General features: G+C 42.0%; 3 protein-coding genes and 1 long non-coding RNA gene across 12 annotated transcripts; 1 reads left to right on the top strand and 3 right to left on the bottom strand.

Moving 5' to 3' along the window:
• Positions 1-286,636: 286,636 nt before the first annotated feature.
• On the bottom strand, positions 286,637-331,304 carry LOC132391263 (uncharacterized). Its single transcript, XR_009511147.1, has 3 exons — positions 330,981-331,304; positions 305,460-305,570; positions 286,637-297,645 (listed from the first exon to the last, which is right to left on the bottom strand). It is a non-coding gene; the product is annotated as an uncharacterized LOC132391263 (long non-coding RNA).
• Positions 306,102-918,452, top strand: sgcg (sarcoglycan, gamma). 9 transcript variants are annotated; one of them, XM_059964202.1, is made up of 9 exons: positions 306,102-306,165; positions 415,124-415,222; positions 622,408-622,602; positions 726,299-726,400; positions 750,761-750,848; positions 781,316-781,435; positions 855,615-855,687; positions 913,398-913,521; positions 917,484-918,452. In XM_059964202.1, the coding sequence occupies exons 3-9, from the start codon at positions 622,411-622,413 to the stop codon at positions 917,655-917,657; spliced, it is 873 nt and encodes a 290-aa protein (XP_059820185.1). In that variant the 5' UTR covers positions 306,102-306,165; positions 415,124-415,222; positions 622,408-622,410; the 3' UTR covers positions 917,658-918,452. The 9 variants fall into 9 exon arrangements, with proteins under 9 accessions (XP_059820185.1, XP_059820184.1, XP_059820182.1 ...); XM_059964201.1 differs by having other exon boundaries at positions 306,103-306,165; positions 622,411-622,602; XM_059964199.1 differs by lacking the exon at positions 306,102-306,165 and adding an exon at positions 306,407-306,454 and having other exon boundaries at positions 622,411-622,602.
• Positions 918,453-970,277: 51,825 nt separating this feature from the next.
• On the bottom strand, positions 970,278-1,062,196 carry sacs (sacsin molecular chaperone). The gene is made up of 9 exons (XM_059964195.1): positions 1,061,258-1,062,196; positions 1,040,140-1,040,290; positions 1,035,292-1,035,382; positions 1,034,244-1,034,329; positions 1,033,855-1,033,966; positions 1,030,598-1,030,744; positions 1,025,742-1,027,224; positions 1,022,898-1,022,989; positions 970,278-985,536 (listed from the first exon to the last, which is right to left on the bottom strand). The coding sequence occupies exons 1-9, from the start codon at positions 1,061,353-1,061,355 to the stop codon at positions 973,973-973,975; spliced, it is 13,824 nt and encodes a 4,607-aa protein (XP_059820178.1). The 5' UTR covers positions 1,061,356-1,062,196; the 3' UTR covers positions 970,278-973,972.
• A 51,988-nt stretch (positions 1,062,197-1,114,184) lies between these two features.
• On the bottom strand, positions 1,114,185-1,115,718 carry LOC132390750 (uncharacterized; the record flags this gene model as incomplete). The annotated part of the gene is made up of 1 exon (XM_059963302.1): positions 1,114,185-1,115,718. A coding segment is annotated over one exon (1,281 nt), but the record flags the coding sequence as incomplete, so codon positions are not given.
• Positions 1,115,719-1,153,433: the final 37,715 nt, after the last annotated feature.

The following is a 1,153,433-nucleotide window of genomic DNA, read 5'->3' as shown; positions in this document are numbered from 1 at the left end:
ACTCTGGGTGGTCACCCATCTATCTGAAGCCTATATCTTTGGTACTATCATCTCTTTGAAATTCTCAACTATGAAGTCCTCAAATTCCTAGATGGTCCAGAGTAGCTCCAGATCCAGTTCCAGTTCTGTCAGGACATGTACCTGGGTTAACTTCCCAAAAAGGTAGGTTGAAGGGTGACTTCCTCCTTCCTGGAAATTAACAGTTGTTATCCCTAAATTGAAACTTGGTAAGGATCAATCAAATCATTTCAGTTGTAGACCTATCTGGATAACTTCACGTATATGCATGATAATGGAAGGAATGGTTATAGTAAGGCTTTCTTATTTTGTGGAAAGTAATGGAAAATTGGCAGTATACCAATCTGGATTTCATAAAGGGAGAATTAAAGTTCAAGCTCAAGCATTGATATTATGTTGTAGTACTATTAAATCATTCACATTTTCGCCATTATTGGTAGAAATGGTGAATTACCTTTATATTGACGCAAGTTACAGTTAGCAATGGTTTATTGTTAACAAAAGCCTTCAATCAAAGTTTGATTGTATATTAGTGCTTAAGCAATACATGCAAGCCAGATATTATGGCTTCGTCCTATCTATACAGACAGTTCAAAAGCTCCAGTAACAGGTCATTCAGTTATTTCTGTTTGTGTTCCAAACTTTCAGGTGACGTTCTGGATAACATCTCAGGATGTTGGATCTAGGATTGTTCCCTTTTCTTGTGGGTCCCTGCCCATGTAGGGGTTGAAGGAAACAAGGTGTCAGACCTTCTAGCCAAGCAATCACTAAAAATTAAAGACGTACAGTTAATGTTCGGGTGCCTTTGCACAAAGGGAGGTGAAAGCCATAATTAAAATGTTTATTTGATCACTGTGGCAACAAAGTTGGGATAAGAAAAAGAAAGGACTGCATTTATATAAAATTCAGGAGATGGTAGGAGCTCATTTGGGAGATGGGTATAACAGGAGGGAAGAAGTTATACTTACACATTTACATATTGGACATACTAGATTAAATAATTCCTTGTTCAGAACTAATATTGATGATAAGGAGATTTGTAGGAAGTGCACTTGTCATGAAGTGGCACAGCATGCATGTTTGAATGCAGATCCTATAAGGTGCAAAGGAAACTTATTTGCTAAATTGAGATCTTTAGGACAGACAATTTAACATGGAAAGTTTATTAGGATATTACTACCATTGTAATGTATACAAGTGCATACTTGACTTTCTGAAAACCATGAGACCTCTCGATATTACTTGAATTCTGTTGGAGGGGACTTAAAGAGTCTGTACTTCCTATCTCCTATCAGCTGGTGCTAATGCACATTACCTTGATCTGCCACCCACCATTAAACTTTACTACGAGGAGAAGAAGCTCCAAGTCTTGGACCCCTGTAAGTGAAACTTAGTCTTCTGGCAGTTATCCACAGGATTACTTACATCATTGTAACCTCTTCAGGAATGGAGTTAGATTTAGGGAATGCTGCTCTGTCAGATAGCCTGTCTTTGGCAAGAAGGCTCCAGTTGCCCCTTCAGCTGGATACAATTCCATAATTCTATTTAACATATTATTGCTTTGTTGTTTCATTGCCCAATATTCCTGGTCAGTACTTTTCCCTTAACTAAGAGAATTCTAACATTTTTTGTCATTTTCTTTTTTTTAGGATCTTGCTGTGTATAGATTGGGCTATATTTTTATTGCTTGCAAATCAACAATGACTGAGCTTAAAAAATAAGGTTATGGGAAATGCTAAAGTGCTGCCGCACTCAATAGTGCTCTTGTCTTACTTACTGTATGTAATGGAACATCAATAAACCTCATTCAAGAGAACCAAGCATTGCTGCCATTCAAGTAGATTTCCTCCATTATAAACTTAATGGTGCATGAGTAAGACTATTTGCTATTAAAAATCCATCTTGGAAATTCTCAACATCATAGGTTTCTATCTTTGGCATGTGGTAACCACATGTGAAAATAATGGCTGAGGTATTCCCCTGGAATTAACAAAATGGAACCAGTGTAATTCCAACACATTGCACTGAAGATCCACATTACTAAAACTCTTCTTGCCCATGTTAACTCTAAGAGCAATGCTGGAAGTAACAAAGGGTGGTTGGGTGGTAGGGAGAAGTTGCTGTGAAGAATACCATGGTAAAAGGAGTAAAGGGAGGATAGAGGGATCTGACTGTTGCACAGTATATCTGAAAATATGAAAACAAAACTCAAATGCTAATTAAACTCAAGGTGACAAACCCATATAGTTCACTATATAATCAATTGAACCTGAGTTGGAGTAAGAAACTGGAAATCAAACTAAAACGAAATAATGCTGGAGGTGCCCAGCAGCTTCAGGGAGAAGATAACAAGGTTAGCTTGATTTGGTCGAGGACCCTTCAATAAAAATGAGAACATGAGGAGACAAGCATATTTTAAGTCACAGAGGAGATGTGTGGAGAGATAACAGTTACTTTAAAACTGGAAGAGAGAAATAAATGGTGGAGGTATAGTCACATCCATAACTGAAAAAACTGTTTCACTGAAATTGTTCAACTAGGTATTATGCTCTGAGAGTTATTAAATACCTGGTGGGAAGATAAGATATTGTTCTTCAATTTTTAAGCTGTGCATCACTGGACCAACAGAATAGGCCAAAGACAGTGGTCACACTGGGAATAGGATAGATAATTAAAGTTACAGGTGACTGGAAACTTCATGAACTGACGTGTTCTGAACAACAGTCATCCAAGCTGCATTATGTGTACTACGTGTGGTCCTCAAAATTAGAAGAAATGCAAATGAATTGCAGTTATATCTTTATTAATTTGCTTTCTGAACAGTGGAAAGGAAAAATTATCAAGGCAGATGTAACAGTTGTCACAGTTGCCTGAGAACTTACCATTAGAGGCAGAGGCTGGTAGACTTAAAAAGTGGACCAGAGAGTCACAGAGGAAATTAATCCTCTTTTTAGTGGAGAAACACTATTGGAGAAAGCAGAAAATATGAAGGACAATCAATGAATGTGGAGGCTGGTGAAGTGGAAAGTAAGGACATGTGGAGGCCTATCATTGTCCTGACCTGGAAAGAGTGAAGGTGGGAACAGCTTATTCTGGTGGTAGTAACTCAACAAGAATCATTATGGAGTTTAACAATTTTAGGGAAAAAAATTGTTTCCAGGATGTGGTAACACATTTGTATGAATTTGTTATGTGTCAATTTGATTCTATATTGTTTTGTTCTTCAAGGAATGCCTACTCTGAAGAAATTTAAATCTTCTCTTTGACATGAGTTCAGTGAGACCCTCCATCACTGTTTCCCCCTCTGTGATCTCTGCTGCCCTCAAACTCTTTGAAATGTTCTCATCCAGACTCACTACCACAGTCACATATCCTCTCTGGGAACTTGTTGTTGCCACCATTCCTCTCCAGCCCTCTACCTTCCCATCTACCTGGTTTCACCATCACCTTCTAGCTAGCCTTCTTCCCCTCCCCCACTTTTTTATTCTGTCATCTTCGTTCTTCCTTTCCAGTCCCGAAGAAGGTCTCAGCCCAAAATGTCAATTGCTTGTTAATAGCAACACACACAAAATGCTGGAGGAACTCACTGGGCCAGGCAGCTTCTGCAGAAAAGAGTTAACAGTCAACCTTTCAGGCCAAGACCTTTCGTTAGGCCTGGGCTGTAGGTTCTGAACTATTTGTTCATTTCCATAGATGCTGCCTGACCTGCTGAGATCCCCCAGCATTGTGTGTGTGTTATTTTGTTCTGGTTTCAACTTTTTGAGTAAATGTTATCTTGGCAACTTTACCCTTCACCCCATCACAGACATTCATCTGTTCTCTTCCCTTTTGCATCTGCTACTTGTCTTCTCAAGTTTCCAATTCTGATGAAGGGTCTTTGACCTGAGGGTGATTCTGTTTCTCTCTTCATTGATGCTCTCTGACCTGATGAGCACTCTCAGCATTCTCAATTTTAGACTAACCTGGTTACTTGCTAAAGTTATGAAACAATCATCAATGTTAGATTTATCAGGCATTTGGAGAATTGTAGACTGATTGAGGAAAACTAACACAAAATTATTAAAGCCAAGTTCCCAAACTGGGGTCCATGGACCCCTTGCTTAATGGTATTGGTCCGTAGCATAAAAACAATTGGGGAACTCTGATCTAAATGAAAGTTTTCTTTCTTTATTGAATTAACATATAACAGTTAGGGCGATGCCATTTGATTGGTAAAATCTACCAAATAATAATACTTTTTTGATCAAATCATTCACTACTAGAGTATAAAAGTACACTTGTCTGTACTTATATTTAACAAAATATTTGTGTTTTTTGCAAGTGGAAAATGGTGATGAGAAATTACAAATTATCTTTCTTTGCTTATTTAATAGAAATGTTGTCTACAAAGGTACAGGTGGTATATACAAGGCAAGATTCTGATCATCGCATAGAACTATACAATGTTTCTGAATCAGCTCCATTTTGTCTAATGCTATAACAGATCACTATAATACTGACCACAGTAAATAATGCACAGGACCACCAATGCAGATGGCAGATGGCCAAATCAAATGCAGGATTTTGCTGCTCTGAACTTGGCTATTCTGTACAGTAATTCTTAAAAGCTATGCGTAGCTAGAGTACATAATGGAATCCAACAGCCAGTTTGTACTATATTTTATTTATCTACCTCTAGCAGGTAATTTACGTGTATCACAGTAAAAGAGACAGCAGAAGCCAGAACCTTGAGCAACAAACAATCAGCTCAATGAACTCATAAGGTCAAGGAGAATACTGTGGAATGGGAGTGGGGGTAAAGGAATTGTTAATGCTTTAGGCTTGGAAGCTGCTTTGGGACGGAGAGTGGAGAGGAGAGTTGGCCAGTATTAAGAGGAAATGGTGTGGGGTGTAGCAAGAAAGGAGCCTGTGCTGATTGGTAGACTGCAGAGGAGTGAAAGGTGATGGACAGGTTGCATCAAGTAGAAGGAAGGGGAGGATTATAGGTGGAGCTGGTAATGGTGGTAGGTGGATGATGGGTAGAGAGAGACAAAAACTCCTAATTGTACTGCACGTACAGTAATCCAGTCTGCAAGTGTTATCATAGATTAGAGAGCTTTCTGACAAGTTACAAACTAAGCTAATGGAGAAGCCACCTGTGTTGATAATTGTTCTGCCATTTGATTTATCAAAATAAAAGAAAGGACAGGAAGCACATTACATACTGGAAAAGTGTTCTCACTTTTGAGTTGAGAGGAAATTTTATACATGTGCTCACAATTATTATCAGTCACATGGGGTAAATAAAGGAATCTGTTCTCACTCATGAAAGGGTTGAGAACCACTGAATAATGACTTATGTCATTAGTCATGAGGTGAAAAGCTCCTTTTGCTGGTATATACAAGACAAGATTTTGATCATCATGTAGAACTAATCTTCCCCAAAATAGACTTTCCTTAATTCATGACATGAAAGAGAACCTGCCAAGAGATGGCTGGTAGTTGGTATCATGGCTTTCCACTGGACATCGAGTTGTGGACTCTCCTAAAGTAGCTCATACCAAAAGGAAGCATCTCAGCCAACATTTGTGTCCAGGGTGGGGAGAGAAAGGATAAGTGACAGTGTGGGGAGATAAAAGTCAAGTGACAGGATGGGGAGAGATAAGGGTCAAGTGACAGGGTGGGGAGAGATAAGGGTCAAGTGACAGGGTGGGGAGAGATAAGGGTCAAGTGACAGGGTGGGGAGAGATAAAGGTCAAGTGACAGGGTGGGGAGAGATAAAGGTCAAGTGACAGGGTGGGGAGAGATAAAGGTCAAGTGACAGGGTGGGGAGAGAAACTGTATAACTAATGTTAACATTTTGAGGAATTTACTCGAGATGTCAGGAGTAAACAGATGCTGAATCATTTCTTGGGAATTTCTGTAAATCAAATAGAATATCTAGGTCAGAAAACTTTGGTTGGCTATCCTCTTTGGAATAACTGACCTACTTAAATTGTGCTGATGCTAACATTGTAATATTTGCAATTATATTCTGCATAATTCAGCAACAAGAATAATTACTTCATAAAGAATGGAAAGATTGCCAGTGCACAATTGACTGAGACACACCAGGGTATAGAACAGAGTTAATGGCCTTTCACAGAACTGGAAGAAGTTACAGATTACACAGGTGGTCACCAATAATCCCCCCTCCCCAACCTTTTGCCTTCAGTACTTCCTATTTTGTTTCCCTAAATGTCAAGATTTGAAGTATTTAATTTAATTGCTCTGTGTGATAGTGAATATTAACCAAACATAGCAATCATTTATCACCAGCAGGTTCCACAAACAGCTTTGAAAAAAATGATTGTTTCACACAACACACACAAAATGCTGGTGGAATGCAGCAGCCCAGGCAGCATCTATAGGGAGAAGTACAGTCGACGTTTCGGGCCGAGACCCTTCGTCAGGACTAAGTTAGCACTAAGAAGGGTCTCAGCCCGAAACGTCGACTGTACTTCTCCCTATAGATGCTGCCTGGGCTGCTGTGTTCCACCAGCATTTTGTGTGTGTTGTGTGAATTTCCAGCACCTGCAGATTTCCTCATGTTTGCGTCTGTTTCACACAATAATTTTTATTGTTTGGGACACTGGGACAAAGTATTACTCTTTAAATTACAGCCTGAAATTTTTAACTCAGACCTATTAGCCTTCATTGTAACATTTCACCTACACTCCAGTGGAACACGCTTTCAGTGCTGAGCTTGAGAGAGAGAGACTAAACTCAGAGCCACCTTTAAAACAACAAGTTGATGACTTAAATATGATGCTGTTACCAGCTGAGCTAAACTAATAATCCATCAATTTAATAAGATGCTAGGTTCTATTTCAAAATTTCTTTGCCATTATAGATTGAATTGAGATTCCTCACACTGCTATTTTATTGATGAAATTATCTTGTAGTTTAGCATTTTGTGGGAATACATGATGCACGAAAGTCAAAAATCTGCAGATACTGGAAATCTGAAATAAAAACAGGAAACAGGTCAGGTAATGCCTGTGAAATGAAACCAAGTCAATGCTTCTGATTTAATATTACCAACATCTCAGAATCTAAATGAATCTATTTAAGTGTTTCTCTGTTGCAACCTTGTTGATAATGCCTAAGCCCATGTTTGGTTTTCATACACTCACTTAATAAATTGTATTTACATATCAATTCAAACCCCTGAGTGGACAGTTTAGAAGCCATGTGTATGTGAGGTAGGTTTTCCAGATCAAATCAGTGCAGGGTAATAACCATATAATAACTACAGCACAGAAACAGGCCATCTCGGCCCTTCTAGTCCGTGCCGAACGCTTACTCTCACCTAGTCCCATCGACCTGCACTCAGCCCACAACCCTCCATTAATAATAATAATGGAGTAATACTTCTCTAAAATGATTGATAAAGCTTATATATACACATGTTGACTATTTAAAGACATATTAAAAATCTAAACATGCCTAAAAAGTACAACAGATCCTAACCAAGTATCCAGGTATAGTACATCCAGTTCTTGAAAAAGAATTCAGTAATTGGTAGAAAACATCATGGACATTATCCTTTTAATATTTTACCTATCTGTTCATAGAAAGTAAAACTGTGCTTTTTAAATAGTGGATTTCCAACACCATATTTTAAATGAAGCTGGATCTGTAATGGTAAATTTGCCAGCTGTTGACATTCTTCAGTTAAGTGCATTGAATTCAGTCAAAAGGTTTTATTTTAAATAAATTATCACTCATCACAGAACTTGCTACACAATACTGTATACATTTTTGTCTACATTATTATTGTAGTTATTTTTCATGTATACTGTATGAATAAATTGGACAAAAAGATGATGACTGATTAGTGAGTTTGCATACAGTACAAAAATCAGCAGAGTTGTGGATAGTGAGGGAAGCTGTCAAAGGGTTCAGTGGGATATAGACCACTTGGAAATATGGGCAGAGAATACAGGGTGGCATGGTAGCATAGTGGTTAGCATAATGCTTTACTGTACAGATGTCCCAGGTTCAATACCCACCCCTGCCTGTTCTCCCCATGACAGTATGGGTTTCTTCCAAAGGACTATGGTTTCCTTCCGCAGTCCAAAGCATACTGCATAAGGGTTAACTGGTCATTGTAAATTGTCCTGTGAAGAGGCTAGGATTGCTGGGTGGTGCAGCTCAAAGGGCCCAAAGGGCCCGTTCCACGTTGTATCTCAGTAAATAATTTCATAAAATGACAGATGAGGTTGAATCTGGACAAGTGTGAGGTCAAATGAAAGAGGAAAGTACCCAGTAAACAAAAGGATCCCTCACTATATTGATGTACAGAGTGTTCTTGGAGGGCTGGGGGAGTTGCTGAAGTCCATAGCTCAAACGCACTTGCCTTACCTACCACCATTGTTTGTGGTGTATGAAAGTCAGGAAGTCATATTGCAGCTGTATAAAACTTTGGTTAAGAGTATTATGTGCGGGAGATTTATGAGGCTATCTCTTTCACACAGAGAGTGTTAGGTGCCTCTCTCATTTACCTGTGTACAGTCTATTCTCTGTCTGTCCACGTGTCTGGAGAGAGTAGAAAAATTACAAAAGGGTATTGCTGGGATTGGTGAGCTCCAGAGACAAGGAAAGTTTGGATAGGCTGGGACTGTTTTCCAGAGAACAAGAGCCTGGGTGGTGACCTTACAGATGTTTGTAAAATCATGAGCAGCTAGTTAGGGTAGTTACAATCTTTCTGCTAGGTTGGGAGAGTCTAAAACTACTGGGCATAGGTTTAAAGTGAGAGGGGAGGGGGATCTGAGTGGAAGAGTTTTCACACAGTGGTTGGTGGGTACATGGAACAAGCAGCAGGAGGTGGTGACAGAGGCTGGTACATTTATGCCTATTTGAGCAGACAAGTTTCAGAGGGATATGGCCAAACACAGGCAAATAGGATGAGTTTAGACACACATCCTTCTTGTCATAGACAAGTTGAAGGACCTATTCCTGCACTGTGTAACTCTACAATGCTATGAATTTCCAGGCCACAGAATCATGGAATTCAGGGAACAGAAGAGGCCATTTGATCCATCTTTCTAATCCCTCCTCAGAAATAAATATCTTGAGTACTAGCAATATTGTCAAAAAGTGTCTCTGACACACTAACGGAGTTAGGTGGCTAGGCTATGAAGAGATTGGGTCTTCACACATTTTAAAAAAAGTCCAAGCTTACTATGGCAGCAGACTGTGCAGAGATAATGGGAACTAAGAGAGAGCTTGACTTTAACTGCAAGCTTGCTTCTCTAAACCACAGTGATCTAGTTATCAACAAAATTTATAGGTCACTGCAGAAGTAGAGAGCATGTTTCCACCAGACCCGGATTTATTTCCAGCATCTTTGAAAGTGTTAAACATCAGAACCCATTCACCAACTTCTCATAAAAGTGGTAAGTCCAGATTTCTCCCAATCAAAGCAGCTTTGACGTGACAAAACATGAAATGGAATGGCATTTCCTCATGGACTAAAAGGATGAAAACTGTTGAGTCAAAGCAGGTAACTTATTGTAGATCAGTGATCTGCTTTATACAGTGCTAGCATGACCTCCCAGTTCTTCTTTTCTATCCCAATCCTCGGTCAATAATGACAAGTATCACATACACCTTCATATCCATCTTATTTATCTGATGTAAATTCTAAGATCCCAGTGTTACCAGAAATGTCTCAGTAGCTTGCCATTAATGAGTAGAGCCTAGCCTCTTTGACAACCCCAAATGTATTAGTTCACAACACTCAGCAACGAGTGAGGCTGATAATAGCATCATTCAGCCTGAAACTTTCTTTATCAAACACTAAGTTTAGGCTGCACGACAAGTTAATCTTTTCATCTTTTTTAAAACAATGGTTTTACATTAAAATTTCTACATTGTCTGAAGTTCCAGGAAAACCCTATAAATAAAGGAGTTAAAATGTATTCGTCTTAGTGCACCACTTTAAATACCATTTTCATGATTAACCAGTGCCTTACAATTAAGTTAAACAATACTGAGTGAAGTCCTTAATCCTTCTAAAGAGATGTTGTCTTGATGGAAATAATGATTAAAATCATTGTATAGATCTCTGGAGTTTTCTGGAGCCATAGCTAATTATAGGTAGATGTAGTCTCTGAGAACGTTAGATATACAGGTGTTTAGATATGAGACAAAATATTCTTACACATTGTTTTGTTACCTGGAAATCACTGTAAAACTATCTAAAGCCAAGGCAACAATATTTTTAGCAAGATGTCTTACATATTTTCATGAAGCTTGTTCAATCCAGACCCATTGAAGATGGCTATGAATAAACTACAGAGACTAAGTAACAAAACAAATTACCTTTTAAAGGCTGATCTGTGTTAAAGGGTGTGGAATAGTTGCAGAAATCAACAGATTGGCTCCATCCTTGCGTGGTCAGTGAATTCATCTTTGGATTGCTAAAAGGGAGACTGTCTTTTTAAACAACTTTTATAAATCGCCTGGCAGAAGATGACTTTCGGTACGTAAAATTATACAGTATTTAAGGATTTGATTCAGCACAGTTTTCTTACATCATCTCCCCTCTTCCTTTCACATTGGAACAAACAATTCAGTTAGATCTCAGCTGATTTTCATCTAAATATCCATTCACATTTAGCTGTAATCCAATTCAATTCAAATGTTTCATTCTGACAATTACAATTGAATTTGTTTCAGCTGCCTTTACAGGCTGTGCTTTCTAAATCATTACACATGCAAAGTAAAAATATCTCTCCACAAACCTCCCCTTCTGGTTCTTTTGCTAATTAGCCTTAAAACGCAGTATCTCGTTGACCCAGAGACAGATAAAGAAAAGTTAATTAGCCTTTAAAAATCTGCCACAGTAAATCTGTTCAACAACACAGTAATAGAAGCAGATCAGCAAATTTTGCAGCCCATTAACAATTACCCACAATCCTGTTGGGCCTGAATGACAAAGTGCTCCCTCATAGATTAAGATGCATTTCCCAACTGTCATTTCAAACCACAGCAGGTGTACTTTGGGAAAATAGCATCACTCAGACAATAAATCAGACCATTTTGCCACCTGATGTACATTCTTTTATCTAGACACAGGGTAAAGAACTGCAATCTTAATCACTTAGAGCCTTTTTGATTTTGTTCTTTTTTTGAAGACTAGATAAAGTGATTTGAAGTGAGCGTTCATTGTGGAGGAGGAAGGGTGAGGACAGCAGTTGTAGAGAGGCCTTTCTTGTTCCCAGATCCTCCAGAGTCCGGTGTGAGAATTATAAGCAGGAGTAGGAAATGGTGTAAGAACAAGCTACTGTAAAGAACCGAAAATAAGTGTACCGATCTGGCGATGCTATGGTAGGGGGCAGATAGGTTGGTGTATTATGAAAGGGCCAATAAGATTTCCCTAATGGAACTATATACCAGGCTCCCTTCAGATTCTGAGGTGCAAGTGAATCGTGAAATTTTGGATCAAAATATTGGTATAAGTATCACATCGTCAGATCATTACATTTTGAATCTCAGTGAGCCCCCTGTATCAGGTGAAAATATTTCTGTGGCTATTGTCTGCATTTTAAGGTTGATGAGTGCTTTTAGTATTCTTGTTCTCTCTGTTCTTGTCAAACAGAGCCATTCTCAGTGAAGTCCAATGTCAAACAAGGCTGACAACAACTTACTCCAGTCTTATTTTTGTGACATTCAACAAACATCATCTTCAGCAAAATCCCCCCAAGAACAGGAGGTAACCTTTACAACTAATGGGAAGCTGTTCAACTTATGATGACTACATGTCAAAACTAAGTTACTCAAATCTCTATAGTCAAGCTAGAGAGTGCAGAGACAGTGCTCCAAATCATCACTAACACTTTCAATGAAGCACACAAGGAGATGGGTGTTACAGTCAATATCCACAAGACAAAACACTTTTAACAATCTTCCCCTGTTGCATCACACTGCCCTCTGTAAATAAAGACTCTGGTAAACATCGACAGTTTCCCATATCTCAAACACCACCTCTTTGTAAAAGCAGCTATAAATAATGAAATCCACTTCAGTTTTTAAAGTGGAGAAGTGCTTGGTCAGTTGAGAAACGAGGAGATCGAGTTGCTGGTGAAAGATGGTGGCATTTTCCAGGAAGCCTGCAAAACTTTAAAATATACTGCTGCTGAACTATTCTCACTGTAATCTGCTACCTGTAATATCTCTTTAAATAACATTTCTCAGCTGTCTTAATGAACTAGTGATTTCACAATTTTCTAAGAGACTTGATGGACTTAACTGTCATGAATGCAGATACTACTCCTTTAAGGATACATTGCAATGGCTGGGAGAGAGGGAACAGGGAAGGAATCCAAGCCGGACTGTAACAGTAGGGAATAAAACTTCCTCTATGGAGTATCTTGTTGGCAAATGTGGATCCAAGGACAAGATTGTTGTTTCAGTGGGAAATGAGGAATTGCTACGTTTTGTGTTTAGTGGAGATGTGGCTCACTCAAGCCATGCCAGATGCGTCGGTAAGACCCAAGGGTTTCTTGGTACACCAAGTGGAGCAGTCTGCTGATTTGAAGAGGGGGACCAATGGGGAGGGGCGTGGAGTCTGTGTTTTATGATAAACTTCCCATGGTGGTTGGTCTTGTCACACTCTTAATCCTTGAATTAATGATTAAGTGCTGGCAATTCTACTTACCAAGAGAGTTCTCCATAATCCCGACTGCAGTTTATAAATACCAAAGGCTGATGTTAAACAAGCACTCAGTATTGAGTTCAGTGATCAGCAAACAAGAAACGGCCTACTCTGATGCCTTTCAAATCACTGTTTGGGGCTGATCAGGCTTGTTTGAATACATCTCTGCCCATTTTTCATCAACATGTTACCTGCAGCACAAGGGGTCCCAACACATTCGACCAGTTACCCAATGAATAGGAATACTGACAGTTCCATCTCTAGACCATACTTCGAAAAAATGTGATCATTTAGCTGTCCTCCTACCTGTGTACAGGCAGAGGCTAAAGAGCAAGATTCCAGAGATCAAGAGAACAAAGAGGCGATTGCAAGGGGCAGAGGAGTGGCTACAGGATTGCTTGAATTGGTGGACTGGGCTGTGTTCATGGTGTTACAGGCTTTATAGAAACAGTTGTAGGTGAATGTGTTCCTTTAAAATCATTCAGAGTCTTTCACAACCAGAAGCCTTGGATGAATCATGAGATCTGCAATCTGCTGAGGGCCAGTTGAGTGACATTCAGGTCTGGCGACCAGGTAGTATACAAGAAGTCCAGGAAAGCCATCTCACATGTGAAGTGGCAATTCCAGACTAGACTTGAATCATTGAAAGATGCTAGACAGCTGTGGCAGGGATTGAATTTTATCACTTTCTACAAAATGAACCCAAGCAACATAGATAACAGCAGGTTTTTGCTCACAGATGAGCTCACTGCCTTTTATATTCACGTCGACCATCAAAACATGGAGGTATCTTCATGAACTCCCACAGTGCCTGATGACCCTGTGATTTCAGTCTCTGACGCTAATGTGTGAGATTCCTTCAGGAAGGTGAACTCATGGAAATCACCCAGTCCATTTGGAGTACTTGGCCAATTACCAGAGATCTGTGCAGCTCAACTGGTTGGAGTGTTCACTGATAAATTTAGCTTCTCACTTTTGCAGTTTGACATACCCATCTGTTTCAACCAGCCTTCAATTATACCAGTGCCCAGGAAGAATGTGGTAACCTGCCTCACTTCATCCACTGTGATGAAGTGCCTTGAGAGGTTGGTGATGAAACATATCAACTCCTGCCTGAGAAGTGACTTGGATCCACTCTGATTTCCTACCATCTCAAAAGGTCAACAGCCGATGCCATTTTGTTGGCTTTTCACTCAACCCTGGAACACCTGGACAGTAAAAATGCTCTTCATTGACTACAGCTCGGCATGCAATACAATCAACCCTTAAATCTAATCAATAAGCTCCAAGAACTATGCCCCAATACCTCCTTGAACCACTGGATCCTCGATTCCCTCACTTGCAGACACTAGTCAGTTCGGTTTGTCAACAATACCCTCCCCAATTACCACCAGCACACGTACAACAAAGGGCTGTGTGCTTAACCCCTGCTCTACTCGCTTTATACTTACAACTGTTTGGCTAAGCACAGCTCCAATGCCATATTTATGTTTGTCGATGACACCACTATCATTGATGAATCAAAGGTGGTGACAAATCAGCATATAGGAGGGAGATTGAAAATCTGGCTGAGCACTGCCATAACAACAACCTCTTACTCAATGTCAGCAAGACCAAGGTGCTGATTATTGATTACAGGCAGAGAAAACCAGTCCTCAATGAAGGATTCAGATGTGGAGAGGGTCAGCAACTTTAAGTTGATAGTGTTATTTCAGTAAATCTGTCCTGGGTCTTCCCATTGGCTTGTACTCACTGGAATTTAGACAAATGCGGGGATAACTCATTGAAACCTATTGGATGTTGAAAGGATTAGATAGGGTGGATGTGGAGAGGGTATTTGCTATGGTGGGGTTGCCAGAACTAGAGAGTACAGCCTCAAAATTGAGGGATGACCCTTTAGAACAGAGTTAAGGAGGAATTTTTCTTTTAGCCAGAGAGTAGAAAATCTACGGAATGCTCTGCCAGAGATTGCGGAGAAGGCTATGTGTATACTTAAGGCAGAAGCTGATCATTTCCTGCTCTGTCAGGACACCAAAGGATATGGCGAGAAGGCAAGTGTATGGGGTTGAGTGGGATCTGGGATTGGCCGTGATGGAATGACAGAGCTGAATCGATGGGCTGAATGGCCTAATTCTGCTCCTATGTCATATGATCTTATGGTCCAGCACATATGTGCCATTCTAAGAAAGCATGGCAGTGCTTCTACTTTTTGTAGTTTGTGAAGATTTGACATGTCATCTAAAACTTTGACAAACCTCAATACATGTGTGGTGGAGACTATACTTCCTGCATATTTAATACTTCAATAATATTTGAATAATATTGTAAACATTTTGTTTGATTAAGCATTCGTTGTTGCTTACAAAGGTCATTATGTATTATATATAAAAGTAAGTGAACGACATACATCATAACGTCACCACGTCATATGTGCATGCCTCACTAAAACGTAAAACAAAACTAAAGTAGGCAAGCATTATTTCTCAGCTCTGTGTTTTTCATTCAATGAGTTTTATGTTTTGGGGTAACAAAACATAACAATGGCAAAGGGGATAGGATTTAAAATGAATCCGAGACGACTACCTACCAGTTTCAGTGCAATGAGACGTACAAACTTTTTAAAAAAGTTCAGTCAGACATTCATTTTTTCAAAAAACAAAATCACAGCATGTGCTTCTTCAGGAAGGGACCGGGACATTCAAGTTAACAATGGTCACACCTGTAATGCTCAAGGATTCTACAATTGTGCTGAGAAAATCAAGCAGTGTTGAATGTCCCAAGGCCAAAGGCCATGTCACAGTTGTAGCCCCTTTTAAGATTTGTCAATTACATAAGCAGGTTACTACCAAACCTGACTATTGTGCTGCACCCCTGGAATTCATTACTACAGATTGGGAAGAAATGGCAATGGACAACACGGTTTGAGATGCCTTTCCAAAAGGGAAATGAAATGGTGATGTCAGACACTGCGATTATGATCCAGTGAAGCCCGCCTATGATGCCTTGCCATATGATGTATGTGCAGTCATGTCACATGTTCTGAGAGATGGAAATGAAAGCCCCATAGCAATTGCATCATGTTTTGTTACTGCTGCAAGTTAAAGTTACACATGGATTGACTGAGGTGCCTTGAGTCTTGTTTGGTGTGTAAAGCATTTCACCCAATATTTGTATTTGGGAGAAAGTTTATCCTCATTACTGATCATTAGCCACTAATGTCAAAGATCTCAAAATTCAAAGTATGTTTATTATCAAAACATGTATGCAGTTTACAACCCTGAGATTCATTTTCCCTCAGGCAGCCATGAAACAAAGAAAACAATGGAATTAATTCCAAGAAAAAAATCAAGCTCCCAGTGGTCAAAAAATAGTGAAAAACACAGAATATAAAACACCAACCCAGCAAGTAATCAAAAGAGTCCAGCCTTATTCAGTTGGGCTCAGATCAGTTCAGTTTAGCCCTGTGCCATTCATTATCTGTAGGCTGCTACAAAATAGCAACAGAAAAAGGAGGGCCCAGAAAATACATCATAACGTGAACTGCAGAGTCAAATCCACAAGCCACATTGATTAAACCTCGCCCAAGATCCAGGGCTCTGGCACTGTCCTCCAACAGCATCATGTGAGAGGGAGAGAGAGCCTGTTCGTACTCTGACACCTTCCTCTGGGAGCAGTAAGCAAAAGGGAGAGAGAGACCAGACAAATGAAGGTGGATGGGGCTCGACAATGCACAGAAGCGTTTTCCATCAACAGCAACAGCACAAAGTCAGGGATGGGCTCTGTTGCTTGGAGGACACAATTACAAGACTGAATTCAAGAGGATGAGTAATCACAGAAAGGCTAATGGTTGTTTTGTTTACCCTTGGAAAATGAGATAACTGAAAAATATACAGAAGAGGACAGTCCGCCTGATGTATTCTCACGTATGCAAATTGGAAGTCTTCCTAGAAAGGCAGAGATGATTCAAAAGGAAACCAGAAAAGACCCCACACTGTCATGGTCTATGTGGCAACCTAAAATGGCTGGGATGTGCAGCAGAAATGCCAGTTCCCCTATTTTACCAGCACTGGAATGGACATCCTTGAAAGGGGTTGCTTTACTTGGAGATTGAGAGTTGTTGTACCATCCAAGCTAAGCACTAAGGTGTTGGAAGAGCTCCATGCTGATCTTCTAGGCATGGTCAAAATGAAAGCTCAAAGCTTTGTTTGGTGGCCTGGGATAGATCAGCAGATCAAGCAGCTTGATATGTATTGATTTGGATGGTAACACGTCGTACAGAAGATGCCAAGAGCAGTGCCTCTCCATCCCTGAGAACGGCCTGCATTGCCCGGGCAGAGGATTCATGTGGATCTTGCTGGACCATTCAAAGTGCCCAGATGTGTTCCCAATAGCCTCCACTGTATTCTGAAGCAATATTCAGAATGATATTGAAAGACTTAAGGTCATGGATTAGAAGCTCATGGAAGCCCTACATAAGTAGCAGAAGGAATGAACACCTCATAAAATATTCGCCCACCACCCCACTGGCCACCGCAGCCTCACACACTGTTGATGTGTTGAGAAGCCCTCATCTCAAGGACTGGTATTCCAGAACATTTAGTGACAATGGACCACAGTTTGTTGTGGAACAGATTCACATTCCTGAAAATGAATGGAATAAGACATATTAAATCTGCACCATACCAGCCAGCTACATATGGCTTGGAGGAAAGGTCTGTGCAGAGTTTAAAGAACACACCGTGAGCAACGACAGCAGAACACACTACACTGACACTCTCAGAATCTCACTGATTTCCTCCTTGCGTATCTCGATGCAACGCACTCCATAACCAGCAACTCACCAGCTATGCTGTCCCCGGGCTGTCCCTTGACCTCACACTTGGATCTCCTCAAACCCAATCTCAGAAGGTGTATGCAAGATAAATAGATAGGACAAACTGATGGTTCCTCAAGCAGGGAGATTAGATGTATCACTCCTGGACAAAGAGTCCCAGCAAGGATCTACAGGGGTGATCAAAAGTGGGTACTTGGAAAGATTAAGGATAGAATTGGACCACTTTCCCATACAGTGGAGACTGCACCTGATGGCATCTGGAGACGACACATCGATCAGTTAAGGAGAGCAGAGTCAATTGAAAGTCAAAAAAGGTGGCTACTGCTGTCAGAGCAGAGCCACTTTCTTCAGTACGAGTCAACTCCTACACCCACCACAGAGGGGGCCCCAGAATCTGAGACTGTTTCACAGCCACATCTCACCTGCCAGGCAGAGTGACTCCCCCTTGTCAGGAGAAACATTATCCCACAAGAGTAAGAAATCCTTCACAGCAATTAAATCTTTAGGCCAGAATGGGACAATTTGAAATTTACTATGCTTGCATCTCGCTAGTAGATGTATTATATAGTATATTGTGTGTGTACAGTATATGTGTGTATGTAACGTAACAATATTGATTAGTTGCATCACGGCCTGGTATGGAAACACCAATATGCTTGAATGGAAAAGCCTACAAAAAGTTATGGATACAGCCCAGTCCATTACAGGTAAAGCCCTCCTCACTACTGAGCACATTTAGTACATGGAGCATAGTTGCAAGAAAGCAGCATCCATCATCAAGGACCCCCACCATCCAGGCCATGCGCTCTTCTCACTGCCACCATTAGGAAGGAGGTACAGGAACCTTGGGGCCCCACACCACCAGGTACCAGAAAAGTTATTACCCCTCAACATCAGGCTCTTGAGCCAAAGGAGGTAACTTCACTCCACTTGCCCCATCACTGAACAGTTCCCACAACTATGGACTCACTTCCATGGATTCTTCAGCTCTGTTTTTGATATCTTTATTTTTGATATTTTTGATTTCTTTATTTTTATTTCTTTTATTGTGAATATCCACAAGAAAAGGCCTCTCAGCATTGTATATGTATGTGTTGTACATATACACACACACATATGCTCATGTATGTACTTTGACAATAAATTCAACATGATCTTTGAAAACGCTACTTGAAGATTAAGGTAGCATCCTCTCCCAAGCCAACATCATCCAGTTCAAAGGCCCCCGTCAGTTATATTGAATGGCCACACATTAATATATCAGACACCAGATTCCCTCGTGTTGTGAGATGAGATTACCAGGCAGTCAGAGAAAAGAATTAAGGACATGCTCACAACCTTCAGGGAAAAAAGCAAAATCCCTACTGATTCTTTGGAAACTCTGGCCCATGACAATTTAAAATGGGGAAGCAATGTTCAGAATGGTTTTGAAAAACTTAAGGTCATGAATTGGAAGCTCACAGAAGCCCAACATAAGTAGCAGAAGGAATGAACACCTTGTAAAATATTCACCCACCACCGCTTTGGTCATCAGTTGCTGTGGAAATCCTAATTCTGCAGTCTGTAGTCCACATCAGGCTAGGCCTTCAACCTGCTGTCCATAATTGATTGAGATAGGGATGATTACAATGTTTGAAGGAACAGTACTTTGTTGGGAAACTCTGGCCCATGACAATTTAAAATGGGGAAGCAATATTCAGAATGGTTTTGAAAAACTTAAAGTCATGAATTGGGATGGAGTGACTTTGATGTGTGTAATTTGACGAATGCTGGTGTGTGCATGTGAAAAGTAATCTACAGTCTGAGAAGCTTATTGAGATGTTTCATCTTAATTTTTAAGGTGGATTATTGAATGCATTGAAGATGCTATCGGACTAGAAATTAGTTCACATAACCTGACTAAATTAGTAATATCATAATTGGAAGGAATATCACCAGGTGGAAAAATCAATTATCTCACTATATGCATCCCTGGTCACATCACCATTAAAATTATAAGAAGCTATTAACTTCCTGTATCATCTTTACGCTGGTTATTGATGAAATTGTTGCACACTTTATCATTCACAATGTTTATCATATTTCCTATGAAGGAAAATGCAGTTAACATGGACCCCCTGAGGTACAACAACTTATAGCTGAGGTGTGTAAGGTATCAATCTCTTTTTTTTTAAATGTTTTTTTTTATTGAAGTTCATCATCAAACAAACATTTCCATAAGATGTATTTCAGACATTGTACATACATTTCCTTAATTTTGTTATATAAAGGCTGATAATTACATTCTGATAATTTTGCCAAATCGTTTGGCATAATGATGCCCAAATATTTGAAAGACTCTGTTTGCCATGCCCAGGGATATCTACTTTTAGTTTCTCTTGGTGGGCTATAGTAATATGAAAATGATTGGGTTTTATCTATGTTGATTTTGTATCCTGATAATGGACCATATTGTTCAAAGGATTGCATCAGTTTAGGTAAAGAATATGTTGGTTGCCCTAGACAGATCAAAATGTCATCTACGTAACAAGCCAATTTATGCTCTGTCCCTTTAATAGTAATTTCCCTGATATATTCATTTTGTCTGATGTATTGAGCTAATGGTTCCAAGTATAATGAGAGGAGTAGCAGTGACCATGCACAACCCTGTCTCTTGCCCCTTTCTAGGGTAAGACTATTTGATAAATATCCATTGATTTTAATCCTAACGGTGGGGTTGTCATATAGTGCCTGTATAGTTTTAATAATTGTGTCTTGGAAACCAAATCTATGTAAAACTCTGTAAAGAAAATTCCAATTAACCCAATCAAATGCCTTTTCGATATCCACGCTTATCACTATTGCTTCGATTTTATTTTTTTGCATATGATCCATAATGTAAAGTGTCCTTTGTATATTGTCTTGTGTTTGGCTCTGTTGTATAAAACCTGTCTGATCGTTACGTATCAGTATGGGTAGAAACTCCTTTCATTGTTTGGCCATGATGGAGGTAAATAATCTACAATCTACATTAAGAATGGATATTGATCTAAATGACCTGCATTCCATTTTATCCTTGCCTTCTTTCGGTTATAGCTGAGATTATCGCTTCCTTCCAACTGGGTGGCATTTGTGCCTTTTTTAGAGCCCAATTCAGTGTGGGGAATAAAACAGGAATTAACTCATTTTTAAATTCTTTGTACCACTCTGCCGTATACCCATCTGATCCTGGTGACTTGCTTAATTTAAGCCTACTAATTGCAGCTTTTAATTCAACTTCAGTTATGTCAGCAGTCATCATTCTATTTTGTTCTTCGCTTAAAGTGGGTAACTCTAGAGAATTCAAGAAGGTGTCAATTTGGGTTATGCTTCCCCCTGGAACTTTGGAATATAGAGTTTTGTAAAACACTTCAAAAGCTTCTTGAATTTCACTTGGCTTATTTTTTTATCATTTTCGTTCTTGGGTCCCTAATTCTATGAAGTGTATTTTCTGCTATCTTTTTATTCAGTTTCCATGCCTATATTTTCAGACTTTGATCCACTTTCATAATGTCGCTATTTCAGAAACATTAAATTTTTCTTGATTTCTTGCGTAGCCAAACTTTCATTCCTAATTTTTAAAAAATTTCCCCTAATGTATCCTGTGCCAAATTCAATTTGTGTTTTTTCTCTAGTTCCTTCAGCTTATTTTGTAATTCCTCTAATGTTTTATTCCTTATTTTTTTCCTATATGAAGATATCGCTATAATTTTCCCTCTTAAGATGGCCTTCAGAGTATCCCATAAAATGGGAGGTGAAACCTCTCCATTATCATTAAATTCTAAGTTGAGACCAATTTCTTTTTTAATTTGTTCCTTAAAGTATGGGTCATTGAGTAGACTTGAATTTAGTTTCCAAATAGTAATCTTTGGTTGTAGGTCAAAATCAATGGATAAATATATAGGTGCATGGTCACTTACATCTATTGTCCCAATTCCACAGGTGTTTATTTTGTCTTTGTCTTTTCTAAATGTTATGAAATAGTCTATTCTTGTATATACAGAATGGGGCACAGAATAATGAGTGTAATCCCTTCTGTCAGGGAAAAGGTCCCTCCATATATCAATTAAACCAACATCCTCAAAAAGTGTATTAACTTTCTTATGTAACGATTTTGTTTCATAGGTTTCTTTATTGGAAGAGTCTAAGTTTGGTTGTAATTGTAAATTTAAGTCTCCCCCACATATCAGGAGACCTTCTGTTTCCACTACCATGATATCAGTAATTTTCTGAAAGAAACCAATATAATTTCCCAGGGGTGCGTATATATTCAACAGAGTAACTGAATTTTCGTCTATATTCCCCCTTACCAGAATACATCTGCCCTCTTTATCTCCCATTTCGAATACTTTTAAAATTTTAGGTTACTTGAGATAAGAATAGCAACTCCTCTCCTATGTCCTGATTTATATGACGAGAAAAACAGATTAGTGAAGCCCATTCTCTTTAGTTTTCAATGCTCATTATCACATAAATGAGTTTCCTGTAAATATACTACATGGGCTTGTTCTTTTTCTCATTTTGGATAAAATTCTATTACGTTTGATTGGATTTAATAGCCCATTGACATTAAAAGAAATGAATTTTACTTTGTCCTTAACCATCTGTATTTATCTGTCAATGTATCATTGAAATTAGCAGAATAAAATTTAATTGATCTACTCCCTGAACAAATAAGAACCAAGAAACACAAATAATAATAAAAATGGCAACGAATGTGTGATTCCAAGGCTGAGGTCTCTGGTAGATGACCCTGCATTGAGCTAGAGGAAATGTTTAGCTGTGGGGGATAAACCCTCCTACTTGTGAGTTGAGGGCCCCCATTGCAGTATTCAGAAAATACAGTGAACAAATCCATTACACAGAAAAGATATCCCTGTGTACTCCTCCTATATATATATACACACACACACACACATGCACACATACACATATATGCACACATATATATATATTCTCATTTTGGTGGGGAAAAAGGAATAAGTGAGCAAATAAAGAATAACAACTAAGTAATATAAAATCCACACTATAATAAGTATTTCTCGAGATAGGTATATCACCGTCTACTTTTGCTTCCATTCAGCTTCTCAACATTTTTAAAGTTAGCCAAACCTAATGGCTCTTCTGGAGGGGGTGAGGGCTGTCTTTGGAAAACTCCCAGTCTCTTCTTGATATACTTCTCTCGGCCTCCCATCTTCTGCCTTCTTGATTCTTGCACTATTTCCCAAGCGGAGCGGGATAATTCCTCTGCTGGGCTTTCCCTCGGTTTGATCATGCTGATGGGCAACCCTCTGGCCTTCATGTCTGTAGTCGCCTTTTCCACTGTCTGATACAGTTGGATCCCATCTTGATAAAACACTCGAAGTTTAGCAGGGTACAGAGTTTGAAATCTAATCATTTCTTGCTTTAGTATTCGCTTTCCTTCAGAGTATTCTTTACATTTCTGCAGGACCATGGGGGGGGGGGTAATCTTGGTCGAAATATATTAATTTATCATCTAAAAACGCCCTCTTCTTACCCTAGGCCCTTTGTAGAATCTCTGCCTTGGTACTGTATCGAAGGAATTTAACTATTATTGGGCGTAGCTTATCTGCTCTATCTCGGGTAGCCTTTGGGACAAGCATATGATGCGCTCTCTCAATTTCCAGCTCCATAGTCAAGGGAAGCTCCAGCACGTCCCGCAGAAACTTTCCACCAAACTCTGTCATAGACAAGCCCTCCACTCCTTTGGGAACATTGTATATTCTGATATTTTTCCGCCGTGATCTTCCCTCCAGGTCAAGTAGTTTACCTCCATGTTGATTTAATATTTATATCATCTTACTTAGTACCTGTTTCACATTTTGAACGTGATCTTCCACCTTCTCAATTTGAGTCTCTGCCACCACTATTTTTTGATTGACGTTGGCGAGCTCTGACATGTAGCTGCTGCTTTATATCTTTCTGGAACTCTCTTATCTCTTTCAAAATTTTGATCATATTTGCTGCTTCGCCTGAATGAGGCCCAGCATCCACCTCGCTAGCACGCGGTCGGGTAGGAGAGCCGCTCGCTGCACTCCTCTCGGCCGCAGGCTCCGCGGTGTCGCTTTTTTTATTTCCATTCTTTTTCCCCATTCTTGCCCCTCTTTTCAGTTCAAATACTTTCGAAAAATACTATATTTGATGGGTTAATGGGACTTAACCCCCTGGAATTGTTGATGACTTGCTTTCACCATCATCTTGAGAGTTTTGAACTGGCTACTGAGGCCTTTATTGGATTCATCAGCTCTTGCACAAGCAAAATCAGACGTTCTTAAAATAATGGTTAAGTGTCAGCAATGGTGCTATGGGCAATGCTGAACACTACATTTCAAGATGGATATAAGGACCTGAGAAATGATTAGGAAGAGATTCACCATGATGTTTTCAGAAATAAGTGACTTGACAAGTGATTGGCAAAGTCAGAGCTGCTCTTCTTGGAGCTGAGATCAGAAGACAGTCAAGCAGAATCATGAGAGGTTTCAATCGAGTACAGAGACAAAAATCTACTACATTTGGCAAGTGAATAAAGAACAGACACTAATGACTGACCTGTACCTAATAAAGTGGCCACTGAGTGTTTGTTCATCATCTTCTGCTGCTGTAGCCCATCCACCTCAAGGTTCAATGTGTTGTGCATTCAGAGATGTTCTTCCACACACCGTAAGTTACAACAGCTTGACCCAGTCAGCCTATTCTTCTCAGCTTTCTCATTATCAAGGTGCTTTTGTTCAGAGAACTGCCGCTCACAGGAAGTTTTTTGGTTTTTGCAAAATTCTCTGTAAACTCTAGAGTCTGTTGTGTGTGAAAATCCCAGGAGGTCAATGGATTCCAAGATACTCAAGCCGCCCGGCCTGGCACCAACAATTATTCCAGTCAAAGTCACTTAGATCAGATTTCTTCCCCCGTTCTATTACTTGGTCTGAACAACAGCTGAACCTCTTGACCACGTCTGATATTCTTATGTGTTGTGTTGCTGCTGCCTTATGATTGACTGGTTAGATAGTTGCATTAAAGAGCAGGTGTACCTAATAAAGTGGCCACAGAGAGTGACTAAGGAAAAGTGAGGGGACATACCTTTCTTCTGGAAAAGGTACTGGAAGTTGATCCCATAAATAGCTTGAGTTGCAAGCTGCACAGGAGCATGAGGAACAAACAAATTTAAGAAAGATTTAGGGATTGTGGTGCACATTCAGAAATGTGGTGCAGGTCCAGTCAGCCAAGTGACCTCACTAGATACTGAAGATATTACCAAACGCGTTTCTGGTGTGGAGTAACTAGATTGTTAGAGAATCTTGACAATTTATTTCTGCACCACAAAGTCAGAAATGATTTAATTGGTTACTTTAAGTGTTGATTATGAAACAACCGTAGCTGAGTACAAAATAATATGAGCCCAGCAATGTACCTGTGAGTACATTTGAGGAAATTTCAAATGAAGTTACCATCATTTAGAATTTAGAATTTTGTGCATGTCTTGCTAGTTTCAATGAAACCATAAGATAAAGAGCTGGATTGTTAACTACATAGTTAAGAAATGACAGATGGATTTTAGCTTGAAGTGTATGGTTAAAAAGGAAATATGATACTATTTAACCGTTTCATAAAATTATGATGCTTGTATTAAAATTTTTTGAAGAAACTTGGGTACATTATGTAGCATTATGCAGACTTTCCTGAGGAGCCCCAAACTTCCGAGAGATCATTGTCAATGACTTGCCGACCAGAGATCAATGGCAGAGCACCCATTCTCAGCAGTTTCCACTTTGCAAGCTGAACCTACCCTATGGAGCACCAGGTGTTCAACATTTTTAAATAGCTGAGTAATTTAAAGTGTAATTGTTTTAAAATATTTTAATATTTTAAAATGTTTTATTATTTTTAAGTACATATCTTAAATATTTTTAACAATTAAAAGTGGATTCATCAATGAGCAGCGTTGCAGTTCTGGGATGTTTTTCAGGTTTCGATTAGTTAATTTCTTTCCAAAATTATAAAAGTATATCATTATTATTGCATTATCCTGGGAAAATCTAAGGATTAATTTCATTACAGCAGACATTCAGCAAGAGCATGACTATTTAAAATAATGGCAAAATACCAGTTGTCCTTACAACAATTTAACAAGAATAATTGATCATTGGCCAATACATCATTAATTCACCACAAATATCCCAAACAAACAAAACGAGCAGGTTCCTAACATTAAAGAGATGCTGGTAAAATGTGATAAAATTAAAAAAAAATACAGCAAGCAAAACTGATCATTCCTTTAGCTTTCACCCTTGTGCTTATACCCACGGGGTTTTGTTATTGATTTTATAGAATTTATTTCCCAGTTTTGCAATCATTTGAAATTAGTCAGCCAATCACTTGAACCGCCCTATTCATACTCTTCTAAGGAACACTGAAAAGATCTAAAAATATCAAACATCTGTCAAATTAAAATAAATAGGCTTTACAATATATGAAATAGATCCTGCTAGCATATAATGATATAATGGGAGGCTGAAAATTGGGTACATGTTGCTGGTACGTTTCTGCTTGTTTTGTATCTGATAAGATCTTACAGCCCATCTTTTAGGCTACTTTAAAGTGCTGTCACACATTTCGAGTCAGTGTTAATGAATTAAAATGACTTTTCATACAGTTTGCCATCTGTTCAGAAAAATATCACATTGTGGACCCATTTGCAACAGGTGAAACATTTCTAAAGGGCCAAAGTCTATTTGATTTTTTTTTTAAAGATCTATTAATTCAGAGGATGATTTTTAGAGATTTTGTTTTTGTTTTCTTTAGTTCCCCCTGTGCTCTTTTTGTAATAATAGATGGAACAAAAATAATTCTACACAAAATATTAAACTACAGAAGCACTGGGAGGGAGGGCTGATATAATTGCATCAGTTTTAAGGGTTTAACAGGGAAGTCTCTTTTGGTTCTTCAATACCTGAAAAGGGATGAAATTGCTATTTATATAGAACTGTACAACACAGAAACAAGTTCTTTAGCCCAACTCTCTCCTTTGAGCATGGTAACTACTTATTATTAATCCCACTTGCCTGCATTATGTTCATGTCCCTTTACTTCCTATCAGATTATTCACCCAAATACCTTTAAAATATTGTAAATGTGTCTATCTCTACCACCTCCCTCTGGTTTATCATTACTGATAACTACTACACTCTTTTGCAAAAAAAAACATTGCTCCTGAGATCTGCTTTGAATTTCTCCTCTCTCCTCTTAAACCTATGTCTTTTAGTTTTAGACTCATCTGTCCTGGGAAAAACACTCAGACTATCTATATCTTTCATTAACCTCTAAAGTCACCCATCTGTCTCCTAAACTCCAGTGAGAACAAACCAGCCTCTCCAAATCTCTCCTTGTAATTAAAGCAGTCCACACCATGCAGCTTCCTGAGAGATCGCTTTTGCATTTTCTAATGCTGGCACATCCTTCCTGCAGTAGGGCAGCCAGCACTGTACATAATAAAAAGTGCTTTGTACAGCTGCAACATTATGTCTTAACTCACATCTTTTAGTACTTCAGCATATGAATACCAAATGCAAAATACCTTCCTCACTACCCTATCCATTTATCTCACCACATTTCAAGAACAAATAATTCAGAACTTGAATCAGGTTTATTATCGTTGACATATGTCATTAATTTGATGTTTTGCAGGACTAGTACAATGTGAGTGATGAAAAATACTGTAAGTCTCAAAAATAATTGGTGCAAAAGAGGTAGTGTTTCTAAGTTCCTGGACCATTCAGAAATCCTATTGTACATGTACTGTCAGTATTTGACATCTTAAAATGCATCAAATTACAGCTGGATTAATTTCCATCTGCCACCATGTGGTGAACTACATATACCTGTCTGGACACGCCTCCAATTTCGCGCTTGCTGCTACCCTCAATCAGGCAGGCAGACCAGTAGCATTCTTTTCTCGTACCCTTCAAGGCTTCTTTTCCGATTACACCCAATGCGTCCCCCATTACGCAGACAAGACCCGCCCCTGGTCAAGTCTACCACTTTTCCCTTCTCTGTCGAGGCCTGTGTGGCCTTCAGCTGCATAAAAGGGGACATTGCCAAAGCAACGATGCATGCAGTGGACGAGACCATTCCCTTCCAAGTAGAGAGTGATGCCTCCAACCAGCACAACCACTGTCTCCGGTGCAATCACCACTGGACCTGTGCAATCACAACCAGTGCTACGTAGATTGCAGCAACAGATTCGACCACCTGATAGACTTAACCTGTAAGTATACTTGTAAGAAACTTCACCCCATGGGGACTCTCTTTTAAAACGAAGGGGGGGGGGGTGAATGTGGTGAACTACATATACCTGTCTGGACACGCCCCCTGCTGACTGCTCCTGTGGCTCCTCCCACAGACCCCGGTATAAAGGCGATCGAGGCCTGAGCCCGGCCCTCAGTCTCCAGGATGTAGTATGGTGGTCTCTCACTGCTTGTTCTTTCTTCCAGTCAATAAAAGCCAATATCTTGCCTTCATGTCTCAGAGAGAGTTATTGATGGTGCATCACACCACTCAACCCAACTTTCCAGTTGATCTCAAAACTTAACAGTAAATGTCCTGGGCCTCAATAGCCCCTTATGCAACTGGATCCTGGATTTCCTCACTTGCAGTCAGTTTGGATTGGCAAAAACATCTCCTCCACAATCTCCATCAGTTCCAAAGCATTGCAGGTACATGTGCTTAGCACAGTTCCAATACAGGAGGGAGTTTGAAAACTTGGCTGAGTGGTGTAAAGACAACAACCTTTCACTCAATGTCAATAAGACCAAGGAACTGATTGTAGACTTCAGGAGAAAGAAACCAGGGGTCCATGAGCCGGTAATCATCAGAGGGGGAGAGGGTCAGTAACTTTAAATTCCCGGGTGTGACCATCTCAGAGGACCTGGACCCATCATATAACTATAATTGCAAAGAAACCACGACAGCACCTCTACTTCCTCAGGAGCCTGCAGAGATTTGGCATGTCATCGAAAACCTTGGCAAACTTCCACAGATGTGTGGTGGGAAGTGTGCTGACTGGCTGCATTACAGTCATTAGGCAAACATGCCTTTGAGTGGAAAATCTACCAAAGGTAGTGGTTTCAGCCCAGTACATCACAGGTAAATCCCTCCTGGCACACTTATCTGAAACACTGCCGTAGAAAAGCAGCATCCATCATCAAAGATCCTCATCACCCAGGCCATGCTCTTTTCTCGCCGCTGCTATCAGGTGGAAGATAGAAGTACCTCAGAACCTGCACCAGCAAGTTCAAGAACGGTTACTATCCCTCAGCCATCAGGCTCTTGAACAAAAGGGGATAGCTAAACTTATTGTAGTTCAGATGGTCTCACTTTAAGGACACTTTATCTTGTTATTTCATGCTCGATATTTATTGCTATTTATTTATATCTGTGTTTGTGCAGTTTGTTGATCCTGTTTACAGCAACTGTTCTGCAGGTTTTCTAAGTATGCCTGCAGGGAAAAGAATCTCAGGGTTGTATGTGGTGACACACGTGTACTCTGATAATAAATTTTATTTTGAACTTTGATCTACATCATTCTGTATCCTTAGGCAACCTTCTTCACTATCTATAACTCCATTAACTTTAATTTCATTAGCAAACTTATTTAATAGGCTACCTACATTCTTATTCGAGTTATTTGTGTATGCCAAAGGTCCTAGCAGTGAACCCTATGATTACAAACCTCCAATATCACTAACCTTTGCTTCCTATCACCAAAACAATTTTGGATCTAGTTTGCCAATACATCTTGGATCTTATTTTCTTTCATTTTCTGTTTTGAAGTTTAAAAATCTACATATACTATGTCTATCATCATGCCTTCATCAATTCTCCTAGTCTTGATCTCTGTGTGAGCTGGTTGTTTGCAAATTGTTTGCTGTGTTTCCTACATGATATCAGTGACAACAAATGAAATGTACTTTGACAGTTGGAAGACATAACTTTGGTCACCTGAGAACAACATCAATATAAATGAAAACTAGATCCTTTTGAAAAAACAGTAAAGACTTTAGCAGCCAGATTTTTTTTCTGGATATTGTTGAAGTCTTCTCAACTGCTTCATCCAATTAACCATATGGTACACTGTTGTACTCTGGTTATGTATTTCAAGAGAAAAGTCAAGTGTTAATTCATGTTTCAACACTCAGTAGATTTACAATTACTTTAGCAAAACCTCTTATTAAACAGTTTCAAATGAGTGGATTTATTGTCTGTAGAAATATTACATCATGTTGACACTGCCCGAATTAATCCCAGCTTCTTTCATTGGAATGGAAGCCATCTATTTTTCATCCATATGTGACATACTTTAAAGATAACAGATTCCCTATGTTATGAGTTGAGTGAAACACTCTCATCCATCTGTCCAGTTATTGCCATCTGCAGTCACTGAAGGATCTATCTTCAGCCTCCAGGTTCTCAACTGCACACTGCCTGTCGATGACATCATCAGAGAGCATGTCTGATGCTACAGGCACCCAATCTATCAACATCATCTCCCTCAACCCTTCACCATCTATGGTTCTACTGCCAGCAAGCATATTTCCCAGATTTAGACTTTAAATATGTATGAACTTGAATGTCAGCGGTAATCAAGATCATTGCAGTAAATTTGACCTTCTAATTAAAACAAATAAGACAGCATTTATAGTATTATTAATTTCCAGTTGTTTCTGTAATTGATCAATCAGACAAATTTTAATTACCCTTCTGCTTACTTATGAAATAAGGGATAATATTGCTGAATCCAAAATGTCATGTTTGTCTATAGTGACTTGTTAACTAAAATTAAAATTTTTAAGCTAAAGATCTTGGATGAATGTATAAGAAGATGAAACATTTATCACAGACAGGACACAGGCAAATTAAATAGTGTATTGTTGTTAGGATACATCTCTACACACCAAGTGATGTCAATGTTGGGAATAGTCTTCATTCGTGATGTAATGGAAACAAAAGGTTTGGAAGCCTTTGAAGATCAGTGGGACAATGGGGATCGCACTGAAATGGATTGAATATTGAAAGACCAAGATAGAGTGGACATGGGGAGGATATTTCCTAACGTGGGGGAGTCCAACACCAGAAGGCACAGCCTCAGAATACATCAGCATCCCTTTAGAACAGAGATGGAGGAATTTCTTCAGCCAGAGAGCAGGTGAGTCTGTGGAATTCATTGCCACAGACGGCTGTGGAAGCCAAGTGCTGAATTTATATATATATATTTAAGGCACAGGTTGATAGGTTTTTGATTGGTAAGTGTGTCAAAGATTACAGGGAGAAGCAGGAGAATGTAGTTGAGAGGGATAATAAAGCAGCATGCTAGAATGGTGGAGCAGAGTTGATGGGCTGAATGGTGTAATTCTGCCCCTATGTCTTATGGTTTTATGGGCATTACGATGGAGAAACATTAGGACATGCTTGATAGTCTGAATGACTATTCTTGTCAACTGCACTTCATCCTTCTAATTATATGGGTCCAATTATGTTTTGTGCTACAGATTTAGTTTTAAATTCACTGCATGTTTCTGCACAAGCAATAGAACACTCATATTACTCATTTACATGTGATTTTGTTTCAGATCATCCTTATTATTGACTATATTTGATCACTTAGCATGATAAAATGCTGATGTTCAACAGATTATTTATTACTCGCTATATTTTTCATTCAGAAGTGATAATTTGCGGTACAATCATTTTCTTGTTTATGTGCTGCAGCATCAAAATCTCATTTATCTCCATTCAGTCAACTTCTGCATGTATAGTAATGACACTGAGCACCACCGCATCCTGCAAGTTTCATAAGGGCTTTCATTGAGATCCATCAGGGAAATGCTCTGTAAAGTTCCTGAAATGTATTTAAAATGGATGGAATTCAATTTAAGTGGTGTCAATGAAAGAGAACTGAATGATAAAATGTGATAGAAACCATCACCTAGGCTCTCAGCCAACAAAGACAATGTTCTTCAATAAAGGACATGAGGTAATTAAGCCATTATGGACCTAAAATAACCCTGGAAAGGACTGTGTATTTAAACAAGACATCTTACTGTAATAGAAACGTTGGTATAGAATGCTTAGTTAGCATAATGGGTATTGCAAAAACTGAGAAGGTATCAGACTGTAATGGATTAAAATGTAGTGGCATAGGAAGTTTGTGGTTCCCTATACTTCACAAGTGCAAGGTTCTCTGAAAGTAGCATCTTCGGCAGCCAGAGGGGAGCAGAAGGCTTTGGCATGCTGGACTTCATCAGTAAGGGGCACTGGGTATAAAAATTGAAAATTTATGTTGCAGTTGTACAAGATGTTGGTGAGATTGCACTTGGAATATTGTGTCCAGTTTCGGTCACCCTGCGACAGGGAAGATGCCATTAAACTGAAAAGAGTGGAAAGGAGATTTACAAAGATGTTGCTGGGTACTAAGTTGAGGTGGGAGTAGCAGAAGAGTACTAAACTGTGGTGGGAGTAGCAGTAGAGTACTAAGCTGTGGTGAGAGTAGCAATCGAGTACCAAGCTGTGGTGGGAGTAGCAATAGAGTACTAAGCTGTGGTGGGAGTAGCAATAGAGTAGTGAGCTGTGGTGGGAGTAGCAGTAGAATACTAAGCTGTGGTGGGAGTAGCAGTAGAGTACTAAGCTGTGGTGAGAGTAGCAATCGAGTACCAAGCTGTGGTGGGTGTAGCAATAGAATACTAAGCTGTGGTGGGAGTAGCAATAGAGTACTAAGCTGTGGTGGGAGTAGCAATAGAGTACTAAGTTGTGGTGGGAGTAGCAGAAGAGTGCTAAGCTGTGGTGGGAGTAGCAGTAGAGTACTGAGCTGTGGTGGGAGTAGCAGTAGAATACTAAGCTGTGGTGGGAGTAGCAGTAGAGTACTAAGCTGTGGTGAGAGTAGCAATCGAGTACCAAGCTGTGGTGGGTGTAGCAATAGAATACTCTGTGCTGGGAGTAGCAATCGAGTACCAAGCTGTGGTGGGTGTAGCAATAGAGTACTGAGCTGTGGTGGGAGTAGCAGTAGAGTACTGAGCTGTGGTGGGAGTAGCAGTAGAATACTAAGCTGTGGTGGGAGTAGCAGTAGAGTACTAAGCTGTGGTGAGAGTAGCAATCGAGTACCAAGCTGTGGTGGGTGTAGCAATAGAGTACTGAGCTGTGGTGGGAGTAGCAGTAGAGTACTAAGCTGTGGTGGGAGTAGCAGAAGAGTGCTAAGCAGTGGTGGGAGTAGCAATAGAGTACTAAGCTGTGGTGAGAGTAGCAATCGAGTACTAAGCTGTGGTGGGAGTAGCAGTAGAGTACTAAGCTGTGGTGAGAGTAGCAATCGAGTACTAAGCTGTGGTGGGAGTAGCAGTAGAGTACTAAGCTGTGGTGGGAGTAGCAATCGAGTACTAAGCTGTGGTGAGAGTAGCAGTAGAGTACTAAGCTGTGGTGGGAGTAGCAGTAGAGTACTAAGCTGTGGTGGGAGTAACAATCAAATACTAAGCTGTGGTGGGAGTAGCAGTAGAGTACTAAGCTGTGGTGGGAGTAGCAATTGAGTACTAAGCTGTAGTGGTAGTAGCAATCGAGTACTAAGCTGTGGTGGGAGTAGCAATCGAGTACCAAGCTGTGGTGGGTGTAGCAATAGAATACTAAGCTGTGGTGGGAGTAGCAGAAGAGTGCTAAGCAGTGGTGGGAGTAGCAATAGAGTACTAAGCTGTGGTGGGAGTAGCACTTGAGTACTAAGCTGTGGTGGGAATAGCAGTAGAGTACTAAGCAGTGGTGGGAGTAGCAATAGAGTACTAAGCTGTGGTGGGAGTAGCAGAAGAGTGCTAAGCAGTGGTGGGAGTAGCAATAGAGTACTAAGCTGTGGTGGGAGTAGCAATCGAGTACTAAGCTGTGGTGAGAGTAGCAATCGAGTACTAAGCTGTGGTGGGAGTAGCAGAAGAGTACTAAGCTGTGGTGGGAGTAGCAATCAAATACTAAGCTGTGGTGGTAGTAGCAATAGAGTACTAAGCTGTGGTGAGAGTAGCAGTAGAGTACTAAGCTGTGGTGAGAGTAGCAGAAGAGTGCTAAGCAGTGGTGGGAGTAGCAATAGAGTACTAAGCTGTGGTGGGAGTAGCAATTGAGTACTAAGCTGTGGTGGGAGTCGCAGTAGAGTACTAAGCTGTGGTGGGAGTAGCAATAGAGTACTAAGCTGTGGTGGGAGTAGCACTTGAGTACTAAGCTGTGGTGGGAGTAGCAGTAGAGTACTAAGCTGTGGTGGGAGTAGCAATAGAGTACTAGGTTGTGGTGGGAGTAGCAGAAGAGTACTAAGCTGTGGTGGGATTAGCAATCGAGTACTAAGCTGCAAGTACTAAGTGATATAGGAGAGGCACCAGAATGCTGGGTAGTATAGTGAAACAGAGAACTGAGCTGTGTGCAGATGTGGGGGGTGGGGGTATGTATGTGACAGTGGAAACCTAATCAATGCCATGGTTGGAAGGTGGACGATGTAATAGAGCACAGTATGGTGTTAGTGGGGATAGGTATTGGAGTATTGCACTCTGCAAGGGAGGAGATGGATCAAAGTACTACTGTAGTGGAGAGGGATCAGGGCCACTGTGCTAGACCAAAGATCAGGCTGATAACTTGACAGGTGGGGTTTGGACTGAATTGTAGATAAAGGACTCTGGTTGGGGTTTTGCCGTATGGCAGAATGTGGAGTGGTGTAATCAGAACAGTGGCTAGAGAGACGATGGATCAAAACTGATGGTGACTGGTCAGTGCGGGATTGCCCCAAAGCAATATGACAATTAATCGGTACAGGTACCCGTCTAACAGCGGCATGGGGGGACAAGTTGTCATAATGATATTCATTGTTGGTCGGTGAGCTCAAATCAAAATGGCCCAAGCCTCTGTGATGGACCAAACTGTGTGCTGCACAGGGAATCTTGATAAAGAATCCTCACATTTGGAGATGGTGTGCTGACTATCCAGAATGATTCAAAATGACCAAGAATTGGTTGTTACCTAGTTTTATTCAGGATAAGTAATTTTCAATCATGTATCATTGGGGAAATAAAGAATTATCCAATTAAATGCCTATTCATTTGTTGTTCTGCACTTAAAACAATGCATAGAGAATAGGAGTGTTGCACCCCTTTCATATGGGATGCAAATCTCAAAGTCAGTCTCAAGCATTGCGGGCATCTTAACAAGGATTCAGGGAATGGAGAATGCTGTCCTACCAATGTAATTGTTACTTCTAATGGATCAGTAATATCTCCAAGAACTCTACATATTTTAGGAACGATAAATAGAAAAAAATGGAGATGTTTTATACATAAGCCACAGTGATTACAGAATTAGGAGTTCCTCTCTTAAATTAAGATAGACTGTTCTGCATCCAACAGAGGCTGGTGAACGTTGAGATATCTTAATAGTTGTCCATCAATTTGCAAAGCTACATTATCTTTGAGAAGCCATCAGTTGCAGGAAACTGAAAGTTGTGTCCCTTAATTATAAAAGTGTCTGGGATCAGCTAATTTGGAACAAAGTCAAGAAACATTGCTAAAGGGGGCATAGGGCCTTGGATTTAGTAGCACCTGTGAAGCGATTGGTCAATATACCATTAAATTGACATCAATGATGGGGCTTCACATCACCACTCTGAAACTGTCAGCAATTTTGGGATTTATTCATGATCATTATGCTGTAAAATTGAATTGCAATTTGGAGATTTTTTTTTGTAACCACCGTTACTATGTGGAATTGGCAGCAGTTTAAGGATTTCTGTCCTTCCAATGTTTAATATTGAACCGTCTGAATTTTCTGCTGTTGGCCCAGGCACTTTCACCAGCTGCATTGTGCGTGGACTCCTCCATTGCAATGAAGCAAAATGCTCAGAAACAGCAAGAATTTAAACTTGTTTCCATATAATCCCACCACAAGATCTTCCTTGAAATGCTGACACTTTAATACATGAGGTGTAAGAGAGATTTTAATAATACACTTGTCCACAATTACCTCTTGGCAAATTATAGGTTTTGGAAGGACTTATTTTATGTGTGTGTACTGTAATTCTTTTACAAGAATGTTGTAAAATATATAAAAAAATATAAAAATTGTATTGTTTTCTGGTGCAGCGTGGTAGAGTAGTGGTTAGCATAATGTTATTACAGTGCCAGTGAACTGAGTTCAATTCCTGTAACTCTCTGTATGGAGCTTATGCGTCACAGGGAGAACCTACATGCTTTCTCTGGGTGTTCCAGTTTCCTCCCACATTCCAAAGACACACGGGTTACCAGGTTAATTGGTCACATGGTTGTAATTGAGTTAGGGTTAGGGTCAGGGGCTAAAATGCAGGGGCTCAAACCAGGTTAATTGGTCACATGGTTGTAATTGGGTTAGGGTTAGGGTCAGGGGCTAAAATGCAAGGGCTCAGACCAGGTTAATTGGTCACATGATTGTAATTGGGTTAGGGTCAGGGGTTAAAATGCAGGGGCTCAGAATCAGAATCAGGTTTAATATCACTGGCGTATGTTGTGAAATTTGTTGCTATGTAGTAGCGGTACATTGCAATACATGATTATAAAAACTGTAAATTACTGAAAGGAGTATATATATATTAAAACATTAAATTATAGAAGTACTGTAGTACAAAAAGAGGAAAAAAACTAGTGAAGTAGTGTTCATGGGTTCAATGTTCATTCAGAAATCGGATGGCAAAGGGGAAGAAGCTGTTCCTGAATCACTGATCAATCAGATGATCTACCTTGCTCCTATATGCCTTCTTGACACCATCTGAAATTCTGCCAACAATAGTTGTGTTGTCAGCAAATTTATCAATGGCATTTGGGCTCTGCCTAGCCACATTGTCATGGGAGTGGAGAGAGTACAGTCAGCTAAGCACACTTCCTGAGGTGTGCCAGTGAGGAGGAGATGTTATTTCAGAGTCGCACAAACTGTGGTCTTCCAGTGAGGATCTAGTTGCAGTGGGAGGTATAGAGGCCCAAGTTTTGGAGCTTTTTGATCGGAGCTGTAGGAATGATTGTGTTAAATGCTGAGCTGTGGTCAATAAACAGCAGTCTGTCACAAGTGTCAGTATTGTCCAGATGATCCAAGGCCTCGTTGAGAGCCAATGAGACCGCATCTGCTGTAGACCTATTGTGGCAATGGGCAAATAGCAGTGGGTCCAGGTCCGTGCTGAGGCAGGAATTGATTCTAACCATAACCAACTTCTCAAAGTGTTTCATCACCATAGTCTTTAAGGCAGTTTACCCTGCTCTTCTTGGGCACTGGTACGATTGCTGCCCTTTTGAAGCAGGTGGTAAGTTCCAACGATAGCACTGAGACATTGAAAATGTTTTGAACAGATTTGCCAGTTGGTTGGCACAGGCCCTCTGAGCCCTACCAGGTACACCATCGGGGCCTGTTGTCTTGCAAGGTGCACCTTCCTGAACGGCACTCTGAGACAGAGATCACAGGGTTGCCATATGCTGCAGGAATCCTCATAGCTGTGCTTTTATTCTCCCTTTCAAAGCACGCTTGAAGGCATTGATTGCACCTGGGAGTGAAACTTCACTGCCATTCATGATGTTGGGTTTCACTTTGTAGGAAATGATGGCCCGCAAACCCTGCAGAGCTGAGCTGCATCCAATCCTGCCTCTGAGCTCAGTTGAAATTGTTCTTTTGCTCTTTAGATAGCCCTCTGTAAGTTGTACCTGGCCTTGTATAGCCTGGAATCACGAGACTTGAATGCCACAAATATTACCCAAGGTAGTCTATGAATCCTGGTTCATCCATGGCTTTTGGTTTGGGGATGTACAGTAAGCTCTCACAGGCACACACTCATTCACACAGATATAATTAAGTCAGTGAAAGATTCATTCAGACTCAAAGATGAATGCCAGAGTACAGTTAAGTCCATCAACTCAAAGCAGTCCTCCACCCCTCTTGAGCATACCTTCTTGGTCCTTACTAATGGTGCTGCAGTCTTCAGTCTTTGTCTATGCTTAGGGAGTGGAAGTACAGTGGATGATCTGACTTTCCAAGGTGTAAGCATAGGATGTCACAGTAAGTTTTCTTGATGGTGGTATAAAAGTGGCCCAGTGTGTTGGCTCCTCTGGTTTCACAAGTGATATGTTGGTGATAATTGCATTGAGACTTTTTCAAACTGGCCTGGTTAAAACTCTCCAAAATGATGGGGAAGGCATCAGGATGTGCTGTTTCACCCTGTTGACTATGTCGATTGGTTAGTCTAGAGCTTGTTTCACATGGGCCTGAAGTGGAATATACACCGCTACCAAGATGATGGCTGAAAACTCCCGCCGCAGATAAAATGGCAACACTTGATTCCAAGATGTTCCACATCAGGTGAGCAGGACTGGGACAGAAGCTCCACATTTGTGCATCACAAGGAGTTAATCACAAAGCATACTCCACCTCCTCTACCCTTGAAAGACTCAGCAGTCCTATCTCGGTGGTGAATCATGAAGCCAGCATGCTGTATCGTTGTGTGCAGAATGGCAGGGAGTAGCCAAGTCTCTATGAAACAAAGAACACAACAATCCCTGAAGTCTCCCTAGTACAGAAACCTTGCTCTGAGATTTTATTTTCCAGAGTCTGTACACTTGCCAGCAGAATAGTGAGTAGTGGAATTCAGAACCCTCTTCTCTTTAAGCAAACTTTTAGTTCAGCATGTCCCTTCTGCTTTCTTAAGGGGGAACCACACTTGCAACCTGAGACTGGGCCATTCAAGATTTGTTCGCCTTGAGTAGTGATAGATTTTTTTAAACACCCTAAAACAATGTTGTTTATGGTATTGTCCATGGCTGTAGCTGTGGATTTTAGCTGTAGCAGTTTAAATTGGGAATATTAGATGACTTCATTTGAAGCTGCTTGCTCAAGTTGTCTTCTTAATAGTGCCAATGGAAGAATCCTACATATGTAAATATTTCTAAATATATAAATAAATAACTTTTTCAGTTTCTGTTTTATGTCTGTGTTTTAATCTTCATTTAGTATATCTGTAAAAGAGAAATTAAACTGAATCCTTTTACAACGTTGGTGAAAATGCTTTGATGTGATTGGCTGCTCAGTTAGCTTGAAGACACTGCAGCTTTTAGGAACCAGTGATCTCTTAGAACTGAAGCCTGACAGTAGCCAGGTAGATATCACAAAAAGGACAGTTTTCTCTGCAGGGACTGCCGGCGCTTAAAGAAATTGCTTCAAGGTAATCTGATATGAATGTTCTTTTTCACAAACTGCAAATACTGAGTGACGATCCAAAGAGGTAATGACGGTGACCCAGTGAGGGAAATTGATTGATTGAACCATGCCATTCATAAGGAACTGGATGTATCTCTGCCACATGTTGAAACTGTAAGCTATTTAATAAAGGTTCCAATTCTGCTAATTTGCCTTTACTTTGCAATTGTAGTCATCTTGACTTCTGATCTCATATGCAGTATAATTACCACTTATCATTCATTACGGTGATTTACACAGATATAACCAAGTAACCTCACCTACTCAATAACTTTTTCCTTTAACAAGTTATGATTCAAATTTCTCATAAGCCTTGACATACAATTTGTGATTTTTTTTTCATGAATAAGTTTTTGTTAGTACATGAACTGATCTCTATGTTTTGATAATTTGGCAAAAAAAAAGAGTTAATTCACTTCCTTCATAGATTGTATCGCCTAATTGAAGGTTGTTAAAATGATTTAGTTTCAAGACAAACTGGTAAGTGTAAAGACAGTTTACCGATTATTGCCACTCTTAAAAGCAGGTTGTAAAATCACGGTTTTCTTCTTTAAGGATTAACCCTTACATGATGTTCGGGTCAATTTTGACCTTTTTTGACCTTTGACCGTGGTGAAAACTCCCTAAATGCCGTTTTTTCCAGCCAAAATTTTATGACTTTTCCTAAAGTGACCCAAAAAGTTCAAAAATGAAAAGACTTTTAAAAATTAAACTTTTGTACAGGTGCTACAATTTTTGCAACACTGAAGCTGTTCTGGGTCAGATTTTACCCGTAACTGATTGCAAGCCAGGGGAATATGGGATAAAGGAATGGGCAGCCCGTGATGCGCGTTCCAGTTATGCTTGGAATGTGCAAGTGTATACTGGGAAGCCAGCTGTGGGAAAGCAAGGCATGCGTGTCATGTTGGACATGACAGAAGGGCTGAAAGGACACAACGTGACCTGTGACAGTCTCAGGAGCTTGGTCAGGAGCTCCTGATGAAGAAAATCACAATGGTGGGCACCGTGAGGCGGAACAAGCTGGCGCTTCCACCTACTCTGACTGAAAGACGGGGAGAAACGTCTTGTCTTCTAAGTTTGCTTTCACCCATGACACCACAGTTGTGTCGTATATGGCAAAGAGGAACAAGGAGGAACGTATATGGCAAAGAGTATATGGCCAAGGATGTGATCCTCATGAGCACTTTACACAAGGCTGCAGAGGTAAGCGATCAAGGGGACAGAAAACCAGCCATCATCCTGGACTACAATGCCAACGGTGGGGGGCTGACAACCTTGACAAAGTCACAGGCACATACAGCTGCAAGAGGAGAACAGCCTCTTGCTATATTTCATAACATCATTGACATTTCCACATACAATGCCTTTGTCATCTGGAGTGACCTGAGCCCTACCTGGAGGGCAAGCAAGAGGAACTGGAGGAGGTTCTTTTTACAGGAGCTTGGAAAGGCCCTTGAAACTCCCCCGCGCAGCATTCTCAGCAGCAGTGGTGCGGCCAGTGCAGCAATCTGAACCTGAGGCCAAAACAGGGGGACAAAAGAGAAGGAGATGCGTCTTCTGCCCTGCAAAAAAGGACTGCAAAACATCGACTACTTGCAGTAAAAGTGATAGACTCATATGCAAGGGCCACAGCCACAAGGTTTCCCACCACTGTTTTGAATGCAAAGACTAGTTTGTTTAGTTTGTTGGTTAAATGTTATTTTATGGTGAATTAATAGATAATAGTTATAATTACATAGTAGTTAGGATTTTTTAATGATGTAGCAGTGAAGACAGTGTTTGCTGGTTGTAATGGTTACAAATGGTTATGTAATAATGCAGTAGTAGTCTCTCAAAGTCCGAGGAAGACGAATGTGTTGCGCAGTCAACGTCTGTGGGCACGCATATGACTTCTGAGGCTGAAGTCCGAAGCGCAGATACGGTCACAGATGGAGCAAAGAGCACCGCCTGCTGGGGCAGGAGCGGACACCTTCTTGTGTCTTTCTTGACTTGCCCTGAGGCGCTGCATGCGCCAGTTGGCTTGGAAGTTGTTTGCTGCCTTGGAGCATAGACTGCGCCACTTGGACCGATCAGCAGCAGTGTGTTCGAGGTCGCGGGGCTGGAGTTTGGCCCACTTAAGGTTTGACTTGAGGTTGTCCTTGTACCTCTTCCTTGGGTGACCTTGGGCACAGTTGCCCTGCTCCAGTTCTCCATAGAACAACTGACGCGGCATTCTGGACTCATCCATGCAGATCACATGACCGGACCATCTGAGCTGAGCCTTCAAAACCTTGGCTTCAGTGCTTGTGGAATTGGCTCGGTCCAGGAATGTCAGGTTGGAGATATGGTCTTGCCAGTGGATTTGCATGATTGATCATGCATGATGATCAACTGCCCACTATATAATAATAGTTATATAATAAACCCCACAGTTCCAGAATGTTCTTGCCATTTTCAGTTTCAATAAAATATATTTAGTTTCTTTATGGCTATTTTGACATTGTAAATAGATTAGTGGCTCAAAATTTAGTATAGCCACTTGTTATAAGGGGATTCTTGGGCCAGGGTCAAAATTGACCCTGACCAGACAGGGAAGGTATAAAATCTGAATAGTATGTAACAGTTAATAGCATAGTTTTAAGGAACTGTCTGCTTCCTTCACAGATAACACTGGGCAACAAAGATTTTTCTTCCTGAATACCTTTAGATGTATCTTATGAATTTTGGGCTACTGATCATGAAAATCACCATGAAATTTCCCTATCACACACCAGTTTTTGAAATCACTTATGTTTATTATTTCAATTCATAATTCAAGTCAATTAAAATGTTGCCTACAATGTAAGCTGGGAAGTTTCCTATCTTGTCCAGGCATGCTTAGTCGGTGTGGCTGCAGCATGGCAGGACAGGCTTCAGTAATAATTATTGGGTTCAGGACTGTGAGGATGGAATTTGCTATCACCAGGCACAAAAATTCCTATGAAGGATTTTGATATTTGAGACAAATGCTTCCCAGAATAACTGATGCCAAGATTAAGGAAAGCATTTTTGTTGGTCTGCAAATCAACCGGTCATCAATGACAGGCAATTTGAAGAATATCTAGTGTGACAGGAGAAAATCACATGGAAGGTATTCAAGGAAGTTGTTGAAATTTTTCTCGGCATCCACAGAGCAGCAAACCACATGCAACTGGTTGAAAGCATGCTTCGAGCATATAAAACCATGAAATGCAACATGCCAGTAAAGATTCATTTTCTGCATTCCCATTTAGACTTCTTCCCTGCAAATCTTGGTGATGTTAGTGACGAGCATGGTGCAAGGTTTCACCAGGACATTGCGGTCATGGAGAAAAGATATCATGGCAACTGGAATCCATCAATGCTGGCGAATTATTGTTGGACACTTAAGCGAGAAGCCTCAGACACTGAGTACAAATGAAAATCATTAACAAAATATTTTTAACTTAGTTGAACTATTGCAAAGCATCAGTACAATTATGCAATTAAACACGTTATATTCAATAAAAGCTAATTACTTGTTTCTCCAAATTCCAACATGATACAAGTAGTCTGAAATTATATTTGTGTTCAACTTCAAGCAGTCTATCATAAACAAAAAAAAATTCTGAGGAAGCAACATTTTTGAAAAAAATTGTTGTCAGGGCAACTGGCTTGATATTCTAAAGGCAACTACAAGTAATTGGTTTGTTATTAACATGCACTCAGATAACAGAAAAACTTTATTTTGCATGTCATCCTTAAAGTCATATCAAAACAATTACTTTGAGGAAGTACAAAGAGAAAAGCGATAATAGAATGCAGAATATACTGTTACTGTTCCAGAGAAAGAACAAAGTGCAAGTAATCAAATACACAGTTCCCATCACAGAGAAAGTGCAGTGCATTAATCACATATACAGTTCCCATCACAGAGAAAGTGCAGTGCATTAAACACATATACAGTACCCATCACAGAGAAAGTACAGTGCATTAATCAAATATACAGTACCCATCACAGAGAAAGTACAGTGCATTAATGAAATCTACAGTTCCCATCACAGAGAAAGTGCAGTGTATGTAATGAAATATAGAGTTCCCATCACAGAGAAATTACAGTGCATTAAACAATAATACAGTTCCCGTCACAGAGAAAGTGCAGTGCATTGATCAAATATACAGTTCCCATCACAGAGAAAGTACAGAGCATTAATCAAATATACAGTTCTCGTCACAGAAAAAGTGCGGTGCATTAATCAAATATTTTGTTCCCGTCACATTGAAAGTGCGGTGAATTAATCAAATATATAGTTCCAGTCACAGGGAAAGTATGGTGCATTAGTCAAATATACAGTTCCCATCACATAGAAAGTGCAGAGCACGTAATCAAATATATAGTTCCCAACACAGAGAATGTACAGTGCATTGATCAAATACACAGATCCCGTCACAGAGAACATACAGTGCAATAATCAAACATACAGTTACCGACAGCGAGAAAGTACGGTGCTTTAATCAAATATACAGTTCCCATCACAGAGAAAGTACAGTGATGTAAACAAATATACAGTTCCCATCACAGAGAAAGTACAGTGCATTAATCAAATATACAGTTGCCGCCAGAGAGAAAGTAAGGTGCTTTAATCAAATCTACAGTTTCTATCACAGAGAAAGTGCAGTGCATTAATCAAATATACAGTTCCCATCACAGAGAAAGTACAGTGCATTATTCAAATATTGAGTTCCCATCACATCGAAAGTACAGTGCAATAATCAAATATACATTTCCTGTCACAGAGACAGTACAGTGCATTAAATAAATATACAGTTCCCCTCACAGAGAAAGTACAGTGCATTAACCAAATGTACAAATCCCATCACAGACATAGGAGAGTGCATTAATCAAACATACAGTTCCCATCACTGAGAAAGTAACGTGCGTTAGTCAAATATACAGTTCCCGTCACAGAGAAAGTACAGTGCATTAATCAAATACACAGTTCCCACCACAGAGAAAGTACAGTGCATGAATCAAATATACAGTTCCCATCACAGAGAAAGTACGGAGCATTATCAAATATACAGTTCTCGTCACAGTAAAAGTGCGGTGCATTAATCAAATATACAGTTCCCGTCACAGAGACAGTACAGTGCATTAAATAAATATACAGTTCCCCTCACAGAGAAAGTGCATTGTATTAATCAAATATACTGTTCCCATCGCAGAGAAAGTACAGTGCATTAACCAAATGTACAGATCCCATCACAGACAAAGGAGAGTGCACTAATCAAACATACAGTTCCCATCACTGAGAAAGTAACATGCGTTAATCAAATATACAGTTCCCATCACAGAGAAAGTGCGGTGCATTAATCAAATATACAGTTCCCGTCATAGAGAAAGTGCGGTGAATTAATCAAATATATAGTTCCAGTCACAGGGAACGTATGGTGCATTAGTCAAATATACAGTTCCCATCACAGAGAAAGTACAGTGCAATAATCAAATATTCTGTTCCCATCACATTGAAAGTGCGGTGGATTAATCAAATATAGAGTTCCCATCACAGTAAAAGTACGTGCATTAATCAAATATACAGTTCCCTTCACAGAGAATGTACAGTGCATTGATCAAATACACAGATCCCGTCACAGAGAACGTACAGTACAATAATCAAACATACAGTTACCGCCAGCGAGAAAGTACGGTGATGTAAACAAATATACAGTTCCCGTCACAGAGAACGTACAGTGCATTAATCAAATACACAGTTCCCGTCACAGAGAAAGTACAGTGCATTAATCAAATACACAGTTCCCGCCACAGAGAAAGTACAGTGCATGAATCAAATATACAGTTCCCATCACAGAGAAAGTACAGTGCATTATTCAAATATACAGTTCCCATCACATCAAAAGTACAATGCAATAATCAAATATACATTTCCTGTCACAGAGACAGTACAGTGCATTAAATAAATATACAGTTCCCCTCACAGAGAAAGTGCGGTGTATTAATCAAATATACTGTTCCCATCACAGAGAAAGTACAGTGCATTAAATAAATATACAGTTCCCCTCACAGAGAAAGTACAGTGCATTAACCAAATGTACAAATCCCATCACAGACATAGGAGAGTGCATTAATCAAACATACAGTTCCCATCACTGAGAAAGTAACGTGCGTTAGTCAAATATACAGTTCCCGTCACAGAGAAAGTACAGTGCATGAATCAAATATACAGTTCCCATCACAGAGAAAGTACGGAGCATTATCAAATATACAGTTCTCATCACAGTAAAAGTGCGGTGCATTAATCAAATATACAGTTCCCGTCACAGAGACAGTACAGTGCATTAAATAAATATACAGTTCCCCTCACAGAGAAAGTGCATTGTATTAATCAAATATACTGTTCCCATCGCAGAGAAAGTACAGTGCATTAACCAAATGTACAGATCCCATCACAGACAAAGGAGAGTGCACTAATCAAACATACAGTTCCCATCACTGAGAAAGTAACATGTGTTAATCAAATACACAGTTCCCGCCACAGAGAAAGTACAGTGCATGAATCAAATATACAGTTCCCATCACAGAGAAAGTACAGTGCATTATTCAAATATACAGTTCCCATCACATCAAAAGTACAATGCAATAATCAAATATACATTTCCTGTCACAGAGACAGTACAGTGCATTAAATAAATATACAGTTCCCCTCACAGAGAAAGTACAGTGCATTAACCAAATGTACAAATCCCATCACAGACATAGGAGAGTGCATTAATCAAACATACAGTTCCCATCACTGAGAAAGTAACGTGCGTTAGTCAAATATACAGTTTCCGTCACAGAGAAAGTACAGTGCATTAATCAAATACACAGTTCCCACCACAGAGAAAGTACAGTGCAATAATCAAATATTCTGTTCCCATCACATTGAAAGTGCGGTGGATTAATCAAATATAGAGTTCCCATCACAGTAAAAGTACGTGCATTAATCAAATATACAGTTCCCATCACAGAGAATGTACAGTGCATTGATCAAATACACAGATCCCGTCACAGAGAACGTACAGTGCAATAATCAAACATACAGTTACCGCCAGCGAGAAAGTACGGTGATGTAAACAAATATACAGTTCCCGTCACAGAGAACGTACAGTGCATTAATCAAATACACAGTTCCCGTCACAGAGAAAGTACAGTGCATTAACCAAATACACAGTTCCCGCCACAGAGAAAGTACAGTGCATGAATCAAATATACAGTTCCCATCACAGAGAAAGTACAGTGCATTATTCTAATATACAGTTCCCATCACATCAAAAGTACAATGCAATAATCAAATATACATTTCCTGTCACAGAGACAGTACAGTGCATTAAATAAATATACAGTTCCCCTCACAGAGAAAGTACAGTGCATTAACCAAATGTACAAATCCCATCACAGACATAGGAGAGTGCATTAATCAAACATACAGTTCCCATCACTGAGAAAGTAACGTGCGTTAGTCAAATATACAGTTCCCGTCACAGAGAAAGTACAGTGCATTAATCAAATACACAGTTCCCACCACAGAGAAAGTACAGTGCATGAATCAAATATACAGTTCCCATCACAGAGAAAGTACGGAGCATTATCAAATATACAGTTCTCGTCACAGTAAAAGTGCGGTGCATTAATCAAATATACAGTTCCCGTCACAGAGACAGTACAGTGCATTAAATAAATATACAGTTCCCCTCACAGAGAAAGTGCATTGTATTAATCAAATATATTGTTCCCATCACAGAGAAAGTACAGTGCATTAACCAGTTGTACAGATCCCATCACAGACAAAGGAGAGTGCATTAATCAAACATACAGTTCCCATCACTGAGAAAGTAACATGCGTTAATCAAATATACAGTTCCCATCACAGAGAAAGTGCGGTGCATTAATCAAATATACAGTTCCCGTCATAGAGAAAGTGCGGTGAATTAATCAAATATATAGTTCCAGTCACAGGGAATGTATGGTGCATTAGTCAAATATACAGTTCCCATCACAGAGAAAGTACAGTGCAATAATCAAATATTCTGTTCCCATCACATTGAAAGTGCGGTGGATTAATCAAATATAGAGTTCCCATCAAAGTAAAAGTACGTGCATTAATCAAATATACAGTTCCCATCACAGAGAATGTACAGTGCATTGATCAAATACACAGATCCCGTCACAGAGAACGTACAGTGCAATAATCAAACATACAGTTACCACCAACGAGAAAGTACGGTGATGTAAACAAATATACAGTTCCCGTCACAGAGAACGTACAGTGCATTAATCAAATACACAGTTCCCGTCACAGAGAAAGTACAGTGCATTAATCAAATACACAGTTCCCGCCACAGAGAAAGTACAGTGCATGAATCAAATATACAGTTCCCATCACAGAGAAAGTACAGTGCATTATTCAAATATACAGTTCCCATCACATCAAAAGTACAATGCAATAATCAAATATACATTTCCTGTCACAGAGACAGTACAGTGCATTAAATAAATATACAGTTCCCCTCACAGAGAAAGTGCGGTGTATTAATCAAATATACTGTTCCCATCACAGAGAAAGTACAGTGCATTAACCAAATGTACAGATCCCATCACAGACAAAGGAGAGTGCATTAATCAAACATACAGTTCCCATCACTGAGAAAGTACAGTGCATGAATCAAATATATAGTTCCTGTCACAGTGAAAGAACAGTGCATTAATCAAATATACAGTTCCTGTCACAGAGAAACTGCAGTGCATTTATGAAATATACAGTGCCATCACATAGAAAGTGCAGTGCATGTAATCAAATATATAGTTCCCATCACAGAGAATGTACAGTGCATTGATCAAATACACAGATCCCATCACAGAGAACGTACAGTGCAATAATCAAATATACAGTTACCGCCAGCGAGAAAGTACGGTGCTTTAATCAAATATACAGTTCCCATCACAGAGAAAGTACAGTGATGTAAACAAATATACAGTTCCCATCACAGAGAAAGTACCGTGCATTAATCAAATACACAGTTCCCTTCACAGAAAACGTACAGTGCATTAATCAAATATACAGTTGCCGCCAGCGAGAAAGTACGGTGCTTTAATCAAATACACAGTTCCCTTCACAGAAAACGTACAGTGCATTAATCAAATATACAGATCCCATCACAGAGAACGTACAGTGCAATAATCAAATATACAGTTACCGCCAGCGAGAAAGTACGGTGCTTTAATCAAATACACAGTTCCCTTCACAGAAAACGTACAGTGCATTAATCAAATATACAGTTGCCGCCAGAGAGAAAGTAAGGTGCTTTAATCAAATCTACAGTTTCCATCACAGAGAAAGTGCAGTGCATTAATCAAATATACAGTTTCTATCACAGAGAAAGTGCAGAGCATTAATCAAATATACAGTTCCCATCACAGAGAAAGTACAGTGCATTGATCAAATACACAGATCCCATCACAGAGAACGTACAGTGCAATAATCAAATATACAGTTACCGCCAGCGAGAAAGTACGGTGCTTTAATCAAATACACAGTTCCCTTCACAGAAAACGTACAGTGCATTAATCAAATATACAGTTGCCGCCAGAGAGAAAGTAAGGTGCTTTAATCAAATCTACAGTTTCCATCACAGAGAAAGTGCAGTGCATTAATCAAATATACAGTTTCTATCACAGAGAAAGTGCAGAGCATTAATCAAATATACAGTTCCCATCACAGAGAAAGTACAGTGCATTATTCAAATATTGAGTTCCCATCACATCGAAAGTACAGTGCAATAATCAAATATACATTTCCTGTCACAGAGACAGTACAGTGCATTAAATAAATATACAGTTCCCCTCACAGAGAAAGTACAGTGCATTAACCAAATGTACAAATCCCATCACAGACATAGGAGAGTGCATTAATCAAACATACAGTTCCCATCACTGAGAAAGTAACGTGCGTTAGTCAAATATACAGTTCCCGTCACAGAGAAAGTACAGTGCATTAATCAAATACACAGTTCCCACCACAGAGAAAGTACAGTGCATGAATCAAATATACAGTTCCCATCACAGAAAAAGTACGGAGCATTATCAAATATACAGTTCTCGTCACAGTAAAAGTGCGGTGCATTAATCAAATATACAGTTCCCGTCATGGAGAAAGTGCGGTGAATTAATCAAGTATATAGTTCCAGTCACAGGGAACGTATGGTGCATTAGTCAAATATACAGTTCTCGTCACAGAGAAAGTACAGTGATGTAAACAAATATACAGTTCCCATCACAGAGAACGTACAGTGCATTAATCAAATACACAGTTCCCGTCACAGAGAAAGTACAGTGCATTAATCAAATACACAGTTCCCATCACAGAGAAAGTACAGTGCATTAATCAAATACACAGTTCCCATCACAGAGAAAGTACACTGCATTATTCAAATATATAGTTCCCATCACATCAAAAGTACAGTGCAATAATCAAATATACATTTCCTGTCACAGAGACAGTACAGTGCATTAAATAAATATACAGTTCCCCTCACAGAGAAAGTGCGGTGTATTAATCAAATATACTGTTCCCATCAAAGAGAAAGTACAGTGCATTAACCAAATGTACAAATCCCATCACAGACAAAGGAGAGTGCATTAATCAAACATACAGTTCCCATCACTGAGAAAGTAACATGCGTTAATCAAATACACAGTTCCCATCACAGAGAAAGTACCGTGCATTAATCAAATACACAGTTCCCTTCACAGAAAACGTACAGTGCATTAATCAAATATACAGTTGCCGCCAGAGAGAAAGTAAGGTGCTTTAATCAAATCTACAGTTTCCATCACAGAGAAAGTGCAGTGCATTAATCAAATATACAGTTTCTATCACAGAGAAAGTGCAGAGCATTAATCAAATATACAGTTCCCATCACAGAGAAAGTACAGTGCATTATTCAAATATTGAGTTCCCATCACATCGAAAGTACAGTGCAATAATCAAATATACATTTCCTGTCACAGAGACAGTACAGTGCATTAAATAAATATACAGTTCCCCTCACAGAGAAAGTACAGTGCATTAACCAAATGTACAAATCCCATCACAGACATAGGAGAGTGCATTAATCAAACATACAGTTCCCATCACTGAGAAAGTAACGTGCGTTAGTCAAATATACAGTTCCCGTCACAGAGAAAGTACAGTGCATTAATCAAATACACAGTTCCCACCACAGAGAAAGTACAGTGCATGAATCAAATATACAGTTCCCATCACAGAGAAAGTACGGAGCATTATCAAATATACAGTTCTCGTCACAGTAAAAGTGCGGTGCATTAATCAAATATACAGTTCCCGTCACAGAGACAGTACAGTGCATTAAATAAATATACAGTTCCCCTCACAGAGAAAGTGCATTGTATTAATCAAATATACTGTTCCCATCGCAGAGAAAGTACAGTGCATTAACCAAATGTACAGATCCCATCACAGAAAAAGTACGGAGCATTATCAAATATACAGTTCTCGTCACAGTAAAAGTGCGGTGCATTAATCAAATATACAGTTCCCGTCATGGAGAAAGTGCGGTGAATTAATCAAGTATATAGTTCCAGTCACAGGGAACGTATGGTGCATTAGTCAAATATACAGTTCCCATCACAGAGAAAGTACAGTGCAATAATCAAATATTCTGTTCCCATCACATTGAAAGTGCGGTGGATTAATCAAATATAGAGTTCCCATCACAGTAAAAGTACGTGCATTAATCAGATATACAGTTCCCATCACAGAGAAAGTACGGAGCATTAATCAAATATACAGTTCTCGTCACAGAGAAAGTACAGTGATGTAAACAAATATACAGTTCCCATCACAGAGAACGTACAGTGCATTAATCAAATACACAGTTCCCGTCACAGAGAAAGTACAGTGCATTAATCAAATACACAGTTCCCATCACAGAGAAAGTACAGTGCATTAATCAAATACACAGTTCCCATCACAGAGAAAGTACACTGCATTATTCAAATATATAGTTCCCATCACATCAAAAGTACAGTGCAATAATCAAATATACATTTCCTGTCACAGAGACAGTACAGTGCATTAAATAAATATACAGTTCCCCTCACAGAGAAAGTGCGGTGTATTAATCAAATATACTGTTCCCATCAAAGAGAAAGTACAGTGCATTAACCAAATGTACAAATCCCATCACAGACAAAGGAGAGTGCATTAATCAAACATACAGTTCCCATCACTGAGAAAGTAACATGCGTTAATCAAATACACAGTTCCCATCACAGAGAAAGTAAAGTGCATGAATCAATTATATAGTTCCCGTCACAGTGAAAGAACAGTGAATTAATCAAATATACAGTTCCTGTCACAGAGAAACTGCAGTGCATTTATGAAATATACAGTGCCATCACATAGTAAGTGCAGTGCATTAATCAAATACACAGTTACCGCTAGCGAGAAAGACGGTGCTTTAATCAAATATACAGTTCCCATCACAGAGAAAGTACGGTGCTTTAATCAAATATACAGTTCCCATCACAGAGAAAGTACCGTGCATTAATCAAATACACAGTTGCCGCCAGAGAGAAAGTAAGGTGCTTTAATCAAATCTACAGTTTTCATCACAGAAAAAGTACAGTGCATTAATCAAATGTACCATTGCTATCATAGAGAAAGTGCAGTGTATCTAATCAGGTATTATTTCCTGTCTCAAAGAATGTGCAGTGCATTAATCAAGTATATAGTTTCCATCACAGAGAAAGTGCAGTGCATTAATCAAATATACAGTTTCTATCACAGAGAAAGTGCAGTGTATTATTAATCAAATATACAGTTCCCATCACAGAGAAAGTACAGTGCATTAACCAAATGTACTAATCCCATCACAGAGAAAGTAAAGTGCATGAATCAAATATATAGTTCCCGTCACAGTGAAAGAACAGTGCATTAATCAAATATACAGTTCCTGTCACAGAGAAACTGCAGTGCATTTATGAAATATACAGTGCCATCACATAGTAAGTGCAGTGCATGTAATCAAATATACAGTTCCCATCACAGAGAATGTACAGTGCATTGATCAAATACACAGATCCCGTCACAGAGAACGTACAGTGCATTAATCAAATACACAGTTACCGCTAGCGAGAAAGTACGGTGCTTTAATCAAATATACAGTTCCCATCACAGAGAAAGTGCAGTGATGTAAACAAATATACAGTTCCCATCACAGAGAAAGTACCGTGCATTAATCAAATACACAGTTCCCTTCACAGAGAACGTAGAGTGCATTAATCAAATATACAGTTGCCGCCAGAGAGAAAGTAAGGTGCTTTAATCAAATCTACAGTTTCCATCACAGAAAAAGTACAGTGCATTAATCAAATGTACCATTGCTATCATAGAGAAAGTGCAGTGTATCTAATCAGGTATTATTTCCTGTCTCAAAGAATGTGCAGTGCATTAATCAAGTATATAGTTTCCATCACAGAGAAAGTGCAGTGCATTAATCAAATATACAGTTTCTATCACAGAGAAAGTGCAGTGCATTAATCAAATATACAGTTCCCATCACAGAGAAAGTACAGTGCATTATTCAAATATTGAGTTCCCATCACATCGAAAGTACAGTGCAATAATCAAATATACATTTCCTGTCACAGAGACAGTACAGTGCATTAAATAAATATACAGTTCCCCTCACAGAGAAAGTACAGTGCATTATTCAAATATTGAGTTCCCATCACATCGAAAGTACAGTGCAATAATCAAATATACATTTCCTTTCACAGAGACAGTACAGTGCATTAAATAAATATACAGTTCCCCTCACAGAGTAAGTGTGATGTATTAATCAAATATACTGTTCCCATCACAGAGAAAGTACAATGCATTAACCAAATGTACAAATCCCATCACAGACAAAGGAGAGTGCATTAATCAAACATACAGTTCCCATCACTGAGAAAGTAACGTGCGTTAGTCAAATATACAATTCCCATCACAGAGAAAGTACAGTGCATTAATCAAATACACAGTTCCCGTCACAGAGAAAGTAAAGTGCATGAATCAAATATATAGTTCCCGTCACAGCGAAAGAACAGTGCATTAATCAAATATACAGTTCCTGTCACAGAGAAACTGCAGTGCATTAATGAAATATACAGTGCCATCACATAGTAAGTGCAGTGCTTGTAATCAAATATACAGTTCCCATCACAAAGAAAGGGCAGTGAACTAATGAAATATACAGTTCCAGTCACAGAGAAACTGCAGTGCATTAATCAAATATACAGATCCCATCACAGAGAAAGTACAGTGCATTAATCAAATTTACAGTCCTCGTCACAGAAAAAGTACGGTGCATTAATCAAATATACAGTTCCCGTCACAGAGAAAGTGCGGTGAATTAATCAAATATATAGTTCCAGTCACAGGGAAAGTATGGTGCATTAGTCAAATATACAGATCCCATCACAGAGAAAGTACAGTGCATTAATCAAGTATACAGTTCCTGTCACAGAGTAAGTGCAGTGCAGTAATCAAATATACAGTTCCCATCACAGAGGATGTAAAGTGCATTAATCAAATATACCGTTCCCGTCACAGAGAAAGTACTGTGCATTAATCAAATATACAGTTCCTGTCACAGAGAAAGTGCAGTACATTAATCAAATATACAGTTCTCAGCACATAGAAAGTTCAGTGCATTTAATCCAATATACAGTTCCTGTAACATAGAAAGTGCAGTGGTTATAATCGAATATACAGTTCCCGTTACAGAGAATGCAGAGTGTATTAATCAAATATACAGTTCCCATCACAGATAAAATACAAAATATATATAATCAAATATAATGTTCCCATCTCAGAAAAAATACAGTGCATTAATCAAATATACAGTTCTCGTCACGTAGAAATTTCAGTGGATTAATCATATATACAATTCCCATCACAGAGAAAGTACAGTGCATTAATGAAATATACAGTTCCTGTCACAGAGTAAGTGCAGTGCATTAATCAGATATACAGTTCCTGTCACAGAGAAAGTGCAGTGTGCGTAGTTAGTGAGGAGCAAGGGTATGACAGGATCGACTGAATGTTCAAGAGTTCTTCTTTATCTCTGGAGACGTTTGTTTAAGTCATTTACATTGCTGTGGTTGAAGCTGTCCATGAGTATTGTGCTTTGTGTTTTCAAGCTTTTTGAAGCCAGTGGAGAAGAGGAAAGGACTGTTTAGGCGTGATATTTGATTATGTTAGTTAGTTTCCTGGTGCACCAGGAAGTGTTGGCATTCACAGAAGGGGAGGCTGTTTTCTGTGATTCGCTATGCTGTGTCCACAATTTGCTTTAATTTCTTGTATTGTTGGGCTGAGCAGTTGCCATACCATGAAGTCATACATCCAGATAGGATGCTTCATATGGTGCATCTAGAAAAATGAGTGAGGGTCAATGTGTCCATGCTGAATTTGCTTAGCCTTCTGAGTAAGTAGCGGTGCCATGGAGTTTTCCTCATCATAGTGTCTATGTGGCTGTACCAGGACAGGCTTATAGTGATACTTGCACCTAAGACCATGAAGCACTCAACCATTTTCATCTCAGCATTGTATCAATGATACAGGGCTGTGTACATCATACTGCTTCCAGAATGTGATGACCAGCTTAGTTGTTTTGCTGACATTTGTTGACTTGATACTGTACCACTTGGCTATGTCCTTCCTGTACTTAGCCCCATCATTGTTTGAAAATCTGGCCTACTATGCAATTTTGGTGCCCAGAGTCCAGCATGGTTGAAAACTATCCAGAAATGCTCTCTTACCAAGGACCGAGACAGCTTTGCTGCAGCCCTTCGATGCACACAAGCTGGGGGACTGCCTTGACAAAAAACTAGAAGTGTGAAGAGAAAAGCACCTGCCATACAAAACGACAACAGCATCTGCAAACTGATAGATGGAACCAGAGCACAGTAAAGCAGGGGAGGATGCAGCCTTGTGGGGCACCAGTGTTGTGTATCATAAAGGAGCTGTTGCTGCTTTTACTTACTGCAGTCCATTGGTCAGAAAGTCAGTGTCCAGTTGCAGAGGGAGGTACTGAGCCCCGGATCTTGGAGTTTGGAGCTAGCTTGTTTGAAAGTATGGTACTGGGACAAAGCTATGGTCAATAAATCAGAGTCTTATGTTATCCATGTGCTCCTCAATGAGTGCAGAACCACAGAGACAGTGTTTGTAGACATATTTCAGCAGAAGATAAATAAAAGTACACTGACATTGTTTGGGTTACTGAAATCAATGTGTGTCATAACCAACCCCTCGAAGCACTTTGTGATGGTAAATATCAGAGCCACAGGGCAGCAGCCCTTTGAGACATATTAACATACTTCCCTTTGGCCACAGAATAAAGCAATTACGCTTGTGCGTAAGGCCAGATATCACTACAGATAGCAAAGCTTGAAAAGTAAAATTATTATGAGCAATATCATAAAATTTCCACTTTGATCCTAACATAGACATGGGTTAGCTGCACATCATAGTCTCCAAATCTGCTCTTAGTAAGTATCGAAATACCTTTTAAAGATAGGAATTGCATTTATATGTTTATTGCCATCTGTTCAATCGGCAATAGAACTATGTAATTTAATACTTAAATATAATGGAGTAGGTGGCCTCTTAATTCAGTGATGTTTTGAGAAAAAATATTTAGTCAGCAAAATTTTTCAAACATGAGCCTCTTTCATCTGCAAAGCACTACATTTTATCTTCAGTCTACAACCTAAATATAGTGTTGTGCCAGAGTGAGCATAAACATGAAATGGGAATTTACATCTTAAGTACAGGCTTGAGACAGTCCATTCATGTAATAAAGTTAAAAGTGGATGCATGGAGTAGTAAATAACTCCTTTTATGAGCTCATTAAAATAGGATCTTTAAAACTTCATCCAATCAAAACTTGCAACCTAATTTGCATTATGTGAAGGAGAAAAATGACATTTCCTCCAGCATAACTGTACAGTATATAGGATTCAGGTAATGATGGACATCTCCATAAATAAATGTATATTAAAAGGTCACTTATAAGAAGAGGGGAGCATTTGTGACCAATAAGATTTCTTGAGGTCACATGCCTTACATTAACTATCTCTGAATTGGTGAAAGGTCAGGCATAAGACACTATGACAGTAGAAGAGGGATCCAGATGTTAGTTCTGAAACTGCCTCGGTATGTGTATGTGAGACTGGGGACGGCTGGGAGGATATGCAAACTGTCTATAGCACAGGAAGCCGTTCCAGTGGGGGTAACAAAAAAAGGGTACTAGTCAACATTTGGCAATGCAGTCATTAGTCAGCAGTTGGCAATGCGGTCATTAGTCAGCAGTTGGCAATGCAGTCATTAGTCAGCAGTTGGCAATGCGGTCATTAGTCAGCAGTTGGCAATGCAGTCATTAGTCAGCAGTTGGCAATGCAGACATTAGACAGCAGTTGACAGTAAACTCATTAGTAAGCAGTTGGCAGTACAGTCAATCGTCAGCATTTGACAGTACAGTCATTCGTCAGCAGTTGACAGTACACTCATTAGTCAGCAGCTGACAGTACAGTCATTAGTCTGCAGTTGGCAATGCAGTCATTAGTCAGCAGTTGATAGTACACTCGTTAGTCAGCAGCTGGCAGTGCAGACATTGGTCAGCAATTGACAGTACAGTCGTTAGTCAGCAGTTGACAGTACAGTCATTAGTCAGCAGTTGACAGTACACTCGTTATTCGACATTTGGCAATGCTGTATTTAGTCAGCAGCTGGCAATGCAGACATTGCTCAGCAATTGACAGTACAGTCGTTAATCAGCAGTTGACAGTAGAGTCATTAGTCAGCAGTTGATAGGACAGTCGTTAGTCAGAAGGTGGCAGTACAGTCATTAGTCAGCAGTTGGCAGTACAGTCATTAGTCAGCAGTTGGCAATGCAGCCGTTAGTCAGCAGTTGACAGTACAGTCATTGGTCAGCAGTTGACAGTAGAGTCATTAGTCAGCAGTTGATAGGACAGTCGTTAGTCAGAAGTTGGCAGTACAGTCATTAGTCAGCACTTGGCAGTACAGTCATTAGTCAGCAGTTGGCAATGCAGTCATTCGTCAGCAGTTGACAGCACCATCGTTAGTCAGCAGTTGGCAGTACAGTCATTAGTCAGCAGTTGGCAATGCAGTCATTAGTCAGCAGCTGGCAGTACAGACATTGGTCAGCAAATGACAGTACAGTCAATAGTCAGCAGTTGACAGTACAGTCATTAGTCAGCAGTTGACAGTACACTCTTTAGTCAGCAGTTGACAGTACACTCGTTAGTCAGCAGTTGGCAATGCAGTATTTAGTCAGCAGTTGGCACTACAGTCGTTAGTCAGCAGTTGGCAGTACAGTCGTTAGTCAGCAGTTGGCAGTACAGTCATTAGTCAGCAGTTGGCAATGCAGTCATTTGTCAGCAGTTGGCAATGCAGTCATTAGTCAGCCGTTGACAGTACAGTCATCAGTCAGCAGTTGGCAATGCAGTCATCAGTCAGCAGTTGACAGTACAGTCATCAGTCAGCAGTTGGCAATGCAGTCATTTGTCAGCAGTTGACAGTACAGTCGTTAGACAGCAGTTGACAGTACACTCGTTAGTCAGCAGTTGACAGTACACTCATTAGTCAGCAGGTGGCAATGCAGTATTTAGTCAGCAGTTGGCAGTACAGTCAATAGTTAGCAGCTGGCAATGTAGTCATTAGTCAGCACTTGGCAGGACAGTCATTAGTCAGCAGTTGGCAATGCAGTCTTTAGTCAGCAACTGGCAGTGCAGACATTGGTCAGCAAATGACAGTACAGTCAATAGTCAGCAGTTGACAGTACAGTCATTAGTCAGCAGTTGACAGTACACTCTTTAGTCAGCAGTTGGCAGTACTGTCCTTAGTCAGCGTTTGACAGTACAATCATTAGTCAGCAGTTGACAGTACAGTCATTAGTCAGCAGTTGACGGTACACTCTTTAGTCAGCAGTTGGCAATGCAGTATTTAGTCAGCAGTTGGCAGTACAGTCGTTAGTCAGCAGTTGGCAATGCAGTCATTTGTCAGCAGTTGGCAATGCAGTCATCAGTCAGCAGTTGACAGTACAGTCGTTAGTCAGCAGTTGGCAGTGCAGACATTGGTCAGCAATTGACAGTACAGTCGTTAGTCAGCAGTTGACAGTACAGTCATTAGTCAGCAGTTGACAGTACACTCGTTATTCGACATTTGGCAATGCTGTATTTAGTCAGCAGCTGGCAATGCAGACATTGCTCAGCAATTGACAGTACAGTCGTTAATCAGCAGTTGACAGTAGAGTCATTAGTCAGCAGTTGACAGTACAGTCATTAGTCAGCAGTTGACAGTACACTCTTTAGTCAGCAGTTGGCAATGCAGTATTTAGTCAGCAGTTGGCAGTACAGTCGTTAGTCAGCAGTTGGCAATGCAGTCATTTGTCAGCAGTTGGCAATGCAGTCATCAGTCAGCAGTTGACAGTACAGTCGTTAGTCAGCAGTTGGCAGTACAGTCATTAGGCAGCAGTTGGCAATGCAGCCGTTAGTCAGCAGCTGGCAATGCAGACATTGCTCAGCAATTGACAGTACAGTCGTTAATCAGCAGTTGACAGTAGAGTCATTAGTCAGCAGTTGACAGTACAGTCATTAGTCAGCAGTTGACAGTACACTCTTTAGTCAGCAGTTGGCAATGCAGTATTTAGTCAGCAGTTGGCAGTACAGTCGTTAGTCAGCAGTTGGCAATGCAGTCATTTGTCAGCAGTTGGCAATGCAGTCATCAGTCAGCAGTTGACAGTATAGTCGTTAGACAGCAGTTGGCAGTACAGTCATTAGGCAGCAGTTGGCAATGCAGCCGTTAGTCAGCAGCTGGCAATGCAGACATTGGTCAGCAATTGACAGTACAGTCGTTAATCAGCAGTTGACAGTACAGTCATTACTCAGCAGTTGATAGGACAGTCGTTAGTCAGCAGTTGGCAGTACAATCGTTAGTCAGAGGTTGGCAGTACAGTCATTAGTCAGCAGTTGGCAATGTAGCCGTTAGTCAGCAGCTGGCAATGCAGATATTGGTCAGCAATTGAGAGGACAGTCGTTAGTCAGCAGTTGGCAGTACAGTCGTTAGTCAGCAGTTGACAGTACAGTCATTAGTCAGCAGTTGACAGTACACTCGTTAGTCAGCAGTTGGCAATGCAGTCATTATTCAGCACTTGGCAGTACAGTCATTAGTCAGCAGTAGGCAATGCAGTCATTTGTCAGCAGTTGACAGTACAGTCGTTAGTCAGCAGTTGGCAGTACAGTTGTTAGTCAGCAGATGGCAGTATAGTCATTAGTCAGCAGTTGACAGTACAGTCTTTAGTCAGCAGCTGGCAGTGCAGACATTGGTCAGCAAATGACAGTACAGTCATTAGTCAGCAGTTGACAGTACACTCGTTAGTCAGCAGTTGACAGTACACTCGTTAGTCAGCAGGTGGCAATGCAGTATTTAGTCAGCAGCTGGCAGTGCAGTCAATAGTTAGCAGCTGGCAATGTAGTCATTAGTCAGCAGTTGACAGTAAAGTCATCAGTCAGCAGATGGCAATGCAGTCATTTGTCAGCAGTTGACAGTACAGTCGTTAGTCAGCAGTTGGCAATGCTGTCATTAGTCAGCAGTTGGCAGTACTGTCCTTAGTCAGCGGTTGACAGTACAGTCATTAGTCAGCACTTGGCAATGCTGTCATTAGTCAGCAGTTGGCAGTACTGTCCTTAGTCAGCGTTTGACAGTACAGTCGTTAGTCAGCAGGTGGCAATGCAGTCATTAGTCAGCAGTTGGCAATGCAGATATTGGTCAGCAATTGACAGTATCGTCGTTAGTCAGCAGTTGGCAGTACAGTCGTTAGTCAGCAGTTGACAGTACAGTCATTAGTCAGCAGTTGGCAATGCAGACATTGGTCAGCAGTTGACAGTACAGTCATTAGTCAGCAGTTGGCAATGCTGTCATTAGTCAGCAGTTGGCAGTACTGTCCTTAGACAGCGTTTGACAGTACAGTCATTAGTCATCAGGTGGAAATGCTGTCATTAGTCAGCAGTTGGCAGTACTGTCCTTAGTCAGCATTTGACAGTACAGTCATTAGTCAGCAGTTGACAGTACAGTCATTAGTCAGCAGTTGACAGTACACTCTTTAGTCAGCAGTTGGCAATGCAGTATTTAGTCAGCAGTTGGCAGTACAGTCGTTAGTCAGCAGTTGGCAATGCAGTCATTTGTCAGCAGTTGGCAATGCAGTCATCAGTCAGCAGTTGACAGTACAGTCGTTAGTCAGCAGTTGGCAGTACAGTCATTAGCCAGCAGCAGGCAATGCAGTCATTAGTCTGCAGTTGACAGTAGAGTTGTTAGTCAGCAGTTGGCAATGCAGTCATTAGTCAGCAGTTGACAGTACACTCATTAGTCAGCATTTGGCAGTACAGTCATTAGTCAGCATTTGACAGTACAGTCATTCGTCAGCAGTTGGCAATGCAGTCATTAGTCAGCACTTGGCAATGCAGTCATTAGTCAATAGTTGACAGTATGGTTGTTAGTCAGCAGTTGGCAGTACTGTCATTAGTCAGCGTTGGACAGCACAGTCATTACTCAGCGTTGGGCAGCACAGTCATTAGTCAGCAGTTGGCAATGCAGTCATTAGTCAGCGTTGGACAGCAGAGTCATTAGTCAGCAGTTGACTGTATACTCGTTAGTTAGCATTTGGCAGTACAGTCATTAGTCAGCAGTTGACAGTAGAGTTGTTAGACAGCAGTTGGCAGTACAGTCATTAGTCAGCGTTGGACAGCACAGTCATTAGTCAGCAGATGACTGTGTACTCGTTAGTCAGCATTTGGCAGTAGAATCATTAGTCAGCGTTGGACTGTACAGTTATTAGTCAGAAGTTGATAGGACAGTCGTTAGTCAGCAGTTGGCAGTACTGTCATTAGTCAGCAGTTGACAGTACAGTCGTTAGTCAGCAGTTGGCAGTACAGTCATTAGTCAGCAGTTGGCAATGCAGTCATTAGTCAGCACTTGGCAGTACAGTCATTCGTCAGCAGTTGACAGTACACTCATTAGTCAGCAGCTGACAGTACAGTCATTAGTCTGCAGTTGGCAATGCAGTCATTAGTCAGCAGTTGATAGTACACTCGTTAGTCAGCAGCTGGCAGTGCAGACATTGGTCAGCAATTGACAGTACAGTCGTTAGTCAGCAGTTGACAGTACAGTCATTAGTCAGCAGTTGACAGTACACTCGTTATTCGACATTTGGCAATGCTGTATTTAGTCAGCAGCTGGCAATGCAGACATTGCTCAGCAATTGACAGTACAGTCGTTAATCAGCAGTTGACAGTAGAGTCATTAGTCAGCAGTTGATAGGACAGTCGTTAGTCAGAAGGTGGCAGTACAGTCATTAGTCAGCAGTTGGCAGTACAGTCATTAGTCAGCAGTTGGCAATGCAGCCGTTAGTCAGCAGTTGACAGTACAGTCATTGGTCAGCAGTTGACAGTAGAGTCATTAGTCAGCAGTTGATAGGACAGTCGTTAGTCAGAAGTTGGCAGTACAGTCATTAGTCAGCACTTGGCAGTACAGTCATTAGTCAGCAGTTGGCAATGCAGTCATTCGTCAGCAGTTGACAGCACCATCGTTAGTCAGCAGTTGGCAGTACAGTCATTAGTCAGCAGTTGGCAATGCAGTCATTAGTCAGCAGCTGGCAGTACAGACATTGGTCAGCAAATGACAGTACAGTCAATAGTCAGCAGTTGACAGTACAGTCATTAGTCAGCAGTTGACAGTACACTCTTTAGTCAGCAGTTGACAGTACACTCGTTAGTCAGCAGTTGGCAATGCAGTATTTAGTCAGCAGTTGGCACTACAGTCGTTAGTCAGCAGTTGGCAGTACAGTCGTTAGTCAGCAGTTGGCAGTACAGTCATTAGTCAGCAGTTGGCAATGCAGTCATTTGTCAGCAGTTGGCAATGCAGTCATTAGTCAGCCGTTGACAGTACAGTCATCAGTCAGCAGTTGGCAATGCAGTCATCAGTCAGCAGTTGACAGTACAGTCATCAGTCAGCAGTTGGCAATGCAGTCATTTGTCAGCAGTTGACAGTACAGTCGTTAGACAGCAGTTGACAGTACACTCGTTAGTCAGCAGTTGACAGTACACTCATTAGTCAGCAGGTGGCAATGCAGTATTTAGTCAGCAGTTGGCAGTACAGTCAATAGTTAGCAGCTGGCAATGTAGTCATTAGTCAGCACTTGGCAGGACAGTCATTAGTCAGCAGTTGGCAATGCAGTCTTTAGTCAGCAACTGGCAGTGCAGACATTGGTCAGCAAATGACAGTACAGTCAATAGTCAGCAGTTGACAGTACAGTCATTAGTCAGCAGTTGACAGTACACTCTTTAGTCAGCAGTTGGCAGTACTGTCCTTAGTCAGCGTTTGACAGTACAATCATTAGTCAGCAGTTGACAGTACAGTCATTAGTCAGCAGTTGACGGTACACTCTTTAGTCAGCAGTTGGCAATGCAGTATTTAGTCAGCAGTTGGCAGTACAGTCGTTAGTCAGCAGTTGGCAATGCAGTCATTTGTCAGCAGTTGGCAATGCAGTCATCAGTCAGCAGTTGACAGTACAGTCGTTAGTCAGCAGTTGGCAGTGCAGACATTGGTCAGCAATTGACAGTACAGTCGTTAGTCAGCAGTTGACAGTACAGTCATTAGTCAGCAGTTGACAGTACACTCGTTATTCGACATTTGGCAATGCTGTATTTAGTCAGCAGCTGGCAATGCAGACATTGCTCAGCAATTGACAGTACAGTCGTTAATCAGCAGTTGACAGTAGAGTCATTAGTCAGCAGTTGACAGTACAGTCATTAGTCAGCAGTTGACAGTACACTCTTTAGTCAGCAGTTGGCAATGCAGTATTTAGTCAGCAGTTGGCAGTACAGTCGTTAGTCAGCAGTTGGCAATGCAGTCATTTGTCAGCAGTTGGCAATGCAGTCATCAGTCAGCAGTTGACAGTACAGTCGTTAGTCAGCAGTTGGCAGTACAGTCATTAGGCAGCAGTTGGCAATGCAGCCGTTAGTCAGCAGCTGGCAATGCAGACATTGCTCAGCAATTGACAGTACAGTCGTTAATCAGCAGTTGACAGTAGAGTCATTAGTCAGCAGTTGACAGTACAGTCATTAGTCAGCAGTTGACAGTACACTCTTTAGTCAGCAGTTGGCAATGCAGTATTTAGTCAGCAGTTGGCAGTACAGTCGTTAGTCAGCAGTTGGCAATGCAGTCATTTGTCAGCAGTTGGCAATGCAGTCATCAGTCAGCAGTTGACAGTATAGTCGTTAGACAGCAGTTGGCAGTACAGTCATTAGGCAGCAGTTGGCAATGCAGCCGTTAGTCAGCAGCTGGCAATGCAGACATTGGTCAGCAATTGACAGTACAGTCGTTAATCAGCAGTTGACAGTACAGTCATTACTCAGCAGTTGATAGGACAGTCGTTAGTCAGCAGTTGGCAGTACAATCGTTAGTCAGAGGTTGGCAGTACAGTCATTAGTCAGCAGTTGGCAATGTAGCCGTTAGTCAGCAGCTGGCAATGCAGATATTGGTCAGCAATTGAGAGGACAGTCGTTAGTCAGCAGTTGGCAGTACAGTCGTTAGTCAGCAGTTGACAGTACAGTCATTAGTCAGCAGTTGACAGTACACTCGTTAGTCAGCAGTTGGCAATGCAGTCATTATTCAGCACTTGGCAGTACAGTCATTAGTCAGCAGTAGGCAATGCAGTCATTTGTCAGCAGTTGACAGTACAGTCGTTAGTCAGCAGTTGGCAGTACAGTTGTTAGTCAGCAGATGGCAGTATAGTCATTAGTCAGCAGTTGACAGTACAGTCTTTAGTCAGCAGCTGGCAGTGCAGACATTGGTCAGCAAATGACAGTACAGTCATTAGTCAGCAGTTGACAGTACACTCGTTAGTCAGCAGTTGACAGTACACTCGTTAGTCAGCAGGTGGCAATGCAGTATTTAGTCAGCAGCTGGCAGTGCAGTCAATAGTTAGCAGCTGGCAATGTAGTCATTAGTCAGCAGTTGACAGTAAAGTCATCAGTCAGCAGATGGCAATGCAGTCATTTGTCAGCAGTTGACAGTACAGTCGTTAGTCAGCAGTTGGCAATGCTGTCATTAGTCAGCAGTTGGCAGTACTGTCCTTAGTCAGCGGTTGACAGTACAGTCATTAGTCAGCACTTGGCAATGCTGTCATTAGTCAGCAGTTGGCAGTACTGTCCTTAGTCAGCGTTTGACAGTACAGTCGTTAGTCAGCAGGTGGCAATGCAGTCATTAGTCAGCAGTTGGCAATGCAGATATTGGTCAGCAATTGACAGTATCGTCGTTAGTCAGCAGTTGGCAGTACAGTCGTTAGTCAGCAGTTGACAGTACAGTCATTAGTCAGCAGTTGGCAATGCAGACATTGGTCAGCAGTTGACAGTACAGTCATTAGTCAGCAGTTGGCAATGCTGTCATTAGTCAGCAGTTGGCAGTACTGTCCTTAGACAGCGTTTGACAGTACAGTCATTAGTCATCAGGTGGAAATGCTGTCATTAGTCAGCAGTTGGCAGTACTGTCCTTAGTCAGCATTTGACAGTACAGTCATTAGTCAGCAGTTGACAGTACAGTCATTAGTCAGCAGTTGACAGTACACTCTTTAGTCAGCAGTTGGCAATGCAGTATTTAGTCAGCAGTTGGCAGTACAGTCGTTAGTCAGCAGTTGGCAATGCAGTCATTTGTCAGCAGTTGGCAATGCAGTCATCAGTCAGCAGTTGACAGTACAGTCGTTAGTCAGCAGTTGGCAGTACAGTCATTAGCCAGCAGCAGGCAATGCAGTCATTAGTCTGCAGTTGACAGTAGAGTTGTTAGTCAGCAGTTGGCAATGCAGTCATTAGTCAGCAGTTGACAGTACACTCATTAGTCAGCATTTGGCAGTACAGTCATTAGTCAGCATTTGACAGTACAGTCATTCGTCAGCAGTTGGCAATGCAGTCATTAGTCAGCACTTGGCAATGCAGTCATTAGTCAATAGTTGACAGTATGGTTGTTAGTCAGCAGTTGGCAGTACTGTCATTAGTCAGCGTTGGACAGCACAGTCATTACTCAGCGTTGGGCAGCACAGTCATTAGTCAGCAGTTGGCAATGCAGTCATTAGTCAGCGTTGGACAGCAGAGTCATTAGTCAGCAGTTGACTGTATACTCGTTAGTTAGCATTTGGCAGTACAGTCATTAGTCAGCAGTTGACAGTAGAGTTGTTAGACAGCAGTTGGCAGTACAGTCATTAGTCAGCGTTGGACAGCACAGTCATTAGTCAGCAGATGACTGTGTACTCGTTAGTCAGCATTTGGCAGTAGAATCATTAGTCAGCGTTGGACTGTACAGTTATTAGTCAGAAGTTGATAGGACAGTCGTTAGTCAGCAGTTGGCAGTACTGTCATTAGTCAGCAGTTGACAGTACAGTCGTTAGTCAGCAGTTGGCAGTACAGTCATTAGTCAGCAGTTGGCAATGCAGTCATTAGTCAGCACTTGGCAGTACAGTCATTCGTCAGCAGTTGACAGTACACTCATTAGTCAGCAGCTGACAGTACAGTCATTAGTCTGCAGTTGGCAATGCAGTCATTAGTCAGCAGTTGATAGTACACTCGTTAGTCAGCAGCTGGCAGTGCAGACATTGGTCAGCAATTGACAGTACAGTCGTTAGTCAGCAGTTGACAGTACAGTCATTAGTCAGCAGTTGACAGTACACTCGTTATTCGACATTTGGCAATGCTGTATTTAGTCAGCAGCTGGCAATGCAGACATTGCTCAGCAATTGACAGTACAGTCGTTAATCAGCAGTTGACAGTAGAGTCATTAGTCAGCAGTTGATAGGACAGTCGTTAGTCAGAAGGTGGCAGTACAGTCATTAGTCAGCAGTTGGCAGTACAGTCATTAGTCAGCAGTTGGCAATGCAGCCGTTAGTCAGCAGTTGACAGTACAGTCATTGGTCAGCAGTTGACAGTAGAGTCATTAGTCAGCAGTTGACAGTACACTCATTAGTCAGCATTTGGCAGTACAGTCATTAGTCAGCATTTGACAGTACAGTCATTCGTCAGCAGTTGGCAATGCAGTCATTAGTCAGCACTTGGCAATGCAGTCATTAGTCAATAGTTGACAGTATGGTTGTTAGTCAGCAGTTGGCAGTACTGTCATTAGTCAGCGTTGGACAGCACAGTCATTACTCAGCGTTGGGCAGCACAGTCATTAGTCAGCAGTTGGCAATGCAGTCATTAGTCAGCGTTGGACAGCAGAGTCATTAGTCAGCAGTTGACTGTATACTCGTTAGTTAGCATTTGGCAGTACAGTCATTAGTCAGCAGTTGACAGTAGAGTTGTTAGACAGCAGTTGGCAGTACAGTCATTAGTCAGCGTTGGACAGCACAGTCATTAGTCAGCAGATGACTGTGTACTCGTTAGTCAGCATTTGGCAGTAGAATCATTAGTCAGCGTTGGACTGTACAGTTATTAGTCAGAAGTTGATAGGACAGTCGTTAGTCAGCAGTTGGCAGTACTGTCATTAGTCAGCAGTTGACAGTACAGTCGTTAGTCAGCAGTTGGCAGTACAGTCATTAGTCAGCAGTTGGCAATGCAGTCATTAGTCAGCACTTGGCAGTACAGTCATTCGTCAGCAGTTGACAGTACACTCATTAGTCAGCAGCTGACAGTACAGTCATTAGTCTGCAGTTGGCAATGCAGTCATTAGTCAGCAGTTGATAGTACACTCGTTAGTCAGCAGCTGGCAGTGCAGACATTGGTCAGCAATTGACAGTACAGTCGTTAGTCAGCAGTTGACAGTACAGTCATTAGTCAGCAGTTGACAGTACACTCGTTATTCGACATTTGGCAATGCTGTATTTAGTCAGCAGCTGGCAATGCAGACATTGCTCAGCAATTGACAGTACAGTCGTTAATCAGCAGTTGACAGTAGAGTCATTAGTCAGCAGTTGATAGGACAGTCGTTAGTCAGAAGGTGGCAGTACAGTCATTAGTCAGCAGTTGGCAGTACAGTCATTAGTCAGCAGTTGGCAATGCAGCCGTTAGTCAGCAGTTGACAGTACAGTCATTGGTCAGCAGTTGACAGTAGAGTCATTAGTCAGCAGTTGATAGGACAGTCGTTAGTCAGAAGTTGGCAGTACAGTCATTAGTCAGCACTTGGCAGTACAGTCATTAGTCAGCAGTTGGCAATGCAGTCATTCGTCAGCAGTTGACAGCACCATCGTTAGTCAGCAGTTGGCAGTACAGTCATTAGTCAGCAGTTGGCAATGCAGTCATTAGTCAGCAGCTGGCAGTACAGACATTGGTCAGCAAATGACAGTACAGTCAATAGTCAGCAGTTGACAGTACAGTCATTAGTCAGCAGTTGACAGTACACTCTTTAGTCAGCAGTTGACAGTACACTCGTTAGTCAGCAGTTGGCAATGCAGTATTTAGTCAGCAGTTGGCACTACAGTCGTTAGTCAGCAGTTGGCAGTACAGTCGTTAGTCAGCAGTTGGCAGTACAGTCATTAGTCAGCAGTTGGCAATGCAGTCATTTGTCAGCAGTTGGCAATGCAGTCATTAGTCAGCCGTTGACAGTACAGTCATCAGTCAGCAGTTGGCAATGCAGTCATCAGTCAGCAGTTGACAGTACAGTCATCAGTCAGCAGTTGGCAATGCAGTCATTTGTCAGCAGTTGACAGTACAGTCGTTAGACAGCAGTTGACAGTACACTCGTTAGTCAGCAGTTGACAGTACACTCATTAGTCAGCAGGTGGCAATGCAGTATTTAGTCAGCAGTTGGCAGTACAGTCAATAGTTAGCAGCTGGCAATGTAGTCATTAGTCAGCACTTGGCAGGACAGTCATTAGTCAGCAGTTGGCAATGCAGTCTTTAGTCAGCAACTGGCAGTGCAGACATTGGTCAGCAAATGACAGTACAGTCAATAGTCAGCAGTTGACAGTACAGTCATTAGTCAGCAGTTGACAGTACACTCTTTAGTCAGCAGTTGGCAGTACTGTCCTTAGTCAGCGTTTGACAGTACAATCATTAGTCAGCAGTTGACAGTACAGTCATTAGTCAGCAGTTGACGGTACACTCTTTAGTCAGCAGTTGGCAATGCAGTATTTAGTCAGCAGTTGGCAGTACAGTCGTTAGTCAGCAGTTGGCAATGCAGTCATTTGTCAGCAGTTGGCAATGCAGTCATCAGTCAGCAGTTGACAGTACAGTCGTTAGTCAGCAGTTGGCAGTGCAGACATTGGTCAGCAATTGACAGTACAGTCGTTAGTCAGCAGTTGACAGTACAGTCATTAGTCAGCAGTTGACAGTACACTCGTTATTCGACATTTGGCAATGCTGTATTTAGTCAGCAGCTGGCAATGCAGACATTGCTCAGCAATTGACAGTACAGTCGTTAATCAGCAGTTGACAGTAGAGTCATTAGTCAGCAGTTGACAGTACAGTCATTAGTCAGCAGTTGACAGTACACTCTTTAGTCAGCAGTTGGCAATGCAGTATTTAGTCAGCAGTTGGCAGTACAGTCGTTAGTCAGCAGTTGGCAATGCAGTCATTTGTCAGCAGTTGGCAATGCAGTCATCAGTCAGCAGTTGACAGTACAGTCGTTAGTCAGCAGTTGGCAGTACAGTCATTAGGCAGCAGTTGGCAATGCAGCCGTTAGTCAGCAGCTGGCAATGCAGACATTGCTCAGCAATTGACAGTACAGTCGTTAATCAGCAGTTGACAGTAGAGTCATTAGTCAGCAGTTGACAGTACAGTCATTAGTCAGCAGTTGACAGTACACTCTTTAGTCAGCAGTTGGCAATGCAGTATTTAGTCAGCAGTTGGCAGTACAGTCGTTAGTCAGCAGTTGGCAATGCAGTCATTTGTCAGCAGTTGGCAATGCAGTCATCAGTCAGCAGTTGACAGTATAGTCGTTAGACAGCAGTTGGCAGTACAGTCATTAGGCAGCAGTTGGCAATGCAGCCGTTAGTCAGCAGCTGGCAATGCAGACATTGGTCAGCAATTGACAGTACAGTCGTTAATCAGCAGTTGACAGTACAGTCATTACTCAGCAGTTGATAGGACAGTCGTTAGTCAGCAGTTGGCAGTACAATCGTTAGTCAGAGGTTGGCAGTACAGTCATTAGTCAGCAGTTGGCAATGTAGCCGTTAGTCAGCAGCTGGCAATGCAGATATTGGTCAGCAATTGAGAGGACAGTCGTTAGTCAGCAGTTGGCAGTACAGTCGTTAGTCAGCAGTTGACAGTACAGTCATTAGTCAGCAGTTGACAGTACACTCGTTAGTCAGCAGTTGGCAATGCAGTCATTATTCAGCACTTGGCAGTACAGTCATTAGTCAGCAGTAGGCAATGCAGTCATTTGTCAGCAGTTGACAGTACAGTCGTTAGTCAGCAGTTGGCAGTACAGTTGTTAGTCAGCAGATGGCAGTATAGTCATTAGTCAGCAGTTGACAGTACAGTCTTTAGTCAGCAGCTGGCAGTGCAGACATTGGTCAGCAAATGACAGTACAGTCATTAGTCAGCAGTTGACAGTACACTCGTTAGTCAGCAGTTGACAGTACACTCGTTAGTCAGCAGGTGGCAATGCAGTATTTAGTCAGCAGCTGGCAGTGCAGTCAATAGTTAGCAGCTGGCAATGTAGTCATTAGTCAGCAGTTGACAGTAAAGTCATCAGTCAGCAGATGGCAATGCAGTCATTTGTCAGCAGTTGACAGTACAGTCGTTAGTCAGCAGTTGGCAATGCTGTCATTAGTCAGCAGTTGGCAGTACTGTCCTTAGTCAGCGGTTGACAGTACAGTCATTAGTCAGCACTTGGCAATGCTGTCATTAGTCAGCAGTTGGCAGTACTGTCCTTAGTCAGCGTTTGACAGTACAGTCGTTAGTCAGCAGGTGGCAATGCAGTCATTAGTCAGCAGTTGGCAATGCAGATATTGGTCAGCAATTGACAGTATCGTCGTTAGTCAGCAGTTGGCAGTACAGTCGTTAGTCAGCAGTTGACAGTACAGTCATTAGTCAGCAGTTGGCAATGCAGACATTGGTCAGCAGTTGACAGTACAGTCATTAGTCAGCAGTTGGCAATGCTGTCATTAGTCAGCAGTTGGCAGTACTGTCCTTAGACAGCGTTTGACAGTACAGTCATTAGTCATCAGGTGGAAATGCTGTCATTAGTCAGCAGTTGGCAGTACTGTCCTTAGTCAGCATTTGACAGTACAGTCATTAGTCAGCAGTTGACAGTACAGTCATTAGTCAGCAGTTGACAGTACACTCTTTAGTCAGCAGTTGGCAATGCAGTATTTAGTCAGCAGTTGGCAGTACAGTCGTTAGTCAGCAGTTGGCAATGCAGTCATTTGTCAGCAGTTGGCAATGCAGTCATCAGTCAGCAGTTGACAGTACAGTCGTTAGTCAGCAGTTGGCAGTACAGTCATTAGCCAGCAGCAGGCAATGCAGTCATTAGTCTGCAGTTGACAGTAGAGTTGTTAGTCAGCAGTTGGCAATGCAGTCATTAGTCAGCAGTTGACAGTACACTCATTAGTCAGCATTTGGCAGTACAGTCATTAGTCAGCATTTGACAGTACAGTCATTCGTCAGCAGTTGGCAATGCAGTCATTAGTCAGCACTTGGCAATGCAGTCATTAGTCAATAGTTGACAGTATGGTTGTTAGTCAGCAGTTGGCAGTACTGTCATTAGTCAGCGTTGGACAGCACAGTCATTACTCAGCGTTGGGCAGCACAGTCATTAGTCAGCAGTTGGCAATGCAGTCATTAGTCAGCGTTGGACAGCAGAGTCATTAGTCAGCAGTTGACTGTATACTCGTTAGTTAGCATTTGGCAGTACAGTCATTAGTCAGCAGTTGACAGTAGAGTTGTTAGACAGCAGTTGGCAGTACAGTCATTAGTCAGCGTTGGACAGCACAGTCATTAGTCAGCAGATGACTGTGTACTCGTTAGTCAGCATTTGGCAGTAGAATCATTAGTCAGCGTTGGACAGTACAGTTATTAGTCAGAAGTTGATAGGACAGTCGTTAGTCAGCAGTTGGCAGTACTGTCATTAGTCAGCAGTTGACAGTACAGTCGTTAGTCAGCAGTTGGCAGTACAGTCATTAGTCAGCAGTTGGCAATGCAGTCATTAGTCAGCACTTGGCAGTACAGTCATTAGTCAGCAGTTGGCAATGCAGATATTGGTCAGCAATTGACAGTACCGTCGTTAGTCAGCAGTTGGCAGTACAGTCGTTAGTCAGCAGTTGACAGTACAGATATTAGTCAGCAGTTGGCAATGCTGTCATTAGTCAGCAGTTGGCAGTACTGTCCTTAGACAGCGTTTGACAGTACAGTCATTAGTCAGCAGTTGGCAATGCAGATATTGGTCAGCAATTGAGAGTACCGTCGTTAGTCAGCAGTTGGCAGTACAGTCGTTAGTCAGCAGTTGACAGTACAGTCATTAGTCAGCAGTTGGCAATGCAGACATTGGTCAGCAGTTGACAGTACAGTCATTAGTCAGCAGTTGGCAATGCTGTCATTAGTCAGCAGTTGGCAGTACTGTCCTTAGACAGCGTTTGACAGTACAGTCATTAGTCAGCAGGTGGAAATCCTGTCATTAGTCAGCAGTTGGCAGTACTGTCCTTAGTCAGCGTTTGACAGTACAGTCATTAGTCAGCAGTTGACAGTACAGTCATTAGTCAGCAGTTGGCAATGCAGAGATTGGTCAGCAGTTGACTACAGTCATTAGTCAGCAGTTTGCAATGCTGTCATTAGTCAGGAGTTGGCAGTACTGTCCTTAGTCAGCGGTTGACAGTACAGTCATTAGTCAGCAGGTGGCAATGCTGTCATTAGTCAGCAGTTGGCAGTACTGTCCTTAGTCAGCGTTTGACAGTACAGTCGTTAGTCAGCAGTTGGCAATGCAGTCATTCGTCAGCAGTTGGCAATGCATTATTCAGTCAGCAATTGACAGTACAGTCGTTAGTCAGCAGTTTGCAGTACAGTCATTAGTCAGCGTTGGACAGCACAGTCATTACTCAGCGTTGGGCAGCACAGTCATTAGTCAGCAGTTGGCAATGCAGTCATTAGTCAGCGTTGGACAGCACAGTCATTAGTCAGCAGTTGACTGTATACTCGTTAGTTAGCATTTGGCAGTACAGTCATTAGTCAGCGTTGGACAGCACAGTCATTAGTCAGCAGTTGACAGTAGAGTTGTTAGACAGCAGTTGGCAGTACAGTCATTAGTCAGCGTTGGACAGCACAGTCATTAGTCAGCAGATGACTGTGTACTCGTTTGTCAGCATTTGGCAGTTGAATCATTTGTCAGCGTTGGACAGTACAGTTATTAGTCAGAAGTTGATAGGACAGTCGTTAGCCAGCAGTTGGCAGTACTGTCATTAGTCAGCAGTTGACAGTACAGTCGTTAGTCAGCAGTTGGCAGTACAGTCATTAGTCAGCAGTTGGCAATGCAGTCATTAGTCAGCACTTGGCAGTACAGTCATTAGTCAGCAGCTGGCAATGAAGATATTGGTCAGCAATTGACAGTACCGTCGTTAGTCAGCAGTTGGCCGTACAGTCGTTAGTCAGCAGTTGACAGTACAGTCATTAGTTAGCAGTTGGCAATGCAGACATTGGTCAGCAGTTGACAGTACAGTCATTAGTCAGCAGTTGGCAATGCTGTCATTAGTCAGCAGTTGGCAGTACTGTCCTTAGACAGCGTTTGACAGTACAGTCATTAGTCAGCAGGTGGAAATGCTGTCATTAGTCAGCAGTTGGCAGTACTGTCCTTAGACAGCGTTTGACAGTACAGTCATTAGTCAGCAGGTGGAAATGCTGTCATTAGTCAGCAGTTGGCAGTACTGTCCTTAGTCAGCGTTTGACCGTCCAGTCATCAGTCAGCAGTTGACAGTACAGTCGTTAGTCAGCAGTTGGCAGTACAGTCATTAGCCAGCAGCAGGCAATGCAGTCATTAGTCTGCAGTTGACAGTAGAGTTGTTAGTCAGCAGTTGGCAATGCAGTCATTAGTCAGCAGTTGACAGCACACTCATTAGTCAGCAATTGGCAGTACAGTCATTAGTCAGCATTTGACAGTACAGTCATTCGTCAGCAGTTGGCAATGCAGTCATTAGTCAGCACCTGGCAATGCAGTCATTAGTCAATAGTTGACAGTATGGTTGTTAGTCAGCAGTTGGCAGTACTGTCATTAGTCAGCGTTGGACAGCACAGTCATTACTCAGCGTTGGGCAGCACAGTCATTAGTCAGCAGTTGGCAATGCAGTCATTAGTCAGCGTTGGACAGCACAGTCATTAGTCAGCAGTTGACTGTATACTCGTTAGTTAGCATTTGGCAGTACAGTCATTAGTCAGCAGTTGACAGTAGAGTTGTTAGACAGCAGTTGGCAGTACAGTCATTAGTCAGCGTTGGACAGCACAGTCATTAGTCAGCAGATGACTGTGTACTCGTTAGTCAGCATTTGGCAGTAGAATCATTAGTCAGCGTTGGACAGTACAGTTATTAGTCAGAAGTTGATAGGACAGTCGTTAGTCAGCAGTTGGCAGTACAGTCATTAGTCAGCGTTGGACAGCACAGTCATTAGTCAGCAGTTGACAGTAGAGTTGTTAGACAGCAGTTGGCAGTACAGTCATTAGTCAGCGTTGGACAGCACAGTCATTAGTCAGCAGATGACTGTGTACTCGTTAGTCAGCATTTGGCAGTAGAATCATTTGTCAGCGTTGGACAGTACAGTTATTAGTCAGAAGTTGATAGGACAGTCGTTAGTCAGCAGATGGCAGTACTGTCATTAGTCAGCAGTTGACAGTACAGTCGTTAGTCAGCAGTTGGCAGTACAGTCATTAGTCAGCAGTTGGCAATGCAGTCATTAGTCAGCACTTGGCAGTACAGTCATTAGTCAGCAGCTGGCAATGAAGATATTGGTCAGCAATTGACAGTACCGTCGTTAGTCAGCAGTTGGCCGTACAGTCGTTAGTCAGCAGTTGACAATACAGTCATTAGTTAGCAGTTGGCAATGCAGACATTGGTCAGCAGTTGACAGTACAGTCATTAGTCAGCAGTTGGCAATGCTGTCATTAGTCAGCAGTTGGCAGTACTGTCCTTAGACAGCGTTTGACAGTACAGTCATTAGTCAGCAGGTGGAAATGCTGTCATTAGTCAGCAGTTGTCAGTACTGTCCTTAGACAGCGTTTGACAGTACAGTCATTAGTCAGCAGGTGGAAATGCTGTCATTAGTCAGCAGTTGGCAGTACTGTCCTTAGTCAGCGTTTGACCGTCCAGTCATCAGTCAGCAGTTGACAGTACAGTCGTTAGTCAGCAGTTGGCAGTACAGTCATTAGCCAGCAGCAGGCAATGCAGTCATTAGTCTGCAGTTGACAGTAGAGTTGTTAGTCAGCAGTTGGCAATGCAGTCATTAGTCAGCAGTTGACAGTACACTCATTAGTCAGCATTTGGCAGTACAGTCATTAGTCAGCATTTGACAGTACAGTCATTCGTCAGCAGTTGGCAATGCAGTCATTAGTCAGCACTTGGCAATGCAGAGATTGGTCAGCAGTTGACTACAGTCATTAGTCAGCGTTGGACAGCACAGTCATTAGTCAGCAGTTGACAGTAGAGTTGTTAGACAGCAGTTGGCAGTACAGTCATTAGTCAGCGTTGGACAGCACAGTCATTAGTCAGCAGATGACTGTGTACTCGTTAGTCAGCATTTGGCAGTAGAATCATTTGTCAGCGTTGGACAGTACAGTTATTAGTCAGAAGTTGATAGGACAGTCGTTAGTCAGCAGATGGCAGTACTGTCATTAGTCAGCAGTTGACAGTACAGTCGTTAGTCAGCAGTTGGCAGTACAGTCATTAGTCAGCAGTTGGCAATGCAGTCATTAGTCAGCACTTGGCAGTATAGTCATTAGTCAGCAGCTGGCAATGAAGATATTGGTCAGCAATTGACAGTACCGTCGTTAGTCAGCAGTTGGCCGTACAGTCGTTAGTCAGCAGTTGACAGTACAGTCATTAGTTAGCAGTTGGCAATGCAGACATTGGTCAGCAGTTGACAGTACAGTCATTAGTCAGCAGTTGGCAATGCTGTCATTAGTCAGCAGTTGGCAGTACTGTCCTTAGACAGCGTTTGACAGTACAGTCATTAGTCAGCAGGTGGAAATGCTGTCATTAGTCAGCAGTTGGCAGTACTGTCCTTAGACAGCGTTTGACAGTACAGTCATTAGTCAGCAGGTGGAAATGCTGTCATTAGTCAGCAGTTGGCAGTACTGTCCTTAGTCAGCGTTTGACCGTCCAGTCATCAGTCAGCAGTTGACAGTACAGTCGTTAGTCAGCAGTTGGCAGTACAGTCATTAGCCAGCAGCAGGCAATGCAGTCATTAGTCTGCAGTTGACAGTAGAGTTGTTAGTCAGCAGTTGGCAATGCAGTTATTAGTCAGCAGTTGACAGTACACTCATTAGTCAGCATTTGGCAGTACAGTCATTAGTCAGCATTTGACAGTACAGTCATTCGTCAGCAGTTGGCAATGCAGTCATTAGTCAGCACTTGGCAATGCAGTCATTAGTCAATAGTTGACAGTATGGTTGTTAGTCAGCAGTTGGCAGTACTGTCATTAGTCAGCGTTGGACAGCACAGTCATTACTCAGCGTTGGGCAGCACAGTCATTAGTCAGCAGTTGGCAATGCAGTCATTAGTCAGCGTTGGACAGCACAGTCATTAGTCAGCAGTTGACTGTATACTCGTTAGTTAGCATTTGGCAGTACAGTCATTAGTCAGCAGTTGACAGTAGAGTTGTTAGACAGCAGTTGGCAGTACAGTCATTAGTCAGCGTTGGACAGCACAGTCATTAGTCAGCAGATGACTGTGTACTCGTTAGTCAGCATTTGGCAGTAGAATCATTAGTCAGCGTTGGACAGTACAGTTATTAGTCAGAAGTTGATAGGACAGTCGTTAGTCAGCAGTTGGCAGTACAGTCATTAGTCAGCGTTGGACAGCACAGTCATTAGTCAGCAGTTGACAGTAGAGTTGTTAGACAGCAGTTGGCAGTACAGTCATTAGTCAGCGTTGGACAGCACAGTCATTAGTCAGCAGATGACTGTGTACTCGTTAGTCAGCATTTGGCAGTAGAATCATTTGTCAGCGTTGGACAGTACAGTTATTAGTCAGAAGTTGATAGGACAGTCGTTAGTCAGCAGATGGCAGTACTGTCATTAGTCAGCAGTTGACAGTACAGTCGTTAGTCAGCAGTTGGCAGTACAGTCATTAGTCAGCAGTTGGCAATGCAGTCATTAGTTAGCACTTGGCAGTACAGTCATTAGTCAGCAGTTGGCAATGCAGATATTGGTCAGCAATTGAGAGTACCGTCGTTAGTCAGCAGTTGGCAGTACAGTCGTTAGTCAGCAGTTGACAGTACAGTCATTAGTCAGCAGTTGGCAATGAAGACATTGGTCAGCAGTTGACAGTACAGTCATTAGTCAGCAGTTGGCAATGCTGTCATTAGTCAGCAGTTGGCAGTACTGTCCTTAGACAGCGTTTGACAGTACAGTCATTAGTCAGCAGGTGGAAATCCTGTCATTAGTCAGTAGTTGGCAGGACTGTCCTTAGTCAGCGTTCGACAGTACAGTCATTAGTCAGCAGTTGACAGTACAGTCATTAGTCAGCAGTTGGCAATGCAGAGATTGGTCAGCAGTTGACTACAGTCATTAGTCAGCGTTGGACAGCACAGTCATTAGTCAGCAGTTGACAGTAGAGTTGTTAGACAGCAGTTGGCAGTACAGTCATTAGTCAGCGTTGGACAGCACAGTCATTAGTCAGCAGATGACTGTGTACTCGTTAGTCAGCATTTGGCAGTAGAATCATTTGTCAGCGTTGGACAGTACAGTTATTAGTCAGAAGTTGATAGGACAGTCGTTAGTCAGCAGATGGCAGTACTGTCATTAGTCAGCAGTTGACAGTACAGTCGTTAGTCAGCAGTTGGCAGTACAGTCATTAGTCAGCAGTTGGCAATGCAGTCATTAGTCAGCACTTGGCAGTACAGTCATTAGTCAGCAGTTGGCAATGCAGATATTGGTCAGCAATTGAGAGTACCGTCGTTAGTCAGCAGTTGGCAGTACAGTCGTTAGTCAGCAGTTGACAGTACAGTCATTAGTCAGCAGTTGGCAATGCAGACATTGGTCAGCAGTTGACAGTACAGTCATTAGTCAGCAGTTGGCAATGCTGTCATTAGTCAGCAGTTGGCAGTACTGTCCTTAGACAGCGTTTGACAGTACAGTCATTAGTCAGCAGGTGGAAATCCTGTCATTAGTCAGCAGTTGGCAGTACTGTCCTTAGTCAGCGTTTGACAGTACAGTCATTAGTCAGCAGTTGACAGTACAGTCATTAGTCAGCAGTTGGCAATGCAGAGATTGGTCAGCAGTTGACTACAGTCATTAGTCAGCGTTGGACAGCACAGTCATTACTCAGCGTTGGGCAGCACAGTCATTAGTCAGCAGTTGGCAATGCAGTCATTAGTCAGCGTTGGACAGCACAGTCATTAGTCAGCAGTTGACTGTATACTCGTTAGCTAGCATTTGGCAGTAAAGTCATTAGTCAGCGTTGGACAGCACAGTCATTAGTCAGCAGTTGACAGTAGAGTTGTTAGACAGCAGTTGGCAGTACAGTCATTAGTCAGCGTTGGACAGCACAGTCATTAGTCAGCAGATGACTGTGTACTCATTTGTCAGCATTTGGCAGTTGAATCATTAGTCAGCGTTGGACAGTACAGTTATTAGTCAGAAGTTGATAGGACAGTCGTTAGCCAGCAGTTGGCAGTACTGTCATTAGTCAGCAGTTGACAGTACAGTCGTTAGTCAGCAGTTGGCAGTACAGTCATTAGTCAGCAGTTGGCAATGCAGTCATTAGTCAGCACTTGGCAGTACAGTCATTAGTCAGCAGTTGGCAATGCAGATATTGGTCAGCAATTGACAGTACCGTCGTTAGTCAGCAGTTGGCCGTACAGTCGTTAGTCAGCAGTTGACAGTACAGTCATTAGTCAGCAGTTGGCAGTACTGTCCTTAGACAGCGTTTGACAGTACAGTCATTAGTCAGCAGGTGGAAATGCTGTCATTAGTCAGCAGTTGGCAGTACTGTCCTGAGTCAGCGTTTGACAGTACAGTCATTAGTCAGCAGTTGACAGTACAGTCATTAGTCAGCAGTTGACAGTACACTCTTTAGTCAGCAGTTGGCAATGCAGTATTTAGTCAGCAGTTGGCAGTACAGTCGTTAGTCAGCAGTTGGCAATGCAGTCATTTGTCAGCAGTTGGCAATGCAGTCATCAGTCAGCAGTTGACAGTACAGTCGTTAGTCAGCAGTTGGCAGTACAGTCATTAGCCAGCAGCAGGCAATGCAGTCATTAGTCTGCAGTTGACAGTAGAGTTGTTAGTCAGCAGTTGGCAATGCAGTCATTAGTCAGCAGTTGACAGTACACTCATTAGTCAGCATTTGGCAGTACAGTCATTAGTCAGCATTTGACAGTACAGTCATTCGTCAGCAGTTGGCAATGCAGTCATTAGTCAGCAGTTGGCAATGCAGTCATTAGTCAATCGTTGACAGTATGGTTGTTAGTCAGCAGGTGGCAGTACTGTCATTAGTCAGCGTTGGACAGCACAGTCATTACTCAGCGTTGGGCAGCACAGTCATCAGTCAGCAGTTGGCAATGCAGATATTGGTCAGCAATTGACAGTACCGTCGTTAGTCAGCAGTTGGCCGTACAGTCGTTAGTCAGCGTTGGACAGCACAGTCATTAGTCAGCTGATGACTGTGTACTCGTTTGTCAGCATTTGGCAGTTGAATCATTAGTCAGCGTTGGACAGTACCGTTATTAGTCAGAAGTTGATAGGACAGTCGTTAGTCAGCAGTTGGCAGTACAGTCATTAGCCAGCAGCAGGCAATGCAGTCATTAGTCTGCAGTTGACAGTAGAGTTGTTAGTCAGCAGTTGGAAATGCAGTCATTAGTCAGCAGTTGACAGTACACTCATTAGTCAGCATTTGGCAGTACAGTCATTAGTCAGCAGTTGACAGTACACTCGTTAGTCAGCAGTTGACAGTACACTCTTTAGTCAGCAGTTGGCAATGCAGTCATTAGTCAGCGTTGGACAGCACAGTCATTAGTCAGCAGTTGACTGTATACTCGTTAGTTAGCATTTGGCAGTACAGTCATTAGTCATCGTTGGACAGCACAGTCATTAGTCAGCAGTTGACAGTAGAGTTGTTAGACAGCAGTTGGCAGTACAGTCATTAGTCAGCGTTGGACAGCACAGTCATTAGTCAGCAGATGACTGTGTACTCGTTAGTCAGCATTTGGCGGTACAGTCATTAGTCAGCATTGGACAGTACAGTTATTAGTCAGAAGTTGATAGGACAGTCGTTAGTCAGCAGTTGGCGGTACTGTCATTAGTCAGCAGTTGACAGTACAGTCGTTAGTCAGCAGTTGGCAGTACAGTCATTAGTCAGCAGTTGGCAATGCTGTCATTAGTCAGCAGTTGGCAGTACTGTCCTTAGTCAGCGTTTGACAGTACAGTTGTTAGTCAGCAGGTGGCAATGCAGTCATTCGTCAGCAGTTGGCAATGCATTAATCAGTCAGCAATTGACATACAGTCATTAGTCAGCAGTTGACAGTACACTCTTTAGTCAGCAGTTGACAGTACACTGTTAGTCAGCAGTTGACAGTACACTCTTTAGTCAGCAGTTGGCAATGCAGTCATTAGTCAGAGTTGGACAGCACAGTCATTAGTCAGCAGTTGACTGTATACTCGTTAGTTAGCATTTGGCAGTACAGTCATTAGTCAGCGTTGGACAGCACAGTCATTAGTCAGCAGTTGACAGTAGAGTTGTTAGACAGCAGTTGGCAGTACAGTCATTAGTCAGCGTTGGACAGCACTGTCATTAGTCAGCAGATGACTGTGTACTCGTTAGTCAGCATTTGGCAGTAGAATCATTACTCAGCGTTGGACAGTACAGTTATTAGTCAGAAGTTGATAGGATAGTCGTTAGTCAGCAGTTGGCAGTACTGTCATTAGTCAGCAGTTGACAGTACAGTCGTTAGTCAGCAGTTGGCAGTACAGTCATTAGTCAGCAGTTGGCAATGCAGTCATTAGTCAGCACTTGGCAGTACAGTCATTAGTCAGCAGTTGGCAATGCAGATATTGGTCAGCAATTGACGGTACCATCGTTAGTCAGCAGTTGGCAGTACAGTCGTTAGTCAGCAGTTGACAGTACAGTCATTACTCAGCAGTTGGCAATGCAGACATTGGTCAGCAGTTGACAGTACAGTCATTAGTCAGCAGTTGGCAATGCTGTCATTAGTCAGCAGTTGGCAGTACTGTCCTTAGACAGCGTTTGACAGTACAGTCATTAGTCAGCAGTTGGCAATGCTGTCATTAGTCAGCAGTTGGCAGTACTGTCCTTAGTCAGCGTTTGACCGTACAGTCATTAGTCAGCAGTTGGCAGTACTGTCATTAGTCAGCATTGGACAGCACAGTCATTACTCAGCGTTGGGCAGCACAGTCATTAGTCAGCAGTTGGCAATGCAGTCATTAGTCAGCGTTGGACAGCACAGTCATTAGTCAGCAGTTGACTGTATACTCGTTAGTTAGCATTTGGCAGTACAGTCATTAGTCAGCGTTGGACAGCACAGTCATTAGTCAGCAGTTGACAGTAGAGTTGTTAGACAGCAGTTGTCAGTACAGTCATTAGTCAGCGTTGGACAGCACAGTCATTAGTCAGCAGATGACTGTGTACTCGTTAGTCAGCATTTGGCAGTACAGTCATTAGTCAGCATTGGACAGTACAGTTATTAGTCAGAAGTTGACAGTACAGTCATTACTCAGCAGTTGACAGTACACTCTTTAGTCAGCAGTTGGCAATGCAGTATTTAGTCAGCAGTTGGCAGTACAGTCGTTAGTCAGCAGTTGGCAATGCAGTCATTTGTCAGCAGTTGGCAATGCAGTCATCAGTCAGCAGTTGACAGTACAGTCGTTAGTCAGCAGTTGGCAATGCAGTCATTTGTCAGCAGTTGACAGTACAGTCGTTAGTCAGCAGTTGGCAGTACAGTCATTAGTCAGCAGTTGGCAATGCAGTCATTAGTCAGCACTAGGCAGTACAGTCATTAGTCAGCAGTTGGCAATGCAGATATTGGTCAGCAATTGACGGTACCGTCGTTAGTCAGCAGTTGGCAGTACAGTCGTTAGTCAGCAGTTGACAGTACAGTCATTAGTCAGCAGTTGGCAATGCAGACATTGGTCAGCAGTTGACAGTACAGTCATTAGTCAGCAGTTGGCAATGCTGTCATTAGTCAGCAGTTGGCAGTACTGTCCTTAGTCAGCGTTTGACCGTACAGTCATTAGTCAGCAGTTGGCAGTACTGTCATTAGTCAGCATTGGACAGCACAGTCATTACTCAGCGTTGGGCAGCACAGTCATTAGTCAGCAGTTGGCAATGCAGTCATTAGTCAGAGTTGGACAGCACAGTCATTAGTCAGCAGTTGACTGTATACTCGTTAGTTAGCATTTGGCAGTACAGTCATTAGTCAGCGTTGGACAGCACAGTCATTAGTCAGCAGTTGACAGTAGAGTTGTTAGACAGCAGTTGGCAGTACAGTCATTAGTCAGCGTTGGACAGCACAGTCATTAGTCAGCAGATGACTGTGTACTCGTTAGTCAGCATTTGGCAGTACAGTCATTAGTCAGCATTGGACAGTACAGTTATTAGTCAGAAGTTGATAGGACAGTCATTAGTCAGCAGTTGGCAGTACTGTCATTAGTCAGCAGTTGACAGTACAGTCGTTAGTCAGCAGTTGGCGGTACAGTCATTAGTCAGCAGTTGGCAATGCTGTCATTAGTCAGCAGTTGGCAGTACTGTCCTTAGTCAGCGTTTGACAGTACAGTTGTTAGTCAGCAGGTGGCAATGCAGTCATTCGTCAGCAGTTGGCAATGCATTAATCAGTCAGCAATTGACATACAGTCATTAGTCAGCAGTTGACAGTACACTCTTTAGTCAGCAGTTGACAGTACACTCGTTAGTCAGCAGTTGACAGTACACTCTTTAGTCAGCAGTTGGCAATGCAGTCATTAGTCAGCGTTGGACAGCACAGTCATTAGTCAGCAGTTGACTGTATACTCGTTAGTTAGCATTTGGCAGTACAGTCATTAGTCAGCGTTGGACAGCACAGTCATTAGTCAGCAGATGACTGTGTACTCGTTAGTCAGCATTTGGCAGTAGAATCATTACTCAGCGTTGGACAGTACAGTTATTAGTCAGAAGTTGATAGGATAGTCGTTAGTCAGCAGTTGGCAGTACTGTCATTAGTCAGCAGTTGACAGTACAGTCGTTAGTCAGCAGTTGGCAGTACAGTCATTAGTCAGCAGTTGGCAATGCAGTCATTAGTCAGCACTTGGCAGTACAGTCATTAGTCAGCAGTTGGCAATGCAGATATTGGTCAGCAATTGACGGTACCGTCGTTAGTCAGCAGTTGGCAGTACAGTCGTTAGTCAGCAGTTGACAGTACAGTCATTAGTCAGCAGTTGGCAATGCAGACATTGGTCAGCAGTTGACAGTACAGTCATTAGTCAGCAGTTGGCAATGCTGTCATTAGTCAGCAGTTGGCAGTACTGTCCTTAGACAGCGTTTGACAGTACAGTCATTAGTCAGCAGTTGGCAATGCTGTCATTAGTCAGCAGTTGGCAGTACTGTCCTTAGTCAGCGTTTGACCGTACAGTCATTAGTCAGCAGTTGGCAGTACTGTCATTAGTCAGCATTGGACAGCACAGTCATTACTCAGCGTTGGGCAGCACAGTCATTAGTCAGCAGTTGGCAATGCAGTCATTAGTCAGCGTTGGACAGCACAGTCATTAGTCAGCAGTTGACTGTATACTCGTTAGTTAGCATTTGGCAGTACAGTCATTAGTCAGCGTTGGACAGCACAGTCATTAGTCAGCAGTTGACAGTAGAGTTGTTAGACAGCAGTTGGCAGTACAGTCATTAGTCAGCGTTGGACAGCACAGTCATTAGTCAGCAGATGACTGTGTACTCGTTAGTCAGCATTTGGCAGTACAGTCATTAGTCAGCATTGGACAGTACAGTTATTAGTCAGAAGTTGATAGGACAGTCGTTAGTCAGCAGTTGGCAGTACTGTCATTAGTCAGCAGTTGACAGTACAGTCGTTAGTCAGCAGTTGGCAGTACAGTCATTAGTCAGCAGTTGGCAATGCTGTCATTAGTCAGCAGTTGGCAGTACTGTCCTTAGTCAGCGTTTGACAGTACAGTTGTTAGTCAGCAGGTGGCAATGCAGTCATTCGTCAGCAGTTGGCAATGCATTAATCAGTCAGCAATTGACATACAGTCATTAGTCAGCAGTTGACAGTACACTCTTTAGTCAGCAGTTGACAGTACACTCGTTAGTCAGCAGTTGACAGTACACTCTTTAGTCAGCAGTTGGCAATGCAGTCATTAGTCAGTGTTGGACAGCACAGTCATTAGTCCGCAGTTGACTGTATACTCGTTAGTTAGCATTTGGCAGTACAGTCATTAGTCAGCGTTGGACAGCACAGTCATTAGTCAGCAGTTGACAGTAGAGTTGTTAGACAGCAGTTGGCAGTACAGTCATTAGTCAGCGTTGGACAGCACAGTCATTAGTCAGCAGATGACTGTGTACTCGTTAGTCAGCATTTGGCAGTAGAATCATTACTCAGCGTTGGACAGTACAGTTATTAGTCAGAAGTTGATAGGATAGTCGTTAGTCAGCAGTTGGCAGTACTGTCATTAGTCAGCAGTCGACAGTACAGTCGTTAGTCAGCAGTTGGCAGTACAGTCATTAGTCAGCAGTTGGCAATGCAGTCATTAGTCAGCACTTGGCAGTACAGTCATTAGTCAGCAGTTGGCAATGCAGATATTGGTCAGCAATTGACGGTACCGTCATTAGTCAGCAGTTGGCAGTACAGTCGTTAGTCAGCAGTTGACAGTACAGTCATTAGTCAGCAGTTGGCAATGCAGACATTGGTCAGCAGTTGACAGTACAGTCATTAATCAGCAGTTGGCAATGCTGTCATTAGTCAGCAGTTGGCAGTACTGTCCTTAGACAGCATTTGACAGTACAGTCATTAGTCAGCAGTTGGCAATGCTGTCATTAGTCAGCAGTTGGCAGTACTGTCCTTAGTCAGCGTTTGACCGTACAGTCATTAGTCAGCAGTTGACAGTACAGTCATTAGTCAGCAGTTGACAGTACACTCTTTAGTCAGCAGTTGGCAATGCAGTGTTTAGTCTGCAGTTGGCAGTACAGTCGTTAGTCAGCAGTTGGCAATGCAGTCATTTGTCAGCAGTTGGCAATGCAGTCATCAGTCAGCAGTTGACAGTACAGTCGTTAGTCAGCAGTTGGCAGTACAGTCGTTAGTCAGCAGTTGGCAATGCAGTCATTTGTCAGCAGTTGGCAATGCAGTCATCAGTCAGCAGTTGACAGTACAGTCGTTAGTCAGCAGTTGGCAGTACAGTCATTAGCCAGCAGCAGGCAATGCAGTCATTAGTCTGCAGTTGACAGTAGAGTTGTTAGTCAGCAGTTGGAAATGCAGTCATTAGTCAGCAGTTGACAGTACACTCATTAGTCAGCATTTGGCAGTACAGTCATTAGTCAGCATTTGACAGTACAGTCATTCATCAGCAGTTGGCAATGCAGTCATTAGTCAGCAGTTGGCAGTACTGTCATTAGTCACCATTGGACAGCACAGTCATTACTCAGCGTTGGGCAGCACAGTCATTAGTCAGCAGTTGGCAATGCAGTCATTAGTCAGCGTTGGACAGCACAGTCATTAGTCAGCAGTTGACTGTATACTCGTTAGTTAGCATTTGGCAGTACAGTCATTAGTCAGCGTTGGACAGCACAGTCATTAGTCAGCAGTTGACAGTAGAGTTGTTAGACAGCAGTTGGCAGTACAGTCATCAGTCAGCGTTGGACAGCACAGTCATTAGTCAGCAGATGACTGTGTACTCGTTAGTCAGCATTTGGCAGTAGAATCATTACTCAGCGTTGGACAGTACAGTTATTAGTCAGAAGTTGATAGGATAGTCGTTAGTCAGCAGTTGGCAGTACAGTCATTAGTGAGCAGTTGGCAATGCAGTCATTAGTCAGCACTTGGCAGTACAGTCATTAGTCAGCAGTTGGCAATGCAGATATTGGTCAGCAATTGACGGTACCGTCGTTAGTCAGCAGTTGGCAGTACAGTCGTTAGTCAGCAGTTGACAGTACAGTCATTAGTCAGCAGTTGGCAATGCAGACATTGGTCAGCAGTTGACAGTACAGTCATTAGTCAGCAGTTGGCAATGCTGTCATTAGTCAGCAGTTGGCAGTACTGTCCTTAGACAGCGTTTGACAGTACAGTCATTAGTCAGCAGTTGGCAATGCTGTCATTAGTCAGCAGTTGGCAGTACTGTCCTTAGTCAGCGTTTGACCGTACAGTCATTAGTCAGCAGTTGACAGTACAGTCATTAGTCAGCAGTTGACAGTACACTCTTTAGTCAGCAGTTGGCAATGCAGTGTTTAGTCTGCAGTTGGCAGTACAGTCGTTAGTCAGCAGTTGGCAATGCAGTCATTTGTCAGCAGTTGGCAATGCAGTCATCAGTCAGCAGTTGACAGTACAGTCGTTAGTCAGCAGTTGGCAGTACAGTCGTTAGTCAGCAGTTGGCAATGCAGTCATTTGTCAGCAGTTGGCAATGCAGTCATCAGTCAGCAGTTGACAGTACAGTCGTTAGTCAGCAGTTGGCAGTACAGTCATTAGCCAGCAGCAGGCAATGCAGTCATTAGTCTGCAGTTGACAGTAGAGTTGTTAGTCAGCAGTTGGAAATTCAGTCATTAGTCAGCAGTTGACAGTACACTCATTAGTCAGCATTTGGCAGTACAGTCATTAGTCAGCATTTGACAGTACAGTCATTCATCAGCAGTTGGCAATGCAGTCATTAGTCAGCAGTTGGCAGTACTGTCATTAGTCACCATTGGACAGCACAGTCATTACTCAGCGTTGGGCAGCACAGTCATTAGTCAGCAGTTGGCAATGCAGTCATTAGTCAGCGTTGGACAGCACAGTCATTAGTCAGCAGTTGACTGTATACTCGTTAGTTAGCATTTGGCAGTACAGTCATTAGTCAGCGTTGGACAGCACAGTCATTAGTCAGCAGTTGACAGTAGAGTTGTTAGACAGCAGTTGGCAGTACAGTCATTAGTCAGCGTTGGACAGCACAGTCATTAGTCAGCAGATGACTGTGTACTCGTTTGTCAGCATTTGGCAGTAGAATCATTACTCAGCGTTGGACAGTACAGTTATTAGTCAGAAGTTGATAGGATAGTCGTTAGTCAGCAGTTGGCAGTACTGTCATTAGTCAGCAGTTGACAGTACAGTCGTTAGTCAGCAGTTGGCAGTACAGTCATTAGTCAGCAGTTGGCAATGCAGTCATTAGTCAGCACTTGGCAGTACAGTCATTAGTCAGCAGTTGGCAATGCAGATATTGGTCAGCAATTGACGGTACCGTCGTTAGTCAGCAGTTGGCAGTACAGTCGTTAGTCAGCAGTTGGCAATGCAGACATTGGACAGCAGTTGACAGTACAGTCATTAGTCAGCAGTTGGCAATGCTGTCATTAGTCAGCAGTTGGCAGAACTGTACTTAGACAGCGTTTGACAGTACAGTCATTAGTCAGCAGGTGGAAATGCTGTCATTAGTCAGCATTTGACAGTACAGTCTTTAGTCAGCAGTTGGCAGTACTGTCATTAGTTTGCAGTTGACAGTACAGTCGTTAGTCAGCAGTTGACAGTACAGTCGTTAGTCAGCAGTTGGCAATGCAGTCATTAGTCAGCACTTGGCAGTATAGTCATTAGTCAGCAGTTGGCAATGCAGATATTGGTCAGCAATTGACAGTACTGTCGTTAGTCAGCAGTTGGCAGTACAGTCGTTAGTCAGCAGTTGACAGTACAGTAATTAGTCAGCAGTTGGCAATGCTGTCATTAGTCAGCAGTTGGCAGTACTGTCCTTAGACAGCGTTTGACAATACAGTCATTAGTCAGCAGGTGGAAATGCTGTCATTAGTCAGAAGTTGGCAGTACTGTCCTTAGTCAGCATTTGACAGTACAGTCGTTAGTCAGCAGTTGACAGTACAGTCATTAGTCAGCAGTTGACAGTACACTCTTTAGTCAGCAGTTGGCAATGCAGTATTTAGTCAGCAGTTGGCAGTACAGTCGTTAGTCAGCAGTTGGCAATGCAGTCATTTGTCAGCAGTTGGCAATGCAGTCATCAGTCAGCAGTTGACAGTACAGTCGTTAGTCAGCAGTTGGCAGTACAGTCATTAGCCAGCAGTTGGCAATGCTGTCATTAATCAGCAGTTGGCAGTACTGTGCTTAGACAGCGTTTGACAGTACAGTCATTAGTCAGCAGGTGGAAATGCTGTCATTAGTCAGAAGTTGGCAGTACTGTCCTTAGTCAGCAGTTGACAGTACACTCTTTAGTCAGCAGTTGGCAATGCAGTATTTAGTCAGCAGTTGGCAGTACAGTCGTTAGTCAGCAGTTGGCAATGCAGTCATTAGTCAGCGTTGGACAGCACAGTCATTAGTCAGCAGATGACTGTGTACTCGTTAGTCAGCATTTGGCAGTAGAATCATTAGTCTGCGTTGGACAGTACAGTTATTAGTCAGAAGTTGATAGGACAGTCGTTAGTCAGCAGTTGGCAGTACAGTCATTAGTTAGCATTGGACAGCACAGTCATTAGTCAGCAGTTGACAGTAGAGTTGTTAGACAGCAGTTGGCAGTACAGTCATTAGTCAGCGTTGGACAGCACAGTCATTAGTCAGCAGATGACTGTGTACTCGTTAGTCAGCATTTGGCAGTAGAATCATTAGTCAGCGTTGGACAGTACAGTTATTAGTCAGAAGTTGATAGGACAGTCGTTAGTCAGCAGATGGCAGTACTGTCATTAGTCAGCAGTTGAAAGTACAGTCGTTAGTCAGCAGTTGGCAGTACAGTCATTAGTCAGCAGTTGGCAATGCAGTCATTAGTCAGCACTTGGCAGTACAGTCATTAGTCAGCAGTTGGCAATGCAGATATTGGTCAGCAATTGAGAGTACCGTCGTTAGTCAGCAGTTGGCAGTACAGTCGTTAGACAGCAGTTGACAGTACAGTCATTAGTCAGCAGTTGGCAATGCAGACATTGGTCAGCAGTTGACAGTACAGTCATTAGTCAGCAGTTGGCAATGCTGTCATTAGTCAGCAGTTGGCAGTACTGTCCTTAGACAGCGTTTGACAGTACAGTCATTAGTCAGCAGGTGGAAATGCTGTCATTAGTCAGCAGTTGGCAGTACAGTCATTAGTCAGCAGTTGACAGTACACTCTTTAGTCAGCAGTTGGCAATGCAGTATTTAGTCAGCAGTTGGCAGTACAGTCGTTAGTCAGCAGTTGGCAATGCAGTCATTTGTCAGCAGTTGGCAATGCAGTCATCAGTCAGCAGTTGACAGTACAGTCGTTAGTCAGCAGTTGGCAGTACAGTCATTAGCCAGCAGTTGGCAATGCTGTCATTAATCAGCAGTTGGCAGTACTGTGCTTAGACAGCGTTTGACAGTACAGTCATTAGTCAGCAGGTGGAAATGCTGTCATTAGTCAGAAGTTGGCAGTACTGTCCTTAGTCAGCAGTTGACAGTACACTCTTTAGTCAGCAGTTGGCAATGCAGTATTTAGTCAGCAGTTGGCAGTACAGTCGTTAGTCAGCAGTTGGCAATGCAGTCATTAGTCAGCGTTGGACAGCACAGTCATTAGTCAGCAGATGACTGTGTACTCGTTAGTCAGCATTTGGCAGTAGAATCATTAGTCTGCGTTGGACAGTACAGTTATTAGTCAGAAGTTGATAGGACAGTCGTTAGTCAGCAGTTGGCAGTACAGTCATTAGTTAGCATTGGACAGCACAGTCATTAGTCAGCAGTTGACAGTAGAGTTGTTAGACAGCAGTTGGCAGTACAGTCATTAGTCAGCGTTGGACAGCACAGTCATTAGTCAGCAGATGACTGTGTACTCATTAGTCAGCATTTGGCAGTAGAATCATTAGTCAGCGTTGGACAGTACAGTTATTAGTCAGAAGTTGATAGGACAGTCGTTAGTCAGCAGATGGCAGTACTGTCATTAGTCAGCAGTTGACAGTACAGTCGTTAGTCAGCAGTTGGCAGTACAGTCATTAGTCAGCAGTTGGCAATGCAGTCATTAGTCAGCACTTGGCAGTACAGTCATTAGTCAGCAGTTGGCAATGCAGATATTGGTCAGCAATTGAGAGTACCGTCGTTAGTCAGCAGTTGGCAGTACAGTCGTTAGACAGCAGTTGACAGTACAGTCATTAGTCAGCAGTTGGCAATGCAGACATTGGTCAGCAGTTGACAGTACAGTCATTAGTCAGCAGTTGGCAATGCTGTCATTAGTCAGCAGTTGGCAGTACTGTCCTTAGACAGCGTTTGACAGTACAGTCATTAGTCAGCAGGTGGAAATGCTGTCATTAGTCAGCAGTTGGCAGTACATTCATTAGTCAGCAGTTGGCAATGCAGTCATTAGTCAGCACTTGGCAGTACAGTCATTAGTCAGCAGTTGGCAATGCAGATATTGGTCAGCAATTGACGGTACCGTCATTAGTCAGCAGTTGGCAGTACTGTCCTTAGACAGCGTTTGACAGTACAGTCATTAGTCAGCAGGTGGTAATGCTGTCATTAGTCAGCATTTGACAGTACAGTCGTTAGTCAGCAGTTGGCAGTACTGTCATTAGTTTGCAGTTGACAGTACAGTCGTTAGTCAGCAGTTGACAGTACAGTCGTTAGTCAGCCGTTGGCAGTACAGTCATTAGTCAGCAGTTGGCAATGCAGTCATTATTCAGCACTTGGCAGTACAGTCATTAGTCAGCAGTTGGCAATGCAGATATTGGTCAGCAATTGACAGTACTGTCGTTAGTCAGCAGTTGGCAGTACAGTCGTTAGTCAGCAGTTGACAGTACAGTAATTAGTCAGCAGTTGGCAATGCTGTCATTAGTCAGCAGTTGGCAGTACTGTCCTTAGACAGCGTTTGACAGTACAGTCATTAGTCAGCAGGTGGAAATGCTGTCATTAGTCAGAAGTTGGCAGTACTGTCCTTAGTCAGCAGTTGACAGTACACTCTTTAGTCAGCAGTTGGCAATGCAGTATTTAGTCAGCAGTTGGCAGTACAGTCGTTAGTCAGCAGTTGGCAATGCAGTCATTTGTCAGCAGTTGGCAATGCAGTCATCAGTCAGCAGTTGACAGTACAGTCGTTAGTCAGCAGTTGGCAGTACAGTCATTAGTCAGCAGTTGGCAATGCAGTCATTAGTCAGCACTTGGCAGTACAGTCATTAGTCAGCAGTTGGCAATGCAGATATTGGTCAGCAATTGACGGTACCGTCATTAGTCAGCAGTTGGCAGTACTGTCCTTAGACAGCGTTTGACAGTACAGTCATTAGTCAGCAGGTGGAAATGCTGTCATTAGTCAGCATTTGACAGTACAGTCGTTAGTCACCAGTTGGCAGTACTGTCATTAGTTTGCAGTTGACAGTACAGTCGTTAGTCAGCAGTTGACAGTACAGTCGTTAGTCAGCAGTTGACAGTACAGTCATTAGTCAGCAGTTGACAGTACACTCTTTAGTCAGCAGTTGACAGTACACTCTTTAGTCAGCAGTTGGCATTGCAGTATTTAGTCAGCAGTTGGCAGTACAGTCGTTAGTCAGCAGTTGGCAATGCAGTCATTTGTCAGCAGTTGGCAATGCAGTCATCAGTCAGCAGTTGACAGTACAGTCATTAGTCAGCAGTTGGCAATGCAGTCATTAGTCTGCACTTGGCAGTACAGTCATTAGTCAGCAATTGGCAATGCAGATATTGGTCAGCAATTGACGGTACCGTCATTAGTCAGCAGTTGGCAGTACTGTCCTTAGACTGCGTTTGACAGTATAGTCATTAGTCAGCAGGTGGAAATGCTGTCATTAGTCAGCATTTGACAGTACAGTCGTTAGTCAGCAGTTGGCAGTACTGTCATTAGTCAGCGTTGGACAGCACAGTCATTAGTCAGCAGATGACTGTGTACTCGTTAGTCAGCATTTGGCAGTAGAATCATTAGTCTGCGTTGGACAGTACAGTTATTAGTCAGAAGTTGATAGGACAGTCGTTAGTCAGCAGTTGGCAGTACAGTCATTAGTTAGCATTGGACAGCACAGTCATTAGTCAGCAGTTGACAGTAGAGTTGTTAGACAGCAGTTGGCAGTACAGTCATTAGTCAGCGTTGGACAGCACAGTCATTAGTCAGCAGATGACTGTGTACTCGTTAGTCAGCATTTGGCAGTAGAATCATTAGTCAGCGTTGGACAGTACAGTTATTAGTCAGAAGTTGATAGGACAGTCGTTAGTCAGCAGATGGCAGTACTGTCATTAGTCAGCAGTTGAAAGTACAGTCGTTAGTCAGCAGTTGGCAGTACAGTCATTAGTCAGCAGTTGGCAATGCAGTCATTAGTCAGCACTTGGCAGTACAGTCATTAGTCAGCAGTTGGCAATGCAGATATTGGTCAGCAATTGAGAGTACCGTCGTTAGTCAGCAGTTGGCAGTACAGTCGTTAGACAGCAGTTGACAGTACAGTCATTAGTCAGCAGTTGGCAATGCAGACATTGGTCAGCAGTTGACAGTACAGTCATTAGTCAGCAGTTGGCAATGCTGTCATTAGTCAGCAGTTGGCAGTACTGTCCTTAGACAGCGTTTGACAGTACAGTCATTAGTCAGCAGGTGGAAATGCTGTCATTAGTCAGCAGTTGGCAGTACAGTCATTAGTCAGCAGTTGACAGTACACTCTTTAGTCAGCAGTTGGCAATGCAGTATTTAGTCAGCAGTTGGCAGTACAGTCGTTAGTCAGCAGTTGGCAATGCAGTCATTTGTCAGCAGTTGGCAATGCAGTCATCAGTCAGCAGTTGACAGTACAGTCGTTAGTCAGCAGTTGGCAGTACAGTCATTAGCCAGCAGTTGGCAATGCTGTCATTAATCAGCAGTTGGCAGTACTGTGCTTAGACAGCGTTTGACAGTACAGTCATTAGTCAGCAGGTGGAAATGCTGTCATTAGTCAGAAGTTGGCAGTACTGTCCTTAGTCAGCAGTTGACAGTACACTCTTTAGTCAGCAGTTGGCAATGCAGTATTTAGTCAGCAGTTGGCAGTACAGTCGTTAGTCAGCAGTTGGCAATGCAGTCATTAGTCAGCGTTGGACAGCACAGTCATTAGTCAGCAGATGACTGTGTACTCGTTAGTCAGCATTTGGCAGTAGAATCATTAGTCTGCGTTGGACAGCACAGTCATTAGTCAGCAGATGACTGTGTACTCGTTAGTCAGCATTTGGCAGTAGAATCATTAGTCTGCGTTGGACAGTACAGTTATTAGTCAGAAGTTGATAGGACAGTCGTTAGTCAGCAGTTGGCAGTACAGTCATTAGTTAGCATTGGACAGCACAGTCATTAGTCAGCAGTTGACAGTAGAGTTGTTAGACAGCAGTTGGCAGTACAGTCATTAGTCAGCGTTGGACAGCACAGTCATTAGTCAGCAGATGACTGTGTACTCGTTAGTCAGCATTTGGCAGTAGAATCATTAGTCAGCGTTGGACAGTACAGTTATTAGTCAGAAGTTGATAGGACAGTCGTTAGTCAGCAGATGGCAGTACTGTCATTAGTCAGCAGTTGACAGTACAGTCGTTAGTCAGCAGTTGGCAGTACAGTCATTAGTCAGCAGTTGGCAATGCAGTCATTAGTCAGCACTTGGCAGTACAGTCATTAGTCAGCAGTTGGCAATGCAGATATTGGTCAGCAATTGAGAGTACCGTCGTTAGTCAGCAGTTGGCAGTACAGTCGTTAGACAGCAGTTGACAGTACAGTCATTAGTCAGCAGTTGGCAATGCAGACATTGGTCAGCAGTTGACAGTACAGTCATTAGTCAGCAGTTGGCAATGCTGTCATTAGTCAGCAGTTGGCAGTACTGTCCTTAGACAGCGTTTGACAGTACAGTCATTAGTCAGCAGGTGGAAATGCTGTCATTAGTCAGCAGTTGGCAGTACATTCATTAGTCAGCAGTTGGCAATGCAGTCATTAGTCAGCACTTGGCAGTACAGTCATTAGTCAGCAGTTGGCAATGCAGATATTGGTCAGCAATTGACGGTACCGTCATTAGTCAGCAGTTGGCAGTACTGTCCTTAGACAGCGTTTGACAGTACAGTCATTAGTCAGCAGGTGGTAATGCTGTCATTAGTCAGCATTTGACAGTACAGTCGTTAGTCAGCAGTTGGCAGTACTGTCATTAGTTTGCAGTTGACAGTACAGTCGTTAGTCAGCAGTTGACAGTACAGTCGTTAGTCAGCCGTTGGCAGTACAGTCATTAGTCAGCAGTTGGCAATGCAGTCATTATTCAGCACTTGGCAGTACAGTCATTAGTCAGCAGTTGGCAATGCAGATATTGGTCAGCAATTGACAGTACTGTCGTTAGTCAGCAGTTGGCAGTACAGTCGTTAGTCAGCAGTTGACAGTACAGTAATTAGTCAGCAGTTGGCAATGCTGTCATTAGTCAGCAGTTGGCAGTACTGTCCTTAGACAGCGTTTGACAGTACAGTCATTAGTCAGCAGGTGGAAATGCTGTCATTAGTCAGAAGTTGGCAGTACTGTCCTTAGTCAGCAGTTGACAGTACACTCTTTAGTCAGCAGTTGGCAATGCAGTATTTAGTCAGCAGTTGGCAGTACAGTCGTTAGTCAGCAGTTGGCAATGCAGTCATTTGTCAGCAGTTGGCAATGCAGTCATCAGTCAGCAGTTGACAGTACAGTCGTTAGTCAGCAGTTGGCAGTACAGTCATTAGTCAGCAGTTGGCAATGCAGTCATTAGTCAGCACTTGGCAGTACAGTCATTAGTCAGCAGTTGGCAATGCAGATATTGGTCAGCAATTGACGGTACCGTCATTAGTCAGCAGTTGGCAGTACTGTCCTTAGACAGCGTTTGACAGTACAGTCATTAGTCAGCAGGTGGAAATGCTGTCATTAGTCAGCATTTGACAGTACAGTCGTTAGTCACCAGTTGGCAGTACTGTCATTAGTTTGCAGTTGACAGTACAGTCGTTAGTCAGCAGTTGACAGTACAGTCGTTAGTCAGCAGTTGACAGTACAGTCATTAGTCAGCAGTTGACAGTACACTCTTTAGTCAGCAGTTGACAGTACACTCTTTAGTCAGCAGTTGGCATTGCAGTATTTAGTCAGCAGTTGGCAGTACAGTCGTTAGTCAGCAGTTGGCAATGCAGTCATTTGTCAGCAGTTGGCAATGCAGTCATCAGTCAGCAGTTGACAGTACAGTCATTAGTCAGCAGTTGGCAATGCAGTCATTAGTCTGCACTTGGCAGTACAGTCATTAGTCAGCAATTGGCAATGCAGATATTGGTCAGCAATTGACGGTACCGTCATTAGTCAGCAGTTGGCAGTACTGTCCTTAGACTGCGTTTGACAGTATAGTCATTAGTCAGCAGGTGGAAATGCTGTCATTAGTCAGCATTTGACAGTACAGTCGTTAGTCAGCAGTTGGCAGTACTGTCATTAGTTTGCAGTTGACAGTACAGTAATTAGTCAGCAGTTGGCAATGCTGTCATTAGTCAGCAGTTGGCAGTACTGTCCTTAGACAGCGTTTGACAGTACAGTCATTAGTCAGCAGGTGGAAATGCTGTCATTAGTCAGAAGTTGGCAGTACTGTCCTTAGTCAGCAGTTGACAGTACACTCTTTAGTCAGCAGTTGGCAATGCAGTATTTAACAGCAGTTGGCAGTACAGTCGTTAGTCAGCAGTTGGCAATGCAGTCATTTATCAGCAGTTGGCAATGCAGTCATCAGTCAGCAGTTGACAGTACAGTCGTTAGTCAGCAGTTGGCAGTACAGTCATTAGCCAGCAGCACGCAATGCAGTCATTAGTCTGCAGTTGACAGTAGAGTTGTTAGTCAGCAGTTGGCAATGCAGTCATTAGTCAGCGTTGGACAGCACAGTCATTAGTCAGCAGATGACTGTGTACTCGTTAGTCAGCATTTGGCAGTAGAATCATTAGTCTGCGTTGGACAGTACAGTTATTAGTCAGAATTTGATAGGACAGTCGTTAGTCAGCAGTTGGCAGTACAGTCATTAGTCAGCATTGGACAGCACAGTCATTAGTCAGCAGTTGACAGTAGAGTTGTTAGACAGCAGTTGGCAGTAAAGTCATTAGTCAGCGTTGGACAGCACAGTCATTAGTCAGCAGATGACTGTGTACTCGTTAGTCAGCATTTGGCAGTAGAATCATTAGTCAGCGTTGGACAGTACAGTTATTAGTCAGAAGTTGATAGGACAGTCGTTAGTCAGCAGATGGCAGTACTGTCATTAGTCAGCAGTTGACAGTACAGTCGTTAGTCAGCAGTTGGCAGTACAGTCATTAGTCAGCAGTTGGCAATGCAGTCATTAGTCAGCACTTGGCAGTACAGTCATTAGTCAGCAGTTGGCAATGCAGATATTGGTCAGCAATTGAGAGTACCGTCGTTAGTCAGCAGTTGGCAGTACAGTCGTTAGACAGCAGTTGACAATACAGTCATTAGTCAGCAGTTGGCAATGCAGACATTGGTCAGCAGTTGACAGTACAGTCATTAGTCAGCAGTTGGCAATGCTGTCATTAGTCAGCAGTTGGCAGTACTGTCCTTAGACAGCGTTTGACAGTACAGTCATTAGTCAGCAGGTGGAAATGCTGTCATTAGTCAGCAGTTGGCAGTACTGTCCTTAGTCAGCGTTTGACAGTACAGTCATTAGTCAGCAGTTGACAGTACAGTCATTAGTCAGCAGTTGGCAATGCAGAGATTGGTCAGCAGTTGACTACAGTCATTAGTCAGCAGTTGGCAATGCTGTCATTAGTCAGGAGTTGGCAGTACTGTCCTTAGTCAGCGGTTGACAGTACAGTCATTAGTCAGCAGGTGGCAATGCTGTCATTAGTCAGCAGTTGGCAGTACTGTCCTTAGTCAGCGTTTGACAGTACAGTCGTTAGTCAGCAGTTGGCAATGCAGTCATTCGTCAGCAGTTGGCAATGCATTAATCAGTCAGCAATTGACAGTACAGTCGTTAGTCAGCAGTTGGCAGTACAGTCATTAGTCAGCGTTGGACAGCACAGTCATTACTCAGCGTTGGGCAGCACAGTCATTAGTCAGCAGTTGGCAATGCAGTCATTAGTCAGCGTTGGACAGCACAGTCATTAGTCAGCAGTTGACAGTAGAGTTGTTAGACAGCAGTTGGCAGTACAGTCATTAGTCAGCGTTGGACAGCACATTCATTAGTCAGCAGATGACTGTGTACTCGTTTGTCAGCATTTGGCAGTTGAATCATTAGTCAGCGTTGGACAGTACAGTTATTAGTCAGAAGTTGATAGGACAGTCGTTAGCCAGCAGTTGGCAGTACAGTCATTAGTCAGCAGTTGGCAATGCAGTCATTAGTCAGCACTTGGCAGTACAGTCATTAGTCAGCAGTTAGCAATGCAGATATTGGTCAGCAATTGACAGTACCGTCATTAGTCAGCAGTTGGCCGTACAGTCGTTAGTCAGCAGTTAACAGTACAGTCATTAGTCAGCAGTTGGCAATGCAGACATTGGTCAGCAGTTGACAGTACAGTCATTAGTCAGCAGTTGGCAGTACTGTCCTTAGACAGCGTTTGACAGTACAGTCATTAGTCAGCAGGTGGAAATGCTGTCATTAGTCAGCAGTTGGCAGTACTGTCCTGAGTCAGCGTTTGACAGTACAGTCATTAGTCAGCAGTTGACAGTACAGTCATTAGTCAGCAGTTGACAGTACACTCTTTAGTCAGCAGTTGGCAATGCAGTATTTAGTCAGCAGTTGGCAGTACAGTCGTTAGTCAGCAGTTGGCAATGCAGTCATCAGTCAGCAGTTGACAGCACAGTCGTTAGTCAGCAGTTGGCAGTACAGTCATTAGCCAGCAGCACGCAATGCAGTCATTAGTCTGCAGTTGACAGTAGAGTTGTTAGTCAGCAGTTGGCAATGCAGTCATTAGTCAATCGTTGACAGTATGGTTGTTAGTCAGCAGTTGGCAGTACTGTCATTAGTCAGCGTTGGACAGCAGAGTCATTACTCAGCGTTGGGCAGCACAGTCATTAGTCAGCAGTTGGCAATGCTGTCGTTAGTCAGCAGTTGGCAGTACTGTCCTTAGACAGCGTTTGACAGTACAGTCATTAGTCAGCAGGTGGAAATGCTGTCATTAGTCAGCAGTTGGCAGTACTGTCCTTAGTCAGCGTTTGACAGTACAGTCATTAGTCAGCAGTTGACAGTACAGTCATTAGTCAGCAGTTGGCAATGCAGAGATTGGTCAGCAGTTGACTACAGTGATTAGTCAGCAGTTGGCAATGCTGTCATTAGTCAGGATTTGGCAGTACTGTCCTTAGTCAGCGGTTGACAGTACAGTCATTAGTCAGCAGGTGGCAATGCTGTCATTAGTCAGCAGTTGGCAGTACTGTCCTTAGTCAGTGTTTGACAGTACAGTCGTTAGTCAGCAGTTGGCAATGCAGTCATTCGTCAGCAGTTGGCAATGCATTAATCAGTCAGCAATTGACAGTACAGTCGTTAGTCAGCAGTTGGCAGTACAGTCGATAGTCAGCGTTGGACAGCACAGTCATTAGTCAGCAGTTGGCAATGCAGTCATTAGTCAGCGTTGGACAGCACAGTCATTAGTCAGCAGATGACTGTGTACTCGTTTGTCATCATTTGGCAGTACAGTCATTAGTCAGCATTGGATAGTACAGTTATTTGTCAGAAGTTGATAGGACAGTCGTTAGTCAGCAGTTGGCAGTACTGTCATTAGTCAGCAGTTGACAGTACAGTCGTTAGTCAGCAGTTGGCAGTACAGTCATTAGTCAGCATTGGATAGCACTATCATTAGTCAGTGTGCGACAGCACAGTCATTAGTCAGCAGTTGGTAATGCAGTCATTAGTCAGTGTTGGACTGCACAGTCATTATTCAGCAGTTGACTGTATACTCGTTAGTCAGCATTTGGCAGTACAGTCATTAGTCAGCATTGGACAGTACTGTCATTAGTCAGCAGTTGACAGTACAGTCGTTAGTCAGCAGTTGGCAGTACAGTCATTAGTCAGCAGTTGGCAATGCAGTCATTAGTCAGCACTTGGCAGTACAGTGATTAGTCAGCAGTTGGCAATGCAGATATTGGTCAGCAATTGACAGTACCGTCGTTAGTCAGCAGTTGGCAGTACAGTCGTTAATCAGCAGTTGACAGTACAGTCATTAGTCAGCTGTTGACAGTACACTCGTTAGTCAGCGGTTGGCAATGCAGTCATTAGACAGCAGCTGGCAGTGCAGACGTTGGTCAGCAATTGACAGTACAGTCATTAGTCAGCAGTTGACTGTACAGTCATTAGTCAGCAGTTGACAGTACACTCGTTAGTCAGCAGTTGACAGTACACTCGTTAGTCAGCAGTTGGCAATACAGTATTTAGTCAGCTGTTGGCAGTACATTCGTTAGTCATCAGTTGGCAATGCAGTCATTTATCAGCAGTTGACAGTACAGTCGTTAGTCAGCAGTTGGCAATGCAGACATTGGTCAGCAGTTGACTACAGTCATTAGTCAGCAGTTGGCAATGCTGTCATTAGTCAGCAGTTGGCTGTACTGTCCTTAGACAGCGGTTGACAGTACAGTCATTAGTCAGCAGGTGGAAATGCTGTCATTAGTCAGCAGTTGACAGTAGATTCATTAGTCAGCAGTTGACAGTACACTCTTTAGTCAGCAGTTGGCAATGCAGTATTTAGTCAGCAGTTGGCAGTACAGTCGTTAGTCAGCAGTTGGCAATGCAGTCATTTGTCAGCAGTTGGCAATGCAGTCATCAGTCAGCAGTTGACAGTACAGTCGTTAGTCAGCAGTTGGCAGTACAGTCATTAGCCAGCAGCAGGCAATGCAGTCATTAGTCTGCAGTCGACAGTAGAGTTGTTAGTCAGCAGTTGGCAATGCTGTCATTAGTCAGCAGTTGACAGTACACTCATTAGTCAGCATTTGGCAGTACAGTCATTAGTCAGCATTTGACAGTACAGTCATTCGTCAGCAGTTGGCAATGCAGTCATTAGTCAATCGTTGACAGTATGGTTGTTAGTCAGCAGTTGGCAGTACTGTCATTAGTCAGCGTTGGACAGCACAGTCATTACTCAGCGTTGGGCAGCACAGTCATTAGTCAGCAGTTGGCAATGCAGTCATTAGTCAGCGTTGGACAGCACAGTCATTAGTCAGCAGTTGACTGTATACTCGTTAGTTAGCATTTGGCAGTACAGTCATTAGTCAGCATTGGACAGCACAGTCATTAGTCAGCAGTTGGCAGTAGAGTTGTTAGACAGCAGTTGGCAGTACAGTCATTAGTCAGAGTTGGACAGCACAGTCATTAGTCAGCAGATGACTGTGTACTCGTTAGTCAGCATTTGGCAGTACAGTCATTAGTCAGCATTGGACAGTACTGTCATTAGTCAGCAGTTGACAGTACAGTCGTTAGTCAGCAGTTGGCAATGCAGTCATTAGTCAGCACTTGGCGGTACAGTGATTAGTCAGCAGTTGGCAATGCAGATATTGGTCAGCAATTGACAGTACCGTCGTTAGTCAGCAGTTGGCAGTACAGTCATTAGTCAGCTGTTGACAGTACACTCGTTAGTCAGCAGTTGGCAATGCAGTCATTAGACAGCAGCTGGCAGTGCAGACATTGGTCAGCAATTGACAGAACAGTCATTAGTCAGCAGTTGACTGTACAGTCATTAGTCAGCAGTTGACAGTACACTCGTTAGTCAGCAGTTGACAGTACACTCGTTAGTCAACAGTTGGCAATGCAGTATTTAGTCAGCTGTTGGCAGTACATTCGTTAGTCATCAGTTGGCAATGCAGTCATTTATCAGCAGTTGACAGTACAGTCGTTAGTCAGCAGTTGGCAATGCAGACATTGGTCAGCAGTTGACTACAGTCATTAGTCAGCAGTTGGCAATGCTGTCATTAGTCAGCAGTTGGCAGTACTGTCCTTAGTCAGCGGTTGACAGTACAGTCATTAGTCAGCAGTTGGCAATGCAGTCAGTCGTCAGCAGTTGGCAATGCATTAATCAGTCAGCAATTGACAGTACAGTCGTTAGTCAGCAGTTGGCAGTACAGTCATTAGTCAGCGTTGGACAGCACAGTCATTACTCAGCGTTGGGCAGCACAGTCATTAGTCAGCAGTTGGCAATGCAGTCATTAGTCAGCGTTGGACAGCACAGTCATTAGTCAGCAGTTGACTGTATACTCGTTAGTTAGCATTTGGCAGTACAGTCATTAGTCAGCGTTGGACAGCACAGTCATTAGTCAGCAGTTGACAGTAGAGTTGTTAGACAGCAGTTGGCAGTACAGTCATTAGTCAGTGTTGGACAGCACAGTCATTAGTCAGCAGATGACTGTGTACTCGTTAGTCAGCATTTGGCAGTAGAATCATTAGTCAGCGTTGGACAGTACAGTTATTAGTCAGAAGTTGATAGGACAGTCATTAGTCAGCAGTTGGCAATGCAGACTTTGGTCAGCAGTTGACAGTACAGTCATTAGTCAGCAGTTGGCAATGCTGTCATTAGTCAGCAGTTGGCAGTACTGTCCTTAGACAGCATTTGACAGTACAGTCATTAGTCAGCAGGTGGAAATGCTGTCATTAGTCAGCAGTTGGCAGTATTGTCCTTAGTCAGCGTTTGACAGGACAGTCATTAGTCAGCAGTTGACAGTACAGTCATTAGTCAGCAGTTGACAGTACACTCTTTAGTCAGCAGTTGGCAATGTAGTATTTAGTCAGCAGTTGGCAGTACAGTCGTTAGTCAGCAGTTGGCAATGCAGTCATCAGTCAGCAGTTGACAGTACAGTCGTTAGTCAGCAGTTGGCAGTACACTCAATAGTCAGCATTTGGCAGTACAGTCATTAGTCAGCAGTTGACAGTACAGTCATTCGTCAGCAGTTGGCAATGCAGTCATTAGTCAGCAGTTGGCAATGCAGTCATTAGTCAATAGTTGACAGTATGGTTGTTAGTCAGCAGTTGGCAGTACTGTCATTAGTTAGCGTTTGACAGTACAGTCGTTAGTCAGCAGTTGGCAATGCAGTCATTCGTCAGCAGTTGGCAATGCATTAATCTGTCAGCAATTGACAGTACAGTCGTTAGTCAGCAGTTGGCAGTACAGTCATTAGTCAGCGTTGGACAGCACAGTCATTACTCAGCGTTTAGCAGCACAGTCATTAGTCAGCAGTTGGCAATGCAGTCATTAGTCAGCGTTAGACAGCACAGTCATTAGTCAGCAGTTGACTGTATACTCGTTAGTTAGCATTTGGCAGTACAGTCATTAGTCAGCGTTGGACAGCACAGTCATTAGTCAGCAGTTGACAGTAGAGTTGTTAGACAGCAGTTGGCAGTACAGTCATTAGTCAGCGTTGGACAGTACAGTCATTCGTCAGCAGATGACTGTGTACTCGTTAGTCAGCATTTGGCAGTAGAATCATTAGTCAGCGTTGGACAGTACAGTTATTAGTCAGAAGTTGACAGTACAGTCGTTATTCAGCAGTTGGCAGTACAGTCATTAGTCAGCTGTTGACTGTACAGTCATTAGTCAGCGGTTGGCAAATAAGTCACCAGTCAGCAGTTGACAGTACAGTCAGTCAGCAGTTGGCAGTACAGTCATTAGTCAGCAGTTGGCAATGCAGTCATTAGTCAGCACTTGGCAGTACAGTGATTAGTCAGCAGTTGGCAATGCAGATATTGGTCAGCAATTGACAGTACCGTCGTTAGTCAGCAGTTGGCAGTACAGTCGTTAGTCAGCAGTTGACCGTACAGTCATTAGTCAGCTGTTGACAGTACACTCGTTAGTCAGCAGTTGGCAATGCAGTCATTAGACAGCAGCTGGCAGTGCAGACATTGGTCAGCAATTGACAGTACAGTCATTAGTCAGCAGTTGACTGTACAGTCATTAGTCAGCAGTTGACAGTACACTCGTTAGTCAGCAGTTGACAGTACACTCGTTAGTCAGCAGTTGGCAATGCAGTATTTAGTCAGCTGTTGGCAGTACATTCGTTAGTCATCAGTTGGCAATGCAGTCATTTATCAGCAGTTGACAGTACAGTCGTTAGTCAGCAGTTGGCAATGCAGACATTGGTCAGCAGTTGACTACAGACATTAGTCAGCAGTTGGCAATGCTGTCATTAGTCAGCAGTTGGCAGTACTGTCCTTAGTCAGTGGTTGACAGTACAGTCATTAGTCAGCAGGTGGCAATGCTGTCATTAGTCAGCAGTTGGCAGTACTGTTTTTAGTCAGCGTTTGACAGTACAGTCGTTAGTCAGCAGTTGGCAATGCAGTCAGTCGTCAGCAGTTGGCAATGCATTAATCAGTCAGCAATTGACAGTACAGTCGTTAGTCAGCAGTTGGCAGTACAGTCATTAGTCAGCGTTGGACAGCACAGTCATTACTCAGCGTTGGGCAGCACAGTCATTAGTCAGCAGTTGGCAATGCAGTCATTAGTCAGCGTTGGACAGCACAGTCATTAGTCAGCAGTTGACTGTATACTCGTTAGTTAGCATTTGGCAGTACAGTCATTAGTCAGCGTTGGACAGCACAGTCATTAGTCAGCAGTTGACAGTAGAGTTGTTAGACAGCAGTTGTCAGTACAGTCATTAGTCAGTGTTGGACAGCACAGTCATTAGTCAGCAGATGACTGTGTACTCGTTAGTCAGCATTTGGCAGTAGAATCATTAGTCAGCGTTGGACAGTACAGTTATTAGTCAGAAGTTGATAGGACAGTCATTAGTCAGCAGTTGGCAGTGCAGACATTGGTCAGCAGTTGACAGTACAGTCATTAGTCAGCAGTTGGCAATGCTGTCATTAGTCAGCAGTTGGCAGTACTGTCCTTAGACAGCGTTTGACAGTACAGTCATTAGTCAGCAGTTGGCAATGCAGTCATTAGTCAATAGTTGACAGTATGGTTGTTAGTCAGCAGTTGGCAGTACTGTCATTAGTTAGCGTTTGACAGTACAGTCGTTAGTCAGCAGTTGGCAATGCAGTCATTCGTCAGCAGTTGGCAATGCATTAATCTGTCAGCAATTGACAGTACAGTCGTTAGTCAGCAGTTGGCAGTACAGTCATTAGTCAGCGTTGGACAGCACAGTCATTACTCAGCGTTTAGCAGCACAGTCATTAGTCAGCAGTTGGCAATGCAGTCATTAGTCAGCGTTAGACAGCACAGTCATTAGTCAGCAGTTGACTGTATACTCGTTAGTTAGCATTTGGCAGTACAGTCATTAGTCAGCGTTGGACAGCACAGTCATTAGTCAGCAGTTGACAGTAGAGTTGTTAGACAGCAGTTGGCAGTACAGTCATTAGTCAGCGTTGGACAGTACAGTCATTCGTCAGCAGATGACAGTGTACTCGTTAGTCAGCATTTGGCAGTAGAATCATTAGTCAGCGTTGGACAGTACAGTTATTAGTCAGAAGTTGACAGTACAGTCGTTATTCAGCAGTTGGCAGTACAGTCATTAGTCAGCTGTTGACTGTACAGTCATTAGTCAGCGGTTGGCAAATCAGTCACCAGTCAGCAGTTGACAGTACAGTCAGTCAGCAGTTGGCAGTACAGTCATTAGTCAGCAGTTGGCAATGCAGTCATTAGTCAGCACTTGGCAGTACAGTGATTAGTCAGCAGTTGGCAATGCAGATATTGGTCAGCAATTGACAGTACCGTCGTTAGTCAGCAGTTGGCAGTACAGTCGTTAGTCAGCAGTTGACAGTACAGTCATTAGTCAGCTGTTGACAGTACACTCGTTAGTCAGCAGTTGGCAATGCAGTCATTAGACAGCAGCTGGCAGTGCAGACATTGGTCAGCAATTGACAGTACAGTCATTAGTCAGCAGTTGACTGTACAGTCATTAGTCAGCAGTTGACAGTACACTCGTTAGTCAGCAGTTGACAGTACACTCGTTAGTCAGCAGTTGGCAATGCAGTATTTAGTCAGCTGTTGGCAGTACATTCGTTAGTCATCAGTTGGCAATGCAGTCATTTATCAGCAGTTGACAGTACAGTCGTTAGTCAGCAGTTGGCAATGCAGACATTGGTCAGCAGTTGACTACAGACATTAGTCAGCAGTTGGCAATGCTGTCATTAGTCAGCAGTTGGCAGTACTGTCCTTAGTCAGTGGTTGACAGTACAGTCATTAGTCAGCAGGTGGCAATGCTGTCATTAGTCAGCAGTTGGCAGTACTGTTTTTAGTCAGCGTTTGACAGTACAGTCGTTAGTCAGCAGTTGGCAATGCAGTCAGTCGTCAGCAGTTGGCAATGCATTAATCAGTCAGCAATTGACAGTACAGTCGTTAGTCAGCAGTTGGCAGTACAGTCATTAGTCAGCGTTGAACAGCACAGTCATTACTCAGCGTTGGGCAGCACAGTCATTAGTCAGCAGTTGGCAATGCAGTCATTAGTCAGCGTTGGACAGCACAGTCATTAGTCAGCAGTTGACTGTATACTCGTTAGTTAGCATTTGGCAGTACAGTCATTAGTCAGCGTTGGACAGCACAGTCATTAGTCAGCAGTTGACAGTAGAGTTGTTAGACAGCAGTTGGCAGTACAGTCATTAGTCAGTGTTGGACAGCACAGTCATTAGTCAGCAGATGACTGTGTACTCGTTAGTCAGCATTTGGCAGTAGAATCATTAGTCAGCGTTGGACAGTACAGTTATTAGTCAGAAGTTGATAGGACAGTCATTAGTCAGCAGTTGGCAGTGCAGACATTGGTCAGCAGTTGACAGTACAGTCATTAGTCAGCAGTTGGCAATGCTGTCATTAGTCAGCAGTTGGCAGTACTGTCCTTAGACAGCGTTTGACAGTACAGTCATTAGTCAGCAGGTGCAAATGCTGTCATTAGTCAGCAGTTGGCAGTACTGTCCTTAGTCAGCGTTTGACAGTACAGTCATTAGTCAGCAGTTGACAGTACAGTCATTAGTCAGCAGTTGACAGTACACTCTTTAGTCAGCAGTTGGCAATGTAGTATTTAGTCAGCAGTTGGCAGTACAGTCGTTAGTCAGCAGTTGGCAATGCAGTCATTTGTCAGCAGTTGGCAATGCAGTCATCAGTCAGCAGTTGACAGTACAGTCGTTAGTCAGCAGTTGGCAGTACAGTCATTAGCCAGCAGCAGGCAATGTAGTCATTAGTCTGCAGTTGACAGTAGAGTTGTTAGTCAGCAGTTGGCAATGCAGTCATTAGTCAGCAGTTGACAGTACACTCATTAGTCAGCATTTGGCAGTACAGTCATTAGACAGCATTTGACAGTACAGTCATTCGTCAGCAGTTGGCAATGCAGTCATTAGTCAGCAGTTGGCAATGCAGACATTAGTCAATAGTTGACAGTATGGTTGTTAGTCAGCAGTTGGCAGTACTGTCATTAGTCAGTGTTTGACAGTACAGTCGTTAGTCAGCAGTTGGCAATGCAGTCATTCGTCAGCAGTTGGCAATGCATTAATCAGTCAGCAATTGACAGTACAGTCGTTAGTCAGCAGTTGGCAGTACAGTCATTAGTCAGCGTTGGACAGCACAGTCATTACTCAGAGTTTGGCAGCACAGTCATTAGTCAGCAGTTGGCAATGCAGTCATTAGTCAGCGTTGGACAGCACAGTCATTAGTCAGCAGTTAGCAATGCTGTCATTAGTCAGCAGTTGGCAGTACTGTCCTTAGTCAGCGGTTGACAGTACAGTCATTAGTCAGCAGGTGGCAATGCTGTCATTAGCCAGCAGTTGGCAGTACTGTCCTTAGTCAGCGTTTGACAGTACAGTCGTTAGTCAGCAGTTGGCAATGCAGTCATTCATCAGCAGTTGGCAATGCATTTATCAGTCAGCAATTGACAGTACAGTCGTTAGTCAGCAGTTGGCAGTACAGTCATTAGACAGCGTTGGACAGCACAGTCATTACTCAGCGTTGGGCAGCACAGTCATTAGTCAGCAGTTGGCAATGCAGTCATTAGTCAGCGTTGGACAGCACAGTCATTAGTCAGCAGTTGACTGTATACTCGTTAGTTAGCATTTGGCAGTACAGTCATTAGTCAGCGTTGGACAGCACAGTCATTAGTCAGCAGTTGACAGTAGAGTTGTTAGACAGCAGTTGGCAGTACAGTCATTAGTCAGCGTTGGACAGCACAGTCATTAGTCAGCAGATGACTGTGTACTCTTTTGTCAGCATTTGGCAGTTGAATCATTTGTCAGCGTTGGACAGTACAGTTATTAGTCAGAAGTTGATAGGACAGTCGTTAGCCAGCAGTTGGCAGTACTGTCATTAGTCAGCAGTTGACAGTACAGTCGTTAGTCAGCAGTTGGCAGTACAGTCATTAGTCAGCAGCTGGCAATGAAGATATTGGTCAGCAATTGACAGTACCGACGTTAGTCAGCAGTTGGCCGTACAGTCGTTAGTCAGCAGTTGACAGTACAGTCATTAGTTAGCAGTTGGCAATGCAGACATTGGTCAGCAGTTGACAGTACAGTCATTAGTCAGCAGTTGGCAATGCTGTCATTAGTCAGCAGTTGGCAGTACTGTCCTTAGACAGCGTTTGACAGTACAGTCATTAGTCAGCAGGTGGAAATGCTGTCATTAGTCAGCAGTTGGCAGTACTGTCCTTAGACAGCGTTTGACCGTCCAGTCATTAGTCAGCAGTTGACAGTACAGTCATTAGTCAACAGTTGACAGTACACTCTTTAGTCAGCAGTTGGCAATGCAGTATTTAGTCAGCAGTTGGCAGTACAGTCGTTAGTCAGCAGTTGGCAATGCAGTCATTTGTCAGCAGTTGGCAATGCAGTCATCAGTCAGCAGTTGACAGTACAGTCGTTAGTCAGCAGTTGGCAGTACAGTCATTAGTCAGCGTTGGACAGCACAGTCATTACTCAGCGTTGGGCAGCACAGTCATTAGTCAGCAGTTGGCAATGCAGTCATTAGTCAGCGTTGGACAGCACAGTCATTAGTCAGCAGTTGACTGTATACTCGTTAGTTAGCATTTGGCAGTACAGTCATTAGTCAGCGTTGGACAGCACAGTCATTAGTCAGCAGTTGACAGTAGAGTTGTTAGACAGCAGTTGGCAGTACAGTCATTAGTCAGTGTTGGACAGCACAGTCATTAGTCAGCAGATGACTGTGTACTCGTTAGTCAGCATTTGGCAGTAGAATCATTAGTCAGCGTTGGACAGTACAGTTATTAGTCAGAAGTTGATAGGACAGTCATTAGTCAGCAGTTGGCAATGCAGACATTGGTCAGCAGTTGACAGTACAGTCATTAGTCAGCAGTTGGCAATGCTGTCATTAGTCAGCAGTTGGCAGTACTGTCCTTAGACAGCGTTTGACAGTACAGTCATTAGTCAGCAGCTGCAAATGCTGTCATTAGTCAGCAGTTGGCAGTACTGTCCTTAGTCAGCGTTTGACAGTACAGTCATTAGTCAGCAGTTGACAGTACAGTCATTAGTCAGCAGTTGACAGTACACTCTTTAGTCAGCAGTTGGCAATGTAGTATTTAGTCAGCAGTTGGCAGTACAGTCGTTAGTCAGCAGTTGGCAATGCAGTCATTTGTCAGCAGTTGGCAATGCAGTCATTAGTCAGCAGTTGACAGTACACTCATTAGTCAGCATTTGGCAGTACAGTCATTAGTCAGCATTTGACAGTACAGTCATTCGTCAGCAGTTGGCAATGCAGTCATTAGTCAGCAGTTGGCAATGCAGACATTAGTCAATAGTTGACAGTATGGTTGTTAGTCAGCAGTTGGCAGTACTGTCATTAGTCAGTGTTTGACAGTACAGTCGTTAGTCAGCAGTTGGCAATGCAGTCATTCGTCAGCAGTTGGCAATGCATTAATCAGTCAGCAATTGACAGTACAGTCGTTAGTCAGCAGTTGGCAGTACAGTCATTAGTCAGCGTTGGACAGCACAGTCATTACTCAGAGTTTGGCAGCACAGTCATTAGTCAGCAGTTGGCAATGCAGTCATTAGTCAGCGTTGGACAGCACAGTCATTAGTCAGCAGTTAGCAATGCTGTCATTAGTCAGCAGTTGGCAGTACTGTCCTTAGTCAGCGGTTGACAGTACAGTCATTAGTCAGCAGGTGGCAATGCTGTCATTAGCCAGCAGTTGGCAGTACTGTCCTTAGTCAGCGTTTGACAGTACAGTCGTTAGTCAGCAGTTGGCAATGCAGTCATTCATCAGCAGTTGGCAATGCATTTATCAGTCAGCAATTGACAGTACAGTCGTTAGTCAGCAGTTGGCAGTACAGTCATTAGACAGCGTTGGACAGCACAGTCATTACTCAGCGTTGGGCAGCACAGTCATTAGTCAGCAGTTGGCAATGCAGTCATTAGTCAGCGTTGGACAGCACAGTCATTAGTCAGCAGTTGACTGTATACTCGTTAGTTAGCATTTGGCAGTACAGTCATTAGTCAGCGTTGGACAGCACAGTCATTAGTCAGCAGTTGACAGTAGAGTTGTTAGACAGCAGTTGGCAGTACAGTCATTAGTCAGCGTTGGACAGCACAGTCATTAGTCAGCAGATGACTGTGTACTCTTTTGTCAGCATTTGGCAGTTGAATCATTTGTCAGCGTTGGACAGTACAGTTATTAGTCAGAAGTTGATAGGACAGTCGTTAGCCAGCAGTTGGCAGTACTGTCATTAGTCAGCAGTTGACAGTACAGTCGTTAGTCAGCAGTTGGCAGTACAGTCATTAGTCAGCAGCTGGCAATGAAGATATTGGTCAGCAATTGACAGTACCGACGTTAGTCAGCAGTTGGCCGTACAGTCGTTAGTCAGCAGTTGACAGTACAGTCATTAGTTAGCAGTTGGCAATGCAGACATTGGTCAGCAGTTGACAGTACAGTCATTAGTCAGCAGTTGGCAATGCTGTCATTAGTCAGCAGTTGGCAGTACTGTCCTTAGACAGCGTTTGACAGTACAGTCATTAGTCAGCAGGTGGAAATGCTGTCATTAGTCAGCAGTTGGCAGTACTGTCCTTAGACAGCGTTTGACCGTCCAGTCATTAGTCAGCAGTTGACAGTACAGTCATTAGTCAACAGTTGACAGTACACTCTTTAGTCAGCAGTTGGCAATGCAGTATTTAGTCAGCAGTTGGCAGTACAGTCGTTAGTCAGCAGTTGGCAATGCAGTCATTTGTCAGCAGTTGGCAATGCAGTCATCAGTCAGCAGTTGACAGTACAGTCGTTAGTCAGCAGTTGGCAGTACAGTCATTAGTCAGCGTTGGACAGCACAGTCATTACTCAGCGTTGGGCAGCACAGTCATTAGTCAGCAGTTGGCAATGCAGTCATTAGTCAGCGTTGGACAGCACAGTCATTAGTCAGCAGTTGACTGTATACTCGTTAGTTAGCATTTGGCAGTACAGTCATTAGTCAGCGTTGGACAGCACAGTCATTAGTCAGCAGTTGACAGTAGAGTTGTTAGACAGCAGTTGGCAGTACAGTCATTAGTCAGTGTTGGACAGCACAGTCATTAGTCAGCAGATGACTGTGTACTCGTTAGTCAGCATTTGGCAGTAGAATCATTAGTCAGCGTTGGACAGTACAGTTATTAGTCAGAAGTTGATAGGACAGTCATTAGTCAGCAGTTGGCAATGCAGACATTGGTCAGCAGTTGACAGTACAGTCATTAGTCAGCAGTTGGCAATGCTGTCATTAGTCAGCAGTTGGCAGTACTGTCCTTAGACAGCGTTTGACAGTACAGTCATTAGTCAGCAGCTGCAAATGCTGTCATTAGTCAGCAGTTGGCAGTACTGTCCTTAGTCAGCGTTTGACAGTACAGTCATTAGTCAGCAGTTGACAGTACAGTCATTAGTCAGCAGTTGACAGTACACTCTTTAGTCAGCAGTTGGCAATGTAGTATTTAGTCAGCAGTTGGCAGTACAGTCGTTAGTCAGCAGTTGGCAATGCAGTCATTTGTCAGCAGTTGGCAATGCAGTCATTAGTCAGCAGTTGACAGTACACTCATTAGTCAGCATTTGGCAGTACAGTCATTAGTCAGCATTTGACAGTACAGTCATTCGTCAGCAGTTGGCAATGCAGTCATTAGTCAGCAGTTGGCAATGCAGACATTAGTCAATAGTTGACAGTATGGTTGTTAGTCAGCAGTTGGCAGTACTGTCATTAGTCAGTGTTTGACAGTACAGTCGTTAGTCAGCAGTTGGCAATGCAGTCATTCGTCAGCAGTTGGCAATGCATTAATCAGTCAGCAATTGACAGTACAGTCGTTAGTCAGCAGTTGGCAGTACAGTCATTAGTCAGCGTTGGACAGCACAGTCATTACTCAGCGTTGGGCAGCACAGTCATTAGTCAGCAGTTGGCAATGCAGTCATTAGTCAGCGTTGGACAGCACAGTCATTAGTCAGCAGTTGACTGTATACTCGTTAGTTAGCATTTGGCAGTACAGTCATTAGTCAGCGTTGGACAGCACAGTCATTAGTCAGCAGTTGACAGTAGAGTTGTTAGACAGCAGTTGGCAGTACAGTCATTAGTCAGTGTTGGACAGCACAGTCATTAGTCAGCAGATGACTGTGTACTCGTTAGTCAGCATTTGGCAGTAGAATCATTAGTCAGCGTTGGACAGTACAGTTATTAGTCAGAAGTTGATAGGACAGTCATTAGTCAGCAGTTGGCAATGCAGACATTGGTCAGCAGTTGACAGTACAGTCGTTAGTCAGCAGTTGGCAATGCAGTCATTTGTCAGCAGTTGGCAATGCAGTCATCAGTCAGCAGTTGACAGTACAGTCGTTAGTCAGCAGTTGGCAGTACAGTCATTAGCCAGCAGCAGGCAATGTAGTCATTAGTCTGCAGTTGACAGTAGAGTTGTTAGTCAGCAGTTGGCAATGCAGTCATTAGTCAGCAGTTGACAGTACACTCATTAGTCAGCATTTGGCAGTACAGTCATTAGTCAGCATTTGACAGTACAGTCATTCGTCAGCAGTTGGCAATGCAGTCATTAGTCAGCAGTTGGCAATGCAGACATTAGTCAATAGTTGACAGTATGGTTGTTAGTCAGCAGTTGGCAGTACTGTCATTAGTCAGTGTTTGACAGTACAGTCGTTAGTCAGCAGTTGGCAATGCAGTCATTCGTCAGCAGTTGGCAATGCATTAATCAGTCAGCAATTGACAGTACAGTCGTTAGTCAGCAGTTGGCAGTACAGTCATTAGTCAGCGTTGGACAGCACAGTCATTACTCAGAGTTTGGCAGCACAGTCATTAGTCAGCAGTTGGCAATGCAGTCATTAGTCAGCGTTGGACAGCACAGTCATTAGTCAGCAGTTAGCAATGCTGTCATTAGTCAGCAGTTGGCAGTACTGTCCTTAGTCAGCGGTTGACAGTACAGTCATTAGTCAGCAGGTGGCAATGCTGTCATTAGCCAGCAGTTGGCAGTACTGTCCTTAGTCAGCGTTTGACAGTACAGTCGTTAGTCAGCAGTTGGCAATGCAGTCATTCATCAGCAGTTGGCAATGCATTTATCAGTCAGCAATTGACAGTACAGTCGTTAGTCAGCAGTTGGCAGTACAGTCATTAGACAGCGTTGGACAGCACAGTCATTACTCAGCGTTGGGCAGCACAGTCATTAGTCAGCAGTTGGCAATGCAGTCATTAGTCAGCGTTGGACAGCACAGTCATTAGTCAGCAGTTGACTGTATACTCGTTAGTTAGCATTTGGCAGTACAGTCATTAGTCAGCGTTGGACAGCACAGTCATTAGTCAGCAGTTGACAGTAGAGTTGTTAGACAGCAGTTGGCAGTACAGTCATTAGTCAGCGTTGGACAGCACAGTCATTAGTCAGCAGATGACTGTGTACTCTTTTGTCAGCATTTGGCAGTTGAATCATTTGTCAGCGTTGGACAGTACAGTTATTAGTCAGAAGTTGATAGGACAGTCGTTAGCCAGCAGTTGGCAGTACTGTCATTAGTCAGCAGTTGACAGTACAGTCGTTAGTCAGCAGTTGGCAGTACAGTCATTAGTCAGCAGCTGGCAATGAAGATATTGGTCAGCAATTGACAGTACCGACGTTAGTCAGCAGTTGGCCGTACAGTCGTTAGTCAGCAGTTGACAGTACAGTCATTAGTTAGCAGTTGGCAATGCAGACATTGGTCAGCAGTTGACAGTACAGTCATTAGTCAGCAGTTGGCAATGCTGTCATTAGTCAGCAGTTGGCAGTACTGTCCTTAGACAGCGTTTGACAGTACAGTCATTAGTCAGCAGGTGGAAATGCTGTCATTAGTCAGCAGTTGGCAGTACTGTCCTTAGACAGCGTTTGACCGTCCAGTCATTAGTCAGCAGTTGACAGTACAGTCATTAGTCAACAGTTGACAGTACACTCTTTAGTCAGCAGTTGGCAATGCAGTATTTAGTCAGCAGTTGGCAGTACAGTCGTTAGTCAGCAGTTGGCAATGCAGTCATTTGTCAGCAGTTGGCAATGCAGTCATCAGTCAGCAGTTGACAGTACAGTCGTTAGTCAGCAGTTGGCAGTACAGTCATTAGTCAGCGTTGGACAGCACAGTCATTACTCAGCGTTGGGCAGCACAGTCATTAGTCAGCAGTTGGCAATGCAGTCATTAGTCAGCGTTGGACAGCACAGTCATTAGTCAGCAGTTGACTGTATACTCGTTAGTTAGCATTTGGCAGTACAGTCATTAGTCAGCGTTGGACAGCACAGTCATTAGTCAGCAGTTGACAGTAGAGTTGTTAGACAGCAGTTGGCAGTACAGTCATTAGTCAGTGTTGGACAGCACAGTCATTAGTCAGCAGATGACTGTGTACTCGTTAGTCAGCATTTGGCAGTAGAATCATTAGTCAGCGTTGGACAGTACAGTTATTAGTCAGAAGTTGATAGGACAGTCATTAGTCAGCAGTTGGCAATGCAGACATTGGTCAGCAGTTGACAGTACAGTCATTAGTCAGCAGTTGGCAATGCTGTCATTAGTCAGCAGTTGGCAGTACTGTCCTTAGACAGCGTTTGACAGTACAGTCATTAGTCAGCAGCTGCAAATGCTGTCATTAGTCAGCAGTTGGCAGTACTGTCCTTAGTCAGCGTTTGACAGTACAGTCATTAGTCAGCAGTTGACAGTACAGTCATTAGTCAGCAGTTGACAGTACACTCTTTAGTCAGCAGTTGGCAATGTAGTATTTAGTCAGCAGTTGGCAGTACAGTCGTTAGTCAGCAGTTGGCAATGCAGTCATTTGTCAGCAGTTGGCAATGCAGTCATTAGTCAGCAGTTGACAGTACACTCATTAGTCAGCATTTGGCAGTACAGTCATTAGTCAGCATTTGACAGTACAGTCATTCGTCAGCAGTTGGCAATGCAGTCATTAGTCAGCAGTTGGCAATGCAGACATTAGTCAATAGTTGACAGTATGGTTGTTAGTCAGCAGTTGGCAGTACTGTCATTAGTCAGTGTTTGACAGTACAGTCGTTAGTCAGCAGTTGGCAATGCAGTCATTCGTCAGCAGTTGGCAATGCATTAATCAGTCAGCAATTGACAGTACAGTCGTTAGTCAGCAGTTGGCAGTACAGTCATTAGTCAGCGTTGGACAGCACAGTCATTACTCAGAGTTTGGCAGCACAGTCATTAGTCAGCAGTTGGCAATGCAGTCATTAGTCAGCGTTGGACAGCACAGTCATTAGTCAGCAGTTAGCAATGCTGTCATTAGTCAGCAGTTGGCAGTACTGTCCTTAGTCAGCGGTTGACAGTACAGTCATTAGTCAGCAGGTGGCAATGCTGTCATTAGCCAGCAGTTGGCAGTACTGTCCTTAGTCAGCGTTTGACAGTACAGTCGTTAGTCAGCAGTTGGCAATGCAGTCATTCATCAGCAGTTGGCAATGCATTTATCAGTCAGCAATTGACAGTACAGTCGTTAGTCAGCAGTTGGCAGTACAGTCATTAGACAGCGTTGGACAGCACAGTCATTACTCAGCGTTGGGCAGCACAGTCATTAGTCAGCAGTTGGCAATGCAGTCATTAGTCAGCGTTGGACAGCACAGTCATTAGTCAGCAGTTGACTGTATACTCGTTAGTTAGCATTTGGCAGTACAGTCATTAGTCAGCGTTGGACAGCACAGTCATTAGTCAGCAGTTGACAGTAGAGTTGTTAGACAGCAGTTGGCAGTACAGTCATTAGTCAGCGTTGGACAGCACAGTCATTAGTCAGCAGATGACTGTGTACTCTTTTGTCAGCATTTGGCAGTTGAATCATTTGTCAGCGTTGGACAGTACAGTTATTAGTCAGAAGTTGATAGGACAGTCGTTAGCCAGCAGTTGGCAGTACTGTCATTAGTCAGCAGTTGACAGTACAGTCGTTAGTCAGCAGTTGGCAGTACAGTCATTAGTCAGCAGCTGGCAATGAAGATATTGGTCAGCAATTGACAGTACCGACGTTAGTCAGCAGTTGGCCGTACAGTCGTTAGTCAGCAGTTGACAGTACAGTCATTAGTTAGCAGTTGGCAATGCAGACATTGGTCAGTAGTTGACAGTACAGTCATTAGTCAGCAGTTGGCAATGCTGTCATTAGTCAGCAGTTGGCAGTACTGTCCTTAGACAGCGTTTGACAGTACAGTCATTAGTCAGCAGGTGGAAATGCTGTCATTAGTCAGCAGTTGGCAGTACTGTCCTTAGACAGCGTTTGACCGTCCAGTCATTAGTCAGCAGTTGACAGTACAGTCATTAGTCAGCAGTTGACAGTACACTCTTTAGTCAGCAGTTGGCAATGCAGTATTTAGTCAGCAGTTGGCAGTACAGTCGTTAGTCAGCAGTTGGCAATGCAGTCATTTGTCAGCAGTTGGCAATGCAGTCATCAGTCAGCAGTTGACAGTACAGTCGTTAGTCAGCAGTTGGCAGTACAGTCATTAGTCAGCGTTGGACAGCACAGTCATTACTCAGCGTTGGGCAGCACAGTCATTAGTCAGCAGTTGGCAATGCAGTCATTAGTCAGCGTTGGACAGCACAGTCATTAGTCAGCAGTTGACTGTATACTCGTTAGTTAGCATTTGGCAGTACAGTCATTAGTCAGCTTTGGACAGCACAGTCATTAGTCAGCAGTTGACAGTAGAGTTGTTAGACAGCAGTTGGCAGTACAGTCATTAGTCAGTGTTGGACAGCACAGTCATTAGTCAGCAGATGACTGTGTACTCGTTAGTCAGCATTTGGCAGTAGAATCATTAGTCAGCGTTGGACAGTACAGTTATTAGTCAGAAGTTGATAGGACAGTCGTTAGCCAGCAGTTGGCAGTACTGTCATTAGTCAGCAGTTGACAGTACAGTCGTTAGTCAGCAGTTGGCAGTACAGTCATTAGTCAGCAGCTGGCAATGAAGATATTGGTCAGCAATTGACAGTACCGTCGTTAGTCAGCAGTTGGCCATACAGTCGTTAGTCAGCAGTTGACAGTACAGTCATTAGTTAGCAGTTGGCAATGCAGACATTGGTCAGCAGTTGACAGTACAGTCATTAGTCAGCAGTTGGCAATGCTGTCATTAGTCAGCAGTTGGCAGTACTGTCCTTAGACAGCGTTTGACAGTACAGTCATTAGTCAGCAGGTGCAAATGCTGTCATTAGTCAGCAGTTGGCAGTACTGTCCTTAGTCAGCGTTTGACAGTACAGTCATTAGTCAGCAGTTGACAGTACAGTCATTAGTCAGCAGTTGACAGTACACTCTTTAGTCAGCAGTTGGCAATGTAGTATTTAGTCAGCAGTTGGCAGTACAGTTGTTAGTCAGCAGTTGGCAATGCAGTCATTTGTCAGCAGTTGGCAATGCAGTCATTAGTCAGCAGTTGACAGTACACTCATTAGTCAGCATTTGGCAGTACAGTCATTAGTCAGCATTTGACAGTACAGTCATTCGTCAGCAGTTGGCAATGCAGTCATTAGTCAGCAGTTGGCAATGCAGACATTAGTCAATAGTTGACAGTATGGTTGTTAGTCAGCAGTTGGCAGTACTGTCATTAGTCAGTGTTTGACAGTACAGTCGTTAGTCAGCAGTTGGCAATGCAGTCATTCGTCAGCAGTTGGCAATGCATTAATCAGTCAGCAATTGACAGTACAGTCGTTAGTCAGCAGTTGGCAGTACAGTCATTAGTCAGCGTTGGACAGCACAGTCATTACTCAGCGTTTGGCAGCACAGTCATTAGTCAGCAGTTGGCAATGCAGTCATTAGTCAGCGTTGGACAGCACAGTCATTAGTCAGCAGTTAGCAATGCTGTCATTAGTCAGCAGTTGGCAGTACTGTCCTTAGTCAGCGGTTGACAGTACAGTCATTAGTCAGCAGGTGGCAATGCTGTCATTAGTCAGCAGTTGGCAGTACTGTCCTTAGTCAGCGTTTGACAGTACAGTCGTTAGTCAGCAGTTGGCAATGCAGTCATTCATCAGCAGTTGGCAATGCATTAATCAGTCAGCAATTGACAGTACAGTCGTTAGTCAGCAGTTGGCAGTACAGTCATTAGTCAGCGTTGGACAGCACAGTCATTACTCAGCGTTGGGCAGCACAGTCATTAGTCAGCAGTTGGCAATGCAGTCATTCGTCAGCAGTTGGCAATGCATTAATCAGTCAGCAATTGACATACAGTCATTAGTCAGCAGTTGACAGTACACTCTTTAGTCAGCAGTTGACAGTACACTCGTTAGTCAGCAGTTGACAGTACACTCTTTAGTCAGCAGTTGGCAATGCAGTCATTAGTCAGCGTTGGACAGCACAGTCATTAGTCAGCAGTTGACTGTATACTCGTTAGTTAGCATTTGGCAGTACAGTCATTAGTCAGCGTTGGACAGCACAGTCATTAGTCAGCAGTTGACAGTAGAGTTGTTAGACAGCAGTTGGCAGTACAGTCATTAGTCAGCGTTGGACAGCACAGTCATTAGTCAGCAGATGACTGTGTACTCTTTTGTCAGCATTTGGCAGTTGAATCATTTGTCAGCGTTGGACAGTACAGTTATTAGTCAGAAGTTGATAGGACAGTCGTTAGCCAGCAGTTGGCAGTACTGTCATTAGTCAGCAGTTGACAGTACAGTCGTTAGTCAGCAGTTGGCAGTACAGTCATTAGTCAGCAGCTGGCAATGAAGATATTGGTCAGCAATTGACAGTACCGTCGTTAGTCAGCAGTTGGCCATACAGTCGTTAGTCAGCAGTTGACAGTACAGTCATTAGTTAGCAGTTGGCAATGCAGACATTGGTCAGCAGTTGACAGTACAGTCATTAGTCAGCAGTTGGCAATGCTGTCATTAGTCAGCAGTTGGCAGTACTGTCCTTAGACAGCGTTTGACAGTACAGTCATTAGTCAGCAGGTGGAAATGCTGTCATTAGTCAGCAGTTGGCAGTACTGTCCTTAGACAGCGTTTGACCGTCCAGTCATTAGTCAGCAGTTGACAGTACAGTCATTAGTCAGCAGTTGACAGTACACTCTTTAGTCAGCAGTTGGCAATGCAGTATTTATTCAGCAGTTGGCAGTACAGTCGTTAGTCAGCAGTTGGCAATGCAGTCATTTGTCAGCAGTTGGCAATGCAGTCATCAGTCAGCAGTTGACAGTACAGTCGTTAGTCAGCAGTTGGCAGTACAGTCATTAGCCAGCAGCAGGCAATGCAGTCATTAGTCTACAGTTGACAGTAGAGTTGTTAGTCAGCAGTTGGCAATGCAGTCATTAGTCAGCAGTTGACAGTACACTCATTAGTCAGCATTTGGCAGTACAGTCATTAGTCAGCATTTGACAGTACAGTCATTCGTCAGCAGTTGTCAATGCAGTCATTAGTCAGCAGTTGGCAATGCAGTCATTAGTCAATCGTTGACAGTATGGTTGTTAGTCAGCAGTTGGCAGTACTGTCATTAGTCAGAGTTGGACAGCACAGTCATTACTCAGCGTTGGGCAGCACAGTCATTAGTCAGCAGTTGGCAATGCAGTCATTAGTCAGCGTTGGATAGCACAGTCATTAGTCAGCAGATGACTGTGTACTCGTTAGTCAGCATTTGGCAGTACAGTCATTAGTCAGCATTGGATAGTACAGTTATTTGTCAGAAGTTGATAGGACAGTCGTTAGTCAGCAGCTGGCAGTACTGACATTAGTCAGCAGTTGACAGTACAGTCGTTAGTCAGCAGTTGGCAGTACAGTCATTAGTCAGCAGTTGGCAAAGCAGTCATTAGTCAGCACTTGGCAGTACAGTCATTAGTCAGCAGCTGGCAATGAAGATATTGGTCAGCAATTGACAGTACCGTCGTTAGTCAGCAGTTGGCCGTACAGTCGTTAGTCAGCAGTTGACAGTACAGTCATTAGTCAGCAGGTGGCAATGCTGTCATTAGTCAGCAGTTGGCAGTACTGTCCTTAGTCAGCGTTTGACAGTACAGTCGTTAGTCAGCAGTTGGCAATGCAGTCATTCATCAGCAGTTGGCAATGCATTAATCAGTCAGCAATTGACAGTACAGTCGTTAGTCAGCAGTTGGCAGTACAGTCATTAGTCAGCGTTGGACAGCACAGTCATTACTCAGCGTTGGGCAGCACAGTCATTAGTCAGCAGTTGGCAATGCAGTCATTCGTCAGCAGTTGGCAATGCATTAATCAGTCAGCAATTGACATACAGTCATTAGTCAGCAGTTGACAGTACACTCTTTAGTCAGCAGTTGACAGTACACTCGTTAGTCAGCAGTTGACAGTACACTCTTTAGTCAGCAGTTGGCAATGCAGTCATTAGTCAGCGTTGGACAGCACAGTCATTAGTCAGCAGTTGACTGTATACTCGTTAGTTAGCATTTGGCAGTACAGTCATTAGTCAGCGTTGGACAGCACAGTCATTAGTCAGCAGTTGACAGTAGAGTTGTTAGACAGCAGTTGGCAGTACAGTCATTAGTCAGCGTTGGACAGCACAGTCATTAGTCAGCAGATGACTGTGTACTCTTTTGTCAGCATTTGGCAGTTGAATCATTTGTCAGCGTTGGACAGTACAGTTATTAGTCAGAAGTTGATAGGACAGTCGTTAGCCAGCAGTTGGCAGTACTGTCATTAGTCAGCAGTTGACAGTACAGTCGTTAGTCAGCAGTTGGCAGTACAGTCATTAGTCAGCAGCTGGCAATGAAGATATTGGTCAGCAATTGACAGTACCGTCGTTAGTCAGCAGTTGGCCGTACAGTCGTTAGTCAGCAGTTGACAGTACAGTCATTAGTTAGCAGTTGGCAATGCAGACATTGGTCAGCAGTTGACAGTACAGTCATTAGTCAGCAGTTGGCAATGCTGTCATTAGTCAGCAGTTGGCAGTACTGTCCTTAGACAGCGTTTGACAGTACAGTCATTAGTCAGCAGGTGGAAATGCTGTCATTAGTCAGCAGTTGGCAGTACTGTCCTTAGACAGCGTTTGACCGTCCAGTCATTAGTCAGCAGTTGACAGTACAGTCATTAGTCAGCAGTTGACAGTACACTCTTTAGTCAGCAGTTGGCAATGCAGTATTTAGTCAGCAGTTGGCAGTACAGTCGTTAGTCAGCAGTTGGCAATGCAGTCATTTGTCAGCAGTTGGCAATGCAGTCATCAGTCAGCAGTTGACAGTACAGTCGTTAGTCAGCAGTTGGCAGTACAGTCATTAGCCAGCAGCAGGCAATGCAGTCATTAGTCTGCAGTTGACAGTAGAGTTGTTAGTCAGCAGTTGGCAATGCAGTCATTAGTCAGCAGTTGACAGTACACTCATTAGTCAGCATTTGGCAGTACAGTCATTAGTCAGCATTTGACAGTACAGTCATTCGTCAGCAGTTGGCAATGCAGTCATTAGTCAATCGTTGACAGTATGGTTGTTAGTCAGCAGTTGGCAGTACTGTCATTAGTCAGAGTTGGACAGCACAGTCATTACTCAGCGTTGGGCAGCACAGTCATTAGTCAGCAGTTGGCAATGCAGTCATTAGTCAGCGTTGGATAGCACAGTCATTAGTCAGCAGATGACTGTGTACTCGTTAGTCAGCATTTGGCAGTACAGTCATTAGTCAGCATTGGATAGTACAGTTATTTGTCAGAAGTTGATAGGACAGTCGTTAGTCAGCAGTTGGCAGTACTGTCATTAGTCAGCAGTTGACAGTACAGTCGTTAGTCAGCAGTTGGCAGTACAGTCATTAGTCAGCAGTTGGCAAAGCAGTCATTAGTCAGCACTTGGCAGTACAGTGATTAGTCAGCAGTTGGCAGTACAGTCATTAGTCAGCAGTTGACAGTACAGTCATTAGTCAGCTGTTGACAGTACACTCGTTAGTCAGCAGTTGGCAATGCAGTCATTAGACAGCAGCTGGCAGTGCAGACGTTGCTCAGCAAATGACAGTACAGTCATTAGTCAGCTGTTGACAGTACAGTCATTAGTCAGCAGTTGACAGTACACTCGTTAGTCTGCAGTTGACAGTACACTCGTTAGTCAGCAGTTGGCAATGCAGTATTTAGTCAGCAGTTGGCAGTACAGTCGTTAGTTTGCAGTTGGCAATGCAGTCATTTGTCAGCAGTTGGCAATGCAGTCATCAGTCAGCAGTTGACAGTACAGTCGTTAGTCAGCAGTTGGCAGTACAGTCATTAGCCAGCAGCAGGCAATGTAGTCATTAGTCTGCAGTTGACAGTAGAGTTGTTAGTCAGCAGTTGGCAATGCAGTCATTAGTCAGCAGTTGACAGTACACTCATTAGTCAGCATTGGGCAGTACAGTCATTTGTCAGCAGTTGGCAATGCAGTCATCAGTCAGCAGTTGACAGTACAGTCGTTAGTCAGCAGTTGGCAGTACAGTCATTAGCCAGCAGCAGGCAATGTAGTCATTAGTCTGCAGTTGACAGTAGAGTTGTTAGTCAGCAGTTGGCAATGCAGTCATTAGTCAGCAGTTGACAGTACACTCATTAGTCAGCATTTGGCAGTACAGTCATTAGTCAGCATTTGACAGTACAGTCATTCGTCAGCAGTTGGCAATGCAGTCATTAGTCAGCAGTTGGCAATGCAGACATTAGTCAATAGTTGACAGTATGGTTGTTAGTCAGCAGTTGGCAGTACTGTCATTAGTCAGTGTTTGACAGTACAGTCGTTAGTCAGCAGTTGGCAATGCAGTCATTCGTCAGCAGTTGGCAATGCATTAATCAGTCAGCAATTGACAGTACAGTCGTTAGTCAGCAGTTGGCAGTACAGTCATTAGTCAGCGTTGGACAGCACAGTCATTACTCAGCGTTTGGCAGCACAGTCATTAGTCAGCAGTTGGCAATGCAGTCATTAGTCAGCGTTGGACAGCACAGTCATTAGTCAGCAGTTAGCAATGCTGTCATTAGTCAGCAGTTGGCAGCACTGTCCTTAGTCAGCGGTTGACAGTACAGTCATTCGTCAGCAGGTGGCAATGCTGTCATTAGTCAGCAGTTGGCAGTACTGTCCTTAGTCAGCGTTTGACAGTACAGTCATTAGTCAGCAGTTGGCAATGCAATCATTCATCAGCAGTTGGCAATGCATTAATCAGTCAGCAATTGACAGTACAGTCGTTAGTCAGCAGTTGGCAGTACAGTCATTAGTCAGCGTTGGACAGCACAGTCATTACTCAGCGTTGGGCAGCACAGTCATTAGTCAGCAGTTGGCAATGCAGTCATTAGTCAGCGTTGGACAGCACAGTCATTAGTCAGCAGTTGACTGTATACTCGTTAGTTAGCATTTGGCAGTACAGTCATTAGTCAGCATTGGACAGCACAGTCATTAGTCAGCAGTTGACAGTAGAGTTGTTAGACAGCAGTTGGCAGTACAGTCATTAGTCAGCGTTGGACAGCACAGTCATTAGTCAGCAGATGACTGTGTACTCTTTTGTCAGCATTTGGCAGTTGAATCATTTGTCAGCGTTGGACAGTACAGTTATTAGTCAGAAGTTGATAGGACAGTCGTTAGCCAGCAGTTGGCAGTACTGTCATTAGTCAGCAGTTGACAGTACAGTCATTAGTCAGCAGTTGGCAGTACAGTCATTAGTCAGCAGCTGGCAATGAAGATATTGGTCAGCAATTGACAGTACCGTCGTTAGTCAGCAGTTGGCCGTACAGTCGTTAGTCAGCAGTTGACAGTACAGTCATTAGTTAGCAGTTGGCAATGCAGACGTTGGTCAGCAGTTGACAGTACAGTCATTAGTCAGCAGTTGGCAATGCTGTCATTAGTCAGCAGTTGGCAGTACTGTCCTTAGACAGCGTTTGACAGTACAGTCATTAGTCAGCAGGTGGAAATGCTGTCATTAGTCAGCAGTTGGCAGTACTGTCCTTAGACAGCGTTTGACCGTCCAGTCATTAGTCAGCAGTTGACAGTATAGTCATTAGTCAGCAGGTGGAAATGCTGTCTTTAGTCAGCAGTTGGCAGTACAGTCGTTAGTCAGCAGTTGGCAATGCAGTCATTTGTCAGCAGTTGGCAATGCAGTCATCAGTCAGCAGTTGACAGTACAGTCGTTAGTCAGCAGTTGGCAGTACAGTCATTAGCCAGCAGCAGGCAAAGCAGTCATTAGTCTGCAGTTGACAGTAGAGTTGTTAGTCAGCAGTTGGCAATGCAGTCATTAGTCAGCAGTTGACAGTACACTCATTAGTCAGCATTTGGCAGTACAGTCATTAGTCAGCATTTGACAGTACAGTCATTCGTCAGCAGTTGGCAATGCAGTCATTAGTCAGCAGTTGGCAATGCAGTCATTAGTCAATCGTTGACAGTATGGTTGTTAGTCAGCAGTTGGCAGTACTGTCATTAGTCAGAGTTGGACAGCACAGTCATTACTCAGCGTTGGTCAGCACAGTCATTAGTCAGCAGTTGGCAATGCAGTCATTAGTCAGCGTTGGACAGCACAGTCATTAGTCAGCAGATGACTGTGTACTCGTTAGTCAGCATTTGGCAGTACAGTCATTAGTCAGCATTGGATAGTACAGTTATTTGTCAGAAGTTGATAGGACAGTCGTTAGTCAGCAGTTGGCAGTACTGTCATTAGTCAGCAGTTGACAGTACAGTCGTTAGTCAGCAGTTGGCAGTACAGTCATTAGTCAGCAGTTGGCAAAGCAGTCATTAGTCAGCACTTGGCAGTACAGTGATTAGTCAGCAGTTGGCAGTACAGTCGTTAGTCAGCAGTTGACAGTACAGTCATTAGTCAGCTGTTGACAGTACACTCGTTAGTCAGCAGTTGACAGTACACTCGTTAGTCTGCAGTTGACAGTACACTCGTTAGTCAGCAGTTGGCAATGCAGTATTTAGTCAGCTGTTGGTAGTACATTCGTTAGTTATCAGTTGGCAATGCAGTCATTTATCAGCAGTTGACAGTACAGTCGTTAGTCAGCAGTTGGCAATGCTGTCATTAGTCAGCAGTTGGCAGTACTGTCCTTAGTCAGCGTTTGACAGTAGAGTCATTAGTCAGCAGGTGGCAATGCTGTCATTAGTCAGCAGTTGGCAGTACTGTCCTTAGTCAGCGTTTGACAGTACAGTCGTTAGTCAGCAGTTGGCAATGCAGTCATTCGTCAGCAGTTGACAGCACCGTCGTTAGTCAGCAGTTGGCAATACAGTCATTAGTCAGCAGTTGGCAATGCAGTCATTATTCAGCAGTTGGCAATGCAGTCTTTAGACAGCAGCTGGCAGTGCAGACATTGGTCAGCAAATGACAGTACCGTCATTAGTCAGCAGTTGAAAGTACAGTCATTAGTCAGCAGTTGACAGTACACTCGTTAGTCAGCAGTTGACAGTACACTCGTTAGTCAGCAGTTGGCAATGCAGTATTTAGTCCGCTGTTGGCAGTACATTCGTTAGTCATCGGTTGGCAATGCAGTCATTTATCAGCAGTTGACAGTACAGTCGTTAGTCAGCAGTTGGCAATGCAGACATTGGTCAGCAGTTGACAGTACAGTCATTAGTCAGCAGTTGGCAATGCTGTCATTAGTCAGCAGTTGGCAGTACTGTACTTAGTCAGCGTTTGACAGTACCGTCATTAGTGAGCACTTGGCAGTACAGTCATTAGTCAGCAGTTGGCAATGCAGATATTGGTCAGGAATTGACAGTACTGTCGTTAGTCAGCAGTTGGCAGTACAGTCGTTAGTCAGCAGTTGACAGTACAGTCATTAGTCAGCAGTTGACAGTACAGTCGTTAGTCAGCATTTGGCAGTACAGTCATTAGTCAGCGTTGGACAGCACAGTCATTAGTCAGCAGATGACTGTGTACTCGTTAGTCAGCATTTGGCAGTAGAATCATTAGTCAGCGTTGGACAGTACAGTGATTAGTCAGAAGTTGATAGGACAGTCGTTAGTCAGCAGTTGGCAGTACAGTCATTAGTCAGCGTTGGACAGCACAGTCATTAGTCAGCAGTTGACAGTAGAGTCATTAGTCAGCAGTTGACAGTACAGTCGTTAGTCAGCATTTGGCAGTACAGTCATTAGTCAGCATTTGACAGTACAGTCATTCGTCAGCAGTTGGCAATGCAGTCATTAGTCAGCAGTTGGCAATGCAGTCATTAGTCAATAGTTGACAGTATGGTTGTTAGTCAGCTGTTGGCAGTACTGTCATTAGTCAGCGTTGGACAGCACAGTCATTACTCAGCATTGGGCAGCACAGTCATTAGTCAGCAGTTGGCAATGCAGTCATTAGTCAGCAGTTGGCAATGCAGAGATTGGTCAGCAGTTGACTACAGTCATTAGTCAGCGTTGGACAGCACAGTCATTAGTCAGCAGTTGACAGTAGAGTTGTTAGACAGCAGTTGGCAGTACAGTCATTAGTCAGCGTTGGACAGCACAGTCATTAGTCAGCAGATGACTGTGTACTCTTTTGTCAGCATTTGGCAGTTGAATCATTTGTCAGCGTTGGACAGTACAGTTATTAGTCAGAAGTTGATAGGACAGTCGTTAGCCAGCAGTTGGCAGTACTGTCATTAGTCAGCAGTTGACAGTACAGTCGTTAGTCAGCAGTTGGCAGTACAGTCATTAGTCAGCAGCTGGCAATGAAGATATTGGTCAGCAATTGACAGTACCGTCGTTAGTCAGCAGTTGGCCGTACAGTCGTTAGTCAGCAGTTGACAGTACAGTCATTAGTTAGCAGTTGGCAATGCAGACGTTGGTCAGCAGTTGACAGTACAGTCATTAGTCAGCAGTTGGCAATGCTGTCATTAGTCAGCAGTTGGCAGTACTGTCCTTAGACAGCGTTTGACAGTACAGTCATTAGTCAGCAGGTGGAAATGCTGTCATTAGTCAGCAGTTGGCAGTACTGTCCTTAGACAGCGTTTGACCGTCCAGTCATTAGTCAGCAGTTGACAGTATAGTCATTAGTCAGCAGGTGGAAATGCTGTCTTTAGTCAGCAGTTGGCAGTACAGTCGTTAGTCAGCAGTTGGCAATGCAGTCATTTGTCAGCAGTTGGCAATGCAGTCATCAGTCAGCAGTTGACAGTACAGTCGTTAGTCAGCAGTTGGCAGTACAGTCATTAGCCAGCAGCAGGCAAAGCAGTCATTAGTCTGCAGTTGACAGTAGAGTTGTTAGTCAGCAGTTGGCAATGCAGTCATTAGTCAGCAGTTGACAGTACACTCATTAGTCAGCATTTGGCAGTACAGTCATTAGTCAGCATTTGACAGTACAGTCATTCGTCAGCAGTTGGCAATGCAGTCATTAGTCAGCAGTTGGCAATGCAGTCATTAGTCAATCGTTGACAGTATGGTTGTTAGTCAGCAGTTGGCAGTACTGTCATTAGTCAGAGTTGGACAGCACAGTCATTACTCAGCGTTGGTCAGCACAGTCATTAGTCAGCAGTTGGCAATGCAGTCATTAGTCAGCGTTGGACAGCACAGTCATTAGTCAGCAGATGACTGTGTACTCGTTAGTCAGCATTTGGCAGTACAGTCATTAGTCAGCATTGGATAGTACAGTTATTTGTCAGAAGTTGATAGGACAGTCGTTAGTCAGCAGTTGGCAGTACTGTCATTAGTCAGCAGTTGACAGTACAGTCGTTAGTCAGCAGTTGGCAGTACAGTCATTAGTCAGCAGTTGGCAAAGCAGTCATTAGTCAGCACTTGGCAGTACAGTGATTAGTCAGCAGTTGGCAGTACAGTCGTTAGTCAGCAGTTGACAGTACAGTCATTAGTCAGCTGTTGACAGTACACTCGTTAGTCAGCAGTTGACAGTACACTCGTTAGTCTGCAGTTGACAGTACACTCGTTAGTCAGCAGTTGGCATTGCAGTATTTAGTCAGCTGTTGGTAGTACATTCGTTAGTTATCAGTTGGCAATGCAGTCATTTATCAGCAGTTGACAGTACAGTCGTTAGTCAGCAGTTGGCAATGCTGTCATTAGTCAGCAGTTGGCAGTACTGTCCTTAGTCAGCGTTTGACAGTAGAGTCATTAGTCAGCAGGTGGCAATGCTGTCATTAGTCAGCAGTTGGCAGTACTGTCCTTAGTCAGCGTTTGACAGTACAGTCGTTAGTCAGCAGTTGGCAATGCAGTCATTCGTCAGCAGTTGACAGCACCGTCGTTAGTCAGCAGTTGGCAATACAGTCATTAGTCAGCAGTTGGCAATGCAGTCATTATTCAGCAGTTGGCAATGCAGTCTTTAGACAGCAGCTGGCAGTGCAGACATTGGTCAGCAAATGACAGTACCGTCATTAGTCAGCAGTTGAAAGTACAGTCATTAGTCAGCAGTTGACAGTACACTCGTTAGTCAGCAGTTGACAGTACACTCGTTAGTCAGCAGTTGGCAATGCAGTATTTAGTCCGCTGTTGGCAGTACATTCGTTAGTCATCGGTTGGCAATGCAGTCATTTATCAGCAGTTGACAGTACAGTCGTTAGTCAGCAGTTGGCAATGCAGACATTGGTCAGCAGTTGACAGTACAGTCATTAGTCAGCAGTTGGCAATGCTGTCATTAGTCAGCAGTTGGCAGTACTGTACTTAGTCAGCGTTTGACAGTACCGTCATTAGTGAGCACTTGGCAGTACAGTCATTAGTCAGCAGTTGGCAATGCAGATATTGGTCAGGAATTGACAGTACTGTCGTTAGTCAGCAGTTGGCAGTACAGTCGTTAGTCAGCAGTTGACAGTACAGTCATTAGTCAGCAGTTGACAGTACAGTCGTTAGTCAGCATTTGGCAGTACAGTCATTAGTCAGCGTTGGACAGCACAGTCATTAGTCAGCAGATGACTGTGTACTCGTTAGTCAGCATTTGGCAGTAGAATCATTAGTCAGCGTTGGACAGTACAGTGATTAGTCAGAAGTTGATAGGACAGTCGTTAGTCAGCAGTTGGCAGTACAGTCATTAGTCAGCGTTGGACAGCACAGTCATTAGTCAGCAGTTGACAGTAGAGTCATTAGTCAGCAGTTGACAGTACAGTCGTTAGTCTGCAGTTGACAGTACACTCGTTAGTCAGCAGTTGGCAATGCAGTATTTAGTCAGCTGTTGGTAGTACATTCGTTAGTTATCAGTTGGCAATGCAGTCATTTATCAGCAGTTGACAGTACAGTCGTTAGTCAGCAGTTGGCAATGCTGTCATTAGTCAGCAGTTGGCAGTACTGTCCTTAGTCAGCGTTTGACAGTAGAGTCATTAGTCAGCAGGTGGCAATGCTGTCATTAGTCAGCAGTTGGCAGTACAGTCATTAGTCAGCGTTGGACAGCACTGTCATTAGTCAGCAGTTGACTGTGTACTCGTTAGTCTGCGTTGGACAGCACAGTCATTACTCAGCGTTGGACAGTACAGTTATTAGTCAGAAGTTGATAGGACAGACGTTAGTCAGCACTTGACAGTACAGTCGTTAGTCAGCAGTTGGCAGTACAGTCATTAGTCAGCAGTTGGCAATGCAGTCATTAGTCAGCACTTGGCAGTACAGTCATTAGTCAGCAGTTGGCAATGCAGATAATGGTCAGCAATTGACAGTACCATCGTTAGTCAGCAGTTGGCAGTACAGTCGTTAGTCAGCAGTTGACAGTACAGTCATTAGTCAGCAGTTGGCAATGCAGTCATCAGTCAGCAGTTGACAGTACAGTCGATAGTCTGAAGTTGGCAGTAGAGTCATTAGTCAGCAGCAGGCAATGCAGTCATCAGTCAGCAGTTGACAGTACACTCGTTAGTCAGCATTTGGCAGTACAGTGATTAGTCAGCATTTGACAGTACAGTCATTAGTCAGCAGTTGGCAATGCAGTCATTAGTCAATAGTTGACAGTATGGTTGTTAGTCAGCAGTTGGCAGTACTGTCATTAGACAGCGTTGGACAGCACAGTCATTACTCAGCGTTGGGCAGCACAGTCATTAGTCAGCAGGTGGAAATGCTGTCATTAGTCAGCAGTTTGCAGTACTGTCCTTAGTCAGCGTTTGACAGTGCAGTCATTAGTCAGCAGTTGACAGTACAGTCATTAGTCAGCAGTTGACAGTACACACTTTAGTCAGCAGTTGACAGTACACTCGTTATTCAGCAGTTGGCAATGCAGTATTTAGTCAGCAGTTGGCAGTACAGTCGTTAGTCAGCAGTTGGCAATGCAGTCATTTGTCAGCAGTTGGCAATGCAGTCATCAGTCAGCAGTTGACAGTACAGTCGTTAGTCAGCAGTTGGCAGTACAGTCATTAGTCAGCAGCAGGCAATGCAGTCATTAGTCTGCAGTTGACAGTAGAGATGTTAGTCAGCAGTTGGCAATGCAGTCATTAGTCAGCAGTTGACAGTTCACTCATTCGTCAGCATTTGGCAGTACAGTCATTAGTCAGCATTTGACAGTACAGTCGTTAGTCAGCAGTTGGCAGTACAGTCATTAGTCAGCAGCAGGCAATGCAGACATTGGTCAGCAGTTGACAGTACCGTCATTAGTCAGCAGTTGGCAATGCTGTCATTAGTCAGCAGTTGGCAGTACTGTCCTTAGACAGCGTTTGACAGTATAGTCATTAGTCAGCAGGTGGAAATGCTGTCTTTAGTCAGCAGTTGGCAGTACAGTCGTTAGTCAGCAGTTGGCAATGCAGTCATTTGTCAGCAGTTGGCAATGCAGTCATTAGTCAGCAGATGACTGTGTACTCGTTAGTCAGCATTTGGCAGTACAGTCATCAGTCAGCATTGGACAGTACAGTTATTAGTCAGAAGTTGATAGGACAGTCTTAAGTCAGCAGTTGGCAGTACTGTCATTAGTCAGCAGTTGACAGTACAGTCGTTAGTCAGCAGTTGGCAATGCAGTCATCAGTCAGCAGTTGACAGTACTGTCGTTAGTCAGCAGTTGGCAGTACAGTCATTAGCCAGCAGCAGGCAATGCAGTCATTAGTCTGCAGTTGACAGTAGAGTTGTTAGTCAGCAGTTGGCAATGCAGTCATTAGTCAGCAGTTGACAGTACACTCATTAGTCAGCATTTGACAGTACAGTCATTCGTCAGCAGTTGGCAATGCAGTCATTAGTCAGCAGTTGGCAATGCAGTCATTAGTCAATAGTTGACAGTATGGTTGTTAGTCAGGAGTTGGCAGTACTGTCATTAGTCAGCGTTGGACAGCACAGTCATTACTCAGCGTTGTGCAGCACAGTCATTAGTCAGCAGTTGGCAATGCAGTCATTATTTAGCGTTGGACAGAACAGTCATTAGTCAGCAGTTGACTGTATACTCGTTAGTTAGCATTTGGCTGTACAGTCATTAGTCAGCGTTGGACAGCACAGTCATTAGTCAGCAGTTGACAGTAGAGTTGTTAGACAGCGGTTGGCAGTACAGTCATTAGTCAGCGTTGGACAGCACAGTCATTAGTCAGCAGATGACTGTGTACTCGTTAGTCAGCATTTGGCAGTACAGTCATTAGTCAGCATTGGACAGTACAGTTATTAGTCAGAAGTTGATAGGACAGTCTTAAGTCAGCAGTTGGCAGTACTGTCATTAGTCAGCAGTTGACAGTACAGTCGTTAGTCAGCAGTTGGCAATGCAGTCATCAGTCAGCAGTTGACAGTACTGTCGTTAGTCAGCAGTTGGCAGTACAGTCATTAGCCAGCAGCAGGCAATGCAGTCATTAGTCTGCAGTTGACAGTAGAGTTGTTAGTCAGCAGTTGGCAATGCAGTCATTAGTCAGCAGTTGACAGTACACTCATTAGTCAGCATTTGACAGTACAGTCATTCGTCAGCAGTTGGCAATGCAGTCATTAGTCAGCAGTTGGCAATGCAGTCATTAGTCAATAGTTGACAGTATGGTTGTTAGTCAGCAGTTGGCAGTACTGTCATTAGTCAGTGTTGGACAGCACAGTCATTACTCAGCGTTGTGCAGCACAGTCATTAGTCAGCAGTTGGCAATGCAGTCATTAGTTAGCGTTGGACAGAACAGTCATTAGTCAGCAGTTGACTGTATACTCGTTAGTTAGCATTTGGCTGTACAGTCATTAGTCAGCGTTGGACAGCACAGTCATTAGTCAGCAGTTGACAGTAGAGTTGTTAGACAGCGGTTGGCAGTACAGTCATTAGTCAGCGTTGGACAGCACAGTCATTAGTCAGCAGATGACTGTGTACTCGTTAGTCAGCATTTGGCAGTACAGTCATTAGTCAGCATTGGACAGTACAGTTATTAGTCAGAAGTTGATAGGACAGTCTTAAGTCAGCAGTTGGCAGTACTGTCATTAGTCAGCAGTTGACAGTACAGTCGTTAGTCAGCAGTTGGCAATGCAGTCATCAGTCAGCAGTTGACAGTACTGTCGTTAGTCAGCAGTTGGCAGTACAGTCATTAGCCAGCAGCAGGCAATGCAGTCATTAGTCTGCAGTTGACAGTAGAGTTGTTAGTCAGCAGTTGGCAATGCAGTCATTAGTCAGCAGTTGACAGTACACTCATTAGTCAGCATTTGACAGTACAGTCATTCGTCAGCAGTTGGCAATGCAGTCATTAGTCAGCAGTTGGCAATGCAGTCATTAGTCAATAGTTGACAGTATGGTTGTTAGTCAGCAGTTGGCAGTACTGTCATTAGTCAGCGTTGGACAGCACAGTCATTACTCAGCGTTGTGCAGCACAGTCATTAGTCAGCAGTTGGCAATGCAGTCATTAGTTAGCGTTGGACAGAACAGTCATTAGTCAGCAGTTGACTGTATACTCGTTAGTTAGCATTTGGCTGTACAGTCATTAGTCAGCGTTGGACAGCACAGTCATTAGTCAGCAGTTGACAGTAGAGTTGTTAGACAGCGGTTGGCAGTACAGTCATTAGTCAGCGTTGGACAGCACAGTCATTAGTCAGCAGATGACTGTGTACTCGTTAGTCAGCATTTGGCAGTACAGTCATTAGTCAGCATTGGACAGTACAGTTATTAGTCAGAAGTTGATAGGACAGTCTTAAGTCAGCAGTTGGCAGTACTGTCATTAGTCAGCAGTTGACAGTACAGTCGTTAGTCAGCAGTTGGCAGTACAGTCATTAGTCAGCAGTTGGCAATGCAGTCATTTGTCAGCACTTGGCAGTACAGTGATTAGTCAGCAGTTGGCAATGCAGATATTGGTCAGCAATTGACAGTACCGTCGTTAGTCAGCAGTTGGCAGTACAGTCATTAGTCAGCTGTTGACAGTACACTCGTTAGTCCGCAGTTGGCAATGCAGTCATTAGACAGCAGCTGGCAGTGCAGACATTGGTCAGCAAATGACAGTACAGTCATTAGTCAGCTGTTGACAGTACAGTCATTAGTCAGCAGTTGGCAATGCAGTCATTCATCAGCAGTTGACAGCACCGTCGTTAGTCAGCAGTTGGCAGTACAGTCATTAGTCAGCAGTTGGCAATGCAGTCATTATTCAGCAGTTGGCAATGCAGTCTTTAGACAGCAGCTGGCAGTGCAGACATTGGTCAGCAAATGACAGTACAGTCATTAGTCAGCAGTTGACAGTACAGTCATTAGTCAGCAGTTGACAGTACACTCGTTAGTCAGCAGTTGACAGTACACTCGTTAGTCAGCAGTTGGCAATGCAGTATTTAGTCAGCTGTTGGCAGTACATTCGTTAGTCATCAGTTGGCAATGCAGTCATTTATCAGCAGTTGACAGTACAGTCGTTAGTCAGCAGTTGGCAATGCAGACATTGGTCAGCAGTTGACAGTACAGTCGTTAGTCAGCAGTTGGCAATGCAGACATTGGTCAGCAGTTGACAGTACAGTCATTAGTCAGCAGTTGGCAATGCTGTCATTAGTCAGCAGTTGGCAGTACTGTCCTTAGTCAGCGTTTGACAGTACAGTCATTAGTCAGCTGGTGGCAATGCTGTCATTAGTCAGCAGTTGGCAGTACTGTCCTTAGTCAGCGTTTGACAGTACAGTCGTTAGTCAGCAGTTGGTAATGCAGTCATTCGTCAGCAGTTGGCAATGCATTAATCAGTCAGCAATTGACAGTACAGTCGTTAATCAGCAGTGGGCAGTACAGTCATTAGTCAGCAGTTGACAGTACAGTCATTAGTCAGCAGTTGACAGTACAGTCATTGGTCAGCAGTTGGCAATGCAGTCATCAGTCAGCAGTTGACAGTACAGTTGTTAGTCAGCAGTTGACAATGCAGTCATTAGTTAGCAGTTGACAGTACACTCGTTCGTCAGCATTTGGCAGTACAGTCATTAGTCAGCTTTTGACAGTACAGTCATTTGTCTGCAGTTGGCAATGCAGTCATTAGTCAGCAGTTGGAAATGCAGTGATTAGTCAATAGTTGACAGTACGGTTGTTAGTCAGCAGTTGGCATTACTGTCATTAGCTTTGGATAGCACAGTCATTAGTCATCAGTTGACAGTACAGTTTTTAGTCAGCAGTTGGCAGTACAGTCATTCGTCTGCAGTTGGCAGTACAGTCGTTAGTCAGCAGTTGGCAATGCTGTCATTCGTCAGCAGTTGGCAATACAGTAGTTAGTCAGCAGTTGACAGTACAGTCATCAGTCAGCAGTTGACAGTACAGTCGTTAGTCAGCAGTTGGCAATGCTGTCATTCGTCAGCAGTTGGCAATACAGTAGTTAGTCAGCAGTTGGCAGTACAGTCATTTGTCTGCAGTTGGCAATGCAGTCATTAGTCAGCAGTTGGCAATGCAGTCATTAGTCAATAGTTGACAGTACGGTTGTTAGTCAGCTGTTGGCATTTCTGTCATCAGTCAGCTTTGGATAGCACAGTCATTAGTCAGCATTTGACAGTACAGTCGTTAAGTCAGCAGATGGCAGTACAGTCATTAGTCAGCAGTTGACAGTACAGTCATTGGTCAGCAGTTGGCAATGCAGTCATCAGTCAGCAGTTGACAGTACAGTTGTTAGTCAGCAGTTGGCAATACAGTCGTTAGTCAGCAGTTGGCAGTACAGTCATTAGTCAGCAGTTGACGGTACAGTTATTAGTGAGCAGGTGGCAGTACAGTCATTAGTCAGCAGTTGACAGTACAGTCATTAGTTAGCAGTTGGCAATGCAGTCATCAGTCAGCAGTTGATAGTACAGTTGTTAGTCAGCAGTGGGCAATGCAGTCATTAGTCAGCAGTTGACAGTACAGTCATTAGTCAGCAGTTGGCAATGCTGTCATTAGTCAGCAGTTGGCAGTACTGTCCTTAGACAGCGTTTGACAGTATAGTCATTAGTCAGCAGGTGGAAATGCTGTCTTTAGTCAGCAGTTGGCAGTACAGTCGTTAGTCAGCAGTTGGCAATACAGTAGTTAGTCAGCAGTTGGCAATGCAGTCATCAGTCAGCAGTTGACAGTACTGTCGTTAGTCAGCAGTTGGCAGTACAGTCATTAGCCAGCAGCAGGCAATGCAGTCATTAGTCTGCAGTTGACAGTAGAGTTGTTAGTCAGCAGTTGGCAATGCAGTCATTAGTCAGCAGTTGACAGTACACTCATTAGTCAGCATTTGACAGTACAGTCATTCGTCAGCAGTTGGCAATGCAGTCATTAGTCAGCAGTTGGCAATGCAGTCATTAGTCAATAGTTGACAGTACACTCGTTAGTCAGCAGTTGACAGTACACTCGTTAGTCAGCAGTTGGCAATGCAGTATTTAGTCAGCTGTTGGCAGTACATTCGTTAGTCATCAGTTGGCAATGCAGTCATTTATCAGCAGTTGACAGTACAGTCGTTAGTCAGCAGTTGGCAATGCAGACATTGGTCAGCAGTTGACTGTACAGTCGTTAGTCAGCAGTTGGCAATGCAGACATTGGTCAGCAGTTGACAGTACAGTCATTAGTCAGCAGTTGGCAATGCTGTCATTAGTCAGCAGTTGGCAGTACTGTCCTTAGTCAGCGTTTGACAGTACAGTCGTTAGTCAGCAGTTGGCAATGCAGTCATTCGTCAGCAGTTGGCAATGCATTAATCAGTCAGAAATTGACAGTACAGTCGTTAATCAGCAGTGGGCAGTACAGTCATTAGTCAGCAGTTGACAGTACAGTCATTAGTCAGCAGTTGACAGTACAGTCATTGGTCAGCAGTTGGCAATGCAGTCATCAGTCAGCAGTTGACAGTACAGTTGTTAGTCAGCAGTTGACAATGAATCATTAGTTAGCAGTTGACAGTACACTCGTTAGTCAGCATTTGGCAGTACAATCATTAGTCAGCTTTTGACAGTACAGTCATTTGTCTGCAGTTGGCAATGCAGTCATTAGTCAGCAGTTGGAAATGCAGTGATTAGTCAATAGTTGACAGTACGGTTGTTAGTCTGCAGTTGGCATTACTGTCATTAGCTTTGGATAGCACAGTCATTAGTCATCAGTTGACAGTACAGTTTTTAGTCAGCAGTTGGCAGTACAGTCATTCGTCTGCAGTTGGCAATGCAGTCATCAGTCAGCAGTTGACAGTACAGTCATTAGTCAGCAGTTGGCAGTACAGTCGTTAGTCAGCAGTTGGCAATGCTGTCATTCGTCAGCAGTTGGCAATACAGTAGTTAGTCAGCAGTTGACAGTACAGTCATCAGTCAGCAGTTGACAGTACAGTCGTTAGTCAGCAGTTGGCAATGCTGTCATTCGTCAGCAGTTGGCAATACAGTAGTTAGTCAGCAGTTGGCAGTACAGTCATTTGTCTGCAGTTGGCAATGCAGTCATTAGTCAGCAGTTGGCAATGCAGTCATTAGTCAATAGTTGACAGTACGGTTGTTAGTCAGCTGTTGGCATTACTGTCATCAGTCAGCTTTGGATAGCACAGTCATTAGTCAGCATTTGACAGTACAGTCGTTAAGTCAGCAGATGGCAGTACAGTCATTAGTCAGCAGTTGACAGTACAGTCATTGGTCAGCAGTTGGCAATGCAGTCATCAGTCAGCAGTTGACAGTACAGTTGTTAGTCAGCAGTTGGCAATACAGTCGTTAGTCAGCAGTTGGCAGTACAGTCATTAGTCAGCAGTTGACGGTACAGTTATTAGTGAGCAGGTGGCAGTACAGTCATTAGTCAGCAGTTGACAGTACAGTCATTAGTCAGCAGTTGGCAATGCTGTCATTAGTCAGCAGTTGGCAGTACTGTCCTTAGACAGCGTTTGACAGTATAGTCATTAGTCAGCAGGTGGAAATGCTGTCTTTAGTCAGCAGTTGGCAGTACAGTCGTTAGTCAGCAGTTGGCAATGCAGTCATTTGTCAGCAGTTGGCAATGCAGTCATCAGTCAGCAGTTGACAGTACTGTCGTTAGTCAGCAGTTGGCAATGCTGTCATTAGTCAGCAGTTGGCAGTACTGTCCTTAGTCAGCGTTTGACAGTACAGTCATTAGTCAGCTGGTGGCAATGCTGTCATTAGTCAGCAGTTGGCAGTACTGTCCTTAGTCAGCGTTTGACAGTACAGTCGTTAGTCAGCAGTTGGTAATGCAGTCATTCGTCAGCAGTTGGCAATGCATTAATCAGTCAGCAATTGACAGTACAGTCGTTAATCAGCAGTGGGCAGTACAGTCATTAGTCAGCAGTTGACAGTACAGTCATTAGTCAGCAGTTGACAGTACAGTCATTGGTCAGCAGTTGGCAATGCAGTCATCAGTCAGCAGTTGACAGTACAGTTGTTAGTCAGCAGTTGACAATGCAGTCATTAGTTAGCAGTTGACAGTACACTCGTTCGTCAGCATTTGGCAGTACAGTCATTAGTCAGCTTTTGACAGTACAGTCATTTGTCTGCAGTTGGCAATGCAGTCATTAGTCAGCAGTTGGAAATGCAGTGATTAGTCAATAGTTGACAGTACGGTTGTTAGTCAGCAGTTGGCATTACTGTCATTAGCTTTGGATAGCACAGTCATTAGTCATCAGTTGACAGTACAGTTTTTAGTCAGCAGTTGGCAGTACAGTCATTCGTCTGCAGTTGGCAGTACAGTCGTTAGTCAGCAGTTGGCAATGCTGTCATTCGTCAGCAGTTGGCAATACAGTAGTTAGTCAGCAGTTGACAGTACAGTCATCAGTCAGCAGTTGACAGTACAGTCGTTAGTCAGCAGTTGGCAATGCTGTCATTCGTCAGCAGTTGGCAATACAGTAGTTAGTCAGCAGTTGGCAGTACAGTCATTTGTCTGCAGTTGGCAATGCAGTCATTAGTCAGCAGTTGGCAATGCAGTCATTAGTCAATAGTTGACAGTACGGTTGTTAGTCAGCTGTTGGCATTTCTGTCATCAGTCAGCTTTGGATAGCACAGTCATTAGTCAGCATTTGACAGTACAGTCGTTAAGTCAGCAGATGGCAGTACAGTCATTAGTCAGCAGTTGACAGTACAGTCATTGGTCAGCAGTTGGCAATGCAGTCATCAGTCAGCAGTTGACAGTACAGTTGTTAGTCAGCAGTTGGCAATACAGTCGTTAGTCAGCAGTTGGCAGTACAGTCATTAGTCAGCAGTTGACGGTACAGTTATTAGTGAGCAGGTGGCAGTACAGTCATTAGTCAGCAGTTGACAGTACAGTCATTAGTTAGCAGTTGGCAATGCAGTCATCAGTCAGCAGTTGATAGTACAGTTGTTAGTCAGCAGTGGGCAATGCAGTCATTAGTCAGCAGTTGACAGTACAGTCATTAGTCAGCAGTTGGCAATGCTGTCATTAGTCAGCAGTTGGCAGTACTGTCCTTAGACAGCGTTTGACAGTATAGTCATTAGTCAGCAGGTGGAAATGCTGTCTTTAGTCAGCAGTTGGCAGTACAGTCGTTAGTCAGCAGTTGGCAATACAGTAGTTAGTCAGCAGTTGGCAATGCAGTCATCAGTCAGCAGTTGACAGTACTGTCGTTAGTCAGCAGTTGGCAGTACAGTCATTAGCCAGCAGCAGGCAATGCAGTCATTAGTCTGCAGTTGACAGTAGAGTTGTTAGTCAGCAGTTGGCAATGCAGTCATTAGTCAGCAGTTGACAGTACACTCATTAGTCAGCATTTGACAGTACAGTCATTCGTCAGCAGTTGGCAATGCAGTCATTAGTCAGCAGTTGGCAATGCAGTCATTAGTCAATAGTTGACAGTACACTCGTTAGTCAGCAGTTGACAGTACACTCGTTAGTCAGCAGTTGGCAATGCAGTATTTAGTCAGCTGTTGGCAGTACATTCGTTAGTCATCAGTTGGCAATGCAGTCATTTATCAGCAGTTGACAGTACAGTCGTTAGTCAGCAGTTGGCAATGCAGACATTGGTCAGCAGTTGACTGTACAGTCGTTAGTCAGCAGTTGGCAATGCAGACATTGGTCAGCAGTTGACAGTACAGTCATTAGTCAGCAGTTGGCAATGCTGTCATTAGTCAGCAGTTGGCAGTACTGTCCTTAGTCAGCGTTTGACAGTACAGTCGTTAGTCAGCAGTTGGCAATGCAGTCATTCGTCAGCAGTTGGCAATGCATTAATCAGTCAGAAATTGACAGTACAGTCGTTAATCAGCAGTGGGCAGTACAGTCATTAGTCAGCAGTTGACAGTACAGTCATTAGTCAGCAGTTGACAGTACAGTCATTGGTCAGCAGTTGGCAATGCAGTCATCAGTCAGCAGTTGACAGTACAGTTGTTAGTCAGCAGTTGACAATGAATCATTAGTTAGCAGTTGACAGTACACTCGTTAGTCAGCATTTGGCAGTACAATCATTAGTCAGCTTTTGACAGTACAGTCATTTGTCTGCAGTTGGCAATGCAGTCATTAGTCAGCAGTTGGAAATGCAGTGATTAGTCAATAGTTGACAGTACGGTTGTTAGTCTGCAGTTGGCATTACTGTCATTAGCTTTGGATAGCACAGTCATTAGTCATCAGTTGACAGTACAGTTTTTAGTCAGCAGTTGGCAGTACAGTCATTCGTCTGCAGTTGGCAATGCAGTCATCAGTCAGCAGTTGACAGTACAGTCATTAGTCAGCAGTTGGCAGTACAGTCGTTAGTCAGCAGTTGGCAATGCTGTCATTCGTCAGCAGTTGGCAATACAGTAGTTAGTCAGCAGTTGACAGTACAGTCATCAGTCAGCAGTTGACAGTACAGTCGTTAGTCAGCAGTTGGCAATGCTGTCATTCGTCAGCAGTTGGCAATACAGTAGTTAGTCAGCAGTTGGCAGTACAGTCATTTGTCTGCAGTTGGCAATGCAGTCATTAGTCAGCAGTTGGCAATGCAGTCATTAGTCAATAGTTGACAGTACGGTTGTTAGTCAGCTGTTGGCATTACTGTCATCAGTCAGCTTTGGATAGCACAGTCATTAGTCAGCATTTGACAGTACAGTCGTTAAGTCAGCAGATGGCAGTACAGTCATTAGTCAGCAGTTGACAGTACAGTCATTGGTCAGCAGTTGGCAATGCAGTCATCAGTCAGCAGTTGACAGTACAGTTGTTAGTCAGCAGTTGGCAATACAGTCGTTAGTCAGCAGTTGGCAGTACAGTCATTAGTCAGCAGTTGACGGTACAGTTATTAGTGAGCAGGTGGCAGTACAGTCATTAGTCAGCAGTTGACAGTACAGTCATTAGTCAGCAGTTGGCAATGCTGTCATTAGTCAGCAGTTGGCAGTACTGTCCTTAGACAGCGTTTGACAGTATAGTCATTAGTCAGCAGGTGGAAATGCTGTCTTTAGTCAGCAGTTGGCAGTACAGTCGTTAGTCAGCAGTTGGCAATGCAGTCATTTGTCAGCAGTTGGCAATGCAGTCATCAGTCAGCAGTTGACAGTACTGTCGTTAGTCAGCAGTTGGCAGTACAGTCATTAGCCAGCAGCAGGCAATGCAGTCATTAGTCTGCAGTTGACAGTAGAGTTGTTAGTCAGCAGTTGGCAATGCAGTCATTAGTCAGCAGTTGACAGTACACTCATTAGTCAGCATTTGACAGTACAGTCATTCGTCAGCAGTTGGCAATGCAGTCATTAGTCAGCAGTTGGCAATGCAGTCATTAGTCAATAGTTGACAGTATGGTTGTTAGTCAGCAGTTGGCAGTACTGTCATTAGTCAGCGTTGGACAGAACAGTCATTAGTCAGCAGTTGACTGTATACTCGTTAGTTAGCATTTGGCTGTACAGTCATTAGTCAGCGTTGGACAGCACAGTCATTAGACAGCAGTTGACAGTAGAGTTGTTAGACAGCAGTTGGCAGTACAGTCATTAGTCAGCGTTGGACAGCACAGTCATTAGTCAGCAGATGACTGTGTACTCGTTAGTCAGCATTTGGCAGTACAGTCATTAGTCAGCATTGGACAGTACAGTTATTAGTCAGAAGTTGATAGGACAGTCTTAAGTCAGCAGTTGGCAGTACTGTCATTAGTCAGCAGTTGACAGTACAGTCGTTAGTCAGCAGTTGGCAGTACAGTCATTAGTCAGCAGTTGGCAATGCAGTCATTAGTCAGCACTTGGCAGTACAGTGATTAGTCAGCAGTTGGCAATGCAGATATTGGTCAGCAATTGACAGTACCGTCGTTAGTCAGCAGTTGGCAGTACAGTCATTAGTCAGCTGTTGACAGTACACTCGTTAGTCCGCAGTTGGCAATGCAGTCATTAGACAGCAGCTGGCAGTGCAGACATTGGTCAGCAAATGACAGTACAGTCATTAGTCAGCTGTTGACAGTACAGTCATTAGTCAGCAGATGGCAATGCAGTCATTCATCAGCAGTAGACAGCACCGTCGTTAGTCAGCAGTTGGCAGTACAGTCATTAGTCAGCAGTTGGCAATGCAGTCATTATTCAGCAGTTGGCAATGCAGTCTTTAGACAGCAGCTGGCAGTGCAGACATTGGTCAGCAAATGACAGTACAGTACAGTCATTAGTCAGCAGTTGGCAATGCAGTCATTAGTCAGCAGTTGGCAATGCAGTCATTAGTCAGCACTTGGCAGTACAGTGATTAGTCAGCAGTTGGCAGTACAGTCATTAGTCAGCTGTTGACAGTACACTCGTTAGTCCGCAGTTGGCAATGCAGTCATTAGACAGCAGCTGGCAGTGCAGACATTGGTCAGCAAATGACAGTACAGTCATTAGTCAGCAGTTGACAGTACACTCGTTAGTCAGCAGTTGACAGTACACTCGTTAGTCAGCAGTTGGCAATGCAGTATTTAGTCAGCTGTTGGCAGTACATTCGTTAGTCATCAGTTGGCAATGCAGTCATTTATCAGCAGTTGACAGTACAGTCGTTAGTCAGCAGTTGGCAATGCAGACATTGGTCAGCAGTTGACAGTACAGTCGTTAGTCAGCAGTTGGCAATGCAGACATTGGTCAGCAGTTGACAGTACAGTCATTAGTCAGCAGTTGGCAATGCTGTCATTAGTCAGCAGTTGGCAGTACTGTCCTTAGTCAGCGTTTGACAGTACAGTCATTAGTCAGCTGGTGGCAATGCTGTCATTAGTCAGCAGTTGGCAGTACTGTCCTTAGTCAGCGTTTGACAGTACAGTCGTTAGTCAGCAGTTGGCAATGCAGTCATTCGTCAGCAGTTGGCAATGCATTAATCAGTCAGCAATTGACAGTACAGTCGTTAATCAGCAGTGGGCAGTACAGTCATTAGTCAGCAGTTGACAGTACAGTCATTAGTCAGCAGTTGACAGTACAGTCATTGGTCAGCAGTTGGCAATGCAGTCATCAGTCAGCAGTTGACAGTACAGTTGTTAGTCAGCAGTTGACAATGCAGTCATTAGTTAGCAGTTGACAGTACACTCGTTAGTCAGCATTTGGCAGTACAGTCATTAGTCATCTTTTGACAGTACAGTCATTTGTCTGCAGTTGGCAATGCAGTCATTAGTCAGCAGTTGGAAATGCAGTGATTAGTCAATAGTTGACAGTACGGTTGTTAGTCAGCAGTTGGCATTACTGTCATTAGCTTTGGATAGCACAGTCATTAGTCATCAGTTGACAGTACAGTTTTTAGTCAGCAGTTGGCAGTACAGTCATTCGTCTGCAGTTGGCAATGCAGTCATCAGTCAGCAGTTGACAGTACAGTCATTAGTCAGCAGTTGGCAGTACAGTCGTTAGTCAGCAGTTGGCAATGCTGTCATTCGTCAGCAGTTGGCAATACAGTAGTTAGTCAGCAGTTGGCAATGCAGTCATCAGTCAGCAGTTGACAGTACTGTCGTTAGTCAGCAGTTGGCAGTACAGTCATTAGCCAGCAGCAGGCAATGCAGTCATTAGTCTGCAGTTGACAGTAGAGTTGTTAGTCAGCAGTTGGCAATGCAGTCATTAGTCAGCAGTTGACAGTACACTCATTAGTCAGCATTTGACAGTACAGTCATTCGTCAGCAGTTGGCAATGCAGTCATTAGTCAGCAGTTGGCAATGCAGTCATTAGTCAATAGTTGACAGTATGGTTGTTAGTCAGCAGTTGGCAGTACTGTCATTAGTCAGCGTTGGACAGCACAGTCATTACTCAGCGTTGTGCAGCACAGTCATTAGTCAGCAGTTGGCAATGCAGTCATTAGTCAGCGTTGGACAGAACAGTCATTAGTCAGCAGTTGACTGTATACTCGTTAGTTAGCATTTGGCTGTACAGTCATTAGTCAGCGTTGGACAGCACAGTCATTAGACAGCAGTTGACAGTAGAGTTGTTAGACAGCAGTTGGCAGTACAGTCATTAGTCAGCGTTGGACAGCACAGTCATTAGTCAGCAGATGACTGTGTACTCGTTAGTCAGCATTTGGCAGTACAGTCATTAGTCAGCATTGGACAGTACAGTTATTAGTCAGAAGTTGATAGGACAGTCTTAAGTCAGCAGTTGGCAGTACTGTCATTAGTCAGCAGTTGACAGTACAGTCGTTAGTCAGCAGTTGGCAGTACAGTCATTAGTCAGCAGTTGGCAATGCAGTCATTAGTCAGCACTTGGCAGTACAGTGATTAGTCAGCAGTTGGCAATGCAGATATTGGTCAGCAATTGACAGTACCGTCGTTAGTCAGCAGTTGGCAGTACAGTCATTAGTCAGCTGTTGACAGTACACTCGTTAGTCCGCAGTTGGCAATGCAGTCATTAGACAGCAGCTGGCAGTGCAGACATTGGTCAGCAAATGACAGTACAGTCATTAGTCAGCTGTTGACAGTACAGTCATTAGTCAGCAGATGGCAATGCAGTCATTCATCAGCAGTTGACAGCACCGTCGTTAGTCAGCAGTTGGCAGTACAGTCATTAGTCAGCAGTTGGCAATGCAGTCATTATTCAGCAGTTGGCAATGCAGTCTTTAGACAGCAGCTGGCAGTGCAGACATTGGTCAGCAAATGACAGTACAGTCATTAGTCAGCAGTTGACAGTACAGTCATTAGTCAGCAGTTGGCAATGCAGTCATTAGTCAGCAGTTGGCAATGCAGTCATTAGTCAGCACTTGGCAGTACAGTGATTAGTCAGCAGTTGGCAATGCAGATATTGGTCAGCAATTGACAGTACCGTCGTTAGTCAGCAGTTGGCAGTACAGTCATTAGTCAGCTGTTGACAGTACACTCGTTAGTCCGCAGTTGGCAATGCAGTCATTAGACAGCAGCTGGCAGTGCAGACATTGGTCAGCAAATGACAGTACAGTCATTAGTCAGCAGTTGACAGTACACTCGTTAGTCAGCAGTTGACAGTACACTCGTTAGTCAGCAGTTGGCAATGCAGTATTTAGTCAGCTGTTGGCAGTACATTCGTTAGTCATCAGTTGGCAATGCAGTCATTTATCAGCAGTTGACAGTACAGTCGTTAGTCAGCAGTTGGCAATGCAGACATTGGTCAGCAGTTGACAGTACAGTCGTTAGTCAGCAGTTGGCAATGCAGACATTGGTCAGCAGTTGACAGTACAGTCATTAGTCAGCAGTTGGCAATGCTGTCATTAGTCAGCAGTTGGCAGTACTGTCCTTAGTCAGCGTTTGACAGTACAGTCATTAGTCAGCTGGTGGCAATGCTGTCATTAGTCAGCAGTTGGCAGTACTGTCCTTAGTCAGCGTTTGACAGTACAGTCGTTAGTCAGCAGTTGGCAATGCAGTCATTCGTCAGCAGTTGGCAATGCATTAATCAGTCAGCAATTGACAGTACAGTCGTTAATCAGCAGTGGGCAGTACAGTCATTAGTCAGCAGTTGACAGTACAGTCATTAGTCAGCAGTTGACAGTACAGTCATTGGTCAGCAGTTGGCAATGCAGTCATCAGTCAGCAGTTGACAGTACAGTTGTTAGTCAGCAGTTGACAATGCAGTCATTAGTTAGCAGTTGACAGTACACTCGTTAGTCAGCATTTGGCAGTACAGTCATTAGTCATCTTTTGACAGTACAGTCATTTGTCTGCAGTTGGCAATGCAGTCATTAGTCAGCAGTTGGAAATGCAGTGATTAGTCAATAGTTGACAGTACGGTTGTTAGTCAGCAGTTGGCATTACTGTCATTAGCTTTGGATAGCACAGTCATTAGTCATCAGTTGACAGTACAGTTTTTAGTCAGCAGTTGGCAGTACAGTCATTCGTCTGCAGTTGGCAATGCAGTCATCAGTCAGCAGTTGACAGTACAGTCATTAGTCAGCAGTTGGCAGTACAGTCGTTAGTCAGCAGTTGGCAATGCTGTCATTCGTCAGCAGTTGGCAATACAGTAGTTAGTCAGCAGTTGACAGTACAGTCATCAGTCAGCAGTTGACAGTACAGTCGTTAGTCAGCAGTTGGCAATGCTGTCATTCGTCAGCAGTTGGCAATACAGTAGTTAGTCAGCAGTTGGCAGTACAGTCATTTGTCTGCAGTTGGCAATGCAGTCATTAGTCAGCAGTTGGCAATGCAGTCATTAGTCAATAGTTGACAGTACGGTTGTTAGTCAGCTGTTGGCATTACTGTCAGCAGTCAGCTTTGGATAGCACAGTCATTAGTCAGCATTTGACAGTACAGTCGTTAAGTCAGCAGATGGCAGTACAGTCATTAGTCAGCAGTTGACAGTACAGTCATTGGTCAGCAGTTGGTAATGCAGTCATCAGTCAGCAGTTGACAGTACAGTTGTTAGTCAGCAGTTGGCAATACAATCATTAGTCAGCAGTTGGCAGTACAGTCATTAGTCAGCAGTTGACGGTACAGTTATTAGTGAGCAGGTGGCAGTACAGTCATTAGTCAGCAGTTGACAGTACAGTCATTAGTTAGCAGTTGGCAATGCAGTCATCAGTCAGCAGTTGATAGTACAGTTGTTAGTCAGCAGTTGGCAATGCAGTCATCAGTCAGCAGTTGATAGTACAGTTGTTAGTCAGCAGTTGACAATGCAGTCATTAGTCAGCAGTTGACAGTACACTCGTTAGTCAGCTTTTGGCAGTACAGTCATTAGTCAGCGTTTGACAGTACAGTCATTCATCAGCAGTTGGCAATGCAGTCATTAGTCAATAGTTGACAGTACGGTTGTTAGTCAGCAGTTGGCAATGCAGACATTGGTCAGCAGTTGACAGTACAGTCATTAGTCGGCAGTTGGCAATGCTGTCATTAGTCAGCAGTTGGCAGTACTGTCCTTAGTCAGCGTTTGACAGTACAGTCATTAGTCAGCAGTTGACAGTACACTCTTTAGTCAGCAGTTGACAGTACACTCGTTAGTCAGCAGTTGGCAATGCAGTATTTAGTCAGCAGTTGGCACTACAGTCGTTAGTCAGCAGTTGGCAATGCAGTCATTAGTCAATAGTCGACAGTACGGTTGTTAGTCAGCAGTTGGCAGTACTGTCATTAGTCAGCATTGGACAGCACTATCATTAGTCAGTGTTGGACAGCACAGTCATTAGTCAGCAGTTGGCAATGCAGTCATTAGTCAGAGTTGGACTGCACAGTCATTAGTCAGCAGTTGACTGTATACTCGTTAGTCAGCATTTGGCAGTACAGTCATTAGTCAGCGTTGGACAATGCAGTCATTAGTCAGCAGTTGACAGTACACTCGTTAGTCAGCTTTTGGCAGTACAGTCATTAGTCAGCGTTTGACAGTACAGTCATTCATCAGCAGTTGGCAATGCAGTCATTAGTCAATAGTTGACAGTACGGTTGTTAGTCAGCAGTTGGCAATGCAGACATTGGTCAGCAGTTGACAGTACAGTCATTAGTCGGCAGTTGGCAATGCTGTCATTAGTCAGCAGTTGGCAGTACTGTCCTTAGTCAGCGTTTGACAGTACAGTCATTAGTCAGCAGTTGACAGTACACTCTTTAGTCAGCAGTTGACAGTACACTCGTTAGTCAGCAGTTGGCAATGCAGTATTTAGTCAGCAGCTGGCACTACAGTCGTTAGTCAGCAGTTGGCAATGCAGTCATTAGTCAATAGTCGACAGTACGGTTGTTAGTCAGCAGTTGGCAGTACAGTCATTAGTCAGCAGTTGACAGTACAGTCATTGGTCAGCAGTTGGCAATGCAGTCATCAGTCAGCAGTTGACAGTACAGTTGTTAGTCAGCAGTTGGCAATACAGTCGTTAGTCAGCAGTTGGCAGTACAGTCATTAGTCAGCAGTTGACGGTACCGTTATTAGTGAGCAGGTGGCAGTACAGTCATTAGTCAGCAGTTGACAGTACAGTCATTAGTTAGCAGTTGGCAATGCAGTCATCAGTCAGCAGTTGATAGTACAGTTGTTAGTCAGCAGTGGGCAATGCAGTCATTAGTCAGCAGTTGACAGTACAGTCATTAGTCAGCAGTTGGCAATGCTGTCATTAGTCAGCAGTTGCCAGTACTGTCCTTAGACAGCGTTTGACAGTATAGTCATTAGTCAGCAGGTGGAAATGCTGTCTTTAGTCAGCAGTTGGCAGTACAGTCATTAGTCAGCAGTTGGCAATGCAGTCATCAGTCAGCAGTTGACAGTACTGTCGTTAGTCAGCAGTTGGCAGTACAGTCATTAGCCAGCAGCAGGCAATGCAGTCATTAGTCTGCAGTTGACAGTAGAGTTGTTAGTCAGCAGTTGGCAATGCAGTCATTAGTCAGCAGTTGACAGTACACTCATTAGTCAGCATTTGACAGTACAGTCATTTGTCAGCAGTTGGCAATGCAGTCATCAGTCAGCAGTTGACAGTACTGTCGTTAGTCAGCAGTTGGCAGTACAGTCATTAGCCAGCAGCAGGCAATGCAGTCATTAGTCTGCAGTTGACAGTAGAGTTGTTAGTCAGCAGTTGGCAATGCAGTCATTAGTCAGCAGTTGACAGTACACTCATTAGTCAGCATTTGACAGTACAGTCATTCGTCAGCAGTTGGCAATGCAGTCATTAGTCAGCAGTTGGCAATGCAGTCATTAGTCAATAGTTGACAGTATGGTTGTTAGTCAGCAGTTGGCAGTACTGTCATTAGTCAGCGTTGGACAGCACAGTCATTACTCAGCGTTGTGCAGCACAGTCATTAGTCAGCAGTTGGCAATGCAGTCATTAGTCAGCGTTGGACAGAACAGTCATTAGTCAGCAGTTGACTGTATACTCGTTAGTTAGCATTTGGCTGTACAGTCATTAGTCAGCGTTGGACAGCACAGTCATTAGACAGCAGTTGACAGTAGAATTGTTACACAGCAGTTGGCAGTACAGTCATTAGTCAGCGTTGGACAGCACAGTCATTAGTCAGCAGATGACTGTGTACTCGTTAGTCAGCATTTGGCAGTACAGTCATTAGTCAGCATTGGACAGTACAGTTATTAGTCAGAAGTTGATAGGACAGTCTTAAGTCAGCAGTTGGCAGTACTGTCATTAGTCAGCAGTTGACAGTACAGTCGTTAGTCAGCAGTTGGCAGTACAGTCATTAGTCAGCAGTTGGCAATGCAGTCATTAGTCAGCACTTGGCAGTACAGTGATTAGTCAGCAGTTGGCAATGCAGATATTGGTCAGCAATTGACAGTACCGTCGTTATTCAGCAGTTGGCAGTACAGTCATTAGTCAGCAGTTGGCAATGCAGTCATTAGTCAGCACTTGGCAGTACAGTGATTAGTCAGCAGTTGGCAATGCAGATATTGGTCAGCAATTGACAGTACCGTCGTTAGTCAGCAGTTGGCAGTACAGTCATTAGTCAGCTGTTGACAGTACACTCGTTAGTCCGCAGTTGGCAATGCAGTCATTAGACAGCAGCTGGCAGTGCAGACATTGGTCAGCAAATGACAGTACAGTCATTAGTCAGCTGTTGACAGTACAGTCATTAGTCAGCAGTTGGCAATGCAGTCATTCATCAGCAGTTGACAGCACCGTCGTTAGTCAGCAGTTGGCAGTACAGTCATTAGTCAGCAGTTGGCAATGCAGTCATTAGTCAGCACTTGGCAGTACAGTGATTAGTCAGCAGTTGGCAATGCAGATATTGGTCAGCAATTGACAGTACCGTCGTTAGTCAGCAGTTGGCAGTACAGTCATTAGTCAGCTGTTGACAGTACACTCGTTAGTCCGCAGTTGGCAATGCAGTCATTAGACAGCAGCTGGCAGTGCAGACATTGGTCAGCAAATGACAGTACAGTCATTAGTCAGCTGTTGACAGTACAGTCATTAGTCAGCAGTTGGCAATGCAGTCATTCATCAGCAGTTGACAGCACCGTCGTTAGTCAGCAGTTGGCAGTACAGTCATTAGTCAGCAGCTGGCAATGCAGTCATTATTCAGCAGTTGGCAATGCAGTCTTTAGACAGCAGCTGGCAGTGCAGACATTGGTCAGCAAATGACAGTACAGTCATTAGTCAGCAGTTGACAGTACAGTCATTAGTCAGCAGTTGACAGTACACTCGTTAGTCAGCAGTTGGCAATGCAGTATTTAGTCAGCTGTTGGCAGTACATTCGTTAGTCATCAGTTGGCAATGCAGTCATTTATCAGCAGTAGACAGTACAGTCGTTAGTCAGCAGTTGGCAATGCAGACATTGGTCAGCAGTTGACAGTACAGTCGTTAGTCAGCAGTTGGCAATGCAGACATTGGTCAGCAGTTGACAGTACAGTCATTAGTCAGCAGTTGGCAATGCTGTCATTAGTCAGCAGTTGGCAGTACTGTCCTTAGTCAGCGTTTGACAGTACAGTCGTTAGTCAGCAGTTGGCAATGCAGTCATTCGTCAGCAGTTGGCAATGCATTAATCAGTCAGCAATTGACAGTACAGTCGTTAATCAGCAGTGGGCAGTACAGTCATTAGTCAGCAGTTGACAGTACAGTCATTAGTCAGCAGTTGACAGTACAGTCATTGGTCAGCAGTTGGCAATGCAGTCATCAGTCAGCAGTTGACAGTACAGTTGTTAGTCAGCAGTTGACAATGCAGTCATTAGTTAGCAGTTGACAGTACACTCGTTAGTCAGCATTTGGCAGTACAGTCATTAGTCATCTTTTGACAGTACAGTCATTTGTCTGCAGTTGGCAATGCAGTCATTAGTCAGCAGTTGGAAATGCAGTGATTAGTCAATAGTTGACAGTACGGTTGTTAGTCAGCAGTTGGCATTACTGTCATTAGCTTTGGATAGCACAGTCATTAGTCATCAGTTGACAGTACAGTTTTTAGTCAGCAGTTGGCAGTACAGTCATTCGTCTGCAGTTGGCAATGCAGTCATCAGTCAGCAGTTGACAGTACAGTCATTAGTCAGCAGTTGGCAGTACAGTCGTTAGTCAGCAGTTGACAGTACAGTCGTTAGTCAGCAGTTGGCAATGCTGTCATTCGTCAGCAGTTGGCAATACAGTAGTTAGTCAGCAGTTGGCAGTACAGTCATTTGTCTGCAGTTGGCAATGCAGTCATTAGTCAGCAGTTGGCAATGCAGTCATTAGTCAATAGTTGACAGTACGGTTGTTAGTCAGCTGTTGGCATTACTGTCATCAGTCAGCTTTGGATAGCACAGTCATTAGTCAGCAATTGACAGTACAGTCGTTAAGTCAGCAGATGGCAGTACAGTCATTAGTCAGCAGTTGACAGTACAGTCATTGGTCAGCAGTTGGCAATGCAGTCATCAGTCAGCAGTTGACAGTACAGTTGTTAGTCAGCAGTTGGCAATACAGTCGTTAGTCAGCAGTTGGCAGTACAGTCATTAGTCAGCAGTTGACGGTACAGTTATTAGTGAGCAGGTGGCAGTACAGTCATTAGTCAGCAGTTGATAGTACAGTCATTAGCTAGCAGTTGGCAATGCAGTCATCAGTCAGCAGTTGATAGTACAGTTGTTAGTCAGCAGTTGGCAATGCAGTCATCAGTCAGCAGTTGATAGTACAGTTGTTAGTCAGCAGTTGACAATGCAGTCATTAGTCAGCAGTTGACAGTACACTCGTTAGTCAGCTTTTGGCAGTACAGTCATTAGTCAGCGTTTGACAGTACAGTCATTCATCAGCAGTTGGCAATGCAGTCATTAGTCAATAGTTGACAGTACGGTTGTTAGTCAGCAGTTGGCAATGCAGACATTGGTCAGCAGTTGACAGTGCAGTCATTAGTCGGCAGTTGGCAATGCTGTCATTAGTCAGCAGTTGGCAGTACTGTCCTTAGTCAGCGTTTGACAGTACAGTCATTAGTCAGCAGTTGACAGTACACTCTTTAGTCAGCAGTTGACAGTACACTCGTTAGTCAGCAGTTGGCAATGCAGTATTTAGTCAGCAGTTGGCACTACAGTCGTTAGTCAGCAGTTGGCAATGCAGTCATTAGTCAATAGTCGACAGTACGGTTGTTAGTCAGCAGTTGGCAGTACTGTCATTAGTCAGCATTGGACAGCACTATCATTAGTCAGTGTTGGACAGCACAGTCATTAGTCAGCAGTTGGCAATGCAGTCATTAGTCAGAGTTGGACTGCACAGTCATTAGTCAGCAGTTGACTGTATACTCGTTAGTCAGCATTTGGCAGTACAGTCATTAGTCAGCGTTGGACAATGCAGTCATTAGTCAGCAGTTGACAGTACACTCGTTAGTCAGCTTTTGGCAGTACAGTCATTAGTCAGCGTTTGACAGTACAGTCATTCATCAGCAGTTGGCAATGCAGTCATTAGTCAATAGTTGACAGTACGGTTGTTAGTCAGCAGTTGGCAATGCAGACATTGGTCAGCAGTTGACAGTACAGTCATTAGTCGGCAGTTGGCAATGCTGTCATTAGTCAGCAGTTGGCAGTACTGTCCTTAGTCAGCGTTTGACAGTACAGTCATTAGTCAGCAGTTGACAGTACACTCTTTAGTCAGCAGTTGACAGTACACTCGTTAGTCAGCAGTTGGCAATGCAGTATTTAGTCAGCAGTTGGCACTACAGTCGTTAGTCAGCAGTTGGCAATGCAGTCATTAGTCAATAGTCGACAGTACGGTTGTTAGTCAGCAGTTGGCAGTACTGTCATTAGTCAGCATTGGACAGCACTATCATTAGTCAGTGTTGGACAGCACAGTCATTAGTCAGCAGTTGGCAATGCAGTCATTAGTCAGAGTTGGACTGCACAGTCATTAGTCAGCAGTTGACTGTATACTCGTTAGTCAGCATTTGGCAGTACAGTCATTAGTCAGCGTTGGACAATGCAGTCATTAGTCAGCAGTTGACAGTACACTCGTTAGTCAGCTTTTGGCAGTACAGTCATTAGTCAGCGTTTGACAGTACAGTCATTCATCAGCAGTTGGCAATGCAGTCATTAGTCAATAGTTGACAGTACGGTTGTTAGTCAGCAGTTGGCAATGCAGACATTGGTCAGCAGTTGACAGTACAGTCATTAGTCGGCAGTTGACAGTACAGTCGTTAGTCAGCAGTTGGCAGTACAGTCATTAGTCAGCAGTTGACAGTACAGTCGTTAGTCAGCAGTTGGCAGTACAGTCATTAGTCAGCAGTTGGCAATGCAGTCATTAGTCAGCACTTGGCAGTACAGTGATTAGTCAGCAGTTGGCAATGCAGATATTGGTCAGCAATTGACAGTACCGTCGTTAGTCAGCAGTTGGCAGTACAGTCATTAGTCAGCAGTTGGCAATGCAGTCATTAGTCAGCACTTGGCAGTACAGTGATTAGTCAGCAGTTGGCAATGCAGATATTGGTCAGCAATTGACAGTACCGTCGTTAGTCAGCAGTTGGCAGTACAGTCATTAGTCAGCAGTTGACAGTACACTCGTTAGTCCGCAGTTGGCAATGCAGTCATTAGACAGCAGCTGGCAGTGCAGACATTGGTCAGCAAATGACAGTACAGTCATTAGTCAGCTGTTGACAGTACAGTCATTAGTCAGCAGTTGGCAATGCAGTCATTCATCAGCAGTTGACAGCACCGTCGTTAGTCAGCAGTTGGCAGTACAGTCATTAGTCAGCAGTTGGCAATGCAGTCATTAGTCAGCACTTGGCAGTACAGTGATTAGTCAGCAGTTGGCAATGCAGATATTGGTCAGCAATTGACAGTACCGTCGTTAGTCAGCAGTTGGCAGTACAGTCATTAGTCAGCTGTTGACAGTACACTCGTTAGTCCGCAGTTGGCAATGCAGTCATTAGACAGCAGCTGGCAGTGCAGACATTGGTCAGCAAATGACAGTACAGTCATTAGTCAGCAGTTGGCAATGCAGTCATTCATCAGCAGTTGACAGCACCGTCGTTAGTCAGCAGTTGGCAGTACAGTCATTAGTCAGCAGCAGGCAATGCAGTCATTATTCAGCAGTTGGCAATGCAGTCTTTAGACAGCAGCTGGCAGTGCAGACATTGGTCAGCAAATGACAGTACAGTCATTAGTCAGCAGTTGGCAGTACAGTCATTAGTCAGCAGTTGACAGTACACTCGTTAGTCAGCAGTTGACAGTACACTCGTTAGTCAGCAGTTGGCAATGCAGTATTTAGTCAGCTGTTGGCAGTACATTCGTTAGTCATCAGTTGGCAATGCAGTCATTTATCAGCAGTTGACAGTACAGTCGTTAGTCAGCAGTTGGCAATGCAGACATTGGTCAGCAGTTGACAGTACAGTCGTTAGTCAGCAGTTGGCAATGCAGACATTGGTCAGCAGTTGACAGTACAGTCATTAGTCAGCAGTTGGCAATGCTGTCATTAGTCAGCAGTTGGCAGTACTGTCCTTAGTCAGCGTTTGACAGTACAGTCATTAGTCAGCTGGTGGCAATGCTGTCATTAGTCAGCAGTTGGCAGTACTGTCCTTAGTCAGCGTTTGACAGTACAGTCGTTAGTCAGCAGTTGGCAATGCAGTCATTCGTCAGCAGTTGGCAATGCATTAATCAGTCAGCAATTGACAGTACAGTCGTTAATCAGCAGTGGGCAGTACAGTCATTAGTCAGCAGTTGACAGTACAGTCATTAGTCAGCAGTTGACAGTACAGTCATTGGTCAGCAGTTGGCAATGCAGTCATCAGTCAGCAGTTGACAGTACAGTTGTTAGTCAGCAGTTGACAATGCAGTCATTAGTTAGCAGTTGACAGTACACTCGTTAGTCAGCATTTGGCAGTACAGTCATTAGTCATCTTTTGACAGTACAGTCATTTGTCTGCAGTTGGCAATGCAGTCATTAGTCAGCAGTTGGAAATGCAGTGATTAGTCAATAGTTGACAGTACGGTTGTTAGTCAGCAGTTGGCATTACTGTCATTAGCTTTGGATAGCACAGTCATTAGTCATCAGTTGACAGTACAGTTTTTAGTCAGCAGTTGGCAGTACAGTCATTCGTCTGCAGTTGGCAATGCAGTCATCAGTCAGCAGTTGACAGTACAGTCATTAGTCAGCAGTTGGCAGTACAGTCGTTAGTCAGCAGTTGGCAATGCTGTCATTCGTCAGCAGTTGGCAATACAGTAGTTAGTCAGCAGTTGACAGTACAGTCATCAGTCAGCAGTTGACAGTACAGTCGTTAGTCAGCAGTTGGCAATGCTGTCATTCGTCAGCAGTTGGCAATACAGTAGTTAGTCAGCAGTTGGCAGTACAGTCATTTGTCTGCAGTTGGCAATGCAGTCATTAGTCAGCAGTTGGCAATGCAGTCATTAGTCAATAGTTGACAGTACGGTTGTTAGTCAGCTGTTGGCATTACTGTCATCAGTCAGCTTTGGATAGCACAGTCATTAGTCAGCATTTGACAGTACAGTCGTTAAGTCAGCAGATGGCAGTACAGTCATTAGTCAGCAGTTGACAGTACAGTCATTGGTCAGCAGTTGGCAATGCAGTCATCAGTCAGCAGTTGACAGTACAGTTGTTAGTCAGCAGTTGGCAATACAGTCGTTAGTCAGCAGTTGGCAGTACAGTCATTAGTCAGCAGTTGACGGTACAGTTATTAGTAAGCAGGTGGCAGTACAGTCATTAGTCAGCAGTTGACAGTACAGTCATTAGTTAGCAGTTGGCAATGCAGTCATCAGTCAGCAGTTGATAGTACAGTTGTTAGTCAGCAGTTGGCAATGCAGTCATCAGTCAGCAGTTGATAGTACAGTTGTTAGTCAGCAGTTGACAATGCAGTCATTAGTCAGCAGTTGACAGTACACTCGTTAGTCAGCTTTTGGCAGTACAGTCATTAGTCAGCGTTTGACAGTACAGTCATTCATCAGCAGTTGGCAATGCAGTCATTAGTCAATAGTTGACAGTACGGTTGTTAGTCAGCAGTTGGCAATGCAGACATTGGTCAGCAGTTGACAGTGCAGTCATTAGTCGGCAGTTGGCAATGCTGTCATTAGTCAGCAGTTGGCAGTACTGTCCTTAGTCAGCGTTTGACAGTACAGTCATTAGTCAGCAGTTGACAGTACACTCTTTAGTCAGCAGTTGACAGTACACTCGTTAGTCAGCAGTTGGCAATGCAGTATTTAGTCAGCAGTTGGCACTACAGTCGTTAGTCAGCAGTTGGCAATGCAGTCATTAGTCAATAGTCGACAGTACGGTTGTTAGTCAGCAGTTGGCAGTACTGTCATTAGTCAGCATTGGACAGCACTATCATTAGTCAGTGTTGGACAGCACAGTCATTAGTCAGCAGTTGGCAATGCAGTCATTAGTCAGAGTTGGACTGCACAGTCATTAGTCAGCAGTTGACTGTATACTCGTTAGTCAGCTTTTGGCAGTACAGTCATTAGTCAGCGTTTGACAGTACAGTCATTCATCAGCAGTTGGCAATGCAGTCATTAGTCAATAGTTGACAGTACGGTTGTTAGTCAGCAGTTGGCAATGCAGACATTGGTCAGCAGTTGACAGTACAGTCATTAGTCGGCAGTTGGCAATGCTGTCATTAGTCAGCAGTTGGCAGTACTGTCCTTAGTCAGCGTTTGACAGTACAGTCATTAGTCAGCAGTTGACAGTACACTCTTTAGTCAGCAGTTGACAGTACACTCGTTAGTCAGCAGTTGGCAATGCAGTATTTAGTCAGCAGTTGGCACTACAGTCGTTAGTCAGCAGTTGGCAATGCAGTCATTAGTCAATAGTCGACAGTACGGTTGTTAGTCAGCAGTTGGCAGTACTGTCATTAGTCAGCATTGGACAGCACTATCATTAGTCAGTGTTGGACAGCACAGTCATTAGTCAGCAGTTGGCAATGCAGTCATTAGTCAGAGTTGGACTGCACAGTCATTAGTCAGCAGTTGACTGTATACTCGTTAGTCAGCATTTGGCAGTACAGTCATTAGTCAGCGTTGGACAATACAGTCATTAGTCAGAAGTTGATAGGACATTCGTTAGTGAGCAGTTGGCTTTACAGTCATTAGTCAGCAGTTGGTAGTACAGTCATTAGTCAGCAGTTGGCAACGCTGTCATTAGTCAGCAGTTGGCAGTACTGTCCTTAGTCAGCGTTTGACAGTACACTCTTTAGTCAGCAGTTGACAGTACACTCGTTAGTCAGCAGTTGGCAATGCAGTATTTAGTCAGCAGTTGGCACTACAGTCGTTAGTCAGCAGTTGGCTTTACAGTCATTAGTCAGCAGTTTGTAGTACAGTCATTAGTCAGCAGTTGGCAATGCTGTCATTAGTCATCAGATGACAGTACAGTTGTTAGTCAGCAGTTGGCAGTACAGTAATTAATCAGCGTTGGACAGCACAGTCATTAGTCAGCAGTTGACTGTATACTCGTTAGTCAGCATTTGGCAGTACAGTCATTAGTCAGCGTTGGACAATACAGTCATTAGTCAGAAGTTGATAGGACATTCGTTAGTGAGCAGTTGGCTTTACAGTCATTAGTCAGCAGTTGGTAGTACAGTCATTAGTCAGCAGTTGGCAACGCTGTCATTAGTCAGCAGTTGGCAGTACTGTCCTTAGTCAGCGTTTGACAGTACACTCTTTAGTCAGCAGTTGACAGTACACTCGTTAGTCAGCAGTTGGCAATGCAGTATTTAGTCAGCAGTTGGCACTAGAGTCGTTAGTCAGCAGTTGGCTTTACAGTCATTAGTCAGCAGTTGGTAGTACAGTCATTAGTCAGCAGTTGGCAACGCTGTCATTAGTCATCAGATGACAGTACAGTTGTTAGTCAGCAGTTGGCAGTACAGTAATTAATCAGCGTTGGACAGCACAGTCATTAGTCAGCAGTTGACTGTATACTCGTTAGTCAGCATTTGGCAGTACAGTCATTAGTCAGCGTTGGACAATACAGTCATTAGTCAGAAGTTGATAGGACATTCGTTAGTGAGCAGTTGGCTTTACAGTCATTAGTCAGCAGTTGGTAGTACAGTCATTAGTCAGCAGTTGGCAACGCTGTCATTAGTCAGCAGTTGGCAGTACTGTCCTTAGTAAGCGTTTGACAGTACAGTCATTAGTCAGCAGTTGGCAGTACTGTCCTTAGTCAGCAGTTGGCAGTACTGTCCTTAGTCAGCGTTTGACAGTACCGTCATTAGTCAGCAGTTGGCAGTACAGTCGTTAGTCAGCAGTTGGCAATGCAGTCATTCGTCAGCAGTTGGCAATGCATTCAATAGTCAATATTTGACAGTACGATTGTTAGTCAGCAGTTGGCAATGCTGTCATTAGTCAGCAGTTGGCAGTACTGTCCTTAGTCATGGTTTGACAGTACAGTCATTAGTCAGCAGTTGGCAATGCTGTCATTAGTCAGCAGTTGGCAATGCTGTCATTAGTCAGCAGTTGGCAATACTGTCCTTAGTCAGTGTTTGACAGTACAGTCGTTAGTCAGCAGTTGGCAATGCTGTCATTAGTCAGCAGTTGGCAGTACTGTCCATAGTCAGCGTTTGACAGTACCGTCATTCGTCAGCAGTTGGCAGTATATTGATTAGTCAGCAGTTGGCAATGCAGTCGTTAGTCAGCAGTTGGCAATTCAGTCATTCGACAGCAGTTGGCAATGCAGTCATCAGTCAGTAGTTGACAGTACAGTCGTTAGTCAGCAGTTGGCAGTATAGTCGTTAGTCAGCAGATGGCTGTTCAGTCATTCATCAGCAGTTGACAGTACAGTCGTTAGTCAGCAGTTGGCAGTACAGTCATTAGTCAGCTGTTGACTGTACAGTCATTAGTCAGCGGTTGGCAAATCAGTCACCAGTCAGCAGTTGACAGTACAGTCAGTCAGCAGTTGGCAGTACAGTCATTAGTCAGCAGTTGGCAATGCAGTCATTCGTTTGCAGTTGGCAATGCAGTCATCAGTCAGCAGTTGACAGTAGAGTCGTTAGTCAGCAGTTGGCAGTACAGTCATTAGTCAGCAATTGGCAGTACAGTCATTCGTCAGCAGTTGACAGTACAGTCGTTAGTCAGCAGTTGGCAGTACAGTCATTAGTCAGCTGTTGACTGTACAGTCATTAGTCAGCAGTTGGCAAATCAGTCACCAGTCAGCAGTTGACAGTACAGTCGTTAGTCAGCAGTTGGCAGTACAGTCATTAGTCAGCAGTTGGCAATGCATTCAATAGTCAATATCTGACAGTACGATTGTTAGTCAGCAGTTGGCAATGCTGTCATTAGTCAGCAGTTGGCAGTACTGTCCTTAGTCATGGTTTGACAGTACAGTCATTAGTCAGCAGTTGGCAATGCTGTCATTAGTCAGCAGTTGGCAATGCTGTCATTAGTCAGCAGTTGGCAATACTGTCCTTAGTCAGTGTTTGACAGTACAGTCGTTAGTCAGCAGTTGGCAATGCTGTCATTAGTCAGCAGTTGGCAGTACTGTCCATAGTCAGCGTTTGACAGTACCATCATTCGTCAGCAGTTGGCAGTATAGTGATTAGTCAGCAGTTGGCAATGCAGTCGTTAGTCAGCAGTTGGCAGTATAGTCGTTAGTCAGCAGATGGCAGTACAGTCATTCGTCAGCAGTTGACAGTACAGTCGTTAGTCAGCAGTTGGCAGTACAGTCATTAGTCAGCTGTTGACTGTACAGTCAGTCAGCAGTTGGCAGTACAGTCATTAGTCAGCAGTTGGCAATGCTGTCATTAGTCAGCAGTTGGCAATGCAGTCATTCGTTTGCAGTTGGCAATGCAGTCATCAGTCAGCAGTTGACAGTAGAGTCGTTAGTCAGCAGTTGGCAGTACAGTCATTAGTCAGCAATTGGCAGTACAGTCATTCGTCAGCAGTTGACAGTATAGTCGTTAGTCAGCAGTTGGCAGTACAGTCATTAGTCAGCTGTTGACTGTACAGTCATTAGTCAGCAGTTGGCAAATCAGTCACCAGTCAGCAGTTGACAGTACAGTCGTTAGTCAGCAGTTGGCAGTACAGTCATTAGTCAGCAGTTGGCAATGCATTCAATAGTCAATATTTGACAGTACGATTGTTAGTCAGCAGTTGGCAATGCTGTCATTAGTCAGCAGTTGGCAGTACTGTCCTTAGTCATGGTTTGACAGTACAGTCATTAGTCAGCAGTTGGCAATGCTGTCATTAGTCAGCAGTTGGCAATGCTGTCATTAGTCAGCAGTTGGCAATACTGTCCTTAGTCAGTGTTTGACAGTACAGTCGTTAGTCAGCAGTTGGCAATGCTGTCACTAGTCAGCAGTTGGCAGTACTGTCCATAGTCAGCGTTTGACAGTACCGTCATTCGTTAGCAGTTGGCAGTATAGTGATTAGTCAGCAGTTGGCAATGCAGTCGTTAGTCAGCAGTTGGCAATTCAGTCATTCGACAGCAGTTGGCAATGCATTCATCAGTCAGTAGTTGACAGTACAGTCGTTAGTCAGCAGTTGGCAGTATAGTCGTTAGTCAGCAGATGGCAGTACAGTCATTCGTCAGCAGTTGACAGTACAGTCGTTAGTCAGCAGTTGGCAATACAGTCACCAGTCAACAGTTGAGAGTACAGTCGTTAGTCAGCAGTTGGCAGTACAGTCATTAGTCAGCAGTTGGCAATGCAGTCATTAGTCAGCACTTGGCAGTACAGTCATTAGTCAGCAGTTGGCAACGCAGTCGTTAGTTAGCAGCTGGCAATGCAGACATTGGTCAGCAGTTGACAGTACAGTCATTAGTCAGCAGTTGGCAATGCTGTCATTAGTCAGCATTTGGCAGTACTGTCCTTAGTCAGCGTTTGACAGTACAGTCATTAGTCAGCAGTTGGCAATGCTGTCATTAGTAAGCAGTTGGCAGTACTGTCCTTAGCGATTGACAGTACACATTAGTCAGCAGTTGGCAATGCTGTCATTAGTCAGCAGTTGGCAATGCTGTCATTAGTCAGCAGTTGGCAATACTGTCCTTAGTCAGTGTTTGACAGTACAGTCGTTAGTCAGCAGTTGGCAATGCTGTCATTAGTCAGCAGTTGGCAGTACTGTCCATAGTCAGCGTTTGACAGTACCATCATTCGTCAGCAGTTGGCAGTATAGTGATTAGTCAGCAGTTGGCAATGCAGTCGTTAGTCAGCAGTTGGCAGTATAGTCGTTAGTCAGCAGATGGCAGTACAGTCATTCGTCAGCAGTTGACAGTACAGTCGTTAGTCAGCAGTTGGCAGTACAGTCATTAGTCAGCTGTTGACTGTACAGTCAGTCAGCAGTTGGCAGTACAGTCATTAGTCAGCAGTTGGCAATGCTGTCATTAGTCAGCAGTTGGCAATGCAGTCATTCGTTTGCAGTTGGCAATGCAGTCATCAGTCAGCAGTTGACAGTAGAGTCGTTAGTCAGCAGTTGGCAGTACAGTCATTAGTCAGCAATTGGCAGTACAGTCATTCGTCAGCAGTTGACAGTATAGTCGTTAGTCAGCAGTTGGCAGTACAGTCATTAGTCAGCTGTTGACTGTACAGTCATTAGTCAGCAGTTGGCAAATCAGTCACCAGTCAGCAGTTGACAGTACAGTCGTTAGTCAGCAGTTGGCAGTACAGTCATTAGTCAGCAGTTGGCAATGCATTCAATAGTCAATATTTGACAGTACGATTGTTAGTCAGCAGTTGGCAATGCTGTCATTAGTCAGCAGTTGGCAGTACTGTCCTTAGTCATGGTTTGACAGTACAGTCATTAGTCAGCAGTTGGCAATGCTGTCATTAGTCAGCAGTTGGCAATGCTGTCATTAGTCAGCAGTTGGCAATACTGTCCTTAGTCAGTGTTTGACAGTACAGTCGTTAGTCAGCAGTTGGCAATGCTGTCACTAGTCAGCAGTTGGCAGTACTGTCCATAGTCAGCGTTTGACAGTACCGTCATTCGTTAGCAGTTGGCAGTATAGTGATTAGTCAGCAGTTGGCAATGCAGTCGTTAGTCAGCAGTTGGCAATTCAGTCATTCGACAGCAGTTGGCAATGCATTCATCAGTCAGTAGTTGACAGTACAGTCGTTAGTCAGCAGTTGGCAGTATAGTCGTTAGTCAGCAGATGGCAGTACAGTCATTCGTCAGCAGTTGACAGTACAGTCGTTAGTCAGCAGTTGGCAGTACAGTCATTAGTCAGCAGTTGGCAATGCAGTCATTAGTCAGCACTTGGCAGTACAGTCATTAGTCAGCAGTTGGCAACGCAGTCGTTAGTTAGCAGCTGGCAATGCAGACATTGGTCAGCAGTTGACAGTACAGTCATTAGTCAGCAGTTGGCAATGCTGTCATTAGTCAGCATTTGGCAGTACTGTCCTTAGTCAGCGTTTGACAGTACAGTCATTAGTCAGCAGTTGGCAATGCTGTCATTAGTAAGCAGTTGGCAGTACTGTCCTTAGCGATTGACAGTACACATTAGTCAGCAGTTGGCAATGCTGTCATTAGTCAGCAGTTGGCAATGCAGTCATTCGTTTGCAGTTGGCAATGCAGTCATCAGTCAGCAGTTGACAGTAGAGTCGTTAGTCAGCAGTTGGCAGTACAGTCATTAGTCAGCAATTGGCAGTACAGTCATTCGTCAGCAGTTGACAGTACAGTCGTTAGTCAGCAGTTGGCAGTACAGTCATTAGTCAGCTGTTGACTGTACAGTCATTAGTCAGCAGTTGGCAAATCAGTCACCAGTCAGCAGTTGACAGTACAGTCGTTAGTCAGCAGTTGGCAGTACAGTCATTAGTCAGCAGTTGGCAATGCATTCAATAGTCAATATTTGACAGTACGATTGTTAGTCAGCAGTTGGCAATGCTGTCATTAGTCAGCAGTTGGCAGTACTGTCCTTAGTCATGGTTTGACAGTACAGTCATTAGTCAGCAGTTGGCAATGCTGTCATTAGTCAGCAGTTGGCAATGCTGTCATTAGTCAGCAGTTGGCAATACTGTCCTTAGTCAGTGTTTGACAGTACAGTCGTTAGTCAGCAGTTGGCAATGCTGTCATTAGTCAGCAGTTGGCAGTACTGTCCATAGTCAGCGTTTGACAGTACCGTCATTCGTCAGCAGTTGGCAGTATAGTGATTAGTCAGCAGTTGGCAATGCAGTCGTTAGTCAGCAGTTGGCAATTCAGTCATTCGACAGCAGTTGGCAATGCAGTCATCAGTCAGTAGTTGACAGCACAGTCGTTAGTCAGCAGTTGGCAGTATAGTCGTTAGTCAGCAGATGGCAGTACAGTCATTCGTCAGCAGTTGACAGTACAGTCGTTAGTCAGCAGTTGGCAATACAGTCATTAGTCAGCTGTTGACTGTACAGTCATTAGTCAGCAGTTGGCAAATCAGTCACCAGTCAGCAGTTGACAGTACAGTCGTTAGGCAGCAGTTGGCAGTACAGTCATTAGTCAGCAGTTGGCAATGCAGTCATTAGTCAGCACTTGGCAGTACAGTCATTAGTCAGCAGTTGGCAACGCAGTCGTTAGTTAGCAGCTGGCAATGCAGACATTGGTCAGCAGTTGACAGTACAGTCATTAGTCAGCAGTTGGCAATGCTGTCATTAGTCAGCATTTGGCAGTACTGTCCTTAGTCAGCGTTTGACAGTACAGTCATTAGTCAGCAGTTGGCAATGCTGTCATTAGTAAGCAGTTGGCAGTACTGTCCTTAGTCAGCGATTGACAGTACACATTAGTCAGCAGTTGGCAATGCTGTCATTAGTCAGCAGTTGGCAATGCAGTCATTCGTTTGCAGTTGGCAATGCAGTCAGCAGTCAGCAGTTGACAGTAGAGTCGTTAGTCAGCAGTTGGCAGTACAGTCATTAGTCAGCAATTGGCAGTACGGTCATTCGTCAGCAGTTGACAGTACAGTCGTTAGTCAGCAGTTGGCAGTACAGTCATTAGTCAGCTGTTGACTGTACAGTCATTAGTCAGCAGTTGGCAAATCAGTCACCAGTCAGCAGTTGACAGAACAGTCGTTAGTCAGCAGTTGGCAGTACAGTCATTAGTCAGCAGTTGGCAATGCATTCAATAGTCAATATTTGACAGTACGATTGTTAGTCAGCAGTTGGCAATGCTGTCATTAGTCAGCAGTTGGCAGTACTGTCCTTAGTCATGGTTTGACAGTACAGTCATTAGTCAGCAGTTGGCAATGCTGTCATTAGTCAGCAGTTGGCAATACTGTCCTTAGTCAGCGTTTGACAGTACCGTCATTCATCAGCAGTTGGCAGTATAGTGATTAGTCAGCAGTTGGCAATGCAGTCGTTAGTCAGCAGTTGGCAATTCAGTCATTCGACAGCAGTTGGCAATGCAGTCATCAGTCAGTAGTTGACAGTACAGTCGTTAGTCAGCAGTTGGCAGTATAGTCGTTAGTCAGCAGATGGCAGTACAGTCATTCGTCAGCAGTTGACAGTACAGTCGTTAGTCAGCAGTTGGCAGTACAGTCATTAGTCAGCTGTTGACTGTACAGTCATTAGTCAGCGGTTGGCAAATCAGTCACCAGTCAGCAGTTGACAGTACAGTCAGTCAGCAGTTGGCAGTACAGTCATTAGTCAGCAGTTGGCAATGCAGTCATTAGTCAGCACTTGGCAGTACAGTCATTAGTCAGCAGTTGGCAACGCAGTCGTTAGTTAGCAGCTGGCAATGCAGACATTGGTCAGCAGTTGACAGTACAGTCATTAGTCAGCAGTTGGCAATGCTGTCATTAGTCAGCATTTGGCAGTACTGTCCTTAGTCAGCGTTTGACAGTACAGTCATTAGTCAGCAGTTGGCAATGCTGTCATTAGTAAGCAGTTGGCAGTACTGTCCTTAGTCAGCGATTGACAGTACACATTAGTCAGCAGTTGGCAATGCTGTCATTAGTCAGCAGTTGGCAATGCAGTCATTCGTTTGCAGTTGGCAATGCAGTCATCAGTCAGCAGTTGACAGTAGAGTCGTTAGTCAGCAATTGGCAGTACAGTCATTCGTCAGCAGTTGACAGTACAGTCGTTAGTCAGCAGTTGGCAATACAGTCATTAGTCAGCTGTTGACTGTACAGTCATTAGTCAGCAGTTGGCAAATCAGTCACCAGTCAGCAGTTGACAGTACAGTCGTTAGTCAGCAGTTGGCAGTACAGTCATTAGTCAGCAGTTGGCAATGCAGTCATTAGTCAGCACTTGGCAGTACAGTCATTAGTCAGCAGTTGGCAACGCAGTCGTTAGTTAGCAGCTGGCAATGCAGACATTGGTCAGCAGCTGGCAATGCAGACATTGGTCAGCAGTTGACAGTACAGTCATTAGTCAGCAGTTGGCAATGCTGTCATTAGTCAGCATTTGGCAGTACTGTCCTTAGTCAGCGTTTGACAGTACAGTTATTAGTCAGCAGTTGGCAATGCTGTCATTAGTAAGCAGTTGGCTCCTTAGTCAGCGATTGACAGTACACATTAGTCAGCAGTTGGCAATGCTGTCATTAGTCAGCAGTTGGCAATGCAGTCATTCGTTTGCAGTTGGCAATGCAGTCAGCAGTCAGCAGTTGACAGTAGAGTCGTTAGTCAGCAGTTGGCAGTACAGTCATTAGTCAGCAATTGGCTGTACAGTCATTAGTCAGCAGTTGACAGTAGAGTCGTTAGTCAGAAGTTGGCAGTACAGTCATTAGTCAGCAGTTGACAGTACAGTCATTAGTCAGCAGTTGACAGTAGAGTCGTTAGTCAGAAGTTGGCAGTACAGTCATTAGTCAGCAATTGGCTGTACAGTCATCAGTCAGCAGTTGACAGTATTGTCGTTAATCAGAAGTTGGTAGTACAGTCATTAGTCAGCAGCAGGCAATGCAGTCATTAGTCTGCAGTTGACAGTACTGTTGTTAGTCAGCAGTTGACAATGCACTCATTAGTCAGCAGTTGACAGTACACTCGTTAGTCAGCATTTGGCAGTACAGTCATTAGTCAGCGTTTGACAGTACTGTCATTCGTCAGCAATTGGCAATGCAGTCATTAGTCAACAGTTGGCAATGCAGTCATTAGTCAATAGTTGACTGAATGGTTGTTAGTCAGCAGTTCGCAGTACTGTCATTAGTCAGCGTTGGACAGCACAGTCAGTATTCAACGTTGGACAGCACAGTCATTACTCATCAGTTGGCAATGCAGTCATTAGTCAGCGTTGGACAGCACAGTCATTAGTCAGCAGTTGGACAGCACAGTCATTAGTCAGCAGTTGACTGTATACTCGTTACTCAGCATTTGGCAGTGCAGTCATCAGTCAGCGTTGGACAGCACAGTCATTATTCAGCAGTTGACAGTACAGTTGTTAGTCAGCAGTTGGCAGTACAGTCATTAGTCAGCGTTGGACAGCACAGTCATTAGTCAGCAGTTGACTGTATACTCGTTAGTCAGCATTTGGCAGTACAGTCATTAGTCAGAAGTTGATAGGACTGTCGTTTGTCAGCAGTTGGCAATTCAGTCGTTAGTCAGCAGTTGGAAGTACAGTCATTAGTCAGCAGTTGGCAATGCTGTCATTCGTCAGCAGTTGACAGTACAGTCGATAGTCAACAGTTGGCAGTACAGTCATTAGTCAGCATTTGGCAATGCAGTTGTTAGTTAGCAGCTGGCAATGAAGTCATTAGTCAGCGTTGGACAGCACAGTCATTAGTCAGCAGTTGACTGTATACTCGTTAGTCAGCATTTGGCAGTACAGTCATTAGTCAGAAGTTGATAGGACTGTCGTTTGTCAGCAGTTGGCAATTCAGTCATTAGTCAGCAGTTGGAAGTACAGTCATTAGTCAGCAGTTGGCAATGCTGTCATTCGTCAGCAGTTGACAGTACAGTCGATAGTCAACAGTTGGCAGTACAGTCATTAGTCAGCATTTGGCAATGCAGTTGTTAGTTAGCAGCTGGCAATGAAGTCATTAGTCAGCAGTTGGCAGTACTGTGTTTAGTAAGCATTTCACAATACAGTCATTAGTCAGCAGTTGGCAGTACTGTCCTTAGTCAGCGTTTGACAGTACAGTCGTTAGTCAGCAGCTGGCAATGTAGTCATTAGTCAGCAGTTGACAGTACACTCGTTAGTCAGCATTTGGCAGTACAGTCATTAGTCAGCGTTTGACAGTACTGTCATTCGTCAGCAATTGGCAATGCAGTCATTAGTCAACAGTTGGCAATGCAGTCATTAGTCAATAGTTGACTGAATGGTTGTTAGTCAGCAGTTCGCAGTACTGTCATTAGTCAGCGTTGGACAGCACAGTCAGTATTCAACGTTGGACAGCACAGTCATTACTCATCAGTTGGCAATGCAGTCATTAGTCAGCGTTGGACAGCACAGTCATTAGTCAGCAGTTGGACAGCACAGTCATTAGTCAGCAGTTGACTGTATACTCGTTACTCAGCATTTGGCAGTGCAGTCATCAGTCAGCGTTGGACAGCACAGTCATTATTCAGCAGTTGACAGTACAGTTGTTAGTCAGCAGTTGGCAGTACAGTCATTAGTCAGCGTTGGACAGCACAGTCATTAGTCAGCAGTTGACTGTATACTCGTTAGTCAGCATTTGGCAGTACAGTCATTAGTCAGAAGTTGATAGGACTGTCGTTTGTCAGCAGTTGGCAATTCAGTCGTTAGTCAGCAGTTGGAAGTACAGTCATTAGTCAGCAGTTGGCAATGCTGTCATTCGTCAGCAGTTGACAGTACAGTCGATAGTCAACAGTTGGCAGTACAGTCATTAGTCAGCATTTGGCAATGCAGTTGTTAGTTAGCAGCTGGCAATGAAGTCATTAGTCAGCAGTTGGCAGTACTGTGTTTAGTAAGCATTTCACAATACAGTCATTAGTCAGCAGTTGGCAGTACTGTCCTTAGTCAGCGTTTGACAGTACAGTCGTTAGTCAGCAGCTGGCAATGTAGTCATTAGTCAGCAATTGACAGTACAGTCGTTAGTCAGCAGTTGGCAATGCAGTCATTAGTCAGCGTTGGACAGCACAGTCAGTATTCAGCAGTTGACAATACAGTTGTTAGTCAGCAGTTCGCAGTACAGTCGTTAGTCAGCAGTTGACAGTACAGTCATTAGTCAGCAGTTGACAGTACACACGTTAGTCAGCTGTTGGCAATACAGTCATTAGTCTGCACTTGGTCGTACAGTCATTAGACAGCAGTTGGCAATGCAGTCATTCATCAGAAGTTGACAGTACAGTCGTTAGTCAGCAGTTGGCAGTACTGTCATTAGTCAGCAGTTGACAGTACAGTTATTAGTCAGCAGTTGACAGTACACTCGTTAGTCAACAGTTGGCAATGCGGTATTTAGTCATCAGTTGGCAGTACAGTCATTAGTTAGCAGCTGGCAATGTAGTCATTAGTCAGCAGTTGACAGTACAGTCGTTAGTCAGCAGTTGGCAATGCAGTCATTTGTCAGCAGTTGCCTGTACAGTCGTCAGTCAGCAGTTGGCAATGCAGACATTGGTCAGCAGTTGACAGTACAGTCATTAGTCAGCAGTTGGCAATGCTGTCATTAGTCAGCAGTTGGCAGTACTGTCCTTAGTCAGCGTTTGACAGTACTGTCATTAGCTAGCAGTTGGCAGTACAGTCATTAGTCAGCAGTTGGCAATGCAGTCGTTAGTCAGCAGTTGGCAATGCATTCATTCGTCAGCAGTTGGCAATGCAGTCATCAGTCAGCAGTTGACAGTATAGTCATTCGTCAGCAGTTGGCAATACAGTCAATAGTCAATAGTTGACAGTACGATTGTTAGTCAGCAGTTGGCAGTACAGTCATTAGTCAGCTTTGGACAGCACAGTCATTAGTCAGCGTTGGACAGCACAGTTATTAGTCAGCAGTTGACTGTATACTCGTTAGTCAGCATTGGGCAGTACAGTCATTAGTCAGCGTTGGATATCACAGTCATTAGTCAGCAGTTGACAATACAGTTGTTAGTCAGCAGTTGGCAGTACAGTCATTAGTCAGCGTTTGTCAGCACAGTCATTAGTCAGCGTTGGACAGCACAGTTATTAGTCAGCAGTTGACTGTATACTCGTTAATCAGCATTTGGCAGTACAGTCATTAGTCAGCGTTGGACAGCACAGTCATTAGACAGAAGTTGATAGGACAGTCGTTAGACAGCAGTTGGTATTACAGTCATTAGTCAGCAGTTGGCAATGCTGTCATTCATCAGCAGTTGACAGTACAGTCATTAGTCAGCAGTTGGCAATGCAGTCATTTGTCAGCAGTTGCCTGTACAGTCGTCAGTCAGCAGTTGGCAATGCAGACATTGGTCAGCAGTTGACAGTACAGTCATTAGTCAGCAGTTGGCAATGCTGTCATTAGTCAGCAGTTGGCAGTACTGTCCTTAGTCAGCGTTTGACAGTACTGTCATTAGCTAGCAGTTGGCAGTACAGTCATTAGTCAGCAGTTGGCAATGCAGTCATCAGTCAGCAGTTGACAGTACAGTCGTTAGTCAGCATTTGACAGTACAGTCATTAGCGTTTGACAGTATAGTCATTCGTCAGCAGTTGGCAATACAGTCAATAGTCAATAGTTGACAGTACAATTGTTAGTCAGCAGTTGACAGTGCAGTCATTAGTCGGCAGTTGGCAATGCTGTCATTAGTCAGCAGTTGGCAGTACTGTCCTTAGTCAGCGTTTGAAAGTACAGTCAGTAGTCAGCAGTTGACAGTACACTCTTTAGTCAGCAGTTGACAGTACACTCGTTAGTCAACAGTTGGCAATGCAGTATTTAGTCATCAGTTGGCAGTACAGTCATTAGTTAGCAGCTGGCAATGTAGTCATTAGTCAGCAGTTGACAGTACAGTCATTAGTCAGCAGTTGGCAATGCAGTCATTTGTCAGCAGTTGCCAGTACAGTCGTTAGTCAGCAGTTGGCAATGCAGACATTGGTCAGCAGTTGACAGTACAGTCATTAGTCAGCAGTTGGCAATGCTGTCATTAGTCAGCAGTTGGCAGTACTGCCCTTAGTCAGCGTTTGACAGTACTGTCATTAGCTAGCAGTTGGCAGTACAGTCATTAGTCAGCAGTTGGCAATGCAGTCGTTAGTCAGCAGTTGGCAATGCAGTCATTCGTCAGCAGTTGGCAATGCAGTCATCAGTCAGCAGTTGACAGTACAGTCGTTAGTCAGCATTTGACAGTACAGTCATTCGTCAGCAGTTGTCAATGCAGTCAATAGTCAATAGTTGACAGTACGATTGTTAGTCAGCAGTTGGCAGTACAGTCATTAATCAGCATTGGACAGCACAGTCATTAGTCAGCGTTGGACAGTACAGTCATTAGACAGAAGTTGATAGGACAGTCGTTAGTTAGCAGTTGGCAATACAGTCGTTAGTCAGCAGTTGGCATTACAGTCATTAGTCAGCAGTTGGCAGTACTGTCCTTAGTCAGCGTTTGACAATACAGTCATTAGTCAGCAGCTGGCAATGTAGTCATTAGTCAGCAATTGACAGTACAGTCGTTAGTCAGCAGACGGCAGTACAGTCGTTAGTCAGCAGTTGGCAACGCAGTCGTTAGTTAGCAGCTGGCAATGCAGACATTGGTCAGCAGCTGGCAATGCAGACATTGGTCAGCAGTTGACAGTACAGTCATTAGTCAGCAGTTGGCAATGCTGTCATTAGTCAGCATTTGGCAGTACTGTCCTTAGTCAGCGTTTGACAGTAGAGTTATTAGTCAGCAGTTGGCAATGCTGTCATTAGTAAGCAGTTGGCAGTACTGTCCTTAGTCAGCGATTGACAGTACACATTAGTCAGCAGTTGGCAATGCTGTCATTAGTCAGCAGTTGGCAATGCAGTCATTCGTTTGCAGTTGGCAATGCAGTCATCAGTCAGCAGTTGACAGTAGAGTCGTTAGTCAGCAGTTGGCAGTACAGTCATTAGTCAGCAATTGGCTGTACAGTCATTAGTCAGCAGTTGACAGTAGAGTCGTTAGTCAGAAGTTGGCAGTACAGTCATTAGTCAGCAGTTGACAGTACAGTCATTAATCAGCAGTTGGCAATGCAGTCACCAGTCAGCAGTTGACAGTATTGTCGTTAATCAGAAGTTGGTAGTACAGTCATTAGTCAGCAGCAGGCAATGCAGTCATTAGTCTGCAGTTGACAGTACTGTTGTTAGTCAGCAGTTGACAATGCAGTCATTAGTCAGCAGTTGACAGTACACTCGTTAGTCAGCATTTGGCAGTACAGTCATTAGTCAGCGTTTGACAGTACTGTCATTCGTCAGCAATTGGCAATGCAGTCATTAATCAACAGTTGGCAATGCAGTCATTAGTCAATAGTTGACTGAATGGTTGTTAGTCAGCAGTTCGCAGTACTGTCATTAGTCAGCATTGGACAGCACAGTCAGTATTCAACGTTGGACAGCACAGTCATTACTCATCAGTTGGCAATGCAGTCATTAGTCAGCGTTGGACAGCACAGTCATTAGTCAGCAGTTGGACAGCACAGTCATTAGTCAGCAGTTGACTGTATACTCGTTACTCAGCATTTGGCAGTGCAGTCATCAGTCAGCGTTGGACAGCACAGTCATTATTCAGCAGTTGACAGTACAGTTGTTAGTCAGCAGTTGGCAGTACAGTCATTAGTCAGCGTTGGACAGCACAGTCATTAGTCAGCAGTTGACTGTATACTCGTTAGTCAGCATTTGGCAGTACAGTCATTAGTCAGAAGTTGATAGGACTGTCGTTTGTCAGCAGTTGGCAATTCAGTCGTTAGTCAGCAGTTGGAAGTACAGTCATTAGTCAGCAGTTGGCAATGCTGTCATTCGTCAGCAGTTGACAGTACAGTCGATAGTCAACAGTTGGCAGTACAGTCATTAGTCAGCATTTGGCAATGCAGTTGTTAGTTAGCAGCTGGCAATGAAGTCATTAGTCAGCAGTTGGCAGTACTGTGTTTAGTAAGCATTTCACAATACAGTCATTAGTCAGCAGTTGGCAGTACTGTCCTTAGTCAGCGTTTGACAGTACAGTCGTTAGTCAGCAGCTGGCAATGTAGTCATTAGTCAGCAATTGACAGTACAGTCGTTAGTCAGCAGTTGGCAATGCAGTCATTAGTCAGCGTTGGACAGCACAGTCAGTATTCAGCAGTTGACAATAGAGTTGTTAGTCAGCAGTTGGCAGTACAGTCGTTAGTCAGCAGTTGACAGTACAGTCATTAGTCAGCAGTTGACAGTACACACGTTAGTCAGCTGTTGGCAATACAGTCATTAGTCTGCACTTGGTCGTACAGTCATTAGACAGCAGTTGGCAATGCAGTCATTCATCAGAAGTTGACAGTACAGTCGTTAGTCAGCAGTTGGCAGTACTGTCATTAGTCAGCAGTTGACAGTACAGTCATTAGTCAGCAGTTGGCAATGCAGTCATCAGTTAGCAGTTGACAGTACAGTCGTTAGTCAGCATTTGGCAGTACAGTCATTAGCATTTGACAGTATAGTCATTCGTCAGCAGTTGGCAATACAGTCAATAGTCAATAGTTGACAGTACAATTGTTAGTCAGCAGTTGACAGTACTGTCATTAGTCAGCAGTTGACAGTACACTCGTTAGTCAGCAGTTGACAGTACACTCGTTAGTCAACAGTTGGCAATGCAGTATTTAGTCATCAGTTGGCAGTACAGTCATTAGTTAGCAGCTGGCAATGTAGTCATTAGTCAGCAGTCGACAGTACAGTCGTTAGTCAGCAGTTGGCAATGCAGTCATTTGTCAGCAGTTGCCTGTACAGTCGTCAGTCAGCAGTTGGCAATGCAGACATTGGTCAGCAGTTGACAGTACAGTCATTAGTCAGCAGTTGGCAATGCTGTCATTAGTCAGCAGTTGGCAGTACTGTCCTTAGTCAGCGTTTGACAGTACTGTCATTAGCTAGCAGTTGGCAGTACAGTCATTAGTCAGCAGTTGGCAATGCAGTCGTTAGTCAGCAGTTGGCAATGCATTCATTCGTCAGCAGTTGGCAATGCAGTCATCAGTCAGCAGTTGACAGTATAGTCATTTGTCAGCAGTTGGCAATACAGTCAATAGTCAATAGTTGACAGTACGATTGTTAGTCAGCAGTTGGCAGTACAGTCATTAGTCAGCTTTGGACAGCACAGTCATTAGTCAGCGTTGGACAGCACAGTTATTAGTCAGCAGTTGACTGTATACTCGTTAGTCAGCATTGGGCAGTACAGTCATTAGTCAGCGTTGGATAGCACAGTCATTAGTCAGCAGTTGACAATACAGTTGTTAGTCAGCAGTTGGCAGTACAGTCATTAGTCAGCGTTTGTCAGCACAGTCATTAGTCAGCGTTGGACAGCACAGTTATTAGTCAGCAGTTGACTGTATACTCGTTAATCAGCATTTGGCAGTACAGTCATTAGTCAGCGTTGGACAGCACAGTCATTAGACAGAAGTTGATAGGACAGTCGTTAGACAGCAGTTGGTATTACAGTCATTAGTCAGCAGTTGGCAATGCTGTCATTCATCAGCAGTTGACAGTACAGTCATTAGTCAGCAGTTGGCAATGCAGTCATTTGTCAGCAGTTGCCTGTACAGTCGTCAGTCAGCAGTTGGCAATGCAGACATTGGTCAGCAGTTGACAGTACAGTCATTTGTCAGCAGTTGGCAATGCTGTCATTAGTCAGCAGTTGGCAGTACTGTCCTTAGTCAGCGTTTGACAGTACTGTCATTAGCTAGCAGTTGGCAGTACAGTCATTAGTCAGCAGTTGGCAATGCAGTCATCAGTCAGCAGTTGACAGTACAGTCGTTAGTCAGCATTTGGCAGTACAGTCATTAGCGTTTGACAGTATAGTCATTCGTCAGCAGTTGGCAGTACAGTCAATAGTCAATAGTTGACAGTACAATTGTTAGTCAGCAGTTGACAGTACTGTCATTAGTCAGCAGTTGCCAGTACAGTCGTTAGTCAGCAGTTGGCAATGCAGACATTGGTCAGCAGTTGACAGTACAGTCATTAGTCAGCAGTTGGCAATGCTGTCATTAGTCAGCAGTTGGCAGTACTGTCCTTAGTCAGCATTTGACAGTACTGTCATTAGCTAGCAGTTGGCAGTACAGTCATTAGTCAGCAGTTGGCAATGCAGTCGTTAGTCAGCAGTTGGCAATGCAGTCATCAGTCAGCAGTTGACAGTACAGTCGTTAGTCAGCATTTGACAGTACAGTCATTCGTCAGCAGTTGTCAATGCAGTCAATAGTCAATAGTTGACAGTACGATTGTTAGTCAGCAGTTGGCAGTACAGTCATTAATCAGCATTGGACAGCACAGTCATTAGTCAGCGTTGGACAGTACAGTCATTAGACAGAAGTTGATAGGACAGTCGTTAGTCAGCAGTTGTCAATACAGTCGTTAGTCAGCAGTTGGCATTACAGTCATTAGTCAGCAGTTGGCAGTACTGTCCTTAGTCAGCGTTTGACAATACAGTCATTAGTCAGCAGCTGGCAATGTAGTCATTAGTCAGCAATTGACAGTACAGTCGTTAGTCAGCAGACGGCAGTACAGTCGTTAGTCAGCAGTTGACAGTACAGTCATTAGTCAGTAGTTGACAGTACACTCGTTAGTCAGCTGTTGGAAATACAGTCATTAGTCAGCACTTGGCCGTACAGTCATTAGTCAGCAGTTGGCAATGCAGTCATTAGTCAGCAGTTGGCAGTACAGTCATTAGTCAGCAGTTGGCAATGCAGTCATTATTCAGCAGCTGGCAGTGCAGACATTGGTCAGCAGTTGACAGTACAGTCATTAGTCAGCAGTTGACAGTACACTCGTTATTCAGCAGTTGACAGTACACTCGTTAGTCAGCAGTTGGCAATGCAGTATTTAGTCAGCAGTTGGCAGTACAGTCAGTAGTTAGCAGCTGGCAATGTAGTCATTAGTCAGCAGTCGACAGTACAGTCGTTAGTCAGCAGTTGGCAATGCAGTCATTTGTCAGCAGTTGACAGTACAGTCGTTAGTCAGCAGTTGGCAATGCAGACATTGGTCAGCAGTTGGCAGTACAGTCATTAGTCAGCGTTGGACAGCACAGTCATTAGTCAGCAGTTGACTGTATACTCGTTAGTCAGCATTTGGCAGTACAGTCATTAGTCAGAAGTTGATAGGACTGTCGTTTGTCAGCAGTTGGCAATTCAGTCGTTAGTCAGCAGTTGGAAGTACAGTCATTAGTCAGCAGTTGGCAATGCTGTCATTTGTCAGCAGTTGACAGTACAGTCGATAGTCAACAGTTGGCAGTACAGTCATTAGTCAGCATTTGGCAATGCAGTTGTTAGTTAGCAGCTGGCAATGAAGTCATTAGTCAGCAGTTGGCAGTACTGTGTTTAGTAAGCATTTCACAATACAGTCATTAGTCAGCAGTTGGCAGTACTGTCCTTAGTCAGCGTTTGACAGTACAGTCGTTAGTCAGCAGCTGGCAATGTAGTCATTAGTCAGCAATTGACAGTACAGTCGTTAGTCAGCAGTTGGCAATGCAGTCATTAGTCAGCGTTGGACAGCACAGTCAGTATTCAGCAGTTGACAATACAGTTGTTAGTCAGCAGTTGGCAGTACAGTCGTTAGTCAGCAGTTGACAGTACAGTCATTAGTCAGCAGTTGACAGTACACACGTTAGTCAGCTGTTGGCAATACAGTCATTAGTCTGCACTTGGTCGTACAGTCATTAGACAGCAGTTGGCAATGCAGTCATTCATCAGAAGTTGACAGTACAGTCGTTAGTCAGCAGTTGGCAGTACTGCCATTAGTCAGCAGTTGACAGTACAGTCATTAGTCAGCAGTTGACAGTACACTCGTTAGTCAACAGTTGGCAATGCAGTATTTAGTCATCAGTTGGCAGTACAGTCATTAGTTAGCAGCTGGCAATGTAGTCATTAGTCAGCAGTCGACAGTACAGTCGTTAGTCAGCAGTTGGCAATGCAGTCATTTGTCAGCAGTTGCCTGTACAGTTGTCAGTCAGCAGTTGGCAATGCAGACATTGGTCAGCAGTTGACAGTACAGTCATTAGTCAGCAGTTGGCAATGCTGTCATTAGTCAGCAGTTGGCAGTACTGTCCTTAGTCAGCGTTTGACAGTACTGTCATTAGCTAGCAGTTGGTAGTACAGTCATTAGTCAGCAGTTGGCAATGCAGTCGTTAGTCAGCAGTTGGCAATGCATTCATTCATCAGCAGTTGGCAATGCAGTCATCAGTCAGCAGTTGACAGTATAGTCATTTGTCAGCAGTTGGCAATACAGTCAATAGTCAATAGTTGACAGTACGATTGTTAGTCAGCAGTTGGCAGTACAGTCATTAGTCAGCTTTGGACAGCACAGTCATTAGTCAGCGTTGGACAGCACAGTTATTAGTCAGCAGTTGACTGTATACTCGTTAGTCAGCATTGGGCAGTACAGTCATTAGTCAGCGTTGGATAGCACAGTCATTAGTCAGCAGTTGACAATACAGTTGTTAGTCAGCAGTTGGCAGTACAGTCATTAGTCAGCGTTGGACAGTACAGTCATTAGACAGAAGTTGATAGGACAGTCGTTAGTCAGCAGTTGGCAATACAGTCGTTAGTCAGCAGTTGGCATTACAGTCATTAGTCAGCAGTTGGCAGTACTGTCCTTAGTCAGCGTTTGACAATACAGTCATTAGTCAGCAATTGACAGTACAGTCGTTAGTCAGCAGACGGCAGTACAGTCGTTAGTCAGCAGTTGACAGTACAGTCATTAGTCAGTAGTTGACAGTACACTCGTTAGTCAGCTGTTGGAAATACAGTCATTAGTCAGCACTTGGCCGTACAGTCATTAGTCAGCAGTTGGCAATGCAGTCATTAGTCAGCAGTTGGCAGTACAGTCATTAGTCAGCAGTTGGCAATGCAGTCATTATTCAGCAGCTGGCAGTGCAGACATTGGTCAGCAGTTGACAGTACAGTCATTAGTCAGCAGTTGACAGTACACTCGTTATTCAGCAGTTGACAGTACACTCGTTAGTCAGCAGTTGGCAATGCAGTATTTAGTCAGCAGTTGGCAGTACAGTCAGTAGTTAGCAGCTGGCAATGTAGTCATTAGTCAGCAGTCGACAGTACAGTCGTTAGTCAGCAGTTGGCAATGCAGTCATTTGTCAGCAGTTGACAGTACAGTCGTTAGTCAGCAGTTGGCAATGCAGACATTGGTCAGCAGTTGACAGTACAGTCATTAGTCAGCAGTTGGCAATGCTGTCATTAGTCAGTAGTTGGCAGTACTGTCCTTAGTCAGAGTTTGACAGTACAGTCATTAGTCAGCACTTGGCAATGCTGTCATTAGTCAGTGTTTGATAGTACAGTCGTTAGTCAGCAGTTGGCAATGCAGTCATTCGTCAGAAGTTGGCAATGCAGTCATCAGTCAGCATTTGACAGTACAGTCATTAGTCAGCATTTGGCAGTACAGTCATTAGTCAGCGTTTGACAGTACAGTCATTCGTCAGGAGTTGGCAATGCAGTCAATAGTCAATAGTTGACAGCACGATTGTTAGTTAGCAGTTGGCAGTACAGTCATTAGTCAGCGTTGGACAGAACAGTCATTAGTCAGCGTTGGACAGCACAGTTATTAGTCAGCAGTTGGTAATGCAGTCATTAGTCAGCGTTGGACAGCACAGTCATTAGTCAGCAGTTGACAGTACAGTTGTTAGTCAGCAGTTGGCAGTACAGTCATTAGTCAGCAGTTGGCACTGCAGTCATTAGTCAGCGTTGGACAGCACAGTTATTAGTCAGCAGTTGGTAATGCAGTCATTAGTCAGCGTTGGACAGCACAGTCATTAGTCAGCGTTGGATAGCACAGTCATTAGTCAGCAGTTGACAGTACAGTAGTTAGTCAGCAGTTGGCAGTACAGTCATTAATCAGCGTTGGACAGCACAGTCATTAGTCAGCGTTGGACAGTACAGTCATTAGTCAGAAGTTGATAGGACAGTCGTTAGTCAGCAGTTGACAATACAGTCGTTAGTCAGCAGTTCGCAGTACAGTCATTAGTCAGCAGTTGGCACTGCAGTCGTTAGTCAGCAGTTGGCAATGCATTCATTCATCAGCAGTTGGCAATGCAGTCATCAGTCAGCAGTTGACAGTATAGTCATTTGTCAGCAGTTGGCAATACAGTCAATAGTCAATAGTTGACAGTACGATTGTTAGTCAGCAGTTGGCAGTACAGTCATTAGTCAGCGTTGGACAGCACAGTTATTAGTCAGCAGTTGACTGTATACTCGTTAGTCAGCATTGGGCAGTACAGTCATTAGTCAGCGTTGGATAGCACAGTCATTAGTCAGCAGTTGACAATACAGTTGTTAGTCAGCAGTTGGCAGTACAGTCATTAGTCAGCGTTGGACAGTACAGTCATTAGACAGAAGTTGATAGGACAGTCGTTAGTCAGCAGTTGGCAATACAGTCGTTAGTCAGCAGTTGGCATTACAGTCATTAGTCAGCAGTTGGCAGTACTGTCCTTAGTCAGCGTTTGACAATACAGTCATTAGTCAGCAATTGACAGTACAGTCGTTAGTCAGCAGACGGCAGTACAGTCGTTAGTCAGCAGTTGACAGTACAGTCATTAGTCAGTAGTTGACAGTACACTCGTTAGTCAGCTGTTGGAAATACAGTCATTAGTCAGCACTTGGCCGTACAGTCATTAGTCAGCAGTTGGCAATGCAGTCATTAGTCAGCAGTTGGCAGTACAGTCATTAGTCAGCAGTTGGCAATGCAGTCATTATTCAGCAGCTGGCAGTGCAGACATTGGTCAGCAGTTGACAGTACAGTCATTAGTCAGCAGTTGACAGTACACTCGTTATTCAGCAGTTGACAGTACACTCGTTAGTCAGCAGTTGGCAATGCAGTATTTAGTCAGCAGTTGGCAGTACAGTCAGTAGTTAGCAGCTGGCAATGTAGTCATTAGTCAGCAGTCGACAGTACAGTCGTTAGTCAGCAGTTGGCAATGCAGTCATTTGTCAGCAGTTGACAGTACAGTCGTTAGTCAGCAGTTGGCAATGCAGACATTGGTCAGCAGTTGACAGTACAGTCATTAGTCAGCAGTTGGCAATGCTGTCATTAGTCAGTAGTTGGCAGTACTGTCCTTAGTCAGAGTTTGACAGTACAGTCATTAGTCAGCACTTGGCAATGCTGTCATTAGTCAGTGTTTGATAGTACAGTCGTTAGTCAGCAGTTGGCAATGCAGTCATTCGTCAGAAGTTGGCAATGCAGTCATCAGTCAGCATTTGACAGTACAGTCATTAGTCAGCATTTGGCAGTACAGTCATTAGTCAGCGTTTGACAGTACAGTCATTCGTCAGGAGTTGGCAATGCAGTCAATAGTCAATAGTTGACAGCACGATTGTTAGTTAGCAGTTAGCAGTACAGTCATTAGTCAGCGTTGGACAGAACAGTCATTAGTCAGCGTTGGACAGCACAGTTATTAGTCAGCAGTTGGTAATGCAGTCATTAGTCAGCGTTGGACAGCACAGTTATTAGTCAGCAGTTGACTGTATATTCGTTAATCAGCATTCGGCAGTACAGTCATTAGTCAGCGTTGGACAGTACAGTCATTAGACAGAAGTTGATAGGACAGTCGTTAGTCAGCAGTTGGCAGTACAGTCATTAGTCAGCGTTGGACAGAACAGTCATTAGTCAGCGTTGGACAGTACAGTTATTAGTCAGCAGTTGGTAATGCAGTCATTAGTCAGCGTTGGACAGCACAGTTATTAGTCAGCAGTTGGTAATGCAGTCATTAGTCAGCGTTGGACAGCACAGTTATTAGTCAGCAGTTGACTGTATACTCGTTAATCAGCATTCGGCAGTACAGTCATTATTCAGCGTTGGACAGTACAGTCATTAGACAGAAGTTGATAGGACAGTCGTTAGTCAGCAGTTGGCAGTACAGTCATTAGTCATCGTTGGACAGAACAGTCATTAGTCAGCAGTTGACAGTACAGTTGTTAGTCAGCAGTTGGCAGTACAGTCATTAATCAGGGTTGGAAGCACAGTCATTAGTCAGCGTTGGACAGTACGGTCATTAGTCAGCGTTGGACAGAACAGTTATTAGTCAGCAGTTGGTAATGCAGTCATTAGTCAGCGTTGGACAGCACAGTTATTAGTCAGCAGTTGACTGTATACTCGTTAGTCAGCATTTGGCAGTACAGTCAGTAGTCAGCAGTTGGCAAAGCTGTCATTCATCAGCAGTTGACAGTACAGTCGTTCGTCAGCAGTTGGCAGTACAGTCATTAGTCAGCAGTTGGCAATGCTGTCATTCATCAGCAGTTGACAGTACAGTCGTTAGTCAGCAGTTGGCAATGCAGTCATTCGTCAGCAGTTGACAGTATAGTCATTTGTCAGCAGTTGGCAATACAGTCAATAGTCAATAGTTGACAGTACGATTGTTAGTCAGCAGTTGGCAGTACAGTCATTAGTCAGCTTTGGACAGCACAGTCATTAGTCAGCGTTGGACAGCACAGTTATTAGTCAGCAGTTGACTGTATACTCGTTAGTCAGCATTGGGCAGTACAGTCATTAGTCAGCGTTGGATAGCACAGTCATTAGTCAGCAGTTGACAATACAGTTGTTAGTCAGCAGTTGGCAGTACAGTCATTAGTCAGCGTTTGTCAGCACAGTCATTAGTCAGCGTTGGACAGCACAGTTATTAGTCAGCAGTTGACTGTATACTCGTTAATCAGCATTTGGCAGTACAGTCATTAGTCAGCGTTGGACAGCACAGTCATTAGACAGAAGTTGATAGGACAGTCGTTAGACAGCAGTTGGTATTACAGTCATTAGTCAGCAGTTGGCAATGCTGTCATTCATCAGCAGTTGACAGTACAGTCATTAGTCAGCAGTTGGCAATGCAGTCATTTGTCAGCAGTTGCCTGTACAGTCGTCAGTCAGCAGTTGGCAATGCAGACATTGGTCAGCAGTTGACAGTACAGTCATTTGTCAGCAGTTGGCAATGCTGTCATTAGTCAGCAGTTGGCAGTACTGTCCTTAGTCAGCGTTTGACAGTACTGTCATTAGCTAGCAGTTGGCAGTACAGTCATTAGTCAGCAGTTGGCAATGCAGTCATCAGTCAGCAGTTGACAGTACAGTCGTTAGTCAGCATTTGGCAGTACAGTCATTAGCGTTTGACAGTATAGTCATTCGTCAGCAGTTGGCAATACAGTCAATAGTCAATAGTTGACAGTACAATTGTTAGTCAGCAGTTGACAGTACTGTCATTAGTCAGCAGTTGCCAGTACAGTCGTTAGTCAGCAGTTGGCAATGCAGACATTGGTCAGCAGTTGACAGTACAGTCATTAGTCAGCAGTTGGCAATGCTGTCATTAGTCAGCAGTTGGCAGTACTGTCCTTAGTCAGCATTTGACAGTACTGTCATTAGCTAGCAGTTGGCAGTACAGTCATTAGTCAGCAGTTGGCAATGCAGTCGTTAGTCAGCAGTTGGCAATGCAGTCATCAGTCAGCAGTTGACAGTACAGTCGTTAGTCAGCATTTGACAGTACAGTCATTCGTCAGCAGTTGTCAATGCAGTCAATAGTCAATAGTTGACAGTACGATTGTTAGTCAGCAGTTGGCAGTACAGTCATTAATCAGCATTGGACAGCACAGTCATTAGTCAGCGTTGGACAGTACAGTCATTAGACAGAAGTTGATAGGACAGTCGTTAGTCAGCAGTTGTCAATACAGTCGTTAGTCAGCAGTTGGCATTACAGTCATTAGTCAGCAGTTGGCAGTACTGTCCTTAGTCAGCGTTTGACAATACAGTCATTAGTCAGCAGCTGGCAATGTAGTCATTAGTCAGCAATTGACAGTACAGTCGTTAGTCAGCAGACGGCAGTACAGTCGTTAGTCAGCAGTTGACAGTACAGTCATTAGTCAGTAGTTGACAGTACACTCGTTAGTCAGCTGTTGGAAATACAGTCATTAGTCAGCACTTGGCCGTACAGTCATTAGTCAGCAGTTGGCAATGCAGTCATTAGTCAGCAGTTGGCAGTACAGTCATTAGTCAGCAGTTGGCAATGCAGTCATTATTCAGCAGCTGGCAGTGCAGACATTGGTCAGCAGTTGACAGTACAGTCATTAGTCAGCAGTTGACAGTACACTCATTATTCAGCAGTTGACAGTACACTCGTTAGTCAGCAGTTGGCAATGCAGTATTTAGTCAGCAGTTGGCAGTACAGTCAGTAGTTAGCAGCTGGCAATGTAGTCATTAGTCAGCAGTCGACAGTACAGTCGTTAGTCAGCAGTTGGCAATGCAGTCATTTGTCAGCAGTTGACAGTACAGTCGTTAGTCAGCAGTTGGCAATGCAGACATTGGTCAGCAGTTGGCAGTACAGTCATTAGTCAGCGTTGGACAGCACAGTCATTAGTCAGCAGTTGACTGTATACTCGTTAGTCAGCATTTGGCAGTACAGTCATTAGTCAGAAGTTGATAGGACTGTCGTTTGTCAGCAGTTGGCAATTCAGTCGTTAGTCAGCAGTTGGAAGTACAGTCATTAGTCAGCAGTTGGCAATGCTGTCATTTGTCAGCAGTTGACAGTACAGTCGATAGTCAACAGTTGGCAGTACAGTCATTAGTCAGCATTTGGCAATGCAGTTGTTAGTTAGCAGCTGGCAATGAAGTCATTAGTCAGCAGTTGGCAGTACAGTCATTAGTCAGCAGTTGGCAATGCAGTCATTATTCAGCAGCTGGCAGTGCAGACATTGGTCAGCAGTTGACAGTACAGTCATTAGTCAGCAGTTGACAGTACACTCATTATTCAGCAGTTGACAGTACACTCGTTAGTCAGCAGTTGGCAATGCAGTATTTAGTCAGCAGTTGGCAGTACAGTCAGTAGTTAGCAGCTGGCAATGTAGTCATTAGTCAGCAGTCGACAGTACAGTCGTTAGTCAGCAGTTGGCAATGCAGTCATTTGTCAGCAGTTGACAGTACAGTCGTTAGTCAGCAGTTGGCAATGCAGACATTGGTCAGCAGTTGGCAGTACAGTCATTAGTCAGCGTTGGACAGCACAGTCATTAGTCAGCAGTTGACTGTATACTCGTTAGTCAGCATTTGGCAGTACAGTCATTAGTCAGAAGTTGATAGGACTGTCGTTTGTCAGCAGTTGGCAATTCAGTCGTTAGTCAGCAGTTGGAAGTACAGTCATTAGTCAGCAGTTGGCAATGCTGTCATTTGTCAGCAGTTGACAGTACAGTCGATAGTCAACAGTTGGCAGTACAGTCATTAGTCAGCATTTGGCAATGCAGTTGTTAGTTAGCAGCTGGCAATGAAGTCATTAGTCAGCAGTTGGCAGTACTGTGTTTAGTAAGCATTTCACAATACAGTCATTAGTCAGCAGTTGGCAGTACTGTCCTTAGTCAGCGTTTGACAGTACAGTCGTTAGTCAGCAGCTGGCAATGTAGTCATTAGTCAGCAATTGACAGTACAGTCGTTAGTCAGCAGTTGGCAATGCAGTCATTAGTCAGCGTTGGACAGCACAGTCAGTATTCAGCAGTTGACAATACAGTTGTTAGTCAGCAGTTGGCAGTACAGTCGTTAGTCAGCAGTTGACAGTACAGTCATTAGTCAGCAGTTGACAGTACACACGTTAGTCAGCTGTTGGCAATACAGTCATTAGTCTGCACTTGGTCGTACAGTCATTAGACAGCAGTTGGCAATGCAGTCATTCATCAGAAGTTGACAGTACAGTCGTTAGTCAGCAGTTGGCAGTACTGCCATTAGTCAGCAGTTGACAGTACAGTCATTAGTCAGCAGTTGACAGTACACTCGTTAGTCAACAGTTGGCAATGCAGTATTTAGTCATCAGTTGGCAGTACAGTCATTAGTTAGCAGCTGGCAATGTAGTCATTAGTCAGCAGTGGACAGTACAGTCGTTAGTCAGCAGTTGGCAATGCAGTCATTTGTCAGCAGTTGCCTGTACAGTTGTCAGTCAGCAGTTGGCAATGCAGACATTGGTCAGCAGTTGACAGTACAGTCATTAGTCAGCAGTTGGCAATGCTGTCATTAGTCAGCAGTTGGCAGTACTGTCCTTAGTCAGCGTTTGACAGTACTGTCATTAGCTAGCAGTTGGCAGTACAGTCATTAGTCAGCAGTTGGCAATGCAGTCGTTAGTCAGCAGTTGGCAATGCATTCATTCATCAGCAGTTGGCAATGCAGTCATCAGTCAGCAGTTGACAGTATAGTCATTTGTCAGCAGTTGGCAATACAGTCAATAGTCAATAGTTGACAGTACGATTGTTAGTCAGCAGTTGGCAGTACAGTCATTAGTCAGCTTTGGACAGCACAGTCATTAGTCAGCGTTGGACAGCACAGTTATTAGACAGCAGTTGACTGTATACTCGTTAGTCAGCATTGGGCAGTACAGTCATTAGTCAGCGTTTGACAATACAGTCGTTAGTCAGCAGTTGGCATTACAGTCATTAGTCAGCAGTTGGCAGTACTGTCCTTAGTCAGCGTTTGACAATACAGTCATTAGTCAGCAGTTGGCAATGCAGTCATTAGTCAGCAGTTGGCAGTACAGTCATTAGTCAGCAGTTGGCAATGCAGTCATTATTCAGCAGCTGGCAGTGCAGACATTGGTCTGCAGTTGACAGTACAGTCATTAGTCAGCAGTTGACAGTACACTCGTTATTCAGCAGTTGACAGTACACTAGTTAGTCAGCAGTTGGCAATGCAGTATTTAGTCAGCAGTTGGCAGTACAGTCAGTAGTTAGCAGCTGGCAATGTAGTCATTAGTCAGCAGACGGCAGTACAGTCGTTAGTCAGCAGTTGACAGTACAGTCATTAGTCAGTAGTTGACAGTACACTCGTTAGTCAGCTGTTGGAAATACAGTCATTAGTCAGCACTTGGCCGTACAGTCATTAGTCAGCAGTTGGCAATGCAGTCATTAGTCAGCAGTTGGCAGTACAGTCATTAGTCAGCAGTTGGCAATGCAGTCATTATTCAGCAGCTGGCAGTGCAGACATTGGTCAGCAGTTGACAGTACAGTCATTAGTCAGCAGTTGACAGTACACTCGTTATTCAGCAGTTGACAGTACACTCGTTAGTCAGCAGTTGGCAATGCAGTATTTAGTCAGCAGTTGGCAGTACAGTCAGTAGTTAGCAGCTGGCAATGTAGTCATTAGTCAGCAGTCGACAGTACAGTCGTTAGTCAGCAGTTGGCAATGCAGTCATTTGTCAGCAGTTGACAGTACAGTCGTTAGTCAGCAGTTGGCAATGCAGACATTGGTCAGCAGTTGACAGTACAGTCATTAGTCAGCAGTTGGCAATGCTGTCATTAGTCAGTAGTTGGCAGTACTGTCCTTAGTCAGAGTTTGACAGTACAGTCATTAGTCAGCACTTGGCAATGCTGTCATTAGTCAGTGTTTGATAGTACAGTCGTTAGTCAGCAGTTGGCAATGCAGTCATTCGTCAGAAGTTGGCAATGCAGTCATCAGTCAGCATTTGACAGTACAGTCATTAGTCAGCATTTGGCAGTACAGTCATTAGTCAGCGTTTGACAGTACAGTCATTCGTCAGGAGTTGGCAATGCAGTCAATAGTCAATAGTTGACAGCACGATTGTTAGTTAGCAGTTGGCAGTACAGTCATTAGTCAGCGTTGGACAGAACAGTCATTAGTCAGCGTTGGACAGCACAGTTATTAGTCAGCAGTTGGTAATGCAGTCATTAGTCAGCGTTGGACAGCACAGTTATTAGTCAGCAGTTGACTGTATATTCGTTAATCAGCATTCGGCAGTACAGTCATTAGTCAGCGTTGGACAGTACAGTCATTAGACAGAAGTTGATAGGACAGTCGTTAGTCAGCAGTTGGCAGTACAGTCATTAGTCAGCGTTGGACAGAACAGTCATTAGTCAGCGTTGGACAGTACAGTTATTAGTCAGCAGTTGGTAATGCAGTCATTAGTCAGCGTTGGACAGCACAGTTATTAGTCAGCAGTTGGTAATGCAGTCATTAGTCAGCGTTGGACAGCACAGTTATTAGTCAGCAGTTGACTGTATACTCGTTAATCAGCATTCGGCAGTACAGTCATTATTCAGCGTTGGACAGTACAGTCATTAGACAGAAGTTGATAGGACAGTCGTTAGTCAGCAGTTGGCAGTACAGTCATTAGTCATCGTTGGACAGAACAGTCATTAGTCAGCAGTTGACAGTACAGTTGTTAGTCAGCAGTTGGCAGTACAGTCATTAATCAGCGTTGGAAGCACAGTCATTAGTCAGCGTTGGACAGTACAGTCATTAGTCAGCGTTGGACAGAACAGTTATTAGTCAGCAGTTGGTAATGCAGTCATTAGTCAGCGTTGGACAGCACAGTTATTAGTCAGCAGTTGACTGTATACTCGTTAGTCAGCATTTGGCAGTACAGTCAGTAGTCAGCAGTTGGCAAAGCTGTCATTCATCAGCAGTTGACAGTACAGTCGTTCGTCAGCAGTTGGCAGTACAGTCATTAGTCAGCAGTTGGCAATGCTGTCATTCATCAGCAGTTGACAGTACAGTCGTTAGTCAGCAGTTGGCAATGCAGTCATTCGTCAGCAGTTGACAGTATAGTCATTTGTCAGCAGTTGGCAATACAGTCAATAGTCAATAGTTGACAGTACGATTGTTAGTCAGCAGTTGGCAGTACAGTCATTAGTCAGCTTTGGACAGCACAGTCATTAGTCAGCGTTGGACAGCACAGTTATTAGTCAGCAGTTGACTGTATACTCGTTAGTCAGCATTGGGCAGTACAGTCATTAGTCAGCGTTGGATAGCACAGTCATTAGTCAGCAGTTGACAATACAGTTGTTAGTCAGCAGTTGGCAGTACAGTCATTAGTCAGCGTTTGTCAGCACAGTCATTAGTCAGCGTTGGACAGCACAGTTATTAGTCAGCAGTTGACTGTATACTCGTTAATCAGCATTTGGCAGTACAGTCATTAGTCAGCGTTGGACAGCACAGTCATTAGACAGAAGTTGATAGGACAGTCGTTAGACAGCAGTTGGTATTACAGTCATTAGTCAGCAGTTGGCAATGCTGTCATTCATCAGCAGTTGACAGTACAGTCATTAGTCAGCAGTTGGCAATGCAGTCATTATTCAGCAGCTGGCAGTGCAGACATTGGTCAGCAGTTGACAGTACAGTCATTAGTCAGCAGTTGACAGTACACTCGTTATTCAGCAGTTGACAGTACACTCGTTAGTCAGCAGTTGGCAATGCAGTATTTAGTCAGCAGTTGGCAGTACAGTCAGTAGTTAGCAGCTGGCAATGTAGTCATTAGTCAGCAGTCGACAGTACAGTCGTTAGTCAGCAGTTGGCAATGCAGTCATTTGTCAGCAGTTGACAGTACAGTCGTTAGTCAGCAGTTGGCAATGCAGACATTGGTCAGCAGTTGGCAGTACAGTCATTAGTCAGCGTTGGACAGCACAGTCATTAGTCAGCAGTTGACTGTATACTCGTTAGTCAGCATTTGGCAGTACAGTCATTAGTCAGAAGTTGATAGGACTGTCGTTTGTCAGCAGTTGGCAATTCAGTCGTTAGTCAGCAGTTGGAAGTACAGTCATTAGTCAGCAGTTGGCAATGCTGTCATTTGTCAGCAGTTGACAGTACAGTCGATAGTCAACAGTTGGCAGTACAGTCATTAGTCAGCATTTGGCAATGCAGTTGTTAGTTAGCAGCTGGCAATGAAGTCATTAGTCAGCAGTTGGCAGTACTGTGTTTAGTAAGCATTTCACAATACAGTCATTAGTCAGCAGTTGGCAGTACTGTCCTTAGTCAGCGTTTGACAGTACAGTCGTTAGTCAGCAGCTGGCAATGTAGTCATTAGTCAGCAATTGACAGTACAGTCGTTAGTCAGCAGTTGGCAATGCAGTCATTAGTCAGCGTTGGACAGCACAGTCAGTATTCAGCAGTTGACAATACAGTTGTTAGTCAGCAGTTGGCAGTACAGTCGTTAGTCAGCAGTTGACAGTACAGTCATTAGTCAGCAGTTGACAGTACACACGTTAGTCAGCTGTTGGCAATACAGTCATTAGTCTGCACTTGGTCGTACAGTCATTAGACAGCAGTTGGCAATGCAGTCATTCATCAGAAGTTGACAGTACAGTCGTTAGTCAGCAGTTGGCAGTACTGCCATTAGTCAGCAGTTGACAGTACAGTCATTAGTCAGCAGTTGACAGTACACTCGTTAGTCAACAGTTGGCAATGCAGTATTTAGTCATCAGTTGGCAGTACAGTCATTAGTTAGCAGCTGGCAATGTAGTCATTAGTCAGCAGTGGACAGTACAGTCGTTAGTCAGCAGTTGGCAATGCAGTCATTTGTCAGCAGTTGCCTGTACAGTTGTCAGTCAGCAGTTGGCAATGCAGACATTGGTCAGCAGTTGACAGTACAGTCATTAGTCAGCAGTTGGCAATGCTGTCATTAGTCAGCAGTTGGCAGTACTGTCCTTAGTCAGCGTTTGACAGTACTGTCATTAGCTAGCAGTTGGCAGTACAGTCATTAGTCAGCAGTTGGCAATGCAGTCGTTAGTCAGCAGTTGGCAATGCATTCATTCATCAGCAGTTGGCAATGCAGTCATCAGTCAGCAGTTGACAGTATAGTCATTTGTCAGCAGTTGGCAATACAGTCAATAGTCAATAGTTGACAGTACGATTGTTAGTCAGCAGTTGGCAGTACAGTCATTAGTCAGCTTTGGACAGCACAGTCATTAGTCAGCGTTGGACAGCACAGTTATTAGTCAGCAGTTGACTGTATACTCGTTAGTCAGCATTGGGCAGTACAGTCATTAGTCAGCGTTGGATAGCACAGTCATTAGTCAGCAGTTGACAATACAGTTGTTAGTCAGCAGTTGGCAGTACAGTCATTAGTCAGCGTTGGACAGTACAGTCATTAGACAGAAGTTGATAGGACAGTCGTTAGTCAGCAGTTGGCAATACAGTCGTTAGTCAGCAGTTGGCATTACAGTCATTAGTCAGCAGTTGGCAGTACTGTCCTTAGTCAGCGTTTGACAATACAGTCATTAGTCAGCAGCTGGCAATGTAGTCATTAGTCAGCAATTGACAGTACAGTCGTTAGTCAGCAGACGGCAGTACAGTCGTTAGTCAGCAGTTGACAGTACAGTCATTAGTCAGTAGTTGACAGTACACTCGTTAGTCAGCTGTTGGAAATACAGTCATTAGTCAGCACTTGGCCGTACAGTCATTAGTCAGCAGTTGGCAATGCAGTCATTAGTCAGCAGTTGGCAGTACAGTCATTAGTCAGCAGTTGGCAATGCAGTCATTATTCAGCAGCTGGCAGTGCAGACATTGGTCAGCAGTTGACAGTACAGTCATTAGTCAGCAGTTGACAGTACACTCGTTATTCAGCAGTTGACAGTACACTCGTTAGTCAGCAGTTGGCAATGCAGTATTTAGTCAGCAGTTGGCAGTACAGTCAGTAGTTAGCAGCTGGCAATGTAGTCATTAGTCAGCAGTCGACAGTACAGTCGTTAGTCAGCAGTTGGCAATGCAGTCATTTGTCAGCAGTTGACAGTACAGTCGTTAGTCAGCAGTTGGCAATGCAGACATTGGTCAGCAGTTGACAGTACAGTCATTAGTCAGCAGTTGGCAATGCTGTCATTAGTCAGTAGTTGGCAGTACTGTCCTTAGTCAGAGTTTGACAGTACAGTCATTAGTCAGCACTTGGCAATGCTGTCATTAGTCAGTGTTTGATAGTACAGTCGTTAGTCAGCAGTTGGCAATGCAGTCATTCGTCAGAAGTTGGCAATGCAGTCATCAGTCAGCATTTGACAGTACAGTCATTAGTCAGCATTTGGCAGTACAGTCATTAGTCAGCGTTTGACAGTACAGTCATTCGTCAGGAGTTGGCAATGCAGTCAATAGTCAATAGTTGACAGCACGATTGTTAGTTAGCAATTGGCAGTACAGTCATTAGTCAGCGTTGGACAGAACAGTCATTAGTCAGCGTTGGACAGCACAGTTATTAGTCAGCAGTTGGTAATGCAGTCATTAGTCAGCGTTGGACAGCACAGTTATTAGTCAGCAGTTGACTGTATATTCGTTAATCAGCATTCGGCAGTACAGTCATTAGTCAGCGTTGGACAGTACAGTCATTAGACAGAAGTTGATAGGACAGTCGTTAGTCAGCAGTTGGCAGTACAGTCATTAGTCAGCGTTGGACAGAACAGTCATTAGTCAGCGTTGGACAGTACAGTTATTAGTCAGCAGTTGGTAATGCAGTCATTAGTCAGCGTTGGACAGCACAGTTATTAGTCAGCAGTTGGTAATGCAGTCATTAGTCAGCGTTGGACAGCACAGTTATTAGTCAGCAGTTGACTGTATACTCGTTAATCAGCATTCGGCAGTACAGTCATTATTCAGCGTTGGACAGTACAGTCATTAGACAGAAGTTGATAGGACAGTCATTAGTCATCGTTGGACAGAACAGTCATTAGTCAGCAGTTGACAGTACAGTTGTTAGTCAGCAGTTGGCAGTACAGTCATTAATCAGGGTTGGAAGCACAGTCATTAGTCAGCGTTGGACAGTACAGTCATTAGTCAGCGTTGGACAGAACAGTTATTAGTCAGCAGTTGGTAATGCAGTCATTAGTCAGCGTTGGACAGCACAGTTATTAGTCAGCAGTTGACTGTATACTCGTTAGTCAGCATTTGGCAGTACAGTCAGTAGTCAGCAGTTGGCAAAGCTGTCATTCATCAGCAGTTGACAGTACAGTCGTTCGTCAGCAGTTGGCAGTACAGTCATTAGTCAGCAGTTGGCAATGCTGTCATTCATCAGCAGTTGACAGTACAGTCGTTAGTCAGCAGTTGGCAATGCAGTCATTCGTCAGCAGTTGGCAGTACAGTCATTAGTCAGCAGTTGGCAATGCAGTCATTATTCAGCAGCTGGCAGTGCAGACATTGGTCAGCAGTTGACAGTACAGTCATTAGTCAGCAGTTGACAGTACACTCGTTATTCAGCAGTTGACAGTACACTCGTTAGTCAGCAGTTGGCAATGCAGTATTTAGTCAGCAGTTGGCAGTACAGTCAGTAGTTAGCAGCTGGCAATGTAGTCATTAGTCAGCAGTCGACAGTACAGTCGTTAGTCAGCAGTTGGCAATGCAGTCATTTGTCAGCAGTTGACAGTACAGTCGTTAGTCAGCAGTTGGCAATGCAGACATTGGTCAGCAGTTGACAGTACAGTCATTAGTCAGCAGTTGGCAATGCTGTCATTAGTCAGTAGTTGGCAGTACTGTCCTTAGTCAGAGTTTGACAGTACAGTCATTAGTCAGCACTTGGCAATGCTGTCATTAGTCAGTGTTTGATAGTACAGTCGTTAGTCAGCAGTTGGCAATGCAGTCATTCGTCAGAAGTTGGCAATGCAGTCATCAGTCAGCATTTGACAGTACAGTCATTAGTCAGCATTTGGCAGTACAGTCATTAGTCAGCGTTTGACAGTACAGTCATTCGTCAGGAGTTGGCAATGCAGTCAATAGTCAATAGTTGACAGCACGATTGTTAGTTAGCAGTTGGCAGTACAGTCATTAGTCAGCGTTGGACAGAACAGTCATTAGTCAGCGTTGGACAGCACAGTTATTAGTCAGCAGTTGGTAATGCAGTCATTAGTCAGCGTTGGACAGCACAGTTATTAGTCAGCAGTTGACTGTATATTCGTTAATCAGCATTCGGCAGTACAGTCATTAGTCAGCGTTGGACAGTACAGTCATTAGACAGAAGTTGATAGGACAGTCGTTAGTCAGCAGTTGGCAGTACAGTCATTAGTCAGCGTTGGACAGAACAGTCATTAGTCAGCGTTGGACAGTACAGTTATTAGTCAGCAGTTGGTAATGCAGTCATTAGTCAGCGTTGGACAGCACAGTTATTAGTCAGCAGTTGGTAATGCAGTCATTAGTCAGCGTTGGACAGCACAGTTATTAGTCAGCAGTTGACTGTATACTCGTTAATCAGCATTCGGCAGTACAGTCATTATTCAGCGTTGGACAGTACAGTCATTAGACAGAAGTTGATAGGACTGTCGTTAGTCAGCAGTTGGCAGTACAGTCATTAGTCATCGTTGGACAGAACAGTCATTAGTCAGCAGTTGACAGTACAGTTGTTAGTCAGCAGTTGGCAGTACAGTCATTAATCAGCGTTGGAAGCACAGTCATTAGTCAGCGTTGGACAGTACAGTCATTAGTCAGCGTTGGACAGAACAGTTATTAGTCAGCAGTTGGTAATGCAGTCATTAGTCAGCGTTGGACAGCACAGTTATTAGTCAGCAGTTGACTGTATACTCGTTAGTCAGCATTTGGCAGTACAGTCAGTAGTCAGCAGTTGGCAAAGCTGTCATTCATCAGCAGTTGACAGTACAGTCGTTCGTCAGCAGTTGGCAGTACAGTCATTAGTCAGCAGTTGGCAATGCTGTCATTCATCAGCAGTTGACAGTACAGTCGTTAGTCAGCAGTTGGCAATGCAGTCATTCGTCAACAGTTGGCAATGCAGTTATCTGTCAGCAGTTGATGGTACAGTCATTCATCAGCAGTTCACAGTACAGCCATTAGTCAGCAGATGGCAGTACAGTCATTAGTCAACAGTTGACAGTAGAGTCGTTAGTCAGCAGTTAGCAGTACAGTCATAAGTCAGCAGTTGGCAGTACAGTCATTAGTCAGCAGTTGGCAATGCAGTCATTAGTCAGCACTTGGCAGTACAGTCATTAGTCGGCAGTTGGCAATGCAGTCGTTAGTTAGCAGCTGGCAATGTAGTCATTAGTCGGCAGTTGACAGTACAGTCGTTAGTCAGCAGTTGACTGCATACTCGTTAGTCAGCATTTGGCAGTACAGTCAGTAGTCAGCAGTTGGCAATGCTGTCATTCGTCAGCAGTTGGCAGTACAGTCGTTTGTCAGCAGTTGGCAGTACAGTCATTAGTCAGCAGTTGGCAAAGCAGTTGTTAGTTAGCAGTTGGCAATGCTGTCATTAGTCAGCAGTTTGCAGTACTGTCCTTAGTCAGCGTTTCACAGTAGAGTTGTTAGTCAGCAGTTGGCAATGCAGTCAATAGTCAGCGTTGGACAGCACAGTCCTTAGTTAGCAGTTGATTGTATACTCGTTAGTCAGCATTTGGCAATGCAGTTGTTAGTTAGCAGCTGGCAATGTAGTCATTAGTCAGCAGTTGGCAATGCAGTTGTTAGTCAGCAGTTGGCAAGGCAGTCATTAGTCAGCAGTTGGCAATGCAGTTATCTGTCAGCAGTTGACGGTACAGTCATTCGTCAGCAGTTGACAGTACAGTCGTTAGTCAGCAGATGGCATTACTGTCATTAGTCAGCAGTTGACAGTACAGTCGTTAGTCAGCAGTTGGCAGTACAGTCATTAGTCAGCAGATGGCAGTACAGTCATTAGTCAGCACTTGGCAGTACAGTCATTAGTCGGCAGTTGGCAATGCAGTCGTTAGTTAGCAGCTGGCAATGTAGTCATTAGTCAGCAGTTCACAGTACAGTCGTTAGTCAGCATTGGGCAGCACAGTCATTAGTCAGCAGTTGACTGTATACTCGTTAGTCAGCATTTGGCAGTACAGTCAGTAGTCAGCAGTTGGCAATGCTGTCATTCGTCAGCAGTTGGCAGTACAGTCATTTGTCAGCAGTTGGCAGTACAGTCATTAGTCAGCAGTTGGCAAATCAGTCACCAGTCAGCAGCTGACAGTACAGTCGTTAGTCAGCAGTTGGCAGTACAGTCATTAGTCAGCAGTTGGCAATGCAGTCATTAGTCAGCACTTGGCAGTACAGTCATTAGTCAGCAGTTGGCAACGCAGTCGTTAGTTAGCAGCTGGCAATGCAGACATTGGTCAGCAGTTGACAGTACAGTCATTAGTCAGCAGTTGGCAATGCTGTCATTAGTCAGCATTTGGCAGTACTGTCCTTAGTCAGCGTTTGACAGTACAGTCATTAGTCAGCAGTTGGCAATGCTGTCATTAGTCAGTGTTTGATAGTACAGTCGTTAGTCAGCAGTTGGCAATGCTTTCATTAGTCAACAATTGGCAATGCAGTCGTTAGTCAGAGGTTGGCAATGCAGTCATTTGTCAATAGTTGACTGTATGGTTGTTAGTCAGCAGTTCGCAGTACTGTCATTAGTCAGCGTTGGACAGTACAGTCAGTATTCAACATTGGACAGCACAGTCATTACTCATCAGTTGGCAATGCAGTCATTAGTCAGCGTTGGACAGCACAGTCATTAGTCAGCAGTTGACTGTATACTCGTTACTCAGCATTTGGCAGTGCAGTCATCAGTCAGCGTTGGACAGCACAGTCATTATTCAGCAGTTGACTGTATACTCGTTAGTCAGCATTTGGCAGTACAGTCATTAGTCAGAAGTTGATAGGACTGTCGTTTGTCAGCAGTTGGCAATTCAGTCGTTAGTCAGCAGTTGGAAGTACAGTCATTAATCAGCAGTTGGCAATGCAGTCATCAGTCAGCAGTTGACAGTATTGTCGTTAATCAGAAGTTGGTAGTACAGTCATTAGTCAGCAGCAGGCAATGCAGTCATTAGTCTGCAGTTGACAGTACTGTTGTTAGTCAGCAGTTGACAATGCAGTCATTAGTCAGCAGTTGACAGTACACTCGTTAGTCAGCATTTGGCAGTACAGTCATTAGTCAGCGTTTGACAGTACTGTCATTCATCAAAAATTGGCAATGCAGTCATTAGTCAACAGTTGGCAATGCAGTCATTAGTCAATAGTTGACTGAATGGTTGTTAGTCAGCAGTTCGCAGTACTGTCATTAGTCAGCGTTGGACAGCACAGTCAGTATTCAACGTTGGACAGCACAGTCATTACTCATCAGTTGGCAATGCAGTCATTAGTCAGCGTTGGACAGCACAGTCATTAGTCAGCAGTTGGACAGCACAGTCATTAGTCAGCAGTTGACTGTATACTCGTTACTCAGCATTTGGCAGTGCAGTCATCAGTCAGCGTTGGACAGCACAGTCATTATTCAGCAGTTGACAGTACAGTTGTTAGTCAGCAGTTGGCAGTACAGTCATTAGTCAGCGTTGGACAGCACAGTCATTAGTCAGCAGTTGACTGTATACTCGTTAATCAGCATTTGGCAGTACAGTCATTAGTCAGAAGTTGATAGGACTGTCGTTTGTCAGCAGTTGGCAATTCAGTCATTAGTCAGCAGTTGGAAGTACAGTCATTAGTCAGCAGTTGGCAATGCTGTCATTCGTCAGCAGTTGACAGTACAGTCGATAGTCAACAGTTGGCAGTACAGTCATTAGTCAGCATTTGGCAATGCAGTTGTTAGTTAGCAGCTGGCAATGAAGTCATTAGTCAGCAGTTGGCAGTACTGTGTTTAGTAAGCATTTCACAATACAGTCATTAGTCAGCAGTTGGCAGTACTGTCCTTAGTCAGCGTTTGACAGTACAGTCGTTAGTCAGCATCTGGCAATGTAGTCATTAGTCAGCAATTGACAGTACAGTCGTTAGTCAGCAGTTGGCAATGCAGTCATTAGTCAGCGTTGGACAGCACAGTCAGTATTCAGCAGTTGACAATACAGTCATTAGTCAGCAGTTGACAGTACACACGTTAGTCAGCTGTTGGCAATACAGTCATTAGTCTGCACTTGGTCGTACAGTCATTAGACAGCAGTTGGCAATGCAGTCATTCATCAGAAGTTGACAGTACAGTCGTTAGTCAGCAGTTGGCAGTACTGTCATTAGTCAGCAGTTGACAGTACAGTCATTAGTCAGCAGTTGACAGTACACTCGTTAGTCAACAGTTGGCAATGCAGTATTTAGTCATCAGTTGGCAGTACAGTCATTAGTTAGCAGCTGGCAATGTAGTCATTAGTCAGCAGTTGACAGTACAGTCGTTAGTCAGCAGTTGGCAATGCAGTCATTTGTCAGCAGTTGCCTGAACAGTCGTCAGTCAGCGGTTAGCAATGCAGACATTGGTCAGCAGTTGACAGTACAGTCATTAGTCAGCAGTTGGCAATGCTGTCATTAGTCAGCAGTTGGCAGTACTGTCCTTAGTCAGCGTTTGACAGTACTGTCATTAGCTAGCAGTTGGCAGTACAGTCATTAGTCAGCAGTTGGCAATGCAGTCGTTAGTCAGCAGTTGGCAATGCATTCATTCGTCAGCAGTTGGCAATGCAGTCATCAGTCAGCAGTTGACAGTATAGTCATTCGTCAGCAGTTGGCAATACAGTCAATAGTCAATAGTTGACAGTACGATTGTTAGTCAGCAGTTGGCAGTACAGTCATTAGTCAGCTTTGGACAGCACAGTCATTAGTCAGCGTTGGACAGCACAGTTATTAGTCAGCAGTTGACTGTATACTCGTTAGTCAGCATTGGGCAGTACAGTCATTAGTCAGCGTTGGATAGCACAGTCATTAGTCAGCAGTTGACAATACAGTTGTTAGTCAGCAGTTGGCAGTACAGTCATTAGTCAGCGTTTGTCAGCACAGTCATTAGTCAGCGTTGGACAGCACAGTTATTAGTCAGCAGTTGACTGTATACTCGTTAATCAGCATTTGGCAGTACAGTCATTAGTCAGCGTTGGACAGCACAGTCATTAGACAGAAGTTGATAGGACAGTCGTTAGTCAGCAGTTGGTATTACAGTCATTAGTCAGCAGTTGGCAATGCTGTCATTCATCAGCAGTTGACAGTACAGTCATTAGTCAGCAGTTGGCAATGCAGTCATTTGTCAGCAGTTGACAGTATAGTCATTCGTCAGCAGTTGGCAATACAGTCAATAGTCAATAGTTGACAGTACGATTGTTAGTCAGCAGTTGGCAGTACAGTCATTAGTCAGCTTTGGACAGCACAGTCATTAGTCAGCGTTGGACAGCACAGTTATTAGTCAGCAGTTGACTGTATACTCGTTAGTCAGCATTGGGCAGTACAGTCATTAGTCAGCGTTGGATAGCACAGTCATTAGTCAGCAGTTGACAATACAGTTGTTAGTCAGCAGTTGGCAGTACAGTCATTAGTCAGCGTTTGTCAGCACAGTCATTAGTCAGCGTTGGACAGCACAGTTATTAGTCAGCAGTTGACTGTATACTCGTTAATCAGCATTTGGCAGTACAGTCATTAGTCAGCGTTGGACAGCACAGTCATTAGACAGAAGTTGATAGGACAGTCGTTAGTCAGCAGTTGGTATTACAGTCATTAGTCAGCAGTTGGCAATGCTGTCATTCATCAGCAGTTGACAGTACAGTCATTAGTCAGCAGTTGGCAATGCAGTCATTTGTCAGCAGTTGCCTGTACAGTCGTCAGTCAGCAGTTGGCAATGCAGACATTGGTCAGCAGTTGACAGTACAGTCATTAGTCAGCAGTTGGCAATGCTGTCATTAGTCAGCAGTTGGCAGTACTGTCCTTAGTCAGCGTTTGACAGTACTGTCATTAGCTAGCAGTTGGCAGTACAGTCATTAGTCAGCAGTTGGCAATGCAGTCATCAGTCAGCAGTTGACAGTACAGTCGTTAGTCAGCATTTGGCAGTACAGTCATTAGCGTTTGACAGTATAGTCATTCGTCAGCAGTTGGCAATACAGTCAATAGTCAATAGTTGACAGTACAATTGTTAGTCAGCAGTTGACAGTACTGTCATTAGTCAGCAGTTGACAGTACACTCGTTAGTCAGCAGTTGACAGTACACTCGTTAGTCAACAGTTGGCAATGCAGTATTTAGTCATCAGTTGGCAGTACAGTCATTAGTTAGCAGCTGGCAATGTAGTCATTAGTCAGCAGTTGACAGTACAGTCATTAGTCAGCAGTTGGCAATGCAGTCATTTGTCAGCAGTTGCCAGTACAGTCGTTAGTCAGCAGTTGGCAATGCAGACATTGGTCAGCAGTTGGCAGTACAGTCATTAGTCAGCAGTTGGCAATGCAGTCGTTAGTCAGCAGTTGGCAATGCATTCATTCGTCAGCAGTTGGCAATGCAGTCATCAGTCAGCAGTTGACAGTATAGTCATTCGTCAGCAGTTGGCAATACAGTCAATAGTCAATAGTTGACAGTACGATTGTTAGTCAGCAGTTGGCAGTACAGTCATTAGTCAGCTTTGGACAGCACAGTCATTAGTCAGCGTTGGACAGCACAGTTATTAGTCAGCAGTTGACTGTATACTCGTTAGTCAGCATTGGGCAGTACAGTCATTAGTCAGCGTTGGATAGCACAGTCATTAGTCAGCAGTTGACAATACAGTTGTTAGTCAGCAGTTGGCAGTACAGTCATTAGTCAGCGTTTGTCAGCACAGTCATTAGTCAGCGTTGGACAGCACAGTTATTAGTCAGCAGTTGACTGTATACTCGTTAATCAGCATTTGGCAGTACAGTCATTAGTCAGCGTTGGACAGCACAGTCATTAGACAGAAGTTGATAGGACAGTCGTTAGTCAGCAGTTGGTATTACAGTCATTAGTCAGCAGTTGGCAATGCTGTCATTCATCAGCAGTTGACAGTACAGTCATTAGTCAGCAGTTGGCAATGCAGTCATTTGTCAGCAGTTGCCTGTACAGTCGTCAGTCAGCAGTTGGCAATGCAGACATTGGTCAGCAGTTGACAGTACAGTCATTAGTCAGCAGTTGGCAATGCTGTCATTAGTCAGCAGTTGGCAGTACTGTCCTTAGTCAGCGTTTGACAGTACTGTCATTAGCTAGCAGTTGGCAGTACAGTCATTAGTCAGCAGTTGGCAATGCAGTCATCAGTCAGCAGTTGACAGTACAGTCGTTAGTCAGCATTTGGCAGTACAGTCATTAGCGTTTGACAGTATAGTCATTCGTCAGCAGTTGGCAATACAGTCAATAGTCAATAGTTGACAGTACAATTGTTAGTCAGCAGTTGACAGTACTGTCATTAGTCAGCAGTTGACAGTACACTCGTTAGTCAGCAGTTGACAGTACACTCGTTAGTCAACAGTTGGCAATGCAGTATTTAGTCATCAGTTGGCAGTACAGTCATTAGTTAGCAGCTGGCAATGTAGTCATTAGTCAGCAGTTGACAGTACAGTCATTAGTCAGCAGTTGGCAATGCAGTCATTTGTCAGCAGTTGCCAGTACAGTCGTTAGTCAGCAGTTGGCAATGCAGACATTGGTCAGCAGTTGACAGTACAGTCATTAGTCAGCAGTTGGCAATGCTGTCATTAGTCAGCAGTTGGCAGTACTGTCCTTAGTCAGCGTTTGACAGTACTGTCATTAGCTAGCAGTTGGCAGTACAGTCATTAGTCAGCAGTTGGCAATGCAGTCGTTAGTCAGCAGTTGGCAATGCAGTCATTCGTCAGCAGTTGGCAATGCAGTCATCAGTCAGCAGTTGACAGTACAGTCGTTAGTCAGCATTTGACAGTACAGTCATTCGTCAGCAGTTGTCAATGCAGTCAATAGTCAATAGTTGACAGTACGATTGTTAGTCAGCAGTTGGCAGTACAGTCATAAATCAGCATTGGACAGCACAGTCATTAGTCAGCGTTGGACAGCACAGTTATTAGTCAGCAGTTGACTGTATACTCGTTAGTCAGCATTGGGCAGTACAGTCATTAGTCAGCGTTGGATAGCACAGTCATTAGTCAGCAGTTGACAATACAGTTGTTAGTCAGCAGTTGGCAGTACAGTCATTAGTCAGCGTTTGTCAGCACAGTCATTAGTCAGCGTTGGACAGCACAGTTATTAGTCAGCAGTTGACTGTATACTCGTTAATCAGCATTTGGCAGTACAGTCATTAGTCAGCGTTGGACAGCACAGTCATTAGACAAAAGTTGATAGGACAGTCGTTAGTCAGCAGTTGGTATTACAGTCATTAGTCAGCAGTTGGCAATGCTGTCATTCATCAGCAGTTGACAGTACAGTCATTAGTCAGCAGTTGGCAATGCAGTCATTTGTCAGCAGTTGCCTGTACAGTCGTCAGTCAGCAGTTGGCAATGCAGACATTGGTCAGCAGTTGACAGTACTGTCATTAGTCAGCAGTTGGCAATGCTGTCATTAGTCAGCAGTTGGCAGTACTGTCCTTAGTCAGCGTTTGACAGTACTGTCATTAGCTAGCAGTTGGCAGTACAGTCATTAGTCAGCAGTTGGCAATGCAGTCATCAGTCAGCAGTTGACAGTACAGTCGTTAGTCAGCATTTGGCAGTACAGTCATTAGCGTTTGACAGTATAGTCATTCGTCAGCAGTTGGCAATACAGTCAATAGTCAATAGTTGACAGTACAATTGTTAGTCAGCAGTTGACAGTACTGTCATTAGTCAGCAGTTGACAGTACACTCGTTAGTCAGCAGTTGACAGTACACTCGTTAGTCAACAGTTGGCAATGCAGTATTTAGTCATCAGTTGGCAGTACAGTCATTAGTTAGCAGCTGGCAATGTAGTCATTAGTCAGCAGTTGACAGTACAGTCATTAGTCAGCAGTTGGCAATGCAGTCATTTGTCAGCAGTTGCCAGTACAGTCGTTAGTCAGCAGTTGGCAATGCAGACATTGGTCAGCAGTTGACAGTACAGTCATTAGTCAGCAGTTGGCAATGCTGTCATTAGTCAGCAGTTGGCAGTACTGTCCTTAGTCAGCGTTTGACAGTACTGTCATTAGCTAGCAGTTGGCAGTACAGTCATTAGTCAGCAGTTGGCAATGCAGTCGTTAGTCAGCAGTTGGCAATGCAGTCATTCGTCAGCAGTTGGCAATGCAGTCATCAGTCAGCAGTTGACAGTACAGTCGTTAGTCAGCATTTGACAGTACAGTCATTCGTCAGCAGTTGTCAATGCAGTCAATAGTCAATAGTTGACAGTACGATTGTTAGTCAGCAGTTGGCAGTACAGTCATTAATCAGCATTGGACAGCACAGTCATTAGTCAGCGTTGGACAGTACAGTCATTAGACAGAAGTTGATAGGACAGTCGTTAGTCAGCAGTTGGCAATACAGTCGTTAGTCAGCAGTTGGCATTACAGTCATTAGTCAGCAGTTGGCAGTACTGTCCTTAGTCAGCGTTTGACAATACAGTCATTAGTCAGCAGCTGGCAATGTAGTCATTAGTCAGCAATTGACAGTACAGTCGTTAGTCAGCAGACGGCAGTACAGTCGTTAGTCAGCAGTTGACAGTACAGTCATTAGTCAGTAGTTGACAGTACACTCGTTAGTCAGCTGTTGGAAATACAGTCATTAGTCAGCACTTGGCCGTACAGTCATTAGTCAGCAGTTGGCAATGCAGTCATTAGTCAGCAGTTGGCAGTACAGTCATTAGTCAGCAGTTGGCAATGCAGTCATTATTCAGCAGCTGGCAGTGCAGACATTGGTCAGCAGTTGACAGTACAGTCATTAGTCAGCAGTTGACAGTACACTCGTTATTCAGCAGTTGACAGTACACTCGTTAGTCAGCAGTTGGCAATGCAGTATTTAGTCAGCAGTTGGCAGTACAGTCAGTAGTTAGCAGCTGGCAATGTAGTCATTAGTCAGCAGTCGACAGTACAGTCGTTAGTCAGCAGTTGGCAATGCAGTCATTTGTCAGCAGTTGACAGTACAGTCGTTAGTCAGCAGTTGGCAATGCAGACATTGGTCAGCAGTTGACAGTACAGTCATTAGTCAGCAGTTTGCAATGCTGTCATTAGTCAGTAGTTGGCAGTACTGTCCTTAGTCAGAGTTTGACAGTACAGTCATTAGTCAGCACTTGGCAATGCTGTCATTAGTCAGTGTTTGATAGTACAGTCGTTAGTCAGCAGTTGGCAATGCAGTCATTCGTCAGAAGTTGGCAATGCAGTCATCAGTCAGCATTTGACAGTACAGTCATTAGTCAGCATTTGGCAGTACAGTCATTAGTCAGCGTTTGACAGTACAGTCATTCGTCAGGAGTTGGCAATGCAGTCAATAGTCAATAGTTGACAGCACGATTGTTAGTTAGCAGTTGGCAGTACAGTCATTAGTCAGCGTTGGACAGAACAGTCATTAGTCAGCGTTGGACAGCACAGTTATTAGTCAGCAGTTGGCAACGCTGTCATTAGTCAGCAATTGACAGTACAGTCATTAGTCAGCAGTTGGCACTACAGTCATTAGTCAGCAGTTGACAGTACAGTCGTAAGTCAGCAGTTGGCAGTACAGTCGTTAGTCAGCAGTTGGCAGTACAGTCATTAGTCAGCAGTTGATGGTACAGTCATTTGTCAGCAGGTGGCAGTAGAGTCATTAGTCAGCAGTTGACAGTACAGTCATTAGTTAGCAGTTGGCAATGCAGTCATCAGTCAGCAGTTGATAGTACAGTTGTTAGTCAGCAGTTGACAATGCAGTCATTAGTCAGCAGTTGACTGTACACTCGTTAGTCAGCATTTGGCAGTACAGTCATTAGTCAGCGTTTGAAAGTACAGTCATTCGTCAGCAGTTGGCAATGCAGTCATTAGTCAGCAGTTGGCAATGCAGTCATTAGTCAATAGTTGACAGTACGGTTGTTAGTCAGCAGTTGGCAGTACTGTCATTAGTCAGCATTGGATAGCACTATCATTAGTCAGTGTGCGACAGCACAGTCATTAGTCAGCAGTTGGTAATGCAGTCATTAGTCAGTGTTGGACTGCACAGTCATTATTCAGCAGTTGACTGTATACTCGTTAGTCAGCATTTGGCAGTACAGTCATTAGTCATCAGATGACAGTACAGTTGTTAGTAAGCAGTTGGCAGTACAGTCATTAATCAGCTTTGGACAGCACAGTAATTAGTCAGCAGTTGACTGTATACTCGTTAGTCAGCATTTGGCAGTATAGTCATTAGTCAGCGTTGGACAGTACAGTCATTAGTCAGAAGTTGATAGGACAGTCGTTAGTGAGCAGTTGGCTTTACAGTCGTTAGTCAGCAGTTGGCAGTACAGTCATTAGTCAGCAGTTGGCAATGCTGACATTCGTCAGCAGTTGACAGTACAGTCGTTAGTCAGCAGTTGGCAGTACAGTCATTAGACAGCAGTTGGCAATGCTGTCATTAGTCAGCAGTTGGCAGTACTGTCCTTAGTAAGTGTTTGACAGTACAGTCATTAGTCAGCATTTGGCAGTACTGTCATTAGTAAGCGTTTCACAGTACAGTCATTAGTCAGCCTTTGGCAGTACTGTCCTTAGTCAGCGTTTGACAGTACAGTCATTAGTCAGCAGCTGGAAATGTAGTCATTAGTCAGTAATTGACAGTAAAGTCGTTAGTCAGCAGTTGGCAGTACAGTCGTTAGTCAGTAGTTGACAGTACAGTCATTAGTCAGCAGATGATAGTGCACTCGTTAGTCAGCTGTTGGTAATACAGTCATTAGTCTGCACTTGGCCATACAGTCATTAGTCAGCAGTTGGCAATGCTGTCATTCGTCAGCAGTTGACAGTACAGTCGTTAGTCAAAAGTTGGCAGTACAGTCATTAGACAGCAGTTGGCAACGCTGTCATTAGTCAGCAGTTGGCAGTACTGTCCTTAGTAAGCGTTTGACAGTACAGTCATTAGTCAGCAGTTGGCAGTACTGTCCTTAGTCAGCGTTTGACAGTACAGTCATTAGTCAGCAGTTGGCAGTACTGTCCTTAGTAAGCGTTTCACAGTACAGTCATTAGTCAGCAGTTGGCAGTACTGTCCTTAGTCAGCGTTGGACAGCACAGTCATTATTCAGCAGTTGACAGTACAGTCGTTAGTCAGCAGTTGGCAGTACAGTCGTTCGTCAGCAGTTGACAGTACAGTCATTAGTCAGCAGTTGACAGTACAGTCATTAGTCAGAAGTTGATAGGAAAGTCATTAGTCACCAGTTGGCAATACAGTCGTTAGTCAGCAGTTCGCAGTACAGTCATTAGTCAGCAGTTGGCACTGCAGTCATTAGTCAGCATTGGACAGCACAGTCATTTGTCAGCAGTTGACAGCACAGTTGTTAGTCAGCAGTTGGGAGTACAGTCATTAGTCAGTGTTGGGCAGCACAGTCATTAGTCAGCAGATGACTGTATACTCATTAGTCAGCATTTGGCAGTACAGTCATTAGTCAGCGTTGGACAGTACAGTCATTAGTCAGAAGTTGATAGGACAGTCATTAGTCAGCAGTTGGCAATACAGTCGATAGTCAGCAGTTGGCAGTACAGTCATTATTCAGCAGTTGGCAATGCTGTCATTAGTCAGCAGTTGGCAGTACAGTCGTTAGTCAGCAATTGACAGTACAGTCATTCGTCAGCAGTTGTCAATGCAGTCAATAGTCAAAGGTTGACAGTAGGATTGTTAGTCAGCAGTTGGCAGTACAGTCATTATTCAGCGTTGGACAGCACAGTCATTAGTCAGCGTTGGACAGTACAGTCATTAGACAGAAGTTGATAGGACAGTCGTTAGTCAGCAGTTGGCAGTACAGTCATTAGTCAGCGTTGGACAGAACAGTCATTAGTCAGCGTTGGACAGCACAGTTATTAGTCAGCAGTTGGTAATGCAGTCATTAGTCAGCATTGGACAGCACAGTTATTAGTCAGCAGTTGACTGTATACTCGTTAATCAGCATTCGGCAGTACAGTCATTAGTCAGCGTTGGATAGCACAGTCATTAGATAGCAGTTGACAGTACAGTTGTTAGTCAGCAGTTGGCACTGCAGTCATTAGTCAGCGTTGGACAGCACAGTCATTTGTCAGCAGTTGACAGCACAGTTGTTTGTCAGCAGTTGGGAGTACAGTCATTAGTCAGCGTTGGACAGCACAGTCATTAGTCAGCAGATGACTGTATACTCATTAGTCAGCACTTGGCAGTACAGTTATTAGTCAGCGTTGGACAGTACAGTCATTAGTCAGAAGTTGATAGGACAGTCATTAGTCAGCAGTTGGCAATGCAGTCAATAGTCAATAGTTGACAGCACGATTGTTAGTTAGCAGTTGGCAGTACAGTCATTAATCAGCGTTGGACAGAACAGTCATTAGTCAGCATTGGACAGCACAGTCATTAGTCAGCATTGGACAGTACAGTCATTAGTCAGCAGTTGGCAGTACTGTCCTTAGTAAGCATTTCACAGTACAGTCATTAGTCAGCAGTTGGCAGTACTGTCCTTAGTCAGCGTTGGACAGCACAGTCATTATTCAGCAGTTGACAGTACAGTCGTTAGTCAGCAGTTGGCAGTACAGTCGTTCATCAGCAGTTGACAGTACAGTCATTAGTCAGCAGTTGACAGTACAGTCATTAGTCAGAAGTTGATAGGACAGTCATTAGTCAGCAGTTGGCAATACAGTCGTTAGTCAGCAGTTCGCAGTACAGTCATTAGTCAGCAGTTGGCACTGCAGTCATTAGTCAGCGTTGGACAGCACAGTCATTTGTCAGCAGTTGACAGCACAGTTGTTAGTCAGCAGTTGGGAGTACAGTCATTAGTCAGCGTTGGACAGCACAGTCATTAGTCAGCAGATGACTGTATACTCATTAGTCAGCATTTGGCAGTACAGTCATTAGTCAGCGTTGGACAGTACAGTCATTAGTCAGAAGTTGATAGGACAGTCATTAGTCAGCAGTTGGCAATACAGTCGATAGTCAGCAGTTGGCAGTACAGTCATTATTCAGCAGTTGGCAATGCTGTCATTAGTCAATAGTTGACAGTACGATTGTTAGTCAGCAGTTGGCAGTACAGTCATTATTCAGCGTTGGACTGCACAGTCATTAGTCAGCGTTGGACAGTACAGTCATTAGACAGAAGTTGATAGGACAGTCGTTAGTCAGCAGTTGGCAGTACAGTCATTAGTCAGCGTTGGACAGAACAGTCATTAGTCAGCGTTGGACAGCACAGTTATTAGTCAGCAGTTGGTAATGCAGTCATTAGTCAGCGTTGGACAGCACAGTTATTAGTCAGCAGTTGACTGTATACTCGTTAATCAGCATTCGGCAGTACAGTCATTAGTCAGCGTTCGATAGCACAGTCATTAGTCAGCAGTTGACAGTACAGTTGTTAGTCAGCAGTTGGCAGTACAGTCATTAATCAGCGTTGGACAGCACAGTCATTAGTCAGCGTTGGACAGTACAGTCATTAGTCAGAAGTTGATAGGACAGTCGTTAGTCAGCAGTTGACAATACAGTCGTTAGTCAGCAGTTCGCAGTACAGTCATTAGTCAGCAGTTGGCACTGCAGTCATTAGTCAGCGTTGGACAGCACAGTCATTTGTCAGCAGTTGACAGCACAGTTGTTAGTCAGCAGTTGGGAGTACAGTCATTAGTCAGCGTTGGACAGCACAGTCATTAGTCAGCAGATGACTGTATACTCATTAGTCAGCATTTGGCAGTACAGTCATTAGTCAGCGTTTGACAGTACAGTCATTCGTCAGCAGTTGGCAATGCAGTCAATAGTCAATAGCTGACAGCACGATTGTTAGTTAGCAGTTGGCAGTACAGTCATTAATCAGCGTTGGACAGAACAGTCATTAGTCAGCGTTGGACAGCACAGTCATTAGTCAGCGTTGGACAGTACAGTCATTAGACAGAAGTTGATAGGACAGTCGTTAGTCAGCAGTTGGCAGTACAGTCATTAGTCAGCGTTGGACAGAACAGTCATTAGTCAGCGTTGGACAGCACAGTTATTAGTCAGCAGTTGGTAATGCCGTCATTAGTCAGCGTTGGACAGCACAGTTATTAGTCAGCAGTTGACTGTATACTCGTTAATCAGCATTCGGCAGTACAGTCATTAGTCAGCGTTGGATAGCACAGTCATTAGTCAGCAGTTGACAGTACAGTAGTTAGTCAGCAGTTGGCAGTACAGACATTAATCAGCGTTGGACAGCACAGTCATTAGTCAGCGTTGGACAGTACAGTCATTAGTCAGAAGTTGATAGGACAGTCGTTAGTCAGCAGTTGACAATACAGTCGTTAGTCAGCAGTTCGCAGTACAGTCATTAGTCAGCAGTTGGCACTGCAGTCATTAGTCAGCGTTGGACAGCACAGTCATTTGTCAGCAGTTGACAGCACAGTTGTTAGTCAGCAGTTGGGAGTACAGTCATTAGTCAGCATTGGACAGCACAGTCATTAGTCAGCAGATGACTGTATACTCATTGGTCAGCATTTGGCAGTACAGTCATTAGTCAGCGTTTGACAGTACAGTCATTCGTCAGCAGTCGGCAATGCAGTCAATAGTCAATAGTTGACAGCACGATTGTTAGTTAGCAGTTGGCAGTACAGTCATTAGTCAGCGTTGGACAGAACAGTTATTAGTCAGCAGTTGGTAATGCAGTCATTAGTCAGCGTTGGACAGAACAGTTATTAGTCAGCAGTTGGTAATGCAGTCATTAGTCAGCGTTGGACAGCACAGTTATTAGTCAGCAGTTGACTGTATACTCGTTAGTCAGCATTTGGCAGTACAGTCAGTAGTCAGCAGTTGGCAAAGCTGTCATTCATCAGCAGTTGGCAGTACAGTCATTAGTCAGCAGTTGGCAATGCTGTCATTCATCAGCAGTTGACAGTACAGTCGTTAGTCAGCAGTTGGCAATGCAGTCATTCGTCAACAGTTGGCAATGCAGTTATCTGTCAGTAGTTGATGGTACAGTCATTCATCAGCAGTTGACAGTACAGCCGTTAGTCAGCAGTTAGCAGTACAGTCATAAGTCAGCAGTTGGCAGTACAGTCATTAGTCAGCAGTTGGCAATGCAGTCATTAGTCAGCACTTGGCAGTACAGTCATTAGTCGGCAGTTGGCAATGCAGTCGTTAGTTAGCAGCTGGCAATGTAGTCATTAATCGGCAGTTGACAGTACAGTCGTTAGTCAACATTGGGCAGCACAGTCATTAGTCAGCAGTTGACTGTATACTCGTTAGTCAGCATTTGGCAGTACAGTCAGTAGTCAGCAGTTGGCAATGCTGTCATTCGTCAGCAGTTGGCAGTACAGTCGTTTCTCAGCAGTTGGCAGTACAGTCATTAGTCAGCAGTTGGCAAAGCAGTTGTTAGTTAGCAGCTGGCAATGTAGTCATTAGTCAGAAGTTCACAGTACAGTCATTAGTCAGCAGTTGGCAATGCTGTCATTAGTCAGCAGTTTGCAGTACTGTCCTTAGTCAGCGTTTGACAGTACAGTCATTAGTCAGCAGTTGGTAATGCAGTCATTAGTCAGTGTTGGACTGCACAGTCATTATTCAGCACTTGACTGTATACTCGTTAGTCAGCATTTGGCAGTACAGTCGTTAGTCAGCGTTGGATAGCACAGTCATTAGTCATCAGATGACAGTACAGTTGTTAGTAAGCAGTTGGCAGTACAGTCATTAATCAGCTTTGGACAGCACAGTAATTAGTCAGCAGTTGACTGTATACTCGTTAGTCAGCATTTGGCAGTATAGTCATTAGTCAGCGTTGGACAGTACAGTCATTAGTCAGAAGTTGATTGGACAGTCGTTAGTGAGCAGTTGGCTTTACAGTTGTTAGTCAGCAGTTGGCAGTACTGTCCTTAGTAAGCGTTTGACAGTACAGTCATTAGTCAGCATTTGGCAGTACTTTCCTTAGTCAGTGTTTGACAGTACAGTCATTAGTCAGCAGTTGGCAGTACTGTCATTAGTAAGCGTTTCACAGTACAGTCATTAGTCAGCCTTTGGCAGTACTGTCCTTAGTCAGCGTTTGACAGTACAGTCATTAGTCAGCAGCTGGAAATGTAGTCATTAGTCAGCAATTGACAGTAAAGTCGTTAGTCAGCAGTTGGCAGTACAGTCGTTAGTCAGTAGTTGACAGTACAGTCATTAGTCAGCAGTTGATAGTGCACTCGTTAGTCAGCTGTTGGTAATACAGTCATTAGTCTGCACTTGGCCGTACAGTCATTAGTCAGCAGTTGGCAATGCAGTCATTCATCAGCAGTTGACAGTACAGTCGTTAGTCAAAAGTTGGCAGTACAGTCATTAGACAGCAGTTGGCAGTACTGTCCTTAGTAAGCGTTTGACAGTACAGTCATTAGTCAGCAGTTGGCAGTACTGTCCTTAGTCAGCGTTTGACAGTACAGTCATTAGTCAGCAGTTGGCAGTACTGTCCTTAGTAAGCGTTTCGCAGTACAGTCATTAGTCAGCAGTTGGCAGTACTGTCCTTAGTAAGCGTTTGACAGTACAGTCATTAGTCAGCAGTTGGCAGTACTGTCCTTAGTCAGCGTTTGACAGTACAGTCATTAGTCAGCAGTTGGCAGTACTGTCCTTAGTAAGCGTTTCGCAGTACAGTCATTAGTCAGCAGTTGGCAGTATAGTCATTAGTCAGCGTTGGACAGCACAGTCATTATTCAGCAGTTGACAGTACAGTCGTTAGTCAGCAGTTGGCAGTACAGTCGTTCGTCAGCAGTTGACAGTACAGTCATTAGTCAGCAGTTGGCAATGCTGACATTCATCAGCAGTTGACAGTACAGTCGTTAGTCAGCAGTTGGCAGTACAGTCATTAGACAGCAGTTGGCAATGCTGTCATTAGTCAGCAGTTGGCAGTACTGTCCTTAGTAAGCGTTTGACAGTACAGTCATTAGTCAGCATTTGGCACTACTGTCATTAGTAAGCGTTTCACAGTACAGTCATTAGTCAGCCTTTGGCAGTACTGTCCTTAGTCAGCGTTTGACAGTACAGTCATTAGTCAGCAGCTGGAAATGTAGTCATTAGTCAGCAATTGACAGTAAAGTCGTTAGTCTGCAGTTGGCAGTACAGTCATTAGTCAGTAGTTGACAGTACAGTCATTAGTCAGCAGTTGATAGTGCACTCGTTAGTCAGCTGTTGGTAATACAGTCATTAGTCTGCACTTGGCCGTACAGTCATTAGTCAGCAGTTGGCAATGCAGTCATTCGTCAGCAGTTGACAGTACAGTCGTTAGTCAAAAGTTGGCAGTACAGTCATTAGACAGCAGTTGGCAGTACTGTCCTTAGTAAGCGTTTGACAGTACAGTCATTAGTCAGCAGTTGGCAGTACTGTCCTTAGTCAGCGTTTGACAGTACAGTCATTAGTCAGCAGTTGGCAGTACTGTCCTTAGTAAGCGTTTCGCAGTACAGTCATTAGTCAGCAGTTGGCAGTACTGTCCTTAGTAAGCGTTTGACAGTACAGTCATTAGTCAGCAGTTGGCAGTACTGTCCTTAGTCAGCGTTTGACAGTACAGTCATTAGTCAGCAGTTGGCAGTACTGTCCTTAGTAAGCGTTTCGCAGTACAGTCATTAGTCAGCAGTTGGCAATGCTGACATTCGTCAGCAGTTGACAGTACAGTCGTTAGTCAGCAGTTGGCAGTACAGTCATTAGACAGCAGTTGGCAATGCTGTCATTAGTCAGCAGTTGGCAGTACTGTCCTTAGTAAGCGTTTGACAGTACAGTCATTAGTCAGCATTTGGCAGTACTGTCCTTAGTCAGTGTTTGACAGTACAGTCATTAGTCAGCAGTTGGCAGTACTGTCATTAGTAAGCGTTTCACAGTACAGTCATTAGTCAGCAGCTGGAAATGTAGTCATTAGTCAGCAATTGACAGTAAAGTCGTTAGTCAGCAGTTGGCAGTACAGTCGTTAGTCAGTAGTTGACAGTACAGTCATTATTCAGCAGTTGATAGTGCACTCGTTAGTCAGCTGTTGGTAATACAGTCATTAGTCTGCACTTGGCCGTACAGTCATTAGTCAGCAATTGGCAATGCTGTTATTAGTCAGTGTTTGACAGTAATGTCGTTAGTCAGCAGTTGGCAATGCCGTCATTAGTCAGCAGTTGGCAGTACTGTCCTTAGTCAGCGTTTGACAGTACCATCATTAGTCAGCAGTTGGCAGTACAGTCGTTAGTCAGCAGTTGGCAATGCAGTCATCAGTCAGCAGTTGACAGTAAAGTCGTTAGTCAGCCTTTGGCAGTACAGTCATTAGTCAGCGTTTGACAGTACAGTCGTTCGTCAGCAGTTGGCAATGCAGTCAATAGTCAATTGTTGACAGTATGATTGTTAGTCAGCAGTTGGCAATGCTGTCATTAGTCAGCAGTTGGCAGTACTGTCCTTAGTCATGGTTTGACAGTACAGTCATTAGTCAGCAGTTGGCAATGCAGTCGTTAGTCAGCAGTTGGCAATGCAGTCATTCGACAGCAGTTGGCAATGCAGTCATCAGTCAGCTGTTGACAGTACAGTCGTTAGTCATAAGTTGGCAGTACAGTCATTAGTCAGCAGTTGGCAATGCAGTCATTAGTCAGCAGTTGGCAATGCAGTCATTCATCAGCAGTTGACAGTACAGTCGTTAGGCAGCAGTTGGCAGTACAGACATTAGTCAGCAGTTGGCAGTACAGTCATTAGTCGGCAGTTGTCAATGCAGTCGTTAGTTAGCAGCTGGCAATGCAGTCATTCATCAGCAATTGACACTACAGTCATTAGTCAGCAGTTGGCAACGCTGTCATTAGACAGCAGTAGGCAGTATTGTCCTTAGTCAGCGTTTGACAGTACAATCATTAGTCAGCAGTTGGCAACGCTGTCATTAGTCAGCAATTGACAGTACAGTCATTAGTCAGCAGTTGGCACTACAGTCATTAGTCAGCAGTTGGCAGTACTGTCATTAGTAAGCGTTTCACAGTACAGTCATTAGTCAGCCTTTGGCAGTACTGTCCTTAGTCAGCGTTTGACAGTACAGTCATTAGTCAGCAGCTGGAAATGTAGTCATTAGTCAGCAATTGACAGTAAAGTCGTTAGTCAGCAGTTGGCAGTACAGTCGTTAGTCAGTAGTTGACAGTACAGTCATTAGTCAGCAGTTGGCAGTACTGTCATTAGTAAGCGTTTCACAGTACAGTCATTAGTCAGCAGCTGGAAATGTAGTCATTAGTCAGCAATTGACAGTAAAGTCGTTAGTCAGCAGTTGGCAGTACAGTCGTTAGTCAGTAGTTGACAGTACAGTCATTAGTCAGCAGTTGATAGTGCACTCGTTAGTCAGCTGTTGGTAATACAGTCATTAGTCTGCACTTGGCCGTGCAGTCATTAGTCAGCAGTTGGCAATGCAGTCTTTCGTCAGCAGTTGACAGTACAGTCGTTAGTCAAAAGTTGGCAGTACAGTCATTAGACAGCAGTTGGCAACGCTGTCATTAGTCAGCAGTTGGCAGTACTGTCCTTAGTAAGCGTTTGACAGTACAGTCATTAGTCAGCAGTTGGCAGTACTGTCCTTAGTCAGCGTTTGACAGTACAGTCATTAGTCAGCAGTTGGCAATGCTTTCATTAGTCAACAATTGGCAATGCAGTCGTTAGTCAGCAGTTGGCAATGCAGTCATTCGTCAGCAGTTGGCAATGCAGTCATCAGTCAGCATTTGACAGTACAGTCATTAGTCAGCATTTGGCAGTACAGTCATTAGTCAGCGTTTGACAGTACAGTCATTCGTCAACAGTTGGCAATGCAGTCAATAGTCAATAGTTGACAGCACGATTGTTAGTTAGCAGTTGGCAGTACAGTCATTAGTCAGCGTTGGACAGCACAGTTATTAGTCAGCAGTTGGTAATGCAGTCATTAGTCAGCGTTGGACAGCACAGTTATTAGTCAGCGTTGGACAGTACAGTCATTAGTCAGAAGTTGATAGGACAGTCGTTAGTCAGCAGTTGGCAATACAGTCGTTAGTCAGCAGTTCGCAGTACAGTCATTAGTCAGCAGTTGGCAATGCTGTCATTAATCAGCAGTTGACAGTACAGTCGTTAGTCAGCAGTTGGCAGTACAGTCATTAGTCAGCAGTTGGCAATGCAGTCGTTAGTTAGCAGCTGGCAATGTAGTCATAAGTCAGCAGTTGGCAATGCAGTCATTCGTCAACAGTTGGCAATGCAGTTATCTGTCAGCAGTTGACGGTACAGTCATTCGTCAGCAGTTGACAGTACAGTCGTTAGTCAGCAGATGGCAGTACAGTCATTAGTCAGCAGTTGACAGTACAGTCGTTAGTCAGTAGTTGGCAGTACAGTCATTAGTCAGCAGTTGGCAGTACAGTCATTAGTCAGCAGTTGGCAATGGAGTCATTAGTCAGCACTTGGCAGTACAGTCATTAGTCAGCATTTGGCAGTACAGTCATTAGTCAGCGTTTGACAGTACAGTCATTCGTCAACAGTTGGCAATGCAGTCAATAGTCAATAGTTGACAGCACGATTGTTAGTTAGCAGTTGGCAGTACAGTCATTAGTCAGCGTTGGACAGCACAGTTATTAGTCAGCAGTTGGTAATGCAGTCATTAGTCAGCGTTGGACAGCACAGTTATTAGTCAGCGTTGGACAGTACAGTCATTAGTCAGAAGTTGATAGGACAGTCGTTAGTCAGCAGTTGGCAATACAGTCGTTAGTCAGCAGTTCGCAGTACAGTCATTAGTCAGCAGTTGGCAATGCTGTCATTAATCAGCAGTTGACAGTACAGTCGTTAGTCAGCAGTTGGCAGTACAGTCATTAGTCAGCAGTTGGCAATGCAGTCGTTAGTTAGCAGCTGGCAATGTAGTCATAAGTCAGCAGTTGGCAATGCAGTCATTCGTCAACAGTTGGCAATGCAGTTATCTGTCAGCAGTTGACGGTACAGTCATTCGTCAGCAGTTGACAGTACAGTCGTTAGTCAGCAGATGGCAGTACAGTCATTAGTCAGCAGTTGACAGTACAGTCGTTAGTCAGTAGTTGGCAGTACAGTCATTAGTCAGCAGTTGGCAGTACAGTCATTAGTCAGCAGTTGGCAATGGAGTCATTAGTCAGCACTTGGCAGTACAGTCATTAGTCGGCAGTTGGCAATGCAGTCGTTAGTTAGCAGCTGGCAATGTAGTCATTAGTCAGCAGTTGACAGTACAGTTGTTAGTCAGCATCGGGCAGCACAGTCATTAGTCAGCAGTTGACTGTATACTCGTTAGTCAGCATTTGGCAGTACAGTCAGTAGTCAGCAGTTGGCAATGCTGTCATTCGTCAGCAGTTGGCAGTACAGTCGTTTGTCAGCAGTTGGCAGTACCGTCATTAGTCAGCAGTTGGTAAAGCAGTTGTTAGTTAGCAGCTGGCAATGTAGTCATTAGTCAGAAGTTCACAGTACAGTCATTAGTCAGCAGTTGGCAATGCTGTCATTAGTCAGCAGTTTGCAGTACTGTCCTTAGTCAGCGTTTGACAGTACAGTCATTAGTCAGCAGTTGGCAATGCTGTCATTAGTCAGCAGTTTGCAGTACTGTCCTTAGTCAGCGTTTGACAGTACAGTCATTAGTCAGCAGTTGGCAATGCTGACATTAGTCAGCAGTTGACAGTACTGTCCTTAGTCAGCGTTTCACAGTACAGTTGTTAGTCAGCAGTTGGCAATGCAGTCATTAGTCAGCGTTGGACAGCACAGTCCTTAGTCAGCAGTTGATTGTATACTCGTTAGTCAGCATTTGGCAATGCAGTTGTTAGTTAGCAGCTGGCAATGTAGTCATTAGTCAGCAGTTGGCAATGCAGTTGTTAGTCAGCAGTTGGCAATGCAGTAATTAGTCAGCAGTTGGCAATGCAGTAATTAGTCAGCAGTTGACAGTACAGTCGTTAGTCAGCAGTTGGCAGTACAGTCATTAGTCAGCAGTTGGCAGTACAGTCATTAGTCAGCAGTTGGCAATGCAGTCATTAGTCAGCACTTGGCAGTACAGTCATTAGTCAGCAGTTGTCAATGCAGTCGTTAGTTAGCAGCTGGCAATGCAGTCATTCATCAGCAATTGACACTACAGTCATTAGTCAGCAGATGGCAATGCTGTCATTAGTCAGCAGTAGGCAGTATTGTCCTTAGTCAGCGTTTGACTGTACAATCATTAGTCAGCAGTTGGCAACGCTGTCATTAGTCAGCAATTGACAGTACAGTCATTAGTCAGCAGTTGGCACTACAGTCATTAGTCAGCAGTTGACAGTACAGTCGTTAGTCAGTAGTTGGCAGTACAGTCATTAGTCAGCAGTTGGCAGTACAGTCATTAGTCAGCAGTTGGCAATGGAGTCATTAGTCAGCACTTGGCAGTACAGTCATTAGTCGGCAGTTGGCAATGCAGTCGTTAGTTAGCAGCTGGCAATGTAGTCATTAGTCAGCAGTTGACAGTACAGTTGTTAGTCAGCATCGGGCAGCACAGTCATTAGTCAGCAGTTGACTGTATACTCGTTAGTCAGCATTTGGCAGTACAGTCAGTAGTCAGCAGTTGGCAATGCTGTCATTCGTCAGCAGTTGGCAGTACAGTCGTTTGTCAGCTGTTGGCAGTACCGTCATTAGTCAGCAGTTGGTAAAGCAGTTGTTAGTTAGCAGCTGGCAATGTAGTCATTAGTCAGAAGTTCACAGTACAGTCATTAGTCAGCAGTTGGCAATGCTGTCATTAGTCAGCAGTTTGCAGTACTGTCCTTAGTCAGCGTTTGACAGTACAGTCATTAGTCAGCAGTTGGCAATGCTGACATTAGTCAGCAGTTGACAGTACTGTCCTTAGTCAGCGTTTCACAGTACAGTTGTTAGTCAGCAGTTGGCAATGCAGTCATTAGTCAGCGTTGGACAGCACAGTCCTTAGTCAGCAGTTGATTGTATACTCGTTAGTCAGCATTTGGCAATGCAGTTGTTAGTTAGCAGCTGGCAATGTAGTCATTAGTCAGCAGTTGGCAATGCAGTTGTTAGTCAGCAGTTGGCAATGCAGTAATTAGTCAGCAGTTGGCAATGCAGTAATTAGTCAGCAGTTGACAGTACAGTCGTTAGTCAGCAGTTGGCAGTACAGTCATTAGTCAGCAGTTGGCAGTACAGTCATTAGTCAGCAGTTGGCAATGCAGTCATTAGTCAGCACTTGGCAGTACAGTCATTAGTCAGCAGTTGTCAATGCAGTCGTTAGTTAGCAGCTGGCAATGCAGTCATTCATCAGCAATTGACACTACAGTCATTAGTCAGCAGATGGCAATGCTGTCATTAGTCAGCAGTAGGCAGTATTGTCCTTAGTCAGCGTTTGACTGTACAATCATTAGTCAGCAGTTGGCAACGCTGTCATTAGTCAGCAATTGACAGTACAGTCATTAGTCAGCAGTTGGCACTACAGTCATTAGTCAGCAGTTGACAGTACAGTCATTAGTCAGCAGTTGACAGTACAGTCGTTAGTCAGCAGTTGACAGTACACTCGTTAGTCAGCCGTTGGCAAAGCAGTCATTAGTCAGCACTTGGCCATACAGTCATTAGTCAGCAGTTGGCAATGCAGTCATTCGTCAGCAGTTGACAGTACAGTCGTTAGGCAGCAGTTGGCAGTACAGTCATTAGTCAGCAGTTGGCAATGCAGTCATTATTCAGCAGTTGGCAATGCAGTCTTTACTCAGCAGCTGGCAGTGCAGACATTGGTCAGCAGTTGACAGTACAGTCATTAGTCAGCATTTGACAGTACACTCGTTAGTCAGCAGTTGACAGTACCCTCGTTAGTCAGCAGTTGGCAATGCAGTGTTTAGTCAGCAGTTGGCAGTACAGTCATTAGTTAGCAGCTGGCAATGTAGTCATTAGTCAGCAGTTGACAGTACAGTCGTTAGTCAGCAGTTGGCAATGCAGACATTGGTCAGCAGTTGACAGTACAGTCATTAGTCAGCAGTTGGCAATGCTGTCATTAGTCAGCAGTTGGCAGTACTGTCCTTAGTCAGCTTTTGACAGTACCGTCATTAGACAGCAGTTGGCAGTACAGTCATTATTCAGCAGTTGGCACTGCAGTCGTTAGTCAGCAGATGGCAGGACAGTCATTAGTCAGCAGTTGACAGTACAGTCGTTAGTCAGCAGTTGGCAGTACAGTCATTAGTCAGCAGTTGACAGTACAGTCATTAGTCAGCCATTGGCAAAGCAGTCATCAGTCAGCTGTTGACAGTAGAGTCGTTAGTCAGAAGTTGGCTGTAAAGTCATTAGTCAGCAGTTGGCAATGCAGTCATTAGTCAGCACTTGACAGTACAGTCATTAGTCAGCAGTTGGCACTGCAGTCATTAGTCAGCGTTGGACAGTACAGTCATTTGTCAGCAGTTGACAGTACAGTTGTTAGTCAGCAGTTGGGAGTACAGTCATTAGTCAGCGTTGGACAGCACAGTCATTAGTCAGCAGATGTCTGTAAACTCATTAGTCAGCATTTGGCAGTACAGTCATTAGTCAGCGTTGGACAGTACAGTCATTAGTCAGAAGTTGATAAGACAGTCATTAGTCAGCAGTTGGCAATACAGTCGATAGTCAGCAGTTGGCAATGCTGTCATTAGTCAGCAGTTGGCAGTACTGTCCTTAGTCAGAGTTTGACAGTACAGTCATTAGTCAGCACTTGGCAATGCTGTCATTAGTCAGTGTTTGATAGTACAGTCGTTAGTCAGCAGTTGGCAATGCTTTCATTAGTCAACAGTTGGCAGTACAGTCCTTAGTCAGCGTTTGACAGTACCATCATTAGTCAGCAGTTGGCAGTACAGTCATTAGTCAGCAGTTGGCAATGCAGTCGTTAATCAGCAGTTGGCAATGCAGACATTGGTCAGCAGTTGATAGTACAGTCATTAGTCAGCATTTGACAGTACTCTCGTTAGTCAGCAGTTGACAGTACACTCATTAGTCAGCAGTTGGCAATGCAGTGTTTAGTCAGCAGTTGGCAGTACAGTCATTAGTTAGCAGCTGGCAATGTAGTCATTAGTCAGCAGTTGACAGTACAGTCGTTAGTCAGCAGTTGGCAATGCATACATTGGTCAGCAGTTGAGTGTACAGTCATTAGTCAGCAGTTGGCAATGCTGTCATTAGTCAGCAGTTGGCAGTACTGTCCTTAGTCAGCGTTTGACAGTACCGTCATTAGACAGCAGTTGGCAGTACAGTCATTATTCAGCAGTTGGCACTGCAGTCGTTAGTCAGCAGATGGCAGGACAGTCATTAGTCAGCAGTTGACAGTACAGTCGTTAGTCAGCAGTTGGCAGTACAGTCATTAGTCAGCAGTTGACAGTACAGTCATTAGTCAGCCGTTGGCAATGCAGTCATCAGTCAGCTGTTGACAGTAGAGTCGTTAGTCAGAAGTTGGCTGTAAAGTCATTAGTCAGCAGTTGGCAGTACTGTCCTTATTCAGCGTTTGACAGTACCATCATTAGTCAGCAGTTGGCAGTACAGTTGTTAGTCAGCATTTGGCAGTACAGTCATTAGTCAGCGTTGGACAGCACAGTCATTAGTCAGCAGATGACTGTATACCCATTAGTCAGCATTTGGCAGTACAGTCATTAGTCAGCGTTGGGCAGTACAGTCATTAGTCAGAAGTTGATAAGACAGTCATTAGTCAGCAGTTGGCAATACAGTCGATAGTCAGCAGTTGGCAATGCTGTCATTAGTCAGCAGTTGGCAGTACTGTCCTTAGTCAGAGTTTGACAGTACAGTCATTAGTCAGCACTTGGCAATGCTGTCATTAGTCGGTGTTTGATAGTACAGTCGTTAGTCAGCAGTTGGCAATGCTTTCATTAGTCAACAGTTGGCAGTACTGTCCTTAGTCAGCGTTTGACAGTACCATCATTAGTCAGCAGTTGGCAGTACAGTCATTAGTCAGCAGTTGGCAATGCAGTCGTTAGTCAGCAGTTGGCAATGCAGTCATTAGTCAGCAGTTCGCAGTACAGTCATTAGTCAGCAGTTGGCAATGCTGTCATTCGTCAGCAGTTGACAGTACAGTCGTTAGTCAGCAGTTGGCAATGCAGTTGTTAGTTAGCAGCTGGCAATGTAGTCATTAGTCAGCAGTTGGCAGTACTGTCCTTAGTCAGCGTTTGACAGTACAGTCATTAGTCAGCAGTTGGCAGTACTGTCCTTAGTCAGCATTTGACAGTACAGTCATTCGTCAGCAGTTGACAGTACACTCGTTAGTCAGCAGTTGGCAATGCAGTGTTTAGTCAGCAGTTGGCAGTACAGTCATTAGTTAGCAGCTGGCAATGTAGTCATTAGTCAGCAGTTGACAGTACAGTCGTTAGTCAGCAGTTGGCAGTGCAGATATTGGTCAGCAGTTGACAGTACAGTCATTAGTCAGCATTTGACAGTACACTCGTTAGTCAGCAGTTGACAGTACACTCGTTAGTCAGCAGTTGGCAATGCAGTGTTTAGTCAGCAGTTGGCAGTACAGTCATTAGTTAGCAGCTGGCAATGTAGTCATTAGTCAGCAGTTGACAGTACAGTCGTTAGTCAGCAGTTGGCAATGCAGACATTGGTCAGCAGTTGACAGTACAGTCATTAGTCAGCAGTTGGCAATGCTGTCATTGGTCAGCAGTTGGCAGTACTGTCCTTAGTCAGCGTTTGACAGTACCGTCATTAGTCAGCAGTTGGCAGTACTGTCCTTAGTCAGCAGTTGGCACTGCAGTCGTTAGTCAGCAGATGTCAGGACAGTCATTAGTCAGCAGATGACAGTACAGTCATTAGTCAGCAGTTGACAGTACAGTCATTAGTCAGCCGTTGGCAATGCAGTCATCAGTCAGCTGTTGACAGTACAGTCGTTAGTCATAAGTTGGCAGTACAGTCATTAGTCAGCAGTTGGCAATGCAGTCATTAGTCAGCACTTGACAGTACAGTCATTACTCAGCAGTTGGCACTGCAGTCATTAGTCAGCGTTGGACAGTAGAGTCATTTGTCAGCAGTTGACAGTACAGTTGTTAGTCTGCAGTTGGGAGTACAGTCATTAGTCAACGTTGGACAGCACAGTCATTAGTCAGCAGATGACTATATACTCATTAGTCAGCATTTGGCAGTACAGTCATTAGTCAGCGTTGGACAGTACAGTCATTAGTCAGAAGTTGATAGGACAGTCATTAGTCAGCAGTTGGCAATACGGTCGATAGTCAGCAGTTGGCAGTACAGTCATTTGTCAGCAGTTGGCAAAGCAGTTGTTAGTTAGCAGCTGGCAATGTAGTCATTAGTCAGCAGTTGGCAGTACTGTCCTTAGTCAGTGTTTGACAGTACAGTCATTAGTCTGCAGTTGGCAGTACTGTCCTTAGTCAGCGTTTGACAGTACAGTCATTAGTCAGCAGCTTGCAATGTAGCCATTAGTCAGAAGTTGACAGTACAGTCATTAATCAGCAGTTGGCAATGCTGTCATTAGTCAGCAGTTTGCAGTACTGTCCTTAGTCAGCGTTTGACAGTACAGTCATTAGTCAGCAGTTGACAGTACTGTCCTTAGTCAGCGTTTTACAGTACAGTTGTTAGTCAGCGGTTGACAATGCAGTCATTAGTCAGCAGTTGGCAATGCAGTCATTAGTCAATAGTTGACAGTACGGTTGTTAGTCAGCAGTTGGCTGTACAGTCATTAGTCAGCGTAGGACAGCACAGTCATTTGTCAGCGTTGGACAGCACAGTCATTAGTCAGCAGTTGGCAATGCAGTCATTAGTCAGCATTGGACAGCACAGTCCTTAGTCAGCAGTTGATTGTATGCTCGTTAGTCAGCATTTGGCAGTACAGTCGTTAGTCAGCGTTGGACAGCACAGTCATTAGTCAGCAGTTGACAGTACAGTCGTTAGTCAGCAGTTGGCAGTACAGTCATTAGTCAGCAGTTGGCAATGCAGTCATTAGTCAGCACTTGGCAGTACAGTCATTAGTCGGCAGTTGGCAATGCAGTCGTTAGTTAGCAGCTGGCAATGTAGTCATTAGTCAGCAGTTGACAGTACAGTCGTTAGTCAGCGTTGGGCAGCACAGTCATTAGTCAGCAGTTGACTGTATACTCGTTAGTCAGTATTTGGCAGTACAGTCAGTAGTCAGCAGTTGGCAAAGCTGTCATTCGTCAGCAGTTGACAGTACAGTCATTAGTCAGCAGTTGGCAATGCTGTCATTCATCAGCAGTTGACAGTACAATCGTTAGTCAGCAGTTGGCAGTACATTCATTAGTCAGCAGTTGGCAAAGCAGTTGTTAGTTAGCAGCTGGCAATGTAGTCAGTAGTCAGTAGTTGGCAGTACTGTCCTTAGTCAGTGTTTGACAGTACAGTCATTAGTCAGCAGTTGGCAGTACTGTCCTTAGTCAGCGTTTGAAAGTACAGTCATTAGTCAGCAGCTGGCAATGTAGTCGTTAGTCAGAAGTTGACAATACAGTCATTATTCAGCAGTTGGCAATGCTGTCATTAGTCAGCAGTTTGCAGTACTGTCCTTAGTCAGCGTTTGACAGTACACTCGTTAGTCAGCAGTTGACAGTACATTCGTTAGTCAGCAGTTGACAGTACACTCGTTAGTCAGCAGTTGGCAGTACAGTCATTAGTTAGCTGCTGGCAATGTAGTCATTAGTCAGCAGTTGACAGTACAGTCGTTAGTCAGCAGTTGGCAATGCAGACATTGGTCAGCAGTTGACAGTACAGTCATTAGTCAGCAGTTGGCAATGCTGTCATTGGTCAGCAGTTGGCAGTACTGTCCTTAGTCAGCGTTTGACAGTACCGTCATTAGTCAGCAGTTGGCAGTACAGTCATTAGTCAGCAGTTGACAGTACAGTCATTAGTCAGGAGTTGGCACTGCAGTCATTAGTCAGCAGATGGCAGGACAGTCATTAGTCAGCAGTTGACAGTACAGTCATTAGTCAGGAGTTGGCAGTACAGTCATTAGTCAGCGTTTGACAGTACCGTCATTAGTCAGCAGTTGGCAGTACAGTCATTATTCAGCAGTTGGCACTGCAGTCATTAGTCAGCAGATAGCAGGACAGTCATTAGTCAGCAGTTGACAGTACAGTCATTAGTCAGGAGTTGGCAGTACAGTCATTAGTCAGCAGTTGACAGTACAGTCATTAGTCAGCCATTGGCAATGCAGTCATCAGTCAGCTGTTGACAGAACAGTCGTTAGTCATAAGTTGGCAGTACAGTCATTAGTCAGCAGTTGGCAATGCAGTCATTAGTCAGCACTTGACAGTACAGTCATTAGTCAGCAGTTGGCACTGCAGTCATTAGTCAGCGTTGGACAGTACAGTCATTCGTCAGCAGTTGACAGTACAGTTGTTAGTCAGCAGTTGGGAGTACAGTCATTAGTCAGCGTTGGACAGCACTGTCATTAGTCAGCAGATGACTGTATACTCATTAGTCAGCATTTGGCAGTACAGTCATTAGTCAGCGTTGGACAGTACAGTCATTAGTCAGAAGTTGATAGGACAGTCATTAGTCAGCAGTTGGCAATACAGTCGATAGTCAGCAGTTGGCAATGCTGTCATTAGTCAGCACTTGGCAGTGCTGTCATTAGTCAGTGTTTGATAGTACAGTCGTTAGTCAGCAGTTGGCAATGCTTTCATTAGTCAACAGTTGGCAGTACTGTCCTTAGTCAGCGTTTGACAGTACCATCATTAGTCAGCAGTTGGCAGTACAGTCATTATTCAGCAGTTGGCACTGCAGTCATTAGTCAGCAGATGGCAGGACAGTTATTAGTCAGCAGTTGGGAGTACAGTCATTAGTTAGCAGCTGGCAATGTAGTCATTAGTCAGCAGTTGACAGTACAGTCGTTAGTCAGCAGTTGGCAATGCAGACATTGGTCAGCAGTTGACAGTACAGTCATTAGTCAGCAGCTGGCAATGCTGTCATTGGTCAGCAGTTGGCAGTACTGTCCTTAGTCAGCGTTTGACAGTACCGTCATTAGTCAGCAGTTGGCAGTACAGTCATTATTCAGCAGTTGGCACTGCAGTCATTAGTCAGCAGATGGCAGGACAGTCATTAGTCAGCAGTTGACAGTACAGTCATTAGTCAGGAGTTGGCAGTACAGTCATTAGTCAGCAGTTGACAGTACAGTCATTAGTCAGCCATTGGCAATGCAGTCATCAGTCAGCTGTTGACAGAACAGTCGTTAGTCATAAGTTGGCAGTACAGTCATTAGTCAGCAGTTGGCAATGCAATGCAGTCATTAGTCAGCACTTGACAGTACAGTCATTAGTCAGCAGTTGGCACTGCAGTCATTAGTCAGCGTTGGACAGTACAGTCATTCGTCAGCAGTTGACAGTACAGTTGTTAGTCAGCAGTTGGGAGTACAGTCATTAGTCAGCGTTGGACAGCACTGTCATTAGTCAGCAGATGACTGTATACTCATTAGTCAGCATTTGGCAGTACAGTCATTAGTCAGCGTTGGACAGTACAGTCATTAGTCAGAAGTTGATAGGACAGTCATTAGTCAGCAGTTGGCAATACAGTCGATAGTCAGCAGTTGGCAATGCTGTCATTAGTCAGCACTTGGCAGTGCTGTCATTAGTCAGTGTTTGATAGTACAGTCGTTAGTCAGCAGTTGGCAATGCTTTCATTAGTCAACAGTTGGCAGTACTGTCCTTAGTCAGTGTTTGACAGTACACTCGTTAGTCAGCAGTTGACAGTACACTCGTTAGTAAGCAGTTGGCAATGCAGTGTTTAGTCAGCAGTTGGCAGTACAGTCATTAGTTAGCAGCTGGCAATGTAGTCATTAGTCAGCAGTTGACAGTACAGTCGTTAGTCAGCAGTTGGCAATGCAGACATTGGTCAGCAGTTGACAGTACAGTCATTAGTCAGCAGTTGGCAATGCTGTCATTGGTCAGCAGTTGGCAGTACTGTCCTTAGTCAGCGTTTGATAGTACCGTCATTAGTCAGCAGTTGGCAGTACAGTCATTATTCAGCAGTTGGCACTGCAGTCATTAGTCAGCAGATGGCAGGACAGTCATTAGTCAGCAGTTGGCAGTACAGTCATTAGTCAGCAGTTGACAGTACAGTCATTAGTCAGCCGTTGGCAATGCAGTCATCAGTCAGCTGTTGACAGTACAGCCGTTAGTCATAAGTTGGCAGTACAGTCATTAGTCAGCAGTTGGCAATGCAGTCATTAGTCAGCACTTGACAGTACAGTCATTAGTCAGCAGTTGGCACTGCAGTCATTAGTCAGCGTTGGACAGTACAGTCATTCGTCAGCAGTTGACAGTACAGTTGTTAGTCAGCAGTTGGGAGTACAGTCATTAGTCAGCGTTGGACAGCACAGTCATTAGTCAGCATATGACTGTATACTCATTAGTCAGCATTTGGCAGTACAGTCATTAGTCAGCGTTGGACAGTACAGTCATTAGTCAGAAGTTGATAGGACAGTCATTAGTCAACAGTTGGCAATACAGTCGATAGTCAGCAGTTGGAAATGCTGTCATTAGTCAGCAGTTGGCAGTACTGTCCTTTGTCAGAGTTTGACAGTACAGTCATTAGTCAGCAGTTGGCAGTACAGTCATTAGTCAGCAGTTGGCAATGCAGTCGTTAGTCAGCAGTTGGCAATGCAGTCATTAGTCAGCAGTTTGCATTACAGTCATTAGTCAGCAGTTGGCAATGCTGTCATTCGTCAGCAGTTGACAGTACAGTCGTTAGTCAGCAGTTGGCAATGCAGTTGTTAGTTAGCAGCTGGCAATGTAGTCATTAGTCAGCAGTTGGCAGTACTGTCCTTAGTCAGCATTTGACAGTACAGTCATTAGTCAGCAGTTGGCAGCACTGTCCTTAGTCAGCGTTTGACAGTACAGTCATTCGTCAGCAGTTGACAGTACACTCGTTAGTCAGCAGTTGGCAATGCAGTGTTTAGTCAGCAGTTGGCAGTACAGTCGTTAGTCAGCAGTTGGCAGTGCAGACATTGGTCAGCAGTTGACAGTACAGTCATTAGTCAGCATTTGACAGTACACTCATTAGTCAGCAGTTGGCAATGCAGTGTTTAGTCAGCAGTTGGCAGTACAGTCATTAGTTAGCAGCTGGCAATGTAGTCATTAGTCAGCAGTTGACAGTACAGTCGTTAGTCAGCAGTTGGCAATGCAGACATTGGTCAGCAGTTGACAGTACAGTCATTAGTCTGCAGTTGGCAATGCTGTCATTGGTCAGCAGTTGGCAGTACTGTCCTTAGTCAGCGTTTGACAGTACCGTCATTAGTCAGCAGTTGGCAGTACAGTCATTAGTCAGCAGTTGGCAATGCAGTCGTTAGTCAGCAGTTGGCAATGCAGTCATTAGTCAGCAGTTTGCAGTACAGTCATTAGTCAGCAGTTGGCAATGCTGTCATTCGTCAGCAGTTGACAGTACAGTCGTTAGTCAGCAGTTGGCAGTACAGTCATTAGTCAGCAGTTGGCAATGCAGTCGTTAGTCAGCAGTTGGCAATGCAGTCATTAGTCAGCAGTTTGCAGTACAGTCATTAGTCAGCAGTTGGCAATGCTGTCATTCGTCAGCAGTTGACAGTACAGTCGTTAGTCAGCAGTTGGCAATGCAGTTGTTAGTTAGCAGCTGGCAATGTAGTCATTAGTCAGCAGTTGGCAGTACTGTCCTTAGTCAGCATTTGACAGTACAGTCATTAGTCAGCAGTTGGCAGCACTGTCCTTAGTCAGCGTTTGACAGTACAGTCATTCGTCAGCAGTTGACAGTACACTCGTTAGTCAGCAGTTGGCAATGCAGTGTTTAGTCAGCAGTTGGCAGTACAGTCGTTAGTCAGCAGTTGGCAGTGCAGACATTGGTCAGCAGTTGACAGTACAGTCATTAGTCAGCATTTGACAGTACACTCATTAGTCAGCAGTTGGCAATGCAGTGTTTAGTCAGCAGTTGGCAGTACAGTCATTAGTTAGCAGCTGGCAATGTAGTCATTAGTCAGCAGTTGACAGTACAGTCGTTAGTCAGCAGTTGGCAATGCAGACATTGGTCAGCAGTTGACAGTACAGTCATTAGTCTGCAGTTGGCAATGCTGTCATTGGTCAGCAGTTGGCAGTACTGTCCTTAGTCAGCGTTTGACAGTACCGTCATTAGTCAGCAGTTGGCAGTACAGTCATTAGTCAGCAGTTGGCAATGCAGTCGTTAGTCAGCAGTTGGCAATGCAGTCATTAGTCAGCAGTTTGCAGTACAGTCATTAGTCAGCAGTTGGCAATGCTGTCATTCGTCAGCAGTTGACAGTACAGTCGTTAGTCAGCAGTTGGCAATGCTGTCATTCGTCAGCAGTTGACAGTACAGTTGTTAGTCAGCAGTTGGGAGTACAGTCATTAGTCAGCGTTGGACAGCACAGTCATTAGTCAGCAGATGACTGTATACTCATTAGTCAGCATTTGGCAGTACAGTCATTAGTCAGCGTTGGACAGTACAGTCATTAGTCAGAAGTTGATAGGACAGTCATTAGTCAGCAGTTGGCAATACAGTCGTTAGTCAGCAGTTGGCAATGCTTTCATTAGTCAACAGTTGGCAGTACTGTCCTTAGTCAGCGTTTGACAGTACCATCATTAGTCAGCAGTTGGCAGTACAGTCATTATTCAGCAGTTGGCACTGCAGTCATTAGTCAGCAGATGGCAGGACAGTTATTAGTCAGCAGTTGGGAGTATAGTCATTAGTTAGCAGCTGGCAATGTAGTCATTAGTCAGCAGTTGACAGTACAGTCGTTAGTCAGCAGTTGGCAATGCAGACATTGGTCAGCAGTTGACAGTACAGTCATTAGTCAACAGCTGGCAATGCTGTCATTGGTCAGCAGTTGGCAGTACTGTCCTTAGTCAGCGTTTGACAGTACCGTCATTAGTCAGCAGTTGGCAGTACAGTCATTATTCAGCAGTTGGCACTGCAGTCATTAGTCAGCAGATGGCAGGACAGTCATTAGTCAGCAGTTGACAGTACAGTCATTAGTCAGGAGTTGGCAGTACAGTCATTAGTCAGCAGTTGACAGTACAGTCATTAGTCAGCCATTGGCAATGCAGTCATCAGTCAGCTGTTGACAGAACAGTCGTTAGTCATAAGTTGGCAGTACAGTCATTAGTCAGCAGTTGGCAATGCAGTCATTAGTCAGCACTTGACAGTACAGTCATTAGTCAGCAGTTGGCACTGCAGTCTTTAGTCAGCGTTGGACAGTACAGTCATTCGTCAGCAGTTGACAGTACAGTTGTTAGTCAGCAGTTGGGAGTACAGTCATTAGTCAGCGTTGGACAGCACTGTCATTAGTCAGCAGATGACTGTATACTCATTAGTCAGCATTTGGCAGTACAGTCATTAGTCAGCGTTGGACAGTACAGTCATTAGTCAGAAGTTGATAGGACAGTCATTAGTCAGCAGTTGGCAATACAGTCGATAGTTAGCAGTTGGCAATGCTGTCATTAGTCAGCACTTGGCAGTGCTGTCATTAGTCAGTGTTTGATAGTACAGTCGTTAGTCAGCAGTTGGCAATGCTTTCATTAGTCAACAGTTGGCAGTACTGTCCTTAGTCAGCGTTTGACAGTACACTCGTTAGTCAGCAGTTGACAGTACACTCGTTAGTCAGCAGTTGACAGTACACTCGTTAGTAAGCAGTTGGCAATGCAGTGTTTAGTCAGCAGTTGGCAGTACAGTCATTAGTTAGCAGCTGGCAATGTAGTCATTAGTCAGCAGTTGACAGTACAGTCGTTAGTCAGCAGTTGGCAATGCAGACATTGGTCAGCAGTTGGCAATGCTGTCATTGGTCAGCAGTTGGCAGTACTGTCCTTAGTCAGCGTTTGATAGTACCGTCATTAGTCAGCAGTTGGCAGTACAGTCATTATTCAGCAGTTGGCACTGCAGTCATTAGTCAGCAGATGGCAGGACAGTCATTAGTCAGCAGTTGGCAGTACAGTCATTAGTCAGCAGTTGACAGTACAGTCATTAGTCAGCCGTTGGCAATGCAGTCATCAGTCAGCTGTTGACAGTACAGTCGTTAGTCATAAGTTGGCAGTACAGTCATTAGTCAGCAGTTGGCAATGCAGTCATTAGTCAGCACTTGACAGTACAGTCATTAGTCAGCAGTTGGCACTGCAGTCATTAGTCAGCGTTGGACAGTACAGTCATTCGTCAGCAGTTGACAGTACAGTTGTTAGTCAGCAGTTGGGAGTACAGTCATTAGTCAGCGTTGGACAGCACAGTCATTAGTCAGCAGATGACTGTATACTCATTAGTCAGCATTTGGCAGTACAGTCATTAGTCAGCGTTGGACAGTACAGTCATTAGTCAGAAGTTGATAGGACAGTCATTAGTCAACAGTTGGCAATACAGTCGATAGTCAGCAGTTGGCAATGCTGTCATTAGTCAGCAGTTGGCAGTACTGTCCTTTGTCAGAGTTTGACAGTACATCATTAGTCAGCAGTTGGCAGTACAGTCATTAGTCAGCAGTTGGCAATGCAGTCGTTAGTCAGCAGTTGGCAATGCAGTCATTAGTCAGCAGTTTGCAGTACAGTCATTAGTCAGCAGTTGGCAATGCTGTCATTCGTCAGCAGTTGACAGTACAGTCGTTAGTCAGCAGTTGGCAATGCAGTTGTTAGTTAGCAGCTGGCAATGTAGTCATTAGTCAGCAGTTGGCAGTACTGTCCTTAGTCAGCATTTGACAGTACAGTCATTAGTCAGCAGTTGGCAGCACTGTCCTTAGTCAGCGTTTGACAGTACAGTCATTCGTCAGCAGTTGACAGTACACTCGTTAGTCAGCAGTTGGCAATGCAGTGTTTAGTCAGCAGTTGGCAGTACAGTCGTTAGTCAGCAGTTGGCAGTGCAGACATTGGTCAGCAGTTGACAGTACAGTCATTAGTCAGCATTTGACAGTACACTCATTAGTCAGCAGTTGGCAATGCAGTGTTTAGTCAGCAGTTGGCAGTACAGTCATTAGTTAGCAGCTGGCAATGTAGTCATTAGTCAGCAGTTGACAGTACAGTCGTTAGTCAGCAGTTGGCAATGCAGACATTGGTCAGCAGTTGACAGTACAGTCATTAGTCTGCAGTTGGCAATGCTGTCATTGGTCAGCAGTTGGCAGTACTGTCCTTAGTCAGCGTTTGACAGTACCGTCATTAGTCAGCAGTTGGCAGTACAGTCATTAGTCAGCAGTTGGCAATGCAGTCGTTAGTCAGCAGTTGGCAATGCAGTCATTAGTCAGCAGTTTGCAGTACAGTCATTAGTCAGCAGTTGGCAATGCTGTCATTCGTCAGCAGTTGACAGTACAGTCGTTAGTCAGCAGTTGGCAATGCTGTCATTCGTCAGCAGTTGACAGTACAGTTGTTAGTCAGCAGTTGGGAGAACAGTCATTAGTCAGCGTTGGACAGTACAGTCATTAGTCAGAAGTTGATAGGACAGTCATTAGTCAGCAGTTGGCAATACAGTCGATAGTCAGCAGTTGGCAATGCTGTCATTAGTCAGCAGTTGGCAGTACTGACCTTTGTCAGAGTTTGACAGTACAGTCATTAGTCAGCAGTTGGCAGTACAGTCATTAGTCAGCAGTTGGCAATGCAGTCGTTAGTCAGCAGTTGGCAATGCAGTCATTAGTCAGCAGTTTGCAGTACAGTCATTAGTCAGCAGTTGGCAATGCTGTCATTCGTCAGCAGTTGACAGTACAGTCGTTAGTCAGCAGTTGGCAATGCAGTTGTTAGTTAGCAGCTGGCAATGTAGTCATTAGTCAGCAGTTGGCAGTACTGTCCTTAGTCAGCATTTGACAGTACAGTCATTAGTCAGCAGTTGGCAGTACTGTCCTTAGTCAGCGTTTGACAGTACAGTCATTCGTCAGCAGTTGACAGTACACTCGTTAGTCAGCAGTTGGCAATGCAGTGTTTAGTCAGCAGTTGGCAGTACAGTCGTTAGTCAGCAGTTGGCAGTGCAGACACTGGTCAGCAGTTGACAGTACAGTCATTAGTCAGCATTTGACAGTACACTCGTTAGTCAGCAGTTGACAGTACACTCATTAGTCAGCAGTTGGCAATGCAGTGTTTAGTCAGCAGTTGGCAGTACAGTCATTAGTTAGCAGCTGGCAATGTAGTCATTAGTCAGCAGTTGACAGTACAGTCGTTAGTCAGCAGTTGGCAATGCAGACATTGGTCAGCAGTTGACAGTACAGTCATTAGTCAGCAGTTGGCAATGCTGTCATTGGTCAGCAGTTGGCAGTACTGTCCTTAGTCAGCGTTTGACAGTACCGTCATTAGTCAGCATTTGGCAGTGCAGTCATTATTCAGCAGTTGGCACTGCAGTCGTTAGTCAGCAGATGGCAGGACAGTCATTAGTCAGCAGTTGACAGTACAGTCATTAGTCAGGAGTTGGCAGTACAGTCATTTGTCAGCAGTTGACAGTACAGTCATTAGTCAGCCGTTGGCAATGCAGTCATCAGTCAGCTGTTGACAGTACAGTCATTAGTCAGCGTTGGACAGCACAGCCATTAGTCAGCAGATGACTATATACTCATTAGTCAGCATTTGGCAGTACAGTCATTAGTCAGCGTTGGACAGTACAGTCATTAGTCAGAAGTTGATAGGACAGTCATTAGTCAGCAGTTGGCAATACAGTCGATAGTCAGCAGTTGGCAGTACAGTCATTTGTCAGCAGTTGGCAAAGCAGTTGTTAGTTAGCAGCTGGCAATGTAGTCATTAGTCAGCAGTTGGCAGTACTGTCCTTAGTCAGTGTTTGACAGTACAGTCATTAGTCAGCAGTTGGCAGTACTGTCCTTAGTCAGCGTTTGACAGTACAGTCATTAGTCAGCAGCTGGCAATGTAGTCATTAGTCAGAAGTTGACAGTACAGTCATTAGTCAGCAGTTGGCAATGCTGTCATTAGTCAGCAGTTTGCAGTACTGTCCTTAGTCAGCGTTTGACAGTACAGTCATTAGTCAGCAGTTGACAGTACTGTCCTTAGTCAGCGTTTTACAGTACAGTTGTTAGTCAGCAGTTTACAATGCAGTCATTAGTCAGCAGTTGGCAATGCAGTCATTAGTCAATAGTTGACAGTACGGTTGTTAGTCAGCAGTTGGCTGTACAGTCATTAGTCAGCGTAGGACAGCACAGTCATTTGTCAGCGTTGGACAGCACAGTCATTAGTCAGCAGTTGGCAATGCAGTCATTAGTCAGCGTTGGACAGCACAGTCCTTAGTCAGCAGTTGATTGTATACTCGTTAGTCAGCATTTGGCAGTACAGGCGTTAGTCAGCGTTGGACAGCACAGTCATTAGTCAGCAGTTGACAGTACAGTCGTTAGTCAGCAGTTGGCAATGCAGTCATTAGTCAGCACTTGGCAGTACAGTCATTAGTCGGCAGTTGGCAATGCAGTCGTTAGTTAGCAGCTGGCAATGTAGTCATTAGTCAGCAGTTGACAGTACAGTCGTTAGTCAGCGTTGGGCAGCACAGTCATTAGTCAGCAGTTGACTGTATACTCGTTAGTTAGCATTTGACAGTACAGTCACTAGTCAGCAGTTGGCAAAGCTGTCATTCGTCAGCAGTTGACAGTACAGTCGTTCGTCAGCAGTTGGCAGTACAGTCATTAGTCAGCAGTTGGCAATGCTGTCATTCATCAGCAGTTGACAGTACAATCGTTAGTCAGCAGTTGGCAGTACAGTCATTAGTCAGCAGTTGGCAAAGCAGTTGTTAGTTAGCAGCTGGCAATGTAGTCATTAGTCAGTAGTTGGCAGTACTGTCCTTAGTCAGTGTTTGACAGTACAGTCATTAGTCAGCAGTTGGCAGTACTGTCCTTAGTCAGCATTTGACAGTACAGTCACTAGTCAGCAGCTGGCAATGTAGTCATTAGTCAGAAGTTGACAGTACAGTCATTAGTCAGCAGTTGGCAATGCAGTCATTAGTCAGCAGTTTGCAGTACTGTCCTTAGTCAGCGTTTGACAGTACAGTCATTAGTCAGCAGTTGACAATGCAGTCATTAGTTAGCAGTTGGCAATGCAGTCATTAGTCAATAGTTGACAGTACGGTTGTTAGTCAGCAGTTGGCTGTACAGTCATTAGTCAGCGTAGGACAGCACAGTCATTTGTCAGCGTTGGACAGCACAGTCATTAGTCAGCAGTTGGCAATGCAGTCATTAGTCAGCATTGGACAGCACAGTCCTTAGTCAGCAGTTGATTGTATACTCATTAGTCAGCATTTGGCTGTACAGTCGTTAGTCAGCGTTGGACAGCACAGTCATTAGTCAGCAGTTGACCGTACAGTTGTTAGTCAGCAGTTGGCAATGCAGTCAATAGTCAGCGTTGGACAGAACAGTCAATAGTCAGCGTTGGACAGCACAGTTATTAGTCAGCAGTTGGTAATGCAGTCATTAGACAGTGCTGGACAGCACAGTCATTAGTCAGCAGTTGACTGTATACTCGTTAGTCAGCATTCGGCAGTACAGTCATTAGTCAGCGTTGGATAGCACAGTCATTAGTCAGCAGTTGACAGTACAGTTGTTAGTCAGCAGTTGGCAGTACAGTCATTAATCAGCGTTGGACAGCACAGTCATTAGTCAGCGTTGGACAGTACAGTCATTAGTCAGAAGTTGATAGGAGAGTCATTAGTCAGCATTCGGCAGTACAGTCATTAGTCAGCGTTGGATAGCACAGTCATTAGTCAGCAGTTGACAGTACAGTTGTTAGTCAGCAGTTGGCAGTACAGTCATTAATCAGCGTTGGACAGCACAGTCATTAGTCAGCGTTGGACAGTACAGTCATTAGTCAGAAGTTGATAGGAGAGTCGTTAGTCAGCAGTTGGCAGTACAGTCATTAGTCAGCAGTTGACAGTACAGTCGTTAGTCAGCAGTTGTCAATACAGACATTGGTCAGCAGTTGACAGTACAGTCATTAGTCAGCAGTTGGCAGTACAGACATTATTCAGCAGTTGGCACTGCAGTCGTTAGTCAGCAGATGGCAGGACAGACATTAGTCAGTAGTTGACAGTACAGTCGTTAGTCAGCAGTTGGTAGTACAGTCATTAGTCAGCAGTTGACAGTACAGTCATTAGTCAGCCATTGGCAATGCAGTCATCAGTCAGCTGTTGACAGTACAGTCGTTAGTCATAAGTTGGCAGTACAGTCATTAGTCAGCAGTTGGCAATGCAGTCATTAGTCAGCACTTGACAGTACAGTCATTAGTCAGCAGTTGGCACTGCAGTCATTAGTCAGCGTTGGACAGCACAGTCATTTGTCAGCAGTTGACAGTACAGTTGTTAGTCAGCAGTTGGGAGTACAGTCATTAGTCAGCGTTGGACAGCACAGTCATTAGTCAGCAGATGACTGTATACTCATTAGTCAGCATTTGGCAGTACAGTCATTAGTCAGCGTTGGACAGTACAGTCATTAGTCAGAAGTTGATAGGACAGTCATTAGTCAGCAGTTGGCAATACAGTCGATAGTCAGCAGTTGGCAATGCTGTCATTAGTCAGCAGTTGGCAGTACTGTCCTTAGTCAGAGTTTGACAGTACAGTCATTAGTCAGCACTTGGCAATGCTGTCATTAGTCAGTGTTTGATAGTACAGTCGTTAGTCAGCAGTTGGCAATGCTTTCATTAGTCAACAGTTGGCAGTACTGTCCTTAGTCAGCAGTTGGCAATGCAGTCGTTCGTCAGCAGTTGGCAATGCAGTCATCAGTCAGCATTTGACAGTACAGTCGTTTGTCAGTAGTTGACAGTACAGTCATTAGTCAGCAGTTGACAGTACACTCATTAGTCAGCAGTTGACAGTACACTCGTTAGTCAGCAGTTGGGAATGCAGTATTTAGTCAGCAGTTCGCAGTACTGTCATTAGTCAGCAGTTGACAATGTAGTCGTTAGTCAGTAGTTGACAGTACAGTCGTTAGTCAGCAGTTGACAATGCAGTCGTTAGTCAGCAGTTGACAATGCAGTCATTAGTCAGCAGCTGGCAGTACTGTCATGAGTCAGCAGTTGACAATATAATCATTAGTCAGCAGTTCACAGTGTAGTCGTTATTCAACAGCTGACAATGCAGTCATTAGTCAGCAGTTGGCAGTAGTTTCATTAGTCAGCAGTTGGCAGTACTGTCATTAGTCAGAAGTTGATAGGACAGTCGTTAGTCAGCAGTTGACAATACAGTTGTTAGTCAGCAGTTGGCAGTACAGTCATTAGTCAGCAGCTGGCAATGCAGTCGTTAGTTAGCAGCTGGCAATGTAGTCATTTGTCAGCAGTTGACAGTACAGTCGTTAGTCAGCAGTTGGCAATGCAGTCATTCGTCAGCAGTTGACAGTACAGTCATTAGTCAGCAGTTGGCAATGCTGTCATTAGTCAGCAGTTGGCAGTACTGTCCTTAGTCAGCGTTTGACAGTACAGTCATTAGTCAGCAGCTGGCAACTTAGTCATTAGTCAGCAATTGACAGTACCGTCGTTAGCCAGCAGTTGGCAGTACAGTCGTTAGTCAGCAGTTGACTGTACAGTCATTAGTCAGCAGTTGACAGTACACTCGTTAGTCAGCAGTTGACAGTACATTCATTAGTCAGTAGTTGACAATGCAGTCGTTAGTCAGCGGTTGGTAATAGTGTCATTAGTCAGCAGTTGACAATGCAGTCGTTAGTCAGCAGTTGGCAGTAGTGTCATTAGTCAGCAGTTGACAATGCAGTCGTTAGTCAGCAGTTGACAATGTAGTCGTTAGTCAGCAGTTGACAATGTAGTCGTTAGTCAGTTGTTGACAATGTATTTGTTAGTCAGCAGTTGACAATACAGTCGTTAGTCAGCAGTAGGCAGTACTGTCATTAGTCAGCAGTTGGCAGTAGTGTCATTAGTCAGCAGTTGACAATACCGTCATTAGTCAGCAGTTGACAATACAGTCGTTAGTCAGCAGTTTACAGTAGTGTCATTAGTCGGCAGTTGGCAATACAGTCATTAGTCAGCAGTTGATAATGTAGTTGTTAGTCAGCAGTTGACAGAGCACACAGCCGGGGAGTGGGAGAGGGCAGTGGTGCTCATCATGAGAGAGCTTGAGAAGTTACTCCCAACTCAGACCCTTTCCATCAACAGGTCCAAGATCCGGTTACAGAGAGGGGTATTGAGTCCTAACAAGGGCAGTTTTCCTACCAGCTTCTGAGGGATGATCATGTTAAACACCAAGCAGATGTCAACAAACTGCATTCTGGTGTGTACGGCATTGTTTCCTAGGTGAGACAGGACAGAGTGGAGGGCCAAGTCTACAGCATTATCAGTGGAATAGTTTGAGTGGTAGGCAAACTGGAAGCGGGCCATTGTAGCTGGAAGGGAGGATTTCATGTGATCCAATGTCAGCCACCTAATGCACTTCATGACTGTTGAGGTCAGTGCCTCTCTGCGGATACTGTTAAAGCCAGTTACCATCGCTCTTTCGAGCACTGGAATGATAATGGTTACCTTGAAGCCTGCAGGGACAACGGTCTGTTTTGGAGAGGTATTAAAGATGTCTGTTAAGACCCCTGTTAGCTGGGCCACACCCAAACAGTTATGCAGTCCAGCCTCGCAGTTTTACACGGGCTTACCCTGAGCAGGATCCTCCTGACATCGGCTACAACCACAGAGTGCCTGTTCCTCAATGCCACATCGTTCAGTTAGTCAAATTGTGCATAGAAGGCATTCAGCCTATAAGAAAGGGAAGCGTTCCTGTTGATGTGCAGGGTGAACTTGTAACCTGTTATGATTTGTATACATCTATCCACATCTACCACATGTCTCCAGTATCACAAAGGTGTACATGAATTTTCTGTAAGTACTCTCCTCTTGCCTTCCTGATGGCATGTGTAGAGTTTAGCTCTCGGTACCTTAGAGCCGTTTGATCCCTCGATCTGGAAGCAGCTTCCCAATCCTCCAGCAGTGCAGGTACCTCTGCAGTCAACCATGGTATCTGCTTTGTCATAGCTAAGGTTGAAGATGGGGCTTTAAACTAACTAGGATGGGAGGACAGCTCCAAGCCAGAAGGGAGGAAATAAAATTGGATCCTGAACTTCTTGGCAGCATTTCCATGGAGCATTTGTGCAAAAAAGTACAGTCAACGTTTCGGGCCGAAATATTGACTGTACTTTTTTCCATCGATGCTGCCTGGCCTGCTGAGTTCCTGCAGCATTTTGTGTGTTGTTCAGATTTCCAGCATCTCCAGATTTTCTCTTGTGTGACAGTCAGTTTATGTTGGCAGCAACATCTGTAGCTCCATCATGCTTAGCACTGGTGCCTGGGCTATGACTGTACCACTAGATCCAGCTCAAAGTGAATCATCAAGTTCACTGACTACACAACAGTGGTTGGCCTCATCGATGGGGAGGAGATGGTGTACAAAGAGAAGGTTCAGCAACTGGTAGAATGGTGTAACAACAACAACTTGAGACTCAAAGTGGACAAGATGGAAGAGATAATTGTGAATTTTAGGAAGGGACAGGGTGCACACTGTTAAATATTTGCAGCTGTGTACTCTATATATTTAATGTCTGTTTTGTCCTGCCACTTTGGGCACTCAGTGTGATTAAGTGTCTATAACTGAGTTTTGCTTGAAGAGTATTTGAATGTTTAGTGTCATCATCTTGTAATTTAGGGTGTTTAAGTAAGTACTTGTTTGACTTAGATGCTCGATTGAGTGATTCATTGTTTACCTGGTAAATTAATAGTTAAAGTGTTTGTTGCAATCAGTATCTTTGGTCTATTTAATAAATTGGCGAGTTTGCTTTCCTGTAACACTTGGGTCTCTGTACCTCCCTCTGCAACTGGATCCTTGACATCCGCACCAATAAACCACAGTCACTTTGGATCAGAAATAATATCTCCTTTCTGACGATCAATACTGGCCGTCCTCAAGAGTTCTCTACTCTCTCTACACCCATGATTGTGTGGCTAGGCACAGCTCAAAGGCCTTTTATAAATTTATCACTGACAGAAGTTCAGATGGTGATGAGGGGGCATACAGGAGTTTGTTGAGTTGTGTCACAACAAAAACCATGCATTCAATGTCAATGAGACCAGGGAATTGATTGTGGACTTCAGGAAGGGGAAGCTGACGGAAGACACACCAGTCATCGTCGAGGGATCAGTAGTAGAAAGGTTAAGCAGTGTCAAGTTTCTGTGTGTCAACATCTCTGAAGATCTACCCTGGACCAAAGTATTGATACAATTACAAAGAAGGCATGACAGCAGGCATATTTCATTAGGAGCTTGAGGAGACTTGATATGTCACCAAAGACATCTGCAAATTTCTTCATTCTAATTACCTTTAGGTATGGAGGGGTCAGGGAAAGCTGCAGTAAATTCTAAACTCATCATAGGTCCTGAAGAAGATTCTCAGCCTGAAAGCTCGACTGTTTGTCCATTTCCATGGATACTGCCTGACCTGCTGAGTTCCTCCAGCATTTTGTGTGTTTTACCTTGGATTTCCAGCATTTGCAGAATTTCTTGTGTTTATAGGGACTAGCCTCCCCAGCATCAAGAACACCTTAAAAAAGGTGATGCTTCAAAAAGGCAGCATCCATCATTAAGGTCCTTCATCACCCAGGACTTGCCCTCTTCTACATTAAGGAGGAGGTACAGGAGACTGAAGACACACATTAATGTTTCAGGAACAATTTCTTCCCCTCTGCTATCAGATTTCTGAATGGACAATGAACCCATGTACACTACCTCACTATTTTTTTGCATTTTTTCTCTTTTTTGGTACTATTTTATTTTATTTTTATATATATTTCCTTTAGAAATTATAGTATTTAGTATTATTGTGTATGGCAATGTATTGCCACAAACAAAACAATTTCACAATGAGTGCCAGTGGTATTAAATCTGATTCTGAGGTAAGGGATAACATCAAGTTGAAAAGTAGAACATACAAAGTGACAAGGGCTAATAGCAGATCAGAGGACTAGGAAGGTTTTAGGATCCAGCAGCAGCGAGAAAAGGGGGCATTTTGAGAGAAAACTTACAGATAGTATAAAAATAAACAGTAAAAGTTTCTATAAATATATAAGGAGGAAGAGAGTGGCCAAGGTAAATGTGGGGCCTCTAGAGAACAAGGCTGGTGAAATAATAACAAAGGTTGTTATTGCTGATGTTACATTACCAATATCTCTGACACAGCAGACAGGCTAATTTTAACTAATGGGATAGAAAGTACAAAGGAATGCAGTGTTGGACAAACTCATGGGCTGAAAGCAGATAAGTAACCAGAACTGAATTTACTGGATATTAGGTCTTTAAAAGGGAATTATTGTGGATCCATTGGTTATAAGAACATAAGAAATGGGAACAGGAGTAGGCCATCTGGCTCGTTGAGCCTGCTCCGCCATTCAATAAGACCGTGGCTGTTTTGGCCATGGATTTATCTCCACCTACCTGCCTTTTCCCCTTAACACTTAATTTCCCTGCTATGCAAAATTCTATCCAACCTTTTCTTGAATATATTTACAGAGGTAGCCTCTGCTGCTTCATTGAGCAGAGAATTCTACAGATTCACCGTTCTTTGGGAAAAGCTGTTCTTCCTTATCTTTGTCCTAAATTTACTCCCCAAAATCTTGAGCTATGTCCCCTAGTTCAAGTCTCACCTACTAGTGGAAACAACTTTCCTGCCTCTATCTTATCTATCCTTTTCATAATTTGATATGTTTCAATAAGGTTTCCTTTCATCTTTCTGAATTCCAGTGACTACAGTCCCAGGTGAATCTGTCTCTTCTCATAGTCTAACCCCCTCATCTCTGGAATCAACCTGGTGAACCTCCTCTGCATTGCCTCCAAAGCCAGTATATCCTTCAAGTAAGGAGACTAAAACTGCGTGCAGTACTCCAGATAAGGCCTCACCAGTACCCTGGTACAGTTGCAGCACAATCTCCCTTCTCTTAAAATCAATCCCTCTAGCAATGAAGACCAAAATTCCATTTGCCTTTGTTATGAAGGTACCACAGCTCTGTGGGGCCGAAGGAGCAGGAACAGCCCTCTCCTTCCGGAGAATCGCAAGATCGCTATTAATTCGGGACTCGCAAGTGAGAGACAATGCAACAGTTTTGACCATTTGTTCTTAGAGGCACCTGCGTCATGTGCATGTCCCGGCTACGTGACAACTACCATGAACATGAACACCCTCGGGCCATGTGGGGGTGCAGATTGCATCCCCCTACTTTGATGGACAGCTACAACTCTGCAAGTAAAGATAAAAGCGGACTGCAGGAGGCAGTACACTAGCGATGCACCAGAGGAACTTGCTCGCTCAACGCTCCCGGGAGAGCTGAAAGCCACTCAGCGCCACGTGTGCTCCTAACTCCTTTGCCTGGGGAGCGGGTGGCTGATACTACTGAGAAGGACTTCGAACTAACAATGGGGAAACCAACGCTCCCCTGATTTTAACGGAGTGGTCATAAAGACACGGGCAAGTCTTCTTCTCGTTCTCACCGATCCCTCTAAAACACGTGAAACCCAGCGATTCCTCGAAAGACTTCTGAATGACTCTTTATATTTCCAATGGACAAAAATATTATCCCCTAGACAACAGCTGAGATTAATGATGATTATGACTATACCCAAGCTTTAGATTGCGTATTGGTGATGTGCATTATCTGAATGTTTGCATTAACCTTACTTTTGTGCCCCTTTATAAATAAAAACGTTTGAAAATAGTGACATCAGACTTCAACGGACCTCTTTATCTTTGCTGGTAAGTTCTCCAGTTATGGGATACGTAACACCTTCTTGATAGTCTGCTGCACCTGCAATTCAACTGTTTGCAATTCATGCACAAGCACTCACAAGTCCTTCTGCACAGCAGCATGCTGCAAACTTTTACCATTTAAGTAATAATCTGCTCTTTCATTTTTCATTCCAAAGTGGATGACCTTACATTTACCAACATTGTACTTCATCTGCCAAACCCTTGCCCACTCACTTAACCTATCTATATCCCTCTGCAGACTCTCTGTATCCCCTGCACAATTTGCTTTTCCACCCATTGGTTTTAATAACGTGCCATACACCAGTATGGAACCAGAAGATTAGAATTCAAAGTGATGCATACAAAATGCTGGAAGACCTCAGTAGGTCAGGCAGCATCTATGGAAAGGAATAAAGAATTGATGTTTTGGGCCAAGACTCTTCATCATGACTGGAAAGGAAGAGGGAAGAAGCCAAAAATAAGAAGCTGGGGGAAGAGGAAAGATTACAAGTTAGAAGGTTATAGAATAGGGGAGGGGGGGTTGAAAGGAGAAGCAGAGAGGTAATCGGTGGAACAGGTAAAGGGCTGAAGAATAAGGGATCTGATTAGAGAGGGGAGTGGACCATGGGAGAAAGGGCACCAGGGAGAGGTGAGGAGAAGAGAAAAGGTAAGAGGGGAGCCAGAGTGGAAAGTGGAAGAAGGGGGAGGGGAAAAATGACCAGATGTTAGAAAAATCGATGTTTAAGGAAAGGAGGCCATAGACTGACATGTCAGAACAGTGATTGGAATTAAAATGGTTAGCCACTGGGAATCCTGCTTTTTTTTTCAGATAGAGGGAAGGTGCCGTGGTCAGCAGGAGACGTTCATGGGGTGAGCACTGTTTCAGATTTGCTCCATAACCTTTACTTTTTTTAACCTATGATCACCCTTATTTAACTTATTTTTACCTACACCAAAAGATTCTTGCTACTTTCTTGGACTTATCTTTAAGTGTTTATTGTGAATTTTTGAAGAAATGAATACAGAAATGGCTCTTAGATCTAAAGGGTGAGAACCTGGGAAGGATCCTAACAGGAACGGGGAGAAGAAGCAGACTGATCCTAAGCACACTGAATTGACTTATGAAATGTTATTGGAGGTTTCAAATCAAAAATTTGAAGAACAATGACAAATTTTTAAACAAGATATAAAGGCTTTTCAAGATTATATGGTTAAGATGGATTCAGCATTTAACCAGCAGCAAGTTCTAATCACAATTCTGCAAGAGGATGCTCGGAAGAGAGACTTGATAATTGAAAAACTGCAGTAGAACTTACTTTCCATGATTAAACAGGTAGAAACACTTAAAGCCAAGAGTGTCAACTTTGAGAATCGGTCCAGAAGACAGAACCTATGTATACTTGGTCTCCCGGAAGGTATTGAACAAGGGGACCCCTCGAAGTACTTTGCTCAACTTTTAAAGGGTGCATTCCCTTCTGTATTCCCAGACAGTCCTCCGTCACTCGATCGCATTCACAGAATTATGCGTCGATCACCAAGTGCTTCAGCTAAACCACCGGTTGTAATCGTCCGATTTCACTATGTGAATGTTAAAGAGCAACTTATTCGTGTGGCTCGGCGTGTAGGGATGGTCAAATTTCAAGATCACAATTTATGATTAGTAGAAGATTTTAGTCCAGAGGTAATGAAGGCAAGGCTTCTTTTTAAACCTCTGATGTCTGAATGTTATGAGAAAAATCTAAAACCTTCGCTCTTATACCCTGCAAAGCTCAGAATATCGCCTCCGAATGCTCCACGTCATATTTTTCTTTCTACATCTGAAGCGAGAAGCTTTCTGAAGGAGAACTTCCCTACTGCTATGGATTCTCATCTCTAATAAATGAGTGATTTTGATCGTGCAAGATGGTTTTTATTTCCAAAACCAGATTTTGTTTCTGGCTATTGTTGTAGGTTTACTCTATATTTTATACTCTAGTTAAAGTTTTTTTTTGACATACTAATCTTTTTATTTTACTCACTTCAACCATTGTACTTTATCTTTGATTATTATTATATTATTATTAATCCTTCGAAGGTGAATATTTTTTTACTAAGATGGCAGTTTTTTCTCTAAAATATTTTCGGCTTTTTTTTTTAATTTCGCTTTTTTTTCTTTCGTCTTCTTCCTATAATGCATCTCTTATCACAGTTCAAATCTTTTTGGTTTGTTTGGGTTTTCACCCGATTTATAAGTTACTAGTGATTATATTCTTTTTGGTTTTTTGTACTACCAATTATATTAAGAAGTTTGGTTTTAGTATAGTGATTATTATTTCTTTAGCGTTTAGGTGGATCTTTTTTTTTAATCTTTTATATACGGAGTTGTCTTCTGCTGATATGGGGGTAGATTTAGTTTCATCTTTCCCTTTTCCCAGCCTATCCCTGGCTGGGGTGGTCTTTTTTTTCCTCTTGGGTGGGGGGGGGTGAGAGGTCTTTTTCTAAATCTTATGTTTCTTATATCAGTTTTTAGTTTTTTCATTTCGGCTGATTTTAAACTACAAAAATGTCTGCGATGTTGTCACTTCCAGGTCCCCACCTTATTTTTGTTCTGGGTGCATGAGCTTATAATTTGGTTAACCCTTTATATACCAAAGGGTTGATTTCAGAAATATGGCTCAGACCATTAATTTTGTCTCTTGAAATACTAATGGCTTAAACCATCCAATTAAACGGAAAAAGATTTTCAAAGTATTCCAAAGACTTAATGCTCATATTATTTTTGTACAAGAAACTCATGTGAGGAAAGAGGATAATTATCACTTTTTTAGGTTTTGGAGGGATCAACAGTATCATTCGAATTCGAATGCCAAAGTAAAAGGAGTTTCAATTTTTATTGACTCCTCTATTGCATTTGTCCAACATGATATCTTTTCGGATCTGAATGGTAGATTTTTGTTAATTACTGGCTTACTTTTTAACAAAAAGGTTGCTATGGTTAATGTTTATGCTCAAAATGTGGATTGTCCTGATTTTTTAAAGTCCTTATTTACTTCTCTACCTAATCTAAATGAATATAAGTTAATAATGGATGGTGAATTTAATTGTTGTTTAAATCCTTTGATGGACAAATCTATATCTACTCAGACTTTACCTAATAAGTCAGCCACTTGTATTAACTCTTTTTTGACTGATAATGGAATTTTTGATATTTGGAGATTTCGGCATTCTAAGGACAAAGAGTTTTCTTTTTTCTCACATGTTTATCATTCCTACTTGAGAATTGATTTTTTTATTGACTCTTGTTTTATTCCATCGGTATAATTGGTTGTAATTAAGATACTATAGCCATCTCTGACCATGCTCCATTAAAACTTTCTCTTAAATTTACAGATACAGCTTCTAATGCTAGACAATGGCAATTTGATTCTACCTTACTGCAAGATCCAGATTTTATTAAATTTATGAAGGAACAGATCGATTTCTTCTTTTCAACTAACTCCATGGATGATATTTCTTACAGAACACTTTGGGACACTTTTAAAGCATATATACGTGAACAGATTATCTCTTACTCTGTTGGTCTGAGAAAACGCATTAAGAAGGAAACTCTTTTATTGGTTGATAAAATTAAAGAGATTGACAAGAAATATTCAATCACTCCTAGTAAGGAGCTTTACAAACAAATGGTTAACTTCAAATGGAGCATAGTTTATTACTTACGTCTTCGATTGAAAATCAATTAATGAAAACCAGATCTGATTTTTATATACATAGTGATAAATCGGGCAAACTGTTAGCTAGTCAATTGAAGAATACTTCGGTTAAACATCAAATTACTAAGATCCGTCAGCAGAATGGGGATTTGACAGTTAACCATGATGAGATAAATAAATCATTTCAAAATTTTTATACCTCCCTGTATCATTCTGAATTCCCTCATGATCGTAATACCATGTGTGATTTTCTTGGGAAATTGAATTTTCCAAAATTATCATCAGATGATCTTTCAATATTAGAAACTCCTATTACAGATGCAGAAATTAAAGGGGTTATTTCCTCCATGAATTCTGGGAAAGCACCAGGTCCAGATGGGAATACAGTAGAATTTTTTAAATGTTTTTCCGCTACTCTTTCTCCTTGGTTATGCAGGGTTTTTGAAGAAGCAATTAGATTGGGCAATTTGCCACAATCTTTTTATAGAGCTTCCATTTCTTTAATATTGAAGCAAGATAAAGACCCTACTGACTGTGCATCCTATAGACCAGGGGTCGGCAACCCGCGGCTCCAGAGCTGCATGCGACTCTTTCATCTCTGTGCTGCGGCTCCCTGTGGTTTGTTAGTTTTTGAAATGTAATTCGAAATTTGAAGATTATGGTGAACTTGTACAATCTAAATAAAATGTGGTGACCCCATTTCCTGGCACATCCGAACTGGCTCACAATTAGCCACCGTTCCGGCTAAGGGAGATAGCGAGATAGCCTACGGGGGTTTGTGAGTACGTGTCTTTTGGAGCATCCGCGCCCACAGGGGGGTGGGTTGAGCGAGGCTTTAAAGCAAGGCTGTTTAGTTCGAATAAAGTTATCTTTGACTGCAGTGTCGTTATTTTAGCGCTGCGTGTAGCACACCACTACAACGTGTTTTTTATCGCTATTAATATACGTCACCACTGCCAAAGCCTGACACCCGCCAGTGCGCGCTTTCTTTTAATTTTTCAATCCAAGGTAGGATACCTATGGAGTAACCTTCAACCCAACGTCTTTTTTTCGGAGTTCAAAATGTTTTTGTTGCATGCAGAAATGTAATTTTGTTTTCTGTGCAGGAGTTCATCAATTTCATAAATGCAACACATTATAGTTTGTTTATACATAGCATAAAGGCAAAAAAACCATTGTATACAGTGTTATTTCATTTTAAATGTCAAACGGGTTTTGTGGCTCCCAGTGTTTTCTTTTCTGTGGGAAATGGGTCCATATGGCTCTTTCAGTGGTAAACATTGCCGACCCCTGCTATAGACCAATATCTTTATTGAATGTAGATTCCAAGATCTTTTCCAAGTTACTGGCATCCAGGTTGGAGAAGATATTACCCCAAATTATTTCGGAAGATCAAACCGGTTTTATTAAGAATCGCTATTCTTTTTTCAATGTTAGGAGATTATTGAATATTGTTTATACTCCTTCACTTAACTCTTCAGAATGTGTTATTTCATTAGATGCGGAGAAAGCATTTGATAGAGTTGAATGGCCATACTTATTTAATGTGCTGGAGAAGTTTAATTTTAGTCCGACATTCATTTCCTGGATTAAACTGATATATCATACTCCAGTAGCCTCGGAGCTTACTAACAATCAAAGATCTCCCTTTTTTCATTTATTTCGGGGCACTAGTCAAGGCTGTCCTCTAAGTCCATTATTATTTGATATTGCTTTAGAACCCTTGGCAATTGCTATCAGAGAATCACAGAACATTTTTGGCATTAATCGTGGGACAGATATACATAAGTTATCATTATATGCAGATGATTTATTATTATTTATTTCTGACCCTGAGAAATCCATTCCTGCAGTTTTATCATTGTTGGCTCAATTTAGTGATTTTTCCAGGTATAAATTAAATCTTAATAAGAGTGAATTGTTTCCTTTAAATAGACAGGTTCCAATTTATGGAAATTTGCCTTTTAAATTAGTTAATGACTCTTTATTTACTTAGGGATTAAACGCACAAAAAACTATAAAGACTTATTTAAGGTTAATTTTTTACCCTTTATCGATCAGATTAAATGTTTGTTTACTAAGTGGTCACCACTATCTTTATCTCTGATAGGTCGGATTAATGCTATTAAGGTGGTTATTTTACCCAAGTTTTTATATATATTTCAAGTGGTACCAATTTTTATTCCGAAATCCTTTTTTGCTAATATTGATTCAAAAATTTCCTCATATATATGGCAGAATAAAAATCCTAGGTTAGGTAAAATATATTTACAGAAGGCAAGGAAGGAAGGTGGATTGGCATTGCCTAATTTTAGATTTTATTATTGGGCAATTAATATCTGATATTTGATATGTTGGTTAAAGGATTGGGATATATCTTTTAGCCCTCATTGGGTGAACCTGGAAATTAAATCTGTACAAGGATTTGCATTGGGTTCTATCTTAGGGACTTCTCTTCCCTTTGCTCTTTCTAAATTGTCGAAATGAATTGACAACCCGATAGTTAAACATACTTTATGTATATGGTTTCAATTTCCGAAATTTTTTGGGTCGACTCAGTTTGTTTTAAATATCCCTATTGTATCCAATTGCTTTTTATATCCTTCTATTATAGACCAAGCTTATTCAGCTTGGAAGACTAAAGGATTACTATGATTTTCCGATTTATTTTTGGATAATTGTTTTATGTCTTTTGAGCAATTATCTAATAAATATAATTTGCCTAGATTTCATTTTTTTAGATATTCACAGATTAGGAATTTCTTAAATACTGTACTTCCTACTTTTCCAAATTTTGTGTCTTCAGGTATTTTAGAGAATTTGTTCGAACTAAACCCTTTTCAGAAAGAGCTAATATCAAAACTTTACAATATAATTATGAAGATACATTCAGAGCCCTTTTATAAGACTAAAAATGATTGGGAAAGAGAACTTAATCTTACTATCCCTATTGAGAATTGGGATAAAATTCTTCAATTAGTTAATACATCATCTATATGTGCTAAACATACATTAATACAGTTTTAAGTTGTGCACAGGGCTCATATGTCCAAGGATAAATTGGCTCATTTTTATTCCTATATAAATCCTATTTGTGACAGACGTCATTCTGAGATAGCATCTTTAACTCATATGTTCTGGTCGTGTCTGTTTTTGAAAAAATATTGGAAAGATATTTTTGATATTATTTCTGCGGTATTGGACATTGATTTACAACCTCATCCTATTATTGCAATTTTTGGTTTACCAATGATGGACTCAATCCATTTATCCTCTTCCGCTTATCGAATGTTTGCATTTCTTACACTGATGGCTAGAAGATCTATTTTGTTGAATTGGAAATAAATTAATCCTCCTACTGTATTTCATTGGTTTTCTCAAACTATGTTATGTCTAAATTTAGAAAAAATTAGAAGTGGTGTATTTGATACTTCTATTAAATTTGAAAAGATATGGAGACCATTTATTCAATATTTTCATATGATGTAATATGACCCTGTTCCAAGCCTATTTGTTTTCTCAGTTTTGATTTTATATATGTTGAGAGGATCGGAGTTGATGACACTGATGATTTTGTATTTTTGTGTGATATTATAAACAGCCCTCTTTTTCTTTTTCCAGTTTTTCTTTTTCTCTTTTTTCTTTTTTTATTTTTCTCCTTATTAATTACTAGATTATTAGATTAGTTTTTTTGAATATTTTTTTTTCTTTTTCTTTTTTCTGTTTTTTATATTATATATTATGATATACCTAGGTTTACCTTGTTTACTTATATATTGTATCGTCTATGATTTGGGAATACTCATTTATACTGTAATCATTGCTTATGTATTCTTTCATGTTCAGTTGAAATGTGTATGTTTGTAATCCCATTATCTATGTATCAATTTTATTTTGTTGATATTAATAACAATAATAAAAAGATTGTAAAAGAAAGAGGGAAGGTGCCCAACAAGGTGGTCTCCCAATCTACGTCAGGTCTCACCAATGTCCAGGAGGCTTCACTGGGAGCACCAGATACAGTGGACCATTATTTCTGCTGGACAGTGGAGGGTGGTCGTGGAGCGGCACCCATTGGGTCTGTTGTTCAGAAAGAAGTGGACAGCTTTAAGGGGGATGATGGGGTATCCACTTTCCTTTTCTCCCATGGAGGATAGAAGTGAAGTTCAGTTAATGACTCCCTTATTTTAAAAAAAGAAGAAAAGCAGATGGCAGGGAACTTAAGGTCAGTTGTTTAGCAGCTTTTATCAACAAGATGCTGGAGTCAGTAATCAAAGAGGAAATGCTTAATCACTCCAGAAAGCTGAATATAGTTGGGCATTTTATGAAAGGCAAATCATGTTTGACAATTTGCTCAAATTCTTTGTGGATGTAATAGGGAGAGTTGATGAAGGGAAACCTGTGGATACTTCGGATTAACAAAATGCAGGTTAGAAAGAAGGAATAATTTAACAGACCAAAGAGATTATGATGCAGAGTTTAAAAAAAGGTGAAAATAGAATTAAGCAAGTAATACATCTATAAGAGCTTTAATTAATAATGGAGGAGTCACCAATTGATATCAATGAAGCAATTGTTATGGTTCTGAAGTAGACTCAGTGCTCAATTCGGAGGTCTGCAGCTTTCCCACAGGGGCATAAGGCTGAGAGCTTTCAATCATCCCCAGGGGCGTCAGCAGATTCTATTTTACATGGTGACCCGATACATGTACCTCCATCCTCCTCAGAGTCAGCCACAACTCCTTCACATTTTGCCATGATCAAATACCCAAGCTATCCCCATCCACTAAATTACTCTCTGTTGCTCATCACCTGTTTCTGGTTCCACACTTGATCCCCTGTATTCCATGGCCCATTGTCCTTTCAGATTCCTCTTTCTTCAACCCTTTACCTCTTTCTGCCATCACCTTCCAGCGTCTCACTTCAAATCCTCCCACCTACTCTCCATGCCAGCTGTACTCCTACACTTCTTTCTCTGCTTCTGATCCCTTCTTTTCCAGTCATAATGAAGGGAGCTAGACTGCAACATCAACTGATTAATTCCCTCCATCTGTGGTGGTGTTGTAGGTAATGTTAAAACTTATAACAGGACATTGATAGGATATGGAGCTGGGCAGAGGAATGGCAAATGGAGTTCAATGCGGACGAGAGTGAAGTAATCCCCTTTGGAAGGTCAAGCTTGAAGGAAGAGCACAGGTTAATGGCAGGATTCTTAGATGTGTGCAGGAACAGAGGGATCTTCAGGTCCACGTATGTTGATAGGGTGGTTAAGGAGGTGTATGGTGTTTTGGCTTTCATTAGCTGGGGGATTGTGTTCAAGAGCCCTGAAGTAATGTCGCAGCTCTATAAGATTGTGTAGTATTGTGTTCTGGACACCTCATTATAGGAAGGCTTTGACCTACCAAAATAAACCACCTCACACTGCATCTGCCACTTCTCCGCCCAGTTTTGCATCCTATCAATGTCCCACTGTAATCTCTGACAGCCCTCCACACTATCCACAACACCTCCAACCTTTGTGTCATCAGCAAATTTACTAACCCATCCCTCCACTTCCTCATCCAGGTCATTTATAAAAATCATGAAGAGTAGGGGTCCCAGAACAGATCCCTGAGGCACAATATTGGTCACTGACCTCCATGCAGAATATGACCCATCTACAACCACTCTTTGCCTTCTGTGGGCAATCCAGTTCTGGGTCCACAAAACAATGTCCCCTTGGATCCCATGCCTCCTTACTTTCTCAATATGCCTTGCATGGGGTTCCTTGTCAATGGATGCCTTGATGAAATCCATATACACTATATCTACTACTCTAACTTCATCAATGTGTTTAGACACATCCTCAAAAAATTCAATCAGGCTTGTAAGGCACTACCTGCCTTTGACAAAGCCATGCTGACTATTCCTAATCATATTTTGCCTCTCCAAATGTTCATTAGTCCTGCTGCTCTGGACCTTCTCCATCAACTTGCCAACCACTGAAGTAAGACTCACTGGTCTATAATTTTCTGGGCTATCTCTACTCCCTTTCTGGAATAAGGGAACAACATCCGCATCCCTCCAATCCTCCAGAACCTCTTCCATCCCCATTGATAATGTAAAGATCATCACCAAAGACTCAGCAATCTCCTTTCTCGCCTCCCACAGTAGTCTGGGGGACACTTATCCAACTTGATGCTTTCCAAAAGCTCCAGCACAGCCTCTTTCTTAATATCTATATGTTCAAGCTTTTCAGTCCACTGTAAATCATTCCTACAATCACCAAGATCCTTTTCCGTAGTGAATACTGAAGCAAAGTATTCGTTAAGTACCTCTGCTATGTCCTCCAGTTCCATACACACTTTTCCACTGTCATACTTGATTGGTCCTATTCTCTCACATCTTATCCTCTTGCTTTTCACATACTTGTAGAATGCCTTGGGGTTTCCCCTAATCCTGTCTACAAAGGCCTTCTCATGGCCCCTGCTGGCTCTCCTAATTTCTTTCTTAAGCTCCTTCCTGCTAGCCTTATAATCTTCTAGATCTCTATCACTAGCTACTTTTTTGAACACTTCGTAAGCTCTTCTTTTCTTATTGACTAGATTTACAGCAGCCTTTGTACATCACGGTACATGGATGGGAGGAGTATGGAGGGTCAAGGTCTGGGTGGAGACCAATGGGAATAGGCAGTTTAAATGCTTTGATACAGGCTAGAGGGGCCGAATGGCCTGTCTCTGTTCTGTGTTTTTCTAAGATTCTTTGACTCTATAATCAAATCCAGAAGCTAGTTCTTAACAAAACTTATGACATTGAGGAATTTGACCATTAGCATCAACATATGAATGTGAAGTTTGGTTAACAACATTGAAGTTGCCCCATGGGATGAGTTATATTTCCATTTTATATGAAGATTTTATATTTATGTAATGGCAGCAGCTGTTGATGCGGAAGGTAACTGTCAATCTTCTTCATGGCATTAATGACTGAGAGTAATCACACTAGAAATAAAAGATTTGTTAATGCATTACAACAGAACTAAATTGTAATTCATTATTGCAAAAAACACTTTGATATGAATTCCAGAAGAAATTCATTGGTACTGAATCAGTAAGGCAGCATAGTAGAGTAGTGGTTAGTGTAACACTATTACAGCACTAGTGACCCAGCTTCAAATCCGCCTCTGACTTCAAGGGGTTTGTATGTTCTGTCTGTGATTGTGTAGATTTCCTCCTATGTTCCAAAGGTATACGGGTTGGCAGGTTAGTTCATCACATAGGTGTAATTGCATGGACTGTTTGGGCTAGAGGGTGTGTTACTGTGCTGTATCATTAAATAAAACTTGAAAAAATAACAACTCTTGAAAATTGAAATAAGGTTGAAGCATACCTGGTTACAATTTGGATAGCATAGCACCACGTTTTTATACACAATGCAAAGCAATTCTATGAAAAATAAAGTTACTGATCATCGTAAACTCACCACAGTGATCACAAAATCATTGATTTCCATTCCTGGGTTCAGTTTGTGTTTGGCGTGCTCGTGCGCAGGTGATCCCAGAAATGCACAATTGGATTCAATGGGTTGTAATGGATGTGATATCGAGATGGCACTTCAGTAATTTTCATACATTTCTCCTCACACAGAAGGTCTTAACAACATTTATGAATCTCACTTTAATGCATCTTACACCATTTACCTCCCTACTGTCTTTCCCCAGCAAGCTGCAGCCCTGTCACTGCGCACCTTACTCGAACAGTTCACTTAAGCAATTGACTTTGGCTTTCCATTGAGTACCTGTGTACCTGTCCATGCTCAGTTTCTGAAGGTGCCACCTTCAGTTCCTCCCTGCTAATAAATCAATATAATAGGTGCAGATCTTCTTCACCCTCTCCCTCAGACTTTCTGCTTGGGTGCTCCAGGCCCAGACTTAGCTGATTCCCTACATGCATTCTACAATGGTGGATGGAAGAAAGGAAATTCTTTTATTGAGTAAGGCCAATTCAGTGGCATTATGTGCATAGAGAAAGTGCTTCCAGCCCACAGCAACATTCACAGTGCATTTGCAGGTGAAGTCTAAAATCTAGGCCTTTGGAAATGATGTGCACTGTATCATGGAAAGGGACAAGGTTACATCTATCGTTCCTGTAAGAATTTATGGGAAGGGAAAAATATAAGGATGATCTTGTAGCACCATTTTCAATGCCTCAAAATCCTTGGTGTCAAAGAAAATTTTGATGTGTGTCAATGTTGCAGATTCTTTGTGTACAATAAGATCCCACGATCAGTATTTCATCAATGACCTGTTATCTGCTTTCAGTGAAGTGGTTTGGGAGATTATTGTTAAGCAGGACACCAAGTTTACATCAAGTCGTTTATATCTGCCTGAAAGGTCAGAGAATGAGCTAAGTATCTCCCCTCAATAATATCTCCTCCAATAGAGCAGTGCTCCATCAGTTCTGCACTGGAGTATGTGCATAGACTTGTGTACTCTGTTATTTCGAATGGGACTTGAACTCATAATATCATGATACAAGAAGTAAGTGTGTAAGTGTGTGTGTGTGTGTGTGTGTGTGTGCGTGCGCGCTAAACAGCTAAGAATCATGTTTGTCATGTTTGTGATTTAATTGTTCATGAAATATAACTCCTTAACTACATAGCAACCATTTCTTCTTCAGTCCTGTGAATCATTTATTTACATTATCTTTGAGCTGGCATACGAGCTGGAATTCAAAGATACAGAAAAATTTAGGTAAAAGAATACCAAATGAATAGATTCTGAATTTGATTTATGAATTTGACAGAATGTGATCATTTATAAGGATAACTAGCTATAATACAAACAACTTTCTATATTTGATTAAACAATACAAGCTTTTAAAATCTGATTGTATTCAATACAGTTCTATCAACAAACACTCAGAACTTTGAGAAATTTTTAGTTATCTCATTAATAAATTAGATTTAATTTGTACAATGTATTAAAATTACGTATCTATAAGACCTCAGCTTATTGGTGGAACTTTCCTATGTACTACGTGCTACAAAATTGCAAAAATGCTTAAGACAAAGTACACTGCAGATGTTGTGGTCAAAGCAACACGTACAAACAAGCTGGAGGAACTCAGCAGGTCGGGCAGCATTCATGGAAACGAGCAGTCAACGTTTCAGGCCGAGACCCTTCGTCAGGACAAATGCTTTATAGATTGCAAAAATGCTTTGTAGATGTTTTACACATAGCATATAAAAAGGGATATTTTCCTGGTACTTTCAAACCATGATTTATTTTTTAATGTCCATTTAGTTTGAGCAAAGGTTAATCTTTCCATGTTGTTTTAATATTAAAACATCTCCCTGTTGAATGCTATTTGGAGCTTCACTAGTCGAATGCTGAATGAGAAACTTGATGAAAATGATAGGTGTGTATGTCAACAGGGATTTATTGGGAGCACACTTTTTCCCAGTCTTCCAGCAGAGGTGAAAATTAAAGTGAACCCGTTTTGTAAATGAAGTGTTAATTGTAGTATAATTGTTCTGCACATGTCACAGGGTTTCCAGCAACTTAGCAACTTGTCTCAATGTGTGCACACTGAAGGAATGTTGAAAACCAAAATATCTAAGGAATATTCTGACCCCTGCTAGAAAATGATAACTAGAAAAGGCTCTAATTTGTCCTGCATGCGTGATGGTCTAAGAAATAAATGCACTGCAGTTTCAGAGGATTGTAGAAAGCAGGAGGTAGGAAGGAATTCCACTGTCTGAAATCCATGGGTGCCCTGCAATGCATATACCTCACTGGACTTCATAACCTTGAACAGGAGGGACAACTGATTATCATATGGCAGGTAAACGGATGCCACTGCAGAAATTCAAATTCAAACGTAAGAGTCAGAAACTACAGTAGTGAGAGGAGAAGTGTTAGCATGGCCTTAACCATCCCCAGTTCTCCAGTTCTCCCACAAACCCCTGTCCCTAGAGACCATCCCATTGCAAATGAAAGGATGACCTTGCTAGATTTTCAATTCCTGCACTGCTGTTAAAATTCCAACTGTTGCCTTTATTTACCATTAAGAAATGAGCCCATGATGTCAAATGTGAAAATGTTGTTGGTTTATTATATGAAATCAATACATTCATTTCTTAACTACCCCAGGAGCATATCAAAGCATCAGTCATGGGGCAGTTTTACAACTTGCTGTAATCTATATTACTGTGATTTGATTGTAAATACTGTTTTAGTGGAACTGGTTATTTATATTTTTTAAGTTAATATTAATTGGATAAGACCAAAATGTTTTGCATTCTAAACTATAAAATTAGCCTGCACTACCATAAATAATTTACAACAAATGCTGCAAAAAATATCAACATGATCAAGAGCAAATTCTAACAAAAGTCTGCATATGTTGCATCAAAGGAATTTCACATCATTGACTAAACTGTCATCTCTCCATAAGGCTTAGTCTTGGATATCTTTCATTAACACATAGAAATCATTGGTTTAATAACATTTCTTTTTGGAATGATTTTCCTTTCTTTGTTTTGTCTGTGTTTGAGTTCAAGTAAATATCTTAAATAGCCATTTTCTGGAAGCGTTGGTATTTTATTGTCACATGTACCAAAATACAGTGAAAGGCTTGTCGTGCAGAATGTGTATACAGATCCAATCATTACACAGTGCATTCAGCTAGAATAAGGTAAAACACTAACAATAAAGGATAAAATTTAAAAACTACTGAAAAGGTGTAGTAGAAGTAAATGAGTGCACGTGCAAGATCATAAGGAGGTTGATTATGTGGCCAGAAGTCCATCTTATCATAAAAGAGGTCCATTCAAGAGTCTGATGACTGTGGGATAGAAGATGGCCTTGAGCATGGTGTGAATGCTTTCAGGCTTTTGTAAACTTTTGCCTGATCGGAGAGGGGAGAATAGAGAATGCCTGGGGTAGGTGAAGCCTTTGGATATGCTGACTGTTTTACTAAGGCTGGTTCCTGTGACATGCTGAGTTCTGTCCACAGTTTACTGCACTCATTTGCAGAGCATTTGCCAAACCAACCAGACAAAATGGTGCATCAATTAAAAACTGGAAAGTGTTGTTTTGCAATTTCAAAACATTAATCTATTTCAGAGGAATGCAGATCTAATTTTGTGTTACTTTAAATGAGGTGCAAGCATTACACGTGGTAGACTGATATTGTGAGCAATTCATGTATTTTTTACATATAAAGAGCATGTGCTGGAGCTTTTGGAAAGCATCAAGTTGGATAAGTCATCGGGAACAGATGAGATATACTCCAAGCTACTGTGGGAGGCGAGGGAGGAGATTGTTGAGCCTCTGGCGATGATCTTTGCATCATCAATAGAGACAGGAGAGGTTCCAGAGGACTGGAGGGTTGTGGATGTTGTTCCCTTATTCAAGAAAGGGAGTAGAGATAGCCTAGGAAATTACAGACCAGTGAGTTTTGCTTCAATGGTTGGTAAGTTGATGGAGAAGATCCTGAAAGGCAGGAATTATAAACATTTGGAGAGGCATAATATGATTAGGAATAGTCAGCATGGGTTTGTCAAAGGCAGGTTGTGCCTTATGAGCCTGATTGAATTTTTTGAGGATGGGACTAAACACATTGATGAAGGTAGAACAATAAATGTAGTGCATATGGATTTCATCAAGGTATTTGATAAGGTACCCCATGCAAGGCTTATTGAGAAAGTAAGGAGGCATTGGATCCAAGGGGACCCTGCTTTGTGGATCAAGAAATGGCTTGCTCACAGAAGGCAAAGAGTGGTTATAGATGGGTGATATTCTGCATAGAGGTCAGTGACCAGTGGTTTGCCTCAGGGATCTGTTCATGGACCCCCCCCCCCCTTCGTGATTTTTATAAATGACCTGGGTGAGGAAGTGAAAAGATGAGTAAATTTGTTGATGACATAAAGTTTGGGGATGTTGTGGATAGTTTGGAGGGCTGTCAGAGGTTACAGTGGGACATCAATAGGATGCAAAACTCGGCTGAGAAATGGCAGGTGGAGTTCAACCCAGGTAAGTGTGTGGTGGTTCATTTTGGTAGGTCAAATATGATGGCAGAATATAGTATTAATGGTAAGACTCTTGGCAGTGTGGAGGATCAGAGGGATCTTGAGGTCCGAGTCCATAGGACGCTCAAAGCTGCTGCGCAGGTTGACCGTGTGGTTAAGAAAGCATACGATGAATTGGCCTTCATCATTTGTGGGATTGAGTTTAAGAGCCGAGAGGTAATGTTGCAGCTATATACGACTCTGATCAGACCCTACTTGGAGTACTGTGCTTAGTTCTGGTCACCTCATTACAAGAAGGATGTGGAAACTATAGAAAGGGTGCAGAGGAGATTTACAAGGATGTTGCCTGGATTCGGGGAGCATGCCTTATGAGAATAGGTTGAGTTTTTTATTCAGAGAGTGTTGAGTGCGTGGAACGGGCTGCCAGCAACAGTGGTAGTGGAGATGGATTCAATAGGGATTTTTAAGAGACTCCAGGATAGATACATGGAGCTTAGAAGGCTATGGGTAACCCTAGGTAATTTCTAAAGTAAGTACATATTCAGCACAGCATTATGGGTTGAAGGGCCTGTATTGTGCTGTAGGTTTTCCATGTTTTTATGTTTTAACCTGTAATAAATTATTTAAATGAAAAAAATGCTTAAACATTTTACACACACACACATATACACACGATTACTCAGATTTTACTGAAATTTTAAATACACAACAGAAAGTGTCAATTGGAACATGCTGAATTCTTTAGCCTCCTAAGTTGCTGGATGAAGTTGACAATGAGGCAAGATTTAGAGGCATTATACCTTTTCTGTGTCTAGGGAATAGGCTTCATCGTATACTGTAGTTATAGGCAGTTTTTCAAGCAACTGAACCCCAGACAAAGCAGGTGTTGTTTCACTTAACTGCAAAGCAATGCTTAGTGCCTATCTCAGGCACCGATTCCCAGTTAGGTGGAGCTTTCTGATCCTACATCTTATGGTCTTATGGTTTTAAGGCAGCAGCAAACCATTTCTGTATAAAAATTTGACAAGATCAATCATGGTCATGGAAAGAGATAAGAGTTCTCTTCATTTCCCCTCTTATCTCAGGTTCAGGTTTATCACTTAGTTCAGGTGAAGTGTCTCAACCCAGAACATCAACTGTCCACTTTCCTCCACAGACCCGCAGAGTTCCTCCAGCATTTTATTGTTAGCTACCTGAGGCTTTGTAGGTTTTCTCCAGATGCTTGGGTTTTCTCCTGCAAGCAAACAATATGTGTAGTGTGATACAGAAATGACTTAGAATAGTATAATATTACACATTTTACTTGGTTTATTAATCCTTTGTGATATGTGCAATAATGTTAAATCACTGATGTGGTGATGGTTAATATGTTAACACGCCTAATTAAAGCCAGTGTGCCATAGTAATTGATGATATGCCTGGAAGTTGTTTTGATTATGTCTACAAGGAAATTTTCCACCTTGGACTGGAATGGTGAGTGGTGACATTTTTACCAGGCAAGTTCTTTTTATGCTTGCTGTTGCTAGGAGTCCAAAACAGCAGGAGAAATACAAGAATGATATTTCTGGGGCGGTGGGTTTGTTTCAATTAATTGGATTTTCCTTTTGAACTGTGGTCATGTCATCAGTGGCATTAAGGGCAATTTATGACCCTACATTTGTTGTCACTAGGGATTGCTACTGTGAGTGTGGTTTATTTAATTTGTTACTAATTGCTTAATAAAACAATTTTGTCAAGCGTATTGATTAGATCAGAATCTTACTGTGGTAAGCCAGCATTTTGTAACTATGCGCTGGTTGTTAGAAGCAATTTACAAAAGTTAATTAACCTAATTTAAGTGGGTGATGTTAACACACACGAAGGCTGCCTGACCTGCTGAGTTCCTCCAGCACTTTGTGTGTGTTCTTTAAGATATCCAGCTTCTGCAGAATCTCTTGTGTTTAGCGCTGTTAAAAGGCATATGAGAAAGAAAATAAGTAGTTCCTTAAGATTGTTATAGCTGGGGTGTAAACTCCCACTACCTATTAACAGCTTATAACCTCAAACAATCAAGTGTATCTCCTGGCCTTCACATGTGGCTTAGATTCTAAGGCTGTCAGAACAGTTTCTACCAACAGAAGAAGGGAAAAGGGCAGGTTATTGGTGTCTTAAAACTAGTCACTTTGGGCAGATGGAGCTTGTCAGCCATGGTTGGCAGTTCATCTAGGAGAAGGCAAAGTCTGATCTCAAACCTCCGCTGCCATGTGCTATACCCGCTCATGGGGAAGGCTTGGGAGGAAACGCTGAGGAAAATTCTGGAGGTGGAGCCCCTAAGGCAGTGGTCCCCAACCTCCAGGCTGCAGACCAGTATCGGGCCACAAAGTATGCGGGGTGCAGCGGTAGCCAGAACGCACCCAGCACATCTTTAAGAAAAAAGCCAAAATAAAAAGCTAATTAATTAGGTGCCGCCTGGCACATAAGTGTCGGCCCAGATCAGAAGCGATTGCAGATTTCACTTGCTCTACGCAATCGGCAATCACCTCTGATCTGGGCCAACATTTACATGCTGGGTGGCACCTAATTAATTAGCTTGTTTATTTTGGCTTTTTTCATAAAGATGTGCTGGGTGCGTTCTGGCTACCGCTGCACCCCTGCATGTTTCGCGGCCCGGAGTTTGGGACCACTGCCCTAAGGCAGTCCTACATCGAGTACAATGCTGACAGCAACTCCTGTGATGCTGCTGGTGCCAAACCATATTTTTCCATTGAAATTGACTAGCTAGTAAATTTAAACATAAACTGCTGAAAAAAATGAATGTTGCAGATCTGAATTAAAATCAAAATTTGCTTTATCAGACAACATCCAAGGGGAAAGAAATTAACTTCTCTGACTAATGATGTTCATCTGTATTGCAAGAAGTTTGACATATTGACCTAAAAGTTGAAAAGCTGGATGAATTAGTGGCTGCGTAGCTCAGACCCACAAATGTTAAATTCAGGCACCAAGTTTAAGGCATCATGTGTTACCAAACAGGCCTTGCACTTTCAGCCTGTGTAAAGTCATGAGGAAATTGGGGTCATGTAGGGGTGAAAACTGTGTGGCAAGGGTGGATCAGGACTCAGGAAATCAGGTAGATTCGTCAGAAAGAGTGGGAGACACAGCCAGCCACTGAGGATTGCTGGGAGACAGAGGTGAATAGGTGGGGATTAGAGCAGGTGAGATGAGGGTTTGGGTGCCAGGAATCAGTAGGAGGATGTCGCTGGCTTGACATCTATGAGATCAGGCTGAGTATTGTCAATAGGTGACAATATATGGATGTACAGATGATTTATGGCAGTAAGTAGGAAAAATTACACAATAACCTTGAGAAGGATAAGGTGGGTGATGAACTGTGGTTGGGTAGCAGATCACTGCAGGAAAAGATGACCAAAATTCCTAAATTGGGGAGAGAGTGGGTGCCTAGGGAAGAACAAAATGTCTACTGTTGTGTATTTAATAACTCAGCAATATTTAAGTAATATTATAAATAAATTGTTTGATTAAGCATTCTTTGCTGTTTGCATAATACTTAATAGTTTATATGTACAAGTATGTAAATTGTCAATGTTATGATGCTAGCTCATGATACGTACATGCCTCACTTAAAGTAAAAAGGAAGTACACGACTTATCTCCCCAATCTCTTGTTTTCCTTTCTATTAGTTTAATAGTTTGGAGATAAAAAACATAGCAATGGCAATGAGGTATTTTTAAAATGTACCCAAGACCACTGCCTTCTTGTGGAAGTGCTGCATGACGTTCGAGTAAAATAAAAAGAAGTTAAAGTTTCAAAGTGCATTTATTATTAAAGTATGTATAAATCATTTAACCTTGAAATGTATTTGCTTACAGGCAGTCACAAAGCCAGGAATCCGAGAGAGTCCAATTTAAAAAATAAGACCAGCCCCCACCTCCTCACTGTGCCCACAGAGAAAGAGAAAATAAAAACACAAATCAAATCATGTAAACAGCAAACAACAATGGTCCCAGCACAGATCCCTGAGGCACACCACTAGTTACAGGCCTCCAGTCTGAGGAGCAATCATTCACTACTAACTCTCTGTCTACTCCCACATAGCCAATTTCGAATCCAGTTTACATCCTCTCCATGGATACCTAGTCTGAACCTTCTGAACTAATCTCCCATGTGGGACCTTGTCAAATGCCTTACTAAAGTCCATGTATACAACATCCACAGCCTTTCCTTCATCTACTTTCTTGGTAACCTCCTCGAAAAACTCTATAAGATTTGTTAAACAAATCTTGCACAAAGCCAAGCTGATTATTCTTAATCAGCCTTTGGCCGTTCAAACATTTGTATATCCGATCTTTCAGAACAGCTTCCAATAATTTATCTACTACTGATGTCAGGCTCATCGGCCTGTAATTACCTGGTTTACTTTTGGAGCCTTTTTTAAACAACAGAACAACATGAGCTACCCTCTAATCTTCCAGCACTGCACCTGTGGCTGAGGACACTTTAACTATTTCTGCCAAGGCCCCTGAAATTTCTACACTCGTCTCTCTCAAGGTCTGAGGAAATATCATGTCAGATCTGGGGGATTTATCTACCTTTATTCACTGTAAGGCAGCAAGCACCTCCTCCTCTTTAATCTCTATATGCTCCATGACACTACTGCTTGTTTCCCTTCCTTCCATATACGCTATGCCAGTTTCCTGAGTAAATACCGATGCAAAAACACTGTTTAAGATCTCTCACATCTCGTGAGGCTCCACACATAGACGACCACTCTGATCTTCTAGGGGACCAATTTTGTCCCTTACTATCCTTTTACTCTCAATATACTTGCAGAAACCTTTTGGGTTAACCTTCAGATTATCTGCCAAAGCAACCTCATGTCTTCATTTTGCCTTCCTGATTCCCTTCTTTAATATTTCCTTACATTTTCTATACTCTTCAAGTACCTTATTTGTTCCTTGTTGCCTATACCTGCTATACACCTCTCTCATTTTCCTAACCAGATTGCCAATATTCCTTGAAAACCAAGGTTCCCTGTACCTGTTAACTTTTCCTTTAATCATGGCAGGAACATGCAAACTCTGCACTCTCAAAATTTTGCCTTTGAAAGCCTTCCACTTACTGAACACATCCTTGTCAGAAATCCACTCTTCCTAGATCCTTTCCCATTTCAGCAAAATTGGCTCTTCTCCAATTTAGATTCTCTAATCGTGTCACCTACAATTGCTATTATTATTTTTACCATTGTTCCAGCATCTTCAATGCTGGTCAGAACTCCTCTGTTCTGTCTTCTCTCCAAATTGTTCACTTCAACCAGCAGAGCTTCAACTGCAAGTGCATCCGTTTTGCAGCACACCAGCAGGGCACATCTCGGCAATTTTCTTTGCCTTCTTTATTGTTTGCAGTGATAGTTTACCACAATTTACTTTAACAAAAGTGTTATTAACAATACTTTTAATTGAATTCCTTTGCTTTTGAACTACCAGTTAGCTGTCGCACATCTTTGGTAACGCTGTCTTAAACTGAAAGTGCAGCACATGCTCTTCTAATGGGAAGACAGAATCAATTTTTTTTTTAAAAGGCAAAACATAGAAGCATTCGTGTGTTCATAAACAGTGAGTACCAGAAGATAATAATCATAAAAAATGAGCAGAAATGGCTAGCTACATCATTTGATTACACCACAGATAACTGGATTTTTTATAGTAAACAGATTGAGCAATATTTTGAAGCAAATGCAAGTTAATTTTGCTGAGCTCTTTGGATTTAAAGGCATTCAGTTTGGTTAGGAGTTTAACTGCTTCAGTCAAACTAGCTGAAATTGCTTTGCTAATATGATGAAACCATTAGAATCAAAACCATTGTTGAGTGCAGAATGCTGTAAATTTCATAAGCAGATCCAAAAGGTAGGGGAGTCCATTTCAGCGTATGTGGCTGAATTGAAGAAATTGTCTGAGCATTGACAATTCAATGACAGGTATAATAAAGTACAGAGAGATTGTTTTGTTTGTAGAATCTTAGAAGAAAATATTCAAAAATGGCTCCTAACTGAATCACAACTTACATTTAAAAGAGCAGTTGAAATCGCTGTATCAAAGGAAACAGCAAACAGAGACCCAAATGAGATGCAGTCAGGAATGAAAGTGAGTGTGAACAAAATTGAAGAGTCTAAACAGAAACTGGCTTGGCTGACCAAATTGTGTTGTTGTTGTGGATGGGCCTAACACACACCAGACCAATGCAGGTTTAAAGGTAAAGCTTGCAGAAATGCAACAAATTAGGACACATACGAAGAGCACGCTGGGCAGACAAAAATAGATGGACTGCACAGGAGAGATAAAAATAAAAAAATCTAATTGCAGAGTCAATTTCACCCATGGGTTATCAATAGTATTTATGTACCTTTGCATGTTGTTATCAGCCAAAATTGCTTTTATGGGGACAGGAATTACCCGCTCCTCAATGTTTTTCTATTGAGTGTCATATGATGGGTTGCACCAACATATCACAGCTCTCAACTGTGCTGCAAAATAATAATCTCTAAGAGAAGGTAGGCCCCATCCCCCCTTTTCCTTTGCTAATTGCAAAGTTTTGAGACAAACTCTAGGCCTTTTACCCTGCCAAATATACCTTGATAACATCTTGTTCCATTCATTGAATTGATTTTGATTAATCTCTATTGGTAGGATCTGAAAGAGATATAACAGTCTGGGCAGTATATTCATTTTAATAGACTCAATCCTTGAACTGAGACTGGAAAAAGGAATCGGGTTCCATCTTGCCATAAAACTACTATAAAAGAATATAATCTAGAGGGAGATATTGCAATTCTTAAATGGTGTGCATATGACTTGGATACCAAATAAATTGGATGCTAGATTTAAGGACTGGACAGCTAAAGGAATAACAGTTCTTTGCAACATAGTGAAAGAAGGAACACTGTTCAGTTTTGAAATGCATAAAGAGAAGCACTTATTAGAAAAACAAGATTTTTATTGGTATTTACTGATGTGACAATATGTTAATAAAACACTTAAAAATGTAACCAAGGCAAGTAAATGCTTGAAAGAGCTATTTAGAAAAGCATATAATTCAGATAACGGTAGTAGAATTATTTCAAGCATGTATAAGGGGTTGTCAAATTTTAAAACACATTCGACTTCATACATTAAAACAAAATTGGAGAAGGAAAGAGGGATAATTATATATGAGGAAGAATGGACAATAATATGGAGGTATCAATGGAAGTGTACCAGTTCACAGAAATGGAGGGAGTTTGGATGGAAAAACTTGCTAAGATATTTGATTATACCCTCTCAGAAATCCCATTATGATAGTAACCTCCCTGTTTGCTGGAGAAATTGTGGAAATCAAAATGCAAATCATTATCATATGTTTTGGGACTGCCCTGTTACCAAAAACTATTGGAGGGGGATACACGATGCCCTACAAGACATCTTTAAATGTGAAATACCCTTAGAGAATAAGACCACATATTTTGGATATATACCTCAAGAATGGTTGAAAAGAGATAAAAATTTAATGAATATGCTTTTGGTGGCTGGTAAAAAGACTCTTACTAGGAAAAGATTATCACAGGAGAGCCCAACTTTAAATACATGGATGGAAATTATTATGGACATTTACGAAATGGAGAAGATAACAGCATCTGTTAATCATAAGCTGCAACAATTTGATTCATACTGGGGGAAAATGGTTTAACTACATAATGCCTCATAGGCCTGATTTTATTCTCACAGATCAATGAATATGTTGTAAAAAAAAGATCACTCCCTACTTGTACATAGTTTTTTTCCTTCTGCTTGTTTTTTCTTTCCGCTCTTTTCTATAAGTGTATACCTCAGGTAAATACTTTGTGGAGATTTGTGACAGATATGATTATGATATATATGTACAATGTCTGAAATACATCTTATGGAAATGTTTGTTTGATGATGAACTTCAATAAAAAATAAGTTACAAAAGAAGTATGATAAAATTCTAATTGCAGTTTCAAAAAGAGCACTAATCTGCATGCTGTTGATGAAAAATCTGATAATGAGAGTGACACAGGATTGTGTAGCCTTGAGATTTACAATTTGAAAACTAACAGGAGACCAGCAATATGGCTTGCACCAGAAGTGGACTGCAAATTAATTAAAATGAATTGGACCCTGGCTCAGCTGTTGTGTATTTAATATTTCAGTAATATTTGAGTAATATTGTAAATATATTGTTTAATTAAGCATTCTTTGTGGTTTACATGATACATTGCAGGTTATATGTAAAAGTATGCAAATTATATACATGATGATGCTACCATATGACTTGTGTGCAAGACCACTTAAAGCAAAAACGAAATACACAACTTATCTTCCAATTCTCTGCTTTTTCTTTCAATTAGTTTAATGTTTTGGAGTTACTAAACGTAACATCTAGAACTTGTCTGAATGACTGAACAGAGAATTTCACAGGCTTGATACAACTTTAATCACCAGAAATCGGGACCAAGTTTGCATTGTATGCTACAGGTCATGCATACAAGTTCCATAGTCCCAGCAAGAAAATTACACACATTGTGGAGATTAGAGTATACCTGTGATTTTTCATTGAAGTTAAATTGAGCACTGCATCTTGCACAAGTTGATGGCAATCCAGGTAAAAGACCATGGCGTGAAGATACATCGACAGAAAGAGTAGAGTTATTTTTCAAGTTATAGCTGGAATCACGAACACAAGTGACAGCATTTCACTTTCAAACTGTTTGATGAAAGCTCTCTCTGTATCACCTACAATTGCTGTTATTATTTCCACCATTGTTATCTGAGCCTTCAATGCTGTTTAAAAACCTACTATCTCATTATTCACATCGTTTAAAATAATGATCATGTCATTCTCCCCCAGATACAGAGGTTGTTTACCAGGTTCTCCTGTGCAGTTTTTAAATTGCTTTCTAACTATAATTTCTGATCTGAATTTTCATATTTTTAGCATCAGATATGTTCTCCTTTTGCTTTCACAGTGTCTGCTTTTAATGTGAACCCAGCTGTGTAATGATGATAAATAGCTGAATGTTTGAATTCACTGCCAGGCCTGATTCCAATAAGCAAAATCTTTATTGCTGCAGGACCACGAGGAGAACGTACAAACTTCTTACAGATGGCTCTGGGTACTCCGGTCTCCCCCACAGTCCAAAGACATACTGGTTAGTGGGTTGATTGGTCATTGTAAATAACCTCGATATTAGGCTAGTGTTAAATAGATGGGTTGCTGGGTGGTGTAGCTTGTTAGGCCAGGAGGGTCTGTAACACACTGTATCCCTAAAATAAATATAAATAATAAAAATAAACAAGCCCTTCATCCACTATGTCTGTGCCAATCTAAACTGATGTCCTGTGTGCACAAGATCCCTATCCCTCTATTACCTAGCTGTTCATGTGGCTATCTAAATGCCTCTTAATTCTTCTATGACATCTGGCTGCATATTTAGGCATTTAAATGTAACTTGACATGTAAATTTCCTTTAAACTTTCCTACTCTCACCTTACATCTGTGCCCTCTACTATATGACATTTCCTTCCTGGAGGAAAAAGACTCTATCTATATCAATCATGATTTTATACTCTTCTATCTGGTCATACCTCTGACACTCCTGTGAAAACAACCTAAATCTGCCCCAGCTCTCCTTGTGGTTATTGCTCTCTAATCCAGGTGGCATCCAGGTGAACTGCTTTTGCACCCTGCAAAACCTCAACATTTGCAATTCAAAATGAACACTGAATGATCCATTGAACGTGGAAGCTGATGGGGTTCTGTCCCTTTGAAAAGGGAGTGAGAGTGGAGGTTGTGGGAAAGGATGAAATGCTATCAAAGGTAGGAGTAAACTATGGCTCAGGAAGAAGGAGCTACCTGTACAGAAAGTCTTGGTGCAAATACAAATGAGATGGAGGAACTATGAGAACGGAGTAGAAACCTTGTAAGAGATAGGATGAGATGCAGAACAGCTGAGATGGCTGTGGGAGCTTGACAGGCCAATGATGGATCTTAGTACCCAATCTATATCCCGAATTCTGCTACTTCAGGCAAATAGATTTGTCTGTATCAAATGTCCGTCTATAATGTTGGCTCAGTGTGTTCCAACCAGAACCCCCCTCCCAAACGTTTTACTTTTCTCTTATTTCCTTTCTGTGAGCGGAGGACATACCTGGGCATGTTCTCCTGCCCTTTCTTAGCTTATTCTGACTTTCTTTAGTCCATTTCTTCTCTCTCTTACTGCTCCCATCCACTCAATGACCAGATAACATTTTTATACTTTACAAACCCCACTGCTACCCTATTGGAAGCATTCCTTCCCACACCCTCCCTACAGCTTTACAAACTTTTGTTTCCTTCCTAATTCTGATCAGGGGTCTTTGACCTTAAACTGAACTATTTACTTTCCCACACATTTGGCCTAACTTGCTGAAAATTTCCAGCATTTCCTGATTTTTATTTTTTTATTTCCAGGGTCTGTGATTTTTTTTTCACCTACTTGAGGGGTTTTGTATGGATAGTACTAAACTATTCAACCAGTTCAGTCTTCAAACACTAAGCAACTTATGAGATTGCATCAGCGAAGCTCTGTACATTCAGCTGAAAATACAATGGCCACTTCAAGGCTTTTCACAATGTCTTTAAGTGTATAATAATTGCAGTTTATCAAATGGAATGTGTCAGTGTTACAAAATTAGAAATGCTTCTGCTTGTGGATTTACGGTTAAGTGAAGTATGAAAGTTGTGCAGTAAGAACAGAACATAATAATTACTAAAATATATTGTTTTGGTGTACGTGTTCTGTAAGAGGCAATTTAACAGAAAGAAACTGCCAAAAGTACAATGAAACAAGAATAAAAATAGAAAATGCAGTCACTCTCAAATTAAGTGACCTTTTTTTCAATTCGGGATCATAGATCTATGACCTTTCTCCAGAGTTAAGGTGTAGATATGGGAACTTGCATGGTCCCAAGATATATACGTCTTTTTGTGGGATACATGGACTTTTTTTTTGACAGTAATACATAGAGGTACTGACTAGAGAAGGGGCAGTGTTGGATCTTCTGTTGGGGGAAGGAAATAGGTCAGGTGACGGAGGTATGTGTTGGGGAGCACTTCAGGTCCAGTGATCTCAATACCATTAGTTTCAATATAATTATGGAGAAGGATAGGACTGGACCCAGGGTTGAGATTTTTGATTGGAGAAAGGCTAACTTTGAGGGGATGCGAAGGGATTTAGAGAGAGTGGATTGGGACAATTTGTTTTATGGGAAGGCTGTAATAGAGAAATGGAGGTCATTTAAAAGTGAAATTTTGAGGGTACAGAATCTTTATATTCCTGTTAGGTTGAAAGGAAAGGTTAAAAGTTTGAGAGCGCCATGGCTTTCCAGAGATATTGGAAACTTGGTTCAGAAAAAGAGGAAGATCTGTAATAAATATAGGCAGCATGGAGTAAATGAGGTGCTCGAGGAATATAAAGAATGTAAAAAGAATCTTAAGAAAGAAATTAGAAAAGCTAAAAGAAGATATGAGTTTGCTTTGGCAAGTAAGGTGAAAATAAATCTGAAGGGTATCTAGAGTTATATTAATAGCAAAAGGATAGTGAGGGATAAAATTGGTCCCTTAGACAATCAGAGTGGGCAGCTATGTGTGGAGCCGAAAGAGATGGGAGAGATTTTGAATAATTTCTTTTCACTAAGGAGAAGGATATTGAATTGTGTAAGGTAAGGGAAACAATTAGGGAGGTTATGGAAACTATGACAATTAAAGAGGAGGATGTACTGGCACTTTTAAGGAATGTAAAAGTGGATAAATCTCCAGATCCTGACAGGATATTCCCTAGAACCTTGAGGGAAGTTGGTGTAGAAATAGCAGGGACTCTGACAGAAATACTTCAAATGTCATTAGAAACGCGGATGGTGCCGGAGGATTGGCGTATTGCTCATATGGTTCCATTGTTTACAAAGGGTTCTAACAGTAAACCTAGCAATTATAGGCCTGTCAGTTTGACATCAGTGATGGGTAAATTAATGGAAAGAATTCTTAGAGATGCTATATATAATTATCTGGATAGACAGGGTCTGATATGGAACAGTCAACATGGATTTGTGCATGGAAGGTCACGTTTGACAAATCTTATTGAATTTTTTGAAGAGGTTACGAGGAAAGTTGACGAGGGTAAAGTAGTGGATGTTGTCTATATGGACTTCAGTAAGGCCTTTGACAAGGTTCCGCACGGAAGGTTAGTTAGGAAGGTTCAATCATTAGGTATTAATATTGAAATAGTAAAATGGATTCAACAGTGGCTAGATGGAAAATGTCAGAGAGTAGTGGTGGATAACTGTTTGTCAGGTTGGAGGCCGGTGACTAGTGGTGTGCCTCAGGGATCTGTACTGGGTCCAATGTTGTTTGTCATATACATTAATGATCTGGATGATGGGTTGGTAAATTGGATTAGTAAATATGCAGATGATACTAAGGTAGGTGGCGTTGTGGATAATGAAGTAGATTTTCAAAGCTTGCAGAGAGATTTAGGCTAGTTAGAAGAGTGGGCTGAATGATGGCAGATTGAGTTTAATACTGATAAGTGTGAGGTGCTACATTTTGGTAGGAATAATCCAAATAGGACATACATGGTAAATGGTAGGGCATTGAAGAATGCAGTAGAACAGAGTGATCTAGGAATAACGGTGCATAGTTCCCTAAAGGTGGAATCTCACGTGGATAGGGTGGTGAAAAAAGCTTTTGGTATGCTGGCCTTTATAAATCAAAGCATTGAGTATAGGAGTTGGGATGTAATGTTAAATTTGACAAGGCATTGGTAAGGCCGAATTTGGAGTATTGTGTACAGTTCTGGTCACTGAATTATAAGAAAGATATCAACAAAATAGAGAGAGTACAGAGAAGATTTACTAGAATGTTACCTGGGTTTCAGCACCTAAGTTACAGGGAAAGGCTGAACAAGTTAGGTCTTTATTCTTTGGAGCATAGAAGATTGAGGGGGGACTTGATAGAGGTATTTAAAATAATGATAGAGCGAGATGACATGGATAGGCTTTTTCAAGTGAGAGTAGGGGAGATTCAAACAAGAGAACATGATTTGAGAGTTAGGGGGCAAAAGTTTAAGGGTAACACGAGAGGGAATTTCTTTACTCAGAGAGTGGTAGCTGTGTGGAATGAGCTTCCAGTAGAAGTGGTAGAGGCAGGTTTGGTATTATCATTTAAAATAAATTTGGATAGGTATATGGACAGGAAAGGAATGGAGGGTTATGGGCTGAGTGCGGGTCAGTGGGACTAGGTGAGAGTAAGCATCGGCAAGGACTAGAAGGGCTGAGATGGCCTGTTTCCATGCTGTAATTATTATATGGTTATAGATTTTGCTTTAGTCCTGCTTTGCTGGGGGTGGGGGGTGCTTCTTATCTTTTTGTCTGGTACAAAAACAACTTCATTTGTGCTGCTTCATTACTTTTGCAATCACTTTTACCCTTTTCTCACTTTCATATAGTTCATCTCCAACTCTTTATTAAGCTCTACATTTGACTGATTACCCAACCCAAAGGCACACTCAGCCAACATGACTGAACACACCAGTCCTGCCCTTCATAAGGACTCTACTCCAAACCCCAGTTCTTCCATCTTTCTCATATTTGATCCTTTGATGACATTCTGTAGAAACTTGCCCCTGAAATGCCTTGCTCCTGCCTGAAACCCTGCTTTCCCTCCTTCAAAATGAACAGATACTGACGGCTCTGCATTTACTTCCCAGGCATCATCTCTACCTCTTCTCTGGTTTAGACTAAGGATAGAATTTCCAGGTTCTCACCTTCAACCACACCAACATCTATGCTCGATGGATCACCCTCTGCAAGTTCAGCCAGCTCCAACAAGGCTGTACCACAGATGTATCCCTTTTAGAAACAACCCTTTCCAATGCCTTCATTTGCGCCAATTCTCTTTGGTGATTCATATCAAACAAATTTAAAATAAGTTAACATGATACAAACCAGAGATTTAATTATATTTATCAATGGAAAAATTTCTCTTGACTTATATAAATTACTGAACAAGAAAATATTTGTCCAGAGAGTGTGGAATGAGTTATTAATGCACCTCTAACCCAACATCTTAGTATTCCTCTAACTCACCTGCCCCCCCACGATAGAAATCATAATCAGCCGGTTGTTCTAGACTCTCTTTTTCTGCCAGCCCAACTCTTTTAGCATGACTTTCTGATCGGATGCCCAAAATAGTTTTCTACCCTCCCATCCATGACCCATCCAATCTGTTGTCTGCTTCTGTACTCCTTTGGGTCTCCATTTTGCTGGGATCTGTCTCAAACTGGCTCTAACCAGTCCAGCTTGCATAAGGGACAGAACAATTAGATGGTGGGGTGATGCTGCCGTTGAAACAGCCAGGCCTGTCACGCCCCTTCTGCCGAGATAACTGATCCGGATCTCCCCTCTGCTCCAACTGCTGCCACAGCAATAAGCCTCTGGATTTGGGGAAGCAACCATGCAGACAGCACTGATGGATTGACCACACCATAACCGGTCAGTCAGGAACAGAAGGCCACTCAGCCCCTTGACTATGCTCCTCCAATCCACATCATGGGAGCTCCGTCACCCCAATAGTGAATTCCTGTCCATCCCCAGTAAACTCTTACCACTTTGCCCTGACAAGAATCTAATTGCTTCAAAATCTCCACTGTCTTTTGAAGAGGAGTTTGTCTTGGGCCTCGTATGCATGATCTGAGGCATATCTACATATCTAGACATTGCAAATCAGAGAGGTGGTCCCTGCAAGTCTCTCACAGGTGAGTGTGGGTAGGCAGAAACACAGCCAAGTTGCTGGACCACGAAGAACATAAAGTAGGAGCAGGGCAGACTTTTCGGTCTCTCTGTCATCAATATGACCTTCACTGATTTACCCCAAGCCTCATCTCTTCTGCACTAGTTCTCCAGAACCCTCAACTCTAACCTTTGAAAAGATTATGTGCTTCTCCTTTAAAACACCAATGATTGATGAGAGGTGACTTGACAGAGGTGTACAAGATGATAAGAGGAGTAGGTCAACTATACAGCTTGATACTTTTCCCCTGGGCAAAAATGGTTAATACAAGGGGGCATAATTTTAAGGTGATTGCAGGAAACTATAACCAAAATGTCAGAGGTAGGTTTTTACACAGAATGGTGGGTGCATGCAATGCACTGCTAGGGGAGGCAGATACATTAGGGGCATTTAAGAGACTCTTCCATAAGCACATGAATGAAAGAAAATAGAGGACTATGAAGGAAGGAATGATGAAACTTAAGAGTGGATTAAAAGGTTGGCATAACTTAATGAGCCAATGGCCTGTACTATACTGTAATGTCTTATGCTCTAATTTAGCCTCTGGAACTGCTGGAGTGAAGAATTCCAGAGAGTCAATCTTCAACCTTCTTCCAGAAGAAGCTGATTTGTATCTGTTTTGAATGAACATTTCTTATCTTGTAACTACAGTATGTTCCCTTGTTTCAGATTTTCCCATTACTGAAAACATCTCAACATTTAAATTCTTCTCAGGATCGTGATAGTTTCAATAAGATGATCCCTCATTGCCTTACACTGCCAAGAATATTGATCTAATTTCTTTCACCACTTTTGATATGTCCACCCTCTTGTATCAGAAATTCATTGAATTATTCTCTTTTGGGTTGCTTTTCTTAAATAAGATAGCAAAACTCTGCACAGTACTCCAGGTATAGACTCACTAATAGCCCATACATCTGTGGTAATATTTCATTATTTTTATTTTCCAAGATTTGCCCCTTTATTCCCATTGGGAGAGATATAAACCATATTTATTAAGTAGGTAAGGTATCTCAACACAGATTCACATTTGCCAAAGAATGTCTTTCTGTTGTAACTGTAAGCTTTCTCCAAGAAGTCTTAATGAAACTGTCCTGGTGGCACAGAGGTACAGTATTTTAAATTTGCAATATCTCCTGGCAGGATATTAACCATGCAATTGAAGAATAGCCCAAGGTTATGTTAGGATTACCATCTGTCTTTGCAAAGATAAGTATCATGATAGCAAATGCAATATGCTTGTTGAATCACATATTCATCTGTTAGGAAGTATTCTGAAGTTATGTGAATATAGCAGATATTAATTCACAAAACAAACAGTTATCAGTTCTCAATGTAAATTGCCAGCAGTAATGATTCAGAAGTTAAAAAGACAGGTTGCAAACAAGCAGCATTGTGTACTACAGAGCTCTGGCAACTGACTGCTCAACAGGTATGAAGTGACATGAGATATTATCATCTGCATTGGCCAAATGTAGGACAACGGGGTTATGTCAATTGGCCTGCATCAAGCCAAGCAACATTCTGTAAGTTATTTGCACCATTGTGACTGTATTCAAGCTGGCAGACCAGACTGATGTTGTCACTTATCATATCAAGTATGGCCACAGGTATAGCTGATCAACCAATAGTTGGGATATTTGAGTACTCAGTCACCCTGTTAACATTAATTTTGGGTGTCTGAGATCTCTGACCCCAGAAGCTTTTAGACCATCAGTGTGAATTAATTTGCCTCATCAAAGGTGTTTGAAGATTCTGAGGTGTCTGCCAATGTAGATATATAATTCAAAGGAAGTATTGTCAACCCAAAATATTGAAGTAAACAATGTCATTGTAACTATTGAAAGTGTATTGAATCACCTATTATTGGTATTATTTTTGATCTTTAGGGAATAAAAATGTGATGTACTTATCACAGGTTGTTTAAAACCAACAAACACCAACAGCCTATATGTCCTGGCGGGTATCGCTCCCCCGATATAAGAAGAACGGTAGCCAGCAAGAAAGAATGACTCCGTCAAACATCAGATGAGAGGCCCCTCTACATGGTCATACACCCACACCCAGCCGCCTAAAGTCAAGGAAGAGCTTAATGAACAGTGTTGTTCCATTACGATCAACCCCATCTGAAGCCCGTATCGCCTTGTGGAAAGACCGGCTCGCCAGTCTCAAACAACTCCCACCGATGGAAATTCTACCGGACGAAAGCCTTACCCCAGGAGCTAATTGCAACTGGGCAACCTGGAAGTGCCTTAACAGACTGAGGACTGGTGTAGGTCGTTCAAAGGTGTCACTAAGCAAATGGGGATATACAGCCAGCCCGACAACTTGTGAATGTGGAAATGAGCCACAGACTTTGCAACACCTTCTGCAATGCCCATCGCTAGAGGAACCCTGTGTTGTTGCGGATCTTGCTGAATTCAAAAACAAGGTGTAAAAGTGTGTCCAGTTCTGGCCGGGCCATATATAGACTGTCAGTGGACATGATAAGAAGACTTTGAGTTTGGGAGACTCGACTAAGAGAGCCTGCTTGGCGCAATGAATAAAGATCTTTATATCACTGGCTTCAGTGTCTCCCTGGTGATTTGGATCACAGTCACAATATGACCCCCGCACGATGGCCATTTTGTATTCATCACTATGTTTAAATTACACTTATAAGAGTATGAACCTTTAAGAGAACTCTTGTATTTTCCAGTGCCTTGCAAAAGATATTTCATGCAAATTTTATGGCATATTACATTGTAGAAGCAGCTGGATAAACTACCGATATCATTGTCAATGCATGGTGCTTCAATAGCAGATACAAAGTTTGTGGTAAAAGAACAATTCCAGTCTGAAGGGGATAACACCATGGAGTCCAATGTCTGAACAGACTGGAGTATACTGTAGGTGGTATGGTGAACTGGCCCAGGATGAGTGAATCATGCCTAACATCAGGATTCAGTCAGGCCTGCAAGATGCAATGCTACTCTTTCCCCAGCCTCTCCTGATCTTGGATCAACTTACCTCCTCCTCCTCCTCCTCCTCTTCCAGCCCTGTCAATAGTTCTACCTATTCGTGATTGCAGCAAACCCATTTTCAAGTCAGCCAACAATACCCCCACACAAGTAATAACTTTTCACCAGAATAAATAAGAGAAAAGACAGCAAATTCTTAATCAGGGAACCTTAGAACTAACATGATCCCGTTAAATGGTCCTGATGGAGAAACTTTGCTGAATGGTAACATCGATTGTTGACTCGATTCAATACAAAGCTGTCATCCCCGTCCAATCTCATAGCATTTTTGAAAATCCTAGTTTGTTCTAGTTCACATCTTGGTTGCTTATAGTAAAAAACACAATGTAGTAGGAAAGAGAATATCCGGGATGTACAACTTGGGCATGTTGCTGTCCATCTGGATGTTTGGACAACTACTTTATGCCTATAAAACAGGTAAGATGAAAATCATCCTGTCTGGTTCCATCACAGCTTAGTATGGTGACTACTCTGCACCTAGCCACAAGAAGCTGCAGAAAATTGTAGACACAGCTCAGCACATCATGGAAACCAGCTACCCCTCCATGGACTGTCTATAATTCTTGTTGCCTCAGTAAAGCAGGCAGCCTAAAAAAGACCCCACCCTTCCCAGACGTTCTCTTTTCTCCCCTCTTCCGTCAGGTAGGAGATAAAGAGTTCCTGAAGTATGTCCAGCCAGGCTGAAGAACAGCTTCTACCCGACTATAAAAAGACTTTAAATGGTTCCCTACAATGATAATGTAGCATCCGTGCCCCCAATTTACCCCCATTTGCCAAGGGTGGACTGCCGTTGCCCTGCCAATAGTGCAATATTTCAGTGTAAGTATGGTGTAATGTCCCTCCCAGTACACGCTCGCAACACAAATTCAGACAATGCACCAAAGGCGAATAAATAATTGCAACTTTATAGTTATTTCTTAGTGATGGGTTATTAGAAGCAGATAACCTAAAGGCACCAAATCAGTAAGTTTATCAGCTTGTGCACATAATATTTTAATACGTTGGAGCCTCCAGTTCTATCCACAACGACTTTCCGAGCCTTTGGCCACCATCTGCATCGCCGACTTCCAGTATCTGCTGCCCTGGAACCACTGTCTGCTCCTCACATGTCCGTCCTCCTTGCTCGCCTCCCGAAAGACCGTAGACTCCCGCTCAGCACACGGATACGAGATAGCTTAACAATTCTCCATTGGTTAGTTCCCCCCTTATCTGCAGTTATAACCCAAACATTCCAGATACAGAAACCCATTACTGCATTAAGTAACATTAGAGAGAAGCCATTTCATTATAACAATACAGAGAAGACATTTTGTTAGCCTGAACAGTTAGCACCACAGTTAATGGTACTGAAAGCCCTACAATAAAATGGGATTATGATCTCACAATCTACCTTGATTCTGATTTTTCTCTGTAATATAACACTTTATTCTGTCAACATACACAAAATGCTGGTGGAAATCAGCAGGTCAAAGAGCATCTATGGGAAAGAGTGCAGTTGTCATTTTGGGCTGAGACCCTTCAGGAGGACTTTACTCTGTTACTGTTTCACCCTGTACTTCCTCAGTGCACTATGATTGGTATGAACAATATGCAAGACAGGCTTTTCACTGTACCTTGATACGTGTGAAAATGATAAACCATCATCACTACCGACACCCAGTTCCTCCAGCTTCTCCAGTACCATCACTTAGTGCTGGTCAAGGACTCTCTGCATTATAAATGCCCTAGGTGGATTTGTTGGAGCTGGAACTTTGCAAGATTATTCTGCAGTATACTATGGAGTGAGGTACATTTTTGCAAGCCATTGTTCTAGTTTTCTTCCTCCTATATATCGTAATGAACGAGAAGGGTAACAAGTACTACAAAGTGATTTGATGCAAAATATTTAGTAATCTTCTGCAGCAGAATTAATTACCTTACGTTTCTCTTCAGTAAATACGCCTTGGTTTTCATGAATGAATTACCATATAGGATGTATAAGCAGGCAGGTAATATTTAAAGTAAATCCTGTTCTTGACTTTAGTGTAAACCTGGTGGTTAAATAACAGCTTGTGTAGCAACCTACAGAGGATGGATTTACATTTCACCACTCTAGGCTTTGTAATTAAACTGCAAGTGTTCATTAATATGTAGGTTGGCACCAGAGCTTAGTTGTAGGAGCTACTTAATGGCTGTAACAATCCAGGCGAACTTCAGTCTGATACTGTATGTTGGCTTTCCAGTGGTGTTAGAACAGAAAATGCTGCCCTGTCATCTCAATCAAATGACAGCAAGATATTTTGACAACATCGGAAGGATGTAGAATAGCACTTGACACTCTCAGTATTGTGTCCCTTTTGGCAACATTCTAAGGGGTGGATTCAAGACCTACTCCTCAGATTGGGTACAAAATTTGCTGTTTCTGTATCAAATCAAACTTTAATCATAAAATATATAAGAAACACAAAAAAGTGCATTGATTTCTTTACCTTCGTAGTCTCATTCACTTTAAATATTGATAGGGTAATTGGTTCTATATATTCGTAGTGCATACTCTGTACACAGAGCACCATTGACACCTATCTTGGCCCCCTTCGGGAAATCCAAACTTCAGATATTTGAAAGGTGTTTACACAAGGCTTAACTTCTGAAGGTCCAGTGGACTGTAATGGAGGGTTGATAGGCCTCTGCAGTATTTTTCTCTCTCTTTTGGTTGGAACATTAACCTTAAGACCTGTATATTTTTTGAGGTGGATACAAATAATAAGCAGTCAACATTTCGGGACCAAAACATTGACTGCTCATTTTAACGGATGCTGCCCGACCTGCTGAGTTCATCCAGCTTTTGTACATGTTGATTTGACCACAGCATTGCAGTGTACTTTGTCTTAAGCATTTTTGCCATTTTGTTGCATGTAGTACATAGGAAAATTCCACCAATAAGCTGAGGGCTTATAGATACATAATTTTAATACATTGTACAAATTAAATCTAGTTTACAGTTAGGATGAGTAAGTTATGGGCATATTATGTTGGCAATGAAAGTGTAGCAACTCTTGCAGGCTGACCTGCAAAATGCTCACTGATTTGATTTTACACAAACGACATTTCACTGTCTGTTCTGATGAATATGTGACAAATAAAGCTAATCATCAATTATCATAGGCACGTCCCTGTTTATAAAATGATTCAGAATATTATATGACAAGAAAAGGCACAATATAAAATTATATTTTTCTAGAAGGCCAGAAACCATTATATTGATATGACTTTTCAAACTTCGGCACAATTGGTTTGATAAGAGCTCTGATTTTCTATTTCAATAATTAAATGAAAAACGTCTCATTTTTACTATGTACTGTACCAGCAGTTATGGTTGAAATGACAATGAAAGTGACTTGACTTGATTTGACTAAAATCTCTGAAAGAGCCAGTGCTATCATAAATATGGAACTGACCACCAGACTAACAGAACTGATTAACTGCAGGGGTTAGGGGTAATGATTTGCTTAAAATAAGAGGAGCTGTTGAGAGAGGGGATTGAATCTCTTGTTTTGATTAACAAAGGCAAGGAAAACAAAACAAAGGCTTACCAGCATCTTTACATTGCTCATGTTTCAGTTAAGTTATTGTCTTCAGCCCCAAGCACCAAGATTTAAGAAGTAAAGGAGGCAGAAAAATACTAGAATTATAGCAATGTGACATATTACAGATATATGTAGAAGCTGGACAAGCCAAGGATAATTTGGTAAGGAAGTTCAAAATCAGAATGGTTCTGATAAAGATAGAGAAATTGTTTCCATTGTTGAAAGGTCAGTACCCAGAAGAATAAATTTCAAGTGATTGGCAAAAAGGACCAGAGGTGTTATGAGAATTCATTCGTTTCCCCAGAGTTCTGGGGTGAACACATGAAAGGGTGGTAGAAACTGATTCATTTGTAACTTTCAGAAGAGATCTGCATTAGACCTTGGGAAAAGAATGAGATAAGTTGCAGTGTCTATAAAAACTGTTCAATCTCCCTCTAGGAAGATTTCATATTTTATTGTTTCACAACGTTGAATCACTTTGGATTTAATTTGCCTTTTTTGAAACTGATCAACAGAAAAAGACTCTTTCATGTCAAGTGAAAACAGATCTCTACAAAGTGAACTAAATTAATTACAAATATAAAACACAAAATAATTGATTGCATAAGTATTCACTCCCTCCCCTTTAATATGACACACCAAATCATCACTGGTACAGCCAATTGGTTTTAGAAGTCACATAATTAGTTAAATGGAGATCTGTTTTTGAAGATGTGTGTGTGCAGTCAAGCTGTTTCAATTGATTGTAGTAAAAATACACCCATTTCTGGAAGGTCCAACTGCTAGTGAGTCAGTAACCTGGCAAAAACTACACCATGAAAACAAAACAACACTCCAAGTAACTCCACGAAAAGGTTATTGAAAAGCACAAGTCAGGAGATGGATACAAGTAAATTTCCAAGTCACTGAATATCACTTGGAGTACAGTTTATTTAATCATGAAGAGATGGAAACAATACGGCACAGATGTAAATCTGCCTAGAGCAGGCCATCCTCAAAAACTAAGTGACTGTGCAGGAAGGGGACTAGTATGGGAGGCCACCAAGAGAACTATGACAACTCTGGAGGAGTTACAAGCTTCTGTGGCTGAGATGAGAGAGTCTGCACAGACAACTGTAGCCTCGGTGCTTCCCCAGTTGGGAGAGTGGCAAAGAGAAAGCCACTGTTGAAAAGAACTCACGTGAAATCTCGGGTAGAGATTGTCAGAAGGCATATGAGAGACTCTGAAGTCAGCTGGAAGAAGGTACTGTGCTCTCATGAAATCAGAGTTGAGCTTCTTGGCGATCCGACTAAATGCTGTGTTCATAAGCCAAACACTGCACATCATCAAAAACACACCATCCCTATCGTGAGGCATGGTGGTGGCTGCATCATGCTGTGGGGATGCTTCGCTGCAGCAGGTCCTGGAAGGCTTGTGAAGGTAGAAGGTAAAATGAATGCAGCAAAATACAGGGAAATCCTGGAGGAAAACCTGATGCAGTCTGCAAGAGAACTGCGACTTGGTAAGAGATTTGTTTTCCAGCAAGATAATAACCCCAAGCATAAAGTCAAAGCTACACAGGAATGGCTTAAAAACAAGAGAGTTAATGTCCTGGAGTGGCCAAGTCAGAGTCCAGACCTCAATCCAGTTGAGAATTTGTGGCCGGATTGAAAAGGGCTGTTCACTCATCATCCCCATGCAATCTGACAGAGCATGAGAAGTTTTGTAAAGAAGAATGGGGAAAAGTTGCAGTGTCTAGATGTGCAAAGCTGATAGAGACTTATCCACACAGACTCAAGGCTGTAATTGCTGCCAAAGGTGCATCTTCTAAATACTAACTTTAAAGGGGTGAATACTTATGCAATCAATTAGCTTGTGTTTTATATTTGTAATTAATTTAGATCACTTTGTAAAGATCTGTTTTCACTTTGACATGAAAGAGTCTGTTGATCTGTGTCAAATAAGCCAAATTAAGTCCACCCTGATTCGATGTTATAAAATAATAAAACATGAAAACTTAGAGGGGGTGGGTGAATACTATTCATAGGCATTGTATATAGCTTCAGTAATGGCTAAGCTAGGTTCAATGACTTCCTTCTATGATATAGATTATCATGAGGTAGTGGAGGCTAGTGTATAATATAAATTTCTACTTTATATAATATTTTTGTATTAAGTCATTACAGCTAAGCATTAGTGGTCTCAAGGTAACTGGGTAACACAGAACAAAACAGTACAGGCCATTTGGCTTATGTTATTTTGCTGATCTTTTAACCTACTCTAAGATCTCTATAACTTTCTAGGTCTTTAGGTCTCCACGATATACTTCCGATAACTTCCTTTGAAGTAGAATTTTCTTGATACATTTTCCATTACTTGACACATATCAAACATGTACAGCTAATTAAATCCATCAGAACAACTGATTATGCATTGTGATTAAACAGTGTGGTTTGATCTTTATGAACAAGACCAGCAATTCAGTGTTTGACGTTTAAAATCAAAAAAATGCAAATCAAAAATTATGTTTTAAACTGTGTTTATGTCAAGGATTTGCAAAGCAGCTCCTGTTATATGAGATTATTGACTAGAGACAACACGAGGTAAAATGGGAGTGGTTGAGTATGGAGTGTGGTTTTTAAACAGGGTTCTGTGCACCTCAGGGGCACTAATCAATCTCTTTGCTCTCTTTCGTTTATCAGGGCTGAAATGCAGCTGTTGAAAATGATCAGAGGATGGAGGGACTCTGCACGTCCTATTTTCCCTATCTAATCTCCACATTTTGTGGCAGCATGGTAGTGTAGCAGTTAGTGTAACACTTTCACAGCAACAGTAACCAGAGTTCAATTCTGCCACGTTTTGTAAGGAGTTTGTAATCTTCTCCAGGTGCTCTGGCTTCTTCCCATGTTCCAAAGATGCAAGTGGTCAGATGCATGTAATTAGGTGGCATGAGCATGAGCAGGTTGAAAGAGCCTGTTGCCGTGCTGTATCTCAGAATAAATTTCAGGAAGAATAGACCAACATTGAAGCAATACACCAATTTAATTCCTTGAATGATAGTATTGATTGTATGATTGACAGAAATGGAAATCTGGAGCAAAAAAAAACTGAGAAAGCAGTGGGTCAAGCAGTCTCTGTGGAAGCAAAGTGGGGGCTTAATGTTTCATGTTGAGACCCTGCATGAGTTAAGCTGGGTGACCCTATATGTTAGAGTTTAGAAGAGGTGAGAACATCAAAATATTCAAGATTCTGAGGATGGATGTTCACACCATGTAGGCATTGCAGTAAAGGATCACAAACTAATTCCTGGGAGGACAGAGTCATGGAAATTGTCAGGCTCAGATGGAGTCCCTGGCCTTGTCTTTAGGTTCTGTGCAGGTTAGTATTTGCAAATACTTTTAACCTCTCCCTACTCCATTCTATAATCCCCACCTGTTTTTAAAAGATACCTTGTAAAGTATCTTAATGATTACCATCCAGTGGCACTGACATCCATAATCATAAAGTGCACACATCCACTCCAGCCTGCCAGACTACCTCAAGCCATTGCAATTCACCTATCCCTGAAACAAGTCCATGACAGATGACAGTTCCCTGGCCCTGCACTGATCTCTGGGGCATCTGGTTAACAATGTCAGTTTTCCATTTATTAATTCCAACTCTGCCATCAATACCATGATTCCAAACAAACTCATCTCCAACTAGACCCAGCACTTCCCTTTTCGACTGGACCTTTGTCTTCCTGACTAACAGACCACAATTATTAAAGGCAGACAGCAACACCTCCTCAATAATGGTGTCATCAAAGACTGCATCTTCAGGCTCCTTCTTTACTCCCTATTTACTCATAACTCATTTTAGGGTGAGATGCTGCTCTAACTCCATCTATAAGTTCACAGATCAGATTCAGATTCAGTTTATTGTCATTTAGAAACCACAAATGCAATGCAGTTAAAAAAATGAGACAACGTTCCTCCAGAATGATATCACAAAAGCATATGACAAAGCAGACTACACCCGAAAATCCACATAACGTTTGGCAATCCCCAATCCAGAGTCCGGAGAGGCTGCTGCGTATTAGTATCATGCTACTGTCTTAGCGCGTTCCCCGGAAAGGAACTCCAAATCCACCAGACAAAACCAATAACTACAAGACCTGCACAAAACCACATAGTTACAACATAGAGTTACAACAGTGCAAACAATAGCATAATTAATGGGCACATGGGCACAGTAATGGGACCATGGGCACAATAAAAATAGTCCAAAGATGTTAAAGGACTATAAGTTCAAAAGAAATCACCAGTTTCCACAAGTGCCCAGGGTCCCGACAGACTTGCCATCCCATGCCAGCGGCAGAAGGGAGTACCCCCGCTATGGACTTCCATGGCGCCACCCGACTCAGCCTCGCAGACGCAGCACACAATGAAAGCTCCACCAAAACCAGCCTCGCAGACGCAGCACACATCGAAAGCGACCTGACCGCAGTGGACTCCGAGTCCGTCGAACCTCCGGGCTGACGACCATCCCCTCCGGCACAGCTTCTCTGAGCACCATCCTCCCCATTGGGTCCAGATCTCAAATAATGATGAGGCATAGTACAGTAAGGACACAGAGGGCCTAGTGGCATGGTGTCATGACAATATACTTTCCGTTAATGTCATCAAAATAAAAGATCTGGTCATTATGTTCAGGAAGAAGGGAGAAACACATACTCCTCTCTATGTGTCAATCGTGCTGAGCTGAAGATAGTTGAGAACTTTAAGCTACTAGGTGTGAACATCCTGGTCCAAACATTTGAATGCCCTGGCTACAGAAGAGCATCACTGCCACTACTTCCTGAGGAGGCTAAGGAAATTCAGCATGTTCTCATTGATCCTCACCCATTTTAATAGATCAAAAACAACCTACCTGGGTGCCTCACAGCTTGGTGTGGCAATTGTTTGAGCATTGAGTTGCATGGTGAAACACAAACATAATGCTGAGGGACTGATCGCTTTTGGGTCAATAATGAATGTAAATACTGTGTGTGTAGATAAAACACTATAGTGAAGCTATATCTGTTCCCTCCACTTCTTTGTCCCTGACAGGAGAGTAAGAGATATTGATGGTTCTTCTTAGAGAGCATCAGTGTCAAAATATTGCAAGCATTTACAGATTTACCAAATATAGAGTGAAGTGTATAAAAATTTATTGCTGAGATTACTCATACTGACAAAGCGGTCTGTACCCTGTGCAAAAATAGTAGGAATGGCTGCAACAAGTGGCAGATTTCAGCATGGACTTCCTTAAAGAAGCTCCTCGGCACATAAGATCATACAAATTAAATGTAACCATTTGTGCACTTACCTGATTTTATGTGGCTGTCATAAGGTGGGCATTGGGATGGACCCAAATGCAAGACACAGACACTGAAGTACTAGGGGGAGGACTAGGAGTATCAAGAAAGCAAGGGAAGTGGGGAAGAAATGACACTGGTCAAGACACAGGCCCTGGACAAGACTAGGAGACAGAGCATGGGCTAGGACTAGAGTAGGACCTGGATGAGGCTCAGTCTCCGGATCCAGGTGACAACTGGACATGGGGGCTCAATGTGGGACTCCAGGGCTGGATAAGGATATGAAGCTCAGACTTGGCCTTGATCAAGGGACAGCAGGAACACAGAGCCTAGATCAAAGGAGAGCAAAGCAGAAGCAGGGAGAGGCATAGCTGGACACAGGCACTAGCCCTGGACGAGACCAGGACTCAGGGCTTAGGCTACAACTTGGACTTGGACACAGACTGGAACCTCCTCAGAACTTTGGACAGGAACACAGGACACAGAACAGGGACCTCTCCTTGGGAGCAGGACATAGGGCCAGGGCTTTACACAGAGTCTGGACCCCTCCTTAGGGACAGGACACAAGGCCAGGACTCATACACAGACACTAAACACAGGGACACAAAGAGACAGTTCCAAGCTCAACAATAGATATTTCCTTCTGTTGGCATGGCATGGCAAGGCTCCAGTCTCACTCCAGCAGCTGAACTAGACATCAATACAGGCAAGGTTGCCAGCAGGGCTTCAGAGGGAAGGAAGGGAACAGTCCAGCCTTAGAGTAAAAGCAAAGACAGCCTGACTTACACAACATAGGCAAGGACAGGAAGGGACAGATCCCACCATAGGATAACAGCAAGGCCAGCCTGACTTGTCCACCGAGGCAAGGACAGGATAACAACAAGACAAACCAGCAACCACACTCAAACCCCAGGGCCACTTATATTCCAGCCCAATATGAGAATCAGGTGCCTGTGATTAAGCCCAACTGAAACAATGGACAGCCAGAAGACCTGGAGTCCAGAGTCCACGGACCAGACTGTGAACCGGAACACGGATTTCATGGACCGGACCATGACAGTGGCAAGCTGCTTCCTTTAGGAAGTCCTTGCTGAAATCTGTTCCTTTTTGTGGCCATTCCTGCTAGTTTTAATACTGTCCCATTTTGTCACTCATAATGGTCCATGCATATTTCAAAACTGGTTTCTGCCACCTATATTGAGAATGGAAAAAATTCTGTAAGCTCCTTATATACAGTGCAGGTTAATCCAGAAAGTACGGTAAAAAAAAGAAATATATTCCATTTAATTGTTTTTGAAGTACAGCACTGAAGGATGAAGAATAACACGGGCATTTGTGTATTGTTCTAAAGTCAATGCAAGAGAATCAAGGTAAGTGCCAACAGCAACAGTATCACTTAATATTCATTGGTTTACTCATTTCCAATCTGATTTTCACCTTTTACTGGAGTCAGCATGAGCTTAACTATCTGTTGTTATAGAAAACTCATTAATCTCACTCTTCAGACATTTAAAATGAATAACAATGTTTACACTATCTGCTGAGGATGTCTTCCATGTATGCTTTAGATGGATTAAGCCCATTTTTATGAACATATTCAATGAAAGTCATTTGTTGAATATTTCTGTCCACCAAAAATGAACAACTGATAAAACATTTTGAAGTATCTGTCATTGGGTTTACTTGTATTTTGAATTCTAGGGTTTTAAATATAATAAACTATTATTGTTAATCAAGCTATAAAGAGAACTTCATTGCTCTGCACTGTTTCCATTAAACAATACCAACTGTGACATTCATCATTCAGAATTGTCCCATAACACAGTTCACTATTCCAAGATGTTACTTTGTATAATGGTAGCTAAAATGGCTAAGCCCAGAAAATGGGCTCAAAGATTACAATATGAGATTAGCCCCGGTTAATAATGTTGGCAGTGTGCCAACATTATTCTGTCTGACTCACATAGAATATAGAACAGTATAGTACAATACAGGCCCTTCAGCCCACAAAGTTGTGCCAACCTTTGAACTTGAAGTAGATTAAATCTAATTCTATCTTCCTACATAGCCATCCAACTTGCTTTCATCCATATGTCTATCTGGCATCTCTTAAATGTATCTGCCTCAACTACCACTCCAGCAGTGTGTTTCATGTACTTACCACACCCTGTATAAAAAAATCTGCCCCTGACGTTCCTCCATACTTCCCTCCAATCACCTTAAAATTCTTTCTCTTATTAGCTATTACTTTCTAGGGAGAAAAGCCTGCCTGGCCACACTTTAATCATGTTATACACCTCTATCATGTCACCTCTCATCCTCCTTCGCTCCAAAGAGGAAGAAACTAGCGTGCTCAACCTTTCCTCATTATACTCTTCCTCAGGCATATCCTAGTAAACCAGAACTGGACAGTGGTCTAACCAGAGTTTTATGGAGCTGCACATTGCCTCAGTTCTTGTTCCCTGACTAATGAAAGCCACCATACCCCTTGTCTTAAGCACCAATCAACCTGCACAGAAACTTCAAGGGATCGGTGGGCATGCATCCCAAGATTCCTCTGTTCCTCCACACTGTTAAGAATCCTTTGTACTGTCTTCAAGTTTGATTGTTCAAAGAGGATCAGTTCACACTACTCTGGATTGAATTCCATCTACCATTTCACAGCCCAGCACTGCACCTATCAATGTCCCATTGTAACCTATGACAATTTTCTACATTACCCACAAAACCACCAACCTCTGTCATATGCAAACCACCTAGCCCACCCTTCTACTTCATCCAAATCATTTATAAAAATCACAAAGAGTAGGGGTCTCAGAACTGACCCCTGCCGAGCACCACCGGCCACCGACCTCCCAACAGAACATACTTTTTACTTCCACCCTCCAGCTTCTTTGGGCAAGCCAATTCTGAATCCATACCGCCAAGTTTCCCTGGATCCTGTGCCTCCCGACTTTTTGAAGGAGCCTACCATGGTTTGAACCCTGTCAAACACTTTACTAAAATCCATACATACCACATCCACCATGCAACCTTCGTTAATTGGTTTTTTCACTTCCTGGAAAAAGTCAATCAGGCTCGTGACACGTGGCCTACCATCACAAAGCCATGCTTACCATCCATATTCAGACCATGCTTCTTCAAATGCTCGTAAATTCTGTCTCTAAGATTCCTCTCCAATAGTTTGCCCACCACTAATATAAGTCTCACTGATCTATAATTCCCAGGATTATCCCTTTCTTGATCAAAGGAATAACTTGTGTCATCTCCAAACATCAGTTGCTATTCCATAGGACAGTGAGAATGCAAAGATCATCACAGCAGTCTCTTCCCTTAAAAACCTGGGGAATATCCCATTCGGCACCAGGACTTATCTGAATGTTTTTCAAAAGTTCCAGCAGTTTTTCTTTTTCAGTATTGTCATGTGTCATGTGTCCAGCAACTTCACCTGTTCTGTGCTTGCTTCACACTCATCACTGGTGAAATAAAGCATTCATTAAGAACATCCCCTAGTTCCGTCAGCTCCAGCCACATTTCCTCTTTTTCCCCTAATCAGTCCTACCATCATTCTAGTCATCCTTTGTTCTTCACATAATGTGTAGAATGCTTTGGGATTTTCCTTAATCTGACTTGGCAAGGTCTTCTCATGACCCCTTCTAGTTTTCCTAACAGACTGTTTCTAACTTCTATTCTCACAGAGTCAGTAAACAAATCTTCCTTTCTGCAGCTGTGATGCCACACCTGATTAGCAATGCCGCTCCCCTACTCCATCCCTGGCCACCTCGGAACATGCAGCAGCCATTTATACCCTGTGAGAGCCAAGTCTCTCTAATTGCCACAGCATTGCAGTTCCATGTTCTAATCCACATTCGAAATTCATCACTCTTGTTCCTGATACTTGCATTAAAGTAACTGATGACAATTATTCCCTATCCATCCCCAATCTCTCTGCACATTACATCTACCTTCACACCAACTGCTCCATCCTGTAATCTATCCCCCTGCCAAACCAGTTTAAACCCTCCTAACAGCACCAGCAAATCTACCTACTGGTCCCTGTCGCGTTCTGGTATAACCTATCCCTTTTGGATAGGATCGTACCTTCCCCAGAACAGATCCCAAAGATCCATAAATCTGAAACCATGCCCCCTGCATCAATTCTTCAGCCATATCAACCTATTCTTACCCTCAGTGACGCAGAGCACAGGCACCAATCTCAAGATTACTATTTATTGGTTTACTGATAGTGTGGAGTAGGCCTTTCTGGCCCTTTGAGCCATTCCACCCCCAGTAACCCCACAATCCCAATTAACCCTAACCTAATCATGGGACCATTTATAATGACCAATTAACTTATCCAGTACATCTTTGGAGTGTGGGCTGAAACTGGAACACCCGGGTAAAATCCATGCATTCCATGGGAAGAACATGCAGAGACTTCTTACAGGACAGCGCTGGAATTTAACTCCAAATTCCAGAATGTAACAGAATCCCGCTAACCAATAAGCTACTGTGGACACCCTTGAGGTCTTGCTTTTTTAAGCTTCATTCTTAATCCCTTTGTTTGCTCTTCAGAACATTTATCCACTGTCCTAGCTATGCCGATTGTACTAATATGCACTATGAGTACCGGCTGCTCATTCTCTCCACTAACAATGTCTACTGCTCTTGTCTTCACCCCTCACCACTTCCTTCCGAGCCACAGAGACAGACTCAATGCCAGCAACCTGGCCACTGTGCCTTTCCCACATACATGAGTCCTGCATCTAGCTGGCACTAACGAATTGCTGGGTAAATCAACCGGTGGCCAATGTGTAGTAATCTGTACAGATTGGCTGTTCTGTTCTATCTGAAGATAATTGCACTTAAATAGTGGGTGCAATGTGATGGCAGTATCATTCAGTCAGGAATGCAGCAAGTTGAGTTTAAGGAGTTGGGTTGTTTTAAAACAACAGAGAATTCTGTAATCATTGAGTCAGGCATTTAATGGGGTTGGAGTCATTTGGCAGTGGTTGTGTGGGTTCATCTTGTTGGGGTTTGGTGTGGTGGCAGTCTGAAGACTCGGAGTTAAGCAATTTGACAATGGTTAGGTAGGTAACAGCCCGCGAGATGCTCCTCCTGGGTTAGCACACTATAGTGGCTACTGGCTCTGCCAGCGTCTTTAACACCAGGTCCAGAGGAAAAGGACACAAGTCTTGAACTGAAGGGCTGAATCCACATTATACCTGCCCATTAAGGTTCAGTCCATTTGTGTAATGTTATTGTTTTCATAGGAATAGTCACAAACCTGGAAAATAGTATAAATTAAGGTCATTGCAATTACTGATTCTTTTTTAAATTAATTTACAAGGAAAACTTGTATTATTTTAATTTTTAATATACAGCTTTCTCACAGTTCTGATGACCTAGGTTTAATCCTGACCTCTGTAATATTTGCAAATACTTCCCGTGATTGTCTGCATTCCCCCAATTACTCTAGTTTCCACCTCCGTCACAACACAGGCCAAGTCAAACAAAATCCGGCTAAGACAAACCTTAATGTTATCACAGTCAGGAGTTGGGAATAATTTGGTTATAAATGTTGGATTTTCCCTGGTGACAGTTGTTTTATCACATTGCCCTGCCAACGCTTTTAGATGAGCAATGATATCACTTAATATGTGTTTTACATGAAAATTGTATTAGATGCATGGAAGTGTTCAGTTGGATGTCTAAAATGAAGCCAAACAATCTGAAAGGGTCATTACTGTTTTTCATCCTGGGAAAACCTCCACATGAAATCGGACCAAGTAATCAGATTTCTCGGCTCTTACACTACGCTGAAGTTTAAGACGGTAGCATCTCCCTGAACCTCTGGTGGATGTAGCATTTTAATGAAAGCCCTTCTTTTCCTTCCTCCGGCTGTTACTTTGCTCCCTACGTCTGCTGTTTATCTTTCTTGTCAAATCCCTTCACCTTCAAAGTGCACTGCATTGCAGGGAAATGTATTCAAGCGACTCCACTTCCAGCCTTCTGTACTCCATTATCATGCTCCGCATCTAATTTCATTTCTAATCTGACCTACTACTAATATAATCTTGCTGCTAAGTCTGGCAGAACCTCCATGTGTTCAGCATTTGCAAGATGATCCCATTGCTGACTCCTGAAGGCAGGATCCACCTGCTCCCTCTCTATAAATAACAGTCATGCATTCAAATGACAGCTTCCCTCATTCCCGTCACTAAGAATTTACAAAATTATACATAGTATTTGGCAGCAAGGCTGCTTTACTGTAATCTTTTCCTTTGCTGCAATTAGAAAACAGGATCCTTAGAATTTGTCAAATGAGGCAAATAACAGCAATCCCACAGACAAGTTCTGCACCAGCTCTTTGTTGTAGCAGTCTTGGTAGTTCAGCTCTTCAGACCCAAAACTTTCTAAGTCTCGAGAAAAAAAAGTACACAACAATTCATTTGCTGAGTGAATGGGACAAACACAAAGCATAGGAAAATAAATGGTGCTGTGATGCTTCATTGGAGTGCAGTCCTATCAAACAAAACTTAATATATTAATGTTAATCTTAACACAGCAAACATTGCAAATTATTTTCTGCTTAAGGAAAAATATGAGACATTACACCAAAAGTGGGGAGTTCCTATCACCAACCTAGGCCTTTCAATATAGAAACCTTTCAAATACTTAAAGGCCTAGATAAAGTGGACTTGAAGATAATGTTTCCTATAGTGAGGAAGTTTAGGACTTGAGGGCACAGCCTCATGATACAAGGATATCCCTTTAGAACAGAAAAGAGGAGGAATTTCTTTAGCTAGTGGGTAGAGAATCTGAAATTCTTTGCCGTAAATGGCTGTGGAGGCTGAGTCATTGGGTGTATTTAAATTGATGGGTTTTTAATTAGTAAAGGCATCAAAAGTTACAAGGAGAAGGCAGAAGAATTGGCTTGAGAGGAATGGTGGAGCAGCCTTGATGGGCCAAATGGCCTAATTCTGCTTCTATGTTTTATGGTCACATTTCTGCTCAAGAATAAACCATTTATGGGCAAATCCTTGCACATCTTGGAAGATATACAGCTGCATTATTTAGCAGTATTTGAGTAAAATATATCTTGTACATTATTTTTAAATTTAAGGTCCGATTAATTGAATAATGCCTTGCTGTGCTACAGTTTTGGACTTCCAGCCATGGTGAGAGATTATGTCATCTGCATAATACTGTTGTCAGCAGCCAAATTCAGCTAACAAGGGATTAAGATAAAAGTTTGTATTTGTGGTACTGAGGGGAGAAGGGTATGTTTTAAAATTAATAAGTTTGTGGAATAAGATTTCTTGCCTGCTGCTCCAGCTTTTTAGAAACGTGTTCAATACCTCACATGAGCTTGTGTTCACTACATTGAAATTGCTCCCTGCAGTTTGAGAGTTCTTAATCAGAACTATATTTTTGGTTAAATTGGTCTATTAGTTATCCTCCAGAGTGGAGAAGTCAGAGATCAGGTTGTGCTTTCTATCTCATTGAAGCAATGGAGGAAAACATGCAGCTTGAAGGTGAGTTGAGAATACCTGTTCAAGGAACACTGTGAGTTCTCAGTGATTCTAAGGTAAAGCAGATCTGTCTCAAATAAATGCAAAATAAAGGCACGTAGTATATTAACAAAAGTAATATAATATGCTTTGTTACTTTGTATAATGCAGGTAAACTTGCCAATACAATTTAAAATGAATTGAGGTTTACATGAACACACACTTAATTTTGTTGATGAAAATTATTTATTCTTAATTCCTAATTTTCAATAAAATTGGGATATATAGATACACACAATTGTTAAAGATCTTCATTGTTATGTCTACCATCACTGGCCCAGACATTGATAGTAAGACTTTCTTCTTAGATTCAAATGTTCAGAGACAGTAGATTGTTAAGGGCAACACCCTTAACAGTGTTGATAAGTTGAGTGATCTTGGGGTCCAGGTTCGTAGCTCTCTGAAGTAGCTACAAAGGTTAAGAAAGCATGAAGCATGCCTGCCTTTATTAGAGGAGGCATTGAGTTCAGAAGTCAGGAAGTTATGTGGCAGTTTTATAAAACTCTAGTGAGGCTGTATCTGCAGTATTGCATACAGTTCTGGTTGTCCTAAAAGAATATTGAAGGTTTGGAGAGGGTGCAGAGAGGTTTACCAGGGGGCAGCCTGGATTAGAGGGCATGTGCTACAATGAGAAGCTGGGCAACCTAGGGTTGCTTTCTCTAGAGCAGCAGAAGCTGAGGCAAGATCTGATCAAGGTTTATAAGATTGCGAAAGGCATGGATAGAGTAGACAGCCACCATCTTTGTCCCAGAGTTGAAATGTCTAATACCAGAGGGCATGCACTTAAGGTAAAAGGGGTAAGTTCAAAGGAGATGTGAGAAACAAGTTATTTTATACAGTGAGCGGTGGGTATCTAGAATGTGCTGCCCAGGGTGGTGGTAGAGCAGATATAGTAGGGATTTTTAAGAGGTGTTTAGATAAGCACATGAATGTGAAGAAAATGGAAGGATATAGACATTGTAGGCAGAAGAGGTTACTAATTGGTTTGACACAACATAGTGGGCTGAATGGCCTGTTCCTCTGCTGTGCTGTTCGATCACTCAGAGTTGAGGACCATTTGCTTTATCTCCATTTCATGGATTCTGAAGCAGATGAAGAGCCCTATCTGTTATGTGCAGCCTCACCCACAGGCAGGGAAGGTGATGGTTGATGGGTGGTGTTAAATTGTTTCTGCATTTTACACATGACCTCCCTGTTCTCTTGTTCCGGACACTGAGGTGATCTACACCTTTCTAAATGTTCCCCTCTAGTTTAACCAGTCAACACCAGGGACTTCCATCAATCAGTAAAGATGTTATACATTTTAAGGAGACTTTAAGAATATCCTTGAAATACTTTTTCTGGCCTGCCATTAATATTTTGATATAACTGTTTGTAATAGATTTCATGCTTTGAGAATTTTTTCTGCACTTGTTGAAAATAAGGTGAATTGACATAAAATGTTACAGGACACACTGTTAATCCTGAACTCAAAACAGGATCAGATCTAGAATTTCTAACTGACATGCTTTTACATAATATTTCAAATAACTAACTACATATGGTATCTCTATGATATGAAGTCAAATTTTGTATGGTTTTATTATAATAGATATCTTTAATGGCATTCATAAGCTTCCAGCTGCAGAATTTCTTAAGAGGAGTAATATTTAAAATTACTTCCTTAAGAATGCATTATAGAGAACGTAATAGCAATTAACTGTCATTATTATTGAAGAAATATAATAAGCCATAAATCTGCTCAGTCATGAAGTGTGAAATTTGTTATTGTCAATTCTGCAAGCATTTCAAAAGCTTTTTGCTTAAAAGGTTTGTTTTACAAATATGAATTTGAGAAATTGCAATTTAAAGTGCTCAATGATGCATTATCCTATGACACTAGTAATTATTCTTTTAACAATAAACGTCAAGTGTATATATGAATTTAGTCTCCAGAGTACTTTTAAATCAAGAATTAAGTCAATAAGCCACCCATCTGAATAAAGTCATAGATGTACTCGCCTCAAATATTCTGTTAAACATGACTTTCTGTTTACCCTTTGCATTTCTTACAGAGAATTATCACTTTATTGAGAATGTCTTAAGTTAACTCTTATTTGCTTTGAACCTTTGGCATTCATTCTGAGATATAGGGTCTAAAGTTCTGTACTGTTCTACCAGTAATGGTTGGGTGCTTCCTGTAGAGAAATACAAAATTTAGGGAATAACCCATGTCCCAATTATGCATTTCTCAAACAAATGCCAAATTAAGAGAATGGTGATAAGGAAGAGGCACACAATGGTTCTGATTCCTCTATCCCAAGTAACAAATGCAGCGAATTTAAAAGAGAATGAGGGTAAGTATGAATATTTCAACCAGAATTGCACCTATCTCAAGTAAAGGTTACAGATACATTATCTGTCTGGTACATTGATTTGGAAAGGAACCTCACTGGCTTCATAATTCCACAAACTCTACCTGAAACAATCACTTTGACTGGAACAATTGATAACATTTTGACTTAGATTTTCCATTAGGAAGGGATTTTTCAGCTGCCTTTTATTTAGTTTTGGAGAAAAAAATCTATATATTAGTCACAAGGGCTTTCTGTGGAGCTTAGTTGAGGATTACATGGAAGTAGGACAAGGAAGAAAAAATGGCTATAGAGGAAGCTGAAGAATCAAATTAAAGATTAGTCTTTTACAAGAGCCACAGCTACTGCTATTGCCTCAGGGTAACATCCAAACAAATCTTCAGCAGAGGATATAAAAGCAATTTCTGGAACCTGATTTTATATACTCAAAACATATTGTATAGAAGAGACTTAATTTGGAAAAATGAACTTGCTATCATTAATGGTTTTTACATTGTGGACAACTGATTTTTAAAACTACATTTGGCACCCTTCTTGCTCTGATCTCGATGGCATTCAAAAACCAGTGATTTCACGGATGCTTAGCGTCACTGGTCTCTTTGGAACAGTATGTTGAGTCACGGAGGTCTCTACAGCAGATTGTGATAGTTGCAGCGGCCATTCCAGCTCCATTCAACAGTGACATTTCTTGTGCTGTTCATCTTTTCTATGAGCAGAAAGCACCACTGAACATAGAGGACACTAAAATCTGAGTCTACCTCACTAGTGTACAGAATAACAAAGGTTACTAACTAACATGAAGAGTGGGCCCTTGCTCTACTCTGCAGTCTACTACAGCTACTCTGGTAAGCTGTTCCATTGATTGTGGAAATGTGGTAAGTGCATCACTATTCAATCAAAACCTAAAGTGGATCCCTACAGGCCCACACTTTCAACTCTTCTACTCATTAATGTTCGATTGCCAGAGAATAAGCTGGATTACCTGCATCTGCATCTGAATCAACGAGAAGTGAGGGACTGGTGGACACTTGCTCTGACGGAAACACGGCTCTAGGACACCATTCCAGACTCAGCCATCCAGCTAGATGGTCTAATTTCCTTTCAGGCAAAGTAAAATGCTGTACCTTCTGGCAGGGCCTGCAGAGGAGATCTGAGCGTCTACATCAATATGAACTGGTGTGTGAATGCCTCGGCAATAACGGCCTGAGGCTCACTGCAGATAGTGGTTTGAATAGTGAAATGTAGGCCATTCTACTTGCTGTAGGAATTCACTGGCATTGTGATCATTGCTGTTTATACCTACACCCCCCCACCGACCCCGCCACCTGTGCTAGCAGGATCTCTCCAGCCCCATCTGCAAACTCAAAGCCTTTCACCCAATGGCACCTTCGTTGTTATTGATGACTTCAGTCAGGCCAACTTAAAAACCATTCTACCAGCATGAAAACTTCGCAACTAGAGGAGAGAATACACTGGACCTGGTTTATACCAACATTCATGGAGCCTACAAGGCTGCCCCCTTCCCCACTTTGGATACTCACACCAGCTCAGAGATCAGGACCTGGCCAGAAGATGCCAGCTCAGCGTGCCGGATTGCAACTAAAGCATGGACTGGAGCATATTCAGGGAGGCGGCTGCTTATGATCATCACGTCAACACTGAGGAATATGTGAGATCGGTGATGGGCTACATAGGAAAAGTGCATTGAGGACGTTATTGTGATTAAACAACACTGTCAGTACAAAGCAGAAACCGTGGCTGACTGCACAGGTCCGTATACTGCTTGGGGATCGGGATGCGGCCTTCATATCGGGGGACAGACTGACTCTAAAGTCAGCACGAGCAGCGCTCTCCCGTGCCGTGCGGAAGGGAAAGCAAAAGTACACACAGAACATTGTCAGACACCTTCGTGACACCATCTGGCAAGCTATACCAACTATTATCTGATTACAAGTCCGCCCTGTGTGTCAATGACAGGGATGTCTCCCTTCCTGATAGGCTGAATGCCTTCCATACATGATTTGACACATTGAATGATGTGACATTGAGGAAAGCATTCTCTCCCTCTGAGGAACAGGCACCCTGTCTGGCCACAGCCAAGGTGAGCAAGATCCTAGCCAGGGTAAACCTGTGCAAAGCTGTGGAGTCAAATGATATACCTGGTCAAGTGTTGAGGGGCTGTGTGGCCTAGGTAACAGATCTTAATGGACATCTTTATTATCTATCTGAAATACAGTAGTCCATTGTCTTTGCAGGCTTTGAGGCGGCCACTATCGTTCTGGTGCCCAAGAGAGCAATGGTAACTACACTAAACGATTACCAGCCAGTGGCACTGACTTCAAGAATTATTAAGTGCTTTGAGCGGCTTGTAATAAAATATAAAATCCCATCTTCTGGCTACAGGAGATCCTTTGCAGTTTGCCTTCCGCTCAAACTGGTCCACTGATGGTGCCACAGCCTTGGACGTCCGCTCAGTCCTGTCCCTTCTAGAAAATGATGCCTCATACCAGGATAAAAAAAAAACACAAAATGCTGGCAGAACTCAGCAGGCCAGACAGCATCTATGGGAGGAGGTAATAATGACGTTTCCACCTCCTCCCATAGATGCTGTCTGGCCTGCTGAGTTCTGCCAGCATTTCGTGTGGTTTTTAAAATTTATTTCCAGCATCTGCAGATTCACTCGTTGTTGCCCTCATGCCAGGATATCGTTCGTCAACTTCTGCTTGGTGTTGAACACAATCGTCCCTCAGAAGCTGGTGGGAAAACTGTCCTCACTGGGACTCGGCACACTTCTCTGTAACTGGGACTTGGACTTCTTGATGGAAAGTCCCCAGTCAGTCTGAGTTGGCAGCAACATCGCAAGCTCCATCACGCTGAGCACCGGTGCCTCCACACCGCCTTCCCCCCACCCCCCCCAGAGCTGTGTGCCCAGCCCACTGCTGTTCTTGCTGCACTGGCAGGTTCAGCTCAAATTCAGCTGATGTATGAGTTCATCAAATTGGCTGATGATCATGGTTGGCCTCATGAGAGTTGGTATACTGAGAGAAGGTAGTGAGACTTGTCAAACGCTGCGAGGATGACAATCCGAGTCTCAGCGTCTCACGACAAAAGAGATGATTGTGGATTTTGGGGAGGTGCAGGTCAATCACTCCTTTGCACATCAAATGGATCTGCCATGCTGCCATGGAGAGAGTGAAGAGCACAAAGTTCCTTGGTGTGCACATAACAGACAATCTAACCTGGTCCCACAACATCTCCTAACTAGTCAAGAAAGCAGTGGTGTATAAACTTCCTGAGGAGATTGAGGCATGCAAGGCTCCCCTCCCTGATTCTAGCAGCTCTACAGGACACTCATCGAGAGTGTCCTGACTGGTGACGTCATTGTGTGGTACAGAATCTGCAAGACATCAGACCACAAATCTTACAGGACAGTAACGACACCTGAAAGGATTGTCAGGGTCTTCCTCTCCTCCTCCCTACCCCCACCCCCAAAAGGGCCCAAAGTATTGATGAAGATCTCTACTACAAATCACACAATCTCTTTGGCCCACTACCACAAGGAAGGAACTACAGGAGAATCAGGACTAGGGCTGCCAGACTGGGTAACTGCTTCTGCCCTCAGACTGTGAGACTAATGAATACCCTGCCATCACCGAGGTCTCATCACTACAACAGCGAGCTGTTTAATGTTTATTGTATTGTTTACTTGTGCTGCACACTACATGCATTTTGAATTTATCAGCTTATTTATGGTAATATTTTGGTTTCTGTGCTGTGTTATATTTTTGTGGATGCACTGTCAGATTACAATGAACTTGAAGTTGAACTAGTTCTGGTTACAACAGCATGCTAGTCTGTTTCTCTATTGTGACAGCTAAAGTAGCTTGAATCGGAAAGTTGGTTGAAACTTTTACATGAGCTGCTATCATTAGAGGATATAGTTATAAAACTGAGTACAGTTATGTCACTCCATTTGGGCCACTAATTAGAGAGGACCGATGTGATGGAATTAATCGTGTAGTTAGAGCTGGCACTTAAGTTTTGAAGGTAGTTGCTTTATTCTTGCCATTGAAAAGGAGTTGTGTATTCACATGGGATATACTGACTCAGCGCTAGGCTGCACTATCTTTGCCAGGTGTTCTCTAATATTTGTATAATATCCTTTGGGGCAACTCCGCTGACGTAGCTCACTCCATTTCACTGACTGAGTAGATAAGGCATCAATTTGTGGCAGTTAGGTGTTTTGAGCAGTGGCCAATCAGCAATTGGGATTGATCAGCAGAAAAAAATTAAGATGAGGCAGAGGCGAGTGGAGCACCTTTTATTGGGGCGGTCATTGTTGAAGTGAACAGTGTTAAAGTGCAGATTTTGAGGCTTTAGTTCTTTGAGGTTTGACTGAGAGAAAGTGAAAAGCTGTAGGTAGATTCTTCCCCCCCCCCCCCACCCAAGTTTATTCATTATTTTCGTTCCTTTGTCTTTGCATAGATAGAACAGCAAGGATGTTAGTTGAGTGCTCCTCTTGCGGGATGTGGAAAGGCAGGGAGACCTCTGGTGTCTCACGCAGCTACAAGTGCAAGTAGTGCATCCAGCTGCAGCTTCTAACAATCCACGTCGAGTTGAAACTGGATGAACTCCGGATTATTCAGGAGGCTGAGACAGTGACAGATAGGACACCACAGAGGTAGTTACACCCAAGGAGCAGGACACAGGAGACTGGGTGACAGTCAGGAGGCTGAAAGGTGTTAAATAGCTAGTGCAGAGTAACCGTGTGGGCACCCTCCTCAACAGGTATACCACTTTGGATACAGCTTGGGGTGGGGGCAGGGGCAGAGGGGTAATGACCTAGCAGAAGAAAGTCAGCGGTCAGGTCTCTGAGTCAGGGGAAAGGTGAGTGAAGAGGTGAGCTGTGGTGATAGGGGATTCACTAAGAGAACAGAACAGAGGCTCTGTGGATGCGAATGAGATTCCTAATGGCACATTGCCTCTTGGGCACCAGGGTCTGGGACATCTCAGATCAACCGGTTGATACTCTTAAGTGAGAGGGTGATCAACCACAGGTTGTGGCCCCAGAAGGTAGGAGGAGTGACGAGGTACTAAGTCAGTTCAGGGAGTTTGGTGCTAAGTTAAAGGGTAGGTCCTCAAAGGTTGTGATCTTAGGATTGCTACCTGTGCTACGTGCTAGTGAGGTCAAAAATTGGAAAGATCATACAGTTTAATGCGTGGCTCAAGTGTAGGTGTAGGTTTTTGGAGAGTGTCAGATTTTTGGATCGTTGGTCTAGGGAAGGTGGGACGTGAACAAAAGAGTCAGTTTCCACCTGAACTGGAGGGGCACTAATATCCAATAGGAAGGTTTGCTAGTGCTGCACCAAAGGGTTTTGAGTAGAGTTGCAGGAGGATGGGAACCATAGTTCCAGATCAGATGGCAGAGAGGTAGTGGAGAGAGATGTTGGTAAGACCACGGTAGAGAGGTAGTGGAGAGAGATGTTGGTAAGACCACAGAAAAGATGGGAATCAAAACGCTGAGCATGGTGCATCTAATATCCTGAATTGTGTGTATTTCATTGTAAGAAGTATATTCGGAAAGGCAGATGAGCTCAGGGCACAGATCAACACATGGAATTATGGTACTGTAGCCATTAGTGAGACTCGGCTGCGGAGGATCAGGACTGACAGCTCAGAGTTCTGGGGTTCCGTTGTTATAGATATGATAGAGCGTGAGGGATTAAAGATGAAGTTATTAGGCTGGGAAAATGTCATGCTCAGACAGGACAGACTGGAAAACTAATTTAGTGAGGCTTTATGGGTGGAACTGAGGAATAAGGAAGGTATGGCCACGGTAATGGGGCTAGATCATAGGCCACACAACTGTCCACAGGATTTAGAGGAACAAATTTGTAGAGAGATCACAGATTGTTGCAAGAAATATAATGTTATGATAAACAAGAGAAAATCTGCAGATGCTGTAAATCCAAGCAACACACACAAAATGCTGGAGGAATTCAGCAGGCCAGGCAGCATCTATGGAAAAGAGTACAGTCAATGTTTCAAGCCAAGACCCTTCAGCAGGTCTTTACCATAGATGCTGCCTGGCCTGCTGAGTTCCTCCAGCATTTTCTGAGGTTGCTATAATAGAAGATTTTAATTGGGACTCCCATATGGTAAAAGGACTAAATGGGATAGTGTTTCTCAAGTATGTTCAGGAAAGCTCCAGCACATAGAAGTCCCAGTGAGAGGGTGCAATACTTGATCTGCTCTGGGGGAATGAGACAGGGCAGGTGACAGAGGTTTATGCTGCAGAACGCTTTGCATCCAGCGATCAGAATGCAATTAGTTTCAAAGCAAATATGGGAAAAGTCTAGGTCTGGTCCGCTGGTTGAGATTTGAAATTGGAGAAAGACCAGTTTTGATGGTATAAGAAATAAATCTGGTAAGTGTGGATTGGGACAGGGTGTTTTCTGGCAAAGGTGTACTTGGTAAGTGGGAGGCCTTCAAAAGTGAAATTGAGGGTACAAAGCTTGAATGTGCCTGTCAGTATAAACAGGAAAGATAACGGGCTTAGGGAATCTGGTTATGGAAATAAAGGTGATACATAGCAGCTAGAGGCAGGTAGAAGCAAGTGAGGTGCTTATGGAGTACAAAAAAATCTAACAACACTTAAGAAATAAATCAGGAGGGATAAAAGAAAGTATGAGGTTGCACTGGTAGACAAGGTGAAGGAGAATCCTAAGGGATTGTACAGATATGTTAAGAGCAAAAGGTTTGTAAGGGACAAATTTGGTCCTCTGGAAGATCAGAATGGTAATTTATGCATGAAGTCAAGAGACGGGGGAGATCTTAAACAGATTTTTTGTATTGGCATTTACTCAGGTGACGGACAGTCTACAGAAGTAAGGCACAGCAGCAGCGAGGTTATAGACGCTCCAAAGATTAGAGTTTGCTGTCTTGAGGCAAATGAAGGTGGATAAATCCCCAGGGCCTGAACAAGGTATTCCCTGGGTCCCTCTGGGAGGTAAGTACACAATTTACAGGGGCCCTAGCAGAGATATTTAAATCATGCTAAAATGACAGATGAAGTACAGAGGATTGGAGGATAGCTAATGTTTTTCTGCTGTTTAAGAAAAGCTCTAAAAATAAACCGAAATCGCCGGCCGATAAGCCTTTCATCAGTAGTGGAAAAGTTAATGGAATGTGTTCTAAGGGACCAAATATGAATATTTGGATAGGCATGGACTGACTAGCGATGGTCAGCATGGCTTCATGCGCGGTTGGTCATGTCTAACCAACCTTGCATTGATGAAGGCAAGGCAGTAGATGTTGTCTACATGCACATGGATTTTAGCAAGGCATTTGACAAGGTCTTGCATGGGAGGTTGGTCAAAAAATCACTTGGTGTTCAAGATTGGATTAGACATTGGCTTTGAGGGAGAAGCCAGAGAGTGGCAGTGAATGGTTGCCTCTCTGACTGGAGACCTGTGACTAGTAGAGTACCGCAGGGATTGCAGTTGAATCTGTTGTTGTTTGTCATTGATAACAATGATCTGAATGATTTGGTCAACTGAATCAGCAAATTCACAGATGACATTAAGATTAGGACTATAGTTGACAGCAAGGAAGACTATCAGAACTTGCAGCAGAACCTGGACCAGCTGGTAAAATGAGCTGAATAATGGCAGATGGAATTTAATGCAGACAAATGCAAGATATTGTACTTCCGTTGGACCAACCAGAGTAGATCTTACATGGTGAATGGTAGGACACTTACTGTCTGAGTGCAGTAGAGCTGAAGGATCTGGGAACAGAGGTCTATAATTTATTGAAAGTTATGGCACAGGTAGATAGGTGTCTAAAGAAAGCTTTTGGCACATTGGCATTCGTAAATCAAAGTGCTGAGTACAGGAGATGGAATGTTGTGTTGAAGTTGTATAAGATGTTAGTAAGGTCAGAGTATTGTGGGTACTTTTTGGAGACCTACCTACAGAAAAGATGTAAACAAGGTTGAAAGAGTACAGAAAATTTACAAAGATGTTGTTGGGTCTGGAGAACCTGATTTACAAGGAAAGTGAATAACTTCAGTAGTTTATTCCTAGGAACGTAGAAGATGAGAGCAGATTGGATAGAGGTATAGAACATTATGAGGGGTATTAATAAGGTAAATGCAAATAGGCTTTCTCCACTTAAGTCTGGGAAGATTAAAAGTAGAGGTCATGGGTTAAGGGTGAAAGGTGAGAAGTTTACAGGGAACTTAAGGAGAAACGACTCAGAGGATCATGGGAATGTGGAACGAGCTGTCCGTGCAAGTGGAGCATGTGAGTTCAATTTCAGCTTTTAAGAAAAGGTTGAATTTGTACATGGTAGGGGGATGGTGGGTAATGGCTCGGGTGCAGATCGATGGGAGTAGACAGTTTAAATGATTCTGCATGAACTAGATTGGCTGAAGGCCCTGTTTCTGTGCTGTACTTTTGTATGACTGATTGAGAGGCTTCTGCTGAGCCATACTCCTGTGGTATTAGATTTTACTTTTATCTGCCTTTTGTGCCGCATACTATTTGCGGTTCACCTGGTGACACACCTCTAATGCTACACTTTATTCTCAAATATGAGAAAATTTGCAGATGCTGGAAGGGTCTCGACTGGAAACATCAACTGTTTATTCTTTTCCATTGATGCTGCCTGGCCTGCTGAGTTCCTTCGGCAATTTGTGTCGCTACAGTTTATTCTTCTCATTCCTTTCCAGCTCAGTGTCATGGTGCTTTCAATTGAATGACCTAGAGGAAACAAGTTGAAGAAATGGTACAATATTAACTGGCTATTATGAACATCTCACGTCCACTTGTATTGTTTGCTGTTCATGTGCTTTTAAACCATTACACAGACAAACTGCAAATGATGCAAATCAACCATCTGCTGCTGCCCCTCCGGTCTCAACTTTTATGGTCAACGGTCCCACACAGTTAGTTGCATAGCTTTCCTACATTTCATCTTGGTTGAGGTTCTGTTGATAGAACAGTACAGAAAGGTTGGAAGCCACCAATCATGATTCAAACAGATTAGACAGGTGTTTTGAGGGATGGCTCCACAGTGACTTCTTTCAACAATCTGATACATACTTTTTCCTTAAGAAACAAGACGCTATTAAAGGAAAATACGGAAAGTTTGGGAGACTTGCATGCACCGTACATTGCCAGGAAATGTGTATTTTAGTTATCAAGTTGTACTGGATAGGAAGAGGAAAATCTGCATGTACCGCATGCATAAAGAAAATGTAAGGGAAGTCCATATGATCATTAACCAAAACTGAAAATTTAGCAAAAGGAATGAAGCATTGCACAAACAATAGCTTTTTAAAAAGTTTGTAAGAATAGTATGTGAAGATAGAACATTTAATTTGTAGTTAAGTTCAAAAATCATATAATTTCTGTTATTAAAGTTGAGAAGCATATTCAGATACAGTCAGTTCCATTCAGCCTCTTGTATTGAATGCAATACATTATTGAATGAAGACTCGTGCATTATCATAAAATGTACTAATCCAGTCAGTATTTTGCTGATAGCACATTGATTATTTGAATAAAGGCCATAGAAATTGATTTGATGTCCCAATATGTTTCTTATTTCAGCTCCTCTATATATTAGCTTGTATATCTGCTTTATCACATTTTCAATACTGAAAGGAGACAAAAGCTACTAATTTATTATATAATTTGAAACACTGCTGAAATGTCAATATTGGTTGTAAAATATAAAATAGTAAATAAACATTTACAGCTATCAGTCCATTTGCCCAGTCCCTATGCACCTTCATCCCCCACCGGAGTAGCCTCAAAGTTCACCGTTTCTTTCTGGACGCCAGATCCAACCAGTTCTCCTCCAACACCACTCTTCTCCATGTGGTGGAACGGATCCTCCCTCTCAATAATTTCTCTTTTGGCTCCTCCCACTTCATTCCAACAAAAATTGTAGCCATGGGCACTTGCATGGGTACCAGTTGTGCCTGCCCTTTTGTTGGCTACATGGAACAGTCTATGTTCTGAGCCTACCTAGTATCACTCACCAACTTTTCCTATGCCACATTGATGCTTCTTCCTGCACCCATGTGGAGCTTGTCGACTTCATCAACTTTGCTTCCAACTTCCACCCTGCCCTCAAATTTACCTGGTCCATTTCTGACACCTCCCTCTCCCTTCTCAATCTTTCTGTCTCCATCTCTGGAGACAGCTTACCTATGTATATCTTTTATAAACCCACTGATTCTCACAGCGACCTGAACTATATCTATTTCCACCCTGCTACTTGTAAAAACCCCATCCCCTACTCTCAATTCTTCTGTCTCTGCCACACCTGCTCTCAGGATGAGGCTTTTCATTCTGGAACGAAGGAGATATCCTCCTAAAAGAAAACAGCTTCTCTTCCACTATCAATGGCACTCTAGCCCACATTTCTTCAATTTCCTGCACATCGGCCCTCACCCCATCCTCCCGCCACCCCACCAGGGATAAGGTTCCTCTTGTCCTCGCCTACCACCACCAGCCTCCGTGTCCGGCACATAATTCTCTAATTTCTGCCATCTCCAACAGGATCCCACCATCAAGCACATCTTTCCCTCTTCCCCCACGTTTCACTTTCCACAGGGATCATTTGCTGTGCGAATACCTTGTCCATTCGTCCCTCCCCACGGATCTCCCTCCTGGTGCTTATTCTTGCAAGTGGAACAAGTGCTATACCTGCCCTACACCACTCAGGGACCCAAACAGTCCTTCCAGGTGAGGCGCCACTTCACCTGTGAGTCTGTTGGGGTCATCTACTCTATCCGGTGCTACTGGTGTGGCTCCCTGGATATCGGTGAGACCCAACATAGATTGGGAGACTGCTTCACTGAGCACGTAAGCTCCATCTGCCAGAAAAGGCGGGATATCCCGGTGGCCATCCACTTCAATTCTACTATCCATTCCCATTCCGACATGTCAGTCCATGGCCTCCTCCACTGCTGCAATGAGCCTCTCTCAGGTTTTGCCCCTCCAACCTTGCATTCCATCTGGGTAGCTTCCAAGCTGATGGTATAAACAGTGATTGCTTGAAATTCCAGTAATTGCCCCCCATTCCCTATTTCCAGTTCCCTCTCACTTTATCTCTTTACCTGTCCATCACCTCCCTCTGGTGCTCTTCCCCTTCTCTTTCTTCAATGGCCTTCTGTTCTCACCTGTCAGATTCCCCCTTCTCCAGCCCTTTATCTCTTTCACCGATCAACTTCCCAGCTCTTTGCTTCATCACTCCGCCTCTCCCGGTTTCACCGATCGCCTTGTGGTTCTTCCACCCCTCCCCCACCTTCTTACTTTGACTTCTCATCTTCTCTGTCCAGTCCTGAGGAAAAGGAGTGTAAGTTAGCAGCTGAAGCAGAGTGAGGGGGAAGGTGTGTTGGTAGGAAAGTGGGGGGGGGGGGGGAGGGTTGGGCAATAAAGTGAGAAGCTGGGAGGTGATAGGTGGAAAAAGTAAAGGGTTAAATATGGAATCTTCAAGGAGAGTGGACCACAGGAGAAAGGGAAGGAGGAGGGACACAAGTAGGTGAAGAGAAGGGGTAAGAAGGGAGCCAGAATGGGAGAAGGGGTAGAGAGGGCAAAATTATCTGAAGGTAGAAAAATTGATGGGTATAGTGTCAGGTTAGACTCCCCAGATGTAAGATGAGGTGTTTCTCCTCAGACCTGCGAGTGGCCTCATGCTTGGGGCCCTGAATGGTGATGAGGGAGGTGCTGAAGGGGTAAGGTGTAGCACTTGTTCTGCTTGCAGAAATGAATGCTAGGAGGGAAATGAGTGGGGAGGGACAAATTGATAAGAAAGTCATGGACACAGCAATTCCTGTGGAAGATGAAGAGTTTATTTACGTAGGGATACAGCACAGAACAGGCCCTTCGAGCACAATGAGCTGCACCACCCAGCAGCCTACCTATTTTACCATAGCCTAATCACAGGACAATTTACAATGACCAATTAATCAGCTAACTGATATGTCTTTGGACTGTGAGAGGAAACCAGAGCACACAGACGAGACCCACATGGATCATGGGGAGAATGTAAAGCTCCTTACAGAAGCTGCTGGTTTTGAACTCAATTCCGAAATGCCCTGAGCTCTAATAGCATCATGCTAAGGACTACGCTATGCTATCGTGCAGGCCGGGAAACGTGTTTTGAGGTAGGATCCCATTGAAGATGGTGGAAGTTACGGAGAATGATGTGCTGGATACTGAGGCTTGTGGGGTGGTAGGCAAGGACAAGCAAGGAGCTCAATGCCTGTTATGGCGGTGGGAAGATGGGGTGAGGGCTGATGTCTGGGAAATGGCGGAGATGCAGATTTTCCACCTATCACCTTTCAGTTTTTCAATTCCTATCCACCACCACCCACCATCCTTTCCCTCATCTGGCTTCACCTATCACATGCTAGCTTATATTCCTCCTCCAACCCCCACCCCCCCACTTCTTCTGGATTTTTCCCTCTTCCTTTCCAGCACTGATGAAAGGTCTTAGCCCAAAACATTGGCTATTTATTCCTTGCCATAAATGCTGCCTGAATGGCCAAGTTCCTCCAGCAAAGTGTGTGTGGTCTATTCACTGCTCTCTTGCTGTCCCACCACCACCTCGACGCCATTGTTTTCCTACTGATACTGCCTGTTAACTCAGCTGGTAAGTGTCACAAGGAAAAGAAAATCAATGCCCTCCGGCATCACTAAGACACCTAGAGGGCCTCCTACTGGAGGCATTCTTTTCCAATCTGATTAGAACACTTCTCTTGAATCTTTGGGCCATTGTTCCTCGGTTTATTTCAAACTTCATTCAAGTGAAACCCTCCCGAGACCCATTATGGTGACTCATCTGACAGATGTCAGGCAACATCCAGATGCATTATCTTTGCAGGCCACTAACTTCCAAGTTGTCTGTGTAGGCAGGCAGCTGGACAGCAAATTTGATAACAGGCAAAAGCTTTGCCAGGGATAAAGACTTCCTCTCCAGTCCTGCAACAAATTCTTACAAAATTTCCATTTGTCAGGTCAAATCCCTCCGACAGAGGCACAAGGTGCGTTTTTGACAAAATGTATGACTGCATAAAACAAAAAGCATGAAACATTAGCTTTGTAATCAAAGTTGAGTGATGCCTGTAAACTGTAGTGATTAATGTAATAATTATCAGAGGGATCAATTGATTATAGTAATGAATTATTAGCTGTTATTATTTAGTAAACAAATTACCCCCCCCCCCCCCCCAGAGACAGCTAAATGATGTGGTCAGTGACAGTTACTCATAAACCAGTTAGACAGTTAGGATAAGACTATCTATCTGTGAAATCTACTTCTGAAGATATACAAGAAGAAATCCCAAAAGTATCCTTACTAAAGAGAGAGGAATCAATTGTTGCCTTTATACTGTATAGTTTAATAATTTGTAATGTATCAATGAGGTCTGCCTGTACACTCGAATATCCTGTGCTCACCTGAACTGAGGAAGGAAGAATGATACACAATCATGTGGCTGGAAAGGACCATTCTAATGAGCATCAGTCAACCGCTGTACAGAGACACATGAATCAAGCCACGGATTGACTGAGGTTAGCCCATCAGCTTCCCCAGTGGCAGCAGAGCAGGATAAAGCAATTTTACAGAGTGGAAGAATTACCAAGGCCTTAGAGATCATTGCTTATACCTGTCCAATTCTTACTTAATCAACAGAAAAGGATTCCACTTTATCAAGTTTGTCACTGACAACACTGCATCATGCAAGGCTAAACTTACCTTCAGTTCATTGCCTCCATTTTAATGCAGTCTATGATACAAACAACCATTCACAATTTTACAGATGCTGATATGGCACAGGAAGCATTTTATTCCTTGAAGAATCAGAAACAAACTATTCAAGAACTTATTGAGTGAATTCCAAAATCTTTAAAAGATTTTCAGATTAATCACTACAGTTATAGAGAAATCACTTAACTTCAAAGCCAATGTTTCATGCAGAGACAGATTATAGATTAAGAAAATGGGTTAAATTATAGCCAACAACTTTCAATGAATTTTAAATCTAATGTAGATGAAAATATTTCCTAAATAGAAAAAAAAACTGGAAGCACTGAGCTGAAATATGAGGATCTACATGTGTAAATCTTTAAAAATGTTTGAAACAAGCAGAAAAATAACAAAAAAAAGTCTCCTAGATTGTGGTTCCTATAACTAGAAGAATAGAATGCAAGCTAGTTTTTCCTCAGCTGTATGAAGGTTTGCTTAGACTGGAGCTGGGCTCTGTGAATAGTCAGATTGGTGTATTTATCATCTGTACATCAAAACATACAGAGAAATGTGTCACTTGCATTAACAACCAACACAACCTAACAATGTGCTGGGGGACAGATTTAAGTGTCACCAGTGCCAACATAACATGCCTGCTATGCTCAGCAGAACAACAGCAGCAAAACAAGCCCCTATCCTCCCTCCCACCTTCCACACACAGAGACAGTCCTCAAACCCCAGGAGAGGCCACTGGGCCTCCAGCAGACTCGCAGACTATGAGCCTCCGACCCCAGACCCACAGACCCAGGGCTTCGGCCTTTCGGCTTTAACTTCCGGGCTTCCAATCGACCTTCGATATCAACCCTGATAACGGGACCCTGAACTCCAAGCCTCAAACTCCAGACCCGCCAATGATGGAACCCCAACTCCAACTCTGAATTTTGTCTCAAATTTAGAGAGCTACATGGAGTGACTGGATATCATTGTGCATCAAATTAGTTGAACAAATTGGGTAAATAAAGAAAAAAGAAACTGCAGAGTTGTAGACCAGCTCAGCACATCACTGAAACCAGCCTCCCCCCAGGACCCTGTCTATACTTCTCACTGCCTCAGTAATACTGCCAGCATAATCAGAGTCCCCATCTACCTCATTCTCTCTTCTTCCCTCTTCCAAAAAGCAGAAGATACTGAAGGCACAAACCTCCAAGCTCAAGGACAGCTCTATCCCACTGTTACCATGCTCATGAACAAACCTCCAAGCTCAAGGACAGCTCTATCCCACTGTTACCATGCTCATGAACAAACCTCCAAGCTCAAGGACAGCTCTATCCCACTGTTACCATGCTCATGAACAAACCTCCAAGCTCAAGGACAGCTCTATCCCACTGTTACCATGCTCATGAACAAACCTCCAAGCTCAAGGACAGCTCTATCCCACTGTTACCATGCTGATGAACAAACCTCCAAGCTCAAGGACAGCTCTATCCCACTGTTACCATGCTCATGAACAAACCTCCAAGCTCAAGGACAGCTCTATCCCACTGTTACCATGCTCATGAACAAACCTCCAAGCTCAAGGACAGCTCTATCCCACTGTTACCATGCTCATGAACAAACCTCCAAGCTCAAGGACAGCTCTATCCCACTGTTACCATGCTCATGAACAAACCTCCAAGCTCAAGGACAGCTCTATCCCACTGTTACCATGCTCATGAACAAACCTCCAAGCTCAAGGACAGCTCTATCCCACTGTTACCATGCTCATGAACAAACCTCCAAGCTCAAGGACAGCTCTATCCCACTGTTACCATGCTCATGAACAAACCTCCAAGCTCAAGGACAGCTCTATCCCACTGTTACCATGCTCATGAACAAACCTCCAAGCTCAAGGACAGCTCTATCCCACTGTTACCATGCTCATGAACAAACCTCCAAGCTCAAGGACAGCTCTATCCCACTGTTACCATGCTCATGAACAAACCTCCAAGCTCAAGGACAGCTCTATCCCACTGTTACCATGCTCATGAACAAACCTCCAAGCTCAAGGACAGCTCTATCCCACTGTTACCATGCTCATGAACAAACCTCCAAGCTCAAGGACAGCTCTATCCCACTGTTACCATGCTCATGAACAAACCTCCAAGCTCAAGGACAGCTCTATCCCACTGTTACCATGCTCATGAACAAACCTCCAAGCTCAAGGACAGCTCTATCCCACTGTTACCATGCTCATGAACAAACCTCTTGTGGGGTAAGGCAAACTCTAGACCTCACAATCTGCCTCATTCAGATCTTGCACTTTATTTTTTACCTGACTGCAGTTTCTCTGTATTGTAAGCCCAGCTTTTCACTGTGACAATAATAAACTCATACCTATACCAATAAACCAGTAACATTACCGCTGCCCAGTGAACCTACTATTGGGAGGTATTATCTAACTTATTAGACAAAGGCTTTTCAGAAGAGAAATTGGGAAGCATTCAGAGTGATAGAAGTCGCTACTCACAGAGACATTAGAACTGGCAGAGGCTAGATTCGGGATCAGAGAGTTGTTGAGGCAAAGTGAGTGCCGACGTTCCAGGTTGAAACCCCGCATTAGGATTGAAAATGAGGCATAGAGGACGAGGTAGATTGTACAAAGTGGAGATAAACTATTGGGAGAAGTGGTGAATAAATTGTACATACTTCAGATCCAAACGGGGAGGCCTGAATCGGGAGACTGCCTCACTCCCCACCACCGCCCGGGTCCTTCTGCCCCTCCTCTCCACACTCACTTGGCAGCTATCAAACGCTGCCTCAGTCCTCCTCTCACCTCTTTCTGGTGTCCTGGCTGTGCTTTCCATTCGCGTGGGTTGCTTCCACAGACTTCTCGACTTACTGCAGTAGTTCGTTTTGTTTTTGCTGGCGGCACCTTTCTTCACTCCTGTGGATTGATGTAAGGACATTTGATGCAACATTGATAGACTTTGTATAACCAAAGTTATTACAGGAAAGTCGCGGTAAATGAAGACAAGTTACAGATCAATCAAGATCCAAATAAATGAACTGCTACATTGCCGATTCCTGTTCCCGTGTTGTGACATGTGAATTGCATAACTGGACAGAAAATTATTAATACTGATCTGACCAACTTTGTAAAACATATTGTGAAAATATGTTAGCATTATGCTTATATATGTTCAAAATAACGTGTTTCAAAAGTAGAATTTTAAAGCAAATTAGGCGCAATGATTTTAACGCCTTTCACTTTAGAGGGCGTTCCTTTGGTTGCATGCATATATCTCACGTCCTTCACCGGCTTTCGTTCAGATACAACTGCAAAAACCGGGGGGGGAAAAAACACATCAAGCCCGGCTCTCGGGCAACAGCATCCACTCGACCCGCGCCGGTACGTCCAGAGAACCCGAGATTAACTGTCCATGTGATTACGGTGGAGACGGAGATGAACTACAAAGCCCAGGCTGCAGAGCGAGCGCAGGCGCGGCAAAGCCAGGAGCGGGGATCCTTTCCCCAATGAGGTACTGTACCGGCTAGATCATATGGTGTTCTACCAAGAATATGATTCAGTGCTTCGCCCTAGAGAAAACGAATGAGAGCTTGTTGCCGCTGTATGACATACACTGGATTTTCAAGGCTTTATTCCCACTAAAAAAAACTATTCTTGAAATTTTCTGGTGCCACGTGTAGAAGAATTCTATTGTAAAAAATTGAGAGCTGATTGGCAGATGCAATTTGACAAGGATGTATGAATATTGCGGAGTATAAATCTTGGCACGGATCGACAGAAATGAGCATATTTCCCGCTAGGTAGGCCGGGTGTTACCGTGTAAAAAGGCGTGGTGTGAAAATGGAAATGAACTTGTCAAAATTTGTTACTGTCTAACACTGTTGCGGAGCGCCCTGTTCTCTCTAGTTTATTCCGAAATAACTAAGGGTTTCCATTCACGCAGGTAACTAGTGGCTTCAGGTAAGGTTATACATTGTCTAGTATGCTGCTTTCTCATTAACTACAATTGTTATTTATGAGCATTTACTAATAGACGGCCACATCTGTTATCCGCCGCGTTTTAAACTCTCAGAAAACCTCCGAAGTATTCTATTAGCCTCTCTGTCCAATGCAGTTAGATTAATGTAAGATCGAAGAAGTGAATGTGGCGTGTAGTAACGCTGAATTAGAATCAGGACCGTCCATTGATAATTAACTCCAATAGTATTTAAAAAACTTCAAATGGACTGGCCAAAGCTATTCCCGAGTTTGCTTACATCAACCTCATCGCGCCCGCACCGCAGAGAAGCAGGCGCCGTCACTTACCATGATTTATAGCTATCAGTGACTTTTAAAAGGAAAGGTTCTCTTTGATGATGGTACAGTGCTGCGCCTTTTTTTTTGCCAGTTTTCAAGCAGAGAAAGATTAAGTGGCTGAGTGGTAATTGGCGGTGCTGAAGGGAACGCCGTATGGAGGCTGTAGTGTGGTTTTGTTATCTCTGTTCATTTCTAATGCCTAACAGTATTTGGCGATCGATACATTCACTGTGAAACGTACCGCAAAACTGTTAGGAAAAGAAACCAGGAAACTCCAAACAGAATGGCTGCACCCGCGGAAGTATTGTATACTGTCAAAACCTGACGTTGCCCATGGGTTGTTGAGCAGCTCCTGTCCTGATATTTCTTATGCGCTGACATTACAATTCTCACAGACAAAAAGTTAAGAAACGATCTGTTTTATGGTACAGTTGGTGTCGCGATCAATGTAGGGTCAATGTGTTTTAGTCTGGGAATTTGAAACCGTGCGCATAAATGATATGTACATAGTTTATGTCCCAATTCTAGTTCGCATCAAAATGTATTTAACACGCGTAATTTTGTTAAAATAGCAAAACGTGTTTTAGTGGGTATCAACCACTTGCCGTCCAGTTACTCATCGTAAATATGCCTGCTTCAAGTTTTTGCGTGGCTCGGTTAGTTAACATAACTTCGAGTTAGTGTTGTTTGTTCGAGTTAGTGTTGTTTGTTGCGGGACCAATCCTGGCACCCAGGTGTACAGAAGCCCGCAATGAAGCTCTAGCTTTCTTGGTAACCTTGGCTAAGGCGAAAAGTATAATAAAATCAGTCTGCCTCTCGATTAGACGTCATTCCATTGATGTATTTGAACATTTCGTGTGCTTTTAGAGAAAATTCGATTACAACGAAACCGAGGGGTGGTTTTTAAAAATCTGTATCAGCCCTGAAACGATTGGCTTTCCTGTTCCACGGTAAAGCTGTAACTTGCATTCCGTAGTAGCGCAGCTCTGAGTTTAAGCCGTATGCCAGACTCCCTCACATTCAGCTTCGACCATTAAATGAAATTATCGCCTTTAGGAGTAATGCTTTCCCGGGCGACAGTGACAATCTAGTGAGGCTTTCTTAGTGCCGAAAAATCAATGTGAAACGGCTTGTTGCAACTGGAGAGCCGGAGGATTTCCGATGGGTGTTTCCGGCAGCTTGGCAGAGACGTGTGGTGGCCCCGGCGTGCCCGCGGCTGGCCCCCTCCCCCGTCGGTATTGTGCATCGATTATGTGGTATTTTACTCGGAGCGGCCGAAGACTTCTCTTTCTCACACTTGTTCACGTAACCCGCCTGCAGCCGTGGAAAATGGAACCTTCCTGTGTTCTCTGTGGTGTCAGAGGACTTGCTTCGAAAATGTCATCTTGTGGGTTTGCAGTGGGAAGGGAATACCAAAACAAAAAGATATTCTCTGGAGTGGTTTTTTTCTGGACATGAGAACGTTTGTCGGGACTGATTACTTTCTGTTCTACGGGGTTATAACCAACCTTTATCGCGGTGGGTCACTCTGGTACCTCCAAGTCCGCTCGTTGTTTTATGGACAAAACACATTGTTTCGAAAAAAGACTTAGTTTAGGCTTAATGTAACTTTGAATTGTCTAGGTCACCAGGAATCTGCAGCATTCTTCAATTAATACCATCGGTGCTTCAACAATGTATTTTTCAATACTGAATGTAAACCGACATACCATACCTAACGTCTGAAGTGAGCGCTAAAGAATCGCTGAAATAAATAACGATGCTGTATTTGGCCGAAGTTCTGAGATGAGCCCAAAGTGGAAGCGGCAGATCAGGGAAGATGTTTTCCTTCCTCTAATTACTCAGGGCTGTGTGCTCTGAATGCACGGGCTGGAACTTTTCACAGTGTTGAATTCTCCTTCTGCTCTGTGAGCATCTTGGGCCCGGAGACGATGCATCTGTTAAAGGAAGTTTTGAGCATTACCTGGAATAGTTTCCGAGTGGTGATCAAACAGAGTTCACTGTAGAATATCTGCTTCAGGAGTCCAGTGTTGGATGTATGCGTGAAATTACAGTATTTTTCTCATTAAAAAAATAAAGATTAGTTTTATTTGTCGCATGTAAAACAAACAGTGAAACGCGTCGTTTGAGTCTGCAAACAGTCTGCAGATGTGCTGGGGACTTCCTGTGAGCGGCGCCATACTTCAGGCGCCGACGTAGCATGCCTACAAATTAATAACCCTAACTCGTATGTGGGAGGAAACCAGAGGAGGGGAATGCACAAAGTCCTTACAGGAACTGACCGCTGGCTTTGCAAAGCATTGCACTAACCGCTACACTGTAGGAATTGTGAGCAGGACTGCTGGGAGACGACTGAGAATACCATCCCGGAACAGCAGGATGCGCCAAGTCTTCCTGTTGCCAGGATAAGCCGCCTGTCTCTAGCCCTGTTGTGACTGTCATCGGAGAGACACTGAAGCTGGCGGATATAGAAATCTTTATTCAGCGGAACAAGCGTCAGACACTCTTTCAAGAAGAGGCCTGCCTGTCCCAATATTCCATGGCATTTTTATATGCTAAAGATCAAAAGTAACAGTAGGACAATTCTATAGTTACTGTTACAAGATAGAAGGTGCTCAAAAAGCTGAAATACCTAAAGGTCATTAAGTCACCAGGACCAGAAGAACTGCAACCTAGGGTTCTGAAAGAGCTGGTGTTAGAGACGGTGGTGGCATTATAAATGATCTTTCAAATATCATTGGACTCTTGCATGATGCCAGAGGACTGGGAAATTGCTAATGTTACTCTACTCTTTAAGAAAGGAGGAAGGCAGCGAAAAGTAATTTATAGACCAGTTAGCCTGACCTCAGTGGTTGAGAAGATGTTGGAGTCAATTGTTAAGGATGAGGTGATGGAGCACTTGGTGACACAGGACAAGATAGTACAAAGTCAGCATGGTGTCCTTCAGGGAAATCCTGCCTGACGAACCTGTTGGAATTCTTTGAGGAGATTACAAGTAGGATAGATAAAGGTGATGCAGTGAATGTTGTATATTTGGATTTTCAAAAGGGCCTTTGACAATGTGCCACACGTGAGCTGCTTACCAGGTTAAGAGCCCGTGGTATTACAGGGAAGTTACTAACACGGTTAGAGCATCGGATGATCGTTAGGAGACAGCGAATGAGAATAAAAGGATCCTTTTCTGGTTGGTTGCAAGTGGCTGGTGGTGCTTCACAGGGGTCGGTGTTAGGACCACTTTTTATGCTGTATATCAATGATTTAGATGATGGAATAGATGGCTTTGTTGCCAAGTTTACAGATGATACAAAGATTGATGGAGGGACAGGTAGTGTTGAGGGAACGGGTAAGATGCAGAAAGACTTAGACAGATTGGGAGAATGGACAAGGAAGTGACAAATGAAATACAATGCTGGAAAATGCATGGTCATGCACTTTGGTAGTAGAAATAAATGTGCAGACTATTTTCTAAACGGGGAGAAAATCCCGGAATCTGAGATGCAGAGGGACTTGGGAGTCCTTGTGCAGAACACCCTGAAGGTTAACTTGCAGGTTGAGTCAGTGGTGAGGAAGACAAATGTCTTGATGGAGTTCATTTCAAGAGGTCTAGATTACATGAGCAAGGAGGTGATGCTGAGGCTTTATAAGGCACTGGTGAGGCTTCACATTGAGTATTGTGAAGAGTTTTGTGCCACTCATCTCAGAAAAGACAAGCTGGCATTGGAGAGGGTCCAGAGGAGGTTCACAAGGATGATCCAGGAATGAAAGAGTTATCTTTCGAGGAACACTTGATGGCTCTGGGTCTGTACTTGCTGGAATTCAGAAGGATGAGGGGGGATCTCATTGAAACCTTTCGAATGTCGAAAGGCTTAGACAGAGTAGATTTTGAAAGGATGTTTCCCATGGTGGGAGAGTCTATGATAAGAGGGCACAGTATCAGGATGGAGGGACACCCTTTCAAAACAAGGATTAAAGATTTTTTTTAGCCAAAGAATGGTGAATTTGTGGAATTTGTTGCCACATGCAGCCGTGGAGGCCAGGTCATTGGGTGTACTTTAGGCAGAGATTAATAGGTTCTTGATTGTTCATGGCATCAAAGGTTACAGGGAGAAGGCTGGGAACTGGGGCTGAGGAGGATGAAAAAATGATCAGCCACAGTTGAATGGTAGAGCAGACTCAATGGGCCAGGTGGCCTAATTCTGGTCTTATTTCTTATGGTCTTATGCTTCTTCTAAATTGCATATAATTTTCAAACACCTCTAACACTCCAGACTCCCAAAATAAATGTTAATCCCCATCATCTCCCTAGCTGCATTCATGCACATGCAAACATCTCAGGTGATCAACCCCAGCCTGCAGTTCCAGGAAGACCATTGTTCAAAGCTGCACTTTAAATTCAATCTAAAATCCACATTCCAGCCTGAAGACTGGCTGCCGCTGAAATTTAATATTTGCTACAAACCCTAACTCCAGAATATGCCCTCACAACCCAGCCATTCCTTATTCAATCACAACAAGAAGCCATTTCATTTCTTCTAATTTTAATCATTTGTTGCTGCTTGTGGAGCAAAATAAACCTGGTAATAACTGGAAACTAGTTTGCTTTCTCGCTAACTTCCATAATGCGTCACACCAGAGGTACTTTCTTGCTCATTGCTATTTATTTCTTGTTTAGGAAACATTCAGCACTAACATTATACAAAGCACCCTCATGTATCAGTGCAGGCCTTGGACCAAGTCAGTACTTAACTCACACCTGTTCTTGCTGTAGATCAAGCTGGTTCGCAATACAATGGGAAAGACCGGAGTCAGGAGGAGGCCAACCTCCACCACTCAATGAGGAGGCCGTAGTGATAATTGGATTAAGAGAAATGTCAAAGATGGCAATGCTCAATATTTTCACATTTCCCTTCTTTATCCAGCCATGAGACAGCCTGTTGCTTAGTGTTCGTATTCATTAGGTGCTGTGTGACTTTCATGTTATGTTCTGTGCCGTTTCTTCTCTTTGGCCAGGTTAATGCAGTGACCTGGGTCCCATTGAACAAGAGGTGCAGGGGAACCACTGTTAAGGAGATGCACCATCATTTACTCTGTTAGTCCTAAAGCCAGCAGAGAGATCGATATCGGCTGTGGTGACAGGGTTGAGTGTGAGGCTGGGACTGTTGGTGGTGTCAATGGTAAGTGAGAGGAGTCTGAATGGGGTCAGACATTCAGTAGGAGCTGACAACAGTGGAAAGAAAAGGCTAGTAAGTGAATACCAAATGACAAGGCCAGATATTATATTGTGCTAAACAAGACAAGATATTATATTGTGCTAAACAATATGGACTTCAGCAAAGCCTTTGACAAAGTTCCACATGGAAGGTTAGTTAAGAAGGTTCAGTCGTTAGGTATTAATGCTGGAGTAATAAAATGGATTCAACAGTGGCTAGATGGGAGATGCCAGAGAGTAATGGTGGATAATTGTTTATCGGGATGGAGGCCGGTGACTAGCGGGGTGCCTCAGGGATCTGTTTTGGGCCCAATGTTGTTTGTAATATACATAAATGATCTGGATGATGGGGTGGTAAATTGGATTAGTAAGTATGCCGATGATACTAAGGTAGGAGGTGTTGTGGATAATGAGGTGGATTTTCAAAGCTTGCAGGGAGATTTATGCCGGTTAGAAGAATGGGCTGAACGTTGGCAGATGGAGTTTAATGCTGAGAAGTGTGAGGTTCTACATTTTGGCAGGAATAATCCAAATAGAACATACAGAGTAAATGGTAGGGCATTGAGGAATGCAGAGGAACAGAGAGATCTAGGAATAACTGTGCATAGTTCCCTGAAAGTGGAGTCTCATGTAGATAGGGTGGTGAAGAGGGCTTTTGGAACGCTGGCTTTTATAAATCAAAGCATTGAGTACAGAAGTTGGGATGTAATGCTAAAGTTGTACAAGGCATTGGTAAGGCCAAATTTGGAATATTGTGTGCAGTTCTGGTCACCGAATTATAGGAAAGATATCAATAAATTAGAGAGAGTGCAGAGACGATTTACTAGGATGTTACCTGGGTTTCAGCAATTAAGTTACAGAGAAAGGTTGAACAAGTTAGGTCTGTATTCATTGGAGCGTAGAAGGTTGAGGGGGGATTTGATCGAGGTATTTAAAATTTTGAGAGGGATAGATAGAGTTGACGTGAACAGGCTGTTTCCATTGAGAGTAGGGGAGATTCAAACTAGAGGACATGATTTGAGAGTTAGGGGGCAGAAGTTTAAGGGAAACACGAGGGGGTATTTCTTTACTCAAAGAGTGATAGCTGTGTGGAATGAGCTTCCTGTAGAAGTAGTCGAGGCCAGTTCAGTTGTGTCATTTAAGGTAAAATTGGATAGGTATATGGACAGGAAAGGAGTGGAGGGTTATGGGCTGAGTGCGGGTAGGTGGGACTAGGTGAGATTAAGGGTTCAGCATGGACTAGGAGAGCCAAGATGGCCTGTTTCCGTGCTGTGATTGTTATATGGTTATATAAGACAGAGATGCTGCAATCCTAAAATAAAGATCCTTCAAGTATTCAGCAATTACCTGAGGCATTAGATTGTTAGACCATGAGCTTTTTATTATCTCAGAGAGTATGGAGAAGTCTACTTTCATACTGTAAGGGTTTATGGTACAAGACATCAAAACTGTAATCAGTCATAACATTGTGTGGTTTATTTTATGAATACTGATTTATCGTGGAGCCTGCAGCTTCCAGACAAATATCTTTGATCGAATCTGAAAAGTGATGTGATTGAGTCTCAAAGCTGCATGATCTCTATCATCTCTAAAAGGCTGGCGTTCACAATAATAGGAACTTCAGTCACAGCATTGATCTCCACTAGTCTGCTCTTCAAAAGATCAGTGGTGGTGACCATGACATGACAGTGTTGCAATGAGAGGCTCTATTTCGCAATTATCATCCTTTTGTTTTCCTGAGTTGGTCTGTGTATAGAGAAAAGGATGTGAAGAAGTTCAAGTAATATTGTCAAATTGAGTGAATGGGCAAGAACTTGGCTAATATTGAAAAGTGCAATTATCCAATGTAGTCACAGATCAAAACAGTACTTTTAAAATAAGAATTGAGGTAATTTTGTTCAAAGAGATCTAACTATCCTTGTACACAATTCACCATGCAGGTGTAGAAAGCAATTAAGTTGGTTTTCATTACAAGAGGATTTGAAGACAGGGATATAGATGTTCTCTGTAATTATAAAGGGCCTGAACAAAACCACAACTGGAACATTACTTTGGTCTCCTTACTTAAATAAAAGGATATTTTTACCATAAAGGAGTTACAGTGAAAGTTCACCTGATCAGTTCCAGAAATGATGGGTTTGCAATACTTGGAAAGATTAAGAAAGCTGGGCATGTATGATCACGAATTTAGAAGAAGGAAGGCGATCTTATTGAAACAATTTTTTTTTTTTTGCAGAACTCAACAGGCAGAATGCAGGGAGTATGTTTCCCAAGGCTGGGGAGCTAGAAAAAGGTATCTCAAAATAAGGGGTCAGGCATCTTGGACTGAGATGAGGTGAAAATTCTTTATCAAGAGGGTGCAAATCTTTGAAATTCTTTACCCCAATGAGGTGTGGAGCGCATTCAACCAGGGATCAATAGATAGGGAATCAAACAGTATGGGGATACTGTCAGAAAATGGACCAGTCCTGCTTCCCAGCTAATTTTCCCTCTAACATGTTCTCGCAGCTCTCTACCAATCCCAATACCTTTCCACATATTTGTACAGCAGCCAACTAACCTACCAACCTATGTGACCTTGAAAGGTGGGGGGAATGTGAGAATCCAGTGGAAACTTGTGCAGTGGTAGAAAGAGCATGCAAACCCACACAGTCGACACTAGAGGACAGATTGAAACCAGTCATTTGTCCCCTTACTCCATTAGTCTCTGTCTCCTTGAGGTCTCTATACATATTACTCTTGTACACATTCCCTCCAAGGGAAGCAAAAGTGCTCTAATTGTGAGATGGAACCTCTTTCATTGCTTTACTAGCAGCACCAATATGATGCCCTTGTGTTCTTATCCAGTATCTGATGCAATCTCAGAAAGCTTGCTGGCCAATGTGGTTTGGTGGCAGTCAGAGGAGTATGGTGTGTAACTAGGCTTCAAGTTTTCAGCTACCAGCAACTCAAGAATTTTCATCTGGTATTCCATTTTCAATAATAAGGTTTGATAATGAGCATTTTGTAGTAGATTTTGTAAAAAGGACAGGCACGAAGGCAAAGGGGTAGTGTTGATTTGTAGGGAAAAAATGAAATCAAATCATTTGAAAGCGGTGACATAGAGTTGGAAGGGATTGAAGCATTGTGGATAGAGCTAAGGGACTGCAAGGGTAAAAGGGCCCTGACGGGAGTTATATACAGACCCCCAAACAGTGGTAAGGATGACAGAAAATGCATGCTAAAAGGGCAATGTTACAATAGTCATCGGGGATTTCAATATGCAGAAATGCATTGGGAAGATTGGGAATATCAGGTTGGTGCAGGATTCCAAGAGGAGGATATTCTAGAGTGCCTATGAGATGGCTTTTTAGAGCCCTCTAGATGATCAACTATGCCAGATTGGGGGTTAAGCAATGAACCAGAATTGATTAGGATTCTTTAAAGTAAAATAACCCTTAGGGGTAAGTGACCATAAGATGATCAAATTCACCCTGAAATTTCAGAGGGAGAAGCTAAAGGCAGATGTTTCAGTATTACAGTGGAGTAAAGGGAATTACATTGGCTGGAGAGGAGAGTTCTCCAGAAGTATTCTAAAGGCAAGAGGAAACAACCATGGCAAACAAGAGAAGTCAAAGCCAACATAAAAGCTAGAGAAGGCGTATAATAGAGCTAAAATCAAATACCAACAGAAGGCAACTAAAAGGTCATTAAGAAGGTAAAGATGGAAAATGAAAGTAAACTAGCCAAAAATATTAAAGAGGATAAAAAGTTTCTTCAGATACTGAATCTTCAGATACAGAAAGGTTGAACAAGTTAGGTCTTTATTCTTTGGAGTGTAGAAGGTTGACGGGGGGACTTGATAGAGGTATTTAAAACTATGAGGGGGATAGATAGAGTTGACATGGATAGGCTTTTTCCATTGAGAGTAGGGGAGATTCAAACAAGGGGACATGAGTTGAGAGTTAGGGAGCAAAAGTTTAGGGGTAACACGAGGGGGAACTTCTTTACTCAGAGAGTGGTAGCTGTGTGGAATGAGGCAGATTCGATATTGTCATTTAAAGTAAAATTGGATAGGTATATGTACAGGAAAGGAATGGAGGTTTATGGGCTGAGTGCAGGTCAGTGGGACTAGGTGAGAGTAAGCGTTCAGCACGGGCTGGAAGGGCCGAGACGGCCTTTTCATGTTGTAATTGTTATATGGTTATACATGAAGTGTAAAAGAGAGGCAAGAGTGGATATTTGTCTGCTGGAAAACGATGCTGGAGAGGTAGTACTGGGGGATAAGGAAATGGCGGATGAACAGAATAAGCATTTTGCATCAGCCTTCACCATGGAAGACACTAGCAGAATGGTGGAAGTTCCAGGTGTCAGGGGTCATGAAATGTGTGAAGTTACCATTACTAGGGAGAAGCTTCTTGGGAAATTGAAAGGTCTGAAGAGAGTTAAGTCACCTAGATCAGATGGTGTACACCCCAGGGTTCTGAATGAGGTGGCTGAAGAAATTGTAGAGGCATTACTAATGATCTTTCAAGAATCACTACTTTCTGGAATGGTTCCAGAATACTGGAAAATTGTAAATGTCACTGCACTCCTCAAGAAGGGGGAGAAAGGCAGAAGAAAGGAAATTATCAACCAGTTTGTCTGACCTCAGTGGTTCGGAAGATTTTGGAGTTGATTATTAACAATGAGGTCTCAGGGTACTTGGAAGCACATGATAAAATGGGCCGTAGTCAGCATAGTTTCCTCAAGGGGAAATCTTGCCTGACAAGTCTGTTTGAATTCATTGAAGAAATAACAAGCAGAATAGACAGAGGAGAATTGATTGATGTTGTGTACTTCGATTTTCAGAAGGCCTTTGACAAAGTGCTACACTTGAGGCTACTTAACAAACTACGAGCCCATGGTATTTTAGGAAAGATCCTAGCATGGATAAGGCAGTGGCTGATTGGCAGGAGGCAAAAAGTGGGAATAAAGGGAACCTTTTCTAGTTGGCTGCCGGTGACTAGTGGTGTTCCACAGTGGTCTCTGTTGGGACCAATTCCTTTTATGTTATATGTTGCAAAGTTTGTAGATGAAACAAAGATGGGTGGAGGGACAGGTGGTTTTGAGGAAATAAAGAGTCTACAGAAGGACTTAGACAGATTAGGAGAATGGACAAATAAGTGGCAGGTGGAATATGGTGTCAGGAAGTGTGTGGTCATGCACTTTGGGAGAAGAAACGAAAAGGTTCACCATTTTCTATGTGGAGAGAAAATACAAAAGTCTGAGGAGAATACAAAGGGATTTGGGAGTCCTCGTGCAAGATTCCCTAAAGGTTCATTTGCAAGTTGAGCCTGCAGTGAGGAATGCAAATTTGATATTAGCATTCATTTCAAGAGGACTAGAATATAAAAGCAAGTATGTAATGTTGAGAGTTTATTAAGCACTTGTGAGGTCTCACTTGGAGTATTATGAGAACCTTTGGGCCCCTTATCTTAGAAAGTATGTGCTAAAACTGGAGAGGGTTCAAAGGAGGTTCACGAAAATGATTCCAGGATTGAATGGCTTGTCATATGAAAAGCTTTTGATGGCTCTGGGCCAGTTTTCACTAGAAATCAAACGATTGGTGCCTAACTGAAACCTATTGAATGATGAATGGCCTTTATAGAGTGGATGGGGAGGGGATGTTTCCTATGGTGGGAGAGTCCAAGTCCAGAGGACAGAGCCTCTGGAGGAGGGGTGTCCTTTTAGAACAGAGAAGAAGAAGAAGAATTTCTTTAGTGAATTTCTGTGGAACTCTCTGCCACAGGCAGCTGTGGAGGTCAAGTCTTTATGTGTACTCAGGGCAGCGTTTGATAGATTCTTGATTGTTCATGGCATGAAGAGATACAGTGAGAAAGCAGGAGATTGGGGCTGAGAGGGAAAATGGATCAGCTGTGATGAAATGACTTGGTGGGCTAAATGGCCGAAATCTGCTCCTATACCTTAAAGTTTTATGGCCTTATAAATTGAGAACTAATATAGAGAAGGCATTGGGGATTGGCACTGAAAGATTACTGTTATTTTGTCTTTTGTTCGCACAGTCTCTACCTGGGAAGTTCAAACATGTCCTCCTTTCCTATCCTCCACCTTTTTATTCTGGCATCGGCTCCCTTCCTTTTCAGACCTGCTTCGTGTACAAGTATGATTTGGAGTTTCTGATTGCCTGTCACTTTAATTTTACACCTCATTTCAGTTCCCACTCCCATCTGTGTTTGGGTAACTGGACACTCCCAACCCAGCTCAATGGATGCCTGAGGAATTGCACCTCTTACTTTCAAGAGATTTTACAGCATCTTTGGCTCACAGGGTTCAACAATCTCAGAATCCCATTTAGATCTTCTGAAGACACATCACTTGTTCTTTATTGTCCCCGCGAACACCCTCTTTGTCTTGCTCTACAGTTCTCTTTTATAATTTAATCTCTCCTGCTATCCCATATCCTAAACATTTTCTTTTATGCTTTCCTTTGCTTTTCTGCATCTATTTTGTTAAAATCTGTTCATTTTCTTCGGATCTCCCTTGTGGCTGAAGCGAACGTGTTTCCACTGCAGGTTTGTTTAGTTCTGAGCTGAGCCGTGGTACAGTGGAGCTTGATGGGTCAAATGGCTGGGTTAATTGGCTTGTCATTTTGCTCCTTCTGCTGATTGTGTTTGGCTCCCAACTACACAGCAGGTCTCAAAGTGCTTCTCTTATAATCACTCCAACCTCAGTCATCAAGTTACATTTAAAACCGCTTACATAGTGACTATTTCTCAGTTCTTAGAAAGATTATTGCTCTGAAACATTTGATTCTCTCAACAGCAGCCTAACTTGTCAAGTGTATTCAGATTTGTTTTATTTTAGATTTTCAGCATCTGCAGTATGTTTTTTGCTTTTATTTCATAAAGGTTTTCCAGCTGTTTTATATTTTTGATTTCATAAGTTATTAAATGCCATTTCACAGTAATACCGGCAACTTTCTGTGCTAAAAGTATGGTGAAATAGAAAAAAATGTACCATAAAGCACAAGTTAAATTAACAAATTAACAAAAAATCTTTCTAGGTAGATGTTAACTATTTGACTGTTGTAATTGTATGTAAATATTGTTGGAATAGTGCTTTCCAAGTAATCATGACTACTTGTGGCAGGTAAGTGTAGAACTGAGCATTTGATAAAATGCATTATATGATATTTTGGTCACAGTGCCAAACTGGCATACATTCGAGACTCTGATTTACATTTCATGTGGTCATTTAGCTGCCTCTGGCTATATTCTGATCGAAAGGTCAACAAAAGGAATGAGTGGTAGTTTTACATTCTGAATTCACAGTACTACCTTTTACACAAAGCCATGCCTGAAAATGCTGACAATAATGTAGATAAATCAGATATTGTAAGAGGAAGAGGACAGCGAGGCTTGAGAGGAAGTGCGGCGGCGGCCATTTTCAAATTGTCCAATTGGTTCTCAGATCGGAGTTCTGAGAGGCGGGACTGCGCAGGCGCGTGAAGGAGGCCCCGGAAGGAGGGAAGATATATAAAGGAGATACTGAGTGAGGTAGTTCTCTTTTGGAAGAGGACAGCGAGGCTTGAGAGGAAGTGCGGCGGCGGCCATTTTCAAATTGTCCAATTGCTTCTCAGATCGGAGTTCTGAGAGGCGGGACTGTGCAGGCGCGTGAAGGAGGCCCAGGAAGGAGGGAAGATATATAAAGAACGCTGCCTTAAGAAGCGGGCAGCTTCGTTTGCGGGCAGCGGAGTGAGCTGGGAGCAGAGTGTAGGGCTTGGGCTCAGAGGGCTTAGGCGGAAGAGGGCACAGTAGGCTTATCTTTTAGTTCTTTTATTTTCAGTTATTTGGGAGGTATGAGTGTGAGGGCAGCTTGTTGTTCTCGGTGTCAGATGTGGGAGATCCTGGAGTCTCCGAGCCTCCCGGACCTCCACATCTGCGCCAGGTGCGCCGAACTGCAACTCCTGAGGGACCGAGTTAGGGAACTGGAGCTGCAGCTCGATGACCTTCGCCTGGTCAGGGAGAGTGAGGAGGTGATAGAGAGGAGTTACAGGCAGGTGGTCACTCTGGGACCACGGGAGGCAGATAGGTGGGTTACAGTCAGGAAGGGGAAGAGGCAGGTACTAGAGAGTACCCCAGTGGCTGTACCCCTTGACAATAAGTACTCATGTTTGAGTACTGTTGGGGGAGACAGCCTACCTGGTGGGAGTGACAGTGGCCGAGCCTCCGGCACAGAGGACGGCCCTGTAGCTCAGAAGGGTAGGGTTAGAAGAAAGAGGTCCATAGTAATAGGGGACTCAATAGTCAGGGGCTCAGACAGGCGTTTCTGTGGAGGTGACCGGGAGTCCCGGATGGTAATTTGCTTCCCTGGTGCCAGGGTTCGGGACGTTTCTGATCGCATCCAAGATATCCTGAAGTGGGAGGGTGAAGAGCCAGAGGTCGTGGTACATGTAGGTACCAATGACATAGGAAGGAAAGGGGAAGAGGTCCTGAAACGAGAGTATAGGGAGTTAGGAAGGCAGTTAAGAAGAAGGACCGCAAAGGTAGTAATCTCGGGATTACTGCCTGTGCCACGCGACAGTGAGAGTAGGAATAGAATTAGGTGGAGGATGAATGCGTGGCTGTGGGATTGGAGCAGGGGGCAGGGATTCAAGTTTCTGGATCATTGGGACCTCTTCTGGGGCAGGAGTGACCTGTTCAAGAAGGACGGGTTACACTTGAATCGTGGGGGGACCAATATCCTAGCGGGGAGGTTTGCTAGGGCTACAGGGCGGACTTTAAACTAGTAAGATGGGGGGGCGGGAGACTATTTGAGGAGACTATGGGAGAGGAGGTTAGTTCACCAGTGGAGCAAGTAAATAGACAGTGTGTGAGGGAGGAAAGGCAGGTGTTGGAGAAGGGATGCGCTCAGCCCGAAGATGTAGGGGAGAAGAAAGAAAAGGATAATAAATTTGAATGCATTGTTAGGGATGGAAAGAGAGGAGGAGATGGAGAGTATCTTAAATGTATCTATTTTAATGCTAGGAGCATTGTAAAAAAGGTGGATGAGCTTAAAGCGTGGATTGATACCTGGAATTATGATGTTGTAGCTATTAGTGAAACATGGTTGCAGGAAGGGTGTGATTGGCAACTAAATATTCCTGGATTTAGTTGCTTCAGGTGTGATAGAGTAGGAGGGGTCAGAGGAGGAGGTGTTGCATTGCTTGTCCGAGAAAATCTTATGGCGGTGCTTTGGAAGGATAGATTAGAGAGCTCCTCCAGGGAGGCCATTTGGGTGGAATTGAAGAATGGGAAAGGTGCAGTAACACTGATAGGAGTGTATTATAGGCCAGCTAATGGGGCGCGTGAGTTGGAAGAGCAAATGTGTAAGGAGATAGCAGATATTTGTAGTAAACACAAGGTGGTGATTGTGGGAGATTTTAATTTTCCACACGTAGACTGGGAAGCTCATTCTGTAAAAGGGCTGGATGGTTTAGAGTTTGTGAAATGTGTGCTGGATAGTTTTTTGCAACAATACATAGAAGTACCAACTAGAGATGGGGCAGTGTTGGATCTCCTGTTAGGGAATGTGATAGGTCAGCTGACAGATGTATGTGTTGGGGAGCACTTGGGTCCAGTGATCACAATAGCATTAGCTTCAATATAATTATGGAGAAGGACAGGACTGGACCTAGAGTTGAGATTTTTGATTGGAGAAAGGCTGACTTTGAGGGGATGCGAAGGGATTTAGAGAGTGGATTGGGTCAAGTTGTTTTATGGGAAGGATGTAATAGAGAAATGGAGGTCATTTAAGGGTGAAATTATGAGGATACAGAATCTTTATGTTCCTGTTAGGGTGAAAGGAAAGGTTAAAGGTTTGAGAGCACCATGGTTTTCAAGGGATATTAGAAATTTGGTTCAGAAAAAGAGGGATGTCTACAATAGATATAGGAAGCATGGAGTAAAGGAATTGCTCGAGGAATATAAAGAATGTAAAAGGAATCTTAAGAAAGAGATTAGAAAAGCTAAAAGAAGATACGAGGTTGGTTTGGCAAATAAGGTGAAAGTAAATCCGAAAGGTTTCTACAGTTATATTAAAAGCAAGAGGATAGTGAGGGATAAAATTGGCCCCTTAGAGAATCAGAGTGGTCAGCTATGTGTGGAACCGAAGGAGATGGGAGAGATTTTGAATGATTTCTTCTCTTCGGTATTCACTAAGAAGAAGGATATTGAATTGTCTAAGGTGTGGGAAACAAGTAAGGAAGTTATGGAACCTATGGCAATTAAAGAGGTGGAGGTACTGGCGCTTTTAAGAAATTTAAAAGTGGATAAATCTCCGGGTCCTGACAGGATATTCCCCAGGACCTTGAGGGAAGTTTGTGTAGACATAGCAGGAGCTCTGACAGAGATCTTTAATATGTCATTAGAAACGGGGATTGTGCCGGAGGATTGGCGTATTGCTCATGTGGTTCCATTGTTTTAAAAGGGTTCTAGAAGGAAGCCTAGCAATTATAGACCTATCAGTTTGACATCAGTGGTGGGTAAATTAATGGAAAGTATTCTTAGAGATAGTATTTATAATTATCTGGATAGACGGGATCTGATTAGGAGTAGCCAGCATGGATTTGTGCGTGGAAGGTCATGTTTGACAAACCTTATTGAATTTTTTGAAGAAGTTACGAGGAATGTTGACGAGGGTAAGGCAGTGGATGTAGTCTATATGGACTTCAGCAAAGCCTTTGACAAAGTTCCACATGGAAGGTTAGTTAAGAAGGTTCAGTCGTTAGGTATTAATGCTGGAGTAATAAAATGGATTCAACAGTGGTTAGATGGGAGATTCCAGAGAGTAGTGGTGGATAATTGTTTATCGGGATGGAGGCCGGTGACTAGCAGGGTGCCTCAGAGATCTGTTTTGGACCCAATGTTGTTTGTAATATACATAAATGACCTGGATGAAGGGGTGGTAAATTGGATTAGTAAGTATGCCGATGATACTAAGGTAGGAGGTGTTGTGGATAATGAGGTGGATTTTCAAAGCTTGCAGGGAGATTTATGCCGGTTAGAAGAACGGGCTGAACGTTGGCAGATGGAGTTTAACGTTGAGAAGTGTGAGGTTCTACATTTTGGCAGGAATAATCCAAATAGAACATACAGAGTAAGTGGTAGGGCATTGAGGAATGCAGAGGAACAGAGAGATCTAGGAATAACTGTGCATAGTTCCCTGAAAGTGGAGTCTCATGTAGATAGGGTGGTGAAGAGGGCTTTTGGAACGCTGGCCTTTATAAATCAAAGCATTGAGTACAGAAGTTGGGATGTAATGCTAAAGTTGTACAAGGCATTGGTAAGGCCAAATTTGGAATATTGTGTGCAGTTCTGGTCACCGAATTATAGGAAAGATATCAATAAATTAGAGAGAGTGCAGAGACGATTTACTAGGATGTTACCTGGGTTTCAGCAATTAAGTTACAGAGAAAGGTTGATCAAGTTAGGTCTGTATTCATTGGAGCGTAGAAGGTTGAGGGGGGATTTGATCGAGGTATTTAAAATTTTGAGAGGGATAGATAGAGTTGACGTGAACAGGCTGTTTCCATTGAGAGTAGGGGAGATTCAAACTAGAGGACATGATTTGAGAGTTAGGGGGCAGAAGTTTAAGGGAAACACGAGGGGGTATTTCTTTACTCAAAGAGTGATAGCTTTGTGGAATGAGCTTCCTGTAGAAGTAGTCGAGGCCAGTTCAGTTGTGTCATTTAAGGTAAAATTGGATAGGTATATGGACAGGAAAGGAGTGGAGGGTTATGGGCTGAGTGCGGGTAGGTGGGACTAGGTGAGATTAAGGGTTCGGCACGGACTAGGAGGGCCAAGATGGCCTGTTTCCGTGCTGTGATTGTTATATGGTTATATGGAGAACTGGGATTAGAGAAACCCTTGTTGCAAAAGCCATTACTAGTCCAAATACAATGAGCAAAGTAGATTACTTCATTGTAGAAATTTATCTTACTTCCTCAAACAAAATTTCATTGGTGACATTTCAAATGTTTTGATTGGTGACCTTAAGATTGGCTTAGAGCAATAGTAGCATTGGTATGTCTCCATGACAAAATGGAAAGTGTGTATATCAAAATGAAAATAGTTCTCGTACTATAAGGATAGTTTAATTCCAGCTTTAATAGACTTAGTCTTCTGTACATCTGAGTTTCTGGGGAGGGTTATTGTAATAAGTTCCACACTATGCTACTGGAGAATCTGGAACATGGAAGTTAGAACTACCAGGAAAAAAGAAATCATAAAAAAATATTAGGATATTTAAAAATTATAACCCAATGCACACTATGGATTACACAGCCAACTCTTTGTGGCTGTTAATAAACTCAATGAAAATAGGTTTGAGATTTCAAGCCATCTCCCAGTTGAACTGCAGCAAAAAGTAGTTTCAAACTTCACACTAATTGGTACTGATTCAGCAGTCTTCTTCAAAGAAAACACACAGATGGAAAGTAGGAGAAATGTTACCTTTGTGTCAGGCTTCAATTATTTTTGGACCTTGCTATATTTGGCCTCTAATTGCCCATTAAGATCATCACAGGAAGTTAAATCCTGCCATTGAAATGAACATAACCTTTTTAATGACTGCAAAACAAAATAGCAAGACAACTTACATTTCTTTATTGTTGTGCTAGTGCAGTTTAGTGCAATTAATGAAATGATATGCATCAAAAGTTCAGAGTTCAAATTACATTTATAATCAGTATGTATACTATATACAACCTTAAGATTTGTCTCCTAACAGGCAGCCACAAAGCAAAGAAACCCAATGGGAACGATTGAAAAATCAAACACCCACTGTGCAGAAAAAAATCAAATTGTGCAAGCAGTAAGAGTAGGCAAATAACTTTCAGAAATGAAGTTCACGAAAGTGAGTCCACAGACACGAAGCTAGCAGCCGGTGCGGTAGCCTATTAGTAGAGATGAGTAAACCTCACAGAGTGAATTGAACTGGCTCGTTCGATGCCTTTGGTCCTGAGACCCTGTCTTTTCCAATTCAGCCCAGCACTTAAATTGATCAAACCTCAGATCTTTCCTCGCTCTTGGGCCTGGGCTTCACCATGACTCCATATCACCTCCATTCATCTCATCTTGGTTCTGGTGTATTGCAATGCCTCCAAGGCCACTCTAGTGATGGCCAAACATTGGCTCCTTCTCTGTTCTGCTGCCTAGACTTGGCCTGTACCCAGCATGCCACAGCTACCCTGCACATTGCAAAAATGCCAGGTCGTACAGGAGTTCTAAAAGATCAATTCTGAAAGGGCAGATACAGGCAATTGATTGCAGTGATCATTTCCAGAAAAAGCGTAATCATTAAAATGTTTAGTTTTTTTAAGCTTTGTATGTCACAAGCAAATAGTTGCTGAGCTTTACCAGTGGTATCTAAAATTGGAAGTTTAACTGGAAGTGGAGGGAGGGAGGGGGGGGGAGGAGGAGAGAGAGAGAGAGAGAGAGAGAGAGAGATTGAATGATTGGAGAGAGACTAGTCAACTGATGAGGAAACCAGAAGTAGTGTTCTGAATTGAGGAATCCACAGTAATCCAGTTTGCATAAATACTGATGCCTCAGAGTTATACAGGGGACTTGGAATCTTTTGTTTTCATTTCAAATTTATAGTGGAGTTTCATTTATGCTTGATTCATTGGTCCAGATCTCTAGCTGCAGGGCCAGCAAAGTAGCCATGATATTATTGTACGATATTTTTTTATTTAAAGTAATGAATTGCAATCTAATCCAGAGAGGGGGGGACCCCACTGTAGGTTATAATCTGCTCATTGTTGATGTGAGTCAATAAGAAGGCCCTAACTCACTTTCCTGGTAGCTCAAAATCCACTGACTAGAATACTTATTTGATTGTTAGCTGATGTAATCTTATCATTTCTTCACATCTCTTTGTTTTGTCAACACACAAGGTTATTAGGGACCATGACAAACAGCTTCTGGGGCCTGTCTGTGCAAGTCACTATTATATAGATAAAGATGGTATTATGCTGACAGTTCTCTACTTTTCTTCATAGCATCAAGTTTCAGATGTAACATTGCTTTCTGCAACAATCCTTATCCATATAAGCTGTCAACCAACATATTTAAATGAAATTGTATTAGAAACACAGGAATGAAGGGTTAAAAAAAAGTCTATTGCAGTATTCCTCTTGTCTTTTTGCAACTAAAGGAAATCTAGTAGCTAAGAGATTTTGATATATTCACTGCATCTTCAGTTAATTCTAGCCACAGGGTTAAATATACCAGCCAATTGGATTAATGTGATTGAGGCCGTTCTGATCTGAAATTCTGAATGTACATATAAACAGTATAAACTGATTGAAAATTATCTGTACATTTTTGTAAGTATTAGATGTAGGAATGGAATATAAGGTATGATGATAGAACAGCAATTAAGATACTGAGAAATGGAAGACAGGACTAAAGGTCCAGTGATCTGAGTTCAAATTGCACCGGCAGGTGTAGGAGGCAAGACTGATCATGGGGAAGGTTTATTCCCATTGGTACATTTGTAGTTTGTACTGTGCTCTCTGTTCTGCACTGTACCAAAGTTTTTCGTTGGCTATGGAAGGTACACACCACCTCACATTCTGTCCACTCAGCTATTTTAACAGCATCTCCTTTCCCTGTCTTGGACGGGTCTACAATTGTGATTTTGACTTCATCAGCTACTTTGGAATCCACAAAATCAGTGACATAAATCAGTTTTGACCCCTGAGCAACTGACTAAAAAGCAAAGTCCAAAAACTTAGACTGATTTGTTCAAACCTCACTTGAGCAACTGGGCAATTAAAATTACTAAATAATTATTGCTACCAGTAATGATAAATATGATTCTCCTGGGTGATAAAACTACACTTGGATCATCAGTGTCCTTTAGTAAAGGAACCTTATAATGTTGATTCCAGACCCACAGCGTCATGGTTGATGTTTAAGTCGTTTAGCAGGACTCAGATTTGTAAAACAAAAATAGTGGGCACGAAAGTTAGTGCCTTGTAAGAATGGTAGAAATTTTGTTTGAATTTGGGTCCCAGCTCCCATAGAGAGTATCCTGGGCATTTCAGATGTTTGCCTGATGGCAATTTGCTATACAAAGCACAAAATAAAGTCTTCAGACAAATGTAAATCAAACAAACACCTGGCATTTTGTGATCAGCTCTGACAAAAAATAACTCCATCTAAATAATTGCAAAGAAGATTGATATTAATGCTTCCAATTAGCCTTCACTCTAGATACATGCTGGATGCCCAGTAATAAATATTAAATCAATTTCCTGGTAATTGTATCTGATCTACACTTGGGGAAAATGTGTGGCAAATGAGGCTGAGAAGCTAGTAGAAAACTGAGAGTCCTATAAATTATGTCCGCAATTAACATCAGTGTCAACTGCACGAGGGTGATTCTTCAATTAGGAGCACTTTTGACTACTTAAAATTATGAAAAATGAAATTTCTTAAACCTCTTTTGTTTATGTTATAACCTTTATTTTAAGCTCTGGAATGAAGTCCAGATCTTGGCGTTGATCAACCTTTAAGAGAACTTTTATATTTTAAGGCACTTTTGCAGTTTTCACAGATGTGTCATTACGATCACACCATCAAAATACTGAATTTAATTTAAAATGAAATGGCAAATATTTCAAAGTCAGTCCTGCAAATGAAAACCATGCCCTTTAATAAATTTACTTTAATATACATTAACGCTGTTTGCTCTCACCTTTTCCCCACCTCTTCATGGTGCGTGGTAGACCTGTCAGAATGCTTAGGTGAAGCCTCAGGAAAAGAGGATATTTTGTTTTTGTTGCTGGCCTACTGGAAAATCTGGTGGGGTACTACTGTCTGCAGTACTACTTTGGTGGGGTACTACTTTGTAGTGCCTGTCTTTCTTATCAGCAGCCCTTCTGTTTCTTTGATTAACTCTCCACTGTTGTCCCTTCAGTCTCTCTTCGCACTTTGGTAATTGTGAGATGATCTTGTTTCCCTGTCTCCATTTTTTTGTGTCTCACTTTCTCTTTCAAGTGCTGACTTTCAGGTAGTGCTGATATTTCACTGGGTCTTTAAACATGTCTTTGTATTCTTTTGCTTGGTTTGCTGACAACTTTACCACCAGGTGTGAGATGGCAATGACACTTTGCACCTAAAGAAAACGTCTCGGCGAAGACTCACACTTACTAACTCGACTGGATAGTTAGCTTGTAAAAGTAATTTAAATATACAGAAATAAAGTGGTTATATATTTCTCATTTAAAACACTCAAATAGTAACTCATTTGGTAATGACACATAATAAACATACTGTCAGATCAGGAGGTTTAAATCTTTAAATTACTCACTTTTCAGGACCTCAAGATGTCAGTCTTTTGCCATGACATCCAAATGCTCTCCTGTCACATCTCATTTCCAAGCAGTTATTCACATAAGCAGTTATTTGAAAAATAAACTTGATAGGTCTCTAAAACATGTTCTGTGTTGTTAATAACAGAAGAGTTGGGGACAGTGGTTCTTTGTCATAAAATATGTACAAATTGTATAAAAATTAACTTACATGAATTTGACATGTGTTTTAAAGGTTCTTGTGAGAAAATACAAACTAAAAGTTTGATGCATTTAATACTTATTATTAAGTTATTTTGAAGACAAATTTATAGAATCTGGGTAGGGGACAAGCCCAAAATAGTGAAATTCAGGCATATTCAAGTGTTTAACTCATTTGAAAATTACGAATTAATGTTTATGAAGCATACTGAAAGAAGTTTAGAGTTACTATTACCTAATTTTTAAAACTAGAGTACTTGTTTTTGTAAAAACTATTTTTTTCTTGAAGATCTATCCCAGGGACAGAAAAGTTACCTTAATTAAAGAATCAGCCACCAATTTACTGAGTGTGGGTCTACCCAGTGATACCATAAAATTCTCTTGTTTATGAACTGAATCTCTCTCATCTATTGAGGAAGTTCATCTGCCTCATTCCACAGCCAGTTCTGCAGTGTTAGAAAGAACAGCATCAAAGAAATCTGGTCTCTGTTGAATAATTACTGATATTTATTTTTTGGGCAATTAATCTTAAATATCAAATTCAGATGATTCAGTGGTCAGCTATTTACTGTCAAAGCACACCAATTATCTTGGGGAGTATCAAATGGGCAATGCACAAGATACTTTAAATGCTAACATGGATAAGATTTCAAAATCCCCGAAAAACCGGTGTAATTTATTCAGACCAACTAACGTGTCTCATGAGGTTCCTCTGACAGCGCCCTTGTTGACTGGGTTGTAGTTGCTGCTAATTTCAAGTCTCTCAGTCACATAGCTCTGAGGAAAGGTTTGTGTGTTTCATGTGAGTTCTGACATTTTTTATTCAGCAAACTTGTATTTACATTTTGATTATAGTCCCCATGTGTATGTGTAGTGCTTGGTCCAGTCAGATCAGTCATGATCTTACTGAGTGGTGGAATAGGCTCCCACAGCCAAGTGGCATTCACTGGCACTTGTATGTTCATATATTGGTATGCTCATTCGCTGGACGTTTTAGTTTTGTTCTTCAGCTGCCGTTATGTTCATTTTACTCATTTCCCCAGTAAAGTGTGAGACAGAGATATGTCATAAGATTTTGCTGCACCAGTGAGATTGGGTAGCCCATTGTCACATCATAGAAGAAGGAATATCTTCATTCTGTTAAACATTTCCAGTGACAATCATGTGCAAGACTGATACCTAGAGTTCCAGGTACACTGAATTCCAAAGCATTGGTAAATGTATCTTTGTGTTCAACTAGTGCCTGTCCAGGAGGTGAAAATGGAGGCTAAGATGTTGATGTAGCATTCCCTTTTAGTGACTTGACCTCAGAAGTTTAATGGTTTTCTGGCTTCAGTAAGTTTGGTCTTTTATCTTGATGAGATATGGCGTGATGGTGGAGCTCATCTTGCACTGTTAGAAAACATACAGTTGCACAAAGTGGATATGGCTCCAATTGTTAGATGAAAGCAGGCAACATTTTAAGGATTCCAAGCTTTCTCAGTAGGGTTTCATTTGAGAGGTAGAAGCGTGACACTAGATACTTATACCAACATGCAAGATATCCCTAATATACAGTATTTGATGGTACTCTGTTACAACGTTTTAGTGTTCTTCTGTTTTATTATCAATTTAGAAATTCACATCTGTCATCAGGTAAGTTATTAGTGGCTGATTGGTGGTGTTTTTCAGTACCAGTTTTATAAAAGAAAAAGGAACGACTCAATATTTTAGCACCGGGTTCTCCACGAACATTCGGTGTGGGAAACAGGTTCAGAGGCAGTGCCCATCTATCCGCGCTCCAGGCCAGTAGCAACGGCACTTCTCGCCAGCCACACAAAGCTGCCGGTTAGCCGAGGCCAAACAGTGATCGCTGACGCACTTGGATAATGACCTCGCGTGTATTCAAGTTCAACAGTCGGTGTGACAGGGAATTGAGGAAAGGAGCAGCTGACTCGTATCGTTGCCTTGGTTGGGGACCATTGAAGTACACTGTAGTGCGTGGCGGGGGAGCTACACGCATGCGCACTGGGCAGGAAGAACGGAACTAAAACCCTGCAACCCAGAAACAATCTCTCAACAGTATTTGTGTATTTGTTTTTCATTTTTTTTTCGGGATCTACTGGGAAAGTCTCAAAGATCGACCAGTCGATCGCGATCGACGGGTTGGCGACCACTAACATAAAATATCAGTCAGCACACAATGTACGATTTACAGATTACACTTTATAAGTCTTACTGGAACTATGAAATTAATAGAGATACAATATAAAAGGAAAGAAGAAGGCGCCAAACTTACCAGAGTTCAACAAATTCATGCACAACCATTGGAGTTGAACAGAGTCTTCTTTCCACCTTTCAATCTCCTCCGATGTCCTCGACCCGCTGCCTGGGACCAACCACAGTGGTCGACCAGGGCACGATCAGCATGCCCTTCCTCTTCGGTTCTCGTCCTGAAAAGCCCGCGAACTGATTTAGGTTCCCACATATACAGGTAGAATAACGTAGCTCCCATTGGTTAGCTCCTCCATTATGTATAATTATAACCCAAACATTTCAGCTAAACAGAGCATTACTTCCTCAGTTAACATACAGACAAGCCATTTCATTATAACACTACAGAGAAGCCATTTTATATATGCAGTTAACAGTTAACTTTACAGTTAATAATCTGAGAACCCTACACAGGCAGGATAGACAAAGGAGAGTCAGTGGATGTTGCTTACTTGGATTTTCAGAAAGCATTTGACAAGGTGCCACACATGAAGCTCCTTAACAAGATAAGAGCCCATGGTATTACAGGAAAGATACTAACACGGATAGAAGATTGGCTGACTGGCAGGAGGCAAAGAGTGAGAACAAAGGGGCCCTTTTCTGGTTGGCTACTGGTGACTAGTAGTGTTCCACAGGGTAGTGTTGAGGCCCCTTTTCATGTTATATGTCAATGATTTGGATGATGGAATTATGGCATTGTGGCCAAATTTACAGACGATACAAAGATAGAAGGTGGGGCAGGTAGTGTTGAGGAAGCAGAGAGTCTGCAGGAGGACTTAGACTCATTGGAAAAATGGGCAAAGAAGTGGCAGATGAAATATAGTGTAAGGAGGTGTATGGTCATGCACTTCGGTGGAAGGAATAAAGGCATAACATTCTAACTGCTGAGAAAATTCAAAAATCTGAAGTGCAAAGGTACTTGGGAGGCCTTATGCAGGATTCCCTAATGGACAGCTTGCAGGTTGAGTCAGTGGTAAGGAAGGTAAATGCAATGTTAACATTCATTTCAAGAAGACTGGAATATAATATCAATGATGTAATGTTGAGAAAACATGAGGAAATCTGCAGATGCTGGAAATTCAAACAACACACAGAAAATGCTGGTGGAACACAGCAGGCCAGGCAGCATCTATAAGGAGAAGTGCTGTCGACGTTTCCGGCTGAGACCCTTCGTCAGGACTAATTGAAAGGAAAGATAGTAAGAGATTTGAAAGTAGTGGGGGGGGAGGGGAAATGCAAAATGATAGGGGAAGACCGGAGGGGGTGGGATGAAGCTGAGAGCTGGAAAGGTGATTGGCGAAAGTGATACAGAGCTGGAGAAGGGAAAGGATCATGGGACGGGAGACCTCGGGAGAAAGAAAGGGGGAGAGGGGGAGCACCAGAGGGAGATGGAGAACAGGCAGAGTGATGGGCAGAGAGAGAGAAAAAAAACAAACAACTAAATATGTCAGGGATGGGGTAAGAAGGGGAGGAGGGGCATTAACGGAAGTTAGAGAAGTCAATGTTTCTATCATTTTGCATTTCTCCCTTCCCCCACTACTTTCAAATCTCTTACTATATTTCCTTTCAGTTAGTCCTGACGAAGGGTCTTGGCCTGAAACTTCGACATTGCTTCTCCTTATAGATGCTGCCTGGCCTGCTGTGTTTTACCAGCATTTTGTGTGTGTTGATGTAATGTTGAGGCTTTATTAGGCATTGGTTAGACCGTGCTTGGTGTATTCTGAACAGTTTTAGGGCCCTCGTCTGAGAAAAGATGTGCTTGCATTCGAGAGAGTTCAGAGAAAGGTCATGAGAATGATTCTGGCAATGAAAGGGTTAACATATGGGAAGCATTTTATGCTTCTGGGCCTGTACTCCCTGGAGATAAGAAGAATGGGGGGGGGGGAATCACATTGAAACCTATCAAATATTGAAAGGCCCAGATAGAGTGGATGTGGAGAGGATGGTTCCTGTGTTGGGGGAGTCAAGGACTAGAGGCCACAGCCTCAGAATAGATGGATATCCATTTAGAACAGGGAAGAGGAGAAATTTATTCAGCCTGAGTTTAGCGAAACTTTAAAATTTATTGGCATGGGTGGCTGTGGAAGCCAAGTCATTGAGTGTATTTAAAGCAGAGGTTGATGGGTTCTTGATCAGTCTGGGTGTCAAAGGTTACAGAGAGAAGACATAAGCATGGGTTTGAGAGGGATAATCAATTAACCATGATGGAATGGTGGAACTGACTCAATGGCCAAATAGCCTAAATCTGCTCCCAGTCTTATGGTCTTATGGACTAGGTTTAGAGTCCGGATTGACATTATTTTTATTAGTTGTTGGTCAATTTACAATGACACAATATGTAAGTCTACATTGCATCCACAAGCATAGAGAAATGAAGGAATAGGGGATGATTGGCCTGGAGCTTATTTGAAAACATTTCTATTACAAATCCTAATGTCAACATTTATAATGGAATCTGGCTATGTAAATGTCTGCACTGGGAAAAGAGTGTAATTACAGCATGTCAAGTTTACATTGGCAGATTCCATTATTGAAGTAGACATTGGAATTTTTAATGCAAAACTGTGACAGGAATTGTACACAGAAATGTAAGATTTTAATATATTATGTATTTGCATTTTTATGTATAAAATCTTATTGAAGGATACAAGTCAGTAGTTATTGTGGTATCAACAGGAAATATCCACAAAGAATAAAGTATATTTAATCACATTTAAGTAGTTCCAAACGTCAAACTTCACCTCCTCAGTTTTAATAAACTGTGGAAAGTGATAAATGGCAGCGGTTATTTAAAAAGGGAGCTTCAAGAGCGTTTGTCCATTGTATGTGGCCTATCAGTGGCTATAACCGGAGCACTAATTGTCAATTAGATAGCAGGAAAGGTTCAGGCATGAAAGGGAGACACTGCCTAGCAGAGCCGTCATCGACAGAGTGATCTGAGGCAGAGTGTTAGGGCTTTGGCTCATTCGGGCTTCGGCAATAACGGGTCGAGGCCAGGTAGGTCATCTTTGAAGAATAGAAACAGGAAGTATGTCTGTGATGCTGGTGTTCTGTACTGGGTGTCAGATATGGGATGTCTGGGAGACTCCCAGCCTCCCGGGCGGCCACATCTGCACCAGGTGCATCAAGCTGCAGCTCCTTAGGAACTGGGTTAGGGAACTGGAGATACAGCTCGATGACCTTCGTCTGGTAAGAGAAAGTGAGGAGCTAAAAGCAAGTAGTCACACTGGGGCCTCGGGAGATGGGTAACAGTCAGGAGAGGGAAGGGCAAGAGTCAGATACTAGAGAGTACCCCTTTGGGTATACCCCTTAACAAGCCACAGTGGTTTTGCCTTTGGCAAGGAGTCTGGCCCTATAGCTCAGAAGGGCAGGGAAAGGAAGAAGGCAGCAGTGATAGGGGACTCTATGGTTAGGGGGTTAGAAAGGTGATTCTGTGGATGCAGGAAAGAAACGCGGATGGTAGTTTTCCTCCCAGGTGCCAGGGTCCAGGATGTTTCTAATCACGTCCACGATATCCTGAAGTGGGAAGGTGATTAGCCAGAGGCCATGGTACATATTGGTACCAACAACATAGGTAGGAAAAGGGAGGAGATCCTGAAAGCAGATGACAGGGAGTTAGGAAGGAAAATGAGAAGCAGGACCTCAAAGGTAATAATCTTGGGATTACTGCCTGTGCCACAGTGAGTGAGGTGGAGAATAAATGCATGGCTGAAGGATCAGAGCAGGAGGCAGGGATTCTGATTTCTGGATCATTGAAACCTCTTTTGGGGCAGGCGTGACCTGTACAAAAAGGACGGGTTGTGCTTGAATCAGAGGGCAACCAATATCCTGGCAGGGAGGTTTGCTAAGGCTATTGGAGTGAGTTTAAACTAGAACTGCTGGGGGGGGGGGTATGAACCAAACGGAAGGGATGGAGGAAGGGGTGGTTGGCTCACAAATAGAGAAAGTCTGGAGACAGTGCAAGAGGGAAGATAGGCAGGTGACAGAGAAGGGATACGCTCAGACTGATGGTTAGAGATGTGTCTATTTTAATGCAAGAAGCATCATGAATAAAATAGATGAGCTTAGAGCGTGGATCAGTACTTGGAACTATGACGTTGTGGCCATTAGAAAGACTTGGATGGCTCAGGGGCAGGAATGGTTACTTAGAGTGCCAGGCTTTAGAAGAGGTGGTGGCGTGGCACTGTTGATCAGAGATAGTGTCATGGCTGCAGAAAAGGAGAAGATAATGGAGGGATTGTCTATGGAGTCTCTGTGGATGGAGGTTAGAAATAGGAAGGGGTCAATAACTCTACTGGGTGTTTTTTTATAGACCACCCAATAGTAACAGATAGAGAGGAGCAGATAGGGAGACAGATTCTAGAAAGGTGTAATAATAATAGGGTTGTCATGGTAGGAGATTTTAATTTCCCAAATATTGATTGGCATCTCCCTAGAGTGAGGGGTTTAGATGGGGTAGAGTTTGTTAGGTGTGTTCAGGAAGGTTTCCTGACATGGTATGTAGATAAGCCTACAAGAGGAGAGGCTGTACTTGATCTGTATTGGGAAATAAACCTGGTCAGGTGTCAGGTCTCTCAGTGGGAGTGTATTTTGGAGATAGTGATCACAATTCTATCTCCTTTACCATAGCTTTGGAGAGAGATAGGAACAGACAAGTTAGGAAAGCATTTATTTGGAATAAGGGGAAATATTGAAGCTATCAGGTAGGAACTTGGAAGCATAAATTGGGAACAGATGTTCTCAGGGAAATGAATGGCAGAAATCTGGCAAATGTTCAGGGGATATTTGTGTGGCGTTCTGCATAGGTACATTCCAATGAGAAAGGGAAAGGATGGTAGGGTACAGGAACCGTGGGGTACAAAGGCTGTTGAAAATCTAGTCAAGAAGAAAAGAAAAGCTTATGAAAGGTTCACAAAACTAGGTAATGACAGAGATCTAGAAGGTTATAAGGCTAGCAGGAAGGAGCTTAAGAATTAAATTAGGAGAGCCAGAAGGGGCCATGGGAAAACCTTGGTGAGCAGGATTAAAGAAAACCCCAAGGCATTCTACAAATATGTGAAGAGCAAAAGGATAAGACGTGAGATAATAGGACCAATCAAGTGTGACAGTGTTTATGGAACCAGAGGAGATAGCGGAGCTACTTAATGAATATTTTGCTACAGTATTCACAATGGAAAAGGATCTTGGTGATTGTCGGGATGATTTACAGCGGATTGAAAACTTTGAGCATATAGACATTAAGAAAGAGGATGTGCTGGAGCTTTTGGAAAGCATCAAGTTGGATAAAGCTTCAGGACCAGATGAGATGTACCCCAGGATACTGTGGGAGGCAAGGGAGGAGATTGTTGAGACTCTGGCGATGATCTTTGCATCATCATTGGAGATGGGAGAGGTTCCAGAGGACTGGAGATGTTGTCTTTTTAAGAAAGATAACCCAGGAAATTATAGACCAGTGAGTCTTACTTCAGTGGTTGGTAAGTTGATGGAGAAGGTCCAGAGCAGCAGGACTAATGAAATGGAGAGGCAAAATATGATTAGGAATGGTCAGCATGGCTTTGGGAAAGGCAGGTCGTGCCTTATGAGCCTGATTGAATTTTTTGAGAATGTGACTAAACACATTGAAGGTAGAGCAGTAGATGTAGTGTATGTGGATTTCAGCAAGGCACTTGATAAGGTACCCCATGCAAGACTTATTGAGAAAGGAGAAATGGGATCCATGGTGACCTTGCTTTCTGGATCCAAAAATGGCCTGCCCACAGAAGGCAAAGAAAGAGGGGTTGTAGACGGGTCATATTCTGCATGGAGGTTGGTGACCAGTGGAGTGCCTCAGGGATCTGCTCTGGGACTCCTTCCTGATTTTTATAAATGACCTGGATGAGAAAGTGGAGGGATGGGTTAGTAAATTTGCTGATGACACAAAGGTTGGGGGTATTGTGGATAGTGTGGAGGGCTGTCAGAGGTTACAGTGGGACATTGATAGGATGCAAAACTCGGCTGAGAATTGGCAGATTGGGTTCAACCCAGGTAAGTGTGAGGTGGTTTATTTATGAGGTAGGTCAATGATGATGGCAGAATATAGTATTAATGGTGAGACTCTTGGCCGCGTAGAGGATCAGAGGGCTCTTGGAATCCAAGTCCACAGGACACTCAAAGCTGCTGCACAGGTTGACTCTGTGGTTAAGAAAGCATACAGTTCATTGGCTTTCATCAATCCTGGGATTGAATTCAAGAGCTGAAAGATAATATTACAGCTATATAGGACCCTGGTCAGACCCCACTTGGAGTACTGTGCTCAGCTCTGGTCGCCTCACTACAGGTAAGAAGTGGAAACTATAGAAAGGGTGCAGAGGAGATTTACAAGGATGTTGCCTGAATTGGGGAGCATGCCTTATGAGAACAGGTTGAGTGAACTCCGCCTTTTCTCCTTGGTGTGACGGAGGATTAGGGGTGACCTGATAGAGGTGTATAAGATGATGAGAGGCATTGATTGTGTTGATAGTCAGAGGCTTTTCCCCAGTGCTGAAATGGCAAACACGAGAGGGCACAGTTTTAAGGTGCTTGGAAGTAGGTACAGAGGAGATGTCGGGGGTCAGTGTTTTACGCAGAGAGTGGTGAGTGCCGGCAACAGTGGTGGAGGCAGATGTGAAAGGGTCTTTTAAGAGACTCCTGGATAGGTACATGAAGCTTAGAAGGCTATGGGTAACCCGAGGTAATTTCTATAGAAAGTACATGTTCAGCACAGCATTGTGGGCTGAAGGGCCTGTATTGTGCTGTAGGCTTTTTATGTTTCTAAATCATTCACAGATAATATGAAAAGAGGTGATTTCAACATTGACCCCTGTGGAACACGTCTACTCACCAGCAGTCAACCAGAAAAGGCCCCCTTTATTTCTCCTGTTTGCCTTCTGCCTGTCAGCCAATCTTTAATCCATGCTAATATCTTTCCCATATTGCCATGAGTTCTTACCTTATCAACCAGCTGCACGTACACCACCTTGTCGAAGACATTTTAAAAATGCAAGTGAACAACATCCACTGATTCTCCTTTGTCTATCCTGCCTGTTATTTTCCAAAAGAATTCCAACAGATTTGTCAGGCAAGGTTTCCCCTTCAGAAAACCATGCTGACTTTGGCCTAATTTATCATGTGCCTCCAAGTATCCTGAAAACTCATTCTCAATAATGGTGTCCAACATCTTGCAAACCACTGGCCTATAATTTCCTGTCTTTCGCTTCTTTTCCTTCTTAAAGAGTGGAGTGACATTTGCAATTTTCTGCTCCTTAGAAACCATTTCAGAATCACATGAATCTTAAACGATCATTACTAATAACTCCATAATTTTTCTTGCTTCTTCTTTCAGAACTCCGAGGTGTAGTCCATTTGGTCCAGGTGATTTATCTACCTTCAAAACTTTCAGCTTCCCAAGCACCTTAGTAATAGAAACTACACTAATTTCTGCCCCCCTCACCAGCACAATGCCATAATTTTGACACACTCCAATTTCTGGCTTTCTGCTGGTGTCTTCCGCAGTGAAGACTGATGGAACATACTTAGTGAGTTTGCATGCTATTCCTTTGTGCCCCATTACTACTATGCAGCAATCTGTTTTCTTTCTGGGACAGAAAATAATTCACCTTTGATACAATTAATAGTATCAAAAGGATTCAGCTTTGTTAACTTAAAATTATTTGATGAATTCCATTTTATTGAGGGTATACATAGCGATCTCTGACTTTTTCTATAATCTACATTGATATTTTGCAGTTTAGATAGCCTTATTCTAGACAAATGCTAAATCATACATTTTTCAGTAAATCATTTGTTGTATGGCTTGATTCCAATACGATGTCAGAAAATTGAATTCATTCAGGATAGATAACAGGATGAGGCCAACTTACTCACTTTAAATATTCTGCAAAGACCAATGTAATGAGAGTTTACTAGGACAGTTGTTTTAATTGTTGTTCATTTATAAGTTTGGATCTGACTTATACCATAAGACCATAAGATATAGGAACAGAAGTAGGCCATTCGACCCATCGAGTCTGCTCCGTCATTCAATCATGGGCTGAACCAATTCCCATCCCCGCTCCGCCGCTTACTCCCCATATGTATCCTTTGATGTCCTGACTAATCAAGAACCTATTTATCTCTGCCTTATATGCACCCAATGACTTGGCCTCCACAGCCGCTCGTAGCAACAAATTCCACAGATTTACCACCCTCTGACAAAAGTAATTTCCCCGCATCTCAGTTCTAAAAGAGCGTCCTTCAATCCTGAAGTCGAGCCCTCTTGTCCTAGAATCTCCTACCATGGGAAATAGATTTGCCATATCTAATCTGTTCAGGCCTTTTAACATTCTGAATGTTTCTATGAGATTCCCCCATCACCCCATTCTCCTGAACCCCAGGGAATACAGCCCAAGAGCTGTAAGACGTTCCTCATATGGTAACCCTTTCTTTCCTGGAATCCTCTCCAATATCAGTATATCCTTTCTAAAATAAGGAGCCGAAAACTGCACACAGTACTCCAAGTGTGGTCTCACAAGTGCCTTATACAGCTGCCACATCACATCCCTGCTGTTGTATTCTATACGTCCAGAAATGAATGCCGACATTGCATTTGCCTTCTTCAACTCAACCTGGAGGTTAACCTTTAGGGTATCCTGCACAATGAAGGGTCTCGGCCCGAAAAGTTGGCTATTCTTTTCTCACGGATGCTGCCTGACTTGCTGAGTTCTTCCAGCTTTGTGTACCATACGTTTTCTCTAAATAATATTCTGCCCGCTTATTTCTTCCACCAAAGTGCATGACCATAACCTTCCAACATTGTATTTCATTTACCACTTCTTTGCCTATTCCCCTAGACCATCTAAGTTTCTCTGCAGGCTGCTTGTTTCCTCAACACTATTCGCTCCTCCACCTATCTTTTTATCACCGGCAAATTTAGCCACAAATCCATTAATCCCATAGTCCAAATCATTGACATACATCGTAAAAAGCAGTGGTCCCAACACCGACCCCTGTGGATCTCCACTGGTAACCGGCAGCCAGCCAGAATAGGATCCCTTTATTCCCACACTCTGTTTTCTGCCAATGTCAAAGCTCCACCCACACTAGTAACTTCCCTGTAATTCCATGGGTTCTTATCTTGCTAAGCAGCCTCATGTACAGCACTTTGCCAAAGGCCTTCTGAAAATCCAAGTACACCACGTCAACTGCATCTCCTTCGTCTATCCTGCTTGTAATTTCCTCAAAGAATTGCAGTAGGTTTGTCAGACAGGATGTTCCTTTCAGGAAACCATGCTGGCTTTGGCCTATCTTGTCATGTGCCTCCAGGTACTCTGTAATCTCATCTCTAACAATCGATTCCAACAACTTCCCAACCGCTGATGTCAGGCTAACAGGTCTATAGTTTCCTTTCTGTAGCCTCCTAACCTTCTTAAGTAGCAGAGTAACATTTTCAATTCTCCAGTCATCCAGTACAATGCCAGAATCTATCAGTTCTTGAAAGATCATCGTTAATGCTTCTGCAATCTCTCCAGCTACTTCCTTCAGAACCCGAGTATGCATTCCATCAGGTCCAGGAGATTTATCCACCCTCAGACCATTAAGCTTTCTGAGCACCTTCTCAGTTGTAATTTTCACTGCACAAACTTCACTTCCCTGACTCTCCTGAATGTCCAGTATACTGCAGACGTCTTCCACTGTGAAGACTGATACAAAATACGCATTCAGTTCCTCTGCCATCTCTGCATCTCTCATTACAATATCTCCAGTATCATTTTGTATTGGTCCTATCCTTGACTGTCTTTTTTCTTTATATACTTTAAAAAGCTTTTAGTATCTTCTTTGATATTATTCACCAGCTTCCTCTCATAATTCATCTTTTCCTTCCTAATGACCTTCTGAGTTTAATTCTGTACGTTTTTAAAAGATCCTCTATCTTCCCACTAGCTCTGGCTTCCTTGTATGCCCTCTCTTTTGCTTTTACGTTGGCTCTGACTTCACTCGTCAGCCACGGTAGTGTCCTTCTTCCCTTTGAAAATTTCTTCTTATTTGGAATATATCTGTCTTGTAGTTCTCTCATTTTTTGCAGAAATTCTAGCCATTGCTGCTCTTCTGTCTTTCCTGCAAATGTCCCTTTCCAGTCGACTTTGGCCAGTTCCCATCTCATACCATAGTAGTTTCCTTTATTCCACTGAAATACCGACACATTGGATTTTATTTTTTTCATCTCAAATCTCACTGTGATCTCGATCATATTGTGATCACTGTTCCCTAAGGCTTCCTTAACCTTAAGCTCTCTTATCACTTCCAGATCATTGCACAACTCCCAGTCTAGCACAGCTGATCCCCTGAAGGGTTCAATAACAAGCTGTCCTAAAAAGCCATCACTTAGACCAGGGGTCAGCAACCTTTACCACTGAAAGAGCCACTTGGACCCGTTTCCCACAGAAAAGAAAACACTGGGAGCCGCAAAACCCGTTTGACATTTAAAATGAAATAACACTGCATACAACGTTTTGTTTTGCCTTTATGCTATGTATAAACAAACTATAATGTGTTGCATTTATGAAATTGATGAACTCCTGCAGAGAAAACGAAATTACATTTCTGCATGCAACAAAAACATTTTGAACTCCGAAAAAAAGACGTTGGGTTGAAGGTTACTTTTAAGTAAAATACTCAACGTCTATTTGAGTCCTTCTTGTATTTATGAAAAATGCCAAACTTAAATTTGCCGCCAGCAGCAAACCAAAAATAACGTCAGCCAGCTGTCAACCTGAAAAATAAAAGGACTATTTCACTGAACAATGAAAACATATGAATATACGTAAAATAATAGGCAATTAAAATATTTATCATACTTGTTCAGGTTGACTCACACCTGACAATGCAGTCGTATTCAGTAGGGATGGATCGATGCTTAGGGGAGTGACCGGGAAGGATAATGTGTTTTTTTCCTCTCTGAACTCACAGAAGCGTTTCCCAAACGATGTTTGCATTGCGATGATTGCAGAATGTAAATACCCCGAATTTATCATGTCGTGACCTTGTTTGAACTCTCTCAAATTGGGGAAGTGAGACAATGTGCCTTTCTGTAAATCTCTGGCAAGCACTGTCAACTTGCGCTCGAATGCCAAAACATCCTCCAACATGTGCAGGGCTGTACGTCCTTTCCCCTGAAGAGCTGTGTTCAGCGTGTTCAGGTGCGCTGTCATGTCTACCATGAAGTGTAGCTTTTCCAGCCACTCTGGCTGTTCCAGCTCAGGAAAGTTGAGCCCTTTGCTGCCCAGGAAAGTTTTCACTTCTTCCAGACACGCGACAAAGTGTTTCAGCACCTCCCCTCTGGACAGCCAGCGATAAAAACACGTTGTAGCGGTGTGCTACACGCAGTCAGTAAACTGCAGTCAAAGATAGCTTTATTCGAACTAAACAGCCTTGCTTTTAAGCCTCCCTCAACCCGCCCCCCATGGGCGCGGATGCTGCAAAAGACACGTACTCACAAACCCCCGTAGGCTATCTCCCTTAGCCTGAACGCTGGCTAATTGTGAGCCGGTTCGGATGTGTCAGGAAATGGGTCGCCACAACGTCTTATTTAGATTGTACAAGATCACCATAATCTTCAAATTTAGATTTACATTTCAAAAACTAACAAACTAACATAAAATACATTTTAATTAAATACTGACCATGTAGCGGTGTGCTACACGCAGCGCTAAAATTACGACACGGAGTCGGTAACTGCAGTCGAAGGAAAAAACTTTATTCGAAATCTTCAGCCTCACTTTTAAGCCTCCCTCAACCTGCCCCCCCCCCCATGGCGCAGAGGCTCCAAAGCTCTGTGCTCGCAAACCCCCGTAGGCTATCTAATTGTGAGCCGGTTCGGATGTGCCAGGAAAAGGGTCGCCACAACCAATTATTTCCCAAAGCAACAGGGAGCCGCAGCACAGACGTAAAAGAGCCACATGTGGCTCCGGAGCCGCGGGTTGCCGACCCCCGACTTAGACATTCTACAAATTCTCTCTCTTGAGGTCCAGTACTGACCAGTGTTTCCCAATCCACTCGCATGTTAAAGTCCCCAACGATTATCATGACATTGCTTTTCTGACATGCCTTTTCTATCTCCTGTTGTAATTTGTAATCCACGTCCCGGCTGCTGTTTGGAGGCCTGTATACAATTGCCATTGGGTCCTTTTACCCTTGCCATTTCTTAACTCAACCCATAGGAACTCTACACCTTCCAATTCTATGTCATCTCTTTCCAATGATTTAATATTATTTCTTATACACAGAGCCACACCACCCCCTCTGCCTACTAACCTATCTTTCGGACATACCGTATATCCTTTGACGTTCAGCTCCTGATGGCAGCCATCCTTGAGCCAAGTTTCAGTGATGGCCACAACATTGTATTTGACAATCTATAGCTGAATTTCAAGATCATCCATTTTACTCCTTATGCTGTGTGCATTCAAATACACTCTCAGTCCAGTATTTGTTGCTCTCTGTTTTAACTGCACCATGCCTTTATCGCCCTGTAACTCATGACACTGGCTGTGATTAAGCCTCACCTCCTGATGTTTTTTCTATAATCCCTGTTGCACTCTATCTTTGATTTATTTCTGCTTTCCCCTTCCTCAGCCCTATCGCTCCGGTTCCCACCCCCCTGCCAAATTAGTTTAAACCCTCCCTAACAGCTCTATTAAATGTGCGCGCTAGGATACTGGACTCCTTTGGGTTATGCCTAATAAGAGCATTGACAAAGGTTTTTGAGGTATCTCGGTGAACTCTTCTGTAGCTGAGAGCCATCAGATAGGGGTATTTGACTAACAGCATTAACTTCACTTAGAAGTCTAAAACCAGCATAGTAATTCCCAAGCTCCAATAACAGGATAATGCAAATGCTCACTGGCAGCATTTTGCTGCGTATAAAGCATGCAATTAGCTTTTAAAGTTTATGTTGCTTTGAGAACCATTTTTACTGGGTGTGCATTCAGATGAGAGATGTAAATCTTGCAATTGGTCTGAAATGCTCGTATTACTTATTGTGTCCAGAGTGTGGTGACCCAATGCAAACTGCTCTCTGCAGATCTGCTCATCACTGCGCATATAGTCATCGGTACTGAATACTTTTCATGTAACTTAATGCTAATTAACTTATCTTCTGGTCTGTGGCTCGAAAGTGGTATGTATTCTCTGTTTATTCCTCAAGACTTGCTCTTCATAAACCATCAGATGAAAGGCAGGAGGGAAACCATCAGATGAAAGGGAGGGAAAACCATCAGATGAAAGGGAGGGAAAACCATCAGATGAAAGGCAGGAGGAAACCATCAGATGAAAGGGAGGAGGAAACCATCAGACAAAAGGGGGAGGAAAACCATCAGATGAAAGGGAGGGAAAACCATCAGATGAAAGGGAGGAGGAGAACCATCAGACGAAAGGGAGGGACAACCATCAGACGAAAGGGAGGGACAACCATCAGACGAAAGGGAGGGAAAACCAATGACAAAAGGGAGGGAAAATCATCAGATGAAAGGCAGGAGGAAACCATCAGACGAAAGGGAGGAGGAAAACCATCAGATGAAAGGGAGGGAAAACCATCAGATGAAAGGCAGGAGGAAACCATCAGATGAAAGGGAGGAGGAAACCATCAGACAAAAGGGGGAGGAAAACCATCAGATGAAAGGGAGGGAAAACCATCAGATGAAAGGGAGGAGGAGAACCATCAGACGAAAGGGAGGGACAACCATCAGACGAAAGGGAGGGACAACCATCAGACGAAAGGGAGGGAAAACCAATGACAAAAGGGAGGGAAAATCATCAGATGAAAGGCAGGAGGAAACCATCAGACGAAAGGGAAAATCATCAGATGAAAGGCAGGAGGAAACCATCAGACGAAAGGGAGGAGGAGAACCATCAGACGAAAGGGAGGGACAACCATCAGACGAAAGGGAGGAGGAAACCATCAGATGAAAGGCAGGAGGAAACCATCAGATGAAAGGGAGGAGGAAACCATCAGATGAAAGGGAAGGAAAACCATCAGACGAAAGGGAGGGAAAACCATCAGATGAAAGGGAGGAGGAGAACCATCAGATGAAAGGGAGGAGGAGAACCATCAGACGAAAGGGAGGGACAACCATCAGACGAAAGGGAGGGAAAACCATCAGACGAAAGGGAGGAGGAGAACCATCAGACGAAAGGGAGGGACAACCATCAGACGAAAGGGAGGGAAAACCATCAGACGAAAGGGAGGAGGAGAACCATCAGACGAAAGGGAGGGAAAACCATCAGACGAAAGGGAGGGGGAGAACCATCAGACGAAAGGGAGGGACAACCATCAGACGAAAGGGAGGGAAAACCATCAGACGAAAGGGAGGAGGAGAACCATCAGACGAAAGGGAGGGACAACCATCAGACGAAAGGGAGGGAAAACCATCAGACGAAAGGGAGGAGGAGAACCATCAGACGAAAGGGAGGGACAACCATCAGACGAAAGGGAGGGACAACCATCAGATGAAAGGGAGGGAAAACCATCAGACGAAAGGGAGGAGGAGAACCATCAGACGAAAGGGAGGGAAAACCATCAGATGAAAGGGAGGAGGAGAACCATCAGACGAAAGGGAGGGAAAACCATCAGACGAAAGGGAGGGAAACCCATCAGACGAAAGGGAGGGAAAACCAATGACAAAAGGGAGGGAAAACCATCAGACGAAAGGGAGGAGGAGAACCATCAGACGAAAGGGAGGAGGAGAACCATCAGACGAAAGGGAGGGACAACCATCAGACGAAAGGGAGGAGGAGAACCATCAGACGAAAGGGAGGGACAACCATCAGACGAAAGGGAGGGAAAACCATCAGATGAAAGGGAGTGGAAATAATCTTTTGCAGTTGAAGGATGTAAGTGCCATCAGACTATGGATACAGCTAAATGCCAACAATGAAAACCTTTCCATATCAGAATGTGTTCATTTAGGACATTCAAAAACAAGCTCCACTTACTAAAGAGGGGGAAAATAAGTTTTGGCAGTTGGCTGAGCATCATCTTCTTACTTCACTGGAAATGGCAAAGATTTTAAAAGCCTTAAAACTATCTGAATGATTCTGGTACACTGAAAAACAAAGAGATGCACTGTGTGGACTCTTCATTAGGTTCAGTAAGTACCTACTACAGTGCCCACTGAGTGTATGCTCATGATCTTCTGCTGCTGTGGCTCATCCATGTCAAGGTTAGATGTGTTAGACTGCTGTAATGCATGGTTATTGAGTTAAGTCACATTCCTGTCATTTTGAACTAGTTTGGTGATTCTCCTTGGGCCTTTCTCATTAATAAGACACTTTCGCTCTCAGAACCACCACTCACTGCATGTTTTTTGTTTTTCGCACCATTCTTTGTAAACTCTGGAGACTGTTGTGCATGAAAATCGCAGGAGATCAGTAGTTTCTAAGAAACTCTAACCACTCAGTCTGGCACCAACAATCATCACATGGTCAAAGTCAGACTCTGTGACCACTTATTCATGCACACCAGCTGCTGATTAAATGAATTAAACTAGTTCAAAGGGAGATAAAGACATGGCCAGGAGGAGCAACCTCAGTATTGCAGGACTGTTTTGAAAACATGGACTGAAAGATGTTCATAGAGGTGGCTGCTTATGACCATCAAATTACCATTGATGAATGTCGGTGGTTGGGATTCAGTTTTGATACAGCTGCTTTTTACAATGTACAAACTGTATGTCAATGATTTGGACTATGGGATTAATAGACTTGTGGCTAAATTTTCCAATGATACAGAGATAGGTGCAGGGGCGGATGGTGCTGAGGAAACAGGGAGCCTGTAGAAAGACGTAGGTAGTTTAGGGGAATGGGCAAAGAAGTGGCAAATGAAATATAATGTTGGAAAGTGTATGGTCATGCACTTTGGTGGAAGAAATAAATGGGCAGAATATTATTTAGATGGAGAGGGAATTCAAAATTCAGAGATGTAAAGGGACTTGGGAGTCCTTGTGCAGGATACCCCAAAGATTGAGTTGGTGGTGAAGAAGGCAAATGTGCTGTTGGCATTCATTTCTAGAGGAATAGAATACAAGAGAAGGGATGTGATGTTGAGGCTCTATAAAACATTTGTGAGACTACACTTGGAGTATTGTGTGCAGCTTTGGGATCCTTATTTTAGAAAGGATATACTGACTTTGGAGAGAGTTCAGAGAAGATTCATGACAATGATTCCAGGAATGAAAAGGTTACCATATGAGGAACATCTGGCAGCTCTTGGGCTGTATTCCCTGGAGTTCAGGAGAATTGAGGGTGGGGGGAATCTCATAAAAACTTTCCAAATGTCAGAAGTCCTGAACAAATTAGTTATGGCAAAGTTATTTCCCATGGTAAGGGAGTCTAGGACAAGAGGGCATGACAGACGTCCAGTTAGACCAGAGATGCAGAGAAATTACTTTAGTCAAAGGGTGGTAAATCTGTGGAATTTGTTGCCACGAGCAGCTGTGGACGCCGTGTCATTGGGTGTATTTATGGGAGAGATATGTAACCCTTGGGCTTGCCCAGCTCGCATTTGTCTAGGGGAATCAGCCTTCGGCCCCGCCAAACTGAGTAATCACAGTTGTGTGGATGCTGTGTAATGTACCCCCAGTTACAAACCCACAATGCAAAATATCAGACAGTACACCATATGCAATTAAATGATAGACTTTATGAATCTTAATCTGAATGTAGGGTTAGTGATGAAAATAAGCAAAACAAAAAAAAGAGCCCAAGTTCAAAGTCAAAGTCCCCGTTGGAGCTCACTCAGTAGTCATTATTCCACCTTCGGTCTCCTCCGAACGTCGTCGACCATCGGACCTTCAGATCCCAGGCCACTCTGTCCGGGGGTCTACCTGCTCTCTCCACACGCGTCCTCCTCCTTCATCTCAACTGGATGAAAAGACTGCGAAAAACCCAGCTCTCAGACACACAAAAAAGAACAACATCTGCCCATTGGACAGCCACTGAATTCCTGTTATCTCTAGTCATAACCCAAACATTGCCGCTACAGAAACCATTACCTTAACAGTGGAACTTTATATAGAAGCTATTTCATTAGCCTTAGCAGTGGAATCTTACAGTGTGTTACAGACAGATAGGTTCTTGATTAGCCAGGACATCAAAGGGCATGGGGTGAGAGCAGGGGAGTGGGGATGACTGGAAGAATTGGATCAGCCCATGACTGAATGCCGAAGCAGACTTGATGGGCTGAATGGCCTACTACTACTCCTATATCTTATGGTCTTATGAATATGCAAGATCTGTAACTGGCTACTCAGAGAAGTGCACTGAGGATGTCACCATTGTTAAGCACATATCTGTGAGGGTGGAACAGAAGCCATGGTTGACAGCAGAGGTCTGGACATGGTGGAGGGGTGAGGATACTGCCTTTAGAACAGGGGATAAGACTGGTTAGCAAGGGCTGCACTTTCCTTCACCTTCAGGAAGGCAAAATGGGATTATTCTAAGAGAAAATACTGTATGGTCTTTTCTGTGATACCAGAGATACAGGGCACATGTGGCAGGACTCTGAGACTGCAGCAGACAACAAGCCCACCCTGTGGGTCAATTACAGAGCCGCTTCTCTTCCTGATAGGCTGAATGTCTTTTACATTCAGTTTGGTGCATGGAATAAAGTGCTGGTGATGAAGGCCCACTTTCCCATAGGGAGCAGGCACTCTTGTCTATCTGATTGGCCTCATCGACAACAACGAGACAGTGCATAGAGAACTGGTAGAATGGTGTGAGCACAACAACTTGCATCTCCATATGGACAAGATCAAAGAGAAGATTGTGGACATTAAGGAGGTGCAGACTGACCAATCCTCCCTGCACGTACATGGCTCCTCCATGAAGAGAGTTAAGAGCACCATGTTTCTGGGAGAGCACATAGCAGATGATCCCTCCTGGTCCCTGAACACCTTCTCTTTGGTGAGGAGAGCATAGCAGTGCCTTCACTCCCTGAGGTGAATGAGCCTCCCTACCCCTATTCTCACCAATTTTTAGAGGAGCATCTTCAAGAGTGACCTGACCAGCTGTATCACAGTCTGGAACAGGAATTACCAGGCACCTGACCACAAGACCCAACAAAGATTACGAGGACTGCTGAGAGAATCATCAAGATCTTTCTTCCACCCATCGGAGACATTAATCAGGAGAGCTGTGTCTGCAGGGCCCATAACATTGCCAATGACCCCTCCCATCCATCCAGCGATTTCTGTGACCCCTTCCCCTCCCCCCAACAAGCAGGAGGCACCCAAGCATTAGGACAAGACCTGTTAGATTGAGAAACGGCTTCTTCCCCAAGGTCGTAAGACTACTGAACTTCCTGCTACCACCCATGAATACTCAACACACATGAATACATCAGAAGTGAGCATATACTGTTATTTTTTAACTTGTGTCATAAATGGCATCAATTTACTGGTGGTAGTATTACTTTGTGTTATATGGGTGAGTTGCAGTATACTTACTGTGTTGTACACCTTGGTCCAGAGAAACAGCATTCTGTTTGGTGGTGTACATGTGTACAGTTGAATGACCACAAATTGAACTTGAACTTGAAATTAGATTACATTTCTACCCCAGTCTGATGTTTGCTCTGAACATCAACTGAACCTCTTGACCATGCTGTTATGCATTGAGTTGCTGCCACATGATTGGCTGATAAGATATTTACATTGACAGATAGTGGTACTTATATACCTAATAAAGGGGCCACTGAGTGTAAATGCAGTATACAAGGAACTCAGTAAAAACTAAAACATTTGCACACTTTAAAATGTACTGCTTAAATATTGTAAGTATGTTTGAACATTTTAAGTAAACACTATAAATGTTCCATTAGAGGTCTTAAAGCATACTTAGAAAAATAAAGAGAAACTATATTTCTAATTTAAGAACATTTCTAAATGTCAAGCAATCTACCCAATTCATTCCGCAGGGAAAAAACCTGATGGGTCTGCTCTTAACTTGTGCACAATTCTACAGAGCATATGAGGTGCATTTACAGGGTAATTCCAAAAAAGATGAGTCTTGCTGATTTTTCAACACAAAATATGGCCAACATTGCTCAATAAGAATTCTCTCACCTTTGAAAATCCACACTGCGAACATAATTGCAGACAATTCCATGGTAGTGGCTTGTATCTCAAATTGCAATGAATCGGCAAAAGTGAGGGAGAGAGAGAGCATAGTAAAATGATGTTATGACAGCAACATTCCTCTCAATGTCAGCAAAGCCAAAGAGCCTGTCACTGACCTCAGGAAGAAAGGGTGAGGGCAGAGCAATTGCTCCTGTCTACATCAATGGTGCTGAAGTTGAGAGAGCTGAGAGCTTCAAGTTCCTATGAGTGAACATCACTGATAGTTTGTTTTGGTCCAATTACATAGACATCATGGCCAAGTAATTTTAGCAATGCCTCTACTTCCTCAGGAGGCTAAAACAAAATTGGCATGTCTCCTCGACCCTTACCAATTTTTATTGAAACACCATGATATGTATACAGTCTGGATGCATAGCAGTTTGGAAGGGCAACTGTTCTACCTGTGACCATAAGAAACTGCAAAGTTGTGAATACAGCTCACCCTCCCCTTCATGGACTCTGTCTATACTTCTCACTGCACCAGTAAAGCAGCTAGCATGCTCCTCCAACCCTAGGCGTGCTCCCTTTCTCCCTCTTCCATTGGGCAGAAGATACAAAAACCCAAAAGCATGTACCACCAGGCTCAAGGACAGTTTCCACCCCATTGATACAAGAGTACTGAATACTTTCCTACTATGATAAGTTGGATTCTTGACCTCACAATCTACCTCGTTGTGATTTTGCGTCTTGTTGCTTACCTGTGCTGCACTTTCTCTGTAGTTGTTACACTTTATTCTGCACTATTATTCTATTACCTTTGTATTGTGTTGTGTTGGCGTGTGGCCAAGTGGTTAAGGTGTTGGTCTGGTGATCTGAAGCTGAGGCAGTGTGTTGTATCCTTGAGCAAGGCAATTAACCACACATTGCTCTGGGACAAGACCAGTGCCGAGCTGTATCGGCCCTTGCCCTTCCCTTGGAAAACATCGGTGGTGTGGAGAGGGGAGTCTTGCAGCATGGGCAACTGCTGGTCTCCCATACAATCTTGCCCAGGCCTGTGCCTTGGAAAACATTCCAAGGTGCAAATCCATGGTTTCTCGAGACTAACGGATGCCTACATTGTATTAGCTTGTTCTATCTCAATGCAGTATGTGATGATCTAATCTGTATGAACAGTACGAAAGACAAGTGTTTCACTATATCTTGGTACATGTGACAATAATAAACCAATTCCAGTTCCAATTCCAAAATTAGAAGACATCAAAGGAGTGATGTTTACCAATTATGTGCCAGGAAAACTTTCTGAATCAGTCTACCTTGTTTTACACCATACCCCACTACTACTCTAATAATGTAAAACCTGTTGGATGTAAAAAACTGACAAATTCATTCTCCCCTTTCCTGCCAGATATATCAATTTAAAATAGCATTTATATGCTATTGTTATTTCTGAACAGGAAACCAGCAGAGTTTTATATTGACTGGTAGAAAGCCAGCAGCTTTTTGCAGAGCATACAGCAAGATGCTGTGGATTTCCATGACCATGGGGTGCAGCACTGAGTCAGGAATGCTCTGGATATCAGTTAAATAAACTTTTGCACTGCCACTAGACTCACCATTCAGTCCAGGGGAAACCATAGGCACCTTAACTTTATACCAGCCGTAAATGGCATTTTGCATGACGCATTCAGTTGAGAAGGTGATTAGATATGTATTTTGTTTATTTTGCATTATCTCTGTTAACATTGATACTTTAATTCATGAAAAACATCATATATTGTTCTTCTAACAAATCTTTCATAAATTTGATCTTTTCAGTTACATTTTTTTCAATAGGTTTGAATTACCTCTGATCATAAACCATATTTGGAAACAGTGGGAGAAGCTTCCTGACACAGTATGTCAGGAAACTTCACAATCAATGACATTTGTCATGAATATTTTTCATTTATGGCAGCAATAGAATGCCGGATAGCTGGTGATCTGTGGGTGAGGCTTTGGTTCCTGTCAACTGTGACCTGCACACTGTGTTTTGTGGAAAAGCAATGGTAGTGGTACTGAGAGTGATTTGGGACCATTCTGCATGCATAAGATGACTGCAGTCATGAGGAAAGCACATACAGCAGAAGAGAGACATGCATTGGATGTAGTAGTAGCCTGCCGATTGTCACCTCCACATTCATTATATGAACTCTGTAACGGGAGAGTGTGACTACACGAAACAAAAATGTTGCACTCAGCATTATGATTGTTACGTACCATAAAAACAATTATATAGGTCACATTTTCCTGGGAGATTTTGGCTTACAGTTCTGACAATATGATTTATTTCTTCATTTTGTGAACTGCTTTTTGTACGTATCAATATGCTGCGAGTTGTCAGTTGCGTGGTGGATTTAGTATGCATTAAAAACTTTAATAACCTTTAAGATAACAGTTTATAAATTCACATCCTTTACATGAAATTTCATACCTAGTGAACAAGTACCAGCACATTGAGCAGGTCGTACAGGTCATACACTTTCTGAGCATCTACATTTTAGTGGTCAAACTCTCAGAATGTGTTTCTTTATGGCTAACTCACAAATATATATATTCAGAATCAGGTTTATTATCACTGTCTTATATGATGTCAGATTTATTTTTTGGTGGCAGCAGTACAGTGCAAAGGCATAAATTAAAATAAATTACAAAATAATTAGTGAAAAGAGAAAGGAAAAATGTAGTGTTCATGGGGTCACAGACCATTCAGAAATCTGATGATGGAGGGGAAGGAGCTACACCCGTATCATTGTGTGTGGATCGTCAGGCTCCTGGAGCTCTTCCCAGATGGTTGTAATGAGCTGGACATATCCCAGAGAATGAGGGTCCTTAAAGATACATGCCACCACCTCTAAAAAATTTCCTCAATGGTGGGAATGCTTATGCCCATGATGGACCTGACTCGTTTACAACCCTTTGGTGCCTCTTGCGAACCTGCACTTTGGAGGCTCCATATCGGGTTGTGATGTAACCACCATACATCTATAGAATTCTCTCCACCATACATCTATGGAAATTTGCGAGAATCTTTAGTGACCTACCAAATCTCCTCAAACTCCTAATGAAGTAGAGAAACTGTTGTGTCTTCTTCATGATTGAATCAATGTGTCAGGCCAAGGACAAATCTTCAGAGATGTTCGAATCGAGGAACTTCAAGTTGCTTACACTTTCTACTGCTAGCCCCACAACGAGGATTGGCATATGTTCTTCTGACTTCCACGATCTGTTCCTTGGCTTTCTGATGTGAATGTGAGGTGGTTGCTGTGACACCACTCAACCAACCAATCTGTCTGACTCCTATGAACCACTTTGTTGCCACCTGAAATTTTACAAACAAAGTAGTATCATCTGCAAATTAATTGATGGTGTTTGAGCTGTAACTCTGCCATGGACGGTCCCAAGCCTGGCTGTGAAAGGAGGAGAGTTGGGCATGGGGCTAGCAACCCCATCCAATTAAAAACCCAGTGCTACAGAAACACCATCAGAAGCTCCAAAGACATCATCCTTGAGAGAGGAAGGTTACACCCTTCATCGCTGTTTCCTTTTGCGATGGCCTTCTGTAGGTTATACCAGGACTTCTTGTAAGACTCTGGATTGCCAGCCTTGAACACTGAAGATCTAACCTTCAACAGACTTGTGGACCTGCTAGTTCATCCAGAGCTTCTGGTTTGCGAAGACTTGGTATGTTCTCAAGGGCACTTACTCATCCATGCAGATCTTGATTAAGTCAGTGTCAGCAATGGTCTGTTCATTCAGATCTAACGATTAACCAATTCAAAGCAATCCTAAAAGCACTCTTCTACTTTCTTTGACCATACCTTCATAGTTTCATCACTGGTACTGCGGTCCTCAGTCTTTGCCTATATGTTGGAATTTGAGGTCCAGCCAGGTGATCAGATTTGCCAAATTGCTTGCAAAGGATGGCATGGTCAGTGCTCCTTATGATGGATTAAAGTGATTAAGATTTATGGCTCCTCTGGTTCCACAGGTAATTGGTCAGAGCCCTCTTCAAGCTGGCCTGGTTGAAGTCCCCCATGATGATCGGGAAGGCATCAAGGTATGCTGTTTGGTGACTGTAGGTCATGGTGCTCAGCTGCTTCAGTGCCAGCTTGATGTTTGCCAGAGATGGAATGTACACTGTTACCAGAGTGATGATGAACTCCCTCAGCAGATAAAATGGATGACATGTGACTACTATATGTTTCAAGTCAGGGGAACAGGATTGAGATAGAATTGCCACTTCTGTGTACCATCCCCCGAGAGTATCACTAAGCAAATGCCACCGTCCAACGTCCAGCCCATACTGTGAATGGGGAAGTCTGCAGGCTGGAGTGCTCTGTCTAGAGTGCTGGGGGTGAACCATGTCTCTCTGAGGCAGAGTACACAATTGTTCCTGATGTTCCTCTGCCACTGCAAACTAGCTCTGAGGTCTTCAGTTTTATTTTCTACATTTCTCTGAATGAATTGAGAACTAATAATCATTTTTCAATACTTGAGACCTGTGACCTTGTGATGCTGTGACATCATGATTGCCCATGATGAATGAGAAATATGGAACCTGCTGAATGGGTTAATGATTTATTTCACCTTGCGCTCATGGTCACATTTTAACCCAATTTCCTTTCCCTGTTTTCTAATACAATTGGGTATCAAGTTTAGAGTTCTGATTCCATGCTTGTACTCCAAATTTAGATTTGCAGCAGAACCAAAACTGCATTACTGCAGTGCTGAAAATGGACATGTAAATATACACAAAGTCTATTATTCCTGGTTATCCAAAGATAATCCAGTTTCATTCCAAATCTAATTTGTGCTTCACAACACCTTGGATTTCATTATTGTTTTTTTTCTGCCAAAATTACTTAGTTAATGGAAAATGATGATTGTACTCAGTTTGTATAGATGAGACACACATTGATTTTAGCTTTGTGGTGTACAGATTATGAGGAACCTCTTAGTATTACTGAAACTCAGTTCATATTCTGATAAAATCAGAGATTATGCAGTTAATAGATAATATTCAACAATTTAAAGAAACCCAAGCCCTAATACAGGTGACTCTTTCTGATTCCCCATGCACATTTATGATATTTGCATTTCAATGTCATTTGAAAATGATATCCAGCAAGGAATGGTTTTGACCATTTTTGCTACATTTAGGCTGGGTTAACAATGAATCTCAGAGACTGAGCAGTGCATTCTGAAAAGTTGTTGTATCAGAACATCATTGGTTCTTGAAACTGACCATGTTGTAAATTAGAAAACAATTCAGACTCCTGTACACCCTAACCTCATTATGTGCGGGGGATACGTTCCTCATAGTCAGCGCATAAAGTGAAATTGCATAATGTGAAAAATTACTTAAACGGAGAAAACAGGGAAGTGTTCCAGAGGGCTTCCTAAATATGTTTTATCTGTAATTTATTCACATTTTCATACCAATACAACACAAAAGCAGTACCACAAGGCAACATTCATATTATATTTCATCAATTTAAGGTAATATTCAATGTAATAAATCATAGAAAGTTAACATTCTAGGGTGTACAGTACTCACCAACAGTGGCAGGTGTGTTCGCTCTGGGAAATGAGTGGTTGTGGTGTCAGGCAGCTTTACATGGATAAGGTGGATAGTTGTGGTCGTCGGGATCATATCAAGCACAGCAAGGAGTGAAGGAAGACTCACAGAACTCTTAGAACTGCCGGCACCGGTTTGAAGAAAGTGGTGAGGGTTGTTTGCTTGGCAGTATTTTGTTTTCCAGCATAAATTTGCTTGTAGGGAAGAAGGGTTGATGGCAGAGAACAACTGAAATGCTGATTCAGTTCTAAGCTTGGGTCCATGTCCATCGCCAATTGTGCCAAGTGTTCCGGCTTCCACCAATCCCTCACCTTTGGTAACTCCTAGGATTTTCAAAATCATCTGTTGCTTGTAGCATCTGAGAGATAGTTCACTGTGAAAAAAAATACACCTTGAATGTGGATCACATCTTGGTCGAGTGGTTGAATCAGTGATGTTGTGTTAGGCGGCAGGAAATGCACTGTTATGTTTAGGATGGGCTGGTGCATTGTCAAGCAACAAAAGAACTTTAAAGGCACGATTCTGTTCCCGGCAGTAGCGTCCGTCCCAGAGCTGTGTTACCTTCACCTACTGCCACCCAGTTTATAATTTCTGACTTTTTTTCAAGTGTCAAAGCAGTTCTCTGCCGCACGGCTGATGGCCCAGGACATGACATTGGATGCTTAGGAGGCATAGTTAAATATTTCAAGCACAAAATCACTGCATCATAGGTAAAACCAACAGAAGTTAAGAGTGGAAGATCGCACATCCACACGTTGCCAAAACCAATGTGAGACTGGCGCAAGTGAGGCGTGCACACGTGACTTGTATTGGCGGGAAAGCTGTGCTCCTTGTATAACTGTGAATTTTGGACATGTATAAGGGTACGTTGGTAGAAGTAGGTTCCTCGCATAACCGTGAATCCGCAGTCTGAAGACGCATATAACGAGGATAGTGTGTACCTCCTTCTTGATGGCAACAGTGAGAAGAGGGCATGGCCTGGGTCATGGGGTCCTTAATGATGCATGTTGCCCTTTTGATGCATCGCCTTTTGAAGGAGAATGACTACATATTATAAGTGGTTCTACAAAGCCTTCGAGGTCACTTCTGTACTTCTCACAGACTGACTGGCTTGACCCTTTGTGCCGTTAATTGGTTTGTAACAACCATTGTATTACTATGTCTGAATTCTAACGGGCTAACGTTACTGATAGACTGTTGTTAAACACTATCTTATTTCAAACTGAGCAATTAGTTTTTAAATATTATTATTAATGCGAATAAAAGGATGACATAAGGCAATAGTGCACACTAATCTTGGCCAAGAAGGAGAGAAAGAAAAATCTTTTTCGATAAGAATTAGAGATGGAAAAGAACAAAAAACACTGGACTGAAGGCGTTTGTAGGTCCCCTCATGACAACACAACAGTTGTGATGAGAATTAACCAAGAAGTGAGAAGTGCTTATGATGCAGTGTCCTTGAGGGGCTTTATGGATACTGTATCCTCATCTTCATTCAGAGAGGGTAAATCAGTTTGGAAAAGTAGCTTGAAGGATGAGTTCATGAAGAGTATGTGACAATATCCATGAATGATACATCATGAAACCAACCAGAGAACAGTCTACTCTAGATCTTATCTTGCATAATGATACACGGTTAATTAGTAAACCATCATAAAGAATGACATGGAAAGAAGAATGGAATAGTGCATAGATCCCACAAAGACAGTGACAGGTGAAGTGATGAGAATAAAGAAATGCCTGAAATATTAAACAAATTTTTAATATCTATCTTCACTGCAGAAAGAATGATAAATGCAGCCAAAATAGGGAGATCTCCTTTTTAATGCGAAGGAGGCACTTAAAACCATCAATTTCTCTAAGACAAAGCACTAATAAAATAAAGAGGACTATAAACTCCCTTGTACAATCTGATTTTGAAAGAGATGGCTGCAGAGATAGTTGATTCATTAGAGATGAGCTTACAAAATTCCCCAGATTCTGGAAAAGATGATCTTCTTGTTAGGTTAGAAGACAGCAAAATCCAACCCTGCCATTCAAATCAGAAGAGAAAGAAAATAAAATTGGAATTGTAATCTGTCAGACTGACATTTAACATTTGCAAAATGCTGGAACTCATTATTAAGAACATGGTAACAGAACTTATCATCAATCATTACATAATTAGACAGACTCAAAAAACATCTTTAAGGGAAAATTGAGGATGCAAAGAGCAATATAGATAAAGGAAACTTATGGAAGTTTCATATTAAAATTCCTTGAAATTGTTTCTGACTGGATTATATTTGTACTAAGGTTATGTTGGAAATTTTATGTTTATTCTCCAGTAATACAGAAAACCACTTAAAAATCAGTGGAGACACTCTTCAGACTAACGTGGACACTTACTGTAAGTGTTTTTGAATTTCAGAATTCTATTTGTATTTATATATTCAGCAGCATAATATCAGTATAATCTTCAGTAAAATGAAGCAGCCTAGATCCAGATCAGAATACAGGTTTGTATCATGTCTATTGTTGTATCATCAAATAGAGTCTGGTAAGTCTGCTCTGTTGGGCTGCACTATGCAGGGCTTACTCAGAGCTGCTTGAGGCAAATATTTTTAAGAACTTTGTGAGGTCAGCTCTCAGGTGTCTCCACACTTCCAGCGCCATCATAGCATACCGGAAAATTACTAACCATACATCTTGAGAATGTTGGAGCAAATCAGAGCACCCAGAGAAAACCCATGTGGTCACAGGGGGAATGTATAACTTTCTTACACACAATGGCAGGAATTGAGCCCCAAACAGTGATTACTAGTGCTGTAAAGCAATGAGCTAACTACTATGTTAGCAAGCCACTCTACATACCTGACATGAATTACATATTCAGACATAATGTGTTAGAACCACAGATTTTGGGAATACAGTATATAACCACACCAAAACTTCAGTTAGGTGCAAAGTTAGTCAAGCTAAACAAACTGTGCTCTTCATCTTCATCATGACCAGACTTCCTAAATCAGTAGTTGTCAATAGGATCTATGGCATCACATAGCGGGGCTACTTAGGGGCAAATCTGGGGGCAGTTTATACAGATGGGCATCACCTTGCCTTAGACTTGGCTGCACTTGGCCCTGGATTGGCACCATTAGGACCAGGGTCGGAGGCCATGTTTTACAGAAGGAATGAGTTAGTGCGACTACTTTCCTTGTATGCAGATGAAAAGACGTTTCCCTTAATCTGAGGTTTATGTGACTATTGGACTGTACTTTATACAGGTTTCTTTTAGATTCAGTGTTTTCTTTCTTGTGGATGATTGACGGGTGAGTGATCTGTTAATTTTTTTGTGTGTAGTGGGGGGGTTAGAGGCTTTGGTGCTATTGTTGCTGTTCCTTTGGTGCTTGAGAGTGCTGGAGATTGTTATGTCTAGAGGGTCGTTGATTGTTATTGTAGCTGTGTTTAGCCGTGTGTGAGGGGTGGGGTGAATCTTGGGGTCTGCAAGTTTTGTTTCTTTTTTGTGCCAGTTGAGGGGAGGGAGTTGATGTCTTTTCTTTCATCAACACTGATGGTCTTTCTGTATTTAATGGCTATCTGGAGTAGACATACATACTTTGACAATAAAATGAACCTTTGAGCCCATATGTGAAAATAACCATGTAGTCATGGATATTACGCTGCTGAATGTACAGGGGTAAAGGACTGGGAGATGCATATATGCCTGGGTTGAGAAAACATGAATGTATTAAAGTGGTATAGATGGAGAAATTTATAACAATGTTGGTGGTGGGAGGATGTTGGATGGATCTAAACATAAATAACTTTAAAAATGGTGAGTTAGTAGGCTGGAATTTGATTTAGGTTCACCTATGTATATAAGAATCAGGTTTATTATTACTGGCATATACTGTGAAATGCATTGCCTTATGGTGCAATAAACTGTAAGTTATAACAAGAAGTACATTAAAATAATTAATTGTGCAAAAAGAAAGCAAAATAGTGAGGTAGTGTTCATGTCCTGTTCAGAAATCTGATAGCAAAGGAGAAGAAGTGGTTCCAAAAACATTGTGTGTGCATCTTCAAGCTCCTGTACCTCCACCATGATGGTAATAATGCGAAGAGGGCATGTCCTGAATTGTGAGGGATTCTAATGATGGATGCTGCCTACTAGAAGCATTGCCTCCGAAGATGACCTCAATAGTGGGGAGGCTAGTGCCCATGATGAAGCTGGCTGAGTCTACAGCCTTTTTTTGATCCTGTGCATTGGAGCCTCCGCATCAGCTGGTGATGCTGTTCAGTACTTTCCATGGTGCATCTGTATAAATCTGCTAGGGTCATTGGTGATGCAGCAAACCACTTCAACCTCCTAATGAAGTATAACTGCTTGCCTGCCATCTTTGTGCATCCTGAGCAGATCCTCTGAGATACTGGCTCCGTGGAACTTGAAGCTGATCACCATTTCCACTGCTGACTCCTTAATGAGGACTGATGTGTGTTCTCCTGACTTCCTATGAACAGTGATGACTTTGAGTGTTTGAGTAGTGTTTATGGCGATGGAATATGATACAGCTTTGGAATTTCAAAACTGTAGATGAAGTATTGATGAGGGTTTCAACAGAAGCCGCGGATAAGTGCAGTGCCACAGAGGTGGAAGTGTGATGGTAGTTGTCCATTGTGTCCGAAGATGGCAGGAAACCTGTATGCAAGTGTTTCTAAAGTGGAAAAGTCAATGCACTGGGGAAGTTCCCTCCCGACCTCGGAAGCCTGGGTCCAGTGATATAAACAAGCATCACAACTGAGGTCTTCCTTGATTGCAGTCACTGACCATGACTTCTTCTGTGCTTTGTCAAGCCCTTTGCTCTCCATGGAGCATTGAAGAACAGCCTTCAAGGCTGTTGGATCTCACTGTAGATCTCATCCACCTCGAGGTGAAGTATACAGCCTTCAAGGCTGTTGGATCTCACTGTAGATCTCATCCACCTCGAGGTGAAGTATACAGCCTTTGTAATTCAGAGTAAATGGGGTCAAGTGTTCTGCTTGATGTGATAAAACTTCTAAGTGCTTGTAATAGAATTTTAAAACCTGTGATAAAATCAGACTCGTTTTTCAAGCTTTCCTAGTTCAATAAATAAACCAGCAATTCTTGCTTCAATCCCTAAGGAGCCAAGCATCATAAATTATATTGAAAAAAGTGCAATGCTGATACACAAAGAAAAAATCTATGAAAATTTACAAGATTTTGGTGAGGATTTGTTCAAAATAGTAATCATCAAAATTGATTTATTGAATTTTCCTGTAACAGTTTAGAAGGAAAGGCATTTTATATTCAGTGTTGTAATACAGATCTTCTCAGGAATTTATACACTTCTCTAAGTGTTTATGTAGATTAAAATATTTAATGACAATGTTTGAAGATTGAGATACATCTTCCTGAAGTATCCCCTCAGCTTTGACTCAATAGTTAAGCTCAGTAATGTATGGACTGATAATGTGTTAAATGCTATTTTGTAGTTTAAATTAGTTTATTATAAGCAGTAAAGGAAGAACAATGTCAATGATCCATAGAATTGAATTGTTTATATTTTCATATGAACACTAGATCAAAGCACATTTAACAAAATTGTTGAATTGTACCAAAGAAGCTTTCTTGATGCTATGAGTAACAGCAGGGGGTGTACATTGAAGGACAGTTCTTGACAATTTTGTACAAGAATAATGGCATGTGGCCACCTGTATTATCCTCTTCTTGATGTTCACTGGGCTCAATTTCAAGTGTGATATTTCGCAGGTAGGCAAATCAGATTTCTCCCCTTTATTTAAACAAACAAATTCAATAGGCTAAATAAAAATACAAATGACTTTCTGTAAATCTATTTATCTTAAGTTTCATTTGTCAGTCTTAACACGTGCCCTACATTCCTTAATCAGTACACTAATATCTAAATTGAACATCTTTTAAATCTAGAGCTTTTACAAGTGAAAGCAAGCATTGAAGGAACCATAGATCTGGATTTATTCTATTTTGGGAGTAAATTATTTGTCATTTTGATAAAGCCACCTGCGTAGTCACTTAGGATGTAAATCTGACAGAGGCATTAGGTTCCTAATATTTGGGAGTGAAAATCTTTTTACTTCATTTTCTCCTACTTTTCTATCCTCATCCTTCCAACCAATAGTTCTCCTTTGCCCACTTGCCATCCTCCTCCTTATCACCCAATACTCTCAAGCAGCCACACCATTATCTCACCACATATACACCTATCATTCTCCCTCTCAACAACACCTCTTCACACATTGCATTTCCATTTGCCCCTCTTGCTCACTGTTTGCCATTCATCACAATCCAGCATCCCTCTTTCTAAACTCTCTCTTCTATTACCTCCCTCCGACCCACCAATTATCCCCTCCTCTACAGTCCAGCCCTCCCCTCATCACCTCTCCCCTTTCCTGCTAACTCTCACTTCATAGAGATTCATTTAGGATAATTTTGCATCCACTAATGAGGAGTTGCCTTGAGCTGCAGAGTGTGGCGTTGTACCAATATTTTCACAAGATTAAGTAGAAATGATAGTTGTGATTGAAGTGAAATAAGAATGATAAATTGCTTTAAAAATTGTAAATTTTGATATCTGATTTTTTGTGGAAGTATATGTTGGGCAGATGTTTATTTACATCCAAGGAGTGTATATTCATGAAACTAAATTATTCACTGAGTGTGTCCATCTGGACATTTTCTTGAAGACATGGCTTGTTCAATTACCTGTGTTTTGTAATGAACCAAAATAACGGAGGAAAATTATGACACACTATCATGTTGATGGTGTTAAATTGCTTCTGGTAAAAGATTATTGTAGTTCACACAATCTTGATCATTTGCTGTCATTTCCGACTGGCCAGAAGAAATCAAGGTGATGTGGACTTGTGGGGTTCATATTAATTTCAAAGTCTGACTGACTGCAATGGCATTTTTTTGGAATGTTCAGCTGTTATTTACTGCAATAAATTTCTCTAGCTATCTATCTGCTTAACCCAGTAAATGATTATAACCAAAATCAGTGCGTATATTATCTGTTTTTTTGGACGAAATGATCAAAGTGAATTTTGAATCAACTGTCACATAAAAGCATCCAGAAAAATTCCAAGAGAGACTTTGCAGTTTTACATGCCAGTGCGAGTGATGGTGTTCTGAGTTAGGCAAGAGGTCCGAAGTCCTCCAGTTTCTCAATGGCATTTTGGAGGTGTGTTGTTGGAGAGAGTGTCATGTTGACCAGCTCGTGCTCCAGGAGCAGCTGGACACTCAGCTGCATTGGAAGCCAGTACTGTGACAATGCTAACAAACTACAAATGAGAATTTCTCAGTCTCACCAAAATAATGCGTCTCCCCATTGATCCTGAGAGATCATTGGTGACCTGCTTATACCTCCTACAGTAATTTCTATTAGATTGTTTGTGCTCACCCAAATAATTTAAAATACAAAGAAAGTGTAAGGTTCCTGTTACCTTACGACTTCTTGCATTGTATTTCATTAATACTGAGTTATGCCAAAATGAGCAAATCTAATTTCTCCTTACCCACATACATATGGTTAGCTGGAGATCTGCCATAAATATCCAGTTCTAATTTAAACTATTATAGTAATTTAATTTTGATATGATTTTCTACAATGTCCCCACTGCAGCCTGCAAGGAGCTTCTAAGTTCTCCTCGTGACTGCGTGAGTTTCCTCCATGTTTGCTGGTTTACTCCCACACTGGAAAGACATACGGTTAGGGATAGTGTGTCGTGGACATACTAAGTTGGCACCGGATGTGTGGCAACACTTCCCAATATTTGCTGATTGGATTTGATGTAAATAGTGCATTTTACTATGTGTTTTGATATTTGGATGTACACATGACAAGTAAAGCTTTATACTTATAAAGCCACTAATGTGCAAAATATAAGGTAGTGCCAAAGTGCTGGTGATCTCTCACATGTTTTCAAGCTAGATGATCTCACCAGCAGGGATTAACAACAGCAGCCATTCTGGTGTAATAGGTGAAAACGAGTCTCTAAGGATACTTCAACTCACTTCATTAAACAACTTCCAAAGAAACCCAACCTTCCACCAAAACATTCCTAATAATTCCCAGCTCTCTCTATCCCTGACATAGAAACTGGCAGGTAAATGTTAAAGCCCTTGTCATAATGCTGGCCAGACATCACGGTGTTTGGTTCTTGGTGTTTTTCATGATATCCTGCTGTAGTTATGATGGGAATATGCGAGGGATCTAAACTGGTCCCAACATATTGATGCTGTAACAACGAAGGCAAGACAGCGGCTGTACTTCATTAGGAGTTTGAAGCGAATTGGTATGTCAACAAATATACTCAAAAACTTCTATAGATGTACCGTGGAGAGCATTCTGACAGGCTGCAACACTGTCTAGTATGGGGGGTGGGGGGTACTGCACAGGGCTGAAAGAAGCTGCAGGGAGTTGTAAATTCAGTTGCCTCCATCATAGGTACTAGCCTGCAAAGTACCCAGGACATCTTCAAGAAGCGATGTCTCAGAAAGGCAGCGTCCATTATTAAGGACATGCCCTTTTCTCACTATTACCCTCAGGTAGGAGGTACTGAATGCTGAAGGCACACACTCAGCGATTCAGGAACAGCTTCTTCCCCTCTGCCATATGATTCCTAAATTGGTATTGAATCCTTGGACACTACCTCACTTTTTTAATATATGTTATTTCTGTTTTTTGTATGATTTTTAATCTATTCAGTATATGTATACTGTAATTTACTTATTATTACTATTTTATTTTGTGTTTATTATTTTTTTCTTACATCTATATTATGTATTTCACTGAACTGCTGCTGCTAAGTTAACAAATTTCATGTCACTTGCCTGTGATAATAAACCAGATTCTGTTTCTGGGTGGGGAGGTCACAAATAATCAAGTCCCATAGTTGGTCGGCTATGATGAACAATAATAAAAATATTTTGACCAGACAGGTATCTGAATATCCAGATTCAGATTTCTTTTGTTTAATAACCTTTATAGTAGTTTGAATGTTACTAACTAAAATTGTTATGTGACTGCAAACATGGGGGAATGTTTGTCTTACCTCTGTTCTTTCCGACTGAGCTGATTAAAAAGAACATCAACATTCTCTCTCTTGGTTCATATCAGAGTGGTGTGAGTAAGCTAAAAGACACCCAGACAAATTGATCATCATGATGAATTCTCTGCACTTTGCTGAGAATTTGCAGAGGATTATCTGTTTTTCTGCTGTACTCCAAGCGGAAGACAGATGAAACAACATCACCACCTTTCACTCCCACCCACTGCCCCACCACACTACACTCAGAAAATTTCTCTTCCATTTCTAGTTTTCCACCACCTTTAAAGGGAGCGAGAGCGGATAAATTTGATGTAACAGTTTACTTTGCTAGGAGTTCTCACCAGTCTGTGTATTATTGTGATCTGGAATATTTCTGAAATCGATTTGCTAAGGAAAGCAAAGCCTACTAATTATAGCTTGAAGGAAAATGGGCCAGACCAGAGGAGTCCAAACCAATAAAATAACCTGAACTAGGCTGAGTGAAGGAATAATCAGAGGATCAACTTTTATAAATGAGCATGACAGGAGGACTCCCTTTTCTCACAACGTCAGGCATTATCAGGCAATTTCGGTTGATGGTTCATGAAAAAGAGCTTTGGCCAGAGGCCAACTGAACATCAGAAGTTTTGAGAGGGGACTTCAATCAGGTCCACTGCCTGAGGATAAAAGGCAGCAGTGGGTTGCAGCAGCGAATCTGAGCATTGCAAGCTCAGAGAGGAGGGGTCTTCAATCAGGCCCACTACTCAAGAATAAGAGGCAGCAGTGGGTCAGTACAGTAAAAAGGAGCTTTCACTAGTGACCATTTGGCTGTTGGGATAGATTAGTAAGAGAAAATTAAAGGAAGACAGAAGCAAGCACAGATGCTTTCATCTGAGTGGACATAGTCAGAGTGGCGATCTCAAAGCTTTAACTATCCAAGGCTTCATCGAAGAGAGGCTTCAGTCAGAGAAAGCAAAGGAAAGAAAAGCTCAAGGTTTTTTCCTTTTCTTCTTTATATCAGCTCAGCCAGGACAGTAGGAATGTTGGGTAGGATAGTAAAATGCTCCTCTTGTGGGATGTGGGAAGGCAGAGAGACCTGCAGTGTCCCTGACAACTAAAACTATGAGAAATGCATCCAGCTGCAGCTTCTAACAGACCACATTAAGGAGTTGGAATTGGAAATGGATGTATTGTGGATCATTTGGAAGACTGAAAGGGCGAAGGTAGTTTGTATACAGAGGTAATTACACCCAAGGTGTAGGACACAGGAAACTGGGTGAGAGTCAGGAAAGGGAAGGGTTAAGGAGCCAATGCAGAGTTCCCCTGGGCCATCGCCCTCAACAACAGGTATATCACTTTGGGTACTGTTGGAAAGGATATTCTAACAAAGTCATAGTAGTCGGGTTTGTGGCACTGTCTGCGTCTGTGACTCAGAAGGGAAGGCGGGAGAAGAGGCACATTGTGGTGACTTAGATAGGTAAATGAACAGGAGGTTCTGTGTGTGAGAACGAGATTTCTGGATGGTATGTTGCCTCCCGGGTGCCAAGGTCTAGAATATCTCAGACTGAGTCCTTAGCGTTCTTAAATGAGAGGGTGAACAGGCAGAGGCTGTGGTTCATGTAGGTACCAATGACATGGGTTGGATGAGTGACAAGGTTCTGCGTAGAGAGTTCAGAGAGTTAGGTGCTAAGTTAAAGGGCAGCATCTCCAGGGTTGTGATCTCAGGTTTGTCTCCCATACCACATGCTAGTGAAGCTAGAACTAGGAAGGTTATACAGTTTAATATGTGGCTAATGAGTTGAAATAGGAGGGAGGGCATAAGATTTTTGGGCTGTCTTCCAGGGAAGTAGAGTCTGTACAGAAGGATCAGTTTGTGCCTGAACAGGAGGGGGTCTAATATCCTAGTGGGAAGGTTTGTTAATGCTGCACAGTGGGGTTTAAACTAGAGTTGCAGAGGGATGGGAACCAGAGTGCCAGAACAGGTACTGGAGAGGTTGTGGAGACAGATGTTGGTAGGACCTCAAAGTTAGGAAGCAAAAGGTTGAGCATGGTGCAATTTGCGTCCTGAGTTACATATATTTCAATGCAAGAAGTATCGTAGGAAAGACGGATAATAGTGCTGAAGATGAGGTAGCTGGCTTACAAACAGAGGTAATGTGTAGTGAGGAGAGGCTGTTGATAGGGGAAAATTGCAGTCAATAGGGTAAGTTGCAACATAAAAGGCAGACAAGATCAAAAATTGAAAGGGTAGATAGAGGACTGAAGGTGTTAGATTTGAATGCGGGCAGTATACGGAATAAGGTATAACAACTTGCAGCACAGTTGAAGATTTTCAGGTATGATGTAGGCACATTGGAGTCACGGGTGAAAGATTATAGCTGGGAGGTTATTGTATCAAAATGATAGGCAGGAAGGCAGAGGGGGTGATGTAGCTCTGTTGGTAGCAAAAAAAATTAGAACACTAGAAAGAGGTGACATAGGGTCAGAAGATGTTGAATGGTTGTGGAACTAAGCAACTGAAAGGGTAAAAATACCCTGATGGGTGTTATATACAGACCCCAAAACAGTAGTAAGGATATGGCCTACAAATTAAAACAAGAGATAGAAAATGCATACCAAAAGGGCAATGTAATAATGTCATGTGGGACTTCAATGTGCAGGTAGATTGGGAAAATCAGGTTACAACTGGATACCAGAAGGTCAAAGTTCTAGAATGCCTATGAGATGGCTTTTTAGAGCAGCTCATGGTTAAAGGTTCTTTAGATACATAAAATGTAAAAGAGAGCCAAGAGTGGATATCGGACCCTGGAAAATGATGCTGGAGAAGTAATAATGGACATTGAAATGGTGGAGTAGTTTGCATCAGTCTTCACTGTGGAAGACACTAGCGGTATGGTGGAAGTTCCAGGTGTCATGAAATGTGTGAGGTTACCATTACCAGAGAGAAGGATCTTGGGAAACTGAAAGGCCTGAAAGTAGATAAGTCATCTGGACCAGAGTTCATCCAGAGTTCTGAAAGGGGTGGCTGAAGAGATTGTAGAGGCATTAGTAATGAACTTACAAGAATAACTAGATTCCTGAATGGTTCCAGAAAACTGGAAGATTGCAAATGGTACTCCACTCTTCAAGAAGGGATAGGCAGAAGAAAGTAAACAATAGGCCAGTTAGTCTGACCTCAGTGGTTCGGAGGAAGTTGGAGTAGATTACTAAGGATGAGGTTTCAGGGTACTTGGAGGCACATGATAAATTAGGTCATAGTCAGCATAGTTTCTTCAAGGGGAAATCTTGACTAACAAATCTGTTGGAATTATTTAAAGAAATAACAAGCAGGATAGACAAAGGAGAATCGGTTGATGTTGTGCACTTGGATTTTCAGAAGGCCTTTGACAAGGTGCCACACATGAGGCTGCTTAACAAGCAACCAGCCAACGGTATTACAGGAAAGATTCTAGCTGGGATAAAGCAGTGGCTGATTGGCAGGGGGCAAAGAGAGGGAATAAAGAGAGCCTTTTCTGGCTGGCTGCCGGTGACTAGTGGTGGTCCTTAGCGGTCTGTGTTTTAGATCAATTCTTTTTACATTATATGTCAATGATTTGGATGATAGATTTGATGGCTTTGTTGAAGAGTTTGCAGACATTATGAAAGTAGGTGGAGGGGCAGGTACTTTAGAGGAAATTGAGAGGCTACAGAAGGACTTAAACAGATTTGGAGAATGAGCAAAGGAATGACAGATAGAATATAGCGTCAGAAAGTCTATGGTAATGTACTTTGGTAGAAGAAAAGAAAGGGTTGACTATTTTCTAAATGAAGAGAAATGATGAAAATCTGAGGTGCAAGTGAACTTGGGAGTGCTTGTGCAGGATTCTCTGAAGGTTAATTTGCAGGTCGAGTCTGTGGTGAGGATTGCAAATACAATGTTAGCACTAGAATATAAAAGCAATGATGTAATGTTAAAATTCTATAAAGTACTGGTGAGGCCTCACTTGAAGTTATGTGAGTGGGTTTGGGCCCCGTATCGTAGAAAGAATGTGCTGAAACTGGAGAAGGTTCAAAGGAGGCTTACAGAAATGATTCCAGGATTGAGTGGCTTATTATATGAAGAGTGTTTGATGGCTCTGTAATACGTAAAGTAAAGGTAATTGGACGATGTTTCAATTGCTATGATAAGTTGGCGCTCTCGATGTTGGCAGTGGGCTTGGAGTGGTGACAAGGAGGGTAGATACCTCATCAGGGTCATCAGGTGGGCACCCTCCTTCTGTGCCATTTCGTTGATAAGCCCACTCAGAGGGCTCAACGATGCTACCTGGCATCCCAGATACCCCCCCACCCCCAGATCCATACCTTCCTGTCTTCATCTTGCAGCCCAGTTGTTGTCTTTCCTTTTAATCCAAGTCCAATTACTGCTTTCTTCTGCTGCATTTGACAAGGACTCGATTGCTTATTGGAGTGAATAACCCCTCACCCCCATCTTCAATAGACTGGTCGTAGATGTAGCCACGAATCCCCTGCATCCCACTTCTACAGGGAAAATCTTAGTCTTCCAGCTATTCTAAGCACCTTCTGTTGCCAGTTCAGAGTACCTGGTCTTTTCCCTCTCATAAGCTTCTTCAACACCATCTTCCCATGGTACTGTCAATTCCACAACATATGCCACAGGACCATGTCTGGCTGGAGTATTGTAGCCACAATGTCTGGGGGAAAACTTTTTCTTCTTTGCTTTCTCCTTGGCTATGTGAAATTTTTAATGATGTATTTATTAAGAAGAGACTACCCCAGTCTTTTTATGAAGCTACTATTTCTTTAATTCTTAAAAAAGACAAGGATCCTACTCTATGTGCATCTTATCGCCCTATATCGTTACTAAATGTAGACTCTAAGATTCTTACAAAAATTTTAGCTATTAGGTTAGAAAAGGTATTATCACAAATTATTTTAGGAGATCAAACTGGTTTTATTAGGAACCGATATTCTTTTTTTAATATTAGAAAATTGATTAATATAATTTATACTTCCTCACCCACAACCCCAGAATGTGTTATTTCATTAGATGCTGAAAAAGCTTTTGATAGAGTTGAATGGATATATTTATTTAATGCCTTGAAAAATTTTAATTTTAGTTCTAATTTTATATCATGGATTAAATTAATATATTATAAACTTGTTGCTTCTGTTCTTACAAACAATTATAGATCCTCTTTTTTTCAATTATCTCGTGGTATGAGACAAGGTTGTCCATTAAGTCCTTTATTATTTAATATTGCATTAGAACCCTTAGCCATTGCTATTCGTGAATCTCCTAGTATTCTTGGTATTACCCGTAATGAGAAGTTATACAAGTTATCACTTTATGCTGATGACTTGTTGTTATATATTTCCGATCCTGATAGATCTATTCCCGCTATTCTATCCTTGTTGGTTCAATTTGGTAGTTTTTCTGGTTATAAACTAAATTTGGATAAGAGTGAATTATTCCCTTTAAATGCACAAACTTTACTGAATGATAGGATAGCATTTAAAGTAGTTACTGATAATTTTATTTACTTAGGTATAAAAATTACCAAGAAATATAAAGATTTATTCAGATTGAATTTCTTACCTATGCTTCATCAAATTCAACAACTTATTACTAGATGGTCTCCTTTATCCTTATCATTAGTTGGTCGGATTAATGCTATTAAAATGATGATTTTGCCGAAATTTTTATACTTATTTCAAGCCCTACCAATATTTATTCCTAAATCTTTTTTTGATAACATTGATTCAAAAATTTCCTCATTTGTGTGGCAAAATAAAAACCCCAGATTAAGTAAAAGACAGTTACAGAAATCTAAAAAAGATGGTGGTTTAGCCTTACCCAATTTTAGATTTTACTGTTGGGCGAATAATATTTGAAATTTAATATATTGGAAATTAGATTTAGATTTACCATTGGGTAAATTTAGAATGTAATGATGCACAAGGACATTCTTTATTTTCTGTTCTTGGCTCTTCTCTTCCTACTGACTTAGTTAAACTTAATAAACAGATATCTAACCCTATTGTCAAACATACATTACGAATTTGGTTTCAATTTCGTAAGTTTTTTACTTTGAAAAACTTTGTTCTTAATAGTCCTATCTTACTTAACTTTTTTTTAAACCTTCTTTAATAGATCAAACTTTTAGTATATGGAAAAGGAAAGGTATAATATGTTTTTGTGATCTTTTTTCTGAAGGTAGTTTAATGTCTTTTGACCAACTTTCTAACAAATTTAAGTTACCTAAATCTAATTTTTTTAGATATTTACAAATTAGAAATTTTTTATATAAAGTTTTACCATCCTTTCCTAATTCAACTTTGATAGATTTTTCAGATATGATTTTTACTTTAAATCCCTGTCAGAAGGGATTAGTGGCTTTTATTTATAATATGATTATGAAGATACAACCAGAGGTATCTGGTAGAATTAAACAGGAATGGGAAAAAGAACTTCAATACAATATATCAACAGAAAAATGGGAAAAAAATTTACAAATGGTTAATTCTTCTTCTCTGTGTGCTAAACATGTTTTAATACAATTTAAGGTCGTACATAGAGCTCATATGTCTAAAGATAAGCTTGCTCGGTTTTATTCTCATGTTAATCCTCAATGTGACAGATGTCATTTAGATGTGGCTTCATTGACCCACATGTTTTGGTCATGTCCTACCTTACATAACTATTGGAAGGACATATTTGCCACCATTTCCTCAGTTTGGAATATTGATTTACAACCTCATTCTATAACTGCAATTTTTCTTATACCAAATGAAGATGATAGTCGACTCTCCCCTTCAATTAGACGAATGATTGCCTTTGTAACATTAATGGCCAGGAGGTCTATATTACAAAATTGGAAAGAAGTAAATCCTCCTACCACTTTTCAGTGGTTTTCCCAAACTATTTCTTCTTTAAGTTTAGAAAAAATTAGAAGTACTATTTTCGATTCATCAATTAAATTTGAAGAAACTTGGGGACCATTCATTCGATATTTTCATATGAATTAATTTGGCTTATTCCGGACCTTTACTCTTTTTATTCTGTTCTGGTAAGGAGTTCCGGAGTTTTTGACACTACCATATACATATAAACTATTATTATTGCCCATGTTAGTTTAGGTTTATTTTTTTTCTTTTTCTTAATATACATTTTTTTCTGTATTTTATATTTTTTTTCTTTTGATAATTATCTTTAATCTTTTTCATGTATAATTAATATAGGTTAGATTGATTATTGTACAATCTTCATTTTTTGCTGATAGTTTAATAAGATATTGTTATCTTATTACTAATTTAATTTCAAATTTAATGTATTCATAACCTATTTAATACAATACTATGTTATTTTTTTATATATGAAACTTAATAAAAGGATTGGAAAAGAAAGAACAATGTCTGGGGGAAACACAAGCTTTTTTTCCAAGTCCACATCCATTTTCCAATCCCGAGCAACCTGCAGAATGCTTACTTCTTTTGATGTAATATGGTGCTCTGGAGGTTGGCCTGCTGCTACAAATCGTGTGATGTGAACATCTCTTGCCGATGTTTGTGGGAGAATGTTTTTGGTGATTCACCTCTAATTGATGCCAGCTGTCTGAGAACTTGGTTATGCCGCCAAGTGTGCCGCCCCTGGCTGAGGCTCATGGTGCATCCTGTTAAAATGCCCCGAAGTGATCCAGGTGCTTGACAAAGAGAGCAAGTGGGGTCTTCTCCCCACCACTGGTTCAGGTTCTGGGTAGGAGGTCATAAGTGGCTCTGATGATAAAACTTAGCCGAGATCCCTCCAAATCCCAGATGTCACGCCAGCTGAGTTTCCTCTTTTCCAGGCTCTCCCAATTGGTCCATTGGCCCTGCTTGGCCATTGAGACAGCCCTGGTGTGTCACTCTGCCTCCTCCTGTCTTCTCACCTCCTCCACCACAAGCCGTCTCTTCTGCACTGATGTTGCCTTGTGCCATTGAGGAGACTTTGGGGTGAGCCCAAGCCCAGCTCTCCCAAGTTGGACTTGGCCAACCACATCCCTGAAGTGAAGAGCAGACTTAGCACTCTGAATGGCTTCAGATGGGGTCCACTTCCTCCCCGTTGCCACACGGGGGGCCGCTGTTTGAATGACTTCAGATTCAGTGAGGGTCATGACCAACCTTGCTTTTGTGCAAGGTTTGAATTCTTCCACAAGACTTGCAATTGGTAATTCTAATTTGCCGTTCCCATACAGTCCAACAGGACTTAAGCAATGTGGAAGTCCAAGCCACTGTTTCACATGTGTGCTGATCACTCTTTTGAGCTTTTCCACCTTGTTGGTGAGGATTTCATACACTGTGAAAGGCCACATGAATCTTAGAAGTATGCTGAACTGGAAGCACCACAGCTTGAGTTTTCCTGGCAGCCTGGTCTTGTTGATGTGAGCTATGTACGTGATGGTATCCTTTTCAGTTGTTTAAACTGCTCAGTGCCCTTGAGCTTAGCATCATACCATCGACCCAAGCTCTTCACTGGCATTTCTGACACAGTTGGGACAGGTGTTCTGTCAATATGAAATCTTTGATCTGTGACTTGGCCTTTAACAATGGAGATGCTTCTGCACTTGCTGGGCTTGATCTTCATCCTCGTCCATGTGATGTTTCAATGAAGTTTTTTCCAGAAGTCTCTTGGTGCAGGGGACAGTTGTTGTCAGTATTGTTATATCGTTCATATAGGCTCGTATCGGTAGTAACTGTTGACCAAACTGTAGCTGTTTTCCTCCTGCAACCCATTTTGAGGCTCTGATAATGAGCTCCATTGCCATAGTGAAGGCCAGTGGGGAGATGGTGTACCCTGCCCTGATGTCTACTTCCAGTGGTTGCCAAGCTGTGGTGAAGTCTGATGTTGTGAGACAAACTTGCAGATCCTGGAAGTAGTGTTTGACCAGATTTGTTATTGTTGCAGACACCTGAAAGAATTCAAAAGCAGTCCACAGTAGGAATGAGGAACTGATCCATAGGCATTGGCCAGGTCGAGGAACAAGACATTCAGATCCTTTTCTTCTTTCTGGATTTGATGCCATATGACGCTGGTATGTTCAAGGCATCCTGAGAAGCCTGCTATACCAGCCTTTTGGATTGACGTATCAATGAAATGGTTTTGCTTCAGATACTTTGTAAGTCTTTGTGCCAACACGCTGAAAAAGATTTTGCCTTCTATGTTCAGGTTTATTTGCTAAAACAGTTTGATGGTGGACAGACAAATTATTTTCTTTTGGGATCAGAACTCCCCCAACTCTTCTCCAGGCTTTGGGGATCACTTGCTTTTCCCACGTAACCCTCATGTTTCTCCAGAGAAATTTCAGATCATCTTGTAGACACAATATGGAACACCGTTAGGGCCTGGTGCTGATGCCGGTCTTGTCTTCTTCACTGCCTCTTCCACGTCACTCATCTTTGGAGGGCTGATGTTAAATTGATGTTGTGAGGTGAGATTGGTGGAATGTGTGCTGGGATAAGTATCGGTTCATCTTTTAGCTCTTCAGTGTGGCTGGTTCTGAGAAGTCTTTCAACTTCTTCTTTTGATATTTTCAAGGCTCGTCTTTTCTCTTTTGTGAAAATGCCTTTCACATATTTAAAGGGATCTTTGTAGAAGTCTGTTCTTGCATTTTCCTCCTTTTTGCGTCATTTCCTTAAATTCTCTGCTGTGCGCAGCTTCAAGATCCTCTGTTTTAGGTCCTCTTGAAGGTGGTTGATGCCCTCCTTTCCTTCTGCTGTTGCTTTTTTCCACGACTTCCTCAGGACTCTTGTTTCTTTAACAAATCATTGGATTTCCTGGAGATGACGGGATTTGGGGGGAGAAGGCATATCTTTCCTGCTGACTTGTTCCTTCACTCCAAATTCCTCCTTTCCATAGCTGTAAATCAGATCGCCCATCTTTTCCCACTTCCTTTCTGCTGATCCCCTGATGCCACTTAAGATCAGGCTCACGTCTGCATTGATGATTTCCCACTCCTTGCTGTTAGAATTTGGCCATTTCACCAGCGGCTTATGTCCTTGCATGTTCTCCACTTCACCATGTGCCTGGACGTGTGCTGGACTGCTGCTTGTGCCTGAAACTGCTTCCACATCCCGTAGGGTGCTGATACTCTGCCGTCTGTGGGTTTCTTCCTGCTGCTGAGTTTCATCCGACTGATTTGACCTTCCTCTTAACAGCATCTGGTCAATGCGGGGCCCTAGGTTGGAGATTTTCAAGCATTTCTTCCATCCTTGATGAATTCTAAGACCACAAGTTGATGTTACTTTAGTCCAGCCACACCTACAGGTCTGAAGAACATGTCCAGCTGTTGGTTTCTCAGGAGTATTGCCACTTTCTTGATTCATTGTTGTGTCCATGCCAAAATTCGTTACTGGGAGGTCAGTCAGAGAGTCTTCTTGCACCCCCGCTCTCACAGACTCTGGGGGTATACTTCCCTTTAAACTTTCCGTAGCCAAGTGAGGGTGGCTGATGTGCCCTGACAAGGTGACGGAGCCTGCTGTTATGCGTAGCTAGCCCATAACAGCCCCGTTGGGGTCTATTTCTTCCTGTCAGCTGTCTCTCCAGCTGTCACATGGTCTTTCCCTTGTCGTCAGCTGCACTTTCGCAGCAGTTACTGGTTTTCTCCCAGAAGATCAGTAAAGCTAATAGGACTTGATGTTTCAATCTCTCTGATAAGTTGGCACTCTCACTGTTGGCAGTGGGCTTGGAGTGGTGACAAAGAGGGTAGGTACCTCATCGGGGTCATCAGGTGGGCACCCTCCTTCTGTGCCATTTCGTTGATAAGCCCACGACGTCTCCAGAGGGCTCAAAGATGCTACCTGGTGTCCCAGATACACCCACCTCTGGGCCTGTATTCACTAGTTTTCAGAAGAATGAGTGGTGATCTCATTGAAACACATTGATTTGATGAAAGGCCTTGATAGAGTGGATGTGGAGAGGATGTTTCCTTTGGTGGGAGATTCTCAGACCAGAGGACACAGTCTCAGAATAGAGAGGGGTCCTCTTAGAATGGAAATGAGGAGGAATTTTTTTAGCCAGAGAGTGGTGAATCTGTGGAATTCTTTGCCACAGGCAGATGTGGAGACCAAGTCTTATGTATATTTAAGGCAGAGGTTGATATGTTTTTGATGGGTCAGGGTATGAAGAGATCTGGGGAGAAGGCAGGAGATTGGGGCTGGGAGGAAAAATAGATCAGCCATGATGAAATGGTGGAACAAACTTGATGGGCCAGCTGGCCTGTTTCTGCTCCTACAACTTATGGTCTTATGATGGTTACGCAGTTGCAATGCCCACCTCATGATCCCTGTATGCATGCTTAGTGCCAGAGAGTGGCACTCTCTGAAACTGGTGTTCAGCTGAATTTGCAGGCATCTGTTCACTTTATTGGCCAGGTTTCAGGTGTCCATACAAGCAAATATCCTTGCATATTTCTCACAAGTGCTGTTTAAATGAGCTTTCTTCAAAATCATTTCAGTGAGTAGAATATCACTGGCATCATTAGGCTATTTGATTGTGGCCCTGTGTGAAGTTTGTTTCTAAGTATTGCTGATGAGTTTTTAACAAAAATATTAAATACAGACAGATTTTCTTATAGCAATTAAAAAACATGCCCTTGATTATGAATATGACTCGTATTACATTATTAGGTTTCAGGTGAATGAAATACAGCTGAGTTTTGTTGCATTAGTGATAGAATAGCAGTAATTAACCTTCATCCTATTTATCATTTCTTGAATGCTTGCTGTGTAGACTATCCTATTCTTAAAATTAATAATTTACTTTTCTGTTCAATATGAGAAGAGCTTTGTGACTCTCATAGCGTGCAGTACTGAGAAGGGCAGTGACCTCAGTTCCCATTTTAATCCTAATGAGACTTTGAGCCATTGATCGGGGCATGCATTGCTGCCGTGTAATCCACAATCTTTGCTTTTCCCTCTAGGATAAACACTTAATGGTATTTTTGACTTCAAATGAAATTGTGTTGAGAATCACATTGCCCACTCATTTTCTTAGTTAACCAATGGACTAATAAGGCATTGAGATATCCGAAGGTGGTCACTCAGTGAATCCCCACTTGGTCAGCAGAAGGTCTGATGGAAATAAAGTCAGTAGGACCAATTTGTCTCCTTGCTGACACTCAACACAGGTGCACCTCAGGGGTGTGTGCTTAGCCCACAGATCTACTCTCTTTACACCCACGATGGTATGGCTCAAATGCATTCTATAAATTTGCTGATGGGCACTATTGTCGACAGAATTTCAGATGGTGATGAGAAGGCGTACAGGAGCGAGATAGATCAACGGGTTCTGTTATGTCAGAGGAACACTATCCAGTCCTCATTGAGGGGTCAACGGTGGAAAGGGTGAACAGTTTCACATTCCTGGGTGTCAACATCTCTGAAGCTGAACAGTATCCTGGACACAGCATATCGATGCAATTACAAAGGAGGCATGACAGTAGCTATATTACCTTAGGGATTTGAGGAGATTTGGTATGTCACCAAAGAGCTTTGTGACTCTCATAGTGTGCAGTACCATGGAGAGCACTCTAACTGGCTGCATCACTGTCCGGTATGGAGGGGCCACTGCACAGGATCAGAAAAAGCTGTAGAAGGTTGCAAACTTAGCAAACTCCATCATGGGCACTAGCACTGGCCTTCCCAGCACTGAGGACATCTTCAAAATGTGATACCTCAAATAGAAAGCATCCATCGTTAAGGACCCCTGTCACCCATGACATGCCCTCTTCTCGTTGCTGCGATCGAGGAGGAGATACAGGAAGCTGAAGCCATACACTCAACTTTTTTGGAACAGCTTCTTCCCCTCCACCATCAGATTTCTGAATAGATAATGAACCTATGTAATCTATGTCTCTATTTTATCGCTTTCTTTTTGCACTATTAATTTAATTTAATATATATGGATATAATTTTAATATTATATTATGTACATATATAATATACAGTATGTATATCCTATTGTATTTAATAGATTTTATTATTACATATTGCACTGTACTGCTGCCACACAACAACAAATGTCACAACATATGCCAGTGATATTAAAGCTGATTCCGATTCTGACTCAGTTATTTATTAAATACTTTGCTTAGCTGTTTATCAAAGAAAATGAAGCATGGGAAGTTACGCACAGCTCAGAGTGTCACACTTTAAAAACATGAGAAGGAATGTCATTAATAGGTAGGGATCTGAATAAGTGGGGTTTGTAGTTAAAATGTAACTAAAAACAAACATTTTCAGGAAAAAAACCATTGTCAACTTACAAACATTACTTCATAGTGTCTTATTTATTGATCTTCACACATGCAAAGCAATTAGATGAGTATCGATGATTAGAGCATATACATTTCAATTTTGTTAAATTCACTATTAATGATTTTGTTATTCATACGTGAATTCAGTAATGATTTGAGAGTATTAGAACAGTCTGACTTTGGCTCAGCAGGCTTGGGCAAGCATCGGTGGAGGTTCTAAGTAAGTTTCTAGTAAGTTGAGAAAGGGTGCAGAGTTGGTGGTTATGATCCTTGCATGAGATGTGGTAACCTCCAGATTCCCTGATTAATACATCTGCACAAAATGCATCGAGCTGCAGCTCCTCAGAGACTGTATTATGGAACTGGAGCACTGGAGCTGCAGCTTAATGATCTTCTGCTCATACGGAATTCTGAGGAGGTGATAGATAGGAGCTGCAGGAAGCAGATTCCTGGGTGACTGTCAGGAGAGGAAATACGAATAGGCATCCTGTACTGAATACGTCAGTGGTCGTTCCCCTCAGTAATAAGTATATCACTTTCAGTACTGTTGGCAGGGGGTGGGGGGCAACAACCTACCAGGGAGAAGCCACAGCGAGCAGGTCTCTCATACTGAGTCTGTCTCGGTGGCTCAGAAGGGAAGTGGGGAGAAGAGGAGTGCAGTAGTAATGGAGGATTCCATAGTTAGGGGATTAGATATGGGAATCTGGGGATGTAATAAAGACACCCAGATGATTTTTGCCTCCCAAGTGCCAGGGTCAGAGACGTTTCAGATTGAGTCCACGGTATTCCAAAGGGGGAGGGTGAACAGCCAGAAGTTGTGGTACATATTGGTATTATTGACATAGGTAGGAAAAGGAAGGAAATCCTGAAGAAAGAATATTGGGAGTTAGGCAGAAAGCTGAAAAGCAGGAACTCCAGGGTAGTAATCTATACACTGCTGCCTGTGCTACACGCCAATGAAGGTAAAATAGGATAATCTGGTAGTTGAAGATGTGGCTGAGGAATTGGTGCAAGAAGAAGAGTTTCAGATCTCTAGATCATTGGGATCTCTTCTGGAGAAGGAATGACCTTTACAAAAAAGAAAGGGCTACACCTGAACCTGGGTGGGACCAATATCCTTCTGGGCAGAGTTTTTGGAGCTGTTGGGGAGGGTTTAAACTAATTTGGCAGGGGGATGGGAATGGGAGAGAGGGGGGAAAGGATGGTGCAGTTGGAATACAGGTAGATGCAGTGTGTAGATGATAGGACAAAATTGCAATCAGCAAGATGAGTTGAAGTGTAGCGTGAGAGCAAAATCAAAAGGTTGTGATGAATACAAGTTTGAAGGTGCTATATTTGAATGCACACAGTATATGGAAAAAGGAAGGTAGTCTTGTAGTGTAGTTAGTGATTGGCAGGTATGGTGTTGTGGGCATCGCTGTGTGGTGGCTGAAATATCATAGTTGGGAGCTTAACATCCAAGGAATTGTGCATAGCATAGAAGACTGGCAAAGAATACAGTGCAATATTGATCAGTTGCAGATTTGGGCAGAGACATAGCAGATAGATTTTCATTTTCATTTTCATTTTTAGAATTTTTTACTAATACATAATCTTCTACAACTATAGAATAATAAAAAATAGCAACAAATTAATATGTATACAATTAATAGCTGAAGAAGAAAAAAACTAATCATAATATATAAAAATCAGGAAAAAAAAATTATACATAGAAAAAAGAAGAAAAAAAAAGAACCCTATCTAGCTGAGAAAAAAACCCCATTAGGAATCAACCCCCGGAAGCAATACGTTTAACCATCATCTAAATATATAGAAAATAAAATTCATCAACCGCCAATTCACTTTTTTTTTAAAAAAGATAATAAAATTGGAAGGAAATCATATAGAATAATTTAAATTAAATGGTAATATTTGGCAAAAGAACCCCATCTTCTCTCAAAATCAAATCGAGGTTCAAAAGTTCTACTAATTTTTTTCCAAACTGAGACATAACGTTTCTTGAGAAAACCATTCAATCAATGTAGGGGAAGAAATATCTTTCCATTTTAATGAAATAGCCCTTCTTGCCAACAATGTAACAAATGCAATTACATGTTGATCTGAAGATGAAATACCCTGAATATGATGTGGAACTATTCCAACTAGAACAGTTAATCTATTAGGTTGTTTTCAAAGCTTTAGAGATTGTAGAAAATAAAGATTTCCAGAACAGTTTTAATGAAGAACAAGACCAGAACATAAGTGGCAAAGCAGATGGATTTAACCCGGATAAATATGAGGTGTTGCACCTTGGTAGGGCAAATGCAAGGAGACTGAAAAACTTTTATGGAAATCTTAATAGTTATGACAGGAAATCTTATGGAAATCTTAAATCTTAACAGACCCTTAACAGTGTTGCTGAGCAGAGAGATCTTGGGGTCCAAGTTCATAGCTCTGTGAAAATGGCTACATGGGTCAATAGGGTGGCTAAGAGGCCTTATGCAATGCTTGCTTTTATTAGTCAAGGCACTGAGTTCAAAAGTCAAGAGGTTATGTTGCAACTTTATAGAATTCTGGTTAGGGACATTTGGAGTATTGCATACAGTTCTGTTTATCCCGATATAAGAAGGATGTTGAGGTTTTGGAGACAGTGCAGAGAAGGTTTACCAGGATGCTGGAGTGTACATATTCTTTAATCCACAGCATCTGCAGTTTTATTTTTGTGTACCAGGATCCTGCCTGATTAAAAGGGTATGTGCTATTATGAAAGACTAGACAAACTTGGGTTGTTTTCTTTGGCGTGGTGGAGGCTGAATAAGATTTAGTAGAGGTTTATAAGTTTATGAGAGGCATAGATAGAGTAGACAGGAAGTATCTGTTTCCCGGATTAGAAATATCTAATACCAAACAGCATGCATTGAAGGGGAAAGGACGTAGGTTCAAAGGGGATAATTTCACTCAGAGACTGGTGGATGCCTGGAATGTGTTGCCTGGTATGATGGTAGACATAAATGCATTAAGGGCTTTTAAAAAGCATTTAGAAAGGCACATGAGTATGTGGAAGATGGAGGGATAGGGATGTTGTAAAAGTAGGAGGTATTAGTTTTTAGGTTTTTTTACATTTACTTTTGTAGCTGTTTTAGCACAGTGTTATGGGCTGAAGGGCCTGTTCCTGTATTGAATTAAATTGACTCTATTAATTACATCCTCGTATACATGACAGGTAAACATCTTTATGTTACATCTCTGTTCAAATGAGCAATATGCAATTTATAATAACTTATAATAAATATTATGTACAACAGGATAGTCAATATAACATAGAAATACAGTTGCGTCAGCATGAGTTAAGCATTTGGTGGAAGAAGCTGTTCCGGAGCCTGTTGGTCCTGGTTTTTATGCTGTGGTGCCGCTTCCCAGCTGGTAGCAGCTGGAACAGTTTGTGGTTGGGGTAACTCGGGTCCCCAGTGATCCTTCTGGCCCTTTTTGTATACCTGTCTTTGTAAGTGTCTTGAATAGTGGGAAGTTCACATCTACAGATGCACTGGGCATCCGCATCACTCTCTGCGGAGTCCTGCGACTGAGGGAAGTACAGTTCCCATACCAGGCAGTGATGCAGCCAGTCAGGATGCTCTCGATCGTGCCCCTATAGAAAGTTCTGAGAATCTGGGGGGCCATGCCAAACTTCTTCAACCATCTGAGGTGAAAGAGGTGCTGTTGTGCCTTTTTCTCCACACAGCCGGTATGTACAGAACAGGTGAGGTCCTCGGTGATGTTTATGCCAAGGAACTTAAAGCTGTTCATCCTCTCGACTCCAGATGCATTGAGGTCTTAGCCTGTCTCCATTCCTTCTGTAGTCCACAACCAGTTCCTTTGTTTTTGGACATTGAGGGAGAGCCTGTTTTCCTGACACCACTGTGTCAGGGTGATAACTTCTTCTCTGTAGGCTGCCTCACTATTATTTTTGATTAGGCCAATCAGTGTATTATCATCAGCAAATTTAATTAGAAGATTGGAGTTGTTGGTGGCAGCACAATCATGGGTATACAGAGAGTAAAGGAGGGGCTTAGTACACAGCCTTGTGTCGAGGGTCAGAGGGGTGGCGGTGAGGAAGCCCACTCTTACCACCTGCCAGGATCTGACAGGAAGTCCAGGATCCAGCTGAACAAGGCAGGGTGAAGGCCGAGGTCTCTGAGCTTCTGGTTGTGCCTGGATGGAATTATGGTGTTGAATGCTGAACTGTAGTCCAAGAGCAACATTCTCACATGAGCAACCCTCTTCTCCAGATGTGTAAGGACGGTATGTAGAGCTGTGGTTACTGCATCATCTGTCGACCAGTTGTGTCGGTAGATGAATTATAGGGGGTCCAGTATAGCTGGCAGCATACTGCAGATGACCAGCCTCTTGACCAACCTCTGAAAGCACTTGCTTATTATTGAGGTGAGTGCGACAGGATGCCAGTTGTTCACGTTACCTTGGTCATTTTGGGTACAGGGACACCGGTAGATGTTTTGAAGCAGGAGGGCACTCTCCACTGGGAGAGGGAGAGATTAAAAATATCTGTAAACACACCTGCCAGTTGTGCCGTGCACATCCTGAGTACCTGCCCTGGGATGCCGTCCAGTCCCACGGCCTTACGACTGTCCACCCATTGGAAACACCTGCGCACTTTGGCCTCATGATGACCAAGCTGCCGGTCGCATCATCTGCAGGTCTCCTCAGGGATTCAGTATCGGCGACATCGAATCGAGCTTAAAAAGGATGTAGTTTGTCTGGGAGAGAGGCATCGATATTGGAAACTTCACTGCGCTTAGCTTTGAAGTCTGCGATGGTGTGCAGATCTTGCCGTAAGCTGTGTGTGTTGTTGGTGGAAAGCTGAGTCTGAATCTTCTCTTTGTATTGTTGTTTCGCTGCCTTGGTGACTTTGCACAGATCGTGGCTGCATTTCTTGAACTCTTGTTGATTACGGGCAATGTCAGCTCTGTCTCATGCGGTAAGTGCTGCTCACACGGAACTGTTGATCTGGGGTTTCTGGTTTGGAAAGACACCGACTGATTTCTGGGGGACAACATCCTCGATGCACTTCCGAATGAAATTTGTGACCCCTTCCGTGAACTCGGAGATATCCTCGTCATTCCAGTCGATGCCATGAAAGCAGTTCTGTAGATTGGTCGGACCAACAGTGGACGGTTTAAACTATGGCCACCACTTGTTTCAGCTTCTGCCTGTACTTCGGCAACAGAAGAATGGAGGAGTGATCTGATTTACCAAATGGAAGGTGGAGGAGAGCTTTGTAAGTATTGCAGAAGGGAGCATAGCAGTGGTCGAGTATGCTATCTCCCTGTGTGCTCACCTGGATGTGTTGGCAAAACATCAGAGAGACTTTAATCAGCGACACTCTATTAAAGTCACCAGCAACGATGAAGGCAGCCTCTGGGTGTGCAGTCTCCAGGAAGCTGATGGTCTCGTACAGTTCCTTGAGAGCCTGCGGTGGAATATACACAGCTGTGATAATAACGACTGTAAGCTCCATCGGCAGCCAGAAGGGCTTACACAGCAGCACCAGGGAAAACCCAACGGGTTTGATGGTATGGTCTGGTATCAGCCAGGTCTCCACGAAGCACAAAACATTGCATTCCTTTGTTTCTCGCTGGTAGAACATTCTGGCTCTCACTTCGCACAGCTTATTGTCCAGGGACTGAACGTTAGCCAGTATGCAAGGGAGCGGCAGCTGATTAACATGCCGTCTCAACTGCACTAGGATGCCACTTCCGAGGTAGCGGTGGTGTAACAGCTGAATCTCCCATTGATCACGCAAGCAGGGGATCCTAGTGTAGAAAAAGGCGGTACTGTACTGTTTTATGTTCTGTAATATACCTTGTTTTGAAAGTACGAGCAGGTAGGCAGAAGGGGTCGAGTGGCTCTGTTGATAAAGGATGAAATCAAATCCCTAGAAAGAGGTGACATAGGATCAGAAGATATGGAATCCTTGTGGGTAGAGTTAAGAAACCGCAATAATAAAAAGATCCTGATGGGAGTTTTATACAGCAGCCACAATATGTACTACAAATTACAATGGGATATAGAAAAAGCATGTAAAATTGTCAGTGTTATGATAGTTATGGGGGATTTCAATATGCAGGTAGTTTGGGAAAATCAGGTTGGTACTGGATTCCAAGGGAGGGAACTGGTTAAATGCATATGTGATGGCTTTTTACAGCAGCTTGTGGTTGAACCCACTGGGGAAAGGAAATTCTGGACTGGGTGCTGACTAAGGACCTCAAGGTAATGAAACCCTGAGGAAGCAGTGATCATACTATGATAGAATTCACCCTGAGGGGAATGAATCCATATACCAGTGAAGTAAAACGAACTACAGAGGCCTGGGAGAAAAGCTGGCCGAAGCTGATTGGAAAGGTGCACCAGCAGGGATGACAACAGAGCGACCATCACTGGAGTTTCTGGGGACAATTCTGAAGGCACAGGATAAATACATCTCAAAGATGAAGAAGTATTCTAAAGTGGTTCACAAAGGAAGTCAAAGACAGCATGAAAAGAAAGGAGAAGGCAGACAATATAGCAAAAATTGGTGGTAGATTAGAAGAGGGGAAGCTCAGAAACCAACAGAAGGCAACTAAAAAACCTACAAGGAGAGAGAAGATGAAATATGAAGATAAGCTAGCCAACAATATAATGGAGGGTCCAAAAAGTTTTTTAAAAATATATAAAGAGTAGAAAGAGGCAAGAGTTGTTGTTGTTCGTCCTTCGGAGTCAAAGACGACCACGACTTCTGTCAGGTGGAGGGTTTGTGACTGTGGGTCCGGAGGTGACTGGTGAGGCCAATCTGTGCCCTGAAAGCTCGTCCACATGTGGGACACATGAGGGTAGGTGCTGCAGTGGAGGTGGAGGTAGTTCGAGCCTTGTGTGTGGCGCGTTTCCTCTGAGCCTCTGCGGTGCGTCTGATTTCTGCTGTATACGCTCCTTTAGTGGTCCTGCTCCACCAGGTTGGGCGGTCCAGAGCAAGCGATTCCCAGCTACTGGGATTGATGTTGAGGTCTTTGAGGGACACTTTGAGGCAGTCTTTGAAACGTTTCTTCTGACCTCCAACTGAGTGCTTGCCCTGGCTCAGCTTTCCATACAGCAGCTGCTTTGGTAGTTGACTGTCAGACATCCTTACGACATGGTCAGCCCATCTGGCTTGGGCTTTCTGTAGGAGGGTGTAGACACTGTGGGTGCAAGCCCGCTCCAGGACCTCCATGTCTGGGACTTTGCCCTGCCATCGTACGTGGAGAAGTCTACGGAGGCAGCTCAAGTGGAAGTGGTTGAGCTGTTTAGCGTGTCTGCTGTAGACAGTCCAGGTCTCGCTGGCATAGAGGAGGGTGGTGAGAACCACTGCTCGGTAGACCTTCAGCTTGGTGGTAAGGCTGAGTCCTCTCCGCTCCCATACATTCTCACAGAGTCTCCCAAAGGCGGCACTGGCTTTGGCAATTCTGTTGCTGATCTCTGCATCTATATTCACCGCTCGTGATAGAGTACTGCCCAGATAAGTAAAGCTGTCGACTGCCAGTAGCTTCTGCCCTTTTACTGCGATGTGTGGTTCCTGGTAGAGCTTTCCGGGTGCGGGCTGGTACATAACTTCGGTCTTTTTGGTGCTGATTGTTAGTCCAAAGTTGTCACAGGCTCGTCAGAAGCAGTCCATTTCTCGCTGCATCTTCTGCTCTGTGCTGGTGTTGAGGATGCAATCATCAGTGAATAAGAGGTCTCTGATGACGGTCTCCTTTACCTTTGTAACAGCCTGTAGACGCCGGAGGTTGAATAGCCTACCGCCAGTCCTGTATGTGACGTGTATACCATCCTGACAATCGCGCAAGGCATCATTCAACATAGCAGAGAAGACCATGCCAAAGAGAGTAGGGGCGAGAACGCATCCTTGCTTCACACCTTTCGTCACTGGGAAGGCTTCTGACTCGTCACCATCATGTCATCGTGGAACTGCCGAACAATCATGATGAACCTGCTAGGGCAGCCAAACTTCTCCATTATCTTCCATAAGCCAGCTCTGCCGACCATATCAAATACCTTGGTCAGATCGACGAAGGTCATAAAGAGGTCGCTGTGCTGCTCTTGACATTTCTCCTGGAGTTGGCGTGCAGCAAATATCATGTCGACAGTTCCACGCTCTGCACGGAAGCCACACTGGCTTTCTGGGAGGAGACCCTGCTCAAGATGTTGGAGAAGGCGATTAAGCAGGACGCGAGCCAAGATCTTCCCAGCTATGGACAGGAGGGAGATGCCTCGGTGATTGTCACAAGACTGGCAGTTGCCTTTCCTCTTGTAGATGTGGACTATGCTGGCATCTTTCAACTGTTGCTGGACCTTTCCTTCGTTCCACATAGACTGGAAGAGCTCGGTCAGCTTCTGCATCATGAATGGGCCTCCTGCTTTGTAGACTTCAGCAGGGAGTGCATCTGAGCCTGGTGCTTTGCTACAAGAAAGTTGCCTGATGGGTTTTCTGACTTCTTCTTCTGTGGGGAGGTTGTCAAGGTCCAGGTTGATCTCCACCTGAGGTAGGCGAGCAATGGCCTCATCATTGATTTCGGCAGTTGAGGACCTGGTTGAAGTGTTCAGCCCATCTCTCCAAAATCTGCTTTTTCTGTGTCAGCAGCCGAGTCCCATCTGCACTGAGGAGGGGGGAGGAGCCAGAGGACTGAGGTCCACACATAGCCTTCAAAGCGTCATAGAAACGCTTGGTGTCATGACTGTCTGTGTAGCCCTGGATCTCATCGGCCTTATTGCTGAACCAGACATCCTGCATCTCACGGAGTTTCTCCTGCGCTTTCTGTCTTGCACTGGTGAAGGCATCTATCTTTGCTTGTGATGTGGGATCGTTCTGGTGCGCTCTGAACAGCTGGTGTTTCTCTGACGACGGTGCCTGTATCTCCTCGTCATTCTCAGCGAACCAGTCTTGATGTCTACGGATTGCTGCTCCGAGGTGTTCGAGAGCGGTAGAGTAGACAGCATCTCTGAAAGCCGTCCACTGCTCTTCAGTGCTGGTGTGGTCATCCTGGGGTGTGTCAAGCAGCTTGCTATCTAGGTCTTCACAAAATTCTTCTGCAACTACACTGCTCTTCAGCTGGGAGACATTGAGCCTCTTTGCAGTCTTCTGACCTTGGGGTCTTCTCACAGGCAGGATGCGAAGTTTAAACTTGGACACTATGAGTCGATGATCCGTCCAGCAGTCGGCACCACACATGGTCTTTGTCACTCTCACGTCTTGCCAGTCCCTCTTTCTGGTGATGACATAGTCGATCAGATGCCAGTGCCTGGAGCGTGGATGCATCCAAGATGTCTTGTTATGGGTAGGGAGGCGGAATAGGGTGTTGGTGATGACAAGGTCATGCGTAGCGCATGTCTTGAGGAGCAGCAGGCCATTGCTGTTACACTTGCCAATACCATGTCTTCCAAGAATCCCTTCCCAGGTCTGGTAATCTGTCCCCACTCTGGCGTTAAAGTTCCCGAGGACAATAAGCTTCTCTGACTGGGACTGCTGCTATGAGGGCGTCAAGTTCTTCATAGAATTTATCTTTGATGTCATCTGGGTTGGTCATTGTTGGGGCATATGCGTTGAATAGCATTGCACTGCTCTTATTGCCAAGTGGGAGCTGAAGCGTCATCAGGCAATTGTTGATGCCCTCTGGAAGCTTTGCAAGTTTACAAGCTAGGTGGGATCGGATGGCAAATCCAACGCCAGCCTCTCGTCGTTCAGTGCTGCTGTGACCGCTCCAGAAGAAGGTGTACCCACCACCACGTTCTGTAAGCTGGCCCTCGTCTGCTAGGGGTGTTTCGCTGGGTGCTGCAATGTCCACGTTATAGCGGGCTAGTTCTTTGGTGACCAGTGCTGTTCTTTCTGGTCTGACAGCCTTGGTGATGTCAAGCAGAGTTCGCACATTCCACGTGCTAAGGTTGAGCACCTTCACTTTCATCTTCTTTGTAGTTCGACCGCTGAGTGGGATCCCCACCAGCCGCGGTGTGCTGGCCAGGGTAAGGTGAAGCAGGCTATGTTTGAGGCACCTTTTCTCGCCCCTTCCTCCATGGAGGTGAGCAGAGCGATTCCTAAAGAGGACTGCTCAGACACCCAGGGGGCTGCCGAGCTCCACTGCTGCTTCATTCCAGCAGAGAACAACCCAATGCCCTGGGCCGCCTGTGTGCAGATTTGTGACTACAGCTTCCAGTGTATCCACACCTGCTGCTTCACCACTCGCCCATCGCCACAGGACTGTAAAACTAAAAGTTTTTTAGCAGAATGGGTTTGGAGTCGTGACTTGCGCTTGACTTGAATTAAAGGGCGGGAGAGTTGCAGAAATCGTCAGCCTGCCTCACTCTCTCGTCCCGACCTATCTGTATCCAGTTGCAAGACGGAGTCGAGACAGCTGGAGATAAGTCGGGATGCGGTGGATGGCCAGCAGTGTCCTGTCTCTCACCGTGCCCTGATTGCACTCCACAACACTTTGCTGGGTCCGCCTTTCTACTCATTGGACCGCCAAGTGGTGGTCTCCTCCGCGTAGTCTGCCGAATTCAGTCTTCATATGTGTAGGTAGACAAGCCCTAACTCACCGAGGGTTTGAGGCCCATCGGCTACCCTCACCAGGTTTTGCTGGCCAGTTGAAGCTGTTGCCCGGAGTGTGGCTGCTGTTGCATGCAAACAGCTACGAGGAACCACTGGTGAGAGCTGAGTGTCAGGTGAGGACCAATGTGGATGAATTACTCAGAAGAATACGACGTGTTCCCCATCAGAGGTACTACCTCTCCCTGACACCCCATACAGGCAAGAATGGATATTGGGCAACAGACGTTAGGGAGTTAGTAAAGAAGGACAAAGAAATGGAAGGACAAGGAAATAATTTTTTTACTTCAGTCTTCCCTAAGAAGAGATAAGCAGTATGCCAGAAATTCGAAAGTGTCAGGGGGCATAAGTGAGTGCTGTTGCTGTTACTAAGTAGAAGGTGCTTGGGAGGATGAAAGCTCTGAAGGTTGATAAGTCATCTGGACTCGAGAGACTACACCCTGGGGTTCTGAAAGAGGTAGTTGAAGAGCTTGTGGAGGTATTAGTAATGATCTTTAAATAATCACTAGATTCTGGCATGGCTATGGAGAACTGGAAAATTAAAAATGTTTTTCCACTCTTTACGAAGGGAGGGAGGCAAAAAAAAAAAGGAAATTATCAGCCAGTTAGTGGTTAGAAAGATATTGGAGACCATTATTAAGGATGAAGTTTTGGGATACTTGGAGACATATGATAAAATAGGCCAGAATCTTCATGGTTTCCTTAAAGGGAAATCTCACCTGGCAAATCTGCTGGAATTCTTTGAAAAAATAATAGACAAGATAGGCTGGAAAGATACTAGCATGGATAGAAGATTCATTGACTGGCAGGAGGTAAAGAATGGGAATAAAGGTGACTTTTTCTGGTTGACTGCCAATGACTAGTGATTTTCTGCAGGGGTCAAGTGTTGGGACTACATCTTTTCAGGTTACATGTGAAAGATTTGGATGACAGAATGTTGGCTTTGTGGCCAAGTTTGCAGATGCTATGAAGGTAGGTGGAGGGACAAGAAGGGTTAAGGAAGCAGGAAGGCTGCAGAAGGACTTAGACATTTTGGGAGAATGGGCAAAGAAGTGGCAGTGGAATAGTGTAAGTGTACGGTCATGCACTTTGATAGAAGGAATGAAGATGTAAACCTAAATTCTATAAGTGCAAAGGGACTCATGAGTCTCTGTGCAAGATTCCCTAAAGGCTAACTATGAGGCTGAGTCAGTGATAAGGAAGACAATTGCAATGTTGGCATTCATTTCAAGAGAACTAGAATATAAGATCAAGGATGTGATGCTGAGGCTTTATAAGGCATTGGTCAGACCCCGCGTGGAGTATTGTGGGCAGTTTTGGCCCCTTCTCTAAGAATAGATATGCTGGCTCTGGAGAGGATCCAGAAGATGTTCATGAGAATTATTCAGGGAATGAAAGGATTAGCATATGAGGAGTGTTTAATGGCTATGTGCCTGTACTCTCTGGAGTTTAAAAGAATGAGGAGCATTCTTTTGAAACCTATCGAATATTGAAAGGTCTGATAGAGTGGATGTAAGATGGATGTTTCCTATAGTGGATGAGTCTAGGACCAGAAGTCACAGCCTCAGATTAGAGGGACATCCATTTATAACAGTGATGAGGAGGAATTTCTTTAGCTAGAGCATAATGAATCTATGGAATTATTGTCACAGGCGGCTGTAGAAGCCAAGTCACTGGGAATATTTAAAGTGGAGGTTGATAGGTTCTTGATTAGACAAGGCATTAAAGGTTACAGGGAGAGGGCAGGAGAATGGGGTTCAAAGGGATAATAAGTCAGCCATGATGGAATGACAGAGCAGAATTGTGGAGCCGAATTGCCTAATTCTGCTCCTATATCTTACGGTGTTATGACTGATGAAGACAATGACTACATTATGTCAGGCTCGAAGATGGGAACATTTTGATTGGAAGTTTTAAGAAGACAAAGCCACAGCTGAGTAACATATCCATAAGGTTTTCAGTCCCCTGTGGCAACTTCTCAAATCTCCTGCCAACTTCTGGGTAAAATCATTAGAGGTGATAAAAGTTTATTAAAGAAAGAAATTACAGCCTTTCTAAAAATAAAACTGGGTAAAATTAATATTGCCTGTTGAACCTTTTAATGTATGCAGAAGCTTATTGAACCTTTGATTCACTAGTCCTGATCGTTGTAACGAGGAATTATTAATTTTCAAAGCTCTGTTGTCAGAATCTGCAGAGTGTCACACATAAGGCTGCTACAGCAGTGAAAAGTTGTATACAACAGTGCCTTGTGTTCATCTAACTACAGGAGAAACTGATGAATTTAGCCACATTTTAAGTCCCCCAACTGAGCTCTTATGACATTGCCCAATTTACTAGGAATGTTTGTTGTCTCACAAAAGCAGCATCTTACTCTGTAATTTAGTATGTATTATACAATTATAAAAGATCTCCGATTGCATTATAGTAAAAATATGAAAGAAAGGCCCCTATCCTGTAATTGCTTTTCTCCCACTCCATTTTTGCCTGCACTGCTTTTCGTTATTCCACTCCATCTCGGAACACTCACAGTACTCTTTTATTGTATGACCTCAAAGTTCTGTGATAACAGTAGGAAGCAGGACTTGCAGGAAACCTGTCTCCCAGATTTAATAATCTGAGGAAATCAAGCAGGAATATGTCATTCAACCCGTGAGTCTGCTCTATTCAGTAAGAATGCAGCTGTTTCCCCATTATTTAATGATTTCCGATGGCAGCATGATGCTTTATGATTTTCAGAGTGGCAATCACTTTATGTATATTCCTAAAAGATTTTTGACTTGCATCATATTTGCATATCTGCTTTCTTTTTTTCTCTCTTCCTGTTCCTCTCGTTTTACACTCTGTAATACATATTTTGCACTAAAACAGCACTTCTTTATAAATGTACAGTTTTTAATATTACCTTTAGTAAAGAACAGGGCATGTGATAAAATACCAGTGCAGATCTTGGGGGCTCTCAGACAGACCCTGCCAAATTCAATGGGATTTGGTACCTGCTTTGGGATGCTGGCTTATATTAAAATCAGCATGTAAAAATCTCTTTATGTCTGAGGTGTCGGCAATTTGAATACTTAAATCTGACTTCCTCAGAAACACAAATCACACATAAAGCATTATAGGCTTCTTACTATCATTGTAAGTTTAGGAATTCTAAGTAAAAGTAGAAAATGCAGGAAAGATTCATTAATCAAACAAGTGAAGATTGGAAAAGAGTTAATATTTTAGATTGTGGCTCCCTATTTGAGTCAGTAGTTAATTCAGATGGCACTTCTGAGGGAGAATTGAATATAACTATAAAGCAAATGCAGACATTTATCTAGGTCTTAAGTAAAAAATAAATTTCTGAAACTATTCAATAGTTGAAACAGCATTCGTGAATAGACACACTGAATTAACCAGCCTGTTTTCTTTCACGTTTATCAAAGTTTAGGCAGAAGACAGGACACCTATCCACACCTGGGAGGTAGAATAAACATTTAAAAACAACAAGATTAGTTTTTTCCTTATCCTCCAGTTTAACCTGGTCTGCCCATATTTCCTGGGCTGGCAAAGCCCAGGTGATAAAAGGTGACAAGAAATGTTCTGCAAAGAAAGTTCAGTCATTTTATGGCATTATTTGTGGACAGATATCAGATTTGATTTCCATCAGGATCTACCATCGTCTTGTACCCTCAATACACATCCCTTCAATTGCAGATACCTTACCTGCTTTTGGAGACTGACTCCACTGAGATTAGGGGTGGAACTACCATCAGAATCTAACCAACTTTACTCCCTAATACATGTAATCAGAGCCGGTCTCACCACTCAGTCTTTCCATTAGATCGCACTCTTAACTAACTCTCTAAAAAGGGCCCACACACCCATATCATCACTTTCTATTACTCCCACAAGTTAGACAGCATTCCACCCACACCACAACACACGCCCTGATTCCAAAGATATGATGCTGAGGCTTCCTAAGGCACTGGTGAGGCCTCATCTTGAGTATTGTGAACAATTTTGGGCCCCTCATCTAAGAAAAGATGTGCTGGCATTGGAGAGGGTCCAGAGGAGGTTCACAAAGATGATTCCAGGAATGAAAGGGTTATCACACGAGGAATGTTCCTTACTCTTTTCCCCATAACCCTTAATTCTCCTTCTGTGCAAAAAGCTGTCCAACCTTATCTTGAATATACTTACTGAGGTAGCTTCCACTGCTTCATTGGCCAGAGAATTCCACAGATTCACCACTCTCTGGGAAAAGCAGTTCCTCCTCATCTCTGTCTTAAATTTACTCCCCTGGAGCTTGAGGATATGTCTCCTAGTTCTAGTCTCACCTACAAGTGGATACAACTATTCTGCCTCTATCTCACCTATCCCTTTCATAATTTTATATGTTTCTATAAGATCCCCTCTATCACCACGTCTAACAGAGTACTCCATTTACCACCATCCTCTGTGTAAAAGAAATACCTCTGGCATCCCTCTATATTTTCTTTCAACCACTTTAAAATGTTACCCAGTGGGGGACAACTTTGAGAAGGATGCTTCGCAATCAGTTGATTAAGTTGAAGGTTTTAAAAAACCAAAAGAGAATCCTGTACAGGGTTTAATGCTGCTCTCTGTATTTTCCATTCCTATTTCTTTGGTCATGCTTACTCTGCAGAAGTGATGGGCAGAATTTGTATTGTGGCTCTGAGAACTCATCAATAAATAATGCTTGCTATAAAGAAAGAGATCTTTATATTGTACTTGCTCTGTATGTTCAGCTCACTTCAAATTTCTACATCAGCAAAGCAGCTTGCAATGTACTGAATCAATCCTCTCACCTTTTGTTACCACATTTCGTAATCCCCTGATTTCGTATAACAATGAAGCTACAGCTCCAATTTGGCACCAGATAAAAGCAAAGAATTGCTTTCACTTGCATAGTTGTTGCACACTTTCTAATCCATTCAATGTAGTTCTTCCACTTCTCATGAGCACGTTACTTTTCTTATACTTCTGGTTCATGTGGGCTGGGCTAAGGGCCTTGACAGAGTAGATGTTTGAGATGCTTCAAACACTGCAAGTCTGCCGCAGTATTCAAACTGAGTCAGTGGCATACATATTATAAGCAATCATTTGAATGATTAGTACAGTAATTAAACCACCCTACTGTCATAATCTAGTTAGTACTCCGCTTGCTGCCTCTTTCTGTATGACTTGAAACATCCTGTAGCAATGTTTAATCTCAGTCCCTGGGACTTGTTCTCCTCAAGCTTTGAATACTAAAATAAAAAATTCACAGATGAAGCTGGGAGCCCTTCCTGCTTTAGATTCCCCTGAGACTCCTGCTCTTTCTGACTATCTTCCAATTATAGATTTTTCACCTAAAACTCTATGTCTAACTCTGATTAGCTGCAACATGTTAGGCGTTGAGCCAACGCCACAGCAGACTTCCCAACTTCCCAGGTGAAGTGAACTTGTGAAGAGCGGTTGACTTCTTCTAAGGCTTCTGACAGGTACAGATAGATCTTCTGAAAGAAAATCTTGAGGTTAATTGTAGATTTCAGTGAATTAGAGGTTGTTTCGCCCTGTCACCAATCTTCCAGCTAGAGGAATATATAGCCCGGCTATTTTTAAACTACTGACCTTTCGTTTTTATTGATGGATTAGCAGCTCAACCTACTCTCTCTACCCTCATTCCCAGATGTAGTTCAATGGCATGGCTGATGATGACTCTGAAGGTGAGGAGAGTGACATCTGCTGAACTTGCCCAAGGAGATAGCATGAGTGGACAATGACAGCAATATGTTTGAAATTGTTTACATGGATTTTAGCAAGGCCTTTGCTGAGCTCTCACAAAGGAAGCTGGTGAAAAAAGTAAAAGCCCACGGGATCAAAGGGAGAGTTTGCAAGTTAGACACAAAATTAGGTCAGTGGCAATCAGCAGCGATAATGTTTGGCAGATGATTTTGCAATTCAGCGGCTCCACCTAATGACATTCCACAGGGCCCAGGACACGGTCTCTTGCTTTTTTTCAGTAAATCTCATACTTCTCCGTTTCCTTATAAATTAGGAAGAGACTGTTTGGCATGTCAAGTTCATTCCAGCTCTCAGAGCAATCCTGTTACCCCAATATTTGTCCCTTTAAACAAATCTCTCCATGTCCCTATCAGTTCCACAAGAGGGCCATTTCAGCTATTTGCCTGCTTTCTTTGAGATGAGCACCGTCAGGGAAGCCATTGGGGTCACAGCGAGAACGTGCCAACTTTACACACACGGCACAAGTCAGCAACAGATACATTAGTTACAACACAGTAAATGCAGGGTGTAAACCAATGACGTTCTAAATGACAGCTGAAGGTAAAAGGAATTCCATCTGGAGAAGTGTACATTAATGCGTTCCTGGAGGGGAAACAAGACAAGTGAATACACCATGAATAGAAGACTGAAGGGTAATTAGTTGGTGGAATTCATAACAACTGACATTGAGTTGAGGTTCACTTTAAGAGGCTGATCTACATGATGTCGTATTATGTAAAGTTCTGTTACCATGCTCCTTGTGTTCAGTGTTTGGAGTACAGTAAGTGAGTTGTTACAATTTTTCCTAAACATACAACGCTTCTGTCATTTTATTTGCGAAAACGTACTTTGGTGACCGCGATGCTCTCGCACAATTCCAGAGTTATTAAACGCTGGCCAATGCAGTTGATTTAAAACTGCCAGAGTTTTGGGAGCAAAATGCCGTTGCTTGGTTTGTACAAGCCGAGGCCCAATTCGCACTGCAAGAAATCACCACCGACAACACCAAGTTTTTCTATGTGGTACGGTTGCTCAGCAACTCCATCGCTGTGGAAGTGATGTGTCTGATAGAACACCTGACTAGACATGATGAATACTGATCACTGAAAACTCACCTTTTACTGACTTTTGGACGATTAAAGTCTGAGTGCGCCAAACAGTCGCTCTCCTTGCTTGCCTTGTTTTATTCTTAAAGAACTCTTCATGCAGCAACTGCCTAATCAAGTTTGCATAGTCCTCGCTAATGTACCCTTAAAGGATTATAGCTAATGGTCTATACTCAGCCAGACAGAGGTGCATCATTCCTCCTCCTTTTCCTGTCTCAATAAGCCTAGTCAGCAAGGTCCCAAAACATAAGGATGCCCACGAACGTGAAACAGATGATACCTGGCCTGAGTTTTTAACCATGCTCACTTTGGTACAAAGGCTAGGAACTGCCAACTGCCTTGCAATTTTGATGCTTCCTGTGTGACACGACGGGTGCCACTCTGCTTCAGTAGGAGATATTACACTTGGGACTTTGCCCTGGCTAAAGTGGCCAGACCTCTCCTCCATACAGATTTCCTGTGTGCCCCAGGATTGTTAATCAATCTTAAGAACCACCGGCTTGTGGATGTCAAAGACTTGAGATTGTTACCTTCCTCCCCCCAGTAAGCTCCCCACAATGACTCTGTTAAGAACATTCACCACCGCATGTGAGTTTACTTAACTGCTGGGTGAATTCCCAACCCTCACCAATCCCACATTCTCCACTACAGTGGCAAGACATGGGGTTGAGCACCACATTTCATCAACAGTCCTGCCAGTCCATGCCTATGTGCATAGACTGGACTCAGAGAAGCTGGCAACTGCAAAGCCTGAGTTTGTCAACATGGAAAGACCTGACATTGTACGCCAGTTGAATAACCCTGGGGTTTCACCCCTCCATATGGTCCCTAAGTCTGATGGTGGTTTCTGTCCATGCGGTGATTATCAACTGACTTAACAAATTCATTAACTCAATCCCACACATCCAAGACTTTACTACACATTTAGCCAGAAAGTTATTTTTTCCCAAAGTTGATCTAGTTAAGGACTACCATCAAGTGCCTGTGTGCTTGGAGAACCTTCACAAAACAGCTGTGATAACCCTGTTTGGCATCTTTGAATTTCTGCACATGGCGTTTGGGCTGAAAAACGCAGCACAGCCTTTCCCATGGCTGATGGACTCTGTATTAAAAGACAAACTTGCTTTTTGTTTACCTGGATGACATACTTGTTACTAGTGCATCCAAATCTGAACACGTAACTGCACACTTTTCAAGTGCTTAAGCCAGCATGGGTTGATTATTAACCCTGCCAGTTTGCATTGTCAACCATTGATTTTCTCAGCCATCGCATCTCCACTGTAGGTTGAAATCCCCTCCCATCAAAAGTAGCCACTATTATGGATTTCTCACCACCCCACGCTATTAAAAAACTACAGGAGCTTTTAGATGTGGTGAATTTCTATCACAGCTCCATTCACCAAGATTCTGAACTTATACTTCCCCTGGAAAGTACGCTTAAAGGCAATATCATTAACCTCATGCTTGACTGGTCAGTGAACACAATCAGAAAATTTTATGATACCAAATAAGCTTTTTCCAATGTAACCCAACTGGCGCACTTGCTCCCCAACACACCTATATCCATTACCACTGATATCTCAGACTATGCTCTGGTTGGAGGCTTGTGGTAGCTCCTCGCCTTCTTCAGCTGCCCATTCCATCCTCCCAAAAGGAAGTACAGCACATTTGACTGTGTGCTTATCAGTTTCTATCTGGCTCTTCACCATTTTTGTTTCCTTCCAGAAATTTCACTGCATTTGTTGACCATGTGATGGCCAAAGTATCAGACCCTTGGTCCGCACTGGCCTACACATCAGATAAACAGTACAACATTTCAAGGGGAAAAGTAATGGCATGGCTCTCATGGCCAGCTGTTGAGGTCATACACATAAGGGTTAACTGCTGGCATGACAGCCAACCAAGCTGCTGACCCAGAGGTCGAAGCTGACTGAACAGCAGTCACAGACCTACAGCTGGCTGACATTAAGTTTGGGAAAGCTGGGATTTCTCTCCTGCACAATGTCTCAACCAGTTGCCCTTGCCCCTTTTTGCAAGTAAACTGGAAGTGGACTGTTTTTGACTCCGTGCATGGCCTCTTGCATCTGGGACAGAAGGCCTCACAGAAACTGGTTGTACTACAGTTTGTGTGGCACAGCCTTAGCAAGGAAGGACGTTTTTGAACTGCAGCCTGTGTGGAGTGCCAGTGAGCAAAATTTATTCGTCATGTTCAGGCACCATTGGCACCTTTTGAGGTCACTAACCGACGGTCTGACCATGTCAATATTGACCTCGTTAATCCTCTTCCCACCTCCTACAGTTTCACGAACCTCCAAACCATGGTATACCATATGAACAGATGGCCAGAGGTCATTCCTCCACCATTAACAATGGCCGCAGACATGATTCGTGTGTTCATCAGCAGCTGGGCCGCTGAGTTTTAGCATGCTCATCTTCGGTAGGTCCTGTTCAGACTTAGAACAGCTCTGAAAGAGACCCTGCATCTGTCCATGGTTGAGTTGGCATATGGGCACGCGACAGTGAGAATAGGAATAGAATGAGGTGGAGGATAAATGCGTGGCTGAGAGATTGGAGCAGTGGGCAGGGATTCAGATTTCTAGATCATTGGGACCTCTTTTGGAGCAGGTGTGACCTGTACAAAAAGAACGGGTTGCACTTGAATCCCAGGGGGACCAATATCCTGATGGAGAGGTTTGCTGAGGCTACTGGGGAGATTTTAAACTAGAGTTGTTGGGCAGTGGGAACCAAACTGAAGAGACTGGAGAAGAGGAGGTTGGCTCATAAATAGAGAAAGCTTGTAGACAGTGTGTGAGGGAGGATAGGCAGGTGATAGATAAGGGACACACTCAGACCAAAGGTTTGAGATGTGTCTATTTTAACACAAGGAGTATTGTGAACAAAGCGGATGAGCTCAGAGCATGGATCAGTACTTGGACATGTGATGTGGTGGCCATTACAGAGACTTGGGTGGCTCAGGGACACAAATGGTTATTTCAAATGCTGGGTTTTATATGTTTCAGATAAGACAGGGAGGGAGGCAAAAGAGCTGGGGGCGTGGCATTGTTGATCAAAGATAGTGTCTCGGCTGCAGAAAAGGAGGGATTGTCTACGGAGTCTCTGTGGGTGGAGGTTTGGAACAGGAAGGGGTCAATAACTTTACTGGGTGTTTCTTATAGGCTGCCCAATAGTAACAGGGATATCGAGGAGAAGGTAGGGAAACATATCCTGGAAAGGAGTAATAATAAGAGTTGTCATGATGGGAGATTTTAATTTCCCAAATATCAACTGGCATCTCCCCAGAGCAAAGGGTTTTGATGGGGTGGAGTTTGTTAGGTGTGTTCAGGAAGGTCTCTTGACACAATATATAGATAAGCCTGCAAGACGAGTGGCTGTACTTGATCTGGTATTGGGAAATGAACCTGGTCAGGTGACAGATCTATCAGTGGGAGAGCATTTTGGAGATAGTGATCATAATTCCATCTCCTTTGCAATAGCATTGGAGAGAGAAGGAATAGACAAGTTAGAAATGTGTTTAATTGGAGTAAGGGGTATTATGTGGCTATCAGGCAGGAAATTGGAAGTTTAAATTAGAAACTGATGTTCTCAGGGAAAAGTACAGAAGAAATGTGGCAAATGTTCAGGGGATATTTGTGTGGAGTTCTGCATAGGTACGTTCCAATGAGACAGGGAAGTTATGGTAGGGTAAAGGAACCGTGGTCTACAAAGGCTGTAATAAATCTAGTCAAGAAGAAAAGAAAAGCTTACAAAAGTTTCAGAGAGCTAGGCAATGTTAGAGATCTAGAAGATTATAAGTCTAATAGGAAGGAGCTTCAGAAGGAAATTAGGAGAGCCAGAAGGGGCCATGAGAAGGCCTTGGTGGGCAGGATTAAGGAAAACCCCAAGGCATTCTACAAGTATGTGAAGAGCAAAAGGATAAGACGTGAAAGAATAGGACCTGTCAGTGTGACAGTGGGAAAATGTGTATGGAACCCAAGGAACTAACAGAGGTACTTAATGAATAGTTTACTTCGGTATTCACTATGGAAAAAGATCTTGGTGATTGTGGTGATGACTTGCAACAGACTGAAAAGCTTGAGCATGTAGATATTAAGAAAGAGGATGTGCTGGAGCTTTTGGAAAGCATCAAGTTGGATAAGTCGCTGAGACCTGATGAGATGTACCTCAGGCTACTCTGGGAAGTGAGGGAAGAAATTTCTGAGCCTCTGGCCATGATATCGACAATATTTTTGAAGATCACTACATTTCTCTCCTGAACAGCCAAATCAATATTTTAAGACGTTGGCACTAGTTCCGGATGAAACTTTATCCTTGTGTCTTCTCTGTCAAGCAGCATTACAACTTTTTAGCTTTTTCAGTAGTATTCTTCTAAAGTCTATAGTATATGGGTGCAATTTATTTAACCTCTCCTCCTGGATCAATCTCCCCATGACATGTTAATATATTGCAAACCAATTTCAAGTGTATCCTTCCTTGGCATTTATGTTGCTTCTCCGGTGGTTTGAAAACACGGAACATAGAAATTTGCAGCACATCACAGGCCCTTCGGCCCACAATGTTGTGCTGACTATGTAACCTACTCTCGAAACTGCCTAGAATTTCCATAGCATATAGCCCTCTATTTTTCTAAGCTCCATGTACCTGTCTAAGAGGTTCTTAAAAGACACTATTGCATCTACTTCCACTACCACCACCGGCAGTGCATTCCGCACATCCACCACTCTCTGTGTGAAAAACTTACCCCCGACATCTCATGACTATGACCCTCATGTTAGCTATTTCAGTCCTGGGAAAGAGCTTCTGGCTATCCACATGATCAATGTCCCTTATGATCTTAGTCAAGTCAAGTCAAGTCAAGTCAACTTTTATTGTCATTTCGACCATAACTGCTGGTATAGTGCATAGTAAAAATGAGACAACGTTTTTCAGGACCATGGTTTACATGACACAGTACAAAAAAACTAGATTGTATTACGTAATAAAAAAAACACAGAGAAAGCTATACTAGACTACAGACCTACACTGGACTGCATAAAGTGCACAAGAACTGTGCAGGCATTACAGCATTACAATAAATAATAAACAGGACAGTAAGGCAAGGTGTCAGTCCAGGCTTCAGGTATTGAGGAGTCTGATAGCTTGAGGGAAGAAACTGTTACATGGTCTGGTCGTGAGAGCCTGAATGCTTCGGAACCTTTTCCCAGATGGCAGGAGGGAGAAGAGATTGTATAAGGGGTGCATGGGGTCCTTTATAATGCTGTTTCCTTTACGGATGCAGTGTGTAGCGTAAATGTCCATGATAGCAGGAAGAGAGACCCTGATGATCTTCTCAGTTGACCTCACTATCTGCTGCAGGGTCTTGCGATCCAAGATGGTACAATTTCCAAACCAGGCAGTGATGCAGTTGCTCAGGATGTTCTCAACACAACCCCTGTAGAATGTGATGAGGATGGGGGGTGGGAGATGGACTTTCCTCAGCCTTCACAGAAAGTAGAGATGCTGATGGGCTTTCTTTGCTATGGAGCTGGTGTTGAGGGACCAGGTGAGATTCTCTGTCAAGTGAACACCAAGAAATTTGGTGCTTTTTACGATCTCTACCAAGGAGCCGTCGATGTTCAGCAGGGAGTGGTCGCTCCGTGCCCTCCTGAAGTCAACAACCATCTTTTTTGTTTTGTTCACATTCAGAGACAGGTTGTTGGCTCTGCACCAGTCCGTTAGCTGCTGCACCTCCTCTCTCTAAGCTGACTCGTCGTTCTTGCTGATGAGACCCACCACGGTCGTGTCATCGGCGAACTTGATGATATGGTTCGAGCTGTGTGTTGCAGCACAGTCGTGGGTCAGCAGAGTGAACAGCAGTGGACTGAACATGCAACCCTGGGGGGGCCCTCAGTGCTCAGTCTGATGGTGTTGGAGATGCTGCTCCCGATCTGGACTGACTGAGGTCTCCCAGTCAGGAAGTTTAGGATCCAATTGCAGAGGGAGGTGTTCAGGCCCAGTAGGCTCAGCTTTCCAATCAATTTCTGAGGGATGATTGTGTTGAATGCTGAACTGAAGTCTATGAACTGCATCAAACGTATGTGTCTTTTTTGTCTTTCTTGGTGGGTGAGGCCAAGTGGAGGGTGGTGGCAATGGCATCTCCTGTTGAGCGGTTGGGACAGTACACAAACTGCAGGGGGTCCAGTGAGGGGGGCAGCAGGGTCCTGATATGCCTCATGATGAGCCTCTCGAAACACTTCATGATGATGGATGTAAGTGCAACGGGACAGTAGTCATTTAGACAGGACACTGAAGACTGCTTTGGCATGGGGACGATGGTGGCGGCCTTGAAGCACGTTGGAATGGTGGCGCTGCTCAGGGAGATGTTGAAGATGTCAGTGAGGACATCTGCTAGCTGGTCTGCACATCCTCTGAGCACTCTACCAGGGATGTTGTCTGGTCCAGCAGCCTTCCGTGGGTTGACCCTGCACAGGGTTCTTCTCATGTCAGCCACGGAGAGACACAGCACCTGGTCATTCGTAGGAGGGGGGGATTTCCTCGCCGCCATGTCATTTTCTGCCTCAAACCGGGCGTAGAAGTTATTCAGTAGATTTGGGAGGGAGGCATGACCTGCACAGTCAGGTGATGTTGTCTTGTAATTGGTGATATCCTGGATGCCCTTCCACATGCGCCGCATGTCGCTGCTGTCCTGGAAGTGACTGTGGATTAGCTGGGCGTGTGCACGCTTTGCCCCTCTGATGGTTCGGGACAGTTTGACCCTCGCTGTTGTTAAAGCTGCCTTGTCGCCTGCTCTGAAGGCGGAGTCGCGGGACCTCAGCAGCGCACGCACCTCTGCGGTCATCCATGGCTTCTGGTTGGCACGTATAGTGATGGTCTTGGACAGAGTAACATCATCAATGCACTTGCTGATGTAGCTGGTCACCGATGCTGTGTACTCCTCTAAGTTGGTAGAGTCACCATTGGTTGCAGCCTCCCTGAACATGTGCCAGTCAGTGTGCTCAAAGCAGTCTTGAAGAGCAGAGATGGATCCTGCTGGCCAGGTTTTCACCTGCTTCTGAACTGGTCTGGAGTGCCTGACGAGCGGTCTGTATGCTGGGATTAGCATAACAGAGATGTGGTCTGAGTATCCGAGGTGGGGGCGGGGCTCTGCCCGGTACACGTCGGGAATGTTTGTGTAAACCAGGTCCAATGTGTTCTCCCCCCCTTGTTGCAAAGTCCACATACTGATGGAATTTGGGGAGCACTGACTTAAGGTTCACGTGGTTAAAATCACCAGCGACAATAAACAGACCATCAGGGTGTGCGTTCTGCAGTTCGCTAATAGACCCGTACAGTTCACAGAGCGCCTCCTTAGCATTAGCGCTGGGGGGAATGTAGACACCGAATATAAGGACAGAGGTGAATTCCCGTGGCAAATAAAATGGTCTGCATCGAACTGCCACAAACTCCACTAATGATGAGCAGTGTCTGAAAACCAGCACAGAGTTCTTACACCATTCCGTGTCGATGTAAACACAGACACCGCCACCGCGAGTCTTACCGGAGAGAGCGGCATCTCTGTCTGAACGAACCAAAGCTAGCCCGTCTAGCTGGATGGCGCGTCCGAAATCCCATCAGTGAGCCATGTCTCTGTGAAGACAACAAGGAGCAATCTTTATACTCCCACCGAGAATTACGTTGGAGTTGGATGTAGTCCATTTTATTGTCCAGGGAGTGGACATTGGAAAGCAGAATGGACGGGAGATCTGGCCGGCTAGGGTTTGCTTTTAGCCTGGCACGGACCCCTGCCCGTTTGCCTCGCTTCTGCTTCCTCACACATCACTTTCGACGTCTCCAACTCCGGCTCCCAGCATCAGGCGAGTCCGAGGAATGTAGGCCCGTTCCCCTCAGCAAGCCAACGTCGCAGCCAGCAGATCTTTGTGGAGGTTTGTTTTTGGGCGATCTCTGTATTGTAGTAGTATCTGGCGATGGTAGATGGCCGCTCTGTTATCCATGTGCCCTAATCGAAAATTGTGTACAAACTTAAAATCGAAAAATTAGATTGAAGTAACACCAGGTCTGAAAGGCCGCTGCTGACGTGCCGCGCCGCCTCATGAGCCCCTTATACACCTCTGTCAGGTCACCTCTCATCCTCTGTCGTTCCAAGGAGAAAAGGCCAAGTTCACTCAACCTATTCTCCTAAGGTAGGTTTGTCCTCCAATCCAGGCAACATCCTCATAAATCTCCTCTGCACTCTATCTATGGTATCCACCAAAGGGTAGGAATGTGAAAATAACTCTTTGGAAATTTGAAGCTTACTGAATGGACAATGCTGGTAAAAGAGTGTGAGATCACATTATTTGAATGACCTATACCCACAGTGCAGGCTGCAGACAGGCTCATCCGCTCATTTTCACCATTTGAATTGAAAACAGAAAATACTGGAAACATTCTGCAGGAGATGAAGGGGCTTCAACCTAAAACATAGCACTGTCTGTTTCCATAGATGCTCAGTAACCTTGCTGAGTGTTTCCTGCATATTTCTGTTTTCCTTTCATATTTCTAGAATCTGTATATTTTTTGCAAATGTTCAATTCACAGTGTGAATGTCCACCCAGCACTAACATGGCTATCTCAGTACATCATTCTATAGGATCTAATTGTATTATTTTATTTAAAAATGTGCAGAATAATTGGTGTAGTTTTTTTCCCAAGATCTTCGTAACATTTAAAAATAACTCAATGGTTTTGCAAGTTACTGTTAAAAAATCAGGTTACTTGTTATTACAATTGGAACTCTTGACTGAAGTCACTACTGGCTCTTTCCAGGCTGGGTCAAGGACTGGGGATTCTCAATAACATTTTACCAGTTTCTTTATACTCACACAATAAATAACTCATCTGTAGAACAAGAGGTTAATATTCATCTTACTCAATCTTAGCAAAGAGCAACAGCCAGAGCAAGTACATGGATTCACAAGAACAGCACGTTGCAATCACAATGTCCCATTTGAATTCAGAGATGTATTCCATCAGCAAAGACCTGACCTGCCTGAATATCTAGGTCTACTTTTCTGTGGCATCATATTGCCTGATTTCCAAGGAGCCACATAGATCTTGTGCAGCACCAGTACCACTGTGCTGTGCTGAATTTAAGCCAGGAAGCCAAACCAAAGGCCTCTGGGAGCCAAAAGTTATCCACAGATATCTGGCTGTTGATTTTGGAGTACATCTGTGCCAAAGAAGCCAAACATGTATACAGTGAAACTCGTGCTGGCTGTGAAAGTCTCAAAGGTCAGAGTACTGACATCCTCAGACAATGCCTCCATTGCCTGGACTGCTCTGTTGGAGCCTCTCAACAATGAGAATAATGTAGGTTTATTCCCTGCCAGCAGTGGGGCAGAAGGGAGAGGAAAGGAAGAGAGATGAGAGCAAACAGAACCTGACTATTGCTGGGCAATCTGATAACAACCTGTCATACCATGCTGTCAAAAGGCACAATTCCAATTTCCTACTCCACAGCAATTTCTGTCGTATCTTCCTTCTCTTGATAAGCTTCATGAGACTGTTGGACCACAATAACAAGCTAAAAGCTAACTTCCAGGAAGCATTCCCAATCAGAGCAGCAACAGTCTGACCTTGCATGCTAACAGTTTGAGCTTTTAGTGCAAGTTTCCATTGGCTTGGTGTTGCTGGCTTCTGTTATACATCGCATAGTTCAAACAGAGAAGGTTAGTGAATGTGGTTGAATACATGGCAGTGTGTGAAAGCTGCAAAAGATGATTTTGTGGCTCGGAGACCTGAGGTGGTGGATGTATGTTGATTAGATCCCAGAAGAACACGCACAAAATGCTGAAGGAGGAGATGAATCTTCACCTATCACCTGTCAGCTTGTACTCCTTACCCTCCCCATACCTTCTTATTCTGGCTTCTTTGCCCTTCCTTTCCAGCCCTGATAGAGTCTTGGCCCAAAACATTGACTGTTTACCCCCTTCCACACTTACTGCCTGGCCTGATGAGGTCCTCCAGCCTTTTGTGTGTGTTAGTCTAGATTTCCAGCATCTGCAGAAGCTCTTGTGTTTTGATTAGATCTCAGTCCTGATTATTAGAGACTGTCAGTAAGGAACTGACAGATTTGTGTGAGGCAGTAGATGGAGCAGATGAAATACGGCATACGAGTATACCTACATAGACCTTGACCATGCAGGTTACCACATTGAACTGTTGTTGCACTCGTGCTGATCAATGGGGTTGCCCTCCTAACACTGAATTCTGCACGGTCTCCTTTCATTGCCACTTTATTGTTCTTCTAGAGAGTTACCTAGGAATCCACAAGTTGACCATGTTCTTCATCTACTTCTTGCACTGTTTTCAGTTTTGTCCTGTTAAAATTACGGTGTCCTTCCAGTTCGTGGCTGTCTTTCATGGAAGAAAATCTGCCATCTTTAACTAGCCTCGCCTCTATGCAACTTCACACCTACCCATGTGGATGGCTCCTCTGAATTCAGAACCTGTACTCTGAATCAGCCAATGATAACACAGTTCAAGAGGAAATTAAGTATGCACAATAAATATGCTGGTTTTAACAGTGATGTCTATTTCAAAGATCTATTCATGTCTTGTGCTTCAAATGTTCAGTAAATTATAGCCTGAATTTGTGTTTAGTCATTTATTGTATATTAAACAGTTTGCCATTTTTAATGGGAAAGAGCCTCAATGCAGTTAAAGTTGCTCGAACAGAATTTGTTACAGTGCTGAAAGCATAATTTGAGCCTGGGACTCAACAGAATTTATGAGTGCCATCCATGATGGATATCTTTTGTGTCCAAGGGCAGACATTCTCCAGTCTTTGTCACACTGGTTAATTTTCCTGTAGTAAAATCAAGAACATTTTGTCTCACATCCATCCAGCGAATTATGTGCCATCCCAAGCAGAATGCTAGCTTATGGCATAAAGCAGCTGAAGAATATGTTCATGTTATGATGATGTAAAGGCCTTTTCCCTTCAGTTATTCATTGTGTCAGTTGTGACAATTAGTTTAAAAAGTTACCTCATGATTAAAACAAAATCAAGTTCCCTTATGAGCTTGGGTACAGATTGAGTGAACTTATGAGCAAAATTATATGGAGTAGGCTAGAGTGTAGAATATTAAGAGGTGAGTGAAATGAAATGGTTAAAATTGCCCAAGGGTTTGTTGAGTAACTATTTCCTCTGTTGGGAAGTGCAGGACGAGGAAGTATGAATTATCAAGATGCATTTCTTTGCATCAGCAGCAGTGTATATCTGGAATACCCTTCAAAAGTCATTGGTGCTGGGCCTTTGACTTCCAGCTGCTACATCACTGCATCTTTACATCAGTTTTGAGTAATTAGCTGGCTGGTGGGACTAAGGGAAGTCTTGAAGTTAAAAACAGCCTTCGAGTCGATGGTAAAACATGATTTCAGTCCTTGCCCTATCCTCTTGCCTGCTAGCTGCAGCGTAGGAACATTGTAAAACACAAAGAACGTCGGCCACAATAACAGCACTTGTTTAGTTTCAGAGCACTGCCCAATGCATTAAACATTTTAATAACAAGAAATAGAATCCACCTAAAAAGAATAATTTAAAAGAGTGTTATTGGAATTGCTCTCAAGAAGATTAATTTACAGAACACGTTCTTATGGAATTCCTTTTTCTTCTATTTTAAGGGAAGCATTAAATTATTTAAATTAAAAAATTAATGCTTCAATTAATATAGATTGGAAATGTAGCAACATGTGTCTGTACACTGGACTCTGTCATCAGCAGTAAATTCCAATTTTAAAAAAGATCTTAAAGTCTGCTAAGGATTCAGCGCACTCCTGCCCCTTCATTTATTATTCTCCGTGTGTCTTGGCAAAAATAATCCAAAATCAAAACAAAACACTTGCTTCTTGCCTGCGGCCGCACAGACTATCAAACTTGCTTGACTTGCCCACTGCTTCAGTGATTGCTCCAAAAGTTGAACCCTTTATTTGATCCTTTATCAGCAATTAGCAAACATACAATTACGCATTATTGAGTGTTATCTCAGCAGTCAGCAAAAGATATGACCTTTGCTGGGCCCAAGCTAAAAAGTGCAACAAAATTTAAAAAATACCTCAAGACCATAAGATATAGAGGAGAATTAGGCCACTTGGTCCATTGAGTCTGCTCCGCCATTTCATCATGGCTGATCCAATTTTCCTCTCTGCCCCAATCTCCTGCCTTCTCCCCGTATCCCTTCTGATCAAGAATCTATCAACCTCTGCTTTAAATATACATAAAAACTTGACCTCCAGAGTTGGCTGTGGCATAGAATTCCACAGATTCCCACTCTCTGGTGAAAGAAATTCCTCTTCATCTCCTTTCTAAAAGGGCACCCTTCTATTCTGAGAAATAGAATAGGGAATACATGACTTATTCCCTTTGCTTTCACCACGTCCCCACTCATGTGACTAGTTATAATAGACATAGAAAACGGTGTGGTGCATGGCCAGATGGTTAAGGTGTTGGACTAGTGATCTGAAGGTTGTGAGTTTGAGCCCCAGCCAAGGCAATATGTTGTGTCCACAATGTGTTGAGTCCACTTTACCACATATTGCTCCAGTCCACCCAGCTGAAAATGGTTACTGGTAAAATGCTGCGGGTTGATCTCATGATAGACTGGCATCTGAGGGTGGGGGTGGGAGTCTCATACTCTGAAGGAAACCGGCATAAGCACCGGCCTGATGAGCCTATAAGGCTTTAACTTTAACAGACTTTAACTTAGAAAACGCACAACACAGAATTCAAAGCAGATAAATAATGGCCCCTACATTTGAGCCTCCTAATTATATTTTTACTACGTAGTTAAACCTATATGTTACTAAGACACAGGAGACATGAGATCTCAACCTTTACATAAATGTCCTCTTTTAAGCTACGTCCACACTAGACTGGATAAATCTGTAACCAAAGCCTTTTCTCTTTGTTTTGACCCTCTGTCCACACTGAAATGGTGTTTTCCACCCCCGAAAATGGAGCTTTTCTAAAACACCCTCCAGAGTGTGTAAATTTGAAAATAGCAATTGGGCAAGAGTAGTGTGGATGGTGTAACCAGAGATTTCTAGAAATGCTGTCATGACGTGCTGGAACAGATGGTGGCATTTCATTGTTTTCTTGAATGCAACCCTTCCCCCAACAACCGAACAATTTCAGAACAGACGGTGACGAGACTGAAGCCAGAGGAGTTAGAAATGTACTCACCAAATACTTTGACCCGTAACTTACTGAATAAATAAGTATACTCACTTTGCTGTTTTCTGTCCTTGCTTGTATGAAGGTGTTTTACCTTTTTAAGCAAGTATTTCTCTGACAATAGATGTGTAACAGCCTAATGTAACATTGTATGGAAATACAAGATAACACTGATGAAGACATGTTTTATACATTTAACAAGATGCTTTATTAATGCAATGGAGTTAGTCAGTTTTTCAATGTTCGTCATCAGCTGGGTCATACTATCTGTGAATTCCCTGTCAATTGCCTCCATATGCTCCAGTATTTGTTTTTTTTAGTTTTAGTCCTGCATGAGAACCAACAGCTGTCTGTCATTTGGCAATTTCCTTTTAAGTTTTTCTAGTCTGCAACTGCACAAACGCACGCCAAGCCTTTCACGGCGAGATTCAACCCCAAACATGTTGTTTGTTTTCTGTAGATCTGTCCTGCGTATGCCCAGTAGGAGGAGATTCGCCCAAATACCCATTTTAATGTGGACAGAGGTATTTTCAAAAATGCCTAGTGTGTGGACGCCTATCGTTTTTATGTGAAACTGGCGTTTTCAAAATTTTCCGGTCTAGTGTGGATGCTATCTATCCTGGATTGTGATCTTTTCCTGCCAAACCAGGTGGTCCCTCTTGATTGCGTTCAGAAAAATCTGTTTTGAATCTCGGCTGCCAAGCGCAAATCTGAAGTCCCATTAACTGTCAGCTCTGGCCAAGGCTACATCCACACTAGACCGGATAATATTGAAAATGCCAGTTTTGCGTAAAAACGATAGACGTCCGCACTATGCATTTTTGAAAATACCTCTATCCACACTGAAACAGAAATTTCAGCGAATCTTGTCCTCCTGCGCATGCGCAGGACACATCTACCGAAAACAAGTGACATGTTTGGTGTCGAATCTCGCCGTAAAAGTGCTCATTTGTATAGTTACAGACTAGAAAAACTTAAAACGATGGACAGCTGTTGGCTCTCGCTCAGGAGAACTTAAAACAAAAAAAATTACTAGAGCATATGGCGGCAGCGGACAGGGAGCTCACGGACAGATTGACCCGGCTGACGACAAATATTGAAAAACTGACTAACTCTGTTGCGTTAATAAAGCACCTTGTTAAATGTATAAAACATGTCTGCATCAGTGTTATCTTGTATTTTCATACAATGTTACATGAGGCTGTTACACATCTACTGTCAGAGAAATATTTGCATAAATAGGTAAACCACCTTCATAGGAGCAAGGACAGAAAACAGGGCAAAGTGAGTATACTTATTTATTCAGTAAGTTATGGGTCAAAGCATTTGGTGAGTACATTTCTAACTCCTCCGGCTATCAGCCGTCTGTTCTGATATTGTTAGGTTGAGTTCAAGAAAACAATGAAATAGCATGCTGCCATCTGACAGCGTTTTAAAAAGTCTTCGGTTATCCCGTCCATACTGATCTGCCCAAGCAGCGTTTTCAAAAATACCCACCCTGGAAAGCGTTTCTGAAAAGCGCCAGTTTTGATGTATGAAAACACTGTTTTAGTGTGGACGGGGGGGGGGGGTGGTAAAAACTAAGAGAAAAAGCTTTGGTTACAGATTTATCTGGCGTAGTGTTAATGTAGCCCAAGTGTAGTCTCTTCCATCAGCATGGTCTCCTTTCAATGGTCCATTAACAGTCCATCCTAGCATTGCTCTGATTCAATAAAGACCATCATCTGCGTATCACTTGCAATGGTTTCAATGCCTCGGGCACCTTCATCCATATCAACAGCTCAATTTCTGGTGAATGAATGTTTTTTCAGGTGAGACCATTCCTGAAGATCCCTCTGATGAGGAGTGTTTCCTCTGTGAGCAGCCAAACGTTCCTGTGTATAAATGTTTGGCAGTTCACAATAGATTTCACTATCCAGGTTGGCTACTCCAATCCTGAAACAGCATAGCTCTGTACAACCTTCTTTTTCCTGTCAGGTTGAGCACATTCATGAGGCTCACTGGAAGAACACTCCTGTACTTCCTTGAAATACACACAAAGTGCTGGAGGAACTCAAAAGGCCAGGCAGCATCTATCGAAACGTGCAGTGGATGATCCAGGCTGAGACCCACCTGATGAAGGGTCTTGGCCAGAAACGTTGGCTGTACCCTTTTCCACTGATGCTGCCTGGCCTGCTGAGTTCCTCCAGCACTTTGTGTGAGTTGCTTGGATTTCCAGCATCTGCAGATTTTCTCTTGTTTGTGATTGTACTTCCTTGATGTAGGAAAGCATCAGTAACCACTGTCTTGTTACTCTTCTTAGACTCCCCCCCAACTGGAATGACAGGAAGCTTACAATCATGTTCACCAGTTCCCATAAGACCATTAGATGCCAGAGCTGCTGATCTTGCTTCATTCATGGCTTGTCTCGAATCTGCACCCTTTTCATAAATTCTGGGCTCAGTTTCGGCTTCACTTTGCACAGTAGCCACAGTAATGGCAAAGTTACTTCCTTTAGCATGAGAACAAATTTGTGATTCAGTCGTGTTCACATCTTTACTTCCTGTCAGCGATGTATGCTTTCCAAAACATTGGGTGTGTAGCAATCTCTACTTGTTTTTTAATAAGATCAACAATATCATTGAGAGTAACTTTATGGTTATGCCTTTTCCTGCAGTTCATACACCTCTGATCTCCATTCTTTTCTAAGTTGATCAGGCAATTTATTTATGACAATCTTTATTTTAGCAGGCATGCCCAACTCACACATGTCCTGCATGTCTTCTATCGCAATGCAACAACTTCTAAGAAAAAGACCACAGTCTGAAGAGCTTTCAAGTCTTCCAACTTAATATACCACCAAGAAAGAGCCTTTTCCATGTAGGCTGCAGCAAGTCTGTGCTCATCACCAAAAGGGTCCAGTGTTAAAGCTTGGGCCATAGATTTCCTTGCTCCAGGCTGGCCTGCTGGCAACTAAACAAGCTTTTCAGAGTCACCTCCAGTGAACTGTTTCAAGAAATAGAGATGGTCATCAGAACTATCAGTCTTGCCTTCAATGCTAGTCTTGAAAGCCCTCATTAATGAAAGATACTGCAATGGATCACTATCAAAGATTTGAATCTCTCTTTTAGACAGAGATGCAATGCATTGTTGTTGCATCACTAAGCTTGTTATTTCCTTTCATATCCTTATAGCCTTCAGCGCAGTATTTAGACCTTTATCACCTGAACCATACCATAAATCAATGTCCTCAGAAGCTCCTTATGCTCTCGGCATGTGTTCAGAGTGCCTCCTTAGTACAGGCTGAGAGTGAACACCCTGAATTACCCCTTGGGTTTCAAAGTTGTGGATCATAGACTTCTTCATCTTGAGCCCTTAGATCCTGGTGGAGTTGTCGGGACGTTGTCATGACAAGCTTTGCATCAGTCTGTTCCATCTGTCACGGTTGTGTGCCAGAGCCTGGGTCACTGCAAATGTTTTCCCTGTCCATTCATTAATGTTGTCCGTCCATCTTTTCCTCTGTCTGCCTCCTTCTTTTCCCCTCCACAGTTCCTTGTAGAATGGTCTTCGCAAGGCCACTGGATCTTGTTACGTGGCCATACAATCTCAGCTTTCTTTTCTTCACCGTTGTGAGGAGGTCTTCATGGGGGCCGACATGGTGCTGGATGGTCCTGCAGAACTGCTCATTTGTGATGTGGTCCAAGTATGAGATGCCCAAGGTGTTGCGATAGCATCTCATTTCCAATGCCTGTATCTTCCTCTGTAGAGATCTGATTCTCAAATGTATCCACATTGACACTGAGGATGCTGGATTTTCTCAGTTCCATGTCAACACTGGAACTCTCACCAGAGCACCACCCTGATTTAGCATGCTTGGCATCCACTGCACGTGCAGCCCTTAGCACTGTAACTCTGGCCATCTTGGCCGCAATTTCTTCCTGCAATTTAAGCTGTTCCATTTTTCTTCAAAGTTGCTCTTCAACCTGGCTTCTACGAGAATGTTCCACCTGTTTTTCCAGTATGTGTTTATCCCTCAATATCTGTTGTCTTACATAAAACTCAGCTAAATTAGCCTCCATTCTAATACATATGGATGTGGTATCAGATGCACGGGGTGTTTGCTAGTGACTACAGAACGTGCTGCATGTCTGTTAGACACACTGTTCTCTGCACACACATCATTCTGTGACTCATCACCTTTATACATAGTCACAGACTGTTCTTTGACTTTGTAAATATTTTCATTTACCTCAGGGAACTGATCTTCAACATCTCATGTTTATGTTAATCTCAGATTAGGGTTCAAGGTCACTGCTTCCAGCTGAACTCATTTTGTCTTCCAAATACATAAATCAGATGAAACAGTGGCAGTTTCAATTCAGCTTTTCAACAATGGAAGCAAATCAATTCTTCAGACTTTCAACAGAATCAAGAGTCTAACACTTTAGCAAACACCACGAGACAGCTTTTCAGTCCAACCCAGTTGGACACGGCAACAATGACCATTCAAAACTGTGTTTCAAACCCAAACACACTGCGTGAATCAACAAAAGGTCATTACTTGACACAAACTGCTCCAGGCTGCGGTGCTTCTAATTTCTCAGACGCATCTGAATGCTGATACTCGTTTAGTATAACTGTCAAAAAACTTGCTAACAAAATGTAGCAGCAAAGCTAATCTAAAATCAAAACAAAATAATTGCCACTTGCCTGCGACCACGCAGACAGTTATACTTTGCTTGGCATACCCACAACTTTGATGAATGCTCCAAAAGTCAAACCCTTTATTGAAATCCTTTATTAGCAACTAGCAAGCATACAATTAAGTGTTATGGATACGACCTCCGCTGGTCCCAAGCTACAAATTGCTATGAAGTAACCAAGAATAAATAACTTACTCCCTTTGCTTTACCACGACCCAATTCATGTGACTAGTTATCATAATAAACATAGTGAAAGGTTCAAAGGTTCATTTTATTATCGAAGTATATATGCAGAATAAACTCCAAGATTTGTCTCCTCGAGATAGTCATAACATACAGAAAACTATAGCGTAGTTGAAAGAAAGATATCAATTCCCCCCACGCACGAAAAGAAAATGAAACAAAAACTTGCAAACCCCAACCCCCCCAACCCCTCCCTCACATGAAAGCTAACAGATCATCCAAACCCCCAGTCTGCTCTTCAGCAACAAGAAAGAATGGGCGAGAACATGACAAAAGCAGAATTGAAAGAGGCCAATACTACAGTAAACATGAAACACAGAATGCAAAGCAAATAGAGATCAGCTACATGACTTCTACGCCGTGTATATAACTTTCATTGTGCTGCTTATTTCAGAGCAAAATCCACACTGCTTGCTTGCTTCAGATTTTATTTAGATTAAATGTACATTATTAACATTAGTTTTGAAAGGGACACCACATTCTACCTTAGTAATTGTATTTTATCATCCTGAGAAAGTTTTGTCACTTAAAAAAAAGAACATAATTAATTAGAGCCTTGCATTTTCTTCCTAAGCCAACATATGTTAATTGAGCTTTCATTGGCAATTGTGATTAGTTTTTACAAAGTCCAAGGAATATGATTTTGGAAAATGTTGCATCGGATTATTATGTATTAATTATTTATGCTGACCTTAACAGACAACTAACGACTATTTACTCTAGTAACAGAGACACCTAGCTAAGCTACTCTTTACTTTACAATTAGGTTTTCAGCAATATCCATAATCATAATTGGGAAATAGTTATTTGTGTTATAATTTATGATGATTCTTTTGTTTATATTGTCATCATCCATATTAAAGTAAGTTGATCACATTGTTGTCTTTAGGAGTACAATAAATGTTTACATAATTTCTATAAATGTTTGTAGAAAAAGCCAGAAAAAGGATTATTCTGCATTTTTTTAAAAAAGAAAATGATGCAGTATGTTAGTTAATGGCAAATTTACTATGACTGCCATAGGATAAATATCATTTAGATTCATTCCCTTGGCTTAATTTGCCTTTAAGTTGATCAGAGAAACTTTAATGCTGTTGAAATATTGGAGCATTCAACTCTGACAAGGATCTCTCAAATATTTCTTCTGAGGGAAAAAAAGGAAGACATCAGAAACATTCATCAGATCAGTTTGTATTAGAGGTTACCTATCCTTGGACCCTATCCTTTCTTTCAAATCTTGCAGGCTGACATTATAGCAAAATAATATAATGAATTTTATAATTTAAAAATTATCTGAAACATTGCCATTATGCAAGATGTTATGATCTTACTGGATGGAAATGCTTCTCCTGTACTATGCCTTGTTGCACTGTTTATTTACTGCTAAAACTTTGCTTGTTTTAACAACATTCTTCCCTCTTTATTACAGATTCTGAATTCCAAGGAGCAATTACACGTCTGTTTATTAAAGAAAAGCAAGAAAATGCTCACCAGGTTGATGGATTCATTCTGAAGAAGAAAAAAGAATGTGAGTTGTGCCATCTTCTCATCACATCAAAGCTTTTCAAGCTCTGCTGCATGACCTGCAGTGTCGATAATTTATTTAAATTTATTATAGTTCTGGTTTCTACTCTAAAAGGTAAAGGAAATACCAAATTAAGGAAGATAGTTGTTTCATGTCTCTTACATGTGGCCGCTACTCAACCAGAGCTGGAATATGGTTTCCTGATGGTGGAGAGTCTACTTTTGTTTATCTTTTAGCACTGACCCATCCAGTCACCATGGGATCTTCATCTGTAGAGTGAATGTGGTGTTACGTATCCCGTAACTGGATAACTTACCAGCAAAGATAGAGAGGTTCGTTGAAGTCTGATGTCACTATTTTCAAATGTTTTTATTTATAAAGGGGCACAAAAGTAAGGTTAATACAAACATTCAGAAAATGCACATCGTCAATACTCCATCTAAAGCGCGGGTTTAGTAATAATCATCATTAAGAAGTAATCTCGACTGTTGTCTAGGGGATAATATATTGTCCGTTGGAAATATAAAAGTCACTCAGAAGTCTGCAGACTTTAGCCTTTCGGGGAATCGCTGGGTTTCACGTGTTTTAGAGGGATCTGTGAAAAACGAAAAAAACTTGCCCGGGTCTTTATGAAGCCGCTCCGTAAAATCAGGGGAACATTGTTTCCCCATTGTTAGTTCGAAGTCCTTCTCGGTATTCTCAGCCACCCTCTCCCCAGGCAAAGGAGTTAGGAGCGCACGTGGCGTTGAGTGGCTATTACTCCAGCTATTACTGGAGCACTGAGCGAGGGTGTCCTTCTGGTGCGTCACTGGGGTACTGCCTCCTGCAGTCCCCTTTTATCTTTACTTGCAGAGTTGTAGATGTCCATCAAAGTAGGGTGATGCAATCCCCACCCCCACATGGCCCGAGGGTGTCCATATCCATGGTAGCTGTCACGTAGCAGGGACATGCACGTCACACAGGTGCCTCTAAGAACAATGGCCAAAACCGTTGCATTGTCTCTCACTTCCTGGGTCCGAGACCCGAATTAATAGTGATCTTGCGATTCTCCGGAAGGAGGGGGCTGCTCCCGCCCCTTCGGCCCCTCAGAGCTGTGGTACATTCATAACAGTGGGAAATGCTGGGAGCATTCAGCAGTGCAAACAGCATTCTTTGAGTTTATGTTTCAGGTTTGACTTAATCAGAATAGGGAATAATTGGACATAAAACTAGTTCAATGCTGGAACAAATTGGGGAGAGGGGTTGGCGGAAGAAAATAATGGCCTTACGACAAAATTACTCAAGGTAAAAAAACCATTGATAGCAATTCTTGCACTGATGTAAATGCAGAATACTTAAAATCATTGAAGGTGTGATTATTAGAAGTTTGAAATAACTGCTGAAGAAGCCTGTCTGAAATGTTTAATTAGGAAGAGTGTGATGTACTCGTCAGAAAGTGAGGTGCTGTTTCTTAAGTTTAAGTTGGATCAATGCAGATGAAAAACCAAGGTCAGGGAGATCAGAGTGAATGGGATAGAGATTTAAAGAGAGAGGCAACAAAAATGTTGGATCACTCATGCCGACTAAACAACGGTGTATTGCCAAGCTGTCATCCAATATGTGTTCCTCAACATAGAAAAAAACATTTATAAACATTAAACCCAGTGTACTAAATTTACCAGAGTGCAAGTAAATCATTTCACTTTCTGGATTTTGATTTGCAGAACTAAAGTTAAATACTTTATGGAAAAACGTATGTCAAACAGTCACAAGGTGCTATTCAATAAAAGGTCACACTAGACAAAGAAATCTAATTTAATTTGCTTGATTCCTGAACTGATAAATAAAAATTTGCAGTTCTTATGCAAGTTAAAGCTTGCGTTATTGTATAGATAGCAATTGCTAACAGTAATCTCAAATTCCACTACTGTTTCTCACAGCATTATGGAGCACTGAACCATCATTTTAATGGTGGAAAGAAATCCTCTTTGTAAGCAGCTCATGCAACTACATTTTATTCTCAACTGTCAGAAGGGGAGGCCAACTTTGGGCTGTACTGACATTCACTTGCAACTAATGCATCCAATTATTGGTCCCTTTTCTTTTATCTTGTCACTCCACCACTTAAATCCTTGTCTCCTCATCCCGGCAAAGACGGCTGATGGGTTGAAATGCCTTTCAGTGATGTCCAGAAACATCCTCCTGATGACATTCCCTTTGAACAGTTTTAAATTTCACTGATGCGCTTTTCTTTTCCTGTCATGGGTATAATTCTGTGATCCACCTATGTTTTGATATGTGGAATAATATGGAAATTAGATGAGTGCAGAAAACTGTAATAGGTTTACCTTTGAGATCTGGATAGACCTTCAAGTGTTCCAACCAAATTCTCATCATTTTGCAGCCAAAAATGATATTTGCTCCTCCTAAGTTTAATGTTAATGGGGCAACTACATTTCAGTGATGTTGGACTTGTTGTCCTATAGTTTAAAATAGGAACATAGAAAACCTACAGCACAATACAGGCCCTTCGTATCTACCTCCACCACCGTTGCTGGCAGCCCATTCCATGCACTCACCACTCTCTGAGTGAAAAAACTTACCCCTGACATCTCCTCTGTACCTACTCCCCAGCACCTTAAACCTGTGTCCTCTAGTGGCAACCATTTCAGCCATGGGAAAAAGCCTCTGACTATCCACATGATCAATGCCTCTCATCATCTTATACACCTCTATCAGGTCACCTCTCATCCTCCGTTGCTCCAAGGAGAAAAGGCCAAGTTCACTCAACCTATTCTCATAAGGCATTCTCCCCAATCAAGGCAACGTCCTTGTAAATCTCTTATGCACCCTTTCTATGGTTTCCACATCCTTCCTGTAGTGAGACAACCAGAACTGAGCACAGTACTCCAAGTGGGGTCTGACCAGGGTCCTATATAGCTGCAACATTACCTCTCTGCTCCTAAATTCAATTCCACAATTGATGAAGGCCAATACACCATATGCCTTCTTAACCAGAAAGTTAACCTGTGCTTTGAGCGTCCTATGGACTCGGACCCGAAGGTCCCTCTGATCCTCCACACTGCCAAGAGCCTTACCATTAATACTATATTTTGCCATCATATTTGACCTACCAAAATGCACCACATCACCACATCAGTGGCAGTTTGAACTCCATCTGCCACTTCTCAGCCCAATTTTGCATCCTATCAATGTCCCTTTGTAACCTCTGACAGCCCACCACGCTAACCACAACACCTCCAACTTTTGTGTCATCAGCAAACTTACAAACCCATCCCTCCACTTCCTCATCCAGGTCATTTATAAAAATCATGAAGAGTAAAGGTCCCAGAACAGATCCCTGAGGCACTCCACTGCTGACTGACTTCCATGGAGAAACATGCAAAAATGTTGGGTAGTTTTTAAATCAGAGATATTAAAACCTCACATGTTCTTGAAATTCAATAAATGTGTTTTTTGTTGAAAATACAAAAGATGAACAGTTTCATATAATTTCTACAAGCAATAATTGATGTTCAAAAGTGACATGGCAATAGAATGAACAATACTATTAAAACAGATTACTTATCACTCTTGGATTAGGTATTACAAAAGTTGATATCTCGAGTTGTCTTTGTGAATTCCAGAAAAGCAGGATTTCATGATAAATCTAATGCTCTGAGTGTTATATCCTAGAAATCCCTTCAGATTTATTAATAATTACATTTACAGTGCAATCAAAAGGTAATCACATGTCATGCTTTTCTTTAACATGGCTTTGTTTGTATCTTGATGAAATAATAAGGTAAGATATAGATGAAGAGTACTGTTGACCCACTGATGCATCCATCCGCTTTTCTTTTAATGGTCCCCTATGTGCTCCCTTAAGCAACAAAACCTTGGCTGACATTTCAGTTTCACATTGACAAAGTCCCATTCTCAGATCTGCCATCTTTCAGGTTTTTATTAAACAGGGACCACAACTTACCTCTCAGGTAGGTTTAAAAGATCCATGTCTGTTTCTTAATGGAAAAAAACAGCATGAAATTTATCCCAGTGTCCTAGCCAATATTTATCGTTTCATCAACATCACGAAGAACAGATTATCTGGTCATTAGCACATTACTGCTCGTGGGAGTTTACAGTGGGTGAAGTGGCTGCCTCAATTCTTACACCACTACTGTAATTGCAACCCATACGGTATTTTTCACTATTGGATCATTGCATCTGATATGCTAATATAGAATTCAACAAATTACTACATTTAACAATTAGGTAATAATGGTTTTCAGAACTGCAACATTAGATCTAACCATTCTCCTTTAGCATATTAATAACATTGTTTCATCTGTGTAATTACACAGCTATATTTTAGTTACTGTGTTGTTAAATTCTCGTTACACATGTTTATGGCTTCTGAAAGGCTTATAAAAGCTCATTTGATGAAGCTTTGTCAAAATAAAACATGGTTAATTTATTACACGATTGGCTGACTTTCTGATATTTTGAATCTTTAATAATAATGTTAAATGTTTCAGTTTTACCTGATAACAATCTAGCTAAATGAAAACATTAATGGACTTTAAAGCTGTTGAAATTTCCAACAAATGCAAGCTGCATAATGCACACTGACGATCCAAATCATACTTCTGAGCTAGATGAAGCTAGAAAAATTAATCAGAGGATTGGTCTTGTCATTAAAAAAAAAGCAACATGAACTCTTGTTTTAAACATCACTACCACTTTTAAAATCAATTTTGAGTCTTCCATGCTCAGTCAAAGGGCTGACCATTTCCTGACCAGTAAAATAGGAAAGCCACTGAATGCCACATTTTTGATGAGGCTGCTTCATGCATGCAAGAAAAAAAGTACTAAGTTTTAAAAAAATGTCATTTAAAGTTACTGTATTGTAAGGGATGCCTGACAAACTGGCTGTTGCACTCAACATCATTGGGGAAATGTTTCTTTCTATATTTGAACAAATTCTCTCCAATGCAACAGCTTTTCTGATTGTCTTCAATCAGTTGTCTTGGCAAAGGCAGAGTCAATGATAAATGACTGAAAATTGGAATTAAGGAGTAGAACTGATTTGCTGTTGGTTTATTATTGTCACATGTATCAAGACACAGTGAAATGCTTATATTACGGACTGTTAATACAGATTAAATTTTTATACTGTGCATTCAGATAGAACAAGGTAAACAATAATAATGTTAAAGAGTAAAAAGCTACCAAAAAAGTGCAGTACAGATAAGTGAGAAAGTACAAAATCATAATGAGGTAGACCATGAGGCCAATAGTCCATCTTGTTGTACATGAAGTCCTTTCAAGAGGCTGATAGCAGGAGGGATAAATGCTCTCTGTGTACCTGGTGGTCCGTGCTGTCAGGCTTGTGTATCTTCTGCCTGATAGGAGAGGGGAGAACAAACAATGTCAGAGATGGGTGGGGTCTCTGATTAATGGACAATTCAAACACCCTTAAGACAGTTAACTGAAGACAAGAACCTAAACGATCACTGATGACAGTGAGCTCTGTTTATTCCTAAATATTATGAAAATATGGTATATTTAATTTGGGGTAGCCTAATTTTCATTGCAATAAGAGATTCATCACATACATGACTACTTAATAATATCTCCTCCTGGATGTCCATCAGTACAGATGCATGGGAGTCTGTAAAGGGAATCAAGGTTATGTGTTTAGACTCTGTTTGACTCTCTATACACTTGTGACTGTGTGGCTAAGCACAGCTCCAATCACAATTACAAATTTACCAACATTATCACAATGGTTGGATGACTCATAGACGGTCACAAGACAGTGTACAGAGCAAGATTAGACACCCGGTAGAGTGATGCTGCAACATCAGTAAAACTAAAGAACTGATTATTGACCACAAAGAGGAGGGAGGGTCTTTCCACTACTTTTTTTCTGTAATTTGCACTACTTATTTTAACTCAGCTATTTATTAGACATATATATGCTCACTGTAATTCAGTTTCTTTTCTCTATATTTATTTATCATGTATTCCATTATACTGCTGCTTTAATGTTAACAAATTTCATGACAAATGCTGGTGATATTAAATCTGATTCTGATTCTGAATTAAAAGTCGTACCCAGTTTTCAGTCAAAGTAGCATTTGAGAAGATGAGGGATGGAGTGTGCACCGGATACATTCAATATTATCAGCATGCAAATGGACATCATTAATTTCTAAGCATATTTAGCAGACTGACTACCCAATAGCATTCAGAAACCAACACCCCTGAGATTCCCAGATATTGGATTTGTTGTTAAACTGCAGCGTGAAGGTGTATTTTAGCACTGAGTGGCATGGCAGTCCCTGAGGTTTTCTGTTATCTCTCTGATGGACAATGACATGGAAAGAATTACAATAGTTTCTCAGCATGCAGGGAAAAATTCCCACCAGGCTTTGGAGCCTGTTGACTGATAACTCTCTCTGAGACGTGAAGGCAAGATATCGGCTGTTATTGACTGGAAGAAAGAACAAGCAGTAGTTGACCACCATACTACATCCTGGAGACTGAGGGCTGGGCTCAGGCCTCAATCGCCTTTATACTGAGGTCTGTGAGAGGAGCCACAGGAGCAGTCAGCAGGGGGCATGTCCAGACAGGTATATGTAGTTCACCACACCGAGTGAGTCTGTGTCTGAAGCACCATTCTCAAGGACCTGAGATCAATGTTTTTCAGTGATCTCGCAAGACCTGTAAAGGTGAGTACAGATCTTATATTTAGATCTCTTATTAATACCTAACTATAATGTTTTCAGCCTTCCCCTTAAATCCTTCTCCCTCACACCACAATCTTCTAATTATATCTTTTTTCATTCTTTAGATTACAAATTGACAATGTTATCTTCTTGTATTCTAATGCTTGTAACACCAGAACTCTTCTCTGAACTTTCCATTGCATCCTGGTTCCTTCATTCCTCTCCAGCTGTCAGGAGTTTAACTGCATGCAGAACACTACAAACCTGCATTTCCCTTTCAACAGCCAGTTACTAACTCTTCATCTCCATTTCTGCAAAATTAAACAGTCATGGGGGGTGGGGGAAGGGGAGAGGAATATGGTGGAGTTGTGGGGGTGAAGACTGAGAAGCCAACGTTTTCCAGAGGGCAGTACATCATATATTCTATAAGGACCAGCAGAGATAATGGTACCCTGCGTGTGATAGAGTGTGTTGAAGAATGCATTCAGTGAAACAGCCAATATAAGTGAGTACAAACACTGCTGGCTGCTTCACTATACAGTATACACAAAGTGAGTTCATCTGTAGCTCCAGTTTGAGAGATGATATAACCTTTGAAAAGAACCTCACTCTGAATCGGTTCCACAACCTATGGACTCACTTTCAAGGACTCTACAACTCGTGTTCTCAATGTTTATTGCTTATTTAGCTATTAATATTATTTTGTTTTCTTTTAAAAAAACAAGAGATTTTGATAATAAATGTACTAACTGCAAATTAATTGCTCTCTAGGAAAGATTTAACGCAACATAGAAATCATTGAGAGTTGTGAGATCTTGACATGATCCGTAATTTTACTTGTGAAGTTGAACTATTTAAATTTAAGTATTATACTCTTAAAGATACATTAAATCATTACTTTAAAAAAGAGTAAATTCTGACTTGAAAATCCCTCTCATTGACTCTGAATTTTAACCACGCAAACCTGGCTTTAATTAGATTTGGGAACATAGAGTAACCACTATTGAGACTTTGTATGTCTGATATTAATAAGAACCGTGAACTTGACATAGTTTCTGTTCAGACCTTCAAACTTCCAAGACTGGTGGAAAGTAAATTGGTTTATTTTAACAGATGAGGGAGCAAGCTAATACATTCTTCAGTTTCAAATGTTTAAAGAACAGCTGAATACTTTGTGATTTCTGAGTTGGAATGAGGAGATGCAGCAAAGGGGGTGAATAGGGGAGAAATACCCAGAATACTGAAGAGCAGGTACTTGCTGTCTCGAAGTACATTAGGGTGGATAAGTCCCCAGGACCAGATAAGGTGATTATTGTGGGAGGCTAGTGATAAAATGGCATGGGCCCTGGCAGAGGTATTTAAAACATTCTTAGTTACGGGAGAGGAGCCAGAGGACTGGAGGACAGCTAATGTTGTTCCGTTGGTCAAGAAAGGCACTAGGAATAAACCAGAAGATTATAAACTGTTGAACCTGATGTCTATAGTGGGTAAATTATTGGAAGGTATTCCAAAGGACAGGATGTATAAACATTTAGATAGATATGGTCTGATTAGGAATAGCTGACAAGGCATTTGTGTGTGGTAGGCTGTGTCAAACCAATCTAGTTGAGTTTATCGAGGAGTTTACCAGCAATGTTGATGAAGGAAAAACCAGATGTCCTTAAGCCAGTCTCCATCCAAGGATTAGAGATGGAGAGGGTCAGTAACTATAAATTCCTCATTGTTATTATTTCAGAGGATCTGTCCTGGGTCCAGCACGTAGGTGCCATTACGAAGAAGGCACGTGTCTCTACTTCCTTAGAAACTTGCGAGGAGTTGGCAAGTCATCTAAAACTTTCACAAACATCTATTGATGCACATTGGAGAGTATAGTCACTGGTTGCATCATGGCCTGGGATAAACATACCTATACCCTTGGAATGAAAAGCCTACAAAAAGTAATGGATGCAACCCAGTCCACCGCAGGGAAAGCCCCGCTCACCACTGAGCGTATCTACAAAGAGTGCGTGAGTGAGTGAGTGAGTGGTCACGGTTGACCATGTATATTGCATCACAGTTACGCAAGCCTGGGCAGTACGATATGGAGAGCAAGCTGTTGCCCACGTGGCAAGCTCCCCCTCTCCACACATCTGTTGAGCCCAAAGGAACGGCAGAGACCGATACAGTTTGATTCCAGAGGTTGCTGGTCAGCATTAGTTTCAATATAGGATTACCTTAGGAACCCCAGCACTGGATTTTACCCTTGGGGTTGATTCCTGAAGCATTCCCCATGAGTGAGTATAAACACACGGCAATGGGGGTTTGAGATCAGAATTCTGCCTCTCCTGGATGAGCTGCTGGCCATTGCTGATGAGCCCCATCTGCCCAAAGCTACTGGTTTTAAGGCACCAGTAACCCGCCTTTGCCCCATCTCTTGTCAGTACAATTGTTCCACCAGGCTTAACAGCTACACCACACATGAAGGCCAGGAGCTGGACTTGGTTGTCAGAGGCTATTTGAGGTGCACACCATTGGAAGCATTTAATAGGTAGTGGGAGCTTGTCCCCATTACCACCCGCGGGCTATTACAACTTTAAGGGAAGAGGCCTGTTGTATCCATCATCAAGGAACTCCACCATCCAGACCAGGCTCTCTTCTCAATGCTGTCATCAAGGAGATATAAGAAGCTTTAGGTCCAACGCTACCAGGTTCAGGAACAGTTGTTACCACTCAACCATCAGGCTCCTGAACTAGAGTGGATAGCTTCACTCACACCAACATTGAGTTGGTTTCACAACCTTTTGACTCACTTTCAAGGATGCTACAACTTATGTTCTCAATATTTATTGCTTATTTATCTATTATTACAATTTTGTTTTCTTTTCTATATTTGTATTTCCACAGTTTGTTGTCTTTTGCACATTGGTCATTTGTCTTTGTTATGTCCAGCTTTTCAATGATTCTATTGTGTTTCGTAGTAGTGAATGCCACAAGAAAAGGAATCTAAAGGTTGTATCTGATGACAAATATGTACTTTGATAATGAATTTACTTTGAACTTTGTACTTTAGCCTCCTGTTCAAACACACAAGCTAAGGAATCACTTGCTTCCAGCTTATGCATCATAATGTTGGTGGCATTTCTTCTAACTACTGACTTACTCACTGGAATTAAACGATAGAATAAACAATCTGTTGTCATTAGAACTTTATGAATTATAAATACTGAACCAATGGTCTTTTATATTTGTGGGTTGTGGCGTTATGGGCAAAGTTTGCATTTATTACCACCCAATGCTGCCTGGAGAAGACAGTAATGGGCATTGCAATGATGTAATGAACATGCCTCTCCATTGTCACTAGGGAAGGAGCTCATGCTTTTATCAATGACAGTTTAAAACTTCTTAGGTTTATTGTAAGAACTGTTTAAGCTCAAGCTTGATTCTTTACAATAATTCTACATCTGTACTAATTTATGATGTTTACTGTATATGGTTGCATTGCTAATTAAAAACTTATTAATAATGTTTCCCATATTCCACAATTAGCAGGGATTAGCTAAACAATTCCAGCCTATGAAAGTGTCAAGCCATTTTCAACATAGTGGGGAGTAATTATTTGAAACAATTTTACTTACGGCCGTTATTCACTTCATAACTTCTAAAAAGCCTTGCACTTTTTATGGAGAGCAGACATTTCTTTTTTTCAGTGTTCCTCATACATGTGATACAGCTTGTTCATGGCATACCTGAGTAATCAGATGTGCCCAGAATACTTTCCTCTTTGTTAGCAGTAAGTAGGTGTAGCTGCAAACCCAGTATATATTGACTATCCAAATTGTCCTTGGGATGTGATGAGCTTCTTTCTGAAAGCACCAGAGACCTTCTGATGAAAGCATTGTTGGATAGGGATTTAGACTAGCAGTAATGAAGGAAATTTAGTATATTTCCAGCTCATGATATTGTGCAACTTATGAGGAACCTACAGGTGATGGTGATTTCATGTGCTTGCTGCCCTTTTGCCCTTTTTGGCACCTGACGTTACAGATTTGGAAGGTACTGTTTAAGTAGATCTGATGAATAATTGATTCATGTGACAGCCAAGATACTGTTAGTGTAGAGAATAAATGTGTAGATGATGGGTGAGATATCATTGAATCAGTGTCCTTTGTCCTAGATGGTGTCAATTTTCTTGAATGTCATAGGAATTGCATTCTTTCTAGCATATAGAATTTTTTAAAAATCTACACTAATCATCCATTATAGTTGGTAGAAAATCTCTGGGGTGAGGTTGAAACATTCAAGGTACTTTTATGATCACAATATACAACTAGTTAAATATCTGATCTGTGGGAAGTTGATGGTGGAGGATTTGGTTATGGTAATGCCATCGGCTATTAAGAACAGATGACTGGACAAATGAGTTGGTTATTTTCTGGTACCTATGTAGATCATGAATCACAAGCCAGTTTTCACCATAGGCTGCAATAATAATTCATCAATAGACACCCAAAATCCATCCTGTTATTGGAGGAAGGTCATTGATATTCTCCTGAGATGCTTGTAGCTGTGTTTGGTAATGGTACTAGAATGGATCACTCACCTTGCTGGTTGAAGAAGGTTACAAAGGCAACTTTGGAACTCACACACAAAGGTGTTCTATTGTTGAGGGCAGGATTGATCTCAGAGTTTCCTCCTGTCATTAGTTTTTAAATTGTCTATCATTATTCATGGCTTGATGTGGATGAGATTTACAAGATTACTTTGTAGAGTTCATTGTTAATAACAAATTGAAGTTACTTCAATGAAAATTGTGTTTTTGACAATAAAACATGAGAAGGTCAAATTGGCTTTGCATTTGATGGTGTGAGTACTTTAAATAGAAACATCCGTGGAGGAATCAGCAGCTAACTGAAAGACTTTTCTGAAGTTGTTTTGCTTCTTAGAAAAACAATTTGCAAAACAATAATCTTCTGGAACTTTAAGACGGACCAATGAACTGATGCCTTCAGGGATTCAAAAAGCACTTGCATCAATATGTCTTAATTAGATAGCTACACTGTGGTTATTGGTTTCTACTCACTTACTGGCAATTGTTGATTAGTTTGTTCTTGCTGATTGCCCATGCATAGTTTCTAAGGTTTTGTCTGCTATAAATTCTAATGCTTTACAACAGCCCTATTAAACTTGTCAAGGTCCATTGCTGAACCCTATTAAACTTCAATCTGGGTCTTGGCTTTTCACCAGATTTGCTGCATCTGTATTCCATCTGCAATTTCAGAATTTAAGATGCAGTTTTACTTTTCTTCGCCTCCCTCTAAAACTCAGTGACTCTCTGTGTGCCTGACTGCGAATTCCATTCCCTTTGCTAATAGCTCAGAGTCCCTCCTTGGAAATTATGAGTAATTGAGCTGGCCGGTTCATAAGCTTGATTCATATCATGTTCTAAGTTGAGTTTCAGACCTCAATGCTGGGTCATCACTAAAGATAGCTATTTCTACCTCTGGAACATCTCCCTATCTTGGCTTATTTAACCCTGAATTCCTTAGGCATGAGTTTTTCACTCTGAATTTGACTTTCTGAAATCAATTTCTATTCATACTTTCATTCTAGTCCCTGTAATCTAGAGATCATCCGCAATGCCACTGCCCATGATCTAAGTCCCATTTATCATCATCACATGACTACTGATCCATACTGACATGAGCAATATTTAAATTTTACAATTATCATGCCTATTTTTGAATATCCATGATTTCCCTGCTGTCTTGTTCTGTAATCCCATTGAATGCTAGTCCTCATTAAGATAGCTGTGTTCCTCAGTCACAGCCTCTCGATCACTATGAATACTGAGCACCCTAAACATTGCTTTACTGCAGGGAATAGCTCGAGGACACTTTCCATTCCGTTTTTCTTTCCTCCTTTATGTTGCTAAAGAGCTACTCCTTTGATCAAATTTTTAGTTTCTGCATTTATGTATAAATGAACTTGATAGCATTTATTTTGTTGGATCTTGCACCTCTCGGGTACTTTGGGGTGCTGTGCCATGTTAAAGGTTTCTCATAAATGGCAGTCGCGATTGCTGATGATTCTTTCAGCTTCAGTAACTGTCAACCTCACCAGAGTGGTCATTCTTTATGAGACATGCTTTAGGACATGCTGTTAAACCATAAAGGCTACCAGCAACAAATAAAAATCAATGTCAACTTTAAATGTTCAAGTGTGGGGAAGTAGTGATTTTGGAATTCAAAGATTTGTTATTAGTGTTTGACAAAAGTTTATATTTAAAACGGTAGCTAGGAAATAGTTTATGCGTTGTTCTTATCTATGTGATGCCATTGCTCAGTTAGCGGTGAAAGTGTGCTACCTGATTAGAGACCACGCAATAGTCAATGACAATTGAATTACTGGCATACATATCTGCTGTGTGCAAAATAGGCACTCAGGCTTGGACCTTCAACTGGATGCATTGCATAAAAACGTGATCTTTGGATTACCTTGTTTTTACAAATGCCATCATTTTGAAATTGCTAATTGAGTAGGAAGGTGGGAAAAGGATGTGTAGAAGACAGATCTCTTCTGCATGACATTTTTTCTCATGTTTCGGAAGGCCATCAACCTGCAGCATAGGAGAATCCAGTACAATTGAAGGTAAATTTACCCTTCAGCCTCTGGACGCTGAGGTTCAGTAATAAGTGGGGTGACCCAGCTGTAGGTGACATGCAAGAGTTTACAGAGCAAGTTCTCTGTAAGGTATAGAATAGTGAATTAAACCAGCAGAAGAACGATGAATTTGGAACAAGCTCCATGATGGAATGGTGGAAGATGAGGGAACACGTTACAATAACATTCTCTGTTCATCAGGCACTTCTCTGTTCTTGCAAGAGGAAATCTGGATGACTTGCAGTTTCCATTTATCCCAACACACATGAAATGTAAACTGTAGTTTACACACCGTCAGCAGACGATTATAAGCAAGACTCACGAAATTGCACGATGCTGTCTAAAACCAAAAAACGGCCCATTCCGAGGCATTTCAAATTACAATGGATGACTTTAACCAGACCTGTTTGAAGAAAAACTTGCCCAATTAGCACCTACATGTAACCTGTTGTACCAGACACTCCAACAGACTAGACTATTGCTACTCTACGATAAGGAATGCCTAGCATTCCTTCCCGAGACTATATTTTGGCAACTGGGATCATTTGACTGACAACCAGAAGGTGGTTGCAGAAGTCTAAGGAACATTAACAGGATTGCCTTCAGTCAGTAGATTGGGCTTTGTTCAAGAACTCGTTTGAGGACTTACATAGAACATAGAATAGTCCAGCACAGTACAGGCCCTTTAGCCTACAATGTTATGCTAGCCCTTAAACCCTGCCTCCCATATATCCCCCCACCTTAAATTCCTCCATATACCTGTCTAGTCATCTCTTAAATTTGAATGACAACAGCAGGGTCATTGCAGATATTATTAAAACAGAGGTGGATTGGTGTGTCCCTACAAAATCATTCAGGTTTTTCTCCAATCAGAAGCCCTGGATGAACGGGGCAGACAGGCGATTCTGTGGATGCAGGAAAGAAACACGAATGGTAGTTTGCCTCCTAGGTGCCAGGGTCCGGGATGTTTCTGATCACATCCATGATATCCTGAAGTGGGATGGTGAACAGCCAGAGGTCGTGGTACATATTGGTACCAACAACATAGACAGGAAAAGGGAGGAGGTCCTGAAAACAGACTACAGGGAGTTAGGAATGAAGTTGAGAAGCAGGACCTCAAAGGTGGTAACCTCGGGATTTCTGTCTGTGCCATGTGACAGTGAGTATAGGAATAGAGTGAGGTGGAGGATAAATAGGTGGCGGAGGGATTAGAGCAGGGGGCAGAGATTCAGATTTCTGGATCATTGGGATCTCTTTTGGGGCAGTTGGGACCTGTACAAAAAGGACGGATTGCACTTGAATCTGAGGGGGACCCAATATCCTGGCAGGATATCGGGGAGAGTTTAAACTAGAATTGGTGGGGTGGGTGGTGTGGGAACTGAACTGAAGAGACAGAGGAAGGGGCGGTTGGCTCACAAATACAGAAATCTTGTAGGTGGTGAGAGGGAGGATAGGCAGGTGAGAGGGAAGGAATGTACTCAGACTGATGGTTTGAGATGTGTCTATTTTAATGCAAGGAGTGTTTTGAACAAAGTAGAATGGCTTAGAACGTGGATCAGGCAGCTATGATGTTGGGGCTATTACAGAGTTTTGGATGGCTCAGGGGCGGGAATGGCTACTTCAAGTGCCAAGTTTTAGATGTTTCGGAAAGGTTAGGGAGTGAGGCAAAAGAGGTGGGGGTGTGGCACTGCTGATCAGAGATAGTGTCACGGCTGCAGAAACGGAGGAAGTCAGGGAGGGATTGTCTACTGAGTCTCTGAGAGTGGAAGTTAGAAACAGGAATGGGTCAATAACTCTACTGGGTGTTTTTTATAGACCTCCCAATAGTAACAGGGACATCGAGGAGCAGATATCGACAGTTCCTTGGTAGAGATCATTAAGAGAACAAAATTTCTTGGTGTTCACCTGACGGAGAATCTCACCTGGTCCCTCAACACCAGCTCCATAGCAAAGAAAGCCCAGCAGCATCTCTACTTTCTGCGAAAGCTGAGGAAAGTCCATCTCCCACCCCCCATCCTCATCACATTCTACAGGGGTTGTGTTGAGAGCATCCTGAGCAGCTGCATCACTGCCTGGTTTGGAAAATGCACCATCTCGGATCGCAAGACCCTGCACTGGATAGTGAGGTCAGCTGAGAAGATCATTGGGGTCTCTCTTCCCACCATTACAGATATTTACACTACACGCTGAGTCAGCAAAGCAAACAGCATTATGAAGGATCCCATGCACCCCTCATACAAACTCCTCTCCCTCCTGCCATCTGGGAAAAGGCACCGAAGCATTCAGGCTCTCACGACCAGACTATGTAACAGTTTCTTCTCCAAGCCATCATATAACCATATAACAATTACAGCACGGAAACAGGCCACCTCAGCCCTTCTAGTCCATGCCAAATGCTTACTCTCACCTAGTCCCACCAACCCGCACTCAGCCCATAACCCTCCATTCCTTTCCTGTCCATATACCTATCCAATTTTTTTTTTAAATGACAATATCAAACCTGCCTCTACCACTTCTACTGGAAGCTCATTCCACACAGCTACCACTCTCTGAGTAAACAAGTTCCCCCTCGTGTTACCCCTGAACTTTTGCTCTCTAACTCTCAACTCATGTCCTCTTGTTTGAATCTCCCCTACTCTCAATGGAAAAAGCCTATCCACATCAACTCTATCTATCCCCCAAGGATTCAGTTGCACAAGGAGGTATTCTGGCCTAGGACGTGGAGTTTAATAATTAGTTTTGAGGAGATGATAGTATTCAATGCTGAACTGTAGTCAATGAAAAGCATCCCAATGTATGCATCTTCGCTGTCCACATCTTCCAGGGTTGAGTGAAGAGCCAATAAAATGGCATCTGTTGTTGAACTGTTGTGATTGTAGGCAAATTGGAGTTGATCTAAGTTACTTCTCAAGCAGGAGTTGACATGTTTTATCACCAACCTCTCAAAGCACTTCATCACAGTTGATACAAGTGCTACCAGACATTGAGGCAGGTTACTGTGTATTCTAAAGGGAGGATGAGGCAATTTGGTTGACAAAGGAAGTCAAAGACAGCATAAAAGCCAAAGAGAGGGCATTTAGCCTTGGCAACCTGTCCATAGTGTGGTCCTTCGCAGTATGGTCCAGGTCAATTTTGACCCAGACCAAGAATCCCCTCATAACAAGTGCTTATACCAAATTTTGAACCACAGATCTATTTAGAATATATAAATAGCCTATCTGACATTAATAGATGGGGGAATAATCCTTAGTTAATGTTTCAGAGATCTAAAATCCATTTCAATAGCTACTGGTCAAATTTGACCCGAACAGGATGTAAGCAAAAATTAATGGGAAGTCAGAGGATTGGGAAGCAGTTAAAAACCAACAGAAGACAACTAAAAAAGCCTTAAAGAGAGAAAAGATGAAATATGGAGGTAAGCAAGCCGATAATATAGAAGATACCAACATCTTTTTCCAGATGTATGGAGTAAAAGTGAGGTGAGATTGGATATCGGATCTCTGGGAAGTGATACTGGAGAGGCAGTAAGGGGACAAAGAAATGGTGGACAAACTGAATAAGTTTTTGCATCAGTTTTTACTGTTGAAGACAACAGCATGCTGGAAGTTCAAGAGTGTCAGGGGGCGGGAGTGAGTGGTTTGCTATTACTAAGGAAAAGATGCTTGGGAATCTGAAAGGTTTGAAGGTAGATGAGTCACCGGGACCAGACAGAGTGCACCCCAGGGTTTTGACAGAGTTATCTGTGGTAAACTATGTATACCTGTCTGGACACGCCCCTCTGCTAACTACTCCTGTGGCTCCTCCCACAGACCCCTGTATAAAGGCGATTGGAGGCACTGCTCCTCCCTCAGTCTCCAAGATGTTGTGGTCTCTTTTGCTGCTAATAAAAGCCTATCGTTTGCCTCCCGTCTCTGAGAGTTATTGATGGTGCATCAGTATCTTTAAAGAATTAATAGATTCTGGCGTGGTTGTGAAGGGCTGGAACATTGCAGATATCACTCCATTCTTTAAGACAGGGAGGCAGAAGAAAGGACGTTATAGGTCAGTAAGCTTGATGCTTTGGACTTGGGTGATAGCTTGAACTGGGCATTTTCTAAGGCAGCTTCTTGACCTTAAGGCTTGTTCAGATATCCTGACTTGTTGCATCACAGCCTGGTACGGAGAGACTAATTCCCAGGAATGGAAAAAACTACAAAAAAGTGCTGGATTCACCTCAGTTCATCACAGTCAAATCCTTCCCCGCCATGGAGCACAACAAGAAGAAAGCAGCATCCATCATCAAAGACCTCATCAGCTAAGTCTTGCTCTCGTCCCACTACTACCTTCGGGCAGGAGGTATGGAAGCCTTAGGTTCCGCACCACAGCTTTCACCATACAATCCTGAACTGGTATGGAAACATCACTCACAACTCTAAACTAATTCTATGACCCTGAGACTCACTTTCAAGGACTTTTTACAGCCCATCTTCTCAGTATGTTTTTTTAAATCAAATTTACACAATTTGCTGTCTTTTGTACATTGCCTGTCTGCTTTTTGTAAATTCTTTTGTATTTCTTTATTTTCTTGTAAATGCCTGCAAGAAAATGAATATCAGGGTAGTGTATGGTAACACATATATACTTTGATAATAAATTTACCTCGAACATTGAACTAGTCTTATTATGCGTTCACTTTTCAATTCATGTATTTTCCCGCCCCCCCTGCTCCACTGTGCTATTGTTTATTTATGGTATGTTATTTCTACCAGCTCTGCTTGAAGATGTGCCTTGGAGCCAATATTCTGATGTACAATTCTGTGGGAGAAATCCAAGTACCAGAGGTGCTCATGGACGCAGAGTCTCAGCAACCCCTGCAGCATTAATTTCTTTTATGGAAAATCCCAGTGGCATCCCAACAGAAGTCCACTGATCAAAGTATTGAGAAGGTGTCTCAGCTGAAACATGAATCATGGGGCGGACAGATGAGGAAATGGAAAAACCTGATGTGTCGATCACCAGCAAGAGCAAATCTGCAGATGCTGGAAATCCAAGCTACACACACAAAATCCTGGAGGAACTCAGCAGGCCAGGCAGCATCTATGGAGAAGTGTATAGTCAATGCTTCGGGCAGAAACGTCGACTGTACTCTTTTCCATAGATGCTGCCTGGCCTGCTGAGTTCCTCCAGCATTTTGTGTGTGTTGAGTTGAACATCAGTTTACCTCTTTCCTCATCTACAGCACCAATAGAATTAGACCTCAGTGGGACTACATTTAAAACAGGATGCTATGTTAAAAGCATTATTTTCTTGCTGTTCCCTAAGAGTAGTTTTGACACATTGCAAATTATAATGAGAATTATGGGAAAGTCAAACATCTATCAGAGGCATCTGCAAAGTGTGTGCCTCTCCTACATTGTGAACAAATGTTATACCTTGCGATTGGCTTCCAGAGGGTTGATTGCACAAGTGAGGAATGTTACATTGAATTGTTTGATGTGTCTGAGCAATGTGAGTTGACAGATATTGTATTTCTCCCCCATGGTATATTGAAAAGAGCCTGAATATAAAAGCTCCAGTGTGCTCAGCCTCAGATATATTAAATTATTCCACTTCTACAGGTCTCTTAAACAGAGACATCTAATTCTGAAATTATGTCCTCCCTGCCCCATTCTGCTTTCCGCGGGGATGGCTCCCTCTGTGATTCTCCTGTCAATTCGTCCTTCCCCAATAATCTCCCTGCCGATCTTATCCCTGCAAGCGGCTCAAATGCTACAACTCCCCATAACCTCCTCCTTCCTCTTGTACCAAGATGATGCCACCCCCAGGGTGGACAAGCTAAACTTCATATTCCATTTGGGTAGCCTCCAACTTGATGACATGAATATTGATTTCTACTTCTGGTAACTTTCTTTCCAGCTCCCCTTCTTCTATTCTGCACTCTAACCTTTTACCTCTTCTCACCCGCTTATCACTACCCTTTGGGTCCTCTCCTCCTTCCCTTTTTCCTGTGGTCAACTCTCTCCCCCATCAGATTCATTCTTCTTCAGCCCTTGACTTTTCCCACCCACCTGGATTCAACTCTCACCTTCCAACTAGCCTCCTTCCCTTCACCCACCTTTGTATCCTGATGTCTTCCTCCTTCCTTCTCAGTCCTGATGAAGGGCCTTGGCCCAAAACGTCGACTGCTTAATCATTTCCTTACATGCTGTCCGGCCTGCTGAGTTCCTCCAGCATTTTCTGTGGGTTGCTTTGGATTTCCAGCATCTCCAGACACTCTTGTGTTTATATCCTCTGTTTCTAGGTTTTTCCTCAAAGGGAAACATCCCATCATCATCTACTTTTGCAATCCCTGTCAGAGTGTTATATATCAATAAAACTGTCTCTTGTTCTTCTGCTATCATGAACACAGTCCTAATTTGTTCAACATTTTCTCAGGAGTGAATCCTTTAACCCCAGAAATCAAACTAGTGAGCCATTCTTGAACTCCCTCTTAAGTATAATATTGCTCATTGCCTAGTAAGACAAAACTGCACACAGTAGATACCTGAAGCTCACTTGGAAATGCAGTTGAGGCCTGTTGGGTGAGCCCCAGTCAGAGAAACTCTACAAGTCCACTGGGGAAGTGGGGGCTCAGGGTCTGCAATCCAGGATCAGCAAATCCACGACTTCGCTGGAGACTGAAGGTGTCTTGTCCTGGGGTTGGAGGACTGCGCATGTGCGTGGAGCAGTGGATGAGTAGGAAGGTTGGATGAATGGGCTAGTTCTATTATTATTGCTTTGTTGATTGGTATGTTCTCAAATTTCAAAGTTCAAAATTAATTTTATTCTCAAAGTATATATACAGGCCATCAAATAATTCCCTAAGATGTATTTTCTTGAAGGCATTCAGAGTAGCACAAAGAAGACCAATAGAATCAATGAAAAACTATACACAAAGACAGACAGGTTGTGCAAGTACAAAAAGAAACAAATAAACTGAGAACATGAATTGAAAGTGTGTCCAAAGGGTGTACTCAGTAACGAATTTAGTATTGTGGTGAGTGAAGGTGATTGCACTGGTGCAGGGGCAGTTCCTGTTCCTGAACCTGGTGGTGTTGGAACTAAGGCTTCAGATGGTAACAGAGAGAAGAAAGCATGGCTTGGATGGTGATGGATGCTGCTTTCTTGTGGCAGTACTGGTGCATAGTAGATTAGTGAGAATGGCTCCAGGGGCAATGCTATTTGTAGATGTGCTCACTGGTGGGGGAATGGTTTTTCCTGTGATAAGCACCAGTTTTCTCTGAGTTGGACAATCCATGTCAGGGCTGTGTGAAAAGAGTTATCTTTTATTCAGAAGGGTGACCAAGGTTTCAAAGGCAGAGTTTTGCCGCAGTTTCTCTCTCTCTCTCTCTCTCTCTCTCTCTCTCTACCCCCCTCTCTCTCTCTCTCTCTCTCTCCTCTCTCTCTCTCTCTCTCTCTCTCTACCCCCCTCTCTCTCTCTCTCTCTCCTCTCTCTCTCTCCTCTCTCTCCTCTCTCTCTCCTCTCTCTCTCTTCCCCCCTCTCTCTCTCTCTCCCCCCTCTCTCTCTCACTCTCTCTCTCTCTCCCCCTCTCTCACTCTCTCTCTCTCTCCCCCCCCCTCTCTCTCTCACTCTCTCTCTCTCTCTCCTCTCTCTCTCCTCTCTCTCTCTCTCTCTCCCCCCCCTCTCTCTCTCTCTCTCTCTCTCTCTCTCCTCTCTCTCTCTCTTCTCTCTCTGTCCTCTCTCCTCTCCTCTCTCTCTCTTCCCCCTCTCTCTCTCTCTCCCCCCTCTCTCTCTCACTCTCTCTCTCTCTCTCTCTCCCCCTCTCTCTCTCTCACTCTCTCTCTCTCTCTCTCTCTCTCTCTCTCTCTCTCTCTCTCTCCCCTTTTCCCCCCTCCCTCCTTATTTGTTCATTCCTCCTCTGTTAGGGCATAGTAGATTAGTGGGAATGGCTCCAGGGGTAGTGTTTTGTGCTCTGTGTGGACATGAGGAGTCTGGGAGAGCTCCAGACCTCCTGATACACATTTGCACCAGGTGCACCGACTTGCAGTTCCTGAGAGAGTGTATTAAGGAACTGGAGCTGCGGCTCGATGGCATTCGATTCTTACAGGAGAATGAGGAGGTGATAAATAGAAGCTACTGGGAGGTGGTCATCCCTAAGTTGCAGGAGACGGGTAACTGGGTGACTGTCAAGAGAAGGAGGGGAAATGCACAGCCAGTGCAGAGTCCACCTGTGGCTGTTCCCCTCAATCATAAGTATACAACTTTAGATACTACTGAGGGGGATGACTTAACCAGGAGGGAGCCACTGTCACCGGCTCTCTGACACTGAGACTGGTGCTGTGACTCAGAAGAGCAGAGAGGTGAAGAGGACTGATGTGCTGAAAGGAGGTTCCTTAGAGGAACAGAGACGAGGTTCTATGGGTGCGATAGAGACATCTGGATGGTATCTGGTGCCAGGATCAGCGATGTCCTTGGCATTCTCAAGGACGAGGGTGAGCAGCTGGAAGCTTTGGTGCATATTGGCACCAATAACGTAGGTAGACTATGTGAGGAGGTCTTGAGAGATAGTCTGATGGCCTGGTGACAGCCGGAGCCTGTTGGTCCTGGCTTTTATGCTGCCGTACCATTTCCCGGATGGTAGCAGTGAGACTCCTGGCAAGGAGATGCTGATGTTAGGGCAAAATTACAGTCAACCGGATGAGTTGTAACATGAAAGGTAGACAAAATTGAAAAGGGTAAATACAGGACTAAAGGTGCTATACTTGATTGTGCGCAGTATACAGAATAAGGTGGATGAACCTCTAGCACAGTTACAGATCGGCATGTTTGATGTTGTATGCATCATTGAATTATGGCTGATAAAGATTATAGCTGGGTGCTTAATGTCCAAGGATACATTGTGTATCAAAAGGACAGGCAGGAAGGCAGAGGGGTTGGCATTGCTCTGTTGGTAAAACATTAAATCAAATCATTAGAAAGAAGTGACATAGGGTCAGAAGGTGTTGAATCATTCTAGATAGAGCTAAGGATAGAGTAAGGTTAAAAAGACCCTGACGGGATTTATATGCAGATCTCATTACAGTAGTAAGGATGGGGTCTGCCAAATTACAATGAGAGAGAGAAAATGCATGTCAAAAGGGCAATGTTACAATAGTCATGGGGGATTTCAATATGTAAATAGATTGGGAAAATCAGGTTGGTGCAGGATACCAAGAGGGGGAATTTCTAGAGTGCCTATGAGATGGCTTATTAGAGAACCTCATGGTTGAACTCACAAGAGGATCAGCTATTCTGGATTGTGTGTTGTGCAATGAAATGGAATTGATTGGAGAACATAAGGTATAAGAATCCTTAGGGGAAAGTGATCATAATATGATCGAATTAGCCCTGAATTTTGAGAAGGAGAAGCTAAAGTCAGATGTATTAGTATTACAGTGGAGTAAAGGGAATTACAGAGGCTTGAGAGAGGAGTTTGCCAGAACTGATTGGAAAAGAACACTGGCAGGGATGATGGCAAAGCAGCAATGGCTGGAATCTCTGGAAGCAATACAGAAGGCACAGGATGTATACATCCCAAAGAGGAAGAAATATTCACAACCAAGAGAAGTTAAAGCCAACAAAAAAGCCAAAGATAAGGTATATAATGGAGCAAAAATTAGTGGGAAGTTAGAGGATTGTGAAGGTTTCAAATACCAACAGAAGGCAACTAAAAAGTCATTAAGAAGGTAAAGATGGAATAAAAAAGTAAGCTAGCCAAACAATAGTATTAAAGAGGATACCAATGTTTCTTCAGGTACATTAGGTGTAAGATAGAGGCAAGAGTGGATATTGGACCACTGGAAAATTATGCTAGCGAGATAGTAATGCGGGACAAAAAAATGGCAAATGAATTGAAGAGTATTTTGCATCAGTCTTCACTGTGGAAGACAGTAACAGAATGGTGGAAGTTCCAGGTATCAGGGGTCATGAAATGTGTGAAGTTGCCATTACTAGGGAGTAGGTCCTTGAGAAACTGAAAGGTTTGAAGATACTTAAGTCACCTGGACCCGATAGTGTCCAGGTGAACCCAGGGTTCCAAAAGAAGTGGCTGAAGAAGTTGTAGAGACATTAGTAATGATCTTTAAAGAGTCACTAGATTCTGGAATGGTTCTAGAAGATGTGAAAATTGCAAATTTCACTTCACTCTTCAAGAAGGGAGAGAGGCAGAAGAAAGGAAATTATGTGTCAGTTAACCTGACCTCATTGGTTGGGAAGATGTTGGAGTCAATTGTTAAGGATGTGGTTTCAGGGTACTTGGAGGCACATGATAAAATAGGCCAAGTCAGCATGATCCTTCAAGAGAAAACCTTGCTTGACAAACCCATTGGGATTCTTTGAAGAAGTAACAAGCAGGATAGACAAAGGCAAATCGGTTGATGTTGTGTACTTGGATTTTCAGAAGGCCTTTGACAAGGTGCCACACATGTGGCTGCTTAACAAGCAACAAGCCCACAGTATTACAGGAAAGATACTAGCATGGATAAAGCAGTAGCTGACTGGCAGGAGGCAAAAACTGGGATAAAGTGAGCCATTTTTGGTTGGCTGCCAGTGACTAGTGGTGTTCCACAGGAGTCTATGTTGGGGCCTATCTTTTCACGTTATATGTTAATGATTTGGATGATGGAATTGATGGCTTTGTTGTAAAGTTTGCAGACGATACGAAGATAGGATGAGGGCCAGGTAGTTTGAGGAAGTAGAGAGGCTACAGAAAGATATAGCCAAATTAGGAAAACGGGCAAAGAAGTGGCAAATGGAATATAGTGTCGAGAATTATGTGGTCATGCACTTCGGTGGAAGAAATGAAAGGGTTGGCTATTTTCTAAATGGAAAGAAAATACCAAAATCTAAGGCACAAGGGGACTTGGGAGTGCTTGTGCAGGATTCCCTAAAGGTTAATTTGCAGGTTGAGTCAGTGGTGAGGAAGACAAATGTGATGTTAACATTCACTTCAAGAAGACTAGGATATAAAAGCAAAGATGTAATGCTGAGACTTATTAAAGCACTGGTGAGGTCTTTCTTGGAGAATTGTGAGCAGTTTTGGGCCCCTTATCTTAGAAAAGTTGAGCTGAAACTTGAGAGGGTTCAAAGGAGGTTCACGAAAATGATTCCAGGTTTGAACAGCTTGTCATATGATGGGCGTGTGATGGTTCTGGGCCTTTATTCACTGGAATTCTGAAGAATGAGGGGTGATGTAATTGAAACCTATTGAATGGTGAAAGGCCTTAATGGAGTGGATGTGGAGACGATGTTTTCTATGGTAGGAGAGCCTAAGGCCAGAGGACACAGCCTCAGAATAGAAGGGTGACTTTTTAGAACGGCAATGAAGAAGAATTTCTTTAGCCAGATAGTGGTGAATTTGTGGAATTCTTAGACTCAAGCAGCTGTGGAGGCCAAGTTTTTATGTATATTTAAAGCAGAGGTTGATAGATCCTTGATTGATCAGGGAATGAAGGGATATGGGTAGAAGGCAGGAGATTGGGGCTGAGAGGAAAATTGGATCAGCCATGATGAAATGGCAGAGATAATTCAGTGGCCTAATTCTGCTTCTATGTCTTATGGTCTTATATAAACTGGGCTGTATCCACCACTTTTTGGAGGTGACACTGTTGTTTCCATGTCAGATCATGATGCATCTATAGATGATTGTCAGAGTTTTAGTTGTGGCTTTTAAGAAAGTAGAGACCCTGCCTTGCTTTCTTTGAAGTGGAATTTACATGCTGATTCCAGAACAGAACCTCTGATATGATAACACCCACCAGCTCACGGACCTGTATAAGGTAGTGAAAGTGGAAGTTTGTGTAATTTTATTGACAAAAAATATTATAATTTTTTATAATTTAATATATTTTCCGTTAAATATGCTTGTGAGTATACTGGGGTTGTTGAAACTGGTTCCCGGTTATGGAAAAAGAAACTACCCTTCATGGTGCAGAGGGTCTTGGTTCTAAGGTGGTAATTCCAGGATTTGCTGCAAGGCTTCATCTGAAATGGTTGTGATGCTGCTTGCTTTGCCATTGAGTTACCTGTTGATGAGTGCGTCAGCAGCCAATTACCGGAACAAGCACTCGCTGTTCGCTTCGATGCACGCTGTGAACTCCACAAGGTGTCGGAGCAGCTTCCAGTGGGTCTGAAGTTGCTGAGTCAAATCCTTTGATACTTCCAGAAGACACTAATACAGCAAGGTAGTTCAGTGTAGTCCTAGTTGTACTGTGATCAAGCAAAGGTCATGGGCTGCACTCTGGTGCTTCAGTTTTAGCCAGCACGAGAGGAAAAACGTGCTGCACAATGTGTGATGCCATTTGATGCCCAATGCACACTGTGCTTTATTAAATTGCACTTGAAAGCATCTGAGCTTTGCATCAGATAATCTAGCAGCAGAAGCAGGTCACTTGGCCCCAGGGGTCTACTCCACTGTGCAGTAAGATCATGGCAAATCTGACTGTAACCTTAGCTCCACATTCCTGTCGACCTCCAGTAACCTTTCAGCCCCTCTACAAAAATATTTAACCCTGCTTTAGAAATGCCTGATCATTTAGGAAGAAAGATCCAAAGACTCATGAAGGCCTGAGAGAGAGAGAGAGAGAGAGAGAGAGAAATTAAAAGTTGGCACATCTCTATCTGAAAGGGTACTTACTTCCTTACTCTGGAAGGGTGAGTGCTGGCTTGAGATTCTCCCACAGAGGTAAATATTTTCACCACATCTACTTCATCAAGGTGATTAATAGTCTTAACTGTTTTAATGAACACGTCTTATTCTTCTCAATCCTGGCAAACATAAGTCTTACCTAGCCTCCTCTCCACCCTCTACAGGGCACAATGGGGGCAGTCAGGTCCTTGGCACTCTGAGGCTCAGCAGGAAAGAGCACAGAGTGCAGAGGAGCAGCAAATCATTACACATGCGCAGTGGAGAGTATGTGAGGTTTAGGAAGCTAAAAAACAAACAGTGCCTTTTAAGATCATAGAGGAGCCAGAAAAATACTCAAGCAGGGGAGTTAAAGCCAGGAGGAGCCAGAAAAAGTCCTTGGGAAATAAGATTAAAAAGTAATATCTATACAAACATCAAGAGCAAGAGGATAACTAGGAGCAGTAGGACCACTCAAGGATAAAGAAGGGAACATGTGCTTGGAGGGGAAGGATGTATGTGAGATCCTAAATTAATACTCTGCGTCAGTATTTACCAAGGAGAAGGATGTGAGGGATAGAGATATCAGTGTGGAATGTGCAAATTTAGAAGGGCATTTCAAGATAAAGAAGGAAGTAGTGTGGGGTCACTTAAAGAACACTAAGGGGGTTATATTCGCAGGTCCTGATGGGATATGTCCCAGGTTATTGAGAGAGGCAGGAGGTGAGATTGCTGGAGCCTTGGCTAATATCTTTATGTCCTCCGTACCCGTAGGTAAGGTTCCAGAGGACTGGAGAGTAGCTAACATTGTTCTATTCTTCAAGAAGGGGAATAGGAATAATCCTGGAAACTGTAGACCAGTGAGAATGGTTAGAGCATTGGCGGATTGGTAGGAGGAAGCGAGTGGGAATAAAAGGATCCTTTTCTAGTTGGCTGCTAGAGACTAGTGGTGTTCCGCAGGGGTTGATGTTGGGACCGCTTCTTTTTATGCTGTATATAAATGATTTAGATGATGGAATAGATGGGTTTGTTGTCAAGTTTGCAGATGATACAAAGATTTGTGGAGGGGCAGATAGTGTTGAGGAAACAGTTAGGATGCAGAAGGACTTAGACAGGTTAGGAGAATGGGCAAGAAAGTGACAAATGAAATACAATGTTGGAAAATGCATGGTCATGCACTTTGATAGTATAAGTAACTGTGCAGACTATTTTCCAAACTGGGAGAAAATCCAGGAATCTGAGATGCTGAGGGACTTGGGAGTTCTTATGCAGAACACCCTGAAGGTTAACTTGCAGGTTGAGCAGGTGGTGAGGAAGACAAATGCCATGTTAGCATTCATTTCAAGAGGTCTAAAATACAAGAGCAAGGTTGTGATGCTGAGGCTTTTATGAGGCACTAGTGAGGCCTCACCTTGAGTATTGTGAATAGTTTTGGGCCCCTCATCTGAGAAAAGATGCGCTGGCATTGGAGAGGGTCCAGAGGAGGTTCACAAGGATGATGCCAGGAATGAAAGGGGTATCATATGAGGAACGTTTGATGTCTGGGTCTGTACTCACTGGAATTCAGAAGGATGAGGGGGGATCTCATTGAAACCTTTCGAATGTTGAAAGGCCTAGACAGAGTAGATGTGGAAAGGATGTTTCCCATGGTTGAAGAGTCTAGGACAAGAGGGCACAGCCTCAGGACATAGGGGTGCCCTTTCAAAACAGATGCCCAGAAATTACTTTAGCGGAAGGGTGATGAATTTGTGGAATTTGTTGCCACATTTAGCTGTGGAGGCCAGGTCATTGGGTGTATTTAAGGCAGAGATTGATAAGTTTTTGATTGGACCTGACATCAAAGGTTATGGGGTGAAGGCTGGGATCTGGGGTTGGGAGGAGATAGAAAAAAAGGATCAGCCATGATTGAATGGTGCAGCAGACTCAATAGGCCAGATGGCCTAATTCTGCTCCTATCTCTTATGGTCTTATGGTCTTTTGGAGACTCATGCCAATGCTAGTAAGGACATTCCTGGGGAGGACTCATGGGGTAATTTTAATGAGCCATCAGAAAACCATGCCCATAATAGGGACAGTCATCATGACTTCATGTAGCGAAAGTCTGACTAACTTGATTGAGTTGTTCTGAGGAAGCAGTGAAGGTGACTGATGAACATGGAACTGTAGAAGTCGTCTACATCGATTCTAGTCAGGTGCTTGACAAGGTATGTCATAGGAGGCTCATCCAGAAGATCCGGAAGGCCTGCCAGTAAAATGGCAGTGCGCTCAGACACAGTGGCCTCTCAGGGGTCAACCAGATATCATTTATGTTTTTAAACATCTTCTATACAATTGCAAAACAATGCTGGACTTCAAGAGCTTCGTGTACTGCAAGTCTACCCCTTCAGTGAGCAGCTCATTGGTGGAGAAGCTGGACTTGGTGTGAACCGTGTTGCTGCCTGCTGCAGGAAGACATCAAAGGCATCAGAGTTGGAGCGCGAAGGCGGCATGCTGCGTAATGGCAGGTGATGGTCTCGGACATTTCCCTTGAGATCGCATGACCCTGTTGGACATTGATAATATAAAATGCTGAAGGCCCGTTTCCCTTGTTTGGTGGTGCACAGACGGCGGGGGAGCTGTGTGACCTCATTTGTATCGAGAACTAGGCCTCAAGTCTGCTGCTGCAGTCCAGGAGAGGAGATGGCAGAGGTGGTATAATCGTGGTGTCCATGCTCAGTAGGGCTTGGCCTCGTCCATTGCTGCTGCCCTCTAGTGTTCGATTGGTGGCATGACAGACTGGATAGCGTGTCTGTGTTTGTTTGTGATCTGCCAGAAACTGCACCATGATTTTGCGGGACATGTCTCTCAGGGACATAGGCTATTTTTTTTTTTGCATGACTGTATGTGTGCTCACTATCTTGAATGTGCTGTGTGCCTTGTGCTGTGTATGTTTTCCACCCTGGCACCAGAGGAATGCTGTTTCGTTCAGCTGTATTTGTGTATGGTTGAATGACAATTAAACTTGAATTTAAATTTGAAGATTAAGAAGCATAGGCTCCATGGTGAGCTGGCTGTTTGGATTCAGAATTAGCATGCCCACAGAAGAAACGGAGCAGTGGTTGATGGAACTTATCTGGCTGGAGGTCAGTGACTAGTGGTGGTCTGCTGGGACCTCTGAAGCTCGTGATAAATAAATAAACTACCTGGATGAAAATGTAGATGGGTGCTGTTTAGTAATTTTGCAGAAGATACAAAGATTGTTGGTGTTTAGATAGTTTTGTAGAGTGGCAAAGGATACAATGGGATCCAGTAGATCAAATTGCAAATACAATGGGTTCCGGTTAATAGGGCCATCGGTTAATTGGGGCAGCCATTTATTTAGGGCAACTTTTAAAGAACAAGAACTAATCAAGAAAATAACCAGGCTCCCTTTATTGATTTGGGACACCATGCCACTTAATTGGGACAGGAGAGTTGCTGAACAGTTTCTAACAGTCGCGTGCACTTGTGTGGCTGTTATACACTTCACTGTGATTAGAGTGAGCAATTTTTAGATAGCAAGTTGCGTGTGCTTATGTTCAAAAGTCAGTGATTTTTGTCACAGATAGTTGGTGAGAAATAAGCAGAAAGACAATTCAGATCTGCTGTGCTCGCCATGGTTTCAAGCATTCAGGTGGGAAGATGTCAGAAAAGGCTGGGAATGAAAATGAAATGATTTTGCTACGTCAGAAAGGTAGGAATTACAAAGAATTTGAATTTATTGATAATCATCTTGAATGTTACAATGAAATTGAAGGTTTGGAGGATGCAATCACTGAAAGCATTGTATGAATGCAGTCTGCTATCTGCACGAGATGTCTGTGCTGATTTTGTTCATTTACAGTCAATAAAAAGAATATGGCAGTGTGCACTGAATAAATTCCTCCGTGGCTAAATATTAGAAATGAATACACAGTTTTATAGTACTGTAGTAGTATTGGTAGTGTTCTAATTTGCTCTGTATTTCATTTAAATACATAATTAGTTACTCAGTTTGCCTTTTTTATACCTTTCTAACTATTTCCATGAATCATCAACTAATTGGCGCAGCAACCTATTTGGGTACAAAATGTACTGGTCAGAATGCATCCCAATTAAACGGAATCCACTGAATGGACGGAGAAATGGCAAACAAAATTTAACCCAGCCAAATGTGAAATGTTGTAGCTTTGAAGATGAAATGTAAGGAGGCAGTCTATTGTTAATAGCAGGGCCCTTATCAGTGTTAAAATACACAGGGAACATGAAGTCCGAAGTCCACAGCTCACTGAAAGTGGCGACACAGGTTGATAGGGTGGTAAAGGAGGCATATGGTATTCTCTCTGTTATTAGTCAAGGAAATGAGTTCAAGAGACAGGAAGCTATGTCACAGCTTTGTCAAATTATAATTAGGTCAGCGATGCGGTATTGCATTCAGTTCTGCTCACCCCATGACAGGAAGAATCTCGAGACGTTGGAGAGAGGATGCCGAAGAGGTTTACTGGGATGCTGGGTGGATTAGAGGGCACGTGCTATAAGGAGAGCCCGGACAAACTTGGGTTCTTTCCTCTGGAGCAGCAGAGTTGAGGAGATACAGTATATTATTGACATTTATAAGATTATGAAGGGCGTAGATAGCGTAGACTGCCAGCATCTTCTTTGGGGTTGAAATGTTCAATACCAGATGGCATGCATTTAAGGTGAGAAGAGATAAGTTGAAAGGAGATGTGCAGGGCAAGTTTTTATTTTATGCAGTCACATGGGTGGTGGTGCAGACAAGTGCAATAGGGTTGTTCAAGGGGCTCCTACATAGGGGCATGAATGTGCAGGAAATTGATATTGTGTTGGCAGAAGGGAGTAGCTTGGCTGGACATTGGATTAGTTCAGTAATTATGGGCCGAATGGCCTATTCCTGCACTGTAATGTTCACTGTTCTACGCTGTTTGTTGATTTCACCTTTACCTCGCATTAAGTTCAATTTGCCAGATCATTACCCATTCAGTTAATATCTGTATCGTTGTTAAGCTTCTCTAGCCCTTGATGAAAGTTGATTATTTACTGTACACTGTGCATTGCACCAATTTTCTCAAGGGCCTGATTTCACCTGGAAATGATGTGTAGCATGATCTACTTTGGGTAAAAACTCATTAATGAACAACTTGCCTTTGAACAGCAGACACTAATGCATCAAATTTCTAGACTAAACTTACTGTGTTATGCATACTTGTATAATGGAAAATGGCCACAAATTCGAGCAGTCAGTTTCTAGAGGTGACAAAAAAGATGGAACTTTGTTTTATATCGTTTCTATGCCACAAGTAAAAGATTTATCAAAGGCATCATTCAAAATGCAATCAAAATTCTAGGAGCTTTTCTAGAGCGATGTTCTGCAGAGATAGCCATGAAGATTCAGTGAAGGGGATAAATTTCAATGGCAATGCTTTCAACATATATAGCAGGTAGTATGCAAGGCACGGTGAATAATGATTGAGTAATTCATTTTACCAGTTTACACACAGGCTTCTAGCATTGATATTGTTATCTTGGACAACTGCATGCACAATTAGATCTTTTTTACACTTGTTGCAAACTTTCGACTGGTAGCTTGACCTGCAAAGTGGCTGCAGTACTTGATCCTTTGTGTAACTCAGCATGACAAGCCCCAGAGTAAATTCCAATTAGGACACATCTGTCTTAAATATGTCAAAGTGCATCTTTCAGTTCAACTACATCAATAATTAAACACAAGTGATATTATACTGGGATATAATTCGTAACAGCAAATGTAAAGCTGGCCCTTTATAATTAGAGGCTATTGAACAATTTTTACCCATTTTGAAGCAAACTTGTTAATAGGGCTGCAATACACTAGAAAGGCTAATTAGATATTCAAAAGACACAGTGACTATAGGTTGATATTTGCACACCTAATTTCAAATTAGAGTGCAGAAGTGGCGGAACTGTTGCATCGCATTTAATGCATCACCTTATCGCGGTTAAATTCCTGCCATTGCCTGTGAGGTCTTTGGACATTGTTCCTCTGACCTCACGAGTTTCCTCTGGGAGCTCCAGTTTTTTCCCATATTATAAAGACACATGATTCGATTTAGTGATTTGTGGCCAAATCTAGGGTCAGAGGGCACAGCTCTCTCTCACTTAGTGAGAGAAGCGTGGTGATGTTTGCGGGCTGCCCAGCACAATCCTTACTGATCTGATTTGATGCAAGTCATGCATTTCACTGTGCAATTGTTTCATGAATCTGAATGTCATTAGCTGACTTCCATGCCCTACTTTTGTTTGAATTTCTACCGTTAAACTGAAAGGTAATTTTGTAGCATTGTACTGCTTCACCTGTGCTTTTCCCATTAGTGTTAATGTTTTGTGTTGAGGTGTCAAGAGCAACATGCTGTATCTAATTATGGTCTATGATATTCTAACAACAAGCACCTTCTCCAACTTTCTCATTCTTCTTAATTCTTGCACTCAATTCACATATTTATAAATCCTAAAACTGAAGGTCACTCATCAGGTATTCTGCATCATGTGAAACAAAAAAATGTATGCACCACAGAGACTTAGATTGAAGGTACATAGTCTTTATACCAGTGTTGGGGAATCACAGAACATGTGACACGGTAGAGGCAGGTGCATTAACACCATGAAAAGACATTTGGCCAAGACATGGGTTGAAAAGGTTTGGAGAGATATGGGCCAAACATGCCAGAAATGGGTCTATCTTAGACAGACATTTTGGTGGGCATGGACCAGTTGGGCAGCAGATACTGAGAACAAAGACCAGTGATACACGTGGTCAAGGCCCAAGGTTGATGGGCTCTAAGACAAAGACTAGCGAGTCCCTGGGTTGGAGATCTGTGGTGGTCGAGGCCTGGAGTTTGAAATCCAATATTCAGTGATTTCTGGAGTCAGAACCAGAAATTGAAGCCCTAAGGTGGAAGACGGAGCTTGACAGTTCGGAGGTCAAGGCCATAATACCATAAAACAGAGGTTCAGAATTACGCCACTCAGCCCATCAAGTTTGCTCTGCCATTCCAGCATGGCTGGTTTATTATCCCTCTCAACACTATTCTCCTGCCTTCTCCCCATGACTTTTGACACCCTGACTATTCAAGAACCTCTTAATCTACTCAATAACTTGGCCTCCACAGCCATCCATGGCAATGAGTTCCAAAGATTCACCACCCTTTTGTGAAAGAAATTCCTCTTCATCTCTGTTCTAAGTGGATACCCCTCTATTTTGAGGCTGTGCCCTCTGATCCTAGACTCCCCAACTATAGGAAACATCCTCTCCACATCCACTCTAACCAGGCCTTTAAATATTCAACAGGTTTCAATGGAATCTTCCCTCATTCTTTTAAACACCAATGAGTATTGGCTCAGACCATCAAAAACTCCTCATATATTAACCCTTTAATTCCTGGAATCATTCTCGTCCTCTTCTGGACCATTTCCAATGCCAACATGTTTTCTTAGATAGTGGGCCCAAAACTGATCACACTGCTAAGATGTTTTATCAGATCACTGACTTCTGGAGATTATGCTGGTGATAGCTCAGATGGTGCACCCTATCAATTCACTCCCAGCATCTTCTACATTTCTAACTTTAACTGCTCATATGATTCGTTCAGATTTTGTTACTACTTTTATAGTGGAATGACCCCAAAAGCTAACACATGCACCATAATTATACCTCATTTGATACTAAAATCGTAGGTTCAAAGAACCATACCACACAAAAACAATTCCTTTGTTCCTTGTCCCTGCTGCCCATTGTACAGACCTACACTAGTCCCATTTACCTGGATTAGGATTGTGGCCTTCTATGCCTTGGTGATTCAGTTAGTTGTTCAGATATTTCTTAAATGTTTTGAGCATATCTGGCTCCACTGCCTCTTCAGATAGTGTATCCAAGACTCCAGCCACTGTGTGAAAAAGACTTCCCCTTCTAAACCTCCCACCTCTCACCCTATACCCTGTGTATTCCCCTTATATACCTCAACATATTCTACTACCGCCCCACCCTACTGTTTCCTCAATTCCAGGGAAAACAACCACAAGCTATAAGAATTACAATGCTCCAATACAGGCAATGTCCCAGTGAATCTCCTCTTTACCCTCTCAAGAAGGATCACTTCTTTCAAATAGAACAGTAACTAGAACTGTGCACGATCGTTCAAATGTAACCTAACAAATGTTTTATAAGGTGTTAACATTGCATCTCCATTCTTGTATTCTTGTATGAAGGCAAGCATCCTAAATACCTTCTTCATCACCCCATGCACTTCTGTTTCCAGATTTAGCAATCTATGGACTTACAGTGTAGTCCAAGGTCCTTCTGGTTATCAACACTTCCTAGGGCTCTATCATTGTCTGCCATCCCACAATGTATCATGTTATATTTGACAGGATTAACTTTTATTTGCAATTGTTCTGCTCAACATTTCAGCTCTTCTACACTCAGTGGCCACCTGCTCGTTAATGCAAACATCCAATTAGCCAATCATGTGGCAGCAACTCAATGCATAAAAGCTTGTAGACATAGACAAGAGGTTCGATCGCTTTTCAGACCAAACATCAGGATGGTGAAGAAATGTGATCTAAGTGATTTTGACCATGGAATGATTACTGGTGCTAGATGGGGTGGTTTGAGTATCTCAGAAACCGCTGATCTGAGATTTTCATGCACGATAGTCTCCCAGTTCTGTGGGCGAAAATGCTTTGTTAATGAGAAAGGTCAGAGGAGAATGGCCAGACTAGTTTAAGCTAACAGGAAGGTGACAGTAACTCAAATAATCACACATTATACCAGTGGCGTGCAGAAGAGCATCTCTGAATGCACAGTACGAGGGTGATTGATAAGTTCATGGCCCAAGGTAGAAGGAGTCAATTTTAGAAAACCTACCACATTTATTTTTGAACACAGTCCCCTCCTACATGTACACACTTAGTCCAGTGGTCATGGAGCATATGGATCCCTTCTTTGTATAAGTGGTCCACAGCAGGGGTGATTGATAAATTTGTGACCTAAGGTAGAAGGCAATGAGTTATTAACTTCAAACTTTCTGCATTATCACTCAAAGAGTTGAACTGCACATGCATGTAACAAGAGCATCTTGTTCCTCCAGGTGGTCAACAGCAGGGGTGATTGATAAGTTTGTGGCCTAAGGTGGAAGGAGATGAGTTGTATAGCTCTCGTTAAATGCACGTGTAGTTCAACTCTTTGAGTGAAAATGCAGAAAGTTTGAAGTTAGTAACTCATCTCCTTCTACCTTAGGACACGAACCTATCAATCACCCCTGCTCTGGACCACTTCTGGACGTCTAAGACGCAGACTTCTACAAAGAAGGGATCTGTATGCTCTACGACCGCTGGACTAAGTGTGTAAATATGCTAGGTTTTCTAAAATTGATTCCTGCTACCTTAGGCCACAAACTTATCAATCACCGCTCGTACTTTGCACCTTGAAGTGGATGGGCTACAGTAGTAGAAAAGCACAAACATACATTCAGTGAATACTTTATTAGATACCTCCTGTAGTCTTAAACAACATTCCTTACCATCTACAACACAATCTTCTGCTTTGAATTGTTAATTTCAACATTCCCTATTAAATTCATTAGAGAGATTGAATTACTGAATACCTATTGGAATATTTAATTTCCAACTCAATAGGTTTCAATAGGTACATTTAATGTCAGAAAAATACATTCTGAAATTCTTTTTTTCCCAAAATTCAAGGAATTTGCAACCAAAAAGTCTTGTTAACATTTTATAGGCAAGGGGATTTAACCAATTGTTGTTTATTGCCCCGCCATAACATGTTTTGGCCATTATCTGAATGGAAAATCTCAGAAATATTTTTCGAGAGATTCAAGTCTTTCACTGTTGTGATTAATAGGAAATACAGGGAATTATGGGGTAATATGTAAAGGATATATTGAAAGAAACAAAAAAAGACAGCCATAATTGTGAACATTTCAGATTGGAAACCAACCTACTGAGACGGGCAATGATTAATGAAAAAAGTCCATCTAGCATCAGTAATGCAGACTTTGAGGTAGCTGAGGCCAATAGCAATTACTGATGTTTAATGCAGAGATGATACTGATGATTTATTGGGAAGTAATTAATGAAAAGTGGACACATGTGTGGAAGAGAGAATGTGTGAGGGTTGTTGTTCAGAAAATAAATGCTTGGATCAAAAATTATTTCATTTAAAGGAAACCTGACAAAAATTGAGGAAAACAATCTGTGAAGCATGTGATTTTGCTGTACCAGATTCAGCGGCAGGAAAAGAGACGATGGGTCAGACATTGGTTAGGCCTCTTTGTACATTAATGTGTAAGTTAGCCGCATTATTGTTATTGAGGACTCTGCTTTGAGAAGTGAGACTGATTACAAATATTCACCCTTTACATTATGAGTAGAGGTTACAGAACTTGGCTTACACACGCAAAATACTGGAGGAGCTCAGCAAGTCAGCCAGAATCAATGGAAGGTGAGACTGAGTGAGCACATGGTTGAAGATCTGGAGAGCAATGGAGATCACCCAGGGGGAGCAGAGACAGGGGGCCTTACTATCGAAGAGAGGAGACATACCTCAAATACACTTCACAGTGAAGCAGCAAATCAGCGACACAAAAGATTCTGCAGATTCTGGAATTGTTGAGAAACGTACAAAAAATGATTTAGGAACTCAGCAGGCCAGACAGCATATATAGTGGGTGAGCCTGGGTGAGCACTTGGTCAAAAAGGCAGAGAGCTTGAAAATTAGGTTCAAGTTTATGTCAATCAAATATCCAGATTATAAAGGAAAATTAACAACATTGACTTAAGAAAATAGTTTACCCTAGTTAAAAATACAGTATTATGAAACAAAAACTAAAAGTAAGAAGTAAGAAAATGAAGTTTCCAGCAACAATGCAACTAAAAGATAACATAAATTTAGAAATGTTACCAGTGAAAATCAGTGAGGCATACAATATAAATGAGTTCAGGAGACAAGTCACAATTTTAGATGAAGAATACATCCAAGGATATTTGAAGAAAATAGAACGGTGGAGTGAAGCTGATCTGTGACAACCGCTTCCCACTGCAGCCTTGCAGATAGTTAGTCAAAAATATAGTGCTCACTTTCTTCACTCAATGGGTCTACGTCAATATTTATTCTCCACACAGACTCCTGCTCACTCCCATGCTGTTCTGTATCTCCCTACTCTCCTTGTTCACCGCGGTAGAACAGGGACCATTATGTTTCAGTGTGATTCCATTTATTCACACAGAAAGACTTAGATGGATCTAGTAGTTTATTGAAGAAGTGGAATTTTGTTGTCTTCATTTAGCTTCCATGAAGGAGTGAATATACTTTGGGAAGGGTTATTTTTGAACAGAGTACAGGAAATAAACAAAAGCTTTGAAAATGGCCATAGGTTTAAAGAATTGTGATATTTCAAGGCCTCAAAGATTTTCTGTTCATCTAACAGCTAACTTTCCCATCTAGTTTTGTAAGGTTGGATACAATACACTTCATACCTTCTCTAAATTGTTCCTATAAACTGTAAATAGATAAAAACTCTTCACAGATTCTTGCAACATCCCACTGCATAAAGCATATAAATAAGTTTATTCTTAGTTATGTCATATAGTCAGACTTCTATATGATCCAATATGTTACTCCCAACATTTGAGCACTTTCTTTTCTATGACTCTTTCTCAAATGCCTTTGAGTATGAGTCTCACTATCAATCTTGCATTACATCCTCTGAAAAAAATTGTGAAGCATCGTTCCCAAGCTCTGTTGACATTGCATTGTCAAATAATCTTTTTCTAAATTTCACACTACCACTGCCTGAACAATACTACAAATTTCACACCTGTTTATTTCAGGCTGGCTGTCATATATTTCCCTTTTTACTTTATAGTTCCTTCCTACTTCCCTTGCCACCTTCCTATCCACTAGGAATTTTCCAAAATCTGGAGTATGACAGGATCTCTAGTATTAATGTGTCCACAAACTCCGAATGCAGAACCGTAGGATGTATGTCATCTGCAGTGTGCTAGGTGATTCATTGGGTTTTTTCCCATTGCCAAGACAACCCTGAATGGGATCCACCGTCGGCATTCATCAGCTGCCTTTCCCATTGCTGAACTTAGCATCCGCCATAACTGGAAGGGCAATCCCACTAGGTCAGCTAGTCCCAAAGATGAGCAGCAAGGCCCTGAAGAGCCATTAGTTATCCATCTAAGTCAAAGGGTGGCCCAGTAGCATAGCAGAGCCCAGTTGCAATCCTGCCGTAGTCCGTAAAGCACTTGTACTTCATCCCCATGACTCCAGGTACTCCGGTTTCCTCTCTCATTCCAAACAACGTATGTTTGGGGTTAGTGAGTTGTGGCGTAACCATGGAGATACTTGCGGCCTGCTTCCAGCATATATTCAGATTGTGTTGGCCATTGCCAATAAAAGGTGACACATTTCACTGTATCTTTCAATGTTTTGATGTATTTGTGACAAATAAAACTAATCTTTAATCTTCTCATCTCTGTTCCTCTCTCTGGTGGAATTTACTTGACCTGTTAAGTATTTCCCCCATTGCCTTTTCCCTTCTGAATCTCCTACTCCACTCTCTATGCACATTTCCATCAACACTATTAGAAAGAGCCAGCCACTTGTGCTACCATAGCAATGATTGGACTATATCAACTATCCTTTAACTAATGAACAAGCTCTTTAAGTAACGTGGCTGCTGAAGATTTTTGCAGTTGTGCAAGGTTAAGAAAGGGCATTAGCTGGGGTGTGGAGTTCCATAATGGCAGTATTGCCATAAATCAGTAATCTCTGCTAATTGGTCAAAGCTTGGCCTGCTCTGCTTACATCTGGTTGTCATTGACTGCTGTAGTACTTCAGCCTCATCAATAGGGCACCTATCGTAATTCATCCCTCAAATCTCTACCTGCACCATGGATGCCATTTCTGAAGTTTAATAAAACTAACAGTTCTGATTTTTGATTGTGCGAGCATTTCAAAAGAACCACAGAAAGGTGAATGTTTCATGTAGCTGGAAATGTGCTGTATTAACCCAACGACTGGGACATAGGAAATCTTACTACCAAAGGACCTGTAAATCACTCCTGCACTTCAGAATATGACAAGAAAGGCTCCAACGCCTAAATAATGACTTCAGTTTGCTGCTGCAAAGTATAACTGTAATTATGCTTTTTAATTGGTATGAAAAAGAATAATTTGATCTTTAGCTACCAGTTAATCAAAGTAAAAGCTGCCTTCTTATTTGATACAGTATCTAATGACAGAGAGAGAGAAAAAAAATCCTGGTCTGTGATAAAAGCCTGAAGTAACATAGAAAATATAATTTACTATACGTGACATGGGGCAATGGTTTGTCAGGGAAGATGTTAAATTTTATTAAATTGTTAGGCTAGGAACTGGGTTTTTAGCTCACATCCACAAAACTGATCTCTCAGATATCCTTTGATGTGATATAAATGTACTGAAGTATGATATGGAAAAATATCAACCTTTGGCAAGCAGAACACCACTGTCCAGATGCAGAACAGTCAAGTTAATCAATACAAACCCAGCAATAGATAAACAAATTGACACCCAGAGAACAGTTGTGTACCAGCTGTAAAGTGTGCAAACAGCAGGATACATGCTAAATTATGATGAACTGCAGCAATAACAACTTGCAATTATATAGTGTTAGGCAAAAAACAATCACAGCAGATAAACAAATATCAAGCTGTTAAGAGGGGAATTGGGAGGAACAACCAAACTCAATGAATGGATGGACTTTAGAGAGAAGGAAAATAGAGAGGCGCCAAGAAAGAAACAAAGATTTCAATAGAAAGAGACCAAGGCACTTGAATATTTGAGCAGGGAAGCAGGCTTAAAGGTGAAGAGCTTTAACAAGCAAGTAGAGCCTATTGGTAGCATTGAAGCTGGATGGATCTAGTAGAATGAGGGCCTTTGCAGAAACTCGAAGGTCATGCTTACATTTGGAACTTTGTTGGACAAGAAATCTGTGTTTGCTTGAAAATGGAAGTGTCAACTACGTGGGAGATCATAAGTAGTTATACTATGGGAAGCTGGGGCTCTTAGAAGATGAGCCCTAGAAAGTTCGTATGCACACAGAGCAACAACAAATGGATCTTCATTGATCTCTGTTTGATTGGAATCTATCAATAGCATTGCAAAGTAATAAATATTCAGTAAGCATTTATTTATGACATATTCATGTTCAAAAATTGTTAATATGTCATTTGATCTTTGCATCTCAATGCCTGTAGGATTAACTTTTTCCTTTAGACTGAGTGGGCCCTTGCTTGTAAAGACAATCCAATGTATCTCAGTCCTTGTTCTTCCCTCAAATCCTGGCTAAAAAATTCCTTTTCAAGAGTTTTCCAATTTTTTTTTAATCCTGTTGCTATCACCTTTTTAGATTGTGCCTTCCACGGGATAACAACTTTTTAGATAAGAAAGTGTGAAGATTCTTTTTCTATTGGAAGTGTTTTCTCCTTATTAACTCTAATAAAATCCTTAATGATTTTTGAGATTTAGTTTTATCCTTATTTATTCCAAAGAAACCAAGACCAGTTTCCACACAACCGATGAGGCCCATTCCTGTTACTATTTAAGGATTTTGTGTTGGCTTTCTAAGGCCTTGTTAAAACCTAGTGCTCAGAGCAGAGTTTACAGACCCAGGTTTTTCTGAGTGAAGCCCATAGCCCACACTTGCTGCTTTGATCTCCACTGTCCAAAACGCACCAGGCCAGATCTGAGGGCCCATTTTATTGTCCAGCTTTGCCATCTGCTAATGTCAAATGTATTTTTAAAAAAGTCAAAATTATGAAAACTAACTAAACAATTGAAATATTCTAAGACTTAATTAAAAAATTTACAATACAAAAAACAAATATTTAGGAAAATTTATTTACAGTTCTTCCTCTTTCCAAAGCCCTACAAAATAGTTAAATCTGGAGGGGGCTCACAACAGATATCCCAACATAATTGCTAGATCCTGTTGCACTGTTAGACTCCACATGTTGTCTATGTGTGGTGCATACCAACAGCACTCATCCAGCACCTTCATGACTTTTTGCATTCAAGAGTGGGTACTGAACTTGGTGGTAACTACAAGGATGATGTGTCTGTGTGGAACCACTGGCACCTACCAGCAAAATATAGACCATTGTTTTACTTGGCTCCTAAGCAGTGAAATTTCAATGCTCAGTGTGATTTCTGGTGGTCAAATTTATGAAGCCAAAGATCTTGCATGTCTTTTCAACCACTCTAACTATTTTTGACATGTGTGCCCATCCTCCACATCCCCTTTAACCTGGTACAGTACCATTTAGTCCAAAGGTGTTAAAGTGCATCTGCCCATTAAACAAGTATGTCTGTCTTCCTGAAGTCTTCTTCACTGTTCACTACGTTATTGAGTTTTGTGTCATCCACAAGTAAAGAAATTATTATTCTAAACACAAATCCAGGCTGAAAGTTTCTATTAAAAAGAGCAGGGGTCAAAATATCAAGGGGATAACACTATAACGCTAATACAGGGTCTTGTCCCACAACCTTGACCGCTTCATCCAACACAGATACTGCTCAGCCCACACTGTTCTTACAGCAGCTTATTTTTCTTTTGTTCCAGATTCAAGCATCTGCAGTCTCTTACATTTCCAATGGCACTGTACAACTTGATTCAATCTCGATAAACAGTTTTTTATCCTGTTCTCTGCACCAGTGTTCTATCCACTCAGCAGCTCCTACTTTATCCCATGAGGTTCAGTTTTGTTAACATATCTGTTACTTTGTACCTCGTCTGGCGCCTTCTTCAAGAGAATACACACAACAATAATGTCATCACCCTCTCTGTTACATTATCAAAGAATGCAATCAAGTTAATTAACAACATTTAAATTTAATAAATCTACTACTTCTTAGTAATAATTAATTTTTGTTTCTAAATGCTATCTCCTTTTGACATTTGAATTATTGGTCTGTGACTAGTGGTTAAACCTTCTCTACACATTTAAACACAGATACAATATTTTAACTTCTCCAAGTCTCTGCTGTTCTGTCGAAGGATTTTGGGAAAATTATGCCGAGCCACTGTTGCTTTGTCTTCCGTCCTTCTGCATCAGGTCACATCTCATCGGACTGGGTAACTTCTACTTTTATGAATCAGGAACATCTTCAAAGGGCAATGCCTCAAAAAGCCAACACCCATCCTCTAGGATGTGCTCTCTTCTTATTATTACTGTTGTCATTATCAGAGAGGAGGTACAGGAGCCTGAAGCCACACACTCTATGTTTCAGGAACAGCTTCTTCCCTTGCACCATCCGATTTCTCAATGGGCAACGAACCAGTGAATACTACATCACTATTTTTGTTCTGTTTCTATTTAACTTAATTTAAGTTTTTTTCCATATCTATTTTCTTATGGTATTTTATAGTATTTTTAATGCATTGCACTGCACAGCTGCCACAAGACAAGAAATTCCATGACATTTGTCAGTGATATTAAACCTGATTCTGATTCTGAATTGCTGCCAGCTTTTTAAGTGCCTCCAGCTTATTTTCGTCCTGGTCAAGACTGCTGCATTCCCAGAATTTCTTGCCACAGCTTTATCCTTTCTTCACGCACCAAAAGAATGTGTTTTGTCAGTGTGATCAGGACCACTGAAAGTTCATGAGCATCTTTGACATTCACGAATATTCAGTAAAATTTGGGAAAGTTTAAAAACAAAAAAAAAAGTTAATGAATTTTGAAATGTTGAGAAAAGTTTATATTTACATAATATAAGGCAATGCTAAATACCAATTAAAATCTGAAATTCTCACAAATAATAATTATACAAAAGTCCTGCTGAATGATTTCAGCCTAAAAAATGTTAACTGTACTCGAACATAGATGTTACCTGGCCTCGTTCAGAATTTTGTGTGTGTTGCTCGGATTTCCAGCATCTGTAGATTTTATGTTCATTATACTAAGGCTTTGTTTTCTCTAGAGGTGTCTAAAAGCCCTGGTTGCATTTCAGAGAGGAGATGCACTGCATTACAGGGCAATAGAATGCAAATCAATCTAATTGGCCTGCAAATACTTCAGCACCTCTGCCCCATTCTATCTATGGCCCCAACTACAGGAAATTTCCTATTATCAATGTAGCGAACCCCCTTCTCCTTGAATATTGCATACAATATGCCCAACCATGTAGCAAGAAACCTGTCCTACCCATACAGCAAAGTAATTACTATAGCAAGCACTGTCTGCTCAGCATTGAAAGGGAAGAGGCTTGCTGTACCTACAAGATTTGATACTCTGGTGAGAGGAGACTTGATACTAGAAGCCGAAAATGAAAACAGAAAGTGCTGGAGATGCTCAGCAGATCAGGCATCATCCATAGAGAGAGAAAGAGAATTAAGGATGTAGGTCTGACAGAGAAGCCTTTAACCTGAAAACGTAAATGTATTCCTCTTCCCACAGATGCTTTGGTGCTTGGTGAGATGGATAATTTGCTGCAATGGACAGCTTGAGAGCAAGAGGTCTGCTATAATGGTGGGACAGATGCTTTGCTGTCTTGGTTGGTACCATTTTGCTCAGCTTGTGGACCAGAGGTTTGTTACATAGACAGGCTGTTTGTTCACTTCATTGGTGGCAAGACATTTGCTATGCTGATCAAGAGATCTTTGGATCCATTGATTGGGTAGAAGGTGCGTTATTTGGCAGGCTGGATATTTGTACTTTGGAAGGTGGGAGGGTTGCTAAGTTTGTGAGATGAGAGTTGATGGTGTGTACAATTTGTGAACTGGAGAGCAGGAATTTTGCTAGCTAAATTTAGCTAGCAAAGCAACTAGCTAAACATCAATGTAAGTAGACACAGTAAAGAAGATGAACAGCACACTTGCCTTCATCACTTGGGCTGTCAGGTAGAAAAGTCAGGAAATTCTATGAGACTTCAGTCAGTCCACATTTGAAGTAAAGTGGGTATTGCTGTTTGCCATTTCACAGGAAAGGTGCTGTTCTTTTAAAGATGTTCACCAGGATGATCCCAGGGTGAAGGTGTATTAGCTGTAAGAATGGGGTATGTGTGTGTGATGTCCTGCCAGGAGTGGTGGTGGAGGCAGATACATTAGGGGCACTTAAGAAACTCTTAGGAAACCAAGGTTTTGAAGGCTCAGCTCAGATGGTCCGGTCATGTGATCCGCATGGATGAGTCCAGAATGCTACGTCAGTTCTCTACGGAGAACTGGAGCAGGGCAACTGTGCCCAAGGTTGAATGAAGAGGTACAAGGACAACCTCAAGTCAAACCTTAAGTGGGCCAAACTCCAGCCCCGCGATCTCGAACACACTGCTGCTGATCGGTCCAAGTGGCACAGTCTATGCTCCAAGGCAGCAAACAACTTCCAAGCCAACTGGCGCATGCAGCGCCTCAGGGCGAGTCAAGAAAGACACAGGAAGGCATCCACTCTTGCCCCAGCAGGCGGTGCTCTTTGCTCCATCTGTGACCGTATCTGCGCTTCGGACTTCAGCCTCAGAAGTCATATGCGTGCCCACAGACGTTGACTGCGCAACACATTCGTCTTCCTCGGACTTTGAGAGACTACTACTGGGTAGGCACATGGAAGAGAGAAAAATGTGGGGTCATGTAGGAGGGAAGGGTTAGATTGATCTTAGAGTAGGTTAAAATGTTGGCACAACATCGTGGGGCCCAAAGTCCTGTACTGTGCTGTAATGTTCTATATTATAAGACTTGGCTTGTTTTCACTGGAGCGTTGGAGGCTGAGGTGCAACCTTTCAGAAGTGTACATAATTATGAGAGGCATGAGCTGGGCAGGTGGTCAGCATGTTGTTCTCAAGGTGGACATATCAAATAGCAGAGGGCATTAGCTTTAAGATAAAAAAGTAAATGTTTAAAGGAGATAAAGTAGGCAAGTATTTTTACACAAAGTCTGGTAGTTGCACATAATGCATTTCAGGAGAAGTGATGGAAGCAGATACAATAACAACTTTTAAGAGGCATTTAGACAGGCATAAGAAGAGATGTGGAATTATGGGATATATTGGCATCATGGCCAACACTGACAGCATGGTAAAAGGGCATGTTCCTGTACTGTATTGCTCTATGGACTCTGGATGTCTGCTGTGTTGATGGACCACTGGTTTGCTGCAATAGGGAGTTTGGTACAAAAAAATGATGCTATTGTATTGGCATGGCAGGTAGCCAGTTGCAATGTTGGGTGTTGTTTGCTGCTACAACAGTAAGAACGTTTGCTGCCATAGTGAGCCAGAAGATTTAGAGCAAGGGTTCCCAATGTGGGGTCCATGGACCCCTTGCTTAACAGTATTAGTCCATGTCATAAAAAAAGGTTGGGAACCCCCGATCTAAATTTTAGAGCATTGCTGGGGCAAGTGTCCTGCTACTTTACCTGAGCAGAAACTTTGTTCCTTTGTCAGACAGGAGGTCTGCTTCATTGGTGCAAGAAGATTGCTATCTTGGTGGTCAGGATCTTTGCTACATTGCCAACAAGTGCCTTCCCACAATGGGAGGGAGGAGATTTGGAGCATTGACAGCATATTAAGGTATTTTCCTTCCTTTGGGGTTGGAAGTTCAATACAACATGGCAACCCTAGTCTCACTCTATCAAAGATATTCCCTTTGTCTTATCACTCTCTTCCCACCCTCTTTGCAAATTAAAATTAACTTGCATTTTGAAGAAGGGTCTTCAAACTACATGTCTCTCTCACCACCGATGCCAGCTGACCTGCTGAGCATTTCTAGTATTTTTACAAATGAAAGGCTGCTTGATACATTGAGGGATGGAGGTGGAGGAGTGAGTTGGGATAGGAAAGTTGTTTGGACAGCAGGAATTTTGGATACACTAGTGGCCCGAGCTTTGCCAAAGTGAAGTGTTTTTTTGCTCCCTTGGCAACAGAAACTTTGCTACATTAATGGGCAGATGTTTTGCTGGGTTGTCAGGACAGGGGTTTTGCTATATTGGTAGGTAGAAGGCTTTCTACACTAGTGGGGCACAACATTATTTTGTCTGGTAATGAAGTACACTGAACATCTGGATGCTGCCTGACCTGCCGAATTTCAGGTCAAGACCCTTCATCAGGGATGAAGGCAGGAAGTTAGTTTTCTCCAGATAAAGACAGGAAGTTCACTGCAATATCCAGGTTTTCCGCAAGAATTTTGTTATGCAGGAGAATGGAGGGATTTTACCTCAGTAGGATCTGAACTTTGCTATATTGGTGGGCAGGAGAATTGCTGCATTGGAACTACATGGCTTTTGCTGCATTGGGGACAGGAATTTTGCTGCATTAACTGGAGGAGATTTACTGCACTGGTGGCAGGAGGTTTGTTACCTTAATGGAGCAAAAAATGGACTTTATTGATGGGGCATATATTTGCTGTGTGGATAGTCAGAAGGTTTGCTGCCCTGGGGGTAGGGGATTTACTGCCTCTGTTGTCCAGGCTTACTGCTCTGCTGGTGAAGTAGGTTTTCCTGCATTGGCAATAGGAGATTTAGTAGATTGGTGGGCAGGAGTTTTCCTACATGACTGAAGCAGGAGGTTTGTAACTGATAGGATGTAGTTTGCTACATTACTTAGTCATGTGGTTTGTTGCACCTCATTATAGGAAGGATGTAGAAGCCTTAGAGACGGTGCAGAGGGGATTTGCCAGCATACTGTCCAGATTGGAGAGCACGTTTTATGAGGATAGGATGAGTGAGCTAGAACTTTTCTCAGAGGAAAGGAGAATGAGAGGTGACTTGATTAAAGTGTATAAGATGATAAGAGACTTATATGAAGTAGATAACCGAAGACTTTCTACTTGGGCAGAAATGGCTAATACAAAGGGGCATAATTTTAAGTTGATCAGTGGAAGGTATAGCAGGGAAGTCAGAGGTAAGTATTTTATACAGGGGGTGGTGGGTTAATGGAATGTGCTGCCAGGAGTGATGGTAGAGGCAGGTACTTTAGGGGCATTTAAGAAACTCTTAGGTAGGCACATTGATTTGCTTCATTGATGTTTGTTGGATTGGGGTTCAACAGGTTTATGCACTGAAAGGCGGGGTTGCCATATCAGAGACACAAGAACTTTGCCACATGCTTTGATGGAGCAGAAGGTGTACAGATTTGGTATGTTGAGAGAGGGCTGCGTCGGCCAGGTGAGGTGATGGTAGTGAAGGTGAATTCATTGATGAGAAGTTGAAGCTCTGGATCAGAAGAATCAGAATCAAATTCAATATCACCGACATATGTTGTGAAATTTGTTGTTTTGCAACAGCAATACTTTGCAGTACATAATAAAAAAATCCATAAATGACAATAATTGTCTCTCTCTGTCTCTCACACACGCACAGACTCTATACACTGTAATTAAATAAGTCGTGCAGAAAGAAAGGGAAATGGGTTTATCATCCATTCAGAAATCTGATGGTGGAGGGGAAGAAACTTCTGCATTTTCTATACCTCCTCCTTGATAGTAATAATGAGAAGAGGGCCTGTCCTGGGTGATGTGTGTCCTTAATGATGGATGCTGCCTTTTGAGGCATCGGCTGCTCAAGGAGGCTTGTGCCCATGATGGAGTCGGCTGAGTTTACACTTTTTCTGGTCCTGTGCAGTTGTTCTCCATACCTGATGGTCGTGCAACCAGTTGGAATGCTGTCTGTGGTTCATCTGTAAAAATCTGTGAGTGTCTTTGGTGACTTACTGATCCTCCTCAAGCTCCTAATGAAATAGAACTGCTATGTTACTGCATCAATATGTCGGTTCCAGGATAGATCCTCAAAGATGTTGACACCCAGGAACTTGAAACTGCTCACCCTTTCCACTTCTGATCTCTCAACAAGAACTGGTGTGTACTTCCTCAACTTCCCCTTCCTGAAGTCCACAATCAATTCCACTGTTTTACTGGTGTTGAGTGCAAGGTTGTTGCTGTGACACCACTCAACCAGCTGATCCATCTCACTCCTGTACGCCTTCTTGTCACCATCTGAAATTCTGCCAACAATAGTTGTACTGGATGGGATACATGATGCAGTTACTTTTTAAGTTCCCAGCCGCAATAGTTGGGTTTGGCACTCATTCCGATGGAGCTGAAAGAGTTTTCAGTGAGAAGGACTGCCCAAAGGCACCAGTGAAGCCAAACTCACAATCTGGAAAACGTTTAAATCCCAGGAATTGCTGATTTACAAACCTGAAGCTATGGCTTGTCATGCGGAAGGGCGTTTCATTTCTGACTCATTTACTGTTCTCTGGTCCTGGACATAGGGTGTGATGGCTGTGTGATTATAAGGCCAAGGACAGAAACCTCTCACCTAGTGGAGAGGAGAGTCCGATTCTAGTATTAAACCAATCCATGACCGCTGGGGGCTTTGTAAATGGTATCTGGGGGAGGGATATGAATACTGTAGGGGTTGAGGGTTGTAGGAGCTCGGCCCATAGATGGTTTGGTAAAATTATTGTGCTTGCTTCCATGCAGCTGACAGGTTTCTGAAGATACAAGAACCTGACATGGCCACTATTAAATCTACAAAGTAGACTAATTATGTTACAGGCCTCATTAACATATCCAAATCTACAGTATGACCCCTTGTCCTTCTCTGATAAAGCTAATACTGGAGGCAAGTGGATAACACAAAATGCTGCAGAAACAAAGCAAGTCAGGCAGCATCTATGGAGGGGAATAAACAGTTAACATTTCAGGCCAAGCCCTTTTATCAGGACCCCCCATCTGCAGAACCTCTTGTGTTAGGGCAACTTGGTATCAGCCTTCAAAATTTTTAAAGTTATACCTGCTGATCTGCTATCAGCTTTCTTTTTTATTGGATGCTAATTTTCACCCTGAAGCTTTGTGGAATGTTCTGTGAAATAATTGTCTCCTTCTCAAATTATTACATTTCCTAAATTTCTAAGATTTTCATTTTTAACTTTTATTCAAAAGACCCCTTTCAATCCACGTCTTCTTCATCATAAGAACATTTGATTGCAAGGTTGGAATTTGGGGCAGAAAAATGAATGTGTTGAAAGTTGATATTTAAAAAGATATGCTTAAGAATTCTCCTGCTTGAATTTAACAATAAAGTATTTGTTCTCTCTATCAGTCTCTGTGTGACCTTGCTGTAAGGTAAATGGAAAACGGTTATTATCAATTCTCACAGTTTAATAGCACTCTGATTTCATCCAGTATATCCTTGTGACAGGCTGCAGCTCAAGAAAAGGGGTGACTTAGTACAAGCTCAAAACTTCCTCTTATGCTTGTTGAACTATTTCTTCAAATGATGTTTGTACCATTGAGCTATGGACTAGCCCAGCCCACAAAAGTTCTATTGTGTATTTTTTCCCAAAGAACTTGGATATAAATTGAAAACCATTTGCCAAGTATTTATTATAATCAACTCTGGGGGATTGAAAACGATCAGTTCATCATTTTTCAAATAGTAGTAAATATTTTGAATGCAGACAGAGCAGTAGAAAGGAATCCCAAGCAGCGAATTTATTAAAGGCAACGAGTGCCTCGTACCACATGATTAGTTTGAACCATGACAGACCTAAATTTATGACCTGCAGCTGTTGGATGTCTGATTTGAGTCTCAGTGTTGAGCAGTAGTGTGAAGCGCAGCAGTCCAGGGAGACCCTCAACAGAAAGGCAAGCAACAGCACGAGATACTAGGGTAGGAAACAGCGCAACTGTGTGGTTTGTATTTATTGTATCTGAAACTGTACTTTTAATGGAATGTTATTCTTTATTAGCAGGAGGAACACTTCCTGTTCCCAAACGAAACAGTGATCGGTACTTTTTGCTATTTTTGACCAGTTTCTGATTTGATAAGTAGGGTTGATTGTTACTCTTGATTTGATACAGACAAGCTTTGTTCAGTTATTTCACTAAATAGATAAAACCATGCAAGGTGTCAGGGCCAGCTGAGGACTAGAAATGTTGGCATGAAAATCCTTTGAATTAGTAGACCTGCGTCCTTGTTTATGTATTGAGCTACTGGATACTGAAGTCACAGGTGACATCTTTCAGCCTGCATCTGTAGTGGATAATTTGCAATGAGTGGAATGTTAGAAAAGCTGGTCAAATATAATGCAGAGTTAATGCTGGCAGATGACAGTGGTGAAATCCTCTAGTTTTGACTGGCAGCTTTGCAGAAATACAACCCACCTCCCCCCCCCCCCCCAAAACTTTTTGCCACCACAAGTATTTTTCTGCTTTTGACTTTCTATCTGAATCACAAGAGAAAAGAGCAATTTAACAACTTCAAGCATGTGGATGTAGAAGTTTTGGAACGTCTGCACGTATTTGTTTAAGCGATGTGTGAATCACATGGTGCAGCAAACCATGTGAGGTTGGGTGCGGCCCCAGCAGCAGCTTACTTCCACTGTTACAAACTGACACATGCAGGAATCAGACAGCAAAGGGGAAGGCAAGTTTGCAAATCAACTGACCCTTACAAACTGAGTAAACATAAACAGTCAAAACTTCAGGATATCTTAATCCTATTCTTCAGAGAAATATCCAACATGGGAAGGTCTGTCTTTCAATCTGACCTATTCCTGAAGTCTTTTTCCCATGTTTCTGAGGGCACCCTCTTCACTGTTTAACTGTTCTCAAGTTGTTCTGGCCTGCCTCTTATTAATTCATATGGTTGAAATTAGTGGCTTGAATTTTGAAACAGCTTGGACAGAGCTAGAATATATCTGCAGAAAAGTAAAAATTGGTCTGTCTTTTGAAATTTTGCACAGTATGAGTGTGCCATTTGATCAAAAATGAGGAAAAATAAGTTCTGAGGGCAGAATGTCCTCATTTGATGAAACAAACTTTGTTGCAATTTTATAGCATAAGTTCTGCCAGGTCAGAATATGAAGCCTGGCTCACCATCAGAGAGCATTTTTATTCTAATTCTTTGCCAGATCTGCAATATGCTTTGACCATTTAAGTACTATGTGTGAATTCCAATGTTGGTTAATAATCAGCTGGAGCCAATCCAAGCAGCAGTGCACACTGTCTTATTTAGATAAAACCTACTGTAAGGTACTGCATTGAAAATCATCTTCCTAGACTCTGTATCCTAACTTTACGGTTGCATTTAATATTAACTTGGAGTTCAGTACAAAGGGTATTTTCAGAATAGATGTAAATGAATTCTTATCTTTTAATGGATGCATAGTTTAAAACTTCAAGTAAAAATCTTAGGTTTACTAAACAGTTTGAAATATGGGAAGCACTGCTGGGTTAGGGTGATAAATCTGGCACAAGGATTTCCACAATTCCCCTATGCATTCTGCCCATTATTCCTCCCAAACTTCATCATATTCATTTTCTCCAAGAGACCCATCAGTCTGTTTATCATTATCATTTTACTAAGGGTGAGCAGTTTCAAGTTTCTGGGTGTCAAAATTTCAGAAAGTCTATCTTGGGCCCAAGATATTGATACAATTACAAAGGAGGCACGACAGTGTCTATGTTTCATTAGGAGTTTGAGGAGACGGTATGTACCGTGGAGAACACACTAACTGGTTGCATCTCCGTCTGGTACAGAGTCCACAGCACAGAGCCAATAAAGCTGCAGAAAGCTGTAAGCTCAGCCTCCCAGCCATGAAGCTATTTTCAAAATTTGATACCTCAAAAAAGCAAAATACATTATTAAGGACCCCCATCACCCCATCACCCCCATCACCATATCCTCTTCTCATTGTTACAATCAAGGAGGAGGTGCAGGAGCCTGAAGACACACTCTCAACATTTTAGGAATAGATTCATCCCCTCTGCCATCAGATTGTTCTGAATGGACAATAAACCCACATACACTACCACATTATATATTTTCTTTTATTTTTGCTTTCTTTTTCCCACTACTTATTATTATATATTTTTATTGTAATTTATAGCTTTTTTTATGTACTGCTGCCACAAAACAACAGATTTCACAACATATGCCAGTGATATTAAACCTGATTCTGTTGCCCACTGCTCACTCACCCTAACAGTATGTCTTTGGAATGTGGGAGGTAACCTTGCAGACAGCGGTGGGAATTGATACCCTATCTTATAGCTGACGCTGTAATTCAAAGGTTCAAAGTACATTTATTATCGAAGTATGCAATATACAACCTTGGGATTCGTTCTCCCACACTCAGCCACAAAGCAAAGAAAACCATGGAACCCATTCTAAAGGGAACATCAGGCCCCCAAAGTGGAAAAAAGAACAAGTCACACAAACACAAACAAAATGAGTGTAAAACACAGAATATTAAACATCAAACCACAAAGTCAATGAAGCAGTCCAGCAATGTGTAGTTTCAGCTCTGTTCAGTTCAATCTGGCACTGTGTTATTCGTTGAGTGCCCCGATCAAAATTGCACAATGTAGCAACAAAAAAAAGAATGACCAGAAACCAGAAACACATCATAACATGAACTACAGAGTCCGATCCACTAAGCACATTGATTAAAGCTTGTCCAAGACCCTCGACTCTGGCACCATCCTCTGACAACGGTGAGTGAGAGGGAGAGAGAGGCTGATCAAACGCAGGCTCATTCCACTTAGAACGGCAAGCAAAGGCGAAAGAGACACCAGTCACTCGCAGGAAAATGGTAGTGACAGCCGCTCGCCGTCCTCTCGTCCTCGTTGATTTCAGTCTTCCTCGATGCTTTAATTGGTAATTATCGGCAAGATGTGGAGTCGATCATGGACTCGTGCCCCATTTCCAGGCTTCTTGGCTTCCAGGCCATGCACTTCACTCGAAACCTCACCGAAATCCCTCAGAGACTCCAAAGCACCAACTCACTCGATTGGCCTGAAAACACACTATCAAACTGTAGATCACAAGCTCTAGTAGTAGGTGAATTATGCTTGAAAAAGGAGGTAAAAGTTTATTTTGTGATATGTCTGAAGAATAAAGGATCTAGTGCTTTCCCAGCATATATAACAAGTAGACTGTTCTTGGGCTTCCAACCAGGTATAGGTATCAATTATAACGGACATTTCATTAACTATCTCTGCCATCTTTTGTCATTGAAATGTCAGTTATTGATACCTGTACCTGGCTGGAAGCCCAAGAAGACTTTATTTGTCTGAAGGATGTTGTCGTTGGTAACATTGTTCACTGATGCCATCTCCTTTCATATATGCTAATGTTACACTAACTGTCCTTATATAACTTAAAAATTTAAAAGATCTTGTTTCAATATCATTAAATAATCTGCTTTATTCCATTTCCTTTCCCATTTACCACTCTGTTTAATTGTACCCTTGCCCTAAAATTGAGTTTATCTCACTACCATTCCCATGACATTCATTGATGTATTTTTCACAACAGACTATCAAAATTAACCATGTCAAACATACTAAAAGTAACTTTAATAATTGTAGCTGAGAATCGTTCCTTCCCATCCGCCCCATACCGTGGGTGTGCCTTTCTGTGAGATTCATGAGATTGCAATGTCTTGCTCCTTTCTTACCTGCCCTAATGAAGCCTTGCAGTGGCAATCGATCCTGCATTGCATATCAATTTCTCATATACATGAATATTTCAGCTATATTTCGTTGCATTTGGAAGCTGCCATCTTAACTGATCTCATCATAGTGAGAAAGAAATATAGAGGCAGTGTTTGCATGTGTCACATGATTGTAACTAAAGTAAATATTTTACATGTAATTGTACAAAAAGTCTCAGATCTCTAAGTTAAACTTGCATAATGCATTGCTTTCCTGAATGTTAGAAAATCACTCTTATATCTTGTGACAAAATCAGAGTGGGACAAAGCACCATTTTGACTCAGTCTTTTTTAGTTAATGCATTTCTCGGTTTGTATCATTTACAGTGCCACTTTATATCTTGAGATTTATTCTCAAGCCCCATCCAAAGTGCTAACCAAACCATCAGTCTTATTCTTCTGTTTAGTTCTTTGCACACTTGCTGTCGGTATTCATGATATATTATTGATCTTTCTGAATCAGAGGCTTTTTCATGTGGAGGTGAATAATGTACTCCATGTTTGTATTTTTCCCCAATGATATTGTTCAAGATTTTATAAATACTGGATATTTACTTCATGAATAAAACATGTAACTTAGAGCATTTCAAACTCATGTCTGACATATTGTTCTGTGAAGAGGAGGATGGGATAATTCATCCCATATAGTAAGAGTTATGTTTAAGTAGCACTTTATCACATCAAAGCATTTCAAAGTGTTTCGCACACTGAATCACTTCATATATGTATTTATTTATTTAGAGATCTTGAGCAGAACTGGCCCTTCAAGCCCAATGAGCCACACCAACCAGCAGCCATCTATTTAACTCTAGCCTAATCATAGAACAGTTTACAATGACCAATGAACCTACTAACTGGTATGTGTTTGGACGGTGGGAGGAAACTGGAGCACTGTCATAGTGCTATAACTTACGTTGACAAAAATGGCAACGAGTCTCTGCGAGCAAAGCTCAACAACCCGCTCGCGATTTTGTTATTTCTTGAGGAAGGCATTGGATATTCAGATGGATTGATTAATTGATTTACTATGTGTATATTCAAACACATGGTGAAATGTGTTGTTCACTTTAAAAACTACACAATCTGCTAGAGGTAACCCGTAAGTGTTGACACATTCAGGCACGCACATGTTACATTTGTTCTTGATAAAAAACAGATTTTGCATATGATTAAATGCTACCACATTTATGAACAGGAGATTCTAGATATGATGGCTTCCAGCTCCACAATTTAGCGGGCTTTCCACCAGTTCACCAATGTCACTTCCAATTCCAGATGAACCACTGGCATTGCAGTCTGAGAACTGAAGTTCTTCGTTATGTACACACATAATAACACATATTCATCTTTAAAGCAAGCAAACACAATATTATGTTCTCATAAACCTGCAAGAAACAATAATGTTTTCCAACACAGATATTTACATTAATGTCAAAAGTAATGAGCAAATATAGTCCCTTATTCATTCAGCTACTCTCAGTCCATCTATTAATGATACCTTTTTGGATTGCTGTTTGTTTTCACAAATGCCTTGCTCTCACTTTTTCTGTAAATACCAAAGTCCTTTTGAGAACTTTGATCTACATGTTCAATTTTTTTCACATCCTTCTGGCAAAATCCTTTCTGTTCATCTCTGTTCTTGTTCTTGCTGTGTGACCATAATTCAGTCCATGAGCCTCATAATGGAGCCCTGGACTACCTCCATGTGATCAGTGAGTCTTTGCACAAGTTACAACTGATTCTATCTCAATTCACAGAGCTTCTTCTGTTGGCTGCATATCACAGATAGCAACTCCTCCTGCTGTTTGTGTTGAACTATTTCTATTCTTCTGATCTTGGATCTTGCATGATCTTCCTATCTTTCTTTGTATTTTTCCTCTTCAGCTTCAGTGAGGATTGTGGAGATATTTTTGATTTCCAGTCTTTAACTGGAAGTTGATGAAGGACAGATTTTGAACCAAAGTTGCATGATGCAGAAGCAAAACTGGCGACTTCATCATGATCACTCTATTCCACACAGGCATCCTGACTGTCATGTTGGTGTAGCTGGTATGGATGTCTATGGAAGGTAGAGTTCTTGTGCTTCTCTTGCATTACCTCTCATGGATGCTGTTATGGGTTTCTTGAATTACATTGGGAAAGCATCCAAGCCCCTCAAAGAAATCTGTGTACTCTTTACTGACTGTTTCTGGTCACCTTTTGTCTGTGAAACCACTACAAAGCCTCTTTTCACCAGTTTGAGTCTTTGCATGCAGTCGGACCTAATATTGGTTGTACGCAGTTTTCTCCAATCAGTAGCTCTGTCGTTAGGTGCTGCCCTTTGCGTGAAGGTCATTACATAGTCTCCATTAACTGGAACATTCTCTGCAGTGTAGCCAGTTACTTTTAACTTCACCTGATTAACCTTGCTCTTTACTTTGAAAGTCTTGCAGTCATTCATAGACAACAGGTTTACCTGGGCTCTGCTGTCAAGCTTAAATGGAATTACCGTCTCACCCACAATCACTGGAATGACCCATTCTCTTTTACCAGCACCAACAGTCTGTAGAAAATCTACAAAAATATTCTCTATTGCCACAGCAACCATGTGGACATTTCTCTTGGTAGCCCCAGCTTTGCAGCACTTTGCAAAATGATTCTTCTTCCCACAATTATTGCAGGTCTTTCCATAAGCAGGGTACATCTTTGGAATTGCCTGCTTTCACATTTACTGCATTTGCAGTTGAGCCTCTGCTGTTGCTTTGGGAAACACTTTGTGCACTGCCCCTCTGTTTTCACAGAACACTGTTGTTTCTGCTCTGTGCAGCTCCCTAGCTTGTGCTTGTATAGTCTCCACTGTCCTGCGCATATTCAGAGCATTTTCTAGCATCAGATCTTTTTCACAAAGCAATCTTTCTCTGAACCCATGATCTGGGATTCCACAAACTATTTTGTCTCTGACTAGTGAGTGTCTCAAATCTCCAAGCTCACAGGACTTCTCCAGTGTGTGAAGCTCAGCTAAGTATTGATCGAAGCTGGCACCTTGTTTCTGGTCACAGGAGAAGAAATTATTTCTCTCAAACGTGACATCTTTACTTGCGACAAAATACTCCTCAAATTTTGTCATCAAAGTGTCCAATATCAAAGCTGTCTCATCAATTTGCAAGCTGTTCTAGATATCCGAAGCATGTAGAAAGATAGACACTTCCAATTTTACCTCCACCCTACTGGCTCTGCTCTCCACTAAGTACATATTGAGTTGCTGTTTGAAGTGTTTCCAATTATCGGATAGATTGCTAATAAACTGTATAGCTGCAGGAGGATTTAGGTTATCCTTTGAGGGAATTTTTAGGATCTCACCTCAGTTTCTTGGTGAACTTCGAAACAATGTGCTCATCGGCAACAGCTTCTTTCCACCAGAACCTAGTGTGCCTTTCTTAGTCATTCGTGGTATTCAGTTACACTGTGGCGAACATTCAGATGACAGATGAGGAAGCTCATTGAACTCAACAACTGTTTTATTGTGCTAAACACAAAACAGACCAGGCACCATGACCCAGAGAGTGAACTCAACCAGTCTCACACAGACTGACCACCAAACACCCTGTTTACAGTTAGGTGAGCCACAAATACACAAACAAATAAGTGTATAACCCAAGCTAAAATGTAGCAATAAATAAACTGGAACTTTCCACTATAATCCCACAAAAGCATTTTAACACAGGAACAATAAACAGTACTGGTCATTAAAAATGCAGAGGCGGGCTGTCGACCATGCCCCCCAGAGCGTCATAATACTTCATATTTAGACCTCATGCCAACTTCTGACACCATGTTATGTTTGTTCTTGATAAAAGACAAACTTTGCGTGAGTTTAAATTTTAACACATTGATTAACAGGAGATTCTAGATATGATTGCTTCTAGCTCCAGACTTTAGCCCACACTCTACCAGTTCACCAACACCACTTCCAGTTCCAGATGAATTGCCCACATTGCACACTGGGAACTGAGCTCTTTATTACGTACACACATAACAACATACCACATAGCATGCCCAACAATGTTCCACAGAACTCAAATTGGGCAAAAATAGTAACTTTTTGCAATATTTCAAATTATGCCTCAGCATCTTTAGATTTCCTGAAGCGATGCTGTTGCCCTGTCTTTAACTCCTTTGAAATGTCATGAGGTAAAACCCAACTCCTTAGTGTCCAACAGTGCCCACGGTTTGTATTGTGTACGATCGGTCTACCAGTTTCTACAGTGGGACGTTATCACCTTGCTGCCAGGTTAGTCTCTCTGCTGCTGTTTGGGAGGACAGGATGGGGTGATGTACTCAGTAGAAGGGAACCATTCAAAGGTCCTCTCCATTCAGGATGTTAGGAGTATGATTATTACCTGAACATCCCAGTGGGGAGTATGGTTAAAATATTTACTCGACTAAAGTTATCAAAAGAGGATTCTGCCGTATGCTACAGTGGCTGCCGAACAGACCCAGAACCACTCTTCTAATAGCAGTGAGGTTCTTGTGGCCTTCCAGTGAAGGTGACCACACGTATTATGACAGGACAATGAAGAACCACTGATACAGACATGTTAGCCTCATGTCTCTGACTGTCACTTGGGAGAATTTTGATTCTTAAAGCCAAGTAATGTCCGATATATTTCTTAGATGTTTAATGTCCGGAATTACCCACACATCAGGACCATATAAAGGTGATTTCCTGCGCAGGAAATGAAATAAAAAAGCAGCTTAGGTGCAGAAAGTGATGTTCATATGAAACAAACTGCACCTCTAGAGGACACAACGGTAAGTAATCAATAAAATAGAACATGTAGGCCAGTCAAAGGAAGTAGGCTGAAATTTAGTGAAACGTTTGTATCTAATAGGGAAAATCTCTGTGTGGTTTGCCTTTCCTCTTCATGGATGCCTATTCTTTAGTTGTACATATCCACATTTACTCAAATGACATCAAGTTGGCTTTTACTGAGTGCCCACTTTGCTTTCTCAAACGTGTTACTCGCACATGCCAGAACGGTGCCAGCCTGACGCTATAGCTGTTGTGGATTGACTCCTTATTAGTGATCCGCAATTTCACATTGGAAGGTATTGAGTGATCTTGGCTGGTTGCAGGGTTTATGATGCTGAGATGACAGTGACATCAGACCACCTCATGGTATATATTCTGACCCCAAATAAGCACCAGCCCTCGCTTGATTCATACAACTCAACAAAGCTCGCAATCCTTGCGTGTTTGTGACACACTTGAGTCACAGTATGACCAGATTTGGGGAACTGAGCCTGACATATCCAGATAATCTGAGAAATAAGTCAACAGTATTTCTTTCGTCCCAAAGAGGAACCTTAAAGTTCTCTGAGGCTGCACATAAAGCTGGCTGTCAGGCAGGAACCACACCTTACTTTTAAATATCCATCCTAAATTTCTGGCATTAATAAAGGAGTTATGCAGCACTTGCAAGTTGTTAATTGAGATTTTATGAAGCTTAACTTCCTTGCAGGAGGCTTTAATTCAGACATTCAAATATTTACTCTGTAAATCCAGTCCAAATTCTGATCTAGAGCTGAAATATACAGCAATACTGCTCTAAAGTTTAATTACTGGCCATAAAACTTGACTGCTTACTGCCTACAATGTGATTTGCTACCTATTTGGAATGCAGAGTACACTGCAAATCTGTACAGTGTTCTGATGGTTGCACTGTTGGGGAGAGTATGACTCACTCTGAATGAAAGCCAACGGTGAAACCAGATCATAACACTAACTACCGTGTAACACTGATTTGATGTCAGTACTGGCAAAATGGATATCATGAAATCCCACTAATGGAACTTAGCAATAGGGAAAACTTTCCCTCCTACTGCATAATTTAGAAGGATCATCGATACTTAGCCATTTCTATGCTGTAGGGCTCTCTGAATATATGACTTACCCTTATCTGTGTATTGATTCACGGTGTGTGGGTGGGGTATACTACTGCGTTGCATGTAAGTTTGTGAAGAGAGTGAAAGGAAAGAACTCACTGCAAGCTATGGTGAAGTTCTCAAATGCCAGATATGGGGCATCTGGTTATCTCTCCGCCACAGTCAAGGCATTACTGAGCGAAAGTGGAATGGTCAGTGGAGTAAATGGAGAGCAGGAGTTTCAGTCCAACTGGTGTATTGTGGAGCAATTATTCCATCAGCATCACACGGAGAAGCAATAAGCAAGGAAACTTTTCTTAAATTTCAAAAATATTCTTTATTCACAGTAAGAAAAAAAGTACATAAGAAAGGAAGCAACAGTGCAAAAGCCTTTACATTCCTGGTCAGTACATCTAAAGAGGGAAGAAAACACAAACTTAGCACCATTGCCCCAAATCACCCCTTTCACTCTATCAGAAAAGAAACCTACTGCACGTACAGAACAGTCACTGTGAGGCTATGGTTGCCATCAACTGTTGTGGTTCTAGCTCACCCCAGAGGATCTAAGGTATATCTTTTGCTATTTATCTGCATATATGTATCTGTATATCTGCAAGATTTTTCAGTATCCGGTGTCTCAAAAGGTCCCCAAACTTTCCACTCCTAGAAGTTGACCTTATCTGCATCCCCGTGGGTCAAAAGGCGGGCAGCATGAGCGTGGCTTTTCCGGATCGCAGGCCTCACAGTGGCACAGGGAGACATTGCTTGAACATTCTGAGAGCTGTAAGGATCACCAGAGCCAGATCTAAAACAGACACTTGTGAGGAAAATCAGATTAAATGTTAGCTTCCTCTGTCAGATGTACAATGTAATGCAGTGAATCAGATCAGTGAGAATTGTGCTGGGCTAGCCCACTAATTCTGCCTAGCTTCATGCGCCAACATAGCATGTCCACGAGTCACTAACCTTAACTGTTTGTCTTTGGAATGTGGGAGGAAACTCACACGGTCACAGGGAGAAAATACAAACTCCTACAGACAGCAGTGGGTACCGAACCCCGATCCTACAATTGGTGCGTAGTGTAGTGGTTAGTGCAAACACTTAACTGCTACGTACAGTGCTGCCCAGATTGTAAATATGCACCACAATAAGAGCATCACATTTAAATTCCAAAGCATACCAGAGCCAGAAGAGCTGGTAATTGAACAATGATGTTTCTGCCTCGCATCCAGAAAGTAGCTGGAGGCGATGGGCAGGCTAGGAGATAAGATGAGAGAGGGAAAAGGGGAAGCGTAATGGTGAAGGTTAGGGGGTTTGGGGCCTATTATCTGAAATTCAAAAAATCAATGTACATGCCATCAGGTTGGAGGTTACCCAGACGGAATACAAGGTGTTATCCTTCCAACCTGAGCGTAGCCTCATCTCGACAGTAGAGGAGGCCATTGACAGTCATACCGGAATGGGAATGGGAAGTGAAATTAAAATGCCGCATTTTCTAGCGGACTGAGCGTAAGTGCTTGGCGAAGCCGTCTCCCAATCTACGTCATTTCCCATTCCGGTATGTCAGTCCATGTCAGCCTCTGCTGTTGTGATGAGGGCACACTCAGGTTGGAGGAATGGCACCTTATACTCTGTTTGGGTCGCCTCCAACGTGATGGCATGAACATCGATTTCTCAAACTTCTGGTAAAGGCTCCATCCCCCACCTCCTTCACCATTCCCCATCCCCTTTTCCCTCTCTCACCTTATCTCCCTGTTTCCACATCGTCACCCTCTGATGCTCCTTTCCCCTTTTCTTACTCCATGGCCTTCTGCTATCAGACTTACCCTTCTCCAGCCCTGTATCTCTTTCACCAATCAACTTCCCAGCTCTTTACTTCATCCCTCCCCCTCCCGGTTTCAACTATCACCTTGACTTTCTCCCTCCCCTCCTGTACCCTTTAACTGTACCCCTCATCTTTTTTTCTCCAGTCCTGCTGAAGGGTCTTGGCCCAAAACATCAACTGTATTCTTTTCTACAGATGCTGCCTGGCCTGTTGAGTTCCTCCAGCATTTTGTGGGCATTGTTTGGATTTCCAGCATATGCAGATTTTCTCTTGTTTGTTCTGCCTGTTGCATTTGCCTTATCTGGGTCACCACACCAAACCAGAAGAGTGGAGTATAGTCTCTGGAGTGCTGGAGGTAACCCATGTACAGGAGTTCAGTAGGCATTTATCAAAGTAATGCTTCCTCAGCAACCTGATCCAAATGCCTTGGTGCTGTACAGCCCAAACATCGTACAGTTATGGTGATAGAACAGGAGTAAAAAAGAGGGAGGCAATGTTGGGAACCCCTCCCAACAGATCTGTACAACCAGTAACTACACTTCCCAGTTCCCAATCCAGAACAGCCTTCACCTTGCTGGCCACAAAATTGGGACTTCAGTTGAAGTAGGGATTGTGAGACATGGGATGAAGGGGTTGCTTTAAGGAAGACTGAATATGAAGACTTTCCGATCTCTGTCCTGAATTAGAGGTCTATGCATATCAATATATTCTCCACATATAGGCTGGTAAGATGTTTCAGCCATAGGAGTCCCTCACCCACTTTTTTTTAACCTTGTCCTGGAGGAAACAAAATATGTTAATGTTGTGCTTGAGTAAGGCAGTCAGCATGGTTGGTTAAGGATTAGCTTTACTTGTCTCATGTAAATCTAAGCATATGGTGAAATGTATTATTTTTATCTGATCAAATCAGCAAGGATTGTGCTGGGCCACGCTTCTGGTGCCAACCTCACATGCCCACAACTTCTTCAACCGTATAGAAGCTTAGAAAACCTACAGCACAATATAGGCCCTTCAGCCCACAAAGCTGTGCTGAACATGTCCCTACCTTAGAACTACCTAGGCTTACCCATAGCCCTCTATTTTTCTAAGCTCCATGTACCTATCCAGGAGTCTCTTAAAAGACTCTATCGTTTCTGCCTCCATCACCGCTGCCGGCAGCCCATTCCACGCACTCAACACTCTCTGTGTAAAAAACTTACCACTGATATCTCCTCTGTACCTTCTTCCAAGCACCTTAAACCTGTGTCCTCTCGTGTTAGCCATTTCAGCCCTGGGAAAAAGCCTCTGACTATCCACACGATCAATGTCTCTCATCACCTTATACACCTCTATCAGGTCACCTCTCATCCTCCGTCACTCCTTGGAGAAAAGGCCAAGTTCACTCAACCTATTCCCATAAGGCATGCTCCCCAATCCAGGCAACATCCTTGTAGATCTCCTCTGCACCCTTTCTATGGTTTCCATGTCCTCCCTGTAGTGAGGCGACCAGAATTGAGCACAATATGTTTTTGGAATATGGGAGGAAACTGGAGCACTTGGAGGAAACCCACACAGTCACAGGGAGGATGTACAAATTCCTTAGAGGAAGCAGCAGGAATCAAACCCTAATCCTTCAAGTGGTGCTGTAATAGCCTTATGCTGACCGTTCTGCTACCATGTTGCCCGTTGAAGTGTTGTGGTTATAGGTGGCAAAACCTGCAATACAAGCCTGTGAGTATTTATAACTGTGTAAGGACATAGTAGGAAATCCAGCAATAGAAACAAGCTGCAACAGTAGCATAGTGGTTAGTGTGACAATATTACCTCTCAGGGCATCAGAGTTCAATTCCGGTGCCATCTGTAAGGAGTTTGTATGTTCTCCCTGTGACGACATGGGTTTCCTCTAGGTGCTCCGGCAAAAGAGGCTTAGGTGTTACTATGTTAATCGGTCATTGTAAGTTGTCCTGTGATTAGGCAAGTGTAAAACAGGTGGGTTGTTGGGTCGTGTGGCTCATTAGGCCAGCAGAACCTGTTCTGCCCTATATCTCCAAATAAATAAGCAAATGAAGGCCAGTGTCAAACAAGGCGCCATCATTGCCAACATCACTGCACTTTTCTCTGTCTTTCTTGCCACTCTGATGCATCTCACCTCATGGGACTGGAGCTAACCTTCAGAACGAATGGGAAACTATTTGATCTATGTTGACTTCACTCTTGAAGAAAGGTCACCTAAACGTCAGCAGTATGCAGACAGCATTTAACTGTGCTTAGTGGGATGAGCTCCTTGACATTGTTAACTCATTCACTGAAGAGTACTAAAAAATGTTCCATCCATTTTATATCCACAATACCGACTAATTCCAGCTGCGTCACATTGTCCTTCAACAACAGGGGTTCAAACTGGTCAAAGGTAAAGTAAATTTGTTATCAAAGTACTCTCAGTTGCTACTTTATTAGGTACACTCTACACCTGCTCAGTAAAGTAAATATCATCAGTCAGTCATGTGGCAGCAACTCATTGCATAAAAGCATACCAACATGGTCAAGATGTTCAGACCAAGCATCAGAATGGGGAAGAAATGTGATTTAAGTGGATTTGACTGTGGGATGATTGTTGGTGCCGGACAAAGTGGTTTGAGTATTGAAGAAACTGCAGACTTCCATGCACTACAGTCCAGAAGTTTACAGAGAGTGGTTTAAAAAAAACAAAATAACATTCAGAGAGCAGAAGTTCTGTGGGCAAAAACATCTTGAGAGTGGTCAGAGGCAAGTGGCCAGACTGGTTCAAGCTGACAAGAATCAATAGTACCTCAAATAACCATGTTACAACAGCAGTGTGCAGCAGAACATCTTTCATCTTGGAGGTGGATGGGCTACAGCAACAGCCACCAGGAACGTACACTCAGTAGCCACTTTATTAGGTACAGAAGATATCAAGGAAAGTGGCCACTGAACTTACTACCTTGAGATTCTTTTTCTTGAAGGCATTTACAGGAAAATAAAGAAGTACAAAACAATGTTTGAAAAACTATACAAACCGTAAACAAGGTCTAACAAACAACCAAGTGCAAAGGAAAGTGTAAATAAATAATACTGAGAACACGAGTTGTATAGTACTTGAAAGTGAGTCTGTAGGTTGTGAAATGAATTTAGAGTGGAGGTGAGTGAAGTATTCATGCAGGTTTAGGAGCCTGATGGTTGAGGTTTCACAGTGAGAATACTGGAAAATATGGGCAACTTCCCATTAATTCCAGCACCACTTCTTGGCAAAAGCAGGTATCAATGTTGAACAACACACACAAAATGCTGGTGGAACGCAGCAGGCCAGGCAGCATCTATAAGGAGAAGCACTGTTGAAGTTTCGGGCCGAGACCCTTCGTCCATGTTGAAATTGGCCACAGCCTTCAATGGGACAGTAAAGCTTTCAGTTGACTGAGGAGAAAGATACTTAGGATCAAGACCTCAGATCCAGAACAAAATATCCTCTAACAAGCAACAGTGATCCCTGAAGATGGAAGAGACTGCAATTGTCGGGATCTAGAGCAAAATAAAATGCTTCAAGAACTTAGTGGGTAAGCAGGAGGTACAATTCAACATTTTAGTTTGAGACTGGAGCAGGCCTGACTGAGAGGGAACATGGACGACTGTGAATATACAGTAGTGTATGGGGGAGGGTTAGATAGAAGCTGTTGGGTAATCGGTGGAACTAGGTAAGGAGGAATGATGAACAGATTGAAGATGGGATGGGAGAGGGGAACAGAGGGAGAAGAGAATGAGGTGGACAGACAGATATGTGAGTGTGGGTGAGACCACCAGGAGGTGCGAGCTACCTGGAACTGCAAAAGAATCGGTATTGGTACTGTTGGATTGCATTATATAAGCAGAAAATGAAATATTGTTCCAATTTGCTTTTGGCCGTTCCATAGCATGGTGAAAGCCAAGGGCAGTTAGGTTGTTGTGTGATTGGGAGTAAAAAGTTAAAATGGCAGGCAACTGAAAAATTGAGAACGAAGTTATGGACAGAATGCATACACTCCTCAAAATTATTGCCTAGCCTACACTTAGTTTCACCAATGTGGAGGACAATCCATCCCGAGTACCAAATGCAGTAGAACAGGTTGGAAGAAAGGCACGTGAACCTCTGCCTCACCTAAAGGGGCTGTCTAGTTCTTGGATGGTGCTAAAAGGGGGACATGAAGGTAAGGTAGTACATATCCTTTAGCTCCAATACTGTGGTAGCACAGAAGTGTAGTGGTTGATGTTACCACACCAGATGTAGGATCACACTTCAGTTCCCACCACTGTCTATGAGGAGTTTATGCTTCTCCCTGTGACCACATGGGTTTCTGATGAGTGCTTTGCTTTCCTCCCGGATTCCAAAGCAGTAAGGGTTAGAATTAGCGAGTTGTGGACATGCTATGTTGGCGCTGGAAGCGTGGATGCTCACCACACGGCTCACTGATTTGAATTGATGCAGAACTGTGCACTTAACTAACTTAACTATATGTTTAATGATAACTTAACTATAAGGCTAGTGCCCAAGATGGAGCTGACTAGATTTACAACCTTCTGCAGCTTCTTTCGGTCCTGTGCAGTAGGCCCTCCACACCAGACAGTGATGCAACTTGTCAGAACACTCTCCACTGTACAACTAAAGAAGTTTTGAGTATATTTGTTAACATGTCAAATCTCTTCAAACTCTTAATGAAGTATAGCCACTGTCTTGCCTTCTTTATGACTATATCAATGTGCTGGGACCAGGTTAGATCCTCAGAGATCTTGACACAGGAACTTGAAGCTGCTCACTCTCTCCACTTCTGATCCCTCTATGAGGATTGGTATGTGTTCCTTCATCTTACCCTTCTTGAAATCCACAATCAGCTCTTTCGTCTTACTGACGTTGAGTGCCAGGTTGTTGCTGTGGCACCACTTTACTAGTTGGCATATCTCACTCCTGTACGCCCTCTCACCACCACCTGAGATTCTCCCAACAATGCTTGTATCATCAGCAAATTTATAGTTGGTATTTGAGCTATGCCTAGCCACACAGTCATGCGTATATAGAGAGTAGAGCAGTGGGCTAAGCACACACCCCTGAGGTGCGCCAGTGTTGATCGTCAGTGAGGAGGAGATGTTATCACCAATCCGCACAGATTGTGGTCTTCTGGTTAGGAAGTTGAGGATCCAATTGCAGAGGGAGATACAGAGGCCCAGGTTCTGCAACTTCTCAATCAGTATTGTGGGAATGATGGTATTAAATGCTGAGCTATAGTTGAGAACTATAGTTGAGAACAGCATCCTGACATAGGTGTTTGTGTTGACCAGGTGGTCTAAAGCCATGTGGAGAGCCATTGAGATTTCAACTGCCAATGACCTATTGTGGAAATAGGCAAATTGCAGTGGGTCCAGGTCCTTGCTGAGGCAGGAGTTCAGTCTAGTCATGACCAACCTCTCAAAGCATTTCATCACTGTTGATGTGAGTGCTATTGGGTGATAGTCATTAAGGCAGCCCACATTATTCTTCTTGGGCGCTGGTAAAATTGTTGCCTTTTTGAAGCAAATGAGAACTTCTGCCCATAGCAGTGAGAGGTTGAAAATCTCCTTGAATACTCCGCTAGTTGGTTAGCACAGGGCCTTACCAGATAGTCCACCTGGACCTCCCTCCTTGTGAAGGTTCACTCTCTTTAAAGACAGCCTAACATTGGCCTCGGAGACAGAGAACACAGGGTCATCAGGTGCAGCAGGGATCTTCACAGCTGTAGTTATATTCTCCCTTTCAAAGCGGGCATAGAAGGCGTTGAGTTCATCTGGTAGTGAAGCATCGTTGCCATTCGTGCCATTGGGTTTCGCTTTGTAGGAATCCATACCAATCCCAACTTCCACTGCACAGTTTCTGGATTCTCCGTGACCCTATCCGCCTGTGTGAGGGTACTGAACTTGTTACAGCATGGCATTCCTTTTGAAGTGCCCTTCTTGCATTCACCTTCACACAAGCAGCTCTCATCAGTGATAGTTGGTATGTTCCTTCATGTGTTCTCAGGATGCTGGTATCATTGGTTGCCAAACACTAATTGCTCTGGGACTGAAAGTTTTGTTCATTAAGGACCAGTGCCATTGCTGTGATTGTGATGTCACACATAGACCAAGTGAGAGTAAGAATCTGCTGGTACGTGTACACAGTCACCTTTATTCCAAATTCAATTAATTGAATTGGTAGCAACTGAACTGATTTGGCTCCTAAGAGTATTTTCACATCTCTGGATTCTTGTCCAGTAATTAAAGCTCTGTGCTACTCCAATCTTATTGAATGAGTGCTAGCCCTGCAGAGTGAACCGATTATTCGGGTGGTTAATGCCACAGGGTGCCAAAATCTTAACAAGCAAGGGCAACAAATTTGATGAATGCATGTGCCAGCTCATACAGGCATGGATTAATCACGTGTTGTGAACCCAGCAGACATTTTATCCAGTTTAGCTCCCTTGCACCACCCAACCCCACTCCATCACCTTCCAGTGTTCACTTCTCTGAAGGATATTCTGATTTCTGATTTGATATATAACACCACCAGTTAATGGAGATTTACTTCAATGCTGGGGAGAAAGCGGCAATTTGGATGCTGAAACAACATGAGCCTGTGCTGAGTCATTTCTACCTTCTCCTGCTGTGCTGACACTCTGAAATTTCCAGCAACAGAAACATTCTGAAATTAATGAAAAGAAATTAGTTTTTAAAAGACATTTTATTTCCCTATCTTGAATAAAAATGAGTATCAAATGAGTATTTAAAGAAACTATATTCTCAGCTGTGGACCTGGACTATGCCATGAATATTTATCACCTGGAGAATTTGAAAATTAATTTGACATACTGACTCTGACCATTCCAGTCCAGAGGAGTAGACACAGGATGTCACATGTACGTGCTCTACATTGTCACAAGTTAAGGAGAAGTCAATCTGGTTGAACTAGATGGAATCCATGAGCAGCATGACAAAAGGAGCGGTGAATACATTTTTCTTCATCAGGAGCCGTCCTCAGACATGGAGCAAAAATCACATCCTGTTTTCTGCTTTTCTCACTTCTCACACAAATAGTAATTTTCCAATTCCATTTTCATGAATTAATACCATATTGTCCATTAATGGATAATGAAAACAGATGCAAGCTAGACTTCCATCATAACTAACCAACACAGAAAGACCGTAGGTGGAAGGTTATCAATCCAGGCACAATGGACTGTAATTTTAAACACTAAAGAATTTGCAGATGCTAAAAACACAGAGAAACATACATAACATTTTGGAGGCACACAGTAGGTCAGACAGCATCCACAGAGGGTAAACAATCAATGTTTCGAGCTGAGACCCTTCATCAGGACTCAAGTCAGCAATTTTATATGTTCTAGACCAGTCTAATACAGAAATCATTACCCAGTAGTTGGTCAGCATTTTGATGTATCTGCCATTGTCAATGGAACAAGATGCTCTTAATTCCATGAACCATCTTTGGTTGTGAATGAAACATTAAAATACTTACATTAATCATTAACACTTTTGTACAAAGCAGTACGGCTCAAGGGTTTAATTCTCACGCTAACTTTAAATTTGGACCCTGCTACCAGTATTGTCTTAATGTATTGATTCCTAATTTACTCTGACATTGGAAGTCTGGCTGTTCTGAAGCAATTAACAAAGTTTTAACTCATAAAATTTGAGAAAAAACGTTCACTGTGACAAGCAAAAGGAGTGTGCTATGTGAAAAACTTACAATGCACTACAGAAAGAAACATAAATTTATTTATAGAACTCTAGCAAAGCACTTGGACAGTACCCATGGATGAAAATGAAAATGTTACTTTATTCAGAGAATACTGGAGTGAAGTAAGATATCTCTATCATGAATCCAGTATCCATAAAAAGTTTGTTATAGGTACTACATAGTGTAAATTTATCCATCGCAATAATAAGTTTAGACAATTTTTATTCTCCAGTTTTATAAAAATTTTTTACTTGTACATCATTAAAAGGCTCTTCAGAATAAAATCCTGGACAAGAAAATAACTATACACACTGAGGCCGAAACCTCACATGCCGCTGAAGCATGCATGAAAACTGAGATCTGCTCAGTGCTATCTCTGATGATGACCTCATCAAGAACTGTAGGATCAGGAGATCCAAACCAAATATCCCAAAGTCAGAAATCTTGACAATGTACTAATCTGGGAACAGAGATGGCCAAGTTTTTTACCAAAATGTAGACATGTGTTTTGTTTGTGGTGGACTGATCTTTAATTTGACACATTCTTTTATTTTCCAGCTGAATTTGCCCCACATTTGCATTAACCATGAGCCTTCCTACACTAAAATGGTATAAAGGTTGTATTATGAATTTGGGGATTGACTGTTTAAGTTTTCATCCGGGCAAAAGTCCTGCATTTGCTGCCCTGTATAGATCTGTTGTGTGTTTCTTTTGGCAACGGATTACCTGTTTTGCAAGAGGCTTCTGGGAATTCCTATTGCATTACAAAGACTTGGACGTTGGCCCTTCTTTAGAAAAATACTTATGATATTCTCAGGCCAGGGGAGGTGAAGATTTTTATTCCTACCATTATTCTGTACATGGGATGCATCTTCAAATCTAATTCAGAGAGTTCAAAGTTAAAAATAAATTTATTATTGAAGTACATATATGTCAACATATACAACCCTGAGATTCGTTTTCTTGTAGACATTCACAGTAAATACAAAGTAACATGACAAAATCAATAAAAGAAACTGCACGCAGCAAGGATGGACAAATAACCAATGTTCAAAAGACAACAAATAATGCAAATACAAAAATGAAAAATAGATAAATAATGAATATTGAGAAAATGAGTTATAGTCCTTGAAAGTGAGTCCATAGGTTGTGGAATGAGTTCAGTGTTGGAATGAGTGAAGTTATCAACTCTGGATCAAGAGCCTAATGTTTCAAGGATGCTAACTATTCCTATGTGACCTAAGGCTCCTCTACCTCCTTTTTGTTGGCAGCAATAAGACAGTTTGGCCCATTTGGTGGGGGTCCTTGATGATGGATGCTGCTTTCCTGCGAAAAAAGTGGAGATGTTCTCAGTAGCAGAGTGGGCTTTACCTGTAATATAAGACCATAAGACATAGGAGCAGAATTAGGCCATCTAACCTGTTGAGTCTGCTCCACCATTCAATCATGGCTGATCCTTTTTTTCTATCTCCTCCTCAACCCCAGTTCCTGGCCTTCACCCCATAACCTTTGATGCCATGTCCAATCAAAAACTTATCAGTCTCTGCCTTAAATACACCCAACGATCTGGCCTCCACAGCTGCATGTGGCAACAAATTCCACAAATTCACCACCCTTTGGCTAAAGGGATTTCTCTGCATCTCTGTTTTGAAAGGGCGCCCCTCTATCCTGGAGCTATGCCCCCTCATCCTAGACTCTCCCACCATGGGAAACATCCTTTCCACATCTAATCTACTCTGTCTAGGCCTATCAACATTGGAAAGGTTTCGATGAGATCCCCCCTCATCCTTCTGAATTCCAGAGAGTACAGACCCAGAGCCATCAAACATTCCTCGTATGATAACACTTTCATTCCTAGAATCATCCTTGTGAACCCCCTCTCAGCCCTCTCCAATGCCAGCACATCTTTTCCAAGATGAGGGTCCCAAAACTCCCAAGTCCCTCTGCATCTCAGATTCCTGGACTTTCTCCCTGTTTAGAAAAGTCCACACATTTATTTCTACCACTGAAGTGCATGACCATGCATTTTCCAACATTGTATTTCATTTGTCATTTTCTTGCCCATTCTCCTAATCTGTCCATCCTTCTGCATCCTATCTGTTTCCTCAACACTCCCTGTCCTTCCACCAATCTTCGTATCATCTGCAAACTCGGCAACAAAGCCATCTACTCCATCATCTAATTCGTTTATATACAGCATAAAAAGAAGTGGTCCCAACACGGACCCTTGAAGAACACCACTAGTCATTGGCAGCCAACGAGAAAAGGATCCTTTTATCTCCACTCACTGTGCCCTACCAATCAGCCAATGCTCTAACCTTGTAATGGACTGGCTGTATCCACTACTTTTTGTCTGGTTTTCCATTCAAGGGTATTGGTGTTTCTGCACCAAGGCATGATACAACCAGTCAGTGTACTTCCCATTGCACATTTATAGAAGTTTTTCAAAGTTGTAGATGACATGATGAATCTTTGCAGACTTCCAAGAAGGTAGAGGAGCTGCTATGCCTGTTTGTAATGGCACGTGCTGGGTACAGTACATATCCTCTGAAATAATAACGCCGAGGAATTTAAAGTTGCTGACCCTCTCCATGTTTGATACCCTGAAGAAGACTGGTTCACTCCCCCTCCTGAGTGAGAGGTTCTTGTTGTGGCACCGTTCAGGCAGATTTTCAATCTCGCTCCTATATCCGGCTTCATCACCACACCACCATTGATCAGACTAACAAGAGTGGTGTCGTCAGAAAACTTTAATATGGCTTCGGAGCAGTACTTAGCTTCAGAGTGATAATGAAAAGTGAGTAGAGCAGGGGGCTTTGTGGTGTACTTGTGAGGGTGGTGATTGTGGAGGAGATATTGCTATTCTGAACTGACTAGGGTTGGCAAGTGAGAAAATCGAAGAACCCTTCATCAGGCCTTGGCCCAAAACGTCGACAGTGCTTCTCCTTCTTGATGCTGCCTGGCCTGTTGCATTCCACCAGCATTTTGTGTGTGTTGTTTGGATTTCCAGCATCTGCAGATTTCCTCATGGCTGCTACATTAATGTTTACTTTGACTTAATGAAGGGGTATATTTAAAAAAAATAGTGCTGTCCTCTTTTTAACCAGCTTCAGTTTTGCTTTCAAGTGACGGTGCAAACCCCTGTTTTGGCATGATTCTCAAGGTAACGGTGTTCTCATAATTAAATTTCACATAGAATTGCCACTTTGTCATCAATTTTATAATAATCAATTCCATAATAAGACTTTATGTTTTCAGTTTGCCATGACTGAATGAGGAACAGGGACAAGCAGAACACAATGTCTGCATTGCTTTGGATAATACCCAAGCACATTCATCAATATGGAAAACAACTAACTTTCAACAATTTGTTTTTCTTAGATAAATGTACCATTATAGAGAGAAAGGAAAAACAAAATGGATGGTGAACTGACAAAGGAGATATCAGGAAGGGTGACTAAATGCTTATTCAAGTGCAAATAAGTGATCAGCATTAGCACAGCTTTCTTGCTACACATATTTTCAATAACTTTAGTGCAAAAATATGCATTGCAGTCAAATTTCCCAAAACATTTCCTCATTTCACATGAATCTGGAGTTTGCCTATGCCAGATGGTAAGTGTAGCTCTGAATTCAAAATGAGGTTAATATTTTCACTTCTATGGTATGATCTGCAACATACTGTTATATAACCATACAACCATATAACCATATAAAAATTACAGCACGGAAACAGGCCATCTCAGCCCTTCTAGTCCTTGCCGATGCTTACTCTCACCTAGTCCCACTGACCCGCACTCAGTCCATAACCCTCCATTCCTTTCCTGTCCATATACCTATCCAATTTTACTTTAAATGACAATACCCAACCTGCCTCTACTACTTCTACTGGAAGCTCGTTCCACACAGCTACCATTCTCTCAGTAAAGAAATACCCCCTCGTGTTACCCTTCAACTTTTTCCCCCTAACTCTCAAATCATGTCCTTTTGCTTGAACCTCCCCTACTCTCAATGGAAAAAGCCTATCCACGTCAACTCTATCTATCCCATTCATAAGTTTCCAATATGTCTTGAAAACCATGGCTCTCTCAAACTTTTAACCTTTCCTTTCAACCTAACAGGAACATAAAGATTATGTACCCTCAAAATTTCACCTTTAAATGACCGCCATTTCTCTATTACATACTTCCATTAAACAAATTGTCCCAATCCACTCCTTCTAAATCCTTTTCCATCTCCTCAAAGTTAGCCTATCTCAATCAAAAATCTCAACCCTGGGTCCAGTCCTATCCTTCTCCATAATTATATTGAAACTAATGGCATTGTGATCACTGGACCCGAAGTGCTCCCCAATACGTACCTCCGTCACCTGACCTATCTCATTCCCTAACAGGGGATCCAACACTGCCCCTTCTCTAGTTGATACCTCTATGTATTGCTGCAAAAAACTATCCTGCACACATTTTACAAACTCCAAACCATCCATCCCTTTTACAGTATAGAAACATAGAAACATAGAAAACAGGCGCAGGAGTAGGCCATTCAGCCTTTTGAGCCTGCACCACCATTCAGTATGATCATGGCTGATCATCCAACTCAGAACCCTGTACCTGCTTTCTCTCCATACCCCTGATCCCTTTAACCACAAGGGCCATATCCAACTTCCTCTTAAATATAGCCAATGAACCGGCCTCAACTGTTTCCTGTGGCAGAGAATTCCACAGATTCACCACTCTCTGGGTGAAGAAGTTCTCCCTCATCTCGGACCTAAAAGGCTTCCCCTTTATCCTTAAACTGTGACCCCTCGTTCTGGACTTCACCAACATCGGAAACAATCTTCCTGCATCTAGCCTGTCCAATCCCTTTAGAATTTTATATGTTTCAATAAGATCCCCCGTCAATCTTCTAAATTCCAGTGAGTATAAGCCTAGACGGTCCAGTCTTTCTTCATATGAAAGTCCTGCCATCCCAGGAATCAATCTGGTGAACCCTCTCTGTACTCCCTCTATGGCAAGAATGTCTTTCCTCAGATTAAGGGACCAAAACTGCACACAATATTCTAGGAGTGGTCTCACCAAGGCCTTGTACAACTGCAGTAGAACCTCCCTGCTCCTGTACTCAAATCTTTTTGCTATGAATGCCAACATACCATTTGTCTTTTTCACCGCCTGCTGTACCTGCATGCACACCTTCAATGACTGGTGTACAATGACACCCAGGTCTCGTTGCATCTCCCCTTTTCCTAATCGCCCACCGTTCAGATAATAATCTGTATTCCTGTTCTTGCAGCCAAAGTGGATAACCTCACATTTATCCACATTAAATTGCATCTGCCATGAATTTGCCCACTCACCTAACCTACCTAAGTCACCCTGCATCCTCTTAGCATCCTCCTCACAGCTAACACTGCCGCCCAGCTTCATGTCATCCGCAAACTTGGAGATGCTACATTTAATTCCCTCATCTAAATCATTAATATATATTGTAAACAACTGAGGTCCCAGCACTGAGCCTTGCAGTACCCAACTAGTCACTGCCTGCCATTCTGAAAAGGTTCCATTTACTCCCACTCTTTGCTTCCTGTCTGTCAACCAATTCTCTATCCACATCAATACCATACCCCCAATACCGTGTGCTTTAAGTTTGCACACTAATCTCCTGAGTGGGATCTTGTCAAAAGCCTTTTGAAAATCTAAATATACCACATCCACTGGCTCTCCCCTATCCACCCTACTAGTTACATCTTCAAAAAATTCTATAAGATTTGTCAGACATGATTTTCCTTTCACAAATCCATGCTGACTTTGTCCGATGATTTCACCTCTTTCGAAATGTGCTGTTATCACATCTTTGATAACCGACTCTAGCATTTTCCCCACCACCAATGTCAGGCTAACCGGTCTATAATTCCCCGGTTTCTCTCTCCCTCCTTTTTTTAAAAAGTGGGGTTACATTAGCCACCCTCTAATCCTCAGGAACTAATCCAGAATCTAAGGAGTTTTGAAAAATTATCACTAATGCATCCACTATTTCTTGGGCTATTTCCTTAAGCACTCTGGGATGCAGACCATCTGGCCCTGGGCATTTATCTGCCTTTAATCCCTTCAACTTACCTAACACCACTTCCCTACTAACATGTATTTCCCTCAGTTCCTCCATCTCACTAGACCCTCGGTCCCTTACTATTTCCGGAAGATTATTTATGTCCTCCTTAGTGAAGACAGAACCAAAGTAGTTATTCAATTGTTCTGCCATGTCTTTGTTCCCTATGATCAATTCACCTGTTTCTGACTGTAAAGGACTTACATTTGTCTTGACCAATCTTTTTCTTTTCACATATCTATAAAAGCTTTTACAGTCAGTTTTTATGTTCCCTGCCAGCTTTCTCTCATAATCTTTTTTCCCTTTCCTAATTAAGCCCTTTGTCCTCCTCTGCTGGTCTCTGAATTTCTCCCAGTCCTCAGGTGTGCCACTTTTTTTTTGCTAATTTATATGTTTCTTCTTTGGACTTGATATTATCCCTAATTTCCCTTGTCAGCCACAGGTGCACTACCTTCCCTGGTTTATTCTTTTGGGCTTCCAAAAGGGCTTCCCAGTCTATATGTGGAAAATTAAAATCTCCCACCATCATAACCCTGTGCTTACTACAAATATCTGCTATCTCCTTGCAAATTTTCTCCTTCAATTCTCACTCCCCATTAGGTGGTCTATAATACACCCCTATAAGTGTTACTACACCTTTCCCATTTCTCAATTCCACACAAATAGTCTCATTAGATGAGCCCTCTAATCTATCCTGCCAGAGCACCGCTATAATATTTTCTCTGACAAGCAATGCAACACCTCCCCCTCTTCTCCCTCCAATTCTATCACACCTGAAACAATGAAATCCAGGAATATTTAGTTGCCAATCACACCCCTCCTGCAACCATGTTTCACTAATAGCTACAACATCAGATTTCCAGGTATCAATCCATGCTCTAAGCTCATCCACCTTTCTTACAATGCTCCTAGCATTAAAATAAATTCATTTAAGAGATTCTCCACCTCCTCCTCTCTGTTTGTCTCTAACAGTACAAAGAACTTTACTATCTTCTTTTTCTTCCTTCTCCCATACATCTGTTCCTACACTCTGGTTCCCCTCCCCCCTCATATCTAGTTTAAATCCACTGGAGCCTCTTTAGCAAAACTACCTGCAAGAATATTTGTCCCCCTCCAGTTCAGATGTAAACCGTCCCGCCTGAACAGGTCCCACCTTCCCTGGAAAACTGCCCAATTATCTATAAATCTGAAGCCCTCCCTCCTGCACTATGTCTTCAGCCACATGTTGATCTGCACTATCTTACTATTTCTAAATCCACCTGCATGTGGCACTGGTAGCAATCCTGAGATTGCTATCCTGGAGGTCCTGTCCTTTAACTTGGCACCTAGCTCCCTAAACTCACCTTTCAGGCTCTCCTCACTCTTCCTACCCGCATCATTGGTCCCTACATGGACCACGACATCCGGCTGCTCACCCTCCATCTTGAGAATACTGAGAACCCGATCCGAAATATCGCGGACCCTGGCACCAGGGAGGCAACAGACCATCCAGGATTCTTGATCTCTTCCACAGAACCTCCTATCTGCCCCCCTAACTATCGAATCCCCTATCACTACTGCTCTCCTCTTTTCCCTCCTGAGCGAAGAGTCCAGTCTCGGTGCCAAAGACGCAATCACTGCTACTTGTCCCTGGTAGGTCGTCCCCACCAACAGTATACAAAACGGTATACTTATTGTTGATTGGAACGACCACAGGGGTGCTCTGCTCTTCCTGTCTATTCCCCTTCCCTCTCCTGACAGTCACCTAACTACCTGTCTCCTGACTCCTAGGGGTGACTGTCTCCCTGAAACTCCTGTCTATTTCTGCCTCTGCCTCCTGAATGATCCGAAGTTCATCCAGCTCCAGCTCCAGTTCCCTCAACACGGTTTGTCAGGAGCTGTAGCTGGTTGCACCTTCAGCAGGTCTAGTCATCAGGGATAATAGCGCTCACCCTGACTTCCCACATACTGCAAACTGAGCACTCAACTGCCCTAAATACTTCTTCCATTACCTACTCCTAATCTAATTAGATTAATTAAAGGAGTTTACCCGGCCTTACCTCACCTGGAGTGAAGCTCGTACTCAGCCTCTGCTCGCTATTTAAACTCTCCCACTGCCTCATAGGCTGACTTTCACGTGCTTGCGCAGACGTGCCCCGTTCAAACCTTGCCTCTGCCTGTTCCCTCTGAAGCCTGATTGAGCCAAAGCCAACCCACACTGCCTCAGTCCACTCCGATGATGGCCACTGTATATGGCGGTCTTCCTTTTTAGCCTTTTGGCACGCTACATCATGCACCTGTGCAGTCTAGCCTCTTTGCTGCGATCAGTTAAAAAAAACAGCTTCTCTTCGAGCTTCTTTTACCTCTTCCGTCTCCGCCTCGTGCTGCGATTTAATATGTTGTTATATGTTGTAGGTCATACTATACAGGTGAAAGCATATATTTGTACTGACATAGGACATGATTCTTTAGTTGTGAAGCATGCTTAGTTGTGGAAAGTGCAAGTAATAGCTAATTTATATGCATTGAACCATTGAAATTCCTCAACAATTACAATTCAGTCATAATATAATGATGGATAGCAACCAATATATGTGTAATTCCTGGGTTAAGATTTCTACTGCTATGCTGTAGGTATTTCATTTTAGCAGTTTTTTTACAAAAGCAGTGTGTCCTGCTGGTAGAATATTTTGGTTTTGTCTAAAGATAAGATGCCATATTGTTCTTCTTAGGAATGCTGTGTCTGCCAATCAGGATGGTGGGATTGGGAGAAAGTTCAAGAGAGTGCGGGCCGAAGAGAGTTTTGTGATGGACAGTAGTCCAGTTTAAGGTCTTTTTGTTGGACAGAAGGGAAGAAGCTGCAGAATGCCATTGACAGGAGAGTCCCGATGCATTGTGCAGATGAATAGTTCTAAGGAGGAAGGGCCAATACTCTTGAGTTTGTTCAAGGTAGACTTTGAGGAATGTTCAAAATGTGGCAGGTGGTTTCACACAGACTGTGGGTCCAGCATGTGAGTAAAAGACGACTCCAGTATGAGATCCAATGTTCTGTTCACATGGGACTGGTTTAACTTGTTAATGACATGATGAATCTTTGCAAAGGGGTGCACCCTTTACTTTAATTTTCTTTTTCCTATTAACTGTTTGATAAAGCAGAACTTGGTAAGTACACTTCCTTTATAATTTTACACAGTGTATGATCTGTTATTTCTTGCTGATCGACAATTGTGTAAGAGCAGTATCTTTACAGCATTCTCTCAAATTGAGCTTTCTTGAATCGGAACATCAGAGGTTCCTGTTTGGAGCAACCCCACATTACACCCATTGTAGATACATATTGTTTTTGAAAGGGGGCCTATTCACTGCTGAGTCACGTGGCTGTTACCAGAGTTAGTTGACGAACTAAGCTTGCCTACGAGTCTGGTGAGAAGGTTACATATGTTCAAGAAGTTTAGTTGTTCAGACCAAACATCAGAATGGGTAAGAACTGTGATCAAAGTGATTTTGATGGATGAATGTTTGTTGATGGCAGATTGGGTGGTTTGAGCATCTCAGAAACTGCTGACCTGGGATTTTCATACACAACAGTCACTAGAGTTTTCAGAAAATAGTGCAAAAACAAAAAATAATGTCTGCAGTCTTGAGAGAGGTTACTGAAGAGATAGCAGACGCATTGGTCTTGATTCTGGCATGGTTGGAAGACTGGAAGGTTGCAAATGTAACTCCACTCTTTAAGAAGGGAAGAAGGCTCCAGAAAGGCAATTATAGGTAAATTAGTCCAACCTCAATGGTTGGGAAAGAGTCTATTATTAAAGATGAGGTTTTGGGGTACTTGGAGACTAATGATAAAATAATTCAAAGTCAGCATGGTTTCTGTAAAAGGAAACCTTGCCTGACCAATCTGTTAGTTCTTTGAGGAAGTAACAAGCAGGGTGGACAAAGGAGAGTCAGTGGATGTCACTTACTTGGATTTTCAGAAGGCATTTGATAAGGTGACATACATGAGGTTACTTAACAAGATAAAATCCTATGGCATTACAGAAAAGATTCTAGCATGGATAGAGGAATGGCTGACAGGCAGGAGGCAGTGTTTTGGAATAAAACTCTAAGGTAAGATCATATTCGGCATAGTTTTCTGGGCCGAAGGGCCTGTATTGTGCTGTATGTTTTCTATGTTTCTAAAACAGGACTTTTCTTGTTGGCTACCAGTGACTAGTGGTGTTCCTCAGGTATCAGTATTGGGGCCGTGACTTTTCAAATTGTTTGTCAATGATTTAAACAGTGGAATTGATGGCTTTGTAGCAAAGTTTGTGGATGATACGAAGATAGGTGGAGGGGTGGGTAGTGCTGAGGAAGCAATGCGATTGCAGCAGGACTTAGACAAATTGGAGGAATGGGCAAAAACGTGGCAGATGGACTTCAGGGTTGAGAAATGTATGATAATGCATTTTGGTAAAAGGAACAATAGTGCGGACTATTATTTAAATGTGGAGAAGGTTCAAACATCAGAGGTGTAGGGAGACTTAGAATTCCTCATGCAAGACTCCCAGAAAGTTAATTTACAGGTTGAGTCTGTGGTAAGGAAGGCAAATGCAATGTTGGGATTTATTTCAAAGGGAATAGAATATAAAAGCAAGGAGGTAATGCTGAGCCTTTGTAAGACACTAGGCAGGCTGCACTTGGAGTATTGTCAACAGCTTTGGGCCCCATATCTCAGAAACGATGTCTTGTCATTGGAGAGAGGCCAGAGGAGGTTCGCAGAGATGATTCCAGGAATGAAGGGGTTAACATATGAGGAGCATTTGGCAGTTTTAGGCCTGTACTTACTGGAATTTAGAAGAATGTGGGAGAATCTCATTGAAACCTACCAAATGTTGAAAGGAGTAGACAGGGTGGAAAGAGGAGAGGATGTTTCCTATGTTGGGGGTATCCAGAACTAGGGGGCACAGCCTCAAAATTGAGGGGTGACCTTTTAGAACAGAGGTAAGGAGAATTTTTTTTTAGCCAGAGAGTGGTGAATCTGTGGAATGCTCTGCCACAGACTGCAGTGGAGGCCAAGTCCATGGGTATATTTAAGGTGGAAGTTGATCGTTTTCTGATCGGGCAGGGCATCAAAGGATACGGTGAGAAGGCAGCTGTATGGGGTTGAACGGGATCCGGGATCAGCCCATGTTTGAATGGTGGAGCAGACTCGATGGACTGAATGGCCTACTTCTGCTCCTATCTCTTTTGGTCTTGATCAGATTAGTGTTTAATCCCCCACATTATTATTGGTTCTGTGACAAAAAGCTCAATTCTTCCTAATACTCTTTTAAAATAAATCTTTTGTTGTAATTACGTTAAGTATCCACTTTATTATGTACTTTCTGGAACAATTAAAGTTGTCACTGAGTGTATATCCGTGGTCTTCTGCTGCTGTAGCCCATCCACTACAAAGTTCAATGTGTTGTACATTCCGAGATGCTCTTCTGCACACCACTGTTGTAACACATGGTTATTTGAGTTACTGTCACTTTGCTGTCAGCAAGAAACAGCCTGGCCACTCTCCCCCAATCTCCCTCATTAACAAGGTGTTTTCACCCACAGAGCTGCCACTTACTGAATTTGGGATATTATGTTGAAGTTGTATAAGACATTGGCAAGGCCATATTTGGAGTATCACGTGCAGTTCTGGATGCCTACCTACAGGAAAGATATCGAAGAGTACAGCGGAAATTTACAAGGATATTGTCAGGACATGAGCGCCTGAGTGATAGGGAATAGTTGGATAGGTTAGGACTTTAATTCCCCCGAGTGTAGGGGAATGAGGGGAAATTTGATAAAGGTATACAAAATAATGAGAGGTATAGATAGGATAATGCAAGCAGGCTTTTTCCACTGCGGTTAAGGGTGAAAGGTGAAATATTAAAGGGCAACCTGAGAGTGAACTTCTTCATTCAGAGGCTGGTGCGTGTGTGGAACAAGTTGCCAGAGGAAGTGATGGACATGGGTTCAATTGCTACATTTAGGAGAATTTTGGATAGGTGCATGGTATGTAGGGCTGTGTCCATGTGCGTATCAATGGCACTAGGCAGGATAACAGTTTGGCATGGGGTGAAGTGGCTCTTCCTTGGCTGTACCACTCTAAGTGTCGATGACTCAATGCCTTTAATCATCTAGGTCTGAGTATTTCAGTTGTCTCTTGGCTAGTCTCCCATCTTCTATTCGGCCTAAAGAAGCTCACCAAACTTTATTCTAACTTGCACAGGTGCCATACACTCTGCCCCCATGCTTACTCCTGTAAATGTGTTTCTACTTTAATATCTTAAGTTGATTTTCTAATATGTTTGTGTTCTGATAATCTCCTCATCCAGCATAAAACCAAACAACTTCCCCACCATCCACCGCTCCTAGTTTCCTTCATTCCACTATTTTAACCATGTTTTCAGCTGTCTAGGTGTCATTGTCTGCAATTCCTTCCTCTGATTTCTTTGTACTCCCCCCTCTCTTCTCTAGACAATCCTTAATGTCATTTTTATCAAGACTTTGATCTGATAAAACATCTCATATGACGTTATTTCAAGTTTTATTCACAATATTCCCATAGAAAACTTCAAGATGTTATAATGCATTGTACTCAGTTTGTATCACACTAAATTAATTTCTCCCCCTAATCATTACACAAGTCCAAGCATAATCATGAAAAGATTTGCTGGAATCACCTTAACTAACAACTTTTAATCCTTAAGGTGGAAGAAAGTTACCATTGCAGTCAGTAATTGGCAAACCATAAACAGTCTGCACAGTAGGTTAATTCCAAGATAACCACAGAGGCTTTATGACCTATTTTAGTACATTCTTTAATTGCACAGCACAGCCACATTAAATCTGCAATGCCCTTGACTTCAGGTGCAAAATCACAACAGCATCAGCTTGGGCTCAGTCCTCATGTTGGCCCCCGTCTTAGTGATGGAATGGAGGGATGGGGAAGTCCCCTGTTTTTGTGCTGACATAGTAAAAATGCACAGGGATTTCATCTGGAAGGTGTTACCTTCTCCATGGAAACAGTTCTAAAACCGATTATACATTGATACCAACAAAAGGACTTTGTGAAATTTAGGTACTCTTAAATCTACGGGCATTTTTTTTTTCCTTAGCAAAAGGCTGCGAAGTGGCTGATCAAATACATAATCATTCTCATCTCAAGAGGAATGCAGATTTGAATCCACTATGCACGGAGGCTGATTACCTTCATTCTGTATATTGCTTATCCCTTTTAATGCTTGAAAGATGCTCTGAGCAACGGTGGACATAATATTGTGTCAGGCAAATGTAAGTAACTCCCTGCAGGTGCCTCACCGAAGAAGAGTTGATAAGCTCTTTCCATATTGATGGAATGCAGTTCAACCTAATGAAGCTGAATGTGAAGGTACACCTCAAGTGAAAATAAAAAAGAATCGGTGTAGCATTATAGGGAAAAAGACTGAAGCCAATTGGTCACCTTCAGAAAATCACTGAAATCACAACATTTTAATTGCTCAGCAATGATCTTTCTTTTAACTTAAGTTTGTTTTTAGAATGGTTTCAAACAGAGAAAAAAATACGTTAGGATCACCGTGTTAAGATACAGAGGTGTATGTTAATATTTCTTCCATCTAAAACTAGAACACAACCCACTTCTCATATTTTCTCATGACAGAGGAGAAAAACGTTGACACGGTTTGTATCTATGAATGCACTCAAAGCATTCCTATATCTACACTAATCCTAATTTACAATAGCTAATTAATGAATTGCAACATCTTGCACTGAAGAAATATTAGCATAGCTCCCTGCATTTTAGCACTGAGGTTAGTCCCTAAAGATATTTATTTTTCTTTATTTGAATGCTCATCAAAGTTCTATTCTGCCTCCAACTGTAAGGAATTTGTACATTCCCACCATGACTGTGTGGGTTTCTGGTTTCTCCTAAGTTTCAAAGATATCCAGGTTAGTTGGTTGGTGGGTCATATGGGTGTGATTGAGTAGCCTGGTTTGTTAGACTGGAAGGGCTTTTACTATGCTCTATCTCTAAATAAATAAGGATAAGTGTATAACAATAAAAATGCTGTGATTTCAGTGATTTTGTTCTGAAGGAGACCTATGTAATATGATACTGACTCCTTCTGATTTCAGTTAAGGTGTGCATTTCCGGTCTGTCATAATAGATTGAACCTAAATGGAATTCTAGGTGTGCTGTTTTAGATTGCTAGGATGCCACGTGTGTCTGTGGCGACTTGCCTATAAAGAGATGCCAGACAGTTTGGATCTGTATTTTTTGGGGTTTAGAATTTGAAGAACCTGTTAGGATCCATCCAAAATTCGAAGAGGGCTTGACACTGAGATTTTTTACTCATGGGAGTGTCAGAAACAAAGGGACATAGCAACAGAATAAGGAGCTGGTCACTAAAAACTGGGGAGCATGGAAATTTTTCCTCTCAGAGGAAAGCGAATATCAGGAATTCTCTGTCCTTCAGGCTGGAGGAAACTAACTCAGTAGATATACAGTATTTAAGCTGGAGGCAGAAACATGTGGAAGTGTGAACAGGCACAAAAGGGAGGCTGAGGACAACAGAGACCGGCCAGGATCATAGAGCTTGACAGGATAGGTGAAAGGTGCCTGGGGGCCAGTCCAGCTGCTGTTTCTTTGTGTTCTTGTAATACCTCACACGCTCAAGATAACCCTCAAAACCTCTCATTTCCATATTTCCATAGGGTATTTTTCCCAAATTCAAAGTCTGCTATTGGAATTTAATGCTTCAACATAAACTCCGCTTATCTATCTAGACGGGTCGTCCTCCAGAGCTCACTTGAGCAGCTCAGTGACAGGACAGCACTTCCTTCCTTCTGTGCGGCAGCTCTATTTCCCAGCTATAATTGATATTGTTTAAAATTGCATTTTGGTAGGAACACAAATCAAGTGGTAGCAGATTAACTTGTTACTATGTATTCCATCAGCTTTTCAGCTCACGATATATATATCTACAAGAGGTTCAGAGTAGATTTATTATCAAAGTATGGTACTGTACATATATGTCACCATTTACAACTCTGAGATTCATTTTCTTGTGGGCAATCACAGTAAATACAAGAATCATAATCGAATCAATGAAAGACGGCACCCAACAGGATGGACAGCAACTAATATGCACAAGTAAATAAATAAATAAACAATAAAAGTCAAGAACATCAGATGAAGTGTCCTCGAATATGAGTCCATAAGCTCTGGGAACAGTTCAGTGATGAGGCGAATGAAGTTGAGTGAAGTTATCCCCTCTGGTTGAAGAGCCAGCTGGTTGAGAGGTAATAACTGTTCCCGAACCTGGTGGTGTGGGTCCTGAGGCTCCTGTACCATATTCCCGATGGTAGCAGTGAGAACAGAACATGGCCTCGATGGTGGAGTTCTTGATAATGAATGCTGCTTTCCTGCGATAGCACTCAGTATAAATGTGCTCAGTGCTGGGGAGGGCTTTACCCGTGACAGACTGGGCCGTATCTGCTATGTTTTGCTGGCTTTTCCATACAAAGGCATTGGTGTTTCCATCCCAGTCTGTGATGAAACCAGTCAATATAATCATGAATAATATCATAGGGATGATATTGTGGTGCTGTGGGGAAGGGGGTGTGGTCGATAGCCCACCCCAGCATCCCATGACCAGCTCTATTATTGTGCTTGTGTAAAAATGCTTTTGTGGGATTCCTGGGGGATGTTCAAATTCATTTATTATTACATTTCAGCTTGGACTATACAGTTGTTTGCATGTGTGTATGTGGGTCACCCTGACTGTAACTGGGGTGTGTAATAATATCCTCCCCAGTCTGCATGTGACTGAGGGGCTTCTCTCTTCGGATCATAGCACCCAGTCTGTTTTTATGTTTATCGCAATAAAAACAGCTGTTGAGTCAACTGAGCTTTTCCTGTCTGTCATCATGGACCAAATGCTCAGCACGATATTATTCATGAGGGACAATAAGAGAATCCTGTTCATAGAAAAAGAAATCTAATGTAAAATCACCCTGAAATAACCACTGTCTGATCAAATTTAGCAATATGCCTCTTTAGCACTTGCCTGATACTGAAGCTTACTATATTCCTGTATGAAATTTAGAACTATGCTGTAACTGAGCCCTCCAGTAGATGCCATGTTGACAAACTTGGGCTATCTGTGATTGTGGATTATTAATGGACTGTTTCTCTAAGCAAACATATCTGCCATTTCCTAGTAAGGACTCTCTGGAATCAAAGTTCCCTAGTAGGATACAATTTTCTAAAATTAGTCCAAGTTCTATGTATAAACCACCATGAGAGGCATTAAATCTGTCCATTCAAGAGAAATGAATAGTGCCCTTGGGAGTTTTTTTTACATCAAAAAGGGGAGATTTCCCTGGAGGTCTGGCCTGTACCTGTCCTGCAACCAACCTCAAAAAAAGAATTCCCTCTTGTGTGTGGCACATAACTATATATGTATGTATTTGCATTTACTACAACTTTAAAAGTTATGCCATTAGCTATGAAATTCTTTCAGATAGATTGTCAAGAAACACAGTATAAATGTGAATCTTTCTTTTCTTTTTAATTATTGTGGAGTTAAATGCACTGGCAATGCCAAGGTAATTGTTGTGGGGGGGGGGGGGGGGAGTGGTACAGCAGGGTTCGGATTCCTCCTAACCATGACATAACTTAAGAAATTAGATTCCGTGTTCAAAGGTATAATCCATTGCACTGTTTAAGATCATTTGTGGATTAAGCAGAAAGTCAGACTGAGCAGAACATGTAAAACTGGAGCACAAGGCTGAAGAAAGTGTGATAATGAACAGCACTCTTAATTTATCTGACCTGCCTTAAATAGAAACATGTTCAATGTACTTATCCATTATAACTGCCAAGTGTGAGTTCCTGTTGAGAAAGGTCGTCCTTCGTCTTCAACCTAACAATACCATCTGAGGAACATTAGATCAATCCTGCAGAAAAGAAATGTTGATTTCGAATAGATTAATAACAATTTTAAAATTAATGCAGGTTATTGCCAACAGAATTAAGCTGCAGGCATCATTAACCTACCTTAAATTGTGAGCAGATATTTTGTTTCTCCCCCCAAATTACCAGCATTGGCGATAAGATACTTTGTCCTGCAGTGACAGATCCTTATCTGTGTTTTCAATGTATCAAATAATGACCTTTTGTTGCAAAAGATTCACAGTTGTAAATGTATGAACTACCATTACTTAATATGCTGACTAATCAGTTTGAAAGCCAGGTAATATTTCCAGTCTGGCTATTGCTCTAATATTGAAATTTAGTTCCAGAAGTAGGAGTTTAACAAAGAGAGCCAATGAAATACGGAAAGTAGAAGTAACAAAAATAGATGAAAGTGTATAAAAAGTTCAAGAATAGACAGATAGGAAAACAGGACGAGCAGGTGGGCAGCATATTTGTTTTGCATGAAGTTCATATCAAAATTACACCACTATTTCTATTTCTGAGTATCATTAATGTGAACTAATTCATGGCAATATTCATGTCAATACAACCACGATAATGCAGATCCTTGGATCATTACAGTCAAAAGGGCTAACATGGCTCACAACAAGAAGCCAGTGGAGCAATTTCCTTTCTTTACAAGGAGATGCCTTAATAACTTACACACATAGAACACTACAGCACCAAAAACAGGCCATTCGGCCCTTCTAATCTGTGCCAAAACTTTATTCCGCTAGTCCCATTGACCTGCACGTAATCCTTAACCCTCCAGACCTCTCTCAATCATGTATCTATCCAAACTTAAGAGTGAGCCTGCATTTACCACATCAGATGGCAGCTCATTCCACACTCCCACCACTCTCTGAGCGAAGAAGTTCCCCCTAATGTCCCCCCTAGTCTAAACCTTTCCCCTTTCACCCTAAAGCCATGTCCTCTCATAATTATCTCTCCTAATCTGAGTGGAAAGAGCCTACTCAGATTTACTTTGTTTATACCCCTCATAATTTTGTAAACCTCTGTCAAATCCCCCCTCATTCTTCTATGTTCCAAGGAATAAAGTCCTAAATTGTTCAATCTTTCCCTGTAACTCAACTCCTGAAGACCTGGCAACATCATAGTAAATCTTCTCTGCACTCTTTCAATCTTACTGATATCCTTCCTATAGTTAGGTGACCAGAACTGCACACAATATTCCAAATTTGACCACACCAATGTCTTATACAACCTCACCGTAATATTGCAACTCCTATACTCTGTACTTTGATTTATGAATGCCAGGATGCCAAAAGCCTTCTTTACAACCCTGTCTACCTGTTACACCACTTTCAGGGAATTATATTATCTGAACTCCCAGATCCCTTTGTTCCTCCGCACTCCTCAGTGCCCTACCATTTACTGTGTATGTCCTACCTTGGGTTGGCCTTCCAAAATGCAACTCCTCACACTTGTCTGCATTAAATTCCATCTGCCATTTTCTAGCCAATTTTTCCATTTGGTCCCAATCCCTCTGCAAGCTTTGAAAGCCTTCCTCCTGTCCACAATGCTTCCTAGTGTCATCAGCAAACTTGCTGATCCAATTTTCCACGTTATCATCTAGATCATTGATATAGACAGCAAACAACAATGGTCCCAGCACAGATCATAATGATAATGACATCATAATGAAAAGTGGCATTCTTTTCCTTATCACTCTTGCTTCAATAGACTGATTAAGAGGTTAACTTTCAGAAACACCTGTGGAGTATTAAGATTGTATCTACTTTATAATGATCAAAACCAATGAACAGAAAACCCCTTTTGCTTGTTAGGTTTAAGCAGGGTCCAGCCAAACCTGCAATGTCAAATCCCTCAAGGTCACTGCACAGGTTGATAGGATAGTTAAGAAGGCCTATGATTAATGAAGCTAGGCTTCATTAATAGGGGGATTGAGTTCAAGAGTAGAGAGGTCATGTTGCAATTCTACAAATCTCTGGTGAGACCACATTTAGAGTATTGTGTTCAGTTCTGGTCACCTCATTGTAGGGAGGATGTGGAAGCTATGGAGAGAGTGCAGAAGAGATTTACCAGGATGTTGCCTGGCTTGGAAAACAATTCTTATGAGGCAAGGTTAGTAGAGCTGGGACTTTTCTCTTTGGGGTGTAGAAGGATGAGAGGGACTTGATAGAGATCTACAAGATTATGAGAGGCACAGATAGGGTGGATAACCAGTACCTGTTTCCCAGGGCACGAATAGCAAACACCAGAGGGGATATGTACAAAGTTAAGGGAGGGAAGTTTAGGGGAGACATCAGGGGTAAGTTTTTTATACAGGGTTGTGGGTGCCTGGAATGACTTGCCAGGGATGGTGGTGGAGGCTAAAACCTTAGGGGTATTTAAGAGCCTCTTGGACAGGCACATAGATGAAAGAAAAATAGAGGGTTATGTGGTAGTGTGGGTTTAGTACTTTGTAAGGAATATATGGGTTGGCACAACATTGAGGGCTGAAGGGCCTGTACTGTGCTGTAGCTGTCCAGTGTCTAGTGATTGATACTCTTTTACAAAGGTGCAACATTCTGGTTTTGTTGTCTGTCGTATAAACATATTTGTTTAGCTTCAATGCCACATGAAATGGTTGACAGAAAAATAAATTGTTCTCATTTTTTGGAAGGAGGAAGTGGAATTAAGACTTTCAAAATTAACTACAATTGATATTGTGGTTAATTTCTCATTATGTTAGTTACAGTTTCTTTAATATTGTTAGGACCTTCCATTGCAACAGAAACACAGCAGGTTTTGATCATTTATCCAAAGATGATCATATATTTTCCCAGAGACTGCTTGTGAAAATTGCATCATGCTCTCTTCTACAGAAATACTATAGGACACTGTAATAATGTCAAAGCTAATTTTAATGTTTTATAATTTTCATCAATATGTAAAATAATAGTGCAGCTAATAAAGGCAAGCTAGTAGCGTGATGAGTTAAAACTTGTTCAAAAATTCTTAACATTATCTAGTTCAACACTATATTTAGTGAAAGATGGCAGGGACCGTACACCTTTTAGTCATTGAACCTGCTCTGCCATTCAATATGATCATGGTTGATCATCCTAGTTCAATTCCCCATACCTTCTTCATCCCCATACTCCTGGATCTATTTAGCTCCAATGACGTTGTCTGACTCCTTCCTGAATATATTTAATGATTGGCTTCAATGCATTTCTGTAGCAGAGAATTTGGCAGGTTCACCACTCTTAGGGTGAAGAAATTTCTCTTTCTACATACATTTCTCTTTATCTGCAACTGCCAGTCCTGGATTTCCTTGCTATCAGAAATGTTCCTCCTGTATCTAATATATACATTTCAAATGGATCTCGTCTCATTCTTCCAAACTTCTGTGAATATAACTCTAATAGATCCAGTCTCACCTCTTGTATCACCCGTTTTGTCGTCATTCCTGTGCACACATGTATTTGAGCATGTGCCAACAAACTCATCTTTGACTTTAGCTAACATCCCAAGAATCAGTCTGATGAGCCTTTTCACAGACCAATTCCTCCAAATCCTCCTGTAATTTCTCCACTATCTATCCTTCCTCAGATAAGGAGAGCAACATTTTTCATAATACTCAATTTATGCTCGAAGGCCTTGGATAATAGCAATACAACATCTATACTCCATTATGTGAATCCTCTTGTCATGAAATTCAACTATTATAAATTCAACATTTATAATGCTGCTGGAACACATGAGCACCAAGACCTTGTTGCATTCCCCTTTTCCTTTTTTATAACCATTCAAGTAATAATGGTTTTCCTCAATCCTTTTTTCCTACCACTTTCCATATTAAACCTGCATCTGTCTTGTTTTTGCACATCCTCCTCGACCTGTGGAAAGCTCCCCTGCATCCTCCCTATAGCTTGCATTCTATCACAGCTTTGTTTCATTGGCAGTCTTGGATACATTACATTTAATTCCCTCATCTTAATATTTGCTATTTTAAGAATCCTTAGTAACAGCAAAAACAAACAAAAATAAACAATATGTAATTTCCAGATTCAATTATATTTGCTTTATTTGCATGTTGTTGTTAAGCCTATTATGAAAGTTACTTTCATGTGTAGGAAAGAAACGTAATTGAGGTAAAGTTATTACATGTCAAATTTTGTTCATTAATTATCAATCTTTTTTTTGTCAGTCATTTCCTAATTCATTGTTATAGATGTTGGTTTAAACTACCTGCATTAATCTGTGAAAATTATCACATTCAAACAAGCCAGTGTATAAAACACGGCCTGATTGTAAGGGTCAGAAAATTATAATCCATTGTGATGCCACTGGAAGTTAGTAAAGTACATTGGAAGGGGAGATCTGATGAAGTGAGGCATCTATCATTTCTGGTAGATGTTGGGCCAAGTTGATGGGTGGAAGGATACAGCACATTCTTTAAGTGAATAGAGCCCACTGACGTTCTTCCATGAAGATTTCCAATGATTTCAACATTCCAGCCTGAAGAAAATATAACAACTTCCTGCAAGGAGTGCAATAAAAGGACAATGAACTAGCATTTGAAAAACTCATCTCAAAATGTATAGATTTGTTTTATGTTTGTGTGTTCCACTGGGATCTTCATGGTAGTGAATTTCATTTGCTATACAAGGTAAGAAGCCATATTTTCAAGTGTCCTGTGCATATTGTGATGTTGTGTTTGGATGTAAATCCCAGGTACCCACACAAGCAAAAAGTGTGAATATAGCAGAGGAGATTTTTTTTTCATCCTATGGCCTTATCAACAAGGAGAGAATAGGATCAAGGCTGGAGTCTCCATTGGTTGAGTTGGTTTCCTGAACTGTTGTTGAGAGATTGTCAGAACAGACGATCAGATTCTCCACTCCAGCCATTGTTGAGACCACTTGAGATTAAGCAAGACTTTTTGCTCTAAATTGTGGGCCAAATCTTAGACAATGGTGAGTCAGAGTACAAGGAGATAAAGAGCCCGAATGGCATGATGTCAAGCCAAAACCTTTCCCTCAATATCAACAAACCAAAAGAGCTGATCATTGCCTTCAGGTTGGGGGTGGTATACACTGCTGTTTATGTCAACAGTGTTGAATTCAAGGGGGTTGAGACCCTCGGCCTGAAATGCCGACGGTACTCTTTTCCTCAGATGCTGCCTGTCCTACTGAGTTCCTGCAGCATTTTGAGTGTGTTCCTTGGATTTCCAGCATCTGCAAATTTTCTCTTCTTTCTTCTTTTAAATCCTGATTTGCAATGGCTACATTTTAATGTTTTTTACATTGGTTTTCATTTCCAGTTTTCTGAATTATAAAATGCAAGTTAACTTAGGAAATGGCGGTAAGAAAATTACCATTTACCAGAAACATTGAATAAAAATAGCATGAATGTTTGTTAAATAATATACTCCTGTGGAAAAATGTTAAGGGTTCTGTTAATTTTTTAAAAAACAAAAGTGAAAAGCATTGTCAGGTACTTAACACTTAGTAATTAACACTCAACAATGCTTGGTTAATTTAAGGTTATTTAAAAAATCTTTTTGTTACATCAGTCAGTCAAGCAGTATTTGTGATCGTACAGTCAAGTGTGAAAGCACAATAAGGTCACAGCCTGTATTTACTGTGCTAATTTGAGTGCTTACTGCAGATCACAGGAATTGTTCTATCTATGGAGCTTCTTAAATTACCTGTGGGTTAATACTAGTCCATGTGTGTGTTCATCTTCACAACTCAAATCTAGTTTAGTGTAATCAAGCACAGAGCTCCAAAACAGAAGTGATAAGGAAAGGAATAAAGGTATATGTGAGTGTTGAAGTGTGAAAGTTTTATTAATGGACTGTCGTAACATGGACAGAATTGCATTTGTGTCCTGCTTGATAAGCCCAGTAATTGTGTTTACATCAGGAGACTAATCTCGCTCTCCTTTATGAGCAATGTCCATGCAGTTCCAAAATTGCAACCAGCCCTTGCTAATGAAGGGCATAAATCTTTCCATCATTCAGCATCTTTTAAAAAAAATTCTCTTAAACTATATTTTGAAGGGTGGACATACTCATATATTGAACAGTCTTAAAATCATTTCTGGGCAAACAAATTATATTTATCTTGATTGTTCACTTAATTTTCTGCTGGACTAACATTCACAGTAATAATATCCAACCATGGTACAAGACCATGGGATATCTGAAAGGCATTCTAGCTCCTGATTATACCTTTTGGTGTTTCAAATGATTTGAAGCACAGGAAAGAACTTCATTGCAAAATAAAAGGAACAAATACTTTATTCTAAGAATACTTTAAGTACAAAAATAGTTATTAGATCTGTACAAGTTATATTCTGATTCTTATAATATTTGTTGAATCAGTACAGAAAATAAATTTAACTGATGTCACAAGGTTGAACAGTCTGAAAGGAAAGCCGGTATTTTTACTGTAAGGTACTGTTTCAGAGACTGCCTGACTCAAGGGTGCTTGGGTTATATTTCATCAGTAACTTTGGTCTCTTAAATGAAGTAACTCTTAAGGATGTGATTTTGATAAGCTCAGAATCAGGTTTAATATCTCTGGAATATGTCATGAAATTTGATGTTTTGCACCAGTAGCATTTTGCAATACATGATAATAAAAAATATAAATTATAATAAGAAGTATATATAAAAAAGAAAATCATATTAAATAAGTAGTGCAAAAAGAGAAGTTGAAAAATACTGAGGTAGTGTTCATGGGTTCCATTCAGAAATCTGTTGGTGGGAATGAAGCTCCTCCTGAAACATAGAGAGAGCCTTCAAGCAGGACCACCTCCTTGATAGTAGCAATGAGAAGAGGGCATTCCTGGGTGGTGGTGATTCTAAATGATGAATGATGACTTTTCGTGTTTTGAACATGTCCTGGATACTGCGGAAGCTGATACCTATCATGGAGCTGGCAGAGTTTACAACTTTCTGCAGCTTTTTCCAATCCTGTGCATTGGCCCTTCCTTACCAGATGGTGATGCACCCATTTGGAATGCTCTCCGTGGTACATCTGTAGAAATTTGAGAGTGTTGATGGTCACATACAAAGTTTCCTCAGACTCTTAAAGATAGATAACCACTGTTGTGCCTTTTTGCAATTGCATCAATGTGTTGGGCCAGGATAGATCCTCACAGATATTGACACCTAGGAACTTGAAACTGCTTACCCTTTCCGTTTCTGATCCCTCGATGAGGACCGGTGTGTGTTCCCTCAACTTTCCCTTCCTGAAGTCAACAGTCAATTGCTTGGCCTTACTTGTGTTGAGTACAAGGCTGCTGCTGTGAGACCACTCAACCAGCTGATCTATCTCACTCCTGTAAGCCTCCTTGTCACCATCTGAAGTTCTGCCAACAATAGTTGTCATCAGCAAATATAGATAGCATTTGAGCTGCACCTAGCCACACAATCGTGAGTGTAGAGAGAGTGGAGCAGTTGGATGAGCAAGTATCCTTGAGGTGCACCTGTGTTGATTGTCAGCAAGGAGGAGATGTTATTTACAATCAGCATTGACTGTGGTCTCCCAGTGAGGAAGGCAAGGATCAGTAGCAGTGGGAGGTACAGAGGCCCAGGTTTTGAAGCTTATTGATTAGAACTGAGGGTATGAGCCGAGCTGTAGTCAATAAACAGCAGCCTGATATGGGTATTACTCTTGTCCAGATAATCCAAGGCCGAGTGGAGAGCCAATGAGATTGCATTGCTGTAGACCTATTATAGTCATAGCCAATTGCAGTGGGCATAGATCCTTCAGCCATGACCAACCTCTCAGAGCACTTCATCACAGCAGATGTCTATTCTGTTCTACAACTCTCTCTAGAGCCCTACCATTTATTGTATCATCTCCTACTTTGTTGAACTGACCAAAATTTAAAATTTCACGCTTATCAGAGTAAAATTCCATCTGCTATTCCTTGGCCTATTTCCCCATTTCATCTAGATCCTGCTGTGATCATAGATTACCTCTTCCATGTCCATTGCACGACCAACTTTGGTGTCATCTGCAAATTTAATGATCATGTTAACGATGTAGTCATTGAAATTGTTAATATAGATGACAGACAAAAGGGGACCATGTATTAATTCCAGTGGCACACCACTGTACACAGCGCTCCAATTTGGAAAGGAGTTCTTCACTAGTACCCTCTGCCTCCTTCTGCCAAGACAATTTTGCAACCATTTAGATCCCAGGTGATCTAATCTTTCAGACTAACCTTCCATACGGGACCTTGTCAAAGACCTTCATCAGTCTTCTTTGTTTCCTCATCAAAATAACTCAATCAAATTTGTGAGTCATTTTCCCATAACTGATTGTAGGCTCACTTTAATCCATATGTGATTATCATAACTACTGGTAGACAAAGTAATAGAATTTGTGAACCATTTACTGTTGAAAATGTTAAGACACTGGATAATATGTAGGCTTGGTTGCATTAAGATCACATCACTGTTGCCTGCACCATACAATTGATAGTTCATCAAGTACTCCCCTTCTGCTATCATATTGCTGGGATGGCAAGGTGCAGGTAAGGGAGCACATAGAACGTACTACAGTCTAGTAACAGGCCCTGTATCCCACCTTGTCTACGCCAACCATCATGCCAATCTAAACTATCCCCCTTCTGCCTACACATGGTCCATGCCCTCTATTCCCTGCTTGTTTAATTCACATGCAAAATGCTGGAGGAGTTCATCAGGTCAAACACATCTATGGAGAGGAATACTGTTTCTGGTTTCTTTCCCCTTCCTTTCCAGTCCCAATGAAGGATATTGGCCTGAAACATCCACTGATCTTTCCTTTCATCGATGCTGCCTGACCTGCTGAGTTCTCCCAGCATCTGCAGAATCTGTTGTGTTTTTGTTCAAATCATTGTTGATTCTGCTTTTACCGCCTTCTCTGGCACATACAATAACACAGTCACAAAACACAGCAGCTCAGAAATAGGCCTCTGAGCCGATAAATCCATGTTGAACTGCCAATCTGCCTAGTCCCATTGATCTGTACCTGGCCCATTGTAACCCTCCCATCCATGTACCTATCCAAATTTTTCTTAAATGTTGAAGTTGAACTCTCATCCAACTTGAGCTAGCAACTCCTTCACACTCTCACCACCCTCTGACTGAAGAAGTTCCCCTTCATGTTCTCCTTAAACTTTCACCCTTAACCCACGACCTCTAGTTTTAAACTTGCTCAACCTCGGTGGAAAAAGCCTGCTTACATTTGTCCTATCTATACACTCATAATTCGTATACCTCCATCAAATCTTCCCTCATTCCTACCCTCTAGGGAATAAAGTCCTAACCTATTCAAACACTTCCATGTAATTCAGGTCCTCAAGTCATAGCAACACCCTTATAAATTTTCCCTGCACTCTTATGACATCTTACCTATAGGTAGGGGATCAAAACTACACACTACTCCAAATTAGGCCTCACCAACTTAGATCTTTTGGAACTTCAACATAATATCCCAACTAACACACACAAAATGCTGGTGGAACTCAGCAGGCCAGGCAGTATCTATAGGGAGAAGCACTGTCAATATTTCAGGCTGAGACCCTTCGTCCGGACATCCCAACTAGTGCAATTTCTGCACTAGCCTCTCACAAGGTCCAAGGGAACACCTTGTCAGGTTCTGGGGATTTATCTACCCTAAATTGCATAATGCAGAAAGCACCTCCTTACAGCTACTTTGCCTCACTTCTATAGATTCTGTGTCCATCTCCCAAGTAAATACAGATGTAGAAACACCCATTTCAGATCTCCCTCAACTTTTTCAGTTCCATGTGCAGGTGGCACTTGGAACTTCCAGAAGACCAATTTTGTCCCTTGCAATCATTTTTCTCTCTATAAATCTGTCAAAGCCCTTGGGATTCTCCTTAACCTTCTCTGCTAGAGCAACCTCATGACTTCTGTTAGCCCTTCTGATTTCCTCCTTCATTGTTCTGTTGTATTTCTTATACTCCTCAAGTATGCCTTGCCTATACTTGCTAAAAACTTTTAAAACTGTTAGATTTTATAGGAAGAAGAGATTATAGAAGTAAAGGGCGATGGGTTGTCTAAATTCAGATTCATTGTAGATTACATGTGATCTTCAATCCATGGGTAGTCAAGTCCCTGTAAGCCAGCACCCTCCACTCAACCCTGTCTTGTCAGTCTGAAGCTGTGGTTCCTCTGTGAGCACTAGAGTAGTGTTAGGTCAGTTTTCTGGCCAATTGGATATTTGGTGTAAGTGTTGATTGTTAGAGGTTACTATTAACTGATGGACATATGATAGGTAGCGAAGTGTGCAAGTAAAGTTTGGATGTGCTTCCTTATCTTGACTACACATGTCTTTCCCAATGCTGCCAATTGGCATGATGCATACTCCTCAACTCTATATCTCCCTGAAGTTCAGGTCTGGCATTTCCAAAGTAAAAGACCATCAAGTGAAATATGATGGGGCTAAAGTATTAGAGTAAAAGGAGGAGACCACTGAAGCCTGAATTCAGTCAGTCTTTGCACCTTGCAATATTGACATTGAAGTCTTGAAAGGTTATGGAAAATATAGAACTGTGAGTGTATGCTGCTCCACTTTTAAAGAACAGAAAATGGCATCAAAGCATTTTTATATACATTGTGTGCATATCAGTAAGAAATATTTACTGAAATTTTTTTTAATTATTTGATTTATGAACAAGTCAGTAAGTGTGCAAAGCATCATGTTTTGCTTATAAGCACTTCTGCACTGCAATGTAAAAGAGGTTCTTCCATGATTGGCACGTGTATTGACAGTAGTAATTCAGAAGGTGTTCACCAAAGTGTCTGCTTCAAATCCCTTTTATTTTGATGGAGTGAAAAATAGTTCCACTTTCCCACCTTTCAGCAGCCCTTCGCTACTACATTCTATTCATAAATCAAAATAAGCTATTGTTTTCCTCACCTGATCGTTTGTGACTTCTTGGAGGCTGAATATCAGAGATAAAGAAATAATTGAAAAAAGAAACTTTAAATATTTTAAGGAGCAAAGCATCATTTAGAAACAAAAATAAAATCATGAACTTGGAGTTGTAATTGGTTTATTATTATCATGTGACCTGAAATGAAGTAAGAAACATAGTTTTGCAAGCCAGCCATACAGAACATAAGTATATTGAGGTAGTACAAGGGAAAAACAATAATGGATTGCAGAAATATACTGTTATAGTTATGGTTGTAGAGTTCCAGAGGTCTGAAGATCAAACCTGTGATCAGCGATTCATAGGGTTGACACCTAGTTGCCAACAAAGTCCAGAGGGCAAACCAGAAGGTCAAAGTTCAGAGCACACTGAGACTGGCGGTAGAAGCCTGAAAGTCAAAAACCTGAAGTGGAGGTCTGAATGAGTCATGAAGTCATGGGTTACTGGGATCCAAGGTCCATGTGAATCCAGAAGTCAAGGCCCAAAAGTCAAAACTATGATTGGCAAGCCCTAGGGTAGTCTGAAGTTGGAAGCCCATCATCTGAGGGTCTGGAGACGAACTGGAGGCCTGGAGGCAGCCTGTCCTGGCTCTGGAGACCTGTCTGTATCGCTCTGTGTGTATGTGAGGGGTTGGGTGCATGAGAAAGGGGGCTTGTTTCACTGTTGTTGACTTGGTTTGTTCTGCCGAACATTGTGGGCATACTACGTTGGTGCCTGAATGTGTGGCGACACTTGCAGGCTGCCTCGGTCACATTCTTGGGTTGTGTAAGTTGTTAATGCAAACAATGTATTTCACTGTATGTTTCGGTGTACATGTGATCAACAATTCTGAATCTGAGAGAGCAGGTAGACAAAATCTAAAAGTGCAGGTAGACAATAAGGTTCAAGGACCGTGGCAAATTAGATTTTGAGGTCAAGAGTTCATCTTTAATGTACTAAAGGTCCGTTTAAGAGATTTACAACGATGCAATAGAAACCATCCTTGAGCCTGTCGTGCAGATTTTTAAGCTGAGATACTTTCTAGATCTGCTTTCTTGGCCATAGTGTCTATGCAGTTGGACAAGGACAAACGATTGTTTTTTCTTTAAACTTTTTTTATTGCATTTTTAAGTAGTTACAAAGTGAAGTATGAAAAAACAGTGTATATAACCCTTACCCCCTCCCCTTAACCCCTCCCCCCTGACTGCCCTATAGAAAAAAAAAGAAAGAAAGAAAGAAAGAATGCCTGGTTGTTGGAAGATCTCCACATGCTCCATGGAATTCATAATAACTTTAATATGTATATTTATTTCTTTCCCCTAATAACCAATTGTTTCATCTTCAGAGCATCTATATATTTAATCCTGTCTTTTGTAAATAAGGGCTCCAAATTTTCAGAAATGTTTCATATTTATCTCTTAAATTATAAGTAATTTTTTCTAATGGAATACAGCCATAGATTTCTTTCTTCCAAGAGTCTATACTTAAATGTGTATCCGATTTCCAAGTAACTGCAATAGCTTTTTTGGCTACTGCCAGTGCAATTTTTATAAATTCTTTCTGATACTTATTTAGTTTGAGTTTTGGTTTTATCCCTTCAATATCACCTAGTAAAAGTAATATTGGATTATGAGGAAATTGTGTTCCTGTAATTTGTTCCAGTAAAAGTCTTAAATTTGTCCAAAAAGGTTGAATTTTAGAGCAAGACCATGTCGAATGTAAAAAAGTACCAGTTTCCTGGTTACATCGGAAACACTGATCAGATAAATTTGGATTTAATTTTTTTATTTTTTGTGGTGTAATATATAATTGATGTAGAAAATTATACTGCACTAATCTTAACCGAACATTTATTGTATTTGTCATACTATCAAGACATAGTCTTGACCAATTTGTTTCTTCAATTTTAATATTCAAATCACTTTCCCATTTTTGTCTTGACTTATGGACTCCTTGTTTAATTGCCTGTCTTTGAATCAAATTATACATACAAGATATAAATTTTTTAATATTTCCTTTTTGAATTAAAATTTCTATTTCATTAGATTTCGGCAATAACATTGTTTGACCTAATTTTTCTCTTAAATAAGCCCTTAATTGAAAGTAACAAAATAAAGTGTTATTTGATATTTTATATTTATTCTTTAATTGATCAAATGACATTAATATACCTCCTTCAAAACAATTCCCTATATATCTAATCCCATTTTGAATTCAATTATATAAAAGTTGATTGTCCATTGTGAAAGGAATAAGTCTATTTTGAATTAAAGATCTCTTTGCTAGTAAAGATTTTTTTATCTCATCATCAACATTTATCTTATTCCATAAATCAATCAAATGTTTTAATATAAGAGATTCTTTCTTTTCCCGTATCCATTTAGATTCCCATTTGCATATAAAATCTTCTGGTACGTTTTCTCCTATTTTATCTAATTCTATTCTAATCCATGCCGGTTTATCTTTCTCGAAAAAAGATGCAATAAATCTAAGTTGATTTGCTTTATAATAATTCTTAAAATTTGGAAGTTGTAATCCTCCTAAATCAAATTTCCATGTCAATTTTTCCAACGATATTCTTGACATCTTACCTTTCCAGAGGAATTTCCTCACATGTTTGTTTAACTCTTGAAAAAACTTCTGGGGTAATTGTATTGGTAATGATTGAAATAGTTATTGTAATCTAGGGAATATATTCATTTTTATAGTATTTACTCTACCTACTAATGTTATTGGTAATGCCATCCATTTTTCAAGATCTTCCTGAATTTTTTTCAAAAGTGGTAAATAATTTAATTTGTATAAGTTTTTTTATATCATTATCAACTCTTATACCTAAATATTTTATACCATTTGCTGGCCATCTAAATTGAGTTATTAATCGACATTGATTATAATCTCCTTTAGTAAGAGGTAAAATTTCACTTTTATCCCAGTTTATTTTATAACCCGATATTTTCCCATATTCTTCTAGTCTATAAGATAATTTGCGTAGTGAATGTAATGGATCTGTTAAATAAAGTATAACATCATCAGCAAATAAGTTAATCTTGTATTCTTCCTGATTAACTCTGAAACCCTTAATATCTGGGTCCATTCTAATTAATTCAGCTAGTGGTTCTACTGCCAACACAAACAAAGCAGGTGATAATGGGCAACCTTGCCTAGTTGATCTTGTTAACTGAAATGATGTTGAAATTTGACCATTTGTCACTACTTTAGCTTTGGGATTAGTATTTAAGGTTTTAATCCATTTTATAAATGATGTTCCTAATCCATATTTTTCCAGTACCTTAAATAAAAAATCCCATTCCAATCTATCAAATGCTTTTTCTGCATCTAAAGCAACCGCCACACTCATTTCCTCCCTCTTTTGTGCTAAATGGATTATACTAAATAACCGAGTAACATTATCTGCCGATTGTCTATTTTTGATAAATCCTGTTTGATCCATATGCACTAATTTTGGTAAGCATTTAGATAATCTATTAGATAAGATTTTTGCTATTATTTTATAATCGGTGTTAAATAAAGAAATAGGTCTATATGATGTTGGTTTTAAAAGGTCTCTATCTTTTTTTGGCAATACTATTAAAATAGCTGTTGAAAAAGATTCTGGAAGTTTATGTGTTCTTTCCGCTTGATATATTAACTCCATAAAAGGAGGAATTAATAAATCTTTAAACTTTTTATAAAATTCAGGTGGAAAACCATCTTCTCCTGGAGATTTATTACTTTGAAGTGATCCCAAAGCTTCTTCAACTTCCTTCAATGTAAAAGGCATACCTAATCCCCTCTGTTCTTCTATATTTAATTTTGGAAGAGTTATTTGTGAAAAAAATTCTTCTATCTTAACGTCATCATTCTTTGATTCTGATTTATACAACTCAGAATAAAAATTCTTAAAAGCCTCATTAATTTCTAGAGGTTTATAAGTAATTTCATTCACTTTTGTTTGAATTGCATTTATTGTTTTAGAAATCTGATCTGTTTTTAACTGCCATGCAAGAACTTTATGTGATCTTTCACCTAGTTCATAATATCTCTGTTTAGTTCTCATAATTGCTTTTTCTGTTCGATATGTCTGGAGTGTATTATATTTTAACTTCTTATTAATAAGTTGTCTTCGTTTTTCTTCTGTCATATTTCTTTGAGATTCTTTTTCTAATTTTATAATCTCTTTTTCCAATTGATCTATTTCTATCATATATTCCTTAATTTTAGAAGTATAACTTATTATCTGGCCTCTCAAATATGCTTTCATTGCTTCCCACAATATAAATTTATCATCAACTGAATGTAAATTTGTGTCTAAAAAGAACTGAATCTGCTTTTTCATAAAATCACAAAAATCTTGACGTTTTAGTAGAATTGAATTAAATCTCCATCTATAAATTGATTCCTCTTTATCTATCATTATTAAAGGAGAGTGATCAGACGATATTCTTGCTTTATATTCCACATTTTTCACTCTATCTTGAGTATTTGTTGATAATAGGAAAAAATCTATCCTTGAGTATGTTTTATGTCTATTTGAATAAAATGAATAATCCCTTTCTTTTGGATTGATTCTTCTCCATATATCAATCAAATTTAAATCTTTCATCAATGATAGAGTTAATTTTGCTACTTTTGATTTTGTAATAGCCTTTGTTGATCTATCTAAAACTGGATCTAAACAAAAATTAAAATCTCCACCTATTAATATTTTATCATGTGCATTAGCCAAATTCAAAAAGACCTCCTGTATAAATTTTACATCATTTTCATTTAGTGCCTAAATATTCATAAGAGTCCATAGTTCTGAAAAAATTTGACAATGTATAATTAAATATCTTCCTGCCGAATCAATTAATACATTTTGTATTTTAATTGGTAAATTTTTATTAACCAAAATTGCAACTCCTCTTGCCTTTGAGTTAAATGAAGCTGCAATAACATTTCCAACCCAGTCTCTTTTTAATTTCTGATGTTCTATATCCGTTAAATGAGTTTCTTGTAAGAAAGCTATATCTATTTTCATTTTTTAATATATGTTAAAATTCTTTTTCTTTTTATTGGTCCATTAAGCCCATTAACATTAAAACTTAAAAAATTCAATAAATTAGTCATTATTTTTATTTATGTTACTCCAATCTATAATAATACCTAATCTTTCAACTTTCATTGTATCCTGGGAAATCTTTTTAGAAGTTTCCATGTTGCTATTTGTGTCCCCACCAATCATCCAGGCAAAAGAATAGAAGAAAAATAGAAAATAAAGAAAAAAAAACAAAATACCCCCCTACTAATGTTGTGAAAGAAAAAAAACACAACATTACCCCCCTCTATTGTACGGGTCATGGCAATCGCCATGATTACACACGTGAATCCCGTAGTAACCGATTCAAAGCTCCCCAGCCCCCCGCAACATAAAAAGTATATATATATAAAAAAACATACTATTCTCAATTAATATTTCTAAAATTTTACTTTTCTCCCTTATATCATCCTTAAATGTCCATCAGTTCCATTTGCTTTCTCTGTCTTCGTCTTTAACCATTACATTTAGAAGTCTCTACGTTTAATTAACGAAGAGATGGAAGTTTTTATGCAAACACCTCCGCATCTTGATAATCAGAAAAAAATCTTTTTCCTTCCTCCAAAAAAAATTATCAGTGTTGCTGGGTGACGCATTAAAAACTTATAACCTTTTTCCCATAAAACATTTTTAGCTGGATTAAATTCTTTCTTTCTCTTCAAAAGGTTATAACTTATATCAGGATAAAAAAGAACTGGTTTCTCTGCTATCATCAACGGACCTTTTCTTCTTTTAGCACCCTGGGCAGCTGCCCTCAAAATCTTTTCTTTATCCTGGTATCTTAAACATCTTATCAAAATTGATCGCGGATTTTGATCATCTTGAGATCTTGGTCTTAAGGCTCTGTGCACCTTTTCAATCTCAATTAAAGTTTCTTCTCCCATTTCCAATTTTTCAGGAATCCATTTTTGAAAAAAATTTATTGGGTCTTCTCCTTCGGTACCTTCTTTAAGTCCAACAATTTTAATATTGTTGGGTCTACTAAAATTTTCAAGCTTATCAATTTTTCCCACGAGTTGTTTTCTTTCTGATGTCCAGGCATCATTATCATCTTCCATCTTCTTCATTCTTCCATCCATTTCTTCCATTTTGACGTCCAAATCTGTAATTTTCTTTTCCATTTTTTCCTGTTTCTTTGTCATTTTATCAAACATAGCCTCCATATTTGTTATTTTTTCTTTAATTACTTTTTGGTTACTTTTAATTACTTTTTCTAATTTTCCTAATTTATGCATTTATTTTTTGTATTTTTTGTAAAGCCTTTTTTGTATTTTCAGAGGAACTTTCATCTCCATCTTCATCTGATTTTTCCAGAGAGTCCGGCTCTCTCTCAGACTCACTTTCACTGTCGGTTTCAGTTGTTGCTGGGTTTTGTAGTTTTGGTTGCTCTCTTTTGCGCATGCTCGTTCCTTTACTCTTGCGCAGTTCTCGTTGATCTTTTCCTTTAGAAATGGCCAATGCTGCCACGGTCTCCTTTTCTGTTTCACCGGTGGTGTGTTGTACCTGAGTCCGCGGTTCTTCAGTAGAAGTAGGCCTTGATTCTGTTCCAACTTGAGCGGTCTTCGCGGTAGCAGTTTTCTTCGTCCTCTGTTTATGAGGCATAGCTTAAAACAATCCAAAGTAATTTATAAGTAACCTTAAAAAAATATTAATTAACTTTTCTTCACTTAAACATTAATTTATTAACTTTTTTACGGGAGGGCTGGGTTCCAGCGTCTCGATCCTACGTCATCACGTGATGTCCCCCCGGACAAACGATTGTTCATGCTTGCACCTAGGAACCTAGATTCTTTGGTAACATACAAAGTCTCCTCAAACTCTCCATGAAATATAGCTGCTGTTGTGCCTTCTTTGTAATTGCATCAATATGTTGGAATTTGAAATTGCTCACTCTTTCCATTGCTGATTCCTTGATTCTCACTTCCTGAAGACAATCAATTCTTTGCTCTTTCTGATGTTGAGCTCACGGTTGTTGTTGTGACACCACTCAACCAGCAGATATGTCTTGCTCCTATCCACCTCCTTGCCACCATCTGAACCTCTGCCAACAATAGTTGTGTCATTGGCAAATTTACATATAGCATTTGTGCTTTGCATAGCCACACAGTTGTGGATACAGAAAGAATAGAGCAGTGGCCCAAGCACGCATTCTTGAGGTGTGCCAGTGCTAAATGTCAGCGAGGAGGTGATGCAATTTTCGATTCACACTGACAATGGTCTCCTGGTGAGAAGTCAAGGATCCAGTTGCAGAGAGGGGTTTAGAGGCCCAGGTTTGGAGTTTGTAGATTAGAACTGAGGGTCTCATTTTATTACACCCTCTCAGAAATCCCATTATGATAGTAACCTCCCTGTTTGCTGGAGAAATTGTGGAAATCAAAATGCAAATCATTATCATATTTTTTTGGGACTGCCCTGTTATCAAAAACTATTGAAGGGGGATACACAATGCCCTACAAGACATCTTTAAATGTAAAATACCCTTAGAGAGTAAGACCATATATTTTGGATATATACCTCAAGAATGGTTGAAAAGAGATAAATATTGAATGAATATACTGTTGGTGGGTGGTAAAAAGACTCTTACTAGGAAATGGTTATCACAGGAGAGCCCAACTTTAAATACATGGATGGAAATTACAATGGACATTTACAAAATGGAGAAGATAACAGCATCTGTTAATCATAAGCTGGAACAATTTGATTCATTGTTTAACTACATAATGACTCATAGGCCTGATTTTATTCTTACAAATCAATGAATCTGTTGTTAAAAAAAAGATCACTCCCTACTTGGACATAGTTCTTTCCTTTTGCTTGTTTTTTTCTTTCCACTCTTTTCTATGTGTATACCTCAGATAAATACTTTGTGGAGATTTGTGATATATATGATTATATGATATATATGTACAATATCTGAAATACATCTTATGGAAATGTTTGTTTGATGATGAACTTCAATAAAAAAAATTACCAAAAAAAACTGAGGGTCTCGTTGTGTTGAATACTGAGCTGTAGTCAATTAATAGCAGCCTAACACAGGTATTGCTATTGTCCAGGCGATCGAAGGACTCGTTGAGAGCCAGTGAGATTGCATCTGTGGTAGACCAATCGTTACACTGGCAAATTGCAGCGGGTCCAGGTACTCGCTCAGGCAGGAATTGATTCTGGCAATGACCTGGCAAAGATTAAGTTCGGTGTTGCTGGTGCAGCATGTATGGTCGGAAAGGCCTACTCCACACTGTAATTCAATAAAATAAAATTAAACAAATGTTGTTAGGAAGTTATGGCCTACAACCCCAGCCAGATTGGACATGGATCCAATTCTGTCTCTAACCTCAATTGGAATTGATTTTTCACTCAAAAGAGCCTTCTGTAAGTTGTAGCTAGATTTCTTGTATAGTTCTGGATCATCTGTTTTGAATAACAGAGATCCAGCCCTCAACAGACTACAAAACACTTGGTTCATCCTTGGCTTTTGGTTTGGGTTTATTTGATATGTTCATGCAGGGACACATTCATTCATACAAGTCTTGATGAAGTCAGGGACAATTGTGGTATATTCATTCAGATTCGAAGATGAATACCTGAATATTGTCTGGTCCACTGACTCAAAGCAGTCCTGTAAGCACTCCTTGGCCTTCCTTGAACACAACTATTAAAAAGTGGCAAGATTGACATCAGGATAGTGGACGGAATAAAAAACCACATCACTTCAGATAATTACAGATCAGCAATTCCAAAGTGATGGTTCAGTGCACCATGAAGTGTAAGAGACAATGTCGAGGATGGGGAAGCCCAGGAGCTTCATGTTGAACTATAGGTATTTCGTTCTTGTTCTTTGGTAATAAGATCTTGTGAACTAGGAGAAGCTAAAATGTTTTTTAGTTTCTCCTAGCTCATAAGATCTTATCACTAAAGAATATGGACAAAGCATATCCTGGCATCAGTTGACCTTCAGGATCTTGCTCCGTGAAGTCCTACTCCTGTTTGATGTGAAATCATCAGATCATTAGGTAGTTTATTGTGCATTGCTAGATTGCATGGAATCCAGCGAGACCTGGCTAGTTAGATAAACAATTGGCTTGAAAGTAGTAATCAGAAAGCAATGGTGTAAGGTTGTTTCTCAAGCTGCAGGCCCATGCCTTGGGGTTCAGAGCTGTGCCCATTGCTGTTTGTCATATATATCAATGATTTGGATAAAAATGTACAAGGCAAAGTTCATAATTTTGTAGTTGATATAGTGGACAATGAAGAAGTTTATCAAAAAATTACAGGGGGGTCTTGGTCAGCTGACTAAGGAATACCAAATGGAGTTTAATTTGGATGTGTGGAAGTGTTGCATTTCGTGGACTTAGACTACTGTGTTACCTACAATGCACACTGTCTACTGTTCAGTGTTTTACATTGGCTGTGAAATGTTCTGTAGTATCTTCAGGACAGGAAATATGTCATTTATTCTGCTGCCTTTCTTGTATTCATTCTGATGTGGACATGCAGATATGTGATGAGGCAGCCTAGCTGGCTGCTTATGTTGATGGCATTGCTAAAGTTAAGAACAGTGGTACTAATCCTTTGAACAAACAGACAAAATACACAACGTGAGAACTTCATATTTTGAATAGATATTTCTTGCATCAAGAGCTGACATGGGTTGAACTCCAATATTCATGTTTTCATAATAAGCTATAAATTGCAGAGATTGCCTGCAATAAACAGTCCTCATGCTTCATTGGTATTTGCTTTAGTTTCGACTGAGTTGCTTTGGCAAGAGGGAGGTAGGGAAGAGAGAACAATGTTAGTTGTATGATTCCCTGAGATAAACAGCCTAACTTGCCAAATGATATATACAGCTTGTGGCGACCGGCTTCCCAGCGCACTCGAACCGGCTCACAAAGTGGCGCGCGCCGGCACAGAGGCCAGTTCCAAAGAGAGCGCAAAGCCTGCTTCACCAGCAAGGGGAAAAGCCTGCGCGCAGGACGGGACTGTGAGTACACGCCCCCTACAGCATTCCCGCCCTCCCCGGGCGGGATCAGGAAGGTTTTAAAGCAAGGCCACGAAGTTTGAATAAATCTCTTTTGCAACTGCAGCTCACCGACTCCGTGTCATTATTTCAGTGCTGCGTGTAGCGCACCGCTACAATTGGTGACCCCGACGGCCCAAATGATATTTGGACCGGAGATGAACAACGTCTCATCTGTTCATGCAGTTTCGTTAAAACTGCCAAGCTTCTGGACGCTGCGACCTCACCTGTGGTTCCAGCAGGCAGAAGCCCAATTCCACGTTCGGCAGATAACCTCGGATGCCACACGTTACTACTACGTGGTGAGCTCCCTCGACCAGGAGACAGCCGCCCAGGTTGAGGAGTTCATACAATCGCCCCCAGCAGACAGCAAATACACGGAATTCAAAGCCCTGCTCATAAGGACTTTCAGACTCTCACGGTGCGAGCGAGCTGCCCGCTTACTGCACCTGGATGGTTTGGGAGACAAGCCGCCATCAGCTTTGATGAACAAGATACTGTCCCTGGCCAGAGGTCACAAGCCCTGCCTCATGTTTGAGCAGGAATTCCTGGAGCAGATGCCCGAGGACATGCGCCTGCTGCTGTCCAACGCGGAATTCAGCAACCCCCGGAGGGTGGCAGCCTGGGTGGACATGCTGTGGAACGCCAAGAAGGAGAGTGGGGCGTCCGTCGCACAGATCATCAGGCCGCGCTCCCAGCAGCAAACCAGACCCGGCCCGGCCACAGAGCCCGCTAACCCCAGAGGCAGGGGTGAGGAGACCAATGAACAATGGTGTTTCTACCACCAGCGGTGGGGCACAGAAGCCTGCCGCTGTAGCCCGCCCTGCAAGTTCCTGGGAAACACCAGGGACAGCTGCCGCTGATGGCTACAGCAGCTGGCCATCGGGATAGCCTCCTGTATGTGTGGGACAAGTGGTCGGGACGCCACTTTTTGGTCGACACCGGTGCCGAGATCAACGTCTTACCTCCGACGAGTTACAACACCCGCAACAGGGCACCGGGTCCACCCTGAGGGCCACGAACGGCAGCACAGTAAGGACCTACGGCACCCATATGGTGCAGCTACAGTTTGGTTCCAGCCGGTTCATGTGGGACTTCATTCTAGTCGCCGTAGCCCAACCACTCCTGGGCGCGGATTTTTTGCGAGCTCACAGCCTACTGGTCGACCTGCAAGGGAAGAGACTGGTCCACGCTGAGACCTTTCAAACATTCTCCCTGGGAGAAGCCCAGTTGCCAGCTTCACACCTAGACTCCATCACGCTGTCCGACAACTAATTCACCAGAGTCCTGGTAGATTTCCCATCAGTTCTGGCACCGCAGTTCACGGCAGCCATGCTCAGACATGGCGTACAGCACCACATCCCGACACAGGGACCACCCCTCCATGCCCGTGCTCGAAGGCTTCCCCCGGACAAGCTCCGACTGGCGAAGGAGGAGTTCAAGAGGATGGAGGAATTGGGGATCATACGATGGTCCGACAGCCCATGGGCATCCCCCCTGCACATGGTGCCCAAAGCAACAGGGGGCTGGAGACCATGCTGCGACTACGGCAGGCTGAACGAGGCTACCACACCGGACCGCTACCCTGTGCTGCACATTCAGGACTTTGCAGCAAACCTGCACGGCACACGGATCTTCTCCAAGGTAGACCTCGTCCGAGGGTACCATCAAATCCCGATGCATCCGGACGACGTCCCCAAAACGGCACTCATCACCCCTTTTGGCCTTTTCGAGTTCCTCCACATGCCGTTCGGCCTAAAGAATGCTGCACAGCCATTTCAGCAGTTAATGGACGCGGTGGGACGCAACCTGGACTTCACTTTCATCTATTTGGACGACATCCTCATAGCCAGCAGCAGTCGTCAGGAGCATCTGTCCCACCTCCGTCAACTCTACACCCGACTGGGTGAACACGGCCTGATAATCAACCCGGCCAAATGCTAGTTCGGGCTCGACATCATTGACTTCCTGGGCTACAGGATTACTAAGGACGGGGCAACCCCTTTGCCCGCCAAGTAGACGTGGTTCGCCACTTCCCCCGACCCAACACGATCAAAGGCCTTCGGGAATTTGTGGGTATGGTGAATTTCTACCACCACTTCCTCCCTTCAGCTGCCCGAATCATGCACCCCCTGTTCACCCTGATGTTGTGTAAGGGCAAGGACATTACTGGGGACACGGAGTCCACTGCCGCTTTCATTAAAACCAAAGAAGCCTTGGCAAACGCCATGATGCTAGTGCACCCCAGAACAGACGTCCCTACCGCCCTCACAGTGGACACATCTAACACGGCAGTCGGTGGAGTGCTGGAGCAACTCATCGAGGGACGCTGGCAACCCCTGGCATTTTTCAGCAAACACCTGCGGCCACCTGAGCTCAAATACAGTGCTTTCGACTGGGAACTGTTGGCGCTATACCTGGCAATCCGGCATTTCAGGTACTTCTTAGAAGGTAGGCCCTTCACCGTGTTCACAGACCACAAACTGCTTATATTTGCATTCACGAAAGCACCTGACCCCTGGTCGTCCCACCAGCAGCGACATCTGTCCTACATCTCTGAGTACACGACGGATGTCCGGCATGTCTCGGGAAAGGACAATGTTGTGGTGGACGCGCTCTCCTGCCCTAACATCCAACCCCTGTCTCAGGGGGTAGACTATGAAGCACTGTTGGAGGGGCAGTAGGCAGACGAGGAGATCCCTAGTTACAGGACTGCAGTCTCCAGTTTGCAGCTCCAGGACCTCCCCGTAGGCCCAGGTGAGAGGACCCTACTCTGTGACTTCACCACCGGCCAACCCCATCCCGTCGTCCTGGCAGCCTGGCGGTGGCACGTTTTTAACTCCATTCACAACTTAGCGCACCCCTCCATCAGGACAACCGTCCGGATGGTCTCCAACAGGTTCGTTCGGCACGGACTCCGCAAGCAGGTCAGTGAATGGGCCAAAACGTGCATGCACTGCCAGACGGCCAAGGTGCAGTGGCACACCAAAGCTCTGCCGCAGCAGTTCCACCCCACCCGCCGGCATTTCAACCATATTCGTGTGGATATCGTGGGCCCCCTGCCAGTGTCGCGAGGAGTGCGGCACCTCCTGACTATCGTGGACTGGTTCACAAGATGGCCAGAGGCAGTCCCGCTCACCAACACCACCTCCGAATCTTGCGCCCAGGCACTGATTGCCACCTGGGTATCTCGCTTTGGTGTACCGGCCCACCTTACCTCCGACAGAGGCGCCCAGTTCACCTCCAGCCTGTGGTCAGCTATGGCCAGCCTTTTGGGGACACAGCTGCACCACACAACTGCCTATCACCCACAGTCGAACGGCCTGGTGGAGCGTTTCCACCGTCACCTGAAGTCGGCTCTCATGGCCCGCCTCAAAGGGCCTAACAGGGTGGACGAGCTTCCCTGGGTCCTGCTCGGCATCCGCACGGTGCCCAAAGAAGATCTGCACACCTTGTCGGCCGAGTTGGTGTACGGCGCACCCCTGGTCATCCCAGGAGAGTTCATACCAGCCCCAAGGGGGCAAGGGGAAGAACCCACAGCAGACCTGGGCAGACTACGCGAGAGGCTCGGTAACCTGGCCCCCATACCCACTTCGCAGCATGGGCAGAACCTGACCTGCGTACCCAAAGACCTGCAGAACTGTAAGTTTGTTTTGTACGACGGTGCGGACATCAGGCACCGCTACAGCGGCCCTACGAGGGCCGTTTACGGTGATCAGAAACAACGGGTCCACACTCGTACTGGACATTGGGGGGAAAGAGGAGGTTGTCATGGAAGACCGATTCAAACCGGCCCATGTGGACGTGGCACAGCCGGTCAAGATTCAGGCACCGCGGCGCAGAGGCAGACCTCTGAAACAGAGTCCGACCCAGACTGTGGGCGTTGGGGGGTGTATCGCCGGTTCTGGGGGGGGGGGGGTTATGTGGAGACCCACTTCCCAGTGCGCACTCGAACCGGCTCACAAAGCGGCGCGCGCCAGCATTGAGGCTGGTTCCAAAGAGAGCGCCAAGCCTGCTTCACCAGCAAGGGGAAAAGCCCGCGCGCGGGACGAGACTGAGACTGCAGGACGACAGTATTCCTGCCCGGGGAGGGCGGGATCAGGAAGGCTTTAAAGCAAGGCCGTGAAGTTTGAATAAATCTCTTTTGCAACTGCAGCTCACCGACTCCGTGTCGTTTATTGCAGCGCTGCATGTAGTACACTGCTACAAGCTCACATTAACTCATGCAGAAATGTATGCAGATTTTGTTAAGGAGATGTTAACACAATTTCATCAATGCAATTCTCGTTTTTCTTTAGAAATTTTTGCAACAGAAAACGGTGTGGCTTCTGTGGTCCTCTGCTTGATATGCCCAACAAAATGCTTATAAATTTGGGATTATCTGCATGGTTGGCATAGGCCATTCCACTGCTAGATTGGAATGGGTTGTGCTTATTTTACAGATAAAACTACTCAGTGCTGTACATATGAAGAGAGCTATAAGGCAGGGATTGTTGCCTTTGTTGATAAACTTCCTAAACAGTTTAGAGCTGAGAAGGGCTCACCTGATAGATTCCTTCTGCTGTTGTGTTTTAAGTATAAGATAAGCAGACGGATCCGTATTAACAAATCCGGATAAAGTATGTGAGAGGTGGATTCAGTATATTGAGCAGCTTTTTGAAGATAATGGAGGGGAACCCCCAGATATTAAGCACCCTAATTCTGGCCCACCTATTACCAAAGAAGAAATAACTACAGCAATGAAAAGCATGAAACATGGTAAAGCCACTGGACCTGATGGAATTTCAGTGGAAATGATACAAGCCCTGGAAGATCTGGGCATCGATATTCTTTTTGAACTGGCATATGAGTCTGGTGTATTGCCTGGTGATCTCTTGAAATCAGTATTTATAACTCTGCCAAAAATTCCTGAAACTATTGACTGTGAAAATTATAGAATAATCAGTCTTATGAGTCACATAATAAAGATTTTGTTGAGAATTGTTCTGAGTCAAATTAAAACCAAGTTAAGGACAGAAACTTCTAAACTGCAATATGGGTTTATTGAGGATAGAGGAACTAGGAATGCAATTTTCTTACTACGAATGTTTTGAGAAAGGGCAATTGAATATCAAGATAATGTCTTTTTATGTTTTATTGATTTCACTAAAGCACTCGACAAAGTGCAACATGAAAAGTTATTTCAAATTCTCGCTAAACTGAAATTGACAGAAGGGACCAACAACTCCTTCAAAATTTATATTAGAACCAAAAGGCGGCTGTAAAAATTGATGATAATATAAGCAGTTGGACTAAAATTCAAAGAGGAGTTAGACAGGGATGTGTTGCCTCACCACAATTATTTAATATCTCTAGTGAAATGATTCTCAGAGAAATAGAAGACCTAGATGGGATAAAAATTGGAGGTGTTAACATCAACAATATAAGATATGCAGACGATACCACCCTAATAGCAAGTGCTGCAGAAGACCTACAAATCCTCTTAGACAAAGTATTACAAGCAAGTGCAGATTTTGGTCTAACCATCAACTGTAAAAACCAAATGTATGGTAATATCAAAACAGCAGGATGCTCCCAACTACCAATTGTACATCAGTAACCAAGAGACTGAACAAAAGACCAGCTTTAATGACCTTGGTAGCCTTATTACACAAGATGCTAGAAGTAGAGTAGAAATAAAAAGAATTGCCATTGCCAGAACCAACTTCCAAAAAAATGAAACTCATCTTTACCAACAGACACATTTCTATGACAACAAGGCTTAGGCTACTAAAATGCTACATCTGGTCAATCTTGCTGTATGTTTCCGAAACATGGACTATAACATCAGAACTGCAAAGAAACTTAGAAGCAACAGAAATGTGGTTTCTTAGAAGAATGCTGAAAATATCACGTAGAGATTGGGTAACTAATGAGACTGTACTCCAATGTGCCCATACAAAAATATCTTTAATGAAAACATTAAATGAGAGTAAACTTAAAATCCTGGGCCGCGTCATCAGAAAGGGAGAAATAGAATGCCTTACATTACAAAGCCGTATACCTGAGAACCACGGAAGAGGAAGGCAAAGAAGAAAAAATATGGACACTATGAAAGAACTAACAGATCTAAGTGTGAGAGATATCATTGACCCTGCGTGGGATCGTTCAATGTGGAAAGCCATGATTGCCCAAGCGTGTAATGTGCAAGGCACATGGAAAAGAAGAGCCTGGTGCAAGCAGAGGCAACAGAACTGACTTCACTGCTTCAGAGGCAGGGTGAGCCACACTGGGAATCACTTCATTTCTCCTTCAGGTTGCTGTCAAGAGCTCCAAATCAGAATCAGATTTATTATCAGTGATATATGATATGAAATTTGTTGTTTTAAGACAGCAAAGACATGCAAATCTATAAATTGTAAAAATCAATGAATAGTACAAAAAATGAGTAACAAGGTAGAATTCATAGGTTTATCGTCCATTCATAAATCTGATGGCAGAGAGGAAAAAGCTGTTCTGCAGAATGCTTTTGGAATGACTTTAAATAAATGGATTCAACTATGAGGTCTTCTGGAGCTCCAGGATCCTGGCAATGCCCGTGATGCAGACTCTAGAGTGGAGAATCTCCATGACTCACGTGTATGTATGTGTGTGAAAGAGAGCTTTTTCTATTTGGATTATTTGGATGAAATTATGGCGACATTTCATGCTGCTTCAGCTTCATTGATTTTTCTGTCAAAACTATAGACAGCTCCTAACTCTTATTTGGAAAAAAATGTTACAGTAGTCCCAGTGTACTTGGGAAACATTGCCTTACTTTTGGCAAGACAGTTATATGATCCCATAACAAGGTGGAATAAATCTACCCTATCTTTCAAAGAGGCACTCATTCCAAATTACCCATATTGTACTACACATTATTTTCCCTTAGCACAGATCAGTACATTTGACAATGCTCTTGTAGAAAGATGTAATTTCAATGTTATGTACTATTAAGAAATACCATTTTAAAGTCTATTAAACCAGGTTAATGGATCACACCTCAATTTAGACATCATATCTTATACCCCATTCTTAAAAATAACTTGGCAGGAACAGTTTTTATTAATAGAGAAACTGTCAATGTTTAGGCATCTGGGCTTTGAATTTAAATAAAGATGTGAAACAGTATTCCTATAAAGAATTCTCTCATTCCCATGTCCATTCCGTCTGAAGTAGGTTGAAGTCAAATTTTCTGTTAATCTTATTTGCATATTTCTCTACATAAAATTTGTAAAAAATCAGGAGGAAAATTGGAGCCCACGTTTGTTCTTAATTTATCATTCAACCATTATCTGCCAAAATATTCTGTGATGTTTTGAAGTTAAGTTTGATTATGACACATATTAAGCTTTATTAAAAGCTATCCACAGGATCTGAAAATTATAACAAAGTGTCATTTTGATACCCTGTAACAAGGCCAGTACTGGACCTCAAAAAAGAGCATTTGTAGAATGTCTAAAGGAAGGCTTTTTAGAACAGCTTGTTGTTGAGCCTACTAGGGGATCGGCTGTGCTGGATTGGGTGTTGTGCAATGATCCAGAGGTGATAAGAGAGCTTAAGGTTAAGGAACCCTTGGGGAACAGTAATCACAATATGATCGAGTTCACATTGATATTTGAGAGGGGAAAAAATAAAATCCAGTGTGGAATAGAGGAAGTTACAATGGCATGAAAGGAGAACAGGTTGAAGTTGACTGGAAAGGAACATTTGCAGGAAAGACAGCAGAACAGCAATGGCTGAAGTTTCTGTGAAAAATGACGGAAGTGCAAGACAGATATATTTTAAATAAGAAGAAATTTTCAAAGGGAAGAAGGACACTACCGTGGCTAACAAGTGAAGTCAGAGCCAAAGTAAAAGCAAAAGAGAGGGCATACAAGGAAGCCAGAGCTAGTGGGAAAATAGAGGATTGGGAAGCTTTTCAAAAACTTTCAGAAGGAAACTAAGAAGGTCATTAAGAAGGGAAAGATGAATTATGAAAAGAAGCTGGTGACTAATATCAAAGAAGATACCAAAAGCTTTTTGAAGTATAAAATGGGTAAAAGAAAGTTGAGGGTAGATATAGGACCAATACAAAATGATACTGGAGATATTGTAATAAGAGATGAAGAGATGGCAGAGGAACTGAATGCATATATTGCATCAGTCTTCACAGTGGAAGATGTCTGCAGTATACTGGACATACAAGAGTGTCAGGGAAGTGAAGTTTGTGCAGTGGAAATTACGACTGAGAAGGTGCTCATGGGGCTTAATGGTCTGAGGGTGGATAAATCTCCTGGACCCAATGGAATGCACACTCGGATGCTGAAGATTGTGGAGGCATTAACGATGATCCTTCAAGAATTGATAGATTCTAGCATTGTGCCAGATGAATGGAAAATTGCAAATGTTACTCCGCTATTTAATAAGGGTGGGAGGCAGCAGAAAGGAAACTATAGACCTGTTAGCCTGACATCAGTGGTTGGAAAGTTGTTGTAATCAATTGTTAGGGATGAGATTACGGAATACCTGGAGGCACATGACAAAATAAGCCAAAGCCAGCATGGTTTCCCGAAAGGAAAATCCTGTCTGACAAACCTGCAATTCTTTGAGGGAATTACAAACATGGTAGACAAAGGAGATGCCGTAGATGTGGTGTACTTGGATTTTCAGAAGGCCTTTGGCTAGGTGCTGCACATGAGGCTGCTTAGCAAGGTAAGAGCCCATGGAATTACAGGGAAGTTACTAGCATGGGTGGAGCATTGGCTGGTCGGCAGAAAACAGAGTGAGAATAAACAAATCTTATTCTGGCTTGCTGCCAGTTACCAGTGGAGCTGTACAGGGTCGGTGTTAGGACCACTGCTTTTTACGATGTATGTCAATGATTTGGACTATGGTATTAATGGATTTGTGGCTAAATTTTCCAATGATATAAAGATAGGTGGAGGAAACAGAGGGCCTGCAGAAAGGCTTAGATAGTTTAGGGGAATGGGCAAAGAAGTGGCAAATGAAATAGAATGTTGGAAAGTGTATGGTCATGCACTTTGGTGGAAGAAATAAACTGGCAGTCTATTATTTAGATGGGGAGAGAATTCAAAATGCACAGATGCAAAGTGACTTGGAAGTCCTTGTGTAAGATACCCTAAAGGTTAATCTTCAGGTTGAGTTGGTTGTGAAGAAGGCGAATGCAATGTTGGCATTTATTTCTAGAGGTACAGAATATAAGAGCAGGGATATAATGTTAAGGCTCTATAAGGCATTTGTGAGCCACACTTGGAGTATTGTGTGCAGATTTGGGCTCCTTAGTTTAGAAATGGTATACTGACGTTGGAGAGGATTCAGAGAAGATTCACAAGAATGATTCCAGGAATGAAAGGTTTACCATATGAGGAACGTCTGGCAGCTCTTGGGATGTATTCTTGGAGATCAGGAAAATGAGGGGGGGATCTCATAAACATTCTAAAGTTAAAAAGCCTGAGCAGATTAGATATGTCAAAGTTATTTCCCGTGGTAGGGGATTCTAGGTCAAGAGGGATGACTTCAGGATTGAAGGACGTCCATTTAGAGCTGAGATGTGGAGAAATTAATTTAGTCAGAGGGTGGTAAATCTGTGGAATTTGTTGCCATAAGTGGCTGTGGAGGCCAAGTCATTGGGCAGAGATAAATAGGTTCTTAATTAGCCAGGGCATTAAAGGGTATGGGGTGAAGGCAGGGGAGTGGGGATGACTGAAAGAATTGGATCAGCCCATGATTGAATGGTGGAGCAGACCCAATGGGCCGAATGGCCTACTTCTGTTCCTATGTCTTATGGTATCTGTAAAGATTCTATTTTGAAACACAAAGTTGTAACAAATTTAAATGAAACATTAGAAAAAAATTATTTTATTTCCTACTTGCTTAAAATTCTGATTAAGTTTGCATTTGTTAAAAACCTGAGTAATTGCAGGCCATTTTAGGCATACTACTTTAGCTTGGGGCAGGACGGTTATAACAAGCTGAGATATAGTTGAGAATTGACAAAAGACTGGGAAAATTGAGATGTATTGTCATAGTGTGAATGTGTCTATGTGTGCATCTGAAAATGTCATGCAGCAAACCTCTGCAGGCTTTTTGTGCATGCACTGGCTATAAGGTGGCACAGTTGGAATTAGAAAAAAAGCATATTTAATCCAGATATGTTTTGTTTTGCTTGTCTATCTGAAATGTGGATATGAAGAAACTAATCATTCTTATGATTCTCTGAATGAAATTAATGAACTTTACATGCAGATGAGAAAATCTCATAAAAGCTGATATTTGCACAGGATGATAGCTGGAATTTAACTATCTTAAAGAAAACTAATTTAACAGATTACTATCTGATGCGTGTTGTTCATTTGGACCATTATGTTGTAAGCTATCTAACTTTTGATGCCATATATAGCTCAAAAGCTTTACCTTTATTTACTGTAAGTCGAAGTCTAATATATTTAACTCATTGATGTCATAGTGAGATGAACAATACCACTCTGCTGTACTTTCCTGGGTAGAGATTAATCTTTTTTGTATTTTTCTATACTTGAATCAATCAATTCTCTTAATAAATGTTGACATTTTTGACTTCCATCAGGAAAATTAATGAAGGTATTCAATATGTTATGTGAATAGTAAAGTGACAGATTGCAGCCCCTAATCCCTTCCCTTACTTCACAGTGGCAATAAGCACTCCCAAGGCCACAGCTGCTGTACCTCAATGTTGCTGAAGGACTTCTGTCCCTTGTGACCATTTGGTTCTGGTCTCAGTCCTGAATTCACCTGTTATTCTGATTTACATTCCAAATTGGCAAAGCACAGGAAGTATCCTTAAAGGATTCTGCATTCTTAAGGGTGAGTTTACTAGCCTGCAAATTAACATGCGTCATTTAACATTAACATGGGCCTCTAGGAAGATTCCATCTCTGGTATCTGATACTGATCCATACAGCTTTAACCATAGGACTAGAAGACATAGGGGCAGAAATAGGGCATTCGGTCTTTTATGTCTGCTCTGCTATTCCATCATGGCTGATTTATTATTGCTCTCAACCCCATTCTCCTCCCTTCTCTCTATAACCTTTGACACCCTGGCGAATCGACAGCCTATCAACATCTGCTTTAAATACACCTATGTCTTGGATTCCATAGCCATCTGTGGCAATGAATTTCACAGACTTACCACCCTTCTCAGAGGAAGGGAAAGAAATTCCTCCCCTTCTCTGTTCTAAATAGGTGTCTCTCTCTTGTGAGGCTGTGCCCTCTGGTCTTTGCCTTCCCTTGTCAGCCACGTTATGACATCCTCTCTTTAGAATATTTCTTCATCTTTGCACTGTATACTTCTTCCTATCCCACTGACTGCAATTCTGCCCTATCATCTGCCTGTCTTTCCTCACAGTCTCACCATACACTGCATCTTGTATCCCGTTTGCCCCATTCTCAGCCTTATTATTTCAGTTCCCACCCCCCTGCTAAATTAGTTTAAACCCTCCCCAGAAACTCTAAACTGCCTGCAAGAATAATAATCCCCCAGGAGTTCAGGTGTAACCCGTCCTTTTTGTACAGGTCATACCTTCCCAAGGAGAGATTCCAATGATCCAGAAATCTGAAACTCTTCCCTCTGCACCAATTCCTCAGCCATAGATTCATCTGCCAAATCATCCTATTCTTACCCTCATGGGTGAATAGCACAAACAGCAATCCAGAGATTACCACCCTGGAGGTCCTGCTTTTCAGCTTCTATCTAACTCTCTGTAACTTCCCCTCTTTTCCTACCTATATCATTGGTACCGATATGAACAACTTATGGCTATTCACCCTTCCTCTTAGACAGAGTCTCTCAGGAGCTGCAACCAGATACATGTAGTTAGTAAAGAGATGGAGGTCTCCTAGAGTTCCCACATCTCACAATAAAACTTACCACTAACCCTGGATCTCTACTCACTGGATTAGTTGTGTACCAATTGACGAAGAAAGAGGAAGAGAACTTACTAGAAACTTACTTGATCCAAAGCCTGACCACTCTAACACTGGCCCATTTACTTAATGGCTGTTCCCACAATGGCTGCTCCGTTTATACCTCACTTCTTTTTATTGACCATTGAGGAGCACGTCGCAGATTGTTATGGTTGCAGCCCACAAAACATTCCCAATGGTAATGAGCTCTTTGCACTGCCTCAGCCAAGCAAGTGACTGTTCATAGTGATTGCTGCCGGACAAGAAGTCCTGGAAGGACCTGAGCTCTTTTTAAACCTTGTGTCAGCTCAGCCAAATAAGCAAGTGCTGTCAAATGATTGCAGCCTGTGGTGAACTACATATACCCTCTGCTGACTGCTCCTGTGGCTCCTCCCACAGACCCCTGTATAAAGGCGGTTGGAGGCACTGCTCCTCCCTCAGTCTCCAGGATGTTGTGTGGTGGTCTCTTGCTGCTAATCGTGGTCTCTTGCAGCTAATAAAAGCCTATCGTTTGCCTCCCGTCTCCGAGAGTTATTGATGGTGCATCACAGCCCACTTGCTTGTGTTGAAGAGTTATGTGAAACCTGTTGGAAAGACTCACACCTCCAATGAAATTTCTCCCTTCATAGATGTTCTTAATAATGTGGGCATTGTTCCCCAGAGTACCAGGGCATTGCTTGTTCAGATATTCAATTACCACAGAGTCTGTCGAGGAGGACTAACTTGCTTTTCTGAAGCAACGGTTAAAACAAAAAATGGCACTTAGATATTTCTGCAAATAATGCTGTAAGCTATGGACACAATTTTGGAATAAAGCAGAGTGTCAGCCAATGAAGAATGGAGTTTGAGAGGAGATTTTATACAGAATATTTTTGAAAAGATGTGGAGCAAAGACTCAGTGGTTTAAGGAGGTTATTCCAGAGACTCTGATCTAGAAAACAGATATCAGGATAGAAAGAAGGGCACTGTGGTGGGGATTGTATCCTAAGCTGTTTTTCATGTACCATTATTTGCAATGGCATTAGCATGATCAGATTTACATTCAAGTGCTTCCTGTCAGTAGCAAATTTAAGGAGTATGTTGCTGCGTCCCCATTAACCTGTCCTTGACTGGGAACCTCACAGGTCATTCTTCACTGATTCCTTCTAAAACAAATTAATTTTATTAATATTTCCTTAAGTGAAGCAATTTCAAATACCATATTTCATTCAAAATCTGATTAATTACATCTTAGATTTCACTAAATCATTCCTGATATACTGAACATAAGTCTTTCAAGAACACAGGTTCATTGTGATAAATTACTCAAAAATCTGGTAGTTTGCAAATGGTTTGCCATTTATGTAAGTGAAAAAATGTATATTTTATCAATCCTTTTTACTAATAATTTTTGAATCCTATTTTACAAAGCTTAGATATTTTACATATTTATATATTTCTCCAGCTCTTATTAATTTGTCCCTTCAGATGTTCAGATTCTTTTCTGTTAAGTGTGTGTTTTTTGTCTGCTTTCTCCTAGTATATCAATGCTTCAGATTTTTTACTTTACTTCCTTTTCCCCTGGTCACTTGAAAGTTTAACCAAACAACTAGAATCTTCAGTTCGGCTTGTCTTCTTATTTCTCTCATCCTCTTGCTTGCTCTGTCTCCATGTCTTGTGGAATCTTCAGATAAACTGGTCTAAGTATCCCCTTGTCTTCACTTGCTTGGGCATTCATTCTAAAAGTGAGGTGCCTGAAGGTGGATTGGTTTCAGTAGAATTGAAAGCAACATATGCAAAATGCTGGAGGAACTCAGCAGCCAGGCAGCATCTTTGGAAAAGAGTGAACAGTCTACATTTTGGACCAAGACCCTTAATCAGGACTGCAAAGAAAGAGCAGAAGTCAGAGTAAGAAGGGGGGGAAGGGGAGGAAGAAGTACAAGGTTGTAGGTGATAAGTGAAGCTGTGAGAGGGGGAGGGGTTGAAGTAAGGAGCTGGGAAGTTGATTGGAAAGAGATAAAGGGCTGGAGAAGGGGGAATCTGATAGGGGGATAGAAGACCAGGGAAGAAAGGGAAGGAGGAGGAGCACCAGGGGGAGGTGATGGGTAAGAAAGGAGATAAAGTGAGAGAGGTAAATAGGAATGGGGAATAGTGAAGGAGAGTGTGGAGCAGCCATTAACAGAAGTTCCAGAAATTGATGTTCATGCTATCAGGTTGGAGGAAACTCAGACAGAATATAAGGTGTTGCTCTTTCAGCCCGAGTATGGTCTCATCACAGCAGTAGAGGAGACCATGGGCTGACGTGTCAGAATAAGAATGGGAAGTAGAATTGAAACGGGGGGGGGGCTACCTGGAGATCCCATATTTTCTGGTAGACAGACCGTAGGTGCTCAATGAAGTGGTACCTCAGTCTACATCAGGGCTCACCAGTATACAGGAGGCCACACTTGGAGCACCAGATATAGTAGATGATTCCAACAGACTCATGGTTAAGTGTTGCCTCACCTGGAAGAACTGTTTGGGGCCCTGATTGGTGGGGAGGAAGGAAGTGTAGGGGCAGATGTGGTACTTGTTCCGTTTGGAAGAAGGGCGATCAATGGGGAGGGTCGAGTGGACAAGGGAGTCGTGTGAGAAGTGATCTCTGTAAAAAGCAGAAAGTGGGGCTAGGGAAAGATGTGCTTGGTGGTGGGATCCCATTGCAGATGGCGGAAGTTTTGAAGAATTATGTGTTGGACGTGGAGGCTGGTGGGGTGGTAGGTGAGGACAAGTGGAACCCTATCCTGGTGTGGCAGCAAGAGAATGGGATGAGGGCAAATGTGCGCAAAATGGAAGAGATGTTGGTGAGGGCAGCATTGATGGTGAAGGAAGGAAGCCCCTTTCTTTGTAGAAGGACATTTTAGTAGTCCCGGAATGAAAAGCCTCATCCTGAGAGCAGATGCAGGAACTGAGAGAAAGATGGCAATTTTACAAGTGATGGGGTGGGAAGAGGTATAATCTAGGTAGCTGTGAGAATCAGTGAGTTTATAAAAGATATCAGCAGATAGACTACCTCTAGAAATATCCCACTGTGAAAATGAGACAATTGAGTTCCATAGTAAAAATGAATTGGGGCTTGGGGAAGCAGAAGGGAAAAATTAGAGTAAGGTGCTGTCTGTAAGTTCAGTGCTCATTAACGAGAATATATTCAGATAATTAAATTGTATTCAGACAATTTAAGTCTTGTGTACTGTTAGCACGTGAGATCCTTTATTTTTCTTGCAATTTAAAAATTATATTAATCTGGGATTACTATTAAATGGTGTTGTGTAAATATGAGCTGTTTGGCAGTTGTATGTAATATCACGTGTCCATGATATTACCTTGCCTAGGTGTGGGTCACAAATGGCAGCTGCAGCTCAGGCAGATGGAGTCCCTTATGAATATGAGTCCCTTGAGGACTATGAAAGCACAAACTAAAAGAGGCCCAACTCTTGGAGTCAGATTTCTCTCCAGAAGAAGATGGCACTGGCAAACAAGGCAACCACCAGACAGTTCATGAATCTACTTCTTTTACTTCATGTTTTCCTTTCAAATGTGGTTCTGCTACTGTTGCAGCCTGTGATCTACATTTTGGCAGTGTGTTTTTGGGCTGATTATAAGCAGTCTGGTGCTTTGCTGACTCCGAGTGTCTTTGGTGAGGTTTTGAGCAAAGTGCGTGGCCTGGAGGCCAAGAAGCCTGGAAATGGGGCACGAGCCCATGATCAACTCCATTTCCCTCCCATTAAAGCATCGAGAAAGATTGCACCGTCTACCTGAGTGTGGCCTGTCTCTCTTGCTCCTCCTTGCCTACTGCTCCCGGAGAAAGGTGCTAGCGTATAAACGATTTCTCTCTCCTCCTTGCTCGATGCTGCTAGAGGATGGTGCCAGAGTCTTGGGTCTCGGACAAGGTTAAATAGATGCGATTTGTGGATTGGACTCTATAGTTCATGTTATGATGTCTGTCTGGTTTCTGGTTGTTCCTTTTATTGTTGCTGTTTTGTGCGATTTTGATCGGCGTGGACTGGCTCTGCAGCCTGAAGATTGCGAACAACACAGCACTGAGTTGGGTGGACCTGATCTGGACAGAAGATGCCTGGAATCTTTTGATGACTTTGGTGGTTGGGTGTTTATATTCTGTGTTTTTCACTTTTTTTTTCCCATTTGAGTGACGTGTTTTTTTTGAACATGAGGTGTTTAATGTTTTACTTTGAATGGATTCCATGGTGTTTCTTTGTTTCATGATTCACTGTAGGAAGATGAATCTCAGGGTTGTATACTATGTACATACTTTGATATTAAATATACTTTAACTTTGATTTTTGACTCATTTGCTTGCAGCCCAAACCCCTCCCAACAGTCAGTCACAATCCCTGCCAACCCTCAATATTATCCTACCCCCCCCCCCACAGAATGATGCCACAAATTGCATCTCACCCCCGTCACTTCTGCATTCCTTGACCCGGACCCTTGCATCCTTAGCACACCTAGCACAATAGGTGGAGGAAGATTCTTTGTGCACTTTAAGCTGATAACGGCTACTTAATTTTGTGTAACATGTTTCAGGAGGAAGCAGTTCTTGATGGCCTGCAGCGTTCCATGCATTTAATGTTCCTTTTCAGGTACCAAAGTCATTGGATAAAAAATATATTCCATTTGGAACAACTGAAGATCTTGTGGATCATCAGTCATGGTTACATTTTTAAGTATTTGACAAGATGTTCAATAATATTTAAAGAACGAGCGTTGACTAACAAACTATGCTTTGTGTATATTGCACTGATTCATATTGAGACAATTGTTTCTAATAACATTAGTAATAAGATTCAGTTTTGCCTATGTTTAAAATGACAGGAGGAATAAGGCAGCGTTGAATAAGTGTGCTGCATGGGGTGGAACCTCTATGAAAGAGTGGATGGTGTAATAGGGTAGTATATCAGAACCTCTTAAAGTGCCTCATTCTGTTCATACTCGCTGAGCCAAAGACCATTTTGGACTTAGAGCTTCAGTAGTACGGAATGCGTCAGACATCACCTTGCATTCCTTCACAACGTGTGCCTGTGCGGAGTAGCCAACGAAAAATGGGTTAAGAATCAGAGGTTGATGGTGTGTGAATTTTGATGCAAAGGGGTGCTAGAATGAGAATTAGTTGCTGTCATTGGCGGTGTTTAAGAGGGCCAGTGTGTTGTAGAGACCCTGAGTTGAGGGCCATTACTGGTCATTGAAGAGGGAGGGTTGGTCACTGACTCAGGGAACAATAACACTGGACAACAAAAAATATGCTTCCTGAATACTTTTGTGTGTATCTTAGGGTCTTTGGGTTGCTGATCATGAAAATCACCATGGAATTTACCTATTACACATCATTTTTTAAAAATTGCCTATATTTGTTATTTACATTCATAATTTAAGTCAGTATAACTGATGCCAAGATTAAGGAAGGCATTTTTGTTGGTCCACAAATCAAACAGGTCATCAATCTTAGGCAATTCGATGACCTTATAGTGAGACTGGAGAAAATCACATGGAAGGCATTCGAGGATATTGTTGAGTATTTTCTTGGCAACTACAGAGCATAAAACTATGTACAGCTGGTTGACAATATGCTTCAAAGAATATAAAACCATGAAGTGCAACATGTCACTAAAGATTTGTTTTCTGCATTCTCATTTAAACTCTTCCCCGCAAGTCTTGGTGCTTTCAGATGAAAGGTTTCACCAGGACATTGAGGTCGTGAAGAAACAATATTGGCAACTGGAATCCGTTAATGCTGGCTGATTATTGTTGGCACTTAAGGGAGAAGCTTCAGACCAGGAGTACAAATGAAAATCATCAACAAAGCATTTTTAGCTTTGTTAAACTATTGCAAAGCATCAGCACCATTATGCAATTAAACACATTATATTCAATAAAAGTTAATTTCTTCTCTCTCCAAGTTCCTACGTAATAGATAGGTAGAAATAGACAGAGGGTGACATGTTGGGTGTAACACAGGCAAATGAAAACTTAAACTTCATGAAAGATCAGTTAGAGACCAGCATTCCAGGTAAATTATAAAAGCTAAAAGGTAGAGCTTTTCATGGCAAGCATGGGATTATATCTTAAAAGGAGACATGACAAAACCATATCTAAACAGTTCCAGAGGGAAGGGGAAGATGTTGAGATGAAATTATAACACATGAGAATCAAAGTCTTTGGAGAACTAAACTGAAGATCCACCCAAGTAGAAAAAAAATGAGTGGGTAAAAATGGAAGTGAGCTAATTTTATACATTTGGCAGGCATCCTCGTCCACTTGTGACACTCATCCAAAATGGTCCATCATGTGCCAAGATGAAACAAAAATATAAGCCTAGGCAATTTTTGAGCTAAAGAAATTGACCTTTACAGGAGCTTTTAAAAGTACTTTGCACCATTCTTTTTTTGTCAACATGAGATAGCTACAAATCTGTCAAACACAAATTTGACTTTCAATGCACTGCAGTACTTTTGGTTCAGTGATATGAGTTTAAAGCAGCAGAGGCTGCACTCAAACTGAATTTTAACTCCAATATACTGTAAATTGTTTTGGAATATATATGCTCAGCAGACCAATTTCACTGACAAAAAGCAACTCTTTTATGAACTAATTTGGAGAATCTTTTTACTCCTTTATAATTTGTGAAATGTTTAAACATTTTGTGTCTTTTAATGTAAAGGCTGTTGGATGAGTATTAGTGAATGACTAATTCTTACCCACAGATGATAGCAAATAATACCAGTCTATGCCACATATTTCCTGGAAATCTAGTAGTGAATATGTCAATGTTCAGCACATTGTATATACTTGTAAAAAGAAAGACCCTGGGCTAAATCTTCCAGGTAAGTTAATGCCACGTTTACCACGTACACCAACGGTACTGTGCAAATTGACCAGCAAGTTCAATTTATGAGAGAATATGCTATCATTTGTGAGTTGTAAAAACCCATTAGTTAATTTATATTCACACAAATGTTTCTTGGCCTCAGCTATCCCATTGTTCATTAAACGTATTGCAGAATGTTAGAGCTCCTAATTAACAACAGAGATATCCACTTAATGTCTCAATTGTTAATGCAATGCCAATCAATCTCTCCGGCACAGAAAAGGGATAAGAAACCCCTGGGTCTCATTTTCTCTCTTGCAATCTAATCTTTCTTTTCCTCTACTCTTTTATTCTCTTCATTTGACTGAAGTTTCCATCAGTTCTTTATTTTTGTTCTTAATCTTTAAATCTCATTGGTTAAAGAGATGTATCATTCAAACAGTTGTTCTCGAAGGTGCCACAATAACTGTTAGCTCTTACTGTACCAGTAACAACCCACACTTCCAATAATTTATGATGCCAGTCATATCTGAGTTAAAGGATGCAGGAAAGTCTAACTAATCACAGATTCTGGTTAATTGTTGATTAATACAGAATTAGATCCTTTGAAAGATCATTTAAATCATCTCACTCTCATGCTCTTCTGCCTTGGCAACATTTTTCCCTTTAAGCAGTTATCCAGTTGAAAGTTTTTATTGAATTTCCTTTTAGAGAATGCATTTCAGAGGCTAACAGATATGTTAAATGGAAACATTTTCCTTCTCATCATATTTTGCCAATTAAATCTGCTCCATTTTATTGATCATTCCATTAAAGGATGGAAACACTTTCTCCTTATTTACTCTCTGAAGCTATTTTTTTGAACGCCAGTATAATATCTCCCTGCAGTGTTCTTTACTCCGAGGACAACAATATGATTTTCTTCACTTTTACTACAAAGTGCTTAAGGCTTCATGATCTTTGGAGCCCTGACTTATCCACAATAGGTCACAATTCTTCACATGGTGACCAATATTTATATTGTGGAAGTCTTAATATTATTGCTTCATTTTTATTATTTCCAGTTTCTCTTTTTATAAAATCAAGAATTCCAAATTTTCTTAAAGCATATTCTCAATTTGTCCATTCATCTCCAAAGATATATGCACATATAGTGCATCCTCATTAATCACTATTCCTGTTATCCTCTTTAAATCTATACAGTTTGGTTCATCATCCTTCTATACATCTTCTTGCAAAAGGAATTCATTCATACCTAATGTTTAAACAGAGGGTATAAGCAACACAAATATTTTTGCCCATAGGCAAAATAGTAATAATACTGGGATTCTAGAAAAGAAGAAATAGCATAGGTATTCCACTGCTCGGGCAGCACGTGTGTAGAAACAGCTAATGCTTCAAGTCCATGACTTTGTGCCCACCTTCACTTGGCTTAGTGGTGTTGACAGGTTTTCTTTATCTACTGCATTCCTCAAAATGAATACACTTTTATAATCATTTTGCTGTGGAATTTCCAGGACTTAAGCCCATTACAAACTGGGAACAACCCTGTTTCCTCATCAGAATGGTGAGTGACACACATTCTCTACATTAGATTAGATTTCCCTATGTCTCCATTTTTTAAGTAGTGTCTGTATTCTACTGTGGTTTTTTGTTTACTGCACTTCTACGTTTTCTGAACCCTTCAGACGCTGACATTATGTCCAAGTCCAGTTATTAATATTTGTCAAGAAGAGTGATGATGCCTGCTCTGACTTTCTGGAGGATTTCAATGTACAATTATCTCTAGTCTGAAAAGCAGTTGCTTATGGATGTGGAGAAGATGTTTCCTGTGTTGGGGGAGTCTAGAACCAGAGAGCACAGTCTCAGAATAGTGGGATGTCCATTTAGAACAGAGATGAGGAGGAATTACTTGCAGAGGATGGTGAAGCTGTGGAAATCATTGCTTCACGTGGCTGTGGAGGCCAGGTCATTGGGTGTACTTAAGGTAGAGATTGAAAGGTTCTTGATTTGTCAGGGTGTTAAAGGTTATGGGGAAAAGGCAGGACAATGAGGTTGAGAGGGAAATGGATCAGCCATGATGAGATGGCAGAGTTGACTCGATGGACCAAGTGGCCTAATCCTGCTCCTCTTGTCTTTTTGTTGCTCCAGCCTTGGCCACCTGAGAGTCACGTATCCAGCATGGTACCTTTCTCTTTGTCTTCTGTTTCTCTAAATTCTATCGGTTCAGCATCAACCACACAACCTCCCTCCACAAACGCTGACCCATTATGCTTTGATTCTCTGTATTTTATTAATTGCACTGTAAATCCTACAATGTTGTTGAGTTATATTTATTTCATCTTTAAAGAAGAAAAGTGCTCAGAATTCATGGAAGTTAGCTGGAATGATTTTGACACACATCATCATTATGACTAATTTTTCTGACTGAACAGAATTTCACAGAACTGAAGTAATTTCATTATAAATTTCCCTCTAGCTATGGGTATGTACAGGTAAACATTTCTCAAAATCACTTGACAGGTAGTGATAACCCTGATATTAATCACACATTCGGGGAGCTGGAAGATAAACTCCAAGATAAACTTGTTCTACAATAATTGATACTATGATAATATTGAATTAATAATACATAAAGTAGCAGCATAAATAATATTTGCATTTGCTGAGCATGTGGCGTCTCACATTCTGACAGGCTGTACTGATGCTATGGCCATAAAGTATAGTAGTCTGAATAACTTTGTATAGGCTGCTGTATAACTGCAATATATGTGAAACTACTTACAGGTTTTAAAAAAGAGCTGACCATCCAATTGATCATTCAATTGGCCTTTTGTTATGGTAATTTCAAAGCGCAAAGGCCCGTGAATGCATTCAGCAGTTGGGCCAGAAGGCATAGAAGAGCCAGCATTGTAACTCAGCATGTTTCAGCCACAGAGACTGGAACAGTTACCAGTCTGTAGGGTGGCACAGTGGTAACAGTTAGTGTAACACAATTGCAGCACTAGCTGTGAGATCATGCAGCTCCGTAAGGAATTTATGTATTCTCCCCATGACCGCATGCGTTTCCTCCAGGTTCTCTGGTTTCCTCTCACGCTCCACAGATGTACAATCAGGGTTATGGAATTGTAGGCATGCTATGTTAACGCTGGAATTGTGACAACACTTGTGGGCTGCCCAGCGTAATTCTCGCTGATTTGATTTGACACAAGTGATGTATTTCTCTGTATATTTTGATGCTAATCATAAATCTTATTTTATAATATAAACCAAAATTCCCTAAATGGCAGTAATCATGCTATGACACCACTTTGGAGTATGATTTTAATACAAAATATGGTTTCACAAATGCCCTGTGCAGCTGGAGCAAGATATCCATATTTTTATACTCTTATCTCCCATATATTAAAGGGTGTTTTTAAAATACTTGTTCTAACGTACTGTATCTCATGTGCAGGGAGACAGAGATCTTTGTGTAGCTTTTCTCTCTCATCCATGTTCTCTCACCATTTCTACAATATTCTCCTTCTCCATTTTTCCTACCAGTGTATATAACCTCACACTTCTCCATAATGTAGTTAATCTGCCAGACTTCTACCAACTCAATTTTCTTATCAGAATTGTAATGATACACTTCACAATTTGCTTTCCCAGCTATATTTACATTAGCAGCAAATAGGACTCAAATTCACTGATCCTCCTGCTTCCTGTCTACTTTTTTATTAAACAAGAAAGTATGTTTGAGCTTTTCCCAATCCACTGCAGCAACAGGCCATGACCATGAGAGAGTCTAACTACCTCCTCTTGAAGTTGTCAAGTCCCCACTTTCAACATCCTGAGAGTCACTTGGACTAGAACCAAAAATACTGTGACTACAAAAGCAGGTTAGAGGCGGAGACCTCAACAGTGAGTGATTCGCATTCTCATATCCATTTACAGATCAAAGTATGATGAATATGGCACCAACTACTTTTCAGATGAACAGGGCCATCCTAGAACATATCAAACCACTTAAAAAAAGACCATCAACCATCAGAAGCATTTCCAATATATACTGACTGCAGTTGTTTTCCATCTATTAATGTGTCTACTAGGAATAATAAGGGCAAAAAGTAACTAGGGGAAAAGTAGGGCCAGAAGAGGAAATCAGTGTCTGGACAAAACTATAGAGGAGGTCATGAATGAAAATTTTTCATTGGCATTCATGAAGGGAAGACACTGTAGCTGGAGATCTCGGTGAAGTGGTTGGTGAAAGTCTGGTTTCCTTAAATGAAGAGGCAGTGCATGGCTTAAAAGTGGTTAAATCCTTAAGTAAGGATAGGATTTATTCCAGGGAAGAGTGGTGTTATAAGAGCAACCTTGCACTCAACATCAGTAAGACCAAGGAAGTGATTGTGGACTTCAGGAAAGGAACATCAAAGCGATCAAAAAGCTTCATAACCTGAGCCTTCATTCTTCCCTCTGCAACTGGATCCTTGACTTCCTCACCAGAAGACTATGGTCTGTGCGGATTGGAAATGGCATCTTCACCTCGCTGGCAATCAACGTTGTTGCACCTGAAGGATGTGTGCTGAACCCACTGCTCTACTCTCTCTATACCATGACTGTGTGGATAGGCACAGCTCAAATGCCATCTATAAGTTGGCTGATGACACAACTGTTGATGGCAGAATTTCAGATGGTGACGAGAAGGTGTACAGGAGTGAGATTTATCAGATAGTTGAGTAGTGTTGCAGCAACAATCTGGCACTCAGCATTGGTAAGAGCAAAGAACTACCTGTGGGCTTCAGAAAGGGTAAGACAAGGGAGTACACGCCAATCCTCATATAGGAATCAGAAGTGGAAAGAGTGAGCAATTTCAAGTTTCCAGGTGTCAACATCTCTGAGGATCTAAACAGGGCCCAACATCTCGATGCAGTTGCAAAGAAGGCATGACAGTGGCTATATTTCATTAGGAGTTTGAGAAGATTTGATATGTCACCAAAGATACTTGTAAATTTCTACCAACATACCATGGAGAGCATTTTAACTGGCTGCATTACCATCTAGTATGGGGGGGGGGGGGTACTGCACAGGCTTGAAAGAAGCTGCAGAAAGCTGTGGACTCAATCAGTTCCATCATGGGCATTAGCCTCCCCAGCATTGAGGACATGTTCAAAAGGCAATGTTTCAAGAAGGTGGGATCTGTCATTAAGGACCCCATCACCCAGGACATGCTCTCTTTTCATTGCTACCATCATGGAGGAGGTACAGGAACCTGAAGACCCACACTCAATGATTCAGGTACAGCTTCTTCCCCTCTGTCATCAGATATATGAATGGATGATGAATGCATGAACAGCACCTCACTACTTTTTGCTCTCTTTTTGCATTACTTAGTTTATTTACTTTTTATATATCTTTCTTATTGTAACTGATAGTTTTTTAAAATTTTGTATTGCAGTGTACTGCTAGGACAGAACAGTACATTTCTCAACATATGCCAATGATGTTAAACCTGATTCTGACTCTGATTCTAATGAGACCGTGGCTGAGATACTTAGATCTTCACTGAACACAAGTTAGATACCAGATGATAGGAGAGGGGAAGACTATAATCATGCCTTCCCCCTTTTCTAAGTAAGGCAAATGGAAAAGCCTAGTAATTGCTGACCTATGAGCCTATGTGTTTCTGTGTCTCTGGTTGCTCCGTCTTTCGTTGTTATTTTGTAAGATTTTGGTTGGGGCAGCCTGCAGACAATGAATGAGACAGTGCCAGATTGAACTGAACTGAATAAGCCTTGATGCACCATCAATAACTCTCGGAGACGTGAGGCGAGATATAGGCTTTTATTGGCTGGAAGAAAGAACAAGCAGCAAGTGACCACCACACAACATCCTGGAGACTGAGGGAGGAGCAGTGCCTCCAATCGCCTTTATACCGGGGTCTGTGGGAGGAGCCACAGGAGCAGTCAGCAGGGGGGGCGTGTCCAGACAGGTATATGTAGTTCACCACAAGCCTGGACTCTAATGGGATCGACGGTTTTAGAACATAAGGAATAGGAGCAGGAGTCGGCCATTTGGCCTGTCGAGCCTGCTCCGCCATTCAAGAAGATCATGGCTGATCTGGCCGTGGACTCATCTCCACTTACTTGCCTTTCTCCCATAACCCTTAATTCCCCTACTATGCAAAAATCTATCCAACCTTGTCTTAAATATATTTACTGAAGTAGCCTCCTCTGCTTCATTGGGCAGAGAATTCCACAGGTTCAGCAATCTCTGGGAAAAGCAGTTCCTCCTCATCTTGTCCTAAATCTACTCCCCTCAATCTTGAGGCTCTGTCCCCTAGTTCTCGTCTCACTTACCAGTGGAAATAACTTTACAACCTCTATCTTATCTATCCCTTTCATAATTTTATGTTTTCTTTGTTTAGTGACTGTCTGTGGGAAGATGAATCACAAGGTTGTAATCTCCATACATACTTTGAACTTTAATATCAGTGGTAAGAAAGATAATGAAAAAAATTCCAAGTGAGAGAGTTAATGATCATTTGAACAGACAGCTACTAATCATAGACAGCCAATGTGGCATGGTCAATGGCAAATCCTGTCTCTTTGATTGAATTCTCTAAAGGGGTAACAAATGATTGAAGTTGAGGCACTGACAGCAGTTACAGAATGTATAGACAAGCACTTGAGTTGCTTAGCCATAGAAGACAATGGATCAGATGCCCACTGAGTTGGGCTGAACGGCCTGTTTCAAAGTTATATGGTCACTGGTCCATGGTCCATTAGGCGACTGGGAGTTGTTTTCTTCATGGATGTGATCATACAGTTCTGTTTCATTTTGTTGTTTCACAACAACAGAACAAACGAGACAACAACCCACACAGATAGGCCTCCAGTCCTAAGACAGCTGACCTCCAGGCCTTCAGTCCTTGGACCCAGACTCTCAGATTCACAGACATCAGGTCTCCAGCCTCCGGTCCTTGTCCCCGACTCACAGTCTCGGCTTTCATGCCTCTACCTTCTGACTCACCAAATTCAGTCTTTGACTGTGACCTTTCTACCTCTGGACTGACCGAGCTCAGGACACGGACCTTCAGCTTTGCCTTCCAGATTTCACCCACCTCTGGGATTGACTCCAGAACTCATGGGTTTGACCTTTGGTTCTTGACCTCAGTGCTCAGTGATCATGGATTGGACCTTCAGGCCTGCTCGACTCCCATAGACCCCCATCCACAGTAAACTAGGGGGAATCACAGGTCCTTGTGACTCTTGCTGTACAGACTTCTGACTTGATCACTGGTCTCCATAACTCCTGCCGACTCGACCTTCAGAGGTCTCTGAGCTTCAACAGCAGAGTACTTTGAGTCTTGACTTATGAACTCACATCCAGTCCTTAAATATTAACCTGACTCCTAACATCCCATGTTGTCTGCAAATCCATCCCTATGACCTAAAACGATTCTTAGATTGAGTTGTAAGTCACGCCATCAACGGACGCCGCAGGTCGGTGCGATCTTAACCTGAACTCTGGCTCCTATTCCTGACTTCATACATTGCCCTGACCTCTAGCTCACCCTCATTCCTGATATCTAACTCCCCGCATTGTCCCCATCACTACGAACCTAAAAAAAATAGCTAAGTCTGAACCCCATCAGTGGACATCACAGCATTGTGCCATCTTGTCTAGAACTTACAAAACGGATCTTCTTTAAAAGGATATGATTTGGATTCTTACAACTAGTCACAGGCCTCCAGTGCATAAAACAACCTTCCACCGTCACTCCCTGCTTCCTAGCTGCAAGTCAATCATCTGTATCCACTTAGCCAGCTCTCTCTGGATACCATTGTCAAAGGCCTTGCTGAAAATAGACAAGGTCCAACATCCTGAATTTATCAATCCCCTTGGATACCGTCTCAAAAAACTCTAACAGGGGCTTGTCCACCTGCACATCTCAGGGATGAAATTTATGTAGCACAGTGTGAACTGTAGAATCACATCTTTACCTTCAGCTTGTTGGCCTATGTCCCAAGCCTTAATCTTATTTTATATTATATGCCAACTCTTCACCTGCTGACATATTTTCAGAAAAGTATTCTCTGCTTCAATGATTTTTCAAGTCATTTTAACATCCAAGTCAAATCAAGGTATAGATATGGTACTAAGTGCTAATCAAAATCCACCTGGAATAAAATAACTGCATTCTTGAGTTTTCAAAAAACCTGAAAGCAGTGAGAAGATTGCAGTAAAGATGACTCGGGTTATCAAGGCTGTGAAATTATTAGGATACCTTAAGAAAAAATTGACTTGTTATGCTTGAAAATGGAAAATACACTCTCTAATACTGGAAGTGGCCCTACACATCCCAGTGAAATGCCTGTATCAGGCTAGTGACACATATCATTTGATATCACCACAAGAACCAATTGTAAACATGGTGCTTTAACACACCATCTATTTTGGGCAGCTTGCAATGCTTGGAAGTGATCATTTTGCTTTTTCAGGCATCCCCACTGATTTCAACCACACCCGCCTCCATGGTCTGTGGAGACAGAAATAAAAGATCTGCCCTCTTCAGCTCAGATTGTACAGTCCTTCAACTGATTAATTGCTTGCTCATTGCAGACTATGTTGTCTCCAGCATTCTCATGTAAGCCAAGCAGAAGCCAATTTACAGTGACACAAACTCCCATAAAGAATGGCTAGAGTGAACTCTCTTTCAGTTCAACATTAAATATAGAATCTGCCAGAACCACTTGTGTCTGTCTAACAGCTAAACTCAAACCTATTTAGAGACTGCAACAGTTTGACATGAACCCATTTTTAAGAAGTGTGAGAGCAGAGGAAACCCAGGCGATTTCTTGCTTGTTGGAGAGATTTCATCCATATATTCTATGTAGTAATGTGAGCATAAGTTAAAAGACTTTTTATTCAAGTAACATGTACTCCCTTTGAAATGTAGTATTTCCACATGTCTTGCCACAGGGGCAAAAAGTCAAGAAAAACAAAATTAAATTAACTCTGTGGATGGCACAGGAACATCTTCAACAGTAGCTGTATGGTGTCAGAGTTTATTATCACAATAAATTGTTAATATCATTTATGCTGCCTATGTGCATCATGAGCAAATTGTGCTTGTGCCTTCAAACTGCATGGGAACTGTACCAAATTAATTAACTTGAAGTTATCAAAATTATGAACAAAAACTATAAATCTGAACCACATGTTAAGGTTGGCTGATTTTAGGCCCTAATGAATTTAGGACTATGGACTTCATTTTAATAAGAAACAGAGCCAGGTATTTTACAGGATAACAGACACAAAATGCTAGTTAGAAGAGTGGGCTGAAAGATGGCAGATGGAGTTTAATGCTGATAAGTGTGAGGTGCTATATTTTGGTAGGAATAATCCAAATAGGACATACATGATAAATGGTAGGGCATTGAAGAATGCAATAGAACAGAGTGATCCAGGAATAATGGTGCATGGTTCCCTGAAGGTGGAATCTCATGTGAATAGGGTGGTGAAGAAAGCTTTTGATATGTTGGCCTTTATAAATCAGAGCATTGAGTATAGGAGTTGGGATGTAATGTTAAAATTGTACAAGGCATTGGTAAGTCCAAATTTGAAGTATTGTGTACAGTTCTGGTCACTGAATTATAGGAAAGATGTCAACAAAATAGAGAGAGTACAGAGAAGATTTACTAGAATGTTACCTGGGTTTCACCACCTAAGTTACAGGGAAAGGTTGAACAAGTTAGGTCTTTATTCTTTGGAGTGTAGAAGGTTGAGGGGGGACTTGCTAGAGGTATTTAAAATAATGAGGGGGATAGATGACGTGGATAGGCTTTTTCTATTGAGAGTAGGGGAGATTCAAACAAGAGGACATGAGTTGACAGTTAGGGGGCAAAAGTTTAGGAGTGACACGAGGGGAAACTTCTTTACTCAGAGAGTGGTAGCTGTGTGGAATGAGCTTCCAGTAGAAGTGATAGAGGCAGGTTCAGTATTGTCATTTAAAGTAAAATTGGATAGGTATATGGATAGGAAAAGAATGGAGGAATATGGGCTGAGTGAGGATCAGTGGAACTAGGTGAGAGTAAGCGTTCGGCACGGACTAGAAGGGCCGAGATGGCCTATTTCCATGCTGTCATTGTTATCTGGTTATATGGTTAATGCTGAAGGAACTCAGTAGGTCAGGAAGCATCTATGAAAAGGAATAAACAGCCGATGTTTCGGACCGAGACCCTTCTTCAGGACACGTGCTGATGAACTGTCTCAGCCTGAAATGTTGACTGTTTATTCCTTTCCATAGATGCTGCCTGACCTGCTGAGTCCTCCTGCATTTTGTGTCTGTCACTCTGGATTTCCAGCATCCGCAGAATCCCTTGTGTCCAGGCTCTGCTATAATGTTGGGTGCTGGGTTCAGATCTTCAAAGTGGGGTAGGCATTTGGGAGGTGGAACAAAGAATAAATTACTTGCTGAACACAACTTCTTCCTCCAATCCCCTCCAAACCTCTTACCCTCTACCCTAAACCTATGCCTCCTCATTACAGACAACTCTGCTAAACGTAAGAGTTCCCCATTATCTACCCTATCTACCTCTCAGATAGTGTTGTATACCTCTATCAACCTCTTACCCCTCAAAGCAAACACGGTCTTCCTATCCGGCCTCTCATTGTAGGAAAAATCCATCCTAGAAGTTCTGAATCCTTCTTGGATTTGGCTGTGAAAAGAGTTAATTAGCAAGTATGGCTAGGCTGGAAGGGTGAAAATAATCTCCCTTTCTACATATCCATCAGTGGCATTCTTTTCCTAGTGCAAAAACAAGCATTTTATCATTTTATCAGGTATTTTGTGAATGAACTCAGTGATACTTTGTACCTGAAGATTCCAAATGGAACACCTAGAGCAGGACCCCAGTTTGATGGCAGTGGGGAAAGTAAGCTGCTGCTCCTTTTATGTAGCTATGCTCCGGTCTTCAGTGAGGCAGCAGAGGCTTTCCTATGCCCCATTGATGTACAGCTGCTGCCTGCATAAATGCTCAGGTGAGAGAAGGTGGGCAAAAGTTGACAATCTCCTTGGTTATCTTGATAAAATTATGCAAGTTTTATACCAAGAATAATGTTATTTATATACCTGTTGACATTTTCTGTCATCCTTAATGTTTTAAAACATTTAGAACATTTTTTGCTTAATATCAAAGCACCTGAAGTTTCTGCAAAGTTTACAGTAAATTTATTATCAAAATACATAGTATATACCACCATATACAACTCAGAGATTCATTTTCTTGCAAGTATTTTTAGTAAATACAAAGAAACAAAAGAGAATCAATGAAAAACTGCAGACAAGATGGACAAACAATTGGTGTGCAAAAGACAATAGATTATGCAAATACAAGGAAAGGCAAATATATAGTAATAATGAATAAATAAATCAGCAAAAAATACCAAGAATATGAGATGAAGAGTCTTTAAAAGTACGTCCATAGGTTGTGGGAACAGTTCGAGTGAAATTATCCCCTCGTGTTCAAGAGCCTGATGTTTGAGGTGCAATAACTGTTCCTGAACCTGGTGGTGTGGGCCTTGAGGCTCCTGTACCTCCTTCCTAAAGGCATCAGCAAGAAGAGAGCATGGCCTACATAGTTGGAGTCCTTGATGATGGATGCTGTTTTCCTGTGACAGTGCTCTTTGTGGATCTACCCAGTGGGGAGGAGGCTTTTACCCATGATGGACTAGATTGTATCCATTACTTTTTGTAGACTTTTTTTTTCAAGGACACTAGTGTTTCCATACTAGGCTGTGTTGTAAACTGACAGTATACTCTCCACTGCACATCTATACCCAGAACAAATCCCCTAAAATGAAAACACTGGGGAATTTCAAGTTGGTGACCCTCTCCACCTCTTTCTTGATCCCCCAAGGTGGACTGGCTCATGGATCTCTGGTTTTCTCCTCCTGAAGCCGATAATCAGCTCCTTGTTTTTGCTTCATTCAGTGAAAGGTTGTTTCTGTCGTACCACTTAGCTAAATTTTCTGTCTCCTTCCTCTATGCTGATAAGCACCACCTTCGATTCGGCCAACAACGGTGATGCAATCAGCAAACTTAAATATGGCATGGGAGCTGTGCTTAGTCTCAGTCATAGGAATAAAGTGAGTCGAGCTGAGGACTAAGCACACAGCCTTTTGGTGCACCTGTGTTGATGGTGATTGTGGAGGAGATGTTGCTAATCCAAATTGACTGGAAGTGAGGAAATTAAGGATCTAATTGCACAAGGAGGTATTGAGGCTTAGGTCTTGGAGCTTTTTAATTAGTTTTGTGTGGATGATAGTATTGAATCCAGAGCTGTAGTCAATGAAGAGCATCCTGATGTATGCGCCTTTGCTGTCTAGATGTTCCAGGGTTGAGTGAAGAGCCAATAAAAAGGCATCTGCTATTGACCTGTTGTGATGGTAGGCAAACTGGAATGGATCCAAGTCTCTTGTCAGACAGGAGTTGATACGTTTCATCACCAGCCTCTCAAAGCGCTTCATTACAGTGGATGTAACGGCTACTGGAATATAGTCATTGAGGCAGGTTACCCAGTTCTTTTAAGCAACCATCTAACTGAAGCCAGCTTGAAGCAGTGGGTACCTCAGACTGGCCATGCGAGAGGTTAAAGATCTCAGTGAACACTTCAGCCGGTTGATCAGCACAGATGCTTAGTACTCAGCCAAGTACCCCATCTGGGCAAGGTGCTTTCCATAGATTCACTCGCTCAAAGGATGCTCTCACGTCAGCCTCAAAGACTGAAATCATAGGAGCTGTGGGAGTTCATGAAGGTGCCTCCATGTTCAGTTGGTCAAAGTGAGCATAAAAGGCATTGAGCTCAACTGGGAGCGAAACCTTATTCTCACCTAATTTGCTTGGTTTTATGTTGCAAGAGGTGATAGCATTCAAACCCTGCCACAGCTGCTGAGCGTCCTTCTGTAATCCAGTTTGGACCGGAATTGCCGCTTTGTTTTTCCGCAGGTCATATCTGGATCTTATGTAATTTACTTGGTCACCGGGCCTGAATGCTACAGCAGGTTGTGGACCTCTTCCAACTCACAGACCTCTGTTGAATCCCCTGCCCCCCCCCCCTTACCCCCATCCCTATCTATTATTTCAGTCTGGTTCTCTTTCTCTTTCTTTTTCCCCCCCTCACTATAATCTCCCCCCAACCCTACCTTTCTCTTTTATTTCCCATAATTCTCCACCTTCCCCCTAGCCCATTTCCCTCCAACCTATCACTTCCCAGCTCTCTACTTTATCCCTCCCCCCACTTCTTATCCCCCCCCCCCCCACTTCTTATCCCCCCTGGACCATCTCATGTTACTTCACTCCTGATGAAGGGTTTCGGCCCGAAACGTCGTCACTACCTCCTTCCATACATGCTGTCTGGCCTGCTGAGTTCTGCCAGCATTTTGTGTTTTTATTTATTTCCAGCATCTGCAGATTCACTGGTGTTGCCTAGGTATACCTAATTGTAGTATAACAGAGGTTGAGTGTGTTGATTTCGCTTGTGCTGCAGGTGATATCTTGATGATAATTGGGCAAAGATTTCTTCAAACAAGCCTGACTGAGTCCCCAGCAATGATTTGAAAGGTGTTGGGTAAGCTGTTTCTTGTTCTATTATTGCTGCACTCAATACCTTGAAAGCCTGCTTAACATTGGCCTTGGGTATGTAAACTATGGTCAGGATCACACAGGAGAAGTCTCTTGGTACGTAGAATGGGAAACTCTTAATCATTTGATGCTCCACTTTGGGGAACCAAGAGTGGAACAAGACTGCTATGTCTCAGTACAATGAAGAGTTTATCATGAAACACTTTTGCCATCTTTGAAACAGCAGTCTGGTCCATCCGCTGTATCAAGAAGAAAAAGAATTTCAGGATGCATGTTGTATACATTTCTCTGACATTAAATGTACCTTTGAAACCTACTGAAAAAAGACCTTGTGTGTTACAGACATATCTGGCTTGCCCAGAGTGAGCCATGTCTCCGTGTAGCAGAGAGCATAGCAATCCCTCATTTCCATCTGATGCAGCAATCTTGCTGTTAGGTCTCAATCTTGTTCTCCAGTGACTGTACATTTGATAACAAAGTTCAAAGTAAATTTTATATTCGAAGTACATATGTCAACAACCTTGACTTCATTTTCTTGTAAGCATACTCAGCAAATGTATAGAATAATAATTATAATAGAATCAACTAGGACATTCAGCCAGAGTGCAGAGGACAACAAACTGCACAAATACAAAAAGAAGAAACAATATTAATTAATTAATTAATAAACAAACAAACAAACAAGCAAGCAAGCAATAAATATCAAGAACACAAGATGAAGAGTCCTTGAAAGTGAGTCTATTGGTTGTGGGAACATTTCAACTTTGAGGCAAGTGAGGTTGAGTGAAGTTATCCCCTTTGGTTCAAGGGCCTGTTGGTTGAGGGGCAGAAACTTTTCCTAAGCCTGATGATGTGAGTCCTGAGGCTTTTATGCCTTCACTCTGGTGGCAGCAGTGAAAAGGGTGCATGTCTTGTGTGGTGGAGATCCCTAATGATGGATGCTCCTTTCCTGCAAAAGTGTTGCATGTAGGTGTGCTCAGTGGCTGAGAGGGTTTACCCATGATGGACTTGGCCATATCCACTACTTTTTTGTAGGATTTTCCATTGCCACACTAGGCTGTGATGCAGCCAGTCTATATACTCTCTACTACACATCTATGGACGTTCATCACAGTTTTAGATGTCATGAGTATCTCTGCAAGCTGCTAAGGAAGTAGAGGTGTTGCCATAATGCATGGTAAGATGAAGTGGAGGAAGTTTGATCTCCAAAGTTAATATCCAGCAGGATTGAAGCAGAATATGGACTTGTCATATTTTGCCATATTCAACAAATTAAAATCTGAGATGATTTACACTAGTATTTTCTCTATACAACCCACTCATGTTCTGACTCAGGTACTTATGGCAGGGGTCCCCAACCTTTTTTGTACCGCGGACCGGTTTAATATTGATAATATTCTTGTGGACCGGCTGACCGGTGGGGGTGGGGGAAGGTGGAAGTGTTAATCACGACCAGAATATAGGTGATAAGTCAACTAAGTCACTTATAAGTGGCTAATACACTCCATTTCGTTTCTAAAAGGGTATATCGTATATCTAACAAATTTAGTATTAAACACACTGCATAATTTCCCCGTATGAACATATAAAATCATTGCAACACACCAATGTCGCAGAACCAGTGGGAGCCCTGGGCTTGTTTCCTTGCAACAAGATGGTCTCATCGAGGGGTGATGGGAGACAGTGATACTGAAAGGGGGTTTCTCATGTCCAGTCTATTCCACAATTTAGTTTTCATTTCATTCATTGCAGAGAAGCCTACTTTGCAGAGATAGGATGCTGGAAATGGAAGCAATGTTTTCAGTGCTTTCGTGGCTATCTCAGGATATTCAGCCTTGACTTTGAACCAGAATGCCAGCAGAGATGTTATGTCAAACATACTTTTCAGGCCACCGTCATTTGCAAGCTGGAGGAGTTGATCTTCTTCCTGCGCTGACATGGATGATGCGTGGGTAATGACCTTGCTTGCGCAATGACCTCGCATGTGTTCAAGTTCAACCATGGGTGTGACAGGGAATGAGGAAAGGTGCAACTGACTCATATAGCCAAATCATATCATTTCCTCACGGCCCGGTAGCACATGCTTTGTGGCCCGGTACTGGTCCAATCTTGGCAAGTTGCTGCAGTGCATTTTGTAGATGGTGCACACTATACTCATAATATGTGGATGGTGGAGGGAATAAAGATTTTGGTTACTGGACTAAGTAGTAGTCAAGCCAACTAATTTACTGTGGATGATATTGAACTTCTTGAATATTGTTGGCACTGCCTTCATCTCGGTGTCATTGCTCTTCTGTCTTGTGCCTTACTGGTTGCTTTTGGTTGAAATTTGCCAGCTTTGGAAACACTGAAAGCATTCAGTTGCTTCAGCCATTGATTGTATGCTAGAATAGCATACACAAAATGCTGGAAGAACCCAAAAGGTCATGCAGCATCTATGAAAAGGAATAGAGTCAATGTTCCAGCCCACGCCCTTTATCAGGCTTCATTGAGTCTTTTTGTTCACTTTCAGAATGATTATGAGCTTCTGTGACACGTCAGGTTGTGACCATGTTGAGTGAAGTTGACATCACACCACACTTATCTGGTGCAGTTATCCCATGACAATTTAATCTCATCCATCTGTTATGAACTTCAGTCAGTTTTGAATCAAAACTTATCAACTGATAGGTTGTTTAAAGGGAACTTGTGTGAATTTCAGGACAGTTTAAAGTTGTTGATTGTAAGTGAATAAGTAGGGATGATAAACTGGTCCAAGAGAATGTGCTATGTGCTAAGAGATGCTTCCAGCTTTATTAAGGGTTGAGAAGAGGTGTAATTGGAAAGCTATAAACTGTATGAAGAATGATTTCATCTCTCACTATTAATGGAATGTTTAATAAATGCATGCCTTGACACTGCTTAAGAGCAATCTTAAAAGCAGCTGCTTTCAGATAATTTGAATAGGTTATATTTGGTTCCCAATGAAAGCCAGTGTGAAAGATTGGATCCAAGTGCTGGAGAAGAGGAGGCAGGTCATTATCCAATGGGAAATGATGCCCAGGATTCCTGGTTATTTTTACTAGCTTCTTTGGTACCATATCGGATTGGTTATCTGTAAGCCCAAGATGAATATGAGTATCAAATGCAGCTAAACATGATTAAGATGAAATTGGGATGTGAATAAGGCAATAAACTGTTGAATTTCAGTCTGGTCTTCAGCTGTCAGAACGAAACTGAACTAGTATACAGCAGGACAGGGTAGAGGGAGATACATTCAGGACACTTAAGAGAATCGTAGGTACATGGATGAGAGAAAAATGGAGGCTAAGTGGGAGGAAAAGGTTAGGTTGATCTTGAAGCACGTTAAAAGGTTGGCATAGCATCATGCGCTGAAGGGCTTGTACTGCGTTGTAATGTTTATGAAGAAGGAACAATTGCAGGGAGGGATCAGATCAAAGACAGTGCTCTCCACATACCACTTGTGAAAGGTTAAGTTACATGGGATTGACAGTGAGGTCAGGGCGTCGGGGCCCCTGCAAGGGACAGGCTGGTTCATCTCGCTGCTCTGCGATACTTACTCGGCTGTGCACTGAACTGAGACTCTGTGACTTTATGCCTGTGAACGGATTAGGGGACTTCCATTCAGAATGCTACTTGCTTCTTTGTCTCATTTGCATGATACTTTTTTCTGCATATTGGGAGTATGGTGGTCTTTCTTAAAGTGGGTTCTATTGGATTTCTCTGCTTTGTGGCTGCAATGTAAGGAGACAAATCTGAAGACTGTATCATGTATACACAACTGATAATAAATGCAATTTGAACTTTGAGTTTTGAGTTGGCCAGTTGATATAAAATTGCTTCTGTCACAGTATAGGGACGTTAGTAATGGAGGTGTGCTTTTCTGATTGAAGGTCTGAGACCAGTGGTGTTCTGCAAGGATCAGTCCTAGGACCTCTGTTTATAATAACTACAAATGATTTTTATAAAGTCGTCGGTGGTCTGATGAGTAAATTGGCAGAGAACACAAAAATTGAACAGAGGTACATGGTCCATGTACAACCATATGGGATTATTTGAAGGGATCATGATTAGCACAGAGCTGTGAGCTGACTGATCTGTTCCTGTGCTGTACTGTTATGTATTTTATGTGGTAAAAACAGCGCTCATTGGTTTGAAATTGAACTTAAGCAGAACAAATACCTGACGGTAAGACCAAAAAAAAATTCTGGAAATACTCAGCAAGTTAGGTTGCATCTGTGGGCAGGGAAACAGAGTTAATGCCTCAGGTTGAAGACCCTTTATCTGAACTCAGAGAGAGACCAAATTTGCATTGTAAGTTGCCGGATAGGTGGGGAGGCTGACATCGCTAAATCTTGACTCTGGAAAATTGTTGTTTCGAGGAACTGCAACTTCACAGAAATGCCTGGGTTCTGCTTAGATGAAGATGAAGATGAATTTACTTAGATGAAGGTTGTAAATCAGTGACCCATTGTGAGTGCAGCCAAATTTATTGATCGACATGCATAGCTGCAAGAACTAACACTGATTATTCTTCCCTAAACTGGAAGTGAGCATCTTTGTACTGATGTGTACTTTGACGTCACTGGTTCAGCGTTGTAGGTGGCTGTGTAATGAGCCATAAAACAACCATTCCGATTCCTGTAATATGCTTGTATTATCATTTCAAATGTTTTACACCTGACAATTTGAAGAAAGCTGCAATCCCTTGAAAATTATCAACTGAATTTTAAGAAGGATTTTAAAAACACCTTCGTGCCCTGATCAGACAATGGTGCATATTTGTGGAATCTGAAATGAAAAGGAAACAAGTGCCTGACTGCATTAAGAAGGTGTTGTGGAGTGAGATTAAGTAAGAATTTCATACTGACACCATTAAGAGTCAGAAGCAGGCTGAATAAATCATATGAAATTGCCACAAAACCCAATTTCTCACCTTGCATTTCTTCGACATCAGTTGTAATTTTGTATGTATTAAGACCTTGTAATATGTAATATGTAATATGTAATATATGACCTTGGTAGAAGTTTTTAAAGTGTCCACAGTTTTTATCTGCCAAATAAGACCATGGCAGTCTGTTCTCTCATTATGGAGAAGCTTAGCTTGAATTATACACCAACATTTTCAAATAGTGAATGAAAGTAGGACTTGTTCAACACTTCCATTTCATTAAGCAACCTTATCTGTGTGGTGCTTGATATGTGTAAGTTACCAGTCAGATTACTGCACCATATTTAGTGCAGTATATTACAATTAATTTCAAACAGCTATAATCAGTTTACATTATTTTACAATGGTGGAAGTAATTCCTGTGTATATGTATCAAATAAAACCCAATCTACAACTGACCTTAATGAATTTTGAACACAATAAGTAATTGACTTGGTGCTTTTCCAAACCAAGCGTTTGTTTTATTGTGCACTTAGTAAGGACATGTACCTAAATGCAAAAAAACAGCCTATAAATTACTTTTGAACGCAGGCCCAATGCTGCAAAAGTCATTTGTTCCATAAATTACGATGAATAATGCTATAAGTGAATTTTGTGACAAGCCTTTGAAGCCACCTTGAGGGAAAGAGAAACAGAGCTGAAATGTTTAACAAAGTTGCTTTCACTTATTCGTTTGTAAGTCAACACCTGCCTGAATGGTGCACGCATCTCAGAGTTTTCATTGATAGGGTGGTGGTTGAAAGCTCCTGATTAATAATTTTTGACATGCATTATCCTTTCAATTTTAGTGTAACTGGACTGTAAAACTGTAGTATAACTGATTAATATTTTGTTATCCTATAGAACACGGAACACTATAGCATATTAAAAGGTCCTTCAGCCCAACATGTTGTGCTAACCTATATAAACCCTTCCCTCCTACACAGCCCACAGCCCTCTATTTTGCCCAAATCCATGTACCTACCTTAGATCCATTTAAATGTCCCAGTTGTATCGATCTCTACCACCAGCAACAGCAGTGCATTCCAGGCATCTGCCATGCTCTGTGTTAATAAAAAAAAATGCTTCTAGCCTGTCCCCTACATTTTTAAACTTTCCTCAACTCACCTTAAGTTCATGCCCTGTGATATTGGCCACTGCTGCCCTGCTGGCTGTCCACTCTATCTCTACCTCTCATAAACCCATACACCTCTATCAAGTTGCCCTGATCCTCCATCATTCCAAAGAGAAAATCTCCAGCTTTTCTCATAAGACTTCTGATCCAAGCAACATCCTGGTAAATCTCCAGTGAACCCTCTCCAAAGCTGCACATCATTCCTATAATTAAGTGAGCAGAAATGAACATTGTTCTGCAAGTATTGCCTCACGAGAGTTTTATGGAATTGCAACATGAGCTCACGGCTCTTGAAATCAATTCCCCTACTAATGAAGGCCAGCACACCATACACCTTCTTAACCTCCCTATCGATGTGTGCAACTTTGAGGGATCTTGATTCCAAAATCCCCCTGTTCCTACATATTGGCAAGAATCCTGCCATCGACCTTGTATTCCACCTTCAAGCTCTATCTTTCAGAGTATCATTTCATACTTTTCCAGACTGAACTCCATCTGCCATTGTTGTGCCCAACTCTGCATCCTATCTTTTGGCTACAACATCCATCATTACTATCTACAATACCAGCAACATTTGCGTCACTTGAAAGCTTACTAAATCACCCCTTCACTTCCTCATCCAAGTCATCTATAAAAGCCGCAAAGAGCAGAGGCCTGTAAAGAGATCCCTGTGGAACACCACTCATCACTGACCTCCAGGCAAAATGCTCTCCATCTGCTACCCCCTCTGCCGTCCGTAGGCAAGCCAATTCAGAATCCATACAGCCAATCTGATCAGGCAGAAAGCAGGACAAAAAAAGTCAAAGATTTTACTCTCAATGGAACTTCAAGTTCTTAATGATGTGTTTGTGATCAGAGATTTTATGAAAATGCTTGTAGTATATGCTGTTTATGTCCAACGAGTTCTTTGTTCATTCACAGACAGCTTGGAGATCAGTACAATAAATGTACGTAGGTGCTTACAGATATTGGAAACTTGGAGGGGAAGCTACCTCTAAAATAAATGCTGGTGATTCTGTGCTCTTAAGGTTAAATTCTCAGTCACTGATGTTCTCTAGCTGAATACAGCAAAGCTCGATCAAAATGTCCTTGTTTGATTCACTAGTCAGATCATGGTATCTATTGCTCCAGAAGTTTTGTGATAGTAAGACCATAAGACCTGGAAGCAGAGTTAGGCCATTTTAACCCATCAAGCCTGCTCTGCCATTCCAACATGTCTGATTTATTATCCCTCTCAACCCCATACCCCTGTTTTACCCATAAACTTTGACCCCTTTACTAATCAGGAACCTATCAAACTAGGCTTTAAGTATACCCAATGACTTGGCCAGCACAGCTCTCTGTGGCAGAGAATTCCACAGATTCAGCACCCTCTGGCTAAAGAAATCTTTTCTCATCTCTGTTCTAAATGGACATCCTTCAATTCAACCTACATTCCCCCAATACAGGAAACATTCTCTCCACATCCACTGTATTCTGAGCTTTAAATAATCATTAGGTTTCAATGAAATTCCCCCTCCCCCTCAATTCAATTCAATTCTTCTACACTCCCGTGAGTACAGACCCAGAGCTCCTCATATGTCAGCACTTTGATCCCTGGGATCATTCTCGTGAACCTCCTCTGAACCCTCTCCAGTGTTAACACATCCCTTCTTAAATAACGGGCCCAAAACTGCTCACGATACTCTAAGTGTGGTCTGATTAAAGCCTTATAAAGTCTCAACATTACAATCTTGCTTTTGTATTCTAGTTCTCTCAAAATGAATGGCTTGCTTATCATCAACTCAACCTACAAGATAGCCTTTAGAGAATTCAGAACGAGGACTCCCAAGTCTGACAGTCCTGTCAGTCTCATTGCACATTGCACCAACTGTTTTTTTTTCTCAGACCTGTCACTCCAGTTCCCATTCCGCTGAAAAATTAGTTTAAACCCTCCCCAACATCTCTAGCAAACCTGCACATAAGAATGTTGATTCCCCTCCCCCCACCCTCAGGTTGACGTTTAATTTGTCCTATTTATACAAGTCATACCTTCAGCACAAGAGATCCCAATGATCCAGAAATCTGAAACCCTGCCACAGCCACCAATTCCTCATCGACACATTCATCTGCCAAATCCTCCTATTCTTACCCTCACTGGCACATGGCAAAGGCAGCAATCCAGAGATTGCTACCCTGCAAGTCCTGCTTCTCAGCTTTCTGCCCGACTCCTGACAGTAACCGGCAAAAAAAAGAAATTCAGGATGTATATTGTATACATTTCTCTGACATTAAATGTACCTTTGAAACCTTTGAAACTCTATCTAATCCCTCTTCAGAACCCCCTTCTTTTTCCTACCTATGTCATTAGTACCAATAAGCACCGTGACCTCTGGCCATTCACCTCCTCCTTTAGAATGCTGTGGATACAATCCAAGACATACCCCACCCTGACATATGTTGCCTTCCATACCATCTGGGTGTCCCTTTCGCAGGCATAGAATCAGCATTGTGCTCTTCTAATAATGGAGTTCCCTATCATTATGGCATTCCTCTTCTCCCCAGTTCCCTTCTGAACCACAGACACAGACTCGGACATGGTTGCTGCTGCTTTTCCATGGTAGGTCATCCTCCCTACAGTATCCAAAACAGTATACTTATTTTTTGAAGGAAATGGCCACAGGCTCAAACAGAGATTTGGACACAAACATGAGCATTTAAAATTCCGTTATTAGACAAATTAAGCCAAAATATTTTCTGTCAGATTTTGATCAAAATAATGTCATTAGACCATTAAGAATGGAGAAGTTCTTTATTGTTTTAAAGTGGGAGTTAAAACTATTTTTTAATCTTGAGATTTAATTAAAATTTAATTGTAATTTTATTGCAATTAATTATTTAGCAATCTTACTAAAACCATATTGACTTGGTACTATTTTTCCTGCCGAGAATTGATCAGATTTTCTTCCTTTTATCCAAACTGTGACACAAAGTCACCAAGTTCTTGCTTTCAGTAGACTTTCCTGATCTTTGATCTTGCAGCATCAGGCATCTAATATCCACCTATTTATTCCTCTGGTGATGGTTGGAATTACATAAATCATTAGTGCTTGCCTCAATGTTGATTTATTTGATTAGGAGTTGATTCCACATTGTATAAATATTGAGAAAGAGAGCTCTCCAAGTACCAATTACTCTCCAATCTGGCACCAGTACACAGTACTACTTGGAAATATGTATAACTACCATTACGATCCTGTTTTATGGATGTTGTAATAGATAATATTGCTATAAGTAAGCTTATGATGATTACTTAGAAAGAATTTGTCATCAAATTGCAAATTTCATCTTGTTGATCAAGAAGCGAAGTTGGTTCAAGGCTTCTGAATTTCGATTCTATATTCTATATCTTTTATTATTATCACACTAAATGTTGTATGTTCCAGTTTAAAATGTTTAAAATATAGTACTTAATTACTTGAAATAAATACCGCCATTTTGCAATACAGTATTGCAATTTTGAGAAGAATTTTACAATTTTTTTACCATGGCGTTAGTTTCAAGCAAAGGGGCTGCATATTAAAAATTCAGGTACAGAGGTAGGCAACTAAACGTTGTGGAACAGTGGTGCTACCTCATGACGCTAGTGACCCTGGTTCAATCCCTACTTCCAGTGCTGTCTGCATGGAATTTGCACGTTCTCACTGTGACCTTATGTTTCCACCTGGCACTCTAGCTTTCTCTGAAATCCTAAATATGTGCAGGTCAGTGGGTTAATTGTAGTTAGCCGATAGAATATTCTGAAGATGTGGTGCACTGGTACCATAAACCCCTCTCACTTCAGCATCTGCCTGTGTGGCTGCAAAGAGCTTTCACATCCAGGCTCGGACTGCCCACCCCAGTGCTCCTCATATCGAGGTCAGTTGGGGAAAATAAGTTGGAAAATAGTGGGGAATTGGTTTGCTCTATGGACCAGTGTGGACTTAATGGACCAAACCGCCTTTCTACTCTTATGAGAATATGAATCTAATATAGCAAATTCCTCTGGCCTGATACCCCCTAAAGGAAAACCAGGTAAGCATATGGAGGCAAAGCAAATAAAAGGATATATTCGGTGATAAGGCAAGAGTTAACATTCAAGAGGAACATTAATACCGGCATGGATTAGTTTGGCTTTTTATGTGTTATACACCACGATATACATGTGTACTGCTTTCAATGGGCCATGACCAAGTAGAAAAGAAAATACTGCAGAGCTACAATAGGATGCTCAATGCAGCTGAGGAGAATACTTAAGCTAACCAATCTGTTTATTTTGCTCTGGAGCTTATTCTCCCATTCTGCATGTATTTAACTGCTATTCCATATTTCTAAAGTGACGAGATTCTGTTGTCACCATTTATACACTAACAGTCTGCTGGATCAGGTTAAGTGCTCAGAGTGATTCATTTGCTTTGAATTTAGTGATATTACTGCTTTCAATGTAAATGTTGTATATGAACGCACATAATCAGAAACAATAGTAGACCAGTGAGATTTGCATCAGTGGTGGGAAAACTAATAGAGGTGATTCTTGGAGACAGGATTTTCAGGCATTTGGAGAAGTATTCTCTAATCAGGGACAGTCAGCAGGTCTTTGTGAGTGGCAGGCCGTAAACACAAACCTGATTGAATTCTTTGAGTAAATGACAAAATTGAAACAAATTAATGCTGTTAGAATGGAAGATGTGGTCTATATGGATTTTGACAAGGTTCCCCATCGTAGGCTTATTCAGAAAGTCTGGAGGCAAAACTTCTGGGAAGTCTGGGAAACTTCAAAAGGTTCAAATGTTCAAAACATATTTATTATCAAAGCATGTATAAATTATACAACCTTGAGATTCATCTGCTTACTGGCAGCCACAAAACAGGAAACCAAAAAGACCCAGTTAAGACCATAAGATAGAGGAGCAGAATTAGGCCATTTGGCCCATCTAGTCTGCTCCACCATTTCATCATGGTTGATCCAATTTTCCATTCAGCCCCAATTTCCTGCATTCTCCCCGTCTCCCTTCATACCTTGACCAATCAAGAATCTATCAACCTCTGCCTTAAATATACTGTACATAAAGGCTTGGCCTCCAAAGCTGACAAAGAATTCCACAGATTCATCACTCTCTGGCTAAAGAAATTCTTCCTCATCTCCATTCTAAGAGGACACCCCTCTATTCCGAGGCTGCGTCCTCTGGTCTTGGACTCTCCCACTATGGGAAATATCCTATCCAAATCCACTCTATCAAGACCTTTCACCATTCATTAAGTTTCAATGAGGTCCCCCCTCATTCTTCTGAATTCCAGTGAATGCAAGCCCAGATCATCAAGTACTCTTCATATGACAAGTCATTCAATCCTGGAATCATTTTCATGAACCTCCTTTGAACCCCAGTCAGTTTCAGCAAATCCTTTTTAAGATAAGGGGTCCAAACCTGCTCACAATACTCCAAGTAAGTCCTCACCAATGCTTCATAAAGTTATAACATTACATTCTTGCTTTTATATTCTAGTCCTCTTGAAATGAATGCTAACATTGCATTTGCCTTCTTCACCACAGACTCAACCTGTAAATTAATCTTTCAGGAATCCTTCATAAGGACTCTCAAGACCCTTTGCACCTTAGTTATTTGTATTTTCTCAGCACTTACATTTCTTCCACAAAAGTGCATGACCGTACACTTCCCAACACTGTATTCCATCTGCCATTTCTTTGCCAATTTCTCCTCATCTGTCTGTCCTTCTGTAGCTTCTCTACTTCCTCAAAACTACCTGCCCCTTCACCTATCTTCATATCGTCCACAAAATTTGCAACAAAGCCATCAATTCCATCATTCAAATCATTGACATATAATGTATAAAGAAATGATCCCAACACAGACCCTTGTGGAACATCACTAATCATCAGCAGCCAACCACAGAAAGCTCCCTTTATTCCCACTCTGCTTCATGCCAATCAGCCATAGTTTCATCCATGCTAGAACCTTCCCTGTAATACCATAGCTAGAGCAGCCTCATGTGTGGCCCCTTGTCAAAGGCCATCTGAAGAGTCAAGTACACAACATCAACCGATTCTCCTTTGTCTATCCTGTGAAATCTCCTGGTTTCCATGGTTTCGTAAGTCTAGGGAAGACTACCTCTGGCCCTGCCAAACTCTTGAGATTGGGGTGTGCTTGATCCCACTCTATACCCTGGATGTTGGGTAGTTTGCTACCCTGTTACAAATTAGTGCCACGAAATAACAGACAACACACTGCATGCAGTTAAAGAAATTATATTTATGAATTTTAACTTAACTAATGGGTTAGCAAAGAATAACAAAAAGAAAAGGGCCCATTCTAATTAAACAGTCAAATGTTTACAAGTTGGAGCTCATCTGGAACTTCTCTGTCACTCACGCGCTGGACCCTCGGTCAAAGTGAAAACACACCACATTCTGAACATCGCTCACAATCCATCTGGAACAAACTGGTCTCCCATCGATCGTATGCTATGACTGGTTCTCCGCAGTATCTTCTTTCTCCATCTCCTGCCAAACACAAGCCCAAGACCAATTTTATTGTTCCTCACCAAGAAAAATCTCCGGTAATTGGATGGCACACGTTCCACATCAGAGCTGCTAAATGAAATACCTACAGCATAACAGTAAAGATATGAACAAGACATTACACCCACTTGTTATTTCTTCAAAGAATTCCAAAAGATTTGTCAGGCAAGGTTTTCCCTTGAGGAAACCATGCTGACTATTGCCTATTTTGTCACGTGCCTTCAAGTACCCAGAGACCACCGTCCAATAAGCATCGAGAGAGGAAAAAAAAGCAACTCATGCAAACAATAGCATTCAGAACCAAAATGAGTCCATAAACCCGAAGCCCTGAGCAGCCCGACTAGGCCCAAAGCCATCACACAGCAGGGAAAATCGCCACAAAGTTCGTAGTTACTAAGCCAGAGCACGACATTGCCTCAGCCTCAGCCTCAGCACAGGAGAGTGGAGTAAATGTCCCAACACCCTGCCTTTTCAGTCCATCTGGACCAGTGCTTCAATTATCCATACTCTGGGTCATCCCCGCTCTCAGTCCTGGGCACCGCCACTATGGCTGCTTCCAGCCTACACTCAACATTTCCAAATTGGCCTGACACTTTGATGGATCCAACTTTGTTCCTGGTTTAAGTAGATAGGCTCCAAAACAACACTATATCAACTATTCTTCACTCATCTCGCTCCAACTCCATCTCCAACTTCAACTCTGACTCCACCTCTGACTCCAACTTCTCCTCCATCACACCCTGACTTTGCTCTGACTCCGACTCACACCCGCACGCCTTGATCCTCAGATCAGCCTCGTCTCTGCTCACCTCCTTATTGTTTACAGTGCTCGTTTACCACAATTTTTCACTTAAGAAGTGTTATTATTAGAGCATTTAGTTCTATTTCTTGCTTTGAGAACTGCCAGTAAGCTGTCATCCACCTCCAGTAGAGCCATGTTAAAACAAAAGGCTGTGTTGATTCAGAATTGGTTTGACTACAGAAGGCAGAGGATGCTAGTAGATGGAATGTATTCTGCATGGTGATCAGTGACCAGTGGAATCAGATCTGGAACCCCTGCTCTTTGTGATTTTTATAAATTACTTGGATGAGGAAGTGGAAGGGTGGTCTAGTAATTTGCAGATGAGATGAAAGTACGTGTCATCAATATCCTGTTATAAATGATGACGATCTCCTACACTATGCTTAGTTATGCATGGAATTTGCACGTTCTCACTGTGACCACATTTCCACTTTGTACTCTGGCTTTCTCTGAATTCATAAGTATGTGTAGGATGGTAGGGTAATTAGATCCTCAAGTACAATTTCACAGCTAATAAACTTAGTGTTCAGCACATCTCTTTTTAGTGACTGGATGGCACTTTTCACTTCAGTTTGACTGCCATGGAGATAAGCTCTACTGTGCACAGAAAGAGCACTTGCACACCTTCCTATAGCATCTGAAGTCTCATCCAGCGTGTTAGGAGCGGGAGCTGACAGGAACTGGACTTCCACAGGTGTTTCCTTTTTTTGATCCTTCGCCTATTATGCCTGAGGCTAGTGTAGAAGATGGTCATAGGTTACAATGGGAGGTTGACAGGATGCAGAGCTGGGCTGAGAAGTGGCAGGTGGAGTTCAATCTGGAAAAGTGTACAGTGATACATATTGGAAGGTCGAACTCAAAGGCAGAGTACAGGGTTAATGGCTGAATTCTTGGCAGTGTGGAGGAATAGAGGGATCTTGGAGTCCATATCCATACATCCCTCAAAGTCCCTACATAATAAGGCTACGTTATGGTATGTTGGCCTTCATTAGTTGGAGGAATTGAGTCCAACAGCCAGAGGTAATGTTGCACCTCTATAAAACTCTGGGTAAACCACACTCGCGGTGTTACGTTCTGGCCCTCTCCTTATAGGAAGCTTTAGAGAGAATGCAGATGAGATTTACCACAATGCTTCCTGGATAAGAGAGCATGCCGTGAGGAAAGTTTTGAGTGAGCTAGGGCTTTTTTACTTCTTTTTGGGACAAAGAAGGAGGAGAAGTGACTTGATAGAAGTATAGAAGGCATAGAGTGGACAGCAAGAGATTTTCTCCCAGGACATAGATAGCTGGTACAAGGACATAATTTTAAGGTGACTGAAAGAAAGTATAGGGGGAATTTTAGCGGTACATCTTTAACAGAAAAACAATCCGATCTGTCAAACACAAGATACTGGAAATACGTATTGAGCTGATCAATATTTTAAGATGAGCTTAATACAAATTTGAAAGGAAGATTACATCTAAACCATTGATCTTCCAAATTTTAATTGATGAAGTGTGCAGTTAAGCCATGATTGTTTCAGGTTTTCAGTTCTCTTGAATTTTCTTTCTTTAAAAATGATAATTTTGAATGTGCTGCTACCTGGAGGTGTATGCAATTGACACATTTGAAAGGGCACTATCTAAAGATCATTAGAGAGTAAGGACATGATTATAGACTGAGATGAGGAGGCTTGTGTGGAACATGAACACTAACATAGGCCATTTGGACCAATTGACTCTGTTGTCAATTATTGTCACAGGTAGTGAGTGAATTCAAATTCAATAATAATTATCACTATTAAGGAAAAAACTACTAGTAAGGAGAATTTACAGTATGTTTGATAAAAACATACTTTTCCATTTTACCAATTAGTCTGTTTGGTTTTGTATAGAACCACAGAACATTACAGCACAGAAACAGGCTTTTTGGCCCTTCTTGGCTGTGCCGAACCATTTTTCTGCCTAGTCCCACTGACCTGCACCTGGGCCATATCCCTCCATACCCCTCTCATCCATTACATTTATATAGTATTACATTTTATATATATATATATATATATATATATATATATATATATATATATATATATAATATAGTTATACTATATAATATACTATATTATTATATAGTATTACATTTGAACTATTAATGTTAAAAACATAGGCACATTCATAAAATAGGATCGTAAAGAAAACTATTGGCATTTTATCCTTCATAAATCAAAGTACTGAACAAGGGAGTTGGGATGTTACGTTGAAGTTGTAAAAGATTTTGGTAAGGCCTAATTTGGAGTATTGTGTGCAGTTCTGGTCACCTACCTACAGGAAAGATATTAATAAGATTAAAAGACGACAGAGAAAATTTATAAGGATGTGGCTGGGACTTCAGGACCTGAGTTGCAGGGAAATGTTTGAATAGGGTAGGACTTTATTCCCTAGAGCACAGGAGAATGAGGGGAGATTTGATAGAGGTATACAAAATTATGAGGGGTATAGATAAGGTAAATGTAAGCAGGCTTTTTTTCCACTGAAGTTGGGTGAAACTAGAACTAGGGGTCATGGGTTAAGGATGAAAGCTGAAATGTTTGAAAGGAACATGAGGGGGAACATCTTCACCCAGAGGGTGATGCGACTGTGAAATAATGTGCAGTGGATGCGGGTTTAATTACAACAGTTAAGAGAAATTTGGATGGGTATATGGATGGGAGGGGTATGGAGGGCTGTTATCTGGGTGCAGGTTAATAGGTTATTGGACTAGGCAGGTTAATAGTTTGCACAGACTAGATGGGTTGAAGGGCCTGGCCCTGTGCTGTAGTGTTCTATGGCTTTAAGAAAAGATTTAACTTGTTTTGATGTGCACTACCCTTCGTGCTGCAGTTATGGTACAAGATTAGCAATTGTGGTTCTGAACCATTGATCCAGAGACACAAATTGAAATCTTACCCAAAGAATTTAAATTGGAGTAATGGAACATATCTGGATTTTTTTTTTGAAAAAAAAACTTACCTCAATAAACTTACTATAAAACTACCAGATTGTTGTAAAAAAAAATTCATCTGGTTCATTGATCTCCTTCATGAAAAGAATTATGCTATCCTTAAACCATCTGGACTAAATGTAACTCTAGTTTCACTAATGCGTTGACTCTCAATAGTCTCATCAGCTCATATGCACTTAGGGATGTAACATAAGTGCTGATATTCAATAAATTTAAGATAGGTCATACATCATAAAATAAATTTTTTATATAAAAAAAAATCAACCCCCTACCAACTACCAAAGAAAAAAACTGATGGATGATAATGGATAAATTAGAAAAGAAAACATATCCGCTTAAGAAGAGAAGATAAAAATATACATAAAAGTCTGTGCACTGTTAAACTTTATAAATTGGAAAAGTAATTTAGGGAAGGTCCCCAGATATCATAAAAAGATCGTTTCGAATTTAAGACTGAGCAGCGAATCTTTTCTAAATTTAAATAAGACATAATATCACGTAGCCATTGAAGATGTGTAGGAGGGGTAGACTCCTTCCATTTAAGCAAGATTGCTCTCCTTGCTAAAAGAGAGGTAAAAACTAAAACCTGTAGGTTAAAAGTATTTAAAGTTATATCTTTATCTGCAATAATACCAAACAAGGCAGTAAGGGGATTTGGGTTAAATTGGACCCTAAAAAGTTGTGAGAAGGTATGGAATATTTACCGCCAGAACTTTTCAATTTTAGGGCAAAACTAAAACATATGAATTAAAGAGACATCAGCAGAGTTGCATTTATTACAAAGTGGAGAAACATTCGGATAAAAACTGGACAACTTCTATTTAGAAATGTAAGCTCTATGAACCATTTTAAATTGTAGAAGAGAATGACGGGCACAGAAAGATGATTTATTAACCCATTTAAGAATTTTATTCCATCCATCATCAGAAATCTGACAATTTAGGTCATCCTCCCAAGCTTTTTTTATTTTATCTAAAAAGTCTTGTCTAGAATCAATGAACAAGTTAAAGATACCGGTAATAGAACCATTAACAAAAGGTTTTAAATTTAAAAGATCGTCCAGTAAATTTTTATCAGCACCTAAAGGAAAAGTAGTTAATTGGAAATGTAAGAAAGCTCTAATTTGAAGGTATCTGTAAAAATCTGTTTTTGGGAGTGCAAATTTAGTTGACAATTGGTCAAATGAAGCAAGAGATCCTGAGATAAACAGGTCCCAAAAACACTTAATACCTAGTTCATCCCAATCCTTAAAGACTTTATCAGTCATGGAAGGGATAAAAAAATAATTAAGGAGAATGGGAGATGTTAATGAAAAATTCGGTAAACCAAAAAATTTCCTAAATTGAGACCAAATCCTTAAAGTTTGCTTAACAATTATGTTATCTGTTATTTGATTTGCTGAAAAAGAAGAATATGATCCAAGAAGAGAGACAATAGAGGAATTTTTTACAGAATTAACTTCTATGGAGACCCATGATGGGCAATCTTTACGATAAATATAATAAGACCAGAAGGTAATATTCCTTATATTGGCAGCCCAATAGAAAAACCTAAAATTGCGTAGGGCTAATCCACCCATCTCTTTATTTCTTTGTAGTTAAACTTTACTTAAACGCTTGCTTATTATTCCAAATATAAGATGTTAAAATTGAATCTAAAGAATCAAAGTAGGTCTTAGGAATAAAAATAGGTAAGGCCAGAAAAAGATATAAAAATTTAGGGAGAATCTTCATTTTAATCGAATTAATTCAACCAATTAGGGATAAATAAAGAGGAGACCATTTAGAAAGTGTCTTTTTCACATAATTCAATAAGGGGTTTAAGTTTTCTTTAAATAAATTCTTTATTTAAATAACTTTATTTAAAAAACTTTATTAAAATAAAGTTTTTAGTAATTGTTACACCTAGATATGTAAAATGACTTGTAACATCTTTGTGCGGAACTTTGGCATTTGATGACATTAGGTCATTTAAAGGAAATAGCTCACTTTTATGTACGTTCAGCTTGTATCCTGAAAAAGAACTAAACTGGGAAATTAAAGAAAGAACCGAAGGTAAAGAAGTTTCAGTGTTAGAGATAAAAAGTAAAGTATCCTCTGCATATAATGAAATTTTATGAATCATACCTTCCCTTAGTATACCAGAAATGTCCTTAGATTCTCAAAATGCTATTGCTAACGGTTCTATAGCTAAAGCAAAAAGTAAAGGACTAAGAGGGCAACCTTGTCTAGTTCCCCGCTGTAATTTAAAGGGCTTAGAAATTTGGGAGTTAGTAATAACCTGAGCGGTAGGAGACAAATAAATTTATTTAACCCAACGAATAAAATTAGGCCCAAAATTAAACTTTTCTAAGGTCTTAAAAAGATAATTCCACTCAATCCTATCAAAGGCTTTTTCTGCATCGAAGGATAATATACATTCTGATATTTTTTGGATGGTGAATATATCACATTCAATAACTGACATATATTAAAATGTGAGTAACGATTTTTAATAAATCCTGTCTGGTCATGTGATACAATAGATGGTAAAATATTTTCAAGTCTCTGAGCTAAGATTTTGGATAAGATTTTTGCATCAACATTTAATAAAGAGATCAGTCTGTATGAAGAACATTCAGCTGGATTTTAATTTTTTTTTAAGAATAAGAGAAATAAAAGCTTCATAAAAAGATTGAAGGAGATTACCTGATTTAAAGGACTCTGATAAAACAGAGGATAAATACAGTGTAAGTAACGTAGTGAAAGCTTTATAAAACTCCCCAGGAAAGCCATCAGATCCTGGGGTCTTACCAGAATGTAAAGCACGTATAGCCTCAGCCACTTCTTCATTGGAAATAGGCTGATCTAACTGTGTTATGCTATCAGCAGACATTGTAGGAATGTTGATATTACTGAAAAAAACATTCATATAGGTATCGTCTAAAGAAGAGTCAGATTGATACAACTTAAGGTAAAAGTCTTTAAATACATTGTTAATTTCAGAATGGTCGGATATCTTAGTACCATTATCTTTAAAAATTTCTGTGATTTGACAATTAACTGTAAAAGATTTTAAGTAATTGGCTAATAAACTACCTGTTCTATCCCTGTGAATGTAAAATTGAGTTTTATCTCTCAACAGCTGACGTTCAATTGGATAAGTCAGCAGAAGATTATACTTGGATTGGATTTCAATCGGCTTAATATATATACTTGGATCTGGAGATAGGGCATACTTTTGATCAAGATCTCTTAATATCGCTGCTAGGTCAGACTTTTCTTTATCAGCTTTTTTCTTTATATAAGTAAAGTAAGAGATAATTTTTCCATGAATATATGCTTTAAAAGTATCCCAAACTATAGTACCAGCAGTATCTCCTTTAAAATTTTCTTTAAAGAAAAAAGTAATATGATTTTCCAAAAACTTTAGAAAATTTTTATCAGATAACAATGATAAGTTAAAACACCAACTTCTATTTGGTACAGAGTAAACAGGTAATCGTAAAGCCAGAAGCACAGGTGCATGATCAGACAAAGCAATCTCCTTATAATCACAGGATTGAACCAGTGGAAGCAAGTTTCTATCTATAAAAAAGTAGTCAATCCAAGAGTACAGATGATGAACCTGAGAGAAATATGAATATTCCTTTTCTTGGGGGTGTAAAAAAACGCCACACGTCGAGAATACCACATTGAAATAGAAAAGAATTAAGAAGTAGAACTGATTTATTAGTGACAGGGGTTTTACTTGAAGAGCAATCTAATATAGGATCAAGCCAAAAATTAAAATCTCCACCCATCACTAAGGAGTACCGGTTCAAATCAGGCAGAAAAGAGAAAAGACGTTCAAAGAACAAGGAGTCATCTGTATTTGGAGCATATATATTCGCAAATACGATTAGTTTATTCTCAAGACTACCCGAAACAATAACAAAGCGCCCATTTGTATCAGAAATTACATTATGTTGAATAAAGGATACAATCTGATCAAACAGGATAGAGACGCCTCTTGATCTAGATTGAGAGGGTGAGTGAAAATGTATACCCTTCCATCCTTTGAAAAAGCATGAAGTATCATCTTTACGAATATAGGTTTCTTGGAGAAAGATTATATGATTTTAAGTTTCCTGATATAAGAGAAAATCTTATTTCGTTTAACAAGGTTATTTAGACCTTGCACATTAAAACTGAGTATATTAATAAAAGAATCCATCAAGTATCCTTTAGTAATGTATAAAAGGTAATCACAGACATGTAGATAGCGAATAAATAAAACAGTAAAAACCTCCAATCAGCTTTCTGGAAGAACCCATTTCCGCCCTCCCCCCAAAGAGAGAAATCAGCCAAGGGAGGCTGAAGACTAATTCTAACGTTCCCAACCCAAAACTCCAGTGGTTCCAAAAATATATATATGTATAGCTGAGCTGAATAAATGATTGTAAATATATGCATACAAAAACAAAATATCAAGGTAAATAAGTTCGCTATTTATGAAAAAACCATGGGAAAATATAAGTATTAATCTCAGTAAAAAGGAAAGACAAACAAGGAAAATCAAATAAAGAAAATCAATAAGTAAAACAAAATATACTAATGGGTACAAAGAAAAGTAGTAAAGAAACAAATAGAAAATAATTAGACAGGGAAGCTGTTTAGTTAACTCCCTACATGACTAATTTAAGGCATTCAAGGGAGAAAATAAACAAAATGACAACATGTAAAATAATGAAAAAAACAAAAACCAGGAATAGAATATTGTATACTATTGAAAAACAGTAAAAGACCGAAAAGTGTATAAATAATCAAGATAGGAAAAATCTGAATGAATTTAAAGTAAAGCAAAACACCCTATAGTTTCATTCCTCAGTAATTGCTACATGTATACCCTACATAATTACTTTCAGTCAAATTACTAAAAGGAAGGTAAAAATAAAAATAACACTGAGAGAATATAACATTTTGTTTAAAAAGAGCTGTGAGAAACAAAAGAGAAAATGGATGCAGTCTGCCTGCATATTTTGCATAGTTTGAAAGATAACAAGGCGCCAGTTATTTAATCAAACAAATGGTTAAAACTTTGTAAAACCAGGAAACCTTGTTATCAACAAAGCGCCAATTACTTGATTGAACACCTGAAATTAAAACATTTAGCATAAAGCAACTCAAGGTTAAATTTAAACATGGAGAGAATGTAAAAATTTCTTAGCTTCTTCAGGCTTCGTAAACCAGGAAACCTTATTATCAGAAGTAGTAGCCTTGAGTTTACACGGATCTCTGAGAGAAAGGCCACAGCCATGCTTAAAAAGATCAGACATGACCTCTTTAAAAGCCTGTCTAGCTCTTAAAACTTCCGGTGGATAGTCTTGAACAATCCGAAACTGTTGATCTCAAAATTGTAATTTGTGTTCCTTCCTTGATTCACGAAGGATCTGTTCTTTAATCTGGTAGTCATAAAAGCGAATGATAATAGAGCAAGGTTTGCCAGGATCCCAATTAGGCGGTGTAACTCGGTGAACACGCTCAAATTTTGGTAGTTCGGAGAATATATCAGGGAATAAATCTTTCAGCATTTGAGCACAAAACTCGATAGGTTGGTTACCCTCCAGTTTTTCAGGAAGCCCAAGAATTATGATATTGCACCTTCAGTTCCTGGTCTCCAAATCTGACAGTTTCTTCAGTAATCCATCGTATTTTTTAAGTTGTTCCTTAGAAATTTTCTTGAAACCTTCGATATCCTTCTGCAACACCAGCAGAGGTTCTTCGTGTAGCTTAATACGAATTTCATGGTCATTCACAGTCTGCTGTATACTTCCAAGTTTCCGATTAAGCGTTTTCAGTTCAGATTTAACCAGGTCGAAGGAATTCTGTAACAAGTCAAACTTAGATTCCAAGTCATCCAGTTTATCCAGTTTTTTGAGTCTCTCTGACATTTGTTGAGACATTTCAGCCAAAGTCTCTAAAGTAACCTCTTTTCTAGAGTTCTACTCATGGTGCTCTCACCAAGATAGGTTTAAACAGCAAAGTAAGTGAATAATTTCGGAGCACATAGCAACTGCAACCTACTCCATTACAGCCACTGGAAGAACATTCAATAAATAAATAACCAGAAAAAGCATTTCTCCATCTTCTCAAATCAAATTACATAGATGGTAACGTGATATTAATACGCAGCAGTCTCTCCAGACTCTGGATTGGGGATTGCCAAACATTATGTGGATTTTCTGGTGTAGTCTGTTTTGTCATATGCTTTTGTGATATCATTCTGGAGGAACATTGTCTCATTTTTTAACTGCATTGCATTTGTGGTTTCTAAATGACAATAAACTGAATCTGAATTTGAAAATACTAGTACCATTCCTTGGTAGGTGTGGTTAAGATTCAGGAACGTGTGAATCAGAGGTATGTAATCATTCACTAGTTTTTGACAGACCAACATTGCTCTTAGTATTCAACTGGTATTGAACTGAAGGTATTTTGACTCATGAGTCATAGAACACTACATGCAGCGAAACAGGCCCTTCAGCCCATCAAGTCTAGGCCAAACCATTAATCTGCCTGGTCCCATCAATCTACACCCTGATCATAGCCCTCCGTACCCCTCCCATCCATGTACTTATCCACATTTATTTTAAGTATTGAAATTGAACCTGCATCCACCACTTGTGCTGGCTGCTCGTTCCACACTTGTCACCACCTACTGAGTGAAGAAATTTCCCTTCATATTCCCCTTAAATATGTCACCTTTCACCCTAAACTCATGACTGTTAGTTGTAGTTTCACCCAACCTGAGTGGAAAAAGTCTGCTTGCTTGTACACTATCTAAAACCCCTATAATTTTGGATACCTCTATCAAATCCCTCCTCAGTCTTCTATGTTCTATGGAATAAATTCGAAACTTGTTCACCCTCTTCCTATAATGCAGGTTGTGAAGCTCCGACAACACCCTTGTAAATTTTGCATAATTTAAATACTGGTTATTGTAACTGATGAGGAGATTGGAATTTGTTAAAAGTCAAATGACTCAGGCTGACTGCCCAGCCTCTTGCACCTTCTGCTTACACAGAATTTTTGAAAATTCGCCATTTGGGACTCCTTGGGTCTCATTCATAAACTTCCACACCCTTTTCAACCTACTGATTCTTTTGCTCTTCCTCAGGTAACCTTGCAACAGGTCAAGCAATGTTAGCTTCTCATCCTAGGGAGTTGATGAAGGTTACGTTCCTTATTCTGATAAATGCCTACTGCTGTACTGTGACCTTCCCTCCGACAGCCCCTTCAGAGTTAGGATGGAGAGCTTCTCTCTCACTCAGCCTCTGTAAGACCACCCCATCCCACTTATTTCATTACAATTCACACACTGAGCAGAGGGATTCTAAAACTAGAAAGTATGCATTTAAGATGGGGCTAAGAGTTTTAGAGGGGATCAGAGAAAAAACTTTCACTATTTGGGTGCTTGAGGTCTTGAATTCACTGTTCCTGTGCATGGTGGAAGCTGATACACTCACAACATGAATTGAATCAAAATGACTTTATTACAGTACGTACATCCTTCGTATACATGAGGAGTAAAAATCTTTGTTACGTCTCCATCTAAATGTACAATGTGCAGTTTATAGTAAGTTGTAATAAATAGTATGTACAACAGGACAGACAATATAACATAGAAGTACAATTGTATCAGCATGAATTAATCAGTCTGATGGCCTGGTGGAACAAGCTGTTCCAAAGTCTGTTGGTCCTGGCTTTTATGCTACGGTACCCTTTCCTGGATGTTGCTGACTGTAAGCATGAGTCCTAAGGGCTGGTCACCAGAATTAAGGTTATCTCTTCTAGTCTAGTGAGGTGCTCAAAGTGTTTAATGGGGGGAACAAGAGTCAAACTTTGACAACAAGGAAGGTTCTGGTCAAGCTAGTAATCTGCTTTCCTGTTCTTGCCACCAAAGTTGATAACCACACATTTATCTACATTAACCTGCATCTGCCATGCATCTGCCCACTCACCCAACCTGTCCAAGTCATCCTGCATTCTCCTAACATCCTCCTCACATTTCACACTGCCACCTAGCTTTGTGTCATCTGCAAATTTGCTAATGTTAATTTTAATCCCTTCATCTAAATCATTAATGTATATTGTAAATAGCTACAGTCCCAGCACAGAACCTTGTGGTACCCCACTAGTCACTGCCTGCCATTCTGAAAAGGACCCATTAATCCCTACTCTTTGTTTCCTGCCTGCCAACCAATTCTCTATCCTAGTACCCTACTCCCAATACCATGTGCTCTAATTTTGCCTACTAATCTCCTATGTAGGACCTTATCAAAGGCTTTCTGAAAGACCAGGTACACTGCATCCACTAGCTCTCCCTTGGCCATTTTCATAGTTACATCCTCAAAAAATTTCAGAAGATTAGTCAAGCATGATTTCCCCTTCAGAAATCCATGCTGACTCAGACCGATCCTGTTACTGTTTCCAAATGTGCTGCTATTTTATCTTTTATAATTGACTCCAGCATCTTCCCCTGCACTCTTCCCCAGCATCTTCTCTGCACTCTTTCTAAAGCTTCTACGTTCTTCCTACAATGAGGGAGCCGGAACTATGTGCACCATTCCTAATGCAGTCTAAGCAGGGTAGTATAACCTCACGGCTCTTAAACACAATCCCCTGACTGATGAAACCCAACAGGCCATTCACCTTAACAATCCTATCAACTTGTGCAGCAACCTTGAGGGAACTATGGACCCCAGATCCCTTTGTGCTAAGAATCCTGCCATTTTCCCTGTGTTCTGTCTTCAAGTTCAACCTCCCAAAGGGAATTACTTCACACTTCCCAGTGTTGAGCTCTATCTGCCACTTCTCAGCTCAGCTCTGAATCCTGTCAATGTCCTGTTGTAACCTATGACAACCATCTACGCTATCCACAACTGCACCAACCGAGTCATTTGCAAACTTATTAACACACCCTTCCACTTCTTCATCCAAGCCATTTTAAAAAAATCACAAAGAGCAGGGGTCCTAGAACAGACCTCCAGTCAGATTAAAGTCTGTCTGCTACCACCCTCTGCCTTCCGTGGGCAAATCAATTCTGAGTCACACAACCAGGTTTCCCTAGATCCCATGCCTTTACAACAAATATATATCCTTTTACTCCTTTAAGGCAGTGACCCAGCCATGCCGAATAAAAGGGAAGTTTAAAAGAATATTAGATCAAAAGAAAGATTTATACTATTGCTGAAAAGAGCAGTAAGACTGGGGATTGGGATATCTTCAGAATTCAGCAAAGGAGTTGCAAGTCATCAATTAGAAAAGAGAAGGTGGAATTTGACGGTAACCTGGCAGGAAACATGAAAACAGTCTGCAAAATGGAAAAAGATTAGCAAAAAATAATGAGCGCCCCTTACAAACAGAGACAGGAGAAATATGTTTGGATATAAGTAAATGGCATAAAACTTAAATGCATATTTTTTCTGTGACTTCTGATGCAGAAACCTTCTCAGAAAAGATGTAGAAGAAGACAAGACCAGGCAGGGTTCTGAAAGAAATCAGCACTTTTTAAAAAATATTGGTGTAGTTAATGGGATTGATTTCATGGATTGCAGCCAACAGCTTTTCACCCTAATATTTAAAGAAGGTGGGCAAGAGAAAACAGAAGACTGTTGGGCTGGTATCACTAGTTAGGAAGCTGTCCATGTGGTAATATTTGAATTTTCATGAGAACTGTGATAAATGTCACACAAGACTTCATTAAACAAAACTAGAGTGATGTTCTGGCATGGATGAAAGATTCATTAATGGAGCAGGAAAACAACAGCTCTGTTTTGAAGTTGGAAAGACTTGTGTGGTTCTGCATAGATCTTCCATAGTTTATGCAAATGGTCGAGGGAACCAAGCATAATTAATCCAAGTTTGCTGCTGAGGTAAGGCACAAAGGGCCGTAGATGCGGGAATGTGTGGCAAAGAAATTGCTGGAGGTTCAGGCAGCTTCTGTGGAGACAAAAAGATAGTCAAAAATTTGGGTCAAGGCCCTCTAACACAACCAAGATGCAGAAGTGATAACTAGTATAAAGATGTGAGAGGGAAGGCTGAGATAGGGACTGCCAGGCAAAAGGTGGAACCAGATGAGGAGGGAGCTGATGGGCAGATAGAACCAAGAGGAAGAGGAGACAGTGACTGATTGTGGGGTGAGACAGAAAGGTAAGAGAAGAAGGGATAAATGAGGGATATGAGCCAGGTGATTTGTTAGGAAGGTGGAGGTAGAGACGGGCAGGAAATTGGTAGGAAGCGACAGGTTTGGAATCTGATAAGTAAGGAAGGCAGAACAGATAAGGGAAGGATGAGGGCAGATGAAACCAGTGGGGGAGGGGATAGAGAAGCAGAAGATGTGTGTGGGTGACAGGCAGCTGGAACAAGGTTAATGGATAATAATGTGACAGATGGAATACAATATTGGAAAAATATAAGGTAATCTATTTTGGTGGAAGTATATAGTGAGACTTTGAAAAATATTGTTACTCAGGGAGAACTGGTGGTCCCCCATACAGGAATCACTGAATGCTAACGGGCAGGCACAACATGTCAATTTCTAGCAAGGTGGCTTGGTTGTAGTGGCTTCTCTGCAAATACTCTGCAAGTATTTGTTTAAATATATTTTTGTGGTTATAAGATCCTGGCAGACATTGCTAATACAAAACACCACAAGTCCAGTTTATTGGCAAGACCAATGGCAGGGGAACTGTGTGGCCTCATTTGTTGAGTGGACCATGCCCTCTTGCGGCAGTGTCACCCAGGGGAGGAGACACCAGAGGCAGTGTGGGAGGGAACACATATATGGGAGGTGCACTAGAAGTGGTGCTGGGTTGGAGGCCGGCCCCTGCAGCCCATTCTTCTGTTGATGCTGCTCTCCAGTGTTTGCTCCCTGGAAGACGAGCTGGATTGTCTCCATCTGCAGCCGCCCCAGCTCGAAAGACTGCTGCGTGCTTCTTCTTGCAGAAACATGGCTCCGGGACAACATCCCACACAAGGATTTGTGCTGTTGTTAGTGATTGTATGTGCTGTGTGACTGAGGTTTGCATCTTGGCCACAAAGAGACACTGTTTCATTTAGATGTATACATGTGTATGGTTGAAAGACGATTAACTTGAACTTGAATTTGAACTTTAACAGGCAATTAAAAAAGCAAAAGATATTATGGTCTTTTTTTGTAAGAGGATTTGAATATATGAATAAGGATGTTCATGCAATTACGTAGAGCGCTGGCGATTCCACACCTGAAATAGTGTGTATAGGTCGGCTCTCTCTCTATTCAAGATATAGTGAAATAGGCATTAAAGGTTCACCAGATTGATTCCTGGAATAAGGAAGCATTTTTGTTGTATGACAAGAGATTAAGCAAACTGGGTCTTCAGAAGTAAGAAAGCTTAATCTTATGGAAACATACAAAATTTATACAAAGCTTGACAGGATAAAAAACCAGGATCAGGAATCATATTCTCTAAGAAAAAAAAAGGATCATTAGGTGATTGAATATCGGAGAATCAAAAGGTACAGAATTAGTACCAGAAAATGATACTGAGTTGACCAAACATCACCTTATTCAATGCCAGAACAAGAATGAAGAACTGAATGGCCTACACCTTATTTAATGTTCTTGTACTTGGGAACAGAAACCTGCCTTCCTTTCCCAGACTGATCTTCAGTCAGGCCTCATTCTGTGCCAGTGTGGCTGATTTTTAAAGTGACCTTGGAAACCATTAAGTTGTATCAAACCACAGGTAGAGACTCTAAATAGAGCCCACCCACCTGCTTCTTAAAAGAACTAAGGATGACAATGAATTTCAGCTTCATCACATTGCCATAATTCATTACTTCTGGGGTGGCACAGCAGCATAGAGATAGGCACGTGACCAGCGACACAGGTTCAATTCCCACCGCTGTCTGTACGTTCTCGCCATGACCATTTGGGTTTCCTCCAGTTGCTCGAGTTTCCTCCCACTCTCCAAAAACACACCGGTTGGTAAGTTAATTGGTCATTGTAAATTGCCTCATGAGTAGGCTATGGGTTAAATCAGGCCGGCGCAGCTCAAAAGACTGGAGGGGCCTACTCCACACTATCTCAATAAATAAATATATACATAAAAATGAAATTACTTGAAAATGTCTTCAGATAAAAATTTTGTTATTTCAGATTTCCGTTTTATTTAACTCATTTTCTCATCTATTTATATTGAGTTGCCAAAAGCTGTTGGAGATGCAATTAAATCCCTTGATGTAGAACAGACCCAAAAGGAAGCCAAGTTTCCATAAGTATCCTGCTTATCGATGTCTGTGTGACCATATTGCAAAAGTTTAAGTCAGATTCTGATGTCTGGTAACCTAGAATTCCTAATGTCTGTCTGTGCCAAAAGCTTAAACTAAATTTTGTGTTATTTATATAAGACACTGATACCCACATCAAACATCATTTCATCTCGGATTACATGGAGCAGCAAGTTACAGTGCTGCATAACATTATTCCTCATTGTAAGTTCCTGTGTCCTACTGCAGTCTGACATTCGACATGAACCTAATGCAGAACTTTAATAGGCTAGACAGTTGTATCTCAGACAAATGTGAAAGGTTATCTATGAATCGTGAGTGACAATGTGGCCAAGTTTAACTTTTTCCTGGGCAATGTGAAGTCTGTGGGATTATGCATGAGAAATATAGTATCAATCTGAAGTGAAAATTTACAGAACAGGGTTGACATGTGAAAAACTGCTGACAAAACTGTCTACTTAATTGACCAATAAGCTCAGATAGGAGAGAAGGAGTAAACAGACAGTGGGACATGTAGAATCAGAATCAGTTTATAACCACTGACATATGTTGTGAAAATTGTTCTTAAGTAGCGTCAGTACAGCGCAAGACAAAGTTGCTATAAATTACAAAATAAATTGTGCAAAGGATGAATAAAAAGGTGGAGTTCATTGGTTCATGATCTTTTTGGAAATCTGAGGGCCAGAGAAGATTGTTAAGATGGCTCAAAGCTGCAATGTTAATCGAGGTTGTGCCTCAGACTTAGTTGCTTTTTAGGTTCATGGGGATGGTTTTAGAGACAGCAAACGTTAGGGATTATGTTCAGGTTTTAGGGAGAGAGATATTGTTGGTGTTGAGTTATGAGTTGATCCTATGGATAGTGTAGTTGTCCCTGTGGTTTTTGTAGCAAAATACAGAAGTAGATAGCCAGGCCTTTTTTTCCGTACAGAAGCTGTTACTGCCCAGGTTGGAACCTGACCGGATTCAAACTCAGGACTATCAGGTCATAATACGACCAGCCAGCCCAGGGACAAAGTTAAGTGGCAGTAAATGAAGGGTTGGGGACAGGAGCTGGTGGTCAGCATCTAGGTTAGACTGTACTGTGGTCAAAGGCTAGCGATTGCTTAGAGTTGGATCAGCAGACACTGAGGATGAAGAGCAGAGAACCCTGTGGTGAAAGACCGTGTTTGGCATGGGCCAAAGATAAGGTCTAGTGATGCCCAGGTTGACAATCCCCCAGGTAGACAAGTCCCAGGGTTAGAGGCCCATGAGGGCAGGTTGGCGAATCCTAGGGTTGGAGGTCCTTGCAAGTAAAGAGACCTGGGATCAATACTGGACTTCGAAGCCCGAAGTTTGAAGCCTCTGGGTTGGCATGTCGGAGGCTCAATGTCTACAGGTTTGGGCTGGGGACTGGAGTCAGAGGCCCCCAGATGTCCTAGCCTGAGGATGGGTGTGAGTGTGGGAAAGGGATTTGCCTAGCTGATGTTACCTTGTTTGTTGCTGTACTTATTGTTGCTCTGCTGAACACTGGGGGCATGCTGCATTGGTGACAGAATTTGTGGCAACAGTCTCAGGCTGCCCACCACCCAAACACGTCCTTGGGTTGTGATTGCATTTACCCATATGTATTTCAATGTATGTGCGAGAAAGAAATGAACCTGGATCTGAAGCTGTTCTTAAGATGTTGTGTGTTGTTTTCAGGCTTCTGTGATTTCCCCCTGATGATAGTAACATGAAAAGGGCAATTCCTGGATAGTGAGGTCTTTACTGCTGGATGCCCATTCCTGAGGCAGGGTGGAGCTGGCTGAGTCTACGGCCTTCTGCTGCTGGTTGTGATCCTGTGCTTTCAAGCCTTCATACCAGGCAGCAATGCAACCAGTCAAAATGCTCTCCAACATACATCTGTAGAAATTTACAAAAGTCTTTGGTGGCATACCAAATCCCTCAAATTTCTAATGAAGTATAGCATTCTTCATGATTGCACTAGTGTGTTGGTTCTGAGTTGCTGACTTCGAGGAACCTGAAGCTACTCACTGCAGTCTCATTGGAATGGTGAAAAGAAGGCAAAAAGCAAAAATGTACCGTGGTGGAGTCCACTTGAAGGTGGCTAAAATGACCAAGGATGATCCCTGCAATGTGGAGGCTGATGGAGTGGAGAATGATGAACAGAGAACTCTTTTCCCAATCTATCTGGAAGGAGAAGTGCTGAGAGCAGAGATACCGAAAGTAGAAGTGATGCTTCCAAGAACATCTGTGGTAGTGGGGAAGCCATGTTAAGGAAGATCATTCAAAGGTATTTGTGTGGGAAATGGTGTCATCAGAGCATATACAATAGGGACAGGGGAGCTAGGGCAATGGAATGGAGGCAAAGTGAGAAGAAATAGTGTTGAGGTAGCTGTAGAAGTCTGTGAGCTGTGGGATATTTGTTATTAACCTTTCCCCCATTTACAGTAACAGAAACATCCTGAAAGGGAAGGATGTAAAGGTAGAATGGATGGAAATTGGTAGCAAAACTTTTGATATTTTCCATTTCTGTGTACTTGATTCTGCAGCTGCTCCTGCACTATGATACAGGCTGCAACCAGAAGCATCCGAGGAAGAGAATGATAAACAGTAATGTTCCTGGCAATGTTACAGCATTTCTCTTCCTTGCCTGACCTCACTGGCTGATTTCACATTCATAGATAATCAAGCATTACATTTCTGACGAGGTATGGATCGTGTCTTCCTATTTTGAAGATTGCAACAAAGAAGCAAAAATAAGTTTTAAAAAAAGTAGGTTCATATTTTACAAATAACTCGCCAATGATTGGCTTCGTTAAACAGATCTTGCAGTCCTTTAGTGTCTGCTCTGAGGCTACTGAGATCTGCAGATAGAGTTACCAACTGGAAGACTTAACTCATATCAACCAACCTGCATCACGTTACCATTCTTTGTCATCATCATCTGAGCTATTTAACTGTTGTTGGATAGAGAATCTGAATTTTCTATATTGAGGCTTGGGCAATGATATTTTCTTCCTTCACGCCATGCAGGGTCAAGGGGAATTCCAGTGCCCTGATGACTATGCCCACAGAAGGAATGTCAAGCTGCAATTCTTGGTAGATCATCTAGGTTAGTCAGAGTTGCAAATAGACTCTCTCCAGAGCACTCAGGATATAATGAATCTAGTAGACAGTGCCTTTAGAGAACTGATCATTCCATATGTACAGAAAGAAAAGAGATGTTTGACCATCAGGAAAGACAGTCAGATAGCATTGGAGTCATTCACCTCACTAGCACATACACCAGATGGGGTACTGTTGGGAACCAAGGTTTGTGGCACCATGGACAAAGGGAGTAGGGATAAGACGAGGAGTGTGCCCATGATGGGGAAATACTGTCACAAGGGGGTCAGTTAGACATTTCTGTGCCCACAAAATAGATTCCAGATTTGCATGTTATCTCTCTGGCATTGCCTTCTATAGTTGGCAGGAAAGATTCACCTCACTTTTTTGAAGAAGAATGAATGAGCTTTTCAAATATCTTTATTTTTAATTTTTATTTGGAGATAAAGCATGGTAAAAAAGGCCCTTCTGGCTCATGAGCCCAAGCCACTCAATTACACCGAATTAACCAACTAATACATCTGTTTTTGGAAGTGGGGGGGAAGTGAAGTACCAGGAGGGTACCCACGCAGTCACAGAGGGAATGTACAGTGCAAAAGTCTTGGCCACATATATATAGCTTGTGTGCCTAAGACTTTTGCACAGCACTGCATGTGTCAGTGTGAGGCGGAGAGCGTTTCTGTACATCTGGTGGGAGCAAAAGATGTTGGGAATGGCGAGGGTGGAATGTTGTAGGAATGGGGGAGTAGGAAGGAGTACAAAGGGTGGGGTGGGGGGAGTCAGGTTTATGGATCATTACAGGATGTCTTCCTGGCACTTCCCACTTAATTCCCTCTCCCTACCCCTTTTCCCAAACATAATTCCGCTCTGTCTGTCCCCTTCCCACTCTCAGTCCACAGAAGAGACCCATATCAGAACCAGGTTTATCATCACTCAGATTGTATATAGTAATTTTTTTTTGCAGCAGTAGTACAGTGCCAGACGTAAAATTAGTACAGTAATGTGCAAAAGACCTCAGCGCACTAGCTAGATATATGTAATTGTGTATTGTATATTCCCTCTACAGACAGCGGCGAGAATTGAACCTAGGTCACTGGTGCTGTAACAGCGCTTATGCTAACCACCATGCTGCTGTGCCACCAAATATTTATTGCCAATCTGATTCATGTTGCTGCTTGTGGGAGTGTGTTGTGTGCAAATTATCTGATGCACTCCCCATAATTTCACATTACACTTCACATTAGTTTATTGACTTTAAAGCACTGGAAATATAGAAAAAGACATGAATGATGATCTTTAAATGCAAGTCTTTCACATTTTTTTGAGAAATCTGAATTAAATGCTAGCTATATAATATTTATAACTTAACAATTAGAGATAACAAGGTCCACAATGTGATTTATTAACTTGCATAATTCAGTAGAAGCTTGGCTCATGAATTTGCTTGCAAAGGTAGTTTTTTATGGAATATAAGTGGTGTGCTGCGAATTTGAAATATAACAAGAAACCTGCTCCATCCAGGCCATGCTCTGTTCTCAATGTTACCACCGAGGGACAGGACTAAAGAAGGTACAGAACCCTAAGGTCCCACACCAACGGGCTCAGGTCCCTTGGGTCCCACACCAACAGACTCAGGACCTTTAGGTACTACACCACCAGGTTCAGGAACAGTTATTATTCTTCAACCATCAGACTCTTGAGCCAGCGTGTCTAAGTTCACTCCCCTTAACACTGAACTGATCATTATAGAACCTATGCACTCACTTTAAAGGATTCAACAACTCATGGTCTCAGTATTTATTTTCTTACTTACCCTTTTTTTTGTATTTGCACAATCTTCTTTTGCACCTTGTTGTTTGTCAGTCTTTGTGTGTAGCTGTTAATTGATTCTATTGTATTTCTTTGTTCCACTGTGAATACCTGCAATAAAATAAATCTCAGGGTGGTAGATGGTGACATACACAGACTTTGATAATAAATTTACTTTGAAATTTGAACTTCTGAATTATAACTACGCCTTTCTTGTGCTCTGCGTGGGGGGCTTTGTTGAAATATGAAATCCAAATAACACTATTTTCTCAAGTAACAGGATAAAGCCACAACTGGCAGAACAATGGTGAAATTTATGTTTTGTTTGAGCAATCGGAATCACTGAAGCAAATTCATATTTATAGCTCTCTACACAATGGACTCCTTCAACACATCTGGTGTCCCCATGGGACAAGGCAAACCTTTCTCCAAATCAATGTGCAAATACAGACAACAATTTGAGCTGTGGGCCAGTGTTCTCTATTTGCAGTGAAGTTGTTAGCGTGGACAGAAAGAATACATTACTGGTTTTGCTACAGTGACTGAACAGAAAACCTTTCTCTTCCCATGGTGCACCCACTCATCTCTTAGCAACCAGCTATGGAACAATACAATCAGAAGATATGACCTGTCTGTGCTGTCAGTTATCAGCATATTGCATAAGGAACAGGGGAAAAAAACATTCTCAAACTAATAGAGGATTAATAGCAGGTTTTTTTTAAATATTTCGTTGTAAATTGTAAAAGGAAATATTTCTAACTATGACCCATCCTGTCATTTTCTGAAGTGTGTGTGTGTGTGTGTGTGTGTGTGTGTGTGCCACAGTGTGAGCCTAGACTCAATCTGTGCCATATATTATAAGACCCTTTAGCATCTTTTAAAAGCTTATCTAACCCCCAAGAACATTTTGGGTGCTGGGGGTCTCAGTAAATTGGAGACACATTGTAATTTTCATAATTAAAATATGCATCAATAATGTAAGCAAAAGTTATAGAATCATAGAGCGATACAACGTGGATACTGGCCATTCAGCCCAAAGGGTCAATGCCAGCCATGTTGACCATCTACCTAGTCCCCACGACTGATGTCAGGCTAACCTGGCTTGTCCCTCCTACCCTTCTTAAACAATGGAACAACATTAGCTATCTTATCATCTTCAGGAGCAAATATCTCTGCAAGAGCCTCTTTAATTTCTTCTCCAACCTCCCACTAAGTGTGAGAATCTATTCAGTCAGGCCCTGGGGAGCTACCCACCTTAATGTGCTGTAAGTCTGCAACTGTCTCCTTGCTGGTAATACGAATGTCCTCCAAAACATCTCCACTTGCTTCCTTTAGCTCTTGAGCAACAGCAATTTTCTCCTCAGTAAACACCAAGGAGATTTTGGCAATTTCAGTGACTTTATTCATTTCAATAGAGGGAAAGAGTTATTGGCGCTAATTAGCAATATTTTGAATTATTGAACAAATTCTCACTTGCTATTCTTGTTGGTTCTTTGTACTTAGATGCATGTGCACTAATTGCCTGTTGTTTAACCCAACATTATTGGAAGTAACCATTCTAATAAAGATTGGACAGAAGTATTAAGACAATGGGATATCCAACAAAAAGAAAAGTACATTAAAAATAAAAATAAAATGTCATTCAAAAATTATTTGCATGTGCTGCACATATCCAAAGATGTATCTGTCCATCCACCCAAAATAATAAAATGAAAGATGAATCATTCTTAGACTTCAAGTGATTATCTCCAACACTTTGTTTTTATTTCATAGTTACATTTGTTTAATGCTTTACAATAATGCAGTGACACCAGGAGAAGTTATGAGATGTTTCATATTGAATGATTCAACAAGATAGAAATGTGAGTACTGTATTTTGTTAACTGGAGAAGCCAAGAATTGACCAGTGATTATGCCAGCAGTCTGATCAATTCCTCATCCGTCCTCCTTTCCAGAACAGAAATGTAGAAAGATGATTTGAAGTTTCAGGAAAGACAGGGTGGAGTAGTGTTATTCTATTTATTCTGACTTGAACTCTCCTGGGAGAGGAAAAACAGCCCAGAATTAGTAAATGATATTCTGTGTACCAACCAGATTAGGCCCAGCTACAATTCACTCCCATTGTATTACTGAGCCTGAACCACACCCTAATGAATTGGTGACATCTTCAGGGAGAAAATGAGAGCAGAAACATAACAGTGGAAAAACTTAAAAAACACAATTTTTAAACAATTGTCCATTTTTCCAATTCTTCCTGCTAGTCCAAATGACCACATTCACCTTCATTCATATAAGAGGAATGTGATTGTGCAGGAGGATTGGCTGAAATATGGAATGCACTATCCAAGGCATTGTATAGGCAGAGACAACACTATTTTTAATAGGTAGAGTGGATTCTGGTTAATTCTGGATTCTGGATTCTGTTAATAGGGGCTGCTGCTATTTAGGACAAATCTCAAAGAATAAAAACTGATCGAGAAAATTACCAGAATTTTCTTTATTTTTGTAGGTACTCTGCCACTTGCTTGGGACAGGAGACCATTTCCAAACAGTTTATAACTAGCATCAGTCATGCGCACTTGTGTGTGGTCTTTAGGACAAACTGTTTTTAAATTGCTTGTGCTTTTTTTCAAAAAAACTGATTTTTTTTGCCACTGATAGTTGGCAAGAAATAAGCAGTAAGACAGTTCAGAACTTGTTTGCTCACTGTGGTTTCAAGCATTCAAGCTTGGAGATGCCAGAAATGGCTGCAAGTGAAAATGAAACTATTCCATTACTTCAACAAGTTAAAACTATGAAGAATTTGCAGGTATCATCAATAATCTTAAATATTACAATGAAAATACCAATTTAGGGAATGCAACCATAAATAGCATTGTATGAGGACCGTCCATTATCTTCACTAGGTGCCTGTGCTAATTTTGTTCATTTATAGTCAATCAAAAGAACATAGCTGAATTCCTATTAGGAACAGTTTTATAGTATTATAGTAATATTGATAGTGTTCTAATTTTTTCTCTATTTCAAATAAACACATAATTTATTACACAGTGAAGTAGTAATCTAGTTTTTATACTTTATTAACTATTCACATGAAACTAATTGGGGCAGCCGCTTAATTGGGCCAATATGTATAGGCCCCAGTTAACCGAAATCCACAGTATTTAAAATAAATACCCAGGTTATGGATGAAGTGTTGGAAAGTAGGATTAATATTACAGGTCATTTCTGACCTGAGTGGACACGCTGGACTGAAGAGCCTATTTCCATAATTATAACTGTAACAATCAATTCTTGAATCTTGAATCTGCTTCTTGAATCTATTTCCTGGATGTGACCAGACTGCAGTTTTTGCTCATCTGAAAGGACTGAACTCTGATGTTTCACTGGGCGGAAAGTTCAGAAGCAACTGTGAAAACAAAATGAATGACATACAGTTTCAACTTCTTCACATCTTCCTGCCTCTGCCAAATACTCTTCCACTCCTTTCTTAGCTTGCCATCATCATTTTGGGCATTTTACTTTTTTTTAAACTTTTGTTGATCCCAAAGGGGTCCATGTTTTCTTTTCTTATGTGGGTAATGCTAGCTTGTGCTTGTACTAACCGTTCCATGGGGTTGATGTTTACTATGCTCACAAACTGTTTTCCAAAATTGCAACCTCAGATCTTGTCCTAGATTTTAGGCGCAATTTAGTTTAATGTTGGGGCCTTGCCAGGTGCAGAAGGATGAAAACCCATCTGGTTCACCTTTTGCTCTCCTGCTATTCATGTGATAGGCATGTGGTTGACAGATTGCCAGCAATCTGTCTTTGTCAATTAATTTACAAAAGAGTGTGGGATGTAGATGTTGTGTTTTCGTGTCATTCATTAATGGTTGCCAGGGATACTGTTCTGTAGAGGTAGAGTAATCTGATTTGTTGCAGGTATCTACAGAACTTTATTGGACAACAACACAAAGAAAAATAGCAGTTCTTGAGCAGCTCAAGTTGAAATAGTTTTTACCTGGTCCATTAATCAATCCCAGCTGAGCTAATGCCAGAAATGTACAACAGAACTCTTAATTGGAGAAAGAAGCATTAACCATGAGATCTCAAGTGCTAGGAGTTGTCCTTTGATTGTTGGAATTTGGCTGTAAACAAGGTAGGACAGCGGAAACCTGATTGGATGAGGACTAACCAATCAGGAGGAATGGACGATGGGGGTATATATGCCACCAGACTAGACGTGCCCAGACATCATCCCTAATGAAGCTGGCAGAGTCTGTCATTGAAACATCAGTTCAAATCAATACCTATACCCATCTGGAAGCCCAAGATCTGTTTATTCATCATCTATGCCAGGAAAGCACTAGATACTTTTTTTGTTCTGAGTTATAGCTAGCTTAAACAATGGCTTTAATAAAGATTGAGAGCACTTTTCATGCCATCACGTGAGCTGGTATAAAATGCTGCAGGGTCATGAGGAGATAGTGGTAAAAGAGAGTAAAAGCAAACAAAGGAGATTGCTTGATAATATTGTTGAATTTTTAAAAGTTAAACTTCTGATATTTCTGGATATTATTCTTCAGTGGTTAAATAACAGATATATAATGAGGAGCCTTAGAGTTTAATCTCTGAATTCAGTGTGTTGGCCCATTATTTATGTCTGATTACCCAGTTCCTAGTGTATGCTGTGACTACGATGTGTGCACATCTGGATAGTGTTGTGTATCCAATGTTCTTTGATACAGCACTGCACATTTGCCAATAATTTTGTATCAGCTCTTCCCATTAGATAACTAACTCAAAAAAATTACAATAGTTTTGGTTACACATTATAATTAGTATACATTATTTCTAATTTGTGTAATGTGCATTGCAGATATTGCTTTTACATCCATTTCATGCAAATAGGATCGAAAATAATACAAAGCATTGTGTAACTCGTAGTAATTGTGACTGTGTGTTTGTTGCAAGGGGAGAGAGCAAAGCCTTTGACTGTATTGGCAAAGAAGACAGACAACACACAAAATACTGGAGGAACTCAGCAGGTCAGGCAGCTTCTATGGAAATGAATAAACAGTTGACATTTTGGACCAAGACCCTTCATCACGACTGGAAGGGAAGCCAGAATGAGAAGGTGGGGGGAGTGGAAGTAGTACAAGCTAGAAAGTGATAGGTGAAGTCAGGTGGATGGGGGAGGAAGAAAGAAGCTGGAAGATTAGTGAGAAGGGACAAATGGACAAGGGAATCATGGAGGGAATCTGTTGGGATCATCGACTGCATCTGATGCTGCTGATGCTTCCTCTGGGATTCCCTTGTCCATTCATACCTCCCCACTAAAGACACTCCTGACATTTATCCCTGCAATCAAAAGAAGTACTACACTTGCCCGTTCATCTCCTCCCTCACCTCCATTCAAGGCCTCAAACACTCCTTCCAGGTGAGGCAGCATTTCACCTCTGAATCTGTTGGGGTCATCATTGTAACTGGGGCCCCTGATGCAGCCTGCGCTGCATTGGTGAGACCCAACATAACAAAGATCGGGAGACCACTTTTTTGAGCACCTTCACTCCATCCGCAAAAGGCAGAATTTCCCAGTGGCCAATTATTTTAATTCCAATCTCCATTCCCATTCTGCCAAGTCAGTCCATGGCCTCCTCTACTTCCATGATGAGGCCACTCTCATGTTGGAGGAGCAATGCCTCATATTTCGTCTGGGTAGACGCTATCCTGTAGCATAAACCTTGATTTTTTTTTCTAACTTCTTAACTTTTCCCTCTCCTCCTTCATTCTTCTTCCTTTCTCCACTGTGGTTCTCCTCTAAACTCTCCTCTTCTCTTCAACTCTTATTACCTCCCTCTGGTGCCCTTCCTCCTTCCCTTTCTCTCATGGTCTTTTCTTGTCTCCTACAGATTCCTTCTTCTCCAGCCCTTTACCTTTTCCACTTATCACCTCCCTGCTTGTTTCTTCCTCCTCCACCCACATGGCTTCACCTATCACCTTCTAGCTTGTACTCCTTCTCCTCCTCCCACCATCTTATTCTGGCATCTTTCCTCTTCCTTTCCAATCTTCATGAAGGGTCTCATCCGGAAACAGTGACTATTTCCATAGATGCTGCCTTACCTGCTAAGTTCCTCCAGCATTTTGCATGTGTTGCTCTGGTGTTCCAGCATCTCCAGAACCTCTTGTGTTAAGAAAACAGGCACAGGGTTTGCCAATTGATGATTACTGCAAAAGAGATCAACTGCTCTGACAGCTTCGAGGTCTGTGCATACCCTTTCCCAAGGTATAATCATCACAATTGTTTTGGGTTTTGATGCAATAGTATCCTGCCAGGTTTACTTGGATGACATCTGCTGGAATAGGCAGGTTTGTATTTTCATCAGTACTCGGGCTAGAATGATGTGGCAAAGAGAATAATGGAAACAGATGTGCTAATAACAATCCAATGGAAATTGGATATATGCTTGAAAGAAAATCGAACCCATGGATTGAATAATCTGCACAAATAATCCTAACATCTGTTGTGATGTTTGTTTAAAAGTTTTGAACTTAATTTTTTTATTTCATTATTGCAAATCTAAGTCCACTTTACCTTTCTAGACAGTGAGAAATGGTTGTACATAGCCACGGGCAATGTAGCCACCATTCTGATTGTCAACTAACACACAAGTTGAGAGGTTCTTCAATGAATTCAGCTATGAACTATTCCACAGATAACAAAAGTTAAAGGATATATATTTGGTCTTAAATGTGGGCAATGCAAGAAAGGCACCTATAAATTAACCTTTGTGATGGCAATCATAAAACATAGAATCTGAGTCATATAGATTGGACTGAGCAGCAAACACAAATTCTCTGAAGGCTATTACTGAACTTGTATGATGACTTTTGCTATTTTTATAGCCTTCATAGTTTTTTTTCTTTCTGGTACAACCTCACAAGGTAACAGATCAAATTAATTTAATTTTACAACTCTCAATAGCTATTTATTTTGTCCTGTATCGGAAGGCTGTGTACAGACCTTGAGTTTGGCTATCAGGCAACTTTGGTTGATCACTGCATCTGCAGTGAAGATCAAAGGGAACATTAATTTTTCAACATGGGCATTTTTTTTTACAGAGAGAAATACACATTCCTTCCCTGCAGCCTGCCAAGTTACTTTGAACATATGTTCCAGTCGTAGATAAGAGAATACAATTCAGCCAGTTCTTTAAAATGAGGGAAAAAGAAACCCGTCAACACTTCCTAACACAGTCTGGACCAAGTCACAACCTGCAAGCATTTATATTCCTTTTTAGTAAGCTGTGAAGCAATACTTAAGATTGATAATTTATGCTGTTTCCATTTGATTGTTATGTTAAAGTTTGTGGGTCTGAAGTTTGTTTGATATGGATGTTATTAACCAGCTACTGTTTTGCAAAGTGACAGGAGTATTGGGTCAGAGAACTGATCAAGGAGGCAAGACTGAGTTGGGGAAGCAGATAACCAAAGAGCAGTTACAGATTTGTTTTACATTTGTTTTAAGTGAGATTTAATCTCTGTTGGCTACATTCATCCAAAATGTCACTTATCAGCAGAGATTGGCAGTATTTCCATCAAGCATGTCCTCTTTCGGGATGGCAAGCTTCATGCGCCACCCCACCAGCACACTTGCTCCTGCCTGTTGGGCAGCTAGCCCGAGCTGTTGCCATTCAGTGAGGTGGGGAAGACTCCACTTCCAATGGGCAAGTGGTGAGTTGCAGATTGAGAGATGTACTACATGTTTTTAAGTATTGGTCTGGGAAAATACACAGAAATTCAGCATGGCATTTCCTCTTGACTGTCACTGTGTCAAGGGCCTGGTCCTTCCAGGTAACAAGTGTAGCTGCAGCTCAGGGCAGTCCCATGCAACTCCCTGGAACAGAGGAGTACTATCAACAGTGGTCCTCCAAAATGCTCTTATGATTAGGGTTGTAAGGGACTCCTTAATGCCCTCCAGGATGTTGCCTTATTCGGTCAGCCTTCTACCCTTCCTCCCTTCTATGCTGAACTCCTGGAGGCAAGATTCCATTTATGTAATACCTCACTTGTCCTACTGTAAGCTAAGGGAACATAAATTTAATTTGTAATTTACTTTTATGACTCTTGAAACTCTACTAAATATTGTACGAGAAAACCAAATTAGTACTTTCAGCCAACTATTCTTACAAACCATGCCAACTAACCTACATCAGTCAGGATGCTATTAAACAGGATGTGGAGTGTGGGTGGGGGCTTTCCTCATACTGCTATGTATGTTAATGCATGCACGGGAGCTTTGCAGTCCAATTTGGCGGTGCTGGCATCAATTACCAATGTCACTAACTGTCCAGACCTCATGCTTCTAGGATCTAAGAGTAATATATTAGCTGCTGGACTGACTCATTCCCTGAACAGCATGATTTAGCGCTAAAAATGCACTCTTCTCATGGTGTATGAAGTTGGAAGTAAATCAGAGCCTGTCACATCAAAAGAGCAACAAGCACTTACTCAACATTACAGCCTATGTTTGTAGTAGTAGAAAGGAGAAATAAAGGACACCCTCATGCACTGTAATTGTTTATACATTACATTGGTATCCTCTGGTCCCAATGCAATAACAACTGAAAATAATGAAAAACCACTGAAGGAGATGTTTAAAAAGAAAATAATTGAAGTAGCATAAAATAGTTGGGAAGAAGAAAAGTGTAAATCATCAAGATGCCATTTTAGAGTCTGTCCTGGTTATACTGAGTTAGGAAACTTCTCAGCTAGCATAACATGCCATGTTGGATGAGCATTCATCAATCTCTGTGGTGTGGTACATTCTAACACTAATGGCATCAATTAGTGTTTGAAAGCTTTGTCTTAATATCAGTATTGTACTGCAGTCACACAAACGATCAGTGCCTTCTGAGGAAGTTGCTGATGTTCAGAACAAGGCCACCCAAAGGTGTGAAATGTGTTAGTGATGCATATAAGTGTTAATGAATGTTCACCCTTTCTCACCAACACTTACAACTCATCTCTGCCCTCAAATTAGAAAGTAATTACATTGCAGTTCTTATTATAACCTATTCTTACAGCACATCTTTCTGAAGTAGCAGCTTGTAAAATTAACACTGTTGTTCCATTGTTAATCCCTTGAACTGTGGTATGAATGTTTTCAAAATTTTCTTTGAAGACTGTAAATATTACAAATGAATAAATCTCTCTTTCAGAATTTCTTTTGCATCTCTGGGAGAAAAAGTTCCCGGAGACTTAGAACTATTTTAAGATGTGTTTTGAGCAAAAAAAAATGTGGAAGTGGCTTTTGAAAGGCAAAATTGGAAATAAAGTTTTAAAAAATTTCAGAAATGGATGCAACGTAGGAACTTTAGCATCAAGTGTTGGAAGGGACAGGAGTTTATACAACGCACTATTTATTTATTTCACCAATGAGGAATTTCATTTATTCTCAATCTGCAAATTTATTAGATTTCATGGATGAATTATCAAATATCAATCACTTGACAACTTTTAACCTGATGGAAAATGAAGAAAAAACAGAATATACAATCCACACAGAGAACTCAGGAATCATTTTTTCCCTTGGAATTAACTGTGTCGACAATCAGAACTATGTTAACTTGATGTTTAATATACTTTTTAAAAGCTGCATTTTGTTAAAGTGTGTGGTCCTTTCCCTGAGATTAAGCCACTTGGTTTAATTTTGGTTTTACTCTGAAACTGCTGGTCATCATTGCAATGAACAAGTCTCCTCCTAGGTTCATGTTCTTCCTAATCACTCATGTCATAATTTTTGTTTATTTATTCTTGGGGCATGATGTACCCAAAGCCAACATTTCTTAGTCATTCACAAAATGCTGGTGGCCCGAAACGTTGACAGTGCTTCTTCCTATAGATGCTGCCTGGCCTGCTGCGTTCCACCAGCATTTTGTGTGTGTTGCTTGAATTTCCAGCATCTGCAGGTTTCCTCGTGTTTGCATTTCTTAGTCATTGCTATTTGCTCTGAAAACGTTTGATACAAATCAAGAAGGTTAAGACTTAACCATCTTGGTAGTTAATTGCATATGGATATTAACCAAAGTGGGGTAAGTTAGCTTCCTTCATTAAAGGACATCAGTGGGCCATTGTTTTTGGGATAGCTTGATGACTTCATGGTCACCTTGAAGTAAGATAACTTTATTTATTTACCGACGTTTAAATTGAATCCCAATATTACCTCTTAACATAATGAACATGGTATTGAAGAGCAACTGCCTATGTGGGAGCTATTAGGAATAGTTTCCAGTGGGACAAGACCAGCATCTGGCCTGGATGCTTCATTATTTTCAAATGAGAGAAGAGTCAAATAAATATCAGAGAATGCCTCCCAAATTGGGGCTCTCTAATGTTCACTGCAGACACCAAAGGCACATTGATAAACAGCCCATGAAAAAAGCAATTGAAAATCCATGCGGTCCCTTGAGCATGCTTTACTCCTCAGCAAGATGCTGGTCATTCTGATCTTGGCCTTAGTCCACTTTCATCCTCATTCCCCATAGCCATTGACTCCACAATAAACCAAAATTCTGTACTTTCTGATATTAAGCATAATTCAACCTTTAACATACCCTGGGGAAAAATGAGGTCAGAAGTTTTAAAACAGGCAGCAGAAAGAGTAGAAGGAAGAGAGAGCTGGGACCTGGAACTTGCGACTTGAAAGGCTGGTAGAGGCTGAAGCTTTCTTCACATTTAAACAGTACTTGGACTGCATTTGAAGAGCCATGTCCTTATGGGCTTCTCATCTAATGCTGGAAGGCATAAGTGGATAAAATAGCTCTTTTTTGATTAGCACATATATTTGAATGACCTTTTGTGTCATAAATTTTCAATGATTTAATGATTTTTTAAAATTCCAACAATTCTCCACCTTCTGAGAGATGAAGTTTCTCTTCCACTTTGTCTTCATTTCCATCCTTGATTGTGTAACTATAGATTCCCCTAGTTCATTAAGGTTGTTATAACCAGGGTGAAGATATTCCCTCTCTTCCTGTTAAATGTTCCCAAAGGCGTATGTCTCATAGTCTCTGACAAACAAGTCAGCTTGAACTTATAACACTAGCTACTAACTCTGGTGGAACCATTTCTACTAACAGGGCAAGGGCCAAAAGTGCATTACTGGTGCCTTAAAACCAGTTGCTTTGGGCAGATCAGGTTCGTCAATCATGGTCGGCATGGAAGGAAAACTCTGATCTGAAACCTCCCCTGCCTTTTGGCTATTCTCACTCATAAAGAAGGCTTCAGGATAAACACCAAGGAAGAATCTGGAACTGGAATCCCTAAGGCAGTCCTACAGTGCTAACTGGGAACTCCTGCACTGCTGTTGGTCAAACTGTATTGGTCTCTGCTTTTCCTCTGGATTCATCAGCTGCGTGGTGAGGAGGGCCTGGAGCTTGCTCACCATATCATACTGCCCTGGTTTGTGTATCATGTAGACAGCTGGGTCAAAATATCCAATGGAGGGCCTCATAGATTTCCCCGGAAAACAGGTTGATGGAACAACTAAAGGGCTGAAGAAGAAAGAACCTAGTAGGAGAGGATACCGGACCATGGAATAAAAAGATAAGGGGAACCAGAAAGAGGGGATTGGTAGGTAAGGAGAAGAGAAAGGGTCAGAGGGTAACCAGAATGAGGAATGGAAAAAGGGGAGGGAGGGAATAATTACCAGAATTTAGATCATGCTCAGGTTGAAAGCTACCCAAATGGAATATGAACTCCTCCAACCTGAGTTTGCCTTCATTGTGGTAGTAGAGGGAGCCATGGACAGATGTGTTCCTATAAGAATGGAAAGATGAATTATAATGGGTAGCCATCAAGAGATCTTGCATTTTGAAGGAGACAGAGTGAAGGTGCCTGACAAAGTGAATCCCCAATCTGCATCGGGTCTCATCAATGCAGAGGAGGTCACACTAGGAGCACTGCATACAGTGGACTACCCCGACTGACACTCAGGTGAAATGTCGCATCTCCTGGAAGGACTGTTTGAGGCCCTGAATAGTGGTGAAGGAGGAGTGCAGGGGCAGGTGTAGCACTCATCTTGGCCGTAGAGGTAAGTGCCAGGAGGGAGATCAGTGGAGATGGATGAATAGACAATGGAAGTGGAGAAGTGTGGTTGGAAGGGGAGTGAAAGATGTGCCTGTGGAAGGATCCTATTAGAGATGGCAGAAATTACAAAGAATAATGTGCTGGATACTGTGGGTTGTGGTGTGGTGGGTAAGGACAAGGAGAACCCTATCCCTCTTCTGATGGCAAGAGGATAGGGTGAGGCCAGATATGCAGGAGAAATGGGTGAGGGCAGCATTGATGTTGTTGGAAGAGAAACATTATTTTTTGAAAAAGGAGATATTTCAGATTCTCTAGAATCCTGAGAACAGATGTGGTGAGGACAGCAAAATTGAGAGAGAAAAACAGCATTTTTACAGGTGACCAGTTAGGAAGAGTTATAGTCAGGATAACTGAGAGTCAGAAGGCTTGTAAAATGTGACAGTGGATAGACTGTCTCCAGAGATGGAGAACGAGAGATTAAGAAAGGGGAGAGAGCTATCAGAGATAAACCAAGTAAATTTAGGGACAGGGCGGAGGTTAGAGGCAAATTTGATGGAATTGATGAGCTCAGTATGGGTGCAGGAAACAGCCACAATGCAAATATCAATGTAGCGGAGAAAGAGTTGGGAGGTGTTATCAAGGTAGGCTTGGAACATGGACTGTTCCACGTAGCAGACGAAAAGGCAGGCCTTGCAGGAGCCCATGCAACTGCCTGTGGCTACACTTTTGATTCAGAGAAAATAGAAGGAGCCAAAAGAGAAATTATTGAGGGTGAGAACCAGCTCTGCCAGATGGAGAAGGGTGATGGTGGAGGGGAATAAGTTACAGTAGGTCTGTTATCCAGAAAGAAGTAAAGAGATTTAAGGGGATCTATGTATCAATGCCATCTTTGTATCTGTCTAAGCTTCTCTTAAACATTGATATTGAGCTTGCATGCACCACTTGGACTGGCAGTTCATTTCACACTCTCATGACCCTCTCATAAGCATTTCACCTTTCACCCTTTACCCATGAACTCTAGTTGTAGCCCACCCAACCTCAGTGGAAAAAGCCTGCTTGCATTTACCCCATCTATATTCCTCATAATCTTGTATACCTCTATCAAATCTTGCTTCATTCTTCTAAATTCCAAGGAATAAAGTTCTAATCTATTCAATCTTTCCTTTTAACTCAGGTTCACCAGTCCCAGCAACATCCTTGTATATTTTCTTTGCATTATTTCAATCTTTATTACATTTTTCCTGTACTAGGTGATCAAAACTACATGTAATACTCGAACACAAAGTGCACTGCAGATGCTGTGGCCAAATCAAGACGTACGAAAAAGCTGGATGAACTCAACAGGTCGGGCAGCATCCATTGAAAGAGGCAGTCAATGTTTCGGGTCGAAACTCTTCGTCCAATACTCAAAACTAGGCCTCAGCAACATCTTATACAACTTCAATATAACATCCCATCTCCTGTTCTCAGTACAGTACTTCGATTTATGAAGGCCAGTGTGTCCAAAGCTTTCTTTATGACCCTGCCAACCTGTGCCACCACTTTCTATAAATTATGGACCTATATTCTCAAATCCCTTTGTCCTACCACACTCCCCAGTGCCCTACCATTCACTGTGTAAGACCTACCCTGGTTGGTCCTATCAAAGTACGAAATTTTGCATTTGTCTGCATTAAATTCCATCTACCATTTTTCAGCTGATGCAAATCCCACTGCAAGCCAGAATAGCCTTCCTCTCTGTCCGCTACACCCCCGAACCTTGGTATCATTCACAAGCTTGCTGAACCAGTTAACCTCATTATCATCCAGATTGTTAATATAAATGACAAATTACAATGGACCCAACACCAATCCCTGAGTCATTCCACTAGTCACAGGCCTCCAGTGAGAGAGGCAACCATATACTACTACTAACAAGAGAAAATCTGCAAATGTGTTTTGTATCTATTATCACTCTCTGGCTTCTCCCACAAAGCCAATGTCTAATCCAATTTACTTCCTCATCTTGAATGTCAAGTAACTGAACCTTTCTGACCAGCCTCCCATGCAGGAGCTTGTCAAATGCCTGGATTTCAGCAAAGCTGCCAATGTTAACACTGGAGAATTAGGGAGCTAGCTCTCTGTCTTTACCTGCACAAACATATGCTATAGCAACAATGAATCTCCATTTCCAGAGATGAACGCTCCCTTTTAGCTAACTTTTTGGTGTTAATTCCTTTCAGAATCATCCCTCTGGTGATAACCTAAGAAGGTGAATAGTGAAATTAACACTGGCGTTTTGCTGAAGAGATGGCTCGGATTGAAATGGGGCATGAGTGGATTAGGCTTGTCACAGTGCATCACACATAATAATTTGAACAAACTTCCAACAGCAATCAAGTTTAACCCATCCGTTTGTGCACTGTAAACAAACTAAGAGATAGACTCAGTAAAAAAAAAATCTGATGATGAAAATTCTGGCTCAATTGTATTTCAGTCTGCCATAAAATGGTTGAAAGGGAATTTTGAAATTTGAAGCTTTTGCTTTGGGATTAATAACTTTGAACTGAGCTGTTCAAATTGAATTGAACTGAATTGAACTGTTGCTGCCATAACCTGTGCTAAAATTTATTTTTATTGTATTTGTCTCAACAATTTTGACTTAATGAGTGAGCTGAATTTTTGAGTAATTAAACTATTGTTATGATACGCTGTGAAGCTGACATCCATGTATCAGCTTAGTGGAGGAAGAATTTTCTTTCCCTTGTGATTACCTTTTAACATTATGCCAGTCTTAAGGCTTTGTGCAGAAAAGTCATCATATTAATAATGTCTGTGATGGCACAACGTTCTGACTGATCTGAAGAATTGCAGCTGAATAATCTTGTCCCTGTGCATCCATCTATGGACAGCATTCCGTGGGTCAGCATTTTGGCAACAGGAGGTAAAAGTCATGGTGTGACAAATTGTCACTTTCAAAATAGCAGAAAAACATATTGACAGAAAAAGCCATTTAATACATCAGTGCAGAAATTGCTTTAAATGGATAGCTTTCAAGGTGTATGTAGTTGCATCCAAACTTGTCAATGATGGATAAGTAAGAAACAATAGAGCCTGAGATTAATGTGAAACAGAAGAAGTATGAGAATTTATTCTGGTTCAGTCCTTTCAGACTAGCGATAAGTCAACACTTTGATCAGTAGTGATTGTAATTATAACATCTGAAGAAGTTCATCTGCCCTGTTTTTAAACCAATTTCACTCATTATTTAATGCTAATGGTTTTTTTTTTCTCTCAGGACTACAAGGTTATATAAAGTAGTATTAGTTGGGGCTGAACTTGATCTTTTGGATAGGACTATTTCCAGAAAAAAAAATCATCAGTTTACATTGGGAAAAAAACAGTCACAATTATCTTCGATTAATATATTTGGGGTTTCTCAGTTCTGAACTTCCAAACTGAGGTCCCCAGGGCCATAACAATTGGTTTCACTGTATAATGCTGCACTGTTTTCAGACTGGAACTCTTGATTTGTTGTGATTGCCAGGACAACAGACATTGTAACATCTCAGTGACTCCTCATGTTCATAATAGTCAGAGTCAGATATCCCTTGCAGGAAGTTGTCACTAAGGCCTCTAAGGTGTAAGCTGTGGAAGCTTGCAATACAAGCAAATATCTGACCCTGCTTTCCCTACTAAAGGGAAATAAGATTATGTGCCTTCTTGAGTGTGAAGTAAGTGAGACCTCCCAAATGTAATAGTGAGCAGCGAACATGAGATATGGCAGAGATTAACAGCAGCTGGGAACAACTCTGAAATGGCTTGATTTCCATTGGCAAAGCCATCCAGGTAGATTTCAGTGAAAACAATGAATTCAATTTGAGTGTTGGCTCATTAAATAGTATGGCTTCAGGAGAAACAGAGTCATTAAAAGTTGGCTGTTCTTTGGGTAAATAAAATCTCTAATTTTGCAGTCCAGTGAAGTTGTGAATCTCACCACAGATTAATTGTGTGCTTTAGTTTACGGTTGGTGTCATTTAGGTGTTGCAATGTGCCAAAGTTGATGGAATTTACTTATAACTGCCCATTACACTTGCTGGTGATTAAGGCAGCTATGAAGGTCCTCTATCTCTGTCTGCCCAAAACCAGTTATGGGCTTGCTCTTACCAGTGTTCAGGGCTTTCTTCTTCATGCCAATAGCTTACTCTTGAGTTTCACTACTGTCAGCCATGCAAATTCTTGGTGGAGATTCAGGAATACTGTCACACGCAGATGGAGAAGGATTCTTCATTGCAGATTCCATTTGACCATTCAGGGTTGTTAGCCCTAAACTGAACCTCCAAACTTGCAGGACTGGTGGACCACTCTTAGCTTGGCCTCTGCTCCTTGACCTGTTTGCCCTGACCTGGATAGCCCTATCAAGAGCTAAAACATAAAGCCCTGACGTCAGCCCGCACACTCTCTGGGTCATTGAGACACACAAGCCTCCAAACCCTATAGCAATGTTGTGGTCCTCTTTGAGGAAAATGAATGCAAGGGAATGTGAAAAGCACATCCATAAATGAAGAAGCAAATTTCCTAATGGATGCAAAAGCATCCAGAAATGTGTGAAAAAAATCATTCCATTTTATATTGAATATTTGAATATTCTGGTTCAAATGGTTTTGTTTCTGTTTATTATCAGAGAAAGTCTACAGTATACGACCTGAAATACTTAGTCTTCACAGACATCCACGAAAAACAGAAGAACCCCAAAAGAATGAACAACAGAAAAATGTTGAACCCCAAAGCCCCCTCTCCCCCCTCCCCTGCATAACTGTGTGAAAGAATTTCAAGCCACTGCCTTAGATGAATTTCAAAACCTGATCCCCCTCAATTCTTTAGGTCAGCTAACTTGAACAGCTTAAAAAATCTGTCCCTTCTCTCAAAAGATTTTTCTATTAAAATATCAACATACAAAGTGGCAATGGTGTTGTTCTTAATTGGGCAGAAGATATCATTTCCAACATGTCAACATATGACACTTCTCTCTTGTGATGGCCTGGGAGAGTGAATTCCATTGTCTGAAATGATTTATGTTATACTGTATATCTTTAGCTTTGCAATGACTTTTGACAAGGACTGGAGGTTGTTCAGATCCAGTTCAATTCAAAGATGTTTCTATTACTTTCTTAGTTACAGATTACAGCATGGCAACGAACCTTTCCACCCCAATGGGCCTGCACTGCCAGATTACATTCATGTGACAGATTAATCAACTGACCCATACATCTTCGAAATGTGGGAGGAAATCAAAGCTCCCAGAGGAATCTCACACAGTTACATAAGAAAGGTCACCTGGCCTGTCACGCCTGCTCCACCATTCAATAAGATCATGGCTGATCTGGCTGTGGACTCATCTCCACCTACCTGCCTTTTCCACATAACCCTTAATTCCCCTACTGTGCAAAACTCTGTCCTACCTTGTCTTAAATATATTTATTGAGGTAGCCTCCACTGCTTCATTGGGCAGAGAATTCCACAGATTCACCACTCTCTGGGAAAAGCAGTTCCTCCTCATCTCTGTCCTAAATCTATTCTCCCGAATCTTGAGGCTATTTTTCTTAATTCTAATCTCACTTACCAGTGGAAACAACTTTCCTGCTATCTTATCTGTTCCTTTCATAATTTTATATGTTTCTATAAGATCTCTCATTCTTCTGAATTCTAGCGAGTCCAGTCTGAGGCAACTTAATCTCTCCTCATAGTCTAACCCCTTCATCTCTGGAAACAACCTGGTGAACCTCCCCTGCACTGCCTCCAAAGCCAGTATATCCTTCCTCAAATAGGGAGACCAGAACTACAAACTCCTTACAGACAGTGTGGGAATTAAACTGGAGTCTCTGGCACTGAAATAGGGTTGTGCTAATCACTACACTTACCGGCTGGTGGTGTAGTGGCATCCTCACTGGACTTCAAGGCGAGTGTTCCCAGGTTTGGATCCAGCCAGCTCATTGCACGCTTCCCATCTGTGCTGGGTTTAGCATCGAGCTAGGAACTTGGCCTCATAAAAAACAGAAAATGTTAAAGAAACTACAAGGCCCCTGCCCAATGCACCTCGAATGCGTGGAGTATAACAGTCCCGTGCCGCCCCAGTTATCTGCAATGCATGTTAAAGTTAGTTGTAAAGCACTACCCAAGTCAGCAAAGGACTTGGCTCAGCTCTTTTTTGATTTTTCAAACTTTTAAACATACTCAAATACTGTACATAAAAGCTGGGACTTTTTGCCTTTTAGAAGTAAAGAAAAATCCTTGGACTTTGGAGCATTGTTAGTAGAATGTGGCAGCAAATAAAAATGAGTTCTTGATGAAAGAATTCCATATGTTTGCTCAGTATAAGAATAGAGGGTCCCTAATCCAATCATTCTATGGAGCAACAATATTACCAATGTAGAAGCCTTCTGTCCTGTCCTCCTACCAATAAGATTTAATTTCTGAAATTGAAAGCATAAATTTCCCACAAATTATTTATGTAACAGTATGTTAAGAATAATAAAAATCTTTTCTGATTGAATTCCTGTAATAAAAGGTGAAGGGAAGTATTTCACTCAACCCCACACAAAAACTTTAATATCTTTGTGAGATACATTTTGCTCATGATCACCTATGAATTACCATGATTTATAGGACAGCCAGATTAAATATTTTGATGAATGTTATTGTCTGTGTCATCCTTGCTCTTTAGCTATGCTGTTCTTGAAAAAACAAAGCTATATATATTCAGTGGCTACTTTTCAGGTACCTCCTGTGCTTAATAAAGTGGCCACCGAGTATATGTAGTGGTATTCTGCAACTGTTGCCCATGCACTGCAAGGTTCAATGTTTTGTGCAGTCAGTGATGCTCTTTTGCACACCACTATTGTAAAGCAAGTTTACTTGAGTTACTTTCACCTTGCTGTCAGCTTGAACCATTCTCCTCTGACCTCTCTCATTAACGAGGTGCTTTTGCCCACTGGATGTTTTGGTTTTTCACACCATTCTCTGTAAGACTATTCTGCATGAAAATTCCAATGAGATCAACAGCTTCTGAGATACTCAAACCAGTCTGTCTGGCATCAACAATCATTCCATGGTTAAAGTAACATAGATCATATTTCTTCCCCATTCTGATATTGGGTCTGCACAGGAATTGGATATATTGACCATGTCTGTGAGCATTTATGCATTGAGTTGCTTCCACGTGATTGGCTGATTAGATATTTGCATTAGTGAGGAGGTGTACCTAATAAAGTGGCCACTGAGTGTATTTTGTTTCATTAAATTTGAAACTTATCCTGCTTTCTGAGATTTGAAAGCTGGCATATCTAAGTCAGTTGATGCTGCTTGTTAAGAGAAGAGCCCAATTCTCCGAGTCTGTTCACCAGATTGAGGGTGAAGCAATCTCTGTTCAGTGGCTCATCTGGTCTCCACGGTGACTATACTCACCTTGACTTGTTGCCCAGATGGAAAGGTCAGTAGCACATTTCTGCCATTGGTCAGCAGGCATGCTGGACTTAGCTGAGATCTTGCTTTGTCATGTTGTGGTCTCAGAACTTTGTACTGTCATTTGTGATCCAATTGTAGAGTCATTCTCCAGCAGGTGGTATTTTATTGTGTAAGTTTTACATCTCAGCCATCAAGGCCTGTGCATGTCCAGTAGAGATTACAATCTGGTTCTCTCAAAGATCCCTTGGTGAGCCATTTGTCATATATGACTGCAAGGACTTTTCTAATGCACCATAATCGGAAGCTGGACAAATTCTGCTTTCACATCTTTAATGAAGGGATTTGAGAACACAGCCCTGATGGTCTGACAACTTAGTGCCTAAGGTTAGCAATGTTGTTTCAGACGCATGAACTAAGATAGTGAAAAATGACAGAGGCTTTGCCTTTCTTCTATAGTCCAGTCGTCTCCTATGAGATTCCTTCATCTTCAGCCCTTTACCTCTTCCACCTATCTCCCCCCAGCTCTTACTTCATCCACCCACCCACCTTTTCCCTCACCTAGTCATACTTATTACCTGCCAGCTTGTACTAATTCTCCTTCTTCATCCTTCGTATTCTAATTTCTGCCCCTTCTGTTCAGCCCGATGAGAGATCTCAGCCCAAAACATCAACTATTTGTTCCCTCCATAGATGCTGCCTATCTTGCTGAGCTGCTCCAGCAATTTTTGTGTGTTTCCTTTTTCTTTCAGGTTGCCTGCATCTTGGCTAAGTGAGTCAAGAACAGAATTGAGCTTGTTCAGTATTCTTTATTGGGTAGGATATCTGCTGCCTGTGACATGACAATTGCTTTCTTGGTGTTGACAATCATGGTACTTGATGCGGGCATAAGAGACGATATTCGTTATCACCTGCAATTCTTCTGACAAGTTCGAGCTGAATGCAACATCATCTGTGGAGTGCAGATCACAGTCAGTCAGCATGATGGCTTTTTCTTTTGCACTGAAGTTGTCTGACATTGGGTCTCTGTGTTCATACTTGATTAAATCCAGGTAAATATATTATGGCTAAATGAAACTCAGGTTCAAAAATCACGAGATCCACTGGGGTAAAATTAATGTGTAAGAAATATAATGTAATATCATGGATAGTGTTAGATGTTAATAATACATCTCTCCTCACTATCTCATCATGTCCATCACCTTCTTCTACAGGAACAACAGATTTACCTCCTCATTCCAAAAACATTATTTGCTTCAATGTCATCATTATAATCATTATTATTTTCCAACTCATTATTCAAATATATCAATTAAAGTGAAAGTAGTTCAAAGATAAACTATTTAATTGGCCTATACAAATTAAGCACATGTTTTTCTATCTTGTAACAGTGATGAGGTTGATTCAGAGAATTAGCCATCCCAATTGAACTCCAATTGTTTTATTAAATGAGCAATTATGATGTTATTAACACCTGACTGATACTCAATTAGTTCAATAGGTTACTTCCAAGTATTCCTAGTTTTTTTCAGAATATCTTAAAACAGTAAAATTCATTTGTAGATAAGGTTTACGAATGCAGCCTTGTAAAGGAAATCCCTAGTTGTGATTCCTTTGCACTCCTAAGTGATCAGCTTTTTTGTATGAGCCTCTGTATATCTGGCGTGTTTATCTGGTTTGATTTGCTGCATGTAATCATGCTGCACCACAATGATAACAAGATTTGTAAAGTCTCACTGAATACATTCATTGTGAACCAAGTACAGACGGCTTTTAAAAATAAAATCATGAAGTCTGTAAATGAATAAAATTATTCTGGAAAGAGGATTAAGGGAACTATGAATGTGGAGATCCCTAGTGGCAGGGGAATATGCTTCCATGCTGTATTAAAAAGCAGTAAGAAATGATAAGCTTAGATTATATTAAGAATTACTTAAAATGTTATATAAATACGTAAAGAGCAGACATTCTTCCATTCCTTTGCCAATCAATACCACCAAAGAGGGGAGACGAGAGGTGTGGTAGTGACTAAGGCTTCCATAATTAAAGGAATAGACAGGAGATTCTGTGGATGTGAAAGAGACTCCTGGATGATACATTGCCTCCCAGGTGTCAGAGTCAGGGATGTGTGAGAATGCGTCCACAGTATTCTAAAAGGAAAAGTGAGCAGCTGGAAGTTGTGGAACATATTGGTACCAAAGACATACGGTAGGTAGGAAAGTGGAGCAGGTCTAGAAGAGAGAATATAGGGAGTTAGGTAGAAAGCTGAAAAGCAGGATTTCCAAGGTAACAATCTCTGGTTTTCTTCCTGTGTCACGCACCAGTGAAGGTAAGAATTGGATGAATGAGCAGATTAATGCATGGCTTAAGTATTATTCAGCTGGCAAGGTTTCAGATTTCTGGATCTTTGAGATCTCTTCTGTGGAAGGTCTGACCTGTATAAAATGTACAGATTACACCTGAAACTGATGGGGTCGAATATTCTTGTAGAAAGGTTTGTTAGAGCCATTGGGAAGATTTAAACTAATTTGGTAGTCGGATGAGAACCAGTGATAAGGTTGATGGTGGGACAGTTGGTATACAACTAGTTGCAGTGTGTAGTGATGCTGTGAGGAAGGACAGGTAGATGATTGGACAAAATTGTGGTCAGTGTGGGATTAGTTAAAGTGCAACATGGGAAGAAAATCAAAAAAGGGTGATGATTACAGGTTGAAGGTGTTATATTTGAATGCACACAGTATATGGAGTAAGGGAAATGATCTTGTACAGTCAGAGAATGACAGGAATGGCATTGTGGGCAGCACTGAGTTGTGGCTGAAAGAAGATGATAATTGGCTTAATATCCAAGGATACACATCATATTGAAAGGACAGGCAGATAGGCTGAGGGGGTGAGGTGGCTCACTTGTTAAAAAATGAATTCAAATCCTTAGAAAGAAGTGGCATAGAATCAGAAGATATAGAATCTTTGTGGGTAGAGTTAAGAAACTGCAGGGGTAAAAAGATCCTGCTGGAGGCCCCTGAACAGTATCCAGGATGTGGGATATAAATTACAACAGGAGATAGAAAAAGCATGTACACAGTGCAATATTTCAATAGTCATTAGGGATTTCAATATGCAGGTAGATTGGAAAAATCCCACAAAATGGAATTAGTAGAATGCCTACAAGATAGCTTTTTATAGCAGCTTGTGGTTGAGCCTACTTGGGGAAAGGCTATAATTTATTGGGTGTTGTGTATTGAGCCATATTTGATTAGGAGGCAATGATCATAATATGATAGAATTCACCCTGCAATTTGAGATGAGAAGCTAAAGTCAGATGTATCAGTATTAATGTTAAGTAAAAGGAATTATTGAGGAATGACACCAAAGCCTACATCAGTTCAACTGTCACAAAATAAAATGAAATATGAAGGTAAGCTAGACAATAATATCAAAGATCAAAGTTTTCAGATTTATAAAGAATTAAAAAAAGGTGAGAGTAGATATTGGACCATGGGGAAATGATGCTGGAGTGGAAGTAATGGAGGACAAAGAAATGGTGGACAAATTTAATAAGTAGTTTGCATCAGTCTTCCCTGTGGAAAATCGAGAGTGGCAGGCAGCAGAAGAGATTGTAGTAAGGAGAATGTGCTTGGGAAGCTGAAGGTCTGAAGGTAGATAGATCAACTGGACCAGATGGACTACACCCTAGGGCAGGGGAGTCAAACTCATTTTAGGTCACGGGCCGGATTAGGCAAAATGCAGCTTCATGCGGGCCAGATCAGTCGGGCGCGTGCGAACGCAGCTTTCATTGCCTCTGTTTTTTCAGCCTGTTCTCATGTGTCTCAGTCTCTGCTATAACTACAAAGTGTTTCACTTCACAAATTCCGTTTCTTATGAAGAAGACTGCTGAGCAAGCATTATTTTTATGATTGGTATTAACTTACAATCATAGGCTTCATATCGCCGGGCCATTAATAATTAAAATAATAGATCCATCTATAATGATCTCACGGGCCGGATATACTTGTACGCCGGGCCGGATATGGCCCACGGGCCTTGAGTTTGACACCTATGCCCTAGGGTTTTGAAAGAGGGAGATGAAGAAATCGAGGAGGCATTGAATCACTTGAATCCTTGAATCACTAGTTCTGGAACAGTACAGGAGGACTGGCATATTACAAATGTCACTCCACTCTTTAAGAAGGTGGGAAGGTAGAAAGGAAATTATAGACCCAATAGACTGAGTTCGGTGGTTGGGAAGTTGTTGGAATCCATTAGTAAGGACGTGGTTTCAGGGTATTTGGAGGTGCATGATAAAATAGAACACATGATCTCCTTGAAGGACAACCTTGCCTGACAAATCTATTGGAATTCTTTGAGGAATTAACAAGCAGGATGAAAAAGGAGTGTCAGTGGATGCAGTATACTGTACGTGGATTTTCAGAAGGTCTTTGTCAAGGTGCTTCACATGAAGTTGCTTAACAAGATAAGAGCCAATGGAATTACAGGAAAGATACTAGCATGGATAGAAGATTGGCTGACTGGCAGAAGGCAAAGAGTGGGAATGCAGAGGGCCTTTTCTGGATAGCTTCCAGTGACTAGTGGTGTTCTACAGTCGCCAGTGTTGGGACTGCTTCTTTTCAATCATTTGGATGCTGCAATTGATGGCTTGTTACCAAGTTTTATGAATGATATCAGATTCAGATTCAGTTTATTGTCATTTAGAAACCACAAATGCAATGCAGTTAAAAAATGAGACAATGTTCCCGCAGAATGATATCACAAAAGCATATGACAAAACAGACTACACCAGAAAATCCACGTAATGTTTGGCAATCCCCAATCCAAAGTCCGGAGAGGCCGCTGCGTATTAATATTGTGCTACCGTCTAGCGCGTTCCCTAGAAAGGAGCTCCAAACTCACCAGACAAAAACAAGACCAAAAACTAAAGCTACAAGACCTGCACAAAACCACATAATTACAACATATAGTTACAACAGTGCAAACAATAGCATAATTGATAAAAAAAAAACAGACTATGGGTACAGTAAAAATAGTCCAAGATGTTAAAGGACTGTAAATTCAAAAGAAATCACCACAGTTTCCACAAGTCCCCAGGGTCACAACAGACTCGCCATCCCATGCCGGCAGCAGAAGGGAGTAACCCCTCTATGGATTTCCAAGGCGCCGCCCGACTCAGCCTCGCAGACGCAGCACACAATGGAAGCTTTGTCGAAACCAGCCTCGCAGACCGAAAGCGACCTGAGCACGTCGAAAAGACTCTTGAGTCCGTCGAACCTCCGAGCTGACGACCATCCCCTCCGGCACAGCTTCTCCGAGCACCATCCTCTGCCGAGCGTATTAAGACGGCCCCACCAATGGCCATCAGCAACGCGACCCCAAGGACTAAGGGGCTTGTTCTTCCCAGCAGAGCCCCGGATCTCACAACAGCAGCAGCAATGAAGAAGGTCTACCTGGAATTTCCCAATGTTTCTCCGTGCTTCCACGTCCATTTTCAATCGATTATGATTGCGCATGGCACACCACTTCACAAATAACAGATAATCTGTTCTGGAGTAGCCTCTGCAAACTGCGTCGCGCCACCATCTTGGATTAGGGGAGATATGATACGAAGATAAGCGGAGGGTAGATAGTGTTGAGGAAGCAGGGAATCTGTAGAAGTACTTAGACAGATTGGGAGACTGGGCAAAGAAGTGACAGATGCACAATAGTGTAGGAAATGTATGGTCATGCACTTTGGCAGAGGGAATAAAGTCATAGACTATATTCTAAATGAGGAGAAATTTCAAAAATGAGAGGATCTGAGAGTCCTTGTGCTAGATTCCCTAAAGGTTAACTTGCAGATTGAGTTTCTGCTAAGGAAGACAAATGCAATGTTAGCATTCCTTTCAAGAGGACTAGAATGTAAGTGCAAGGATGCAATGCTGAGGGTGTATAATGCATTGGTCAGATTGCACTTGGAGTACTGTGGGCAGTTTTGGGCCCCTTATTAAGAAAAGATGTGCTGGCATTGGAGGGGGCTCAGAGGAGGCTCACAGGGGTTATTTCAGGAATGGAGGGGTTTATGTATGAGGAGCATTTGATGGCTCTGGGCCTGTAATTGCTGGAGTTTAGAAGAATGAGGGGGGATTATCCTTGAAACCTATAAAATGTTGAAAGGCCTATATAGAGTGGATGTGCAGAAAATGAGAAAATATTTCTTATAGGGATAATCCTCAAAATAGAGGCACATCCATTTAGAACAGAGATGAGGAACACTTCCTCTAGCCAGAAGGTAGTAAATCTGTGGAAGTCATTGTCACGGATGGCTGTGGAGGCCAAATCACTGGGTACGTTTAAAATGGAGGTTGATAGGTTCTTCATTGGACAGGGCGTCAAAGGTTATGGGGAGAAGACAGGCGAATGAGGTTGAGAGGGATAATGGATCAGCCATGTGGAGCAGACTCGATGGGTTGAATGGCTGAATGTTGCTCCAATGCCTTATGCTCTTATGGTCTCCTGGAAATCCTTATAGAATTTCTCACCAATAGCTAAGGTAGGTATCCTTGAAAAAAGTTTGGTAATTCCAGCATTGTAATTAGAATATCAATGGCACTATATTGTCTTAAAGTTGCAGGAGATCATTATGGTCCAGCAGGAGAGTTAGATATGGCAAATGAAGAATGGAGCCAAAGTAATCTAATTTGCTTACATATTACTGAATAGTCGGTTGTGTATCTGTATAAGGATGTCAATAATAAAAGTGGAAACAAGGCTGCAATCAATTGTCTTTTTTCCCAACTTTTCATGAGTAAGCTAGAAAATCAGACTTTAGAAACACAAAGTGTTATTTTGAGTGACCTTTCCATATAAGATCATAATCTGAGACTTTTTGTAGTTCTTAGCGTGTCAAAGGGTAGCACGGTAGCGTAGTGGTTAGTAAATTGCTTCACAGTGCCAGTGATCACCAATTGGGTTTCAATTCCCACCGTTCACTGTAAGGAGTTTGTACTTTCTTCCCAAAAAGGCATAGATTTCCTCCAGGTGCTTCGGAGTCTTCCATGTTCCAAAGATGTACAGTTAGGGTTAGTGAATTGTAACTTTTACAATTGCAAGGACATTAGGAACTTAAACTATTGCAGGTTTACTCCATCAGTGAGTTGCTCGTTTGTGGAGAAATTGAAAGGGCTGGACTTGGTGTGGTTCGTGCTCCTGTCTGCGTCAAAGAGGCATCTGAGGAGTTGGTGCACGAATGCAACATGCAGTCTAACAGCGAGTGATTGTCTTAGTTACTTTTCTTGTGAACGAAGATCCTGTTGGAAATTGTTAACGTGGAATGCTGGAAGTCTGATTCACTGGTTTATTGATGAACAACAGGGGTGGGTGGATGGCAGGAGAGCCATGTGGTTGTATGAGGACTAGGCCGCAAGCCACAGAGTTGCCTGTTTACAGCGGCCCAGCAGAGAGCCACTGGAGCCAGTGCACTCCACCAGAGTGTTCAAGCTGGTGTCAGTGCTGCCCCCGATGTTGGCTCAGCGGAAACAAGCTGTATTGTATTCAGCTACTCACTGTTGCATCATTCATGGTCTCAGAGTCTTGGACTATATTTTTTTTCTGTGACTGTATTTTGCTGATATCTTATATGTGCTAGATGTGTGAAGCGTGGGACAGTTGGTACTCAGTTTCACACCTTGGCCCCAGAGTTACGCTGTCTCATTTGGCTGTATTCATCGATATTCACATAAGGTTGAATGACAACTAAACCTGACAATTAAATCTGTTTTTCCAGAATATGTGTCAATATCACAATCTTAAACAATAAAGGATAGCCAGTTAGCCAAACCGCACCAACCAAGAATAGTGTAGAAATGTAGCAATATAAACCATAAATAATTAAATAATAAGAAGTTAATCATGCCAAGTGGAAATTAGTCCAGGACCAGCCTATTGGCTCAGGGTGTCTGACACTCCGAGGGAGGAGTTGTAAAGTTTGATGGCTACAGGCAGGAATGACTTCCTATGACGCTCAGTGTTGCATCTCGGTGGAATGAGTCTCTGGCTGAATGTACTCCTGTGCCTAACCAGTACGTTGTGGAGTGGATGGGAGACACTGTCCAAGATGGCATGCAACTTGGACAGCATCCTCTTTTCAGACACCACCGTCAGAGAGTCCAGTTCCACCCCCACAACATCACTGGCCTTACGAATGAGTTTGTTGGTTCTGATGGTGTCTGCTACCCTCAGCCTGCTGCCCCAGCACACAACAGCAAACATGATAGCATTAGCCACCACAGACTCATAGAACATCCTCAGCATTGTCCGGCAGATTTTAAAGGACCTCAGTCTCCTCAGGAAATAGAGATGGCTCTGACCCTTCTTGTAGACAGCCTCAGTGTTCTTTGACCAGTCCAGTTTATTGTCCATTCGTATCCCCAGGTATTTGTAATCCTCCACCATGTCCACACTGACCCCTTGGATGGAAACAGGGGTCACTGGTGCCTTAGCCCTCCTCAGGTCCACCACCAGCTCCTTAGTCTTTTTCACATTAAGCTGCAGATGATTCTGCTCACACCATGTGACAAAGTTTCCCACCGTAGCCCTGTACTCCGCCTCATCTCCCTTGCTGATGCATCCAACTATGGCAGAGTCATCAGAAAACTTCTGAAGGTGGCAAGACTCTGTGCAGTAGTTGAAGTCCAAGGAGTAGATGGTGAAGAGAAAGGGAGACAGGACAGTCCCCTGTGGAGCCCCAGTGCTGCTGACCACTCTGTCTGACACACAGTGTTGCAAGCACACGTACTGTGGTCTGCCTGTCAGGTAATCAATAATCCATGACACCAGGGAAGCATCCACCTGCATCACTGTCAGCTTCTCACCCAGCAGAGCAGGGCAGATGGTGTTGAATGCACTGGAGAAGTCAAAAAACATGACTCTCACAGTGCTCGCCGGCTTGTCCAGGTGGGCGTAGACGTGGTTCAGTAGGTAGATGATGGCATCCTCAACTCCTAGTCGGGGCTGGTAGGCGAACTGGAGGGGGTCTAAGTGTGGCCTAACCATAGGCCGGAGCTGCTCTAGAACAAGTCTGTCCAGGGTCTTCATGATGTGGGAGATCAATGCCACCGGTCTGTAGTCATTGGAGCCACTGGGGCACGGCGTCTTCGGTACAGGAAGGAGGCAAGATGTCTTCCACAGCACAGGAACCCTCTGGAGACAGGCTCAGGTTGAAGACATGGTGAAGTACTCCATATAGCTGGGGAAGCACAGGCTTTGAGCACCCTGGGGCTGACACCATCCGGACTCGCAGCCTTGCTTGGTTGGAGACGTTTCAGCTGTCTTCTCACCTGTTCAGCTGTGAAGCCCACCGTGGTGGTTTCAGATGAGGGTTAATAAAAAAGCTTCATTCAATGAGAGGGAAAAGAGGGCAGAGGGGAGAGAGGGGGGAGGGGAGGGGAGAGAGAATGAATCCCAATGGAATTGTTACAATCAAAAGCTCGGAGATTATTCATAGCTGAGTATTTATTATTTACATTTGTCTGAAAGATAAAGAAAAGCTGAAGTTTCTTCATAACTAGGACAATTATTTTGGGCTGCATACACAGCAGAGGGCAATACAAGTGGAGAGAATTGTCATGGACATCAGATGTTCCTGACACTGACCTTCAAGCTCAGTGTTCCAGTCAATGCTCTCATCAAGAAAAACTTTATGACGAAAGCAGGGACATTGTGTTACAACGTTATCAAACGTCACTTAGGCCACAGCTGGAGCATTATGTTAGTACTCGTCACCACGTACTTTAGAGGGAGGATGTGTTTGTACTGGAGGGTGTAGGACAAATTTACCAGGATGCTACCTGGATTGGAGACGTCAGTTGTCAGGAGAGACTGGATATTCTGATTTGTTTTCCCTGGAACAGAGAGAGTGAGAAGTGATCTAATAAAGGCATACAAAAGATAAATAAGATTGGTAGTAAAAGTCTTTATCCCAAGGCAGGATTGTTTGAAACAAAAGGATATTGGTATAAGGTGAGAAGTAGGAAGAATAGAAAGCAATTGAGAGGGAATAATTTCACAAAGAGTGGTGGCAATTTGGAAAGTTCTGTCTGAGGAGGTGGTAGGGGCAGAAACCAGACAAATATTTAAAGTTGCCAAGGTATAGAAGATGACAACCAAGGGCAGGCAAACAGGATTAACTCAGATAAATTCAGTGGTTAGTGAGGTCATGGTGGGCAAAGGGATCATTTTCTGTGCAATGAAATTATGCAAATGATTGTGCAGACTGACAGTCACCAAGTCTTAGAGAAATACAGCATGGAAGAAGGCCCTATCTGTGATGAGAAGCCTGGGCAAGGATGGTAAGGACGCAAGTATTTAAAACTGGAATCGAGACACGATTTCAAGACTGAGATGAGAACAGAGTTCTTGACTAGATGCTAGACAGGATCCTGGTGAGACCAGACGAGAATCCAAATGAGACAGAAACCTGAAGCGCAATCACAGACTGAACCAAAGTTGAGCTGGCGACTGAGTTCAGGTTCTCTTTAAATATCCAAACCTTGGCACTAAAAGATGGCCACCAATTAGCAGAGTGGGCCAGAATCTTTAAAGGGACTGTGCCAGCTATCCATGCTTAGGAGAATCAGGGCATCTAAACCCTAGAGGCTAGCGGGGTGGAGTGCATACCGTAACACAATGATCCACACAGACCTAAGTGCCTTCAGTCCCATTTGCTCATATTTGACCCAGAAACCTTTAAATTTCATTCTTTTACCCAACTTTACTATTTCCTCCACATACCCATCACAGCCTGTGTGAAAAACTTCCCTCTCAGGTCCCCTTTGAATCTTTCCCCTCTCACCTTAAACCTATCCCATCTACTTTCAGAAGTCATTAACCCTGGAAAATAATGAAGATTATCCATATTATCATATTGTGATCATTCAAACTATGCCCCTCATAATTTTATAAACCTCTGTAATGTCACATATTAGTCTCCTTCACTCCAGGGAAAACAATCCCAGCCAAACCCATCTCAACTTATTGCTCAAGCCCTCCAGTCCCGGCACAGTCCTGGCGAATCCTTTCACCACTCTCTCTAGCTTATTGACATTTTCCCTATAGTATGACCACCATCTACATACAATATTCCAGGTACACTCTCACCAATGCCAGCCCTAATAAGAAGTCCCAACTCTATGCCCCATCCAATGATTGCAAGCACGACTGTCTTATCTACCTGTGTTTTCCAATCTCAGGTAGCTATCTATTTGTATGCTTAAGTCTCTTTTTTCCTAAAGCACCCCCCTTTCATTCACAGAGTATGTCTCACCCTGGTTTAACGTCTAAAAGCACGTCACTTTCCTCTTCTCTGAGTTAAATTCCATCTGTCATTTCATTGGCCCACTTTCACAGATGAGTTAGATCCTGTTGTAACATCAGACAACCTTCTTCATTGTCCTCTACACCATCAAGTTTACTGTTATCTGACAACTTCCTAATCATAAAATATATGATAAACAATAGTAGAGCCAGCTGTGGCACACCACTGGTCACAAGTCTCTAATCTAAAAAAGTATTCCTCCAATATAACCCTGTTTTCTTCCTCCTTGCCAGTTCTGAATTCAGTTAGCTTGCTCAGCCTGGATCCCATTTGATCTAACTTTCCAGACACTGTCCAGCATGCCGGACTTTGTCAAAGGTCTTGCTAAAATCTATGTAGGCACTGTCAATTGTCCTGCCCTCATTAATCCCCTTGATTACATCTTCAAAAAACTCAGTCAAACTTGTGAAACACTATTTCCTATGTACCATGCTATGCTGGCTATCTATAATCAAGTCTTTGCCTTTCCAAATGTAGATAGATCCTGTCTCTCAGGATCTCCTTCAGAAACTCGCTTACCACTGATGTTAGGCTCATTGATCTGTAGTTCCCTGGCTTGTCTTTGGAGACCTTCTTCAATAAAGGCATAACGCTAGCCACTGTACAGCCTTTTGACAACTCACTCTTGGCTAAGATGATACAAATATCTCTGCTGGTATCTGTGCAACTTCTTTCCTTGCATCCAACAAAATCCCCAGTCCTGGGGATTAATCCACATTTATGAACTTTATGAGCACTGGAACCTTGTCTTTTGTAAGGCCAATACATCTCAGGAGATTACTGTTTTCTTCCCTGGATTCCCTAGCTTCCATGACCTCCTTCACAGTAAACACAGATGACAATATTCATTTAACACCTCACTCATTTCCTGTGGCTCCACACATTGGTCCACACTGATCCTTAAGAGATCCATTCTCTTTCTTGTTACCTCTTAACCCTTAAAATACTTATAAAACCTCTTAGGATTCTCCTGTCTGCTCTAATTCATAGGTTTATATTTTTTTTGTTTTGTAGTTGTGATTTTGCTTTTAACTGCAGATATGCAACCAATATCTGAATTCAATTAGATATGAAGAAAATACTTCCGACACGTCCAGTCTCAGTTTTATTTTAAAAAGGACGAAAAGAAAACTAAAGCTGAGCCAAATTTTCACCTCACAATGAAATGGATAAGGGATTTGGCTGAGGTTCAAACAGGCCTATTTGCTTACCTTTACTCACAGTACAGAGGAAAAGAATGCATCAACCAATTTGTACCAGATCCTTTTGTGGATTTGACTCTTCTGTTATTTAATTACTGAATATCTAATTAACATGAGCAAATGGGAAACAGAACAATTAAATCAGTAGGTTGTTGCTTTGTTGGAACCTTAGCATCTGCTCCACAAACAAGCAATAAAACCAGAAAATACACATAAAAATTGTAATCTGATTCATACTTTTTATTTTATTTAGGGACACACCACAGTTCCAGGCACTTCTGACACCTTGAATGTACACTGCCCGATTACACCTATGTGACTAATTAACCTATTAACAGGTACATCTTTGCAATGAGGAAGGAAACTGGAGCACCAGATGAAAACCCATGTAGTCACAGGTAGAACATACAATCTCCTTACAGACAGCAGTGGGAATTAAATGCAGGTTGTGGGCGCTGTAATAGTGTTAGTTTGGAGGAGATGCATTTGGGTTTGGACTGAGAATCTCGAGTCCATGTGTCAGAAAAACAAAGAGGACAAGCACAGAAGTCAGGTGCAGAAGTCATCACCTCTCGAAGTACACACCTGCCCAGCTACCTCCTGCTACTCCTGTGGCAGAGTGTGAAAGTCACACAATGGCCTCATCAGCCACTATGGAACACACAGCAGCAGAGTGGTGCTAACTCTTCCTCAGTCGCAAGGGGCTGCTTCGAAGAGATAAGATAATTCTGCTCTGTACTATAAATGATGAGAACCACAATTTCCCTGCAGGCTTCATATTGTTCCCACTTAGACAAAAATAGATGTATAATGGAAGATGTTCAACCACTTGTTACTCATTTTCCTCAATTTCCTTTGATTCTTCCCTTGAAGAAGATTAGCTAACGTGAAATCTTGTTTATGTGTTCTAATTGTGGTCTTTCATGTTAAAAATGTACATAATTTCTGTTTAATTTGTTTATCTTGTGAATGCTGCTTATCTAATGCCAGTGTTGCTGCTGCAAGAAAGTTTGTCGTTGCCCCTGTGCTTGCACGTACATGTTGAAAACAACAATACATTTGATTTTGACTTTTATCTGGAGTCTCATTAACATCAATTCTATTTATTTGAGACTGAAGTCTTTGGAGAAAAAGAGAAAAATTTGCAATGAGACTGCAATTATGGAGAAGTGTGAGAAAGAGCAAATCTTGATGGTGTAGAATCAGTTGCTTTACTGCCTTAACAAATGTTGGAGCTGCAATGAGGGAAACAGGAATGTACTGAGGAGAGACAACACATGCTTGAAAGACAAAATATGACAATTAAGTTATTTAACAAATTGGAATAATTCAGTCGCAAGGATGATGAAATATAATCAGGCTTGTCAAATCAGATGGCTGAGCATAGTAAACCATTATTTCCCTGTGGGGAGCCAGAGCTATAAAGAGAGCTCACTCAGAACTCTGCTTTCATTCAATTAAGTTCTCAGGCAGCAAATCTTGTGAAAGTAGCAGAGTGGGGAATAAAAATTGCTGCTTTGTGGATGGGAGATCCACTGACATTCATCTGGCCTGTGTGCCATTCTAGGGCTTGCAGAAACTCCCAGCTTCATGACACTTGATTAGTTTCTGCATCGGAAAGCATTAAAACAGATGTTGCTTGTCGTTGGTGTTCATAAACAGACTGTGTCAATAAAATTGTAATTTTCATTCCTAGCTCGAAGTATTTATTAATGGTGTGCCCTGAGAATACTTTGATGAATTATGCTCTTTTCTTTTTGATGGTCACCTATGACTGATTTCTCCTCTGGTAAGAATTTAGTTTAAAATCTCTTAAAGCTGATGGATCTGTCTGCTTTAACCTGTTTTAACAGATCAGAACTTGGATATACAATGTTTTGTATCTTGCAGATAACCCCATGTAGATATTTAGCGGGTTTGTTGAGAATTAACTCCTTTTGTTTGATTATGGCACGTCGCTAATTTACCTTCTCTCCCCCTCCCAGCAGATGGTACGGGAACAATACCTGACAACACAAGGCAATAGCCTACAAAGGCCAGAGAACCAATATGTCTACAAGATTGGGATCTATGGCTGGAGGAAGCGCTGCCTTTATTTATTTGTGCTGCTGCTTCTCGTTATCCTGGTGGTGAATTTTGCATTAACGATCTGGATTCTCAAAGTGATGTGGTTTTCCACAGTAAGTGCCATCAGTTGATTTTCTTAATATGCATTTTGAAATGTACTTTGTGGTGTAGGTATTTGGAGAGGTTTAATCTTCTTCTGTTTACATTGTATTTCACTCCACCTTTCTCATACATCTAAATCTTCTTGTCTTTTATTTATTGCCTTGTACTTTATAATTTTTCTGCCTTCTATTCAGCTTGATTGTAGCTGATGGCTTCCCATTTTCACAACTGATTAGATGAATAAATTGTCTGCTTGATGTACAAGGATGGCTGCAAATGTCAGATGTTCAGAATTGTAAGCACCTTCTCCATGACTACTGCTACTTACTGCTGCTTTAAGCTCATCAGCTTTGTAATTATCCATCCCCCTAGTGCATTTCTTCAAAAACATATGCAGTGTGTATGATATATAGAACACAAGCTATAATAATAAAAATGATCAGGGGTTAAGGAGATTAATATTGAATGCTAGGGTTAGATCTGCATTGTAATAATTGGTGTCATGTTAAGAAAAACATTCAGAAGATTTTCAGGATAGTTTCTATATGTGGAATAATAAATAATAAATTACTTACAGTCTTGTTATTCCAACTGTCCTGTGCTTTACCATTGCCAAGATTTTTGGCCCAATCAGATGCTGATTAAAGATTAGCTTTGTGTGTCACTTGTACATCGAAACATACAGTGAGATGCATCATTTCCATCAATGACCAGCACACTCCGAGGATATGCTGGGGTCAGCCTCCTCGTGTCATCTTGCTCCTGGCGCCAACATCGCATGTCCACAATTTACCGTACATCTTTGGAATGTGGGAGGCAACTGGAGCATCAGAGGAAATCTACGCAGCCATGGGGGGAACTTACATACTCCTTAGAGACAACGATGGGAATTGAACCCCAATCGTGGATCGCTGGCACTGTAAACCGTTGTGCTTGTGATGACAAGACTCAACTATTGACTCCTTTCGATAAGCATTTCTGTTTGAAATATTAGATTCAAAGGAATGTAATTCTTTGAGGACAGTGTCTCAACCATGTGGGGTTGTGATAATTGTCGTCAATGCTGCAGCAGTCCTCTAGAAAATGATACCTACTTGATAATCATTGTTTTCTATGCAGAACTAAAATAAACAAGTTTAGTAACTGGAGAGAAAGCAATAAACCAGCTAAAATAGCTTCATATAAGTTTGGAAGGAAATCAGAGGTGTGGCTTGAATCCCTGTCATCCAACACTTTAGAATGAATATTTCTACAACTCAATTCACTGCAGTTATGTTCTCTCTTTTGACCTGATATAAACATGTTCATTATGTCATGCAATTACAAGTGTAATTGTTACAAATGGATTTGTAACATGGTCTTTTGTAGCCTTGTGCTGTTTATATTTTTCCATTTATGACCTCTATTGGTACCAATGTTGTGCCCAGTTAAATAATTTGAGTCTGAAAGGGATGTGTTTTTTCTTTGAATACTATTATGTACCATTCCCCTCATCTCTGTCAGCCCCTCAGTACTAAACAAGAATCAAAACCGGGGCTTCTGTGCCTCCTTCTGCAACTGGATTCTTGACTTCCCCATTGGGAGACCATTATCAGTGCATGTCAGTAATACATACTATTTCCTCCTCACTGATAATCAACATAGGCACACCTCAAGTATACAAACCTAGTTCACTGCTGTACTCTCTCTGTACAGCTCAAACACCATTTATAAATCCATTAATGACAACACTGTTGTTGGCAGAATCTCAGGAGGCAACAAGGAGTGAATAGATCAGCTGGTTGAGTGGTGTCACTACAGCGACCTTGCACTCAATGTCAGCGAGACCAAGGAATAGATCATGGACTTCAGGAAGGAGAAGAAGGAATAACACACACCAATCATCGTTGAGGGGTCAGCAGTAGAAAGGGTGAGCAGCTTCATGTTTCTGGGCATCAACATCTCAGAGGATCTATCTTGGGCCCAACTTATTGATGCAATCTTGAAAAGGCATGGTGCTAGTTATGCGTCATTCGGACTGTGAGGAGATCTGTTACGTCACCAACGATTCCAGCAAATTTCTACCAATGTGTCATTCTGATTGGTTGCATCAACATCTGGTACAGAGGCACAATGTGCAGGATGAAAAGAGACTGCAGAGGGTTGTAAACTCCTCCGGCTCCATCATGGGCACAAGGTTCTCCACCATCGAGGATGTCTTCAAAAGGTGGTGCCACAAGAAGACAGCACACATCATTAGGGACCCTCACCATCGAGAACATGTCCTCTTCTCATTACTAGCATCAGAGAAGAGGTACAGGATCCTGAAGATGCACGTAAACGTTTATGGAACAGTGTCCTCCCCTCCCCCCACACTAAGATTTCTGAACAGTTCATGTACTGATTTTAAAAACTATCTCGTTATTGCTCTTTTGCACAATTTATTTATTTGAATATTTTATTGTAATGTAGTAATTTTCTTTATTTATTGCACTGTACTGTTGCCAGAAAACAACAAATTTCACAACATATGCCAGTGATAATAAACCTGATTCCAATTCTGATATGATCTTAGTGCAGTCTAGCCAAAGTTTTATACAAACTTTTATATGATTTTCTGACTCTTCTGCTCTGTGCCCATAGCAATGAAGGCAGTTATATCGTGAAACTAAAAGACCATAAAACATAGGAGCAGAATTAGGTCATCTGGCCAATTGAGTCTTCTCTGCCATTTCATCATGGCCGATTTATTATCCCTCTCAAACCCATCCTCCTGCCTTTTGCCCGTAACCACTGATGACCTGATTAATTAAGAACCTATCAATCTTCACCTCAAATATACCCAATAACTAGGCCTGCACAGCTGTCTGTCACAATGGAATCCACGGATTCACCACCTACTGCTCAGAAAATTTTCCCCATCTCTGTCCCTCTATTCTGAGGTTGTGCCTCTGGCACTAGACTCCCCAACTATAGAAAATATCCTCTCCACATCCACTATATCTAGACCTTTCAATATTTGATAGGTTTCAGTGAAATGGCTCCCTCATTCTTCTAAACTCCAGTGAGTACAGGCCAGAGCTAGCAAACACTCCTCATATGTTAACCATTTTGTTCCTGAAATCATTCTCATTAACCTCCTCTGGACTGACTCCAATGCCAGCACGTTTCCTTAGATAAGATGCCCAAAACTACTCTGAATACTCCAAGTGTGGTCTGACCAATGCCTTATAAATCCTCAGCATTACAACCTTGCTTTAGCATTCTAGTCCTCTCAAAATGAATGCAAACATTACATTTGTCTTCCTTACCACCAACTCAACCTGCAAGTTAACCCTTAGGGAATCCTGCATGAGGGATCCCAAGACCCTTTTCACCACTGATTTTTGAATTTTTTCTCCATTTAGAAAACAATCTACACCTCCTTCTACCAAAGTGTATGGCCATGTAATTCTCTGCATTATATTCCACCTGCCACTTCTTGGCCTATTCTCACAATCTGTCTAAGTCCTTGTGCAGATACCTTGCATAACTACCTGCCTCTTTACTAAACTTTGTATCGTCCGCAAACTTGACTGCAAAACCGTTAGTTCCTGCATCCAAATCATTGATATATAATGTGAAAAGATGCGGTCACCAACACCAACCCCTGCTACACACCTCTAGTCATCAGCAGCCAACCATAAAAGGCCCCTTTACTCTGCCTCTTTGCCTCCTCCCAGTCAGCCAATGTTCTGCCCATGCTCATATCTTTGTTGTAATACCATTGCCTTTTATCATGTTAAGTACTCTCACGGGTGGCACCTTATCAAAAGCCTTCTGAAAATCCAAATAAGCAACATCCATTGAGTCTCCTTTGTCCTTTGTCTATCTTGCCTGATATTTCATGAAAGAATTCCAACAGATTTGTCAGGCAAGATTTTCCTGTAAGGAAACCATGCTGACTTTGGATTGTCTTATCATGTGCTCTGAGTACATTGAAACCTCAACCTTAGTAATAGATTCCAGCATCTTTTCAACCACTGATGGCAAGCTAACTGGTCTATAATTTCCTTTCTTCTATCTCCCTTCCTTCTTAAAGAGTGAAGTGATATTTGTAATTTTCCAGTCCACTGGAACCATTCCAGAACCTTGTGATCCATGAAAGATCATTACAAATGCCTCCATAATCCCTTCAGTCACCTCCTTTAGAACCCTGGGGTGAGGTCCATCTGATCCAGGTGACTGACCTAACTTCAGACCTTACAGCTTCCAAAGCATCTGTATTCAAATTTACTGATGACATCACTGTCGCTGGCTGAATCAAAAGCGGTGACAAATCAACATATGCATGGGAGATTGAAAACCTTGTGAGTGGAGCCACAACAACAACCTTTTACTTAAAGTCAACAAGACCAAGAAACTGATTATTGACTTCAGGATTAGGAAATTGAAGATCCATGGGCCAGTCCTTATCGGGGGGTCATAACCGGAGAGAGCCATCAACCTTTATTTCCTTGGTGGTTATCATTTCAGAGGTTGTGTCCTGGGCCCAGCAAGTGCTACAATTATGAAGAAAGTACAGCAGCACCTTTACTTCCTTAGAAGTTTGCAAAGATTCAGCATGACATCTAAAACTTTAACAAACTTCTGTAGATATGTGGTGGAGAGTATATTGACTGGCTGCATCACAGCCTGGAATTGAAACACCAATACACTTGAACAGAAATAATTACAAAAAGTATTGTACTGTATATGGCCCAGTCCATCATGGTAAAGCCCTCCTCAAAACTAAGCACATCCACATGGAGCGTTGTCGCAGGAAAGCTACATCCATAATTAGGGACCCCCACCCCCAGGTCATGCTCTCTTCTCACTGTTGCTATCAGGAAGAAGATACAGTAGCCTCAGGTCTCACATCACCCAGTTCAGGAACAGTTATTATGCTGTTCAACCAGAGGGCATAACTTCACTCAGCTTTACTTGTCCCATCACTGAACTGCTCCACAGCCAATGGACTCACTTTCAAGGATTCATCATTTCACTTTCTCAATATTTATTGCTAATTTATTATTATTATTATTATCATTATTTTTACTTTCTTTTGTATTTGCACAATTTGTTGTCTTTTGAACACTGGTTGTCCACCCTGTCGGTGCAGTCTTTCATCGACTCTGTTATGGTTATTAGTTTTATTAAGTACGCTTGCAGAAAATGAATCTCAGGGCTGTACTGTATATGGTGTTATTTCTGTACTTTGATAATAAATTTACTTTGAACTTTGACTTTCTGCTTAGTAATCGTAATTATTCTCATTCTGACCCCTGACTCTCTCCATTTCTGGCATTCTGCTCATACCTTCTACAGTAAAGACTGACACAAAATACTTATTAAGTTTGTCCACCATTTCTTTGTCCCCATTACAACCCCTCTAGCATTGTTTTCCAACGATCCAATATCCAGTCTTGTCTATCTTTTATACTATGTATCTGAAAATATTTTTTGTATCTCTATTGTATTATTAAGTTACTTTCATATTTCATCTTTTCTCTCTTTATGGCTTTTTAGTTACCTTTTATTGGGCTTTAAAAGCTGTCCATGAAGTTTTACTATATTATTTGCCCTCTTCTTCTGCTTTTCTGCTGTCTTTGACTTCCTTTGTCAGCCATGATTGCCTCACCCTCCCTTTAGAATGCTTCTTCATCTTTGGGATATATCTTTCCTGTGCCTTCTGAATTGTTTCCAGGAACTCCAGACATTTCTGTTCTGCTGTCATCCTTGTTAGTGTCCCCTTTCAATCAATTTTGCCAGCTCCTCTCATGCCTCTGTAATTCCCTTTACGCCATTGTAATCCTGATACATCCAATGTGAGCTCCTTCTTCTCAAGCTGCAGGCTGTATTCTATTATATTATCATCAATATATCCCAAGGGTTTCTTTACTTTAAGCTCCCTAATCAAATCTGGGTCATTACATAACATCCAGGCCAGAATTGCCATTCTCCGAGTGGGCTCAACCACAAGCTGCCCTAAAAAGCTATCTCGTAGGCATTCTACAAATTCCTTCTCTTGGGGTCCAGCACCAACCTGATTTTCTCAATCTACCTCCGTATTGAAATCCCCTATGGCTATCACAAAATTGTCCTTTTTACATGCTTTTTCTAGATCTCATTGTAATTTGAAGGCCACATCCTGGCCACTGTTTGGAGGTCTGTAAATATCCCCCATCAGGCTCTTTTTACCCCTACAGTTTCTTAACTCTACCCTTAAGGGGAAACTTTTTTTTTACCATTTTATCTACTTATGTTTCCACTTTCAAGGAGGTATGGACTTGAAGATCCTTCTAGACATCAATGAAGTTAAGGGTCCTGCCATTAACTGTATACTTACATTTGTTCTCCCAAGTGCAACACCTCAAACTTGCTCCATCTGCTATTTTTCCTCCTGGTTCTGCTGTATCCTTTGATGACCTTCTTCACTCTCTGCAACTTCACCAAATTTTTGTATCATCTACAAACTTGCTGACCACCCTATCCACATTTTTGGATAGTCATATATCATAAACAATGGAAGTTCCAACACTGATTTGTGTGTGAAATTTCTCTGTCAGTAATCCAACACCACTTCAACACATAATCAGCAAGCATATTGAATATAGATTATATTTTGTTCCTTGTTAGTGGGAGTAGTGATGCCTGGAAAGCAGTTGGGAGTCTGAAAGTTCAGTTGTTTGCAGTTGCTTAATTAGGCCTTGAGCCATGAAAGTGTGTGAAATATTTGCCAAGATACTAGATTGCTTTAATTGAAGCAAGATTTGTGTTAAGATGCATCTTCCAGAAAGCACATAGGAGTCCAGGCAGAGTACCAAGAATAGAAACCATTGCATACGATCCCAGCATGCCACCTTTAACTGATTAATACTCACTTGGATTCCCAGAAATCTAAGGCTTGTTTTACATTATCTCTTCATGTGGAACTGGGGAACAGATAAACCATATTATTGCAGAATACCAAAGTTCTCATAATCATCCACTGTAATGTGAATAGACAAGCTTTGGAAACCAGTGGGGAGCATCCCACAGAAATGGTTTATGTAACTTTGTGGTGAAAATTGGGGGAATGCATGAAAATTAATGGCAAGTATCTAGTGAGTAGTAAATCCAAGTACTTTTAACAAGTATATTGGGAATTACTGCTTCATTGTGCTGAATATAGTTTGAAAGATGACTTTAAGTTGAATCCATACAATTACCGCTCTTATGTGCCAACTCTTCCCTTGACCTGATGTGAAATTTCAGTATACTTATTTATTTAACCAGTCTGTGTGTATATATATTTATATATATATATCTATGTGTAATATATATTTTAAATATAATGTTTTATTTATATATATATATATAAAACAAATCATGAAGGCTTGCTAAGCTATTTCATAGTTGGTAGCAATGATCTTGCCCACTTGATTTCTCTTTAGCCCGTGGTGAGATTTACTCAGTCTTCTGATACCCCAATGCATTTATTAATACTCATTTTCTGGGTCTGTCAACTGGTAAATATAAGTATAAACCACCTTTTTTGATCATTTTGAAAGAAATGTCAGTTGCTAGAGGAGAAAAAAATTCATTCCCATCAAGCAAATAGAGAATATTTACTAGTTGAAACCTACAGTAGATCTGACCATAGCTGAGTAAAGCATTGGTTCACAGTCTCAGAGTTTCCCTCCACATGAGCTATCTACTGTACTCTATTAACTCTCCTGATTACTCCCAAGTATTTTACTACTGCCACATATATATTACCCATTTTCCCATTTTAAGCTTGCATCTCCTTTTCCTCCAAGGTTTGAAAAGAGGGACACTTTGATTATCTGACTCAGATGATTTCTTTATACTTATTTCTGTCATGGCAACACTGTCTGATGTCACCTGTGACTCCCCTGTGGCTTTGAACACTGGAGATTGGTTCAGTAAAACCAGTGGGTGGAGGGCATCTCTACTTCAGAGAGTAAGTCAGTTTGTAGAAGGGCATTGTGGAGCTGGGTGAGGAGAAGTTATTCAAGGGTTTGAATGAGTTTGAGGGGAAAGTGGAAGAGAATATAAAGGGGACAGTGGTGTGGATGGCAAGAATGTTAGGCAAGAACAAGCAGGGCAAACAATTCTCATGTTGAAGACAGGAGTGTACTGTGAAGAATGGCTTCTCACTAATAAATTATTTTTGGAATGCTGTTTTTTCAACATCTGTTATCACGGTGATGTTACATGGTTTTCTACAATTCTCTGAAGTACATTCTGGATCTCAGCTATCACAGATCTCAATAGGCTGGCTACAGGCAGGATCTTGGTAATTAGTCAATTCTTGAAATCTTAATAGATTTTTTTTACCCTTAGAATCCAGTAAGATTAAAATTGGAACAATTTTGTAATGTAATTTTGCAGAATATTGTAGATATCTGGCAAGTTGCTCATTAATTTTCAGATTAGCAATAAAGAAACAACTCCATTGCCAGTGAGTCCGGTACTATCCCAGTAAATCTGAACTGCACTTGTTTCTCAGGGTCGGTCACATTGTCTTTTCCAGGTGGAGAGGGCACCATATAACAATTACAGCACAGAAACAGACCATTTTGGTCCTTCTAGCCTGTGCCGAACACTTACTTTCACCTAGTCCCATGGACCTGCACTCAGCCCATAACCCTCCATTCCTTTCCTGTCCATATACCTATCCAATTTTATTTTAAATGACAATATCGAACCTGACTCTACCACTTCTACTGGAAGCTCATTCCACACAGCTACCACTCTCTGAGTAAAGAAGTTTCCCCTCGTGTCACTCCTAAACTTTTGCCCCCTAACTCTCAACTCATGACCTCTTGTTTGAATCTCCCCTACTCTCAATGGAAAAAGCCTATCCATGTCAACTCTATCTATCCCCCTCATAATTTTAAATACCTCTATCAAGTCCCCCCTCAACCTTCTATGCTCCAAAGAATAAAGACCTAACTTGTTCAACCTTTCCCTGTAACTTAGGTGCTGAAACCCAGGTAAAATTCTGGTAAATCTTTTTTGTACTCTCTCTATTTTCTCGACATCTTTCCTATAATTCGGTGATCAGAACTGTACACAATACTTCAAATTTGGCCTTATCAATGCCTTGTTCAATTTTAACATTACATCCCAACTCCTATACTCAATGCTCTGATTTATAAAGGCCAGCATACCAAAGGCTTTCTTCACCACCCTATCCACATAAGATTTCACCTTCAGGGAACTATGCACCATTATTCCTAGATCACTCTGTTCTACTGCATTCTTCAATGCCCTACCATTTACCATGTATGTCCTATTTTGATTAGTCCTACCAAAATGTAGCACCTTACACTTATCAGCATCTGCTCATTCTTCTAACTGGCCTAAATCTCCCTGCAAGCTTTGAAAACCTATTTCATGATCCACAATGCCACCTATCTTAGTATCATCTGCATACTTACTAATCCAATTTACCACCCCATCATCCAGATTATTAATGTATATGACATACATCATTGGACGCAGTACAGATCCCTGAGGCACACTGCTAGTCACCGGCCTCCAACCTGACAAACAGTTATCCACCACTACTCTCTGGCATCTCCCATCCAGCCACTGTTGAATCCATTTTACTACTTCAATATTAATACCTAACAATTGAACCTTCCTAACTAACCTTCCATGTGGTACCTTGTCAAAGGCCTTACTGAAGTCCATACAGACAACATCCACTGCTTTACCCTAGTCAACTTTCCTCGTAACCTCTTCAAAAAATTCAATAAGATTTGTCAAACATGACCTTACACACATAAATCCATGTTGACTGTTCCTAATCAGAACCTGTCTATCCAGATAATTACATATACTATCTCTAAGAATACTTTCCATTAATTTACCCACCACTGACGGCAAGCTGACAGGACTATAATTGCTAGGTTTACTCTTAAAACAACAGAACAACATGAGCAATAAACCAATCCTCCAGCACCATCCCAGTTTCTAATGACATTTGAAATATTTCTGTCAGAGCCCCTGCTATTTCTACACTAACTTCCTTCAAGGTCCTAGGGAATATCCTGTTATGACCCGGAGACTTATCCACTTTTATATTCTTAAGTGCCAGGATTTCCTCTTCTTTAATCATCATATTTTCCATAACTTCCCTACTTGTTTCCCTTACCTCACACAATTCAATATCCTTCTCCGTAGTGAATACCGAAGAAAAGAAATTGTTCAAAATCTCCCCTATCTCTTTCGGCTCCACACGTAGCTGTCCACTCTGATTCTCTAAAGGACCAGTTTTATCCCTCACTGTCCTTTTGCTATAAATATAACTGTAGAAACCCTTTGGACTTATTTTCACCTTGCTTGCCAAAGGAACCTCGTACCTTCTTTTAGCTTTTCTAATTTCTTTCTTAAGATTCTTCTTATATTCTTTATATTCCTCGAGCACCTCATTTACTCCATGCTGCTTATATTTCTTGTAGATATCTCTCTCTTTCCAAACCAAGTTTCCAATATCCCTTGAAAACCATGGCTCTCTCAAACTTTTAACCTTTCCTTTCAACCTAACAGGAATATAAAGATTCTGTACCCTCAAAATTTCACCTTTAAATGACCTCAATTTCTCTATTACATCCTTCCCATAAAACTAATTGTCCCAATCCACTCCTTCTAAATCCTTTTGCATCTCCTCAAAGTTAGCCTTTCTCCAATCAAAAATCTCATCCCTGTGTCCAGTCCTATCCTTCTCCATAATTATATTGAAACTAATGGCATTGTGATCACTGGACCCAAAGTGCTCCCCAACACATACCTCTGTCACCTGACCTATCTCATTCCCTAACAGGAGATCCAACACTGCCCCTTCTTGAGTTGATACCTCTATGTATTGTTGCAAAAAACTATTCTGCACACATTTTACAAACTCCAAACCATCCAGCTCTTTTACAGAATGGTCTTCCCAGACTATGTGTGGAAAATTAAAATCTCCCACAATCACAACCCTGTGCTTACTACAAATATCTGCTATCTCCTTACAAATTTGCTCCTCCAATTCTTGCTCCCCATTAGGTGATCTATAATACACCCCTATAAGTGTTACTACACCTTTCCCATTACTCAATTCCACCCAAATTGCCTCCCTAGATGAGCCCTCTAATCTATCCTGCCAGAGCACCGCTATAATATTTTCTCTGACAAGCAATGCAACACCTCCCCCTCTTGTCCCTCTGATTCTATCACACCTGAAGCAACGAAATCCAGGAATATTTAGTTGCCAATCACACCCCCCACCCCTGCAACCATGTTTCACTAATAGCTACAGCATCATATTTCCAGGTATCAATCCATGCTCTAAGCTCATCCACCTTTCTTACAATGCTCCGAGCATTAAAATAAATTAATTCAAGAAATTCTTCACCTCTTACTCTCTGTTTATCACTAACGGTGCAAATAATTTTACTATCTTCTTTTTCTTCCTTCTCCCATACATCTGTTCCTACACCTTGGTTCCCCTCCTCCCTTGTATCTAGTTTAAATCCACTGGAGCCTCTCAATAAACCTACTTGCAAGAATATTTGTCCCCCTCTTGTTCAGATGTAAGCTGCCCTGCCGGAACAGGTCCCACCTTCCCTGGATCACTGCCCAATTATCTATAAATCTAAATCCCTCCCTCCTGCACCATGTCTTCAGCCACGTGTTGATCTGCACCATCTTACTATTTCTAAATCCGCCTGCAGGACATCCGGCTGCTCACCCTCCCTCTTGACAATACTGAGAACTCGATCCGAAGTATTGTGGACCCTGGCACCAGGGAGGCAACAGACCATCCGGGATTCTCGATCTCTTCCACAGAACCTCCTATCTGTCCCCCTATCGTAATCCCTATCACTACTGCTCTCCTCTTTTCCCTCCTTCCTTTCTGAGCTGAGGGTCCAGTCTCGGTGCCAGAGACGTAACCACTACAAATTGTCCTTGATAGGTCATCTCCATCAACATTATCCAAAATTATATACTTATTATTGATGGGAATGGCCACAGGGGTGCTCTGCTCATTCTGTTTATTCCTCTTCCCTTTCCTGACAGTCATCCAGCTACCTGCCTCCTGACTCCTAGGGGTGACTATCTCCTTGTAACTCCTGTCTATTTCTGCCTCTGCCTCCCGAATGATCCAAAGTTCATCCAGCTCCCGTTCCCTAACACGGTTTGTCAGGAGCTGCAGCTGGATGCACCTTTGCAATTGTGCTCGCCCTGACTTCCCACATATTGTAAACGGAGCACTCGACTGCCCTAACTGCTGCCTCCATTACCTATTTTCTAATCTAATTAGGGTTATTAAAGGAGCTTACCCAGCCTTACCTGAATGGGGGCAAGCTCGTCCTCAGCCTCTGCGCGCCAAAGCCTCTCGAGCCAAAGCCTTCCTACTCTGTCTCCCTCTACTACGTCGCCCGCTCCGTTAATCTACTCGCTTTTTAAATTCTCCCACCTGCCTCACGGGGCGACTTTCACACGCTTGCGCAGTCGTGCCCCGTTCAAACTGCTGAAGAAATGAGTTACACTGGAAAGAGCGGTGAGTTGTGATTGGTAAGTTGTGATTGGTCTTAGACTTGCCTCTGTCAAGGAGTCTGGAATAATTCGTAAATGTTTCTATGTTCAAACTTCCCTCAATCGTTTAAATAAATAAAACAGTAAGGTATTTATAATTTTTCAAAAGTTAAACATTAAAATATTTAGACATTAATGATGGGTGGGCATGAAGTGATGGCCCAAGTGCTAAGTGCTTCATGCTTCACTTTCCTTTGCTGAGTTCAGTGGGGGGGGGGGTGGAGCTGGCAACTGAAATATCCCAATGTTGGACACATTGCTGTTTCTGCCTCCATGCAAAGCTAAGATTAATTTCATTACCATTTTTGTAGCAAAGGCCAATAGGTATTATACTGATTAACGTCCTATGTATCTGCCCGTTCAGCCATTCAACTCATCTACAGGTCCATTCAAGATCTGGAATTGCACAGAATGGGAACAAGCCCTTTGTTCCACTGTCTACACCAAGCATCAGGGCACCTGACCATATCAATACTACACTAATCCCTTTTTATTCTCTCCACATTCACTTAGCTCCTTTAAGATTCAGCCACTTACTGACAAAGAAAGGGTGATTTAGAATGACCATCATGCCTGTGGGATAACCAGAGGACCCTGGGGAATCTCACCAGGTCCCTCAACACCAGCTCCATAGCAAAGAAAGCCCAGCAGCATCTCTACTTTCTGTGAAGGCTGAGGAAAGTCTATCTCCCACCCCCCATCCTCACCACATTCTACAGAGGTTGTATTGAGAGCATCCTGAGCAGCTGCATCACTGCCTGGTTCGGAAATTGCACCATCTCGGATCGCAAGACCCTGCAGTGGTTGGTGAAGTCAGCTAAGAAGATCATCAGGGTCTCTCTTCCCACCATTACAGACATTTGCACTACATGCTGCATCCAGAAAGCAAACAGCATTATGAAGGACCCCATGCACCCCTCATACAAACTCTTCTCCCTCCTGCCATCTGGGAAAAGGCACCAAAGCATTTGAGCTCTCACGACCAGACTTTGAAACAGTTTCTTCCCCCAAGCCATCAAATTCCTCAATACCCAGAGACTGGACTGACACCAACTTACTGCCCTCTACTGTGCCTATTGTCTTGTTTATTATTTATTGTCATGCCTGCACTGTTTTGTGCACTTTATGCAGTCCTGGGTGGGTCTGTAGTCTAGTTTTTCTGTTGTTTTACGTAGTTCAGTGTAGTTTTTGTATTGTTTCATGTAGCACCATGGTCCTGGAAAACATTGTCTCGTTTTTACTGTGTACTGTACCAGCAGTTATGGTCGAAATGACAATAAAAAGTGACTTGAACTTGACTTGAAGCAGTCTCAGAAGGAACATGCAAACAGCGTAGAGAGCACTGAAGGTTAGGATCGATGCTGGTTTGCTGGGACTGTGTGACAGCAGCTCTTTTCACTGTACCACCCCTAGAACTGGTCTTTAAAATATGTTCACACTCAGTGAGAGGTGTGGATAAACATGACTACTTTGTAGTTGTGTTTGAATTATACGTAGTGTCAAGGCTGAGCAACGTTCCGTGAAATGTTGGTCACCTGTCTTCTCCATTCTTGAAGTTGCTCACTGACTTTGTGGCCTCTTCTCATTTCCCTGGGGCAAAACACACCTGCAGTACCCCTTCCCCCAGTCCAAACTACTGACGTGTGCCTGGTTCTCACAGAACCTCTGCACCATATGAAGAAACAATATTTCCATGGTGTTTGGAGTGTTAAATTGAAAGGTGCTGTCTCTTCCCCTTTACTCTTTTAACATTCACCCTGGAAAAGCCAGCTCTTAATTGCAACCTTATATCCACTTGTACTGTACCAATCCGCAGAAGAAATAGTTTCTCTCTTAGTTATCATTGTCTTTAATCAATCAAATCTCCATTATTTAGCTGGAAGCAAGAAGAACAACATTGAAGTTTAGATCATGGACAACTCTGCACGTGATCCAGTAGTGAGTGGTAATGGATCGAATTGTTTAGGACATCAGCAATATGGAAGGGGAACACATTGAAGTGAATGCCATGCATAACCCTTGAAATTCAACTGTATTGCATTGCCTTTTTTTGCATTATGTACTTCAAAACCACTTTTTTCCTCAGAGCGAGAGATTTTGGTGACAATTTTTGAGTCCCTTTGCATCAAGTTACTAACTCAATAGACTTATTTCTTATTTCTTATTTCCCAATTCATTTTGATACTTCAATGATTAATCCTATCCTTAATGGTCTTTTGGCAGAAGAGAGAAACAACTTTTTCATTCAGATTAGTCAGGTCTCAATATCCTTTGAACATGAAATGATGAGAAATTTTTGTTGAGATATATTCTTCAAATCAGGAGGTCAATTAGCACTGGAGAGTGGTTGATGATTGGCACAGGTTTAAAGGACTGCAGAGTCTGTTTCCATGTTGTATCTCCCCATATGTTGCTGCCACATTCTAGATAATGAAAAATAATGGAATAATGACACCACAATTCAATAAAAATGAGAAAAATGAAACCAGAAATTTAGTAATTCAAAATCTCCATCCTTTATCGGGTGTTCTGCATAACAACTGAAATATAAATGATTGCAGCCTCAGAATAAGAACGTGAAGTCTAAGGGGCTGATTATTAGTATCTTGTCATTACTGAGTATAAAGGATGGGAAGTCATGCTGCAGCTGCATGACGTTTAGTTAGGTCTCATTGCAAATATTGTCTGCATTTCTGATCATCACATGATAGGAAGGTTGTGGAGGCTTTGGAATGGGTGTAGATGAGGTACACTGCCATGTCATGTAAATTAGAGAATATTAGCTATAGAAAGAGGTGGGACAAACCTGGTTTGTTTTCTCTCAGGCCTAAAAAACTGAGGACCAACCTGCTAGAAGTATGTAAAAATAATGAGAAACAAAGATAGTGTAGATAGAGCAAACACGAGGAAATCTGCAGATGCTGGAAATTCAAACAACAACACACACAAAATGTTGGTGGAACACAGCAGGCCAGGCAGCATCTATAAGGAGAAACACTGTCAACGTTTTGGGCCGAGACCCTTCGTCAGGACGAAGGTCAACAGTGCTTCTCCTTATAGATGCTGCCTGTGTTCCACCAGCATTTTGTGTGTTAGTGTAGATAGAGAATCTTTCCTGGAGTAGAAATATCAAATACTAGAGGGCATAACTTTTATTTATTTATTAATTGAGATATAGCACAGAATAAGACCAGGACCATAAGATATAGGAGAAGAATTAGGCCATTTGGCCCATCGAGTCTGCTGCGCCATTTTATCATAGCTGATCCTACTTTCCACTCAGCCCCAATCTCCTGCCTTCTCCCTGTATCCCTTCCTGCCCTGACCAATCAAGAATCTATCAACCTCTGCCTTATATATGCATAAAGATTTGGCCTCCACAGCTGCCTGTGGCAAAGAATTCCACGGGTTCACCACCTTCTAGCTCAAGAAATTCCTCCTCATCTCAGTTCTAAAAGGACACCCCTCTATTTCAAGGCTGTGTCCTTTGGTGTTAGACTCTTCCACGTCTGCATCATCAATGATGCCCTCACCCACATCTCCTCCATTTCCCGCACTTCAGCCCTCACCCCATCCTCCTGTCACCACAACAGGGACCGTGTCCTCCTTGTCCTCACCTACCACCCCACCAGCCTCCGGATCCAGCATATTATCCTCCACAACTTCCGCCACCTTCAACAGGACCCCACTACTAAGGACATCTTTCCCTCTCTACCCCTCTCTGCTTTTCGCAGGGATCGTTCCCTCCGTGACTGCCTGGTCCACACGTCCCTCCCCACAGATCTCCCACCTGGCACTTATCCCTGCAAGCGTAAGTGCTACACCTGTCCCTACACCTCCTCTCTTACCACCATTCAGGGCCCCAAACAGTCCTTCCAGGTGAGGCAACACTTCACTTGTGAGTCTGTTGGGGTAATCTATTGCATCCGGTGCGGCCTCCTCTACATCGGCGAGACCCAACGCAGATTGGGGGACGGCTTCGTCGAGCACCTCTATTCTGTCCGCCACAACAGACAGGATCTCCCGGTTGCCACTCACTTCAACTCTCCCTCTCATTCCCATTCGGATATGTCCATGTATGGCTTCCTCTACTGCCATGATGAGGCCAAGCTTCGGTTGGAGAACGACATCTCATATACTGTCTGGGTAGTCTCCAGCCCCTTGGTATGGACATCAAATTCCCCAACTTCTGGTAATTCCCTCCCTCTCCCTTCCCCCATCCCACCTCTACTCTGTCTCTTCTTCTAGCTGCCAATCACCTCTCATGACTCTGCCTTCTTTTACTACGCATAGTGCTTTCCCCTTACATTCCTTCTTCACCCCTCCTGCCTATCCCCTCCCTGCTTCCCCTCCCCCACCCCTTGATCTTTCCTCTGATTGGTTTTCCACCCTCCCCCACCTTCTTTATAGGGGCCCTGCCCCCTCCTTCTTTAGTCCTGTCGAAGGGTCTCAGCCCGAAACGTTGACTGCTTCTTTGAATGGATGCTGCCCGACCTGCTAAGTTCATCCAGCTTTTTTGTACGTCTTGACCCAATTCAGAATAGCTGATCCCCTGGTGGTCTCAAACACAAGCTGCTCTAGATGGCAGTCTAGAAATTCCCCTCCTTTAATCATGCTCCAATCTGATTTTCCCAATCTACCTGCATATTGAAGTCCCCCATAACTATTGAGACATTACCATTTTGGCATGCATTTTCTAAATATATCCTGTTGTAATTTTTTTAAGCAACATCCTTACTACTGTTTGGGAGTCTGTATATAACTCCAATCAGGGCCTTTTTACCGTTGCAGTTGCTTAGCATGATCCACAATGATTCAACACCTCTTTCGGATGGTTTGATTTCATTTTTTACCAACAGAGCTATGCTGCCACCTCTGCCTTCCTACCTGTCCTTTCAATACAATGTGTATGCTTGGACATAAAGTTCCCAGCTACAGTCTCTCCCACTGTACAGCATTAACAACCCTTTCTGCTATGATATTAGTCCCCTCCAGTTCAGGAGCAAACCATCCCTTCTTTACAGTCCCTCCTTTCCTGGAAGAAGCCCAATGATCCTAAAATCTTGTGTCCTCCCTCCTACACCAACTCCTTAGCCACATATTAAACTTTATAATCTTCCTAGTTCTGGCCTCACTAGCACTTGGTATGGGCAGCAGTCCTGAGATCACTACCCTGGAGGTCCTGCCCTTTAACTTAGCCCCTAACTCCCTGGGCTCCCTATGCAGAACCTCGTCACTCATCCTACCAATATCATTGATACCTACATGGACCACAGCTTCTGGCTGTTCACCCTCCCACTGAAGAATGCTGAGGACTCAATCGGAGATATCCCAGACCTTGTCACCCGTGAGGCAACGTACCATCGGGGAGTCTCATTCTTGCCCACAGAACCTCCTGTACGTTCATCTAACTAATAAATTCACTATCACCCTCCCCCTCCTCCGTCTGAGTCACAGAGATGGACTCAGTGCCACTAAGACTTTCCTCTGTTAGGTCATTCCCTCCCCTCCCCCCCCCCCCACCCCGAGTGTATCCAAAGTAATATGAGTGATATACCTGTTGTTGATGAGGATCACCACAGGGGGTGATCTGCAGTGGCTCCTTAACCCTTTAATCACTTTCCCTTTCCTGACCATCACCAAGTTTCCTGTGTCCTGCACCTACCTCTCTATACGTACTATCTATCACTCCTTCAGCCTCCTGAATGATCCACAGTTCATCCAGTTCCAGCTCCAAATCTTTTAACGCAGTTTGTTAGAAGCTGCAGCCACATGCACTTCTCAAAGTTGTAGTGGTCAGAGACACTGGAGGTCTCCCTGTCTTCCACATCCCGCAGGAGGAGTGTTTCACTATCCTGCCTATCATCTCGGCCTAATTGAGTGGATATAAAGGGAAAACGAGCTTTTCTTCTAACAAAGAAGCCTTTCTTTGTTGAGCTAAAGCTTTAAGATCACCACCCTTCTGACCCTGTGAGCAATGCTGCCCCCAATTTAACCCTCTCCCACTCAACGGACAATTGATCAATTAACCATCCGGTACGTCTTCGGACTGTGGGAGGAAACCCATGGGGAGAGCATACAAACTCCTTACAGGCAGCAGTGGAAATTGAACCTGTGTCCCTGGTACTGTAAACCTCTGTGCTAACAACTACACTACCATGATTTATGAGGCAGGTTTGTTCCATGGAGAATAGTAAATGCCTGGAATGTGCTGCCAGAGGAAGTGGTGGAAGCAGGTATAATTGGAACATTCAGGAGAATTTTTGACAGGCACATGAAAAGGTTGAGGATGAAGTGTTATAGACCAGATGGATTAGCTTAGATTGGCATCATGGTTGGGCATCGCTCTGGGCTGAAAGGCCTTTTCCTGTGCTGTACTGCTCTATGATCTTAATTCAATATATATTGAAGAATTTGAAGCAGCTTCTGCTCATTGTCACTTCCCTCATTATTCCCTGGTGGTACAGTGATGTTCCTTGGCAGGAAATGACAAAAGCTAATGAAGGCAGCAGTCATAGCCAAGTACAATAATTACCATTGCTGGCTGCTAGGTACGTGAGTCATGACCAAAGAAAGAATGGCTGGAGTCGTTTAGCACTTCAGTGCAAGGGTGTTTATTCGAATCGTCGAAAACCAAACTTACAAAAATTAGTGAAAATAGTAAAAAGAAAAATGTCAATATTTTTCAAAATGATATCTACCAAAAACACAAGAATAGTTCCACAATTTGATTTGTCCAGTGAGAACACCTGGCAGCCCCTATCTCTCTCATGCTGAGGGCGAAGAGTTCCTTTTTCCAAAGGTACTGGGACACACCATCTTTAATTACCAACAAAGGTAAGACTACACATGAATTAGATTATGATGCACTCCACAATGTAGTTACAATTGTATTACAAAATAAACAGAAGTATCTATCGTAAATACAACATGCAAACAACATATAGTCTTTTCCAATACTGAGAAAATGGAATATTCCACTGTGTATGGCGGGACAGGTGCCATAAAGCCAACTCGAGTACTATGGATGCCTTATGTCCTGCCGAAGGGTTTAGGCCCAAATCGTCAACTGTACTTTTCTCCATAGATGCTGCCTGGCCAGCTGAGTTCCTCTAGAATTTTGTGGGTCTTGCTCGGATTTCCAGCATCTGCAGATTTTCTCTTGTTTGTGACGCCTCATGTCTGCTGGGAAACAGCAGGGCGCTCAACTCAATCGCACACTTGCATTCAAGTACAAATGAAGAATGAAATCAAACTAACCCTTGGTGTCTGATTGCAAATACAAACAGCAATGCAGAGGAAAGACCAATGGGTCAACGATGAGAGTATACGAGGGAAGACATTACAGTGTGTACACACACTGCAACAACAGCAGAATGACAAAGCAATGTTTGTGTATGAGCGTGTGTAAGGAGTGCATTTACCGAGTGTCCTCCACTAAAAGATATTGTAGAGTGGAAGTGTTACTGAACACTAAACTTTAGAATTCAGTCCAGAAACCAGTGAGACATAAATTGGCATGTGGTTAGAGTGGGTGGGGCTCTGACAATTGCTGTACTGAATTTATTGAAGAATATTGTCTGAGGTATTCCAGCCTCCAGTGACCTGTTCTTTGATTACCACTAGTTCATTTGTTGTGATGCACAGCCCCAGAATTGTGAGATTCTTCTCAGAAATATTGATCAGCTTTTAGTATATGAAGATCAAAGAGATCATATTCCACAGCTACCACCAATTAAAATTTCAAAATGTGTAGGTGTTACGGAATGCCACAGGTTAGGCGATGTCCTCGTTTCTTGCAGTTTCAAATCTTGTGCATCAGCTTTTGGCAACAGTGGTGAGTTACTTAATAGAAGTTCTTTCGAGACTTTAGACACAATCAAATGTTCCCTTTTTAGAAATCTTTAATTCTTGGTACTATGCCTTAGAAAAGTCATGGTGGTCCTTGGAGAGGGTGCATTTCAGGTTAACCACAGGATACTAGACTTTAAGAGTTAAATTATGAGGACAGATGAGTTAAATATGGATGTATTTCCTGAAACTTAGGGATAAGTTAATCCAGGTTTTTGATAGATGGAAATGATTTCTCCTGGTTGTAGAATCTATGCGATAACAACATGGCCTAGGAAAGACTGCTGAATCTTTTACAAGTGAAGGTAGGAACAATTAGAGTGTAGAGTAGTGGTCACCAACCTTTTTAAGTCCAAGATCCCCTACCTCGGCCTTAGTGAAAGGCAAGATCGACCCCAGATTGATTAGTTACACGCATGCGCACCAGGGCAGAAAAGACCTGAAGTAAAATCCCGCAACCCGGAAGTAGAAATAATGTGTAAACACCAGGGGTACCCACCCTTTTATGCACCGCGGACCGGTTTAATTTTGACAATATTCTTGCAGATCGGCTGACAGGGGAGGGGGGGTGTTGAACACGACGGGAATACAGCGATACTTGAAGCAGGTTCCTTATGTCCAGTCTATGTAGTTTTCACGGCTCCTGGCACTTAGCTTTTGTCCCGCTTGCTCACGTTCTCTCCACTGAATAACTCAGTGGGTTTGTCTTTAAGGGCAGGATGCTTGACATGGGGTACCGAAGCAGTTTTGAGGGCTTCATTGCCTCATTAGACAGCCTCCAGGCCCGAACTCTAGCCTCCCGCCGCCAGCCACCTTGGCCAGGTGCGGACAAGGCCAGGGCCGGAGGGCCCCGTGCTGGGTCTGCGGCGGTCACAGTCCGGAGAGAGCAAGGGACCAAGCGAGGAGTGCCACAGGGTACACCCCTGCTCCCCCCTTGTAGGATCTATCGGCCAACAAAAGTTTGTTTCAGTAGATTGCAGCGCAGTAGCTACTCTGATACCTATGGAACCCTGATCCTGAATTAGGGCATCTGCAAATATTTTAGCACCAGATTCCCCACAAACATTCGGTGTGCTAAACAGGTTCAGGGGTGGCGGCCATCTGTCCGTGCTCCAGGCCAGTAACATCGGCACTTCCCGCCGGCCACGCGAGGCCAACCAGTGATCCCTGGCGCAAGAGTATCACCGCGTTTAGGCGACTGATGACCTCACGTGGGTTCAAGTTCAACAGTGGGCGTGACAGGGAACGAGTGAAGGTGCAGCTGACCCATATTGTTTCCTCACGGCCCAGTGGTTGGGGACCACTGAATTACACTGTGTAATGCCAGGGAGCTACACGCATGCGCACTGGGCAGAAAGAACGGAACTAAAACCCTGCAACCCGGAAACAATCTTTCAACAGTATTTGTGTAGTTATTTTTCTTTTTTTTTTGAGATCTAACAGGAAAGTCTCAAAGATCAACCAGTTGATCGCGATTGATGGATTGATTGGCGACCACTAGTGTAGAGACATAGACACTGTAGTACAGAAATAGATCCTTTAGTCCTTGCTGAACCATTATCCTGCCTAGTCCTATCAACCCACATGTGAACCATAGCTTTCCATACTCCTCCCATGAATGCACTTATCCAAACTTAGATGCTGCAATCAAACTTCTCTTATGTATTAAATGCAAACAATGCTTGAGATGTGACAATTGATGCTAGTTTTAAATCTGAGACTGATAATCTATGTTTAGCAAAAATATTGGGGAAATGGTGAGAAGACTGGTTTGTGGAGTTGGGTCAAAGATCAAATGTATCTTATGGAAAGGCAGAGTAGATTTGAGGCACTTCAATGGCTTGCTTACATTATTAGGTTGCCGTTTTCCATTGTTCTGCCTGAAATAAATAGTCAACACACTCAGACTTTTCCTTTAATTCAATTCCAGTGGGTGAGTACTGCTGGTATGCATGGCATTTATTGCCCATTGCTCTTTCCCCTGTTTAAAAAGGTCTGCTTCCCAATCCAGAGAGATTCAAGTGATGAAGATGTGTCCATTGTGTGGTTAGGTGGATAGTTGCTGGAATTCAATCAGGTAATAGCGGAGCAAGAATTATGCTCTATTTAGGGAGTTCCGTGATTAGCAGAGAACTTTGGGTGTGATGACACTCCTTTGCTCACACTGCCCTTGACCTTCTATGTGAGGGAAGTCATAGGTTTAGCAGATACAACCAACAAAGACTCAGCTATTTGCTAGGTCTGTACAGTTAACCGTAATGCCGAGTGTTGATGGATGGATGGATGTTCAGGCCAAACCAGCAGCTTTGACCTCGATGTCCCTGAGCTCTTTAGCATGTTACTGCAGCTGCGCTCACCTTGGCATGTTGTAAGTTTACCACTGAGCATCAGGGTCACCTCACTGTATTTCAAAATAGATGCATGACAGCTACTGGCAAATATGCACAGAGTGAGTTTCACTTGAGATTTTTGAAAAGGATAAAACCAAACAGGCAACATACAAAGTATTTTATCAAATGTCCGTGCTGAAAAAGACAATATGGTGTATATAGAGATATCACTTTCAATGGAAACACACGATGAAGAGCTGCAGGGTTTGAGAAAGACTGACCAGTCGAAGTTGAAAGGCTATTGTTCCGATCTGCAGAAAGCTTGCAGCGACACTCCCAGAGGAATGGTGTTGGTACCCGATAGTTTTGATGCATATTAATGATTCAGACATGACTATACTGGACATCACTGTAAAGCTTTGTAGATAATATTCAACTCAGAAATGTAGTGGCAGAGAGAACAACATTAGAATTCAGGAGTAAGCTGAGTGGCAGACTTATGACAGATACAATTTAATATAGTGAATAGAGATGAAGTGTTGTCTGGTGGGAAGAATAAAAGGCAGCAGAAATAAATTGCCCAATCTGAAAAAGGGTGTATAAACATAGGGATCTATGTGCATGAATCATTGTAAGTACAAGACAAATTGAGAAGGCTGATTCAATGGAATGAGTTTCAGAGGCAGAGTTTAATACATGCTACTGTATAATTAGTCCATGAGCCAGGACCCCAAATTTGAACCACTGGTACCATCTGGAGGGAATAATTCTTATAGTGATTTTTGGCAAGCCTCAGTGCTGGAGCTATCAAGCGTTACTACATAACAACTGAGCACCGCAGTGCATTCCTGGGACAGTTAAGGGAGATGGTGCAAGGCATCAAATCAGAGCTTCGTCATGCGGAGCTACAGCGGCCAAGAATCCAGAAAGATGAGGAAGCAGCTTCAGCAGTGGTTAGCCATTTGCAGAGAAGCGGGACCACATTAGCATCTCTATGACAAAGGCAGCCCTCAAGGACATTGCCTCCGACCTGATGAAGGCATATGAGATTGGTGAACAATGCTATGCAACCTTCAAGGATGAGGAAGACCCACCAGCAAAGAAATTCCATGACCCAATGAAAAACAACAGGCTGAAAACAGTCAGTGATATGTGTAAGAAGAGAGAAGTGAAATCAAATGGGAGGGCGATCATCTTGAAAGCAGACAGGTCTTTGTTCGGATGCATCATACTGATGGCACAAGGGCGCAGTCTACGTATGGAGGATATCCTTTCTCATCCCCTCGGACCATTGCCCGGGCCCTGTCCACACAAGAGAAAGACAAATAAAGCTACTTTAGCCACAACCTTGCAGAAAAATGTAGCAGGATAAGAGCAACTCCCAGGAAACCCTGCTACAGTGGTTGATGGAATGAACTTGGTCCAAAGAGTGAAAGGTGATCAAGTTACTTTCAGAGATGTTGCCACAGCAATTCTGAGTATGGCTCTGAGGGAAGGCAGTCAGAGTAACAGAATAGATGTTGTGTTCGACACATACAAGGAGAACTCTATCAAGAATAGTGAAAGATCTCTATGGGGTGAAGAGACTGGTCATGAGTTGCAAGGTATCACAGGCACACAGATGGTGAGGCAATGAAGCAGCTTCCTGACCAAAGTCAGTAACAAAAATAGTCTCATTAGCTTCATAGTCCATGAATGGAGGAAGGCTGAGTACAGAGCAAAGCTATAGGAGAAGATTCTGTATGCAACTGTGAATGGCAAATGTTACAGAATCACATCTCAAGACAGTGAGGAGGTGTCAGCTCTTCAGTGTCAACAAGAAGAAGCAGATGGCCACCTACTTCTCCATGCTGCCCATGCCACAAGAGAGGGATACCAATCTGTAGTGATCTACTCAGAAGACACAGATGTCTTTATCATGTCTTTAGCATTTTGTGACAAGTTTGAGGCCCCATTGTTCCAGAAGTGTGGCACCAGAACCTGTACAAGGACTGTAGACATCAGGAAGGTTGCTGCCACTGCTGGCATAGAGGTTTGTAGGGCTCACATCGGGTTGCACGCATATACAGGATGTGACACTGTAAGCACTTTTGCAGGCAAAGGGAAGACAAGTGCCCTAAAACTTCTGACCAGCAACAGGGAAACTCAGGACACATTCTTAGAGTTGGGTCAGGAATGGGACCTCTCCCTAGAACTGATGGACAAACTGGAGGCATTTACATGTCTCCTGTATGCCCCAAAAGCATCGACCACCAAGGTCAATGAGCTCAGGTATCATATTTCTGCGCCAAAAAAGGTGAAATCGAAAGTCAACAACTCCCACCATGCAAGAACTGCTTAACAAGACATACACAGCAAGCCAGCTGCCAGGCTGGTATGTGGAGAAGATGTTTGGAGAAGGACCCACAAGTGCCAAGCCCTGTTGGCAGAGGATGGAAGATGGAGAGAGAAGAGGAAGCTGAACAGTTGGTGGTGCACTGGATGGAAGGCCAGCCAGCACCCGATGCCATCCTGGATCTACTGGCCTGAAACTGTCCAAAAAAATGTTCACTCCCAAGATGTGTGTGTGTTGTAAATGGCCTCAGGTGTACTGACATGTGCAGACTGGCAGACTGTGAGAACCAGGCATCCACCTCAGAGAGTGTGGAAAGTTCAGATGAAGATGTGGAGGACTTGGAAAATTATTATGATTATTAATAGGTTATGAAAGTATGGAAAGCAGTCTTTTATTAAATATATTCATTTTACAACCAAATGGGGCCTAGGTTATGGCTGTGTGGAACTCCACATTTGAATTATTGTACTGTAATTCTATATGCTATGACAAAAGCTTAAGATGGTTTTGATTTGATACAACAGTATGAAAAATATCATGACATTGATAAAACTCCAGAAATCTCTCCAAATGAGGTTTTTTACCTTTTGGAGGGTGGGGTAACATTTTCTGCTGTACTGATGTTAATATGGAATATATACAAAAAGTGATCACTTATTTGAATTCCTGAATAAATTCTCTACAAATCCATGTGATTATATGTGTCCTAGGGTTTTTATTGACTTTTCCAAAATAAACAACAGACAAATATTTTTCTAAAAATGAAATGATTCACTCTACTGAAATTGGGCACTGTACTGCGAGTGCCACCAATGACATAGTTTTCAATGTAGAATTTTATACCAACATTTGATGAAAAGTGCTTGAACTCAGCTATCATTGTGACAAATTTCAATGTTGAAGGATCACTGATGACAAAATACCACTAGGTTGAATATATATGTTGTACCTTTTATTGGCCACTTTTCAGAAATGCTTATTTTAGGGTAGTGTTATAAAATGCATGATAGCATCCATACAGCTACCATTGGTGAAATACTAGCACATATTTTCAAACTCTAGAGATGTATACTTTGTCAAAAATCACTCAGCATTATTCCCCTCTGATGGTACCGACCAACCCTACTGGCTCACGGATTAAGTGACTTCAGCAATGCTAACTGGAGTTGAAGTTTTAGGCTTCAGAACACAAAAGTAAGGGTGTTATGCTAACGATTATAAAACAATGTTTAGGCCAGTCCATGACAGCACTCTTCAGGATGATCTTGAGGCAAGAGAGAAAGAGCACACAGATTTACCAGAATGGTATCAGGGATGGAAACCTTCAGATACATTGGCTGAAAATACCTGAGGTGGTTTTCTTTAGAGCAGAAAAGGCCAAGTTTGATTAAGGCAATGTTCAAAATCTTGGATGGCCTAAATAAAATAAAACTTTGATACCTGAAGTCCCAATCCTTGCCCTTGCACAAGTTCGTGCCTTTGACCAATGTTACATTCTGCAAACAGCTAAAGAAGCAACTTTTACTCCTCTTCTTTTCGTTAATACATTTCTTCCCCTGAACTGCAATTGATTATGGCCTGTATTTTCCATTTGGTTGATGATTTTTCAACCAACTGAGCGATCTGGCAAATACATTGAGGTGGAGAGCATTGTGTGCAGCCATTGTTTCTTAAAAGTGGAACACGGTCACATGGTCAGTTCCGTTAATCCTCACTATTTACAGCGTTGAGCAAGGTTGAAATTTATGAGGACAAGAGCAGAAGACAAGCCGATATTCGAAAGCGTCTGCCTGCGTTTGACTGGCCTGCCACTTGTGCTGCCAGAGCAAGGTGCAGGTTCGATCGCCTTGGCAGCGGAAGACGAGGAGATGTCCCGCAGCATCAGCCTGCATTTGACTGGTGTACGTTTCGCTGTTGCCAGAGCAAGGTGCAGGTTTGATCATGCGTGGCTCATGGCTGTGGGACTCTTTATTGGAGGACTTTGCAGTTTGATCTTTAATGTCCTCATCGCTGAGTGTGCTTCGTGGTTGTGGGCTCATTTTTGGAGGACGCTGCAGTTCACATTCCATGTGTTTCTGGTTACTTTTTTGTGCTATTTGCATGATTTGACTGAGGCACTCAGCGCGGAACTGATTCTGCGGCTGAAGCCAACAGTCACTGTCACAGTGCTAAACTGAACTGACTCAGTGGCTGTGGCTCCTGGAACGTTTTGGGGATTCTGCAGTTTGATGTTTAATATTCTGTATGTTATTTGCTTGTTTTTTCACTGTTTGTGTAATCTGTTCTTTTGAGTGTTTGATTTTTTTTTCTTTAAATGGTGTTTTTGACTGCCTGAAGGATGATAAATCTCAGGGTTGTATGCTGTACACTTTGATAATAAATGTACTTTGAAACTCTAACCACTGCTATCACCTCACCAATCTATTTCCACATTTCCTGCAATTAAAGATTCCACGTGAAGGCCTTGGCCTTCTTGGCTTGCTTCATATTTCCTATTCTCTCCGGTGATGTCCAGTCTTTCAGGCATTGCTACAATGCTCTGAAATACCTTCAAAGGCCCAAAACTAACATCTTTATCGCTGTCTTCAAACCCTTTGTAAATACCATTCACTTCCATAAGAGTTTTAAAATCCCAGTCATTATGATCACTAGTTTATTTTATTGTTCTGGAGCAGCTACGCTGGGTTCTTCCTCCAGATATGTATTTTGAAATGGAAAATTCCATATTATAGTTCCTTTGTCATCTTCAAGTAGTTGCAGAGTTCATTCCAGAAAATAAATTACATTTAGTATAGTCACTTTTATCCTGAAGATAAGCATAGAACGAATTAATACAAATGAAAGTCCAACAATAGGCAAGTCGTTTTATTAATGTGTTTCCTGACACTAAGCAAGCTTGCATCTTTTATGTAGATTTTAGCGTGTGGAGAGAGTCTCATTGCAAAGATTGTTTTTCTGAAAGAGCAACAACTCCCTTGGACTGCACGGTCACGTCATCCGGAGTTGTTAATCAGAGAGAAGAGTGCTATTATTGAAAGAAATTAATATTTTAATGCTGTTATAATCAAAGATCCAATTAAGATCAGTAGCTCAACACATACCTGAGATTTTTCTGTTGAGCCTGGTTGGGGGGTGGAGTTTCAAGATGGTGACGTAAGCATCTGCCTTTTAGGCGCTCTTTATTTTTTTAACTATAATCACCCTTTAATTAGATCTTTTCGAACTTAATCATATGAGTTGCTACCTTTGATTGACCCTTTTTTCCTAAAATAATAGTTGATCTAATCTTGTCAAACCTAAAATGGCTACAAGTAAGAAATCGGCTAAGGATCCTGTATCCATCGACGCAATTTCTGGTCTTTTGGACATTAAACTGGATGTTAAATTTGCGGGTATGGAAGGTAAATTGGACAATAAACTGGATGCTAAATTTGCGGGTCTGGAAGGCAGACTAGAAGGTAAATTGGACAGTAAACTGTTAAATTTGGAAAGGAGGATTACTTCGAAAATATCCGATCTTGAAGGAGTTGTTAAATCGCTTGAAACTAAGTTTCAGTCGCAGGCGTTAGTGGTTCAGCAGCTTGGAAATAAGATCACGACTCTTGAACAATCAATTTGTGAAAAAGCACGTACAATTGAAGTGTTAGAGAAGAAGATAGAGTCGACTGCTAAAACTTTAGATCAGTATAAGTTTAAAATTACTGATCTTGAAAATCGTTCTCGCAGACAGAATTTGCGCATCATCGGAATTCCCGAAAAAGTTGAGTCCGGTGATTTAACTGAATTTTTCTCTAAATTACTGTGGGAAATTTTCGGTGGTGAAGGTTTGAAAAATGAACCTGTTATCGACCGTGCTCATAGAGTTGCGAGGCTTTCGTCTGTGCCTGATAAACCACGAGCGGTGATTGTTCGCCTTCATTATCCTCGTGAGAAAGAGCTTCTAATTCGGTTAGCTCGTAAAAAAGGTATGATCTCCTTCAAAAATTACTCATTTCGAATAGTTGAGGATTATTCTTATGAAGTAATGAAAGCCAGGATCGCTTTTAAACCAGTGATGGCAGAGATTCATTCGATTGGATTTAAACAAGCTTTAATGTATCCAGCGAAGCTTAGAATGGTGCTGCCCGACAACAGTCTACACTTTTTTAACACTCCTGAAGAAGCGAAGAAATTTGTTGAAGAATATCGATCCTCTAGTGCAACTTGAACTATGAGTTATATTGAAGATTTTTTTTTGGAGAGAGGATGTCATTTCATTTTAAGTTTTAACCCTGGAAGTTGGGTTATAACTTTTTATTTTGAACTATGGGTCTGGGTCTTTTTTTTTTTTTTACTATTATTATTGCTTATAGATGCTGTTTTAATTTTTATAATATCCTTTTTTATACACGTTTGTATTTTGTAATAATGAATTATTTTTTCAAAATGTCGTTTCTTCTTCCCATAAGTCTTTACTTTTTATAAGCGTTTATTTGCTTGCCTGTATTTAGAAATGGAACAAAGGTTTTGAATTCTTTTTTTTTTAGTTTTTTTTTATATATGTTGTAGTGTCTATTAAATCTTTTTTTAAAAAAAATTCTATTTTGATAACTTTTTTTAATTAAATTTTCTTATTAGATTGCTGAATTTATATTCATATTTTGTAATATGGCTTTCTCAAAATGTCGTTTCTTCTTCCCATAAGTCTTGGCTTGTGAAACGTCATCTTTGTATCTGAATATGGAATTTCTTTTTTAAAGGTGTATTACATTTTTAAACTTTAATGTTCTTTTTTTTTATTAATGATTTTTCTGGTTTTACTATTTTAGTTTTTTTTTGATTTGTCTGATATGTGTGTGTATGTGTATGTATATATATATATGTAGGTATATATATATATATATATTTTTTTTTTTGCAACTCTATATTTTAATTAGGGTGTTATATAGTTTTTTCTTAAAAAATTTTCTTATGGAGCTGCCATCTTGAAATGGGGGTAGTATTAGTTTATGCGCCTGCCGCTTGGCTTTCTTTCAAAGGGTGGGGGGAGGGGGGAGGGATCTTTTTTCATGCTTTTGCTTTTTATTTTTTTGCTTTTAGTTTATGGGCTGACTTTAAATTGTTAATATTGTTGAGGTGTCAGGATCTCCGTTTGCTCCTGAATCAATTTTCCTTCTTCCTAAATTGTGGGTTATGTGTCTTTTTAACCTTTTATGATACACACAATTAATATTGGTATGATGGATAAATCTATTAACTTTATCTCGTGGAATACTAATGGTTTAAATCATCCGATTAAACGTAAAAAAATATTTAAAGTATTCCATAGATTGAACGCTAATATTATTTTTGCACAGGAGACCCATATTAGGAGGGAGGATAATCAACGTTTTTTCAGGTTCTGGAAAGGTCAACAATTTCACTCAAATTGTACCGCTAAAATTAGGGGTGTGTCTATTTTTATAGACGCCTCAATTTCGTTTACACATTATGAAATTATTTCTGATCCACAGGGTAGATTTTTGTTGATAATTGGTTCACTTTTTAATCGGAAAGTTGTTTTAGTTAATATTTATGCTCCAAACTTTGATTGTCCTGAATTTTTTAAACGTTTATTTACTTCTCTTCCTAATTTGAATGAATATATGTTGATTATGGGTGGAGACTTTAATTGTTGTTTGAATCCTTCGATGGATAGATCTAAACCTATTCGAACTCTTCCGAATAGATCAGCTTTACTTATTAATTCTTTTATGGTTGATTCTGGAATTACTGAAATATGGCGGTTTTTGAACCCTAAAGATAAAGAATTTTCATTTTTTTCACATGTATATCATAGTTATTCTAGAATTGATTATTTTCTTATTGATCATCGTTTATTAACAGATGTTATTGATTGTAAATACGATTCTATTGCTATTTCGGATCATGCGCCTTTGAAGTTATCTATCAAGATTCCGGACTCTTCTATCAATACTAGATCTTGGAGACTTAATGCTACTTTACTTCAAGATCCAGAATTTATTACCTTCATAAAACAACAAATTGACTTATTTTTTTCAACAAACTATAATGAAGAGATTGATAAAGGAATACTTTGGGACTCTTTCAAGGCTTTTATTCGTGGACAAATTATTTCATATTCCGCTGGTAAAAGAAAACAAAGATATTCAGATATAGCTTTATTGGTGGATAAAATTAAAGAAATTGATAAGATTTATTCCGTTACTCCTACCAAAGAACTTTATAAGAAGAGAGTTGAGCTTCAAATGGAACATAGTTTATTATTATCTTCTTCAATTGAGAATCAATTAATTAAGACTAGGGCTCAATTTTATATTCATAGTGATCGAACTGGTAAATTGTTAGCTAATCAATTAAAGGCTATTTCGACTAAGCGACAAATTATTAAAATTCGTAAACAAGACGGTAATTTAACTACTGATTATAAAGAAATCAATAACACTTTTCAAGATTTTTATAAATCTTTATATCAATCAGAATTTGACGGTGACCGGTTTACGATGGATAATTTTTTTAATAACTTGAATATTCCTAAACTGATAGATGAAGATTGTAGCTTGTTTGATGCTCCTATTTCTATGGATGAAATAAGAGAGGCTATTTCATCAATGAATTCAGGGAAAGCTCCTGGTCCTGATGGTTTTATTGTAGAATTTTTTAAAACTTTTTCTTTATTGCTTTCTCCTTGGCTATGTGAAATCTTTAATGATGCGTTTGTTAAGAAGAGACTACCTCAATCGTTTTATGAAGCTACTATCTCTCTAATTCTTAAAAAAGATAAAGATCCTACTTTATGTGCATCTTATCGCCCTATATCATTATTAAATGTAGACTCTAAGATTCTTACAAAAATTTTAGCCATTAGATTAGAAAAGGTATTACCACAGATTATTTCAGAAGATCAAACTGGTTTTATTAGGAATCGGTATTCCTTTTTTAATATTAGAAAATTGATTAACATAATTTATACTTCATCACCTACAACCCCAGAATGTGTTATCTCATTAGATGCTGAAAAAGCTTTTGATAGAGTTGAATGGACATATTTATTTAATGCATTGAGAAACTTTAATTTTAGTCCTAATTTTATATCATGGATTAAATTAATATATTATAAACCTGTTGCTTCTGTTCTTACAAATAATTATAGATCTTCTTTTTTTCAATTATCTCGTGGTACAAGGTTGTCCTTTAAGTCCTTTATTATTTAATATTGCATTAGAACCTTTAGCTATTGCTATTCGTGAGTCTCCTAATATTTTTGATATTACCCATAATGAGAAGTTATACAAATTATCGCTTTATGCTGATGATTTGTTGTTATATATTTCTAATCCTAGTAGGTCTATTCCTGCTATTTTATCCTTGTTGGCTCAATTTGGTAGCTTTTCTGGTTATAAGTTAAACTTAGATAAGAGTGAGTTATTCCCTTTAAACGCGCAAACCTTATTGAGTGATAGGATGCCATTTAAAGTTGTTACTGATAACTTTATCTATTTAGGTATAAAAATCACCAAGAAATATAAAGATTTATTCGGACTGAATTTTTTACCTATGCTTCATCAAATTCAGCAACTTACTACTAGATGGTCTCCCTTATTTTTATCATTAGTTGGTCGGATTAATGCTATTAAAATGATGATTTTACCGAAACTTTTATATTTATTCCAAGCTTTACCAATTTTTATTCCTAAATCTTTTTTTGATAATATTGATTCAAAAATTTCCTCATTTGTGTGGCAAAATAAAAATCCTAGGTTAAGCAAAAGGCAATTACAAAAGTCTAAAAAAGATGGTGGTCTAGCTTTACCTAACTTTAGATTTTATTATTGGGCGAATAATATTCGTAACCTAATGTACTGGAAACTAGATTTGGATTCACCTGTGTGCCCACAGTGGGTAAATTTGGAATGTAGTGAGGTTAAGGGATATTCTATATTTTCCATTCTTGGTTCTTTTCTTCCTATTGATTTAGCCAAATTCAATAAACAGATATCTAACCCTGTTGTTAAACATACATTACGAATTTGGTTTCAATTTCGCAAATTCTTTAATCTGAAAAACTTTGCTCTGGACAGCCCTATTTTATGTAATTTTTTTTTTAAACCTTCATTGACAGATCAAGCTTTTAGTATATGGAAAAGGAAAGGTATAAAATGTTTTCGTGATTTTTTTTTGAAGGTACTTTGATGTCTTTTGATCAACTATCCAACAAATTTGAATTACCTAAATCTAATTTTTTTAGATACTTACAAATTAGAAATTTCTTACATAAAATTCTTCCATCTTTTCCTAACTCAACTCCATCGGATTTTTCAGATTTGATTTTTACTTTTAATCCTTGTCAGAAGGGATTAGTAGCTTTTATTTATAACATGATTATGAAGATACAGCCAGAAATATCGGATAGAATTAGACAAGAATGGGAAAAAGAACTTCGATGTAATATATCAACAGATAAATGGGAAAAAATTTTACAAATGGTTAATTCCTCCTCTATTTGTGCTAAACATGCTTTAATACAATTTAAAATTGTACATAGAGCTTATATGTCTAAAGATAAGCTTGCCCGATTTTATTCGCATATTAATCCTCAATGTGACAGATGTCACTTAGAAGTGGCTTCATTGACTCACATGTTTTGGACATGTCCCACTTTACATAACTATTGGAAGGACATTTTTGATGTCATTTCCTCAGTATGGAATATTGATTTACAACCCCATTTTATTACTGCAATTTTCGGTATACCAAATGAAGATGGCAATCAGCTTTCCCCTTCAATCAGACGAATGATTGCCTTTGTAACATTAATTGCCAGAAGGTCTATATTACAAAATTGGAAAGAAGTAAATCCTCCTACTACATTTCAGTGGTTCTCCCAAACTATTTCTTATCTGAGTTTGGAAAAAATCAGAAGCACTATCTTTGATTCTTCAATTAAATTTGAAGAAACCTGGGGACCATTTATTCGACACTTTCATATGAATTAATTTGGCCTATTTCAGATCCTTTTCTCTACTTATACTTGTTTAGGTATGGAGTTCCGGAGTTCTTTTCTTGACACCTTTATATATTTATAAAGTGCTATTATTGCCCATGTTAGTTTTAGTTTAGTATTTTTTTTCAATATATATTTTTTCTCATATATAATTTCAATTTTTTTTTTCTTTTTTCGATGATTATTTTTGTTTTTTTTTCATATATATTTATATAGACTTGATTGATTTATGTACCTTTTGTTGATGGATGTTTTAATAGGATATTATTATCCTATTACTAATGTAATCTCAAGTTTATTGAATCTGTAATCTATTCATTATTATGTGTTGTTTTTTTTTATATATATGAAATTTAATAAAAAGATTGAAAAAGAAAGAAGAAAGAGCCTGGTTGAGCTATTCATATAACTAATTTGGCAAGGAAGTATTGGAGTTACTAGTCCTTCTTTTTCTGGGATATCCTGGGCTCCTCATAAAGATTAATCCAATGCTGTTTCAAGGCTGAAAGTGGAGAGGACCAACATGACACTGCATGCATATTTTGCAGCCACAAGAGACTGGAGATGCTGGGTCTGATGCAGGGTCTCGACCTGAAACATCAATCATCACTTCCTCTCCACAGATGTAGCCTGATCTGCTGAGTTCCCTCAGTAGTTTACCTTTTTTTGTGCACTGTACGTTTCGCATTTTGCTTTAATTGTGACATCGTCAGGATAGAAAGGATGGATCAACCAAGGTTTTATGTTTACATGCAGAAATATGGTGATGTCATGATGCGGCAGTATTGAAACCATTCCACCATGCATGCAAAGCCTTGCAGCAGTAAGAAATAAAAAAAGGTGAAAACTGGAAAGCAAGTCAGAATTCTGTTCTTTTGATAGATAAGCTGTGAGAAGTCATTGGGATCTGTACATTCTATAAATTTCTGACTCCTGAATCAAGCAAACATGACAACCAGCAATATGAACATTGCTAATAGTCTAACAGAAAGGTGCAACAATGACAGGGTTTACCACTTGACTGAAATTCCAGACTCAACATTAGTCAAGTTAATTTGAAACTCTCCTCATGGTGAGCTGCTCATCTCATCCAGTAGAAGACACATTCGGTATGTTGGATGCTTTCTCTGTCGTACCATCGATGTGCACCCCTCCAAACATATCAAGACAGCTAAAAGATAACTTCAACAAGTTTACTATCATCCCGTATTCACATTACCTCTCAAGACAGTGGTGATATATCTTCAGATGACATTTAACATTCCAAACTTCGACCCGAGTGTTTGTTCTGTAGCATTCCAAGTATTGACAGGATGTGAGTCTTGTTTCTAAGATCCATCTTCATCTTGCATCTCTCAATTCAATCAGCCTGATCCCAGACATTTTCCTAATGTTAGAACCCAGTAGTCTAGATGAATAGGGACTCGGCCTCTATTATCTCACAGCATACACCTCTGTTTTTTTTTAAGCCTTAGCACAGTTAATCAGAATTGCTGTGCCCCTGTTACCTCATTGCGACTTTGGTGTTTGGTCATTTGAGGATCTAATCAATGATTATTGGGAACCGAACAGGTACCTTCTGTTAAGAAAATATTCAGCTAGCTTGGTTATTAAATTGCTAATTATCCAATTGATTAAATGTGAATCATTCAAAATGCTGTTAACCACTGATAAATGAGAAATCTACCAAAACATAAGTTTTGATGAAGGAGTTGATTTTTATGAGAATAACGAGTACATCACTCGCATAAGTCTTCACGTTGTGCACTGCCAGAATTTATTACTTCTCCCATCTTTTACAGCTGGAGGAAGGACTCCTATCATTGTTATCACTACTATATAGCAGTTTCAATTAAAGACTTACAACATATTTTTATTCATTGTATTTAGAGATATAGTATGGAATAGGCCCTTCTGGCCCTTTGAGTCAAGCCACCCAGAAACGCTTGATTTAACCCTAGCCCAATCACAGGACAATTCACAATGACCAATTAACTTACTAACCAGTATACCATTAGGCTGTGGGAGGAAACCGGAGCACCCGGTGAAAACCCACACATTCCACAGGGAGGACATACAAACCCCTTCCAGGTGATGTCAGAATTGAACTCTGAACTCCGACACCTGAGCACCGTGCTAACTATTACACTACTCTTTGGCGTGTTGCTTTGGAGAAATAAAAAGAGTGGTGATGGGACCTCAAGCTTGCCTTGTAGTTTGACAAACAAATAATTAGACTCCTCTGACAGCCAACATTCATGGTGCTGAAACACTCACGTTTGATGTCAGTCAGCCAGGCTCCATGAATGGCAGCCTGTCTAATTATTAGTCACCAGAGGACCAGCAGCGGTAAGAACAGCTCTCTGTTTAATGCTACAACAGTGATAGCCTTAGCCAGAAGTACAAGGTGATTGAGAACAGAAGGTCATAAGAGCAGGAATAGGCCATCTGGCCCCACCAACCTGTCCTGTTATTCAAAATGATCGGGACTGATCTACCCCACTCGTTAAAGAAAACACATTTTGAAAAGCGAGTGATGATAGTTAATTGAAATAACTGGCACAGGAAAGTGGAAAAAAAACACAAATTAACTGAGTAGAAGCAAGCTTGCAGAGTGAATTGCAAAGATGTTTCTTAACCATATTTTCCAAAGCAGTAGGTAAAAGTATTTGCCTGAAAGTTGGACACATCAGCACTGGGGTTTTTACATGACAATCCAAGGGAAAAAAGAGACGTTTAGTGCATCTTTTAACACAATAATGGAGTTCCCATCAGACATGGCACTTTAGCACAGGCACTTATTATCCATTGTCATTGGCACTCAGAATATCATCGTTATGTGCAATGCTCTTCTCCGTCTCACAAAAAGAACTGGAACAATAACATGTAACCTTCGTACTTAACTTACAATGTAGCCGCAACCCCACAGCAAGTCCCCAGCAATACCCAGATGGCTTTTCTATCAGAATTTTCACTGGTTCCTTGATCTTTTTGATCAACCAGTTAGGCGAGGCACTATGTTCAATACTCATTTAAGTGTGCCTGAAAGTGCTCATCTCCAATTACAAGATCATCATATCAATGACACCTTTATTGTTCAATCTTTGTAAGTTATATATCACTTCTGGCATGTTTTATTTAAATCATATTTTGGTTCAATAATTTTGTCTTTTGGAACAACAAGCCAATTAAGTCATATGATGCTTTGGCCTTTTGGGAACTATTAAAAACTTATTTTCATGTCCCATTCTTCCTGCGAGTAATAGGCAAAGTCCTACAGATTATTAGTATCTTAGAATAAAGTTTTGAATAATTTTCAGCATATAAAAATCATGCTTCAAATTGCCATAAAAGCATGTGTGATAACAGAAAACTAAGAAATCCATGCTTCATTTCCACCTTCTATGATCTGTAATTTTATTTTTGTATATTTAAATTCAACATCTTGCATATATTTTCATTTACATATAAGAAATTGCTGAATTTTCATTGACATATCACATCTCCTACTGGCCTGTCAAAACAGAGCATGATTCAATATGCGAAGGGGGCACTAGATCATTTACAGAATCAGGCAATGCAATCTGAAACTATTCCTTTTAAACTGAGATTTTTACTGAGGGAATAAGAGATTTAGTAATATCCATTGTTGTCAAAGGAATCAAGGGAAAAAAAAGATTGCTGAAAATTGTTGACCATAATTCTTAAAAATCAAGTAAACATACATTCAATATCAGTTACATGCTACCCTACGATGGTAATAAATTGAACTGTACAATGGACAAGAGAAGAAGATGTGATTGTATTATTAAGTTTTAGATCTGTGGGGGTGGGGGGTCTGTGCAACACAGTCACTCTGAGGGGCTGGCGAGGCAAGTTTTATTGTTTTACCTACATCCCATCATATTTTATTAAAGCAAAAGGAAAATTCCAAGCATTACAGCTTTGACAGAAAGTTGGAATATCTAAACTAGAAATTCCTTTCACATTTTAGTAAAAATGCCAAATTATTCTTTTCAAATCTTATTATTATTATTCAAAATACACAGGTACATCAAAGTAACAACACTTAAAATGCCTCAAAAAAAATTATCTTAAAGATTGAAAATTTTTGTGAATTAAAAAAAACCCTACTAAGCAAGAAAAGTGAGAGAAAAAAAGAAACCCACTGGGGGTACAACCCCAGAGCCATGCATCATATATAAAATAAACATAAACATAAACATAAAAATAAACATCAAACCACCAACAAGAAGAAAAAACATATCAAAACAGAATTTACACTTAGATCATGGAGGAAATCTATCAGTTAACTGAAATGATAGTAACTAGCAAATGAGCCCCATCTCTTCTCAAAATCAAATAAAGGTTCAAAGGTTCGACTTCTAATTTTCTCCAAACTGAGACACAGCATCACTTGAGAGAACCATTGTGACAAAGTAGGAGCTGATATATCCTTCCATTTCAACAAGGTGGCCCTCCGAGCTATCAATGTAACAAACGCAATAGCATGTTGGTCAGATAGAGAAATACCATGGATATTTTGAGGAATTATTCCAAAAAGCATAGTCAATTTATTAGGTTGTAAATTGATTCTAAGTGCTTTAGAAATTGTTGAAAAGACCGACTTCCAGAACGGTTTTAATATAGAACATGACCAGAAAATATGTGTCAGTGTGGCTATCTCAGTTTTACATCTATCACAATACTTGTCAACATTGGGAAATATTTTAGAAAATCTCTCCTTTGTCAAATGGTAACAATGTGCAATTTAAAATTGAATCAGTGAATGACTAGCACGAGGAAGAGTTAACCAACTTCAGAATCCGCGTCCAATCCTCCCATATAAAAGTCAAATTGAGTTCCTTCTCCCAATCACGTTTAATCTTAAGTAATCCCATTGTAATAATAAATTATAAATTCTTCCAATAGAACCTTTCATCGAAGGGTTCATATTCATAATAGTATCCAACAAGTCAGCCTCCAATATATAAGGAAAATTACTTAAATATTTTTGTAAAAAATGTCTAACTTGAAGATATTGTAAAAAATGTGAATATGAGAGAGAATATTAATTGACTAATTGTTCAAAAGACATCAATCTGCCTTCTTTAAATGTCCAAAAAAGACTTAATACCTTTATTTTTTCAAAGTAAAAAAATTGGATCTCTCCAGGAAGGTTTAAAAAAGTAATTACGATAAATTGTAATACAAAGTTAAAAATTTTTAAGATTAAAAAATTGCGGAACTGGAGCCAAATTTGTAAATAGTGCTTAACCACAGGATATAAATTTAAATTAGCAACTTTAGCTAATTGTATAGGTAGAGCAACTCGTAATAACGAAGTTAAATAAAACTGTTTCATAGCTCTCAGTTCCAAGTCTACCCAGATTGGCCAGTCATTCCTATCACCCCAATATAACCAAAAAGACATGTATCGCAAATTAACAGCCCAATAATACATTCTTAGATTAGGCAAAGCGAGACCTCCATCCTTTTTCAACTTTTGTAAATAATTTTTACTGATCCTTGGTCTTTTATTACCCCAAATAAAAGGTAGAATAACAGTCAATCCGATCAAAAAACTTCTTAGTCAAAAAAAAGGAATATTCTGAAATAAATATAAAAATTTCAGTAAAATTATCATTTTAACTATATGACCATGACCAACAAGTGAAAATGTAAGTGGGCTCCATCTACTAAATGAGTACTTCATAGAGTCCATTAAAGGAGGAAAATTAACTTTATAAAGATCCATATATTTTTTTGTAATTCCGACATCTATATATCTAAAAGAATCCATAACTTTGAAAGGAATATTATCATGTATAGAAACAAATTCATTTAAAGGAAGTAATTCACTTCTACTAAAATTTATTTTATATCCTGAAAAATCCCCAAATTTGTCAAATAATTTTAGCAAAGCAGGAATAGATTCTTCAGGCTTAGATATATATACCAATAAATCATCAGCATAAAGAGAAATCTTATGCATGGTCCCATTCATAAAAATCCCATGAATATTTCTAACTTCACGATGAGCAATAGCAAGGGGTTCTAATATTAAGTTAAATAACAAAATGACTTAATGGACAACCTTGTCTTGCCCCCCATGATAGCTGAAAAAGGGGAGACCTACAGTTATTGGTGACAACAGTAGCTTTATATATCATTTTAATCCAAATCTTAAAAATCAAGTAAACATACATTCAATATCAGTTACATGCTTCCCTACGATGGTAATAAATTGAACTGTACAATGGACAAGAGAAGTAGATGTGATTGTATTATTAAGTTTTAGATCTGTGGGGGTGGGGGGTTCTATGCAGCACAGTCACTCTGAGGGGCTGGCGAGGCAAGTTTTATTGCTTTACCTACATCCCATGCATATTTTATTAAAGCAAAAGGAAAATTCCAAGCATTACAGCTTTGACAGAAAGTTGGAATATCTAAACTAGAAATTCCTTTCACATTTTAGTAAAAATACCAAATTATTGGCAGGATGATCTGAGTCATCTCTCTGTTCCAATGAGTAATCCTTTGTATTCCAGTTCAGTCCCATAAACCTGAACTATGACTTAAACTAGTCTTGGTGCAATTTCAGAATTAGCTTTCAATGGAAGTGAAAGTCAGAAGCTTTCTATAACGGGCAGCTGATTCACAACACTGTATATGCACACAGGCAACAGTTTCAGAATCTAGGCAGATTAATATCAGACTAGATAGGCCAACGGACCGGTTTCTGTGCTCTAGCATTCTATGACCCTGTTTATAAATGGAATAAGTTTACGCAAAATTTGAAAATGCCAATGATGATCAACGACAACCCGGATTTTAAACACAATGAAGCTAAGCAGTATTCTTTTCTAGTTTTCTGAAAAGATTAAATTTTTCATATTTGGTGTTCAGCATTTCTTCACCTGACCTTGTTGGAAACAATTGTACGGCTGAATAAAAGGACTTTTTTTCTCCATACCTAAACCCCTGTCTTATTGAAAGGCTTTGCTTTGTGGAGGAACTAAACAGAAAGCCAGACATCTATTTTAGTAGCACTAAGCACTTGTGCCTAAGAGTCCCATCATGAACAGTTTCTAAATCAGTTGAAATGTAAATGCTAAATATAAATGGTTCTGGTGAGTGCAGTTGGTGTTGTGGGGAGTGGGAGGGGGAAACAACCATTTTGTTCAATAACTCAGAGTTGGAAGATTTCGGAAACACACAAGCCAAGGCAGCATTCCTGCATAGGTATTATGCTGCTAATTACTTTGACTTTACTTGTATCACCATAGTGCAGTATTTGAGAGAAGTCTGGGGGCAGGCTTTGGAGTGATTGTAGTTGCTGAAGGGGAAAGTTGAAAAAGGGATAGGGCAGAGGGCTGTGGGAGACAGAGGCTAACAATGAGAGCAGCGCTGGGAGTGGGAGCAGTGGTCCGCTGCGTTCATGTCAGTGAGTGCTGGTAGGGTTTTCAGCAGGCTGTCCTCAGTAGGACTATCTGGGCCCGTGAGGCAAGTAGAAGAGCTGGATCAAAGAGGATGGTTGGTGGGTAAGTCTAGGAGTCCAGCGGAGAGGTCAGGTGGGATCTACGAGACTGGTGGGAGGATCAAATCAGGAGGATTCTCACCAGGTTGGTTGATACTGGTGATGGGGTCGAATTATGGAGGTAACCAGGAGAGAGTTTGAGTCGGGTCAAGATGATTGGCAGAGGAGTTGAGTCCAGTTGGGTGACAGGCAACTTTTTTTGTGATATTTGTAATTTTTTTATTTTTATGTACTGCAATGTACTGCTGCCGCAAAACAACAAATTTGATGACAGAGGCTGGTTGTTCCTGATTCTGGTGGAGGATTCAGGTTGGGTCGAGTTTAGGTAACTGGCAGAGGGGTTGAGTTGGAGAGACAGCTGAAGGGATCTAGTCGAGAGGATTCAGGTCAAGTTGGGATGAGTGGTGTAAAAATGTAGGCATCCTTCCTCTCAGTCTTTTCAAGTACATTACCACAATGTACTCAAGACTTTAACAAAACCCTGTCCTATAATGAGTACAAGACAATACTGAGGCATGTGGACACCTCCAGTACTAATACTGGAAATGAAAATGCACACAAGTTCTGCCTCATGTTATATGCAGATGTGGCCCTATTTATATAACCCAAAATCAAAAGAGTGAAATCATTAATAGCAGGTAATCACTACTGTCCCAATCTAGTTACATGCAAGATAACTCCTCAAAGGAAATGCATTGCAAAATTTAACCATTACAATTCAGTTGTCAATTCTGTATCATTTGAGTAATGAATACTTGAAGAATGAATTGGGTGAAATTGTTATGGGAAACAGAGAAATGGCAGAAGAATTTAATAAGTACTTTAGATCTGTCTTCACTAAGGAAGACACAAGCAATCTCCCAGATGTATGGATGGGCCAAGGACATAGGGTAACAGAGGAAATGAAACAGATTGACATTAGGAAGGAAACAGTGATGAGTAGACTGATGGGACTGAAGGCTGACAAATCCCCAGGTCCATATGGTCTGCATCCTAGGGTACTAAAGGAGGTGGCCCTGGAAATTGCATTGGGAATCATTTTCCAATGTTCCTTAGATTCAGGATCAGTTCCTGAGGATTGGAGAATGGCTAATGTTATCCCAATTTTTAAGAAAGGAGGGAGGGAGAAAACAGAGAACTATCGACCTGTCAGCCTGATATCGGTGGTGGGGAAGATGCTAGAGTCCATTATTAAAGATGAAATAGTAGCATATCTAGATAGCAGTGATAGGATTGGGCCGAGCCAGCATGGATTTACCAAGGGCAAATCACACTTGACTAATCTATTGGAGTTTTTTTTGAGGATGTAACCAGGAAGTTAGACAAGGGAGATCCAGTGGATGTAGTGTACCTTGATTTTCAGAAAGCATTTGATAAGGTCCCACAGGAGATTGGTGGGTAAAATCAAAGTTCATAGCATTGGGGGGGAAGACATTGACATGGATAGAAAACTGGTTGGCAGATAGAAAGCAAAGGGTAGTGGTGAATGGGTGTTTCTCGGAATGGCAGGTGGTGACTAGTGGGGTGCCACAGGGCTCGGTATTGGGACCTCAGCTGTTTACGATTTACGTCAACGATTTAGATGAAGGCATTGAGAATAGCATCAGCAAATTTGCTGATGATACTAAGCTGGGTGGCAGTGTGACGTGATGAGGATGTTAGGAGAATTCAGGGTGACTTGGATAGGCTGGGTGAGTGGGCAGATACTTGGCAGATGACGTTTCATGTGAATAAGTGTGAGGTTATCCACTTTGGGAGTAAGAACAGGAAGGCAGATTATTATCTAAACGATGTAAAGTTAGGTAAGGGAGAAATACAAAGAGATCTAGGAGTCCTTGTTCATCAGTCACTGAAGGTGAATGAGCAAGTGCAGCAGGCAGTGAAGAAAGCTAATGGAATGTTGGCGTTTATTACAAAGGGAATTGAGTACAAGAGCAAGGAAATCCTCCTGCATTTGTACAGAGCCCTGGTGAGACCACACCTGGAGTATTGCATACAGTTTTGGTCTCCAGTGTTAAGGAAGGACATCCTGGCTGTAGAGGAAGTGCAGTGTAGATTCACAAGGTTAATTCCTGGGATGTCTGGACTGTCTTACGCAGAGAGGTTAGAGAGACTGGGCTTGTACATGCTGGAATTAAGGAGATTGAGAGGGGATCTGATTGAAACATATAACACTATTAAGGGATTGGACAAGATAGAGGCAGGAAATATGTTCCAGATGCTGGGAGAGTCCAGTACCAGAGGGCATGGTTTGAGAATAAGGGGTAGGTCATTTAGAACAGAGTTAAGGAAAAACTTCTTCTCCCAGAGAGTTGTGGAGGTCTGGAATGAACTACCTCAGAAGGCAGTGGAGGCCAATTCTCTGGATGTTTTCAAGAAGGAGCTAGATAGGTATCTTATGGATAGGGGAATCAAGGGATAAGGGGACAAGGCAGGAACTGGGTATTGATAGTAGATGATCAGCCATGATCTCAAAATGGTGGTGCAGGCTCAAAGGGCCGAATGGTCTGCTTCTGCACCTATTGTCTATTGAGTATTGATAATTTCATGCTAAATTAATGTTATTGCTCCTGGCATAATAATATATTAAAAAATACACAAAAAGTTTTATGATACTTGTAATATAAATATACATAAGCAATGGATTATTTTACCACAGTTAAAACATTCACTGTTTAAGTAGAATTCTCACAGTTGTTTATGATCAGGCTGTCATTAACTTTCACACTTGTTCCTTTGCCAGGATTGTGAAAATAACTGATTCATTACTAACAAAAAAATTCAGAAACTTTGATTGAGCCATCTCTGCCAAGGAGAAGGCAAGTACACTTCGCCATGGAGAGGAATTATTGCCAGTGTTCTGATTATTGTCCCATTGCCTGTGATGAAGTAGTGACAACAGGAATGTGTTGCCTCATTCAGTGAATTCGATGATCTGGCTTTTTAATACATATAGGACAATAGAAAATAATGGCTGATTGTAACTATTCTAAATGGAGCCCTTTCACAATGCTCATTGTTCAAGTTCAGCTGGGTTTCTTCCGTTTGAGATGACACTAGCGAACAACGATTCCTCAGGCGATATCTTCCAGATAGTCAATTATTTCCTGTTTTTTAAGGCTTTTACTTGTCTTTTTATCTTAGTTATGTTTTGGAAATGATTGGAGCCTGTGACTTACAGTGTAGCGTTCAATCAAGTGCTCTAGCGCTCTGCTGATCAAAGAAAATTCCAGAAGAGGACCGCAAGCACAAGTTGTCTTCAGCAGGAGAGTAGAGATGAGGTGCAGGGCCATGCTCGACTCCATTTCTCACCAATCAAAATGTCGAGAAGCATTGAAACATGGAGGTAAATGTGGAGGAGGCCGGGTCGGTGGTTGTACTTCACAGGTTGAGCTGGAGGTCCAGAGGCCACGTCAGGCTGCAGTCAGGAGGCTGCGTCAGGCCAGAGTTTGGGAATACTGCGGGATGGAGGATGAAGGCCACAGGCCAGTGGTCACTTCCCCTGGGAGGACCGAGTTCGAGCTGTCACTGTCCTCAATACTGACAGAGAATGTTTTTGAAATTGCAAGACATATGTGATTATTGGTGTGGACTGTAGTTAATATTACCACTTCAGTTTTTTTGTGTTTTCTTTCTTGTTGCTGCTTGGCAGGTGGGTGATATATTACTTTTTTTGGGCAAGGGAGGGGTTGAGATTTGGGGTCTGATTTTCTTGTTGGTGTGAGCGATCTGTAGATTCTTGAGTGGAAGATTTAGGGGTTTGATATTACTGCTGCTGGTCTTTGTCATATGGGATGGGCTTAGGGGTTTGAGGTTTGATGTGTTAGTGTTAGCTGCCATGTCTGGGTGGGTGATCTGTTAGTTTTCGTGTGAGGGAGGGGTTGGGGGGGCTTGGGGTTTGTGAGTTTTGTTTCTTTTTCGTGCAGTGGGAGGGGTTCATGTCTTTTCTTTCAATAACATCCATGTATTTCGTGGCTATCTGGAGAAGACGTATCTCAGAGTTGTATTGTTGTGCATACATAACTTTGATAATAAAATGAACTTCGAATGTTTGAAAAGGAGGTTAAGAATATGGAGTATAAGGAAAGGGCAGGAGTCTGAACCATCACAGATGCCATCAATATATTGCCATTATCCTCAAATTCCAAAGAGAGTTTCACTCTTTGTCTGTTTATGATTATTCATATTGACTAAAATAACTGATTTGGATCAATAGGATTTTAGCCAATTCCCCACAATATCGATCTCCCTTTGCAGCTGCCTTTTGCCTCCTAGAAAGGAAACTCTAAGCTGCCGAGCAGGCCATCCCTCTTCCCTCGCTCTACCTGTTGCAGCATCACGACCCCACACAGCATTAAGCAGGGTACGTTGGTAGCTTAATCACAGCCACATACTTGATGCTTCTGCAACCCCATTGTCACTTCTCAGATAAGCATCTCATGTTTCCACTCTACAACTCACAGTTTTGAGCAAACTCTTTATTTTCCATGGGCAAATTTGCCATATAGTATCTAAAAGACCCCCCCCCCACCCCCCAGGTACAATGAAGATGATTTTCCACATCTGTTTCAGCAGTTTCCTTGATGGGGCAGTAAGGGAAAGTGTTTAACAACAATTGAATGGAACCAATTTCGACTGTATCTGGGATTTTAAAATCCATTTTGTTGGTTTCCCTGTGGCTTTTGAAGCCTTATCTAGTTAGGTTGCTCTACTTGTACTGACTCTGGGATATTCTGGAAATGAAGGGGTTAACATATGAGGAGTGTTTGATAGTTTTGGGCCTGTATTCAATGGAACTTTGAAAAATGTGGGGGGAGTAGATCTCATTGAATTCTATCGAATATTGAAAGAACTAGATAGAGTGGATGTGGAGAGGGTGTTTTCTGTGGTGGGGTATCTACAATTAGAGGGCACAGCCTCAAAATTGAGGGGCGACCTTTTAGAACAGAGGTAAGAAAGATTTTTTTTTTGACATAGAGTAGTAAATCTGTGGAATGCTCTGCCACAGGCTATGGTGGAGGCCGTGCATATATTTAAGGCAGAAGTTGATCATTTCCTGATTGGTCAGGGCATCCAAGAATATGGTGAGAAGGCAGGTGTATGGGGTTGAGCCATGATGAAATGGTGGAGCAGATTCAAAGGGCTGAATGGCCTAATTCTGCTCCTATGTTTTATGGTCTTATGGTTTTATGGATTCTTGCAGCTCAGAGTTTTTAAAATTCCCTTTGTGACTGCATTTTGTATAATAGTATGAGGCTTATTCACAACGGGGTGAGATTGAGATAAGAGAGGATTTGCCTGGGCCAGAATGATTGGTGTTATAACTTATGCATTCTGAAGCAGCTCTTGAACTCGAGCTGTTTATATTATTTTAAACCAGAACATGCTTTTAATTCCATCTCCATAGTATTGGCAGGAAAATCTGAGTTGATTCTCAATGTTCTTATTGCTCTCCATGTTTATGTCGGCCGCCCCACTGCCTCTGGTGTGCTGGTGGCAATCATTTTGGAGCAAAACAATGAAGCTTTCATTAAAGCAGCAAAGAGAAAGCCAATGGTTCAAAGACGTGCACTATTTATTAAATGCACCCAAAATGCAACCAGTTACATATAAATCCCTCAATGTGTGTGGTTCAGTGGTTAGTGCCTAGAAAAATAGATTGATTAGCCATCCACCTAAATCTTTCTGTGATATTTCACACAAAATATTGTCATCTTTTATTTGCCAACAAAATATCAGAGGCAGTATATCAAATTCTTTGTCTGAAAATCACCTGGGCTTATTCTGATGGTGTGAGAGATACCATACAGTCTTTTATTTTCCAAGCACCCCTTATGCCCCAGGGTGTTAAAATGATTCACTGATCAAAGGTCCTTCTGGTCGTTAATTTTTAGGCCCCAATATTATGGCCCCCAGTGTCTTCTTGGTCAGTAATTCACAATTTTGCTTGGGTAAAGCATTATAAATTAATCTTAAATTATGTTTTCTTCCAACATTTAAACCTATGAGATAATCAGTTGAGATTTCAGCTTTTTTTCCTTCTCTGAACATTATTGCCCTCCTGGACAAGATGGCACCGAGCTGCAATGTCCATTGATGTCAAAACTCAGACATAGTGGTTTTATACATTTTTAGGGATAGTTTTGGGGACAGTGCAGGAAGTTGGGAGTCAGCTTAAGGTTTAGGGACAGGGATTAGACAGAGTTTGGGGTCAGGGGCCGGAGCTGTCAGATGGTACTGTGGTCAAAGACCAACGTTCCCCATAGTAGGATGTTGGGTCGAGTTGACTCCACCCACCAGGTCGGTGTATCTGCCAGGGCAGTGAGTCCCAAGATCCGAGGTCTGTGAGGGCCTGTGACCAACCCCTACCAACCCCCCTCCCCCCCCCCCCACACCAGTTTGCTAAGGCCCAGAAGTTCGAGGCTGGGTGTTCAAAGTCCTGGGGTTGATATCACAGGTTGAAGCCCAAAGATTGACAAATGAAGTTGGTGAGTCAAGAAGTCGAGGTCCAATGATCAAAGACCTTGGGTCAGTGTGTCTGGAAGTCAGACGTTCCAATTTTGAGCTAGGGGTTGACAGATGTTGGAGCCCAGAGGAGGCCTGTGTGTTGTCTTGGTGCTGCTGCTGTTATTGTTATGGTTGCTTGGGTTGCTCTGCAGAACATTCTAAGCATGCTATGTTTGTGCTGTATTGTGTGGTGATGCCTTCGGGCTGCCCCCAGCACATCCTTAGGTTGAGTTGATTGTTAACACAAGCAACACATTTTACGGTATGTTTTCATGTATGTGTGATAAATAAATGAATCTGAATTTGAATATTGCTGTATTTTCAAATGCAGAAGTGGCTGTATCACAGACTTGCTGAATCCCTCCAGCACTTTGTCTGTGCTGAAACTGTGTCATTTACACTTTAGGAAGTCAAATGACAATTTGGCTGGAATATGTGCAGCACAGCTCGAACAGACATTCTGATTTTAGATCACTTTGGTCTTTACTGGAGTTTCTTCACATCACAAAGAGGAATGATACCTGCCCTGGAGATGTAATTCTAATCAATTCTATACATAATATTGCCTGCTAACTTGATTATAGTCTGAGAATTGTTCATTTGCAGAAGTTACTATTTTAAAAGATGTCAAATCACAGCTTATTTATAGGGAATCAACAAAGATAAACTGACCTGAGGCTTGCAGATTTGCTTCTTTATCTTCAGTAGATTTAGTTTAGAACTTTTTATGGCATTAAATCACAGGTTTTGATGTTGATTTAACCATGTGACCAATGAGAATGTACCTCATTATTCACCTATTGCCATGAAAATCAGAGGTTCAATTACTTGTATATTTCTAATTGAACATGGCAATGTATCAACCTTCATGAATTGTGACAATAGCAAAGTTGGCAGTTATTTTGTGTTTTATATTTTTGATCAGTTGTGCCTAGGATTCAAATCAAAAGTATGATCACCATGTACCAACAATGTGTTCTAAATCAATCCACTTTATTACCATTTGTTACCATAACACATGAATAATAGTGAAACCTGCTGACTCCCTTGTTTAGAAATATAGATACCAACCAGAACACTGCCTTGAAATCAGGAATTGGAAGTTGAGGGAACACACACCAATCCTCATTGACAGATCAGCAGTGGAAAGTTGAGCAGTTTCAAGTTCCTGAGTGTCAGCATCTCTGAAGATCTACCCTGGGACCACAATCACAAAGAAGCCACAGCTTTATTTCACTGGGAGATTGAGGTCTTGGTACTTTTCCAAAGACTCTCACAAGTTTCTATAGATGGAGAGCATTCTAATTGGTTCCATCATCATCTGTTACGAAGGGGCCACTGCACAGGATCAGAAAAAGCTGAAGAAAATTGAGAACTCAGCCAGCTCCATTATGGGCAGTAGCCTCTGCATCATCAAGGATATCCTCAAAAGGCAAAGCCTCAAAAAGGTGGCATCCATCAATAAGGACCCCCATCACTTAAGAGAAGCCCTTTTCTCATTGCTACCATCAAGGAGGAGATACAGGAGCCTAAAGACGTACACTCAACATTTTATTAACATCTTCTCCCCAGCCATTAAATTTCTGACTGGACAGTGAACCCATGAACACTACTTCACGATTTTTTCCTCTCTTTTTGTACTACTTATTTAACTTAATTGACAATCATCTTAAATGTTACAATGAAAATGAAGATTTGGAGGATGCATTCGCTAAAGCATTGTATGAAATCAGGACATTATCTGCACAAAGTGTCTGCGCTGATTTTCTTCACTTACAATCAAAAGAACACAGTAGATAAATTCTTATGCTAATAAGTATTAGAAACTAATACCTACTATAGAGGTATTGGTAGTGTTCTAATTTGTTCTGTATTCCTTTTAAATGCATGAATTTTAATGCAGTTAAATAGTAGTTAGACTTTCTTATTCCTTTTAATTATTTCCATGAAGCTTTGGCTAGGTGGTACAGCTGCTTAATTGGACCAAAACATAATGGTCCCAATGTGTTCAAGTCAACTGGAGACCTCTGTATATACTTACTGTTACTTATATGTAACATGCTGTAATGTTCCACTGCTAAGGTAATAGTTTCTCCATAGCAGCAATGTTTGGGTTATGACCACAGCTAATGGGACTTTGGAATGCAGAGGCTATCCAATGGAAAAGTGTTGTTCTTTCTTGTGTGTCTGAGAGCCATGTTTTTCACAGTCTTTCGCTGGGGAGTGATGGAGAGAGTCAGATGACCACTGGATGGAGTGGACTGAAGAGCGAGGGTCGAAGACCGGCTACACTTGGAGATCAATGGGAACAAATGAACAAACAGCGAGCTCCAACGATGCGCAATAGACTGTTTCATGAGAATAGGCCGTTTTCTTTATTTGTTTCTTTACTAACCATATAGTAAAATTAAGAACGATAAAAGATCAATCTTTTAATTGCAAATGTACTGTCAGATATTCTGTGGTGTGGATTTGTAACTGGGCAAGACATCACGCAGCATCCACACGAATGAGATTTCCCAGTTTGGCAGAGCCAGAAGTTGTTTTCCCCTAGACAAACACATGCTGGCCGAGCCTGAGGGTTACATCTAGTTTTTTTTTAATTATTATTGTGCATTCTAATGTACTGCTGCCAGTGATATTAAACCTGTTTCTGAAGTCACCTGGACTAGATGGACTACACCCCAGAGTTCTGAATGAGGTAGCTGAAGAGATTGTGGAGGAATTGGTAATAAGCTTTCAAAAATCACTACATGTTAGAATGGTTCTGGAGGACTGGAAAATTGCACATGTCACTCCATTCTTTAAGAAGGAAGGGAGGCAGAAAGAAAAAAAAATTATTGAACAGTTAGCCTGACTGGTTGGGAAGATGTTGGAGTCCATTGTTAAGGATGAGGTTTTGGGGTACTTAGAGGCAAAGTCAGCATGGGAAATTTTGCTGACAAATCTGTTGGAATTCTTTGAGAAAATAATAGGCAAGATAGACAAAGGAGAGTCAGTGGATGTTGCTTACTTGGATTTTCAAGTGCCGCACATGAGGCTACTTAACAAGATAAGAGCCCATGGTATTACAGGAAAGATACTAGTATGGATAGAAGACTGGCCAACTGGCAGAGGGCAAAGAGTGGGAATAAAGGGTTGGTTGCGGACAACTAGTGGTGTTCCTCAAGGGTCAGTGTTGGGACTGCTTCTCTTCATGTTATATGTCAATGACTTGGATGATGGAGTTGATGGCTTGTGCCAAGCTTGCAGATAATACAAAGATAGGTGGAGGGGCAGGTAGTGTTGAGGAAGCAGGGAGTCAGCAGATGGGCTTGGACAGATTGGGAGAATGGACAAAGAAGTGACAGATGGTACTGTGCGCTTTGGTAGAAGGAATAAAGGCATGGACTAATTTGCAAATGGGGAGAAAATTCAAAATTTAAAGTTTCAAAGGGATTTGGGAGTCCATGTGTAGGATTCCCTAAAGGTTAACTTGCAGGCTGAGTTGGTGGTAAGGAAGGCAATATTAGCATTCATTTTGAAAGGATTGGAATATAAAAGCAAGGATGTGATGCCGAAGCTATATAAGGCATTAGTCAGACTGTGCTTGGAGTAAAGTGGGCAGCTTTTAGGCCCTTATTTAAGAAAAGATCAGCTGGCATTGAAGGGGGTCCAGAAGAGGTTAATGAGAATTATTCCTTAAAATGAAAGGGTTAATGTATGAGGTGCATTTGATGGCTCTGGTCTTGTACTTTCTGGAGTTTAAAGGAATGGGGGAGGGGGGAATCTCACTGAAATCTATCAAACATTGAAAGGCCTGGATAGAGTGGATTTGGAGAGGGTGTTTCCTATAGTGAGGGAGTCTAAGACCAGAGGGCACATCCTTAGAATACAGGGATGTCACTTAGAACACAGATAAGGAAGAATTTCTTTAGCTAGAGGGTGATGAATCTTTGGAAGTCATTGTCACAGGTAGCTGTGGAGGCCAAGTCATAGTGTGTATTTAAGGCGGAGTTTGAAAGGTTTTTGATTAATCAGGGCACTAAAAGTTATAGGGAGCAGACAGGGGAATGTGGTTGAGAGGGATAATGAAAAGCCATGATGGAATAATGGATCAGACTCAAACGACCAAGTAGCCTCATTGTGATCCTGTGTCTTGTGGTGTTGTGCTCTCATTGCTAATAGGAAGCCTAATATGTCAGCTTTGGCTCAGTGTAGTACTTCTGCACCTTAAGTCAGTTGACTATGAGTTCAAACCTCACCCTGCAGCTGGTTTATCCCATACTTGCAGCAGGTTTAGTCAGCATTGCCCTCTGCCACCGTACAGAACTCCACGAGGATTACACTAGACAAAACAGGTGGCAAAGCGGAAGATCTGCTTACACTAAATCTGTAGCAGGATATTGGGCATTCTTAGAGGAACCTGGGTAAATCCTGCCATTTTAATTTGCCAATGGCGCCATTGTTCGCAGAATATCAGATGGTGACAAGAAATCATACAAGAGTGAGTGAGATAGATAAGCTTGTTTAAGTGGTGTTGTACTAACAACCTCTCACTTAACATCAGCAGGACCAAGCAATTGATGTGGACTTTGGGAGGGGAAGTCGTGAGAACACCAGTCCTTGTGGGTGGGGGAGGGGGAAGGAAGTGAGTCAAAGGTGGAAAGGGTGAGCAGTTTCAAATTCAATATCTCCAAGTATCTACAGGTATCTTGGGCCCAACATGTTTAAACCATCATGACAAGAAAAAAAGGATCAGCCATGACTGAATAGTGGAGCAGACTCATGTGGGCCTAATCCTGCTCCTATGTCTTATGACAGTGACTCTAGTTTATTAGGAGTTTGAGATTTGGTATGTTACCAAAGATTTCTGAGAAGTTCTTCAGATGTACTATGGAGAACGTTCTGACTAGTTGCATCACAGCCGTGTATGGAGACTCCGATGCACAGGATCACAAGAAGCTGCTGAGACTCATCCAGGTCTATTTTAGGAGTCCCCAACATCAAGGATATCTTCAAGAGGTAGTGACTCAAGAAGACAGCATCCATTATTAACTTCTCTCACTACAAGACAAGTTCTCTTCTCATTACCACTGTCATGAAGGAGATATGAAAGCCTGAAGACTCACACTCAGTGTTTTAGGAACAGCTTCTTCCTTTCTCTATCCGATTTCTGAATTGTCTATAATCGCCTCATTATTCATCATTTGCACTATGTTTTTTTGTAACATTATCATTTTTATTACAATTTTTATGTTTTACTGGGTGCTGGTGCCACAACACAATGAATTTCACGACATATGTCAGTGATAATAAATTTGATTCTGATAAACCTAATCTGATTCAATGGTGATGGGGTTGGGTCAGATGAATCAACCTAATTTATCTACTAGGAAAATACTGAGCACTCATTATTGTCCGAAGTCTGCATTGCCACCAAAAGTGGTCCAAGGAACCAAGAATATACTTCAAAATGAACTTGTACTTGCAAAACTAACTCATGTTTACAATAAATATTGTCTTTTTAAATAAAAAGAATAGTGTACTCATTTCACTCATAGGTGAGTTAATTGAATATTTCATATGGCCATTAGGCATTTTTTAGGTGAAATAGATAAAGAAAATTGGGTAAGGTGAACTGTTACAACAGGCTGTCTTCCCATAAACTTACTGGAGTCAAAGTTTGCAATCACTGTGTGATCCTGCTCTCCCTTGCATTCTGTGTTCTTTTCAGGTGAATCTTAATGACTCGGCGTTAAAAAATGAGACTTTGTGCTAACTTTACCTTCAAGCTATTGCTGGTTAGCTAAGGCACATTTAAATATGGGGTAAAGCTCCTTTTGCACTCAGGCGACAATGTACCACCGTAGTCGAGGCAAAGGAACTTGAGAATTCCAAAGAAACATTACAGGAACACACTTAGAACTTCTCTGATGAAATGTAACCATGCCAAACATCACCAAAGTAGGGACTCTTTGTACAGTAGCTCTATACTTGTTATGATTGGCTATTTATTTATTTAGAGACAATGAGTAGAACAGGTCCTTCAGGCCCACCAAGCCAAACTGCCCAGCAGCTCACCTCACCCATTTATCTCTGATCTTATCACAGGACAATTTACAATGACCAGTTGACCTGCTAATAGATACGCCTTTGGACTGTGGGAGCAAACCCAAGAGCACAGGGGAAGATGCCGGGCTTGAACTCCAAACTCTGACACCCTCAGCTGTAATCATGTCACACTAACCACTATGCTACCCTAGTGCCCAATGCTGCTTGTAATTTTTTCTTTTTCCACGTCATTCACTTACAGCCAACAAAGCAAAATGCTTAATCACATTAATCAGGATAGGCCTTTAACCCAGATCTCAGGAATGTCATTATCTGAAGCAAGAAAACTTCCAATTTCTCTATTTAGATACTCTTGTAGGATTATTATTGCAAGTACATTGCCATAACAGGATATTAGGAGCTGCTGTACTGGAATTCAGATATATATATAGATATATATAGATATGTATATAGTCAGTGTCTTTAGTAGGATTCTATAACTGTTTAAAAAACCTTTTCTTGCTCGTCTGTGCATTTCTGTCCCTCTTTAAGATGATTCTTAAAATCAACACTTTTGATCAGGACTTTGGGTATCTGTCTTAATTTCTCCTTATGTGACTCAGCATTAGTCTTTGCTGTGTTACTGCATGGTGTCATATCTGCCCTGTACATTAAGTATGACAAGAAAGTTGCTGTATGGAATGGAGAGGCAAATGGTGGAAAACAACAATATATTCTTGATCAGTTTCTTTGATTCAATGTAAGTTTAGTTGAATTTAGAGTAAACTGATTGGAAATCGTACAATGAGGAGTTGAGCTAAAAGCAAATTCTTGCATAGCAACAGTAAAGTTACTGAAACTTCAACAAAAAATGTACATGGTTATCACAACTTAGAAGGAAAAGAAATTTAAAAAGTTAATTAACTCAGTTTGGTAGCAACCATTTTATATAATCATATATTGCCAAAGCATAAATGCAGAGAAGTTCATCCCTGATAGTTAGTATTAACCCACTAATTGGTAATCACAAACAGAATGCCACTCCCAGCTGACAATATACTGTATGCCACCTCCCAATGGGATGCTAACTTCTAATTGGCAATGCATTGTGTGACACCTATAAATTGACAGTGCATTGTATGACACCTCATAATTATGACCAGAGAGGTGTTGAAAAATGTTTACACCGTTGTTGCCCAAACTTTTCTTCTTAGGTTATTTTCAAGTTAGATCACAGATGGAAATTATAAGAACATAACATAAGGACATAAAACATTGCTGATATCATTCTGTGATTGATACCCACATTCAGATTTCCTGGCAGTGTTAACTTTTGTGTTCTTAAATATGGCAGATTTACCTAATCTATCTTTCACAAGCATTAATCTCAGGAAATAACAATTGAAGGGAACAAAATATATCCGATGTTTCAATGATCTACTGTATACTTGCTTTGTTTTCTTTCCATATTTGTATTATGACACCCACTTGTCGCTAATGTATAAAGCGGGACAATTGCAATAGTGGAAATCAAGAGATTATTTGCAACTTTATCTGCCACAATGAATGATAGTGATGTAAAACATTCTAACAAAATTTATATAATGGAGCGTACCCTGTTTCACATCTTACCAAAGTAAGCTATTGGGCCAAATCATGTTTCATTGTTGATGCACCATCAATAACTCTCTCTGAGACGTGAAGGCGAGATAGCGGCTTTTATTGACTGGAAGAAGGAACAAGCAGTGAGTGACCACCATACTACATCCTGGAGACTGAGAGGCCGGGCTCAAGCCTCAATCGCCTTTATACAGGGGTCTGTGGGAGGAGCCACAGGAGCAGTCAGCGGGGGCGTGTCCAGACAGTTATATGTAGTTCACCACAATTGTAGGTGCTCATTTTGTTGGGACCTGGTGCCCTCCTGATCACCACTGATTAGCTAACTTTGCTGTCTTGCTCCACCCTGGAATCAACTAAGAAGCCAGTGGTAGCCCCAAAACACTCTGAGCTGAGGGACTGTCTGCAACCACTCCAGCCTTGGCTGGTACAAAGCAGCAACTCCATTTGTTTCATTGTAAAGATAAGTTTAGTTCAGTTGTTTTTACTTTTTCTGTATTCATTGGATAAATATATTTGAATTAATTAGTAGCAGTGCAAAGCATTTTAACCAAGTGTGTGTGTTTTAATCTATAATTTAATTATTTGTTTACTATTTTAATTCCTTTCGACCAAGGGGTCCAACATTTAGGGACACAATGAGGACAGGCCTTGGATTAGTACAAAGGCTGAGTGCTGATAACGAGCCAATCTGGCTTGGTGTAGTTATCGGAAATCTGATTAAAACCTATACATTGTTGGAAATGCTCAGCACTTAAAATCATAATTTCTGGAGTGAAAACAAGAGTGCCAGAAATGTTAAAGAACTTTTCATTTTTAATCCAATTCAGAATCAGAAAAAGAGTGAAGGGTGGGAAGAACAAAGGATGGTCTGTGGCCAATTGAACAGCAGGAGAGATTACTTGACCAGATGTATGCTGCACAGCACTCCCCCCCCCCAACAATCCCTACAGACTCCACCACCCCCTACAGTCCCTGCAGTCACCCCAACCACGTCCCCCCACAATCCCTACTCTCACCCCCAGCCCCCACAATCCCTACAGTTACATTGTGGACTGTAGGTAGATCAATCCCCTATCTGCATTTAGTCTCCTCCAAGTAGCGCAAACTACATCATGGTCAGCAAAAGCAGCACATTACTGTACAAATAAACTTCAATTGCCCCTTAAAGGATTGCTTGGTTCTCTGGAGATATGAAGGGAGAGGGCAAGAATTGCTCCTCTTCTGCCTGCATGGAGCAATTCTGTAGGTTCTATCATTGCTGCCTACTAAGACTATGATGGTGATAGACCGACTGTGGCGAACTATGTGCCTGTCGGGACACGCCCCCTGCTGACTGCTCCTGTGGCTCCTCCCACAGGCCCCTGTATAAAGGAGATCTGAAGCCTGACGCTCGGCCTCAGTCTCCAGGACATTGTATGATAGACACTCACTCCTGGTTCCTTCTTCCAGTCAATAAAAGCCGATATCTCGCCTTACGTCTCAGTGTGAGTTATTGATGGTGCATCACCGACAGACAAACATTCCTTTCTAGTACTTCTTAATTAATTGTGGTACAGCAAAGTATCAAAAGTCATACCACACACTGCACCATAATCCTTAAATGAAAGCAGAAACTGTTAATAATACTCAACAGCTCCGGCAACAGAGTTAGCATTTCAGATTGAAGTCTTCATTCTGAAGCATTAACTATCTCCTTTTCCTCAGAAAATGTCTAACCTACTGAGTGTTTCCAGTATTTCAGATATACAGTATTTGTATTGTTTTGATTTTCCCAGAGTACTGAAAGATGCACCATGCACAGGAAGGTGCCATGTTAAGACAATAGAGTCAGTCTGTCGGGATTTGAAGAGAATGGACCAAGATATCACAGATAGAACAATCCCCTTGGAAGTTAGACAGATGAGAAGAAAAGAAATGCTGGGTGGGTCACATCAAGCACAAGATCAGAGACCAAATGAACGTGGATGGTGTGATGATGGGGAAGCACTAAGAGACTAAAGAAATGGAGACAGTTGAGAAGCTGGTGATGAGTGAATTCAATACAAAACTGCTGGTGTGAAAGATAGAATTGTCAGAACTGTGGAAGTAAGGTGCAACGAGAAAGTATTGAAGGACAAAAAGCTAACAGTGGATTTTGGGAAACACCCACCCCCAGTAGGGAGGCTAAGTAAGTTCAGAAGAATTAAAAACAATTTATATGGAGGTGATCTTGAAGCAAATTTGATGAATTTTCCAGTTCTTGGTGAAAGCATTATCAGTTTTCAGGACTAAGAGCTGAGTGTGGACCCCAAAAGAACTGTCTTACCCTGAACGTTGCAAACGTATGTGTGGTGACTACTTGCTCAGCACAAGTGAACTTTTACTAATCAAAAATCTAATGTGTCAACTAACAACATATAGCTTGTGCCTAATATATGGGACATGCACATCTTTCTTCTACGGACAGTATAGATAACCTGAAACTTCCATTTAAAAATTGAAAGAACAAAGTTGTTATGGAGACAAGGATTTTATTTTGTACATGTTACTATAGATCGGTACATTATTATTGTCCTTTGTAGGAAGCTTCTCTCCTTGTATTCCTGGAAGTCAGTCAAGATAACATGTGGATTTGATCAAGGATAATGCCGTTGGCTGCACCTTTCCCATCAAAACAGCACAGCTTAGTATTTGTTCTTTGAGTGTTCTGTTTATTTGGTTGCTCTCTGAACCATCCAATATCACAGTGGAGTGACTTCTATGACATCTGGTCGACACAGAATGAATCATGGAACATCAATTGATTTCTAATATTTTTATTTTATTGAAACATCAGTGCAAATTATGATTGAAATAAAAATATGATCAATATTGAAATGCGAGACACAATAAACAAGAAAGTAAGGCAGCAATGATGGAGGGGAATAAGCAGTCAATGTTTGGACCGAGACCCTCGAACCTCTTTTTAGCCTTTTGTCAGTTTCTGTTATGAGTAAACTTCTATCAATGTTTGACCTGAGATTCCACTGTCGTCTACAATAGTTAGTGTTGCACTTATGTAAGCTATAGATAATAAAACAGGTAGCTTTATCAACTAAGGCTGCACAGGAAATTGTGCAGAGGATCTGATTTCTTGTTGATCGAGTTATATCAATTTGTTACGAACTATAATGTTTTAGAAATGAACCAGCAGCAGTAGACTACATATGGAGTCTGATTTTGATGTTGAAACCACTATCTTTATTAGTAAATACACAAAATGCTGGCAGAACTTAGCAGGCCAGACAGCAACTATGGGAGGAGGTAGTGACGACGTTTTGGGCCGAAACCCTTTATCAGGAGTGAATACTACCTCCTCCCATAGATGCTGTCTGGCCTGCTGAGTTCTGCCAGCATTTTGTTTTTATTTATTTCCAGCATCTGCAGATTCACTCGTGTTATCTTTATTAGTAACTACTTATAATATAGTAACTTAAACCAAGGTGAACCAAAATTAACAGTGTTAGGTGTATATATATGTATAAATATAACTCCGAAGTTATATTGAGCTTGTGGGGTGGGGGGAATTTGAGATGGTAAATTTGGGAAGATCAGTAATCTACGAAATAAATGATGGGAGAGAGGTATTTGTAATCCAGGTTGTATCGAAGAGAAAAGGTAAGTACGAGATATTCCACAGGTTCCACACTAGAAATGAGATAACAATCATCATAGATCTTGTCTGCCATATTATTCCAAATCCACATATGAATTATCACCGAAAGTGGCCTATCACAGGGATATCATCTTCAAGTAATTACCACAGAACATACCCAGGCAAGGGGTAACACGTAAGTGGTCTCCACAAGATATCCCAAAAAATCCACTTCTATGGATTATACGAGGTGACAGCCATACATTCGATGTGCACTGGATCGATAATCAACCCACCCTTGCGGGCATAGGAGAGTTCAAGACCCCAGCAGCGACAAGCTGAAGCTACTGGCTTTCCCAGCCTCTTTCAGTCTCTCTCTATGTGAGTTTAAGTTCACAGCAGCCTATGACTGACGACATAGTCCCGGCTCACTTAGGCACTCTTAAAGCGACCTTCCACAGTAAATGAAAACTGTGGGTTCGTAACAAATACCTTACAAGGGAAATAAATGCTGCAAACACTGATATGAATCAGGCAAAGACAACTGTTGCATGACTACAGAGATACCTTCTGCAATTTGAGCAACACACACAAAATGCTGGAGGAATTCAGCAGGCTAGGCAGCATCTATGCAAAAAAGTACAGTCACCATTTTGGGTCAAAACCCTTCAGTAGGACTGAAGAAAAATTTGAAAGGTTGGGGAAGGGGAGAGAGAAATGCCGGGCGGTAGGTGAAACTTGGAGGGGGAGGGATGAAGCAAAGAGATGGCAAGTTGACTGGTGAAAGAGACAGAAGGCCATTGAAGAAAGAAGAAAGGGGAGTGGGAGGGGTAGGAGTACCAGAGGGAGGCGATGGGTGGGCCAGGAGATAACATGAGAGAGGGAAAAGGGGATGGGAAATGGTGAAGGGGGAGGTGGAGGCATTACTGGAAGTTTGAGAAATCGATGTTCATGTTATCAAGTTGGAGGCTACCCAAATGGAGTTGTTGTTCTTCCAACCTAAGTGTGACCTTATCCCAACAGTGGAGGAGGTCATGTTCTTCTGCCTGCTCTGGACCTTTTCATTGCCAGCTGCTGACGGGACATTAACCAACTAGACTGTAACACTCCTCTCTCCTATTCCAACCTTACTCCTTCTGAGTGCTCGACTCTCCACTCCCTCCGCACTAATCCTAATCTCACCATCAAATCTGCAGGTAAGGCAGGTGCTGTAGTAGTCTGGCAAATTGACCTCTACCTTGCTGAGGCCTAGCGCCAACTCTCAGACACCTCCTTTTACTTACCCTCAAACAGGGCCCCACTAAGAAACACCAGACCGTTGTGTCCCACACCATCACCAACCTTATTGATTCTGGGGATCTCCCATCCATTGCCACCAATTTCATAGTTCCTGCACCCCGCACCTCCTGTTTCTACCTCCTACCCAAAATCCACAATCCCACTTGTCCAGGTAGACCCATTGTTTCAACTTGTTCCTGCCCCACTGAACGCATATCTGCAAACCTCAACTCTGATTCATCCCCCTGGTTCATTCCTTTCCCACCTACATCCGTGACATCTCACACACTCCTGATCTTTTCAAGGATTTCAGATTCCCTGGCCCCCATCATCTTATTTTCACTATGGATGTCCAGTCCCTATACACCTCCATCCCCCACCAGGAAGACCTCAAAGCTCTCCATTTCTTTCTGGACACCAGACCCAACCAGTTCCCCTCCACCACCACTGTCTAGCAGAACTTGCCCTATAGACATCAATGGATCTGGAGTGGAGAGAGAGCTTTACGTTCCTCAGCATGAACATCACCAAGGATCTCACGTGGTCTGAACATACTGGCTCTTTCTCCTCAGACAGTTGTTTGTTATAGCCCCCCCCCCCAAATTCTAAGAATTTTCTATAGGGGCATGATTGAGAGACTGGATGCATCTCTGCCTGGTATGGGAACTGTACTTCCCTCAGTCGCAGGAGTCTGCAGAGAGTGGTGCAGACAGACCAGCACATCTGTAGATGTGAACTTCCCATGATTCAGGACACTTACAAATTCAGGTGTGTAAAAAGGGCCCGAGGGATCACTGGGGACTCGAATCAACACAATCACAAACTGTTTCAGCGGCTACCATCCGGGAAACTGTACCACAGCATAAAAGCCAACAGGATCCGGGACAGCTTCTTCCACCAGGCCATCAGACTGATTAGTTCATGCTGACGCAACTGTATTTCTATGTTATATTGTCCTGTTGAACATAACATTTATTATAAATTACTATAGTTGAACGGAGATAACGCAAAGATTTTTACTTCATGTATTTGAGGGCTGTGAGTAACAAAGTCAATTCAATTCAATTCCTCACTCTAATTTCTCCTTTGGGTCCTCCCACTTCCTTCAACCAAAAGGGGTAGCAATGGGCACTTGCATGGGTCCTGGCCATGCCTGCCTATTTGTGGGCTATATGGAACAGTCTATGTTACAAACCTACGCTGGTGACCGTCCCACACTTTTCCTTCGCTACATCGATGACTGTATTGGTGCACTCATGCTGAGCTCATCGATTTCATCCACTTTGCCTCCAGCTTCCACTCAGCCCTCAAATTCACCTGGTCTATCTCCGACACTACCCTTCCCTTTCTTGATCTCACTGTTTCTATCTCCAGAGAAAGCTTATCTACCAATGTCTATTACAAACCCATGGACTCTCACAGCTATCTGGACTATACCTCATCCCACCTTTCTCTCAGTTACTCTGTCTCCAAAGTATTTGCTGTCAGGATGAGGCTTTTTATTCTAGAATGAAGAAGGTGTCCTCCTTTTTCAAAGAAAGAGGCTTCCCTTCCCCTACCATCGACACTGCCCTCAACTGCATCTCTTCCATTTCACACATATCTGCTCTTACCCCATCCTCCCACCCTGCTACCATCCCACCAGCCTGTGTCCAGCACATAATTCTCTAAAACTGCCACCACCTCCAACTGGATCCCACTACCAAACACATCTTTCCCTCCCCCCCCCCAACTTTCTGCTTCCCTATGCAACTCCCTTGTCCATCTGTCCCTCCGTCCCTCCCCACTAATCACCCTCCTGGCACTTATCCTTGCAAACAGAACAAGTGTTTCACTTGCCCCTACACCTCCTCCCTCACTGCCATTTAGGGCGCCAAACAGTCCTTCCAGGTGAGGCGCCACTTCACCTGTGAGTCTGTTGGGGTTATATACAGTGTTCGGTGCTCCCAGTGTGGCCTCTTGTAAATCGGTGAGACCTGACGTAGATTGGGGGATGGCTTCGCTGAGCATCTACACTACATCCATCAGAATAATCTGGATTTCCCAGTGGACCCCCATTTTAATTCCACATACCGTTCCCATTCCAATATGTCCGTCCATGGCCTCCTCCACTGCCGGGATAAGGCCACATTTAGGTTGGAGGAACAACACTTTGTATTCTGTTTGGGTAGCCTCCAACCTGATGACATAAATATCAATTTCTCAAGCTTCCAGTAATGCCTCCACCTCTCCCCTTCACCATTTCCCATCCCCTTGTCCATTTCTCATGCTATCTCCTTGCCTGCCCATCACCTCCCTCTGGTACTCCTACCCCTCCCCCTCCCCTTTCTTCTTTCTTCAATGGCCTTCTGTCTCTTTCACCTGTCAACTTCCTAGCTCTTTGCTTCATCCCTCGACCTCCAAGTTTTACCTATCATCTGACCGTACTCTCTCCCCTCCCCCTCACCTTTCAGATCTACTCCTCAGCTCTTTTTCTCCAGTCCTGCCGAAGGGTTTCGGCCCAAAACACCATCTCTACTTTTTTTCTGTAGATGCTACCTGGCCTGTTGAGTTCCTCCAGCATTTTGTGTGTGTTGCTCAGATTTCCAGCATCTGCAGACTTCCTCTTCTCAGCAATTTGAAACTGTTTTAAGCTGCAATATCAGTTCTATAGCACTACATGATGTTGCTGCCTGGTAATATTAAACCATCTGTTCAATTCCAACTCTGCTGGCCTTTACAATGAATGGAATTTGTGACAATAAACACTCGGTAGTAAAGTTCAATGTGGAATCTGATAAACCGTAATATTGAACAATCATAACTTAAAAAGACCAAAGTGCCGAATCAAATAAAATAGTACTTCAAAAATCGGCAGTACAGTACCTATGCTAAGCCATACAGAGAAGACGAAAGTCTCTTCTGTAGCAAATTAGCTGGACTTCAGCAAGCTCACGTGGCATAGTCTGAAAAGGAGAAGGCAGACCTCTTTGGTGCTGAATCAACTGAGCCCAAATCAATGCAGTAATAGAAATGCTGCAGACACCTTGCTGAGGAGCAGTTTGCGAGCGTTCCGCACGTCACTGAAGATTTCTCACCGCGATATGACACATCTTCCAGCCATAAATGCAAACACAAAATAAGAGGCAAACCATATTATGAGTGGTCATTAAGATTATTGTAGCCATCAACTTCTATTTCTTAAGCCTGTCCAAGATTGGAATGGAAATATTACCATTATGTCACAGTTAGATATCAGACTCTCTTTATAGACAGCAACTAGTAAAGCAAACATGAAGCTTACAAGACACCACATGGTGCTGGTGCCATTGATTAAACCCACATCTCAGCTGTGTGCCTGCAATATTGCATATCTCTCACTTTACCATTGTTCCTGATTCAATGAAAAGTGTGAGACTTTGATAAGAGGCACAACTAGGACTGAAGCACAGACTAGGTCTGCTTGATGTTGCTTTTGTTAAAACCTCATAAAGTCCTGGAATGATTTGTGCTCAAGTGTTGGCTATGGCAGTAATGCTACAAAATTTGCATCAACTTGAGCATGGTGGACATATAAGTGTAATCAAACCAAGTTCTATCCATCACTCAATCATCAGTGCAATGGATGGCACTATTTGATGTGAAGAATTCTCGCCATAACCCACACCCCAAGAACTGTCTCAGTTCTGCCATGATTGAAAGATGACAAAGGAGTTGAATTCCTTAGGTAAGGAGGGAGGGACAGAAAGGCACAATTTGAATGAGTGTGGGGTAAAATATTGACATGGAATGAGAACTGGTTGTCTGCCAAAAAGCAAAGGGAGGGAAAGAACAGTTTATTATCAGATTGGCATTGAGTGTTTCTGCAGGGAAAAGTTTTTGGCCCCTCAAGCTTTCACAGTCCAAACCAATGATGTAGCCGAGGGAGGCCAGATTTCAAGTTTCCAAAAGTTTGCTGATGACATAAAACCGTGGAACTTTGAATACAGAAGATGTAATGAGGGCCAAAGGAGATATGGGTAAGGGGAGTGAGTGGGAGCAAACAAGGCAAATGGATTATAACTTTGAAAAATGTGAGGTCATTTCATAATAACAGAAAAGTGAATTACTTGTCAAATTATGAGAGATTTGGTAGTGTTGATGCTCAGTGCAATTAAAGTGTGTTTGTTTATGAGTTTGCAAAGGCCAACATACAGGTTCAACAAAAGAGAGCAAGTGGTAAGTTCGACTTTACTACACAATTTCTGTACGAGAGAAAAACATCTTATGCTATTGTATTAGGACCAAGCTTAGCACATTGTATACATAAGAAAGGATATGCTTACTTTGAAAGTGAGAGTAGCAAAAAAATCATTAGAGTGTTTCCAGGCATTGGTGGGGTGGGGAGTGGCAATGGTTTGTCATATGAGAAGACTTAAATAGATTGTATTGCTTATTTCCTAAATTTTAGAAGAATGAAATAAGACCACATAAAATATGTGAAGTACTTTAAGGGTTTACAAAGCAGGACACCTAGATACAGGGAGAGTTATCTAGAACCAGTAATTACAGAACAAAGTTAAGGTCATTTAAAACTTCAGCCTACCCACCCCACCGCTACCATTCCCAATATTATAGCACTTCACCATGGTGAAGAGTGCAACACAACACAAGAGGTACAACACCTCTCCTTTCGATTCTTCATTTACCTCCATCCAGGGATCCATCTATCCTTCCAGGTGAAGCAGCAGTTCAGTCTACTGCATTTGGTGTTCACAATGCAACCTCGTGCCCCTTTCCAAACCCACGAAGGCAGGCTGGGGTTAGGATTCTGTGTGTCAGACCACCCTATCCTACACCCATTCCCACTCCACTCTCTCCTGTTAGAGCCACATCAGTGGGTTTGTGGGCATGAAACTTGTTAAACCACAGAGCATGACCTATAATCTAACTAGATGAAACAAGAATATTTAATTCAGTTCAAAAATACACTCAAACATATCTGTATTACCAGCAAATCTTGGTAGGTCTGGCAGCTGAAAGGGCTGTTGTACTCACTGTGAGTACTTTGTTACGCCAGCATCTGCAAAGTAAATAACAAAATGACTTTACTTTCTTCCTCTATTGTTATTCCAAAGTCTTTTCTTCATCCTACTGAGATGAACAAATTATTTTTTTGATTACCTCTGTTCTGCCTGATATTGTGTTGTTTATGCCAATTATTCATTCCGTCTTGTCCTTCCTTCCATAATTTTGACCTTCTCTGGAATTACTTTTTCCCTCATTGTGCAGAAATAATGTAATTTCAGCTTTGATTTAGCCAGGCTTCTGTTTACCCAACAGTGCAGTCCAGCGTCTGCAGTGCCCGGTAATTGTGGAATGATTAGATTTCTGTTTGCATTTCGGGCTTCTCTGCTAAATTAGCATTGTTCCATTTGGCTGCATTGCTTCATTCGCAAATATTTCTGTTATTCCATCTCCTTCTCCTCGAATCTATTCCAATATTAAAGGCATTCAGATTTAAGAAGTTATAAAGAAACTGTTTAGAATTCAATTGCATTTTCCAAATATTCAGATATTCTATTTTAGTTACGTTTCATGTTTTGAAAGTCATATTGGTAAAATATTCCCACTTTTCATCTGCTGCTTTGCACTGATCAAGGGAATCTTTTTAGCAAAAACTGGAAAATGTTGAACAAATGGAGGTTTTGACTCTTAATTCTTATCACAATTAAGAACCGTCTTTCATAAAGGATATTGAGGTTTTAGATGTTTCAGAAAGGACAGGGAGGGAGGCAAAAGAGGTGGGGGGTGGGACTGCTGATCAGAGATAGTGTCACGGCTGCAGAAAAGGAGGAAGCCATGGAGGGATTGTCTACTGAGTCTCTGTGGGTGTAAGTTAAAAACAGGAAGGGGTCAGTAACTCTACTGGGTGTTTTTTATAGAGCACCCAATAGTAACGGATATCGAGGAGCAGATAGGGAGACAGATTCTCGAATGGTGTAATAATAACAGGGTTGTTGTGGTGGGTGATTTTAATTTCCCAAATATTGATTGGCATCTCTCCAGAGCAAGGGGTTTTGATGGGGTGGAGTTTGTTAGGTCTGTTCAGGAAGGTTTCCTGTCACAATATGTAGATAAGCCTACAAGAGGAGAGGCTGTACTTGATCTGGTATTGGGAAGTGAACCTGGTCAGGTGTCAGATCTCTCAGTGGGAGAGCATTTTTGAGATAGTGATCACAATTCTATCTCCTTTACCATAGCATTGGAGAGAGATAGGAACAGACAAGTTAGGAAAGCATTTAATTAGAGTAAGGGGAAATATGAAGCTGTCAGGCAAGAACTTGGAAGCATAAATTGGGAACAGATGTTCTCAGGGAAATGTACAGCAAAAAATGTGGCAAATGTTCAGGGGATATTTGCATGGAGTTCTGCATAGGTACGTTCTAATGAGACAGGGAAGGGATGGTAGGATACAGGAACTGTGGTGTACAAAGTCCGTTGAAAATCCAGTCCAGAAGAAAAGCAAAGCTTACAAAAGGTTCAAAAAACTAGGTAATGATAGAGATCTAGAAGATTATAAGGCTAGCAGGAAGGAGCTTAAGAATGTAATTAGGAAAGCCAGAAGGGGTGATGAGAAGGCCTTGGTGAGCAGGATTAAGGAAAACCCCAAGGCATTCTACAAGTATATGTAGAGCAAGAGGATAAGAAATGAGAGAATAGGACCAATCAAGTGTGACAGTGGAAAAGTTGTGTATGGAACCAGAGGAGATAGCAAAGATACTTAATTAATACTTTGCTTCAGTATTCACTATGGAAAAGAATCTTGGTGATAGCAGGGATGACTTACAAGAGGATTGAAAAGCATGAGCATATAGACATTAAGAAAGAGAATGTTTAACTCAACCTCTCTTTGTGCTCGCCATTGCCTTTTACAGTTTAAGATTGTTCATAGAGCCCATATGTCTAAATCTAAACTATCTCGATTCTACCCTGACATTAGTCCGCTCTGTGATAAACGAAAGAGGGGCGAGGCCTCTCTCATTCATATGTACTGGTTCTGTCCTAGCTTGGAGAAATTTTGGAAAGATGTCTTCACTACGTTATTGTATATTCTGAATCAGCACCTAGAACCAAACCCCTTAATTGCTTTGTTCGGTTTCTGGGGCGAGACAGATTTACGTCTGAGTCCGACCAAATGCCGAATATTATCCTTTGCCTCTCTCCTGGCTAGACGCTTGATCCTCCTTAGATGGAGAGATGTTGCCCCGCCCACTCATGCTCAATGGCTTAACGACATCATGGCCTGTTTGGACCTCGAAAAAATTCATTATTCAGTTCTTAATTCAGACCTAAAGTTCCATAAGGTCTGGGGACCTTTTATCGAGTACTTTCATAACCTTCCTCTTGACTAGGGTCTTTTTTCTTTTCAGTCCCTTGCTTTCAGCTCCTTTTTTTCTGGTAGAAGGCATTATTATCCTCTGTTGCTGAGTGTACTCACAGTCTGGGAGTTTGGCTGTCCTGACTTATACTCTCTATATTGTGTTGTGGTTAGTCTGGAGTTTTTTTGTGTTGTGGGGCTTGGGGAGGATACTAAGTTTACTTGTCTTCAATTTAGGTGCTTTTTTTTTAATTCTCTTTCTCCGTGTCATATTGTCATTGTATGCTTAATTTTGCACTGTATTTATGTTCCACATTGTGATTTGGGGTTTTTTAATCTGTAAAATGTTTTAAAAAACTAATATAAAAAAAAGAAAGAGAATGTGCTGGAACTTTTGGAAAGCATCAAGTTGGATAAGTCTCCAGGACCAGATGAGGTGTACCCCAGGTTACTCTGGGAGGCGAGGGAGGAGATTGCTGAGCCTTTAACAATGATCTTTGCTCATCAGTGGGGGCTGGAGAGTGTCCAGAGGATTGGAGGGTTGCAGATGTTGTTCCCTTATTCATGAAAGGGAGTAGAAATAGCCCAAGAAATTATAGACCAGTGAGCCTTACTTCAGTGATTGGTAAGTTGATGGAAAAGATCCTGAGAGGCAGGATTTATGAACATTTGGAAAGGCATAATAAGATTAGGAATAGTCAGCACGGCTTTGTCAAGGGCAGGTCGTGCCTTACAGCCTGATTGAATTTTTTGAGGATGTGACTAAACACATCGATGAAGGTAGAGCAGTAGATGTAGTGTATATGGATTTCAGCAAGGCATCTGATAGGGTACCCCATGCAAGGCTTATTGAGAAAGTAAGGAGGCATGAGATCCAAGGAGACCTTGCCTTGGGATCCAGAATGGCTTGCTCACAGAAAGCAAAAAGTGATTGTAGACGGGTCATATTCTACATGGAGGTCGGTGACCAGTGGTGTGCCTCATGGATCTGTTCTGGGACCCCTTCTCTGTGATTTTTATAAATGACCTGGATGAGGAAATGGAAGGATGGGTTATTAAATTTGCTGATGACACAAAGGTTGGGGGTGTTGTGGATAGTGGGGAGGGCTGTCAGAGGTTACAGTGGAACATTGATAGGATGCAAAACTGGGCTGAGAAGTGGCAGATGGAGTTCAACCCAGATAAGTGTGAGGTGGTTCACTTTGGTAGGTCAAATATGATGGTAGAATATATTATTAATGGTAAGACTCTTGGCAGTGTGGAGGATCAGAGGGATCTTGGGATCTGAGTCCATAGGGCACTCAAAGCTGCTAAGCAGGTTGACTCTGTGGTTAAGAAGGCATACGGTGCATTGGCCTTCATCAACCGTGGAATTGAGTTTAAGAGCCAAGAAGTAATGTTACTGTTATATAGGACCCTGGTCAGACCCCACTAGGATTACTGTGCTCAGTTCTGCTCACCTCGCTACAGGAAGGATGTGGAAACTATAGAAGGGGTGCAGAGGAGATTTACAAGGATGATGCTTGGTTTGGGGAGCATGTCTTTTGAGAATAGGTTGAGTGATCTTGGCCTTTTCTCCTTGGAGTGGCAGAAGATAAGAAGTGACCCAATAGAGATGTATAAGATGATAAGAGGCATTGATCGTGTGGATGGTCAGAGGCTTTTTACCAGGGTTGAAATGGCTAACATGAGAGGGCACAGTGTTAAGGTACTTGGAAGTAGGGGACATTAGGGGTAATTTTTTTTACATAGAGAGTGGCGAATGTGTGGAATGGGCTGCCAGCAACTGTGGTGGAGGCGGATACAATAGGATCTTTAAGAGACTCTTGGATAGGTACATGGAGCTCAGAAAAATAGAGGGCTATGGGTAACGATAGGTAATTTCTAAAGTAAGTACATGTTCAGCACAGCATTGTGGGCCAAAGGGCCTGTATTGTGCTCTAGGTTTTCTATGTTTCTATGAGAATTTTTCACATACAACATCAAAAAAGCACCTTTTGTTTGCAGCATCTTTAATGCACAATACATCCAGATGATACCGGGCTAGAAAATTCAAGATCATAAAGGGATTTAAGTATAAGGATAATATAAACCAGATGTCAATGAGCAAGTCCTCATTGGAGAAACAGAGGTGGAGAGGGTCAGCAACTTTAGTTCCTCAGTATAATCATTTCAGAGGATCGGTTCTGGGCCCAGTATGTACATACAGTATGTGCAATTACAAAGAAAACATGACAGCACCTGTAGTTCCTTAGAAGTTTGTGAAAAATCGGCAAGGCATCTAAAACTTTGAGAAACTTCCATAGATGTGTGGTGGAGAGATTATTGATTGGTCGCATCAAGGCCTGGTATGCTCTTGAACAGAAAATCCTACAATAAGTAATGGATGTAGCCCAGTCCGTCGTGAGTAATGCGCTTGCCACCAGTGAGCACATCTACATGGAGCACTGCTGTAGGAAAGCATCAAGGGCCTCCTCAACCAGGCCACTGCTGCCATCAGGAAGAAGTTAGAGGAGCTGCAAGACCCACACCAGCAGGATAAGGAACAGGAACATTTATTATCCCTCAACTATCAGGCAACCAAAGAGGATAACTTCACTCAACTTCACTTGCCATATCACTGAACAGTTCCCATAACCAATAGTCTCACTTTCAAGGGCACTTCTTCTCATGTTCTTGATATCATTGCTTATTTATTTATTGTTATTATTTTTCTCATTTGCTTGTTGTCTTTGGTAGATTGTTCGCCCTGTTGGGTGGAGTCTTCCACTGATTCTCAAAAGATTTCAAAGGTAAATTTAATGGCAGAGAAATGTATATAATATACATCCTAAAATCCTTTTTCTTCACAACCATCCACGAAAACAGAGGAGTGCCGCCAAAGAATGAATCACAGTTAAATGTTAGAACCCCAATGTCCCCCCCACACACGTAAGTAGCAGCAATGCAATGATCCCCCCCACCAGCAAAATAAAGCATTGGTGTCCCCCACCGAGCACTCGAGCGTGCAGCAAAACATCAATAAAGACACAGACGTGCAGTACCCCAAAGACTACTCGTTCACCCGGAACTTCAACATACCACAGGCTCTCTCTCTCTCTAATAAGGGAGAAAGAGGTGTCTCCGTTTCACAGCGAGAGGGGAGACATAATAAACAACTCGCTGACTTACGATGATAAAAGTCCGTTGCGTCTCTTTTTCCAAGCTCTGTGCCCAAAGATTCTATTGTATTTCTTGGATTAACTGCATATGCTCACAAGAAAGTAAATCTCAAGGTTGTTTATGGTGACATACATGTACTTTGAGAATGAGTTTAATTTGAACATTTAACTTTGGTTTAATATTTCCTTCAGTGAAGTAAACAGAGGACACAGTAGGACTTCAGTGGAATAGGAATGAAGTTAAAACAAGGGTATATTTATACAAGGTTTTTCATCTCCCTTTCAGAAAATGCCAACAAAATACTTGAAGTGGAGTCTCTGGTGTAATGTAGAGGTGGAAATTAGCAGCATTTTAACAATGACCAGATAATGGGTTTCAGAGCTGTTTGAGGAGGGATAAATATAGGCCAGAACATGGGATAACTCACCCTTTCTGCTTCAGCTGCCTTTGGCAATTTCACATGCCCACTGTAATGCAGCCATCAGTGATCAAGCCTTCTTAAGGTCAAAGTCACCAATTTTACAATTATTTTAGGACTCCTTCAACTGGATGTTATGACTAATCGCAGGACCCTTTTAGCACACCTTGTCAAGTTACAGCCTCAGTAAGAGATGAGATTCATGGCTTTGCTCAGTAACCTTGGCACTTTGCTTGGGATTGAAGGCCAGAAATGTTGATGATGTGAAAGCTATAACACATTGAAACAAGTGAGCAGTCACAAAGGCTTCAGGTCTTGGCAGAGAACCAGCATAAATATACGTATAAAGTTGGGAGAATGGCTGGCTGAATCTATTTGGCATGTAAAAGTTAAAATTGAAATGAAATGATTTGCTTTTAATATCTTGCTGACTTTTTTGTTTGCTCCTCGAGTTGGCCTTGAGTTTATTTACCTATTTATTGAGATATAGCATGGAATAGGCCATTCTGCCCCTTTGAGCTGCACCGTCCAGCAATTCATCTGATTTAACCCTTGCCTAATCATGGGACAATTTACAATGACTAATTTACATAGCAACCAGTATGTCTTGGATTGTGGAGATCCTGGAGGAAATCCACGCGGTCACAGGGAAAACGTAAAAACTCTGTACGGACAGGGGCGGGAATTGTGTTACAATGTTAAAATATGACATTTTCAATTATTTTTAAAATTATACTAAAAGTATTTTTTATTAAATTACCAGTTTCAAGTCACACTGCAAACATTTTTAGAAAGTTAATTTCTCATTTTTAAATGAAAATGAATGATTTGATGTTATTAAGTTTATATGAACTTTTACCTTTAAGTCAGAAGATGAAACTTTTTACATTGCAAACAAAAATAATCAAAAGCTCCATTGAACATGATAGTCACTGAGCTGCTGTGACTTTGGATATGTTATGTCAAGAATGGCATGATACCGGGCATAAAATTAGAGATTAAATAATTCTTCAGAGTTGTGCTTGATTCACCATGGCTGGAACCAGGAGAAAGTTTGCAAAGCCTTTGTGTTATAATGAATTCATTGAAAAGACCATATTTTAGGTGGATGATGGAATAATGGTTCTGATGGGATGAATAATCTTTCTCTCATTCAAAGCTTGCTTATCTTCTTAAGATATTCACACTAGAACTGATGCTCCGAGAAAGAAACACCAAAAAGGAGCAGGCTCTTGGCTTGTATGCATGCTTAACTTTGACACATATTGAATTAGAGTAAATCTGATGGTTGGAGATATTGCCTGAGCAAAATCAGTAAGCTTTCAAAGCTATTTAATGGCTTTCGTGGCTCTGCTGAATATAAATAAAGAAATAATGACGGTCTGTGCAATCTCAGAGAGGCTGTGAGAGGAAATGACACTTGGGAAGTTCTCTAATGGACTAAGTTGTTTCACATTAGTTTTCTGTGTAAAATAATGTGATTTTTTTTTAAATAAGGGCTGACAGAAAATGGCAATAGTATATTACACCTTTAACTTACTGAGCTTCTTTAACTAATGGTATTATCATGTAGTGAAGTGTGAATGGGGAAAAAAAATCTAAATGGAAAAGAGCAGAGCATGTAAAATGAATGAGAACTCTGCTAGCACTGTGTAATGCTCAGCCTTTGGATAACTTCTAACAGAAATATAGATCCACTCAGTTTGGATATGTTACACATGTACTGCGTAAAGCCCTAATGCCTCCTCCAATCTGTGAAATTGGGCAAAGTTACATGAAAGGCAGACCTGTGGGTTTGTTTACAGACCTGTAGGCTGTAACAGGAACCGATCGGCTCCTTCTGGGAGGTGAACGCAACGCTCGGTGCCACACTGAGCACTGGGAAGTAGGTCAGCACTCTTCCCACTGGCAGCCACAATGGAGTGACTCAAGCAGCTGCCCTAAGGGAGGACCAGCACAAGGGGAGGGTAGCATCGTGCTCTCCTTTGTCCCGTGGATGGTGGTCGCTCATTGTTTTTTTATGCGTTGTGGGGGTGGGTTGCTGTTCTTTCTTGTTGTAGTTGTTTAATTTTCTCTGTGTGGGGATTAGGGGTTTAATGTTCTTGCTGTTTGCACAATTTGTCTATGTGGGGAAGGGGTTTTGTCATTTGTGTGATTTTTTTTGTGCGGGGGTTTGATGTTTTTCTTTGAATGACTTCTGTGGTTTTCTTTGTTCCGTAGCTATCTGGAAAGATGAAACTCAGAGTTGTATACAATAAATGAAACTTTGAACCCTTGAATCATGAGGCATGACTATGGACTTTTTTTTCTAGTCTTATAGTTTTTTACATTTTGTGTTTTTTGCCCTATCTTTCTCAGTTTTTGTGTGGGGAACGGGATTTGGGGGATGATTGTCCTGTTCGGTTTCTGTTGGTGTCAGGGAACCAATGATGATGGCATGCAGCTTAGAACTGGCTTACTCACAGAAGCTGTAATCAGTGAAAGGAGCTCCACTGAATGATTTTCCTTTCTACCGAACATTGAATACTGATACTGATGTTGGCAAGACTCCACCATTACAGTACACAGCCTTAATTGCCATCTCATTTCTGATCCGTGTGCAATTTGTTCCCATTTTTAAAAGAATGAATAATGAAGGTGGTAGATAGGTTTCAGAAGCCATAGTTTCCAGTAGCAATGGGCAAACATCACTGAACTGCTAACACCAAAGGTTCATTTTTTATCAGAGTATCACTCTGGAATTCTTCTCCACATAGCCACAAAACCAAGAAAGAAAAGAATGGCAACGTGACCTCCCCCACACAAAAAAACGAGAAAAATCTGGTGAAAAACACAGAATATAAAAAACTGTAAGACTGGGAAAAAGTCCATAGTCAAGTCCATATCCAAGTCCAAAATGCAGAAAACCTGGGTAACATTCTCCAGGCAGAGCGGCAGGCTCTCCCTTCTCGGGCAGCAGAGCAATCCCACCATCGAACCAAAGGTTGGTGCTCACCTTCTACATTCGCCTCGCGATTTCTATTGTATTTCTATTTCTCGATTTCTATTGTGGAATGTTTCCCAAACACCTTACTCACAGAAAGGAGACCACCGAGCTTTCATTAAACACACAGGCACGGAGAAAGTGGGCATAGGAATTTTCAGCCTTCTCCAAATCATGGCTACCCACAGTCTGCATATTGCTCAAGAATTCTAGCATCTGCAGAATCTCTTGTGTTTATGATTGCACTTGTATCCTTACAGAATCCTCCTTGTCAATTTACTGCCAGGAGACTTTGGCTGTGATCCTGGCTGGTTTCTGAGGCCAAAGAAGTTGCCTCCTGAACACAATGTTCTTCATCAATCTGTTCTGGTTCTTCTGAAACCCAAAATCACTTATCAGCCATCTCTCTCAGAGCCCTTTCATTCACTAGCTGTAAGAGCATTGCTTGTATCACAGGATGTTCCTTTAAGAACTTTCTGGAAGTATTGCAATGGCTGCATTATATTGTTACATCTGGAGGATTGCAGCAACATACCAGAGAAGCATCCTGGCTGAGTTTCACAAGGTCAGACTGACAATAGAGTGCAATTGAGTCTTTCGATCTTTGTGACTTTCACAAATTATGTTAGGATGATCACAATGCAGTTTTAACATGAAAAACTAAATTCAGTTTCTAGGCCTACAAGTCTCATCCCCTCCTGGCTCTGAATATTGAATATAAACATAGAATATGGAACATTATATCACAGTACAGGCCCTTTGGCCCAAAACATTGTGCTGTCCTTTTAACCTAACCTACGATCAACCTAACCCTTCCTTCCTACATAGCCCTCTATTTCCCTTTCATCCATGTGCCAATCCAAGAGTTTCTTAAATGCCACTAATGTGTCTGCCTCTAACACAACCTCTTCAATTTGAATTATGCAAATTCAATCTTAAAAACTAACAACAATTAATACATTTTTAATGTGAATCATTTTGCAGACATTGCTTCTGCCATCAGAAACCAATTGTGTAAACTTTAAAATGTCTATTTGTCCATTTATTCATTTGCAGTAATCATGTTTGGGGAAAAAATCTATTGTTCTATCTATAGAAATAAAGATCTGGATTAAAATTAGGGGACTATCATTTCAAACTGATAAAGTAGGCTATATGACATTTAATAAAGGGGAAGGTGGAATAGCCAGTTTTATAGGAAGGACTTCATTTGGTTGCACCTACACAATAGTCTTACGATGTGGGAAGCTCTATTGCATTTGACAGTTCTGGGCCTGTACTCACTGGAGTTTAAAAAGGATGAGGGGGCATCACATTGAAACCTACCAATTATTGAAATGTCTGGATAGAGTGGAAGTGGAGAGGTTGTTTCCAATAGTGGAAGAGTCAAAGTCCAGAGAGCACAGACTCAGAGTAGAAGGGCATCCTTTACAGCAGAGATGAGAAGGAATTCTTTTAGCCAGAAGGTGGTGAATCTGTGGAATTCATTGCCTCAGATGGCTGTGGATGTCGATAGGCTTTTGGTTAGTAAGGGTGTCAAAGGCTATGGGGAGAAGGCAGGCCTGAGAGGGAAAATAAGTTTGCCGTGATGAAATGGAGGAGCAGACTCAATGTGACAAATGACATAATTCTACCCCATGTCCCAACAGAGGAGATAGATCCATCTTTAGGCTGAAATAGGATCATACAGCACAGTAACAGACCCTTCAGCCCAACTTATCTGTGCTGACCAAGATGTTCATTTACACTAGTACTACTTAACCATGCTTGACCCATATCCCTGTAAACCTTTCCTATCCATGTACTTGTCCAAATGTCTTTTGTGTTCTGGTAAGCACTATTTACCTTTTGCAAATAAATTAAAGTTTTGATTTTCTGAAGCGTGACCAGCAATAATTGAAGCTGCTGAAATGAGAAGCAATACCCATATTGATCCACGGCCTGACCCCGGTGCTACTTGTGAGTGAACTTAGCCAACAGGAAGATTTTAGCCTGCACTAATCAGCATATTATCAGAAAACAGAGTGCCCACTGATAGTGAGGTGAATCACAGTGTAAACTGTGATCCATGCTGAATAACCAGGATTTTGTTCTGCAATCATTCAGCATGTGAACCAAGATTGCATTATTGTCAGTTGCAATTTTCCTGACCAGATCATGGAGGGGTGAGGGGAGCACAATGCTTCCACTTAGACACTTAGAGGTGTGGTCTCACCTCACAATGCCAATGACCTGCTTTCTAACCTTTCCTCCAATGCTGTCAGTGTGTAGTCTGCACATTCTCCATTTCATCACATGGGTCTTTTCTGGGTGCTCTTGTTTCTTACCATACCCCAAAGGCATCTGGGTCAGTAGATTAATGAGCCACTGTAAGCCTTGTGTCAATGACTGGCAGGATATGGTGGTGGGGTTGGGGAGTGGAGGTTCATTGTACGATAGTTGACGAAGCTGGAGGTTTTCTCTCTGGATTGGCAGAGGATGGGAGGTGACTTGACAGAGTTGTATAAGACCATGAGAGGAATAGATAGAGTGGACAACCAGAACCTTTTCCCAGGGTGGCTGTGGCCAATACCAGAGGACATTCAACTAAGTTGAGTGGAGAAAAGTTTAGGGGAGATATCATACTTGAGGCAGTTTTTTTTCTCATAGAGAGTGGTGGGTTCCTGGAACAGACTGACAGGGTGGTGGTAGAGGTTGATACAATAAGGACATTAAAGATAATCCTAGGCACATAGGTGTGTAAAAAAAATTGAGCATTATGGCTGTGTAGGAGGAAGGATTAGATTGAGTGTATAGGTCGGCTCAACATAATGGACATATACTGTGCCGTACTATTTCATGTTCTGGACCAATGTTTGATAATTGTCTCGTTTAAGCACTGTGTGACTCTATAACTACCTGCTTCTCTCTTTCAAATTGTTCCCACGTGTAGCCTATCTTTGAGGATCCTTCCTCTCCCATGAATGAGATCTTTGGAGCTTCTGTTGCTGTTTCTGTAGCTCTGGCTTTTTACAAGATGGGGTTGCTCGCCCCCTGCCCAATCCTCCTCCTTTCACAACTGGGCTTGGTGGAAGTCCTGCTCTCCTCACTTTTTACTTACGACTATGTACAGCACTATGTACAGTGTTTACTGTAAGTTCGCTGATGACACTAAGGTTGCTGTTCAAACCAAAGGTAATGACAAGTCAACATAAAGGAGGGAGATTGAAAATTTGGTTGAATGGTTCTATGACAACAATTTCTCACTCAATAGCAGCAAAACCAAAGCGCTGATTATTGTCTACAACAGGAGGAAGAAACCAGGGGTTCATGCGCTAGTCCTCATTAGGGGATCGAAGGTGGAGAATGTCAGTAACTTAAAATTCTTTGACGTTTTCACATCAGAGGTCCTGTCCTGGGATCAGCGTGTAAGTGCCATTTCAAAGAAGGCACTGTGGTGCCTCTGCTTTCTTAGAAATTTCTGCAGATTTTGGCATGTCTTCTAAAACTTTGACAAACTTCTATAGGTGCTTAGGACCATAAGACACAGGAGCATTATTTGGTCACTTGATCCATCGAGTCTGCTCTGTCATCCATAAAGGAGAGTATCTCTACTTGTTGCATCTCAGCCTGGTATGGAAACACTATTGCCCAAGAATGGAAAAGCTATGACAAAGTGATAGACACAAGCTAGTTCTTCACAGGAAAACCCATCCCCACCATTGACTACGTCTGCAAGGAACTGCATCCATCATCAGGAAATTCCACCATCCAGGCAATGCTCTCATCTTGCTCCTGCCATCAGGAAGGAGGTGCAGAAGTCTCAAGTCCCACACCACCAGTTACAGAAACAATTATTACCTTCCACCCATCAGGCTCCTGAACCAGTGTAGATACCTTAACTCACCTCAACACTGAAATAATTCCACAACCTATGGACTCACTTTCAAAGTCAACACATCAAACATAACCTACCGGTCAACGATGACGCTTTGCAGTTCGCCTACCGGAACAACAGGTCAACAGCAGATGCCATCTCTCTGGCACTACATTCCTCCTTAGAACACCTGGAGAATAAAGACACATATGTAAGGCTCCTTTTCATCGACTACAGCTCTGCTTTTAATACCATCATTCCAAATAAACTGATTCCTAAGCTCCGGAACCTGGGTCTTAGTACTCAGATCTGCAGCTGGATCTTCAACTTCCTCACAGACAGGACCCAGGCTGTAAAAATAGGGGACAAGCTCACCTCTACAATCACTCTGAGCCTCACAAAGCTCAGCCCCCTGCTGTAGTTACTGTACACCCATGATTGTGTAGCCAAGTTTCCATCAAACTCAATGTATAAGTTTGCTGATGACATGACAATTGTAGGCCATATCATGGGTAATGATGAGTCTGAATACAGAGAGGAAATTAAGGACCTGGTGGCATGGTGCGAAGACAATTACCTATCCCTCAACATCAGCAAGATGAAGAAATTGGTTGTTGACTTCAGAAGGAGTAGCGGACCGCGCAACCCCATCTACATCGGTGGTGCGCAGGTGGAACAGGTCAAAAGCTTTAAGTTCCTCAGGGTGAATATCACAAATGACCTGACTTGGTCTAACCAAGCAGAGTCCACTGCCAAGAAGGCCCACCAGTGCCTTTCCTTCCTGAGAAAGCTGAAGAAATTTGGCCTGTCCCCTAAAACCCTCACTAATTTTTATAGGTGCACCATAGAAAGTGTTATTCTAGGGTGTATCACAACCTGGTATAGAAGTTGTCCTGTCCAAGACTGGAAGAAACTGCAGAAGATCATGAACATAGCCCATCACACAAACCAATCTTCCATCCTTGGAATCACTTTACACCGCATGCTGTCGGAGCAGTACTGCCAGGATAATCAAGGACAAGACCCACCCAGCCAACACAGTTTTTATCCCTCTTCCCTCCGGGAGAAGGTTCAGGAGCTTGGAGATTCGTACGGCCAGATTTGGGAACAGCTTCTTTCCAATGATGATTAGACTGCTTTTTCATTTTTCTTTTTACAATATTTTTATTCAGAAGAAAAAACAAGATTTACAGAGTGCAACACATAGATACATCTCAACATAACTTGTGTACATTCATATATTGTAATAAATCTGATCAAAATGTTATAGCATATCACATAAAGGTATACCACTCTGTAATCAAAATTTTAAAGATAGGTCATACATCATAAAAGAAATTTTTTGTATAAAAAAAGTCAACCCCCTACCAACTACCAAAGAAAAAAGCTGATGGATGATAATGGATAATTAGAAAAAAAGACATATTCGCTTAAGAAGAGAAGATAAAAATATACGTAAAAGTCTGTGCACTGTTAAAGTTTATAAATTGGAAAAGTAATTTAGGAAAGGTCCCCAGATATCATAAAAAGATCGTTTCGAATTTAAGACTGAGCAGCGAATCTTTTCTAAATTTAAATAAGACATAATGTCACGTAGCCATTGAAGATGTGTAGGAGGGATAGACTCCTTCCATTTAAGCAATATTGCTCTCCTTGCTAAAAGAGAGGTAAAAGCTAAAACCTGTAGGTTAGGAGTATTTAAAGTTGTATCTTCATTTGCAATAATACCAAACAAGGCAGTAAGGGGATTTGGGTCAAATTGGACCCTAAAAAGTTGTGAGAAGGTATGGAATACTTCTCGCCAAAACTTTTCAATTTTAGGGCAAAACCAAAACATATGAATTAAAGAGGCATCAGCAGAGTTGCATTTATTACAAAGTGGAGAAACGTTTGGATAAAAACTGGACAGCTTCTGTTTAGAAATGTAAGTTCTATGAACCACTTTAAATTGTAGAAGAGAATGACGGGCACAGAAAGATGATTTATTAACCCGTTTAAGAATTTTATTCCATCTTTCATCCGAAATCTGACAATTTAGGTCATCCTCCCAAGCTTTTTTTATTTTATCTAAAAAATCTTGTCTAGAATCAATCAACAAGTTATAGATACCGGTAATAGAACCATTAACAAAAGGTTTTAAATTTAAAAGATCGTCCAGTAAATTTTTATCAGGACCTATAGGAAAATCAGTTAATTGGGAACGTAAGAAATCTCTAATTTGAAGGTATCTATAAAAATCTGTTTTTGGGAGTGCAAATTTAGTTGACAATTGGTCAAATGAAGCAAGAGATCCTGGGATAAACAGGTCCCAAAAACACTTAATACCTAGTTCATCCCAATCCTTAAGGACCTTGTCAGTCATGGAAGGGATAAAAATATAATTAAGGAGAATGGGAGATGATAATGAAAAATTTGCTAAACCAAAAAATTTTCTAAATTGAGACCAGATCCTTAAACTTTGCTTAACAAACTGCTTAACAGACTGCTGAATGGATCCTGACCCGGATCTGGGCCGTACCTTCCAAATATCCGGACCTGACTTGCACTACCTTACTTCCCCTTTTCTATTTTCTAATTATGATTTATAATTTAAATTTTTACTATATATACTTCAATTTGTACTTCAGGGAGTGTGAAGCACAGAATCAAATATCGCTGTGGTGATACGCTCTAGTATAAATTGTTTGGTGACAATAAAAGTAAAGTCTCCACAACTCATGTTCTCAGTATTATCTGTCTATTGATCTGTCCATCTACCTATCGATTTATTTATTTCTGTATTTATTTTTTCTCAGCTCAAGTTTGTAAACCTGAGATATGAGTATAGCCAAGCACCGTCATTCCTCCATTGCTAGGAACTTTCAGACCATTCTAGGTATATTTAGCATAGTAGATTTCTGGATATTTACATAAATATTGCTGTGTAAGCCTAATTGTTTCATTCTATTGTGTAGTGGCTTTAGGATGATACCAGTTGTAGATATTACTCTTGGGACAATAGTCATGTTCCATAGTCCTTCAATTTCCTCTTTTAATTCTGCATATTTCTGGTGTTTTTCACTTACTGATCTCTATATGTTGTGTGTGTTTGGAGTGGCTATACTGTATCTATAAAGTTGTTCTTGCTTATTTATCCTGTAATATTATATTATTATTAAAGATCTGTAATAATGGATCAGTAGAATCAGTATAAAACTGGACCCAGCACTGATCTCTGTGACAAACTGCTGGTTATAGTCCTCCATTCTGAAGGCAGTGCTCCATCACCATGCTCTGGCTCCTATCACCAAGCCAATTTTGCGTCGGATTTCCTAACTCACCTGAATCCCATGCATTCTAACTTTCCAGACCACCCTACCACATAGGACTTCATCGATGTCCGCATAAGCAAAGTCCATCACCCTCCCCTCATCAATTCTCTTGTTTACTTCTTTAAAAAAATCAATCATATCCATGAAACACCATTTCCCTGGTCTTGAGTTTGGTCTTCCAGAGGGAGATTGCATTCTGTCCTGCCGTACAACATCATTACTGACCTGTGACTTGATTTCCTCTATCACCTTTTGCCTTAATCTATTCCTTAGAAACTTTGGTTAACAAAAATCTGTCAATCTCTAATTTTAATTAACAATTGACCCAGTGTTAGTTGTAATGTGTGTAAGGGACTTCTGTGTAGAAGTGCTTCCTAACTACCTAACTAAACTTCATAGAACTAAAGCATAACTTATGACACTGTGTGCTACAGCCTGTTTTATATAAAGGCCAGCATTTCATTCACCATTTTGATCTCTTTCTGTAGTTCCCTGTGGCAATTTAATTCCTAGCACTCTATCTGCCCTAGAACAAAATGTACACACACACCCATCTTTGTGAGTTTGTGGAGCTATGAGAACTTTTTGTGGGAATCCCCTTGACATGAAGTATGTTCGTGTTCTACTCATTTTGTCTCAAATCAGATGTTTGAGGTTGCCCTCTATGTTTCTCACACAATATTACTCAACTTCCTCCATCACTTCACCTTTTTTTGTGTTCGATAGCCGCATTTGCCTCACTAACAACATAACTAAGATAGCCGCAGGCTACATCATTTTAGTGTGTGGCAGGCCAGCCAAGGCCCTACACTTTGAGGCTGACAGTTGAGTCGTAAGGAAATCTATAGATGGTGTTTGAGCTGTGCCCACCCATACAGTCGTGAATGTAGAGGGAGTGATGCACCTGCGTTAATAGTCAGTGAGCAAGAGGTATTATTTCCCATCCGCACTGACTGCGATTTCCCGATGAAGAAGTCGTGAATTCAATTGCGGAGGGGGGTACAGAGAGCCAGGTTTTGAAACTTGTTGATTAGTACTGGGGAGGTGGTTGCATTGAATGCTGTGCTGTAATCAATAAACACCAGACTGACATGCTGGGTGGTCCAAGGCTGAGTGGAGAGCCAGTGGAAGTGCTTTCACTCTAGACCTATTGTGGTGGTAGGCAAATTGCAGTGAGTTCAGGCCCTTGCTTAGGCAGAAGTTAATTCTAGCCATGATCAACCTCTCAACGTACTTCAACACAATAGTTATGAGGGCAACTGAGCGTGTCATTGAGACAGCTCACCCTGTGTTCCACTATTGCCAAAAGATAAATTTGCCCTCAGCATATATAATAGAAAATAATCATCAAGACGGTTTAGTTAACTGTTCTCATTCTACACCTTCACAGAATAGTAAACCAACAGAAGGTTGCTGCTAAGCAGAATGGAAGCTATGGTGTAAGACATATATAGTGGCCTTCCTGTGGTACGTTGTTCATTCTGGATATTCTGTGATCCACGGAAACATACTGCATTTTATCTTGGGTATCAAAGTTAGAAATGGAGGCCCGTACTCTGGCATCTATCGTTTTACACTGGAGGAGTTTATTTGAGTGGAAGCCCAGTGACACTATGGTCTGGATTATCATCACCATTGCTACAGACCAGCTGTTGTAACTTTTCCAGAACTTGAGCAGAAATCCCTTTCTATCGTGCTTCCAGTGAACTTTTACCCAAAGTGTGGCAGGGACCACAACCGTTAGTTCTGGGTCAACTACTGGGAAAGCTATAAAATGGACTGAGTCTCCAAAGGTAAAGCAAAAGGATCAAGGATCAACTTTATTCCATATGTATTAGGAATTTGCTGTGGTGTGTTGGCACGACAAGCAATTTAAAAAAAACAAAATATGTAAAGAATTAAGTGAAAATGAAAGTTAAGAGTGCGATATGCAATAAATTGTACCTAAATCCACATGTAACAGCATGTATTTACAACATAAACAGCATTATAAAAAGTGGTTTAAAGTATATGAAGAGAAAGATGACAGCCTATGATGTAGACAGAACATGTAGGAGGTACTCAGCAGGTCATGCAGAATCTGTGGAGAATGAAAGAGGTTTAGCACATCAGGTCAATGCTGTTCAGTCTATGCGGCCTGACCTGCTACATATCACCAGATTTTTCTATATTTCCAGTGACCGTAATTTTCGGGTTCTGACATTTGCCAGAATGTGGTCAGCTGAAAAAATAAAAACTTAAGTCTCTTCAGATAAAATTAATTTTACTTCTTACAATGGAATATTGTAAAAATATATTGATTAACTATTAATAATGTAATGATTATTGATAATATATCGATGATCAATATATTGACACATTAAAGCATATTGATATATGCTCTGCCATATACTGTATAATTGAATGAAGAAATTTTGATGAACACATTATTTAACTAACCTAAACTACACTTTGTAAATGACAAAGAAAACAAAGGTCTTACTGCCTCTCACTCATTCTCACTGGAACATTTTATTTATTTTTTGGCATGAGGAAAGAGCAAGAAATCAATCATCTCCTGTTCAGTGAAATGTTTTGAAGAGGAACAATGAATCACTGGTACTTGCATGAATGATTTCATATTGGTGTGCTGTTAATATATGAGATTGTGACAATTGCCTTTGCCAATGTACCAGTATTCCCAAGTAGTAAATTACAATATAAATATAAATGATGGTTGTTTTTGGAGCTGCATTTGGCTTTAGAAATTATTATACCTGTCTGAATATAGCATTAATAAACAATTCAGTTAACGTTTAATTGAAAAGCAAGTAGTCAAGTAAACATTAGTTCAGTGTAAATCAATATGGATGCTATAATTGACTCTCAGAGTGCTGTAAAATGTTTGGCATACTCAATTTTAATTGTAAATCCCATATACATTTATATAGTGGCTCTGTCTCACTGGTGCCATGAACATTTCAGACTTATTGAGTTCCACGGTGAGCTTTGTGTTGTTTCTTTTAAACTGTGAAGGCATATTGATTTGTTCTTCCATAAGAACAGTAGAGTATAAAATCTACATACAGCAAGAAATGCTCCAGATGTCAGTTGGTAATAGAAACAGAGACAGGCTAAAAGCTCAGTTGACGTGGAGCTTGGCAGCTGTGTTGGATTTTAAGATTTACTTACTTCTGTTACGCTGTACCAATAAGTCCAGGCATTAGATGAGGAAAATAAACATTAGTGCCCACTTTGAACACATGTTTATAAAGAAATCTTTGCATGATTTAAAGTGTTGAATCAAACTAGCATGAAATTAAATTAGCCACATTTTGGTTCTCCCTGAACCTGGGTTTCACTTCTCCATTTCATCTTGTTACAGGGGTTACACATTAGGAATAACGATCGGTTAGGCACAGAGAAAATCTGTATATGCTGAGTACTTTTACTTGCTCAGTCCACAAGAATGCTAATTTACCTAACTGAATACCTGTGTACACACCTACTGTTCCCTAACCCTCCATGACCACTCAAAGAATAGAAAAGTAATGCCTAGGAAAAAGTCTATTCTGCCAGGTGTTCCACATGGTCCTGATGTGATCTCTGTGTGTCCAACATGGGGTTCTTCACATCCATAATGGTCCATCTCCAGACAGTTGTAGCTGCTTGAGCTCCCAAAATACTCTGTTTTTATACTCTTTCTCATCAGGTCAATCTATGATGCTTCAATTTCATTGGCTCAATGTCATGTGACTGACCTGTGTCAGATTCCCATTGGGTGTAGACCAGGGCTACAAGTGGTATTGTGTTATGGCCTTCACTATCAGCCATGTGCCTTCGGTGATTTCTTTTGTTCTATGCAACTCTGAGTGGTTCAAGCCAGTTAACCCTGGTCATCACGACCCTGGGCTGAGATAACAAGATTACTTTTGCAAACCTGCCATTTTGCACACTAGCCATTGTTAACCTACCAACTTCCATAGCTACCTTTACTATTCCTCTTCCCACCATGTCTCCTGTAAAAGTACTATTCCTTTTCCTCAGTTCCTTCATCTCCACTGCACCTGTTCCCAGGATGAGGCTTTCCGTTTGAGGGCAAGCCCTCATCTTCAAAGAACAGGGTTTCCGTTCCTCCACCATTGATGCTGCCCTCACCCGCATCTCCTCCATTTTCTGAATACCCATGCTTACTCCTTTTTCCCGCTGCCTTAACAGTAACAGAGTTCCTCTTGTCCTTACCAACCACTCCAACAGCCTTTGTGTCCAACACATCATTCTCTGAAACTGCCATAATGTGAATCTGTTGGGGTTGCCTATTGTATTCGGTGCTACCGATGCAGCCTTTTCTATGTTGCTGAGACCTGTCATAAATTATGGGACTAATTTGTCGAGCATGTCTGCTCCGTCCACCAAAAGTGGAACTTCCCAGTGGTCAAACATTTTAATACAAATTCCCATTCCCATTCCAACATGTTGGTCCATGGTCTCCTCTTGATCCACAATGTCCACCCTCAGGGTGGAGGAACAACATCTTATATTCCATCTGGGTAGCCTCCATCCTAATGGCATGAATATTGATTTCTCCTCCAGGTAAAAAAAGACATTCCTCACCACCTCCCTCCTCCCCTATTCCCCACTCTGGACTCTTATCTCTTCTCACCTGCCTGTCACCTTCCCCTGGGTCCCTTCCTCCTTTGGTCCACTCTCCTCACCTATGAGATTCATTCCTCACCAGCCTTTTATCTATCCTACCCATCTGGCTTCACCTATCACCTTCTTGCTATCATCCTTCCCCTCCCCCAGCTTTTTATTCTGCCATCTTTCCCTGGTCCTGAAGAAGAGCACCAGCCTGGAACGTCAACTATTTATTCATCTCCATCAATGCTGTCTAACCTGCAGAGTTCCTCCAGCATTTTGTGTGTGTCATTTAACACAATAAACAGCTTCTTATCTGAGAATAGTCTCATGCTTTACAGATCATGGCAGAAACTCCTTGTGTCACATTCAATAGCTCTAATTAAGTTATCCCAGAGCAATGATCAGTTCATCAAACAGTTCACAAAATGGCCACTGCAAGGGCACTCTCACATAATGGCCACCTTCATTCTTGTCCATTGATTGTAACTCTTTCTGGCCAACAATCTCCTGCATGCAATAGCATCAACATATGCTGTGCTCATTAATTACTTACCAACACACTGAATCAGAAATCCCAACTATCCTCAATAAAGCAAGCAGCAATTTGTATTGGAAATAATGAATTTTGTGTGATTTGGGGCATTGTTATTCTGCTTTATAAATTTGCCCCCAGCACACCTGAGTCAATTTAACATTTAACAGTCTCATCACTGACAACACTGAGCACAGATCAAAGTATATGTGCACTCATGCCTGCAACTCACAGATACCTCGAAGCGTAGACCTACTGCTGCCAATGCACTGAACAGGATGATTAACCACTTCACCTATGATGTTCCCTAGACTCATTTACTCTTGTCTCCTAATACCCTTGTTTTGTTCTCTGATATTCTTCACTACCCCTGATTCTACCATAATGTTCTGTCATCTGCATGGAAGTCCTTTAATAGAGTTGTCTCACTTCCCATGAGTCTACACACCAGTGATTGAACTGTAAAATAGGTTGAGTCATGATGTTTCTTAAAGAGAAGAAACCATGAATACAAGTTCTTAATGCAAAGATATCCCTATTTCACCATATTATTTGGTGACCCTGATTTGGGATTGGGTGCGTGCCGAAAATTTGTTCTGAGCACCTTATGAAGGAGAGATACATTTTACTACCACCAACGTTTGTTTCCGCACGCACTGTGGTTCTACCAACTGATCATTTATGAGGCAATGTTGCCTTTCCTTGCTATGCATGTTTGTTGAATTTTTGCATCTTCTTATGAAAGTTCAGATATACTGGCAAAACTTATGTCAAAGTATTTCTAATGATTTTTTAATCTAATGTGTTTCAACAACTATTTAAATATTAATTGGATTTTGTACAGTATAATTGAATATTTTTATTCAAAGCAAGTGTATAAGTATTTTGTTGAAAGCATGAGATCATTAGTTAATAAAGCCCCATGCGTTAACTGAATAACAAACAATATTATAAAAAGTTCATCTATTTGAAACCCTGAACCAACAGCTGCTGAATAAAAGTTGACCATTTCCAGATCACTATTCAGGTTTAAGCAGTGAACACAAAGCAAGGTACATCGCCAATCTATTGTCCACTGTGGTCTATAACTAGTTGGCAGGGTATTCAAGATCAGCTACAAATCAATTGTTGATTTCTTTAATAGCTTGTCAATGATCAATTTTCAGTTGTCAACTTTAGTTGCCATATACATTTACACGTACTGTATTTGGAATTTGCTGTGTTGTGTTGGTCTGGGCATGACATGCAATAAGAAGGCAGCGTTCAACAATTATAAACACAAGAGATTATGCAGATGCTGGAAATCCAAGAGCAACAGACACAAAATGCTGGAGGAACAAGATGATGTCAGGCAGCATCTATGGAGAGGATAAACAGTCAACGTTTTGGGCCGAGACCCTGCATCAGGACTGAAAAGGAAAAGGGAAGATGCCAGAATAAAAAAGTGTGGGGAGGGGAAGGAGTACAATCTAGAGGGTGATAGGTGAAGCCAGGTGGGTGGGGAGGGGTGATGTTGTAAGAAGCTCAGGTGGAAAAGGTAAAGGGCTGGAGAAGAAGGAAGCTGATATGAGAGGAGAGGGAGGAAACAGGCAAATGAAAAGAGGTAAGAAGCAGACCAGAGGAGGGAAATGAAGAAGAGGAATGGAGGAAGGGGATAAAATTGCCAATTGTTGAACTTATTGCTCATGCCATCAGGTTGGAACTTTCAGCAATTATAAAGAATAAAGAATTATATAAAAATTAAAGTTTTAAGTTGGATGGCTATGGAATAATATGTGCATAAATACATAAATACCAGCATGTATTTACAATATAAATAGCATTGTAATAACATTGCAATAACAGCATTATTGTGTAATGAATTATATGGAAAACTGTGTCTTTGATCTAAGAGTCAGCAATGTCCAGCCAGACAATCTGCAGGCCACAAAAACTAATTTCGGCTGAATCTGCCTCGCATGATTTTGTGCGATTGAGATATATGTTATTCTTATTTCAATATCATTTGCCAGCTTCAGTAATTGAAGCAAGTTAAGGGTCCGGAGCAAATAAAAACACACTTGTTTTACACATTGTCAACTTACCAACATCCACAGTGACTAATATATGGATTTGTATGGTTGATGAATGCATGTACAGCATCTAACGCCAGTGCAAATTATGCAAGTTCATTTGTTGTACAGAAATGGCATAAAGGATGCTAGTGGAATCGCAAACATGAGAAAATCTGCAGATGTTGGAAAACCAAAGCAACACACAAAATGCGGGAGGTACTCAACAGGCCTGGCTGCATCTATGGAAAAGAGAAAATAGTCGGCATTTTGGGCTGAGACCCTTCATCAGGACTCCAACTATTCATTCTTTTCCATAGATGTTGCGCAGCCTGCTGAGTTCCTTCAGCATTTTGTGTGTGCTGTAAAGGATATTATTATTTCCAATTTGCTATGTGTGGCTGATGATTATTGGAGAACACTATAATAAATATATAACAATAATTTGCAACAAATAAGGAAAGATTATTTAGTACTAAAATTCACGGGAGTATGAATGTATCAGCTGCTATTTGACTTTTGGAGGTTTTTCAGCTGGACAGAACAGTTTCAGGTAAATGCTTTTGTGGTCCTGCTGACAACATGCGAAGTTTTGATGATTGTCATCACTCACACTACATAGATAACAACTGCAACGTTACATGAAGAATTTTTATTGCCATTAGGCTGAATATCCAGCAGAAGTTGGGGCTGTGGGGATGATGGGAACTAACTTGACAGGAGGGTGGGAACTGGAGAGTCAGGACTCAGGAAAGGACGGATGGTAAAAGAGTAAAGATAATGTGCTGTCAGACTGTCAGGAAGGGCAGGCAGGTGAGGGGACAGTTGCAGCCAACAGGCTGAGTATCAAATCATTAGGGATGCAGAATCAGAAAGGATAGCAAATACGGTACTCAAGGTGTTGTATCTAAATGCATGTAGTATAAGAAATAAGGCGGATGATCTTGTTGCAATAGAACAGATTGTCAGGTATGAAGTGGCCATCACTGAATCGTGGCTGAAGGATGGTTGTAGTTGGGAGCTGAATGTCCGAGGTTATACATTACATTGGAGGGATAGGAAGGTAGGCAGAGGGGGTGGTGTGGCTCTACTGGTTAAGAATGACATCAAATCAGAAGAAAGATGTGGCATAGGATCGGAAGGTTTGAATCCTTGTGGGTTGAGTTAAGAAAATGCAAGGGTAAAAGGACGTTAATGGCAGTTATAGACAGGCCTCCCAACAGTGGCTGGGAGGTGTACCACAGGTTACAGGAAATAGAAAAGGCAGTTTGAGTCTGACCACCAAGGGATTGATGATGCTCTGAATTTCGAACGGTCCCAGATAGCGAGGGGTGAGTTTCTTGGGTTCATTCTTGAGGGAGATGTCTTTTGAAGAGGGCCAAACCTTCTGCCCAGGCCAATAATTGGGTGTAGGAATTTGATGGCGTTCGGCAGTCTTCCGGTTGCGGTCAGCTGAGCGAAGCAGGGCCGCGCGTGCATCCTTCCAGATCTTGCGGCACCAGCGGAGATGGGCCTGAACTGAAGGCTCAGCAATGTTATCTTCATGTGCAGGAAACAGAAGGGGTTGGTAACTGAGGGAGCATTCGGGGGGAGGGATTCCGGTGGCGGTGCTGACCAGGGAGTTGTGGGTATACTCTACCCAAGCGAGATGGGTGCTCCAGGATGACGGGTTGTTGGCGGTTATGCAGCGCAGTGCTACTTCCAAATCGTGGTTTTCTCATTCTGTTTGGCCATTAGTCTGCGGATGGAAGCCGGAAGGCAGGTTTACTGAAGCTCCGAGGGCTTGACGAAAGGATCTCCAGACTTGAGAGTGAATTGGGGAACCCGGTCAGAAATAATGTCAGAGGGAATTCCAGGAAGGCGGAAGATGTGATGGACAAGGAGGTCGGCTGTTTCACGGGCTGGAGGGAGTTTGGGAAGGGTTACGAAGTGCATGGCTTTGGAGAAGTGGTACACCACAGTGAGTACAGCAGTGTTCCCATGTGAAGGGGGTAGTCCAGTAATGAAATCCAGCGCAATGTGAGACCAACGGCGGCCAGGGACAGGTAGGGGACGAAGCAGTCCAGCAGGTGGTCAGTGAGAGGCTTTTCTGCGGGCACAAACAGAACAGGCAGAGACAAAGGAACAAGTGTCAGCATCCATGGAGGGCCACCAGAAATGTCTCTTCAGAAGGATAGAGTTCGATCGATTCTGGGATGGCAGGCAAAGCAAGAAGTGTGCCCCCAGTGGAGAACCTGAGACCGAACAGAATCAGGCACGAAGAAACGATTGGGGGGTCCATTGCCTGGGTCAGGTTGAGTCCGTTGGGCCTCTTTGACAATGGATTCAATCTCCCAGGTGAGAGCAGCCACTACACAGGATGGTGGAAGGATGGTCTTGGGGTTGGGAAGGCTCCCCTCGGCGACGTATTGACGAGAGAGAGCATTGGGCTTCCTGTTCTTGAAACCAGGACTATGGGTGAGTGTGAATCTAAAACGGCCAAAAAATAATGCCCAACGGGCTTGACGGGAATTCAGGCGTTTGGCGGTTCGGATGTATGTGAGGTTCCTGTGGTCCTTCCAGACAATGAATGGATGTTCCACTCCCTCCAGCCAGTGCCTCCACTCCTCCAAAGCGAGTTTGATGGCCAGTAACTCACAGTTCCCAACGTCGTAGTTCCGCTCGGCGGGGGATGGCCGGCGAGAAAAGAAGGCACAGAGATGGAGCTTTTGGTCTGGGCTGGAACATTGGGAGAGGACAGCTCCCACCCCAGAGTCGGAGGCATTGACTTCCACAATGCATTGGTGAGAGGGGTCAGGCTGGACCAGGATGGGAGCGGAGGTGAAACGCCTCTTCAGCTCCAAGAAGGCGGAGTCCGCTTCGGGGGTCCAGTGGAAGGGGTCACAGGAGAGGTGAGAGGCGCTGCCACCCGGCTGTAATCCCTGATGAAGCAACGGTAGAAGTTTGCGGTAGAAGTTTGCTGGAGTTGCTTGAGTATCGTGGGTTTTGGCCACTCTGCCACCGCCCGGATCTTTTCAGGATCCGCCCTCACTTGCCCGCTGTCAATGATGTACCCCAGGAAAATGACAGAAGGGACATGGAACTCGCACTTCTCTGCCTTAATGATTAGCTTGTTCCCCAAAAGCCTCTGAAGAACCTGACGGACATGGTGGGTGTGTTCCTGAAGACTGCGGGAGAAGATTAAGATGTCGTCCAAATAAACGAAAAAGAAATGGTTAATAAAGTCCCTAAGGACTGGGTTTCACAGGTAAATCTCGGAACTCCAGTAGAACTTAGAAAACTGATCTTGACACAGAGAGACTGAGCTTCACAGGTAAATCTCGCGTCATCAAAGGGAATTAGGAGAAAATGGGGAATTAATGGTCGGGACCATGACAGAATATGTTCCATGGTGTTTCTTTGTTTCACTGATATCTGTGGGAAGAAGAATTGTTGGGATGTATACTGTATAGATACTTTTATAAAAAATGTACTTTGAAACTTTGATTACTCTTAGCATGAAAGTATACAGCAGAGATATAAGGCTACCTCCACACTACACTGGATAAATCTGTAACCGAAGCTTTTTCTCTTCGTTTTTACCCTTCGTCCAAACTAAAATAGCATTTACATCCAACAAAACTGGAGCTTTTCAGAAGCTCTCTCCAAAGTGGGTATTTTTGAAAACGCCGGATTGGCCGGATCAGCCGGATCAGTGTGGACGGGGTAACCGGAGACTTCTGAAAATGCTATCAAGATGGCAGCATGCCATTTCATTGTTTTCTTGAACGCAACCTAACAATTTCAGAAACTGACGCAAGAAGAGTTAGAAATGTACTCACCACATACTTTGACCCATAACTTGCTGAATAAATAAATATACTCACTTTGCTGTTTTCTGTCCTTGCACATATGAAGGTGGTTTACCTATTTATGCAAGTACTTCTCTGACAATAGATGTGTAACAGCCTAATGTAACATTGTATGGAAATACAAGATAGCACTGATGCAGATGTGTTTATACATTTAACAAGGTGCTTTATTAATGTGACAGAGTTAGTCAGTTTTTCAATGTTCGTCATCAGCCAGGTCAATCTGTCTGTGAACTCCCTGTTGGTTGCCTCCGTACACTCCAGTATTTGTTTTTTTTTAGTTTTAAGTTCTCCTGTATGAGAGCCAACAGCTGTTCATCATTTTAAATTTTTCTAGTCTGTAACTACAGAAACACGCACTTTTACGCTGAGATTTGACATCAGACATGTCGTTTGTTTTCAGTAGATGTGTCCTGCGCATGCGCAGTGGGAGGAGATTTGCTGAAATCTCAGTTTCAATGTGGATAGAGATATTTTTAAAAGCATAGTATGGACACGTATCATTTTCACGTGAAACCAGCATTTACAAAATTATCCGGTCTAGAGCGGATGTAGCCTAGGAGATGTGACTCCAGCTCAGGATGGGTCAGAACAGGGAGCTGAAGATTTCGACTGGAAGGGTAGAGGGAAAACAAAGAGAAGTGTTTAGAGAGTTTGCATGTACATAAAGGATTGAAAATCAGAATAAGATTTATTATCACTGACATGTGGTTATTATTGTTGTTTAGCAACAGCAGTACAATGCAAAAGAAAAAAATACTCTAAGTTACAAGAAGTAAATAAATAGTTCAAAATAGGGATAGCAAAGTAGTATTCATGGATCATTCAGAAATCTGATAGTGAAGGGGAAGAAGCTGTTCCTAAAATATTGAGAGAGGGCCTTCAAGCTCTTGTACATCCTCCTCGACAGCAACAATATACGTCCTCCTCAACAGCAACAATGTACGTCCTCCTCGACAGCAACAATGTACATCCTCCTCGACAGCAACAATATACGTCCTCCTCAACAGCAACAATGTACGTCCTCCACGACAGCAACAATGTACGTCCCCCACGACAGCAACAATGTACGTCCCCCACGACAGCAACAATGTACGTCCCCCACGACAGCAACAATGTACGTCCCCCACGACAGCAACAATGTACGTCCTCCTCGACAACAACAATATACGTCCTCCTCGACAGCAACAATATACGTCCTCCTCGACAGCAACAATGTACGTCCTCCACGACAGCAACAATGTACGTCCTCCTCGACAGCAACAATGTACGTCCTCCTCGACAACAACAATATATGTCCTCCTCAACAGCAGTAATGTACGTCCTCCTCGAGAGCAACAAGGTACGTCCTCCTCGACAGCAGCAACGTACTTCCTCCTCAACAGCAACAACGTACGTCCTCCTCAACAGCAACAACGTACGTCCTCCTCAACAGCAACAATGTACATCCTCCTCGACAGCAACAATGTACATCCTCCTCAACAGCAGTAATGTACGTCCTCCTCAACAGCAACAATGTACATCCTCCTCAACAGCAACAATGTACATCCTCCTCAACAGCAACAATGTACGTCCTCCTCAACAGCAACAATGTACATCCTCCTCAACAGCAACAATGTACATCCTCCTCGACAGCAACAATGTACATCCTCCTCAACAGCAGTAATGTACGTCCTCCTCAACAGCAACAATGTACGTCCTCCTCAACAGCAACAATGTACATCCTCCTCAACAGCAACAATGTACGTCCTCCTCAACTGCAACAATGTACATCCTCCTCAACAGCAACAATGTACATCCTCCTCAACAGCAACAATGTACATCCTCCTCAACAGCAACAATGTACGTCCTCCTCAACAGCAACAATGTACATCCTCCTCAACAGCAACAATGTACATCCACCTCAACAGCAACAATGTACGTCCTCCTCAACTGCAACAATGTACATCCTCCTCAACAGCAACAATGTACATCCTCCTCAACAGCAACAATGTACATCCTCCTCAACAGCAACAATGTACATCCTCCTCGACAACAACAATGTACATCCTCCTCAACAACAACAATGTACATCCTCCTCAACAGCAGTAATGTACATCCTCCTCAACAGCAACAATGTACATCCTCCTCGACAACAACAATGTACATCCTCCTCAACAACAATAATGTACATCCTCCTCAACAGCAGTAATGTACATCCTCCTCGACAGCAACAATGTACGTCCTCCTCGACAGCAACAATGTACGTCCTCCTCGACAGCAACAATGTACATCCTCCTCGACAGCAACAATGTACGTCCTCCTCAACAGCAACAATGTACGTCCTCCTCAACAGCAACAATGTACATCCTCCTCAACAGCAGTAATGTACGCCCTCCTCGACAGCAACAATGTACATCCTCCTCAACAGCAGTAATGTACGTCCTCCTCAACAGCAACAATGTACGTCCTCCTCAACAGCAACAATGTACATCCTCCTCAACAGCAACAATGTACGTCCTCCTCAACTGCAACAATGTACATCCTCCTCAACAGCAACAATGTACATCCTCCTCAACAGCAACAATGTACATCCTCCTCAACAGCAACAATGTACGTCCTCCTCAACAGCAACAATGTACATCCTCCTCAACAGCAACAATGTACGTCCTCCTCAACTGCAACAATGTACATCCTCCTCAACAGCAACAATGTACATCCTCCTCAACAGCAACAATGTACATCCTCCTCAACAGCAACAATGTACATCCTCCTCGACAACAACAATGTACATCCTCCTCAACAACAACAATGTACATCCTCCTCAACAGCAGTAATGTACATCCTCCTCAACAGCAACAATGTACATCCTCCTCGACAACAACAATGTACATCCTCCTCAACAACAATAATGTACATCCTCCTCAACAGCAGTAATGTACATCCTCCTCGACAGCAACAATGTACGTCCTCCTCGACAGCAACAATGTACGTCCTCCTCGACAGCAACAATGTACATCCTCCTCGACAGCAACAATGTACGTCCTCCTCAACAGCAACAATGTACGTCCTCCTCAACAGCAACAATGTACATCCTCCTCAACAGCAACAATGTACGTCCTCCTCAACAGCAACAATGTACGTCCTCCTCAACAGCAACAATGTACATCCTCCTCAACAGCAACAATGTACGTCCTCCTCAACAGCAACAATGTACGTCCTCCTCAACAGCAGTAATGTACGTCCTCCTCGACAGCAACAATGTACGTCCTCCTCGACAGCAACAATGTACATCCTGCTCAACTGCAACAATGTACGTCCTCCTCAACAGCAACAATGTACGTCCTCCTCAGCAGCAACAATGTACGTCCTCCTCAACAGCAACAATGTACGTCCTCCTCAACAGCAACAATGTACGTCCTCCTCAACAGCAGTAATGTACATCCTCCTCAACAGCAACAATGTACGTCCTCCTCAACAGCAACAATGTACGTCCTCAACAGCAGTAATGTACGTCCTCCTCAGCAGCAATAATGTACATCCTCCTCAACAGCAACAATGTACTTCCTCCTCAACTGCAACAATGTACATCCTCCTCGACAACAACAATGTACATCCTCCTCAACAGCAGTAATGTACGTCCTCCTCAGCAGCAACAATGTACGTCCTCCTCAACAGCAGTAATGTACGTCCTCCTCGACAGCAACAATGTACATCCTCCTCAACAGCAACAATGTACATCCTCCTCAACAGCAACAATGTACGTCCTCCTCAACTGCAACAATGTACGTCCTCCTCGACAACAACAATGTACGTCCTCCTCAACAACAACAATGTACATCCTCCTCAACAGCAGTAATGTACATCCTCCTCAACAGCAACAATGTACATCCTCCTCAACAGCAGTAATGTACGTCCTCCTCAACAGCAACAATGTACATCCTCCTCAACAGCAACAATGTACGTCCTCCTCGACAGCAACAATGTACGTCCTCCTCGACAGCAACAATGTACGTCCTCCTCAACAGCAGTAATGTACATCCTCCTCAACAGCAACAATGTACATCCTCCTCAACAGCAACAATATACGTCCTTCTCGACAGCAACAATGAGAAGAGGGAATATCCGGGTTTGTGAGGTCATTAATGATGGATGCCACTTCTTAAGGCATCAAGATGCCCTCAGTGGCAGGGAGGGTTGTGTCTGTGATGGAGCTGGCTGAGTCCACAATCTTCTGAAGCCTTTTCTGATCCTGTGGACCAGAGGCTCCACACATGAGTTGTGCTGTGCTGCGTTGATTGAGGAGTGTGCAGTTTACTCAGGTTTGGGTTGAGATAGTTACACTTGTAGCTGTGGTCAGGTTTTATCTTTATTCTAAAGGTAATCCTCACAGTGTAGGAGGGAGAGCATCGAGAAAGCAAACCAGGAATAAGATGGCTTTTTAAAACATCAGGTGACTAGAAGTACAGAATCATACTGTAAATTAAAAGGAGGTCTTAAAGGTCTGGCTGCTCTTGGGCTGTATCCCCTGGAGTTTAGGAGACTGAGGGTGGATCTCATAGAAATATTCCGAATGTTAAAAGGCCTGAACAGATTAGATATGGCAAAGTTATTTCCCATGGTAGGGAATTCTAGGACAAGAGGGCACAACTTCAGGGTTGAAGGATATCCATTTAGAACTGAGATGCGGAGAAATTACTTTAGTCAGAGGCTGGTAACTTGTGGAATTTGTTGCCACGAGCGAGTGTGGAGGCCAAGTCATTGGGTGTATTTAAGGCAGAGATAGATAGGTTCTTGATTAACCTGGGCATCAAAGGGTATGGTGTGAATGCAGGGGAGTGGGAATGACTGGAAGAATTGGATTAGCCCATGATTGAATGACGGGGCAGCCTCAATGGGCCAAATGGCCTACTTCTGCTCCTATATCTGATGGTCTTATGGGTGCTGGTCAATAGACTTGTACTGGATACTGGTCACTAACCCACCCCTGAAACGGAGACTTAAAAAAATGAAACACAGAAGAGATGGAGGCAGATGATGTGAAAGACTTGAAACTGGAAATAAAATTGATAATGTTTTCAGTTTTGAAGCGAAAGTGAACTGAGTGGAATAAAGAGGATTTATATATCCCACAAAAAGTTAGGCATGGCTTTGGGTTGCTACAGCCAAACCTTTTATTTCAGAGGAGTGAACAGATTCTGAGAAATGTTGCTCACTGTTAAGGCATGTTCAGTGGTGAAGGTCCATAGGGAGTGGATGGGGCTGTTTTTCACTCTATTCACTGAGGTAGAAGATGACCTTAAGGCAGATCTAGTGTTGGACAGTGTGGAGAAATTGGATATATTCATAACGGAAGTGGATTGGTTAAGATACAAAGTAAATGGCAGGGCATTGAAGAATGCAGTAGAACAGAATGATTTCGGAATAATGGTGCATAGTTCCCTGAAGGTGGAATCTCATGTGGATAGGGTGGTGAAGAAAGCTTTTGGTACGCTGGCCTTTATAAATCAGAGCATTGAGTATAGGAGTTGGGATGTAATGTTAAAATTGTACAAGGCATTGGTAAGGCCGAATTTGGAGTATTGTGTACAGTTCTGGTCACCGAATTATAGTAAAGATGTCAACAAAATAGAGAGAGTACAGAGAAGATTTACTAGAATGTTACCTGCATTTCAGCACCTAAGTTACAGGGAAAGGTTGAACAAGTTAGGTCTTTATTCTTTGGAGCATAGAAGGTTGAGGGGGAACTTGACAGAGGTATTTAAAATAATGGGGGATAGACCGAGTTGATGTGGATAGGCTTTTTCCATTGAGAGTAGGGGAGATTCAAACAAGAGGACATGAGTTGAGAGTTAGGGGGCAAAATCTTAAGGGTAACACGAGGGGGTATTTCTTTACTCAGAAAGTGGTAGCTGTGTGGAATGAGCTTCCAGTAGAAGTGGTAGAGGCAGGTTCAGTATTGTCATTTAAAGTAAAATTGGATAGGTACATGGACAGGAAAAGAATGGAGGGTTATGGGCTGAGTGCGGGCCAGTGGGACTAGGTGAGTGTAAGCGTCGGCATGGACTAGAAGTGCCAAGATGGCCTGTTTCCATGCAGTAATTGTTATATGGTTATATAAGATCAGGAAATTGTAAACTGTTAAAATGCTAGAAGCCATCAAAAGAGTTGCAGACAGAGGTGAGAAGAAAATCAAATAGTTGACGAAAGATCAGGATCAAGCCATGGGGAAAGAAACATCCAAAATGCTGGTTCCACCAACTTCATCCCGCTTGTGTATCTTTGAGATGAGATGAAAGGGGGCTACCATTGTTTGTAGACTATCGAAGCAAATTTATCAGGTGAGATAAGGTCAGTAAAATTCTAGGAAATGAATCTGGATTATTTATAGCCTTGAGTCAATTGTTAGGTTTGTTTGTTAACAAATAACAAGTTATAAGATCAGAGGAAGAGTAGTTGGAGTATCTATGTGAAGAAAAATTGAGATTACATGAACCATTGACCATGAAAAAAATTTAGAAGATGAACAATTGGAAATGCCTACATGAAAGGCTGGGTGTGCTACACTGAAGCAAGTCAAAAAGGATTCACATTTGCAGTGTTCTCTCTTATAAAACAGTGCAGGTCCTTCAGCCAATGATGTGCTGACACTTTAACCTACTCCAAGATCAATCTAACCGTTCCACACAGCCCTCCATTTTTCTCTTATCCGTGTGTCTACCTATGTGCCTCTTAGCTAATTGTCAGCTGATTGTTAATAGTTAAAATAAATCAGGGTCGGAGCTATTTTGTGAACAACATAGAATGCAAACTATAGTTAACGAAGGGAGAACAATTTACCATGATCTTTTAAAGTATTCTGCTTTGGGCCATGTCAAGTTTAATGATATAATTTGCATACTCTAATCTCAACCAAATCCATTCCATGTTGCTCTCAATTAGTTGAGTTCATGGTTCACACTTCTCACATTTAGTGCAAAAACGTGTTCAAATAGTTAAAACATCCTAGAAACCACAAAGAAATCCACATAGATATCCAATCCTGTGCACCATATTTCTGATTTTTTTGTGTTTAGTATCTTTGGAGAGCATCTCCTTGCAGACTTCAGTGTAGTCTTGTTCAGAATAGATAAATTAATCTAACCCTTCCATAAATAGAAGGCTCCACTGTTTTGAGATTGATGGCATGTTTTGGGAGGACAAAGCCTCGTGTTCCAGAAAGAAGTTGAAATGTCATTGTATGCTCTTGCACCAACATATTGTCTAAGATAGATCTAGTGAGTTTTCCTTTCCATAATGTAGCTTGTTTGCCAACAGATACTTTTCATTCAGCTGCTGATGAACCAGATCCTCCCTCTGTTCAGTCCATTGTCATGAAATGTCTTCTTCATTGTGTATTGATCATGCAATTTTTTTTTCCAATCTACATCACTCATACTTTTTCCCCTGTACAGGTATTTCTTCTTCACCCATGTTATTGTCCACAGAATTTGCAACATATATCAAAGTTGATTTGTGTTGCTGTTGTATTTTTGAGCTGCACCACATCCTATAGATTCCTATATTTGGGCAGGTTTTGGATCGCTCTGAGGCCTTGGACGTTTGCATGCATATTCTGTCTCATGTTGTAGATGGTCCAGATGTCAGGACTTCAGAACTATAATTATCTGCTTACAACCTTGGCTCTGTTAAGAAAGTAGCAAAGGGTTCTCCCTGCTGCTAGGTGAATGGAAAAAAATCGGTGACTGTCAACGTTTCATTTCTGGGTCAATTGCAATATATTTCTAATGCAACTCTAGGATCTCATTTGACAGCTTAATAGAGTGGTAGAATTTTCTTTCCTGGTGATCCAGTAAGATACTGTCATTTTTTAACTTCAGTGTGCTCTGGTATATCTGCAACAGCCAGCTTAACATGAAATGTAAACTTCCTCTTCCACTGCCTCCATTCTCTATAAATGTGATATCTTCCTGGAACTCCAGCAGCCCATGTATCTTTATTTTGTTCCTCCATGCATGATCTCAGCTGAATTACAGAGCTCGCTGTCTCTCTATATGTCGACATGTTATCTCAATCATGCCCCTTGCTCAATACAGAAATTTCAGGGTTTCATTGTCCAGCACTTCAGATAGTATGACTCTTTATCTCTCTGGAAATTAATCTGTAATTCAAATTTATACGGGTACTTTCTTAGTGTCACGGCAACATTTTTGCCTGCGGCTTTCTCCTCAATCACAGACTGAACAAGTTTGTGAACTAAACACTGTTGCCACCACATGGAGAGCAAATATTCACACAATACGATGCATAAAAAGATACTGCCTTAAAACAGAATTGTTTCCAACCGACATTGGTTATGAGAGAGTTGTGTAATGAAGAATAAAAGTTCTAAATGTCTACAATCACTGGGTTTTAGATTTCAGAGGTAAACTCACTGAAACATATAAATTCTGAAAGAGCATCAAAGGTTAAATCCTTAGAGGGCATAGTTGTTCTTTAACTAAAACTAATTAAAAGAAAAACAGGGAAGCCAGCACTGTGAACCCAAGCGAGACACGTAGATATGACATGGTGGCGTAATGACGTATGCCATTTATGTACTTGACATATAACCCACAATGCATTATGTAAACAACAAAGAATGCTTAACCAAACAATATATTTACAATACTACTCAAATATTACTGAAATATTAAATACACAACACTCCTCTCTGCTTAGCTATAAACTTATATTCTTATATTCTCCCTCTCTCTCTCTCTCTCTCTCTCTCTCTCTCTCTCTCTCTCTCTCTCTCTCTCTCTCTCTTTATCACTCCTTTCCCCCCCCCCCCCACCCTATATATATATATGAAATACTCTAGAGGATATCTGATGCAATCTCCACCTCCACTGTGTAGAAGAGTGGCCCAGTTCTGTCCTTAATCTTTCCAAGGACCCACATTTGATCATCTCTGTAGTCCCTCACCAGGACCGCTTGTCCAGGAGTGGAACATCAAACATCCTTGTTTGAGGGGCCTTCAATTTGTCTCAGCTGTTTGTCCTGCAGACTCCTTCTGAGATTGGGCTTGAGGATATCCCGAATGCAAGGGACTACCCAGGAACAGCAGAACTGCGGTGTTTCTGATGGTGAAGTGTGCTTCATTGTGATAAGCAAGAAGACAGTTAGCAAACTTCCGATTTGGTGCCAGTGTAGTGTGCTCTGCTGACATTGCTTGCATTGCGTTCTTTAGACTCTGGACAAAACTTTTTTCCAATCCATTTTTTAGGTGGGGGGGTGTGGTGTAAGTGTAATATGTCTTATTCCATTCATCTTCAGGAATGACTGAAACTGCTCCACAACAAACTGCATTCCATTGTCACTGACTAAGTGTTCTGGAACATCAATCCTTGAGAAGAGGCTGCACAACATATCACCAATGTTCAAGGCAGTATTGGGAACACTTCCGGCCACTTTGTAGTTGCATCCACTACTAACAACAAATTTGTGTTCATGAATGGTCCTGCAAACTCTACATGAATCATCTTCTAGGGCAAAGCAGGCCATTCCCAGGGATGGAGAGGTGCTGCTCTTGGCATCTTCTGGATCTGTTAAAACTCAAACAGTGCACGGCAAGCTGCTCAATCTGCTGATCCCTGGCCACCAAACAAAGCTTTGAGCCAACACTTTCATTTTGACCACGCTCAGATTGTCAGCATGTACCTCCTCTAACACTTCAGCTCTCAGCTTGAATGGCACAGCAGCTCACAATCCTCACATGTTAACTTCCTTCAAGGGCAAGTACATCCCAGTCCTGGTGAAAATAGGGTAACTGGAGTTTCTGCTGCACTTTCTAGCCACTTTGGGTGGCTACGTAGACCTGAGACAGTGTGGGGTCTTTTCTGGTTTCCTTTTGGGTTATTTGTGCCGTTATAGGGGGATTTTTGATTTGCATTAGGGAGAAAAAGTCAAGAGGAGTATCCTCTTTTGTAAATATTTTAGGTGCTTCCTTTTCTAAGAATAAATAAGACAATCCATCAGCAATTCCATGATTAGTTTTCCTCTTGAATTGGTCTTGTTGTTGTGTCCTCCAAGAAACAGCATTTCCATCTCCGTATCCATGCTGCAGCTGGCAGTGGAACACCCTTCTGTGGACTGAAAATGAACACTAGTGGTTGATGATCAGTAACAAGGGCAAACTCTTACCCATACAAGTACTGATTGAAACTTTTAATACCCCAAACCAGCTTCAAGACCATGTTTCAATCCGCAAGTAACTTTCCTCACAATGGCCATTCACTTCCATCATTCATAACACGGGACATGACTACACTTATCTCATCCTCATCGCCACTCTTATGTTTTGTGACTCCAAAACATAAAACCCAATTGCATGGAAAACAAGGAAGCCAGGAATGCAAGTTCAACTTCATTCTTACTTTAAGCAAAGCGCACACGTATGACGTGGCAGCGTAATGATGTTTACCATTTACGTACTTTTACATATAACTCACAATGCATTATGTAAACAACAGAGTATGCTTAATCAAACAATATATTTACAATATTACTGAAATATTAAATACACAACAGGCTGGAGAGTCTGAAACGAAGATGCATGATCTGGGGATTAAAGGGAAACCATTTCTAAAGACCCACAGCTATTTCATCCATTTTAAGATGTGCAACTGAAATGATTGGCAAGTTTTGCTGGTTGATTCCTCTGAAATTCCATTGAGGATTGTTAATATTCTGATATAACTTGCCAAAGAAATGACTGCAAAATTCAGTGTACAGACAGTCATGACACTACTTGACGTTAACTGTTTAGAATTTATGATGCTTGCTCCTGCTACATCCCAGATACAGTGTTGAAATTCGCAGCATGCTCTAGTTATTTGATTTCTATTTTCTTTTTCTTTAGGATGGAATGGGACACCTGAGAGTTACTGAAAATGGGATTCGATTGGAGGGAGAGTCAGAGTTTCTTTTCCCATTGTACGCCAAAGAAATTCGCTCCAGAACGGTATGTAATGAGTACCGAACCCATTCAGAATTTCATTGAAGGCAGAATACTTAACTTTATGAGTTATTATTAAGGGAGGTGAATGTAAACTGTCAAGCATTTTAATAACTAACATGAGTTGTTTATTTCAGAACTCAACAACAAAAACTTACTTTGCAGTTGGAATTAACTTAAAGAAATAATACTTCCCTTTTAAAGGTGCCTAAGCATAGAGTCCACCTAGGGAATTTCTGCTATGCAGTTGCAGAATATTCTAAATGGGGTTTTAATGGAGAACGCACTGAGACTGGAGTGAGCTGTAAGGTGCTCCATGAAGTACAATAATATTTTTATAATCTCCCAAATTACAGTTGATAATCTTAACATGCAAATGGTCAACCATCTCATGTTAAATTCTCCTTTCTGTTCATTTACTTGGTGTGTTAAATGTTTTACTCCATGCTGAAAATTGTGGAGTGAAGAACAGATGTTGGCCATTCCGACCTTTGAGCTAGTTCTGTCATTCAAGAGAATGGCTGATTTGCAGTTTCCTTTATTTCTATAACCCGAATTGCACTTAACTGAGAAAAATTTGTTAATCTCACATTACAAATGTCCAATTACCCTTACCTCAACAGAGTTTGCGAGGGAGTCCCAACTGCATAATTTAAGTATTTATTCAGCAATACTGGAAACAGTAATTTCTCTTCTGGAGTGGTAAACTTCAAAGAGACTACAGAATACTGTCATGACCCAAAGCTAAAAAAACACAACAACTTGCTTACATATGACTTCAGTCTAAAAGTGTAGTTGACTGCTAACTCTCCACTAGAATGCCCCTTGTGTCAATGAGGCTGGGGCATTCGGTACAACAGTAAACGCTGACCCAGCCAGCATGTCCATTTCTGTGAGCAAATAAATAGAAACAGTATTCAAGAAGACGATTAAATAACTTTTGCACATGGAACACTGATCATGCTAAGACACAATATTGGTGGTTAAGGGCTAATGCACATTCTCCTCTTCTCGTCAGAGTCCAAAGTTCAATGTAAATTTTATTATTAAAGTACATGTATGCCACCATATACAACCCTGAGATTCATGTTCTTGTGGGCATACTCAGTAACCATAAGAGGATTCATGAAAGACCAGACCAACTTGGGCTTTCAACCAGTGTGCAAAAGACAACAAACTTCACAAGTACAAAAAGAAGAAATAATAATAATGAATCAATAAAGCAATAAATATCGAGAACATGAGATGAAGAGTCCTTGAAGGTGAGTCCTTTGGTTGTGGAAACATTTCAATGATGGCATAGTGAAGTTAAATGAAGTTATTCCCTTTGGTTCAAGAGTCTGATGGTTGAGGGGTAGTAACTGTTCCTGAACCTGGTGGGGTGGATCCTGAGACTCTTGTACCTTCTTTCTGGTGGTAGCAGTGAGAACAGAGCATGCCCTGGGTGGTGGGGGACCCTAATGATTGATGCTACTTTGCTACAACAGTGTTTCACGCAGATGTGCTCAATGGGGGGGGGGGTGCTGGGGGGGCTTTACCAGTGATGGACTTGGCCATAGCCATTATTTTTTGCTGGATTTTTCATTCAAGGGCATTGTAATATCCTACCAGGCTGTGTTGTAGCCAGTCAAAGTATTCTCTGGCAGGCCCAGAGTTCAGCTTTTATGACATTTTTGCTTCAATCTTTCCATTGATGGATTGAGATCAATTTCACAACTCATTAATAGAGGATCTGAACTCATTGGGCTGAATTTTATTATGTAAGTTTTTTTGTCCTTCCCTTCTTTATATCTGTTCAGCTAGGACAGTACAGATACCAGGAAGGATAGTGTAACGCTCCTCTTGCGGGATGTGGGAAGGCAGGGAGACCTCCAGTGTCCCTGACAATGATACCTGTAAGAAGTTCATCCAGCTACAGCTTCTCATAATCTGTGTTAAGGAGTGACAGCTGGAAATGGATGAACTGCGGATCATTCAAGAAGCTGAAGGGGTGATAGATAGGATATATAGAGAGGTAGTTATACCCAAGGTGCAGGACACAGGAAACTAGGTGACAGTCAGGAAGGGGAAAGGGGTTACAGAGCCAGTGCAGAGTACCCCTATGACCATCCCCATCAACAACAGATATATCACTTTGGATACTTTTGGGTGGATGGCGGAGGGGTTAACCTAGCAGAGGAAAATCATAGTGGCCTTGTCTCTACCATTGAGTCTGGCTCAATGACTCAGAAGGGAAGGGGAAAGAAGAGGCACATAGTGGGGATAGGAGATTCATTCGTTCGAGGAATGAACAGGAGGTTCTGTGAGTGAGAATAAGTATCACAGATGGTATGTTGCCTCCCAGGGTCTGGGACATCTCCAATCGAGTCTTCAGCATTCTTAAGAGGGAGCATAAACAGTTTGTGGTCATGGTCTATGTAGGTACCAATGACATGGGTACAACGAGTGAGGAGGTTCTTCATAGGGAGTTCAGGAAGTCAGGTGCTAAGCTAAAGGCTATAATCTCCAGGGTTGTGATCTCAGGATTGCTACCTGTGCCACCTGCTAGTAAGACTAGAACATTGATGTTTATACAGTTTAAAATGTGGCTAAGGAGTTGGTATAGGAGGGAGGGCATAAGATTTTTAGATCATTGGCCTCTCTTCCAGGGAAAGTGGGACCTGTACAGAAGGGACAGTTTGCACCTGAACTGGAGAGGCACTAATATCCTAGTGGGAAGGTTTGTTAATGCTACACAGTGGGGTTTAAACTAGAGTTGCAAGGGGATGGGAACCAGAGTGCCAGAACAGTTAGTGGAGAGGTTATGGAGCCAGATGTTGGTAAGACCTCAAACAAAGTCAGGAATCAATAGGTTGAGCACTGGTGTGACTAATGTCCTGAGCTGCATATATTTCAATGCCAAAAGAATCATAAGAAAGGCAAATGAGCTCAGGGCATGGATCAGCACATGGAGTTATGATATTTTACATTAGTGAGACAATGTAGAAGGGACAGGACTGGCAGCTTAATATTCTGGAGTTTCATTGTTTTAGACATGACTGAGTGGGAGGAATTAAAGGGGAGGGTTGGTGTTACTCGTCAGGGGAAGTGTCGCAGCAGTGCTCAGTCAGGACAGAATGGAGAATCCGACTAGAGAGGCATTATGGGTGGAACTGAGAAATAAGAAAGGTATGACCACATTAATGGGGCTATATTACAGCCCACGCAAAAGTCCCAGGGTATTTGAGGAACTAATCTGTAAAGAGATCATAGACTGTTGCAAGAAACATAAGGCTGTTATATAGTTGGTTTTGACTTTCCACCTATTGGTTGGGATTCTCATACTGTAAAAAGACTAGATGGGATAGAGTTTGTCAAATGTACTCAGGAAAGTGCCCTTCATCAGCGTGTAGAAGTCCCAACAACAAAGCATGCTATGTTGGAACTGCTATTAGGGAATGAGGCAGGGCAGGTGACAGAAGCCTGTGTAGGGAAACACTTTACTTTCAGTGATAACAATGCCATTAGTTTCAAAGTAAATATGCAAAAAAATATGTCTGGTCTGGGGGTTTTGTTCCTAAGTTGTAGAAAGGCCAATTTTAATGGAATCAGAAATAATCTGGGAAGAGTGGATTAGGACAAGCTGTTTTCTGGCAAAGGTATACTTGGAAAGTGGGAGGCCTTCAAAAATAAAATTTTCATAGTACAAAGCTCATATGTGCTTGTCAGAATAAAGAGTAAGATAACAAGAGTAGGAAACCTTGGTTTTCCAAAGATATTGAGGCACTGATTAAGAGAAATAAAAGGAGATGTATAGCAGGTACAGGCAGGTAGGAACAACTAAGGTGCTTATGGAGTACAAGAAATGCAATAGAACACTTAAGAAAGAAATCAAGAGGGGTGAAAGAAGGCATAAAGTTGCCCTAACAGACGAGGAAAAGGAGAATCCTGAGATATTCTACGAATATGTTAATAGCAAAAGGATTGCAGGGGACAAAATTGGTTCTCTGGAAGACTAGAATGGTAATCCATGTGTGGAGCCAAAACAGATGGGGGGGTGATCTAAATGCATTCTTTGTATCTGTATTTACATAAGTGATGGACACAGAGTCTATAGAAGTGAGGCAAAGTGGCATCAACATGGACCCTGTACAAATGACAGAGGAGGAGGTATTTGCTACCCTGAGGCAAATCAGGGTGGATATTTCCCAAGGCCTGGCAGGGTGTTCCCTCAGACCCTGTGGGAAATTACTGGGGCCCTGGCAGAGATATTTAAAACATCCTTAGCGACAGGGGAGGTACCAGAGGATTAGAGGATAGCCAATGTTGTTCCACTGTTTTAAAAAAAACTCTAAACAAAAACCAGAAAATTCCAGCCTAATGAGCCTGGCATCAGTAGTGGGAAAGGTATTGGATGGTATTCTAAGGGACCAGATATCTTAGTATTTGGATAGACATGGACAGATTAAGGATAGTCAGCATGGTTTTGTAGGTGGTAGGTTGTGTCTAATCAATCTTATAGAGTGTTTTGAGGAAGTTATCTGGAAAATGGATGAAGGTAAGGTGATAGATGTTACTTGCATGAACTTTAGTAAGGCATTTGACAAGGCATTGGAGGCTCGTCAAGAAGGTTCAGTCACTTAGCACTCAGGATAAGGTAATAAATTGGATTGGACATTGGCTTTGTGGGCAAAGCCGAAGAGGTAGAGGGTTGCCTCTCTGACTGGAGGCCTGTGACTAATGGTGTGCTGCGGTGATCGGTGCTGGGTCCTTTGTTGTTTGTCTTCTACTGCATATCAATAATCTGGATGATAATGTGGTTAACTGGATCAGCAAATTTGTGGATGACGCCAGGATTGGGAGTGTAGTGAACAGTGAGGAAGGCTATCATGGCTTGCAGAGGGATTTGCATCAGCTGGAAACATAGGGTGAAAAATGGCAGATAGAATTTAATGAAGGCAAGTGCAGGCTTCTGTTCTTCGATAGAACCAACCAGGGTAGGTCTTACACAGTAAATGGAAAAGCACTGAGGTGTGTGGTAGAACAAAGGGATTTGAGACATAATTCATTGAAAGTGCTATCACAGGTAGATGGGGATGTAAAGAAAGCTTTTGGCACATAAATTGATAAATTCATAAATTGATGTATTGAATACAGGAGATGAGATGTTATGTTGAAGTTGTATAAGATGTTGGTGAGGCCTAATCTGATGTGTTGTATACAATTTTCATCACCTACCTACAGAAAAGATATCAACAAGGTCGAAAGAGTGCAGAGAAAATTTACAAGGATGTTACCGGGTCTGAAGGACCTGAGTTATAAGGAAAGATTGAATAGGTTAGGACTGTATTCTTTATAATATAGAAGATTGAGAGGAGATTTGATAGAGGCATGCAGAATTATGAGGGATATTGATCAGGGTAAATGCAAGTACACTTTTCTACTGAGGTTGGATGGGACTACAATGAGAGGTCATGGGTAAAGGGCGAAAGGTGGGAAGTATAAGAAGAATATATTCATTCATGAAAGTGGTCATGAAATGGTCATGAAAGTGTGGAATGAACTACCAACACAGGTGGTGTATGCGAGCTCGATTCAATGTTTAAGAGAAGTTTGGATAGTTACATGGATAGAAGGAATATGGAGGGCTATTGTCCATAGGAGTAGGCATTTTAAATGTTTTCGACATGGACTAAATAGGCTGAAGGACTTGTTCTGTGGTGTACATCTTGATGACTCTAAGAGCTAATGCATATTCTTCTCTTCCCTTTAGAGTTGAGCTTTTACAACATATTTGGTTTACTTTTGCTTCAGTGTTGCCATTGAGTATTATGAGTTAAATTTCATAACTCCTTAATACAGCCTCTGAACTTATGGGGCTGAATTTTAGTATGTAAATTGAACAAAAGCCTGAAGTCTTTGCCATGCATTTGCCTGAGATTTCTTACCCATCTATTGTACTAGCGTATTCTTTCCAGATTTCCTAGCGAGTTAGTTTGAGCTGGGGGCAATGCTGCATCTATGATTCAGTTCCACTTCTGCCATTTAAATGGGCAATACAAATGTGATGTTTGTTGGACTCTGGGGCAACTGCACTATCAGGGTAGTAGAGAAGAATCAAAAGTGAGACAAGGCTACCCTACACACCTTAAGCACTCTCTGCTTAATTTCATTTTTAAGCTGTCAGACTCTGAAGGGACTCAAAACAGAAATTCTCTACTGGTGAGAGAGAAACAAGACTAAGAATGGAGTCCCTACAGAGAAAGAAGACATGCTATCCTTATATCAAATATAGCACTGCAAATGGTTCAACAGATCAGAAAAGGTAAGTGCAATGACACATTTCTTTGAAGTGCATGATACTTCACCATCCCTGGCTCACACCCTGACCGGTTGTGATCCTGTGCACCACTCTTTCACCAGATCCTTTTGCAAGTACCCCAACTCTCTGCGTACATATTGGTTACCTTCACAGCACCATTGAACTTCAATCTCTTCATGCCATACTTTCCTTGATGGTCAGCATTAACAAATGATCTCTCTCCATCATAGCTGACCATCAGTGTCAGTGCACCATTACACTCAATTCCTTAATTTTTCAAGTTTTTATCTATATCCACCTTAAACATATCTAGTGTCTAACTAAACAGATCTGGCATCCACTATTTTCAGGCGAATAAGTCCTACCCTGCCAGGTAACCCTTAGGAGCTTGAGTAATACACAAGATGCTGGAGGAACTCAGCATCTGGAGGAATTCAGGCAGCAGCTATAGAGGGAGATCGAGGGTCGATGGTTCAGCCCTGCATCCCAAGAAGAAGAATCAGAATTAGATTTTTTTTCACTGACAAATGGTGTGAAATGTGTTACAGTGCAAATACACAAAAATCTATAAATTCCAAAAACAAATAATTAATGTAAAGTGAAAGGATTTATGAGGTGATGTCCATGTGTTCATGGACTGTAGCCTCAGGAATCTTCTTTGGACTGCCTCCAGTGCCACCTGATACAATATTTTATTCGGTGAGTTGACAAACTGGACGGTAGTCCAAGTGTGTCCTAACCAGTACCCTGTATAACTGCAACAAAAACTCCCTATTTTCCAATCCCTTCGTTATAATGGCTAACATGTCGTTTGCCTTCGTCACTGATTGTTGGGCCTGCCAGCTAAATTTTTGTGATTCATGCACTAAAACACCTAGATCCATCTGAGCTTCACTCATTTGCAGTTTCTCTCTATTATAATAACCTCCAATTGAATAAGAATTAAAATGAGCCAAGTCCCCCTTCAACAACCTGAAACACTATACTTCTGTACCATTAAATTAGCAATAACTTGCTGAAATCTGTAAGGCTGAAAGGGAAGAATCATGGACAGATACTGTCGTTTTAGTTTCAATAAGGAAACTAGATTGGCATTTCAATTATTAGCTGTGCCACGGTGGGCTGCTGACCTGTCAGGCTCAAGGCTAGACTTTGCCGCAGGTACAATTGGCTTAGAATATTTCTCTGCAGCATTTGGAACTGCCTTTATTTTACATAGAAGTCCATCATAAGTTTGATTGAGAAATATTTTCACTGGGATTACATTTACCATGAATAAAAAGCCACAGATACAAAAGAGATATTTTGGTTCTCAATACTTCTGAATCAGAATAAAGAATCAGATTTAATATCACCAATATATGTGGTGAAATTTGTTAACTTTACAGCAGCAGTACAATGCAATACATGACAAATAAACATAGAGAAAACAACTGAGTTACATTAAGTACATTTGATGGCTCTGGGTTTGTACTCACTGGAATTTCGAAGGATGAGGGGGGATTTCATTGAACCCTTTTGAATGTTGAAAGACCTAAACATGGTAGATGTGGAAAGAACATTTCCCATGGTGGGGGAGTCTAAGATAAGAGGGCACACCCACAGGATAGAGGGGCATCCTTTTAAAGCAGAGAATTGGAGAAATTTCTTCAGCCAGAGGGTGGTGAATTTGTGGAATTTGTTGCCACAGGCAGCCGTGGAGGCCAGGTTATTGGGTGTATTTAAGGCAGAGATTGATAGGTTCTTGATTGGACACGGCATCAAAGGTTACGGGGAGAAGGCTGGGAGTGGGGCTGAGGGGAGGAAAAAAGATCAGCCATGATTGAATGACAGTGCAGACTCGATGGGCCAAATGGCCGAATTCTGCTCCTATGTCTTATGGTCCTATAGTCTATATATATATATATATATAGGCAGAGGCAGAAGGAAAGAAGCTGTTCCAGAATCGCTGTGTGTGTGCCTTTGGGTTTCTGACCCTCATTCCGATGGTAACAGGGAGAAGAAGCCATGTCCTGGGTGGTGGGGATCGTTAATGATGGATTTTTGCCTTCCTAAGGCGCCACTCCTTAAAGACGTCTTGGATACTAAGGAGGCTGGTACCCATGATAGAGCTGACTAATTTTACAAGTTTCTGCAACTTATTTTGATCTTGTGCAGTAGTGCCTCCCCCCCCCCCCATACCAGACAGTGATGCAACCAGTCAGAATACTGTCACAGTACATCTGTAGAAGTCTTCATGTGTTTTAGTTGACAAAACAAATCTCCTCAAACTCCTAATGAAATATAGCCGCAGTCTTGCCTCCTTTATAGCTGCATTGATATATAGGGTTCAGGTTAGGTCCTCAGAGATACTGACACCCAGGAACTTAAAATTTCTCTCTCTCCCCCACTCTCTCCCTCCCTCTCTCCCTCTCTCCCTCTCTCCTCTCTCTCTCTCTCTCTCTCTCTCTCTCTCTCTCTCTCTCTCTCCCTCTCTCTCTCTCTCTCTCTCTCCACTTTTGATCCCTCTGTGAGGATTGACCTGTGTTCCCTCGTCTTACCTTTCCTGAAGTCCACAATCAGCTCTTTGATCTTACTGACATTGAGTGCCAGGTTGTTGCTGTGACGTCACTCAACTAACTTGGTATATCTCGCTGCTATATGCCCTCTCATCACCCATCTGAAATTTTCCCAACATTGGTTGTATCATCAGCAAATTTATAGATACCCTTTGAGCTAAACCTAGCCACACAGTCATGGGTGTAGAGAGAGTAGATTAGTGGGCTTAGGACACACCTCAGTGGAGCACCAGTGTTCATTGACAGCAAGGTGGAGATGTTATCTCCAGTCCACACATTTTGTGGTCTTCCAGTTAGGAAGATGAGAATCCAGTTGCAGAGGGAGGTTCAGAGGCCCAGGTTCTGTAGCTTTTCGATCAGGACTGTAGGAGTGATGGTGTTCAATGCTGAGTTATAGTCAATAAACAGCATCCTGACATAAGGATTTGCATTGTGTAGGTGATCCAAGGCTTCATGGAGAGCCACTGAGATCACTTGTCCTGTAGACCTATTGCAGTGGTTCCAGGTTCTTCCTGAGACAGGAGTTGATTCTAGTCATGGCCAACCTCTCAAAACGTTTATTGATGTGAGCGCTACTGGACGATAGTCATTGGGGCAACTCACTCTAGTCTTTTTGGGCACTGGTATAATTGTTGCTCTTTTGAAGTAGGTGGGAACTTCTCACTGTATCAGTAAGAGATTGAAAATGTCTTTGAATACTCCTGTCAGTTTGTCGGCGTAGCTTTTCAGGGCCTTACCACGTACTCCATCAGGCCCTGCCACTTTGCAAGGGTTCACCTTCTTGAAAGACAGCCTGACGTCAGCCTCTGAGACAGAGGTCACAGGGTCATCAGATGCTGCAGGGATCCTCACAGCCGTGGTTTTATTCTCCTTTTCAAAGCAATCATGAAAGGCATTGAGCTCATCTGGAGGTGAAGCATCGCTACCATTCATGATGTTGGGTTTTGCTTTGTAGAATGTAATGGCCTGCAAACCCTGCCAGAGTTGACGTGCATCCAATGTCACCTCCAACCTCGCTTGGAATTGTTTCTTTGCTCTTGAAGTAAGCCATACTTGATTTTCTTATACAGACTTTGATTTCCAGACTTAAATGCCACAAACCTAGCCCTCAGCAGACTACAAACCTAGTTCATCCATGACTTTTGACTTTTGCTTTTTCTCCTTTATTCCAAACACAATAGATTTAAAATGGAGTGCACGTTTTAGTGGCCCATTCCCAATGGTCATTAATTTAAGGACTCACTGCAGCTACTTGGCAGAAATACGTATTTCAAAACAGAGGGAACCTCATGAATATATACATCTCAGGAAGTACTGAATGAGAAGGATCATGACCAGACTAATGAAATTACTTTGACTTTTCTGTCAGATCAAATCATTCCAAAAGCTTTTGGGAGAGGGAGAGTTCAGCAAGATAAGTAGAAATCTCAGAGACCAAGCCTTGAAATGTTTCTCTGTCTGCCTGAAACTTACCTGGAAGATAATGTAGACGAACAAATTACCTTCTAAATCCAGGCAACTTAATGTCTAAAAGTAATTTTCCAGTTACAAGTCCAATCAAAATGCATATTAAGCCTGGAAAACCAATCCCAAATCTGATAGGACCCAACTACATTTGGTAAACTAGTTTATTATCTGAGGTACAATGAAAAGCTTAGTTCTGTATATGGTCTATACGGATCATTTCATCACATGCAGTAGTACAACCAAGTTCAGAATTAGTTAGGTATATACTCTGACAATAATCAAATCAAATTCAAGTTTAATTATCATTCAACCATACATGAATACAGCCAGTGTTCCGTTGGGGCCAAGGTGCAAAATGTACAGAGCACATTCAAAATAGCAAGCAAAAAACATAGTTATGCCAAAAAAATATATACAGCATGCCCCTGAGCAACATGTCCTGCAATTAGATGGTGCAGTTCCCAGCAGAGCGCAACAAACATACACATACAATCCAGCCTGTCATTCCACGATCAAACACTGGAGGGCAGCACTGATGGGAGTGGCCAGCCCCCAACCAAGCATGGACACCACAATACACTACCTCCTACGTCTCCTCTCCTGGACAGCAGCAGTAGGCAAACTCACAGCTTGAGGCCTAGTCCTCACTACAAATGAGGCCATGCAGCTGCCCTGCCACCTGTCATGTCACCAATCAAGGGAAACAGGCCTGCAGCATCTTACATTATCAATGTCCAACAGGTCTTGCAATCACCAGAGAATCGTGCAAGGCAATCAGCCACACTGGCTTCGTGCATCAATTCTGATGCCTACGATGCCCTCCTGTAGCAGGCAGCAACATGGCCTACACCCAGTCCAGCTCCTCCGATCAATGAGCCTCTCACTGATGAGGCAGACATGCAGTACCCAGTGTGCCTGGAGTCTAGCGTTGTTTTGCGATTGTAACAAAGACATTTAACAAAGAAAGAAACTCCTCTGGTTGGATCCCAAGAGGCCGCTGCATTGGTAGTCTTGTTAGGTTGGGTGAAGCTTTGTTTTGCTTGGTTTTGCTGCATGTATCCTCTGTTGCATCAGAATTAGGTTTCATATCGTCAGCATATGCCATGGAATTTATTAACTTTGCGGCAGCAGTACGATGCAGTACATCAGAATAGAAAATAACTGAATTACAGTAAATGTATATATTAAATAGTCAAATTTATTAAGTAGTGCAAAAATGGAAATTAAAAAGTAGTGAGGTAGTGTTAATGGGTTCAGTGTTCATTCAGAAATCAGGTGACAGAGGGGAAGAAGCTGTTCCTCAATCACTGAGTGTGTGGCTTCACACTTCTGTACCTCTTTCCTGATGATAGCAATGAGAACAAGGTAATGTTACAACTATATAGGACCCTGGTCAGACCCCACTAGGATTACTGTGCTCAGTTTTGGTCACCTCACTACAGGAAGGATGTGGAAACCATAGAAAGGGTGCAGGGGAGATTTACAAGGATGTTGCCTGGATTGGGGAGCATGCCTTATGAGAATAGGTTGAGTGAACTTGGCCTTTTCTCCTTGGAGCGACAGAGGATGAGAGGTGACCTGATAGAAGTGTAGAAGACGATGAGAGGCATTGATAGTGTGGATAGTCAGAGGCTTTTTCCCAGGGCTGAAATTGTTGCCACAAGAGGACACAGGTTTAAGGTGCTGGGGAGTAGGTACAGAGGAGATGTCAGGGTTAAGTTTTTTACTCAGAGTGGTGAGTACGTGGAATGGGCTGCCGGCAATGGTGGTGGAGGCGGATATGATAGGGTCTTTCAAGAGGCTTTCAGATAGGTACATGGAGCTTAGTAAAATAGAGGGCTATGGGTAAGCCTAATAATTTCTAAGGTAGGGACATGTTCGGCACAACTTTGTGGGCTGAAGGGCCTGTATTGTGCTGTAGGTTTTCTATGTTTCTATGTAAGGAATGACCAGGGTGATTGGGGTCCTTAATGGTGAAGCCTTCTTGAAGATGTCCTGGATACTATAGAGGCTAGTGCCCATTATGGAGCTAACTGATTTTACATCTCTCTGCAGCTTTCTTTGATGCCACAGCACCCCGTGTCCCCCTCCCCCCACCAGACGGTGTTGCAGCCAGTTAGAATGCTCTTCATGGTGCATCTGCAGAAGTTTGCAAGTTGTTTTGGTGACATAATAAATCTCTTCAAAAGTTGTTGATCCTTATTGATCTGTTTCATTCTCAAACACACCAATATCATTTCTATATATGCAGTGAATATTTGCTAAAGTATGGATAAACTTAAAATTAAACAATTTGACCCTGGTCAGGTTGGCTTTTAACTCTAAACTGAAGTAACCCTCTACTCCAATCTTCCCAATGCAGATCAGCAATAAAAATCCAAGTTGTCCATTTCCAGATCAAGCTGGTTGAGACCCCTATCCCCACCCTTCACCATTCCAATCAAATACCAGCCCTCACTTCCAGATCTACAGCTGACTAGTGGCTTTCCTTCACTTCCCACTCTGCAGTGCACTAACATGCACACACTAGCCAGGGTGGGACTTCTTTCCCTTTTCAACCTCATTTATGGGAGTTGTTCCACTGTCTACATACAGTTCAACTGTCAAAGGCTTGTTCTATGCTTTCATATTTTCCGCTTTATGGAGTTCTTTTCCCATTATCATAACTGTAGGTCTGTGAATGTTATGAGAAAAGGCTTACCGAGCTTGCTCTAAGCAGCTCTCTGGCAGTTTTCCACCAATGCATCATTCCTGAGTATTACTGAAATATGCCAGAACATTATGATTAGCTCAGAGCCTGGAATCCAAATAACTCTGTGTTCGCTGTCAATGGCTGGGTGGAGCTGTGAGTTCGCTGAGCCTTTTCTACTTGAAAGTCAGAACAGTTGAATATACAGGGTGTTGGAACGCTGAAAGCTTACTCTGGCACGGGCAGATGCCCTGAAATAAAACTGTGAATGCCAGCTTTCAAATGCTCTCTCTCCAACAATCAGCAGATTGATTCCCTGCTTTGAAATAAATCAACAAGATAAGGATGGCAGACTTTCAAACAAACTAATGCAATTGTAAGCTTGCGCTCACAGCTCCTGTTCGTATTTTGGAGTTATGTTAATTCAGGTGAAAACCAGTCTTTGGTTCTTAATGGACATTGAAAATTGCAAACTTTAATGTCTACAACTTCTCCAGTTTCTCCAGTGACTTGCTTTCTGTTACAACAGTTCCCAGCTACATCCCAAGAAGGGGGCACGGTTCAATGGTTCAACTTAATGTCAGAGAATATACAAGCTGAAATCCTTACCCTTCACAGACATCCATGAAATAGAGAGAAAGATGCCAAATCTCCCTCACCATCCACACACATCCCAGCAAGGCATCAACCCACCCCCACTTGTTCCAGCAAAAAGCGTCAGCCCCCCCCCCCATCATTCACCAAGCAATAGCAAGCTCCAGTGACCATGATCTATAGACCATCAAAAACTACTATCCATCCTAACACCTCAATATCTCAACAGTCCCTCTCTCGCTAACAAGGGAGAGAGAGATATCACTCTTGCCACAGCGAGAGGGCAGATCAGCAGGTCACTGTTTCAATGTTTCAGAGTGCAATGTCACTTATTTCGAGTTCCCCTGACTCAAGAATCAGCAAATTCTCTCTCACCATCGAGTGAGAGAGGCTGTGATTGCTCGAGTGCAGAGTTCTCCTACAGCTGCGCCCTCTGTCTCAATGTTCCGATCTCCCATGATGCTTCAGTTGGTGATATCAGCGAGGAATCGGGTCGTCCACTGGTCCGTAGAAAAATCAGTCAAGAGAACAGGAGATTTAAGGAAATTCACAGATGAATTCGAAGAAATTCACCCAGGTCACAAAAACCTCTGGTTCCCTGGGTTAGTGGTAGAATCTGGGAGTGAGCTGATGGGAATATACAGAGAATCAAAAAGGATTTAGTTCAGGTTTAGAGTAAATGTGTATTTGATGGGCACAGGTTTGACGGGCTGAATGGCCTGTTTCAGGTTAGTATGACTCTAGGGGGATTTTGCTCATCATTACTGCCCATGGTGCCAGAATGAGGATTAGCTTGTTCCCCAATTCACCCAATGAACAGATTTGCTCAGTAAGTGAAACCCAAAAATCAGTTCTGAGGCCCTGCCATTACAATCCTTAGGTAAAGTGTTAAAAGGCATCACATAAATAAATATATTCCTTCACAACCTAGGGCAACCCTGGAAGAAGGTTATGGTCTAGAAAAATGTTTTGTAATTATTTTTAAAAAGCTGCATATCTGGGAGCTTAAGTATCCATTGGGAAATTCCTTTGTTTCTCTCCACATTTTGCAGTGGGTTTTTCATTTACCCTGGCAATTTTCTTCCAACATAAACACTCCTCGAAAGTCATCAAATGGGATGTATCATTCATGTTGTCTGCAAAGAAGATTTTTTGACCTTCCCAGTTAGAAAAATTATATTTATTTATGGAACAATCAGCCTTTGCTAACCTGTTTCCCTTGAAACGGTGTTTGTAAAAGGTCAAACTGAATTCTTTGTCTACTGACATCTGTGACCTTCTACAACTCAGTAGAACCTATTATATATGTGTTAACTGCTTTGCCCATGGAAGTCAGGGTCACAGTCAATCTTAATTTCCTGGTTTCAGGGTCATTCTGGGTTGCTTCTGTTGCCTTTTGCAACGTCCTACAATATGCATTCAGGAGTCCACCCAAACTCCATACTGAAGGAGAACAAACTGGTTTTCCTTCAGCCCACTAAAGAAGGCAAACCAGGCACCCCCAGAATAAAATCTTCAGACGCTGCACTCAAGTAGTTTACAAAACCTCCCTGGAAACTTGCTGCCAGCAGTGTTTGCTGTAGATATGTTAACACTCCCCAAGCAGGACAGACATAATTTCTACAGGCACTGTTCTTTACCACCCTGTCTAGATACTCTCTGACCTTCTTGGAAAGCTTTCAACTCTCTGCGTCCCTTCAGTGAAGCACCTATTCTTTCAATGTCTGTAGATAAGGAGTGTAGCTTGCATGGTTGTATGTTCCTTTAGGTGGTCATGGCCCCTTTGCTATGTGCTAAGAATCTGCAATACATCTACTAGGATTCCTGTGCTGAAATGAAAATGTCCATTTCAGATCAGCATTATATGGAAAAAACTGGCAACTAAAGTTTCCTGTGACTTAAAACAGAATGTTTGAGAGTGACTCACCATGCTGCCTCAGTTTAATAAATAAAGTTGAGTAACTTCTGAGATGATTCCTGCACAGAAGAAGCTTTGCTGTTTTTCTCACTCGTGTCAGGTTATGAGAAAAAGTATTGAAAGTAATCATCTTTAGCATTAAAACATCGACAAAGGTGAACCATTTTCATTTCAATTTTTCGGTTGTTTTCTCCACCACCATGTCTAAATCTACAATTTTTTTGCTGGTATCATGAGCCTGCTATTTTTGTACAGTAAAGTACGGAGCACAATGACCTATAATTGTGTGCATTTTCAGTCCTATATGTTATTTCTCCTAACACTTTTGGAACAGTCACTGATTTTGAGGTACCAGGTAGGGGTTTTCCAGTAGGCTTTGAAACTCATTTTGAAAATAGAGTTCAACTTATCTGTAAAAAGAGGAAGGATCTGCAACATGTGAATATGGGCTTCCTTACATTACTGTTAATATCAGAGTAAAGGGATATGTTAAGAAGGCATCTTAGGTACACATGCAACTGCTACAGGAGAATGTGCTTGGCCTCAATTTTAACCCACAAATTGTTTACAAGCTTGAAGTAAATTTATCAAAGAAAGTACACATATAACACCAGGACTATCCTGAGATTTATTTTCTTGCAGGCATTCACAGTAGAACAAAGAAATAAAATAGGATCAATAAAAGTCTACGTACAAAGACTGACAAGCAAACAGTATGCAAAAGTCAAGCTGTGTAAATACACATAAATAAAAATAAATGAATGGATAGATAAATAAATAAATAACACTGAGAACGAATCGTAGCATCCTTCACAGTGAGTTCATGGTTTGTGGGAACAGTTCAGGAGTCTGATCGTGGTGAGGATCAATTACACAAACATGGAATATAGGTTTAACCTTGGAATTCCGAATGCCAGAAAATGTTCCCCATGTTTCCTGTCCCTGATTCCCTATATGGTCGTCTGGACAGACTGTCTATTGATGTTTTGGCCAAGTGGATACAGCCCAGTAGATTTGGGAAGCTTGGTTAGAAACAGAATTCAAAGTAAATTTCTTTGTGCAATTCTGTTTCTGCTCTAAGGTGTCAATAGGTGAGAATCAGTGAAGAGCCAAGATTATACCTGAACAATGCCAAATCCACTGAGCAGAACACAAAATCTGAACATCCTAAAATCCAGTTTGAGCCTAGGAATGAAAAGTTAAGGTGTAGCTCCATCTGTTCCTTAGCTGCTTTTACCCTGGAGCGGGAAAACATTCTGTGTGATGGGATACGACGTTGTAAGCAACGACCACGCCAACAGAGACGCCACCAGTACTTGGTATATGTTTCCAGGCCATGACATTATAACTTCAGTTACTCCAATACATTCAGTAGCAAGTACACAGTCAGCAGAACTGTAATAAATAATATTGCTGAAACATATTCTTTGTGTGAAGTTAAAGATAATTTTTAAACTCACTGGAATTACCTGGAGTTCCATTGTTACAATCATAAATAATCACTTATTTCAAGATACAGTATGGTAACCCTTCCAGCCCCGCAAGCTTTTGCCTCCCAAGTACACCCACGTGACCAATTAACCTACTAATTCATATGTCTTTGAAATGTAGGAAGAAACTGGAGTATCCGGAGGAAATCTGGGGAGAATGAACAAACACCTTACAGGCAGTGGCGAGGATCAAACCACAATCCTCCATCTGCCACTGTCATAGTGTTACGCTAATTGCTACTATACCATGCGCCCCAAATATGGTATGTAGTTGTTAGAAAATGAAGGTTTGTATTCAAGTTGCTCAACAGCATGGCCCTCGATTGGGTGTTCCTGTACATTGAATGTACTTTGGACGTGTCTTTTTTTAAATCTTGCCCTTGCATATTCTTAACTTCAATATAGATGCTTTCCTGAACAGTGATACCAAAAAAAAGAGAAAATAGATGTCTGCGTCTGGTCTTCACACCAAAGTCAACTGGCCATGAAATGCTTTTAATATATTCATGAAACAATTAAAATCCATTTTGTATTCAGAGATTTGCATTTATAATTAGAGAATAATGGACCTCTTGGGTGATTTACATTGATAGATTAACTGTCAGTTTGGAAAGGTTGCTACTTAATTGTAGACCACTTCCCTAGTAAATCAGTTCCAATTTAAACTCTAATTTTCAAACATGGCATTTAATCCATTAATGCACACTGCATAGGTCATTCATTCCAAACATCTGTTAATACCAGTAGATCATGCCTTCTTTGTAATTGCATCAATGTGTTGGGCCCAGGATAGGTCTTCAGAAATGTTGACACACAGGAAATTGGAACTCTTCACCCCTACCACTGCTGACCCATCAATAAGGCTGTGGTGATAGGTAACTTGCAGTGGGTCCAAGGTCTTGCTCAGGCAGGAGTTGACTCTGGCATGACCATCCTCTCAAAGCACTTCATCACCGTAGATGTGAGTACAAATGGGTGTTACTCATGGAAGGAGCTCACCCTTCTCTTCTTGGGTACTACTATGATTGTCACCCTTTTGAGACCTCTGACTGCAGCAGTGAGAGATTGAGGAGGTCTTTGAGCACTCTCGCCAGTTGGTTGGCGCATGGTTATGGTGGCCTACCAGGTACGCCATCAGGGCCTAACTCCTTGCAATGAAATATGTTCTGAAGTTGGACTTCAAGATAGAGGTTACAGAGTCACCAGATGTGGCTGGGATTTACACAGGTGTAGTTCTATTCTCCCTTTAAAAGCATGCATAAAATATGTTGATCTCATCCGGGAGTGAAGCATCACAGCCATTTATGATGTTAGGTTTTGTCTTAGCAAAGAGTTTTGATGGGATTTGAGGGATAATGTATTCACCCAGATGATGGTTCCGATCTGGAACACGTACACTGAGAAGGAGGGAGAGGTCACCACAAGCAAAACCTCCCCAGCACTGAGCACATCTACAAAGAACTCTGACAAAAAAAGCAGTGTTCATCATCAAGGACCCCTAGCATCAGGCCATGTTCTCTTCTCGCTGCTGTCATCAGGAAAGTGGTACAGAGACTTAGGACCTTCACGACCAGGTTCAGGAACAGTTATCACCCTTAAACCATCATCAGTTTCCTGAACCAGTGTAGAATGCTTCATGCACCTCAACTCTGAGCTGGTTCCACAACCAATAGACTCACTTTCAAGGTCTCATCAACTCATGTTCTCAGTGTTATTTAAATATTTATTTGCAGCTTGCCTTCTTTTGCACATAGATTGTTTATTTGTCTTTGTGTATAGATTTTCATTGATTCTGTTTCATTTCTCTGTTCAATTGTGAATGCCTACAAGAAAATGAATTTTAATTTACTTTGAACTTTGAATCATCAAGGCATAAGAAGATACAGACTGAGTGTTGGTAAGTAGGATTAGTATAGATACGCCGGGTGGAGATACATCTCTACCAAAAGAAATGTAAGGCATTCCCTTCCTCCGCTAGCCCACAGGTAACCGCTGGACAAGATGTAGCACCTGCTTAGCCCCACAATCAGGGTCACGTGAAGCCATGGAGCAAATGGTGGATAGTCATATGAGCAGCTAGTGCATATCACAAGTCCTGGTTTTGCGACCACTGATGCCAGGTAGACAATCTGTGAAGTGTATTGATAATAGCTGGGGTCACCCATCTTATAAAGACACAGCCCAGAAAAAGCCAAGGATTACCACTTCTGTAGAAAAATTTGCCAAGAACAGTCATGGTCATGAGACCACGATCACCTATATCATTCAACATGGCATATAATGAAGATGATGATAATGACAGTTAAAGCACTTAGCAATTAACATAAACATGGTGGGCAAAGGGCCCGTTTCAGTGCTATTTGACTGACTCTGTCACAGAAGAGATTAGCAGGCAAAGGGAGGGAAAAAGTTCAGGAATGGGTTCAAAACTTCCTTGAAGAAATGCAACATTCTGCTGACTCCAAGACATACAGATTTGGGCAAGGAAATGGCAGATTAAATTTAACCGGCACACATGTGAAGTGTTGAACTTTGGAAGGTCAAATGAAAAAGGAAAGTATATAGTTATTGGCAGGATCTTTAACAGTACTGATGTATGGCGGGATCTTGGGGTCCGAGTCCACAGTTTCCTGAAAGCAGGGAGGGTGGGAAAGAAGGTGTTTGGCACGTTTACTTTCTCTACTCTGGGCATTGAGTACAAGGTTAGAAAAGTCACTTAGCAGCTTTATAAAACGTTGGTAATACTTAGAGTATTGTGTCACTCCATCGCAGGCAAAAGGTGAAAGGTTTGGAAGGGTTACAGAAATGTTTACTAGGATGCTGCCTGGATTAGAGGGATAAGCTGTAAAGGGAGGCTGGGGAAAAAAACTTGGGTTGTTTTCTGTGGTTTGTGGGAGGGTCAGGGAGACCTGTTACTTCCTGTACCCATTGAGTGCATGCTCATGTTATTCTGCTTCTGTGGTCTATCCACTTCAACTTTTGACATGTTGTGCATTCAGAGATGATCTTTTGCACACTACTGTTGTAATGAGTCATTATTTGAGAACTGTCATCTCCCTGTCAGCTTGAACCAATCTTTCTGTTCTCTTCTGACCTCTCTCATTAACAAGGCATTTTTGCCCACAGAACTGCCACTCACTGTTTTTTTTTGGCACCGTTCTCTGTAAACTCTTTGAGACTCTTGTTCATGAAATTTGCAGAAAATCTGCAGTTCCTGAGATACTCAAACGACCTCATCTGGCACCAACAACCATTCCACAGTCAAAGTCACTTAGATCACATTTCTTCCCTGTTCGGATGTTTGGTCTGAATAATAACTGAACCTCTTGACCATGTCTGCCTGCTTTTATGCATTGTTGTTGCAACATGATTGGCTAATTAGATATGTGCATTAATAGGCAGGTGTACAGTTGTACCTAATGAAGTGGTCACTGAGTGTATTAACTTTGTGAGAGGCATAAATAGGGTAGGAAATCAGAATCTTTTTCTCAGGGTAGAAAAGTCAAACACTGGAGAACATATATTTAAGGTGGAGCAGAGAACATTTAAAGGAGATGTGTGGGGCAAGTTTTTTTTTACACAGCAAGTAGTAGGCACCAGGAATGGGCTGCCGGGGGTATTGGTGGAATAATGTGTTTAGGAAGCTTTTAGATCACTCATGAATATACAAGGAATGGAGGGATATGGAACATGTGGGAGTAGAAAGGATTTTACTTAAATTTGTCACACACATTGCAGGCTGGCATTGCTTTATGTCCTACTTTCTGTGTTCTGTGCTCTATGAATTCAGTCATTGACTATTCAAATGAAGAAAGGGCATTTTTAATTCTTTCAAGGGACAGGGGCTTCACAGGCTGAGCCAGAATTTAATTGCCTATCCCCAATTGCCCTTGGGAAGGTGTTAGTGAGATTCCTTCTTGTTCAGCTGCAGGCCTTGAGCTGTGGTTCTTTTAGGGAACATAACCATAATTGTGATCCAGTGGCAGTGTAGGAACAGCGATTTATTCAAGACGGCACTGAAAACCTTACAACCGTGCATCAGAAACACACAAGATCTCTATGTAAGCAGAAGGAGTGTATTACCTCACAAATTACCTCCCATCCTGTCCTGTCAGCTACCTTTTGGCTCTATCAGTGGAAGAGTTTGTGTTGCCACATAGGCCTCGTTAGCCATCTTGGAAACCAAAAAGAACAGAGAGATAACAAGATGTTCTTGATTCCTAGGAACTGCTTAAAAAGCAAACTTCCTCAAAGTGGGATTTCACAGTGAGAATACACAAGCTTCTACCAAAAGATTGATTGCTCTACATTCAGAATATGATTAGCTTGTACCAAATCGTAGTTGAGCATTCAATATCTGACAGTGGATGGTTCACCATGATGGACTGATCTAATCCTTTTGTTATGCTGCAACTTGTCATCAAATTCAATCTGCTGAGGATGTTGAATGGGGAGAGGACACTGATGTCCGTTCACTTCCAGTGAATTTGAAAGGTAAAGTGAACCAATATAAATGTTTAACTAAACATTCAGCATGAAGATCAGAGCTTAATGTAAAAATATCTCTATCCAGGTTTATTGTAACAACAAAAACCACCCAAGTATCTTGGGATATAGAGATATGGATGGCAGATGTCTGACGTGCAGCATCTGCTATTTGGGCATTATGGGATCTGATATTCATGTTCACAGATATAGCAGGAAGCATGTCTTTTGGAAACACTCCAAAAAGCTGAAAGTACACAGGATAACCCACACAAAGTGCTGGAGAAACTCAGCAAGTCACGCTCTGTGGTGAGGAATAGACAGTAAAAGTTTTAGGCCTGAAATGTTGATTGTTTGTTCCTCTCCATAGATGCTGCCTGATCTGCTGAGTCCTCCAGAATCTAGTGTGTGTTATTCTGGGTTTTCAGCATAAAAGCACTTATGTTTAAGTACACGGGTAGGTAGATTTGGATGCCAGCAAGAGTACATCACCAACTTTAAACAGAACACTGCCAAATAAAACTTTAATTTTGTATCTTACTTCACATGTGCAACATTTTTGCAGGATTTAGTGTTTTTTGGAGAAAGGACCGAACTGTATGCGTTAGTTAAAGGACTCATCAGTATCTGCAGGTTGACTACTGATTTATTCACCATGTTGGCTGTAGTAAGCTGCAGTTTGGTGTTTACAAACCATGTTCCAGTCTGTGAATGGGTTGTTTACCTCAAGACTTCAGGAGAGCTCTGTTGCTTCCAGAGCTTTGTGGTTTATTTAGCATCTCCCTAAAAGAGTATCATAATGAGGGAATAGAGAGCAAGTAGGGAAAGATGAGAGAGAGGAGATGAGTGGTTCAGCGAGCATAAACAACAAAATTCTGCAGGCAATATTTCTTCTATGGGCATCTCAACAAAAGAGATGCTTCTGGGGTCAGCTATTCCTTAAGGAAGTTTCAACCAAGCCATACCAAATGATGCAGGTACAGCAGTCACTTGGGTATAGGTTGGTACCTGTCAGTCAGAAAGATGGGGGGGGGGGGGGAATGAAGAAACATACTGTAAGTGGCTCCATTGCATTGTAATAAGAGATATTGATTTGACAGTACAATGAGTATAGAGAAGAATGTGAAATGATTGCATTGTATTTCTTGATTTTTTAAAAAATAAAGTATGTTTTTGAAATAAAAAAGGATGTTATAGATGATACTAAACTCCAGAGAACTCTAGTAGATGATCCTCACCTCTTGTCTGATTCAGAGAATGCTTGTATTCAACCCGTACATTTACATGAGTGTTTAAAGAGTCTATGTCTGTCAAAGCCTATTGTTTGTCTTCTCTGAATCACATTCAATAGCTGGGGATCATCCTTTAGTGGCCAAGTGTTCTCTGTTGCTGTTAAAGAGGTACTAGGGAATCTTTGGCTGTTCTTTAATAAAAGATCAGTCTGCCTTCCAAAGACCACATCTGTCAACTTCAAGCAGGGTACTTTAAATTCTGTTGCTATGGATGTTGGTTTACAGATGCCTGAGATTGAATCTGAGTACAGATAACAATGGTTTGAGATACTGAGGATTATAAAAAAAACATACTCATTTTACATGTCTTTTAATTCAGAGTGCAGGCAGTTATATAGATTCCAGATGTCTTCGATCTGCGGCTGTGGTGCAACTATTCTGTTTTTCATCACTCCATAGAGGAGTAGTAGGATTAAAAATTCTCAGCACTAACTCTGTCCACATTGTTTTTGCTTAATCCCTCTAATTACTACTCCTACCCACAAACTCCCAGCGCTATGAGGTTTGTATCCCTGCCAGCTCAGGTTTTCTGAATTGGGATTTCCTTGTATTCTCTTCAGGTTGACTACTAATCGCTTCAAGTTTCTTCCTCCAGTGTTGATATTGGTCTTTTATACAGCAGCAGGCTTTACCTCTCCCTGCTCTCCAAACCAATGGTTCATTCACAGATTTCTCTCACACTTCTTCCACTTGCTGACACCAACAAAACCAAACTGTGGAATTTATGGACTCAAATATCTTGTGTGCAAAGTTGATGCTTTACTCTGGATATGAAAATGGTTCCAAGTAAAATTACCTCTAGTTCCTTGAGTATTCTGATTAGTCAGGCTCAAAATGTCAAGCATTACGAAGCTTGTTACATGGGAACTCACTAAATTTCTACCTTAGGGGATGTAAAAGATGACATATACTATTTTATTTTATTATGAAATATTGCCTATGATTTCTATGAATTTCTGGGCTCTCTCATTGTCTGTTTCACTGTTCTTGTTGATATTCTTTAAATAAATATTAGTCACTTACAAAAAAAAAAGCCATTAAAACTAGGAATGGGACTGACAACTTCACTGCAATAGCACAGCTTGGTTCCACTGCAAGCACCTTAGAGAATAATGTCCACATCTGTGGACTATGCAAACTCCTCCTTTTTTAAATATTTTCTTCCTGGGGGATGGATGCCTAAAACAGCTGCTTGAAAAGTTCATGCATGAAAAGCCAGGACACAACTGTGGTGAACTCATGGGACTTGGGTCCTCTTTCTCAAATCAGTGGGGTGATGAAAAGATAAGGAAAAGAAATGGAACAATTGAATTCAAACTTTAAAGAATTGAGAAAGTTGTGAATGAATAGAAGTGTATTGAGAATTTTCCCCAGTTCCAGTAAAATATTATTGATCTGAAAATTTAACAATGCTTCTTGCTCTATGAAGGTTGAGTATTTCTGCATTTTCTGTTTTTGGTTTTCATTATTACTTGGGGTTTTCTTCAAAAAAAGAGTGTTTTACACTTGGCAATTCTTATTTATGGTCCAGATTTTCCAAATGTAAATATATTTTGCTTCAACTCCCTGCAGGATTCCCCCTTGCTTGTGGATTCTTCTCAGAATGTGACTGTTAATGCTCGAAACTCCAAAGGACATGTGACTGGCAGATTAACAGTGGGTGAGTGCTGCTGTAATGATTTTCTTCTCAATCTGCTATGGAGAATGCTTATTGAAATTTTACAGGACACAATAGGCTTGTCACTTAATGTCATAATATTTGATGTGTCATACAATAAGCAAATATTTATCTAGGATAAGCATTGATAATGCTACCCTGCTAGAGTAGAGATTTACTCATCAGAGGCAGAATTAAACTGTATTTTAGGGTTTGATTAAGGATGGTTTTGGCTGCTTTTATACTGGATCAGGAGCAATTCACACTCCCAGGTAGCTTATAATATAAAAAAATTTGGTTTGAATGTCACCTGAGTTATCAGTGACATTGGCCCAGATTTTACAGAGTGGGGTCTTCTCTCCATACGCAGTCTGAGTATTTCCATTAGTATCATTGCCCTTGCCTTCCTTTACCTCAGTCCACCTACCACTGAATTTCTCCTTTATACATCTGTTGCCCTTGGATCTGACTAGTTTTAATGCTGCTAGATTTTCTCCCAGCCTCTGGTGGGTCAACTCATTGAACACTGTGCACTCATTTCCTTTGCTATTACAAATCCCATTACTCCACAAATTCCATTCATAACAATTTATGAGGGATCCCCATTGACCTGTGCCTCAAGTTTAACATAATTGACTTTGTCCTTCAAGATTTTCATGCCTTTGCCTCACATTGCTCCAGGCAGACATCTCATAGAAACATAGAAAACGTACAGCACAATATAGGACCTTCAGCCCACAAAGTTGTGCCAAACATGTCCTTACCTTAGAACTCCCTAGGCTTACCCATAGCCCTCTATTTTTCATTCTAAACCCTACATTTCTCTGACCTAAATTTTATCTTAATGTTCCCCATCATTGGATACCCACACCTTGCTTGCTGGAACTCCCCTTTTCAAAGCCTTATATCCCTACCTTCAAATCTTTGGTAAAGCCGAATTATTTCTATCCCAAATTTGTAAGTGTGCTTGTAATGTTCTTCCTCTTACGATTTCATCCTCTGCCTGTGAAGCAGTTTGGGATATTTTCCTTCATTAAAAGCATTGTATAAAGGTAGAGCATGATGACTTTGGGAAACTTTATTTTAAACTGAAATATAGATATACCACTTCTTGAAGAATTAAATATTTTGATGGTATCGGAGAAGGTTGGCACAAAACATAATGGAGGATTTTGGAAAGTGTCTTCAAAAGGCAGTGATATCTAATGGTGAGGGGCTCTCAGCAAGTAAGCAAACAGTGAGCATTGGACAAATTCTTTATCCAGAGGTTCTTAAAGCAATTAATGTCGTCATATGGTATCATTTAGTATAATTTAAGGTAAAATTGGATAGGTATATGGACAGGAAAGGAATGGAGGGTTATGGGCTGAGTGCGGGTAGGTGGGACTAGGTGAGATTAAGGGTTCAGCACGGACTAGGAGGGCCAAGATGGCCTGTTTCCGTGCTGTGATTGTTATATGGTTATATGGTTATAGTATAAAGATGCAGTCATCAGTTCTGATATTATGCTGGCACACAGATCATTGACAAAACAGCAGGTGATGGTTAAATGCTGTCCTGACTAACTTCTGTGGCATTGTTCTGGGCGACATTGATTGTGTGAGCAATGGCTCCAACTTGTGGAGTATATTCTTCTTATTGACGAAAGCTCCTTGATGGTATGGTATATCACTTGTTGCCTTGTTGTTGAGGGTATTTACTATACCCCAAATCGGTATTTCAGATTTTTGGTATGTTAGGATTTAGGCTGTAATTGGACCTGGAGCTGAGTGATCATGGGAAAAGCTAAACAAGATGTCAAAGGGCAAGTTATTCATGTTCTTGACATTGGATTTCCAATGTTGACAGAAGTGAAAAGTTACAGAGGTAATTAGCAGTATGGATATTTCTTTTTTCGTGGACAGAACATTTTCCACATTGTCAGTCAGTATTATAACTTTACAGGAACAGTTTACCTACAAGCTTGCCTATTCTGAAACAGGTTTTAAGTTTCACTTTTTGGTCCAGTAGTCTTTGTTATATCCAGTGTCCTCAGGGTTTCTTGGTATCACACAGCACAAGCTGAATTGGGTACAGACTAATTATCAGCCAGAAAGCAAGGTGAATCATCCATGTGACACTTTTTACTGAATGTAATTGCAAATGATTTCTCACAACAGTTGAGGATTTTAACTTTTTTGGAGTCTCATCCCATTTGTTATTTATTTGAGTGTTAATATACATAACTAATTGTGTCAGCACTCCAGAGGTCTGATCTGATCCATTAATTGTGGAACCATTTGCTTCTGCCCATTCCAAGCTGCTGTTTTGTCAGGTTGGCATGTCATTTGTAGGGAAGTCTAAGGCTGATCCTGGCATGTCCTTCTCACCCATTGAGTCAAAGCATTGGCTCCTGTCTTGATGGAGAGGTGATACGTTGGAAGCTGAAATGAAAGATTGTGATGATAGCATTATTGCTGCTGCCAAGGGCCCACAGTACCAGTCTCAAGATGCCAGATCTGTTCAATCTCCTGCGATTATTTTCCCATATAGGGCGTATTTGAAATGAAGGTAATATTTTATTTCCACAGGATAGTCTAGTAAAGATGAAAGTCAAGTAGGTCATGTTCTTGTGCTCATTTGTTTATCAGCTGCCACAGGCCTAGTCTTCCAGCAATGTCTCTCAGGATACAACCAGCGTGGCCAATGGTGATGCTACCAAGTCGTTTGCTGCAAGTCCCCCCAACTTTGAGTATATTCTGTGCTCTTACCACTTCCATTGCCTCTTCAATGAGAAGTATTGATTCATCACTGAAGGATGATATTAGGTGGAAATCAGGAGAATGTCCTCTTTCCCCCATGAAACTCCATAGAGTTAGTTTTATGGACCCCTAATACCTTGTGTCTGTTTACCATTGTACTATCACCCATCCTGTGTCAGTCCTGCTAATGGATCAGGATGTCTTTGGAGTTGTGATAGAGAAGTTTGCAATTTTGTCATCAAGGGGTGATTCTCTTGCTGTGACTCGCAGGCTGTAGCTCGACTGGTCAATGAAATAACTCTCCCTTTTGGAAAACCAGTCTATTCATGACAATAGCAGTACTTGTAAAATCTTTTCACTTTTGTCATGACTATTGTGTTAATTTGGGTATGTGCAACAGAGAAAATTATAGTTATATTTCAAATAATAAAAAGATATTTTTATCTTATCTCCAAGACGGTTTTCACTTTAAATGTATATTGTAAATGCTGGTCACTTGTCTTGGCTGCAGGAATACGTGTTAGTTTCTGAAATGATGAAGGTCATTGCACTGGAGTTGCTGACATTGTAGTTGACTAGGTTAAGAGATGCCCTTGAACTCTCCAAATGACCACTGTGCTTGTGCTTGTTTCTGAAGTCTGTTTATCATAAAAATCAAATAAAAGGTTGTGCCTCTTCTTCAAGGAGTGGAAGAAAGAGGTGGGGAGGGGACCAGGGATGTTGTGGTTGGATTCCATGTCATCAACAACCCTGGGGCAGGGGCTTCGGATTTCTATCCAGCTCAGGAGTTATCTTCAAGTCATTTTAGATAAAAACAGTCACCATATCAGTGATTGTACTTAAAGGTCTCACTTAATATTACTTGTTCATTCAGAGGAGCATTGGAGTTATTTTCTATATTCTGAGTAGCTACAGTTAAGTAAATAAAAGTGTAAACAAATTGGTCATTCCCATTTGTCATTCATTTATCTCTTCATTGTTCAATGAAGTTATAAACTGTCAAGTAGTTTATAAGCCAGGCCAGCTTTGACATAATGTTATTGCTTTTGCTTTACCAAAGGCAAGGTAAAGTAGCTAGGCAACCTTGTTCTCGGGATAAATGATTTCTATTTAACCTGTAGTTGTGCTTCCACCTATATACTAGGCAAGGAAAGACCCATTTAGTGGTCTCACTTATGAGAAGTATTCAATTAGAAAAATGGCAAAAATTGCCCACCTGAAGCCATATGGCTCAAGAGATATCTAGGTAAGTTTTTGAAAAAGAAGAAATTTAAAAATTTGTTGAGAATGCATCTGGTGAATGATATAATGAGTATTTCCCAAAATGGCTATTTCTCATTGGCAGAGATATAAAAATGAAGCTGAATTGCAAACATAAGGATGAACCAGAGTTAAATGTAACTGCAACCTATCAGGGTTAATGCAACGTTGCTTACTCAGTATGCCGTGTTATTTCAATAGATTTATTTATAGTGAGAGTACAGTTTGTCTTTTCGTTGATTACTAGGTGTTAATGTATTTAATGCCCCTTGTCCTTGAAGAGGAAGCATTTTAGTTATTTTTGGTATTAATTTTATTTATTTATTTAATGAGATACAGTGTGGAGTAGGTCCTTCTGACCCTTCGAGCCACACTACCCTCTGTACAAACCCAGCCTAATCACAGACAATTTACAATGACATTTAACCTGCCAACCGGTACATCCTTAGACTGTTGGAGGAAACGAGGACCCGGAGGAAATCTGCACGGTCACGGGTGAGAATGTACAAACTCCTTACAAACAACGGCAGGAAGTGAACCCAGGTTACTGCCAGTAAAGCATTGTGCTAACTGCCAAGCCTCCATGCTGCATGAGCTGTTACGGTCAAGAACATAAAGATGTACACAAATTAATTGTTGCTGCTCATCACTTATTTCTTCACCCGTCAAAGAAATTGTAAAACTGTTTAGCACAGGTTGAGCGTTCCTTATCCGAAATTCCAAAATCCAAAAACCTCTGAAATCTAATATTTTTAAAGTGTTGACAGGACGTCACAAATGGAAAATTCCACAAGGCGCTGGGAAGGTTCCCAGGCGATGTGCAGTTCTCTGCACACTATAAGCAGCTCTGAGAAGTGACCTCACATATGTAATGAACAGAAGCTAATGCAAAAATATTTAAAAAGTACTGCATAATGCGAAAAATTAGGATCTCAATCATGTATTGAAAGAGCGGATTCATCAGCGACAGGGTGAGCAGTTGGTGCTTAATGGTATGCTGATCATGAAACAAGCAAAGATCTATCGTGACAAACTGAAAATTGAAGGCAATCGTGAATGTTCAGCAGGCAGGTTGCAGAAACTTAAGAAAAGATTTGTAGTGATAAAGCAATCTGCTGATCATGAAGTGGCAAAGAAATGCATTCATGAGCTTGCCAAGGTCACTGCTGTTGAAAATCTAACACACTAGAAGACTGGATCAGTACATATGTGTAATGAGCAAAAGTAAGACAACGACTGCTTACCAGTAGCACATAAATTCAGAGCCAGGAACAACGGTGATGCCTAACAGCCACTGACTGTCCACTTGGGCAGCCATGGTATGGTTAGCTTACCTTTCTGATGGTTCAATGTGCACATTGTTTCATGCACAAAATTATTCAAAATATTATATAAAACTACCTTTAAGGAATATGTATAAACTGTATATGTAATGTAAATGGATTTCTTGTGTAGACTTGGGTCCCATCACCAAGATATGTGTCTTATTAATGCAAATATTCCAAAATTCAAAAAATTCTAAAATCCAAAACACCTCCCAAGCAAAACTCAAGCATTTCAGATAAGGGGTGCTCAACCTGTCATGGGAATGGAGATGTAGAAGTTTATTAGCAAGAACCCAGAGTGTTTTAACAAAGTTCATAAAAACACAATTTCATTTCCCTAAACACAAAACATAATTCACTGTCCTTTTACAGGCTGGAAAACACATATCTCACAAGCTCTCAATTAGCAATTTAAAATGGACCTGGCACCTGATTCAGGATATATTTTCTCAACCACACAGAAAAAGATGAATTGTAATCAGAGGCTCACCATTTTTGAAGCAGTACAGCCCCATCTATCCAGACAGCATTAACATAGTTCCCTAAGCCACCACTGACAACCTTTTGCCCAATCTACATTGATTCCATTGTTTTGGTTGAAAACTGAGACTTTTGATGAAATTAAAACATTTTAAACCTAATGTCAAATCCTATCATCATTAAATGGCTCTTCATTGAACAAAACATTATCTAAAATTGTCATTGTCAATGGAAAATTCCGTTGTCAGTTGCTCAACAAACTGATAAGCACTCTATCCTCGACATTGTTGGTGCGTGTTTGATTTGCCAAATCCTCTTTAGATTAAGGTCTAGCATGATTACTTCTCTCAGATGTGTTTCTGATTTCCTCATGTCTTACATCAAAACTATTACTTGGAGACTTATTAACATCTCCAATGTTTTCTAGTCCTTTCTGCTTCCTACTCCATCTAGGCAGATTCTAATGCAATGCCATGATCTGTCAATCAATATCCTTTCTAATGTTGCACTAATGTCACCCCTTATTAATAACCCAGCTCCTTTGTTATTTTATCTGTTCTTCTTAAATGTTGAACCCTATGCAATATTTAATTTTCAGCTTTGGTCACTCCACTCCAGTTTTCTGTGATGCAATTAGATCAGTTTCATTCACCACTATTTCTGTGCTTTGTTTACTAATCTTGTTCTAGATACCATTGAATTTGACCCTTGAGCGTTTTTCCCCATTTTGATCCTATTTGCTTAAATACTTATAACATTTTGTACTCCTATTTCACTCTGTTTTTGTTCAAAGTTCTAGGTAAATTTATTATCAATGTACACACAGTATATCCCACCATATACAACCCTGAGATTCGGTTTCTTGCGGGCATACTCAGTAAATCCAAGAAACACGATAGAATCAATGAAAGACTGCACCAGTAGGATGAACAAACAGCCAACATGCAAAAGACAACAAACTGAGCTAATACAAAAGAGGAAAGTAATAATAATAAATAAATAAGCAATAAATATGGAGAACGAGATGAAGAATTCCTAAAAGTGAGCCCATAGGTTGTAGGAAGAGTTCAGTGACGGGGCAAGTGACTTTGAGTGAAGTTCTGCTCTTTGGTTCAAGGGCCTAATGGTGGAGGGATAGTAACTGCTCTTGAACCTGGTGGTGTGGGTCCTGAGGCTCCTGTACCTTCTTCCTGATGACAACAATGAGAAGAGAGTATGGCCTGGGTGGTGGGGATCCTTAATGATGGACGCTGCTCTATGCAGGTGTGCTCAGTGGTGGGGAGGGCTTTACCCATGATAGACTGGGGTGACTCCATTACTCTTTGTAGGATTCAAGGACATTGGTCTTGCCATATCAGGCCGTGATGCAACCGATACTACTCTCCACCACGCTATCTATAGAAGTTTGTCAAACTTCTAGATGTCATGCCGTATTTTGCAAACTTCTAAGGAAGTAGAGGCATTGCCGTGCTCTCTTCATAATTGTGCTTACATGCTGGGCCCAGGACAGGTCCCCAATTGTCACAGCTCACTGTCAAGCTCTTTTAAGCTCTTTCAAAATTCACCAACAACCCGCTCCCTCCCTGGCTGCCCACCTCCACCACAACATGGCTGGGGTGTCAGCTGTGAAGAAGAATACTGAACTTTTCCAACTATTCTACATATGAAGCAAATAGCTAAATCGCACTGACATATCAGCCACATTCGATGTCCTTCGTCAACCTGGAAAAATCCATTCACAACCAACTTACACTAACTTACTCCCCTGCTAGTCCCAATTTCATAACTCATGTCATGTCCATAGGCTGCTATGAGTGATGTCGAGTAAGGGCAAATAATGAAGAGATTCAGGCTTATTATCACTGACATATCTCATGAAATTTGTTGTTTTGCAACAGCAGTTCAGTTCAGTGCAATACATAAAATATGCTTTATAATAAGAAATATATGTTGAAAAGTAAATGAGCAGTGCAAAAAGAGAGCAAACATAGTGAAGTAGTGTCTGTGCATTCATTGTTCATTCAGAAATGTGATGGTGGAGAAGAAGATGTTCCTGAAACATTGAGTCCATATCTTCAGCCTGCTGTAGCTCTTCGCTGATGGTAGTAATGAGAAGAGAGTTTGTCCTGGGTGGTGGAGGGGGCTACCAACGAAGCAATCATTGTTGAATATATGACAGCACTTATTGACCAAGCATATATCAAAATGTATCAAAAGTCATGCCACATAGTACACATAATTTTTAAAAATGCATTTGCACTTGAATTTACTACACCAAGCACTTGGTTGAGCTGCCACTGCTCTCTTCTCATTGCCCTTAGATATGGCGAACCTTGGTTATAAGTAATGAATATTCACCACTGTACGCTTCTATGTTATAAATTGTATTCTGGCACTTTTATGAAGTATGATAATTATAATTCTAATTGTAAAAGCATCGATAGATGTCATCTAAATTTAGGAGAAGGTACATCAGTGATTGGAGGGTTTACAATGCTTCTGTAAACTAAAGGTCAGTTAGCAAGATCATGAGTCTCCTCTTCTTAATACTTTATCTCGACTGTTCTTCAACCCTCTTGCTTATCTTTTCACCTCTTACTGAACATAACTTCCATTGTTGCTCGAAATAGAATAATGTATTTCACAATTTATTAGTTGCCTTAAATTGGAAATCAGATGAGTAAAGATTTTGTCATGGGAGTTATTCAGGTGGATAAAGTAAATCATTATTTATGGCTGGAATCGTGGCTGTTCCAGAGGAAATAATGAGGCTGGGAGTTAATCAAGGGATTCTGATATAATTAACAAAAAGGATAAAGTCTGGGTCACTTACAGATTCAATCTGAGATCCAAGAGTAAAAAAAATTAACTCGGTCCCTGCCAGTTTCATATTGCATCAAGCCACACAGCTGGAATTTCAGAGAGCTTTGTATCATAGAACATTGAACGTAAAACATAGAGCATAGAATATTGCAGCACAGGAGTTGGCCCTTTGGCCCATAATGTCTAGATCCTGGTTCAAAATAATCCTGTCTGCCTGTACATGATTCATACCGTCTCCATTCCCTGCCAGACTCCCAGGAGCATTCATGTACTGAGGAATGTTGGTGTGCAGGTCCATAGCACCCTGAAAGTGGCAGCACAAGTGGATAGCGTGGTAACAAAGGCATAAGTCATACTTCCCTTCATCATTTGGGGTGCTGAGTATAACAATGTGGAAGTCAGGGGCATTTCCACATTTAAGTTTACCTGTAGTTCTGGAAAGGATGCAAACGAGGATCAACAGGAATTTGCCTGGAGGAGAGAGAATTAGCTAAAAAGAGAGATTGGAGAAACTTGGATTGTTTTCACTGAAACATCAGAGACTGATAGAAGCATATAAAATTATAGGAGGCATGGCTAAGACAAATAGTCAATATCTTTTTCCAGAGGGGAAATGTCAAATAGTAGAGGGTATATCTCTGAGAGGAGAGGAGGAAAGTTTGAAGTGATTTAAGGGTAAGTTTTTTTTTACACAGTTCAAATTTCAAAATAAATTTAAAGCACAAATTAAAAGTTCAAAGTACATATATGTCACCATATACTACCCTGAGATTCATTTTCTTGTGGGTATTCACAGTAGAATAAAGAAATACAATAGAATCAATGAAGAACTACAACCAATGACTGACAAACAATGAATGTACAAAAGACAAACTGCATATATGAAAAATACACATAAATAAATAAACAAACAAACAAATAATAAATAAATAGAAAACATGAGTTGCAGAATCCTTAAAAGTGAGTCCGTAGGTTGTGGAATCAGTTCCACAGCCTATAAATCAAGTTATCTTCGCTGGTTCAGGAGCCTGGTGGTTGAAGGGTAATAACTGTTCCTGAATTTAGTAATGTAGGAGCGAAGGTTCCTGTAACTCCTTCCTGATGGCAGCAGAGAGAAGAGAGCATGACCTGGATGGCGGACAATAGATACTGCGTTCTTGAGGCAACATTCCTTGTAGATGTACTCAATGGTGCAGGGCACTATTCCTGTGATGGACTGGGCTGTACCCACCACCTTTTGTAGGGTTATCCACATAGAGGGGTAGATGTCTGGAACACTCTACAAGGGAAATGGGGGAACCAGATGCAATAGCATTTAGACAGGCAGCTAAACAGGCCAGAAGCTAAACAGAGACTAAGTCAGATGGCATTATTTTGGCCAAGTGGCCTGTGCTTTGTGGTTCCACGTTCAGTGCTAACAGGTACCAAATAGTCTGTGGCTTATTTTGAAACTGGGAAATCTGATTGATTCTCATGCATAAAATAAATCAAAAAGATGATGTTGTGCTATTACATCAGACTGATCCCACCTGAAGTATTGAGTTCATCTGCTCCAAACACATCCATTGGGCATGTCAGAGGCATTAGAATTGTTAAATAACGGTTGCACTTTTTGGAGCAATCTTTTGTGAAATTGCTTTGTCTATCAAAGCAGAAGCTCATCCTGAAGTCAGTACATTAAAATCAGCAATAAATCTATGGGGGTTCCATTCAATGAATTCAAGCCTTGCAACATGTTTGATTTAAGAAAGGAGGAAGGAGGAGCAGTTCGGTAAGGTGTGATGAGTAGGGTCCGGTGATGGAGGGGTACGTTCCCAGTGGCCCACTGCGAAAGCTTCTTTCCGACTACAACATGAAGCAGACTGCCAGAGAACTGGAGCACTTGCCACAGACGCATATGGAGCTGGAGCCCAGGCAAGACTCCTCAGGATCATTTTGGGCTCTGTCACTGCGGCCTTCCAGCTTCTTGTGTGCTGTTGTATCCTGGGCCTCTATGCATCAGAGTGACCAACAATAGAAAATACAACATGGATATTTGAAAAAAGAGAGTCATTAAAAATCAGTGATCATGATAATGCCCTGAATCATACTGGAGATGGCCTAACCCCCAAGTACCTCATTTCCCCACAGTGGTCTTCCGGACCATGAGGTTCCCAATGTCAGTGAGATAGATTAGTTGGTTGAGTAGTAACGCAGCAGCAACTTCACATTCAACATCAGCAAGACCGAGGGATTAACTGGATTTCCAGAAGTTGAAGTTGGGAGAACACACACACTGTTCCTCACTTAGGGAATAGTAGTAGAAAGGGTGAGTAGCCTCAAGTTCCTGGGTATCGATATCTTGGAGGATATATATTGGCCCAATACGTTGATGGCATCATGAAGAAGGCAGCCCGTGGCCCTACTTCATTAGGTGTTTGAGGAGATTGGAATGTCATGGAAGACTTGTGCAAATTTCTACAGATGGACAGTGCAGAGCATTCTGACTGGCTGCAACGCTGCCTGCTATGGAGGCTCCAATGTGCAGGAACCTGAATAGAGGCTGTGGAGGGTTATGGACTCAGCCAGCTTCATTTTAGTACGATCCTGCCTACCACTGAGAACATCCTTAAGAAGGTTCTCACGGAACCCTCACCATTGCATTCATGCCTGCTTCTCATTACCACCATCAGGAAGGAGGTACAGGAGCCTGAATAGCCACATTATATATGGAGCTTAGAAAAATAGAGGGCTATGCACAAGGGAAATTCTAGGCGGTGTCAGGTTACATGGTCGGCACGAAATAGTGGGCCAAAGGGCCTGTAATGTGCTGTAGATTTCTATGTTCATTGTTCCATGTTCTATGTTAAACATTTTAGGAACTGTTTCTTCTCCTCCACCATCACATTTCTGAATGGTCAATGAAGAACATAACTGCATTATTTCTCTTGTGCACTGTTTGTTTATTTTTGTAACTTACAGTATTTCTTACATCTTGTACTGTACTGTTTCCACAAAACAATGAATCTTGCAGCATATGTCTGTGATAACAAACCTGATTCTGATACTGTTTTTGACTAGCCCCTTGTCCCTGGGCTGCCCTGATGGTTGTATGACAGTTGGTGCAGTCAAAGATCTTTTCAACCGCCTCTCCATTCTTTGATGGTCAGGGATAATTAATTAAAGTTCAAAGTTGCTTATCTGCTTACAAAATAAATTATTTAAATGGATTGAGTACTCCTGTTATTTGCAATAGTGAAATAAAGACAAAAAAAGCCAAGTATGCAATATTCACTTAACTTAGTTATGACCCCATTCAGTGGAAGGATATTGCTTAAGATGCCAGCCATGACTGGCATACAATGGAGCAGCCCTGTGTGAGGTGTATTTGGCTGCTGAGTTCAGCACAACACTGGTCGATCCGCTCATGCAGTGAGTATTCCAACGGGCTTGGTATTTCCTAACTACAAATATTAAGGCTGTGCTAACACGCAAAAAGAATAATGTCAATAGTCCTGTTACAAACCTCCAGCCTAAGCTAAGTACAATCATGCCCATTGTAAAGGAAAATAAAGAAAACAGCAGTTATGTTTATTAATTAGTTTTTTATCAATAAGTTTATCATATCTGGTTGATAATGGTCAGGTATGGCAACTGCTCTGGTGGTGACCACAAAAAAAACCTGCTGAGAATTATGGACAAAGAGCTGTCCATGATGTCAGACCCCTGAAATCCAGACTCCACCAATGACAGGGCCCAAAACTCCAGGCTTCAAACTTCGGACTCGCCAACTTGCACAGATGGATCTCTGATCCCGGGACCCACCAAGTTGCGGGGACTCGCTGACCTATGGGAGATAACAAAACCTCATTTGTACTGGTCTTTGTCCACAGTGCTCAATGGCCTGACGTCCATCCACGGGTGTCTTCCCTGCACATCCACATTGCTGCCCTTCAAATGCGGTGTGTGGTTGAGTGCCCTTGATTCCACCCTGACCACTAACTCCCTCACACCCCTGCTCTAAACCCTAACCTGAACTCTAACTCCAAAATCTGCCCCCAAAACCATCGCTATGAACCTAAAAACCAATTGCGTGTAAGCCACAACCTCAACAACAGTTGCATCTTGGCAGTGAGCAGCTGTGGGTAATAAAGTATTTTCCTTCCTTCCAATCCATTTGGAGGATTTTTCAAAGCTGCCTTTGGCGGTATTTATCCAGTGCTTCGAAAAGCTTCACATCAGCCTATTTTTCCTCAGAGTGCCCTGCCTCCTGTACAACATAGTCTAATTCTTCTACAGTGCTCCAAAAGGTGCATTGCTTGCAGGAAGATGTAAATTGTTGTCTGCTTGTTGCAGAAGTTGTGTAAGTCATGCAAAAATCATTCATACTAGGAAGATTAGCAAAAGGTAATCATTAATTGTAATATACCATGCAAAGAACATATTTAATTGCTTAGAGCTGAAGTAAAATGGCAAGAGTACAAGAGCAATTTCTATACTACAAACCCATCTAAAGTTGTTTAACTAGTAATGATCAATGATGTCGACCAACATCACATTTGGTCATTTCAATTTTCAAAAACTGTTTTCTGCTGACCTGTCCTGAAAAGTACCTCGATGTGAATGCCATATCTTTCTTCCCACTAAATATATTCCCACTCAGCATTTCCTTTTTTACTGGAAATGCATTAAAATAAACTTTTGTTGTTACTGGGCCAATATTCACAACCAAACTTAGTATGTTAATTAAAAATGTAGTATGCCAAATGAAATGCAAATGAAGCATCCCACAAAAGTGTACAAGCGTGTAGCACTGTTTTTGCCGAGAAACCCTGAGCATGTTTTCACAAAGTTGAGCTAATTAATAACATTGTAGTTGTCTCAAAATATTTATTAAAAGATTCATCTCTAAAAATAGAAAAAAGTTCAAATTTCAAAGTAAATCTTATTATTAGAGTATAAATATATGTCACCACATACAACCCTGAGATTCTTTGTTCTGCGGGCATACTCAACAAATCTATAGCTACTAACTATAACAGGATCAATGGAAGATCAAGTAGAGCTTAGAAGTCAACAAACTGCAAATGCAAATATAAATAATTAGCAATAAGTAATGAGAGCATGAAATAACAAGATAAAGAGTCCTTAAGATGAGACCATTGGTTGTGGAAACATTTCAATAGATGAGTGTAGTTATCCCCTTTTGTTCAAAAGCCTGATGGTTTTGTGATAAAGATGGAAGTGTCCATTTATTCTTGGTAAACATAAATATTCAGAGAGTTAATTACTTGAGCAGCTTTAATTATTTTCTGGTTAGGTTTGAAAACTAATCCTGACAATGAGCAGGAGAATCTTGAAATCATTTGAACAATGGTATTTTCTTTAATTCTTTTAATGTAATGCAATTTAAAATGACGATAATGCAAAAACTGCACATTTTTGGTGTTTCATAGGAGCTTTGACACATTTTGTTAAAGTAACTTCTTTACTTCTGAAATTCCAAACATTTAAATTATTGATGTTGAGTGTTGAATCTGAGATGTTTAATGCAGATCGAGCAGGTAAATTTGGCTTCTGGCCATAACTAATGACGTTTGGCCATTCTCACAACCCCATTCCTTTCTCAACATAGTGCTGGCTGCTGGATTTTTTTCTCAAGTACTGATTGCATTACATTATCCAATAGGCTGCATTGATGTGTTTAAACATACTGTACGCTTGTGTCAGTTTGAATAAGTGACTCTGTGGAGATAGACTCCATTCTTTAAACTGTGAGTATGACTGCCTTGAACATTGCCAAACCCTCGTTTCTACAGCCTCGTACTTTCTGTTTCTTCTATTATCATGGAAGATTTATGCCACATGAAGCCGTTCAGTGCATCATGTTTTGGTCTGTCACAACAGCTAACCAAACTCATCCCATCTCTGAGCATCGGATCTGTAGTTCTCCAATGTATGGATATTCAGGTGCAGATTCAACCCTATTTAAATATGATGAGCATTTCAGCTTTGACTGCCCTAACAGTTTTGGAGATCCAGAGCCCCCACCTCCCTCTCGGTGAAAAAAAGTATTTCCCTCACCTCCCTTTCAATCCTTCTATCAATTATCTTAATCCTTTATCCCCTGGGTTTTGGTCCCTCAGTCAACAGAAGTAACTTCTTCCTGTATAACTAGCTGCTTCTTGTTTTTGTACACCTCAAAGAAGTCTCCCCTTTAGCCTTATTTTTCACATGTACATCAAAACATACAGTGGAATATGTCGTTTCTGTCAAATCCAATCAGCGAGAATTGTACTGGGCAGCCCAGAAGTGTTGCCACATTTCCAGCGCCAACATAGCAAGCAATCCTAACCTTTGTTCGTAGCTTCTGTTGTTAGCCATCTTGTTCTGCAAGCAAAGGAAGGAGGTTTCCATTGGTGAGAAGACAACTTGTATATAACCTTGCTTGATCTTTGCTAAACATTGCTATCACCATGATTACAACATGTCCTATTGAAATTTTCTACTTTTAATTGTGGATTTCTAGCCTCTGTAGATTTCTTGATTTTTTAATGTGCAGGAACATGATTTATGTTAAATCTGGATTAAAACAAAATATAATAGATACACTCAGATTAGATCAGAAGAAGAAAATAAGCAAATAGTTTCCCCATGGTATTATAACGACCCAAAGGAATGAGGTAGAAACCAATCTCTCTTTGTCAGTTAGAAAATGCCAGATGGAGGATTATAGACAGAATTGGTTCATAAAAACATAAGAACTAGGAGCAGAAGTCGGCCATCTAGCCCGTCAAGTCTACTCCACCATTCACTAAGATCATGGCTGATCTGGCTGTGGACTCAGCTCCACCTACATTGAAGACCACTGTTTGATCATCACTATCTCTTTACTAACTATCAGGACCTCACCTTCCACCACATCCATAATATTTCTCTTTAGCATTTTGGACATGTTCTCCACCATGAAGAGTGACACAAAATAGTCATTCAAAGCCTCAGCCATTTCCACATGACCCAGACTTAATCCCCCTTTCCCAATTTCCTCAGGACCTACATTTACTTCAGCCACTCTTTTCCACTTCATATAATTATAAAAACTTTTACTATCTTTTTTATATTTTATGCTAGGTACTTTAATATCATTGGACAACAATTTTTTAAAGTGTTGCTTGTTCAGAATTTTTTTTTGTTTATGATAGGCTGCTTGAAGCTGAACAGAAGTATAATTTCAAACTACGTATATTACGTATGAATTTGGAGAAACAAGAAATTAACTTTTATTGAATAAAATGTGTTCAATTGCATAACAATGTTGATGCTTTGCAATAGCTCAACCGAGCTAAAAATGTTTTGTTGATGATTTTCATTTGTACTCAGTGTCTAAAGCTTCCTGCTTAAGTGTCTAACAATAATCAGCCAGCATTGATGGATTCCAGTTGTCCTAATGCTGTGTCTCCATGACTGCAAAGTCTTGGTGAAACCTTTCACCGTGCTCGTCACTGACAGCACCAAGTTTTGCTGGGAAGAAGTCTAAATGGGAATGCAGAAAATGGATCTTCAGTGACATGTTGCACTTCATAATTTTGTATGCTTGAAGCATGTTGTCAACCAGCTGCATGTAGTTTGGTGCTCTGTAGTTGCCAAGAAAATTTTCAACAACACCCTTGAATGCCTTCAATGCAGTTTTCTCCAGCACCACTAGAAGTTCTTCGAATTGCCTGTCATTAATGACCAGTTTGATTTGTGGACCAACAAAAATGTCTTCCTTAATCTTAGCATCAGTTACTCTGGGAAATATCTGTCTCAAATGTCAAAATCCTTTCTAAAACTTGTACTGCCATGCAACATCCACCTTGCCTAAGTATGCCCAGGCATGCCTGGACAAGATAGAAAACTTTTCAGCTTATATTGTAGGCAACATTTTAATTGACTGAATTATAAATTGAAATAACAAATATAGGCAATTTTTTAAAAATTGGTGCATGGTAGGGAAATTTCCTGGTGATTTTTATGATCAGCAACTGAAAGTCCATAAGATACACCTAAAGGTATTCAGGAAGCAAAATTTATGTTGTCCAGTGTAATCCGTCTTCCCTTTCCATATTCCTTGCTTAATGGTTCTTTGTTGCTGGTTGAAGTTTTACCAGTCTTGGTAACTTTGCATTAGCTTTTGGTTTAATACTTTCTTTTCAAAGTTCAAGTAAATTTATTATCAACACATACAAATGTCACCATATATAACACTAAAATTCATTTTCTGGCAGGCATACACAGTTATTCCAAGAAACCTAACAGAATCAATGAAAGACTGCACCCAACAGGCCGGTCTAGCACCCAATGAGCAAAAGGCAACAAGCTTCAAATACAAAATAATAATAATGATAAATTAAGTTATCCCCTGTGGTTCAAGAGCATTTTATTTTCTTCCAAAGCTAGCTCTCTCCACTCTTATTGCCTTTGCTTTTAACTGGAATATCCTTTTGTTGAGCGCTGTGAAAAAATGCTTTGGAAGTTTTCCACTGCTCCTCAACTGTCCCACTGTATAGCCTGTGTTCCTAATCTAAGACAGCAAGGTCCTTCTTCATCATGTTGTTGTCTTCATTTTTTAGGCATAATGCACTGATTTTAGATTGAAATTTGCACCCTCTATTTGTATGAGAAATTCAATCATACTGTGATCACTCTTTTTGAGAGGATCCCTAACTATGAATTTATTAATTTTACCTGTCTCATTGCATAGGACAGGATCAAATATAGCATTTTAATTTGTGGATTTACTAACATGTTGTTTAAGAAAGCTATCACAGATGCATTCTGTTAAATCCTCTTCAAGCTGCCTCGACCAACTTGATTTGCCGAATTTATATGTAAGTCAACGTCTTCCAAGACAACTGCCATTCTATTCTTACGTGTGTCACGTATTTCTTGGTTTATTGCTTGTGCCCCTGTAATGTCATTATCTGATGACCTAAAGACAAGTCCCTTTTGTGATTCTTTTGTCCCTTTATTATTCCTAACCTCTTCCCAGAATACATCAACATTCTGTTCCTTATATCATCTCTCACTCTCACTGATCTCATCCTTAGTTAAGAGCGCTGTCCACCTCTCATACATTCCTGTCTTCCATATTACCTGATGTCCTTGGATACTTAGTTCCCAATCATCTTCACCCTGCAACCACATTTCTGTAATGTCCTTTGAATCATATCCCTCTGTACTGTTTTGTACCACAAGTTTGCTGACCTTGTTTTGAACATCATGGACATTCAGTTAAGTGCCCTTATATTCATTGTCCTTTTCGAACCTTTGTGTCCTTTGCATTTGACTTTTCTCTAATACACTTCTACTCTTTTTTGCTGTTCTAACCTTTGATGTGATCCCTGCACTGCTTCCATCTGTCTTTCCACCTAGATTTCCAGCTGCCTGCCATCTCTCTGCCCCAACAGCACTAGCAAACAATCATCCTGGGACATTAGTTCTGGTCCAGCCCAGGTGTAGACAATCCAGTTTGTGCTGGTCCCACATCCCCCAGAACTGGTTTGAATGCCTCAGGACTCTGAAACTCTCGCTCCTGCACTGCAGTTCAACCCACATACCTTAACTCTACTGCTATGCCTACTCTGACTGGCACATGGCCTGGGGAGGGGCATTGTCCATCAAACCATCTTCTTTAAAATCAGAACCATACTTTCTGCTGAGGGAGGAGATATGTGTATAGATGCCAAATAAACCACATAATTAGTCACTAGTTAACTCCCTTTGCCTGTTATTACTACTTATAGGCAAAATTATACAGCTCCTTTGAAAAGCTCAGTTTTGCACAAGATGGAAGTTAATTTATTCGCTGGAAATCTATGTGTCAGGATCTGTTTAACTGAGGCAGATTCAAACAGCTCCTCCCTCAGCAGAAAGTATGGTTCTGATTTTAGAGAGAACATGCATAATTTTTTCCTAAAAGTAGTGAAAACACAGGCCTAGGGAGTTAGCTAGTGACTAATTATGTGGTTTATTCAGCATCTATATACAGAGAAGATTGTTTGTTTTCACAATTTTCATATGCACTTTATTTATAGGTTATTTCAAAACATTAAATTTCCATTTGTGAACACATTTCCATTGAATAAAATATTCTAAGTACTTCATCGCCAATAATTGAACTTCTGTGTAAGTGATTTCAATGAAATGGAGCACATAGTTCAAATGAACTTATTTAAAATTCCATCAGTGCAAATATAAGCACAGCACATATTTGATAGCCTACTTTATAGTTTATATATTAATTTTTTTCACTGTGAAAATTATTTAATTTTACAATACTCAGTTACTCAGATATTCCATTGTACAGCTTGGTTTTTATCAACACAATGCAGATGACAATAAATCTTTCCCAGAGGGGAACATGTTTGTTATGGTTTTTGCATCAGATTGTGCCATTCCAGAAATGAATCATATGTACTTGAATCAGCCATCTTCCTTGTTCAGTGTACATATAATGAAGTCATTTGCTGTGCATGAGAAAAGCAAGTGTGGACATTAGACCTTTGGAAAATGATGTTGAAGAAGTAGTAATAAAGGAAAAAAGAATGGCAGATAAACTAAATAAGTATTTTGCGTTGTCATTGCTATGGAAGACACGAGCTGTATGCCAGAAATTCAAGGGTGTCAGGGGGCAGAAGTAAGTAGTCACTATTACTAAGGAGAAGGTGCTTGGGAAACTAAAAGGTCTGAAAGTAGATAATTCACCTACATCCCAGAATTCTGAAAGAGATAGCCAAAGAGAGGCATTAATAGTGATCTTTAAAAATTCACTAGGTTCTGGAATTGTTCCTCAGGACTAAAAAAATCACAAATGTCACTCCACTCTTTATGACGGGAAGAAAGCAAGAAATAGGAAGCTATAGGCCAGATGGCCTGACTTTAGTAGTTGGTAAGAGTTTAGAGTACAATATTAAGAATGAAATTACTTGAAAGCACATGATAAAATAGGTCAAAATCAGCAGGTTTCATAGAACAGTCTGCCTAGAATAGGCCCTTTAGCCCACAAGGTTGTGCCAACCAATTAAGTTATTAATCAAATGGTTAACCGAACTAATCTTTTCTGCCTATAAAATGTCCATATCCTTCCAGAGTACTCACATTCATGTGCCGATCTAAACATCTCTCAGAAGTCCCTCTACCACCACACCAGGCAGGTATCCACCACTGTCTTGGTAAAATAAACTTGCCTCTCACATCTCCTTTGAACTTATCCCTCACTTTAAATGCATGCCTTCTGGTAGTGGACATTTCAGCTCTGTCTGTCTACTCTATCTAGGCCTGTCGTAATTTTATAAACCTCTATCAGATCTCCAGACAGCCTCTGACGCTCCAGAGAAAACAACCCAAGTTTGTCCAACATCTCGTTAAAGCACATGCCCTCTAATCCAGACAGCATCCTGGTAAACCTCTTCTACATCCTTTCCAAGGCCTAGGCATCCTTCCTATAATGGGGTAGCCAGAACTGTATGCAATACTCCAGATGCAGCCTAACTAGAGTTTTGTGAAGCTGTAACGTATAAAGCTGCCCATGACTTTTGAACTCAATGAACTCAGTGTTTGAGTTTTATAAAGCTGTTCATGACTTTTGAACTCAGGGCCTCAACTAGCAATGGCAAGCATGACATATACCTTCCTAACCACTCTATCAGCCTGTGTAGCCACTTTCAAGAAGCTATGAACCTGGGCCCAAAGATTCCTCTTCTCATCAACACTGTAAGCATCTCCCAAGAGGGACCTCGTCAAACCCCTTACTGAAATCCCTGTCGGCAACACCTACAGCTCTACCTTCATCAATCACATTGTCACCTCCTCAAGAAACTCAAACAAGTTCATAAGACACAACTTGCCCCGCACAGAGCTGTGCTGGCTCTTCCAAATTAGGACATGGTTTTCCAAAATCCCATAAACTCTATCCCTAATAATTCTCTCCAGGAACTTTCCTACCACTGACATGAGACCCACCAGGTTCCCTTTCTGAGCAATGGAATAACATTAGCTACTCGCCAGTCCTCTGGGACCTCGCCTATGGCTAGAGAGAACACAAAGATATTGGTCAACATCACAGCAATCACTTCTATTGTCTCTCTCAATAACCTGAAGACTTATCCACCTCAATGCTCTTTAAGAGATCCAACACTGCCTCCTCCTTTACATTGAAATGCCCGAACAAATGAAAATTCTGGGCACTGATCTCCCTATCCTCCACTTCCTTCTCCTTGGGAAATACTGACACAAAATATTCATTAAGGACCTCACCCACATCCGCAGCATTCAAGCAAATGTTCTCCCCTTTATCCCTGAGAGGTCCTGCTCTCTTCTGAGTTGTCCTCTTGCTCTAGATGTTTGTATAGAATGCCTTAGGGTTCTCTTTAACCCAACTTGCAAAGGACTTTTCATGACCCTCCTACTTCCTAATAAGGCTTTCCTAATTCGCTTCTTGAGTGACCCCAGCCCCCTAGAAGTGTCCACAGGAATATATGTGTTGCTGAGGAGGATGACCACAGGGCCACATGGCTGTCTGACTGTTTACTTCCCTTACCTCACCTGGTGGTCATGATGAAGCTTACATTCCGGGTGTGACAACCTCCACCTGTGACGTTTTCAGCCTCCTGGATGGACTTGTCCATCCAGCTCCAGCTCAGTTCCTTGACTTTGTCAATCAGGAGCTGAAGTTGGGTTTATTTCCCACAGATGTGGTTGTCACGGAGACTTCTCGGTACTCTGTAATCCCACAGCTTAGAGAAGCAGCATTCCACTGCCTTAACTACTATCCTGCCCACCTTTTCTAACCTAGCTGATACCTTTGGCTCTAACTTCTTAAGTTATGTTTTACAATTAAATAAATGATTCCAAGTGACTCAGCACCTTTAGCCTCTGCCTGTTCTCGCCAAAGCCTCATGCTCTAAACCTGATCCTCTCTCACAAAAGCCACTCCCGCAATGACTGCTCCACTTAAACCAAATTTGCTTTTGTTGGTCCTTGCTAAATTACTAATAACCCACATGATCTCCCACTCTGCAGGCAACTCCTAACAGGTCCCACGCACAAAATGCTGGAGGAACTCAGCAGGTCAGGCAGCATCTATGGAAAAAAAGTACAGTTGACATTTCGGGCAAAGACGCTTTGGTAGAACTGGAGAAAAAAAGATGAGGAGTAGTTTTAAATGATGGGGGTGGGGGGAAGAGAAACACAAGGTGATAGGTGAAACCAGGTGGGGGGAGGGATGAAGTAAGAAGCTGGGAGGTTGATTGGTGAAAGAGATACTCACATTCTTGACAGGCCCCGCTAGCTTATTTGCGTAAAGTCCACAAATAACTTTCTCCAACTCTATTCGCAATCTCTCACTCCACAAACAGGTCCTGTCAGGCCCTGCTCACTTTTTAAAACTAGCATGTAAAGTCCATAAGGGGAATTCTTGCTTGGCAATTTTTTTGGGGATTATTTCAGGAAGTAACAAGCAGCATAGACAAAGAAGATTCAGTGGATGTGTTTTATATGGGTTTTCAGAAGGCCTTTGACAAAGTAAGGCATCAGACGCTGCTAAACAAGATAGGACCTCATGACGTTACAGGAAAGGTATTAGCATGGAAAGAAGATTGGCTGACTGGCAGAAGGCAAAGAGTGGGAATAAAGGGGCCTTTTCTGGTTGGCTGCTGGTTACTAGTAGTGTTCCACAGGGATTGGTGTTGGTCCATTAATTTTCATGTTGTTTGTTAATGATCTGGATGATGGAATTGATGGCTTGTACCCATGTCTGCAGATGAATACAAAGATAGTTGGAAGGGAAGGTAGTTCTCAGGAAGGAGGGAGTCTGCATTAAGCCTTGGTCAGGTTGGAAGGATGGGAAAAGAAGTGGCAGATGAAAAGCAGTACTGGGAACTGTATGGTCATACACTTTTTTAAAGTGGGGAGAGAATTCAGAAATTGGAGGTGCAATGGACTTGGGAGTTTTAGTGCAAAATTCCCTGAAGGTCAACTTGCAGGTTATATCAATAGTGAGGAAGGCAAATGCAATGTTGGCATTCACTTCATGAGGGCTGGAATATAAAATCAAGGAAGTAATGGTGAGACTTTATAAGGCATTGGTCAGACCAAACTTGGATTATTATGAGCGGTTTTGGATTCCATATCTAAGGAAGTGTCCACTGACATTGGAGAGGGTCCAGAAGAGGTTTATGAGAATGATCCTGGAGATGAAACAATTAAAGTACTTGATGGAGCTCCTTGTACTTTAATATATACTCACTGGGGTTTAGAAGGATGAGGGGGAATCTTATTGAAACCCACTGAATATTGATAGACCTGGATATAGTGGACGTGGAGAAGATGGTTCCAGTAGTGGAGGGATCTAGGACCAGTGATGCAGAGGAATTGCTTTAGCCAGTTGGTAGTGAATCTGTGGAATTCATTGCCATGGAGGATTGTGGAGCCCAACTCAATGGGTATACTTAAAGTGGAAACAGTTAGGTTCTCAATTACTATGGGTATCCAAGATTATGGGAAGAAGGCAGGAAAATGGTGTTGGTAAGGAATGGTAGATCAGCCATGGTGGAATTCCAGAACAGACTCGATGGGCTGAATGATTGAATTTTGCTCTGATGTCTTATGGTCTTATGGATTAAGGCAATGCACTGTTGGGGTATTGATCTACAGGACTGGACCCTGCACAGGGAACCCATCTCAAGTTAGTCCCTTTTGATGTATTTATTTGCCTGCTCTCCTTTATGTTTCCCACCTCTACACCAGTCCCAGCTCCTGGGAAAACTCATGACAATCATCCAAACCCAACACTTAAGTTTTCCCACCCCACATCTACACACTGTGGCTCTTCTATCCAAACCAGGGTCCACCAGCATGGAAAATCTTGAATTACATCTTTCTTCTTTGAAGAAGTACAATGTTGCCACTGGCTCCTAGGAATCTGGTTTATGACTGCTCAAAGTAAAGAAAGGTCATCCAGAGTGGTTCTGAGGACTCCCAGTCTGTACTGGGACAACGCAGAGGTCTTACAAAATCAATGAGAACAGCATAAGACATCGCAGACTATCCATCTATACAGTAAACCTTTGTGCACAGTCTTCAAAAGCTATGTATTTTATTATTTGCTTCAGGCAAATCTGATTGAAAAACAATAATTCTGTTTACCTGAGCTCCAGATTTCTATTTATTTTGTTAATTAGCTCCACTCAAAGGACCTGGTAGTTCAATGGTGTGATAGCAAGTACTTATGAAATACAGGAATAGGAATTGTATTATCTGCCCAATGGGAATTGTTGAAAGAGAGAACAACCATGGTGGGAGAAGCTCTAAATTACATTGGCTGTTTTTCCCAAACAGAGATGGAATCTAAGAAGGGGAGAGTATTTTTCATGATGGATTGAGCTGCATTCACAACTCTCTGCAAGTTCTTGTGATCTTTGATAGAGTAGTAATTATATCAAGTTGTGACATATTTGGACAGAATGCTTTCTGTGGTGCATCTGTAAAATCTAACAAGGGTTTGAATTTCCTTACCCCTTGAGGAAGTAGAGGCATTGGCGTACTGTCCACATGACTGGACCTATTTTTCAATGCAATAAGACTTACCATCCTTCAAGTTTAAGAAGTTGATTTATAGCTTCAGATACTATTTAAGAAGCATCTATACAAGCACTTAAGTCATCAAGGCTATGAGCCAATTACTAGTAAATGCTATTAGTATGGATAGGCAGCATATGCTGGGTTGGCTGAAGGGCTTTTTCTGTATTGTACTTCTATGACTCAATACCATACCAAAGCTGGTCTATACTGACATCTTATAACCTGCTGCAACCTGATTCTAAAAGGGTTTTTGGCTAACGATCATAACAAAACTAAAGAGGGTTTGGTGTAATTTTACAATGGCTTTACTTAAATGACTAAATGCATGGAGAGGTGCAGAGGAGATTCACCAGGATGTTGTCTGGGATGGAATGTTTCACTATTAAAGTGCCATTGGATAAACTGTACTTTTTATGTAACAGAGGAGGCTGAGGGCGGGGGGACCTGACTGAGGTGTACAACAGTAGGAATGGCTTAGAGAGGACAAGCAGTTGAAGTTTTTCCCAATTACAATTTCCCAGTGGTGCCTAAAATTAAAGGCAATACTAGTGGTCACCAACCTTTTTAAGCTCAAGATCCCCTACCTCAGCCTTAGTGAAAGGCAAGATCGACTCCAAATCGATCAGTTACATGCATGCGCACCAGGCAGAAAAGACCGGAAGTAAAACCCAGCAACCCAGAAGTAGAAATAATGTATGAACACCGGGGGTCACCACGCATTTTTTTGCACCGCCGACTGGTTTAATATTGACAATATTCTTGCAGACCGGCTGACGGGGGGGGGGGGGGGGGGGGGGGCGGGGGAGGGGGTAGGGTGTTAAACACAACAGGAATACAGCGATACTCAAAGCAGGTTCCTTATGTCCAGTCTATTCCACAATTTAGTTTTCGTGGCTCTCAGCTGCTGTCCTGCTTGCTCACGTTTTTTTCCACTGAAAAAACTCAGTGGGTTTGTCTTTAAGGGCAGGGTGCTTGGACTCAGGGTACCGAAGCAGTTTTGAGTGCTTCGCTGCCTCATTAGACAGCCTCCCGGCCCGAACTCCAGCCTCCTGCCCATCTGCCGCCAGAGGCCTTGGCCAGGTGCGGCTGTCCCCATACCGGGACCGCGGCGGTCGCAGTCTGGAGAGAGTGACCGACCGAGCGAGGAGTGTGACAGGGTGCATTCCCGCCCCCCCTTGTAGGATCTATCGGCTGACAACAGTAGTTTCAGTAGATCGCAGCGAGGTAGCTGCCCTGCTGCTTCTGAAACCCTGAGCCCGAATTAGGTCGTCTGCAAATATTTTAGCACCGGGTTCCCCACGAACATTCGGTGTGGTAAAGAGGTTTAGAGGCGGCGCCCATCTGTCTGCGCTCCAGGACGGCAGCAACGGCATTTTCCGCCGGCCAATTACCCAAGGCCAACCAGTGATCCCTGACGCACTTGGGTAATGACCTCGCGTGCATTCAAGTTCAACAGTGAGTGTGACAGGGACTGAGGAAACTTGCAGCTGACTCATATTGTTTCCTCACAGCCTGGTGGTTGGGGACCAGTGAATTACACTGTGTAGTGCGGGGGAGCTACACGCGTGTGCACTGGGCAGAAAGAACAGAACTAAAACCCCGCAACCTGGAAACAATCTCTCAACGGTATTTGTGTATTTAGTTTTCTTTTTTTTCGGGATCTACTAGGAAAGTCTCAAAGATCGACTAGTCGATCGTGATCAACGGGTTGGCGACCACTAGGCTATAGGTTTATGGTAAAGTGAGAAGGGGTTTGGAGGCGATTTAATGAAGAATTTTTGTCTGAGGTAGTGGTTGGAATCTGGAATACACTCCTAAGTGGATCGTGGAGCAGGCCAACTCACAACATTTAAGAAATATCTAGACAAGCGTTTAAATTGTTAAGATATGGAAAACTCAGACTGAGTGTTTGTAAATGGGATTAAAGTAGATGGTTAATTGGAGGTCAACATGGAAATGGTAGGCCAAAAGGCCTGTTTCTGTGCTGGATAACTTCATGCTGTCCCCTACATAACCTTTCAAATGTCAATCACAGAATCCTAACTTCTCATTTACTTGCTTCTAACCCCTGACCTGACTCCCTTTCCTAACTATGATCCTAACTTGTCCCAGCCTCATTCCTGGCTCTGACTGTTGGGTTTTGCAATGGCACAGCTTCATGCTGTGTAAGTTTGGCTCACCTATGCCTGACACCTTGAGCACAATATTTGATATTTTGTAGTGTTTTTTATTGTCTTTTTAGTGTGTTTTTGGGTTTACGGGGATGTTTTGGGGTCAGGTTAGGGTTCTGGGTAAAGGGACACAGGGAAATTAATGGACAAGCTGGAGGCTTAAGTCTTGACTCCACAATCGGATAACAACGAAGGACGTGGGACATCAGCAGACCGGGCCAGGATATCTGGCCAACAGGCCAATGTGGACAGAGACAGATGGCTCCTGTAGGGTCAGCAAATTGTCAAGGGGCTGTGGAATAGGGGCTCCATGCTTCCACTTCCCTTGTACGTTGCCTGTTCCGTAATATTATCAACCGTGAATATGAGAATGAGTTTAGTGAATCAGCTGACTTTAAAGCCAAAGGTGACTTGGCAGGAATGCACTACGTCACCATCGCTGCATTCTGATTACTGGGGTGCTCGGGAAAGTGCCGTTATTTATTCAGAGATTCATGCCTTTCAACAAACCCCTGCTGCTCAATTACACAATGTGACTAATTAACACACTAACCAATTCTTCGGACTGTGGGAGGGAACTGGAGCATCCGGAGGAAACACACATGGTCACAGGAGAATGTGCAAACTCCTTACAGTCAGCAGCAGAACTGGACCCAGCTCACTGGCAATGTAATAGCATTATGTCATCGCTACACTAAAGCGCCGTTCCATAAATCCTTTATAAAAGAATTCGAAAGAAAAATGAAATGACATTGGGTTGAGTGAATGAGAATAATGTCCAATAAAACCCACATCTATCCAAACATGAGAGCTTACTGTGAACAGCCCACAGCTTTATTTCAGCTGGTTCATTTTCATTTTACTGTCTCTCAGGAAATCAGGCATGCAACAATTATTCAGAACCACATGAACTGAAATGGAAGGATATGTCACATGGGATCTAGGGTGGCGAACCAGTCGGATACAGAATTGACTTGGTGTAAGTAGACAGAGGGTAGTAGTGAAGGATTTAATTTCTTTTTTTACATTTTACATTTATTGTGGATAAATGTGAGGTTATCCACTTTGGTTGCAAGAACAGGAAAACAGATTATTATCTGAATGGTGGCCGATTAGGAAAAGGGGAAGTGCAACGAGACCTGGGTGTCATTGTACACCAGTCATTGAAGGTGGGCATGCAGGTACAGCAGGCGGTGAAAAAGGCAAATGGTATGTTGGCATTCATAGCAAAAGAAATTGAGTACAGGAGCAGGGAGGTTCTACTGCAGTTGTACAAGGCCTTGGTGAGACTGCACCTAGGGTATTGTGTGCAGTTTCGGTCCCTTAATCTGAGGAAAGACATTCTTGCCATAGAGGGAGTACAAAGAAGGTTCACCAGATTGATTCCTGGAATGGCAGGACTTTCATATGAAGTAAGACTGGATCGACTAGGCTTATACTCACTGGACTTTAGAAGATTGAGGGGGGATCTTATTGAAATGCATAAAATTCTAAAGGGATTGGACAGGCTAGATGCAGGAAGATTGTTTCCAATGTTGGGGAAGTCCAGAATGAGGGATCACAGGTTAAGGATAAAGGGGAAGCCTTTTAGGACCGAGATGAGGAAAAACTTCTTCACACAGAGAGTGGTAAATCTGTGGAATTCTCTGCCACAGGAAACAGTTGAGGCCAGTTCATTGGCTATATTTAAGAGCAAGTTAGATATGGCCCTTGTGGCTAAAGGGATCAGGGGTATGGAGAGAAAGCAGGTACAGGGTTTTGAGTTGGATGATCAGCCATGATCATACTGAATGGTGGTGCAGGCTCGAAGGGCCGAATGGCCTACTCCTACACCTACTTTCTATGTTTCTATGTTTCTATTTTTACATTTGGTGGGCCAAAGGGATTGGTCCTGAGTACTTTGTTGTTCCTTGTCCATGTTAACAATTTGAGAACGTAGATGGCATGATTAGAAAGTTTGCAGATGACACCAACATTGATGGTGTGATGGACAGCAGAATCTAGATCAGCTAGGAAAATGGGTCAAGGAATGACAAATGGAATTTAACTCAGACAAGTGCAAGGTGATGCATTTTGGAAAGTTAAACTAGGGCAGGACATACAGAGTGAAAGATCAAGCCTGGGGGAGAGTTGAACAACAGGGAGACCCTGGGGACAAGTATACAACTCCCTGAAAGTGGCAACACAAGTAGATAAGGTAGAGAAGAGGGTGTATCACTCATTTGACTCAATCAGAGTTGAGTGTAATGTTTCAGCTGTGTAGGATGTTGGTGAGATTGTTGGGAAAGATGAATATTATGTGCAGCACCTGACAGAAATATTACAGGAAGGACATGATTAAGCTAGAGAGGTGCAGAAAAGATTCACATAGACGTTGTAGGGCTTGAGTGATCAGGAGAGACTACATAAACTGGGACTGCTTCTTTTCCCCAGAGTGAAAGACGCTCAGAGCTGACCTGCTTGAGGTTTATAAAATCATGAGGGCTGTAGGTACGTTCTTTTGTCACAGTCTTTTTCCCACAGTAGGCAATTCTAAAGGTAGAATGCATATTCAAATGAGAGGAAAAAGATATAAAGTGGGTCCTGAGGGGCAGGGTTTTCACAGAGACGGTGATAGCCATTTCTAATTAGCTATGAGTGGGTATAATGCAACGTTATATTATATAATATATATAAATGTACCGGAACAAGTACATGGACAGGAAGAATCTCGAGGGATAAAGGCCAAATGCAAGCAAATAGGGCTCCTACAGGAAGATGCCTTGGACAATTGGGGCCGAAGGAGTTGTTTCCATAACCTTATGCAGACTGATCAGTTGTATCCAGTGGTCAGACCATCCTATCTAACAACTATAAATTCATTAATGGGACGAAGAGAATGCAGTGGTGTCTTCTGCCCTTTCTTCATGTACCAAATACTTTATAGAGGGGGTGAGATGTCTACCTTTCCTCTCTACTACTGTTGTTGCTAATACAGCCTGGGGGACTTTTATTGGGTTTTCTGGGTGTCCAATATCATGGTATATGTGTGTGCCGTCATCAGTCAGGGTCGACCATGGATGTTGTGTCCTCGCTGTCTAGCTACACAAGCCTGGGCAGTATGTTATGGAGAGCAAGCTGTAGCCCATGTAGCAAGCTCCCCCTCTCCACACATCTGATGAACCCAAAGGAATGGCAGAGACCGATGCAGTTTGGCACCAGCAACATCGTAGGAGTTGACAGTCAGCATTGAACTCAACCTCGGCCTGCCTTAGGGACTCCAGCTCCAAATTTTTCCCTCAGGGTTTACTCCCGAAGCCCCCTCCATGAGTGAGTAAAGCTACAACACAGCAGAGGTTTGAGATCAGAGTTTTTCTTCTCCTCGATGAGAAGATGACCTTGCCAACCATGGTCAATGAGCCCCAAAATCAATGTGAAGATTAAGAAAGTCAAGCCCACGTCTCACCGTCCTTAATTTATATGTCAGACTGACAGGCACACTCACTAAATAAAAACCAGACACCATGCCTCTCAGAGTTGATTATTAACAAACAGCTGAAGTGACTACAAGAAATAGTAGCTGAGGTTCTATATTTATGAGAAACTGGAGCTGTAAAAGCTGTTGTAAATTGCACACAATACTGCCACTTGAAAAAGATTTAATATTTTGATAAGACTTCTTGTAGGCCTTATCTCTATGTTTGCTGAGGATCATTGTGTCACTGTTTCTCAAATTCCATCCAACATTCTTTGACATTTGTTGAAGTAAATGTATTTTTGACTGAATAAAACAGCTTTTCAAACCTTAAATCCGAAGAATTCTTTCCTGCTCACTTGTGAAGTTTGTACTGTTCTATCCATTTGCTACAAATATCTTAGATACAAGAAACAAACAAATACATTTCAAATATCCCTGCCTTAACGATTATTGTTAAAGTTGTCATTGTTTGGAGTTTGTTTCAAGATACATCAATAACATTGCTGAAGCCTTCACACAAGTTTATTTGACATTGACATTTTTCTCGTCCTTTAGGAATCTTCGTGAGTCATGTATTTCTTTGATTTTGATATTGTTTATCTTTTGGCTCAAGGACCCAGCACACTACAAGCCCATGGAAAACATTTTGAAGTTCACTCCAATACAGGCAGAATGCTGTTCTCTGCAGCAGAGGAAGAGGTGGTAGTCGGAGCTGATAGACTTCGAGTCACAGGTACTGAATATTTCCTGTCTACTCATAACAAGAAGATGAGGTAATAGTTATGAATCTTATAGATAAAATAATGAATTCTTTACACCATGAAGCAGGCATACTAAACCATGCCCATAGAGTGGGGATGTCTACATTTGATAGCTAACATACTTTATACAACATCAGGTAAAGCCTCATGATTGAGTTGCCATGCCTGATTTATATCGTTGCTTGGTAGGATAAAGAATGGTCATTAAATTAAGAACTGAAGATGGTTGTATATTCTATCTAACTAAGTAGACCTATTAAAAAGGGATACCATTTCATCTTCCCTGTGGGCCTTTAATAAAACCCATTGAAGTCACTACATTCAATGAGTTAAGCTTAATAATATTAACAGCCGAACTCAGGTCAAAAGAAACATCAGTAATATTGGAAAACGACTGCCTCAGTTCTTTGGATATGCACTAAACTATTTGGCTAGTGTGCTGCTAAATCATAAGGTTAAAGTCATGGCAAGCTATTTCTCCGAAGTAGTTGATGAAGTAGTGTTTGTGCAACATTTCATTGCAAATCAGTGTGAGCGTGATTCTGTACAACTGGTTACTATGTAAAATAACTCCTCTGTCTCGTTTGAAGTGGCCCAGTAAGATTCTAAATTCAAAATACACGCTGCAGGAAAAGTTTATGAATAAAAGATGCATTCAAAATATGTAAGTTAATGTCCTTTTATTAAATATTACTCCCTCTATTGTTTGTGGTAAGATTAGTACAGTCTGTGTTTGGCTTTGTATTCGTGGAGCTCTGTCAAATGCCATCTATCAATAAAAAGACCTTTCCATTGTTAATTTGAAAACCTGACTGACATACCTTCAGATGTTGTGAATGGAAGCAGATAGATGTGCATTTTCACAAAAGAGTTTTGCATTATCAGATTAATAAAGAGCACTGGCCTGGCTCTGGACATGGTCAGAGTATGAAAGTGAGTTAGGCAGCTTGAAAGGGTTGCTGCTCCCAGACTGTATTTATATCATATTCCCATTCACCATCATTTTAACCACAATCTCAACTTGAGATGAGGGCCCATAAAGGTCTTAACAGAGGCCTTCAAATAAGTGTTTTGTGGTTAGACGTATCAAGAACATCCTGAGCAGCTGCATCACTGCCTGGTTCGAGAATTGCACCATCTCGGATTGCAAGACCCTGCAGCGGATAGTGAGGTCAGCTGAGAAGATCATCGGGGTCTCTCTTCCCACCATTACAGATATTTACACCACACGCTGCACCCGCAAAGCTAACAGTATTGTGAAGGACCCCAACAACCCCTCACACAAACTCTTCTCCCTCCTGCCATCTGGGAAGAGGCACCAAAGCACTTGGGCTCTCACAACCAGACTATGTAACAGTTTTCTCCCCCAAGCCATCAGCCTCCTCAATACCTAGAGTCCAGACAGAAGTCTACATCATATATTATTATATTGTAATTTGCCCTCTGCTGTGCCTGTTGTCTTGTTTATATTATCATTGTACTGGCCTGCACTGTTTTGTGCACTTTATGTAGTCCTGTGCAGGTCTGTAGTCTAGTGCAGTTTTTTATGTTGTTTTATGTAGTCTAGTGTAGCCTTGTGTTGTCTAGTGTAGTTTTGTGTCTCACATAGCACCAAAGTCCTGGAGGAACGTTGTTTCATATTTAGTGTGTACTGTAGCAGCAGTTTATGGTCAAAATGACAATAAACTTGACTTGATTTGACTAGAGCCTTACTTAATTAAAAGTCATGGGCTTTGGCCAACATCAACTGTTGGGACTGAGCTTCCTCAGATGTTCTTCTAGCTTACTTACAACTCCAACTAGATGTCACTTGGGCTTTAAAATGTTAAGCTGTGATCTTTGAGACCTGACTAAAATTATGGAGGTTCATTTTATTGCTTGATAGAGTCCTGTGTCATATAATTAAGTATCAATCTTGTCTTCATGTATTTGGCACAGACTTTATAGGGCAAAATACATTTTATTGTGATATACTCTTCTATGTTCTATTTTCATTGTTCTCTGTAAATGGGACTAGCTCAGGAAATCACTTGGTCAGCATAGAAGGGTTGGGCTGTATAGCTCTATGGGCATAGAGCGTTCTATTTCCTAATATTCAAATAAACCCAAATAAATTTACATGAACTACTGTCCATACTATTCAATGAACATAAAATTTGAACATTGGTTCATAAACCAACAGAATTAATGCATATTTTATGTACTTTGTGCTGAAGTAGATATTTCAATTGATGAACAGTTTTCCTGGGTTATTTGGTGTCCTTCACTACTGCTTTCACTCCTGACTATTTACAAAACTATGTTGCATTATTCAATCTCCAAAAACTGCTCTTACTTCAAATGGTAAATCCCTGTTACATTCTATGATCATCAGTGAATCTTTTATTTACAATCTACTCACGGCTCCTCCACATTAGCAACACCTTCTCACCTGGAAATGCTTTGTGTTCAAAGCTGAATCAGCATGGATGATTCACATGTCGTAAAGCAAATTCCTTAACGAAGAACTCTGAATAATTCATCAGTGTTATATCCTTCTCCCCACTTTTTGGAGATCTGAAGGAAACATTATAATTAGAGGTTGTTGTTCTGAATGAATATCCATAGTTGGTTCAAGCCAAAGCTTTTGATCAAAATATATGGTTCATGACAGGATCAAAAATGGACAATGTTTAAAACAAAGCGGTTTTAAATTAATTACTAAATTCATTACCAGCAACCCAAACATTACACCCCATTACTATGGATAACCTGAAACATTTTCTGCTGACAAATTTTGGTTTTCAGATTATGTTTTACACATTGATGTAATGACTTTTCCATTCCAGCTTTGGGCTTAAATTGACATATAATACACATAATTATAAATTACTCATTTCAGGGAAGCAGACCCCATTTAAAAGTTAAATACAAAATATCATCTGCTAATTTAACAATGTTTTGTAATGGAGAAATGAACGTGGTATTGAGGCAATATGCAAAGGCTCAGCATTTATTTCAGCTTCAGTGGTCTGAGAATGAAGTAAAAATTAAATTCATTACCTCCTGGTTGAATTCACTCACTCCACATGCAGCCAAAGTTACATTTTTTCACCATTTTCGACCTTCCTCATTAAGTGGGAAACATAAAATTACAAAGAAAGATTTGAAATCCCCAGGACTACCATTAAAAAGGTTCCCCGTGTATAGAAGTTTTTGCAAGGAATTAGGAACCGTATAAAGCAGAGACGAACTATTTTGGTGGATTAGTCCATGCCAACAATTCTCATTTGCTGAGCCTTCTTCCATATTTACTAATCTAACCTATTGCTATAATCCTCCAATCCTTCTCTCCTCATATAGTTAATCCATCTATAACATTTATACTATTTCCTCACACATGAATTACACTCTTATCACTCTTTGGATTAGAAAGATTCTTCTGAATTTCCTATTTGTTTCTTTGGTGACTATCTTACTGATCACTAGTTTAGATCCTTCTCACAAGCAAAAACATTCTCTCTAGCTGTATTCATGCAAAACCATGCAAGATGTAAAAGAACTCTTGAAGGTCACATGCTTATTCTGTTCATCCTTTCCTCTTTGTGTACGAGCACCATGGTAATGCAGCCATTAGAACAACATTATCACAGTTCCGAACGCCACAGTTCGGAGTTCAATTCCCACATCCCCTGTACAATCCTCCTGTGTGCATGTGAGTTTTCTTCCAGGTGCTCAGGTTTCCTCCCATAGTCCAAAGACATACTGCTTAATAGGTTAGTTGATCTTTTTAAATTGTCCTGTGATTATGCCAGGAGTTAAACCAGTGGGTTGCTGTGCAACGCAGCTCGATCGGCAGGAAGGGACTTTTGCACTGTATCTCTAAATAAATAAACAAACAAACAAACAAATAAATAAATAGAAAGGTAGGTAGATAAATAAATGTATGCATATATGTATATGTGTAAATATGTAAACAAATGTGTAATTCCTTCCAGCCTTCATCTTCCTAGTCTAAACTGATCTCTAACCTAATCCTTAGCTAAAATAATCTCTATCCTGCAGAAAATACCTCAAATAACCACTGAAGCAATTTTGTACTATGTACAGATCTTTACACGGGCATGAAGCAGAACAAAGAGTCTTTACTGCCAAGCACCTGGAATGCTTTGCCTGCTTCCCATTATTGCTCCTATCCAGATCAATAATCCCCCTCTATTTATAATAGTGGTTAAGATTTGTTATGATCCATCAAAAGGTCAGTCATTGAATTTATTTGAAACTGAAGTCAAAAGATTCCTGGATTCCAAGGAATCAAATGATATGGGGGAAATGGCTCAGATAGAAAATTATTGAAGTTCTTGCTGAATGGTGGAGCAGATCTGAAATGCTAAGTGGGCTACTCCTGCTGTTACTTCTTATAGAAACATAGAAAACCTACAGCACAATACAGGCCCTTCGACGCACAAAGCTATGCCGAACACGTCCTTACCTTCGAAAGTACCTAGGATTACCCATAGGCCTCTACTTTTCTGAGCTCCATGTACCTGTCCAGGAGTCTCTTATTGGAGTATTGTGAGTAGTTTTCGACCCTTATCAAAGAAAGGATGTGCTGGCATTGGAGAAGTTCAGAAGAATGATCTCGGCAATGAAAAGGTTGATTGATAAGGAACATTTTATGGCTCTGGGCCTGAACTCACTGGAGTTTCGAAGAGTAACGGGGACAATCTCATTGAACCTTATTGAATATTGAAAGATCTATATAGAGTGGATGTGGAGAGGATGTTTCCCATAATGTGAGAGTCTAGGACCAGGTACAGCCTCAGATTAAAAGGATGTTCCTTTCGAACAGAAATGAGGGTGAATTTCTTTAGCCAGAAGATGGTGAATCTGTGGAATACATTGCCACAGACAGCTGTGGAAGCCAAGTCATTGGGCCAAAGTGGTTAATAGGTTCTTTATTAGACAGGGTGTCAAAGGTTATGGGGGGAAGGGGGAGAATGGGTTTGAGAGAGATAATAAGTCAGCCATGATGGAATGGCAGAACAGACTCAATGGGAAGAATGGCTTAATTCTGCTTGTCTAATTTACGGCCTTATGGTCTTCATACTAGATTACAAAATCACAATTTGCCGTTTGAGTGCTAGATATTAAGATTTTTCAGCACCAGTTCTTGGGATTCTCTCTGCCTCGTGTTAAACATCAGAGATGCTTCACTATACGTGACAACTGAGGGAGAAACTTTCTCAGATATTGAGCAAATGCCAACTGATGTTGGACTCCTGCCATATCTGTTCAGGCAAGCATCTCTGAAAGTGATTTAATTTTGGCTCAATCTACACAAAGTCCTTAGCCTGTAGCTATACGAGCAAAATCTTGCCTCTTAAATTTCACTTCATGTTTATTTAAGACTTCCCCACACTCATTGCATGTAAATAAGAAAGGTACAAATACAGTGATGGGATTATGCTGCAGAATCCCCTGGACCACCACCCCACCCCTCCCCAAACCATAGGTACTGGAACATTGAAGAAGGGATATGCAGGCAGATTAACGAAAGGTGTAACAGCAAAAAGGTTGTTGTAGTGGGTGACTTTAACTTGCCTAGTATAGACTGGGACCTCCTTAGTGCAAGGGGTTTAGACAATGCGGAATGTGTTAGCTGCAAACCAGGGGCTTTCTTATATCAATATGTAGATAGTCCAACAAGAGGAGGGGCTGTACTGGACTTGGTGTTGAGTAATGAGCATGGCCAGGTGATCAATGCTTCAGTGGGAGAACAGTGACATCAATGATGTAGTCTTAAAAAAACATTAAGGTAGATTAGATCCCAGGGCTTGATGGGATATGCCCAGGTCATTGAGAGCGGTACGAGATGAGATTGCTAAGCCCTTGACCGGTATCCTAATATCCTCACTAGTCCCAGAGGTCTGGCAAGTAGTTGATGTTGTTCTGTAATTCAAAACGGGAACGTGAGGAGAAATGCCATTTGATGCCATTGGTGGTGAATTTGTTGAGAATTGCCCATACTGTTTTATCCACAAAATATCAGCTATCAAGGCAGAGGAACTTTTCACAAATAACTAAAGGAAAACAGTTCCACAAACACAAGAAAATCTGCAGGTGCTGGAAATCCAAGGCAAAGCACGCAAGATGCTGGAGGAGCTCTGTAGATTAGGCAGCATTTTATGGAAATGAATAAACATCATCCTGATGAAGGGTCGCAGCCCAAAACATCAACTGTTTCTTCATTTCCATAGGTATTGCCCGACCTGCTGAGTTCCTCCAGCATTTTGGGTGTTTTGCCAAAGGAAAACTGTTGTTGGTCCTGGTTTTATAATATATATTTTTTTTAATATTCCTTCAATTTTTCACCCTTCCTGTTTCCTCCCAGATGATTGACCTAGAAACCCATATGATATTTGTCAGCGCTGTAAAGACAGTCTCCTCCCCCACCCCTTCCTTAACAAAGGCCAAGGGTACCCATGCTCACACCCATAAACGTTCCATGGAAACTGGCTTCCAATCATTTAACGTTTATCACTTGAGTCGGGGAGATGGGGTTGTCACATTGTTATCAAGCTTGATATCACCCATAGTCCAACATGCCTTTCAGCCCAGGGGAGCTCCCAATGTCCAAACAATCAGCAAGGTAACAGTGAAGCTCACACCTAGAATCACACCCTGAGCCAATAGTCATGCCCATACTACAAAAGACAACAACAGTAACCATTATAAGCAACGATTTAATTAATTCCACTTTTGCATGTTTAAAATGTTTTATCGCTTCTTTGTACAAATGAAGTGGAATGACATTACATTGGTCCTGTGCCTATTTGAAATGGCAGGTAGTTGGCTGACTGAGTGCAAAACACTCATCATCCAAGCAATAAGCACAGATTTCAACTGTAACAAAGAAATATTGTCCCCAGTTTCTCATCAGTTGCTGTGGCAAGCCACTGATATGCAGGTGAATCTTTTCCACTGCTTTTCCATGCAGAAAGATCGCACTGTCTTTTTGCATATTTTAACAAAAGCAGAATGTACTTCTTTCGTCTGCAACTGCCACACCGCAGTGTGATTCCTCGAGATTTCATTAGTCTTTGCTTGCGGCTTTTTTTTTCTATCACCCCTGGTGATTTTCTTGGTTTTACAAACTGCATCTCGTTCTGTCTTGTTGGTTTTAATTCAAACCTCCTGCTGCATGACAAATCTTTTCCTTTCTCTCTAAGGTCAGGCAGGTTTCTCAGAACCATCTCTTGTGTCCCTTTGAGTCTGCAGTAACAGCATAAGTCTGCCTCTGTGTATTTTTTCCAGTGTATTTGCATGAAATTCAAAACTATTGGCAAGTTTTCACAATGCTCTTCTGCATTGATCACTAGTATCTTCCCTTCTTCTATTAAATTTATACCTTCTGAAGGGATTTTTCTCTACAGTTGGCAAGATCCATAACATTGCCTCAATATTAATCAGGTGCTCTTTCCCCTCTATCTCAGTCCATCTAAGTAAAATAAACTTCAACTGCTTTTACCTCTATTATGGTGAGAAATGTCACTGTAATGTGTTCCATCTTCACCTCCGGTTCTACTAGTGCAATGTCATTCTGCTAAGCTAACTCAAATAGCTTCCATTTCTCTGCAACATAACTATTATGCTTTTCATGAGCGTGTAGTAATAATAGACCATTTCCCAAAACCATTGTGATCACTTTTACACACTATGACCAGCTCCAAGAAATTCGGCAAATCCAAATGAGGTTTGTTTTAAACAAATATTTCCATCCATCTCCACATGTATTGATTTTATTATGAGCACAGCTGGGACTTCTTGCAAATGAGAAATCAAATTTTCTTTCAAGTAAAATAAAGCAATTGCTTTAAAGAAAGGGGAGAAGGAATGTAAACAGTCTGCTTTAATTGTGCTGCTTTCACAGAAACAGCGAAGAATGTAAATAAACAAACCTAGGTGACACGGATGAGTGAGGGAGAACAAAAGGATCTGGGCATACAGATCCATTAATTCCTTGGAAGTGGCTTCACAGGTGGATAGGGTCATAAAGAGAGCCTTTGGCACATTGGCCCATAAATCAAAGTACTGAGTATAAGAATAGGAATGCTATGTTGAAGTTGTAGAAGACATTGGTGAAGCTTAATCGTGTATATTTTTGGTCACCTACCTATAGGAAAAATAGCAATAAGCTGGAAAGAGTTCAGAGAAACTTTATAATAATGTTGTTGGGACTTAAGGACCTGAGTTTAGTGAAAGGCTGAATGGCTTAGGACTTCATTCTCTCAAGCATAAGAGAATGAGGGGAGATCTTAAAGGGGCACACAAAATTATAAAGGGTAAGAATAGGGTAAATACATGCAAGTGTTTTCTCCTGAGGTTGGATGAAACTAGAACTGGAGGTCATAGGATTATAAAAGATGAAATTCTTACAGAACACACCCAGCCATGCCAGCTTCCAGACTAGAGATTCCAATTCTAGCTTACGTGGTACCTTTAAAAATTCTGGCCAACTCCACTAATTGGTGCCACGATTTAGATATTTAAAGAGCACCTGAACTCAGGTTTAGTGCTCAAGCATCAGCTCAATCTAGGTTTAGTCTGTGATTGTATTTAGGATTTCTGTCTCATTTAGATTTTCATCTGGTCTTGTCAGGTTCTCATCTGCCATTTAGTCAAGAATCCTGTTCTCTTCTCTGTCTCAACATTGTGTCTTGATTGTAGTCTCCAGCACTAGGCCTGTCATCACAGAAACGTTTAAGGGGAATCTCAAAGTTCAAAGTAAATTTATTATCAAAGTAGATATATATCACAATATACTATCATGAGATTCATTTTTTGAGGGAATTCACAGTAAACACAAACAAACACAACGGAATCAAACTACACACAAAGACAGACAAACAACCAATATGCAAAAGTCAACAAATTCTACAAAGGCAAAAAGAAAACAAAATAATAATACATAAGTAAGTAATAAATAGTGTTGATTACAGGAGCTGTCGAGTCCTGGAAACTGAGTCCATAACTTGTAGAATCAGCTCAGTGTTGGGTGAATGAAGTTATCCACTCTGGTTTAGGAGCCTGTTGGTTAAGGGGTAATAATTTTTCCTGAACCTGGTGGTGTTGAACCTAAGATTCCTGTCCCTCCTTCCTGATGGCAGGTGGCAAGAAGAGAGCATGACCTGGATGGTGAGCGTACATGACGATGGACGCTGCTTTCCTGTGACAGTGCTCCCAGTGGATGTGCTCAGTGGTGGGGAGGGTTTTAGCTGTGCTGGACTGGGCTGTATCCACTATGTTTTGTAGGCTTTTATATTCAAGAGCATTAGTGTTTCCATACCAGGCTGTGATGCAACCAGTCAACATATTCTTCACCGTACAGCTATAGGAGTTTGTCAAAGTTTTAGATATCATGCTGAATCTTCACAAACTGCTAAGAAAGTAGAAGCTCTGCCATGCTCTCTTTGTAATGTCACTTACGTGCTGGACCCAGAAAAGATCTGTTAATTTAATGTTACTGACTCTTTCCACCTCTAGACTGGCTCATGCACCTCCCATTTCCTCCTGCTCCAATCAATAAACAGCGCTGTGGTTCTTCTGACATCAAGTGCAAGGCTTTTGTTGCATCATTCAGCCAGATTTTCAATCTCCTTCCTATCTGCCAATTTGTCACCATCTTTTAGCCAGCAACAGTGGTGTTGTTAGCAAACTTAAAGATGGCACTGGAGCTGTCAATAAGTTTAAAGTGAGTAGAGCAGGGAGCGAATCTGAGAGGAAACTACTGCACTCAGAGAGTGGTGAGAATGTGGAACGGGTTGCCGGCGGAAGTGGTAGATGTGGGTTCAGTGCAACATTGAAGAGTTTAGACGAGTACATGGAGGGTTATGGTCTGGGTATGGGGAGATGGGTCTACGCAGAAGAACCAGTTGGCACAGAGAACATGGACTGAAGAGTCTGTTTCTGCACTGTAGTGCTCCATGATTCTATGTACAAAGTGAAAATCAAAAATCTTCAGATGCTGTCCATCTGAATTAAAAATAGAAAATGCTGGAACATTCAGCAGGACAGGCAGAATTCATGAAAAGAGGAAATTGACAATTCTGTTTGCTGATGAAAGTTCTTTGACATGTTCCCTTTCCACACCACTGCTTTACCTGCTGAGTGTCTCACACATCCTCTGCTTTAATCACCATGTTACCTCTCTGATGACTGAAATGGTGTTAATTGAGAATGTGCAGCTCAGAATTACGTTGAAGGAAGCGGTTTTGAAGTGGAAAGAGAAAGGCAAGTTAGCTCCAGAAAGCTGAGCAGTTCAGGGCAGCCCAGGATCGAATCAGGAGCTCTGGGGCTGGCAATGCTGTTTGCAGACAGGCCTACTCCACACAGCCTGCCCCTCAGTACGTGTCAACAGTGCGCGGTATCATTGCTGGCATGGCTTCTGAAGATCTGTTTTGTGAAAGCTTTTGTTTCATAATAAATTAGAACGAACATGGCAGTCACACCTGCTAACCTGCACACAGATCCTGCCCAAACCCAGGGCAGCACAGGGCTTGTCATTACCATAGAAGTCTGAGCAAATGCTTTGACATTAGACCGCCAAGTTTTTTCATTCAAGTATTTTCATTCCTAATAAGGTACAAGGCTTTGGATTTCAATTGATCCAGTGACATTAAATACTTGACTAATTGTCTTCAATTTTTACTACCAATACACTTCCAACACCATCCATTATCTTCAAACCATTCCACTGTTTTGGAAAGTTACATGTCAGAAAGCAAAACTAAATATACAGTCATTATAAACCATTGTATTGAATTACTTTAAAGTGGAAGTTTTAAGGATGGGAACTGATTATTTCACTCTTGGATTGTGTATCCGGGGACTATTGAAAATAATCAAGGAATCATAAACTGCTATCAATAGAGGCATAGAGGGGGTGTTGGGGGCAGGGGGTTACAGATCAGTTGATTGCCAAATACCACAATCTATCACTGATGTGACAGGTGGAAATTAGCAGCTAACTTTACTCTTAGGAGGATGGTCAGGTTAAGTAGATATTTCCCGAACATTATGTATTGATTGAGATGGCATATTGGTTCCTCTAACAGAGCTGCCACACAGTTGCAAACCAGTCCTGTGCAGGGTTTATACAATCTCCCTGTGACCATATGGGTTTCTGCTGGATGCTCCAGCTTCCTCCCATATCCCAGCGACGTCCAGACTGATAGGTTAATCGATCACCATAAATTGTCTGGGTGTTAGAGTCTGGGAGGAATTGATGAGGATGTGGGGAGAATCAAATGGGATTGTTGTAAGATTATCATAAATGGGTAGTTGATGAGCGATATACACACAGTGAGCCAAAGAGCCTATTTAAATGCTGCCTGACCGTGAATTTCAGAACTGATCATACAGCATCGTGGTAGGATTGGGGAGAGGCCTGATGAATGGAATTTGGCAGCAGATTACTTATATCACCTAGTCAGTGAAGAAGGAAGAGCCCGGATGATGCCTGATCAGACTTGCATAGGCCTCCCAGTCTAACCCTCATCCCCATAGTGATCCCCACAGACTGGGCCATGCTGAAAGTGTCTGGTCCAAGGTTCATTCACAAGGCAGAACGGGATGACGAGGCAAAGAGACACCAGTCAGCAGACTCCAAGATCCACCCACAAAGTGTCAGGACAGCCTTTAACTCTCAGCATTTAAAAATAGTATTTTAAAATGATGAAACAATCAGTGTAGTTAAAGTATATTGCATTTCTTTAAAATTAATTAACATAAATGAAAGGTTGAATATTAGAAAAGGCAGCACAGATCTTGAAGGGTATTTATCTTTGAGGAGGAGTTCCTCTGCAAGTGCACACTCGATTCTATTTTCTATCCGCGGCCCCGATATGATGCAGTATGTGTGAGATGATCAGTATGAATGGCACACAAGACACTGTATCTTAGTGTGGGGGGTTATAATGATCCTATTTATTTTCCAAGACTGCTGTTTTTTTTTTGCCTGGTGCATAGTGCCCACACAAGAATAGGAATGGTAAACTGCCAGGCACCAACTTGCCAAAGTTTCTTCACCTCATCCAGTACCTTTCCTATCTGAGAAGGCTGTGAGCAGCACGTCAGCATTTGCACCTCTTCAAGTATACAGGTTTCCCCCGCTATTCAAAGGTAGAGCCTTCTTATCAAATGGTTCATAAGAAGGAATGTCGTAAAGTGTTTACCATTTATTTATTTATTTATTTATTTAGCAAGCACGAGGAAATCTGCAGATGCTGGAAATTCAAACAACAACACACACAAAATGCTGGTGGAACACTGCAGGCCAGGCAGCATCGATAGGGAGAAGTGCTGTCGACGTTTCGGGCTGAGACCCTTCGTCAGGACTAACTGAAAGGAAAGATAGTAAGAGATTTGAAAGTAGTGGGGGGAGGGGGAAATGCGAAATGATAGGAGAAGACCAGAGGAGGTGGGATGAAGCTAAGAGCTGGAAAAGTGATTGGCGAAAATGATACAGAGCTGGAGAAGAGAAAGGATCATGGAGAACTCCTCCGTCTAGCAGAATTAGTTCTTACTCTCAATAATTTCTCCTTTGGCTCCTCCCACTTCCTCCAAACCAAGGGTGTAGCCATGGGCACATGTATGGGTCCTAGTTATGCCTGCCTTTTTGTTGGCTTTGTGGAACAGTCCGTGTTCCAAGTCTGTACGGGTTTCCATCCCCCTCTTTTCCTTCGCTACATCGACGACTGCATTGGCGCTGCCTCCTGCACGCATGCTGAGCTCGTCGACTTCATTAACTTTGCCTCCAACTTCCACCCTGCCCTCAAATTTACCTGGTCCATTTCCAACACCTCCCTCCCCTTTCTTGATCTTTCTGTCTCCATCTCTGGAGACAGCCCATCTACCGATATCTACTATAACCCTACAGACTCTCACAGCTACCTGGACTGTTCCACTTCCCACCCTGTCTCTTGCAAAAATGCTATCCCCTTCTCACAATTCCTCCATCTCCATCGCATCTGCTCTCAGGATGAGGCTTTTCATTCCAGGACGAAGGAGATGTCTTCCTTTTCTAAACAAAAGGGCTTCCCTTCGTCCACCATCAACTCTGCTCTCAAATGCATCTCTCCCATTTCCCGCACATCTGCCCTTACCCTACCCACCCGCCACCACATTCGGGATAGGGTTCCCCTTGTCCTTACCTACCACCCCACCAGCCTCCAGGTGCAATGTATAATTCTTCGTAACTTCCGCCACCTCCAACAGGATCCCACTACCAAACACATTTCCCCCTCCCTTTCTGCTTTCCGCAGGGATCGCTCCCTACGCAACTCCCTTGTCCACTCGTCCCCTCCATCCCTTCCCACCAATCTCCCTCCTGGCACTTATCCTTGTAAACAGAACAAGTGCTACACCTGCCCTTACACTTCCTCCCTCACCACCATTCAGGGCCCCAGACAGTCCTTCCAGGTGAGGCGACACTTCACCTGTGAGTCGGTTGGTGTGGTATACTGGGTCCAGTGCTCCCGGTGTGGCCTTTTATATATTGGTGAGACCCGACGCAGACTGGGAGACCGTTTCGCTGAACACCTACGCTCGGTCCACCAGAAAAAGCAGGATCTCCCAGTGGCCACACATTTTAATTCCATGTCCCATTCCCATTCTGATATGTCTATCCATGGCCTCCTCTATTGTCAAAATGAATCCAAACTCAGGTTGGAGGAACAACACCTTATATACCGGCTGGGTAGCCTCCAACCTGATGGCATGAACATTGACTTCTCTAACTTCTGTTAATGCCCCTCCTCCCCTTCTTACCCCATCCCTGACATATTTAGTTGTTTGCCTGTTCTTCATCTCCCTCTGGTGCTTCCCCCCCCCCCCCACCTTCTTTCTCCCGAGGCCTCCTGTCCCATGATCCTATCCCTCCTCCAGCTCTGTATCACTTTCACCAATCACCTTTCCAGCTCTTAGCTTCATCCCACCCCCTCCGGTCTTCTCCTATCATTTCGCATTTCCCCCTCCCCCCACTACTTACAAATCTCTTACTATCTTTCCTTTCGGTTAGTCCTGACGAAGGGTCTCGGCCCGAAACGTCGACAGCGCTTCTCCCTATCGATGCTGCCTGGCCTGCTGTGTTCCACCAGCATTTTGTGTATGCTGTTATTACCATTTATTCATATGGGAAAAATCTGTGAGCGTTCGCAGACCCAAAAAATAACCTACCAAATCATGCCAAATAACACATAAAACCTAAAATAGCAGTAACATATAGTAAAGTAGGAATGATCTGATAAAGATACAGCCTATATAATTTGGGAATAGTCTTCTACAGTTATTGCAGCACTGTCCACCACAGCGAAAATCTCACGCAAGCGTTCAGCAGCACTCACAGCAAAAACACACGGCGCAAGCACTCCTGGCAGAAGCACTCTTTCCAGTAACCTTTAAGCTATGAAGCTACCAAGTAACACATAAAAATACACAGCCTATATAAAGTAGAAATAATGTATGTGCAGTGTAGTTTCACTTACTGGCATCGAGTAGAGAGTGAGCACACTGATGATGGTGTGTTAGGCTGAGTCGTCGGAGGTTGGGGTGGTGGGAGACTGGGGTGTCATCTCATCGTCGTCTGTTTCCATCAGGGCAGGCAGGTCACCTTCTTCTATGTCTGCCTGCCTCGATGTCGAATGTTGAGTTTCGTCGTCTGCTGTGGCTGATGTGGAAGGCTTGAAAAACAACAGTCGGCTTGACTGCTTAGCCTCATGCATTTTTCTGTCATACAGTTCTTTGTAAGCACTCAAACCATCCTGCAAGTATGCCCTAAGCCTACTTTCAAAATTAAAGTCATACTTTTCTGCAATCATTGCAGTGTTGTCAATCCCAGTGAAAATCTCACGCAATTGCGTCCCATTCAGTTCCTGGACGTCTTCACTTCCAGGTCATTCGCTATTGCATTCGGCTTTAATTGTTATCCTTTCCTCAGCTCTTCATCTGTCAGTTCTTGGTCATGGGATGCCAAAACCTCTTCAACATTATCTTCGTCAGCTTCCATAAACCCTTAGCCAAACTCATTATGTCCTTACTTCGTTCACCACGATTGAAGCGCTTTATTATGTCTAGTTTTACGCTAAGTGTAACACCTTTACGTGCTCTTTTAAGCTTTTCCGATACCTTAGAACTCATCTTGCTAACGGATGCACAAAACAAATTGACATAAAACACAGATGCACACAGGCAAGTGTTTAAGCAATACTGGCTAGAATGCAGTTCCGTGAGAGGAGCTCGGCTGCTCAGCGCACGCGCTGCCTTTTTTCGTAACAGTGAAAGCACCTTCTGTTAACGAAAACAGGTAACTAATGTAGGTCTTTCGTAACAGCGAGCTGACATAAAGCGAATGTTCGGAAAGCGGGGGTCACCTGTTTCCTCGTCTTCTAAAAGAGTCTCTTAGAGTTGACTATGATTTGCTTCCACTTCAGTTCTATGGAATGAAGACAAAAATTTTTACACCAAGGACAGAATCTCCAATAAGGGGCTTCAAAATGCTCTTCCCTTTAATTGTGGAATAGATCAGATGGCAAAGGAGCAGAATTGGACCATTTGGCCCATCGAGTCTGCTCCACCATTTCATAATGGCTGATACAATTTTCCTCTCAGCCCCAGTCTCCTGACTTGGCCTCCACAGCTGCCTGTGGCAAAGAATTTCATAGATTCACCACTCTCTGTCTAAAGAAATTCCTCCTCGTCTCCATTCTAAAAAGACACCCCTCTATTCTGAGGCTGTCCTCTGGTCTTAAATTCTCTCACCATTGGAAACATCCTCTCCACATCCACTCTATCAAGAAAGTCTCACCATCCTTGATAACTTCTTTCTATTCCTGACCTCTGAATGTGGATTGCTTAACAGCTTTGAGATTATCTCATAGTAGTACATGCGCGTGTTGCTGCTTACGTTCTATGGCCAAGTCGATGGCGGTGGTGGAGCAGATGAGGTGGTGGTTGATTCAGCAGACATTAATAGGTGATGCAAACTCCCTTTCAGCTTACAGTCTCTCACTTAGACGTTGGTATAAGCCAGCAGCGCCAGTGCCAGATCAGGAGTGAAGGGCTTTGTACCTGTCTCCTTGCTGAAACTGGTTATGACCAGTTCAGGCTCTGGTTATTTTGATGAGCAATAGGACTCAATTGAAGTCAGTGTTCTCCACCTCCTCTTTGCCACTTGCACTTTTCTAGAGGTTTGCTGGCTTTGTGATCCTGTCTATGGAGGGTCACTGTCTCCCTCTGGGATACGGACCAAGTTTTAGTAAGCTCTAGAAATCCACTCTTACAGCAATGGAAGATTCCAGAATTAGTGTATGCATAGACAACAGAGATAGCTTATTGGCTCTGTGTTAGAAGTGGAACTGTCATGAAACATTATTTTATTCCATTGGGAGAGTTGCTGAGACACCTAATTGCCATGTTCTTCACAGCGAAACCCATCCCTTCACGTTATAGGGCATTCCTCTTCAGATAAGCCCATTCAGTGGAGGTGTACACAGCACCTTGTTCAGTGAGCTGGCCGATTCATGCCTATCAAGTCGCACTATTGTAGTATTTTCTAGGTTGCACAAAGCTTTCGTTAGTCCTGGGTTTAGTGTGGATGGGCAATGGGATTACTATAGATGGACGCAAAGGGGAGAATGAATGTGATGGGCTGAAGGCCCTGTTTCTGTACACTATAAACCTATGGATGCTCTAAGTGCTGGAACAACGTATCCAATATCACATGAATGTACTCACTGCCAGGGTGTCAAAAAAAAAATTAAAGGCAGCAATTAAATGCCAACAATGCCCATCTCCCAGAAGAAAATAGAAATTAAACCCATAGTCGGATGACTGCACTAAGGAGAATCTAAGACGTTCTCAATGTGAATTCAGTTCTATCGAGGCATCACCTATTAATATCTGCTGAATCAACCACACCTAGAGTATTGTGTGCAGTTTTGGTCCCCTAATCTGAGGAATGACATTCTTGCCTTAGAGGGAGTACAGAAAAGGTTCACCAGATTGATTCCTGGGATGGCAGGACTTTCATATGAAGAAAGACTGGATCGACTCACTGGAATTTAGAAGATTGAGGAGGGATCTTATTGAAACATATAAAATTCTAAAGGGATTGGACAGGCTAGATTCAGGAAGATTGTTTCTGATGTTGGGGAAGTCCAGAACGAGAGGTCACAGTTTAAGGATAAAGCGGAAGCCTTTTAGGACTGAGATGAGGAAAAACTTCTACACACAGAGTGGTGAATCTGTGGAATTCTCTGCCACAGGAAACAGTTGAGGCCAGTTCATTGGTTATATTTAAGAGGAAGTTAGATATGACCCTTGTGGCTAAAGGGATCAGGGGTATGGAGAGAAAGCAGGTACAGGGTTCTGAGTTGGATGATCAGCCATGATCATACTGAATGGCGGTGCAGGCTCAAAGGGCCGAATGGCCTACTCCTGCACCTGTTTTCTATGTTTCTATCAGGAAAGAGAAAAGAAAAAGCTCTGAAGAAAATTGCATGGTAACTTAAAGCATAGAATGAAGTTTGGCTTTTAAAGGTATGACTATTAAAAAAGAACATGAAATTGCAAGTGTTTGAATGGATTCTTTATTTGTGTCATCAGGGCCATTTCTGGGCAGGAGCCAGTGAGAGTTTGAGGGGACTGATTTTGAGGCCTGTGTGGGATGCCTGATGTGCAATGGTTGATGAAGTGCAACAGGAGTACACTCCAGTCCGCTGCCTGTGCTAGCCACCCAGTTCATTCAGATCCTCGGAGCCGAACCTCATCAACTGCTGAGCAGGAGGATCCAGTTTTGAATTTAATTCCCTTGTAATCTTCAAAAAATGTTGAATTATATAATCAGGCCATTCAATAGGCCTGTGATATCTCTTTTAAACAGCTATCCAAATTAGACCCACTTTATTCCATAGTCCTGCAAATTCATTCATTTTAAGTGCTTACTCAGTTCTTTTTAGAAAGTTACTGTTAAATTTATTCCATCATCTCTTCAGGCAGTCTATTCTAAACCTTAATTCGCTATGCAAAAATCAATTTGTCCTTTTACTATTATCTTAAAAATATAATTAATATTTATGAAAGCTGTAAATATAAAGCAGTTTTCTGAGGATCAAAGAATGTATATTTATCTAGCACTTTCAAATGACCTCTAGACAACCCTAAATCCATTACTACCAATTAAGGATTCTGAAGTGTGGTTTTTGTTGTAAGACGGGATAGAAATGTGATTGTGACATAAGAGGCTAAGAGTTGCATACCAATCAGTTTAGCAGGAATAAGGAAAATGCTCAGAAGAGTTTACTGAGGAAAAAAAAGGAATCAAGACAATTTGTCTTTCAAAACTGAATGCAAAGGAGCATAAGGTGGAGGTGTGGCCAAACAGACATAATTTCTTGGCTTCACAATGCCAATCCTTCCAATCTTTGGTTCCATTGACCATAATAGATCTGAGTGCATCACATCTTGTAAAATCAATTTTTACCAGGTTTGGCCACTCTCCTCATCCCCACACTTCCAAGTCTATTTCGGCGACTAGAATTAATTATTTGTTCAGCGGAGCATTAACAATTACCGGGGGAGAAGCACAGAAAGGTCCTGTTCAGCATTATCCCATGACCGAACTCTTGTTATTCAGCCGAGATTTAGGTGAACCGACAGAGGGGCGGCAGCTCTTCTTTGATAATGAGTCTTTGATTACTACCTCAGACTAATGATTAGCTAATAAACTCCTTTAAATGTCCCCTAATGCTGAAAAGCTAAAATTTAAAATAAATTTGTCATCAAGATATAACAAAATGTTCAAATTAAGCTGCTTCGCTCTTGCTGAGAGAGAACGGCATGCTTTTCTGGTAGTTCAGTTTTCTAGTCTCTTGTAACATAAGAATATTGGAGTGAATTTTTTGGTGAAATTGGAAACATAAAAAGATTTAATAATTAATAGAAAATTAGTAGATTAAAATTAGCAATGCAAAACAGAATGCAATAAATGGTCGGAAATTGCTTAGACAGTGTTAATGTCTCCTTCCATATTATTGAGTCCTGCTCTTTTTGCTTTATATTTGTTAAGCTCAGGGAAGTTAGATAATAGAGTCCAGCTCTAACTGGTTCTCAAAGGTGCTATTCATCCTTAAAAGTGGTGGTCATCCATTTGCTGAAAAATATCATATCTATGAATCATCTACATGTCCAATGCTGAAGAGTTGCCTTTGAAATACAAGCAGTTTGCTTGTACGTTCTCCCCATGACTATGCCGGTTTCTGCCAGGTGCTTCGCTTGCCTCCCACAGTCCAATGACACACTGGTTAGTGGATTAAATGGTCATTGTAAAGTATCCTGTGACTAGATTAATGTTAAACAGGTGGGTTGCTGAGTGCCGCGGCTCATTGAGCTCGGTGGGCCTGTTCCGCGCTGTATACCTAAATAAATAAATGCATTCAGTCACTCATTCATTCATTAAAAGGTGTCAGCAGGATTCCCACTGAAACCTTTGGAATGGCTGCATAACTTGCCCGGACATTATAAATGCTGTACAACTGCCTTAAGGTGTCATAATTCTCCAGCAGGAATGTCTTTTCCTGGTGAATTAGAAGGAGTATAAAGACAGGAATCAACTGTCATTGATACTTACTGATGTGTGTCCACAGAAGGCTGGGGAATGGAGAAGTTCATTTTATATGCTGCCCTTATGGCTGTTCACTAAGTACACCCTGCACCTTCTACTTCATATGTTTATCCATTCTAGCCTCGGCAATAAACTATAACTGATAACCTTAAGAATATCTGAATGCAGACCTAATTATTTACTTACACGTGCGGTGGGTGGGATTGAGGAATTGTGTGTTATTTTAGCTCCTTCTCTTTACACCAAGTTTTTTTTTGCTGTTAAATGAGGAGGCATTCTGGCTATCCTCCAAACAACTTAGGCAGCAGAGATAAAAGCCACCAGAGGATTCATGTTCACGACACGATGGAGAAAGCAGAAGAAGCAGAAATTCTGAAAAGACTGCTGAAGATTCCAGAGTTGGAAGCTGAAAGGTATTTCGCAGACGGCACAAATACCAACTGCTTAAATGTGTCAGTATGCGAATGCTACACTGAACGAAATGAGTAGCTTCCAAATTCAGCTTACCTTGAAGAAACAAGCGAAGTCTATAAATCAGTCGAGCAGCTATTAACTGGGTAAACAGAGGTCAAATGGCAGACAAATATTGAGAGTCAGTATTGATCTTATTTGAATAATTATCCCATAGAAATTAGACCTGTCTTTGTCAATAGTGTAGCTTAATTTAATCTGATGGACAATCCACACTGACTTCAAATCAGACTGGTCTCCAATTTTCATAAGTCTGGAGGTGTAGAACAATTGCATTATATTATCAGAATACAATATTTTGACTAATAACTTAGCAACAAAAACAATTTTGTTTTCAAGTTTAATTATTATTTTCTATATTTTCTGAAAGGAAGATGGTTTGATTAAATAAGGAATGAAGAGCTTTGCAACTTGAAAACTATAAAACTTCAAACAATATACCATAAAAACATTGATGTGTGTCCACTTTCTCAGCCTCAGATTACAAATCTTCACAAAATACTAAATGAGTTGTTTTTCATAGAAAATCAACAAATAACCTAAAATATGTTTTACTTTAAATTATTGTTAAATTTAAATTTTGAATGGGGCTGTTGAGCATTAAATCGCCTATCCTTCGATTTGCCACTGTAGTTATAGTTAATCTACATAATTCTGAAAATCAAACGTTATCATCCAATCATCATCGATCACTTTTCTTCTTAAATTTATTTGTGTTGTTTTACTAGCCCTGTGTCTTCACCAAGTTTCTCAATAAAACCATAACAGTTTAGTTTCACCTCATATTTCTGGGTTGTAAAAACATAGAAACATAGAAAATAGGTGCAAGAGTAAGCCATTCGGAAACTTTGATATATTTCAAATATTCTCTTTTTAATGGAACATGCAGTGCAAGGCTGAAGAACAAAATAAATCAGATTAGTATTCTTCCTCAGAAACATTATCTGTGATATGGCTCTGGGCATCTGGTGTATGATACAAGTGTTACTGACTGAATAAGTCATGAATGGTGTGATACAATCCTTGGGAAAAAGAATATTTATAATTTACCGAGCCTAGCAATGTATACCATCAATGTACACCATTTTCTTTCGCTACTTGGGGTTGATTAGTATCTTGCATGGGAATTACGATTAGACCATAAGACAATAAGACTAAGGAGCAGAATTAGGCCATTTAGCTCATTGAATCTGCTCTGCCATTCTATCATGGCTGATCCCGGATCCCACTCAACCGCATTCACCTGCCTTCTCACCATATCCTTTGATGCCCTGACCAATCAGGAAACGACCAACTTCCACCTTAAATATACCCATGGACTTGGCCTCCACTGCAGTCTGTGGCAGAGCATTCCACTGATTTACTACTCTCTGCATAAAAATTTCCTCCTTACTTCTGTTCTAAAAGGTTGCCACTCAGTTTTGAGGCTGTGCCTGTAGTTCTGGATACCCCCACCACAGGAAGCATCCTCTCCACATCCACCCTATCTAATCCTTTCAACATTCAGTAGGTTTCAATAAGATCGCCCCGCATTCTTCTAAATTCCAGTGAGTACAGGCCCAAAGCCGCCAAACACTCCTCTTATGTTAACTCCTTCATTCCTGGAATCATCCTCATGAACCTTCTCTGGACTCTCTCCAATGAAAACACATCCTTTCTGAGATATGGGGCCCACAACCGTTGACCATACTCCAAGTGCGGCCTGACTAGTGTCTTATAAAACCTCAGCGTTATTCAGTGTAGTGCAGTCAGCATATCAACTATCTGCTGACTAAATGCTATCAACATGTCTGCCTGCAGCCAGTGCATCCAAGTTGTTCATCAGTTGCATCTTCTGCAAGAGTCTCAATAGGATTACTTGAGGCTGGCGTGCACCGTTTAAAGGGAAGGTTCTCTGCAGCTGCAGGAAATGATGAGGGGACAAGCAACTTTTATGTCAATTCTTCTTATGCAGCTACATCTGCAAAGACCCTGCCCTCCACAATTCTTTTCCTAAATCTTTCCTTTCCTCTTTTTCTTTGTGTCCTCTCACAAGGTGCTGAGTGAAAAGGAGCTCTTTGACCGTATGCTCAGTATCAAACTCCATTTGACAAACTCTCTCCCAAGCACCTCAGAACATTTGTCTACAGAATCAGAATCAGGTTTAAATCAATGGCATATCATGAAAACTGTAGTTCACACTGTATATTTGAGTAAATGCACTTTATTTTTGATTTTGCTGTGGATAATGGGTTGCCATGGGAAAGAGAGTACGCCAAGGTTTCTGGATGCTGCTGTGGAGATCTTGCTTGAAGGGTTAGACAGAGGAGACACAGTCTGGTCACTTAAGGCAGACAGAGGTCATATAGTTGTGCCAACGTGATGGACGAGATTAATGCCAGTGTAACTCCAACAGCATGGAAGTAGGGCAGGAGGAAGGTTAATGATGTCAGACAAGTGGTCAAGGTCTATGAATTCCATAACCTTACCCTCTTTACTATTAACATAACTACTGCTTAATTCAGCAGTCTTCACTCATCCTGCCAATAATCTATATCACCCTGTCCTTCTTCTCAACATTGATGGTGTCTCACTCTCACGTTTGTCACTCCGACTCACACTGTCATATTTCCCTCTCTTTCTGAGGGTGACAACATCTTACAAAATATGATATAATGTATATTTGAGCTTCAGGTGCAGAAGGAATCTGTAAGCAGTGAATTTCTGGGTAGGGAGCCAGAAGAGGAGCAGAAGCAGGTTACTGGCTGTCAGATTGTACATAATTTCAATGGGCCAGATTACAAAGAAGGATGAGTTCCCCCAAATGGAATGGAAAAGTAGTGGATACAGCCCAGTCCGTCACAGGTAAAGCTCTCCACACCACCGACCACAGCTACATGGAGCGCTGTCACAGGAAAGCAGCACCCATCATCAAGGGGCCCCCACTACCCAGGACACGCTCTCTTCTCGCAGCTGCCATCAGGATCCTCAGGACCCTCTCCACCAGGCTGACAGTTATTACCCATTAACCATCAGGCTCTTGAACCAGAGGGGATAACTTCACTTGCCCCATTACTGAACTGTGTCCTCAACCTATGGACTCACTTTCAAGGACTCTTCATCTCATGTTCTCAATATTGTTTGTTTATTTATTTATTTATCTATTTAGCTACCTATCTACCTATCCCAGCTCAAGCTGGTAAAACCTGAAATACGGGCATAGTCAAGCACACTCATTTTCCAATTGCTAGGAACTTCCAGACTATCCTAGTAGTGTTCAGTATTGTGGCTTTCTGAAGATCTACATAATTATTACTGTGTAGCCCTAATTGTTTAATGCTATTGTGCAGTGACTCTGCAATGATACCAGTCGGAGATATTACCATCGGACAATGTATCCTTCGTTCATGTTCCAAACTCTTTTCAATTTCCTCTGTTCATTCAGCATATTTCTAGTGCTTTCACTTACTGATTTCTGTAAGTTACTGTGTATATTGGAATGGCTATATCTATTTAAAAAGCTGTTCTCGCTTGTTTACCCTGTATTATTACTTCTGGACCGTTACCATGGGTTGGCCTGCCTGTAATAATTGATTGGTCATGATTATTATTATTACTATTATTATTATTTCCTTTGGTTTTGCTTTTGTATTTGCAGCTCTCTGCCTTTTACACACTGGTTGCTTGTCCCGTTGAGTGCAGTTGTTCAGTGATTCTATAGCCTTTCTTGGATTTACTTGTGTAAGCCTACATGAAAATGGATCTCTGTGTTATATATGGTGACAAATATGTACTTTGGTAATATATTTACGTTGAACTTTGAAGTGGGAAAACTTGCTTTCAGAATGAAAGAACATGGGTAATTCGGATAACAGTTAGGAATAGGACAAGGTACAGAACTTGGAGCCGACTGTCTCCTGCACGACACCTGTGTAATGAATGATAATACAGAGGCCTCTGTTTTTATTGCAGTGCAAACAGCATTCATCAGGGAATGGGATCTCCACTGGAAGCTTAGAGCAGTGTCATGAAATCTCAGCTTCACCTATGGGGGTTAAGGGCTACAGGCGGAAAGCAAGCGAATGGGTTTGAATGGCAGAGCAGAGTTGCTGAACTGAATGGCCTAATTCTGTACTGACACCTTATGGTCCTATGGTCTATAGGAGTCCAGGCGTCTGTAGTTGTGACTCAGAATCTAAACTTTCAGTTCACTGCAGTTTTCCAGCATGGCAAATTCCAGTGGAAATTTAGCAAAGGATTTAGTACAGAGCTCAGAACCCCCTTTTGTCATCGTGGCTGTGACCTGCATCACACCTGTGTACTGATTATTAGATACTGCCCTCTTCAGATATTGCTGTTTGATGAAGCCTCTTCTCCAATCTCATCCTCTTCTTCCTGCCTTTCCTATCCTGCTCTGGTCTCTGTGTTCCCTGTGGAAGGAATGAATCCACCAATCCGTGCATATCAAGGAGCAACCAGTCTGTGCACTGTGCAACCAGTTTGGGGCTACAAACTGACTACATCAGTTCCTGCTGTATATCTCCCCACTGCAGAAAGTTAATCAACTCAAAGAAGAACTAATAAATATAAAAGTGAACAATAGCTGGAGAGCTAAACCAACAAGTGGCTAAGTGCTCATAAAGGGTCATTCAAACTATGTACTCATTAATATAAGGTTCAGAGAGGACAAAGAGAGAATATGTAGTTCTAAAATGGCAGATGCCACAAAATTGGAATTGCATGCTAATTAATTTGCTGGCTCCGTATACTTCCAGGAGAAAGTAAGACCAAGTACATTGGCCCCTAAACCAGATTGTCATCTGCTGCCCTTTGGGTCAATTGAGTTTCTTCCAGGTGCCTGAGTGAATTCCCACCTTCCAGAGATATACAGATTAGGATGAGTGGGCATGCTATGTTGGCGCCGGAATTGTGGCCGTGCTTGCAGCGCAATCCTTGGAGATTTGATTTGACACAAGCAATATATTTCACTGAATGCTTCAATGTAAATGTGACAAATACAGCAGATCTTTAAATATGACCAGTGCCTTTCCAGAACCCTGAGGTGGCCAACAAACCAGCAGTGCTGAGCCTGGTTCTCCTTAATTGATTTAATTATAACAATTATGACAAAAAATAGAAAATGAGAACAAAATCTTCAAATTAAATTCATGCTCAATTCTATTTATAACCAAAGAATAAGCATGAATGATTTTTCCCCATTTCAATAAATACTATTGTGATAAGCTAGAAATGCTTATAATAATATTGAAGCTGGAAGTTTGAATCACTGAATCTGACATTAAGATTTTGAATTAATGTACACAGTAATAAAATTACCGAGGCTTCCCAAGTTAACAACTGTAAATCTACCAATGTTAATTGAGCTCAGTTCCCTCACTCTGTTAAATTCAATTACTTTTCCAAAGAGTGAAGGGCTGTTTTAAGCACAGATCATTCTCCTCCATAGAGAAAACAGGTACGTTCCTAGTAACAGGTGATACTTGTAGTCAGCCCCGAACATTTATAGAAGCATGGCAACACTTGCAGGCTGTACGGCACATTGTAAACGTACTTTCTTCGAGCAGAAATTGTACTACACCTATGCGTGCAGCAGGAAAGAGTGCTAACAAAGTAGATTGAATTGAAACTAAATAACTACTTTGCTTTGTGCATGTTTTAAGGAATTAAAACAAAATCTAAAGGAATGTAATTGTTCTATCAAGTGCCCTTCGTTGAACGAATTAACCTATCAGAAATTAATGCCAATAGTTCTTTTGAGCATGCTTATACTTTTTGTGATCTGGCTATGATGATGCTCATTGTTAGGATCTATAGAAAGAAAGGAATTCACAATTCAGTCTGGTGAATTCAAAAGGGTGGAAGTTTTAAAGCTCTAGGTGCTATGTATTTAAAGCCAATAGAAACTAAAAGCTAAGTAGCTGTTCACCAAAAAATTGGTTTGTACAGTTGTACTCAATGAAAACTAAAAGGTACAGCCAACCCCTGTGTTATGGCCATTTGGATTACAAAAATTTTCCTTTACTGAATCACTACCCAAAACTTTGAGATGCAGAATAAAATTCACGCTCACAGATTTTATGCGGGGATGAAGGGAAATAAATGGTGCAGCACAGTAGTGTAGTGGTTAGTGCAACACTACTACAGGGCCAGGGACCTGGGTTAATTTCCTGCCACTGTCTGTAAGGAGTGTGTACTTCTCTCATAAGTGTCTGGGTTTCCTCCAGATGCTCCAGTTTCCTCCCACATTCCAAAGACATATGGATTAGAGGTTAATTGGTAGGTTAATTAGTAGAGATAATTTGCAGATACTGGAAATCAAAGTAATACACACAAGATGCTGGAAGGACTCAGCAGTGCAGGCAGTATTGTTACGTACCTGCAGCAATAGATCACAATTTGAGTCAGGTTTTAATGTTAAAACCACTATACTCAAGAATATAGAAAATTAAACAAAATAAACATAAGTTAACAATGTTATGCGTGTGTGGCTCCCAAAATGTCAAGCTTAGGTACAGTTCTTAAAGTCTTAAAATGGCAAACTAGTAAAGTCCAGTAATCCACAGAATAAATGAGGGGAGAAACTTATAAATCCACGTTATTGTGTAGCGAGGAGGATCACGAAGTATTTCACAGGTTCCTCGCTGGGAAAGCTAAGTTACAGTCGCCGAAGATCTTACCCATCGAGTCATCCCGAAATCCACGTAGAAATATCACAGAGGTGACAGTCACGGAATATTTCTAGCACAAGTGGTTACCACATAACATACCCAAAACCATGTAAGGGTTAACAAAAGTGATTGCCACAGGATACTCCAACGAAGTCCACGTATGGATTATATGAAGTGACAGTCACATATCCAATGTGCACCGTGTAACATTAATCAACACAATCCTTTGGGCATGGGAAAGTATCAAACTTCACCCATTACTGTAGCAATCCGGAGTCTTAACACTATCTCTCCCTCTCTCTCTCTACTGAAAGTCCCAGTGGTCTGTCGCAGCTTGTTATACTGATGTCATAGTCCCACCTCATCCAGGCATTTTAAAGTGACACCCACAGTGAACGAAACAGTGGTCACGTAACAGTGTCTGTGGAAAAGAGTAAGCAGTCAACGTTTTGGGCCGAGACCCTTCTTCAGGACTAGTGAAGGTTGCCAGATGAGTGTGTTTGAGTGGAATGGACTTGTTGGGCCTGTTGCCATGCTGTATTTAAATCAACGTAATTTTGTTTTGAGCTTACATTTCTTGATGCTTTGTGTTACAGAAAATTATGATAGGATCCATTATCTAGGATGCCAAGCCCTGCACAATCCCCCACCCCACCTTCCCCTTAACATAAGGTCTCCAGTAATTGAACTGGAACAGGGACTTCATAAAAATTGCATTGTCCATAATTTCTCATTTTGAGATTATTTTTTCCTCTGTATCTCTGAAGCCCTAACGCACAGAGAATCCCCCAGCAGGGGTACACTGTATCTTGGTGATGATCCTGTACTGTAAGTTCCAGCCCATACAGTCCATAGCTTCTGTGTGATATAAAGGCAGCCTGTAAGAGCAGGTTCATGGCTGGTACTCGGAATTCCTTTGAGTAATGTTACTCACGTGTCCCACCCCCACCTTTGAGATGTGTACGTGCCTTCTTCCCTTTGAGCTCCCAGCACTGCACACACCACCCCATCATCAGACATTAACCAGCCAACCCTGCCCCAGTCCCGGATCTCCCCCTCCTTCCAAGGTGCATGTAAAAAAGCGTCCCGAGCAGTTGTCGTAAGAGTCTCTGTGGCAGGTTCATGAGCACAGCATTCACTGAGCTGATGTCAAACTGCCTCAAGGTTCTCTGGGGGTGCTGACTAATTTCTAGGCACAGTCATTTTTTATTTGATCATCCGTGTTCTGTTTTTTAGTGCATCTGGAGAGGAAGCCAAATGTTCACATTGTGCTATGACTAATATATTCTGGGTGGCAATGCATCATGCTGCTCTCAGATCCACCAAATTTGCCTGCAGAAATAACATATAAATCTGGATCTTATCATCAAACAATTTGACATTCCTAAAGAAATGACAAAGAACGGCCTGGCAAATGATGACAGAAAGCAGCTCATTGGCTCAAGATTATTGGACACCGTCCAAGCTGTGATAAATATCTGAATAAAAGAGAACCAAATCATCTTAGAACTAACAATATGTCCTGATTTGACAACAAATCTATTTAAAATTCAGAAACCCAGTCAGATTATGTAGACCTGACCTTCGAGTAAAAGCAGTGTTCTTGCAAGGATCAAGCTACAACAGTGAAGGAGGCTGCATTTTTACTGCATCACTGACTACATCTGTGAGGAATAAGTTTTGTTTTCTGAACTGTATGAAGGGCTGAATCATATCAACCCCATTTCTGGAACTTAAATATGCATAATGACATAGATTCACTCGACGGAAATAGAACAAATGGAAGCATGCTTTATAAGTTTGATTAGGTTGCTATTCCTCTTAACAACTGTTTGTTGTTGAAACTGAGACTCTGAAGCTGCAACATATCGCCGTATGTCAATCCAGAATAAAAACAAAACAGGCTGCAAATACGCAACAGGTCAGGTAGCCTCATGGCAGAGAGAAATAATGTTAGTGCTTTAGGTTGATAAGCAGAAAATATTTATTAATCAAAGAAAATCTCCAACTATTGTTGTGTCAGGTCTAATTTCCTCAGCAGCTATGCAAGTCAGTTTAGGCTCTCCAACACAATCATCTCCTACTTAGAAATCTACTTACCTACTGAACCCTCAGATCATATGATGTGAAATAGTAATGAAAAATTCACTATAATAATGCAGTAAATGTTTCAGTGGGAATTCAAGTGACCCTGGAAGAGTTAGGAGAAATGACTGAAGGCATGGCTAAGCGAGGAGAGGGCAGGGGGGAATTGCAGAGAATCTGCTCGAAATATCTAAAGCCTTTGCCACAAAAGATGAAGTAAAAGGAGAGAAAAGTGAATGGGAGCCAAAGTCAGAGGAAGGCAGACCTGGCAGGAAGGTAATCCTGACCCGTGTAGCAAGAATCCTGAAATTAGCAGGGGAATTTAGAGGGTAAGCCAGGCTGTGGAAGAACTTATATTTGGAGCTTTAGTTATTGGGTTGAGGAAAACATTATGCAAAATGAAAATTTTGAACCATCAAAGCTAAGATTCGATGTCTAGCAGAAGTGAGATTCCAGAAGTATTTAATTAAAATAACAGATATTGGAAAACATACAGCAGGCTTGACTGCTACTGTGGAGATAGAAGCACAGTTAATGTTCTTTGGTCTCTCTAGAATACTGCCTGAGCTGCTCGGTACTAAAGAAAAATCAGAAAGATACAGGAAATAAGAGAATTTCTGGAGAAAGTTCAATAACCTATACCTATAGTATTAACTTGATTTCTTCCTTCCTGCCTGTTAAGTATTTCTTTCATTTCTGATCTACTAATTCTTCTCAGACACTTTGTGTTTTTATTTCTGAGTACTGTAATTGTTTAAGGGGTCTGTGTAGTGGGTATGTTTTTGGTTTGAAGAAGGCAGTGGTGTGCAGATGGAAATTCACTCTGATCTCTTGTTTTTTATTAGTCCACACCAGATTATTTTTATGGGAGTCAACAAAATCAGCTTGAGGCTTGCCAATGTTCAGACATATTGGCACATCCATGCACAGAAGTCTAATAGGTAATTTGATAACTTAGCACCTGCATTGGAGCCAAACATAGTGCAAGAGGCAGCGTATATGGGTGGACTGAGGCCTTCCAATTATTTCATATGTCAGAACATTATTTCAATTTTTCATTTCCAATCTTTTTTTATTGATTTCCAAATAAAGAATATACAAATTGGAAGAGGAGTTTAACAAGTAGACAATATAAAAGACATATAAACAGCAATAGTAAAAACAAAAAGTATATAATATCAAAATCAATAAGTAAAATATTATGCTGTTATATATACAATAGTCCAAAAAAACTACAACTCCTCATAACAATCAAAAAAAAAAATTGGAAATTTTATTGATAAGGGAAAAAACCACACTAACTAAAGCAAAAAAAATGAAAGAGAAAAAACAGAAAAGAAAAAGAAAGATTGGGCAGTCCAATTGAGGAAAAAAAAGAGAGAGAAAAAAAATACATCCTTCCAGTCATCTCCGGACCTTCATGATTAAGAATTTTCCCCAAAGAGAATAAAGAAAAATAAATAAATTAAAATAAATTAAATCGTGTGAAAATATTGAATAAAGGTTCACCAGACTTGTTCAAAATTAAAGGATGTATCAAATGTCCGGCTTCTAATTTTCTCCAAGCTTAGACATGACATAATGGAGGAGAGCCAATAGAAAACAGTAGGTGGGTTAGATTCTTTCCAATGTAGCAAAATAGCTATAAAAAATAAATGCTATAAAAATGGTTATTCTACCGAAATTTTTTATATATATTTCAAGCAGTTCCCTCTTTTGTTCCAGATACATTTTTTGATAAAATAGATTCTCTGATTTTATCTTATGTTTGGAATAATAAAAGCTCTAGAGTGAATAAACTTTTATTGCAAAAAATCAAAAAAAGATGGAGGACTGGCTTTACCAAATTTTAGAGTTTATTATTGGGCAATTAATATTCATTATATTACTTTTTGGATTTATGATATAGACGACCAAGATTGCCCTTCATGGTTACAGCTGGAGGAAAATTCAGTAGTGGGGTTTTTGTTAGCTTCTTTATTAGGAGCTCCTCTTCCCTTTTCGTTCTCCAGAATAGGTAAACAAACTCTTAACCCTATTGTTAAGCACACTTTAAAAATTTGGTTTCAATTTTGTAGATTTTTTGAATTAAATGATTTTTTACTTTTTAGTAATATTTATTCTAATTTCTTTTTTAAACCATCAACTTTGGATAAGGCTTTTTTAACATGGAAAATTAAGGGAATAAAAACTTTTTTAGACTTGTTTTTACAAGACTGTTTAATGTCTTTTTCACAGTTAATGGATAAATATGATATCTCTAATACATATTTTTTCAGGTATTTACAGGTTAGATTTTTTACTGAATTACCCCTTGGCCTGCTCTTCAAATTTGGCTTATGTTATTTTTCAGTTTAAACCTTTTCAAAAACGATTAATAGCTATCATTTATAAATAGTTAATGAATGCTCGCATGCCGCCTAATGAAGGGGTTCAACATACCTGGGAAGTAGAACTTCAACATTCACTTTCAGATAATCAATGGAGTAAAATTTATTATTTAGTCAATAATTCATCTATCTGTGCATGCCATATCTTAATTCAGTTTAAGATAGTACATAGGGCTCATATGTCCAAAGATAAATTGGCGCATATTTTTCTGAATATAAGCCCTATTTATGACAGATGTAACACTGAAGTGGCTACTCTAACCCATATGTTTTGGTCATGTGTAAGTTTAAATAATTTTTGGAGGGGTGTGTTTGGAATATTATCCAAAGTTATAGATATGGATGTTCAACCTAATCCACACAGCAATTTTTGGGATTATTCCAGAGGAAGCAAGCAAAGTGTCTGCTTCTGCCCACCATGTGATAGCTTTTTCAACTTTACTGGCTAGGAGAGCTATTTTGCTACATTGGAAAGAACATTATTTCCTGCTCTAACAAAGTGGCTTTTCCTGTTGTGCCCCACAAAGTATCTCCTGTGGTAATTTTCACTAGACAATAAAGAACTATTTACATGGTTAGAAGGTAAATATACAAAAAAAAATTCTGGAAAGCAAATAAAGACAATAATAAAGTTAACATTAAATAAAGAATACCAAGAAGAAGAATGAGAAAAGGTGTATTAAAAATTAAAACAAGCAATAAAATATTGAACAATCATTTCAGAAGAAGAAATATTGCTAAAAGCAAGGTGGGGCAAAATTGTTGTGATGTTAGTGATATGACTTCAGGAAGCACTTAATAAATCATAATATTAATTGCCAGAGAAAATATGGAAAGTGAATTTTGAAGTCAGTAAGAACATGATGAGTGATGCCCATTACATATACCAATGACTTGGATACAGCTGATATTAAAACAGATGATTTGGCTAATTCTCTGATGACTGCAGAAGTGCAGATAAGATGGGGAGATTGGCCAAAAGGCATGGAAATATAACATGATGTATTATGATTAAAATAAACTTCAGCAATTGGAATTTGAGCCAATGCTGTGGGGGGGGGGGGGGGGGCGAGGATTGAAGGGTTGACGTCATGAAGTTGCAAGACATTATAATAAGCTCACAGAAATCAGTTTTACAATATATTGTATAGAATATAAACACTAAAATATTACAAGGATTTATATTAATCCTCACAAAACCATTTATATTATCCTGTTCAATATCAATCTCAATATGTATTAAGGGAGATTTAATCCTTTGCAGATTTAATAGGATGCTGCTTGGTATAGGAAAATCAAAATACAGTGAGACAATATTGCTCTTTATTTATTATCTATCTATCTATTTATTGATTGATTTGAACTGTGCCACACTGCAACCCCCGATCACAGAACAATTAATAATGACCAATTAACCTACTAACCAGTACTTCTTTGGACTGTGGGATGAAACTGGAGCACCCAGAGGAAACCCATGTGGTTACGGGGAAAACATACAAACTCCTTACAGGCAGTGGTGGGAATTGAGCCTGGGTTGCTGTTACTGTAAAGCATTGTGCTAACCACTGCACTACTGTGCCACCACACAGTTTGAGATTGTAAAGATGGTATCGGAAATTCTGGAGCTGGAAACCAGATATTCTGAATGATGGGATCAGAAACAATAAGTATATATCAAGTTCAAGTTTAATTGTCTTTCAACCATACATACACCGTATTTATTTATACAGCTAAGTGAAATAATGTTCCTCCTGGACTGAGGTGCAAGACGCAGTGCATACAGTCACACACAGCACACAACACATATAGTTACGATAGCACGTACGGTCACAAAATACTATTAGTACAAATCCCTGAGTGGCATGGCCTAAAGATTGACGGTGAATGGGATGTGGTCCTGGAGACTAAATCAAAATGATTATACAAGACTACAAGCTTAATGAAGAGAATAGGGTTTGAGGACAGGATGAGTTTCTTTGGGGAGTTGTAAAGTTAATATCTAGGTTTTATAATTGTGGAGCAATGAAATTGAACCATGTAGAAACCAGACCTTCGGCCCCCCACATCCAAGTTGATCTTTTTGGCCATTTGCACAAATCTCACATGCCCACATTAGGTCTGTATCACTCTATGCCTTTTCAAGTGCCTTTTTAAATGTCGCTGAAACGTAGTGATTGTATCTAACTCCGCTCCTTCACCTCTTGTGGCACCAGGTTCCAGGTATCAGACACCCTCTATGTTAATGAAAACTTTTCTCTCTAGCTTCTAAGTTCAAGGTTCTAAGTAAATTTATTATCAAAGTATGTATTGTATATGTTACCAAATACTACTCTGAGATGCATTTTCTTGCAGGCATTCACAGTTGAACAAAGAAGTAGAATAGAATCAAGAAAAACTACAGACAAAAACTGACAAATTGTGCAAATACAGAAAATGAGTATTAATACACAATAAATAATTAAGCAAAACTGTGAACATGATTTGCAGAGTTCTTGAAAATGAGTCCAAAGTTTGTGTTCTGTGATCAGTTCAGTGTTGTGGTGAGTGAGCCTGATAGGTGAAGGGTAATAACTGTTCCCAAACCTGGTGTTGTGGGCCTACTTCCTAAACCACCTTCCTGATGAGAAGAGAGCACAGCCTGGATGGTGGGGATCGTTGATGATGGCGGCGCTCTTTGTAGATGTGTTCAATAGCAGAGAGGGCTTTTCCTGTGATGAACTGGGCTGTCTCCACCACTTTTTGTAGGTTTTTCCATTGTTGGACACTTGTGTTTCCATACCAGACCTATTAGGATACTCTCCACAGCACTTCGATAGAAGCTCGTCAGAGTTTTAGAAAACTTTTCCAGACTTCAGCAAAACTTCTGCAAACTTTTCAGAAAGTAGAGGAGTCATCATGCTTTCATGAAATGCATCATGAAATGGCATTTATGTTGGTCACAGGACAGATCCTTTGACATCAGGAATTTAAAGTTACTGAACCTCTCCACCTCCAATCCCATAATGAGCACTGGCTCATGGAAGAACAATTTCTTTCTCCTGTAGTCAATAATCAACTCCTTGGTTTGGCTAATGTTGAGTGAGAGGTTGTTGCTGTGGCACTAGATTTTCATTCTCTCTCCTGTATGCCACCTTTGGTCTGGCCATCAACAGTGGTGTTGTCAGCAAACTTGAACGTGGCATTGGAACTGTACCTTGCCTCACAATCATAAATATAAAGCAAGTAGAGCAGAGGGCTACGCACACAGCCGAGTGGTGCTGATGGTGATTGTGGAGGAGGTATTGTTGGGGAGACTCTATCCAGCCTCATCACTCACATTACAAAACGGTAGTAGGAGGGGCTATCCCAATGTACCACCTCAGCTTCAACATCAAATCATTTTTCAGCTTTGAGGAACTAATTCTAAAAGGAAAGCTGATGTATACCCATTGTAATATGTCAAACTTGAGTCCACACCAAGTTTCAAGCACCCTGAGTAGCTACAACACACCTTTGAACTTCAATGCCCTCTGGTAGGTTGACTTTCAGGTGTCATAGCTATAAGCATCTGCTGTGGAGCCTCTGAAACCTCTTAACCAGGAGCACAACTATCTCAGGATTTGCGGCTTCAATGCCATTTTTCATGCATGGGACAGAACTATTCAAGGAGTCTGCCAGTCACAAAGCCTTTGGTGTCCATCCTCTGACATCAAAGAATTTGTGCCTGGCACAAGTGCTTCTTGGAGGAACTAACACCTCCGAAGTTTCCAGTCAACATTCTCAATACTCAGCAGAAGGGTATTTCATTTGAAGTGAAGTACATCCTTTATTGTCCACTGCATCTCAAACTCCTTAATTTAGTTCCAATAACATTTGGAACAATACTTGATCATCTTCTTATAATTCATCCTGCAGCCTCATGCAGCTTGTTCTCAGAGGTAAATCTTGTAACTTGTTATCATTTTCTTAATCAGCATCACTGGCAAGACCACTATATATAGCCTGTCTTTAATCAAACTTGAAGAGAATGTCTTCTTAACCTGTTTCAGAGGACATTTAAAACTCAGTCACATCAGTATGGGCCTGGAGCTATTAAAGGCCAGACTGGGTCAGAACAATGGATTTCCAGACAATCCAACATTTCCACGTGTATAATTAAAACTGCTCTACCTTCTCTTCCAGAGTCATTAATTAATTAACTGAATTTTAATTCCATAGCTGCTATGATGGGATTTGAACTCATGTTCTCAGGATCATTTTATCTTGGTCTCTGGTAGCACTGCATTACTGCACCTGATGTATTTGGTTAATATTACATAAGGGTGTCAGGGTATAAGCTCTTAATAAGGGTGTGCCGTTATGCCCGAAATGCAGAGGGAGTGACACTGAAACAGATGTACAGTTCACTGGATTTTAATAAGAACTGTGCAGAATTAAAGGGGAGAAAATAAACGTTAGGCCAATACGGTTGTTAACTAAGCTAACGTGGCTCAGAAGCCGTTGCTTAATACTAAATCAATATCAGTCCTTCATAGTGTCGATCTAAATGGTAGTCTTCTTTCCTGGAACAAGGACAAAGGTAAGCAGAGAGCGTTGATGTCGCTGTGCATTGGTCACGACTCAACAAGACTGAAATGAGAGGAAGGCAGTTTAGTACAGCAATAACAGAACACTAATTAGCTGGAACGTGCACGATTGCCAGTCCTGTTCACCAGCCTGCCTGTAAGGGCTCCCAGACCCCATGGCAGAGTTCATGCTTTTGACAGTTGTCAAGAGATAAAAAGTACATATAATTTCCGAACTATATGTGTTGCTTTATTGTTTATTTAATCAAAAGATTCAAAGTACATTTATTATCAATGCATGTATGCAGTATACAACCCTGAGATTCATCTTTCCACAGACAGCCACAAAACAAAAAAACTCCATGGAACGCATTCAAAGAAAACATCAAACATCCAATGTGCAAAAAGAGAACAAATCGCGCAAACAGCAAAAGACAAACAAAAAACACAGAACATAAAACATCAAACCCCAAATTCGTTGACATCCTCTAGGAATGTTCAGTTTAGTTCAATTCAGTCCTGTGCCATTCGTTGACTGCAGGCAGAAAATATGTGGTTAAAAAATCTCTTTTTTTTGTGGTTTCGTTACATTATCAACAACTTGCTCTGAATCTCAGCACTTCTGCCCTGGTGATATGCAGCAATGTTTCATTGCCCTGTGAATGTTGTTATTAAAGAGTTGCACTATTCAGCCTATTTGTATGTGGCTTTATCGTCTTCCATGCACACAATCGTCACTGACCTCAAACACTTTCATCTTGACATGAACTTGATGAAAAGAGGGTAAATTCACTTGACAGCATCTCATGAGTTCCATTTCATTCCAGCTCAGAGCAATGAATTAATACTCTGCATTGAAATTAATAATGTCATTATGCTCCTATTCTGTGTTTACTCTGAAAAACTAATCTACTTAAATTTCATTTAAAATGTTACTTTGAAACAAACCTTCATTTTCAGAGAGATCCAAATAGTAGTTGAAATCAATGAGGTTCATTTGAGCTTTAAAATATTTGTTTAAAATTATTTACAGATTGATATTAACATTAAACCTATCTGTATTTAGTATCAGAGACCTCACTATTTCATCCTCACTCATTCTTTTCTGCAGACCGTGCAGTTTCACTAACCCTGTGTAATGGATACACCAGAAGCTCATAAAACTGTCAAATGTTTGATAGTAACGTGATTCCCTGCAGCTGACAGAAACGACTTCACATGTAGAGACATCATCTTTTTGATCCACGTAAATATTTTGACAGTTAACTGTATAGGCAGTGGACTCCCTTCGACACAATATTATGATCATAAACCAGTAGACTGTGGTCTATTATCTCTCCTCTGAGATTTCTATAGGACCTTTTTTTTGGTACTCATTTGCAGGAATTGTAGAAGAAAATCATGGTATTTTGTGGCGGAAATATATATGGCAAACAGTAAACTTCATAGCTAAAGAGTAAGTGATAATGTATACATGGTTAAACACAGAAACCGTGCAATGCTGTCCAGGTTTCCTGCTCTTCCAATAGCTGCCAACTGCTGGCATTTTCTAGCCATTGTTACATGGAAAAGCATTCATAATTTCATTTTCATGTGATAGACACCTACTGAACTCACCAAGACTTCTGCATTCTGATCTAAGTGAAATGAAGAAATAATGATTGGGTAGTCTCACTGGCATTGAAAAGTAACATCTAAATCATATTCTGCAGTCTCATCCTTTCAGATTTTTATTACTACTGGAGATGCTTTAAGAGGGTCTACTTGTTCCATCTCCTATCATTCTGCATTGTGTTCCTGCTTTGCCCTTTATTTTCTGTAGAGCATTTTACACTGAAGGCAGTCTGTTCTCCCTGGTTCTGACACCTGGCATCTCAATAAAAAGACTTCAACCTGATTGGTTAACCTGAGCTTTTAAACTAATTTAGCAGGGGGTGGGAACCAGACTGATAGGGCTGAGGTTGGTACAGTAGGTGTACAAGTAGATACAGGGTGTAGTGAGACTGTGAGGAAGGACAAGCAGATGATAGGGCAAAATTGTAATCAATGGAATGACTTTAAGTGCAACATGGGGGCAAAATTGAAAGGGGTGATGAATACAGGACTGAAGTTATTTGAGTATACGGAATAAGGTAGATAATCTTGCAGTGCAGTTAGAAATAGGGAGATATGATGTTGTGGGCATCATAAGTCGTGGCTGAAAGAAGATGATAGTTGTGAGCTTAACATCCAAGGATACACATTGCATTGAGAGGACAGGCAGCTGGGCGGAGGAGGTACAGTAACTCTGTCGGTAAAAAAAATGGAATCAAATCCTTAGGAAGAGGTGGCATAAGATCAAAAGATGTAGAATCTTTGTGAGTAAAGTTAAAGAAGGTCAAGGTGGAAGTTATATACAGGCCTCTGAACAGTAGCTAGGATTTAGGATATAAATTACAATGGGAGATAGAAAAGGCATATAAAAAGGACAATGTTATGATAGTCATCGGGGATTTCAATATGTAGGTAGAGTGGGAAAATCAGCCTGGTGCTGGATCCCTTGAGAGGGAATTTGTGGAGTGCCTATGAGATGACTTTTTAGAGCAGTTTGTGGTTAAGCCCACTGGGGGAAAGGCAATTCTGAATTGGGTGTTGTGTAATGAATCAGCTTTGATTAGGGAGCCTTAGGAGACAGTGATGATAATATGATAGAATTCAGCATGCAGTTTGAGAAGAAGATAGAGTCAGATGTATCTGTATTACAGTGGAGTAAAGGGAATTACGGAGGCGTGAGAGAGGAGCTAGCCAAAGTTGATTGAAAGGGTCTGAATACAATAATCTCAGCTCCATGCCAAAGGATGCCTAGAGAGGCTGAAATTATTTGGCTAATTTATATATTTTTTAGTTCTCTCAACTAAAATCATTGAGCTAAACTTAGTCTTTCTGTACTATCAATTTCAGGAACTGATCATTCACACTGACCACTTCAACAAATTAGCATCTCACAAGCATCTCACACATCTCACGAACTGCATGGTCACTTCCTGAAACACTTTAACCATGCAGCCTACCAACATTATACACTGCATGATGTGTCTTTTAAATATAATTTAACACTAACCTAAACACAGGTTGATAACACTTATCACCACTATAATGGTAGTTAATACTAGTATGTAAATAAGCCCTGCACATTTGTGGGTGACACCAAGATCAGAGGCCATAGTGGACAGCAAGGAAGGCTATCAAAGCTTGCAGTGGGATCTGGACCAGCTGGAAAAATAGGCTGAAAAAATGGTTGATGGAATTTAATGCAGACAAGTGGGAGATCATACACTTTGGGAGGACAAACCAGGATAGTACTTACACAGTGAGTGGCCGGGTACTGAGAGGTGTGGTAGAACAGAGGGATCTGGGAATACAGATTCATAATTCCTTGGAAGAATCTTCACAAGTAGATAGGGTCGTAAAGAGAGCTTTTGGCACAGTGGTCTTCAAAGTATTGAGTACAGGTGTTGGGATGTAATGTGGAAGTTGTAGAAGGTAATGAGGCTTAGTTTGGAATATTGGGTGCAGTTCTGGTCACCTATCTACGGGAAAAATATCAATAAGATTGAAAGAGTACACATGACTGAGGCTACTTAGAAACTGTTCGGCACACTCTCCTGTCCCAATTAAGTGGCATATAAATAAATGAAGAATATCTTAGCTATTTTCTCAATTAGTTTTTGTTCATCAAGAGTTGTCCTAAATAAACAACTGCCCTATTAACCGATGGCCCTATTATTCATAATCCATTGTACATAAAATATCTTAAATACATAGATTGATTGTATATATGTAAATTGACGTTAGGTACAGTAGTGACTGTACATAAGGTGACTCTGAAAGAAAATGATAAAATAATGGCGATGGGGTAGGTTAGTGGGTGGAGGTGTTGATCAGCTTTACTGCTTGAAGAAAGTAACTGTTTTTGAGTCTGGTGGTCGGGACGTGGATGCTACGTAGCCTCCTCCCTGATGAGAGTGAGACCATGAGCAGGGTGAGTGGGATCCTTATATTGCTGGCTTTTTTTCTGGCATCTTTCTATATATGTGTCCTTTTTGGTGGGTAGGCTGGTACCAGTGATGCATTAAGTAGTCTTGACTAAAAAGAGGTTTCTCTTGGCTACTCTGAGAGTTGTTCTGTCTCCAGACTTGGAGGTGGCGTCCCGGAGCACACTCCTGTGTTCAGCCAGGCCTTCAGGTTGGGCCATAAAATGGCCGTTCTTAAGGTAACGACACCATCTACACACTTACAGATGTAACTGGTGACTGATGAAGCATATTCCTCTAGGTCTGTGCCTTCCCCATTTGTGGCAGCCTCCTCGAATATATGCCAGTTAGTCCATTCCAAACAGTCCAAAAGCATAAAGTTGTCTCATTTGGCCATGCAGTGACTAGGCCATACATTATTTTCCAAGACAATGAGAAGTGTGGACAGAGTCAGTGGAGGAGAGGCTGATCTTCATGATGGACTGAGCTGTGTCCACAATTCTCTGCCATTTCTTGTGCTCTTGGACAGATCAATTGCCATGCCAAGCTATGATGCATCCAGTCAGGATGTTTGATATGGTACATCTATAAAAGTCGGAGGGGCATCAAAGACATGTCAAATTTCCTCAGCCTTCTGAGGAAGCAGAGCCACTTCTCGGCTATAGTGCCTATGTTGGGTACCAGGACCAATGATGTTTACACCTTGATTCTTGAAGTTCTCAACCATCAGTATCTCAACATCATTAATACATGCATACCTACATTAAGGGAGATTTCTTGCATAGGTTTATAGAATTGTAAGGAAGTACAGAATGCACATAGTCTTTTTCTCAGGAAAGGGGAACTAAAAAAGAGAGGGCAGGTGGGAGGTGAAAGAATGAAAAAGGACCCAAGGGGTAAATTCTTCACACAGAGGATGGTGCATGTATAAAATGAGCTGCCAGAGAAAGCAGTTGAGGCAGGTACAATAACAACATTTAAAAGACATTTAGATAAGTGCACAGATAGTAGGAGGTTGGAGGGATGTGGGCCAAAGATGGGTAAATGGGAATAGCTTGCTGGGTGCCATGGGCAGCACAGACGAATTAGGCCAAAGGCCTGTTTCCCTGATACACTACTCTACGAGTCTATAAACCTTGGTTATTTTAGTGTCTGGGAAAATCAATCCAAGAGTTAAAAACATAAGAGAGTGGGATTAATACAAATGTGGATGTTTTTCCATAAGTGATCATTAATGTTAAATCAATCATTGTTTTGCAATATCATTACTTAAAGAAGCTTGTGAATGGGCGGAAAAACAAATGGTAGAATGATGTTTGTTTTGCAGGTAAGAAAGAAAAGGGAAATATGTTTGTCTCCTAGGGAAAAATGCAGCTGTAAGAGCAGAGGAAAAGTGGGGAGAGGTAAATGAAACCTGCATACAAATAGAGGCAAAGCAGATGGTAAAGGGGAACCAGAAAAGAGAAAGAACAATAGGGGCAGGAAATAACTGAATGAAGTAGGTTTTAGACATAAATAATTCTCTTATTGTGGGAATGTGGCAGCAAGGTCTAATGAGAAGTATGCTGGCAGATAATTTGCTGCTGATCGGGAACAGTTCCTCTTTAGGTGAATAACTACTACACTTTCAGCTTCATTGGGATCCAGCTCAGAATGAAGTCTAGTACATCTGTAATCAATTCCATTTATTATTAATTTTTATTAAGGATTTGCTGCAGCAAGGGTCAGTTGCAATCAAATTTTATTAATCATATAATTCATTCCTTCTACATTTTGTTAATTGTTTCATCCAACTGCTTTATCAGCTAAAAGTTAAAATTCACATTTCTACTCTGTAAATAAAATTAAATACTTTTAACTTGAATGGAGTTTCTCCATATTCTGCTGCCAACTTCTATATTAAAGTGTGAGTGAAAGAAAGCTGATATTACTTATTCGGAGGATCTGCTTCAAGTTCATTAGCTTACTGCAAAGGAAAATTCATATTTATATAACCTCAGGTCATTGGAAAGCACATTAATGGCAGTGAGAGACTTCTGAACACAACAGATTCTGCAGAAATCCAGAGCAACACTGGAGGATTCAATAGATCAGGCAATGTCTATGGAAATGAATAAACAGGACTGGTGAAGTGTCTCGGCCCAAAACACCGACTGTTTATTCATTTCCATAGATGCTGCCTGACTTGCTGAGTTCCTCCAGCATTTTGTGTGAAGTACTTCTGAAGTGTATTTACTGTCACAACCAATTGTTGCACAGGAAAATCCTGCAAACACCAATGAAATAACTAAATAATGTTTTTCTGTGATATTGAGGCATAAATCATAGCTCAGGCCCCTCTTTTATTTTTGACTTGAGGTATTTCACAGTTGCCTAAAAAGAGAAATGGAGACCTCAGGTTAATATTGCAGACTAAAGAAGCCACCTCAGTCATTCAGTTTATAACAAAATGTCAACTTAGTATCTGGAGTGGGATTTAGACTCATGATTTCTATCTTGAGGCAAGAAATATACAAACGAACATGGTTGTCAGTAAATTATAGAACTAAGAATTAATAGAGACACAACTTGTGCTGCTGGGGGTGAGATGTTCCTGGTTAGATTCATATCATATCTAATTCTTAGTTTCCAGTTATATGAAAACAGAATGTTTTAAAACAGTAAAGATGTTCTCATGGTAAGAACTTCACTCTTTGCTATTTTTGCCTTACAGTAATAACAGTAAAAAGAATGTGCTTTTTAAAAACATTATCCTCCTCATAAGCCACTCTTCTCAAGACAGTTAAGCAGTTTTCCCTCTTCATCATAGTTAAATAATTTTCATTAATTGAAATGTTGTCAACTGGAGTTCATTTTAAGAAGGGATATTTCATTAAACATGAGCAATATTAATTATGAAAAACATTAATACATGTACTGAATGTTAATAAGAGTTTCAGTCTAACAATAGGCCCTCTGTTGATTGGAATCAATATTAGATGTTGTGTTCTAGCCGTATACGCAAGACAGTACTCACATCAGGGCAATACAATATGGAGAGCAAGCTGTTGCCCATACAGCAGGCTCCCCTGCTCCACACAGCTGATAGGTCCAAAGGAATGGCAGAGACTGATACAGTTTGGCACCAGCGGCATCGCAGTAGTTGCCTGTCAGCATTGAACTCAACGAAGGACTGCCTTAGGGACTCCCAACTCCAGATTTGTCCTCAGGGTTTACTCATGAAGTCTTCCCCATGAGTGAGTATAGCCACAAGGCAGCAGAGGTTTGAAATCAGAGTTTACCTTCTCCTAGGTGAACTGCCAACCACAGCCGCTGAGCCTCATCTGGTTTTCAGGTAACCTGAAACCAGTAACCTGCCTTTGCCTCTTCTCCTGTCTGTAGAAATGGTTCTGTTGGGCTTTGTAACTAAGCCACACCTGAAGGCCAGGAGCTGGACTTGGTTGTCAGAGGCTATTTGAGATGCACGCCATTGGGAGCATTTAATAGGTAGTGGGAGCTTACCCCCATTACTCCCCCACTGTCCCCCAATAGCTATGATAACCTTAAGGATGCACTCAGTCAGTTTATTGCAGTAATAAATTAACATAAGTCTAACTTATTTGGATAGGTACAACCCAGAACCCAAAGTTGGATCCAAAATTTGAATGTTCTGTTTGTTGCAAATGAAAAGAAGAATCTAATTAAAAGAAGCTCACGTTTGAAGAAGAAATAATTTAGTGTGAAAAAACAGGACCCAAGCAAAGTGTCGGACTCTTACCTTCTGCAAGAGTCTGCAGATGTTGGAATCCGGAGCAACAAACAATCTGCTGAAAGACACAGTGGGTCGAGCAGCATCTGGTGTGGGGGTGAGGGAATGGATCGTCAATGTTTTCCATTGAAATCCTTCATTGGAATTGTCAACAATTCCTTCCCCGCTCCCCCTCCCTCACAGATACTGCTCACCCCACTGAGATCCTCCAGGTCTGTCATCTCACCGTACAGTTCTTTCCCTGAAATTTTAAAATTAAAACTTTAAGATGTTCAGCCACCATTGAAATGTGTTAGGTACATATGCTCAAATCCTGCAACTGAAAATAAAATCTTATCAATTTTTAATGTGACTTACACTTGCTGCAAAAGTGAATTTAAAATGAAATTGCTGTGGAGGTTTCAGTAAATCTTCAGAACCATTTCAGATAATCAAACAAAACTAGAGGAAAGAGGCTGTTCTGTAGCAGTGACTTGGTCAAAACATTGACTATCCCTTTCCCTAATGCATATGTTACACCCTCCCATCACTTACCCAAAGAAATCTGCAGCAGCTTGGACTTCTGACAAAAGGCCACTGTGTATGTTCAATTTCTCTCCTATACACTAACCACTGCATTTCTCAGTGAGGAAGTGGGTAACAGGTGCTGCCTGATCCACAGAGTTCCTCCTGGGTTTGTTTCTGAGCCAGATTTCAGCATTGGCATGTGGAAATAGTGTCTCCAGGAAAAGGTCTTGATTGTAAAATAAAAATAGGCTGTAATTTAAGTTAGCCTTGGAGCAAGGAAACTGATATGTGATTCTCTGTAGATTGACATTGCAAAATGGCTCAAAATCATCTTTGCTCTAAACAGAAATTGAAATTTCCACAACTGTTGTGGACAACTGAGCTTTTCACTTCCAAGCTGAAAACTGAAGATCGTTTTACCTCTTTGATATCTTTATAACAAGTGGATTTTTTGTTCAGGATTGAGCTCTCAACCACCAAACTAGCTGTTTGGTTGCTTTCTTTCCACTCCATGTATCGCCTTTAGACTTGGTTAGTCAGCAGTAATGTTTAACTATTGAACCCATATTGTCCTGCCAGTTAAATCACACTGAAAGTTCTGTTAAACAGGTCATTTGTATCTGGGCTAGGTTTCCTGGGACTCCACTGGCTCGTCCGTGCAAAAGCCAAGATCCAAACATTCCTCTGGAAAGTGGCAGCTTCTTCTTCTCTGTCCCTTTGTTCAGCCGTCAGAAAACTGGCCGCGTGGGATTCCTTGACCAAATGAGTGACAGTTTTCACATCGGTGGGATAATGGTGAGGATAGAGAGTAATATCGCACCTTTATGAGGTGCTCACCTCATCCACTGTTTAGATGGTAAATCGGAAGAGAATATAATACAAGGACGTGTGATCCGTAAAGGAGGACAAAGTGCAAGTACATCTACATCCTCAGTCATTTCTGTGGCATTGCTGGCCGTGCAATCAGTAGTGGCTTCTCATTAATGAGCTAATGGAAATGGGCTTCTCCCCTACTACTTTACCTCTAAACAGGGAGGCATGGTAGTGTAGTGGTTAGTGTAATACCTTACTGTGTTAGTGACCCGGGTTCAATACTGCCACTGTCTTTAAGGAGTTTATACGTTCTCCACATGACTGCATGGGTTTCCTCCAGGTGCTCCAGTGTCCCCTCACATTCCCAAGACGTATGAGTTGGGAAGTTAATTGGTCACATGGGTGTAATTGGACAGCGTGGTCTCGTTGGGCTGGAAGGGCCAGTTACTGTGCTAAATCGCTAAATAAACAATACCACTGCTGGCAATGGTGATGAGCCTCCTTCTCGTGCAAGTGAGAGACGTGTTTGTGAGGGCTTTGCACTTTTCCTGTTTTACCTGCTTTGGTTAAATAACACATGGCAGAGAGTAAGAAATAGAAGCAGGAGTCAGCCATCATCCCATTCTGCCTGCTCTACCTTCTAGTAAGATCGCGGCTGATATTTTATCCTCAGAGGCATTCTTGCAATGACCCTATTTGCTTTGATTCCACTGTGAGAAGCTGTGGTAAGTGTTTGAGAGTGCAAGGGACCATGTAATTTTTAGGCAGGAGTCCTAACTGCTGCATAGATTCTTTGGTATGTGATGAGGGATCATACATATTGCAGTTACTGGCAATGTTCCCTCTAATTTGTAATGACCAGTGTGTGCAAAAATCTTGTGATGTGCAATTTCATGCCCAGTGACAACAACACGTGCGCACTGAATAATTTCTTCAATAAAAACAGCATAAGTAAGCCAGTTCTAAAATCTGAAGACAAATCATCACAAACTCCACGTTGTCAACACCGTCCACGTGAGAAACCGGAAAAGGAAATGTGTGTACGATGGTGAAATATACATAACATGCCAACAAAGGCAAAGGGTGACAACCTTTTGTGCGCAGTTTAAATTCCTTTGTGCACTTGTAGCGGGGGGGGGTGTGTGTGTGTGTGTGTGTGTGTGTGTGTGTGTGTGTGTGTGTGTGTGTGTGTGTGTGTGTGTGTGTGTGTGTGTGTGTGTGTGTGTGTGTGTGTGTGTACAGGGAAAATTGATTACTGTAGAGTAACTAGAGAATAGAGTCCTATAGCATGTTCATCATTTGCATTAACAACTAACACTCACAAGGATGTGCGGGGGCCAGCCCGCAAGTGTCGCCACTCTTTCTGGCACCAACCTAGCATACCCACAATGCTCAGCGGAACAATGTAGAACCCAGCAAGCAACAAAACAACAACAGCAAAACAAGCCCTGTTCCTCCCTCCCTCTCTCCCACCCACATTGCAACAACTGTGTCCCTATGAGCCAAAATAGAATGTCATTCCGTTATCTGATTGTGAATCTTCACTATTCAAAGCACAACTTTTGTACGATGATAAATGTTACAAGGATGTGAAATGCTGTGCTCAGACAATAATGATGTTCAAGATTAGATTAGACTGTAATTGAAGACAGGCAGTTTAATTCCTGGATGAGATTAGTGGCCAAGTCCTTCAGTCAAGCGAGTTATTGCTGTTCGGTTCTGTGTTATTACATTTAATGCTCAAGTATTTTGCAGTTTTAAAGTTTTTCTTTCTTCAGTGTCTAAGAGCTCTCATTGAGATTTGAGACCCTCAAAAGAGACAAGATGGAAGTGTGGAACAGGTTTTATTTGCAGCTTCTCTGTACTCTGCTTTTCAAGCTTTCTTTTTTATGTGTAAACTTATGTAAACTAATTTTAACAGCTGAGTTACTGTCAGTATTAATAAATTGTAATTTCACATCGCTACCTCTGAGATGCTTCTGCAAATGATCAGTCACTCAGGGAAGTCTTTGAATTACTGAGACTGTCCATCAAGTGCTGAAGACATCAGTTAAGAAAGTGGGAGCTCACAGAATGATAGCCAATTATAAGTTTATGCTTTAACCTCATCTCAATATCAAGTATGCATGATATTGCTTATCAGACGATCACTATACATCTGGTTTGAAACCGTTGTGTACTGAGTGGGAGGAACTCTCACTGCCTTTCAAGCATTCAAGTTAATTAAGGACCTGTGAATAAGCACTGAGGCAATAGATTTGCACCCATACTTTGAGAACTTATGTCTTTGACATAAGACCATAAGATAAAGGAGCAGAATTAGGCTATTTGGCCCATTGAGTCTGCTCTGCCATTTCATCACGGCTGATCCAATTTTCTGCTCAGCCTCAATCTCCTGCCTTTTCCCCATATCCCTTCATGCCCTGACAAATCAAGAATCTATCAACCTCTGCCTTATATATGCAAAAAGACTTGGCCTCCACAGCTGCTTATGGCAAACAATTCCACAGATTTACCACTCTCTGGCTAAAGAAATTCCTCCTCATCTCCGTTCTAAAAGGACACCCTTCTATTCCGAGACTGTCTCCTCTGGTCTTAGACTCTCCCACCATAGGAAACATCGTCTCCACATCCACTCTATGCCTTTCACCATTCAATAGGTTTCAATAAGGTTACCCCTCATTCTTCTGAAATCTAGTGAATACAGGCCCAGAGCCATCAAAAGCTCTTCATATGACAAGCTATTCAATCCTGGAATCATTTTTGTGAGCCTCCTTTGAACCCTCTCCAGTTTCAGCACATCCTTTCTAAGAGAAGGAGCCCAAAGCTGCTCACCATACTCAAAGTGAGGTCTCACCAGTGCTTTATAAAGTCTCAACATTGCATCCTTGCTTTTATATTCCAGTCCTCTTGAAACGAGTGCTAACATCACATTTGCCTTCCTCACCACTGACTCAACCTGCAAGTTAACCTTCAGGAAATCCTGCACATGGACTCCCAAGTCCCTCTGCACTTCAGTTTTTAGTATTTTCTCTTTTTAGAAAATAGTCAACCCTTTCATTCCTTCTACTGAAGTGCATGGCTATACGCTTCCTGACACTGCATTCCATCTGCCATTTCTTTGCCAATTCTCATAATCTGTCACAGTCCTACTGTAGCCTCTCTACTTCCTCAAATCTACCTGCCCCTCCACCTATCTTCATATCATCTGCGAACTTTGCAACAAAGTCATCAACACCATCATCCAGATCAATGACGTATAATGTAAAAAGAATCGGTTTCCACACAGACTCCTGTAGAAAACCACGAATCACCAGCAGCCAATCAGAAGAGGCTCCCTTTATTTCCACTCTTTGCCTCCTGCCAATCAGCCTGCTTTATCCATGCTAGAATCTTTCCTGTAATACCACAGGGTCATAGCTTCTAAGCAGCCTCATGTGTGACACCTTGTCAGAGGCCTTCGGAATATCCATGTACACAACATCAACCAATTCTCCTTTGTCGGTGAGCAACACACACAAAATGCTGGAGGAACTCAGCAGGCCAGGCAGCATCTATGGAAAAAAGATCGGTCGACATTTTGGGCCGAAACCCTTTGGCAGGACTGGGGAGAAAAAGCTGAGGAGTAGATTTGAAAGGTGGGGGGAGGGCAGAGAGAAACACCAGGCGATAGGTGAAACTTGGAGGGGGAGGTTGATTGGTGAAAGAGACAGAAGGCCATGGAAGAAGGAAGAAAGGGGGTGTGGGGAGGAGCACTAGAGGGAGGCGATGGACAGGCAAGGAGATAACATAAGAGAGGGACAAGGGGATGGGAAATGGTGAAGGGTTGGGGAGGCATGACTGTAAGTTTGAGAAATCGATGTTCATGACATCAGGTTGCAGGCTACCCAAACACAATATAAGGTGTCGTTCCTCCAACCTAAGTGTGGCCTCATCCGAACAGTGGAGGAGGCCTTGGATGGACATATCAGAATGGGAATGGGAAGTGGAATTAAAATGGGTGGTTACTAGGAGATCCCGCTTGTTCTGGCAGAGGGAGCGTAGATGTTCGGAGAAGCGGTTTCACAATCTACATCACGTTTTCCTGATATGCAGGAGGCCACACTGAGAGCTACAGACTCACAGGTGAAGTATCGCCTCACCTGGAAGGACTGTTTGGGACCCTGATTGGTAGTGAGGGAGGAGGTGTAGGGGTAATTGTAGCACTTGTTCTGTTTGCGAGGATAAGTGCCAGGAGGGAGGTCAGTGTGGAGGGACGAATGAGCAAGGGAGTTGCATAAGGAGTGATCTCTGTGGAAAGCAGAAAATGGGGGGGGGGAGGGAAAGATGTGTTTGGCGGTGGGATTCAGTTGGAGGTGGCAGAAGTTTTAGAGAATTATACGCTGGACATGGAAGCTGGTGGGTTGGTAGGTGAGGACAAGAGGAACCCTATCCCTGGTAGTGGGGTAGGAGGATGGGGTAAGAGCAGACATGCGTGAAATGGAAGAGATGCGGTTGAGGGCAGCATCTGTACTCCCCTCTCCCCACCTCTCCAATCTAGTCCTCAGCCTCTTTTCTCCAGGGTTTTGGCCCGAAACGTCAACTGTACTTTTTTCCATTGATGCTACCTGGTCTGTTGAGTTCCTCCAGCATTTTGTGTGTGTTGCTCAGATTTCCAGCATCCGCAGATCTTCTCTTATGTGTACTGCTTGTTATTTCTTCAAAGAATTCCAACAGATTTGTCAGGCAAGATTTTCCTTTGCAGAAACCATGCTGAACATGACCTATTTTTATCAGGTGCTTCCAAGTATCCTGAGACCTCATCCTTGATAATCAACTCCAACACCTTCCCAGCCACTGAGATCAGATTAATTGGCCTATAGCTTCCTTTCTTCTGCCTCTCTCCCTTCTTGGAGTGACATTTGCAAATTTTGTGTCTTCTGGAACCATTCCAGAATCTAGTGATTCTTGAAAGATCATTATTAATGCCTCCACAATCCCTTCAGCCTCCTCTTTCAGAACCCCGGGGTGTACACCATCTCATCCAGGTGACCTAACTCTCTTCAGACCTTCCAGTTTTCCATGAGCCTTCGCTCTAGTTATAGTATCTTCACACACTTCATGACCACTGACATTTCAAATCTCAACCATACTGCTAGTGTCTTCCACAGTGAGGACTGATGCAAAATAGTTAGTCAGTTCATCTGCCATTTCCTTATCCCACATACTACCTCTCCAGCCTCATTTTCCAGTGGTCCAAAATCCACTCTCACTTTATGTAACATGCTGAATGACTTCATAAGTTCAATCTGTATATAGTGGTACTAGGGTTACACTATATAATATTACAACTGCAAAACTGAAACTGCTGTCTACTAGATAAAGTCCCTCATACTTCATTGGAGAGGTAGGGTGGATTGTGACATCTTGATAAAAGTGCCAATAAAAGTCCACCTTAGCTAGTCAGAATTTAGTTTTTCACTCTTTTTTGGACAAAGAATTCAAGCACATGTTTTGAAATATTAGCAAGTCTTGCTGTAGGCAGTTTGGCTGGGGTGTGGTGGCATGGAGCCCTCCTTGGAAGGAGATCCAGCTGTGGTCAGCCTTAACGTTTGTAAGGGATCATCTATAATCGTCATCCAACAAAAAATGCAGTAAAACTCCATTAATTCTCTGTCCAATGATGATTCAGTATCTGGCTTCCCACACTTCTTTGAAACCCACTGGGGCCCTGGTTATAATTCCCCTTTCATCTAACCAGATTCACTGCAAAAATGCTATATTTTAAAAAGTGTGTTGTGGTATTGATGCACCATTAATAACTCTCGGAGATGGGAGGCAAATGATAGGCTTTTATTAGCAGCAAGAGACTACCACACAACATCCTGGAGACTGAGGGAGGAGCAGTGCCTCCAATCGCCTTTATACCGGGGTCTGTGGGAGGAGCCATAGGAGCAGTCAGCAGTGGGGCGTGCCCAGACAGGTATATGTAGTTTACCACAGGTATTAATAGATCTTGTCATTTCGACAATCTGCCAGACCAGAACTACCGAAAACCCAAACATGATGGATTATCAGAGCTTCAGTGTGATTGGCTCTCTTCGGGATCTCTGTTTTGGGTAGTATATCCAAGATGACTTCAACGGGTCCATGCTAAGTACCATCAGGGTTCCATTCCTGAGAATTGTTCATAACCTGACCTGTTTTCAAGCTGGGAATGCGGCTGCCCAGCAATATATTTTAATGACAACATTAGCCACCAAAAGTAATTAGTAGTTAAACACAACTATTCAGATTTCTCTTCAAGATGCAATGATATTGTCACAAACCAAATTCCCAGCTGGTAAAGGATGCCTGCAGCCCCACAGCAGCTGGTAAAGCCACAGTCTCCCAAAATGTATGTTAACATTTACTTGCTGTCCATTAGTCAGACATTTGTAAGCTGGAGACAACCTGTACCAGGTATTTGCTGGGCCTCACTGATGGTCTCAGGTTATTCTGGATACCGATTCCCAGGACTAGCTAATGCATTTGACTTATGAAGTGTTAGAAATTTCTCTAAGTGGAATAATGAAAGTTGATTTGAATAATTTTCCTAGCAATTAAAGTCAATTATCTTCATAAAAAAAATAAGTTAATCTAATAATTTTCTATCAGGCACATCATTGAAACAAAGCAGCAGGCCATTAGCTGAAATCTTTACATGTCCATAATTGTAGAATGATTTATTTCCTTGGAATTTGTTTAATTGAATCTAAATTGTGTATTTATGAGGGTTTCCTATCTACAGAAGCATGAATTAAGATCTTCATTATTACTCTTTTATTCAAGATCCTTCTGCAGTTTATTTTATGATTCTATTCCTATCAATTGAAGTTATGGCTTCTTGAATTTTCACTTTCAACAGACATAATCTCCCACAACTTCTCTGAACAGGGCTGATTCAGGAACAAGATCCAAATCCTAGTCCTCTCTGTATAGCAACAGTATAACTAAATGGATGAGTGTAGGGAGGCTTCTGTTGGCAGTATACATCAGTGCTTCAGCAAGAACCTGTACTTCATGACGACAGTGATTTACAGCTATTGCAGTGGTCAAAAGGAGTGGATCTCAGGACAATCAGAAACTTGAAATCTATACTTCATCGTTGAAAGTAATAGACTAGATGCAGGCAGGAGCCCTCACTGTGAGTGCTATTTCTTATTGGAAAGTTGAATTCATGTTTAAAGTCATTACTGAAGAATGATGGAGCTGAGCCTCATGCTGAGAGGACAATCCCAAGTTAGTCAACAAGGGAAATTCTTAATGATATTTACCTAAACCTGAATATTGTAATGGTTTAGTTTAAGATCTAAATCTAATTTCCCAGCAATAGCCCTGAAAGAGATATACCTGAATAATATTCCGAGGTTACATGATCAATTTCATAGTAGTCTGAGGTTTTTTTTCCAATTTGAAAATGAAACAGAACACTAAAAGAAATACATATTATTCAGAGGAAAAGTGAAATTGCTTATAAAATAATTGAGGGACTAGTTAGACAACAATTAAAAAAATGCATGTTTGCTGCATGATTAAGCTGCATTATTTAACCTGGGATAGATTGCATCTTATATTCCAGCTTCCCATCTCACTATAATGAGCGGAGCTTTCTCAGTTTGCCAGGTGGGAAGTCACTTGCACCAAGTGAAGCCACCTTCCACTGACAGAAGCTAAGACACTTTGGGAAGGCTCATTGATTCCAAGTGCTGCTGGAAGATATTCCATATATTTGGAAAGCTTGGGACAAGTTTGCTGGCTCATTCTCTTTGTTGGATTAATGATATTTGTGTAGTTTAAAAAAATTAACCTGTCTGCAGAAATGTCCTCTTATCAATGTCTTGTGGCTTGTTCATCTTTCTCCTTGTCCTGGACAAGCACCGTATCTGCGTGATGGTAAAAATGAACTGAACATTGCCATTATTATCAACGCAGTGTTACCACCATAATTCTCGGTGTTTGTAATCAGCAAAAATGGCGGGAATTGATTTGTAGTGACATGATAGAGATTGATGCAAGATGTAATTAGCTAGTCCAAAATTAATTCTGAAGGAAACTAAGGACCAATCAGGTTAACTTTACAAATGTCATGTGCGAAGGAATATTCCTCATGAAAATTGAATTTTACTGCAATTTCAGATACATTTCAGATTATCAGTATTAACTGATAACTCATACATCATAATCATCTATCAGTTTATGCCATCATCAACATGCCTGAAGCAGTTTTTGAAAATGTCTTTAAATAATTCTTCTCTTTCTTCAGAAAAGTCTTTTCAGTTCATAATTTATGACCGAAAGAGCAATAGAAAATTGACAACGGTTCACACATTAAGTCTCCTTGTTCTAATTTATTTGTCTGTTTATTCACCAAAAGTGAATTTCTTGACCAGTTGCTAACCTATCGATTCTTGCTTACAATTAAGAGTTACACTGCTAAGAAGTTTTACTAAAATCAATTAGAGTCGGCCCTCCTTATCCGCGGGTTCTGCATTCGTGGATTCTGCCAACCGCAGATCAGGAAAACCTGGAAGTTCTCTCTCCAACGCTCATTGTTTGAGCATGTACAGACTATTTTTTCTTGTTATTATTCCCTAAACAATACAGTATAACAACAATTTACATAGCATTTACATTGTATTAGGTATTATAAGTAATATATAATAAGTAATTTTTGGTATTCGTGGGGGGTCCTGGAACCAATCCTCCAAGGATAAGGAGGGCCAACTGTATATATTTAATAACCGATGTATAGTACTGTGCAAAAGTCTTAGGCACACATATATATAGCTGTAGCTAGGGTGTCAAAGACTTTTGCACAGTACTGTACTAGTTTACTGTATTGCAGTGTAAAAACAAATCATGACATTTGTGAGTGATTATAAACCTAACTGAAGGCTGACTGAGGGGAGTCATGGTTAGGAAAAGGGGAAGGGAGAGGGAAAGGAGTGAGAAGCACCAGAGAGATATTCTGTAATGATCAATAAACCAATTGTTTAGAATCAAATGACCTTGCCTGGTGTCTCAGGGCAAGGCCAGGTATGTCTGCACCCATGCCTCCCCCTGTCCTGGCACTCCTCCTCTGTCACCCTTGCTCTGCTGCTCCACCCTCACTAGTCCCAACATCCTTTGCTCCCACCAGATTAAGAAACTCGCTCTCCACTCCACGTTGACAAATACAGTCAAGTGCAAAAGTCTTAGCCACCCTAGCTATATACAGTATATGTGCCTGAGACTTTTGCACTGTACTGTACATGTATGCAGCTTCATTTTCTTTTTTGTAAGAAACCCTGCATATGGTGTTTAATTGGGATAAAAATATTTTTCTCCAGACAACTGTTATCAGTGAATGATATTATAAGTTTGACTGAGTCAGAAATGGAGGCGCTTTCTCTAGATGTGGACAGCCATCCTTTGACACTGAATTTGATACAATTTCAATCAAGAAGCAGATTTCTCTCAACCAAAAAAAATTAATTCAATTCTGTCTTATCTGTTTTATGCCTCAGAAGTATCACTGTAGATCTTAATCATACAATTTTCAACATATCAATATTGTTTTGAAGATGGTCTTATATGCAGTGTATTACTCTAATCCAGTCAATTATAGGTTAATATCTTCAGTTCAATCAAGCCTGCAGCAGTTAGTCACCAAAGTAACAGATTAATAATACCTGTTTTAATTAGGTCTTAATTTCCGTGAAGTTCAAGTTTGCTGAATGATGAACAAGATAACTTGCATTCATTTAATTGCAGATGCTGAATTTTATCCAAGAAGCTTTTAAGTACTCTGTGATAGTGACTCAGGAATAGAATTAAAGAGCAAAGAGAACAACAGGGGCTGATCCACTTGTGAAAACAATGTTTTTGCTGCATGCATCAAGGTATTTTCAGGTGATTAAGAACTTTTAGAAGATTTGGAAAGCTGCACAAATACTTGAGCGGAAGCTGTTAATTTGTCCTGCAATAAAATTAATGGAAACATCAAACAAAAGGGTAGACACAAGAGATTCTGCAGATGCTGAAACATGAAGCAACACACTCAAAACACTAGAGGAACTCAGCAGGGCACGCAGCATCGGTGGAGGAAATGAATTGTCATGGTCACAAGCTGAGACCCCTGAACAGGACTGGAAAGGAAAGGGGCCTGTGTACATGGAGAAGAAATCAAGCAATCTGAAGAGAATTTAAACGACGAAATAACTTCCAAGTATGTGTTTCCACGTAATAAGGTGAAGAAGTAGAATCAGAAGTAGGTCATACAGACCCTCATTCCTACTCCTCCTTTGTTAATAAGATCATCTTTTACATTATATATTACAATTTCCTGTGCCAGCCATATCCCTGTTTCCCTTATAACTGAAAATCCACTGATCTCTGTCTTGAAAATGCCCAGCAACTGAGCACAATGAGGTAGAGAATTCTATAGATTCATTGCTCAGTGGGTTAGATTATTTATTCTTATTTATGGTTTGACTGTGACCCATGATTCTGAGCACTCCAAATGAATTCAGATTGAACTTGCAAGTACCACTTCAATGCAAATAAGATATAAGATCATTTGTAGATTTTGTTTGAAATGCTCTGATCAAAATACAGTTTCTGACATAAAACATGTTTCCCTCTTTGATGTTGCAAATTCATTTGGATAGAAATAGGTTTCCAAGGAAGTATGTTGGTTTGCCTAATTCCTCCACTGCTCCAGGCAGGATCTTTATACTTCTCATCCTGAGCACTATTCCCATTACAGCAACATGTTTTATGCAGGGATTGCTGCATTACATCGCCTGCAGAATACATTTCTCGCAACCAGTAATGTCTGCTACATTAATGTCACTTGTTCCAATGTCACCTTAATGTGTGTCCCATTGGGCACGGCTCTAAATCTGCAGAGATGGCTGCCTGGAAATTCAGATGCGTCTCTCAACTTGTCCTCACCTTCGGGCCCCTGTGGGATATGTTAGAGCACTGAACTTGCTGGCCTACAAAATAACAGAATTACATACTTCTCCGAAGCCTCGCTCTCCCCTCCCTGCCCTCAAACACCATAATCTGCATCATAAGTCACTAATCCCCAGGTTAATGCCAGTCTCCTGTTATCCAACCCCACCATCTTCAGGTTCTCATCCACCCCATTCTCTGACAAAAGGAACTCTGTCTGAGTATACAAAGACAGAGCTCCACCTGAGCAAACTTACTGGGTATAAATATACAGTGCACACACACACACACACACACACACACACACACAATTTTCATTTGTCCGTGTTCAAAAAGCAGTGATTTTGGTCACCAGTAGTTGGCAAGAAGAAAGCAGGAAGACAATTTTAAATGGCTTTGCACTGTGTAAACTTTGTTTCAGGCTTGGAGATGCCAGAAAAGACTTAGGGTGAAAATGAAATGATTTCACTACTTCAACAAGTTAGTTAGGAACTATGAAGGATTTGGAAGTATTGACATTCATCTTGAATGATACTATGAAAATGAAAATTTAAAGGATGCAATTGTCAAAAGCGTTGTATGAAGGTAGTCCATTATTTGCACTAGGTGTCTGCACTGATTTTGCTCATTTACAGTCAGTCATGAGAATACAATTGAGTGTTGTTTGTCCATTGTATCTGACAATGACCTTAAAACCTGTGTAGGAGAGCTTTTAAAGTGGAAAAGTTATTGCACAGGGACATTTTCACTCTGTCGATCAGGGAAATCCAGTTCCATGGTATGAGTAGTCGTCACAAACTGGGGTGTTCCTTGGTAGACAACCACGGCTTCTTCTGAGCCTTATCCTGCCCTTCACTCTCCACTGCCTTCTTGGTCTTTGGATCCCACTGTAATCTCATCTGCCCAGTCATTTGTGGTTTTATTTTCCTCTCTATTATCACATATAGCATTGTTCTGCTGCCGCAAAGTTAACAAATTTCACGACATATGCCGGTGATATTAAACTTGATTCTGATTCCAATTATCTCTGTATGTTTGTACTCTTCCTCTGCTTTAGCCCTTCCACTTCAAGTTTCGATGTTACATGCATCCAGAACAGCTCTTCTGCACAATGGCCACTTCTATGCATGATTATTTGAGCTACTGCTGCCTTCCTGTCAGCTTGTACTGGCCTGGCATTCTTCTCTGACCTCTCCTTAACAAAACGTTTTTGTACACTGAAATGCAGTTCATTGAATGTTTCTTATTTGTTTGCACAATTCTCTGTAAACTCTAGAGAGTGTTGTACATGAATATCTCCAAGAGATACCAAATCCCAGTTGCTGAGACACTCCGTCTGGCAGCAACAAACATTCCATGGTCAAAGTCAACTAGATCATATTTCTTCCCAATTCTGATGTTTGTTCTGAACAACAACTGAACCTCTTGACCATTTCTGCAAGCTTTTATGCACTGAGCTCCTACCACGTGGTTGGATGATTAAATATTTTCATTAATGAGCAGATGTATCTAATAAAGTGGCCACTGAGTGAACTATGTCATCAGCAAAGTTATTTCATAATGTTCTTCTGTCCTAACTGTAGTTCAGTATCCTTTCCTGTTACAGTATTTCTCTTAAAAACACAGTAACCATTAAATGAATAATAAGAGTCAATTTCATCTTGATGAAAAACAAGATTGTGGTGTGATGGTGTACACGCCATTTGCCCAGTTGATTTATGTACTTTCCCTATCACCAAGGACAAGTTCATACCTTGCATTTGAACTAGCCAAAGTGTCTTCATGAGGTTTGCATAAACAGTGACTTTTAGAGCACCATCTGCAGGCAGAGGATTGCATTATTTGATCTTCTTAAGTTTCTGGCATGATTTTTACAGAAGTGTAATGATATTTAAAAATAATCTGACCAAATATGGAATATTCACCACCTGTACATTCACACAAATTAATTTTTTTTATGAATTTAAAGTTCACAATATCATAATTTTCTGTATGATTTAGGATAAATATGAATTTTAATGTAATTATTTATTCTATATTAAAAATGTTGTAAGGGCTATCATCTTAGTCCAAATGGAGTTAGATGTTGAAAGACTTGCAGCAAAGATGAATTTCTTATGTAAATTCGTGAGAAATGGATATATGGTTTAAAAAAATGTAACACGCAAATGCAAATTAAAATGAACTGTAACTGGAGGAAGTTTGAAGTAAACTAGAAAGTGTTTGAATTAGTACTGTCGTGGAGTGTATATAGTATGAAGACAAGCCCCAAGTTCAACTCATCCACTAGCGTAGCATTTTTAACACGGATAAGGCGTATAAAATAATAAAATCCCTACATTCACTGTTAAAGCATTTTCTGTATTTGAAATATTTCTAACCATACATTCTCTATAACACTTGGGAAAAAAAGTGGTTAAAGTTAATTGGACTTAGCAAATCAATTCAGCTTTTCTTCATGATTTTACCTAGTTGGCCTTATTGGGAATGTTCCAAGCGTTCAACATAGAATTTATCACAAGTTTTGCTTACAGGCGTGATCACAATGTATTTTATTACTTATGAACGGCAATTGTTTAATCTTCCAGATGAGACAGTGGCTCAAGTATTAATAATTTATTTACTGTTCAAAATCAGAATGTGCATTCTTCCAACATTGGGAAATGCCTCCGCTGAGTGGTAATGGGCATGGGCAGGTCAAGATTAAAAGCAGTACCAAAATGCCCTGCTAGAAATGTTTCATTCAAAGTAGTGGAAAGTAAGAAAATGAGAAAAGCTTAGTAAGGGTCATATGCCACTGAATTCCATGCCATGCCCAGGCTATTTTTCAGGAAATCTGATCACTTGGCAGTCTTTCTCCTGCCTGGATACAGGCAGAGGCTAAAGAGCAAAGCCCCAGAGATCAGGGCAGTGGAAAGGTGGTCGCAGAAGGCAGAGGAGCAGCTATAGGATTGCTTCAAGTTGGTGGACTGGGATCTGTTCGAGGACTCATCCGTGCATTGGAGTGAATACATCGTGGTTGTTACAGACTTTATAAAAACAGTCACAGATGAGTGCGTCCCCACAAAATTATTCGGTCTTCCCCAAACAGAAGCTCCAGATGAACCAGGTGATCTGCAATCTGCTGTGGGCCTGATCAGAGTCATTCGGGTCTGGCAACCAATCTGGGTACGAGCTCCAGAAAGCCACCTCATGACAAAGTGGAAAGTCCTGACTAAACGAAGGATACTCGACAGCTGTGGCAGGGCTTGAAGGTATTACCTCTTACAAAGTGAAACCAAGCAACCCTGATGACTACAGGGTTTCATTTCCAGATAAGCTCAATGCCCTCTATTCTCCATTTGACTGTCAAAACATGGAGGAGCCTCCACAAACACCCACAGCCACTGGTGACCCTGTGGTTCAGTCTATGAGGTCAATGTGAGATCATCCTTCACGAGGGTGAACTTATGGAAAGCACCTGGCCCGGATAGGGTACCTGGCCGAGTACTGAAGACCAGCGCTGATCAACTGGCTGGAGTTTTCACTGATACCTTTAACCTCTTGCTTCGGCAGTGTGAGGTACCCACTGCTTCAAGCACATTTCAGTTGTACTGGTGCCAAAGAAGAACATGCTAACCTGCCTCAATGACTATTGCCCAGTAGCCCTTACATCCACAGTGATGAAACGTTTTGAGAAGTTAGTGATGAAACATATCAATTCCAGCCTGAGGAGCACCTTGGCTCTACTCCAGTTTCCCTACAAGCACAACAGGTCCACTAGCTGCCATTTCACTCGCCCTTCACTCAACCCTGAAGTATGTGGACAGCAAAGGTACATACAGCATGATGCTTTTTATAGCCTTCAGCTCAGCATTCAATGTTATCATCCTCTCTAAACTAATCAATAAGCTCCAAAATCTTGGCCTTAATACCCCCTTGTGAAATTGGATCCTCAATATCCTCACTTGCAGACACCAGTCAGTTTGGATTGGCAACATCTTCTCCACAATCTCCATCAACACAGGGGTACCCCAAGGCTTTGCACCTAGCCTCCTGCCCAACTCACTTTACACTTGTGACTGTGGCTGGGTGCAGCTCCAATGCCATCATCAGGTTTACTGACAACATCACTGCCTACGGAGGAATCAAAGATGGTGACAAATCAACATTTAGGGGGAGCCTGAAATCTGGCTGAGTGGTGTCACAACAATAGCCTCTCACTCAATATCCAGCAAACCATGGAGTTGATTATTGACTTCAGGAGGAGGAAAGCAGAAGTCCATGTGCCTCTCCTCATTGGGGTATCAAAAGTGGAGAGACTCAGCAACTTTAAATACCTCAGTGTCATCATTTCAGAGGATCTATCCCGGGCCCAGCACAAAGAAAGCGCTGCAGTGCCTTTACCTCCTTAGAAATTTGCGAAGATTGAGTACGACATCCAAAACCTCTGTAGATGTGTGGAGGAGAGATACTGACTGTTTGCCTCACACCAGTGCCCTTGAATGGAAAATCCTACGGCCTAGTCCATCATAGGTAAAGCTCTGCCCTTCACTGAGTACATCCACACAGAGCGCTGTTGCCAGAAAGCAGCATCCACCATCAGGGACCCCCCTCCCCAAACAACCTCCCACCACACAGGTCATGCTCTCTTCTAGCTGCTGCCAAGAAGGTACAGAAGCTTCAGGACTCACCACCAGGTTCAGGAATAATTACTACCCCTCAACCATCAGGTTCTTGGACCAGCGGAAGTAACTTCATTCAACTGCACTTGCCCCATCACTGAAATGTTCCCACAACCTACAGACTTACTTTCAAGGACTCTTCATCTCACACTCTTGATATTTATTGCCTATTTATTTATCATTGTTGTTTTTGTTTTATCTTTTGTATTTTTACGGTTTGTTTTTTTTTGTACATTGGTTGGTTGTTCACCCTGTTAGGTACGGTCTTTCATTGATTCTATTGAGGTTCTTGGATTTACTGAGTATGTCCGCAAGAAATCAAAACATAGTGACATACATGTACTTTAATAATAAATTTACTTTGAATTTACAGCCTTTGGGATGAAAGGTATGGATACTTTCATAAACATTCTCCATTCTATATGTGGACCTGCCTGTAGGGTAAAAGAGACAAGGATACACACAAAAAAATGTCAGGATATGCTGATCCTAAGAGCAAGTAACTTTAGGTTAATGCCTTTGTAATATATCAAAGCACTATCTTGAGAAAATCCTACTTTTCACCATGTATGTTTTGCTCTTTATCAAAAGCCCCTTGCAAATCGATAAAAATCTTCACTGTGAAGTGGAAATTAGTTAACAAATTATTTTGCTGAATGTTTAAACGTCTGGATGACTTTTCTCATTCAAGCTGTTCATATGTGAATTCGGCTGTATGCACAGTTAAGTCAACTATAGCATAATTATATGGTTGTATGATTCATAATACTTTGTAGTTACCAAACATTAATTATTTTGCAATCGAATGGAGGGAGGTGCTCTACTGTTTCCATTACCAGTCGATGTGGTCCAAGTCCCATGATTTTTTTCAAAGGATTTAACAGAAGTTTCTTGATATTTCTTTCATGGTCTTAAGTACTGAACTCAACACTGGTTTGCATATATTGTTGATTAAAATCTTTCAGAAAGAATTAGTTTAATCTTCAGTGCCCCAAAGTATCAGAAAAATGTTTTTTTTCTGTAAAAGAAAGCCATGTTCCATGATTCCCATTGAAAGCTGATCACTGAAGTGTTAATCCAGAATAAATCTGGAAATAACTCATTGCTTGGCATTCGCGTGATTGGTTTTTTGAAAACAAGTAATGAAATTCAGAAGTACTTTTTCAAACATGAATAAATAAGAAATACTTAAAATTTGGACATGCGGGTATAGGAATCGCACCTGTTCATGAGCAGTGTACACTGACTGCATGGAGGGAAGAGCATTAGTGAACAGCTAGCAGGATTGCCAATAGTAGAAAGTTTTAACCATTCCACCAAGTCCACTGCATTACCTAGGAAACTAACAAAGCTGGCCTATAACCTGTGCAGTGACAGCTTAGCTGGAACCAATAGCAAGTTTAGCTGCTCCAGGTAGCTTCACATTCCCTTACTGAGTACTAGCTACTGCACCGTGGATTTTACATTAAGGCAACCCTACTTTTACAATGATTTAATACCAAATGTGCCCTTAAGCTTGCCTGTAAGGTTCTACTGCTTTGAAGCTCAACTAATTCCCATTCAAATGTTTCTAATTTCCAGCATTTTCAGTTTTTCAATTTTCAACATGCAAGTCAGGTATCACAGAGTGAAGATGACTGATTTACATTGGAAATGAATATGTAAATAAGTCTGTGCCCAATCACTGTGCCCGTTGTATGGAAAAAATAATTGGTTGTTACATTCAATAACATAACTACATAACTATGAAGCTTCACAGATATTTGCATACATTCATTTTCACTATTGCACATTAAGAGATTAATACATGATTTGAATTCAGCTTTATTAATCTATTTTCTCAGTTATTTAATCTTTCATTTGCAAAGTTCAATCTTCCTGTAAAAAGAGCAATAATAAAATTGGAAGTGGTATAATGGGAACTTGACTGCCATTCAGTGATGAATTGTTAGACCATAAGACCATAAGATATAGGAGCACAAATAAGCCATTCAGCCCATCAAGTCTGCTCCACCATTCAATCCAATTCTTCCAGTCATCCCCACTCTTTCTGCCTTCACCCCATAACCTTTGATACCCTGGCTAATTGAGAACCTATCTATCTCTGTTCTGGGGTCACAGGCTCTGAAATTGCAGGGAAGAATTCCTGGGCTTTTGATGTAACGTTGGCTCTATTGGCTCTCAGTCACCTTATCTTTAATCCTTTATTTGACTTTCTACTTACATGCAACTTATCCAACAGCAGGAAGGAAGGGTTGAAAGTGAGTGTTGTAAGTATCACTTTGTAGAGTAGGAAAGATTGTATTCCTCATACAGTGCAGCTCCCTAACAATGTGGAAGGAAATATATAGAGTTTCTTGGAAGAGGGAATATTCATTTTGCAATAGTGCATAGAAAACTGGTAATTTTTGCAGTCATTTCTTCACCTCTCTAAAGTTCTTGATTTCTTTATAACATAGAAGAAGACCATGCGGCTATTAAGTCTATACCAACTCTCAGAGCATTACTACTTACGACAAGGCCCCTCTACTTACCAAGGGAGTTCGCTGCTCTTTACATCCCCTCCCCCCCCGTGCTGGTGATGCAGGAGCTCAAAGCCACTCACCCCAATGGCTTCTTCTTTGTTGTTGCTGACTTCAATCATGCCAACTTTAAAACAGTCCTGCCTAAGTTCTACCAACAACTTAACTTTGCAACCAGAGGAGAAAAAACATTAAACCTGGTTCACACCAATGGTCATAGAGCCTACACAGCTCCCCTCACGCCTCCCACCTCCTGCCCTCACCTCAGATACTCAGACCACATATCCATTTTGCTAATCCCTACATATAAACTGCCGGTTTAAGCAAGTCAAATCAATTTTCAGGAAGATCAAGACCTGGCCAGGAGATGCCACCTCAGCACAGCAGGACTGTTTCAAAAGCACGGACTGGAGCATATTCAGGGAGGCAGCTGCCTGAAATCATCGCATCAACATTGAGGAAAATGAGGATCAGTGACTGGCTACAGAGGAAATGCATTATGGATGTTACTGTGATTAAACAATACACTACCAAGACAAACCAGAAACCATGGCTGAGTGCAGAGGCTCGTGCACTGCTTAGGGATCGGGATGCTGCCTTCAGGTCAGAGAAATGGGGTGGCTCCAAGGTCAGCAAAAGCTTGCTCTCCTGTGCTGTCAGGAAGGCAAAGCGAGAATACTCACAGAAAATTCACAGACACTTCTGACACCAGGGATGTGTGGCGCATGTGGCAAGGTATATTAATCATAATGGATTACAAGTCCAAGCTATGCATCAACAACAGCAAGGCCCCCGTTCCCAATAGGCTGAATGCCTACCATGCACGATTTGACGCAATGAATGATGGGATATTGAGCAAAACCCCCTCTCGCCCTGAGGAACAGGCCTGCTGTCTGGCCACAGCTGAGATGAAGAGGATCCTAGCCAGGGTAAACCACACAAGGCTGCAGAACTGGACAACATACCTCGTCAGGTGCCAATGGACTGTGCGGCCCAGCCAACAAAGGTCTTAACAGACATCTTTAATATCGCTTTGAAACAGTACACTGTCCCTGCGGGCTTTAAGGCTGCCACCATCTTTCCAGTGCCCAAAAGAGCAAACCCTCAGCACTCCAATCTGTCCTGTCCCACCTAGAAACTTATGCCTCATATGCCAGGATGTTGTTCATTGACTTCACTTCGTCTTTTAACACAGCCAACCTTCAGAGGCTGGTGGGTCACCTGCTCTTGTTGGGACTCAAACACCTGCCTGAAAATGGATCTCAGACATCTTGATGGAAAGACACCAGTCAGTCTGAGTTGGCAGCAACTTCTCAAGCTCCATCACATTGATGCCCCCCCCCCCCCCCACTAAGGCTATCTGCTCAGTCCACTGCTGACTGGCAACTGTACAGCCAGATCCAACTCAAGCCATACCATCAAATTCACCGATGATACCATAGTGATTTGCCTCATCAGCAACAAGGAGGTAGAGTGGCTGGTCAGATGGTGTGAGAACCTGAGTTTCAACATGGACAAGACAAAAGAGATGATTGTGGGCTTCAGGAAGGCACAGCTCAACCAGTCTCCATTGCACATCAATGGCTCTGCCATGGAGAGAGTGAAGAGCACAAAGTTCCTTGGTCTGCACATAACGGACAATCTAACCTGGTCCCACAGCACTTCCGCATTAACCAAGAAGGTACAGCAGCATCTACACTTTCTGAGGGGATTGAGGCATGCAAGGCTCCCCACCCCTATTCTAGCAGCTTTCTGCAAGAGTATCATCGAGAGTGTCCTGTGTGATAGTATCATTGTGTTGTATGGAAGTTGCAAGGCATCAGACCGCAACACCCTACAGAAGACAGTAAAAACTCCTGAGAGGATCACTGGGGTCTCTCTCCCCCCTGTTTGTGACATTTACCGGGAACATTGCAGACAAAGGCCCTGAAGCATCGTTGAGGATCCCTACCAATCTCTTTGACCCACTACCATCAGGAAGGAGGTACAGGAGCATCAGGACTAGGACTACTAGAATGGGTAACAGCTTCTTCCCCCAGATGGTGAGACTATTGAATACCCTGCCACCAACGTTCCCTCTAATTTTTAGTAGTCAGTGTGTGCAAAAATCTTATGTTGTGCAAATTTTTTTCCTGTGACAAAAGTATGTGAGCACTGAATGCACACATGGCACAGTTAATGTAGGTTTACAAAATATTTGACATAAAACTGCACAGAATAACAACAAAATATCATACGTATTTAAGTTACTGTTTTTTTCTCTCTCTCACGTCTTTGGCATTCACCCATTCTTTGTAAACTCTATCTAGACTAATAGAACTTCCATCCAATTGATAGCTTTTGATTCTTATTAACATATCCAAATGACATTCACCTAAACGGTTTCTCAGCTTGTTTTTGAGTTGATTCATTAAGCTAAAACCTCGCTGACGGTCTGCACTTGATGCAAGAAAGGTTCCCTCAATGTCCATCAACTGTGCAAGGTCGCAAAACTTCGCACCTTTATAAAAGACTATTTATAAAAGTCAACAGCGAACTTGTTTTTACTGTGATGTTTACTTCACGGTTGGCTTAGCAAAACTTTAACTTTGTCACTCCATGAAACATTGTCTCCCAGATACTTTTACCCAGGAGAGAAATGGCTGCCACAAGAGGACACAGGTTTAATGTGTTGGGGAGTAGGTACAGAGGAGATGTCAGGGGTAAGCTTTTTACGCAGAGAGTGGTGAGTGCGTGGAATGGGCTGCCGACAACGGTGGTGGAAGCGAATATGATAGGGTCTTTTAAGAGGCTTTTAGATAGGTACATGGAGCTTAGTAAAATAGATGGCTGTAGGGAAGCCTGGTAATTTCTGAGGTAGGGACATGTTTGGTACAACTTTATGGGCCAAAGGGCCTGTATTGTGCTGTAGGCTTTCAATGTTTCTATATACTGCTTTCTTGTTAATTTTGCCTCATGCAAAATGAAGTGAATCAATCAATGTCAGGCCACTCTTTTGCAGAATCTTGCTCAGTGCAGCCAGCTCATCAAAGACATCACTTAAAACCTGAAAAGCTACTTCAAAGTTATTTTCATCAAAGACATAACCTAAAACCTGCAAAGTTCTTTTGCGCTTCACGCCCTTCGCTTCTTTCAAATTCAACATAGTGAATCAATATCTTTTTCAATAAAAACTTAGTAAGCTATCTACAGGATTTGAAACAGATCTTTGAAAACTTTATGGTACGAACACTGTCCGCCAAAGATGGCTGCCGCCGTGATGCAGCTGCACAAGCCAGAACAGGAAAGGTGAGGTGATGTAAATTAGTGACGTGCATTGTGGTACTTGAAAAACCAACTAACTAGTTAACAGAACCATTTAGCTAAAAGATTATTTTCAATAAGTATAATTATTAATTACTACATTATTTTAAATAACTAACTTTTTGTGAGCACATTAATTTCCTTTGTGCGCTGGTTGACAAACGTATGTGTGCACACATACACGCACAGCTTAGAGGGAACATAGCCTGCCACCACGAAGTTACTAGGAAAGTGAGCTGTTACTGTTTACCTGTATGGCACACTGCATGCATTTTGAATGATATTTTGTTAATTTATTTGTGGTAATATTTTGTTTTATGTGCTGTGTGTGATATATATTTCAATGTTTCATAGGTCCACAGTGGTCTGATCGGATATTGTTTTGGTTGGTGTATATATAAATATATATATATATATATATATAAATATATACACCAACCGAACAAGCTTCCAGTAGAAGTGGTAGAGGCAGGTTCGATATTGTCATTTAAAGTAAAATTGGATAGGTATATGGACAGGAAAGGAATGGAGGGTTATGGGCTGGGTGCAGGTCGGTGGGACTAGGTGAGAGTAAGCGTTCGGCACGGACCAGAAGGGCTGAGATGGCCTGTTTCCATGCTGTAATTGTTATATGGTTATATATAATACATATGCACATGTATGTTTATTGTCACCAGACTGTACAATATGTACATATGTACAATCTGGTGACAAACTTGAACTTGAACATTATCCAATTAACACTTTGTAACATATTCCCTCTCCGATAATAGACAATAGACAATAGGTGCAGGAATAGGCCATTAGGCCCTTCTAGCCAGCACCACCATTCACTGTGATCATGGCTGATCATACACAATCAGTACCCCGTTCCTGCCCTCTCCCCATATCCCTTGACCCCACTATCTATAAGAGCTCTATCTAACTCTCTCTTGAATGCATCCAGAGATGTCTATTAACTTCCCACTAAATCTCCTATCTTGACTATCTTGATCCCCTCCCAGCCACACAAGAGGCAATTTAGGCAAGAGGATTGCTTCTTGAACACATTGGAGTGGATATGCCTTCTACTGAGTGACTTTCTCACACTCCTAACTGTAGTGTTGCTTTGCCTAACGTCTGCTCATTGTGCTGAGTATGAAGGTGAATGGCCCTTCCGACTCCTGTATGTCATTAGCTCCTGATGTGCCATCTCTTCAACCTTCTGTAGTCTAAACTTTTAAAATGCCAAGTATTTCAAAACTTCAAAGCAATGGCTGCTCATTAACTGCAGTCATCTAACAGTGATGAATTGTTTACCTAATGCGCTAGGTCGTACACCTGAGGTTCATCTTGCTCCAGAACATGTTATGTTGAATGAGGTTAACACTTGAGGTTGCAGTTTGGCAGCACAGGCATCATGTTTGCATTACATCCTTATATATGTACGTTTAATCTACCGGTACATAATTCCAATAGAAATCAGCAGCAGCCTCACATGCACCAAAGCCTTTCCTAATATGTGTTGATGCATCTTTCATTATGAATATATATGTGAGCACGTGGGAGCATACTGGAATCCATAGCACTCAGACAATGAGTGATCATGTTTTGATGCCTCAGTGGGAGACAGCAATAGGTTTTCTATGTTTGTGAGAAAAGAAACAACTTTTGTACAGGCTCTAATTGCTACTTGGGTAATAAGAAGGAATATTGACACTGTTCTGTCATGTTATTTAACAAACCATGTACCATTTGTAGTTACTCTCCAGACCTTTGCTATAATATGGAAAACAAATATGAGTTAAAGACAGGGTGAGATTGGTGGCTTGAGACTAGAGCTATGAAATCTCAGGAGTAGAGTCAGATTAATTCAGCAATGAGTACGGCTTCATTGCAAAAACTCACAGCTAATTAGTTAGCAGTTTAAGAAATACTGCAAATAGTATTTGGGAAATTCCAATACTGTATCTTTTTTTGCAGTAAAATATGTCAATATATGGTATATAAATCCTTTCTCAGATCTTGCTGCATGCTTTTATGATAATGCTGAGAGCTCAACGGAAATTGAATTATTAGCGTACTACAAATTTTATTGGGTGATGGACTGCACTCCTCACTTGTGAAACAAAGTCTGTAGTGAATTGATGAAGAATAAAATGTGGAATTAAGCAAAGGTACAGAAGAAATAGAGAATACACATCAGAGAGATATAGTAATCAGAGGCAAATATGGCTCAGGTATTGTCTCTGATTCTGTAGGCTAGTCTACCATTGGTTTAACTGTCCATTAAATATCTGAAACCTGTGGCAATAATTCTGGAGAATTACACATGTGCTGCTACCGATATCAGCTATTAGAAAGGGGAAGGAGAGGGCAGCTGGATTGTCCATCCAATATGTCTTTGAGATCTTTTTAGTACTTACGCTTATAGATGTTGTTATTTGAGAACTTACTTCACTGAAACTTTGTGTAAGCACCATGAAGGATTGTTTCTGATCATATTCATACATATTGATTTTGTGCAAAGTCTAAATGACTTTCTTTGGGACTGGAAACTACTGTTTTCAGATGATGGATTGAAGCAGTGATGAAGAATTAGCAATAATAACAGTTTGTTTTCTCCTAGAGTTAAATGAAACAGAAGACAAATCAGTGGATTGTGCCAGTCCCATCTCTTTGAAAGTACAATCTAATTAGTCCCATTCCCCATTTTCTTTCATGAACAGTACCTGAATTATGAAGCCAGGGGTCATTTTATTGTCTTATTTAAAAAACTCAGCGTGATAAATTTATTTCCAGCACTCCCTCTTTGAACAGGAGACATCTCATTTGCTACATCTGCTTTTATTATCTATACTGAGCACAAAGGAATCTTAAATTTACATAGTCAAAAGTTCCCCTCCCTTTACTATATCATGGTGAAATCTTAAAGGAATTCCAGATTTCTCAATCCCTATGCAAGGTCTTGTTTTGCACAGTCGAACATCCCTTTGTCTTCAGAGATGCTGCCTGACCTGCTGAGTTCCTCCAGTTATATGCTTCCATTCCAGATTCCAACATCTGCAACCTATTGTTTTGAGTCAATGTTGATCCTCCTGATGCCATAAGGTTTTAGTGACGATAAGGACAAGGAATATGAAGCAGTGTTGATTGGATTCTTTCCTGTTGTTGATGGCCTGTATGTATGGCATGAATATCTCTTTGCTAAATGTTACCTTAACATACACAGCTTTATTATCAACCCATTTCAGATCTTAAGGAGGCAAGAAAATTATTGTTGAAGCAGCTGAAAATGGTTGGGGGTAGATATGGGAAGTGAAAACAGACCTAGAAGTCCTCATTCAGAATTCCCTTAAGGTTAACATACAGACTGAGTCAGTAGTAAAGAAGGCAAATGCAAAGTCAGCATTCATTTCAAGAGGATTGGAACATAAAAACAAGGATATACTATTGAGGCTTTTTAAGGACTTGATCTGACCATAATTTTGAGCTCAGTACCTGAAGAAGGGTGTGCTGGTGCTGGAAAAGGTAAGAAGAAATACACAAAAATGATCACTAGAATGAAATATAAGGAGCATTTGATGTCCCGCAGACCTGTACTCAGTGGAGTTCTAAAGGATGAGGGGGCTGTTGTGGAAACATGGTGGAAACTGAAAGACCTGGAAAGAGTGGCTGTGGAGAGGGTGTTTCTATCCGTATGTTGGAATCTGAAATCTGACACAACTTCAGAATATAGAGACATCCCTATAGAACTGAGATGAGGAGGAATTTCTTCAGCCAGTGAGTAGTGAGTCTATGGAATCCTTTGCCATTCTTTGAGGGCTGTGCAGGCCAAGTCATTGGATGTATTTAAGCCAGGCATTGATAGGCTCTTGGCTGTTAAAAGGAGTTGGGGTTATGGGGGAAGGCGGGAGAATGGGGTTGAAAAAAGCATATGATTGAATGGTGGAACGAACTCAGCTTAATGGCTTAATTCTGCTTCAATATGTTCTTATGATATGGGCCTGGGAAACACCTGCAGTATATTACATTGGAAAACATTCAGAAGCCTCTTCATTGTGTCATTAACAGGCCAAGTTTGATACAAAGTGACTTAAGGAGTTATTCAAACAAATGTGTGACAGCTTTAAGGAAGGAGAGAAGGGCTTGAAGATTTATCAAATAAATCCTGATGCCTCAAGGAGGGTTCAGCCGACATGATGAAGAAAAGAAAACTAGGGATACACAGGAGCCAGAACTTTCCAACAGCAGATCACAAAGATAGCGAGGGGTAACGATGATGATGATGGGCTAGAAGTTAAAAAGATGACAGATGCTGGAAATCTGAAATAAAAGCTGAAAATGCTGCGAAAACAAAATGGGTCAGGCATTATCTATGGAGAGAGAAGCAAAGTTAATATTTCAGATTGATGAAGGTTCTGATGGTCTTTGACATCTGTGTCCATATTTTGATAGCAACAAAAAAAACATTGCCAACAAAAATCAAATAAAGTGCTAAAATTGAACAAAATTGCTGAAACCTCAAAATGCCAGTAACCTGAAGTCTACTGATAATTTTCATGCAGGACGAAACAGAGGGTTACCACTTTTAACACACCAGCAAATCAGAATTGATTTGCATTGGTGCCCATTTAAAATACCAGGCAATTGTAATGAAGGGCCCACTCTCAACAAGAAAATCAGGAATCGTAGCTGTGTTCATTTGTATTTCTTTGCCACATATTTAAACACTTGAGCCCACAGCAGCTGCTGCTTCTTGGCCAAAGTTATGCCTCATTCCTTCTGTGACTCTTCCTCTCCAGTTTTCTTTCAGCCTGATGGTTACATTCCCAGTTACGTGCCTCCAAGCAAACCTTTTCTCATGCCAACTTGTTACTTACCAGTGCCCCACTTCTTAGGCATTTGCTCTGCTTCGTCCTTTCCCTATGACGGGTGGTGTGTTTCAAACTACCAGCCTTTTTATGCCATATCTCAGCACTTCATAAACATACTTTTTACTCATTCTTATATATCTATTACCTAAGACGTTAAACCTAAACCATAAGAATCAATAAAAACATGCTGTAGCACTGGAATTTTATTTGACATTAAACATTCAGAAACATTTCAATCATATATATTTATCACAGTCACATACTTGGCAACATTGCTCCCCTCCGAGCCGTCTCTCCATACTGTCAATCTATGTGAGTTAGCAGAGCTGAGGCCTCATTGCTTCAGTGATCCGGGTTCAATCCTGTCTGCATAGAGCACACGTTCTCCCTGTTCCAACGTTGTTTTCCCCAGTTGCTCTGGTTTAGAGTTAGGGAACAGGCCCTTCCGCCCATCTACCAACCTTCAACCACTCGTTTATGCTAATCCTGTGTTAATTGCATCAGTCTGGCTGAAAGGATCAGAAGTCCTATTTCCGTGTTTCCTGATCTCTACAAAACCAGATGGGATTGTGAACAAAGCATTCAGGATTCAAGGGTTTGTATGCAAATTGGATGAGTAGGCATGAGCATTCAGGTGCAATCCCATGTGGTAAAAAGTGAAATCATCCACTTTTTGGTATGCAGAACAGAAAGTAAAACACATTTAAATGGTGACGTATTGGGAATGTTCCTCCCACCCATTCCCACTGAGCTGACTGTCGAACTCTGGGACTGAAACTGCAATGGCCTCAACAGTAATTAGAGTTTTGGACAGCCCCGACGATCTGCGATGGGAGGCTGGATTAAAGGGCAGAGCCCGACCACCTGTAGTGATTCTGATTCCATAATCAGATTGTATCTGGTTTAGAGTAACAGAGCCAAGTCCAGCATTAGCACATGGAGTCGGACACTAAAACGGAGATCAGCATGCTGACACCCTTAGCTCATTCCAGCTGAACAATATTTTTGCAGAAGCCCAGGGCGAAGCCTAGGAGTGTCGGCGGTCATCATTTTCCCTCAGGGCAGCCAGTCGCAGCCAGCTTGATTGGTTCATTATAGGGGCAATACAATATACTGATGTGGTCTCTCTTCCCTCATTTCTGTGGTCATTATTCTTTCTAATTTATCTCAAGGGCTCAATTTCCAAATCCAATCCAAGTTCATTAGTGCAGATGGTATCACATTAAGACTGTCAATAGTATCCAGGAAGGCAGTCCAGAAAATGCAGCTAAATAGAATATAAGTTGGCTGATCTGTGAAAGACAAACTTTAATGTGACAAATGTACACTGATGTAAACGAGAATGAAAAATAAAAGAGATGCGCGCTCCATGAATCAATTGGAGGATTGCAGAATGAAATTAATTGTGATCAAAAAGTTTTAGTAAACCCATCAGTCAGAATGCAGCAAGAAAACTAACAAAAACATGCTGAGTTACACGAAGCAGCAGAACACAAGTTATAATCGAGCTGTACCACTTCAGATTTGCCACATCCCCAGCTCTGTGCGCAGCGCTCATTGCTGAGAAACTGGTTTAACAGGCAAAGAATCACAAAGCTGAGCCTTGGTAATGCATGTGTGAGGCATGGTGTTTTAGCATGTAAGGCAGGTACCTGCAATAACTTACCTACTCCCAAACGTTAGAGGTTCTGTAGGCGCTGAAAATTCAGAGCAACACACAAAGTGCTGGAGGAACTCAGCAAGTCATGCAGCATCTATGGAGGGAATAAGCAGTCGCCAATTCGTGTCAAGAACCTTCATGAGCACCGCTCCATAGATGCTGACTGATCTGCTGAGTTCCTCCAGCATTTTGTTCACGTTCTCTGTTCCCACACGTTAGACTAAGAGGTGTTCCATATTCAGCATCTCCATGCCATTTACACAGTGATCAGTAGGGAACTGTTTGCAGCATTTTAATCTGGAATGCTACTTTAAAGGCAGGATATAATTTCAAACTAATGTACACCAGAACCAGGTTTAATACAACCACTACAGTGTGAAATTTAGTGATTCCGCAGCAGCAGTACTTTACAAAACATAATAATAGAGGAAAAAACTAAAAGACTGTGATTACAGTAAATATATATACACATATGCACTAAATAGTTAATTAAGTAGTGTAAAATTAGAAATAAAAAAAGTAGTGAAGTAGTGTTCATGGATTCAATATCCATTCAGAAATCAGATGGCAGAGGGGAAGAAACTGTTCTGAATCACTGAGTGTGGGTCTTCATGCTTCTGTACCTCCTTCCTGATTGTAGCAATGAGAAGGCATGACCTGGATGTTGGGGGTCCTAATGATGAGGATGTCCTGGATACTACGGAGAGTAATGCTCATGATGGAGCTGACTGAGTTTGCAACTCTCTGCAGCTTGCTTCGATCCTGTGCAGTAGAGCCCCCCCCCCCCCATCCCATACCAGAGGTGATGCAGCCAGTGCGAATACTCTCCACGGTTCATCTGTAGACTCTAGAACTGCTATTCTTCTTCACTTAAAGTGTGGCCACTCACTTTCAAGTGTTTCTGGGTAGTGATGGAAGCAAAAGCATTGAAGCAACTGATTGTGAGAAGTGCAATGTTGTGCAGGTTGGGAGAAATTAAATGAATAATATGGTTTTCTACATGGGTTAATATTTCGTAATTGTGTTATCTTAAATCAGTATTCCAGGAAACTAGAGCATTTATTGTATTCTTAGAATTACTTTTATTGTTTGTATTAAACGGTGGTTTCTGACTTTCTTTCTTGGGTTCAAACAGGTCCCATATTAGCAGTATATCGAAGTCAGATTAAATCAATTCTTCCCGTAGCTTGAAGACACGGCTTGAAATTGGCCCTGTTCATTTAAACCAGGGTTCCTGTTGTGTTAGCTGAGTGAACAGCTTTTATTTTAATCTTTCATTCTTTTTCAGGGCCGGAAGGTGCTCTCTTTGAACACTCCGTGGAGACGCCAGTCGTCAGGGCTGAGCCTTTCAAACAGCTTAGGTAGGAAACAAACACCAGAATAACAATGGTAAATCTGTTTTGCCCAAGGACCTAAATATTAACTTAGTCAAAGCTCTGTGTAAAGTTGCAACAGATGTACAATAACAGCATAAAAGTGGGTTCTGAAGATTGTAAATTTAGTTACCAAAGCAACTTCTTTCAAATGTTAAAACTGACCAGATCAATTGAATTTTAGAGGAGATTATTTTTTACTACATTACTTTTGAACTGAGATTTATTCAAACTACTGCAATTCAATCCTTCAATTTTATTCACAATTGCAGTGTACAGAATTTCAAAATTCTGATAAGCAATTTTAAGAAGTTTCTGTTATAAAATACTTCTATTTCCAGCACAAAGGAAAATAACAAAAAACCCTGTCAAAATGCATCAACTGGTCAGGTGCACCTACTATAATTCTGGCGAAAATGGCCTCAAGTTTCAGTGCAAAAAGTGATCTCCTGAACAATTTTCCAAATCTATTCCTATAACCATCATGTGCGATTCAATCTGTATCCTATTCTGTGGGAGTGAAAGTTAATCATAAACTCATGTAAGAATCTCAAATGTGGCAGTGAAAATGTTTTTCTGCAAATGTTGTGAATTGTCTGTCTCATTGTGCATCTTTATAAGTGAAATTAAATTTCCTTCCCTTTCTGTGGGATCAGCAGAAGCTTTTCAATCAAATTATAACTGTTTTCTTGTGAGCTTTCTTAGTAACAGCAAATATTGTTTACAACTGGGATGGAGTATAATAAAGGATGGGAAACCCATGATTTGATGGAAGTGGTAATAACAAACACTGCACAACCCAGAGTTGTAAAGGACTGCAATAGAAATGTGAAGTTATTACATGTTTGCAGAGCTGCCATAGTGGATTTGATATGAGTGTTTCAAAGGTATTCTTATCTTTTGATAAAGTGGTATAGTTGGCAGCAACTGGTAAGCCTTGTGTCCGTAAATAATTATACAGACCTGCTTCTCAGCTCAATGTAAAAGCAATGGCCACACTTAAGAGGGTCCACTCAGACCCCAGCCTTTAGGAAGAAATACGGTATTCTGAAAAAGGAATTTTCTATCCAAGGGTAACATGACATTATTATCTCTTTCCACATACACTTAATTAAAAGAAACATTATATTATTTTAAGCCATTATATTACTTCATTAAGACTATAAGATCATTAGACACAGGGGCCAAATTAGGCCCTTTAGCCTTTCGAGTCTGTTCTGCCACTCTATTATGGCTGATTTATTATCCCTCTCAGCCCTATTCTCCAGTCTTCTCCCTATAACCTTAGATGTCTTTACTAATCTAGAACCTATCAACCAATGCTTTAAATATATTCAATAACTTTGCCTCCCCATCTTGTGTGGAAATGAATTCCATAGTTTTGACACCCTCCAGCTATAGAAATTCTTCCTCAAGAATACAAGGGACGTCCTTCCTCTAGGCCTTCCAATATTCTGCAAGTTCCAATAAGATCTCCCCTCATTCTTCTAAATTCCAGCAAATATAAGCCTAGAGCCATTAAACAATCCTCACATGTTAACCCTTTCATTCCCAGGATCATTCTCATGAACCTCTTGTGAACCCTATCCAATGCTAGCACATCCTTTCGCAGCTCAGACACCCAAAACTGCTCACAATCCTTCAAATACAGTCTGGCCAATACCTTGAAAAGCCTCCGTTTATAAGATATTTGGACATGAATATATTGTATAGTGATTTCCAAGGTGAACATACACTTTATTAGGTACTTCCTGTACCTAATAAAGTAGCCTCTGAATATATGTTCATGGTCATATTATGCTGTAGACCATCCACTTCAAGATTCAATATGTTGTGCATTCAGAAAAGCTCGTGTCCACACTTGATTCCTTGAGATAATGTTGCTTTCCTGTCAGCTTGAACAAGTCTGGCCATTCTCCTCTTACCTCTCTCATGAACAAGGTGTTTTTCCCCACAGAACTGCTACTGGCTTGTTTTGCACCGTAAACTCTAGAGAATTGTGTATGTGGCTTGAATTTCCAGCATCTGCAGATTTCCTCATGTAAACTCTAGAGAATGTTGTGCATGAAAATCCCAGGAGATCAGCAGTTTCTGAGATACACAAACCACCCCATCTGGCACCAACAATCGTTCCATGGTCAAAGTCACTTAGATCACATTTCTTCCCCATTCTAATGTTTGGTCTGAAGAACACCTGAACCTCTTGACCATGTCTGCATGCTTTTATTGAGTTTCTGCCACAGGATTGGCTGATTAGGTATTTGCATTAATAAGCAGGTGAACACGTGGACCTAATAAAGAGGCCACTGAGTGTGTTACGTAGTGATTTCTGAATGCAAGACTAGTGGCAGTTGTATCAACAGAACAATTGGATTACTCAGTCCCTTTTGGAATCACCAATAGTAAATGGCACTTTGAGTGCTTTAAAGAATGGCAGGTTTCATGTACTGCTTTACAAGCATACAATGCTATAATTATAGACCATTCTGAAGAAATAATTTCAAATATAAGTGTTCCATGTGAAACTGCTTGCTCGATCATGTGGCTTTCTTGTCTGTCTCTACACTTCAATGGCATCAAACTGCATTTCATAGCTTTCTCTTCATTCATTTTTCCTCTGGTCATTGTAGCAAATATGCAGGTGATGATCTCAGAGTACCTCTGAAAGAGTTTGAGGGAAGTATGATGAAGTGAGTGTGGGTGGTGATATTCTTATCATTGAATGAGTTATTGTTGTGTGGTTATTAAAAAACTAATATAGTTTTGGTTTGTATGATTTTCTTCAGTACAAACAGGATAGATGACTTCCTTAAACATTCACATAAATCTCTCCACTGCACTGTTAGTATATGGCCAGAGAGGGGTGACTTTTCCCCAGTTTGCTGCATACTTCCTTATGTCCTCACTATGGGATTATTATTCTGAGTTCCTCCAGCATTTTGTGTGTGTAAAGGGGATCTCTTCTTTTTCTTTGTTACTGTGTATGTAATCAAAATGGCTTCTTTGTTTTGTTAAAAGTAGGAATGCTTCTTTGTTGCGAGAGAGTGCTGGAAGCTAGTTTGGGTTAAAATTTACTGATAACGAGAATTGTATTCCTTTGTAAACCAATTGGGATTAATGTTGTTCTTTCTTCTGAGTCTGTGAGCTATTGTTGGCAGGCTTTTGGGGAGATCGGCGCGAGGGGTTGAGAGAGAGAGGATGCAATGCTGTAAACTGGGCAAGGAACGGACCCCAAGCAGGGGACCAAGGCCAGGAGGTACCCAGAGGAGAGGAGATGAAGCTAGATGTGCTTGGTTGACCACTTCGGATGGTCCTAAGCTGCGAGTCGAGGAGTTTGGAGGGGATCGAATGGTGGCCAGAAGACTTCAGTAATTGAGCTCCAACGGTTGTGCACGAAGTGGTTTGGACTTTGATAAGTTTGGCGCCTTTTCTTTATTTTTTTTCCCTTCATATATACTGTATCGTTATTAATCACTTAGTTATAGTAACCTTTATAAATTGTACTCATTTAATCACATATGGTGTACTATCTGGTTTTGGGCGAGGCGGGGACATCACACAGCATCCACACCAGCTGATTACCCAGTTTGGCGGGGCCGAAGGCTGCTCCCCCTAGACGAGAACGAGCTGAGCGAGCCTGAGGCAACCCAGGGGGTTACATTGTGGGGTGCTCATCCGGGATTGATTTCTGTGGAAGCTGTGTGATCACCCTCTTTAAATTATGTCTGCGACGAAGAGCTGGTGTGTCTTTGTGGGTGTGCGATTGCTGGTTATCACTGCATGTGTGTTGGGTGGGGTGGCTGCTGGTAGCCCGGAGGTCGTTGTTTGAATTCAGACTAGTGCTGACGAAATGGTGGTGGGACCATGGGTTGTCCGTACTGTTCAGAGAGTGAGGAGTGACAGTGACATCTCACAGGAGTGAGAAGTTTCAGCAGTGGTAGGATGTTGTTGACATAATGTCCAGCCCTAAAGGGGCAGAGGCGTGGGTGGAGCAGACCTCTAAGTGGTTGGGTGAGTGGCAGTGCTTGGCTGAGGGAAAGCAACAGGAATTGGTTGGAAGTCTGAGTAGGCGGGCTGGTGGCGTTGTTAGAACTGTCGGGTATGATTACCTCGGGGTGACAGTTGCCAGTTATGTGAAAGTGTGGGAAAATGCATGTAGTTCGACTGGAAGTCAAGTGCCACAGCTTGGGGGCTTATCATATCCGTGGCAGGAGATTGGTGGAAAGTTTATAGGTTATCCCTATTGGCTAGGGGGGCAGATAAATTGCTTGCGGAGCCGGGGGATCTGTCAAGGTGATCAGCTCCTCCCTCAGTTGTTCAGTTGGTCCGAGAGGTTTCGGGAAACTTAGAGGAGGCCCAGTGGGGGAACAGCTTGTGGTCTCTTGGGGAGCACGTTCCCAGCAATGTACCAAGGAACTCCCAAAAGGAACAGACCCTATTCCTGAAGGCTTAGAGGGACCATGCGCACAGGTGTCGTTACGGATGGATGGAAGTCAAGTTAAAGCCATCCTCGGCACCGGGGCGCCGGTTAAGTTGCTGTACAGTTTGTTTTATAACCGTTATTGGAAGCATTTACCCTTGACGACATTGAGGGCACTGGAGATTTGGGGTACCATTGCTGGTGATTATCCAGACGACAGTTGTTGGTCAGTGAAAATGGAGTTCTTAGAGGCAGAAGTGGAGGAGACTGAGGTTCATGAATCGTTATTGCTGATGTGTCCGGACACTGTTGAGACAGGCAGCGTTTCAGTTCTGGAGAGAGCCAATATCCTGCTGGTGCGCTTGGGGGCCTGCCCGGAGGAGGCGGGTGAGCGCTGTTTGGAGGCATTGTCGATGCACCCAGAGTTTCGAGCTGCTTGTGCGGACGTGTGCAGCAGCATTGGGCCGATACTGAATTCAAACAAGAGCCAGTGGTGGTACGGCCTGGGGGAAGTATCTGAAGGTGAGACCCTCTTAGTGGACACTGCAAAATACCACAAGGGAGGGGAGTTGACCGCTGAAGACACCTAGGTGAGAGAGAGGTTGCGGCGACTGGCCCCCGAAGCAGTGGAAGACGTAGGCAGTGTGTGTGTGGATTATATTGCGCAGAAGAGGCGCTCAGTGACCAGAATATGGCCCTGAGGGCCAGAGAGGCGATGGCCTGTCTAAGTGGTGTGAAGTGGTTTAAGGGGCTGGATCTGAGGAGTGGATGTTGCCAGATCCCGATGAGTGGGGCCGACAAGGAGAAGACAGCCGTTATAAGTTCCCTAGGATTCTTCCGGTCCGAAAAGATGCCACAGGGCATATCCGGAGCCCTTGCAACAATCCCGCGGGGCATGTGGAAGACCATGGGGATGTGGAGGTGTTTGGAGTTTTGGCGTATGTGGATGATCTCCTGGTATTTGGATTTGCCTCGGGAGAATATGAAGTTGTCGCAGGATCGGCTGAGAACTACAGAGTTGGAGGAGCCAGAGAAGAAGCTGATCTTTCGATTGCAGGAGGCTGAAGAGACTGCAGGAGCAGTGCAGGCCACGTGTTTCCGTTTGGAGAAGATCAGACAGCAGCTGCCGATCGCAGAAATGAGGAAGAATACGGATTCAAAAAGTGATGTGCTGGATGTGTGGTACATGCTGCCTTTTGCTGACTTTCCCTCGACTGAGGAAGAGACCTTTGGCCCTTCTCCCACTGAGTCAGGTGTAGTGGGGAGGGTTAGCTGTGTGCAGTGGGGGGCATGAGTGAGAGGTTGAGAGAGGAGTTGGTAGCGGACCCGAGGTATCCCCAGTTGTGTCCACACCTGAAGGGTTTAAGTGAGGGGGTACGGAGGTCTCAGAAGGGTTAGGGACAATTGGTCTGTCTGTTTCCACTGTCTGTGATTTGTAGACTGTAGTTCTTTCTGGCCAACAGAGGACTGTCAGTTATGTATGGTGGAAAGGTTCGATGGATTGTGAAGTAAATCAAAAGGTCGGCACATCATCGTGGACCGAAGGGCCTGTACATTCTATTCTACATTCTATGCTTTCCTTTGAGATCTCTGTTATGGGTACAACTGTAACTTCCTTGGGCACATTGTGTAAATCTCCCAGTGTGTGTGCAATATCACAAGAGAATTCCGTTTCTAGAATTTATTCCCATTTATGTAATGGAATTGCTGACATATAAGAGCTCTTATTGTTTTGTTGCATCTTTGATTTAAGTCAATGCCATCTTTTTCCGCACAGTTTTCATGCTCACTTAACTGGTAAAATGCCCGTGACCTTTCTTTGCGATCAATGGTCAACTAGCATTCTATGTATGCTCCTTACAATGTGAACAGCTCATACTGTGTGAAAACTGAGCAGATTATCGTGCCAGATGCAACTACGTAGACTGTCATTGCCATAGAAGTCTGTGGAGGCCAAATCCTCGAGTATATTTAAAGCGGAGGTTGATAGATTCTTGATTAGTAACAGCATGAAAAGTTATGGGGAGAAGACAAGAGAATGGGATTGAGAGAGATAATAAATCAGTCATGATGGAATGGAAGAGCGGATTCCATGGGCCAAATGGCCTAATTCTGCTCCTGTGTCTTATGGTGTTGTGAATGCACTTGGATTTGGCAATGCAAGTGTCCTCAGCACTGCCTCAGATTTAATATTAGTGATGGAAAACATCCTGGCATTTCTTCAACGAGTCAGAGGAGGACCACGGTGATCATTATTAACTTCTTCCTTCTTGCATTGTGGCTGAACATAACAGCCTCACATCCCACATTCCTCAATCGGACTAGAAATGCAATAACATCTGCACAGTTTTTATGTGTCTGCAACCTTTAGTTGTAAGTTACAATGTTTCACAAGTAATGTGTAATTCTTATGAACATAGTGCAAAGGAGTACACTTCACTTACATTGTCCATGGATGCAAATCTTGTGACTCATCAAACTTGAGGAGACAAAGATTGATCTGATTATAGAAATCAGGTGATATGTGTAGAAAGTGGTTTTTGAGGTGAAAGCATCTCATTGAGGGTTGGAGGAGGCACCAGTACCCTGTTGCCCTACTCCTGCCTCTGCAGGTGCTTACATAGGTTGTGCAGATGTCAGCGATATGGGTTCAGTCCTGACCTCTGGTGCTATCTGTATGAAGCATGAACTTCATCTCCATGGGTTGCTAGCCCACTCCTCTCCCAGCTTTCCTTCCGCAATCCAGATACACGCTGCAAAGCTAATTGCCCACTGTAAATGACTCCTGGCAAGAGAATGAGGGGGTGTTATGGGCAATTGAGAGAGAATAAATATGTGAGGCAATGGGATTGAGTTACTATTGATTTAAATGTGTAACTTTGACCTTGATTGACTTGTGCAGATACAGATTAATTGCATTAAGTGTGGAAAATTATTGCCTCTTCAGAAACTACAGGATTAAGTGACAACTCACTCGCAGACTCACCTATAAGAAATCCTCCTAAGTCAGCTAGCCAAGGTTCATGTTGGGTGGTGCTCACACAGAATATCTTTAAACTTTAGTGGGGTACAGCAAGGCTCGGTGCTGGGACCGCAGCTATTTACAATATACATTAATGATTTAGATGAAGGGATTAAAAGTAACATTAGCAAATTTGCAGATGACACAAAGCTGGGTGGCAGTGTGAAATATGAGGAGGATGTTAGGAGAATGCAGGGTGACTTGGACAGGTTGGGTGAGTGGGCAGATGCATGGCAGATGCAGTTTAATGTGGATAAATGTGAGGTTATCCACTTTGGTGGCAAGAACAGGAAGGCAGATTACTGTCTGAATGGTGTCAAGTTAGGAAAAGGGGAAGTACAACAAGATCTAGGTGTCCTTGTTCATCAGTCACTGAAAGTAAGCATGCAAGTACAGCAGGTAGCGAAGAAAGCTAATGGCATGTTGGCCTTCATAACAAGGGGAGTTGAGTTTAGGAGCAAAGAGGTCCTTCTGCAGTTGTACAGGGCCCTGGTGAGACCACACCTGGAGTATTGTGTTCAGCTTTGGTCTCCAAATTTGAGGAAGGACATTCTTGCTATTGAAGGAGTGCAGTGTAAGTTCACGAGGTTGATTCCCAGGATGGCGGGACTGTCATATGGTGAAAGATTGGACCGACTGGGCTTATATACACTGGAATTTAGAAGGATGAGAGGGGATCTGATTGAAACATAATAAGATTATTAAGGGATTGGACACACTAGAGGCAGGAAACATGTTCCCGATGTTGGGGGAGTCCAGAACCAGAGGACACAGTTTAAGAATAAGGGGTAGGCCATTTAGAACAGTCAAGGAAAGTCTTTTTCACCCAAAGATTTGTGGATCTATGGAATACTCTGTCTCAGAAGGCAGTGGAGGCCAATTCTCTGGATGCTTTCAAGAAAGAGTTAGATAGAGCTCTTAAAGATAGTGGAGTCAAGGGATATGGGGAGAAGGTAGGAACGGGGTACTGATTGTGGATGATCAGCCATGATCACATTGAATGGTGGTGCTGGCTCGAAGGGCCGAATGGCCTACTTCTGCACCTATTGTCTATAAACTGGCAAGGATCGTATGCCTGGATTCTTCATCCTGTCTTCATTATCAGTTTAAACGTGGCACTTGGAGCTCAGAATAATTGCACAGACTCACTGCTGAGTATGGAGTAAAAACAAGAACTCTCTCTTTTTTACCATACCTGGCTTCCTGCGTAGTCTCATAACCATGCACAATCCTTGCAGTGTTAGTAAAAACCTCATGCAACATCACCACAGCATCCAAAAGCAAATTCAACACTTTGAAATTTATTAGAATGGCAACAAAACATTAGTGTTACTGTAGTGATACTCCAGTTTGTAATTGTTTTGACCAGGTGGACTGAGAGTACTTACAAAGGTAGTTCTATCACAGGGGCAGGAAGCTTGCTGTAACGGGCTGGGCTGATCAGTTCCAAAGGACCCAAAGCAATGAGAGTGTCCAGGAGATGTAGGAGTAAACATACAAGCACAGCAAAGTAACTTGGGCCTAATTCATTATCACAAATAAACCACACAAAATATTACATAGTAAGTTTTCAGGGCTCCTGATCCGTAGTCTCCATTTGATCGTCGCTGCTGTCAGGGGAGCTCTGAATTCTGACTCAGGATATCACCCTGGTTTTGTCTTAGGCACCAATGATCATGATTTCTTGGTCTAGGTGAAATTCCAAGAACCGAGCGAAGGGTGCCTCAATAAATGGGGATTCATCCACAAGCATAGCAAGATGCACAGAAACAGGAAAACTATCTGGTCTTTTGCACTCATACCACTGGTGCCTTGAGGCTGAGAAAGAATCCAGCCACTATTAGCAAACATTTAACAAACCTACGGTGTTTAACTTGTCCAGACACCGTACATGCTGTGAGCTGACAAAGAGGTGAAGTATCTCTTGGAACTGTTCAGACTTTCATCTAATATTTTTACAATATTTAATATATCTCCACACACTTGCCCAGCCACTTTCCAGATAACCATGAAGATAAATGGACTAACTATGACCTCAGCTAAAGAAGCAATGAACAATCCCTGTCATAAGCAACGGCATGCTGGCAAAGATTGAGGATTTGAGAACACTTTACAGGATTACAAGCTGTATTTGCTAACAAGTCTTTCCAGTCACTTCCTGAATAACAGAAGCAAAGACTCTCAAAACAGTAATGGGAAACTGGAGTTCCCAGCAGCAGAATCCCAACACACACCAAATAATATTGCAGTCAGCAGAAATGATGACTTGTTGCAGAATAAACTGAGGCAGTGTTTAAAATCAGATCAAACATTGATTTCTAACCCAAATCCCAGAAGAAAAAACTTATATAAAATTGCATTGAAACTGAAATCTTAGGCTGAGCTACTGAAAATAGGAAACAGACATTGCAAGGTACTAAAGTTGCCATGGAATGGCAAGCACAGAGTCAAATGGAAGAACTGTTGCAAAAATTTCTGAGATCAGTTAATATTGTGGACCATGGGTGACAAATTTGCAAAACAGTGTTGTGTTGGTTTTTTTGTCACCCACTACTGGACTGCACAAATATTGCAAACCCTTTGCTAATTTCTAATTTTCACGTTGCCTGTGAAAGTAGAAAACAAATCCAGGAGCTTTTAGTCATCCAAACACCAACAAGAGAAAATCTGCAGATGCTGGAAATCCAAGCAACACACACAAAATGCTGGAGGAACTCAGCAGGCCAGGCAGCATCTATGAAAAAGAGTACAGTTGATGTTTCAGGCCAAAATTGTTCGCCAGTCCTGCCGGAGGCTTTCAGTCCCAAACATCTTTTCCGTAGATGCCGCCTGGCCTGCTGAGTTCCTCCAGCATTTTGTGTGTGCTGCCAGGAGTTCACAGAGAATGATTGATCTCTATTGTACAACTTTGCAGGACAGCACATTAAAATGGTGTTTCTGCCAACACAACTTTAATATTGTTCCTGACACAATGGGCCAGACAAGCATGATAATGAAAATGTAGTAACTTAATTGAACGTTTAGATTCTATCATGGGCACTGGCAAAAGTGACTATTTAAACCAGGGTAACACACACAAAATACTGGAGAGACTCAGCAGGTCAGACAGCATCTACGGAAAAAAATAAAGAATCGACATTTCTGGCTGAGTCTCTTCATCAGGACTGGAAAAGGAATGGGGGAAGAAGCCAGAATGAGAAGTGGGGTAGGGGAAGGAGTACAAGCTGGCAGGTGATAGGTGAAGCCAGGTAATAGGGAGGGTCGGTGGGTGGGGAAGTGGGGTTGAATTGAGAAGCTGGGCAGTGATAGATGGAAAAGGTCAAGAACTGAAGGAAGAATCTGATAGGAGAGCAGAGTGTTTTAAACAGGAGATGCTACATATGTCAGGGACCCACTGTGAAAAGAAAAGCTCCTCTTTGATCCATAACAAAAATAATTGTGGCATCTGCTTGTGCAGTGGCCATTTTTTATATCAAGCCTGAGGTGTTGATTAAGATATACAGTAGACTGGACCTTGTAGTCAGCATAATGTTTGTTGACAGCTGTCTACAGAACTGGCACAAGCTGGCACAACTGGCACAAGTGGTTGGATGGAATTGACTAGCAAAGAATACTGAGAAGTGGCACCTTCTTGTTGCTGCACATACTGCTTTACTGCCAAAATGCTGTCAACAACGTGGCATGATACATACCAGTTCCAGAGAGATGAGGATGTGTGCACACCATGTGCCTACTGAAAGTTTGGAGAGAAGGTACATCTTGATATTAATTAGCATGAAGTACTGATTTAAATTCAGGATGCACCACACACAAATTTACCTTCAGACTAGCTTATATGATGTCCATATCTTAATTGCTGTATTTGCACAATATGGGGTTGTGGTGTGTTTGTAGCCCCAATGGCACCTTCCTCTTGCTGCACAAGTAACTACATTAAAGTTCTCAAGTCTTCCAAATAACAATTGGACAAGTGTGAACTTACCAAAAGGGACAGTGATGAAGTGAAAGGTCCATACTCATCTCAACTGCAGCTTATCATGGAGGGGGATGCAGCTGAAGAGGATGTAGAGCATGAGAAAGAGAATTACCTGTGGAGAAGATACGTCTTTATTCTCACTGTTTACCACAACCTCAGCAACAACATTGGCATCCTTCATCACAAGGACAAGACCCTTCATCAGGTCTGTTCTGATGAAGGGCCTTGGCCCAAAACATCAACTGTCTCTTCCCCTCCATAGATGCTGCCTGGCCTGCTGAGTTCCTCCAGCATTTTGTGTGTTGCTCTGGCATCCTTATAATAGCTTGCAGTGTCCATTATCCATCGTTGCTGGTTTCTCCAGGAATCACTGCAAGAGAGAGGGAGGTGTGTTACTGAGTGTAATATGAACTGCTTGGTTGTGGGGGTGAATTATCAGGCAGCACCAGCAATTGTGAGATGTGGCAGTGACCCTTCAGCTGTGCTGACTCGTTCCAGGAGTGGCAGAGCACCCGCATATTAGGATTGACTTTTGTCTAATCAACTCAATGTTACGACTGATGGAATGTTTAGGTCAGTGATGCAATCATTAAGATACAGCAATCGAAAATGAATTTACTTACTTAAGCATTAACATGAGGTCATTGATAATCTCAGAGGAAGACAGGAAGCAGAAAACTATAGGAAGGTACCTTAATAAAGTATTAGGAAAAGCTCAGAAGCTGTTATCAAATAGCAGGATGCTTAGAAAGAATCAAGGAAATTAAACAATTTCAACGTGATTTTGCTAAAAGGAAAGGGTGTTCAATTTAATTCTTGCAAATTATAAACCAGGAAGTAAAAACTGGAAATGTAAATTTAATTATAATTGAAATGCAAGAAATGAAGTAAGGAGTGGAAGATTCAGATGTGCAAGGTAAAGAGATAAAAGAGACAGAGATGGTAATTTTTTATTCAAAATTTCCAGTAACAATTTTCTTCTTGGGGAATACAACTCCAGACATTAATTTTTTTATGGCTGTAGAGCTGGCTCAGCAATAGTTACTACTTATCACATTATTAAAAATGCAATTACATTTGGATGCACCATCTCATATTGATGTTTTTAATGTAGAGTGAATGGAAAATCATGGCAAGTTTATGCAGTTACCTTTGTCTTGATGCTAAGAGAACTGATGAGGGTTGTAAAAGAGCATCATCTGGCACTATGCTCGTACAGATATAACAAATGCAGAGATTATCTGATCAAAGAACAGATGTGTACTCTACCTGATCTCATATGTTTGGTACCTTAAGGAGTCACTTGGCATTCAATTAAAAGTATGAGCCACTATGGCAATATATACTTATAACACCACTGCACCTTTAAACATTCCTTTTACTATTACAGTGAATTCCGGTTCATTGGGCTATTAGTTCATCAGGGCAACTGGTTCTTTGGGACAACTTCTAAAGAACAAAAACTAATCAAGAAAATTGCTGGAATTCCATTTGTTTATTTGGGACACTATGCCACTTAATTGGGACAGAAGACTGCTGCCGATCAGGTTCTAACTAGCACTTATGTGGCCATTATAAACTACACTGTGCTGAAAGCAAACAATTTTTAAATAGAGTCAGATGTGTGTGTTTGTGCTCAAAAAGCTGTAATTTTTGTCACTGATAGTTGGTGAGAAATAAGCAGGAACACAATTCTGAACTGATTTGATCACTGCACTTTCAAACATTCGCACATGGCGAGAGTGAAAATGAAAGGATTTCACTGCTTCAACAAGAACTACGAGGAATTTGAAAGTATCGACAATCATCTTGAATGTTACAATGAAAATGAAGATCTGGAGGACGTATTCATCAATAGCATTGTATGAAGGCAGTCCAATGCCTCCACTAGGTGTCTGCGCTGATTTTGTTCATTACAAACTCTGGATGAATTCACCGGTGGATAACTATTCAGAATTAATACATAGTTTTATAGCACTGTAGTACTATTGGTAGTGTTCTAATTTATTCTATATTTCATTTAAATACATAATATTTTACATGGTTTGTCTTTTGATACCATTTTTAACTACATATATCCATGAAACACTGGCTAATTAGCATAGCCTTTAAATTGAGGCAAACTGTACTGATCCTGATGTGTCCCAATTAGCCAGAAACCACTACTTTTTTTTTGCCTTGGGCATAAATGGCAAGAGCCAAAGGCAATAATGCATCATAATACACCATAATTAAACACACTTGCATAAACTGACTGCTTTTATATAAAAATATTAGGGATAGTTACATGACATAGTGTCACTCTTCTCAATATTCATTGTGCATTGATGTGGGACCTAGTTAAAAAATGGCAAATAGGTTCAAGGATTATGAACTAAAGTGATTTCTATTGAACTCCAGTGTAATTGGGGAAATTGAAAAATACTAATTAAATTGCAAATAATTTGTTACTTAAAAGGGTCACATACACTAATTAAAATGCAAATTTATGTTGCACAAGTATAATAAGAATTAGCAAGGAATATGTGAACATTTTGGAAAGAGTCCAACCCTTGAAAACTAATAATATACAGTACTGTGCAAAAGGCTCTCTCTCTCTCTCTCTCTCTCTCTCTCTCTCTCTCTCTCTCTCTCTCTCTCTCTCTCTCTCTCTCTCTCTCTCTCTCTCTCTCTCTCACACACACACACACACACACACACACACGAGGGGTGTGAGACAGGTGGCAGAGGAGCTCCAGAGATGGAGGTTGGCAAGGGTCCAGACAAACTCAGGTCTTAAAACACCTGCCAAGGTCATTTGATTCCAAACAACTGGTTTATTGATCATTACAGAATGAATCTCTGGTGCTTCCCACTCCATCCCCTCCCCTTCCCCCTTTTCCCAACTGTGATTCCCTCTCCCTGCCCCCTTCCCATTCTCAGCCCATAGTAGAAACCCATACTAGAATCAGGTTTATCATCACTCACGTATGTTATGAAATTAGTTTTTTTTATTGTGAGAGCAGTACAGTGCAACACATAAAATTTCTACAGTACTATGCAATGGATTTAGGCTCCCTAGCTACAGTATATAAGTGTGCCCAAGACTTTTGCTCATTGCTGTACTTCTTACTTTTGGATCTCACTCAATATTATTGAGTGTAAAATATAATGACTAAGTGCTGCTTGCTGTAAATCTTCTGTTACTTGAGCAACATTCCTACTCCACACAGATAATGATGGGCAAATGGAGGAATTGGTTGTTTATCTGTGCATAACAAATTTCTCTATTAAAAATATTAAAAGATCTAGTCATCAGTCATCAGAAGGGATCTGTATTTTTATGATAAATATACATTTGCCAGCACAAAGTCTTCTTCATAATTCACTGGAAATACTTTGCATACTCCTTTTGATCGTTATTATCCCGAGCTGCTGAAGGCAACTTGGCATTGCTGAATTCCTGACTTCAGGACAATATCAGAGAGGGAACATGTTTCTGTAGGACCATGGGAGAATGTAAACCCGGTGATACTTATTGTTTAATTTTATACTGCACAAGTATCCCAAGGTTTGATCATGAAAGTTAAATATTTCTACTAGTGTAATTACCAGTACAAACTTATGCCACTTAAAAATAACCATTTTATTGTCTTTTGTTTATGGCATGCTATCAACTTAACTAGGTCAGACTTGGAACTGCATTCAGTCACCTTAGAATTAAAGGCAAATGTAATATATTTGGACTTGCACTTTATAACTGAGCATGGCAGGGTAACTGCTCAGAGCAAACACTTATAACAGTCTGGGGGCTCTTAAACTGTTACATTCCATCCAAAGTTGGTGTTGCAGTAAGTCTAAAATAGAATCAGCCATTGCAGGGAATGTCTGCAACAGGATAAAGATCAAGGTTGTTCAAGTGACACCTTTGCTTTGTTAGAGGGGTCTGTCTGGAGGAAGATGAATTATAAGCAGTAATATGGCCAGAACTGTGAGGTGCAGAGGGCCTCAACTACTGAAAGGCTGAAGTAAAAGAGAATGCTGGAAATACTCAGCAGATCGACAGCAGCTGTGTGTGTGCATGTATATCTTTATAGGGAGAGAGAGAGTACGGTGGAAGCTCCAAGTGTCAGGGGTCATGAAGTGTGTGAAGTTACCATTACTAGAGAGAAGGTTCTTGGGAAACTGAAAGGTCTGAAAGTAGATAAGTCACCTGGACCAGATAGTGTACACTCCAGAGTTCTGAAAGAGGTGGCTGAAGAGATTTTGGAGGCATTAGTAATGATCTTTCAAGAATCACTAGATTCTGGAATGGTTCCGGAAGACTGGAAAATTGCAAATGTCATTCCACTCTTCAAGAAGGGAGACAGGTAGTAAAAAGGAAACTATAGGCCAGTTAGTCGGACCTCAGTGGTTGGGAAGATGTTGGAGTCGATTATTAAGGATGAGGTCTCAGGGTACTTGGAGGCATATGATAAAATAGGTCATAGCCACCATGGTTTCCTTAAGGGAAAATCGTGCCTGGCAAATCTATTGGAATTCTTTGAGGAAATAACAAGCAAGATAGACAAAGGTGAATCAGTTGATAAAAACACAAAATGCTGGCAGAACTCAGCAGGCCAGGCAGCATCTATGGGAGGAGGTAGAGACGACGTTTCTCTTTCTCTCTCTTTTTTCCCCCCTCACTATAATCTCCCCCCAGCCCTACCTTTCTTTCTCTTTTACTTCCCATAATTCTCCACCTTCCCCCAGCCCATTTCCCTCCAGCCTATCACTTCCTAGCTCTCTACTTTATCCCTCCCCCCACTTCTTATCCCCCCTTGACCATCCCATGTTACTTCACTCCTGATGAAGGGTTTCAGCCCGAAACGTCGTCACTACCTCCTCCCATAGATGCTGTCTGGCCTGCTGAGTTCTGCCAGCATTTTGTGTTTTTATTTATTTCCAGCATCAGCAGATTCACTCGTGTTGCCTTTGAATCAGTTGATGTTGTGTACTTGGATATTCAGAAGGCCTTTGACAAGGTGTCACACGTGAAGCTGCTTAACAAGTTAAGAGCCCATCGTACTATAGAAAAGATTCCAGCATAGATAAAGCAGTGGCTGATTGACAGGAGGCAAAGAGTGGGAGTAAAGGGTGTATTTTCCAGTTGGCTGATGGTGACTAGTGGTGTTCCTCAGTGGTCTGTTTTGGGACTGATTCTTTTAGCATTATATGTCAGTGATTTGGATGATGGAATAGATGGCTTTTGTTGCAAAATTTTCAGACAATATGAAGATAGGTGAAAAGACAGGTAGTTTTGAGAAAGTAGAGAAGCTACTGAAGGACTTAGACATATTAGGAGAATGAGCAAATAAGTGGCAGATGGAATACAGTGCCTGGAACTGTATGGTTGTGCACCTTTGTAGAAGAAATTTAAATGCTGACTGTTTTCTAAATGGAGAGAAAATACAAAACAAAAACTGAGATGCAAAGGGACTTGGGAGACCTTATGTAGGATTCCCCAAAGGTTAACTTGCAGGGTGAGGAAGGCAAATGCAATGTCAGCATTCATTTCAAAAAGACTAGAATATAAAAGCAAGGATGTAATGTTGAGACTTTATAAAGTACTGGTGAGGCTTCACTTGGAGTATTGTGAGCAATTTTGGACCCCTTTTCTTAGAAAGGATGTGCTGAAACTGGAGAGGGTTCAAAGGGGGTTCATGAAAATGATTCTATATTGAATGGCTTGTCATATGAAGTGTGTTTCATGGTTCTTGGTGTGGATTCACTCGATGTAGAAGAACGGTGGGGGGGGGGGTGACCTCATTGCAGTCTAACGAATGGTGAAAGGCCTTGATAGAGCAGATGTGGAGAGTCTAAGACCAGAGGACACAGCCTCAGAACAGAGGAGTGTCCTTTTAGAACAGAGATGAGGAGGAATTTCTTTAGCCAGAGAGTGTTGAATCTGTGAAACTCTTTGCCACAGGCAGCTGTGGAGGCCAAGTCTTTATTTATATTTAAGGCAGAGGTTGATTGATTCTTGATTGGTCAGGGTTTGAAGGGATAAGGAGAGAAGGCAGGAGACTAGGGCTGAGAGGAATATTGAGTCAGCCGTGATGAAATGATGGAACAGACTCAATTGGCCAAATGGCCTAATTCTGATCCTATTTCTTACAGTCTTGTGGTTTTATAATATTATAATTATATATTACCAATAATTGTAATACACAAAGGGAATGTGCAGGATTATAGTCTGGTGCTATAAAGTTATGCACCACATTTGATCTATAGTCTTTAGTTTTTAGCTAAATGGTGCCAACTATGCTCCATTTAGTAACACATACCTTTATATGAGGAGATTGTGGATTCACTCAAGAAGCTTGAGTGCACATTTATGATGGCTTTGAGGTTGTGATGGCAAGGCTAGACATCCAACAAGAAGTTTAGAATGATCAGGACACCAAAAAAATTTAAACAATTTCGACCAAATAATTACCTGTATAACAGTAATCTTCACAACTTCACTGTTGCATTGACATCTATACTAACAAACTCCAAATATAAATTATGCTGAATGTAATCACAAACAGCAAAAAAGGGTTCTACAGTAACTTCCTGTTAAACAAGTGCAAGCACATATAAAGTTTGAATCAGGTCTTTGTCTATAATAGCAGCTGTATGAAACATGCATTGCTTTACATCACATTTTATTTTGAATTATTAAAAAATCATCAATCACATTTCTAGGTCACTGCGGCTTGTATTAATTTGCAACGTGGTTACTTTGTCTTCTGTAATACAAAATGGAAATGAGCAGCTTTGCTGACAACAGCACATCCCTTGGCAATGAGTTTAACCCTTTCTATGCATGGTTTGAACAGAATGGGGATGATATGACACTCTCCACCCCCAACAGCCTCCAATCACCCAAACTCCTAGTCGGTAATAGAAGTATAAGATCGGTCTCTTGGAGAGTGAGTGCATGAAGAGCCTCTGGCCCAGATGAATCCTCTGCCATTTCTTCAGACTCTGTGCTGATCAGCTGTTGGAGGTACTTGCAGACATGTTGAACCCCCCCCCCCCCCCCACTGAAGTTTGAAGATCAAACCCACTTTAAGATCACTATCATTCTCATACCAAAGAAAAATTAGGTTAATGTGAATAGTTGACTGTCATTCGGAAGCCCTGACATCCACCATCATAAGACAACAGGACCATAAGACACAGGAGCAGGATTAGGCCATTCAGCCCATTGAGTTTGCTCCGCCAGTCCATCATGTCTGATCCCGGATCCCACTCAGGCCCATGCAGCTGCCTTCTCTCCAAATCCTTTGATGCCCTGATCAATTAGGAAACTACCTACTTCTGCTTTAAATATACCCATAAACTTGGCCTCCAACACAGTCTGTGGCAGAGCAGATTCACTACTCTCTGGCTAACAAAAAAACTCCTCCTTACCTCTGGCCACCCCTCAGTTTTGAAGTGAACATGAAGTGCTGTGAGACATAGGTCAAGGAATGCATTGACTCCAGCTTCCCAAGCAGCCCCAACCCACTGAAATTCCCCTACAACTGAAAACAGGTCCACAACAAACGGCATCTCCCTGGTCCTGCACTCATCACTGAAGCACTTGGACAAAAAGCAGTTATGTCAGACTACTATTTATGACTACTATATCAGAGAGTGATGTCATTAATACGCGATTCCAAGCAAGCTCATTTCCAAGCTCATAATCCTGGGATTCAACATCCCCTTTTGTCAGTGGGTCCTTCACTTCTTGATCTGCAGACCACAATCAGTCAGGCTGGGTAGCAACACCTCTGCCACACTTTGCCTCAGCACATGTGCCCCACAAGTCTACATCCTGGGCCCCTACTTTACCTGGCTGCATGGACAGATTCTGGTCTAACTCCATCTACAAGCTCACAGATGACACCAGCATACTGGGCCAAATCACAATTAACAATGAAAGAGAGAGAGAGAGCCTGGCAACATAACCTCAATGTTAGCAAAACAAAAGGGCTGGTCATTAACTTCAGAAGAGGTGTACATGCTTCTGTTTACCTCAGTGATGCAGAGGTTGAGAGAGTGAGTGAACGTCGGCAACAGCTTGTCCTGGTCCAACCATGTGGACATTGTGGGCATGAAAGCTCACAATCAACTCCTGCTTCCTCAGGAGGCTAAAAAAGCTCAGCATGTTCCTGTCAACCCACCAATTTTTATAGATGCACTTCAGAAAGCATATGATCTGAAAGCAGATCATTGGAGACAGCCCGGAGAAGGTTCACGAGGATGATTCCAGGAACGAAGGGGTTAACGTATAAGGAGCTTTTGTCAGCTTTGGGCCTGTACTCACTGGAATTTAGTAGAATGCGGGTGGGATCTCATTGAAACTACTGAATGTTGAAAGAACTACATGTTCAACTGAATGTTGAAAGAGGATGTTTCCTACCGCCTCAGAACTGTGGGGGGCAGCCCTTTAGAACAGAGGTAAGGGGGAATATTTTTAGCTAGAGAGTAGTAAATCTGTGGAATTCGCACCCACAGACTGAGGTGGAGGCCATGTGTATATTTAATATGGAAGTTGATCATTTCCTGATCAGTCAGGGTGTCAAAGGATATGGCGAGAAGGCAGGTGTATGGGGTTGAGTGGGATCCAGGATCAGCCATGATTCAATGGTGGAGCAGACTCAATGGGCTGAATGGCCTAATTCTGCTCCTATACCTTATGGGCTAAGCATCACAGCCTTCCCTCCATGAATTCTGTCTACACTTCTGCATTTAGAATAACCAAATACCGCACCCACCACAGACAATCTCTCTTTGCTCCCCCTCCATCAGGCAGAAGATGTAAAAAAGCCTGAAAACCACCAGGCTCAAAGACAGCTTCTATCCTGCTGTTGTAAGAGTATTGAACAGTTCCCTTTAATGATAGGATGGACTCTTGACATCACGATCTACCTCGTCATAGCTTTGCTGTCTGTTTGCAATGTACTTTTTTGTATTTGTAAAATTCCATTCTGCATTCTGCCATTACTTTTTCCTTTACACTGTCTGAAGTACCGATGTGATGAAATAATCTACATGGATGGCATACAAAACAAAGTTTTTCACTGAACTTCAGTACCTGTGACAACAATAAACCAATTTACCTACCTACTCATCTTTCCCTTAACCTGGTTTCACCTATCACCTGCCAGCTTTCACTCCTTGCCCTCCCACCACCTACTTATTCTGGTTTCCACCCCCTTCCTCTCCAGTCTTGTTGAAGTCCTCAACTCAAAATGTCAACAATTTATTTCTCTCCATAGATGCTGCCTGATCTGCTGAGTTCCTCAAGCACCTTGTGTCTGTTATTTTGTATTTCCAGCATCTGCACAATCTCTTGTGTAACCAGTCCACCAATTTACAATATAACAATAGAAACCCTTCTAGTATACTTATTTGGGATTCCTGAGGTCATGAAAAGAGCTATGTGAATACAAGATTTTCTCTCTTTTAGTTGAACCTAACCAGACAAAGTGGTTAGAATACCGTGATCAGTTTCAACATTCCCGAGTTTATGAAGGATAAAACAGGCAGAAAGAGTGAGTGCCATTCATTATGCAATAAAAGGTTCTGAAAACATATGTCTAGTTGACAAAATGAGAACGTAATATTGTTTATGATCCCTTCTCTGTGTGAAGATTGGACCAAGAGCTCAGTGGACAGTGAGACTCGTACTCCATCCAACCAAAGACAACACCATCTGGAGAATGGAGGAGATAAATAGAAAATAAAACAATACTTCTGAAAATTGTAAATCCAGTTTTCTCACACTGTCCTATCCATTAATTTATTAATTTAAGTAGCCCATTAAGCCATGAGGTTTTACTGGTAGTCTTTAATGCTAAGTGAAATATGTGAGCTGATGTAAAATGCAGTGTTTGAAATTTCATTACTACTGAAATGAGTAACTCCCATCATTAAATGATGCATAGAATATAGTAGAATTGCTCATATGGAAAAAAAACTGGAACTGGAAATAAAAGGCAAAACATGAGCATTCTTTAAAATTTTATGAGCAATTCTATTAAATCAAGTCAAACAGACTGATTAATTACAAAAAGACCGGTTTGAACAATGAACCTGGAGGGCAGCACTGAGTGTACACTGGAGAACAGCAACAAGCAAATACTGGAGGAAAGCATCAAGTAACTGCTGGAGAGCAGCACCGAGCAAACACTGGAGGGCAGCACCGAGCAAACGCTGGAGAGCAGCACCGAGCAAACACTGGAGGGCAGCACCGAGCAAACGCTGGAGAGCAGCACCGAGCAAACGCTGGAGGGCAGCACCAAGCAAACGCTGGAGAGCAGCACCGAGCAAACGCTGGAGAGCAGCCATGAGCAAATGCTGGAGAGCAGCACCGAGCAAACGCTGGAGAGCAGCCATGAGCAAATGCTGGAGAGCAGCACCGAGCAAACGCTGGAGGGCAGCACCGAGCAAACGCTGGAGAGCAGCCATGAGCAAATGCTGGAGAGCAGCACCGAGCAAACGCTGGAGAGCAGCCATGAGCAAATGCTGGAGAGCAGCACCGAGCAAACGCTGGAGAGCAGCCATGAGCAAACGCTGGAGAGCAGCACCGAGCAAACGCTGGAGAGCAGCACCGAGCAAATGCTGGAGAGCAGCACCGAGCAAACGCTGGAGGGCAGCACCGAGCAAACGCTGGAGGATAGCACCGAGCAAACGCTGGAGAGCAGCACCGAGCAAACGTTGGAGAGCAGCACCGAGCAAACGCTGGAGAGAAGCACCGAGCAAACGCTGGAGAGCAGCACCGAGCAAACGCTGGAGAGCAGCACCGAGCAAACGCTGGAGGATAGCTGGAGAGCAGCACCGAGCAAATGCTGGAGAGCAGCACCGAGCAAACGCTGGAGGGCAGCAACGAGCAAACGCTGGAGGGCAGCACCGAGCAAACGCTGGAGGATAGCACCGAGCAAACGCTGGAGAGCAGCACCGAGCAAACGCTGGAGAGCAGCATCGAGCAAACGCTGGAGGATAGCACCGAGCAAACGCTGGAGAGCAGCACCGAGCAAACGCTGGAGGGCAGCACCGAGCAAACGCTGGAGGATAGCACCGAGCAAACGCTGGAGAGCAGCACCGAGCAAACGCTGGAGAGCAGCACCGAGCAAACGCTGGAGAGCAGCACCGTGCAAACACTGGAGAGCAGCACCGAGCAAACACTGGAGGGTAGCACCGAGCAAACGCTGGAGAGCAGCACCGAGCAAACGCTGGAGCGCAGCACCGAGCAAACGCTGGAGAGCGCAGCACCGAGCAAACGCTTGAGAGCAGCATCAAGCAAACACTGGAGGGTAGCACCGAGCAAACACTGAGTGTAGCACCGAGCAAACACTGGAGGGCAGCACCGAGCAAACGCTGGAGAGCAACACCGAGGAAATGCTGGAAGGCAGCACCGAGCAAACGCTGGAGAGCAGCACCGAGCAAACGCTGGAGAGCAGCACCGAGCAAACACTGGAGGGCAGCACCGAGCAAACGCTGGAGAGCAGCACCGAGCAAACGCTGGAGGGTAGCACCGAGCAAACGCTGGAGAGCAGCCATGAGCAAAGACTGGAGGGTAGCACCGAGCAAACACTGGAGAGCAGCACCGAGCAAACGCTGGAGAGCAGCAACGAGCAAACGCTGGAGGGTAGCACCGAGCAAACACTGGAGAGCAGCACCGAGCAAACGCTGGAGGGCAGCACCGAGCAAACACTGGAGGGCAGCACCGAGCAAACGCTTGAGAGCAGCATCAAGCAAACACTGGAAGGTAGCACCGAGCAAACACTGAGTGTAGCAGCGAGCAAACACTGGAAGGCAGCACCAATCAAACGCTGGAGAGCAGCAGTGAGCAAACACTGGAGGATAGCACCGAGCAAATACTCGAGGGCAGCACCGAGCAAACGTTGGAGAGCAGCCATGAGCAAACGCTGGAGGGCAGCACTGAGCAAACCCTGGAGGGTAGCACCGAGCAAACGCTGGAGCGCAGCAGTGAGCAAACGCTGGAGGATAGCACCGAGCAAACGCTGGAGAGCGGCAGGGAGCAAACGCTGGAGGATAGCACCGAGCAAACGCTGGAGAGCGGCAGGGAGCAAACGCTGGAGGATAGCACCGAGCAAAGACTGAAGAGCGGCACCGAGCAAACGCTGGAGGATAGCACCGAGCAAAGACTGAAGAGCAGCACCGAGCAAACGCTGGAGAACAGCACCGAGCAAACGCTGGAGGGCAGCACCGAGCAAACGCTGGAGCGCAGCACCGAGCAAACGCTGGAGGGCAGCACCGAGCAAACGCTGGAGGGCAGCACCGAGCAAACGCTGGAGGATAGCACCGAGCAAACGCTGGAGAGCAGCACCGAGCAAAGACTGAAGAGCAGCACCGAGCAAACGCTGGAGGGCAGCACCGAGCAAACGCTGGAGGGCAGCACCGAGCAAACGCTGGAGGGCAGCACCGAGCAAACGCTGGAGGGCAGCACCGAGCAAACGCTGGAGAGTAGCACCGAGCAAACGCTGGAGGGCAGCACCGAGCAAACGCTGGAGGGCAGCACCGAGCAAACGCTGGAGGGCAGCACCGAGCAAACGCTGGAAGGCAGCACCGAGCAAACGCTGGAGGGCAGCACCGAGCAAACGCTGGAGGGCAGCACCGAGCAAACGCTGGAGGGCAGCACCGAGCAAACGCTGGAGGATAGCACCGAGCAAACGCTGGAGAGCAGCACCGAGCAAAAGCTGGAGAATAGCACCGAGCAAACGCTGGAGAGCAGCACCGAGCAAACGCTGGAGGGCAGCACCGAGCAAACGCTGGAGGGCAGCACCGAGCAAACGCTGGAGGGCAGCACCGAGCAAACGCTGGAAGGCAGCACCGAGCAAACGCCGGAGAGCGGCACCGAGCAAACGCTGGAGAGCAGCCATGAGCAAAGACTGGAGGGCAGCACCGAGCAAACGCTGGAGGGCAGCAGCGAGCAAACGCTGGAGGGCAGCAGCGAGCAAACGCTGGACGGCAGCACCGAGCAAACGCTGGAGAGCAGCCATGAGCAAAGACTGGAGGGTAGCATCGATCAAACACTGGAGAGCAGCAGTGAGCAAACACTGGAGGATAGCACCGAGCAAACGCTGAAGGGCAGCACCGAGCAAACGCTGGAGAGCAGCCATGAGCAAACGCTGGAGAGCAGCACCGAGCAAACGCTGGAGGGTAGCACCGAGCAAATGCTGGAGAGCGGCAGTGAGCAAACGCTGGAGGATAGCACCGAGCAAACGCTGGAGAGCGGCAGTGAGCAAACGCTGGAGGATAGCAGCGAGCAAACGCTGGAGAGCAGCACCGAGCAAACGTTGGAGAGTAGCCATGAGCAAACACTGCAGGAGAGCACCGAGCAAACGCTGGAGGGCAGCACCGAGCAAACGCTGGAGAGCAGCACCGAGCAAATGCTCCAGGGCAGCACCGAGCAAACGCTGGAGAGCAGCACCGAGCAAGTGCTCCAGGGCAGCGCCGAGCAAACGCTGGAGGGTAGCACCGAGCAAACGCTGGAGAGCAGCACCGAGCAAACGCTGGAGAGCAGCACCGAGCAAAGACTGAAGAGCAGCACCGAGCAAACGCTGGAGAACAGCACCGAGCAAACGCTGGAGGGCAGCACCGAGCAAACACTGGAGCGCAGCACCGAGCAAACGCTGGAGGGCAGCACCGAGCAAACGCTGGAGGGCAGCACCGAGCAAACGCTGGAGGATAGCACCGAGCAAACGCTGGAGAGCAGCACCGAGCAAAGACTGAAGAGCAGCACCGAGCAAACGCTGGAGGGCAGCACCGAGCAAACGCTGGAGGGCAGCACCGAGCAAACGCTGGAGAGCAGCACCGAGCAAACGCTGGAGGGCAGCACCGAGCAAACGCTGGAGAGCAGCACCGAGCAAACGTTGGAGAGTAGCCATGAGCAAACACTGCAGGAGAGCACCGAGCAAACGCTGGAGGGCAGCACCGAGCAAAAGCTGGAGGATAGCACCGAGCAAACGCTGGAGAGCAGCACCAAGCAAACGCTGGAGGGCAGCACCGAGCAAACGCTGGAGGGCAGCACCGAGCAAACGCTGGAGGGCAGCACCGAGCAAACGCTGGAAGGCAGCACCGAGCAAACGCCGGAGAGCGGCACTGAGCAAACGCTGCAGAGCAGCCATGAGCAAAGACTGGAGGGCAGCACCGAGCAAACGCTGGAGGGCAGCAGCGAGCAAACGCTGGAGGGCAGCAGCGAGCAAACGCTGGACGGCAGCACCGAGCAAACGCTGGAGAGCAGCCATGAGCAAAGACTGGAGGGTAGCATCGATCAAACACTGGAGAGCAGCAGTGAGCAAACACTGGAGGATAGCACCGAGCAAACGCTGAAGGGCAGCACCGAGCAAACGCTGGAGAGCAGCCATGAGCAAACGCTGGAGAGCAGCACCGAGCAAACGCTGGAGGGTAGCACCGAGCAAACGCTGGAGAGCGGCAGTGAGCAAACGCTGGAGGATAGCACCGAGCAAACGCTGGAGAGCGGCAGTGAGCAAACGCTGGAGGATAGCAGCGAGCAAACGCTGGAGAGCAGCACCGAGCAAACGTTGGAGAGTAGCCATGAGCAAACACTGCAGGAGAGCACCGAGCAAACGCTGGAGGGCAGCACCGAGCAAACGCTGGAGAGCAGCACCGAGCAAATGCTCCAGGGCAGCACCGAGCAAACGCTGGAGAGCAGCACCGAGCAAGTGCTCCAGGGCAGCGCCGAGCAAACGCTGGAGGGTAGCACCGAGCAACCGCTGGAGAGCGGCAGTGAGCCAACGCTGGAGGATAGCACCGAGCAAAGACTGAAGAGCAGCACCGAGCAAACGCTGGAGAACAGCACCGAGCAAACGCTGGAGGGCAGCACCAAGCAAACACTGGAGCGCAGCACCGAGCAAACGCTGGAGGGCAGCACCGAGCAAACGCTGGAGGGCAGCACCGAGCAAACGCTGGAGGGCAGCACCGAGCAAACGCTGGAGGATAGCACCGAGCAAACGCTGGAGAGCAGCACCGAGCAAAGACTGAAGAGCAGCACCGAGCAAACGCTGGAGGGCAGCACCGAGCAAACGCTGGAGGGCAGCACCGAGCAAACGCTGGAGGGCAGCACCGAGCAAACGCTGGAGAGCAGCACCGAGCAAACGCTGGAGAGCAGCACCGAGCAAACGCTGGAGGGCAGCACCGAGCAAACGCTGGAGGGCAGCACCGAGCAAACGCTGGAGGGCAGCACCGAGCAAACGCTGGAGGGCAGCACCGAGCAAACGCTGGAGGGCAGCACCGAGCAAACGCTGGAGGGCAGCACCGAGCAAACGCTGGAGGGCAGCACCGAGCAAACGCTGGAGGGCAGCACCGAGCAAACGCTGGAGGGCAGCACCGAGCAAACGCTGGAGGATAGCACCGAGCAAACGCTGGAGAGCAGCACCGAGCAAAAGCTGGAGGATAGCACCGAGCAAACGCTGGAGAGTAGCACCGAGCAAACGCTGGAGGGCAGCACCGAGCAAACGCTGGAGGGCAGCACCGAGCAAACGCTGGAGGGCAGCACCGAGCAAACGCTGGAAGGCAGCACCGAGCAAACGCCGGAGAGCGGCACCGAGCAAACGCTGGAGAGCAGCCATGAGCAAAGACTGGAGGGCAGCACCGAGCAAACGCTGGAGGGCAGCAGCGAGCAAACGCTGGAGGGCAGCACCGAGCAAACGCTGGACGGCAGCACCGAGCAAACGCTGGAGAGCAGCACCGAGCAAACGCTGGAGGGTAGCACCGAGCAAACGCTGGAGAGCGGCAGTGAGCAAACGCTGGAGGATAGCAGCGAGCAAACGCTGGAGAGCAGCACCTAGCAAACGTTGGAGAGTAGCCATGAGCAAACACTGCAGGAGAGCACCGAGCAAACGCTGGAGGGCAGCACCGAGCAAACGCTGGAGGGCAGCAGCGAGCAAACGCTGGAGGGCAGCAGCGAGCAAACGCTGGACGGCAGCACCGAGCAAACGCTGGAGAGCAGCCATGAGCAAAGACTGGAGGGTAGCATCGATCAAACACTGGAGAGCAGCAGTGAGCAAACACTGGAGGATAGCACCGAGCAAACGCTGAAGGGCAGCACCGAGCAAACGCTGGAGAGCAGCCATGAGCAAACGCTGGAGAGCAGCACCGAGCAAACGCTGGAGGGTAGCACCGAGCAAACGCTGGAGAGCGGCAGTGAGCAAACGCTGGAGGATAGCAGCGAGCAAACGCTGGAGAGCAGCACCGAGCAAACGTTGGAGAGTAGCCATGAGCAAACACTGCAGGAGAGCACCGAGCAAACGCTGGAGGGCAGCACCGAGCAAACGCTGGAGAGCAGCACCGAGCAAATGCTCCAGGGCAGCACCGAGCAAACGCTGGAGAGCAGCACCGAGCAAGTGCTCCAGGGCAGCGCCGAGCAAACGCTGGAGGGTAGCACCGAGCAACCGCTGGAGAGCGGCAGTGAGCCAACGCTGGAGGATAGCACCGAGCAAAGACTGAAGAGCAGCACCGAGCAAACGCTGGAGAACAGCACCGAGCAAACGCTGGAGGGCAGCACCAAGCAAACACTGGAGCGCAGCACTGAGCAAACGCTGGAGGGCAGCACCGAGCAAACGCTGGAGAGCAGCACCGAGCAAACGCTGGAGAGCAGCACCGAGCAAAGACTGAAGAGCAGCACCGAGCAAACGTTGGAGAGTAGCCATGAGCAAACACTGCAGGAGAGCACCGAGCAAACGCTGGAGGGCAGCACCGAGCAAACGCTGGAGGGCAGCACCGAGCAAACGCTGGAGAGCAGCACCGAGCAAACGCTGGAGGGCAGCACCGAGCAAACGCTGGAGAGCAGCACCGAGCAAACGCTGGAGAGCAGCACCGAGCAAACGCTGGAGGGCAGCACCGAGCAAACGCTGGAGGGCAGCACCGAGCAAAAGCTGGAGGATAGCACCGAGCAAACGCTGGAGAGCAGCACCAAGCAAACGCTGGAGGGCAGCACCGAGCAAACGCTGGAGGGCAGCACCGAGCAAACGCTGGAGGGCAGCACCGAGCAAACGCTGGAGAGCAGCACCGAGCAAAGACTGAAGAGCAGCACCGAGCAAACGCTGGAGGGCAGCACCGAGCAAACGCTGGAGGGCAGCACCGAGCAAACGCTGGAGAGCAGCACCGAGCAAACGCTGGAGGGCAGCACCGAGCAAACGCTGGAGAGCAGCACCGAGCAAACGTTGGAGAGTAGCCATGAGCAAACACTGCAGGAGAGCACCGAGCAAACGCTGGAGGGCAGCACCGAGCAAAAGCTGGAGGATAGCACCGAGCAAACGCTGGAGAGCAGCACCGAGCAAACGCTGGAGGGCAGCACCGAGCAAACGCTGGAGGGCAGCACCGAGCAAACGCTGGAGGGCAGCAGCGAGCAAACGCTGGACGGCAGCACCGAGCAAACGCTGGAGAGCAGCCATGAGCAAAGACTGGAGGGTAGCATCGATCAAACACTGGAGAGCAGCAGTGAGCAAACACTGGAGGATAGCACCGAGCAAACGCTGAAGGGCAGCACCGAGCAAACGCTGGAGAGCAGCCATGAGCAAACGCTGGAGAGCAGCACCGAGCAAACGCTGGAGGGTAGCACCGAGCAAACGCTGGAGAGCGGCAGTGAGCAAACGCTGGAGGATAGCACCAAGCAAACGCTGGAGAGCGGCAGTGAGCAAACGCTGGAGGATAGCAGCGAGCAAACGCTGGAGAGCAGCACCGAGCAAACGTTGGAGAGTAGCCATGAGCAAACACTGCAGGAGAGCACCGAGCAAAGACTGAAGAGCAGCACCGAGCAAACGCTGGAGGGCAGCACCGAGCAAACGCTGGAGGGCAGCACCGAGCAAACGCTGGAGAGCAGCACCGAGCAAACGCTGGAGGGCAGCACCGAGCAAACGCTGGAGAGCAGCACCGAGCAAACGCTGGAGGGCAGCACCGAGCAAACGCTGGAGAGTAGCACCGAGCAAACGCTGGAGGGCAGCACCGAGCAAACGCTGGAGGGCAGCACCGAGCAAACGCTGGAGGGCAGCACCGAGCAAACGCTGGAAGGCAGCACCGAGCAAACGCTGGAGGGCAGCACCGAGCAAACGCTGGAGGGCAGCACCGAGCAAACGCTGGAGAGCGGCAGTGAGCAAACACTGGAGGATAGCACCGAGCAAACGCTGGAGAGCGGCAGTGAGCAAACGCTGGAGGATAGCAGCGAGCAAACGCTGGAGAGCAGCACCTAGCAAACGTTGGAGAGTAGCCATGAGCAAACACTGCAGGAGAGCACCGAGCAAACGCTGGAGGGCAGCACCGAGCAAACGCTGGAGGGCAGCACCGAGCAAACGCCGGAGGGCAGCACCGAGCAAACGCTGGAGAGCAGCCATGAGCAAAGACTGGAGAGCAGCACCGAGCAAACGCTGGAGGGCAGCAGCGAGCAAACGCTGGAGGGCAGCAGCGAGCAAACGCTGGACGGCAGCACCGAGCAAACGCTGGAGAGCAGCCATGAGCAAAGACTGGAGGGTAGCATCGATCAAACACTGGAGAGCAGCAGTGAGCAAACACTGGAGGATAGCACCGAGCAAACGCTGAAGGGCAGCAGCGAGCAAACGCTGGAGAGCAGCCATGAGCAAACGCTGGAGAGCAGCACCGAGCAAATGCTCCAGGGCAGCACCGAGCAAACGCTGGAGGGTAGCACCGAGCAAACGCTGGAGAGCGGCAGTGAGCAAACGCTGGAGGATAGCACCGAGCAAACGCTGGAGAGCGGCAGTGAGCAAACGCTGGAGGATAGCAGCGAGCAAACGCTGGAGAGCAGCACGGAGCAAACGCTGGAGGGTAGCACCAAGCAAACGCTGGAGAGCAGCACCGAGCAAACGCTGGAGAGCAGCACCGAGCAAACGCTGGAGGGTAGCACCGAGCAAACGTTGGAGAGTAGCCATGAGCAAACACTGGAGGAGAGCACCGAGCAAACGCTGGAGGATAGCACCGAGCAAACGCTGGAGAGCAGCACCGAGCAAACGCTGGAGGGCAGCACCGAGCAAACGCTGGAGGGCAGCACCGAGCAAACGCTGGAGGGCAGCACCGAGCAAACGCTGGAGAGCAGCACCGAGCAAACGCTGGAGGATAGCACCGAGCAAACGCTGGAGAGCAGCACCGAGCAAAAGCTGGAGGATAGCACCGAGCAAACGCTGGAGAGCAGCACCGAGCAAACGCTGGAGGGCAGCACCGAGCAAACGCTGGAGGGCAGCACCGAGCAAACGCTGGAGGGCAGCACCGAGCAAACGCTGGAAGGCAGCACCGAGCAAACGCCGGAGAGCGGCACCGAGCAAACGCTGGAGAGCAGCCATGAGCAAAGACTGGAGGGCAGCACCGAGCAAACGCTGGAGGGCAGCAGCGAGCAAACGCTGGAGGGCAGCAGCGAGCAAACGCTGGAGGGCAGCAGCGAGCAAACGCTGGACGGCAGCACCGAGCAAACGCTGGAGAGCAGCCATGAGCAAAGACTGGAGGGTAGCATCGATCAAACACTGGAGAGCAGCAGTGAGCAAACACTGGAGGATAGCACCGAGCAAACGCTGGAGAGCAGCCATGAGCAAACGCTGGAGGAGAGCACCGAGCAAACACTGGAGAGCAGCACCGAGCAAACGCTGGAGAGCAGCAACGAGCAAACGCTGGAGGGTAGCACCGAGCAAACGCTGGAGGGTAGCACCGAGCAAACGCTGGAGGGTAGCACCGAGCAAACACTGGAGGGTAGCACCGAGCAAACGCTGGAGAGCGGCACCGAGCAAACGCTGGAGAGCGGCACCGAGCAAACGCTGGAGAGCGGCACCGAGCAAACGCTGGAGAGCGGCACCGAGCAAACGCTGGAGAGCAGCAGCGAGCAAACGCTGGAGAGCAGCAGTGAGCAAACGCTGGAGAGCAGCACCGAGCAAACGCTGGAGAGCAGCACCGAGCAAACGCTGGAGGGCAGCACCGAGCAAACGCTGGAGGGCAGCACCGAGCAAACGCTGGAGAGCAGCACCGAGGAAACGCTGGAGAGCAGCACCGAGCAAACGCTGGAGGGCAGCACCGAGCAAACGCTGGAGAACAGCACCGAGCAAACGCTGGAGGGCAGCACCGAGCAAACACTGGAGCGCAGCACCGAGCAAACGCTGGAGGGCAGCACCGAGCAAACGCTGGAGGGCAGCACCGAGCAAACGCTGGAGGATAGCACCGAGCAAACGCTGGAGAGCAGCACCGAGCAAAGACTGAAGAGCAGCACCGAGCAAACGCTGGAGGGCAGCACCGAGCAAACGCTGGAGGGCAGCACCGAGCAAACGCTGGAGAGCAGCACCGAGCAAACGCTGGAGGGCAGCACCGAGCAAACGCTGGAGAGCAGCACCGAGCAAACGCTGGAGGGCAGCACCGAGCAAACGCTGGAGAGTAGCACCGAGCAAACGCTGGAGGGCAGCACCGAGCAAACGCTGGAGGGCAGCACCGAGCAAACGCTGGAGGGCAGCACCGAGCAAACGCTGGAAGGCAGCACCGAGCAAACGCTGGAGGGCAGCACCGAGCAAACGCTGGAGGGCAGCACCGAGCAAACGCTGGAGAGCGGCAGTGAGCAAACACTGGAGGATAGCACCGAGCAAACGCTGGAGAGCGGCAGTGAGCAAACGCTGGAGGATAGCAGCGAGCAAACGCTGGAGAGCAGCACCTAGCAAACGTTGGAGAGTAGCCATGAGCAAACACTGCAGGAGAGCACCGAGCAAACGCTGGAGGGCAGCACCGAGCAAACGCTGGAGGGCAGCACCGAGCAAACGCCGGAGGGCAGCACCGAGCAAACGCTGGAGAGCAGCCATGAGCAAAGACTGGAGAGCAGCACCGAGCAAACGCTGGAGGGCAGCAGCGAGCAAACGCTGGAGGGCAGCAGCGAGCAAACGCTGGACGGCAGCACCGAGCAAACGCTGGAGAGCAGCCATGTGCAAAGACTGGAGGGTAGCATCGATCAAACACTGGAGAGCAGCAGTGAGCAAACACTGGAGGATAGCACCGAGCAAACGCTGAAGGGCAGCAGCGAGCAAACGCTGGAGAGCAGCCATGAGCAAACGCTGGAGAGCAGCACCGAGCAAATGCTCCAGGGCAGCACCGAGCAAACGCTGGAGGGTAGCACCGAGCAAACGCTGGAGAGCGGCAGTGAGCAAACGCTGGAGGATAGCACCGAGCAAACGCTGGAGAGCGGCAGTGAGCAAACGCTGGAGGATAGCAGCGAGCAAACGCTGGAGAGCAGCACGGAGCAAACGCTGGAGGGTAGCACCAAGCAAATGCTGGAGAGCAGCACCGAGCAAACGCTGGAGAGCAGCACCGAGCAAACGCTGGAGGGTAGCACCGAGCAAACGTTGGAGAGTAGCCATGAGCAAACACTGGAGGAGAGCACCGAGCAAACGCTGGAGGATAGCACCGAGCAAACGCTGGAGAGCAGCACCGAGCAAACGCTGGAGGGCAGCACCGAGCAAACGCTGGAGGGCAGCACCGAGCAAACGCTGGAGGGCAGCACCGAGCAAACGCTGGAGGGCAGCACCGAGCAAACGCTGGAGAGCAGCACCGAGCAAACGCTGGAGGATAGCACCGAGCAAACGCTGGAGAGCAGCACCGAGCAAAAGCTGGAGGATAGCACCGAGCAAACGCTGGAGAGCAGCACCGAGCAAACGCTGGAGGGCAGCACCGAGCAAACGCTGGAGGGCAGCACCGAGCAAACGCTGGAGGGCAGCACCGAGCAAACGCTGGAAGGCAGCACCGAGCAAACGCCGGAGAGCGGCACCGAGCAAACGCTGGAGAGCAGCCATGAGCAAAGACTGGAGGGCAGCACCGAGCAAACGCTGGAGGGCAGCAGCGAGCAAACGCTGGAGGGCAGCAGCGAGCAAACGCTGGAGGGCAGCAGCGAGCAAACGCTGGACGGCAGCACCGAGCAAACGCTGGAGAGCAGCCATGAGCAAAGACTGGAGGGTAGCATCGATCAAACACTGGAGAGCAGCAGTGAGCAAACACTGGAGGATAGCACCGAGCAAACGCTGGAGAGCAGCCATGAGCAAACGCTGGAGGAGAGCACCGAGCAAACGCTGGAGGATAGCATCGAGCAAACGCTGGAGAGCAGCACCGAGCAAACGCTGGAGGGCAGCACCGAGCAAACGCTGGAGGGTAGCACCGAGCAAACGCTGGAGAGCAGCAGCGAGCAAACGCTGGAGAGCAGCACCGAGCAAACGCTGGAGAGCAGCACCGAGCAAACGCTGGAGAGCAGCCATGAGCAAAGACTGGAGGGTAGCACCGAGCAAACACTGGAGAGCAGCACCGAGCAAACGCTGGAGAGCAGCAACGAGCAAACGCTGGAGGGTAGCACCGAGCAAACGCTGGAGGGTAGCACCGAGCAAACGCTGGAGGGTAGCACCGAGCAAACACTGGAGGGTAGCACCGAGCAAACGCTGGAGAGCGGCACCGAGCAAACGCTGGAGAGCGGCACCGAGCAAACGCTGGAGAGCGGCACCGAGCAAACGCTGGAGAGCAGCAGCGAGCAAACGCTGGAGAGCAGCAGTGAGCAAACGCTGGAGAGCAGCACCGAGCAAACGCTGGAGAGCAGCACCGAGCAAACGCTGGAGGGCAGCACCGAGCAAACGCTGGAGGGCAGCACCGAGCAAACGCTGGAGAGCAGCACCGAGGAAACGCTGGAGAGCAGCACCGAGCAAACGCTGGAGGGCAGCACCGAGCAAACGCTGGAGGGCAGCACTGAGCAAATGCTGGAGGGCAGCATCGAGCAAACGCTGGAGAGCAGCCGTGAGCAAACTACTGGAGGGCAGCACGGAGCAAACACTGGAGGGCAGCAGCGAGCAAACGCTGGAGAGCAGCACCGAGCAAACGCTGGAGGGCAGCACCGAGCAAATGCTGGAGGGTGGTACCGAGGAAACTTTGGAGGGTAGCACCGAGGAAACGCTGGAGGGCAGCACCGAGCAAACGCTGGAGGGCAGCAGCGAGCAAACGCTGGAGGGCAGCAGCGAGCAAACGCTGGAGAGCAGCACCGAGCAAACGCTGGAGAGCAGCCGTGAGCAAACTACTGGAGGGCAGCACGGAGCAAACACTGGAGGGCAGCACCGAGCAAATGCTGGAGAGCAGCACCGAGGAAATGCTGGAGAGCAGCCATGAGCAAAGACTGGAGGGCAGCACCGAGCAAACGCTGGAGAGCAGCAACGAGCAAACGCTGGAGAGCAGCAACGAGCAAACGCTGGAGAGCAGCACCGAGCAAACGCTGGAGAGCAGCAGCGAGCAAACGCTGGAGAGCAGCACCGAGCAAACGCTGGAGAGCAGCAGCGAGCAAACGCTGGAGGATAGCTGGAGAGCAGCACCGAGCAAACGCTGGAGAGCAGCACCGAGCAAACGCTGGAGAGCAGCAGTGAGCAAACGCTGGAGAGCAGCACCGAACAAACGCTGGAGAGCAGCATCGAGCAAACGCTGGAGGGCAGCATCGAGCAAACGCTGGAGAGCAGCACCGAGCAAACGCTGGAGAGCAGCATCGAGCAAACGCTGGAGAGCAGCACCGAGCAAATGCTGGAGAGCAGCACCGAGCAAACGCTGGAGAGCAGCATCGAGCAAACGCTGGAGAGCAGCACCGAGCAAACGCTGGAGAGCAGCATCGAGCAAACGCTGGAGAGCAGCATCGAGCAAACGCTGGAGAGCAGCATCGAGCAAACGCTGGAGAGCAGCACCGAGCAAACGCTGGAGATCCGCCATGAGCAAACACTGGAGAGCAGCACCGAGCAAATGCTGGAGGATAGCATCAATCAAACACTGGAGCACAACACTGACGGAAGGTGCCAGCCCCCATCCCAGCATAGATTCCAGCATGCCCAGCAGAGGACCCTACCCTCCCCCATACTGACTTGCTTCTCCTCCCCTGGGTGATACTGCCTAGTCCTCACCACAACCAAGGCAACACAGCTCCCCCACTATCAGTCTCACAAATTAACCAGTGGAACCGGACCCACAGTATTCTCCATTACCAAAGTCCAACAGGGTATTGCTATCCCAATAAAAATGTCCAGGCCAATCACTCGCACTATTTGTTGGATTGTGCACCATTTAGGCATAACTATACACAAGAATTCCATGTAACAACACAATAAGTCCAGCTCCATTTCTCTCAAGTAATTTGCTGATAGGATTGCCCTGCAGTTCTTGATATTTTTAGTATCCTGCAGTGAAATGCCATCATAAAAAAGGTGTACAGGAAGAACAAATGTACTTTTAATTGGACCTTGAGTGACTGCTGCATCTGAGCTGACCACCATCTCACCAGAATTCTGGAGAGAATCATTGGTGCAAGAGAAAATCTCAGAATTCAGAGATTCACTATGAGTGAAGGGCCTTGATGGGAGAATAAAATCTATAACTTTGACTTGGTCATTAAGCTGTATTAGATTTCTGCATGTTGGCTGAACTAGAATCCTGCATTTCGATTCCAATTAATTGGGTCATTGGTTAATTGGGGCAGCCACTTATTTTGGGTGTGAAAATGAAATGATTTCACTACCTCAACTAGTTAGAAACTACAAGGAAGTTGAAGGTTACAATGAATGTTACAATGAAAATTAAGATTTAGATGATCAATAGTCAACAGCATTATATGAAGGAAATCATTATCTGTATGAGGGGTCTGTTCTGATTTTGTTCATTTACAGTAAGAAGAGCACAACATGGATGAATTCTTCCATTGATAACTATTAGGAACTAATACAGTTTTATAGTACTTCAGAAGTATGGGTACGGTTCTAATTTGTTCTGTATATCATTTAAATACATGATGTGTTACTCAGTTTCTGTTTTTTATTCCTTTTTATTTTTTTATTTCCTTTTTACAGTCGGCCCTCCGGATCTGTGGGGGTTTGCTTCCGGGATACCAAATTCTGCGGAAGCTCAAGTTCAATATATAAAATGGCGTAGTAGTTGCATATAACCTACACACATCCTCCCATATAATTTAAATCATCTCTAGATTACTTATAATATCTAATACAATGTAAATGCTTGTAAATAGTTGTTATACTGTATTGTTTAGAAAATAATGGCAAGGAAAAAAGTCTGTACATGCTCAAACAATGAGTGCTGGAGAGAGAACTTCTGGGGGGTTTTTTCCGATTCCCAATCCGCGGTTATTTGAATCCGCGGATGCGGAACTCACGGATACGGAGGGCCGACTGTATTTCTATGTAAGTTCGGCTAATTAAGGCAGTTACTTAATTGGGTCAAAATGTCTTGGTCCCAATGTGCCCCAATTAAATGAACTCCACTGTATACCTGAGATTCATTTTGATTGTATTAGAGGGTGACTTTTAAAACAATATTAGCTGCATATTTTAAACAAAAATTAAATTAATGAAAAACCTTTTTTCGATCATCAAATATTTGATTTAGTGACACTACATATATTTGGCATGAAAAATAATGTGCTACTTTGTAACGGTGTAATGTGCTGCTTTGTAAATCAGATTGAAAATGCAATTTTCAAAATATATTGCATCTTCAAATGTAAATATAATTATGCCGCTAGTGAGACCTTGTTGCACAATTATCTCCAAATGTCTTGAAGCTAAAGATATTTCAGAAGGTATTCATTAATTTTCATTTTCAGCTTTTATTTTATTCAAATGAAAGCCTTACTGGGATGGAGCTGCCAGAATTGTAAGTGCTCTCTGTGGGTGATAACACTTTTGAATTACTTATCAATCAAACCTCATTTGAATAATGACGCTGATTGGTGCCAAGGTGCTCTTGACTGTTGATTGAGCATAGCTGGGGGATATTCTAAGAAGAAATTTGAAACAAACTTAGAAGTGTTATATTGTAGAATAAAAGTCTGCTGACAATATTGGTTTAAATTATCTGCTATCCAACTTAGTATTGATTGATTAAAGTAAAAGGCAGGTGCACCACTTACAACTCAATGTGACTTGTGTGGTCATTACATTTTAATTTTAGCTCTGATTTTATGTGCTGTGTGTGTGCGTTTTTAATGGGAAGACAATAGAAATTATATGAACTATCTCTCGATAAGATTTTAAAAAATGCCCAAACATGAAGACAATTATGTTATGATTTGCCATTTAATCACCAATCACGTAGAATATTTTAATCTGAGACATCGTCCTGAACTCCCAGCAACATCATACTGGGAGGTTACAGATAAATAGAGCTTAAGAACATAAGAAAATAAATCTATAAGCTTACAAAAGCCTAATTTAGAAAACTATTTCTGTGGCAAACATACATGAACTATTTGTAACAAATTTTCGCCAGATGTTTGGTGGGTAGTAGTTTCTTGGTCCATGTTATAAGAAGCCTGTCTCTGAGTGTTTTGGGGATCCTGTTTTGATCCATTTATATGATCCATTTATCCACATGTTAAGGATTCAAAGTACATTTATTATCAAAGTATGTATGCAATATACAACCCAGGGGATAGTCTTCCCCACAGACAGCTAGAAAACAAAGAAAAACCATCAAAGAAAAACATTAATACCCCTCCTCCCACATGCAAAAAAAACAAATTCATCAAACGGCAACAAAAGAAGAGCAAGAAACACAGAATATAAAACGCACAATCAAAAGGCATATTTCAGTTCAGCTCAGTGTCATTATCTGCAGGCCTCCCCAATTTAAAATCACAACAGAAAAAACAGGCAATCAGAAAACTAGAAACAGATCATAACGTGAATTAGAGACCATGATCTGCAAACCATGTCAATTAAACTTTGCTCTGGCACCATCCTCATCCTCCAACAGCACCAAGGGAGGGAGAGTGATCACTCGAACGCAAGGATCTTCCCTTGGGAGCACCAAGCGAGAGAGAGAGAGATAGAGAGCATCACACGCAGACACCTTCCTCTGGCAACAGCGAGCGAGAGGCTGGTAGATGGTGCTGAACACCTGCCTCAATGATTTCAATCTTGCTCTGTGCATCATTTGGCGAGATCAGTGAGAAATGGAGTCAATCATTCATTGTCGTGCCATCTCCAGGCTTCCTGGCCTCCATGCCACTATCTTTGCTCACAACCTCATGGAGACAGCTCGAAAACACATCGCCAGAATGTGGACCACAGGCGCTGAACAGTAGGTCACAGGCTCCAACAGTAGCAAGCATAAAGGAGTAGCTTCATAAACCATCTTGAAGATGTTGCCCTTGATAGCATTGTTCACTGGCACCATCTCCTGACTGTTTTATGTCAGGTTTGGCCAGAGACTGCATTTATGATGCAACCAAGCACTGCCAAAACTAGTTGTCAAAGTACTTCTGGGATTCCCAGGGAGTAACAGTGCTCGGTGACTGGTGATTTAACTGCTAAATTTTAGTGCAGCCAGGATATGAAAATTATGACTACCTCTTCAGCACTTGAACAGGTATTTTGCTAATTTGGACCACTGACTGTGTTCAGGAATCTCCCACTGCATCTAACCACTCAGCAACAAGGAACGGGGTTACCAGGGCAGAGGACTGCTACACCCAATTGTCAATCCTGTAAGTTCAATGACACCATCACGTTTGACAGAGCATTCCAAAGACATTGCTGGAAGGCAGAAGTAAGTGGACATTAATTTCTCACGCCCACTTCAACACTACCATGAAGTAGGTGAATAAGTAACACAAGGTCCTTATCCTGTGCTTTCATCAACTTCCTTCTAAGTGCCTTGAATCAAGTATCTTGCCTCTGAGTCAGAACGCTTTAGATCAATGCTCACTCCCAGCATCTGAGCACAAATATCTAGGATAACACTTCCGTCAGTAGTAGTAATGCAATCACTCGAGTCAAGTATGATGCACTCCCGAGGGGTTATACCCTTCATGGAGAATGCCTAATGTGGGGAGGCTAATGCATGGGCTGCCACCACCCAATTCTTGACAGATTGGAGCCAGGAACCAGTGATATGCAATGCAAGACAACTGGGGACCCTTTACTGCTGCATCTTTCCTCCACATTCACTTCCACCACTCTGCCAGTTCCACCGTTGAGGTCTTGGTTGAATTGCTCTTTGTCAGGAACCTCTCCCTTGACCTTACTGCCATGGGTGACCCTACCAGGAGCTAAGCTCCAAATCTCAGGAACTCACAAGCCTCTCCACCACGACAAGGTGATGATCCTTGGAGAATTCCTGCCCCAACCGAGTGTTGGATAACTAGTACCGGTTTTCAGGTTAGATTTTTAATCAATTGTCCTTCTGCTCTTTCAACTGATCTGAAAGGACTCCATTGTATTATTTTGAAGGCAGGTGATTTATCCCTGATGTCCTGGCAGATATTTATCCTTCAGTTGATATTACTCAAAAAGAATCACTTGATTTTTATTGCTTTGCTCTTTCTGGAAGGTTTCTTAATGCAAATCAGCATTTACTACATTATGAGGATGACTACACTTCAAAAAGTACTCACAGAGCTGTGAAATTCCTTGGGACTGTCCTCAGTTTATTAAAGGCAGATTATAGTTTCAGGTTTTTTCTTTCTCTGATGTAGTCTTCTTGCTTGTAAATTGTCCAGTCCATCAATCACGCTGCTGTGTGGAGAGAAACACCATCTAACCAATTAGTTTCTGACTGGAAAAACCTGTTTCCCAACCACACCACACTTCTGATGGCCACCCCCCATGGATATCGCCTCCACGTTGAAATCGGGCAGATTGTCAGGGTTAATTAAGTCTCCAGGAGCTGGTTTTGCACACTGCACTGTAGCTCATGCAGGGAGCTGAAGGCAATTTGCCTCCTTATTGTCTGTACAGAAACAAATCCCTTTTACAGCATCCCAGCAGAAGGAGCAGCACACCAGTACGCAAGTGAAATCTGTGGCAGTGATGACTAAGATGACATACTAATTATGATGAAAAACTTGGGAAGAAAATTCGCATGGGTTTTACGACACTTCTAGGGTGTGACTGTCCTTCATTGAAAGACATTACAGAGTGCTGTCAGTTTAGCAGGCAAGCACTGAATGAATTGTGTAATGATCTGCAAACTGAAGCAATATTGTCATCATTAGTAACTGAAGTACAGGTTACCTAAACATTAATTGCTCAGCTGTTCATCACTTACTGCAATACTGGACGTTGTTTACTTAGTGTCTACTCCAGTACTCTACATACAAATGGTAGAACTGAGTTCTCTGTCTGAAATACCCATAAATCTCACATTTATGTTAAAACAAGTTAAAACAAAATATACCACATAACCTCATGAGAAATCATTATTTAATGGATTTTGTTTTCATCTGTTTGAAAGAGTAGTTACCAAAGGGCTGATTCTTTATGCAGAATAAGAACTGATCACTTTTTGCATTGTTGTTCAGAATCAAACCCAGGTTTATTATCACTGACGTACTGTATACTGTGATATTTATTGTTTTGTGACAGCAGCGCATTGGCAGAGGGGAAGAAACTTTTCCTAAAACATTGAGCATGCATTGGCAGAAAGCTGCCAGGGTGTCCCTTGTCAGAGTGTGAGGGTAGTCTCTGAGAACCTGCTCTTTGGAAGGAGGGTAATGCAGAAAAAATCCTACCTTCTCCTCAGAGGAAAAGTCAATGATGTTCTTGCTGCTTGATGATGGAGTTTGGGTAGCTTGTGTAAAGCAGCAAACTGTTAGGGGGGCTTGAGAGCAGCAGTCTGGAATAACCATGAGGCCGGGAAACTGAGACTGACTGCCACCTTGAGCCCTGCTGAGAAAGCTGAATGAGGGTGTCGACGAGGTTGCAGGTGGTCACTGTTCTCAGTCAAAATGTGGTGAACTACATATACCTGTCGGGACACGCCCCCTGCTGACTGCTCCTGTGGCTCCTCCCACAGACCCCGGTATAAAGGCGATTGAGGCCTGAGCCCGGCCTCTCAGTCTCCAGGATGTAGTATGGTGGTCACTCACTGCTTGTTCCTTCTTCCAGTCAATAAAAGCCGATATCTCGCCTCACGTCTCAGAGAGAGTTATTGATGCTGCATCACAAAGCAGAGAGTGTAGTTTCAGTCTTGGCTCTTTGAACATCACAGTTTCAGGGAAGAATACGGCTGCAGAATTTGGTGACCTTGTCAGTAAATAAGAACTGAGATTCTTCATATCAGCGAAGCTGATAAAATGCTTGAGACAAATTTTGGGTGTTGCACCCTTGTTAATGTATTTTTGGGGATAAAGGTGCTAGAGCAGATGAAAATCCTGGAAGCAAGCTAGGAATCACAGTTTCCAGGTGGTGCTATGACAGCCTGGAATGTAGAAAATATTGCTAGCTTTGGGTGAAGTTCCTCTTACCACAGTATGCCACTGTTTTAACAGTACAAAAGAGTTTCTAAGTCCCAAGGCAAGCACAGAGATCTTGATTGACACATTGGTTGCAGGAGTGATTGAAATAAAGACGTTGCAGTGACAATATACATGGACGCTGTTGTGCAGTTTCTGTCTCTTTGAACAATGATAAAGAACAGTTAGATATGTGTATAAACCTTGTAGGACATGTATTCGCTCAATTGCTATGAATCTTGAAAACGAAAAACTTATTATTTCCCACAGCCTCTTGGGGATCACTTTGCAGACAGGGTTTGCCAAGCTAAATGAGTCTCTGTTTATTGGGAAATGACCCTGAATCCTCCCTCAGTCACCTGCATACAAGTAGACGCACCAACCATGATCAAACAGAAAACGCTGGAAACACTCAAAAGGTCAGACAGCATCCATGGGAAGAGGAATGAATTAACTTTTTGGATCAAAAAAATGGTGTTCTGAGTGCTTTCAGGATTTTCTGTTCTTGATTCAGCAGTTTATTTGCTGAAAGTGAGATGTTTAATACTTTAACCTTACGGTCCATTGTTTCTCCCTGCTACTCCCCCACTGCACTCTTGCCCACATACCTCAAATCCATTTAATCCCCCTTGGTCAGTCCCTTTCCACTCACATACACAATGTTTAACATGCTCTTGATCTCTTCAACAACTTTTAGTTCCTTGCTGTGATTGCCTCATTTTCACTGTGGATGTCCAGACCCTAAACACTTCTATCCCCCATCAGGAAGGGCCTAAAGCTCTTCACATCTTTTCTTGACCACAGACCCAACCACCTTCCCTCCACCTCCACCTTCCTCCATTTTGCAAAACTGGTTCTCACACTCAACAATTTCTCTTTCAGCTCCTCATACTTTCTCTAAACCCAAGGTGTGGCTGTGGCTGCCTGCATGGACTCCAGTTATATCTGCCTTTTGGTTAGCTACATGGAACAGTCCATGTTCCAAGTCCTCACTGGTAATGCTCCCTGACTCTTTCTGCGCAATAATGATGACCGCATTGGTGCCGCTTCATGCCTAGCTCAACAATTTTATCAAATTTGACTTCATCTTCCACCCTGCCCTTAAATTCACTTGGTCTACTTCTGATACATCTCAATCTCTCTATCTTCATCTCTGGGGACAAACTGTCTACCAATATCTGTTATAAACCTACTGACTATTACTGCCATCTTGACAATATTTCTTTCCACCCTGTCACCTCTAAAAATGTCATCCCCTTTTCTCAGTTCCTCCATCGTCCACCACACCATGTCCAGGCTGAGGTTCTCCTTTCCTGATAATCAGAAATTCCTCCTTCTTCAAAGAGCTGGGTTTCCCTTTTCTCACCATTCATACTGCCCTCACCCACATCTCCTCTATTTCCCAGACATCTGCTATCACCCCATCTTCCTGCCACCTTAACAGGGCTAGAATAGTCCTTACCAATGAGACTCCACATCTGTACAGCATCCTCCGCAACCTCCGCCATCTTCAACACAATCCTTCACATCCTAGTTGTACAAACACATCTTTACTTCCCCACTCTCCGCAGGAATCAGTCTCACCACGATTCCCTTGTCCATTCGACGGAAGAACTGCAACATCTGTCCACCCACCTCCTTACTCACGTCCATTCAAGGCTCCAAACAGTTCTTACCGATGAGACAAAACTTCACCTGAAAGTTGTTCAAGGTCATCTACAGTAGTCAGTGCTCCTGATGGGGCCTCATCTAGATCAGTGAGACCTGATGTAGATTGAGTGACTGGCTTGTGGAGCAATTTTACTCTGTCTACAACAAGCTGAATTTCCTAGTGGCCAGCCATTTTAATTCCAATCCACATTCCCATTCCAACATGGCCTCCTCTACCGCCACAATGAGGCCATTCTCAGGCTGAAGGAACAACATCTTATATTTTGTCTGGGTGTCCTCCAACTTGATGGCATGAACATTGATTACTCTAACTTCCAGTAATCTTTCTTCCTCCTTCTTCCATTCCCCACTCGGGTTGCTTTCTTACCTCCTCACTTCTCCTCACCTGCCCATCACCTCCCTTTGGTGCCCCTCTTTCTCTCCTTTCTTCCATGGCCCACTGTCTTCTTCTATCAAATTCCTTCTTCAATCTTTACCTCTTCCACCTCTCACTTTCCAGCTTCTCACTTCATACCCTCTTCCCACCCACCTCCCCTCCTCCTCACTTGACTTCACCTATCAACTTGTAGAACTTGTACTACTTCCCTTCCCCCCCACCCCCCTCCCTCAATCCACCACCTTCTTATTTTGGATTCTTCTACCTTCTGAAATGTCGACTCCATAGATACTGCACAACCTGCTGAGTTCCAGCAGTTTGTATGTTTTACTCTGGATTTCCAGCATTTTCAGAATCTCTTACATTTATGTTTAATACTTGACTGGTTGTAGGTGGGGAGGGGCTGCGATATTCACTCTCTCACTCAAAAATTTCACTCTTTTAAAAGCAAAAGAGAAACTTTCTCAGAGAGAGTCTAGAGGTCAAATTTGTTGCGCTGAATGATTTTTTCATTAGCAGAAGAACCAGTAGTGTTAAAGTCCTGCCAGGCTGTATTAGAAGCTGCAGAAAGCTACAGGCATGAGGGAAGTGATGCTGCTTTCTAGTCACACTGGCTCTGCTGCCACGCTGTGTGGCAACAGCCTCATCAGGAATCCTATGGTGATGACTGCTGGCTACAGAGTCACAAGACCACAGAAGTTAACTGTGTAAAATTTAAAGGCTTACTCACATGATAATCTAACATCCAGTCTGACTTTTAAAACACAGATAACACTTTGTGACTGGTTAGTGTACACCTAGTCACCGGCTGTATTCAGATAGTTTTTGGTTAATCAAGCAGACAATTTCAATAAAACACATTCCTCCTTCAAGCAGCTCAGGGGTTCCTCAGCCGCGACTCCTAAAATCGAAGGGGGGACCGATGAGGCACTTTCAGCTCATACTGAATACTAAGCTTGTGAGATAATGTTTTCAACTCTGATTTAGCAGAGTAAATCTTCAGTTGAAACTTCAGACACTTTTGTGTCTGCCAAAAACAGTTCCAAGGTGTGAAATTGCTCAAACAGGGATAAAATATCTGCTGTCTTTGAATTCTAACGAACACCACAATGGCTAAAATAAAAGTAAGAAGGAATGGAAATGGTTAATAGAGTGATGTCCATCTCACCACATAGAATGTGCAACATTCAAACATCAAAGGGAACAATTTTCCTCTTATCTCAGTCTTGATTGGCTGATCCCTTATTTTGAGCATGTGGTATCAGGGAAACATCATCCCCAGTTATTCTGTAAGAATTACATGCACCTCAATAAGATGATTTCTCAATCTCCTCAATACCACAGGGTATATGCCTACACTGCTTAATCTCTCCTCACCATCTGCCCACTTATGCCAGGGGTTAAGCTGCTCACACATCCTCCGTTGCAAGTACTGTTAATCTTTCCAAAGGTAGGGTGACTAACCTTCAGTGAAGAGGAACATCACTCTTCACTCATCACCCTAATGAGGCAATCTCCATGCCTCAGGATTGTTTTGAACAGACGAACTGGCAGACACCACAAATGGAGAAGGCTGTCATCAACTACATCAGTAAGTGTGTAGATGACTTTAATACCTAAAGAAGGGTCAACTCGTGGCCCAACCAGATGCCCTGCCTAAACACAAAGGTCCACTCCCTAATAAAAACATGGGACACTGCCTTCAGGTCTAGAGACAAAACAGCTCTTAGAGCAGACAGGAGAAAACTTCATCTTGGGCATCAAAAGGGAAAAGATCTCCTATACACAAAAAATTCAGGAGCATCAGCCCAATAATTATCATGAACCCTGGCATATGTGGCTGGGCATCAAGAGCATTACTGACTATGCAAGTAAAAGCAGTGTTGACTATACCAGTGATGCCTCCCTCCCCGACACTCCAAACATCTTCTATACACGCTTCAAAGCATGCGAACACCACACCAGCCACAACAGCTGCTCCCCCCAGGTGAGCAGCCACCTGTAACAGCTGTGGATGTGAGAAGGACCCTGCAGAGAGTCAATCCTCATAAGGCAGCTGGGCCAGACAACATCCCAGCCCAAGTACTCAGGGATTGTTCAGACCGGTTCACTGACTTCTTCATGGACATCTTCAACACTTCACTCTCGCAGGCTTCTGCCCCACATGTTCAGATCAGCCATCCTCATCCCTGTACTAAAGAACCCAAGACATTCTGAATCCAATGACTACCTGCCCTGTGACATTGACAACAGCCATCATGAAGTGCATTGAACAGCTGCTAATGGCACACATCAGAAACGGCATTCCTTCCAGACATTCAGCAATATGCTTTCTGACAGATGCCATGTACCTGGCTCTGACACACCTGGAAAACAAGGACACTTACATCACAATGCTGTTTCTGGATTTCACTTCAGCATTCAACACTATTGACCCTCAAGCCTTGGTGAGCAAACTCCTACTCGTCATTCTAAACGCACCACTGTGCAACTGGGCGTTGGACTTCCTAACCATTCCGCCGATAGTCAGGATGCACAACCGCTTCTCCATCCTCATCATTCTCAACATGGGTGCCCCCCAGGGCTGTGTGCTGAACCCACTCCCGTACTCTGCTCACGTGTGACTGCACGGCCAAACACTCGAGTGATCACATTGTCAAGTTTGCCCGACGACAGTAAAACTCATCACCAATGATGAGATGACCCAAGCAGAGGAGTTGGAAGAGCTCGAGACCTGATGTCAGGCAAACAACCTCTTCCTTAATGTCAACAAGACAACAGTGGTGGTTATCAACTTCAGGAAAACTGAAGTTCTCCTCATCCCCTCCCTCCCTTACATCTGTGGCACAGCAGTGAAAGCTGCAAGCAATTTCAATTTCAAAGAAGTATACATCTCGCACTATCTCTCATGGTTCCAGAGCACATTCTACACCATCAGGAAAACTCTCCGACTCCTCTACTTTCCAAGGAGGCTGAAGAGAGCTGGACTATGCACATCTATACTCGCATCATTCTACAGATGTGCAGTAGAGAGCACCCTAACAAGCTACATCACTGCTTGGCACGGACACTAAACTGCAGTGAACAGGGAGGGTTTACAACGGGTAGTCAAAACTGCCCAACGCATCACTGGCACCAGCCACCCACCATCTAGGATGTATATACAGAAAGATGACAGAAAAAGGCCAGTAACATCATGAACAATCCCACCAACCCTGCTCATGGACTGTTTGTCCCACTCTCATCAGGGAGGAGGCTACATAGCATCCACGCTAGGAACACCAGACTAAAAAAGTTACTTCCCCAAGCAGTAAGGCTAATCAACACTTCCACCTCTCCATTAACCCACCCTTCCACATCCCCAACCACCACTACTTTAACATTTCCTGTCAACCACCTTATATACAGCCACTCCTATGCCTAGTCTCTTTATGAACATACAATTACCCTATGTATATGAGCTATCTTGTGTATTTATAGTCATTGTTTAATTATTGTGATCTTTACCTTATTGTGTCTTTTGTGCTACATCAAATCCAGAATAACAATTATTTTGTTCTCCAGTATATTTGTGTACTGGAAATGACTTTAAACAATCTTAAATGCCTCATTTCTCAAGTAATGCTGGAAGGCAAATGAGCGGAGATGCAGGTGAAGATGGCTGAGCCTATAGCGCCATCCTGAGGAACACAGGAGCAATGAACTGAGATCCCTGGCTTCAAAACCAGAGCCACCTTTCTTTGGCTGAGTTACTCCTCCAGCCAGGGTAGAATCGCCCCTCCTTTTCATCCCCCCCACCCCTAGACTCCTGCTGGCTAAGGCTCCTTAGTATCTGCATTTAGCGATTTCTAACACCTGGAATCAGCCTGACCCTCCCTGGGTGCAGCACAACCCAGGATTCTTACAAAATATTCATTAAAACTGAATTAACATCACAAATAAGATCATAATAAATACACACACTACAGATGATATGGCATACAGCACGTGTTGTTTAAAATTACTGAAGGTTTTGCAAAGGAACATAGAACCAGCAGCCATTAGACTTCTGTGGGGGGAGGAACATGTGTTCAAATGACCCCAAGGATGCAGAGTGCCTGGAGCTTACAATATCAGCAGCCTACCTACAGCCAGTAAATTTGAGTGGGGGGGGGGGGTGGAATGTGAGAAATGATTTAAAATGTCCTCAGTGGCAGAGCAGGTGGAGAAAGACTGTGAGGGCTGCACTGGGGGAGCGGCCCCGGATGTCCTGGTCCACCATACTGTTAAACCCACCCACTGACTGCCAAAATGAGGTCAATCTGAGTCACCACACTGATCATGACGTGTGCAGGCTTCTGTTTGATACAGGAGCCCCATGACAATGGAGCTCTCAGGATAGAGACAGGTCTCTGAAACCAAGGGGGTTTAGTCAAAATTCTGCACACAGGCAGCGTACAAATGCCAGTCTCCAGGGAACTGTGTTGGAACAGGGGTACCCTTTTGCCACAGCAGGCCTCATCCCACCTCAGTCAGGGAGGGGGCTACACCGCATAAGATGCCGTAACTGTTGACTGCCCCATCTGTCCTGGATGGGAAACCAGTGTGATCAACATTACTAAAGCCAATTGATGAAAGAAACTGGACTATAGTACCTGGAATGTGAGAAAACTATTGACAAAGCAAAGAACAGCCCAGAAAGAAGAATTGCCAGCTTGGTCCCATTGACGAGCCATAACATTGGTATCAGTGCAGTCACAACGTAATGATATTTGGTACCAATGGGTGACTTGCACAAGTCCTGAAATAATTTGATTACTCCCAAGTTTGAATCTTTTCAAATTGGATTTTTTTCTATTCATGAACTAAGTGCATTATATCACTTTAAATTGATTAGTGTAGAAAAGAATCATCCTAATCCAAGTCATATCTGCTGCCAGTAATTTATACACACTTTTATTCATTTTGAGATTAAAAGAAATTAAGTGTACTTACAAGCTTCAATAGCAAATTTATTTCAGTGTTAGCTAATAATTATGCTATCATGTCTTTTCTAGCATTAATCTGTAGGCCCAACCTTCTTTCTCTCCCGCTAGGAATTGCCACTTCATTCACTGTGCCCTCAGATTGTGTGATCTGAATGCAATCACACCAGCCATCCGCATCGCAGTCAGCCGTCTGGTCTCAACTTCCATATAGCCATATAACATATAACAATCACAGCACGGAAACAGGCCATCTTGGCCCTCCTCGTCCGTGCCGAACCCTTAATCTCACCTAGTCCCACCTACCCGCACTCAGCCCATAACCCTCCACTCCTTTCCTGTCCATATACCTATCCAATTTTACCTTAAATGACATAACTGAACTGGCCTCTACTACTTCTACAGGAAGCTCATTCCACACAGCTATCACTCTTTGAGTAAAGAAATACCCCCTCGTATTTCCCTTAAACTTCTGCCCCCTAACTCTCAAATCATGTCCTCTAGTTTGAATCTCCCCTACTCTCAATGGAAACAGCCTGTTCACGTCAACTCTATCTATCCCTCTCAAAATTTTAAATACCTCGATCAAATCCCCCCTCAACCTTCTACGCTCCAATGAATAGAGACCTAACTTGTTCAACCTTTCTCTGTAACTTAATTGTTGAAACCCAGGTAACATCCTAGTAAATCGTCTCTGCACTCTCTCTAATTTATTGATATCTTTCCTATAATTCGGTGACCAGAACTGCACACAATATTCCAAATTTGGCCTTACCAATGCCCTGTACAACTTTAGCATTACATCCCAACTTCTGTACTCAATGCTTTGATTTATAAAGCCCAGCGTTCCAAAAGCCCTCTTCACCACCCTATCTACATGAGACTCCACTTTCAGGGAACTATGCACAGTTATTCCTAGATCTCTCTGTTCCTCTGCATTCCTCAATGTCCTACCATTTACTCTGTATGTTCTATTTGGATTATTCCTGCCAAAATGTAGAACCTCACACTTCTCAGCATTAAACTCCATCTGCCAACGTTCAGCCCATTCTTCTAACTGGCATAAATCTCCCTGCAAGCTTTGAAAATCCACCTCATTATCCACACCTCCTACCTTAGTATCATCGGCATACTTACTAATCCAATTTACCACCCCATCATCCAGATCATTTATGTATATTACAAACAACATTGGGCCCAAAACAGATCCCTGAGGCACCCCGCTAGTCACCGGCCTCCATCCCGATAAACAATTATCCACCACTATCACCGGCCTCCATCCCAATAAACAATTATCCACCACTATCCACACAGCACTCTTTGCTTTGAGGAGGTCCTGCTTCTCAGAAGTCCCCGTTAGCACTTGAAACCCTTGAAAGCAAGATAACCCCCTGTTGAAGCGAAAAAATAAAATTCTAATCACCCATAAATAGATAAAAATATTAAAGCAAAATTAAATAACTAAAAATGTTACTTAGATTCCCAGTTTTCTCCTAATCGTGTTTCCTCTAATCCCCATGGAATTCAGCTCCAACCCAGTGCAGGATCAAAGACTCAATTTCTCAGTGCCAGGGAATCTCAATAAGACTGCATGTCATTTTGTATTAGATTCAGGCTGTTAAAGCTGAAGAGAATGTACTCCAGCCAGCTATACAGGAGCACAAAGATAATTTTTATTGGTTTGGGGGAAAAAGTAGAAGATAATCTGTTATGCTGCATCATCATGTTTTCCCACTGGATCATCCTGATCCGATCCAAGCAGCTGGGTTTCTTCCAGATGCTCATTATCTGCCATGACCTGCCTATGGTCCCCCAGAGACGAGATGAAGAGGCTCGATCCCCAAGGTAGTTCTGACCTTCCACTGGACCCAACAAACTCTGCCTGTTGGTTGGAAAATGCTGGAACCTGGAGCACCATGTAATCTTTTGGAAGGAGGGGAGAGAGAGTTAAGCAGTATCTGTGGGGGAAGAAATAGTTGATGTTTTGAGTCAGGACCCTACAGCAGGACTGACAGTGGAGACGGAATATGGCCGCCATAATGAGGAAGAGAGGAGGGGCATGAGGAAGAGGCCAGCAGATGATTGGTGGACTGAGGAAGGGGTGAGGGATCATAAGCAGCTAGAGCCAAGTGCAGAAGAGCTCTTCATCACCCTAGTGTTTCCCAAGTTTGTACTTTACAAAGCAGGGAGTGCCATGTATCTCTGAATTGGTAGCTGTGGCCATGCTATGTTGGTGTCGGAAGCTTGGTGATAGTTGTTGATTTAAGCCTACAGTATGTTCAATGCTTCAATGTCATTATCATCATCATCGTACACCATACTCTGCCAGAGACAAATAAAGCTTATCTTTATATTTACGCAAATTCCTTTCACTGTTACCTGGAAAATCATCATTGATTCTCCGCTCAGTTCCTTGGAAACCAACTTTGTAAAACCCAGAATAATATGACTGATAATGAGGGTGACTGAAGCAACAAAATTCAGTCCTGGTATGGGTCCATAACATTGAAATGTTATTATTGGCAAATAACATTCACTGTGAATCTGTCCAGATATAAAATACCAACTTACATATGCGACTTGATGTGATCAAGCTAATTGGCTGAGCAACTGTCATGGCATTTACAGTGAATTTTTCCACAGTAACCAGGCTTTCTTTTATTACCTTCAGTATGAAGGCAAAAATTAGTTTCATAACTGTTTACCTGGGAGTTTATCTCATGTGGATCGTGCATGGCTAGAACTTATGTAAGACTTTTTTTAATCTTTTAAATATTTAAAACGGTTTTTTACTCATTGCCTATATTGATAGTACCAAAATAAAAATTGGATTGTTCTGTTGAACATTGTTTTTTGCTTCTGAAACCAAGACTGCTTGAAGATGGAGAGATTCTGAAGTCAATTAAAACTACATCAGGGTATTTGAAACTACTGTTTGAAGAGCAATAAATGCTTCATAAATAGTAATGATCTGAACCCTTCAAAACTTTAAAGGCGCCACCACATGAAAGGACCCATTACAATTGTTGTGCTTGCACCTGTGTTGGCTCGTGTTTGGAAGCTATCAGTTCTTCTGTGAAGCATTTGAGGAAATCTTAAAGTTTATAAAATATGTAGTACAACTCTTTTGTTTTTATTTCTTAATCCCATTGATCTGGTGTTTTCCTTTCTACCTTTTATATTTGATTATAAATGCATCTACAATTATTAATAATGAGGGCCTGTACTTAGAGAATCCCTTTTATGACGTCCCAATGTGTTTTAAAGTTTGGTGAAGCAGCCAATTTACACACAAGAAACTCCTTCAAAATAATGACGTAAGAATGACCTGCAACCTGATTTAGTGATTTATCTATTTATTTGTTGTATTTTGTTCAGAGATACATTGTGGGATAGGCCCTTCTGGCCCTTCTGACCCAACAATACAAACCCTAACCCAATCAGGAACAATTTGCAATGACCAATTAATCTGACCGGCTCACCTCTGGGCTGTGGGAGGAAACCAGAGCACCTGGGGAATTCCAGGGAACACGTACAGAGACTCCTTACAGAGGATGCTGGGATTGAACTTTGAACTCTGGTGCTCCAAGCTGGAACAGTGTCATGCTAAACCTATGCTACCGTAGCTCCCATGATGATGACTTAAGATTATTACTCAAGATATCTTGAGATGTCCCTCACCCCCTGTAATTCCATTAAATTGGGTAAAGGGTATTATTACATCTACTTGAGGGGGTAATTCAAGAGTCTGATGTAATGATGAATCCAAAGTTCAGGACTACAAAGGAGAGTTATTCTCAATTTTGTGTTTAGTCCCCTGTAGTGAGCCATAATTGACATTTGCATACAGATATATAGAATGTTTGCATACCTGGTGTCTTTGCCTAGCTCAATGTCACTTTCATGATTAATCCAGCGACCTTATAAACAAACAACAAATATTTTTGCTGCGTATTTTATATCTGCTCTCCTACCTTTGATTGATGGGTCATAGGTATTCTTCACAAAGCTTTTATCAGCAGAATCTGAAAGGAAACATTATGTGGAGAATGTCTAACAGTAAAGGAAACCTATCGAAAGCTAATGATGCACGCACGGTGTACAGAGTTTGTTATCCATTGCTGTCATGTGAGCCCAGTTATTAAGATCTATCATTCATTTGAGAAAAAAACATCCTTGCCCCTGGTGATGGGAACAAGTGCAGAGAGACAGCGTGTAAAATGAGGGTAGAAGCAAAAAGTAGTAAGGTGAAATGTAAAAGTGGCAGGCAGGCAAATCCGGGGCAAAAAACAAAAAGGGCCACTGTTCAACATAATTGTATAAGGTCTAAGAGTGTTGTAAAAACAAGCCTGAAGGTTTTGTGTGTCAATGCGAGGAGCATTCCTAACAAGGTGGATGAATTGAATGTGCAGATAGTTATTAATGAATATGATATAGTTGGGATCACAGAGACATGGCTCCAGGATGACCAAGGATGGGAGCTCAACATCCAGGGATATTCAATTTTCAGGAGGGATAGACAGGAAAGAAAAGGAGCTGGGGTAGCATTGCTGGTTAGAGAGGAGATTAATGCAATAGAAAGGAAGGACATTAGCCTGGAGGATGTGGAATCGATATGGGTAGAGCTGCATAACTCTAAGGGGCAGAAAACACTGGTGGGAGTTGTGTACAGGCCACCTAACAGTAGTAGTGAGGTTGGGGATGGCATTAAACAGGAAATAAGAAATGTGTGCAATAAAGGAACAGTAGTTATAATGGGTGACTTCAATCTACATATCGATTGGGTGAACCAAATTGGTAAGGGTGCTGAGGAAGAGGATTTCTTGGAATGTATGCGGGATGGTTTTCTGAACCAACATGTCAAGGAACGAACTAGAGAGCAGGCCATTCTAGATTGGGTATTGAGCAATGAGGAAGGGTTAGTTAGCAATTTTGTCATGCGAGGCCCCTTGGGTAAGAGTGACCATAATATGGTGGAATTCTTCATTAAGATGGAGAGTGACATAGTTAATTCAGAAACAAAGGTTCTGAACTTAAAAAGGGTAACTTTAAAGGTATGAGACGTGAATTAGCTAAGATAGACTGGCAAATGATACTTAAAGGGTTGACGGTGGATATGCAATGGCAAGCATTTAAAGATCGCATGGATGAACTACAACAATTGTTCATCCCAGTTTGGCAAAAGAATAAACCAGGGAAGGTAGTGCACCCGTGGCTGACAAGGGAAATTAGGGATAGTATCAAGTCCAAAGAAGAAACATATAAATTAGCAAAAAAAAAGTGACACAACTGAGGACTGGGAGAAATTTGGAGACCAACAAAGGAGGACAAAGGGCTTAATTAGGAAAGGGAAAAAAGATTATGAGAGAAAGCTGGCAGGGAACATAAAAACTAACTGTAAAAGCTTTTATAGATACGTGAAAAGAAAAAGATTGGTCAAGACAAATGTAGGTCCTTTACAGTCAGAAACAGGTGAATTGATCATAGGGAACAAAGCTATGACAGACCAATTGAATAACTACTTTGGTTCTGTCTTCACTAAGGAGGACATAAATAATCTTCCGGAAATAGTAAGGGACCGAGGGTCTAGTGAGATGGAGGAACTGAGGGAAATACATGTTAGTAGGGAAGTGGTGTTAGGTAAATTGAAGGGATTAAAGGCAGATAAATGCCCAGGGCCAGATGGTCTGCATCCCAGAGCGCTTAAGGAAGTAGCCCAAGAAATAGTGGATGCATTAGTGATAATTTTTCAAAACTCCTTAGATTCTGGATTAGTTCCTGAGGATTGGAGGGTGGCTAATGTAACCCCACTTTTTAAAAAAGGAGGGAGAGAGAAACCGGGGAATTATAGACCGGTTTAGTCTGACATCGGTGGTGAGGAAAATGCTAGAGTCGGTTATCAAAGATGTGATAACAGCACATTTGGAAAGAGGTGATCATCAGACAAAGTCAGCATGGATTTGTGAAAGGAAAATCATGTCTGACGAATCTTATAGAATTTTTTGAAGATGTAACTAGTAGAGTGGATAGGGAGGAGCCAGTGGATGTGGTATATTTAGATTTTCAAAAGGCTTTTGACAAGGTCCCACACAGGAGATTAGTGAGCAAACTTGAAGCACACGGTATTGGGGGTATGGTATTGATGTGGATAGGGAATTGGGTGGCAGACAGGAAGCAAACAGTAAACTGGGAGTAAACAGGACCTTTTCAGAATGGCAGGCAGTGACTAGTGGGGTACAGCAAGGCTCAGTGCTGGGACCCCAGTTGTTTACAATATATATTAATAATTTAGACAAGGGAATTAAATGCAGCATCTCCAAGTTTGTGGATGACACGAAGCTGGGCGGCGGTGTTAGCTGTAAGGAGGATGCTAAGAAGATGCAGGGTGACTTGGATAGGTTAGGTGAGTGGGCAAATTCATGGCAGATGCAATTTAATGTAGATAAATGTGAGGTTATTCACTTTGGTTGCAAGAACAGGAAAACAGATTATTATCTGAACGGTGGCCGATTAGGAAAAAGGGAGATGCAACGAGACCTGGGTGTCATTGTACACCAGTCATTGAAGGTGGGCATGCAGGTACAGCAGGCAGTGAAAAAGGCAAATGGTATGTTGGCATTCATAGCAAAAGGATTTGTGTGCAGGAGCAGGGAGGTTCTACTGCAGTTGTATAGGACCTTGGTGAGACCGCACCTAGAATATTGTGCAGTTTTGGTCTCCTAATCTACGGAAAGACATTCTTGCCATAGAGTGAGTACAGAGAAGGTTCATCAGATTGATTCCTGGGATGGCAGGACTTTCATATGAAGAAAGACTGGATCAACTAGGCTTATACTCACTGGAATTTAGAAGATTGAGGGGGGATCTTATTGAAACGTATAAAATTCTAAAGGGATTGGACAGGCTAGATGCAGGAAGATTGTTTCCGATGTTGGGGAAGTCCAGAACGAGGGGTCACTGAAGAGAAACTTCTTCACACAGAGAGTGGTGAATCTGTGGAATTCTCTGCCACAGGAAACAGTTGAGGCCGGTTCATTGGCTATACTTAAGAGGAAGTTAGATATGACCCTTGTGGCTAAAGGGATCAGGGGGTATGGAGAGAAAGCAGGTACAGGGTTCTGAGTTGGATGATCAGCCATGATCATACTGAATAGCGGTGCAGGTTCGAAGGGCCGAATGGCCTACTCCTACACCTATTTTCTATGTTTCTATGGTGTGCAGTTGTGAGTAATATTTCTGTTGAAAGTATGTGAAGTACATTAGTAATATGAAATGTTGTGACATAACATCTGACAAAGGGTCTCTAACCCGACACCTTAACTCTCTTTCTCTTTCTGCAGATGCTGCCTGTCTTGCTGAGTGTTCCACCATTTTCTGCTTTTATAATTCTTCCGGATACTTGTCTTGTTCCAATTCAAACTTCTTGATCACCTCCAACTACAATCACACCATTGGCAGCCATGCCTTCAGCTGCCAAAGCCCTGGGTTCAGGAATTAACACTTCTGCCTCTCAGCATCTTTCTTAAAAAGAGGTTGAGAATGTAATGGAATTATAAAACCAGAAAATGCCTGATATACTCAGAAAGCTAAGCAGCATCTGTGGAAAAAGGAACAGAATTAACATGTCAGATCAAAGATTCTGCCTCAGATATTGTGACAGAATATTTTACTAAATTTCATCATAAGATTACTTACTCCACAACCATCAAAGGAGAATCTCGCTCATAATTATATGTCCAGAGAAAAGGTTTTGTTCTAATTAATTTGAATGCAAGCTCTTAATAATTGGGAGCTATGATAGCAATGGATAAAGCATGCATCAAAATCTTTTTAACACACACAAAATGCTGAGGGAACTCAGCGGGCCAGGCAGCATCTATGGAAAAGAGTACAGTCAACATTTCCGGCTGAAACCCTTCAACAGGCCTGGGGAGAAAAAGACGAGGAGTCTGGGTTAGAGGGTGGGGGGAGGGGTGGGAGAAACATAAGGTGAAAGGTGAAACTGAGAGGGAGGAGGAAAGAAGTAAAAAGTTGGGAAGTTGATTGGTGAAAGGGACACAGGGCTGGAGAAGGGGGAATCTCATAGGAGAGGACAGAAGGCCATGGAAGAAAGAAGAAGGGGGAGGAGCACCAGGGGGAGACAATGGGCAGGCAAGGAGATAAGGTGAGAGGAAAAGGGATGGGGAATAGAAAAGGGGCGTCATTACCGGAAGTTCGTGAAACCGATGTTCATGCCATCAGATTGGACGCTGTCCAGACAGAATATAAGTTGTTGCTCCTCCAACCTGACACCAGCACGACAGTAGAGGAGACCGTGGATGGATGTCAAAATGAGAATGAGAAGTAGAATTAAAATGTGTGGCCACTGGGAGATCCCGCTTTTTCTGGCAGATGGAGCATGGGTGCTCAGTGAAGTGGTCTCCCAAACGGTGTTGGGTCACACTGATATAAAAGAGGCCTTACTGGAGTGCCAAACACAGCATATGACCCCAATAGACTCACAGGTGAAGTGTCGCCCCACCTGAAAGGACTGTTTGGGGCCCTAAATAGTAGTGAGGGAGGAGGTGTAGGGACAGGTGTAGTACATGTTCCACTTGCAAGGATAGGTGCCAGGAGGGAGATCAGTGGGGAAGGATGAACAGACAAGGGAGTCACGTAGGGAGTGATCCCTGTGGAAAGCAGAAGTGGTGGGGGAGGGAAAGATGAGCTTGCTGGTGGGATCCCATTGTAGATGGCAGAAGTTACAGAGAATTATGTGCTGGAAAATCTTTTGAGAGGTTACCTTTACTGGTATTCTCTATGTATTATGCAAATTGCCCTTATATTTGCCTTTTTGCAAATTATGCATAATAATCTTTGGGTTGTTTTCCTTGCAATAAGTGTGCAACATAAATGCAAGCTGTGGCAAAATATAAAAATTGTGTATAATAAAGAATATTGTTTATAGATTAGAACAAGATTTGTGTCACCTCCAGTCCTCTAAACGTGACCTTCTTGCCCTTAGGCTGGAATCTCCAACTCGCTGTTTGAGCATGGATGCACCAAAAGGTGTTCAGATCAAAGCACGAGCTGGAAACATTGAGGCCTCTTCTCAGAGGGACATCATTTTTCACACCAGTGAAGGAATGGTGAGTACAGTTCAAATCCACAAGGACCACCTTATTCCTGTCCTTCAAACTGGTTCCAGCATTGTATTGCAAATCCAGATTAAGAAACAATTCAGTTGCATGTATTATTTTAAAGAGAAGATCAAGCATTTTTTCCTTTTACTTTTTAAAAATTATGTTTAATTCTGCACAAACCAAAGCTGTCTCATACTACGTTCCCCTTAATTGATGTATCAAGCCGTGCTTTGTTTACTTGATCTCTATCAGGAAAGATACTTGCTAAGAATCTCTGTATTATGTTGAACCTCTCTTGAATTTCATTACTGTGGACAGCAGAGGGTTGTGTTCAGACCACCGCCAAAATTAGAGCACATCCCTGGAGTTCAACGAGTCATAATGCCCAATGTCAAATTTAACTTTGACATGACTCCTTTGATATTGTAGTGGTAATTAATAATGAATAACACGTCGAAAGCAACAAGAAGAAAAGATAATGAATCACCGTACATTGCCACCACGATTTGGTTTGGTGTAATTCCTGCTGCTGAAGAGCCCAGGATATTCAGATTACTTTCTTCTTGCACCAGCTACCTCATTCCTGGTAAGCTACCAGTCCACATCTTTGATGATAATCACTTCCCCAGACAAGACTGAAGCCCAAATGGTAGAGAGCAACCTGAAAGAACAGATGACTTTTCCACTAGACTAGCAGTAGTTCCTGGGCACTGCAGTCAGAATAAGCTTGTTTCCAGAGTAACATAAACAAAATGACAGTTTATTTCCCTCTGACTGATCGAGTTCCTCCAGCATTTTGTGTGTACTGCTCAGGATTTCCAGCATCTGCAGAGTCTCTTGTGTTTATGATTTGTTGCTCACAGAGCTCCTGTCATGAGAGACCCATTTCTGACAGTGAATCTCGGATAGTTGCCCGATTCGGGCATTTGCTGCAGGAGCACACTGGAAGGACCTTTTCTCAATGATCAGTAACAACTACAGCACTTCTACAGCAAAGGCCCCAAACTCAGCTTTTGCTTCCTCTGCCTACAGCCAAGCTGAAGCCAGGTTGCAGAGGGCTTTCTCCTCATTCAGTAGTGATGTTGCTGGGCAGTTATTTCTCCCAGATGATCCTGAGAACATGGCAATTAGGAGCAGGACTGGGCCATCTAGCCCTTTGAATTGATCCACTATTTCATCAAGGTCATGGCTGGTCTCCCACTGCGCCACCGTCCGGCACTATTCTCGTATTCCTTGATTCCTTTCATATTCAGAAAGCTCAATTTCTGTTCTGAAAAACTCAGCTGAGACTCCCCAATCCTACAGGCTAGAGAATTCTAAAGATTCACCTGTCACTGAGTGAATAAGACCCTTCCCTTTTCAGTCCAAGATAGCGAGACTGCAGCCCCCTGGTTCTAGATTGCTCTGAAGGGAAAATCCTCCCCTCTACATGCAGCCTGCCAAGCCTGGTAAGAATTTTGTAAGCTTCAGTAAGATCACTTTTATTCTTCAAACACGGGGAATCGGGAGTGGTCTGCTCAATCTTCCCTCATAACATGGATCAATCCAATCCAGAATCAGTTTCGTTGATATTGACTTTAGGACACATATGCTCTTTAGGTAACAAGACCAGAATTGTATTGAATATTGTAGACACAGTCTTATTTAATTGAAGTAGGGCCTCTTTACTACAGTACTTAAATCCTCTCTGTAATGTGTGATGTGTCGCTCTCCTAAGTGCTTGCTGCTCAGCAAATTACTTTTCAGTGACTTATGTACAAGGATACCCAGGCTTTTAAACATTGAAATTGTACCTGCGCCTATCACTTCCTGTGGCTGCTAGTCCCATATATTCACAACCCTCTGTGTGAAAAACTTGCCCCTCAGTTACGCTTGATGTGGAGCATAAATAGTTGGGTTACCAATGCTAATCCTAGTACATCATATGAAATACCCCATCTTTGTTCTTAGGCATGTGTTTTGTGTTTGTATCTGTGGAGACAGGACAAAATCATTTCTTTATTTCTCTACCATTTTCTTTTCCCCCATTATAAGTTCTTCCATCTGTATTGGTAAGGCCCCATTATTTGATATTTTCCTTTTCACAAATCCATAAAATTATTTTTATATTTCTAGTCAAGTATACCCTTATTCTACCTTAGCATTACACTATCAATTACTTAGTCTTCCTTTGCTAAGTTATGAATTGGTCAGCCTTTATGGTTCTTGGTTCTTCATTTGCTCTCTTCTGCAATCTTACCTGCCAGTCCCTGTTGGATTGATTTCCTTGTTGTGTTTTCCTGCCTTCTGTCATCAGCAAGGGCTGCAGAGGGAGACTGTGCTGCTGCAGAAGTCTTAATTTCTGTTGAAATCTGCTGGGACTGAGAACTTGCTCAGCATGGGAAAACACAGAGAATCATCTGAGACACCAGCGTTGTCCAGACTGCTGTTTCTGCATTGCAGTGCACAAGTACAGACCGTGCTGGAGGTCAGCTTTAGTTTCCCTCCTGGATTCAGTGGTGAATGCACAAGCTACTGAGCAAAGCGGTAGATTCACTCCATGAGCTTTGCCCCAACACATCATCACTTATTTAAACGGGGTTGCTGATCTTCAAAAAAAAGCATTTAACTGAGTAGCTTCTTTTTCGCTGTATATTTATATTTTTGTTAAAGTGTTATATTTAAAAATCTATTAACTTAAATCAGGACTTGCTTTTCACCTGTGAAAGGCAGTTAGAAAGTGCAGGTGTGGGGTCTCTTTGGAAAGTTGTCCAAAGTCGTGGGCACTTGCAGGCCAGCAGGCCACCCTCAGGGGCTGTGTGAAGGAAGAATGTCCATGTAGCTGCCACGAAGGGACAGCAAATCCCTTAAACCCAGTCCAGCCCCTTGTTCAATGTGCTTCTGTCCCAAATAAGTGATGCAAGCAGAGCGACGGCCTTTCCTTCTGAGGTACAAGTAGGCACGTTGATTGGTCACCGTGGATTCATTGGGCATGAGGGACTCAGTCAGGCAGTAAAATATCAGCAGTCCGTCCTGTGGCTGTGGGAATCTGATAAAATCACTGGCTACAGAATGAATTTATTTGTAATTTTTAGTAAGTGTCAACACCGAGGTTTTCAGTTAAAGTGTCCAGAAACAACTTGGCAAATCACCTCAGCATGAAGGTCAGAGGTGAAAGAAGATTCACACTGCTGGTGTGTGCAGGAGATGGGCAGCTGAAACTCGTGCCGATGGTGGTGTCAGTGAATAGGTCTGTAAATTGTAACCACTTCCTCTGAATCTAGTGCTGCCCAGAGATCTTCAATCCACAACTTCCAACGGCAGCAGCCGAGTCTTCCATGCCTTTGAAGCGTCTCAACAAATGGCCACCATCTCCTCTCTGTCCAAACATAATCCCCAAAATGAAATCCTTCCATGTGAGAAAGGGTGAGTCAATGGAAGTCCCACCCAATGGATGATGGTAATGGCCTGCATCTACCCAGAAAACATGCACAGTCCACAACTGTAACAGCAGGTGAATCATCTTATCCTATTAAACTTGCCCCCACGTTCAAGGTAGTGTGACCTGTATTGATATAATTAGGCCCTGGGTAAATGAATCAGTGATGGTGGAATACAGGATATAGGCTTGCTGTTTCATGAACTTAACTTTTCTTTATAATCTGGAAGAAAGTTGCAGAACATTAAACTGGGCAGAGATCTGGTATTCTCGATGCTATACCATCTGAATACCCAACCACCCAAAACTGGACAGGACATGGAGATTATTCACAACTTCCTTGTCTGTACCCTGATGTGAAGAGGAAGAAAGTGTCAAATTATATTGATATCACCATTGAGGATTTTTCAGGCATTGTAGCAGATCCAAGAAAACTACACTGGGTAAAAACAATTGAATGAGTTTCAAATTTACGATTTGATTTATTTGTATAAAAAAGTGTTGCAATAGATAACAATTAAATAACCTTGTTGTTTGCATTCATTAACAGTTGGTGCTAGATGCCGAGACAGTAAAACTACCCAAGTTGCCCCATGGCTCACCGGGTGGACCTGGAAGCTCTCAGGGACTATACGAGGTCTGTGTCTGTCCAAATGGAAAGCTCTACCTGTCCGTCGCAGGCATCGGGTCCACCTGCCAGGATTATAGTCAGATCTGCCAGTGAGCATCTTGGTTTCTTCGCAAATGAGATCTTGGCACGTCACCCAGAGCTTTTGAAAACCTGAATATTTTCTCAATAAATGCAGTCGCAATTATCAGTGATCAGTTATCAGCATCAGAAAGAAAGTGGTAAAAAAGTTCCTTCCATGAACATGTCTCATGATCAGAGCTATTAAACTGAACCCCAGATTACCCCAGAAGTATAGAAAAAATATCTATTTACAAATGGACAAAAAGAGCACAATTCAGAACATTCTTGTCAAAATAGTGGAAGCAAAAAATGACTTGAGCTCGATTGCCATTGCTGTGCAGACAACATTGTTAATGGCCCCACATAACGGATTGAAATGAGATTTACTATCAATGGTTCTTCAGCTCCTATATCAAAACCTTTTTATAGGAAAGATTATGGTCTCTGAATTACAGATCAATATTTTCTATCAGTGCATCAGTCTGACGTCTACATCTTCCAACTCCTTCTTCTGCCAAGCTGTGAGGTTCATTTTTTAATGATAGAAGTACATTGTATGTAATTAAATTTTGATACACTTAACAGCAGGGACTTGGTTGATTTTAACCTGCGTCTGCTAGATCTCTATGCAATAATTCTTTTTCCTTTTTCTGCAATAACACTTGAACCACAAGAGCTGTGCTTTTTGTACAAGACTACAATGTGGAATAAAGTATCCAAAGTTTTACCATCTGTATGTGAACCACAGTATTAAAACTGCAGTACCCTTTCTTAGTCTTTTTATAAAGCTATGTTGAAATGTATAAAAATAAAATTACACCAACCCTATCTGCGTGTGCACGATTATTTTCTCCCGATTAGTGTACATTTAGCTAGAGGGTCATTAAGCATGCTTTAGCCAATGGTCAAAGAATTAGGGAGGCAAAGAAGGGAATTTTCTTTTTGTTCAAGTTGTCATGATTTGGGATTCACTTCTTTAAACTTGTGACTTGTCATTCTAGTCTGACCCAATCTATGGGGGCAAAACCTGCATGGATTCACCCAGCCTATATCCCTCATAGTCTTATATACCTCCAGAAGATCTCCCCTCATCCCCTTGCACTCCAGGGAGAAAGTTACAAACTTCTCAAGTTTCCCTGTGGTTCTGGTCATCAAACCCCAGGACATATTTATAAATTTTCACTTCACTCTTTCTAGCATCTTTCCTGTAGGTAAGTGATCATAACTGCACACATTACTACAAATTAGATGTCTTTAATGTCTTATACAACTTCAACGAAACACCCCAACTTCTGTACTCAAAGCCCTGACTTGTGAAGGCAAATATGCCAAAAGCTCCCTTTCAAACCCTATCTGTCTGTGATGCCAGGAAGTTAAGGATGTAACAAGCTATTGTTTATATCATTAGAACGTAAAATATAGGAGCAGAATTTGGCCACCTGTCCATTAAGACTGCCGTACCATTCAACATGATCATGGCTAACCATCCCAAGTCTTACCTCCCTATCTGTGCCACTTCTCCATTGCCCTCAATTCCCTGATTTGGGAAAACAAAACTATTTCCTCTTTAAGACCCCCTCTAATGATTTAGTCTCCACAACACGTCAGTGTGGAGAATTCCAGGAATTCACCACCCTCTGTGGGAAGTGGTACATACAACATTTTAGGAAGTTTCTTTCTCTCAGCCACCAAATTTCTGAATGGTCCATGAACCCAAGAACACTACCTCACTATTCTTCTTTTGCACTATTTGTTTATTTTCTTTCTTACTATCAATTATTGTAACATTTTATGTATTATACTACTGCTGTCACAAAACAATAAAATTCACAACATATATCCGTGATATTAAACCTGCTTCTTGTCCTTGTTCAAACACCTCAATATCATTAACTTTCATGGATGTGCTTTCAATTGCTTGCTCACCGAATCAAGTGAACACTGTAGCCAACACCATCAACTTTAAAGCCTGCAAAAGTTGTAATAGAACAAAACATATTTTACATACATAATACAATACAGCATGGGACACAAGTACCCTTAATTAGAAATATTGATCAGCAAAATATTGGGATTAAATGAAGCTCTACAAATAATGTAGAGAAGAGGGTGACTAAACAAAACTGACATTCAAATTTCTTTTTAGTAGCTGCCAGAACTGACATTACTCTGTCATATAAAATGTAAGAGCAGGCAGAGAATTAAATACTGAGGAAAAAATATATTAGTTCAAATAATTTTACTAATAATTTCAAGTAGGAACTCAGTGACTTCTCTAAAATATCAGCCATGGACCATCCCAAGCACGGCTATGAAAGGAGAAAGCTTGAGTATGGGTCCAGCAGCACCATCCTGTAAAAACCCAGCGCTACAGGAATGCTAACAGCAAGTCCAAAGAGCTCATTCATGGAAGAGGAAGGATACATCGAGAAGATGGGCTAGACCTCAAGATAATGTTTAAGATTGGCCCAGGACGGAAGACTCTAGTGAGGTAACATTGACAGCCTATGCCCCAGTAGGTGTGATGAACTTCGTTATGTAAATAGTAATGGCAAACTAGAAGTTATTCAGGTCAGCATTCACTACAAAACTTTTCAACAACAGAAACTTAAAAACTTCGGGGCAGTGCTAATACAAGTTCCCCAAATTCTTCCTTACGCATAAATAAAGAGTAATCCTCCAGTTGTTTTAAGTATTCTACCCACACAGATTCGATGATACTAAGGGATAAAGCTGCTTTTGATTCAAAGGAACACACACAAAATACTGGAGGAACTCAGCAGGTAAGACAGCATCGATGGAGAAAAAGTCAATGTTTTGAGTCAAGACCCTTCAGCAGGACGGGGAAGAATGTGGGAAGATGTTCGGTTCAAGGTTTGTTTCAGATACTTTCTGAAAATACTCCATTACTTCTGTTTCAGCTTTCAATTCTGTTCAGAAAAAAACTGATTACTATTTTGAAAGTGTTTGATCTAAATTCGGAGCACAACTATAAGTAAATGATGAACTGGCAGTCCAGCTGATGCACAGGATCACTTAATGGAGGAAGTACAGCCCTGCCTTGAAATAAAAACAGAATATGCAGGAAATACCCAACAGTTCAGGCAGCTTCAGTGAATAACCTCTTGGGTCAATTACCTTTCATCACAACGGAATAGGTGAGAAGGTAACTTTGTTTTAAGTTGCAGAGAGGAGTTGGGGGTAGAGAGAAGAAAGGTAGTGTATGCAATGGGTTGGAGATTCTCCAGACGACAGAAATTATGTTGATGATATATGATTATTAATCATAACATTATGTCTTAGAGGAGAGAGGGAGACAATTATGAAACAAAATGTAGAACACAGGAAATGTCAGGTAAAGCTGGGACTTACGTTTATCACATTGAGATGATCAGTGCTGGCTGCGGCCAGTTATTCTGAAGTGTATTGCCAGTGTTGAATCATTATACATCTGGATAGTCTTGATTAAACAAAAATTATACCATGCCAATATATTATTCAGGGCTTCAGATTTAGATTTATTTGTTTGTCACATGCACATTAAAACACATGTACAGTGAAATACGTCACTTGAGTTAATAATGTGCTGGGGGCAGCCCACAAGTATCACCACACATTCTGGTGTCAACACTGCATGCCCAAAATTTTCAGCAGAAGCAGCAGCAGAAACAACAATAACCACAATAAAGCAAGAAAACAACAACAAAACAAACCCATTTCTCTCTCTCTCTCTCTCTCACACACACACACACACACACACACACACACACACACACACACACACACACACACACACACACACACACACACACACACACACACACACACACACACACACACACACACACACACACACACACACACCTCTCTCAGCCCAAGACAGGCCACATCCAGTCCTAGACTGACAGACATCGAGCTTCCAGTTTCAGACTTCGCCAACCTGTGTTCACTGACCTCCAATCCTGGTGACCTAGAGGTCATCAGTCTGGTGACTTCTTCCATCCTCTACCCCCCGCACTCACCGACTTTGTTCTTCAACCTTCAGGCTTCTACTTCCAATCTTTAATCTTCAGCTTAGCCCTGCAGACTTTGCCCATGTCTGGCTATCGGCTCCAGGATTCACCAATCACAGGTTTGAATTTTGGGCCTTGACATCAAGGCTCACATAAACCTCTGACCCCTGGTAGCCTTGGGGGGGGGTCACTAGCCCTCCTGACTCCCACCATACAGACATTCACCAATGCACATCAACTCACAACGTTCTACAGATGCAGATGCATAGTACAGAGCATCCTAACAAGCTGCATCACCTCATGGTGCGGAACTGCACTATGGAGGATAGGTAGGCTCTATGTTAATGTAGTCAAAACAGCTCGACACATCACACCAGTACCAGCCTACCCAACATCAAGGACATATATACAGAAAGGTGTCAGAAAAGGTCAGCAATATCATGAAGGATCTTACACACCCTGCCCATGGAGTGTTTATCCCGCTCCCACCAAGGAGGAGGCTATGTAGCATCCATGGCAGGACCACCAGACTCAAAAGCAGTCCCAAGTAATAAAGCTGGTCAACACCTCCACCACTAGCCCACCACCACCACCACTACTTCATCATTTCCTGTCAGAGTCCCCTTGTGTACACACACTCCTGTACCTAGCATCGCTTTATGAGCATACAATCAATCTATGTATATCAGCTACTTATTTATTTTCATTGTGTTTTTGATGATATTGTTTTCTTTATCTTATTGAGTTTGTATTGTACTGCATCGGATCTGGAGTAACAATTGTTGCTTTCTCCTTTACATTTGTGTACCGGAAATGACATTAAACAACCTTGAATCTTGAATCCAACTGAGAATATGAGACTTGTCAATTTGGGGATCTCTAGTCTCCTCAGTGCCTGCTGATTCAACCTCTAGGATCACTGACGTTCGACCGGAGAGCCCTCCAAGCTGGATTCCAAACACAGGCTCCTTTTCAGACTTTATTAACCATCCCAGACTCTACTTATTCCTCATTCCTTCCCAAAACCCGAACCTGTCCCCTAACTCCCTGCACTGTTTCCAAAACCATCTCTATGAACCTAATAAACAATTATGTCTGAGTCACAACATTGATAAACATCTTCACTGGACAATTTCAAAGTTCAAAGTACATTTATTATCAAAGTATGTATACATTCTACAACCTTGGGATTTGTCTCCTAACAGGCAGCCACAAATCAAAGAAAGCCAAAAGAACCCATATTTTAAAAAAAGATTGTCAAACACCCAATGTGCAGAAAATAATAACCACAAGCAAGTAGCATTCTGAACTAAGGTCCATAAAGAGAAACCTATAGTCCAACAGTTCAGTAATATCACTGCACAATCCAAGATCCATTAATCTTTCTCAATAAACCAGCAACATGACCAACCCAAGCTGCTTACCATATTCGCCCTGAAGGCCAGGCGTACTGGTTGGCAACAACTTCTCTCACAAGGAATATTCATAAATCATCATATTATCTAAGAGATATGTGTCAACACTTGTGTATCTGAAAATAATATTATTGAATTGGTGGATACAAACCTTCTGTAGTGGAATAACCTCTAAACCATACTGTCCCGTCATCCCATTAATTCCAAGCCAGCTATCATATAACCATATAACAATCACAGCACGGAAACAGGCCATCTCGGCCCTCCTAGTCCGTGCCGAACCCTTAATCTCACCTAGTCCCACCTACCCGCACTCAGCCCATAACCCTCCACTCCTTTCCTGTCCATATACCTATCCAATTTTACCTTAAATGACACAACTGAACTGGCCTCTACTACTTCTACAGGAAGCTCATTCCACACAGCTATCACTCTTTGAGTAAAGAAATACCCCCTCGTGTTTCCCTTAAACTTCTGCCCCCTGACTCTCAAATCATGTCCTCTAGTTTGAATCTCCCCTACTCTCAATGGAAACAGCCTGTTCACGTCAACTCTATCTATCCCTCTCAAAATTTTAAATACCTCGATCAAATCCCCCCTCAACCTTCTATGCTCCAATGAATAGAGACCTAACTTGTTCAACCTTTCTCTGTAACTTAAGTGCTGAAACCCAGGTAACATCCTAGTAAATCGTCTCTGCACTCTCTCTAATTTATTGATATCTTTCCTATAATTCGGTGACCAGAACTGCACACAATATTCCAAATTTGGCCTTACCAATGCCCTGTACAACTTTAGCATTACATCCCAACTTCTGTACTCAATGCTTTGATTTATAAAGGCCAGCGTTCCAAAAGCCCTCTTCACCACCCTATCTACATGAGACTCCACTTTCAGGGAACTATGCACAGTTATTCCTAGATCTCTCTGTTCCTCTGCATTCCTCAATGTCCTACCATTTACTCTGTATGTTCTATTTGGATTATTCCTGCCAAAATGTAGAACCTCACACTTCTCAGCATTAAACTCCATCTGCCAACGTTCAGCCCATTCTTCTAACCGGCATAAATCTCCCTGCAAGCTTTGAAAATCCACCTCATTATCCACAACACCTCCTACCTTAGTATCATCGGCATACTTACTAATCCAATTTACCACCCCATCATCCAGATCATTTATGTATATTACAAACAACATTGGGCCCAAAACAGATCCCTGAGGCACCCCGCTAGTCACCGGCCTCCATCCCGATAAACAATTAGACAATAGACAATAGACAATAGGTGCAGAAGTAGACCATTCGGCCCCTCGAGTCTGCACCCCCATTCTGAGATCATGGCTGATCATTCACTATCAATACCCAGTCCCTGCCTTGTCCCCATATCCCTCGATTCCCCTATCCATCAGATATCTATCTAGCTCCTTCTTGAAAGCATCCAGAGAATTGGCCTCCACCGTCTTCCGAGGTAGTGCATTCCACACCTGCACAACTCTCTGGGAGAAGAAGCTCTTCCTCAACTCTGTTTTAAATAACTGACCTCTTATTCTCAATCCATGCCCTCTGGTACTGGACTCTCCCAACATCTGGAACATAGTTCCTGCCTCAATCCTATCAAATCCTTTAATTATCTTAAACGTTTCAATCAGATCCCCTCTCAATCTCCTCAATTCCAGTGTGTACAAGCCCAATCTCTCCAATCTCTCTGCGTAAGACAGCCCTGCCATCCCAGGAATCAACCTAGTGAATCTACGCTGCACTTCCTCAACTGCCAGAATGTCCTTCCTTAAACCTGGAGACCAAAACTGTACACAATATTCCAGGTGTGGTCTCACCAGGGCCCTGTACAAATGCAAAAGGACATCCTTGCTCTTGTATTCAATTCCCCTTGTAACAAAGGCCAACATTCCATTTGCCCTCTTCACTGCCTGTTGCACTTGCTCATTCACCTTCATTGACTGGTGAACTAGGACTCCTAGGTCTCTTTGCATTTCTCCCTTACCTAACTCTACACCGTTCAGACAATACTCTGCCCTCTTGTTCCTGCTTCCAAAGTGGATAACTTCACGTTTATTCACATTGAATGACATCTGCCAAGTATCTGCCCACTCACTTTAGTTGTCATAAAACTTGTTTCTTGTCTTGAATCCATCAACTGTCTAAATGACTAGCTTCACTTGGTTCTGCACAAACTATCCTTGATGTAGCACAGTAAGTCCAAACAAAACAAAGTAAATAGTCAATTGTGCACACTCCCACCAGGTTTTCCTCCATGAAATCTGTGGTGTTAAGTACCTTATAAATTATTACAGGCTTTAATGAAAAAGTTTAATCATATAGCATTAGTAAATATCCATAAAGTTGTGCATTAAAAACAGATAGGTCATTTAGAAATCCTGATCATAAGCATAAATTTTCAAACTATGAATCAAACTTACATCTGTATAAAGTTTAAATTCCCACTAAAAAGGCTAAAATTGTGGTAATTTTCACATTCGTTTACACTAGCATAATATCATGAAGTAATGAAAAATACACAGCATACTGTATATCTAGTTCGTATTGACCTGCCTAGTGCCATTTACCTACACCCAGACCATATTCCTTCAAACCCTTCTCAATCATGTATTTATTCAAACTTTCTTAAATGTTACAACTGAACCTGCATCTATCACTTCCACTGGCAGCTCATTACACACTCACACCACCATCTTAGTGAAGAATGTTCTCCTCAATTGCCTTTTTATTTCATCTTTCACCATAAACCTATGACCTCTAGTTCTTCTTACCTAACCTGAGAGGAAAAACCCTACATGCATTCGTTCTATCTACCGGTATATCCCTAATAATTTTGTACATCTCTAAGATTTATAAGTTGATGAAGGCAGAGGTGTATAAGGATTTTAGTAAGGCATTTGATGAGGTTCTCCATGGTAGGCTCATTCAGAAAATCAGGAGGCATGAGATCCAGGGAAACACAGGTGCATGTATTCAGAATTGGCTTGCCTGCAGAAGGCAGGGGGTGGTAGATTCTGCCTGGATGTCAGTTTCCGGCAACTTCAGGAATTTGTTCTGCGACCCTGCTCTCTGTGATTTTATAAATTGGATGAGGAAATGGAAGGAATGGTTAACTTGCAGATGACATGAAGGTTGGTGAATTTCTGGGTTATAGGTTGTAATAGGACGTTGACAGGATGGAGGGCTGATCTGAGAAGTGGCAGATGGAGTTCAACCTGGAATAGTGTGAAGTGATACACTTTGGAAGGTTGAAAGAGCCTTCACCGACTGTCTGCAATTCCTGCTGCCTTGCAAAACCTGTCAACGTAATTGGAAAAACCCTCCCACTCCGGTCGTTTTCTTTTCTGCCCACTTCCTCAGCCAGAAAATATCAAAGCTTGAAAACCTGCTCCACCAGACTCAATAAACATGAGATAATAACGTAATGTTGAGACTTTATAAAGCACTGGTGAGGCCTCACTTGGAGTATTGTGAGCAGTTTTGGACCCCTTTTCTTAGAAAGTATGTGCTGAAACTGTAGAAAGTTCAAAGGAGGTTCACAAAAATGATTCCATGATTGAAAGCTTGTCATATAAAGAGCATTTGATAGCTCTGGGCCTGTATTCTCTGGAATTCAGAAGAATGAAGGGTAACCTCATTGAAACCTATCGAATAGTGAAAGGCCTTGATAAGAGTGCATGTGAAGAGGATATTTCCTATGATGGGAAACACTAAGACCAGAGGACACAGATTCAGAATAGAGGAGTGTCCTTTTAGAATAAAGATGAGGAGTAACTGTGTTAGCCTGGGAGTGGTGAATCTGTGGAACTGTTTGCCATAGGCCAAGTCATTATGTATATTTAAGAGGTTGATAGATTCTTTATTGGTCTGAGTGTGTAGGAATACAAGCAGAAGGCAGGAGATTGGGGCTGAGAGGAAAATTGGTCAGTGAAATGGTGGAGCAGGCTCAATGGGCCAAATGGCCTCATTCTGCTCCTATAACTTATGGTCTGATGGTCTAAAATCTGCAGATGCTGGAAATCCAAATAGACTAGACTCAAGGTCAGTTTCTATTCCTCTGTTGTGAAACTCTTGATTGGACTCCTTACAATAAAGATGAACACTTGATCTCTCAGTCTGCCATATCATGATCCTTGCACCTAATTTGTCTCTTTTCTCTGCAGCTTTGACTGTAACACTATACTCTGCCATCTGCTGTCACACTTCCCTTCGTACTACGAGGATGCACTTATGTTTGGAATGATCTGTATGGAAGGCATGTAAGATGGTGAGGTTCTTCGGTTTTTCACCATATCTATTTCCACTATTCAAATTTAATGTCAAATTTGATTCAATAATAACTTACATGCCATTCTTTCAATCTATTGGGCCATTGTGTACCCTTATCATAGCTGTTGTTTGTATTTTATTGCTTCAATCATCTGTGATAAACAGAAATAAAGATTAACTTGTCTTGCGGGAAATAGCCATTGTGAAAAAACATACAGGAGAAATTTTAAATCTTACACTTATTTTTCAAACGGGATCATGAAGAAACTAATGTTCCTGCTACTTTGAGAGATATATTAAGCAATCCAATTAAGTGTTCTAAAAACTCTGTCAAATTAAGTTAATCTATCGAATTAATTCTTTGTACTTTCTACAGTATGTGCTATTAAACATTTTAACAAATTGTGCTATAATAATAAAATTTATTCCAAAATACTCCACATGATGCAAACTGATAGCATAATGCTGATTTTCAGAGAAGACTCATTGCTCTGGGATTTTTATTATTTAACTTCAGTGTACCCTTTCTGCAACATGTTTCACATCAGTTGCAGCTGGAATCTAAAGCTGTATGTCCTATCAAACTGGAACAAAACTAACCCATATCCCTCATATCTGACTGCAAATATACAGCCAATCCCAATTCTCCAAATAGCAGAACACTCTGGCATGACAGCAGGGCAACTACAACAGCTGGTTGGATACTAATAGTCACTTGACAAATTAATCTAAAGCTTCCAAACAAAAATATGCGATCAACTATCTCTTACTGTTGTTAAAAGGTACATTAATAAGATGCTTAATAATGCAACCAAGGCAAGTACATGCTTGATAGAGCTATTTAGAAAAGCATATAATTCAAATAATGGTAGTAGAGTCATTTCAAGCATGTATAAGGGGTTGTCAAATCTTAAAACACATTCGACTTCATATATTAAAACAAAATCAGAGGAGGACGGAGGGATAATTATATCTGAGGAAGAATGGACAATAATATGGAGGTATCAATGGAAGTGTACCAGTTCACAGAAATGGAGGGAGTTCGGATGGAAAAACTTGATAAGATATTTTATTACACCCTCTCAGAAATCCCATTATGATAGTAACCTCCCTGTTTGCTGGAGAAATTGTGGAAATCAAAATGCAAATCATTATCATATTTTTTGGGACTGCACTGTTATCAAAAACTATTAGAGGGGGATACACAATGCCCTACAAGACATCTTTAAATGTAAAATACCCTTAGAGAGTAAGACCATATATTTTGGATATATGCCTCAAGAATGGTTGACAATAGATAAATATTTAATGAATATACTGTTGGTGGCTGGTAAAAAAGACTCTTACTAAGAAATGGTTATCACAGGAGAGCCCAACTTTAAATACATGGATGGAAATTACAATGGACATTTACAAAATGGAGAAGATAACAGCATCTGTTAATCATAAGCTGGAACAATTTGATTCATTGTTTAACTACATAATGACTCATAGGCCTGATTTTATTCTCACAAATCAATGAATCTGTTGTAAAAAAAAGATTCCTTTCAACTTGTACATAGTTCTTTCCTTTTGCTTGTTTTTTCTTTCCACTCTTTTCTATAAGTGTATACCTCAGATAAACACTTTGTGCAGATTTGTGATATATATGATTATATGATATATATGTACAATGTCTGAAATACATCTTATGGAAATGTTTGTTTGATGAACAATAAAAAATAAATTACAAAAAAAAAGAACTCTGGATAATTTTCTATGTATTATTCCACTATGCAGAAACTATCTGGGTTTCCATAAGGAAGTCCTTACAGCAGTGTAATTTATATTTTCAGTTAGGGATATTCAACTTAGGTTTTTTGGAAGGGCATGTAATATTCAACTTTATGCAATAATGAAGGGTTGTAAAATACCATATTCAAATCTGGAAGGTTTTATCTTCTCTATTTCAAAATATGGGATTAGACAAGGATAAGAGGAATACCCCAATGAAACAAAAATTAAGGAAATATTATTGTTAAACACTCAACTTTATTGTTGATAACAAAGATTAATTCAGAAAAAAATGCTCACAGCTCTGATCAACTGCATAGCAGTTTCCATGGTACTAAGTCTTATATCACCAATCTCCACAGTAAGAATTGGAGCCCCAGGTGTTCTGTTCAGGATCATCTGGACAGAAACCTGCAGCTATCCTAGTTACATGTGTCCCATGGGCTCCATCGAGAAAAAACAGCAACAATAGAGATACAGCAGCTGCCAATGGTGCATTGAATCAATTGCAAGAGCTTGCTAGAAAATTTAAAACATGATTAGTTTCTCCCTATTATTTTATTGTTTGGAAGTTGTAAGGGGTACATGCACACACGCTCCACACACACACACACACACACACACAATTTGTAGGATCTCTAAAAACATTTGGAATGAGCGGCTAAAATATGTTGAATAAAACATGCTAAATTGTAGAATAAAGCAGAGAAGATTTTATACAAATGGACACAAAACACTGCAAATCAGAACGAAAAATGGGGCACATGTATGCCTCAAATGGTAGTAAAATAATTATCGATACTGTTGGAAGGCACATGGTGACCTTACCAGGTAAAATCAGTAAATAATCCTAATAGAATTGTTTGGGTGCTGGAGATGTAAACATCTCAGGAAAATTAACAAATTCCACACTGTAATGGTAAGAATGGACCAATCAGACTACAAGAGAACTCCATCTGCATTTCTAAAGTAATTAGTGGATGAGTTTAATCAGAATTTAATATCCTTTCAAATTGCAGGGAAATTTCTAAACCAAGTCACAAAGTATGAAGGAGATTTATCATTGCTATGGTATCTCTCTCTATTAGTGAAATGACTATTTGATACCACAGTAAATACCATAGTATATACCCCATTTGCAAGTCCTCCCGTTATGGTAACAGAGCTTGGGCAAGTCCCAATAACATTAGGTCTCACCTTCACCTGTTACAGTACAGAGGGTGTTGCTATCATTTTAAATATTGTCCAAGTAGTTGAGTATCTCAGATAACTCTATGTTGCTCATTCCTAGGCTTCACTATAGTTTCTCAATACAGTCAGCTACTGAGATACCTATATTCACATACACAACTCTGTAAAAATATAATCAGAAAAAATATTTGAAATTAACAACAACAAATTTTTAAAAATCTAAATTCTAATAATAATTCTTTTATTTGCTCTGTTACTACAATGCTGCATGGAGATGCTTAAAACATCGATGCAATATCATCCAACCATAAAAATTAACAGCAACAGCAATATCATAAAGATTATTTAACAGCTTAAAATGTTCTTAATATCTGAAACACCTTTATGATACCGCATACATTTCTAATACAGCAATTTTAAATTACGAGTTTCTTCATTAGTTGCCTCCATGTCTCACCATCGTGTTAGTCCAGATAGTCAGAAGGACACAGATCACAGTATCTTTTTCCATAGAGTTCAGCATTTCTATTTGATTGTGGAGTTCTCCATGCTCCATCGTTTCTGCCTTCCTGAAAAGGTGACAATCATTTTCAACATGCTTTAGTCCACCAACATTTTGAAATGCAATTGAGCAATTAAGTAGCTTAGAAAGCAGTTTGAGTGTCCTTGGAATTTTTTTTTCAGCAAGTGGCATAAATGACAAAGCAATTGAATGTACTGTAGTCAGGTTCAAAATAAGTTTCACAATTAAATATGGTTTCCTGCCACAACCACTCAAGTCCTGGTCACTTGTCCATGTTTTCCACATTACACAAAAGAGTTCAGAGCTCTGACCTCTGTGGCTTCTCTTTGTCACCCAGTAACTTCCTTTAGGTTTATCATGGCAACCGAATTGCACAACAGTTTCAGCATGAGGCTGCTAACCAGACTATTAACTGGATATTACCTATATGATGGGCAGTGTATAATCATACAGCAGATATGGTACATTTAATATGGAATCTGCAACCTGCTGCATTAATCTTCATTGCTGTCAATAATTTTCAACAGGGTAGGATTTATTCCACCTAATGTTCCCCAGCTAGAAAGAACAAAATGTACTCAGCTCTTAGAACTGAATGCTTCATTGATCTCATTTGCACAGTAAATTGACGTCGAGCCATAAGCAGGTTGTTCCACCAGCTTCACACTGGAAGTGACGTAATTAATTTGACTGGTTCAGTTATCTTCTCAAAATATTGGTGGTACCTACTGAGAAATCTGTCTGCGTCAGTGAGGATGTCCTCATTGAGACAGCGGTCAGGTCTCTGGCACTGAGTCTGTCTCCGTGGCTCAGAAGGGAAGGGGCAGGAGGGGAGTGCAGTGTTGATAAGGGATTCCATAATCAGATGAGCAGAAAGCAGATTGTGTGGACGTGAAAGATGATATGTTGTCTCCCAGGTGCCAGGGTCAGGGATATCTTGGGTCAGGTCTGCAGCATTCTAAATGGTGAGGTTGAACAGCCAGAAGTTGTGGTCGACATTGGTACCAACAACATAGGTAGGTAAAGGGAGCAGGTACTGAAGGGAGAATATGGGGGAGTTAGGCAAAAAGCTGAAAAGCAGGACTTCCAGGATAGTAATCTCTGGATTGCTGCCTGTGCTATGCACAGTGAGGGTAAGAATAGGATGATTTGGGAGATGAACATGTTGCTGAAGAATTGATGCAAGGGGCAGGTTTCAAATTTCTGGATCATTGGGATCTCTTTGGAAAGGCATGACCCGTACAAAAGGGATGAGTTACACATGAACCCGGGGGTGGGGGAACCAATATCCTTGCAGCCATATTTGCAGGAGTTGTTGAGAAGGGTTTAAACTCATCTAGTAGGGTGATGTGTAACCCAGGTTAATTAAACCCAGAGTTGTAACATTAGAAAGTTCTACCTGTGGAGGGATGAAAACGAGGTCTACCAACTAAAAAAAGAATTTGAAAAAAACGCTATGTGAAGTAGGGACCGGTTGAACACAGGGCGGACAAGGAGAGAAATGCAGCAACAATTAGAAGCTAAAAATAGGAACTGTTAAGAGTGGAATTAGTAGTGAATATCTCTACCCTACTGACTTGAAAACCTGAGGGTGAAACCCCCAGAGGAGAGACAATAGTGATAAAAGATTTATTGAAGCTACAGCTATAATATGCAACAGCTGTAACGAGACAACATCAGCAGAGACCAGTGTCCAAAATCCCTTTCATGGAGTCGGGAATTAATTCTGCAAAATCAGACCAAGGCATCTGGTCAAGTTTTTTACAAACTTGTGAATTGACTTTCTGTGGATGATAAACTACTTCATTCCAACGAATCCAAGAAACACAATGGTGAGCCAGCCGGCATGGAAACGAAATGTGTAATGATGCAGAGGATTTAATACGGTTGGATGTATACATTTATTTTCATTCAAAGAATCCGAATTTGATTTTCTGCAAGAACTGATTATTTTTACAAAGACTTTGATGAGTTACTGAATGAGATTTACTTTGTTTCAGAGTTGTGATGTTGGAGAATTGCCATGAAAGGAGTTAAACTGTGTATATATAATTTTTGAATTTGAATTTAAACTTGTAGATATACTGCCTGTGGTAACTTCTACTTTACAAAAAGACCACTCGACAACTTGATGGCCAAAAGAACATCTTTATCTGGGACGGCAAATGATATTTACAATACAGAGGCTTCCAGGTACCTCGTGTGGCCTGGGTGGAGGAACTATATACAATGCATACTGGGAGTAAAAAGAGTGGAAGTAAAGACCCCGCCAACCCCAGATCCCACCTCTTGCTACCAACAGCTCCCCAATTAGTATTAACTTACTTTTAATAATCTCACATTACAACACTTCTCCCCCTTTAAAATCCAACATTCCCCAAACATAGAAGAACTGGGAAATAAAAACAATGGTATCATTAGCAACAGGTTACCAATACAAAAGCACCTAAAAAAATCATGGCAAATTCAACATTCAATCTAACAACAAAGGAAACTATCGAATCAAAGATTCAGTCTGTCAGGAGGTTTGTGAGGGCACTGCGATCTACACACTACCCCCGGTGACCCAGCAGGCACCGCTGGTGAGGATGTTCTGGGTGGATCTAGTGTTGGGGACAGGGGTCTGTGTGTCCGTGTGAGAATGTCCATCCTCTTCAGGGGACTCTGCCCCCTCTGCCAGTGTGTTTCCCTCTAGCAAAGTCACTGGTGGACATGCTTTCCTGGTATGCATTAAGTGGTCATTGCTCCTTAGCTGTTTTGGACTACTGAGCTTCTTTGAAATCGGTGGCAAGCTATTCTCAGCATTATTGGGATAAACGGCATCTGCAGGTTTGCCACCTGGCTTGGAACGCACTGAAGAAGGAACTTTGGTTTTTGAACCATCGTCACGACTGTGGGTCAGAATAGACCCAATTGCAAATTTTTCATAGAGTTCCTTGTTATAACTTTGAACTATCTGGACTTCAACAGCAGGAAATCGCAATGCATTTCAGAAAACCTCTTGTGCTCGAACAAAGGTCTTGTCTGTTAAATCACAGTCATTGATTTTGATGATACATTCATTCTTCTGGAGCAGGTTCTCTTTTCTTGAACGGCTGTTCTCTTCAACACCACGATTATGCAGGCCAAGGAATCTTCCACTCAGTGTAGAGTTAAAAGGCACCACATGGATTCCCAGGGGGCCACCACCTCCAGAAAATTCTACTTTCTTTGTCAAATCACTTAGAGTGCTTTCTGAATGCTTGTCTGGTGGTCCTGGAGGCTCTGTTCTTACATCATCTGTGGGTGTCCCATTTGCTACTGTTACGATTGGCTTCACATGCAGGTTCCTGTTAGTGGGATCATCAGGCTGAGATGCACCTTGCTGTAATTGGGTAGGAAGTACGAGAGCTGGGTCACTGCTTCACCGTACTAGAAGTGGCGTGTTGGCTTTCAGTGCCGAGGGGGTAACTTCAATTGCTGAAAAGCCGCAAGCTGCGCTGCGAGCTCACTCTCAAACGAGTCCGGACTATGTCTGTCACTCACATTGTCATCGGCGACTTCATCTGCACGCTGCACCTCATGCTCTTCCGTCATGTGAGCATATTTAAATTCATGCCAGTTGAGCCGGATTTTGCAAAGCCAATCACGGCCCAGAAGACTGGGCCCACTGCCCTTAGCTATCACCAGCCTGGCTTCAGCTTTCTGGCCCCTGGCCAAAATATCTACATATAACACCCCTAAATGAGGTATGGGCTGCCCCATATAGGTTCTGAGTTTGAGCTTAGATGGTCTGATGGGAGGCAGGTTGGATCCCCATGTCCTCCTGTAGGTCTCTTCACCAATAACCGATGCAGTAACCCCTGAATCAATCTCGAACTTAATGTCCTTTCCCTTGACAGTGACTGTGGCATAATATGGTTCAGGTGGTCCCTCATCCGTTTCCACCCCAAACATGTTGTAGGCACACGCTGCCTCCTCGTCTGCCTTTCCTAGGTGGTGTGTGGCTGCCTGGGCCTGTTGTGCTTTCCCCTGCCCAGGTTTAACCTCACCCTTCATGCTCCTGCACCTTTTAACGAAATGTCCCTTCTTGCTACAAGCATGGCGGACAGTATCTTTGAATTTACAAACATTTGCATAGTGCGTTCCTCCACGAAAACATTCCACCTGCTTAGCCCGTTTACCAGTCTCCCTCCTGACTTGGAGCACTGCCGCCGACTGCGACCCCCCATATCCTTGGCATTATCAGCAGCCATCTCCATGCCTTGAGTAATCTCTAGGGTTGTCTTGAAAGTCAACGGTGGGGATTCCCCCAACAAGCAGCGTTGTACAGCGTCATTATTAATGCCGCATACTAATCTATCACGGAGCATGTCATCCAACACGGCTCCGAAATCGCAATGCTCCGACAGCTGCCGAAGCTCGGCCACAAAATCGGCCACAGACTGACCTGGCTTCCGGACATGGCTGTGAAACTTGAACCGTTGAACTATTACCGAAGGCTTCGGATTGTGGTGGTTCCCCATGAGCTTGACCAGTTCGTCGTATGGAATTTCTCCCGGTTTCCGCAGTCTAGCTAAGTTCCGTATCAGCTTGTACGTCCTTGCCCCACACACACTCAGGAGAATAGAGTGCTTCTTAGCCTCCTCAGTAATTCCATTAGCACAGAAAAAGTGGCCCAACCTTTCCTCGTACTCCGGCCACTCCTCGATTTGCTCGTCGAACACACCGACCGTTCCGAATGCAGCCATCCAAACACGAGGCTCCTCGCTCGCTCATAGCTCCTGATCGAAAACGGGGCCGACCCGTCCACAAAACCAGTTTACCTCATCGCCAAAAATATGTGGTAACTTCCACTTTACAAAAAGACCACTCAACAATTTGATGGCCAAAAGAGCATCTTTATCTGGGACGGCAAATGATATTTACAATACAGAGGCTTCCAGGTACCTCGTGCGGCCTGGGTGGAGGAACTATATACAATGCATACTGGGAATAAAAAGAGCGGAAGTAAAGACCCCGCCAACCCCGGATCCCGCCTCTTGCTACCAACAGCTTTCCCGACTAGTATTAACTTACTTTAATAATCTCACATTACAACACTGCCTGGAACTGACACTGAAGTTGTCTATAATTTTGAGAATAAGAATTATATTTGGTTTTCTAACTAACTAGGGCAGAAGTAAAAAGGAGAGTTTAGTCTGTAAACTTTTAATTAGGAAATATCACTGATTCTAATTAAAAATGAATTTTTGTTGTGGTTTGATATCTAAGATTTGGAACCTAAACAGAATGGTTGAATTTTGAATTGTTCTTACTCATGTAAATATTTTGTACATAATATTTCTTTCTTATAAATGTGGTTTCTACATACTGCCTCCTTCTGATACCTAGAATTTTCTGATGGCCTATTAGCACCTAGTGTAATTTGATTTTCTCAAAGAGTGTGGCAACTAGTCACACACGATAAGATTAGTGTTACAGATGGGATTCAAAGTAATAAGTCTGAGGATGGGGAGTTAGTTTACAACTAAATGCAGTGTGTAGTGTGACTGAAGAAGGACAAGCAGATGATAAGGCAAAATTACAGTTTAAGGTGTCGCTGGAACAGTGATGACTTGCAGGCAGCAAAAACAACTATTAATCATTTTATTATCATCTCATATTTTCTCAAAAACAATCACTGTAGTCAATAGCCTGTAACTTCCCTTTTGGAGTCAGTCTTTTGAACTGCCTGCACAACCTGGCATTTTTGCAGTGTGAACTGAGGACTCCTAGGTGCAGGACGGTTGCAATGTGCCATGAATGGGTTTGAATCAAGGCAGTGGGCCCAGGCCTGAGAGCGAGGAACAAACCCAATTTAAACAGCGGGCTGAATTGGGAAGGTTGGATATGGGCCGAATCGAGGCGGTGGGTCCCAGGACTGAGAGCGCATCAAAGCAGCAGGGCCTGGGTCTGAGTGTGAGGACTGACCTGTTTGACCAATTTAAGTGCAGGGTCAGATTGAAGAGGTCAGGGTGTCAGAGTTGGAGGTGAGATTGGGGCTGGTGTTCAGCTTGCTGTTTGGTGAGGTTTACTCACCTCTGCGTTAAAACGAGGCCTGCAATGAGCAAGTTCCTGGATTGGCTGTGGACTGACTTTCATAAACTTCAGTTCTGAATATGATTTGCTTTTTTTTACTGATTGAACAGTCTTGTTTTTTCTCTGCACTTTGGGTGTTCGGTGGTTTTCTTGTTTTTTATGGGTTCTATTTGGTTTCTTTGTTTTGTGGTTGCCTGTAAGATGACAAATCTCTGTTGTATATAGCATACATATGACAGGTGATTGATAAGTTTGTGGCCTTTGGTAGAAGGAGTCAATTTTAGAAAGCCTAGCACATTTATTTTTCAACGTAGTCCCCTCCTACACATCCACACTTAGTCCAGCGGTCGTGGAGCATACGGATCCCTTCTTTGTCTAAGTGGTCCACAGCAGGGGTGATTGATAAGTTCGTAGCCTGAGGTAGAAGGAGATGAGTTATACAGCTTTCATTACGTGCACGTGCAGTTCAATACTTTGAGTGAAATGCAGAAAGTTTGAAGATAATAACTCATCTCCTTCTACCTTAGGCCACAAACTTATCAATTACCCCTGCTGCGGACCACTTCTGGAGGTCCAAGACGCCGATTTCTACAAAGAAGGGATCCGTATGCTCCACGACCGAATGTGCTAGGTTTTTGTAGTACTTAGATAATAAATTTACTTTGAATTTTAGACTTTGAAAATTTCATTCATTGGTGTGAATTAAGATGTAACAGGAGGCCAAAATCAAAAAGGAAGATGATTACAGGACTGAAGGTATTATATTTGAATACATGCCATATATGGAATAAAGCAGATGATCCTGTAACACAGTTAGAGATTGACAAGTATGAAGTGGGTATTTCTGAGTCATGGCTGAAAGAAGAATGTAGTTGGGAGCTTAACATCCAAGGATACATATTATATGGAAAGGACAGGCATGTGGGGAGAGGGAGTGGGGTGGCTCTGTTGGTAAAAAAAAATAAATCAAGTCCTTAGAAAGAGGTCACATAGGATTGGAAGATGTAGAATCCTTGTGGGTAAAGTTAAGAAACTGCAAGGGTGAAAAGATCCTGATGGGAGTTATATACAACCCTCCAAACAGTAGACATGATGTGGGCTACAAATTATAACGGGATATAGAAAAGGCATGTAAATAGGGCAATCTTGCAATACTGTGATTAGTGAGAAAGTAGAGGATTGGGAAGCTTTTAAAAATCAACAGAAAGCAACTAAAAAAATCCATAAGGAGAGTAAAGATGAAATATGAAGGTAAGTTAGCCAATACAGAAGCTTTTTCAGATATATAAAGAGTAAGAGACCCTAAGGTTGTCATAGCCAGGGGAGGTAATGGGGATAAGCTCCCACTACCTATTAAATGCTCGCAATGGCCTGCATTTCAAATATCCTCTGATAACCCAGTCCAGCTGCTGCCCTTCATGTATGGCTTAGCTCTGGAGCCCGGCTGACAGGAGAACAGACCAAGATGGATACTGGCACCTTAAAACCAGCTGCTTCAGACAGACGGAGTTTACCAGCCGTGGTTGGCAGATCATCTAGGAGAAGGAAGAAACTCTGATCTCAAACTCACACATGGGGAAGGCTTCGGGAGTAAATCCTGAGGAAATATCCAGAACGCTGGTGTCCCTACATTGAGTTCAACATTGACTGACAACTCCTGTGAAACCACAAGTGCCATACAGTATCAGTCTCTGCCTTCCCTTTGCATTCTTCAGCTGTGTGGAGAGAGGGAGCTTGTTGCATGGGCAACAGCTTGTTCTCCATATTGGACTGCCCTGGCTTAGGTACTGGCTTGCGTATGACGTAGACATATTATTCACAGTCGAAACCTCACTTGAAAGAGAAGCGAGAGTAGATATTGGACCGCTGGAAAATAATGCTGGAGGGGTGCTAATGGGGGACAAAGAGATGGTGGACGAACTGAATAAGTATTTTGTGCCAATCTTCAATGTGAAATCACTAGCAGAATACCAAAAATGTGAGAGCGTTCGGGGGGCAGAACTGAGTGCCGTTGCTATTACAAAGGAGAAGGTGCTTGTGAAGCTGAAGGTTCTGAAGGTAGATAAGTCACTTGGACCAGATGGCTTCAACCCAGGGTTCTGAAAGAGGTCGCTGAAGGGATTGTGGAGGCATTAGTAATGATCTTTCAAGAATCAATGGACTCCGGGATGGTTATTGAAGACTGGGGAATTGCAAATTTTACCCAACTTTTTACAAACAGTAGGAGGTAGAAGAAAGGAAATTATGGGCCAATTAACCTGACTTCAGAGGCTGGAAAGATATTGGAGCCCATTACTAAGAATGAGGTTTTTGGTTACTTGGAGGCATATGATAAAATAGGCTAAGGTTGGCGTGGTTTCCTTATATGTCAAATCTGGTGAAATTCTTTGAGGAAGTAACAGGCAGGATAGACAAAGGAGAGTCAGTGGTTGCTGCTTATTTGGATTTTCAGAAGGCCTTTGACAAGGTACTGCACGTGGGGTTGCTTAACAAGACAAGAGCCCATGGTATTACAGGAAAGGTACTGGCATGAATATAAGATTGGCTGACTGGCAGGAGCAAAAAGTGGGAATAAAAGGGGTTTATTCTGGTTGGCTGCCGGTGACTAGGCGTGCCACAGGGATCGGTGTTGTGACAACTTCTTCTCATGTTACATGTCAGTAATTTGGATGAAGGAATTGAAGGCCTTGTGGCCAAGTTTCCAGACAATACAAATATAAGTGGAGGGGCAGGTAGTGTTGAGGAGCCGGGGTTTCTGCAGCCTAAGGGAATGGGCAAAGAAGTGCAGATGGAATATCATGTAGGGAAGTGTATAGTTATGCACTTTGGTAAAAAGGAATAAAGGCCTAGACTATTTTCTAAATGGGGAGAAAATTCAAAATCCAGAGGTGCAAGGAGACCTGGGAGCCCTTGTGCAGGTTTCCCTGATGGTTAACTCACAGGTTGAGTTGGTGGTAAGTAAGGCAAATGCAATGTTAGCATTCATTTCAAGAGGACTAGAATACAAAAGAAAGGATATAATGCTTATATAAGGTATTGGTCAGACCCCACTTGGAGTATTGTGAACAGTTTTTGAAGAAAAGATGGGCTGGTATACAAGAGGGTCCATGGGATGTTCATAAAAATGACACCAGGAAGAAAAGGGTTGACATATGAAGGGCGTTTGATGGCTCTGGGCCTCTACTCCCTGGAGTTTAGAAGGATGAGGGCAGGATCTTATTGAAACCTATCAAAAACTGAAAGGCCTAGATAGAGCAGATGTGGAGAGGATGTTTCCTATGGTGAGGGAGTCTAGGACCAGAGGACACAGCCATTTAGAGGGACATCCATTTAGAACAGAGACGAGCAAAAAATTTTTAGCCAGAGGGTGCTGAATCTGTGTCTGAGATCACTGTGCAGGCCAAGGCAATGGTTATTTTTAAAGTGGAAGTTGATAGGTTCTTGATTAATTAGGGTGTCAAAAATTATGGAGAAATGCAGGAGAATGGGATTGAGAAGAACAATAAATCAGTTATGTTGGCGTGCCAGAGCGGACATGATCGGCTGTATGGCCAAATTCTGTTCCCATGTCTTATGGAAACATAATCACTTCACACTGTTCTTTGCTACGTATCGGGTAGAAGAGTTGTTCCCTAAAGACCATGCTTGATTTGGGATTCCTACAATGAGGTCACTCTCCCCATCTCCACCAACCAGTTATTCTGCTCTGGTTGCCTTTGCTAGTGTTCCAGCTCTACTGCACTCTACCAGAAAGAATTTACTTATGCTTATACAGATGGAAGCAACTGTTTTATGGAGAAACTTGAAATCTAGTTCAACAGCACATTGTACACAATGTCCTGTAACAAACTGAAATAACTCTGGATTGTCACTACAATCAATACAAAAACTAATTGGCAACAAAAAAATTCCAAAAGGATGGTAATTAAAAAATACATAATTCATGTATGAGTATAGTTCAGCTGTGCTGACTGAGGACTGGGAACAGCTCATTTTGGGCTCAACTTGTGTTCAGTAATGCAAAGTTAAGACAGAGTATCAGCTAGAATGATGAACGCTATTGTAGACAGAATAAAGTCACAGGGTTCACTTTCAGAGCAAATTATTGAAATATGACATCAATAGGAGAGTCACTCATTCTCAAGTGAATGTTCTCCAGTCGAAAGTTTTCATCATTCTTATATTATTTCTTGTCTAGTTTTTCCTCTATATCTCTACCCTTCATGCACTTTATACAGAGAGTGAAGTAAACCTTTTGCAGAGTCAGTCTTCATTACCAATGTGCATATTAGCTGTGTGTTGTTCTTCTTTTACCTGATATGTACAATGAAAAACTTGCATCCTGGATTTTCATGAAGCCATTGGTTGGCTCGTACCTAAGCACGAGGTCACAGTGGTTCAATGTAACCTACAATTTGTAGCTTGGATCATTTGAGCCTGTTACAATCTGTCACTGCCTGGTGCCAACCCTTTATCTCTCCATTACATGCTCATTTCCCACTATCTCTCTGCTGCTCTACAGAGCCAGGAATTCACTATTCTCTAATAGAAGTCAACGATTCCCTACTATCCCCACTATTGGCTTTGTCAACAATCACAATGTCTGCTAATTCACACTCCTTCCAGCTGATCAGGCCCTTGGGAGGGTCTCAGCTCATGTGGCCAATTCTCCCTCTATTTACCCAACGTCCTGGATAGTTTCCATGGTTTAGAGTACCATGCCCCTTGCTTATATTCCCAATCTTGTGAAATTGGTTTAGGACAAAGGTCTTACTCTGCAGCTGATGAGGGATTTTGTAGCATTATTCCGATGATTTATTCCCCTTGGGAACCCGGACAAACCTGATCTACCTGGCGGCTGTGGTGGAACCTCAAAGATGACAGTCAGGTTGGCTGTCATTACTCCTTTGTCTAAGCTGTCGAGTTGTTGTCCATTTACCTCCTTGAGGCCCAGTTAATCATAACAAACCACTTTATACTTGGAAAAGTAGCTATTCAGAATACATGGAGTATACACATTCCTTATGTGTTCCCTAGTCTGCCTATAATATTATTTATCATTTCCTCATAAGGTTTCAGAATCCCGATCTCCTTCCAGAGTTCAGGTGCTGCCTTTTCTCCTGTCCTCTTCATCTCAGTCAGATCCTGGTAACTTTGTGCTGTCAGTTGCCAGGTGACAGGAAAAATGTGATTTCACTGAAGAAGGCATAGGAAATATACAGGAAAATGCCAGAAATGGACAAGTCTGGCTTCAAGGACAAGGCGAAGAAAAAGAATTTATTGCATACATTTCTCTGCCATTGAATGTACCTATTCAAACATACTGATAGGCTGCGATAGTCTTCTTTGAAACAGAGGCAATTAGGGTTTGAACTAATTGACGAGTACAAAGTTTTGAATGGCCTAAATCAGATGTCATTGCCTCTTTAAGGACTTAGGTGCTGCTTACAATTCTAACTGATCAAACCCTTCCTTCTCATACAGCAGCAGCCAGACACAGATAATGTGCTCATCTTTCACTGCATAATTTCTCAAAAAAAATCTCAGTTCAGAAGCACTGAATTCAGTTAAGCAGGTCACCAATAAAACAGATAACCACATAGTCTGAGGCACCAACAGTTCTGTAAACTTGTGATATTCAGATTTTCTTCTGCACCAGACTGTGACTGCCAAGAAGAGTACTAGAGCATTTTGCAGCTGAAGAGAAGAAAAGGAATTTGTTCAGGTAAGGGTCTTGAAGTTAACAGATCCTCCGTGTCTGAAGAAGTTTTACTTTATGGTGTACATCATCTAACACTTAAAAGCTTTTCACAGAAAATTGCAAGCAAAGGAAATCACAGTTCTTTTTATTTCAGAATAGGTACTATCATGTAAGTGCAAGGTGTGGGATTTTCATAGTTCAATATAACTTTATTATTAAGGTATCTATTTGCTGGTATATATTTCCCTGAGATTCATCCTTTTGCAGGCAGTCTCAGTAGATACAAAGGAATACGATAGAATCAATGAAAAACTGCACTCACAGATGGACCTACAATCAATGTGCAAAAGAAGACAAAATAAAAATAAATTAATTAATACTGAGAACATGAACTGTAGAGTCATTGAAAGTGAATCCATAGGTTGTGGAATTAGTTCAGAGTTGAGGTGAGTGACGTTATCTACAACAATTGGAGGATAACTGTTCCTAAACCTGATAATGTGGTACCAAAGGGATTTGTCCCTCCTACCTGATAACAGCGACAAGAAGAAAGCACAGCCTGGATGGTGAGAGTCTTTGAAGATGGATGCTGCTTTCTTGAGGAAGTGCTCCTTGCAGGTGTGCTCAGTGGTGGGGAGAGCTTTACTCATGATGAATCCACTACTTCTTGTAGACTTTTCCATGGTTCAACCAGTCAGGATACTCTCTACAGTGCATCTATAAGAGGGCATCATCACCTGTGCTGATGGAGATTGTGCAGGAGATGTTGCTGCCAATCTGAACTGACAGGAGTCTGCAAGTGAGCAATTGAAGATCTAGTTGCACAAGGAGCTATCAAGGCCTGGGTCTTGGAGCTTATTGATTAGATCTGAGGGGATGATAGTGTTAAATGCAGAGCTGTAGTAAATGAAGGGTATGCATCTTCATTTCCAGATATTCCAGGGCTGAATGAAGGCCAATGAAATGGCATCTGCTTAGACCTGTTGTGATGGTAAGCAAACTGGAGTGGATCCACATCACTCCTCAGGCAGGAGCTGATACGTTTCATGACCAGCCTCTTAAAGCTCTTCATCACAGTGGATGTAAGTGTTCCTGGACAATAGTTGTTGGGGTAGGTTACCATGATCGTCTTGGGCACCAGTATGATTGAGGCCTACCTGAAGCAGGTGGGTACCTCAAACTGCTGAAGGGAAAGGTTAAAGGTGTCAGAAAACACTGCAGCCAGTTAATCATTACAGATCTTCAGTATCTTGGCCATGTACAAAGTCTGGAATAGATGGATTCATCCTCCTAAGGGATGCACTCACATCAGTCTCAGAGACTGAGATCACAGGAGCATTGGAGACTGTGGGAGATCATGAAGGAGCCTCCATTTTCAGGTGGTCAAAGCAATGATTAAAGGCTTCTGGGACTGAAACCTTGTTGGCACATATGTTGCTTGGTTTGCTTTATTGGAGGTGATAGCATTGCCACAGCTGTCAGGCATCCTTCAGTGATTCAGGTTTGGTCCTGAAATGCCAATTTGCATGTGAGTTGGCTTTCTGGAGGTCACAGCTGGCGCAAATTGAAAATCTCCCTATTATGCAGCGATGATTCAAAGGGAAACCACACTGTCTCAGGTCTACCAAGCCACCCAGAATGACTGGATTGTACAACAGAAACCCCAGCTCCCCCATTTTTACCTCTCTGGGATGTACTTGTGCTTGATGGAGGTTGCTTTATGAGGGGAGTAAGAATTGTTACACCATTCAAGCTGAGAGCTAAAGTGTTAGAGGAGCAACTTGCCAGTTTTCTAGGCGTGGTCAAAATGAAAGTGTTGGCTTGAAGCTTGGCCAGGTGGCCTGGGATAGATCAGCAGATCGAGCAACTTGCCATGCACTGTTTTGGATGGTAACACGTCATACAGAAGATGCCAAGAGCACCTCCTCTCCATCCCTGGGAATGGCCTGCATTGCCCGGGCAGAGGATTCATGTGGATTTTGCCAGACCATTCACAGGCACAAATTTCCTGGTTGTTGTGGATGCAGCTTCAAGGTAGCCAGATGTGCTCCCAACAGCCTCACACACCGTTGAGGTGATGAGAAACCTCGCCTCAAGGACTGGCGTTCCAGAACACGTGGTCAGTAACAGTTGTTGCAGCACAGTTTCAATTATTCCTGGAAATGAGCGGAATAAGACATATTCCATCTGAAAATAGCTTGGCGGAAAGATGCGGCCGGAGATTTGTATCCATAGCATCGTAAATTAGATAGCACAGGAGAAATTGAGGGGTAACCTCAATGAGGTGTTCAAAATTCTGAAGTAATGAAATATTAATTTTAAACAGGCTACCTATTTAACATGAACGTGTGACTAAAATAAGATTGAAGCCATTGGTTCAAAGATAATTTAAACAGCAGCTGATCCTCCACCCTAACCTCCTCTCTTTGTTTGCCTACACTTCCTCTGCTTCATCCTCCTGGTCAGTCCTGACTCAGCAACATCCCGATTTTCTCTCATCTGTGTCGCTCTCTCCGCTGACCTTGCCAACCCTCCCCCTCATTTCTATTGTGTTTATTCCACTGAGAATTGTCAGGAAAACATAGCCTTCTCACAATAAAGGTTCAACATTTTCCTTACCGCTTGAGCTGAACTATCTAGCTTCTGTTTTGACCTGAATGGATTAGAATGCAGTAAACATAATTAGAACTCTCCTGCTATGAAGCATGAAGCTGCAGTTTCTCTTATGTAATCCTTTAGGTCCATTCTGGAGTCCATGGCTTCTGGAGGTTTGTAATTGTCTCATCAGCATTTATCATTTATATTCTCGAGGAACTTTTGAAACTCTGCCCCATATAATCGGGTCCAGGTGGACTAAAGTTCACTCAAATTTTCAAAGTACATTTATTATCAAAGTATGTACACAGTACAACCTCCCACAGGCAGCCAACAACAAAGAAACACCATGGAACCCATTTAAAAAAAATCAAACACCCGATGTGCAAAAAAAAAGAACAAATGATGCAAACAGCAAAAAGCAAGCCAATAACACACTGAGCATTAAACAGCAAACCACAGAGTTCCCAAAATGATCCAGGAGTGACAGCCAGGTGTCTCTGTGTCGATGACTGCAGGCCACAGCCACAGGGACAGCTCCGAGCCCCAGCGCCTCGAGCAGCTCGCACAAATAGCAAAATGGAGTAACTAGAAACACATGGAATGTGAACTGTACAATCAGCACTGAGGACATTCAACATCAAACTGGAGAATTCCCCTAAAGAGTCTCTCAGCCACGAGCCGTGATCCAACCTTGCAGTGTGGGGCCCAAGACTCCTGCTCTTTGCAGTAGTGAGAAGTAGGCCAGTCAAATGTAGGCAAATGGTGCTGAACACCTTCTTGCCTTCTGCTTACCCCTCATCATTTCAATCTTGCTCGATGAGGAGTAATGGAGCATTCCACGGGTTCCCATTCTGCCTTTTAGAAATGATGGCCGCACACTCCATTCTCAACCTCGCCTAATTCCCCAGGAAATAACAAATGCGCCAGATCTCCCAGTTGGAAATGGAAATTACAAGCTGCAATAGATCAAGGAAGAAGCCTATTTAAAAGAAGAAGATATTAATAGACATTATGAAAGAGAATGTGCTAGAGCTTTTGAAAGGTATTAAGTTAGATGAGTCACAGAGACTGGACAAGATATACCCCACAGGTCGGGCAGCATCCGTGGAAATGAGCAGTCAACATTTCCACGGATGCTGTCCGACTTGCTGAGTTCCTCCAGTGTGTTTGTACGTGTTGATATGACCACAGCATCTGCAGTGTACTTTGTGTTTAAGATATATCCCAGACTACCATGGGAAGCGAGGGAGGAAAGTGCTAAGTCTCTGGTGATCATCTTTGCATCAAAAGGGATGGGAAAAGTACCAGAGGATTGGAATGTTGTAGAGTTAACATAGGAAATTATAGACCAGTGAGCCTTACTTCAGTGGTGGGCAAGTTGTTGGAGAAGATCCTGAGAAGTAGGATTAATGAGCATTTGGAGAGACATAATCTGATTCGGGATAGTCAGCATGGATTTGTCAAGGGCAGGTCATGCCTTACAAACCTGACTGAAATGTTTGAGGATGTAACAAAACACATTGATGAAGATAGAGCAATGGATGTAGTGTATATGGATTTCTGCAAGGCATTTGATAAGGTTTCCCATGCAAGGCTCATTCAGAAAGTAATGAGGCATGGGATCCGAGGAGACCTTGTTTTGTGGATATAGAATTGGCTTGTCCACAGAAGGCAAAGGTTGGTTATGGATAGTTTGTATTCTGCATGGAGGGCAGTGACCAGTGGTGCTCTGCAGGGATCTGTTCTGGGAACACTCCTCTTTGTGATTTTTATAAATGACCTGGATAAGGAAGTAGAAGGGTAGATTAGAAATTTTGCTGATGATACAGAAGTTGGGCATGTTGTGGATAGTCAGAGATTACAGTGGGACATCAATAGGATGCAGAACTGGGTTAAGAAGTGACAGATGGAGTTCAACACAGATAAGTGCGAAGTGGTTCATTTCAGTAGGTCAAATTTGAAGACAGTATAAAATATTAATGGCAAGACCCTTGGCAGTGTGAAGGATCAGCAAGATCTTGGGGTCCATGTCCACTCAAAACTAATGCGCAGGTTGACAGTGTTGTTAAGAAGGCGTATGGTGTATTGGACTTCATCAACCATGGGACTGAGTTCAAGAGCCGTGAGGTAATGTTACAGCTATACAAGACCTTAGTTAGATCTCACTTGGAGTACTGTGTTCAGTTCTGGTCACCTCACTACAGGAAGGTTGTGAACACTATAGAGAGAAGGCAGAAGAGATTTACAAGGATGTTGCCTGGATTAGAGAGAATGCCTTATGAGAATAGGTTGAATGTACTTGGCCTTTTCTCCTTGGTGCAATGGAGGATGAAAGGTGACCTGATAGAGATGTATAAGATGACGAGGGGCATTGATCATCTGAATAGCCAGAGGCTTTTTTCCAGGTTTGTAATGGCTAACATGAAGGGGCATAATTTTAACGTGCTTGGAAATAGGTATAAGGGGGATGTCAGAGGTAAGTTTTTCACAGAGAGAATGGTGGGTGCATGGAATGCACTGCCAGCAAGGGTGATAGAGGTGGATACAATAGGATATTTTAAAGACTCTTGGATAGGTACATGGAGCTTAGAAAAATAGAAGGCTATGCGCTAGGGAAATTCTAGGCAGCTTCTAGAGTAGGTTACATGGTCGGCACAACATTGTGGGCCGAAGGGCCTGTAATGTGCTGTAGGTTTTCTGTGTTCTATGTTCTAAGAAATGGTTTCATGAGCTGTCTGCAGGATGTCGCTGTTGGTTGTGTTGGTCGCTGGTGCCATGTTGACCACAACCCCCAGAGATATTTACTGTACAGATTCTTCCAGTTAGGAAATGAACATCAATGTTACTATTCTTCAGTAATCAGCTAATGTCCCCATTGACCCTTCATTTCCACAGGCTTCTATTTTGCTGTTTGCCTTGGAGACCTCGATTATGTACACAGAGCATCCTGAGGCAGGATAGGGAACACCACAGTATTGGTACAAAGTGCTCTAAATCACATTCACTGGAATGATAGGCAAACCAACTCAGTGTCCTCTCAAGGGTTAAAACCTTAGCTTATCCAATCCTTCCTCACAGCTGCAATTTTTCAGGCAATATCCTCATAAATAGCCCCTTTAGACTATCATCTGTGCAGTATCATCTTTCCTGTAAAACAGGAACTACATAGAGTCCTCAGCTGCATGAGTACTAAGCATGGAATAAAATTTCCCTGCTCCTCACCTATGTCTCAACGAATAAATGAAGGAATTACTTCAATTACTTTATCTTTTACTATACTTGAAAAGGCTTTCAGCTACTTTGTTAACAGGGTTCTCAAACATATACTGTATTAAAATAACTGCAATGTTGAAAATTTTAAATAAAAATAAAAATGATCAGAAATACTCAGGAGGTCAGACAGCATCTGTGGAAAGTGAAGCAGAGTTAACAGTTCAAGTTGCAAATCCTTTGTCTGAAACATTAAATCTACGTCTCTTTTCAGTATTCAGCGTGGACTACTTTCTCCATCACTCCATCTCACCCTTCCATCTCCAATAGCCACTTCCCTCTCACTACATTTTTCCATGCCATGGTAGAAGATGCCACATGTGCTTATTTTCCTTTTCATTTTCCATTGACCCAAACTCCTCTCTGGTGAGGCAGTCATTCACCCCAGCACCGTCTAATTTTATGTATGGCAGTCAGGGTACAGCACGTGCTCTCTCGGTTTTACTCAAGTCTAATGTAAGCCCAAGGAGCAAAACCTCTTCGTCCTGGTTGGCGACCTAAGGCCCTTGAGGCTCAATAATTTGAGAATGCTAACCATTTCCGTTTGGATGTAGCATAAAGATATAATATTATTAGTATTATTTGGGGGGGGGGGGAGATGCTTCATCGAATACCTTCGCTCCATCCACAACAAGTGGCCAATCATATTAATTCCAATTCCCATTCCCGTTCTGAGGTGTTGGTCCATGGCCTCCTCTACTGCCATGATGAGGCCGTTATCAGGGTGGAGAAACCACACTTCATATTCCATCTTCCAATCAACTTCTCTGACAGACTTGTCATCACTTGGACCTGCAGACAACATGTGTTCTTTGCACCCTACATCCTAACTCAAAACCCACATGTTTTTTCCCAGATTTCCAGTTCTGATTGGAGGCTATTGACCTGGATCGTTAAATCCGTTTTTCCTTCCATGAGTGTTCCAAATAGACAATCTCTGACTTTTTGGCCAGATTTTAATCCAAGTGGTGCAAGTTTGTTAACGCCAAGGAGAAGATGCTGCTCATCTGCTGACACTCACTTGGTCACACCGTGATCCATCTGCATTCAGGGCGTCACCGTCCACCTCCTACTTTGGTGAAGATACCGCATTGGACGTACAAAGGGCATGGCGAGGAAGCAAGCTGTGTTCAGAGAGGTCGCAATGCCCAAGTCGGTGGTCTAGAGGAGTGGTAGATATTAAATCACAGATCACATTGTGGAAGTGAAGTTTGGGCAATGGCTAGACAATCCTCTATATGCCAGGAGTAGCTATCTCCTGCTGCAGTCCAAATAAGCTCGAGCAGGGCCAAGATCATGGTCCACACAGCAGCTGCACTCGAGAAGAATCCTGTTATGTCTTCTCACTCCAGAAACTAATATAAAAAAAGCACAGGAGCCGACAATACTCATGTACTTGGTTCTTTTCTTTAGATTGGCATTTACATATGGCATGGTCACCTAATGACATATGCTATTCACCTTCTTCTCATATATAACTCATAATGAATTATGTAACAAACAAAAATACTTAATCAAACAATATATTTACAATATTACTCAAATATTATGGAGATATTAACTACACAACACACTTTCCTACTTAGCTATAAACTCCAACAAATATGTAACATTTTGCTCCAAAGTCATCATATATAGCATTGTAAATTTTATATTATAAAAATGTCATACTGTTCATTTGGAGCAATATCTGTACATCTTGACTTTAAAAGAGAGACACTTGATATGCTAGATGGGACCCTATTTTGTTTAACTATTGAATGCAGATGTTAGGTAAAGAAAAAAAAAGTGTGCCATATACATTCCTCCCATTGATATGTAACCAGTGATCTGATAAAGGGAATGTTTAACAGTTGTCCTCCCTGCATTTTAAACATCTTGCATCTGTAATGACTGTCAAAAAACGTATCATGTGTTGTCCACACAATTATTTCCCTCTGGGCAATGTAATAATCTCTGAATTTACAAAGCACAATGGTTTTGTCAGCACCATTTCATATGAGGTAGATCACTGTTCAAGTTGAAATGAGCTCCTTGCTTTAGCTTAAGGTTCCTAAAGGTTCAGTTAGATGCTTTTCAAAGTTTTGCCCTGTTGTCCAACGGAAACTATTCTATGTCTGTGTATGGGTATATTTATGAGATGTGTGATATAGGAAGAAGTATTTGTAGACTTGAAATGTAATCCAAGCCAGATTTTGATGTACCTTCCATCTGTGTCATCACAAATAAGAAATATGACATTTAAGTTGGTGAATGGGGAAATAATAGGAACTGGAAAGGGGAGTAGAGGCAGTTAAGAGAGAAATACTAAAAGAAAGAGAAAGATTACGTAAGCAAAGGCATTGATGGTTTTATATTGGAGAAGGTGGAAAGGATCATTTCGGAGTTCCTCGTCTTCCCCAGAAAGTGTTGATTATTATTGCTATTGAGGGTTTGAGGTTTCATTTCAATGTAGTTTCCATTTTTCTGAGAAGGGTTGATATTTCATTTCACAGTTCAAAATATGAATATACTGAAAGCTGGGAAACTTATTTCCCTTCTAAGTGCAAAGAAAAATCCGAGGTAGTAATGCAGATTAAACCTAGCTGTCAAGGAACTAAGTACTGAAGTAGCTGAATTATGAGTTATGATATTTGGAGGCTGACTGACATATGGAAAGCACATAGCATATTTGTTTTAGGGGATATGGGAACTTTTCCGATACAAGTGCATTTACCTTCCACCTGGTTCAAGAGTTTCATGATGTTGTTTGTGTCACAAAGAGACAGTTCTAGTATAGTACTACATAATTGCTTTTGGTAAAATTAAAGCAAAATAATTAATATGGCATTATATTACAACTACAACAGGTAATTTCTCAGCTAATATTTTTGACAACACCGCTCACATTCTGATGTTACTGAAATCAGCGAATGAAACTGACATTTTTACAACTGTTTCTGCCTGCAGACATAACTGCAGTAAAATCCTTTAGTGCATATTGAAGTGAATGTAATAACTTTGTGATTTTAATATTTAACTAGATATAATATTTAACTAGACATAACCTGCAATGGAATGTGTGAATCGCATGTCATCTTTCTACGGAAATGATATTGTTCCTTAAATTTCATAGGCAGTTACTGTTGCTGAATTGCAAGTTCATTGTTAATTTGCTTGGATAAACACAAAGTACTTGTTTATTTTTAGTGCTCTTTTGATGATGAGCTCTTCTACAAAAGCAAACACAATATTTATTACAAAGAGAAAGTCTGCAGATGCAACACACACAGAATGCTGGAGGAACTTAGCAGGCCAGGCAGCATCTATGGAAAAAAGTACAGTCAACGTCTTTTATTGCTCAAAGAAGTAAGTGTCCACTTCTAAAAGAAATGGAAAAAAATGAGTTTCAGTTTCTTGTAAAGTACTGTCCAAAAGTTTTAGGTGCGCACACGCACACACACACATATCTCTAAAGAGCATAAGACTTTCGCACAGTACTGTATATTATGTCTTTCCAGTTACCAAATAAAACTTAATACTGGGCTAATAGAAAGCTAAATACTCTAACTTCTATTTCCCTACCACCTTCCTATTTGAACCAATTTATATTCCTGTGCAGAAGTCTTAGGCACACTATCTATATACTATACATGTGGCCTACTACTTTTGCACAGTACTGCATGCAAGCTCAAATCAGGCATCTCACTACAACCACATTTAGAATAGATTTTGGTGGCTTTCATCAAACACTTCTAGGCTATAATGCAGCTTCACTGGGTAGTAGTGTCAGTTTTCACAAATAAAAACAGCAGAGGCATTTTATGGTTAAGGAAAACCATAACAACTCATTTATTGTACTCCGAACACTGAATACAAAGCATGGTAAAAGTACTTTATGTAATTACGGCAGCAGGTTTTTAAAGTGAACCCCAAATCAATGCTAGTGGCTGTGAATTATGTACGCTTCCACCAATTACATTATCCTCCAGCAGGGCCCAGCGCTTTCTTCTGCTGTATGCTGTGAAATTACCTTCTAGCTTTCCTCCTTCCCCTACCCCACATCTTATTCCGGCTTCTTACCCCTTCCATTCCAGTCCTATGAAGGGTCTCAGCTCAAAATGTTGACTGTCTACTCCTTTCCATAGACACTCCCTGATCTGCTGAGTTCCTCCAGCATTTTGTGTGTGTTATTGTGAAATTGAAATAATGTTTAACCAGCACATGGTAGTTCTTTTGAGTAACATGAATTACTGACACAGGAGTCAGTGGATTTACTCTCCTTAAAGTTCTACAAGGCTTCTAACAAAGAGCCACATCAAAGTTGATCTAATGGCATGGATAGATGCTTGGCTGGCGACCAGGGAACAGACATAAGTGTATCCTTTCCTAGTCATCAAGATGTACTAAGTGCTGTGCCGTAGAGTGAATCCAAGTGTCTTTCATAAACATAAGAGATCCTGCATTTGCTGGAAATGTCCAGCAACACATACAACATGCTGGAGTCAGCTGGCATCTATGGAGGGCAATAAACAGCCACCTATGGTCGATTATTTCAATTTGACTTCTTAGTCCCATAGCGGCATGTCTATCTATGGCTTCCTCTTCTGCCATGATGAGGCTCAACCCAGGTTGGAGGAGCATCACTGCATATTCTGTCTGAGTAGCTCCAACTCTAATTTCTCTAATTCCACCCCTACTACTCCTGTTTCTCTTTTTCCACGGCCCTCAGCTCTTCCCTTCTCCTCAGCTGCCCATCACCTTCCACTGGCTCATTTGTCCTTCCCTTTATATTATGATCCACTGTTCTCGCCTATTAGATTCTCTCTTCAGCCCTTTACCTCTTCCACATCCTACAGGGGTTGTATTGAGAGCATCCCGAGTAGCTGCATCACTGCCTGGTTCGGAAATTGCACCATCTCGGATCACAAGACCCTGCAGCAGATAGTGAGGTCAGCTGAGAAGATCATCGGGGTCTCTTGTCCCGCCATTACAGACAACTACACCACAAGCTGCATTCGCAAAGTAAGCAGCATTATGGAGGACCCCACACACCCCTCATACAATCTCTTCTCCCTCCTGCCATCTGGGAAAAGGCACTGAAGCATTCGGGCTCTCATGACCAGACTATGTAACAGTTTCTTCCCCTAAGCTATCAGACTCCTCAATACCCAGAGTCTGGACTGACACCAACCTATTGCCCTCTACTGTGCCTATTATCTTGTTTATTATTTATTGTATTGCCTGCACTGTTTTGTGCACCTTATGCAGTTCTGGGTAGGTCTGTAGTCTAGTCTAGTTTTTGTGTTGTTTTACGTAGTTCAGTGTAGTTTTTGTATTGTTTCATGTAGCACCATGGTCCTGAAAAATGTTGTCTCATTTTGTACTGTACCAGCAGTTATGGTCAAAATGACTTGACTTGACCCCAAGCTTCTTACGTCATCCCCTCCTCCTCCCCTCACCTATCACCTGCCAGCTTATTGTCCTGCTTCTGGTTCTGGCTTTTGCCCCGTTCCTTTCCAGTCCTGATGAAGCATCTGGGCCAAAACCTTGCTTGTGTAACCCCCGCACCGAGCACGTTTGCAAACTTGGCTCATTAGCCGTCTTTGCTAACAGCCACGGGACTCAGTGGTGAGGAGACCACCTTCCATAAACAATATACGTCTAGGGTCAGGATGATTTGGGGTTCAACCAAATAGGAATATTGTGATGTTCTGATTAAAGAAACCTCAATTTGAGCGAATGTTGTGTGAATACTACCCATACACAGTAATCAGTCACAAGAAATAACAAATCGTACACCGCAAAAAATTATAAGGAAAGAATATTTACAAATTTCAGCTTTGGCGAAGAGTTAGTAGGAAAAAGAAAAGGGGCAGAAAAGCCCATCACGGTTAGACCAGCCCAAATGTGCACGTGAAATTGGAGCTCATCCTGAAGTTATATTTTTACTCATGAGCTGGAACCACGGTCTGCATGAAAGTACACACCACATTCTGAGTTTCGCTTGAAATCCATCTCAAGCAAACAGGCTCTCTCTCAGGGGTATTGACCCTTCCTCCTTGGAGCCATTCATCTGCACAAAGCCCTTTGTGCTCCTTCTCCCGACATCCTCAGCCATCTTCCTTCTGGCCCTTTATGCAGCTCCTGCCTAAAACAATCCCAGACTACTGTCCATCACAGATCTCTTTCTGTCCCATTCTCTAGAACTTTCACCTGATTCCACCATCCTAATTGGCTAACACAACATTCCTAAGTTGAGCTGCAGGGCTTCTCACCTTTAGCTGAAGCCAAAACATTCTACCAGCAGGGCACACTGCTTCTGCAGAAACTGCTAAAATGAACTATCTAGAGTATAATGGTAGAAATCTTAACCAGGGCATTACACTTGTTTATTCTCCTTTGCAGATGCTACATGACTTGCTAAGTTCCTCACGATTTTGTGTGTGCATTTCAAAGGTAGGGTAGTGGTTAGCGCAATGATTTACAGTACAGTATAGGCGAGGGGGGTTCAATTCCCACCACTACCTGTAAGGAGCTTGTACATTCTCCCTGAAACCATGTAGGTTTCCTCCAAGTGCTCCAGTTTCCTCCCTCAGTCCAAAGACGTACAGGTCATTGTAAATTGTCCCGTGATTAGGCTAGAGTTAAATTGGAGGGATTGTTGGGCAGTGCGGCTAGAAGGGCTGAGAGGGCTTATTCTCAGTAAGTAAATAAATAAACTTTCCACAGTGACACAACTGAGTTGGATGAAGGGGCCAAAAATGTCAGTGCTAAATTTGCTGATGACATGAAGATTGCTAAGAAGGTAAGTTGTTGACGTGTGGGATGAAGAAGCTACAAATTAGTTAGAGAAAGTTAAAATGAGTAGGTAATACATTAAGCAAAAGGTTCTGCTAAGGAAAATTGGGAAACTTCTTCACACTCATTGGTAAAACTGTATTATCAAGGATGGTTGAATTTTTATAGCTGTGTTTGTTTGGCAGGGCTCAGAGTGAACCTGAGCTATTGTTATTCATCTGTATATGCACCTGATGCTGCCCACTTCTTCAGGATCCCTGTCTGTTACCGTCGTGCCCTGGCAGATTGGAATAAATGTATCTTTTCAGGAATATTTTTCCCTGTCAGTGTGTGCAGCTTACCATTGTAAATATGCTGTAGGCATTCAAGTGTTCAGTTTTCACATTGAAGAGCTGATGGCTGAGCACTTGCCTGTCATGTTGTGCTAACCTGTCCGGTTTCATGTCTCAGCAGCTGGGTAGCTTTTTCAGAAATCAGCTTCATGGAAACAAAACAGTGAAAAGATACAACAGCATTAAAAGTGAATCTGTTGTTAGAGCTACATGATATTCTGACCTAAATATCTATCTATCCACCAACACTGGAATGTCTGGGCAGCTTGCCAATTCAGATGAAGTGTAGTGACACAGAACAGGCACTATTCAGTTCACCCACCATTAGATTACTATAATTTATTTTCCAGTTACTGAATGAAGATCTGGAAATATTTTACAGAGGTGAAATGGTAACAGCCAGCTCACTTGTAAACTTGTACTTTTAAAATGTATGCTTAAGGGAAAGATTTGACTGTGTCAGTTTCTTCTAGATGTACTGAATGTATTGGGAAGTAGTTTAGAATGAGTTATTGTGTGTTGATTCTATGTTTCAACCAAACAGAAAACAACATCCTGCAAATCAAGTCTTTGTCAATATAAAACCTGAAAAACCCAAAGGAGCTCTGAATGAAAACAAAGACTTAAGTGAAGGTTCCTTCGAGAAATCTTTTCCCGATCATCTGGGTTGTGAATATTGCAAGGAAACAACCACTCATTCATTCAGTACAGTCACATCTGAAAAATTAATCTACAGGAACTCCAGACCAATTTCACATAACACTTCTGAATATAGTGCTTTAAAAGGTGGGGAAAAGGTCTGTCTAGTGTCATCGTCCCCAGACAAACACCCTTAGAGTGGATTTGTTCAACAAGTACACTTCAATTGGAACAAAAAGAAATCAGATCCATCGAGAGGTGGCACCATGTGGAAAGAATCTTGATATCAGGCATGATACTGAGAAGTATTTGGTGTCTGAGTCGAAGAATAAATTCCCTCTCCCTGATACCTACCACTCAGATGAAAAATATACAGAGGTGAAAATTACAAATTTTCACTCTGGAATATGCTCCATTGACAGACAAATATGTTAATAAAAATTTGAGTTACTTCAGCCCAGTAACAAGGTTCAATCACATTTACAATTGATTGATTTAAAGTTGGAGATTTTCAAAAAAAAGTCAGGAAAGAACAGAGGCTGAATCTATTCTGAAAGAAAATGATATTGCAAATGGGAATAATAGATTTTTCAATTAACCAAATCTGAACACATGAACGCTGGAGAACTGCAAACAAAAATGGACAATAAACGATATTCGTCAGCTCTGTTTACTAGACCATGCACCACTGGCATAAATATGTCTTGGAAGGTCATACAGAAGAGTATGAATGAACCAGAAATGTAAATCACTGAGGAACAGGTCCAAATGCCATCTCCTGTTCAAGGATCAGTTAGCAATATTCACAACCTTTTCCAAAAACTTTCAACTAGTTTTAAATCTTCTGATACAAGGAGTCAGAGGCAAACTCCACAGAGTGTACCACTTATGAAGGAAGAAGCTGTTAAGTGCTTATTATGAATTTAAAGAATAGAATAACTTTGCATCTCTGGGAATATCCAAATAACTCGGGAGAGTCAGCAGGAGTGATTACTCCACAAGCAGCATTCTTAACTATATGAGCATACTATCAATTACAGCCTGTGGCTATGGCATTAGATATTTAATATTTTAATATTTAACTTGATATATGCTGCAATAGAATGTGTGAATTGTGTACATACACCATTGGTTCATCCCTCCCCTCTAAGTTTCGCCTGGCGATTCTTTCTCCCCTCTCCCACCCTTCAAATCTACTCCTCAGCTTTTACTCGGACCTGTCAAAGGGTTTTGGCCCGAAATGTCGACTGTACTTTTTTTCCATAGATGCTGCCTGGCCTGCTGAGTTTTGTGTGCAGATTTTCTCTTGTTTCCTACGATACTTCTTGCATTGAAATATACGCAGCTCAGGACACCAGTCACTCCATGCTCAACTTTTTGATTCCTAACTTTGTCTGTGGTCTTACCAATATCTGTCTCCACAACCTCTCCACTGGCATTCTGGTTCCCATCTCCCTGCAACATTAATTTAAACCCTACTGTGCAGCATTAACAAACCTTCTGCCGGGATATTAGTACCCCTCTAGTTCATGTGCAAGCTGTCCCTTCTGTACAGGTCCCACCTTCCCTGGAGGGAACCCAATGATCCAAAACTCTTATGCTCACCCTTCTACACAAACTTCTTAGCCACATATCAAACTGTATAATCTTCTTAGTTTTATCCTCACTAGCATGTGGCATGGGTGGCAGTCCTGAGATTACAATCCTGGAGATTCTGACATGTAACCTAGCACCTAACTCCCTGAACTCCTGATGCAGAACCTCGTCTCTAGTCCTATGCACGTCATCTACATGGACCACAGCCTCTGCCTGTTCACTCTCCCACTTAAGAATGCTGAGGATTCAATTCCCGGACCCTGGCACCCAGGAGGCAACGTACCGTCCAGGAATTTCATTCTCAACCACAGAACCTCCTGTCCATTCCCCTAACTAGCAAATAACCTATCATTACACCATGCCTCTTGTCCCACCTGAGTCACAGTCAGACTCAGTTCCAGAGATCCGACCACAGTCACATTCCTTTTAGATGGACCCCTCCCTCCAACAGCATCCAAAGTGATATACCTGTTGTTGAGGGAGATGGCCACAGGGGTACTCTGCACTGGCCCATTAACCCATTTCCCTTTCCTTCCTGTCACCCAGTTTCCTGTTTACTGCACCCTGGGTGTGACTTCCTCTCTTTATGTTCTATCTACCACCCCTTCAGTCTCGAATGATCCGGAGTTCATCCAGTTCTAGGTCCAACTCATTAATGTGGGTTGTTAGAAGCTGCAGCTGGAAGCACTTCTCACAGTTGCAGTCTTCAGGGACACTGGAGGTCTCCCTGCCTTCCCACATCCCACAAGAGATCCATTCATATATCCTGCCTGACATCTCTACTGTCATAGCTGAGCAGGTATAAAGAAGGGAAGGAAAAAGAAAACTTAACCTAGAGCTTTTATATTTGCTTTCTCTGACTGAAGCCTCTCTTGCTGAAGTCCATGTAAAGCTAAAGCTCAATATCACCACTCTGACTCTGTCCACTCAGATGATAGAGATGTATATAGATACAAATGACAATCAACAATGGACCCAGCACCGATCTCTGTGCCACTCCACTAGACACAGGCCTCCCATCAGAGAAACAACCATTTACTTCCACTCTCTGGCTTCTTCCACAAATCCAATGTCTAATAAAATTCACTAATTCATCATGAATGCTGACCGACTGAACCTTCTTGACCAGCCTCCCTTGTGGGACCTGTCAAATGCCCTGCTGAAGTCCATGTAGACAGCATCCATTGCATTGCATTCATCAACTTTCCTGGTAACTTCCTCAAAAAAGGTCTATATAGGATTGGTTAGACATGATCTACCACCCCCAAAGCCATGCTGACTGTGCTCAGTCAGTCCACAGTCCTTAGAGACCGTGTCAGGGCACTGGAGCTGCTGCTCGATGACCTTTGGCTTGTGAGGGAAAGTGAGGCAGTGATAGACAGGAGCTACAGGGAGGTAGTCAGCCCAAAGTTACAGGAGATAGATAGAGGGGTGACTGTCAGGAGAGAGAAAGGGGAATGTCAGATAGTGAAGAGCACACCTGTGGCCATCCCCCTCAACAATAAGTACACTATTTTGAGTACTGTTGGTGGGGGGGGGGGGGAGGGAAACCTACCTGGGGGAAACAAAAGCAGCCTCGCCTTTGGCACTGAGTCTCGCCCTGTGGCTCAGAAGGGTAAGGAACTGATGGGAGCAGTGATAGTCAACTCTATAGTCAGGGGGTAAGATAGGTGACTCTGTGTTTACCTCCCAGGTGACAGGGTCCAAGCGATCTTCTAATCTATGTCGGGTCTCGCCAGTACACAGGAGGCCGCACTGGACACAGTATGTGACCACAACAGACTCACAGGTGAATCTTTGCCTCTTCTGAAAGGACTATCCCAATCCGCACTTGACGAATACTTCTGATACCATCAAAATTGGCCTTTCTCCAATTTGGAACTTCAACCCACAGACCAGAGCTGTCTTCTTGCATATTTACTTAGAAGCTAATGGAACTGTAGTCACTGGATGCAAAGTGTTCCCTTACACAAACTTCTGTCACCTGCCCTGTCTCGTTCCCTAAAGCTGGTCAAGTATCACACACTTTCTCAATGGGACTTCTATGTACTGATTAAGGAAACTTTCCTGAACACATTTGACAAACTTCATTCCATCTCATCCACTTACAATACAGAAGTCCCAGTCAATACAGTACGTGGAAAGTTAAAATCTCGAATCACGACCTTATGTTTCTTGCAAGAGCCTGCTATATATGAGGAAATGTCCTTTGTGGCAAAGAAAAGTAGGAAACATCTTCACGCTGCATGGAATCTCATTGGAAATCAGTGTAATGGCAAGGATTGTTGAAGTTGTATAGCTGTGTACAGGCTGTAGCCGTATTTACTCAGCAGAGCTCAGATGTAAATTTGAGCTGTAGTTATCAATCTATACATGCATCTGATGCTGCTCGTTTACAGCATGTCCTGGAAGATTGGAAGAAATGTATCTGTTCAGGAATATTTTTTCCCTGTCAGTGTGTGCAGCTTACCATTGTAAATATGCTGTAGGCATTCAATTACTCATTTTTCACATTGAAGAGCTGATGGCTGAGCACTTGCCTGTCACGTTGCACTAACCTGTCCGGTTTCATGTCTCAGCAACTGGGGAGCCTTTTCAGAAATCAACTTCATGGAAACAAAGAAAAATGTAATTTTAGAATTGGGGTCAGCGAAAAGATACACCAGTATTATAAATGAAACTTACTTACATATGTTAGAGCTACATGATATCACGACCCAAATATCCATCTATCCGCCAACACTGGAATGTCTGGGCCGTTTGCCAATTCAGATGAAGTGTGGCATGAGCATCATTTCAGTGACACAGAGTAGGCACTGTTCAGTTCACCCATCACAAGACTATCATGATCACTTTTCCAGAATGAAGATCTGAAAATGTTACAGAAGTGAAATGGTAATAGCCTGATAATTTGTACATTTGCTCTTTTAAAATGTGTGCTTCGGCAAAGAATTAACCATGGCATTCATTTTTTAAATACTGTTGAAAAGTGGTACAAAGTTATTTTTGTGTATTGATTCTATGGTTCAAACAAACAGAAATCAACATCATGCAAATCCAAGCCTTTGTCAACAAAAAGCCTAAAAAAGCAGAAGGAGCTCTGAGAGAAAACAAAGCAGTAAGTGAAGGTTCCTTCAATGAAGTTTTTCCTGATCATCTGGGTTGTGAAAGTTGTAAGAAAACAACCTCTCATTAATTCAGCAGAGTCACATCTGAAACATTAGCCTACAATAACTACATCAATTTCCTGTCAAAATTCCAAATATTGTGCTTTAAAAGTTGGGGAATGGGCTGTCTAGCCTTATTAGACACCAGACAAACACCCTGAAAAGCAAATTTGCTTCATAAGAACACTTTAATTAGAACAAACACACCTGAAGAATTTTCTTCAGAAGAAATATGAGCAACAACTACAAGTGTTGAATAGAAAAGTTCTGATGAATAGTGTATTGATGCTAGTAAATATTTGGACAAGGAAATTGGGCGCATCAAGATGTAGCACCACATGGAAAGAAACCCAGTTTGGTGACCACAATACGGAGAGCTATTTGGTGTTTGAGTTAAAGAATCAACTTCCTCTCCCTGATACCTACAAGTCAGATGAAAAATACAAATTTTCACTCGAATCCAGTTGTTCAGGAAGTTGCTCCATGAACACAAGAAAAAATAACAACAAAACAACTCCAGACCAGAGAAAATGTTCAGTCAGTTTTTCTATTTTTGCTGAAAAGTTGAGAATCGAGAACTGATAAAGTTTGGCAAAGAGATAAAATGATTTGTCAACCAATACTATCAGCTGATCCAGCACTATGTAAGAAACAGAACACTTGAACTGAGTGCTACTTTAATGGCATTAGATGTTGAAAACTCTCAGACATACTTTATTGATCTCAAGGGAAATTGGGTTTTGTTACAGCCGCACCACCAAGAATAGTGAAGAAATATAGCAATATAAAACCATAAATAATTAAATAATGTTAATCATGCCAAGTGGAAATAAGTCCAGGACCAGCCTATTGGCTCAGGGTGTCTGACACTCCGAGGGAGGAGTTGTAAAGTTTGATGGCCACAGGTAGGAATGACTTCTTATGACGCTCAGTGTTACATCTCAGTGGAATGAGTCTCTGGCTGAATGTACTCCTGTGCCTAACCAGTACATTATGGAGTGGATGGGAGTCATTGTCCACGATGGCATGCAACTTGGACAGCATCCTCTTTTCAGACACCACCGACAGAGAGTCCAGTTCCACCCCCCACAACATCACTGGCCTTACGAATGAGTTTGTTGATTCTGTTGGTGTCTGCTACCCTCAGCCTGCTGCCCCAGCACACAACAGCAAACATGATAGCACTGGCCACCACAGACTCTTGGAACATCCTCAGCATCATCTGGCAGATGTTAAAAGACCTTAGTCTCCTCAGGAAATAGAGACAGCTCTGACCCTTCTTGTAGACAGCCTCAGTGTTCTTTGACCAGTCCAGTTTATTGTCAATTCGTATCCCCAGGTATTTGTAATCCTCCACCATGCCCACACTGGCCCTTTGGATGGAAACAGGGGTCACTGGTGCCTTAGCCCTCCTCAGGTCCACCACCAGCTCCTTAGTCTTTTTCACATTAAGCAGCAGATAATTCTGCATGTGAGAAAGTTTCCCACCGTAGCCCTGTACTCAGCCTCATCTCCCTTGCTGATGTATCCAACTATGGCAGTCATAAGAAAACTTCTGAAGATGGCAAGACTCTGTGTTGTAGTTGAAGTCCGAGGTGTAGATGCTGAAGAGACAGGGAGACAGGACAGTCCCCTGTGGAGCCCCAGTGCTGCTGACCACTCTGTCTGTTACACAGTGTTGCAAGCGCACGTACTGTGGTCTGCCAGTCAGGTAATCAATAATCCATGACACCAGGGAAGCATCCACCTGCATCACTGTCAGCTTCTCACCCAGCAGAGCAGGGCAGATGGTGTTGAATGCACTGGAGAAGTCAAAAAACATGACCCTCATAGTGCTCGCCGGCTTGTCCAGGTGGGCGTAGACATGGTTCAGCAGGTAGACGATGGCATCCTCAACTCCTTGTCGGGGTTGATAGGCGAACTGGAGGGGGTCTAAGTGTGGCCTAACCATAGGCCGGAGCTGCTCTATAACAAGTCTGTCCAGGGTCTTCATGATGTGGGAGATCAATGCCACCGGTCTGTAGTCATTGGAGCCACTGGGGCGCGGCGTCTTCGGTACAGGAACGAGGCAGGACGTCTTCCACAGCACAGGAACCCTCCGGAGACTCAGGCTCAGGCTGAAGACATGGTGAAGTACTCCACATAGCTGGGGGAGCACACAGCTCCAGTATCATAATCAAATAGCTCAGGTTGAAGTGAAACCAGTAACTAAAGCAACTGAAGGAAAAGGGAAAAACTATGAAGCCATAAAAATAATAGATTATCCCAAAGTCAATAAACACCATAATTGAATATCAAGAATCTCAAGGTTCAAGGTTCAAAATAAGTTTATTATCAAAGTAAATATATGTCAATATATACAACCCTGAGATTCATTTTCTTTCAGGCATACTCAATAAATCCATACTAGAATAACAACCATAAAAGAATCAGTGAAAGACCACATCAATTTTGGAGTTCAACTGTTGTGCAAAAGACAACTGTGCAAATACAAAAACAAAGAAATAATAATAATAAATAAATAAATATCAAGAACATGAGATGAAGGGTCCTTGAAAGTGTGTCCAAAGTTTGTGGGAAAAGATCACTGATTCGGCAAGTGAATAACTGTTCCTAATGTGCTTCACTGACAGCAAGCTTCACACACACGTTTTTAAAACAGAGGCTGAATCTGTTCTGCTAGAAAATGATATTGCAAATGGAAATATTGAGATTTTTCAATTAATCAAACTAAAAATATGCAACAGCTGAACGCTGCAGAACAGCAAAACAAACAATAAAAATATTCGTCAGCTTTGTTTACTAGACCATACTGCACTGGCATAATAAATACGCCTACAAAGATGATTCAGGGTAGTGTGAATGAACCAGAAATGTATTTTGCTGAGAAACAAGTCCAAATTCCACCTCACGTACAGGGATTGGTTAGCATTGTTCATTTCTCATGCTTTATCACTTCTGGCACAATGAGTTAGGGGCAAATGCCACAGAATATACCATTTATTTATGAGGAACCTGTTATCTGCTTAGAAAATAATTTAAAGAACAAACTAATTTTGCATTTCTGAGAAAATCCGAATAACTTGGCAGGATCAGCAAGAATGATTACTCCATAAGCAGTGTTCTTAACTATGCCAAAGGATGCTCAAATAGAGCCCATTAGTGTGGAGTTGGATAACGAAAAAAATGAGAAACTGTCTTGAATGCAGTATCACACAGAGTAAACTCCTGTGCAGCCAGCATTCACCCTCAAATGTTGAGAGACCAATAGAGGTGCTCAATTCACCATCACTTAAATGGATTCCTTCTCAGTGAATTGAAACTGTTATCCCCAATAAATTGCCATTCATAACTGTAGAATAGGGTTTCCCAACCCAGGGTCTACAGACCACATGCTTAATGGCATTGGTCCATGGCATAAGAGGGTTGAGAATTCTTACAATAAAACATGAAAAAAATACTGAATATGTGAAGAGAAAAATCACAAGCAATATATTAGATGTTGAGTGCTCTTTAGATAATATTGTTCACACACCATGGCAGTCTCATCTAAAGTCACAGTGTCATGCATATTCTGTTATTGTTCCATCTGCATTGAAGTGAGCAGCACTGTGATGGTGCTACAGAGCGGCTACTTCAAGCTCATCTGCGGAAACAACTTAATTTCTACATTTATTGTCTCTTTTTTTCCTTTTTGAAGGTGGGTGGGGTTCTGATGAAGACCCTTTCCTTCAGTTGCACTCAAACTTCAGTCCATTATGGCAATAGTTCCTGTTCCATACATATATACATTTCTAAATTTCCACAATACACATTTCTGGTTCATTCACACTATCCTGAATCAACCTTGTAGGCATATTTATGCCAGTGGTATATGGTCTAGTAAACGGAGCTGACAAATAGGAACATAAGAAGATGTTGGAGTTCAATATGAAGAAGAAGCTAATCAATCATAAATCTGTCCAAAATGCTGTTGACAAGTATTTAATTAATTTTATGGAATCCTATGAAATTTTATGCAATTTTACAGAATAAGGTAGATGAACTCGCAGCACAGTTGCAGATGGCAGGCATGATGTTGTACGTATCACAGACTCATGGCTGAAAGATTATAGCTGGGAGCTTAATGCCCAAGGATACACATTGTATTGAAAGGACCAGACAGGAAAGCAGAGGGGGAGGCGTTGCTCCGTTGGTAAAAAATGTAATCAAATCATTAGAAAGAGGTGATGCAGGAGTTGGAAGGCATTTCCTGATCGGTCAAGGCGTCAAAGGATATGGCAAGAAGGCAGGTGTATGGGGTTGAGTGGGATCCAGATTCAGCCATGATGGAATAGCAAAGCAAACTTGATGAGCTGAATGGCCTAATTCTGCTCCTATGTCATGATCTTGTGGTCTTATTGTGGATAGAGCTAAGGAACTGCAAGGGTAAAAAGACCTTGATGGGAGTTGTATACAGACCTCCAAACAGTAGTAAGGATGTGGCCTACAAATTACAACCAGAGACAGAAAATGTCTGCAAAAAGGGCTTCAATATACAGGTAGATTGGGAAAATCAAGGTGGTGCTGGATTCCAGGAGGGGTAATTTCTAGAGTGTCTACGAGATGGGTTTTTACAGCAACTTGTGGTTGACCCTACTAGGGAATTGGCTATTCTGGATTGGATGTTGTGCAATGAACTAGAATTGATTAGAGAGCTTAAGGTAAAAGTACCTTTAGGGGAAAGTGATTATAATATGACCAACTTCACCGTGGAAAACACTGGTGATATAATGGAAGTTCTAGGTGTCAGGGGGCATTGTAAGATCTGAAGATAGATTAATCCCTGGACCAGAATGTATATACCCCAGAGTTCTGAAAGAGGAGGCTGAAGAGATCGCGGAGGCATCAGTAATTATCTTTCAAGAATCACTAGATTCTGAAATGGTTCCAGAATACTGGAAAATTTCAAGTTTCACTCCATTCTTCAAAAATGGAGAGAGGCAGAAGTAAGGAAACTATAAGCCAGTTAGTCTGACTTTAGTGGTTGGGAAGAAATTAGAGTTGATTATTAAGGATGAGGTCTCAGGATACTTGGGAGGCAGATGATAAAATGAGCCATAGTCAGCATGGTTTCATCAAGGGAAAATCTTGCCTGACAAATCTGATGGAATTTTTTTAAGAAATAAAAAGCAGGATAGAGAATCTGTTGGCATTGTGAACTTGCTTCAGAAAGTCTTTGACAAGGCACCACACATGAAGCTGCTCAACAAGCTACAAGTCCATGGTATTACAGGAAAGATTCTAGCATGGAAAAACCAATGGCTGATTGGAAAGAGGCTAAGAGTGGGTTGGCTGCCAGTGACTAGTAGTGTTTCACAGAAGTCTGTGTTGGGACTAATATCGATGATTTGGACGACGGATATGATGGGCTTGTTGCATAGTTTGCAGACAATAAGATATGTGGAGGGGCAGGTAGTTTTGAAAACATAGGCTAAAGAAGGACTTAGACAGATTTGGAGAATGGGCAAAGAAATGGCAGATGGAATACAGTGTTGGGAAGTGTATGGTCATGCACTTTGAAGGGTTGGCTACTTTCTAAATGGAGAGAAAATACAAAAATCTAAGGCACAAAGGCCCTTGGGAGTACTTATGCAGGTTTCCCTAAAGGTTAACTTGCAGGTTAAGTTTGTGGTGAGGAAGGCAAATGCAATGTTGGCATTCATTTCAAAAGGACTAGGATATAAAAACAAGGATGTAATATTGAGACTTTATAAAGCACTGGTGAGGCCTCACTTGGAGTATTGTCAGCAGTTTTGGCCTCATCTTAAAAAGGATGTGCTGAAACTGGAGAGGGTTCAAAAGTGGTTCAGGAAAATGATTCCAAGATTGAATGGCTTGTCTTATGAAGAGCCTCAGATGGCTCTGGGCCTACATTCACTAGAATTCAGAAGAATGAGTGGTGGCCTCATTGAAACCTATTGAGTACTGAAAGGTCTTGATAGAATGGAAGTTGAGAGGATGGTTCCTATGGTGGGAGAGTCTTAGACCATAGAACACAGTGTCATTTTAGAACAGAGATTAGGAGGAATTTCTTTAGCCAGAGTGTGGTGAATCTGTGGAATTCTTTGCCATAAGTAACTATGGAGGTAAAGTCTTTACGTATTTTTAAGGTAGAGGTTGCTAGATTATTGATTGGTCAGGACATGAAGTGATATGGGGAGAAGGCAGGAGATTGGGGCTGAGAGGAAAATTCAATCAGCCATAAGGAATTGGTGGAGCAGGTTTGTTGTGCCAAATGGCCTATTTCTACTCCTATATCTTATGGTCCTATGTTCTTATTTAATGAGAGCTGTCACTGCACCCTCAGAGATCAGAAAAGGAGGAAATATATTAACTAGCAACTTGCATTGTTACAAAAGGATAATACATAATGGGACAAACACTGAACTGGACAAAATATTTAAAGATAATACAAAGGTGTGTTTAATTAATCAATATTGTGATATAAAACTGAACCATTTGCACTGAATCAATTGTATCTGCCTGAAACAAAATGAGTATTATCAAAGCTTCTCACAGCTGGTGAACATCTTTAAGAAAACAAGGCCGACGTATATCCCAGTTATTGAACAGATTCCAATGGATCACTTGGAAATGAACTTGAAGATAAACATTTTACTCACCTTTTGAATTTCAGAGTTTGTATGAGGAATCAATAGAAATTATGATTCTCAAAGCTCCACCTATCCTTTCAGAAGTCAAAGCAATGAGATCCCAAGTAGAGGCTGTATCAATTGAAACAGTTTTTTTTTTCTTGACAGTGATGTGAGAGGTAAATTAGAATGGCACATAGTTCAAAAGGAACATCAGAGCAATTGTGCCTGATCATTTTATTGTCAGAATTCAATTGAAACATTCATTCCACCTGCTCCAAAGCTAGTTCCACCACAACAATGAGTCAATTTCCTTGTATGCACTCAATGTTGAAAAAAAAATAGAATTTAATATAGTCCATCAATCAAATAAGGAGACTTCCAAACTTTGTTAAATCATATTCCAGAAATTTTACAGGTTCACCTCCACCAGCGAATATTGTAGAAGCCTCAGAAGCTGACAAGCAAGGAGAACAATAACATTGATATCAGTCTTGTGAAGCCTAAAATCCAGAGAAAATGTTGGCCTCTGTGCAACATAAAAAAAGGGAAAATCAAAGGCAAAACAGTAAGGTATTTATTTCTGTTTACCTCAAGGAAAAATATCAAGATAAACCAGATATTTATTTGAAGAAACATTGTCAGAAGTTCGAATGAACACTCTGCCAGAAATGTTGATGGAGTTCTGCAATATCACCTATCTACCAATATCAAAGAGACATTTACACAGCTTAGTGTAAGAAGAAATTGATTCAAAAAGACATGACCATTCTATCTACTTTTTTTTGAACAATATATTGTTGATAAATTGCAGCTTAATTTAAAACACAGATTAATCACCTCTTGGGATCTGCAACTTTGTATGATGAATCTTTGGGAAAGATAATTTGTTCAGGACTACTTGTATCTCAACAGTCAATGCAAGTGGAGCTCAAGTAGAGCCTTTACATTCAGAAATTAATTATCCACAGAAATACCTATGCAGCATAAAATACATTTTTCAAGTCTATTGCATCAAGTGATGAAGCCAAATTAATGCATATACTTTTCACTAAACAGAATGTTGTGGATCATTTAAAATTGTTGGATTAGTCTAAATTTTATTTTTCTTGTTTAACTTTATTTATGCTTGTTCCTGTGTAATTAATGTCTCCCTTATAGTCGAGTTAGTTATTTTCTTGTTGTAAACACCCAATAAATTGCTATACCATAAGCTTTTTTTTTATCTCATTCTTGATTTCCAAAGAGCCTTCTAGATCACAATATCTCCAGATCCAACAAAATTGCCTACTTTATCTCTCACTGTGACAGAAACATGCTGGTCCAGAATTTCAAACAGCTGCTGTTTACAAGATCCCAACATGACATTGGTGGATTTATCTCCAAATAGCCTCTCCCAATCTGTTCACCCCAGTTCCTGCCTAATCCAGTTGTAATTGGGTTTCCTCCAGTTTATCTGGAGTTATCTTAATAACCATTGTTTCTAAAAGGTTCAGCTTCTAAAACTTCACTTCCCAGGCAGGTTCATTTCTCAGTATAAGGTATAGCACAACCCTTTCCTGGTTAGACTGTCTACATATTGCTTGAAGAAATCCTCCTGGCTGCATCTAACCAATTCTGTCTTGCCCAAGCCCTTTCCATTGAGGGCCACTCCTTCCCTTACCTTACCCTCAAAACTAGCCATGTGATCACACTGACTTCTGCCATCTCCTCTATGCTCATGCAGTGACTTCAGCTGGCAGGTAGAGGCAATGACCAACTGCTCTGTGAGGGGGCAAGAAGAGCACCTAATACCACCAGTTCACTTCAGCTGGTATTAGTGCTCACAAGTTTGATTTTGTTTGCATGCTGTAATACAATAAGTTGCATTCGGGATTGGTTGAGCACTGTCGTCATGATAAAAAGCCAAAAGCAGAGACACTTCTTGCATATGCTGCTACATTGACCACGATCCATCAAAGTAGTGAACACAGCACTTAGGATGTTACGTTGAAGTTCCATACGATGTTGGTGAGGCCAAATTTGAAATGTGCTGTGCAGTTCTCACCATCTGCCTACAGGAAAGATATTAAAATGATTTTAAGAGCACAGCAAAAATTTCCAAGGATGTTGCCAGTACTTGAGGACCTGAGTTATAGAGAAAGTTTCCCTCCCACCTCAATATTCTCTCCTTTGCCCTCTTCCATCAGGCAGAAGATACAAAAGCCTGAAAGTATGTACCACCAGGCTCAAGGACAGCTTCTATCTCACTGTTATCGGACTCCTGAATGGACCTCTTGTAGAATTAGACAGATCCTTGGACTCACAATCTTACATGTGATGTCCTTGTACTTTATCATTTACCTGCACTGCACTTTTTCAGTAGCTTTTACACTTTATTCTGCATTGCTAATGTTTTACTTATTCTAGCTCAATGTCTAGTGTAATGGTTTGATCTGTATAAACAGTATACAAGACAACCTTTTCACTGCATCTTGGTACATGTGGCATTAATAAACCAAAGCAACACACACAAAAATGCTGGAGGAACTCAGCAGGTCAGGCAGCATCTATAGAAATGGATAAACAGTCGACATTGCCGGCCCAGACCCTTCATCAGGAATGAACCAATAATACAACAATACCATATCTACAACTATTGTTAACAATTACAGTAATGATTACACATGTATACTGAAGTTGCTTTATTGTAGTTGTGATACTTGGTACATCAGCTGACAGAGCTACACTGCTCCAAATTCATGAGCAGTACTATAATCACTCCTCAAAAATACATTTATCGCAGCAGTCTATGCCCAGATTACTTGCTGCTAGTAAATGTCACACCATAGTCTTGCAGTAACAGTTCTGTCAAATATATACACAACAGCAAAATCAAGACAGTATGTACAACACGTGATCATATTTCAAAATGGCACTGAAGTTGCTGATGTGTATCAAAGAACCATTGACAGTTAACTAGCTACACAGTCCTCTGTTTCAAAATTTTGAGTACTGAACACATATTTCTGCATTAAGTCACGATGAATCAATTAATATAGCTGAGATGGCAACATTCTAAAGCTCTAACACAAGCATATAAAATTAAGTACAAGAAAATATAATGCTGAAAGCCTCTTGTCTTCAAATAGTGTAGAAAAATTGCATGGGTATTACAAGCATTCTCATAAACCAGTGAACTACTGCTGTTATGGAATATTATGCTTGGTCAGAGATAAGTGTCCAAATATGCCTCAGTTGTATAAGGAAAATAAGAGATTTTAAAAACATAAGTATTTCCTCAAAGGGAATGTAACAATAGGATTAAATCCCTAAGAAAATTCTGCATGAAACAAAAACACAAGAAATTCTGCAGATGCTGGAAATCCAGAGTAACAGACACTTGATGATGTAAGAATCCAGCAGGTCAGGCAACATCTATGGAGAGGAGAAAAGAGCCGATGTTTCGGGCCAAGACCCTTCATCATTCTCAGCCCAAAGCTTCAGCTCTTTATTCCTCTCCACTGATGCTCCCTGACCTGTTGAGTTCCTTCCGCATTTTGTATGCTTTGCATGAAAGAACATAGCATATATGCGGCTCCAAAAGAAGCAGTGAATCAAAATTAGGTGAATGGTATCATGGCAGATGCAATTTAATGTGGATAAATGTGAGGTTATCCACTTTGGTTGCAAGAACAGGAAAACAGATTATTATCTGAACGGTGGCCGATTAGGAAAAAGGGAGATGCAACGAGACCTGGGTGTCATTGTACACCAGTCATTGAAGGTGGGCATGCAGGTACAGCAGGCGGTGAAAAAGGCAAATGGTATGTTAACATTCATAGCAATAGGATTTGAGTACAGGAGCAGGGAGGTTCTACTGCAGTTGTACAAGGCCTTGGTGAGACCGCACCTAGAATATTGTGTGCAGTTTTGGTCCCCTAATCTGAGGAAAGACATTCTTGCCATAGAGGGAGTACAGAGAAGGTTCACCAGATTGATTCCTGGGATGGCAGGACTTTCATATAAAGAAAGACTGGATCGACTAGGCTTATACTCACTGGAATTTAGAAGATTGAGGGGGGATCTTATTGAAACGTATAAAATTCTAAAGGGATTGGACAGGCTAGATGCAGGAAGATTGTTTCCGATGTTGGGGAAGTCCAGAAGGAGGGGTCACAGTTTAAGGATAAAGGGGAAGCCTTTTAGGACCGAGATGAGGAAAAATTTCTTCACACAGAGTGGTGAATCTGTGGAATTCTCTGCCACAGGAAACAGTTGAGGCCGGTTCATTGGCTATATTTAAGAGGAAGTTAGATATGGCCCTTGTGGCTAAAGGGATCAGGGGGGTATGGAGAGAAAGCAGGTACAGGGTTCTGAGTTGGATGATCAGCCATGATTATACTGAATGGCGGTGCAGGCTCAAAGGGCCAAATGGCCTACTCCTGCACCTATTTTCTATGTTTCTATGTATATGTCTATTACTTTGACTTCACTAGGAAAAAAGTGATCTCAAGAAGAAGCTATCTTATCAAAGAAAAAAATACAAGTGACCTTTTTTTTGCAGAAATGCCGAACAGTACTCAATATGTGAAAAGAAACTCCAATTATTGTTTTCAGCTTTCCCCCTTTAAGAAATATATTTAAATCAATGAATCAGGGTGCCAAATAAAATTCCTAATTACTGATTTGTATAGAAAGCTAAAAAGCAGAAACCTGTTATTACATTCAGTATGAACACATTGAAAACTACCAAGTTATCCCATCTCTTCTAGAAAAATGAGAAACATTAAATAAAATACAAGTGTTCTGCAGATCAGCATCTCTGCCATCTGTTCACTAGAATACAATAATACAAAATCAAAACCAAAAATACATTAAACAGACATATTATCTGCACAATGAATAGCAGAAACTGACTGTGAAAATGTCATGCAAAGTAGTCAAAAATACATCAGTCCATTACACCTCATTGTTGATCAGTGAACAATGTTTTTTGTTATTGTCAGAAAGTACTCAAATATCTTAAACAAAAATATTGCACAATAATGTATATATAAAATGATTTTTTGTTTTATTATACAATTAAATAGAACCTTCAGGTTTCAAACCTGTGATAGTTTGCAAACATTTCATTTATTCTGTAAAACTATGGTGTGATATATATATATATATTTATATATATATATTTGTAGTCCAATGTTTAGACCCAGTCTGTGTTTTGTGAATGCTCATCGAATGTGTCAAGATTTCAACTGTGTAGGATGTGTATTTCAAGATTTCTACTGTATATATACTTGGCAAAAGATATTTACTTAATAACAACCATTGGTACTTCAATTGCAAGCATTGAGAAAAAAAACTTAAATCTTAACCCTCTCCTTTCCCCACAAAGGAGATAAGTTATGTAACTTCTTGGATTCATCTAGTGCAAGTTACTACAATCTGTTGCATGTACTTAAGGCATTAAAATTATGGAAAGTAAGCCTGCCCATATTTCTATCGGAACAGTAGCTCAATTCCAGCAGCTATATAAAGTTCAGCTTTACCCTGGTCTGCACTGCTCCAGCTGATGAAGATGCATGAAGAGATCACAGGGTTTCAGCACTGATACACAAAAAGGCTTACTTTGATCATGCTTAGCCAAATGCGTTGAGACAAATTTAATGTTAAATTTGGAGTTAAAGTGGGACTACCATCTTTTATGAAAAACCTCTCTCTCAAAGCAAAACCGTTACTTGAAAGGAATGCCTTCAAATCATATTGGTGTGTATATACAGGTTTCCATATTATTCAAAAAGTGCAAAGGAAACTTTGAAGGGGTTTAATCACTAAAATGTTTATGAGTGTGAGCAGTTGCCAATGGCAGGATAATAATCAAATTGATAAATGGACTGAATATGTAATGACTTCATACAAAAAAACTATTCAGTATATTACGTATGGCTTCGGGGTGAACATGTTGGTCTTAATGAAAGTTTTGAATATTACGCGGTGCATTGAACTAATTATGACACTCATTTGGAGGATAGCTTGCTGGACAACTAATTAATTTTAATTCTTTACAAAGAATTCTTTGCATATTCTTGAAGCATTTCATATATAGAGCTTGTAGATGGCAAACTGTTTATGATCTGGTGCATAAGTAAAAGTGTTTTTGGCCATTTAGAAAGGACAATTGGCTCAGAATCATTGCAACAAGTGCTGTGCTATGTTTTCAGTTTTAATTCATGAAACAAAGTTAATTTAACAAGACTACATGAACATTTCATGAGAGCTAAGTTATCCTTGATTCATCCTAGATGATAAAAAGCTTCTATTTGTGTTAAAGTTATTTGAACTGTTGTCCTGATTAATGCCTATGTGTTTCCTAACCTTACTATTTGTAACCTTACAGTTTTTGTTGAATGAAGTTTTCAAGTTTTATGATGATCCGTGCAGTGCATTCCATCACTCTCATTGCAACATCCGTAGTGAATTTATCATTTGGAATTAGAGGAAAGGGGAGGAGATCTGGATACCGGGTTCTCAATCCGTCCACACCATATGCTTCCAGGGTATTTACATCTGATGCAAGTCCTGCCAGACTTTGGCTGTATTCTTCCACTTTATGTGCAAGCGCAGCGGGTTTGACATCTTTGTCAGACTTTCCCTTAACTGCATATTCAGCTGATATCAAAGCAAGTTTTGCTGCCAAGTAGCACTTGAAACATACCCACTCATTAGCATTTTTGTGCAGATCATTTCTAGCTGCAGAGAAGTTTGCTCGGGCTTGCCTGAGCCATCTTCGTGCCTCAATGGGGTTGCCCACAGTTTTGAAGGTTGGGGGCACAAAAAACCGTGAAGAATGAGACGAACCTGAAGCTGAAGCAAATCTGGCTTTAAAATGCTGCCTGTCAGATTTATGGCTGGTTGCTTCCTGATTCCAGGATGTGTAAAATCTCTGAAATGAAAACTTTTCTGATTGGAAGCGAGCAGATGAAGAAGAGTAGGTTCTTCTTGAAGCTCGGTCAGTACTGAAATCAGAACCTCCTATCCCTTGCTTTTCTAGCCTATTGATTTCATTCTGTACATGCTTGAAGACTTCAGTTGCTATTTCCAGATTATCTGCGTTTTTATCAGGATGCCACTTGAGGTATAACCGTCGTATTATCTTTTTCCTTTCTGGCTCAGGAAGTCTCCAAGCCTGCTCCAGTACCAAGGTGACCTCTCGGAGAATTTCAGGCAGGGCATGTAGCTTAATCTTCTTTGGAGACTGGTGCTTTGAAGTTGATGCTCGATGGCTTTCCCTTCCAGGAAAATGGGGAGGAATTGGCCTGAGGCCTGGAGAAAGGCATTCTGTGGGGCTTGTAGGAGTGGTGGGTGTACTGTCTCTCCCTTGGGAACTTTCATCGGGTCTTGAAAACTTGTACAGATCTAGAGAACTTACAATTTTGTACTCACTGTAGCCGATGTCGATCTGAAAATACTTCCCCAAAAAGCTGGAATGGTCAGCTCCTTCACGTTCTACTTCTTGAACAATGATGGCATAAGTGTACGTTGGCTGGTATGATCCATATATATCACCACCTTCAGCATCGACAAGGTACCCAACATATTCGCCTGGGTAGAATACATTCAAGGGATCCATGAGGAGTAAGTAATGGATTTCAGCTGGTATAGGTGTGCCTGGTAAAGGCAGTTCAAGTTTTGAACGTCCAGTAGTGGAATCATACTTCACACCTAAGTTGTCCAGCTTTTCATTGATTCTGTAGATGTCATTGCAGCCAAGCATGGCTATTAGATAGGAAGTATCCAAAATCAAGTTGTCAGTGGCGGTTTTAAGGGTCATTGCCAGGGCCAATAGGAAATTAATATCCTTGCCCTCTGCATGTTGGATATACAAGTGTATCACTGCATTTCCATATCTCTTCAGGAATGCCAATGTTTCACTTTTACTGTGAGGGATGATACTACACCCTTTTATTCGAAGGCTTGTCTGCAGTTTCTCAAAGCAGGAAACTTTTAGACCTTCACGCAAGGCCTTGCAAAGTCGACTGGCTTTTTCTTCATTTGCCATATAGGCATTGTCATTTTCATGCTTCATAATCCGGATAAGGCCTGTGATGAACTGTTCCGAGGAAAGCAGCAACTGAAGACGACCCTGTAGTGAACAAAGTGCCCCAAACTGACATATTTTAGGTGTTTCTTCATCCAAGATCTCTTCCAAGATTCCACTAAGTAACCTTGGCCTAAGTTTTGAAGGGAGCAGCATGATTAACTTTGTATGAAATGAATGGTCTTTTCCCAAATAACACTGGCTGAGATCCACTAGCATTAGCATTCCCACATTCCCCTGCATTCGACTTTTATAATGTGGTGCATCATCAAAAACCAACGTGTTTGACTTTGTTAATCTCCCATCATGACTTGGGAGGTAAAGACCTATCTCACGAAGACTTTCAAAGTCAATTCTGACCTTTACCGGTTCACTTTGAAGACTCTTAAAAAGTCCGGACACAGCCCTTTTCACAGTTCGCATTTCATTTGGTTCCAGTTGCTTCCCTTCTGATATTTTAAATATACGCCCTAGTACCTCGACGTACTGCTTTGTCGAAATGCTATCTTCTGTGCCCAGAAGTTTAAACAACTGGTGGAAGCTGCCAAGTTCCAAAGGCAGTTTGTACAGGTAAGGTTTAAAATCAGACTCATTTTCAAGATTTATGACAACCTCCTCAGGTTTAAGTAGCTTCCGGCCGTCTTCGACCATAACAAAGGCAACACCCCGGAGATGGGAGCGGAAATCTTTCTTTTCTGCATTCAGAAATTCATAAGTACTCTGCAACACTTTGACTCTTGTTTTAATCATATCATCTTCTGGAGATGGAATGTTGCAGATGTTTTTGCAGTTACTAATGACTTTGTCTGGTGGGGGATCCAGACTAACATTTAACATTGCTAGAAGTTCCTCTACCTGCTGCTGTTTATCAAGCTTGCTATCTTTCTGCTCCTTAATACTCAAAGGTGTTGCCTTTTCTGGAAGAACTGGGCATGACGTCCACAATAATTGCATAACGTCAGCCTGCTTGAATTTGGGATTTACTTGAGCGCCACTGAAACATATTAAAGAGAGAGTCCCATTTAGTTCCTTACACTGAGGATGAAGTTTCAGGAGTTCTGCTGCAGCGCGTTCTGGGTAGATGAATGGAATCAATGAAAGATCTTTAAGAAAGGTTCCGGTAAACAGATCAGTCCTCTCTTGAAATATATGATTTAACAGAATGTCAACTTTGTTCTGTATTGTTTCCCTGGACCAATTCTCTGCCTGAGCTCGACCTCCAATGTCCTTAGCAAACTGCAGCAGTTGTTGCTGGGAGACGGTGTAATTCAGTCCAATGTTCCGAAAGAACGTTATCCATGACGTGAGGAATGCAGCGCGGTTTTTGGGCTTTTCAACTTGTTCCAGTCGTCGAAAAAAGTCTTGAGAAATGAAAGCATTCTCTGGCAACATTGCTTTAAAAACGTTTTCTGTCCTGTCATAGAAACACTTCGTAGGCTTTAGGCGATTGAACGAATCAGGTATGATGGCAAGGCCCTCAAGTTTATCAAACAATTGCTGTCTGATCGGTGTACCTTCGTCCAGGTTGGAAAGCTTCTTCTTAAGATGCACCAAGTGCTCGATCTTAGCCACAGTAGTCAGATTATCAAACTTTGGCAGCAAGTGCTTCAAATACACCTCAAGATCATCCACGGAAACACAGTTGAGGAAACTATACAAGTCCTTCAATTGAGGATTGTCTGCAAGAAATGCAAAGTTAGAAGACAGTGTCCATCTTTCAATTTCAGCTAGAGGAATGTTTTTTCTTAGAACAAAGCAAGACCCATATTTTAAGATGCTGATATAGGTGCCATTTATGGCCTTGTAACAAGGCAATGATTTCAGAATCTTACCATCTTCCTGAGCTGTCAGTTGATTCAAGTTGGAATTGAAATACATCAGAAGCACATCAAAGTCATTGTCATTCAGATTATTTGTCCTTAGTGTTGATGTTCGGTTCATATAATCGAGAGCCTTCAGAATACTAGTTGGACTCTCAACATTTGCCAAGTGTAAAACCAACTGTGAGACTAATATGTTCTCTTTGGAGCAAGTTTTATTCAATGCAAATTGAATACAGCCAGCTTTCATCAGCGTACTGAAAACCTTTTCATTTTGGCCAGTTGGGAAGATTGAAACATTCATTAAACTAAGTGGTACTAGAACATCACATTCTGGTACCAGCATTTTGTTGCTGGAAATAGTAAATTTTATACCAGGCAACAAAGCCCAATCTTTCAATGTCTCAACAATCATTTCAAATGTTGGCCCAATCTCGGCTTCACCTTCCTTCACAGAAATTGCATCACTGATGAAATGCCAGAAGCTTTTCAACCACGATTCACTTACAAAACTTTCTTTCCATTTCACAACAAATCTCGTTCTGTAATCTCTGGGAAGCACAAATGAGAGCAGCTCAGCAAAGCTGCTTATATCAAAAGCTTTTGCAACACCGCAGTTGAGCAAGATATTATTGTACTTCATATAAAGTGTGTTCATGAATAGCTCTTTACGGGATGGGATCAGCTCATGGTAGGTTGTCAGAAACTTTGGACGCTTAGCATCAAAAGCCTGCACAACATTGTCCAGAGTAATGAGAAGAGGAAGCCCTACCACCCTAATCTCATTCTCTTCGGAATCTTTGAAGCAGTAGTCAACCAGAAGTTTCAAATTGTGAAAGAGCTTTAATGCGGTCTGATGTAGTCGACAGGGCAACTTTCCAAGGTGGCAGCTTGAATCTGGAGACGTAAACGTGTGCAAGAACTCTCGGACATCAGCAGGCGTTACATAGTGGACTGGAATCCCAGCTTCCTGAAAACAGAGGTAAATGTTGGAAGTCTCATCTGAGCTATACACCAAGTTGAATCCTATATCAAGTAATAAATTTCTGAGCCTGTAAACGTTTTCAGCAATCGTCTTTCGTACTGCAATGTTGTATTCCGTACTTTTCATGTGCTGCAGCTCATCCTGAAGCAAATTATCAAAGAACGACCGGTTTCTATTAGCTGTGGAAGTATTCACCCAGCTAATAAAAATTGCAGGGTGCAGTTCTCCACTGTCTGCATTTGGTATCCTGACTACTGGAAGAAGACGCTTGAGATCGTCATGAAGACAACAATATACAGATCTCACAAGGCAATGCCAATCTGGCTGTATGTCCTGCTTGTTGGTTGCAAAGAATGTCAGAAATTTTTTTAAAGAATCCTTCATAACATGAATGGGTGTGTTTTGCAAGACGGTTATTGTTGGGTCAGAACCAAGAAAGTAGCGCTTCCGTACCTGTACCAGTAGTTCCACGTAGGCAGGAGCGATTAACGTAGTCATGAGGTTATTGTTCCAGTCACTGCGTACCCCAACTCCATTGTCATCCCGCCATAAATTCCTCCTTGCTGAATCCAAAGCAAAGTGTCCATTTACGTGGACAGGTAAACCTGTTTCTAGTGACAAAGGCAGAAAACAGAAAGCTCTGTGAGGCTTTTTGTAATTATGACTAATACAGGCAGCAACCCCTCCTCGAGGGAAAAGCGTGATGTCTTCATTTTTATGAGCTGAAATAACAGACTTTGAAACTTTCTCCATGTTTGAGAAACCTGATCTGTTGCAGACCAGCCATGTTGTTAGGTTGCCTTCAGAATCTTCAATGTCCATAGCATAAGTAATCTGTTGAACTGGTATCTGGCTGAGCTGTTTCCTTTTATTTACACTATCAAGCACAGAGGCATGGAATTGCTTCCGTTTCAGCCTGTCGGCATCTGTGATTTTGGCTTTCACTGAGTAAAGAACATTCAGTTCCCCGGTTGTCTTTTCAATATCACAAATGGAAATCTTCTCCATGTGATTTAAAAACATTAGGAGCTCAGCTCCATCGCTACGCAATTTGTCCAAAAGATTTTGGACCATCTGATCTGACACAGGGACTTGACAGATTTCAGATATTTTCGCCATCTCCGCATTTCGTATCGGAAACCTAAACATTGTAGCATTTTCCAGTTTGAAGAGGTTACCTAAAAACGGACTCAATACATCATGAAACTGATTTCTGAAGTCTGAATCCAAATCTCTGAACATCCTTCCAGGGCTAACATTGGTAGATCCAGGAGCATACTTAGCATGGGGATCAAAAATACAGAGGACATCGTTGTCAGAAATAAATGCTGGGCAGTCTGTTATGTGATACACAGAATTAAATCCAATGCCATATTGCCCAGTCTTGCCAGGATTCCCTTCCTTTGTTCCTCTTCCCAGGTTCTGGATCCCTCTAATATCATCTTCTGTGAAGGGCTGATTGTTGTACACGCAAACTGCAGGACCTTGAAGGGGTGCCCACTTCTCATCAAAGATTCGATCTCCTGGATGGTCCCTGGGATCAAATATAAAGTAGATTTCTGTGGCTTTTGCATCATCTGCATTTTGAAGTAACTCCTTCAGCATTTCTTTCTCAGAAGGATATGCATTGAGAATGCTTTTAATCCTACTGGTCAGTTTCTCTTTCTGTCCAAATTCACTGCCAAGGGTACTGAAACAAATATTGGAAGCATAGCGTTCTAGAGCTTTATGACGTTTTGGTAATGCCCCTAGCTTAACAGCCACCTCTCTTGGGATATCAGGATGACAATATTTCACACTCTTATCGCTCACTCTAATCCAAGGACAATCATTGTAGCACAAAGATTTAGCTGGAACAAGAAATCCATCACCATCTGGTAACAAAAGGGTTCCATATTTTCGTTTGCAGTAATCTCGATTTTTCTCCCTAATGAGACCCCAGACTCCTTCACTAATGATTCTTCGGCAAAGCTGAAAATTATTTTCACTTAGTGATTCAGGATGACATTCAGTTTTTAAGATCTGAAGGACTGATGCAAAGTCTTCAACTGTGAATGAGGTTTGAACTCCCAGCTTTTCAAAGAATTCACGGAAATTGTTCCTATATTTGTTTGGAAGCTGGTAAAGGTAGGGAGTTGCATCAAAATTCAAGTGGAAGGCAACCTTTGCTGACTCAACGTAAGTGTTCTCAACCAGAACAAAGGCAAAATTTTCAAGTTCCTCATTGATTTGCACTTTTGCACCTTCATTCTTCATCATGGCTTCATGAAGATATTTGTAACATGCATTTGTTATATTCTCTTGGCATAGAGTAATGCCATCAAAGCCAGTGGCTACTTTCTTCAGCTGCTCTAACACTACAAGAATAGGTGGCTTCTTTAACAACCCCAAAAAATCTTTAACACTTGATGACAGGGTACCACAGCCTTTACTGGGAGGATTTTCATTTAGAATCGGGTGCAGAAGACAAACTATATCCTGGTACTCAAGTCCATACACCTCTTTAGCTGAAAATAGAGTTTCAGGTTGAAAATCATTTCCTTTCCAATGTAATGAGAAACCCGGGGGCTTTTTAAGGAAAGGAAGGAAAGGTACGGACTGAAATTTCACAGCAAAGTCTTTAGCTCTGTGGTCCCGATACTTTAATTTCTCATCAATTATACTGAGTATGATGCTGCTCCGGAGGCAGGCTGCTGCATGATCACTTTCATTTAGTGCTGCCACAGACATCGCTCGTTCCAGTATATCTTCCCAGGATATGTCATCCTTGATCATGCCAAGTTGTACAAGCTTTACTAGACGGACTGGGTTCAGATAGTCTTGTGCAGTTCCACAAGGGAATCTCCCATCACTAATGTCATAGAGCTTAGCAACTCGACCCTCAGGATGAATGAGCCTTGAAGGAACGGATAACAGTTGCTGTTCTCCTGACGATGGAATACAACAGGTTGTGCGCAACAGCCCAGAAAGCTCCAACACCTTTTCATCGAGAACGTAAAGCATCAATGGATCACGAAGCTCCGCCTCTATCTCTTGGATATATGGGAAAAATGCCTCTGTAAAAAACTGCTTCTCAGAAAATGTATTTTCCAGTAATATATTCTTACAGCCTGCTTCTTCAAAGCCAGCTCTAACCCAAGGTGGAAGTTCCACGGCACACAGTGGCTGAGGCTCAGCCTTTTTGAGGAACTGCAAGAGAATCCTAAAAGCCAAAGGCCCAACGACTGGTCTACGAAGCAAAATATCATCCAAGAACCTTATGCTTTTGATGGAAACCCAGGAAGTTCCATCTGAGAAGACCTCTGTCAGCTTGTTTCCTCTCCCTTTGGCTATGTCTTCATAAAGACCTTGCCACACCACAGCAAAGTCATCGTGAACCAAGGTAATATCAGGCCATAGTGTGTAATAGTTGTAATCAACGAGCTCTGCATTAACAGCCATGTCCCGCAACACAGCAAGTGCTTCCAAATATGCCTGAACTATCACATGTCTCATGAAGATGGTGTTCCACCTGCCTTTTGTATCTGTTTTCCAGATTTCTTTCCGATTGGAGGAAACTGCAAAGCAGCCATTGATATGCACTGGTAATCCTGTTTTGATTCTCAAAGGCAGATAACAGAACACTTCCCCGTAAGCACTACCGTTTGTCTTGATGCTCCATTTTTTGTCTTCTGTTTCAGATAGCAGAACACCAACAGCACCGCAAGGGACAAGTCCCAATCTCCGTCCACTTTCCTGCAGTGAAAACATCAGTGCTTCTCCAGTATCCATGCATGAACATATTAGCCATGTTGTGGATTCAGTCATTTTTTCAGGGGGTTCTTCTTCACTTCCCTTCCTGCTGTGCGTTATCTTTGCTGAGACATCCAAGAAATCTCCATCGTCTGGAAGTCTGAACAGAGGTGACTGAAGATCAACTATCCTTCGGAATACTTGAAGGTATTCATCCACCACTATTTGCACTATGCAGGCACACCGAGGTGCTTCAGAAGGAAGCTGTCTTGTACTGGCAAGTGTTTTCATCAACTTTGCTGCCTCCTTTAAAATATTCATGGGTGTGGTCACAGCTTTTGATGAACATAAGATTTTCTTGATTGCAATAAGAATTTGTGCCAATCTAGGATCAGATTCTTCTGATTCTAAGTATTTTAAGAACATGGTGTTGACATTCTGAGAGAAGAGAATCAGCCTATGGCCACACAGACTGAACTCATCCACAAGAGAATAAATATCAGTGATATTATAGGAAACGTTGCTGATTTCACTGACTAATGCCTCCTCTTCCACTCTGAAGGGAAGTCTGAAAAGAGTTCCCATATAGCAAAAGGGTCTTTCCTTGTCCACTGGCAAATCGCAACCAAAGACATTAACAAATGGCTTGAACTGATTGGGGAACTTTCTTAATCTCTTCTGATGTTTGTTCCAATTGATTTTTATCCCAGGATGTGTTTTATCACGAATATGCTTTCCCAAATGACTAATATTGGGATCAAACATTATCATAAATTCACGGCTCAAAATTATAGGGATATCTGTGATGTGGTAAACAGAGTTAAAACCAAGTCCAAACTTGCCAACTTTGTCAACCTCAGTCCTCTTCAGGGATCCACCAAGCCTGGTTATGTTTACAAAGTCAGCGTCACTGAAGTCAGAGTTGTTGAATGACCAGAGAGCAGGCCCATGACACAGAGCCATGCCCGGGTCCAGGAGGTTTTCCCGGATATCCGAGTTTCTCCGCATGTCAATCAGGAAGCTACACTCAGTTCCCTCAGCATCATCGGCATTTTGTAAGAGCTCTTTGAAGATATCCGCAACTGACGGATATTCATCTAGAATGTTTCTGATTCGCACAGTGAGGGGCTCTCTTTGTCCAGATTGCTCAAAGCCCAAATTCTCTGGGTTAATGAGCCTCGTACTGAGGCAGGGCACCTGCAACGCCTCAGCCATTTTCATAGGAATGTCCTCATGCACCAAATTAATGGGTTCCAATGAATCATCAAGCAAGTCACTGAGATCATCTACCTTGATGTCGCAGTAGCTACAGTTCTTAATGGGCTCCATTACCAGTTTGCTGGGATCTTTACTGTAATGAATAGGTATTGAAGTATCAACATTAACCGTGATTTGATTGATGGACAGCCACCTTAAGATGTTCAGTACCAGAAGTAAGTTTTGCTTACTTTCTTGCTCACTAATTTCACCATCACTTTTCTGTTTGATAATCTTAATAATATTGAAGATGTGCTCGGTTGTTATTTCTTCCAGTGCTCCAAAGAACGTAAACAGTTTGTGATATTTTGCCATTGTTTTTGGTAGGATATATAGGTAAGGCTCCAGATCAAGTTCTTCTATGGGTTTTGTAGCTACCTGTCCAGGTACAGTAAAGACCTTTCCTGTCCAAACCCAGGGAAAGGTCAACGATCTGAACCCTTCTTTATCCTTCTCCAGATGTCCTTGCATAAAGTCATAAATGTCAAGCAAGAAATGCTGAAACTGGTACCATTCATCATTATTGAAATCCTTGGAATTGTGCCAATCCACAACATTCTTCAAGTGCCCTAAAACCCGGTCCAAGCTGGGTTGCGTGGAAAACCCTAGCAATTTTCTAACTGCTGCAGAGATGTTCTCCACAAGAGGCATGGCAGAGCCAACTAGTACTGCATCAGATATATCCCGCATTTCACAGGCCTTGTGGAAAGTTAATACATCCCCTTTCCAAGCAAGGGACTGTGGGTAATTCAGAGGACGTTTCTTACAAACTGGAACCCACTTTATTTTTTGTAATGTTGCCTTTGCTTCAGAAGAAAGCAATAAAGTCTTTTGTCTGTGAAGAATTGTTAGTAATGTCTTGGCTTTCCTGATAACCAGATCCTGCTCAAATTTGCTACTGCCCTGCAGTACTTCAATTCTTTTGGCCACTTGGATGACTTCTTTTTCAGTTAGCTGATCTTCATTCTTCAAACCTATTTGTCTTAGAGCATGTAAAATATCTGGAGTTGAGGTATAGCTCTCTGGTGGAAACAGTGTTTTCTCATCAGCATAAAACAAATTCTGCAATGTTTCTACTTTGGGGTCAAACAACTCTTTAGCTGACAGTAATCTTCCCTGAGAAGTAGAAATAAATTTCAAAGATTTCAGCCATTCTACAAACAAAGCATTTTCATCTTTAAGAAAAGCTAAATTAATGAGAATCCAAGTTACAATATTTGTTACATCCTTACTAGAATAAAAGCCTTTTTCAATGTCCTGCAGTATAATTTTTAGGCAGTCCGTACTTTTTAGTTGTTCAGCTTTCAGCAAGGTAACTAGTCGAATGGATGCTTCATCAGTGCAATGTATTACAGGAATGGACATCCGTATATCTGGCGGAAGCTTTGCAGTATGATGCAAGACTTTACTTCCTTTCAATGCAATAAAACTTTGGCTACTTTTCTCAGAGGATGGTTCAATTTTGTTAAAGATAATTAGTTCCTGAAGAATTTTCTTGTCTCGCTCATTAACTTCTGGCAAACTAGCTAAGAAACACCTAAGTGCAATTTTGTGTGTTGGGGGCAACAACATGACCTGACTGGTAATCTTTTGTGGCAGTGCATTATCCAGGACCTGCAACAAGGTGCTCGGCAGAGGAGAATGGATGTACTTTTTCATAAGGGGGTGCTGCAAACAGGGGTCTAGCTCTTTAATGGCAACTCCACCAAGCTTTTCAATGACTTCAGCTAGAAACTCGGGGAGCTGCGTTTCATTTTCAGATTCCAAGATTATGGGAGAAGGAGATCGGAGGCGTAAAAGCTTGACTGTGGTCTGGGATTCATCCAAAGGCATCTTAGGGATCAGTGGTAACTCCTCAAACAGGGTCAGGTCTTCAGGGAAGTTATGATACAGATATCTCCATACTGTTGTCAGCCAAGACATCGGGGGGTGCTTTCTCTCTGGGCTTCCTGGTGACCACTGAACCGTCATCTCTCTGCCAGGCCAGCAGGCATTCATCATTTCTTTAATAAGACGTGCAGAACGTTCGGGAGTCAGCAACTGCAGTTGCGTACAGAGTCGACCTGAGTATTAATAGCAGTAAAGAGAGAAAATTAAAAAAAAGAATGATCCAGATGAAAAATTTGTGCTAGCTTTACAACTGCAAAAAAACTAGCCTAACACGATCAGTTTTACAGTACAAAAATGGGTGGGAAAAGTCGCTATTGGACTCCCAAGCACAGTGCATTTATGAGCACTTACTGTTTCAGAGTATCTAGAGTCCCTGCGTAAAGAAATGCTGCCCTCAGACTGGGAGGATTGCTGCCCGCTTCCATTGTTTTAAAGAGCTGTCATTCCTGCATTGGTTCAACATTCTCTTAACCCATTTGTATTGGCAGCTGACTGATTTGCATCTAAACTAGATGGCCCATATAATCAGAATTCCTTTATGTTAATTATTCTTTAAACACGCCAGATTCTTACTCTTTTAATTCTCAGTTGAAACTCCAGAGCCACAGTTTCTCATTCTGACGTACACAACAAATGGTCCAATTTTGACCAGACTGGATTTATGACTTCATCCAGTACATAACTTTGGATATGAATTCTTGGTATTCAGCCTTGTTAAAAAGTTAAAAATATTTGCCCCAGTTCATTAATGTCACTTTCACCAGTGCCCCTTTGAAGTTTTCTCTCTTATTCTACCTGAAGTGAGTGACTGTGGTTTGTTTCAGCACAGAATGCCACAGATCACTGAACACGAGGCAAATCCCTCCACTGTGAAATCTGCAATATTGTTTGACTTCATCAATCTTCCCTTCGCATTATAAGCGTTCGGGTTTCTTTAAACCCCATCCTTGATTTCAAGATGCATATGATTGTATGACCTCATTCCCTCTCTTTCCAATACCAGTGGAGATCTAGAACATGACTGCAATATTTGGAAGGACTTTGTGTAACCTTTAGTATTAAACAAATAAATATAAGTGTAAGTTATGACCCCCCCCAAAAAAAATTATTAGTTTGGAAGCACATTAATTCAATTCCGAATGAGAACTTTTTCAGATGCAGAAATTCCAAAATAATCTGCAAGACAATGTGCAGAAGTGCAGTAGTAACTTGTCCAAGTTACATCTCACCTCTGCCCTGACCTCTCTGGACCAACGGAAAAAAGGACCAGGAATTCACTGAGCAGCAATTAGCTTTCATAAATTTAAAGCTTGTGACTCCATGGCAAATTTAGAAAGTCCCACAGTGCACAACTGTACTCATTATATTGCATTGGTAATTGACAACACTTTGCAGGGCCAGAATATAGTAACAATTCCCCTTTAAAGAAAACATGCTCTGTAATAGTATAGTGGGTAATGAATCTAATTAGGTCATGATATATTAATACCCAAGTTCTGTGAACAGTGACAAGGTACAGCTTTCTAGAAATTAAATTGCTCTTGCATTAGGTAACATCTCAAAAGGCAGTTCAGAAAGGCAAGCATCCTCAGTTGACTGTTTAGATGAAATGCGCAGCGCAAGAAATAAAACCTGCTTCGGGCAAGTTCTGGCAGCAGACTGGCATTCTCTGAAAGCTGGGTGGTATAGTGCTCACATTGCAATGCAGGTGGGAGGGTCATAAATAGAAAATAGCTCACCACTCAGGGGACAAAACAAAATATGTTGTGCACTTCATTCTCAGAAAGCGTATTCTTCATTGGTTTGCTAATTTGGTAACCATTGGCCTGTGTAAGCACAGTGCCTCTTCAACCAACTACTTCAATAGCTAATATCTCTCAACCAGGCCCAGTATTGAATAATTAATCCCAGTCGCATATGTGGTGGCGATAAAAACAAAGCATGGTTTCTCACACTAACGCTGAGTTAGTAACCTGATGAGCACCTGCAATTCCCAGCTGGCTGCTAACTCCATGTTATTATTTTAGTCACTGTTATATTTCGGCAAACACCAGTAACTGTTATTAGCTTGAAGTCAGCAAGAGAAAATAAAAGCATTGATAGCATTTGTGGCTCTACCAGAAACTGTGCCACTAAGAGTGGATCAGAAGACATCATTATCATGTCTGGTTCCAATATCTTCCTCTATTAAACAGCCTGCCAGAGATCACCAGCAGCACTCATTCACAAAGAACAGCAAGGAACTTAAGGGCACCTAGCATATTACACACTTCAATTTATGGAGAGAGAGGGAAGGAGGGGGAGTGAGGGAGAGACTGTGTGTGTGTGTGTGTGTGTGTGTGTGTGTGTGTGTGTGTGTGTGTGTGTGTGTGTGTGTGTGTGTGTCTGTGTCTCAGGATTTCCAGCATCTGCAGAATTTCTTGTGTTTGTGTTTTTGATTTTTGCTGTTATTTTTATATTGAAATTACATCTACTGTAAACTTCACTGATTTACTGATTAGTTTTTCAACAATATTCTGTTATATTGGTCAATTATAAAATTTCAAACCGGAACAACAAAAAAATTAAAGTTTTGTAGTAAGCTAAAGGCATCATTGCAAGACTGCAGATAATCCAAATATTTAGCTCCAACCAGAACAAACAACTGATTTCCCCACACACATACACAAACACAGAAAAATATCACCTTGATGACAGACTGCCTCATCCAAAGTGCAACAATACGTTTGAAGTAAAAACAGCAAGTGCAATCTAAAAATGTTGACAAATAACGGAATCAACTGTAGTATTCCAAATAGTAATAACTTCTGGTAGAACCACAATAAACATGAATATATAGAATTTTAGTTTTACCACAAACCATAAAAACAGAAGTCACAAACAGAGAACAAAACACCTCAAGGCCTTTTAGAATGGAGTCCTTATAGTTCAATGGAAAATTCCACTCCAGATTTGATTACAGATTTGACCTGGGCCAACCTATCTCAATATAATTAACACTGACTCACTGGCTGAATGGCTTCTTCTATGCTGCAACTATTACATGACTATTGTATGTAAGGGCACTTATTGAAGTTCTGATCATTTCAGTCTTCATTATCACAGGACGGAAGGAAGGAGCAAAAGCCCATTTGTTTGATCCCTGTCCACAAGAACAATTCCAAAACAGGGTGACATTTCTCCAAGGAGGTGTGGGTGTGACGGGTTAGAGAATAAAACTTCCTTATCATAACTTTGTGTAAAATTACTAAGGTAATCTGAAGTTTCAAACCATTTTAGAACATAGAATAGTACAGCACATTACAGGCCCTTTGACCCACAATGTGCCGACCTTCAAACCCTGCCTCCCATATAACCCCCACCTTAAATTCCTCCATACACCTGTCTAGTAGTCTCTTAAACTTCACTAGTGTATCTGCCTCCACCACTGACTCAGGCAATGCATTCCACACACCAACCACTCTCTGAGTGAAAAATCTTCCTCTAATATCCCCCTTGAAATTCCCTCCCCTTACCTTAAAGCCATGTCCTCTTGTGGCGTCCTGGGGAAAAGGTGCTGGCTGTCCACTCTGTCTATTCCTCTTAATATCTTGTACACCTCTATCATGTCTCATCTCATCCTCCTTCTCTCCAAACAGTAAAGCCGTAGCTCCCTTAATCTCTGATCATAATCCATACTCTCTAAACCAAGCAGCATCCTGGTAAATCTCCTCTGTACCCTTTCCAATGCTTCCGCATCCTTCCTATAGTGAGGTGACCAGAATTGGACACAGTACTCTAAGTGTGGCCCAACTAGAGTTTTATACAGCTGCATCATTACATCGCGACTCTTAACTCTATCCCTCAACTTATGAAAGCTAACACCCCATAAGCTTTCTTAACTACCTTATCTACCCTGAGGCAACTTTCAGAGATCTGTGGACATGTACCCCCAGATCCCTCTGCTCCTCCACACTACCAAGTATTCTGCCATTTACTTTGTACTCTGCCTTGGAGTTTGTCCTTCCAAAGTGTACCACCTCACACTTCTCCGGGTTGAACTCCATCTGCCACTTCTCAGCCCACTTTTGCATCCTATCAATGTCTCTCTGCAATCTTCGACAATCCTCTAAACTATCTATGACACCACCAACCTTTGTGTCATCTGCAAACTTGCCAACCCACCCTTCTACCCCCACATCCAGGTCGTTAATAAAAATCACAAAAAGTAGAGGTCCCAGAACAGATCCTTGTGGGACACCACTAGTCACAACCCTCCAATCTGAATGTACTCCCTCCACCACGACCCTCTGCCTTCTGCAGGCAAGCCAATTCTGAATCCACCTGGCCAAACTTCCCTGGATCCCATGCCTTCAGACTTTCTGAAAAAACCTACCATGTGGAACCTTGTCAAATGCCTTAATAAAATCCATGTAGATCACATCCACTGCACTACCTTCATCTATATGCCTGGTCACCTCCTCAAAGAACTCTATCAGGCTTGTTAGGCACGATCTGCCGTTCACAAAGCCATGCTGACTGTCCCTGATCAGACCATGATTCTCTAAATGCCCATAGATCCTATCTCTAAGAATCTTTTCCAACAGCTTTCCCACCACAGACGTAAGGCTCACTGGTCTATAATTACCTGGAATATCCCTACTACCTTTTTTGAACAAAGGGACAAATCAGGCCATCAGGCCCCGGAGACTTATCCATCCTAATGTATTTTAACAACTCCAACACCTCCTCTCCCTTAATATTAACATGCTCCAGAACATCAACCTCACTCATATTGTCCTCACCATCATCAAGTTCCCTCTCAGTGGTGAATACCGAAGAGAAGTATTCATTGAGGACATTGCTCACTTCCACAGCCTCCAGGCACATCTTCCCACCTTTATCTCTAATCGGTCCTACCTTCACTCCTATCATCCTTTTGTTCTTCACATAATTGAAGAATGCCTTGGGGTTTTCCTTTACCCTACTCACCAAGGCTTTCTCATGCCCCCTTCTTAAGCTCCTTTCTTGCTACCCTATATTCCACAATAGACCCATCTGATCCTTGCTTCCTAAACCTCGTGTATGCTGCCTTCTTCCACCTGACTAGATTTTCCACCTCACTTGTCACCCATGGTTCCTTCACCCTACCATTCTTTATCTTCCTCACTGGGACAAATTTATCCCTAACATCCTGCAAGATATCCCTAAACATTGACCACATGTCCATAGTACATTTCCCTGCAAAAACATCATCACAATTCACACCCGCAAGTTCTAGCCTTATAGCCTCATAATTTGCCCTTCCCCAATTAAAAATTTTCCTGTCCTCTCTGGTTCTATCCTTTTCCATGATAATGCTAAAGGTCAGGGAGCGGTGATCATTGTCCCCCAGATGCTCACCCACTGACAGATCTGTGACCTGACCCGGTTCGTTACCTAATACTAGATCTAGTATGGCATTCCCCCTAGTCGGCCTATCAACATACTGTGACAGGAATCCATCCTGGACACACTTAACAAACTCTGCCCCATCTAAACAACTTGGAACTAATCAAGTGCTAATCAATATTAGGGAAGTTAAAGTCACCCATGATAACAACCCTGTTATTTTTGCACCTTTCCAAAATCTGCCTCCCAATCTGCTCCTCTGCTCCTCAGTATCTCTGCTGCTACCAGGGGGCCTATAGAATACCCCCAGTAGAGTAACTGCTCCCTTCTTGTTCCTGACTTCCACCCATACTGACTCAAAAGAGGATCCTGCTACATTACCCACCCTTTCTGCAGCTGTAATAGTATCCCTGACCAGTAATGGCACCCCTCCTCCCCTCCCCCCCCCATCCCTTTTAAAGCACTGAAATCCAGGAATATTGAGAATCCATTCCTGCCCTGGTGCCAGACAAGACTCTGTAATGGCCATTACATCATAATTCCATGTACGTATCCAAGCTCTCAGTTCATCACCTTTGTTCCTGATGCTTCTTGAAGTACACGCACTTTAGCCCTTCTACCTTACTACCTTTACACCCTTTATTCTGCTTCTCTTTCCTCAAAGCCTCTTTATTTATTGGATCTGGCTTTACTCCATGCACTTCTTTCACTGCTCTATCACTCCGGGTCCCATCCCCCTTGCAAATTAGTTTAAACCCTCCTGAACCATGCCAGCAAACCTACCAGCAAGGATATTGCTCCCCCTCAAGTTCAGGTGCAACCCATCCAATCTGTACAGGTCCCACCTTCCCCAGAAGAGATCCCAATGGTCCAAAAATCTAAAATCCTGCCCTCTGCACCAACTCCTCAGCCACGCATTCAACTGCCATCTCCTCCAATTCTGACTATTACTATCACGTAGCACTGGCAGCAATCCTGAGAATGCCACCCTTGAAGTCCTGTTCTTCATCTTTCTGCCTAGTTCCCGAAACTCACACTTCAAGACCTCATCCCTCTTTCTGCCTACGTCATTGGTCCCAACATGTATCACGACTTCTGGTTGCTTTCCCTCTCATACCAGGATGTCATGCACCTGGTCAGAGACATCCCGGACCTTGGCACCCGGGAGGCAACAAACCATACGGGTGTCTTTCTCACGTCCACAAAATCTCCTTTCTGCTCGCCTGACTATAGAGTCTCCAATGACGACAGCTCTCCTCTTCTCCGTCCCATCCTTCTGCACCACAGGGTCAGACTCAGTGCCAGAGGCCCTGACACCGTGGCTCACACCTGGTCAGTCGTCCTCACCAACAGCATCCAGGACGGTAAACTTATTATTTTACTAACTGTCTACACTCCTTCGTTTTCCCCCCCCTCCCCTCAGACTGTCACCCAACGACCTGCTTCCGGCAGCCTAGGTGTGACTACCTCCCTGTAGCTCTCATCTATGACTGCCTCATTCTCCCTTATGAGTCGAAGGTCATCCAGCTGTTGCTCCAGGTTCCTCACACGGATCTGGAAGACCACTCAGCTGCAAGCACTTCTGGCAGATATGACTCTGCGGGAGAGGGGAGTTCCCCCAAGACTGCCACATCTCACAGGACAGGCACATCACTGCCTCAGGAGGCATTGTAGACTAACTGGGAACAAGCTCGTCCTCCGCCTCTTCTCGTCAAAGCCTCAAATCTCCACTCCTTCACTGGCCGCTTTCCAAATGCCGCTCCGCTTGAGGTAACCCTCTATTTATTTGTTTGAGCTTTTCAAACTGCTTGGTCATCTGACCTCGACTGCCCAATCAGCTGCTTTCTGCTGAGTCTGAGCTATTCAAATCTTGAATGTCTGATCAACAGCTTTCTGCTGAGCTAATCAAATCTTGATTGCACAGTCCAACTGCCAAAACCGCCAGAATCTCTCGAGTCAAAGCCTCAAATCTCCACTCCTTCACTGGCCACTTAATTTTGTAGGAAAGCTGTTTAAATTTTGCTTGTGTCAGCTTGAAATCTTGCAACTCACATGTAACTCTCCTCTGGAAGCCACATATTAAAAAACATCTTCAAGTCTAGTGGCGTCAGCCTGTGCATCAAGAGCCCGCCTTTTACTCTCTTCAGATTGAGCTGCCAGAGGAACTGGTCAAGGCAGGTACAAACATAATTCTGCTTTAAAAAGGCAGTTGGAGAGTTACATGGATATGACAAGACTTAGACGATTATGGCCAAATGCTAGCAACATCAGCCACACTTGATTGGCATGGATGCACATCTTAGTTAGCATGCACCAGCTGGGCTGAAAGGAGCTATTTCCCTACTGTTATTACTCTATAGTTCTACAGACAGCAGTAGAGGGCACCTTTAAGCACTTGTAGAGTGAAGCACTTCAAACTCTGGCTTCACTTAAGAGAACTGGTGATATGTGGACACAAAATGAACATCTTAATGGAGTTCACTTCTAGTCAACTTCCATGAAGTACGAGTGTGTGGATGACAGATTTTCTTCTGGTTCCTCAAAGCAAAAATGCTTCAGGGTTATCTGTCCGACAGATACCCAAATAACTTTAAAACTAAATACCTTCAGTAGATAGCTTTAGTATTACTAAAAGACCTCAGCACGGACTGCCCAAGGCCAGAAAACATAAGTAAAGTATTTTGACTGCTTTAGTACATGCAGTTAAACTAACTGAAAGCACAGAAGACAACTGGGTAAAATATTAGAGAGTCCACCACATGCATTTTTTTTTAAGTAGCATCCAAATCCATTCCACTGCAAGATAAAAGTCATGGATGGTCAATATTTCAGATAGAGTCTCTGGATCAGGATTTATACAGAATCTCCAGCTGAAATGTTTTGTCTCCATGGATGCTGCTAGACCTGCTGAGCTCCTCCAGCAATTTTTGCTCTAGATTATGTCCCCAAGATTAATCTTCATTTATCTTGCTTCACTTTGTAATAAAACTAAATCTTTTTTTAAACTCTCAATGGTAAAATATTACAGTACTTTGGAATTCAGGTTGTGTGGAACCCATGTGTATTGTTTTGGTGCTGTGTTCTTCCCTTCATGTTTTGGTCGCATGTAAAACATATCATGAGATCAATAACATGGAATTGCCTACCAAAAGCATTGTTAGGAACAATTCTGCAGTTTATAAAAATAAACCACATCACTTTAAATGTTAATTTTATTTGTCAGATGTACATCGAAACATACATTACTGCAATATGCAGCATTTTGCTTCAACGACCAACACATTGCAAGGATTGTGCTGGCTGCAACCCACAAGTTTCACCATGCCTCGGGCACCAATATAGCACGCACACGATTTTGTAACTCTAACCAAACATCTTTGGAATGTGGGAGGAAACCCGAGTACCCGGAGGGAACGCACATGGTCACAGGGAGAACATACAAACTCCTTACAGATAGCAGTGAGAATTGAACCTCAATTGGTGACTGCTGTCACTATAAAGCACTGCATTCACCGCTATGCCCCTGTGGCCTAACTCATCAAGGACTGGAAAATAACTGTGACTCTGGTCGCATTAGCCACATTAGAATTTAAATAAAGTTGAAAGTAAATGTTATTATCAAATGTCACCATAAACCACCATGAGATTCAGTTTCTTGTGGGCATACTCAAGAAATCTATGAAATCTTAACTATAACAGAATCAATGAAATACCGTCCGACTAAGGTGTTCAATAAGAGTGCAGAAGATAACAAACTGTGCAAATAATAATAAATAAATAAATAAACAAATAAGCAATAAATATTGAGAACATGAGATGAAGAGTCCTTGAAAGTGAGACTATTAGTTGTGGGGACATTTCAATGATGGGGCAAGTGAAGTTGAACAAAGTTATCCCCTTTGGTTCAAGAGCCTGAAGGTTGAAGGGTAGTAACTGTTCCTGAAGGTTCTGCAAATTATTGCAGTATTGATTCAAGATTCGAAGTTATTTGTCACATGTACATCAAAACACAATGAAATGCAGTGTTTGCATCAACAACCAATACACCCAAGAAGGGTGCAGGGGGCAGCCCGCAAGTGTTGCCATACATTCCAGTGCCAACATAGTTTGCTCACAATGCTTGGCAGAACACAACATAAAAACAAGGTTCCTCCCTTCCACCCATGCACATACACAATCCTTTAACCTCAGTTCAGACCTGCAGCCTCCAGCAGACACAGACTCGGGTGTGCAGACACCGTGCTTCAAACTTCCCAGAGGACTCACAGACTCAGCTCTAGCCAACAGGCCTCAACCTCCAAACTTCTGATTTGACTCTTGGACTTCGACACGCTGATCATCAAAATTTGGGCTTGCCGATGGTGGGATCCCAAAAAATAGATCTTGAACTTTGGGCTTATCGATTCATGAAGCTAAGGGGTCATTGGAACTTGTTCCTCCTGCCCTTGTGGAAATCCAACTCCAGAACCTGCCAACAACTTGCTACCCTTGTCCACTCACTGCCGGTCCAACATCCAACCACAGATGTCCCATGTCCATGTCAATGATCTTTGAACTCAGTGCAGAGGCTTAAACTCCGGCCTGACCTCTGATTCCCTCGCATCCTTGTTCCTAATCCCCAGCCTGACCCCTACTTCCCCAAAACTATCATTACAAACCCCAAAAATAATTAAAGGTCAAACAATTAAACAATTTAAAGACAAATGTATGAGCTTGGCACCATCTTGGATTATATTTTCTGGAAGTCAAGGAGGCTGAGGAAGTGTATGGAAGGTAGTTACTTATCAAGAGCTACAAGAGACCTGTAGACACTGGAAATCTTCAACAACACATACAAAACGCTATTAACTCAGTGGATCAGGCAGCATCTATGGAGGGAAAGAGCTGGCAACATTTTGGGCCTCAAGTCCTGATAAAGAGCACTACTTATCCTGAAAGAAGTCTAATTTCTTGATCAATGTTGAAACTGCTCTCATCCAAGCAGGTGAAGAATATTCCCCATGTCTGTACAAGCTGGCGGAACTCAGCAGGTCGGGCAACATCGATTGAAACGAGCAGTCAACGTTTCAGGCCGAAGGGTCTCGGCCCGAAATGCTGACTGCTCATTTCAACGGATGCTGCCTGACCTGCTGAGTTCTGCCAGCTTGTTTGTATGTGTTAATTTGACCACAGCGTCTGCAGAGTACTTTGTGTTTCCTCATGTGTGTGTGCCTTGTAAGTGGAAAAGGCTTTCAGGGAGTCAAAGTATAAGACTGGTGGATTACTCTGGTTCCAGGAACTCCAGGAAGAAAATGAGACAGCTAAATACAAACCTTAGAAATGCGGCTGCAACAGACAAGATACTATTTTCTGTAACCACGTAATGCAGAAAAAGCTTTATGAGTACACCTGAAAATTTCTTAACAATCCCACAGAACTGACTGTGTACAACGACCTGTGGGGGAAAAATAACTGGCTATTTCTTGTTAGCTGTTGCTTCTTTACCTTATCTGTAAAATTACTCTAGTGAAAAGGAGGTCATACACAAAAATTACATTATAACTGTTTCAATGACCACTATTATAAATAATCCCAACTAGCAAAAGATTGGATCATTAAAACTGACTTGATATTCCCTCCAATTTTCCCTCTGTTTATTTTGTTCCTAAACATATGGTCATGTACTAAGTGGTAACTAGCAAAAAATATTTTATAGTTTAATGCAAATCCCAGTTTATGTGTTCCGATCTTACAAACCTATGCTCTCAGGCTGTATCTCGTTCATTTAAAGTGGGCAGAAAACAGCTTATCTTATAAAAGAATGAACTCTTGTGGCTCTAGGCATTGGCGTGATTTATTACAGAAACAATTTGCTTCCATCCAAATAACTGTGTTGTAAGTGATAAGCATGGCATTGTTTAGTTGGATTACTTTTACTGTTTACAAAATTACTGTTAATTACTTTTACTGTTTTGTAGCTAACTTTTTTGAGCAGCAGCCAATCGGAGATCTGAATTCTGAGAAAACGTGGCTCACTCAGGTTCGCTGATTGAGTAGAAAAGACATCGACTCACAGCAGTTTGGTGTTTTGAGCAGTGGCCAGTCAGCATTTGGGATTGGTTGGGAAGAACAAATTAAAATAAGGCAGGGGCAAGCAAAGCAGCCATTGTTGTAGTGCACAAAGGTAGGGTGGGGATTCTGAGTCCTTAACTCTTCAAGGCCTCAGCAAGGAAGTGGCTTGAGTGAGAGGAGAAAAAGCTGCAGGTAGTTTTCTTTTCTCCCCAAGTTTATTTAGTGTTTTTTCCTTCTTTATATTTGCATGGCTAGGACACTAGGGATGACACGCAGAATAAAACAACGCTCCTCCTGTGGGATATAGGAATTATGATATTGTATGACTTTGTAGCCATTAACAAGAGACACTTGGTTGCAGGAGGAGCAGGATTGGCAGCTCAATATTCCAGAGGTCCGTTCTTTTAGACGTGACAGAGCAGGAGGGATTAAAGGATTAAAGGAGGAGGGATGGCATTACTAGTCAGAGAAAATTACTAGCAGTGCTCAGTCAGGACAGACCGGAGAACTTGTCTAGTGAGGCGTTATGGGTGGAACTAAGGAATAAGAAAGGTATGACCACTTTAATGGAGCTATATTCAAGACTGCCCAACAGTCCAAGGGACTTAAAGGAAAAAATTTGTACACAGATCACAGACTTTTGCAAGAAATATAAGGTTGTTATAGTAGGTGATTTTAACTTCCACTTATTGACTGAGACCCCATACTGTAAAAGGACTAGATGAGAAAGAGTTTGTCAACTGTGTTCAGGAAAGTTTCCTTAATCAGTATGTAGAAGTCCCAATGAGAGAGTGTGTGATACTGGATCTGCTATTAGGGAATAAGACAGGGCAGGTAACAGAAATTTATGTAGGGGAATACTTTGCATCTAGTGATCCTAATACCATTAGTTGCAAAGTAAATATGCAGAGATATAGGTCTGGTCTGCGGGTTAAGGTTCTAAATTGGAGTAAGACCAATTTTGATGGTATCAGAAAGGATGTGGTAAGTCTGGTTTGAGACAGGCTGCTTTCTGGCAAAGATGTACTTGGTAAGAGGGAGGCCTTCAAAAGAGAAATTTTGAGAGTACATGGCTTGTATATGCCTGTCAGAATAAAATGTAAAAATAATAGGTGTAAGGAACCTTGGCTTTTTGAGAGATATTGAGGCCCTGGTTAAGAAAAAGGAGGGACTTCGCAGGTATATGCAGATAGGAGCAAATGAGGTAATTGATTATAAGAACTTCAAGAGAACACTCAAGAAAATCAGGAGGACTAAAGGAAGGCACGAAGTTGCTCCAGCAGACAAGGTGAAAGAGAATCCTAAGGACTTCTACAGATACGTTAAGAGCAAGAACAAAATTGGTCCTCCAGAAAATCAGAATGGTAATCCATGCATGGAGCCAAAAGAGATTGGGGAGATCTTAAATGATTTTTTTTCATCTGCATTTCATCAGGAAATGGGCACAGCATCTATATGTGAAGTCATGGAACCTAAACAGATCACAGAGGAGGTGGTGCTTGCTGTTTTGATGCCAATTAGGTGACAAAGTGTTCCCTCAGACCCTGTGGGAGGCAAGTGGGGAAATTGCCAGGGCCCTGGCAGAGATATTTAAATTGTCTTAGCAACAGGTGAGATATCAGAGGATTGGAGAATAGTCAATGTTGTCCTGCTGTTTAAGAAATACTCTAAAAGTAAACCAGGAAATTATAGGCTGGTGAGCTTGACATCAGTAGTGGGGAAAGTTATTGGACGGTATTCTCAGGGATCTGATATGAGTACTTGGACAGACGTGGACTGAATAGGGAGAGTCAGCACGGCTTTGTGCATGTAGGCAATGCCTAACCAATCTTATGAGGAAATTACCAGGAAACTTGATGAAGTCAAGCAAATTACAAACAAGAGAAAAATCTGCAGATGCTGGAAATCTGAGCAACACACACAAAATGCTGGAGGAACTCAGCAGATCAGGCAGAATCAAAGGAAAAAAGTACAGTTGACATTTTGGGTCCTGCCGAAGGGTTTTGGCCCAAAACATTGACTGTACTCTTTTCCGTAGATGCTACCTGGCCTGCTGAGTTCCTCCAGCATTTTGTGCATGTTGATGAAGGCAAGGCAATGTTGTTGTCCACGTGGACTGTAGCAATGCATCTGACAAGGTCCTGCATAGAACATTGGTAAAGGAGGTTCAGTTGCTCAGCATTCAGGGATGAAGTACTAAATTAGATTAGACATTGGCTTTGTGGGAGAAGCCAGAGAATGGTAGTAGAGGGTTGCCTCTCTGACTGGAAGCCAGTGACTAAAGGAGTGCTGAAGAGATCGGTGCTGGGTCCATTGTTTGTCATCCATATCAGCGATCTGGAAGATAATGTGGTTAACTAGATCACCAAATTTGCAGATGACACCAAGATTGGGGGTACAGTGGACAGCACGGAAGACTATCATGACCTGAAGCGGGTTCTGGATCAGGTGGAAAACTGGGACTGAAAAATGGGAGATGGAACTAGTTGCAGTCAAGTGTGAGTTGTTGTACTTCGGTAGGACCAAGCAGGGTAAGTCTTACACGGTGAACAGTAGGGAACTGAGAAGTATGGTAGAACAAAGGGATTGGGAATACAGTTCCATAATTCATTGAAAGTGGCATCACAGGTCGATAGGATCGTAAGAAAGATTTTGGCACGTTGGCCTTCATAAATCAAAATACTGAATATAGGAGATAGGATGTTAGTTTGAAGTTGTACAAGACATTGGTGTGGCGTAATTTGGAGTATTGTGTGCAGTTTTGGTCACCTACTGACCAGAAAAGATATATATGTTTGAAGGAGTACAGAGAAAATTTACAAGGATGTTGCTGGGTCTGGAGGATCTGAGTTATACGAAAAGATGAATAGGTTAGGACTTTATTCTTGAAATGTAAAAGATTGAGGGGAGATTTGATTGAGGTATACAAAATTATGAGGGGTATAGACAGGGTAAATGCAAGCAGATGTTTTCCACTGAGGTTGAGTGGGACGACAACTAGAGGTTATGGGTTAAGGATGAAATGTGAAAAGATTAAGGGGGACATGAGGAGAAACTTCTTCACTCAGAAGGCCGTGAGTGTGGAACAAGCTGCCAGCACAGGTGGTGCATGTGAGCTTGAGTTCAATGCTTAAGGGAAGTTAGTACAGATACATGTTTGTAGGGGTACGGAGGGCTATGGTCTGGGTGCAGGTCAATGTGAGTAGGCAGTAAATGGTTTGGAATGGACTGAAGGGCCTGGTTCTATGCTGTACTTTTCTGTGACTCCGTAAATCACAGCAACAATTTACTTGTAACGGTTTTCAGACAAGTCTCAATTGCTGTTGCCAATAACCATATAACCATATAACAATCACAGCACGGGAACAAGCCATCTCGGCCCTCCTAGTCCGTGCCGAACTCTTAATCTCACCTAGTCGCACCTACCCGCACTCAGCCCATAACCCTCCACTCCTTTCCTGTCCATATACCTATCCAATTTTACCCTAAATGACACAACAGAACTGGCCTCTACTACTTCTACAGGAAGTTCATTCCACACAGCTATCATTCTCTGAGTAAAGAAATACCCCCTCGTGTTTCCCTTAAACTTCTGCCCCCTAACTCTCAAATCATGTCCTCTCATTTGAATCTCCCCTACTCTCAATGGAAACAGCCTATTCATGTCAACTCTATAAACAGCCTATTCACGTCAACTCTTTACCTATAGTACCTATAGGCCCTTTACCTATCAGAACTACAAACCCACTGAGTTCAAAGCAATGTCACAATCTGTATGATCCCCACCAAGTTACAACTTACCAGGATATAAAAACATATTGTGATTTCATCATTGTTGTTAGGCTGATATTGAGCTGTTCAACCAACGGTACTATGGGAATATGTTAAACACAAGGACTATGGCAGCTCAAAAAATCATAACAAGAGTATTAAACTCTAAGATGAGCCCACTTTGCGTTCCATCGCAGAAAACTAGCTTGCTACGTTCCATTTAATCACCAGCAGTAAATATGTACTTGAGCAGCAACTCCCCAGTTGTAGTCAGCTCCACTCACTCAGATTCATAGACTTCACTGTTTTATCCTCAGTACATCTCATAATGCTTTAAAATTCCCCTGTAAATCTATGTAAACACAATTTTAAGGATTTATATACCTAGCCAGTAGGGGGAGAAAATACTTGTGCAATTTACCTTCAATAGCTGAATAACAATCTTAAGAGTTTTATTGATAAATCACAATAATTACTTTCCCCATTTTTGTACATGAATAGAAGACTTAATGTGGCAGGGAATGCACGTCAGAATTATTGTTCAATCAAAAAAAAACACACATATTCAAAAATACTGCTCTTCTTAAAATAAAATCCTGAATCTAATCACCATCTAGGTTCCCGTCCAACTAGCAATTAGCAATTTGATTTCTCTCCCCAGTCCTTCTGCTTGGAAGATCCTAAGTTCTCGTGTTGAGTTGTAAAGTTATAGTCATATGGGTAGGAAATAGGCCCTTCAGTCCACTGAGTCTGTACCAACCATCAAGAAAAATACCCAAGGTTCTTTGCAGTAGCATCATCAAATAAAATGGATGACCAAAGGAGGAGATAATGGGTGCAACCAGCAGCTTTTGTCCTTAAGGTCAGTTTTAAGGAGTAGTGTGCTGGAATAGAACAAAATTCTAGACCACAAGGCAGAGATGGTCAAGACAGTAACAGTGACAGGAAAAATGGAAGAAACAGATGAAAGGGAATCAACATTCCATTCAGAAAAGTGCAGTACACATCTCTGAGGTAAAGAGAACACTGGAATGCAAGGACAATAATGTTTCAACTCCACTAATGGAAAACTAAGAGCAACTGCACCAGTTAGGTGTGAAAGGAAACCAAGGCTTGCTGTGAAACAAGGAGCTCTACATAGGTCATATTTAATAAAGTTGTTTGTGAGCCACACAGGAACAATGGGTGGCACACAGTTTGCAGGAATGAATCCAAGAAACTAGGAAACTTGGAAAATAGCATGAGATAGATGGGATCAAGGTTAATAAAGGCAAGAGACTCGAGGAAGGGTAGGTTTCCCTTTTAGGCAAAAAGATGACAAGCAGCTGAAAAAAATGGTCACAATATCATCAACAAGGATGCTTGTTAGAGCATATTATGTTAATGATTCAATTATATTACTTTATCAGATACAAATGCAAGATACAGATGAACAGTTGTCCAAATTCTATTTATTTAAAAAAAAAATCCCCTTTCTAAAAAGCTCTCAATTATTTCATTTATTCCCTCAAGATAAGTACCCATACTCTGAATGTGGTTAGGCTCAGTTAATAATCTCAAGCATAGAGTATCCACCCCTGCTAATTTATTAACTTTGAGCTAGTAAGCTACTCTACAACATGCAGATTTTATGGAAGTTGATGTTGATTCATAGCACTTGCAAAGATGGATGCACATTGACCATGCAACATATAATTGCAGGAAACAATCCTTCTGTATTCTAATCAATCCTCAATTTCATCCTCAATTCACATCTTTAATTGATCATGTATCTCATTCCCACTGCATGATACAACAGCATTCAAATTTGAAAAAGACAGAGAGACACGCATTTTTATATCTAAAATGATTGAATAATCTGGTAATCTACTTATCCCAATCATACATAAATTTTAATATTCAAGGATCACAACCTCGGTTAGCCAAGACCCTAGCTGAGGTCTATTTACAGGACATCAATCCTGAGCAACATTTCAAATTTGGATTTTTCTTGGCTATAGTATCAGATGGAAACCATTGTTGTTTTAAATAATATTTTTATAAGATTCATACTTTTTAAGAAATGTATTTTTCGCAAAAGCAGTATAATAGCTAAACTAATGGTTTATTACTTTCTCATTTTTCATTGGCCAAGTATTAGCACATTACCCACATGATGTAATTGTTTTAATTAATATGGCCTATTAATTAATTCATTCCTACCTAAGGAATTTATTTCATTTTGTCTATAAAAGCGATAGATTTTACAAAAGCTCTAACTTTTTTCTTTATTCCTTTGTCTTACTCCCCTTAGCATTAATTTCCCTCTCAGCATCATTTCTCAGCTCTTTATTTAGTTTTCTTAGTACTTGTATGTTTGATTATACTCTGAAATAAAACAAATTCTTGTAATTAAAACTGCTTGCCATTTTTGATTCCAGAAGAACCCCAAGGATCATAAACAGAGAGCCAACATAACCCTCAAAAATTTCAAAGTGTACAGTTCAAAATAAACTTATTATCAAAGTATGTATATGTCACCATATACCACCTTGAGATTCACTTTCTTGCAGATATTCACTGTTCTGCAAAATTACAAGAACCTGCAACATTCGTGGTCATTAAGGAGTACACAATTTTAAAAAAAGCCAATTTGACGTTTTGTAACAATTTACAATAGGCCTCAATTTTTAGGCAACTAACTTATATCATGACTAGAAGCATAATATAGGTACATAATTTAAAGAAAATATCATTTACTTTAAGTCATCAAGGGCATAATGTATCTCATTCTGGACAGGTTTCTACCTTGTGCAGCCTGCATTGCTTCAGAACTAATTATTATATTAACTTTAAAGCAAGCAATCTTAGCAATCCATTCTGTACCATCAGGTATATCCAAAAACTGAGTCAACATTCTGATTTCTAGTGATTCTGGCCTTCAATGCTATTTTAGTCAAAAGTTGGACACCGCTTCAGCAAAGCATGCCATCTCCTAAAAATAATTTCCTAACTTACATCATATAAACAGCAATGAGATTTATCTTGGAACTTTTGTTTCTGGCCTTAAAAGGCTTTCAAGAACATTCCTCATCTCGCCAACCTACACAAGGCAAGGCATCAGTAAATTTTCTGATATAATTAGTTTCTTAAATGGGCTCTTTAATATTTGTGTAGCAGAATCACAGGAGGAAACACACAACAGAAGGAAACATGCAAGTCATTTACTTCACTCTCCAAGGGGAACATGCACAGATGTCAGACCCCAACACACCAGTCTTTCATACCTGGACATCCCAAAAGATGCTGCTGAACTGCAATTTAAAAATCAAACAGAATTATTACATTTAGTAAATGACCCTGAACAATTGTAGATAATGGAACTTTATAAGAAATTACATGACTACATAGCTTCTAAACAGGCTTTGAAAGAATACAAAATGTACCTATTTATACAGCTGTACTTCCCATTGACATTTAATAGAATTATTTATCACTGGGGAGTTGAATCTACATGATTTGTATTAAATTAATTGACAAGGTCAATCAGCTATTAGTATAAGCCTCCTGGCTGGAAAATATAGACTGGAAAAGTTCATGAAATTTTGGCTGAAAAACAATAAAATGAAAACTCAAATAAATAAAATACATATTTCCCATGACATAGCTTGCCTACACATTTAGTAGAACACAATGCACACAGTAGATAGTTGCATTTGGTTAACATTTCTATTGTGCTATTGTTCTCTTGCAGGTTTGACAAGATTCAGTAGATGGGCAGTGGAGGGTATAAGTGGTCGCATCATAGCCTGGGATGGACAGCAATGCCCAGGATAGGACAGGTCTACAGAAAGTGGTGGATACAGCCCAGTCCATCTCAGGCAAAGCCTTCCCTCCCATTGAGCGTATCTACAAGGAATACTACCACAAGAAAGCAGCATCCGTCAAAGACCCCAACATCTAGGCTACGCTCTCTTCTCACTACAGGTCCTTTGGGTCCCACACACCAAGTTCATGAACGGTTATTACCCTATAACCATCAGACTCCTGAGCCAGCACGGATACCTCACTTACTCAAACCCTGTACTGATTCTACGGCAAACACAATCACTTTCCAGGACACATTACAACTCCTGTTCTAAGAATTATTATTTTATTTGCACTGTTTACATCTTTAGCATATTGGTTATTTGTCCATCTTTGTTTATGTATAATTTTTTCTTGTGAATTCTATTTTATTTCTTCATTTTTCCTGTAAATACCTGTAAGAAAATGAACCTTAAGATAATATATGGTAACATACATACTTTGGTAATAAATTTACTTAGAGTATTTGTTTGTGTCCTATTCATTTAGCAACAAAAAGGAGATTTTCATCATCAGAAGCTTAAAAATATTTTTTAAAGCCTAAAAGTGGATTTCACTACAACCTAATCAAAAGAGATTCAGGAAAAAAAGGATTTGCACTCACACAGAGTCATCCATGTCCTCAGGATGTCCCAATGTGTTTCAAATCCAAGAGTTACTTCTGAAGTTAGTCACAGTGGTTATGAAGGAAAGTTACACTTAGTGGCCACTTTATTAGGTACAGCTGTGCACTTGCTCAGTAATGCAAATATCTAATCTGCCTATCACAACAGCAACAAAATGCATGAAAGCACGCAGGCATCATCAACAGGTACAGTTCAGACCAAATATTAGAATGGGGAAGAAATGTGATCTCAGTGACTTTGACCGTACAATGATTGTTGGTGTCAGACTGGCTGGCTTGAGTATCTCAGAAACTATTGATCTCCTGGGGTTTCCACACACTACAGTCTCTAGAGCTTACAGAGAATAGTGCAAAAACCAAAAAAAAAAATATCCAGTAAGCAGCAGTTCTGTGGGCAAAAACGCCTTGTTAATCAGAGAAGTCAGCAGAGAATGGGCAGACTGGTTCAAGCACGTTTTCAACAGTAGTGCGCAGAAGAGCACCTCTGAACACACAACACGTCGAACTTCGAAGTGGATGGGCTACAGCAGCAAAAGAGCACGAACAGGAGGTACCTAATAAAGTGGCCACTGAGCGTAGCTTCCAATTGGGCAAATCTAACTGCATTGATCCTGCATTCAGGATCACAATTGGTTCAATATCCCTGCCATTTGTCGAGAAATTTGTGGTCATGCAGCAGCAGTACATTGCAATACATAATCATTTTTAAAACTATAAATTACAATAAGGATACAAAAATAAGTCAAATGTGTAAAAGGAAAGCAAAATGAAAAAAATGTGGGTAGTGGTAGGTGGTGACAAACCGAATTTCTCAGATTTAAGAAATCAAACAAAACTGCAGGAATGTATAAATTATAAGCGTAAAGAAATTTAAGTGAAGAAAGACCACAATCAAGCACTCGCGACGCTACATGATGTCTTCTCTAAACAAGAGACAGCGCATTCCAACGCATTTCAAACTATAGTCGGAGACTTCAACCAAGCCTGTTTGAGAAAACCCAGCCCACTTACCACCAGCATACAACCTGTAGCACCAGAGGTCCCAATATAGAGACCACTGCTATAGTAAGATAAGGAGTGAAAAGGGTAACGGCCCAAAACTGTGACTCTTTACCCTTTTCCACAGATGCCACCTGAAGTGCTGAGTTCCACCAGTATTTTGTGTGTGATGCTCGGATTTCCAGCATCTGCAGATATTCTCATCTTTAAGATAAGGAATGCCTACTATTTCTTGCCCAGACAACATTTTAGTAATCCTGACCTCTTGGCTGTCCTCCTCTATACATGCAGTGCCTAAACAGCAAGGCTCCAAAGATTAGGATAACAAAGAGGCGGTTGAGGGAGGCAGAGCAGCAATTACAGAATTGTTTTAAGTCAGTGGTCTGGGCTGTGTTCAAGCACTCATCCTGAGATCTGAACGAATACACCATGATCGTAGTGGACTTCATTAAAGCAGCAGCAGATGAGTCACTCGTTGAGTCACTAAGTTATTCAGACTTCCCCAATCAAAAGCCGTGGATGAACCACGAGATCCAAAACCTTCTGAAGACCAGGTCAGAAGCATTCAAGTCTGGAGAGCAAGAAAGCTACAAGAGATGCTGGTCTGATCTCCGGAAGGCCATCTCACGGACCAAATGGAAATTGCAGACCAAACTTGAATTAATGAAGGATGCTCGACAGCTGTGGCAGGGTTTGAATGCTATCACCTGCTACAAGGTTAACTCAAGCAACATGGGAGACAGCAGGGTTTTGCTTCCAGATGAACTCAATGCCTTCTATGCTTGCATTGATTGTCAGAACATGGAAAAACCATTGTGAACCCCCACAGCCGCCATTGATCCCACAATTTGAGTCCTTGAAGCTGACGTGCAGGTTACCTTCAGGAGGGTGAATCCCCAGAAAGCATCCAGACTGGACCGGGTACCTGGCCATGTACTAAAGACCTGTGCTGACCAACTGGCTGGTGTGTTCATAGAGATCTTTAACCCCTCACTTCAGCAGTGTGGGGTACTCATCTGCTTCAAGCAGGCTTCTATTATACCGGTGCCCAACAAGAGCTGGTAACCTGCCTCAATGACTATCGCCCAGCTGACACTTACATCCATAGTGATGAATAGTTTTGAGAGGCTGGTAATTAAACATCAGCTTCTGCCTGTGAGGCGACTTGGACCTGCTCCAATTTGCCTACTGGAGTAACAGACTCACAGCATATGCCATCTTATTGGCATTTCACTTAATCCTGGAACAATTGGAACGCAAAGATGTGTACATCAGGATGCACTTTATCGATTACAGCTCAGCATTCAATATCATCATCCCCTCAAAACTAAACAATAACCTCCAAGACCTTGGCCTCAATACCTCCTTGTATAACTGGACCCCGATTTTCTCACTTGCAGACCCTAGTTAGTTTGGATTGGCAACAACATCTCCTCCACAATCTCCATCAACACAAGTGCACCATACAGCTGTGTGCTTAGGTTCCTGCTCTGCATATCTTACACTTATGACTAAAATACAGCTCCAATGCCATATTCAAGTCTGCTGATGACACCACTTTTGTGGGCTGAATCAAATATGGTGATAAATCAGCATGCAGGAGGGAGATTGAAAATTTGACTGACCAGTACCATAGCAACATCCTCTCACTCAATATCAGCAAGACCAAGGAACTGATTATAGAGTTCAGGAGAGGGAAACCAAGGTCCACGAAACAGTCCGTGTCAGAGGATCAGATGTGCAGAGGGTTAGCAACCTTAAATTCCTGGGTGTTTCTAATTCAGAGAACCTGTCCTGAACCCAACATGCAAGTGCAATTGCAAAGAAAGCACAGTAGCAACTCTACTATCTTAGGATTCAGCATGACATCTAAAACTTTCACAAGCTTCTGTAGACGTGTAGTGGAGAATATACTGACTGGCTGCATCACGGTCTGGTATGGAAACACCAATGTCTTTGAACAAAAAGTCCGACCAAAGGTAGTGGATTCAGCCCAAAACATCACAGGTAAAACCCTTCCAACCACTGAGCACATCTATATGAAACACTGTCTTAGGAAAGCAGCATCTATCATCAGAGATCCCCACAACCCAGATCATGCTCTTTTCTCACTGCTGCCATCAGGTAAATGTAAAGGTACAAAGCCACAGGACTTGCACCACCAGGTTCAAGAACAATTACTACCCTCAACTATCAGGCTTGTGAATAAAGGGGATCATTAAATTCACTTATCCCATCATTGAAATGTTCCTACAACCAATAATCTCAGCATCTCATGTTCTTGCATTTATTGATATTTATTTACATTTGCAGTTGCACAATTTGTTGTGTTTTGCACTCTGGTTGATCTTTCATTAATCCTGTAATAGTTACTATTCTATAGATTTGCTGAGTACACCCACAAGAAAATGAATCTTGGTTGTATATTGTGACATATATGTACTTTGATAATAAAATTTACTTTGAACTTTGAAAAAGCATTACAAATAATTAAGAATGTACATAATTAAAAAGAGCACTTTCAAATAAAGGAAAATACACAAATATTGATCAATTTAATAAACGAAAGTATTCAGCTCCACACAGAAAGCAATGGCTATTATTTAATTCCTACAGATTTATCTGAATGTCCATTTAATCTAACATCGGATTTTAAGGAGAACCTAAACAAACTATGAATATAGTATTCTCTTAAAGTGTATGATTTGGAGCTGAATTCATCACTCTAAAAATGAAATAGGCATAGGGATGGTGATGCATGATTAACCCATAGACATCGATTCCAATACAGGTCACTTAGCAATTTTTATGTTGCCCAATAATCTGCACTGTTGCTACTTGTCAGTGTGATTGCACCGTTGATTGACTCTAATCCTCAGCAGAGGATCAATGTAATGAGAGGTTTAAAATCAGTGTTTAAAAACTGTCTGCACCTCTGAAAACTGGTGCAAACAGCAAAGAAACTAGTCAAAGATGTGGTCTACAAATTACAATGGGCTTACTGCGGTGATGTATGCTTCTCAACATGAGGCTGAATGTCACTCAGGAGTCTCAGATCCCCACGTTCAGTAATTTGCATGCTGTTTCACTGCTTTGAAAGAACTGCAATGAAACTGTGCTCCACTAAATATTTTGGAAAGGCCATCTCGATAATTTTCCAGAGTGCAGGAGAGCATTCAGAGCTTTCTTTCTGTGGCCCAATGTCTTGATATGATTTTTTGAACCTTGGCTTCAATACAAAATCATTTTGCAGTGATATCAGCTATTCCTCCATCCTTCCTGTTAATTCCTCATTATATGTGTTCAGGAATAGATCTGATATCCATTCTGGAGTGTGGATCGAGAGAAGATCCTGAAATCTCTCTGACATGTCTTTATGCAGTTCACCAGGTGGGCAGCACAGTACACTTGAAGATCAGCATCTGGTATTTTTTCTTTCTCTTCCAACTCAGACAGGCTCAGAATTTGGAAAAGATCACAACAGCTGATATTGCACTTACCGTATATAGGGTTAATATGGACAGAAAATTTGGAGATGACTAATTTGACTTCTATAAAACTCACACCACTTCCTTGCAATTAAAGATTGATTTAATTAAACATTCTGAATAATTCTGACAAATAAGCAATGTCACGCCTAACATTCTTAAGTTGATTACTGAATGAAACATTCAAGTCTTCAAAGAATTTTATCAACTCCTCAGAAGTATTTCAGGCAGTTTCTTTTTGAGAGACTTCTGTGTGAAACAGCAAGCTTTCAGATTGCCTATCAGTCTCAGTATAAAGCTCTGGCAGACATCGAAAATTGAGAGATAAAAACACAAAATGCTGGCAGAACTCAGCAGGCCAGACAGCATCTATGGGAGGAGGTAGTGACGACGTTTCGGGGCGAAACCCTTCATCAGGAGTGAAGTAACATGGCATGGTCGAGGGGGGAATAAGAAGTGGGGGGAGGGATAAAGTAGAGAGCTGGGAAGTGATAGGTTGGAGGGAAATGGGCTGGGGGAAGTGGAGAATTATGGGAAATAAAAGAGAAAGAAAGGTAGGGCTGGGGGTAGATTACAGTGAGGGGGAAAAAAGAGAGAGAAAGAGAACCAGACTGAAATAATAGATAAGGATGGGGGTAAGGGTGGGGGGCAGGGGTATCAATGGAGGTCTGTGAGTTGGATGTTCATGCCAGCAGGTAGAAGGCTACCTAGGCAGGAGATAAGGTATTGCTCCATCGACCTGCGCGCGGCCTCATCTTGACGGTAGAGGAGGCCATGGACAGACATGTCGGAGTGGGAGTGGTCTGTGAACGGTAGAGGAGGCCATGGACAGACATGTCGGAGTGGGAGTGGTCTGTGAACGGTAGAGGAGGCCATGGACAGACATGTCGGAGTGGGAGTGGTCTGTGGACGGTAGAGGAGGCCATGGACAGACATGTCGGAGTGGGAGTGGTCTGTGAACGGTAGAGGAGGCCATGGACAGACATGTCGGAGTGGGAGTGGTCTGTGAACGGTAGAGGAGGCCATGGACAGACATGTCGGAGTGGGAGTGGTCTGTGGACGGTAGAGGAGGCCATGGAGAGACATGTCAAAGTGGGAGTGGTCTGTGGACGGTAGAGGAGGCCATGGAGAGACATGTCGGAGTGGGAGTGGTCTGTGGACGGTAGAGGAGGCCATGGACAGACATGTCGGAGTGGGAGTGGTCTGTGGACGGTAGAGGAGGCCATGGACAGACATGTCGGAGTGGGAGTGGTCTGTGGACGGTAGAGGAGGCCATGGACAGACATGTCGGAGTGGGAGTGGTCTGTGGACGGTAGAGGAGGCCATGGACAGACATGTCGGAGTGGGAGTGGTCTGTGAACGGTAGAGGAGGCCATGGACAGACATGTCGGAGTGGGAGTGGTCTGTGAACGGTAGAGGAGGCCATGGACAGACATGTCGGAGTGGGAGTGGTCTGTGGACGGTAGAGGAGGCCATGGACAGACATGTCGGAGTGGGAGTGGTCTGTGGACGGTAGAGGAGGCCATGGACAGACATGTCGGAGTGGGTGGTCTGTGGACGGTAGAGGAGGCCATGGACAGACATGTTGGAGTGGGAGTGGTCTGTGGACGGTAGAGGAGGCCATGGAACACTGGAAGAGGCTTCACAGTAGTGAATTCAAAGGCAACACGAGTGAATCTGCAGATGCTGGAAATAAATAAAAACACAAAATGCTGTCAGAACTCAGCAGGCCAGACAGCATGTATGGGAGGAGGTAGTGACGACGTTTCAGGACGTTAAGATGAGGCCGCGCGCAGGTCAATGGAGCAATACCTTATCTCCCGCCTGGGTAGCCTCCTACCTGCCGGCATGAACATCCAACTCACTGACCTCCGTTGATACCCCTGCCCCCCCTTACCCCCATCCCTATCTATTATTTCAGTCTGGTTCTCTTTCTCTCTCTTTTCTCCCCCTCACTATAATCTCCCCCCAGCCCTACCTTTCTTTCTTTTTTATTTCCCATAATTCTCCACCTTCCCCCCAGCCCATTTCCCTCCAGCCTATCACTTCCCAGCTCTCTACTTTATTCCCCCCGCCACTTCTTATTCCCCCCTCAACCATCCCATGTTACTTCACTGCTGATGAAGAGCTTCGGCCCGAGACGTCGTCACTACCTCCTCCCATAGATGCTGTCTGGCCTGCTGAGTTCTGCCAGCATTCTGTGTTTTTATTTATTTCCAGCATTTGCAGATTCACTCATGTTGCCATCGAGAATTCAGAGCATGGGATTTGATTTTATTTACTGCTGTGGCAACAGTATTTAATGATTTGTGCAGCCGATCACTTGGGTTCTTTTTTTGCAACAAAATGCCGTCTGTGGATTGTACAGTGTAAGTATGTTAGGTACAGTTTTATTTCAAAACAGTAATAACCTCACGGTGGCATCCCGTCATTGACAGTGACCATCTGTTTCAAAAGCAAGAATGTTGGTGTGTGGAATGTCCTCTCTGAAAAATTGCTCAGCGACCTGAAATATTGACTCCCCCTTCATATCTGTTTCTAGTTCTCCTGCAAATAACAGCTCTTAAACCATGTTTTTATCTTTAATGACGCAAACATAACCAAGAAGCAAAGATTTGTTGCTGGGCAAAGATGACTCATCCAACTGCAGAGTTGCAGAGAATTCTGTTGTCCTAAGTATGTTGTACAATGCACCTTCCGCATTCTCAAATATTTCATCTATTCGTCTTTGATCAGAGTAGTCACTGAGCGAAACTGCTTTAATTATTTTGTCTGGTGACTTATACAAAGCCATTCTCAGAACCTCCATTACTGCTGGCAGAATCAGTTTTTCTCCAATTGTAAAGGGCTTTCCAGATTTAGCAATAAGCAATGAAATGTATGAAGCAAGCAAACCATCTCTGTTTTGTTGTGAAGCGCTGTCAAAAAAAAATGTTTCTAAGTGTTTTCCATTTCAGAAGGTTTTCACGACGTGACTGAAAATAAGCCAAGTTCTTGCTTGCATTATCAGAGTGCACTCTGTTCAAATGTTGAAGAGTCTGGACAGATTCACTGCCTCATTTGAAAAACTTAATATGATGGATACATTAGCTGCTGTTGGTTGGTTGGTGCTGATATAAATCCATATTTCAGATACTCCATTCTATACTGTTATCACTTCTTTTTTGTTTGGTCTACTTATAGCGTTGTAGTTAAGGATTAACAACCACGGTCAATCACCTATTGTTTACATCCAACCTCAAGCACTGTGATCAATAAAGGAGAAAGTTATGATGTCATCATAGCTCAGGCAAAACCGGACTCTCTGCCTAAAGGTACATAGGTGTAAAGTACTATCTTGGTTGGCCCTAGGCTAGAGAAATTTGAAAAGGCAGATTCTGATCTTTACTCCTTTGAACACCATACCCCAATTCACAGGAATTATATCACCACATGTTTAGAGTATGGAAATCATACTAGTTAACACTGTACTACAGTAGTGAATGGCAAAAATGCGTGGTTGGTCCTGGAAATAACATGATTTCTTTAGTCTAGGTTTCTCAAGATATGCTAAATATACAGTGTCATTGCTTTTCAACAACTTTGAGCAAAGTCTAAGTGAACGGTGAGTTAGTAAGAGAAGAGGTGATTACGTGATCATTGTAATCAATTATGAGTCACTGAAGATCACATGCTTATAATGAGTAATTCATTTCATAAATTAAGCCTGGTATCCCTCAGCTGCCTCCTTTGCCACCCAGTACTCATCCCACCTCCCCACTTACCTTTATTGCCCTTTTAGAAGCTGCCACCACCCCCCAGGGGGCAATTTCACTCACTTTGGAAACCACTGATCGAAAACAATTGGGACTCATGCTTAAAATCCAGATATATTGATATATCCCTCTTCTTCTCTGACTCCCTCAGAATAAATTCAAGCAACTTTTGCACCTCCTCAAAAAGAGCAGAAGTAGCCACAACTAGAGAAAATTTCATTAAGGGGTCACTCACTATTAGATAGATATTGCAATTAAAGATTTAGACATTTCCATCCAGTAAACCTGATACCGAGTACTCCAAATATAAGAGATAATAGCCAACTGGAGACAACTAGGAGCAACCCAAGTGAGGAGCAATTCACACTTTGTGCAGGAGGAGCTCAGCCTCAATGTCAACTGATTATTCCCATTCATAGGTGCTGCTTGACCTGCTGAGCTCCCCCAGCGCGTTGTGTATATTGCTCTAGATTTCCAGCATCTGCAGTACCTTTTGTCTCTATATCCAAATGAAATTAAGTGATCATCATTCAACCTATGTATCATTTAGTCAGGTTTTGCATCATCTTTATTTGTTTGCCAAAATTTGGTTTGGCTCTATGCAATTGTTAGTATTTGAGCTGACTTCGTCAGATGCAAAATCTTGAAACCAGACAGATTTTGTCATGCCTCAAAGATTATCAAATTAGAGATAGAGTGCACTGCAAAATATTAGGCAATTTCAAAATTCTGTTATGAATTAGAATAGATTCTGCTCAGTCTTTGCTAGCAGAGATCTAACAGTTCACTTCAATGCCCTTATAAAACAACTAGTTGGGACCAAACATCTGCGGGTGCTCTCTGCAGCACCCAACTCAGAATTTGTGTCCCCCCACAATAGTCTACTGGACCCCGTTGCTCATCACCCTGAGGTGAAGTTGATCTCAAGCAGCAGCTCCCGATTCCCATGGTTCCTATTCCCAATACCTCTCATAATGCCACACAAACTTCAATGCACCGGATACCCTCAAGTCCCTGTACACCTTGTCCTCACATCTCCCACAACTTGTCCAAGCTGCAGAGCTAGAAATCCATAAACAAAAGAATACATGCATAGGGGCCAAAATCACCACCAGTTCAACTGATTTTTCAGCAAGGAATAACTTTTGGATATTGAGTTTACAATCAATCAATTTTCAAATTCTTTCTGCTTTGTAATGCAATTCCTTAAAAATTTATATTTTTCAAAATGACAAACATGCCACATTACTTCTTTTTGGTTTAGTTTTCACTTACAGTACTGTGCAAAAGTCTTAGTTACATATATATAGCTTGGGTGCCTGATTCTTTTACATGGTACTGTATTTGTCAATGTGGAGTGGAGAGCAAGTTTGGAAATCTGGCAGGAGCAAATTTCAACCAGTTGGTTTATTGATCATTATAGACTGTCTCTCTGGTGCTTCCCACACCCTCCCCTTCCACTTCCCCTTTTCCCAACTGTAATTCCCCTCTCCCTGCCTCCTTCCCAGTCTCAGTCCACAATAGAGACCCACATCAAAATCAGCTTTATCATCCCTCACATACATCCTGAAATTTATTTATTTTTGTGGCAGCATTACAGTGCAATACATAAAATTACAACAGTACTGTGCAAAAGTCTTAGGCACCCTGGCTATATACATGCAACTAAGACTTTTGCACAGTGCTGAACTTCACTGAAGAAAATAATAAACAACTAAAGAGCAGTCTACTACAGAAATAGACAGTTGTGTCAAGATAAATTTTAAATTTTACTTTTAAAATCTACATTAAAATAAGTTATTACATTGTTAAGTACAAAATAGTAAACCAGCTTATTTCAAAACCTGAGGTTTGAAATGGCAGATGCCCTATCCATTAGCACTATATTATAACACTATTCAGAAAATCTGAGACTAAAATACAGTATTTAATACCCCAATTTTTGTCAGAGGCAGAAACATCTTCATAAAGCTCCATTAACTCATTGAAAATCATCAAGTATAAATAAGAGTCAATGGGCTCTTCAACCCATTGTGTGTGCATTTACTATCAAGCACCTGTTGCCATTGGTCCTATTCTAGCCCATTTTATTCTCCCCATGTTACCATCAACTCCCTCTCCCCCTCCCCCAAGCTTAGTACTCACCTGCACACTATGGGACATTTACAGTAGCTAATTGACCCACCAACCCATCCAACGTTTGGAATATGGGCTGAAATCAGAGCACCCAGAAAAAAACCCACACAGTCATGGGGGAGCTATCAAACTCTACAAAAACAGAAATGGATGTCAGGATTGAACCCAGGTCAGGTCACAGAAGTTCTGAAGCAACAGATCTACTAGCTGAGCCACTGTGTATTCCACAAACAATCCTCCCGGGGAAATAATCATTTCAGCTTTTGGCTAGAATTTGATTTATTCTGAGAGGCATTTGCAGATCTGCCATTTTCTTGTTAAATTGAAAATGTACAATCATTAATGGTAATCATAAAAAGGCTTACTGGTGTTAGAGATTATAATTTAAGCATATTTTCATTGGTAAAATGCTTATATATCAAGTGTAGAATGCACAAGAGCAGTCTACAAATACTGCACCCAGGGAAGTTAGAGCAAATGTCAAATCTCTGGTCAATGTGGCAATAATGCTGAATATTACTATCGCTGCTTGACATGAGGAATGCATGCCCACATTGTACCAGCTGCTTACATTATAGAAATTAAACTGTTTGCGCATTGTTTGATTTAATAAATCTATTATTTTGCTTTCTTGAGAGAAAGAAAATTATGTAAGTATTATTCTCAAACATAATTTCCACCACAGATTACTTACTGAATGGCCCCATTGTTATGCAGTATGTCTAACCATGATTATCTCACAGATATATTAGCAAAAATAAAACCTTGAGTATATGACGAACTGCAGAAAGACAAGCAGGTGCATTATTGGAAGAATGCCAAATACACTGATTAAGCAGAGGTACAGAATGACCTTTAACTGTAGCTGTACTAGGGCATAAAGGAGTGACGATGCTATCTGTTTTTTTGGAAGCTCTTGTGCGGTGATGGTCTCACCTTTCAGCAAGTAAAATAAATGTGCTTATGATTGACCCACTCAGAGTTAATTGCTGTTTGTTATAAGACTAAAACATAGTGAGAAGGTGCTCAACAACCCCTAACTTTGGACTCCACAACCCAAAGGAAAAGACCGTTACCATCCACTTACCTATGCTTCTAATATTTTTAAACATTTCTATAAGATCATCCTTCATTTGCCTACATTCTAAGGAATAAAGACCTTGTCTGGCCAACCTCTCCCGGTAACTCAGGCCATCTAGTCCTGGCAACATCCTTGTAAGTATTTCTGTCTCGATCCAGTTTAACTACATCCTTCCTACAACTGGGTGACCAAAACTATACACATTACTCCAAGTGCAACCTCACTAACACCTTATATAATTGCAACATTATGAATCAACTCCTACACTCAATGCCCTGACTGTGGCCAGCCTGAATACCTTTTACACCACCTTGCCTACCTGTGAGGTAGTTTTCAAAGAACTCTGCTAAGTCCCTCTATCCATTACATTCCCTAGGGTGCTATCACAGTACACGTCCTGCACCATTTATCTTTCAAAAATGCATCACTTCACTCTTCACTGAATTCCATTTGTTGGCTAACTTCCTGACCTGATCAAGATCCACTTGTAACCTACAATAACCTTCTTCACTGTCAACAACGCCTCCCAATTTGATGTAATCTGCAAACATGCTGATCCAGCTTTGTGCACTTGCATCCAAATTATTTACATAAATAACAAGGGTCCCAACATCACGCTATTAGTCACTGGTCTCCATTCAAAGAAACCACCCTCTGCTTCCTATCTCCAAACTAGTTTTCAATCGCCTAGCTAGCTCTCCTTAGTTTGCATGGGACTCAACCTTCCAGACCATTCTGCCATGCAAGACCTTGTTGAAGGCCTTGGTTGTTCCGTTTGTACAATGGTTGCTTGTTGCTTGTCACTCTTTGTTCATGTATAGTTGTTCATAATTTCTATTGCATTTCTTTATTTTCCCATCAATGCCTGCAAGAAAACTCATCTCAAGGTGGTGTAAACTAACTTCTATATACACTGATAATAAACCTACTCTGACTTGCTGAAGTCCAAATAGACAACATCCACAACCCTACCCTCATCTATGCTTATGATAACTTCTTCAAAAAACTCAAAGGTTCATCAAGCACCACTTCCTGTGCACAAAGCTATGCTGATTCCTCCTAATAAGACTGTCTATTATTACTGTCTACAACATTCCAGTTTCTCCACCAAGACACCATGCCACTTTACTATGGCACTTGTTCTTGCACTTTACTGCACATCACCTTATTTACTACACATGGCCTGAGACATGCAGGCCTGGACTATCGGACAATAAAAGATTAGCGCCAAAAAAACCAACTCCATTCAGTACATTCATTCTATTCATTCCAATTTCAGAGATGGGTACAATGCACTGACTATACTACATGCTGGGGCAGAACTTGCAAGCATGTATAGGCATGTCTTCAGGCCTCAATCACCAGCTACTTTCTTGGTAATCATCTAAACCTGTAAAGATTCACTATCATACTCTCAATGAAATAACCTTGCATTTTTCCATTAAAGTTAGCGTTCCAACTCATCACAAAGGAGACAGTAACAATTATATGAGCAACACATACAGAATGCTGGAGGAACTCAGCAGGCCAGACAGCATCTATGGGAAAAAGTACGGTCAACAATACAGGGCAATACCCTTCATCAGGACTGGAAAAAAAAGATGAGAGAACAGAGTAAGAAGGCGAGGGGAGGGGACGAAGAAATAGAAGGTAGCAGGTGATAGGTCAAACCAGGAGATGGGAGAGATGAAGTAAAGAGCTGGGAAGTTGATTGATGAAAGAGATAAAGGGTTGGAGAAGGGGGAATCTGACTGGAGAGGACAGAAGGCCATTGAAGAAAGGGAAGGGGAGGAGCATCAGAGGAAGAAGACGGGCAAATAAGGAGATAAGGTGAGACAGCAAGATGCGAAATGGTGAGGGAAAGTGAGTGAAGGGGGTACCATTACCAGAAACTCGAGAAATCATGCAATCTGGTTGGGGGTTACCCAGATGGAATATAAAGTGTTGCTCCTCCAACCTGTGTGTGGCCTCGTTATGACAGTAGAGGAGGCCATGGAATGACATATCAGAATAAGAAAGGGAAGTGGAATTAAAATGGGTGGCCCCTGGGAGATCCCACTTTTCTTTGGCAGACGGACTGTAGGTGCTTGGCAAAGTGGTCTCCCAATCTACGTCGGATCTCAACAATATACAGGAGACCACACTGGAGCACCAGATATAATAGATTACCCCAGACACGCAGGTGGAGCTCCTTGCCTGGAAGAACTGCTTGGGCCCCTAAGAGGTAGTGAGGGAGGAGGTATAGGAGCAGGTGTAGCAGTTGATCCGCGTGCAAGGTTAAGTACCAGGAAGGCGATCAGTGGGGAGGGACAAATGGACAAGGGAGTCACGTACAGAGTGACCCCTGTGCAAAGCGGAAAGTGGGTGGGGGGGGACGGAGGGAAAGATGTGCTGATGTGGTGGGATCCTGTTGGAGATGGTGGAAGTTGTGGAGAATTATATGCTGGGTGAAAAAGGATGATGAGTTGGTAGATAAGGATGAGAGGAATCCTATCCCTGGTGGGGTGGCTGGAGGATGGGGTAAGGGCAGATGCGCACAAAATGGAAGACATGCAGTTGAGGGGAGCGTTGACGATGGGGGAAGGGAAGCGTCTTTCTTTGAAGGAGGAGGACATCTCCTTAATTCTGTTTTTTTAATTATACAAATTATTTGAATATAATTCACAGATTTAAAGATCAGCTTTATTTGTCACATGTAAATCAAATTGCATCATTTTACATCAAATCAATGTGTTAACAGCACATGAGCGTTGCTACGTTTCCAATACCAACTTAGCGTGCCCACAACTCACTAACACTAATTATATGCCTTTGGACTGTGGGAGGAAACCAGAACACCTGGAGGAACCCCATGAGGTCAATGGAAGAACGTACAAACTCCTTACAGACAGTGGCAGGAATCCAACCCCAATTTTACAGTTGGCATTGTAAAGCATTTCACTAACCACCACGCTACTGCAAGCTCAAAACGTCAATATAGAAAAACTATAAAATACAAGTGAAATGATTAGGATATACTCTCACATTAAATGGACTGAGAGCGACTATTCTGCCAGACGAATGGATGTCATAATTTAATCCCTTTGCCTAAATGGACCTTTTAACTGAACAGAACTCTAGAAACAGACAATGGCATAATGAATACCCAATGTCTGTTTAGTAGTGTCTGTTTAGTATCAATGGAAATGAGATTTTGTCTGAGCATTTTGCTTTATGTTATTCACATAAACAAATGCACTTAAACCTTCAAGTGGTTACTTACTGTATGTTCATTGTTGTCATTTTCAGTGCACTAACATGAAACATAGGGAAGATTAATATTTTTTCAAAAGTGCTGCCAAATCTCATGCTAGAATCTTGTAGATGAGTTAGTTTTATGAGACACCCATGCAGAAATCCAGTAGCTGCAGTATTACACTCAGTGCCTGTACAATAATCACTAATATCAGTACAGTCACTTCCAATTTCGACACTCCCGTCATAATTTTGGGCCTGAAATTTCCAGGGTGGGGAAGGGAATGTTGGAACAGCACAAGGTATAGAATCTGGTTCTATGCTTCACAACTACGAATTCAATCTCCGCTCCCAACAGTCTCCCCATAGGCACAAGTCAAGCCCCATTCTCCCAACTCCTCACTCCTCATCTGGAGTCTGAACTGTAAAATTATGATGCCTTTTATGAAACTGCTAGGGCATCCAAAGCCAAAGTGTAGTTCAGTGACACAGGTAGATGCAAATCAGACCATCTTCCAGAAGCAGAGTCTGTTACGTACAAACATATGACCCTTTTCTAAAACTGTCTCAGATATGCATGCAATGTATATATTGGCACCCATGCCAGATTGAAATTTTTCACTCCTATTGTGGCAGATGTCCCAGAAATTCGAGAAATGCAAGCACACCAAACATTCCGCGTTAACTCCTCCCACTCTGGCACATGAGACATGACCAGACCATGACTGGATGTCTAAGCTCTATTGATAAAACCCTTCAGCTCTTGGTAGCAAGTTAATTCAAAATCTGGTCCTGCAAATGTGTTTGTTATTTATAAATAACACTGAAAGTAAAAAAAGCTCAAGAAACTATGTGTCAGGAACCAATCAGAAGTTTGTGCAACACACAATCTGCTGCAGGAACTCAGCAGATCACGTAGTATCTGTGGGAGAGAAGGAATTATCAAAATTATGGGCGTAATCCCTCCATCACGACAGGTTTCAACCTGAAACGCCAACAACTCCTTTCTTCCCGCAGATGCAGCTCAACCTGCTGAGTTCCATAGCAGATCATTTATTGTTCTAGATTCCAGCATCTGCAATCTCTTGTGTCTCCAATAAGAACTTTGATCCTGCCATCTGAAGCTAAAAGCACTTTTTTTAAATAGAGCAGCCAGTAAACACATCTTACCCTCCTACCCACCCTCCATTTTCTGCAGGGATCACCCTTTACATCTCCCTTGGCCACTTGTCTCCAGCCACCTATTCCTGCAAGCAGGACAAGTGCTACACTTTCCCCTTCAGCTCCATAGTGGGCTCCAAATAGTCCTTCTGGGTGAGGCGACACTTCACTTATGAGTCTGTCAGGATCATCTGCTGTACCCGTTGCTCCAGGTGCAGCCCGCTCTACATCAGTTGGACCCGATGTAGATTGAAGAACCACTTTGTCAAACTCCTTCTCTCTGCCCACCACAGAATGTGGGTTTTCCCAACGGCCAACCATTTTAATTCTACTTCCCATTCCCTTTTCAACATACTGGACCATGGCTTCCTCTACTGTCATGATGAGGCCACTCTCAGGTAGGAGGGACCTCCTATTCCATCTGGTAAGCCTCCAACTTGATGACATGAACATCTATTTCTCTACTTCCTTACCCCTTCTCACCTGCCCATCACCTCCCTGTGCTCCCTCTTCTACTTCCCTTTCTCCCACAGTCCACTCTCCTCTCCTATCAGATTTCTTCTTCTTCAGCCATTCTACCATTACTCCTCCCCCACCCACCCACATTCCCCCTCACCTTGTTTCACCTGCCGGGTAATGTTCTTTCCCCTCTCCACACTTTCTTATTCTGGCTTCATCCCTCTTCCTTTCCGGTCCTGAGGAAGGGTCTCAGTCCAAAACACTGACTATTTATTCCTCTCCCTGGAGGCTGCTTGACCTGCTGAGTTCCTTCAGCATTATGCATGTGTTGTTTTTGAAACAGAGACAAGGCATTTGTTTGACTACAGAGCACTGAGGTGGAATTGTTTACAACAACAGCCAGCAGGGAACAGCCAGGTCTATTCAGTAATTTACCTGGCATTTCACTGAGACTGGAAAATACTACTTGATTCACCAAAAGTAACCAATTAAAGACTCGGTCAAAGAGGTTAATCTAAAAAATTTTTTAAAGTTGGAAAGATAAATAGGGAGTGGATAGGGAAGGGAAAATTCCAAAGCTTTAATCCTTTAATCCCTGACAGCTGAAGGCACAACTGCCAAAAGGTGGAACATACAAGTTTGCTGTAATCAAGAGAACAGAATTTGAGGAGCACAGCTGTACGACTAATGGATGTTTCAGAGAGAAGAGGAGACAAAGTCATAGAGAGATTTGAAAATAAGGCTGAGTATTTTTTTAAATGTCATTGCAAACAAGGAACCTATGTACATCACCAAGTCAGGTCATTGGGTCTCTCGTCTCCTCTCCCAAAGAGATCAATGGTGCCTAAGGAGACTTACTTGCTGTAACTGTCCTGCACCTGATGCTCTTAAAGAGCTGCACCTGCATTAATAAGTTGTGGCAAAGCTTACTAATGAATGTTGCTGCTACCCAATTTTGTCAGAATATTAGATATTCCAAAAAAAATGGGTTAACCAGAGAAAATGCTCTGTGAAAAAACACATTCAGGATGAGTTTAAAACAAAGTTCTTATTACCTATTGATTCTGGGCCAAAGTTTGTAAGTGCAGTAAGTGCCAGGATTCAATACTTGAGACCTCTGATGTTGCTACAGCCAGTTGGCAACAGGTGCAGGAAGGTTATTTTGGTACCGGAAGAGAAATGACACCTAGGAAATCCCAGTGTACCAGGACACCTATCAGTACAGCAAGTTAGCTTTATATCTCTGAATGGTAGAATAATTATATTATCTAAATTCATTCCTTTCAAGCTATGTCTGTCAAGAGTCTCATTGGGAGTGTACTGGAGAGTTTGGCTTTCCAATGCTTTTAGGGACCAAATTTGTGAACTGTTCAGCCTGCAAGATTCTTCCCAGAACGGAGGAAGTCCCATTTCACGAAACTACATAACTTTCCTAGTGAGTCTCAATTACCATATTAGTGCCTTTCCCCAACAGTATGAAACCTACCCCCAAATGCTACAGGAAAGTGGACTGAAACACAGGTGTGCAGTAAAATGTATTCCAAAAGATGTGCCTTACCTCGGCTTTCCGCAGCTTCCCTCAGGGCAGACAGGAGAAATGGCTTCAAATCTTCAGCGAGAAATCTCCCTTCCAGTCCGGGAAAAAGAGATCTATTAAGGAGGGGGGAAAGAAATCAAAGGTCATCTCTGCATTTTAGGAAATTGTTCTTGCAGATTCTGCTGGTGACTGATTAACTCCATGCTTCAAAAACAGTCAGATGATGTACAGACTCAACAGTTAGTCATAGGGAATAAAGTCAAGGAGGCTGGAATTACTCAATTTTCCATTGTGGATTCCTCCAATAACATAAAGTACAGAACAAAATATCAGAACCACACAGGATTTGGTCAACGTATGGCCCCTGCTGAGCTAGGCGAGCACAATCTTCACATTTCTTTACAAGGAGCTTAATGGAAATCCCCTACTGATGCGTACTAGTCCACCTGGTATGGAGCACAAAGGCCATTAAAATGTTTCTCTGCTTCTGTCACACAAGAGCAGCGTGAACCTTCTCAGGAACAGAGATATATCACCAGAAAATATGGTGATGTATTCTCTGAGCACGGAGATACCACGATTATAGTCCCCAGTGCACCCAAGATCCACGGTAGCTTAACAGCAAAGGGTTGCTGCCCGTCAGCAGCTGGCCATTCTTCACAGACAGAAGGGGGCTGTACTGTCTGACTGCTTTCCAGCAGGGGCAGAGGAGCATCCACTAGTCTACTGCTCTCTTCACTCACTCCTTGACATTCTGTGGCATCAGTAAGGGACCTACACTGCTCTTTGTCGGCTTCCTTTGGGAATGTTAACTGTTCAAGCTGCATTTCTGTATGAAGGGAGTTGCTCAGTAACCAAGTGAGTAAGTTACTCAGCAGAAAGTTGAAGCTGCTATAGTCAGGCAGTAATACTCCTGTAGCCTTCGTCGTCCTCTTGTTCCCAACAATCTTTAGATTTTGCTACCTTACTCTGAGGCTCATGCTCCTGGACTTCTTCGCCTGCCACTGACTGCTGCCTACTCTTTGCAAAGCTATGCTGCACACAGCAAGTTACAGTAGGAGAATCATACCTGTTGGATATTTACTCCAGGGGGTGCTTTCAGTTTACTGGAGACAATGGAAACAATGAGACCAATGCACTCTCCACTAATATCCCACGACTTTCAGGTTGAGATCCATCATCAGAACTAGAGTTGTCAGAGTCCTGATGAAGGGACTTGGCCCAAGACAGCTGCAGGTTCTAGAGATTCCCTGGAATTGCATCATGTTCAGAGGTCCTGACATTTCATATTGAACAGACAACAGAACACGATCCCTGCGGCACTCCCAAGGCACTTATGGAATAAGGAGCTCCGTAGCTAAAAGTTGCAATGAGCACTTCCCATTAGTTTTGATACTCTGTGTTTTTGGAGCTGTTTGAACATTCACTGAATTCTGAGGTTGCCTAGTCACACTTCCTCATGTCAAAAGGGTGTACCTCTAAACTACAAATAAAACAGAAATCACGATACCTTGGGCTCCTAAATCTCTTCAGACTGTTCCACAAACTATCACCGCGTGGCCTTCAATCATTAGGTTCTTGAACCAAAAAACAAATCTCTAATCTCTACAGTTTAGCAACACCGTGACCAATCTGATTATTTTACACTAAAATCGACTTTGTTTATTGTTCTAATTGTGTTTTTTCTTGTAAACAGTGTGTATAAGATATTTTATGCTTTTCTTGTAAATGCTGCTTGTATGATACTATGAGCGTATGATACTGCTAAAAGTAAGTTTTTCGTGGATCTGTACACACATGCATTTGTCTGTATGACAAAAAATTCAACTTTGATGGAGCTTTAAGCACCAACTTATGTCAGCATTGCTCGAAATTTGCATTGCAACGTATTTCAATGCACGGCTCATGAGGGAAAAAAATGTTATTTTGTATGCCGTATGGGATTTATGTACTGTGTTTTGTACTTTAGTCTCAGAGGAATTTTATTTAATTTAGCTGCATATATGCGTATGGTTGAATTACAATAAACTCGAACTTCAGTATCAAGTGCACTAATGTCTAACCTAATCACATGATAGCTGTTTTCACCTACTAATGCTTGTTAATGCAATTTACACTCACAAGGCACTCACAAATTTCTACAGAGGTGCCATAGAGAGCATTCTAACTGGCTGCATCACCATGTGGCACTGGTGGGGTTGGGGGGGGGGGGGGTGGGGGGGGAGGTACTGTACAGGATCGAAATAAACTTCAGCAAGTCATGAACTCAGTCAACTCCATCATGGGCACTAGCCTGTCCAGCGTCCAGGACATCTTCCAAGGAGTGATGCCTCAGAAAGGCCGAGTCCATCATGAAGGACCCATCACCTCCTCTCCTCTCATTGTTACCATCAGGAAGGAGGTACAGAAGCCTGAAGCCACACACTCAAGAACAGCTTCTTCCCCTCTGCCAACAGATTTACGAATGGACACTGAACTCATGAACACTACCTCACTACTTCTTTTTCTCTTTTTGCACTACCTATTTAAGTTTTTAAATATATATACGTACTTCTTACTACAGTCCACAGATTTTATTATGTATTGCAATGTACTCCGACCACATTACAACAAATTTCACGCCATATGCCAGTGATATTAAACCCGGTTCAGATAGTTCTGATGAAAGCAAAGTTCCAGCTAATTTTTTGACCACAGATCTCCTCCATTCTAGACATCCAGTTGTTTATTTCTCTGACCATTCAGTTCTCTATCACTCCCAAATCAGATCTCAATGATGCTGGTGAGCAGTAATCCTGTAGCTCCAACCTCCCCATTCCCCTGCACACCCCAAACACAGATCCATTTTACGTCATGAAATCTTACCGAGGATGATCATCTGTGGTGATATAAATAGCATCCTTGTCTGTTGCAGAGGAGTCAAAACATTTGAAGCTTCCATTCTGTAGAGGAAGTAGTTCCAATCCAATCAATTCCCCAAAGTTGCGATCACTCAGTATGTACTCCAGAAGTTGAAGTTTCTCCTCCACGGTGCCTCGGTGTCGAAATTTCCTAATCATCTGCCGTACCAGAGTGGGACTGACTTTCTTTAGGCCCCTTGCGTCGGAACTGAAGGCCTGCACGGCACTGGAGACATTCGTAGGTACTTGAGCTATCTGCACTCCCACCTTAGTGAGGAAGCTGAGCACCGTCTCTGTGCAGTCGCTGCTGGTGTCCATTTCACAGAAATAAACCGAGTCCACTTTCACCCAGCGGTTATTTATTGAATAGATAACAGGATGCTGAATCAGCTCCTTAAAGAGAGGCTCTAAGATTGGTTTCCAGTGTACACGAATTTTGTTAATATCCGGCCATACTTTGTGAATTGCTTCGGGAGTTAACGGAGAACTTTGATCTTTTCCTGCCTGCATTCGTTTTATAGCTTCTAGGATGAGGGTGGCATACGTTTTTGGAACTACGTTACTAACTAGGAGCTCATTCCATAGTGCAGCTGGGTCTCTCCACTGGTCCACTTCTCTCCACTTAATACTTCTCCTGTTATCCGTCAGTCCAAAGAAACCACTGATGTGCACCGGTAAACCAGTCTTGCTTTCTTCCCCTGGAGGTAAAGGAAGAAAGCAGAACGCTCGTCCTGTGAACTCAGCTGCAGCCCCTTTCAGTTCCTCTCTACCAAGGAGAGGCATGGCAATGCCAATATTGGGAATGTACTTCAAGTCTTCAGCCAAACAGTCGAGTTCATTGCACATTCCTCTGCCACCAATACTGCTGCAGACAAGCCAGGACATTTCATTTACTTCCTTTGAGGTCACATCTTCTGTCACTATGTCCACATGGTAGGTCACACATGTCACGCTGTGGTTTGGAATATTACTGCAGTACCGATCTGCAGCAGTCCTTAGGATCTTTAAGGAGTTTGGCCGCTCATGCTTCAGCTCCTTACCCTCAGAGGCATTCACCCTAAAAAGCATTCTCTCTGTCCCATTGGATTCCCTGCAGTACAACGTCACACTCTGCACATTCTTAAGGAAAAGCAAAACGGAGCTGGCGTCAGCTTTGAATGACTCAAACAACTCAAGAACTTTCTCTTTATTGTAAACATTGCTGCTCACATAAGATGGCTTCTTACGGAGAGGGAATCTGAAAATGGTGCCAGGAAAGAAGCCGTCTTTAAAAGTTTCTTTGGTGCTATCAAAAATTCCAATGAATGGTGCAAATTGGTCTGGGTATTCATTAATTTCATCTCGATCGTTTGTTAGATTCCAACTTTGACCTGATTCACAGGATCCAAAAAGTGACTGATGGGGATCCAACATTCCAATCTGAGTCCCGCTAAATATGCAAGGCACATCTGTGTGAAGAAATATATTTTAGTTCACATTAAATATCTATATTTTTGTCCATCTATTACACTACTCTATTCACCAGCAATCATCCACAGAAGAGGTATATTATCAGGTAACCAAGGATTCACACCAGTTAGCAGGTTAATAGGTCATAGTAAACAGTCCCGTGATGAGGCTAGTGTTAAATCAGTCGGGTGCTGGGTGACGCAGCTCAAAGGGCCAGAGGGCCTGTCCCATGCTGTATCTCTAAAATATAAAAAATTCCACTATTGATCTGCCTACTGGCTCGAAAAATCTTCAGTCTCCTCACCAGCTCTAATGATATGGGTGACATCAGAGCTGATATCCTTGCTAATTTGAATATAATATGCTGGGAAGAAAGTAATTAAGTTCTGTTCTCCACCCCCAACCCCACCACTTCCCATTTTAATGTCCTCACTCTGGTTTCTGCCGATTCAAAGCAAGGCATTTCTTCTGGATTTAAAAAGTCATTTGTTACACCATTTCATCAAAACATTTCCTCTTTCTTGCCAGCATCTCCATGCTAAACATCTAACACTTTATTCAGCCAAACTTTGAGAGTTCGTAACATGGATGTATAGACAAATACTGAGGAGGAAACAATTTTCCTTACTGGTGAATGACAGCATCTTAAAACCTACAGTAGCTTTAGCTTGTTTTTCTGTTCCAAATCTGATCCTGCACCAGCACACTCCCGCAAGGTGCAATTAGCAGCTTAACAGAAAAGAGGGTCTCTTGGATCGGAGTTCGCTTTGGCTTCATGGCAACAAAGTCCTGACAGGATCTACTGTGTGCAGGAGATGAATGAGATCCTATCTTTGGGCATTCCATGAACAGATTACTAAACTTAAGTCTGGATTGTGATATTAACTGCAGAAACTGTGGCCTCATTTCAGATCACACAAACTCTACCACCATTATTGGGCACAGATAAGATTCAGATTACATTCAATTTATTTGAACTCAATCTTGAATTTTAGTTTTTGTTTGAAAAGTGGGAGAAATTTTGAAAGGTGCTTGGGCTGATTGAGTAATAAAAATTAGGTTACATGACTAATATCATCTGCTATCTGTCAACCATCAATAGGCTCTACCAACGTTGCTTATGTGTTCCTGAATGAATTTACACATAAATTATTTGGTTGAAATAATGACACAGCAGGCAAATACATTTTAAGGAAATAGCAAAAGTAGGGCTAAACAATGAAAAACAAGAACACGACAAAAAGAGAGCAGAAAGCAGAGTGGAGGAGGAAAACATTAAACATATTGAGTTAAAGGCAATCATTGAGTAGCCTGAATGAGGAAGGCACAACATGAAAATGCAAAGCCCAATCAATGGCCATCGAGTGTGAGTCATGGCTATGCGAAGCAACAGGATACTGACAGGTTTGAAGTGCAGCAAACAGTACGTCAATGCTACAGCTGGTTAAAATGGATCTTTGTTGCATTATGCAAACATATACACTGACATGCTATGTAGGAAGTTTGTCCCCGGTAGATCATGGATGGCAATTGAAACTTACAAGACTGAGATACATTAATTATTGTTAAGTGAGACTACCAAGGTTTTTGCAAAGGAAGCTAGCAAATGAAGCAGAAGTACAGATCTGCCATGGTCTACCAGAATGGTAGAAAACGTTAGAAGAGATAAACAATCTTCTCTTCTCATCCTACTTTCTTATTTGAAGAATAGTTGTGTGGATGGGAAGGATTAAGGCTGGGATACATCAAGACATACCAAAGCTGACCATCAATTAAATTATTAATAAAAAGCATGTGTAAAGAAAGCTTTTTAAAAATAAGCATGTCAGGGGACACAGCAGTCTAGCAGTAGCAACAATTTATAGCACCAGCGACCCTGGTTCAATTTTCACATATATCTCTATGGAGTTTGTAGGTTCTCCCCATGACTGTGTGGGTTTCCACTGGGTGCTCCGGTTTCCTCCCACATTCGAAGAGGTACAAGCTAAGGTTAGTAAGTTGTGGGCATGCTATGTTAGCACCAGTAGCATGGCAACACTTGTGGACTGCCCCTAAGCACATCCTCACACTGTGCTGGTTGTTGGTACAAATGAGACATTTCACTGTATACTTTGACGTACATGTGACAAATAAAGCTCATCTTGGATCTTAAACTGTCTTGGGTTTTAAAGGCCATTATGTAAATCCAACAGTCAGATGTAGAATATGAATATGAAAACAAACCTACTATTGAACTTTACAAAGATTCAGCATCATTCGAAATTGAACTTCAATGAAAGTGCAGTACATAATGTTTGCTGTTTTAATCCAGGGGTCTTTTAGAAATCAGGAATGAGGCACAAAATAAGTTGCTTCATGATAGTTTCATTAAGAGTTGATAGGACAGAGAAAAATTGATCGCAATAGTGATAGTGGTCTACTAGTTGAAGAAGAAAGAAACTAAAGATGGTATCTAACATAAAACAGCTATTTTTATATTACCAAGATAAGAAAAATTCCTTTCAAATCTATTGATAGGAATAAACCAATTACAAAGCACTTCTTCAATACTGCAGTACAAATTAACCAATGGGAAAGCACTTATTCACGAAATGCAAAACTAAGATGCTTCCAGAGCTTTCCAGAATTATACTTTGTATAGCCACTAGAGGCAATTTAAACTGTTATATGCATTGTTTAGCAACCCTTAAAATACAACTAGATAATTAGTTGTTAAACTGCAAAGAAAATAACAATTAAACAGTCTAATCTAAGAATTAAAACAGTTGGCTCCAACATGATTTAAAATTTCACACGTTTAGAATCAATTTGAGTCACACAGGACATGAATGGGATGCCAAGCTGCAGATAGACGACAACAGAGAAGTTCCAAAATGGACAAATTTCATCGTAGTTGATCCAATTTTCCTCTCAGCCCCAACATCCTGCCTTTTCCCTGTATCCCTTCATGCCCTATCAACCTCTGCTTTAAATCCACTCAATAACTTGGCCTCCACAGCCACCTGTGGCAATGAATTCCACAGATTCACCACCCTCTGTCTAAAGAAATTCCTCCTCATCTCCATTCTAAATGAACATCCCTCTGTTCTGAGACTCTGTCTTCTGGTCTTAGACTCCCCATCATCGGAAACAACCTTCCCACACCTCCATTGTTGGGTTTAAGTTTGTAGCACCATGCTTGAAGAAGCCAGAATTAAATAGCTGTTCTCCTTTCTCAAGTACTGAAGTGTGAAAATGGCAAGTTAGACACAGGTTTCTTGTAAAACTTAACTCTACAGGAAAATATTTATGGAAAGTCCATTTACTTACTTTACACAAAGAATCAGGAAACCAAATTAACTCCAAAGGTGGCAAAATGAGCCATTCACTTACCTGTTACATGGTAAACAGAATTGAAACCAATCCCAAAGCGCCCAACTTTCAAGGGATCGTCTCTTTTCCTGCTTCTTGCTATTTCCTGAATTCCATGCCAATCCTCAGGGGTAAACACTGCATTATTGTATGAGTACAAAGCTGATCCTGTGGAAATCATAGATGTTTTACTCAAACTCACCTAGACACTCCATTATTTTTGAAGGGAAAAGCTGTGCATGTTCCATATGAAACTTTCTCCTGCTGATTTTACCGTAACTCTAAAGGTACACCTGCTGTCACCAATCACCTGACCGGGTTCCAATAATTTTGGTCTGGGGATCATGGACACAAATCCAACTGAATGTTTTTGGAATATTAGCATTTTAATAAAAATGTATTTGGAAAACAGATCTCAAGAGATTTTTCAAGAGCAGGAAAATGTATCAGAGTCAAGGAGGAGGATTAATGGCGCCTGATGGTGGCTCCTTTGTTTGCATCTTCAGAAACAGCTCTTACTTCCATCTATAATGTCTCTATTTTTTCCCTGTCAGGATTCTTTTGAAGACCCTGACCTGGAGTTACACGATGACTATGGTTCTTTGTGGGAATGGGACACCCTCTCGGGGTTTCACCACCGGCCGTTTTTCAGCACGCCAAGGACACAGCCTAACAGCTCAGCTCACCTTCAGAGGGCCAAGATCTCGTGGCTCTGGAGACGGGAGCATCGAAGGTCAGTGTCCAGGAAGGAGATCAGTGTGTCGTGTAAGATGGAAGATCTAAGGCTATGTGCCCAGAGACCCGAGATCTTTGGGCACAAAGCTGAGAAAAAGCAACACAACAGACTTTTAACATTGTAAACCAGCGAGTTGTTTGTTATGTCTCCCCTCACGCTGTGAAACAGAGACACTTCTTTCTCCCTTATTAGGAAGGGAGAGAGAGAGAGCCTTTGGTATGTTGAATACTGGGTGAACAAGTAGCCTTTGGGGTACTGCAAGTCCGTGTCTTTGCTGTTGCTTTGCTCACACTTGAACTCTCGGTGGTGGGTGCCAATGCTTTTTTTTGCCGGTGAGGGGAGGGAGGATCATTGCTTGCTGCCACTTATGCATAGGAGGGAAGGGAGCTGGGGGAGGGGGGGGGGGGTACTTTAGGATTCTTACATTTAACTGTCATTCATTCTTTGGAGGCACTCCTCTGTTTTCATGGATCGTTGCAAAGAAAAAGCATTTCAGGATGTACATTATATCCATTTCTCTGACATTAAATGTACCTTTGAAACCTTTGAAGGTTTGCACCAACCTTAAAACATCAGGAATTATCTACCCTACATATTGCGAAAAAAATATCCATCCTACTTAATACTCTGTTGGAGGAAAGCTATTCGCACTTGGTACAAGGAGTGGAAGCTGTCCTTCCAATCAATCAATATTAATTTTATCATTCTTCTTTCAATTACTGCCTATCTTACTTTTCATTGATCTCCATGTCTCACATTTTATAAGCAAGCATTTTCCTACTAATTCCCATCATGACATACTTTCCACTCAATTCTACTTCTGCCCACAATCAGCCGCCAATACAATTCCCAGCTCAGACGGGAGGAATTGACCTCTGTGTACAGTGTGGTGGCATTCATCTTCTTGCAGTGTTGCTGAACTGACATGATTCATCAGCAAAGATCAGCGTGTGGACTGAGCTCCCTAAGCACTGGCAGTCACAATCAGAATTAGGACATTAAATCTGTTGCTTTGCAGCAACCATACATACGATGCAAAGACGATAAAAATCTATCATAAATAAATTGTACAAAAAGAACAGAAATAATGAGGTAGTGTTTATGTGTTCATGGCAAGGATCAGAGTAACTGTACTACAAAATTGGCTGAGGAGAAAGAGGCTTAAAAGCTGGGAAGGTTAAACTGCACAAGAATGTTTTTTTAAATCTGATCCTTACACATTCCTGATGATCTGAAATCCACACTATTTACAGGCTAGTTCACACAATGTAAGTATGTTTCAGAATGATAAAGCAGATGGCACATCAAAGGAGGATACAGTGGAGGAGTAACCAAAAAGCTAAATCACAAGAGGCAGACTAAACAGAGAATCCATTTAGACACCAAATTATAGAGCAGGGATGCAGTAAACTAGATTAAGCTCAATTTCCAATTCTTAGAATCTGGTTTTATTGCATATGGCATATTAAACGCTCAGCCATAACACTTTTAAAATTTCATGAGAGTTTCTGCCTGCAGACCCATTTCAGTTTGCAAACTTTAGACCTTAACCAGTCAATAAACAAAATTCTCCAATGAGTGTTCTAACTATAGACAATAGACAATAGGTGCAGAAGTAGACCATTCGGCCCTTCCAGCCTGCACCGCCATTCTGAGATCATGGCAGATCATCTACTATCAATACCCGGTTCCTGCCTTGTCCCCATATCCCTTGACTCCCCTATCCATAAGATACCCATCTAGCTCCTTCTTGAAAGCATCCAGAGAATTGGCCTCCACTGCCTTCCGAGGCAGTGCATTCCAGACCCCCACAACTCTCTGGGAGAAGAAGTTTTTCCTTAACTCTGTCCTAAATAACCTACCCCTTATTCTCAAACCATACCCTCTGGTACTGGACTCTCCCAGCATCTGGAACATATTTCCTGCCTCTATCTTGTCCAATTCCTTAATAACATATGTTTCAATCAGATCCCCTCTCAATCTCCGTAATTCCAGCGTGTTCCAACTAGTTACCTTAAACTTGGTGTCTGTTCTTTAATGGCTTTTCTCTCCCAAAGATCCTTTGTATTCAACCTGCCCATGCCTCATGATATTTATACATCACTATTTCCCCTCTACAAAGAAAGTAATCTCAACTCAACCAATCTGTCCCCCCAACTAAACTTCTTACACATAATTTCCCTGTATTTCCTCTGTAACCTTTCCCTTACATCCTTCCTAAAATGCAATGGCTAGGACTATACTCACTCCAAGCTGTTTATAGTTTATACAGCTCCAGCCTCTGCCCTCAATGTCTGTCTTAGTACTTAAAACCAAGTTCCAACTACAATGATACACAATTAGGACTATAACTGCTGAAAGCAGACTTTCTAACAGGAATAACATTTACTTCAAGCCCCGACACCACATCCCTACCTCTTACCAAAACAATTAATTACTATTTATAAAAGCCACTATTCTCCCAATATCATTACAAGCATGATGCTGTAAGTAACTTCAACTCTGACCTGAAGCAATGACTATTTATGTGTAGCTCTCTTACCTTGATATTCCTTCAGCTTATCTGACCAGAGCGAGTTTGTTCCATATTCAGTTTCATCGTACAAGAACTTTACCTCAGTAGCTCCAGCATCTTCAGCGTTTTGTATCAGTTCCTAAAAGCAAAGATGGAGATTGCTTTTTTTTCTTTTTAAACAGGCTACCTGGCTACTGAAAATTATGGTATAGGCCCACTGATCCTCAAAAGAATAAGGGGTCTAAATGTTAAAGAGTTTACTTAGAGCATCTTTATCACTCCTCTATTGAATGTCCACTCTCATTCTCAACTTTGCAATCTGCGTATGATATATCACTCCATGCAAACAACCTGAGTTAGGAAAAAGGAATATGAAAGTTAATGGATACCACAAAACAGAAAAAAAAACCTCTCACCTTAAGAATCTGCCCTCCCTCAGGATACCTTCTCAAAATGTCCTTGAGAAAATCCACAAGAGGTGGTGTTGTTTGACCAAACCTGCCTGGTGAATGAAAAACAAAGAACAGTCTCCATCAGAGAATAACATGACCAGATTTGGTTAAACTTGGATCCATCCCGTTTTCAAGAGTATTGATTTGTCTCAAAAAAAAATGTATTACTGCAATCTTTTGGCTAGACATACAGTGGGAGAAGGGGCAAACAAAGTTTAAAATGGCTCATTTGCAAAAATATCAAAACCAAACAAACTGATGTAAAAGATACTATTAAAGCTACACAGTCATTATAGGGTACAGGTGGCTCCCGCTTTTCGAACGTTCGCTTTACGACAGCTCACTGTTACGAAAGATCTACATTAGCACCTGTTTTTGCTAACCAAATAGGATTTCCGCTTTTACGAATAAAAAGACGCCAACTTTATACGTGTGTTTACCCTGAGAAAGGCTACCATGACTGTGAAACCTTGCGCAGGCAGTTGTGTGTGCATGCGTGTACGTGCCGATTTTTTTTCTCCAAATCGATTTTGACTTGCTGTCTTCCCTCTGATAAGTGAAACTACACCATACATACAATATTTCTACTTTATATAGGCTGTATATTTATTATATCATTCGTGCATTTACTATATGTTCGTGTTATTTTAGGCTTTATGTGTTATTTGGCAGGTTATTTTTTTGGATCTGGGAATGCTCAAAAACTTTTCCCATATAAATGAATGGTAATTGCTTCTTTGCTTTACGACATTTTGGCTTACAAATGGTTTCACAGGAACGCTCTACCTTCGGATAGCGGAGGAAACCTGTATTACTGAGAGGACTTAATAATATGTTGCCTCTGCAGTGTGATCCTCCACTGCACCCAAGACAAGTTTGAAATTATTACAGATCTTCTGAATTAATTCCGAATGTATCAGTTACTCCACCATCTGAACAGAGTTATTGGCATTAGAATGAGGATGCCAAGTCAATCTTACTGGCACTGAAAACGATATTCCATATCAGTTACCTCCTCCTTTCAGACCTCTTCCTTGCAAAATCAAATTAATCTTGTGCGTCCCAGACTGTAACAAACTCCCAACCTGTATCGAGTCTTCCAACTAGAGGAGAGAACAAGATAAAGTTCTTACAATGTAACGCTTGAATCAAAATCAGGTACATTATATCCTTCTGCACACTCTGATAAACAGAAAAATATAAGAAGTGTCTAAAGGTAATTTTATAATTACATCCATTCAAACTAAAACAGAGGCCATTATATTGAAAAGATACATACTATAATCTAGATTGCTCCAAATTGGAGAATTAATGTAATTTTACTTAATCTCATAATTTCAGCTAAAATAACTACAGTATTTGGCAGTGAATAATTTTCCCTGTATACTGAACAAATCAATCAAATTTCCACAGAGAGCTGGACCTCAACAATAATTTTCAGAGGGAGGTAAGGTTTGATGGGGAAAGGATTTGAGACAGATGCTGGATATGAAATGGGTTTCAGGATCACTATTTGCATCATCCCAAGAGTGGCAATTTAGTCTGTGCAAATGTGCAATGGGTTTTTGACTGAGTGGGTGTAAGTTCCCTACTAAATTTGAACAATATTGTACACATACAAGAAATAATAACAGGATAAATTTTGAAGTTAATTAAGAAACCTGAATAACATTCCACAAAATCATCAGATGGGAGAAATATAAAAACAAGCAGGCAAAGGAAATTAAGTAGCAACAGATGGATGTCATCCAGCTTAAAACAAAATAAACTACAAAATATTAACCGATTACTTTGTTAACGTTATAAAGTACTGAGACGGGTCTCTATTTCAAATGCCTGGCATGGAAAGGAAGTGGGAAAAATGCTGAGAATAATTTATTATACTGAAGAGGAGAGGCACTGAAAGTTAGCAGCACCCAACAAACGATGAAGGCATAGAAACAAGAAAATGATGAATCAGACAATAAACAATATAAATCAAATGGGGGGGGGGTAGTTACTATTTGCAAAATTGTCAATATTATCTCAGTTTGTTCTTGATTACATGGAGTTCTTTCTCACAGTTTGTTCCCTAGCTGAAAGACATTTGATTAATAATGTGAAATGCTCTTGAATGCTTACACTTAAATTAGCATGGGGTTGGTTTACCCTGCTGGGAACCAAAAAGGTCAAATGCAAGAACGGATATTGTGATGCAGCTTTATACTAATTTGTGATAAACATCAAGTGATAGCATTGGGAGAAAAGTTAAAGGATACAAAGTTAAAGTAGATGATATATAAGAAAAGGAAATTTCACTCTCCAACATTGATATCCTGCAATCTATGAACACAACTCACCTGCAGGTATTTCCATAATTAAGTATGAAAATTATGCCTTGCCCACATTTATTATTCCATGCCTGGATATTGCATAATATTAATGCATTGCACTCCAGTTGCTGCTCCAGTGCACAGAACTCACTTGCTACCAGGCACTGCACATTTCTGTGAATGGAAACAGACTACTCTTGTCCCAAGGCTGGGATTGGGAAGTTGGCCTCAGGCTACATCAGAGTTACGGTTGCAGTAAAAGGCGGAAATGGGATAAGAGAGCTGGCCAATGTTAGCACTGCCAATCCAAGCCAAACTGGAGTTTACGCACAAGTGCATGCATGAATGGCTTCAAAGAGAAATATACTGTAAGCAGTACCTCCAGCACATAGCATTAGATACACAATACTCACAAGAAAAGCATTAGTAAACATAAATCATACAAAATTAGACAAGGAAATGATGTAATTAGAATTTAAAAATTGTCCATTTTAGTACAAAGTAGTCATAGTGTTACTATACTGAAGTGGCGATTAATGTTTTGCAGGTTGGTTCAAGAACCGAATGGTTGAACAGAAGTACTGTTCTTGATCTTGGTAGTGTGGGATTTCAGGTTTATATACCTTCTGCCCAATAATCGGTGTGAAAAGAGAGCATGAGCTAGATCATGAGAACAGCCTGGGGATCTTTCTACTGATGCTTTATGGGTGGAACTAAGGAATAAGAAAGGAATGACCACATTAATGGGATTATATTGTGTAGACCATCCATTAGTCAGTGGCATTTAGAAGAGGAAATTTGGACAGATATTGCACCCTGTTGCAAGAAACACAAGATTGCATTAGTGGGTGATTTTAACTTTGCATATCTTGATTGGGGCTCTTGTACTGTTAAAAGGAGGGGGATGGGATTGAGTTTGTCAAATATGTTCTGTAAAGTTTCCTTAATCAACACAAAGATGTCCCAGCTAGGGGCAGTGTGATATTAGACCTCGTATTTGGGAATGAGACAAGGCAGGTGACAGAAGTTTGTGTAGGGGAACATTTTGCATCCAGTAAAAATTAAAGCCATTCATTTCGAGGTAATTATGGAGAACGATAGCTCTGGTTGTAATGGAGCATAAACGTTTCATTGTTTGCTGTGTAACCAAAACTATGTAGTCAGCTTTGAACTTGCTATCTGCTAGAGAATGAAATCTTAAGAATGTAGAAGACAATGTAGAATGTGTTAATGAGAGGTAGCTAAAAGATGTAGATTATGTAGTCTGAGTTTGCTATTTGCTATGCATGTATCCAATTCAGTAGGAGAATGAAATCTTAAGAATGTACAAGACAATGGTGTGTTAATGAGAGGTAGCTAAGAGATGTGGATTATGCAGTCTGAGTTTGCTATTTGCTATGCATGTATCCAATTGAATGTAGAAGACAATGGTGTGTTAATGAGAGGTAGCTAAGAGATGTAGATTAGAACATGATTAAGTCAGTAGGTAGAAACAATAGTGGCGGGATGTACTTGTGATACGCAACTATAGACCGATTGGATATGCTAATACAACTAAACCAGAAGATTGCTATAAAAAATGCTATGTACAAGGATCAGCGACTAGCTCAATGACTGTCTCAGCTTTGATTTGCAAATTAAAGTTTAATACTTCTTGAAGAATCTTCTGCGTCTCCTGGTCATTTGTGGGGCACGAGAAACCACGACAGTTGTCGGGTTGAGATTCCAGTTTGGAGAAAGGCCAATTTTGATGGTATCAGAAAGATTCTGGCAAGTGTGGATTTGGGACAGTTTGTTTTCAGGCAAAGGTGTGCTTGTTAGGTGGGAGGCCTTCAAAGAGATTTTTTTTAAGAATATAGAGTTTATATGATCCTTGCAGAATAAAAGGCAAGGACAACAAGTTTAGGGAACTTTGGTTTTTGAGAAATATTGAGGCCCTGATTAAGAGGAGAAAGAAGGTGCATAGTAGATGTAGGCAAGGAATAAGAGATGAGGTGCTTGAGGAGTACAAGAAATACAAGAGACCACTTCATTTGTGGAGGGCTAAAAGAAGGCATGAGACTGTTCTAGTAGATAAGGTGAAGAGAATCCCAAGGGCTGCTTCTGGTTTAAGATGGTGCTGGTGAATCTCAGCGACTCCTGGCTGGTGGCTAATGAAACAAGGGAAACAACTCATTCTTTTTCTGGTAAATGATCATCGCAAACAATAGCCTGTAACTTCCCTTTGGACTTGCAGGCAATATGATGCGGCACACCCGAGGCAAGGCAAGTCAGCTGGCTCGTCACCGTAAGTGAGGAAGACCCAAGGTTTAATTGATTTGGGCACCAGGCCAACTTGGAAAGGTTGGGTTCAGGCCAAATCGAGGCGGCGGGGTCCAGGCCCCAGAGTGTACCGAAGCGACTGAACCCGATGTTCAGACGACGATTTAAGCAGCAGGCCAGATTGAAATGGTCAGGGCATAGGGGCCCGAGGCAAGGGACAGGGTGGTTTAGTTCAGTTCACTGCTCTGCTCTGTGCCGAACTAAGGGTCTGGGCACAGACTCACTGTGGGCTTCAGTTCAGAATGTTATTTTCTTGCGTTTATTGTTTGCATGATTTGTTTCTTTTGCGCTCTGCACAATGGGTGTTTGATGGTCTTTTTTGTGGGTTCTTTTAGGTTTCTTTGTTTCATTGCTGTCTGTTAGAAGATAAATCACACAGTTGTATAATATAGATACTATGACCATAAATGTACTTGAACTTTGATATATATTAAGAGCAAAAGGATTGCAAGGGACAAAATTAGTCTCCTAGAAGATCAGAATGGTCACCTACACATGGAGCCAAAAGGGATGGTGAGATCTTAAATGAATCTTTCACATCTGTATTTATTCAGCAGAAAGACACAGAGCCAATAGAAGTAAGGCAAAACAGCAGTGAGATCATGAACTGATTACAAAGGAGGAGGAGTTTGCTATCTTGAGGCAAATTAGGGTAGATAAATACCCTGGGCCTGACAAGGCCTTTCCTCCAATCTTGTGAGAAGATAGAAATTGCAGAAGCCCTAGTAGATATATTTAAAACATCCTTAGCTTTGGGTGAGGTGCCAGAGGATTGGAGGATAGCTGTGGTTCTGTTGTTTAAGGAAGGGTCTAAGAATAAGCCAGAAAATTATAGGCCAGTGAGCCTGACATTAGTAGTGAGGAGGTTATTGGAAGGTGTTGTAAGGGACTGGATGGATGGGTATTTGGATGGTCAGAGACTGATTAGTGATAGTCAACATGGATTTGTGCATGGCAAGTCAGGTCTAATTAATGCACAATACACAAGCTCGTAAAACAGAGCAACAAATGAGCTCAAAATCATAATGTCAGACTGCCTCTGACTGTAAACCTTTTACTATTGATCCTAACCTTAAAAGGCTCTGTGGAAATTCTTATCCACATGCAGTCATATTTTTGCCAATTTGTACTGAATAAGCTTTTTTTAAAAAAGGTTTTGTAGATAACAAAATAAAATTCATTACATTACTGCATCATTACCAAACATAGCTCGAAGCCAAGGTTACCTCTTTCCCATTGTGCAGCAGCCGCTGTTCAGAAGCAGGGAAATCCGTTTCCACAAAGATTAACTCCTTGATCTCTTGAACAGATGCAGTCAATGCAACCTCATACACTCTGCTCCCAATGTATTCGTGCAGAACTGTTACACTCGACAGCCTTTGAAAACAAAGCATTGTTTCATGCATTGGCAACAACAAGGTGAGGATAGGGGTATGGTAGGGAAAGGGACTGCTGCTACTTACAACTAGCTTTGCAAACATAATTGTGGTACGAGATATAATTATGGATGTGGAAAGACTGGAATGAATCTTTCCGAAAGGAGCCGTTCCTGCAGAAGTAACTTGTGGTCCTATGCAAGTCCACTGCAAGTCTGAAATTCAATGTATACTGACTGTTGGAGCCAACAGGTCCTTTTGAGGTGGAGAACCTGTAACTATTTTTCAACTTCAATTCAATCAATTCAAGTTTAATTGTCATAGAGAAGAACAGCTCAGAAACAGGTCCTTTAGCAAATCTGGTTCATGCCAAAACCTTTTAAACTGCCAACACCCATCAACGAAACCCTCCAATTCACTATCATCCACGTACCCCCTATCCAAACTTCTCTTAAACATTGATATCGAGCTCGCATGCACCACTTGTGCTGGCAGTTCATTCCACACTCTCACCACCCTCTCAGTGAAGAAGTTTCCCCTCATGCTCTCCTTAAACTTCTCATCTTTCGCCCTTAACCCATGACCTCTGGTTGTAGTCGCACCCAACCTCGGTGGGGAAATCTGCTTGCATTCACCCTATTTATAACCCACATAATTTTGTATATCTCTATCAAATCTCCTCTCAATCTTCTACCTTCTAAGGAATAAAGTCCTAAGCTACTCAATATTTCCTTATAACTCAGGTCCTCCAGACCCGGCAACATCCTTGTAAATTTTCTCTGTACTTTTCAACCTCGTTAACATCTTTCCTGTAGGTAGGTGACCGAAACTTCATGTCTGACAGTAGCGAAAACTGAGAGGAAGTTACTGACATGATGAAGGAAGCCCTGAACACCACCAGAGAGGGAGGACCTTCACTGCTGCCCTAAACACCAGCGGTGTAATTGGGAGTATCAGCTAAATGGTAGTTTGTCCTTTTTATACCTTTTTAACTACTTCCATAAAATTTTGGCTATTTGGGGCAGCCCCTTAATTGGACCAAAATCGTTCAATCGTACATGAAAACTCATGAATGGAGCCAAATGAGAGAGTGTACTACGGGATCAGCGTGTGAAAACACATTACTGACAGTCACATACAAGAACACATTCAAGGAATTAATGAGTCCTGACATACCCCAGCCCCCAACAAGACCTGACACCCATTAGGTGATACTGTGCTAGAGGCCTAGTCTTTTCTTATATAGGCACATATAGAGTATTAGTAAAAACACAACCAGCCAAATATACAGGTCAGACCCCTCAGTCCAACTGAAATCTTCTGTTGACCACAACTGTACTGCGCCGCCCCCAGTAGGATGCAACTCGGATGCCTCTCCCCAGTGGCTGAAAAGCAAGCACCTCTGTAGCTTGAGGCCCGAGTCCAATAAGTGCCGCCAAAAAACAACTGTAGTCAACCACAACAGAGCTTGTTTTCTGCCAAGTGAAACCCTGGGAGGCCAGCGCCAACTCCATTCTGGATGCCACGCCACAAGCAACAGCTTCATCTCCTCATTCCAGCGGCTACAAACAAGCGAGACCATGGCTTCAGGCCTAGTCCTCAATACGACTGAGGCCAGAGAGCTCCCCCTTCCACCCCTTCTTTCATCCAATAAATTGAGCTTGTGGCATACCGGATTAACCATGTCCAAAGGGGTCTTGCAATCATAAGAAAAGCAACCATGACAGCCACTTGTTATTTGACTGCAAGCTTCCACCAACTCAGTAACAGCACATTGAGCAGCTCCTTCATTATCTCCACCAGCAAGCAACACCCTGATGGTATAGACCCGCAGTACTTTAACTTCTTAACATATAGCAGGATCTTGCGATCATTAGAAGTACATTTAAGTAGAATGGTAGCACCTTCTGCTGACCCTGTAGAAGCCAGTCACACTGCCATCTAGTTGGGATGCTGCTCCTTCGGTGAAGTACTTGTAACACTTACCCAAAAGGCTGGTATATGTCTAGGGGAAAAAGGAGATCCAGCCACACACCAACCCCAACTCCCGCACACACAGGTGCTGTGAGAATCGAGTTTATGTGAGAGAAACACTTATCCGACAAAGAAGCATTCCTACTCGTAACAAACCAAAGAAGCCATTTTGAGTAACATACCCAGCACATTGTACATACTATAGAGGAGTACTGCAAAAATTGGCTTTTCACATTCCACCTCAATGACTTGATAGAGAAGACCAAGTGTAATAAACCATGGTTTTCAAATGATACAAAGCTGAGTGACAATGAGAGAAGTGAAGAAAGTACAGATAGGGATCGAGGGGGCACAAATAGGCTAAGTGAATGAGTGAGGACGTGGCAGCTGAAATATAACGGAGACTCACAAACAACCCACTTCAGTAGAAAAGGTAGAGAAAAGTAGAGTGCATTTTAAAGGGCGGGACTGAAATGTCTTGGGTGTTCAAAAAGCCTGACTGTTCTTGTATACACATCGATGGAGGCTACCAGGCAGGAATAGAAAGCAATCAAAAAGGCAAAGAGTATTTATCGCCTTATGTAAAAACATCTGAGTAGCAGAATAAAGATGCCTTATTAGAAATTATATTGGGCCCTGATACAACTGGTTCTGGTTCTGAGTGTTATTCATGGCAGAGACTGATGGATTTTTGACTGCTAAGGAATCAAGTGATACAGGAAAGGGGTGATGGGGTAAAAGATTTTACTGAATGCAGATCCAGAAGGTCCATTCCTACTTCTATTTTTGTTCCTCATGAGTGATAAATTCCATCACATTTATCATTACATTTCATCAATATTCTCTTTAGAGAATCCTTTGGCAAAGCCAAGTCTTAAAGGGATTCCCTGTATTACCCAGTCGAAAATCATCTCTCTGAAGGATCTTGATATATGAATGGCTTCACTTGCCTCAGCACTGAGCTGCAGACTCACTTTCAGGAACTTTGCAGCTCATGATCACGGTGTTACTTACTCACTTCTTTTATTATTGTTTGCATGATTTGTCCCCTTTTGCACATTGGATATTTGTCAGTCTTTGTTGTGCTTGGTTTTTCATGAATTTTGTTGTTTTTTTTATTTTTCTGTGACTGCTTGCAAGAAAATAAATATCAGGATTGTTTATGGTATACATACTTAGCTAATAAATTTACTTTGAACATTTGAACTTTGATCTTCTGCCCAGTCAGAACTCATGACGATCGGGCACCCTATTCCCTTGAATGAATATTTTAATCCTGAAGATATGTAATTGCTTTACTTTAAGTAGATTTGTAACTTTAGGTGTGTTTTACTTATATAGCACAGTGGAGACTGTTCAGCCCATTAAGCCTATACAATCCCATCAGCTCCATTTTGCTATTTCCTTATTTAAAATTACCCCTGTAAATTAATCTCTGTCAACTCCCGCTTTGTATCTGCAAGAACAATCAAAGGGGTAACTTACAGGATCTGACCAACGCAACCTTGGAGTATGGAAGGAAGCTGGAGCACCTGTCAGAAACTCGCACACTGTCGCAGAGAGGAAGTACAAGCGCAATAGGATCTCTGGTGTTGAGGCAGCAGCACCACCTGCCACATCATCTGGTTGCCCAAACTTAAGCTTAAAGTTTTCATTCATTTGAAAAAAAAATTGTACGTTAAAAAAAAATAGAATGTGTCATTTGGGTTACCAAATCCCCAACACACCCAAGGATGTGCTGGGGGAAGTCCACAGGTGTCACCACACATTCTGGAGCCATTATAGCACAACACACCAGGCAACAAAGCAATAACTGTGCAACGTGTCCTGTTCCTCCCTCCCTAACTCTCATACACAGTCCTCTAACTCCAGGAAAGTCTGCCTTAATCCTCCAGTTTCCACCTTCAACCATTAAGTTCTTAAACCAACTGGCAAACTTCTAATCTCTACAGTTTAGCAATGCTATGATCAATGTGATCTCTACACTAAAATTGACTTTGTTTACTGTTCTAATTGTGTTTTTTCTTGTAAAAACTGTGTATAATTAAGGATAAGTTATGTTTTTCCTGTGAATACTGCTGATTTGATGCAATGAGCTTATCATGCTGTTACAAGTAAGTTTTTCATTGGATCTGTGCACACATGCATTGTCTACACGACAACAATTCAACTTTGAAGGAGCTTTGAACACCAATTTATGTCAGCATTGCTTGAAATTTCCATTGTAGAGTGACCAACATCATTCAGTGTAAAGCTCATGAGAAAATATTAATTAACTTTATGTGCTGTATATGATATATGCACTGTGTTTTTGCACCTTGGTCTCAGAGGAATGTTGTTTTGTTTAGCTGTATACATGTGTACTGTTGAATGACAATAAACTTGAACTTGAGTATCATGTGCAATAACGTCTAACCTGATTTCATGATTGCCTTGTTTTCATCTACTAATGATTGTTACTGCAATTTACTCCACGTAAAATTCAGTTGCAGACTATGTAGCACTGCTGAAAGCAAAGTTTCAGCTATTTTTTTGGCCACAGCTTCCAGCAGGCTCATGGATTCGCAGACATTGACCCCTGACTTTCCCAGAGATTTTCAGACTCAGGCTCTGGCCATCAGGCCGCGACCTCTGGACCTCCATCCTACCTACGCACTTCGATCCAGACCTCTGCTGGATCTTTGAGCTTCCATCTTTGGGATTGACTCAGGACTCGCAGATGATGTTGAATGAGGGCCCCGAATGCCAGACTCGCCGATGATCCAATCCGATCTCTGGTCTTGCCAATGACAGGACACTGAACATCCTCACAGGTCTGCCAGCCCGGCATCTGACCACAGCCATGCCGCTGGCCTTTCAATGCCAAGTGGAAGCTTAGAATCTCACCTGTCCTCTGAATTCCCCCATATCTCTGTCACTAAACCCCAAGCTGATCCCTAAACCATCCTTATGAGCCTAAAACATATTTTTTAAGCTAAGTCTGAGCCAGTTCCTGAGTTTCAAAGACATTTAGATATTGTTAATTTCATTTCTGCCAAAAAGTTCTATCTGTACTATGCATGCTAAGTTGCCACCTGTTGCACTGTCCCAAGGCCCAGAGGAGCAACGAGAGGCACCCTCCATGTTTGCTCCTAATTCCTTTTCGATGACCCAGCTGCTGCTGACAAGGCGGCATTGGTGACCCACCTGCCTTTCTCTCAGACTCTGAACATAGCAAGAAAATTATCAGCTTGTGCAACAGAACTCAGCAAGTCCGGCAATATCTATGGAGAGAAAAGAACAGTCGATGTCTCCAATGAGACCTATTCATCACTACACTTACTAAATTCTAACCATTTCAAATATTTCTTATGAAACTGTTCTGAAACCAGTCATCAAAACCACATGCAGTTATATCCTTGTTGCAAATCAACGTGCAGCAATAATGTTCTACAATGAGTGCATTCATTTAGATTTGAAAATTCTAGTCCAGTCAGCTTGTTTGAACAAGCGTCTTTAAATAGTTCAATAGCTCAATGCAAAGGCATTAAATGACATCCGAATTCACACCCGCACATTTCACTGAAGTAGCCTTACAGAATCACACTTCAAAGATCCGCACATGGATAGCATGTGAAGTTGAATCATTTATAACAAATAAGAGAACTGATTTACATAGAGACAATTATGGAAATGTGGAAAAGGGCTTTAGTTTTGAATTGCTGCAACCTGTGTGGTGACTGTTACTTCATGGCTAAGAGGGAGGGATTACAAGTTCTTAATCAAGTGACAATGAAATAATAGCACATGGTTTGAAGTAATCCACATTCTTAACCTTCTCGGTGGTAGCAATCACAACATTGGTTCTGCAAAAACATTTCATAATGTAGCTTTCTGTAAACAGTTTGGCACTGTAGCGTAGCAGTTAGTATAACACTAAAACAGTGCCAGCGACCCGGGCTCAATTCTGTGAGTTTGTACATGTGTGCTCATCTTCTCCCACTTTGCAAAGATGCATGGCTTAGTAGGTTCCTTGTTCCTTGTAGGGTGTAAATGGACCACCCAGGCTCATGGGCCAGAAGGGCCCATTACTGTGCTGTATCTCTACAAAAGTAAGGAAGACACTTCAACGACACTCTATGATGATTGCTAATATAGTTACAGATAAAAATGAAAACCAACTGGTCTCCTGTGTCCTGGAAAAAAAGCAGACAGAAATACATCACTGTTTCTTCATCGCTGTTGGAGATGCCTATCTCACCAAACTACTAATAAAATGGAGCTCACCACCACCTACCAAGTAATTAGGGACAGGCCATAAATGCCAGTGTTGCCAGCAATTGCTACATTACATGATAATTGTCAGAAAAGGTTACCTACATCAATTCATCTTCTGCTATTCTTAGAACCTACAGTTCATAAGTAAATGGGGAATCTATACAAGTATGTGTATGTAATATATGGTAAATGGATAAGGTTTAAACTGAGATGGGAAGGGAGGGGGTTTAATATAGTTATGCTGGTGGAAAGGTACAATCAAATTGAGGAAAAATAGTAAGTTCAGAAGGCAACTAAAATGGAAACTCAAGGCTAACTTGTGTTCATTTAAATACAAAAAAGTATCACTGGTAATGTAGATGAACTCAGCTTACTTAACATATGGATTCATTATAGTGTTGTCAATATCGTTGAATAACAGGCAGGAAGAGCAACTCAGTATGCCAGGGTATAGAATTTTCAGGCAAGGCATAGTGGGGAGTAAACGACGAGATATTGTACTGTCTTACACTGCATTACTTCAACATTAGGGAGAATATTCTAGAACCAGGGTGGCAAACCTTTCTGAGAGTGTGCCCAAATTGGTGGTAATCTTTTAAAAATATTCCCTCACATGCCATTGTAATTTTGAGCAGGGATTATCCTTGATTAATGAATTAATAACAATAATGGGTTTATTTTAAGAAAAAAAGGATCAGTCTTGTTGCTTATTTACATGTATTTATTGGCTGAGTAAATTGAATTAATTTATTTAAATCTTACATCCATCCCACAAAATGAGGGAGTAAAAATCTGTGTTTGTTGCAATGCACAGACATGTGAATTTGTAAGTCTAACTGCTTGTAGAAAGAAGCTGTCCTGTACCCTGTTGGTCCTGGATTTAATGCTGCGGTATCGTTTGCCAGACGAAAGCAGCTGAAACAGTTTATGGTTGTGATTACTGGTGTCCCCAAAGATCTTCCAGGCCTTTACGCACCTGCTGCTGTAATGTCCTCATTGGAGGTAAGTTCACATCCAAATGCACTGGGCTGTCCGTACCACTCTCTGCAGTGCCCAGTGGTTAAGGTTGGTGCAGTTTCCATACTGGGTTCATGCAGCCAGTCAGGATGCTCTCAATGGTGCCGCTGTAGAAGGCCTTGAGGATTTGAGGGCTCATGCCGAACTTCTCCAGTCACCCGAGGTGGAAGACACACTGCTGTGCTTTTTTTGCCACACAGCTGGTGTGTACAGTCTGAGATCTTCAGTGATGTGTACATCAAGAAACTATTACTATTTCACTATTAATGTGTAATGGATTGATATAAATAAAGCATTTTAGAAAACCTGTTTAAAACTTATTAATATCAATAATAACCTTGTAAAAAGACAATTGAAAAATAGCAGTATTTAAAAAGTATTGATATTGCAAACACTTACAGTCCAAATACAGATATGTCCACCAGGTCTGCAAGGATTTCAAAACATATCATCCAGCATAATGTGTTCTTGCAATCATCTAGCTGGTGGGAGACATTTCCTGCATGCCAGATACCAACAAAATTTTTGCATGTGCCTTCTTGGGCAGAGTCCTCAACTAAGGTCGTATGGATAAGGATTTGGAACATAAAATGTGTCACTTTACTGGGAGAATGTTGGGACCTCCAACATTCAATAGAAATTAGAGAAACAAATATGTACAGTTGGCACACATTGCAGATGCAATATAAATAAGGTTGTTGTACAGGGATTTCAGTTCTCCAAATATTAACTGGAATGGCTCAAAGGAGAAATTTCTTTTGAAGAGTTCAGGAGAGCTTTTTGATGCAGAGTATAAATAGACCAACAAGGGAGGTGTATTAATGGTCAACGTCTTGTCAAATGCAATAGCTAGTCAAATGGAGGCAGTGTCAGTGGGAGATCTTTTTGGAGACATTAACAGTGAATTCTGGTTAATTCAGAACCAGTACATATTGACCCAATTAAGTAGCTGCCCCAATTAGCCAAAGTTTCATTGAAATAGTATACCATTGAAACGGTATAAATTAAGACATACTACTCTTTTAACTGAGTAACACATTATGTATTTTAATAAAATGCAGAACAAATTAGAGCAATATAAATACTATCTCAGTACTATAAAATTGTGCATTAGTTCCTAATTGTTATTGCTGGAGGAGTTCATCTAGTACACCTGTACTCTGCCACATTCTTTTGATTGACTGTAAATGAACAAAATTAGTCCAGACACCAAGTCCATTCATACAATGCTATCGACGATTGCATCCTCCAAATCTTCGTTCTCACTGTAGCATCCAGATGATTTGTCGATTCCTTCAAATTCTTCATAGTTACCAACTTGTTGATGCACTGAAATTGTTTCATTTACACACTCAGCCGTTTCTAGCACCTCCAAGCCTGAATGCTTAAAACTGCAGTCAGCAAAACAGTTCTGATTTATCTTATTGCTTACTTCTTTCCAACTATCAGTGACAAAAATCATTGCTTTTTGAGCACAAGTGCACGCAACTGGCGCTGTTCACTCCAAGCACAGTGTAGTGTCTAACTGCCATACACATTTGATGCTACTTAGGAACTGTACTGCAACAGTCCCCTGCCCCAATTAAGCAGCACAGTGTCCCAAAAAACAAAGGGAATTCTAGCCATTTTCTTGATTTTCTTTTAAAGAATTGTCCCAAATAAACAGCTGCCCCAATTGACTAAAATCCATTGATTTTAAAATGGTTATAGACAAGGATATGGCTGCATTGCTAATAAATATGGGAAAGCCTAATTTCATTAACATAAAGGAAGATCTTGCAAAAATAAGGTAAATTGGGAATGTCAATCTGTAAGCAAGTCTGAATGCTTCCCACAGTGCCAATTTAAACGAGAAATAGCAAGAATTCAAGCTTACCGTTCCTGTAAGGGTAACAGCCAGAGGTAACAAATATAGGGACCTTTCAATGTCAAGGAATATTAACTGCCGTATAGCGAGAGGAGAGGAAGCACGGCAGGTATAAAGATCTAATGATCAGGAAGGCCTGTCAACAGTATACAAAGTACAGGAAGGAACTTAAAAAGGAAATAAGATAGATCACAAATAAATAATCACTGGCAGACAAGATCAACAGAAATCTATTCTGTAGGTATATTAAGGGCAAAAGAGTAACAAGGGAGAAAGGCTGTCCTCTAGGGACAATTGGGTAATCTGTGTGGGGAGCCAGGAAGTCCAGATCAGCTCCTAAGTAAACAGATGAAACAAACTTTGTCATTGGAGAATTCAGTGAAGAGGTAGATGACAGCCTAGTGCAGATCTCTGTAAAAAAAAAGATATACCCTCTATGGCCACTCCATTAGGTGCAGGGGTACACCCAAGAAAGTGGCTACAGGAGTAAAACCCAGCTGGTCTTCTGCTGGTGTAGCCCATCCACTTCAAGGTTTGACATGTTATGCGCTGAGAGATCCTCTTCTGAACACCACTATAAAACATGCTAACTTGAGTTATTGTTGCCCTATTGTCAGCTTGAACCAATCTGGCAATTCTCCTCTGACCTCGCTCATTTTCGTCCACAGAACTGCCACGCACTGTATGTTTTCTTCTGCACAATTGTCTGTAAACTCCAGAGACTGTTATGTGAAAATCCCAGGAGATCAGCAATTTCTGAGATATTCCAAGCACCTCATCTGGCACCACCAATCATCCCACAGTCAAAGTCACTTAGATCATATTTCTTCCACATTTGAATGTTTGGTCTGAACAATAACTGAACCTCTTGACCACATCCGCATGCTTTTATGCATTAAGTTGCTGCCATGTGATTGGCTCATTAGATATTTGCATTAATGAGTAAGTACGCAGGTGTACCTAATAAAGTGGCCACTGAGTGAGTGTAGATGCTTTAGCAGAGTAATAGAACGTAGAAATCTACAGTATACTACACACCCTTTGGCCCACAATGTTGTGCTGACAATGTAACCAACTTTTGAAACTGTTTATAATTTCCCTAGTGCATATAGCCCTTTATTTTACTAAGCTCCATGTACTCATCTACAAAGGCCTTAAAAGACCCTATTGTTTCTGCTTCCACCACCACCACCGGCAGTGCATTCCATGCACCCACCACTCTCTGTGTGAAAAACTTAGCCCTGACATCCCCTCGGTACCTATTTCCAAGCACCTTAAAACTATGCCATCTCGTGTTAGTTATTTCAACCCTGGGAAAAAGCCTCTGGTTACCCACATGATCAATGCTCCTCATCATCTTATACACCTCTATCAGGTCACCTCTCATCCTCTGTCACTCCAAGGAGAAAAGGCCAAGCTAACTCAACCTATTTTCATAAAGTATGCCTTCCAATCCAGGTAACATCCTTGTAAGTCTCCTCTGCACTCTCTCTATAATATCCACATCCTTCCTGTAGTGAGGTGACCAGAACTGAACACAGTACTCCAAGTGGGGTCTGACCAGAGTCCTATATAGCTGTAACATTACTTCACGGCTCTTGAACTCAGTCCCATGGTTGATGAATGCCAACACATCATATGCCTTCTTAACAACACTGTCAACCTGTGCAGCAGCTTTGACTGTCCTATTGACACAGACCCCAAGATCTCTCAGATCCTCCACACTGCCAAGAGTCTTCCTATTAACATTAGGGATGCAGAATCAGAAAGGGTAGCAAATGTGTTGTATCTAAATGCACATAGTATAAGAAATAAGGTGGATGATCTTGTTGCAATATTACAGATTGCCAGGCATGATGTTGTGGCTATTACTGAATTGTGGCTGAAGGATGGTTGTAGTCAAGAGCTGAATGTACTGGTTTACACATTACATTGGAGGGATAGGAAGGTAGGCAGAGGGGGTGGTGTGGCTCTACTGGTAAAGAATGGCATCAAATCAGTGGAAAGATGTGACATAGGATATGAAGATGTTGAATCCTTGTGGGTTGAGTTAAGAAACCGCAAGGGTAAAAGGATGTTCATGTTAGTTATATACAAGCCTCCCAACAGTGGCTGGAAAATGGACCACAGGCTACAAGATAGAAAAGGTGAGTCAAAAGGGCAATGTTATGATAGTCATGGGAGATTTTAACATGCAGGTCGACACCACACACCCTGGCCAGTCCCTGTTTGACCCGCTGCCGTCCAGCAAAAGGTTCAGGACACTAAAAGCCAGAATAAATAGAATGAGGAACAGCTTCTACCCCAGAGCTGTGGCCTCCATCACACCACTCCCACAGAACAATGACTGAAACTGTGAGCACACACAAGGACTCAAATACTTGCACTAACGGCACTGTGATATTCTGGTGCTACTGCAACTTATTTTCTGCTACTTATCTATTTAATACTGTTTTTCTATTACTGTCTTGTTTTTATCTACCGCTTTATTTAATTGCCTGAGAGGAAGCCAAACAGAGTTTCATTGTACCTATGTATAATGAAAATAAAGATCATTCAATTCAAATTCAGGTTGGTAATGGATCTCAAGAGAATGAGTTTGTTGAATACCTAAGAGATAGCTTTTTAGAGCAGTTTGTCATTGAGCCTACTTGGGGATCAGATAGACTGGATTGGGTGTTATGTAATGAACCAGAGGCGATTAGGGAGCTTAAGGTAAAAGAACCCTTAGGAACCAGTGATCACAATATGATTGTATTCAACTTGAAATTTGATAGGCAGAAAGTAAAGCCTGATATAGCAGTATTTCAGTGGAGTAAGGGAAATTACAGGGGTATGAGAGAGGAGTTGGCCAAAGTAAATTGGAAAGAGCTGCTGGCAGGGATATCAGCAGAGCGGCAATGGTGTGATTTTCTGGGAAAAATTAGGAAAGGACATGTGTACTCCAAAATGGAAGAAATACTCAAATGGTAAAATAGTACAACCGTGGCTGACAAGGGAAGTTAAAGCTATTGTAAAAGCTAAAGAAAGGGCATACAACAAAGCAAAAATTAGTGGGAAGATAGAGGATTGGGAAGTTCTTAAAAACCTTCAGAGAGTAACTAAAAAAAAATCACTAGAAGGGAAAAGATGAAATATGAAAGCAAACTAGCAAATAATATCAAAGTGGTTAGCAGAAGTTTTTTCCAAGTATGTTAAAAATAAAAGAGAAATGAGAGTGGATATAGGACCGCTAGAAAATGATGCAGAAGAAATAATAACGGGAGACAAGGAGATGCCTAATGAACTAAATGAGTATTTTGCACAGTCTTCACTAGTAGTGTGCCTGAATTTGCAGTGTGTGAAGGAAGAGCAGCGGGTGCAGTTACTGTTACAAGGGAGAAGCTGCTCAAAAAGCTGAAAGCCCTAAAGGTACATAAGTCACCCGGACCAGAGGAACTGCAACCTAGGGTTCTGAAAGAGGTGGTGTTAGCGATTGTGGTGGCATTATAAATGATCTCTCAAAACTCACTGGACTCTGACATGGTGCCAGGGGACCTGAAAATTGTAAATGTCACTCCACTCTTTAAAAAAGGAGGAATGCAGCAGAAAGGAAATTATAGACCAGTTAGCCTGATCTCAGTGGTTGGGAAGATGTTAAGAGTCAATTGTTAAGGATGAGGTGATGGAGCACTTGGTGACACAGGACAAGATAATACAAAGTCAGCATGGTGTCCTTCAGGGAAATCCTGCCTGACAAACCTGTTGGACTTCTTTGAAGAGATTACAAGTAGGATAGATAAAGATGATGCAGTGGATGTTGTATATTTGGACTTTCAGAAGGCCTTTGACAAGGTGCCACACATGAGTCTGCTCACCAAGTTAAGAGCACATGATATTACAGGGAAGTTACTAACGTGGTTAGAGCATCGGATGATTGTTAGTAGGCAACGAATAGGAATAAAAGGATCATTTTCTGGTTGGCTGCCAGACACCCTGTGGTGTTCCACAGGGGTCGGTGTTAGGACCACTTCTCTTTATGCTGTATATCAATGATTTAGATGATGGAATAGATGGCTTTGTTGCCAAGTTTGCAGATGATACAAAGATTGGTGGAGGGGCAGATAGTGTTGAGGAAACAGGATGCAGAAGGACTTAAGACAGATTAGGAGAATGGGCAAGAAAGTGGCAAATCAAATACAATGTTGGAGAACGCATGGTCATGCAATTTGGCAGTAGAACTAAATGTGCGAACTAATTTCTAAACAAGAGAATCCAGGAATCTGAGATGCAGAGGAACTTGGGAGTTCTTGTGCAGAACACCCTGAAGGTTAACTTGCACATTGAGTCGGTGGTGCAGGAGGCAAATGCCATGTTAGCATTCATTTCAAGAGGTCTAGAACACAAGAGCAAGGATGTGATGCTGAGGCTTTATAAGGCACTGGTGAGGCCTCACCTTGAGTTTTGTGAACAGTTTTGTGTCCTTCATCTTAGAAAATTTGTGCTGGCATTGGAGAAGGTCCAGAGGAGGTTCACAAACATGAATCCAGGAATTAAAGGGTTAGCATACACAGAACATTTGATGGCTCTGGGTCTGCACTCACTGGAATTCAGAAGGATGAGAGGGGATCTCATTGAAACCTTTCAAATGTTGAAAGACCTAGACAGAGTAGATGTGGAAAGGATGTTTCCCACGGTGGGAGAGTCTAGGACAAGAGGGCATAGCCTCAGGATAGAGGGGGGCCATTTCAAAACATATTTCAAAATATGCAGAGAAATTTCTTCAGTCAAAGGGTGGTGAATTTGTAGAATTGGTTGCCACATGCTGCTGTGGAGGCCAGGTCAGGTGTATTTAAGACAGAGATTGATAAGTTATTGATTGGACATGGCATCAAAGGTTACGGGGAGAAGGCCAGGAACGTGGGTTGAGGAGGAGATAGAAAAAAAGGATCAGCCTTGATTGAATGGCAGAGCAGACTCAATATGCCAGATGGCCTAATTCTGCTCCTATGTCTCATGGTCTATTATATTCTGTCTTCAAACTTGACCCACTAAAGTGAATGACTTCACATTTATCTGGGTTGAACTCTATCTACCACTTCTCAGCCCAGTCCTGCATTCTATCGATGTACCACTGAAACCTCTTACAACCCTCCAGACTATCCACAACAACCCCAACCTTTGTGTCATTAGCAAACTTAATAACCCACCCTTCTACTTATTCATCCAGGTCATTTATAAAAATCACAAAGAGGAGGAGTCCCAGAAAAGATCCCTGCGGAACACCACTGGTTGCCCACCTCCACACAGAATATGAACCATCTACAACCACCCTTTGCCTTCTGTTGGCAAGCCAATTCTGGATTCACAAAGCAAGGTGCGCTTGGATCCCTTGCCTCCTTACTTTTGAAGGAGCCTTACATGAAGAAGCTTATCAAATGCCTTACTGATATCCATATACACTACATCCACTTCTCTACCTTCAATAAGCTTTGTTACATCCTCAAAGAATTCAATCAGGCTCATAAAGCATGACCTGCCCTTGACAAAGGCATGCTGATTATTCCTAATCAGATTATGTCTCTCCAAACGCTCATAAATCCTGCTTCTCAGGATCTTCTCGAACAACTTGCCCACCACCGAAGTCAGACTCACTGTTCTATAATTTCCTGGGTTATCTCTACTCCCTTTCTTGAACAAGGGAACAACATTTGCAACCCTTCAATCCTCCAGTACTTCTCCTGTCCCTACTGATGATACAAAGATCATCGCAAGAGGCTCAGCAATCTTCTCTCTGGCTTCCCACAGTAGCCTGGGGTATATCTCATCCAGTCCCAGTGACTTATCCAACTTAATGCTTTTCAAAAGCTCCAGCAAATCCTCTTTCTTAATCTCTATATGCTCAAGCATTTCAGTCTGCTGTAAATCATCCCCACAATTGCCAAGGTCTTTGTCCCTGTGAATACTGAAGCAAAGTATTCATTAATTACCTTCTCTGATTCCATGCATACATTTCCACTATCACACCTGATTGGTCCTATTCTCAGAACGGCTCATCCTCTTGCTCTTCACATATGTATAGAATACCTTGGGGTTTTCCTTAATCCTGCTCACCAAGGCCTTCTCATGGCCCCTTCTGGCTCTCCTAATTCCATTCTTAAGCTCCTTCCTAGCAACTTTGTAATTTTCTAGAGCTCTAACAGTACCTAGTTTCTTGAACCTTTTGTAAACTTTTCTTTTCTTCTTAACCAGATTTTCTATGTCCTTTGTGCACCATGGTTCTTTAAACCCCAGCATCCTTTCTGTGCCTTAATGTAACATAACTATGCAGAACTCCCTGAAAATGTTCCCTGAACATTTTCCACACTTCTGACGTGCATTTCCCTGAGAACATTTGTTCCCATGCTCCTGCCTAATAGCATCATATTTCCCTCTACCCCAAATAAATGATTTCCCAAATTGTCTGTTCCTATCCCTCTCCAGCACTATGGTGAAGGAGATAAGAGTTGTGCTCACTACCTCCAAAATGCTCTCCCACCAAGTGATCTAACACCTGACAAGGTTCATTTCCCAAAACCAGATCAAGTACAGGTGGCCCCGTTTTCCGAACATTCTCTTTACGACACCTTGCCTTTACGAAAGACCTACATTAGTTATGTTTTCGCTAGCTGAAGAGTGTTTTCACTTTTAAGAAAAAAGCCAGCATGCGCCCCGAGCAGCCAAGCTCCTCCCCCGGAACTGCATTCTAGCTGCCATTGCTTAAACACGTGTCTGTGAGCATCTGTGCTTTATCTCGATTTATTTTGTGCATCCATTAGCAAGATGAGTTCCAAGATATTGAAAAAGCCTAAGAGAGCTCGTAAGGGTGTTACGCTTAGCGTAAAACTAGACATAATTAAGCGTTTCGATCGTGGTGAAAGAAGTAAGGACATTGAGCACGCGTTGAACAGTTCGAACTATTTATACATGGAGAGAAAAAATCTTGAAAGCTGCCAATGTTACTCTATGTTCCGTTTGAAGCAAAGCGATCTCTCTTAGTCGGCATCCAATAATGGATAAAATGGAAAGTCGATTGCTGGGTGTACAAAGTGTGGTGTTCCGTTATATCTTATACCCAGGGAGAAATCATTCAGTCTTTTTAATAAGCTGAAACAGAAAGCACTGGCGATGGTGATGAAAGTGTTGTGAAATTGGAATTTAAAGATAGTCATGGGTGGTTTGATCAATTTTTGAGGCGACGACAGCTTCATAGCTTAACAGTTGCTGGAGAGAGTGTCTCAGCTGACAGCGCTTCCAGCAAGAGCACTTGCGTGAGATTTTCGCTACGCTTGAGTGCTGCAATGACTGTAGAAAACTATTTCTATTTTATACAGGCTGTGTAGGTTTTACATGTTATTTGGTAGGTTATTTTTTAGGTCTGTGAACAAATTTTCCCCATATAAATTAATGGTAATTGCTTCTTCACTTTACGTCATTCTGATTTACAAACTGTTTCATAGGAACAGTCTATCTTTGGATAGCAGGGGAAACCTGTATAGCCTCTCCTCTAGTCAGCTTATCTACATATTGCACCAGTAAATCTTCCTAAATGTAGCTAACAAACTCCACCCTATCTAAACCCCTTGCGCGAAGGAGATGCCAATCAATATTAGGAAAGTTAAAATCTCCCATCACAACAACCCTATTATTATTGCACCATTCCAGAATCTGCTTCCTTATCTGCTCCTCAATATCCCTGTTACTATTTGGGGGGGGGAAGTCTATGAAAAAACAACCAGCAGAGTTATTGCCTCTTTCTTGTTTCTGACTTCCACCCACACTGACTCGGTAGACAATCCCTCCATGACTTCCTCCTTTTCTGCAGCCGCGACGCTATCCCTAATTAGCAATGCCGTGCCCCCATCTCTTTTGCCTCCTTCTCTGTTCTTTTTGAAACTTCTAAAGTCTGGTACACTCTGCAGCCATTCCTGCTCCTGAGACATTCAAGTCTCTGTAAGGGCCACAAAGTCATAGTTCCTTAGTTCCACATATTGATCCATGCTCTAAGTTCAAACACCTTGTTTATGATACTCCTTGAATTAAAATAGACACATCTCAGACCATCAGGCTGACTGCATCTTTGTTCTGACACAAGGGTCACCAACCTTTTTTGCACCGCGGACTGGTTTAATATTGACAATATTCTTGCAGACCAGCCAACCGGGGGGGGGGGGGCAGGGGGAGGTGTTAATCACGACCAGAATATTGCTGATAAGTCAACTATAAGTCACTTATAAGTGACTAATACAGGCAGTCCCCGGGTTACGTATGAGTTCCGTTCCTGAGTCCGTTATCCTTTAAAATTGTTCCGATCGCTCACCAACTGCAGCCTAATGCTTTTCCAATGACCAATGGCACTTCACCTCTTTCCAAACGCTTTGTTATTTCCACTTTATTTTCAATCGCAATTGCTTCCCATCAATGGAACAGAAACACTGCGGACAGCGGGTCCCAAATTGCACCAGCTCCCGAGGTCCACTGGGTCCTAAGAACCACCACACTGAGACAGGCTGAATGGGACAAGTGGGGGCTGTGCTGGGTTTGGCTATTTGATCAACCACAATATTCCGCGTGGGAATTTAAACTGGAGGTGGCAGTGTTTTATGAAGTAGAGTTGCGAGCTCGACATCAACCCGACATGGATGGTACGGGAGTCACCGGATCGTCATCAACCCGGCACGGAAGCGGTCTGTCACTGGATTGAACCAAACTCGGGAACCGCCATTCTGATCTCACTGCACCACCAGCCAACTGGAACGGAGGTTGTTGGGGGGGGGGGGGGGGGGGAGAGAGAGCGGGGTCAGGGTGAATCTTACTAAGAAAAATTTAAGCCAAATACAAAGTTAAACACTCAACACAGTGCCAACGGCAATGACTTAAAATGGCGGACTTCATTCTCCTTCCTCGGTTCATAAGTATGAGTTGTCCATAAGTCGGACATTCATAATTTGGGGACTACCTGTACACTCAATTTTGTTTCTAAAAGTGTTTATCTAACAAATTTAATATTAAACAAACAGCACATATTTTCCTCGCATGAATATAGTGATAAGTCAATTATAACTCACTTAGAAGTCAATAGCATCATAACATTTTAAGTAACGTTTGAACATTAAACACACAGCACATATTTCCTCATATGAACATATAAAATCATTGCAACACACCAGTGAGAGGACAAGGTCAGGGCCGGAGTTCCCCGTACCGGGGCCGCAGTGGTTACAGTCCAGAGACAGCAACTGACCGAGTGAGGAGTGCAACAGGGTACATGCCCGCCCCCCCCTTGTAGGTAGGTAGGATATATCAGCCGACAAAAGTTTGGCTCGAGGGATGACTTTAAGTAGATCGCAGTAAGGTAGCTGCTCTGCTACTTACGAAACCCTGAGCCCGAATTAGGTCATCTGTGAATGTTTTAGCACCGGGTTTCCCAAGAACATTCAGTGTGCTAAACAGGTTTAGAGGCAGTACCCATCTGTCCGTGCTCCAGGCCAGTAGCAATGGCACTTCTCGCCAGCCGCGCAAGATGGCCAGTTACCCGAGGCCAACCAGTGATCCCTGGCGCTAGGGTATCACTGCGTTTAGGCGACTGATGACCTCGCGTGGGTAATGTCTTCGCATGCGTAATGAGCTCACAGTGGGCATAACAGAATGAGGAAAGGTGCAGCTGACTCACATCGTTTCATATTGCCAAATCATATCGTTTCCTCACGGCCTGGTAGCACATGCTTTGCAGCCTGGTACGGTCTGCAGCCCGGTGGTTGGGGACCACTGCTCTAACATCTGCCTATCCTTCCTCACAAACTCCCAACAAGTTGTCTCTACTAGTGCTCCAACCTCCCCACCCTCTGCCTCTTCTCTTTGGTTCCCACCCCCTATAAATCTAGTTTAAACCTCCCCGCCAGGATATTGGTCCACCTCGGATTGAAGTGCAGTCCATCCTTTTTGTACAGGTCACACCTGCCCCAGGATCAGACAGGAATTATTCAAGGCTGCTATGGAATGCAGCAGAAGAGACTCCAGGTACTTTGGCTGAGATGTTTAAATCTTTACTGAACACAAGTGAGATACAAGATGACCGGAGAATGACAAACATGATCCTGCTTTTCAATAAAAGGCAGCAGGAAAAGACTATAGGTCAATAGTTACCAGGCTAACACTAGTCATAAGTAAGACACTGAAAAATACTCTGTTGGGAGAGGATAAATGATCACTTTGAAAGGTGGGGACTAATCAGAGACAGAAACATTGACAAGGACAAATTCTGACTGACCACATCAGTTGAGTTCTTTAGAGGTAGCAGACTGTATTGATGAGGCTAGGGGAGTCGATGTGATTTACATGGACTTCAGTAAAAAGTTTGATAAAGTCTCACATGGGAGACTGGTTCAAAGAGCTGGGCCTATGGGATCCAGGGCAAATTGACTAACTGGATCCATAAATGGGTTTGCAATAGGAGGCAGTGAGTGATGGTAGATGGTTGTTTTTGTGACTGGTGGTGTCACACAAGGATAACACAGGCACCCCGCCCCATTCATGTATGTGAGTGAGTTAGCTGCAACAGCAGTGGGTTAACGGATACACAAATACTTGAGGAGTTGTTGGAAGTGTGGAACATAGCCTTGAGCTGCAGAGGAACAGGAGTACAAGTCCATAGACCCCTGCAGGTTGCAACATAGGTAGATATATATGGTTGGGAAGGCACAAACAATACTGCTTTTATTAGTCAGGGATCTGAATATAGAAGGTTATGCTCTTGTAAATCCTTGGCCGAACACCAACTTGAGTACTGCATGCATTTCTAGACACCTGCTATAGGAAGGATGTGATAACACTGGAAAGGGTGCAAAGGAGAGTCACCATGATGTTGCCTAGAATAAAGCAATTCATTATGAGGGGAGACAGGCAAAACTAGGTTTGTTCTCCCTAGAGTAGAGGAGGCTATGAGAGGACATGATTGAGGTATATATATCCATGAAGGGGATAGAGAGGGTAAACTGCAGGAAACTTACCCCCATGTCAGAAGCAGATAAGACAAGGCAACACAGATTTAAATTTCAAGGGAATATGGCAGTAGTGGTGTGGGGGGGGGGGGGGGTGGCTCTTCCAGAGAGTGGTAGTACCTGGAATACACAGCCTGAGAGCACGGTGAAGCTGGGTCACTGAAGGCACTCAAGAAGTGTCTGAATCAAATTGGCAATGAAGGCTGGGAGATGGGACTAATACACAAGGTGCTTATTGATAGTTGAGACAAGTTGGTCAAATGGCCTGTTTTCATGCTGTACAACGCTACGACCCATGAAAACATTGAACATAGGGATTTACAGCACATTACAGGCCCTTCGGCCCACAATGTTGTGTCGACCATGTAACCTACTCTAGAAACTGCCTAGAATTTCCCTAGCACATTGCCCTCTATTTTTCTAAGCTCCATGTACCTACCTAAGAGGCTCATAAAAGACCCTATTGTATCCACTACCACTACTGGCAGAGCACCCACCACTCTCCGTGCGAAAAACTTACCCCTGAAATCCCCTCAGAATCTATTTCCAAGCACCTTAAAACTATGCCCCCTCGTATTAGCCTTTTCAGCCCTGGGAAAAAGCCTCTGACTATCCACAGGATCAATGCCTCTCAGCATCTTCTACACCTCAATCAGGTCACCTCAAGGAGAAAAGGCCAAGTACACTCAACCTATTCTCTTCCTTTTCAAAATGGGAGCTTCCTTTCCAAGGTATCTCAGTTTAGTCCTCAATCAGTACTGGTAGCCCTCCAGTTGCTGTCACAATTCCCCATGCACCACCAAAAATATTAAACCCATGGTCTGGGTTCCCTCACCATTTCATGCTGTTGAAACATTTTTCTTGGATATCTTTCAGCTCCACGTAGGTTATTTGCTTCTCAGGGTGAGATATCTCTGACAAGGGAACAAGCATGAATACAGCCTTCTGTACTCAGTCTTCACAACGTTTGCAATGAAGATCAGTGCAGGGGTAAGGTAGAGCATGTTAACAATACAGTCTTCCCACTCAACACCACTCCAGTTGGCAGCTCTCCACACCCACGTAGTCTCTGAATTTTCACATTCCCGACAGGCATTGATCTGAAACGCTAACTCTGTCAAAAGGGCCTGTTTCTCCGCTGCAAGTCTCCGTTACTGCCTTCCCTTCTCCCCACGTCCCGAGCCGCTGAGCGATCCCTGAATTGTGATCTTCGGTACCGTATTTTTACTTTCACTAAACACAAAACGCCGTATGGATCGTACACGCAAGCACACCCCCCACCCCTAGAAAACGCCAACATCTTCCTCAAACACCCCAACGTATACACTCCCCGCTGCCATTCCCGGAGAAAGCCGGTCATTCTCATTAATGAAACTGAAGCTCCGCGTTTCACTATGAGACGAGAGCGGAGGTTTGATGTGCGCGCAGTGTCAGTACCTGCCTCCCAGCCGGTTTTCCATTGCTTCCCTCTAGTTTTGCCGCCAGCAGCCTGGACAACTCATGCATTCGATTCGTTGAGACTCGGAAAGGGCCGGCAGACTCAGCCATTCAGAAGTACCGTTATGTACCGAACTTTTCGCTGATCCTGCCTTTTCAAAGTCCGAGAAAAACTCTGCTCGTGCAAACCATTTGCCTTGTCGATTACAATTTGCTCTTTCTCCTTCCTCGCGAAGATATTTTTTCAGCGAAATCACAAGAAATTTCGGGTCGGCTTTCCCGTTTCTCATTTGTTTTAAATGAAACTTATATTTGAGCTTTTACTTCGAAGACTCGTGCCCCGCACTGATCCATCTCCCCTGTAAGAGAATTAAGAGGAAATTATTAGAAGTCAAGGGTCAGTCACTTCCTGCTACAGTTAAGAATACAGCACATCTGAATGTGTTACCAATTATAAATTGCTCGGATTCGACTCCGCTGGGGAAATTATTGCTCAGCGCCCGCACTTTGCATGCTGGTACTTGTAGTCTCCCGGGCCGAACCGAAACCAACTGTTCCATGGGCCCAATGTTCCACCTTCCGCGTTCAGACTGACAGTTCGCCGTCTCCTTTAAATCATTATCATTATCAGCGGTTTCCAGTGTGGTACTGCAATTTTACTAAACTTTTCTTAAAGAATAAACCTCAGAGTACTGCCTTCATCAGTTTCTTTTGAAAGGGGAATGATTATCAGAGTTTAAAACGAGATATTTCATTTTATAACTTTCTGCTTCAAACTGTCCAAATTACATATTAATGCCACAACATGTCACTTTGTGCATCTTCCACCAGTAAAAATACTCTTCCTGATCCAAATGAATGCTCCACTAACCATTATCCTTACCTAATATTTTCTTAATTGTATAATATTATTTACTTGCCCCCATAGTTTTCCCCTCTAGGGTCCTGGCAGCAGTGTTTTCAAGACAGATCTTTAATTCCTGGAAGAAGCAGAGAAATTCTGGAAAAAGATAAAACACTAGTGGCCTGATAAAATGTTATTGTACATTGTAGTTTATCCACAGATGAATTATCTGCTCAACCAACATAAAAGTAAAAAAATCAAATCATTTCATGCTGAATACACAATGCCTAATAAAATTCTTAAGTTACAGTATATAATTCATAATCAATGATATACAATGGGGAAAACACTGATATTACCACTGGTGTTGCATTAACTAGTTAAAAATTGCAAACAAGAAATCCACGTGCTATTGACCATTATTGCTAAGAGTAACTATGTGGTGGGGGGGGGGGTATTGGGGAAGAAAGAAATTTGCATTCAAGCACTGGGGAATCTGTAATTAAAATCACAAAACAGTGCACAGTCACAAATTAGCTGCTTCAAATTTATGGAACTCTAAATGTACTTTAATTTTATGGAGATTACAAAATAAAATGAGCAAATATATCTAAATGGCCAACAAATAACTGTTAAAGATTAGCTTTATTTGTCTCATAAACATCAAAATAATGAAATGTGTCATTTGTGTCAAATCAAATTCAATCAGCATTGGTTGTGCTGGCTAGCCTCACACACTTACACCATCATCAAAGTGGGCCCACACTGGCAAACCCCAACCCAATGTTCCTGGAATATGGGAGGAATCCACGCCCACATACAAACTCCTTACATGCAGCAGCAGGAATTGAACCTCCAATCTTACAGCTGGCGCTGTAAAGCAAGGAGACTAACTACTATATTACTCTGCCACCCCTATTAATGGAACGCAGCAGGCCAGGCAGCATCTATAGGAAAAAGTACATATCAACATTTCGGACCAAGTCCCTTCATCAGGGCTAACTGAAAGAAGAGATAGTAAGAGATTTTAAAGTGGGATGGGGAAGGGAAGATCCTAAATGATAGGAGAAGACCGGAGGGGGAGGGGTGAAGAGGAGAGCTGGAAAGTTGATTGGCAAAAGGCATACAGAACCGGAGAAAGGAAAGGATCATGGGACAGGAGGCCTAGGGAGAAAGAATGGGGGAGGGGATCACCAGTGGGAGATGGAGAACAGGCAAGGAGTGATTGTGAGAGGGACAGAGAGTGAAAAGAGAGAGAGAAAAGAAGAAAAAAAGATAGGGAGGGAATAATTAATTGATTGATTGATTAATTAATTGATAGATAGATCGATGGATAAATAAATAAGGGATGGAGTAAGAAGGGGAGGGTGGCATTAACGGAAGTTAGAGAAATCAATGTTAATGCCATCAGGTTGGAGGCTACCCAGCCGGTATATAAGGTGTTGTTCCTCCAACCTGAGTGCAGCTTCATCTTGACAGTAGAGGAGGCCATAGATAGACATATCAGAATGGGAATGGGATGTGGAATTAAAATGTGTGGCCACTGGGAGATCCTGCTTTCTCTGGCGGACAGAGCGTAGGTGTTCAGCGAAATGGTCTCCCAGTCTGCATCAGGTCTCACCAATATATAGAAGGCTGCACCAGAAGCGGATATTCCATTTGCACTTTAATAGTCATGCAATCCTAACAGCAAAATCAAGATACGTCGGTCCAAAACATCAGCTGTTTATTCATCTCCATAAATGCTGCATTTCCTGCTGAGTTCGTCCACCATTTTGTGGGTTTAACTCTAGATTCCCAACATTTGCAGAATCTTTTGTGCTCAGGATTGAAGTGATTGGGGCCTCAATAGGTGGGGGTGACGGTTGAGGGTGTGAACAGGAGATTCCATATCTCAAAACTGACTCCGAAATGGTATGGTGCCTCCCTGGTGTCATGGTCCAGAGTGTCATGGAGCAGCCACAGAACATTCTCGTGGCGGGGGGGGGGGGGGGGGGTGAGCAGCCAGAACATCAACAAAATGGATGAGATCCTGTGCAGCAAAAATTGGGAACTCCATAAGGTTAATTTACAGGTTGAGTCTGTGGTAAAGAAGGCAAATGCAATGTTAGCATTTATTTCAAGGGGAACAGAATATAAAAGCAAGGAGGTAATGCTGAGGCTTTATAAGACAACAGTCAGGCCGCACTTGGAGAATTGTCAACAGTTTTGGGCCCCATATCTCAGAAAGCATGTATTATCATTGGAGAGAGTCCAGACGAGGTTCACAAGGATGACTCCGGGAATGAAGGAGTTAACATACGAGAAGCATTAGACAACTTTGGGCCTGTACTCACTGGAATTTGGAAGAATGCGGGATCTCATTGAAACCTGCTGAATGTTGAAAGGAATAGATAGGGTAGATGTAGAGAAGATGTCTCCTCTGGTGGGGTATTCAGAACTCAAGGGCGCAGCCTCAAAACTGAGAGGTGAACTTTTAAAACAGGGGTAAGGAGGATTTTTCTTTTTTTGTCCAGAGAGTAGTGAATCTGTGGAATGCTCTGCCACAGACTGCGGTGGAGGTCAAGTCCATGAGTATATTTAACACAGAAGCTGATAGTTTCCTGATCATTCAGAGCATCAAAGGATATGGTGAGAAGGCAGATGTATGGGGTTGAGTGGGATCGGGGATCAGCCATGATGGAATGGTGAAGCAGACTCAATGGGCTGGTATGTCTTGTGAGCTAGGGAAGAGGTTAAAAAGCAAAACCCCAAGGATGTGTCAAAAGAACATGTGGCTTGAAACTTGTGTGGGTGAGGGGAAATCAGGTTTTTGGACCTATGGGTTCTCTTCTGGTGCAGAGGTGATCTGTACAAGAAGGACAAGTTTCATCTGAGCTGGATAGGGACCAATATCCTGGCAAGCACTACGACAATGGGTTTAGATTAAATTAGTGGATGGGGTGGAATCCTAGGCATGGGGAGGCAAATGAGAGGCTGGAAAGTGATGCAAAAGTCAGTGATATTAAATTGAATAGGCACAACATGCAGGAGAATGGCGAGGAGCAAGGAAAGCCTATTGGATTAAATGGCATTTATTTTAATGCAAACTGTCTGAGAGGTATGGCCAATGAACCTGGGGCTTGGACATTATAGCCGTTACATGTTGCTAGGACATTGTAGATTCTATGGAAACTTGACCAAGGGGGGACAATACTGCACCTTAATGTGCTGGTGTACAGGTGCTTTAGGGATAGATGTGGAGGAAAGAGAGGCAAGGAAGTTGCATTTTCAGTTAAGGGGAATGCCACAGCAGAGATCTGAGATGAAATTACCAAAGGATCATCCTGTGAAGTTTTATGGGAGGAATTGAAAAATACAAGATGACCACATTGTTGGGATTGTACTATAGGACCCCAAACGGTCAGTGGGAATTGGAGGAAAAAATATGCAGGGACTGTGCAGAGCTGTAAGAATAAGCAGTTGTCCTAGTAGGGGATTTTTAACTTTCTTAACATCATCTGGCACTGGTCTACTATTAATGGCTTAGATCGGGTGGAATTTGTTAAGTGCATTCAGGAACGTGGACCACAAGCATGTGGGAGACATTTAAAGGATGAAATAGTGAGGGCACAAGGTCTAATTATTCCTAGAGTGTCGGAGTAGGGAGCCCAGGATGATGAGGGATATATAGGCCAATACCAGGGAAGAGAAAGCTTCCTGAGTCAGTTACAGCAGTTGGGATCAAGCAAATCCCTGGAGGAGTATAAGGGATACAGGAGTGTATTGAAAGAAAATGGGAGCATGAGATAGCTTTAGCAGGGAAGATTAAGGAAAATCCAAAGAGCTTTTATGTATATTAAGGGAAAAGAAATAACTGAGAGAAATTAGGGCCAGTCAGAGACCAAAAGGGTCACCTTCCAAAGAGCTGCAGGAGATGAGCTAAGTCTTTAATGAGTATTTCTCTTGTGTTTTAACCATAGAGAAAGACAAGAAGACTTTAGATCTAGAAAAAGTAAATGTGGAGGTCTTGGGGATAATCTGCATTACTATAGAGATAGTGTTGAACGTCTTAAAAGAAATAAAGGTAGACAAATCTCCAGTACCTGACCAGGTATATCCAAGAACACTATGGGAGCACTGGCTGAGTTACCTTCACCATTGTTAGCCACAGATGAGGTGCCTGTAGACTGGAGGGCAGCAAATATTTGTGTCTTTTTACCAGTGCACAGGATCATAAAAAGCTACAGAGAGCTATAAACTCAGCTAGGTCCATCATGAGCACTAGCCTCCCCAGCACTGGGGACATCTTTAAAGTGTAATCCTTAAAAAGGCAGAATCCATCATTAAGGACCACCGCCAGGCAGGGTGGCAGGATGGAGATACATCTCTACCGAGGGAGGTGTAAGGCACTCCTTCCCTCTGCTAGTTTGCATGTCTCCCTAGGGCAAAGTGTAGCATCTGCTTAGCCCCACAACTCCATCCCACCCCAGCAATAAAGGACATTTGAAGCCCTGGATGTAGGTGGTGGATGGTTGTATGAGGAGCTGGTGCATATCACATGACCTGGTTACATGACCATTGATGCCAAGCCAACATTCTCTGGAGAGTATTGATAATGCTAGGGTCACCCATCTTGTAAAGGCACTGGCCAGAAGAAGGCAAAGGCAAATTGCTTCTGTAGAATAATTTACCAAGAACAATCATGGTTATAGACTACGATAGCTGATGTCATGCAACATGGCACATAATGATGACGACCACACAGGACATGCCTTCTTCTTATTACTACCATCGGAGGGGAGGTACAGGAGCACACATGTAATGATTTAGGAACAGTTTCTTCCCCTTCACCATCAGATTTCTGAACAGATCATGAACCCATGAACACTACCTCACTATTTTGCCCTCTTCGTGCACTATTTATTTTTGCACTGTATATTTCTTATAATACCTAGTAATTTTTTATATATTGCACGGTATGCTGCTGCAAAACAATAAATTTCACAACATACCGTATGTCAATGATAATAAATCTGATTCTGATTCTGCCAATAATTAAGAAGGGTAGCAAAGAAAAACCTGAAAACTATAGCCTAACATCAGTGGTAGACAAATTACTGGATAAGATATATGTGGAAAGACAGAGTTAGATTAGGGGCAGTCAGCACAATTTTGTGCATGGGAGAATATGTCTTATGAACTTGATTGAGTTTACGATGAGGTGACCAAGAAAGTTGACAAGCACAAGGTGGTAGATGTGGTTTACATGGACTTCAATCAAGTGTTTGATAAGCTTCATGGTACACTGCTCCAAAAGACTAGATCACAAGAGTATCCAGGGAGAGCTGGCTAATTGGATACACAATTGGCTTGATGGTAGACAGCAGATGGAGATGGTGGAAGGGTGTATTTCAGACTGGAGGCCTGACAGTAATAGTGAGCCTCAGTGATTAGAGCTGGGCCTATTGCTGTTTGTCATCTACAAACATTTGTATATCAACAATTAGAATAAGAATGTTAAAGGCATAGTCAGTAAGATTGCAAATGCCACTAAAATAGGTGGTACAGTGGACAATGAAGAAAATTATCAAAAATTACAGGGAGATCTTGATCAGTTGAGTAAGTGAGCCAAGGAATGTCAAATATGTGCAGTGTATTGCATTTTGGGAAGTCAAATCCAGGCACTGCTTTCACAGTGAATAGCAGAGCTCTTGGGAGTGTCGTAGAACAGGGAATAAGTACACAGCTCACTGGAAGTAGAGCCGCAGGTAGACAAAATGGTGAGGGCAGCTTTTGGCACTTTGGCCTTCATCAGTCAGCACATTGCGTATAATAGTCAGGAGGTCATGGTGCAGTTTTACAGGATTCTGGTGAGACCACACTTGGAGTACTCTGTTCAGTATTAGTCACCCTGCTGTAGGAAAGATGTGATTAAACTGGAAACAGCACAGAAATTATTTACAAGGATGCTGGCTGGACTTGAGGGACTTGGTTATAGGGAGAGACTGGACAGTCCTCAGAGCATAAGAGACTGAGAGGTGATCTTGTAGGACAGATAAAGCAGCAAAGAGTGAATGGACTCAGTATTTTTCCAGAATATGAGAATCAAGTATTGGAAGGCATGGGTTTAACGTGAGAGAGGAAAGATTTAAGAGGAACTTGAGGAGCAACTTCATTGTTTTTTTTTTAAACATACAAAGGGTGAAATCCTTGTGTAATCAACTGCCAGAGATAGTAGTCAAGATAGGTATGGTATCATGGAGAGGCACATGGAATTGGAAAGGTTTAGAAGGTTATGAGCCAAACACTGGCAAATGGGACTAGCTTGGATGGAGCATATTGGTCAGGATGGGTTGAAGGGGCTGTTTCTTACTCTATGTCTCTACGCTAGTCCAAGCTTTTAGTAGCAAATAGACACAATTGTTATTGCTAAAAAGTCAATCTAAACACAATCAGGAGTCTATGAACCTTTTTTCACTACTAGATAGATCAGGCTGCATCTGTAAGATAAGAAACAGAATTAACATTTCAGGTCAAAGATCACTTGTCACAACCAAGAAGGAAACAACCAAGAAGGAAATCTCCACTGAGATTTCAGGGGTCAAGGAACACCAGCACAAACTTTTGCACTGAGGTTGGGAATCTCCTTGGAGGCATCCCTACTTCAGTATCTCTTGGCAATTTCACACATACACATGCACACTGCCACAGTAGAAAAGAGCTCCAGGAGCCTAGATCTAGAATACCACATGGTATTCTCAGAATATTAGATCATGAGTTAATTATGCCCATCTGCAGTGCGGAAGGAATGGGCTTGATAGCATTCCGCATAATTGACAGTTCTTCAATCTTTCAAAATTGCCTTTGGCTGGCTCAACATGTGAAGTTTTTGAATGAGTGGAATTAAGTTTGTATCCTTCTGAACAGACCCTGACCATGAGTTCTTCTTTATGGATAACAAATATCTGTTGTTTATAATTACAAATATCTATATGCTTGGTTGTCTAAATTTCTCCAAGGTCCTTGGTTGTCATAAACACATGACAATCTCCCCAACATTATTCAGTAGTTATTTTGTCAGTAAGCACACAGTATTTCTTCAGTAAATAGAACAGGAAGACCAAAACTTTCTGAAATTAAAACAGAGAATGCTGGAAGTACTCAGCACATCAGATAGCATGGTCCACAACCTACAAAGTTAATGCCATTTCCCTCTCCATAAACACTGCCTGACCTGTTGAAAATTTCCAGAAACTCTGGTTGTATTTCATGTTTCTATATGTTTTATGCTTTTGGACTAAAATTTCCCATTCAATCATTGCACAAGAAAGAACACAAGTATCTGCATGTGATATGTCTTTTAACAGAAGAACCCTAATAACTTCATTGGAGAAAACTAGTGAAGCAGTCTTGTGCCATGGGTTAAAAAAACAGAAAAATAGGAAACCGTTATTCTCAAGAGACCGTGGGTTTGTGCCTTGGAAATGCGACCTTCAGATCACTAGACCAAAATCTTAACCACTTGGCCACGCGCCACAGAATAGACTTGAACAACAGAATAATGTTTCAGATGAGTGGTGGTGGACAGAACCACTTTCATTTCTTTTGGCAGCAGAAACAAAAGGAAGTCCTTTATCCCGTCACTCCTAATCCACTATTCAATTCTTTTTCTCAATGCCATCCTCCTATTTTAACCTCATATCCCTTGTTGTTATTAACATCTGCAAATCTATTGACCCCAAAAAGATTTGGGCTAGTTTCATCTTAGATTTGGCCTCCTGGCCTTTACAGAAATATACAGCACAACAGCATGCCATTCATGCCAACTATAAATAGTTTATAATTCAATACATTTTCAATGCAGTTAGGCGACACACATGCCTGGACTAAGCTCAAAGTTGAATGTGTATAATAAATGGTCTTGGAGGTCTTCTTATAGTCCTGTGTGAAATAAACTGAAATTTTCAATCATTCTATACCCTTAATACCCAAGTACTCAACTGCAATAAAACAAGCAGAAACTTCCATATCCAGATTCTTCAATTTAGATGATTTCCAATTCTACAATTCCCTTCATTTCTTAAATACTTTTCTCAGGTGACCACTTTACACTTAGGGAACAAACATCTCATCCCTACAGCAGAGGTCCCAGCCCGAGACATTTTGCCCATTTTAACCTCCCTTCAGAATCTGCCCACTTCAAATCTGTGCAGCAACAGTAGAGAGAGTGGCTGTTTCACATTGTTGATTGATGCCCAACAAGCAGGCAGCTTTGTCCGAAAGAAGGCAGCCCAAATACTTCTGCAGCTGTTCTTAAAGTCATTTACAACACATGAACTTCACGATCAGGACTTCCTGATCAAGTAAACATTGCAGGTTTGAGGTTAATTGCCATACCTCAGATTCAGCTCCAGTTATTGTGAGCAAGCCAACAGATGGAATCAGGAGTTGACTCACCAACACAAGGGAAGCAAAAGAATGGACTAAAGCCTGCTGCAAAATTCAGTAATTCCTTGCTGAACATCCACATATCATATTTCCTGGGAATGTTTGTAAGATGTCTGTTGGTGACAGCATAGCTAGAAGCTAGCACAGACACAAGCAGCAGAAATCTGCTTCCACAATTCTTGGATTCGTCACTACAAGGGATTTCCATTTCTCATCAAATGAGGAAGTCACAAAGGTACTCAGCTGCACCCTAACATATACATTACTTTTACTCCCACAAAATGTCCTCTTAAGGCTACACCCGTGTTACTCAATTCAGTAATTTACTTTGCAGGTCTGGTCTCTCATTCTGTCCATGCACTTCTTATTCCCATTTGCCATTCAACATCACTCTTACTTCTGCAAAATCATCAGTCTCAAACGTTTCCATCATATACACTCGCAGGTCATTTACTTCCCTGAAGGGATCACACAACATAGATCATAATCCTCCTGCCTTCTGCAGAGGTGGTAACCTAGAGACAAGCAAAACAGTTGAAGATGAGCCACGTTGGTCTACAGCAACCTAGTGGCAGAATTCTTGTTTCATCTAGCTGCACTGCTTAGAGCACTCAGTGAAAATTGATCACATACATCAGGAAGATCTTCAAAACTCTTACACTGATGAACTATTCATGTATTTTTAAATCAGCTACAAGGTTGTTACTGATCTGCCTAAGAAAGTTGCTTACTTTGGGCAGCACTCTGGCCAAGCATGTGGACATTCAAATACTCATACCTGGTGATTCTGAAATTACAAGTGAGCAAGACCTGATGATGGAGCATAAACAACAAAGGAAATCTATCTGAGGATCTAGGATGATCCGTGCATGAGAAGTTCGACTTCAACAGCCACCAAGATAAATACTTCTGGAATCAAGCAAAGATTGGTGGCGAAGCTGATAAGCATCCAAATAGCCTGGAGTACAAGTGATATAAATCACAAGCCTTCAGTTTGTTCATCCAGAGAACAATAGGCCAAATGTACAGAGCATCAAAATCATGCATGAGGGACCATGCTCCACCTTCATGGTACCCCAGCCTTGACAGTTGTGCACTCCAGGCATCTGCAGCAAAAAGAACAAACAGTTCATTCCTATTAAAAGACAAGAAAAGAAAAAAATGTGACTCCGATCATTTCATTTCTCACCATACGCTTCCCTCCTTGGTCCACCATGTATCTAGGTAGCCAGATCTAGCACTGTATTACACTTAAAAGCATTAATACACAAGAATGAATGCAAGATGCCATTGGCCTGGGATTTCTGCACACAGGCCAGCTGTATACTGAAGGACAATGTTTCTCTAGTTGAACGACACATCTTGAGAAACCAAATGAAGCCATATGCCTGAGCGTCCATTCATTCTGATGGGACTCGCTGGTGAAAACACCGATATGATTGAATAAACTAGAAACAATGGGGTCGGTCAATTTCCTGTTGCCTTTGTATTCAGCCATTTGCTGTGGATCAGCACTGGCCTCGTAGGACATTGCAATGCAATTGAGGGCAGTGGATACTTTCAAAGCCAGTGGCAAATTATGATTGCCATGCCCAACAGACAGGTCCATTTCTGCCAAATTACCATGGGATCTGTAATCAGTTATGTCATAGTACCTCAGTCAGCAAGGTAGCGTAGTGATTACCATAATGCTTTACAGTGCCAATGGCCCAGATTCAATTCCACCACTGTCTGTAAAGAGTTTGTATGTCCTCCCTGTGACTGCTTAGGTTCCGCCGATTACTCCGGTTTTCTCCCACTTTCCAAAGACGTACAGGTTAGGATGAGTACGTTGTGAGCATGCTAAGTTGGCACTGGAAGCAGGGAGACACTTGTGGGCTGCGCAGAGCATATTCTTAAACTGTGTTGGTCATTGACACAAATGACACATTTCACTGTAAGTCTCAATGTGCTTGCAACAGATAAAGCTGATCTTTATCTTTAACCTTTCTCCCTGTCTGAGCTTCCTGATACAATCACCTGGAGGCTGCAGTTATACAAGGTACTGTACACAGAGCCTTACTGCTCAACTTTGAAGGTTGGCAGGATCGTGGAGTACTGCAACAGTCTGCACCACATCCACCTTCCTGGGAATTCCTTCTGAAAAGGCAAGTAATGCTATGGTGTAAATTTTAAATTATTTATCAAAGATATTGAGAGGAAGAAGCTAAAGTCATATGTATCAGTATTACAGTGGAGTAAGGGAAATCAGAGAGGCTTGAAATAGGGGCTGACCAAAATTCAATGAAAGGAGACAGTAGCAGAGATGATGGGAGAACAGCAGTGGCTGAAGTTTCTGGAAGATGCAGGATAGATACATGAAAAGAAGAAGAATTATAAAGGCAGGAGGACTCAACCATGACTGGCAACAGAAGTCAAAAACAACATAAAGGCAAAAGAGAAGGTATACAATAGAACAAAAATTAGTGGGAAGATTGGAAAGCTTTTAAAAATGAAAAAAAAAGCTACTAGAAAAGCCATAATGATGGAAAAGATGAAATATGAAGGTAAGTTAGCCAATAGTATCAAAGAGGATACCAATTTTTTTCAGATATATAAAGAGTAAAAGAGAAGCGAGAGTAGATATCAGACCACTGGAAAATTATGCTGGTGAGGTAGCTTTGGGGAATAAGGAAATAGCAGATGCACTGAATAACTATCTTGCATCAGTCTTCACTGTGAAAGACACTATCGTATACCGGATGTTTGAAAGAATCAGTTGCTATTACTATGGAAAAGGAGCTTGGGAAGCTTAAAGGTCTGAAGGTAGTTAAGTCCCTAAGGAAGATGTTGGAGTCGATTACTAATGATGAGGTCCCAGGTACTTGGAGGCTGTTGGAGGCAAAAAAGTCAGCATAATTTTCTAAAGGGAAAATTTTGCCTGAAAAAATTCTTGGAATTCTTTGATGAAATAACAAGCAGGATACACAAGGGAGAATCAGCGGATGTTGTGTACTTGGGTTTTCAGAAAGCATTAGACAAGGTGCCACACATAAGGCTGCTTAGCAAGGTAAGAGCCCATGGTATTACAGGAAAAATATTAACGTGCATAGAGGAATGGCAGATTGAGAATAAAGGGTGCCTTTTCTGATTGGCTGCCAGTGACTAGTGTTGTTCCACAAGGACTGATGTTGGAACCACTTCTTTTTATATTGTATTTTGTAGATAGAAGGAGGGGCAGGTAGAGTAGAGGAAGCAGGGAGGCTGCAGAAGGAATTAGACACGCTAGGAGAATGGGAAAGAAGTGGCAGATGGAATACAGTGCCAGGAAGTGTATGGTCATGTACTTTGGTAGAAGGAATAAAAGCATAGACTATTTTCTAAATGGGAAGAAAATTCAAAAACCAGAAGTGCAAAGGAATTGGGAGTACTCATGTAGGATTCCCTGAAGTTTAACTTGCAGGTTGAGTCAGTGTTTGGAAGACAAATGCAGTGTTAACATTCATTTTGAGAGGCATAGAATATAAATCAAGGATGTAATGCTGAGGTTTTATAAGGCATTGAGCAGCCTTACTTGGAGTATTGTGAGCAGTTTTGGACCCCGTATCTTGGTAAGTATGTGTAGACATTGGAAAGGGTTCAGAGCAGGTTCATGAGAATGATTCTGGGAATGAAAAGCTGAACAGCACCTTATATTCCAAATGGGTAGCCTCCAATCTGATGGCAGGAACATTGATTTCTCAAACTTCTGGTCATTGACCACCATTCCCCATTCCCATTTCTCTCTCTCACCTTATATTCTTACCTGACCATCACCTCTCTCTGCTGCTCCTCCCCTTGAGGGCGTCTGTTTTGAACAGAGATGAGGAGAATTTTTTTTAAATGAGAGGGTGGTGACTCTGTGGAATTCGTTGGCTGTGAAGGTCAGGTCATTTAAGGTGGAGGTTAATAGATTCTTGATAAGTCAGGGTGTGAAAGGTTACGGGGAGAAGGCAGAAGGATGGTGTTGAGAGGGAAATGTATCAGCTAATATCAAATGGCGGAGCAGACAGTGTACCAAATGGCCTCATTTTGCGCCTATGTCTTATGTAAAGGGGAATGGGGAAGGAACTGAGTTAGGCTCAGGGATCAGCCAAGATCTTAGTAAATAGCTGAACAATCTCAAGGGGTTCAAAGGCATTGTTTTGTCATTTAGATTTTTTTCGGAATCTAAACAAAGTCCTGTGTTACTTTGAGCTGCTTTGGGCACCGGCATGACCAAAATATTCCAAGATTTCACACTTCTTACGTATTACGTTTATGCTCACTTGCATCATACGACATGGGTTGCAGGCATTTCAAACTCAAGTGGAATATTTATCTCATGCACAAAACCACACTGAATTGTTTGGCTAGAGGCGAAGAGTGGCTTACTTGTGTTGCGAGGTAGACAATTTTACTCTTGCTAAATACATTTATTGTCAGGGAGCTCGTCAACATTCATGTTTATCTTCTCAATGCACAATTACGACTTTATCATGCATGCTAACAAATCTGACAAATATAAAATACCTCATCCATGTAAAACTCCATAACCTTGAAATTCTGATGGTTTAGTGGTTGGTTTATTTTGTACTACATGCATGAAGCGCAAAATCAATTGCTAAATGCAATCACCATATTCATTCATGCATGAAACTGTATCAATGGCGTCCATGCACACGTGTCCATCCATGAAGTTATTAGACGCACAGTGCTTACATCAACTGAAGTAAAGCTGCATCTACGGAAACATGAACTGAAATTCATGACAAAGGATCTGTATTGATCTTAAAACACGAGAAAGTCTGCAGATGCTGGAAATCCAAAGCATCGCACACAAAATGCTGGCATTGATCTTGACCAAGAAAGTATGTCGGAATGAGAGGATGACTGCCAGCTTAAAATTTAATTAAAGGTATGTTAAGTAACCACCATGGAGTAGGGTCTTTACCAGAACACCAACCACTGCTGAAATCATGTCACATTAGGTGCTGAAGAAGCAGACTATCTATTACTCCAGTCCTTCTGGGATAGCTTCTCCAATTTAGCCTGTTAGTTTTGACAAATGTTCCCACTATGAACTGGTACATTTTGTAACTCCAAAACATAAAAAAACTGATTGAAAGCAAAAGCGCGGAGCCAGGATGTGAGTCTAACTTCATTTTTACTTTAACTGAGGTGTGCACGTATGATGTGTAGTGCTATGACGTAGGCAATTCACTCATTTTTACATATAACCCGTAATGAATTATTTAAATAAAAAAGAATGCTTAATCAAACAATATATTGTAAACATTACTCAAATACTGCCGAAATATTAGATCTACAATATGAACAAAGTTCAAAGCTCAAAGTAAGTTTATTATCAACCTACATATATGTCATCATACTAGCTTGAGATTCATTTTCTTGCAGGCATTTACAGGAAAATAAAGAAATACAATAGAGTTTATGAAAAACCATACTAACAAAACCTGACTAAACAACCAATGTGCAAAAGAGAATAAATTATGCAAATAATAATTTATAAAAGTAAATAAAAACAGTGGATTCTGATTAATTGGACATTGGTTAATCAGGGCAGTGCTTATTTGGGACTACTCTTCCAGAACAAAACTGATCAGCTGGAATTTCCTTCATTTATATAAGACACTATGCCACTTAATTGGGGCAGGAGTCTTGTTGAACAGTTTCTAACTAGCAGAGTATATAATAAGACCAGAATAATCAAGAACCTATCAAGTCAAGCTTAAATACACCTAATGGCCTGGCTTCCATAGTTATCTGTGGCAACAAACTCTACAAATTCACCACCCTCTGGCTAAATAAATTGCTGTTCAACTCCATTCTAAATTATCATCCCTCTATTCTGAAGCTGTGCCCTCTGGTTCTAGACTCCACCACTATAGACAGCATTCTCCCTACACCGACTCTATCTCGGCATTTGAACATTAGTTAAGAATGAGATCTCCCCTCATTCTTCTAAATTCCGGCAAGTACAGGCCCAGAGCCATCAAACGCTACTCATATGATAAACCTTTCATTCCTGTAATCATTCTTGTGAACCTCCTCTGAACCCTCTCTGATGTCAGTGCAAGGGTTATGGTATGGGGAACCCTTGGGCTATATTCCCTGGAGTTCGGGAGAATGGGGGGGGGGATCTCATAGAAACATTCAGAATGTTAAAAGGCCTGACCAGATTAGATATGTCAAGGTTATTTCCCATGGTAGGGGAGTCTAGGACAAAAGAGCATTATTTCAGGATTGAAGGACATCCATTTAGAACAGAGACGCACAGAAATTACTTTAGTCAGAGGGTGGTAAATCTGTGGTATTTGTTACCATGAGCAGCTGTGGAGGCCAAATCATTGGGTGTATTTAAGGCAGAGATAGATAAGTTCTTGATTAGCCAGGGCATCAAAGGTAGGGGGAGAAGGCAGGGGAGTGGGGAAGACTGGAAGCATTGGATCAGCCCATGATTGAATGGTAGAGCAGACTCGATGGACCAAATAACCTATTCCTGCTCCTATATTTTCAGGTCTTATGCTTTCTTAGATATGGAGATCAAAACTGCTCACAATATTCCAAGTGAGGCCTCATCCAGTGTCTCATAAAGCCTCAGCACTACATTCTTTGTTTAATGTTTTAGTCCTCTCAAAATGAATGATAATACTTCATTTGCCTTCCTCACATCGACTGAGCCTGCAAGTTCTTTAGAGAAGACTGCATGAGGACTCCCAAGTCACCTTTGGACCTGGATCTTTGAATTTTCTCCCCGTTTAGAAAATGGAATAAACTTTTATTCCTTCTACCAAGATGAATGACAATACATTTCCTGACACTCTACTCCATCTGCCACTTCTTCACCCATTCTCCTAATCTGTCTAAGTCCCTCTAAACTCTCCCTACTTCCTCAACACTATCTGTTCTCCACCTATCTTCATATCATCCACAAACTTGGCCACAAAGCCATCAATTTCATATCAAAATCATTGATCTATAACGTAAAAAGAAGCAGGCCCAACACAGACCCCTGTGGAACACCACTAGTCACTGGCAGCCAATGAGAAAAGGCTTCCTTTATTCCCACAATTTACCCCCTGATAATCGGTCAATGTTCTAACCATTCTAGAAATTTCCTATAATACCATGGCCTCTTACCTTGTTAAGCAGATTTGTCAGGCAAGATTTTCACTACAGGAAACCATGTTATTTTATCATGTGCCTCCAAGTACTATGAGATCTCATCCTTAACAATCAACTCCAACATCTTCTGACTCACTGATGTCAGGCTAACTGGCCTATAATTTCCTTTCTTCTGCCTCTCTCCCTCCTGGAAGAGTGGAGTGACATTTACAACTTACCAGTCCTACGGAACCATGCCAGAATCTATTGATTCTTTTAAGATCATTACTAATGCCTCCACAATCTCTTCAGCTACCTCTTTCAGAACCCTGTGGTGTAGTCCATCTGGTTAAGGTGATTTATCTACCTTCAGACCTTTTCAGCTTCTCAGGCACCTTCACGCTAACAATAGCAGTTACACTCACTTCTTCCCCTACACTCTCAAACCTCTGGCATACTGCTAATGTCTTCTACAGGGAAAATGGATACAAAATACTTACAGCAAACATGAGGAAATCTGCAGATGCTGGAAAATCAAACAACACACACAAAATGCTGGTGGAACACAGCAGGCCAGGCAGCATCTATAGGGAGAAGGGTCTGATGAAGGGTCTTGGCCCGAAACGTCGACAGTGCTTCTCCTTATAGATGCTGCCTGGCCTGCTGTGTTCCACCAGCATTTTGTGTGTGTTGTACAAAATACTTATTTAGTTTGTCCACCATTTCCTTGTCCCCATTACTACTTCTCCAGCATCATTCAGCAGTTTCATTTTTCAGCAGTCCACTATCTATTCTCATTTACTCTTTACATATCTGAAAACACATTTGATATACTCTTTGATATTATTGGCTAGCTTACCTTGATATTTCATCTTTTCCCCTCTATTGCTTTTTAGTTGCCTTCTGTTGGTTCATAAAAGTTTCCTAACTTCCCACTATTTTTTTCTCTATTATATACTTTCTCTTTTGCTTTTATGTTGTTGGACTTCCCATGGTTGCATCATCCCGCCTTTAGAATAATCCTTCTTTGTGATGCATCTTTGCTGCACCTTCTGAATTTCTCCCAGAAACTCCAGCCATTGCTGTTCTAACATCATCCCTGCAAGTATCCCTTTCCAATCAACTTTGGCCAGCTTCTCTCGCAAGCCTCTGTAATGCCCTTTACTCCACTGTAATACTAATACATCTGACTTTAGTTTCTCCTTCTCAAATTGCAGGGTGAAATCTATCGTATTATGATCACTGCCTCCTAAGGACATCTTTACTTTAAACTCCCTAATCAATTTGGTCACACGCACTTGTATGGCTGTAAGAAGCTACATTGTGCTTAGAGCAAACAGTTTTAAAATAACATCAGTTGCAAGTTTGTGTTCAAAAAGCAGTGATTTTTGCCACTGCTAGTTGGTGAGTAACAAACAGTAAGACAATTCAGAACTGTTTTGCTCACTGCGGTTTCAAGCATTCAAGCTTAGAGGTGCCAGAAACAGCTGGGAGCGAAAACTAAATGATATCACAACTTCAACACGCTAGAAACTATGAAGAGTTTGAAGGTGTTGGCAATCATCTTGAATGTTACAATGAAAGTGAAGATTTGGAGGAGGTAATTGTCAAAAGTATTGTATGAAAACAGTCTATTATCTACACTAGGTGTCTGCTGATTTTGTTCATTTACAATCAATGAAAAAAACATGGCAGCAATACACATATATTAATTTCTCTGTTTATAGCTATTAGGAACCAGTACACCATTTTACAGTACTGCAGAAATTTTGATAGTGTTCTAATTTGCTCTGATTTTTTTTTCAGTTAAATACACTATCTGTCACTTAGTTAACTGGTAGTTTGTTTTTTTTATACCTTTTTAAATATTTCCATGAAACTTCAGCCAATTGGTGCAGCTGCTTAATTGGGCCAAAATGTATTGGTCCCAATGTGCCTCAATTAACTGGAATATAGTCCTTAAAAGTGAGTTTATTGGTTGTGGAGTCAGTTTAGTATTGAGGTGAGTGAAATTATCCATGCTAGTTCAGGAGTCTGATGGTTGTATGGTAATAAGTGTTCCTGAATCTGGTGGTGTGGAAACTAAGGCTCCTGCACATCCTGCCCAATACTAGTAGTGAGAAGAAAGCATGGCCTGGATGATAGGATCCTTGATGATGGATGCTGCTTTCTTATGGTAGTGTTCCTTGTAAATGTGCTCAATAATGGGGAGGGCTTTGACTGTGATGGACTGGGCAGTCATAACTACTTTTTGTAGTTTATTCCAATGCTGGGCATTGATGTTTCCATAACCAGGCCATGATGCTACCTGTTAGGATACTCTCCACAGTGCACCTATAGAAGTTAGTCAAAATTTTAGATGATATGCCAAAATTATGCAAACTTCTAAGAAAGTAGAGGCACGGTATTTTGTCTTCTTTGTAATGGCATTTAAGTGCTGGTCCCAGGACAGATCCTTTGATATGGTACCACCAAGGAATTTAAAGTTACTGTCTCCAACACTGATACTGGCTCATGGACTTCCAGCTACTTCTGCCCTTTGCTGATAATCAACTCTTCGGTTTTACTGATGTTGAGTGAGAGGTGGTTGTTGTGGCACCATTCAACCAGATTTATAATTCTCCCCTATTTGCCAATTCATTACCATCTTTGATTAGGCCAACAATTAAGTCAACAAACATAAATATGATATTGGAGTTGTACTTACCTACACAATCACAGCTATAAGGCGAGTACCGCAGTGGGCAAAGCACTTAACTTGGGGCGCAGCTGTGCTGATGGTGATCGTGGAGGAAATGCTGTTGCCAATCCATACTGATTGGGGTCTGCAAATGAGGCAGTAGAGGATCCAATTGGACAGGGACGTATCAAAGCCTAGGTCTTGGAGCACAGTGTTTAGTTTCAAGTGGGTGATAGTGTTGAATGCTGAGCTGTTGTCAATAAAGAAAGTCTAGATGTATGTTGAAATGTTCCAGAGTTGAGTAAAGAGCCAATAAAATGGAAGCTGATTTTGACCTGTTGTGACAACAGGTGAATGGGGGCAGATCCAAGTCACTCATAAGGCAAAAGTTGGTATGTTTCATGTCTAACCTTTCAACACACTTCATAACTGCCTATAAATGGATGGTACCATTAAAAAGATGGTAGCGCAATATTAATATGCAGCAGCCTCTCTGGACTCTGGATTGGGGATTGCCAAATGATATGTGGATTTTCTGGTGTAGTCTATTTTGTCATGTGCTTTGTTGATATCATTCTGGAGGAACGATGTCTCATTTTTTAACTGCATTGCATTTGGGGTTTTTAAATGACAATAAACTGAATCTGAATAACAATGGGTATAAATGCTATTGGATTTTAGTCATTGAGGCAGATTACCTCATTCTTCTTGGATGCTGGTAAGATTGAAGTGTGCCTAGGGCAAGTAGTTACCTCAGACTGCCAAAGTGAAAGGTTGCAAATGCCAGAAAACAATCCAACCATACTGGCATACAAGTGCAGTTGTGCACATAGATGCACAATTAGAACCCCACTGCATTTGTGTCTAAGTTCCCAAACAATCTGCTGCATTCGCCAAAAACTCAACAATTGCTAAAAGAATTCAGCTCCTGCTTTTTTTTTGATATTTCTTCCTAATATTTAACCAAGTGTTCATTTTTAGCGAATTAGCAGAGAAAAAAAACATACCAGCAAGAATCTCTGCCATTGCTCCAGTTTCTCATCACCTTTTTTTTAATTAGACTATTTGATTTACATCTCAGCACTAGGTGTTTCAATTAGTTTCATTTATGGGCAGCATACAAAGCAAAATGTTGAACATGATTCATGCCAAGAATTGGAAAAGATTATGTCAGCAACAGCATAGAGTTGTTCTCAGGAGCTTATCTCAAGTGTACACATAAAACTAAGAATGCAATCCTAACCAGAGTCAGAATGGTTGATTCCTGGTCAGTGGGATTGGGTCAAAGGCCAGGATAGAGGAGTTGCTGTAATGATCGAAGACAATATAAAGTATACACTCAAGATGCAAGGCCTTGCCTATCACTCAGCTAGTGATATAAATCGGCATTAGCCAGAAGTGAATGCTGGCACAGAGTCAGCGTCACACAGCACAGAAAAGGGCCCCAGGCAAAGTTACAACTAATTTCTCTTTCCATTTGAAAATAGCCTTGATGAGATAAGAACTGTAAGTTTTTCAGGAATACTTACAACCAAAGTATACGTATTTATCTGGAGTACTGCATGACTATCTAAATTAAAGCTACGAAGATTGCAAAGACTCCCTTTACATGTTCAATTGCACATGGATAATGGGCATACAAATGCAGTTGTACACAGACATACAATTGCCCAAACGCATTTGTGTCTGAGCTCCCAAACGAACTGCTGCATTCGCCAAACAGTTGACAATTACTAAAGAAATTCTGCTCCTGCTTTTTTGTGATATTTCTTCCTAATATTTAACCATGAGTTCATTTTTAGCAAATTAGCAGAGAGAGAAAAATATACCAGTAAAAATCTCTGACATTGTTCAGGTTTCTCTTCACTTGTTTTTTTAATTAGACATTTTGATTTGCATCTCAGCAATCGGTGTTTCAATTAGTTTCAGTCATGGGCAGCACATAAAGCAAAATGTTGAACATGACTCGTGCATTTATTATTGCAAGCATTACATCACTCAAAACAATGAATCCAAGCATCAAGAAGAACTGACTGTTCATTTCAGCCTTGGCTCTCCTTAAAATTTAGACAGTAAGATGTCATTTTCCGGCAACCCACATGAGCACATAGTTTACGTTTTCCTAGTGTGGTGAACTATGTGCCTGTCTGGACAAGCCCCCTGCTGACTGCTCCTGTGGCTCCTCCCACAGGCCCCTGTATAAAGGCGATCTGAGGCCTGACACTCGGCCTCAGTCTCCAGGACATGGTATGATAGACACTCACTCCTGGTTCCTTCTTCCAGTCAATAAAAGCCGATATCTCGCCTTACGTCTCAGTGTGAGTTATTGATGGTGCATCACCTAGCTTACTCTTATTAAGCTTTGAGCTCCAGGTTTTTAAGTCAACTCCAATTCCTTTAAATTTTGAACCAACAGTGGGCACTGCAAAACAGGAAATTAGTGCATGAAGGGTTTTTAACAGTGAATCAACATCACGACAGATAGCACAAGATTTTGTTATTTATGGAACATTATGTTCTTTGTGTGAACATCACTACAGAGATTTCTGGTTTTATAATTTGCAATAAATAATGTAATTAGCAAAATCCAAGGTAACTTCCATTCAAAATTTCTTAGTTCCATTTAATAATATGTATTGTTATTTTCAAAGTAAATTTATTGGCAGTGTACATATAAGTCACTATATACAACACTGAGATTCATTTTCTGGCAGAGATGTTCAGCAAATCAAAGAACCATAATAGAATCAATGAAAAACCACACCCAACAGAGGAGACAAACTACCCAGCAGCAAAAGCCAATGACTCGGGCAGATACAAAAGAAAAAATAAATAAATAAACTATAAATATTGACAACATAAGATGGAAAGTCCTTGAAAGTGAGTCCATAGTTTTTGGGAAACGATCAGTGATTGGGCAAGTGAACTTATCCCCACTAGTTCAAGAGGGTGATGGTAGGGGGCAGTAACTATTCCTGAACTTGAGTCTTGAGGCTCCTATATCTTATCACCATCACCTGGGTGGTGGGAGTCCCTAATGATGGACACTACTTTCCTGCTATTGTGCTCCATTATAGATGTGCTCAAAGGTGGAGAGGTCTTTATCCATGATGGACTGGGCTACCTCCACTACCTTTTGTAGGATTTTCCATTCAAGAGCATTGGTGTTGCTATACCAGGCTTAATGCAGCCAGTAAATATATTCTCCACCACACATCTATAAAAGTTTGTCAAAGTTTTAGATCCCATGCCGAATCTCTGTAAACTCCTAAGGAAATAGAGGCACTGCCATGCTTTCTTTGTCATTGCACTTGCATGCTGGGTCCAAGACAGATCCTCTGAAATGATAACACCAAGGAAGTTAAAGTTGTTGACCCTCTTCATCTCTGATTCCTACCCCCCCCCCCCCATGAGGACTGGCTCCTAGACCTCTGCTTTTCTCCTCCTGAAGTCAATACTCAGCTCTTTAGTCTCACTGACATTGAGTGAAATGTCATTGATGTGACACCACTCAGCCAGGCTTTCAATCTCTCTCCTATAGTATATGCTGATTCATTACCATCTTTGACTTGGCCAACAATTGCGGTGTTGTCAGCAAACTCAAATATGGCATTAGAGCTGTGCTTAGTTTCACAAACATAAGGCAAGTAGAGCAGGGGCTGAGCACTCAACCTTGTGGTGCACCTGCGCTGATGAAGATTGTGGAGGAGATGTCGTTGCCAATACAAACTGACTGGGGTCTGCAAGTGAGGAAATCAAGGATCCAGTTGCACAAGGAGGTATTGAGGCCACGATCTTGAAGCTTATCGATTAGTTTTGAAGGGATGATATTATTGAATGTTATGCTGTAGTCAATAAAGAATATTCTGATGTCCGCATCTTTGCTGTCCAGGTGTTCCAGGGTTGAGTGAAGAGACAATGAAATGGCATTTTCTGTGGAACTGTTCTCAAACAGGAGTTGATGTGTTTCATCACCAACTTCTCAGGACGTTTCATCACTGTGGATGCAAGTGCTACTGGACAATAGGCATTGAGGCAGGTTACCACTTCTTCTTAGGCTTTGGTACAATTGAAGCTTGCTTGAAGCAGCTGGGAAACTCAGATTGCCCAAGCCAGAGGTGAAAGATATGGATGGACACACCAGCCAGTTGACCAGCCCAGGTCTTTAATACTCCTCCAGGTACCTCACCTGGGCCGGAATCCCTCCTGAAGGATGCTCTCACCAGGGCTTCCAGAGACTGAAGAAACGGTGTCCTCGGGGGCATGGGAGTGTTCCTCCATGTTTTGACGGGCAAAACGAACAAAGAACAAATGAGCTCATCTGGATGCGAGGCCCTGTTGTCACCTATGTTGGTTGATTTCACTTAGGTAATCGCATCTGCCCTGCCACAGCTGTGGAACATCCTTCATTAATTCACATTTACTCCGATATTTTCAGATTATTCTGAAAGAAACTGATTTTACTGGTCATATTCAAGTTATCAAATAAAAGGCTCGCACTTCAAGGTCGGTCTGATAGATTTGTTTACAACTCTAGAGACAAATCGGCTTTCTGCTTTCAGTAAAGCCAAACTACTTATCATTAAAACAGGAAGGAAATATAAAATTTACGCTTCGTAAAGAGACTGCTAACATGCCAGCTTCTTAACTGAGTACCATCTATCAGATAATATTTACACCCACGCCTTAAATACACTGCAGCACCTCGCCGTCAAACCTTTCACCCACCGGGGCTGCCCGCAGTTTATTGCTGCGCATTACAGCTGTCATCGGAAGCCGGTGTGACCCACCCCCACCGCCACACCCACAGCCGGGGGAACCATCTGGAGGACCCCAAGCAAGAATCCAGTTTGAGGCCGTGCTCGTAAAGCCGCAGAGACCGGAGCTCACGGCAAGGAGACAATAAAAATGCCGCCTCTGAGCACCGACTGGGACCGCAGGGTCCACCGCCACTTCATTGTACAGATCTTCCCGGTGGATACAGCTGGTGTTTTAAACACAAATACCCCTTTGCTCGTGCTGTCCATTCATTCAGCGGACGCTGCTTAAAGGCAATACTCACCGTCAGCTCCCCCGATGGTATCTGTAACTGTCTCTTCCTTTAATCTCAGACAATGAAGCGACGACCTGCAGAGCGGGACGACTAGATGTCGGCGCTGTGGCAGCCCTCGACAGCATGCAGTGAATGTCCCTGTCGGTTCACAATGCGGCAGCCGAGGCTGCACAGACATGCCGGCTGTCCACTGCAGCAACTCTGGCCCCGCGCTCCCCAGCACCGACGTACCGCACTGCGCAGGCGTTTCCCTCCGTTTCAAGGGTCACCGAGCTTTTCATGACAGTCGACACTTCTCCCCAACCAACACAGACAGAAACTGCTGTCGAATGAAAATCGTTGTGCCCCTTATTTTGGGAGCAACGTATTTTTTAACAAAAAATATTCTCTAATCCTTTAAGTCTATCACGGCGCTCGTGAACCCCAGGGAACAAAATGTAGTGTTTCTTACCTGTAAAATGCCCACCTGTCAGCACCTACACATTGTCCCACTGAGCTTTTCAGTGTGAGTTCCAAATCAATATCCAAAGCACCGCAGGCAATTTGCACCCTTCATAAATAGCGGTGTAAAAATGGCGTTGGCTGGGAGATAAAGCATTCCAAGGACACCTTGACTAACTCCGGAGCTCTTCTTCACAACTCTTTCACTTCCACCTGCGGGGCCCTTGGCTTCACATGTCATCTAACCGGTAGCACCCCGAGCAGTTAGTTGGTACTGCAATGTTAGTTGGTCAACCAAGATGTTTGGGTCCATATTATCCAGTATTGAACTTAAAACATTCCACCTCAGGTCAATTTCAGCCAGGCATTGGAGGAGCTGAGCAACGTAAGCAGTAGACCTAAATCTGTGTACCTTGATGCTTTCCTTACTATTGTGCAAGGCTTGCTTGAAGAGTCCCCCAACAACCGTCACCTGTGGAACCAGAGGAGCCAACACACATGAGAGTGCTTATCATCATCAGAATGCTTGCCATGCCACCTCACACCCACAGTTCGGAAAGTCCGAACACCTGACTGTAGTCCCACAGGCTGTACAGACAGAGACAAAAAAAACTGCAGCGCCAGTGGTGAGGATGAAAAAGATAAGGTCAAGGGAGGTGGAGGAGCACTTGAGTTGGTGCCCTGGCCAATATTTAGGAATTCATCCTTGGGTCTGAATGAAAAAACCACAGTTGTCATCACTGACTTTATCAAGATCTGTGGGGATGAGTGTATGCCTTTAAGAACATACCAGACAGACACAAACGAAAAGGATGAACCAGGAGATTCATAGTCTACTGAGGGCTAGATCTATGGCATTCAAGACCGGTGATCCGGAACTATTCAAGAAGTACCGCTACGACCTACAGGAGGCAATTTTAAGAGCGAAAAGACAATTTTGTTTGAGGTTAGAGAGAATTGGATGCACATCAACACTGGCAGGGTTGGCAGACCATTACTTCCTACAAGGCAGAGCGTAACATCATGAATAACTGTGATGCTTCAGTCCCAGATGAGCTCAACACCTTTGAAAGGGAAAATAAAACTACACCTGTGCGAACTCTGGTAAGATGTCATGCCCTGATGGTGTACTTGGTAGAGCTCTGAAAACCTGTGCCAACCAACTAGTGGGATTATTCAAGGACATTTTCACTGCTACAGTTGGAAGTTCCTGTCTGCTTCAAAGGGGCAGCAATCATACCAGTGCCCAAGAAGAGCAGGGTAAGCTACCTCAATGACTTTCACCCAGTGGCACTCACTTCTACTGTGATGACATGCTTTGAAAGGTTGGTCTTAGCTAGAATCAACTCCTGCCTAAGCATGGACCTGAACTCACTGCAGCTTGCCTGTGACTACAATAGTTTTACCCACAGGTCTCACTGGCTCTTCACTCAGCCTTGGATCCCTTGGACAATAGTAATACCTACATCAGGCTGCTATTTATTGACTGCAGCTCAGCGTTCAACACAGCCATGCCCTCAGTTCTAATCAACAAGTTCCAAGACCTGGACCTTTGTATTTCCCTCTGAAACTAGATCCTTGACATATCACCAGGAGACCACAGTCAGTGCGGATCAGAAATAAGATCTGTTCCTCGCTGACAATCAACACTGGCACCCCTCAAGGTTGTATGCTTCACTCACTGTTCTACTCTCTCTACGCCCATGATTGTGAGGCTAGGCACAATTCAAACACCATCTATAAATTTGCTGATGACACAACTGTTGTTGGTAGAATTTCAGATGATGATGTACAGGAGTGAGATGGATCAGCTGGTTGAGTGATGTCGCAGCAACAAACTTGCACTCAACGTCAGTAAGACCGAAGAATTCATTAAGGACTTCAGGAAGGGGAAGTCTAGGGAACTCACACCAGTCCTCTTTGAGGAATCAGAAGTGGAAAGGGTGAGCAGTTCCAAGTTCCAGGGTGTCAATGTCTCTGAAGATCTGTCCTGGTCCCAACATGTTGATGTAATTACAAAGAAGGCATGATAGCAGGTATATTTTATTAGGAGTTTGAGGAGAATTTCTATGTCACCAAAGACACGCATAAATTTCTACAGATGTACTGTGGAGATCATTTTAACAGGTTGTGTCTCCAACTGGTATGGAGGGGCTACTGCAGAGGATCAGAAAAAGCAGCAGGAAGTTGTAAGCTCAGCCCGCTCCATCATGGCCACTAGCCTCCCCAGCATTCAGAACACCTTCAAAAGGCAGCATCCATCATTAAGGACCTCCATCGCCCAGGACATGCCATCTTCTCATTGCTGCTATCAAGAAGGAGGTACAAAAGCCTGAAGACACACACTCATCATTTTAGAAACAGCTTCTTCCCTTCTGCCATCAGATTTCTGAATGGACAATGAACACTACCTCATTATTTTCCCCTCTCTTTTGCACTACTTATTTAATTTTCTTTTTTTTATATTATTCTTACTGTAATTTAAAGTTTTATTATTATGTATTGCAATGTACTGCTGCCGCAAAACAGCAAATTTCACAACATTAACCAGTGATATTAAACCTGATTCTGATTCTGAAATTCACAATTTTCTAACTCAAGACCAGTGGTCTTACAAGATAACATATGACAATGAATTGCAACTTAAATCGAGTTGATCAGTCCGTTCTAATTAACAACAATTCTAATTATTACTGTATGGTTTTCATTGACTAATATGTAAATATGGGAACTTTTCATGGTATGCATTGGATGGGGAAATTGGGCACAATTTGCTTCTGGTTCATGGAAGCTCAACTTTTCTTTCTTTGATAAACTATACAGGTTCACAGGAAGCATCCATTGGCTAAAACTTGTATTTTGTAGAAGGGCTTATAATTAATCAGTTGTAAAAAGAGGGTTTTCTTGCCCTACATTTTGTTTCATCATTACTATGCTTCAGGTATCTGCTCTACTAAATGTAACCATATAACTATATAACAATTACAGCACGGAAACAGGCCATTTCGGCCCTTCTAGTCCGTGCCGAACGCTTACTCTCACCTAGTCCCGCTGACCCGCACTCAGCCCATAACCCTCCATTCCTTTCCTGTCCATATACCGATCCAATTTTACTTTAAATGACAATACCAAAACTGCCTCTACCACTTCTACTGGAAGCTCGTTCCACACAGCTATCTCTCTATGAGTAAAGAAATTTCCCTTCATGTTACCCCTAAACTTATGCCCCCTAACTCTCAACTCATGTCCTCTTGTTTGAATCTCCCCTACTCTCAATGGAAATAGCCTATCCACATCAACTCTATCTATCCCCTCATAATTTTAAATATCTCTATCAAGTCCCTCTTCAACCTTCTACGCTCCAAAGAATAAAGACCTGACTTGTTCAACCTTTCCCTGTAACTTAGGTGCTGAAACCCAGGTAACGTTCTAGTAAACCTTCTCTGTACTCTCTCTATTTTGTTGACACCTTTCCTATAGTTCGGTGACCAGAACTGTACACAATACTCCAAATTCGACCTGACCAATGCCTTGTACAATTTTAACATTATATCCCAACTCCTATACTCAATGCTCTGATTTATAAAGGCCAGCATACCAAAAGCTTTCTTCACCACCTTATTCACATGAGATTCCACCTTCAGGGAACTATGCACCATTATTCCTAGATCACTCTGTTCTACTGCATTCTTCAATGCCCTACCATTTACCATGTATGTCCTATTTGGATTATTCCAACCAAAATGTAGCACCTCACACTTATCAGCATTAAACTCCATCTGCCATCATTCAGTCCACTCTTCTAACTGGCCTAAATCTCTCTGCAAGCTTTGAAAACCTACTTCATTATCCACAACGCCACCTACCTTAGTATCATCTGCATACTTACTAATCCAATTTACCACCCCATCATCCAGATCATTAATGTATATGTCAAACAACATTGGACCCAGTACAGATCCCTGAGGCACACCAGTTGTCACCAGCCTCCAACCTGACAAACAGTTATCCACCACTACTCTCTGGCATCTCCCATCCAACCACTGTTGAATCCATTTTACTACTTCAATATTAATACCCAACGATTGAACCATCCTAACTAACCTTCCATGCAGAACCTTGTCAAAGGCTTTATTGAAGTCCATATAGACAACATCCACTGCTTTACCCTCGTCAACTTTCCTCGTAACCTCTTCAAAAAATTCAATAAGATTTGTCAAACATGACCTTCCACGCACAAATCCATGTTGACTGTTCCTAATCAGACTCTGTCTATCCAGATAATTATATATACCATCTCTAAGAATACTTTCCATTAATTTATCCACCTCTGACGTCAAACTGACAGGCCTATAATTGCTAGGTTTACTCTTAGAACCCTTTAAAAACAACGGAACAACATGAGCAATATGCCAATCCTCTGGTACCATCCCTGTTTCTAATGACATTTGAAATATTTCTGTCAGAGCCCCTGCTATTTCTACACTAACTTACCTCATGGTCCTGTCAGGGAATATCCTGTCAGGACCCAGAGATTTATCCACTTTTACATTCTTTAAAAGTGCCAGTACTTCCTCCTCTTTAATCGTCATACTTTCCATAACTTCCCTACTTGTTACCCTTACCTCACACAATTCAATATCCTTCTCCTTAGTGAATACTGAAGAAAAGAAATTGTTCAAAATCTCCCCCATCTCTTTTGGCTCCACACGTAGCTGTCCACTCTGATTCTCTAAGGGACCAACTTTATCCCTCACTATCCTTTTGCTATTAATATAAATGTAGAAACTCTTTGGATTTATTTTCACCTTACTTGCTAAAGCAACCTCATATCTACTTTTAGCATTTCCAATTTCTTTCTTAAGATTCTACTTACATTCTTTATATTCCTTGAGCACCTCATTTACTACATGCTGCCTATATTTATTGTAGATATCTCTCTTTTTCCTAACCAAGTTTCCAATATCCCTTGAAAACCATGGCTCTCTCAAACTTTTAACCTTTCCTTTCAACCTAACAGGAATATAAAGATTCTGTACCCTCAAAATTTCACCTTTAAATGACCTCCATTTCTCTATTACATCCTTCCCATAAAACAAATTGTCCCAATCCAATTCTTCTAAATCTTTTCACATCTCCTCAAAGTTAGCCTTTCTCCAATCAAAAATCTCAACCCTGGGTCCAATCCTATCCTTCTCTGTAATTATATTGAAACTAATGGCATTGTGATCACTGGACCCAAAGTGCTCCCCAACCCATACCTCCGTCACCTGACCTATTTCATTCCCTAACAGAAGATCCATCACTGCCCCTTCTCTAGTCGATACCTCTATCTATTGCTGCAAAAACTATCCTGCATGCATTTTACAAACTCCAAACCACCCATCCCTTTTACAGTATGGGCTTCCCAGTCTATGTGTGGAAAATTAAAATCTCCCACAATCACAACCCTGTGCTTACTACAAATATCTGCTATCTCCTTGCAAATTTGTTCCTCCAATTCTCGCTCCCCATTTGGTGATCAATAATACACCCCTATAAGTGTTACTACACCTTCCCCATTCCTTAGTTCCACCCAAATAGTCTCCTTAGTCGAGCCCTCTAATCTATCCTGCCAGAGCACTGCTGTAATATTTTCTCTGACAAGCAACGCAACACCTCCCCTTCTTGTCCCTCCAATTCTATCACACCTGAAGCAACGAAATCCAGGTATATTTAGTTGCCAATCACATCCCTCCTGCAATCATGTTTCATGAATAGCTACAACAAATGTAAACTAACTTCCCAACCTGAGCTCACCTCTCTCACTTATAACTCCTCCGCCACAAAACATAGGAACGTAAGGAATAGAAGTAGGCATAGATCATTCAGTTTCTCATGTCTTTTGGCTCTATCAATAAGATCATTGATCTAACTGACCACAGCTGATAAATTAGTTTAATGCCATTTTCCTGCACTTTTCCCATGTCCCTTAATTCCCTTAATATATAAGAATCTCTCACTTTCAGTGACCAAGACTTTACAGCCCTGTTGGATAGAAAATTTCAAACATTCACTATCCTCTAGTTAAGAGACAGTGATCCCTGGTTCTAGATAGATAGATAGATAGATATTGATTCCAAAGGAAATTACAGTGTCACAGTAGCATTACACGTGCACAGATATACAAATATTAGAAGAAAGACTAAAAAATAAGTTACTTTAAAAATAAGATGCACAAGATTTATAAGTAAAAGGTTACAAGATTTACAAGATTATCAGTTCACACTAAAATGGTAGTGCAAGAATTACAGTAATATTATATTATACAGTAATGGGTGTATATACCCATTGTTCAGATAAGAAGTGATGGTAGTATTGCACAGGGTGTCTTCAATAGCAGGGTGTGGTTAGCAGATGCCACATGTTTTCTCTGTTTCTGACCAAAGCAACACGGGTGGAGCACAGGGTTAATTTTCCATTTTTCCACAACTGCCTCTGTGTTTGGTTTTGTCAGTTCTGGAAAGAATAATAAATACTTCAGCTTGAGTGGAACTTGAATTAGCTATGGTCAATAATGATGAAGTTTGGATGAATGTGTTACCTGTGGTGAGTGCTACATCATTGTATCTACTTTGTCAAATTCAAAAATAAAAGTTCCTGAAAAACTTAGAACTAACTTTAGATTTAGATTTATTGAAGCATACAGCGAGATGTGTCATTTGTGATCATATGCCACACAATTAATTACCTCTGCATTCTCTTAATGCTTGTTATCTGAATGGCTTTGTTCCTATGGCTTGTTCACCATGCTACCATAGTTGCTGCAACATGGTAAATGGAGAGATGTTTTTTTGTGAGAGAAGACTGCAAAAGGCAGTAACAGGTTTACGTTATTCCGAGATGCTCCAGCCCTGGTTAAGAATCGCAGCATCTTGGTCAGAGTGGCAACGTTCTGGGTTGGTCGACAGGAAACATCAAGTACACTGAGTGACAACCTTGGAGAGGACAATTTTTGTCATCCTAAGCATGGGCAAAAAGTTTGTGTCCCTTAGAAAAACAGCCACTTTCCAATTGCAGAATGCTAATAATTGGCAGGACGTCAACTGGGACTGGGCCTCAGTTGCTTCTACTTTTAGCCTCAGTGGCTGACATGCTGCCAATGAACAGAGTGGTTATCACTATAAGGATGCTGTTGTCATGGAAATGAATAAGCAGAATGAAGTTGAAATAAGTGCATTACATATGCACTGCAATCTTCCAAAATTCTTCCAAACTAGCCTGATCTCTCCCAAGTCTTGCAATCTCTCCATCTGACTCTTCCATTTTCTTATCATAGCCTCTGATCATTCTCTTTTCCATCCTAGTCAACAGCTGGTGCTTGGTAGCTTTGATTCCCAAAGCTTACCCATACAATAGTTGTTCACTCTTTCATGCAGCAAGCTGCAGCCAAGAAAGTTAGCAGATCCAGGCATTAAATTGGGCAGAACCTTCCTTCAGAATCAGGCTTATTATCACAGACATATTTTGTGTAGTCTTACAACAACTTCCTGAAGGAAGTAATGACAAGAGGCATGTCTGGATGGTGATGCCCTCAGTAATGGATGTCAACTCCTTGAGGCATCACCATTTGAAAACGTCCTCAGTGGTGGGGAGGCTAGTGCCCATGATGGATGTGGCTGAGTCCACAATTCTCTGCAGCCTCTTACAATCCTGTGCATTGGAGGCTCCATACCAGATGACAATACAGTGAGTCAGAATACTCTTCATAGTACGTCTCTAGAAATTTGCTAGAGTCTTTGGCGACATACCAAATCTGCTCAAGCTCCTAATGAAGTACAGCTGTGAGCATGCCTTCTTCATGATTGCATCAGTATTTTGGGTGCAGCATAGATTCTCTGAGATGTTCAAAGTTCAAAGTAAATGCATTATCAATGTGCGTATTTCTCACCGTACACAACCCTGAGATCTATTTTCTTGCAGGCACCATTTTGATGTCCAAAAAATTGAAGCTGCTCACTCTTTCCACTGCTGGCCCCACAATAAGAACTGATGTGTGTTCTCCTGACTCCTCCTCCCTGAAGTGCACTATCAATTCCCTGGTCTTACTGATGTTGAATGCAAGGTTGGCATTATGATATCACTCAACCAGCTGATCTACTTCAAACCTGCATGCCTCTTCATCAACAATTAAGGTCCTTCCAACAACATTTCTATCACCGGCAATTTAAAGATGCCGTTTTTCCTGTGTGTAGCCACATGGTCATAGTTGTAGAGAAAATGGAGCGATGTACTAAGCATGCATCCTTGAGCTGTGACTCTGTTGATTCAACTTCTTCAAGGTTTCCTCAATGCAGCTGTCTATCACTCACTCTCCACATCTGCGTTAATAATCTGACTGTAAAATATAGGATGTTGTTGAAAAATACAGTGCAGGCTTTAGCTAAGGGTATTGATGGTGTGGAGGGTGGATATTGAGTCCTGTGTAAATAATTCAGAATCCCCAATCTTTTCAGATGAAATGCTTTCGAGTGGATATCTCCCTTTCCTCATTTTTTTTTCTCCAGAGTGTGATCTGTTTAGTTGTCTTGATAAGGGTGTTAGCATCTCTGCCAGGAACCTGGATTAATTATCAGAGCAAGTTTCATTGTGTTGGCTGACTGCAGCCTGGAATAAAGTTCATGGGCTCTGCCTGTAATTGTTATCTGTTACAATGGCACAGCTGTTGCCGGAAGAAGATAGATCTCAGATGGATCTCAGTCACTATGTTGGGGTGTAGGAGTATAAGATATCTTCAAATCTATAAAAATTATTCAAAGTTATAGTTTGAAGTAAATTTCTTATCAAAGTACACATACAGTTACAAGAAAAAGTTTATAAACCTTTTGCAATTATCTAGTTTTCTGCATTAATTACTCACAAAATGTTGTCTGATCTTCACCTAAGTCACAATAATAGACAAACACAATCTGCCTAAAGTAATAACACACAAAGAACTATACTTTTCATGCCATTATTGAACACATTGTTTAATCATTCACAGTCCAGGCTGGAAAAATTATGCAAATCCTTGTATTTAATAACTGGTAGAACCTCCTTTAGCACCAGTAACCTCCACCAAACATTTCCTGTAGCTGCTGATCAGACTTGCACAACAACAAGGAGGAATTTTAGACCATTTCTTCATACAAAACTGTTACAGTTCATCAATATTTCTGGGATAGCTTGCATGAACAGCCCACTTCAGACCATGCCGCAGCATTTCAGTTGGGTTAAGCTCTGGACTCTGGCTTGGCCATTCCAAAACACAAATTTTCTTCTTTTTAAACCACTCTGTTGTTGATTTGCTCTTATGTTTCAGATCATTGTCTTGTTGCATCTTCCAACTTCTACTAAGCTTCAGGAGACAGACTGCTACCCTGACATTCTCCTGTAAAATGTCTTGAATCAATTTTGAATTTATTGTTCCTTTAACAATTGCGAGGTCTCCAGGTCTTTAGGCAGCAAAGCAGCCCAAAACCATAATACTCCTTCCACCATGCTTCCCAGTTGGGATGACATTTTGGTGTTGGTATGCAGTGCCCTTTTCCTTCCAAACATAACAGTGTGCATTTCTGCCAAGAAGTTCAACTTTTGTCATATCTGTCCACAGAACATTACTCCCAAGGTTCACATACATTTTTTTACCCTAGACCGGGGGTCGGCAACCCGCGGCTCCGGAGCCACATGTGGCTCTTTTACGTCTGTGCTGCGGCTCCCTGTTGCTTTGGGAAATAATTGGTTGTGGCGACCCTTTTCCTGGCACATCCGAACCGACTCACAATTAGATAGCCTACGGGGGTTTGCGAGCACAGAGCTTTGGAGCCTCTGCGCCATGGGGGGCAGGTTGAGGGAGGCTTAAAAGTGAGGCTGAAGATTTCGAATAAAGTTTTTTCCTTCGACTGCAGTTACCGACTCCGTGACGTAATTTTAGCGCTGCGTGTAGCACACCGCTACATGGTCAGTATTTAATTAAAATGTATTTTATGTTAGTTTGTTAGTTTTTGAAATGTAATTCTAAATTTGAAGATTATGGTGATCTTGTACAATCTAAATAAGACGTTGTGGCGACCCATTTCCTGACACATCCGAACCGGCTCACAATTAGCCAGCGTTCAGGCTAAGGGAGATAGCCTACGGGGGTTTGTGAGTACGTGTCTTTTGCAGCATCCACGCCCATGGGGGGCGGGTTGAGGGAGGCTTAAAAGCAAGGCTGTTTAGTTCGAATAAAGCTATCTTTGACTGCAGTTTACTGACTGCGTGTAGCACACCGCTGCAACGTGTTTTTATCGCTGGCTGTCCAGAGGGGAGGTGCTGAAACGCTTTGTCGCATGTCTGGAAGAAGTGAAAACTTTCCTGGGCAGCAAAGGGCTCAACTTTCCTGAGCTGGAACAGCCAGAGTGGCTGGAAAAGCTACACTTCATGGTAGACATGACAGCGCACCTGAACACGCTGAACACAGCTCTTCAACGGGGTAAGGACGTACATGTTGGAGGATGTTTTGGCATTCGAGCGCAAGTTGACGTTGCTTGCCAGAGATTTACAGAAAGGCACATTGTCTCACTTCCCCAATTTGAGAGAGTTCAAACAAGGTCACGACATGATAAATTCGGAGTATTTACATTCTGCAATCATCGCAATGCAAACATCGTTTGGGAAACGCTTCTGTGAGTTCAGAGAGGAAAAAAACACATTATCCTTCCTGGTCACTCCCCTAAGCATCGATCCATCCCTACTGAATACGACTGCATTGTCAGGTGTGAGTCAACCTGAACAAGTATGATAAATATTTTAATTGCCTATTATTTTACGTATATTCATATGTTTTCATTGTTCAGTGAAATAGTCCTTTCATTTTTCAGGTTGACAGCTGGCTGACGTTATTTTTGGTTTGCTGCTGGCGGCAAATTTAAGTTTGGCGTTTTTCATAAATACAAGAAGGACTCAAATAGACGTTGAGTATTTTACTTAAAAGTAACCTTCAACCCAACGTCTTTTTTTCGGAGTTCAAAATGTTTTTGTTGCATGCAGAAATGTAATTTCGTTTTCTCTGCAGGAGTTCATCAATTTCATAAATGCAACACATTATAGTTTGTTTATACATAGCATAAAGGCAAAACAAAACGTTGTATGTAGTGTTATTTCATTTTAAATGTCAAACGGGTTTTGCGGCTCCCAGTGTTTTCTTTTCTGTGGGAAACAGGTTCAAGTGGCTCTTTCAGTGGTAAAGGTTGCTGACCCCTGCCCTAGACTGTAATTGTTTAAATGGCATACTCAGAATGGATGACAAGAAGTACAATTATTTGAATTATCTATGAGACTATGATTCAGCCAGTCAATAGACTCTTCACTACACATCTATAATAGTTTCTCAAAGTTTTTGATGTCATACCAAATCTCTGCAGACCTCTAAGAAAGAAAAGGCACTGTTGTACTTCATTTGCAATTACATTTGTATGATGCGTCCAGGACAGATCCTCTAAGTTAGTAACATTCAGAAATTTGAAGTTACTGATATTCTCCAACTCTGATCCTCCAAGGTCTGGCTTATGGACGTCTGCTTTCCCTCCTCAAGACCACAAGACCGTAAGATGTAAGAGCAGAATTAGGCCATTCAGCCTATTGAGTCCGGTCTGCCATTCCATCATGGGCTTCTGAAAATCAAACTGAATGACATCCACTGCCTCTCCTTTGTCCACCATGCTTGTTACTTCCTCGAATAGCTCTAACAGATTTGTCGGGCAGGACCTTTGAGTTTTCCTAGCACTTTTTCCTTTGTAATAGCAATGGTATTCACTCCTGTTCCCTGACACTCATGGACCTCTGGCACACTGCTAGTGTCATCCACAGTGAAGACTGATGCAAACAACCCATTAAGTTTACCTGCCATTTCTTTGTCCCCATTACTACCTCACCAGCCTCATTTTCCAGTGCTCCAACATCAACTCTCACCTCCCTTTTAGTCTTTATATAACTTTTAGTATCCTACTTTATATTATTGGCTAGTTTGCCCTCATGTGGCCATTGGGGAGGCTGGTAGTCTCCCGGAATCCCACATCTGACTCCAAGAACAGAAAACTGGCTCTGCAGACATACCCACTATACCCTCAAGAGTTAAACAAGAATAAAAAGAAATAAGGAATAAACACCAACTTCCTTTGCCTCCACCTGTTTTTGCCGAAGCCCCGTTGAACCAAACTCTGGGACCACTCTGACGACAACTACTCCCACAGTGACTGCTCCGTTAGACAGTACCCCTCTTTTATGGAGATTAGGATTCCAAAGCTCTTCACCAGACTTGTACGGGAATGCTTCTACTGTGTCTGTGCAGCACACCAACTCTCTCCTGAAATCTTCAATCAGTTCCTTAGACATGCTGACGTTGTTCTTATGACACCACTCAACCAAATGCAGTCTCCCTCCTGTACGCTGATTCATGACCACATTTCATATGGCCATCAATAGTGGTCTCATCAGCAAACCTGAATATGCTGTTAGACGTACTTAGCCACAGATAGCACATAGCCCTGTGATGCACCAGCGCTGATAGAGATTGTGGGGGAGATGCTTTTGGCAATCTGAATTGACTGGGGTATACAAGTGAGGATATCCAGGATCATTTGCGTAAGGAGGTACTAATGCCCAGGTCTTGGAGGTTACTGATTAGTTTTGAGGGGATGATGATATTAAATGTCAAGCTGTCATCGATAAGAAGTATCCTGATGTATTGTATGCATCTTTGCTGTCCAGATGTTCCAGGGTTGAGTGAAGAGCCAATGAGAAGGCATCTGCTGTGGACCTGTTGCTCCAGGAGGCAAACTGCAGCGGATCCAAGTCGCCTCTCATACGGGAGCTGATATACTGCAACACCAGCCTTGCAAAACACATCATCACCGTGGATGTAACTCCGACTGGGCGATAGTCTTTGAGGCAGGTAACCACACTCCTCTTGGGCACCAGAGTTTGCTTGAAGCAGGTGGGTATTACACACCGCCAAAGCAACAGGTTGAAGATATCAATGAAAACACCAGCCAGTTGGTCAGCACAGGTGTTCAATACTCAGCCAGGTACTCTGTCCAGATTGGATGTTTTCCTTGGATTCATTCTCTTGAAGGCAGCCTGCACATTATCTTCAGATACGGAAATCAAAGGATCAACAGGGGATGATGGGTTATGTGATGTTTCCTCCATGTTCTGATGGTCAAAGTGAGCATAGAAGGCATTGAGTTCTGAAAGCGAAGTTCTGCTGTCCTCCATGTCACTTTGTTTAACTTTGTAGGAGGTCATGACATTCACACCCTGCCACAGCTGTGGAGCATCCCTTGTTGATTCCACCTCGCCTGTGTGATGGCTTTCCAGAGATCAGACCTGCACCTATTGTAGCTTTCTTGATTTCCAGACTTGAATGCCTCTGATCTGGTCCTCAGCAAATTTTGAATTTGATGGTTCATCCAGGGTTTCTGATTGAGGAAGTCTCTGAAAAATTTCATGGGGATTCGCATATCTACAGCTGTTTTAATAAAGTCTGTTACAACCCTAATGTAGTCATTCACGTCCTCAGATGAGTGCTTGAACATAGCTCAGTATACTGACTCCAAGCTATCCTGTAGTTGATCCTCGGCCGCCCTCAATCACCTCTTAGTTGCCTTAATCTCTGGAGCCTTACTTTTTAGGCTCTGTCTGTATGCAGGTAGTAAGAGGACAGCCAAGTGGTCTAATTGTGGTCTAATAGAAGTGTGGTATAGGTGATGAATGATAGGCTTTCCTTATCGTAGTGTACCAGTGGTCCAGTGTGTTGGGACCTCTGGTGCTACAGGTTATATGCTGGTGACATTTGGGAAGGGTTTTCTTCCAAACAGGCCTGGTTGAAATCACAGACCATAATTTGAAATGCATTGGGATGAGCTGTTTCTTGTCTGCAGTGTTGCAAGTGCTAATATAATCAGCTGCTGGTGGTATGTAAATTGATCACAGAGAAGAATACCCAAGGCAAATAGACTGGTCTGCATTTGATCAATAGGTGTTCCAAGTCAGGGGAACATGAGCTTGACATAATCCCACATTGATACACCATAGAGTATTGACCAAAAAGTACACGCCACCAGCCTTTTCCTTACCAGAGTTCACGGTTTGATCCATCCTGAAAATCATAAATCCTTTTGGTCTGACTGCTGCATCCGGCGTAGATAGCCAAGTCTCGATGTAGTGAACAATTGAGATCTGCCTCTGATACAGCAGCCTTGCTCTCTGATCATCAGTTTTATTTTCCATTGACTGCATGTTTGCCAACAAGATGTTGGGTAGAGGAGGCCTCATTCCTCTGTGCTTCAGCCTGGCTTGAATTTCTGCTCTCCCTTCGCGCTTCTGGCTGTGGCGATGACCCTTACAGGCACCGCACTTGACTGCTTCACGTACTTTCATCGATCATGAGGGGTAATAATTGTCCCTGAACATGGTGGTGTGAGTCATGAGACTCCTGTACCTTCATCTTGATGGCAGCAGCAAGAAGAGAAAATGACCTGGGAGGTGGGGGTCCCTGATGATGGATGCTGCTTTTCTGCCACAATGCTTCACATAGATGTGCTCAGTGGTGAGGAGGGCTTTACCTGTGATGGACGGGGCCATATCTACTACTTTTTGTAGGAGTTTCCATTCAAGGGCATTGGTGTTTCCACACCAGGCTGCGATGCAGCCAGTCAATATAATCTCCACTACACATCTGTCGAAGTTTGTCAATGTTTTAGATGTCATGCCAAATCTTCACAGACTCTTAAGGAAGTAGAGGTGTGCTGTCTTTATGACAGTTATTTAGTTTATAATATTTTCGCTTAGTAATTCATTCAATAGTATTTTCTAGTTAGAATTAGAAGTGTTTAAAGTATATTAATTGCATGTAAAATATATCGGCATGCGATGACGTCACATCCGGTTTCGCCGCGTCTTGTGGGAAAACACCGGTTTGAAATTAGCGCGAGGGTGGGGGCTTTCCACGAGGCACACCTGAGCAGAAGTTGTTTGCAGGCATGAGAAATCACAGTGAGAGCAACGCTGTAAGTTAATAGATAATCGATATATTGAACTAAGATGTTAATGCCGATCCTGTTAGAAGTAACGACGGTAGATAATGTTTATGCTTTCGTTAGTTAAAGAGTCGCGGATAGTTTGCATGGAAGTGTATTTAAAGTAGTCAATGGAGCAGGTAAACTCTCCCTGTATACTGCACCTTAGTGTAATGTAGTTATAGTCACCTTTGCAAGTATTTACACTTGAAATGTGATATTAAGGAAGGAACAAATACTGTATCAATCTTGTATTGTTTTATCAACAGTTTTCACCATATGTTAATGTGAAGAGTGAACAGTAAATGGTTAATCTTACTGCGATCTGGTTCTCATTGAATGTGGTTTATCTCGACGTTAAATTCGACGTTATCAGTTACACGCGAAGGAGAACGTTACAAGAGGTATGGCCATGCTTTCTTTGTAATTGCATTTATGTGCTGTGCTCAGAACATGACAACACTGAGGGATTTAAAGTTGTTCACCCTCTCCACTTCTGATCATCCCGAGGTCTGGCTCATGGACCTCTGCTTTCCTTCTCCTTAAGTCAATAATCACCTCCTTCATCTTGCTGACATTGAATACAAGGTTGTTGTTGTGGCACCCTCGGCCAGATTTTTAATTTCTTTCCTTTATGATGATTTGTCATTACCTTTGATTCGGCCTGTGACAATGGTGTCGTCAGCAAACTTGAAAACAGCATTGGAGCTGTGCTTAACCACACAGTCACTAGTGTAGAGCAAGTAGAGCAGGGGGTGAAACACACATCCTTGTGGTGCACCTGTGCTGATGGAGATTGTGGAGGAGATGTTATTGCAAATCCAAACTGACTGGGGTCTGCGAGTGAGGAAATCAAAAATCCAATTGCACAAGAGGTATTGAGGGCAAGTTCTTGAAGTTTACCTCAACTCTGTTTCGTCCACCCTGGTTCAGTCCCTTCCCAACTACATCCGTGACACCTCACACACTCTTGATCTTTTCAAGGATTTCAGGTTCTCTGGCCCCCATCATCTTAATTTTACTATAGATGGCCAGTCCCTATACACCTCCATCCCTCACCAGGAAGGCCTCACAGCTCTCCGTTTCTTTCTGGACCATCACCACTCCACCAGCACTCTCCTCCACCTAACAGAACTTGTCCTCACTCTAAATAATTTCTCCTTTTGGTCCTCCTACTTCCTTCATACGAAAGGGGTAGCCATGGGCATTCGCATGGATCCCAGCTATGCCTGCCTGTTTGTTGGCTACGTGGAACAGTCTACGCTGCAAGCCTACACTAGTGACCATCCCACACTTTTCCTACACTACATCAGTGCTGCTTCCTGCACCCATTCTGAACTCATTGATCTCATCCACTTTGCCTCCAACTTCCACCCGGCCCTCAAACCCTCCTGGTCCATTTCCAATACTTCCCTTCCCTTTCTCGATGTCACTGTCTCTATCTCTGAAGACAGTTTATCCACTGATGTCTATTATAAATCAATGGACTCTCATAGTTACCTGCGCTATACCTCGTCCCACCCTGCTACTTGTAAAAACGCCAGCCCCTTCTCTTAATTCCTCTATCTCTGTTGCATCTGCTCTCAGGATGAGGCGTTTCATTTTAGAATGAAGGGGATATTCTCCTTTTTCAAAGAAAGGGGCTTCCCTTCCTCCACCACCAACTCTGCCCTCAACCACATCTCTTCCATTTCATGCACATCTGCTCTCACCCCATCCTCCCACCACGCTACCAGGGATAGGGTTCCTCTTGTCCTCACCTACTACCTCACCAGCCTCTGCATCCAGCACATAATTCTCCAAAACTTCCGCCACCACCAATGGGATCCCACCACCAAACGCATCTTTCTCTCCCCCCTTCCCCCCACTTTCTGCTTTCCTATGCAACTCCATTGACTATTCGTCCCTGCTCACTGATCTCCCTCTTGGCACTTACCCTTGCAAGCAGAACCTGTGCTTCACCTGCCCCTACACCTCCTCCATCACTACTATTCAGGGCCCAAACAGTCCTTCCAGGTGAGGCAACACTTCACCTGTGAGTCTGTTGGGGTTGTATACTGTGTTTGATGCTCCAGGTGTAGCCTCTTGTATATCAGTGAGACCTGACGTAGGTTGGGACACCGCTTCTCCGAGCATCTACGCTCTGTCTGCCAGAACAAGCGGGATTTCCCGGTGGCCACCCGTTTTAATTCCACTTCCCATTCCGATATGTCCATCCATGGCCTCCTCCACTGTTGGGATAGGTTGGAGGAACAACACCTTATATTCTGTTTGGGTAGCCTCCAACCTGATGGCATGAACATTGATTTCTCAAACTTCCAATAATGCCTCCACCCCCCACCCCCTTCACCATTTCCCATCCCATTGTCCCTCTCTCATGTTATCTCCTTGCCCGCCCATTGCCTCCCTCTGGTGCTCCTCCCCCCACCTTCATTCTTCTATGGCCTTCTGTCTCTTTCACCATTCAACTTCCTAGCTCTTTATTTCATCCCTCTCCCTCCATTTCATCCATCACCTGGTGCATCTCTCTCCCCTCCCCCCACCTTTCAAATCTACTCAGCCTTTTTTCTCAGATCCTGCCAAAGGGTTTCAGCCCGAAATGTCGACTCTATTTTTTTCCATAGATGCTGCCTGGCCTGCTGAGTTCCTCCAGCATCGTGTGTGTGTGTGTGCTCAGATTTCCAGCATCTGCAGATTTTCTCTTGTTTGTTCTTGAAATTTAATGATATGTTTTGAGGGAATGATAGTATTGAATGCTGAACTGTAGTCGATAAAGGGAAGTCTGATTTGTGCATCTTTGCTGTCCAGATGTTCCAAGGTTGAGTGAAGAGCCAATGAGATGGCATCTGCTGCGGACCTGTTGCATCAGTAGGCAAAGTGGAGTGGCTGTCATGCAGGCTCACTAATGTTAAACAGTGATTTACTGTTGGGTAAATGATACAGTTTTGTAGGTAAGCAATGAGTCTATTGCCAATAGGTTGTAGTCTCTTCAGAAGAAATCTAGAAAGGAAACACTTCAGTTTCATGTGTTGATGGATATTGAACATCCATACAACCCAACCTAGTTATTGACATCCACCTGAAACTCAGGAGGACAATGGAAGGCATTAATCATTTGGATAGTCAGAGGCTTTTTCCCAGGATTGAAATGGCTAGCACGAGAGGGCATAGTTTCAAAGTGCTTGGAAGTAGGTACAGAGGAGATGTCAGGGGTAAGTTTTTTTTTGCAGAGAGCGGTAAGTGTGTGGAATGGGCTGCCGGCGATGGTGGTGGAGGTGGAAATGACAGGATCTTTTAAGAGGCTCCTACATAGCTACATGGAGCTTAGAAAAACAGAGGGCTATGGTAAGTCTAGGTAGTTCTAAGGTAAGGACCTGTTCAGCACAGCTTTGTGGGACAAAGGGCCTGTATTGTGCTGTAGGTTTTCTATGTTCTATGTTCATTTAGTCACCTGAAAAGTTTGAAGAGTCTCAAAATATTTCCACAAGATTCAATATTCATCCTCTGCACCAGGGAAGCCCTCAGCTGGAGTCTGTACTGGATTCAAAGCAGCAGCTCACTGTCTTCTTCGGGAGCACCTCACAGTCCTGCCTTTTGTGCCTAGAGAAAGATCAGAGCACTGTTTAATGGGATTATGGTCCTGAAGCAGAAATTCACATTGCTGAGCTAACTTCTGTGGAAATAAAACAACTGAACAGTGTCAGGAGAAAAGCATCAACAAAAGGAACACAGCAATCAAGATCGATCTTGGAGAAGCAGGGACATTCAATAAAAGTCCAGTTTTGGCAGAGCTACCAATATTCTAAGGGAAAAAATACACTCATTGGCCACTTTATTAGGTGCACCTGTAGACCTGCTCATTAATGCGTATCTAATCAGCCAATCATGTGGCTGCAACTCAACACATAAAAGCATGTAGGTATGGTCAAGAGGATCAGTTGTTGTTCAGACCAGACAGAATGGAGAAATGTAATCTAAGGGACTTGGACTGTGGAATGATTGTTGGTGCCAAAGAGTGGTTTGAGTATTTCAGAAACTGCTAATCTCCTGAGAATGGCATATGCAACATTCTTTAGAGTTTACAGAAAATTTTGTGAAAAACAAAGAAGACATCCAGTGAGCAGCAATTCTGTGGGTGAAAACACCTTGTTAATGAGAGAGGACAGAGGAGAACGGCCAGACTGGTTCAAGCTGACAGGAAGGCAACAGCAACTCAGATAAACACACATTACAACCGTCGTGTGCAGAAGGACATCTCTGAATGCACAACACACTGAACCTTAAAGTGGATGAGTTAAAGCAGCAGAAGGCCACAAGCATAGACTCAGTTCCACTTTATTAAGTACAGAAGGTACATAAAAAAGTGGCCTCTGAGTGTACTTGCTAAAAATGCTGACAGCGAAACAGCTCAGCTGAAATACAGGTAGTCCCTGGGTTACGAACGTCCGACTTACAAACAACTTGTACTTACGAACCGAGGAAAGAGAACGCCGTCTGCCATTTTAAGTTGGATCACGACACCATCCGCCATTTTAAGTTGTTGCCGTTGACACTGTGTTGAGTGTGTAACTTTGTATTTGGCTTAAATTAAGATTCACCCTGACCCCAGACCCCCATTCCGGTTGGCTGGTGGCACAGTGAGATCAGCGCAGGGCTAGAGAATGGAGTTTCTCAAGTTCGATCCAGTGACAGACCGCTCCTGTGCTGGGATGATGTCGATCCAGTGACTCCCGTACCATCCGTGCCGGGTTAATGTTGAGCGCACAACTCGACCTCGTAAAAACTAACACTGCCACCTCCAGTTTAAATTCCCACACGGAATATTGTGGAGGATCAAATACCCAAACCCGGCACAGCCCCCACTTGTCACATTTAACCTGCCTCAGTGTGGTGGACTTTCGGATCCGGGGAATTCAGTGCAACGGTCCTTAGGGCCCAGTGGACCTCGGCTGCGGGCAGAGGTCGGACCTCGTCGCCCGCAGTGTTTCTGTTCCGTTGATGGGAAGCAATCGCGATTGAAAATAAAGTGGAAATAATAATAAATAATAAATAATAAAAATGAAAAGAGTTGAAACGCCATCTGTCATTAGAAAAGTGTTAGGCTACAGTCGGTCAACGATCGGAACAATTTTAAAGGATAAAGTGAGAATAATGGAGCATGTGAAAGGCTCTGCCCCGATGAAAGCTACAATTATTACTAAGCAACGCAGTGGTTTAATTATTGGAATACATACGTTTCTTGTGTTTTATATGCATAGAAAGGTAAAATATATACTATATACTAAGACAAACATTTGACTGACGCTAAATAATACTGGATGTACTTGTTCCGATTTACGTACAAATCCGACCTAAAAACTGACTCAGGAATGGAACTCGTACATAACCTGGGGACAGCCTGTATTTGTAGTCTATTCAACATTATTCAGAAAATAACCCAATTGAATCCTTATAGTATAAAGAAATTACTGTAAGACCAAACCCAAAGGAAGTAACTGAAGATTAGAAAGGACAATTAAGGAGCAAATTTAAGTCCTCTACTTTTTTAGAAGTTTCCATGGATTCAGCTTGTCATCTAAAACTTTGACAGACCTCTATAGCAAAGTGGAGAGCACCCTAACTGATTTCATCATGGCCTGGTTTGGAAACATCAATGCCCAGGAACAGAAAAGTCTACCAAAAGTGATGGATACAGCCCAGGTCCATCACAGGCAAAGCCCCTCCCACCACTGAGCTCATCTACAAAGAGTGCTGCCACAAGAAATACCCCCACCATCCAGACCGTGCTCTCATCTCGCTACTACAATTGGGCAAGAATGAAAAGCGTCTTAGGTCCCACGCCACCAGGATCAGGAACAGTTATTACCGTTCAACCATCAGACTCCTGAACCAGCATGGTTAACTTCACTCAGCTCAACTCTGAACCGGTTCCCCATCTATGGACTCACTTTCAAGGATTCTGCAAATCATGTTCTCAAGTTTTTTTTTCCATAAATTGTCTATTGTACATTGGTTGTTTGTCAGTCTTTGTTACTTATAGTTTTTCATAAATTTTATTGTATTTCTTTATTTTCTTGCAAGAAAATGAACCTCAAGGTAGTATATAGTGACATGTTTAAATGAAAATGACCTACTTTCTCCTCTTGTTTTCAGGAGATAGTAAATACAATTTTGTATTCAGCCACGAGGGGGCACTTATAGCGCAATGACAGAAGCCTTACCTAAACTACAGAATGGATCAAAATCCTGAGCTGCAAATAATTTAGACAGAACTTGTCGAAACATAACAATGAATTTTATGCTACCTGACCTACCGAGTTTTTCTAATATTTCAGATTTCCATGATCTGCCAGTTTTTAATTTTCATCTTACTTTTTATTATAAGCAATAATTTGGAAATATCAGTGGTTACAAGTGTTTCTATTTGGAAAACCTTTTAAATTACATATACACTGCCTTATACCAATAAAGAGCATTTTGTACCTGATAATGTGTTGTTTCGTGGCTTCTGTCGGGCCCAGGGCAGGGGACTGCTACAATCCCTTTCAGAACAGCTGGGGGAGGTGCAGCCCCAACATTTGGTTTACTCAAATGCAAACAGTAGTTTCTACCCACTTCCTGTCACAGCAGAATGGCTGATGCCCATAAACCTCCCCAGGAAGAGCAGTGATGCTCCCCACTCCCTGCCAGTTTCTGCCTTGACCTGGGGATGTCAAACACACCTTCTTGTGTCACCACCACTATCGCAACACCATCTTTCTCACCGCTGTCTGAGCTTTCACAACAGAGAGATTCAGTGAATGAAAGAACGAGCAGGGTTGACTCAACATCAATGACCCACATTAAGGCATTGCATGATATCACTTTGAAAAAATATTTAAATCTAGGTAGGTCTTAGTGTTAATGGGAAAGGTTGGAAACTTGAGGTGAATGGGTCTTGATGTAAATATAATGAACGTAAGCTAGCACAAAATATAAAAACATCATAAAAATCTCTATATTTATATAAAACAGAAAAGTGTGGCTAAAGTGAACAGCAACACACACAAAGATGCTGGAGGAACTCAGCAGGTGAAACAGCATCCATGGAAAAGACTAAACAGCCAATGTTTCAGGCCAAGACCCTTCATCAGGACTGGAGAAAAAAGTCAGCAAGAAGCTGGGAGGAGGGGAGGAAGAAGTACAAAGTGGTAGGTGACAGGTGAAACTAGGAGTGAAGTAAGGAGCTGGGAAGTTGATTAATGAAAGAGATAAAGGGCTGGAGAAGGGGGAATCTGACAGGAGAGGACAGAAGGCCATTGAAGAAAGGAAAGGGGTGAAGAACCACAGGGAGGTGATGGGCAGGTAAGGAGATAAGGTCAGAGAGGGAACCGGGAAAGGAGAATGGTGAAGGAGAAGGGAGGGGGCAATTACCAGAAGTTCAAGAAATCGATGTTCATGCCATCAGGTTGGAGGTGACCCAGATGGAATATAAGGTGTTACTCCATCACAGTGCAGTCTCATCATGGCAGTAGAGGAGGCCATGGACTGATATGTCGGAATAGGAATGGAAGGTGGAATTAAAATAGATGGCCACTGGGAGATCCTACATTTTCTGGTGGATGGAGCGTAGCTACTCAGTGAAGCCACCTCCCAATCGATGTCCGGTCTCAAGAGACCACAATGGGAGCACCGGATACAGGAGATGACCCCAACAGACTCACAGGTGAAGTGTCACCTCACTTGGAAGGACTGTTTAGGGTCCTGAATGGTCGTGAGGGAGGAGGTGTAGGGGCAGGTGAAGCACTTGTTCTGCTTGTAAGGTGCCCCATGAAAGGCTTATTGAGAAAGTAAGGAGGGACGGGATCCAAGGGGACAGTGCTTTGTGGATCTAGAACTGGCTTGCCCTCAGAAGGCAAAGAGTGGTTGTAGACGGGTCATATTCTGCATGGAGGTCGGTCAACTGTGGTGTGCCTCAGGAATCTGTTCTGGGACCCCTTCTCTTCATGATTTTTATAAATGACCTGGATGAGGAAGTTAAGGGATGGGTTAGTAAATTTGCTGATGACACAAAGGTTGGAGGTGTTGTAGATAGTGTGGAGGGCTGTCAGAGGTTACAGTGGAACATTGATAGGATGCAAAACTGGGTTGAGAAGTGGCAGATGGAGTTCAACCCAGATAAGTGTGAGGGGGTTCATTTTGGTAGGTCAAATATGATGGCAGAATATAGTATCAATGGTAAGACTCGTGGCAGTGTGGAGGATCAGAGTGATCTTGGGGTCTGAGTCCATAGGACACTCAAAGTTGCTGTGCAGGTTGACTCTGTGGTTAAGAAAGCATACAGTGTATTGGCCTTTACCAATTGTGGAATTGAGTTTAGGAGTCGAGAGGTAATGTTACACCTATATAGGACCCTGGTCAGACCCCACTTGGAGTACTGTGTTTAGTTCTGATCACCTCACTACAAGAAGGATGTGGAAACCATAGAAAGGGTGCAGAAGAGATTTAAAAGAATGTTGCCTGGATTGGGGATCATGCTTTATGAGAATAGGTTGAGTGAATTCGATCTTTTCTCCTTGGAGCGACAGATGATGAGAGGTGACCTGATAGAGGTGTGTAAGAGGCATTGATCATCTGGATAGTCAGAGGCTTTTTCCCAGGGCTGAAGTGGCTAACACGAGGCGGCACAGTTTTAAGGTGCTTGGAAACAGGTACAGAGGAGATGTCAGGGGTAAGTTTTTATGTAGAGGGTGGTGAGGGCGTGGAATGGGCTGATGGTGACGGTGATGGAGATGGATACGATAGGGTCTTTTAAGAGGCTCCTGGATAGTTACATGCAGCTTAGAAAAATAGAGGGCTATGGGTAACCCTCAGTAATTTCTAAAGTAAGGACATGTTCAGCACAGCATTGTGGACCAAAGGGCCTGTATTGTGCTGTAGGTTTTCTATGTTTTCTATGATAAGTACCAGGAGGGAGGTCAGTGGGGAGGGACAAGTGGACAAGGGAGTTGCAGAGCAAGCAATCCCTGCAGAAAGCAGAAAGTGGGGAAGAGGGAAATTGTGTTTGGTGGTGGGATGGCGGAAATTACAAAAAATTCTGTTGGACACGGAGGCTAGTACGGTACTAGGTGAGGACAGGAGGAACCCTATCCCTGGTGTGGCAGCAGAGGATGTGTGCTAAATGGAAGAGATGTGAGTGAGGGTAGCAGTGATGGCTGAGGAAGGAAAGCCCCTTTCTTTGATAGGGAGAAAACATCTCAGTAGCTTCATCCTGTGAGCAGATGCAGCAGAGACGGGGAAACTGAGAGAAGATCATGCCAACTTTACAAGTGACAGGGTGGGAAGAGGTATAGTTCAGATAGCCGTGAGATTCAATGGGTTTATAAAAGGCATCCATAGATAAACTATCTTCACAGATGGGGACTGAGAGATCAAGAAAGTGGAGCAAGGTGTTGGAAATGGACCAAGTAAATTTGAGGGCGGGATGGAAGTTGGAAGCAAAGTGAATGGAGTGACTCTCAGCATGGTTGCAGGAAGCAGCACCGATGCAGTCATCAATGTAATGAAGACAGAGTTGGGGAGCGATGCCGCTGTAGGCATGCACTGTTCCACATAGCCGACAAAAACGTAGGCGTAGCTGGGACTGCATTGGTGCAGCATTGGTGAAAAATGAAAGGGGATCTTACAGAAACATACAAAATTATTAAGTAATAGATAAGACAGAGTCAGAAAAGTTGTCTCTGCTTGTAGGTGAAACTAGAACTAAAGGACATAGCCTCAAGATTTGGGGAAATAGGTTTAGAAAGGAGATGAAGAGAGGCTGCTTTTCCCAGAGAATAGTGAATCTGTGGAATTCTCTGCTCAGGAAGCAGCAGAGGCTACTCATTAAGTATATTTAAGGCACAGTTAGATAGATTTTTACCTAGCAGGGGAACTAAGGATTATTGGGAAAAGGTAGGTAGGTGGAGCTGAGTCCAAGGTCAGATCAGTTACGATCTTAATGAATAGTGCAAAAGGTTTAATAAGCAATTTGACCCTCTCCTGCTTCTATTTCTTACGTTCTTTTGGAAGGTGATGGTGCAGGAGCAGTGGCCTGACACTTCTCAGTGGAGTCCTTGATCAGAGTTTAGAAAAAGGTGTCAGAGAGCTGAGGTCAGTCTGCCAGACTACATCACCCCTGTTTGTGAGTTTGATGGTTACTTTGGGATTAGTATGGGAAGAGTACAGGGTAGTGCATTCAGAAGGAGGGCCCCATTACCCCTCCTCTTTCTCCTCCCTCACCTTCACCATCCTCCCTCTGGTTCCCCACGTCCTTCCCTTTATTCCATGGTCTCCTGTCTGAATCCTTCTTCTTTAGCCTTTTGTCTCCCCAACCTTTCACTTCCCAACATTATTCCTTTTTTTTGATCTTACCCAACTCTTCTTCCTCTCAATCGCAGTCACCTATCATCTGGCCAGCTCGTGTTCCTCCCCCTCCCCCACTCTGTTATTTTATTCCAGTCCTGATGAAAGGCTTGACCAGAACCATTGACTGATTATTTCCCTCCACTGATGCTGCCGGACCTACTGAGTTCTTCCAGCATTTTGTGTGTTGTTGCAGAACCGCAACAGGGCATGGAAGATGTCAATCCAGACATCATCGTCTCCATGACATTGTTCTCAATCTTTCTCACTGTAGTGTAGCTCCTCCCTTCCATCACCGGAGTGCAGGACAAATGGGAAACAACTCGATCTGTGGTGTTGCATTACAATATGCAGACAATGAATGCTTATATGCACGTTAAAAGGTCAAGCACCACATCATCATTGACTCCTGAACTTATGAAAGAATGGGCCTTACACTAAGCATACACTAAACAAAGATTCTCTAACAATGTGTCCCTACTGTACAAGCCAGTCAACACAGGTGTTCAAAGATACGCTGGAAAACATACTTACCTTATCTTGAGAGTAAACCTTCAATGAAATAAAGATAGACATTGATGATAAAATTCTGCACATTTTTTGGCCATGCGACTAAAAGATCATTTGGAGATAAGTACCTCAAACCTGGCACAAAGCTTGTGGTCTCCATGAAAGGTGTAATTAGAACCTAGAATATAGAACAGTACAGCATAAGAACAGGCTATTAGGCCCACAATGTTGTGCCAAACCAGCTAAAAAGCAAAATAAAGGCACCCAAACACTAATCCCTCCTACCTGCACCACGTCCATATCCCTCCATCTTCCTTACATCCACACGCCTATCCAAACATCTCTTAAAAGCCTCTAATATACAGCAGCAAGAAAAAGTTAGAGAAACTTTTGCACTTACCTGGTTTTCTGCATGAATTACTCATAAAATGTGGTCTGATCTTCACCTAAGTCTTATACTGTTACCTTTGGGGTCTTTTTCACCTCCTTCAGCATTGCACAATGTGGCCCTGCTGTGATCTTTGCAGGACACCCACTCTAAGGGAAAGTTGCAAGAGTACTGAATTTCCTCCATTTGTAGACAATTCCTCTTACTTGTTTGTTTCATACGGCAGGCGGTTTTCTCTTCACACTTCTAATCGTTTTTCGTCAAGCCACTCCTCCAGCTCATGGCACATCGATGGACCGCGGCAAAGCCGCCTTGGATCTTGGTGAGAGGGCATGTTTGGACCAGGTGGAGGACATCCTGGGCTGAGGTTTGTCAGGTGACCCACCAGCGTAGTGTTTGCACTGTTTTTCCACGTCAGCTTCTGAGTCTATTTGTGGCTATCCAGTCGTTTTTTCTGGTAGCCCAGGAGGAGCAAGGTTGTCCGTCAGATCTCTGCTAGGGTGTGGTGGGGTGCGTGTTGGTGTGCCAGTCTCAGCGCCACTCAATGTGTTCATCATTGGAGCCTCGGCTTTTCAAGCTGTAGAAAGGTTTTCAGGAATTGAGCTGGAGGAGCATTTGAGTTTAAAAACTAGAATACTGTTGGCATATTTTGGATACGCTTGTAGAATTTTGCTGAAGCTGCTCTTCTAGGGATGCCAGGGGTGATATTCCACTCATTGTTGGGAGCCATTGGACAGGTGTGGATTTTAGGGCCCTTGGGATTATTCCCATAGAAGTATGGAGCTGTGTACCGATGATATTTGTGTGAGCACTTCTCTCCCAGGTGGGTGCATAATATTTGGCAACTGAGAAACATAGTACTAAGCTAGATGTTTGTAGGACTGACTGGTTAGCACCCCATTTGGTTCCTGCTATTTTCCTGATTATGGCTGTTCTGGATGTCTATTTCTTTGCAACCTTTTGAAGGTGGATCTTGTAGTTTGTTCTAGTGTGACTCCTAAGTACTTTGGGTGTGGATCATTGGATAGCTATTTGTCATTTAATTTGATACTAAGTTTAAGTTAGTTTAGTCATTTATCCAGAGAAATAATGAAGTTATTGTTTTGTTGATGTTCATAGTTGGGTACCACTTTGAAAAGTAGTTGGAAAGGGAGATGGTATCTCGGGTAAGGTTTTTTCCAATGGATTTGACATCATTCAATCGGAAGGCTATGGCGCAGTCATCAGCGTATCCAAATATAGCAGATTTGGTTTCAGGAAGGCCACTGAGGTACAAATTGAACAAGGTTGGAGCCAGAACTGACCCTTGGGGAATGCCATTGCGGAATTTAATAATGCAACTAGTGTCACTTCTGATGCACCATCAATAACTCACACTGAGACGTAAGGCGAGATATCGGCTTTTATTGACTGGAAGAAGGAACCAGGAGTGAGTGTCTATCATACAAGGTCCTGGAGACTGAGGCCGATCTTCAGGCCGCAGGTCTCCTTTATACAGGGGCCTGTGGGAGGAGCCACAGGAGCAGTCAGCAGGGGCGTGTCCCGACAGGCACATAGTTCACCACATTCACCCCCCCTTCGTTTGAAAAAGTCCTCATGTAGCGAAGGTTCTTACAAGTCAAGCCGATCAGGCGGTCGAATCTGTCGCTACGATCTACGTAGCACCGGCTGTGACCGCATAGGTGCCGGCAACATTGGCGATTGCACAGGGGACGGGGGTTGCGCGTGTTCTTGCCCACTAGGCGCCGGTGATCCCTCATGCATGTGCGAGGCGCCTGGTATAAATGCGTACGAAACGCCCGGTATACAAGTGTCGTGAGGAGTCTGTGTAGGGCCTGGTGAGTACGGTGTCACCTCTGGTGCAGGGTTCACAGTTACCGGAGAGCCTTCAGGGTAGTGGTCTGCTGCACCTGCGGGTGCCAGGTCGCGGATGGAGACCGTGTCCTCCCGCCCATCAGGTAAGACCACGTAAGCATACTGGGGGTTCGCATGGAGAAGGTGAACCCTCTCCACCAGCGGGGAGTATTTATTGCTCCTCACATGTTTCCGGAGCAGCACTGGCCCCGGGGACGTCAGCCAAACTGGTAGGGTGGTCCCAGTGACAGACTTCCTGGGAAAAGAGAATAGGCGTTCGTGAGGGGTGGCATTGGTGGACGTACATAACAGAGAGCGGATAGAGTGCAGTGCCTCAGGGAGGACCTCCTGCCATCGAGAGACCGGCAACCCTTTGGACTTAAGGGCTAAAAGTGTGGCCTTCCACACTGTGGCATTCTCCCGCTCTACCTGGCCATTACCCCGGGGATTATAACTCGTGGTCCGACTGGTAGCAATGCCCCTAGCTAGCAAGTACTGGCGCAGCTCCTCACTCATAAAGGAGGACCCTCTATCACTGTGGATATAGCAGGGATACCCGAACAGAGTGAAGAGCTGGCGCAGGGCTTTTATGACGGACGTGGCAGTGGTGTCGGGGCAGGGGATGGCAAAGGGGAACCGTGAGAACTCGTCAATAACACTGAGAAAATAGACATTGCGGTCAGTGGAGGGAAGGGGGCCCTTAAAGTCAACACTCAGGCGTTCAAAAGGGCGGGTGGCCTTGACAAGTTGTGCCGTGTCAGGACAGTAGAAGTGCGGTTTGCACTCGGCACAAATTTGGCAGTCCCTGGTCATCGTCCTGATGTCCTCCAGGGAGTACGGCAGGTTCCGAGCTTTCACAAAATGGTAAAATCGGGTGACCCCCGGATGGCAAAGTTGTGCATGAAGGGCGTACAGCTGGTCGAGCTGTGTGCTAGCACATGTTCCCCGGGATAGGGCATCAGGGGGCTCATTGAGTCTGCCAGGCCGGTACAAGATATCATAGGTGTAGGTGGAGAGTTCTATCCTCCACCGCAAAATCTTATCATTTTTGATCTTGCCCCGCTGTTGGTTGCTGAACAGGAACGCAACCGAGCGCTGGTCGGTCAGCACAGTGAATCTTTTGCCAGCAAGATAGTGCCTCCAGTGCCTAACAGCCTCCACTATGGCCTGGGCTTCTTTCTCCACCGCGGAGTGCCGAATTTCAGAGCCTTGGAGGGTGCGAGAAAAGAATGCTACTGGTCTGCCTTCCTGATTAAGGGTAGCAGCCAGAGCGAAATCGGAGGCATCACACTCCACTTGGAAGGGAGCGGTCTCGTCCACTGCATGCATCGTAGCTTTGGCAATGTCCGCTTTAATGCAGTTGAAGGCCGCGCAGGCCTCAGCAGAGAGGGGAAACGAGGTAGACTTGACCAGGGGGCGAGCCTTGTCTGCGTAATGGGGGACCCATTGGGCGTAATAGGAATAGGAATAAAACCCCAGGCACCGTCTGAGGGCCTTGAGAGTGGTGGGAAGAGGGAGCTCTAACAGGGGGCGCATACGTTCGGGATCAGGCCCAATAACCCCGTTTTCCACGACATACCCAAGTATAGCAAGGCGGGTGGTACCAAAAACACACTTGTCCCTGTTATAAGTAAGGTTCAGAGCTGCGGCCACTTGGAGAAACCGTTGGAGGTTGGCGTCGTGATCTGGCCTGTCATGACCACAGATGGTGATGTTATCCAGATAGGGAAATGTGGCCTGCAGTTGGTACTGGTCCACCATCCGGTCCATTTCCCTCTGGAAGACAGAGACACCATTCGTGACACCGAAAGGGACGCGCAGGAAGTGATAGAGCCGGCCGCCCGCCTCGAAGGCGGTGTAGGGGCGGTCCTCTGGGCAGATGGGGAGCTGGTGATAAGCGGATTTCAGATCTATTGTCGAGTACACCTTATACTGAGCAATCTGGTTGACCATATCCGCGATGCGGGGTAGGGGGTATGCGTCAAGCTGCGTAAACCTATTGATGGTTTGACTATAGTCCACCACCATCCTATTTTTCTGCCCAGTCCGAACAACAACCACCTGGGCCCTCCAAGGGCTTGTGCTCGGCTCAATGATCCCCTCCCTGAGCAGCCGCTGCACCTCCGACTGAATGAAGGCCCGGTCCCCCGCGCTGTACCTCCTGCTTTTGGTTGCCACAGGTTTACAGTCGGGGGTCAGGTTGGCGAACAGCGGTGGGGGAGGGATCTTGAGAGTGGAGAGGCTGCAAGTGTCGGTAGCGCAGCTGTTGGCCTGGTTCTGGATGGGATGTGTGTGTCCGTGTGTGTGTGTGGTCAGTAGCGGGGTATGTGAAGAAGTCCCACAAAACTGAGGATTCTTGACAGTGAGTGGTGGGAGGGGCCCGTCGTATACCATAGTCACACTTTCGAGATGGCTCTGGAAGTCCAGCCCCATTAGCACAGGTGCACACAGATTAGGCATGACCAGCAGTTCAAAGTCCCGATATACTGTGCCTTGCACCACCAAAGTCGCTACACAACCCGCCCGGATGTCTGCGGACTGCGACCCAGAGGCCAAATGGAACCTCCGACTGACCGGCCGCGTTGCAAGTCCGCAGCGTTGCACTGTGTCCGGGTGAATAAAACTCCCAGTGCTGCCCGTGTCAAACAGGCATCCAGTCCAATGCCCCTCCACCTGGATGTCCATCATGGATCTTGCAAGCTGGTGTGGGGCGCTTTGGTCGAGAGTCACAGTGGCCAGAGTTGGATCGCCATCGGGGTACCCGGTCAGCATCGGAGGGTCGGGGGCGGGGCATGCTGACGCCGACAAAGATGGCCGCTCACATCTGGGGTACCCGGTCAGCATCCGAGGATCGGGGGCGGGGCATGCTGACGTCGACAAAGATGGCCGCCCACATCCCGGCATGCAAGATGGCGGCCCCCACGTTTCACCCGCAGCGCTGCACTCCGCTCGAGGTTGAGACTTACAGACCTTGGCGAAGTGGCCCCGCTTTCCGCAGCTGGAGCAGGTCGCTTCTCGCGCTGGACAGCGTTGTCGAGGATGTTTCTTTTGGCCACAGAAATAACAAAGCACGAGTTTCTTACGGGCCACAGCCGTGGTCTGGGTCGGGGAGCTCGTGGAATCGCGACCGGCGGCGGCGTTGGCGAATTCGCTCCCGGGAGCCGGCGGTGGCGGGGTCTGAGGCGTCCACGAAACTGGCGGGGAATCGCGCGACTGGACAGCGTCGGCGTTATGCCGCGCAGCTTCTAGAGCGTTGGCCTTCTCTATCGCCGAGCTTAAGGTAAGATCCGAGTTCTCCAGCAGCCGCTGGCGCATGTACACTGACCTCAGTCCCGTCACAAAGGCGTCTCGCACCAGCAGCTCCGCATGCTGTTCTGCCGTGAGCGTCTTGCAGTCACAAGCTCGGACGAGTGTCTGTAGTGCTCGGAGAAACTCAGCGCACGATTCGCCAGGCCGCTGTTGCCGGGTAGCTAAGCGATGTCTTGCGTAGACGGTGTTCACCGGCCGCAGGTACTGTCGTTTGAGGGCGTCCAGTGCCCCTTCGTAGGTCGGCAGGTCCCGGATAAAGGAGTAAACTTTGGAGGAGACCCTCGAGAGTAGGATTCTGTGCATAACGGCGGGTTCAGTCGCACGAAGCTCCGCCAAGTACGATTGGAAGCATGCAAGCCAGTGTTCAAAAGCGAGAGCTGCGTCAGGGTCTTGAGGGTCCAAATCCAACCGGTCCGGACGCAAAACGGGTTCCATGTTTTAAAACTTCCAGTCAATAAAATTGATGCACCATCAATAACTCACACTGAGACGTAGGCGAGATATCGGCTTTTATTGACTGGAAGAAGGAACCAGGAGTGAGTGTCTATCATACAAGGTCCTGGAGACTGAGGCCGATCTTCAGGCCGCAGGTCTCCTTTATACAGGGGCCTGTGGGAGGAGCCACAGGAGCAGTCAGCAGGGGCGTGTCCCGACAGGCACATAGTTCACCACAACTTCCTAGGTAGGTGAAGAAAGAACAGGTGCCTATCATTCTGTGGAGGAGATGTACAATCTTTTTCCATGAAATGATCTGGTCTAGTTTTAACATTAAGCCTCAGTTCCAAGCAGTGTTGTATGCAATGGATAAATCAATAAAAGTTGCTCTGGTTTCCTTTTCCATTTTCATGCATCTCTACAATTCTTCTTCTAAGGTCCTCTGAAAGTTATTTTGATCGAGGCAAATTGCACATAAACAGATCTTTCTTGAGTAGAGCAAGCTCTGTCAGTAACCTGACTTTGTGTGTCTTTTTTCATAAGGCAGGGCACATCTACAACCCACACCTTCGATCTCATCCCATTGATTGGAACACCTGACTCCAAACAGCTTTTGTAGAAGGCAATACCCCAAAAGTTCACATACTTTTTTCAACCTAGACTGTGATTGTTTAAATGGTGTGCTCAGTATTGACGAAAAGTACAATTGTTTGTGTGTTATTAGCTTAGGCAAATTGGATTTGTCTATTATATCTTCGACGAAGATCAGACCACATTTTATGAGTAATTAATGCAAAAAAAACAGGTAATTGCAAATGGTTCACAAACTCTTTCTTGTATTTGCCTCTACCACCAAACCAGACAGTGCATTCCAGGCATCCAAGACTCTTTGAGTAAAAAACTTAACCCTCACATCCCTCTTGAACCTATCCCCTCTCACCTTCACTGTCTCGTACATTTCTAATTCTTGTACATTTCTGAGTCTTGAGTTACCTACAGCAAAAACCTCAAGGCATTGGAGAGATAACATCAACGCTGCCTCTCCAGGTCTGGCAGCTTAAGTGAACCAGCATGAACTCACTCTCACGGGCAAACATACCTAGGACTGATACCGTAATTAAATCTAATTGACTGAAATGGACGGAGTAGGTTATCCAACTATCTAACACCAGACTCCCAAAACAGATTTTGCATTCCAGCCTCCGTTACTACAAAAGATTTACAGGTGTACAGAGGAAACATTTCAAACTTGTTTCCAAGTCTTTTGATTGAATATGACATCACTACCCGATTATTAGAATCCCCGGCCCACGACTGTCAAAATGGAGAAAGATGCCATTTAGAGCCTTGCCATCACTGGCACACTAAAGTCCAGTGTAAATGGTGGATGAGAAGCACTACCGTTCAAAATCCCAGCTTCTCATCCAGGCAAGCACCTTTGTCAGAGAACACACCATCAATGCAAGAACCTGGTTGGTAAGGAGATGTAATGTCTTCTGCTGCTGCATGTTTGTCAGAGCTGTTTATATGACCACACACTGAGATGCCCTATGCTAAGGGTGGCAAAACCTTTTGAGGCCATGTACCTACATTGGTGATCATCTTCTAAGTCTTGCATACCATGGTAATTTTGAGCAGAAATTATGATGGATTAAAGAATTAGGTACAAAAATTATGGACCTTCTTGAGGAAAAGGATGTCTTATTGCTTATGCATATGTATTCATTAGTTTACTGTTAATAAAAGTATAGCAGATAGATTGAAATGAAGCATTTTAGAAAAGCTGTTCAAAAATAAGTAATATTAATCTTTTAAAAAGATAATTGAAAAATGACATCATTTCTCAACTGTGTTGTTACCATGCCTCGTATACTGTTCTGTACAACTTAAGAGACGTGAACATGAAATGATAAGCTTTGGTACAGATCAAGGAAAGGAAAATTTGCAGTTTACTCAGTGAGACTTCTGTTCACATGACAAAGATTTTATATCTGAGCTGAATCAGGATCAGAACCAGAATCAGGTTTACTATCATTGAAGTATGTCATGAAATGTATTGTATGTAAGTTACAATAAGAAATATAAAAAAGAAAATATAGTGAGAAAAGAGATCATATAATGAGGAACTATTCTGAAAGCTGAAGGTGGAGGGGAAGAAATCTCTCAATAGTTGAGTGTGTGCCTTATTTGGTTGTTTTGAGAGCTACACACATAGTACTAGTTTCATCAGTAAGTCTATTCCAACAAACTTAACCAAGTTCATCACTGAAAACAATGCCTCACATGAATATGTTGATGAAAATACTGTTAATAATGCCATTACAAGATTTTTCAGACAGTTAAGAGCTTCAGGAATAGATTTCCAGAGCTTCAGAAACACATTGTCTGGATTTTTCTGTGTTGATCCAGTCACCTGATGATCTCTTTCAATATTTTCTAGTTCAGCTTCAAGTCAACAATTTTCTGCCTCCAAATTGAACTGCTTTTTAAATCAATCAACTGCATTTCAAATTTCCAAATTATCCAAATCAATCCACTGTAACATTTTCAAATTCAGTTTGTCGAATATGTTCTAACACTGTCTACATAGTTTATGAACTTCACTGTTTCTACAAATGACCTGAATTTTCAATTCAGTGTTGTTGGTTCTCCAACATACTTTGCTGATTGATAAAATCTGCTTCTTTACCAAACATGCTGGGTGCAGCATCTTTTGTCACGGAAACTATTCTGAAAGGTTAACTTGTCAACCAAACAATTCATTTACTACTGTCTTACATATTTCAATTCTATGGTGTGTTCAGGTAGCATTCCCAAGTTAGTTAGTTATTTACACATTTCATCACAACTACAAAATTGAGCAATAATGGCTAGCTTGCTGACCATGTAACATCAGTACTCTTATCGAGACAAAAGGAAATACAAGAACTAATATCTTTTGATAGTTCTGCTTTTTTCATCATTAATATTCTATCTTTTACTGTTTTTCTGCTCACTAGCAAATCCTTAATGTGCTGAACACTTTTTTCCTGCAAAACCATCGAAAGGAAAGGAGCACACTCTAGCCGTGATTTGTTAACATATTCCCAGTCACTGTATGGCTTTCCATTTTTGAAACCTCGCAACTAGCAGCAACTAATTTGGAATGTTCTGAAACAGATATCATCAAAACATTTGACTGCATGCTTTTGTTGCTGATCCCTCAAGAAACGTGTGTTTTCTTTGTTCATGCTCATTTTTATTGCAAAGCCATTTATGAACAGTTTCATAATGCTGCTTTACAGAGGGAAATCTGCACATCTCTGTTTTGGAACACAAAATAAATAATTCTTTATCATCCTGTTTAATCATGCCAAATCTTTCACTCTATCACTCCTGAAAATCTTTGCTTATTCTCCCTTCATATCAACATTTTTGTTTCTTTGCTATGATCTCTCTCAGGTAACATTCTGAACAAGCTGAAAAATGGTACTAATTTAAAAATATCTTATTGATAAACTTTAATAACATACTTTTACTAATACAAAGAAAATACATCTAGTCTGACAAAATATTCATGGAAGAGCTATACTACATTTAGTATTTACCATTATTATCACTGAACATCCAGTGTTCACTCTCAAATGACAGAAGAAAAATGCAAGCAGAGCAAAACCTGTGGTAACTGGCCCAACTGTTTATTATCGAAATGCTGATGTCTATACCAGGTCTATGAGGATTTCAAAACATATCACCAACATCATGTGTTCTTGCAACTGTCTAGCTTGCACCATGCTGTCAAAAGACATTTCCTGTGAAAACAATTCACTGTTCTGGGGTTGAAAAAAGCATTCACTGCTTCATTTTGAGGTAAAAATGATCATTGTGTATGTATTTTTAATTATGGGTGTGATTTAAATAATCAAGTGATGAAACTGCATGCCACATGCCATCTTGAGCATGTAAAACCCAAGATGGCCAGACTTGCCCTAATCTATCCATCTCAGATACACCATTGCAGCTTTTGCCAACTCCCTGAGGTGCCTTCCAGCACCACTTTACTCATTCCTGCTCTCCCATGCACGTGAGAAGAAATATGCTGCTTACCCTTGGAGTCTTGATATCGATTCTTCTTGGGGCACAAGCTATGTCAACGATGAAGATGGCCATTGGGGACTGCAGTGTTAATCACCCCAAAGTTTAGAGAGTACACTGTAAAGCTTACTCAATCAATTTCCAACCCAACTGTCCTGAAGAGTGTTCGTACATGGAGCTTGCTCCATTTAGGCTAAGCATAGAAGTGGACAGTGTTGAAATCAGGCTCAAAGTCAAAAATCAAAATACATATATATGACACCAAATACAACCCTGAGATTAATTTTCTTACAGCCATTTACAGGAAAATAAAAATACAATAGAATTTATGAAAACTATACATAAATAAACACTGATTAAACAACCAATGTACAAAAGAAGACAAATTGTGCAAAATTTTTTTAAAATCCTAAGAACATGAGTTGAAAATGAATCTGTAAGTTGTGGATCGGTTCAGAGTTGACATAAGTGAAATTATCCACATTGGTTGAGGAGACTGCTGGTTGTTAGGTAAAATCTGTTCATGAACCTGGTGGTGTGGAATCTAAAGCTTCTATACCTCCTTCCTGAAGGTAGCAGCGAGAAATGAGCATGACTTAAATGGGAGGGGTATTTAGTGATGAGTGCTTTTTTTTTGTAAATGTGTTCAACGGTTGGGAGGGCTTTGCCTGTGATGGACTAGACTAGACCACTTTTTGTAGAATTTCCCGGGCATTGGTGTTTCCATATCAGGCCATGATGCAACCAGTTATAATACTCTGTTACGTTTTATAATTTCAAAATATTAAACCAATTCAAAGGATGTTACAGGAGGTGGTAATGTGAGTTTAACTTCATGTTTACTTTAAGTGAGGCAAATATGTATCACATGGTAGCATCATGATACAAACAATTCATGTATTTTTGCATATAACCATAACGAACTACATAAACAACATAGAATGCTTCATCAAGCAATGTACTTACAAGATTACTCAAATATTACTGAAATATTAAATAGACAATATTCCTCCCCACTTAGCTATAAACTCCAATTCAATATAGAACGCATCTCAACTATGTAGGCAGTATACTATATAATACAACTCCTATATACCGACATCCACAGCATAGTTTTTTTAAATTGTCCCATTCAGGCCTAAAGATTTAATCACTGTGAAGGATTTCTTACTCTTGTGGGTGTGGTGAACTACATATACCTGTCTGGACACGCCCCCCCCCCCCCCCCCCCCCCGCTGACTGCTCCTGTGGCTCCTCCCACTGACCCCTGTATAAAGCCGATTGGAGACACTGCTCCTCCCTCAGTCTCCAGGATGTTGTGTGATGGTCTCTTGCTGCTGATAGAGCTCTCTCTTCCAGCTAATAAAAGCCTATCTCTTGCCTCACGTCTCCGTGAGTTATTGATGGTGCATCAATTTTATTAGCTAGAAGTTTAAAACATGGAGAGTATTTTACATTCGGAAAAATTGGATATTGACCCTTAAGCTCCCGAAGCAGCTATTGCCTTTGAACTCTGGCTTGCATGTTTCCAATCATACCTGGAAGAGATTCCCATGACTGAGCCTGCTATTGTGCACAAAATCCTCCTCTCCAAGGTCAGTTCGAGGGTATACTCCCTCATCAGATACCTGCCGACCTACCAAGGGGCACTGGACGCCCTCAAAAAGTACCTGTGGCCGAGGAACACCATCTATGCAGGACACCACTTAGCGAAGTGGCGGCAGGGGGCCGGAGAGTCGAGCGCTGAGTTTGTCCGAGCCCTACAGACACTCGTGCAGGCCTGCGACTACAGGGGACTGACGGCGGAACAACATGCGGAGCTCCTGGTACGAGACGCCTTCGTTACGGGGATCAGGTCAGTGTACGGTCACCAGCAGCTGCTGGAAAACGCCGATCTTACCTTACAGTTGGCGATCGAGCTGGCCGACATGCTGGAGGCTGCTCTGCACAATGCTGACACTGTCCAGCCGCACAATCTCCTGCCGGCCCCGCCATCCGGCCAATCGACCTCAGCTGCTGCCACTCGCGAGTCCGTGAACTCCCGGCAACCCTCCAGCGAATCAACCACAGCTGCTGCCAGTCACAAGTCCGCACAGTGTTACTTCTGCGGACTCGAAAAGCACCTCCGAAAACGCTGTCCGGCCCGAGAAGCTATCTGCTCCAGCAGCGGAAAGAAGGACCATTTCACCAAGGTCTGTAAGTCTAAACCACGAGCTGAGTCGAGCAGCGCCACGTGTGAGGCATGGTGGTCACCATCTTGGTCGCCGCCATCTTGTCTGCCCGCCTCGTGCAAGGCATGGGGGCGGTCATTTTGGTCACCGCCATCTTGCCTGCCCACCTCATGCAAAGCATGGGGGTGGCCATCTTTGTCGGCGCCACCTCGCCCCGCCTCCGACCCACGGGTGCTTACCGGGCACCAAGACGGCGATTCAACTCTGGCCTTGTAACCCTCGACCAAAGCGCCCCACACCAGCTTGCAAGGTCAATGATGGACATCCTGGTGGAGGGGCACAGGACTAGCTGCCTGTTTGACATGGGCAGCACTGAGAGTTTTATTCACCCGGACACGGTGCAACGCTGCAGACTCGTGACACGGCCGGTAAGCTAGAGGGTCATCTGGGTCGCATTCCACAGACATCCATGGGGTTTGTGTAGTGACATTGGTGGTGCAGGGCACAGAATATTGGGACTTTGTGCTACTGGTCATGCCTCAACTGTGTGCAACTGTGCTGTTGGGGCTGGACTTCCAGAGCCACCTCGAAAGTGTGACTATGGCATATGACAGGCCCCTCCCACCACTCACTGTCAGGAATCCTCAGTTTTGTGGGACTTCGCCATATACCCCGCTACTGACCACACACACACACACACACACACACACACCGACCCACACATCCCACCCAGCATCATGCCGACAGCTGCGCTACTGACACCACTTGCAGCCTCTCCACCCTCAAGATCCCTCCCCCACCGCTGTTCGCCAACTTGACCCCCGACTGTAAACCTGTGGCAACTAAAAGCAGGAGATACAGCGCGGGGGACAGGGCCTTCATTCAGTCGGAGGTGCAGCGGCTACTCAGGGAGGGGATCATTGAGCCAAGCACAAGTCCTTGGAGGGCCCAGGTGGTTGTTGTTTGGACTGGGCAGAAAAATAGGATGGTCGTGGACTATAGCCAGACCATCAATAGGTTCACACAGCTTGACGCGTACCCGCCAACCCCGCATCGCGGATATGGTCAACCAGATAGCTCAGTACAAAGTGTACTCAACCATAGATCTGAAATCCACTGACCACCAGCTCCCCATCTGCCCGGAGGACCGCCCTTACACCGCCTTCGAGGCGGGCGGCAGGCTCTATCACTTCCTGCGCATCCCCTTCGGGGTCACGAATGGTGTCTAAGTCTTCCAGAGAGAAATGGACTGGATGGTGGACCAGTGCCAACTGAAGGCCACATTTCCATATCTGGATAATATCACCATCTGTGGTCACAACTGGCAGGATCACAACACCAACCGCCAACAATTTTTCCAAGTGGCCAAAGCTCTGAACCTTACCTATAACAAGGACAAGTGTGTGTTCAGAACCACCCAGCTCGTGATCCTTGGGTATGTCGTGGAGAACGGGGTCAATGGCCCTAATCCCGACCGTATGCACCCCATGTTAGAACTCCCTCTTCCCATCACCCTCAAAGCCCTCAGACAGTGCCTGGGCTTCTTTTCCTATTACGCCCAATGGGTCCCTCACTACGCAGACAAGGCCTGCCCCCTGGTCAAGTCCACCGCATTTCCCCTCTCAGCCGAGGCCCGTGTGGCCTTCAGCCGTATTAAAGGGGACATTGCCAAAGCAACGATGCATGCGATGGACAAGACCATTCCCTTCCAAGTAGAGAGTGACACCTCCGATTTCGCGCTGGTTGCTACCCTCAATCAGGCAGGCAGGCCAGTAGCATTCTTCTCTCATACCCTTCAAGGCCCTGAAATTCGGCACTCCGCGGTGGAGAAAGAAGCCCAGGCCATAGTGGAAGCTATTAGGCGCTGGAGGCACTATCTCGCCGGCAAAAGGTTCACCTTGCTGAGTGACCAGTGCTCAGTTGCATTCATGTTTAGCAACCAACAGCGGGGCAAAATCAAAAATGATAAAATTTTGCGTTGGAGAATAGAACTCTCCACCTACAACTATGATATCCTGTACCGGCCTGGAAGGCTCAATGAGCCCCCTGATGCCCTATCCCGGGGAACATGTGCCAGTGCACAGCTTGACCGGCTATACGCCCTCCATGCAGATCTTTGCTACCCGGGGGTCACTCAATTTTACCATTTTGTGAAAGCCCGGAACCTGCCTTACTCCCTTGAGGACATCAGGATGATGACCAGGGATTGACAAGTCAGTGCTGAGTGCAAACCACACTTCTACCGTCCTGAAAAGGCGCAACTTATCAAGGCCACCTGCCCCTTTGAGCGACTGAGTGTTGACTTTAAGGGCCCCCTTCCCTCCACCGACTGCAATGTCCACTTTCTCAACATAATTGACGAGTACTCGCGGTTCCCCTTTGCCATCCCCTGCCCCGACACCACTGCCACATCTGTCATAAAAGCCCTGCGCTAGCCCTTCACTCTGTTCGGGTATCCCTGCTATATCCACAGTGATAGAGGGTCCTCTTTTATGAGTGATGAGCTGCGCCAGTACCTGCTGGTTAGGGGTATTGCTACTAGTCGGACCATGAGTTATAATCCCCGGGGAAATGGACAGGTGGAGAGGGAGAATGCCACAGTGTGGAAGGCCACACTCTTAGCCCTTAAGTCAAAAGGGTTGCCAGTCTCTCGATGGCAGGAGGTCCTCCCTGAGGCACTCCACTCTATCCACTCCCTGTTATGTACGTCCACCAATGCCACCCCTCACGAGCCCCTATTCTCTTTTCCCAGGAAGTCTGCCACTGGGACCACCCTACCAGCTTGGCTGACATCCCCAGGGCCAGTGCTGCTCCGGAAACATGTGAGGAGCAATAAATACTCCCCGCTGGTCGAGAGGGTTCACCTACTACATGCGAACCTCCAGTATGCCTACGTGGTCTTACCTGATGGGCGGGAGGACACGGTCTCCGTCCGCGACCTGGCGCCCGCAGGAGCAGCAGACCACTAAGCCGAACACTCCACGGTAACTATGAACCCTGTACCCACCGAGGTGTATACCCACATGATACCACAAGCCCTACACAGACTCCTCACGACACTCCCATGCCAGGCGTCTCGCACACGCATGAGGGATCACTGACGCCTAATGTGCTTACACAGACACCTCACGACACTCCCATACCGGGCGCCTCGCACATGCATGAGGGATCACTGACGTCTAATGTGCTTACACAGACTCCTCACAACACTCCCATACCGGGCACCTCGCACACGCATAAGGGATCACTGATGCCTAATGTGCTGACACCTCAAGTCAGGCCGGAACCAGCACAACCACCATCTCCGGTGCAATCACTTATAAGAAACTTCGCCCCATGGGGACTCGCTTTTAAAACAAAGGTGGGGGGGTTGAATGTGGTGAACTACATATACCTGTCTGGACACCCCCCCCCCCCGCTGACTGCTCCTGTGGCTCCTCCCACTGACCCCTGTATAAAGGTGATTGGAGACACTGCTCCTCCCTCAGTCTCCAGGATGTTGTGTGATGGTCTCTTGCTGCTGATAGTGCTCCCTCTTCCAGCTAATAAAAGCCGATCTCTCGCCTCATGTCTCCGAGAGTTATTGATGGTGCATCAGTAGGATAATGTCTTTCCTGTCGGGGGGATCACTCTGCTTGGCAGATGAGACTTGTGGCTATGAAAACAATTTTAGGTTTTGGGGTTGTACGAGATGACTCTGAGACTGCAAGAATTGGTTCTGCCAACACTGGACACCTTTCTTCTCCTTCCTTTTTCTTCTTCTAGTTTTCTCATCTTGTTCTTGGGAAGGTGCATTTAGTTCACTGGAGTATTCTCTTATTAATCCTTCTCTTGCTCCCTTCATGATCTGATCTCTTCTCGGTTTCCTCATCCACAGCATCATCTGACGAATCCTCTGTTTTCATATCTCTGTTGACTCCTTTCTTTTTGACCTTCCATTCATCCAGCTGGGCTTTGGTCTTTGCATCTACTTCTACAAGCAGCTTTTAGTCTCCCACTTGTATTTCATGTAATAACCTGAATGAATTCAGAGTGGATTCTGGTTCTTTATACTCACAAAGGCTGACTGCTTGCAACTTTCCTGAAGCTCTTTGAACTCTCTTCCAGTTTAAAACCAAGCCATATTTTGCAAGCCTGATTAACATATCAGAAGCTTTCTCAGGTACGTTGCCGACAAAAACTATTGTAGTCAGACCACTGCTTTCATCAGTTTCACGATTCCTCTGAGCAGCATGATTCCTTCTTTGCCTACTATACTTTCCAACCAGAGGAACAGAGGTTGTCACCAATACCGGTTTGCCCTCTGTTGGGCAACGGTTCATGGTGGGCATCATCCCGTACCTTTCTTGATTGGCGTTTAGTTGACACTATTGTAGGGAATGTGGAATGGAAATGGTGAATGGGTCTCCAATCAAGTTGTAGTTGCTTCAGCCATTCACATCCCCACAATGCTGGCCCTCTTTGCATACTGAATTGCTGCATACAAACCCACTGTGGCATGTTGGTTGCTTTATTCCACTGTTATGAATGTCATTCCCACGGGAATTATCTTTTCTCCAGTATCCTCTCTCAGTTGGATATTTTCAGGCTGAAGCTTGAAGTGCCATTCAAACTCATTTTTTGGAATGGCTGAAACAGCCAAGCCAGTGTATTTTAATTAATTGCAGCTCACTTCTGGTGTAAGTCATGGTGCTTATCTCTTGTTAGTTTTCACATTGTAAATCTTAAGGCTATGCAGTCCTGTGTCACACACATCAGACTTTTCATCAACAGCATGCAAATTAGTGGTCTTTTTGAAACTGCAACATGACTTTTATCTTTTCACTCCTTGTATAGTCTATTTCTGTCCAACATACTTTTTGTATGTATCCTACTTTGTTGCATTTTCTACAGGTTTTGCCTTTAAATCTGCATTGGTCTGGTGTATGTGAGTCCCTGTCACACAGATAACACAATTTGTTCAGCCAGGCCAGTTTCTGGTTCGACGCTGCAATTTTGTTCACATTCACTTTCATTCCTGACTGCAACTGAATTGCGTCACTGTCTGCAGTTTCCATTGAAAAAAGCGATTTCAATTCCTCTTTTAAATATGAACTGTGTTTCGGTTAAGAACCATTCTTGTAAGATTCCACTAACTAAATGATCTCTAAGTGCATCAAAAAGCCCATTACCGAACTGACAATACTCAAACAACCTCTTCAATTCAGCCACATATGCTGAAATGACTCCCCTTCCTTTTAATTCCAGTTATGAAACTGAAAGTGTTCTGCAATTGTCAATGGTTTTTGTTCTAAATGTTCTTGCATTACTTTTGCAATATCAGTAAAGCTAACTTCTACTGGTTTGGTTGGAGCAGTTAAACTTCATATCAAACTGCTCTATTTCCCTCTTTAATATCTTTATTTTTCCCTTTCAGGGTTCTTTTGAAAACCCTGACCTGGAGTTACACGTTGACCATGTTTCTTTGCAGGAATGGGACCACTCTCAAGGTTTCATAACTGGCCGTTGTTTGGCACGCCATGGGCTCGGCCTAAGAGTTTGGCTCAGCTTTGGAGGCCTAGGATCTCAGGGCTCCAGAGATGGTCAGATCGACGGTTGGTGTCATGGTAGTTGACCCATGTATTGGGGGAGTCAGAATATCCATGGCTGTGTGCCCAGAGACGCGAGATCTTTGGGCACAGAGTTTGAAAAAAGCGGCATAACGGACTTTTAACATTGTAAACCAGCAAGTTATTTGCTATGTCTCCCCGCTCACTGTGAAACGGAGGCATCTCTTTCTCCCTTACTAGGTAGAGAGAGAGAGCCTGTGGAATGTCGAAAACTGGGTGAAACATGAAGCCTCTGGGATAACTGCAAGTCTGTGTCTTTGCTGTTGCTTTGCTCATACTTGAGTGCTTGGTGGCGGGTGCCGATGCTTTTTTTTTTGCTGCTGGGGGGAGGGGAGATTGGTGCTTACGTGTGGGAGGGAGGGGAGCTGGGAGAGACTTTGGGGTTCTAACATTTAACTGTCATTCATTCTTTGGGGGACTCCTCTGTTTTCGTGGATGGTTGTGAAGAAAAAGCATTTCAGGATGTACATTGTATACATTTCTCTGACATTAACTGTACCTTTGAAACTGTATGCCTTTAAACCCAATACACTCAGGAAAATTGGTACCTGTTTCTCATTGGCTATTTCATTTGCTTCAAAATACTGTTTAATTAGCTCAGTTTACATGAGCCTGTTACCCATTGTGTATTCAACACATCAATCTTTCCAATGCAGCCAGCCATTTCTGTTCTTTTTATTTATAATTATTTATCACCCAGTACTCATCATTTATGAACCCACAAATTCTTCTGTTTACTGGCTTTTTATTAACTCCACTAATCCTGCACGTGCTGGGCTGCATATTTTACTTGCTGTTCCTCATTGCGCTTTTTTTTAGTACCAACATCTCGTTGTACTTGAACAGGTCAGTAGCTATCTCGGGTTTGTTTTAAAAATACCTCATCACCACTGATGTTTTGTAACTTCAAAATATTAAGCTAATTCAAAAGAAGATATAGGAGTCCAAAATGTGAGTCCAACTCTGTATACTTTAAGCAAGGCGTGCACGTATCACATGGTAGTGTAGTGATCTATGCAATTCATGTATTTTCATATCTAACCATAATGAATTATATATTATATAAACAACAAAGAATGCTTAATCAAACAATATATTTACAAGATTACAAATATTACTGAAATATTAAATATACAACACTCTCCTACTGTTAGGTTAAGTTTTGATACTCTATGAGTCTTGGTTCCATTAAAAGCCACAGCTCCCTGCCCTGCCACCCTCCCACACAAGCTCACCTGATCAAGGAATTAAATATCTCTCTACCTGTTCGGCAAGGTTTCTTAAATCTGAATAGTTGTGCTTCTTATTCAAGTTCCCACTCTCAGAGAGATAAAATCCTGCAGAGGGCTCCAAACTGAAACAGATGGCAAATTTGGAGAACATTACAAGCTCACAAAAACTCCAGTATTTCTCAGTGAGGTAAATAGTGAATGCCCATCCTTTGTTTCTAGGAGCAAAGTCGGGCGATGATTCCAGAAACTCCTCGGCAATATTCTGTCGAGTTCCTCTGTCACATTGATAAGGAAAAGAAACCCATTAAAACTAAATAAGAAAAAAAAAGGAAACAGCAAATATAGAAAGCCTCTACAGATTAGAATTGAAACAACTTAACTGTTCTTTACACATATATTGATCATATGAAAATCTAGTATGAATCTTTGCATCCAGTAATATTAGGCTAGAAATGACCAGAGACCATTTTAGTGTCTGTACACTAATAGCCTATAACAACAAATAAAGTGGTCCTGGTGTTTGACAGAATCACATTAAACAAGATCAAAAATGCAGTGTATTCCATTGAATCTAGGGTCATCCAAAACAAAATGTCCCAATTGATTAGCATCACTATGAATATTCCCTCCAAAACCAGAGCAAAATGGCTGCAGTCTGTGTCATCTGTAAAACACTTCAGTTACTGAGCATGCTCCAAAATTACCATGTTAGTAGGTGAGTGAGAATATCACTGTCTGTGGATTCTCCTCAAGTCAGGAGTAGGTCCAGAAGGTCTGTTCTGATTGTAGAGGGTGGTTCAACGTAACCTACTCAAGGACCATTGGAGATGACAATAATGCTAGTCTTGCCTACATTCCAAAAACTAAACAATAAAAAGCTAAGTATGGATTTAATTGTAATGGCAAGCAAAGTAGTCTTGGATAATTGTAATTGTATTATCCTGATCTTAATGTCAAGGTTTAAGAGAGTACCAATACTGTGGTCCATGTTTGACCTATTGTCTTGTTTATTATTTATTGTAATGCCTGCACTGTTTTGTGCTCTTTATGCATTCCTGGCTAGATCTGTAGTCTAGTGTAGTTTTTTTTCTTTCTGTTTTTTACGTAGTTCAGTCTAGTTTTTGTACTGTGTCATGTAACACCGTGATCCTGAAAAAACATTGCCTCATTTTTACTATGTACTGTACCAGCAGTTATGGTCGAAATGACAATAAAAGTGACTTGACTTGACAGATTACTTAGAAAGGGAAAAATTCATTACATCAAATTTTGGTTATATATTTTAATGTAGCAAAATGTCTTAATGGTCTTTTATCATGTCAGAGCTGGATATAATCACAAAGCTGATGCCAGCCAAGGGGGTGTGACTGGGTAATTCCCCAATCAATCAAGCTTTGTGACGACATTGTTGTAAATAACTGAAGCTATGCACATCATTTATATATAGAACTCACTTCCACACACTTTACTCTTGAGAACTTATCCTGCTTTTATTTGAAGCTATAATACATTCTGTTTCCTTGGTTGACTTAGCATATGGACGTTAGACATACAGTAGGCAGCTATCTGTGATTCACTAGCACTAAATCATGGAATGTACCTTGGAGCAGTGAATAGAGTCGCTGCCTCACTGTTCCAGTGACCCAGATTCAGTTTTGGTCTGTTGCTGTCTGTGTGGAGTTTTCACATCCTCTCTGAAACTGCTTGGTTTCCCCCCAGGTTTTCAAGTTTGCTCCCATATCCTATGCATTAGTAGATTATTTGGTCACTCAAGTATGTAGACAAGTGGCAGAATCTTGGAGAGTTGACAGGAATGTGAGGAGGATAAAATATGATTAGCTAAATGGGTCTTGTTGGTCGAAGGGCTTTGTTTCCATGTACATATTAATCTGGTTAGCATTTCCAGCAAAAGACAGTATGCCCAATTTTATAGTCAGATTTAATTTTTCAATGAGATTAGCATATGGCAGAATGTACAAACCTAATTTTAGTAATCTAGAAAGAACAAAGAAACTGGGATTTTTCTCCACTGAATGGGAAAGTTAGAGAAATGCCAAATATTGTTTTCTGGAAGGAAATTTCACAGGAACATTCAAAGGGAAATAGATCTGAATCTGTAAAGAAACATTGTGCAGAGCCATTTGGAAAGAAAGGAAGATTAAAAATAACTGGAGAGCCCTTCAAAGATCCAGCACAAATATAAAAAGGACTGACTGGCCTTGTATGCGGTTTTGTTTCTGAAGACATTGTGATGTTTTCAAAGCATTGTATTCAAGGTTTTTCAGCAGATATAACTTGATTTCCCAATGTGATGACAGCATATTTTGGAAATGTACAATGGTACAATAGTTTGTATGCTAATAGATTTCAGAGAAAAGAATGCATATTCTGAAATGATTGAGTAACTAACTCAGGAGTTCCATTTTATGACCAAACTATGTGATTGTCAGTGCAGCAGCCGTAGAAGAAAGGGAAGGAAGGTAGAATGATTCAGAGTGATCAAGTGATGGTTACAGCCAGGAAACGGTGTATACTATCACAAACTGTGATGGTGTTGGGTTTGCTGACCATGAAGTTGTAAACTCAAGCAAAGACTTTAAGCCCCATTGGATATAAATAGCTACAAGTATTCTCAATAAAGGGAGATTATACTGTAACCACCCAACCTTCGAAGACGAGATTACTTCCCTGTTTATTCTCCATAGTGATTTTATCCAAGTGGTAGGTCTCCTCTCCCTACCAAGCTTCCAGCTAACGAAGTATTATAAAGCACACTTCATTTATTTACAGTAATACAAGATTAAATCCACACAACACTCTTAAAACACATTTAAAACTCACAGAGGATTTCTAACTTAAACATTTCCCAATTACAAACCACTTCTAAAACACAAAGCATTTCTCAAACATAAAGGATTAAGGATTTCCAAAACACAAGTACAATTCCTATAAACTAAAAAAATACCAAAGATGCAGACAAACAAGTTGTCTATTGCAGAAACAAAAGCTGGAGGAATAGATTCTAGTTATTCATTGTTTCTTGATGTTCCTTACCCAATTCCTAATAAGCCTGGGCTGCTGTTTACATCTGTACCCTGTTTCTCCAAGATGAGTGACCTTGCAAGCATGTGACATTTCCTCAGATATCCTTTTAAGCATTTTTTGGAGAAATAGATCTTAGCTAGCTACCATTAATGCTGTGAAGCTAACTCCTGAGTACATAAAACTCTTCCAACTATAAACACATCAGTTATTGATATTCTAAATGATATTATTGATTTTGTTCTGTAGCTACCTTGAACTAAGCAATTTAAGAGTCAGCTTGTCTGTTTGAAACAACCCAAATTAATCAACCCATTGTCTTATATTCTACTCTTGAGCAATAATAAAGCAGGTGCAGTGACTCTTTACAGACCAAGGATCTTGAAAATACTGAGGCTATTTGTAAGGCTGCTTTCCATTTACATTTCAAAAACTGAAGACTGACTTCCATTTATAATCATAAATTAAACAAAGCAATATAGTTGAACATTTACTGTCATCTTTTTGTGACCTTTCAAACAGCAGCTGCTTTTTAGAAATCAATCTTAGCAAACATGCGATAGAGCAATTATCTATCACCATCCCCCCCCCCCAGCCCCCACTTCGCAAGATTTCCAACCCAACTTCTTCCTACCAATAATAGCTTTGAGATTGAAACTCCTCTTGGGAACAGACTATCACTTCTCAAATGGTTAGAGTGGGTTACTGGTGGTAGAAAAGTCTCTCTTCATTCTCCTTGATCTGATGCTCAAAAGCACTCATTGGGTACTTCCTAATGTAGAGGTTCTTTGTGTGATTTTGTCTTTTGTGTATTCACATCCTCAATCTCAGCTGCATACATTTCCCAAATCTCAAAGGAAGGTCTCTGTATCCAGAGATACCGGCCATGTGACAGACGCACTGCCACCTGGCTGGTCGGAGGACACACCACATGCCAATCAACATTTGATCCCTCCCAACTAATCAATGCACACCTAAATTATTGGTCACCTTAATTGGATTATCTCACCCAGCCCCATGCTATAAAAGGTAAGACATGTGCCTGGCTCGGTCTCTCTTACAGACCACCTCAGTGAAGGTAAGTGCATTGATTTATGTTTGGAAAGGTCTATTGTTTGTCCTGGTAAGGGAGCCGCAGCTATCCAAGGTCAAGGGAGATAGCTGTTGTAGTGCTTTTCCCTTGTTCTTTGTATGTGTAACTGTACCCTGTCCCCACACTGCTGTCTGTGTATTGTAGTTGCTTGTGTTGACCCGACTTCCTCTTGTAAATAAATTCCTTATTATTAAAACTGTGTGTGTCCAGGCCTCTACTGTTGAGACTCAAAGAACCAGTTATTTCCATCACATCAGTCTCCAATATAATTTTCCATAAACACTGGACAATGATGCATCAACATCCTTATTATAAATCCATATTAGTCCACCTTTAAAATCTTCTTCCCCACAAACAGTTCTTCCCATTTCCTTGATAGAAACCAAATCACTGTCTCTATCACCATTACTTCATCAGATCAGCTGGCAATGTCTCTCAATAAGTTGAAGATAGTTCATCTCTTTCATGGGGTGTTTACATTGCTTTTGATGTGATGCACAACTTTACTCAGGTTGTCTGAAATTGAATCTTGTAAACAAGTTACTGATAGTGTAATGTTGTCTTGTTTTTCCTAAAGATTTGTAATCTCACATTTTACTCATAAAAATTTATATCTATCAGTTACATGTTTCCACAATGTACTAACATACATAAAAAAAGAAACATTTATGAAGGTAGGGAAGAGTGCAGTTCTCCTGTTAAGAATTCTGTCTATACCTTTCATTCTAAGCTCCCAGAAAAAAAAAAGTCACAACATAGGAGTTGGCTATGTCCTCCCATGAGAGTGAACATCCATTGGTATGCTGTAACTTAATATTCTAATACCAGCCTTACCAAATGAATGTTTCTTTCTATTTTCATGACTCTTTAGGGCACACGCATGGGCCCCAGCTGTGCCTGCCTTTTCTTTGGCTACTTAGAACAGTCCATGTTCCAAGCTTTCCTCAGTAATGCTCCCCAACTCTTCCTCTGCAACATTGATGACTCTATCGGTGCTGCTTCATGCACTCATGCTAAGCTCATCAACTTAATCAGCTTTGCCTCCAACTTCCACCTTGCTCTTAAATCCACGGTCCGTTACTGACACCTTCCTCCCCTTTCTTGATCTCTCTGTTTCCATCTCTCAAGATAAGCTGTCGACCAACTTCTTTTATAAACCTATCGAACCCACACAGTTCTCTTGCCTATATCTCTTCCCACCCAGTCTCCTGTAAAAATGCTATTCCCTTTTCTCAGTTCCTTCATCTCCATCATATCTGTTCCCAGGATGAGGCTTTCCTTTCCAGGATTTCGGAGATATCCTCCTTCTTCAAAGAACATGGTTTCTCTTCCTCCATCATTGATGTTGTCCACACCTACATCTCCTCCATTTCCTGGACATCCGCACTCACCCCATCTTCCTGACGCCTTAACAGAGATAGACTTTTTTTTCTCCTAACCTACCACCGCATGTCTCTGCATCCAACACATCATCCTCCACAACTTGCACTATCTCCAAAGAGATCCTACCTCCAAACATATCTTTACTTCCCCCCACTCTCTCCACTTTTCACAGGGATTGCTCCCTTCGTAATTCCCTTGTCTATTTGTCCCTCCCCACTAATCTCCCTCCCGGCACTTACCCTGCAAGTAGCCAAAGTGCTACACCTGCCCATACACCTCTTCCCTCTCCTCCATTCAGGGCACCAAACAGTCCTTCCAAGTGAAGCAAAACTTCACTTGCAAATCTACTGGGGTCGTCTACTGCATCTGGTGCTCCCAATGTGGCATCCACTACAATCGTAAAACCCATTGTAAGTTGGAGGACTGCTTCGTCGAGCCACCTCTGCTCCATCCACTGAAAGTGGAACATCCTTCTTATGCTGGTGTCTTCCCCCTTCTTTGCCAGTCTTGAAGAAGGGTCTTGGTCCGAAACATCAACTGCTTATTCATTTCCATAGATGCTGCCTGACCTGATGTATTTTGTGTGTGTTGCTTTGGATTTCCAGCACCTGCAGAATTTTTTCTGTTGTGTATGTAACTGTTCAGATGTTCCTCATTTACTTTTTTAAGGATTGGACTTAACTAAGAACTTATGTGTTTTCCCAGAAAACTTTAACTGAGCATGGGCTATCCAGTGTGTTCTGTCAAACCACTGGATTGTATCAACCAAATATACAGACTGCTCTTGTAACAAATATAACACAAGTAGCAGTAGTCCTAGGCTTAGTTGCATTGTAGGAATACCACATCCACAATATATGCTTATAGCTCAATAATAATAAAACACATTTATATAGTTCTACCTTGGGACAATATAATGCTTTGTAGACCTAGACCGCTCTAGGACAGGAGTTCCCAACATTTTTTATGCCATGGACCCCTACCATTAACCAAGGGGTCCATGGTACCCAGGTTGGGAAACTCTGCTCTACGATTACACCTCCATTTCTGAAGAAATCACAATTGAATAGGTAAAAAGTTATCAGTAGTATTGCATTCCTCAGGGGTAGCTATCTTTCTCATCATGCTAGGTTTGACATCACTGTGTAAAATAACACACAAAGGCACGTAAGACAGATGGTCTTAAAGTCAAAGGTGTAAACCATGATGGTATAATGCCATCATTAGCAATGAACAACGCGTTTACAAAAAGTACATTATTTAACATTTTTGGAACCATAAACAGTATATAGTAGTTACCCATGTTAAAAAGTAAATATGCAACATTCAAATAGGTTAGTAAATAATGTTTGTCGACTTATCTTTCTGTGGGACTGTGTCATTAAACTAATTACTTGCAACAGACACATCCCAACTCACCCTCAAGATGAAGTGGGAAGCATTCATAATCATACACAATGTTAGTGATCAGGTCTAGGAAAAGGAGAAGGGCAAGGATAACATGATCAGGGAAGTCCCTGTTCTTCACTCTTCCAAGGCTGAGGGTGAACCAGAGGAATAGATAAAGAGGCAAGTACAGGGCAGGGTATAGCCAAGCAGCTATATGAGAGATAATCCATGGAAGTGCAGCTTAGGTATGGGAGTTAACACAGTCTTAAGAGTGGAGATGTTATACAAAAAGCAGAAGTCACCAAAGTTCCAACCTTGCAGTCTTCAACACCTCAACAAAAAGAGGAATACAAAATCAATAATTCCAATAGCTAAGGGAATTCTCCATTTGAAAAATGCAAAAAAAAAATCCATAACCCAAGTTAAAGTAGAGCCAATCCACACAGTAACTGTATAAACTGTGGAAGCTAAATGTGCAGTGGCTAGTAGAAAGATCTCAGTTATTGTTTCAGCTAGAGCGATAATCCAGTCTGGAGTTTAGTATGAATCTGCAAACAAAGCTTCTGAAAGAAAAAGGTGCTTTGCTTGTCTCATTGTGTCAGTTCTATTACTCATGCAATGTACAGTATAACAAAATATTCCTTTGCTTTGACTGAGTTTCTTTTAGCCATTTGATGCACCATCAATAACTCACTCTGAGATGTATGTTAATAATTATCAAGTCCTTTTAGAACATCTATTGTTGCATCCATCATAAATCATTCTTAAAAACTGGACTTGCCTTTCTTTCCTGAGACACGCAACATGGATTAAATCATCAAATTACTCCAAGAGTTATATCCTTTATAAACTTTTAAAAGTAAACAGTGTGCTTGAACAATTTCTGTCAAAAAAAGGTCCCACCTTCAAAGTGAACAGCTCAGGGCGTTGGAGTTCAAAGAGCAGAGTTCAATTCCAATGTCATCTGTACGTCCTCCCCATGGAATACGTGGGTTTTCTCCAGGTACTCCGGTTTCCTCCAACAGACCAGAGGCGTACCAGTTAGTAGGTTAATAAGTCACTGTAAATTGTCCCATGATTAGATTAAATTAGGAGTTGCTGGGCAGCGAAGCTCCAGGGTAAAAGGGCCTAATCTGCACTATATCTCCAAATAAAATAAAATAAAATAAAAAAGTAGATTAATTTTGCCAGGACTTCCTTACTCTCTTGATTCCTTCACTTCAGCAATTGCAGCTGGAATGGGGTGCTGTACTCCACCAGTGTGTCTGTTTGTTCGCACGTGGCTTGAAAGCCTTTCCCACTGAAGGAAGATCCCCGATCAGCAGGTACAGCAGGCACGACTGCCAGAATATGGGACTATGGAGTTTTGAAGTGCTGTGACGGTTGCGGCCTCACTTCAAGAAGTCGTGGAAACCACGTATACCCTGTACAAACGTCAATTATCACAAGAAATAATTATTATGGTTTTGCTAAGGTGGGTTGCCTTGAGATGCCAGAAGTGGGCGTTTATAATCAATTTGCTGCACCTGTATTGGCGCAGTGGGTGTTGTTTGTCTTATAGGAGGTGGTCATGTGACTGGTCATTTATTATAGGCCAAACATTCTTTACAATTTGCATTCATCAATTCCTCTAGTGCATCATAACCTACTGGGGTAAAAACAAAAAGCTTCACATTTCTCCATTGACCTCTGTCATATAATGTTGTTGACAACTGAGCATAGTCTGGTATGAAAGCTTTAACATAATAGCTCTAAGGCTGATTGAAAGGTTTCAATGAACATAGAACATAGAAATCTACAGCACATTACAGGCCTTTCGGCCCACAATGTTGTGCTGACCATGTAACCTACACTAGCAGCCACCTAGAATTTCCCCAGCACATAGAACTCTATTTTCCTGAGCTCCATGTACCTAAGAGGCTCTTAAAAGACCCTATTGTATTCACTTCCACCACCGCTGCTGGCAGTGCATTTCACACACTCACCACTCTCTGTGAAAAAACTTACCCGACATCTCCTCTGTACCTACATCCAAGCACTTTAAAACTACGCCCTCTCGTTCTAGCCATTTCAGCCCTGGAAAAAAGCCTCTGACTATCCACACGATTAATGCCCCTCATCGCCCTATACACTTCAATCAGGTCATCTCTCATCTTCCGTCACTCCAAGGAGAAAAGGCCAAGTTCACACAACTATTCACATAAGGTACACCCTTCAAGCCAGGCAACATCTTTGTAGATCTCCTCTGAACTTTCTCTATAGTATCCACATCCTTCCTGTAGTGAGGTGACCAGAACTGAACACAGTACTCCAAGTAGGGCCTGAACAAGGTCTTATATTCTGTAACGTTACCTCACGACTCTTGAACTCAAGCCAATGGTTGATGAATGCCAACACACCATACGCCTTCTTAACAGCACTGTCAACTTGCACAGCAGCTTTGAGTGACCTGTGGACATGGACCTCAAGATCTCTCAGATCCTCCACAAAGCAAGGTCTCCTTGGATCCCATACCTCCTTACTTTCTGAAGGAGCCTTGCATGGGGAACCTTATGGTCTTTAGATATCCTGCTTGAGAAACATTTTGTCTAAATTCAGGGATTAAACCATGTGCCTGATTAGTAATTGTCATACCTATATTAGGAAATTTACTTATGTACGATAAGGCTCAGGTTTTCTTTAATGGTGGCCTTTGTCTGTCATTTTCAAGAAGTGGGTGTGACCAGAAGCTATTGGCCAGAGCTGTACAAAATGTATACATTTTTATGAATCAATTCTTGCAGCATTTGTTGTAATAACTTTCAGGTCAAATTTAGCCAACAATACGAGCTTTCGCATATGGAAAGGCCTAAATTTCTCCTGTGTAGTTTTTGTTACAATAATGTTGACCTTCCCCTTCCTTAGATTTAGTTTTCCTTGAGCTGCGGGAGGGGGAGGGAGTGGATGTTTGGGATGGACCCTATCCATTTTATGTTTAGAGGGTGGAGGCTAAGTGGGCCCAGGGGCAAGTGCTCAGTTTCATACTATCTCCATAATACGGATGGGGCCTCTGATCGTTCCCTCTGTCCTGGAAGGAGTATCTTGGTCTAAGACTCTCTTCCTCTAAGAGAAGGGTGGAGCTAAAGGTCATGGCCTATACCTGGTGTCACAACCATCTAGGTTGGGGGTGAATATCTTTTCCTAATTCAAGTGATCTCATGGAAAGTTGTTTGGATTGTTGGTTCCATCTTCTCTGCTGAGGGGCTGACGTAAGAGAATGCCATGAATACAATCGACCCGTGGAACAAACACGAGGGAATGTGCAGATGCTGGAAATCCAAGCGGCACACACAAGGTGCTGGAGGAACTCAACAGGCCAGGCCGAGACCTTTCAGCAGGACTTGCCAAAGGTTCTCGGCCCAAAACGTCGACTGTACTTTTTTCCATTGATGCTGCCTGGCCTGCTGACTTTCTCCAGCATTTTGTGTGTTATCCAAGGAACAAGGTAGGTTTAATGACTGTTACTGACCCTACATTCCCTTTAGAGGGAAAAGGGGAGGACCCTGTGCTGGTGCCTCATTGCCTTTGTGTGGAAAGGATACCACCATGTGGATATGAAGGATTTCTTCAACAGACTAAAATCATTCATGTATGGGGTGTTAAGGACTATTGTGCACATGGTTAAAGGGATAAAGAGGTAACATTACAGCGATTCCACAAAAGCTTTTGAGGCCTTTACCTTCCCTTTTCAACTTGTATTTTACACCAAAGCTTTAAACAGAAAGTAAATAAACAATTGATCCTTATTTTGATAATAGCAACCCTTCTAATATCTAAGAGAATGGAAATGTACAATAGAAAAAACAACATACTAGGCTTATATTATCATACTATTGCAGCCACTTATGATAAGGTGCCATTCAAAATCCAGACGATTTTGTTTTGAGGTTTAGGAATTACTATCTAATTATGTGGTAACAAAAGCTGTGGATAACATACTTGTTGACAAATAGATTTTTGCTGTCTTATCATTGTTGGCATCAGGGAAGTGACAAATAATTGGAACGGGTAGTAATTTATCTTGATCGATTTCCTATTCTTTCTATGTGATATAACTGGAGTCTGATATTTTAATGAACAGCTTTATTTGCTGCATGTACATTGAAACATACAGTGAAATGCATTGTTAACATCCAATCAAATCAGCAAGGGTTGTGGCTGAGCAGGTTGTCAGTGTCACCATGCTTCCAACATCGTAACAACTCACAAGCCTAACCGTATGTCATTTGGAGTGTGGGAGGAAAGAGGAGATTCCAGAGGACACCCATGTGGTCAAGGGGAGAACATACAAACTCCTTACTGACAGTGGCAAGAATCAAACCCTGATCTTACAGAGAACAAATTTTTATGTAAAATGACAGAATGTGAATGGTCAGAAATTAACTTTAGAACAAACTGCACAGGGTAGAATTGAAAGGAGATAACACAGCAGCTGCAGTAGCTTTGCCAGAAATGATGGAGGCAGCTGCTGACATTTAGAATCCAGTCTCAGATATACTGCCAATGGGGAACTCTGATGTCCAGATGTTTGGAGTGGAAGAACTTTGTTGATGCATACCAAGTAAGAGTCTCACATTGAGGGATCAAAATCCTCCTCTCCTTCTCTAAAGCAAATTTGCCAAGATATTTTTAAAAAAAATTAAATCAGTGGCAAAAAAACAGACTTCAGACTATTTACAAGCCAGTGACTGAAGCTGATAGCAAACCCTGCTGTTTTCAGAGCCAAGTTCAGAAACTGCATTAGACTAAATATATTTGCATGCATTCTTTATGTTTTAACAATATATAACATACATCTTAGTGTGTGTTTTCCAGAGTTTGTGCCTTTTTCCTGGCAAAATCTCGTCCATTGTGAAATTGGGCACCTCCTGGCATAATCCAGACGAAAAGGGTATTATTCCCTATAGCATTTCACGTACCAGAATGATCTAATCATAGTGCAAACCATGCATTATTAATTTAATAATCAAAACTGGAACAAGACATCATGATTTAGGATCTGTGCAATTACAAGTAGTATTGCTATAATGTGATAGTTGCATTCCTAAAAAAGTTAGGAATACAACCCCAGATTTTAACAAGTTCTCCCAATTGTGATTGCACCATAGCTAATGTAGACTGAGTATTGAAAATGGTGTTCCCCATCCATCAATCACATTATAACCAATTTGTGTTACAGAAATGTACATTGGAGAACTGCTAAAAGTCACAAAACTGAAAGTCACAAAACCACACAAATTAAACTATTACAGTGGAATACTTTACACATTGAAAAGTATCTCCGGTAATTCCTTATCTATGAACCTCTATTGCCTGTCAGCACTGGTACAGAGCAGAGATTTGTGAACTGATAATCACTGTTAACAGATCCCTCTGTCGGGACCTAATGGTGCCAATGACTCCTGGGGCTCAGGACTATCTGTGACCTGAGAGGCAATCAGCCTACTCCAGGGTGAGGATCTCACTGGAAAGATTACATTAATAGTACTGACCCATTTTCTACTGCATGAGTTGGAAGGTGAACACTTGCTTTGTGACCAACAGCATGAATGGAAAGCATTAATTCATCTCTGAATTGTACACATCGCACTGAAACTTTTTTTAAAGCAAGAATGTCCAATCTGGGGTTTCTTTTGGCTGATTTTCATTTTGGTATTAGCTCTGTCCTAACCTTGTATTTAGTAAAAGGGTAAAATCCATTTTCCCAGCACCAATATTGTGTTCCATTCACTTCAATATTTAAATGATTTGAAAGATGATGTAAATTCAATTTGAAGCCTGTTGTCCCTTAGGCAGAAAGTTTGGTTTCACTCCCTGTTTAAGTTTTTTGCATTTTATTTACTGTTCTGAAGTGATTGTGACTGTTGGATAGGATGCTGCAGACAGGCCTCAAAATTCTGGTGAAGAGGGACCATCAATTTGAAGAAGGTGGGAAAACCATGAAGAGCATAGCAACATTTCATTTTTATCCTTGCTCAAATGAGGCACAAGGGTGTTATCCCCTGTATTTTCTTTAACACCACTAACCCAGAGACCGATATCAGGACAATGTTCCCTTTAAGGTGTGCATGTGTGTAGTGAACTACATATACCTGTCTGGACACGCCCCCCATGCTGTCTGTTCCTGTGGCTCCTCCCACAGACCCCGGTATAAAGGCGATTGGAGGCACTGCTCCTCCCTCAGTCTCCAGGATGTCGTGTGGGGATCTCTTGCTGCTGACTGCTCTCTTCCAGCGAATAAAAGCATATATCTCACCTCACGTCTCCGAGAGTTATTGATGGTGCATCAATGTGCATACATCTTTTGCTACTAGCACACAAAGGAATTTAAACTGTACACAAAAGGTTGTTACCCTCTACTTCATTGGCATGTTAAGTATACTTCACCATCATACACAATCACATTCCCATTTCCAGTTTCTGATTCACACAGTGTTAACAATGTGGAGTTTGTGATGATTTGTCTGCAGATTTTAGAACTGGCTTATTTGTACTGTTTTTATTGAAGAAATTATTAATTCACTATGTTGAAATCCAAAAAAGCAAAGGGTGTGAAGTGCAACAGAACTACTAGTTTATTTAAAGCAGAATGGCTTAATGAAACAGCAGAAACTGCTACACCAAAAGCTTATCAGGTCAGGAATGTGCAGCTATGAGAAATATTTATGTCCAGTACAGAAACTGGTGTTAGCTGCGTGTATGGTCGCAAAGCAGAAGTTGCTGGAGAACTTGCAAGTGGAGTGATACTTGAAAACTTGACTTATTAAAGTGTCATTTAACAAGCAAATCACATACGGGTGGTGTGCATATGCTCTGGCGAGAAAATCCTTCATTACCCGCTGCAGACCTGCTACGTCTATTTGTGAGAGTGCAGAAGAATGAGAGTGAAAACAATCAAAACCCAGAGGAGATCAAAGTTCTTATTGACAGTGTTTTGCTAGCTGCTAAAATGGATACCTCGACATGTTGTTGTCACTGGGCAAAAAAATTGCACAGCACAAGATTTTTGCACACACTGATCGTTACAGATTAGGGGGATCATTGTATCAGGCATTTTCTGCGGGCACTCACATTGCCAAAGTGAGCAAGGAAGGAAATCAGCCCTCATCATTTGATGTAATCTTATTTTCCTTGTCATTCATTTTCCAATGTTGGACAGGATTATCAGAAAAAAACAGAGCTCAGTGGCCTGGGGTCTCCACATGGCATCTGCCCAGATTTAACTTAATCTAAACAGAACTAAATCAGATAATGCAAACAATAAAGGGGTTTTAAAAATAAATGAACTGCACTTATAATTAATTATGCTCGTGTTTCCACTTTAATGGATGAAAAATTACAGCAAAATTTGGAGCAAACATTGCTAGTTCAAAGGAGAAATCCGTAAATTGTTATTAGTGATTCCCTGTTCCTCCATTGTATAAGCTGCTGCAGTTTTCATTGAAACAATCAACATACAGTCAGTGAGGTGATGTAAAATTCAGTGCTGACAAGTTCATTCATGCTGTTTATTTCATCCACTTAAGACTGAAAAAGCACTTTACCCAGAGTATAATGTAGTATGACCATTTCCAGGTCATTTCATGTTGCAGCAGAAATTCAACATGGCAATTCACAATGTAAGTCCCATTCACAGGCATCAAAACATATGAACAAAGTATGGGAGTCGGTCACCACATTCCAACCACACGCACACGCTAACACACAAACACCACCAAACTTGCCCTGTTTACCCGCAATAATATTTCATCACCGCACCTCCTTGTTCTATTCATCATTTAGGAAGCGAGCTGTGAGGACTCACTGTGGTGAACTACATATACCTGTCTGGACACGCCCCCCCCCTGCTGACTGCTCCTGTGGCTCCTCCCACAGACCCCTGTATAAAGGTGATTGGAGGCACTGCTCCTCCCTCAGTCTCCAGGATGTTGTGTGGTGGTCTCTTGCTGCTAATCGTGGTCTCTTGCAGCTAATAAAAGCCTTTCGTTCACCTCCCGTCTCTGAGAGTTATTGATGGTGCATCAATTTTATTAGCTGCAATTTTAAAACATGGAGAGCATTTTACGATCTGGCAGATTGGACATTGATCCTCAATCTCCCGAAGCAGCCATTGCTTTTGAACTCTGGCTTGCATGCTTCCAATCGTACCTGGAAGAGATTCCCGTGACTGAGCCTGCTATCATGCACAGAGTTCTCATCTCCAGAGTCAGTCCGCGGGTATACTCCCTAATCAGGGACCTGCCAACCTACCAAGGGGCACTGGACGCCCTCAAAAGACAGTACCTGCGGCCGTTGAACACCATCTACGCAAGGCATCGCTTAGTGACACGGCGGCAGCAGGCCAGAGAGTCGAGCGCTGAGTTTGTCCGGGCACTACAGACACTCGTGCGGGCCTGCGACTACAGGGGACTGACGGCAGAACAGCATGTGGAGCTCCTGGTACGAGACACCTTCGTTACGGGGATCAGGTCAGTGTATATGCGCCAGCAGCTGCTGGAAAATGCCGATCTTACTTTACAGTTGGCGATCAAGCTGGCCATCACACTGGAGGCTGCTCTGCACAATGCTGACACTGTCCAGCCGCGCGATCTCCTGCTGGTCCCATGGACGCTGCAGACCCCGCCACCCGGCCAATCGACCACAGCTGCTGCCACTCGCGAGTTCGTGAACTCCCCGCAAACCTCCGGCGAATCGACCACGGCTGCTGCCAGTCGCAAGTCCGCGCAGTGTTACGTCTGTGGACTCGAAAAGCACCCCCGAAAACGCTGCCCGGCCCGAGAAGCGACCTGCTCCAACTGCGGAAAGAAGGGCCACTTCGCCAAGGCCTGTAAGTCCAAACCACGAGCTGAGTCGAGCAGCACCACGTGCAAGGCATGGGGGTCACCATCTTAGCCGCTGCCATCTTGCCTGCCCGCCTCATGCAAGGCATGGGGGCAGCCATCGCCACACCTCCAACCCACTGGTGCTTACCAGACACCAAGATGGCGGTTTAACTCTGGCCTCCGTAACCCTCGACCAAAGCGCTCCACAACAGCTTGCAAGGTCAATGATGGACATCCTGGTGGAGGGGCACAGGACTAGCTGCCTGTTTGACACGGGCATCACTGAGAGTTTTATTCACCCGGACACGGTACAATGCTGCGGACTCGTGACACAGCTGGTAAGCCAGAGGGTCACCATGGCTTCTGGGTCGCAGTCCACAGACATCTGGGGGGGGGGGTTGTGTAGCGACATTGGTGGTGCAGGGCACAGAATATCGGGACTTTGCGCTACTGGTCATGCCTCAACTGTGTGCGCCTGTGCTATTGGGGCTCGACTTCCAGAGCCACCTGAAAAGTGTGACAATGGAGTATGACGGGCCCCTCCCACCACTCACTGTCAGGAATCCTCAGTTTTGTGGGACTTCGTCATATACCCCGCTACTGACCACACACACACACGGACACACACATCCCATCCAGCACCATGCCGACAGCCGCGCTACTGACACCACTTGCAGCCTCTCCACCCTCAAGATCCCTCCCCCACCGCTGTTTGCCAACCTGATCCCTGACTGTAAACCTGTGGCAACGAAAAGCAGGAGGTACAGCACGGGGGACAGGGCCCTCATTCAGTCGGAGGTGCAGCGGCTGCTTAGGGAGGGGATCATTGAGCCAAGCACAAGTCCTTGGAGGGCCCAGCTGTCGTTGTTCGGACCAGGCAGAAAAATAGGATGGTCGTGGACTATAGCCAGACCATCAATAGGTTCACGCAGCTTGACGCGTACCCGCCAACCCCGCATCGCGGATATGGTCACTCAGATAGCTCAGTGCAAGGTGTACTCAACAATAGATCTGAAATCCGCTTACCATCAGCTCCCCATCCACCTGGAGGACCGCCCCTACACTGCCTTCGAGGCGGGCAGCAGGCTCTATCACTTCCTGCACGTCCCCTTCTGTGTCACGAATGATCTCTCTGTCTTCCAGAGGGAAATGGACCGGATGGTGGACCAGTGCCAACTGAAGGCCACGTTCCCATATCTGAATAACATCACCATCTGCGGTCACGACTGGCCGGATCACGACACCAACCTCCAATGATTTTTCCAAGCGGCCAAAGCTCTTAACCTCACCTATAACAGGGACAAGTGTGTGTTTGGAACCACCCGACTTGCTCTTCTTGGGTACGTCGTGAAGAACAGGGTCATTGGCCCTGAACCCGACCGTATGCACCCCCAGTTGGAACTCCCTCTTCCCACCACCCTTAGAGCCCTCAAACGGTGCCTGGGCTTCTTTTCCTATTACTCCCAATGGGTCCCCCATTACACAGACAAGGCCCGCCCCCTGGTCAAGTCTACCACTTTTCCCCTCTCTGCCGAGGCCTGCACGGCCTTCAGCCGCATTAAAGGGGACATTGCCAAAGCAACGATGCATGCGGTGGACAAGACCATTCCCTTCCAAGTAGAGAGTGACGCCTCCGACTTCGCGCTGGCTGCTACCCTCAATCAGGAAGGCAGGCCAGTAGCATTCTTTTCTTGTACCCTTCAAGGCCCTGAAATTCGGCACTCCGCGGTGGAGATAGAAGCCCAGGCCATAGTGGAAGCTATTAGGCACTGGAGGCACTACCTCGCCGGCAAAAGGTTCACCTAGCTGAGTGACCAGTGCTCAGTTGCGTTCATGTTCAGCAGCCAACAGCGGGGCAAAATCAAAAATGATAAAATTTTGCAGTGGAGAATGGAACTCTCCACCTACAACTATGAGATCCTGTACCGGCCTGGAAGGCTCAATGAGCCCCCTGATGCCCTATCCCGGGGAGCGTGTGCCAGCGCACAGCTTGACCAGCTATACGCCCTCCATGCACATCTTTGCCACCTGGGGGTCACCTGATTTTACCATTTTGTGAAAGCCCGGAACCTGCCTTACTCCCTTGCGGACATCAGGACGATGACCAGGGACTGCCAAGTCTGCGCTGAGTGCAAACCACACTTCTACCATCCTGAAAAGGCACAACTTATCAAGGCCACCTGCCCCTTTGAGCGTCTGAGTGTTGACTTTAAGGGCCCCCTTCCCTCCACCAACTGCAATGTCTACTTTCTCAGCATTATCGACGAGTACTCGTGGTTCCCCTTTGCCATTCCCTGCCCCAATACCACTGCCACGTCCGTCATAAAAGCCCTGCGCCAGCTCTTCACTCTGTTCAGATATACCTGCTATATCGACAGTGATAGAGGGTCCTCGTTTATGAGTGACGAGCTGCGCCAGTACCTGCTGGCTAGGGACATTGCTACTAGTAGGACCATGAGCTATAATCCCTGGGGGAATGGACAGGTGGAGAGGGAGAATGCCACTGTGTGGAAGGTCACACTCTTAGCCCTTAGGTCAAAGGGGTTGCCGGTCTCTCGCTGGCAGGAGGTCCTCCCCGAGGCGCTCCACTCCATCCACTCCCTGTTATGTACGTCCACCAATGCCACCCCTCATGAGCGACTCTGTTCTTTTCCCAGGAAGTCTGCCACTGGGACCACCCTACCGGTTTTTGGCTGACGTCCCCAGGGCCAGTGCTGCTCCGGAAACATATGAGGAGCAATAAATACTCCCCGCTGGTCGAGACGGTTCACCTACTTCGTGCGAACCCCCAGTATGTCTACGTGGTCTTACCTGATGGGCGGGAGGACACAGTCTCCATCCGCGACCTGGCGCCCGCAGGAGCACCAGACCCCTACCCCGAACACTCCACGGTGACTTTGAATCCCGTACCCACCGGGGTGTATACCCACGAGACACCGCGCACACCGAGCCCTACACAGACTCCTCACGACACTCCCATACCGGGCACACGCATGAGGGATTACTGACGCCTAATGGGCTGACACCTCAAGTCAGGCCGGAGCCAGCACAACCACCGTCACTGGTGCAATCACCACCGGTGTGACATAGATCACAGAGACAGATTCGACCGCCTGATAGACTTAACCTGTAAATATACTTGTAAGAAACTTCGCCCCATGGGGACTCTCTTTTAAAACAAAGGGGGGGTGAATGTGGTGAACTACATATACCTGTCTGGACACGCCCCCCTGCTGACTGCTCCTGTGGCTCCTCCCACAGACCCCTGTATAAAGGCGATTGGAGGCATTGCTCCTCCCTCAGTCTCCAGGATATTGTGTGTGGTCTCTTGCTGCTAATCGTGATTTCTTGCAGCTAATAAAAGCCTATCGTTCGCCTCCCGTCTCGGAGAGTTATTGATGGTGCATCACTCACAAACTCTCATAGGAAATAAAAGTCACCTCATCACCGCTTTGAATGGATCAACACTCAATTTTTAAACAAGAATTTCTTGATCTAGGAATTTCCCACAAGAGGAAAAATCTTCCCACATTCAACTCATCAAGACAAATGGATATAAGTCTAGCTTTTCTAAATTTTCCTCATGAGACAACCTGCCCTGTCCGAATGTTAATCCAGCAACCTTTCTCTCTGCCCCTTCTAATGCTTAACATCCTTATGGACTTAACAAAATTTTCAGTTTGGATGCAAATCCAAAACATATCATTTCTGGATCATTCTCCCAGAACTTAGTCCATCACATTCCAGAAGCAGCTATCATTGGAGTTTCCTGAAACACCAGGCTTTAATGCTGGAAACCTGTTCGTAGATTTCTTCGATCATGTGTTGACCATCAAGTACTCATCTATACTAATCGTGCTTGATATTCTTCCTACATTCACACCTACGCACCCCTCTTCAGATTCCATTAGGGTGAATTTTCAATGGACAAATAGTGTGCCAGCTCATTTCGGGAAGCTGGAACACCTGGAGGAAACTTGCAGAGTCACAAAGAAAAAATGGAAGCTCTGAACTGAGAGTATCAGAGGTCTGGTCTATGGAGCAGTGAAGCAGCAGCTCTAGTAGCTCAGAGATATTCCTGAAAATTGGTTTAATTATTCTACTTTAAATAGGAACTACTCGAATAAATCCATGACTGAGTGCTTCTTTCTGTTCCCAAACTTCTGATACCACACAGAACACAGAAGCTCCTTTATAAAGATTCTGTGATATATGGTGAAACCACCCAAAGTGTAATTACTAGTGCAGGTCGGGACTAGAGAATTTCTAATATATTAGTTGATGCACGGCCAGGTTATTACGGCTGCAGTTTGGATACACTGACTTTCTACAGTGTGTATATCAATACAACTTATGTATGCCGACATTTAAGTAATTTATATGGTATGTTTATGCCTGTCCATTGGTGCTCCATAGTGTAGAGGAAATTGGAGATAGGTTTGGCTAGTTCAATGGCCCAATGAGTATATTGAACACCTTTCACTAATGGCAAAAAGTACGTCCACAATGACAAACAACTTGATGCATTCACAATTACTTATTAATTAAAGTAAAATACAACATTCAGTTTTCTCGACTAAGTTCCAAGAGCAAAGTTCATAACAAAATTAATGAAGTAGCAAAATAAATTCAACATAAAATTGGAGAGCACAGTGATAGCTTCAGTTTGGTTACTGGAAGAGAAAAACATCCAAGAATTCAAATCAAACTGAGATGGGTTTAAAAACAACGATGATGGAGCCAAATCAAGATAAAAGCAATCTTAATAAACACAATTTCTGGCACTGTGCTAGTGTGCGCAAATTATTACCAGAATTCAATGTTGCTCTTTTCACTGTTCTTTCATTAGAATTGTTTATGAAAATCTGTCCATAATTCATCTGCCAGCCACTGTTATATATACAAAGGGATTCCTTTCTAATTACTGTCGTACTGTGGCAATAGAGTCAAAGCACAAAGCACAATTTTCATTTTTTTACCTGAGTATGAGTTATTAAACATTCATGCTCTTAACATGTAATGTGGAACTAGTGCCAATAATAAGATTTATAAACCATTCTCTATGATCCATTTTATAAATATGCAATTATATAATCTAGATCTACATACAGGAGTATTTTTTTATGAAAAGTGAATGAAAATTTAAGTCTATTCCTTTCAAACTCAAATGTACAACGAAGTAAAATGTTTTAATCGCCGGGAGAACGACATCAGACCTGTGATTATCTAATGCAGGAATGTTCCTGGAGGCTCTTGAGTTTGCATAGACTAATCTTGATGGAAAATCATTGTTTACTGAACATAATTGAATGTCCACCAATCTAGCATCAAAGCTACTGCAGTGGGTTACAAGAATAATGAAAAAAGTGTCAATAATTTTTTTTTAAATAGTAAGACATCTAGGGGAAAGCATTTTCATTGAAGAAACTTTTTAGCAACTTTGAGATTGAAGGGAATTAAAATTCCCTTACCCTGATTTGCACCATTAGGAGACCCACACTCTACAATTTAGAATAAGTTATTTTTCCCTTCTCTTATCCTATTTCTATTTCTGAATGGCCCATGAACCCTACCTCAGTATTCCTTTTTGCACTATTTATTTATTTTTGTATTTTATAGGTTTTTGTGTCTTTGCACTGTACTGCTGCTGCAAAACAATAAATTTTATTTCGTACGTCAGATGATAAATTTGATTTTTTTTTCTCAAGGGACAACCTCGCTATGCATTCTCCTCTGCATAATTATTGGAGCAGAAGTAATTCCATTGAAAATGGATGATAGAAATCTTAATCAGAATTTCTTATGTAGATATGAAAATTGCTATTTCTCTGCACTGTACAACATAATTTATAGAGCAAGAAATCTAACAGTATAGTGCTTCACTCTTTTATCAAATTATTTCTCTCCTTTACCAAGATTTTATTTATAGTTGGGCAATGCCACCTGTAACAAGAGGCAACAAGAGAAAGACCACAGAGCTTTACCAATACATGCTGCCAAACCTATTCAAGGCGATTAATGGCAGGAATTACAGACCCTGTAGTGTGAATGCTTTCTTGTTAGCAGGATGGAGATGATATCAACATGAACGCCAAAGACCTTCAGCATCTTGACAGCAGGACACCCATGTAAAACCTTCAATGACCTCTGGAAGACTATAACACTACATAGCAATGTGGTCTCTTTCTCAT

This window comes from Hypanus sabinus, chromosome 3, assembly GCF_030144855.1.
Source record: "Hypanus sabinus isolate sHypSab1 chromosome 3, sHypSab1.hap1, whole genome shotgun sequence".
Lineage (NCBI taxonomy): Eukaryota > Metazoa > Chordata > Chondrichthyes > Myliobatiformes > Dasyatidae > Hypanus > Hypanus sabinus.
This window is presented reverse-complemented; position numbering and strand designations above follow the sequence as displayed.

Excerpts from the sequence above, each read along its gene's own strand:
- sgcg (XM_059964202.1), top strand. The coding sequence starts at position 622,411 with ATGGTACGGGAACAATACCTGACAACACAAGGCAATAGCCTACAAAGG. Across the intron at positions 622,603-726,298 it reads AAGTGATGTGGTTTTCCACA|GATGGAATGGGACACCTGAG; the intron begins GTAAGTGCCATC and ends CTTTTTCTTTAG. Across the intron at positions 750,849-781,315 it reads GACTGGCAGATTAACAGTGG|GACCCAGCACACTACAAGCC; the intron begins GTGAGTGCTGCT and ends TTTTGGCTCAAG.
- sacs (XM_059964195.1), bottom strand. The coding sequence starts at position 1,061,355 with ATGCTTGTTCCCTTGTCAGAGATATCTCACCCTGAGAAGCAAATAACC. Across the intron at positions 1,022,990-1,025,741 it reads ACCACAGATGATCATCCTCG|ATCTCTTTTTCCCGGACTGG; the intron begins GTAAGATTTCAT and ends CCTCCTTAATAG. Across the intron at positions 985,537-1,022,897 it reads GGAAGCTGCGGAAAGCCGAG|GTCGACTCTGTACGCAACTG; the intron begins GTAAGGCACATC and ends ATTAATACTCAG.